We start from the raw sequence: 1,153,433 nt of genomic DNA on the forward strand, positions 1-1,153,433 counted from the left end.
GTCACGGGCAGAACAGCTAACCAAATTAAATAGAGGCCATAAAAATGCATCGTTCTGAAGGCCAAAGAGTCCAAGAATGGAATAAATGCCAAAACGGATCCATGTAAGTTTAAAAGTAACTAAAATTGCTAAAAAAATTAATCTTGCCCTGTGGCTTTTGACTCTGCCTGATAATGAAATAGATTAAGGCTCAAGTGGGCCAAAGACTTTTTCCTCATTTAATAAAAAATCTAGTGCCTGTTCTACCCAAATTGAAATTTTCACACATTATCTTATTCTGTTATTCGAAGTGCTGTAGCCTTGTAAATTCTATAATATATGATATAATACAATATAGTAAATAATATAACATATACATTAGTATAAAATTACTCTTATCTGTAAGTCCTAATTCCAGATTTCTAGAAAGGAAATTAGTTCATCTTGGGTGGAATGTCAGTTCTTGGCCCAGTTATGACCAGGTTCTTCGTTGGGTACACCTCCCTGAAAGTATGAAGTTCTTCCACCCACTTGTCCTAATGCAGACCATCCAGACACTTTTTGACCAATGATGTCTATCAGCTTCTTCAAGACTCATAATTCTGGGCTCTTGGAAAATGACCCTGCCCAGCACACCCTTGTATTCAGTTCCATGTGCATCTAGTGCCTATGAAATGTCAGGTGGTACAATGGACATTGGGAGGGAAAGATAAAGGCATTCTTTCAGAGGGAATTCAGTCTAGTTGCAGACAACCATATTCCCAAATATACAGAATTAACAATAGGCTGTCCTCATGTACTTAACACTTTAATAAAGATTGTGTTAAATGTAACTTTTTGGGGGACACTTTAATGGCAAAAAAAAAAATCACATTAGTCAATTTATTTAAAGTATGAAAATTAAAAACTCTCCACTTAGAAATACTGTGTCTGAGGAGAATAGACATGTGATTTCTTGTTAGCAGCTCTCTCAAATTTCTATGGAAAGAATAAAATAACTGACTAATGTAAAGCTTCAGGGTTATCACTTGTCTTGCCAACTATGATCATACATTTTTTAAAAATGAAGCCCCCCTTTATAAACAACACTATTATTTTCATTGCTCTTCCTTAAAACCAAACCTCCAGTGTACTGAGTGTTCTTAACTGACACTGCATTACCTAGAAAATAGAGATGTGGATTATTTAAGGCAGTTATTCTGAGTCAATAGTAGATCTGGAAAGATAACGTATTTGCCAGATGGCAGCCAATCTATTATTTTGTCTCTAGTATTTAACACAAACTTAGCCCTTTGTATACTTTTAAGTGTCTAACCATGATGTTCCAACAAGGGATAGTGGAATATTCAAGAACTGTTCCAGACAATTGCCGACCTGTTTATATTGGCAGCCGGTGTCCTGGCTGAAGACACAATACAGTATTCTGGGCAGTCACTTCCCAAAGCAAGATTCTTAGTTTAGTTTGGGATGTTTTCTCTAATACTGTTTTGTTGGGATTTAGGCATGGGCAGTGGCGACTGGGAGGCAAGTTTTGTATTTCTATCATTATTATTATTTTACTTTTTGTTTTGTGTTCATCTTAGCCATGGGTGACGACAGTAATAAACTGGTCTCTGACCATTGGCTAATTTGATTATGCAATTGCTTCTGTTGTTACCGAAAGCTGAGAGGGGGGAAATTATCCAAGGCAAGAAATTATTCAGCAGGGACATACAGAAGTGTACCATCAATTACAACAGCAAATTACTTTTCCATGTTTTGAACCTAGATTTCAATATTTTCCTCATTAACTCTGGACCATGTTTGAGAACAAACTGCTCCAGACAGAACCAAATTAAGTTCAAACCTGTCCTTCATACCTGAAAATGATGGAGTTCTCTGGAAATATAAGCTGTCAAAAAATGCAGCATGAGTATTATTTATAAACATGTGCCTTGGAATTAGCCAAGTGTAGATCATTCTGGAGACACTGAACAGCAGCAGTGCTCTCCACTAGGATGTTGTGATTTTGGTATCAAGATCACATACCACAAGGCAGACATCGTGGAAAATATTCACTTCTGTTATTGTCTGTTTAAAGAAACTGGGTAAGTGCTAGGAAGTTGAGGACATACAACCCCAAACCCAAGAAATAAAAATAAACTTAAGAAGACAAGATGTTCTAAAAGGGTAAATAAACATTATGAGTTATTTCCTTTCTGATAGCCATGGACAGACTGGTTAATAAGTGGTCAACAGGAACAACATTAAAATAAGTCTGTTGCTCTGTTGCCTTAATAATGGGGAAGTTAATAATGTTATAAGTTCCTCTTTCAGAAGTCATATATGGTCCATCCTCCGAGTAGAAATGAGCCTGAAATTTCTAGGAAGATGGGCACCCAGAAGTTTTTTCTTAAATATTTCCTTTTATTCCATAATTAGAGAATAGACATATTTTTTAAATTGAATTATAGTTGATTTACAATGTTGTATTAGTTTCTGGTATACAGCATTGTGATTCAGTTATACATATATATATATATTCTTTTTCATTACAGGTTATTACAATATAGTTCCCTTTTTTATACAGTAGGACCTTGTTTATCTGTTTTATATATAGTAGTCTGTATCTGCAAATCCCATACTTCTAATTTATCCCTCCCCACCTTCCCTTTGGTAACCATAATTTTTTTCCTGTGTCTATGAGTCTGTTTCTGGTTTTGTAAATAAGTTCATTTGTGTCATTTTTTAAGATTCTATATGTAAGTGATATCATATGATATTTGTCTTTCTTTGTCTGACTTACTTCACTAGTGTGATAATCTCTAGGTCCATCCATGTTGCTGCCTATGTGTTTAATTTTTTATAAGGGTACCCAGATGTTGGGTACTTAGGATGGGAAGGTGGCATAAAATTACAAAATATAGTTTACCACCACTATGGTTCATTACTATTATTTAGAGTTGTGCTGTTCATTATGGGAGCCGTGAGCCACATGGGGCCATTGACCACTTGAAATGTGGTTAGTGCATCTGAAGAACTGATATTTTAATTGAAAATTTAAAATAGGTACTCAATTTAGATATATGCAAACAATTTATTTTTAGTCTTTCCACTTTTCTCCGACTCTCTTAGTTTAAGCTCATCATCCATCCCTGGGGCTCCTGGAGTAGCTTCTTAACTGCTTTCTGGCCTCTGGTCTTACACTCTGCCAGGCTACTCTTAAAAAAAACCTGCCAGTTATAATGAAGATTTTCAATATTTTTTTGAAGTATAAAAGATATACAGAAAAGTACAAAATTGTAAGTATACAGTTTGATATGTTATAATGTGAACACAGCTGGTAAATGAACAACTAGGTGAAAAATAGAGCATTAACTGTATCGCAAATGTCCCCATTCATGATCCTTTCTGATTGCTTCCCCCTCCGTTTCTCTAAAGGTAGCATCCATACTTCCTACATCCACAAACTGCCTGTTTTATGTAAATGGTTTGCTTTCCTTAAATTATGTTTGTGGAATTCATCCTTCTTGTAATGTATATCTGGAGTTCATTTCCACTGCTGTATAGGAATTTAACATACTATATACCATAATTTATCTAGTCTATTCTTCATAGACACTTTAAGTTGTAGGCCATTATTAATAATACTACATTGAACCTTTAAAAATGTGTTTTGTGAATACGTTTCTATAGGATCTATTCCTAGTGAGTGAGTTACTGGATAGTAGAATATGCATGGGTCCAGTTTTCAAGGATAACTGTCATTTTTCCAAAGTAGTTTTATCAATCCACACTCCTGTAGGTAGTGTATGAGACTTTACAATCTGCAGCCTCATCAGGATTTGATACTGTCAATCTTTTTAAACTTAATTCATCTTATATAAAAGTGCTGTGGTTTTATTTGTATTTTCTGATGATTAATGAAGATCCGTATCTTTTTGTATGTTTATTAGAAAGTTGTTCTTATGAAGTTCCTGCTTCTCTTTTCCTCATTTTCTTGCAGACTATCTTATTTTTTTATTTTTTGATTTATAGCAGTTCTTTATATATTCACTTATGAGTTGCAAATATCTTCCACTCCATGATTTTTTCATTCTGAATGGTGTCTTTGAGGAACAGAAGTTTTTCATTTTATGTAATCCATTTTACCACTGCTTTCCTTCATGACAAGGGCTTTTTGGATCCTATTTAAGAAATCTTTCCATATTCCTAGGTTTTGAAGATATTCTGCCAAGTAATCTTTTAGAGTGTTAATTTGCCTTTCAGTTTAGATTTACAGTCCATCTGAAAATACATTTTTGTATGCACTGTAAGAGCTGAATTTCTTTTATTTTATATGATTATCCAATTGCCCCATATGATTTATTGAAAAGCCCATCCTCACTAGCTAAAGTGCTACCTTTGTCTATTGTGACCAGCTCATTCCAATTTTCTTGGTTTTAGTTCTGAAAGATCTATATCATGGGAACAGCCTCAGGCTCAGGCAGACTAGGACGGATGGTCATCTTACTTTTGTCATAAATCATGTATGTGTAAGTTTGGGTCTATTTCTGGATTCACTTTTCTTTCCTGAACAGAGATGATAACCCACTCTGTCCTAATTAGTTTTGGCTTGTTTTGTTTGTTGTATGAGGGGGTTGTAATTGGGTTTATTTAGTTATTTCCATTTGGAAGAGGTGCTGGGGATTGAACCTGGGACCTCGTGTGTGCTCTACCACTTGAGCTATACCCTCCCCCCATCCTAATTAGTTTTGTAATAAGCCTTGTTATCCTGTAAAGAAAGGCATCCTACCTTGTTCATTTCCAAGAGTCTTGGCTATTGTTAGAATTTTTTCATTTCCATCTTATAATCAGCTTCTCAATATAAATAAAAAATCCAAGATTGGAAATGCATTGATTCTATAGGCCAGTGTGAGGAAAATTAGATATTTATAATATTGAGCTTTCTAAACCGATTTATTTAGGTCTTCTTTACTTTCTTAAACAATGTTTTGTAGTATTCTGTGTGGAGGTCTTGTGTATGTTACGTTTTTAAGAAATTGATTTTGAAAATATGATGGTATATATAATCACTCAATTTTATATTCTAATACTTGTTCCCGATATCCAGATATACATTTGAATTTTGTATACTGGCTTTATATTCAGGGAACATGCTAAACTCACCTATTGATTTTAAAAGTTTGTATGTTAAGTTTAACATTCTTAATTATTTTGGATTTTCTACACAAACAGGTGGCTGGCTCCTAGGCTGTGTTTGCCAAACCCTGCTTTAGTCCATGTGTACGCTTCTTTTCCTGGAAGGGAGTCTCGTCTGTCTGCATGGTATGCTGGGCGCATGGGGGATGCGGCAGGAGGCCCAAATCACTGCTCTTGGGCACAGTGTGAGTCTCGAGCTTTCCAAAGCTGTCTCTACTTTCCTGGATATTGAGTCAATGGTGCCAAATCTGTTTCCAGCACCCTTCATTTCTTTGTGTAGATCCAAGTTTCCATCTGGGATCATGTTCCTTCAGCCTGAAGAATTTTCTTTAACATACCACGTAGTCCAAATATTCGAGGAAAAAATTCTCAGCTTTTGTCTAAGAATTTTTTTCACTCTCACGTTGAATGACATCTTTGCTGGTATAATATAGCAAATGTTTACTACGTAGGCAGTTTTTCCTTCCTGCACTTTGTAGATGTCATTCCATTGCCTTCTAGCTTGCATATTTTTTAATAAGAAGACTGCTGTCTTCTGTTTTTCTTTATCAGAAATCAAACTTTTTCAGTGAAGTACTCTAGTAAATATTTTTGGCTTTGCAGGCCAAATAGTCTGTCACAACTACTCAACTCCGCCATTCTAGTGAAATAAACGCCATAGACAATAGGTAAGCAAATAGGTGTGTCAGTGTCCAGTAACTTTCTTTATGAAAAAACAGGAGGCAAGATAGATTTGACTTGAGGGCTGTATATAGTGTGTGAATCTCTGTTTCTCCAGTTGCTTTTAACAGTTTCTCTTTATCACTGTTTTTAATGAATTCAATTATCATATGCCTTGGTATGATTTCCTTTGGAAATCCATTTCTTTATTCATTTTGTCTTGGACTTTCCATTTCTTGGAATTTCCTTTTTTTTTTTCATTTTGTCCATATTTTTCTTTATATTCTTTTAAGCTGCTAGTTTGTCAGTTCCTTCCTTTCCATAATTTCTGAATCGGCATTTTTTTCTTTCTACTTTTAAAAAATTGAAGTATAGTCATTTTATAATGTGTCAATTTCTGGTATATGGCACAATGCTTCACTCATACATAAATATACATATATTTGTTTTCATATTTTCACCATAAGCTACTATAAGTTATCGAATATAGCTCCCTGTGCTATACTGAATCTGTTTCTATTGACTGTTTTTTCTCCTAAGTATGTCATATTTTCTTCCTTTGAATGCCTGATAATTTTTGATCAGATCCTGAATATTGTGTATTTGTTAAATGCTGGGTTTGTTGTATTCCTTTAGAGTATTGGACTTTGTTCTGCATGCAGTTGAATTACTTATAGATGACTTTGATCATTTCAAGGCCCGCTTTTAATTTTCCCTGTAGGTAATGCTCTAGGGCTAATTTAGCTCCATTACTAAGCCATGGTCTTTTTAAGGAACACAAGACACAACCCAGGATAAAAGGGAAGACTAGTCAGTTTGGGAGGCCAGTATGAGATATACTTGAACATATTGCCAGGTGAGCTGGAATTAGTCAAATGAAAGCAGGAAGGGAGAAGTGGGGTGTGGGTGATGGTATGCTATACTGGGATTTGCATGTGTAGAAGCCTAGAGATGGCAAGTACATGATGTTGTCTGAATAAGGACTATGCGAGGTCCAGTATAACTTTGGAGGACAGAAAGGGAAGAATGAAGAGATGAGGCTGGTAAAGTAAGCAGTGATTTAACTGGTGCAGCAAATGAGCTTGCTAAGAACCACATTTCTTAACCATTTAGATCACTATCTACAAGTTTTTACAAAGCAAATCTCACTTTTTTGGAATCATGTTTGGAGTGCAAAAGAATAAGTGAAACAGATTATAGAATTTTATTTCATAAATTTTTTTGCAAGCTTTTTTAAACATGTAATTTGCTTAAGTCTTTTGTTCATATTTTTCTCCTACTTGTTACTGTCCCTCTGTTAGAGCATTGACTTTGGAGTTCTGAAGGCCTGGATTAAAATCTCAATTCTGATTTTTTAGCTGCATGATTTTGAGCAAATTTCTTAAACAGAGTCTTTCTTTATCCATAAAGGCGTAAGGGAGGGGAAAGGTATAAACTCACAGGGCTGACATAAGTTAAAAAGACATATAAATATCTGTGTCCAGCACATGACAGACAGCCAGCATATTAGTATCCTTGGATAAAAGCCCTAGGGAAAACAGCTCCTTTTCTAGCCCAGAAGTTCTCAACTGAGGCAGCACATTAAAATCATGTGAGAACTTTAAAAAATATTGATGCTCAGTCCCCATGTAGTTTAACTGGTCTGGGGGGGAGTCTGATATTATTTTTCAAAACTTTTCCAAGTGATTCTAACATAATCACTTCAACCAGCGGTTGAAGCCGCTGGTCTAGCCAGGGAAGGCTAACCTTTTCATCTCTCTGAAATCAATGTGTGTGTGTGTGTGTGTGTGTGTGTGTGTGTGTGTCTGTCTAGCACACAAAGCAAAACTTGAAAACATATTTATTAAGAGAAAAACAACTGCAGGCCATAACTGACACTGATGAGAGCTGGCTACACACTTGGCTGACTTCTTAGATTCTATTTTTAATGTTAAATCCACACTGGTTATGTAACACTGAGGCTAAAAGTTTTACATAACAAATCGCTTTGAATTTGTAAAACCCAGATTTGTTTTGTTGAATAAAAATCTTTATCTCTTAAAAATTATTTCTTTAGCAAAATTTCTTTTTATACAGGAAAAGCTGCTGTTGCTTTTTAAGTCAGCCTTTTTTCCAAGCACTGTTTATTTTGAATCCTTGTTTTTTTCAAATCCCTCATTCATTTTGAGTTTCATTCACTCCCAAAAAGGACTCTGTAAGAAAATTAACTTAATAAAACAAAATAAGGCTAGCTCTATGATGATATGACAGTTTGGTAAATGCCTAAGAATATATATGTATATGGAACAGCTTATATTTTAGACTTATTTTTAAAGCTTCTTTGGGGTAACTTTAAATTCATATTTCCTTGCTTTCACTTTAAACCTGTTTGTTACAGGATCACATTATCCAAAGTTTAACCTTATTCTTGTAGATTGTATTACTGAATTACTAATAAGTTAACATTTCCTAGTAAGTTTTCATAAGCTGAGAAGAACTTATCCTTTACTTCCGGAATATTTAGTTTTAGAAACCCAATCTTATTAGGAAAAAACAGAGGGTAAAAGGATATACAAAGTACAACACCTTTATGAGGAAAAATACCATATGTAAATGTAAAACATTATTTCCTCTGTTTTAGCTTTCTTGGTATAGAGTATATTGTGTGGAGTATACAATAGGAAAAGATACACTAGGAATTAAGAACTGGAACTAAGTACACAGTATCAAAATGGTCATTTCCATTAAGATCTGGGTACTAGAAAGATTATGCCAATTATGTTTAATTAAACCGGGCTGGGCACACATTAAGCATTCAATCCTCTTTCATAAGAGGGTAGCAGAAAGTACTTAAAGAGGTAGTATATGAAAAGACAAGTACTTTTGTAAATAACATCATAAAAAGAACAGATCTAAATGAAAAAGAACATTATAGATCTGAGCTAAAGACTTACTTTTGAAATATTTTTGTTCTTTCCAAATGTGACTTAAAAATCGGCCTTCTGAACCTGTCACAAAGTCCCCAAATACCTCTACACATTACGAGAGATCTTTATTCCTACATCCACAGGAGTCTTCTGGAAACCTAAGGTATGGAAACAAAGGCCAGGAATCTCTAGCCCAGTGTTGCCCTACTTCTCTGGTTATTCAGCTTAAAGAGAAGTGATGGGAAGATGCCTGAAGGGAGACTGAGCTACACTCCTTTCTCCAACTCGAGCTATGGAAGTGTCACAAGCCAGTTTCACAGGCACCTGCCTAGAGGATGGGTTACCCAGGCTTACACGACCAACCACATTTGTATTTTCTTCTTTGTATAGCTCTCTGAAAAAAACCTCTACTGTTCTCAGGGTGCCAGTAAAGATCTTTGAGAGGAACAGGCTTAGATGCCTAGTTTTTAATTTTTGTGAGTAGTGAGACCTAATGTGCTCTTCTCAGCAAAATTAGCAGCTACATTTTAACTGATTACCTTGGATTGAACTGAAGAGAAATAGTAGTAGTACCCTAGCCAGCCTTCACAGTCAGACCCCACAACATATGCAAGAGCAAGGGTTAGGAATACGGGGAAAGGGAAGACCTAATATGACAACTAAACCAAGCTGCAGTCAAGTGATAGGGATGCTAACTACTGAGGAGGAAAATCATCAGAGCAATCCTAAGTATCGGCTTATTGAAGAGGCTCAGACGGATGAATTTTTGAATGAAGCTTCTGATTATTCTGGTTCCAAGATTTCCACAGGTATAAATGCTTTAAATTCAGCAAATAATGTTACTGTGTTTTTAATCTTAAAAGGAAATCTTTAATTTCAAGTCTTTGGTACTGGTATGAAGTTATTGAAATGTTTAATGTTATATAACTAGAACTTTATCTTTCTGTTATCATTTTGGAAAAAATTCAGTATGTATTACCTTGAGACATACGATCCTTAAATGATCATAGATAAAACTTTGGGTAGGTCTAATGGTCTTTATGGAAGTTTCCCATAGAAGCAGCTGAACCCAATATCAACCCAGCAAATATTTAATGACTTTATCAATTTTAGTAAATGCTAAGACTGATATAACCTGATTGTAAGTCATTATCTAGCCAGTGGACAACTGAACACATTGGGTAGCTCAGACACCCACTATGAGAATAGGAAGTCACAGGAAAGGAAGTTGATAAAAGTCCTTCTGGGTCAGTGATTTATATGGAAGAGAAAGCTCAATCAATTCTGCAAAGAATTTCCAGTTTAAACGAATCCAATCAGGTTTCCTAATCTTCCTTGTGACTAGAAACAGGTTAGGAGTGGGATGCGGTGGAATGAGGATGAGGAGTTGTTTTTAACTCCTGCCATTAAAAGCTTGGGAAAAAGATAAACCCCAAATCACCAAAGGCCATTCTTTCCTTAAAATGTTTTCAAAATAAATAGGAGACCAATCTTCAGAACAATGTGCAACCATGGGTAAGTTAAAACTTTTATGAATGGGGACAAATGGGCTGACTCCTGAATACTGTGTAATCAAGACCCAGGAGCCCCAAATGGTTGCCAGTTTCCTGGCAAAAGAACATGTGGGACGGTACAGGCTGACATTTTGACATTTTATCTCAAACTGTGAAACAATTGTGCAAAACATATGACTCAAACAACAACAACAACAACAAACTCAGAAAAACCCGGATGAACGACTCTAAAAATATGTGATCAATTTTTAATATTCTGAGGATTAAGTAACAAAAATCAAAGTTTTTTTTACGTGACTAGGTTCATTTCCTCTGAATTCTTCTAAGAGTTAAAAACAAACTATCACACTTATTGATTTAGAACCATCAGATTTTACTTCAGGAAAATCTAATACCTTTCAAAAAGTTATAATTTTAATGTTAGCACAAAAAATTACTTCCTAACATTTTTCATTTTTCATTTAAAAAAAACTTTTCCGCAGCCAAAGATTCCTATTTTTGAATTACAGTACTGCAAGGCACATACAGAACTCACCTCCTTCAAAACACACAGAAGATATACTCCCTGAAATAGAATTTTTAAAATCCTCAAATAATTAGAAATACTACAAAGTTAGCAATTTTTAGGTAAAAATGTGGCTCCTACAGGATCATGCACCTTTCTTAAAATCAATTCAGCACATATGTATAAATAATCCTTTTTTAAAACATTTGTACTTGAAATGCAGATACAGTGATGCTGAAGACAGCACTACACAAACCTGAAAAGTACTACAGCTGGATGAATTTTATGTTATTGCCTTCAAGAGAGACTGTATCATCTCTAGTATTTTCAAAGACTTGAATTTAATAATGGATAACTACACAGGTAATCTAAATAAAAGATTTTTTCTTTCCTTTTTAACAATATTTCCTTCAACTCTAATACCAATTCTTTTATAAAGGATAATAAATGAAATTTTTTTTTTTCTTTCAGTAAAACCAAGGACAGGACCATTTAAATACCTCTACTAAATTTAATGCAGCTTAATTAGGGACCAGGTATATATTTTCCTCTGAAAATTTTTGGTCAAGCATGTCTAACCATAAAAGCAAATGGAATTTTAAGAGGTAGATTTTTTTCCCATGATGCATTTTGTTAATAAATGTATTGTCAAGAAAATAAAAACAAGCACTGAATGTGTTTTCTCAAAGTATAAGGGTCTAATGAAAAGAAAAATAAAAGATAGATATGATACTTGTTACAGTCTGACATTTTAACAGTCATAATATTGGCTGTTTTGTGACCAGTGCATTTGGACTCTCTCAGCATCAAAATACGAGTCTGCCAACAGTATTAAATCCTCCTCCACCCCCACCACCAGTTGGTCCGCAGCTTCCTGGTGGATCATTGTCATCAAATCCATTGGGTCGAAATGAACAGGAGGCAGATGCAGCTTGTAGGGCCCGGGCTCGAGCATTCAACTCTTGTTCCTAAAATTAAAAATAATTTTTATGAAATTAAAATTCTAAATACACATGGATGGACACAGCACCTATATAAATATTTTAAAATTGCCTCAATACGCATCCTTCAACTCTCAGTGACTGTAAAAATATTGATTACACTGATCCTTACCAAATCTTACTAAAGTAAAGTATATAACCACAGATGGCGCAAACAAGATAGCAAAATCCTGTTGTAACTCTACGGAATGACAGATCCTAAAGGCCGTGTTGTTTCAATACTGCACTTTATAGAAGAGGAAATTGAAGCCCCATACTTAAAATTTCTCTACAGAAATATTACAGTTCTTGCAACACTCATCCACACATACAGGAATGGATTTCTTTTCTAATACACAGAACAGAGAATTCAAAGGTCATGACAGTGGATTATCTACTCCCCATCAAGTGGGACCATTTTGGGAGTGGGCGATTACAGTAAAAAGCATAAATACTGAAAGAAGGCTGAATTTTTTTCTATCCTTTCCTCAGAATATTTCTCAGTAAATAAAAGATATCAGAAACACTGCTAAGCACAATGGAGCCTGTCTCCTTACAGTATTACTTAATGCTTTCCCTACCAGATTACTAGAACTTTTATAAGGAACCGTATTCATCTCAGTGTCAGACAAATATTAGGTGCTCAGTGAGTATTAATGACCTCAGATTGGAACACTACTAGGTACTTAGCTACAAAAGGAGTATATGTGAATATTTATTTACTCATAAATAAATCAACTGCAAATTCATTTGACAAGGTGAAGAACTAGATTCTACAACTGGCACAAACTCCTTGTAAGAACAGGGAGAATATTCTGGCAGACCCCTTTTTCTGGGAAAGAGTCTATAACTTTCTGAAGAGGTCATCAATGTGAGCAAGGCCTGCAAGCCAGGTAACAGCACAACCCTTAACTGGTTGGGTGTCATCATCTTAAAGAACCTTCACAGTACACTCAGCATGAATAACAAAAACCGTACGATTTCCAGTTTTTCAACTAAAAGCCTAACTACTTTGCTCCTCTGGGCCATAGTACTATTATTTTATAATTTCTAGCTAAAATTTCTTAGTTGACTATTCTACCTCCTTCATGAGATGTCCAGTTTTTCACTATGGAGAAAACCCCCCAGGCTTACCCTGACATGTATCTGTCATACTATGGACACCTTGTTTCTCAGTAGCACACAGTGACTGCTGTGCGATTCCCAGTACACAGATTATCAAGAACCACATATTTTTTTATGGCTGACTGTGACCTTAGATAAGAAATCCTCATAGTAGAATGGCTTAATTAACCAGTCTCTGACAGGCCTCAGAGAGGCTTTCAAACTTAATTTGCAGGATATTTCTCAAAAACATTTTTTCCATTTACTCTATCATTTACAACATTTATAACTGGCTTCTCTGTATAGTGGCTAACGACACAATATTTTCCAGGAGATATGTTAATTTATTCTTCAATCTGTAAAGTTAAAGTAAGAACTATAGATTTTTTTTTAACATACAGAAAATAAAAACCATAGTTATTTCGGAAATAGACACAAAAATAAGAAACAAAAATCCTCTGCTCTATAACCTATTAAACCAGCTAAACAATCAATGAAAATATGACTCTGTATCTAAGAAATAATATCTGGTTTACGATTTGCACATGTTCCCTAAAGAATGAAATTAAACTTAATGAATATGGAAGGTGGAGTTCAAGAAGTTCTGTTCCTAAAAGATATGGTGAATTTTGCCTGGACTTTGTTGAAAAGTGATTTCCTGCCAGAATATGTTGAAGGAGATACAAAATACAAAAAAATTGAGTTAGTAACTCCATTGCTTCTGAGACTCTTGAAACCTATATTGTATTTCAAGACAGAGCATCCCAAGAAAGTAATATTCCTTTCTGCTTTCTTATCTACTTATACAAATACATGGCTAACAAGAAAAACGTATGAAATTCTGTTTTTAGAAGCTTAAACAATGGATAAAAGTAGGCTTTTCATTTTATTTCTTTTAATATAGATGAGAACATTATGTAAATGTCACAAATTATGAGTCTCATAGCATATGTAATTTATATCCCAATTTTATATCAAGTATGAAAGTTAATTATTTCAGCAGTGGACAGTTGACCTAGTGAGAAAAAAGAGTTACTATTGCTTTGGGACAAAACCCTTTCAGTATATTTAGATTTCTCATTCAAGTAAATCTGTTAACATTAAATTAATCCATTTTTTCCCTTTAAACTACACAGATATAATGTATACTCTTCTGTATGTATGACAAAGCAAAATATTAAGACATTAAACTACCACCTCCTCCAAGGAAACAAAGAAACCCAACAAGGAAGGGGAGAATTGCCTGCAGCTGGTGTGGGACAGGCGGGGCTAGGTATGATCTCCGCAGTGCAATGGTGGTGCAACTTACAGCTTTCTCTCCCTGGATCCTAACCAAAGGCATGATTTTTGCAGTCCAGACTCTAAAATAACGGAGATACTCCTAATGGAAGTTGGACTGAGAGGAGAGAAATACATGAAAAGACAAGCCTTTTCCAAAATTTACTTCAAGATCCACAATTTACATTGGTCTCCTATGTGTCAGCATACGACACAGTAGAAAATGGTTTGTCAGACAGGATTTTTTGCCCAGGCATTTCAAAACCACCAATCCTGCCAACACTAGAAAGAGCAAGAGTTTCTAACTTCTGTAAATCTAGTTGTGACTTAACTCCACACCCTTCCTTTTACTAAGATTTAAGTTTTCTACAACTGTTTTATGTGTTTACATCATAATTCAAACTGTATCAATTATATTGTTGTATTTAAAAATGAATAATACAGTCTAACTATATTTAAATTTCTAATCAAGAGTATTATTATAATTTGCTTTATTTTTCTTAAATAAACTTTGTATCTTTTAATTAAAAAATTTTTTTTGTTGAGGGGAGGTAGTTTTACTTATTTATTTTTAGAGGAGGTACTGGGGATTGAACCCATGATCTCATGCATGCTAAGTGTGCTCTCTACCAATTGAGCTACACCCTCCCTGTATAATTTGCTTTAAAAAGGCACTTTGATAATGAAGCTTTAACAGCCTGTCTTAATATAGGCAAGTAAATACCTTAAAGTAAAATTTAGCATTATCTTTTTCGCATTAAACAAATGGCCAATCTGAGACTTAAGATGCAACTTAAAACTACTGCACAACACTGAGAAACTGAATTAACAAAGTATATAATAGTTCTCCTTTACAGTGAGAGAAGGGTCTTAAAACAATAATGAAAAGAATGGTTCATCACACATAAACACTGTAAAATCAGGATGTAATGGGGTAAATGGCAAGACAGAGAAAATCATTTAGAGCTAGGCTGCAATACAAGTAGTTGTTATGGTTGTAAGAGCTTTTGGCATTCCAGTCACAGAAATCTGAGGAGTTTCTGCATGTTTCCAAAAGTCAAGATTGCACTGAGTCTTATTTTTATATTTTACATATTAGAAAATTTCTATTTCAATCTAACCCTCTTACCTTCACTCTCCAGTCTTCAAGAATCATGATGATTCTTATCAAGTGCAATATCATTTGATATCTAGCAAGAAGGACATGGTTGAATATAGTCTATTACCTTGATCATAAACCTTCTGACTGGATGTTAGAATCTTTGCTAGCGAATAATTCTAACAAATATTCTGTGTTTCTGATTTTTTCCTGTAAAATGTATCATGTATCATTACTTATTTTACAGTACAGTAAATGTGAAAACTTTTGAATAAACTTCCCTCTGAAAATCAGTACCATTTCTTCTCTTATTCTATATCTTTTAGGAGTTTTGTGACTTTCAAACACAAAATTTTTAGAAACTTAAAATCATAAAATCATTTGTAACACCTAATTACTACACCTACAACTTCAACTTCAATTTACTGCCTGTCTTTTATGTTGATAGCAAGTTGGCAGGTTTCAAAGAAAAATATTTTCAGCAAGGTCTTTATTAATTTTAAAGTAAGAAAAATCAGTAACTCTTTGTGAAAATTACATTTATAAGTAAATTTAGTTCATATGAAACCTTTTATCCATGATTTTTATTATTAATTGTTCTTTTATAGCCTTGGTTTTACTGATCAGATCCTTAAAGAATAAAAATATCCTATCTTTAGTGTCCTTTATGTTACCCACCTGACTGTCAAGAAATAGTTCTTACAGTATTTATACAAATATCTAGAAGGAATAAATGCCAAATTTGGCAGTTGTTTCCCCTGGCAGATGGGACTGAAGAGAAGAAGAAAATACTTCCATTTTATTAAACTTTCAGTGTTTCTGTATGGAATGATTTTTACAATGATCTCATCTTTTGTAATTAAAAACAAAGAATGTCTGCTATACTGCATCTAATTGCTACTTTTCATAACTAATTCCTAACATTAGAAAGAAAATTTAGTTCCATAGGTTGAACCCATTTCATATAAGCCCAGATTCAAAATTCAAAATTATCACCTTGAAAATGTAGAAGTTGGATTTCAAAATGAAGGGCACTCATTTAACCACCTGTCAACTGTTTAAATATTTTCCACAAATGATGAAGCTTCTATTTTCAACTTACCTGTAAATACAGCTTATTGTCTTTTGTTATGGCATCCATTAGTTCTTTCTGGAGAGGTGGGTCTCCATTTACCCAGAGTCCACTGGTTGAATTATTACCACTTAAACCATTAGTGCTGTTCTGTTTTTTATACAAAAGCACATAGGCTGTGTCCTTTGGAAATCTACTCGTGATTTTCTGGACTGACTGAAATGAAGTAAACGTCACTCTGCTGTCATTAAATAAAAACCATTCTTTTGATATCTCCTTATTTTCCAAATCCTGTTCAATCACTGCACTGGGACTATCCCTCCCTAGTAAATGACTCTGGGAGGAGGCTAACGCCAGAGTTTCGGGCTGGTGACACATCTGGTATGAGGACTCTGTACCTGTGATGTTTCTGGCATAAGAGTAGTAATGCCCGCTTTCAGAGGATACACCAGAGTGAACGACAACAGAACTTAATAGATAGGGCACCAATTTTGGGCAGCAAGCTTCTTCAGTCCCAGAAGGCTTTAATTTTTTAGCTAGATTCTCACTAATATCAGTGAAGTCAACATCTAGAGACCAACTTTCTGACAATGAAGAGAAAGAAGTAGTTCTTTTAACTGGCAACTCCAAAACCAGTGGCAGTGACACATTGTCTAGAATTTTTCTTCTCACATGATACTTCTGATCATATGAAAATCTTAGGAGAGTAAGAATTAGGTATTCAGGTTCCTCCGTAATTTGCATAGTTTTCTCGGCATTCTGCAGAGAGGCACAGTTTTCACAATAATATTGGTTGTCACCAGTAAGAATCTCTGGAGCCAAAAAATAATGTAGTAAGTCAGTTACTGAAGGTGTGATTTCACCTCCTGGTTTCTGAGGTACATCCTTATTAACAAGAATCTTGCTAGAGTCATTAGGGACAGAAGTGTCTTCAGTACAGCGAAACTCATCGGAACTGTCCACCATTCTTTCATTCACAGCTGAGTCACAGACAAAGGCAGCTGTTGCTGGATTACAGACTCCTGGTTCTTTTGAAGGACCAGGTACACTGGCTTGCATTAGACCACCATCCTGTGTACTGGGTAATGATGCTGGATCTTGAAAAGACAAGTTTTCCACAGAAGAGGAAGGGCAAAAGGCAAGTGAAAGATCCGTAAAGGCTTCCACTTTTTGTGAGGTACTCCTGCAGTTCAGACAACATATGTGAGTTCGTAGTTTTCCTCCAAACATTTTTTCGATTAATGTCTTCTCACCATCACTTGTGCAAGGGGTCTCTGTTAGTACAGCTGCCTTACTGGCTACTTCTTGTAAAGAAGTTTCATTGTACCCCATACTTTCGGACAGCTTGTGTGAGGACTGAACTTTCAAGATCTTTTCTTCTTCATGGAGCCTGCAGGAGAGTATATCATTATAGAGCTTCTTCACCTAAGTTTAAATGTCATTTCCGTTTAAAAACATTAGTGGCTTACATAAGTAGCCAAATTATTTTTATCAAATATCTTGCTTAATTTAAAATGTTAGCCAATATATGTAAAAATAGATTTAAAAAGTTTCTTCTGTATAGCACAGGGAACTATGTTCAATATCTTGTAATAACCTTTAATAAATATGAAAACGAATCTATGTATGTATATGCATGACTGGGACATTGTGCTGTACACCAGAAATTGACACACTGTAACTGACTGTACTTCAGTTTAAAAAAAAAATAAAAAAACCAAATGAAAAAATAAAATATTTAAGTTTTTCTTCCTTTAAACAAGAGGAACATTGAACAGTTTGAGAATGTAGATCAGACAAGACGTTAGGGACTGTTACTACCCGATATTCTCATTACACTTTCTTCATACTGCTGTTTTATAGCACTTATTATAGTCAACTCTATATGTCAATTAACTGTCTTATATATCTTTGTCTGCCTGGCATGTCATAGAAATCCTGGCAGAAAGAAATCATTCAACATATCCTTGCTGAATGGAAGGAAGGTTGCACGTGTTGAGCTCAACTAGCCATTCACAGAACAGAAGGAAGGCAATATAGGAAGATAGTAGCTCTTCTTATTAACTATGTGGTAAGAAGACAGTAAAATTTACCAAATCCACTCAATTAGGAACTGGTCTAAGGAGCAGGTATTTAATTTTTTGTCTCAGGACGCCTTTATAAAAAATAAGTATGGTTTCATTTATGTGGTTATATCTATCAATATTTACTGTATTCAAAAATTGAGAATAAAAATAGTAAAATAAAAGATTTGAAAACAATAATAAACTAATTACATGTTAATAGAAATAAACATTTTTAAAATGAAAAAGTTATATTTTCTAAAACCAAAAAAATTAGTGAGAAGAATGGCACTGTTTCACATTTTGCAATTATTTCAAGTCTCTAGCTTAACAGAAGACAGCTGGATCTTCCTATCTGCTCTGCATTCAGTCTACTGTCATACACCATTCTGGATGAAGTATATGAAGAAAACCTGGCCTCAACTACATATATGCACAGATATGAGCTGGAAATGGGAAGACCCAGGAAAGTGTTTTGGGAACTCCCTAGGGGTCCTTGTCCCACACATTGAGAACAGCTGGTCTAAAGTAAGAAGATTTAAAAAAAAAACAAATTAAAAATGAGAACAATTAAAAAATATAATAAATGCAAGGCATTTTAAAGATTGACATCTGAAATACGTTTTTACAGGTAAAAACAATGTTCTGTAAAAATAATCTGTTATGAAAGAACACAATTCAAATCACAGCTTTAGAAATACTTTTTACCTGTCTAGTAGAAACCTGAGGTATTCAGAACAGTCTTGCTGTGATCTGGGGGTAAACCATGGAGGTCTGGAAGCCTCAAAGAATATCCGAGGTGCATATGCTTCTCTCTTTTGGTATCAGTAGAGACAAAACAAGAGAGTGATTCTCACACTATGAACCAAATAACTGAAATCTTAACATATAGCTTAATCAAGATTACTAAAATTACACTGGCTTAACCTTTACTACAAAGTGCCAAACATAGGGACACATAAAATTAGCTAGAAATAAATTTAGGTAACTTTCAGTCATACCTTCTCATTTTGCAGATGAGAATTAAGATCCAGAGAAACTATGTGACTTGCCCAAGGTCACACAGCTAAATTAGCAGCAGAGGGGATGATATCAGAACCCAGGTATCTCTAACTTAATACAATGCCCCTGGCGTTATCCCTCTGACAGTCATGTGCTTGATTCCACAATTTTTAAAAACATAAAATCTGAAAAAGACATGCGACTGAATATATGTTTTGGATAAAGTAATAAGGGGCATACTCCACAGAATATGCATACCTATTTTAGGTGAAAATTTTCTTGGCTGGGTACACATGTCATAAATATACAGAATATGAACACACTGGGGGTTAGGGATCTTGCTCATTTTATTTTATTTTTTTTCGTAAAGAGGCAGTTTAGTGAAGTGATGTGATGGATTTGGAGCAAGCTAGGTTCAAATCCTAGATTTTGACATGGCAAAAACAAACAAAAAAGAACTGAAAAGACATCTGAAAAATTATGATTGTAACTTGAAAATTTAGAATTCTCTTGACATTTTGAATATTTGTGGTACATAACAGAGCTCTAAGTTAAGGAAAATTTTTATCAAGATAGGAGTATTTATGGCATTTTGAAGGAAAGGAGTTTAGTGTACTGGCTGAACATGGGTTCCAGAATCATTTGGTTCATATTCCAGTCTTGCCACTTATTTGCATGACCTTGAAAGCAGGTAATGTAAGCACTGTTTCTTCACCTGTAAAATGGGGATACTATCGTATTACCTTATAGATTGAGTCTGAGGATTAAGAGATAATATATGTAAACCACTTAGCACAGGAGCCAAATTTAAATGCTAAAAAAATGTTAGCTTTGTTAATTATAAAAAGAAAAACCTTTAAAATTATATAGGGAAAATCTATGTACTAAAACAATCCTTGTTGGCCTGCTATGGCCAGGTCTTGACTGTAACAAAATTTTAATTAGGGTCACTTCTTAATAACTTTTTCTTTTGTTGAGAGTATGGAAGCTCCTAAGGTTTTTTCCCTAATAGCCCTGATTTAGTAAATAATATAGTATATATAATGTATTTATAGCTACATGTATACACATAGATATACATACATATTATATAGCTGACCACTGAACAACACGGGGGTTAGGGGTAGGTGTACTGGCCCTCTGCTTAGTCAAAAACTTGTGTCTAACTTTACAACAAGCCCTCCATATCCGTGGTTCCGCATCTGTGGATTCAACCAACCATGGACTGTGTAGTACTACAGTACATCTTTACTGAAAACAATCCATGATTGACACAACATTGTAAACTGACTATACTTCAGTAAAAATATTAAAAAAAAAAAAAAAATCCATGGACCCTCACAGCTCAAACCTGTGTTTTTCAAAGGCCAACTCTATATATAGTGATATAGCAAGTGAATAGGTCCATTCATTAGAAAACAATGTTTGGGAGCTGGAGGGAAGAGATTTTGTCTTCCTTGGTCCTGAGATGTTAAATTTTGTGAACATATTTCCCCCAGATAGAGAATAATAAAATGATATTTAGTATCTCATAGGCCATCATTATCATCTCATAGGTCAATCCTTCTTGATTTTTTCCATTTAAGAAGGTATACTTGAGATATTTCTCAGTTTGTAGATAGGAAACAAAGCATTCCTATCAATTCAATTCCACCAACTCTGGACCTATCTTCTCTTCTGGCTGCAACTACCTACTCTTTTAGACTCTGTGAAACTAAGACAATCAAAGTAAAATCAGAAGGTAGTATTTAATACTTATAAATGGTATATATTATTCATATGTATTACTGAAAACTTAAAGTTCTTTGAGCATAAGGATTCCTTTTTGAATGCTTATCAGATTGCATATTGTGTCTCTAAATAAATGTCTGCTGGATGAATTTACTATATGTGACTTTCTTGCCATTAGCATAAACTCATTTCGTTGGATTAACATGTGGACATAAAAGAGCAACACAAAATTTTTAGATCTAGAGCTTAAAAGTTTAGTTATGATGAAACGGTATATACATATATTAGCAACGGGAGAAAAAAGAAGCCAAGGTGCCACAAAATTATTTTAATTGTTCATTTTTAACTGTTCATTACTGTGAAAAATCTATCAATTAGTATCTATAAAATTAATATTAAAGATGCATTATAAAAGATTTCTTCATGGAGGAACTTACTTATTGAATAAAAATCAAATTTTAGCTATAATAATTAGAATAATGGATCAGCAAAATATTTATCTACAAGAATGAAAAGCAGAAAGCAGAAATAAAAACTTAGGGCATATCCTGATTTTAGGCAGTATCTCTTGAGATTTCTAAGTGGATCTGTTGTGCTGGGAGATATATGTATTATTTCATCAATTAAAAAGGTTCACCAAGTTTGGTATACTGGGAAGTTTAAAGAAGATTATCAATGCAGTTAATATATACATACTACACACTCTAACACTCACCTGTGTATGAGCCAAAAAGGCAAAAAGATGCTGTAACTTTTTCATTAATGAATTGCACCCATTTAGATTTAAAGATAATACTTGTCTCCTGAAACTGAAAGAAAATAAAATATAATGACTTTTCTATACATGTGTACACACACACACATTTTTTAAAAGCTAAATAGAAGTTAGTTCAAGGACTTATTATCTTCAAGGTAAAATTTCACTCACCTGTAGGCCCTTTACCTGGCAAAGTTACTGCCCACAATGTAGTGAAGAAGGGGAAGGAGAATAAAGGTAAATGAACACTTCCTATGCGGCCTGGCAATGGCCACGTGCTGTCACATATTATTTCTATCTTCCCGATTAGCAAATAGAAATAGATTAGGCTATTAATGGGTAACTTAAGTAAACAACTTTTAAATTCTTTCAAATATGCATGAAATAAAAAAATATACTGAAATTGAAACTCTGAAGTTAAGTGATTGAAGGAGTGTGGTACTAGTGCCGGATGGGAAAAGGACAAACTATTCAAAAGACAGTATAGGAACAATTGGGTATCCATCTGGAAAAAAAATGGAATTGGATAAGATTTTACACTGTCACAAATGCCACAGAGGAATAATGAGCTAAATGTAAAATACAAAGCTACTGAAGTATTTAAAAGAAAAAAAAGAGGGGGGGGAGGATTTAGAGGAGGAATGTCTCCTAAAAATTCAGATACTATAAATGATAAATAGCAGATTTGACTGCATAAAATAAAAAATTGCAAATGAAGCCCTCTACGAATCTGAATCGCACTGACTGGAAGAAAGCATGGTACAAGGGATTATCATCCAGAGTATATATAAATCAGTATGAAAAAGAAAAGGACCCAAGAGAAAGGTGCACAAAGAATAGATTATTTAGAAAAGAAACACAAATGAACAAAGAAAATTAGAGAGGGAGAAAACTGTAATGTTCAGCAATATGCAAATTAAAACAAAAAGATATTTCCCCCAAGACTGGAAAAAATTTTAAAGACTGATTATACCAAGTACTGCCAAAGGTATGGGGTCATAGGTACCCTCATGAATTAGTATGCAAGTACAAATGCTACAGCCTTTCTGGAGAGCAATTTGGCACACCGTATTCAAAGAATATCCTCTATATCTGCATTTGGGCAGACTGCTGTTAATTATGAGCAAAATAACCCAACAGTCATCAATAGGAGTATGGTTAAATAAATTATGATACACCTGTTTACTCAGAGTAACAGTTCTGTCATTGTCCTAACATGGGACTATTTCCAACACAAATCATTAAAAGATAAAAGTGGCTGGAAAAGAATATATAAACAAGAGTCTTTATAAATATATTTTAAAAAAATAGTGTTTTTGTACCAGATAAATCTTATCACTATACAAAAAACAGGTCTGGAATAATGCATGCAAAGCTTAACAAATTATGTTTGGGAATAGGAATATCTGATTTTTATTTTACATACTTCCAGATTTTTTTTTTTTAACCACAAAGAATTTACTTATTCCCAAAGAAACAAAATATGCTGTCTGCCTATCCTGAGACACTATATTGGTCACTGTACAGTAAGATGTGCTCTTTGAATTGCTGTTGCCAGTTTTAACTGCTGGTTTCTGCTTATTCTAGAGCATCTGTAAAATGAGACTGCTGCATTAGACTATCTCGGGAGGTAAAACACGGATCACTTTAGCTTTATGCTAGGTACATTTGCTTGAAAAACAAACAAAAAATCTCAAATACAAATAAATCAAAAGACAAAAGAAAATTAGTAAGCCAAAAGAAAAACCTTTTAGTGTCGCTAGTATATTCTGACGCCAGGAAATAAAACTAAACTCTTCATCTTTTAGGTTATGATTCCTTTAGGTAGGCATAAAAACTTACAAAGGCTTGGAACTCAATAAACATCTTTGGTCAAATTTCATGAATACTCTATTGGTACTGAAGAGAAAAATTCAACGAGGTTTTTGCCTTCAGGAAAAGTTCATCATTATTTTGTACCTTTACAGACTGTATTCACATAGCTAACACCCTCTGATTTTCTATTTGCTTGGCTGCAAAAGAAAGTGAATTTGAAAGTAAATCTGTAAGAAGCAAAGAAACATGTCTGTTTACACATTTGTTCAGTATCTATCAATTTGGGGTGAAAAGCAGAGCTTAAACTTCTTCAACAGCAACAAAGAAGTTATTGATTTGATAAACAGCAAAATAACTACAAGCAGAAAAAAACTAAACATGACCACCTCCAGAGATATATAGGTTAAAAAAAACCCTACTGTTTAATAGGATAATAAATTAGTACTTGAGAACCCTTAAACTCTGTCAAATAAATAATACTCAATCCCTCTGTTACATTAATAAGTATTGTCAGAGTAATTCAAAAGATTCTAAATGCAATATATAATATAAATATAAAGTAGAATTTATATGTTAACATGTTAAAAGTTCCTGAGCACTAAAAGAAATTTTATTTCTGAATAAGACAATTATATGAAAATACTAATATTGCTGTCACATATAAGAAATAACGTGAAGGCAATTCAAGCATCTTACTTTTCATCAGCATACATCAATTTCTACAGTTAAAATGAAAAAGAAAGTTCAAATTTAAACTTACTCCGTGGCCATAAACAATGCCTGTATAACACTGTTCATATAACAGGTATTCCCTAGATTAATAAGACCAGTTTTCCCAGTTTCAGATTTTCCAGAAAGTCTAGACAAACAAGATGCCAAAGAATTGGATTGAGAAGTCCAGGCACTTTGATTGAGAATCAATTTAATCTTCTCTTCACTGGGCTTAGGAAAATCCTATAGATCATAAAGAGGAAAAATAGTGTAAAAATATAAACTATTTTTTGTTATTAACACCATAAAGTAGACTCTTCCACTGATATTTAACTTTTATTTTCTCCCACTAAGTTTTGAAATCACTCGTAATACTTGACCAGTTATCAAAAACTGAACCATACTACATGGCAAAAATAATTATCTCTTAAAATGCATTAAATATCTCTTAATAGTAGAGTTTATCAAGCTGAGGAATACTCAAGAACCAGGAATTCAAGTCTCCTTTGAACTATTTATGTTTCATATTTGTCATCAAAATGTTTTCAAAATAGAACTCTGAGATCAATAGATCAGAACTCTGAGATATGTAGTGCTATTCAAAGGCAGCAGAATGAAGACTTAAAATTAGCACACAATTGAACAAGGTAAACAATTTGCTTTCAAATTTTGTAATGAGGATAAGAAATATCCCCTTTTCATTTACTACTGTTTACCTGCTCTTACGCCTTAGAAATAAAAGCTCAAAGTAATAAGGGGATGAAAAATGAAAGTTATCTATGCACAATGACCTCTGACTTTAAAAAATAAAACTCAATCTCATGCTTAACCATACAGAAAATTATTACAAGATACGGTTTCTTCCCCGCTTCGTGACATATGAGATAAAACTTTAAGTGTAAATGATTTAGATCCAATATCTATACAAAGCTGAAAAACAAATAAGTTTGCAAATAATTCAAGTAAAGATTCTACAAAATATGGACACTCATGAATAATCCATAGCAAAAATGAAATAAAAAACAGAGAAGTCAAATATTTTATTAAACTGCCTTTCCTTAATTCTAAGAAGTATCTTACATATTTTAACACTTCTGATATTGGGAAACAACTCTGATGTATGTATTCACTTAATGTAGCATTTTTTAAACTGTTTTAATTTAAAGATATGCCTTATAATTATTGGCTTTGTAGAACTGAAGAAATATGGTTATTAATTTAAATTAGTTACAGAAAGTAAGAAAGAGATTACTCCCTAAAAATTAAAGAACCCTGATTCCAATTGCATTTTTCAAACACAAAACATATTTCCATAAAACAGTCAATTGAAGAGCTGGTCATAGGAATGTTTCACGGCGGTCATCTATCACATCACGGGCTGCAGCTCCGCAGACCCCGGTGCAACTATCATCGTACCTTTACTGCTTCCAGGATAGGTTCGTAGAGATCTGGAAATCCAGAATAGTGATACATCATACAGTGTATCAATTCCGTTAACTGCACTAAGAAGGCTGTACTGGAGGGCAGACCATCACTTTTGAAGGAGTGAACCAAGTTAACTACATGAGGAACAATCTGAACAGAAAAAAAGACAAACATTCCTCAGTTTACAAAAATGGCAACAAGTTCCGGAAAAGAATATATAAATAAGATTCTTTATAAACATATTTTTAAAAAATAGTGTTTTTTAGCCTACAAATGGAATGCAAATGTTACATGATCAGCAAGTGCTTTTTGGTGTGTTGAGTCACTGCCTTTTTCTAAAAAGTTATGAAGTTAAAAATTTCTAGAATATCAAGGTACATCTAGTTTTTAAGTCAAATGTAATTGTAATTCTACCTAAGACCCCTCTCCTCATCCTTACACTCCATCTAAAGCTAGGTACAAACTAACTAAAGCAGAAAATAGGAGCCTTCATTACTACTGCCGTTCTAATGATGCTAGGGCTGTTATATTTACCAGGTTGTTCAAAAGGGACAAACTTTTAAAAGCTAAACCTAGAATTAGCTTAAGAGCTCCATCTAGTGTGAATTTTAGATTTTTCACTTTAAAGAGTCATACATACTTTGCACATTAACGTCTACTTCAAGAAAATCTTCAAAATATCTCACACACGTAACTAAAATTACAGCTCAGGCTACAGCACTATCTCTATTTTTAGCTAAGGGACTACCTCTATTTTAGGGACGGTGTCTTATCATGGTTATCCTTACTAATGACCCCCATTCTACACTTCCAAAAAAAAAAAGATGGTTCTAAAAATAAAGTGAATCAGAAACTTCTATTATTTTTAAGGAATTGGGTTAAAAATGAAAGCAAAATGAGGCTAAATGAAATGCTCACAGCTCATAAATATGTAGAAAACTATTAAAACCGATAATAAGTATAACAACGTCCTTTCATTATAAAATTAGACTAAAAAGTCAATATAGAGCCAATCCTATTTGAGGTTATTAACAAAACAAACTCTGTTTTGCAGAAATGGCTCATTCCATTGGTACAGTGCTATACTTGTTTCAACTAATTATTAATTATAATCTGATACTTCATATTTATATTTCACATGTATAAAGCATCTTATTATTTTATATTTGTAGAACTTTGTGTGTAGCAACATGGGAAAATATGTAATGTTAAATTTTAAAAGAAGGATACAAAAACTGCACATAGATGACAAATATAAATACAGTCCTGTTAAAATACCTAGGGGAAAAACATCATAATGGAAAACATAAAAACTATAGTGTAGTGAGATTATGGATAATTTCATGACATATTGGCCTAACTTCCTGTAGTTAAATAATCTTTCTGTAAAAGTTTAATTTTGTTGTAAATGAATTATATGGTTATTGTAAAATAAAAACAAAAACAAAAAACCTAACAATACAAACTTGAATGAAGTGAAAATCTCTGTCTCGTTGTCCACTGAAAGACATTGCTTGCTATATGTCACACTTCATATAATGTCACATTATATACCACATGTTATTTTTTGTACAAATGTAATCATACCATATATATATACTGCTTGTAATTTTATTTCAGCTGACAATCATCTCTTGCCTCAATTCATGCAAAACCTCCCAACTGGTCTCCCTGTTTTCACCCTTCCCCTTCTTCAGACTATTCTCAAAGTACCCAAATAAACCAAATAAAAGGCAGTGTAGAACTTTTTTTTCTGGTTGCTAACTTGTGATAAAAGTGAAGTGACAGCTCTATGGTCTTATTATCAAACAGCAATAACAACAATTAAAGTACTATCCCAGTCAATTCCGTTCCTTCCTGTAAAAAGAAAATCATAATCTTAAATTAACATGGCCATTCTCGATCTACTGTGTCTGGTTTTACTCTTATGCTTTGAGGTCTTATATCACATTCTAGCTTTTGCACCACTTTCTTTAATCTACCCCCATCAAAGGTATTAATCTGACCATAAAACTACAAGTTCCTGAAGGTTCACTCTAGCTCTCATCTCTACATTTCAAAGCAAAACTGAATTATAATTCTTCTCCATAAAGCCATATCTATCAGATACTCTGTTGCTAAAATAATCAGAAATCCAAAATTATTGTTTCCTCAGAGGTGATGGGAGAAACAGAGATGGAAGAGGAAAGAATTTTTTAAATGATTATTTCATTTATAATTCCAAATCTTCTAAAAGCTTTCCTAGTGTAGACTGGATCTCTATGATCAGATAATACATGTAGTTGTCTATAATTACATCTTAAATGGTCAAAATTACCACTGATGCAGAAATAAGACTACGTTCTTCATAAGCACACTGATAGACATCCAAGCAGGCTATTAACTTCTAAATGCCTGAAAGTGGAATTTTTTCTGAAGGAACAAATCTAAATATTTACAGACATTATTGTGATATTCATTAAACTTAAGTTACGATTTGCAAAAATGTGTATAATTTATTTAATTAAAAGCTTTGATATTTTTTCTTCAGTTTAAAATTTTTTTCCACTTACAAAAAGCATATGAAAAGAAACTTGATCCATAATAACACATGCTATATTACAAATTTTGGTTTGCTCTAAAATATTCTTACATATATAATATAATGAATAATGATGCTAGTGATTCCAGACTATTGCTCATACTTAGCAGCTCCTAAACCCAAGTCCTTCACTGAGTTATTTAGAGCTACAGGTGATTTAACTACCACATGACCCACTACTGGATGCCCAAGTTAATTTTAGTTGAGTAGCAGGTCAGGCTATACACAGTATGTAGACAGCAATTAGGTCTATGTTTTTAGACTTTACTAAGCCAGATCACAATTTTCAATTTTAGATCTAACTCTTCCTTAAATAAATGATTGATATTTGCTTATTTCAGTAGCCAAATATTTCCAAGTCAACCATTTGCTATTTCAATTACTTTTTTTCCAGGGGGGAAAAAAAAGCAATGCAAGGTAAGGAGATATCTTCCATCTTTTAAAAACTGAGCAAAGAAACAGGTTTAGAGTATAGCGTAAGTGACTAATCAGAGAGCCTAAGGAATGTCTTCAGTGTGGAGAGCAATAAAAGTAAGAATGGATGAGTTCCTTCCCAGAAATTCTGAAAATAAACCTTTTCTCAAATAGCCTACACATCATCATGCCTGATGACAGGGACAAAGAGTTGATTTTTTTTTCCTTGAAAGATTTTGTTAGTATACATGCTATATCAGCTCAAGTTTGAGATTTGTTTGTGTAACAGATATAAGGTTATTAATTAATGTTCAAGCTCACCAACTAGGGCAATTAAATGCAGAAATCACTCATGCTAAGTGATACTATATAATGTAATTACTGGTAATTAAGGTTTACTTCTATTGAGCCTGCAGACTTCCTTCAGTGGAAATAAGGCACTTAGCAGCCTATGTGAGAATAATATTCTAAGGCTAGTGATATGTCTAGCTAACAATCAATATTTGGAATTCTGCACTTCATCAATCTCCTTTGAATTTGTTTGTGGTGGGCCAGTATTCCTAAAATTTTAACTATGTGGGTATGTTGATAATGAGTTTCCTGTTCTGTAGAACTGAGGATCAGACCTTGGAGAAAGTGGGTAACCACATAAAGCACTGCATTCCTGTGACACCCTAGACAGACAAATGGACAGGTTCCCAAAATAACATTGTCATTTCTCACCTAATGATCTGATAATCAAATAATCAATATCAAATCAAATCAAAACCAGTGATGTAGGTGGTTAAAAGTGGCAGGATTCTAGACATATTTTAAAGGTGGAATCAACAGGATTTGTAGGATACAGGTTGAGAGAGAATGAAAAGCCCTAATTCTGGGGCAACAAAACAAAGACTGATGTTTTTAAAGTTCTAAAGTAGCCAGTGGTTTTCAACCATTTTATTTCTACACTATTCACAAGTGCAAAAGACGCCATCTGTGACACTGACATGGGACGTCTCTCATTAAGAAGAGTGGCTTTCAACTTTCCATTGCTGATTCTGATTGTAAGTGGAGCAGTTTTGATGAGACCTAGAACATTCTGAAAATATACTTTGGAAGGAAATCTCAAAATCTCAATTTTGACAGCAACTATAAAGCTACATGAAAACAGTCAGATTTAGGACTAACCTACAGTCTTTTCAAAATCAACAAATGTGACTCAATAGTAAACTGAAATTTTAAGACAAGGTTTTTCAGCATAGAAAGTGTGTGTCACAACTTACCAAATGGAACGCCTCTGGCGAATGCTGGAAGCTCAGCAGCATGTGAGAAAGAACTGCAAGAGCACCGGGTCTCACAAGAGGAAACCAAAGACGATTGAAAACCTTCAGGAAAGACAAGACATCCACTTTAAGAGTCAGCAGGGAATCATTTACCCAACTGGTGGTTATTTTCCTAGGGCCAAAAATTATTTATGTGAATATCCCCCTTCCTGGAAAGTTCTATCATAACAAATGTTATTAAACTCTGGGAGAGGGAGACAGTTGGGAAATAATGACAGAGATCAAGGGAATATACTGACTTAACCAACTCTTAAAACCCCCTGATCAAATAAGAAACTCAAACCATGTTTACAAGGTAATAAGCTCCCCAGCCCATTATTCAGTCAATTCATTCAGATATTTATCGAGCACCACTATTGCTCAGCACTGTTCTGGGCAGGCAACAGTAGATAAAAAAAGAAATCTCTGATCTTACAGGGCTTACGGTCTAGAGGGTGGGTAAAGATAATAAAAAGTAACATGGGAGAGAGCTGCTGTGAAAGCAGGGCATGTTGCATAGGGAATGCTGACTGGCAAAAACGTCTGCTATTTCATACAGGGAATCTAAAAAATGCCTCATGAAAAAGGTGGTATTTGGCTATTAAAAAACTGAAAGGAATGAGAATAAGTCTGACAGATGGCTGATAAGCAGGAAAAGGCCCAGCACTGCAGAAGCCGAGGCCTCCAGCCTGGTGGACTAGAGAGATAACAGCAAGGGCAGGGTAAGTAAAGCGCAGAGACTGAGGCAATCATAGTGGGAGAATGGATGAGAGAAGTAGCAGTGGGCCAGATCATACAGGACCTCGAGGGACACCTGAGGGGACCAAGAGCAGGAAGGCTACAGCAATCAATACAGCAAGGGATGATGATGACTTTAGACCAGGGCGGCAGTGATGTAGCTGGTTAAAAGTGGTAAGATTCGGGATATATTTTAAAGGCGGAGTCAATAAGATGTGTAAGATATGGGCTGGGAGAGAATGAAAAGAAACAAGGAAACTTCAAGGTTTTTGGCCTGAGCAAGAGGAAGGATGGAATATTCATTTACGATGGGGAAGACCAGGTCTTGGAGAGAAAAATCAGGGGTTAAGATTATGGATAAGTTGAATTTGAAACCCAAGTATAGAAAGTTGTAGGAATACTATTCAGCCATAAAAACTGACAACATAACGCCATTTGCAGCAACATGGATGCTCCTGGAGAATGTCATTCTAAGTGAATTAAGCCAGAAAGAGAAAGAAAAATACCATATGAGATTGCTCATATGTGGAATCTAAAAAAATAAAATAAAATAAATACAAAACAGAAACAGACTCATAGACATAGAATACAAACTTGTGGTTGCCAAGGGGGTGAGGGGTGGGAAGGGACAGACTGGGATTTCAAAATGTAGACTAGATAAACAAGATTATACTGTATAGCACAGGGAAATATATACAAGATCTTGTGGTAGCTCACAGTGAAAAAAAATGTGACAATGAATATATGTATGTTCATGTATAACTGAAAAATTGTGCTCTACACTGGAATTTGACACATTGTAAAATGACTATAACTCAATAAAAAAATGTTAAAAAGTATAGAAAGTTATATACATGAATATGGAGTCCATGGAATAATAATGGATGAGAAACATAAACTTTGCAGTCATTATCTTAGAGCTGTTATTTAAAGCCATGGATGGCTGTGAGTATGGACTGAGAAGAAAGTGAACCAGAGATAAAAGTTTAAGGCACTCTAAAGGTAGGAAGACCCACTACAGAAGCCTGAGAAGCCAGTGAACCAGGACAAAAACTAGGAAAGTATAATGTCCTGGAAACTAAGTGAGGTAGGTGTTTCAGTAGGGAGTGATCAACTATGTCAAGTGACTGAAAGGTTAAGTGAGAGGAGGCCTGAGAAATAGCTCCCGAGTTATGCAACACTGGAAAGCATTGGTGTCAAAGACAGTTTTGACAGAATAATGGTGGTAAAAGCTTGATTCGCTGAGATTCAAGAGATAATGGGAGGAATGTGTTTTCATATTAAATATTTGAAAACAGCAAAATTAATTACCTAATCTTAAGCAGCGTTCTAAATTTCTAAAGCTCATTCAGAATTATTATTCAAAAGAACAAAAACAAGAACATATTCAAAATTAGAAGCTTTAAAGGGGACAATTGAAAGATAAAGATAAAAAGATTGACTATATTAACCTACACATTCTAAATAAATTTATATATTCCCACTTACCAGTTCTATTTTCAGTAAAGTAACATCTATCAAAATAGTAAACTTCTGGACAGCTGCCAGTCCTTTCAGGAGTGCAATCACCCATGTGTCTACGTGCTGAGCCAATGGCCAGGACAGCCAGTCAATCATTCTGAAAATTGAAGGAAAATGAAACTATCAGCATTGAAAACATCTTCAACATTATTTAATTAGGAATAAAAAGAATTACAGTAGATACTCACTTTGTGACTCAATATTTACTGAGCTTGCTTGTGAAAAGCACTATTGAAGACGTAGAAATGAGAATAATAGGTGCTTACACTCAGAGTTTCTAATCTTGTAAGCTGACAGTTTCTTATACAACATATTTGCATAAAGATTTCTCTGATAAGCTATCATTTTGCATAAACACAAAGTTTAACATTTATACTATATAGTGGTATCAAGAATTTATTAGGCAAATTTACTCTAATAAGAACAGTTAAAATACAACTATCTTAACTAAGACACATGGATATGAACCACAATTTCTCCTTGCTAGCAACTGCAGTCTAAATATGAAATGCACTGTTTAAAAAGACTGTATTTTGAATTGTGAAACAGGTCTCTTCATCTCTTTCAAAATCCTACTATACAAAGACAAAAGAAATTTTAAATAGATAAAAGGGCACTGAATGTGTAAATATCAAAACGGTCTCATTTTGTATTAATGAGTGTGTTTCTTTTTGAGTACCAACCCAGTTTAATGGAAATAAAGATAAAATAATATGGGGTGTGATGGAGACTGTCCCAAAGGTTAGACCTCAACCACAATGAAGAAGACTGGTACAACTCTTCTGGAGAGCACTTGGGCCAAATGTTCTTATTCTTTGATCCAGAAATCCAATTTTGGCAAATATATAATTTAAAAAACTAGTAAAAAGAACTCAAGTTTTTAAAGTCAGAGTGATCTGGTTTAAAAATCTCAATTCACCATTTAATAGCTGGGGGATCCTAAATACTTATATAAGTTATTTAACTTCTTTGCACCTCAGTTCATCATCTGTAGATTACAGATAAACATGCTTATTTTACAGGGCCGATGTAAAGGTTAAACACATTAATATATGACACTGGAAATACTCACAGTGAATGTCTCTCTTCCACCAAGAGGTAATACCTTGATCGTATGAAACATCAAATATAAATACTGAGTACATAAACACATGACCAAAAGAGCAACTAACATGTTAAAAGGACTGACTTTCCTACTGATAGTTATAAACAATCTACATTAACACTGGAGGGTTATCTTTATTAAGGTTTTTGCTCTTAAGATTAAAATTTTCCATTAGATACTAAGAGTGGTTCCAAAGTCCAAACACATTTTAACTGCAGGTTATCTGTGTGTTCCCTCTGTTCCTTACATACATTGTCTTTCCCTGCTTGTCTTTCTGGCCATCTTCTTCCAATAGTGATGGTTATAAGTCATTACAGTAGTCCCTGACAACTGTTCCACATCTTCCATCTGTTGTTAGTCTGGTTTTCATAAGTCTGTGGCCACATTACATACATGGAGTAGAAAGTAGAGATATTTGCATTTGTGTACAAAGGGTATATTCACTGTAGCACTCCGTATTATACAGAAAAAAAATACAAATTATCTAAAAGCCCCCCATAAGGAAATGGCTAAATATACTATAGTATTGTTATTATGGAATATGACGTAGAGTTTTAAAGAATGAGATAGATCAATATGAATAACTCCATGGGAATCTAATATAGAGAGCTGAGATATTCTTAAATTAAAAAAGAAAAAAATCCATAAATCTTTTTAAAACTGTTTTTTTGTTTGTTTGTAACATGTGAGTACATACTATACATTTTTTTAGTGTAAATATTCACAGGAAAAAAGATGTGGTTTAGAGGAGGAGTATATGTGAACACACCTCTTTGGCTCTCTGGACTCTGGCCCGTAGGGAGCGAAGTTCCAGAGCAGCAGCAGACTGGGCTTCCTAGCGCACAGGGCCCAAGGCCAGGACTCCCTCTGGCTCAGGCCTAAGGGGAGTATTAGTAAAGAGTGAGGGGGCAGAGTAGAAAATTCCACTTGGCCATGGCTTTTTAATTTTCCCCCATCACCCAAAAAGCCTTTTCCTCCTCCCCATTTCTGGCTTCCCCTCTCATAAGCCTCTATTCTTTACCTTACCCCACATATACTCAATCTTCTGACCAATCTAAAGATACTTTAAGTCAGAAGTAACATGAGGGCGAGGGAATAGCTCAAGTGGTAGAGCCCATGCCTAGAATGAACAAGGTCCTGGGTTCAATCGCCAGTACATCCTCTAAAATACATAAACCTAATTACCTCCCTCCCCTCAGCCAAAAAAAAAAAAAAAAGTAACAGGAATAGAAGCCAGTTGTTCAAAAATATTTGAGTGTCTATTATATAACAGGTACTGTGTTAAGTGCTAAGAATATTAGTAATACAGGGTTTCTGTCCTCAGATTGATAAGAAAAGTTAGGAAATTTATCAACAGTCACACAATTAATAAGCAGCAGTACTGGTATCTGAACTAAGCTCTGCTGGTGTATAACATAATACTTTTGGCTACACTTGAGTTACATTCCAGTTTTGCTTCACTTTGATTGGACTTGAATATGCCCCAAACCTCTCAGGCGTAAGCGCTGTAGAATGAGTTATATTTATGATTAACTATGGTAATCTTATCCACCATGTATTGGCTACATTGTGAATTTTAAGGACACATAACCCTGATATACTGATAGTTCTAAATGTTCTTTAAATAGTAAGAAATTAAATGTAGTTGTAATAAATTTTGCTTCTTCCATTAAATTGTGAGCTTAAGACAGCAATCTTGTTTTCTTAAAATCTTTATTCTTTGATTGGCACTGAAATGGAGCTCAAATTTGTTGAATAAATGAAACCATTTCTCAAGGTCGGAGGGTATAGCTCAGTGGTTGAGTGCGTGCTTAGCGTGTATGAGGTCATGGGTTCAATCCCCAATACCTCCATTGAAACAAACAAACCTAATCATCCCCCTCCAAACACACACACACACACACACACACACACACACACACACAAAAACAAACAGCAAAAAGAAGCCATTTCTCTTTATAGCTAAAAAAAAATACATACAACTTGAAAACCTTAAATCAAAATTGGCAATATTATGAAAGGCCACAAAATAGATTTAATCTTAATTTGTAGAGAATAAAACCAATTTTCACTGTTAGATGGCATCTTAAGGGCTAGATCCAACCTTCAGTTTGACTTGTTGCAATGTTTTGAAAATTTAAAAAATTCACATAAAAACTGATTTCAGGCTTCTTTTGAAAAATCAGATCAGCAACACCGAACCCAAATTTCCCTGTGATAAGAGCTTTCGCCGAGGATCAGCTTTCTCTTTTAGAAAGTGCCTGTGTACCCCATTTTGTATTATTTCCGTCACACCTGGCCTATTTCATACTTTAATGTTACTTATCTGGTTCTGGTACAATACCTGTATTTGCATTTCTTTGGATTACAGAGAATGACAGTAAAGCATGGTAAGTGCTATGTGTAGGGAAGTATAGCATATGGGGGAGTATAAGGTGGGAGTATGGTAAAAGTAAACATCCTTCTCATTTACATTTGCAATGTAAGAATAGTTACTCCAGGTACATTATGAGCTAAAATACGATCATGTAGGATAAACTGGAAATGCAATACAAAAACTGGATCACAACTTCCCATAGAAACAAATAGGTAAAAATTAATTTCCAAATATATCTTTAAAATAAAATAAATTCCTAAGTTGGATACTATGACTATTTTGAAAAGGTTCAAAAATTAAGACTAAGAGTGCCGGATGCCAAGAAGTGGAATTTGCACCTGACTTAGTAAGTGCTGGAAGTCACTTTCAGTGACTATCAGAAGTAGTTTCTCGATCAGAAGGGAGAAATGAGTAGCCAGGACGACTTAGAGAAGAGAGACAAGTCACTGCTGGCAAAAAGGCCAACTAGAAGTCTCTGCTGCAATGACTTTTGGCATGTAATGAAAAATGTGAGCTATTATTACCCAGACAATGAAGGTGATGGACCAACCGACTTCTAATTTCACTTTCAGCTGTGAAATCTAATTCTCTGAATCTTTCTGTTTTACTTAGGGGACAACATAGTTTATGATATATTCATCTCAAAGGGAGACTTCAGTGCTACTACAGTCATACTGACAAAGGATTGCTGCTAACAGGACACAGGAGTCTGATTATGGAGAGATGGATGAGGTAAGAGTGTTTCTTAAAAGCAAATGAACAATGAGAACTTTACATAAAGACTTGCAAATCAACCACATGTAGATAAAGATTGATACAGGGAAAAGGAAAATAAAAAGAACAGATAATAGGAAGAAAATCCTAACAGCACTGTATTACAGGACTTTTGGAATTTCAAGAACTATGAATACAAAGATATCAAGAAGATGAGAATAACGTATAGACCACCAAAATGGCAAGGAGATCACCATAAGCTGAAAGCAGTGGGGATCGAGGCCACATGGCAGGAACAATGTGTACATAGACTTTTCTCCTGTACAGAAAGCACTTTCACAAATCTATGGAATTTAAAGAGAAAATAAGCAGTAAGAAACTGGAAGTAAAAGTTACAGGCAAATTGACTTAAGTATAAGACAACAAGGAAGAAACAAGAAAAGCTAGAAGACAAAGGCTTTTTTAAACACTGGACAAAAAGGGGGAGGTGGTGGAGAAAATCAAAATTCCCAAAGTTTATGTTAACTTTGGGAGAGTGAGATTGTATACATGTAGCTTTCTGAGAACCCAACATAAATGTTACCTTATGACTGTAATTTATAAAAGGCTCACAAAAACCATTTTGTTCCAAATCCTTATACTTTATTTAAATGTGCTATCCATACATACACACACACACACATACACACAGGAAAAAAATAGGAAAAAATTACAAAACAAGAACAGATATGAAAAAAGAAAAGGTAGACAGGAAAAGCTTTGTTAGAAAAATAGTTATTGAACTAAAGAAACTCAAATTCTGGGATAATCTCTATAAATGGGTACCTTTGAAGGAAAAATTAGTGAACTGTAAGACAGTATTGATGTTCTTCCCCTTAGATCTCCACAGCTTTGCATCCTCATTTCCTTCATGTCTTACTTCATGGTCACCTTCACAGTGAGGCTTTCCTCATCCATCTTATTTAAAATTGCAAACCATTCTCCCACATTTTATCCCCTTCCTGTCTACTGTTTTTTCCCAAAACACGGACCACTATTCAACATACTAAATTATTTTACTTATCATATTTAATCAAATCTAAAACAAAATCAATTTTAGACAGTATAGTTTACATACCACTAAGCCAAGAAAAGTCCTGCCGTTTAAACTACAACACCAATGACTGTGCTTGTCCACATTTTAACATCTCAGAAATCAGGATGCATCTTGGAATTGAGAAATATGTTATCAGATACTGTATACCTCCCCAACTTGAAGGTAAGTCCATGAAGACAGATATTTCTACCATTCGTTCAAGGTTTTTAAACATTGCTTAGCATTCATGGTACGTGCCCAATAAATGTGATATGAATAGCTGAATGAATGAATGATTGAATTAATAAAAGCACAACAGTTCTGACAAATGCAAATAACTTTAAGTTTACACCTAGAAATATAAGAATAAAACTGCAAAACATCAAGGATAAAGAGAAAAGCATAAACATTACCAGAGGAGCCTAACAGCTCACAAACGAATGATACTCGGATTGACTGCAGACTCCAAGGCAGCAACAATAGATGTCAGAAGACAATGCAGTACTATTTACAAAATGCTAAGAGAAACTAACTATCAAATTAGAATTCTGTATATTGACAAATCATCTATTTGAGAATAAGCAAGAAAAAACGCATTTCAAACAAAGGCTAAGATAGTATTACCCAGAGATCCTAGTTGAAAGAGAAAGTAAAAGTATGTATTAAGTAAAAGTATACACTTAGCCAGAAAAAAACAGATCCCTTTTTAGGGAGGAAATAGGCTGTAGGAAACAATACTGGGCAAAGAAATTAGTGAAATATATTGGTAATTTAACCAACTCCTGACTGTACAGTAAGTGTATATATGTTTTGTTTCTGGAATTTAAAAAAGCTGAATTGAAAATAGATTTGTGAATTATTGGGATGCCTGTCAAGCCTATAATAAGGTATTCATTCCAATTAATTTGGAGAATCTTTATATATTTGAGTGCATGATTTCAGTTTTAAACACTAAGTTTTTCATTACCTACAAAATACAGCAAAATATCTCCTCCTCCCAAATCTACAATTACCATCTTTGGTGTTATGAAGAAGTACCTGCAAAGAGCTTGGGTCATACTTGCATCTTTTACATTTGGATCCGTAGTAAGGCTCCTGATGAGAACTGTAATCATCTGAAGAGGAATGTGCTGCACAAGACTTGCCAATGCTACAGAAGGTTCAAATGATGCATCTATTTTTTTAATTAAAAAGAAAAAGGAATATGGCAAGAAGGTTCAAGTGAAGTATTTAGAGAGAACAACAGTTTACACCCCCTCCCCTCCCACCCCAAAATGTAATTGCAGCAAAAGTGTTAATCAGGAAGCAGTTGTTAGGTTCCACCTCATGGACTCTAGCGTATGAGCAATGTTAAACTGCAGAAATGAGAGAGAAAGAGTCAGTGGCAATGATCGCTCATCCTATAAGCAGAACTACTGCAATATAAAATCTATTCTTGGCTATACCCATATTTAGTCCATAAATTACTTTATTTTCTTGCATTCCTTAATATTGTTGTTGCGGCAAAATATTCATTTGTAAAGCAGCAGTCAGAAAAGAAATGTAAGGTATAACTTAAATTCCCATTTTAGATCCTCCAGAGTAACTTACAACTACTAATTACAGTAGTCATTACATTGCTTTAAGGAAAATTTTTTAAAATCTCTTAAAGAAATAGAAATTAAGGTGAATTTTAGGGGGACTTTGCTTAAACTACATAAAAATTAAGCAAATCCAAGGTGAGTACCTTTACAACCACAGCTGAAAAATTTCTGGGGAAATCTAACAGGTCTAGCCACACAAGCAATACAAGAACAATTACAATAAAAAAAAAAAAACTCAGACACTGCCAATATATAGTTGGTAATTCTTTCATAAATGTATTTAATTCATCAGAAAGCATGGAGCCTGTTAAAACTCTACTCTTATTTCTGGTTCTCAAGATAAAAGGAGTACACCTTCTTCACAAGTTCAATTTCGAACAACAGCCAGAGAATGGCTGTACCAAGCAGAGAGGGAGTGAATACAGTTTTGGATCTACTGTTTCACAACTTAACAGAGCTGAACACTCCATGTCCCAACAAGGAATGTAAAAGCACACGTAAAATTCCTGGGTGAGAAAGCATTTTCCCAAGTACCACTTGATCCCTTCCTGACTTCTAAGGACACAGTCCATGGGCTGTATATACCTCTGGCATGCAAAAACACCTGTTTAAGTCTTCATACTCTTTCCCTTCACTCATTCCACCTGTATCCACTCTAACTTTACTGCAGAGAAAGTATCAATATTCAAGAAATACGTAGTTAACTAGGAAAATCGAGTAATAAAACTGCACAGTCCATGAATTAAAAAATGGGGAAATTCAAACACTAAGGAAAAACTCATTTCAACAAGATGATAGAGTCACAGCACAATAATAATACGGTAAACATTATGCTGCCATTAGTCACCAATGAATAGAAGTTTATATAGAAGCTGTCATCTTCAAAGCATTCCCTAACTTGAGCAAGAGGCTAGATAATTAAGCAACTTGTTTACTGCCAAAGGTCTTAGACCTCAACGTTCTCAACCCTTAAAATAAAAAACACTGCCTGTTTTCTAAGGTCTAAATGCCAGCCTGAGTAGGGTAGTGGACGGGAATTTGGATGAGGGTGTTAAGATTTGATCTCCCATTAAGACGTTTTCAGGACAGGGAAGCAAACATGGTGTACACGTGAGAGCGGAATATTGAAATTTCCAAGGGAGATTTTCTCGTAATACAATGACCCTTACCTGTGGAAGAAATGCTTGCAAAAACTTCTTGCAGGGAAGGCAGCAGGGTGGAGGGCTCGGCCTTCCAGATGTTCTGTAGCAAGTTACTCACTTTTGTCACCTGCGAGACATATTCCCGCAGCTCTTTCTCCTGGGTGGAGACGCACTGGAAGTGGCCTATCGTTCGAACCAGCTGTTGACAGAAAGTGATGGACAGTTTCCCTTTGGGGATGCACTGCACGAAGTCGGTCAGGAGGTCGCTCAGTCGGGCGCACAGCTGCGGCTCCGGCCGCTCACACACCATCCGCAGCACCTCCACCTGCAGCAAGCTGAAGAGGTCCAGCACCGACGGGCAGCTCATGATCAGCCTCAGGCCATTGTGAATGTAGTCCAGGATGGCTACGTCTTTCCTGTCTAGCGAGTGGTAGCCTTGCTGAAGGAGGCCCAACACGAACGTCTTGTTGAAGAAGGACTCGAACTCCGGCCGGTGGTACCGTGCGTAGGCCTCCAGCACTTGGTGCCCCACCTGCCGCTGAAAGGGGTCCTGGCCCTCCAGGATGAGCCGGGTCGTCAGGTCAAACATGGCCTCGCACTGCGCCTCGTCCAGCCAATTCTCCGCCGACTCCACCACCTTCCGCACAATTACCCGCTTTAGCGGCAGCGGGTGCGAAGAACTCACCAGGCCCTCCAGGATCTTGTCCATGGTCGCCAAGCTGCAAGGCCAGGGCCAAGGGGTTAAGAGCGGGCGGCCACAGCCCGGGCGTGGGGCAGGAGAGCCCCGGGGCGGAGGTGAACTTCGAACGCGGCAGCAGCAGCAGCAGGACGGACCACCGCCACCGCCGCCTCAGTAGCCACATTTATCGGGCAGGAGGGCCCATCCAAGCCCGGGCAGGAGTTGGCAAGCCTCGGGCGCGTAAGAACCGGCACCGCCTGCGGCGGGCCTAAGGAGCCAGAGGCCCACACTCCGCCGCCGCCGCCCGGGGCCCGCGGTCTCTCTCAGCATCGGCGCGGAAGGGCTAGCGAGGCCCCCCGGCGGCGGCGGGCACTCAAGGCCCGGGGCTGAGAGCCAGTCGGTGAGGAAGCGCGCCTCCGCGACCCGCGGCAGGTGTGAGCGTCCGGGCTCCGGCAGGTCGTGGGATGAAACCGGTCCTGAGTTGAGTCAGGAGCCGCTGTCACCCAGCGTGCCGAATTAACCCGGGAGAAGAGAAGGCGAACACCCTTGACCCGGATTCAGAAGGTCCAGCGAACCGGAAGTGAAGGGTTCCCCGGAAAGGCCCGCCCCGCCGCCCCGCCGCCCCGCCGCCCCGCCGCCCCCCTCCTTTTCTTCCTCCCCTCTTCCTCCACCACCACTCGCCAACTCCCTTCCCGGTGCCCTCGGACCCCGCTCCCTGCCCCGCCCCTTCGCTGCTGCGCAGGCGCGGCCGTCTCCTCCGAGTCGCGCGGCGACGGCCGCGTCATGGGGGGATCGTGTGTCGAGTCACAGGTGGCTTTCCAGGAGGAGTGGCCCGGAGCGGACGCGGTGCAGGTGGCTGTGACTCTAGATTCCCACCTTCCGATCTCTGTCGGTTCTGTCCGAGTCAGGGTACTTATGAAAGGCCGAGAAAGTTTTATTTATGTAAAACTTGTGAATGGGAATGTTTTGGAAAGGCGAGCAGAATAGCATTTAGGGAGAAAGTAAGGAAAAGAACTCAGAATTCGGATTGAAGAGAAATCGTTTAAGGTCTTGGCTCATTTTTCAAGAAATGAGCTAGGGTTCCTAAATGTGAGTGCCTTTTTCCTACGTTGTGGTTATTAAAGTAAGGAGTGTACTGGCGGCGGTATACTTTTAGAGACGACTGGTATCAGTAGGAGTTTGTTTCAGGAAGCCTGTAGCAAATACCATTTTAGTGAAATTATGTGACATATTGAAACTTTTAAGTTGTCCCAAAAGATGGGAGGAGAGTAAGGAAAATGACAGGTGAAAAAGAATGAAATATTATACATAGATATAGATATATATCTATGTCTCTCTCTCTCTCTATATATATATGCCTGTGTCATATTAAAGAGTACTTTGAGAATAGAAAACCAGGTGAAATTTTCACAATTATTTGCGTGTATGCAGACACTGAAGATGGCTTTACAATAAAGAAGAACAGGTGCAATCATCATGCTTGTACTCTTTCAAGTTAACTTCCAGTGATTCACAGAATTTAGGCTTTAATCAGAGGCCTTTAAATTGGAAAACACTACCCAATTATAGTCCCGTCAAGGCTTGACTAATATAACTGTGAAATCAGACATTAGTGGCCTATACAGACAAAACTTTAAAGAAATGGCTCATGTTATGTGTCCAATAGAAAAAATGAACAAAGTTGTAAGTTGTTTACTCTGCTAGTATTTTGATTTTTATCAATTTCCAAAATGGCTACACCAATATACTTAACACATCCATTAGGGTAATCTTAAAAATAGTAGCAGTTTAAAGAAGATAGGAGCTGGGTAGAGGAAACTTGAGACTGAGTTTGTAGGAAGAGATTGAAGATGAAAGAGAAATGAGGTAACTGATGGATCTAAAAGACAGTCATGGCAGAACACAGGAATAGCTTTGGAACTTTTCCTTTTCCAATAGATAGAAGGTAAAACTACAGAGAAAGTATGACTTTGCTGGTAATGTTGCCACACTGGAAGACAAAAATAATGTAGAAAGTAAAACATTAAGAGGAATGAATGGTAGGCTTGTGAATGTGCTGATATCCTGTAACTTAAATACTAAGATGTAAAATTAACAATACTTAAACACTATAGGTTACATCGTATGTTATATGATAAAGGAACAAGAGAGGAAAGAAAACAAAATATTTGTTATATATATATATATATATATATATATATATATATATATATATATGTATCAGTATATAAGCATGTATTTTTGTTGTATATAATAAGCAAATATATTACACAAAAATTCATAAGGAAATAAGGAGGAAATGTTTTTGACAGTTACAGTCCAGCTTCTGAAACTGGTCATGTGGTTATAGTTGGTATTTATAACAACCTTTTCCCACTATCTATTCTGCATTCCCTTTGCCTTCAGCAAATACTTCAGCTGGTTGTGGTTCTTTGCCTGATGGAGTGACCCAAACCTTCATTCCTTAAGACTCTGGGCCACTAGTAGTCCTGCCTGGGTTGGATTGTTGTCAATTTCAATTGACTTTAATCACAGAACGTGGTAATACTAAGAGATGCCCTAAGGAAACTCTGGTATTCCAGACAGGATACCTTCCTTACTTTCATTGTAGAGTTGCAGTTCAATTTCCCCATGATAGTTAGGATCAATCACTTCAGCCAGCACAGTAACTCCCTTCTTTGTATATTTGACCATAGATATGAGGAGTCCAAAGTGGCCTGATGGCATTCTTAACTCCCAGTTCAGTGAACTCATTGGTTTGTTTCCTGGTGGAAGCATTCTTCCCTTTGGAACTAAGACCTAAGCCAGCAGGGCATAATGTCAGAGGAACAGGGAGCAAACGTTTTGCTAATAGGTCACTAACAGAAATAGTGAGTGGTGCCACTCCCATTTCTACCCCTTGGTTTCTGGACCTGTGAATTCTGGGTATGAGAGAGGCAGCAGCATATATTGGATGCTCATATATAGCATTCTGGAGAACTTTGCTCCAGTCCTTCAAGTTCTCGTCACTTAGTTGTCACTTTAATTGAAACTTCAAAAACCTATTCCACCATTCTGTCAAGCCATCTGCTTCAGGATGGTGGGAAACATGATAAGACCAAGTGAATTCCATGAGTGTGGGTCTGTTACCTCATTTGCTGTGAAGTGAATTCCTTGATCAGAAGCAGTAGCTGTGTAGAATACTGTGTTGGTGAATAAGGTATTCTGTAACTATGCATGGTAGTTTTGGCGGAAGTATTGTGTGCAGGGAAGGCAAATTTATATACAGTCAATGTGTATTCAAGTAAGAATAAAACATTTCCCCTTCCATGATGGAAGCAACCCATTTTAATCAACCTGTCACCATGTGGCTGGTTACCACCCGTGGAATGGTGCCACATCAGGGACTCAGTGTTGTTCTCTGTTGTTGGCAGTTTGGCACCCAGCAGGGGCCAAGCTGGGTTGAACTTGGTGAGTGGAAATCCATGTTGTTGAGCTCATGCAAACTCTCCATCCCTGTTATCATGGCCACTTTGCCCATGAGTCCACTGGGTAATGAATGACCTGGGTGGCTGGGGAAAAACTGGATTGGCTACAGACAAGAACCAAGCAGGTTCACTGCTCGAAGTCTGCCCATTGGGAGGATTTCCTTTACCTTTGTCCTTCAGGAATGTCCCAGAATGAGGGGCTGTAGTGCTGTAGCCATCCACTTTTGGGCGGCATTTGCATATTGTCCAAAATCATCTGTATACCAGGCTACAATCTTCTCTTCCTCTGTCTACTGATTGTAGAGAGAATTCCTCACTCTGGCATGCAAATGTCTTACTATTAAGTCTAGAGTAGTTCCTCCTCTAGGTCCATCTTTTGCTCACCAGGTCCACTCAGCGTAATGTTATCAATGTAATGGAGCAGTGTGAGATCTTGTGGAAGAGAAAGGCAGTCAAGATACCTGTGAATTAAATTATGACCCCTAACTTAGGACTGGAGACTTAACTAGTCCCCTGAAGCAGGGGAGTCAAGGTGTATTGCTGCTGGCCTTGCTAACTGTAAACAAACTGCTTCTAGTGGTCTTTACTAATAGGTATAAAGGAAAACAAAACAAAACAAAACATTTGCCAGAGCATTAGCTGTGTACCAGGTACCAGGGGATGTGTTAATTTGCTTAAGCAATGAAACCACCTCTGGTAGAGCAACTGCAATTGAAATCTCCACCTGGTTAAACTCATAATAACCCACTGTCATTCTCTAAGATCCACCTGTCTTCTGCACAGTTTAGATAGGTGAGTTGAATAGGGATGCGGTGGGAATCACTGCTCCTGCATCTTTCAGGTCCTTGATTATGGCACTAATCTCTGCAGTCTTTCCAGAAATATGGTATTGCTTTTGGCTTCCTGTTTTCCTAGGTGGAGGCAGTTCTACTGGATTCCACTTGGTCTTTCTCACTTGAATAGCCCTCACTCCACAGGTCAGGGAATCAGTGTGGAGATTCTGCTAGTTGTTGAGTATATTTGTTCCAATAATTAATTCTGGAATTGGGGAAATAACCACAGAGTGGGTTAGGGGGCCCACTGGGCCCATTCACTATGAGACAGACTTTAGCTAAAATTCCATTGATTACTTGACCTCCGTAAGTTCCTACTCTGACTGGTAGATCACAGTGATGTTTTGGATCTCCTGGGATTAGTGTCAGTTCTGAGTTAGGGTCCAATAGTCCCTCAAAGCTCTGATTATTTCCTTTTACCCAATCACAGTTACCTTTGCAAAAGGTTGTAGGTCACTTTGGGGAAGGCTGGGAGAAAAATTAACAGTATAAATTTTTGGCAGTTCATTCAGATGATTCTGGGTCTATCAGCTGGCTCTAGTCTGGGAACTGAATGAGGTGCCATGACTTTTTTTTTTATAATTCAGGTTAGACTTTTGTTCACTTAACCTAGGACTTTTCTGTTTGTATAGATCATTTCATTTCTAGCAACACCATGATCAGTTAGCCAGGTCTATGCAAGTCAGACTATTCTTTTTTTTCCCCCTTTAATTTTATTTTTTTATTGAAGCATAGTTGATTTACAATGTTAGTTTCAGGTATACAGCAAAGCAATTCAGTTAATTCAGTCAATAATTCAGTTATACATACATACATATATACACAAATATTTTCAGATTCTTTTCCATAATAGCTTATTACAAGAAATTGAATATAGTTCCCTGTGCTATGTAGTAGGTCCTTGTTGTTTATTTGTTTTATATATAGTAGTGTGTATCTGTTAATCCTGAACTCCTAATTTATCCTTCTCCCAGCCTTTCTCATTTGGTAACCATAGTTTGTTTTCTATGTCTGTGAGTCTATTTCTGGTTTGTAAATAAAATTTGCATCTTTTTTTAGATTCACATATAAGTGATATCATATGATATTGTGATATCATATGATACTTGTCTTTCTCTGTCTAAGTCAGACTATTCTGATTGCTGCTTTTCTGCTGTCCATTATGGTAACCGTACTCCCCTTGCCTTTAGCAGTTAAGGGCTACCACTTTGACTCCTGCCACCTGGAGATCAGTTACTCCCATTGCATTTAGGTTTTTCAATTTAGTGACTGTAGTCCCCGCTGTAAGGTCTGTAGAGAAGAGTGATCACAGCATTCTTCAGAGATGTAGGGGCTACCCTCATAAATTTATTTCCCCCAGTAGTGGTGAAAGGTATGTTTTCTGGACCTTCCCAGTACGGATAAAGTAGGTCTTAAATGACAAATTCACTGTACCTTTTCAATCTCACTAAGCCTGTGAAACCTTTCCTTTACATTAACCAAGGCAGGTCTGGCATTTCTAATTTGCCCATTGCAGGGTGACTGATATCACTGAGGGAATTAATGTTGATAGGAGAAGAGAAATAGCTGTAAGTTGGGAACTCCAACATTAAGATATTTGGAAAACTAGGAGGAAACAACAAAAGGAGCTATGAAGAAGCTACTAGTGTGGTAGGAGGAAAACCAAGAGAGTGTGGTATCTTGGAAGCCACATGAAGAAAACAATTAAATACATTATATATTGTTAAATGGTCTAATAAGATGCGGATTGAAAACTGAGTACTGGTTTTAACAACATAAAGATAAGTGGTTGGATAGAGTGATATGGTGAATGTTAAATCCTATAGTTGACTCGAGAAAATGGGAAATAAATTGATGACAGCAAGAATAAACAACTCTTTCAAGGAGATTTGCCAACAGGAAGGGGAAATTATGGGGTGATATCTCTAATGTGACGCAGGATCAAGCAAAAGTTTTTTTTTTTTTAAAGCATGTTTGTTGGTGAATGGAAACAAATCTAGGAAAAGGGGAAATTATTGATACCTGAGAGAGAAGGAAGAATTTCTGAGCCAATGCCCTTGAGTAGATGAGAAAAGACCTAGTACACAAATGGAGGGGTTGCCCTTTGCTAGGAGCATGAACAAATTCACTCAGTAACAGGAGAGACAGCAGCTGCAGGTAGGTGGGTGAATGTGGTTGTGGGAGTTTACATAAGTTCACATCTGATTGCTTCTGTTTTATTCAGTAACATAGAAAGCAAGGTCATCAGTTAAAAGTGAGACTGGAAGAAGAGCTGTAGATCTTAAGAGAGAGATGAAGCTATGTAACAGTTGTTCAGGAGACTGGAAATATAGGATGATTCCAGGCAGCATTAAGGGCCCACTGAAGTTGGAGATCATGAATGTAAATGAGATCAGTCAATTTGTTTGTTTCCTCCATGCTTACATGCACAAGTGCAAGTATGGAATAGGCAGAGTTGGACATAACCAGGGTTGTGGTTTAGCCAAGCGCAGGAGTTAAGAGAAGGGCAGGAGAGTTGAGTGTATGCAAAGGGGTGGTTATGACTGACCATGCAATTAAGCTGGGTAAGGATAGAAGTTACGATGTGGGGGTGAGAGGCATGAAAAAGATGTTAGGATCAATGAATTGTAGGTTCTGGTGGGGTCAGAGGATTGTTGGAAATTTCCAGGTTCCAAGTAGAGGTGGTGAGCTGGAAAAATAGGAGATAGTGGTCAGAAAGTGAGATGCCTCAAATTAAGAAGGCTGAGAGGCAATACAGTCATCCTTTAGTATCTGCAGAAGATTGGTTTCAAGACGCCCCATGGGTACCAAAATCTATGGATGTTCAAGTCCCCTGTATAAAATAACATAGGATTTGCATATGTCCTACACATATCCTCCTATATACCTTGTCTCCAGATTAATTATAACACCTAATAAAATGTACAGTTGACCCTTGAACATCATGGGGGTTAGGGGCATTGACCCTTTGTGTGGTGGAAAATCCATGTATAACTTTACACTCAGCGCTCTGTATTCTTAGTTTCACATCCACAGGTCCAACCAATGAGGGATTGTGTCATACTGTAGTATTTAGTGGAAAAAAACCCACATGTAAGTGGACCTGCACAATTCAGATCCATGTTGTTCAAGGGTCAGCTGTAGATGCTATGTAAATTGTTGCCAGTGTGCAGCAAATTCAAGCTTTTCTTTATGAAATTTTATGGAATTATTTTTGGAATATTTTCGATCCATGATTCATTGTATTAGAGGATACAGAACTCATAGATAAGGAGGGCCAACTGTAGTTACTGGGAAAGACAGGATTGAGGTATTGCTATTCAAGTAAGTAGCTGGAGTAGTGTGGAGGATAGAATCATTGGAGGAGAGGAGGTCAAGGCACTGAGTGACAGTGTATTGAATAGATCATCTGTGTGGACATTGAAGTCAGCTGACAGTTATGATAGGAATAGGGTTTGAGACAGTGTCAGGGAGTTAGGAACTAAAGTCTCTGAGGAGTGGGGTGGAGGCAGAGTGGCCTGGGGATTGTTTGGGTGCTGCAGCAGGGAAAGGGAGTTGGTCCTGTCTTTTGATGTCATAAAATTTAAATGGGCCTGTTAATGGAGGAGGGAGGAAGAGTGGTCTGGAAGGAGCACCAAGGAGCAGAAAAGTTGTCTTCTCTAACTCCAGGCCTAGTAGTGGTAGAATTTGGGAGTTTGGACTGTAGAGAAGAGGGCTGCAGAGTTGATCAGGTTTTAAAGCAAGAAGTGAAAGAAATATTTAGAGAAGGCGAATTTGCTAATGACTGAGCCTCAGAGGGTCCAGTGGAAAGACATCAGGTGTCAGACAGGGATGAGGAATGGGTCAGAAAAGGAGATGTTCCGAGCCTTATAGGAATTAGAATCCTGAAGATGAGAGTTGACTTTGGCTTTTTGTGGCAACTAAAATCAACAGGCATAAAGGGGATAATGCGAGTCATCTTGATGAAAGTCTTTGATGAAAGCTTTAAGTTCAGAATGGAGACTGTAATGAAACAAATGTGCAGCCTCAGTGCCTATTCAAGGACAAGGCTGGGCTTAGATTACTCATGAGTGAAATACATTTTGGCAAAATGTCTGCCTTGTAAAGGGCGCAGGGTTATGAACGAATCTGAAGACCTTGGAGATAATCAAGGTGTATTATTCATTACCTTCAATTTACATCATACAGCAATTATAGCTGCTGTCTCAAAGATTTTCATTACCATAAGAGGATCCTTCTCAAAAGCTAGGCAGTAAGTTCTGCCTTCTTTCCTGAGAAAAGTTTGAATAGCAGTAGCATCTTATTGATTTATAGACATTTTATCTATTTTTACAGTCAAACAAAATTTCAAACTTGAAATTTGATTTTTAAAAAAATTCCAAAAGTTCAAGGCAGTCATAATTGGCTGAACGTGAATTCAAAAAAAAAGAAATGGTAGAGGAACTCTAAATTAAAAAATGGACATAAGACATAAATATTTATAGGCACATAAAAAATTAAAACAGTTCTCCCTATTCTGACTAAAATAATCAACATGTGATACAGGAGAAAACAGTGGGTGGGAATATTAATTTTGGTCTAATTCTTGGTTTCATCAACTCACTCATCTTCTCCCTAAGTCTAGATCTGTGTGTCTCTTCTTCACTTACTTATAACAGGAACTCAGAACTATCATGGCTACTTTTGAATTTTGAGAGGTGAAAAAATTTCTGGTCAGGGGCAACCAAGGCTTTGATGGTCTCAGAGAGGGCTGTGTAATCACAGGATGATGTGAGTAGGAATGAGGTGGACAGCAAGAAAGCAGATGACTATGGCCTGGTTACAGTTTCACTTGTTTTGTGATCAGGGTGTTCGCATAGTCCAAAAACTCAAGTTTGCTAAATGAGGAAAGTACTGGAATGGAAAATCATGCGGTATTTGCGCATAGGTTTTGAAGATTTAGGTGGAAAGCAGGACTGAGAGTGTTATCGTTTACTGTTTAAGTTCTTTTTTAAGTTTCTGCGATGACAATTAGTGTGCAAGACACACTGCGGCATGGCAAATTACAGAGAAAATAAAACCAGGGTCTGCAAACAGCTACCTTAGAGTTTTGCTGTAAGGGTAAATAAAATGAAATATGCAAGGTACAGAGCCCAATGCTTGGCTTAAGTTGTGTTTCCTTTCTTAAAAGTTTTCTGGAAATTATCTTATTAGTTTTGGAATGTTTTATAGAAATAAAATAATTATTTCTGGTTGCAGAAAACCTCCGTAGTTATTTAGATCAGCTCTTTAATATTGTGCTAGCTATATGTGTGTGTGAATGTGTGTATGGATGTGGGCATGTTTAATCATAGAAAGGGACCCTGAAATGGTCCCTTTTCTCAAGTATCATTAACTCATTCTTTCAGATCTCAATTTAAATATCCCATCTTAGAGGAAGTCTTACCTAACTTCACAAAATAGATCAAGTATTCTACAAAATATCCTCAGAGCACTGTGTATTCCTCTCTAGCACGTATCACAATGATAATTATTTTTTTCCGTAATTTTTGAATCTCTTTCTTCTACCCTAGGAGGTAAGTTCTCTGAGGACAGGGATCATGCTTATCTTTCTTCCTGTTCCTTACTTAGCACCCAGTACAGTATCTCCCAGTACTTAGCACTCAATAATTATTATATCATGAGTCTTGGTTTTAATAAGAATCGTTTTGGGGATATGCTCATTTGGCATATATCAATATTTTTAAAGGAAGATTTGACAGGAAATAAGTTCTTAGTGGTATTGTAAATCTTTAGGGATTATGCATGTTAGCTCCCTTTTCTATATCTATAGATATATCTATTGAAGGGTTTTCTTAAGATGATGTGGACATTGCCAACATGTAGGTTATTAAATGTTTCAAATAATGTTTTTTTTTTTTACCTTCCTTCTGAGGCTTTGTACATAGTCTTTCTCAAAGATGTATTACCAGGGATCTTTATTTCTTAGATGAAACAAGATGTGATAGTCTGTTATAGGCTTCAATGTAGGAGAAATTATTTGTATTTTAGCAAGATGGTGCTTAAGTCAGCTTTCATTATTTGTGTTTTAGCAAGATGGTGCTTAAAGCACCTTCATGTGAAGAGCAATCCAGAGTGTTTATTTGAAGTGTCCCTTTTAGCTCTAAAAAGTAGACTGTTGTGTTGGCAAACAAAGAACCAAAGCATTGGTGACAAAACAGGTCAAAAATTCTTTGTTTTTTGATATGTTGCATACTTTTTATTTTCAGTTGCGAATTAGTGAAGAAGGAATATTACTGTTTTTCAAAACAGACCTAAGTAGGTTGACTATACCCGTCTTTTATGTTATGACCTTGGGTATGTTACACACACAGACCTCAGCTTCCCCATCTGCAAAATGAGGACATCACCTTTATTGCCATGGATGTTCTATGGATTAAATTATCTAGTGTACATCAACTGTTTTATATATGATGGCACACAAAAATACTTCTCACCCCTTTATGATCAGTTGGTGGCGTTAAAGAGAAAAATCACAGGTTTAAAATGGCATCACTTGTGTTAAAGTCCATGACACCAAACCTAGATTTAATATCTAACCTAATTGCAGTTTCAGCCTTTCACCAGAAATGTAACCTTAATCAACCAGTCTGGAATTTTCTGGTCAGCACCAACGAGGTAATCTGCCACTTGGGTCTTCTCCAAGCCTCAGAGGAAGAAGAGGCAATCTGCATGATAAATCCCTTGCAGTTCCCTTCCCCCCACGAAAGAGGTCATCATGTCCCAAAAATAATCCTTTTCTTTCTTTTGCTAATAGCTCCCTTGCCCCACCCTTCTTCCTATAAAAACTTCATTTTGTATAACCCTTCTAAGAGCCCTTCTAGTTGCTAGATGGGTTGCCACCTGATTCATGACTTGCCTGATAAAGCCAATTAGATCTTCAGATTTCTTTGGCTGAATTTTTGTTTTTTTAACAGGCTGAGAGAAAACAGCATTGTAGGATTTTATTGAACTATGGTTCATATCATTTGACACTTCAAACCAGGCCCCTCCTTCCTTCTCTTCGTATTTTCCTTCCTTCCTTATTTATTTATTTTTCTTTCTATCTGAAAAGGTAAAGTTTGTAGTTTAGACTGTCATTTGTAATTATAGTGAAAGTCTTTAGGGGATGAAGAGAATGGAGGGTACATACCTTCTCAACTGTCCATATCTGGATATTAGAAAGTTCAGAAAACTGAGGAGTTGTAGTAAGTTTATTGAGAAGAGAATGTCTAATAAAAGCATTGAAGAAAACAGCTAAAAGATTATGGAATGTATTTTTTATTCTTCATAATATAGATGTAAATACTATTTACAGAGTTTCTATTATTACAAAGAGGCCCATGAAAAGAGAGGGTTGGATTGCTGGGAAAGCTAGAAATTGTTTTTTGGCTCTTTATTGGTTTGTTTGAAATGAAAAGATAACAAGGCATTTTTTTTCTTAGCTTTTAATGACTTTGAATGTAATCCACAAGTATAGTGTCCCAAAGCTAAAGAAAGCCTGTTCCCTTTTAATGGCATTTATAGGGTAAAGTTAGTGCTACTGTATTTATCTAACCAAAATTGTTTCTGTCTTAATGTATCTCATAATTAGATCCCATATTATGATTCTGGTTAAATCGTTTGGCAGTGATGGATCACAAGGATAAATTAACCAATCTATCTAGTTTAGCTTATAGCAGATGCAAATTCTAGTTATTTAAATGATTCATCTCTTCTACTCCAAGGTTTCTTACCAGTGATGTGTACCACAGTAGCTTTAACTCTATATAGATTTTTATAAAATTAATAAAAGATCTTTCTTACAGAAAGGAAAGAATTTCAACTAATCAGTAGTCACAGGCCACAGATATTACTTAATTCAATTAAATTTTTATAGCTGGATTCAAATGCTGAGTCAACCCTATAATTCAGTTCTCCTACTCCAGTTCCCCCATTGCTAAAATATTATTAAGAGTAAGTCAGGAAACCAGACTGATTGATAATACTACTAAATCTTGTTATCCACCCTCAGTGGCGCCCTCATTGCTGTTAAGCAAGTTTTCTATTCATCTCTAAATATTTCATATCCCCCAAGAACCCAAGCTTCCTATCCATGCCTTTTTTGGTAGTGTCTTTCATTCTAACTCCACTGGAAAGATTGAGGACTATCACATCAACTCCCTTAATTTCCCTCTTCAATGGAAAAATTTTTTTTTGTATTTTAGCACATATTTCCCATCTTCCTTCTAATCTCAGAGCATAAAATATCTTTCTCCTTTTTAATTTTGATGCTCATACCGTCCATCCTTTCTCACTTCTTTGTGATATTTTGCTTCATCAATTATATCTGTATATCATCCATCAATTGCTTTCTCTCAAAAGATAGATATGTTACTTTCCTCAGTCATCTCATCTATTTGCCCATTAGTAACTCACAGTATTTTAATAACACTTTTTTTAAAAAAGATGTCCTATACTATTTAAATTATATGTAAAAGGATGTTCATTTGACTCTCAGCTCAGAAGTCTTGCCTTAGTGAGCATCAGTGAGAATTACCAGTGAAACTAGCCTTAACCATATGGTTCACTTTGGCATATACACTTTTAAATTATTACAATAAGGTTTTATTTATTATTTATAATGACCACAAGTATAATCTAATTTTAGTAACTGAACATCAAAATTATTTTCCTATATTCACCTTTTATTCAGATTTTACAACTATTGATAACATTTACTGGGAAAAAACTGGGTATCATTATTCTTGTTGGGAGAAATACCTCCTCTTGGGTACCTCCTTTTGTATCTTTCTGTTTTATAATTTTCTACCCAGAAAATCACTCTCATTATTTCAGTGACTATTTTTCAGCTTTACATCTACTGAAATACTTGGCTGTCCCAGGAACTAATCAAGGCCAACCCTACCCTACCAAATCTAGAGAGAAAAGCAATATAACCTTTTGAAAACCAGTTTTTTAAAAAAAACCCTTAAATTGCTCACATCACTTTAAAATACCACTGTGCCACAATGAAATAGCCAAATAACTATGTTTTTATTACATGGCAAAAGTATCTGTCTCATGGGATTATGTTTGTTTAATGGAACTATTATGATTAAAATATATCATTAACACAATCAACAAAGCATTATTACCAAGGGCCATCTGTTGATATATGAAAACAGCATCATTATATAGAACAAGATAGTTATTTGTACCTAAATGTGTACTTCCAAGACTTAGAGAAATAAATGTACAAAAGATATATAGTAATACAATTTAAATGAAATACATAAATGTTAGGTTTTTAATATAATTTATATATTTGAGTCATTTTTGTGGGGAAAAATCTATAAAAGTATTAAATATTATATAATGAAAACACTATAGAGGATTCTGGGAAGATACTAAAGTAGGAAGTACCAAGAATCTGTCCTTCCAACTAGACAAAAATTGCCCTGGCAGAATTTGTCTGATGTAACTATTTTGGAACTCTGGAGTCTATTGAAGCATTGCAATTTCCAGGGGAAATATTGGATGGTAAATTGTGGTTAATTTTGGTCAATTCAAGCTCTTAGCATGTTAACAACTACCTGTTCCCCACCCCCAGCCATATGGCAGGCAGTGGTGTACACGTTCCTGGAGAACCTTGCACATAGCTTGTGGGAGCCAAAGTGGGTTGATAAAAGACTGTGTCCTTTAAATATTGAGGTCTGATTGCAGAAGTGCAGAAAAAGAGGTGGGTCGTCATTGTTGTTACACCTCTTCCCATTGTTGTAAGCTACACCCCCTTCAGCTAAAGTGACTTCCAGAGGATTTAAAGGACTGATGCCCTTTTCCTCTCCCCTCTATTTACCTCTTTTTTTAAAAAAAATTTTTTTGGGGGGAGAAGTTAGTGTTACTTATTTACTTATTTTTAGAGGAGATACTAGGGATTGAACCCAGGACCATGTGTATGCTAAGCATGTGTTCTACCACTTGAGCTATACCCTCCTCCTCATTTCCCTCTTTTTACCCTTTTGTAAGCGAAACATTAAAGACTAGGGCATTCAAATACAATAGCATATATAGGGAAAATTAGAAAATGACTATGCATACTCAGGGACAGTCTCTGAAAAGACTTGGGAAGACCTTAAATTTATACCTCAGATTGATTCTTGGCACAGAGACAACCTACAACAATCAAGAAAACAAAGACAATGAACAAAAACAACAAGAACAAAAGAGCAAACTCTGAGGAATGGGGAGAATTGGATTTTCAGTTACCACATTATTAGATTAAAATATCTAGTTTTCAACAATAACAACAACAATAAAAAAACAAAGAAGGCATACAAAGAAACAGGAAAATATGGCTCATTCAAAGGAAAAAATAAATCAACAGAAATTGTCCCTGTAAAACATCTGGTGGCAAATCTATTAAAGACTTAAAAAAACTGCCTTAAAGATGCTTAAATAACTAAGATGTGGAGAAAGTCAAGAAAATAACATATGTACAAAATGGAAAAATCAATGAAAATATAGAAAACGTAAAGAAAAATTCTGGACCTGAAGAGTACAATTACTGAGATGAAAAACTTGCTAGAGGGATTCAAAGGCAGAATTGAGTAGGCAGAATAGTCAGTCAACTTGAAGACAGGACAATATAAATTATCGAGACTGAGGAACAGAGGGATAAAGATTAAAGAAAAGTGAGCAGAACCTAAGGGACCTGTGGGACATAATCAATTGGGTCAACATGCATTGTAGGAATCCCAGTTGGAGAAAAGAGAAAGCAGCAGAGGGAATATTTGAAGAGATAATATCTGAAAACATCCCAAATTTGATGAAAGAAATGAATATAAACATCCAGGAACCTCAGTGAACTCAAAGTAAGGTGAACTCAAGACACCTACACTGAGACATATTATAATCAAACTTTCAAAAGCCAAAGACAATGAGAGAATCTTGAAAGCAGCAAGAGAGAAGCAACTTGTCACATATAAGGATCCACAATAAGATTATTTTTCATCAGAAACTTTGGGGAACAGGAGACAGTGGACTGATACATCCAGAGTGCTAAAAGAAAAATATACCTGTCAACCAAGAATCTTGTATCCGGCAAAAATGTTCGTCAGAAGTGAAGGATAAGGGGTGTGGGTATAGCTCAGTGGTAGAGTGCATGCTTAGCATGCACAAGGTCTTAGGTTCAATCCCCAGTACCTCCATTAAAAAATAAAAACAAGAAAAAGTGAAGGATAAATTAAGACATTCTCAGATAAATAAATACAAACACTGAGGGAGTTTATTACTACTGGACCTGCCCTGAAAGAAAGGCTCAAGGGAGTCCTGCAGGGTGAAATAAAAGGATGCTAGACAGTAACTCAAAGCCATATGAAGAAATAATGATCTCAATGAAGGTAAATACAGGAGCAGTTATAAAACTTAGTATTATTGTAACAACAGTTTGTAAATCCCCTTTTTGTTTTTTACATGATTTAAAAGATTAATACATTAAAAGATTATTAGTCTAAAAGCTAGTATTATTGTAACTTTGGTTTGTAATTCCACATATTGTTTTCTGCATAATTTCAAAGACTCATGCATTTAAAATAATTATTAATTTATGTTTGGGAAGAAGTATGTTGTATGAAGAAGTAATTATATGACACCAACAACCCATGAAGAAGTTGTATGTTGTATGAAGAAGTAATTATGTGTCACCAACAACCCAAAGAAGTGAGGATGGAGCTGAAAAGGAGAAGAGTTTTTGCATGTTACTGAAATTAATAAAAATTCAAATTAGAATGTTATAACTTTAGGATGTTAAATGTAATCCTTATGGTAACCCTAGGTACAGAATAACACAAAAGGAAATGAGAAAGGAATTTAAGCATTTTACAACCAAAAAAAAAAAAAAAAGAAAGAAAAACTAAACACAAAAGAAGACAGTAATACAGGAAATGAGCAAAAAAATATATATGAGATAAAGAAAAAAAAATAGCAAAATGACAGAAGTACTACAACCTACTAAGTCTGAATCATGAAGAAATAGAAAATTTGAACAGACAAGTAAGGAGCTTGAATCAGTAATCGAATACTTCCCAATCAAAGCCCAGGACCAGATGGCTTCACCAGTGAATTCTACCAAACATTTAAAGAGCAAATGCCAATCCAAACACTCCCAAACTCATTTTTTGAGGCTATCATTACAAGGCTGATGCCAAAGCCAAGAAAAGAAAACTACAGGCCAGTATCTCTGGTGAATATAGATTCAAAAATTCCCAACAAAATACTAGCAAACCAAGTTCAACAGTACATTAAAAGGATCATACCCTGTGATCAGATGGCTTTTATCCCTGGGATGAAAGTATGGCTCAATATACACAAATTAGTAAATGTAATACATCGCAGTAATAGAATGAAAGAAAATTCATATGATCATCTCAATAGATGCAGAAAGAGTATTTGACATAATTTATTTTTTCATGATAAAAATTCTTAACAAATTGAGTATAGAAGGAACAAAGCTCAGCCTAATAAAGGCCATACATGACAAACTCATGGCTAACATCATACTCAATGGTGAAAAGACTGAAAAATTTCTCTAAAATTAGGAACAAAACAAAGATGCCTACTGTCACCATTCCTATTCAACATAGTGCCAGAAGTCCTAGCCAGAGCAATTCGAGAAGAAAAAGAAAGAAAAGACGTCCATATTGAGAAGGAAGAAGTAAAATTATTTGTTTTGCTGGTGACATATCTTGTATATAGAAAATTCTAAAGACCCCACCAAAAAACTGTTAGAACTAATAAATGAGTTCAGTAAAGTTTCAGAACACAAAATCCACATACAAAAATGAGTTCTAATTCTGTACACTAACAATGAACTGTCTTAAAAAGGAAAACAGTGCTATTTATAATAGCATCAAAAACAAAATACTTAGGAATAAATTTAACCAGGAAAGTGAAAGATCTATACACCAAAAACTTTAAGACATTGATCAAAGAAATTGAAGACACAAATAAATGGGAAGAGATCCCATGCTCATAGATCTGAAGAGTTAATATTATCTAAATGGCCATATTATACAAACCATCTATAGATCCAATGCAATCTCTATCAAAATTCCAATGGCATTTTTCAGAGAAATAGAAGAAACCATTCTAAATTTTTAATGGAATCACAAACACCTCAGATAATGAAAGCAATCTTAGAAAGCTGGAAGCATCACACTTCCTGACTTTAAATTATATTACAAAATTATAGTAATAAAAACAGTATAGTACTGACATAAAACAGACACATAGACCAATAGAACAGAATCTAGAGTCCAGAAATAAACTTGTGCATATATGGCCAGCTCACATATGACAAGGGAGCCAAGAATACTCAATGGGGAAAGGATAGGTTTTTCAGTAAATGATGTTGGGAGAACAATATTCACACATAAAAGAATGAAGCCAGACCCACATCTTACATCGCTCACAAAAGTATCTCAAAATGAAATTAAGGACTTCAACATAAGACCTGAAATTGTAAAACTTAAAAAAAAATAAAATAAAAAGAGAAAAAGCTCCTTGACATAGGTTTTGGCAATGATTTTTTAGATGTGAACCCCCAAACTGAAGTAACAAAAGCAAAAATCAACAAGCATTACTATATCAAACTGAAAATTTTCTGCACAGCAGAAGAAACAATAAAATGAAAAGGCAGGCTGTGGAATGGGTGAAAATATTTCCAAACCATGTATTTGATAAGTGGTTAATATCCAAAATATGTAAAGAACTCAACAGTGAAAAAACAAATAATGCAATTTAAAAATGGGCAGAGGAGTTGAATACACAATTTTTCCAAAGAAGACATAAAAATGGCCAACAAGTACATGAAAGGAACTCTGCATCACTAACCATCAGGGAAATGAAAATTAAAACCACAATGAGATATCATCTCATCTGTTAGGATGACTATTTTCAAAAAGACAAAAGATAAAAGCTGGCAAGGATGTGTAGAACAAGAAGTCTTGGTGCACTGCTGATGGAAATGTAAATTCGTATAGCCACTATGGGAAAAGTATAGAGGTTTCTCAAAAAATTAAAAATACAACTAGGATTCAGCAATCCTACATATAGGTATATATTGAAAGGAATAACCTAAATGTCCACTAACAGATGAATGGATAAAGAAAATGAAGTATATTTATAGAATGAAACATTATTTATCCATATAAAAGAAGGAAATCCTGCCATTTGTGACAGCATGGATGGGCCTTGAAGGCATTTTGCTAAGTAAAATAAGCCAGATAAAGACAAATGCTTTATGATCTCACATATGGATTCTAAAAACATCAGACTCATGGGAACAGAGTAGAATGGCAGTTGCCAGGGCCCAAGGGATCTGGGAAATGGGGAGATGTTGGTCAAACTACAAATTTTCAGTTAGAAGATGAATAAATTCTGGGAATCTAAGGTACTCCATGGTGACCATAGTTAACATTATTGTATTGTATACTGGGAAGTTGCTATGAGACTAGAGTTTTACCGTACTCACCCTAACAACAACATTAAGTTAAAAAGAAAGAAGCCATCAAGCCGCGGAAAGACATGGAGAAACCTTAAATGCCTATTGCCAAGTAAAAGAAGCCAGTCTGAAAAGGCTACATATTTCATGATCCCCACTGTATGACAGTCTGGAAAAGGCAAAATTAAGGAGAGAGTTAAAAAAAAATACATATATAATAAATAAATGTTATATAAATATATATAAAGTATTTATAAAATATATACGTGTGTATGTGTGTATATATATATATTTATATTGGTGGTTTTCGGGGATTAGGAGGAAGAGGGGATGAATAGGTAGAGCACAGGGAATTTTTATGGCAGTGAAACTATATGTAATGATGGACACACGACAAGCATTTATTAAACCCACAGAATGTAGGACACAGAGTAAATGCTAATATATCAATATCGTTTCATCAGTTGTAATAAATGTACCACACTAATACAAGTTGTTAGTAATAGGATAAAATTGGGAATGAAGGAATATGAAAATCCTTTAAACCTGGGAAATTTTTCTCTAAACCTAGAACTACTCTAAAAAATAAAACCTATTAAAAAAAAGTCTTCAAACACATTATGAAAGATTTTATTTACTCCATCTGTTCTGGGTCCAGGAACCTTTATTGTAGGGTCAAGCAGGGTTTGGCAGTTCTGGGATTTGATTTTGCCATGCTTGCAAGTTAATAAGTTAGCTTGTTACATCAGTGCATGAGCATCAGTATGTTTGCATTGGCCCTCATTCACATGGGAGTGACCAGAGGGCCTAGTTGGGAGCCTGCACATGCTGTTGGTTATATTATAACTGAACTTGGGAATCCACTGTTTTTATAGCAAGCAGTAAGCAAGCCTGCTCTTTATTTGGGATGGGTGAATTACCTTATTTCTCAAGGTTGCTCTCTGCAAACACAACTTTGAGAAATGGCCTGGGCAGACAATGGTCAGGACTTTGTGTTCTTGGCACACCCTGCGAAAGTGTGCAGATCTCCTCTCCCAATGAGTCCCTTTAGTTCTGGTATCTCTTTCTAAGAGTACTTAGAGAAAAAAATGCTTCATATTAGGATTTCTAAAAACAACAAATACACATTTTCATGTACAGTTGACTTACATATAGGTATATAAAGTTAAATATGGAGTTTTCACAAATGGAGCCCTGATGTCAATTTCCATTTCCTTTTTAATACACTTTCTTCTTTGTTCTGGTGCAATCTAGATTTGTTTTCTTCCAAGTCTTCCTGATCTTCCTTTGGATGGTTCCATGCAAATCTGCCATGGAATGGTGACTTCCAAAGCTCTTAATACTGTTTGCAGAAATTTATATATGCGTGGGCAGTTTCTAGAGCTTACTTTAAATACGGTCTTTTCCTTGTAAGACTGCAGTGAACCTTGTTCTCTTTGCCTTGCCCTGTTTTCTACAAGGCTATGGTCTACTCCCTTTGGCAGGAAAAATTGCTCCCTGTTTGATATCTAGACTGAAAACAAAATCACAGTGGGCAGAAACATGGCCACCATAATGCTTCCTGGGTAACATTATTAGATAATCTTCCACTTTTCTGCATCTGTGCCAGGAACATTGTTGTTTAATTATTTTATTCTCAGTATTGTGTGGGTTGTAAAAATCCATGAAAATATGATTTAATATTCAACCTACAAATGTATAAAAAATGAATGTCCTTAATGAATAAAATGGGGTAAGACTAAATTGAGTGCCCATAGTTTATAACTATCATTTGTGTAATAAAGGCTGTGGAATGCCTATGTCATTTAATTTCAAATCAAATCAATACTCTTTTATCCTCCAAATAATACTTTAGTCACGTATGCTAATTATTGCTATTACTGAAGTTGATAGAGTTAACTTATATCTCTTTCTTTGCTTATCCCCATTGTCTGTAACTTAGCAATAAGGAGATAAAATAGCTTGCATAATCTGAGCATAGAGAGAAAAAGAAACTCATCAAACCTCTTGCTAATTTTCATAAACCTCCAGTCATATTTTATTGTTTCACAATTGACCAGCCTGTGCCTCTTTTGGGGGCAGCACAGAGGGGTTATGCTCAGTGGAATATCAAAGGGTCATTACATTTTGAGACATGGAGTAAAAATAATAGTTTTCTTTGTTTTTACTTCTCCTGACATTAGTAACTCCCTGGGTGGAAGTCACATATATTTAGAAACTGCATTAACATTTTAAGGCCATTTTGGTGCTAGTTAATAAATTACACCTTCATTGTACTAAAATAGCACCTGGATGGACATTCCAATGGACTTTCAGAAACAGAGTAGTGTAGCAAGGCAGTGTTATTTACAAATAGGAACAAGAGCTCAGCTGGAGAGTTAGACTGCCTGGGTTTAAAACCTAGTGCCACGATTTACTAGCTATATGACTTTGGGAAAACTAATCTCCAGTCTTCAAGCTTCTTATATAATAGTAATGAACATAGAACATAGAGCTTTCAGATGATTAAATGAGATAATCCATGGAAGACACTTAGCTTAAGTGCCTGTCACATCATATTCACTCTGTAAGTGATAGCTCTTACTATTTCTTGGCATTATTATAATATATTGATAATAGTGAACTTAATGAATGCTTGTTATGAGCTTGGCACTGCATTTTCATAAGCATTGGCTCGTTTAATCCTCACCAGTGTCCTCTGAGGTAGTAATCTTAACACAAAGGATTGTGTTAACAAATCAGACAAGAATCAGAGATCTCACTAGCACCGTTGGGTGAAATGATGATTTGGCATACTTAACTATCCTCTAAGTTTGCCAGGAGGTTTGTCATTAATACGTTCATAAGGAGATTTAGCTATGTCAACTTCCTTCTTTCCTAGAAGCCTTACTTTTGTGAAGGGAGAGAATGGATTGCAGGATACTGTTAGCAAGTTTCTTCCCAGTCAGGCACTGTTATTATTTCCACTTAAAATTTAAAGACATTGGGGCACAGAGAGGCTAAATTAGTTGCATAAAGTCGACCAGCTAGTGATGATGGAGCCTGGATCAAAAAGATGATGGTTTATGGAATACCCACACGTGAGGCACTAAATTGCATACAACCAAACTCACATTTAAACCAAGCTCAATCAAACTCACATTTAATTTCTCAATAACTTAAAATTTGAAAGAAGATATTCTGATAGATACATAAAATACACAAGTATTTAGCAACACATTGAGAGAGAGTATTATACAAACCTGGTCTTCCAGTTTCCCTTTCTCAGGAATGGCACCACCATCTAGCAAACCAGAAGTCTAGGAGTTGTCCAAGACACTTGCCTACTTTCCTCTTCTTCACCCCCATATTCAACACCCCATAACAGATTCTGTTGTTTCTACCTCCTACATAACTTGGTAAGTAATTCAATTTGCTTCACTTTTCTGTATTCCCTAGTCTTAAGTATAATCTTCTGTCTTCTGAACTACTGCAATAATACATTTCCAGATAAGAAAGTAACCTATACAAGTACCCTCTTAAAATATGGTCTCCATACCACTTGCAAAATGATCTTTCAAGTTGCAAATCTGATCATGTCATTCCTGTACTTAAATATATTAAGGATCCCCATTCTTAAAAAAAGAACAGAATTCTCTATTATGGTCTATGAGGCACAACATGGCTTAGCTCCCAACTATATTTCTAGCCTCAGTTCACACTGTGCTCCCCCATGTTCTCTGTAGTTCAGCCACACTGGCCATTTTGCAAACTCTTCTAATTTCAGTTCTTCCTCCTTCCAAATAGTTTTTACATATGCTTTTCCCTGTTGCTTTTTTTTTTTTTTTTAAATTTATCCTACTGACCTTAGTTTAGTTATTTTTTTTTCTCCATAAAGCCACCTCTCACCTGTTTGACAAGGCCAAGTTCCCCATTCCAAAGCATGGACTTCAGGTAATTTCACTGAAAAACAGTTGACTTAGATAGAGTTGGTTCCGTGAATGACCAGTTTGCTAAAAGCAAATTTGGCAAAAGCCAACTTTCAGAAGACCAGTTCATCTTACTGGTCTTGGATGGTTCTCTGCAGCAATCTTTCTGGAAGGGGCTTAAGTCTACAGAAAGTAAACTGCATTTAAGGAGAAGCCTACCATTTGCTTACATTGGAGTACTAGATTTTTGGGCTTACAAGAAGGACTTGGCATCTGAAATGTGAAAACATGAGATTGACATGCAGCCCAGACAGACTGTCAAATTTGGGGTTAAAGAGCTGTCACGAAAGGACTGAATTAAAATTTCTGTGAAATGAAGTCTTCAAAAAAATCCTCAGTAATTCAGTAAATTGGTCACTTGATGAAATTATGATTTGGCAGACTGCTTTTCATCAAATTGATTTTCTAGAAATTGGTTTTTGGTGAACTAGCTTTCAGTTAATTGTCTGTTAGGGAATTCAGCGAATCAATCATTTGGAAAATTGGCTTTTGGCAAATTGGCTTTCTGCAAATTGATTTTTGGCAAATTGGTCTTCTTATGGCATCATGTACCTCACCTTGCAGCACTTTTCATAGTTAATGTTTTCCATTTGTTTTAGGATTACTGGATGGGTAGTGTTCTCCCCCATTGTACATAAGCATCACCAGGGGAGGGGCACTGTCTGTTTTTATTCACCATTTTATTCTCAGCTCCTGGCACAGTGTCTGGCACAAAGTAAGTACTCAATAAATATATGTAGAATGAACTTTAAAATAACATGTTGCTATAGATCAAAATGGAATAGAAATGAATTTTGGGTACCACTCAGTGGGGCTTAATTACCAGTTATCTAGAGGAACTGATTCTGAGGCAGTTGACTTTAGATAAGTGCCTGTATGAATGCTGTGTATATAAGGTGGTACCATTTTAACTTGGCAATAATAACAATCGCTAACCTTTCTATATCACTTATTTCATGACAGACTTTACAGTTATTAACTCATTTAGTCCTTGCAAAAATTCTGTAAAGTAGAGTCCTACTGTTTTCCTTATTTTATAGATGAGGAAGCTGAGCCATGGTGAGGATAAGAAACTTGCCAAAGGTCACGCACCTGCTTGAACACAGGTGTGTGTTCAAGCTGGCTTGTGTTCAACACTGGCTTCAGCACTATACTAGCCAATATGTTGCAGTTTTCTTGACTCAGGAAACTGAAATTTTGGTCAAAATTAGGTAATGACGAGTGAGCAGTTTGTAACTTCTAACATTTCTTAGGATAGACATGGAGGAATAAACAGGTTATGAGAAAGGAAGGGTATTCCAGGTGTAGTTACTAATGTGATCTAAGAATGCAATTCTGAAAATTGTCATGGAGCATAATGTTTGACGATGGGCTAAATGATGGCTGGACGTGATAGGAAACAGGATTTTTGAGGGAATTTCTGTGTGTCCACTGGCCTTCTGAAAACTCCCAAAATATACAGCATGTATGAAAACAGGGTGCTTGCAGCAAGCACAGCATCAATGCAAAAAGCCCTCTATTTACTGCAACTAAAACAGTGTCCTCGCTGTGCAGTCAGCTGTAAGACAGTTTTTCTAATGTCGCTTTCTTACCAGATTGTTGCTCCAAGTTCCTTCTGTATAGAAATTCTGGAGCTGACTCTAGTTCCCATAGGGTTACCTGGGAGGGAATGAAAGCAATAGAGGTGGGAAAAGGATCAGTAATAACTATGGACAGCAGGGAGTGAGATTCAACAGTTCACGGAGGCCTTGTTACCATTTTTGAAATAATAATGCAAAGCATTAGCTTGCTGTGCAGAAAGAGAGAGAATGAGGACTTACTGCTTTAATGTAAGCCTTTGTATTTATCGTTTCCGGGGGAGGGGTACTTTCATATATACCACGTTTAATTTTTACAACAATTTGCAAATGAAGTATTATTCTTCCTATTTTACAGATAATGAAACAGATTCAGGATGAGTAATTTTCCCAAGGTCTTATATGTATTAAGTGATCTTGGGAAACTAACCAAGATTTACCTTATTTCAAACCCATTGTAATTTCCTGCCCTTGTAGGATATTGTAATGTAGGGGCAATAATGATCGTGTTGAAGAGTGGATGTTTGTTCTCAAGCACACAGCACACAGAATGTGAAGGAAAGCAAAGTTTATGCTAAGGAATAAGTGCTGGTGAATGATACAAAGAAAAGAGATGCCTTGGTGAATAGGGCCTGTTTAATGAAATGGAGTAATGTGTTACCATAGCCATCTGTCAAACATAACGGCAGTATATTGACAGCACAGTCATCTTTGGTTTGAAAATTGGACTGAATGAGAGGCTCTTCCTGAGAACATGTCATCAAATTTATCTCCAAAGATTGGGCATACCTTTGAAAGAGACTTGATACATCAAATGAATGATAAACTACTGTTTCTGTCAAGGTTTCTTTTCTCCGTAAGATGAAAATGTTGATTATTGCTAAACATTTTCTCAAGAATATAATAGCTGCAGGCCAGAATTGAAATGTTCAAGGTGATTCATGCAATCTTTCAGAAAGTTTCATCAGCAGTTCTCATTGGCTTTGCAGGAAATTGTTAATCTCATCAAATTCTATATAGGAAACAGGAATGAATTCATGTGTATTTTTTTCATCACATTATGCTTGCTGGTTTTCTCCTATTGCCACCTATGGGAACTGCTGTCATTAGGCTAAAGGTTAAATATGTCATTAGTCAAATTCATTGTTAAAATTTTTTGAGTTAAATATCAGCTTTTTTTCATATGTGCTAAAATCCTGACTATAACAAAAAGTAAACATACACTTCATTAGATCTGTGCACATTTAAAATTCTAGACAGAGCTAAGGAAGGTATAGAATTTTTTCAGAATATTTAAGAGTCTGATGCATTATTTACTAAGAAATATTTTTTTGAAATAATATTTTCTATTTTGGATGGAGACAGAATTCTGAAAAACACCTTTCTTTTTAGAATTGTCTCTAGTCTTCAGCCATTTAAAAAATTCTCTGAACAGATTTCCTTCTCAAGTCTCCAGATGCATGCACACAATGACATAAATTTGTGACGAAGACTTGTGTGATGATACGGAAACTCAGCCTTTTAACTTTTTTGGGGGAATAATATCAGTAAAAGTTGTACATTTCCTTTTGTCTCTGTATAGATAATGCTGCTTCATTGATTTTGTGGTTTCATCTGTGAAGGAACTAATCTTCCAATCTCTATTATAACTTTTTAATAACATAGCTTAAGTCAGGATTATATGACAGATGAAATTACTTCCAAAGAAAGCAGTAATGAAGAGATTAGTTACTTCCTAAGATTTGGTTTGCTGCAGAATCTTTTAAAAGCAGATCTGACTCAGCTATAAAAAAATGAGGTGTTCTGAATATTTCTTTCCTCTGATTCTTTTGAGGTGATAAGAGAATAGAATTGCTTTGTTTGTTTAAAGAGTGAACAATATTAATTTTTGTATGTGTGTTTGGCTAAAAATGTGGTTGAATAAATAATAGAGAAACTGCTGCTTCGTGCAATTTTTTTTTCAGGGTATGGTAGAAAGGTTGATTAAGTTCTATAGGTTGTTGACAATTCAGAGTTTTAAAAATGTTTATAAAAAATTCAGTATTACCTAACCATTCTTCTCAGTGGACTTCCTTTGGTATTGAAGATAGTTGTAAACATTCATCTCCCTTATGTTTTGGACAATCAACAAAGAATCAGAAACAAGAGTCTTATAATAAATGACCTTAACTACTTACTTTGAGTTGGCCAAGCTTAATGGGTATGAATAGTATTTGCTGTGGAGGAAGTTTGCCAATATTTTGGAAATGTGATTTGTGTGTTGACTACAAGTCTCTGTCTTTACCATTGACCTGATATTAATTTTCAGGTAGATTCAATTTGGGGAGACTTTCCCTCTCCTTATGTCATTAACTCAGATACTATGAACTGTTTGCTTCATAGTTCACTGCATTTCTATTTTATGCTACTGTGTTTTAGATCAGATTTTTGGGTAGTGGTATAAAGAATGGGCTGATGAGGCACAAAATAAGACATAAGGAGACCAGGTAGGATGCTATTACTGACCAGTTAGGACTAGCCAAGAAAGGATAGAGATTTAAACAAATATAATATCAATAGGGGTGATGTTAATAAAATAATCTTTATTGAATGCTTTCTATGTGCTAGGCACAGTGCTAGGTATTGTACATGGATTGTTGCATTTAATATTCACCATGTCCCTATGAAGTGGGTTCCATTCCCATTTTGCAGAGAAGAATGAGGTCTAGAGAGGCTAAACATCACATAGATGTTATGCGGTCAGAGAGTGGTATAGCTGCGATTTGGCTCCATAGTCTACGCACACAACCACCATACAACAGACAGAAATATTTGAGAAGTAGAATTTAGCAACTGATTAGAAGCAGGGAGGATAATGATGGAGAGCTCAGGTGTAAGTCTTTGGACTCTGGGTTGGGCACTCCGGTGAATGATAATGCTTGTCTCTGGGTCAGGGAATACAGAATGAAGAGCACGTTTGGAAGATTAGGGAGTAATAAGTTTAGTTCTGGACATCTTGATTTGAGGTGCCTTTGAGTCACATCAAGAGAGGTCAAATAGGCTATGTGAATCTGGAGCTCTGGCAGGAATCTGGGTCAGAATGCTTGGCATGATGTCTGGCATGGCTGTCAGTGAATATTCGTTGGATGAAATGACAGATGGAGGGGAGAGAGAGAAAGAAAGAGAGAGGGAGTACAAGCACAGAGAATTGCTAATTATAAGAGTACTGTTGGTACTTGGGACTAAGGGAGTGAATAAAATTTCTCAAGAACAGTGTGTCAAATTGAGAAAGAAGAGAACCCAGACTGACTCTGGGGCAAATCAATACTTAAGAGTCAGATAATGGAAGAGGAACTTGAAAAGATGACAGAGAAAGGAACTTTAAGACAATAATATCCCAAAAGCCAAGGAAATGGAAGGATTTTAAGGATAGTATTAATAATATTAAATGCCATAAAAAGAGGCCCAATAAAATAATGATGATAAATAGTTAACACTTGTATGACATTTAACCATATACCAAGCAATGCTGTAAGTGTTTTATATGTATTAGCTCTTCAAGTTATATCTGTGATATAGGTGTTTTTATTAACCATGCTTTATGGATAAGAAAACAGAGAGATGAAATAACTAAAGTAAGTGGCAGAGTCAAGATTGTGAACCCTGCAAGTGACTGCAAAGTTGATGTTCTTAAACCACTGTGATATTCTTGCTCACAGAAGCAGGGGCCAGAATGTATCTACTGGATGTGGCAGTTAGGAACTCATTTATTACTTGGAGAGTGCAGTTCAGCTGGGTAGTGTAGTCTTGAAGCAGGATGCAGTCAAGAGTGCAGGAGACTTCTCTTCCTGGGAGCTTGGCTATAAAGGAGAACGAAAGAGTTGGGAAAAGGGATATCAGAGTTGCAGAATTATTTTTAGGAGAGATTTAGGGGTGTTTACTTGGTGAGATAAAGTGTCTTAGGGGAGAGATTTCGGGATGTAACTGGGGAGAGATGGCAAAGGAAAATACTTGATGATTAGTATTGGGTTCTAAGCACTTTAGGAGATCTTCAACTTGGCCAAGAGTGAGGAACACCTGTCATACAAAAGGAGAGGGTTCACGGTTGGGTAGATATGCATATGGGTTTTTTTTTTTTGATGGAACAAGGAATATATTGATGGAGTTCATACTTCCTTTCAGTTGAAATTGCTTTTTTCATTTGTTTCCATTGCTCCAACCTACTATAGAACATGGAATATGGGAAGTAAGATAAAACTCACCAAAATAGTTATAATAACTTTTTGAATCATTTTTTAGTTAGGTGATCTAACTAGGAATAGATTTTGAGGCAAGTGTCATTGTATTTATCAAAATAAGCACCTTTTAAGAATTTTTAAGTTAAAGATTGTGAAAGGACAAAGTGAATGTTTGATTTACTTAGAGTTATTTAGGTGCTGAATGGAGTCTTAACCCTCAGCCACATTTTTTACCATAGATTGTTCGCATTATTAAAGACATTTTCCCAATTAAATTTGTGAGTGCTAATGGATCATAGGCATTCTCTATAATTTCACACTTAAATGACTAGTTTATCAAAAATAGAATCTGACTCTGGGACATATGTGTTCACACAGATCATCAGTATGCAATTCCTGTTTGTTGTCTGCCATTCCCATAAATAAATGTTTATGATTTTGTAGCGTTTTATAGCTCATGTATTCTTTTGCTCTTGATAACTTTTCACATATTGTGAATTTGTAATACATTTTATTACTGACAATAAGTAATAGAACAGTAATAAAGGAAAATAAGCTAGTGGAATAAATAACAAAAGTAGAAATATGCTAAGAGATGGTTTAGTGAACAACTTCCAATTTCACTTTGAACATGATTATATTTCTGTAAAAGAAATTTACAATAGACACTTGAAAAAATTATTTGACTCCTAGAATTGTGTGTGTGTTTGATACTCAAGAGAAATTGAATGTCTTTGATGCTTTGTGGGAGCTACACACGCAACTTCTTGGCACTGGCAGTGTGCTGCTGAGTCGGTTATCTTGCCTAGTTTTCTCATTTGTAAAACGGGATGCTTATATCTCATAGTGTTACTATAGATAGAATTCAAGTGAGCCCAAATAAAATGTTCGTATGAAGTCAGTTAAGCTTTTATTATCTATTTTATGAGGTCCAGGACGTTGTCTAGTATTCTAAGAGATTCCCAGGGATAGTTAAATGATTTTAAAAAACCTTTCCTGAGAGTCTGCCGAAGTGCTTATTTAATTTAAATTTTATTTTAAATTTAAATTTTTATTTCTTGCATACCAAAGCACAGATACCACTCCAAGCTTACAACAAAAGCAGCCATTCTCTCCTCCACCCTCCCCACCCCCAATATCCTCTGTACTGCTTTCAATTCTTTTTTTAGCTTATGTCTTGTTATTTTATTTCCATCATGTTTCTGTATACTACTCTTTCTTGATTTTTAATTTTAATTTTTAAATTTATATTTATTTCAAAACACTTTAAAACAAAAAAATTAATGATGAGATAATAATTTTTAAATTTTAGACTTTCCTTTGGTTGACTTCCTACTATGGAAGATGACGATAAAGCTTTCATATGTCCCTCTCTCCCACCCACTGCATACCCAGCCACACTCTCCCTCTCTCTCTCTCCTCCTCAGACACATATGTCATGACTTTTGTGAAAATGAACAATAATTGTGTACCTAATTATAAACGTGTAAATATTGTTCATAGCTAAGCCATGTTTATATCTCCTTTCTTGTACAATATTTGTCTTTCATGGAACTAACAATTGCTTTAATTTTTTAAAAATCTGCTTTATCCCCACTGTGCTGCTTTTACTAAGTTTAGCCCCCAAATTTCCCATAGAACTTTGAAATTCTTCTTGACATGGTCAAATACATTGATAACTTGTCAGATTTACGTTTTCCCTGATGACAGCCCTCTCAGACCCTTGCTGGTCCCCACCTGGGACGGACTGCCCTGTGGGCCTGCTGAGACTCCTCTTCAGCATCATGCTGGGAACCCTCTCTGCCTACACCTTCATCTGGGTGCTGCTTTCCATGTCTTCCTCCTTCTTGGATGGAGGTTGGATGTAGCATTATAAGTGGAAAATAATTTTCTCTTTGAATTTTGATGGAATGCCTCTTTTGTGTTTTTTTTTTCTAATACATACCATTCTTCCCCTGCAATTTGTATGTTGAGTGAATAATGAACTTAGATTTAGCCACATACCTTCAAGGAGCTCTGAGTTTGGAGAGTGGGTGGGATTTAGAAAGAAAAGGTTAATATTTGTATGTTTACCATATGTCAGGCAATAGTATAATATACTATCTAATTTAATCTTCGTAACATTTAACTGTATAATAAAGCAACTGAAGCTCAGAGAAGTTAAGTAATTGCCAAGATTACTCAGACATATAGAGATTTAAATACAAGTGTCGTTGGAGTACATGTGTTTCTCTTCCAACTACACTCAATAGCATCTTATTTTATCTCATTAAGTATTTTGGTTATAGTATTGCTTGGGGTTTAGAGCCTGGTTTCATATCTGCCTCTTTCTACCTGAATTATGAGTTGATATGTGTAAAGTGCTTAGAGAAATATAATAGATGTTGTATAATGTTAGCTCTTAGCTGACGTCATTATTAAGATTGGTTTGGGTACTGCTGTCCCCTTCTCCCATTCTGTTTGCCTAGTTAACGTCTCATTCTTAAAGTTATCATTTTACTTTCACTTCCCTAGTAAAGCCATTCTAACTGGAAAAGCTTCACTCCCTCCAAAACTGGATTAATTTCAATTCACCTTTCACATTGTTACCTTACGGAACTTAGTGTGTCTCCTTCATATTGTAGTCTGTAATTATATATTTTTGTGAGTATTTGTTTCAAACCTGTTTTCCCTATTGAAGTCTAAGCTCCATGTCTGTTTTGCTCACTTTTGTACTCATGGAACCTAGCAAAAACTCAGAATATATGTATTTTATAAATATTTGTTAAAATATTGGTTGCATAAATGAACACTGAGCATAGGCAAATCTGTTTTTTCCCTTTACTGAAGAAATATATATTTAATAGAGAGTTAAAGAGTAATAAACAATAACTGCTATCATCTTTTCCATGTTTCCTATGTATCTAAGTGTAGGGAGAAACCATTCAGAGATGGTGCAGTTTGTTTCATCATTAGTGGGTTGTGAAGTCAGTTTAGTGGGTTGTGACCAGCTTTAAAAAATGACATGAATGAAGAGAAAATATGAGTACATCACATATGATAAGGGGAAAGTGCTGTCTTATGAAACATCTGTTTCAGATTTCATGTATATCTGTATATCTGCACACACACATGATTATATCAAGTGGGTTGCATTGTAATAAAAATATTTTTTATTGTGAATATGGTCAAAAATTCTTGCCAAGTCAATTGCTTTAGAGCAGAGATTGGCAAACTTTTTTCTGTAAAGGCCTAGCTAGTAAATATTTTCAGTTTTGTGATCCATGTGGTCTTTGTCACAACTACTGGACTCTTCCATTGTAGCATGAACGCAGCCTTAGGTAATGAGTAAAGAACCGGACATGGCTGTTTCCAGTACAACTTTACAAAAACAGAAGTCTGGGTGGCTTTGACCCAAAGGCCACAGTTTGCTGACTCCTGCCCTAGGGAGATGGGTTGTCAGGGAAGCTTTTATCCCTCTCTCCACCTTGTTAGTTGAAGGAGATAATCTGATTAATCTGATAATTCTGATTAATCTGATGGGTCAATAGGGAAAACAGATTTGAAACAAATACAAAAACACATAATTACTAACTGTGATATATATGAAGGAAAAGCAGTAAGTCCTATAAGTTTACAATGTGAAAGGTGAATGGAAATTAATCTTGTGTTGGAGTGAGGCTTTTCTAGTTGGAATGGCTTGGTGGATGGGAGAATAGGGTACCTCAGGCTCTTATTCTCTTGATTTTCCTTGTATTCCTGACTATGTGATAGAATTGAAAAAGATTGGGCAGTGCTTTCCTCTCTGTAAAGAAGAGCTTGTCACTCTCTCCGCAAGGCCTTTGCCTCTGTCTTGTATGTTACATGCTGTAAAATGGTGTATGTGACCTGAGCCCCCTAGAGTCGTGTCACCTCTGCCTGGCAAGTGGCTTTAGAGTCTGCACTACGATTCTGCCTCTCTCCTGAGTGGGTTTTAAGGATCCGAGTTAGAGTGTTAGCAGGATCCAGAGTTAGGTCTGTTAGCAGACCACTTAGGTCTAAAGTTCAATCCATGCTCTCAAATCTGACTGTTAATAGAAAGACGTGAATTTTAAACTGATTGGGTGTTTGTCTAGATTGAGTAAAATGGACTCTATGGTTACAAGTTCTTTGTAAGAATACTTTACAATTTAGAACCCAGAGAGATGAGTTCAATTCTCTGAACTTCCAACATTAAGAATTGGGTATTCAAACTATATTTCAAAAGCAGGAAGAAAAAAAAAAAGAAAATTTGATTTCTCTTTATCTCTCTCTGGAATAATACATATCTCTCACTTCAACTAACCTGAGAAATATGACACCCTAAAGTGATTCTGATTTGGAATGAGAGGAATGGAATATACTGAAAATAACTGCTTCAGAAGGGTGTGGCAGATGTTATAGATTGGCTGTACCAAATTCTTTTATAATCCCCTCCCTTTCTTTTCTTCCACTAGAGTAGTAGAAATCTTAAGGATTCATGTTCCTTAGACTCCCTTGAAGCTAGGTCGAGCCATGTAATGTAGATGAGGTAAATGAAATAAGTGTTTCTTTTCCCCCATCTTTCTGGATGAGATGGTTCCTAGCAGGTGCCTGCAGGTGCAGTGCCATTTTGCACACACGAACAGGAAAACTCCCTGCCAAGGGTGCTGGCACAGGAGATGGAAGGAGTCTGTTTGCTTGATAACATCATTCAGCCTTTCAACCGCCAACCCTTAGACTTCTTGTTGCATGATATAAATAAATTCTCATGGTTTAAATGACTTTTAGTCAAATTTTTAGTTATTTAGTGGTAAACATAATCCTAACTGATACCAAAAGAAGCTCAGCATGTTAGATGAAAATTGTTATTATAAAATAATGTTCAGCGGACATAATTTAGGTAGTGAAGGGGGAAAAAGCATTGGTTTGAAATTTAATAGTTTGAATGAATAAGTTCTAAGTAGTTTGTAATACTAAACCTTTATTCCTTTAAATGCAAGAAATCATGGCGGGGCTCTTAGAACTCACAATTGTAGCAGTTTCCAAACTAGAGAAAATTCAAGATCTCTTCATTCACAATGCCCATCAAACACCTAATATGTATCAGATATGTGCCATAAGCGCATGTTAAATGAATAATTGAAAATGCCATTGAAGGAATAAATGACTGTGAAAGTTGTTTCTTGTAGGAAGTATCATAGATGACCTTGTCAAGAATATTTAAAAACACATATCAGGAAAGTTGTAGAAGTTTTTATACTTATTTCTGTTGGTATCAGTAACTTTGAACGACAGATGTAGACCCTGACATGAAATGATTTTAATGTTTCAAAAAGATATGATCTTGTCTGTTGTGAAAGTAGGAAGGACAATTTATTTAGTCTGAGAGTGTGTGAATAAAATAAACAAATGGAAACATGATCTTTAGATTTTATTATGAAAGTTGAAATTAATTTCTAAAATGTCTATACTTGCGTCAAATTATTCTCTGGAACTGAAAGGGAAACAATGTAACATAATATTAGGAAGCACAACGACATTTTAGAATATAAAATGATGACTGATGAGTGGTTTTGACTCTGTTTTACAAGTTTGGGAGGAGTCAGAGTTGTATCTTTTCTTATAAAACTATAATTGTGAGTATACGCTTTCCTGAATTTTATGAGTCATGCTAGTGAGTTATAGAGCCTGAGGAGGTCATGAGAACCCTTGGATTTTCAGCCAGTTGATCAGAAGTGTGGGTGTCCTGGAGACCACCTGAACTTGCAGCTGGCATCTGAAGTCAGAGCAGTCTAGTGAAGGACTGAACCCTTAACTTGTAGGGTCTACGCTAACTCCAGGTGGTTTGTGCCTGAATTGTATTGAAGGATATTAGTTTGTTGAAATGGAATACTGTCCATAATAAATGAGTGGTGTTTGCAGCCCAGTAGTAGTCTCAGATTGTATCCTGTCTGCCATTAGGTTGACTTTCCTGGGAAACTCTCTCCTTAATGGAGATTAGTTTGCAGGAGATTTTTTGGGTAGTATTCTTAGGATCAACAGTTTTTGAAGGGAAGATGAGAGTAGGATTGGGCAAGGGGAGGATTCAAGCTGTGATGCAGTCTTAACAGAAGACTCCCCTCTCCCTACAGAGTCTTTTAAAGGTAGGATGACTCCTCAAAGCTACGCCAAGTTAAGGTAAGAGACGTGGACCTTGACACCACTGTATTCTATGTAGGCCACCCAAGGCGAGGGTATGACAATGGTTGAGACGTTTCTCTTTGACTGAAGCAATCTTAGAAGGAAGTTGCCAACTGAGGATTGCCTGTCAGTAGCACACTCAGAGGCTGGGATAATCTTTTTTTCATTCCTGAAGGGGAATCTGAGCAGCGTATCACAGAACCCAACACAGTCCATTTCTTATGCTGCTCAGATTTCTTCCTAAAAGGTTTGGAAGTAGCTCCTCTAGGTTTCAAAGGGGAAGATTATTGGGAGAAACTACAACCCCCCTGCCTGTTGCAGATGGTCTTGCAATTGAACCTCATCCTCTACCATGTTTAATACCCATTTTATATTGCCCTCACTCTCAGCTAGAACTTGTGGTCTTATTGGCTTACGTGGTGGCATGGCTCATCCTTGAGGGGTTTGAGCCCTTGATTAATAGAGTTGTTTCCCTTGTCTGTTTACCTTCAAAACCAGGCAAAGAGCACCACAACATCCCAAATGGATGAACAGGTGTCAAACATAACATTCCTTACTCCTAGTATATAACAGTAGTTCTGCCTACCCTTGACAGTTATCCTTGCAAGATGGCGACGTCTTGCCTGCTGATCCTTGAGTACAAATTGCCTGAAATACCCAGATGACCACATTCTGTAGTTCAGTGGAACTCTTGCTGAAGATTCTAGTATAAACAGTATCCTATTGGGAAACAGGAGCTCAGAATCCATTGAGCCTAGAATTGAAGATATGGGAAGTACATTCCCTAATGTGTACTGTGAGTGATTGGAAGCAGGAGCCCCTTGGCTCCCAGACAAAAGCAGTCATCCTATTGGGGACCTGGAACCATATAAATATTATTGATTCCAAGTATATAGTGCATCCTGGAAGATGGTGCACCATATTCAGAAATTACCGCATTTAAACATGCTTCAGCTGTGACTTCAACAGGCTGTCCCATTGCTTTACGAGGTCAGCAGTTTCAGGATGGTGTGGTATGTGATATGACCAGTGAATTCCACAGTCCTTACCTAAGTATAAATACATACCTTCTTTGCTGTAAAGTGAGTCCTTTAGTCTGATAGGAAGTTATATGTGATCCCAGGCTGGTGGATAAACCCTCTAAGAGAGGTGCAGGCTAAGGTACTGTAGGCAGGAAAGGCAAGCCAATACCCAGAATTTGTCTTTATTTTCATTAAAATGAATTTCTGCTCTTGCCTGGGTGAAAGCGGTCCAGTGCAGTCTACTTGCCACCAGGTGGCTGGGTGGTCTTTTCAAGGAATGGTGCTGTATAGAGGACTCAGCACTGGTCTTTGGTGTTAGCAGGTTGGGCTTCCTTGGCAAGTAGGGGCTTAAGTTACTGCACTCATGCAAGGCCCCTTTCCCTGACACCAAAGGTACTCAGTTTATGTGCCCATTGCACCAGCACTGGGATGGCGGATTATAGGGAACAGTTGATATTAAGTGATTGAATCATTTTGATTACCTCATTGTTTAGTGACTCTTCTGTGGGGGTTGCTTTCTGGTGGGCATTAACATGTAAAACAAAGATTTTATACTTCATACCCACTCTTACATGTCCATTTATATACCTCTACTTTCTCTTTCTCCAACCCTGGTACCAAGTTTTGCAGGTTGGGTTCCCGGGAAGTAGAGTCCTAAATGGAATTAGTGTGGGGGAGGTTTATTAGGAATGCTTGTGGGATTTATGTCTGTGGATGAATGGGGATGGAGGGAAGCAGGATGGGGCAGAAGGAAATGCTGAGCTGCTGTAATGAAGTCTGAATGGAGGCCTCAACTGACCATTTGGGGAGTTATGAAGATGGAATGAGCTGGGGAGAAAGGGCTAGGCCTAAATATACACACACTTGTCATTTATTGGATATAGGATTCTTAGGACAGAGATATGACTTTGGCCAAGGTGGCTTTCTTTAGGTATGATAATTCCCAAAGGGGGTTATAGCCTAGGGCTGGCCATCTGCCCAAGTAACTAAAAATTGGATGATAAATTTAAATTCTTCATTCCTGAAGGGGAATCTGGATGGCACAACACAGTGTCCACCACTGTAGAAAGTTGGAGGCCTTTTCCAATTTGAATGACTGCAGTCCCTTTTAATGCAAGTTACATCCATAATTTGAAGCAGACTTCTTTATGGCTGGAGCATCGCTGTATACTGTAGGAAAACACCCTTAAGATTCTTAGTAGCCATTTATCTAATTGAGACATTCTACTGGGTACTATTTTAAATCTTTCTGAGGTCTTAGGAAAGGGTCATACAGCCACACCCTGAGTCAGTCTTTGCTCTAAGGCCATTTCTTACTTTATTTATTTATTTGTTTGTGTTTATTTATTTATTTATTTGCTGGGGAAGCTTGGGATGGGAATAATAAGTCCAGCCTAGCAATTCCAGGGCTCTCTGTATATCCTGTATATTCTGTTTGCAAACCGATCAATTCCTTGTTTATAATCTCTCTCTTCTTGTACCTTATACATAGCTCAAAGAAGGCAATGGCCACTTTCAATAGTCTGCCTAATACATTAGCTGGAGCCACATATCTTCTAGGTACATTATCTAGCTTCTAAGTTACTTCAGGTAAGAGTTTTATCAATTATTCCCACATTATACACCATGAGTTTCTATATTTTTCCAGATTCCAGTAAGAATCATCACTGCCTCTCAGGCCCCACTAACATTTGGTTCATCGTTCTTCCAGCCATCCTTCCTCCTTTTCTAGCCTCTACTCAACCTATTCACCACGTGATCCCAAATACAATGATGTATGTTTATGTTTTGTTAAGTCAGTACTCCACTTCTAGTTACGCATTTCTGTATCAATTATTTATTTCTGCATAAAAAAGCACCCCCAAACTTAGAAGCTTAAAACAACAACCTATTTACTTACTCATGATTCTGCAATTTGACTTGGTACAGCTGGGTGGTTCTTGTGCTGAGCTTTCTTGGGGTCATTGGTGTGGCTGCTGTAATCTGGCTGCTCCACTGGGAGTATGTCTGGCTGTTAATCTGGGTTGTTGGCTGGAGGGGAAGGGTGTTATTTACAGGTTCTCTCTTGCAGGATAGCCTGGGTTTTTTTAAATAGTCACTGCAGACATTCAAGAAGATGAGAACAGAGTTCTAAAGTTTGAGTCTGATACTTGGAAGTTCCTAGCTCTACTTTACCACATTCTGTTGGTCAGAGCAAATCACAAGCCAGCCCTCGTTCAAGGGGTTGGGAAATAAAACCTACTTTTTGAGGAGTGAAACATTAAATATTTTGTGGTCAAATTTAATCTCTATATTTAAAAATAGTGTTAGCTATTTTTGACTCTCTCCCCAGGCCATGTCTCTTATAGTCATCTTTTCCTTCATCTACTTCTTTAACCACTTATTCAGTGTAAATTTGACAACTATTTATGGGATACCTAATATGTACCAGGCATTGTGATGAGCATTGGAAATCTAAACTTCAAAAACTGATGAAATTATAAACATCTCTTAAAATTGTAAAATTCTGAGCACTCTGTTATAGTTTTGCTCTTGAGTTTTAAGTGTTTTATCATTGTGCAAAGCTTATAACATATGATTCAATTGAGCTACTCAGCTGCAAACAGAAGTTATAAAAGCGAATGAAATGTCAAGATGAACCATACCTTCCTGTGAATGAATTTTTCTAACTTCATTTGTAGGATAACTTGGTTTCAGAACACATAAATTAATAAAAAGCAAGCAAAGACTTGTTTTTCTTAAAAATAAAGCTGAACAAAAGGCCTTACCTTTTGTTCAGCTTTATTTTAAAGGGTAAGCTGTTTTTTGTTTTTTTTTTTAATGATTCATAGGTCCCTTGGATATCCAGGCATCTATAACTGCTGTATAACCAGCCCTGATGGGCCATAAATAGAAGTTCTCTCTCTGGATGGAGAATTCTGATCACTCAGGAGGACTCCAGGCTCATCTCAAACATGATATCCTTCAAAGGACTCTCTGACCATCCTCACCTTTCCCCAAGAGTTAGTTGCTTTCCCTTTGTGTTATTATAGCAACTAGTATAGCACCCTAGTATAACATGTATGGCATATTTTGAACTATTTGTTTGGTTTATGTAACTTAAACTATGATCTTCTCAAGAGCAGGGTCTTACTTTGCATTCTCTGGATCTAACCTCACATATGGTAGACACGTAACATCTTTGTTAAATATACGAATACGGGATGTGAGAGCTTGCCATATGTGAATTATGATGATGTTATAAATTACTCCAGTTGCTTTATCAACTGTTGGAGTGCCGGAACTACCTCCTAGTCATAGAAATTCAAAGTTAACAAACACCTTTGAGTCAATCAGATCAGTATTTTTTTCTATTTTATATAACTGAGTAAAAAGACTCAGAGGGTTTAAGAGACTGCCTGAGGTAATACAGTCGATTGTAAAATAAGGACAAAGCCAGAGAATTTGATTGCCAGTTCTTTTCACTCTACCAAGGTGCCCTCTCATCCTAGGATTCCTGATTTAAGGTCTCATTTTTAATTGGGTAGGATCTTCTCCAGTGCTGCTCAAAGTAACTATAGCTGACTTGCTTTGAAAAATATGAGTGTGTTCTTGTCAGCATGGACTTTCCCTAATTGATTAGTTAGCTCTCCAAGTCGCTGTCTCCATTTTAGAAAATCTGCTGTTTTCAAGGGACAAGCCTTGGCATTTCAGTAAGATATATCTCTCTCATTCTGAACCCACTGTATCTTTAGTGTACAGAAAATGCTAAATAAAGATCTGTTGCCAAGTTTATTCATATTCTTGAAATACAGCTAGGTTATAAAAAGTCAGCAGTAAAAGTGTGAAGGTGATACAGGAAAAAAAATGTAGGGTGAGAGAATGGCCGTGTCCCAGGTCTCAGCTGAGTCCCTGGGGTGCATCCTGCCAAGTGTGGGTCCTTGGATTTGCACAGGAAAGAATTCAAGAGTGAGCCACATTTGAGTAAAGGTAGATTTATTTAGAGAGATACATACTCCATAGACAGAGTGTGGGCCAACTTGGAAGGCGAGGGAGCAAAAGGATGAAAGGCACAGTGTTGCTAGTTTTTATGGGCTTGGTAGCTTCATGGGCTAACAAGTGGGAGGATTATTCCAACTATTTTTGGGAAAGGGGCTGAGATTCTCAGGAACTGGACCACCGCCCACTTTTTGACCTATTATGGTTAGGCTTGGAACTTCCATGGCACCTGAGGGAGTGCCATTTACCATGTTAATGTATTACAATGAGCATATAATGACGCTCAAGGTCTACTGGGAGCCAAATCTCCTGCCGTCTTGGGCCTCAGGGCCTGTTGAGAGTTGAATTTTCTGCCACCTTCATGTTAAATGCTGTGTCGTTTCTTGAATGGCTGTGACCTGCTCCCTTTCTTCCTATCTCAGAGGTGGGAAGGGAGAGGTCTTATAGATGTGATCGTCTGTTTGGCATGATAAGAAATTAATTTGAATGGTAGGATACAGAGCTAGTTTATAAAAAGCATGGAAAGAGGGAAAGGTTGCTGGAACACTGGACTGTTTGTGCATATGATGGCCATAGACTGTCATACTTTTTTATGTTGGGTTAAAGAGAATTATAAATTTTCCACAAGGGATTGGTATGAGCAAAGCAGGATATTGCTAAGATTAATTTGGCGATTTATGTAGAGAGACAAAGACAAAAAGTGAAATACTAATACACATTCACACACACACAGGATCTTACTGTAATTAAGTATATAGGTCATGAAGATACGTTCTAAGACAGTAGGAAGAATGCAGAGATAAGATCTCAAACCTTGATTAATTTACCCAGTGTTTTATTTTCCAGTTGTTCCATTAGTTTTCAGAATCATTTCTCTTTTCTTGCTTTTCTTACCCAACTTTCACTTTGAAATACTGGTCGTTTCTGAGATACTTAATGAATCTATTGAGAAAACCACCATCTATTTCAGTGCAGTGGAGGAGGAATAGGTACTGGAAGCCTTCATATAGGCAAAGTTGATTTAGATTTGTTGGTGTTATTACTGAGTTTGGTCCATCTTTCCTCCCTCACTGGTGATGCTGGGAGACTTTCTTAGTCTTTTTTCCAGGTCAGAAAAAAACAATGAGAAAAGGAAAGAGTCTGTATGTCTATGTTTGAGGAGTAGGTGGTGAGGGGTGGGGCTACAGGAGCTCATGGAAGAGGATAAAAAATTATGGCTATTGGTTAGATATTTTTTATTATGCACTTTTCTCTTTTCCCCCCTATTGTGGCTGAAGGCTACTAGGGAGAGGAAGGGCCTTTATTGGATTATAATAAGCATTCTTGTTTCTCACCCCACTTAATGAATCACTCAGTAAGTAAGATGTGTGATTCTTTGTGATCCCATATCTATCTGTAGATTTTCAATTCTGGATAAGCCAATTCCTGGGGAGTAAACCTCCTCTGCTCTTAAATCTTCTATTTTTTTGATACTATTACAAGCCTAGAAATTCTTCACAATTGTCCTGTGAATTGAGCTACTTTTTTTTCCTCCCCAAATGAATCCTTTATGAAAAATCATTTAAGATTTTTTATTTATTTAAAAAATAGTATTAACTGGTTTTAAGCAGATTTTTCAACCAATAGAGGAATTAACCATTAGATTACTGTAAGCATAAAGCCTCACAGGGCATTGAAAGTATCATATTAAAACTTGTGTTTATATTTTAATTAAATTAGCAGAAGGTGACATAAGAATAAATAAGGATTGGCAACTTTTTCTCTCAGTGGAGTGTCACCAGGTGGCAGTGTCTCAGTAGATCAGCATATTCAGCCTTACTGGTCCCAAAACGGAATTTGATTTATCTACCTAGAGATGATAAGCCTCATACTGACCCAGCTCATAAGATACTCATTTCACCACCACTTCATCAGAACTTTTATTGAGGTATCTACTAACACCAAATCCAATGGTGAATTTCCTCCCCTTAAGTTACTCACATTCTCAGCAATATATGACTCAGCTAATTGCTCTCTTCTTAAAACTTAGTATGTGGCTGTTAGAACACACCGCCCTGGCTTTTCCTTGCTTGCACAGCATTCTCTGCTTGATCCATTTACAGTAGGGTACTCAGAGTTCAGCCCCTAGCCCACTTTCTTCTCTATTTTTGCTCTATTTAGACAATCTAATCTAAACGCATTACTTTAAATGCAGTCTATATGTTGATGACTCCCAGAGTTCTATCTACATGCCTGCCCTCTCCATGAGCTACAAGACTTGTATATCCAACTACCTGCTTGTGGTCTCAAATTGGATATCAAATGAGCATCCCAAATTTAAGTCCAAAAGTAAGCACTTAATTTCTAGCCTCCACCACCCTTGGTAACTGGCTCTTCCCTCTTCTTTTCCATCTCAATGAATTTGTGATTCTTTTTTCCCCCCTCATCCCCCAAATCTAGTCCATCAGCAAGTCCTATCAGCTCTACCTTCAAACTAGATCCCCAATTCAAGTGCTTCTGCTCAGTTCTCATCACCACCTAGATCTGAGGATGTCTTGTTAGGTAGAGTTACTTTTATTATATGTCTTTTTCTGTTGCTTCTTTTTGCCAGTATATTATGTTCTTTGCTCACTACATATATATGTATATATGTGCATGCATATTTATATGCATAATGTATAATAACTGTATACTTATGCATATATGTACATACATATATCTCTGTCTGTCTGTCTATCTATCTATTTATCTACCTATCTAAACTTTTGGCCTAAATTTTATTTGTCATTTTGGCTAAATTTGTTAGCCCAGATTCCTTTAGTTTCATATTTACCTAGTCTAATCTTTATTTTAAAACTTTTGAAAGCTTTTTGTTTTAGGTGTGCTCTACTAGACAATATTTTGTTGGGTATTTTTAAAAATCAATTTTGAGTCTCTGTTTCTGAATTGATTTATTTATCCCATTTGTGATTTTTGTATTACCATTCTCCTAAGATTTATTGCTTGATATCATTTCATATTTTTCCAGTGACTTATTTTTTTCCCCTCCTTTTCTTGTTTTCTATTACACATATCAAATTTATTTCTTTTGGCTTAAAATTATATATTCTATTTTGTCCTCACTCTGGTTGCCCCTGTTATGCCTGTTGCCCTTTGCACTGGTACTAATGTTTATTTACCCTAAACAAGTTCTTTATCTTATTAGTATCTGTATTGTTAATCTTAATGAGACAAGTACTTTAATTTACTCATGTCTTTTTTGGTCTCTCTCTCTCCACCTTCATCATAGTAATATAGCTGAGAGTATTAGTTGTGGGTAATAGATGCATTTTTTCTTCTTTAAAATTTTAAACCTTAATTTCTAGACAAAAAGAAACTCTGAGAAGATATGTAATTACCCTTACTTTTCATGTCCTTCTCGTACATCCTGAATTAAAATCCTGCCTGCCTTCTTTCCTTCCTTCCTCTCTCTCTCTTTTTCTTTCTTGTATTTTTGCTGGTAGTATTTAATGTGGATTTCTGTGTGGCACACCTTCTGAGACTCTGCCTAAAAATATTTTTATTACACCCTCATATTTGAATGACAGTTTTGCTATGTACAAAATTCTAGGTTCAGAGTTCTTTTCCTTCAATTTTTAAAATTACTTCGTTGACTAGTTGCATCCTATAAAGGACCTGAGAAGTCTAAGGACAATAAGCTCCTTTTTCTATTGTGACATACTCTTTTATCCTAGAAACATTTTAAATTTTTTGCTTTGAAATGCCCTATAATAAGTATTGGCATCAAGTCTTACTTTGCTGGTACTTTATGAACCTTCCATTTGAGATCTGTTATCTTTCTTGAATTCTGGGAAATTTATCTCCATATTTCTTCAAATATTTCCTTTTTTTTGTTTGTTTTTACTGTTTTCTTCTTTTGAGTCTCTTGTTATTCAGTTTTAGCATTTCTACTTTTATTCTCTTAACTTTTCTTCATATTTTCTATTTATTTTTTTCCTCGACTTTTGGGAGAGTTCCAAAATTTGATATATTTTTAAAAACTGATATTGTGACCACCTTATACTATCTATTGTACTCTTTATTTCAACTATATTTTTAAATGTTTCCACATAGTTCTTTCTTTTTATGAGTTTTTAACTCTTTTGTGTTACTAATATGTTCTTTTATCCTCTTAAGTATGTGTTGATTTTAAATTCTTGGTCTGATTCCCCTCAAAATTATGTTTTAGATTCCTTTGTTTCTTGGCTTTTATCAGGACAAATGTAGGTCTTTCTGAGTCATTATAACTTTCTGTGTATATTGGATAGGTAACCAGAAAACCAGGTTTAATGTCTAATGCTGTCACTTTTCAGCTGTTTAACTTTGGACAGATCTCTTAAACTTCTAGAACTGGAATCTCTTATCTATAAATTGAAAGGGTTGGCATTTATGATCAATTAGATACCTTTCTTTTCTTTTCAGTTTTATTGAGGTATAATTGACAAATAAAATTGTAAGATATTTAAAGTGTACAATGTGATGATTTGATATGTGTGTACCTTGTGAGAAGATTCCCTCCACTGAGTTAACACATCCATCATCTCATATATTTTTTACCTTTTCTGTTGTTTGTTTTGGTGAGAACGTTTAAGTTCTACTTCTTTACCAAATTTCAATCATATAAGACAGTGTTATCAACTGTGGTCACCATGTTATACATTAGATTGTCATTCTTACTCATCTCATAAGTAAAAGTTTGTAACTTTTACCAGCCTCTCCCTATTTCTTCCCTGGCAACTACCAGTCTATTCTGTTGTTATGAGTTTGACTTTTTTTTTTTTTTAAGATTCCACGTATCATATAAGTGATACCATACAGTATTTGTCTTTCTCTTTTTGGCTTATTTCACTTAGCATAATGCCCTCCAGGTTTATTCATGTTGTCCCAAATAGCAGGATTTCCTTTTTTAAGGCTAACATTCCATTGTATATATGTACCATATCTTTTTTACCCATTCGTATTGACTGACACTTCGGTTGTTTCCATATCTTGGCTATTGTGAATAATGCTACAGTGAACGTGTGAGTGCAGGTATCTCTTCAAGATAATGATTTCATTTCCTTTGGATATAAACCCAGAAGTGGAATTGCTAGATCATATAGTAATTATATTTTAATTTCTTGAGGAATCTCAATATTATCTTCCATACTGACTGTACCAGTTTACATTCCCACCAACAGTGCATGGGGGCTCCCTTTTCTCCACATGCTTGCCAACACTTGTTATCTGTTCTCTTTTTTGGTAATAGCCATCTCAACAGGGGTAAAGTGATCTCTCATTGTGGTTTTGATTTGCATTTCTCTAATTAGTGGTGTGGAACACCTTTTCATGTACCTGTTTGCTATTTGTATGTTTTTGAAAAACTGTTCATATCCTTTGCCCATTTTTAAATTGAATTATTTGTTTTTCTGCTCTTTATCGAATTGTATAAGTTCCTTGTGTATTTTGGATATTAACTCCTTATTGGATATGTGTTTTGCCAATATTTTCTTCCATTCCATAGTTTGCCTCCTTTAAATTTTACTGATGGTCATTTTTTAAGCTTCTTAGATTTCTTAATTTGGGGTAGTCTTGCTTGCTTATTTTTGCTTATTTATTTATTTATTTTTGCCTTTGCTTTTGGTGTCAAATCTAAAAAAATTATTGCCTAAACCACTGTCAAGGAGCTTACCCTCTTATGCTTTCTTCTAAAATTCTTATGGTCAAGGCCTTACTTTCAAGTCTTTAATCCATTTTGAGTTGATTTGTGTGTATGGTGTAAGAGAGGGGTCCAGTTTCATTCATTTGTATGTGACTGTCTGGTTTTCCTACCATTGATTATGAAAGAGACTACCCTTTCCCCATTACTTATTCTTGGTTCCTTTGTCATAATTTAATTGACCAAATACACATGCATTTTTTTTCCTCTGCTCTCTATTCTGTTCCATTAGGTCCCTTTTTGTTCTATAATTTTTATGATTGTGCAGAGTTTTCAATAATTTATTTTAGATGCAGTCTTAGAAAGTCTCACTGTGGGAAATTCTTATCTATCATTGATGACAAGTCTTATAAAATTCTATGGGTAAATAGTATGTAGTACTAATAAAAACAAAGTTTCAGCCTTCTGGGTTAAGCAGTTGGCATACATATTCACTCTAAAGTAGTGGCCCTCAATCTTGAGGGCACATAGGAATGAATATAGGGAGTTTGAAAAAAGGATAAATGTATTTGAAAAATATATTGCTGCTAGACCCATTTCAAATAATTAAATCAGAATTGCTAGGCATGGGAACTAGGCCCAGATAGTTTTTAAAAGCTGGTTTTTTAAAAAATTTGCAAAGAAGGCTGTTAATTAGGTAATAAAAGCTAACAGACCAAAAGTAATGGAAAAGGCAGAAGTGAAAGGGATTCAGTTTGAACAGTTTTGAAAAAGTGTAAACAACAATTTTCAAACAAATATATGACTAATAACTCAGTTGAATTCTGGAAATACATAATTTGAGAAAAATTTTTATATATATTTTTAAAATTTATTTTTTATTGAAGTATAGTCAGTTTACAATGTATCAATTTCTGAGGTACAGCATAATGTTTTAGTCATCCACATACATACATATACTCATTTTCATATTCTTTTTCATTATAGATTACTACAAGATATTGAATATAGTTCCCTGTGCTATATAGTAGAAACTTATTTTGAAAAAAAATTTTAAAAAGAAAATTACTGCTAAAATGCAAATTAAAATCCTTTTCTAGTTCAAGTTTGTGATATACTTTTCCGTAGACGTTTAAAACTAGTCCATCAAATTGACCATGCCATCATTGTGCCAGGGAGAGTGCTAGAAGTCCATTAGACAGGGATGAAAAAGAAGAGAGACTTTTTGCATCAAATAGCCCACAGTCCAGTGGGCATGTAAGGACGGTGCAGTGTGGTTCATGTTTGGAGAAATGTTTATGCTGGGAACATAGAGAAGGAAGTAATGAATGATTTAGGGGAAATGGTATCAGGGAAGGCTTCACTAAGGAAATAAAGTAGGAATTAATTCTGACTGAGTAGGAATGCATTTAAAAATTCATTTAAAAAATTTAAATTATGGAGATAACGTTTTCATTCTACTAGAAACAATGAATAAGGCAACATCAAGAAAAGGTCACTCTAAGATATGATTGAATTGTACAGCTAAGGAAACGTAGTGATAAGATGCTTATGACCTATTAACTGTTTTTATGTTTAAAAATTCTGCCACAAACAGAATGAGAAAATAAATAGCTATGTACTAACATAATAGGATATAAAATTTAGGAGAGGTAATACTTCAGAAAAAGGAAAAACTAGTATGGCATGGAATGTTCTGAAAGTCTTTAGAAGAAATGAGGTTTGATATTCAGCCTCAAAGGTGAAGAGTTGAGTAGATGGGGAGAGAGGAAGTTGATCACAGTAGTACAGTGGGTGCCCAGGAAGGAAAGAATGACAAAAAGAGGAATAACTAATAGAATCTGATGCCTCGGAGCCCCAACAGGATAAAGAAAGGAGATCAAGCACTAGGAGGTTACTGGTGATATTCATAGAAGAGGTTTGGGTTGGGGGTGGATTCATTTACATGCTATTGTGACTATTTCAGGCCAGGCATTGAGGCTGGGACATGGGATCTGCTTTTGCAGATGTGTAGGTGTTTCTTCCCTAGCAACAGATGGTGTTATAGTCTCTATGATAATAGGGGCCTCCAAGTCCACACACTTTGGGTGGCTCTGGTTTCATACCCTGTTATTCCTGGTCTAAAGTTATACCCTTGTTAAATTCTTCCTTTTGATTTGAAAAAGGAGCAGTCTTGTACCCCTACCAAAGTTGAAGTTAACCTCTTTCTTTTATATTTTGATGGGATTCTTTGTATCTTGATCTATCCTATACTACTTTAATGTATTTAAATTTTCTTATAAGACATCTTACTGACATTCCATTGGAGCTTTATTACCTCTCTTTTTTTTTTTTGACTAAGATAACTAACAGACACCAAGCCAAACCAACCCATCAAACAACAACAACAACAACAAAAAACAAACAAAAAACTGACTACAAGCATATATTGTTGAATAAGGATGTCTTTTGAAGATCTCATTTCTCTCTCCAATCTCCTTTTCAGAATGCTTGCACAAGAAGACAAACTAGCTATGAAGAAGGTAAAATTTTCTGTATATCATTACAGAGAAGCATTATATTGCTTCTACATGTCACTAAGATTACAAACAGATTCTGCTGAAAACGGCATCTATTCCAAACATGACATAGCTTTTAAATGAAAAAACTTCGAATGAAAACACATTTTGTATAACTGAAACCTGTACCTTTATCTGACATTCTTATTTTCCTCCCTCTCTACCCTCAGAAAAACACCCTCTGCTCTACATAGGCTCATTTTCTTTTGTTCCTCAGACATACTAAATTTATTCAAGCTCCATTCCCACTTCCATATGTTCCATCATCTCAGGATGCTCTCCTTCCCCAGGAAGCCATAGAGTTCCTCTTCAGCTTTTCTAAGCTCCACCATCCTTTCAGGCTCAGTTCGAATCCTCGCATGAGGTTTTTGGGATTATTCTGTCCCTCAGTGACTTCTCTTCCTCTGAAATCTTAAGGCATGGATAATTTGCTTCAACCAAGTTAGCACTAGTATAAGAATGCTTATTTCCATTTCCCCAACAAGAGTCAAATTTCTTCAGGCAAAGCACCTATTAGAAAGGTGTATCATTAGGACTGATTAGTAGCAGGACTCAGTGCAGTACTGAGGACATGAAGGGATATTAAAGGAGCTCCATTAGAGTCAGAGTTCCTCAAGGGCTGTGGCTTTTAGCCTCTGCCTCCAGCACTCTGTCTCTAGCACCTAGTCCTGGGCTTCACACTCATAAGCGTTAGTTGGTTCTCAGTAAATACTTTCTAATCTACAGATTGTTCTGATTAGCATCTAACTAAACATGTAAAGCGGCATTGAAACAGCTTGCTTTTTGTATTGTGGATGGATGGCACTATAAGACAGTTGCCTCAATAAGTAGCGATAACCAGAAGTTAATGTTTCTGTGAGTTGTTGCACAAACACGAAATCAGTGTGCTTTTGTCCGCTGATGTCTTACTCTAACATTCCTAGCCTAAAGGAATGCACCTGGCTTGCTATGGCAACAAAATATTTTGTTTTTCTACCTATACCCAATAATTTCATTCTGGCCACAGTCCGGTATATTTGATTTATTCAAACCTGAAATACTGTCTTCAGTAAAGCTAAACTCAGACCTTTTCCTGTTTCATCCCATAGTAGAAAGTAGGCCTGACACCATTTCCCTGTCAGGCAAGTCTTCTAAAGTGTAACACAAAAGTCCTTTTCACAGACGTTGAGTATACAAGCTACATACAGACAGGCAATCATAGGTTTACAGTGTATGTCTGACTAACAAATATAATTAAAGTGTGACTCATAGGATCATTCATGAATAAATCTCAAACACCTACTGAAAAAAGTCACCATCTGGGAATGAACATATACTGAGTGAAAAATAGGAGTAGGTGTCTGGGAGAAGTTACCTACCTCTTTATAACAAATTACCACAAACTTTGCAGGTAAAACAGCACCCATTTACTACCTCAGAATTTCCTGGGTCAGGAGTCCGGGTACGGCTCAGCTGGGCTCTCTCCTTCGGTTCCCAGGACACTATAATCTAGGTGTTGGCCCCGCTGAATTCCTTCCTGGAGCTTGGGATCTTCTTCCATGTTTACACGACTGTCAGCAGAATTAAGTTCTTAGCAGTTGTAGGACTGAGGTCCTCATGTTCCTTCCAGCTGTTAGCCAAGGGCCTCTCTCAGCTCCCGGAGGCCCATAGTTGCTGGTCACGTTGCCCTCTCACTGGCCCTCTCACAACACGGTGGATTACTCTCCAACGCCAGCAGAGGACAGGTTCTCTCTTTAAGAAGGGCCCGTTCCCTCTTTTAAAGGCTTTTACTTGATTAACTTCAACTCACCTGGATAACATCCCTTTTTTCACTTTTGTCATCTAATGTTACCTAATCACAGGATGAAATCCCACTATATCCACAGACCCTGGCCACACGCAAGAGAAGGGGACTATACAGGGCTGCATCTCTACAGCAGGGGATGGAATTTTGGGGGCCAGCTCACAGGTCTGCCTACTAGTCTTTAAATCCTATTTCCCCCTTCTTAGTTGTTCTAGGGAAAATGGCAGCAGCCCAGAGGTAGGGAGTCAAGGTCAAGTCCTGGCTCTGCCCCTGACCCATTGATAACTTTGGACAAGTCATTTACCCTTTTATAAAGGAGGGACTAGATTTCTTCCTCATTTCTATTCAGGTGCTGATATCCCAAAATCCCATGATTCTGTCTCTAAGTTTCTTTGTATGCAGGAGGGACTCAATATCAGACACATGGCTGCAATTCCATCAAAGTTAGTTTAGCAGGGTCAAAAATTTAACCCACGTTATAACTTGGCAAGCAGAAAAATATAGTTACTATATGTAGTCTACAACTTTACATATAACCTCTGTCAACTAATTGGAAGGGAGAAAAACCAGCTTAATATCCAATATATAGTTTATCTGGTTCAGTAATTTAAAACTGGCTATTTAAGCAGTGGATAATACCTCTTGGATAATATGGAGCCTTTCATACAACTTCCTCCTCTTCCCTGCCTTCTTCCTAAGACTGTCAGCTGTGATGGAGATAGGGAGGAGGAGGAAGAGGAGGATGGGTGGGACTAAAACATCCTTCTCAAGGTGCGGAGGTATTGGCATCTTCAGGTGTCACCCTGGGCCTCCTCTGCTCTCCAGGTGATAAGCCAGACTAGCTGGGTGCAGCATGTCCTGCTGGCATTCAGGGCTGAAGTCTGCAGCTGGTGTAATTTATATTTCTTGTATGGCTTGGTCCGGACTCGGTAACACTCCCTGATTTAATTGCTTTCACTTGGGCTCCTGCAGGTGCCCTTTCCTGACACTCCTCTCAACTTATCTAATATTGCATCTTCTCTAGGTTGAAGCTTGGAAAGGGAAAACAGGGAGGCTCATGCCTGGCTACCCTACTTTTCTTGTTCCCATGATCCTTTGAGCCAGAAGAGTAACCTGTTTTTCTTTTGTGACCCTAAAGTTCCTTCCACTAAGTCAGCACTGATTGTCTTAAACTTCAGGGCTATCTTTACATTCTTGGAGGATGCTATGAGCAAAGTCTCTCATGTTTGGCTTTTCATATACTAAAAGAAGAGATAAAGGACTTTTGAAAATCCTTTCCCAAACCAATAGTATTTTTTTAATATGTAAGAAAAGTGTTGTTTATTTGTAATTTTATCAAAAGAATGAATAGCTAAATACGAATGTTCTCATGGAATGGGAGAGAATTAGTAATGGATAATTAATGAGTGAACAAACCCACAAATTGAAAAGGTAGCAGACATGACATATTTAAAAATTGAAGGCTTTTAGTGATCTTTCCAAGTTCTGAACATACCTCAGACTTATTATTATAAGTAATAGGAGCAGGCAATAATATTTAAACAGACAAGAGCGTGAAATACATGCACGAGAGTAATTCCTCTGAAACTCCCCCACACTCCACGTCATCAAGCCTGACTGAGCAGCTCGTCTGCAAAGAACACAGTACAAAAGAGAGCTGAGATCACAGCTTGGAGGTAGTATAGTAACATATCTATACCTCTCTACACCTTCAAGAATTTCCTGTCTTTCTCTTCATCTTCACCTGTGTTCCTTTTTAAGGGCTCCACACATAATGCCTAAGAAGCTCAGGTTCACACGTGTGCTTTATGGTTTCCTTGCTAAGTATCAGAGCAGTTGAAGCCAGGTCGTCTGTTTTCTCATTTTAGGAGAGGTCTTGGACATTTTTACAAGTCATGGGATTCATGGGGTCTGGATCATATTACACATATGTAGACAAGGCTTTATATGACAAGCATACAATAAATGTGTTGAATTAATACATTATTATCTTTTCATGAAATTTCCAAGCCAATAGTCTTGCTTTTACATCTAAAGTATGATATGATTGAATCACAATTATTGAATATTAACTCACTCTTTCTCTTTCCATTCTTTTCACTACAAAGTCTAATCTGCCACAGGCAATCAGACTGCCAGAGTAAATGTTGTGTGCTCTGGAAGATATGTTAAAAATACCATTATTGCATCCCTTTCAGTTACCCATTAAAGTAATATTGTTATTGTCTTGTTCACTTGTGAATTCCTTGTACCTGAGAAAATAGTTGGCACATTGTAAAGTGAACGAATAGATGGATGTATGTACGAATGAATGGGGCAGAGCAGTCTTCACAGGCAACTTGTCTTGCAGCATCACATAATCTGAACGCCTTTTTCTGTCTTTCCCTCTCCAAGCTTCTATTTGCTCAGATCCATGAGAAGTCTGTATTATTTCTACAGTTTTCTTTCTGCTTTCATTTGCTGTCTGTTTTCCTCTGGGAGCTGTATATCTTTTTTGGTTAAGCTGCAAATCAAGTTATCCTCAAAGTATATCTCAGCTATTATTAAATTAACTTTTTTGAGGGGTCAAACTATGTCTTATTTCCCTTCTAGAAAGTTTAAATTTAGTTTAATATGTGATTCTCTAAGGACTACTTGCTCATTGGTGGGAGGATAGAGAGACATTTGTTTATTAAAGCCTATCATTTATATTTTGTGGTGTTAACCGAGGTAGAATGAGGAAAAGAAGTAATAAGAATATCAGTTGTGATAATAATCACTAATATATATTAAATATCTATTTGGGCCTGGTTACTGCGTTAAGCTCACTTTACACAACCATATTTATGTTTCATGAGAACCCAGTGATAGATGTTAGTGTTGACCCCATTTATGGGTGAGAAAATTGAGCCTTGGATTGAATTACAGTAACCTGCTCAAGACTCAAAGCTAAGGGTGGTGATGCTGAGATGATCCGGTGTCTGTGAGATTCCAGAGTCTGTGCTCTTTTCCCTTCTGATACACTGCCCTGGAACCATAACTGGCATATTTTTCTAAAAATATCTTGAAAACAATTCAACAATAATTTAAAGAAAAATGAAATAAAATGCTAAACACAGAGAACTTCAAAACAGTATGGTTTTACGTAATTTAAACAGAGTGTGTAAGTGTGTAAGAGCGTAAGAGTAGGTGGGTTACCATTTTGACAAAAATCCCTAACATTGAGAAAAAACTGTTTAGATGGCGAGGCTTTCAGTTACAAGAACTAGTCACCCCCAAAGAGAAAAGTGTCTCCCAAATTCCAAAAGCTATCCTTTAATAATCAAGATCCAAATCTTGGGAGGCTATGGCAGAATTTTACTATAAGCTTGTTAACTGAAAAAAATGCACAATCTAAAAGTTGAGACTTATATTTTATTCAGTGGACATACTGAGGACTTAAGCTGGGGGACAGCCTCTCAGGTAGCCCTGACAGACTGTTCCAAAGAAGTAAGGGAGAAGCTAGGATGTATAGGAATTTTTGGAAAAAACAAACAAACAAACCTAACCCCAGAACATCAAAGGACTGCTGTTAATTAAAGAAAAAACAGACATCTCAAGTTAATGAATTTAGGCACTTTTCTACATATGGGAAGATGCAAGAGTCTGGGGTTTTTGAAATCTTTCCTTTGATATGCACCTTAACTATCTAGGGCCAGTGTCCCATTTTTTTCTCTGTCCTGAATCCCCTTAGGATCACAGTTGGAGGCAACTGCAGTGGCTGATGGCTTCATGGCCGCAACATCCTTTGTTTACTGATACAGCAGGTGACATTCTTCTCCACAAGCTCTAGAGTAGGAAAGATATATGATATGTCACACAGAGAGAAGGTAAACGCTCTCTTTGGGCTGGTCAGAGAAGCCTGGAACAAGAGGGAGAGGAGTGCAAAAACAGTAAGTTACAAGCGAGACGCCTTCTTACTTTCCCGTCTCTTTCCCCTAGACTGTAAGCCTTTTGGGGGCAACAGAAGCCCCAAGATGGGGTTGAGAAATTCAGAGCAGGTCTTCAGTCATATTTCCCTTTTCATGACTTAGAGATGGCAAGAGCCTCTTAGAGTCAAGTCCCTGAATATATCCTGGTGCTGGAGTAACATGGCATGTGGGTGGTTGATAGCAATGCTGAGGTGACCCAGTGAATGGGCTTGATACGGGGAAGGTTGACCCTTCCTACTTAAAGGGGATCTGGAACTCTACTCTAGGTGGCGTAGACTAGCCTGAAGTCTAGATTAGTTTAAAGTTTCAGATCCCTTTAGATAGACGGGGTCAACATGGAGAAAAACATGTTATCAGAACTGAGAGAAAGTATTGTTTATGATTATATTCCAAGCATCTAGTACAGTTTGCTGGCACATAGAAGCATTAATAAATATTTATTGAATAAATTGAATGAGCGAACAAGGGGGAAATAGGCAGGAAATTGAGTTTTTATTTATTTAAAAGGAATTTTTGAAGGAAATTGTCATATTGATACTTGACATAAAGTCACTTTAAGTGGAGAATTAATCTTCTTTTAATTTCAGCAAAGCAACCCTACAACCAAGTGATCTGAAAAAAAAGTCACAAAAACCTTGTATCCTTGGAACATCTTCATGGTTCCAGAATCTGTAGGTTGTCAGTCATTTTGGTAAAACTATGACAGCTTACTTGATCTAATCCTTTTACAAGCTGTTTCATTCCTTAGTGTCTAAAAGAACTGTTCCTGTCTAGTGCCCAGCACAGCATGCAGTACTTAGAAAACACTTAAAACAAATTTGTTGGATGGATTGCTAAAGAATTCATCCAGTCTCAGGATCTGAAAATTTAGAGGGAGGAAAAATTCCCTCCTCTCTTAAATCATATTTGTTCTAATTATCCACATAGCATCTGGTATAAGGTGGTTACTCAAAAATAATTTGTTGAAGAAACTGAACGAACAAAGAGGAAAGAAGAGAAAATTTTAGCTCACCTTGCATACTTCTACCAAAGAGATCTTTCCAGAGAACCTATATCAATCTTTAAATCTGTTCTGTATTACTGTCAATATTAGTTTTTAATGCACTTTTGCCATGAAACCCCATATTCAATCTTATGATCATATAAATATTATGAAAAATATATTAAGATATTAGCTTTTTTCAGTTCTGTCTTTCATGTTTTTTAAGGAGGATGGCCTCTTAGGAAGAACTGTGGTTTTGCTGAATGAGGTGGTTTGTGGGGGTATTAAGATGTAGAGCAAGTGGAGATTAGGTTCTGAACTGAAGGGGTAGAGAGACCCAGACAGCAGGGTATATGGACATTGTCCATGTGACATCCTAGCTCTTAGGCTGAAAGTCTTCCTCCTTGGGTGTAGGTTGAAGCTTTGATAATTTTTATTGTCATAATCCTTGCATTCTGCCTGCATCCACTTGATAGTGCCGAGGTCTATTGAGTCTCTGGTATACCCTCCATCTGACCTTGGCCAAGGATGTCCACCCTGCAGTAAAGGCTGTGGCTCGGCTTTTCCCCCAGGATGAGTGATTCCACAGTTGGCCTGCGGACCCTCATCCTAGGATCTCTCACACGGAGCAGAGGGTGATCCTGTCTCTGGCTGACCATGCCTCTCCTGTGTCTCACCCACACTGGGTGTGGTCATTTGTTGGTCAGGGGTCACTCTGCACAATGATCTCCTCCCAGAGCCCTAAACAGGCAGTGCTCCTCCCAGGCTATCACCTCCTTCTCTTCCCATGGAGCCTTGAAGCTAGGAATTTGGGCACACGCCTAATTGCTTATCACCCCTACTTCTATTCACATTTCACCCCTCAAACCGTCATATTGGAAAGTATGGGCTTTCCCTTCTCTTCCTGACTAATTAAAATATTCTATGTCAGCCCCTCACTTCCCCAAAGAGCTTTGTCTCTCCATTTCTTTAAAACTGTGATTGTGAGTGGGTGTAGGAAGATAGACAACCTGCTTACCGATAGGCATCATAGGAAGCTATTTTTAAAATACTGTGATTGCTTCACTCTGAGAATGATTGATTTAGATTAGAGCCAGATAGACTGAGGTTTCTGTGAACTACTTGTGGAATAGAAGTCTGGAAATTAATCCAGCCTTGAATGATACTTGGTTTCTTTACTGATCAGAGTTATTCCTGGAAATGGAGGTATATCTGTTTTATTCTGAGTTCTGGGGACACTTCATTTAATTCTGGCATAGTAAGTTTATACTTTTATATAATAGTGCTTAACTTTCCTGCTGTGATTATCTCTGCTTAAGTCTCTCTCTCCTTTTGATTTGTATGAATTCAGGGCAAGGACCTTGTTTTTCTTAGATCTCTCACTGCATCCCCAGCAGTCAGCATAACACTTGGCACATAGTAAGTGCTCGAAAGTTGTTTGTTGAATAAAAGACATCATTTAAACCTATGGTTAAAAATTGTTTGACTTTAAAAGTGGCAATATTATAAAAGGCCACAAGATGGGCTCATTACACTGTGGAAGTTTGTAAAACATACCTGAATCATGAAATTAACAATTTTCTGCAAAAAAATTAGGAAGATTTCATATATGTTTCTGAACCTTAAAGAGGAATTAAAATGCTTTTAGTGACAAATCCTGGCAACATTTAGTTATTTATTTATTTATCTAAAGAATTGTATTAAAGGAAAGTTATAGCATCATTTAATTATCATTCCTTATTGTGGCTTTGAAAAAAAAAGTTTTATCTTTATCACTCTTCCCATATATTTCTCACTATAGAACTGAAAAGTGTCTTCCTATTTACAGAAGAGTCTATTATATTTCTTCCTCTTAGAATTCAAAATGGTGTTTGTCACTTTTTTCCATTCAAAAGACTAAGCTTATTAATTGAGTAGCCTTTTTTTCTAAACCAGTAATGCTTCTTGAAGATTGTATGACAGGACAGTCTCCATTGTTATCTCATATGATACTAATGAATTAGATAAGGAAACTGGGACTCTGAGAGTCTGACCACTGGAGTCTCCCAGCTAATAAGCCCAGCTAATAATAACTAGAGCTAAGGCAGATACAAATCAAACAAAAACAAAATCAAAGAGAATATGAGCTGTTGATAAAGCATGGTGGTGTGAGAGAGTGACTGGGTCACTGCTTTAAACTGGATGGCCTCCTTGAGGAGGTGACACTGATGCTGAGCCAGGGATGATAAGAAGGAGCCAGGGTTTCGAAATTCTGGGGAAGAATTTTCCAAGCAAAAAGAACAGCCAGTACAGAGGTTGATGGGAGTTGGGGAGGTGATGGCTCCTAGTTTGGAAAGAAGATGGAAGCTGTGTGGCACTAAAAGAGTCATCCAGTATCACTCTTATGTCTTGGTATTAGACATCTACTGTCTTGGCTTCCCGTGGAGGTAAGCAAACACTGGTGTGCATCTTTGCAACAACCATAGGATTGTTGCTTATTTTAAGTGACTGGCACTCACTACCAGGGAGAAGGAAGAACTCTTCCAGAATTGGCTATTCCCTAACTAAGGAGGGTCAGGGTTATATTCTATTAGGATGACTCCAAGCCAAACAGGACCTCCCAGCACCTGCTGAAGCCATGATGGGATTGGAATGTTTTTCATGTAGTTAACAGGTATATGTGAAGTATCTACTGCCAGGCATAGAGTATAATGCAGTGAACAAAACAGAGTCCCTTCCCTCAAGGAGCTTGTATTTTAGGATATCACGGCTTATGTAACTTACATATGATTTACTTCAATTTTCTTTGGTCCAGCCTCTGTTTGACTAAACTTAGAACTCTTTCATTTATTGGGTGTTTGAACAAAAAAGGAAGGGGTACCAATTGTCAGGATTCCCATTCTCCTTCCCTTGTCCTAGTTGGGCTCCTTGAACAGTGGGAATTTTCCTGAGGATAGATGTAGTGCAATCATTCCTGCCTACAAAGATCCAGAGCATCACTGCTGACATCAGAAACCCGACAGATATACTGGCTTCTTTGTACCGTACTGGTCTCTAATGCAGGTGCAGAGTTACACAGTGCTCCCTCAGTCCCTACCTAGCTTCCGTCCATCAGGTCAGGGTTATTCCTTCATGGTTCGTGTCCTCTTAAATCTGTAATAGGAGAAGCAGGAACTTATCACTCAATGACAAAAATCTAAAATCCAGTAGGAGTCTAATTATTATACATTCAACTGCTTTTTCTGAAATCTTTCCATAGTTTAGGCTACCTGGAAGAAAAAGTCATGAAAGAAAAAACGAACTACATTCATACACTGACCTTTTGACACAAGGGACAGTATCACTTGTGATCATGGTGTTATTTCTGCCCTCACATCTCACTAATTCACAGGAAAATCCTCTAAATAGGACTTGAAACCACCACCTGCTCCTCTCTCCCCGCTGCCCCAAGCACAGCTCTTTTACAATTTTCCTTTGTCATTGAAAGCAAATGAAATAACAGACTGTGTGTATGGCCTATTCCTAAGCTTCATAGCACCTTTTATTAGGTTTCATGCCACCTTATATTAGGGTTTCTATTACTGCAGTGGCAAATTACTACAAACTTAGTGGTGTAAAACAAAACAGTTATTATCTGATAGTTTTGTAGCTCAGAAGTCTGATAACAGGTCTCACTGGGCTAAAGTCCAGGTGTTGGCAGGGCTAGGTTCCTTTACAGAGGCCCTAAAAGAGCACGTTTCTTGGTCTTTTTCAGCTTCTAGAGGTCACTTGCTCTGCCTTGCTCCTGGTTCCCTTCCTCCATCTTCAAAGCCAATGACTTCACATATCTCTGACTTTTCTTCCATCATCATGTCTCTCTAACCACAGCTGGGAAAGGTTCTCTGCTTTTAAGTGCTCATGTGATTAGATAGGACCCACCTGGATAATCCAGGCAATCTCCGCTTCTCAGAGTCCATACCCATAACCACATTGTCAAAGTCCATTTTACTATGTATGGTAACGTATTCTGAGGTTCCGTGGGTGAAGATGTAGACATCTTTGGGACCATGTTTAGGCCTACCACATCCTTTTCTACAAACACGGGATGCACTGAGAAATGTATACATATAACTCCTGTTAAATCCCCATGTATAAATCCTTCTATATTCAGTTAAAACTCTCCTCTCTTGTCCTCTCCTTTCCTTACCACTTCCTGTCCTCCCATCCCCTACCCTCCAGTTTTCTTCTTTGGGGGATAGAGATGGAAAGAAAGTGAGATGAATATTGTGCTTTTGTCTACTTAGTTTCTTCTTGTAACAAGCCTTTGGTAGGAGAAGTGAGAGTTCTTTTTATCCACTCTAATCCTGATTTTCTGGTAGGGTTAGCAATCATAGTACTCCTCTACCTCCTTGCCTCAGAACCCCACATCCAAGTAGATTATCTTATCCATCTGGACATTGTGATGGGTTCAGTAGTGGGCATTTAACCAAAACTGGGCCAATCAGAATACTTCCCTGAGACTTTTTTTTTTGTAAGAGGCTCCATTGGGGAAAATTATTCTTTCTATCTTTGTTGCAGGAAAACTGAAAGCATATGATTCAGAGCTGCTGGTTCTGTCTTTCACCACTTGGAGAAACCAGGAGACTGATGAGAGCAGGAAGAGACAATTCTGGTGAGTTGTACCTTGATTTTATTCCTTGAGGTCTTCAAACCTTAGGTTCCTTTTTGATTTTATGAGTTACCTATGTTTGTTTCCAATAAATCTCCCTTTTGCTCAATCTAGTTTGTGTTGAGATTTGTTTCTTACAACTCAGAGTCCTGATTAAAATAGGTTATGTTCACTCTCTGAATGCGTTTGTCCTCTGACTTCACTGTTTATCTTGTTGATCCATTGGGTTTAAAAGGTCAAGGATGTCTCCATGGGAGAGGGGTGGGGAATCAAGAAATAATCAAAAGAGATTCTGAAATGAGTCCACATGATATTGCTTATGTTAATTCTTGGGTCACACTTTCTAAAAAAATTGACTCCCTGTTTTACAGTCCTTCTTGGATTATGCAACTCAGTTAATTAAAGAGGATTATGTACAGGTGCCAGTAATCCTATTAATACAATGGCAGTAATATGAAACGCTTGAAATTGGAATACTTTCTGTTTTCTATTATCCAGTCCAGTGAAATCAAAATCCTTAAAGTGAAGTCACCCTTCTCATTTTTCCTTATTTTGCTTCTGGAACTTACATATTCCCAACAAAACCTTCAAAGGCTTTTTATTTCTAAACCCAGATCTCTCATGCACTCCATTTTTCCAAAGTTCAGAAAGTTGTATAAGAACATTTCCACTGCAGCTCTGTACCTGGAATTTTCTGACCCAATCCAATAAGTGCCAATTTTGCTTTATAAGTTAGATCGTCTCAACAGCATAGTTCTGAGACTTGGAAATGGTTGCCTCTTTGTGTATATTTCTGATGTACGTGGAGAGGTCCAGCATGCATTTTCCAATGCATTGCAAATTACGGTTCCAGGAGGGAATTGGTGGGGAGACAAATGCCCAGCCAGCATATGAGGCTTATTTCACATTAAATCATATGATTGTCAACTGGAGGTGCTGAACTACATTACTGACGAAGATACCTCTTCTGCATCCTGTTTAGGTATGGAAATAATTCCTCATCTCTAGCCTACAGTGACCATCATCACAAAACAAATTTAGCTTGCTGCTTAGAAAGTAGTTGTTCATCGTGTACTTGTTGAGCATAAGTTAGGTACTGGTATGTAAAGGTGGACGAGACAGACCTGACTCCAGCTCTCACTGAGCTTATCGTGGGAGACATAGGCACCCAATAAGCGACAAATAATGTTATAATTAAAAATTATCCTGAATGCTATAAGAGAAAAACTTCTAAAAGAAGGTGATATTTAATTCAAGATCTGAATGTGTTGGATGGGAAGGAACTAGTCAAAGGAAAACTATTAGGAAGAGGGTCTTAGGCAGTAAGAGGAGTGTCCAATGAGGAAGAAATAACAACTACATAGGTCCTGAGGCAGCACGTAAATTGTAGTTCTTCAGGGCCCTCATGCACACTGTGTGCTGGAGCCGGGTGAGTGATGTAGAGTGTAGTAAGAGTGTATGTGTGTTTGGAGGAGAGTGAAGGAAGGCAGATAAGTTGTACAAGGCTCAGTTTGCCTTAAACCAGGTTATGAATTTTAAATTTTATTTTAGGTACAATGAGAAGCTGTTGAAGTATTTTGGAACTGGGAGAGTCATGATCTAACGTACATTTTAATGGGATCACATAGAATCTCTTTGGAGAATGTCTTGGAGGGTTATCCCTAGTCAAAGCAGGGAGATTAGTTAGGGAACTATTACAATAGACTACACGGGAGGTCACAGTCATGACTCTTAGACTAGAGTCATGGCAATAGAGGTTAAGAGAATCATGTGGATTTGAGGTATATATTGGCAAAAAGGACCAACAGATTTTAGTGATGGGTTGATTAGGTGAGTGATGTCAAGAAATCTGCTTTGAGCGGCTGGATAGGTAGTGGTGGCATTTGGGGATTTGGAAAATGACTTCTAGTGGAAGAGATTTTGAAGATAAGTAAGAGTTCAGTTTGAGAAATGTTAAGCTTGAAATGTTTATAATACATCCAAGTAGAGATATCAAATGAGAAACTGAAAAAACTAGTTAAATTAGTCTGGAATTCAGAGGAGAAATCTAAGCTACAGTTTTAAATGTGAGATCAAAACACATACATTTTTCCCCCATGCTTTTAAAAAAATAACTTCAGACATATAAAAAAGTTAGAAAATAGTACAAAAAATCCTGTATACATCCAGATTTCCCATATGTTAAAATCTTATGTAACCACGTTACAATATGAAAACCAGGAAATTACCATTCATATAGCACTATCTAATGACAAACTTTATCCAAAGTTTACCAGTTGTCCAACTTGTATCCTTTTTGACATCCAGCATCCAAATCTACATATTGTATTTAGTTGTCATGTCTGCTCAGTCTCCTTTCATCTGGAACAATTTCTTTGTCTTCATGACCTTGACGTTCTTAAATAGTACTGGCCAATTATGTTGTAAAATGTCGCTTAATTTGGCCTTGGGTCTTTAGAGAGTCCTAACCAATATAATGACTAGAAGGGTAAACTTTGAACGTCCACCAAACCCTCAGAGCCCTGATACTGTCCAGCAAGGACTTCCTGCTCCTAAATGTGTGAATTCCTGGCTACCATGCTAGTGGGCTAGGGAGGAGAATCATATGGTGGGAGGAGGTGGGAGGATGCAGAAAAGAGAAGCAGTATAGATTAAAACCCTCTTTTGCCCAGCAGATTTCCTGTCTAGAGCAGCCTGAAAAAGAATTGTGAATAAGTTTTGACCCTTAATGAATTTCAGAGTTTTGACTATTATGTGGGACCAGCTCTTAATTATTGCAATTAGACTATTCTTGGAATTAAAGTGACCAGAAGATTCTCATCATTTGAGATGCTGGGCATCAAAATTTGTTCCTCCAAAATGTGTCTCTTTGCCGTGAGGATTAATTGAGGCTGATTATTTTTAAGAAACAGAAGATTCAGGAAGTCTTGCTTTTTTACTTCCTCCATAGTTGCCCAAATAATTTAGATAAAAGACTTGTCTTCAGAATAGAGTCTGTCTTCTGAATATCACCAGAGATTTTGGGAAAGATTTTAGACCAGGTGTGGTCCATTGAGATCAGATTTCTCTCTGGGTCCCATTTTCTCTGCCAGCCCCAGCAAAATTTGTTTACCAAACATTTGCTTTTTCATCTCCATGTCAGTTGCCTTCTTCTCCTTTGAAGTCCCAAACCACTGATATCTTTTTTTTTTTTAGCTGAAGATGGTATTTAGGGTGAGAGCTTCAGCCATTTTAGCAAGTTACTAGTTTTCCTGGGTCTCTCTCATGTATATATGATGTAAAATTTTTGTTTCATTTTCTCCTGTTCATCTGTCTCATGTCAATTTAATTCTTAGATCAGCTAGAAGAACCTAGAAGGGTAGAGGAAAATTTCTTCCTCTCTGACAGAGATGAAGGAAAAAGTCATGAGTTCTATTATACAGTTTACTCAAAGGGCAGGAAAGAACTAGCTTAATAAAATTTCAGTGGGCAAGAGGCAGGGTACAATTATTTTGTTTGTACTCCAGTTTCTTCTTCAAATGTAATAGTTAGACGTATTTGTGAATAAAAAGATTAAAAATTCATAAACTAAGTATTCAGCTAAACATTTTTAAAAAAGAATAGGGTAAGCCCAAACAACACAGAAGAAAGAAAATAATGCTGTGAGCATAAATTAAGGAAATAAAAATCAAACAAACAATTTAAGATCAACTAAACCAAAAGCTAGTTGTTGGAAAAGACTAACAAAATACATCAACTTTTTTCCAAGATTGAACAAGATAAAAAATAAAAATAAAGCATAAATAAACACTATTAGATATTAAATAACAGGCATCACTATAAGTAAGGTAAAAACTTATAGAGAATACTATAAAAATATTTATGTTAATGATTGGAAAAGAGCTGAAACAAATACTTTTCTAGAAAGATGTAAATCACCAAAATAGATTCAAAAGGAATTATAGGGATTAACAGATACACACCATCATATATAAAATAAACAACAAGGATTTACTTTGTAACACAGGAAATTATATTCAATATCTTGTAATAACTTGAAATGGAAAAAATTGAAAAAAAGAATATATATGTATAACTGAATCACTTTGCTGTATACCCAAAACTAACATATTATAAATTAGCTATACTTCAATAAAAAATGGAAAACAAAGAATTATAAAATCTGAAAGGACTTATTATACACACTAAAAAACTGAATGAAAATTCAAATATTGACACACAACAATGGCACCCTTCTCTGAACCTTTTACAGCTGAGTTTCATGAAGTTTTAAACGAAAAGAATAATCTCAATCTTATAAAACATGTTCATACAATAGTAAAAGAGGATGTACTTCTCAATTCCTTTCATGAATCCAGGTAACTTTGATACCCAAAAAATGATAGTATGAGAAAGGAAAATTAAAGGCCAATCTTGTTTATGAACATAGTTTAATAATTGAATAAAATATTTGCAAACTAAATCTATCACTGAATTTAAAAAAGACACATTTTAACCAAGCAAGAATCATGTCAAGAATGTAAGGATGATTTATTATCTGAAGTTCTATAAAGTAATTTCCAATAATCACAGGCTAAGCAAGGTTCAAACACAGTATAATGTCCCTTGTATTCTGTATTGTCAAGAAATCACCACAAATTTACTGGCTTCAAATAACACAAATTTAGTATCTTACAGTTCTGGAGGTCAGAAGTCCAAAATCGGTCTCAGTGGGCTAAAATGAAGTTATTGACAGGGATGCATTCCTTCTGGAGACTTTAGGGGAAAATTCACTCCTTTGCGTTTTCTAGCTTCTGGAGGCTGCTCACGCTCTTTGGCTCATGGTCTCATCTTCCATCTTCAAAATCAGCAGCGTTGTGTCTTCCAATCTTTTTTTCTCTCTCTCTGATGTTCCTGACTCCCTCTTATAAGGACCAGTGTAATTTGATCAGTGTACATTGAACTCACTCAGATATTCCAGGATATTCTCCCCATCTCAGAATTCTTAATTACATCTGAAAGTTCCTTTCTCATATAAAACAAAATATTCACAAGATCTGGGGTTTAGAATGCAGCTATCTTTGGGGGCTATTATTCAGTCTACTACACCTTAGAAAAATAATTTGATAAAATTTAACATGTGCTCATAATTTTAAAACAAACAACAAAAACAATGATAACAAAACTCTTACCAATAGAAACAGTAAGAAACTTCCTTAGACTAGTGAATGGTATCTTTAGGAACATTTGCTTTTAAGGTCAGGACCTACTCAAGAATTCTCATTATCCTTGCTTCCGCTCAGTACTCTGCTGGAGGTCTTATCCAGTGCAACAGATAAAACAAAGAAATAAATGGTAAAGCACTAAACAGAAAAAAAAAAAAATTTGTTGGCAGATTTTCCACAGAGAAAACCAAAGAAAATTTACAAATAAGTATTAGAACTAATGAGAAAATCTGCAAGGTTACTGGATACAAAATGAATTTACTGCTGTTCCTATTGTACATCAGCAGCAAACAAACAGAAAACATAAAATGTAATTTTAAAATTTCATTCAATCCTTACCTGTCTTACACAAATAAGAATTCCAGGTAGATTAAGGACTTAAATATTTAAGGCAAAACTATGGCATTTTTTGAAGGCAATATGAGAAATTAACTTTATAACATTGTAGTAGAGAAGGAGTCACTACATAGGATACAAAAATGCAGCCTATAAAAAAAAGACGAAATTCAGCCACTTTAATATGATGAACTTCTTTTTCAAAAGGCATATAAAGGAAGCATAAAGACAAGTCACAGTGGAAAGATATTTTTCAAAATATGTAATTGAAACAGGATAAATACTCAGAACACATAGTGATCTTATAGAAATTAATAAAAAAGAGAGATACCTAATAGAAAAATAAGCAAAAGATTTAAAAAGGCACTTCACAAAAGAGGAGCTCCAGATGGCCGATAGACATGTAAAAAGGTGTTCACCTCATTAGAATTAGAGAAAGACAAATGAAAACCACAATCAGATACCATTCCATACCTAACAAATGAGTAAAAATTAAAAAGCCGTGTACCGAGTGTTGTCATCAGTATGGAGCAAAAGAAACTTTCAGACAATGGCAGAGTGTAAAACGATAACATCACGTTGGAAAACAGTTTTAAATTTGAACATAAGTAGACACTGATTCAGCATTTCTACTCCCAGGCATAGACTTTAGGAAAATTAGAGCAGTTGACTGAAGATACATATACAGCATTGTTCGTACCAGTGTATTTTGTAATAGCCCCAAACTGAAAACAACCAAAATGGCCATCTCCAGTAGAATAGACAAAAGTTAGCACATTCATGTTTGGAAATGCTCCACAGCAATGATAATGATTGAACAGCCATCATGTGTATCAATATGGCTCAACTGCAAAAATAAAAGTTTGACTAAAGTATAGAGAATATATACAGCATGATTCTATCTATAGAATTGAAAACCATCAAAACCTGATCAATATATTGTTCATAGATACATACATAGGTGATAACACTGTCAAGAAAAGCGCTGGAATGTCTAATACAAAAGTTAAGACAGAGGTTATGACTGGAGGAGGGAGGAAGATAAGATTATGGAGGTCATGAGAGTCTGGCTAAGCCTTATTTCTTGTCGGGGAGGAAGCAGATGGTTTCTCTACATAGCTGTTTTTAAACTACATTTCATACATCTTCCTTTTGTATAATGTATTTCTTCCTTTGTTTCTTTTACACCCACACCCACACTCAAGAAATTCCATTCAGATTAGCAATAAAAACTAAAGTTACTTAGGAATAAATCTACAAAAACATGCATAACCTTCATAGGGAAAATTCTGAAACTTTCTTGAAGGGCGTACAATGAGAAAATAAGCAACCATGACATTAGCGCTCAATATGGGTGAGTGAACTCAGAATTGAAAAGATGACAATTCTCCTCAAATTAACTTTACATTTAGTGTGTTTCCTTTTTTTTTTCCCCCCCTTTTGGTGGACTTTGATAAACTGACCATAAATTCTGTGGAAAGGTAATGGGCCTAGATTAGCCAAGATAAATTAAAGTACAAGGATAAAGGGAAAAAAAATTCATACAGCATGTATTAATATATTTCGTTTCTTTGAAAAAAAAAAAAAAAGACTGGGAAATGAAGAAATAGAGTAACATTTGTAGGCAACCCTTTTGAAAAGTTTGTCCGTGCAGAAGAGCAGGAACACAATTTGTCAATACTTGCTCTGGTGCACACAAACATCTGAGCTCATGCATCAGCTGCTTCCTGCGAAATTGAGACATAGCTTATCACTCAGATAATCAAGCTCAGGGTTTCCCAAACTTGCGTAGTCATAAGAATTGCCTAGGGTAGTTGTTAAAACTGCGGTTTCCTTTGCCCCATTCTAAATCAATTGAATTAGACTCTCCAAAGGAGGGTCCTGGGAACCTGTATTTTTAATAAACTGCCCAGGTGACTCTTCTGATTTGGCAAGGCTGTGTAACACCGATCACTTAAAGAATAATTGTTGTTAGAGAGAAACAGATGATAAAACACATTTTGTGGAAGTTTATACATCACTTTAAAATAATAGTAATCATCTAGAAAAATACGTATTTTCCATAGATGAAAAGTATTTCCGCAGAAGTTTGGAATCTGCCTTAGTTACTAAGAGACTTTTTAGGAGGCCACTTTATAAATGTGTCTAACTTGCCAAATTGAAAAAAGAAATGTAGAGGTCTTAATTTATAGGAGCAGTAATTATTTAATTCCGTTTACTTAGGATCTCCAATTAGGAGATCATTGGTTTAGCTACATTTTTCGTTTCTACGTATTTTTATAGAAGAAGGAGTTATGATACAAATTATGTTTTGTGGTTCTGTCCAACAAGATTTGTGATTCTTCTGTATTTGTTGCATTCAAGAGATAAGCAGGTCTAGGATGTGCTAAAAGATATAATATTATAGGTTTTTGACTCTTCTGAATTCTCACAGCCCTCAATTTGTACCTTTTGTTAGAGAATGTTTTTGATTGTTTTTTCAGTTACACAAATAGCATGACTAAATATATTCTCATTGTAGTTGATTCAGACAATTCAAAACATTAATATTTAATGCCTATTAGATGAATTCTCTGGGCACTTGGCGCATACATAGTACTGGCACCATTTTGCTGGTGGTGGGTGCTTGTGGAAGTGCAGGCTGGTGAGAGACAGGGCTTCTCAGCATTTCACCACTGCCAGGTACCATTCTTCCATCTCACAATTCCAGAAATGGGAATTTTTCAGTATATTTAGAGATAACAAGCTGCGCTATTGCTGACATGTTGCCTAAATTCCTACAATTTTGGTAGATGAGCCAGAATGTGATCTTCCTAATCTATGATGTAGTATATACCTGTTTGTTGTAACGGGAACGCTCACCATGCTCCACCAGGGCGACATCCTTCCTAACTACTGAGGAATGTGAAAAACCAAGCTCTTAGTTGGAGCACAGCTTGTGTACATGGAATCAGAACAAGGAGCATAGTCAATCCTTGGGGGAATATTTTATCTAAACTTTAGGAAATAAAAACAAAATTATCACTGACCTATAACAGGAAGTTTCTTTGCTGACCGCAGTTGCCCAAGATAATTAGTGTCAATGAGAGAACTGGAAGGAAGAAGCGAATAAAAAGGTGTTTAAAAGGGAGCTTACTTTAACAACTGCGAGAAAAATAACATGACAAGTTTTTATCAGTGATTGAAATCCAGACATCCAAGACTTTTCCAAGAGCTCAAAGCAGAAGAGTTATTAGTTAGCAATAGACTTTAAAAATATCCTGCCTGGGACTTAGATTTAAAATATGAGAAGTATTTATTCAAAGAAGTTAATCATGAATGGAAATGAAATGTGACAAGAAACTACCTCCGAAGCATTACAAATGTAAGAGTTTTAAAAAGTCACACTGAAAAAACATTACAGAAATAAACTTTTTTTTTTTTTTTTTAACAAAAATAGGGTCTACAGCAAGTGAAGCTCTGCCAAATTTGTTTAAAATACCTACTTAAACAAGCAGGAATGTCAGAGTGCCTGTAATTACTGTCTCTGAATTTCCTGTGGAGTCTATTTTGCAATACTTTGGAAGTCTTTTACCTCAGTTTGCAGAGATGAGGGAAAAAAAAGTAAATAGACATCAAAAAAAAAAAAAAAGAACAATTTAAATGTAAGAATAAGAGACCTGAGTTGCACAAACACCCAAGTTCATTAACATATAGAGAAGCTCTGTACCACAAGAAGGTAATATCTGAGCAGATAAACAATTACAATTGTTTTCTTTTTCTGATCTGAGCATGAAATCATCCCTGAGTTTAATAAAAGACATTTGGATGAGCTGTATGAGTGAAAACAGAGGGAAGAAAAATAAACCAAGGCCCTTAAGAGGAAAAAAAATCAAAATAGGCATCATAATCTTAAGAAAGAGGAATTATACAGATTATATATACATCAAGGAATTTGGACCTGCTAGTGCATTGGATCTTTTGGATATTAGGGATATTGAGTGAAACCCCTAGTTATCTTTGGTTCCTTGTTTATAAAAAATGAAAATAAGCATGTACCTTTTCAGTGGATGCTGGAATGTAAATGCAGGGTTTATGGAGAATGTTCTAAATGCTTTAGAAATGAGCTTAGAAGAATATGGTGTAAGTGCATTTATTTAAATCGAGCGAGCACCTTGGGCATGTTCATTTTTTACAGTTCATTAATTACAGGAGTGCAAATACTTTTATCTAGTGTTCACTGTATTTTAAAAAATAAATAGACTTTATTATGGTATAGTGTGCATATAATAAAATATGCCTATTTAAAGTACAATCCACCATATTTAGATAAATGTGTGTACTCACCACCTCCACAGCCAAGACATGGAATATTGTCATCACCCTCAAAAGCTACTTCATAGTCTTTTGCAATTATCAGGACTTAGTATTTCAGACTTTTTAATGTTAGTCAATTTAATAGAGATGTAGCAGTATCTTATTGTGGTTCTAATTTGCATTTTATTGGTAGTTAATAATATTGACCATCTTTTCAAGTGCTTTTTTGCCATTCATATATTTTCTTTGGTGAAGTGTTGTTAACGTATTTATGTTGGTTTATTAGTTTTCTTCTTATTCAGTTAATGTGAGTTCTGTATATGTTCTGGATACAGATCCTTTATCAGATAAATGTTTTGCAAATACTTTCCCCAGTGTGTGGCTTGCCTTTCTACTTTCCTAAAAGTGTTTTTTGAAAAAGCAAAAATTTTAAATTTTAATGAAGTCTGATTTATCAATTCTTTTCTTTTCTGATTTGTATTTTTGGGGAATCTATGTAAGAAATCTTTGCCCATTGCATAGTCACAATGATTTACTCCTATGTTTTCTTCTAGAAGTTTTATATTTTTTGCTATTACATTGAAATCTATGAACTATTTTGAGTTAATTTCTATGTGGTATGAGGTAATGAATGAGGCTTATTTTTGTCCATATGAATATGGATATTTAATTGTTCAGCACTATTTATGCATGAGAGTATTTTATGCCCCTTAAGTTAGACTTAGATGGCTGTAGAGAATCACTTGACTCTATGTATGTGTGTTTCTGGACTCTGTCTTGTTCCAGTAATGTACACATCTAGTCTTGCACCAGTACCGCAATTTCCTGCTTATTACAGCTTTACTGTTTGGCCTGAGAGCAGAGAGTGTACGCTTTCTAAATTTTTCCTTTTCGGGCGCTATGCTAGGTCTTTGTCTTTTGATATAAATTTTAGAGTTAGCTTGTTAAAAATATCTCCTGGAATGATTTACTGGTACTACACAGAATTTATTGACAGTTTTGTAGAAAACTGATATCTGAAAAATCTTCTGATCCATGAATATGGGGTGTTAATCCATTTGTTTTAGACTGTCTTCAATCTCTCTCAACAATGTTTTATAGTTTCCAGTACAAGGGTCTTGCATGTATTTTTCAAATTTATATCTAAGTATTTTATGTTTTTGGATGCTATTGTAAATTGTCTAGTTTTTATTTTCTGATTGTTTCCAGTATACTGAAATTAAATTAATTTTTCATATTGATTGTTTATTCTTCTACCTGGCTAAATATATTTGCTAGTTCTAACAGTTTTCTTTTAGAATCCTTAGAATTTTCTTCATAGACTACCGTATCACCTATGAATAAAGACAGTTTTACTTGTTTCTTTTAGTTATTATCCCCTTTGCTCACTTATTTTCATTTTATTGTACTGGCTAGGAAAAAATTAGAGGGAAAGCATTCCATTTTTACCATCAAGTGACATTTTAGCTATAAATTTTTCACTGATGTCCTTTATCAGGTTAATGAAATTTCCTTTAATTCTCAATTTATTGAGAGCTCTTATCACAAATGGGTGGTGAATTTTCATCAAATGCTTTTTCTGCATCTATTGAGACAAACCATATGGCTTTTCTCTTTTATTATGTTATTGTGAAGAATTACCTTGATTGATTTATAAATAGTAAATCAATCTTGTATTCCTAAAATAGAATCCACAATCTTATGCGGTATTATCCTTTTCCTCTATTGCTGGATTCTTTTTGTTAATATTTTAAAAGAAATTTTGTATCTATATTCATGAGAAATATGTCCATAATTTTCTTGTGATTTCTTTGCTTTGGGGATCAAGATAATACTGACCTCATAGTGTTGAATGAGTTGGGAAGTGTACTGGGGATCCCCAAGACCATCTTCAGGCTTGATGATTCTCTAGAAGGCTCACAGAACTCAGAAAACTATTATACTCATGATTGCACTCAATTACAGTGAAAAGATACAGATTAAATTCAGCTAAGGAAAAGGTACATGGGTTGAAGTCTTGGAGAAACCAGGCTCAAGCTTCCAGGGATCCTCTCCTAGTGGAGTCACATGATGTCCTTAATTCTCCTAGTAATGATGTGTGACAACATGTATGTTACCAGCCAGGGAGTTCACCTGAGTATTGGTGCTCAGACTACAGAGCTTTAGAGCAAAAACAGGTGTCCATCATAAATCACATTCGCTTGAACTACTTGATCAAACTGGTATCATGTGGCCCAAGGCCCCAGGCATACGAAAACTTTCTTATCAGTCAGAATATCAGAAGGGTTTAGGGCGCATATCCCAGAAGCTGGCTAAGGGCCAGTACTGGAGGAAGGACATTCTTGAGAATGTGCAGGATTTGAACCACCCAGGCCTGCTGGGTTAACCTTTTCCTGCACAGGATGTATATTTGTAGCCTCTGTTTTCTGAAAGAGTATATGTAAGATTGTTCTTATTTCTTATTAAATGTTGACTATAACTTACCAGTGAGGCCATCTGGAATTCAGATGTTCTTTGTGGAAAGATCTTTAGTTAAAAATGCAAAATTTTAGTTGATGTAGTACTATTTATGTTGTCTATTTTTTTCTTGTGTCTTCTTTGTAACTTGTATCTTTCAAGAAATTTGTCTATTTAATTTAGTCTTTAATTTTTTTGGCACCAACAAATTTTTAATAATATTCCTTCATTAGGTGTGGGAGTTTGAAAATAGTCCCCCAAAGATACATCCATATCCTAATCCCTGAAACATGTAGATGTTACTTTGGGAAAAGTTAAGTTGTAATTAAATTAAGGACCTTTAGATGAGGAGAACACCCAGGATTATTCAGGTAGGGCCTAAATGCCATCTCAGTGTCCTTATAAGAGAGAGGCCGATTAGAAAGTTACACAGAGGAGACACCGATGTGAAGATGGAGGCAGAATTTGGAGTAATGCAGCCACAGACAAGGAACACCAGGGAATGCTGACTGCTACCAGAAGCTACAAGAAACAAGGGGTTCTCTCAGAGCCTCCGTGGGGATGTAGCCCTGCTGACACCTTGATTTGAGACTTCTTGCCTCCAGAACTGTGAGATAATACATTTCTTGTGCTATAAAGTTTGTAACAATTTTTCCCAACAGCCTCAGGAAACTAATACTTTCATTTTTTATGGTCTATACTAACTGTAGCAGTATTGAAATTGGTAATTTGTGTCTTCCACTTTTTTCCTCTTGAACATTTTGGGTAGAAGTTTATCAGTTTTATTGATCTTAAGCTTTTATTGGTTTCTCTCTTGCTTGTCTAATTTATATTTCATTTATTTCTGCTCTTATCTTTATTATTTTATTCCTTTTGCTGGGTTTTAATTTTCTCTTTTTTTGCCTAGCTTCTTAAAATGGAATCTTAAATCATTGAGTTTGCCTCTTTTTTTTCCTAATATAGGTATTTAAATTTATAAATTTCCCTCTGAACACTGCTCTAGAACCAACCCACAAAATTTGATGTGTTATATTTTTATCATCCAATTAACAATGTTTTAATGTTTTCTAATTTCTCTTACGACCAGTGGGTTCTTTAGAAGAAGTTTGCTCGAGGCCAACTTCAGCCAAAAAAGCCACAAATTTAATCCTTATCCATAATAGTAGCATCTCCATTTGTTTCTGTGAGCTTTTGGTTTTCAATGTCTACAAATAGTTACTTTTAAAACATTCGATCCACTTTTTATAATTACTATGTGCAAGAGGCTTTGCTCAACCACTTCATGGTGTGGAGGCAATAAAGAAAGGCCTTTTATTAGACATCCTATCCACTGCGTTTTAATTGCCTCTTTTTATGCTTGTTATGCCTTTATTTCACTGTAAGCTCTTGGAATGTGGAGACTATGATATTCCACGTTGCATCCTCAGCACCTAGAGCAATCCCTGGCACAAAGCAGTCCCTCCATAAATATTTATTAACTAAATTAATAAAATTCTAGTAATGGGTCTCACCTGACATCTTCAGAAGCATGGCAGGATCATTGTTACGTATGCCCAGAAGGATGCACGATTATTAGAATTATGTGAAGGAATTTCAAATATGCAAGCAATATGTAAATAAGGAGTCCATTAAAGGTGAAGCCATGGTTTAGTGGGAGGGGAGATGGGATGTCAAGGCAGGTGAGGCTGAGCAGATCAGGAAATGACTATGATAAAACCCCAGGCAGAGAGATCATTGGGAGTCTCCTCATTAACACGTTCAGGAAGCCTAAATTTGTGATCACAGTGAATATAAGAATACTAAAGTGATCTTTGTTTCTCTGGGAACAGAAACAGAAGATAATTACTATTTAAAAAGGCAAATAAACAACACCTCTGTATTCATGGTTGTCAAAGAGAAGCTTACATATATATTAAAATATTTATGCTCTTTTCACCACTCTAACACTATCAAACCTTATTACTTGTACTGGTTTCGAAATAGTGATAAAGCAAGACTAAAATGGCTTTATTTATTTATTTTTGAATGTATCCTCAAGATATTTTTATCTTAGTCAAGGACTAATTTAAAAGCATATTATCTGGCATGGGAGTGGTATGAAATAAAGAGAAGACTAAAGTTTCTATTTGTTGAGTTAAATACTAAAAATATATACTACAGTTATGGCTTATAGAAATGTAAAAAGAAAATAAATAACTAAGGGAAAGAAAGGAAGAAATTCTGCACAAGAAGAAGAAAGAAGATGGCCAACAGACACAAGGAAAGATGCTCAACAGTGCTAATTATTACATAAATGCAAATCAAAACTATAGTGAGGTACCGCCTCACACTGGTCAGAATGGCCATCAAAAAGTCTACAAATAAATGCTGGAGAGGGTGCAGAGAAAAGGGAACCCTCCTACACTGTTGGTGGGAATGTAAGTTGGTGCAGCCACTATGGAGAACAATATGGAGTTTCCTTAAAAAAACTAAAAATAGACTTACCATATGATCCAGCAATCCCACTCCTGGACATATATCCAGAAAAGACAAAAACTCTGATTTGGAAAGATACATGCACCCCAATGTTCATAGCAGCACTATTTATAATAAGTAAAATAGATACAGAAGCAACCTTAAAGGTCCATCTACAGATGACTGGATAAAGAAGATGTGTTATAAATATACAACTGAATTATACTCAGCCATAAAATAGAATAAAATAATGCCATTTGCAGCAACATGGATGGACCTGGAGATTGTCATCCTAAGTGAAGTAAGTCAGACAGAAAAAGACAAATATCCTATGATATCACTTATATGTGGAATCTAAAAAAAAATGATACAAATGAACTTATTTACAAAACAGAGACTCACAGACATAGAAAACAAAACTTATGGTTACCAAAGGGGAAGGGAAGGTGGGGTAAATTGGGAATTTGGGATTAACAGATACATACTACTATGTATAAAATAGATAAATAACAAGGTCCTACTGTACAGCACAGGGAACTATATTTAATATCTTGTAATAACCTATAATGGAAAAGAATCTGAAAAAGAATATTTGGATCTATCTGTCTAGATCTGTAACTGAGTCACTTTGCTATATACCTGAAACATTATAAATCAACTATACTTCAGTTAAAAATATGTCAGCAGGGTGGGGGAAAATACCAAACTTTTTAGTAATTTATGAAGTATCTGGAAGTAGTATTTCTTTTTTTATTGATGTAAACCCTTTCGATATTTGGGGTAGTTCTTTTTATTATGGGTAAGATCATATTTAGGTGTACATAACAAAAGTCTTGTTTTACAAAATAAAAATTTTAAATGTTAGCCAAAAAAAAAAAAAAAAAGGAGGAAGAATAGGAATGCTAGAAATGCTTGCAGGGGGACAGACTTTCATCTCGAATGGGCCGGTTAGGTAACGTTACTGGTAATTCTGGCTGAACAGAGACTGAGTGGATGCAGAGTGTACCTCTGTCTAAAAGGGCGGAAGATACTCAGTAAAAGTTCATTGTCCATATGGGACCAGAGCCTTGTGTTACTAGGTTATTAATTTGTTTTCAATTCTGCTGCTGCTTTTGGACATTCTTCAAAAGTTCCACATAATTCTCTTTTGCTCTAATTTCCAGTTTATACCTAGCCTGGCATCCTTTCTGAGTTTCCCTGCTCTCTTTAACTAAACCACTTTTCTAGTTTTTGAAAGATTCCTTTCTTTCCTCTTTTCCCTCCTTTTCTCTCCCCATTCTTCCCTCCTGCCCTACTTCCCTTCCTTCATTCTTTCCTTTTAAATAATTCTTTCTCAAATAGCTCTCTTAAATTGGAAAAATCTCCTTCCACAATCCTTTAACCTTGCCTAGGGACACACACACACACACACACACACACACACGTACACACACACACACACACGTGCACGCACAGCTTGACATTTTAAGATCTGACATACATTTATCTTGGGTTTTCAATGAAGTGTTCACAAATGCTTTCCAGCTTCCTGTAGGTTATTGAATTTTTAAATGTTATCATTCAATATCCCCCTAACTAATCTCCACAGATTTTTCAAGTTCTTTTCCTAAAATTGAATAACTGGGATGGATTTTTCTTTTGTTTTGCTTTCTCTCTTCCACTGGCATGCTCAATTTAATTGGCATTATCACAAACATTTATCAAGGGCTGCACTGTAAGGCACTGTGCAAGCAGGTGGGAATATGGCATGCTTCTCTAGTTGCTTATAATCATGACGGGGAGACAAGATATTGCATGAAAAGCTAAATAAGGATAGACTGTCATATATGCTAGGTAACAGAAAGGTAATATAAACAAGTACTGCAGGAATTCAGTGACAGGAACAGTTACTATGGCCTGGGATAGTCAGAGAAAGAAGGGTAGAAGTGAGCACTCATTTAATGTTTATTTTGTCTCGGTATTTCCCATGTGCCATTTCCCATTATTTAGTTATTTCAAGATACTGGTGAGGTTTATAATGTCATTTCTTTTCAAAATAGTGAAACTAAGACTCCGAGTGGTCAAAAACGGTATTTCCAAGAACACAGAGATAGTAAATTGCAACCCAGGATTTGAGATGAATAGTTATAACTTGTTTGAGAAGTAAAGAAGTGAAGAGCCTGGGAGAAGTGGAGAGTTCTTACGAGGTGTAGGAGAGAGAAAAGTTTTAATGTTAAAGGTCAGATCAGGTAATGCTTTGAAAGCTAGCTTCTCAGTGTGTACTTAATATATTCTAGAGGATTGTTTTAACATAGTCAAATATTACATGTTACTTTAGAAAGGTAACATATCTTCTAAAATTCTCTTGTTTTAGAAGATATCTTTTAGGTATCTTTTTGTCTGGTAAAACCTGTTTATACTACAGAAATACTGGTGTAAGTGTGCAAAAGTGTATCTAGAAGGTGTTTATGATAGCCTTGTGTTTAATAGTGAAAAAAATGAAATTAACCTATGTGAGAGAGACTGGCTAGATTCTCATCAAATCTTCTTGTACTTCCTACACACAAATTCGAACAAATTTTCCAGCCTTCTTCATGGGCTGTAAGACTAGTTCTTGCCAGTAGAACATGAGTAGGAGAAATAAAGCACTTCTGTCTGTGACAGTGAAGAGTTATGTGTCTTCACACTTTCTCTCTCTTCCTTCTGTCTGCTGGGTGACCTTAAAGAAGGAAGGAACCTGATACCCAAAGGACCATGTGAATGAGAACACCACCTACTGACCCACTGGGCTGTGACCTGAGTTCAGCCATAACCTTCACTGAGTTGAACTGTTGAAGTTTCAGTCTTGTTTGTTATAGCTCTTAGCCTATCTAATTAATAACATCTGATGTACATCTAGGGGAATGAATTAGTAACTTGTGGTTCTTCTGTAACTGAGAAGGACCCTATGGGGCCTTCCAGGGACAGAGCCCCCCTCCCCACTCCACCACGACCTCTGCCTGACTCTTGTCTGTAGAAAAGCTTTAGCCTCCTATCCCTTTCCTTTGTTCCAAAGAATACATTTAATCAGAGAAGTGAAAAAATGCAGAAGCAAAGGAAAACAGTCAAACAAGACAAAGTAATACGAGTTTAGCCATTAACCAAAGTCAAGGACCTTTAGTTTCTCCTCAAGGGCTATAGATAATATTCTTAGCCATGTCCTTTGAGCTATTTTTCAAATACTGAAACTCCTACTAGGTGGAAGAAGTTAACTACATGATGACCAGACTGTAGTTATGAAATAAGCTGCTCCATCTTGCACAGTTCCAAGAATTAGCCTCAGGGAAGCAGGAGCAAGCTGACCCTGGAATTAAGAATTAACTGTACTTTAAAAATCAAGATGATGCTGATCAGGCCACCACATGACCAATTTCAAGATAATTGTCGAAGCTGACTGTGCTCTTCTGCACATAACACGCCCCCTTGGCCACCCCTGCCCCAAGCCTGTACACCTCTGAAACTCTTTTTTAAAAGCTCTTGCCCCTTGATTGGTAATGGAGAGTTGGTCCTTCGGGACATGCGTCCACCTTCTCCCCAGGATTGCTGGCCTCCTCAATAAAGCTACCTTTCCTTTACCCAACACTCTCTCAGTATTGGATTCCTGGGCTATGAGCGGCTGAACCTGAGTTTGGTAACACTTCTATATTATGGATTGCTATGTGGCCAGTTAAAAGAATTGGGCAGATTTTTGGTACCATCATAAAAAACACCTCCAGGCTATGCTGTTAAGTATGAAAGGCATATCACAAAATAGTATGTATAATATTCCACTTATGAATACCTACCTTCCTAAGCTCTGTGTTTGCATGTGCTTGTGCACAAACACACAGGGAAATGGTTGAAAGGATATTGGGCTTCAACAAGGAGGGCCATCACATTTTTCTCTATGTACTGTAGTATTTGAACTTTTAACAATGAAAATGTATATAAGACTTTCATAAGTGAAAAGAAAAAGAAAAAGAAATCTGTTCAGACTTTTTTACAGTCTTGTAAGTCTCAGTTAAAGTAATAGTTGTAAAAATTCTTAGGCAAAAGTGCTAAATATATATGAGATTTTCATTATGACAAACCTCTTCAAATATCTATTGTTAAGATGTCTATTTATATTTTTGATGAAGCTATAATTTTTTTGTAACGTAGGAACGTTTTAGAAGTTGCAGGTTGCTAGGCTATCTTAGCTGCTTAATAAGGAATCACTGTGACTGCAATTTGAGATGCCTCCTGTCCTCTTATGTTTTCTGCTGCACTCATTCTCTAGTTTTTCTGAAGATAAAATATTGGGAAGAGGAGGAGAGTTCTCTTTCCTTTTAGAGTAGCATAGAAACATTTTCCCAATTAAGTAGAAAGATTCATAAGTGGGGTGAAGAGGTGCCTACACGGCAGTAATTTTCAGCTCTTGGCTCTGGGAAGAGAGGTCGTAAATAATGAAGGTGTAATACTGTCAAAAGAAGCAAATAGATATTTCTAGCTGATAAGGAGACCTGAAGGCAAACTGAGCTTGTCTCTAATTAGCTTGAACAAGAATTAGTTCAAAGGCAATCAGAACATTAGACCAGGGGGTAGCAAGTCTTCATGAGGAGAAACCGGTGGAACCAACATGCTCTGCTTTGGACTGACCTGGGTTTGAGTCTTGATTTAGCCAACTACATCATGTGCAATTTGGCAGAATGAAGTCATGTTTTTCAAATATCTAGGACAGTGTTTGATGCATGCGAGACACTCCATCCATTTTTTTTAAAAAACAAGTTTTTAAGAACATATTTTTTAAGAAGTACAGCACTTAAAGTAATTATTTCTATATTATTGTTCTGCTGAAAAGCTTTCTGGTTATGAAAGTCATTCTACTGCATAGTCAATTTTATTTGGTAGGAAATCTTAGGATCTGAGAAGAGGAGGAGGGAGGGAGATAGAGGAGAAGAACAAAAGGAGGAAGAAGATAAAAAATGGAGGAGGGGAACTGGAGGAGAAGATGGAGGAAGAAGAGGAGGATTGAGTGAAGGAGGACAAGGAGGAGGAGCAGAAATATGATTATAGTCACTTTTAGTTATGTGTCATATGACAAAAAACGTTCTTTTTTTAAATCAATGAGCTAGTCGGATACATTGCTTCCTCTTTTTAACAGAATTTTCATGACAGTTTTTACTCCTACAGTAATTTCCATTGACTGATTAGTTGCTAACTTGTTACCAGAAGTAATCTATCAGTAGTATTATCTTTATTGCTACCTATTTTATTAAAATCTAAGGATTTTTTATTACAGTGGCATTGATATGATAATCACGTGGAAATATCTATGTGTTAGTTGTTTTCTGCTAGAAAATTTAGAAAAGCTATGGTTCGAATGTATTAGTATATTGGTAAATAGAAATTATTAAATTATTAAATATTAAATTAGAGTCAAATTATTAAAAGATGAATTTGAAATTTATTTTGTTGCAGTTGTTGGTGAGAGAACATATGGACCTTATAGATCACCGTGAAACTCCACAGTGTGTGATTTGTAGGTTGTACTGATTCTCATTGTTTTCTCAATGTCCAAAAATAAACAGAGAACATTTTTTGAGTGTATCTTAATGGTAATTGTGACTTTTCCCAATGCTGTTTAAAGTTTTTATGTTTGTTGATTGAAAGTTCAAGAAATTTCTTCATTCTGCCCAAGTTGATCTTGCAAATGATGGTTACTAGAAGGTGGTTAGATTGTATAACTTTACACTCTTCTTGTAGAGAAGAATACATAATTATTCTTCATTAGTATAGTGTCAGAAATATTCATATTAATTATTACATTTAAAGATAATATAAATATAGGAAAATTTAAGGAAATGAATCTGAAAGTTCAGTTGAGGACCATACTTAGCAACCTTTACTATTAGACACGATTTGGTGTGGAACTTAAATTTCTATCTTAGAGACAAATAATTTCCTTGGTTAAAATCTATCTGCTGGAATACAACAATGTCTTTCCACTAACTAGCATGTTGTAGAATGAATAAAGAAAAGAAAATCCACTACCACTCTTACTGTCAATTATTTCCATTGTAAAATGAGGATAATATTATCAGCCATATCAGCACATGTTACTGTCAAGCTCAAGTAAGAAAGTGTGTGTGAAAATGTTTTGAAGATGTAAGGCATTGTTATAAGCATTGCCCAACAGGTATGATGAGAGATGTTTCTCATGGCCTGTTGGAAACTCAGTTCCATTCCCTTTCTTCTAGGATATTCCCTGTATTATAGAAATTGGAAGTCTGGAAACTAAATTTCTTAGACTCAAGACCAGAAAGATTCTGGGTTAGATTCTGTTAAGGAGAAGCAACTTCATGTGATTTGGAAGATTGAAGACAAGCTTCTGTCCTCTTGCTACTTCTGCAGCAAAGGGAAGGTGCTTGCATGCATCATCATATTCCCTCAAGTTCTCTCTTAAATGATAATGCCTGCCAACACCGACCCCCCTTCTATCCTCAACCCATGGCCTCCAACATCACCCTATTAGTATAAAGCAGACAAAAGGGGTTCAACCATAGTCAAGATTTGTGGATATGATTGGGTTCCTATTTCTCCTTTTTTGAGACCTGCCTCCTTCTTTTATACCTTGGGTGATTGACAGTGATGCCCCTAAATTACAACACTTGTTTTCAAATTTGGGGATTTGGGATGTGAACTTCTTCTTTACTCTAAAATAGACAAAGTGGCAAGCATTCAAAATGTGATGTAGTGGGATTATTATAGATATTTAAAATTTTTTTCCTGTTAATTTCAACATCTTTGTCATATCTGGAACTTTTTCTATTTTCTATGGACTGTTTTCTTCCCCTCCTGGTTAAAAGTCAGATTTTCCTTTGCCTTTATACATCTAGTAATTTTTTATTGTATGCTGGACAGTGTTGATGTCATGTTAAGAGTCTAAATTATCTTACCTTTCTCTATAAAGTGTTGATAACTGTTTTGGTAGGAAGTTAATTTGGTGATGATTCAGTTTGATTCTTCTGAGGCATTGTTTTCAGTTTTGTCTGCAAGGTCTATAATAGCCCCTACATTATGGTTAGATATGCTCCACTCCTAAGTTCTGAGGTCACATTGGGAAATGCTTAAAAGGATGTTGAATACTTAGAGAATTATATAAGATACATGGGAGGTCAGAGTGCCAGCATTGTATGATCTCTGGATTTTCCATTCAGCTTACAGACTCCTAGCAATTGATCCTTGCAGATACACAGCTAAGGATCTAGACAAAAACTCAAGAGAACTTCTGCGTAGATTTATGTGTTTCCCTCTCTGCAAAGCTCCCTCCTCTCTGGCACCCCATCTAGCAAATAACTATTATCTCAGCAAACTCTAACTCTAATGTTTATATTCTATACCCAGGAAAGCTGATTTAAGCTCTACTTCTCTGTGAGGCAGTTTGCAAGTGTGCCTACAACAAAAGCCAGGGTGAAAGTAGAACCTAACTTATATGTTTTCTTTGAGTCTAGGATCACAGTCCCACGCTTTCTTCTGTTTAATGTTTAAAAACTTTTACTGCGTATATTTTTCCAGTTTTATTGTTACTGACTGCAGGAGGATAAATCTGATACTAATTACCTCATTATCGCTGAACTTCCAGAGAACTTTTGGAAGTCAGCCATTATTTTCCCTTGTGCCATTCTCATGTGTGAACATGGTACAAGGAACCTCTGCATCTTGTTACTAGCATGGAAATGAATCCAAAACCTGGAGGAGGTCAAGGCCCAAAGAAATTGAGCCCAATATACTGCATTAAGCCAAACTTGAAGAATACTCTGTCTCTGGATTTCTAGTTATGTGAAGATATAAATGTCCTCATTGTTAAACCTAATTGGAATTACAATTTTTGTTACTTGCTGGCAAGCCATTGTAATTAATATAAGCCCACACATATATTTTTAAAATTAAGAGTTAAATCATGTTATAACATGCTATGAAAGAATATTAAAATTATTTCTTACACTGACTTTTTATTTGTCAATCATTATATGAAATAAATGCTCCATTGGTCAGGGCTAAATACAAGAGACTTTTCATGAAATTATGTTTTTTTTACTAATTGATTCCTTACTGCTTTTAACATTATGCAGTTATTTATTTAACACTCTGTGAAGCACTGGGGAATTCAGTTGTTAAACCCAAAAATAATGCGTGAATTTGCATCTATAAGCAATTATGTTCATGTATGCCTAGAGACAAGTCTAATAAGATTGAAAGAAAATGTCAAAAGGAGTTAACATGGGTGGTAGAATAGTAGATTATTTTCACATTTTAAAAATAATATTTTCTACTATTTCAGTTTTAAAAAGCACTGATACAATAACAGTAGTATGTGTCTGGCATTGTGATAAATAACTTATATATTAATTTTTTTCTTTTAGTTTTTGCAACAAAAGATAGGAATTATATTATTCTTATTTTGTTGATAAGGATATTGAAACTTTGATTTTAAATATTGCCCAAGATAAAATAGTTAATAAATCATGGAGGATGTATTATTTTTGTAATTAGAAGACAAAAGAAAGTTAATTCTCCTTAATAAAAATAATAACATAGAAATGTTTTTAACAACACAGAAAGATGGTTATAGGTTAAGTGACAAAAAAATCTGTTTTAGTACAACTGTCTCAGAAGACCCTCATACTATGATGGCTATGGTCTGAGGAGATTTTTGACATTGGACATGTACAAACCTTTCTTCTGTGAAAAAAATGGGACCAGTAAATTGACATTAGCTTTCTTAAGCTCAATGCCACAGCTATGTAAGAAAACATACAGTGTCCGGAGATCTGTATTTATGTTCTCTCTTCTGGAATTATGGTTTATAGTTCTTTTAAAGATTTTATTAGGGAACAAAAAAACTGCCTCTCAGTGCCTTAATGGAGCCAAGAAAAGAACTTGTCATTGGTTAAGAATACTATTCTTCCAGTTTCTGCCCATGAAGCTTGACTACAAGAAACTCCTCCCCCCACCAAATATTTGTCCTGAGAAGGGTCCAGACAGTGTGCCTATTTGAAAGAAAAATTCTCACCAGTAGCTGGTTGAGAAGCAGTCTAGGTAAATCTGACCCATACCTAACATGGCCTTGGGCACAAAATAGATGAATAAATCTCTTATCCATCTCTGTTTCTTGGTATCCTCAAACCTCTGTCCCATTGTTTCTAAAAGAAACAGTCAAATAAGACATCCTTGGTTTTGGAAAAACCATATTATCTTGTTTTTTGCTAATCTGTATTTATAAGTTTTCTCTAATGAATGTATTTTACTTACGTAATAAGAGTATATATTATTTTAGAGTTTTAGGATTATAGTGGATCTTAGATATTATCTAGTTCAAACTCCTTTTCCCCTTTTACAGATGAGTACACTGAGGTCTACTGAGGGTAAATGCCCATCTTGTTGGAGCGTGTAATGGTACTGATTAGGAGTACTTTGCCAAAGGTTTTTGCTTACACTCTCTAAAAATCTATTTAATTATTACATTGTACTTTTTTGCTTCCTGGTTGGAGAATTTCTGGAGAATTTTTTTAATAAAGGAGGAATCTGAGTCATTCTCAAGTGAGTGAGAAATCTTTAGGTCCTATAAAAGCATATTCTTTCCATCTTTCTTTTTAAAATTCTAAGGGGATTTCACTATCAGATATTTAACATGGGTATTTTGTATCATTTTCTTCTTGCCATTTAAAAACTTTGCTGCTATAATCTCTAGGCCATCCAAAGACATACCTGTGGCTTTTCCATTCTGCACTGAAGTGCTCTTTCTAGTCTCTCTCATGAATGAGCTCTTCCAATACAAGGACAGTTTCCTTTGAAAAGGAATTTATCTGAGTGGTTTACAAACTCTTAAAAACTTTCAAAAGCCTGCCTCATGAAGGTCAAGTACTCTTGTAAAAATGGCATTTCACTGAGTGGGATGTTCATTGACTTTAGAATTCCTTTTGCCTTTGATTTCTCTTGATACCTTGATCATGATACACAGCACAGTTGTCTTCTTACTGGGACCTAATTCACAATATTTACATGTAGTTCTTTTCTCCAAGAAGATTTTCTAAACTAAAAAAATCTTTGTTTCACTTTTCAATTTTTTATCTTTTCCTTGTGTATTATTTAGGATTTCTTTTGATTGCTGGAAATGAAAAATCTGGACAAGAGCCACTAAAGTATGGGTTTGTTTTGGTCAATATAATAAGAAATCCAGAGGCAGTTATCTGAGTTCAGTTACTCAGGGATGTCATCAAATACTAGGATTGTTTTATTTTCACCTCACTAATGTTAGTTGGTTGGCTTTTTCCGCATGCTTGCAGGAAAATTGCCAAGTAAATTCTGTCTAAAACTGAGTGAAGTTTTTGGGTTTTGGATTCACTTCTCCTTTAAGCAAACATCCAGTAAAGTGTGGGTAGATTTCAAGGACCTTGTTCTGAAAGGTGTTGAAGATTGGGAAGAACTTTCTTCTTTACACCATCCTTTCACTTTCTGTTTTAATCCAAGCCTAATCTCTGTCCACAACTCACTATCAGCAAGTAAAATGTTGAATTCTGGCATATTGATGTCCCATGAAAGGCTAGAAAGAGCAAGTCTGGATCTGAATCAAGCCACTAAGTGTGGGGATTTTGAGTCCAGACTGGGTAGTCATGATAGTGAATGTTTCTCACAAAATCCTCTAATACAGATGTTGTCTTGAGTCTCCCACCCTTTAGAGATCTGGCTGAACATGTCCTGAGACCCCAGTTTTTGAGTTTGTGAGACTCCTTTTCTGATTTCTGTGAATTTCTGTGACTTATTTTTTAAAAAAAATTTAGGTCGTTTGTGATTATTTAAAGGTGTACAACGTGATGATTTAATACATGTATACATTGTGAAATGATTACCACAATCAAATTAACACATCCAACACCTCACATAGTTAACATTTTTTATAGTACTAAGAACATTTAAGACATAGTCTTAGCAAATTTCAAGACATAAGAGTGCATTATTAGCTGCAATCGCCATGCTAGCCATTATCCCCAGCATTTATTCACCTTATAACTGGAAGTTTGTGTGCTTTGGCCAGCTTTCTTCTTGCCTCTCTCTGCTTCTCTGCTCTTGAGTTTATACTAGTTCCTCTTTTTCTTTTAAACGTCGATTTAAAGATGGAGCCAAATTCTTCACAGTTCTTTGGAAAAATCCAGAGCAATGTTTTATGAATTCAGTATCATTACCAAAGGTTTTAGGTTTTAGAGGTAAGGATACAGCCTGTAATCTCTTGCTAGCCTCATGCTAAATACTCTCTGGTCTCTGAAAGTCCTCATCCCAAAGGGAAAGGACTTCAGTCTCCTACTGTAGTTCCTCTTGTGGGGAACAGCCTCATCAGGCCAGCCCTTTTCCCAGCGTTTTCTGAATTTTGGGGGCCATAGCATTCTGTAAATTGTTAAATTTCTCTACTAGTCAAAGGTCTTTTAGTTGATTTTGGCAAAAGCCAAACTCAAAGTTATTAGGGAAAAATGGGAACTTATTTGCTCATAACCCTGAAAATTCTGAGTAACACCGGCTCAGTCGGAGTTTGATCCAGAAACTCTCTTGGCCTCATCAGGACTAGATCTTTCTCTGATTTGTCTTTACTTTCCTTAGTAATGCTTCACTCACGGGTAGGCTCTGTTTTTGTTTGTTTGTTTGTATTTGTTTTTAACGGTTTTAAATTTTTATTCTATGTAGGTTATTTATTTCTATTTTATTTTTCAAAGTATGAATGTAGGAAGTTGGAAATTGTACCAGGTTGATCCTTTGGCACCTAGAGCTACTGCTGACCATCTGTGTGACCTGGAGCAAGTCACTTAACCTGTTAAATGTTAAATCTGTTATTTGGGAATAATACTACACGTATCAGAGCATTTTTATGAGATTATACGAGTTGATTTATATCGGACATTTTTAATGGCTTTTTAAAATTCTGGTAAAATATACGTAACATAAAATTTACTATTTTAATGATTTTTAAGTTTACAACTCAGTGGCATTAAGTATATTCACCGTGTTGTGCAACTATCGCCATTATCTATTTCCAGAACTTTTCATCATCTCAAACAAAACTGTGTGCATTAAATAACACTTCTCCCCTCCTCCACAGCCCTCGGTAACCTCTAGTCTACCTTTTCTGCACAGGTTCTGTTTTAATAGTCTCCTCCACCCCACAGCGCCAGGCTTACATCCTTTAAATTTAGTGACTTCAGTAGAAAGAGTTTTTTACATCCCAGTAATTTTCACAAAATTCCCAGGTTTGATCTCAGTTGGACCAAGTTGGTTCATTTGCCCTTCCTTGAACCAACCTTTGTGACCACTGGGATTGGCCAGACCTGTGACATGCAGTACTTCTGGATGTTGGGGATGGGGCCATTCCTACCTTTTCCCCTAACTATATGGACTGAAGATAGTAATCTGTGATTTCTAAAGAAAAATCAAGAAGCTATGATCAGAATTGGAGGTGAGTTGAGGTGAAGGAGACGAGGCAGTGGTTGCTGGGCTGACAAACCCCAGGGAGAGTCTGGCCTGTGCACACTTGTCTATGTGGATCAGGTGACCTCTAATCTATGATCCTTCAAAAGGAAATGGGATGCTTTTTCTCCTAAAGGTGAATTGATCTACTAAAAATAATAACATCTGTCACATAAAAGTAAAAACACAATTTAAAAATCAATTGGAAACTTTTGTTGTGGTTGGGAGAAGATACTATATAAAAATTAATATGAAATTTTTAGGAGAAAGAAAGAATTGTTTTATTAAATAAATTTATAATTCTATTTTATGATAAAGCAAAAGGAATTAGGAAATAAATGAAGAGAGGGAGATACACATAAACGGAAACATAGACAGAGATTGGAAAATTCCTCTGTAGGGAGAGAGAGTGCAGATTACTAGAGACAAACTATTCTTATCCCAGGTTAGATTTTACTTGAACTTCTGAGCTAGGTATTTCAACTGTTTTTTCCCCGAAGTCCTTAGATCAGGATCAGTAAGTATGGGATATTTAAGTTGTTATTTCCCCCTTTCTGAATCCATGCATAGACATAATCTCTCTTGGTACTGTTCCTGTGAGTCTATCTGTGGCCTGAGAAATGTTCCAAAGAATTTGCTCCAGGCAGCCATCAATGAGTTCACATGCAAAATTAAGCCTATTTGCGATCCTCGTCTTAGATGTTCATTCGGACTGAGACAAATAGGATTGTGGCCTAGGATACCTCGACAGTACCCAGGGCAATATTATTACCTCGAGAACTGGATACAGTGGACTTAGAGTTGGGTCCAGACCCAAACCTGATACTTCTTCATTCATGTGTTGTAAGATTGTGACATGTATCCTGAACTACCTTGGAGCAGCTAAACTGTCCCATTCCAGGACTATGCAGCAGGCCAGTGGGATAGCCAGCACGTTGATGTTGCTAGGAATCAGAGTTCTCACTGTAGAAGAATGGTGATAAAATTATGGATGGAGGCTCTAAAGGAAGAATCCTGTGGTATTACTTTGGAATCAGATACATCAGTAATTTTTATATATTCATTCAGAAGAAGTGATTTCATTTAGAAGCAGCCCTGCTCAAAAATGTGTATCTGAACTTAACCTACATATATTTGAAGTAACAGCTAAACACTCCTAGAGTGGTGAGAATGGTTGGCTAAAAGGAGAAGGGCATTACTTGTTAGTACTTTACTATAAATAAATTCTATAAGCTTTTGTTAATACCTCATTAATAAACTCTAATTCAGTTGTTTTTAATAGGTGACAATGAAATGCTTTAATTTGTCATCAATATGCAAAAAATTTTTTTTGTTAACAGTTACTGTGAGGTTATATGTCAGATGGAAAGTTGACTGATGCGTTGTTTGACACCATACAGAATGGGTTAAAAGTTACTATGCAATTAAGAAGTTAGAAGCATATTTTAAGACCAAATAATGCCTGGTAAAGATTGTGAGTTTACTGTGATGTGTGAGAAATTTGCCTCTTGATTATCTAAGAAAATGTGGTCAGGACAAAAAATAGACCCCTCAAATGACAACAGAATTGTCTGATAATTCACTGAAGATGATTAAAGATCCATGTAACATTATATGACAGTTATAATTAGAAAGGAAATCTATTATGACAGTAATACACATATAAAGTGTATTTATCCAGAGGTTTATTGTTACTTATGCTTAGAAATAATCAGCATATAATGGAAATACAATAGAATCGATGGCATCGTATTAGTGGATTTAAGAGACCATGTCTTGGTCAATAAAGTATATGAAGACACAGAAAACAACGGGGAAGAACTTTAGAGTTTACATTCTTGTGATCATAAAAATTAAGTGAGTCAAAAACCACTGGGGATTCTTCCAAGTGGAGCAAAGTAAACTTTCCAAAACTCAACTGTGCTGACATCACTGCTGCTTCACCTGGTTGTGGGAAGCCCCCCTCTCCACTCCATTCATTAAACTGTAATAAATAAAGCAACATGCAAGTAAAGAAAGATGTAGTTAAACGCAAAGCAGCATATGGTCTTCAGAGCTTCATGCTGAAGGAGAAGAGATTCCTGGGGAGTTTGGGAGGATTTTAAATGGAGGACAAAGAGTGAGTTCTTTGGGGGAAGAAAGACTTCAGGCAGTAAATGAGAGATGGACTGAGTCTGTTAAGAGTATCCTGGGTATGGTGTCTGCCATCTCTCCTGCTGGTGTGTTTGGCCAGAATGTTTACCTGCCTGTTACCAGGAAGGAAATCCTAAGGAGTAGAGATGCCAGCTATAGGAATGATTACGTTATTGCTGAGATGTTAAAAGTTGATTAGTGGGTTTTTTAATATTTTTCAAGCACTGAACTGCCAAAACTTCTGATTTTAAAGTACTATAAACTAAAAATTTTGAAAACTATTGCTGAATGGGCTTCAAAGATTTGTCACCAGTTTTCTTCCCAACTGACTTGTGGATATATCTCATTTGGATCATAACTCAGCACGGGGAATTTTATCAGCTCAGCTGTGGTGTGATGGAGGCAAAGCAAGTGAAATTCTAAGGAGGAAGAGATCCGAGACAGTAGTGGGACCAGAGTCCTGGTTTTCCAGTCTAAAGGAGATTTAGCTGAGAAGCAAGCCAGGGAACAAGAGAGGAGCACTCCTTGCCCAATGCTCCCATAGAGGTCTCAATCTGTGACTCCTGGACTACAGAACAATGTGTCATGATATCAAGCTTGGAGAATTAGGTAGTCATGAAAGGCGACAGATGAGGTATACAACAATGTGACTGAGTTAGAGTTTGGCCCAGGAGTGTTTCCAGAGCTGAGTAGGTAGTTGTAGTCTTTTAATATTAGGTTTCTGTAGCTGTGTGTGGTGGTGTGTCCCTTGTAGAAATACCAATAGGGAGGAGAGTCATTTTAAAACATGCTGAACTCCAGCAGCATCCAGCGTTGGAAGAGTTCTGAAGCCCAGCTTGTTGGGTAGCTTGGTGTCAAATAAAATAAAGAGAAAGCTGTGAGGTAGAAGGAGGCATGAAAAGAAATGAAGGATTAGGGGTTAGAAAGGAAGAGGCTTAAATAATCTTAACTAAATTTTGTGCTAGGCAGACAAAATGAGTAGGATATTTTATGATTTGTATAGCTATGAAACATCTTAATGAGAGTTATGGCTACACTTATTCTGATTATTTGGGCAAAAATATTTTTTGTCTTAATTACCTAAATAATTGTGGAAATGTCTAATGGTCCCAATTAGCTATTTAAGATTCCTCAGTTCACCAGATAATGCAATCCTCTATTGTATTTTGTATCAGGGAGCTAAGGAGAGATCTTCAGTAGAAAGATTTTCCTATTTTCCCATTTCTAGTCCTTAAATCTGTTGGTGAAATTGGTCCAGCCTGTATAATTTCTGATAATTAGAAATCAAGACATTGTAGTGCACATCCCTTTTCACTATTTGTTAAAGAATTAGCTTTTGTTTTTCTTTTAAAACACTATGGAATATATCCAAGATCCTTCCTTTCTTTTTTTAAGTAAAGGGATCTTAACCAATTGTTCTAAATTTGCATAAATTTGAATACTATTTTACATCGAGTAGGAGAGTGCCTCTCTACTTTTTTTAAGAACACAAAGTTTGATGGGAGTGAAATTAAAATGTAATGACTATTAATTTCAAATATCATTACAATGTCAGACAATCGACAATTGTAAGATTCGGCTATTAGTCCTGTGTTCCATAAAGCTGAGTCACTTTTTCCATCAATATCTTGATTTCGGCTCTAATAGCATTTCTGTCTCCCTTAAAGGCTTTCAGTTAAGTTAATAAATAATGCCAGTAAAGTCCTTGACAAAACTTAGAAGCTAGCATGACATAGAAATCAAGATATTATTTATTATAAAATTGATTACTTGTTCATCTTCACACTTAAATTATGAGATGATAGTAATATAATATATAATATTTTAAAATTTAAAATGTGTCACTTTTACATACCCATCAATCATTGTCTGAGGGTTTTTTTTTTTTAATTTGAGAAGTTTCTTACTTTCTGGAAGTACAAAATACTACATGCTTATTTTGTATATTTCCTGTACAAGACCATTCCTCTAGGGAGCCCTGGTTCCCTTCATTGGAGAATAGTATTAGCAACTAAGATCTGGCACTAGAGGTGCTCATTGGAACTGGACTGATGTTACTTCTTGGCTCTCTCAAATGACAAAGTAAGGAAATATATGAGTGTATATTAACCTAAGTATATTATGTATACATACAAATACCTATAATTTTATATAGAAATATGTAAATCTGAAAATGTCTAGAAGTATAAATATTTCTGTATGTAACCATCTGTGTCGTGTTACACTAAATAAACATGAGCTCATAGTGATGTCTCCAACCCTGATTCATTACCATGTGGATCCTTCTAGCCACCTCCCCTTGCTTATGTGAAACCTCTCACTTCAACAGTGAGAAATCTGGCTTGCACCATCTGCCATCTCCTTACTTAATTGCTTAATTTTTGTATTCATGTGCAGCGGTATCAGAATTGTTAATCCGTACTTCTGTGGCAAACGACATTATCAACTAGAGTACGGTGCTTATGTGGATTTATCTTGGCTTTCATTTATAACACCCATTAGTTTCCAGAGTTACTTAGGTCAACACCTTTTTTTCCCCTAACCTCTTAAGTGAGGTGATTTCATGCATCTGTAATGCAGTTAAGTTGCTTTGCCACATTCTGCATTCCACTGTGAGATTCTCCCAACCTTCTAAATAATTTTTTAAAAATTTAACATATTAAGGCTCACTGTCTGTGCTCTAAATTTCTATGGGTTTTGATAAATGCCTAGTATCATGTATCCACTACTACAATATCATACAACATAGTTTCAATGCCCTAAAAAAATCTCCTGTACTTTACGTGTTTAACATATCTCCCCTATCTCCAAATACCTGGCAACCATTGATTTTCAAAAAATCATTTCTATAGTCTTCCCCTTTCCAGACTCATACAATTTTCCATTATTTATTTTTTCAGGTTGGCTTCTTTCACTTAGCAATATGTATTTACAGTTCATCCATGTCTTTTCATGACTTGGTAGAAGAGGATTTTTCTCTCTTTATCCTTTCCTAGTCCCCAATATAATACCACAATTTTTGGTTAAATCCGTTTTTGGTGTTTTCATTATGATTGTGTGTGTGTGTATTCACTGCTGAAATCAAGTATTATAACATTAATACAGTTTGTTGTTAGACCTTTTTCCCTTTGGAGTTGATAAATGCCTTATTTTTTCCCATTTATTTGGTTTTGTTTAACTTAAAAGCTGTCTTACTGTACTCCCTAACAGTTCTGTAAAATATTTATGAATATAATTTTCTAAGCAGTCAAACTTCTGAGATATCTGCTATCAACCTCACCATGATTTTTTACTTATTTTTTGCTAAAAGCATTCTTTCTGGAACCGTCAATATTCTGTTCCATGGTGATGTGTGGCATAGACTTTCTGCATGGCCCTCATATTGGGACTTCCTTTTGACAAGTTCATACAGATTCCTTTTATCTCTTTTCTCTTTTAGATCCTTGTACTGATTCCATGTCTTCTTTTGCCTTATTTACTTAATTTTAGTGTAACATATCCTTCAGTAACTTCTTGTAAAAAGGTACCTGGGAAGTTAAGTTTTTCAGACACTTGATTTTTCTTGTTAATTGTGAACACATTCTTAGCATTGTGAACCATTTTGCTAGCATCCCAGGTTTCTATTTGGAAATCCAGTGCCTTTCATATTCCTGAGTTTAGTGGAAATTTTGAGAAACAGTTTAATTGCTATTGAATATGTGCATGTTGATGTGTGTGTACTCTGGGTATTGCCTGGTAGTGTCATTAATGAAAAAAAAGGAAAAACTATTTTTTTGTGTTCTTCTTATAGCCAGTAGTATTTTTTCAAGAGGCTCAATGGTATGTAAAATGCTATCTTTATAAGTATGTTTTTGATCAAAGTACCCTGGTATATACCCAGTATACTACAGTTAACAATTAGTTTTCATTTCCTGATGATTGTACTTAACATTTTATTTACATCTTGAGTTTAATTAGAATCTTTTGCAAGTAGAACATACATAATAGCAATGATCACCAAGACACATTGTTTGTGTCATTATATAGTCATCTCTCAGGTCAGAACAAAAGTAAAATCATTAGATGACACAATTTAATAAAATCTCACACATAGAGTGAGCTTTATTTAAATCGTAAATGAAACAGTGAAAAGTACACTACACTGACATAAAGACTCATAGGTGAAATATAACTAAAGGAAATAAACATTTTTTTCTTCACATCAGAATGGCAGAGGTAGGGATTCCATGTAATTTTCAAGTTACTAATATTAAAGTCAGTATTGTTTCAAAGAGCCTCAAATAAAGAAGGCTTGCAATAAGAAGTCCAGTTAGAGTACAGTTCTGCAAAACCTGACTTGGGAAATATTATGTCCCCAAATATCTGCTTGTGACAAATTTAACATCAATGACATTACGAGAATATCTGAATACTGGCTAATATCTTGTTTGTTAAGATAACTTACCCTCAACAAAAACAGACATTGGTCTTAAATGTTTGAAAAATAAAAATATATGTGTTCTGCTGAAGGTTTTGAAATGGTGATGTCATTTTAAGTGCAGTGATTGGTTTCATAGAGCAAGTGGCATAGAAATTTATGCATCTTGGTAAATGTCTCATTTAGACTCCTAGATAATGAGTATAAGTGTGGATAGGAAATAATGGTTTAACTGCACATATATTAGAATGAGCATACTAAGCATTCCTGCATGCATATTAATTTATCAGGAATTATGAGAAAATTAAAATTAATGATAATGATTCCTGTTCTTGAAGTTACAAAAGACTTATTAGAGTCTGAAGCTGAGAAAGATATTTGAATTTGGGTTTTTTTTTTTTTTTTTTAGCAAAGGCAAGTAGTGTAACATTACATTATTAAGGATAAGGGAATAAAATAATTTCATTCCACAAGTGAATGTCTTACATGACTACTAGAGCTGTACTGGTGAATGCTATTTCTAGGAAGTATTGGATCAGTTTTCAAATAAATGATACTGGTTTGCCATAACAGCCCCTAACTAAAGTGGACACATAGGATATTTCTTTCCCATTTACTCTTCCACAGTAATCCTTTCAACATATTACGTTTTACAGGGCACAGTATTGCTGGTTGCAACACTTAACTTAATGAATTTTCAATGCCTCCTTGTTTACAAACATAATGCCAGTGTTAAAACTCTTTATTTGTTCATTTATTATAAGGTAAATACCAGGTCACTAAGAAATATTAAATTCTTTTTATCCAAGTTTGTCAAAGTTATTACAGTACTTTTGTGCTTGGACTGGAAAATATATACACTTTATTGAGTTAGTGGCTTTTTATATTCTGGAGATCCATTCTGCACCCAATTCTCCAAATGGGAACAAATCGACACCTTACTGGAGAACACTCTGCCCCATTTTGTTTTTGCATTTATTTCTTCAGCTAAGAATATCCCAGTATCTCATTTTCTTTTCTTTATTGCTCTTTTGCGTGGGCTGATTGTTTCAGTGGTTTTTCCCACAGTAGCAGTCACATCTTTTTCCTGTTCACTGTGCTGGATGATTGTCCCATTTAGCACTTATTTGCTAGTTTAATTTCTTGCTTCTGTACTAATTATTTTACTTTACAAGGAACGCTGACAAAAAGAACAGACTGTTAGTCTAAACATTTACTATAGGTTCTATTCTCTTTCTATTTCACCAACAACAAATAAATACAGCATTTACTTAAATATCAGCAACAAAATCCAGAGGTTGTCAAATCACGTGGCATATTTCCATGCTTGGAACATTTCAAACTGTCTCAATATTAGATATTTTTTTCCTCATGGGATTGCTTGCCCCACTGTTTGATCTTGGAGCATTCATACCCCCCACCCCCATGCACTAATTCAGCCTACAGGGTTTTGACAACAGCCATGTTAACACAACAGGACTGGCCTCCTGGCCGTACCTATGCACCATGCTGGTCCAATCAGAACCTCTCTGAAACCAAGCTATTAAGTTTTGGTCTTGATCTGATGGGTCTTTTGAATTTTCAACACTAAATATTTTTTATTGGCCATGTTTTCCGCCAAAAGCAGAGAATGCCTGGCTGCAGAGATAGAAAGAAGGCTGGAGCTGACTTTAACGAATGAGCAGTGGTGAAGGAGGGAGAAAGAGTCATGAAGGCATTTAAACTCCTGGTTTCTGTTTGTCCTGAGCCCAGCTGCATCTGTGTCTTTGAGATACCCTTACATATAGTCTTATGTTAAAGTCCCCTTTAAAAAATTTATACTACCCCTGATTTGGTTTTTTTAGTTGTTAACAAAAGCATTCTAGTATATATATTTCTCAGGACCCAAGATACTTTACATTAATATTGTCTATACGTGTCTATGTTATTACAAAACAAAATACAATATAAAAATAAAACATAAAACATGATTCCTGACTTCTGTCATTCCACACAGAAAGGCTATGGTCCTTCTTAGATGTTAGCAAATAGTCCCAAACCCTTGAAATTTGATAACTGGGTGTCACCTGGGTGGTGTACATCAGTGTTTTCCTGATATATCAAAGATAATCTTATCTTATTCAGTATTAAACACTTTACATATTTTATTTTTTCCTGAAAGACAATATTTATGTATTGGATCATGTTTTCCTTTTGGTTTTTCCTTGTACTTTAACTATCTTTTCTCAATGGTACAGAGTTAGCTTTACTGCTTTTAGTGGTATGTGTGTGTATGTGTGTATATAAGTATGTATAGGTGTATTTATATATATATGTGTGTGTATATATATATATAATCCAAATACATGCACATATATAAAGTTTTATGTATATATATATAAAACTTGACCTTTGTTAAAACATTTATTTAATTGTCCCTTTTTGCCCTAAAAAATCACAGTCTAAGGAAGTCTTAACCTACATTAAAAAGTGCATATAAATTAAAATACAGCAAAAATATTTCATTTTACTGAGAATCCTCACTTTCTTCATAGGTCATAGAAACTTATGCAGCCATACTAACTACTTTCCTTCTCTCTTTATTTAGAAATTCTAATGGAAACAGCCATATAAAAATACTTTTCAAAGGTTTCCAGGGACTGTAAGCCTTCCTTGATTTGTAATTAAAAGTAAGTTTTATATGAAAACGAACATATGTGTATATATGCATGACTGGGACTTTATGCTATACACCAGAAATTGACACATTATAACTGACTATACTTCAATTAAAAAAAGTAAGTTGCAGGGTGATGTCAGCAAAATGGCAGAATAGGAAGCCCCAGACCCTCCCAACAGAGACATCCACTCAACAATAAATGGACCAAATTCCTTTGTGAGAAATTGAGAATCAGTTAAGAGGCACCTGCACTCCAGGGGAGCAGTGAAACCAGCCAACATCAAAGTTAGTAGGAAAATTTGTGGCACCCACTCTGCCAGGCTGGACTGGAGAAAACTCCCAACTCTTGGCTTTTCTCTGGTGAGGGAAAGAGAAGAATGAAGCATATATCCAACTGTTCAGACTTTTCAGGGATCGGCCTGTGGGACTGGTTTCTGTTTTGCCTGAAGCTAAGCACTGACGGGAAAGGGTGCCAGCTCCAGGGCAGCTGAGAATTAGGTGATGATTTGGATTAGCACACACTCTTTCTTAATATTTCCTCCCCCTAGCTCCGTGCAGAGAAAATCCCCTACTCCTGGCCTCTCCCTGGAGAGGGAAAGAGTTGGAGCATGTGTCCAATGTTTACTTTTTCTGCGGGGAGGGCTCTCTTCCTCTCTCTCTTTACCTTTATGTTTTCTTAGCTTTTAAAATCATGTCTCTTTTTTTTTTTTACATTTTTTTGTTGAGTGATAGTCATTTTACAATGTTGTGTCAAATTCTAGTGTAGAGCACAATTTTTCAGTTATTCACGAACATATATACATTCATTGTCACATTTTTTTTCCACTATGAGCTACCAAAAGATCTTGTATATATTTCCCTGTGCTGTACAGTATAATCTTGTTTATCTAGTCTACATTTTAAAATCCCAGTCTGTCCCTTCCCACCCCCCACCCCCTTGGCAACCACAAGTTTGTATTCTGTGTCTATGAGTCTGTTTCTGTTTTGTATTTATGTTTTGTTTTGTTTTGTTTTTTAGATTCCTCATATGAGCGACCTCATATGGTATTTTTCTTTCTCTTCTGGCTTACTTCACTTAGAACAACATTCTCCAGGAACATCCAAGTTGCTGCAGACGGCGTTATGTTGTCGGTTTTTATGGCTGAATAGTATTCCGTTGTATAAATATATCACATCTTCTTTACTCAGTCATCTGTTGATGGACATGGCTGTTTCCATGTCTTGGCTACTGTAAATAGTGCTGCTATGAACACTGGGGTGCAGGTGTCATTTTAAAGTAGGGTTCCTTCTGGATATATGCCCAGGAGTGGGATTCCTGGGTCATATGGTAAGTCTATCCCTAGTCTTTTGAGGAATCTCCATACTGTTTTCCACAGTGGCTTTCCTTGGTTCCCTCTCCCACTCTTAATGATTTAGATGTCTTCTTTTACAATTTTGTGTTTATTCTTTTTGTAATTCATGGCAGTTATCTCCTTTCCAGTTATGAGTTTCTCATTTTTGTAGCATCCTGCTTCTTTTCTATTTAGAGTAGACCTGTCAATATTTCTTTTAGCATGGGTTTAGTGTTGCTAAACTCTTTTAGTTTTTGCTTGTCTGTGAAGTTTTTTATCTTAATCATCTCTTTATTTTTCACTTCATGCTTTTTTTTTAATTGCGGCAAAAGAACATTAGGAACATAACATGAGATCTACCCTCTTAACAGATTTTTCACATGTAGAATGAGAGTAATATTAACTATAAGCACAATGTCGTACACAAGCTCTTTAGAACTTACTCATCTTGTATAACTGAACCTTTATACCTGTTGAATAGCAACTCCCCATATGACATACTTGTTGAAGATCATTTGACCGTAAATGCCTATATTCTCCTTTCTCAAGGTTGTTTTGGCTATTCGGTGTCCTTTGTGATTCCATATGAATTTTAGGATTGTTTTTTCCCATTTCTGCAGAAAAATACCAGAGATTTTGATAGGCATTGTATTGAATCTGTAGATTGCTTTGGGTATTATGGACATTTAAAAATATTGAATCTTAACATCCATTAATACAGGACTTATTTGTGTTTTCTTCAATATCTTCCAATAATGTTTTGTAGTTTTCAGTGTACAGATCTTTTATTTCCCTGGTTAGGTTTATAATTATTTCATTCTTTTTGACACTATTGTAAATGGGATTGTTTTCTTAATTCCCTTTTCATACTGTTTGTTGTTAGTATATAGAAACACAACTAATTTTTGTATATTGATTTTTGTATCCTGCAGCTTTACTGAATTTATTATTTCTAACAGTCTTTCAGTGGAATCTTAAGGTTTTCTGTATGTAAGATCTTGTCATCTGTAAACAGAGACAATTTTGTTTCTTCCTTTCTTATTTGAATATGTTTTATTTCTTTTTCTTGCCTTATTGCTCTGACTAGAACTTCTAGTACTATGTTGAATAGGAATGGTGAGAGTGAGCATCCTTATCTTGTTCCTGATCTTAGAGAAAAAGCTTTCAACCTTTCACCACTTAGTATGATGTTAACTGTGGGCTCGTCATATATAGACTTTATTGTGTTGAGATACATTCCTACTATCACCAAGCCTTTTACCTCTATTCTCTACCTCTCAGGCATCTAGAATATAACTGGGTCCTGGCAGTGCTCAGTGACAGGCAAGACAGAAGCCAGTCCCTTGGGCAGCAACCAGAGAAGATGGAATATTGGATGCACAGTCTAACTCTTTCCTTTCCCAGGGATAAACTGGGATTTGGGATTTTTTACCCACTTGCTTAAGGCTGAGTTACATGACCATGTGCATGCTCTTCCAAACTGCTGCCTTTGTTCTCAGCAGCCCCCAACCTGTGGACCTTTCCTGTCAGTGCTCAGATTCAGGCAAGGCAGAAACTAGTTCCTCAGGCAGTGCCCAGAAATATCAGAACTTAGGATATATTGTCCTGTCCTTTCATTCCCTCCCCAGGCTGATCCTGGGAATGGAGGGTTTCCTCCTGATTGTGTGGCACATTATCAGGGGGAGGGCTTACAGTGGTAGGGAATCTCAGACTTTCCTACTGGCTTCAATAGGGCTGTTTTTGCACTTGCTAGAAGCTTCTAAGCTGGTTTCTGGATGTCTCAGAGAATTGGGCTGTGAATTGTTGTTGAATCATTGTGTCCGAGGAGAGTAGGGCTTCTTATTGTCATCTTGTTGACATCATTCCATCTTGCCTTCATCTTAAAAACATTTATTAATTTGCTACTGCATATTGAGAGCTGTGCTAAACTCTGGAGATTCTGAAGTTACATTTCATTATACAGACTGCCGTAGGTGCTTTGTTCTTGTAACTCTGATTTTCTTTCTTTGTTTTCAGAATAATAACTTGTTTCTTCATCTTCAAGTTGTGACCGGTAAGTTCCTTTTCCTTTTGTTTTATAAAGCACTGGGGATCTGAACATGTTTCAAACTGTTACAGTCAATATTCCTACTGATGCTGAATTTATTTCATTTGTGAACAGTGGTACCCCTTTCAAGTTGGCTCTTGAATCTTTATGATACAATCCTAGCGGTAGTCTTTGATAATTTCTTATTTTCTGGATAGGATGTTTCAAACTCATCTTGTACCTTCCTTCCCTAGCCATGGGATCAGCCATTTCTTCAAAAATCTCTCTTCTTTTTTGGTGGGTAATGATATTTAAAAACTACAATGTTGGTGTTATTCCTTAGCATTTTAAATCAGTGATATAACATTCTTTCTCTTTCTTTCTCATTGTTAAACCATTCTGGCATCTATTGCTGTGAAACAAACCACCCTAAAGCTTAGTGGCTTAAAGCAACAATTTGTTGTTGTCTCTTAACAATTTTGTGGGTTAGCTGGACTCATCTGGGCACTTATTCCTTAGGGAGTCTCTTGAGATTGCAGTTAGATGGTGTTCAGACTGAAATCATGTGAAGGTTTGAATGGGGTGGATGTACAAGATGGCCTCTTCACTCATATGTCTGACACCTCAGCTAGGAAGGCTGGAGAAATTTGGGACTGGCCTGCCATCTATGTGTGTCTTCATTTAGTCTCTCTACAATGCCAGACTGAGCTTCCTCACATCATGTGGGTCTCAGAATTGTTGGGCATTTTGCTGTGGTGGCTAGGCATCCACCAAAATAAGTGTTCTAAAAGACCAAGGCAGAAACTACAGGTTTCTTCTGATCTAACCTCGGAAATCACACAGAATCACTTCCACCACAGTCTATTGGTTACAACAGCCAGCCAGCCCATATTCAACGTAGGGGGACACTATACTTGTCTAATAGGGATTCACGTGGTAATATTGTAGGGCCATACTTGGACGTTATCTATGATATACCATTTCTGTTAATAGCATCCTTTAGATCTAAATGCATGCAGTTGGATCATATTACTTTTCTTGGCGATATTTTTCAGAGGTGCCTCTACTACTTTTTCTAAGAATCAGCTCCCCGTTTTCTAATTTACCTATTTCTGTACTTTTTCATCAAACTCTTCCACCAGACATTTGTTTATCCTGCACACTTCTGTCTTTCAAGTCTGTTTAAATGTCACGTCTTCAGATAAACTCTGTGACTGTTTTATCTAAAATAACAACTTCTTTCTACCCCATTTCTGTCTCTAACTTTTTATCCTACTCTATTTTTCTTTACAGCATTAATCTCTAAATAACATTGTTACATAATGACTTGTTTATATGTCCACTTATTTACATATTTGCCTACAGTGTCTGGAATGTAATAAACCTTTACCAAATATTTGTAGGATAGATAATTGAATAGAGTGAACACTTTTACTCATCTTGCCTTCTTAAGAAATTTTTTTCTCAACCACTTTTGAGTTAAATTATGAGTTCATTTATTTCTATTTTTATTTAATAACCATAGTATTTAATTTAACAATACTTTATGACTGCACTTTTAATTTTTTTCTTTTCATGCTAGATTTATTTAGCAAGATTTTTTGATATTTCCAAGTGATTTGGGTATTTTTGTTGACAATTATCAGTTTCACTTTGCAATCAGAGAATGTTAGCTGTACAATGTATGTTTCTTGGCATTTATTGAGATTATTTTCATGAACTACTACTACATGGTAATTTTTTTTTTTTTTTTTTTTTTGGTAAATGTCCTCTAAAGTAAAGTTTAATTTATCTAATAAATAAACTTATTAATTGTACTACTCAAAATTTAGGAGAACTTGGTCAGTCTTTGTTTTGTAAAAAAGAGAGTTTTTTTCTAATTCTTATAACAAAAATCATTTTTCCATCAGTATTATCTTCTATTTCCTATATAAAAGTTAATGATTGTTTTATCTTTATTGAAATTAAATTGCTTATTTACTTTGTTTGAAATTAGTGTTACGATTTGCTTTCCTTTGGTCTGATTTTGCTTATTAAATCTTTGTTTCCTTTTGTTCTTAGAATTTTAATGTACAAATGTTAGGTGTGAATTTTGAAGTTGACTATTGTTAGATTTTGGCTTAATAGGAGAGTTCAGTTATTTTTTGTCCAAAATCTTTACAGTGATCTTATTTCTGTTGTCTTTCTTTTTTCATTTTGAATGTTTCTTTGTTGTTAGATTTCTTGTCTCTGATTTTCATTTTCTTTTTTCTGGTGATTGAAAGATAAAAATCTTGTTTGAACTTTAAAAAACAGTTACTTGAATTAAAAATGAAACTTGAAACTAAATCTTATCTAATTAAATTAAAGAATAAGAATTTTTGAATTCTATGTAAAATAAAGAATTGAGCATAATTTCCTTTCCGTTACCTTTTTTTTGATTTCCTAATGTAGTCTGGAGTTATACATGTTATTATTTTTGTTATTTGGTTATAGTTTTCAACCTTGTTTCTCTTTCAAGACTCAGTTTTGCTTTTTGCTTTGAATTTTGTAAACATAAATAACAAAGACTTAACAAATTGAACCCCAGTATTTGATATTCTCATCTTTTTTTTTTTTAAATAGACTTCCTCCCGTACACACACATACAATCTGAGTTTCAGTTGGTCACATATCCATTCAGCTAGAGATTTTAGTTTCTAATCTCCCTGTAGCTAAGTGAGGCCATGTGACTAAGTTTTGCTCAACTGGATGTAAGCAAAGTAATGTGTGCAATTTCCAGATTAATTTTATATAAGGAAATGACTTGCTTTCCACACCCTCTATGTCCCAATTTCCGTGGCCTAGATTGTACATATGACTGTCCTTTCCATCTTTAACCTTATTCGTGAGGACAACACTCTAGGGGATGGCAGAGCAAGAAGGTAGAAGGGATTTGGGTCCTCACATGACCTCATGGACTGTCTGCCTACTTACCAGGGACGGCCTTTCCTGTCTAGACTCTTATAAGAGAGAGAAGTAAACTGTAATCTTGTGTGAGCCATTGAATTTTGCAAGTCTTTTGTTTTAGTTTCTCAGCCTATTCCCTAATACATCATATTTTCAGGTTTTCATATTTTAAATTGCTTGAGATAGTCCTTTCATGTTTCTAGTTTCTCATTCTTTTTATTTTCTCTTAATATAGTAAAGAAATTTTTGTGTTTAATTTTTCAATTAGATGTATAGATGGACAGTATATTTGTTAAGCCATTTCATCATGTTATCTTGTCTGAATCGCCACATTTTTTTTCTCCCCAAATTCTGAAGATAGTTCTGGTTTTCTGGGTTCAGTGAGACAGGCCTGACTTTCTTTTTTATTCTTCAAAGGTAATCTATTTCTGCCTGAATTAAAAAAAATCTTATATTGGAATTTAAAATTTTGTTTACTTTATATTTAATTTAACCCATTTTATATAAATTTTGCCTGAAATTTGGTAAGCCTTTTGAGTTATCAATGTCTATGCTTTTTTTTCCCCCTCTGCTTCAGGGCATTACTATTTTTCCCTTCTAATAAATCTTTGATGATTACTTCTGCTCCCTTTCTCACTGGTGGTGACTATTTAAATATTGAATTTTCTTTTTCACTGTAGTTATCAAATTCTTGGGGAATTTCTCTAAGTTGTTACTGATTAAGTTGTATGCAGTCTTAATTCTGTACTTTACATGTTCCAGTGCATATTTTAATTATTTCATATTTTATTGTGCTTTCTTAAGGTCTTCTTTGCATTTTAATTTTTCTCTGCCAGGTCAGTTTTCATGTATGTCATATCTCTCATTTCACTGAGTCCATGATTTCTTATATTTCACTGAGATTAAAAAAACAATATAAGCTTTTATTTCTTGGGTAAATATTATTTAGAGGTAGACATCTCTATGTATTTTTAGGGTAATAGCTAAGTTCTTTCGTATATATCACAGAGGAATTTTATTTTAAAGGTCCCCTATTCCCCATTTCTTTCTGATGTTTTTAAACTTGAATGAAGAATTATTTCTTTGGGCCTGGTATTTGTCAAGTAACATGATAGTTTCATTCCCTTTGAGTTTATGTATTATTCACACCTTTATTGCTAGAATTCCCCCCCTCAGCTCTTAAGCTGACAACCAACTTCAAGAGCACAACCTCCAGCAAATTTCTGGTGTATAGCAGACATTCATGTAGGATCACTTTGTTCGATAGTGTGAGAAAATTTCTTCTTCTTTTAGTTTTTAATTCTTAAATTGTGAGGGAGTAAATTTATTTTTGGAATTAAAAATATTTTGAAATTTGGCTGATTTGTTTTAGATAGTCCATGAGCAGAGTAATGTCTGGAGGGCATTCTTCACTATGCTCTAACTAAAACCTTAATTTACCTCCAAAGAGTATACACCATGACCACCCATCCTCTGCCAAGTGTTTAGCACTAAACGTTGATGCTTCCTCAATGTGTGGCGAGAGAGAGAGGTAAATGTGAGCGTGGAGGGGAAATCTTCAGTATTAAGTCAACTGGTATGTTAGGACCTTTTCCAATTCGTTCCTATAAAGCCGAATAGGTGTTTTAGAGGTCATGTCAATGATTATTTTTAGATCCTATTGAAGCTATAATTAGGCGTAAATAATTAAACAACAGCTGATTTTTTTTTTTTACATGTTTCTATTGCCCTTTAACTCTCATCACTTCTTTTTCTTTTTATGGGACGATAAGGAAGTGTGTGTCAGTTTCCGTTAAGTCAGCATCATCATGACCTCAGTGTTCTAATATTTCACCTCAGTTTTGTTTTAAGCCTCTTTATGCTTTGGGGAGAAAATTTCTTATTCTTTTGATCTAAAAATGAATAGATGTGAACTTCAAGCTCAAAGCTGTGCAGAGCTGTCATCGGCATTCCCAAAGGTGCATAATTGCCTGTGGGAAAGACTTGTTTTGTCTGAAAATCCTCTGAATGTTCATGAAAATTTATAGAAGTCAATTTGGCGCCTCACTCTGGGTAGTGGGACTGTTTTTTAGGCTTCCCCAGAAGTAAGTAATGGGTGGAAATGGTCACTTACAGTGTCTTTACAGAAATAGTCCTACAAAGGCAAAAATGCATTAGAAACTTGGGACAGATACAAACATTTCTGACAAGCAGCTTAATCATAATACATATCCATTCTCTTCCTCAAACTTTTAAATACTTTGCTCACAAAAGCACGCAAAGTCTTTGCAGAACCTCTTACAGGCTTTGCAGGAGATTCCCAGGAACTTAGAGGGTGTATTTACCCAGTTTTGGATGCCACATATTCATAGTCTTCATCTAATCAGATTAATCCATTTAGCATTTTTCAGATGTGAATTACCTTCTGTATTTAGGCCCTGGACTGTCGCATTGTGGAACTGGCTTTTGTTCTAGCAGAAGTTCCCTCACTGACCTGATTTTTGCTCTCTCTTTCCCGCCTTGATCTTTCATTATTTTCATAGGTCCTTGTTCTCAATGCAGTGACTTGTCTTAATCTTGGCAACTGTGTTCTCTCTAACCCTCATTTGTCTAGTTTTGATCTGTAGTTCCAAGTTGGTTATCAGTTTCCAGCCTTTTCTAGTATCTAAACTCTAAATTCTGTTACCTTTGATTATCTGAATTTGGCTCCACTTCTAATTCTGTAGTTTTCAACTGTTGAAAGTCTTGGAATATCAGAACCACTGGCAAATTCATATGCAATGTATATGTGTGTTTAGGTGTGTTTATGTGACTACACTTCAATTTAACAAAATATAGATATTACAGAACATCCTAAGCTGTGTCCAAAAAATAACTACCCCTTAAATTAAAAAAAAAAAACAAATATAGATGTACTTTTCCATCATGCCCTTCTCTCTGTGACTTCCCTGAATTCTGTAAGTTCTGTATTTTAAAGATATCAATATTGCAGAAATAGAAGATTCTGCATTTCCTGCTGCTTGGATTGCCTCAGGATCTAACACAGGACCACATAGTTATGCATCTCCTTCTTCAAGTTAGGGATTATTTAAGAATCTTAAATAATCTTTGTTATACTACACCCCCAGCCCCTACTGCCTGAGAGGTAATAAAACTACCAAATTAAAAGTATCATTAGGTGGAAGAGGAAGGGATAGGAAAGAAGAGGATTGGAAGGCTTTCTATTTATTCTTGGGAAACTGGTGTATTAAAGAAATTACATTCTTCCTTTGACAAACTTATTTGCCACCTTTTTTAAGATGAAGGGGTTTTCTCAGTTTAGATGGTCTCTGGAGACTAATGACAGGGTTCTTTTTAGGTAAGTTAGTAATAATTCCTATCCTCATAACATTTTCAGTCCCATGAAAAATATATGAAGTCATCTTGTCCTTGTATGTTTCCTTTTTGGAATGTTGATAATATATTCAAGGGAACAAACAAGTCATGAAGGTACAGGGGCGTGACATTTAATAATTGGTGACCTTCATCTTGAATGGTCAGCACTTATTACAAACAGACAAGGGAAAAAGCCAGAGTAGAGAACCTTAACTCAGGAAAGAGAAATAGTGACTGGTAGCTAATGATGAGTCTTTTACAAAAGGTAACCATCACTGTGATTTTTAATTTAAATATATCTTAACATATTTATAGAATAATTTCTAATTCTTCTGCTGTATTTTGTTTTAAATAAAATTGAAAATCTTCCTTTCTTTGTGTATATTTAAACACTTCTAATTTTATTCTACCTGGTCTCATGTTTAGAACCCTTTGATGTTAAATATTTTGGTAAGTTAGCTACCTTCTGTTGGATCAACTGTTAGCTACTTACATTATAAAGTTATCATTTTTGCTTTAGTTTAGTTTGTTTAGTTAGCTTTTTTGCAAAATGTTTTTCATTTTGATTTTGCTTAGTTTGTCCTTTTACTTTCCAATACTCCATATTTTCTCAATTACTGTGATTTTTTCATCTTAATTGATCTATCATTGATCTCCTAACATTCTTACTGTCATTCATTATTAAGGTAGTGCCAGAGATGCACCTTGTGCTTTATATAGATTATTGAATACAAATGAATGGGTTACTGCTTGGGATAGAGCTATCTACCTTAGGGTATGATGTTTTCATAGTACCTGTGGTAACTGAATTGCTATGACGTTCTTAACTAATGGAGGTAAAAGGCTTTCATGGCAGAGGGCTATTGAGATGAAGTCACAGTACTCACTTCGTGCCGTAGTGATAGGAATGCTGAGTCTAATATTTACTTATTAGAGAGAAGTGATGTACCTTCTAATCTTTTGAAATTATATGTCAGCATGTATGATAGTCATAGGAAAATACATCTATAACCTTATATATTTCCTCACTGATTAATAGGGTAATCAAAAGAAAAATCATTATAGCTCAAAACCCCTAGGGCAGCTAGCAGGGACATTATGCTCGATTTGCAGAAAATCTTCCAAGCTTGCTTCTATGTACAGTAAAATGTTTTACTGAGCAAACTAAATCAATAAAGAGTAAGAAACGTAAAATGAGATAGGATACATATACTTAAAATTCTAAAGATGTTTTTTGACCTACAGCACGATTGGACAAAACCTAAATGATCAAAATTTGCATTACTCTTTGTAAGTTGTTTGAAAAAAATTAACTCAATTTTTAGTTCCAGAATTGAATTAAGGTATCTATATTTGTGCTGCAGTCTCAGTATTCTCCTAGGAGAGCAAATGAATCACAAAATAAACCCACCCCTTTAAACATAGAGCCAAGCCGTCACCAAGCACTTGGGCTGCAGTCTTCACCTTCCTTAAGCAGTGGAAGCCCTTGTGATTTTAAATCCAAGATTAAAAAAAAAAATATTTTGGAACTCTTCCTGCTGTGTGAAGTTTCTTGATTCTTTCTCATTGTCTTTGCCCACTAACCCCATAGATTTTTTTTTTTTCTTTTTACTGTGTCCTTGGGCACGTGCAGAGAAGAAACCATTAAATAAAGGTGGTGTCCTTGTTTGGTAATAGAGGCTGGTCTTGCTACCAGCTCGTGTCTGAAAGATCATCGCATTAGCATACTAACCGATGATTTTTTTTGTTCTGTCTTCAACATAATGGTTTTAAATTTAATATATTCAACTCATAGTCTCATTAGGGGCTGTGAATACGACATGGGTGTTTGTGGAGCATACATTAAACTCTGGTTTAATCATAATATACTGTAATACATGGAGTAAGGAGTTGGGCACGCTAAGAGGTTTCAGGAGCAAGAAAAGAGATGCACAAAACCTTTAATTTTATTAATTTAGAAAGCATTTTTCTTCTGGCAAATTTTGATTTGTTAGTTTCCTAAATTCTAAGTGAACTCTGCTTGGCAATGGAGAGTTATAGTGAATTTAGTCTAACATTCCACTCCTAGCCCATATTCAGCCCCTGTTAAAGTAAGTATTTAAATAATCTCTGCTAAGTTCCTATACAACTTGTTCTTATAGACTTTCCAAGTCCTCATAGAGTTTCCTAGCATGAAGACTTGGCAGGGGATTCTGCAAAGATCCATGGCCCTTTCTAAAGAAAACTGCCCTGTGCCCAGACTCTGCTGATGGAGAGTGCTAGGCAGACAGCTCTCGGCCAGCTCTCCTCTGCTCTCTCCTCTACTCCCACCTGTGGTTTTTCTGCATGTGGTTTAACGCCAATATGATTGGGCCTGATGGGCTTCTAACCCAAGGGCAGTAGGCTGGCAGATGACTAAAAGACGGATCCTTGTGGCGAGTTTGGTCCATGTAAAGTTTACCTGTGCTCATTAGTGCTTGCTGTGGGTGATGTCGGTTAGGAAGGTCAGAGGCAGTTAGCAGAGGGAGACAATGCTAAACCGCTATGGCCACAGTGGAGCCAAATCATGGGTAAACAGAAGCTATGAGAAGGCAACAGAGATACACAGAGGGTGAAGAGATTGGTGGTAGCAGGAAAAGAAAGAAGGAAATACTCACAGAAGAGCTGTCACATTAGCGATGGGCCACTAGGGTGAGATCCAGTTCCTGCTGCTCAGCTTCCCAGCAGCCTTCTGCTCTGAACCACCTCCCAGTTTCAGGCTCCAAGAGGCCAGCTCTACTCCAGTCCTGTTCTTCGTGAAGCCCAACTAGATGGTTTGGCTTTTCCTGGGTACCCCTGAGGCTAGTCGTGGACATAGTTTTTTTCTTTCTTATCTTACTGGTATGGTCCACTTCAACACTTTCACTTTGTGTACAAAAGAGTTCATATTTATTTTACTTTTCAAATTAATACCGGCTTGAGTATTCACGTACCCAAATTATTAGAAAGTCCATTATCTTATTCATGAAGTTTTCTTCTCTTTCATTGTATTGAAAATGACTCGTAACCTTGGTCATACTTCTAAACTCTCACGGAGAAAGGAAGTCTTTGTTTTCTGCTGACTTTATTTCTGTCACCGCCACATGTTGCTGCTCAAAATGGAAGGCCTTGCAATTTTCTCTGCATTCAGTTCACTGATGCGGTGCTGTCACTGCAGATGTACTAGTAACTTTCAGCATAGGGAGGGGGATGTTCTAGAGGTCTCTCCCCATAGTGTTAAGTCTGTCTGTGGTCACATTAGTATTCTCATTAGTGCAACTATATTAATCAATAAAGTTTTTAATAATAACAATAATCTTTATTAAAAGAGATGCAGTCATGAGCTCAATGTTTGTGTTTCCAGGGGTCTCTTTAATCTAACTTCTATGCAATTTTTGCCCATACTTCCTCTATGGAGAACAGCTCTCCACACCAAGGGCTATTAGTAAGAGTGGCTTTCATTTGGTTATATAAATATAATGCTGCACCCATTCCCCAAGGCTTGGGGTACCCGCTTGTCTTGCATATATGTTACTAGGAAATCCACTCATTAAAGAAGATATCCTCCTAGTTTATGCAATTATTAAAAAGGAAATATGCACACTAGATTCAAAAATCGAAAGATACAAAAGGGTTTATTTTGAAAAACAAATTTCTGTCTCATACTGTTCCCTGATTGTTTACTTCCTTTTTCCAGAGGTGTGTATATTTTATAATGATACTATATACATATACATAGACACATGCTACCATCCTACACATATAACTCTATGCTTTGTTCATTTTATAATCACAATTGCATAACAATATATATAAAGAAATTTCCTTATTCTTTTTAAAGGTGACATATATTCTGTCATATGCAGAGTATGATTTATTTAGTCATACATCTATTAATAAACATTTAGGTTTACCAATCTTTTGCTATTATAATGCTAGAAGATGTGTCTTTTATATATATCATTTAACACGTGTGTATAGCATATCAATAGGACCAACTTCCAGAAGTGTAATAGTTGGGCCAGAACGTAAGTAGGTAATTACAATTTGCAATTTTGGATACACATTTCAAAATCCTTCTCCATAGTTGTTGAAGTAATTTACACTCCCACACACTGTATATGAGAGGGCCTGTTTTACATACCTTTCCTGACCCTGTAGGTTACTAGATTTTTTTAATCTTTATTAACTTTTTGGAGAAAAATGAAATCTAACTATAGTTTTTATTTGTGTTTCTCTTAGTAAGAGTGCAATTGAACATTTTCCCATATGTTTACAAATCATATTTATTTTTCTGTAAACTCATAGTTTTTGCCTGGTTTTCCATTGAATTTTTGGTGTTTTTGCTGTTGGATTTTAGGATCTCTTTCTCTCTGTTATCTCTCTCTCACACACACTATAAAGAAATTAATATTTTGTTTGTAATATGAATAACAAATATTCCAATTTTTAACTGTTTTGGGAGGACACAGTGAGCTGTGTTTTCAGGATAATTATATTTATCAGTCTATATTTTCATGGCTTCTAAATTTCATGTTCTATTTAGAAAGCCTTTTCCAACCCAGAGACTATGAGACTAGCATTATGCATCCCACTGCCCATATTTCTGCCATTATCTGTATAGTAAGCCACCCACTACTTGAGATGACTTGAGTGAATCTCTGTTTCTTGTGACCTGAAAAGAATAACTTAAACTTGTGAGACAGTCAATAGGACAGAAAGAACATTTTAAAGGTGCATTGAACCATGATTTCCAGCAATGACATAGTCAGCAGGCAGGTCACCTTAGTGTGCAGGACTCACAGCTGTGGCAGTGTTTTTTTGAGCAAAGATTTGAACTCAGATACTCACCGAGACAGAGACAGAGTCTCAAATAGTAATAGCCCTGAAACAGGGACTTACTGGTGGGAAAATAGATGAACGTTTGATTTAGGAAATATTAAGCAAACATATTTAGAGTATGGACAACAGCAATTCAAACACATTTTTATCTACTTTAAATTTTTAATGTCTCTTTCCATCACATATTTCTGATGTATGTATTGAATAAATAATATGTGTAATTTCTATGTACATTAGTTTATTAGGCACCAAGAAGTTTAAAGAATTAGATGCAATAGTCTTTGACCTTCTGGAACTTAGAAGTTTACTTGAGAATTGATGAGTCAAGAAAATATGTATGTGTGAAACCAAGAATGTATTTGCAAGGATATGTATCAGCTAAAGCACTGCAAATTGTATTTATAGATGAGTAGAAGTCAGTGAGTTTTTAAAAGTGGGAAGTAGATTAAAGAGCAAAGATTACTCCTTTTACAAAAACATTTATCATTGTTGAAAGTTTAAACAGATGAGCAAAAAAAAAAAAAAAAAAAAAAAGGAGAGAGAGAGAGAGAAAAACATAACAGCACACCGGAGATCCACTTTGAGCATGTAGTGTCTCTTTCTTTCTCTGACTCAAATTACACATTATATACATTGTTTGGCAACCTTTTTTCATTAACAATAGGCTAGGGACATCTGTCATGTCATTGCATGTTCACCTAAAATATTTGTGGTGTTCTACTGAAGAGATATGCCATACTTATTTAGCCAATTCCGTGTTGTTGGAATTCTGGGTTAGTTTCTAAATGTTCAAGATTATAAACAATGGTGCTAAATATTTGTGTTTATCTTTATTTTGTTAGGCTACATTGAGTAACTGCAACTGAAGAGTCAAGTACCCTTTTTGAAAAAAGATTTTTGATATTCATTTATTCATTCATCCATCCATTCATTCATTCTTTATGCAGACAGATTACTCCGATTACACTCTCACCATGGCCTCATCAATACTTAATATCATCATTTATAAAAATCTGTATTAATCTGATGTACCAAAATAATGACTCACTGTAATTAGAATTTTCCAAGTTGCTAGTGAGACTAAATATCTTTTCACAAATATCTTTGCCTTATATATTTTGAGGGAGACAGTTTTTTTTTAACATTTTTTATTGAGTTATAGTCATTTCACAATGTTGTGTCAAATTCCAGTGCTGAGCACAATTTTTCAGTTATATATGAACATATATATATATTCATTGTCACTTTTTTTTTTGCTGTGAGCTACCGTAAGATCTTGTATGTATTTCCCTGTGCTATACAATATAATCTTGTTTATCTATTCTACATTTTGAAATCCCAGTCTGTCCCTTCCCACCCCTCACCCCCTTGGCAACCACAAGTTTGTATTCTGTGTCTATGAGTCTGTTTCTGTTTTGTATTTATATTTTGATTTTTTTTTAGATTCCACATATGAGTGATCCCATATTGTATTTTTCTTTCTCTTTCTGGCTTACTTCACTTAGAATGACATTCTCCAGGAGCATCCAAGTTGCTGCAGATGGCGTTATGTTCTCAGTTTTTATAGCTGAATAGTATTCCATCATATAAATATACCACATCTTCTTTATCCAGTCATCTGTTGATGGACATTTAGGCTGTTTCCATGTCTTGGCTACTGTAAATAGTGCTGCTATGAACACTGGGGTGCAGGTGTCATTTTGAAGTAGGGTTCCTTCTGGATATATGCCCAGGAGCAGGATTCCTGGGTCATATGGTAGGTCTATTCCTAGTCTTTTGAGGACTCTCCATACTGTTTTCCACAGTGGCTGCACCAAACTGCATTCCTACCAGCAGTGTAGGAGGGTTCCCTTTGAGGGATACAGTTTTTGAGTCAAGTGTTAGAGGGAAAAGTATAATTGTTTTGGGGCCACTAAGTGGTTAAGAGTTGTTTCTCAGATCAGTAAGTATTTTAAAGCCAGTCCTAACTTATAATTTTTAGTCATATTGCTTTTCTTCATTGGATAATACCTATTTATTGTAATGGAATGGAAAATATAAGAATAGCAAGAAGGAATGTAGTTCTAGAAAATTACAGCGAGAATTATATTTCCAGGACATTGGTGACAAAAACAAAGCAACTTGGGTTTCAAATTTTAATCATTTTTACCACCCCTACCTAACCGCACCTCATAGAGACGGAATGCACTTCTGATCATTGGCAAGTGGAGTGTGGTCCAGGCCGGCACTTCCATAGCCTTCCAGCATGGAAAGAAAGCCCCTTGTTCATGTTCTACATGATAGTCTGAAAGAGAATTCAGGGAGAAAGCAGGTTGTGTTGAATTCCTGATGTTTATATCCTAAGAGTGAAAACACATCCCTGTTGAGTTTGGGGTTACTCATTTTAGGTGAAAATTTTAAGCTGTCCATTTCACTTTCAGATGTTTCTGAAAGATGAACCAAAAATACTCCTGGTCACCCCAGTGTATGTATAGGACTCTAGGGACAAGAAGTTGAACCAGGCTAGAAGGTAGGAAATGGGTAACTGAAGTCACATGTGTCTGCCTGGACATGACCTGAGAAAGCGCTCTTGTCTCCTTTATTTCTTTATGTCTTTCATATTAAGACTGTCCCTCTTTCCTTTATATGCTGAGTCCCTGATCCCTGTTGTCATGGTATTTGGAGATGGAACATTTGGGAAGTAGTTATGGATAGATGAGATCATGAGGATGAGACCCTCATGGTGGGATTAGTGCCCTTGCAAGAAGAGACACCAAAGAGCTTGCCCTCTCTCTCTTTCATGTGACTCCTCTGAAGTCCAGGAAGAGCATTCTCACCAGAACCCGACCATGATGGCACTCTGATCTCAGACTTCCCACTGTCAGAAGAGCTGTGAGAAAATAATTTTCTGTTATTTAAGCCACTCAGTCTTCGGTATTTTGTTATGTCAACCTTACTAGATAATACAAGGGCTGACTAGTAGTTAAACAGACTTCCTGGGTTCTGCTCTGGAGTGGACCCGAGTCATCTCCTGATACAAATTTATAATTCACCCTGCTAAGGTTGAAGCCTAAACTGGCTTCTCAGTGGACAGTCGATAACCATTGCTTGTTAAAAGGTAGTAATGAGATAATAGAACTCTTCTGAATATATCTCTTCTGATAGTGAAATTAATACTTCAGATCCTGAAAAGTTTAATGATTATAGGACTTTTGATGTTTATAGCTTTCAAAAATTAGAGGTTAAAAAGTGTGGACATATTAAGGTACGAAAAACACTGAATAAGAATGGGGGGAGACAATGGAATATAAAATAAATAAGAAATACCCATATTTCTCATATTTGAGAAATAATGGCTTTTTTTAAAAGTAAAAATACTCTTGGACTCTTAATGTTGGCTTAATTATTAATAGTATAACACTTAGCTGAGCACATATATATTTTATTTTTATCAAAATGAAAATTTTAAAGTTTAAACTTCTATTAGAAAATCATTAGATTCATCAAAATGTAATCATTTATTCTCTGGGATCTGTGGACTCCCATTTGAGAAATACTGATATGAACAGAATGTTTGGATAAACTTCTAACAAGAGTATTTGATATAGAAAAATTAAAAAAAATTCTTCTTCATAAAAAATGAGTTAGAACCAAGTTCCCCATCCATAGTGCTACTCACTTCCTCAGATGTGCCACCTTAGAAAATTTTTGGCATGTTTTTCCTCCTCTACCTCTGCCATGCTTCTCCATTTGTCTTTCTTCCTTCCCTCCTGACTATCCTCTGCCTTCTCTCTTTCCTTCCTTTCTACTTTATTTTCTTCCCTTCTTCCTCTCACATACTGTGTGCCAGACAGTATTCCACATGCCCAAAGGAGCTTTTGTATTAATGGAGTGAGTGACAGTAAACCAATGAACAAGTGCATAGATAAGGTGTCGGATGCTGATAAACAATCAAGGAATATAAAGCAGGGTAAAGAGGAATAGGGGACACTGGGGGTGTTATTTTATAATTACCCATTCTATATAGGATGATCTGGGAGAACATCTTGGATAAAGTGGCATTAAACCAGAGATACAACTAAAGAGCGAGCACTGTAGGTAAAACTGGGAGAAGAGTATCCCAAGTGTAAGTTTAGGTGGGAGAGTATTTGGCATCTTTAAAGTGTCTTTAAAGAACAGAAAGGATTTTAGCATGGCTGGAGCTGAGTGAGTAAGACGGAGAGTGTAGGGAATGGTCTAAGAGACATCAGAGGGTAATATCACATAGTGCCTCGTAGGTCATTGCAGGGAATTTGGCTTTTACTCTAAAAAAGGTGCAAACTATTTCAAGGTTTTGCACAGAAATGATTGTCTCCATGGGTCCCTCACATTCCTGCACATCTTCAAAGGCATTAACAGATAATTTGCTCTGAATTGTCTTTTTAAGGATGTTTGCCTAGCAAGCAGCCTTGGAAGGTAGAGCTGTTTCCTTTCCTGTAGCAGGTTTGTTTATATTGCAGAATAATAAAGGCAAACATAGCTCCCTCTGGAAAGGAGGATAGGCAGGTTTACAGGAGCCAGGTATATAATATTGAGGCTTCCTGACTCCTATAACACAACCCACTGCATATACTGGCAGTAATACCTGTGTCCTCATAATATCCTTGGAGAACTGGGGCTTAGGAACTTATGCAACAATGTTGCATTAACTCCTTCTAGTACTGTGGGTAATGCATTGTCTTTTGTCTCTGATCCAGTAGTCTTGTGTCTCTGTCAGCATCTATAAACTGCAGCAGGCTACTTTATTAGCTTTCTAGTAGGTAAAATCTCAAAACTGTCATAGTTCCTGTCCTGTGAGATGATCTGACTTATGTGAAAGCACAATTCTGGCTGATGTGTGGAAAGTCAGGTGCAGAGGACCAACAGTAGAAGCAGGCAGGCTGGTTAGTAGGCTCTTGCAATAATCTTGGAGAGAAATAATGGTGGCTTGGACCAGAGGATAGAAGTAGTGATGTATATTGAATGTTAAACAAGGATTCAGTAATGAATTGGATGAAGCATGTGAAAGAAAGGGAAATGCCAAGGATGATTCTAAAATTCTTGCTCAGAGCAATAGGAGGAATGGATGGGAAACTGAAGAAATCTTGGGGTAGATGTGGAAGAGAACTAAAAAATGTATTTTGGTCATATTCAGTTTATTTTATTTTAAACTTTTTTGTTACCCCTGGCTTTATTGAGATATAATTGACATAAAGCATTATATAAGTTTAAAGTATAAATATGATGATTTAATATACCTAATATTGTGAAATGATTACCACAATAAGGGTACTTAACATCCATCAACTCGTGTGACTATAATTATTTAATTTGGTGAGAACACTTAAGATCTACACTCAGAGCAACTTTCATTGGTCAAGTATATAATACAGTATTGTTAACTAGAGTCACCATATTGTATATTACCCCCAGATTTATCCCCAGAACTTACTCATCTTCTAGCTAGAAGTTCACTTTGACATCATCTCCCATTTTGACCAACCCCTAGTCCTTGGCAACCACCATTCTACTCTCTATTTCTATGAGTTCCCATTTTCCTCTTTGTTTCTATGAGTTCCTTTTTAAAATTTTTTAGATTTCCTATATATGTGAGAGCATATGGTGTTTGCTTTTCTCTGCCTGACTTATTTCCCTTAGAATAATACCCTCTAGATCTATCCATGCTGTTGCAAATGTCAAAATCTCTCTTTTTTATGGCTAAGTAATATTCCATTGTGTGTGTATATACACCACATCTTCTTTATCCATTCATTTGTTGATAGACCCTTAAGGTGTTCTCGTATCTTGACTATTGTAAATAATGTTGCAGTAAATATGGGAGTGCAGACATCTCTTCAAGATAATGATATCTTTTCCTTTGGATATGTACTCAGAAGTGGATTGCTGGATCATACTGTGATTCTATTTTTAAGTTTTTGAAGAACCTCCATAATGTTTTCGATAGTGGTTGCATGAATTTAAATTCCCACTAACAAAGCACAAGGGTTCCTTTTTTCCTGCATCCTCACCAGCGTTTGTTATCACTTGTTTTTTTTTTGATAACAGCTATTCTAACAGATGTGGAGTGATGTCTCATTGTGGTTTTGATTTGCATTTCCCTCATCACTAGTGATGCTGGGTATCTTTTCAGGTACCTGTTGGTTATTTGCATGTCTTCTTTGGAAAAATGTCTATTAATATCCTTTGTTCATTTCAAATTGGATTACTAGGGTTTTGTTTTTTGTTTTTGTTTTTGTTTTTTTTGGCTACTGAGTTGTAGAAATTTCTTATATATTTTGGATATTAACTCCTTATCTACTATATGGTTTGCAAATATTTTCTCTTATTCCATAAATTGCCTCTTCATTTTGTTTATTGTTTCTTCTGCTGTGCAGAAACTTTTTAGTTTGATGTAGTCCCATTTGTGGTTTTTGCTTTTGATGCTTATGTTTTTGATGTCATATCCAAAAATTATTGCCAAGACAAATATTAAGGAGCTTTTTTGTTATGTCTTATTCTAGGAGTTCTATGATTTCAGGTCTTACATTTAAGTCTTTTATCTATTTCAAGTTAAATTTTGTGAGTGGTGTAAGATAGGGGCCCCATTTCATTCTTTTTCATGTGAGTATCTAATTTTCCCATTGCCATTTATTGAAAAGACTGTTCCTTCCCCACTAAGCATTATTGGCTCCCTTGTTAAATATTAGTTGACCAAGTATGCATGGGTTTATTCTGAGATCTCTACTCTATTCCATTGATCTATGTCTCTGTTTTTATGCCAGTGCCATACTGATTTATTTCCTATAGCTTTGCGATATAGTTTGAAATCAGAACATGTGAAGCCTGCAGTTTCGTTTTCTTTCTGAGGATTTCTTTGGCTATTTGAGTTTTTTTGTGGTTCTATACAAATTTTAGGGTAGTTTTTGCCATTTCTGTGAAAATGCTACTCAAATTTTGATAAGGATTGAATTGTAAGTATAGATGACTTTGGATAGTGTGGACATTTTAACAAAATTAATCCTTTCTATGAACAGGGAATATCTTTACATTTATTTATGTCTTCTTTGATTGCTTTCATCAATAGCTTTCATTATGCAGATCTTTCACATTCTTGATTAAATTTATTCCTAGGTACTTTATTGTTTGATGCTACTATGAATGAATTTATTTTTTTTCTTTTTTCATATATTTTGTTGTTAGTGTATAGAAGTACAACTGATTTCTCTATGTTGACTTTGTATCCTGCAACTTTACTGAATTTATTAGTTCTAAATTTTTTTTTGCTGGGGTCTTTAGGATTTTCTGTATGTAAAATCATATTATCTGCAAACAAAGATGATTTCACTTCTTTCTTTCCAGTTGGATGCCTTTTATTTCTTTATCTCGCCTGATTGCTCTGGCTAGGACTTCCAGTACTATGTTGGATAAGAGTGGTGAGAGGCAGCAACCTCATCTTGCTCCTCATCTTAGAGGTAAGGCTTTGAACCTTTCACTGTTGCATGTGATGTTAGCTGTGGGGTTGTCCTACATGGCCTTTATTATGTTGGCATAAATTCTTTCTATACCCAATTTATTGAGAGTTTTTATCATGAAAGAATATTGAATCATCCTTGCATTCTAGGGATAAATCCTGCTTGATCATGGTTTATGATCCTTTAAATGTGCTGTTGAATTCAGTCTATAGTTTTCTTTTCTTGTAGTGTTCTTAATTGGTGTAACAGGGTAATTCTGGCCTGGTAAAATGAATTTGAGAGTGTTCCTTCCTCTTCAATTTTTTGGAAGAGTTTGATAAGAATTGGCATTAATTCTTATTTAAATGTTAGGTAGAATTCACCAGTGAAACCATTAGTTCTGGGCTTTTCTTTGTTGGGAGGTTTTTGATTACTGATTCAATCTCCTTACTAGTTATAGGGCTGTTCAAATTTAAACTTATTTATGATTCAGTCTGATAAATTTTATGTTTCTACGAATTTATTTATTTCTTCTAGGTTTACAATTTTTTTGGCACATAATTGTTCATAGTAGCTTCTATGATCATTTGTATTTGTGTGATATCCATTATAATGACTCCTCTTTCTTTATGGTTTTATTTGAGTCCTCTCTCTTTTTTTTTCTTGGTTAGTCTAGCTAAAAGTTTGTCAACTTTATCTTTTTAAAAACTCAACTCTTTGTTTCATTTTTCCTGTTGTCTTTCTCATCTGTATTTCATTTATTTCTGCTGTAATATTTATTATTCCCTTTCTTCTGCTAACTTTGAGCTTAGCTTGTTCATCTGTTTTTAGTTCCTTAAGGTGAAAAGTTCGGTTGTTTATTTAAGATTTTTCTTTTCTGTTAATGTAGGCATAAATCACTATAAATTTCCCTCTTAGAAGCATTTTTGCTGCATCTCATAAATTTTGGTATGTTTTATTTCCATTTTTGTTTGTCTTAAGATACAGTCAGCCCTTTGGATCTGCAGGTTCTACATTCATGGATTCAACCAACTATAGATCAAAAGTATTTTTAAAAATTCCAAAAAATTCCAAACAGCAAAACTTGAACTTGCTGTGTGCCAGCAACTATTTACATAGCATTTATATTGCATTAGGTATTATAAATGATCCAGAGATGATTTAAAGTATATGGGAAGATGTGTATAGGTTATATGAAAATAACAGGCTAGGATGGATGAAAAGGAAAAAGAGACCATCAGTGAAGTAGGAGAACCAAGAGGAAGTAGCATCCTGGAAGCCTTATGAGGAAAATGGGGAGTGATCAATTGTGTTAAAAGCTGATGATAAAATAAAGATTAGGGATTTGCCATTGCATATAACAATGTTGTGGCAATTGGTGACTTGATATAAGCGGTTTCTATTAAGTGGTAAAAGCAAAAACCTATGTGAACTGGATTAAAGAGAGGTTGAAATTCAGGACAGAAAATTAAGTTTCTGAACAGTCTGGAATAGAGAATATGCAATAACTAAAGAAGAACTTGGAAACAACTTTTTAAAGATATTATAATATGTTTGTATGATAATGGTTTTGATCTAAGAGAGAGGAAAAATGATAATGGAAAAGAGGGAGGGAGAATAAATGTTGGAGTGATGTCTTTGAGTGGGTAAGAGGAGATTGGCCCCAGAGACCAGAGGAGGGGTTAGACTTGGAGAAGAGCATGGGCTGTTCATTTCTAGCATCAAGAAAAAGGTAGATGTAAGAGCAGTATGGCAATAAGAGCTTGAGAAATTTCTCTTAGGATATCATCTGACTTTTCAGAGAAATAGGAAACGAGATTATCAACCTAGAGGGCATAGTGTTGGAGATTTGAGGACAGGAAAGGCATGGAATAATTATCCAAGTGAATAGAAGAGTGAATGGACTAGAAAGGCAGATTGATTGCTAGGCATCCTCTTGAGGTTGAGGATTATGAAACAGAAGAGAGAAGGGTGAGCATGGTTGTATATTTCTCTTCAGCTCCATTCAGTTATCCAGGTGCAAGGGTAAAGAGCGTGGGGAGCTGGGCTTAAATAAGCACCAGGATTTAGCCAGGTGAGTATAATGGAAAGAGAGAGGAGGGTGGGTAGTTGGGAATGGGAAAGAGTGATTATAATTATGAATGGTGTTATTTAAATTGTGTAGGCAGGGAGGTGAGAACCTAATGGAGATGAGGGACAATTAATGGTTTCGGGAGATCAATGCATTGTAGGCAAAGGATTGATGGAAAATTTATTTGAGGGCAGGAGAATAAGTGGGGGGTTTTGGTTGAAGTGTTTATGGAAGAAAATCAGATCTAAGTGCAGATCTGTTTCATCTAATCCACTTTGAATTCTGTTTCTTGATCTTTTTACATACATAACCCAGTTGCGTACTCAATTGTTCGAACTCTTTTTATCACCTTCTCTGTTCTGTAAACTCTCCTGCGCACAGAGAGCAAGAAGCGTCTTTCTGAAGAGTCATTTTGATCTTGCTGCTCAAATCCTTAGAAGTCTACAATCATTCCAGTCCATTCTAAAATAAAAATTTGATGTTCTTACAAATAATATCCCCATAACTTCTTACTGTGGCCCTTTCTACTCCATTATTTTTATTTTTTTCATTTTGCATTTATAAACACAGTGTATTTCCCAGGAGTTCTTTCAATAAGAAAGGAATAGTTTTCTCCCTTTATCTCCTACTGATTTGTCTTATGAAAAAAGAAGCAGTTTAGGTCTAAAGTTTCTCTTCTGCTGATCTATGGCTCTTTGTAGTATCTTTTCACCACCTCTCCAGAGTAATTGCACCACAATCCCAGACCTTGATCTCTAAATTTTGCTTTATTTCCTCCTGTGATATCTAATAGGCTCAAAGCATAGAGAGTTAGGTTTTTTATTTTATTTTATTTTACTTTTTTAATCCAAATGTGTGGTTAAGATTCAAAAACACAGTCTTCAAACACAGAATGGGCCTTTGTCTTTCTGGTCCCTCTGGCAATCCATGCCCATTCCTTTTGATGTGTTATCAAGGAATTCCAGATGGAATCCTAACACTTTTTTTCTTTCTTTTTTTTGTTTTTTGGCTTTCATCACGGTACCTTGCTCTAGGCTCAGTGTTCTAACTGGGTGTCTTTCCTTTTAAAGAGACAAGTATTAGGGCCCAAGGCTATTATTTTTTTCTCTACTGATTGGTTATTCTGAGTGATTAGTTATTCTCATTTGACTGACCTCTTCCATAGAACCTTGGGACTAGTGGCACTTGGGTAATTTTTTATGTAATAGATCTTAAAATGCTTTTTTTCTTGCATCCATTTCTCATCATATTTTTAGGGCTTTCAGGTAAACCATTTCTCTGCTTACAATGACAATTTAAGAACTGATGTGGGCTTTTTTTTTTTTTTTGATGTTTTTGGAGAGAGCTTCAGGCTCAATAAAGCTAAGTTCTGGTGAAAAATGGTACTTTTGATTTTTGGATGATCCTTATGAGGTCTAAAAGAAGAAGTATCTATTAGTCACAGGGCTTAGCTTCCTTATTTCTTTTTGGTGGGTATTATTAGCTGTCTAGGGCTACCACGAAACTAGGTGGCTTAAGACAACAAGAATTTATTCCCCCAAAGTTCTGGAGGCCAGAAGTTCAAAATCAAGATGGTGGCAGGTCCCTGCTTCCCCTGAAGCCTAGAGGGGAGGATTCCTTCTTGTCTCTTCCAGCTTCTGAGAGCCCCACACATTCCTTGGTTTGAGGCAGCATAACTCCAAATTCTGCTCTGTCTTCACATGTCTTCCTTGTCTGTATGTGTCTATGTCCAACTTCTCTTTTATAAGGATATAGCTCATATTGGATTAGGGCCCACCCTTGACCAGTATGACCTAACTTAACTAAATACATCTGCAAAGACTCTGTTTTCCAAACAAAGTCACATTTTGAGGTTCTGGGTGGACATGAAGGTTTTTTTGGACATTTTTCAACTCAGTACAGTGGATGAAGAAAGGAGAGCAATAAAAATTGCATTATTATCATTCTGTAGGAGGGAGATGTTTTGGAATGGTGCTGTGGAATTTGGTTTCCCTTCCACCAATATATACCATTTATTCCTTTTATATGTAGAGTTGACATTAAAGAATGGAAATGATGGAGAGTGACTCGGTTCAGTGATTCATGATGCTTTTCTCTGAGAATTTTCACCAAACGTTAGAAAAATGAATGCTTTGAGGAGAAAAGTGGATTTGACAAAATATTATTAAAGTGGAAACATTAATAAATAATGTCTTTTACTAGATAAATGCTCTTTACCTGTGAAAGAAAAAATAAACTGTGAATCCTTAATTTTATCCATTTCACTACCCCTCAGTAGATGGCTTAACCTATTATTCTACTAAAAAGCCAGCTTCAGTGAGCCCTTTCACCTATGTGGAGTTGCCTTCAATGTCTTCATTTCTTCACCACCACCTGCCTCTTTTCTCTCACTTCCCTCCATGAAGAAAGTGCATCTCTCTTCCTGGCAGAGGCTGATCTTCGCACCTATGCTCCATCTAACCTCTTTTTCTTCCTCTGAGATTTCATTCCTTCAATTTTTCTTTCTCCTTTGTAAATGTGATCTTTCTCTCTACCGGCTGGTTCCCACATGTTGATAAACACGTTTAGGTCTCCATCTCCTGCCAAGCTTCATTTTTTTGACTCTGCCACTAAAATCAATACTGTTTTTCTCAGAGCTCAATTCCTTTTGCCCTCTAAGCAACATTTGATATGTTAACCATCCTCTCTTTGAATTTGCTTTTTCCACGTCTCTCATTTTTTTGTACCTCACTGCTGTTTCCTCCTCTATCTCCTTCACTAGCTCCTATCTTCTGTATAGTGTCTTAAAATGGAGGTATTTCCCAAGACTCTCTTTAAAACTTTCTCTTTTTGGATGATTTCCTCAACTCTCACATCTTCCATATATATGGAACACACACACAAAGAGAAGCCTTTCGAACTTACACCTCTTACTCCCAATTTTTCATAATGTCAAGAGAAAAAACAGCAATAAGAATATTAATTACTGTTTAGTGAGTGCCTATTGTGTGCTACCTACAGTGTTATGGTACCAGGTGCTTTTTCTTTCCTTTAAAAAAAATTATCTTATTTAATTCTCAAAAAGTCTATGAGTTGGATGTTATCATTCCTATTTTTCAGAGAAGAAAAAAGGTTTAGCGACTTTGTGTGTGTGTGTGTGTGTGTGCAAATCCATGTAAGTCATGGTGCAGAGAAAGCAAAGGTCTACACAACATCTCAATAAGCCCAGTGCACCTCCTTACCTCCAATTTTTTTTTTTAATGTGTGAATAACAGCACCTAACTTCTTATTTTGTTAATTTCAGGGCTCAGGTTCTAAACCTTAGGATTATTTCCCCACTTCCTTTCTCATAGGACTCTTTACACAGTCACATAATTACTTGCCAAGTTCTTCATAATGTCTTGAGTTCAGCCCCTCTTTTCTAGGTTCAGGATTGCCACTCTAATTCAGACCGCTCATCTCTTGCCTTGTCTACTACTAAAAAAAGAAAAAAATTTCACCTCTCCCCTTGGCATTCTGAGTTGTCCACGCCTACATGGTGACTGCCCTTCCTGAAGCCTAGCGAGAGAGTTCTCATTCATTTTCTCATAGTTCTATGAAATTTCCATTGCTTGCTGAATTAGGTACAGACTCCTGACACTAGAAGAGATATATAAAAGATTAGTTTATTTTGATGATAAACTAAGAAAGTACACATAAAGCACTTAGCACAATGTTTGCATATGGAAAGAACTTACTATGTATTTTATAATTATAGTAATTCAGTGCTCTTCAAAATGCGGTTCTAAACTTACTCTTTCAACATACATATTCCAAGGCCCCTCAGCCTTACCCTCTGTTCCAGCAGGACACATGAACGCGCATCCACTTTTCTGCTGTAGTGCTTTTGTTCACACTGTTTCTTTCCTCTCACTCTTTACCTCTGCTTTTGAAATCCTTTCAACTATAGGTCCTTCTCAAAGGTTGTCTTCATGAGACTTTTCCTGATTCAAGATTTCCTGGTCCAAATTAATAGGGTATTTCCTCCTATAACCCCATGGCACCTTGTTTATAACTCTCAGATGACAAGAAAAATAGGCTATGTGGTAATGTAATTGTCTGGGTACTTGGCTCATCTTTTCTGGATTATAAAGTCCCTGAGGGCAGAACTTGCATCTAATTAATTCTGCATCCTCATAGAGCCTAATGTAGTAATTTGTACAATACTTGCACTCAATATAGGTTTGAATTTATATTATCTCTCTCTCAATTTATTAGGATAATATTAAGCTGCTGCAACAAAAAAGACTCAAAATTGCTCTGGTTCGAGTGAGATAGCAGTTAATTGCCTTGAGGGAGGCATGGGGTCCAGGAGAGGTAGGGCACCCTGCTCTCTCTACAAGCTGACCTAGCGACCCAGTTACTTTGCCACTCTCCCCCATGAAATCACTTGTTTTATTTTGTTTTTTCTCTCAGTATCTTCTTATAATAAGACCACTTGGAATAAATCATTCTGAATAACAGTATTTTGGATAACTAAGTATGTATGTATTAAGGCACTAAAATGTCTTTTTTTTTAATTTTTACTTTTTTGGGGGGGGAAGGCAATTAGGTTTATTTGTTTGTTTGTTTGTTTATAATGGAGGTACTGGGGATTGAACCCAAGACTTCATGCATGCTAAGCATGTGCTTTACCACTGAGCTATATCTTCCCTCACCCTCTAAAATTTCTTATTTGGCTGTTTTGAACAGAAAGCTTTCAAAATGTATTGCATCGTCATTGAAATTATTGAGTCTATTTTAATCATTTCTTAAATGCACAAATTTATTTTTATAAATGTCACCTATGTTACTGAGCTGAAATAGAGAGATCTCCTTGGACCTGATGGTTCAGGTTTGCTGCTCTGTTATGATGTAGTAGAGCGATGCTTTTGGACACTCACCAGGCTTTTACTCATACACAATGTCCCCATTTCTTACGTCTGTTTTTTAGCAATACCCCCATGCTTTCCCCTGGCTATTAGACTTTTAGCTGATAATGCTTTTGGGTGTCAGTGCAAATACCTGCAGAAGCCCATGTCCCTCTTCTTGTCCCTGTTTATAATATTCTGTGGGTTTAGAAATTAAACAAAAACTAATGCCTGGCACACTTCTAGGTGTTTTTACCTATTTTAACTCATTTCATCCTATAACAACTCTATAAAAGCTATTAATGTTTTCCTCATCTTCTGGGTGATCCAACAGAGCACTGAGTTTAAGTAACTTGCCCGAGGTCTCAGAATTAGTGAACAGCGGAGTCAGGATTCAACTCAGATAGTCTAACTCCAGCATCTGTACTCTTAATACTGTACTGCCTTTAGGCTTCTCCAAATTCTACTTGAACTAAGAATGAGTGGATTCTGAAAGACAGTGAGAGGCACGCCTATAATAATCTCATTTTAGGTCATCAGGACATTCTCTCCTTGGTCGATTCCACGCAGATTGAACTGAGAGCTAGACCAGGTGCACAAAGGTGAGGTAATACGGCTGCTGCAGTTTGGGCTGTCATGTCCGAGAGCAGTTGAGGGAGCTTACTCCACACTTACACAGCCAGGATTCAGAGGTGAAATCAGGTGTTCTTCTCCGCTGCATGTGACATCACTGTGCTTGGAAACCCATTCATTCTCTTTTTCAAGGTGGCCAAACAGTTCGATGGCTCTTGGTCTGGGATACATGTGAGACTGCTATTTCATGTATTGACCATGTGCATCACCAGGATGTCAGAGGGAAAGTCTCAAAGGAGGAAAGAAAAAGTCTAGAGAATGTCACCAGTGTTTTTCTTTGGTGCTTTAATATAAAAGTTAGTTTACAAACATGATTGAGTGAAAGAAAAAAAGAAAAATCATCTCTTGGTCGAAGAAAAAGGTGGTTATGTTATGTGGAAATTTAGTACTTTGAAAGGAAATATGCATTTGAAAAATGCAATGTAAAGTATCTGGATATTGTTTTCAATGTAAAGTATAAGCAGCAGAGAGCATCTTAGAGTAAGGAGATACTAGCTTGGGAACAATGCTAATAACCAAGAGAATTAGTGAAGTGAAAACATGCTCTATAAATACTGATGGTAGTGTAGCCATTATATAAGATTATTGTAGCCTCCACAAGATTGATATTTTCAAATGACTTGGAGGCTTTGCTAGTTTATTTTGATGGCTAACAGTTTTCAGAGTGTTCCTTGGGTGTTTACACATTTTTCTGCTTTGAAAACAACCCAGAGCGTTTTCTTTTCTTAGCAGACGTGACTAACACTGATTGAAAAGTAAGAAGTCTCCTCTCTTAGCTGTGGCCGTGAATGGTTTTATTACAAGTCAGCAGCATGTTTCGGAGGCCTGCAATCTGGTTTATTATAAAACAAGTATGATAGTAGAATTTTCTATGAAATCACATACTTCTACCATTTTGCACTCCTGCACCTTATTAGCCTGTCAAAATGAATAGTTACAGTCATTTTTTATATAACAACACATATAATTACAAGTTATAAAACTTGGACTGCAGCATATAAAGGAAATAAACTAGCCTATATAGCATCAAAATGAGTATGAAGGGTGTAGTGGTCCAGTATTAAGAAATTTTGTATATCTAGCATCTGATATTGGCAGACATAAATATTTCTCCTTCAAACCAGTAGACATTCCCATTTCCTTCTTCGACTCCCCATCTCACTCAGCTTTGAGAACACAAGGGTACATCAATGAACACAGAACGCATTGAAAAGTTAAAAAAAAAAGGAGCAGATTGAAGTTGTTGGCCTACTGCCAAAGCATCCCTCAGCTTATACAGCGTTCCTTCAGTTCAAGCAATTTGGGCCAGTGCTTCTTGTCAAGGCTGTGCGACCTAAACCCCGTTAGGATTGATTACACCACTACTCTAAATGGGTGTAGGAAGAAGTAGAGGCCCGAGGTCAAAGCTGAATTTCTTGAGTTCCTATTAGAATCTTAAGCTGGTTTATTTAGCCTTGGCTCCGAATTTGAATAGTGCAATGTCATTTGCGATCTTGGGCATTTGGTTTTGCGACTTTGGTTTGATCTTTTAGATAGAATCAGTTTCCGTGGGATCGGATCACCCGGATTCCCTGGCAGAGGCTGAGGTCTTGCTCCGGAGGCCACATTCCTTTACGGCAGGTCTGAGTACTTTCACTGTAACCGGTGACTCTGAATGTAAACCCAGATTCACATCTTGCCTTGTCCTCTGGCTTTTGTGTCCATGAGTTTTGTCTCATGTTTTCACCCTCATGCAAACCTAGATTCTAAATACTGTCATTTCACTGCGTTGCAAGAATGAAAATATCCACTCATACCAAGATTTTCATGAATTTCCTACAACTGATAGGTTTGAAGGTCTCAGGGTGAGGGCACCAACCTGGTTCTCTTTGCCTCGTTTCCTCTGTGTGCCTCACTCTGTTTTATCTTGGAATTCTTCAGACTCTGTCTTTTTATTATGGAGAGTATGCCTCATCCCCTCCAAGCTTTCAATGATTGATAAGTGGGGCCTGAGGGCTTAACTTTTACTCTAAAGGCCTCTCCTTATGTCTTTCCAACAGAAAGAGCTCTCTGCTGCAGAATTACAGCCTCAGCTGCCAGCTGTTATAAACTTTAACTATCCTATTATGAGTAATAGCTCAGTAATTTTATTAATTGCTTTTCTCCTTACATCTCTCTTTTCCCCTTTCTTCTTCCTTCCCATTTCCTTTCATTATTCCTTTCTTCTCTTCCTCTCTCCTTTCCTTTCTTCCTTCCTTTTTTCCTTCCTACCTTATATGCCTGATGTGTACTAGATACTCTTCTGGTCACTGAGATAAGGAGAATGAATAAGGCAGATGGTTACTTTCCAGAAGCATCAGTATAGGAAGGGGAGACCAACTTCCTCCCCCACCAAAAAACCCCGCCACATAGGAGTTGAGAGGCAGGTAGAGGAGCAAAAAGTCACTTCATGATTGCTAATTTGGAGGACTGCTCTGATAGAAATGCCATGAATAGAAAATACTAGAAAAGGCGGCTTTAGGCAGAAATGATAAGTAAGTTGGGCATGAAGTTTTATGCACCTGCAAGATACCTGAGAAGAGGAAAATTCAGTGTGGAGTTTAGGAAAGAGATTAAAGTTGGGATATAATTTTAAGAGTCACCAGCATGTGTGGTTGAGATTACATAGGAAGGAAAAAGAGAATAAAAAGAAAAAGGGGCCAAAAAAGGATGTCATTTTAAATAACATCCTCATTTGACAGCAGTCAGAAGCAGAGCCACAAAAAGTAAAAGCAAAAGAACACAGCAAAAGTAAAAACTTAGGTGGCGACTAACCCAGTTCATTTCCAAACTCTTGCCTTCTTTTTATGACCTTGAAACCTTGGAGACCATGGATACAAAACTGACCACCAAGGGAGGATAAGAATGGAGAGTTGTACTTTAGGAAGAAGAGGAAGATCTTCATAAGGGAGGAAGTAACTGACAACGTGCAATGTCTTAGAAACAGGAAGTTCACTGAAAACAGGCCCTTGAGTGAGTCTTCTATCTTCTTTAACCTATTGCTGTTGATTGTTTCATCTTGTTCTGTTTCAGTGAAGCTGGAGGGCAGATGGTCACCATCTGGAATTTTCACTTTTCTGGTTTACTGTTTTTTTCACTGCTTTCCATTAAGTTCCATTATTTTAGGTATTATTTTGCGAGCCTTCTCAGAAATGCATTCTGGTTGTTTTTATTTCTCTAAAGTCCCTATTGAATCTTTATCTTGACAGAGTCTTACTAGTGAAATTGAGTTAATGCTTCATTTGATCTCATTATGCTTTTACTAATTCACTCCTAGATAGCACTTGTTTATTTAGAAGCCTGCTGAACTTCTGGATCATACTCAACCTGTGTTGCCTGGTAATCTCTGGATTTCTTTTGTTTACATTTCTACATAGACAAAAGTTAGTAGATCTTAGTCTGTTATAATAGAAACTTATTTCAAAGGATATGATTATAGGAAGCCTGAATGTTTCACTTTGTTTTGTTCTTTTGGCTAATGTGGAGAGAGACAGTCTGAGTAAACATAATGGAAAAGACAAGACAAAGATAATTATTAAGAAGGTTTTTCAGTTAACAGAATTCACACTGAAGATTCCTATAAGCATGGACAATGGTCAGTAGGGTTTCTGTAAATTGACAGTAATGAACTGCCTTCCCAGTCCTTCCTACAAGAAGTTGAACACATTAGATGCTTAAAGACAACAGAAAGTTGTCTTTTTTTAAGTCATAGGTTTCTTTGGATTTGACATCTCACAAAAAGTGATTTTATTCTGTTATTTTCTATAAAATATGTGATTAGTTTTATGATTATTTTATATTATTAATTTTATAGGGATCCTTGCAATAAATTTCAGTGCATTTTTTACAAGGAGAACAAAAAGATAAAATTGCAGTGGTGCTGAAATAATTCTTCTTATACCTAAACATTTATTATACAAGTTTATGTAAAACTTTGTGATCACAAGGCCAGTGAGTCTAAAGACCTATTTATATTTCATCTTTTGAGGGGAAAACTGGGCGCCAGGGGTCCAATGACCAAGTCTCTAGTTCAACTCTTAAGTCACCAGGGATGGGAAAAAACTGCTGGATGTCCTGGTCACAGCCTTTAGGCCCTCGAAGTCTTTCTTCAGGCTCATCCATCTCAAAAAGGTGCACTAATCACAAGGTCATTAATCCAGAGTGGTTTCTCTTATTAGGCAGGGTGGGGGTTGAGATGTTGAGTTTTAAGCCATTTTATTATGATACTTTTTAAATAATCAGCAAAGTTGAGAGAATTTTACAGTGAAAAACAACACTATATATAGAACCACAACCCAGATTCTCTCACTTCTATTATCCTATAAATGCTTTATCATATATTTATATATCACTTTATCCATCCTTTAATCCATTTTAGCTTTTTGATGCATTTCAGAGTAAATTGTGGCTATCAGTATACTTCTCCCTGAATATTTCAGCATTCATATTATGAACTAGAATTAGATATCTATTTTTACATAAAACTTATATATAACAAAATACACAAACATTGCCAGCACATTCACTGAGTTTTGACCAATGAATATGCTTGTTAAAACCAAACCCCTATCAAGACACAGAATATCACCACCACCCAAGAAAATTCCTTCTTGACTCTCCCCAGTCAAACCCTACCTCTATCCCCAGAGGAAAATACTCTTCTGATTTTTTCCAACATAGACATTCTCTTCTAGAATGTCATATAAATGGAATAATATGTGCTCTTTTGTGTCTGGCTTTTTTCACATAGCATGATGCTTTTGAGATCCACTTATGTTGTTGCATATATTGGTGGTTTATTCCTTTTTATTGCCATGTGGTATTCCCTTATATACAGATAAACAGATAGTTTATTCATTCTCTTTTTGATGGACCCTGGACTTTTCTAGTTTTGGGTCACTATGATTAATACCATGAATATTATTGTACAAGTGTTTCGTATAAACATACGTTTTCATTTCTCTTAGGCAAATATCTCAAAGTGGGATTGCTAAGAAATGGGGTAGGAGGAGTTTGTTTAGTTCTGTAAGAAACTGCCAAACCTTTTTTCAAAATGTTTATATCATTTTACATTCCTGTTAAAAATATATAAGATTTCCAATTGCTCCATATCCTTGTCAACTTTTAGTGTTGTCAGTCCTTTTAATTTTAGCCATTGTGGTGTGAATGAGAACTACAGAACTTAGGAGCAAATAATTCTCCTTTCACTGCCCCTGCCCCCTTTTAATTAAAAAATTAATTTATGTATTTATTTGCCTCAGGAACCTCTTGCAGTGTTTATTGTCTGATTATTAAGACCATCGAGTCTAGAGAGTTTCGCCAACTTAAATCTCTGATCCAGAAGGACTCTACCTTATGGGCTTCTTGACCTTACATCTTTTTCTTTGGCTCACTACCAGATTATATAGGGACTAATCCAGTCTGCTTTCAAACTCTTGCCTCCTTTTTATGACCTTGATACCATGGACACCACAACACCAGCTAGCTGATCTAGACATAAAGCAGGGAAAGGGTGTGGAAGAATTGCTACCCTTTCTATGAGTGTTTTATGCAAGACAAAACATTTCTGCATTGATTTTTATATGGTTGAGAGAAAATACAGAGAATACAGCTGGGACACTTCCATCTGCATGGTTTGCTCTGTTTCTGTATGCTCCCTTGAAAGAATATGAAGAACTCCTTTTAAAAACACTCCTCTCATTGGTTTCCCAAAAGGCCGGAGGAGCATGAGTGCATGTGTTGAGGTGTGATGAATAGGACACTGAACAGATCTTGTTTCACTTTCTCACTGCCAGCTTTTTTTTTTCTCCCTCCACCTCTCCCAGGTATGGGGAATAGGCAGTTGGCCCATAAGCCACAGGAAGTTTGACTGGGCTCATCAAACAGAATTTCCTCAAGAAGTCTTGATTGTTGAGGAATGCTGTCACATGTGAACTTTAAGAAATCTATCATTAGCCCCATGCAGTGCTCTGAGTCCTTGGCTACATATATTGTCTCTTGAGTTACCTACTGTTTTAGCCTGCACTCTGAGATTTTGTTTAACCTGTAGTTATTTATTCTTAGTTACTATCTGTATTAGTAGTGGTATTTTACTGTTGCATTAGCCACTGGTTTTAGTGTCATAGGATCTTCTTATTTTTAATTTGTTGGGTCTTTTCCCTTGCCTGTTCTCTTGTTTTGCCTTAAATTTGGATCAGAATGCTCATGGAACAAAGAAGATTCAAGTTCTGCAACCCTCTTTATATTTTGCAGCTGACTTTCTCTACTGCTGGTCTCGTACTATCATTCCCTTCCACTCATTTCAGTTATTGAGGAAATTTTAATAAGTTTCCATTGCCCTCACAAACATAAGTCACCTTGATATTTATCTTAAAGGAATCCTGGACAATAGTATCAGTAATTACTACCTTTTACAGATACACAGAGAAATGACGTTCTCAGACTTGGTTAAGGTATAAAAATCAGAACCTAAGGCCAGAGTCTCCAGGAATCATTAATGGCTGTCATTGTCCCTTAGAAAGAATAGAGGTATAGATACAAAGTATTGGGGATAGAAAAGACAGGAGATGATTTTCTATGATACTATTAATAGCTGAAGTCCTGGATAATGCTAGTTAAAAATGAAATATATCAAAGAAAAGCAGGGTAACCAATACCTACCTTTTTTTGTAATAATACCTACAATCTTTGTCATCATTTATTCATTCAGCAAATATTTGTTGATGGCATACTATGTGCCAGGCAGTGTTTTAGGGGGTTAGTGGTAATCGGTGAACAAAACAGAAAACAGATTCACTCATTGAGTTGAAATTTTGATGGATGGGGGACAGAAAAATAAGGAAAATAAATGATTATTTAATATGTTAGGAAGTGATTAGTGCTGTGGAGAAAAATAATGCATGTGGTGGGTGAAATTTTAAAGGGGTGGTCTCATTAAGAAGAAAGCATTTGATCAAGTGACATCACTTATATATAGAATCTTAAAAAGTGATACAAATGAACTTATCTACAAAACAGAAACAAACTCACAGACACAGAAAACAAATTTATGGTTACCAAAGGGAAAAGGAGGAGGTGGAGGGATAAATTAGGCATTTGGGATTAGCAGGTACAAACTACTGTATATAAAATAGATAAACAACAAAGTCCTACTGTATAGCACAGGGAACTATATTCAATATCTTGTCATAACCTATAATGGAAAAGAATCTGAAAAAGAGCATATATTTGTATAAATGAATTACTTTGCTGTACACCTGAGACTAACACAACTTTGTAAATCAACTATTCTTAAATTAAAAAAAAAAAGAGAGAGCATGTGAGCAAAGATTTGAAAAACATAAGGAATAAACCATGTGAAAATCTGAGGAAAGATTGTCACAGGCAGTGAGCACCTGCCTGATACAGTGTAGGAACAACCTGGAGACCAGTGAGGCTGAAGTGAAGTGAACGGAGTACAGACAGTAAATGAGAGCAGAAAAGCAATGGAGGCCCAGATCCCACAGGTGTCTTGTCTGCTGTTATAAGGACTTTGCAATTAATTCTCAGCAAGCTATTTACTCTGTTAAAGGAGTGACATGATTTGACATGTCTAAACAGATCACTCTGGCTCTTGGTTGGGAATAAACTGAAGTGGAGCGAAAGTGTAAGTGGGGATATCATTTGAGCATGAATGTAACCTTCTGCATAATTGGAATGTACAAGAATTCTGAATGTAGTACAAATGAAGTGGGCAAATAGGGAAGCTACGATTAAAAAAGATAAGATTATACTGTGTAGCACAGGGTAGTGTGTACAAGATCTTGTGGTAGCTCACAGCAAAAAAAAAATGTGACAATGAGTATATGTATGTTCATCTATAACTGAAAAATTGTGCTCTACACTGTAATTGACGCAACATTGTAAAATGACTATAACTCAATGAAAAAACGTAAAAAAAAATAATAAATTGGCTATGCCCCCCCAAAAGATAACTGAGAATTTCTTTGTGAAAAGGCTACAGTGTGTGTCTGCCTTGGTTGGTGGTGTTTGCTGAATCTATCAGCTTTTTTATGCTTATGGTGAATAAATCTGCAATTGCGAATTTATCTTTGGCCCTTAAAATTCTGTTCTTTGCAGTTCTGTCTGTACTTCAGAAGTACCTCTTGCATCAGTTATATCAGGTGGCTTATCTTGGTGAATATTTGCCCAGCTGTCTCTGAAAAGTGTTATAACTGCTCAAGGACAAAAGCTTTCCTCAAACAAATAGTAATGAACTTGGGAAGGTATTATGTTAGGGGCTCCTTCAGGAATAATGGACTAGACAACCTCAGAAGTGTAATATTTAGAAGAATATGAGTCAATAGAAATTAACTAAGTGTTTAAAATAGTAAATATTTTATGTCTAAGACAAATTGGGTTTTAAAAGTCATCAAATCTATGGCATTGTGGCAAATAATAAGGCAGTTCATTCTTTGCTATGAGAGAATAAGGAGATTATCAAAGATTTCAGGAAAAATGAAATAGAAAAATTACTCAACAGAGTTAGCTGAATTGTAGTATATGAATAATTAAAATGATCAAACCAATAGGAACAAAAGCTTAAAGTAATTATATAGGTATTAATTTAACTGCCCACAAATTTAGTTTCAAAAATATAATTTTATTTTTCTCCAACTGGAATTAATTTCTGTTTCATCCCATTTTGCCTAGTGGCACAAATTTAACCATTGTCACTTCAGGCAACTCAGAAATTCCTCATTCCATTCAGGATTTTCTCCTTTCTGTTCTCCCTGAGAAGGAATACATATTCTGAGGGGTCTTTCTCCGGTGCCCAACTAGAGAGGCGGGGTATCTATTCTCCAGCCATCAATTGTCCTTTTCGGTATCTGTTTTCACCTTCCAGAGGCTGATCCTCAGTTGTTGGTGTCCATCTTTATTCTAGAGCTAAGATTTGGGTCTTTTGTTCCTTGTGTACTTTGTGATTCCTCTCCTGAGGCAGTGAATGCCACTGACTTAGTATGAAGAATGTCTTGGACACACAGGTGATGGGGTATGGTAGCATACTTCTAAGACGGCTGGCATCACTTCCTTCCTTACCCGTGCATGCATGTTAATTCCTCATTATGTAATAGTGTGTTTCACCCTCCTCCTCCTGAATCTAGACTGGCCCAGTTGACTTGCTTGACTAATAGAATGAGGTGATAGCAACGTTCTGAAACTTCTAAAGCTAGGCCAAGGAGTCTTGCAGCATCTGCCTGGGCCTCTTGGAATGCTCACTTCTGGAACACTGCCCGGGAACCCAAAGCATCTAAGTGAAGTCCAACTACTCTGAGATGGCCATTCTGGAGAGGGTGCATGTGAGCATTCTGATGAATGGTTTTAGCTGAGCCCAGCCAGCCATCCCAGCCAAGGCACTAGGCATAACACTAAGTGATGTTGTCTCGGACCCTTCCGGTGAGCCCAGTCACAAACTGAATGCACCAAGTCTCATCTATTGACACCATGCGGAGCATAAGACACGCTCAGCTGAGACTCTCCAAATTTGTGATCTCCAAAATCATGGGCAATAATATATTTACATGCTGTGTTAGGGCAGTTTGTTCATGCACCAAGATGGCCAGAACAGGAATGGGGCAACATAGTCTCATATCTCAAATTTTTATCCCATCACCTAGTCAGTATAATCAAGGCAATAACATAGCATTGATTCCACATTATTTTGAGCATTGTGACCCCATTGTCAGGGAAGCAGTTTTTTCCCCAAAGAATGGGGTCTGCTCCGTGACTCTGCACTTTTCTCTGTCTGCTGCTTTCATGTTTCACCACCCACAGATCTTCTAGGAATTCCTTCTTCGGAAACTTCCACCAGGGTTGTGTTTTTTTGTTTGTTGTTTTGGTTTTGAGTGTATAGCCACTCTCCTTGCTTTTAACCTGCTCCCTTAATTTCTCTTGCTCTTTTAACTGTTCACTATTTTAGATAGTACTTTCACTAACTCTTTTCTTCTATTTCTTTCGGCTTTGAAAATTTTCAAGTCATGGATCATCAGCATTAAAACAAGTGACCCTAAATGTGTGCTTCTGATCCTGGATTCCCTGTTCTGTTCTGTTGGTCTATTTATCCATCCTGGTGCCAAAAATCACACTTAACTAACCCTTACCTTACCTCTCTAGTCCTCTTCTGAACAGTACCTTCTTCATTGATCCTTTTATTTGGATTTTATTTGGATTGTCTTGGTGAATTTTTATTGAAAAAAGCATACATATAAAAAAGTACACCAATCTTAAGTGTGTGCTCTATGAATCTTCACAAAATGAACACATCTGTGCAACTACCCGCCAGATCAAGAAACAGAATATTCTGAAGTACCCAGAAACTCTCCTTTTGCCAGGCCTCCACTCATTATTCCAAAGTAACCTGCATTTTGACATTTCTAACCATCGATGAGTTTTGACTGTTTTGAACATTGCAAATGGATTTGTATAGTGTGTATCCTTTTGTTTGGATTCTTTCATTCAACTTTCTGTTTGTGGTATTCATGTATGTTGTATATATTTGTTTGTTCATTTTAATTATTGCATAGTATCCTGTTGTATGAATTACCACAATTTATTCATCCATTCGATTATTAATTAATATTTGAATCGCTTACAGGTTTTGACTATTAAATATAGTCAAATATTAATATTCAAGGATATTAGTATTCTAGTACATACGTACACATTTTTGTTCAGTATACACCCTGAAGTGGAATTGAGGAATCATAGAATATGTATATATTCAGCTTTGGTAGATACTTTCAAACCAGTTTCAGAAGTAGTAGTAATGCCAATTTACACATCTACTGGCAGCGTGTAAGAGTTCCAGTTGTAACACATCCTGGTCACTATTTGGTTTAGTTCAGTTTTTTTTTTTTTAAACTGTTAGCTCTTCTGGTGGATTATAGTGTTTTTTAATTATGATTTTCATATTCATTTTACTGAAAGAATAATGATGTTAAACACCTGTTCATGTGTTTATGGCCCTTTGATGTCCTTTCTGTGAAGTACCTGTTTAAATTTTTTCCTATTAAAAAATTGAGTTGTCTATCTGTTTCTTATTGATTTATAGGAGTTTTATGGAATTGAGTCCTTTGAATGTATGGGTTTTGAATTTATTCTTACCCTTTACAGCTTGCCTTTTTACTCTCTTAATGGTGATTAAAGAGAGCTTTAATTTTAATGAAGTCTAATTTATCTTTTCCTTTATAGTTAGTGCTTTTATGTATTCTACTAAAGAAATGTTTGCCGACCTCACAGTCATTGTATTGGTTTTCTGTTGCTGCTGAACAACTTACTATAAACTTAGCAGCTTAAATAACATTATCTCATAGTTTCTGTGGGTCAGAAGTCTGAGCATGGCTTTGCTTTGTCCTTGCTCAGGGTCTCACAAAGTTGAAATCAAGGAATTAGCTAGGCTGTGTTTTCATTTGGAGACTCCACTGGGAAGAGTCTACTCCTAAGATCATTCAGATTGTTGGCAGTGTCTGTAGGACTGAGGACCCTGGATTTTTGCTGGCTGGTGGCTGGCGGCCACCCTCAGGTCACAGGGCCACTTGTAGTTCCTTGAGGCCACCTGCAGTGCATCACGTGAGCTTCCTCACAAGGCTACTGACTTCATCAGGACCCCAAGGAGAGTCCTTCTTTTAAAGGCGTCACCTGATTAAGACAGATCCATATGGGATAATCCCCCTTTTGATAATAACTCTAAATTAACTTTTTTGAGGCTTTAATTAAATTGGGAAACCTTGAACTTTTGCCACATTCTATTGGTTAGAACAACTCACAGATTCCCTTCACACTCAAAGGGAATGTGAGCACCAGGGACAGGAATCATAGGGGCCACCCTAGGGTCTGTCCCACAATCTGGAAGACTTTCTTAATGTTATCTTCTAGAAATTGTATTATTTTATATTTCACAGTTAGTCTCACAATCTACTTGGAATTGGTTTTTTATATGAGGATGAGGTTAAGATTTATTTTTATTTTATGTGAATAAACAACTGACCCAGGATAATTTATTTGTCATACATCAAATGAACATATATGTTTTCTTATTTTTCTAGATTCTGGTTTCTGTTCATTGACCTATGTATCTCTACTGTGCCAAAACCTCACTTTTTACTACGTAGGTTTATAATACATCTTGGTATCTGGGTAGTATAAATCCTCCAAATTTGTTCTTTATCTTAGCTATTCTTTGTTTTTTGTATTCCCATATAAATCATAGAATCAGCTTGTCAGTTTCTGCTAAAATCTCTAGTGTGATTTTTATTGGTATTTCATTAAATTTATAGATCCATCTGGAGGGAATTGATAAATTTAAAAGTTGAGTCTATCTCTGGATTGAGTCTTGGAATCTCTGTCTCTCTCCATATATATATGTATAAAACAATTTCTAACCATTTCTCTCCATATGTATATAATTTCTAACCAATGCCCTAGAGCAGGAGGCCAGCAAACTATAGCCCTACACACACACACACACACACACACACACACACACACACACACCTTCTAAATATATCTTTTAAATTTTATCTTAGTACTGTTTCATAGGTTTCTGTGTAGAGTATTTCAAATCTTTCATTATGTTTATTTCTCTAGGAAGTGAACCAATATTTTTTTATGTGGTTGGAGCTTTTCATTAATCTCAGAAGATCAAGCATTTCTGAACCAAGAGGCAAGGTTGGGAAAAGACATAAATTCCCCAATCAGAGACTTAAAATATAATTTCACTAATAAAAATTGTGAATGCTCAGAAAATGAGAGACTCCAATATTCAAATATATGAACAGACTCAATTCCAAAACCAAGTCTAACAGCAGTTACCCTGACAGCAAGAGAACTGACCTGTTTAGAATTCTATACCAGGGGTTGGCAGACTTTTTTTTTGTAAAGGACTACATAGTAAATATTTTAGGCTTTATTGGCCAGAAAGGAAATTTTCTTGCAATTGCTCAAGCCTGCTTTCGTGGCTTGAAAATAATCATAGGCAATATTTAAATAAATAGGTGTGGCTCTGTTCCAATAAAATTTTACTTGCAAAACAGATGCTAGCTGAATATGGCCCAAGGGCTATAGTTTGCTGGCCTCCTGTTCTAGGGTATTGGTTAGAAATTACTGAAATCTACATGTAGCCCATTTAATTATGGAAATGGAATGGTTAAATAGCAAGCCTCTGAGTCATTGCAACAAGGAAAGATGTTTAATGTTATTCAAGAAGTGTAAAAACATCTATGTCTCTGCCCAAAGGGGCAGTCTGGTTTCTGACCTTATAGTGTTTGCAGGCTAGTCTAAAGGGGAAAGAAATCCCAGCAAGAACTCTAGAATGCACTTATTGTACTTAATCTGACTTGCTTGTGAGTATAAACACTATTAATCAGTATAAATCATTTGAATTATGGGAATTCTGCTACTCACTTTTTGGTGTGCAGTGTTTTAGCATAATTACATTCAGAAGGTACAAAATTCTGAACTAAAAAGCTCTTGCTCTGAAGCTTTTAAACAGAAGGAGGGCAACCTTATTAATCATCTAAAACATTATATATGTTTTAATTACAGACCGTGAAAGAAGATTAATAGGTATGGGGGAAGGAATCCCTAAGCCCGGATATAGCTGTGGTAAATAAACTGTGAATCCAAATATCTGGAGCACAGGTTAAGATGAACAGATAGGTTATTTTTTCCCAAGAAGTCCTAAAACTTTCTGCTGCTATTTAGGAAACACATGGTGCAGTCTATCTATGGACTAGATTTATTTGGTTAGCTAAGGAATCAGGGGTACAATTTGTAATGTCTATTTTTGGAACTAATTATTTTAAATTTAGCAACTTCCTTGACATGTTGATAAGCATTTTGCACAACATGAGCTGTTAATAGCTATCATAAAAAAGGGGGGTTGTAATTAAATCAATGTGGGATGCATTGGATACTGCCTCCCTCCGTTAGAGATTCACCACCTGCATGAACATATGTTAAGGGCTTCAAGGAGTCTGGAAGTTATGAAACATGTTCATGCTTAGCCTAGATTTCTTCCAAACTTTTTGGATGATGAAGCAGTTTGTTTCTCCTACAGAACACTTATATTCTGAAGTGCCAATGTTCTAAGGATAAAAGCTTGGGAAACAACTTTTAATATTTTTAATCTGTAATTTTAATCTATAATTTATTTTAATCCATAATTTATTTTCCCATTGTTTTTTGGAACTGCTTTTCATTGTTTCTGACATTTCTAATCAAAATAGTTACACTTATTTCTGTCATTTCATATAGACTTGTAGAATCAGCTAACTTGAAAATAACTTAGGGAGAGAAGTTTATTTTTCTCTGCATGTTGATTCCTGCTTAGTCAAAGATATTAGAGGCAAGATATATTTTTGTATTGTTATCAGCAGTTAGAATAAAACATAAAAATTTCCCACTCATAAAGACAATCTCTGTGAATAATTTGGATTCTTCGGGAACCTTTAAAAAATGCATTTTAAAATTTGCTTTTTGACTTTTATTGCATATGTAGAAAGGCTTTTCTTTTCCCATAATTTTAAATAAAAAAACATATACTCCTTAAACATGATATACTTGTTAAACATGATGACCAGAAGTTCCGGAAGCCTAACTAAATATGCATAAGTGGCTTATTGATATTGTGTTACCATAAATACATTCAGTGACATTCATAATATGTTCAATGTGTTGTTTCTTATTAGTGCTGCATAGTTCAATGCTCTACAAATTTGCAACAAATGGGATACATTAACATGAAATTATCCTAAATCCCTGCACATGCATCTGTGATGCATTGATTTGTATCTCTGATTTTCATTGGATAAATCTGTGCCTTTAGTGTATCTCAGAAGACATCATCAAAGAGATTCAATTTGTGTGTGTATATATATATATATATTTATATTACATTATTAAAAAATATATATATATATCCAAACTTTATGACTACTATGTATTTTTGTTAAAAAATCTTTACCTCTTTAACTCATTTAGGATTGAATTTTGTATATGGCAAATACTTATCTTTTCCCAAATGAATCATCAGTTGTTCTAATACCCTTATGGAACAATTCATATGAGACTTATGTATGCCCAACTTAAGGTGGAAAATAAAAGTTTCAGAGTCATCTGCAAAGAGATGAAAGTTGAGGATGTGAAGGTGGATGAGATCTTGGGGATGGGAGTAGATACAAGGAAGGAGAAAGCATGATACCCTGAACCTTACGACATGTGCTTTTTTAGAGAGAGAGAGAAAGAAAAAGAGTCTACCAGGAGATAGAATGACCCAGAGTGGTATCAAGGAATTTATGGATTAGGGAAGTTTCAAGGAAAGGAGACAGCAGTAGTAACCAGTGGGGAAGTAAGAGTCTGTTGTGAAATGGGTGAAACAGAACATTCAGTACATTGTTAATTCAGGTTATTAAATTCTGCACACAGCTGTAGTGTAACTGGCTTTTGGATGATTTTGCACTATCCACCATGTATTCCATTGTTTCCATCCATAGACATGGATGACTGAGTTAACTGTAGACATGGTCTGTTTCTGGGTAATAAAATGAAGTTTTCCAAACAATTTAAAGTGTCATTTTATGAAAATTTTACTTGTATGGTGCATTTAAGGAGTATTTGTAATGAAAACCCAGTGAACATACAATGATATAAATGTATATAAAAGAGCCTTTGAACTAAACAAACCATGAAATTAAAAGATGTGGTTTGCATCTGTAGTGTGTGGTGGCATCCATTTGGTGACAATATGGAGCATACTTGGCCAAGACTCTTAGCATCCCCGTGTTTGTCTGCACCCACGGTAATGCTATCAAAGACAGTTTAAGCTTGCTTGCTAATTCTTTGTTTTTTATAAGCTAGTCATTTCTAATGCCTATTTGTGGCTCACTTTTCTCTGTTTCCCTCTTCAAAAAGAGGTGAAAAGCAGAAGTGCATCTGTCCCATTAAGTTTGGACACATTGATCAGCCTGGGGCCGTGCCATAAGGGTGATAATCACTATATAAATGCATAGCAACACAGCATCCCACTAGCCTTTTCCAGCTGCCCTGGAAAGCAGCCAGTCTGCCAATACCCAAGCCATGTGCACCGCTCTGCTTGGCTGCACCCTGGCTGAGGATGGATGGCGGCAGGATCTGGAGCAGCTGCTCCACAGCAAGACGCAGGAAGAAACCTCCATCCAGGCAACTCACCGAGAAACCCATAGGACATGTGGACGTGACACCAGGGGAGCTGCGGTCGGTGATGAATGAAGGGTGCTGTCTGAGGGCAGACATGGCACACAGCAGTGAGATGGAGGGGGATCATTTTGATTCAAGGTATTGAGCAGCTTGTAAAGCTAGGAACGTCAGCAAACAGTGCCGGCCTCTACACTGGTGCCTGCAGTCAGAAGGCAGGGCTTGACCAGCTAAGCTCTCTGAGAGCTTAAAGCAACTTTCAGGGTTTTTTTTTTTTTAAAGCTATATCCATAAATATGGAAAGTAACATTGCCAGTATCATTACAATCATATATGAAGGAAGATGATGCACATCCATAAATCATACTAATGAATGCCAGCTAATGGAGATGTGCCCAACACTGTATTCCATAAAAGTCTTAAAGTCATTTTCTGTCTGCTTCTCCTGATTTATTTTTTTCACAGACTTATCTTTGCCAGATATTTTATTATATTTTTATTTCTTTATAGATCATTTCTTTCCTAGTCCCTACCAAATGGAAGTCACAGGGGCGTAGGGTCTTTGAATGGCTTTGCCTCCTGCTGCAGCCCAGCATCAAGAGAAGTCCCTGCATATTACTAAGCCTTTGACAGATATACGTGTTGAAAAAGTGTAAAAATTCAGTCTGGCATATTCTTAGTGATTTCCCATAATATTAAGGAAGCTTTAAACATCAATTTAGAGTAAAAAATGTGCTCATTAAGTGAACAGTAATTTTCTTCAAAGTGATTCCTAAATAGCTGAGTTTTACAGTATTCAAAATGTATAAGGCCATATTCCTGATGGATTTACCAGTTAGCATTAACAATTTAGCTGGTAAGCTCATTGTTCTGTGCTCATGCCGCAGAACAACAGGTTTTGACTAAGTTTCCCTCCTCCCCTTTCCATCCCTCCCATCCTGCCCTGGAGAGGATGCTGTCACCGCACACAAACTACCTCCAGCTCACCGTCAATACCTGAATAACAGGAATCAAATGAGCTACTTCCTTTCATATATTGGGTGTGTCTGTATGTAAAAGGAGGTGGGAAGATACGAGTTTTCCTAGGTAGAAAGAAGAGAATGTTTGTACTTCCTTTAGGTGGAAATGTTTGGGCTCTTAGCTTGGAGGTGTTCAAGCAGACATAGGAGAAACCTTAGATTCCAGGTGATTCTTGGATCATGTACTGGTTCTATTTTTAATTTTTTGCGGCACCGCCATACTGTTATCCGTAGTGGCTGTACCAGTTTGTATTCCCAGTCCCAGTGTTCCCTTTTTACCACATCCTCACCATCACTTGTTATTTGTGTTTTTTTGATGACAACCATTTTAACAGATGTGAAGTAATATTTCGTGGTTTTGATTTGCTGATCATTAGTGATGTTCAGCATCTTTTCATATGCCTGTTAGCCATCAGTATGTCTGTTCAGGGAATCTTCCCATATTATAATCAGGTATATATCTGAACAAAATGAAAACATGAATTTGAAAAGATATGCACCCCATGTTTATAGTGGCATTATTTACAATAGCCAAGATGCAGAAGCAACCTGTCTACCAACAGATGAATGGATAAAGAAGATGTGGTGTGTATATTTATATGCACACACACACACACACACACACACACACACAATGGAATATTACTCAGCCATAAAAAATGAAATTTTGCCATTTGCAACAACATGGATAGACCTGGAGGGTATTATGCTAAGTGAGAGAAGTCAGACAGAGAAAGACAAATACAGTATTTCACTTACGTGGAACCTAAAAAATAAAACAAAGGAACAAATACAACAAAATAGAAACAGACTCACAGATACAGAGAACAAACCAGTGGTTACCCGTAGGGAAAAGAGTGGGGAAAGAGGCAAGATAGGCAAAAGGAATTAGAGGTATAAGCCCCTAGGTATAAAATAAATAAAAATAATACAAGGATGTAATAGACAGCACAGGGGATAAAACCAATATTTTATTTACATGAAGTATAATCTATAAAAATATAAAATCCCTATGTTGTACACCTGACACTAAGATAATATTGTAAGTCAGCTATACTTCAGTTAAAAAAGGGCTCCAGGTGAGTCTTATTTTCAGGCACATTTGGAAACCATTAATGTGGAAGACGTTGAGGTCTGGTCCAGTCCTCAGATTTTGTGCTTATTCAAATAATTCTCTACTTCATCTGTGTGTAGATTCAGTCTTTAAATGATTTTGGGGAGTAGTGTTGGTTAGGAGTCATATAACTAAAATCATAGACAGTGGTTTATAAATTGGGCCATATATGCCTGGCTTAAGAACATACGAATGAATGAAGAGTCCTCATTTTATGCAAACTTCCCTGTGGAGTGACACACCCTCTGGATCACTGGACCCAGTCACATTTTTCATTTGTTTGTGGGCATGCTTGAGGGGCCTGCAGCCGTGGAGTGCAGAGGTTAAACTCAACAACTAGAAAAAAGATGACAGTCACAAAGTTTAAATAACAAAAAAGTGTGGTGCATGAAAACCAATCTTCAAACCCTATAAAACTCCCAATGCCAATCCCTCATTTTATTTTTAACTACATCATGATTATACAAGTTGAACTCCCCTGCAAGTTGAAAAACAAATAGTCAGGACTTAGAGCAATATTTCCCAATGATGGTTCTGCTTTGAATTTTCTTTTTCTTTATTTCTTTTTTCCCTATGTATTTCAAGTGGATTAAATAAGAGAATTTTAATTAAGAAAACAATGTTCAGAGCCCGATTTGCTTCTCAGATGCTGTACTCTATGGTCCAGTAAGTACTTTAATGAGTTGTAACGCTGCAAGATGTTTCTAGTTCCTTTACATCCTTAACTCCATCAGCATATATTTATGCCAGACTTACAAAATGAATTCTATTTTTCCCAAAGTGGATAATTTTTAACAAAGAGCTTAGTGAAAGAATTCATTCCTATTCTACTTTTTTAAAGTGCCTAATTTAAGGTATAAGCTATTCTTAACCCCAAGTAGGATTGAACTAATTTTTTCCCTAGCCATCTTACATAGCTATTCACATAGCAGAAGTCTTTGGATAATTATCTTATCTTAATTTTAGGTCTCTAGATACTGCAGAGAATAATTACAGAAATTTGGAATTTTATAATTTGAAGGAACATTCAAGATAGTTTATTATAACAATCTCAATTTTCAAATGTGAGGAATAAGACTCGAGGACTAAATGACTTGCTCACAGCCATTTAAATCAAGGAAAGCCAGTCAATGCTAGCACCTGGGCATATAGGAGCCAGATTCTGAGTTCTTTCCAACCCATGTGTTGACTTCAAGTGCCCTCATCCTAATGAGACCTGTTGATTCTGAATTATTCTTTCAAGCTATTCTGAAAGATGAATAGGGGTGATTTTGAAAACAAGATATTTCTGTTTATATACTATGTGCAAATAAATATACTTTAATGTATACACACGGTATTAATATCTATCATAATACGTATATACACACAGTAATAAAATGTCTCTCCAGACACAGACTTAGATGATTTTCTTCAAGCAGTGTGTGGCTTTTGTGTTCTCTCTTCTTCTTTCCTCCTCTTCTGCCCAACCTTTAGATCTCAGTTGGAGCATCACTTCCTTAGAGAACCTTTTCCTGAATGCCCAGATTGGGTCAGGGATGATTGTTATATGGTCTCTTAGCCCCTTTTAATCTTCCACCACAGCACTGCTCACAACTGTGATTTCATATTTGTGTGATTATGTAGTTAATGTCTGCCTCTCCCCACTCTAAACTGACTCTAGCCATGTGAGGACCGGGGTGCCTGCTGTTGCTCATGCTTGTCCCCCAGGGCCTGTCTCAGTGCTTGGAACACATTCTTAGGGAGCATTTGTGGAATGACTAAAGAAATGGAAATATCTTCTATCCTAAAATGAATCTATACATGAAGTTGTTGATCTATTGCCTTCCTTCCTTCTAGTATCACATTTAGGAAAATTAATTTAAATTTCTGATTTCTACTCTTGCAGCTTCAGTCTGCTGCAAGTAGGCTTTATTTCAAGCATTTCCAAGTAGTCCTTGCCTGCGACCCACTCGGGTGATTCAGGAGAGGCTGATCCACAGGAACATCAAAGCCATCTTTCAGATGTCCTGGAGCTAAAGAGAAGGGAGGAGACCACACTTGAGAGCTAGAGTGAGAAAGTCTATATGATTCCTGGCAGAACTTCAGCCAGTGATTACAGCTCAGTATTGCTCAGCAGGGACCCTCAAGGTTCATCCCAGTCAGGAAGGGCAGTGTGCAACACCTAAAGGCAAGAGCCCCTAAGGTCCTCCTTAGCTACTCATGAAATGAAAACTCTCCCCATTTGGTCTTGGCTGTAAAGAAATGGCCATTTCCTCAGAAGGTTTGGGAAACTCCATGGGACTATTGAGATAAGTCACAATGACCCCTTGAATAGATCGAGGTGGATGAGTCCCTGGAAAAAGGATGAAGATTTCCAGGAAGGGAAAGGGGAAGGGCTAGCTGTACCCGTGCCTCCTAAATGGAGGTTGGCAGAGGATGCCACTCTCCACCTCCTGGTCCAAAACCAAGGCCAGAGGAAGGTCAGTGAAGAGTGTCCCCAGAGAGACACAAAAGCTGAGAGACTTCTGCCTACCCAGATCTATGTGCGTTTGGACTAGGGTGCCAGGAAGAAATGCCACATATACTCTTTGGGCTGCTTTGCCTGTGAAATACCATCTTTGGGGGCCCTACCCTGAGTGCAAATGAGCTTTGGAAAAAATGCTAAGTTCCTACATTCTAGGAAAAGATTTCTGGAGAGAGACAGCCATCTTTGCAAAGGATTGCCAAGATTTTACTGGGGAGGTGCACCACGGCCTAGAGGGCAGGCATGACCATCCTCATTTTGGGATTGTGAAGGCTGGGCCTGGATTCCAGAGCCTAATCACATGAGATACCCCTGCCTCATGGAGAGAGTGAGCAATCCTGACAGACAGTCTAAAAAGAAGATGGCTTTGTGGGTCCCAGGGGAAGCCACATCAGGAAGTAAGTTATACATTAATCTCTGGATTGGGCTTTTGATCTTCTCCACGATCTGTGAAGCCTTGTGAGAGCTTACAGCTTGATTGAGCGGTGCTGTGGAGAAGTGATGGAAGTTCTCATCTCCTGAGTCAGTGTAAAAGGATGGTTGTGGCAAGAGACCCCAGTGGCAGCTTGTGGGGCCCAGCACAGTAGCCTTGGAGGAGGCTCACTTAACCGGTGCTGCAGAAACCAGTCCTAAGCAGGCACAAATGCTTGAGAGATAACAGGGGCTGGAAGTCCTGTGCATTGTGACTATTGTTATTAGCTGTGCTGGTGCAGGGAAGAGGCCCCATCCCAGAAGAGCACCTCCCACTATGCTAATCTGTGCTAATTGCACAGCCACCTTCAGCCCAGCACAGGCCAACAGAGCTTCTTTCTTTAGACACATGCATGTCTGGCAGGCAGGCACATGCCCTGCCCACTCTTTGTCTTTTAAACACCTAAAGATTCTTCTCACTCCTCTCTGTCCTTGTCCCTGTTTCCTTGGCCATTTTCATTCCCTAATGGCACCATTTTCTCCTGGTGTTCCCTATAAAGCTCTGAATACTTTTCATCAGTCTGTTTCTCGGAATCTCTGCCTCCCTCCTCCTCCTCCCTTTCAAACGTTGGTGTCTCAGGGTTCTGTCCTCCTCCTAGCTCTGCTGTCACCGTCGAAACTATCTTTGGGGGATCTTGGTCAGCTACTGCCAGGATGCCCACCCATGCCAGTTTTCTCTCTCTTCCCAAATATTTTTCCTGCTCTGGGGTCTATTGAGTTTTCTAAAAAATGTATATATATGAGATATGATCTTTTTCCTTACAGATAGTTTAAATTAGTTGCTATAAATGGCATCTTTTAATAGGAAACAAGTATTGTCCTTACGTCTGCATTTAACTATTCAGACTACTTTGATTTTTAGTTGAATTTAGAATGATATTAAAAATTTTGTAGTTTATTTAAATCATAATTATATGAGATACTTAATATGTACATTTAATTTTTATTGGTAATAAAAATCATAATACTGAAGTAAGGATTAAAAGCCACTTAGGGGAATATAGAAACAGTAATAATGTCTTAGTACTTATAGTTAATAGAATTATTCTTTGAAATTACCTTGTCTCAAAAATTAAAGCATAAAATGAATTTATAGATACTCAGTTTTTAAAGCACTTTTATACATAGAAAAAACTTAGCCTTATACGTGGGCACAAATGTTGCTTATAAGGGAAAGGAATGTTTCCTTGGTAGCTAGCCATAAGTATAGTTACCAATGGAGAACGGAGAACTGTAATTTCCTTAGTCCCTAGATACATACAGGGGAGTTTTTTCTTTTCTTTAACATAAAAATGAGTTAATGCCCCTCAGAATTTTCTGTCAATAGTTAACTGCTCTGAAACTAGATCTCAGAGACAAAGTGACTCTGGAATTACTTAGATAATTCAAGAAAATCTTTCATTTTCATACAGAGTACTTCATTTAAACCATACAAGTTTGGGTTTTGCTTTTTCTCAAAGGTTATGATTTTTTTTTAAAATTCTTTTTTAGTTAACCACAGATGATCTGGGCATAGAAAACAAGTTCAGGGCGAGGGCCAGGACACAGGACAACCATTCTAACTTGGTGTCACCATCTGCCGAAACGAGAACGACACATACCGAAACACTCGTGGCAATCTATAGTGCCTCTATAAACGACAATAAATGAGACAAACACTAAGCATAGTGCAAATATGCAGAATAGCGCTGTTCTGGGTCCTCAGAATCGGTGAGGCAAGTCTGCTGCAGCTCCAGGTGTCCACTTGAGCACAGTGATGGCCTTGTAAACAGATTGTGACGTGGCCAGAGCCATCTGTGCTGCTCCACAGACCAGCACAGAGTCCAACAGAAGGGAGGAGCCGCAGCGAGTTCCCCTAACCTTCCGCCCGTTCACAGCCTAGCGGTGCGCCTGTAGTTCAGGATCAAGAGGTATCTATCTGCACATCTGGACCCATTTTTGAGTCATCCCCATGGGAAGAGGAGTTGAGATGTTTGGCTGGCTCAGCTGCCTGGGCAGCTGTGAACTCAGCGGGAACAGAAGCCTCAGAGCACGTGTATTTATTGCTGATTAGGACCCCGGGCCTGATAATGAAAGTAAGTGGAACTTGATTGGTTGGTTTGTTCATGGAAGCGACGTCCTCATTGGCTGTCAGGGCAGCCGTTTGCCAAGGCTGGGGAAGAAAAGGTAGAGGAAGCGGAGAGCCGGAAGAAGTAACCCTAGAAAAGGCAAGGGATGCTGTATAGGCAGGAGTTAAGATGCTGCAAGGGCGGAGAGGAGAAGTGTTTCCGAAGCATGGTTGTGAAGTGGTTATGAGCTGGGTATATTAAGCTAGACTCCCCAGTTTCAAATTCCAGCTCTCATGACCATGGGGAAGTTCCTTACCCTCCCTTTGCCTAAATTTCCTCATAAAAGATGAAAATAACAGTCTTTATGTAGGAGAGTTGTTGTGGGATTATATGAGTTAATAGAGGTGGGGCAATTAGAGCAGCATGAAACGCACAGAAAAATTGCTCAGTGAGTTTGCGCCTTCATTAGCCGCTGTGATGAATGTTCTTACATAGCGCCTGAATATGTATCACTGCTTCCCCTGGGACCCGCAGCCACACAGCACACCAGCCATGGGTGCAGAGTGTGGGAACCGGTAGCCGTCCTTGCGTGCGCCTCTGCATTTGAGGAATTGCCAGACTAAAAGCAGAGCACTTTCTAGAGAACGCAAAATAATTGGAGCCTTTAGTGCAAGGCTCTATAAACTCCACGTAGGTCGGTAACATTTTAGGGCATTTTTGTGGGAAACACGCACAGACACACGCACACTCAGTGATCTCTTGCTACGTGGCACACATTCTGTTAAGCGCTCTACATGTGTAATATCACATACTTCTCACAGCAATTCTGTGAGGCAAGCCTAACTATTATCTTCATTTCAAAGATGAAAGATCTGAGTTTTGGGTGTGTTACAGTTACCTGGGATCCAATATCCGGTAAATGGTATAGACAGAGTTTGGACCCATGTCTTCCTGACTCCAAAGCAAACGCTCTTAACTGAGGTACTGGAAGGTGTGCAGGCCACGGTGGTCAAAGGGAGGTCAGGGTGGTGAACACAGCCTGTAATGCTCTGAGGAAATTGTCACACTTTCTGGAGTTTGTGAGCTGAAAATTATGAAGCTTTGTTCTCTGTCACAGGGTTGAAATTTGACAGTTACACTAAAGAAGGGTGTCCAAATGATGGAGCTTTGTTTCCTGTATCCGAGATCCACTTCTCCTCGGCCCTCATTTCCCTCCTCATGAGAGGGAGAGTCACACTGCTTGCATCGGCCATCTAAAGCCCACCCAATATCTTCTGTTTTGTAGGAGTGAATATTCACTTTATTCAAAGTTCACCCGATGCTAATATCAAACCTGCTGTTATGTTTGCTTCCATTCTGTCGAACGTTCTTCTCCTTCTGTTTCCCAAGATGCGGAGTTTGGGTATCCTCAGGGCAGGGAGGCAGCAGACTGATTCCTCTGCTGAATGTCCCCAGGTGGGGTGCCAAGTGGGTCTTCCTCTTAGCGTTGTCAAGGTCATTACTCCTCTCTTGCTGCCTGAGCCTCCCACCTTGTCCTCCCGATGTGGCCGACCCTCTGAGGCATGGTCAGGGGTGCTGTTTAATTCCGAGACATTTTCCCTGGGCATCTGCTCTAGGTTACATTATTCTTCAAAGAGGGACCACCCTCCACCCACTCCCCCTGCAGCAAGTGTGCCAGTCAGCCTCCTCCAATGACTTTCCTTCTTCCTCAGGGGTGGGGAAACACATCCTCTAGACTCCCAACGTGCATGCTGTAAAGGCAGTTGCCTTCAGCCATTTCTACACTTTGACTTTGGAGTCAGGGTGAGAGCTGGGTGGTTCTCTGAAACAAGTGGTTTCAGAGAAACGGGCTTCTCTGAAAGGCTGGCCCAGCAGGCGGAGCAAAGACGCCTCCTGCTCAGAGAGGTCCTGTAACTTGTTTGTGTGTCTAAGCCACCCATCCTTCACCTGAGGACTTTTTCCGCAGGGGTGGGTTTGGCCCCAGTGATAGGGGAGGGGGCAGGAAGCCCCTCTGGAATTATTTACTCTGCATTCCTCTCTCTTCCTTTCTCTCAAAGAGAGGCTTAGCAGTTGGGTGGGAATTTTCTTTAGTGCATATCTTTTTTTTTTTTCTCTTCATACTTTTAAAAAATTCATTTATTTTTATTGAAGTATAGTCAATTTACAATGTCATGTTAATTTCTGGTGTACCGCATAGTGATTCATATATATATAATATATATATTATATATATATTTCTTTTCATTATAGGCCATTACAAGGTATTGAATACAGTTCCCCGTGCTATACTTTTTTTTTAAAAAGAAAGTTCTTTGTTATTTAATTATTTTATTTTTTAAGTGGAGGTACTGGGGATTGAACCCAGGACCTCCTGCATGCTAAGCATGAGCTATTTCCCACCCTGCTTTAGTACATATCTTGACTAGTCTGCTTGATGATCTGCTATGTAGAAAATCTTCCAAAGTTCGTTCTCTGACTTGCGATGAGAAGATTTTGGAAATTAAGGAGTGTGTGGGGGTGGGAGGGGGAGGGTGCTCTTGCTCAAGGAAACCAGGCTTTCAGGAGTATTTCTCACTGTAAACTTTACAAATCTGATTTAACACTGAAATCTGAGCGATTCTTTTCCTCCAGGTAATATGGGCTTTTCCCTCAAGGCAATGAAAGCCCTTGATTCAATGTCTGGGAGAGCCTTAGGGAATTAAAAATACATGGTTACATTATTTTCAAGATATTACAGCCATTACATGTATATCTAGTTTAATGTTACTTTCTGTGTGGATTTCCATTTTGTGATCCTCAACTTTAATAAAATTTTTACTTAACTGTTCCAGGGTGATTTCAGTTGCAGTTTAGACCAGAGCATTAAACAGAGAACAACAATGGCCATGGGTTCCTGGGGGAAGGAACCAGAGATAGATTTAGGATACCAGCCTCGGGCTGTGTTGTGTGGTCCTTCAAAGATCCCAGCCTCCCCCTTTAGTCAAGAGACTCGGGGTTTGTGAGTTGGCTTAAGTCTAGACGGATAAGGTATACATTTCCACTATGGTGATTTGAGTTAAGATTCTGATGCCTAAATCTAGACCACCTCTGTCAATTTAGGTACAGAAATGCTTTAAATAGGCAATCCATCTGCTTTATTTCTAGGGCTCATTGCTGATTCCATGGACAATTCACCGTCCCCAGGAATCCTTGCGGGTCAGAACAGCCTGACTTAATTTTCGCTGGAGGCTACTGTTTAATGGTATGCCCTTTCTCACTGGTGGTTAATTGCTAACACCTGGTCTCTGCCCTGCTGGGATCGCATTATTTCCATTGAGATCAGGAAGCTAAATTTTAATGCATCATCCTCCACTGTTGTCTCCAGCTTTCAGAGGACATCCAACACAGAGCTTTTCAGTCTTTCGGTGGCTTTCTCATCAATGCCTTGGTAAAGGAAGTATTCTGTGAGCCATCCCTAGGAGGTACAGTTGAGGTGGTGAGCAGGTTGCCACATAATGGATTCAGTCCAGCCTCCCATTCTCCATTAGGGCTCCTTCCTCTCCTATAACTCTGGAGCCTTCCCACATTTTGACCTCAGTGATGTCGATCAGGGGTCAGCAAATTTTTTCAGTAAACAGAAAATAGTAAATATCTTAGACTATGAGGAGAATATGGTCTCCATCACAACTACTCAGTTTTGCCATGATAGCTCAAAAGCAGCCACAGGCAATATGGAAATACATAAGTATAGCTGTGTTCCTATAAAGTTTTATTTATATAAACAGATGGAGGACTGGATTTGGCTAATGGGCCATAGTTTATTGGCCGCTGATGTAGATAACTTTTGGATCCAGCTTCAGTTAGCTAACTTAGCAAACCATCAACACCACTGTTGATGATCTAATACGTTATTTGCGAGTCCTTGGTGACAGGTGCTCTCAGGGAGCTAATGCTCTCAGAATCCACTTCCACACATGCTCCTCAGTCCTACTGGCACATGTTGTCTCTCTTTTGTTGTATAGATTCTCTCCTTTAGAGCTGGCCTTGTATTACTCTGTCTGGACTATGTAGGGCTTTAACTCTTGTTAGGGCCCAGAGTCAATGAGGGGGATTAGGGGTGAATCCTGAGAACAGTCATTAGTTTGTGGGACAGTTCTTCCTGGTTAGTCAGTGAAAGGCTCCTTACTAAGGATTAAGCTAGTTCCCTTGGAGGGTGGGCAGAGTATTCTTAAAGGAGAGAGAGTTCCTTGAACTCTACAAGGAATGTTCAGAGTTCCCCTTTGTATTTACCAGTGGTAATGTATAGACCACCCTTGCCCCCCCGCCAATAAATGAGCCTTCTGCATTCAGGGTGGGAAGAGCTGGGCACCCTTTGTCACTGGGAATAGTAACTGCATGGAATATGATGGCCTTAAGGAAAATAGAAGCATGTAAGGAAGGAAAGGTAATAGGTAATATGACAAGTTGACCTGGTCTGGACCTGCATGTATTTCCTGTTGGCTTTTGAGGAATGGGGAGGGGAACTGCTGAGCTGAGAGGCTCAAGATGGTGGTCAGATGTAGTCAGGCACCAAGAGAGATTGCTCTAAAGGCATATATTTCAGAATTGCAGAGTCAAATGCAAATTAGTCAAAAAGAGAAAATATGATTTTACATTTTAGATCATTTCAAACATTCAGAAGAGTTTCAGGAACTGTACAAGAAACACCATTAACCCTTGACCCAGATCACCAAGTGTTTACATTTTGCTCCAAATGTTTATCATGCTTTCTCCCCTCCCTCTTTCTCTTGCTATATGTAGTTTTTGCGTGTGTGTGTAAACTTTTTCTTTCTGAACCGTTTGAGAGTACATTGAGGAATTGTACTTCTTTATCCTGTAATAATTCAGTGTGTACTTCCTAAGAAAAAGAACATTTTCTTTATTATCAAAACTCAGAAATGTAATATTGATATATAACATTACCTAATCTGCTGCCTATTCAGATTTTATCAATTGTCCCACCGATATCCTTTACAGCTTTTTTTTTTTTTTTCCTCTTGGTCTAAGATGGAGCAAGGTCGTTCTTGTAATGGATTCAGTTTCAATCTGTCTAGAACCATTCCTTAGCCTTTGCTTTTTTTGACTTTGACAATTTGAAGAGTGCATTATAGAATGACAGTTAATCTAGTTACTAAATTATTTTGTAGCATGACATTTAATTTGAATTTATCTAATTTTTCTTAATTTCAGATTCATTTTGTTTCTATGTATTTTTGGTAAGAAAGCAATGGAAGAAATGCTGTTTAGTTCTTAGACCATGATATTGAGAGGCACGTGACATCAGTTTGTTCCAGTGTTAGTGATATTAGCTTTCTGCACTGTAAACTAACTTTTTATTTTTGTAATAAGTAATTCATAGGAAGATACTACACAACTGTGTAAAAATAATGTTCCTCATCAAGCTTCCACTTCCTAGTTTTAGCATCCACTGATGATTTTTCTACTCCATCATTCTCTCTGTGTTAGTGGTCATTATACCGTAAGAGATTTTCCTCTTTCCCGTTTAATTATTGATTTACTTACATCAGAATGAACCCATGGATTATTATTTTATTCACTGGGTTATAGTCCGTTATTATCAGTAGTTTGTTGCTTAATTTGTCCCAGATTTGGCCAGTGGGGTTCCTTCAAGCTGCTTCCTGTGACCTTTGTCAAATTCTCATGGTTATTTTGACACTTCCTTTTTGGCACAACAAGCTGCTCCAGGGTCATCCTGTACTTTTTCCTGAAGCATCCCTGAAACCAGGCATTGCTTTGAAGGATTTCTGGTTCATTGGAGTAAAGAATGGCATTTAGCAAGCAAGAACTTGGCTCAAGACTGCTCATTGCTACTGTGTGTGATTTATTTTAGGCCTTCTCAGATACAAGAGATAAGGAATACATGGACATATGTATAAATGGGTGTGGAGTCTTTAGTGTCTTGGGCACACTTAGTTATAGCAAATAATTCTCTATTTTGAGACTAACCATTGAGATGTTGGTCCTGGTACTTGGGTAACTGTTAGGAGTGTAAGCTTTCAGGTAATCACAGTTCTTAGAAGATCTCCTATTAATATTACACATAGAGTTGATTTGACTTGATTTTAAAAATCAACAAATATTTACTGAGAACTACTATATCCTCCCCTTCCAGATACAGAATTAATAAAGAAAAAAAATAACCTAGTGATTTCAGGATGGACAGAGTGATACTATAGGGAACACATGTGCACACAATTCCAGAATACAGTTGAGATTTCCACAGTAAATAATTTCTATCATGTTTTTAAAGAAAATTTTCAAGCCTAATATCAGATGTAAGAGTTTACCTTGAAATTAAGAGAACTTTTTCTGCTTCTAGTTTTAGTTCTTGATTCTTCCCTACTGTATGATATCTCGTTGTCTAATTATATATCCTTGAAAATTCATTCTTTCAATGGACATTTGAGTTATTACTCTGTTTGTTTTCTGTATAAGAATTCTCATTGTTTCCTCATCAACATTTAGTATTATCAGACTTTATTATTCTTTTGGTTACTGTTTTGCCAGTCTGGCAGTTGTGAAGTGCTATTTCTTAATGGCCTAAATTTATGTTTCTTCCAGAGAGGTTTTCATCTGTTAGCTTGGAACCACTGTGATGATTTTAACATGGGGCCACCTGAGCCCCATTTGAGCAACCAAGTGGACCTCTCTGATTTAGCTTCACCACCTCAAGGGGGAGCCCCAAACTAGATTCCTGTCCCAGAACTGGAACAAATCTTCCCAGAGTAACAACTGGTTTTGTGTTTTCTTGTTCCTGATCTTTCTAACTTTATTTCACTCTTTCCCAATAGTTTGAACTTCCTGTCTGTACCCAGCCATGCATTATAGTGTTTATCTGGGATCTAGTTGTACTGTAGTAGAAGAGCTCTCAGAGATTCTAACCCACTTCATTTCCAGAAGCTGAAGCCAATGATGTACACATTTTTTTTAGCAATATGCAAAAAGGTCACAGAACACTCCGTTCTCCCAGCCGAAATTTTCATAATCTGAGCATTTCACTAGCCACTCACATTGAATGCTAGGAGAGTGGAGTACAGTGACTTTTGAACAACACGGGTTTGGACTGCATGGGCCCACTTATATGCAGATTTTTAAAATAAATTTGTCCTGCAGTACTACATCATCTAGTTTTGTTGAACCTATGGATGCAGCGCCACTGATTAGGAGGGCCAACTGTAAAGTTATGTGTGGATTTTGATTGGGTGGTTGGGGGGATTTGTGCCTCTAACCCCAGAGTTGTTCAGGGGTTGACTGTAAACATTTTCAAGATAGACAAAGGAAATTTGTTTGCTATTTCAACCTTTGCTATTTGCTCAGAAGCTCCTGGCATCTTGTGGCCTCTAGCCCTCAGGATTGAAAGATTCAGGCTTTACCAGACATAGTATGATTGCTCCCTCCTCAGAGTTACCAGGAAAATGCCTTGAATCACATGGTTCCTACAGACGTAGAAGGCAGAGATGGTTTAGGATGGGTGGGTAGGGAGTTGACTCTATTTAATGTGTAAGGTGCCAGCTAAAAATTGACACTTGCCATCTGCCTCTACAAGGGTTAGATCATGAGTCACTGAAGCCACTGACCTACAACACACCTGGAAAAGAGTTCAGGACAGAGATCAGGAATGTGGCACTGTGTGCTCTGGGAAAAACTGGCAGAACAGGCCTTCAGATAGTTAGACATTTTCAGGAGAAGCTTTTATGAGCCCAAATTCTTACATCTCTTTATATCTAGAAAAACACTAAAGTTATTAATGGAGACATCTGCTCCTCAAGACTAGCAGTAATCTCACAAGACTAGAAGCAACCTTCTGCAAAAATGTGTGCTGATTGCATGTAACCCCTTCACCAAAATCACAAATATGCTGACCTCCCCCCTTACCTCTTTGGGGCAGTTCCTCAGAGCTGTCTGAAATGCTGTCTCTTGGGCTACAGTCTTCATTTTGCCCCCAATAAAACTTAACTCACAGCTCTCACAATGTGCATTTTTTTCAGTTGACAAAGGAAATCAGGCTGGGGTATTCCCTGGTACCTGGTGGGGGACTCTAGAATATTTTCCATTCTGATGAAGCCACCTCCACAAATGGAGCCCCAGCTGACCCTTTAGTCCTCAGTGCCCCCACCCCTGAACTCCATGCCCTCGGTGCTTTTAACCACACTGGACTCTGCTCTTCAACTGATATACAGGACACATTCCAGCCTGTTATGTTCATGCTGCGCTCTCTGCTTGGACTGCCCTCTTTTCTTCTCTTTCTTGTAAATACCAAGTCTACCTTTCTGACCCAGCTTAGACTTCTCCTGGATCTTTTCCTTTTGTCCATGACACTTTTAATACAGTGAATTATGTCCTCCCAGATTAAAATTTAAAAAGCCTAAGAATGTGGCTCCTCAGTGCCTAACACAGTACTGAGCATGAAATAAGTACTTGATGGATGTTAAATGATGGAGTGAAAAGCAAAGGAACAAATTAATGTCCAAGTTCTTATATTTGCTGTATTCTGAGGTCAGGCTGAAGCCTTCCAGAAGGGTCGGAAGAGTGAGGATCATCCTCAGAATTGGAGTGAGGAAAATATACTGCTCTGTTTCCTCACCAGCCACAAGTCCAACAAGATAGAGTCATTATTTTGCTGTCCAGAAAGTGGATGGATGGGAACGAAGTGTGCTGCTTTGATGTGAGGCTAGGGGGTCCATTCAGCAAGCTCCCAAGGCTCTGCCAGGGCATTCCCCAGGAAACACCAATAAACAGCTAAAAGAGAGAGGGCTCTGTTGTAGAGGGAAGTCCTGGACCTCCAGTGCCCTGCTGGTGGGAGAGGAGAGTGACCTGCAACCCGTCTCACCTGCATCTGGTTAGCTCTAGGTCTTCCCATTCAAACATTTTTCTTTGAGGTGGCTCTGACTGGGATTCAAAGATGAACAATATTTAAGAACATTCATTCAGAAATTTACCACTTATTTGCCAGAAGCAGACCATGGACCATTTTGTGTCTGAGTTTCTGGGCAACATGTTTTGCCTATTAGAGTGTCATCACCTTTCCATCAAATTTTAACCTCCCAGGACCTCCAGGCCCCCTTTACATGCTCACAGTAGAGCTTCTCCTTTCCTTCTTTCTGTGACTCTTTGAGTGATGCCACTGTAACCTGGGGAGTTGAACTGAGGTCTGGGAAGTCCCTTCTTTCAGCCATCTTTTTTTCAGGGTTTGGTCATTCATCTTTCAACACAGAATATTTCTTCACCAATGTTCTGTGGGTTCCCTGAGTAAGACTGCAGGCTGTAAGCCTCATTGTGTGTCTTAGTCTAGATCTGTGGCTCTCAAATACACCAGAATCACCTGGAAATCTTGTTAAAACACAAATTTCTGGACCTCACCACTAGAATTTATGAATCCATATGTATTAGGTTAGGCCCAAGAATTTTCATTTCTAATAAAATCCAAGGTAATGCTGATACAGCTGGCCCTGGGAACACACTTTGAGAACCACTGGCTTCTAACTTTGAGACCCATTTATTTCATCCTGTGGAGATGATGATGGGATGGGTTATTAGTTATGACACTGGCCAAGCTGCTACAACTAAAAAACCCCCAAACATACTAACTCAATCAAGAAAGATATTTATTGCTTTCCAATGTAAGAGTGCAGTGGTGAGTGGTCCACTGCTAATAGGAAATCTGTAACTTTTTCAGGAACTTCCCACCTTGTCCTGGGCATTTCTTTTTTCTAAGGAAATGGAAAAGGGCAAAGGAACAGTACAGACAGGTAGTGATGACTCTCAGGAGATGGCCTGGATATTACATACACCATTTCAGCTCCTATCGCATCAGCCAGTACTGTCAATAGCCACGCCTGCTTCAGGAAGGCTAGAAATGTAGCTACTTGGCCAAGCAGAAATGTTGTAGAGTTTATTACAAAGAGAAGAGAAGGAGATATACTGGTTGATGATTTGCTGTTGCTGCCTTGAATGAGGTTTTAAAGTTAAACAACTAGCAGGCAACACTTACAAGGACAAATGGAGGTAGGAGATGATGGCCTGGGACCCATAAATCTTATGTTTGGGGGAGTTGATTTGGAGGCTGAATTTGGAAGTTGGTTTATGAGTTCTTTGGTTTAGGATTTTGGTGTGAATATTTGATAACCTGAGGTACATTTATAGATCAGGAAGAAATTATGCAGTAAGTGCTATTCTTTTGTTATTGAAGTCCATTGTGACATGCATAATTCATTTTTCTTAATATGTTCACTTGTCCAGTCATTATTTATTTTTGTGAGCTTATATTTATATTAGCCTTTTCAATTAAGATCTGCACTGATGAAACAAAAAAAAGTCTAGAAGGGTTATTGGTTTTAGACAAGTGTATTTTACTTCATTCAACATGAGTGATATTTTTCAAGGTCTGAAAAGGACTTTATTATGTAATTATAAAGGTCTCAAGATCTCATATTTTGCCTTTAATAATGTAGTGGGGAAATGTGCTTATTCCTATTCATGCAAATCTAAATGCTGCTGGAGCTAATTCACAATAATTTGATAAGAATTTGAAATGGAGGCAATATTAAAAATACAGCATGCACTATGATAAAAAGTGCAATGGTCGTTTTGACATTACTATTTCTGGCTGATGCTAGGATTGGTGCCAAAAAAGACATTATTTTTGACACTTGAAATATTATAAGAATGATGCATTATATCTACTTGACATTATTATTTCTGATGATGCTTATGTCCCTTCATTTTAACCCTGGAGGGTAAGATAAAAGGTTAGTCTTTTTCAGAAGATTAAAACATATTTTTAATCTTACTTCTTTAGGCTAAGTAGAGAAAAGATTTGAAAAATTATGTAGAAAATCAGCAATATTTTTAGATCACCATGAACATGGTGCTGCCTTATTTACTTTTCAGGTGGTATCATGAGGGTATTATAACTTCTTCCATTTTGCCGAGGAATTTAGTAAGATTTAGAGATATTAAGGGCAGTAAGTCATTCAGCAGCAAACGTTCACTTGGTAGCAAAGTCAAGACTGAAGCAATTTCTGTCTCCAAATCCTGTATACTTTCTACTATACCACACTGCCTCTCATTACAGTAGACAAATAATCATGATCATTCATATTTTAAAAGACTACCTATTGTCCGGCCAATCACTCAATTTATCACTTTCTTTTCTTTTTCTTCAGATTATATTCCACTATAGGTTATTTCAGGATATTTTGTATAATTCCCTGTACTGGACAGTAAATCCTTGTTGCTTATCTATTTTTTATCATTTTATTTTCTAGGGTAGATTTCCAAAAAGAGAGCTTGGATTGCCTAAGTTCTTAGATTTAGCCACCTATAATTGTTATGAAATGTCTTCATGCTCACAATCCATGTTAAGTGCTATTCGTTGTAGCTCTCCTGATTTTGAACTTTGGGCAAAGATTAACATGCTCAAGGGTTACAGGTACAGTCAAACAGCTACTGGTGGGATATTCCTCAAGTTGTGGCATCTGTGTAGACTTAGGGGGCATTTCAACAGGGGAAGGTTAAGCCCATCAACTTTTGACAAGTTAAAAAAAATTTTAAGTTAAATTAAAATATTAAAAACTAGACAAATTAAACGTAAAATACAGAATTTCTAATCTCAGTGAGATCATATTGCTTTAACTTTCCGCAGAATAAAAACATCTAGTTCCATCTGGTGATGGATAGTTTGAGTTACTGGTCAAATTCTTTCTTTTCTTTCTCTTTATTTACCTAGAAAACCCCACCTTGCAGAGATTTGGTGAACTGGCCAATAGTTCTGGATGTTCAGGCCAAATATCCATCTAGTGATATTACGTAGTTTTCATACCGAAGACAGCATTTAGCACTCTCCCATCAGCTATAAAGTGAGAAACAGATTGCACACAGAAGCCGGAAGAGCTCATGAAGGTTTCATACTGAGAGGTAGAGGACAGTGGCCCTTTAAGTTCATTCTGGAGTTTCCTTTAACTCTGTTCCATTTCAGAGTTTACACATGGTAATGAAATAAGCTTTATAACTTAACTTATAAAATATACCATCAGTTTTTTGTCTGTAGGTGTGAAGAAAATCATCAGCTCTTATAATGTTAAACTCTTGGAGATAAGCCATTTGTATCACAGTTTGGTTTTCTAAAGAGGGCCTGATATCTTGTTTTTAACAATAGCAATATTTTGATCTGTTTCAAAATACTGGATATATCCCTAAAAACATGTCAGCTGAGGAAGTAGAGAAATGGTCTCTCTTACATAACCGAAATTTCTCATTTAAAATGTGGCCTGCTTCCTTTTTAGAGAGTACACTGCACGTGGAGAAGCATCTCTTGTCCTGGCTGACCATCTCTTTATATAGCACGCTGAAAATAAAGTTCTCAGAGTTCCTGTGTATTGGATATTGGTTATGCTTTGTCTACTGATTTTAATCTGGTGGGACTTTTATCAGGGGCCCTTTCCTCTACTGTTCAAGGTGGAGAATTTGAACCCAATGCAGAGGGGAAGGGGAAGTTAAACAGCCGGCTCCCTGTGCTAACTCTTGCTTTTACCCGCGTGGCTCTGATACACCACCGTTGTTGGGCTTCCTGAGTCTTAGCCTCTGGGGCTGATTTCATTCCTGTTCATCCCCAAACCTGTTTCTCTCTCTGGCCTGCCATCAATTCTGTGAGCTCCTGTTACAATTCCCACAAGTTTATTTATATTTAAGTCAGCCAGAAATTGGTCCGGTTTTCTGTAAGAAAAGAACTTTGACCTGATTATATTCAAAATTATCACCATTTCCTGCAACAGTGAACCAACCACAAATTACTTATTTTTTGTATTGACAAAGCAAGGTGTTTGATATTTTGGTGCAGAAACTTATTTCATAACACCCTTTCTTGCTGCATAGCTAGTGAGTGCTACTTAAGTACTTCATCCAATACACCACTTCTAGCTGTATCATGGCTCAAAAAAATTGGTGCTAAAATTTTTAAAAAGGCCTTTTCTCCTGTAGGATGAAATTTTAGTGATAAATATTAAAAAGGAATCATCCTTTTCCCTTCATATGTCTACCGTGCTTATTACAAGAACTGATTCGTACCGTACAGCAGTGCTGTCATCAGTAAAGTGAAGTAGCTGGTAGGATCCACGCATATTTGTAATTCTACATTTTGTGCCATTAATATTAGGTGACATACAACACGTTCACTAGATAAGACGAATTTTGCCAGTGACACTGTTATGAACTACATGTTTACGTCACCCCAAGTTCATGTGCTGAAACCTTAATGCCCAATGTAATGGTATTTGGATGTAGGGCCTTTGGGAGGTGGTTAAGCCTAGATGAGGTCATCAAGGTAGAGCCTCCATGATAGCATTAGTGTCCTCATAAGAAGAGTAGGAGACTCTCTCTGCCATATAAAGATACAGTGAGAAGACAGCCACCATTTATAAACCAGGAAGGGAGCCTTCACCAAAAATCCAACCATGCCGGCACCCTGATTTTGAACCTCCAGGCTTCAGAACTGTGAGAGATAATGTGTGTTGTTTAAACCACAGTCTATGGTGTGCTGTTGTAGCAGTATGAATTGATTAAGACAGATAGGTGCTGTTTTCTTTTTAGCACAGTATTTTTCATTAACTTTAGAGACTTCTGGTCAACACTATGATTTCTGTATTTTTGCAAGAAGGTGTGCAGTAATGTATAATGCTTCTGTATTTTTGTCTCTTCTACCTCTTTAGTAATAACTATCACCAAATGTTTTTCCCAGAAACATTATTTTGTAATTATTCTGAAAAAAAAAAACACAGTTGGCTTACAAAAGAGATCATTTTGCTTTGTTTGGAAATGAAATAGAAGCCTTGACAATGTTTTATATTTGAACTGCCATGGGGACTAGAAGGAATTCGATCACAAGTCCAGTATTATGGCTTATGCAAAGTAACTGTAACTGAAGATATAATCTTCCTAGCCTATTTTGCATTTGCTCCACGGTCATATTCATTATATATGTTTATGATATTATTCTGTTACAATATTTAGATTAATATTTTCTTTAGTTCTATTGTGCTTCAATAAACTAAACCTAAACCATATTCTCTGCTTTTGGGACTTAGCAACTTGACATTAGACAATAGTTAAGATAAAGTGCAACAGAAACAATAAAAAACCCAATGATAACAAATGTAAGTAGTAAGCACACAAATGATGTGAAAACGTGTTAGTTGAGATGAGCTACAATCTGTTACCTGGATGTTAGCTATGGTGACCAATCAGTATAACCTTTGTAGTGTACAGGCACACTTAATGCTATAATGATTGATAAGAACTTTAGAACTTCTTGTCAACAAATAGGAATTTAAAGGAATTCTCTTGGAATTCATAGGTAATATTACATCTAATCTTTGTGAAATATATACAAATAAACATGATTTTTCCTTTGGAATCACCAAATCACCTGTAGATCATTTGGTAATTCGTAGAGGCATTTAGAAGACCACAATTAGATAGGTGTTGGATTAGAATAGAATAGTGGTTTCCATACTCTTAATTATACACTCATTCCAGTAAAATCCTGGCTATAAATGTTTATCTATTAATGATAAATTTTATACACTTACTTCTCTTCCAAAATTTTATGTACATTTAAAACCTACGCAAAATTACAAAACAAAAAAAGATAAAATAAAAACAAAGTAAATTATGTTTTAAAAATAGACTCATGACACAAAAATGTACTTTTTAATATTTATCCCTAGGCGTGCTATTTTACTGAGCTGTGTATTGTTAAATATACTTTATTATTATTGAAAACCGTGGTCAACACTTTGTGATACAATGACTAAAAGCTATCTATGGTTGTGAGTCTACCCCACAAAGAAACAGAAAGTCAAATTAGTTTGGCATTTCGAGGCCATTTATTCCATCAAGATGCATCATGCTTGACCTGAAAACTTGGTCAACATGATCTGCTACTGAAATCACTATCACAAAGAAATATGTTGAGAGAAGGAACACACACACACACACACACACACAAACTTTGATTTACGTCCACTGCATCAGTTTTCACAGGGTTGGATAATTAAAAGGACCTACAAAATTCTCCATAGTATATTCACTTAAGCTTAAAGAAAGCTGAAGGATATGGTACAGCAGGAGGAAAAAGCACAAATATCACAGAGGTAAAAGACTTTCTGGCCAGCTCCCAGGTTCCTTTCTCAGTCACAAAAGATAGGTTGCCTTGATCTCAAAGAAATCAGAGTTCCAAGTGAAGAGATGTCTTTTATACTTCTCTGGCCATGTAGCTCAAATCAGGCTTTCTGAAGAGGCTTAATAACAGAAACCAAGAAAATACCCAGAAACCAGATGCAAACCATCCATCTGTATGTTTACTTATAGACATGATAAGCTGGCACAGGTTGCCCCTGGTCTTTCTTGGACCCTAGCTCAGGACTATATTCATCACTAGTTGGTACATTTCATTCATCACTAGTTGGTACATTTCATTCAAGTTTGCCCAAGGGTCAGCACCATGACTCAAATCTTCTCTGGAGATAATAAACATAGGGTTGCAACTGATCAGCTGAGAGTAACCCTGTTCTTACACCACCTACCCCCTGACCCTCTGTCAAGCTGTCTTAATTACAAATTGGTCATCATCATTCTTCTTTCTGCCTTTTGTGATATTTATAGAACAGAAAAAAGCAGAAAGATAAACACCAAACTACTAATCATTTGCAACATTCAATGACGTGTAGGTATTCTTAAAAAAATAAAAACATGTTTGCTTTTCAAACACTCTAGCACAGAATTGTTCATTATCACCTATAAGCTTGACAACTTTTTTTTTGGTCTCCACTACCAAGAATATTAGAGCATGGTGGCTGGAGAGCAGAGACAAGTCCTGGATTAGGGATGCACAGAAAATTCATATGTGTGAGTGTCCTAGCAGACGTGTGGAACATGGCGTCATGAAGTCCAGAATAGACAATAGGAGGAAAATCAAGATTTGTTTGGCACAAAGGAGATAAAGAAGCAGTTGAGGGAAGAACCAACCATGGGACCATAGTTCAGAAACAGTGCTCTTACACCTAGGACCACTGCAGAGCAAGGCAAGACCTCAGAAATATCAGGCGATTCACTAATTTGAATCCAGTTACAAGAAGGGCATGATGCTTAGAGCTAGGACACCAGAGAATCCATTAGTTCTTTCATTTATTTGTTCTTTCATTTTCACTCTTTCAATGTATATTTATAGAGCACCCATTATGTGGCAAAAATTAGAGCAGAATACACAAGGTTAAGCAAGACAGGAAAAAAAATCCCTGGTCTCAAAATTTATATTCTGATGAATGGCTAAGGAAAGGTTACCTTGATTTTGGGCTAATAATCTAATGTAGAGATGCTTTAGTTCTTCGCAAATAGGAATGATACTATTTTTTTAAATCCACAGTCTAGAGTAGGAAGACACTGAAAGGAAAGGGCTTAGCATCCTTAGGTTTGAGTTTTGGAGGGATGTGCCAGTAGAAAGTCAAGCAGATTATTTCACCACCTATGTCTTCAGATTGGAGAGCTAAGAAATTACATAGTTTGTGTTGAAAATCTAAATCCATGTAGGAAATTCAGTCTCCCAGGTCTTCTTTTATTGTCATGATAGAATTATGTCTTGATGTAACTGGCTATTTCAACATTCCACTTGACTTTGTTACTGTAGATCTAGACTAAAATGAAGCATAGACTGAGAAAATGTTTAATATTTTTTTTCACTGGTGGTTGTTTTTAAAAGCAGATATTTAACAAAGGCTCTGCTCAAGCATCGCAGATCTGTTATAACAGTCAAACCTTAATGTCCTTCTGCCTCATCACTCAATATGATAAGTACAAACTGTATTCAAGCTCTGAATCTTTAAGGATTCAAACTTAAAGATAAATATCTTCTATCAACTACAGAAATATAGCTTTCGTGTTATCTTGCTTCCTGGAGCTTTGATAAGCTGACTTATTTTTTTCACTTTCCCTTATTTTTAACACTGAAATAGTGAGCACCCAATCATGCAATTACACTTGAAAACAGTAAAATCAGAAACTTCACTAGCCAATCAAACTCCTTGTAGCTTAATGGTGAGGGAAAGACCCTATATTTCCATTTCATTAAAACGTTGACTGCTACTTTCCTCTCTTAAAGAAATAAAATAAATTCTTATGGAATTAGCTGGCAGTTTTTAAGACTCTTATGCAAATTGGTAGCAGAGCTTAAGCAGTTATAAAAGAAGCTGATAACTATGGAAAATATGAAGAACTGGTTTGCTCTGACTTGCATACACATATGTGGCTGCATTTAAAGATTGAACATGAACCAATAGCTTTGTTGGAAAAAGAATGAGGTTTCTGAAGTATGTGCAGTGAGCAGAATGAAACCAGCATCTTTGCAAAGAAAATTTAAGTGAAAGAAAGGCAAAAGAAATATATTGGGGTCTTGGAAAAAATAATGGAACAACACTACATCATCAAATAATAATCAGTATGTGAAGGGTAAAAATGAGAGTGAGAAGTAACGTACCCATGACAACTTGGGTAATTTCTCTTTTCTTTTGTTAGAGACAATGGATCTTACCACCATGCTCAAATCTATAATAATAGCTTTTGTCACGAGAAAGTCATCCTGGATTTGTATTTGGGTTTATGCATTTATGTGCCATTTGTCTGTCTTTTGATGAATGACCTATCTGTGTTTCAGAAATGTAGATCTTATTTTCAAAAGCTATTCATAGTATTTTGAAAAAGAATGGTATATTTTGAGGGAAAAAAGGCAAATTAAAAAATTACAGCTTTGCTGACTCTAGAATTCTTAGCTCATTTTTCATTTGTTTCAATTATAGAATCTAATTAAACAATAATCCCTGCACATTTCATTGTAAGAAAGATTATGTAGCAGATGCCAAGGTTAATTAGTGGACAGTTGACTCCACCAATGAATGGAGAACGTTGTAATTAGATTCATATGAAGAAAAAAGTGTGAATTTGCACTTTTTGGATGTGTGAAGCCATATCAGTAATGCATATGGCTGCAAATAAACAATGAGGAATGGAAAGCTCTACCTCCAGTATCTTTAGCTGGTCTTGGCATGCACCAGTTGTTTTTTGTAGGTGGAAAGCATGTCTCAGTGCTAGATTGAGTCTACATTTAGGTATGGACTCTCGCTTCTAGGAGATTAGTATCCAGACAGTGAACAAGAGTCTGCAATATAAAGCACAGCATTGCCATGGAGAACAGGAACAAGTCTGGATTTGGAACCAAATGAAACTGGCTTACTCGTGTAGCCTTAGGTATACTGTACACGTTTTCTGGACCTTAATTTCTATAAAATGGAAAGTTGGAATCAATAATCTATAAATTTTTTCCTAACTCTAAATTCTTTAGTGTGTTTTTAAATTCTACGTTTGAGATCCTTCCTGGTCAACTCTATTTACTATGAAAGTGAAGTCAGGTTTAACTTTTGGCCACTGGCATTTCAGAAATATGAGTTAGATGGATTTGGATAGTGATACTATTAGATTCACACCATTTAATCTTAATGAAAGAATTGATTCTGTTTTTGCTAATATTAAAATCCTATGTCAGTTCAGTATTTCAAAACAATACAATCTATAAATACAGAATCATCTTCCTCATGCTGTGGGCCTCTTGAGAAATGAGGCATTGTGAACTACAGCAACATCTCAGGAGTGCCTCTGGAGGGAATCCCCATTTAATCCTGATTTAAATAATAGTTACACTGGGTAGCCAAAGAATCTGATTTTGAAAGTTATTGAGTATGTCCCTTTAGAAAATAAAACAAACCAAAACAGAGCAAACAAACAAACAAAACCCTGCTGATCAAGACTATATATTTGGTGGTCTAAGATATCCAAATTAAGTAATTTCAACCACTAACCAATTTCAATTAAGAAGTGATTGCTGAATAGACAAATATTTAAGAAATATTTTTCCTGGCAAATAAGTTTCAGATACTTTTGCAAGAACATTTTAATAAATATACATTTGACTTGAACTGTCATAGACAACTGTGGGAGCATTTGTCTGAATAGTACTATGATAAACAAAGTCATAGATATATTTCTATACTGCCTGAATCATAATTTTTTGTTATATTTGATAGAAAAATCCAAAAATAACAGTTATTTAAACATAATAGAAGTGAATTCCTCTTTTGGATAGAATTCTGGAGTAGACAGTCCTAAGTGTGCATGGTGCCTTCTTTTTATCAGGCTCTACCTAAGCTTCTTGTACTACCCTGTCTGACTTCCATAGTCAAGAGCCTTTCATCTCCAAGATGGCTGCTGCAGCTCCAGGCATTTCACTTGCACTCTAGACAGCAAATATGAGAAGAGAGGAGAAGTATATATGTATATATGTGTATATATGTATATTTTTTAAGGACGTTTCCTGGATATGCAAATACCACTTCCACTTACATTGTATTGTCCAGAAGCTAAAAATCAGAGGTTCTAATGGAGAAGTAGAATGGCAGGATGAATATTAGGGGACACTAGCTATTATCTATTATTTCTACCTGAATAAAAAGCAGAAACTACAAAATATGTAAGTGAGCATTTTTTCTTGACTAAGGTAGCCAGTGATTTGAACAAAATTAACAAAGCACTGGCTACCTTAATCAAGAAAAAAATTGAGAAACACAAATGCACAGAATAAAAAATGGCAAAATAGTGAGAAAGCACAAATATACAAAATAAGAAACAAGACAGAATAATTTTTGTGTGTAAAATAAAAAATCATAGATTATCTTGCAGACCTCCTCTATGAAGATATATTTGAAAACATAAATGGCTAATTTTCTATGAAATTAACTTTACCAATTATGCTTCCATTCAGATAGAAAGTTTAAGCAGACCAATTACTAAAGTTGTAGAGGAATTACCCCACTAGAAAACATTGAGCTTGGATGGTTTTACAGGGAAATTCTGACAAAACTTTAAAGACCAGATAGTCCTAATGCTATAAAAATGGTTTCGATTTTTTATAACTTCAATTATACCTCAATGAAGCTAAAAAAAAGCCCAATCAAATGTGATGTGAAAACTTAATTGAATCTTGATTCAAAAAAATTATAAAAGGTATTTTGAGAACAAGTGAATAAATTTGAATATGAACTAGATATTAGATAATTATTGAATTATGATCATGTCTTTATTTTCAGAGTGTGCATGTGGAATTATTTAGGGATGAAGGAACATAACATCTGCAACACCAAAAACAACAATTATTCCAAAGGATGGAAATTATTTGAGAACTTTACATTTCTTTTTTTTAACATGTAAAATACTGATCTCTAACTCTGATAAAAAACAGTACAAAAGAAAATAATCATGGATCAATATCACTGATATTGATGTAAATATCCTAAATAAACGTTAGTGTACTGAATTCAACAACACATTCAGAAGATAATATACTGGGACCAAATGGAATTCATTCTAGGAATGCCAGACAGATTTAAAACTTAGGAGATTCACTAATAAAACACACCATATAAAGTTCTAACAAGACAAATCATATGATTATCTCCATAAATGTTGAAAAGTCTTTGGCAAATCTCAACCTCCACTCTAGAGAAAAAAGTAAAGCATAAAAAATAGGAATTGATGTATACTTACTTAACATGAATTTATATATAATTATATTTTTATGTGATACATAAATTACATGCATATATAATTTTACATCAACCTATCTATATCTATATTTATTAGTCCTAAAGCCAGTATTTTACCTAATGGTGAAACACTAGTAACATTTCCACTAAAAATATGAAAAAAAGAATATTATTATTTAACACTGTACTGGACATATTGGCCAATGCAATTAGACAAGAGAAATCTATTAGGAGCATAAAAATTAGAAAAGAAGTAAAACTATTTTTTTTCTATTTGCACATAATGTGACAACATACCTGAAAATTCTAGAGAATCAGCAATACACTCAGCTTTTATGATGATGATTAATGATAACTCAAACAATAAAATAATTCACATATGCAACAAGATATATAATTAGCACACAGAAATCAGTAGTCTTCACATACATAAATTAGCCAGGATAAGATATAATGGCTGAGAAGCCCCATGCACAATAAAAGAAGATAAAAATATTTAAGATAGACCTTACAATAACATGTAAAATTTATATAAAAAATACTCCAAAACATTTTGAAAGACACAAACTTAGACTTGAATAAATGAAAAGCAATTTCTTGTTTTTGGATAGGATTACTTAGCATCACAAAGATGCCATTGCTCGGTAAGTTAATTTATTAATTTAATAAATTCCCAATAAAAAGTGAACCAAACAACCAGCTTTTCCCCCTGAAGCTAGACAAGTTAATACCAAAATTCATGTGCAAAAATAAACATAAGAGAATAGTTAAGAAAATACTGAAATAGAAAGTTTATGGAAAATGTGAGTCTAGCCTTCCAGATATTAAATAGAAAAGAAACTTCTGTAATTAAAACAGTAAATTAACGGCACATAAATGGTGTGGCAGAATCAAAAGAAAGTTCAGATCTTGAGATAACACTGAAACAAAGGTGTGCTTTTTTTCTTTACCATCATAGTTCATAACAAGATATTGAATATAGCTCCCCATGCTATACAGTAGGACCTTGTTGTTTATCTATTTTATATATAAAGTGATAAATAGGAAGATAATATTAACAAAACATATTTAGAAAAAGAACTAATATGTCTAATACATAAAAAACTTTCAAAAATATAGAAAAAGCTGTACATTCACTAAGATGGCTATAATCAAAAAGACACAATAGTAAGTGAGGTTAGAGAGAAACTGGACTCCTCCTACATTTCAGTGTGAATGTAAAATAGTGCAGTGCTTTGGAAAATAGTCTGGCAGTTCTTCAAAATGTTCAGCATAGAGTTACCATAAGACCCAGCAATTCTATTCCTGGTTATGTATCCAAGAGAACTGAAAACATATGTCCACCCCAAAACTCATGCACTAATATTCAAAATGACCAGAAAACTGGCAACAGCCCAAATGCTCATCAACTGACAAATGAATAAACAAAATGTGATCTATTTAAACAATGGGATATTATTTGACAATAAGAAGAAATGAACTTCTGATACATGCTACAGCATGGATAAACCTCGAAAACATTATGCTGTGTGAAATAAGCCAGACATAAAAGACCATGAATTGTACAATTCCCTCTATATGACACGTCCACCATAGGCAAATCCACAGAGACAGAAAGTAAGCTAGTGGTTGCCAGCAGCTGAGAAGAGGGGGCAGTGGGGAGAAGCTGCTAATATGTACAGAATTTCTTTTTGGAGTGATGAAAATTTGAAATTTTATACTTAGAATTAGATGTGATAATGGTTGCACAATTTTGTAAATATACTGAAAAACACTGAATTGGATACTTTAAAAAGATGAATTTTGTAGTATGTGGATTATATCTCAATTTTTTTAATGAAGAGGAAAATTCCAAAAACCAGATTACAAAATCTGCAAATGACATGGAGAGACATTTTATTCTAAAAGATATATTTTTAAATATCCATTATCAATACTTTTGTTCAGTAATGATATATTTATATTTACCTCTCTTTTAGAATCCTTTTTTGGTTCTTTATATTTCCTAGCACATAGCAATTACACCCAGGTTTTCGTATTTATTTGAATAGGGTTGAGCTCATAATTCTTCAGTGGTATGTTCTGAGATCATGGTTTTATTTTTCTCCTTGACTCCAGGTTTAGTTAAGATTTTGTTACTCAAATCGGTTCTTAAATCAGCTGCATTGGTCTCATCTGGAGTGTGGAGAGCAATGCAGAATCTCTCACCCCACCTCCCAGCTGCCTACTGCAAATCATTTTAAAATGTGATCTGTAGGCCTGGGTTTTTTTCTCTGTGGTTCAGTCAGTACATGTGCACTTTGATAAACGTCCTTGGACATCTGAGAAGAGAACGTGGACTTCTCCAACACTAGTGAGTATCTATTAGAGCTATCTTATTGTTATTTAGGTTCTTCAGATTCTTACTGTTTTTTTGTCTCCTTGATTTCTCACAGTATGAGAAAGTTAAAATCTTTCTATTTTGTGACTATTTCCCTTGTGTTTCCTACAGCTTTTGCTGTATTAGTTTGCTTTATGTATTTTTTTTGTGTGTGTGCACAAATTCATGACAGTACCCTTTACAGACTGTCTACCATGCCTTGTCAAATGCTATGTAATTCCATGAATTCAGTATTTCCATCACGGCCTTTTTCATTGGCTCCTCTGTCCATCACTGGTTTGGTTGAATTTTACCAGGTGGTATCAGGAATGGCTCATGGGTACTATATTCCTCAAATTCTTCACATTTGACAACATCTGCCTTTATAACACTTTTAGTGTTATGTGTTATTTTTATGGCAACTTTGTTAAATGCTTCCTTATATTCTGGTATTAACATTGCTATGGATAATTTTAAGGCCAGCCTAATTTTCTGCCTTAAAACTGAGTTGACTCTTTTATGCCTAAAAGCTGACCATAGATGACTATCTGCTGCCCTGGAATCCTGTCTGACTTTGCATTTGCCTCAGCTTTTCCATATTTTAAAGATGTTTTATAAACATTTGCATTACAGTAAACCTGGCATTTGACAGACCTTCCAGCTTTTACCTTGAAACTTGCTAGTTATGCATGTACAATGAGCAGAGTTTAGCTTGCTGTTAAATCTGAAAGTGGACCAGCAGTAACCTGCCTCACTTATCTCAACGCTTTCCAGACATAACCTAATAACACCTCCCTCTGGAATTCAGCAAGCAGGGCACGCGCCGTTGGAGTATACACAAACACAGACCATTGAGATATAACTAACTCCATTGGTATTTGGTGGTGGTGGGTTTGTGCTACTGCCTCTGCTGGCCATTTGGTGTACCAGTCAGCTGTACTGTGGCTTCTTGTGCCATTGCCTCTGAGATACACAAAGAAGCTCCAGGAAGATAAATGCTTTGTGCTAGTAGCTCAGAGCAAGGGCAGAAACTCTGCTGAATGAATAGAGAGCACTGGCTGCATCAGGCAGGGATTCCTAGAACTCAAAGACAAGCCTGAATCCCCAGTTCTTTTGCATCATGATCTGGCATTTTCTCTCCTTCTGCAGATCTGGGTCAGCAGCTACACTCCTGCCTCCTCCTCTCCTCCCACACCTGCTTCTGCAAATGTGGCGTGAGTCTGGCTCCTCGTTTAGCTGTGCCTCTTCTGCCACTCTGGGCTCTTAGATGACGGATGCTCACCTAGTCTTCCTGTATTCCTAGCTCAAAGCAAGGGTCATTGGCTTGCTTCCTCTTGGTTTGCCACTTAATTTTTGGAGAGCTCCTTAGGGTGCCTGAGGTCTACATGGAAATATGTTCTCTCTTAATATCCTTTCTTGACTTGGTCTTAAATTTGGTGGCTATTTTAAATAGATTCTGGCTTGAGGCTGTGGTGTTTCCTAGTATCAATAGTTTTTTTCTTCTTTCTCTTTTTAATCTTTGTTGTTTCCTTTGGGTATCAGTGAGTGGAATGGTGGGAGAAACACCTTTATATGTCTGCTTTAGCTCTGTTTTGCCCCCACCTCCCCCACCCTAGTTGGCCTTTTTAGGTGTCTGACTATCCATATTGTACAAAGATTGGGCCTGCCTACTACCTTTTCTTCTCGTGGATTAATTTTTTCCCATCTCTCCCTCCCTACCTCTTTGTGTCTTTCTTTCTGTCTTTAACATATTTACGTATACTCAGCATATACACTCACCCTAGTCTCAGATCAGAGTAGAAAATGAGTTTCTTATTTAGTATGAGGTAAGTTGTAAATACTTGTAGGTTAGCAATGAATAGTAAGAGGAAATAAATAGCACAAAAAATTCTGCTGAGAAATTGACTTAAATGATGCTTTTTGAACTCCATCAGCTGAAGTAGGTTTTTCCACTTTGTTTACATCTCTGCTCCAGCTGATTACTTTGCAATTCTGATGTTGCCTAAATAAGGAAGAGATGCTGTGGAACTATATAAATGGACTCACAATAGCCTTTAAAGGACAAAGAACAATGATTTTTTCCCCAGGTATTTCTAAAAGAGAATAGATCCATTTCCATTCAATTGCTTTAATGCTGTGATCCAGAAAATATAGATAAAGAAAGAAGATATCATGGGTCTTTGCTGAATAGTTAGTTCTGTCTTTCGTTTTCTTTTATTTTTTATGGGAGATGAATTTTAGAAAAGTACTTTAAATTCTAAAATTATAGAATATTTTCCAGAATAGACCATATTTCATCCCAATCATTTGGAGGGTTACAGTCATTGGAAGGATTTTGGTGATTAATCTATATGAAATAAAGAATAACTGTAGAGTTTAGAAGACTGACATGATCTGACCTAACAAGGTCACTATGGTAGCTGTGTGAAGAAAAGACAGTGAGTGCAAAAACTGCAAGATCAGTTAGGAGGCTACTGAAATAATTCAGATATGAAATAGCATTGACTGGGACCAGGATGGTGGCAGGAAGGGTGGTAAGAAGTAGTAAAATTAGGAATATGTTTTGAAGGTAAGATTGCTAATGGACAAGATGTAGGGAGATAAGGATGAGACCAAAATTTTTGTCCTGAGGAACTGCAAGAGGGGATTTGCAATGACCTGAGATGGGAAGACTTTAGGAGGACCTAGCCATGTGGAAAATAATGAAAACTCACTTTTGGACATGTTTTGTCTGAGATGTTTATTAGACACCCAAGTAGAGAGGTTGAGAAGCCAGTTGGGATGTAAGCATCTAGATTTTGATGGAGAGGTTTGGACTGAAAATGTATCTTGGGTGCCCTCAGCTTACAGATGGCATTGAAAGCCATAAGTCTTGATGAGATGATAAGATCATAGCTAGGGAGTGAATGTGGAAGGAAAAAGAAGACATCCTTGGGAACACCCACTTTTAGAGTTTGAGAGGTAAAGAGGAACCATTTAATGAGATGGATCAAGGCAAAAGCAAAGCCAGGGGAATGTGGGAATCCTGCTTCAAGAAGGAAAGTGATTGACTGTGTCAAATCCTACTGATGGGGCAAGGAAGACCAGGACTGGGAATCGAGCCTTAGAGTTAGCAATGTAGAGGTCCTTAGAGATCTTGACAAGAGCTGTTTATAATGACATGTGTGTTAATTAACATCTTCTCTAACATGAGTAGCCAAGTATCATCAAAACGGACACTGCATCTTTGTTGGTCACCAGAATACCCATCACTTAGCATAATAAGCACTTGTAAATATTTGTTAGAGGAGTGAATTCACTAAAGATGGCCAAATTTTAATCTTTATCTGAGACCTGCTTCTGAGCTCCTATGTCATATACAAACATTCAGGGGAAATACTTTCCCTGGATTTACTACAGATTTACCCTGGATTTATGTGATTACTATGGACTAAGCTCCGAGCTTGGCCTTGGAATTGCAAAAGTAAATTAGGTGCAGTCAGTCTCCTAAAGAAGTTTGTTTGGGAGCCAGACAAATGAATGGACAATTAAAATGCCCTTGGATTAATGTAGTGATAGAAGTGAAGGAACTCTGTGAAGATGGAGGTGTGCCAGGTGGGCGAGGTGTGCCAGGTGGGCGGGGTGTGCCAGTCAGAGCATGGGGAGTGAAGAGGTGGGGAGACCACATCTTTGAGCCTGGTTAGTGGGCATCATCCAGATGAGGGCATGTGGGGAAGGCAAACCCGAGAGCACATGTGCTAGTGTGTGAGTGAGGGGAGCCTAGCCTGCAGATAAACACATATTTCTTTCTTTGGCTTGAACCCATCCTCCCACTCCTGTATCTCCCAGTTCCTCTGGCTTTGTTTGTTTTGCTTCTTTGCCTCTGTTCTCTCTGTTCTACCTCCTGATTTGTGGCTGACCTCTCTTCCTAGCTTAGTGCTTTCTCCGATTTCCTCTACAGAAACTCATTTCTTGGATTTAACCTGGAGTTGAATCTAATTAACTTCCACCATGTGCAGGCCTGACGGACACTCCCCAGATTTTCAGGCCTTCTCTTCATTTCAGAGGGGTCTAAGACCTTTACCGTTCCTCTCTCCTCCAGCATAACATCCTTGTTCTCCAGAAAAGTTTGACTACCTGAAGTTTCCTAAATTTACCATCCTGTTTAAAGCCTCAGAACGTCTCCTATGCCCACTTTGAGTCTCCTTCCCAGCACGCTCTCCCCTCCTCTGGTGACTTCACCTCACACTAAGTTTGCAAGATAATTTGCACATCATCTCTCCTGGAATGTATTATCAAGACAGGCCAAGTTAGGCTACAGTAACATCATCAAAATCTGTGTGACTTGAGGCAATAAAAATTTATTTCTTGTGCTTCCAAGATTCTGCATGGGTCTGGGAGATGATCTTGGGATGATGTCTTTTTTGTGGAGGTTCAGCATCCCCCAGGATCTTTCCATCTTGTAGCAACCCCACAACAACAAGTGCTCTCATGACCACTGGGAAGGGCGAAGAGAGCATGGAGAATTGTGGACTGGCTATTAAATGCTCCTGCCTGGAAGTGACACATGTCACTTCTGATCCCTTTTCAACAGCATGTGTCCATGCCTATAGTCAAAGAAGAAAGTGCCCTGAAGGAAAGGAGAACCAGAAATCTTGGTGATCATTAGTAATGTTTCCCTTGTGGGAAATACTGGTAAATGGTATTTGTGGGGACACTAGGCGGACTCCTGCTTCTAGCTCTATCATCAATGAGTTATTTACTGGGAAAATCACATAATTTCACCTCTGCCTTTGTTTCCTCAGCTATAAAAAGATCACCAATCATAAAAGGGTCATGGTGAGAGCAGAAGTGCTTAGATCAGTACCCAGAACAAATTGAGTTATCAAAAAAAATCATTATTGATTTTTACTAGGAACTCTTCCTTGAGCTGTCTGCCTCATCCCATCTTGCAGAGTGAAACATTTTCTCCTTTGTATTTTCATTCTTCCTTATGTGCAAATATAGATGTTTGCCTTTGTCTTGTAATACATGATTTTTCGGTGAAATGGTGAGTTTCTTAAAACTAGGATTTTGTCTGGTCAACACTGTACTCTGGAATCTAGCCCAGTGCCTGCCACATAGTAGAAACTCAATATATTTCATGTACATGAATGAATAAGTGAAAAAAGGAATGAGCTTGTGGTTTTAAAGCTCTGCACTGGGAATGAATCATTCGGGGGCTTACAAAAACCTCTGACCTTTTTATTCTAAAGTCCCACTCCTTAATGATCTTCTAGCTCCAAAACTGCTTGTAAATAATATACTGACAGAATGGAAGCATTCTTGATTTGGATATTGTCATGCTTAGAGGGATGTTTTCTCCACTCAAGAACCCAACTACTTTGCCCCTTGGTGTGGTCCACAGCCTAGCAGCCTCAGTGTGCCCTGAGAGCTTGTTAGAATTTCAGACTACACTCCAGAATTACTGAATCGGAATCTACATTTTAACAAGATCCCAGGTGATTTGTATGCACATTAACATTTGAGAAGCACTGTTCTATAATACTTGCTCAAGATGCCAGCCGAGCTCTGTTCCCTTCATGCCTATGGCTGAGAGTTAGGGACTGAGGGAATGCAGCCCTCCTAAAGTTGTTTTGGGTTAACTGTTCATTCTGATTTATTACTGAACAAAAGAACTTGCTTCACAGAAGCATTATTTACAGTAGCCAGGATGTGGAAGCAGCCTAAATGTCAATCAACAGCTGAGAAGATAAAGAAGATGTGGGGTTTGTGTGTATATATAAAATGGAATACTACTCAGCCATAAAAAAGAATGAAATAATGCTATTTGCAGTAACATGGATGAACGTGGAGATTGTCATATTAAATGAAGTCAGAAAGAGAAAGAAAAATACCATATGATATCACTTATATGTGGAATCTTAAAAAATGACACAAATGAACTTATTAACAAAACAGAAACAGACTCACAGACATAGAAAACAAACTTATGGTTACTAGAGGGGAGGGAGGTGGAGGGATAAAGTGGGAGTTTGGGATTAGGAGATACACACTATTATACATAAAATAGATAAAGAGTAAGGTCCTACTGTATAGCACAGGGAACTATATTCAATACCTTGTAATCTATAATGAAAAAGAATATGAAAAGGAATACATATATATTCCTTTACATATATCTGTATATAAATGAATCACTATGCTGTACACCTGAAATTAACACAACATTGTAAACTAACAATACTTCAAATTAAAAAAAACTTGCTTCTAACTGATCCAGTGTTAGTAGGATATGTTTAGTATTGGGAGAATGATGGATTTAGAAATGCTGTGTTCAGGAAGTTGAGGGATTTGCCATTGATTATTATTTAGTGTCAATTGATCTAGTATGTTTTTGTTACCAAACATAAAAAACATATCCTGAGAAATTTCTAGATTTTGGAAGTTATGAAAATAGGTGGCTTTTGATGGGTGGTTTTATAACATGTAAAATTGAGCTGCTTCTTTGTAAATTAGCTGATCTTAACATCGTAGAAGACTTCATATAGTTTCTGTGGTACTTGAGAAAGAGATCAGGCAGCTGGGCTTCCTGGATGGGCAGTGATTGTTATCCTAGGTAAAGACCTTCAAAATATTTTTTAAAAAGTACTCACAAAGTGTATTCCCTGCTATAAGCATCTTCCATGTGAGCAGTTGAAGGTGATTCTTGACACCTGCCATGATTCAAGGCAGGCAAGGAGCAAGCCACAACTGGTTCATGCCCGAGGGAAGAACAATAGGGAAGCCTATAGAATCTAGCCAAGGACTGACTGGTGCTGCTTAAAAGCTTTTATTTCAGGAGCCATCCAATGACAGATTTTACAGAAAGTCTTATCTTATGACCTACCTTGAAGCTCCAAGTAGAAGGAAGCCTCCCATCGTCCTTCCTAATGAGTAATACCATTCAGCACAGTAAACATTAGTGCAGGGTTACATGGGGAAAATTTCCTTTCTATGTGAAAAATAGCCAGAAAAGTTCCCACAACTTCAGGATGTGTTTGGTTAAGGGAGCTAGTGCAGGACACTGATATGACTGTGTATAAATGTGGTCTGTAGCTTTTTAATAACAGACTCTGCCCAAGAATCATCAGGTTAGGTCTGATTCTACAAATTGCTGTCTTGTTCTTAGTAGCTGTATATTTCTGGCCTGCTGAGATTGCTATGTTCCTTTTTTTTTCACAGATAAAGAATTAATTAAAGATTTACTGGATAAGATATTCATAAATAAGTGGCAAACATTCAATATTATCTATCACATAAGGAACACACTCCAATTTTTATCACATTTTTGTTGCCTCCTCCTTAACATATTTCCTTAAAAAAGTATCATACATAAAAGAAGCATATTTACCAAGAGACGCTGCTGCATCTTTTGAGCAAGCATAACAAACAGTTTGCACCGCTATTTTAACTTGTTTTGATGGATTAATTGGTACTTACGACAAAGATTTCTTGCATAGTTGACTACAGGCTTACCTCAGAGATATTGCAGGCTCAGTTCCAGGCCACTGCAATAAAATGAATATCTCAATAGGAGACAGTAAGGTGACTTACGTGAATTTTTTGGTTTCCAAGTGCATATAAAAGTTATATTTGTGCTATACTGTAGCCTATTAACTATGCAAGAGCATTATGTCTAAAAAACAACATACACACTTTAATTAAAAATACTTCATTGCTAAAAAATGCCAACCATGATCTAAGCCTTCAGCAAGTTGTAATCTTTTTGCTGGTGGAGGATTTGCCTCAGTGTTGATGGCTGCTGACTGATCAGGATGGCGGTTGCTGAAGGCTGGGGTGGCTGTGGCAATTTCTTAAAATAAGACAACAGTGAAATTTGCCACATCAATCGCCTCTTCCTTTCATGAACAATTTCTCTGTAGGATGTGGTGCTATTTGATAATATTTTACCCACAAGTAGAACTGCTTTCAAAATTGGAGCCAGTCCTCTCAAAGTCCTTTGCTGCTTTATCAATTAAGTTTATGTAATATTCTAAATCCTTTGTTGTCATTTCAACAGCCTTCGCATCATTTGACTGGATTCCATCTCAGGAAACCACTTTCTTCGCATGTCTATAAGTAGCAACTCTTCATCCAGTAAAGTTTGGTCATGAGGTTACAGCAATTTAGAAACATCTTCAGGCTCCACTTCTAGTTCTCGTTCTCTCTCTGTCTCCACCACATCTGCAGTTGCTTCCTCCACTGAAGTCCTGAATCCCTCAAAGTCATCTGTGAGGATTGGAATTACTTCTTCCAAATTCCCGTTAATGTTCATATTTTGACTTCTTCCCATGAATTATGAATGTCCTTAATGGCATCTAGAAGGGTTAGTCCTTTCCAGGAGGTTTTCAATTTACTTTGTCCAGATCCATCAGAGGAATCACTATCTATGGCAGCTAGAGCCTTACAAAATGTGTTTCTTAAATAGTAAGACTTGAAAGTCAAAATGACTTCTTGACCTGTGGGCTGTAGGATGGATGTTGTATTAGCAGACATGAAAACAATATTAATCTCCTTATACATCTTCATCAGAGCTCTTGGGTGACCAGGTGCATATTATCAATGAATAATAATATTCTGAAAAGAATCTTTTTTCTGAGCAGTAGATCTCAAAACAGTAGGCTTAAATAGTCTGTAAATATGTTATAAAAAGATGTGCTGTCATCCAGGCTTTATTGTTCCATTGATAGAGCACAGGCAGAGTAGCTTTAGCATAATCCTTAAGGGCCCTAAGATTTTTGGAATGGTCAATGAGCACTGACTTTAATTTAAAGTCATCAGCTGTATTAGACTCTGACAAGAGAGTCAGGCTGTCCTTTGAGGATTTGAAGCCAGGCATTGACTTCTCCTCTCTAGCTATGAAAGTCTTAGACGGCATCTTCTTCCAATAGAAGGCTGTTTCATCTACATTGAAAATCTGTTGTTTACTGTAGACACTTTTACTAGTGATCTGAGCTAGACCTTCTGGATAACTTGCTGCAGTTTCTACATCAGCACTTGCTGCTTTATTTTGTACTTTTCTGTTACAGAGACGGCTTCTTCTAAGCCTCATGAACCAATCTCTGCCAGTTTCAGAGTTTTCTGCAGCTTCCAAACCTCTCTCAGCCTTCACAGAATTAAAAAGAGGTAGGGTCTTGCTCTGGGTTAGGCTTTGGCTTCACAGATTGTGGTGAATATTGGGGTAAAATTCACCAAAGTATTAATAGTGAATACCACTGAGTAGGTTACAATAGATGTTTTTAATTAAAATGCTTTTTAAGAATTTATTAGATGAGTGTTAACAATTTTGTAATTAGAAAAAAGAATATTTGAAAGTAACATAAAGTAATTCAGTGGTGGGATACTTTTCCTTACCTGTTAGATCATCCTGGAATTCACGGCCACCAGCAGTGACCAAATGGGTAAAAACATTTTATCTTTCTTTCTCTATGAGCTACCTATTCTATTACTGTAATCAAAATTTCATACTTAAATCTTATATTACTTTATCAAAACCACAGGCCATTCCAATAGCAATTTCAGTAGTGTAACAAAAAGAAGTGCACATGTATATATTTAGACAAGTAAAACATAAACAAGGAAAGCAAAGAAAATTAAGATATTAAAAGTTTTTTTTTTGAAAAAGACATACAACTCATTTTCTTTTATTCAGACACTGTTAAATGAATTCCTATGTAACATTTAAATTGACATTTTCACTCAGGTTTCTTCAGTTTTTGCGTCTGGTTAGTGAACTGGTTTTTTCATGTCCCAAAGTCATAAGATTGTTAGAAAAGCCTTGTATTCTATAATTAAAAATTGCCAGTCCTTTAGCTGTTTTGCTCAGCAGAGGCATAGGGCACGGTGTCTTTTAGAGACATTGCTCCTGAGATGAGAATAAAAGATTTTGACCTTTTATTGCCATGTTCATGAGTCGGAAGAACTTCATTTATTTTAGGTAAAGAGCAAATGAAGCATTGCCTATTTTCAGTGATTCAAAGAGCAGCTGAAGTCACCTACAACTTGCCAGTCAATAGTCTTTTGTAATGTTTTCCGTTTAGAAAACTATTGTACTTGTCCTCAAAACATCAGTGGCTCTTAGCTAGCAATTTGAACACACACACACACACACACACACAAAGACCACAATCCAGTTACTGGTGAACCATAGTCATAAACAACATTAGCCTCATGTGTGAAAATTTTCTTCCTCCTCCAACTGAAAACACATATTCTTCAAAACTGAGAAATCATTCAAAAATTGACTGTTAAATGTAAAATAATTAGAGCCATGGGGCTCCATCTAGTTTAATGTTTTAATGTGGGGGAAGAAAAAAGGCTTAAGGCCTCTTTGATATTAAGTCAATGCTATAAACACAATGACATTGGCTGCCCCAGCTTGCTCATATATAAAATTAAGTGCACGGAGAATCTCTGCACTCACTTCTATTTTAAAAGGAAAAATTATAATAGCAACTGAAAATTGGTAAGAAAAGATTATGTCACTTCCACCTTAGTCTATAAGTCACATTTTAAAGTTGTATGTGAGTGCTAAGAAAGCTAAGTTCCTTCTCTGGTTTGTTTAAACCACGTGCAATTATGGACACGTCAAAAATATGAACGTCCACAAGGTATTTGAACATCCTGAGTCTGTACAGCCCAAGAAGAAGCAAATCTTAGTAGGGCAAGTTTAGTCACTAAGATTCACCACTGCCGCTCTAGACAGTCGATATAAATTGCTGCATAATTAGCCCAGCGGCAATAATCCATCCATCAGGAAGACAAGGCGCAGACACCCGAAGCCATCGATTCTGCCTGCTGTGCTGCACCTTGTTAACCGTGCGCGCGCCTGGGAAACCCCGCGGGATGTAGTGTTCGCCATGTGGTTTGCTTCCGCATTGAAGAAGAACGTGGCAACAATTTTAAAAAGAGATCAGAACAAATAGCAGTGTCTATTTTTTAAAGGTTTGAAAGTACATGGGGTGGGCTCAGGAGTCAGGCTATGTGAGGGGCCCATGTTTCCTATTACTCCTGGTCAAGGAGACAAAGTTAGTTAACGCCTCCCTGGTTAGGATCCCCATAAAAGAAACAAGAATGACTTACGGATGGCGGTGATACTGGGGAGACAATGTGTTGATTTCAGAAACGTCATGGAAAGAAACATTCTGAGTGATATTAATAACTTGTGGAAATTATGTAATTTCAGAAGGCTACCCTGGGGGCAATCCAAAATCTATTTTTAGAATCAGACGTGTCAGACACATTTACACAAAACTAATTTCCTAAACTCATCAAAGATAGAAACCTTGGAACTATATGCTGGATATGTAATATCCAAAAAAACATAAAATGGCCGTTTTAGAACTAAATGTTTACTTTATCAGTGGCACGAGTAATAATTCAACAAAAATCTCGTATAGAAATAAAACAGAGTTCCCTCCTCATACTATATTCAACCTGATACAAACTATGCAAAAGATCAAGAATAAAATTCTGTAATAGGACAGTTACTAGGAAGATTCAACACAGTTGGGCAAAGCTACCATTTTCAATGAACTCCATTTAAATTCTGCTATGACTAATATACAAAGGTCATGGGGTAGTGAGGGTCAAAGTGATCTTTGTGTGATTCACTGACATAAAAAATCTTTATGAAATATAATTATGTGCAAAAGGAAGCTACATACTTCATTTGGTACTAGATTCTTCAGAAAAATCTTAAGTTCAAACATAAAATCTCTGAAGTCAAGGAGTTTTGAAGAAAAGAGATGTGCTCATTAGGGTAAATCTGGTTACCTGAGGATGACTGATCAGCATAATTAATGGTCTTGGGGAACAAGAGGAAATATTTGAATCAGAAAAAAAAGTATGCTGTCTTATATGTGTGCTTGATTTAAAAGGAATATGTAAGATATTATTTAGTTCCTAGATATGAACTTGATAAATATTAATATCATTGTTAGTGAGTTTGTAAGAGATGATATGGGCTTCTTTGAAAATTTGGAATCGTTATCTAGAATGATGCCATTAAAGAGTCTTTATTAATACATAATGAGATTTGATGCAACATGTCCAAGTTTACTGCATTGGAATTGGATAGGTTGGTAGAGTCATAGGTACTTCTATTCAGTAGGCATAATAAAGAAGACAGCAGTAGGGGGTAGCAAAAGGTCAACTAGTAGGCAAAAAACTGCATGTGAAGAGGATGACAAGGAGAAGCAGATAACAATAGTCCAGGAGGAGGTTCTTTTTTTAAACTGAAGTATAGTTTATTTACAGTGTTAGTTTCTGGTATACAGCATAGTGATTCAGTTATACATGCATATATATATTATTTTTCATATTCTTTTCCAGTATAGGTTATTACGAGATACTGAATGCAGTTCCCTGTGGTATACAGTAGGACCTTTTTGTTTATCTATTTTTATATACAGTAATGTGTATCTGCTAATTCCAAACTCCTAATTTATCCCTCCTCCTCCTCCCGTAACCGTAAGTTTGTTTTCTATGTCTGTGGGTCTGTTTGTGTTTTGTAAATAAGTTCATTTGTATCATTTTTTAGATTCCACATATAAGTGATATTATCTGATATTTGTCTTTCTCTGTCTGACTTACTTCACTTAGTATGGTAATCTCTAGGTCCATCCATGTTGCTGCATTATTTCATTCTTTTTTATGGCTGAGTGATACTTCTTTCTGTGTGTGTGTGTATAATGAGATTTAATGCATATACACACACACCCACGTCTTCTTTATCCAGTCATCTGCTGATGGACATTTAGGTTGCTTCCATGTCTTGGCTGTTGTAAATAGTGCCGCTGTGAACACTGGGATGCATGTATCTTTTCAAATTAGCATTTTCTCCAGATACATGCCCAGGAGTGGGATTGCTGGATTATATGGCAAATCTATTTTTAGCTTTTTAAGGAATCTCTATACTATTTTCCATAATGGCTGCACAAATTTACACTCCCACCAACAGTGTAGAAGGGTTCCCCTTTCTCCACACCCCAAGGAGGAGTTTTAATACCAAATAATTGGGGGAGGTATTTGTCTAATAGCTGGAGATGAATGATCTCGGAGCAGTCAGTGTACAGAGATGTGGAAAGACAGGCAGGTTGGCATGAGGAAACCCCGGCAGCAGGTAGCAGAGTTCCAATCACCGGAAGCCCCCCCCTGGGAAAAGTACTGTGATGGCTACTGCAGACTGGCTTGCTCAAGATCAATTCCCACCTCCTGCTAGTGTGGTTTCCTATCCTGCAGAAGCTGGTGAGCTAAAATCTACACTTCCCACATTTCTAGATGTGATTTATGTTCTGCCAACCAGCTGCCTTTACAGAAGACTAAAATCCAGAACTGAAATAAGAGTGGAGGGAACATAGCGTGAGGCTCCTATTTTTGCTGGTGCGGATTGAAGTGGAAGTGATTTGATCTTGAGCTAGCAGCTGTCATCATGACTTCTTGCTTCATCAGGCAGCTTCCTGATTATGGGCAGGGCAATAGTAATTCTGCATCATGACTTGAGTGGTTTTTTTTTTTCTGGCCACAAAATACAATTTTTTTCTGCAAGATCAGACTAAATTCTCTTCAGTTGATAAACATTATTATAAGCCATTTAATATCCCATAAAACAAATTCCTTTCTGCTGACACCATCTAGAGTAGGTTTTGTTCTCTATAATTGAACCCTCACAGGGCAATTACTGACTATAGTGATCGTAAGCAACAGACTCTCAAAGAAATGAGATTTTGAGATTGGTTAACTCACCGGTTGGAAATAAAGGCAGCTAAGCTTCTGCTAGTATCATAAGATAGACACCAGCTGCATACTGGTGATGTACTAACTTAGAGTTAATATCATCCGGGGTTGTGTAGAATAAGAGATTCTTCATTATGGGAAGAAAAAGAATGTAAGGACTGTTCTGGGGATGTGGGGTGGGTTTTTCTATCAGTTCCATAGAACTTAAAAGAAGTGATAAAAGGAGATTTAAAGTGTTCTGCTTAAGGTATGGTCAGAACCAGAGAACTTCCATGGCTGCCTGTAGGACTCTCAGAGAAGATAGAAAGACAGAAACAGAGCCAGACCCTCTGAGTTTCTGAACTGCAATGTAGGGTGGATTCATAGACTTCACATCTCTTCTGTGAACAAGAGGGCATTTGGGGGAAAGAATGGGACCAAGGAAAGAAATAGGGAATTTGATGGATTCTTATGTCTCTCAGTACCTTAAAAGCCCATATTCCACCAAGTATTCCTTGAAAGCAAACTTGTTTCCTATTTTATGAAGCTGCTCCTTTCTTGCCAGAAGGCTCTGTGATGACTTCACCTGAGGGAGTGCAGTCAACAGGGAAGCCAGTCTTCCCCGAGCTGTACACCCCAACATTGCCTTCAGAGCCTTCGCTAGAATCAAACCCCAGCATGCTGCTGTGGTGGCAAACACAGTCCAAGCTGGAGGGAAAAGATTTATACAACAAAAAGAATCATAAGATTTTGCTCATTTGCGATGGCAAAAACTTGCAGTCTGTGTGGGAATGGATTCCAAGGGTGTCAGACCAAGAAGGGAGAAGCTTAATTTGGATCAGGTTGATGATTTTGCATTGGGTGCACTTGCCAGAGATTCTGGGTTCAATATGCTCCCTTGAGCAGCTCAGAACGTTTAATAGAAACACGGGTATGGGGGTAGCCAATGCTTAAGCTATGATGCCAAAAAGTTCTTGGGGCAGTGTAGGGAAATGGATGTAAAGAGAAGGAAACACTGGGGTATATTTATGATGTGCAAATCACTCATCAACACTTATTTATGTCTCCCAAGAGACTAAAGGACACTTCCTTCAGCAGGGCACTACCTTCATCAGGAAATACCTTGAGAAGAGTCAGAGTGGCTGACCTCTGATGGTAGGAGCTGCAGCCAAAGAAAAGGGCCCCCTGATTCCTCTGGGTGTGATGGGGTCCCAGGTGGCAAGGTACAAGGGGCAGCACAATGACAGGACTCAGAATAGAGGTGAAATGTGGTTACCATTATAAGCAGCAGGGCTGGACCGATGATCACAGGTTTTGAATGTCAAGGATATTTGACAGTGGTTAATGGAACAGGAGGTTCCCCTGAAAGAAATATACAGGCCTATTCTCATCCTCCTGGATCTGCATAAACTGACACCAAAACAAAAGTAAAGTCTAGGTGACCCGATAAACTCTAATTACAAGTTATAGCTCCTTACTGGTTCACCACCCTACAGCCCATAAATGATAATGTACCCTATGATAGTGCGGCAAACACTGCTCATCTTCTTAGTGGTCCCCTAAGAAGGATCTGCAGCCATCTGTCAGGAAAATGGCTGTGCCCAGCAGGAAGGAACCACCCAGATCTTTGTGGGATTACTGACAAGAGCTGTAGCTAATATTAATGCCAGGGGACCCAGAAATGCCAGAGTGGTCCCTTACTCAGGAGGGATTGATTGAAGTTAGGGAGTATAAATAAAGCTTTGGTTTGGGTTTATTGCACAGTGGGTCAATGTGGGCCAACTGGTGATTCATTCTATGGTTACTTTCCTAGTTTCCATACGTATGGTTGGAACAGGCATACTCATCAACGTCTGCATACTGGCTTCCAGATCCGTGGAATGAAGGCTCTGGCTGGGCGAGAGGAAGCTTCTGTACCAAGATGATGCCACAATAAACGTAAAGCAACGCCACACACCTGGAAGGGTGGTAGAGGTGAGTGTTACTGTCAAACCTTTCAGAAAGGGAGAGGTAATAATTTTTATTACATTCTCAAATTCCCACTGCCCCACCTTCCCCCTATCCTCATTAAGCTCTTCTGTTTGACCAGAGAGAAGACTGATGGGCCTTGGGAACAATATCAATGGATTATCGGAGCTTAATGAGAGAGTGATTCCAATTGAAGCTGCTGTCCCATATGTGGTTTATTTTCTGAAGCCATTGGACACAGATCCTTATGCCTGACATAGAATTGTCAAGTTGGCAATTTTTAAAAAATTAAATACCCAATAAGAAGAGACCACAGATTCAGTTTCCTTTTTTGTTTTATTTTGTTTTAATTCTTATTTTTTATTGAAGTATAGTTGATTTACAATGTTAGTTTCAGGTGTACAGCAAAGCAATTCAGTTATACATATACATACATACATATACATATTTTCAGTTTATTTCCCACTACTTCTCATTACAAGAAATTGAATATAGTTCCCTGTGCTCTACAGTAGGTCCTTGTTGTTTATCTATTTTATATACAGTAATGTGTATCTATTAATCCCAAACTCCTAATCGCCTTTTAAATAGTAGGGAGCAGCAGAGGACAATGGGTTACATCAACTTTCTGGCTCTGTTTGGTAATTTAGTTCAGAGATTGGCTAACTTTTCCTGTAAAGGGCCAAATAGGAAATATTTTAGGCTTTGTGGGCCACATATAGTCTTTGTTGCATATTCTTCTTCTTCCTCTTTTTTTTTTTAATAAAACAACCCAACAAAGTAAAAACCACTCCTAGCCTGCAAGCTTTATAAAAACAGGCTTTAGGGCAGATTTGGCCTCCACGCCACAGTGTGCTGGCCCCTGATTTGGTCCATGGGCTCCTTAGATGTCGCACGAGTCCGCACGATATCACGCTGCTCCATTACATTGCTCATGCTGTAACTATGACCCCAGTAAGCAGAAAGTAGACCTGGATGTCCTGGGAAGACACGCTGATGTCAAAAATGGGAGAGAAATCTTTTGAAAGTTCAATTTCCAAGTCACAGAGCTTATTTCCAGAAAGCTGTCTTTAGTTCTGGGTTTCAGAAACCAGGAAAATCCATCAGGAGCACTGGACACAAGCTGAGAGGAATGAACAGTAAGTGTGTCCTGAAGCTGGCCCCTCCATGTGGTGTGGCTGTTCTCAGGCTCTTCCCACCAGGGGACTTTGGAACTGTGAACTGGCTGAACTGACACCAGGGTGTCACATGGCTCCACCTGCAAGGAGAGGAGGGATACAGTGGCCAGAAACCAGGGGCTTGGAGAAATAGGTCCCTGCCACATTGATTCTGAGCCTCTTCCACCAGTAAGCCATTTTGATTGAGGGTCTTGTCTGACTGATAGAAGGAAGTCAAAAGTTGACTTTATTTTTATTCCTCGGACTCCTAGAGAAAGAAATCTACCTATAGGTTGTATAAAAATGGCTATGTTCCAAGGGAATTTTAAAGAAAGAACCATTCAGATATTGCTGAAAACCATGTAATAGTGTAGTTGTGAGTGCAGAAATGACTTTTCTTCTTTATTCATTTTAAGAACAGTTTAAATTGGTTTGTGCATCATAAAAATTTAGCCTTTGATCAATACTTGGCTAAATAAACTGCAGTCTCCCTGGAATGTAGATGACCAAGGGACACTTACTCTTTCACATGGTACGCTTTCTCTTTTGGAACTAATAAAAGCCACAACTGCATGCTTTATTATAAAAAGCAGAACAGAATCTGGGCAGTTTTTTCCTTATTTCAGAAAGACAAAGCTCAACAATGAATAACATATTAGGAATCTGACCTGAATAGTAAGAGACTTGACTTTCTTGTTGCCAGGCTGGCTTAACCCCATGCATAAGCGTGGCCTGTAGTGGTGATAAGTACTTGAACCTTTTTCTTTGATTTCATGACCTTTAGCAGAAACATAATTTCACTGCATGTGTGTATCTTTTCACCCAAACTGTTTTCTTACATATCTGAATGTGCATTAGTTTCATTAAAGATCTTTACTGGCCTGATGCCCAATATCCCTGTCAAGCTGAAATTGTGAGCTCACAGTTCCTTGCTCTCAGAAACGATGCTAGGTTGTCCTTTGGACTCTCTAGAGAAGCGTGGACACCTGATTGAAGGCCAGCCTAACCATACATCAGCAACGTAGGAAGTAGCAAGAGGCTTTCTTCTTAATAGAAGAGAGATTAATTGCCTCAGTCAGCCTGATGCTATCCTTTATAATTTGCACTGAGGAGAATGCAGGAAGTCATTGGAAGTAGGAGGAGAAAGAGGAAGCTCCAAAAAGAAGCATAGACAGTGAAAGTCGCTGAGATGTATTAATGATCACAGGGAAGGACGCAGATCAGAAGAGGGCAAAACTGGTTCGGAATGGCAGTGGCCCCCAAGTTTTCTTCATCCTGCCACTCCTAGCTGTCCACTCTGAGGTGATCAAGATCCCAGTAGCAGCAATGACAGTGGGTTCTCTGGCAGAGAAAAATGAGAGGTACAGAGAGGGGACCCATCAGGCCGACCAACACCACGGACTCCTAGTATTTCATGTCTGCCCAGGGTACCTCTGTCCCTTGTAACTATCACCCAAATGTGTGGCTTCTCTAGCCTCTGGGGATCACACCTCCCTGCAACAAATTATTAAGTGTATGGAAACTGAAAAATACAACAAATTAGTGAATATAACAAAAAAGAAGCAGACTCACAGCTATAGAGAACACACTAGTGGTGACCAGTGGGGGTGGGGTGGGGTAGTATAAGGGCAGAGGATTAAGAGGTGCAAACTGTTTTGTATAAAATAAGCTACAAGGATATATTTTCCAACATAAGGAATATAGCCAGTATTTTATCATAACTATAAATGGAGTATAACCTTTAAAAATGACTCATTATGTTGTACACATGAAAATTCTATAATATTGTAATCAACTATACTTCAATAAAAAATTAAAATAAAAAAACAAGAGTTGGAGCTGATTTTTGGAGGTCCAGTATTTTTTTTTTTTTTTTGATCCAAAGAATGCTTTTAAGTTCTACCAGTTTGTTCCAGTTTAGAGAGTCCCTTCAACCAATCATCTTCTCGTTCCAGCTCCAGGATGGCTTCTCCACATTGTTTCTGCCTTCTGATCTACCCTGGGAGGGGACAAAGTCACCAAGGCTCAGCCGAGATCCTGCTGTTGTGTTAACTGCACTTCACAGGTGAATGATGGGCACAGAAAGGAGTGACAATGGAGGAAGAACAAGCAAAGAACAGGCAATTTCTTGGGATTTCTTCTAAAGCGTAAAGACCGTGTCCTTCCATCATGGTACCTGGGATGTAGGGACAGAAGAGGGTGGAGAGGGGATGTTACTTGGGCTGCCAACATAGTGCAAGGGGCACTTGGCATCCTTGAGCAAAAAGTGCCTTTGACCTTGGGCTTCCTGCCTGGAGTTCAGTTGCCTCCAAGTCTTTTGAGGTCCAGCAAAAGAGAGATCTAGTTTCTGTCTCATCCACCACTCCTAACCTCCAGCTCAAAGCCTGCCTCCAGGAAACATAATCGTCTTCAAAGATGTAGTAGGGCCTAGAATGAGGGCCGCCTTTTTCATTGTTGTGTAGAGCCGTTGCTCCCTCACTGTTTTGAACATCCCATTGTAGAATAATATTCTTTTTGGCTTTACCATTACAAAAGCCCACCAAAGCACTTTTTCTCCTCTCAAATCAGAAGAAATCTGACCACGTGGTTCAAGTTAATCTTGTATTTGGAGAACTTGATAAAATGTTCGCAGTTTTAAAACAGTAGTATTCACCTGCCTCCTGCTTTGACTCACCTCTGAGTACCCTGTCTATCAAAGTTTTAAAATACACTGGAGACTAGTCTCAGCTAGAGCTTTTGGTTACAAAACCAGAAAAGGCTAATGCAGACAGGGAGGATTTTATTTTTATATTATAGAAAGCATAAAAAGAGTCACTCATTTGTTTTCATTATAACTTTCATGAAAGTGAAATTCAGTCCTATAAAATGTTACTTCATCTTAGACCAAATAAAATGGTTGTCTTTGGTTGTCTTTTCACATTGATTAATGTCCTCAGCCTTTTCCTAAGATTTCAAATGATCCTATTTGCCCATAAGTGCTATGTTTCAAAGGAAGAACACTTTTGAGCTATCTATAATGATTTCTCAGCTTTTACCTTAGAGAATATTGCAGTGCATTCTGCGTGAAAAGCTCACATTCTGTTTACAAAGAAAAATATCTGTTACTTTGCTGGAATATGTTATAGAAACTAATACTCCAATGTACATGAAAAGTTACTCTGGAATTTCATAAGTCTTGGAAAAGTTAGTGGTTACACACACACACACACACACACACACATATACATGCACGCACAGGTACATACTCATACATCAATTTGTGTAACGTGGGATATTTTTCAAATAACCCAGATGAATTTTCTCCTCATGCTAGTTCCGATTCATTCTCTATCTTCTCTGGCATTATTGCTACAAGAAAGGGAAGCATAATTGCTGCCGGAGAAAGGAGAGGCTGTGATAAAAGAGCCTTTGTGAAAAGGGGAGGGAAGTGGAAAACCAGGAAGGGAGAAAGGATAGGAAATGAGAAAAGGACAGGAATGTAGATGTGACTGTCCTTTTTTTTCTTTAGAGGTTACTCTTCAAGGGAGAAAGAGCAGATCCACTGAGATATTTTCTGAAGAACCCCAAACATGGCACCTCTCAGAGAAGTTCCACACTCAACTGAGGGCAGCATTTAGACAGCACTGACAGAGGAAGGCTCTGGATGGAGGGGCCAAGACTTCCCATGATCTTCATGCGCTACGTGGGACTTTAAGGTTCCTGATGACTTTGGGAAGAAAGGGGTCAGAAGACACCTTCATGCGCTACGTGGGACTCTAAGGTTCCTGATGACTTTGAGGAAACCAGGGGTCAGAAGACACCTCAGGACGAAGTAAACCCCCTTCCAAGCAGAAGGTCCAAAAGAGGTGAAGTGGACCCTAAAAACTAACAGATTTTTCAGCAAATATGATGAGAGGTTCAAGTTGGATATAACTTGATTTAAAAATAAATAAATGTAAAATTCCCTAAGCTCCAGATGCTCAGAGTTTTCTAGAACCTTCATATCTGTTATATTAAATAAATAAATAATAAATAAAGCATGGTTTCTATTCTCAGGAGGAGCCTACGACCCGGTGAAGGAGACATAGGGGTCAACAAATCCAATGCAGTAGGTGATACAACTGAGGCAGGTTCCTGGTGCTGGGGAAGCAAGGAAGACGGCTAAATGGATGGTCCCCTGGGAGTTGGTGAGACCTGCTCTGAAGGATGAGCATTTTTGTTTTCATCAGGTGGACTGGCCTGGTCTCTGCACTGAAATGCCTCCCTGTGGAATTTGTGCCAATTATGTTTCCCCAAATCCCTCACATGTCCAACATCATCTCCTTCATGAGGATTTTTCTGATCCTTCCAACTAGATTTGACTTCTCTGGTCTGATTTTCATGGCGTGTCAGATTAATCTCTCTCCTCGTTTTGTCCTTTATGCTTATTTTGTTCTCTCAGCTAAATTTTATGCTCTTCCCTGAGTTGCCACATCCCTGCACCCTGTGTGTATGAGACACTCAATAAATGTGATGTTAAATTGAGTAGTAAATAAATAATAGAGAATAGGTTTAGGAAAATCAAGTCTAAACCTACTAAATGATGTGCTCTCTGTAAACAAATTTCCTTCCTTCTTTACCTTTTTGTTCCCAGAAGTTCATGTAATTCTTGGCAGAATAGTAGGTGCTCACTAAATGCTTGTTGGAATTTAATAGGGGAGGCAGTTGTAAAGATAAACTGGGAGTTAGAAGTGGTTCTGCAGGAGGTTTCTATTTCAAGCTTTGTGGGAAATTCTCCTCTCAGATGCCAAAGACTATAGCTCCTTTAGCTTCTTTGGAATGATGCTGCTGTTCACAGGTGCTGACCAATACCTCTGCGACAAATTTCATTTTGTAGGTGATAGTGAAATACCGAGCCTCAAATATAAAGATGAGAAGGTGTCCTGTTGAAACTCCACTTTTCCCCCTTCCATGTCCACCTTCTTCAGTCTTGGCAAGGGGCTATTGGGTGGATACATTGTGCAAGGCGGATGCCAGCTCATCTCGTGAACTTATGGTGTCACAAAGGATTCTCACAACCATTCTGTCTTTGAGGTAGGTAATGTTATCCCCACTTTTCAGATAAAGAAGCCAACTTAGACATTTTAAGGCACTCATCAAAAGGTCACACAGCTGGTGAATGGGAGCACCATGATGGGGCCCTAATTTGTCTGATTTCAAAGCACAAATCTTCTCTTGATGAACAAATGAAACCTTGATGGGTGGGGTCTCTGGAGATACAGGTTTAATTGGGAGATACAGTTGGGTGCAATTCTTCTGACTTACTCTGGTGATCAAAGCTGGTCTATTCCAGCCTAAATCAGGTCACTAGGAGATGAGAGAGTTTGATTATATGAAGAAGGGACCCAGGATGGTCAATTGACAGGAAGACTGGATGTAGCGAAGTTTTTGAAAACAGAGGGAGAAGGGTCTATCTGGGTGTTGAAGAGTGGAATGCAAGATAGAGACATTGCTGAACAAGATGTGACAAAATATTCAGGAATATCGCTACAATCAGTGGCTCTGCTGACCACAAACCTTCCCTACAAATATGTCTGGTATGTAAGTTTCTCCTTTGTTGTATGCCACTGGTGACATTCTTAGGTAATAAAGTACTTGCTGGAAAATAAGGAGGAAGAAAAACAACTCAGATGTTTTCATTTTGAAGGCTTCTATTAAAATGAAAAGCTTTATATTTCTCAAAGTGAAGTGGCATAATACTGTCACCTCTACTCCTTGAATACAGCTATCTTTACCCAGTGATGGTCTATAATTTCTCCATTTATGATTCTGTTCTTTTTCTGGCATTTACTAAACATAATCATGTGAGCTATTGTGCTGTAACGTACAGACACTCTTTATGAAAACAGAATTTCAAATAATACATTAGTGGAAAATTATACATATTAGCAGCATCTTTTCAGTTGAAAAGATTCTTCATACAACCAGATTTTAAAAACCAGATCCCTTAGGGCAAATATTCTTACTCTGGATTCATAGATGCTATTCCAGAGGAATCTATGTACTTGAAAAATGCATTAAAAATGTGAGGTATAAAGGATATATTTTTAAAAGTCAGCAGAGTCTTTAAATCTCAAGTATAAAAAGTAGAACATAATTTTTCTACAATAAAATTAACTTATGAGCACCCATTTGTACGCAGAAACAGAAAACTTTTAGTTTTCATAGTCCCAGCCAGTCTTCTAAACCGAGTCCATCCTGGTTTAAAACTCACCCAGTTGAAGGTACCGCTGCTCCCTCTCCTCCTTCTCTGTCTCCTCTGGGGTAGCTTGTTGGTCCAGGGGAGACTTAGAAGCATCGTGACATTGGCGGGACATGTCTGGGTGTTGATGACCCCTCTCATTTTCTGCAGAGATGACTTGGCCTCTGTTCTCCAGGTGTGAGTGACGCACGGCATCGCCCTAGTGCACAGCCGCTGACTGTTCTGAGCTCATTGCTTTGGCCCCGTGCCTGGTCTGGCAGTGCCACAGAACTGTAGCCAGGTCTCCGCGTACCGATCAACAGGCCACACCCTTGCTTGGTCCTGCGTCTGGCTGCCCTCCTGGGTGGTCTCTTTCATGTCCCACTGGCTGTGTTTCCCAAAGAACTTCCAGGCCTCCTGCAGCTCACAGGAGCCCCTTGGTCACCACTAAGGCACCGTGAGCAAGCCCAGGGGCTGGCAAGGCGTTAATCCTCAGCCCTTTAGAATCTAGAAAAAACATACTACCATTTATTTTTCCACTTTACACCCTTGTGTTGTGGGTTCTTCCATTAAGACCGGGGTTTTGCAAAGACTCCAATGGGAATACTGAGTACAACTTTTTATTTTTAAACTCTTGGGCTCTCTTAATATAAAAGGGAAGTCTGTATTCCTACCTTCACCCCCAGACTCTTGGAGTTTGATGCAGTGCGTGTTGTTATGGGCTGAATTGTGTCTCCCCAAATTCATATGTCGAAACCCTAACCCCAATACCTCAGAATGTGACTGTATTCAGAGATAGATGATCAGGTTAAAAATGAGGCTGTCAGGACTCATAGACATAGAATACAAACTTGTGGTTGCTAAGGAGGTGGGGGGTGGGAAGGAACAGACTGGGATTTCAAAATTTGTAGATATTGATAGGCATATGCAGACTAGATAAACAAGATTATACTGTATAGCACAGGGAAATATATACAAGATCTTGTGGTAGCTCACAGTGAAAAAAATGTGACAATGAATATATGTATGTTTATGTATAACTGAAAAATTGTGCTCTACACTGGAATTTGACACAACATTGTAAAATGACTATAACTCAATAAAAAATGTTAAAAAAAATGAGGCTGTCAGGATGGGCTCTAATGCAATCTGAACATGTCCTTATGAGAAGAGGCTATTTAGACACACAGAGAGCTTGCACAGAAAGAGAAGGCCACATGAGGATGTAAAGATAGGTGGTTATTGTTAAGCTAAGGAGTGAGGCCTCAGGAGAAATCAGCTCTGCCAGCACCTTGACCTTGGCCTTCGAGTCTTCAGAACCGTGAGAAATCAATTTCTGTTGTTCATGCCCCCCAGTTCGTAGTGTTTAGTTATGACAGACCTAGCAATTAATGTACAACATTCTTCCCCACATTGCAACTTTCTCCCATCCTTCTAAGAGCTCTCTTCTTCCCCTGCCTCCACCTCCTGTGCATCTCCTTCAGAGCAGGGGTGGTGGGAGGGGAATGCATTCCCCAAGGTCACACCTGCCCCAGCACTCCCTACTCCCGGCCAATTTTTTAACTTATACTTACTGGGCATTTTGAATCCTTTGTTGAAGAATCTGCAGTCTTTGTTTCATTTGTTCAAATGGGGTTGCTTGGAGGAATTCAAAAGACACACAATGTTAGAAGTTCCAGATCTCCAATAAATATGTCATATATCATCCCACTATCAACATGTGTGTGTCTGCTCATATCTTTTCTGGGGAAAGTCCACAGTTCTCTTGAAATTCTCCAAGGGGTTTCTGACCAGAAAAAAAAATGTTAAGATTCACCATCTGATTATATTTGAACTATGGTTCAATTTCAAATATATGATTTATATACATTTTAGAAATAACTATTATGTAAATGAGAGAGCAGAATGTTTATCTTCAATAAATGTAAATGGTATCACACTCATTTTCTTCATTTAAAAAGATCTCTTATTTAATTTGTCATGAAAAAAAAAGCTAAAGCAAACTATCTGTGAAATACTTGATTCTGTCCTCACGCACATCTAGTCCCACATTGAGAGATCATAAAATCATCCTGTTACTTTTACGGGGACCAGCATCTTCAAGCATCACCGTCAGCAGGAGGCATTCCACCTCACTCAGTATTTAAACATGCATATGCACCCACACACACAGATGTCGTGGCAGCTAAAGTTTCTCCTCCCCGCCTCTTTCTGCCTTTTGTGCCATTATTCATGGAACAACAAGGATTTGGAGGTAAGAGTGGTCAGGAAGGACCTATACTCTTCCCCATGTTCTGGGATTTTTTTCCTTTCCCTTCTTGCCTCAGTTCACCATTATTATCCACCTGATTGCTGTAGTCACTGCTATGGGAATGCAACTGGACCGTGAGCCCCTAGCCATGGTTGTCTGGACTGGAGCTTGGCAGCCAATCATGGCACTTCCTTGAGAATTTGAAACTAGCTGAAGAGTTATAAAATTCAAGAGCTGTTGGTGACCATGCAACTGAGTGCACACCAGAGAAGCAGAGAAAGTCAATGTATGGGGGGAGAGATATGGAAGAGGGAGGGAGGGATAGAGAGAGAGAGAGAGAACAGAGCAGGCAGGGTTGTGGGAGAAAAGGGAGAGATAAAGTCCTTAACACATATCCCTGTTTCCAAGCTGTTGCTGATGCCTGGTTGCATTCCTGTCTTAGGTTCCATGGATAGCTGGGTATCTTACACAAGTTCCCCCCTTTTACTTAAGTTGGGTCAAATTTCTATTTCTAGTAACATCACTAACAAATTTAATTACACACACACACATATATATGCACACATAAGAGATGATCTTAATGTAAGTGTGTCAAAATGTCACTCTTCCAATGTTAAATTTTTAAAAATTGGGATGAAAACTGACTTGATCTATAAAGTTATCATGAATATAAATGAACAACCGTCAAACAAAAAACCCTTATGTCATACTTGGTGCTATATTTTGGAAGAGATTTTTAATAGTAAAGGCTCACAAAAGTGGAGAGTCCTTCTTGTGCCATACCAGTCTTACCTGAAATAAAAATCTCCAGGAACAATGAATCCATACAATGAAAAAGTATGAGCCACTTCACTAAAAAGGAGAATGTGATGCCAGCCCTGCAGATTCTGGCTTGATTTTATTGCTTTAGACAGCAAGGTAACTACTGGAATCACCTTTGACCTCTGGCCCTACAAAGATATTTCAAAAGGAAATGAAAAATATTTTGTCCTTCACTGGCAAATAGAGTTATGTTTGGGGGGCACAAGTGGCTAAAAGTTCGAGGTTTGTAAAAGTGGATGCTGAATAAGTTTAATAAGTCATGGAAGCCAGGCTTATTCAAGGAAGACACTGCCAAATAACTAAAAAAGGTAAATATCAGTCTGACTGATGGATTTTTAAAATGTCATGTGGTATATGCATCTGATTCACTCTCTCTCTTTCCCCAGAATTTAAACTTCCTAGATGATGTGCACAGATATGTCCCATTTCCCACAGCAGCCCTGTAAAAGGTCTGCAAGGTCTTGGCCAGCATATATTTGTGTTTTAATTACAAGAGGGTTTTCTGGGTATCTCACATTAAGTGTTCATTTCCACAAAGACAGTTGCTACATCTATTTTTCAACTCTATCTTTTAGACAGAATGTTTTAGTACTTCTGGAAGTGTGGCAACCTTCATACTCACATGCACAATTGCACACGTGCACCAAGGCTCCACTTAAAGTTAAAGGACGGGTATGGTAAACATCTTTTCAACTTAGTGGCAAAGCTTTGGCACCTGGATGTCCTACTATTCTTCCAGTCTTTCTGTATCTTAAGAAAAGGCTGAAACTCTTGCCCAATGAGAAAGTCATCTCATCTTGCAGACAGATCTCTACAAACAGAACTTACCCATTGCTTTAAGCCCCAAGTACAACACAGGTGGTTGTTTTTCTTTTTCTTTTTTCCAAAATGGGTGTGTTCAGCACTAGCCATGGAGGAGAAATTCAATTGTGTAATGGGCTCCTCAAGTGTGATCCACATCCTCGCAGGACCACCTGGACTGCCTGTCCCTTTTGGCCCTCTTCCTCCTTCACTCCATCCAGCTCACGGCAGACTGTGGCTGAGTGTAGAAGAAAGAGCTTGAAGAGAAGGAAAGGTGAGGGCTGCAGGGAGACAGTGGGCCAAGCACAGTTTCTGGCCCAGAGTGTTTATTAATTCATTCTGTAAACATTTATTGAAGCGACAGCATGTTAGGCATTGTTCCAAGCTCTACGAGTGATGGGAAGAAAAAAAAAAAAAAATCCCCAAACCAAACACCAGTGTCTTTGCTCTCATCGATAAAGCTTATAACCCAGTGGCAGCTGAATGCTTGCGGAGTGAATGGATGCCTAGATGCAGGAAGTGACAGCAGGGGTGACAGCTAGGGGCAGCTCCAGCTTCCCACTTTGTGTAACTGTAAGAAATGACTTAGCCCAAGTCGATTTCACCATCTTAACTTTAGGATTCCAGTCTCTCTGCGTGACAAAGGGAACCCGCATGTACCATCATCTTCATTTTATTTAAAATGTGAATTTAAAGTGTCCTTAGGGAGGAGGATGCGTGTCTGGACTGGAGCTCGGCTTTCCCAGCAGCACCATTACCTGTGAGCAGCTCAGTCGAAACCTCTCCACGAGAACCGCCAGGTGGCACCTGTAAGGCGCAGATGGGCAGTCCTTCGCCCCACACCCCACCGCCCGGAATAGTCAGGCAGCGTGCCTTCGCCCGTGGGCTTGTTGGCGAGGAAGTGGGGGAGTTTTAGCCTCTATTCAGACTGCTCGATTACATGCCCTGTTTTCCTGACACCCCAAACACGCATAGTGTAGATTTGTCCCCGCGCACCCAGGCTGCCACAGGCGTATCACACGGTTGTTGGGAGCAGCTCGGCCTCAGTCACCGAGCCACGACGTGGGGGTTGGCGGTAGGTGGCCGAGGCTGCGCTGAGCTGGAAGCCTCGCCAGGGTCCGGGTCTCCCCCACCAGACCTCAACACGAGCCGAGGGAGGCGGAGGAGTGGCAAGAGAGACGGGTCCCAGGGTGGTCGCAGGCAGAAGTCCGGGGAACCCGGGGCCATGGCCTCCCATTACCGGCCTCCGACCCCCGGGTCCGAGCCGGCGCTGCCAGTGGCCCGGGCCTGGGGCGCCTTCTCCCGCGGGTTCAAACCCTGTGGTTTCCCGGGCCCCGGCCGCAGCGTGACGGTCCCGGGTCACCTCTCATCAGCGCTCCGCATTGGTGCTCCCAGCAGCCTAGCCTGGGGACCGTCTCCGCAGGCAGAGGGGCCCGTTAGAGGGTCGGGGTACGGGGCGGCCGCACACAGAGCAAGCGTGTTGGGGGTCACTTCAGGTTGGGCGACAGGGGCACCAACTCCACTCCCTTAGACACGGGAAGCGAGCTGCGCCAGTTGCGCGACTGTCGCTGCCGTCGCTGCCTCTATTCGGCCGCCGGTGACATTGGGAGGAGACTGCTGGGAACGAGCAGAGGAGGAGGAAGAGGAGCAGGGAGGGGCGGGGTGGAGGGGAGGGGGTGGGGAGAAAGTACCGACCGTGCCAGGGGGCGTGTGAGCAGCCGGAGAGGCGGCGCGCCGCTGACAACTTCTCTGGGGCGCGCGCGGCGGGGCGGGGAGCGAGCGGGGAGCGCGGCGGGAGCCGGGAGCCGGGAGCCGGAGGGCGGCGCGGGAGCCTCGGGGAGCCGCCGCCCGCGCCCTGCGCCCCGCGCCCTGTGCCGCCGCCGCGCCGCCGGCTCGCTTCCTCCGGGTTCCCAGCCCCGGGTGCTAAGGCTCCGCTCTATAAATAGCAGGTTACAGCTCCCGCCCCGCGTGCACACGCTCACCCGCGAACGCCGGAAAGTCAGGCTAAAAGTGTCTGCTGCTGCCGCTGCCGCCCCCCACTCTGCCTCCGGGAGAGGTAATTACCCGCCAAGGCTCCGAGGGCTCTGGGGGGGGGGGTTGTAGGGTGGGGTGGGGGGCGGTGGGGGAGGCGGGAGGCGGGAGGCGTTGGAGCGGGTCTGAGAGCGCGCGGGCACATCTTGGCGGGGGGTGCTTGTCTGTTTTGGCATCAAGTTTCTCAGTCTTGTAGCCCCGATAGCCCCTCGCGCCTAAGGGGTGTGGTGTGCTGCCTCTCCTCGGTGGCCGGGGTACCCCTGACACCCGGGGACCCTCTGGCCGCGCGCCCCTCGGTCAGGCCCGCGCTCGGGTCCACGTTCACCCTCACCTCCTCACACTGTCTGGGCCCCGGGTAACTGAACTCTGGCCTCACTGACCTTCCAAGGCGGCGCCCACCTGCGCGGTCCCTTTGGAGTGGCTGCGGTGGCCCCGGGGGGCTCGCTCTCATCCCCATCCCGGCCGCAAAGCTGCCGCCGATACCCGCCTCAGAAGTCTTCAACGCGGGGGGTGGGGGTGGGAGTGGGAGTAAGGGTGACTGATACTGGGGTCTCAGTTGCCTCGTTTTTAGATTTTTTTCTGAAGAGCTCCTCTCCATGAGCACCCCCAATCCCACTCCCAGCAACTCATTCTGGAAAAGAAGCCCGGTACGTCTCCTCTTGGCCACCTAGCATCTCTTGTCCTACCCCGGAGAGGTCTCTCTAGAGGCGTTAGAAAGCGGGGGCTGTGGCTTGAGGGCGCAGTGGTGGTGGGGGTTGTTTGGAGTCTGAAAACTGCGCTGCAAGGTCCGCAGCTCTCTGGCACCTCTGGTCAGGAGGGCCCAGGCCGGGGGTGTTAGGAGCCAGGGGCTGGTTCCTGAATGGACTTTCAGGCTTGTAGCTGGGACTGAGATCAGGATGCTGGAGCTCCACATACCTGTTTTTGCCTCTGAAATCTCCTGCCTTTTGGGTAGTGGTTTCTGCCCCCGCACAGTGGAGAGGCACCGGCAGTTCTGTCTGGGGACAAGAGGTATAAGGGTGAGGATGAGCATATTGATTAGATTGTTGTTGCTGCTGCCGCCGCTGCATAAAACTTACTGGAAAAACCCGGGAGGGTTTTCTATTACTCTTGTTTTAATGATGCGGATTCACTTTGCCTGTCTTCTCCACTTCCCCCCCGCCCCTCTCCGGAACTAGGTTTCCTCCCTCTTTCTGAGATGTGTTATTTAAGGTCATTACATTACATTTTGCATATCTCCTTCCTCTCGGTATGACAGAACTTGTTTGTGAAGGTGTGGCTCTATAAAATAAGTGAAAGCCTGGAAGACAGAGTGTAGATTTGTCTTCCCCTCAGGATGGGCACTAGGTAGCCTGTATATAGGTGTACGACTGCACTTCAAAGTCCTTGCTTGCAACAGGAATTTTCTTAGTGGGTCCTGGACCAGCAGTAGTGGTTATTGGACAATGCTAAGACAGCATACAAGGTGGAAGGAATCACCAGCAGGGCAGCTGGCTAGTGCAAGAAGTTGAGTAAAAAGAGGACTGGGTAAGTGGGCACCGTCTCCCTTAATAGACCGAGAAATGCATTATCTTGTGTTCCTTTGCGATATATCCCAGTAAAGCACTGGTATGAAATCAAAGGAGATAATCGGTGGCTTTGTAATACATACGTACTTGGGCGCTGAAGATTGAACCTCTTGGATTTGTAGTAATGTAAGTAACTACTGCAGTGCAATGCTTTTCAACGTATTTCTTTAAAATGTGATTTGGTACATTGTCCTTGAAAGGTTATGATATGTATATACGAAGAGTCAAGATCTCCCGTGTTGTTAGCAAACATATGTGCTGATTGAAATACTGTTCTTATTTTAAGAGACTATTCTCTTTGATTAGGCAGATCAGTATTTATTTGTGATAAATTAATGACCAGTTAGGTTGTATATCTTTTTAACTGTGTTTTGCTTTTGATCCTTTGATAAAGTATGGGAAAAACCAGGCAGACCAAGTTTAGAATTGTTCCTCTAGCTGTTTAAAGAAGCACATGGTCAAAGTTATAGGCAGAAAATACTTTTTAAATGTTAGGTTTGAGCTTCACTTTGGGGTTGCAAATTGACTGAATGACTTCATTTCTCATAAGTTTTTTGTCAAAATACTCATAGCATAGACTCATTAGTTAAATTTGAATTTAACATAATGATATTATATGTGAGCTGTGTGCACCAGAAAATCACTGAGCTGAGAGAAAAGACAGATATTTGTTCTAAATTGTGAAAATTGAAAGTAATTCATTTCCTTTCTGAGACCAGGGAGTTTCTGCTAATAAAAGTAATATAAATCCTCACATGGGTAACAGAGGTAACTTTCACTGCTTTGAGGCAAAACCCTAGGGGCAATTCTCCTAAAGACAAAGAAACAGGTGCAAACTGATCTCATATTTCTTAGCAATGGAGTGGATGTCAGCTGTCAGGTTTACCTGACATCTGAGAATACAAAGTTTAAAAATTATGAAATCATAATTAGTGAGTAAAATGCTTCCTGAATGTCTGTTACATTTTCTTATTTCAGAATGTGCAATTCCTAGCTGGTACTAATATTAGATATACAAATATCATAATTTTTGTAATCGGTGTGGAATAAATTCTTATCTTTCACAACCATGGGGATTCTAATAGACAGAAATGATCTGTTTTAAATAATCTCAGGTTAAATATTAATATTCACTTGAAAGTTGTATCTGTCTCTTCTGTATTCTGTACCTTAATTTTTCAACACTTGCTATCTGTCTTTCTAAAGTCTTAGGGAATCAGCTTCATAGCCATTTTGTTGCTACTTTGTTGTATTGAGTTAGAAATCCATGATTATAGAGCTCCTTAGAACATACTCATAAATATACATGCTTTCATATTCAGGCTAAGAAATGAGGTTATTAGACAAGTAATCTCAGTTTAAACATTTATTTTTAGATAAATCCAAATGATGCTGCTGTAATTGCATTTTTGTGTGCAAGATGCACACAGCTTTTGTTTTTCACAACTTTAAATGCCGTATGTACCTAGACCCACATGAAGATATGAGGGAAAAATGTAAGGAATCTTCCGAGTCTCAGGCATAATTGTCTTCTGAATCAAGATTTGCTCATTTACTTTAGATATCACTCCCTTGTAGATCAATAGGAGCTTTTAAAAATGCTTATGAAGTTTTATTATCATAACTATATTGTTTGTGTATCTGCCACTGCTGTGGGATTTTTCTTGTGTAAGGCGTAGTTGTAACCACTGTCTTGTTTCCTGGAAGTGTCTTGTTATAGTTGGTATGCCATAAGGCCAATGGAATATCAAGGAGCAACTTGACTTTTTTTTTTTTTCCAATTGTCTTTGTACTCTTAGTGAACACTGATGGATGTAGCCCCAGCATAGAGTGAAGAGTTGGATTGCAGTATAATATGTGTTCTTAAATCATGGTTTCCAAACTGACTCTCTTACATTGCAATATTTTGAGTAAGTCTTGTCTTCTGCATTGGCAGCAGTACCAGCTAGGTGTCCTAATTGTGCGGTAGAGGCCTCAAAATAGCCCTTTGCAGAGCTACGTGAAATCGACTTGGCGGCGTTCTTTTGGTTAAGCTGATTAAAGGAAATAGTGAGAAGTTTTCTAGATCATGTGGCTTTGATCAGAGATTCCTTTGGGAATTATCTAAATTAATGATTTCAAGGGGATGGAGGCAACACTTCCCTTAAAGGAGAAATTCCTTTCTCCCTCCCTCCTCCTTCCCCCCTTCCCCCCTTCCCCCCTTCCCCCCTTCCTTCCTTCCTTCCTTCCTTCCTTCCCCTCCACTTGTCTATCATCTATGTTTCTATTTTTACCAGCCCTACTGGTTGTTAAGAGGAAGCAATGCAATAGGCCTAATACTGAAATTACTGAGCTCCGTTCTCCATTTCCCACATTTCCAGGGTTGGGGAAGTTTGTGAGATGTAGAGGCAGCCTTGAGACTCTGATTTTGAATTACTAGCATAACAACAACAATGAAAAATGTCTTTTAAGATCAGTATAAAATATAATTCTTTAAAATTTCCATATATGGTTTATTTTTAATGTATCATTTGTTTGTACATTGTCAGTACTTTAAAAGGAGAAACGGAGATTTTTATGTTTCTCCAAACGGAGCGTGATTTTTAAAAAGTTAAGCAACAGTGATTTAAAGGGAGTCCTCTGAGCATTCTTCACTGTAATAAACTTAACTGACAGAAATATGACTCTTTCGCCTTTCACCTTAGTTCTTAAAACAGATAGTTACAGTACATTAAGAGGACCAAACTGGGGACTACCCAGTGAAGTAAATAAGATGTACTTTCTTAACCCTGGCACAGTTCTCTATAGCAATTCTGTCTTTAATCCAGCCTGTCAAATGTTTCTCATTTCATTTCCTTGGGGCTTTGCCTTTCTAGCCAGAAGATCTGAGATGAGCTCCAGCAATTAGCACAATCAAATCACAAAAATCATTCACCACTGGGAAAAATAAAGCAGAACTAAAAACCAGTGACATCTTAGGTTGAAATTATAATGTGTAGATGAGCGTACATTATAACTATGTCCTTAAGAAAGTTTGAAAGTTTCAGTAGTGATTATTTAACATCCTATGAAGCCCTTTTGAACATCTTCTTATGCCAAACTTGCTAGATAACCACATATTCCACTTAGAGCATGGGCATATATCACGTTCATAATAGAATATGTTGCCTACTTGATGCACAGTATTAAAAAAATCACCCTTTAAAAGAATTTCATGTCTTCATTAACAAAACCCATTAAGTTTTTATACTTACTAATCAGATCTTTTTTACCTAAATTTATGAGCCAGGGATGATTTTACGTTATGTGTAATTTCATTTCTTCCTACTAGCCTTATTCTCTTGAAGCAATTATGAGTAAATATGTTTCAGAGCTGTCTTTTTGGATAAATTTGCTTTAAAATAGGGCCTTTCCACATCCATTGTGCATTTGGAGTGGAGTGAAAGAGACATTGAACACTAGGTGGCAGTGTGCAATGCTCAGTCGCCTTGGGTCTTTTTGATTGCAGTATACTCAGTATCAAAGCTTCTTTTTAAACGGAATTTATGTATATCACGAACGAGTTAATGAAATTAAAATCAACAGGCAGCTAAATCTTAGCAGTCAGTATATTTAGAAGATCTATTGTTTGTAATGCTTTAAAGATTTGATTGTAATATTTAACATACTCTACTTTTATGTGGGGTCCGCTTATGTAAGGAATTGTTAGGAATTAATTGAATTAAACATGCCAGAATTCTGCTTATGACTAGGTAAGAGAAAGGGGAAGGGAAAATTAAGTGAACACGAGACAAAAAAAACCCCCATGTGGACATTTTAAAACAGACACTGTATTAACCATCTGCATTTTAATCCTTATCCTCTCATTACACAGGCTAAGCAGATTCTTTTTACTAGGAATTGAAGGCTATAATTGTTAATTTTTCTCTATCTTCCTGCCCTTGAGACAATATGAAAAAAAAAGTGCAAATTGTTTCACTGACACTTCAGCAGTTCCCTAATGTCCTCTGTAATAGTGATGGTCTGGCCACCACAGTGATCAAATTGGATTAGCCATGTAGCACTATAATTTACTTTATTGTGACAGCTGAAATTTATCTAAACCATTTCTTCTTGGTTAATCTGGATGTCAACATCCCGTTCTTTGGCTGAATGATTAAATTATGGGTCACAGCAGAATTAAAATTCATTCCATCATCCGTGCACCAGAAGGTGACCTATGCATTGTACAGTCACCTGACTGGAACCTCCTCAAGACCAATATGGTAGGCATTTCAAAAGTGTTCATTGTTGTGGGAATGGAAACCATGGAAAAATTAATCAACATAAATTGGCATAATTAAGAAATATACTTCTTTAAAAAAAAGCTTTTTACTACATGCACTTGTAAGCACAACAAAAAAATAATACAGTGAACTCTCTTCTTTCCATTAGCCAGCTTCAGTAATTGTCAAATCATAGCCATTCTTGTTTTACTCACAGTCCCACTCACTTTTCCCTTCCCTGGAGTTTTGGGAAGCAAATCCTAGAAATTATATCAAAGGAAATAGACTTGTGAAGAAGTTATTTACAGAAATAGGTATCATATGAAGGGGAATTTAAAAATAATTCCTAAAGTATAAACACTACATATTTCACTTAAAAAATTAGACGTCTTGATATTAGGTAAATTAAACACTTGAATGTATTTCTGGAAGATATGGAAGACTATATAAGGAACAGATTTCAGTTTAGGTTCTGTATTGTATTTTTTTTAAATCACCAAAAGTGTGCAGTAATGTTCCTTGAACATGGTAAGTAGTTCGTACATGCTTGAAAACGAATGACTGCATTAGGATTCTTAGATGAAAACAAAGGTTGACTGCACATCTTATCACCACAGTTCTCTGCTATAACATTTTACTTCTAAAGAGGCAGACACTGTGGATACAGCAGACCCTTGGCATTAAAGAATTTAGTTTGCATGAGTCCAGATTTTACCATCTGTCTTAAATTACTTAAATTACTTCCATGTAGTAATCTGTAATTTTGCTGAAGTGTAAATTTCAATCACACAGTCCTGGAAACTGGCCTTTCAGGGAGGGAGCCGAGCCAGCGGCCCGGTGGTCATACGTCCAGGTAATTTTATGCTCTAGGTGACATGGCTCTTCGCTTTCTGGAGCTAATTATCCCTGGTGGGCGTGTTTGAGAATTTGGCAATCTGAGAAATTGTTTGGTCCTTCCCTTCGAGAATGTCATGAATCTCCCAAAATATACCTTTTAGATTTTGTGTGGAGTTGAAATTGTAAAGGAATAGAATTTTTTCAGATTTCAAAAACTTGACAGTAACCATTATGTATAAATCTTTGTTACATTATGTGTCTAAGAGAAAATATAATTCCATGATAGAGAAAACAGGTAATTTGTATCTAAACGGTTTATGCCACACCATGTTTTTCATAGGCATAAATTATATAGGGAACAAAGCCCCTGTATAATTTTATTAATATGAGGCACATAATTTTTGACTTTTGTTTTTGAAATTTCCTATAATATTTTCTTGCCTGGGCTATGTTTTAAAGGCTGCCTCCCAATTTATTCATGCTGTTCATGCTCCCATTTCCCATTTTATATTTTGGGTGGGAGTGAAGAATGGTACATATTCAGAATAGTGTAATGGGAAATAATTGAGCCAATTGGTTTCTGGCTGATTTCTTTCTTTCTTCCTTTCTTTCTTTTTTTTTTTCCTACTCTCTCTTCTTTTTTTTTTTTTTCAGATTATAAATGTAATAAATCTTTATTGAAAAGAATTTGGCAAGTAATGAAAAGTCTAAAGAGACAGAAAAAAAAAACCAAAAAACCCCAAGGACATATCCATAGCATTCTATCGTATTTCTTTGTAGGATTTCATGTGATTCATTTACACAAGTTGAGATTATAGTATGTGCATATGTGTGTGTGAAGACGAGTGTTCTGGTTTTTTTTTTCCACTTAGAATTCTGTTGTTCAATTCAGTTTAGAATTTGAGCACCTACTGTGTGCCAGGTGCTATGCTAAGCTCTATACTGGTTTACAGCAATAAATGAAAAAGAAAATCAGTTTTCCCACGCCTGTAAACACTTCTCTAACCATTTTTAAAAAATTACTACCTGATAGTTAGGCATACGAATCATTATTATTTGTTTAACCATCCTTGCAACTTAGTCTCTTACATTATTAGCATTTTTCCCCTTTAACATGCTATGATGAATCTTTTCTGTGTGACCTCATTTTCTGATATTCCTTGTCTATCATTTTCGCTGTTTTCTGAGGAATGATTCCTTGCAGTAGGATAATGGACCTTATAAAACTCCTTATACATATTGCCAGACTGCTTTCCAGAAAAACTGTACCCATTTTCATTGCCCCTGGAAGTACATAAGTCCAGTCTCCACCCTCACCAGCACTGAGGGATGTTATTATTTTTAAAGCTTGTTAATTGGAATGAGGAAGAAGATTCTAGCAACATCAGCAGCAGTAACACTTAGCACCTCGCAGGCCATCCATCACCCAAGACCTTTATCTGTACTGTCTCCTTTAATCTTTGCAACAACCTTAAGAGGAGGACAAGATTGCCATCCCATTTGAAAGGTGATTTTTTTGAGAGGTTAAGTGTCTTCCCCAAAGTCATACAACTGGTAAGTGGTAGAACTGAGTCTGGGGCCAAGATGGATTTTACTGTGAAGTTTAGGCTTTAAAGTACTGCATTCTTCCATTGTTGTTTGATTAAGTGAGGCTGAACGTGTTTGAAGTGCTTATTTTCATTTGTGCTTTATTTTTAATATTACTTCATATTTTTAGCCTGTTTGCATATCAGGACCCTTGGTTTTCTTTTCATCGATTTTAGTGTCCTTTATGATACTGTCCTGTTTTCATTTATGTTATCTCTATTGTTTCTCTTTCTTATTTTTTTTAGCATATGAATGATGAAAATGTATGGGTAGTTAAGTTGAATGTCATATTTCTTCCTTTTTTTTTTTTTTTTTGCTTAGACAATACTTTCTCATTTATAAAACAGATTAAACTTTACCTAAATTATTCTTCCTTTAAAACAATTTGGATCTAATTCTTTAATGATTTTTTTTTTATCACTAGCCCACTCAACATTGTTTTGGTATATGGTGTGAGGTAAACATTAAATTGATTTCCCTCCTAAAAATAACATTTTTCTGCAGCGGTTTTTGAATAATCCATCCATTTCCCACTTAATTTGTGATTCTATCACATCGTATCATATATTATCTAATTCTAGAGGTACACACACACACACACACATACTCCCACATAGTGGGTTTCTGCTTCTGGTATACCTACTTGATTCTAGTGTTCTGTCAGTGTTCTTTAATTAATATCACACAGGTTTAAATGTTATTTGCTTAATACCTGATAGTGTTAATACTTTCTTCTTGCTGATTTTTCTGTGTTTGTGTGTAGCTTTTAAGACATTCTCACTGATATTTCTTCCAGACTCATTTTAGAATAATTTGATAAAGCTGCCCCAAAATATGTTTAGATAAAGTTGAGTGTATTCATGGAGTTGAGGAGAACTGGCAACTTTATGAGATTTAATCCTATAGTACAGAAACTTGGTGTGTCTCTCAGTAAAGTTTTGATTTGGGGGATTTTTCGTGCTAGATGTAAAGGCCTCTGTTGGGCATCAGTCATTTTGTCTAAATATTTTCCTTCTTCATGAGTCACTCTTCAGACTGACCAGGAGTCAGGCAGCATGCCCTGTGCACCATGGGCCTAGCTTCGCTCATCCAAGTTCACATATTTGGTCTAGTGGCATCTAATTGCTCAGGAAAGGAAGGGGCACATGAGGCTTGACAGCTTCTCTTTCCCATGACTGGGCTACAACTTTGCTCTAAATAAATATTTATTTTTCATTATTTTACTTAAATTAGCCAAAGAAGATACATTCAGTATAAATATTTAAAACATCAAAATGTAAATATTAATAGTTCTACTTCTACAGCTCACCAAGGAGGTATCATAAAATTATCCAAAAATGTATAATATTTTGTATATCAAAAAACAAATGAACAATGCATCAAAGATTGCTCAGTTTGCTATTTGGTTTCCAGGTGTCAAATCTGGTTAAAGTACCTCTACAGCCGTCAGTTTTACAGTGGCATGACAGGGTTGGGTAACTAGCCGGAAGCTATGGCTTATTTATTCAGGTCTGAACATCAGTTACAGAGATGTTTTTAAAAAGTGAATATCCAGAAAGGTTTTCATACACACAGTTTGCATATGTCTTTTTAAAATGCTATAAAGCTATTATACTCCAGCTGTCTTCCATTGACCCTGGTATGTGAGACAATGTGCTTATTGGAATCATGCAGAAGAGAAGGCCTTGCTTTTATTAGCGTGAGTCCTCCAGGTTTGCTTGAAGCTGAGATTTTTTTTAGTCTCAGGCTTAAGGACCCCACATTTGCTGCCGCCCTGTCTCAGGAAGCTGCAAATAGACAAGGAGGAAAAGTATTCCACACCTCCAATTCCAGTTATATTATTTTCAGTGGAAGTTCTTCTGTGTCATGGGATGGCATATGTAAGTTATATTTGAGTTACTAGCATCAGGCTGTGGTAAGAACCACTTTTATCTCCCTCCCTTGAAACTGTAAGGGCTTCCCCATAGATAGGTCCGCAAGTCAGATTCCAGCAACATCCACTTTCCATTTCATCGGCTAGATGATTGAGCTCAGCAACAGATGAAAACAAGTGAAAAACCGATCATTTGCTTCTGTTAACATTTTCTAGTTCCCATGCTTAGGTTTATATATTTCTTTTTAGTTGAAGGCTTGAAGCAACAATGCACTAGCAGTGATGAAAATCCTTTCAAAGCCTCAGGAGAGTATTTCTCCCACTAGTTTAAATTTTCCTGTCAGAGTTTCTCAGGTAATATGATACTGAGAAAGAGTGTGTGAGAGAGAAAAAGATAGACCAGGGTGAACAGTGCAGAGCAAAGACATTGCAGTGGGGTTGTGAATCACACGACATTTAACTTGGGATTCTAACTCACACAGACCTGTATCTCCATCATGTTTTCTGCTTCTAGCACATAAACATTAATATAATAAAAAAAAGGTAAAAATGCACTGAAAAATATTGTTTTAGTTCAAGAAGGTACCTCTAGTGTTGAGACAGGAGGGAAGGGGCAGGGCACAGCCTTTAAAAGAATGAATAGCCATTGAGAATGGGACATAACCTGGTTAGTACCAACTTGGCCAAAGATGGTGGAAGAGTAGACTTCCAGTAGAGCTTGCACCTCATTATAGGCTTATTGTAATATATTATCTGACACACCCACATGTGTGATGACACTTCCCAGGATGACCATAAAAGGCCAAAAAGTGAGTGGGGCCCAATTCCTGGAAATCTCTGCCCCTTCTCCAAAACAGTTGGAATATCCTCCCACTTGTTAGCATATGAAATTACATGGCCCATTAAAAGCTAACCACCCCCGTACCTGGTGGCCAGTCTTACTTTCCTAGATGGCCTCATGCTCTGGGGCTGCCTCTCTTGCCTTTGGGATGGCCCTCGCTGTGTCTATGGAGTCTGTAGATCCCTGGACAAACTCACTTTCGCTGTGCTGTGCCTCCCTCTTGAATTCTTTCCTGCGCAAGATAAGAACCTGTTGTCCAGTAACAGTTGAACTATGTCCGTGCTCCATTTTAGGATGTCCAACGTTTTGATTAGCTCAGGGCTAATGGGTTTCAGTGCTGAAACCTGATGAAATCTGAACAGATGGGCTGGTTGGTCACCCTGTCTCCACAAACCCATTTGAATAATATAGAGAGAGTAATAGGTAGAAGTTTTCAAATAACCGATTGTACTCAGTAGAAAGGAGAGACCGTTTTTGGTACATGAAAGTGTTCCTTGAATGCTCAACGAATAATAATCACCCCAGAGATGTTACAGAATCGGGACCCAGGTTGTTCTTTGCTGGCAGAAATTGGGTATTTTTAATTTATGTACTTGTACTTATTTATTCATAATTTATTCCCTGCATGCTTCTGAAAATGATTTGAGATGGTTTACAGTTAAACTGCATATAAAGATACTGAGTTTTTACAGCAGTTCAATACTAATGTAAAAGATACATTTTGGAGCCTGGCTAAAAGTACGCTGCCTTAAAAACTAAATTTGATAATACAAATACTAACCAGTATGAGATCTGAGGTGCTCTAAGTACAAACACGTATTGGGACATTTAAAATCACTACCCAAATCCCATGATTTTGGACAAAACTGTAGCCATGATTTGAACCATAATTTGATGTTAGAAGGTTCCCACCAGATGGCCTGGGTGAGCTGTTGTGGGAGGGCCCAGTATGCAAGAGCTCTGGGCCCATCCGAACAGGACTGGCTACTTCCTTTCACAGGCGTGTTTTTGATTCTGACTCCACACATTCTGGCGTTGGTGTTGCATCGAAAAGACGGTTGCATTTACTGCCTTTGTTCTTCCAAGTCCAGATGATAGTGACTTGGGAAAGTCACTGTGATTTACTGGAGCCAGTTTTCTCATTTGTTAAGTACAGATGATAATAACTGTCTCACAGTTATGAAGTGAGAATTAAGTGGGACTATGCACAAAAAAATGACTTATCAAATACACTGTAAAACCATGGTATTAAAAATATTGACAACCACTAATGTAATTATTATTCTGTTATATCCTATGCTCAGAATGATCGTTTAGGACTCAATGACAGCTTTAAATGTAGCCAAGAAAGCGATATAGATTCAGAGTCCACTCTGATGGATTTTAAGCCATAGCCTCCTTATCTGTAAACTGGCTCATTAACATACACTTTGCAAAGATGTTGTGAGGATTAAATGCCATGAGGGTTGTAAAGCACACAGTGTCAGACCGTAGTAAGTCTTCAGTAAATAGTAAGACTTCAAGATATTTTATTACTATGATTAATACTTTTTTATATGAATGAATACAGAATTGATTTATTAGAGTTATCTGTTAATGTATTTTCTAAACTCTTGACAGAATTCTAAATGAAATCCCAGTGTATAGAGTAGATATAAAAACAATATTTTATTAGTGTAGATGCATTTTGTAAGTTCACATTTAAAAAATATGCTTGTTGATAAGGTCAGTCAATGGAAACATGTAGATTCCTTTGCTGAATACAAATACATAAAATCTGGGTTTATAGGTAATCTTTGCACAATTATATCAGCTCCATCATACAACTTATTTTTTCTTCTTTTATTTTTTAGATTTGATGTCTTTATATGATTTTGGCTTATTTGGTATTTTTATTTTGTGTCTTTGTTTGGGTAATATGGATTCTTCCTCTAAATTACAAATTTCTCAAACTTCTCAAAGATAAGTCTTCAACTTATCTTTTGGATCCAGTGCCCAGTAGAATGCGTGGCACATCAGAGGCCTCCACACTGCTTTGTGGATAAATGAATAATCAGCAGAGTGGGGCTTATTTTACCTCAGAAGAATTACTGTGTTTTTAAAGGTGTTAGAATATGAAGAGGATGGGACATGGAGTGATGAAATAACTGATCTAAAATTAACGCCTTCTTGATAAAGGGCTGGAAGAACTTTAACCTATTGATAAAGCTCTTGCTACACCAGGGAAGAAGCTAGTCTTTGAAAAGTCTGTGTGTGTGTGTGTGTGTTTGCACACCTATGTGTGTTCCTTCATGCACGTGGGTTAATGAGAGCAGACGAGTGAGGGCAGGGTGAAGGAAGCTGCAAGGGCCTGCTCGTTTGTGCAGGACGTGCCACGTGTCAGGCCTTGCCACGCGCACTGTCTTGACCATGGTCTCCTCTCATTGGGGGTCTTTGCTGCATCAGCGCCTGCTGAATGAAATGTGCCCAGGGAAATGTTTATCACACTTTGGCAGGTGGACTATGGGAAACAATTACCAACCCTTTGTAGAACAGTGGGCTCAACTGTTTTTTCTGTTTTTGAGGCAGAGTAGTTTGTAGAATTCTTTATCACTCCTGTCTTATCCATGAGCCAGCAAGAAAAGGTTGAAATAAATCAGGAAAACATCCTTATGGGAACGTGCATACTTGCTCCATTCTGATAAAAATCACAGTAGCTGGCATTTATTGAACATAATGGGTGTTTCCTTACTTTAACTCTTTTACTCCCCACAATTGTATGAGGTAGGCACTGCTCTTACCCCCATTTACAGGTGAGAACATCACGGCACAGGAAGGGAATGAAACATGCTGCAGTTATGTATTTAGGAAATGGTAGATCCAGGATTCTGAGCAATTCCTTCACCACTGAGGACCCTGCTCTTGCAATCTGGCTTTTTTTTTTTTTTTTTTTTTTGGTGGAGGGAGGCAGTTAGGATTGTTTTTGTTTGTTTATTTATTTAATGGCAGTACTGGGGATTGAACCCAGGACTTCATGCGTGCTAAGCATGTACTCTGCCACTGAGCTATTATCCTCTGCCCGCAGTCTGACTCTTTGAATATCAGCTGCAGAAGTAAGAGGAAGCCTAATGTTCTTGCCAGTTTCATATTGGGGTTCTTCACTTGAGCTTCAATTGATGGGAAAAGAAAGTGCGCCTTTGAGGGTAGCTTGCAGCCATGGATGGTGTTGGGGCCAAATGTACTCTCCTTGTCCTTGTTGTGGTCAGGAAGGGCGATGGTGATTGTCCCCAACCAAGAGGGAGATTGGTTAGAAATAATGTAGATATCCTTAGGATCTTTCCCTTTGCCGTTTGTTTCAAGTTGGGAAAAATGGTTATTTGGTTCTAGTTGGATCCATCTGTTGAATATCTGTGCATTTAAAATCTAGAGATGCTATGATGATCATGAGCATAAAATTGCCCAGTGATTGGAAACCTTTAATCATGCACTTTGAACATTCCAGCCCCAATTTTTTTGTGGCCTAAAAACCATCATAGGTGGAAGGAAACATCTGCTGTGTTTTTCATGAGAACCGTGGAATCAAATATGCCTCATTTACACGGTCAATTCATGTGCATTGGGCACGCTTAAGAATTTTACTTGTCACTGAGTTTTCTACTTGGAACATTCCACATACGTAGAAATAAACCTCTGTAAAATCCACTGGTTAAAGCCATCTATAGAAGTTGGCAGCTAAAGGTAGAAAAACCACTGTACAGGCTGGATTGTTTTTCCTTCCTGTTGTCTTAGAAGATATATCCTGAGCACAAAATATATTTTATTTTTAGGAAAGATATATTTACACCGTATGGTGCCAACCCTGCTAAGGTTTATTTGTACCCCGGCTACTTATAGTGAAGATACCGTGGGAATTCTTCTACACTGTAAGAACAGTATATTGGAAGGAAATGAGCACACCTTGGGTGACAGCTCTTCATTAAGATAAGCACGCATTAAATCCCAGTCTATGAAGAATCTTCTGTTTCTGAGTGGAAGATGGTGGAGCAAGCTAGCGTTGCAAGACCGTTGCAGATTTGTTTGCTGGTCTCTGTGGGTGGTTCATGTACAGATCACTCAACGTGGAGGCTTAATCTTGGAAAGAGGAAACAATGCTTTTTGAAAAACACTAGAGGAATTGGTGTTTTCAGTCTGATCATAATTCACTGAAAGCACGAGAGGATCTGTGTGAACCATGTTCCCGAAATTAATGGGGAGTGAGACGTCTTCCTTCACCCTTGTGAATCCTTGTAGAAGACGTTTGCAGAGAAATTATTGGAGCTGCTCCCCTGTGGGGAGATTAATGTTTTAATATGCAAAAGCAGACAACTCACAATTCCTTTGCGCCATGGCACTCCGAGCTGCACAGTCTTACTGCTTTATTTTCCCCTTATAGCTTGTCTGCCTTCAAACTTTTGTGGAGTCAAATAGAGCCGCTCATGCAAAGTCAAATCCTTGGTCTAGACTTGCGGTCTCGGCTACAGAGAACCACCAATTTGTGACCTAGCTTTGGTGGAATACATATCTATGTGAAGGTATTGAGATTTTCTTGCTCATGCCTTTGAAATTGCTACTTGATTTACCAGCATCAAAGTTAGCCACTGTTAGGGGAGGATGTGTTTTTAGGCTCTATTACCATGAATTTCCAGTAAAAGTAAAAGCAAACAAAAGCGTTACCTTAAATAACCTACCTTTAATCTACCACACTCCTGTGTCTTATCCCCACCCTCTCCTCCTTCCTGTCTGGTTGAACTAAAACCCACACCTCTGCACTCAATCCTGTTTCCTCCTGAAATCTCAGGGTTCTCTACATAGCCATCATTTCTTGTCTCCTGTATCTTCACTTCTCTGCCTCTATCCAATAAGCAGTGAACACACGCAAGATATGCACATGTTGAAAAGAACAGAACACCCTTTCTTCTGTATATCCCACTCCACCTGCCCGCATTTGTCTCCCATGAGGGAGCCAAGCATTTTGGAGGGGATGTCCAGCATTTCCTCTACTTTCCCGTTTCACTATAGTCTGGACTTTATCCCCACAGCTCCAATGAAACTGCTTCTGCCAAGATCTCTTGGAGGCTTTGAGTTGCATTTCACAAGTGGTTCTCTGTCTTTGACCACTTGGCAATATCAGCTCTGTTAACTATTTCTTAAAAAAATTCTTTATTTTTCTTAATACTGAAATCTCCTTTTCTTAAATTTAATTATTGAATATAAAATGTTTTTGACTCTCTCTCTCTATATATGTGTGTGTGTGTGTGTGTACAGAATATCTGTGTAGTGTAAGAAAAAATAATCATCATGCTTGTGCCGTCTCCCAGCTGTGTCTCTCTCTCTGCTTGGAACTGCACTAAATCCTTAGACCAGCCTGAGTAGATTTGACCTCTTGTATTATTGATGTTAATCTTTGTATCCGTGAGCACAGTGTATTTCTTCTTTAGTGCCTTTTAAGACAGTATAAACATTTGCTCTATAAATGTCCTTTACATCCTGTGTTAGTTTTATTTTTAGGTATCTCGTTTTAATTGTAGTTATTTAAAATTGTATCTCTTTTGAAATTACATTTTCTAACTATTTGTTAATGGCATATAGAAATATTATTGATTTTAATGTATCGATCTGAGAAGCAGCCACTTTACAAAACTATCTTATTCTAACTTTGTATTTTCTGAAAGCTTTGCTGTTTCCTAAGTATATTTATTGCAATAAGAGTCTATTGCTAGTAAACGCTCTTGGTTTCTGTTTATCTAAAACTGCCTTGATTTTGGGCTTGCTATTGAATAACAGTGTTATGCAATTCCAAGTTGATAGTTTTTCCTCTCAGCACTTAGAAGATATTGTTCCCACAGTGCTCTGGCTTCTATTGTTACTACTGAGAATTTGACTGTCAGTCTAATTGCCATTTCTTTGTAGCGATCTATCTTTTCTTTCTGGTTAGGATAAAGGGGAACCACAAGGGAGAATGCAGAAGGTCGGGAGTAACGGCAGCAGGGCTGTCGCAGAGGGAGAGGTTACTGGACGTTGGGAGGGAGAGTGGCGTCGTGCAGGAGCGGTGATCTTCTGTCCAGAGGCACAGCCAGTCCTGGGACTTCCCAGGGAAGGAGCCAAGGCCACAAACACCTGCACGCAGTCCCCCTCCTTCCTGCCATCTCCTGCCTGTGCTCTGTGTGCATTAAACCTTCAAAGAAGCCAGGAGTCATGCTGTGATTGACATGTTGACAAATAAAGGTCAGATCAACAAAGGGGCAGAGACTTGGTGGGAAAGGGTGGAGAGTGTGGATCTAGACGGCTCAACACAAGGTATTTAGCCCTTTTGATTTAGTTTTCTTTTTTCTTCAAATCTGTCTAGTCATTTTCAATCATTTTTGTTCCTTTCTTAAATTTCAATCCCATCTTTTATTTCTTTAGGCATCTCATATTTAATTATTCATATTAGATCTGTTAGAACTGAAATCTTAAGCCTTGAATCTGTAGTTTTTGGCGTTTCTGCTGACTCTTGCCATGATGGCTTGTTTTCTTGAGTTCATTTTTTAATGTGAGCACATCTTGGCTAAACATAAATGTGCTGCTTACAGGACCTGGGTTGAGGATCTTTTCTCCAAAGAGGAGTTGCATTTATTTCTTCAGGGACCAGGGACCTCCACCACCTTCTCCACTATGAGCAGTGTCATTTAAACCTCAGACTCTTGTGAAAGAATAATTAGAAATACATTTAGTCAGAGAAGACTATGCCTTTTTTTGCTCAGAGCTATGGTGGAGGCAGACAGATTACCTCATCTATTCCCTTTGTTGACGTGTGGGCGTTTTCCAGCCCGTGTTTTAGAAACACTACTTCCCTTCTGAGAGTTGCAGTTCTGTGTGGGGCTCAGGGTCAACCTCACCAGGACGCAGGTCCAAGACCTTAACACCTATTCATCTATCCCAGGACCTTGCATTTCCAAGGTCTGGTTTCCTGGTGTGACCACCTCTCCCACCCTTCTTGATTCATTGTTTATTTTAATTTGCCATTGAGAGATTGTCTTTAATTTCTTGTGGACTTAGCATTGTAAATATGATCACAGTTTATCTGACATCTAGGACTCTGGTGTGAACGATTACCAGCTCTGCTGTGGTCTTTACTTCTTGTCTCACCCTGACGACCTTCCCAAGGCCATTTCCTACCTGTCGTTTAAACTTGAGGTTCTTCAAAGTTCTGGCGAAGTCTCACTCCCTGTGTCATCTTACATTTGTGAATCAGTTATTACTTTAATTCACAGCTGACTGTAATCTCTGTGTGGGCGGTGATTGTGTTGATATTTTCCACCAATATCTCCCTAGTGTTTAGCATAATTTGTAACACCTCCTAAGTGTCCAGTTCATATTTGTTGAATGAATGAGTGAATGGAAGAACCGTAATGTGTCTCAATAGAGAGTGTTTAGTTTGTCGTACTGTAGGTGGGAGGGGTTGGAGCAGTAATGGTACGATAATGGATAAGTACTTTCATTTTACTTCAGTCTTTCTTGTTTTTTAAGTTAAAGTATAGTCAGTTTACAATGTTGTGTCAATCTCTGGTGCACAGCATAATGCTTCAGTCATACATGTACATATATACATTCGTTTTCATATTCTTTGTCATTAAAGGTTATTACAAGATACTAAATATAGTTCCCTGTGCTAATCAGAAGAAATGTTTTTTTTACCTACTTTAATATATAGTAGTTAATATTTTCAAATCTCAAACTCCCAAATTTATCTCTTCTCACCCCCTCCCACCCCCTGCTCTCAGTAGCCATAAGATTGTTTGCTCTTCTCTTGATGAGATATATCTTGCATTTGGATTTGTCTCTACCTTCATGCTGCAGGCAATGTTGAATATTTTTACCCCTCCTTTAGAAATGTTCGTCCATAATACACGTGGACATGCAGAATTCTAAACAGCTTTAGTCCGTAATGGGATTTTTCTGTCTGCTGAGGTGGGTGTTACTGCATCTGGTGAATAGTAACAAATTATTATTGGCCTTTTTGCCAATTAATATGAGGACCTTCTAGCTTGCGTATGACTTTATCACATTTGATGGTTGGGCTTGAAGACTTAACTTCAAGTAGAGCAGATAAAATGAAATTAACTTCTGCTGATACTCAGAGGCAGGCAACAACTGAATATAGGGAAAAGCACTTTGAATGCAGAAGTAGCAGGCCAGGGTGAAATCCGGTTTTATCAATGTTGCACGGTTTTTATGCTAACAGCGTGGGACTGGGTTGTGTCTATGAGATTCTTCCCACAGAGGAAAATCTGGAGAACAAGCTCCCGCTGTGTAGAGGCAAGCCAAAGACTGACCCCAGAAATAAAGAACTTCTGGTTTTTCCAAGAGTGCTGACTGACCTTGAAAGCAAGTGACTATTAGAAGCAGTAAGACAGGACCTGATTTGTGTTCTCCGGTGAGCCTTGAAAACAATGGTGGCGGTGATGACTTTGGGAGTGATGGATCCCGCGGAGAGGCACCAATAGGCGGTGGACAAAGAGATGCTACTGCAGATTTCAGGAGCTGCAGAGGGAAAGCTATTTCAATGACTGACAAGCTTCCAGGAGCTTTTAAAGATGAAAATGGTCATTGTACTTTATCTTGGCTATTTTAGAGAGCTTGCAGGGTTATTCATTTTTCCCGTCTGTCAGAAGCTGGAGAGTTGAGTTTGTGAAGGCTGTAGTGGGGAGAGCTCTTGTCAAAGTGTATAGAAACACAGGCTTAGCTGGCTGAGAGTTTCCACAGAGAAACAACCTTTGAAAAGCACAATATTAAAGATGAGGACAGTGCAACCCTGATATCAGAGAGGTAGGGCCTGTTGGGAGAACCGACACTGTGCAATTTTACGAGATGCGAGTGGGCAAGGTTGTCTGTTTGTTTTGTTTGTGTTTGAGCTTAAGAAAACAGTTTAGCATCAGGAGAATGAAAAGAGGTTCCGAACTCTGTGCTGACTAGGACTCAGAGATTGGGGAACAGCAGGCAAAATCTGCAGGAGCAAACCTGAAGGACATCAGCTTCTCAGGTAAAATGCTGGCACTAATGCTATTCGCTCTTCTGTGGTGGTGTTCTGATGTATCAGAATATTCAGAATGAAGAACTCGTTTTATGACATTTAAGGGTATATTAGCCTCATTCCCCTGTGTGGCCAAATGAATTTATGGACTTAACTAAAGTTCAGGGAAAGGATTTACCATCCTGAAATTTTGACTGTGAGAACTGGGAAAAGAAAAAGTGTGGTCATTGCTTCTCATATATATATGTATATTTCTCAGATAATTTGTTAACTTTCATTCACGCTAACAGCATTGAAATTACATTTGAGCTGTTAATGGAAAACGGGCCACATAATCACATTAAAAAGAAGTTTAGTGTCTAGAACAGGGAACGTAAACAACGGAACGTGTGAAAAGAGGCTTTTGTTTTCCACATCGGTAGAAACAGGAGATCGAACAAAGGGTCAGTGAGCTCTTCCTTCTCGCTTGAGCGTGATGTAGCTCTGAGAATCTACACTTGCATTTTATTTCCTGTTTCTTCCTTGCTGTGCCCTACGCTACAGGCAAACGAGGCTACTTGCTGGTTCCTAAACACACCCCCTGCTTGTTCCTACTTCCTCCTGTTAGGGTGCTCTTCCTTCCCAATTCGGTCTCTCAAAATTCGACTCCTACTTTAAGGTCCATCCCAGGTCATACGCCACTCTTCAGCAAAGCTCTCCCCAGGTTTTCTAGCTGAAGGTGCTGTGTGCCAGGGCACTTGTGATTCTGCTATAATACTTTTCACGTGCTTCTTTGTGTTGTTTATTTACATGCCGTCTACTAGATTATAAACTTCTTGAGGTCAGGGATTCCATTGTTAGGTTCTCAATAATATATAGAATCGTGCTTTGCACATAACAGGCATTTTCTGTTTATATACTGAATTGAAAATTGAGTAAAGGAAGTGATTTGCTGGTAGATTAAAGCCAACTTGATAAAGTTACAGTAAAATCTTAAACTTCTGTCATGCATTTATTAAAAATGATAAGATTTAATGATCTAGAGTCTAAAATAAGTAAAATGGGGACTTTCTGGGGCATTTTAATTTCCAGATAAGAAGTTGGATTAGTACTCATATTAAAGTAATTCTAGTAACCGTGTGCCCTCTTGAAAAAGTGCTAAGGCTTCTAGAAGTCAAGAGAAAGAAAATAACGTCTCATATTCACAGAATACACACAGCATGCCCTTCAACATGTCGAAAGGAACGTGGTTACTAGGAACGCCTGCCATGTACTTTAGCTCATCAAAGAGACCAACATGCTAATTTTGTGCTATTACACAAAACTGTCATTGTTTTTCCTCTCTCTGATATATTTCCTGGCTTTAAATTCTCTGAAATGAAATGGAGATGACTTAAAAACATCCTCAACGCTTTGTCAAGAAATGTGTCTCCAGACCAAGACACAAAGATTTCCATTTTGAACCATTTTTCTAATTTATATCATTAAAATTAAGGCATAATTTTTTTTTTAGTGCTGAGTTTTTTCTTTAAACTAAGAAGGGATCTTTTTAATGTAAAAATTGTTCTGTTGCCTGAAAAAATAAAAAAGCACACTGTGAGAACTGTGAGAATTGTTTTATTTGGGGCAAAATGAGGACTCTAGCCCTGGAGACAGCCTCTCAGATAGCTCTGAGGACCTACTCTGAAGAGGTAGGGGAGAGGTCAGTATGTATGTGATTTTAGTGAAGGGGGTCTGTGCAGTCAAGCACACATTTTGACAGAAGGTTCTGCTGGTCACGAGGAGCAGTGTCTCCATTACTGGTTTTAGTTTTTCCTAGATACAAGATGTAAGAAATTGGGCTCATAAAATCTTCTCCTGAAAATACCCAACTATCTGAAGACCGGTTCTGCCAGCTTCTGCCAGAGTACAGAGTGCCTCATTCCTGATCTCTGCCCTGAGCTCCTTTTAGGGTGTGTTGAAGGTCTGAGACTGCAGTGGCTAGTAACTTCATTCTTGTAGAACCAGATGGCGAGTGACAACTTTTTGTTGGCAGTATGAAATGGAATAATGTTCAGGTGGTCCAACTATGTTTTTGAGAGACAGGCATTGAAACCCTGTATCTGAATAAAGGACTGGGGAAAATGAAGTAGGCTGAGATCCCTATGACAGCTTATGACCAAAGAAAGCCACCCTCCAGGCATTGTAGAGAGAAAGCTCTTGAGGGGGTGCCTTTGGAGGGGGTGATTCATATCAGGAGAGCCATAGCTCTTGGAGTTGGAGTTAATTCCGAATTTCAAAGTGACCACTTACTTAATTGAGTAGGTTCAAGACAACACTTAGCAACTAACTACTTTAGCCTGTTCTAGGATGTTTTAAAGCCAAGAGGGTTTAGAGGAAGGAAAGTGGTTTAGGATAAGAGCCCAGAGGACTGACTGCTGCCGCCTGGTGCAGCCTTTGCTTTCTCATTGGAGATTTTCAGAGCAGGAAAACAGCTTTTATCTTAAAGCACTATCAGTCCGAATGAAACAACCAAAAGTCTTTTGTGTCCCCAAGGCAGAGTAGATTTTTATGAATTACTGTTGAAGGTAGAGGTCATTTGGAAGAGAAAATATTTAGTCGTTTAGATCATCTGCAAACAATAAAGCACTTTAATGAAAAATGATCTTCATTTAAAATGACCATGATTGGTAGAAATTCAGTCTGTGCTTTTCAAAAGGCTACCTACTAGAAAAATTGTGCATTAGCTCTGCTGCGGTGGGTTGTTTGAGCAGTGGGTAGATTCGGTCACATATTCTTGTAGCATTGCACATCTTAATTGTTTTTCATTCACGTTAGAAGAAACCCTACATTTTCGGAAGAGGTATGACTACCGTGAAAGAGAAACAAAGGGGCAATAGCGCTACCCTATTGTGTTTATTGTGCTACCAGGGTATTGTGCTACCACAGAAGGTTTCCTCTTTCTCTTGTTAATCACTTGGGAACATATTTTGAGAAGCTGTGAGATACTGAAGCTTTTGAATGAGAGAACACCTGGAAGCTGTGTAGTGAAAATGTGGTAATCAGTGCTCCTGTTCACCAGATACTCCTGGCTCCCTACCTGCTGAGTGAGCACAGGGTGGCGCTTCCTGGTCCCTTGTGTTTGGATGGGAAAGTGACTGATCTGACTAGTGACTTATGAGTGTCATTTCTTTACCTGAGCAATGGACTGCCACTGTGCCATCCTTCAGAAGTCTCTCCTTTTGCTCTGTGGTCAACAACGTATTTTGAGATGGTGGCCACCCCATCAACCCGGATCCAGTATTAGGAGACGTGAGGCAGGTCCCTGCAGCAGCCCATCATGAACATGTGTAGTAAGTGAGAAGGAAACCTTTGGTAGAAGATGGGAAGACTGAGGGGTTGTTTGCTAATATAGCGTAACCTTGCACATTTTGACTGATTCAACAGGAGGAATTCCAAACCATAGGACCACGTTGGAAGACTATATGAAAAAAATGAGATGGGATGTCCAGCTGCACTGGTATAAGGAGGGGACCCGAGTCAAGTGTATCACATCATGGAAGGCAATATAACCTAAGGTTGAGAGCTGCCAGGTCCTCCGAGGCAAAGAGGCTGAGCCATTATTTCCACATCTATAAAATGGGAGGGGTTATCTAAGTACTTACCTCCTGAAGTTGTTGTGATGATTAAATGACATGGTGCATTTGAAGTGCCTCCCACAGTGCCACGTAATAAACATGCAGTGAGCTTGCGTGTTTACTGCTTTTTTTATTATTACAGTTGTAAGGACCCTGGAATTCTTCTGGTCGAACTTCCTAGCCATTTGAAGAATCACTTGTATAATATCTCAGGTAGTGGTCTTGCTTTTACCTGAAGTCTCTGGTAACATGGAACCTGCTGCCTTCTGAGGCAGGGAGAAGTTTCTCCATGTCTGGAAACAAAGGCTGTCTTCCCATAGCTTCTACCTATTGGTTCGACTCCTGAGCTTTCTGGACGCTCAGGACAAAATCTCATCTTCCTTCCACAGAAGAGTGCCAGATCCTTTAGTCAATCTTTCAGCGATGCCTTCACTTCCTCAGATGCGCTTTGAGGGTCAGTGACCCATTTATGCCGTGGATCCAGACCTACACACAGGACCGGTGAGTGAGTGACACCCCTGTCCTGTGACAGTTGAGTTTGGTGAGCACTTCCTACCTGCCAGGCTGTGTCCTCTCCACGATTCTGTGAGGTAATTTTTATTATTATCTCCATTTTATATTTAAGAAACTGAGAAAAGTAAAAATACCTCATTCTACCTGTTAATAAGACTGTTGACCACATAGGAAACTATATGTATATACAGTTGTAACTGGGAACTCACAGAATAAACTGTACAATAAAAAATATGTTAAATACACTACATAGTTGATGGCAACTTGAAAAAGAAAATATGAAAATAACAATATATTAATATTGTTTAATTAGTTCTTATATGGTTAATATCAATCAGTTAAACCAATAATCAAATGTAAGAAATGTGTATTATTTTCAGGCTGATTAGTAACTTCTTGGATTATTCTAAGTAACAAAGAAAGAACATTGTCCCCTAAAAAAAGGTATAGCCACCTTGTGGTATCGTTTTAATTAAGGCCCTGTGTTTTCCCAACGCAATGTGTGAAGACAGAAAACCGACTGAAATATAGATCTCAGTGTTCCATGAGCAAGTAGTGTATAAATCAAATAAATAAATGAGCTCAAGAGAACGTAGTAAGTACTAAATCTTCATTGAAGCTTTTAATAATGTTATTACTAAAAAATGTGAACTAAAAATAAAAAAAGCAATTGGCCAAGTTCTCGAGAGGCATTGTAATTCCTTTGAGAAATAACAGACCAGGCAGAAGCAAGCTTGCATATTGTGAAGATAATTCACACGGTTTGCTAATAAAATGCAGGAGACAGATTAAATTCTTAACCAACTATAACCAATATAAAGTTATAATAGAAACCATGAGATAGAGTCCTCTTAAAACCCATCAGATACACAAGACCAGCTTCATAAAACAAAAAAAAATTAGAGTCAAGGGACTTAGAGTTGGCTAAGTTATTTCAGAGTCAACGTTCCTACATTAAAAGATTAAAAACAAATGCACAAAGCCCAACTAACCAACTATATGTGCAGAAAGGGAGCAAAAGGACACAGTGCTGTAGCACGCTGAAGGCATTCATTTGAACTGAGCACACCTGTCTTCCTCCCCAATACCGTCACAGCATACCTGGGGAAAGGACTTGTCAACTGAAATAGGAAAGGTTCCTCTTCTGCACGGAAACTTGTCATAGTTCTACGAACTCACTTATGATCTGTTAAATTCAAGGGACCTAAAATGAAGTAGGAGTTATTCCCATTTCATCTAATTTAAATAATTCTAATTTTGGATTTTAAGTCGATAGCTAACCAGGACATACACTGTTTCATGTTGGGTTTCAGGAGCCGAGTCTGAGACATGGATTCAGGAGACATGATTTATTGAGAGGATGCTCTTCAGGAAGGGAGAGGGCGATGCAGGCGAGGGAAGGGAGAAGAACTGAGCAAAGAAGTGGTTTCAGGTGAATTCTAGCCTTGGCTCGACGTGGGGTAAATGCTAGCCTTGGCTGGATGTGGATTCACAGTGGGGGTGAAAGGAGGGACTATGCAGGCATAAACCACACCACGAACCACAGCACACCGTAAGTGGTCATCTAACGATGCCAGTCAGTCATTGGCTGTGGGCTGGGTGTGAAAGTGTGTGTGTACCTGTGGGGTGTCCGGGGAAAGGGACGTGGCAACTTCCCTGATGAGGTGACTCCTGTCTACACTGGCCCCGTAAATGGGCAGACACGGACAGGGCATCAACAGCCTTCACCGCGTATACATCTGAATTTTAGTTTTAACAACTTGCTGTGGTCTACAGAAGTACCTTTTCTAGATATCTGGCTGGAGGGAGAGGGTAAACAGCTAGAATTTGCAGCCTAGATGTATACTGGTGTCTCACCTACATTGGTAAATAGCTGTAGACGGGGATGAATTGGGAAAAGACTTCATTTAGCATTCTGGTTTTATTCCCTGAGACGCACGTTGAATTTTCTATTGCCGTTTTAAGACCTCCCACTTTGTGTGCTTAGTTTCTTTCCCTGTTGCTTGGTGAGTGACTCAAATGCTAACCAGACCCTGTGTTCTGCATCAATGGGGTGTAAGCCTTTACAAGTTGATTTGAAAAAAAGGAATCCAACATCTCAGCACATTCCCTCCAGGCCATGTGATAAGATCAGGAGAGCCCTGGATGCAGCCCCCTAGGCCTCTAGGTGTTTGAAAGTGAAGTTGCTTATTCAAACTACTATATTTATTTACTTTCATCAGTACATACTCCTTCCTCAATGCTTGATCGTTCTCCTACTCCAGAGCATTTGAGTCTGAGAAGACCGGGAACACAAGTGTCTTAGACCCTCTTCCTTCTAGAGTAAGCACTGAAAGATCGTCCAACACACAGAGTGGAGCGGAGTCATTTCTCCCTCAAGAAAGATTCATTGGGAGCCTGTGAGACCCAGATGTTCTTCTAGGTGCTGAGTATGTGGCAGTAAACCAAACGGGCAAAGTCCCTGTCCTCATGGCATTCACGTGCTAGTGGACCAGAAACTAATAAGCAAATGTATCAGTGGGAGAGATATATTTTTTTTAATTGAAGTATAGTCAGTTACAGTGTGTCAATTTCTGGTGTACAGCATAATGTCCCAGTCATGCATATAAATAAATACATATATTTGTTTTCATATTCTTTTTCATTAAAGGTTATTACAAGATATTGAATATAGTCCCTGTGCTATACAGATGGAATTTGTTTTTTATTTATTTTTATAGAGAGATATACTTTTATTTTATGGATAAAAATAAAACAGGATGAAGAGTTAAGGATGTTGGGTGATTGTGATTTTATATAAACTAGTGAGGGGGAAGGAGCTGTATGATATAGGAACAACTGAGCAGTGACCGACAGAGCCATGAGGGTATCGGGGAGAAGGGAGTTCCAGGCGCTGGGTGCAGCACACGCAAGTATGGAGAGGCACCCTGCCTGGAGAGTAATGTGGCTGGCAGGCTAGGATGGGCCGCAGGGCGCAGGAGCTCACCTAGCCGCAAAGTCTTTTCTATTGCTAATGTTATGTTGATTTTTATTTTTCTATTGTCAATGCCATTTTTACAATCCAGACTTCGAGGCATACAATTGACTTAACTTTTGGTTTCTTCAGAAATTGTCATTCTTCGGAAATAGAGATATAATTGGTAACACACACGTGTATATATTTAAATTGCATTCCTTTATTTATTTATTTATTTATTTATTTATTTATTTATTTATTTATTTATTTATTTATTTATTTATGGTGGAAAAACCAGGCCCTAGAACAGCCTCTGATGAGAAAAAGCCATGGAACTGTCACTTTGGTAAAAATGCCAATAATGAAACCAAGAGCTGGCCTCATGTCTTGGGGAAAGTCGGTGTTGCTCAGGGAAGGGAAGATGGTCTTTGAAATTTGGGTGATGTATCGGAGGGAAGTGAAATGCTGGCGAGGGAAGAGGGTGAGAGCAGACTTAAGGGATCCACTTAGATCAAGGTGCTTCTCTCCCATTTTCCATGTAATGCCAGTAGTAGCTGGTTTCTTACTGGCTTTTCATTCTTCACATTAATGAAGTTCCATTTTCTTACTATTTTTGACTACTTGATTTTTTTTTTTTTCATATCATGTCACTTTCTTGTTATTTAAGTGTTGTCTCTCCCTTCCCCTCTCCCTTTCTGGAAAGCTGGCTGTTTATTTTTCTAATTCTAGTGAAAGGAAACCGAAAAAACCTCCTGGGTAAGTTTATCTAAGAAGTTCCAATTTCCTGGCGTCTTTTGTTGTTATTTTGGTTTCCTTTTTATAGCAATATATAGCCGTTGTAAAGCAGGTTTAGATGTTTTAAATTTTTTTTTTTTTTGGTTCAAATACATCCGGAATATAAAGTGGCACAAATATGGAGATGGAAGAGACCCAGGAAATCTTAATGTTAAGTTATTTAAAACGGATTTAGTTCTACTTGAAAGCTGACTTCCTGGGTGATGTGCTGTGGAGTCTTAATCCCTGGCTCTGGTTTCTGTGGTTGGCACACCTAAGCGTTTAATCAGTCAGTCATCACTCTGCTAAGGAGACTGTTGTGGCCCCAGCATTATAGTTGGGCTGTCACCTCCCTGGATGTGCCCCTCGGAACGGGGATGAATTGGATGCGTGGAAGGTGTGTAAGGGCTGGGGAACATCTGAAGCAGCTGCCTGTCCGGAGATGAAAGCACTCCATATGCAGTTTGACTTGAAAAGACTGGATAATCAAGGGGAAAGTAAGGAGAATGAAGAGGCTTGTAGGAGGCGGCTTGCTTGTGTTTGGCAAACCTATCGGGTCTGTGACTGCTAATTTCATTTCACACGCCTTTAGTTTTATGCTGCTTTTCAGCCATGGCTGGAAAGCTCACTAAACAACTTCTGTCCTGTAATCAGAATGATCGACCCCCTTGTTGAATGAACGCGTGCAGTGCAAGGTAAAGGAACAGGCCGGTAAACAGCTGAGAAAATAATCACATCCCATTTCCTCCCTGACTCCCATCTTCCCGGTTTGCGCTTAGAATTTTACATCGAGGACAACCGTTTCCATACAGAAGGCCTGGTGTGTGTCAGCATTTTAGAAGGTGCTATTTGAACTGAATCCATTCTTCTAGAAGTTCTTGTTCGTGGATACATCTGTTTTGCTCCTGATATAAGCTTCCTAGGGCTGCCCACCCAAGTACCACAGATCTGATGACTCAGAGCAACAGAGGTGTGTTCTCTCCCAGTTCTGGAGGCCGGAGGTGTGAAGTCAGAGTGTTGGCAGGGCTGGGCTCGCTCTGAAGGCTCTAGAGGAGGGTCTTTCCTTGCCCCGCCCTCGCTTCTGGTAGTTGCCGGCAGTCCTTGGTGTCCTTGCTTTGTCACTGTGATCTGTGCCCCCACTGTCACATGGCAGTCACCCTGTGTGGGTCTCTGTGTGTCTATTTTTTCTCCTTACATGGACAGCAGCCATGGATTAGGGCCTTCCCTGATCTAGTGTGACCTCATCTTAACTAATTAAATCTTCAAAGACCCTGTTTCCAAATAAGGTCACACAGTGAGGTTCAGGTGGACATGCATTTGGTGGGGGGCACTATTCAAACCAGTAACCCCCCCATCCCACTAAGTTTTAAGCATTTTGAAAGACAGACCTATTCTTTAATTTTTTTATGTATCTCTACAGTGGCACTTGGAACCCAGTAGATGCTAAGTAAATGATTTTTAAATAAAATAACAGGTTTACTTTGAACATTCAAATGTACTATAAAGGAAAAATAACCAGATTGGTTATTTCAAATGGTACCCAAGAACATTTCTCTATGTATAACACACAGAGATTATATATGTATTTTATATATGATTTTCTAAAAAAGTTAGGCATCATGGAATATTGTTACTATTTTTACTATTTGTCTTTTTAAGATGGAAAATAAGCCTGAAGGAAATGACTAAGTGGATCCTTTTCCTTTCTTGGACTAACTAACTTTTCCTATAACAGCATATTTAACATAAGGGTACAGAAAGCATGAACACATACTCAATTAAATATTTACAGAGTATCACTGCGATGTTCTTGATGAGATAATTTCTTATGAAATGGAGATTGGCCACTTGAAGTTTAACCTGCTTTGATCTATTCTGAGAATTATCTCCTCTGAAGTTACAACCCTACGAATGGAGAGTGGCAAAATATTCCTTCAGTAGGACATCTATGCCTGAAGACTTGATCATGGGCACGGAAGTGGACATATTTCCCCGGGAGGGCCTACCACGAAGGGAGGCAGAAGACCTGCATCTCTGCTCTGCCCTGGAGTGGTTCTCATCATGTTCCTGACATCAGTCTGTTGCCACAGAAACAGTGATGGTACCACAAATTTAGCGTTATGACTTCACAACAGAGAGTAGAAATTGACTTTCTTTATGCAGTTGGTGGACAAGCTCCGTGGTGAGGGGAGAAAAGCATCTTCTTTGAGTACAAAGCCAGCAATTTACAAAAGTGGAGAGAAAATGAATAACTACCTATGGGAAAAAAACGGGGTTTCCTGCCGTTGGTTTCTACCTACCCTTTAAAGTAGGACATCTCAATTTCTGAAATGGGCCTCCGAACAATACACCTGATCTGTCATAAATAAAAATACATAGAGAATGAAGCTAATACATATAAAAATATGTGTAGAATTAAGCGAATGTTTTGTCAAGCTTGCCTAGTTTGTCTTCATAAGGTTAAAAATCTAACGACAACTAAAACCCTGCAGAAAGACGTGGGTTGATTGGGACGTCAGGCTTGCCTTTCTCGTCACAGTTTACTTTAGTAGAATGAATAGCATGCAAGGTGATTGCTTTGTTAAACTGAAGTGTAAGAGTGGCATGATAGATTTGTATTTGTTTGGTTTTCATTACAAGAAACTATTTTAGAACAGTTTTGGCTTTACAGAAAAAAAATTCGAGGTAATACAGAATTTCCAAGGACCCCATGCTGTCTTTCCTATCAATAATATCTTGCATTATTATGGTACATTTACTAAAGTTAATGAACCAGCATTGATTCATTATTGTTAACCAAAATCTGTACTTGACTCAGATTTTCTTAGTTCTTATCTAATGTCTTTTTCCGGTTCCAAGATCCCACCCAGGGTATCACATTACACTTTTGTTGTCGTGTCTCCTGAGCCTCTGCTTGACTGGGACAGTTTTCCCAGACTTTGCTTATTTTTGGTGACCTTGACGACTTTGAGGAGTACTAGTTAGGTGTATTGTAAAATGTCCCTCTAGTGGAATTTGATATTTTCTCATGATTCCACTGGGGTAATGGGTTCTTGGGAGGAAGACCATAGAAGTAAGATGCCATTCATACCACATCATACTATCCTCACGTCTCAGCGCTGCTGAGTTAACCTTGATCACTCGGTGAGGAAGTGTTTGTCAGATTTCTCCACTGTAAATTTACTCTCCCATTTCTTTCCATAGTGTATTCTTCATAAGGGGTTACCACGCAGAGCTCACACTTAAGGAGTCCTGGGGGCAGGGGTTAAGCTCCATATCCTGGAGGGTGGGGCACCTACTTAACTTGTCTCTTTCTGCACAGGAGAACCGTCTCTTCCCCTCTACATGTTGATTTATTCATTCATTACAGTACTGTGGACTTGTGGATGTTTATCTTATGCTTTGGATTATAATCCCATGCTACTTCATGGATTTATTTGCTCAAATTGTTCCAGCTGCGGCCACTGGGAACTTTTTCAGTTGGTTCCTATGTCCTATGTGCAGTTTTTAGGCAGGCCAAATTCAATTTTAATAGCCCATGACACTTCCTTCCCTCTTTCTGCAATAATCAAAAAAATGATTTTGGAGAAGAGGACAGATTATCTGGTCATGGTATAAGTAGGTAACTTGACCAGATGATAACATCTACTTTCTATCTTAGTTTTTATTTTTATCTTAGCATTTTACTAATCGAGACTGTTTCAAGAAAAATGGACCTGCACTTTGCAATTTATGTTCATATATGTTTGTCAATTAATTTGTGCTCTCGGTGGTTTTTTTTTTAACCTCTTGGGGGTTGGGAGAAAAGCCGGGGATGTGGGTGGTGAAGGACTCGCCACCGCCACTGCAATTCCCTCTAGTCTTCCTTTGATATTTTGCTTTTGCTTCAAGATACTACACTTAAAACATAACCTCTTCCAGAGAAAGAAAATGCGCAGTCCTCCTTTACCCCACGCATCTGCTTTCTTACCATTCCTCCCCTTTGGTTTTTGCCACAGTGATGGGGAAACACTCTGCCAGGGAAGAGGTTATGTCCCATCTTCCCACCGCTGCCCCTCTGCAGCACCAACTCAGCCTGTGGCCGGAAGCACTTTCCCCTGGCCATGTCGGAATCAACGATGGCACCACAAATTTAGCATTATGACTTCACAGCAGAAAGTAGAAATTGACTTTCTTTACACAGTCGGCGGACAAGCTCTGTGGTGAGGGGAGAAAAGCATCTTTGAACACAAAGCCCTTTTGTGTGTGCGATGGTTCCCTCCTCTCAGGAGCAACACCAAACTGCATACAGTCTGATGGTTCTGAGTAGATTGTCTTTTAGGGTTTATAGAGAAATTGGTGTTATGATTTTTAAGATAGTTACCACCATGTTTTATGTGGTATTAGAATTTCAGTTCAGAATATAAATGCTGCCCAAAGACACAGAATGCAGTGTAATAAAAGGAAGTGGGAGATGAGAGGGGGTGTCCTTCAGTTGCTTGGCTGTTTTGCAGTATATGGGACACCAGGAGATTGTAAATCATCCATTTAGTATTCATTTATTTTGTTGTTGGCACAACGATCTTTTAAAGTGAAATTTTTTATTCACTTGGATCTATAATCTATGTCACTAGAAAGCATTTCCAACTTCTTTTATGAGTAATTGTTTATTTCTTTATCTTTTTATTGCCAGTGACAAGGCATAGAGCAGAGCTCAACTGAGTAACACAAAACACCACTACATCGCTTAGTAACACAGGGATGGTGGAAAGACATGGAGAAATTGGTATTAGAGAAACACTGTGTTACACTTCATGCATTAGCCCCGCTGACTCCTATGAGTCTGGACTCTGTTCATCCAGAGGTTTTTAGCTCCATGTGACGATTTGTCTGAAGAGGTGCTTCCTAAAAAGACCCATTGGCATTTCTTTACTTTTTATCAAATGAACGGTGGGGAATGACAGAGCAGGCTGCTACGAGACTGTTTGGAAAATGATGTCAATTTCCATTCTGAAATGACATACTATTTATGAAGCTTTATAAGGTTGCAAGGTAGCGCTATCTTTACTTGTTACTGGCTCAGAATATGAAGAGTGCGTGTATAAGTCTCCTTGCTGGGTTTAAGAAGGACTTAGGTGGCACTAGAGTGGAGTGGAAGAAACTCTGTCCTCCGGGAGGCTGTTTTGAAATCTCACTTTTAACATTTTGAGGAGTTAGATCACAAGTACATGAGGAGACGCTGAGGCAGGGCATATGGCATTAAAGACCCAGGTGGACCTTATGTTGTGGCTATAAATCTGATGTTGATCATAGTGAAGCCTTTCATTTTTTTTGGCATCTAAACAATAGATGAAAACCCTCCATCTGTGACCGGTGAGATGTTCCGGAAGGCTGTTCTTGTAGTCGTTATAAAGGATTGTCATTCTTTTACATATACACAACCTGCCCAATCCATACAGCTGAAGACATTAGGAATCGTCTATGGATTTCAGAAGTCTATTGCTTAAAAATATTTTACTAAAATCATATGTTCTGATGTCTTTCTTATCCTGTTTTCTAATGCATATATATAAATAAGGCACCAATAAGGTCACAGAATTGTTTCTGTTTTCCTTCTATGGTAGCCTAGTTATTGATTAAACCCTTTAAGCATCTGTGTTGTTTGCTTCTCGAAATGGACAGCACATGCTCACATCCGTTACGGCGTATTAGGCAAGAAGACCAACGTTTTTGCAAGGATGGGATCAAACAGGATTTCGTGGGATTTTATTAACATCTATGTTGATTTAAATGCATATCTATCTTTCCTAATGCTAAAGGGGGAAAAACAAAGCAAAACTGAGACATTTGGTGATGAGGCAGCTTCATGTCCTGCAGAGCCAGAAAGTGCGGTGTCTTCTCCACTTGACACTCACAGCTGAAGGGAACAGCACTCGGGGCAATGTAGGACAGGCACAGTCCTGAAATCCTGGACCCTTTATCCACTATCGAGGCTGAAATAGCGCAGGTGTGTGGCCACGTGCATGCTGTTAGGTCTATCGCGTCCTGGAGATCCCGCTGTCCTTAGGATGCAGAGTTCAGCAGAGAAGTGTGAAATACATCTTAGGGATTTTAATTTTTATCACGAAACTCTATCTTGCATTAGATTTTAAGTTTGTCTGAGAGCAGGGACTGGGTAATTCCTCATCCTCTTACCCTCCACAGAATTCCCATAGTGCCTCACACTTCGGAGGTACTTAGTGATTTGTGTGTGTGTGTGTGTGTGAGAAATTGAAGTTTGATTTTGGTTTTAGAGAGGCTTGGGGGATTATAACTTCTGGCTGAGTAAATACTTATTCAATTATTTAATCATTCATTGGATAATATTTTGAGGCCTGTTATGTGTCAGCACCACGTTTTCCTTTGGGGATATGTTGGTAAGCAAATGTAGGTAGAGGCACTCATCCTGATGAAGCGGGGGTGAGGAGAGTTGAATGAAAATAATAATATTCAAAATATTCCTAACCAGATGGTCAGATGAATTAATATACAGATCAATGCATAAGAAAACATTTAAAAATAATGATTTTATTTTCTAACTTAACTGACATGGATCATAAGGCAGCTTCCCAAGTGCTGCAAATTCATTTAAATTTAACAAATCCTTCCAACAATTTCCAAATCATTGGTTGGCTTTTAGATAGGAGTTAACACAATGAATCACATCAGACTTTTCCAGTGACACCCTAAGTCTCCCCTAGTCAGCACTTCTGTGCACTTGGAGGGCAGCTGGCATGATGCCCTTGGGTCAGAGCAGGATACACACCTGGATGTCAGGTGACTCCTTTATGGCCTCGATTTAGGGACATGCTGGCTTGGCCCTCTGTCAGCAATACCTCCGCCAGTGCTACCTGCCCTGCCTGCGTTGTGCTGCTCTGAGGCAGTGACAGCCATTGTCCATGACTCCACGGCCATGGCCACCCCTTGGTGCACTAGGCAGACGTATGGAGTGGGGGGCACATATTCACCATCACTGCACCCGGCCCCATTCCCAGCCTCTCCTGCCGCTGCTCCGTGGCTGTATCCTTAGGTAACTCCTCATACAGCAATAGGGAGAACTCAGCAATTAGATTCAAAGTAAGTTAATATTTTAACAACCAGAGCAAAAAAATGTCAGCACTGTATACTGGTACCTATATAATATCTTTAATTTTTAGATTGCTAGAAAAGAGCCCTCTTCTGTCTGGACATGTATAATGAGTAAAATCAGGAGGAAATACTGTTAAACGAATGTGTTGTTGAATGACAATTTGTATGCAAGGCATTTTTTTTTGGAGGGTTGACAAGAGGATTAGGAGTTTGATATAAGTTTGGATCCATATGATGACAATGAAATTTGGTCTTGGAAAATCTCCAGGTGACTTTGGGATCCCAAAGTAGGGTTAATAAGAGGCTTACATGTACAATATACCTAAAGTATGAGTGTAAAGCTTACAAGTTAATCAACCGTATACTGAGATGACAACAGAAGTGTCTGAGAGAGTCCTTTGTGCTCTATAGGAATTCAGTATAAGATGTTAGTTGAGCTGATTTTATGAAGCCGCTGGTACAGCACGGAAAACATGATTGTATATATTAGCTGTGGTCCCATAACTGAAATGTTAATCTCAGTAGATTACTGCTCATATTTATGGCAGTAAAATATTTATATTCTGAATCAATGAATAAATAATGCTGATGGATCAAGATGTAGTTCAGGGTTGTGAGTAAAAGAAGCTAATACAACAGGAGCAAAACTTTATGTGTGGATGTGTAGTGGAAAAAATGTGAAATACATGATTTTATAACTAAATGCTAACTGCATTATTAATAAGTTCCTTGATGACAAATTCTTTTTTTAATTTGTGGTGACATTTACATAACATAAAATTTACCACTTTAACCATTTTTAAGTGTATAGTTCTGTGGCATTTACGTACATCTACATTGTTGTGCAATCCGATGATAAATTCTTATTAAGACCAAGGTCATATTATATCCTGTAGGATTTTTTTTAAAACCCGGGAAAACTAAATCTTTTTGAGTCACTGATTGCAGAGCGACTGAATCTTGTTGATCTAGGACCATTCATCAGTCATAAAGAGGTTACCCAGGAAGAATACAGATAGTTTGGTACCACCTTCAGCACTTTGAAATACATTCTAGTATCTATTCTAGGATGTTCATACAATTTTTTTCTTTCATCTGAGTTAATAATTTCTGCACATGATGACAGGTTATTATTAATAGTTTACAAATGGAAATTCAGTCTATGAAGCCATCCTCAGTAATCTATATACATACCAAACGGATAGTTCCTGATACCTATTACTGTCGAGCTATATGGAGATGGGTAAGAAATGTACTGAAGGGTCAAACATTTGTCCTGAGTAGGATGTTGTAGATGTTAAAGACTAATGGAGTTCTGGAGTGCTTAGAACAGCTGGATTTTTGGAAGACCTTAGTTTTTTCAAAGAGTGAAATGAACATAAATTACTAGGTATTAAGGCAACATGCAAATTCATGATTAAAATTTGGCATGGCTGTTTAATCCTATTAAATATCTTTTCTTATACTACATCAATAGAATTGTGTGAAGAAATATGATTACATCTTAGAATCTTAAAAGTTTTACATCTTTTTCTTAAAATGAAAATGTTGACCATTTCCATTTTACCTTGTTTTTTTGACATCAAAATTCTTTCAGCGTGCACTGTATTCCAGAACACATTTCATTGATAAAAATCTATTTACTGATAAGATTAAACTTTCCTTCTTTAGTATTAAGGTTTTAATCCAAGATGACTGGTAAAATCACTTCTTACGTAAATACCTTGAAAATAAAAAATTAAAATTCCTTGTGTCCTTTCCCCTAACCAATCTGCATATTTGAGTCTTAATTTTTCAATACCGTATTGTAGTATTAACAATCCATAAACATTTAGGATAACAATGTTAGCTGCTTAGGCATTGTAGTCTTAACATTAAAAGATATCGATGATTTTTGTTCTGGTGTTTGGCTCTTCATAATCTTCATTATTTTTAATAGTGAGTTGTATACATAAATATCCTAACAATGGAAAAAGCATTCTGAAATAAAAATTCTTACATGGCAATTTCTGTTGGTGTCCTCATCATGAATTAGTTGGATAAACGTACAGAAGGAGAGAGATTTATATTTACATTGTCAAAGGCTACTTCCAAGTGAAAAATCTGTAAGTTTTAGCTCTTCCAGCATAACTACATCCTAAAGTACTCGGTTTATAATCTTATTAATTACGTATGCATATTATTTATCTAAAGTAGAGTAGTCTTGTTGCACTGAAAAAAAAAAGATGGGTACAGTTGAAATTAGGTTCTAGTTCTACTTTAAGCTTGTGTATTTTTTTCCTCCTGATGGGATGATCCTTTGAGTCTTAAAACAGGTGTATGAGAAATCTTTTGAGAGCTTTTCTCTATGTCATTTTCTTATGTATCTTCATCCGACTTTCAATTTGAGAAGTCTTGTGATTTCTCTGCAGTTTTGCTTTCCATTTGAAAGCCTTCAAGCAAAAGTCCTAGGAAGTTTTACCTGTTGTGAAACCCTATTTGGTAATTTTCAGCGTTTGTTATTCAGTAAAATAAAACAAGAGAAGAAAAACGACTCCCCCCTCTGAAGGAAGAACCTAGCTGGTGGGTGGTTTTCTGGTGTGTGTGTGTGTGTGTGTGTGTGATCATGAAGGAGACCAGCAGGACTCCTTTCCTGGGGAAACTGTAAGTCTCCAGTAGAGTCTTTTAAGTGGTAAAGAGAGATGATGGAACTTGGCAACTTAAGTACTTATAACAAAGTGGAAAAATCAAAACACCATCTCTGGTACCTAGAGGAGCCAGAGTCAGATGAATCTTGAATAACATATATAAACTCAATCTTGGTTTTCATGTGATTCTAGTATAAATGTTAACATATTTAGATAAAATGTTGTTCCAAAATGCTAGAGCACCTACATATGGTATTCTTCCGGCTCAGGCATTGTCAGGGAAACGTCAAGTGATGGTGCCGACAACCAGTGGTGATTGACTAGGTAAGTTACTAGGTATATTATGGAGTAGGACACAAAGATGGACCTGGAGAAAATACCATTCTCATCATATCTCAGTAGACAATCGCATTTCTCAGTTTTCTAACTCATCTTTCACCTGCTCGGCAGCAGCGCGTGGATTTGGTCATGTGATCTCCCTGCTGAAAGCTCTTCTGGCTCCCAAGGACACAGCCTAAACTGTGACGCCTAAGCTCTTGTGGCATCTGACAGTTTGGTCACTGTTCTCTCTCCTACTTGTTTTCTTAAGATTTTATGCCAACACGTGTTTTAGAGACAAGTGTTTCTTTCCTTAAGAATGTATTTAATGTTTTGAAATAAATAATACATGCATAGAATCAGGTGTCAGAAAACATAAAACAAGATGTCCTATCAAAAGTCTCTCAACTCTGTCTCCCATTTGTCCTCTTCCACTGTCCCTAAGAGATAAAAATCATCCAGGGAACTTTTATGCTTGGAGGAGCTAGCACACACACGTATTTGTTACATGCTATTTCCTCCTCTGTTTTCACATTTATTCACACTCTTCCATGCCTTGCTTTTTTCACCTGACAGTATATTCCTGGAGATTTTTCTACCTGAGTGCATTGGCCAGAATAGGTTACCATGTTGATCCTAAAATCTCAGGGCCTTAAAATTACGTAGATTTACATCTCATGCACATTACGTCTACTGTGAATCATCTGTAGCCCTGGTCCAGGTCACTGTCTCTTGGGAATTCAGGCTGATTGAGAAAAGCTATCTGGAACATTACCAGGTACATGACAGAGGGGAGAAAAAAAGCATGGAAAATCACATGTTGGCTCTTTAATATTCTGTCTGGAAGTGACACATGACATATATGCCCACATTTTATTGGACAAAGCAAGTCATACCTTTTTCCAAGATCAACAAGGATGGGGATATAGAATCCTCTTACAGGGAGAAGCATCACAGTAAGGGAGTTTCTGGTGAATAGTAAGCTAGTCTGCCCCAATCAGTAATTAAGACGTCAGTATCATTTTTACACCTGCATTACATTACACTGAATGGACGTGACATAGTCTGTTTAACTAGTTTCTTATTAGTAGACATTAATTTGTTTTTAATCTTATTAAAGATTTTGGAGCAGAGGAGTGACACGATCTGACTTAAATATTAAAGTGATACATTTATTATAAGTATTAGTACATTTTCTCATATTGAAGGATCTTAGGATAAGCCATATTTGGTCATGATGCACTAGTCTTCTTTTTGAAGAAGTGTTGCTGGATTCTGTTTGCTTATATTTTCTTTGGGATTTTTACACTGGTAATCATAAGTGAAATTGGTCTGGAGTTTGTGTGTGTAGTGTCTGTGTGTGTGTTTTGAGTAGTACACATATCCTCAAGATTAGTATCAGTGTTTTGCTCACTTCATTAAAAGAATTGAGAGATTTTCTTCATTTTTCCATGCTTTGCAATACTTACAAGGAACTGGCATTATCCTTCCTTTTTTTTTTTTTTTTTAAAGTGTTTCTGGAATTCCCCTGGGAAACCAGAGACGTATTTCTTATCTCTATTCCTGCATTAGACTGCAGAAGGGAATTCACTTTGTAGGCTTCTTTGTAATGAAATTCAAAAGTAAAGTGGTAGAGATAGTTGGGTTTCAAAATTTTCTCTTATGAAAAAGTGCAAAGAAAATATGTTTTTTCTTATACAGCAAGAAAACTGAAAATGATTTTGCTGATAACTTTTCAGTGTTTCTGATGTCAAATGTAATCAGAAGTTGTTGAGCATCTAGTGTCTGATTATTAAATGAATACAAACTTGAAATTATATTGTACCTGTAGCTAATTGATGACTGTTACAAAGACCCATTTTAAAACTTGGATATTGTGTAAGGTGCTTTCAAGAACTATTTCATGATGTTTCCTGTCTTACATCCTCCCAATTTCTTTATTCAGTTTTATTATTTTTGCACAGAAAGGGTGATCAGTGCTATCTTTTAAATTACTATTATTTTCTGAGTAGAACCTGAAGGAGGAGACAGGAACCCCCCAGACTAAAAGCTGGAGGCTCGTAGCTTTATTGGGCTGAGCAGGCTGACATCCTGGCTCACACTTCTAAGATGCCATCCATAAAATGAAATTGCTATTTCAGAGAGATGTCAGCACCGTCATGTTCAGGGCAGCATTATTCACAATAGCGAAGACACGGACACAACCAAAGAAGTGTTACTCAGTTATAAAAAAGAAGCAAATCTTGCCTTTTGTGACAACATGGATGAACCTGGAGGACATTATGCTAAATAAAATAAACTAGTCACAGAAAGAGAATATTGCATGATCCCACTTACATGTGGAATCTAAAAAGGCTGAGCTCATAGAAAAAGAGAATAGATTGGTGCTTGCCCGGGATGAGGGCAGGGGAGATGGGGGAGATGTTGGCCAAAGGGTACTCACTTTTTCAGTTATAAGAAGAACAAGTTCTGGGAATGTAACGTACAGCATGGTGACTCTAGTTAATACTGTATTATATACTTGGAAGTTGCTAAGAGAGATCTTAAATGTTATCACCGAAAAAAGATAATTATATACAGTGATGGAGGTTTAACTAACTTTATTGTGCAATATATATTTGTATCAGGTCATTACATTCTATACGTTAAACATATACAATGTTATATGTAAATTATATCTCAATAGAACTGAGGAATAGGTACCTTCCATGACATTTAGTAGGTGAGTTATTTGAGGAAAATTCTGGTACCTGTTGGTATGTTTTCAGGTGCACAAAACAGGATTCTCAACTGAAAGTGGAATTTTTTTAAAAAGTACACAAATGAACTTATTTCCAAAACAGAGACAGGCTCACAGACTTAGTAAACAAACTTATGGTTACTTGCGGGGAGAGGGGATGGGGAGGGATAAATATAAATTGGGAGTTTGGGATTTGTAGATACTAACTACTATATATGAGACAGATAAACAGCAAGGTCCTACTGTATAGCACAGGGAATTCTATTCAATACCTTGCAATAGCCTATAATGAAAAAGAATATGAAAAGGAATATATATATATATATATATATATATAGCTGAATCACTATGCTGTATACCAGAAATTAACACAACATTATAAATCAACTATACTTCAATAAGAAAAAGTGGAATAAATAGTTTGGGATTATGTTTCTTCTACCATAACAAGTGAAGAAGTAGATGACTCCAGGAGGCATAGCAACCCCACATGTCCAGACCTCTGGGAAGGCTTCCTTTCAGTTCTCTTAACCATCCCTCATTCTTACAACGTGGCTGCCATAATACTAAGCATGACATCTTCTCACCAGTCCTCAAATTCAAGAAGAAAGAGGCAAACATTGCTTTGCACATATTTTTCCCTCTTTTTATCAAGAAGAAAATCTTTTCAGATATATTTCCATTGGAAATGAATAGTTCAAGTGCTTTGTAAACATTTTCTGGCAAAAGGAACTATGACTTCCATCTCTGGGCCTTGGCACGTTATTGCCCAGAACCTGAACCAGAGTAGGCTCCTATTAAAGAAAGCCCGCAAAGGGAAGTGTCTTCTGAATGGGCATTCAGGTGTCTGCCTCGATACCTAAAAGCCAAAGCCTTAGGGACCTTTGCAAGGGGAAGATGGACCCCTCTGTGATTGTTTCATTTCTCTGTCCTCATGTCCACATGTCACTGAGTTCAAGCAATCATTCTCTTGCTCACCAACAGGGTCTTCATTCAGCTACATGTCGAGGAACCTCGGCCCATTTCTCCAGCCAAGCTCTCTGTCCTGAGTTCCAGATCCATGTAGTTATCTCACTGTCTACTTCATAGTTAGATTTTCTGCTTGGATGTTTCGTAATTACAAAAATGCAATGTGTGCTCAACTGAATCCGTTATGTTTAGTCCCTCCTGCTTCTCCTGGAGCCCCTACTTCAGAAAACGCTCCACCCTCTGGAGTCACCTTGGCTCCTGCCTCTCCATGAAAGCTCATATCCGGTCACTGGATTTTGTGACTGTTGACTTCTAAGTGTCTCTCAGGCCCACTGGATTAGTTATTAGAAAGGCATCTGCATTAGTTTGCTACGACTGACTTAACAAAATGCCACAGACTGGCCTAAAAAACAGCTTCATTTTCTCACAGCTCTGGAGGCTTGAAGTCCAATATCAAGGTGTGTCAGAGCCGAGGGCTCTCCCCTTGGCTTGCAGATGGCTGCCCTCTCACTGTCTTCACACCATCTGTTCTCTGTGCACACTCATCCTTGGTGTCTCTCTGGGTGTCCGTATTTCCTCTTCTTATAAGAACACCAGTGAAGTTGAATTGGGACCTACGCTAACAGCCCCATTTTAACTTAATCACCTCTTGAAAGGCTCTGTCTCCACCTGCAGACACATTCTGAGGTACAGGGCATTAGGGCTTCGACATCTGAACCTGGGGGGAACACAGTTCAGCCCATAACACCATCCCAGTTCTACTGTCTTAACTCTGGCCGTATCATGTCTTCTCTCGATTACCGATTGCTCTTTGCCCCCAGCTGGAGTGTGCTTTCTCATCCTGACACCCATGTTTTAATGCCTTCCGTGGTTTTCTGCTACTTTAGCCTAGTATCCAAAGCCCTTTGTGATCTGTCTCTAGTCAGCCTCTCCATCTTTATCTCTAAACAATTTCTTCTCATCAGATCCACTCTCTAGCCATATAGACGACCTTCAGATTCTCTAAGTGACTTGCTCTGCAGACGCGGGACCCTCAAATACCCACTTTGTTAGTAATTTACTTCCAGCGTGGAATAATGTTCTATCTTTTATTCCATCATCTTGAGTTATCACTACCTTCCTAACACCTTTAGTCACTTAATGGGAATTTAAGAAGTTCCAAGCACTGTACCAAGGGGGAAATACTAAAAGAGACCCTTAACATTTAACACTCAGGTAATTAGCACAAATCCTTGAAACAAAAGTAGGCACCATACTACCAATGCACTGTGATATTTCTAGGGTTATAAGCTAATTAATGTACGGTTAGTTAGTGTTTTGCCTTTTGAGCTTAAAAGACTAAGAGATCTTTAGAAGTCATTGGATCTCTTTCTTTCCTTTCAGAGATCTGCATGTAAACCTCAATTCTTTAATATCTCTTGAAAAAATGATGCCATGATGTATATGGTGATCCAGTTTCCATTTGATCAGATATACACACCATTGCGTTAACTTTATGCCATGTGAGAATCAGCGTCAGAGAGGAAGCATGATTTGTTAAAGAAACCCTTTCAACAGCCTTGAAAATAAGCAGTGGTACCTTATTGTTGACTCAGAATCTTCACCTGCTCTACTGCTTCCATAGAGATACATTGGCCATAAAAGGAATGAACCCAGCAGGGTTGTTTGTTTGCTTGGTATAAGTTATTACTCACTTTTGGGAGAAGGGAGATTGCTGTTTCTAAGTTTGCTGTATGTATATTCAACCCAAAAAGGATCATACTGTCTTACTGCTTCTCAGAGCACTTGAAAACAACTCATGCTTATCTTTCTGGTTCTTTTTTGTTTTTAATTTATGCAGTAATATTTTGCACAAGTCAAAGAATCGCTTGCCTTTATGTAAACTACATACTTTTCCTGTTATTGTACTCAGAATGATCTTTATATGGTCTAAATTTATTATACTTCTGTACAGCCAGTGTTTGTATTTCTGGAAATTTAACCAACGAAAAAAACCCAAAAGAGGCAAAGATTTTATGCACAAATGTGTTCATTGTATCATTATTTAAACAGTTAAAAAATTGGAAGAACACTAGTATTTGATAATAAGACAATAATTAATTAAAATTTGATAAATATAAAAGATATTTATAAAGAAGCTGATGTATAGGGGCATACTTTTGTTACAATATTTAGTAAAAAAATCAGGAAACAAACTTATATACACAATAGATCAACTATTAAGACACACTGTATGTGGAAAGATGGGAAGAGATATGAAATTGTTAAAACTACATATCTCTCGATTATGGAATTATAAAGAATTGTTGTTTTTCTCTTCCATGCTTTTCTTTATTTTCTGACTTTCCTACACTAGTTATGTACTGTTTTTATAATCTCTCAACATTGATTTTAAAAATTATATTTGAATAGTCCTAATAGCATGGAAAAATTTTATATTATTTTTTGTAAGTAGAATGCAATATGTTAGTTGTGCTATGGTTTTAGTTACAGTAAACAATGAAGGCGATTACCACTGTTTTCAAAAGCAGTTGCTTCCGAAGAGTGAATTATGATGGTGTGTTCTATATATCTTTTCAGAATTGTCCAGTTTTTCCACAAAACGTATATCTTTTTATATGTATTATTTAAGATCAGTAAAAGATGCACACAACTATTTAAAATATATTGGGATTCGTGAGATTCAGAGAGTATTGCATAGACAGTATTCCTGAAATATATGTATTTAAGGAAAAGAGAATTAAGAGATTTTTTTTAAAGTAACATTTTAGACAATTATAGTTGTAAAACATTTAATAGAGGTTGAAGGTGAAATTTCCTTTATGTTGTGTGATACTTCAATGGGATTAATTCCAATCTTTGAATTTAGTGGTTTTGTGAAAAATTCACTCTTAAAAAAAAAAAACTACCCATGTATTATGTGTATGTGGGTAAAGTCCAGTGGTACCAAAGGGTTTATCAAGAAAAGAACCAGCCCGTTTCTCACTGTCTCCATCCCATTGTTCAGACACAAACACTTCAACCATTTAAACCACTTCTGATTTTGGTTCTTCCATTGATTAATACTATAACTTTAAATAATATACTTAAATACTAATTGATTTATCAATTTCTCACTTCTCACTACTTCTTCTTTTCACTATGGAATCTGGTTGTTGATCTCATTTATACAATTTTCTTCCCTTTTCAATTTTGAATATATATTTTGGAAAAGCTCTTCAATTGTGTCTCTGTGTAAGTTTTGATAATACATTTTAATTTCTACTTTTGTTCCCTAGTCTGTAGACAAGGTCTCTTCATTCCTCATGATGTCCAGGGGGATATTAATACCTCCTCCTCCGCTACACTTCTTTCCAACTCTGTCTTTCAACCTGTTGGCTGTAACTTTCCTTGTATGTCATCAAGGTAGATAGTATTTACAGTCTATTCTGAAACTGTAATCAGTTCCCTCATGCTTTAAGAATCTAAGTAATTTCTAGAGATGATGAGTAAAATTCTTTTCCTTCGTCATGGGCCCGGTTACCCAGCCCTCAAGCCTCTTGAATCAATCTAGCATCAAGTTAAGTGAGTTCTGTGTGATCTCACGCCCTGCTAACTGCTCAAAATCATGCCACATTTGGGTTTGCATTATATATGTAGAAATTGCTTTCTTGTAGAGTTCTCTGTCTTTTCTGATGTTTCTGTCCCTCCCTCTCCTTCTTCCCTCCCTTTGATAACCATAAACAACCTTTACACAACATCACTAATCTCTTCTGGCTGATTTTTATATTGATTGAGTTTATTTCATTTTTCTTCTTTGAGATTTTCTAGTGATGGCCCAGTGGCTTCCTGTCCTAACTGCAATCAGTTGCTTTCTAGGCTTGCTGCCTAGTGTTATGTCCAAATTTCCTTTCATTGTGCTCTGCTCTTCTGTTGTTTTTATTTCTTACACCTTTCTCTTTCTTGACTTCCATGCTTGTTTCAGTGAGGCATCCTCAAGAGATTTCCTCTGAAAGGCAGATGTGAGATAAATGTTCTGAATTTGTGACTATCTGAAGATATATTTATTTAACCTCACTTTTGAAAATAGATTATCTATGCTCAAAAAAAATTTCCCTTAAACTCTGAGAACACTAGAATTTAATGATGATAATGGCATATTTATTGTCACGCACTTTTTTTTTTAGTGAATTTTTATTTTTCCACTTTGGGAACATTTAGGATATGCTCTTTGTATTAGGGGGTATAAAATATCATGAAAGTATGTCTAGATTTTTTTTTCTTTTATTATTTCTTGGACTTTGAAATTTGGTGATTCCTTCTCATGTGAAAACATGTATCTTTTTTTGTCTTCACCCTCTAGAACTTTGGTCACTTAGATGTAGATCTCCCCTACCCGGCCCCCACCCTTTTTTGGAGATCTTATTTTACTCTGCTCTGGGAAAGCTCCTTGACTTTATCTCCCAATTTTTCTCTTGGTAATCATGATTTGCATCTGTGGAAACTGTTTTTCCTTCACATTGGTCTCCCCTGAATAGAGTCTGATTGGAAACTCCCTGTACGTGGATGAATCTTGTCAACTGACAGTCTGAGTTCTAGAGTGAATGAAAAGAAAGCTTCCTCTTAGGTCAAGAACTCCTAAATGCCAGAGTAGGTAAGTGCCAGCTTCAGTAGCAGAAGTCTAGTTTCTGCAACAATTATTCAAATCTTTAGCAAGAACTCTATTAGATGTTTTTCCCCCTGGCTGTAAATGTTAAGCTGCTGGAAACTCTGCCTCTCTGCTGTGGCAGGGATAGAGTCTCCTTGGTTAGACTTTCACTGACCTTCCGTGTTCAGCATCCTTTTTGCTACCCTCCATGCCTCGCTGCCTTCTAGCACAGGGCATGTTCAGTGTTCTCATTCCCTGGCTGTGGATTTTTCCATTCTGTTTCATTCATAGCACATCTCTTGGCTACTTTCCACCTCTCAGGATTTTGCTGAAATCTTTTGACTGCTGAACCCCTGATTCCTTATATAGATTTATTCCCCGTGGTGTTGATTTTTGTCACTTTAATGGCACTGTTGTCTTGCAACAAATGAGAGAGACAAACGTATCTGCCATGCCCTTTAACTTACACAAGAATCCTCCGTGTCTGTGTCCTCCTTAGTTCATTCATTTGAAAATCCATCCTTCATGCTTCAAACATTTTTTGAGCTCATATAAATGTGCCTGTCACATAGAGCGTGGTGTTGGGGATGGAACAATGATGAGATGTGACCCTCATCTTCGAGATGCTCACTTCCATTGTGCATGAATATTGAAATCAGATTCAAAGATGAAGGGCCTTTCTTTGGGAGGAATGGATATAAAAATGGAATGAATGTGGAGGTATTGTATGTCTCCCTCATATTAGATAATATTCTTAAATTAAAAATAATGACCTAAATTTAGGTGAAAGCATATGAAACATATTGAATAGAGGCAGCAATTATGAAAGTTTTAGAAAGAAGATTTGTAGTGAGAAGAACAGCATATATAAGACAAAAAAAGTAGTTGAATAAAAGCATAATTTATCAACAGAGTTTATTTATTTTTTGGTTGTAGAAGGGATTAAAACATTGGGTAAGCAGAGGCCATAGATTGGTTTGGCCACATTAATAATTGCATTGGTATTAGTAAATATGATACTGATGATAATAATAATGAAAATTAGCAGTTATTAAGCACTTACTATATACCAGATGCTATTCTAAGATCTGTTGTATTTTCGCACATCCCTGTGAGGTAGATATTGTTAAAACTTGTTCTTCAAACTGAGAAAATAGGTTTTAAAAGGGCAGATTATCAGTCCAAGGACTTTAAGAGGAACTTTAGACAGCATTCTCTTTTACATTTTATTTTGTTACCTATTGCACAAGAAAACCCCCTATAAAGTATGCATAATATTATACAGAATGAAAATACAGCAGTTTTGCATACATACCACTCAAGTTAAGAGAACTGTTGTCTTTGAGGCTCCTGGGTGCTTGTTCCATTGTCATCCCTATCTACTCTTCCTAAGAGGTAATCACCTCTCACCCTGGATTTTGTGGTGTAATTCCTCTGTTTTTTCATCATAGTTTTATCACATGTGTTTCTATCCCTAAACCTATCTGGTTCGGTTTTTCATGCATTTGAAGTTACGTAAATGAACTCATGTAACTTGCTTTCTTACTGAAATCAACACCACATTACATCTTGACCTTCACCCATGGTTTTGCACGCAATTATAGTTTATTCATTTTCAATGCTACATAGTGTTCCACAGAATGAATACAGCACAAGTCATTCATTTAATCCATTTTACCCTTGAGGCAGGAAGCCCCATAAAAAGACGGGCAGGACCCCTAGGCAGGGCCGCTGCTCTCCTTCTAGCACCGTCCGGTTCCCTGGCCCAGAGGCTCTATCTCGCTCTTTGCCTCTAAAGCAGCTAACTTACACCTAGAATTCTATTGGTTCCCTGAGCTAACTTCTGATTGGCTATCCTTTACTCCTGATTGGTTATTACTCTCACTTCTGATTGGTCCACTTCTCTAACTTCTGATTGGTCCATTTGTAGTACTTCATTTGCATGGAGCGCACTCCTGATTGGGCTAATTCTATAAAGCTTGTTCCTGGTTGGTCAACTTCTGTTGTACTTTATTTGCATATGATGTTGCAAAGTGTCAAACTGGCAGCCTATAAAAGGCCTGTGTAAACCTACAGACGGGGTCCAGAGCTTGAAGTGTTAACTCGTCTTGGCCCACTGGCGTAATAAACCTGAGTTCTCCAACCCTCTGATTCCTACTTGGTCTCTTGCCTGGATCCAGGTTGCTGTCACAACTGAGCTGTAACATGTTTTTCTGCAACACTCTTGGATTATATTTTGTCATTACAAAGAATTCTAAATGAATATTCTTGTGAAATATTCTTTAAGGTACATATGTGTGTATATACATTTCTATTTATCTATCTACCTATCTGTACTTAAGGTGTACATATATATATAAAACCGAGAGTTGAATTCTTAGCTTACAGTGTATGCACATACTTATACCCTAGTATCTAATGCCAAATTGTTTTCCAAATTACATTCTCTAAATTTTTATGGGTTTTTTTTTGCCGCTTTTGCTAAGTGCTGCCATTTTTCTTATTAGATTGTTTGTCATTTCTGATTGATTTGCGTATGTGCTTTGTGTATTTTCATGCTAACATTTAATATTATAAATTTTATCTCCCAGTGTGTGACTTGAATTCTCACTTTCTTTTTATGGTATCTTTCAATGAACAGAAGTTCTTAATTTTAAAGTAATCTAGCATATCAATATTTTCCTTTATGACTTGGGCTTTATATGTTTAAGAAATCATTCCTTGCCCAAGGGTATTAAAGATACACTCTCTTACCTTCTTAAAATTTTATTGTTTGCTCTTTCATATTTAGTTCTTAAATACACAGAATTTTTTGTGTATAATACCAGTACAGATTTAATGTTACATTATTTTTTTCCCCATTTTGTTTCAGCTCTTTATATGGAAAAGTTCATTCTTTTTCTACTGAGTTTCAGTTTTAGGGAAGTTTAAGGTTTTCTCTTTTAGGTGTTTACTGAAGAAATGCACAACTTAAAGCTGAGAGTTATGTTTTATTCGGTGGTGTTTTTGAGGACTACAATCCAGGTTGGCATCCTCTCAGATAGCTCTGGGGACTATTCTAAAGGGGTAAGGGAGGAGCCAGGCTATATAAAAGGTTTTGCTGAAAAAAGAAAAAAAAAAAAAAAGCCAAACATCAAAAGATTACTGCTAATCACAAAACAAACCTCTGAAATCTCAAGTTAATGATTTTAGTGCTTTTCCATGTATAGGAAGATGCATGAGTCTGGGGTCATTGAAATTATTCTTTTGATATGTGTGTTAATTATCTAGGGCTAATACTGTGTCTTTCTCCATCCTGAATTCCCCTCAGGGTATACATTTGGGGCAGCTGCAGTGGCTGATGGCTTGAAGGCTCAAGGGTGGGCAACATTCATTGTTTATGGGAATGGCAGGCAACATTTTTTGTTAACTTGAAACAGCGGAAACTTTTTTTTTGGTCCGCATATGAAAATTTTAAAGTTTTACTCTCTGAAGCTTTTGTATAACTTTTGCCAAGTTAATTTCTTAGTACTTTTTTTTGTGCACTGTAATGAATGATTTTTTTTTTTAATGAAATTTTCTAGCTGATTACTAGTGGTTTAGAAACATTTCTGGATTTTGTCAGTTCGTCTGTATTTGGAAACCTTGCTAAACTATATTGAGAGCTTTCGTGCTGATACTTGTGATTTGCCATGTAGATGATCATCTTCCTTACACATAGGGTAGTTTTGCTTCTTCCTTTCCAATCCTTATACCTCATTCTTATATTAAATAACAATGGTAGCAGTTATCTTAATCTTATTTCTGAATTTAAAGACCATGTCAAAAATTTCTCTGTAAAGTAGGATATTTTCTGTAGTGTTTGGCCATTAAGCTTATTATCAAATTTAAGAAATGTTTTATTATTTTTATTTCTTTGCTTTTTATCCTATATTGTTGAACTTAAGAAATACTTTTTTTGTACCTATTGATATAGTCATATGAATTTTCCATGTAGTCTTTAATTTCTTTTCCATTTAGTTTTCTTTCATTTTTTGAATAAAGCTTTGTTTTTTCCGTGTAGGTATTGTATATATTTTCTTAAATTTATTCCTAACTACTTTGTGTTTTTTAAATGTTATCTTTATTACATTTTATAGCTCCTTGATGATAGTGTTTAGAAATGCAATTGATTTTTGTACATTGATTTTGTTTTCAGCAACCTTGCTGAAATGTTTTGTTAATCTTGGTAACAAATACACTGTGCTTAGCACTGCACCTTATTTATTTATTTTGCCTTTTCAGTTTGACGTTTAGAATCACGCTTTTCTATGCACAGTTAATTGGAGTGCTTAGGATTACTGTCATGCTAGGGCTTTGAGGCCTCTGAGGAAATCCTTAGAGATACGTTTTCTTACTTGCAGGGTCTGACCCTTAGCTGCTGCGACAAATCCGTCCTCTACTTTGTTTTGTCCTTAATGCTTTTTGTCCTATTGGTGGTTACACTGAAGTAGTGCCCTGCTCACAGTTCTGCTTCCTTGTTCAGTTTCACATTTACTGAATTTTTGTTGTGGCTACACGCTGATCCAGACAGTGGGCTGGTGCTGAGGATACAAGAATGTGAAGTCAGTCCTTGTCTTCCTAGTAATGCAAGAGTTGGTAGACATTTGGGCAGATTTGTTCTTGATTAATTCTTCTGTGTTGCAAAGGGTAACTTACTTTCTTTGGGGGAGCTCCGTTTTTCATGCATGGGCAGTTACTGGAAATAAAACACTCTCTGTGGGTGTTTCTATGTTTTTTAATCTTTGGGTTTAAACAAATGAATGTATGTAGTATTGGCCCATTTCAGGTTCTGTAGCATTTTTGTCATTTACTCTTTTTTTTTTTTTTGGTTTGTTTGTTTATTTATGTATTTAATGGGGGTACTGGGGATTGAACCTAGAACCTTGTGCATGCTAAGCATGTGCTCCACCACTGAGCTAGACCCTCCCCTATTGTCATGTGTTTTTTATTTCATGTGACATCTTGGGACACTCAAAAATTTAGAAGATCGTATTTTGCCAGAAAAGAAGTTGGACATTCTGACTCCTGGGTGTGGTCACAGATATCCATCTGGTCATGAGGACATGAGAGTGAAAATTGGGTATAGAGAAAGCTTGCGTGGCCCAATTCATTCTGAGATTACCTTTGGCAGATTTTAATCTTGTGTTTCTAAAAACATCTTGGGCACTTCATTTTCAAAGTCAGAGCAGTGTTTGAGTTGATTTGGTGGTGTTGTCACATCAACACTTTACCAGTGGTATGGAGGGTACCCTTGTTCTCTTGTGCTCTGTGACTTGGAAAGGCTCATCTGCTTAGATGTGGAGTGATTTTTGCATCTGTGACATCTCAGGACGTCTGCCACTCTAATGTCAGTGAGAATATGGTCAAAGAATCTGTTACCTTCTCCGAGCCCATGGTAATGCTTTTCATTTCTTAAGCACTGTCTCTGTTTACCTAAAAGCGGTTTCCTTATACTAAAAGAAAAAGCCCTTGGGGGATGATTAAATCAATAATCATACTTTTATATAATGGAAAATCATGCAGCATTTGAAAACATTTTCAAGGAATTTTTAATGTCAGGTGAAAATGTTTATGATAAAATAGTAAGTGAGAAATGAGTGACTATTAGTATTTTTCTGTCCCCTACCAAACAAGTACTCTAATTGGTATGTGTTGTTTTGACAATTGGAGGGAAATTTTCTTTAAAAAATTTATAAAATCTATTTCTAAAACATATCATATATACACAAATATAATCAGTGGGATTAAATATGAGACATTGTAGGATTATTTACTTTAGAACTTAAAAAAATGAAGTTAACTTGAAAGGATTCTCTCTTGGTCAGTGCTACTTGAAGTTTATTTTGGGTTTCTGTCAGCCACACTTGGGTGCTTGGGTTGTTGGAGGTGGGCTGATGAACAGCTGGAAGGCAGCGTGAGGCAGTATGAGAAGATCTGGGTGTGGAATCGGTGTTTGGGAGAACAGGCTGATGGTGGCTGGTTTGGTTTAGGACAGTCAATAGGTGGGTAAGTTGCAGAGCCCATTTCTCAGGGTCCAAACTGCATTGGTAGGGACTGTGGCTCTGAAAACGATTATAGCTGAGAAGGAAGGCAAAAAGAAGGCTATTCTTTACCTCTAGGGATGCAGTACAGTGAGCAAAAGTACTGGGGAGTTCTTCTGTAGGAAGATGTGGGTGAGACATTGAGCCAATCACTGAAGTAGAGCTTAGTTGTCAAGAAGAAATGAGGAGGCATGCACTGCTGGAAGGTACTCCTGCGGGAGGTCTCATCCGCAGCCTCCACATCACTGGCATCCTCATTCTAACTACCCCCCCCAGTGCGCCCCCTGCTGGCCACTCTCTACACACACCCGCAGTAAAACTCATCCTGGAGTCTGAATGGGCAGGGTGTAATGCTATAGGCAGAATTCCATTTTAATGGCTGCTGTTAATAATCTCTGACCTTCTAGTATGAAACCATTACCTTCCCCTGGTTAATGGCCCATAGAAAAGAGTATTTGCTGAATTGCTGAAATCAAATGAAATGAAACAAAAGCCCTTACAGAGTAGCAGTATTTAAAAGTCCTGCTCTATACAGTAGTACGTTTCTGAGATGAAGTCTTCGATGCTGTGATATGAAGCTTTGGTGATAGAACTAGTAAGTCATGCCATTTCTTAGGCCTCTGATCTTGGGGAGATCACATCCCCATTCCAAGTCTGTTTTCCTTCGTTTCGGTAAAATCCTGGCTGTGAAGTCCGAAGTCAAAGATGGTAATGTGGGTGAGAACACTGGGCGACTGTGATGCAAATGTCAGGTATTAGTCGTCGTCTTTCACGTAGAATATTCTGAAATGCGGGCAGGCTTCTGAAAGACTGCGATGGCGTCAGTGTTGGCGTTGGGGTGAGGTGTGGTGTTCGCCGTGAACTAGTGTGCCCCCCGGACATGGTCCTTCTCGCTTTCAAGCTTGTAAAGGAGAAAGGGAAATAAGGCAGCCCCTGAACTTGGTTTATGTGTAATATGAGAGAAAAAGGGATTCCAGTCGAAAACAATCTTCCATCCTTCACCATATAGAAATAGATGCTTGTATACATGTTAAAATACAAGGTAGCTTACTGTTCAGTCAAATGAATTACATCAGTTTTCTGTCCCAGTTTGTGTTTCTTTTTCCCATACAAGACCACTGGCTTTGAAAACGTAGCTATTATAAATTTTTCATTTTCGCTAACCTTTTAAAGAATATTCAAGGGTTAGTATTAAAAGACATAGCAGAACCAAGAGAAAATCCCTTGGGTCTATCTTGGAAAGCCTATTTTCTGTTCTTTTATATTGGCATTTTTGAGGTCCTTCTTTTACTGCTTTCAAGAATTGTGAAAAGTTAAGTGAAATTATTTTTGAAAAATATGTTGAGCTTTGTGGAATAAAGATACTTTATTAAAGTTATTAATATTTGCTTTGAATTTACCAAGTGTTTATTGGCTGGTGTATCATAATGGTTATGCCTTCTTCCCCATGGGTCAGCGTTCTTGGGGACACTGTATGAGGGGATAAGGTCCGTATTTCTTAAGCTGACTTAAGACTTTCTATAATCACAAGGGCTCCAATTGCTCCCATCTGAATTTTAGGGCTTTCTCCACTCCATCCATATTTCTCTATTCCCTGCTGGTCACATCTCTGCCCTCTCTCCCTTGCGTCTTGTACTGGTTTCTCTCTGGCACATTTTCTGTTGCTCAGGTCTACAGTAATCTTTCTGAACTAATGTAGCTTTTGTATTTACATGGGTTTTTACTGTGTTTTCTCTTATATTACCATTTGCCTTTTTATATGTATGTCTCTCCCACTGTGCTTCATCTTGACAGTAGGTGTTCTTTTTTTTTTTTTTTGAGACCAGACACTGTGTCCTGTAGGATTTTTTTTATCCTTTAAGCACCAATATAGTATTTTACTCAAATTAGAATTTGGAGATGGGTTTGTCATTGACTGTTGTAATCCCCAACTACTGTTGCATGAACCGAGGCACAACTGATTGCTCAGTGTCATAAAATAAGCTGATAACATGGATAGGAATGGAACCCAGGATATAAGATTTCTAGTCATCCTGAACCTGACATGTATTTGAATAGATTTTATTTTTAGAGCTGTTCTAGATCTGCATCAAAATTGAGAAGATAGTACAGAGAGTTCCTATGCACTCCTACGTACAACTTACCCTGTTATTAACATCTTAGGGCAGTGTGGTATGTGTGATGTATTTAATGAACCAATATTGATACGTTATTTTTAACTGAAGCTCCTACTTTACTCACATTTTCTTAGTTTTTACCTCATGTCTTTTATTTTCCAAGGTCGCGTCCAAGATGCCACATTACATTTATTTAGTTGTCTTACTTCCTTAGGGACCTCTTGACCATGACGATTTCTCCCTTTACTTGTTTTTGATGGCTTTAACAGTTTTGAGAAGTACTTCATGTATTTTGTAGAATGTCTCTCAATTTAGACTTGTCTGATGTTTTCTTGATTAGATAGGAGTCATGCTTTTTTTGGGGAGAAAGCAGATAACGGTGGAAAACGGACATTTTTTGGACATTTTTGTCATCTCCTGTTGAGGGTGTATACGGCCACCATGATTCACCACTGCTGACGCTGACCTTAATCACCTGGCTGAAGGGGGTGTCTTTTAAGTTACTTTTTTTCCTTTTCCCATTTTCATCCTATTCCTTGGGAACAAATTGCTGTGCTCAGTCCTCACGTAGGGAGTGGAGAGTCATGATCCACTATTTAAATTCTTTGGAATCTGTTTCTTATCCCCCATGTATTAATTTATTCAGTCACTCATTTATATCTGTATGTACTCATGGATAGTTGTTTTCTACTTTGGATTATACTCTTACACAACTTTACTTACTAGCTTGTTCCAGCTTGGCCAAATGGAGCTCTTTCCCTTGGTTCCCGTGCCCTTTTGGTATAGTGTCCCCATCAGTCTGGGGTTCGAGGCACTTTCTTACTTTCCGGGACTGAAAAATGATTCTGGCTGATCTTGTATATTTCTTGTCCCAGTCCTAGAATTAACCGAAGAGCCTGGATTCTTTTCACTGAAGAATGGTAGCGACCAAGATATGCATGGGTACTAGGTATGTTTGTTTCATTTAGGCCCTCTCTGTTGACGTTCCAAGGAAATATGTGTGTGTGTTCTCCTGTAGACACACACACATATTTCTCTGTATAAGCATCTTTATCTTTATTAAGCTAAACGTGAGTTCTTTCTGATGCCTCCAGCTCTAATCCATTGTTGTATGCATCATTCTAGCCTTCTCCTCTTGCTTATCTGTAAATTCCCACTTGAACAGTGAGAACCCTGGCTCCCACCATCCATCCCCATGTGCATAATTGTTCAGTTCCAGTGTATATGTATAGCTGTGTCAGAACTGTTAACTTGTTACCCCCCCCCATAAGAATAACTTTATCAACTAGAGTACAGTGTTTCTATGCACTTCCTTTTGCCTTCAGACTTACAGACTCCAGTCATTTCCAAAGCCCCTTAGGTCAACATCTCCGTCTACCACAATCAGGGAATTTGCTTCATACATTTGTAATGCATCTATATTCTCTTGTCACAGTCTATATTACTTCTTTGGATCCTCTGATTTCCAAAATGACTGACTTATAGAATCGGCATAAATTGAGGTTTACTCTTTGTGCCCGTATGGATTTTGAAAAATGCATGATGTCATAAGTCCAACATCGTAGTGTCATGCAGAATTGTTTAATCACCCTAAAAATCCTACGTGCTTCACCTATTCATCCCTCCTTGTCCCCTTCTGAATTCCTGGCAACCACTAATTTTTTAAAAAATATCTTGGTATTTTGCCATTTCCAGAATATCACATAATTGGAATCATACAGCATGTAGCCTTTTCAGGCTGGCTTCTTCCACTTGGTGACGTGCACGTAGGTGTTCCCAGCAGTCTGTGGCTCAGCAGTGCTTGCTCCGGGTAAGCTGTTCTTGGCTGTGGTTCTCTGTGCTTGCTCATCTCTGTAGATTTTGGGGGCAGTGGTTGGCCCTTAGACCTCAGTTCTTGCATTGGTCTAAGAATAGTCCTTGATTTTTAGTTTTTTCAGCTTTTTTCTTTCTGTAAGCATGGAAATCATGACTTCTAAGCTCTTTATATGCAGAAACCAAAAGCCACAGGGGTTTCCCTTACCTTAAAAGTCTTAAAAATCTCTTCTTATAAAGCAATTTATCTCTTATTCTTTACTGTCCAATAACGCACCTTTACTTGCTTGCTCTCGACCACTCTGGCGTTCCTCTCCCTCTGTTCTACGTTGACTATTTGCCACCCAGGCCTAGCACTTAAGGTGCCGAACCCACTTCAGTAATTGGCAAGGAAGGTGTGGGGAGGCTTGGGAGAAAGCAGGTGCTGTGCTACATGAAGTTTTATTACACTCCCTGTTCTTTTGAATGCCTATTTTCTATCATTTTAATGTTTTGCAGAGTACACAAAGGATTCTAAATTTCTGTTTATCATAATCCCAGTGTAGCAAAATGCAGTGTTTAAAAAAAAATCTTCCACAGGGGATGCATAAAAATAAAACTGGGAACTCAGAACTGAGAAGAGGGGAAAAGGAAGCTAGGTCAATAAAAATCGTCTCTGCATAATGCTTTAGTCTTCCCTCTAAAATAAATCTTTCTAATATGTAAGATACCCAACTTAATTTAAAATAAGTTTGCTTTAAAAAAGGTTAGCAAAGCGGGGAGGGCATAGCTCAAGTGGCAGAGTGCATGGTTAGCTTGCATGAGGTCCTGGGTTCAATCTCCAGTACCTCCTCAAAGAGTAGATAAATAAACCTAATTACCTCCCCCCCACCAAAACAAAACAAAACAAATTTAAAAAAAGATAATGAAAAAGGTTAGCAAGACAAAAAAGGAAGTAAGTCAATCCAACTGAACCACTGGCTAGCAAGTAAAGCCATGGCCTTTCTGTAGTAATTCTTTAAAGGACGGTAGTTAAATCCTTATTGATAAAGCTTGGTTTTTCATAGTAAGCACACTTTCATGAAGTTAACTTTTTACTGTTAGAGCCTGTATGTCTAATATTGTCATGCCAGTGGCACACACCTTACATGTATATACTTTATATATATTTTATGGAAGTATAGTTGACTTACAATATTATGTTAGTTTCAGGTGTACAGCATAGTGATTCTGTATTTTTGCAGATTATACTCCATTATAGGTTATTATAAGATAAGGGGTATAATTCCGTGTGCTGTGTAGTATATCCTTATTGATGATCTATTATATATATAGTAGTTTGTATCTGTTAATCCCACAGCCCCAGTTTGTCCCTCTCCCCTTCCATCTCCCCTTTGATAACCACAAGTTTCTTTTCTCTATCTGTCAGTCTGTTTCTGTTTTGTGTATACATTCTTCGTATTATGTTTCAGATTCCGTATCTAAGTCCTATCATGTAGTATTTGTCTTTTTCTGGGTTACTTCCCTCACTATGAAGAGGGGAGACCTAGTCACCCTTATGGCATAGATCTCTAAATGAATAACCTCCCCCTCCTCCTGCTTTCCTAACAACCACTCTTACGCCAGCATTCCACCTCACCACCGTCCTGTTGAAAATTTGTCACATTTTCAGCGTATCTCACGTGCATGTAAAGAACCGCAGCGGTAATCCTGTGTGTTGTTATAGCACTTTTTAGCTCACAGATTCAGTGAGTATTATGAGATTGATTTCTTTAAAACCCCTGAAGTCTTGAGATAAATGAGCTTGCAGACACTCTCTCTATTCTCATTAATTTCAGATTCACAGCGGAAAAAGAAACAATCACACAGCTTCTGACACCTTTATGAGAAGTACATTAAGATCAGATTCAGTCTAGACAGAATCGAATTTTGGTTTAAATGGGAAGTTGTTTTCCTAGAGTTTATTAATGCCTTAATTCCTCAGTGCTAAATGGATGTGTCCCCAGCATCTATCAGATCAACCATAACTTGGTTTTCTGTCCTGCTTCCCTCACCATTTTGTATTTTGAGTAAGTCCTGTTGATCCTGCTCCTGAAAACTTATTCAAGCCCACCCCTTTCTCTCAATTTCTCTGATAGTCAGCCATAGGTGAAGCTCTCATGGCCGTACCTCTGGAATTTTGTTGAAGGTCAGCGATAAGAAGCCCTGCTTGATCGTATCATATGTGAAGATTCAGATGCTTAACTTGATGGAATTGACTGTGAAAATCATGTTCACTTTAAAGAATAAGATGTAAAAAGATGTAATTCACTCTAAATGACCCTGAACTTATGTAAGCTGTCATGGAGGGGCCAGAAGTCGCCCTATTCTTTCTTTGCTGTGAATACAAAAATAATGAGATTTATTTAATAAATATGAGCTCATTTCTCTAGAGGGCACTGCGTGCTTGGACATTTCCCTGACCTGTCACAGGCTTAGTTTCTGGCTCAACTCTCCCCAAGTCCACCCTCTTCTTCTGACTCACTGCCTTTTGTGCCCTCTGCCACTGTGGCATACATCGCCACATGATTTATAACAGTCTTCTCGCTTTCTTTCCATTCTTTCTGTTTCCTTCTTTCCTTTTTTTCCTCCTTTGTCCATCTTTATTTTATCATAATCTACTTGTCTATTCTTTAAAAGGAGGGTGATGGATGGTAACTTGACTTATGGTGACGATGACTTTGTAAATAACAAATTTCAAATTATAATGATGTGCACCTGAAATTTATATAATATTATAAACCAATTTTACCTGAACAGCCAAATACAGCCTCCTGATCTCTTAGAACATGAGATTATGGAATAGGGACCAACCTCTCATGGTTTCAGTGACTATATTTTATTCTATGAACATGGAATGTAGGAAAAGAGGGGAAGGATGCTACACTGATATTGACCTCAGTGTACCATACTGGTATAAGATGATAACAGCTGGGAGTCATAGGTTTGTAGAAGGAACAGAAAGAAAATTTTTCTGATGGGACAGTAAACATATATCACTAATGCATCTTTTTTTTTTAATAAGCTTCTTTGGTCTATACTATTGATAGTTTTAAATCTTACAGATTCATGTGGACCCCAAATTACGTGAAGTTTGTATTCCAAAAGTTTGTTCATTAATGTCTTTGGGACCTTCTATAATTAAAACATTGTTACCAATGTTTGGGGTCCTAGGTGAGCCCACACACCATTCAACCCATTATAATGAATCTAAGCTATAATTTTAATAACTTTAATTCTGGTAACTGGCATTTATAAAATTGTCTCAGAAAGAAAAATTTTGAATTTTAACTTAGGATGCCAGGGACATTTAGCTGTGATTCTGTTAGTGATTGAGTTGAAATGGTCTGTAACAGTGGGTCACCAAAAAAATCAGGGGCATTTTAACTCTACTTCAGCTTAGAGAAAGTGACCTTTCCTGTTTACATACAAGATAATAAGTTGGTAATTCAGCTTACTCTCCAGAAGCTACATTCGTTTTTACACTCGTGGTGTTGATCAAGTAGAAATGCTCTAAATTTAGCTACTGAGCCATTTTTCACTATGAACCCATTTCTCGCCCAACATTAGAAGTCATATGTTGCATGCACAAAAATTTACACAATGGAGAGGTTTGGGAGTAGCAGTTTGTAAAAAGCTGTAGACTCAGAAAAAAAGTGACAGAGAAAACAAACATAACCTTGTACATCCCTGGAAGGCAAACTGTATGGAAATCTTTCTAAAATAATTATTCCTAACAAAGTAGTCGCGGTGAGTCGTTCACTTGCCTTGTCAGCATCACCAGAGAGTCTTTTTCAATCTACCCACCTGCCTTTATCTTATAGCTCCTCCTTCCAACCCCCACACTTACCCAGCCGAGAATCTCTGTCGTGGTGTCGCTGGTACTGAAGGGAGTGCATCTCACTGCTCTGGAGTGCTGGGTGGGAGAAAGCTGTCTAACTACTGGCTGTTAAAAGCAGGGGAATAAGGTGACAGCAACCTATGTTGAGACACCTTGAGATATTCCTGAATCTGTGCTGTAAATCCTTATGTAACTTGCCATTTTTTAAACTAATAAAGCAGAAAGAAGAATCTGAAAACAAGTAACAAGTCTCAAAAGAAATCATCACCTTTTGGCTTTCCCTGTCACCAGTGTGCCTTTAAACAGCTAACGTTACTGTATTATCTGTGTTTGGAGGGAAAAAAAAATAGAATAAGGAAGAATGTATGTGTTTGGGGCTGATGGTTCAATAATAAGCAGACAGAAAGGAAGATTAAAAATCAAATAGGAACTTCCCTGGACACACGTCTGGCAGTATGATGTGCTGCCAGGTGCCGAACGCCTACATTTCTACAGATGAGGACACTGAGGCTCAGTTTGAGTAACTTGCTCAAGGTACGCCTAATAACGGTAGTAAGAGCCAGCTTCATGACTAGTTGCATGGCCCTGTCCTTAGATGAGCCCATGCTTGGTTTAATGCTTGGGGCCACCATCCTGAAATTCTTAAAGATCTTTGTAACAAGAGGCCCCATGTTTTCATTGTGCACTGGGCCTTGCAAATTTCATAGCCAGTCTTTCTGGTAGGCTGTGCCGAGGTCTTCCATAGTGGTCCCTAGAGATGTATACTGAAGACGCCTAAGCTCTGTAAGGTAGACGAAGAGAAGGAGAGGTAACTCCAGGGCTTGGCCAGCAAGAACTTTGTGTTCTGGAATCAGGGTATTAGGTGTGGGGACATAACTTCCTCAGCAGAAGAATTGCTGCCTCATCTGGATATCAGTAGTGGTTCCAAGGTGCCATGTGGCCTGGTGCCTTATATTAATTTTCTGTTGCTATATGACAAATTACCACAACTTAGGGGCTTAAGTCTACAATATTTATTGACCCACAGTTTCTGTGGGTCAGAAGTCTGGGCACGGCTCAGCTAGGCCCCCTGCTCTGAGACTCACCAGGCTGCAGTCAAGTTGTTGGCCAGGTTGCATTCCTTTCTGGAGCTCAGGGTCCTCTTCCAAGCTCACGTGGTTGTTGGCAGAGTTCAGTTCCTTGAGGTTGTAGGACTGAGGTCCTAGAGACTAGAATTGACCAAGCTTCCTAGAAGCCAAGCCTAGAAGTTTCCTGCCGTGTGGCTTTCTCCATTGGCACTTCACCTGTATTCACACTTCTTCAAGGCTAGTGGGAGAATCAGTGTCTCTTTCTCCAGTCTGCTGTAATATAATTGTGAGAGTGACATTCTATTATCTTTGCTATATTCCATTGATTAGAAGCAAGTCACGAGGGGAGGGGTTTACACAAAGACCTTTACAACAAGAGGTGAGGAGTATTGGGTGGTCACCCGAGGGTCTGTCCACCACATATAAAAATCCACAGCTGTAGCACACTCTGCCTCAGTGGAACTCTCCCCGCACGCAGTTACTGAGACCATAAAACTTTGGATATACATCTGTGGGATATAAAGAAGGCAGCGTGGATATTCAGTTCCCACCTGGACCTATACCTTGTGCGTGCATATATATATATACACACACATATATATATATATATTTTTTTTTTTTGCATTGCTTTGCTAGTTCAGGAATAAGTCAGATTAAAAGCAACCTTGAACTGAGTTCCAGTCATTTTTCATGATCACCTTCAAATCCAGGCCAGAATCTGTGTCTGCATGAGCTCACTAGTAGCTGGCAGATCTGGGGTTTAATCTCAGCTTTGTGTGGCTCTGAAATTCATACCCTTCAGGCTGGGTTCGATCCAGGTGTTCTGGAGTCTGAAATGTATGTATTTGTTGGGGGGTGGTCCACTTTGAGTAAGAGAATACAAAATGATTTCCAAGGTTAGATACAAATTGACTGTTAAGAATGAGAAAAGAAATCACAAAAAATTACCCAAACCTTGGAGATTCAGGTCTGTTTTTTCCTGAGATCTCTAAGTACTTTGCCAGACATGCTTATGTAGAAATGCTTCCTAATTGCAGCCTGGTTCCCTCAAATTCTCATACAGGCTATTCTCTAGCTATTGTCACCTTCCAGTATCCAAGGGAGGCAGCGCAGGTGATGGGCCTTGGAGCTTCATTAGCTTCACAGGAAACATGCTTTTGCTTCTCACTACATTCTCACTACTCAACAAGTGACTCATGGACCAGCAGTGTTGCCCGCTCTGGGAGCTTGTTTTAAAATGCAGAATCCCAGGCTCCATCCATACCTGCTAAAGAAAACCCTGCATTTTAGCAAGGTAATTTATATGCACATTAGCGTTTGAGAACCATCTCAGTATGCATACTGAGCAGCATTGCTTTGTCTATGGGCTGCACCCAGCTTGTTTTCTCTTGGCCAGAACAGGTGGGTAATAGACCTTAGCCCACAGCTGGTAACAATCTTGACAAGAAATAGTAAGAGAACGTCACATTGCTTTAAATTAATACCAGTCTCCAGGGTCAGACAAATTACATCCTTGGGGTTCAGAAAAATTTATAGCTGTGATTAGAGAAACACCGTCAGTAATCTCTGAAGAATCCCAGGGAACCAGAGAAGTGCCATTTTTTTTCAAAGCAAGAAGAAGATGAATTCTGTAAATTACTAGGTAGTGAGTCTGACAGCAATTTCCTACAAAATTCTGGAAGGAATTATTAAACAAGTAACTTGTCAGCTCTTAGAAACAGAAATGGTGATTACCAGGAATCGTGCTAAATTACCTTCATTTGTTTTTCTTGTACTGTGTTTCTAAGAGTGGGAGGCCCAGGGAAAGCTATAGGTATGATAGTTTTGATTTTAGGGAAATATTTGTGAATCTCCTGATGATATCATTATAGACCATATGCAGAAATTTGGTACAGATAATAGCACAGCAAAATGAATTCGTGGTTGGCTGAATGATTATCTACTCCCAATTAAATTGCAAATGGCGTGAGAAAAGGAGGTAATGGTAGGTCTCTGTATCAATCAGGGTTCAATTATAGAAGAACTCCTAGGAATGATACGAAATAAAGCATTGATTATAGGGATTTGACCTCATACAACTGTGGGAACTGGTTGAACTGTTTATGTAAGGCTGCTGCTTTTGCTGGGCCAGGAAGTCAGGAAGAAAAGATGAAGTTGGGGAGAGCAAGGATAAACAGGAATGTGTGAGGAGGATGGTCTGGCTCCTACTTCAGCCTCCAGGTTTCCAATTCCTTTGATGCAGGCATCTGGCAGGAGAAACTGAGGCCCAAACATGCACCTGGCCTAGGAGTGGGAGAGGCTGACGGAGGTGTGGCCCTGGCAGCTGCTGCTTCCAGTGAAGTCAGCAAGCTGATTCATAACCCATCTGTAGGGGACCCCAGAGCACTCAGCTGAATGCCAGGCTTCCAAGCTCAAATATAGCTGCTGGTCGCTTTTGCCATCCAGTCTCACCTGAACTTCTCCTGTGGCCAATCTTAGCCCAGAACCCTGAGGGAAAGGAATTCTGGGAAATGTAGTTCCTGCTTAGCTGAGTCAACACAGTTGCAAGCTAATATAGCCATCAAGGTTGTTCTTGGCTTTGCCCTGTTGATTGTTTTTAGTAACACAAAGCCATGAATGGTAGCACTGGATGGTAGGATTGAAAGGAAAATCTTAATAGATTGATTTCACATTCAATGTGAGAGGCCATTCTTAACCACACTCAGTGAACTAGCATCTCAGCGTCCATTGCCCCTGGCTATTCCCAAACCTTGCTCTACTTTTCCATAGTACTTACTAGGATCTGTTGATACAGCTACTGGTTTATTTATGTTTTGTCACCAGAATTGCATCAGAATGCAAGCTCCAGGAGAGCAAGGACTTGCCTGTTTGGCTCAATGCTCAGTCCTCAGCACCTGGAATAGACAGCACATAGACGGCAGCCAATAAATATTTGTTGCATAAATCTACAATGAAATATACTAATAAATGGAACATCATATATTGAGAGATTTAAAAAACCCACCTGCATTAAGTAGAGAATGGAAGATATCTAAATTAATAAAAATTCATAAGAAAAAATAAGCTTGGGGCTTTAGTCGATGGCAAGCACAAATTTCCAATCAAATTGGAGAATTAACACGTTTTATTTATGTTGGAAACAAAGGAGGCAATATTCACATTGCACTCTATATAGAAGAAGAGTTACCATAGTTTTAGAAGATAAGGAGCCACCATGTCAAGAGGCTAAAGAAGAAAAATTATATGATATCTATTGGTGCAGAAAAAGCAACTGACAGAAGTCCAATACCCATTTATGATTAAAAAATTTCATCAAACTATGAATAGAGGGGAACTTCCTCAACTTGATAAAGAACATCTACAAAAAAAACCTACAGTCAACATCGTACTTAATGGTGAGAAACTGGATACTTTCCTTCTAAGATCTGAAACAAGGCAAGGATGTTCACTCTTACCAATCCTATTCAACCTCATACTGCAAGTACTAGCTCATGCAGTAAGACAGTGAAACGTAATGCAAGGTATATAGATTGGGAAGGGATTGTTTGCAGATGACATGATTATCTATGTAGAAATCCCAAAGAATTGATGGGGAAAAAAATCCCCAAAGAAGTAACTAAGAATAGCTAGTTAGCAAGATTCAATGTTAATATACAATAATCAATTGTTTTCTTACATACCAGAAATTAACAATTTGATTTTGAAAATTAAAAAAAATACCATTTACAGTAGCACCAAAAAGTGAAATACTTAGAGGTGTAAAACTAACAAAATATGTATAGGATGTATAAATGGAAAACCACAAAACTCTTATGAAATAAATCAAAGAATATCTAAACATAATACAGAGACACTCTGTGTCGTTGGATTGGAAGACTCAATACTGTCAAGATGTCAGTTCTCTTATTTGATCTTTACATTCAGTGCATTCCCAACAAAAATCCCAGCAATCTATTTTAAACTTTATATGGAAAGCTGGGACACATGAAAAAGCCATACAATACTGCAGAAGAACAAAGTTGTTGGACTTATACCAACAGATTTCAAGACTTACTGTACAGCAATAATAATCAACAGAGTATGGAATCAGTGAAAGAACAGACACATAGATTAATGAAATTGAATATAGCACCCAGAAATAAACTAATGCAAATGTAGTCAATTGATCCTTGATAAAGAAACAAAGGTAATTCAGTGGGGAAAGGATATTTTTTAACAAATGGTGCTGAAACAATTGGACATTCATCCACAAGAAAATGAATTCTAAACACAGAGCTTACAATCGCTTACAAAAATTAAATCAAAATGGATCATAGAGATAATTGGAAAATGTAGAAGTACAAAACGTAAAATATGAAACTACAGAGTTTTTAGAAGTAATATAGGAGAATATCTAGGTGACCTTGGGTTTGGTGGTAACTTTTAAGATACAGCACCAGAAGCATGATCCATAAATAAAAACCTTATCTGTTGGACTTCTTAAAATTAAGAGCTTATGCTCTACGAATGACACTTATTAAGAGAGTGAAAAGACAAGTCACAGAGGGGCAGAAAATATTTTCAAAATTCATATTTGATGAAAGTCTCTTCTCTAAAATATATAAAGAATTTTTTAAAAAATTCAAACAATCTGATTTTTAAACTGGGGAAAGGATCCAAACTGACACCTCACTAAAGGAAACATATAGATGGTAAATAAGGATAGGAAAAGAAGCCAACATCATTTGTCACAAGGGAACTTGAAGTTAAAACAGCAGTGAGACACCATGATGGCACGTGGGTTGAATAAGTGAAGTGTGGGAGACACTTAAGGATGGTTAAACAATTCTGTATTCAATTATACTGGTGGATACATGACACTATGCATTTGTCAAAACCCATAGACCTTTCCAGCACAATGAGTGAACCTTAATGTATGCAAATTAAAAAAAAAACATTAGTACCTTGGGAGGATTCCCAGAATAGAATGCAGACTTTAACAAAACATGTAACTGTATTACAAAAAGTATGAGACAGCCTCACTGAATGGGGTAAGGGGGAATAGATACTGATTAAGTAAGTTTGGAAATGAGTTGAATCCTTAAGAGTAAAGTCAAAAGAAACCATGAATAAGAACTACATAAAATTGCTTCCCACCTGGGGACAGGTTACAGTTTGGGCATTGCTTTACAAGTATCCTCGAACAGCTAAGTACACGGGGAATGGATAGTGGGAGACAGACTTCTCAGTGTGGGAGTGGAAATTTGCAGATAAGTAACGGAGGAAGCTAGAATGATTCATGTAATGGATTAGAGTTGGAGCCATCGATGGGAACTCCTGTTTAGTTTAATACAGGTGCAAGTAGTTACATATGGAAATATTTTTAGACATGCATATAACATGGGTAAGTATATACACACATATTTTTTGCTCTGTGAGCTGAAAGAACCTCCAAGCAACTTCACCCCAATAGCAATAAGCATATCTAACTCTCAGTTCTTGGTTTCTAATATCATTCTTTAGTGTATAAATTATATAAAACCAGGCATCTGGGAGGAATGTTTGATTTTAGATGTGGGCCAGAAAATATACAAGATGAGCTCATAGAATCTTACAGTGCCTGAAAGTGAGGAACTACTTGAATAAACAAATAAATAAACAAAATCAAACAAATAAAACCCCTCAAAGAAATACAGGAGCCAACTGAAGGAGTTTCCAGTAGCCAAAGCTGGAATAATTCCAGGGACAAAATGAATAAAGCAATACTGGACTGTAATGCAAAGTATAAAATAAATATCTGTGGGTCTCTAAAGGTATAAATAAATGACTTAAAAATAAGTAGATGGGGGACAAAGACAAATGTCCTATGCAAATGAATTCCAAATAATGTATGTTGATATTCCATCTGCAAAGAGATGGTGCTTAGCTCCCCACTCTTTAAATATGGGATCTGTACCGTGATGTTCCTCCAGAGAGTACAGTGTGGAAAGAGGGGTGAGGGAAGAGCAACTACAGGTGGAGAAATCTGAGAAACACCACCTCACTGTGTGATCAAGGTCAGCATCAGCAGTGATGACACGTCCATAGTATGGGCTTTTGACATATGTTAAAAATGTCACTTTACCAACACGGTCTTTCTCCCTAAACCCATCATCTTGGTCTAATGGTGAGAAAATCATCAAACAATTCTGATTTAAGGACATTCTACTAGATACTTGACCAGTATTCCTTAAAAGTGCCAAGGTCATCAAAAACAAAGGAAGTCTGAGAACTTGTCATGATCAAGAGGACCCCAATGTTTGTATCTACCATATATAAAATAGGTAAACAACAAGGGCCTACTTACAGCACAGGGAACTATATTCAATAGCTTGTAATAGCCTGTAATGGAAACGAATATGAAAAGGGATATATATTTATATGTATAACTGAATCACTGTGCTGTACACCAGAAACTAAGACAACATTGTAAATCAGCTATATTTATATTAAAGAAAAAAGGAGCCTCATGTAACGTTGTGTCTAGATGGAGTCCTGGACATTGGTTAAAAACTAAGGAAATCTGAATACAGTCTAAACTTCAGTTAATAATAATTTGTCAATATAATGTCACTAATTGTGACAGACGTCCCATACTAATGTTAATAGTACAGGAAATTGGGTATTTATGGTATATGTAAACTCTCCCCTCTTCTTTGCAATTTTTTTTCTGTTAAGTCTAAAATATGTTTAAGACCAAGATTTTATTTAAAGAAAGACAAACGAAAAATGCAGAAGACGAAAATCAATGAGTGACCCTCATTGATTTAGATGGAATGGTTGATTTGAAAAAATAGAGAGCGAGTATGTATGAGGTACTTATAATTAAATAAGTGCTTATGAAGTAGCTGTCGTCGGAATACTGGTAATTCCTGCCTTCAGATATTTCACATGCTGAATGTAGAGGCATTATGCTCAGTGTAGTTTCCAGTGGATGAACAAGAACAAATGGATCAAAGTTACATGAAGCGGATTTCAACTCAGATGAAAAGAAGAATTTTCTGGTTATCAGAGCTGTCCAATCTGACTCCTCTGCCTCTGGAGGGAGGCAGAGCACTTTCTCATCCTGGTCTTCAAGCTGAGGCTGAAGGAATGTCACGGTGAAGAGCGGCTGGAAGAGAAGGAGCCCTGAGGTGTCTTCACCTTAGATGCACTGATTCCATGTATGTTACCAACACCAGTGTGAGCACCTTGGTTCAGGCGGTTGCAGGCAGGCCCCCGAAACTAGTTATTTCGTCCAGGTGGCGAGTTTCTCTCTGAACATCTTAGAATTATACACTCCAGATAGGAAGGGAGATATCATTGTTGAGTACTGTGAGCAATGGGTTTAAGAAAAGCCTCTGTGATTACATTTGTGTACACGTAACTTCTTTCCTCTTAAAAAGAACACTAACAAAAAGTGAAAGAAAACAAAAAGAAGACATGAAACAAAGCCCCACAGTGGCTTTATACTGGATCCTCTCATCTCAGTTTTCAATACTGCCTGGTAATAACGATGCTTGTGACCAAGCCCTGTGAACAGTGATGGAGGGCAGGTATCCCCTACTGTTCTGTTACGCATCAGACCAGGTGGCTATTACCCTCCAGAAATTCAGACCAATTTAATTCTCTGCTGGGGAAACAGCACCAGGAGAAATTTTGGTCACTGCCCTTCTGCTACGTCTGACAGAAGAGTATTTTCTGCTTACGTGTTCCATACTCATGCATTTCTTCTTCACATATCTCTACTTTGTGATTCATGCTCCAAAATTAAGGCACTTCAGGAATACAGAGACTGCAGGATCTTCTGTCATGTCTGCTCTCTAACAAACATACACATTGAAGCTCAAGCAAAGTGTAGCCCATCCAGTAAAAAATAATTTCATCAGTAGATCTCAGATTAAGAAGTATCTCAGTGTATCTGCTATAGCGAGAGAAGTAAGTGCACATGTGCATTGGTTTGCATGCGTGCCTGTGTGCATAGCCCATGTGATTTTTTAAATAATGAACAATGTCTGTTCAATTAGAGACTTGTGCCACCTTGAAATATAAGGACATAAGTACATGGTAAATAATCTGTCTATGCCTTGGCAATGGTTTGCAAGCAAGAGTAAATGCAAATAAGGTAACTTTTTTAGTAGAAGACCGTGACCTTTGGATTTTATGTCTGCTCTCATGCCACACCAGTGTTCTAATTTCTTTGCTGATATTAATTATAGTCAAATGAATGCTATGGTGCATGACAAAGTGCAAAAGACAGCAAGACCCGTTTTTACTATGAATTTGCAGGCATAATAGCCTGGTCTCCCTGGCCCGTCTCCAGAGGATGGTTCTTGATTTTTATTTCCATCATCAGTTTCTAAGAGAATCTATTTCCTGGATTCAGACTGGGGGAGCAATGGTACTGCTAGAATGGGTCTTTAAAGCATCAGCTCACAGTGTCAGTATGCTGTCATCCTTCATCCACACCCTCCTCCGACCTCTTTGGATAGCCACGTTCATTATTTGTGTACATGTAGGTCTCCTTTCATAGACCGTAAGCTCCTTCCCTGTTGGGGACTGTGTTGCATTTATGTGTTCATTCCTTCCAGCTCCACCATGCTGTTTTGTATTCGCTTTTGTACCTCCCTGCTATTGCCCACACTGGACCTTCAACCCTATCCCTCTTCATCCACCTACCAATATCCATGCATTATTTAAGGGTCACCTGAAATGTTATAGCCTCCAAGGAACAGGTTGTTCGGTTGGAATTAATCACATCTTTCACTGGATCCCCGCTCCACTTTGCTCTGGTCTCTTTTATAGCTATTTCCTCTGCTGTGTGTTTTACTTATTTATGTCCATGCCCACCCCGGAGACACATGCAGGCACACACTCTGCTGGAAGCTCCTTAGGACAGCCATCCTGTTTATCCCAGCACGAGGACTGGCATCCGCTTTACACACTGCAGATGCCTCATACGTGTAAGTTTAATGACACAACACAGGATCTTGTTGGGGGAGTTTCAGAACTATTTATTCTCTAATGGCTCAAAAAATGATATCCCTAGCCTAGACCTCCCTTTTGCCTCTCTTGTACTCATGTCTCCAGTTATCTCCTTATCTCCAGTTGGCTTTCTAATTAGAATCTCATACTAAACATGGCCAGGAAACTCTTGAAATTTTTTCTAAACCTTCCTCATCTCAGTAAAAGTGGTACCATTTATAGCACCGTTTAGACTGAACCTGACAGTAAGCCTTGATTTCCCTTTTCCTCCTATTCTGTATCAGATTCATTAATAGGTCTTGTCAGTTCATTACCAAGTATGTATCTTGAATCTTACACATTTTCATCATCTCCAGATCTATAGCCCCCGTCCAAGCCACTGTGATCTCACCCCTGGATTTGTGTCACCATCATCTTACCTGAACCACAGCCTAATCAGCGTCCTGGACTCTGTTTTTTGCTCCCCTAAAATGGGTTCTCCACACAGTTGCCAGAGAACCTCTCTACTACGGCATACATCAGACCGCAGCATTTCTGGTTTTAAATCTCGCCAGTAGCTTCTACTTAGAACTAAGTGAAGACTTCTGCCACATGATCCAAAGGCCCACGTGATCTCACCTCTGAGGACCTCTGACCTTCCTCATTTCTCTCTGCCCTTCCTCATTTCTCTCCTCTGCCCTCTGTTCGCTGTGCTGTAGTTGGCCCTGTTCCTTTCCCCAGATATGGCAGGCTAGTTTGTTCGTACCTAGGAATTTATTTTTGCTGTAGTTTCAGGTCAGAGCTTCTCATGACCAGCTCGCTCTTCACGTCCTTAAAGAAGCCTTCCCTGACCACCCTGGCTCATGAGCCCCCGCAGTCGTCCTCTTCCATGATTTCGTTTCTTCCCAGCACTTCCTAGGTGCAGGACACCCTTTCTTCTTCCACTTCCCAACCAGAGTGTGATCTCTAGCATCTAAAAGAGCATCTGCCTTAATAGGAACTGACTGACCGATAGGCTAACACCATCTCCTTGGCAGCCTGTCTTGCATCTCTAGGTAGGTGGTTCCTTTTTAATGTGGTTAAGGATTTTTGCCCCACCTTGTGGCGATCTGCACACCTCACAGCTGTTTCCTGTGCTTGACCGTGAGCCACGCAGAAGTAGACACCGTGCTTGTGTCACCATGGCTTCTCAGAGGACTTGACACAGAGTGGTACCGAAATAGATGAGCCCATGTGTTTCCCCTTTAATTCTGTACTCTCTCTTGCCTTCCTCATTCTTTTGCTGTTGGAACTGCTTGTTAGTTATAGGAAACTTAAATTCCTATTAGAGCCTTTTAAAACTGAGACTGGGGAATTGATGAGGCCTGTAATTGGTAAAAGAAACTCTGACCCGAGGTTCTCGCCTAATGAAAGAATGTGGTGGGAGGGCAGTGGGAATAGTCTCACTTAGTAGAGGAGATGAAGATTTGATGCTCATGGTACCAGTTTATTAGGTGGGAAAACCAGTGCTATTAATTCACTGAAAAAAATGATCTGTCAGAATAGTTCATCTGCTCTACAAGCTGAGAGACGGGCTTAGGTCTTTTCACCAGTTGCAGCTCTTTTACTTATATGAGCATGAGTAAATGGAGATTTATCTTTATCATAAAATTTTACATTCATTTAAAACTGAACATTGATATTGGACTTAGGCCACTGGCTTTATTCCCAGCCAAGGGGATCAACCAGTGCCCATACTGGCAAACTCTCATGACCAAGAAACCCACTGATTTTGTAAAAACAAACAAACCAACAAAGAGTTATCAGTATTTTGCAAGCACAACCCTGTCTGTTTTTAATGCTTCCAGTATAGTCTTCTCACACCACATTGTACTAGATTTTGAAAGTTGAGCCCCAAGAGCTAAAATCATTAAGTTGGCTTTTAATGATTTCCTATTTCCTTTGAATCCCACCCCAAGTCCATCTTACCTCTGGAAAGATTCTGGGCCTCTTAATAATGACTTCTGGTCCCAGAGAAAAAGTAGAGACTTTTTTCATGCCCTCCTCTCCTCTGTGCTTCAAAGGACCTCATTCCTCCACCCCCGCCCCATCAAATCTCCTGCTTCCTTAGTGTCTTACTTTCAACTAGATTAATGAAGAAAAACATAGATTTGTTAATGAGTAATAACACCTCTATGTATGGATCTAAAGGTATTTGCACTTTTAAAATATAGATTCCTGGAGAGCACAACATTTTAAGAGTGATAAACTATCAGCGGTGGAATTTCAGACACATCATTAATCCATATCATGTTTTCAAACGCCTGTCATGCCCTGAATGCCTACTCTAATGAGGACATAGTAAATTAGTGGTGTTAAAAAAAATGGTTGTCTGTAGCTTAGCTATAGTTTATTAAAATATTGCACGTTTATTTATCAAGGTCTGGTTTCAGTTTGGTGCCCAGGAAAGTAGTTGAAAGTTCCCCGCAGTGCATCATGGGAAGCTCCCTGGGCCATTCTCACCTCAGCGTGGTCCCTCTGGCTGAGTTTGCCGTGGAAGCAAAGCCCAGCAGCTGTGGGCCCTGTGAGCTTGGAAGAGCCCTCAGTGTCAGCACGTGCAAAATGGACTCACTGTTTTTTAATTCCTTTCTCTGACACGGAGTCTCTTTTTAAATTTCCTGTCTTTGTTGAAAACATTACTAAACAATCAACTGTTTAAGCCAGAAACCTGGAGGTCATCTTAGAAAAATTAGCCTTTCTGAACTTTCATATATATTTAGCCACCTGAACGTATAAATTCTACCTCTCATCTTCACTGCCTTGCTTCTAGTTCGAGTTGGCCTTCCTCACGTTTACCTCAGGCTATTGCAATAGCCTTCTGTCTGATTCTTTCTGCACCCAGTGTTGTTCCTCACCAATCCGTCCTCCACCCTGCTAACAAGTTCCTAAAACATGAATCCTGCCTCTGTTCCCCATTGCCTATGAAATTAATTCCAAACTAAGGCCAAAGCTACCCTTGATCCTGCACTATCATGCTTTTCCTCTTGACAGCTCGGCTTTGCTTCCTGACATTCGTCCGTGTAGCTCTAGGTTCCAGCCCCCTTGAGCCTCTAGGCTGTTCTTGCCCCTCTGACATGCTTCTGTATATACGATGCTCCCTCTGCATGAAATGCTTCTCCTCCTGAGGCCATTCCTACTTATCTGTCCAGATGCTGTGCAGACACAGCATCTGCCGTGAAACCTTTCTGGTTGCTGTGATCTCTGGGCAGAGTGTGTTCTCCCTGTATTGGGTAACAATTAGGCTCAATGTATGCCTTCATCAACAAATGCATTTCTTTGGGTGACAAATGCTTGATTCTTTGCTGCCTCTAATAGACTTTGACTAGATTGAGATATAACTGAGCAGGGCCCTGTAGGGCTTTCCCAGAAGTGATCTCCCCGCCACGTTCTCTGCCTGCCTCTTATTTGTAGAATAGCTGTGGTCTCCTAGGCCTCCTGTGAGTCACAAAAACCTGGCTCAGGAATTAGTGATTGAAAGGATGTGAACAAAGAGTGACAAAAGTAGCAGTTGGCCGGGAGAATTGGTAACAATTTAAACAGTGGATCAGCCGTGCGGCAGTCACAGAATCCTTAGTTCCTCCCTGAAGTACATAGATAACATTATTTGATGCACATTCCTGAGTTGTTTTACAGATACTAAAACCCCCAAGAAATGGAAGAAACTAACTGCATGGTGACCATGAGCACATAGCCCCCCAGACCAGCTGGAGCCTGAGGATTCATAATGTTAACCCTTGTGACCCCACCCTGTTACCTCACCATCAACCAGAGAATTTTGCGCTAGTTGGTCACACGCCCTGTGATTCCCCTCCCTCACTTTACCCTTAAAAACTCTTCCCTGAAACCCGCTGGAGAGTTTGGGTTTTTTGAACATCAGCTGCCCACACTCCTTGTTTGGCACCTGCAGTAAACACTGCCCTCTCCTTCACACAACCCACTGTCAGTAGATTAGCTTTAGCGCTCCTGACCCAAGTTTGGTTTGGTAATAGGAGCAGAGTCTGTGATGTTTATTCATTTATTACTTATGTATTATTCTTATTTTTGTACCACGGGGTACAGTGTGCCTGGCATCTGGCAGGCAGTTAATAAATATCAAAAGGCTAATAATCACAGCTAACACGATTGATTGATTTTTATGTGGTTCTAACCCTTTAACATGAATGCCTTTATTAAATCCCTCCAGCAGGGCTTTGAGGTGGATAACATAGCCAGTGCTCTCAGCGCCCCATGTCACCGTTGTTTGACTCCACTCTGATCTCAGTCATCGGTGTGGCAGGTAGTTTTGTGTGAGCTCAGACTCATGCTGAGTGTTTCAGCTCAAGTCTGTGTGTGTCAATCTGCTTTCTGTCCCAGGCCTTCTCCAAAGCTGCTGGAAGCCACCAGGTCTGTTCGTGCACCTAGCACAAAAGTGAGGGGGATTTAACATCCCCAGGGCAGCCCTCAACCACAGGGGTGCCAGAGCTGGTGGGTAAGTGCTCCAGCCTCCTCGCCTTTGGGTCAGCAATTCTAAGAGGTTCTCTGTACTCTCGGAGGTCTCAGCGGAAGCCGGCTTCCATCGCTTGTGGGAGCAGCTTTGAATATTTGCTCCTATGCGGCTCTGTCTCTCCCCTGTTACTCCTCACTCCTCCCAGAGGCATCTTCCAAGCACACTGCTTACACACAAGAGCTCATCAGGTTCTGCTTTGGGGAGATCCAAATTCAGGCACGTTACAACTGTTGTCCTCATTGTGTTGGATACAGAGGCCCAGGAAGGCTAAATATGTTGCCTGAGGTCTTACGGCTGGAAAGAGAGGGAGCCTGGGTTTGAAGTCAGATGGCCTTTCTGCAGAGCCCATTTCTTGAGCTCCCCTCCATCCTGAGTAAATGTCATGGCAGATGCTAGGGTCTCAAACTGAATAAGTCACCTACCCCAACAGTGTTTAAAACTTGTAGCTGACAGATTAAAGTTTGTTTTCCTCCCCTAGGTTTGGAGTACAAAGGTATATTACTTCTTTGAACTTTTTCCCCCTCCAAGTAAATTCCCAATATTAAGTTCCACAGTGTTTGTTCCAGAGGAAGGAAAAGAACAGAAGAGTGACAGAGGAGACGTGAAGGTGTGATCACTTGACATTCTTAAAAGAAAAAAACAACAAAACTCCATTTTTTTTTCCCTTTGTGTCTTTTAAATTTCTCTCTCCTGATCCCAAACTTGGCAATTATAAATCTGTTCTTGAGAGAAGCCAAAAATATAAAGGAACAGAGGAATACTTGTCTGTACGCTGCTACCCAGACATGGCTATTATTTTGTCTCAGTCTCTTTTAACAGTATCGCCAGTCATCTGCTGGAACGAGCACACATGGGTTTATTTAAGCATATTTTGTATGTATGACATTTCTGGAAAATAGAAGTAAATTACTGTTTAAATCACTCATTAATTTTTGATACTTTTGTATTTTTATTTTCACTTTCTCTTGATTTTTTTACCCCTTTAGAGCCGTTGTTGCTGGTAATGAGGTTCTTGTCTCAGAATTCAGAGACGAGACACAGAGCTCAAGAAAGTCAAGAGAGGATTTATTAAGGGATGGCTAGTACGCTTCCAAGGGGAGAGCGGGCAGGCTCAGGTGAGCGGCTGGGCTGTTTCTTTGGCAAGTTGGTTACATGGAGTGTAAAATGAATGGGCGGAATATTCATCAAGGACGGAAGAGTTCGGGGTCGTATTCCCTGATTTCCATCCCATCTCCACCTTCCCGAGTGGTGGAGGGATTTTTGTTCTTATTTAGTCTGGACGGGAAGTGTCATGGTGTTGGTGCGTGAAGGGCACTTCTAATCTGCAAGGCTAATTTTATTGTAATGAGGGCACAATGAGCAAAAGGTTACATTCTTTGCTCATATCTATCTGTCTGCCGTCTCTAACACAGTGTTGTTAACCCTGTCTGACACCACAATCAACAAGGGAGTTAAAAGCTCCATTTTTCATATTTCACAGTGAAGTCCTCTGAATAGTGGTGGTGTGGGAAGAAGAATGGGCATTTGATCATAATCTGGGAGTCCAGCATTATCTGAACCACTAAGTAGTTCCATGACCTTGGGTGACTTTATTCCCCGTTTAGGTCTCAATTTCCTAAGATGTAGAATAAGAATAAAGAGTTTACTCTACATGTATAGAATATAGAGAATAAATCTCATGCAGAGGAAAGAGAAAGTGAGTATTCCTACTTTCTTTCAGAGCCATAGAATCCCTTAAGAATCTGTTGAAATCTCTGTATATTGTCCCCAGTGTCCTCTCTCTCCCCACTCCAAATGCATGTGCACAAGTGTAACTTGTGGGGCTGGCGTCACCTGTGGGCCTTCTGAGTTTAAGAACCCATAGACATGACCTCTAAGTTCCATTTCAAATCTAGCTTTACTCTGATTCATTCTGCTTAAGATTTTTCTATAAGAAAAGAGATTATTCTTTTTGCTGACTACCAGACTCACCATGAGTGACTTAATAAAAGTCCAGGTGATTTTTAAATAGACATCAGTGATAAGAGTCAAACATTTATACTTACTTGCATCTCATTCTGTTATTATTCTATGTTTGGAAATCTTTTTAAACCATGGCAGTGGAATATGTAAACGACTGACTGAAGGGCTATGTCCTACAAATAATATTTGTTACACAGCATAAATGAATTTAAAAGTATTAAGAACATGATTGAGTAGATGAAAATGTATTCCCACATGTTTCTATCACTGATCCAAATGTCTAGACTTAGGATATTCATGCAAATAGACTGCTCTGTATTTTTCTATAGAAGGCTATACTGATTCAAAATCTCAATTTTCTTCAGGGAGAAAAATCTCATTAAGTGAGAATCTAATGGGCTGGAAAAAACCAACAGACCAAACTCAATGAAATAATGTGTTTTTTGGGAAAAAAATAGGGCACCTTATTAGCTGGAAATGAATGGTAGCTTTGATTTACATTGTATTTGCCCTGTGTTTTCATGAAATTAGTACCTTTTGCTGACAGTTTCCCACACACTTCTTATGAGTTCAGGTCTTAGCTTATAAAAGAGAGGTAATTATAATCAGTAAAACAATACTCAATTTTAATTCAGCTTACATAAATAAAAGAAAGATGGCATAATATCCTATTGTACTGGTTTAGTTAATGTTTCTCTTCAGAGTGATAGGAGTTATGACAATGTTAGCAATGAAAATCCTGTACACTTTTCTGAATCTAACCAAAACGAATTCTATGTTGTTAATTTTGTTTTGCACCAAACTGGCTCTTAGGTGATTTGTGGTTGATTGGAGGAAGGTGCAGAGATCAACCTATTCCAATCACAGGGATATCACCTTCCATCTGTGATAGAAGTACAGCTCTTCCTCCAAATACCATCGGAGTTATTGGTCCAGTGCGATTTTCTGCATTGTGTTTGGAGAGATTGTTTTCGTTCAGTCCACCACTCAGTGTGGCTTAGGACTCAGGATGTACCTGGGTGACCATGACTCTTGTGTTACAGTTCACAGTATTTAAAATTCAGTCCTTCAGCCCCTCCTTCCTTTATCATCTTGGCTTATAAGCACCTTGCAGATTTCACTAGCCTTGCTTGTCCCTCTGGACCCACTGTTAGTCATTTCAATAGTTCAACATTTCCATTGCCTTGCTGATCTCTAATGTTGAATCACCCCATTATCTGCTTTCTCCACTATCAGGTAACCAGTATCTGCCATGACAATTTTTGGGCTGAGGTCTCTGCAGCATTACACTGACTCCTTTCGGCTATGTCCCCAGTGTGTCTTAATCTCCTATTTATCTCTTAAAGACTTTCTAGAATATTTCAGAGAACCATTGCACCAAATCTTTTTCGCTATTTTCAAATACTTGGCTACTCATTGCCCCCTGCATAGATGACTTACTCTACTTTGAGATCACATACTTCCCCTGTCTTAATGAGTTAGCAGTCCCCTGTGGCCTTTCTAACCAAGTCCAGCTTCCTAGTTGCATATTCACGACCCTCCAAGCTCTGGCCCCAACATCCATGCTCTGGTGTGTGTGTCTGAGGGTCTCCAGTTTCTTAAGTTTCCTGAAGGATTTCTTGTTCTCAGGATAGATCTGATCATCATTGATAGTAGGAGGTGAAAGGGTGGGGATAGAGAGATTGGATACCCTTTGGGTATTGTATAATAGAGAAGCTCTTGGAAATCTAGAGTGTCTCTCAGTAACGTCTCTTGAGGAATAATGGCTCTCTGAATTTTAATATGGTCCTGGGAGAACAGCTGGTTCCTCCTTGTTCTTGTCAAAATAAGATGGTTATGTCACAGGGTGGGATTCCAGTATCATCAGAGCCCCAACTAAGTTACTTTTTGTTGAAAGTAACTATAGTATCAACAGCTTCTTTGATGTCAGCCCAGTATGGTGCTGTACCAGCTATTTTTTGACAGTTGCCTTGAATTTTTCATTACTACATAAAACAAGAAATGACCTTTGAGGGTTTCAGTATCTGTTTGATGTATGTGTTCATTCGTATACTTTTTCAACAATCATTTTAAAAGGGTCAAAAAGTGAACACAACGATTTTAGTCAGGAGAGAGCTTTTGTTGTTGTTTTTGGTTTATTTGTAAGTTTTTGCTTACACAGTACAGATTAAATGTAGTTTATATTTTGGATGTAGATTTTTTATTTTTTACACGTGTAATTTTGTCTGACACATGAAAAAGGGAGATGGAGAATATCTTGAGAATATAAAACTTTTTTGGGGGGAAGAAAAATTTATACTCTTATAAATTAAATAATAAAATTAGCATTTTGTCATAACTTTTTAAATTTGAAATAAAGCGTCTTAAAACTGGATGAGCTCAAAGAATCTTAAATAGTAGATTAGAGCTTTTAGGAAGCTGTCAATGAATATGTTTAATTGTTAATTTCCTACAGAATTTTCTTTTTGTTTCTTTTCTGTAAGAATTGGAATAATTTCATCTGTGTTGACAATTTATATTGCTTTTATGTAGATTTTTTTTCCATTTAAAATTCCTTTTTACTAAGCAAAACTTGTGTTGTTGTATTTAGAAAATGCCATAGCTGTGGAGAGACAGAAGCATTAACAACTGAAACTTAGTTAAAATTGGTTCTGGCATGATTTTTACTCTTGACATACCTACTATGTTGATTTGACATTACAGGTTTCCTATTTCCTCATGATATTCTTTATTTCTCCTTTAGAAAAGAAACAAGTCCAAGTTGAATATATCTATGATTTCAGAGTTCTTCCTTAAGATATGATACTGTATTGTAATTCTCAAGATCAGTTTCCCTTCTCGATCATGTGTCAGTTTCTCTGGAGAAACTTCATCTTCATCAACTGTCCACAAAGGCAGTATCTTGATTCTCTGTCGTGTGTTCTGTTGTTTGTTTTTTGGTGTTACATCTTGTTACTGAGGGTTAAATCCATACAAGGAAGAAATTAATTAATAAATAGTGAAATAGTATTTCTCTTAAATCCATCCTTCTTATTTCATAAGTAAAATGCATTAATGAGCTTATTAGCAAAATTCTGAAAGGCTTTCCGTTAGTGCTGACAAGTGAGTATACTTGGAAAAAGACCTTGAGTATATATACTTATAAACTTAGAACCAATATTCACCCCGTATTCACAGTATTTAGGTTCAAGTAAGGACGTAGTTGCAAGCAGGTAGAAATTTATGCTTAGAGAATTTAAATGAATTCTCCAAGATGACACAACTGGAAGCTAAGATTTCATTCTCATTCTGATATTCTTTCTTCTGGCTTATACAACCTCTTGCAATGTATGTTATCCACCCTCATCCCCTCACCCCCATATAAACTACATTCAACTGCAATGATTGAAGATAACATAGTCATTCTCCTTGTCTCTTAGAACAGTATGCAGCAGTAGATTGGATCTGGGCTAACTAGGCAGGGAAATTCATGGAAAAATTTGGGCTGGCTTGCTGCAAAGTGCTTCTGCAGGATTGCTTTACTACTGGCAATGTACCAGAAGCCAGGTTTAACCAGAGGGGCCTTAGCTTAGGGCAGCTATTTTTAACTCTTGAGTGAACTCATCTCATCGGACTATAGTGGCTCCCAGAGTTACACTGAGAATTTAAATCACGAAGATGGTCTACCTTCCCAAAGTTCTTCTGAACTGTCATGAACCCTGAGCATCTGTGTTTGTGCTGGGGTGTTTGAGGGAATGCAGTTGGACAACTGTTGTGAGTGTGGTCAGGGATTTCTCTGCTTCATTCTAACATCAACCGGAGTGTTTCCAAGAACCCCACAGGCTCTAAAATGCTTCCAGAATGCCAGTGGGGATGCAGAATGAGGGCCAGAGCACCTAACCCAGAAATACAGAGTGCATCAGAATGAACAAATGAAAAAAGTGTGGGCATGTGTACATCTGGCGTATGCTATAGTGAACTCTCTTTGCCTGAGACAGTTAAGGGCATTGACCCCTGAGCCATGGGCTCAAGTTATGTAAGACATTTTTGTTTTAAATTCAATTATGTTAGGGTTTCATGTTGGAAATAGATGATCAGAGTGATCATTTTTGGTTAGCAAGCTGAATCTGGCCAACTTTGATGTCTACACAGTGGGCTTTGTGTCCTGAAAGATTTTGAAATGGTTTATGTTCTGCCATTGGCTAAGACATGTCTTAACTGTCCCTACGTGAGACTGATTCATATTCGAATGGACAAAAGGTCAGAGCTGCCCCAGTGTTTCGTTTTAACATAGCATCCAGAACGCAATTCACTTAATGTAATATCTGACAAAAAGGACTGTGCAATCTGTCATCCTCTGTCAATGTGTGAAAAACAAAAACAACCAGATATCCCACGTGTGTGGTCAGCTTGACAGTGACTTTCAAGTGAATTTTCCTAATATGGAACAGGCTGTAAAAATCACTCACAATGATTACAATGAGATCCACTGTGAACATTTTTTTTTAAAAAAACACAAAATTAATTGAAACTATATGACCTAGTCATCTGAAAAGGATGTTATAAATGCTCAAATGGACCCCTTTCTCCATCTTGACCACATGCCATCGTGATGTTTTGTGTAAAAAGGCTTTCCCAGTAACGATTTAAAATAAAGTACATGATATTATACATTTTCTCTGTTTTCAAAGTGAGAGATTAATTTGCAAAAGTATCAAAAGGGATCCATGCATCAAACTGCAACCAGTTTTCCAACTTGTGGAAGGACCAAGGACTCCTGCAACCATGTCCCTGAGATGAAATGGAGAATGTTGCAGAATACAGTTAAAAATGTGCAAGAAGATGTGTATGCTTTTTAGCTCACAGCAAAAATACTTTTTTATGACAAGTGCTTATTCATGAAAATTATGTTAGTTTCATACTGTGTTCTGGAAAACCCACTGGTGGATATGTCCTGGCTCAGAAAGATCTTGAATCTGCGTGTGTATGTGTGCCTGTGCATGTGCGTGTGCGTGTGCGTGTGTGTGTGTGCGTGTGTGTGCATGTGCACAGGATGGGGAGAGTACAGGTAGATAAGAAAGGACAGGACAGTGTGCTTTGTACTATGGTAGGGGTCGGCACAGAGTGTTAGGTCTAGTGGTCATTTTGGGGAGGGACAGTCAACCCAGCTTTGGGGAGGATGTTCAGGAAAGAATTATTGAAGAGCTTGTCATCTGAAACTTAAAGATTAAGTGCAATTCAGGCAGATGGGAATTAGGAGTGGAGAGTGGTAACTGATAATGTGGTTCTTAGATATGGTGACACCACTGCCGGGACAAAGGTGAAGGAGAGCATGGTTTGTTCAAAAAAACTTATTTTCAGTGGTTTTACACCAAATTTGTCATAAGAACAGTTGGAATAATTATAACCACAAAATTCCCTTTTTTTTTTCAGTTGGCATATATATCGAGCTTCTTTATAACATGACTTCCATTTTTTTGAGTCAGTTGTTGAGAGTATTTTCAGCATAATTCATTGCTTCAAGAGTATCTTGGCTCTTCAGCATAACTGATTTCCTCTCTGGAATTGACTGCGAAGTCTTTTATAAATGTTGACACTAACTTCAAGTATACTGCTGGTCATTCATGTAAATTGCCAATTTGTTTAAAACAATAACCTTTCACAATATATATTTTGCTATGTGTTCTAAGTCCTCTGATTTTACATTCTTTTCTGTGTATCTCTTTTTTGAGATGAAAGACATTTTCTTTGTCTTTTCCATGTGTGACATGGCAGAGAGGCTGTTAAAATGATTTATTGCCGTTTCTTAATATGATGGCCTGAGAGCAGCATTTTCCAGATTTATTTGCTCAGGGAATGTATTCTCAACTCCACGATACTATCTACTTAATTAGAAATGTAGGTTGCTGGATATTTGCAAACTTTGGCAGTTGACTCTTTAGTGACTGCACTGACAAATCTCAGTGAGGTATTTGATCTTGGCTTTAATTATTTAAGATGAAATATCATTAAAAATATGGCAAAAAACAGACCTTCTGGTTTTCATTTTTCCAGAAAAGGAAACAGAGGGCTTCTCCTAAAAATTTTTGCCTCTATTTTCTTTTCTACCCCTTGGGGAGCTGGGTCAAAAGTGCACATGTTCTTTTCTTGTTTCTAGTTAACTAAGTTTGTAGCAGAATTGCTTCATGGTATAATAATAATAATAATAATAATAATAACAATAACAACAACAACAACAACAACAACAACCATATAGAACACGTAGGTTCAGGTTCTGGTAGAAGCTGCTTTTGGGATCCTGGGCAAATCATTTAAATTCTTCGTGGCTTCAGGATTTTTTTTTCATTTATTTAATCAAAAAGTGCTGACTATTTACCATGTGCATAATGGTACATTCAGTTTTGGAGGAAATTAGTGGGGAAATTTTAGAGATTAGTAGGAAAGAATAGACACACAAAAGTTGTTATAATGTAAATTATACACACACACATGCTTAATAAATGCAAAGTAGAAAGTTAATACTGCAAGAGAGCTAGTATAGAATGCAGTGGGGCTTCTAGGGATGGAAAACTTACTTTGAATTGAGGAGGAAGGAGACTTGAGGAGACAGTACTGGAACTGGGCCTTGAATTTGAGTTTATGGATATGGAGAATAGAAGAAGTGGTATTAGAAATGGAGGAGACCTTGTGCTTAAAAGGAAACAGGTAATTCAGTTTAGTTGGGTCATAAGGTGAATTAAGGGTAATGAGGAAACATAAGGTTGAAAATATAGGTTGGCGAAAAATCATAGAAGTTCTTGAACACAAAATAAGGAGTTTAGTATTCATTTTATTGATCTTGAGAAGTCATTGGGAGTTATCGTTAAAAAAAAGGAGAGACTTTGTCAAGACTGTATTTTAAGTCCTCTCTTGCACTAATGATTTAAATGTTTAAGCTAGATAATTTCTCAGAAGCTTGGCTTCTTCATCTGTAACATAAGACTAACTATATGATCTTTCTGAGTGGCCGTAAGAATTGGAGATAATGTGCATGTAGTCGTTGTTTACTACATGTTAGCAACTGTTATCTGTAGAATGAAGGGCATTTAACAGGTGAATTCCAAGTTTGCTTTCTGTGCTGTGTTTCTGTGATCTTTCTGTGACCTATTTGCTCTGAATACCGTAAACTCCCAGAGTCAAAGGTAACCTCAGCAGTGTTCTAGTCCACTTCCTGCTGGGGGCAGATCCCCCTGTGGCAGCCTTTGTACTTGTGTTCCACAATGTCAGTCATCTGACCTCCTGAGGGGACTTGCAGTTACGAGAAAATTGCTATTTTTCAAAGCAGTCCTTTCCACTGTTGACCATTTAATGGCTTGAAAAGTTTTCTTTATGTTGATCTGACACCTGTCATCTTCCAACTTCATGTATTAGTTCTCTAGTCCCCTTTATTTCAAAGCTAGCAAACAGTAGCGTCTCTTCCATGGGTCAAATCTGAAGCATCCAGCATGTCTTTATGGTTTTCTTTCATGGGTTCCTTCTGAGTACTTCCACTTCTACATCAAATATCCTTGGGTCTTTCATCTGCTCATCATATGACATAATTACAAGACTCCTTATCCTCTTGCTTGGCTTTCTTTGTGTGAGTTCCAGCTTTTAAATGTCTCTTTGAAACCGTGGTTCCCAGAGCTATATAAAGTCCCTCTGATGAGACTGACACAGAGATCAGTTCAGGGGATCTTGCTTGATCTAGAGTCTAGACCAGTTCATTGACTCTTGCCTATGGAATTTTACAACATGCACAAAACCAGGCTCAACTCCAAAATGTTCTGATTCACTAGATCTGGAGTTGGGCCCAGATATTTGCATTTTTAAAAGGACATATAATTTTGATATCTAGCTGTGGCTAAAAATCAACCATCTAGACACTATACTCAACGGTGTCTAGAAGGAAGATTGCATGATGTTTATGGTGGCCACAGAGCATTATTTGTGCGTGCTGAGTTTGGGAACAACTAAAACCATGAGGGCTTCCTTTTAGCTCTTTCCTAAATTTGTACAGTGCCTTTTCTAGGACCGAGATCTAAGACTTTACATTTATTCCCATTACATCTCATCTTGGGCATTTCTGGCCATCACTCTGTTCTCCCCATATTGTTTTCAAAACTCACATGCCTTATTCAGATAACCTTTAAGGACTCATTTGTTCTGATGGGTTCTGGTTAGGCATTCCACAATGATAAATACAAAAAAGCTACAGATTCAAGTCTGTCTTTATTTATCACTAGTCTTCTCTGGTGAGGGTTATGTATTGCTCTCACTTTGTCATATTTGACATATTTATTATTTTGGCTAATGCTTTAAATGACTTTTCCATTCTAAGTTATAATAACACATGCCTATAGAGTTGGAAGCTGATGGAGGATAGGTCTTGGAATGCTATAATGTAAGGGCAGAAGCCTCCAGTCTAGCACCGAACTGATGGACATCTTTTAGCCTTTAGGAAGCATCTCATAAAGTGATATTACTATCGCTTAGTTAGGCTGATTTTGGCTGTAAGTATCAGGAACCCTAACTTAAAATGTCTTAAATTATGAGGACATTCATTATCTTACATAGCAAGAGCTCCAGAGGTAGGACAATCCCAAGTTTCGTTAATTCAGCAGTTTTATAATGTCATCAGAATTCTACCTAACTTTCACCTTTGTACTCTGCCATCCTCAGCATTTCCTTTCAGGCTAACTTCCTTCATGGTCCCAAGATGGGTGCTACAGTTTTATAACAATGTGCAGACATGACAATATCCAGGAGCAGAGAGGAGCCCTTTCTTCTTCATCATCTCTTTTCAGAATCCTCTCACCAGATGTCCTCTCCTGTCTCATTGTCCTGCACTATATCACATGTCCCAGCATAAAGCAAACACTGACAAAGGGAACTGGACAAATGGTGATTCACCCCCAGGTCTAGTACTGGGGCTGGATCTAAAAAGGCGGCCACCTCCCTTGAAGCTCATGGAGGGTTTGATACCTGGTGAAAATTGAGATTTAGTAAGCAAGACCTGAACAAAATTGGGATTCTGTGAGCAAGGAAGGAGGTGGATTTAGGAATAGTTTCTGGGTGAGCCAGTACTAAAATCCATTTTACTACCCGAGTTCAACAGCATTGTCTTTCTTCAAAGAGTAGATATGGTTATTGTGTCCCTGAAAATGTTGTCAAAATAGTGAGATTCTGTGAGTGTTGGCTTGTTACTAAAGATCAAGTGACCATTTTATAGGGCAAAGGTAACAGGACAAATCATTCTGCTGACCACATGGTAACATTTAATTTTTCTCTAAAGAAAATTCATTAAAGCCTAATTAAAGGAATATATAATTTGTGCATGACTCCAGATTTATGCTTTATTTGTGATTGTCGGTCCTATGTATAGGTGCTCCATCTTTGCTGAGAAGGGAGGACCTTCAGCTCTCAGAAGCAACTGCTCCTTAATTTTTTATTTTTTCCTTCAGTCTGACAGTCTTATAACAACTCTTTTCAAAGGAGTTAAAATTATAACTTTCACTTGGGAGTTAATGGGAAAAAAAGGACGAATTGAGATCCCTGACAGAGGAAAGAAGAATCTGGGAAAGAAACTATATTATAATCTTCAAAGAGCTGGATAATTAAATGCAAATTAAAATTTTATTTGGAAAAGTTTATAAAAAGTCAAAGTGATATGATTTCTAAGTGATCCTAGTGAAATCTAGAGTCAGGAATCCAAGATGTTGACGTAAATGTGTAGTCTGGGGGGCTCGTGTACTATGAATGACTCAATGCCACTTGGGAAGAAAACCATAGGCGACTGAAAGTCTGTGGCCATTACTTGATTTCAGTGCTAACTTGAAGAAAAGACTCACAGACTTATAAGAACAGATTGAATAGAAACATATGTCATCCACAGAAGAAAATGAAATCGGTAACAGGAACAAGTTTCCATTTACTGTGACCTACGTATGTGTCAAGAGCTGACTTGCATTGTTTCATTTAATCTTTGCAACCTTTTGAGGCAGGTACAATATGAGGCAGGTATAATTATGAAAAATTATGTAATTTTAAATTGTAATGTGCCATACAAATGCAAGATATTTTTAGCCCATGTTTTTCTGCCCCTGTGTTAGTCTATTGTCGAGCAGAATGGCTTTCCTATGTGCTAAGGTGAATGCCAAAAAGCCCATGCGTGGGTCAGAGTTTAGCCATATAAGCACCATTAAGCAATTTCACCTGATACATAGCCTCAGAAACCTCATTATATTGAATATATTCAGCACAGCAGGACTGAATTACATATTGAAATTCACAAGCCATATCACACCTTGAGAACAAATCCTTTCGTGTTCCAGATATACATATATTTTTAAGTTGGCAAATAGTAGATGAACCCCCTAGATCACTTCAATATTCTTGAAGTGTTTAAAAAATTTTTTTTTTTTATTTTGGAGAGAGATGTGTCTTGCTGATTTAACTGCATTTAAAATACTGCCCCAAGAGTTTTTAAGCCTCAATGTGGTATAGCTATGAAAAAAGGTAGAACTGTTGCTAAATGTTGGTGTGGATAAGGGGGAGCTCGATGAAGAAGGAGAGGGAAAAGCAGTTATATAATTTCAGAGTGCACTTGGCTTGTTCACATACAAATGCAGCATTTGGGTTCCAAGCAATTATTTTCTCTACTTGTCAGCACTCAGGGTCACCACTGCTTCAGCCCAAGTAAAGAAGCTCATTAGTAAAAGATGTCCTGGAGAACAGCATGACTCATTTCCTTGAGAAATCGAATGCAAAAGAAACCCCCTAGCTAATAATATTCTGGAGTTATTTTTGAGAAAAGAAGAGATATAGGGAAATTAGGAGAGGTATATAGGGAAATTTCGAATGGAAAATCCACATTCTTCTTCATTCCAGATAAGCTAGTTTGGAAATAAGCACAAATTTCACACATGACGTTAAACCTTACTTGGAATTCTACCATTGTTATTCATATTTTTCAGTTCCTGAAGGTAGAAATCAGTCATCAAGGTAGTGCCTTCTAGGTTTTTCTTTGGAATCAGGAAGCTCTGGACTGGGCAGACTTTTTCAATAACATTACGCATAAAAAGCACCCTAGATTTTTTGTTCAATTTTCACAAACAGAAAATGATACCAATACAGTTCTTAGATATTTACTTTGTCATCAATATACTGACTTAAAGCTCGTCTCTTTTTCCTATGGGAGGAACAATTTATTGAGATATGTTTTATTTCCTCTTTGAGAAGCATATTCTACCATAAGGGAGCTTTCAACAGTAAAATTTATCCTGAAAACAAATTTGTGAAAGATTTGCATTTTTCTGTCTTTGGAAAGATATATACTCCCAAGTGTCCCTAGATCACAGCAAGCCTCAAATATGATCAAAAAGAGACAGGGAGAGAGAAGAATCAATATGTACATTTGTTTTGAGAGGTTCTTTTGGGCTGACCTGGTCTCCGTCTTACTAGCTGGACAGCTGACGTCAAGATGATCATCAGCAAGTTGACCACAAATCGATTTTGCCTTCACTGTAAAGTGCAGAAACCTGTAGCACAAATAGTCCAACAAGCTAGCTACCGAGAAGAGCTGGATTTGCTTAACTATTTGACGACAACAAGAATGACAGAGATTTACTATGTCATCATTGTGTGCACCCCCCCCACCACACAGTTAAAAGCTTAACCTTGAGAAAAGTGAAGATTTGAAATAAAATTTATCACTTTGTTAGAGCAAGAGATAACCAATTAATGTGAGGCCAACTCTGGTTATTGTAAGCAGGGCCTTATAAAACTAGTTCTGTGAGTGTTTTATAACCATTTTACATCTTCATAAAATGTTTATTCTGACTAAAAATTCCTGATTTAGACATTTACAGGTTTGTCCGGATAAAGGCTTGATCACATGTGCTGAGGCTTAGAGCTCTCCTCTGCACAGGGCTGTTTCTACCTGGGCAGGGTATGCCAGGAATTATTTACATTATTCTGCACTAGATCTATAAATCCTAACTCAGTGCCTGGCTCAGACGGGGTACTTAGGAAGCGCTTCCTGGATCACTGAATTCTAGTAACTTTCTGTGAATACATGCTGTTCCTTCCCTCTTTCATAGAAAAGAGGGAAAGTTTGCTTTTCTTCAGAGACTCAAAATGTGCAGGAAAATGTGGCCAATAATGAAGACACACCTGGGCCTCTTTTATTGGGGAATTTATAGACAATTGAGTCTCAGCTGTCTGGTCATCGGTAAATGATGTAAAATAGGACGCTATCTGAAGAATTACAGAGGATCTGTAAGACTCCTGTACCACTCTTGCTGCCTGGCAGCTGCATTCTGTGACTCTTCCAAGGGCAAAAGAAGGGCTCATTAAGTCTAGTATTTCCCCAGCTAGTTGCTTAAAAATCAAGCGATAAAGCCGGAAAAGGACAAAGCCTCCTTCTCCTCCAACAACCAGTAGGGTGTTTCACTTCTGACACATGAAAGACGGACAATTCCAAGCTTCAGGGACAGGGGCTTGGGCAGAAATTTGGGCTGTGATTCTGGAATCTAGACAAGTTACAGCTGGAAAAGATCTATAGATGGGGAATCTGAGGGCATGCCTGGCCTGTGGACTCTCCACACTGGAGATTTAATGCTGATCTTTAGGAGAAGATTACCAGGCGGGCCTCCTCCTGGATCAGAATTTCATTTCCCAGGTCTGCACCCCTCTGACCACAAGGCAACCTGGGCCTCCTCAATCTCGGGTCTCCACATAGAATTTCGTTTTCTTTTTCAGCCACATGTGGTACAATTCACTGATCTTTACCTCACATGGCTGGCTTCCATTCTACAGCTCTGAAAAAATGTCTGTTTCCTTAAGCAGGTCTTATAAGAACCCTCAACTTGGATGTCTATAGGTTTGTGGTGTTTGTGTTTTAGCCTTAGATGTGATGAGGCAGGCCCCTAGATAGGAATAAAATAGAATTCCACATCCTAAAAATGTTAAGTTGTTTAAAATGGAATTTTTTTTTTTGGAAAAGCACTTGTGTCTTAGTCTGTTTGTGCTGCTATAGACTGGGTGGCTTATAAACAACAGAAATTTATTTCTCATCGTTCTGGAGGCTGGAAGTCTGAAATCATGGTGCCCACTTGGTCAGGTTCCGGTGAGGACCCTGGTTGTCAACTGCCGACTTCTCAGGTGTCTTCACGTGGCAGAAGGAGAGTGAGCTAGCTCTCTGGTCCCTTCTTACAAGGGCACTAACCCCATTCACGAGGACTCCACCATCACGACCTAATCACCTCCCAAAGTTCCCACCGCCTAATACCATCACACTGGAGATTAGATTTCAACATTGAAAACTGGAGGGAAACCAATGTTCAGTCTGTAACAGGATATGGTTTGGGGAAATGAAATAAATAGCTCCCTAAGTACATGGAAAAATATTAAAGAAGAAATAGGGAAAATAGAACATACGGCGAGTGAAGCAGCACGTAGGTCAGGAATGAGAAAATTCAAGTTTCTAATCGTCTCTTTTGGATGGTGCACCCAACCCTCCAGGCCTTAGGAACAGTTTTCTATGCAGTTAACTGTTTAGTAATTTTTAAAAATCAGAGTCAGATATGGAATATGTGATGAGACCATAATATCTATCACACTTTTAATTACTGGTCGCTGATTCATATGGTCAAGCTGGCTTCAAGGAGTTCTCTCTCCTCCCAAATCCACGTGCCACAGGCAGAAGCCAGGAGCTTAAAATAGAACCTTACTGGATGGGACAGAATAGAGTCACAGAATCACGGCATTGGAAGTGCCTTCAGGAGGCCTTTGAGGAATGTGAATTTATTAAGTACATCGGGTGTTACTGCTTCATGAAGATGTCCGTCGAACTGGGGTCAAAGAGAGAGAAGGGACAGAAGGTATGTGTTGAGAAGTGGGAAATACATCTTGTTTTCACGTTTAAGCTGAGTTTTTATTGTACTGTGCAGTCCAGATTTCCTGCAGAGATCAGCTAATCAGCATCGTACTCCCTAGCTCTCTCTGTATAGTTGGGGCCATTGTCATGACTGGGCATATTTTTTGACACTGTTAGCTCCTTTTTCTTTAAAAAATTACAACAACAACGACAAAGCTTCTGTTTTTGCCCTGTTGTTTATGCTAGTCCTGTATCTTACTTTTAACACTTGATGAATGAAACTACCCCACGAAGTTCTGATTATATAGCATACACTGGCCTTTTCTTTGTCATATTCCTTTTTGCTGTTTCTCAGTGTCATATTATTTTTACAGTTGTACTCCAGACATGGCATGTGCCTGCAGAGTACCTGGGTCTTTCTGCAGGGGGTGTGCTTCATTCTTTTGCATACTGTATTAATTCCTGACTCTTCTGTTTTCTAAATACTTTTCCTCATTAAGTTCTCTTGTCTGGTATTTTGCGTTTTATCACCCTGTTTCTAGAATCTCCCGTGAGTTTCACATTAAATTATCTAAAGGACAGTAGTGTAGGTCATAACCCTTCACTCCCCAGGAGCTCTCAAAGCATCCCACTCCCTATGAGGATAACATTTAAATTCCTTTTTGTTGCGTCCGCGCTTATCATCTGACCTCGTGGGCTCCTTGTTCACTCGTTCCTCTAAGGACCCAGCAATCTGACCAGACCCATTTCCTAGGGCCCCTCATAGACGGACCCCTCAGCCTTGTCCCATGGTCTGTGCCGCTGTCACTGCCTGCTCTCAGACCCCTTCCCATTGCTTCCCAGTGATCTGAAGCCCACCCAGGCTTTGGCCCGCTCCTCTGACCCCCTCAAGAGCTTCATCCTGCCCTGTCTACCCAGTGTGTAGACACCTGCCTCCCCCAGCTCTGCATCGGCCCTGCAGAGCCACAGCTGTTTGGTAAATATCATAAAATGGTACCGAACAAGATTTTTGTCTTTTTTTCACCCTTTCCCCTACTGAAACATATTCTTTAAAAAAAAAAAAAAATGGGACTCATGCTGCTTTGTCAAGGTCATTCTAAAATGAGCTTTATTTTTCCTGAGTGGTGCCATTGAGTGACTCATTTTCTTCTCTATATACTTCTGTATTTTCCAAATACTCTTTACTAGAAAATAATGCAGTTAGTTTTTGTAGTAATAACAACAAACCCTTAGCTTGTGGCAACAGCCATCTAGAGTAGGCATCATTATTCCTATTCCGCATGTTAGGTAATTTACTTGAAACTAGCCCAAGTCTGTCTGACTCTAAAGCGGATGCTCTTAACCATCATACTCCTTTTAATGATCAGGAAAAAGAGCTTTAATCATTTTAAAAAATATTTTTGAGAGCATTAGTAATTCCTCTTAATTTAATATCAATGACAAGATTATATATTTGCCATTCCTTTATTCAGGGTTCATGAGAGATTATATTTTGACCACACCAGTATATAGATATCTTATCCCACATGTACTTCTCACATGACTAACGTGCCTCCCCTTGAAGATGGGATCTGTTACTACAGCTGGAGTCTGTGAGTAGGGTCTCCAACTAATAGACAATGACAGAAGTGAAGCTCTGGCTTCTGAAGCCGGGTCACAAAAAGTACGTGGCACCTGGTTTTCTCTCTCTCAGTGTAACCCAGTCCCAGTGGATAAACACTAATAATTAAGAGGGAGCAGGTTCATTCTGGGAGTTAGACCAGATATTAAGCAAGAAGTAAATTGTATAATTTTATGTAAAACAAGACATTTATTTTGAGGAAACAAAGGGAAAGCAAACGTTTAAATAGTAGGCATGAGAAAAAGCTGAAGGAAAAAGAGAGATGGGGATCCTCCATAAGACATTTATTTAGGCAGCACACAATTACACTTTGGTTGTAACATCGTTGGCAAATGAGAGTGAGAGTTAATAATGATGGGTTTAAGCGCTAAGAAGACAGATACATTGTTCCAGACACTTGTCATTTTTAAAAACAATACAGTCGACTCTCGGTATCCATGGAGGGATTGGTTCGAGGACTCTCGGGGATACCAAAATCTGGGCATGCTCAAGTCCTTTATGTAAAATGGAGAAGTGCAAACTACACCTGCATGTTCCCCACTCAGACAGATGAGGGCTTCCTTAATTATTCCCCGTTCTTTGGGCAGCTGGGTTGTTTCTGAATACTTCCAATCATAATGGTGTTACACATGTAATTTGTAGCCTGTGAGATGATTTCTTCTTTGTATTTTTCAGTCTGTATACTATTAGTTCATCTGTTTTGTCACTTCTCTGGAGAAATCTGGCCGTTGGTCGCTTACAAATTCCCTAAATATTTTTCAGAATAATTTTTCCACCAGTGTATTGGCATTCTGTTTGTATAGTTTTACATTTATTTTATCACATTTTAGTAAGCAATTTTAACAGGTATTTACTATCTTGTGTCTAATAATTTTCCTTCATCTCTTTAATAGTCATAAGTTTTTAATCTCATTCTCAGATGGGAAGAAAAACTCAGTCTTTTATATTAAAATTGTTTTGAAATTATTTGATCCTTTTGAAATGTTTAGCCATGAAGCTGTGAATTACGGATTTCCAATTCTTTTCCACTCTGTTTTCACTGACAGTGACTAATAATGATTCTTTCATTCATTATGATGTTACTTTAATTTGACATTTATTAGGGTCTTATAATGATTTGACTCCTTTTCTTGGTTATCTTTTCTATTCTACTTATTTTTCTGTGTTAAATACTTTATGGTTTAAGTGATTTTCACTTTGTCATGTAGGTTAGCATTTCATAAGGTAACTGCATCAGGGCTTTAATGCTGTTTTTATATCATTTTATCTTATTCTTCCAAACGAATTGTGTCACCCTTGTGTAATACTATCTCTGTGGGATTGTCTGAGGTATGACATTAAATGCTTGCTTAGGGATTAATGTACATTTTAAGTTAATAATCTTAATCAGGACAGTGCTAATTTCTACATTTATTTCTATCTTCCTGGATTTTCTTGTTATGATTTTTCTGTATGTTTCAATAACTCTTTTGTGTTATGAACAGAATTAACACCTGTAGCCTGAGTACACTGGATTTGTCAATGGAATCATTCTCTTATTGTCTATTTCTAGCTGTGCATCACTCATATGATAATAACTGCCATGTTTGAAGTGTTTAATTTATGTTAACTCTTTACATGTGATTTAATCCTCACAACAATGCTACAGGGTAGGCTCATTATCTCCAAGATACAGATGAAGCCACCAAAGCTCAGAGATTAAGAAAAATACTCAAGGGCACATCAGTGGTCAGCATTGGCTCCTGTGTTCAAGTCCATGTCTGTATGCCTTCAAAGTTAAATTCCTTACGCTGTCTCTCTTAGAAGTACTGTTGATAGTTCTGATATATCTCATATATTACAACTCTTCCCAACTCAATTACAAGGAGAGGATAGTATCTATGTTTTCTATGTGTAAAATTTATGAATTTAAATTTCCCCTGTTTTTTAATGACAAAATCCTTTTTGTGGAATCGATGGCACCTGCTTTCTTGTAACATGTAAAGTTAAAGTGCTGGTGGAGAAGGCTAATTTATCTGTCTCTCTAAAAATGTTTTATTTTGAAATAATTTCAATCTTATAGAAAAGTTGCCCAAAAAAGTAACAAATGTGCATACCACTATGCTCTTTTACTTAGATTCATTTTTAAAACATTTCAATTTTTATTTAGTTTTTAAAACATTTTGGCACATTGCTTTATTATTTATTACATGCATGCACAGTTGTGCATGTGCATGTGTGTGCACACGTGTAATATGTCTTATTTTCTGAGCTATTTGCGAGTGGGTTGCATGCATAGTGCTTCAATGAGTATTTCCTAAGAATAAGAATATTCTGTTGCATGTCTATAGTGTAGTTATCAAATTCAGGAAATTTAGCATTGATATAATACTTTTCTTTAGTCTGAAGTTTTCATTCCAATTCCATTAATGGTCCCAATAATGCTCTTTAAAGCGTATTTTCCCTTTTCTGAAACAAGATCCAGTTCATAATTCTAGGTTTCATTTTCCTGTCTTCTTGTTCTTCACTGCTTTATCATCCTTTTATTATTATTAATTTTTGTAGTACATGCAAAATATTTTAATATGATACCTTCAAGAGATCAGTGTTAAACCACATGATCGAAGTATGCATTTTAAAATGACGGTACACAAATCAGAAAGTGTTTTGGAGTCTTCTTAATTGTTTGGATATCTTTGTGATTGATCTCTAATTTATTTTTATTGTGATTAGAAGAATAGTCTAAAAATAACTTAATATTTAGCCAATTTGGGTAAATATTCCATGTATACTTGAGAAGAATAAGTTTTATCTTTTGTTAAGTACAGGGTTTTATCATTCCTATCATTTATATATTATTAATATATAATATATTTCTATCATTTTCCTTTAGATATTTGGCATGTTTATTAATTTTTGTTTCCTTGTTATATTGAGTACTCAAAAATTCAAAAGAAGTGTTATGTGTTAAAATCTCCCATTATGATAGTGTGATGGTAAATATTTCATTTTGCCCTTGTAATCCTATTAATTTTTATTTTATATAGCAAGGTGAATACGATTTTAGAATTGTTCATTGTTGTATTTTCAGGTGAATTGGATATTTTATCATTGAGTAGAAATCTCTTTATCCTCAATACTGTTTTTTGGCTTCACATGGATTTTGTCTGATATCAGATAGTAATGTGGCTCTACCTCTTTCTTTTACTCTTTTTACTCAGTCTATTTTTATGTAGTGTCTTTCTTAATATATTTGAAATTCCTACTGTTATTATTTTGTGCTTCCTATTTCTCTTTTTTTCTCTTATATTTTTCTCCTCTTTTTATGTCTTCTTTCTTTGTGAGAAAGTTTCTGATTATGAATTCAAGTTCTTTAGTAGAAGGAATGCCAGTTTTCTGTCTCCTTGATTCGGTTTTGGTAAGTTGGATTGTTCAGGGAATATATGCATTTCCTCTAAGTTATTGAATTAATAGGCATAAAGTTGTTCGTAACTTTTCTTTTTTTCTTTAAGGTCTGTAGGATCTCTAGCAATATCCATTATGTCATTAATGATTTTCTTAATTTGTTTCCCCTCTTTTTTTCCTGATTAGTTTGCTAGAAGTTTATCGGTTTTATTAAACTGTTCAAAGAACCAATTTGTGTTTTTAAAATGTTTCTCTGTTTTTAATCTATTTAATGTTTAATTTCTGTTCTGATTTTTAGTATTTCTTTCCTTACTTTAATTTTTTCTTCCTTTTTCAGGGATTTAAGCCAGAAACTTAGATCTTATTTTCTAATAATGGGCATTTATTTGAAGCTATAGATCTCTTTCTAACTACTGTTTTAGTTATGTCCCATAAATTTTGCTATGTTGTATTCTTATTGTCATACAGTTTGAAACATTTTCTAATTTTCCTTACAATTTTTTCCTTGGCCCTTGGGTTATTTAGAAGTGGATTATTTAATTTTTAATTATTTCTTTTTCTATGTGGATAACTAGGTAACTGTTACAGACTTTTAATTTAATCATTATTTGAGAAGCGAACATACCCTGAGATTTTAGTCTTTTTAAATATATTGAGGTATATTTTATGGCTGGCATTGATTGTATCATGGTGACTATTCTGTATGTTCTTGAAAAGAATGTCTGTACTGCAGCTGTCAGATATAGGATTCTATAATTGTCAGTTAGGTGCAGATTATTGGTTGTTAAGGTTATTAAGATTGTTAAGATTAAGGTTGTTAAGATTATCTTTTCTTTGTCTTATATCAACTATTGAGAGAGGAATATTAAAAATCAATAATGATTATGGACTTATTTTTCTTTCTAGTTCTATCAGTATTTGGTTCATGAACTTTGAACTTTTATTATTAAGTGGATAAACAAATTGACCCTTTTATCATTGTGAAACATCCATCTTTATCTATTAGAATATGATTTGTTTTGAAATCTATGTTGTCTCATAGTAGTATAATGATACCAGCTTTCTCATGCTTCCTGTTTGCATTGTAGATCTTTCCCCATCCTTTCACTTTCAACTTATTTATCTTCTTTAAATTTAAATTGAGTTTTTTTGTTGGCAGCATATAGTTGGATCTGGCTTTTAAAATCAGTCTTGCAAAATCTGCTATCTAATTGGAGTGTTTGGTCCAAGGGTTGGCAAACATTTTCTGTTAAGAGCCAGATAATAAACATTTTGGGCTTTGCAAGTCATATGGTCTCAGTCGTAACCACTGAACTCTGCCATTTTAGCAAAAAGCAACCACAGACGATGTGTAAATAGGTAGACAAGGGTATTTTTCAATAAATATTTATAAAATAAATGGGCAAAATTTGGCCTGCAGGTCATGGTTTCTCAATCCCTTGTTTAGTCTATTTGCTTTTCATTCTTTCTCTCTGTTTACATTTCATATAATTATTTATATTGTTGTTTTTAAGTCTATCTTCATATTTTTTCCATTTTTCCCTTACTTTTTTTTTTTTGTTGTTGTTGCTTCTTTCCTGACTACTTTGGACTAACTGAATATTTTTAATACTATTATTTTATGTCCTTTCTTGCTTCTCATTTCATATGCTTTTAAAATGTATGTGGTGTTTGCTCTAGGATTAACGGTATCCCTCCTTAACTTCGAACGATTTAACTCTCCTTGAATTCTGTTAGAATCAGTATTACTCTGTGTATCGCCTGATTCTTCACAATGCCACCTTATTACTTCATATTTGATGTTCTTACTTCCCGGTTCCTACTTCCCCTTTCCAAAATGTTATACTCATTCAACAGAATTCCATTACTTGTCTCTCATCTATTGTGCTGCTTTTTGCATATTCCCTATTTTTTCATATGTCATAAATCCTACCTTGCAATTTTATTATTATTGCTTTTGAAAAAACAACTATCTTTTAAAGAAATATGGAAAGTAATACAGTCTCTTATATAACCCACTATTTATTTTTTCCAGCGTTTGTCTTTCCTTCAAGTATATCTGCTATTTCATGTGGTATGATTTTCCTTCCTTTTTTTTTTTTTTAACATTTCTTGTAGTTTATGTTTGCTGTAAATATTTTTTCACTTTTGTCTATAATAAAATGTCTTTATTTCACCTTATTTTTGAAGTATATTTTTGCTAGATGTTATATTCTTTTTTTTTTTTTTTTTTTTTTTTTTTTTTGGCAGGGGGAGGTAATTAGGTTTATTTATTTATTTGGTTTTCCAACGGAGGTACTGGGGATTGAACCCAGGACCTCGTGCAGCTTAAGCATGTGCTCTACTGCTTAAGCTATACCCAACTCCCTAGACATTACATTCTTAAAGTAAAAAAAAAAAAAAAAAAAATAGCATTTTAAAGATGCTGTTCCATGGTTGTTTGGACTATTTTGTTTAAATGAGAAGTCAACAGTTATCTTTATCCCTTTTCCTGTAGTAATGTGTCTTTTTCTCTGACTGCTTTATCTTTTGTTTTCAGTAATTTGATTGTAATGTGCTTTGGTGTACTTTGATTTTATCTTTTTTGGGGGCTTCCTCAAATTCTTGACTCCATAAGTTATTATTTTCCCATCAAATTGAGCATATTTTAGCCATTATTTCTTTAAATACCTTTAAGTACTATTATTTTTTTCTGTCTGAGACTTCTGTACATGTTTGATTGTTTGATACTGCCCTATAGGCCTCTGGAATTTGGTTAATTTCTTCAAACATTTTATCTCTGTTTTCCTCAGATTGCATAATTTCTATTGATTTCTCTTCAGCTTCACTGACTCTCTTCTACTATCTCCAACTTGCTATTAATCTGATCCAGTAAATTTTAAAGTTTACATATTAATTCTCTTTAGTTCTAGAATTTCTGTTTGGCTTTTTAAATAGCTTTCATTTCTCATCTGAGATTCACTATTTTTTCTCTTATTAAAACTATGTTTTCCTTTAATTCTCTGAACACATTTTTCTTTGGTTCTTTGAATATGTATTTAATAGGTGCTTTAAAGTCATTGTCTGTTATATGCAAGAACTGTGTCATCTCTGAGTTAGTTTATTTTGAGGTATTTCCTTTACTACATGTCGTATTTTACTTTTTCTTTGTACTCCTAGTAATTAATGTATACTGACATTGTAAAAAAGTTACAGTATTAGGAGGTGTTAATGATCTACGTCCACTCTGGTTGGCATGGACTCCAATATCCATTGTCACTGCTCGACCTCTAATATCTCTGTTTCATTCTCAGCGAGTGGCAGTGACTCTCTAAAAAGCCTCATGTTTTCTTGTGCTGCACGTGTATAGCCCAGTCTTTGCCTGAAAACTTACAGGGAATACTACCCAGACATCTGAGACTTCCCTTCCACACAAATGCTTCCTTTCTGACACCTTGTCTTGCGTATTCCATCTACTTCCGCTTCCCAGAACTCTCATTATTGCCTTTTAAAGGCAGCAAGCCATGTACTTTGCTGGGATCCCAGCTTGCTTTACTGAGGTTGGAAAATTACTCCTCAGGAGAGTGTTGGGGAACTGGTGGAGTTTCCCCTTAACTCATAAAGTACAGTTCTGTGCTGTCTGTATAATGCCCAGGAAGATTTACCTTATATATTTTGTCCAATTTTATGGTTGTTTATATTGAGTGGACGAATCCAGGACCAGTTACTTTATTGTTATCAGAAACAGAAGTTTCTTAAGCTTTCTTTCTGATTGAGGTTTCCTAGTCTCCCATTCCCTCTTTGCTGGCTTGAAGTTAATATATTTGATTTCTGTTTTTGAGATACTGACCTTAAAATTTTTGTTTGCGTTCTTAAAATCTAAAGTTAATTCATCTTGAGTTTCTACTCCTCAACAATGCAGGATATAACAACTTAAATTTAATTACCTCTCTTTTTTTGTGAAATAATTAATTCAACCTTATTTTATTATTCACTGAATTAAACATTATTATTAATATTATTTTAAATACAGTCATTGTTGATTAAGTTTACCCACATGCTCACTAATTTTTTTTCTCTAGTCCCTCTTGTGTCTTAGACTTCCCACCTGCAATTATCTTTTTTTCTGCCCTAAATCTTTTCTTTCAGATTTTTTTTTTTTTATTATGGGTCTCTTGGTGTAAGCTCTGCTTTGATATATCTGAATATTTGTTTCACTTCTGCCTGAAAGTACAGTTTGGGAATAGAAATCTTAACTGACAGCTATTCTTTTCAGAGTTAAAATGTATTCTTTAGTATTCTGGCATCCATTGTTTTGAGAATCTGCTGTTTATTATCATTTGCTTATTGGTAAATGTACTTCCGAGTCAAACCCACAATAGGGATTCTTGATTTTTTGTGTTGAAATCAGAAGAAGAAAATTAGGAAAGCAGTATAGGAAAGAAAAAGCAGCTAGTCAAAGATGTGGATTTAGTGAAAGATCATCGATGCCACAGGAAGCTCTGCATCCTGAGGGTACCGCAGAAATGTCCCACCTTGATGCAGAGGACTAGCCTTTGATATCCTTTGATTAGTCATTGTTTGATGATGGGCTGTCCCCAGAAGGAGTATGGTAACTCAGAGACATTTCCAGGAAGCTGAAGACAGCTATCAAGAGAAGGGTAGGTGTGGGTCCACTGGCTGGTAAAGAGGATATGGGCGGGGAACCAAGTGTCCCCTAAAGTATTTTTTATTTATGACTGGTTCAGTACTCTTTGTTTCTGGTATTCCACAGCTTTACTATTGTCTTTAAGGATAAATTTCTTTTTATTTATCCTTCTTGGAAAACATTGTGTTTTCTGGATCTCAAGTTTCAATTCTGAAAAACTTTTTAGCCAGTTAACTTTCTTGGTATTGCCCTTCCAGGTGGCAAAATTTAAGAAAAGTAAACTTCTCCTTTAGTTTTTGGCCCTCGCTACCTCACTTACCTCACCCTAGGTCTGGCCCTGGCCTCTTCTCCATTCTCTCTTATCTTCCCCTCAGAGAATCTGGTCACATGTTAGAACTTTTTATTCTCTCCTTCATCTTATATATGTTTCATCACCTTTTCTTTCTTTGTTGCGTTTTATATATTTGTTCAAGTGTATCTTTCAGTTTATTAACTTGCTCTGATGTTGTACCTGGTTTTCTATTCAATGCATCTATTGAGATTGCAATTTTATTTTTTTTCCAGAAGTTACCTTTGGTCTTTCAAAATTCCAATTTTTTTTTCAGTTGAAGTACAGTTGATTTACAATATTATGTTAGTTTCTGGTACACAGCATAGTGATTCAGTTATATATACATATACATATATATTCCTTTTCATGTTCTTTTTCATCATAAGTTACTACAAGTTATTGAATATACTTTCCTGTGCTGTATAGTAGGATCTTGTTAACTATTCTGTCCAGTTGATTTTTATACCCTATTGTTCCTTTCATATGATTTTAGTTCCTTTTTTATATATTTAGAGATTTTTAGTGTATTTATTTTATGTTGTCTATCTGAGAGTTACAAAATCTGAAGTCTTTGGCAGTCTAATTCTGCTGTTTGATGCTTCTTTGGACCCTCCTTTATGAAGGCCCATTTTCTTGTAGGTTGCATAATTTTGGATTATGAGCTCATTTTTGGCTTTTTAAAAATTCTGGGAATCCTGAGAGGTCTGAAATGAGGTTATATTACTTTGGAGGAGATTTAATTTGCTTTTTAAAGTTAATTTCTCTGCTTGAAGTTTTTCAGGATTTGTAATCAGTGTAATCCAAGCTCCCTAATCATAAGTGAAGACTATGATTTATGCATTTTTAGAAGAGTGATTTTCTTCTTCTCTTCTCCAAGCTAGGGATGTCACAGATAATTTTCCCCTTGTCACTCCCCCTTGGTAGAGGGCATTTAAACTTTTTTTATACCCTTTTGGACTTTTTGATGTTTTTAATTCCAGCTCCCCATCTTTTTCAAACCTTAAGTCTTGTCTGATGTTTCCTGTCAGGATACTGAAATCCAATCTTGAAGATCCTCGTATTAGTAAACACCACTGGGGCACGCATGATTTTTGCACGTGGATGCTACTGTTGTTTCTGCTCTGTCTTCATTTTGGCACTGTAAGGTCATTCTTATTTCCTGTGAGCTCAACAATGCATTTTAAAATGTGTTTGTCATATTGTAGTAAACATTCTACATGTTTTGAAGCAGAGGCTTTTTAAAATTACCAGTGTCTTTGCTACCAGAAGCAGAAATCTCCTAATTGGGCACCATACACTTTTTATTTTTAGCCCCTTTTTTTCTGTAATACTTTGTAATGGAACATGGAGACATTCAACTATAATTTCTTTTTTTTAGATTTTTTTTCTTGCATTTAGATATTGTTCAGGTTTTCTGTTCATGAGTACTTTCAGCATTGTAAAATTTTTTCCTGCTGTGTTAGTTTTGTTGTTTATATCCTCCACCAAAATTGTTGATTCCTAGAGTAGGAGTAGAAAGTAAGAGTTAATTTAGTTAAAATTTTCTTCTAATGCCAGTTAATTTCCAAGCTTTTGGACTAAGTTTTACACTTGTATTAATGCGTTTAGGCACAGAAACCACCTACAAATAAAATATGGCTATCTGACTAGTGAAAATATCTTTTCATACCCTGTGGGGTGGAGTAAATATAAGATGAAACAGAAAGACTGTAGAGGGATGTAAAACTTCCCTCTCCTTGAGCTAAGCCAAGAATGTTATGAAAGTAGGCAAATTGTGCTTCATGTCTCTCCTAAATTGTCATTCTAAAGATTAAGATTATTAAGAATAATAACACATAAAAGTTATCAGAGTAATTGGCTTGAGCAAGAGGCCAATACAATGTATCCATAGCATTTTTCAAATATAATGTGAATTATATTATGAATATTCATTTTGAATATGAATACATTATGAATACATTTTTTAAAAGTTTTTCTTTGGTCCCTTTTAATCCCATGAACTAATGGCTTATTTAAGCCTCCTGCATTGATATTAAAATGTATCTATTATTAATATCTTTTCTAGATTCCTAATGTCCCTCTTTTTCTTTTTGTTAGTGGTAGTTTTATTTTATTTCATTTTTACCGGTGGTGGTATGTACTAGTATGTCCTAATTGGCAATCTTTTTTGACATTTCAGCCCATACTTTTGTCTGCATTTCTAAAAGATAAGGATGTTTATCTTACATAACCACAATATGGTTACCACAGCCGACACAATTAAAATTAATTTTCTTTTACTGTCTAATAACTCAAACTCATTCTCAAACATTCTTTATTTTCCTATTGGAAAAATTTTTAAGAGTGATCTTCCTTGATGCTATATACTCAAATAAGTTAACCTGTTTGCCTCAGCTAGCTCATATTTTGCAAATCCATGCAAGAACCAATGCAAAGAGATAATGTGGTAAATAAATCTGATCATGTTTTTTCAAGATATGGGTACTGGTGCTTCATTACAACAGTAAAAAGTAGCTACCAGCTCAGAATTTTGTCTTACAAAATTTGTCTTATTTTAAGATTGATTTTCTTTTGCATTAATTTACTCTTTTAAAGCTTATTTTGATTGTTTTCCATATGGATATTTCTGTTTGTTTGAGGAGTTTTTTGGATGGCTTAGGTGCATTTTATTGGTTTTCTTTCAGAATGAGGATTTTACGAATTAATGATTTTGGTTATTGTTGATGGTGGTAGTTTTAGCCAGAAGCAAAATCCTGTATTACTACTAAGATATTTTTCTAGAACTGTTTCAGGTCAGCTTATATCAAAAGCCAAAAAACTCAAGGGCAGCTTATAAGTGAATACCTGAGAAATAAGGAAATCTGAGAAGAATTCAAAAAGGATTTGAGATCAGCATTGTGCTATAATGTAGCATAAAATCTCCCAGGATTTGGAGAAAACAGTAGCTACTCTGCTATTGATCTTTTAATTTTGGAGCTCTCTTCGACATTTACAAGGCTGCACGCCAGAGTAAAAGCAAGTCAGCTCTGCTTGTTTCCAACTGATGGCATCTATAGTCATTTGTGGAGGATACAGCACCTTGCAAACAAAGAGCTTTACAGACAGCCCTAGAAAGGAAGCTGCTGTTTTTAAGTCCTCAGTAGTTAATTCAGCACAATTCAGTAACACTGCAGGTAATAAAGCTGACAGAGATAGTGAAGTACTCAATAATAATTTTAACAGACTAAAACACTAAGTGGTAAAATTGATAAAAGTATCTTTCACAGAACCTACAGAAATAAATTAGCTGAAGAAGGCCTTCAGTTTAGAGGAATATATCATCTAAAGTAAGTTTCTTGAAGTTGAATATTCCTACGGATCACCTGAGGTTCTTGTTGGTCTACTGCTGGTCTAGGATGGTACCTGGAATTCTGATTTCTAATAAGCTCTCAGGTCATGGTGAGGCTGCTGGTTTATGAACACCCATTGAGAATAAAGAGCCTAGAGTCTGAGCATTTGACTTTGGCAATCGCGTGAGATAAAAGATGAAAAAATATGCGGTGAAATATGTAAAAATCAGTTCAGAGGCTAGTGCTGAGTGTGTATGTGTGTTTAAATTTAAGTGCCACGATATATGTAAATTGCTTCAAACTCTTAGGAGATAGAAGCCACTCTAAATTCAAAGTATGATGTATTTACAATTCTAAGGAATACATGAAAAGTGTAAAAAATAGCCAAGATAAACACAGAAGAGAAAATTTTTATGCAGCATACATTTAAAGTAAAATGGGAGATGTTGCAGTAAGAATTAATATTAATAATTTAAGTAATACGACCTAAAGACAGAACATGTGTTCTAGTAATGGGTACTCGCATGGAAATAGGAGAGGTACATTATCAGCAGAAGAGTCAAGGGAATGGGATTGGTGACAGCTACCTGTTTTCAAATCCTGCCTTTGCTCACTGGCTCTGTGGCCCAGGTAACTTTCAGTAATCAAGCTGTGCTTCAGTTTCCTCACTTATAAAATGGGATAATAGTGTGCCCAGCAGTTAAGGTTGTTATGAGTATTAAACGTATAAGACAGCAACTCAGAACAATGCCTGGTTTGTATTTGACAGTACTAAATGTTTATTTTTTATTATTACAATAATAATAATAAGGTACTTCTAATTCAGCTTAAGAATTTTAAAAATAGTTTTCAAAAAGTAGAAGTTTTCTTGAGTTCATTTTATTGCTAAATTGCCTATGGGAAAATATTTGATTATTTGAATAAACAACAGAAAATGAAAATTTAAGATTAAGTAAATAAAATTATCAGTGAAATTAGAGTATATCATTTAGAGAAAATGTTTTCATCAATTAAGCAAAAGGTCTAAATAATGAAAAACAAAAAGGTAGAAATTAATTATTCCCAATATTAAGTGTTCTGTATGTTTTAAACACGGAATGTGGCCTTTTATCGTTATTTTATTTCTGCCTTTCCTCTGATATAGATTAAGCATACATTTCAAGTGCTTGGACTTTGATTATTACTTTTGTGGGTTTTCATTATTGATACTTAATCTAGGTATAATTTTAATTCAGAGAAGAGAAAGCTTTTTCTATCTCACTGCTTGTAGACAGAGGTAAACAGGTGTTAATTGTATTTCTTTTTTTTTCTTTCCAAAGTTTAAATGCAGACACTTCCAAAAACCTGACATTCTAAACCTTTTATGTTTGTGTTTTTCTTGTCTGAAATAATTGTTTCATAAAATAAGCAAAGGGGAAATTAGAAAGGAATCCAGCTGGTAGCAGTTTTAGTATTTGCAAAAGGAAATACTTTCAAAGGTCAGGTATAACACTTCAAATCGGTCTCTAGATGTTTCCTGGCTAATGTAGCCCAAATTAAAAAAAAGTCTCAAACATATGTACTGTTAAATATACAGATATGCTTTAAAATGGAATATGCATACATTTTATGCTAGATTCCCTTTTAGTAAACAAAATCAGCAATGAATAAGCAATTTTAGGAGGACTGTTATTGGTTAAAAATACAGAAAATGGCTTGTGTTCCAGGGAAAACACGAGTGTTCTGTCTCTAGTTGTCATCCTGAGTTATCGCACCTGTAGTTGCTGAGGAAAAACATTTGCAGACCGAAATCTGCTCTTTTATTTCTTCCCAATCATCTTTAAAATCAAGGATCATCTTTAAAATTTATTTGTGCCCTTTTTTCAAGTGGGACAGACAGGTGAGTGGAGATTCCAATGCTATTTAAAAAAATACTTATCAAAGTATAACATGCATATGGAAAGTGAGCAGATCTTAAGTGGATAGCTTGATAAATTTTTGCAAAGTAAACACAACTGAAGATCTAAAAGGCAGATCAAGGAGAGACTAGTATCAGTACCTCAAAAGTTCCCCTTATGTCCTCTCCAAGTCGCTATGCACTGCACAAGAGGTACCCCACCACATTATATATAAATGCTGTCATGTTGTGTGTGCTTTCTTGCATATGACTTCTTACCCTAAATATTGCATGTGATATTCATCCATTTTGTTTATTTAACTGTTCATTTGTTTGTTCACTCTAATTAATGTATAGCATTTCATTGTATAAATAGATCTTAACTTGTTAATCTGTTCTGTTAATGGAATTTGGGTTATTTCCATTTTTTCCCTATTGTAAAGAGTCCTACTATGAACATTCTTGTACATAATTTTCGGCAGCCATAATATGCCTTTAGAGTGGTTATAAACCTAGTAGTAGAATTTGCCCAGCCATAGGACGTGTATACGTCTACCTTTAGTAAATACTACCAAACTGTTTTCTAAAATTACACCGATTTCCACTCTCTGCCCCCATCAAGCAGGATATGATGGTATCATTGTTCCATATTCTTGTCCACTCTCTTATTTTAAATTGAAGTACAGTCAATTATAATGTGTCAATTTCTGATGTACAATACAATGTCTCAGTCATGCATATACACACCTATATTTGTTTTCATATTTTTTTCATTAAAGTTTATTACAAGATATTGAACATAGTTACCTAAGAGACTTGTTTTTAAAATCTGTTTTTATATACAGTGGCTAACATTTGTAAATCTCAAACTCCCAAATTTATCCCTTCCCACACCCTTTGCCTGGTAACCGTAAGATTATTCACTATTTCTGCGAGTCTTTTTCCATTTTGTAGATGACTTCATAGTGTCCTTTTCCCCCCAACTCTTGATATTATCTGTCCTTTTTATTTTAGCCACATTTGTCTGCATGTAGTGGTATCTCACGGAGATTTTAATTTGCATTTCCAAAGGACTAGGCTTGAGAATATTTTCATGTTTACTGAAAATTTGAATGCTCTCTTGTGAAATTTCTGTTTATGTCTTTTGTCCATTTTTCTATTGAGTTGTCTGCCTTGTTCTTATTCCTTTGTAGGAGTTTATTTAAGTATTCTGAATATCAGTCATTTTCTGATATATGTATTGAAGAGTTTCTTCTTGTACTCAGTGCCTTGCCATTTCATTCTCTACCTGGTATCATTTGATGAACAGATCTTTTTTTCCCCCTGTTCTGTGGGTGAGAGTGAGATTTTATTGATTGATTGATTGATCTTCCAGTTTTTTTTAAAAATTGAGATATAATTGACATACAGCACTGTGTAAGTTTAAGGTATAGAGCATAATAATTTGACTTACTTCATGAAATGAGTACCTCAGTAAGTTAAGTGAACATCTGTCATCTCCTATAGATAGAAAATTTAAAAAAATTTTTTCTTTGTGATGAGAATTCTTAGGATTTACTCTCTTAATGACTTTCATATATGACATACAGCAGTGTTAATTACATTTATCATGTTGTACATTACATCCCTAGTACCCATCTAGACGGGAGTGTAGGAAGGTGTGTTACCAGTTCAGGAGGTGCTAGAAAAAGTGGCATTGTTGCCTCTGCTTTGTTCCTCACCTGCACAATACTCTTGAATAAATGAGTCTGCCACTCCGATCTTTAGTTTCCTCATCTGAAAAATGGTGACATTGGACTAGATGCTATTTAGTTCCTTTTTATCGAGGGTGGATGACTTAGATTTTAGATCATTGGCTGTGCTTTCAGACTTTTTCCCTTCTACTCTTCCCCTTGAAGCTTTGTGACTATAGGGGACAAGGGGTTTCTTATGATCTCATTTCGGGGGAAGATAGTAGGGGAGGCCAAGCCCACCCAGCACTCCTGTGTCCCCTGCTCAGGGCTCTTGGGAACATCTGTCTCCCTGGGACACCACACAGTGGCTGTGGGGATAGTGGGGTTCTGTCTCAGGTTCACGTCTTAGACACTTCCCTCCCTCCTCTGATGCCCCTTAACTGCTCCTATGTCATGTGAAGTGCTGAATGCTGGTTTTCTCCGAGTTTGCTTCAGTCTGTGCCCCGAAAAGTATCTGTTAGTCCTAATGCTCCTATTACCATGTTCATGTGGGGCTTTAACTTAGAGGAGGGGAAATAATGACTCCGTGTCTGACCCCTTCCTCTTCTGTCTGTCCTCTACGACCCTTGAACCTGGGGTCGTTTTCCGTATCCTTTTACATCACACGCTATGCTTTCTCCACTCTTGGCACTGCCATATTCTGTGATCTAGTTCTATAGGTCTGACTTCTAATGTGTTAATGGCAACTAAGATTGTGTTTTTAAAAATCTTGCTTTTCCTAAGGAAAGCTGGTAGAGAAGACTATTGTCTTGCTGTGGACTCAGAATTCTTGCTGGATGTCAAATTCTAAACACCTTTCTTATTTTATTGATCTTGTAACTATCCTAGTCCTACTTGAGGCGAGTGCTACCCCTGGCAGAAAGGTGAGGTCCTACGTAGAAAAATGCAAAAGCGTTACATGTAGATATATTTCCAAATAATAGCGCCCTTGTTACATGTTGACCTGTCCTCTTTCTCACATATCACCTCTATCTCTTTCCTATCTGATGTATCACTTTGTTCAGATATTCTTTAAATTTGCACAACAGAAAGATTTTTTTAATAGAATTTCTATCATAGAACATGGTGAGATATTAATGCTATATATGTTAACTCTGACTTATATTCATTAATAGGAACCTAATACATAGCAAGTGGCTATGTACTTACTAGGGATCTCCATCCCGTGCTGAGTTTTGAATTAAGCACTGAAGGGGATAGGTGAGAGGCAGAAGGTGCAATAACGGTCTTTTAGAAACTTGAAATATAGTTGGGAAGACGTGACAGCACAACGCAACCCAAGAAAGCAGTGTAAATGATAGTCATTGACTGTTTTCACTATACAAGGTCAGAGAGTATAAAATCAACAGAGTCCACAGTACCTGGAGATCATTTGTGGAGAAGCTGGAATTCAAGCTTTGGCAGGGTGGTAAATTTGGAAGGTGCTGAAAAGTAAGAATTGAACCACAACCAGCAGGAATAGACATGGAGAAAGGAAGTGGGGGAGAAGAACACAGGGGCCCCTGGGCACTCTGCCTGACAGAATAGGAGGGATTATATTGAAGAACAATGTAAGACTCATGGAATGCTCAGGAAACTTAAAAAAAATCCAGTAGACATATTTTATAATTTTTAGCTGCCTCCCTCATGGTTTTCTTAAAGCTCAAATTATAAAAACTAATAACACAGGATGTAAAATTTGAAAATTTTGACCTCCTAAGGCAATAGCTACCAGATACCAAAGTGGTATTTGAGATGCATTACGTTGCAGAAGTCCCCTAGTAGGAGCTGGAGATCTAGTTAGATGCCGCCTACATTCCTAATGCAAAAGGGGTGGGAGATCTGGAAATTAAAGGCTGATTTCTTCGGAGTGACCCAAAGGTCCCCTAGGAACGTCCACAAGGAGGTAGGCTGTGTGGTGTTTTCATGTTTCCCACATAAGTGCTCAAAAGTGGTGTGTCAAGGAGACTCAGTAAGTTTTTTGTTTGTTTTGTTTTTGTGTTTATTTGGGGGGGGGTAACTAGGTTTATTTATTTATTTTTTAATGGAGGTACTGGGGATTGAACCCAGGACATCATGTACGCTAAGCACGTGCTCTTCCACTGAGCTATACCCTCCCCTCCTCAGTGAGAGTTTAGTATGTGTCCCTTGAAGTTTTGGCGGCGGTCGTAGAGACAGTGCACTGGCTTCTGATGAGTCTAAAGACCAGGAATTGAGCTAGTGGGCAGTCCGTGGCAGAGCGAAGGAGAGGTGCTGAATTGGGATTAGCCTGTTTCCCTGGGGTTTGTTAGGGGGTTCCCTATGGAACAGATGTGGGCATGAGTGTGAGAAAGCTATCATGAGGCTGTCCAGGTCCTGTCCCCAAAGGCTGCCTGGTGACCAAACTGGTCTCAACTGATAGAAGCTTCAGGTGCCACTTGGAGCTGAGGGTGGAGTAAGGGATGAGGTGAGATGAATGACTCACATCAAGTACAGACGAGAGGACCCCAGTGACTGGAGAAGCAGGAGCAGTCGCAGGAGAACCTGGAATAAGTTGAGAATCAGCTTTAAATACATACGAGCCCGCCTAGCTCAGTGACCAGAAAGTCAGCCTTCCTTCTCCACTGACCTCTTCTTTCCCCACCTCCCCTCTTTCACTCCAGAGGCATTGGAACCAACATTAATTAGCTGGGGAGGAGGGACCTGGGGGAAAAAATATGGGACCCTCTTTTTTGGCTGTGGTTTCCATTGTAGCAGATCCTAGCCATGGAGGTAGACAATTTAAAGTTTAAATCAGCTCTTTATATGTAGCTGGGTATTCTGGTTTCTAAATTGAGGATATGTTTGGTGACTTCATGTAAATGTAAGATTTTTTTTGAAAGCTCTGGGTGATCAGGGTATGGGTAAGGCCCTAATGCTTATTGGCTCCAAAGATGATGTGTTAGTTAACAGGAGCTCCTGTAACAAACTGCCACAAACTGGGTGGCTCGAAACAGGAGATGTCTGCTCTCTCACCGTTCTGGAGGCTAGAAGTCCAAAGCCAAGATGTCAACAGGGCCATGTTCTGTCTGAAAGCTCTAAGGGTCGTATGTTTATGACTTTCTCAGTCTCCAGTGTTGGCGGCATTCCTTGGCTTGTAGGTACTCGAGTCTCTGCCTCCCTAGGTCTCCACGATTGTCTTCCTCTGTGTCTTTGTCTTCACGTGATATCTCCTCTCTCTGTAAATTTGTATTTGTGTCTCATGTTATAAGGACATCAGTCATAGGGGATTAATGGTGTACCCTACTCCATGCAGTGTCATTTTAACTTATGTCCCTACTTACCTGCGTGCCAGACTTTGTCTTTCCAAGTCCTTCTCTTTTGTGAGATCTTCTTAGACCAGACAGGCTACGGTCAGCCAGTGTTTACCAGTTCAGCTAGTTTGATTGAACTTTTCTTTAAGATTATTTTTTAAATGACCTGATGGCAGAATATTCTTTTAATCCTTTCTGTGGCTTCAACACATCTGTATTGTTTAGTGATAGTATTTTCACAAACTACTTGAAATAATTGTCTACAAATGTGTCTTCCATTAAACTGTATTTTCCTCGAGTCCTTTTTGTTTATTATGGTTTCTCTGAAGTCTGTTATAGACCCTGGCTTGCAGTAGGGGCTCACTAAGTGTTTTCTAAATTGGATTGAGTATTCACAAGAGCTGACAGGGGCCTTTTGCTTTAAGTGAATGTTGGAGTATATCCCAATTTCTGGGAGGACATCTTTAAATTAAAATCCTCAGCAAAGTCCAGGGAAGTCACTGCAGTGGAGTGACAGCTTCCTCACCCCTTCGAAATGCTTTTCATCTTTTTCCCTTGCCTGCCCAAATACCTGAAACAACTCTATTTCCTTTGCCATCACAGAGTCTGATTAATAATAAATAAGCAAATTAAGTAACATCTAGTATGATGTGATTTAAATCATTCTACCATGTGGCTCACTAGGGCAGTGATTTTCAAAGGGCAGCAAGGTTTTTTTTTATAAGGAGAACAATGATAATAATGCTAATAATGATGTTTATAATTATAATAGCTAACATTCTTAGTTCTAGCTCCTGTATATGTATTTCTCTCATTTCTTTATCCTATCAGTTCTATGAAGTAGGAAGAATTATCATTCCGATGTTACAGATGAAAAAGGAAGGTTTACAGACTTTAATTTCCTTGCCTAAATTCACACCACTAGTAAGATGCTGTGGTAATTGCAGTTATATGACTGTTCTTATAATGACTGTTAAAGTCAATTAATCAACATTACTTTTAACTGTTTATATGTTTTTTTCAGTCAAATGACTTCTTAAGGGGTGAGTTTAAAATACCTATCTACGTGACAGTCCTTTCTGGAGACCTATTGCTCAGACTTGAATTTCTTATCCTCCAATCTGAACATTCAGATAATGATGCAATAAAATCTTTTATGGGATACTCCTCAAGACTGTTATATGCTAAGGGAGGGAATAAGATATATTTTCATAACTTTTGACTTCTACAAAGTACTTCCCTCCTCATCGCAGCATAGAAAATCTCTGAAATTGCATCTCATAAGGAGGGTAATCACCAATTATTTACCGAGTCATCCCACACTATCTCATTGTATCATTTCTGTGGAAAGACGGAATAGAAAAACATCCAAACTTTCATGCACATTTAAAAACCCATACTCACTGGGGGAGGGAGGAAAGTAAGTTTAGATAATTGCAAATTCCATTTCAGCCAGTTGTATTCCAAGTAAATGTTCTGTCCCCACATGGATTACATCTTATCTTTTGAAATGGTTGAAGCTAATGCTTTTCTGTGCTCACGTGCTAGTCTTGTTTCCATGTGAGAAAAGAGAGCAAAGCAAAGAAGTTGGGTTGAGAATCTGTCTCTGTCACCCATGTTCTCAGCTGCAGGGGAGAGGGGACCTTTGGGAAAGTTATTTGGCATTTAAAGGAAGTGGTTCCCAAGGCAGCTGCTGAAGGACGTTGAATATTTTGTTAAATGATTTTCTTCTCTGCCCTCTTTTACTAATAAATCTTCTTTAAGAAGCATTTAAAGAGTAAAAGAAAAGGTTGTTTTTATTAATCTCTTTTCTCTTTGCCCACAGAACCTAAAGAAATGGTGTTACCTGGCAAGAGATCTGCTGTCCTTTATAAAAAGTCAGACCAAGGTAATGCTTATTTTGAACTGATTTTTAGGGTTTTTAGTCATTGTAACCTTCATACATTCCACTAGTTGGTTTTTCTTAATTCCTGGTTTCAGCTATTGAATAATCTATCAAAAAAGTAAATTGTTATCTGAAAAATAGAAGGAATGATTTTGGTTCATCACCATGTTTAGGATGTAAACAGTAAATTTTAAAATATACATTAGCTTAAAGCATTGTGGATAGTGGTTCATTTTCTGACACTGATCTTTCATTTATGTTGATTTATGGATAGGATCTCTACTAGAAGATTGTGTTCTCTTTGTTTGGAAATAACTCCTGTGAGTGTATCATATTTACAAATGATAGGCAGTAAGAGAATTAGATTTTTTTATTAAGATTTTCCTTTTATTTAAGCATTAGTCAGTTGTCTTTACATGTCATTTTTTGAATAGGCAAAAATTTCAGTGCAAATTCCTAGAAAACTTCATTGAGTCTGATGAAGACACCCTTACACAAAATGTATATTTTCTTTGGAAAGATTGAATTATATCTTACAGTTGTTGAATAGCATGCCTGATTATGTTCAATAGATTGCATATTTAGTTGCTAAATTTTCAAATTGCTATGTAATTTATTTACATATGTTGACCTAAGAATGTAAACACTCATGCAGATATTCTGATGACATATACGTGTAAACAAATTGGAGCATAGATGCAGATATAAAATGTGTGTATGTTTTATGAATAAAGCTGCTATCTCAAAAGAGTTTTTAATAGAAAAGTTTCTGAAAGGTTAGAATCCTGATGGGAACTAAATCCATCTATTGATACCATCTGCTTATATAGCTATGAAGATATGATGCCACTTTATATGTATAGACACACATCATGGATTGGTTGAAATGTGTATTAGACTACATAAGAATTGGAACTAATTGGGTTCTGTTTTTGATAAATTGTCTGATTTCTAAAGAACAAATGAGTGCCGAAACAAAGGAAGCATTTGAATTTAATGAACATCAGAAGAAAACTGGTTTCTGAACTTTAATTTGCAGTTGAGCAGAAGTAAATTGTTAGGCTGAATTACAAACTGGGGTGTTTCTAGTTATTTTTGGCTTTTAGTTAATTTTTTGAAGGAGATATTAAACCCCTTAAGGAAATAGCTTCTCTCCTCTAAAGGGGATTTTACATTCTAGGCATTCTGTTCAGGTTTTATCTATACTAAAATGTGAATTCAAACTATAAAGTATTTTTAAATGGTTAATGAAGTCAACTGAGGGCTACCTTTTGCATAGAACTATTAGCTGTGACTGCCCAAAGAGAGAGACACTGTGATGAGAGCTAATACCTAGACAATGTGTAGAAGAGTTAGTTCAGTTGAAGCTGAGCTCTGTGATGCAGATGTAGGGAGATGAATGGTAGAAAAGTGCTGGTTGAGGGATAATCAATGGAAGATGACACAGTAAAAAGAGATGTTATCCCAAAAGGGGAAGAGAAAAGACCCCAGTTTTTATCATACCCCAAAGACAGGAATTCAGTTGGAGATGGAGCACTGTGTAGTGAAAGATTTTACAGGATTTATTAGTAAAGGAAATGTACACTTGCAAGAATGGGAGGTGGGCTGATCCAGGGAGGAAAAGCGCTGTTTTTGCCCCTTATCTTACACCCTTGCTTAGAGGTGAGGTGGTCTTTTGACTGATTGACAGTTCTTGCCCCTGGAGTGCTGAGTTATGTCTGGCCCCTTGGTGCATGTTCTTACCCATAATGCACACAGAAAAGCCCACGAGGGGTGTGGCTAAACTGCAATGCTAACTGTATTACAGTGAGCATTGGGTCATGTCTGGCTGGGTCCTTCTCACTACCTCGCAGTTGCGGCTGTCGGCTTCTAACTGGTTTCTTGCTGGCACTCATTTAGAAGTAAAGCCCCTTTATGTGGGTGGTAGGCATACTGCCGTCTTCTGGACCATCCTCCCTCTCCTCCACCTTATCTGCCCAGTGCCTCGACTTATCTAACTACCTAACAAAAGGGACACACTACAGAGGGTGGAGGATCCATGTCCTTTAAAATAAAAAATAAAAGTGGAGGGAGGGAGCACAGACTGTCCACGAGGCATTCATGTGAAATTTTTCTTTTTTTAGAGGTATGCACATACTAATATATCCAGTTTTATTAGGCTTGTATGTTCTTTATTTAAGGTATGGATAAACTTAATCCAAACTGAGTGTAGTAAAGGAATAGTTGGGGTGAAGGAGGAAAATTCCCATTAACGTGACAGAATGTCCAGCATTGTGGACCCAGAGTAACAAAATTTGCTTCTCCCCAACATGCAAATAGAGGGGGAGTCCAAGTGCTTTGGTGTGACAACACTTCCAAAGAGGTTATGCTCTGGGGTGTCAGCGTTTGTATGGAGATTGGGAGTGGGGTGTGAAGGAGTAACTGGGGTGGGAGAAATGTTCATGTCATCACCTCTCTAGCTGGTCCTTTGGATTCATTGAAATAGGGATGTTTGCAACTTTATAAAAAAATTCCCGTGAATAAGACCAAGAGTGCTGATGTTCGCACACTCTGCCTCTATTGCCCTAATGGGATTTGTGCATTTAAATTCCAGTGTTCAAGTAGTAGAAGCAGAAGGCATACTGGTGAAGGTGCTATTTTTAGACCCATGAGACCATTCAGCTTTCCTCAGTTGTGCATGATGACTAACACACTCATTTTGTGTGTGTTTAACTCTGGCAGTGGGGTTTGGGAAGCAGCCTATTGAGTTAACAGGCACTTTTGTGTGTGCAGATACCTGAAAGTTCTACATTTGACTTTTTATAAAAGCGTTTTAAAATATGTTTTCATGTAGTGTTTCATTATGTAAAGTTATGGATGTCTGTTAGTCACAATATTCTTAATTTTGCCACCCAAAGGTAGAGGCAATTTTGCCTAGTCGGTTTAAATATCCCTCTCTATACCTAGTAAAATTAGGTACAAAAATAGAGACTGTTATTCTGTTCCATTTTTCCATAGGTTGTATGTCCTGGAAATAGATTGAATTTGCATTAAGAATATTTCATGTTTGTAATTTATTTTTATTATGTAGGAATATTAAGTTTTATTCTCACATACATTTAACTTTCCTGTAGGAAATTGAAATAGGATATTAAGGATTCAGCAATTGTTTGGTGTACTGTAGGTTGAAATCTAAGCTTAGTATAAACACTTTTTTGAGAATTGAAAATAAACTGTCATAAGGCTAGTGTCCAGCATTCTTTATGCCCTAGGGGCACTAAGAAATGTTACAAATACATTGTTTAGAGGTTGGCCTCATTGTGGTTTATTATAATTGGCTGTGGAACATTTTATAGATGTAATACACGTTGAAAAATTTTTAAAGGATACAATTCTTCTGCTATTTTAAGAGCTTGTTACAAATTATATTCTGTATTATTTCTTACAAACTACTGTAAAGTGACGATGGAAAGTAAAGCATCAAATTTACAGGTTAATTAATAAGTTAATGACCATGAATTTAAATGAGATTTAGGAATACTTCCACAGGTGTGATGAAAGGTGGGATGTAATTGTCGCAAGGCCTGAACTAATTCGTGTAGCGTCTGTCCAGGGCTTTACAGAAATGTAGCTACAATGTCAGGCGAACGTGCTTCCAAAGGGAATCCAAACTGAAAGAGAATAAGTCACTGAACAGTTTCATGGAGAAGGGATTCAAAAGTAATTCTTAAAGAGGAATTTACTTGACACAGAGTCATTACGATAACTTTTATGAATTCTCTGATTTTTTAGATGACTTTTGTCATTTGCAAAAGTTCATGGTGTTCTTTACTCTTCTGAATATTAGATTTTGTGGGATGCTCTGTCATTTGAAAACTTTAAGGAAAACTCCCAAGACTGCAATCCATAGCATCATCTAGAATTGCCTCCTGCTGATATGCAAGTTCTTGCATCGATTGCCCTCCTATGTTTCTTGCCGTCTTTGTTTCTTCTTACTTCATTACGTACCGTTAATATTCTTGTCCTTCCCTGTGCTGAAAGCGCCACTTGGAATGCCCCCTCTTCTTTCTCTTTTATTCCAAAGCCTACATAACCTTAAAAATTCTCTTTACGATGCCTTCTGAGTTCCTCTCATGCTACACGTTCCATTACGCTACAGCTGTTTCTCCTCCTTAACCCATGTTCATTAACATGGATACAGTATCTGTCACATGGTCACTGATCTGCATATAGTGCTATGTAATAGTTCTCATGTGTGCATGGTGTATATGTGTGCCTGTATTTACACACGTATAACTATTGTGTGTAAAGGTACACACACAGACATGGGATATTTTTCCCCTTTACTGTGATTGTAGAAGAGATCCCTCTGTCATCCACTTGACCCCTATCGGTGAGTGGAGTAGACAGGCGTTGGATGAATGGGCTCCTTGCGTCTCTCAGATTGCCACTGAAGGAATATCTAAAAGACTAGAAGATTCCTTTGTACTGTGAGAGTTACAATTTAGCTGTTATTTGTATTTATGAGGGCTAACTTGAGAACCTTCTCTCCCGTTACATCTTTTCAAGGTGAATAAAATCTAAATTCAAACGGACTAATTTATAAAGCAAATACTTTTCAACTATTGAAATACACTCTGTTCACCAAAGGGAGATTGCCTGATTCTGTCACCCACTGGCTTTGTGCCACTGTGCACATGTCATTGGAGAAAAATCTAACCTGGGCTACTCAGCAAAGGCACTGTTGCTTAAGCGAAACACTGCTTTACAAGGGCACTGCTTATTGCACACCTCAGATGAGAATCAGTAGGGGATAAAAGGTATGCTGTAATTTGCCACCTCATTTATTTATTCAATCATTCATCAATTCAACATTTACCCACCATAGCACAAGTACCTTAGCAGGAGTGGGGTGCATGCAGAATTTGAGTGTCTCTCTCTTGTTCTACACACACACACACACACACACACACCTGTCTTATACGTACATATATACAGAGGCTATAAAATACACCTTTTTACTTGCTTTTAGAAGTTATCTCTACGCCCCTTATCATTTTTCACATCAATATCAATTTCTTGCATATTCTTCTGTACATCCTCATTCCTGTGGATGACTGGAAACATTAAAGCATTTTTAAATTTTAAAAATAGCCATTTAAAAGTTTTTAGTAATTATTGAATCTCAGGCATAGGGATTTCATGGCCATTTTGAATGTTCATGTCTGTGGATACGCAGTCTGAAATAACGTATTTCTAGTTCCGCAGTTGCGTTTCTTTAGGTTGGGACTCTCAAAGTCCCTAAATGCTAGGAATGCAGGTTGGGGAAGGGCTATGGTTATTTGGGAAGTTAATAATACTAGGACTGGAGCTGGAGTTGGCCTTTGGGAACTGGGGCTTCCTGGGAGCTGGCAATTCTCTGGAAAGGACTAGGGATTTTGAGGGAGTTGGTTCCTTTAAGGCTTTAACAGATGTGTTGGTTTTCATTTCTTCAGTTTTGCAGTAATAGCGTTACCCTGGAAGGGGACGCATGTCACTGGGGCAGAGTGGTGTGGATGGAGGCAAATAATTTGTAACACGGCATGTCCACTAGACTTTGCAAGTACATGTGGATGTGTCTGTCCCTTCCTTTCTCTAGATTTATTTTTTAGTGCATTTAGCATTTAAAAAATTATGCCACTAGATGTCAGTAACAACCTCCTAGGGTTCCTGTGGCCTTAATATGTGGAAAAAATGGTACCTTATTAGAACATCTTATCTGAGAATAGTAAGTGCTTGTTTTGAAAGTTTAAAAAAAATACTTTTTGAGCTGTGAGGAGGAGGAAGATTACAAGCATCATAAAATCTTTAAACATTATTATTTTTTAAACTGGGTTTTGCTCACATGGGACAAGTCACTCTTACTTCCAGTCTTCTCTCTACCAATGAGATGGCATGAAGAAATATGTGCGAGGCTGAGTAATTTCTCAGAAATTGTACCTGAGCCAGAGCTTGAAATTTCTGTTTTAATGCTTTATGATTCATTTATGCCACGATGGCATGAGAATTTGTGCTTGGGGCTTGCTTCATTCTGTTTCTGTGGAAGCATATTTCATGTACAGCCTATCAGAAGGTGGTGTGCTATTAATTTTTCAGCATCCACATCTGTGCACTGTTTACTTAGTAATGTCTAAACTTCCCTGGATCTGTGCTAGTAATGTTATTTTTATAATGCAGTTATTATCTGGTCAAATCAGATTTACATTACCAGAAGGCTTCAGACTAGTCTGTTGGATTTTGTCCATCAGCTGAAACTCAGTCTTAGGGAACTGGCTGTGAGTTGACCAAGTACCAAGCAGATTTTTGAGTAACGATGAAAAAAAGCAGAGTTCTCGTTTCTCTCCCTTGGAAAAATTCTGCTTTCAATATATTTAAAAAGAAAAGACCTTAGCAAAAGTTGGTGAAGAGAATTAAGAAAACATTTCCTTTCCTTAAACCAGTTTTACCAAGGAAAATACTAATGTAGATGTTACACCCTTATCACTTTGAAGATTTTTAAAAATTGTTTTAGTTGGTGCAGTGAGAGGGCTAACTCAGCTAGCACATGGACTAAAGAAATAATTCCTTTCACACCGAGGTTGCTATAGTTGAGAATTATTGGTTTATCTTTATAAGATTATCAGTAAGTTTGCAAATTTTTTGCATTTCTGTTTTAGAATTACTAGTAAGAAGGACTTACCGAGATTTTCCCCGGGACTGGGTTGTTATTCTTTGATTATGTTTGTAGGTGATGAGACAGACATTTGAAATCATGCTGCAGTTACTTGACCCACATAATTTCTTCACACAGAGCAGGTGCAGTGAGTAAGTGCCGTTAATAAATGGAAGGCACTTACTGGCCAGATGTTCAGTCAAGGCACCCTCAACATTGAATACACAGCTTGCTTGATCTATAGCAGTGCGTCCTATGCTTCCAGTACTTAACCCTCCAGAAGGGGGTCAGGGCTTCTGTCTTCAGTCTGTCACTTTCTTGGTCATTTGCAAATAGTTAAATGACACAGATGTATGTGAAGTATTTTGAGTTAGAGATGCTGCCAATTTCAAGCAAACAGTTTTAGCTCCATATTAAGAAACGAACTCCCACTCCCATATGGACCAGTGCGTCTCTGCTCAACCTGTTCATTTGCCTGTGCATTGACATGGCTTAAGTTAAGTATACAGAGGGTCAGGTCCCCTTTGGGCTGTACTGGAAGTTCAGACAGTTCAGCCTGACATTCAGAGCCCGCTTTGCTGCTGCTGCGTCCCAAATCTTCCCAAACCCATTTTCACCCGATTCTTCACCCAGGCGTGGCTTCGTAGCCCGTACCACCTGATTGAGCCCCACGCCTGTGTTTGATCGACTTATTTCTACCTTGATGACTTTTCATTCGCTATTACCTTTTTCTCTTTTCCCCTCCCCAACTTCTTATTCTTAAAAAAAATTTTTTTAGTCCGGTATAGTCGGCTTACAACGCTGTGTTAATTTCTGGTGTGTAGCAGAGTGTTTCAGTGATATATATATCTATATTCCTTTTCATGTTCTTTTTCATTATAGGCTTTACAAGATACTGAATATCCTCTTATTCTTCATTTCAGAGATAGCAGAATATAGTAGGGACACTTCTCAGTAGCCAGATGGTCTGCATTCAAATCCCGGATTGATGATTTATTAGCTTCTTGCTGCCTGACCTAATGCAGGCTGTTTAAGCCACACAATCTCATATTGGTTTCTTTTACAAAAACTATTAAAGAAAAAATACCTAAGTAACTGAGTTAATGCTAATATTAACTTAGGATATTGATATTAACTTATAATAGTTACTGGTACATAGTAAGTGCTTATATGTATATTAGTTACTCTTTATTCTATCAAGTCAGCCTCAAAATTCACTTCCATAAAATTTAGTCTCAACACTTACCGTTCTTCATACAGCGGCTATTAATCTTACTGGTGTGTGTTTGCAGCTCTGTGTGCTCACCCCACCAGCACTTTTATGTTTGATGATCTGTACATCTTGGTATATTATTTTCCTCTTCAATAAAGTAGGATAATAATACTTACCATAGCCATCCCTCGGGTTATTATAAAGACAAAATTGGAGAACAAGAGTAACAACAGAATTGATGGTAATTATCATTCATCCGCCTTCTGTTATGTGTAAGGAACTGAATTCGGAGATTTACTTACAGTGAATTACTGCATAACGCCATACACATGTTTAGTGGGTGACAGCCAGGGAGGTGATGGATTCACATTTCAACTTAATGAGGGTGAAGAAATGGCAGACTATCCAAGTACAAAAGTCAAACAGAAATAGAAATCCGGAATTGGGTTCAAAAGACAAGTTACAACCTGATATGGAATTTGGAAACCTATGGAATTTGGCTGAAGTTGTTTAAGAGGCTGGAGGACTTATCTGAGAGAGAGAGCATGCAGGCAGAGAAGTCATGAAGAGCTCGCTCACTCCCACCACCGAGCATCTGCACGCTGATACAGACGGGGGAAGCTCACAGTCGTGTGTTTCTGTAGTGTTTGTAAAGGTAAGGTCTGTAATACTGTTTTATTTCAGCTAATGCGTTTATTCTTTTGAAGTCCACCATTGAAAATATTATCATAAAATTATTATGTCTGAAAATGCTAGGGCAGATAAAATTACTCTTGTCCCAGTTTTTGTGCTGATATAAATATCATTAACAACAACAATTAATCATGTAATAAAAATGTTACTGTCCATTTTTCCTAGAAGTTGTTTGATATTTGATCTAATTGGTGATTTGATATCTGGGCATAGATCAGATATTAGATATTTACACGGCATGTGTGAAGGGCTTTGGAGATCATGTACTTTTGCTGCGTTAGCAATAGATACCTTGCTTTCCGTTACTAGAATATGCTTAGCTTTTGATGCTTTTTCTTAGTAATTTATTAAAATTGCTAAAGATGTAATAGATCAGCATTCTCTGATAGCTCTCACGAAACTTGTGGTAGACATCTCATCTTCTTCAGGAAAATGGGAAACACATTCTGTGTGGTACTGGCAAATTTGGGGATAATAATAAAGGCAAATATTTATTGGCTGCTTATTTGATGCCAGGCACTGTTCTAAACACAGTACTTACACCTGCAACTGACATTGTAAATTGACTCTACTTCAATTAAAAAAATATTTAAAAATAAAATAGATAAACAACAAGGTCCTACTGTTCAGTACAGGGAACTATATTTAATATTTTATAATACACTATAATGAAAAAGTATATATTTTTATATATATATATATAAATATATATAAACTGAATCACTATGCTGTACACCAGAAACTAACACAACATTGTAAATCAACTATACCTCAATAAACAAACAAACAAAAATAAACACAGTACTGTTTATTAGGGCCTACTGTTAGCTCTGTTTCAGTTTTGTCACTAATACTATGGGACAAACACCCAATGAGCAAAACTCATTGGCACAAATCTGCAGATTTTCCAGGTTACGCTGGTCTTAGCTGGGGTTGTTCATGCGTCTACAGTCAGCTGGAAAGTCATCTGTGGGTTTGTTTTGCTGATCTTGGCTGACTTCTCTCACGTGTCTGTGGACAACTTTGGCTGGGACGGCTAAGCTGACTTGGCTTTGCTCTGCACCATCTCTGTTCCCCCAAAAGGCTAAACTGATCTTGTCCTCAGGGTGGGCTCAGGGATCTCAGAGAAATAGAGCGGAAATGCTAAGAGTCAGAACTAGCACAAAGCCATTTCTGCCACGCTCTGTTGGCCAAAGCAAATCTCAAAACAAGCCTGGAATCAAGGAATGGGAAAATAGACTCCAACGTTGGATGAAAGGGGCCACAAAATCCCACTGCAATTGATTGAATACAGGAGAGTGGAGAACTGGGGTCGTTTTTACAGTCCATCCACCGGAATCTCCATTCTACGTGTGAGAAAACTGAAATGCAAGGAGGTGCACTGTTCCTCTCATGGGCCCTGCCTAAGTTGTAGATTCATGAGCAAATCAGATGTCATTGATTTAAGCCACTCAATTTGGGGTAATTTTTTAAGCACTCATAGATGACTGCAACAATATCATTACACTTTTGCCCTGTAGCTCCTTCTCAGGAACATATGTCAGAGCCTGCTCCCACCCAGTGACTACCATTCCATTTTGACCCATGCTTTATTTAAACTTACTCTGATTTGCCAAGGAAACGTGGACATTTTTACCAATGCTGGCTAACATACTGAGCAGTGTAAAGTTGTAGAACATTTCCAGTGTCTCACTACGTTCTTTTGAGTGATGCTGCTCTAGGTTGTCACTTACACATGTGGTCCAAGGCTAATTCCTGTAAATATTGGCATGCAGTTGCAAACATCTTTTGACTTTGAACAGAGCCTTAAAGGATGTGGTCTCGATTTCCCAGGACTGAGCTCCAGGGGAGGACAGAGATGAGAATCTCTACTCTAGTTAATAGGGTTCTGTTTCATTTAAATCCACATGAAAAGGCAGCCTTTTTGTAGCCTTACCTACATTCTTTCCTAGCCCCTGGACATGTGGATAATGCTTTATTTTCTTGGCTACATTAGTTCCCTTTACTTTAGTCCTGCCTGACTTTCAGAATAATTCAATTCGCAGAAGTTATCCTAGGAACAATGATATCCCTCTGAAAATACTTGGGGGCTCTGTTCTCCCAGCAGAGAGTCCTCATGAACACGCAGGGCTTCTGTTGACTTGAAAGTGAACTCTGGCTGTGGAGTGGATATTACTCCCTTGAAAAAGAAAAAGAATAACTTCAAGGCAAAAGGGTCTTTATACTCCCTAGGTGTAAGTTTTCTTGAAAGCTTGTTTATTGATTTTCCTGGTAACAACTGAGCTTGCAAGCTATAAAAGAAAAAGAAACAAACAGAAGCAGGGAAATAATATCAACGATCAACAAGTATATTCATCAGCTTTATCTCCCTCGTAGGCAGTCACACCGAGCTGTGAAATAAAAAGTACCATATGCCCCAGTTCTAGTTTTATTATAGAGTCCAGAGAATTTAGTTCATCAAAAGGGAAAGCAAACACTTGAACTCTCAAGCCAGGGGCCATTCCCACTAAAGGTGACTGCCCAATTTAATGTCACTGTATGAAGAAGGTGAGGCGAATTGAAGAAAACATGGCCACTAAAAGGGATGGTACAAGTTAGAATGGTGTTGATTTTGGTCTCTAATTGTTCGATCAGATGGCCTGAAATAACCTCTATTAGCATTGGTCTTGTGGGAGGACATCTTCCTAAATTTCTGACCCATGTGATAACACTTTTAAAAAGTCTTATAATCAGGTAATTTTGGAAAATGCTGAATTTTATATCTCCCTCCTGTAGTTTTATGATGCACATTAGAATATTAGTCTCTGAAAATCCTGCTATAAAGAAACCTGTTTAACCCAGCATTTCCTAAAATTGGTGGACCATGAAACATTTCGTACTTTAGTATATTTTTATGTAACTCATTGCATCCGGAGACTTGATTTCAGTGGTTTCTCAGAATGATAAATTTGTATTTTGGTGTTAGTTTGCTTTAACTAAGTTTTCTAACATTGAACACCTAAACTATTTTATCTAACAGCGATGGATTATTTTTGCAAAAATGCCTCCAGCAGTATATCCAGTCCACATGCTCCTCCCGAACCTTTTTGGCACTCCCCACCAAGATTATTTTCCCTTCCTTTGACCTTGAGTGGATTTGAGTGTGCTCTGATGGGCAGAGTGTACTGCAGAAGTGATGCTATGGGATTTCCAAAGCAAGGTCATAGAGAATGTATGGAATCCTCCTGACCTTCTTTATTTCTGGACCCTTTCCCTTGGAGTCCAGGCACCGTGGTGTGAGAAGCTTTCCTTTGCTTTATGACAACAAAAGTTACCTGGGAAGAGTAGCGCTGTAGCCACGAGCGTCCATCTGCACAGATTAACTTTCCAAAATGAGCAGAATCCTAGGACCCTGATGGTGAGGGAGGGGCTGTAACATGGAATATTTTCTAAAGAGGGCTGTTTCAGGAGGGTTTCTGGGAAGGTAGACGATGGCCAAGCAGCTCTGGAAAGGTCTCTGCTGGGACATGAGAGTTTTCAGAGCTTTTTTTTTAGGAAGGTCAATTTTAGAAGGAGCCAAAAGGTAGATGATTAGCTGAAGCAAATTTTAATAGCTTCTGTAACTTCCAGATAGTTTTTAGTCACTTCCTTCCCCTTTGCAAATAGCCATTTCTCAGAAGAGCAGATTATTATCACTGTTTCTGCTTTCTCACCAACCATTCACTCTGACCTGTAATCTTTCAATCTTTCATTCACTCTCATTCCAGTCTCTTTCTCAGATAACTAGTTTGGTTTTTTTGTTTGTTTCTATTTGCCAAATGTAGTGGACTCTTTCTGGGTGAACTTATTGGTCTCTGTGATTTTGGATTCTACCTAACTACTTTTAAGTTCCATATTTATATTTCCAGCCCAGGGCACAGTTCTAAGCTTCAAAATGTTACCCACAGGCATCTCAAGCTTACATCCAAAATTGATCTTACAAACTTGTACTCTAAACCTCTCCCTCCTGTAGATCATTGGAAGAAACATCATTCACCTGGTCGCCCAAACCAGAAACCTGGGAGTCACCCCCTATTCCTCTTTGTGCTCTTACCTTCTCTTCCCCACCAAAAAAATCAATCACAAATTTCATGGTCTCTCCTCTGTCTCATAATTCACATTTCTCTCCACACCTTAGGTTCAGAGTCAAATCATAGCACTTCTATGTGACATCTGAGTGATATTGAACAAGATTTCTAATCTCTTATGCCTCGATTTCTCATTTATTCAATGGGGATAACAGTAATGCCTAAATGAGAGCATTATTGTGAGCTGGGGAAGATTAAATGGGGATAAACTAGGGGAGGAGAGAAAAGATTAAGTTGATTAAGTTGACTTTTTTGTCCCCCTGTGGAGGGAAAAAGTACTATTTATTAATAGGGAAGGTTCTTAATGGGTTGTTGAGTATTTTTATAGGAGCAAATAGCTTTTAAAATGCTATAGTAGTAAATAAAAAAAACTAAGGTTGTGATTTGGTTGTAAGTCATGGGAAAATAGTTTATTAATATTTTTCTCCTTTCATTGCACAGTTATGGGATATTGTCAGGAAAATAAAGGAAGAGAATTGAACTATCTTTACCATCCTTTAGGCAAACAGAATTGATTGTGTGTGTGATGAAGTAGATTAAAAAGGAAGAACCCCAAAGCAGCGTCCTAGGATGTTTAACCAGGCCGATGTGAAGATACCTGCGTCTTGTAGGCTTAGCCAACAGAACACTGCTCACACAGGGTTAAGCCCTGGTTATGAATTTCAGACAATTTCCTGTAAGCATCTTTTATTTTTTGCTTAATAGCTAAAAGCCCTTTTAAAAATCATATTGCACATGGAGAGACTCATGCATGGAATAGTGTAGGTGAATCACATAGCCATGTGTACTCAGGCTACCACCATCAAACAAAGAATACATGATTGATGGTTGTCATCCCTTCTTTCAATGAATTTTTATTGGCCTTCTGCTATGGACCACTAATTCTGGATAGTAGTCTACAAAATAGACAGAAATCCTTTCCCTACTGGATCTTATGTCCCAGTAAGAGGAGACAGACATTAAACAAAATAAATAATTGTACTGTATTTTAGACAAGGGCTATGGAGGAAAGTAGGAAAGAGGGACAGGGCATCTTGTCATGGCGTTAGAATTGTCTGTTTCAAGAGAGAGGCTTGGAAGTCCTCACTAGGAAGATGCTATTTGAGCAAAGACCCCGAGGATGTCATGGAGTCAGTGAGTGGTTCTGCTCAAAGAAATGAGACGATCTGACTTTCCTTTTACCAGGATCCCTCTGGCTACCCTTTGAGAATAGACACAAAGGGAGATGAGTCATTAGGCTGCTGCAGTAATCCAGGCAGGAGTGGATGGGGCCTGGGAGGTAGTACCGGAGGTGAGCATGGCAGAGATAAAGTTCAATCTTAGTGTGTGTGTGGCATCTCTGAGGCCTATTCCTGTTTTGCAGAAATGCCAGTATTTGGGGGCAAGACTCAGGGAGAGGAACCAGGGAACAGAGGCTAGAGAGAAACATCAGGGAGCTAGCAGGAGAATCATTAGAAAGTGATGTCACAGAAGCCAGAGGCATCACGAGTAAGAGGGCGGCATGAACCATGTTCAGCACTGCAGAGAATTGAGCTATGACTGTATCTGAAGTGGGTACCTTCAGTCTGACAAGTAAAAGACCATCAGTGACATTATCAGGGAAAATTTAGTGGGTTTACTAAAGCAGAAATGACAGATTGAGATTGGGAAGTGAAAAGGTGTAGACAGAGAAAATAGATACTCGCTCATAACCAGTGGTTATATATATATATATATCTGTGTGTGTTTGTGTGTGTGTGTGTGTGTGTGTGTGTGCACAATCCACAGTAAGAAATATATTTTAGTAGGGGAGGGTATAACTCAAGTGGTAGAGCTCATGCTTAGCATGCATGAGGTCCTGGGTTCAATCCTCAGCACCTCCTCTAAAAAAATAATAATAAATAACCCTAATAACCCCCCCCCCCAGAAAAAAGAAAGGAACAAGAAAAAAATTTTTAAATTAAAAAAAATTTTAAAAAAAGTATATTCTATTTTGTGATCCATTGCACATGCACACACATACTAACTTACCAAGTTTTTCGTGACATAGTTATTACTTTTTATATGTGCCATCCACTCCATTTTCTATTCTATTCTATGTAATCTCTTATTAAAAATGCTTGCTGCAATCCACTAAATTGCTTTCAAAACCCACTCCAGGGTCCTGACTCATGATTTGGAAAACATGATCCCGGGCTGCAATCAAGATAAAAGATGTTCTCTTAGAACGTTCCCCACGTGCCTGTCAGTCTCATATTTTGGCATTTGTGTAAAACTTCCAGAAACAAGTCTCTCTTACACCCATGCCACTGACTTAGGATGCTGGTCTGGCCCCTATAGGCATATGACTGTGGAATCCCTGCTTTAAACCTCAGCCTATGGGATTTGTCTCTGTAAACAGCAGTAAAGACAGGCATACTTATTTAGCTTCAGCCTAGTCAGCCAACTCAATGGATTAAAGGTTTTTAAGGTCTGGTTACCAGCCCTAATGACTGAGCTCTGAGTATTGATTCATGCCGATAAAACATGTGAGACAGATTTACAAACGAACATGCACCCTTGACCAGACTAGGTGATGAACAGGGCATCCGTTTCCTGTGTGTGAGCCCATCCAGTGGTCCAAAGTGTTTATTCATTTACTGATACAGCCTCTCAAAATTGTTATTAAGTACCTACCACGAGTCAAGAAGCCTGCGAGTTTGTGAACTTACAAAGACACGAGACAGAGATGAGTATGCTCTTGTCTCTCACACAGCTGAAAACCCAAAGCTGGAGACAGACAATTTTGCCATCACAACAGCACCATGCTCTTGGTATTCCCAGTTGCTGTGGGGATTCATAGCCAAGGCAATGGCCATGAGTGCTAGGGCCTGACTGTAGTAGCCAGGCAAGGACGAGTGGGAAAAGATGTTCAAGTGAAGGGAACTGCACTTGCAAAGTTTGGAGATGTGAGAGCATGAGGTTTGCGTGGAACTGATGGAAATTACCTGGGACTAGAACATAGAGGGCAGGAAAAAAAAATTGAGAGACATGGCTGAGAGAGTGACTGAAGCCAGGTCTTGAATAATCTGGTAAAACATGTTAATGGATTTAGACTTTATGCCTCTTGCAACAGGAGCTGCCAAATGGTTTTAACTGGTGTAGTGACTTTATTGAATCTTTGTTTAGGAAGATCACTCGTTTTGCACTGTGGAAAATATATATCAGGGAGGAAGGCTGGCAGCCTGGATATACTCTCTCATACATACTGAGTACCTGACTCTTTGCCAGCACTGTGACAAGATCTTGGGCATTATCTCACTTAACTCTTATAATCGTCCTGTGAGGCTGGGCTTTATAAGCATTCCAGTTGTAAAGGTAAGAAATGAAAGCAAAGAAAGATTAAGTAAGTTGTTTACAGTAGCATAATACATAGGTGGCAGAATTAAGATTCATTCCCTGCCTAGAAACCTTATGATGCTCTTGACAATTCGGCTGCATCGACTCTGTTGGCAGCTACTTATGTGATATATGGTCTAGGATCGTAGAAGGGGCTGAAGAGAGATAAAGTGCTTTTTTGGAAGTGAGGAGAATATGATGGGCTTGTTTCTGTGTGTCGGGGCACAGAGGGGCTTGGTGAGGGTCAACAGGAGAGAAGGATGTTATTGAGACTTTTGACTGTACCAGTTAAGTTGGTGATGAGCCAGTGTGTGGGAGACGATGATACCGTCATTTGACTATGTTAGATTTAAGGTGCCGAGGGAGTGCCTCTTGGAGCTGTCCAGTGTGGAAGCATGATGTGGATTAGCAGTGGAGAACTTGATGGTCCTGAACACCTAAGTAGCTGCCAAATCCTGGGGAATGTAGGACACTACCCAGGAGATATATTTAGGTTGGGAATAAAAAAATGACCTAGAAGAGAAGCAGTAGTTCTGGAATAGTCAGAGGAAGAAAGAGCCCATAAAGGGCATTGAGGACAATAGTTGATGGGAAACCCAGGAGACTATAATGAGTTTCAAGAAAAAGATAATGGTCAATGATCTTAAATGTTTTTGAAATGCTAAGTAAGAGAAGAGCTGAGAAATTCATTGGATTTAGTGATTTGTCTAGTGACAAAGTGACAGTGAGGAGGGCACTTTTGGAGAAAGATAGAGACAGAAGACAGATTACCATGGATTGAAGAATGAGGGTGAAAAGTATATAGAGAACATTTGTTTATTTATTGACATTTACTTATTTTAAAGGGCTAGTAAGTGGAAGGAATGAGGGCTGTGATGGGGGAGGAACAGGGATTTTAGAGAGAGGTGTTTTGGCATTTGTTAAATAAAAAGGAATCTTCAGCATGTTCACCTGCTGATAGAAAAAAGTGAGTAGAAAAGGAGAAGGTGAAAGATGTCAGGGAAGAAGGACATACAAGCAAATGAATTTTTTGAAGAAGTGAGAAGAAACGATGACATACAGAGCATTGGTGGCAAATCAGTTTTAAATTTAATTTTCCCATGATGATTGCCTTCGTCTGCTTGGGCTACTCTAACAGAAATACCATAGCGTGGCTTAAACAGCATTTGTTTTTCATGTTCTGGAGGCTGAGAAGTCATAGATCATGGTGCCAATGATTTGCTTCCTGGTGGGTCCCTCTTCCTGGATGGCAGACAGCCTTCTAGCTGTGTGCTTACATGGTGGAAAGAGAGAGAGGGTAAGCTTTCTGGTGTCTCTTCTTATAAGGGCACTAATCCCATCCCGAGGGTTCCACCCTCATGACCTAGTTATCTTCCAAGGGCCCCACCTCCCAATACCGTCACATTAGGGATTAAGATTTCAAGGTATGAATTTGGGTGGGGAAACAACATTCAGTCCATTGCAGAAATAGAAGGAAAGAGTAAAAAGTATATATAGACGTCTATAAATGTGTAAGTTTTGTGGCAAGATGGGGGATTCTACGTGATGGCTTCCATTTGCTCTGTGAAGTCAAGGAGGTCTTGAATTAAATCCTGTATAACCCAAATGCCTGGATTATACAAGATTTAATTAAAGTGGATGTCTCGAGGGATAGCTTGGCCAAATTATATGTAATTCATATATCATTGTACTCACCATCATATAACTAAATGCAACTTCACTTTTTTTATATAGTAAAATTCTCATGGCAGAAGTCCTCCACTGATTCATCGCTGAGAATGAGCTCCCTCCAAGTGCGCTGAATGTGCTGCTCATCACCCCCACTCTGTACTTAACCCCTCCCCTGCATCGTGCCTCTGTCTGTTTTTGAAAAGTTTGCCTCGCAGGTGTTCTGGAACAAGTCTGTGTAGTTTGCCCATTCTGGTACCCTTATCTGGCCGTCCCGCATCCTGTGTTGAGTGCCCTGTGTTGTGAGGCATGGCTCCTCCTATTAGTTGTTCTTTCTGATGCACCCTCCTTGGCTTTGGGGATGGTCGCCATCCTCCTTTTGTTCCAAGGGCGGCCATTGCTCCTGGCCAATTAAGGGCTAGATTTTGGGTACACCGGCTCCTTCCATATCCTGATGACAGTGTTTCCTTATTGGGCAGCCCCACCCTAGTGGAAGTAGAGCCCCAGAAACTGGCCATTCTCTCCACTGCTGATCTGGTGCTGCTGGCAAATAACAGAAACCGAATGGGTCCATTCACTTCTAGTCCAGGGTAACTTCTTTCACTGCTAAAACTTATCCAGTCTCTTATAGGTGACTGGAGGAGTTTGGTACCAACGCATTCTGTCCTCAAAGAGATGGACTCTTTCTATTTCGGGACAAATTCTGAGGAATGTTGATCATTGCAACATTCATTCTTTCAGGGATAATGGGACATGATGTCCGTCATTAAACTTCCCCAGAGAATACAAGCTATATATTTACTGTGCCCATAAACCCCAAACCCTGTGTACCAAGCTCTGGGCTAGTTTGTTTAGACTCGTTGCTAAATCTGGAAACATGTTTTACTTTTGTTCTCCTGAAGCTCTTGTTCTCCGTAGCCTTCTTATTAGTCTGTTTAAGGCTGATATTGTCATCTTGGCACCTCATGATAGCCCCTTCATGGTAAATCTGGCCATAATAGTATTGTGGTCCAACCACTGAATCCAACTAACTGCAAAACATACTACTATTATTGTAAGGTATCAACTCATTTTTTTGAAAAGGAAAAACTGTTTACTAATTAAAAATTTGAGATGTCAAATACAGATTTGTTGTTTATGAGCTTGTGGCTTTGTTTGGAAGGGCACAAAGCACAGGTGGCCCCTTCACAAACCCTCTTGAATTTAAACTCATGGTTTCAGGCTGTGGAGTTGATGCAGCCAGGTCTGTCCCTACCGTTTGGCAGTTAGGATGATGTGGCCATCCCGTGTATGGTAACTGATGGATGAGGATGCCCTGGAAGGGCTCACAGAGAGAGCAGGCAGAGTGACAGGCCCTGGACTGGGTGTTTTTAAAAATAAGTTCTCCCTTTTAATCATCATGTATTTATTATCTCTCTTTTGCAGTTAAGGGAATCAGTGCTAAAAAGAGTTAAGTAACTTGTCCAGAATAACACAGCTAATAAGCTTCTGAATCAGGCTTAATACCACATTTTTATGATTCCAGAGGAATCTCCAGTAATTATAGATGGTCTTTCTCCAATAAGGATAGATATAAAGACTGCTTTGAAAAAGATCTCCCTCAGTGTCATCTAACTTTATATGGAGCCAACACCAAAATGGAATTCCGTGAAGCTGAATTAAGGAAGAAATTTTGCAAATGTCAGTCTGTATTCTGAAAATGTTACATTTTGTAAGTCCAAAATAAATCCAAATGCCATGTTTTTAAACACTGGTCTATTGAAAAAATAGTCTATTTTTATATATTTTGGACTAAATAGATTTCTGGAATAAGACAAAGATCAGTAAAAAGAATAGATCATTGTTTTTCATTGAGCTTATTGAGGTATAATTGACATCCAGCACTGTGTAATTTAAAGGTGTACAGCATAATGATTTGACTTACATCATGAAATGATGACCACAGTAAGTTTAGTGAACATCCATCATCTCATACGGATAAAACATTAAAGAAATAGAAAAAATTTTTTTCCTGGTAATGAGACCTCTTAAGATTTACTCTCATTAGAGCAGAATAGATCAATTTAGAGTAGCAGGTTTGGATAGATCCTTGTAAAAACGGCCCCATTGGTAAGAGTTCTGTGAACTACACTCAGTGTGATAAACTCTACTCAACCCCTGTGTGGAGTCTCTCATGTCTAATGGTAACAGACACTTAGAGCTTAACAAGATCATTTAGTAAGACACTAAAGCTGAAAGAAGCCAAAGCTATAAAAGCACAGAAAAGATGGCGAGTGGCATGTGTGGCCTTACCAGTCAGGAAAATCTTGAATGGGTAGGGCTCTTAACAGGTCTGTCACACTCCTGTCTTAGGCTTCACTTACTTGGGTGAGCTTTTGGTGTAAATGGGAACCTCTTTCCAATGACTTGGTTTGGTGTAGTTCATTTTATGTTGCACTATCATAGTGTTCTCGATAGTCCTTGTATGTACTCATGTTTGAGGCACTGAATTAGCTCACTGTGGACCTGCACTTGTGTTTATTGTGATAGAAGTTCAGAAGGACTTAGCCCTCACCGTGCTAGATTTTCAGTCTCTCCATAGTTGATTCTGTTCTCTGCACATCAGGATGTGGAGGTAGCAGCCCCTGATTTTTGAAAGCTGTGAATATAAGCTGTGAAAGCATCTGGCAGGAGAAATGGAAATGGAAATAGTAACTTCCAGCTAGTGTTCAAAACAAGAGTCACTGCTTCACATATTTCAGTGTAGATTAGGTGAACTTCTCAAGAAGGCAAAGTGCTTTTCCTTTCCTTGAGACCTCACCGTTTTTCCTGGCTACTCAGTGCTGCTCGTTTTAGGGCATTTCTGATGATCATTTCAGCCTAATTGCACCTGCCAGAGTGTGGCTGCCCTTGATGTGATTGGATCTGTGAGGCATTCTTTCAAGGATGGCCTGGAGTTGGCTCTTAATGCTTTCTTGGCTATACCACATCCACTTAGGGCACTCCCTCACTCCTACTGTGTGAACACTGAGTTGGACGGAGTGTCCACTAATCTCTGTGGTAATTGAATGGGTGTAATCTCTACTCTTACCTTGCAATGGTCAGGGAGTCATCATGACCTGGCTCCATTGTCATCGGCACTTTCCTGACACTTTCAGGCAGAGGCTGTTAGCAGTGGCATGCAGACCAGACTGTTCTTGCTGTGTGACTTTTTCTGTGATTCCTGCTGCTTTATTGGGGCTCCCTTGTCCCCACCAGTTCTCCAAGACTGGCTTTCTAGCTTCTCATCAGCCCTGAAATCTTCCCAATAAATTCCTATATGGCTTAAGGTAGCAAGAGCCAATTTTTATTGTTTTCAGTCTCTCACTGATTTATGACCTTAACATTTTCTGAAATAACAAATATTTAAGTCATCTGAGTTTCAACATTGTGCAATATTTGAGGTATGATATTAACTAAGTATTCTTGGTCCAGATAGTTTTTATATTGAAAATTGGTATGAAGATATAAATTCAAGACATTTCACTGACGCTAAAACATAAAACTGCATATAATTTTTCCATAAGGTCATGTGACCTGATTCTACGGAAAGATTATAATCTGAGGAAGGAAAAAGCACTTGATGCAAGATTTAAAGATTTTAATTCTGTACAAACCACCCAGGGCAAAAACGAAGGATTAATAAATTGGGCCATATGCAATGGCTTGCTATTTTCTTAAATAAGAGTGCTCTTAATGTTCTTTAAAGTAATGAAGGGGGTTAATAGAATCTGGAACAGATATTTAGAAGACCAGAAATTCTCTATCCTACAATAGGAAGAAATATAGAAATATAGTTCTATAGAAATCTGACTGATTATGAAGACATAATTCCCTATGTACTGAGTTGAAGGAATACCAGATACACTGCAGAGAGGAATTATTAAAACCATATTTAACTCAGTATTGTACATTTGTGGGGAAAAGAAAGCATAGAGTCTCTCCATCTAGTGCATTTTTTAAGTTAAAAATGGCAGCTCATAATTTGATGACTTCATTTTAAATAATAAAAGGTTTATGCAAATATTCATGTTCTGAAACCAGATTACTCATTTACTGGGTCTAATCTGTCCCCCTGTTCCACTCTTCGTGGCTTTGGAAGTTACTACTCTGCATCCCCATGAGCACAGACTGAAGGTATCCTCTGACCCTTGCCTCCTTTTTACCTAAGAGACGAATCGCTGTGCAGTTACTGGAACCTCACCAGCTGTTTAGCTATTAGGTCATAGTCGCGTGGCCGTTGGTTATGCAACAAGGTTGTCATTGGTGGTCTAACAACAGAAGTTGTGGTAGGATAATGAGGGCAAAAGTTTCATTGGAACGGTTCCAAGGAGGGACGGAAAAGACAATTTGAGGACCAAGACTTTTGGCAAATCTATCAAGATGTTGTATGTAGAGGAAGGGAGAGACGGGGGGTGGTTACTGAAGAAAGTGTCATTTTGTTTTGTTTTTTAAGATGGGAGATGTAACAGGTGATTGAAAAAAAAGACCCAGTTGTGGAACTGCATAGGAAAAAAGGGAAGAAGTACTAAAATGATGCCCTTGAGTAGAAGATGGGTTGAGATCTGGTGTGCAATTAGGATTGCTTTTAGCCAAGGGCTTAGAGTTTACCCATAATGATGGGGGAGATGGGGCCTATATAGGCACAGGGTGGAAATGATGTAGGTGCTTGCATGCCTCCTGATCACTCATATTTTCTCATTGGACTGGGAAGCAAGGTCATCAGAGAAACAGAAGTATGGAGGAGAATGTTTCAGACATTTAACAAGAACAAAGGTGTCTGATAGTCCTTTAGGCATGTGGAAGAATGAATGGCCCAGGGATGTATAGTATGATTGTCAGGCTATCTTAAGAGCCTACTGAGGATAGAGGTGGATCTAAAGTGACACCAACCAGCGTGGTGATGAGATTTTCTCCAGACACATTCAAATGCACAGGTAGGAGTGCAGGTGGGGAGATGGTTTTTCCCAAGTGAGATGATGAAGTGCAAGAGAGTTAAGGTTGTTTGGGGAGAAAGCAGGAGGTTGAAGGCAGGGACCAGCCATGACGGTTAAAGCAGGGTAAGAATGGAAGTGAGGCGGGGAGGAGACAAGGTATGCTGACGAGTGGTAGCACAGTGACTTGTAGGTGTCGGGGGCCAACCTGAGATGCAGAGAGCTGACACCTGGCAGCCCAGCTGATTAAAATGATATGCTAAAATAAAAATGAGCAGTCAAAGCTTTCATCCGTTACTGGGATAATGTAAGCAAGAGGCTAATCCAGAGAAAGTCACCCGCCGAGGGGTCCCTGTCTTCCTATGGGGCATTGTTGGCTGAGGGTCCAGTGGGTCAACATAGATGTGGAGAATCACTTTACTGCCAAGGGAGCCCCGAACAAGAGGTTCCTGCAGATTATGGATTCCGGGACCAGGTAAAAGGGCCAAAAGGAAGGGCTAGGAGTGAAAAAGTACTGCGTCAGAGGAGAGAAAATTATCTGCAGTGTTTCCCTCCCCCTCCTTTGAGTAAGAAGGTCTAGGCAAAGGTTCCTGAAGACAGTCTTGGTCAAAGGTTCCTGGTAAAGAGGCCTCCAAATGAAGGGACTGAGCCAAGAGTGCAGTGTGCCAAGGAGTGCGGCTCAGCTCGGGGGGCCTGAGTCCTTGACTGCAGCTCCCCTCAGGGCCTGTAATGCGTTAGCTGGGTCTCAAGTCTGGGTTGGGCAGTGCAGCCTTCCCCAGTGAGACCTGCCAGGTAAAGCCTTTGTAGCCCCCTGGGCTCAGGTCTGAAAGATCACACACGGAGTTTTAGCCAGGAGCTGCACTGCTCAGTAGATTCTGAGATGAAGTCTACAAATTGTTGGTGACAGGGAGTGAGTTAGGAAAATGAGGAAATGAGATGCTGGCAGCTGAGATCCAGAGATTCAGGTTGTGGGAGTCTGGCAATGGAGATAAGTGGTCCATATAAGGTAGGAAAAAAATCATTTGAGAAAGGAGAAGCAGTCATCTCTCTGGATATTGAAATCTGAGAGAGTTATGACAGGAATCGTGCTGGAAAGAGAAATGGGGATCTATCCTTTCAGTGCTAAGATGCTTCAAAATTTAGCTCATCTGTGTCTTCTTTCTATGAAAAATATTTTATGAATAATTTATTGACTTGAAATTGATCAAAGTAACATATTTGTATCTGTTTCCTTTTTTTTTCTTCAAGCTGTGAGATCTGTAACTGCGTTGTGTTTCTTTAGCAACAGGGTGTGTTCCTGCTGACAGTTGCCCTTGTCAGATGGCTGTGGTTGCTTGTCCTCATTAAAACCAAGTATTTGACAAAGTATATGTATAAGGTGAACAATGTGATGTTTTCATATACACATACATTGTGGAATAATTACTAAGATGAAAGTAGTTAATACATCTATCACCTCACATAGTTAACTCCTTTTTTTTTTTTCCTGGTGGTAAGGATGCTTAAGATCTACTCTCAGCAACTTTCAAATATACAATACTGTATTGTTACCTGTAGTCATCATGCTGTGCATGATGGCCTCAGAACTTATTCTTCGTATGTCTGAAAGTTCGCACCTCTTGACCTGTATTTCCCCATTTTCCTCTCCCCCAGCCCCTGGCGACCACTATCTCTGTTTCTATGAAATTGCCTTTTTGTTTTAGGTCCCACATATAAGAGATATTACACATATTTGTCTTTCTGTCTGGCTTATTTCACTTAGCATAATGCCCTCCAGATTATCCGTATTGTCACAAATGGTAGGATTTCTGTGGCTGGATAAGATTCTGTTTTGTGTGTGTGTGTGTGTGTGTGTGTGTGTACATATACATATACATATATATGCATATATATACACACATATTCCACATTTAAAAAATCCATTCATGGAAGAGCATTCAGGTGGTTCTCATACCTTGGCTATTATGAATAATGCTGCAGTGAACATGGAAGTACAGGTATCTCTTAGAGATATTGATTTCATTTCCATTGTGTACATACTCAGAAGGTGGATTGCTATCTCATATGGCAGTTCTATTTTAATTTTTTGAGGGATTATATTATTTCCATAACGGCTGCACCAATTCACATTCCCACCAACAGTGTATAAGACTTTTCTCCACATCCTGGCTAGCGTTTGTTCTCTCTTGTCTTTTTGATGGTAGCCATCCTAAGAGGTGTCAGATGATAGCTTATTGTGGTTTTGGTTTACTTTTCCCTGATGATTAGTGATATTGAATACCTTTTCATCTATCTATTGGCCATTTGTTTGTCTTCTTTGGAAAAAAAGTCTATTTAGGTCCTTTGCTCATTTAAAAATTGGATTATTTGCTTTTTTGCTGTTGAGTTGTATGAATTATTTATCTATTTTGGATATTAACCTCTTATCAGATATATAACTGGCAAATATTTTCTCCCATTATCTAGGTTAGCCTGCGTGTCTTATAAACAGATCAGAATTTTAACAGCCTATCATCATACACTACTCTTTGTAAATTCAAGCACATGTCACATTCTGAGAACCCAGCCTTAACATATGTAGCCCTTTATTTTGTTAACTATTCAGCTTTCTGGGAATTTGAAATTCCCAAATAAAATCTTTAAAAATCTGAGTTTATCTCATAAGAATGTTATTAGTATTTGTATACGAATGGAGAAGGGAAAAAAGGGGGCTTAAGTAAGTCAGTGCCTAGAAAGTGATTAGTAATGCCTTGTCCCTATATAAGAACTTTTGCCCAGGCCTAGTGGCCTGGGATTTATACTTGGTCTCCAGTCTGGGGATCTGAATATATTTAAGTCATGATACTGAGAAATCTGATGGATGCATTTTCTTCCAGTCTTTGCATATCTCTGACCTTTGTTTCCTGTTTTTCTTGTAGGTTGCTAGGATAGGCTCTGACCACATAAATTAGTGAAAAGCAATTAGCTTCTGTCGTTTAATCCTATAGAAAAGCCCACTAAGAATATGCTGTCCAAACCTTTTCCAGTTGAAATCGATAATTTTATCTAATTGGATGGGATTTTTAGAAGATGAACAGAACATTGTCATGTGATTAAAACTGACTCCCAGAAACAATAAACTTGGCTTACGTATTTTGTTAGAGTATTATTTTGATTTATATGCTAATATGTATAATTCACTTTCACAGTTGATACCAGCTGCTTTCTTTTTTATTAATGGCCGCTCCATAAATTTAGGCAGGTTTTCTAGGAGTGAGGTTGGTGGCATTGGTGTGGGTTGAGGAAAATTTAACAGTTTCAGAGGGGAGGGTGATCTTGGGGTTGCTTGCCCTATGTTGCATCACAAATGTCTTTTCATTAGAAGTCTATCATTTAAATTGTCTCCTTTTCCTGGAAATTATTAAGCATGGTATAAGATTATTTAATAACAACATAACTCAGGCTGCTTATAACTGATATCAACATTACACGCATAAGATGTGATTCCAAGAAGTTTTTTTTTTAAATTTATCATTGGGATAATAAACTATAACTGACATACTTTTAAACTAAAAGAAAGTGAAAACTTGCCAACGTCCCTGTTGTGTTTCACTCTCTCTGACTTTCTGTTCTAAGAATGGCCGCACATTGTGATTTTATCCACTTCCTTGATGGAGGAAAGTACTTTTATAAAAACAAGTAAGACATACAAAGGGAGGGGATAGAATACGTAACTTTACAGTAAGAGACTGGAACTATAAAAGTACTTTCGCTTGGATATCCTTGGTGTTATCCAATCTGCCCCCTCACTGGGACCCTCAATTGGCTGGCTGGCAAAGTGGATGACTGTGTATTGCCTAGTTTTGAAATGTTCAGAGAGCTGTATAAGAAGTAGCTGATGGTGAGACAGAGGGAGTTGAGGGTGAGGGTATATACTCAGTGGTAGAGTGTGTGCTTAGCACGCATAAGGTCCTGGGTTCAATTCCCAGGACCTTCATTAAAAAAGGAAAAAAAAAAAAAAAAAAGGTAGTTCAGCACTAAAGAAATCCGTAAGAGTCCTGGTGGAGTAAAAAGCAAAGTAAGGGCTCAAGACCATCATAAGTGCTAGTAAGCCCAGGGACACCCTCTCTCTTAGAAGACATGGAACAGGGCCGAGAGGAAACAACCTGTTTTAGGATCAGGATGTACTTTAAGTTCATTCTTTAGGCCAGCGTCACCATCTGACTTTCTCAACCCTAAACACTGTCTTCTAGACTCTTTGCTAGTCTTTTCACTCCTTCAACACTCAGCATTTTCCTGCTTGATCCAGGGCACCTAGCTAGTGCTCATAGTCCCAGCTTGCTCTCCTGGAACTTGACCTCTGACCTGAATGGCAGCATCTGGGTTTTGGTTCTTCCAGGCCATCCCATCCCCTTCACGCTAACATCCTGATACATATCGCCTTCCTCTGTTGGCCAATTAAGATTGGGTTGCGGTTGGCACTATGGATGGGTAACTTAGTCCTCTGTAGCTGTCTTAATGAGTATTATATAACTGATTTAAATTCTATTGCATAGCTTATTAAATCATATGTGTTGGCTAGGCTCCTGCCTTTGAGGCATGCTGCTAACAACATGATACAGCGTCTTATTTTTCCTTCAACCAGTTATTTCCAATCATAGACTAGTGCATGGTATTTTAAAAATAAGCTACTAATTTACAGATAATTGCATAAGGAAGTGACAGCTACGTTATACCTGATCCTTTGCTTAAAAACACATTAAGAACTAAGACATTCAGGTCTTTTGCATGGGAAAGAATGTTTTCAGCATTATTAAAACTTATTTCAATATATTAATTTTTTTAAGATTTATTTTTAGGGAAGCAAAATAGCTATTAAGTTTAGCAGAATCCTTTGTTTTGGGCTTCCTGGCTAACAGAACACATACTTCAAGTCTGACAGCGCTGTTTGAGAACTAGCTCCATATCTGGGACTCTTCAGTTTCCTGATTCATTGTTGGACCTCAATTTCAGAATTTTGTATCTTTGTAAAATCCTGAAATAGTGTCAGTGATTTTGATGTCTTCACAAAGGAGATTATTTTGTCAAGTAATGCTTTATACAATTTATAGATAATTTGATGATTTTTATTGCAGAGATGTAAGTGTTATTTAACAATGAAAAAAAAAAAGTAGACGATGAAGATGTTATAAGTACCATAGAATTAGTCACACACATCCCTTCCCCAAGACCCTATTTTATTACTGGACCAATAGTAAAATGTAGTTCATTTTTAAATAAGAAAGTGGTTGTTTCTTAAGATTTTGCCCTAGTAGAGAGAAATATATTCCTGAGGGACCTCAGCTGGTATCCCTGTACATGTAGTAAAAGCAAATATATTTTTTAAGAATGCTAAATAATTGAGTCAGAGAACATTTTGGTAAATTTAATCCGAGAACATTTTTAGGTTCACTGTAAACCTGTTAGCAAATCAAAGGAAGTGAATGATGAAATGGTGGAAGGGATGCTTCCTGTTAATATTCTGTATTGTTTTTTGCCTTCAATATTTATTTATCTTTCAGTGTTCTTTGCTTGTTTCTAGTAATCTACTTGAAGTAACAGAAAGGCAGATGAGAACCTAACCTGATTTGTCCCAACTGGGGCTTCTGAATAGAGGTCTTTAGTGGGACAGAGAAAGCTCAGCTCGTGGCTAAGGTTTCTGTTCTGTGTAAAGATCCAGTCTTAATCCGTTTTGAGAACACTGAGTAATTCATCAATTTTAAGCTGAAAGGGGGCTCTCAGTTTCTCTTATCCATTCCCTTCATTTCAGAGGAGACAGTGAGGCCCAGGAAAGTGACACCTGCCTGCCTGGGGAGGGGCAGAGTGGGAGGTGGACCTCAAGCCTTCTCACTCTCCCCGGCATTTCTTAATGTGGAGCTCCACACAGATCCTCCAAGGGAAAGCGTATGCAAGGGGCTCTTTGTAATCCAAGGTCAGTAGTCTAGGGGTTTTCTTGTTGCTAAGTACCCATCCCACAGTCTCCGTTTTCCTGCGTTAGCCTGAGGAAGTGTAGAGAGGAGAAAAGGCAAGCAGAGCACTCAGTAGTCATAGGATGGATAAGGTTATCTGAGTCGGGTGACTAGGGTGCTGAGATTGTGTTTCTAAGTCTGGATCGTCGATGGATCAGTAGTTGTGGTCTTATTAACGATTCTGAGACACGGGGTACCTGCCCTGACATTTTCTTCAATGGTTTCCTACCTCTACCTGATTCTCATAAATGTGTATCATGGTTGGACCTGCTTAAATGTACAACTTGAGTATTTACAGGATTAATCAGGAGACATTTTTTTAGTAGCATCTGTTTTTCAAACATGGGCCTTGTGGCATATGCTGCATTATGATATGGATCCTAAGAAACTAAAATTGACAAACAACAGCAACAAAAAGCCCGCCCCTGGAGGCATTTCTGACCCACTGCTCTTTTTCTCCGTCTCAAAATGCTTCAAAATCACCTGCGAGTCTTGATGTCAGAAGGGCTATCATTCCCCTCTGAGTTTTTTCGCTGGGCTCTTAGAGTCTGCTAGAAAATGTGGTGACAGCTACAGCTAAAGATAATGTTCCGATGAGAAGGAAATGAAACACATTGCAGGGCTGAGATGTGCTTGGAGCTTCATAGTCTCGCGGTGACAGGTTTAAATGGATGGTTCCTGCCGTTCTTAGTTCTGTCAAGTCCCACAGGTCAGCTGGTCATCACAGACTGAAGCATCCACTTTATGATAACTGACAATTATATTCAGAACTTGGAACAGTGGTGTGAACAAAGAGACCCAGTGGTTGTGTATAAACGGCTTCTTAGTGTGCTTTTCTAAAAACAGATGCCAGGGAAAAGGTCCTTGACCTGTGGCCCCTGGTCTCTGGAGGTGGGTGAGGGGGCAGGTGCTGGGGGCCCTCCGGGCTAATTTCTGTCCCCTTGCTGTGCTTTACAAAAAGGTCAATTTCGCTATTCACTGAGATAGAAAAGTCAGTATTGGGAGCCATTTAAAAAGTCTAAATTGGCTTTTCTAATGAAGTTGAAGGCACTGGGGAGGCTGTTGCAGGGATGGAAGGTGACCATTTACAATGCCTTCTTTGGTCCTTTTTGCCAGTTTTCCAGCAGTTCCCTGCAGGGGAGCTGGGTTTCTTTCAAGATTGTTTCAATGTTAAATTGACACTAAATCAAGAGCACAGTAAGCCCCAACTTAGCCTTTTTAAAGGAAGCAAATGTTGAAGGCAGCCAGGGCTCCTGTGGGGAGCTGATGCAGAAGAAGTGGGGAGACAGCAGATAAAATCACTGTTGAAGCTGGGGAGTGGAAAGTCAAAATTAAAAGGCTTTTGTATTTATTTCAAAATATGTCTTTCTTCTCTTCTTGTATGTCTTGTCCTCACTGCACCTCTTGTATTATTTATTTTCTATAGTGAATATTTTTCTCTAGTCTCTAAGAACAAAAATGACCTTTGAAACATTTTTCTCTGTGTTGTATTTAGGCCAGGACCTTCCAGATCATCCTTTACCTACTTGCAGGGCACCTTGTTGGCTCAAGCTCTTAGGCAGTGCCTCCTGCTTTGCAACACACCTGAGTCATATATTAATGGATCAATAAAAGATGCCCTATTGTGTCTTAAAAGGATATTAAGAAATAGAAGCTGACCTGAAAAGGCGTGGTGCTGATGGTGACCAGATCTCTTATCAGCAAAATACAGCTAAACATGTCACTCACTTTCTTAATAAAACTCCAAAGCAATATACAAGATAGTGCATTGTGGAAAAGATTATTAAATGTATAAATATCAGCTCACTTTGTTATGCAGATGGCAGTTGTCATCTTTTTTTCTTCCTTCCTCCTTCGCTTTTTTCTCTTTTTCTTTGTTTCTCTCTTTCTCTTTCCTTTCCTTCTTTCCTTCTTTCTTTCCTTTTTTCTCTTTCCTTCTTTCTTTCCTTCTTTGTCTTTTTAGCTATCTACCTGTTGTGCAAGATAAGGAAAGTTTGTGTGCCTTTTAAAATTGCATGAAACCAGAATTTAGTAGTTACTTGTAAACATAGTTCTACAGGAAAAGAGGCAGTTACATATTATTTTCTAAAGAATTACTCAGCTGTATATGAACAGGCATTTATGTGAAGCAGACTTTGTTTACTCTCAAATGTTTACCTCTGACAACTGTGAGACTTTTTAATGATTTAGTGTGAACTGAATTGTGGCCCACTCTATACCATCAGCTAGGGCTACGTCTTTAAGAAGTTTAGTAACGCAGATCTTAAGACTTGATGCTACTTGAATAGAGAAATATCACTAGCCCTTCAAATATTCTGTGGACTTTTTTTGTTCTAAAATGGCCCCGAAACAGAGTCTGGGTAAGTCTGTTGAGGGAATTATAATTTATTGATTTAAAACTGACTGGCTAGATTACTGTAGGTAGCTTGACACAGCCTATTGAAAACACTTTTAACATTTTTTTGAGTAAGAGGTTGCAACTTGAGAAAATTTCACAAGTATTTATTGTCTGCCAGTGTGCTGGGAACTTCACGAGGTACTAGTCCTTCTTCTAAGTAGTTGATACCAAATAAACATGTAAATTAATTGCTGTGAGTTTTTTTTAGTGTATATACAAGGTACAGCAGTGACACAAAGGAGGACCATTGGCTTCCTGAGATGGCTCAGGACGTGTACCAGAAAAGAGGGAATTCTTGGAGGAATAATATTTGCCAGATAAAAATGTTATGGGAAAACATTCCAGAAAAAAAGAAAATCATGCAGAGTCACGGAGGCAAGAAATATCATCGTGTACTTAGGGAAGTGAACGCAGTCCTACAGTGTTTCCTGTTTGACTCTTGCTTTCATTTCAGTATTCATAAAGAAAACAAATTACATTGCTAGCCGCAGGTGTGAGATACTTGACAAGGAAACGGCCTTCAGCTCGCTGCTGAGGAGGATGACTTAGTACTGATTACACAGCTCATTCTGGTGAGAAAATGAATTAGGAAAATGTTTTGAAGACCAAATTTTCTAGCGTGTAATACTGTAAGATAAGAAGAAACGATACTCTGGAAGGGACAGGGGGTCTGTTGGAGAAGGCTAAGTGAAGCTTTGGCGCCGGTCCATGGACCACGGGTCATGAGAGGATGAACAGGATGGATTGTGCTGTCAGGCAAGAGTTGTGTTTCTTTGAGGTAAAGAGGCACAGAGTGAAGTTTGGTCAAGTCTGTCACGGTGGGACAGGGATTCCATAGGACAAGGTAGAACAGACTGGATGGAGAGGGAATCAAAGAATGGGGGGCCAAGGTAGAGAATGGGTATAGGGAAAGGCACAAAGTTATCCTGGTAGGGGAGGTGGACCTGACAGGGATAAGAAGTATGCGACCTGGAGTACAATTATGGAGACTGAGGGTCCCGCAACGTCCCACACTGTTTGGAATGTCTCAGTGAATATCATCCATTTCATTCCTGCTCACCAGGATGGTGTCTTCTATTCCTAGCAATTTATTTACTATTTTTTTTTTTAATGGAGGTACTGGGAATTGAACCCAGGACCTTGTGCATGCTAAGCACACACCCTACCGGTGAACTATACCCTCTTCCTTACTCCTAGCAATTTAAGTGTGGCAACCAACTGGCCCTGGTATTCTCCATGCTCCCACTTTCTTGCTATTTCTGGTTGTCATCTCCCTGCCTGGCTTTGCCCTGCAGGACCCTCAGAACATGTGTGTACCTGGACTAGACCTAGGCTTTTGTTTTTCCTTCAAGGGTTTTGCTGAGGAAGGACGATCTGCTAAGAGAAAGAATTAGCAACTTCACTATCCCCATGTCCATTTTTGCCCTGAATCCTGGAAAAATTAAAGGTGAATTTGGTTTGCAGCTCAAGCAACTCTAGAAGACCTTATCTTCTGCATTTCTGTATACAAACCCCAATCAGAGCTTTATTGAATTTTCAATGGTTATTTTCTCTCTTTCTCAAGTTTTTTTTTTTTAATTGATTAATTCTTTGCTTTGGTATTGTAGCTTTGCTTTGGTATTTTAGAAGGTCCTTTGAAGCCTTTTGAAATGAATTGAAAATTAATAGATAAGAGTAATCAAGTCCTCTTTCTAACTTCATAGGTCCTTTGGTATAATCCTCTCAGTCTCTGTCTGCCCTGGAACATGTTCTTGGTCAATGATCAGTTTCACATCTTCTTCTATCTGATATTCTTTCTTAGGAACTCTTAGCATCACAAGTTTCAATTAAAAAAAAATTCCAGTCTTACTAGTATCAAAACTCTTTATTTCTTCCCAGTTTTCTCAAGAATCCTGAGATTTTTTTTTCTCCTGAAATCATCACTGTTTCCAGTGATCAGAAAATAAAACCTTGCCATACAGCAGATTTTCTTCTCCAAATCTACTTTATTCTTAACAACAAGTCTTAGTCATCATCCCATATCTCCTACAAAATGAATATTTTCTGCTTTTCAATTTTTCTTGAGTTGGATGGCCTACTTTTAATTCTGGCGAGTGGAGGTAGACACATAATCTTCTCTCTGTTGGAGTTATTTTCTCCTAATAAAGGTTTATTTTTCCAAATTTTAAATTGCACATGGAACCGAGGAATAAATGAAGATTATTATTTATAGCTGAAGTTGTTTTGGGGACACATTATACAATATTTGAAACACATTTTATACTATAGTCAAGTTTTGAATGACTGATAAGAATTGTCAAAGATGAACAATATTTTGAGGATCACTGATCTTTCCTGTGCATGAGAATGGTGTTGCCCTGTGTTTTATTACTCCTTGACCTCATCTGTACTCCCGCCCTCATTTTGAGTCCTGACCAGTGAGTGTTAGGGCAACTCCCATTGAGGACCAGCTGAACTCTTGGTCTGGTTCTCAACTTGAACTTCATTTCTTGGCTTTTACCCAAGATATGACTAAATATTGCTTATTAAACTGGCAGCCAAGGTTATCAGAGTCAGCATTTCCCCTACTCAGAGTTCTTAACCTACAGTTGGTGATTTTGCCATTTTCTCCCTAAACTTGCCTTAACTTTCACTTTCCATTAATTGAGAACTGGAATGTTAGTTTATAGCATGTAAGCATTTAAACTGCAGCATTCTAGATAACTTAATAAGTCCTTTTGGGCTATCCAGGGAGTAGAAACCACAGTCTCACTGTCTTGGAAGTATTTCTGGTCTCACTTCCAACTTGATTCTAGAGTTTGGAGAACTGGATCAACAGCTTAGGGGTTCAGTTGCAACCAATGTTGAAAGTAAGCCTGGGATTTGTAAACCTGTGCCTTGTAGTTTTTGTTTTGCTAACTTCAGTAATCTAGGTTTTAAGTTAATATCTATTTATAAGTCATATATTCTATGCAATTAATCTCTTGCTATTATATGACAGTAGGTAATTTTTGTTGACTTACTGTAAGTCCATTGTCTTGACAAGTATTTTTTTAAATGCTATGGATACATTTGCATGTAGACCTATTTGATTCTAGGGAAAGTATAATTGGTGTGAAAATTTAAAGACGACTTTAGCTTAGTAGGGAAACTCTTGACCCATTTGTATTTTTAGAAATGATGAAAGACAGTGAAATTTCAGTGAAAGGAAATATACCATATAAAAAACCCATACTATGAAATTTTCACCATGGAGTCACTAAAATATTTACTGTTTATAAAACATTATTTTCACCCTTGAACAGTCTTTGAAATATTACTCACTAAAAATGTCTCCCCAATGAAAGATTGTTCTAAAGGGCAATTGGCTTTTTTTCTCTTCTCTGCAGTCAGGGAGGATCTATAAAATGGTAAATATTCAAATGTTCTTCTTGTAAAGTACTATATATTTCCTTGTCTCAGGCAAGTAGAGGACTGTGTTGGCAGAAGTCAGCTTCTGCTTATTAAGTAATACTGCCGTGGCTTGTCAAATTGGGAGGCAGCGTACCTGAAGCCACAGCATTCCTTTGATATATCACTCACTGCTATGCCTTTCAGAATTATGGAAGACATACTTAAGTCTGAATCAGGGAGTAATGTCAGAGAAAATAAATATCCCCCTTTTCTTGGCAGCAGTTTAAAATGTATTAAATTTTAGAAATGTTCAAAGTCACACATATGTTCTTTGATTTATCCCCTTTTATTAATATATAACCAGCATGCAGTGTTCAAACTGACCCTTTGAGGTCTGGATTATCACTCTGGCTACTGCTTTCTTTTCTAGTCTAATGCCAATTTAGTCCAATTATAATTTTGCCCAATAATTAGTAATAAGGACGTGTCTTTTTTCTTTTGTAGGAATCATGCGACTAGGGTATATTTAATTAAATACATTTTGGCTCTTCATTTCAAGCTGAAATGGCTGTGGCTAAATATCAAGGATGCCTTTTCAAAAACAATGTCTCTGAAGACTTGGGGAAAGGCAATGAAACATTGATGGTATATACAAAATCATAATTTAAAATGATCAACTTTTTAAATTTTTAAATTACGAGACTGCCTTTCTACCACTCCTGTAAATTCTGAGGCCTCTCTAAGTTTTGTGATTGTTGGGCTTACTTGGGAATTGCTGGCAGTGCAGCTCTTTTGCCTAAAGAGGAGTGGGAGAGGAGGGGGAGGAATTTTTACAGTGGACTTCAGTCGTTCACCTAGACTCATCTCCAGTCTGAGGGTATCGTCGTACGTGTAGCTCCGTCATACAGCCAAATACTCTTGGACAATTTTTATGGAAACTTTTTGGTGGTAATAGCTTGAGTCTCCATGAAGGAATCATACATGTGCAATCCTTTTTGGTAGAGCCATTTGTTAAGGTCTGGATTGCCTTCTAAGAACGTCCCATTTTGTATTGTTTCATAAAATGTACCTGAGATCTTGGCAAACATATCTATCCCCTGAGCAGCCTTGTTGGCTGCCAGCAACTTCCCCATTTGCAAGCATGCTAACCACAAAGATCCCAAAGAAAGTTTTATTATGCATACACATTGAAGGAGTTTTGTGGTGGACAAATCTGAGTTATACGTTTCCAGTTTTATTTATTGTCACTCCATCTACATATATACCCTATGTGTTAGCCTACTCCAGTAACAGCTAGTCCTGGAGCACACCGTGCTCTCTCCTGCCTCTGTATGTTTACCTGGTATGCCCGTCAAGTCTGTAGCTGCCTGGTAAATGTTTACTCACTTTTCCTGACTCATTTAAAACACCAATTCCTCTGTGAAGTTTTCTGAAATTTCCCTCCTTTTCCCCAACACACACTGGCTCTGGTGCTCCCTGTTTTAGATCACTCTGTACTCGTATCTGTTATCAGACTTAATAGACTGTATTCACATCTGCTGGTTCATTAACATATGTGATTCATACATCCCCAGGTCTTCCAGCCCGGAAAGTAAAACACAGGGTCACAGTAATTTGACAAAAAAGACATTTGTCTGGTGTCTTTCCCAAAAGTTGGTAGTCAGTGGAGTTGTCTCATATGAACCTGTTAAGTTGTCTTTTTAGCTTCCAAGTGGTAGATAGCATTTTAATCTTCCATAGCATGTTCCATGATACCCCTTGGAAGCCACCAGAGCCCAATACCCTTTGCTTTATCTTTTCTCTTCCACATGGAGGCTGGTCTGGTGTCTGTTTATCACATGTGTATCCTGTGTACCAGTGTCCTCCAAAAGCCTCCCTGATGGGGAATGTCCTTTCCTTCCCTCTGGTCCTGTGGTCTGTCCCACTGTCACCAAGAGTCCTGTTTTGTGCTGTCAGTTCCTTGCAGAAGTTTTCGTAAAATAACTCTTTGAGTGCCCCTCCTCTTCCACAGACACACAAACAAAACACACTGAGAAAATATGTCCTTTTCTTCCAGGGCGACACAATTAAGTGTAGGAGGCTGTTTGCATATGTAATATACATGGAGTCTATTAAAATAACTCTGAAGTTCAAGGGCCATATTGGTAGGGAACCGAAAAATAGGTAAGAGGAGTTTTGGCTGAACTAGCCTTCACTGATTTACAATAGTCATCTATCGCAAAACCTAAGAATTAAATTCTTCTGAGAGGCTTTCCATTTTTCATGTACATACACATATCATGTATATAGTGTGTAAATAAATATATATATGTGTATATGTATATAATACATAATCATTGTAATGGTTTTATTATATGATACGTTCTTCCTTGCCACCCCAAACTGCTAAAATACTCTTGTTTTTTGGCTTCTTTCCAACTCTACTGATATCTTATAGATATCAAAGATATTTTCTATTAAGTATTTTTATAACATCAAACTCCCTGAATAGAACACTGTTCCTTTTGGTGATGAAATATCAGATATCAGTTCCTTGTCTGTCTTGCACAATCCCATGGTCAGTGTCCATGGGGGGAGGATATTTTTAATTTCACACACCAATACTCTGTGGGAATATTTTCTACTTCCTTAAAATAGGGAAAGCAGTTTGTTTTAATTTTTCAAAGAATTATATTCTTTGTTCAGAAATTGGTTGTTATAATCATTAAATAATCAAATTAAGACTTTTAAAACTTGGTAAAATATAGATGCAAATGGAAAGAGACTTAGTCTTTTTATGAATTAATCAAATTATTTTAAATTCATTTTAATCTTTGGAAGGAGTCCACAAAAGCTGCCAAAATTGCTGTGGGAAGACAGCTTTACTAGATAAAAGGGAGAGCTTTAAAATCCATATTTATTTTATATCGGTTGCATTGTTAAATATTGTTAAATTCTCACTTTTGTATTGGGATCCCTAAGACCACCCTCAGGTTTGATGATCCACTCCATGGACTCACAGAACTCAGAAAAACTGTTGAGCTCATGGTTACAGTTTATTACAGTGAAAGGATACAGATTAAAACCAGTAAAGGTGAAAGGTGCATAAGATAGCATCTGGGAGAGACTAGCCAAGAGGTTCAGGTTTCTTCTCACAGTGGAGATGTGTGGACAACAGTTAATTCTCCCTGCAACGATGTGTGACATGCAGAAAGTATTGGCAGCCAGGGAAGCTCACTGGACCCCAAGTGCAGGTTGTTTTTGGGGCCAGTCACATAGGCATGGAGGACCATATGCCTGACCTACTCAGTCTGCAGCTCTCCCAGATGTCAGACGGACTGTGGTCCAGACCCTGGGTGAGTAAAACACACAGGCATTCATCATATCGCACAATTAGCGTAAACTATTTGCCCAAGGCATCAGGTATACAAAGACAGTCTTGTCAGGCAGGGTATTCTAAGGGCTTAGCGATTATCCACACCCAAGCCTGCTAAGTCAACCCTTTATTTTTAGCCTTCTCTTTGGAGACACCTAAGTTGAAATGATGCATATGGTTGCATTTTATTTAAGAGTCATGGTCCACCAATCAGAGTAAGTGTACTCAAAGAAGAGGTCTTATTTCAACCTCAGAAGATTGGCAAATACATGCATATGTTTATATTTTCAGTTAAAATAAAATGTTTAAAGCAGCAAATACCATTTTTTTGGATTCCTCCCTTATATTGGCTTTTAAATTTCCTAACTACTTGTCCCAATTTCATTTGCTCAAACCGCTTCTAATGAGCTTAAAATGATCTTAAATTTCTTTTATCCATGAAATGGCTCATAATATAAGGATGAAGTGAAGATTTAAAAAAAAAAATGAAGCAACTAAGTTATTCTCAGTAGTCACAAATAGAAACACTGCAAAAATCACCATCATGCAGTCTATTTAAATACATCTCAGTGCTTGGTGCTCCTTTAGCTCCAGGTTTCACTACCAAACAAAAGATACCAAAGGAAATGATACATAAGGGAAGAAACAGTGTTTTCAAGTAGGAATGTGGAGAGTCCTCATTTTGTCCTTGTGCTCCAGAGCATGCTGCAGTGAAACTGACCTGCTCCCCCCACCCCCACCGTCCCCCATCCTGGGAGGATTTGGTTGCATACAGGAAGTCAACAGGGTAAGGTGTTCTCATTGATTGATGCACACGTTTGTTGTACACAGCAGCATGTACCTTCACTCTTAATGAATCTCTTCTGCACATAGGGAGGGACATTGCCAGATTTCTTAAAATGAGAGGCAGCCTTAGCATGGCTGCTGTAAAGATGTTCACCTGTGCAGTATCTGTCAGAACTGCAGTAGCGGCTTCACATGGGGCTTGGGCCAGTGCCCTGACATGGAAGCCAAAGGTTGTCAGTGAGTGAGCCATCACTATTTTTATAGACGTCAGCTATGTTATATTAAATCAGATGTGGAGCAGTACTGATAAATTAGTAAGAAGTTATTCATTTGGATTGTGCTGTGCTAAACTTTAAGATCCAAATACATGGGATTTAATCTTCTAGAAAAGTTATTCTTATGCATGGTTCACAAATTCGTTGTTAATTTTTTGAACTTTTCATTAGGAACCTTTCCAAATATCTTTAATTATAATGGGAAACATACAAAGTTAACATTTTAAATCTTAAATCAGCTTCAACATTTTTAAGAAAAATGCGAGCACTAGCAGGAAAAAATATTGATAGTCACACTACTTTTTATCCCTGAGAAGGGTAGGCGTATTGAGTAATGAATTATTGATTCAGTGTGAGTGAACCTGAGTTTATCTTGAAACCTCCTCCTTGGATTGGGGCATAGCTAGAGTTTAACCTCTCTTTACTCATTATGAACCTCCATGAGATGGGAGTGGCCATAGGAAATGCAAGTTGTTGACATTTTCCTAGCAAAGATGTCTCTGCATACAACTTAATCCAACTCTTTATTGCCACTTCTTTGCATGGCAAATAATAGGTGCTGGTGGGAGGAAAGGTCAATACTGTGTTGGATAAATATATGCAAAAGATGGGTGTTTGTGAAGGCAGAGTCTAAAGATGTCCGGCTTCGTATAGAAGCAAGACAGTGCATTTTGTTCCCAAATGAATAGTACATATTTAAAATGTACACAAAGTTATGGGGCTATCTTTTAGGTCATAAATCTAATTATTTCCTCTCCAATTAAAAATATAAAATTATCATCAACTTGTACCTCCTCATATTTCATGCATTGCATGAAGACAGTATTTTAGTATGCACTGGTATCATACTTCTATACGTTAAGGGTTTATTTCATCTCCCAAATCTTGTTTTCGGTCTACATGATCAACATAGTTACTCCATGATAAGAATAGATGATTGTCTGAATAAGGTTGTGACAGAGTAAATGAAAATGATATTTCCACATTTAAATCCTTAGGATGATTAAAAATCCAGAATCTGTCTTACTAATGTGACCTGGCATAACATAAAATGAGTGTTCATTTCCATAATTAAACTGTAATATTTATCTCGGTTAATATAACTTTATCCTATTCAATAAAATAAGTTGCTGATTTTGTCTTGTACATTATGACTAAGTTTGATTTTCATCTGTCACTGAATCCTGGTCAGGTAGATAAGGAAGTCATTCTGAGAGTGATGTACATGAAGGCATCAGGGCAATAATTCAGTTATCCAGGTGCCCAAGGGCTTCCTGTGCGGCTTTCTCTGTAGATCATCTCAGTCATATGTTTGTATTAAAGTGACACTGTCAAAAAAAAAAAATAAAATGACACTGTCTGTTTTAGTTAAAGATTATTATGGGTAAATCAATGATGCTATTTTAATGAAAAATAGGGTACTGTAATTATATTATCACTGACATAATTTAATGACTTTAAAGGATCATTATTGCATTTGCTACATAGTGTAGAAATATTACTCCTTTTCCAGTGTTTATTTTTTATTGACATTAATGACAAAGTCTTCAAAAAGAATATAACACTTCAGATTTTTTAAGATGTAATTTTTGTTTTACAATTCCCGTACAAGGTTAAATTGGGTAGGTATTGTTTTATAACTGAAAGGGAGAGAGAGGGAAAGAGAGAGACAGATTCTAGCCAAGTAATTACATTAAATATTCTCCCTGGGGGAAAAAAGTGTCCAAAAAAAGCCTCGAGAAGTCATGGAAATTGATAGAATAAATTAACTTCTTGTAAAATCATTTTCCACATCATTAGAATATTTGTTTCCAAATGTCAGAAGCAGATGAGATAATTTTGCTGCAGATACTGCTTCAAGGATGAGGCTGAAACTCACCGAGCACTAGAACAGTGAGGGATATTGAACTTCCCAAAGGTGTAGAGCTGCTCCCAAAGACAGAACTGCTCACTGAGCAGAAAGAACGGTACTCTTTATGACTGAACTTTTGAGTTGTTTCTGCCTGGATGTGGGATAATTATATGTGATGAAATATCGTGAAGCACAGACAGCGATGTCTGCCAGCCATATTTATTAAGATTGAATGCGCATGGAGAATTAAAATGCCAGACAATATTATTTGTTATGTTGAATTTTAAGAAATTTCAAGGCAGATTAAAAAGTGACATTAGAACAAATCGGCTGTCTTTGCCTTCTGCTATAAATCTTCTCATAATTGTTTTTTTTTCCTCTCTCATCATTAACAACTTTCCTTTCTTTGACATTTGCAGACATCTACCTCTTTGAAAAGCCTTTCATTTTTTTCTCTTCTTCTCTCTCTTTCTTTCTTTGCTGTCTATTATCCAGATATTTGCTTTAATGCCAAAATTAATGACATTTTAAAATTAGTCTTTATAATTTTAAGCTTTAGACACCTGACCTTTCCTGCCCATTTAATCTCTCTCTCTCTTTTTTTTCTTTAGCTTTACCCAGTAATCAAGGGCAGCTAATTAATTAGCATCCACAGCAGAGGAGGAAAAAGAAATTGCACTTGCTTGAAATGCCTTTTATATCACTACTGAACTGCACTTAGAATTTCGTAAAGTCTAGTTTGGCTCAGTGGGCTCTTCCATGTTTGTTAAAGCAGGAGGTCCTGGCACCCTCAGGTTAAATGGAATCAGTTGCTCCGAACAGGATGTTTCTCTTTTTTACATGATAATAGGGGTATAGTGCCTGTGCTAGGAAAGAATATTGACTTCAGATCCATGGCTCATTAAAAGATCATACAGAGTAGAAAAAATGATGCTAGCATAAATGTGTGTTTTAGACTGTTTAAAGAGCCGTGTAATTACAGTCTATATGAGTATATACAGAATAAGACTGCAGAGAAGTGGAGTTTTATGCATGCAACCTGATAGAACAATATATTAACATACTTTGTATATAAATTTGAATGAAAATGCAGTCAGCCCAGCAGTCTTTCCATATAAATGTGTATAGCCTCGGGGATGGGCAGGATGATTCCCCTTGGCTCCTAAGAAGGAATATACTCAAGAGAATTACTAAGGATTAGTCATATGGGTAATTGGATTTTCCGATTGTTGTGAATTGCTGTGAAGAGGGTCTGAGTTACCTTTGGGTTGGGGGTGTGTGTCAGAATCTTGCAGTATGACAGCGACTGAAGTAGATCATGAGGGAAGAGAGCCATTTCTGTCCACTCTAGCTTGCCCTGATACTTCAGAAACCTCTCCAAAGTCTTAAGCCTAAAACTCAAATGAGATGCCTGAGAAATGGACGTAGGAAGATGGTGGAGAAGACATTTCTAGGATTCGCAGCCCAGTTCTAGGATCGTGTTTAGTGAACCTGCACATCACTAGTAAAAAATATTTAGTACAAAAAGTGCTTTTTACAACTGACTTCAACTCCCAAATAGCTTGCAAGTAACTTGATGTGAAAAAAAAAAAAGAGGCTTAAATTATGTACTTACAGGAAACCATTTCATATCAAGAAAGAGTCTTTGGTTCTACAATTTTCTATCTTTTTATGTTTTATGATTATTTAGAGATGAATAGCCAGCTATAAATAAAGATTCGGGTTGTTTGGCAATAGCTACTTTACAGGGGGAACTAAATGCCTTTTTAATTTGGAAGCAAACCTAAAACAAATGATCATGTTAGTTGAAGTGCTTCCCTTGAGGGGGTGTTGATAGGTAAGGATGGGCAATAGAATTTGGCATGAAGTAGGCAATTTTGGAATGCAGTGTAGCTAAGAAATATTTTGATTTGCTTTCCTGTTGACTTCTTGGCTGGGATTCCTGGCACAAAGGGAGAAAATCAAATTAATAGGAATATGTGAAGTTTTAATATTTTATGTTAAAATGCCATTTTAAAATTAGTCTAAAAATAATCAAGCTTAGTTTGAATTCAGCAACTAAGATCTGTAATTAGCTTTATGCATTGTGATTTTATGGCTCCAAACCAAACTCAAAGTGGATGAAGGGTAAGACTAGCTGAAACAAGCCAGCCAGTACATTGCTGAAAAGAAAATGGAATAGTTAGAAGAGAAGCTATGTCTTCTCTAAGAGTTGCCGTCCATTTCTAAGATCGGGTGTTCAGGTCTCTATGTCTAGATTAGACCATAGTGTATCTATTTTTTAAAAAAGTATTGACACAAAGGATACTGTTGAAGGATGCACAGCTCTTACGTCCCACTTGTCTGACTTAAGGAGAATGTTCAACTGGTACCATAATTGTGATCATTAGTGTCTTCTGCATAAGGATTGGATTCTATAAAGAGAACTTGAGTTTAATGAGTTTAAACTAGTGTTTAATGCTAGATGAGGATTTGTCAAACCTTTATCTTTTAGAGCTCAAACCTCTGTATGTGTTTGAGGTACTGATGATGCCAGAGAATAGACTGCCCATGCTTAAATACCTTCCAACTACGCATGACCCCTCAAATGACATTTATTTTAATTAGTGTTTCTCAACCTTTCTATAACAACTATTTTGGAATACCTGCTTTACTATCCTGAAACAAAATTCAGAAACAATGCAATCTGCCTATATACATAATTTTAAAAACTCAATCTAATGCCATAAACGAAGAAATAAAAAGAAAAGTAAGCTATCATCAAATAATATGTTTTGCAATAGGTAAACACTTATGCAGGATCTTACCAGAGGACAAAAAATAGCCCCACAGTTTCCAGTGCAATTTAGTTTCCAAGAAACTCAGAGGGGACCAGGGGGATCACATTAGGATTCCTTGCTTTTTAAAGAAAGTATATTAAGTGTCTTATCAAACTTTGGATTCTCAATAAATGTTTTCCTGATTTGGCTAAAGCAGCAGGACTTTGTCTTCCAAAGAAATCATATTTAGAGGTATAATATATAAATAAATAGTATATAAAGCAAATAAAAGCTTTTCTCCACTTTCTGTCTGCCACAGTGGCTGTCTCTGAAACATTGCTGTTCTAGGGGTCTGGATATCTGGGATACCCAGGGATAGCTTGAGAGCTAAAACTAAGTTGAAGGAGATGAAAGGAAACCTGTTTTTACTAGTGAGTGATTTCTTTTTTTTTTTTTTTTTTTCTTAAAACAATAGAACCATTCTCCCAGACTTACTGTTAAATGGAATTTTTAAGGTTAGAGAAGATAAATTACTGTCTCTTGGGAAGATGTCTCAGGAACGTTTTATACAATTCTTCATTGCAAGATAAAGGAAATAACAAATCTTTGAGTGGATGAGATACTCAACTTGCTGAATGCTGGTCTAACTTCAGGTCAGTTACACATGTTTGCAGTAAAGCCATTTGAGGATAGGCTGTGTAACATTGCTTCCAGTTCAAAATGCAGATTAAAAATGTATATCATGGAAAAACAAATCAAAACTACAATGAGATATCACTTCACGGCAGTCAGAATGGCCATCATTAAAAAGTCCACAAACGGTAAGTGCCAGAGAGGGAGTGGAGAAAAGGGAACCCTCCTACACTGTTGATGGGAATGTAATTTGGTGTAGGCACAATGGAAAACAGTATGGAGGTTCCTTTAAAAAGTAAGAACAGACTTACCATATGATCCAACAATCCCACTCCTGGGCATATATCTGAAGAAAACTCCAATTCAAAAAGATACATGCACCTCAGTGTTTATAGCAGCACTATTTACAACAGCCAAGACATGGAAACTACTTAAATGTCCATCGACAGATGACTGGATAGAGAAGATGTGGTATATATAGACAATGGAATGTTATTCAACCATAAAATAGAATGAAATAATGCCATTTGCAACAACATGGATGGACCTGGAAATTGTCATACTAAGTGAAGTAAGCCAGAAAGAAAGAAAAATACCATATGATAACACTTATATGTGGAGTCTAAAATATGATACAAACGAACTTATTTATGAAACAGAAACAGACTCAGACATAGAAAACAAACTTATGGTTACCAAAGGGAAAGGGCAGTGGGGAGGGCTAAATTAAGAGTTTGGGATTAGCAGATACAAACTACTGTATATAAAATAGATAAACAACAAGGTCCTACTGTATAGCACAGAGAACTATATTCAATATCTTGTAATAAATGTAATAGAAAAGAAAAAAAATGTATCCCATGTATGGATGTGTGGCAGGTAACTTTCCTTTCACTAACCTTTTCTGTATCTTATTACATTGTCAGATTTCCTTTACACTTGGTCTTCTTTTTTTTGGAGAAACAGATCATAGGAGAGTCTGTCATGCAGAGTCAGAAGAAACCTAAGGAATACCTATCTCAACATCTACATTTTGAAAATAAGGCAGTGAAGCCTGGCAGTGTAAACTGATTTGCCCGAGCTCACAACCAAAGTCAGTTGTCTAATGAGAAATACGTGCTGGCCACAGAGTCTGTACCATCTAAAAAAATCACTTCTCAAGAGGAACTTAAATCATTGTTACTAGTTTGGACAGTATCAGACACTTAGAATTAAATATTTCTTCTAACCAGATTGGTTTTATTAACTAGCAGGAACCAGACATGTTGCAGGACTAGAAGACATCTCATGGGATTGACCGCTCTGGGTGACTCACTTCTTACAGTCCTAGTGCCCAGCCACCAGGTCTTGTAGGTTTAATTCAGCAGACCATCACCATGGTCTTCTAATAAATAATGTCATGATGATCTGCCTTCATATTTATATTTCTCCTGAAAAAGTAAATTCATGTTGTCACCATTCATGACCTCAACAGGGCAGGAGACTCTCCTTGTGTACTCTACACTTTTAATAGGCATATCTATTTTTTTCTTAAAAATTGATTACCAGAATTGGCTCAAAACACTGTCCAAACTCAATCCATAATGCCACTGGTTCCCAGTAGGGCATCATAAACACCTGAGGAAGCTTTAAGACCAAATCGGGCCAGACTACCTCTCAGAGGTACTGAAAGAGGAACGTTAGAGGTGCAGGACCTACAGGACCTACAGGTAGGACAGTTTACACAGGGACCAGATTCTGAGTAGGTTTATATTCAGGGGGCTTACTGGAAAATGCTCTTGGAAACAACTCCTGTATGAAATTGTTGGGAGAAGCAGGGTGGGCAGAGGGAGAAGTTGAATAGTAATGTAGTTACGTTAGAGAGAAGCCTCAGACAGTCCTATTGGTAGCCTGGGATGTAGCCCAAAATTAGGGAAGGAGGTAGGGCCCAGTCATTGGAAGCAGACTCTCCCTGGGTGGAAGCGTAACCCAGGATGAGGGAGACAGCTTCCAGCTGCCATCTGGGCTGAGACTCAGCTATGAACCGTTAGCAGCCACCACTCCTAGCAGCTGGAGAAACGAGTGCTTGGGCCTGACAGGTTATCTAGGGGCTGGCTTCACCCAGATTCACTTGCTTTAAGTAGTAACTCACCCTATATAGGAACAGCTTTTCCTGGATTATGGTTGGTTTCTTTTTCTGAGGAAATATAATAGAAGAAAGTTAGTCTGACCGACTTCAGTCCTACCCCTGCAGCAGAACTTGAAGCTGCAACTGATACTCATGGTCTTCATCAATTTGTACTTATTCTAGGTTACATTCACCCCTAGCTGGAACCTCTGCTGGTCTGGATGGCTTACCTAGTGGTCTGATCCAAATCCCTGAAGGGTCAGAGCCCCAGATTCCCATAGCCTTCTCCGGCTAGTATACACCATGGCATTTGTCAGTTGACCATCAACATTGGGTAGGAGAGTACAGAGAAGTGCCCATCAGGAGCAGGTTGCAAATGTATTATTCTCTTCCCACACTGAGTTACAACATCCCTGTCTCCTCATGACAGTCAGAGTCGTGTGTGTGACTCCTTTCCTGCCTACCTATGTTTTGACATGAAGTGACCGGCAGCATTCATAGGTTAATATTCAACAAGACTCTTTCCAAACTATATCAGTGCAATTTTTAGAACTTTAAGGAACAGAATAGGTTCAATGCAATCTCAGTCAATACCAAAATAATTTTTTATGGAAATTGGCAAGTTGATTTTAACATTTAGAAAGGCAAAAGAATAATAATTGCTGAAATAATTTCTTAAAAGATGGACAAAGATGAAAGACTCACACTCAAGACTTAGTATAAAACTACCATAATCCAGAGTAGGTGGTATTAGAAAAAGGATAGATATATGGATGAATGAGAAAGATTTGGATTCGGAAATAGGCTTACACATACATAGTCAAGTGATTCTGACAAAGGTACAAGATTAATTCATTGGAAAAAGGTAGTCATTTCAACAAAAGATACTGGAAAAATTGAATATCCATATCCAAAAAAAATGAACTTCAATCCATACCACACACCATGTACAAAACTTAACTCTACATGAATCCTGGACCTAAATGCATAACCTAAACTATAAAACTTTTAGAAAAATAATGAGAGAAGGTATTTGTGACCTTTGGTTATATAAAAATTCCTTAGATATGGCACCAAAACCGATCCATAGAAAAATTATAAATTTTTAAACTATCAAAATTAGAATCTTCTGCTCTTCAAAATACATAGTTAAGAAAATGAAAACACAAGCCAGGCCATAGATGGGAGGAAAATATTTGCAGATGCATATTTGGTACAGGGCTTATATCCACAAGATATAAAAGATTCTCAGAGTTCAAGAAGAAAACAGTACAGCTCAATAAAAAGCAAAATAATTGAAGAGACACTTTGCCATGTACAGATGAAAAATAAGTACATGAAAAGATGCTCAATAACATTAGTCATTAGGGAAAAACAAATTGAAGCCACAATGAGACACTACTATACATCTATGAGAATGACTGAATTTTTTAAATAAAGGAATATAAAGGACTATATCTATACCAAGGGCTGGCAAGAGTCCAGAATATCTGGAAGTCTCAAACATTGCTGAGAGGCAAAACAGAACAGCCACTTCCGAAGAGAGTTTGGAAGTTTCCTGTAAAGGTAAACGTACACCTACCATATAACTCAGCAGTCCTTCTCTTAGGTATTTGCTCACGAGAAATGAAAGCTTATGTTCACATGTAAGTACATTAGAACCTGTATGTGAATATTTATATATAACAGTTTTGTTCATAATAGCCAAAAATGGAAACCATGCAAGTGTCCTTCATCTGGTTAATTAATAAATAAACTGTGGTGCATTCATACAATGAAGTATGTAGAAACTCAGTAGTAAAAAGGAATGAACTATTGATTCATGAAAGAACATACCAATTGAAAGAAGCCAGACTCAAAATGTTACATACTGTATAATTCCATTCTGGAAAAGGCAAACCTATAAGGACAGAAAACATTGAGGCATGAAGCATTGAGGATTTGACTATAAAGGAGCATAAGTATTTATTTTGGAGTGATGGAATTATTCTATATCTTGATTTGATGGTGGTACCTCATTAGATGCACTTTACAAAACTCAGAATTGTACACTTAAAAGGGTAAATTATGTAAATTATACCTCGGTAAAATAAACATTTAAAATAGTTCAATGGGACTTTTATTGTGTCCCCTACTAGAAGTGTTACTACCTGGGAACTATGACTTCTGTGCACTTAGAGCCTAGAGTTATGAGGATGATAAGCACACATTTCCCAGGTGTCACTGCCAGTGGTAGCAAGGACCGTGCCTTCCATCCCTTGGTTTCTGGATCCACATAGTCTACCCAACTCGAGTTGCAGCATCACACAGTGAGACTGTATGGGACAGGTCTTGCAGGATGGGTAGAATTGCAACGAATTTACAAAGTGGGAGGGATTTCTGGGAAGAAGGAATTATAAGAGCAAAAACACGAAGGCAGGAAATGCCTTGTTTGTCTCAGTCTGTTTTGTTGGAGCGCTAAGTGTAGGTGGAAATGTATGGTATAAAGGGTGCAAAGGAAAGCTGGATCATATGATGATGTTGTGCGGAAGAGATCATATGTAATTCTGTAATCCATTCAGAGGCTCTGAGAGATGAATTGGCAGATGGTCATAGTGCACTTTAGCAAGACTGGTGAGTCAGCAGTTGTTAGGATAGATTCATATGGCTCAAGAGTAAAGGTGGGTGTAATGATCCTCTGACTTTCAATATAACATGCTTCCAAACCCCAAAGCCTTGGTGTTTTCACCTACATCTATGTTTTCATCCCTTTCTCATGCTCTAGAACTAATTATCTATCTTGTTGAATGAAATTTCAGGTTTATCTTAACCTTTCAGGTAAGTTTATATTAAGATACTCTTGCTTTTTTTCCTGGCACTGATTTTATACCTAGATATCTAGGCTTCTAGCTTTTTATATGACAGAGATTAAACCTTGAATCATAATTTCAGAAGTTAGTTCCTAAACTGTACTCCTATTCCCTATTATCTCTGCCCAGTCATCTTCCTTGTCTTTCAACCTGAGCAGAAGGATCTGCGGGCTCGTCTGGCTCTTGAAGCCCTTATGTTTTTCACTATCCACAAGTAGCCTGCTCCTGGACTTACCAAGTGCTGGACATATGCTTGGCTTCTTATATAGACTCTCATTTAATTCCCAAAATAACCCCTTGCAGATATTTTCTCAGAAGGAGATACAGGCTTAGGGAAGTTAAGTGGCTCATTCTTGTTCATGCAGTTAGTAAGCAACTGACACAGGACTGGAGCCCAGTAATCTGACCCCAGAAGCTGCACTCCTGTCCTCTCTAATGTCCAGGTAGAAGCCACATTCAAACAGGCTGGTACAGTGCATCATCGTTACTGGGCTTGGTGGTCTGCACTTGTGGAGCTAGGTTCTGTGAGCATCATGATCAGTACCTGATGGTGGAAGTAGCTTCCAATGTATAGATAGCAAAGTCCTCGCCGAGTGGGTCAGGACTCTGGGGCAAGAAACTGGAGAAGAGATCAGGAACTAAGAAAAAAGGCAAAACATGAGTATCAGACAAGCATAGGAGGGGTGGAGAAAGTGGCTACAGTTAGGCACACAGATTCTAAGAGCTCTCCCTGGTTATGCCATTTAGGCAACGAATCTTACTGCTGATCCCATCTGGTGCTGGTTCTTGAGCCCATTATGATGTCAGTAAGGTCCGCATTGCCCCAGAATGTCAGCTTTAAGTGCCTGACCACAAAGAGTGACATGTCGTGTTCAGTGATTTCCTTTATTTATAAAGCCCATGCTTAAATATACGGGTGGACATTTGGTATGTGTATTTATAGCAACTGAACTCCAGCAGCCATTAAAATTTGACAGAACAGCATGAAAATAGCCTCAGGCAATGTTGACCTTCCATTCAAATAAAATGGCTTGTTTATCAAGCAAATGAATATTAAGGGTTATTAGTTCTCATTAAAGGATTTCAGCAAATTAAAAGGTTGATAGATAGCCCTCGTCTGTACCCTTTTCTTCCCCGTGCCAGCTCTGGTGATGTCATTGGACTTTAGCACTTTGTAGGTGTTTGGCATCTAGGAAAGTAAGCACATGTGCACACACAGGATATCAATTGTGTCGTAAAAAATCCTATTTCCAGCCTTAGAACTACTTGAATCTTGGAACTACCTCAAAAGTGTTAGAAAAAGGAAATTCATGTGATTGATTTTTGCTGTTATTAAAAAATCATCATTCTCTGTGTTTCTAGATTCTGAGCCATGACACTAATGAATTTATTTTAAAAAACAGAAGAAAGGCTTAATTTTTTATTCCTTTTTCATGTATTTTCCTCTTCTGATCTTATCTTTTATATTACATGAAATGATTGACTTTAGTAGCTGATACCTATTTCATATTTTAAATATTTTTTCTGTTTATAAAAATAGTATATTTGTATACAAATATGAAAATATGCTATGAATATTTAAAAAAATCATTTAATGAATCACCCAGGAAAGTCATTATGAATGTTTTACTTTATTTCTTATGGTCTTCTTTCATAATGTGTATGTCATAATAAGTGCTGTGCATAATATAGTCATTAAACTTTCTTATATGCATTTTTAATATATTAAATGTAATATGCCATATCTATTGCATATTTTATTAATGGGCTTATAATGTGCATACAGTTAGGTGTCTTTTTTGCTTAATATTGTATCATAAGGCATTCATTAATAAAATATTGAGTGAAAATCTGGTTTTAATAGCTGTATAATGTCATTAATAAATTTTTCTTAATTCATTTAATATTTTTCAGTACAAGTGATGGCTTTATCTCTAATTACATTTTAACTTAACTTACCTATAAACTTTTCCTCATCTTTGTGTTTTGAAACTCTCCTATCATTTTCTTTAGGTGTATTACTTGTAAATAGGTTTTCACATTTTTCTTTAACCTAATCAGGGATTATATATAGTTTTATTCTTCTATTGCAGAAGTGAAAGTGTGTTTCTTGCAGAATAATTGAGGATTATGGATCAGTTATATGTAAATCAGCAATCTCCTCCCCCTAACTGTTAATATTTTGATGTGTACTTTTCAATTTTTTGTATATACACATATATATATACTTATGTAGTAAGCAGATTATTCTAAACATGAGATCCCATTGTTTTTAGTGTTCTTGACTACTTCGTAAAATATTCTGAAATTTTTATATCACTTCATTTAGTTAATGGAAATATTTTTAATGGCAGATTGCATCTCACTGTATCATAATGCTTAAAAAGGTCTTTTGGCTGTTTATAATATTTCCATTTTTTTCATTAGTAAACAAAGCTGCAGGGCATATGGTTGTAGCCTCTCTGACACATCAATCATTTCTTCAGAATAAAATCCTAGAAATGAAATTTCTGAGGAAAAAAAGGGATATGAAATATAAGAATTTGGGGTCAAAAAAATAAGATTTAATTTCTTACTCCAGTTATCTTGTTCATATTTTCTGCTTTCCCTGCTTTCTTGTAATTTTGTTTGCCCTTAAGTCTCTATTTTTTGTTTTCTCTTAATGAATTAAAATATTTATATCCCATTTCTATTAGTGTTTTCCTCTAAATTAAGGATTCAAAAAACTTAAATTTTTTGATTATAAATATTAAGTATATACAAATACGAAACTGATTGTTATTATTATTTTACTGTATTTGTTGTCTGTTTCATGGTTTTGAATAAAAGGGATTAACTGGATTTTGGCATTCCCAAGTGTTAGAAACTGTCTAATATCTCACCTTGGACTCTCGCATCCCACACGTCTGTATATGCTGCAGTACCAGGTTTTGGATGACAACCACCTACTCTGAGCCGAGGAAGAATGACCCCAGCATTAGGTGAGACCTTGGTGTGCTGTATTAGACAGAAAGCTGGAAAGGGACGTAACTGCCATGGCCACAGAGGGCAGCAGAGGTGGCAGAGAGATCCAGGGGCCAGCAAGCAGGCAAACAGCTTGGGGTGGAAGTCGGGAGACGTAGTTGGGTGCGGCGGCAGCAGTATGGGCCTCAGCACAGTGGAACTAAGTAGGTGAGTCGCCAGCCAGGCTCTGAGCCTTGATGAAATATCTTGATGGGGCAGGGCGTAGTCCGCCCCCATCAGAGTTCCGGCGTGGATGATGTGGGTCGTGGTGAACAGGGAAAATCAACAAGCTGCTGAGTTAACGTCTTCCGAGGCAGGGGCCTCGCGTGCCTTCTGTCCAGCCCAGAACTGAAACTGCAAAGTGAGCTTGGTGGACCCATCAGGTGGACGATTAGAATCCTCAGGCCTGAGAATTAGGTGTTGACATTCCCAAGCAAAGTCATTACTTTAATTACTTCAAAGAACACACATATTGAGCCGTTTCTCTGATACATTTTAGTTCTTTGTCATCTTTTTGGAATATATGGAAATATTTTCCCAAGATAATTAGTTTGCATAAGCAGACATTAAAAAAATAACGTCTTTTTCTTTTTTTTACTTTCTTCTCATATTCCACATTCTTTAATTTTATCAGAGTAAAAAAATTTCACTGACTGAAAGGTTCCTAATTTCTTAAGTAGCTTTATCTGAAAATCTAAAAACTATGGTGACAGTTGCTATAGAAATGCTCAGGAACAGATCAAAACAATTAAAATAGTCTTTCAATTTACAAATGAATACAAATCTCAAATCTATTAACTTCTTTATGGTATAATAAATGGTCTATTTAAAAATATTAAATATAATTGTTTCAGCAAACTGGATAGATTTTTTAAAATATGCAATTAAATGGCTGTGTCTTAAAACAACCTGTTTCCCATATTGAAGAAAAATCTAATTGTGCAAATATTCTTATTCTCTAAAAAGAAGATATAGTCTTTGCATTTTAAAATGCTAACTTAGTCCATTCTTAAATATATCACTCACTTCTCACTCTCATTTTACTTCTAGATTTCTATTTCCTGTATTAAAATGTAGAATTACAAATTGCCTTGAACTTCTAACTCTAATCTGAAAGATAAATGAAATTAATATAATTTCATTATCCTTCTATGTACAGACCTGTTCTGATTAATTTATTAGCAGTGATATTGCTTTACTTTTCTTAGTACTTGACAATTTTCAAGTGCTGTCACATCTTTTATCTGACTTGATATTTTAGTAAATAAATAAGATAGATATTAACCCTATCAAGAAAGATAAATTTGAGATGGAATAACTTGTTGGAGTACTTCTGGACTAGAAAAACACTGACTGTCTTTTGTTTCTCTGTCACATTCTTACCCTCAACCATGTTTTTAATCCCTTTCTGTTTCTCAGTTACCAAAATGAATGTTGCCTTCATCTTGATAATTTATTTCAACAAAGGATCCCAACCTGGTCCAATGATTTTTTAATCCTTACTAAAAAGATGACTGCCAACATTTATTAAGTATTTTGGATTTATGAAATGGCTTTCAATTGTTATAACAGTTCTATGTTGATACCAACCCATCTATTTTAGGATTGTAACTATTTATCTTACATTTCTATAGCCAGGAATTAAAATAAAAGTCTATATATCTGTATTTTTCTTTTACTCTATCCTAGGGTTTGGAGCTGTAGGGTTACTCTAGGTGGTCCAATTAATAAACTCTAAGTTTTCTTTACTTCTTACTTCTGTAAGAGACCAGTGGGGTATTCATAATTGGTGGAAAGTGTTCCTCCATGAAGGTGTTCAGAGAACTCAGGATCTTTCTACCTTTTGATTCTGCCATCCCCTGGGGCCTCTTGGTTCTCTATATCTCTACATCAGATCCATCTGCTTCTTAGAAGCTTCAGGATGGAGATGACACACTCCCATCTTCTCATCTTCCTTTGGTGGGAGCTAGTCATGTGGACAAGGCTGAACTGTCTCTCTGATTGAGAAGTACCTCCCAGAATCCACACCATGCTTTCGGTGGACAGTTAGCCATCAATGCCATAGAAGATTAAAACTATGAATACTCCAAAGATAACACGTGTGATGGTATTTAATGATGAGGCAATAACAGGAGAGATTCAGGATTTTGCAGGGAAGTTTTTAAGAGCACGGCCACATGTATGCAAAGGATCAAGCTGTGTTCAACATCTCTCACTCTTCTGGTTGGTTATGTTTTGGAATCCAGTCTACCTCAACCTTCATCCGATCATCTAGAAGACCTGAGCGCACTTCATGGGCCCCGTTTACTAATGTCTTATCCCCAACAATGCATCTGCTAATAGCTTCAATTGGACTGTCTCCTGACTTGAGGGAAAGACTTCCAGCATCTGTTACTTCAGATAGAAGTAACAGCCTCACTGTTTCCTAGTCAGCAGCTGGTGCCCTCTAGGTGAATGGGGCTGGAAGATTTGTATTTTAAATAACCGTCCTTGAATATCTGACAGAACATGAAAGAAAGATCTAGTTGTGTTTTTAAAGGATTTTTCAACTCTGAGAGAATTGGTAAATTAAGAAGCTTCCGTGGTTTAACTATGAGAAAAGATATAATACTGCAATTGGAAAAAAAACTCTCAAATATTACCTCGTATTGAGATTGTAGCCTACTTTTCAAATTCTACCACATCTTGTCGATATCTGTTTTAAGGACTGAATGGCAGGAATCTGATTGAAATTCTTCATGATATAATTAAGGTCTTCCTTCTTGTGTTATTCTTCCACAGAATAGGAACAATTGCTGGTTATGACATTCAGCCCATTGAACTTTATCATTGCACATGTGATCTTGTTCTCTTACGGATGAGGTAATTTAAGGATCTTTCCCAAGATTATAATTTAATTTTGTCCTGAATCTTTAGTGTTGAAGTATTGATTTCACCTGGATCTTCCATTTCAGAATTAATCAAATAAATATTCTTACATTATATCACTGTCAATATTTAAGGAATAATATTAGCTTTTTAACTGATATTAAGTCTCCCTTTTGAAAACCAACAAAAATGCAGGAAGCTAGTAAATGTACAAGTGAAAAGAGCAAATAGATTAGAGGAGCAGAAAGCTCCCCATGCCCTTCATGTAGATTTTCAATGGAATAATGCATGTAAATGATAAAAACGAAATTAAGTTTATAACCTACAGTATGTTGCCACAGATTCCAATTTTTATACTTGTATAGTTAAATGTACTGTTCATTAACTTGACAGAATCCTTTTGATTCTTAAGTTACTTAACCATAGCCCCATGCTAGTTAATTATGGAAAATGTAAAGCGAAGGTGTATTTTTTTAGAAATATAATTCATTCAGGTGCCTTCAAACACTTAACATTCAGGGTGCACAAAATTAGCTACACTTGTCAGAAAATTTTCCAGCCAGATACTAAAAATGACCATGGGGAGGATCCTCTCGCCATGAGTTGGGCCAGTTTTGAAAGAATGTGGTTCACTGCAACCATGGTGTGCTCCATAACAAAATGATAATTCACCGAGGACACAAAATGTTAATCTACTGTTTGCTGCAAATGAAAGTTTAAAAAATAAAATGACAAGAGCTGTTCAACTGTGGAGATAATGGAGCTCACCTACTGAGCTAAACCACCAGGCGAGATGATTTTCATAAGTATCATTTTAACCAGGAAAATTGATACCATACAGCAATGATAAAAGGATTCACAGGAGGGTTTTTCTTTGTTGATGTTTTTGTTTTTGTTGTTATTGTTTTTTTAAGAGTTCTGAAACCATGCATGCTGAAATGCAATGGATTAGAAGACAGAAAACCCAAATTCTAGACCAAATTTGGTAATTTCTCATCCTGCATGTAGTTCCTCTGAGAATTGGAGAATGAGATGGATCTGAAAGTGCCTGATGCAGGTACTAGATTCAGGAATCCTTTCAGTTGCATGTTCTCTCTCTCTCTTTCTTTTTTGGAAGCTGTAAAGGATGGTATCTCCTGGCAGTGGCACTGAGATTGATCTGCTGTTGATTGTACTTACTTGGATATTTGTGTCACTTTGGGCTTTGGAACATTATTTGAGAACCGAGTCTCCTTACTCACTATTTTATCCACCTCATTGCTGACCACTGTTCTCTCAAAATGTTCTCAAAAAATGTATTGACTTTAACTGAGTAATTGGGTTTCACATGCGAATGAAATTGTAGCCCTGATTTTTTCTCCTTTGAATATTAGATAGGAGACACTATTCAGGGAAGGAGGGAAGTCTGGCTTTGAAAACAAGAACTTTAGAAAATCCAAAAATATGTGGAAAAGGAAACAAGAAAGATTTAATCAAGCAAGCCCTTCACCATTCCCTTGAAATGACACAATTCTACCAGAGTTTTGAGCCTGTGAATCTCCTTAAGACTGACTCATTACCATTGTATTTTCAGGGAACTGTGTAGAACAGAGGTAAGAGAACATTGCCCTTTATGGTCTCAGTTTACTAACTCATTTTATGTATTTTGCTGCTAGTTTGAGCCAATTTAGTTTTTTTGAGCCAATAAATTGACCCAAATTTATTGTTTCATACTCTTGAGTAAAGGTGAATTACAGTTTTAGTACTGCATTAGGCAAATTAACCAAGAAAACACCTTTTTTTTTTGGTAGAGGAAATGGTACTGAGAATTAGTGAGTTCTTTTATAAGAAATTGAATTTACCTTGTGTCAAATTTTGAGGCATTTGGAAGTTCAGAGTAGAACCTAAGTGCGATAAAAGAGAGAGAAAGAGTGAGAGAGAGAATTTGCATGCACAGAATCAATAAGCAGATGTTTATTTAGAACTTACTAATCAATAAATCACTTGCTACAAATGTTGGAAAACAATAAAACAATGAAGGACAAGAGGAAGGTGCCATTTATCCTCATCTGCTGTGGGCAAGAAGCTTATTTGCTATCTTATTTAATTCTCACACCCATCTAGTGTGGAGGGTATTATCCCTGCCGCATCATTTATGAGGAAATTGGGGCTTGGTGAAGTAACTTGCTTAAGGTGACTATGGTGACAAGGGAGCAAGGATTAGAATTCACATCTATTCTCTTTGTCATCCATGCTCCTTCAGCTACACTGTGCTCCCTCCATAGCTACAGAAAAGTCTTTCAGGATTTACTGAAATCACGCAGGGCTGTCAGCAGCACTTCGTTTGAACTGCGCGCACCAGAAGCCATAAAAGAGATCGACCATCTCTAAGGACAGCTTCTGTTTCTCCACACACAACTGGCAGGATTAAGCAAAACTGTGATGCAGATGAACATTTTCTTTTTTCCCAAGTTATCTTCATTGACCTTTCTACTTCTTTTCTTGGCATCTCTTCCTTCAGGTCTGTCTGTCTTCTCTGTACCAAAAAAACAGGGAAGGGTTGGTGCCTGGCATTATATGTATAGGGTTTTAGTTCCTGTGCTTACTGCATTTTGCTTTTCAGATATTTTTATTTTTTCAAATGATACATGTACATAAAGTGTGCTCTAAAATACAACAGAAACCCAGCATATCCCTGTTCCATCTCTCCTGGTTCCTAAATCCCACTTTCCTAAAACAGATACCTTCAACTGTTTAAGCCATTTCTTTTGGTATTTCCTCCCCTCCCCACTAAATAGCAGGTCTAAACAGCTGTATCTTTATTTATGCATTTAATTTTACACAATATCTATAAATTTCTCTCTATGAAATTTGAGGATTTAGTTCTCAAATTTTCACCTGCTCATATCCTTCTTCCTTTCTACCAGTAAAGTGATGATTTCACTCTTTGGTGAAATCCTGTACTGTGTTTAGTTGTGCATGTTGCTCACCGTTGAGCCGCTTACTGTTATTATAATTTCATTCCTTTTCTTCTAACGCTTTTTATTTTCCTTGGCATTATTGTTTGCAGTGTTAATTAGGACAGGTTCCACCACTGAAAAAAAAGAGCAGTGTATCAGTGGCTTGAAAGATGGAGTTTATTTCCGTTTTATGCCCCATTCTGAGCAAGGAGTCCAGAGGCAGAGACCCAGACTCCTCCTGTACACTTTCACCAGCCTCAACACCTGGCTTCCGTTTCTGCTTCGTGGTCTAAAAACGCTTCTCTAACTTGACCGTCGTGTCTACTTTCCTAAAAGTGAGAATTAGAGAAGAGGGTGTGTGGAGCACACAAATTGAAACATCACATTGCATTGGCCAAAAGTTAGGCTCACGGCCACACGTAACTTCTGTGAGCAGGATGAGAAATATATGTCTTGGTACGAGGACAGCTACATATCTAGGTAAATCTGGGGGTTTTATACCAATGGAAGAAGGAAGAAAGCAACTGACTCGTCCTCTTCCTTGATTCCCACTCTGTTTTGCTGACTTCTGCCTCTACTACTGCACAGAATTATCCATTCTAAGATCACCTCTACATCCTCATTGCCAAATCCTGTGACCTCTTTTCAGTCAATAGGGCATTTCCTTCACTGAAATTTTGTCCAATTCTATTGACTATAATTTTACTGAAACTCTCCATTTGAGTTTATAAATGTCCTTCCCTTTTTTTTGTATTGTTGTAATTGTGAGAAGCAAAATTTAGAATTAATGAATGGATTTAATGTCTACTGTCTCCTATATATTTTTATTTGTTGATGACTAACAACATAAAATGCCAGCAAAGTTTTAAATACTACATCTTGACTTTTTTTTTTTTTGATTGAAGTACCATCAATTACAATGTTTCAGTCCCTGGTTCACAGCACAGTGTCCCAGTCATGCACATACATACACACATTCGTTTTCATATGCATCTTGGTTTTCAGTAATTGTATTATACAATCATCTATAACAGATCTTGCATATATATTTTTCCCACAGAATAAATTAATATTATAAAGCTAAGGTTTTGTTTGGTCTTCAAATACAGCCATAAAATAAATAAAAAGTTTTCCTGGAGTTGAATTACCTGTCATTTTATGTTGTTGAAGTTAACTAAAGCTAGTTACAGTAATATTCTTTTAAGCACTGAAGTTGGGCAAAAAAAACCCCTCTGTCTTAAGTTTTAATAATCTAAACAGAAATCATAATCCTGTGATATGATTTCATATCTAATTGGCCCATAATTTTAAACACTTCGAAGAGAAAGAATATCACCTGCTGATTCTTTGAGACTCTAATTAGAAAATATTATTGTAATATTCATGACAAGTAGAAGCAGATATTCTCATGTGGGGAATTGGTATAGATTCCTGCTGTTGTCTTGATTTTCTTGATCATGTTCTGTTCACATGTGATTCAGAATGAAAAAAAAAGTCACTCAGCAGCACGCATCCTGTTTAGTAATTTGTTGCTCTCTGTCTTAACTTGAAATTTTATGGGATCCTTACCTAAACCTCCACACAATTGAGTGTTAAGTATTTTCACGGTAAGCCTTGCAGGCGAATAAGGCTGAGCTTATTATATTCCAAACAATGAAGTGAGATGAGAATTGAATGAGGATAGTTGTTACAATAGATTTTATCTTTTTTAAAAATTTGAGATATAGAAAAAATGTGGAAAATTGCACACACACACACACACAACACACTCCTTAATGATTTATCAAAGTGAGCACCCCTGTAACCATTGTGAGGTCAAGGGTAAGATATTGCCACCCCTTCTGTGCCTCCATTGACTTGTCCACCCCCAGCCCCTTAAATAGAATCATTAGGGTTACTTTGATTTACTCATTTTCTTGTTTTTCTTCATGGTTTTACCACCAAAGTATGTATCCTGACTAATCATGTTGTATACCCTCTCCTATTTTTGGACTTTATTTATTATATAAATATTGTAAAGCACACAGCATTCTTTCCTATCTTCTTTTGCTTGTTTCTGATATTCATCAGAGTATTGAGAAGCTGTAGCTTTAGAAACTTTGGGTATATTTTATTGTACAAATATACCACATTTTAGCTATTTAGTCTGTTGTTGATAGATATTTGATTTGTTTCTGGTTGGGAAAATTGTAGATAATATTGCTGGAAATATTCTTGCACATGTCTCTTAGGGCATGTGTGCATATATTTCTGATGGAAACATACCTAGGAATGCAATTTTTGCATCTCAGGTTATGTCTATCCATAATATTAACAGATATCATCAAAGAGGTTTTCCAAGTGGTACCAATTTATATTCCCATCAGCAATAAAAGAGAGCTCTCTCTGCTTCACGTCCTCACCAATATAGGTGGTTGGGATTCTTTTCAATTTTAGCCATTTGACTGGGTGTGTGGCGGTATCTCATTGTGGCTTTAATTAGCATTTCCCTAATGAGCTTGAGCACTTTTTCATATGATTATTAACAATTTGGCTACCTTCTTTCTGCAAATGCTATTTAAAGGCTCTATTGTGTTGAATGTTTTTTTTTTTCAATTGTAGGAGTTCTTGATAGTCTGCTTCAAAAAATCTCCTCCAGCTTTCTAGATTGCCTCTTTACTCTCTTAATGTGAATGTTGATGAACAGAAGTTCTTAACTTTGATGTAGTCTAATTTATCCCTCATTTATTTTATGTTTAGTGCTGTTTAAATTCGTTTAAGAAATGTTTCCCTCTGCTGAGTTGTTGATGTTATATTACAATATACTATGTTTTTGAACCTTTGCTATTTTAGCTTCCATATTTAGACCATTTTTTAAATGTAGATATCTAATTGTCCTAGCACAAGTTATTGAAAAGTTATCTTTATCCCACAGCTCTGCAGTATCAACTTTCTAGTAATTCAACTATTCATGTATTAATAATTCTATGTCTAGGCTCTCTGTTTCATTCCATTTATCTATTATTTCACCCTTGTACCAATGCTGGCTAATCTTAATTACTGTAGCTTTATAATACATTTTGATTTGCAGTAGAGAAGACCTTCCACCTTGTCATTCTTCTAAAAGAGTGTCTTGGTTCTTCCTTTGACATTTTCAAATTAACTTGTTAGGTACAGCTAGAAAAACTGTTAGTATTTTATTAGAATTTCATTGAATTTGCATTTTTATTAAAACTGCATTGAATTCATAGAACTGCAAAGTATGTTCTTTCCTGGTTTGCCTATGACTGTCCTGGTTTACACCTATGTTCCTAGTATCCTGTCTAATTTAGTATTTTTCTGAGGTTTTTTTAATCTTTCAATTTTTATTATTATCATTATTATTATTAAATTACAATAAGCAGGGCAAGTTTTGCTAGACCTCTACTTTATAATTTCAGTTCCTGCATGGTCTCAGCTAGAAGTGGATGAGACATGTGTACAGCGATAAGAATTCTCACTTTTATTTGTGGTTACATCTGGAAATAGCCAGCAGTGATCCACCTCTCTTTTTTCAGCTAATTCCTACCACAGTGCTATTAACATCACCCATTCAAAGACAGCAAGCATAACACTCACTGGTAGAATGAGGTGCACTCAAACATGAAGAGCTAGAGATAGCTAGCTCATTCTGATCCAGCATGGTGGTGGGAAAACTATACTATCTGATGTTTTTGTCTGTCTGTCACCGGCTGTGCCTATGGTATATTTGATAAATTATATCTTATAAAAATATTTGTCAAAAAACAGTGCTTTGAGAAGAGGCAGAGTTAATACCTGTGAAAATATTCCGGAGGAAGCATTTTAACATAGACAACTATATACACACAAATTTGACAACCTAGATTAAATGGACCAATTCCTTGTAAGACACAATGTGACAAAACTCACTCAAGAAAAAGTAGAAAATCTAAATTGGCCTCTATATATTCAAGAAATTCAATTAATAATTAATACCCTTTAAAAACAGAAAGCACCAGGTCCAAATGGGTTCAGACATTTAAGGAAGAAATCACACGAATTCTCTGCAGTCTCTTCCAGAAGGTAGAAGGGGAGAGTCTATGTCCCACTTCATTCTATGAGATCAGAATTACTCGAATGCAAAACAGACAAAGACATTACAAAAAAGAGAAAACTACAGACCAATATTTCTCATGAATGGGATGCAAAATCCTTAACAAAAGATTAGTAAATCAAATCTAATAATGTACAAAAAGAAACTATACATCATGACCAAGCAAATTTACCCCAGATATGCAAGGCTGGTTCCACATTAAAAAATCAATTAATGTAATCCATCATATCAACAAGTTATGAAAAATTTTATGATCATATCAATAGATGTAGAACAATCATTTGACAAAATGCAACTTCCAGCATGATGAAAACTCTTAGCAAATTTGAAATAGAGGGGAACTTCCTCAACTTGATAAAAAGCATCTATTAAACCCTATAGCTAAAATTATACTTGATGGTGAGAAACTAGAAGCTTTCTGATTGGGACCATAACAAAGATGTTTGTTCTCATCTATGCTTTTCAGCATCATACTGGACATCCTAGCTAACGCAATCAGATAAGAAGAGGAAATAAAAGGTAGACAGATTGGGAAGGAAGAAATAAAGCTGTCTTTCTACTGATGACATAATTATCTATGTGGAAGAACCTAAAGAATCAGAAAAAACACTCTAGAACTCTTAAGCAATTATGGCAAGGTGGCAGGATACATGGTTAATACACAATCACTTCCCTATAAATCAGCAATGAACATGAGTAATTTGAAATTAAAAACACATTAATATTATATTAACAATCAAAACAACTAAATACTAGATATAAATCTCACAAAATATATACAAGATTTTTATGTGGATTAACTATAAAACTTCAATTAATTAGATAAACAAAAAACTAAATATTTGGAGAGATATTCCATGTTAGTGGATAGGAAGACTCAATATTGTCAAGTAGTCAGATTCTCTCAACTTGACCTATAGATTCAAGGCAATTCCAGCAAAACTCCCAGTGAGTTGCTTTGTGGAAAAACTGATTCTAAAATTTGTATGGAGATGCCAAAGATCCAGAATTACCAACTCAGTATTGAAGGAGAAGAACCAAATAGAAAGCTGACATTACCTTACTTCAAGACTTAACAAAGCTACAGTAATCAAGACATTGTAGTATTGGTCAAAAAAAAGACAAATAGATCAATGAAAGACAAGGGAGATCAGAAATAGATCCCCCATAAATACAGTGGACTGATCTTTGACAAAAGAGCAAAGGCATACAATGGAGCAATGATGGTCTCTTCAACAAATGGTTTTGGAACAACTGGGCATTCACATGCAAAAAAAAAGAAAAAAAGAATCTAGATACAGATCTTATAGCCTTCACAAAAATTAATTCAAAATGGATCATAGACTTAAATGTAAAACACAAAATTGTAAAATTCCTAGGATATAACACAGGGGAAAACTTAGATGGTATGGTGATACAACACCAAAGACTTGATCCATGAAAGAAATAACTGATAAGCTGGACTTCATTAAAATTACAGTTGTCTTTTCTATGAAAGACACTTTTAGCAAAATGAGAAAGCAATCCACATACTGGGAGAAAATATTTGCAAAATACACATCTAGTAAAGGAATGATACTGAAAATATACAAGGAACTCTTAAAACTCAACAATGAGAAAACAAACAACATGTTTACAAAATAGGATCTGAACAGACACCTCACCAGAAAAGATATACACATGGCAAATAAACATATGAAAATATGCTCCACACTATATGTCATCAGGGAAATGCAAACTAAAGCAATAATGAGATAATACTATACACCTATTAGACATTTCAACATTTTTAACAACAAAATGAAATTGTAAGAATAATTGCAGGTAATTTTTTGAAAATTTTAAAATAATAAGGCCACATTAAAAATCATTTTTTTCTTTAATGCCCCAATAATATTTTATAGATTTCTCTATAGAGATTTTGCACATTATTTGTTAGATTTTTTTCTAGGTATTTGATTTTTGTTCCATTTTTATGTGTATATTATCTTTTAAAAATTTATTTTTGTTTATTTTTGACATACATATAAATGCAATTACTTTTGTAGATTTTGTAGTTTTGCAAAACTTACTATTAATTCAAATAATACATTATAGAATCTTATGAATGGTCTAAGAGCACAACTATGTCTTTAGTAAATAATGATATTTTAATTTTTTCTTTCCATTTCTTATACATTGCACTGGGGAGAACTTTCCATACAACACTGAGTTAAAGTGGTGATAGTGAGCATTCTTTTTAACACTTTCATTCTCAAATAGAAAACTTTTCAACATTTCACCATTAAGGATGATTTTTTACAGAATTTTTCAGAGATCTCCTTTAGGAGATTAAGGAAGGTTTCTAAGAAATTTTAATGGTGAATTAATGGTAAATTTTGTAAAATTGTTTTACATAGATTGAGATAGTCATATGATTTTTATCCTGTATATTCTGTTAATGTGATGAATTACAAAGCTTTGTTTTTACGTGTTAAACTGACCTTGCATTCCTGGGTTAAACTTGGTTGTGTTGTATTATAATTTCCGTATGTTGCTAGATTTGATTTTTCCATATTTTATTTAGAATTTTTGCACCATGTTCATGAATGAGGTTAAACTATAATTTTTTTTTTCTCAAAATGCCTTTATCTGGTTTTCATTTCAAGGATATATAGGATTTGAAAAATGAATTGGGAAGTTTTTCTTCTTTTTCTACTCTCTGAGACAGTTCGAAAGAGAGGGATATTATGTCTTTATTACGTGTTTCATAGAATAGGCAGTGAAACAATCTAAATTTGGAGTCTTTATTATGGATTTTATTTTTCTAATAGTGATAGTATTATACATATGCTAGTTTTGGTAACTTTTACTTTTTAAGTAATTTGTATTTTTCTTAGGTAGTTGAATTTATTTGTGTAAAAATGTTTCTAGTATTCCCTTTTTATCTTTTCATGTCCACAGGTTCTTTAGTTATGCTCCTTGTTCAGTTTATCTATTTTATTGTATCTCATTTTACTATTCTCTCCAGATTTTTATCAATTTTGGATCATTTTATCTTTTTGATCCTTCTAATGTGTATTTGTTTTCTCTTTTATAATTTCAGCTCTTTATTATTTTCTTCCTTTTATTTTTTAGATTTTATTTTAGTCTCCTTTTCAAACTTCTTAACGGACAATTTTAGTTACCATATTTACTGTTTCTAGAATTTTAATGTTATTCTTTATAGCCTCCACTTCTCTGCCAAAATGTCCAAACTATCTTTCTTTTCTCTCTGAAGATTTGAGCTTAGTTTCTTTAAAGTCTATTCTGATATTGGGAGGCTGTATTATTCTGTTTCTGTTTTTATTGTATCTGGAGGATTCTATCCCTATTGATCTGTTACCTTGTACCCTTATTTTGGATTATGTTATGAAATGGTATTTTTAAATTGGAGAAACAATTTGAGTTGTAGCATGATGGTATTTTCCTCCAGAGAGAAGTTATGTTAGCTACTCCCAGGCACTTGGTGGCACTGGTGATGCAGGAGTGTCTCACTTCAACTCCAGTCCTTGTGATGACTGGAAGCCAAGCGGTAATTCCGGTGAGGGACTGTTCACTTCTGGTTCACTGTTACTTCTAACATTAAGCCTTTTCATGTCTCAACCCAAAGAGATGAGTTTACCTATCTCCCCAACTTAGTAGGGCTTGGACTCCAATCTCATTCTTCCCGGTGCTGATGGGCTATATAAACTGATTCTTAACTGACCCTTCAGCTTCCTTGAAAAAGTGGCCCAAAGTCAGGCTTATCTTCCTGGGCCTCTGTCCTCTTCTGTATCTTTGCCTTGCAATTTTTTACTCTCTTGTTAGCTCAACAGAGTCTTCAAATATATCTTTTTTTTTATAGCACTTTATTCAGCTTTTCCAGTTGCCCTTAGTCACAGTATTAATTTATACTAAGAAGTCTGTGATGAACAGAAATAGAAGCCTTACTAGTGTTTATTTAGTTTACTTTTGTTAAAAAACTGAACACTGCCCCACCTCCAAAAAGCATAAAATATCACTAATATTTTTAAAAATTAAAAATGGAAGATAATCTATAATTTTTAAAGCATTTAATTTGGTAAAAAAAAAAAGTAAAAAATTCAAAATAAAACACCAAATTATTGATTTGGTCCTAACAGAAATACAATTTTAATTATCTTGGATATAAAAGTATTGGCTTATTTAACCAAATTATTGAAAAAGTCTATGACAAGCTTGCCCTTGGTAGTGACTACGTGTAAAAAGCAAAACACTGTGAGGATGACACCTCCCTTGGTTCTTGTGCCTCTTCTGCTCTTTAGGTGTTCATCTACCCTACTGGCAGACAGGCTTGGTCATTGTGGCAGGGAATACAACTCGTGATAATGTTGAGTTTACGTTTTTAAATCTGACTACCAATACAGGGAAGGAGGCTCTTCCTGTCCACTTCTCCTCTTTCCCATCTATTTCTGATAAGAAGAATTCTAGGAAATGCCTAGCTTTGGTCGTATGCCTGTCTTTGGATCATCACTGTGGTCCATTTCTACAGCTTGGCTTAGATACTTCATCCATTCTGGACCCATCACTATGGTCAGTTTCCCTAGAAGATGTTACTCTTATTGGCTACAGTGGATGCCAGCCATGGATTGGGGTCTCTGTGAGGGAGGAAAAGAATGGGAAAGAAGAACAGTTTGATCCAGGAAAACAATTACCCCTTTGTTATGGAACATAAAACCTTTTATAAGTAAGTCCCATCCTGCTTCCAAAATTACATTTTACTCTTGCTTCTTCTATACCTTTATCCTTGTCACAGTAAACTTTTCAGCCTTTTCTCTAGGTGTGCTGTCTTTTCATGAATTCATGTTGTTTTCCTGCCTAGAAATACCTTCTATCACACAACCTATCATTGCCTACACATTTTTAAAGACATAGCTTAAGGATCAGCTCTGTACACTCTCTCTCTTTCCCCCTTCACTCAAACTCACACACACACACTCTCATGCTTCAACTCCTCAAGAAAAATCTCTCCTTGCTGAAGCAGCGCCTCTGCATCCATCCTCTTGAACTCAATCTCATTACGTGTACTCTGTTACACCAAACTCTGATCATCTCCAGTTCAGCTCCCATTTCTTATACTTATCTACTCATATTCTGCCACATCAAAAACAGGCCGTAAACGTTTGTTGAATAAGTAAATGAAAATCAACAACCTAAAAGATTTAGAGCTCAACCCAATAATCAGTCAGTGTTGAATGACTGTCTCTTCTCCCAGGAAGCAGTTCTAACATATGCTTGAGAACCTCCTTGCTCTCCCAGAAGTCCCGGGTTGAGAGAAGAACTGATGGACATGCTCTTTAGCCATTAATTACCTTTGTTTATTTCCTTAGCTCTAGAAGAGAACAGCAAACTCTCATCTGTGTAGTAGTATATTTTGTTTACTGAATTATTAATTGCAGGACAGCTAAATCTTGCTTCCATAAAAAATGGGTGAAAAAAGGGTAATAAATGAAGTGTGAGAGAAGCAGATTTTTTTATTGCCTCTTATGGACATATTGTGAACAGTAATGGATTATTTCTTTGGAAAGAAATGCTTTGTGTCATCCCTTTTATGTTTCGTTTGTTCTCTGCCCTCCATACACCTTCCCTGTCATGCCGCCTGGGTTCTTACTGTGTTTATCATTTGTTTGGAGGACTCCGTGGGAAGAATCAATCTGTCATAGGGAATAAACACACTTTCATTGCAAAGAAATGAAACATTAGGGATTCCATAATATAGTGGGGTCATATGTTTATGAAATGTGCATCAAAAAGATGAATCAGAGGAAAATATAAGCAACCAGAGCATTCATAGAATAATCAGAACAGGAAAATGGTGCTCTTGGATGACACTTTCAAAGAATATGTTTTGAGAGTGGGGAGTTGGCTGAAATGCACTGATATTCCATAGAGGTGGGAAAATGGAAGAGTGTCATTTAGGTTATGCTCTGGTGTCACAGAGAAGGGCTCTTGTACCAGGGAGTTGTGTATCCACAGCTTTAGTGACAACGTAGATAGCCACTTGCAAGCATCTCTCAAGCAAAGTCCTTTAATCATAGCTTAGTTGCATGAAGCTTTCATTTAGATGAGTGATGCACTGAGGAAACAGCTTTGTTGATGTGTTTGGATGGAGATGTATACCACAGAATGGAAGAAATAGTCTTCCTAGAGCATTAAATAATATTTATTTATTTGAGGAAATGTCAAGTGTTAGGAACAATTAACTTTTTCTGCCATTTGAGGGAGATAGATTTTTCAAATGGAAAAATGCAGGAGGGATATATAATTTTTAAAAAAAATACTGTGTAAAAATTCCTGCAAACTCAGTGGCTTAAAACAATGTCCATGTATTGGTTCATGGTTCTTTGGGGCAGAAGCTTGGGATCTCTTGAGGCTGAAATCAAGGTGTAAATTGGGCTAAAATCCTACTTGGAACTCAGGGTCCTCTTCGAAGTCACATGGTTGTTGGCAGAATCCAGTTATTTGTGGCTGTAAAATCAAGGTCCCTGCCTTCTTGGTGACTGTTGGCTGGAGGTTGATCTCAGCTCATAGAGGTGGCTCTGAGGTCCTTGCCACATGGCTCTCTTAGTCCTTGTAGCCAGTGTCAGAGACTCTGCCTCAGGTCAAATCTCTAACTTTAGGAACAGCCATATCCCTTTAAAGGATTTACCTGCTTAGGTTACTTCTTTTTGATGAATTCAAAGCCAGTTGATTATTAACTTAATCATGGAGATAATAGTCTGTCATACGCAAGTTTTACCCACATTCTAAAGGAGGGAATTATACAAGGCTTGTATACCAGGGATGAGACCACTGGAGGCCACCTTAGGATTCTGTCACCACAGTGGCTCTCTGTTTTAGGAGGGTGACCCTGGCAAAGTATGAATGATAGATTAGAAAGGTAAGAAGATACAGCCAATAGGCGCCATCTTGTGTGCCGCTTCCGGTCATGTGGTGGGGCTTCCTAGCGCATCGTGCTTAGGATGCACCAAGGCAGAAGGAGCCTCATAATTAAGCAAAGGAGTGGGGAGCAGCAGCAAAGGCATGATTCATTTACCACCCTTGACTTTTAGAGGGCGTCCCACTAGTCCTGAAAAAAAGACAGTGTCAACCTGAATCAAAGCAGGTACAACATAATGGAGAGGTTGGAAGATAGGCACACACCTTGAGGCTGTGATAGACCTTGAACAAGGAAACCGGAGGGAGAAGTGAAGATGATTCTGTTTGGCGGCATCACATGAGGGCTATTCACACAGGTTGCCTCAGGCAGTCAGAAGTGCACTCATGTCTGAGATAAGAGGGCATTTGGGAGCCTACAGAGGACTCTCACTGGCCAAAAGTCTTTATGCCTCTTGGAAAAATCCAATTCCCATGGCTTAACACAGCGTTTTTTAATTAAAAAAAATAAGGGTCCAAGATGTCCATATCCTGTGGTAGCTTCTGTTTTCTACCGAGGCTATGATCTGCTGTGCCCATCTTTTTGCTTCTCCTGGATCACTAGTGACCTTCACTGATGTTCCTCTTCTAAGCCCCCTTGCCTATCTTCTTCTCTTGGTCCAGGGAGTTTTCCTGATGAGTTCCTTCCTCCTTCTCCACTCATGGGCTCTCTTCTCAATGTAAGGCAATTCATTTACCAGGACTGAACTGCAACAACTTCCATTTTTTCCCTCCATTTTATGTTCCATCTCTTCATCTACCACAATTCCTTACTGAACAGGTATTGCCATGCACACGGAGGTGCTTGGGAGCAGTTTGGCATCTGAGTACAGAGCTTGGGAGAGAGATTAAAGGCTGAGAACTTTCTTAAAAAAAAAAAAAAGTAAACCTTCACTTTTGATTAACATCAGCATTAAAAAGAAATCTCTGACTTTGCTGCACTGGTGAAGGGAAAATGGTGTGGAAAGTATCACAGTGTTAGCAAAATGGTTTCATTTATATCATTAGCATTTGTAGCCCTGTCCCGCTTTGAGTTTCTGGGAGCCCGGTGAGATTAATTTGCCATAAAAATAAAAATCTATAGTTATAGCAGCAACCATTCATTGAGCATCTACTCTGTGCCAAGTCATTTATACACGAGGCAATAATGGTGAAGTTGTTCAAGCAAATGGACTCTGGAACCAGAATATTTGAGTCCAAATCTCAGTTTCCAATGTAACTATATGCTCGTCAGTAAGTTACTTAACCTTTTGTGTCTGTTTTACTATCTGTAAGATGAGGATAATAATAACATTTGCCTCTAGACTTTTTCTGCAGACAAATAAATTATAATATTTAGAACACTTGGAAGAGTGTCTTATCCATGGCAAACACTAAATAAATGTGAACTGTTATTTGTATGCATCATAACATTTTGTCCACACAATTATCTATGGAGGAAGGGAGGATTATTACATTTATCAGTGAGAAAACAGAGACTCAAAGATGTTTTTTAAGAAAATTGTCAAATATCTCCGAGTGAGAAAGGGCATGAAGTTGCAATTTAAATCCTATTGTGTAATTGACAGTCATGTCCTTTCCGTGATCTTCTGGATTTATTCTTCATGTTTGCGTTAAATACAGATGATTGACGTTAAGAAATATTTCTTTTCCTCCTGAATAATTGTTCTGGACTGGATATAATTGACCCCCATCTAACACAGTGTCTAGCACGCAGGAACTCCATAAAGGCAGGCAGCTGTCATCAGTATCTATTTCAGCATAAACTGTTGAGAACTGACCTAAAAGGATATAATTTTTAAAATTTAGAGCCATATAGCTTACCTCTCTACTGGTTAGTTTCTCACACACAGAAATTCTCTCTCTCTCTTTTTTTGAAGCGGAGAGTCAGATTCAGTCCATCATAGGAGGAAGGACTTACAGTTCATTCTTATTTCCTTATTTTACATTTATATTTGATGATAAAGACATTGCAGCCAGTAAAGCAGCAGGCCGTCAAATACAATGGAATCAGTGAATAATGGACAGTGGGGTTAAAATGTCCTGATTTTATTCTTGGTTTTCTATTGAAAATAAATAAGAAATGATAGTATGAAGAATTCAGATACACTTGGTAAAAAGCCCAGCTTCTTCAGTAACACTGAAGGTTATTTTTTGGATGTTCTAAATTTACTTTTTGTGGTGTGCACTTCTATGAATTTTAACATATGTATAGACTTGTGCAAGTACCAGTACAATCAGGATACAGAGCAGTTCCATCATCCCAAAAAGCCCCCTCAAAGGTTATGCTTTAAGTGAGTCTTTGGGGAAAAAAATAAATAAGAAGGTTAAACTCAGAGATACAAAAAAGAATGAGAAAATACTGAAAACAAGATTGCATATTTGAACAAACTCTGAAGACCTGAGTTCTTCTCCTGCTCATTGTCTGTGTAATTTTTGTGAACATCCTTCACTTTTTTAAACCTAAGTTCTTTCATCTTTAAAATAAGGAAGTTAGTCTAAATGAGCCCTACTCCTCTTACTTGGTCTCAGATTCTGGCATTATGATTCTGTGTTAAATTAGGTGAACCCAAACTTTTCAGAAAGAATCCTTGCTTTATTTATTATTTTAATTTTTGGGGGGAGGTAATTAGGTTTATTTATTTATTGTTTTAACGGAGGTACTGGGAATTGCACCCAGGACCTCCTGCATGCCTTAATTTAGTTTTTAAATAAATGAATTTCTTCCATTCCCTTTTTAAATCTACTCCTGAGATGTAGTATTTAACCCCATGTTTAGATTCATTTCTTGATCTGCCCTTTGGAAAAGTTACTATAGCACATAAAGTACATAGCATCACATTTTCCTTCATTCCCTCTAGAGCATATGATTTAAATTATGGTTTCACCATTGTGATGACAGTTTGCCATATTGCTACTTCAATGTGATATTTTGATTAAGGAATTATTATAATTTTTGGTGGCCCATCTGCAACAAGAGAAGATGAAATTGGAGGAATGACAAGGGATGGAAGAAACTCAGACTTTCGCACTGTCCTCTCTGTTGCAGTTCCTGGAAGCTGTGTTGACATGATCCACTTTGGCAAGGCAAGGTGAAGGAAGATGTGTGTGCCCTTCACCCAGGGTTTTCTATCAGATTTCTGCTGTGGCTGACAAGTTTCACAGATGATGGACTCAGGGCCATTTCCCCCTTTCATCTGTGCTGTTTCCTCTGAACTCCAGGAGACACTGTGCTTGGGAAGTAAGACACTTGGCGCCTGGAATAGCACCAGATTTTTTAAGTTGTCTCACAAGCTAAATTTTATGAAATTAGTAACAGAGTATTCCCTCATTATATCACTAAATCTCATTTCCTCTCATGGCCATTTTGCGCCCCCTCTGGGTGGCTAGACGGTGGCTACCTGCTGTGAACTTCTCACTGATGCTGGGCCAGTCTTGCTGCAGGGAGCAGGGAGGACAGTGGGCAATGAGCCGGGGTCCCTGTCTGCAGGAGTTCCCCCTCCCAGCTGCCGTCACTGAGAGTCTGTGACCCAGAAGGACGGTGATGCAGGGCAGCTATGATCGTGTGCGCACTGGAGTGAATGTACCTCAGCTGTGTGCATCAACAGTGGCTGTAGGCATGGAGCCTTCTGGTGGGCTAGAAACTCCTGGTGCTCAAGGAGAGACATTGAGTAGAATGAACGATTACAAATCAGGGGTGTAAAGACTCTAGCCTTGAACATGTTTGGGTGGTTGAGGGTTTATTTTGACCATTGTCACTGAATTTAAGCATGAATTTCTCTTAACCAAGAATTTTTCTATAGCCTGGAGGGATGCAGAGCACACTGGCTATTTTATACAACAAACTCATGATATTTGTGGATTCAACCTTGGAGGACTTGGTTATTTACAAACAACCCTAAGGGTCATGATATAATTTTTTAAGTGTAATTTAAGGTATGGCTTTCAGTAATACGCACTGTGAGACTGATGTGTGGGACTAAGCCATTAACTGATGAGGGGATTTAGCCAACCACCAGCATCGATATCGATACTCTTCGCATTCCTCATTTTTTTACTGTATAGCTTTTTGTGTAGTGATTTAAACATTTTTCTTTGTAATGTGTGATGGACAGGTATTTTCAGAGACCGTGGGACTATGGACAGAAATTATATTTGTGAAAAATTAAGAGGTCTTTACAAAAATCTATGTGTTGTGAACTTTAGATTTCCCAAGGATCTCTAGCTATAGCTCCCCCAAATATTAAGAGTCTGCTGTAGTGTAATTAGTGTCTGTACTGTGGGATCCCATTAACCCCTATTAATTCAAAGTAGAGTTGACCTTGGTAGTAGCATGGAACAGTCCTTTATTCCTGTAATCTTGAAACCGTTTTATTGTACATCCTATCAGAGAAAAATCATGCATGTATTATGTGTATGTTAATTTGCATATTGTAAAAAGGGAGTGCTAACAAATCTATGTAACAATTAAGCTTAGGTTCAGCTGCATGCCATAGAAAATTATCTAAAATAGTGTCTTAACCTAGATGACGTTTTATTTTTCTTGCATGTGAAATCTGGAGGTTGACTGTTGAAAGCTGTTTGGTAGGTCCCTGAGGTCATCAAGTAAAAAGCTCTCTTCTTCCTGAGCTTCTGTCCTCACATAAGTCTTCTTCCTCATGGCATAAGGTAGCTGCTGAATCCCTAGCTATCATGTCCACATTCTAAGCAGCAGTACTGTGACTGCATCACAGTGGCCAAAACTTAGCTGCTAGGAAGGCCAGGAAATGGCAATCTTTATTCTAAGTGACAACATACTGAGCTAAAAATTGGGGTTTTCTTACTAAACAGGAAAGGATGGATTTTGCGATAGGCAATTAGCAGTCTGTATACAGTGTATATTAAATGTTTGTGAAGCTTAATTTCTCTCTTAGCTTTTTATATACACAATAAATATTAGTAGAAGTTTTCTTATTTTCTTTCTGTATACACATGGATCATCTTAAGCACCTACCAGGGTGTGGACCCCTCACACTGGAGGCAGAAGCAACAGAGTGCTTTCTCATGCACTGGCCATCTTCTTGAGAACCCCAACCAGAAGACACCATCCTTCCCCTGTCCCTTCTCCTGCTGAAGGTGGCTGGTGGGGCAGACCTGCTGACAGCACACCTGTGTGCGCAGTGTGTACAATCACAGTGTGTGTGCTATCCTGCAGGCTGCAGAAACCTGTCCTTCCAGAGAGACCTCTCAGAGGAGAACTGAAGCACTTGAGAAACCAGTTTTGTTTTTGCACATGGATGAAAAAATAAAAAGAGATTTTGTAACTACTCAGGCCAGATAAAATGTTTAATTCCTACTTATTGTGTGTTATATGCTTGTCATTACTTGCTTTTCCTTGGAGCAAACAAAACAAGATCTGAACGATTCTAGATTCTTATTTACCCATACCAGCATGTATTCTGGAGTGGTTCAGAAAAACTAATAAACTAGGGTTTCAGCAGCAAGATTCTAGTAAATTTGAGAATTGATGAGTTTGCATCATATTTTTCTTTAAGTATGTGTACATTGATGTGCCATTTTCCAGTCTGCAAAGTATTCAGACATTTTTTTTCTCAGTTGATCCTCAAAAATATCCTTAAGGTACTTTGAAACTAATACAGAATCAAATCGTTTCAAAGTGGGTGATCACATGTTCTAAATGTTTAAGTCCCTGAGAAATAAAACAGTTTTCCCAACGCTGCACACCTAGCTTGGAATATAGCTGAAAACACACATCTTCTGACACCTAGGAAATATTCTTTCCAAATATTTGTTTTTATTTACCCAGAGATATGAACTCCAAGTATGAGAAGCATATACTGTTAAAATACATGTTATTTTATCCTGAATGTTATTTACTTATCCTTTGTAATTTCAGTAAATGCATAACCGTAACAGTGTTGAGTTACGAGCTCTATGTGGCTGTTTCAATTATCTAAAATGTAAACTCCAATTCCTCGACCACACTAGCCACACTTCAAGTGCTCAGTAGCCAGATACGGCTAGTGACTTCTGTCTCCAACAGGGCAAACTGAATAGCATTCCCATCATCATAGAAAGGTGGATTGGACAGTGCTGTTAGAAGGCTAGCATATTCGTTACTTCTAGATGAATTATGACTACATTCTTGTTTCAGCTGGTGCATGGGGCTGGCAGGAACAGTGAACAGACTAGCAGTATCAAAGGGTTTAGAGAATAGCTGACTCTTCAAGAAAGATTTTTCCTATTCAAGAGAAAATGAGTATGTGTGAAATTAGGATGATAAATGCAACTAAGCAGATACATGGTTTTTAGGAAGTCAGCAGCACAATAGATATTTATAGATAGTACCCTAGATAAGCTTTTTTTGGGGAGGGGGAATTTTTAGATCATATTTTTTTATCAGTGATAAAGCATTTTGGGGACAGTGTTCATATCAGTGAAGTTTTAAACACTTTGAGTTAATGTGCTACCCAACGATGTGAAGTTGAGCATGATAATCTTTCAGAAAAGGGGGAAAGAGAACTAAGTGCCCAGAGAGGAACAGGAGAGAAAGCTGAGTTCTGTCTTTTAGGATAAAAACACGCATTTACTTAATGTTCACACAACATCCTCATCGACCTGCATTTCTGGTTGAGCCGAAACCTTAAGATTCATTTCTGTGACTTTTACATGGCCATATTGTGCATCTGACAGGACTTGGGTAGTGAATTAAATCAGTCTCTCACCAGTGATTAGGCAGCCTCTGTGACCTGTGAGCCTCCACACAGTCTCACAGCCTTCCCGTGAATTACATTGAGACTACTGGGAAATTGCTGGGAGCATTAAGCGGGGAATGGAGAGGCAAACCACAGAAAAACAGGAAAGGAATAAAGCAGTAAGTAAGTGTAAGTTCAAACTAGGATAATCTCAGTGCAGAGTAAGAAAAGAAAAATATGTCACAAAGCAAGAGTTGAACTTCTTTTAAAGCATAAATGGAGTTTTGAGAGGGAGAAAGAAAGGTGGGCTCTTCTGAGTCAGTGATGGGTCCTGAGATGTTCGTGAATGTGCTTGCATTGTGGCAAGGGTGGAGGTGACGAAGAGACCTTGGGAAGGCCTGGTGGGATCAGAAAGGGTGCCTTTGGTTCGTTATAAAAGCGTTGGCTAGAGAGGTGGGATACAGCAAAGAAAGAGAAGAGCTTGAAAGCAAGGGTGTTGGCTGTGGAAGGTGCTGTCAAAGGCAGCTTCTGTGGATTCTTGGTTGGAGAGGGGTGTGGCCAAACTGGTCCTCCAAGACCTGATCCACCTTAAGGTGGATCAGACACAGAGCGACAGTGGAGCCCAGAGGGTCCTGCTATGACCTCGGAAGTCCACTAATATTTCTTGAGCGCCTGCTGTCTTTCAGGCATTGTCCTAGGCACAGGGTATACAATAGAGACAAGCCAGAGACTGATTTTGAGAGAAATGGGAGGAAAATTACAAGGTATTAAGAAAGGAAAGAGTAGCTCCAAGGTACAGGAGGTTTATAAATCCCTCATATATCAGAATGTTGGCATCACAAAAGGAGATGCTTTTCTTGTTTAGACCATTTATATAATCATGTTGGTTTGTAATCCCTGTTTTCTCCAAACTCATTACAATGTTGAAGGTGTGATATTTCCGGGGAGGTAAGAGGAATGACTGCCCTTTGACTGGCTTTTGCCTTATCTAAGGAGGTCAATGAAGGGGAGAAGTGTGGATAATCCTGGCAGGAAACTCCGGAAGGAAATATCTGCCTTTATTTTAAGGAAATCTGATGGGCAGGGCAGCAGTCACTGCGCTGTTTATAATTAGAAGGCAACAGGCCCTCAGGGAGGTGATTCTTTCATTCATCCCAAAACAAAACAAAATGAAATTCACAAAACCTCTCAAATGCTTGCCTGTGCCCTGAAGATATAGCAGTAAATAGTCAGGTAATGGGAAGTGTCTGGTGGGGAGTGCCTGAGGTTCTGTGCTGATGCCTGGGGCATGCTCCATGCTGTCCTGGTCTGCAGAGGGGGCTGTGGCCATTCGTACCCTAGAGCAGAAACCATGTTTTCCATTCATGTTGAAAACAGATTTTCAAATAACTGAGGGCAGTAATGGAGGGTCCTTTTCTTCCCTTTGTCCCTAGCAGGGTATATGAATTGAAATCACCTGATCCTGAAAGCTAATATGTGTTCTTAAAAAAAAGATGTATATCTTCTCTATAAATTGTTGTCTTCTCTATGATTATTCTGTAGAACAAAACTGATATCATGTGCAGAAAAAGAGTAAGTGTTTATACAGAGGCTTAACATATTATTAGCTCTTAACTTTTTTATTGAAGTATAGTCAGTTTACAGTGTGTCAGTTTCTGGTGTACAGCATAGTGGTTCTTTTATATATACATCCCTTTTCATATTCTTTTTCATTATGGGCTATTACAAGGTATTGAATATAGTTCTCTGTGCTATACAGTAGGACCTTGTTGCTTATATGTTTTATATATAGTAGTTAATATTTGCAAATCTTGAACTCCCAATTTATCTCTTTCGTCTCTCCCCCTCTCCATAACCATGTTTGTGTATTATGTCTGTGGATCTGTTTCTGTTCTGTAGATGAGTTCATGAGTGTCTTCTTTTTTCTTTTTTTAGATTCCACAGGTAAGTGATATCATATGATATTTTTCTTTCTCTTTCTGGCTTACTTCATTTAGAATGACAATCTCCAGGTCCATCCATGTTGCTCAAAATGGCATTATTTTATTCTTTTTTATGGCTGAGTAGTATCCCATTGTATAAATATACCACATCTTCTCTATCCAGTGTCGGTGTCGCGATACCATGTACACATATACGCTATATGCGGAGAGAGCTGATGGCTGCTCTGAAGCTTTATTAAGTTGCACAGTCTTATATAACAAAGAAGAATGACAAGGGAAATGGTTAACAGGCAGCATTTGGCTCAAGGTCAGAAGACCCTTTATGTTTTGGTAAATCATGTTCCTGTTGGCAACAGCGAGCCTTCCAGCTTATCAGGGCAGAACATATGAGAAACGGCTGCTTTACAACATTCTTCTTGGACTCAGGCAGCTGTGCCTGTCTTAGGTTGCCCCCCTCTGGGGATTTTACCTGTCCTTGGCTAACCAGCATTCTCACCTCTGAGTCTGCATCTTTTTAGAACTTGTTTACCATTCCGGCCCAAGACTCGTTCCTTGGTTCCCACAGTCAGGGGCCTACAATCCAGTCATCTGTCGATGGACACTGAGATTGTTTTCACGTCTTGGGTATTGTGTATAGTGCTGCTATGAACATTAGGGTGCATGTTTTGTATAGAGACATCGGAAAAAAAACAACTTCAGAGTTTGCTAGTTTTTATTTTGGATCAGATTGGCAGACCAGAATCTGATGTACATTCTCTAGAGATCAAGAGATTTCAATACCAGACCAATGCTGGTGCCAGGCTTTATGTCAGCTAGGACTGAAACACTTTGAAAATGTGAAGCTACATCATAGACATATAAACACACACATGACAATTTATAAAAGCTTTGTATTAGTTTAACCAAATAGAGAGTGTTCAGAGTGCACAGTAATAAAAAAGCTACCACTGTAGCCTTTAGTATAGTTTATTTATTTATTTACATAGACTCAATTTTATGGCTAGTTTTATTTTTAAATAAAGTGCTTATCTGCTTTTTATGTATTTCCAAAATATCCAACAAGGAAAGGGAATGATGAAATGAACTGTTGGAAATCTACAAGGTGGAATTTGTACAGTATTAAAGGTTGTGTTTTTCCCTTTTGTTTTTTTTATTTTTTATTCTTATTGAAGGGCATGGGGATATACTCATGCCAAAATGTCAAGTAAAAAAATCAGGATATAATACTATATTTTTATTATAATACCATATGTGTAAGAAGGAAAAGAATATTACAAAATATAACATTTGTTAGTAATCTTGTTACTATGTTATATAGATTTTATTTTTTTATTTTTTGTTTATATTTTTAGATTTCCCAATTCTTTTACACTGATAGTACAGTCTCTTATAATAAGAAGAAAAGATTAGAATTTAAAAAAATTTTTAGTCATCTTTTTCTTTGTGTTTTAAAGCATTTGCCTCTGATTTTCACTTAAAAGACTTATACTTGTACCACAGATAGTTGAAACTGTCTATTTCAGGGCTTCTCATTTTATAATTTGATCTGAGTTCAGAGTAAACTGATTTCAACATTCTTTCTCTAATGAAACAGAAATATTGCCAGCAGCTTCCTCATGGAATTTTAGCACTTTCAAGGCTAGAATGTTGCATGTGAAAAAGATTGAAAAATTCCTTTAGGCAAACAGTCTTAAGATCCAAAATATTTGAAAATATGTATTTGAACAGCTGTGTCTTAATCTGATGTTTTTAAATTGTATAGCTCTTCTTGATGCAGGAAGTTTGTCTCAGTCTTTTTTTTTTTTTTTTTTTTAATAGAGTAATGGTTATTTCCAGAACAAATTTACTATGGAGTTAGGGTACTTGTTTTTCAACCTACAGACTCTGTGAAAGGGAGTCAGCACCTCGCTTGGTGGTACTTTAATTGCTCTTGCCTGTTACAGCTCCTGGTGTTCCAGAAAAGGGCTCAGGAGCCTTAGAGACAGACAGTAGATATTTTACCACAGTGAATACAATTTGTTAATGACTAATTTTTAAATGACACTTATCATAATATTCACTGAGTTTCCCCAAAGGAAAGATGCTTGCAGGTAAAAGGATTTGTGTATGAACAAGTCTGCTTTTGAAACCTGCTGGCAGTTACCTTCCAGAATTTAATTCTATCTTAGGGGGAATGATTTTGTTTAGGATAAAGGGGGCTTCTGAGTGGCTTGAGGAATCATTCAAGTGAAAAACTACCTAGGTTCTCTGTCATCTAAATGTGTACGTTCATCTCAATTATTCTTTCTTCTGACATTGTCTGAAAAGCCTATGAAAGTGCCTGTGAAATGTTTAAGAACCAGCTGTAGCCTCCTCAAAGCCCTGACCCCACTACATGTCTGCATCATTGACTGACAGAGTTTTCCCCGTGCAGAATCATAGAATCTGCAGGGCATATGGGAAGGTCTTTTCAAGAAATCAGATCTCTCTTAATTTGGACATTCAGGAAGATACAAATCATTAGGAGATTCCACAAGTTCTGGTATAAATAGTCCTTGAATTGGAGTGAGTCCCGATCTATTTGGGAAAACCAGGGCAATGAATTTACTCTCTCTGGTGTCTGGTACACGGTGATATTATGAGGGCTGATGACATGATGTATTTCCTCTAACTCAACACTTGGTTTCCAATAATGGAAACTTTTAATGAATGAACAGTGGCTTTGGAGCCCAGCAGGAAAAGGTGTTGCTTGTTTGAAGGTAACTGAGGTGACATTAATTTTGGAGGCCGGAACAAAAAGCAGAAAATAATGCCCTTTAATCTGTGCGGTGTGAAGCCTGCAGGGATATGAGATACGGTACAAACTCAGTCCCTACTTTATTGGTTTCCGCTTTACACCGAAGAGCTGCAGGGGCAAGCTTGCTGCTTTAGCTGGTGGCAGAGAGGCCATGTGCTGAAGATCGTGGTGATTTTAAAACCTGCACAGTCTTTGAAACTTGGTGGCTTGGATAAATCCCAACTGGCTTTATTGTAGTTATTAAACTACGAGTGTCTGAAGAACTATGGAGGAAGAGAGAATTTATTTTCAGCACTTGTTGCGGTTTTCATTTGTTGTGTAAGAGACCAACCCCAGATTTACTGGCTTAAAACAAAATGTGATTTGTTGTTTCTCACAGTTCTGTGGATTGCCTGGATGGTGTTTCTGCCCGTCTTTCCTGGGCCCGGTCATTCAGGGTGTAGGTCAAGGGAGGGGGGATGGTTAGCCTCTGCTGGGGGGATAGACCCCACTGTTGACACCTTCGTCCTGGGCTTCTTCACGTGAAGGTGGTCTCGGGGCATGATTCCTAAAGGGCAAAGGAGAAAGTGGCCAAGGCTCTGGTGGTCTGGGCCCTAGACAACACTTAACATCATTTCCTCCACGTGTTATTATTGGTCAAGGCAAATCACAAGATCAGTTCAAATTCAGGGTGAAGGAAAATAAATCCTGTCTCTTAGTGGAATACGTGGCAGAATCACATGGCCAATGATCATGGAAGCCATTCTTGTGGCCATTTTTGGAAAGATTTTTAAAAAGAGCCTATCTCAGCATTTCATAAGAAGGTGGATTTACCACAAGGAAAGTGATGCTCTGTGACCCGTTGAGGGGATACTGCTCATGTTAAGAGTGAAAGCAAAGAGCACCCTCTGATGTGCGTCTAATCAACCTGTATATCAGCAGGCAAATTGTTTACCATGGACAGGATGACTAAACGTCCTGGTTTGTTCAAGACAGTTTTGTTTATATCTGCTAACCAGAGTAAAAATAAAAAAGAGCTTCCCCTTTGCCTCTCAAAATGTCCAGCTTTGATTAATAAATTTTACATTAGCTTAAGTATAGTTTGACCATATACATTTTGTACCTTGAGATTCCATCGCGCTATAGTAAAAATCACTTGAGTGGACACTTTGCAGGAAGAGTGTTATCTGGAGGAGGAAAATTAGAAAACGTTCCCATCCTGGGGACTTCTGTCCTTCATATATTAGTTTGTAGCTGTAGAAACTGTTAGCAAGGAGATGTCTCTTGAGTGAGACTGTTGAATGGAGCTGCCAGAGGCTACTTCATCTGAGAGCAAGAATCGGAAAGGAACAGGCAGAGAGAGGAGATACCACCAAGAGAATAAAGACTCAATATCTACTTCCCTGTTACTAAAAATTAGGTACTGTGTCACCTCACATACACCAACTTCAGATGTAATTTCAACTAATTATTGCAGACATCCTTAGACAGGCATTTTACGTAAAGAAAAATACAAATAAAGCAGAATAATGACAACAGCAGTGGAAATATGGGAAAGTCATTGTAGCTAAGTCAAAGAAATCAAAACATAGCAGTCTTAAAGTATTTTATGCTATTAATACATCCCTTTTTTTTAGAATTCTTGCCAGAATTCTAGTATCTAAAAATTTGATATATGTAATTAGTCAATGTGAGGTGACAATGAAATGTACTGTTCTGAAGTCAGACTGGATTCAAATTCAGCTCTGCCTGTTAAACATCATGTAACTTTAAGCAAATCACTTTTTCTTTATTTCTCAGTTTTCTCATCTGATGAAATGGGGTTGATGATAATAATAGTATCCAAACCTTTCAGGGTTTTTGTGAGACAAATGAGTTAATAGAGATAAGGTGCTTATAACAGTAACAGGTATAAAATAAACATTTGAAAAAAATTAGCTATTATTTTATTGTTGTTGGCATTGGATATTGATCCAAACTTTTTAAAAATGCAAAATGGCAGTGCATAGCAGGCACTGTAAAAATGTTCTTCACTTCGTCCCAGTGAACACACTTCTAAAAATTTACCTCATGACATAATCCAACAGAAGGAAAGAGATCTATTCTCCTGGGAAACATCGAGTGCAGTGTTACTTCCTTGTCAGAGCAAACACTGGCATTTGCTTTATATTTCAACATTGTTCACAGTGCTTGAATTTCGTGGGGTTGTTCTATGTGTCTCCTTATGTTATGGATTAGAACTGTGATGCAGATTCTGATTGGTGAAATCTTATATGTACTCCCATCAGTGACTAGTTAAATTTATTATTATGGTATAGCCATAAAGCAGAAGCTGTGTAGCTATGAAAAAGAATGAAGCAAAACAAACCAAAAGATCTTGGTTTCTAATACAGTTCTTCAATGAAAGGAACCAAGGCTCTTTGGAGAAAAGGTTGGCCCAGGGCTGATACAGTGAATACATAAAATGGCCCTGGAATGTGTTTTACTGCCAGAAAGTAAGGAAGTGCTAATAGTAACTCACAACACCCTGCTCCTCCCTCCCAACATCCTGCTCCTCCCTCCCAACACACACAATTTTGGAGATATGGCAAAGGGACACAGGAGCCAACTAAAAGGACTCTCGGTGGCCGGAGCTGGAATCACTTGAACAACACATTAAAGTAGTATTGGATTGTAACTCACAGTATGAAGTAAGTACCCATGAGTCTATATAGACAAAAAGAAGTCATTGAATAAATAAATAGATGGGGGAGAACAGATAGATCTCCTATGTGGAAGACTTGCAAATAATTTATGTAGATACTTGGCTTTCAAGGAGGTGAAGTACAACCCTCACTCCTAGAATGTGGTCTACACGTAGTGACTTTCTTCCAAAAACTGCGGTATGGAAAGGGGGAAAGAAGGGTAACTTTGCAGTGGAGAAACCTGACCAAAAGGAGCCTTCTCCAGGTGATCAAGGTCGACGTCAGCAGTAACCAGTCATGCTGATCATGTGTATCCTTGATGTGATGTGATGAAAATGACACATCACCTCTGTGGGCTTTCTCCCAATCCCAGTCTAATCAGGCTGAAAACACCAGACAAATCCCAGCTGAGAGATGCCTTACAAAGCAGCTGACCAGTCTTCCGCCAAACAAGTCACTCAAAACTGGAAAGGTCTGAGACAGTGTCTTAGGCTAGAGGAATCTAAGGAGATGTGATACCTAAATGTAACAGAGTATACTGGATGGGATTCTGGAGTAGAAAAGAGACACTGGGTAAAGACTGAGGAAGTCTGAATAAAGCACACACTTCAGGTACTAATAATGGATCAATATTGGTTCATTAATGCTAACAAATGTTCCACACTAATGTAAGATGTTAATCAGAGTGGAAACTGGGGATGGGGTGTGTGGGAACTCTGTTATCTTAGCAATTTGTTTGTGTATCTAACACTTCAAAATAAATAGTTTATCTCTGAAAAGCTTTCTGTAAACAAAATGAGGCTCTTGTTTTGTTTTCCTTCCTCCTCTCTCCCTGTCAGAAGAGGAGAGTACGGAGAGTCTAGAACAAGGAGGGCAAAGGACCGAGCACATGGCAGGTTTCTAAGGCTGAGCCGACAGCTGGGGGATGCAGAGAGGCTTTAAGTCCACCAAGAGATTAAGGTTTTGGTTTTGATTGGAATAGGAGTGTTTAATATCTGATAATGCAACTGTCAATACTTGAAAACAACCAGCGAAGACTCGGGGGCCTTTCTGAGATAGTATTCAGGGGAAGAAAGGTTATCCAAAAAAGTGAATTTGAAAGCTGTTCTATGAAACAAATACTATCATTTCTTGATTTCTCCCTACAAATCTAGCTACTTTGGTAAACTTGTTCAATGAGATATGTGTTGGATATAAGAATGCATCCACACACAAACAGATACCTTGGCTGACTGAGCTGAGTCTCACGTGCTGTTTGTGTATCCCACCCACTTTGCACTTATCACCAGTATTTGTTTGCATTCGTTTACTTGCTCAGGGCTTTGTGTCTGGAAACTGGAAAGCCTTTACAGAGGTTTTGTTTGAGGTGAGGGATGGGAGGAGACAGACGGTTGGAAGGAGTGACAAGGGATCTCTTTTCTTGTTGAATTCCATGGACTGGGTGATACATTATGGAAGGAGGGGGAAGGCGCAGGAGACTGAGATTCCAGAAGGAGGCAGCCCTGGTGGGGCTGTTCACCGCCCAGGTATAAAGACCATCACAGAGTTGGGAAGACGACCCTGTTTCCTGGCTCCACAAGGAATCAGGCACTGCTTTAGCAAACTGAAGACGAGCAGTTTCACAAGCATCAGTTGGCAGCTGACTTGGCACAATACAAAAGTGTTCTCACAACTGCCTTGTTCTGCAAGGTGGCGGTAAGTTTCCCCTCTCCCAGCAGGATTTGGGCAGCAGGAGTGGTAGGTGGGAGCAGGAGAGGACAGGGAGAATGGCTGCAGTTGCTTAAGTCCATTCTCTAGACTCTCAAACATACCTGACAGAATCTTTGAGAGGGGCTGACTTCTTGCGCAGGCAGGTAGAGTCTCAGAATCATGGTAATTTTGGGCTAAAAATAAATATGACCCCATTCGGAGCAAAAAAAAAATGGCAAGGTTAGCTGGAGATACAGATTAATTTAATTCGATCCTTGGAGGTAAGAGGCACAATATTATTCTTATATCTGGTTTTCAGATAAAGAAAATGAGACTTAGCGAAGTTCAGATTGAGGTCACACAGCTCATAAGCTAGTAAAAGTGAGACTTGATCTCAGCAGTTCATTCTCTGTGTTCTAGGTATATAACCCGATAGAAATGGTAATTAATCTCTGGTTAGGAGAAATTGTACTTTAAACATCAGTAGCAAAATGGACAGTGAACTGCTGAGCGCTTCATGCGTTCTCACATGATCATGTGGACTGTTACTCATTTTGGTTTTATAGGGAACTTATTGGGGAAGTTGATTTTTTTCCCCTGATTTTTACTCAGCTGTTACAGTTTAACAAGTGTGGAAAAACGCCAGAGAGGGAGGTTACACTGTGCCTCCCGCAGGTGGCTCTGCCCAGGCCCATTTTATGAAGATATTTATTTTATACTCACCACACTGTCTGTCAAAAAGGCTTTTACAAAAATTCCTTCTTTTTTGTTGGATCATATTCTTTATAGATAGATGATGCTACTATTAATAACTATCACTGTCCCCTTTATGAGTTATTCTTGTTCTTTCTGGAACATCTCTAGTGCCAGGTGACATAAATGTTAATTTGCATCTTCTCTGCCCAGTTTCTCCTACCCACATGGCAAAATGTCGTGTGAACAAACTACAGGTTTCACAGACCTCTGGTCACCTGGGTTTCTTGCCGCCCACTTGAACAGACCTAGGTCAGCGCATGAAAGTCCTGTGCCCTCTTCTCTTATATACTTTTTGTGGTCTCATTTGACGGCTTTAATAACTGCAGGATCCAGTCCAAATTCTAGGTCCAGTCTTGGGCCTTTAAAAACTAATTTATGATTTTGTAACATCTTCTTTTGCACCACGTGTAGCCATCCATGAGTAGATGTATTTTCTTCCCCATGTGATGATTCTGTGTTTTAGCAGTTAGGGAAGTGACTGGCGAAGGCGCTCCAAGACCGCTAGGGCCTTTACAGCAAGGGCACACTGGCAGCAGCAGGCGTAACATGTTTGGGAAGAGAGGCAGCGCATACGGCACGTGCTCGCCAAATTGCTGCTAATGCGGCGGCTGCTGGCTCCCACCATGCACAGTGGCAGCTTCTCTTTTTTATTTTTTAAAGTAGGCTTTTCCTTGATGTGATTACTGTTCTTTTATTTTAACACAATTGCAGAAGGTGGTGAGCTTCACTCTTGCCAGCCTTACCTCTAGTAATTTTTCCGTAGCACCTGCTGTCCCGTCCTCCATTCGTGTAGATTCAGGATCAGCTGGTACAGAAGTCACATATCACTGCGGGATTCTGGGATAATCTCATACAAGGAACAGTGTGCTTGTGCTGACGCCCAGTTTAGAAAAATTGTAGCAGTCTCTTTTCCAGACCATCACAATCTGAAGGAAGATGAATTATTGGAAATAATTATTAGGGGAAGAATGGAATACCTGTCTATTTCTTGGTAACCCAGAGTTCATGGAGAATTGTCTGCTGACCTGAAGATGATTTGAAAGACAGCATGTCCATCAGTAGCCTGTTAATCTGACAGTACCTTGGGGAGTCTGTTTGCTTGCCCTTGATTGCCAGCAGAACTTGGGAAGCTGGATCTGAGAGATAACTGCTGTGTAGAAATGAGTGAGTGTTTTTCTTTGTGCAGTCTCAGGCTTGCGGCAAAAAGTCCCTGAAACTTTGAGGAGTATAAAATGTGTCCTTTTTGTCCTTCCAGATTTCATATCCTCTCTTCAAAGAGCAAACAAAAGTGTATTTTTCTAAACCTGATAGGTTTTTCTCTGCTCTCTTTTCTTTGGTCCTGTTCTTCACACCCAAGATAATGATGAGACATGCCACTGTCCGCCCCTTCCAGCCCGCATTCTGCACTTATTTCAGATGTATTTCTTCCAAAAATCTCACAGTGATGAAATGAGAGGAAGGAGTCCAGAATTACTTTTTGATCCAAGGGTGAATCTTACACATATTGTACAAGTAAGGGAAGTCCCAAGCCTGGGCTAGATGCCCTATAATAACATCAAATTCCACGTAACAATGGGTCAATTCAGACCTGCTGAACTATGAAGCAGCACCTTCTAATCTGCCCCAGAAATTGAAATTACGTGAGGGGTAGATTAATACTTTTGACCCAATTTATTTAATGTATCTCTCTCTCTCTCTGGTTTAACTTTATCCCATAAAATGAAACAGATTCTGCCTTCTCTGAGCCTGCCAAAATGTTTCAGGCACTCTTTTTGTTGTTGTTGGGAGAGGCGAACTAAAGAGAGAAAATTGAGTATTTCATACATGTTTTTGTCTTCTTTTAATATTTGAAGATAAAAATGAACTACATAAAAAAGTTCTTTGTCACCTGAGTCAGGATATTTTTTTCTTGACAGAATTAACACCTGGATTTTAAGCGTGTCTATCATCCCATGAAGTCTTTAAGGCTGAGTCTTCCCCAAATTAACTAGATCTCTTAATTAGAAACCCCTAATTAAGAAAAAAAACTTTCTGTTAGAGTTATCTTCAGATGCAGGTTTAATACAAGAAGGAACATAAAGAGAGAAATTTGTTTGTTGGGCTTATTTTATGTTAAGATGACTAATATTTGCTGAACACAGACTATGTGCCAGATGCCGAGTGCTTTACATTATTTAACTCACGTAGTCTTTACAATGACTTGCAAATACAGAAACCTCCTGTTGCTTGTGAAGTTGGAAAGTTGGATCTTGGTTAACTTACCAGCTAGTAAGTGGCAGACATGGGGTTGGAAACCAAGTATGCACACACAGGCCCTTCGCCTGCGCCTGCTTTCTTGACCACACTGCTGTAACTTTTCAGTTATTGAGGTCCATAGTGGTGAGTCCCTGGGAACTTACAGTTAAGAGGAATGTACTTTCCCTCTGAGGGTTAAAATTCCACATGAGAGTGGAATGGATCACAGTCAGGATGGGTAAATCACTTTAAAGAGTCTGCAAACAAGTGAGATACGACTATAAGTTGATTAATGTTGCAACATTTCTAAGGATGGACTCAGTTGCTGCCTGCATTGTGCTCCCCAGAATTCATACGTTAAAGCCTTAGCCCCAGTACCTCACAATGTGGCTGTGTTTGGAGATAGGGCTTTTAAAGAGGTGATGGTTAAAAATGAGGCCCTAATCCAATCTGACAGTAGCCCTTGTAAGAAGAGAAAATTTGGACACACGAAGAGACTCCAGGAATGCATGTACCCAGAGGAAAGACCACGTGGGAAGACAGGGAGGAGGTGGCTCCTCTTGGTGCAAACCAAGGAGAAAGGCCGTCGTAGGTTCTGAGAAACCAAACCTGCCGATGCCCTGCTGTTGGACTTCCCGCCCCCAGAGCTGTGAGAAAATAAAGTTCTCTTAAGTCTCCGAGTCTATGAGATTTTGTGAGGCAGCCTTGACAAACGAATACAGCATCTAAGAATTAGAGGAAAGTGGGACATCCCCAGTGGCAGAGATAAGATGGTCACAAGGCAAACCTTGTCATCAGCTGTTTAAGTATTGCTCAGGGAAGAAGAGCATGTGGATTCTGTGTGTCCTATCTTGCTGGCAAGACTTTCTGGGCTGGAAACGAGGTAGATTCATTGGTCTGTCCTGGCCTGATATTGTCGCATGTTGGATTCTTGGGTCATTCATAAAACAAACATTAGCAGACAGACATTTAAGGCGGCCCTTTCAATCCCCACTCACTGGTGTTCACACCGTTGTGAAATCTCCTTGCCTAGAGTTTGAGCATGACCTGCTGTATTTTTCTAACCAATAGAATGTGACAGAGGTGACAGGCTGTACATGATTACATGTATATAACATGCTATGTAACATTATATGTTTTGGTTCCATGAGACTTTAGCATCCCTCTTGCTGGAGCCTCCTTTGCTGGCTTTGAGAAAGTACATGGCCATGTTGAGGAGCCCCAAGTGACCAGGACCTGCAGGTGACCTCTAAGAGCTGAGGGCAGCCTCTGGCCAACCCCAAACAAGACAGTGAAGCCCTCACTCCTCAGTGGAAGCACTCAATTTCACAAGAAACTGAATTCTGCCAACACCTAAGTGAGCTTGGGAGGAAATTCTCCCCAGTAAAGCCTTGGTTGAGACCATGGCTCTGGCCAACACCTTGGTTGCAAACTTGTGAGACTCTGAACAGAGGACTCAGCTCTGATGTGTTAGAATTCCTGGCCCTTTGAAACTATGAGGTAATAAATGCCCTTTTTTTTTTTTTTTATAGTTGCTAAGTTTGTGGTAATATTGTTACACAGCAGTAGGTAATTAATGTGCTTGATTTCCCAGATAGACCCCTCTACAGGGAAATAATTCACTGGTCAAACCAAAGTTATGGATTCTAGTTCATATGGCAGGGACTTCTCATTACAAATGAATGAGTAAACATTCTGAATATTATTTAGCTTACATGGATGTTTGTTTACTGGAAAAAATTGGGTTAATCCTATTTTCATTATTACCCCAGCTCACGCCTTCACTGTAGATCTCGTTGTACGTGAATAGGTTGTCACTTGGATTTTTGCCAGTCTCATGAGCTTAGTGGTTATGAGTCTGCTCCTCAGAGGTAGATTTATCCTTCATGACATGACAACACATGGCTTCACCCAGATAACAAATGCTGCTTTGAGACCATAACTGCCTTCTGAACTCACCTCCCGTCTGAGCCACCAAGTACTGAGAGAGCCTTTTTATATTATTATGTCTCTAATATGTACATGTTCAACATCTTTAAATCTAAATGTTTGCATATCCCTGGTATTCCAACCTGCAGGGAAAAAAAACAAGTCTTTATGAGAATATTAATGTTGACTATCTTTGACTATAATTTGGACAATTAAACTAAGATGACCAAAACTATTAGGTGAACCAAGCATTCCTATAAGAAGGTAGTTAAACGAGTTGTTGTTTAAATTCCATGTGTTGGCTAGTTCGTAGACAAATAATTCAAATGATCACTTTTGTAAGGTTATATCTTAGACCCTCAAAATCTAGCAGGACTTTCTCGTTAATGAGAAACAGGGCTAAGCAACATGCAACATGCTTTTTCCTATGACTTTGCTTTCCTTTAAGTGAGAAATTAGAGTGTGAGAAAATATAAACACTAAGTGTTGAATGCAGTTCTTATTATTGGGTTTTACTATTACTTGACCAAGTGTTACTGAATATATGCTGTTTAATTCTTAGAGCATTTGTTGGCTGTCTATGATGGATGAGGCACTGGGTCACTGGGTCATGTACTCGGGCACATCAGATAAGTGAAGTGTGGCCCCGAGTCACAATGAAGAAAAATGAAAAGGACGCAATTCTTACTATGCCTCATGTTCGTGCTCCCCTAGAGGTATTCTGAATAACTTAGTTTTTCACAGCACCACACATGTCTTTTTGGTGTCTTTTCACATTTTTTTTCCCCAGACATTCTCGTGGCTAGCTTCAGTCCATTCACCAAAGCGAGGTCAAGCGGCCTTCCTCCAGGATGTCTTCCCTGGCCATGCTTTTGTCTCAGGCTGGACTAGGTACCCCATTCCACGCCCTTAGGCACTGAGGGATGGTGACTCCTCACCACGCCACTTAGTATGCTTTGTGGCAGTTCTCCCTCTGCTTTCCTCTCCCTCTTCCTGCACTAATGTCCTTTTCTTTCTTCTTAACAGTCGTGTTCTGGTAAAAGGGTAACTAATGGCTTTACCCTCCCCCTACCCATGTGTCTGTGTATATATAGTGTATATTGTGTACACACATATATGCATAGATATATACAAATGCATCAGTCTATTATACATCTTACAGATATAAAGGTGGCACACAGTTTATTCAATTCCATGTAGTCATTGATTCCTAAATGACATTTGCATTGATTCTTGCTTAATTCTTGTACCCCTACCAATCTATGATTATGATTTATCTATGATACCACTATTTTTTATGCTATAAAAGACTTTGAAGCTTAATCTGCATGATTAACATATTGTCCATCACTTTCTTTAGATAACAAACAAAACAGCTAGTTAAGCCTTGATTTGTAGAGTTTGCTGAGATCTGTGGTGAAAATATGTTTATCATGGTCAGTTTCAAGCTACCAGCATGAGACCCCTGAACACAAAGTTGGGAAAAGGCACTCAGTAGCTTGCCGTTATAATGGTTTTCCTACCATACAGATAAGTGGGTCTATATGAGCAGAACTAATAGTAAAATGTTGTACAGTAATTAGGAGCAATGAGTTTTGGTTATTCTACCTTTGTCTCTAATATAATTTATTAAAGTTTACATAATATACTTTTAACAAAAATAGTGGCTATGTTAAATAGCTGGCTCACAAAATTCCTGAAAATGTAACGATCAACTCCTATAAGCTGCCCAAATGAGACAAATGTTATAGTAAATGTTCAGAAATCGTGCTGGTGGTGCCCAGCAAAAGTAGAAGTCAATTGTGAATAGAGATTCAAGGGAAAAATTAAAGTTATCACTCCCTTATAAATGAGACTTCTTCTATATTTTAGCGTTTGGTTCACAAAACCCTTTCATGTGTATAATCAGATTATCTCATAAATACCCATGATAGGAAAAGAGCTAGGTTTGTAAACCCCTTTTTACACATGAGCAGAGCAAAATTTGAGGATTTAAAGTGATTTGTGGCAGATTGTTTTAATCTCCCTGGGCAATGTACAATCACATGACAGAGTTCTGGTCTTATAAGAGTTTTTCTGTCTACTACAAGAAACAGAAATGGGAAGAGAGAGCAGAAAGCAGGTCATGAAGTCATGGGTTAAGATGGAGCTGACTGTCTTGAGAAGGATTTTTAGCACGTGAAAGTCGGCAGCAGACTGTCAGAGCCCCAGCTCTGTCAGTTACCAGTCATGAAAACTTGGGCAAGTTTTGTTAGTGTTCAGTGCTAGCTTTCCTTATCTGTAAATTGGGCATAATATCCATACACATTTGTAGAGCTGAGTTTGCTTTTGTGTCAAGTAGAATAGTGCCTTGAACTTGATAAACATTGGCTTTCTTCACGATTACTCTTATTGCAAATCACCAGTTTCTTTATTTCTTTTTAAATAAAATATTTGCAACTAGCATGAGCCTTATAACAGGAAATACAGAACACTCTGTTAATGCTCAGACGGTTCTTTTTGCTTTGTTTTTTTTTTTTTTTTTTGAATTGTTCCTTGTATTTAAAAATTCTGGATTTGGATTTGATATTTTTATTGTAGCAGGTGGGGAGGGAGGAGGTGATACACTGCAGTGCAAACTCTTGAGTGTGATCACTAACCCCAGGTGCTGCTTTTGGTTTAAAAAGTTTAAGATACCAGACTGAGGGAGGAAGAAGAGGGAGGCAGAGATAGGGTGAATGGGCCCTAGAAGTGACTTTTGTGCATTCCTCTCCCTTGGAGATATGATTTATGCATTCTTTTTAAAGCTTTGGTATTTCTGATTTAAGTTATCTATTAATTACTATCCCTGTTACCAATAGATTTCCTCATGTTATATCTTTTGACATATTACTCTCATTTGGTATCCCTTGTGTAAATGAGGAAATTAAAGACATATCTGAAAAAACAATTGGTCATAAGGTACAAAGTCATACACCAAGTCTTGCCATTGTATAATGTCAAGGTAAAAGACAACTTTTCATTTAAAAAAACTTCATTTTGAGTATAAAGACAACTTATCTTTGAGCTTATTAGACGGCATTTTCAAAGACTAACCACTTTTATTTCTGCTCTATACTATTAAAATGTAGTTCCAACAGGTCAGGGGTTTTTATCTGCTTTGCTCACTGGTATATTCCCGGCACCAAGTAAGTGCCTGGTGCATATTAGAAGCTCAATAAATATTTGTTGAACAAACGAATTAGCCCCAGCTAGATATTGAGTAGAAATGTAGCTATGTTACATGTCAACTATTGAGAGATCACAAATGATATCCAGGCAGAAGAAAAAAAAAATTAGAGCTCCCACACTACAACTTAGCGACTTAGTGGATTTAAAACATCTGTGAAAGGGCACAAGCAGGGATTCAAACTCTTAAATGTAACCTGGGCACACACAATATGTAATTTTGCATACAGCATCTTGACTTACTTGAGTCACTAGGTGAGTGGCAGGTACAGTGGTAAACACAGGTTGGAGGTGTGAGGGTTGAGTGTAGTTACCATAAGCTTCATTTCTGTGACATGGCATTGGATATGTCATGTTTGTATTTCTTCTGTTTTCATGCCAGCTTTACAGGAAGATCTTCATTGAAACAGGCATGTGTTTGAGTCAGACAATAGTTGGTAATAATAGTAATATTTATTGAATGTTTCCAATATGCCGTCTCTGTTCTAAGCACTCTATACTATTGCATTTAACACTGACAAAGCCTCTGTGAATTAATTGTTCTGATCGTTCCACCTTATTGATGAGGAAATAGGACTCAGAGTTGTTTATATTATTATATTATTACATGTTTATATTATTATTTTTATTGTAGGACTTTTAAATTTATAATATAGCAGCAATAGAAACATAGTAGAAAGGCAGTGAGGTACGGTGGAAAAAGTAAATGGTTGGTAGAAAACCTTGATTCAGTTAATTAATCTTAGTCACCTCACAACCCACAGTGGTCTTATCTGTTAAACTGGAGTAGGTTTTCAAAATCCTCTGCAGTTTTTTCAAGTTGCTATAATTCTTGTTTTGATTTCCTTGAGTGAGTCCACCTGCTGTTTCTGTCCAGTGGAAGCTCTTCCTCGTCTCCCTTTTCTCCTTTTTTTTTTTTTTTTCTTCCTTTTTTTTGGCCTCTGATTGATTCTGCTGCACCAGGGGTCAGATGGGATTTGGAGCTGAACTGAGAGCCAAAATAACATGGCTAACACTTCCTAAGGGAAACCATATTCCACAGTAAGTTTCTCTTCTGATCCTTATCAGAGTTGAAAGTTATTTCAGCCAAATAAAGGATTAACAAGGCTTTAGTTGGATAGCCAGAGACTGTCAGTGCTAGCGTACTGTCATTTAGGGAAACTGTTCTGACTTGCACGGAATCAGCATCTCCATTCATTCATTCATTCATCCTTCCATCCATCCAGCTACATAACATTGAGTGAAGTCTGCCTATCAGGAGCCAGTGCCATAGTGGGTCACAATGAGTGTCACTTTCCATGCATCTAGGGAGCTATGGAACTGAAGGCAGGAGACCACTGTGTAAACAAACAAAATATTTAAAGTTGTAGTAAGTGCTATGTAAGAAGATGTGCTGGGTACTGTGAGGGTAGGAGAAAGCTTCCTAAATTCTGACCAAGAGTCAGGGAAGCCGTTACTGGGGAGAGGGTATCTGAATTGAATCCTGACAATTTTGAAAAGTACTTTGTTGATAAATTGGTGATTTTCTGTCTGCAGTGACAGCGCAGCAGAAGGTGACAGGAGAACATGGTATCTCGGGGGAGACTCGTTCTCTAAGCTTCATGTAACTTTCTCCAGCCCAGGTAGGGCTGAGCGTTACTGTAGAAACAGCATTTAATGTCAGGAGGGTCTGCTCACAATGTCCACATGACAGGTAGGAAATAACTGCACAGGGTTTTGAAGGAGGAGAGGCCATGCTAGGCTGTGGCAGTGTGGGAGGGCTGGAACAGAGTGGAATTTGAACCGATCCGGAAGCAGACACAAGGCTAGCATAGATTCTGGGTCAGGAAACACAGAGAGTAAGAAGACTGAAGAACATTCCAGGTTGGGGAATACACATACGTAGGAAGAAACCAACTTCCCAGATGAAGTTGGGCAACCTTGCAAAGACTGGCTTTGCTAGAGTAGAAAGGTTAGCTATGAACAGCTGGCTGTAGTGTTGGAAATAGATGAGTTCAGATTGTGTAATATCTTAAATGTCATATTAAGGCATTTGGCATGAATGAAAGCACTGGTCCAAGAGTTAAATGGTCTAGGTTAGAATTCTAGCTATGGTACTTTTTCAGGTGCATGATCTCAATCGTGTCTCCTAATCTCTCTGAACTTTTCACCTGTAAGATGAGGATGATACCAGTTTCCTTATCGGCATTTTTAAAGTAATCAACGAAAAGAGTGTGTGTGTGTATATATATATATATAAAAAGTATTTTGCAAATTGTAGAATTCTATGCAAATAAATAGACATGCCTCACTAGGAAGTTATATGTGGAGAGACGCGAGATGGTTGGAGAATGCAAATTGTCAGTGGAATTCAAGATGGATTTGATGAGGAGATTAAAGTCAAGGCAACAGGTGGCAATGGCACTGGTCCAGTATGAGGGCCAATATTCAGAAATCTTATGTGGTCATTCTTAAGCTAAACTTAGTCAACCTGTGATTTAGCACAAGGAGTCTATAATGGTGTGCTAAATCCTCCCGTCCACCCCCTGTACCAACACACATCTTTTACACCAGACTATTATGGGTCAAGCCAAAGGTAATAGATGGAGGTTTTTGGAAAATGGATCTTGAAAGTGAGAAGGTGACAGATATTTTTTCCAACACAGTAAGGTTTAGCTGGTGGAGATAACCCTTCTCTATTCAGGTGTATGATTGATTTTTAGAATTTTCAGGCCAGAACTGTGATAGCTTGCCTCAGGAACAGAATTCTCCGCTTCCTACTCTATTATCTTAAGGAGTAAAGACTTGCTGCCCGCTTTTGCCAGAGGCAAGCCATAAATGGATGTGGGGCCTTGGGCATGGAAGGGAGGAAAGGGTTTGTGAAAAGAACAAAGGAACTGGGTAGCACAGGATTCAAGCTAGAAGGTGCCAGAGGAATGCTTTCTGTCAAGGAGAATGGAGGCTGGCCAGGTGTGTGTCCCGAGGGCCCAGACCATGCTGAACTTCTCAGAAGGACTTGCCGGATAGACCGAAGAAGCCACTTCTGAATCCCCATCCCCCGAGGGCTCTCAGTGGGTTGCACATAACACTTCACTCTGACAATGAATTATTCTTAAGGCGGACACATGTGCGCTTGGCCGGCAGGCCCATGGGGCCCTCGCCCCACTTCTAGTCACTAGCACATACATATGCAGTTCTCGCCTGTGGAAAGCGAGCGGATACAGAGAGCAGTAAAAGGGGGTGAATGAGCCAGCTGACAGAAGAATGTTTTTGTTTTATTTTATTTTGTTTTGTTTGGCTTTACCAACCCTTTTTTCTGTGATAAAGAGCTTGGCAGTGGGGTTGCTATTTCTATTTCCCTTCCTCCTGCAGGAACTGAGAGTTTCTGGGTAAGGATTGCAGTAACTAGAGACAGCTGTGGGGGAAGGAGGGCTGCGTCTTGTGTGACCCGCCCAAACCGACCAATCCGCCCTGTCTGCCATGGTAATTCTTTAAAATACATATAAACATATATGTGTGTATACATATTACATATAATAGATGCATATATAATATAAATATAGAACATATTATATAACTATATATTATGTGATCTAATATATAATAACTATATAATGTATAATATACAATATAATAATATATTATGCCATACATAATATTATATACTAGATATATAATACATAATTATATTAAGTGAATGTGTATATATACACATATATTTACATTTACTGAGTATCTGTTTAACGCTTGCCAGTCATTCTCTGAAAACTGACTAAGTGCCAACCGTGAGACTCGCAAACGTGGAAGGTGAGTGAATATTATCCCCTCCCGTTGTTTAATAGGGAAGAGAGGTTCGGGCACAGGGAGTGTAAGCATCTGGTCGAAGGTCAGAAAGTTCACAAGAGGCAGAGTTGGAACATTCTCACCTGGATAAAAAATTCCATACTTAAAAGAATCCTCAAATTACTAAATCCTTGCTTATTTATCTGTCCTACAAGGAGCAGAGAGAGTCCTTCTCTGTAAATAATAATCACATACAGATTTCTCACTGACTCATGCTTTTGCCAGAATATAGTGTTGTGGTTGTGAGAAGCGATGTTGTATTTTGATAACTTTCCATCAGCTCCTGAATGTTGCTAAGAGGTTTAGCGCCATTGCTACGCCAGCATCAGCATAACTTCTCACTTATTCCTGGAGGAACCCTCAGGAGGGGAGATGCCCCAGAGCTTGTCTGCACAGGTGTACTTTGCTCTCAGGCCTGCCCGGGAGCCACATATGCACCAGTGCCCAGCACCTCTCAGGAGACTTGACATTGCATCATTTCCCTACAACTCCACCTGCTGAGCAGCATTTCATAGTTTTATGTGCCAGTTGCATAGAGCTTTTTAGATCTAATTGAATTCAACAACAGGGCAGTATGACAGGCCATCTTCAGAGAAAGGAAGGGCTTTGGAAAGAGAAGGTAAAATTAATGGGACCTACTACTGACCACCCAAGAAAATGAAATCTTCAGTGTTGATGGCTATGAAGCAGTAATATGTAGCTGAAGAATGTAGGAAATGGCTAGATATTTCTCAGTTTATTTTAACAGTCCTGATATAAACCAGAAAAGCAACTTACACTCATTCAGTCACTCACTTATTCAATTCAATTGAATTATTCAATTCAGTTAAATACTGAATGCTTTCTCTATATCAGGCACTATTAAGCACATATTTATCAACATTAAAAGTACCACTTGGCTGAAATATAGGTCTATGTTTTCTTTAGCTAATTGGTATTCTCTTTACTTCTGGCATAATCTGGTTTGAAGTAACTTTTTGCCATTCCTTTGCCAAAACCCTCAAAGTACCCCTTTATTTAATTCCGTGACTATTATCTTACTTTTACAGTTGTTGAGCTAATACTTTGAATCCCTAGAAAGATGTGAAACAACATTTCTTTGATTTTTTTTTATTACAAGGAGATAATTATGCTAAATATGCAAGAATTTATAAAGACTGAGCACATTTGATGAGAATGGAGTGTTATTATTAAATAAAACTCACAACAAAGGTGTTTATGGCTATGTATAATCATTATTGGCCTACTGTTAATTGGTATATGTGAATAACGGTGAGCTATTTTATTTTACATAACCAAATCAAACAGTGCTCAGGTTAACCAGGTTGTAAAGGTGTAGGGTCAAAATAAAAATCAGAAACAGGAAGAGAGAAAAAATGAGGAAGATGGGAGCAGGGTGGATTGAAGCTTTTCTGAATGCAAAATAGGTTTCCAACTGGCCGTGTCAAGGGCCCCGCCATCTCCTCCCCTTCCCCTTCTACCCAACCTTTCAGTCTTCCATTTCTGGGAGACAGCAAAGGACTGAGTGAGGACTCCCAGAAATCTTTGGGTGGGTGGGAAAGGGCTGGTGAAAAGAAAAAAAAATTTAATGGGAGCCATGTTAAAAATAGGAGGGTAATTACAAGGTGCGACTTTAGAATAAGAGAGATCTGATGAGGGATTTTTGGTTGTCATAGGTTGAAGAGAAATGTCTTCCTTCAAGGGTGGTTGTGCATGTGATGAGATGTAGGAAAGAGAAATGAAGCCTGGAAGGAAAAGAGAATGAAGTACAATTCATTAACAGTTAGGTTGCCTGTGCTGCGTGTACGCTACAGGTGGTGAAATCTATGATTAAGGGTTCATTAGAAGTCTTTAAAAGCATTTATTTATATGCAGGAATGTTGAAACAACATATATATTGTTTGAAAATTGCTAATACCCTTCTTCTTCTTTTAAATGGAGTTTAAAATGGCTTATTCCTAGAGCATCTTCTGGGTTCCCTACCAAGTTTAAAATCAACTTAGATCCTGTCTGCCTTCATGTGACTTACAGTCAGTTGCAGGGCACTGAGTCTTCCCCCAACTCAAATCAGCTCTAAATTACTTTCGCCAAACTTTCAATTTGTATTTTATCCCTCTTCCTTCCACTTAGAGTACTTTTAGAATTGTTACCTCTATTACTTCCTAATTAAAAACACGATTTGCAGTAAAATGTTATTTATTTAATTTTCATAATGCATTGAAGATTTTCAGTGGAGAAAGGAACAAGTGTAATAAGGGCTCTGAGTTAATTTTCAGATGAGTATTCAGGGATTAAAAAAAGAGAGAGGGAGAGAAAAGTCCGGGGCTCCTGGGATGTGGCTGTTTAGTAAGACAACATATTATTAATGTCATTGAAAATTGGTTCATTATTTGGTATGAAATGAAATACATAAAGAAGACATTTAGTTTCTTTCTGTTCTTACACAGACACCAAAAAAAAATGATGTGATTTCTTTAGTATACAGTATAGTTCTCTATAGAGAGTTACAAATTTATTTTTTCTTAGTTTTGTTCCCTACATTTTCCTACTTTTTTTTTTTTTTTTGGTTAAGAGGATCTAATTGACTCTTATACCTAGCTACTCACTCAAAATAATAAATCGTATTTTGGAGGAGTGGGAAGAAAAATAACGTTGATTTTATTTTCTTACCTAGATATTTTCTATATACATAATGTTTTTGTATGAAAAGTGGTATTTTTATATATATATATGTATATATATGAAGTTCTCTGATGACGAAAACAGTGATTAGATCCACTATATATATATATATATATTTATATATATATATTTATGTATTTATTTATTTGATATTTTGAGCTGATTTTAGTTGGGGGAAGACTCAATATCCTGTAGTTGACTATATCTATTATACATATATAGTGGATCTAATCACTGTATTCATCAGTGATGGAATGAAAGCGTCTTTCATCTTTTATGTCGACCTATGTTTTATATGAAAACTTTTCAGGAAAAAAAACATACTCCGTGAACTACAGAATACCAGAATGTGAATGTAGGTGTTAGTGCTAACTTTGAAATTAATCTTAGAATATAATCATCAGTTTTTAAGGGTTATCTGTATTTTATTTTATATTTTATTTTATTTTATTTTATTTTATTTATTTTATTTTATTTTATTTTATATTTTTATTGAAGTTTAGTCAGTTTACAATGCTGTGTCAATTTCTGGTGTACAGCGTAATGTTTCAGTCATACACGAACATACATATATTCATTTTCGTATTCTTTTTCACCATAAGTTACCTCAGGATATCAGATATAGTTCTCTGCACTCTAGAGCATGAACTTGTTTATCTATTCTATATGTATCGGTTAGTATCTGTAAATCTCTAACTCTCAATTTATCCCCACCCACCCCCTTCCTCCGCTGGTAACCACAAGTTTGTTCTCTACGTCTGAGTCTGTTTCAGCTTTGCAAATAAGTTTGTCTTTTTTTGTTTTTTTTAGATTCCACACATAAGTGATATCATATGGTATTTTTCTTTCTCTTTCTGGCTTATTTCACTGAGAATGACAACCTCCAGGTCCATCTATATTTTAGAGAAATTTTTTTGACTCTGTCCAGCACTGGGTAGTGGTAAGAGGCGAGATCCTCTGCTAGCCTGAGTTTCAATCCCGGCTCTTTTGTTCAGTTTCTTCCACCTGTAAGATAGGTGTGATAACAGTGCTCACTTTGTAAGGCTGTTACGCAAATTGAGTGATTTCATATTTATAAAGTACTTAGAATACATTTGGCACTCAGCACTATATGGTTGGTAATAAACAAAAGCAAGTAAATCACTCTGATGGGTTGGAAATATATTAAAGCACACATAAGAATATGTATGAAGTAATAAAAACCCATTATTATTTGCAGTGGTATTTTTGCATGTTCATTTGCTGTTTATTTTTGTGTATCTTTCCTTAATTAGGTGATCTTTTGTGGTTCTTAAATGTTATTCTCCTAGAAACTTGTTTCTACTTTTTCCTTTTTGAGTTTGCTACATATTATAAAACCTGAATATGGCAGATGGTTTACAGTGCCACATAAGAGGGACTTTTTTTCAATTATGTTTTCATCAGGCAAGCGGTCCTGCTGTGATGGGAATAAATGGTTATGGCGTTGCTATGAAATTGATATTGTCTGCTCCACAAGGCTGTAGAATTGAACAAACACTGGCCAGAATTATTCTTCACCTTTTCCAAATGTAAGGTCAAAATGGAAATAAACAGAGGAAGACTATGTACTTTTTTCCCTTTCCTTCTGGCCATCCAGTGGCCACCTCGAATTTGTAAAACAGAGAGACAGAATGTGTGTGTGTGCTCAGTCCCATGTAATGCAAAAATATTCTCTCTTATTCGTGCTCATATGCAGTCTAAAAAATATTGGTGGTATATTTAAATAATTTATTAAGTTACTACCTCATTCATGTAAAGAATTTTAGGTAAATATTACAACCATATAGTTTATTTTTAAGTTCTAGTTTCAGCAGAATGGTTAGATTTGTAAAGGTCAAGACTACTGACCTATAAATATTAATAATCCTTTTGGAATTACCATAATAATTTGTTCCATATGCCTATAAACTGTTTCTCAGAGTTACTGGATTATCACCTACTGAGAAGTTCAAAAATATCTATTTGATATTTTTTCCAACTGAGAAGCAATTCTGCTTCAATCCTGAGTAGCACTGAATTATATATTGAGATATATCTTATCAAGTAATATCATCTCCAGTAGCTGTTAAGTGTATCTATGATAATCGAACAAGATTGTTAATGTATTCCTTCTGCTCTTAATATATCAGGGATGGGAAAAAGACTTGATTTCTGAGAATTGTCACTTTTGAGTATCTTTGGAAAAAATCCATTAAGTGCCCAATTTTCATGAAATTCTTTGGGATGCTTAGGAATTTACATGATATTAAAGGAGAGAGAGAGGAAATAATGATAATAGCAGTGAAGTCCAATGTCCAAGTCCTTTATTTTTTCCTTTAGTTACTGCCTAAACATTTCTAAAACCCATTTTTATATGAGGGAAAACAGAGTTCCCGTAAGCAAGCCAGTTTCTGGGTGATTCAGGCGTTCAGGTACTGCTCTTGCAGGCTTTGGACCTGGGTGAGTCACTAGGAGTGATGAAGGTTCAGATGGCGCGCCTAGAATAAGGCTGGGCTGGGAACCAACTCAAAAATGAAACATGCAACTTGAAAAAAACAACTTCCTTGGTAAGATCAGACTGCTCTTTCTCCCTGTAATTTATAATTCTGCTGAACAGCAGAAAGGCAAAAAGAAAAGGAAAAGGGAAAAAAAATAATTAAAACCAATCTAAAGTCAGAGACAGTGAATGTAGAGTAGGAAGCTTCGGCCCTAAGCTTACAGTCTCTCCCATTTTAGCTCCGGAACTATAATCCTTTAATTGAAGCTTTGCTCTGTTCCTGAGCGTTCAGCTGTTACTAACAAATTTCATGGAGTGTCTATTTTGGAAACATGGCTGTTTTAGGCAAGCCGTGTCTTTAGTAAATTGGTGTTTTAATTGCAAGAAGGTAGACTATGATATGAGAGTACCCAGATTCAAAATGTTTTTTTATCCCTTTTCAAGTGCATAAATAAATAAACAGCAATAATGAAAAAGCATACGCTTTTTTAGCGTATGTAATGAACTGTGGTTAGAGAAGGATTGAAGAATGTGATTACTCTGGCTGTGGCAATTTAAGAGAAGAATTGTGTTTATATAGAGAATATGCCTCTTTTATGTGTACTTTTCCCAATGTGTATGGATTTATTTCATTGTTATTACAGGTATCAGAAACACAAAGAAAATTTTAATGAGAAGAAACTTACTTATTTCAGCAATATAGTCATTCAAACTTTTACAATACTAGCTAAAATGAAAGACTTCTCTTGTTCATGCCATCCTTTCTGCAGTGCAGTCTGCTTCTTTGTCTCATCATCTCCCTGTAACAGAAGGGTGACGGGGAGACTCTGGGCTCAATGACCACCCCCCTCACCAGGAGAGAACTGCTGGGACCGTTGTAGTTAGTGATCAGCAATTTCCACCTGGGTTCCCATTTCCCACCAAGGCTAAGTGATGCCCTAGAACCCAACGAGTTGAACGGGGCGGGGGGGGGGGTGTCTTCTGTCCACACTCAGAGCTGTTCTCAGTTATGTTGCTATATATGGATTCAAATATACTCAGGAAATGAGACTCTTCTTCAATGTAGACATTCAGGATGCAACACTTCTGCCAACTAACATAGAGCATCGAGCCCTAAAACTCTAGGTCCTGTCTGCTCTTAAAACAAGTTGAGAGACCTGGTAATAATTAAGTTACTTATACCGGAATCTTTTCATCTTTTCCATCGAACCTATGTATAAATATTTGAATGTGCAGGACCAGATACCTGATCTGTAAAATTATAGCACTTGAGTGGGTGATCTTTGAGGTTGACTAGAATCTGATAGTCAATCAAGTGACAGAAGAGGCTCTGAACATGGTCCTTACTTCAGTGTAAAGCCCAGTCGGGCTCACAGACAAAAAGGGAACTTACCTTATTCACTTACAGTTTTTAATGAGTTGCTTATAAGTTTGTGCATAGTCTGACTGTTTTTGCACTTAGAGACCGACAGTTGCTGATGTCTGCAGTTCTTTTTGAATCCTGTAGAGAAATCTTGATATACACAGAACTTCACATAGGCCACAGAAACTTCTAAACTTGTAGGAACGGGGTTTAAATACCGTTTCTGCCGTTCACTGGCATCATAGCACTGCACAAAGTACATGTGCTCTTCAAACTCAGTTTCTTAATGGGAAATACACTCATGCCTACGTGCTGTATCTCTTTTCGACTGCAGACTGACCTTCCCTGCTATCTGCTGGATATTCTTTTTAGGATATCATGATGGTGCCTCAAATATCTGTCCAAAACAGAACTCCCTTTCCTCTCCTTCCATGTACCCACCTTCTGCCTAGATACCCAGGGGCTCAATCTGGTAATAGGGATCTCCTCCTCCCTCCTTCTCCGGACCTTTCATATTCAGTGAATGGAAAATTAATTTTGATTTTCTTCACATTATGTCTTGGCTTACTCTCCTCTTCTCCATTTCTAATGCCATTACCCTCTTTGAGATTATGATGACTATGTGCCTGAAATATCAGAACAGCTCCCTACAGGTTTTCATACCTTCCCCAGCTTTCATTTCCATCCCCTTTGTTTTGTATCTTACCATGTGCTGCCAGTTTAATCTCATTGAGACATAGCTGTCGTCCTGTCACTTTCTTCTTAAAAGCCTTCCAGTGGATCTCCATGCACTGAACCAAGGCCAAACTGAAAAAGCACATCACACACGAGCACCCTCGCGTGCCTCATACTAGGTCACCTAGGCTCCGGCAGTCGATACATTTTCTTTGACGTTTCCTCATGTTTAAGTTCAGATTTTGCGTTTTTTGGCAAAAAATACCCACAAGTGAGGTTGTGACCTCCTTGGTACGTCAAATCAGAAATAATATGATGTTAATTTGTTCCATTACTGAAAATGGTAACTTTGAACATTGGGTGAAGGTGATGTCTCTCAGGTTTATCCACTACAAAGTTAATAAAATTTCTTTGTTTTTAACAAGGATCTTGGGGGGTATAATTTGAGCGTATTGAAATATCTTGTTGCTTATCACACCGTTAGCACTAACTTTAGCATCTGTTGACAATTCTTGTCTGAAACAATTATTACTGGGGTGTTTGCCAAATACTACTTGTAAATTTATAATAAGGAAGAATTTATTCAAACATTCATCTGTTCATTTATTATTTATATTAGTATGGGCAAATGAACTCATTTTATTCGATGGGTTGTAATCTGTCATAAATAATCATTACTCATTTCGTTGTTCAGTTTTCCCAGATTTGGCCTTTAGGAGTCCCCTTCAGGTTGGCACCTGTATCTTTTTAGAATGTACCTACCCCCACCCCCTTTTAAGCACTTGAGCATTTTCTGGCACCACGAGATATTTTAGGCTTACCTTGTACTTTCCCTGTTCCAGTCCCTCAATCAGCTGTTTCTCCAGAGACTTGTAGTTTTCTTTTATTGGAGCATGGTATTTAGAAACCAAGATCCGGGCAGTGAATGGGCTCATTAGTACTGGGGTATCACAATACCTGACCGACACTCTTGAAAATTGACAAGGTTGTGAAAAACAAAGACAGACTGAGGACCTGTTCCATATTAATGGAAGCTAAGGAAACATGACAACTAAATGCAAAGTGTGATTTTGGATTGGATCCTGAACCAAAAAAGAACAATAGTAGGGCAATTGGAGAAATTTGAGTAAGTTCTATAGATTAAATAATACTGTATATTGTGTTATAGACTTATATATATCTGTCTTCCTGTAATGGTCAAGTCAAAATAACATGAGCATTCACATTATTACTGATTTTTTAAAAAAAATTATTGATGAAGTTCAAAAGACTGATCTAAATTAAGGTCAAGATAATTCATAAAAGAGATAAAAGTATAGTTGGTACTCTAACTATATCATTTAGAATTTTTGAGGGAAATTATCATGTAAACCCCAAATTATCTAATTAATCTCCTTTTGGTGAACATTTACATTGTTTCAGTTTTCCCCTGCTGATATATAATGCTGTATTAACATATTTCTACATACATTTTAAAACATTTGAAAATCTCCTTGGGAAAAAAAAGAAAGAAAGAAAATCTCCTTGGGATACATTTCTTGAAGGTTGGTTTAATAATTTATGGTACAACCATAAGCAATATGAAATCACTAAAAATTGTGATATAGATCAGCATTTGGCAGACTATAGCCTATGGGCCAAATCATCTTTGCTCACTCATTTACATATTGTCTAAGGCTGCTTGCATGCTGCAGAGCAAGGACAGAGTCGAGTAGCTGCAACAGGGACTATATGGCTCACAAAGCCTAAAATATTTACTGTTGGCCCTTTACAGCAGAAGTTACCCAACCGTCCTGTAGATTTCTATATGCAGAATGACAAAATTCTGTGAAAAAGACACATTTTGATTACATATATTCTTATATATCTGTATATGTATATTTTTTCATTTTTTAATTGAAGTATGGTTGATTTACAATATTATATTAGTTTCAGGTGTACAACATAGTGACTCAATATTTTTATAGTGTATTCTCCATTTAAAGTTATTACAAAATAATGGCTATAATTCTCTGTGCTCTACAATATGTCCTTTTTGCTTATCTATTTTATACATAGTTTGTATCCCTTAATCTCATACCTGTATCTTGCCCTCCCCCTTTCCCTCTCCTCACTGGTACCCACTAATTTGTTTTCTATATTTGTAAGTCTGTTCTATTTTGCTATATGCATTCCTTTGTTTTGTTTTTTAGATTTCACATATAAGTTTATAACATATTATTTATCTTTCTCTGACTGATTTATTTCACTGAGCATAATACTCTGTAGGCCCATTCACATTCTTGCAAGTGGCATAATTTTATTCTTTTTTATGGCAGCGTATTCTTGCCTTTTTTGTTGTAGATTAATTCTCTATAGGTGTTTTGGTTTATTTCTGGGCTCTCTATTCTGTTTCATTGATCTATTTATCTGTTTTTGTGCCAATACCATGCTGTTTTGATATCTTCAGCTTTGTAGTATAGTCTAAAGTCAGGGCACATGATATCCACAGGTTTTTATACTTCTCAATATTGTTTGGCAATCTGGGATCTTTTGTGGTTTCATATAAATTTTTGGATTATTTGTTCTAGTTCTGTGAAAAATATCCTAGGTATTTTGATAATGATTGCATTAAATCTGTAGATTCCTTTGGGTAGTATGGACATTTTAACAATATTACTTCTTTCAATCCAAGAACATGAGATAGCTTTCTGTTTCTCTGTATCAACTTCAATTTCCCTCATCAATATTTTGTAGTTTTCAGAGTATGTCTTTCACCACCTTGGCTAAGTTTATTCTTAGGTATTTTATTCTTTTTGATGTGATTGCAAACAAGATTTTTCTTTTTGCTTTCTCTTTCTGATAGTTTGTTATTCATGAATAGAAAAGTAGCAGAATTCTGTATATTAATCTTGTATTCTGCAACTTTACTGAATTCATTTGTTAGTTCTAATATGATTTTTCGTGGAGAATTTAGGGTTTTCTATATATAGTTTCATGTCATCTAAAAATAGTGACAATTTTACTTCTTTCCTTCCAATTTGGTTGCCTTTTTGGTCTTTTCCTTGTCTGATTGCTGCAGCTAGGAATTCCATTACTATATTAAATAGAATTGGTGAGAGCACAAAAAACTAAAAATAAGCTTACTATATGATCCAGCAATCCCACTTCTGGGCATATATCCAGAGGAAACTCTAATTCGAAAAGATACATGCACTCCAATGCTCATAGAAGTACTATTTACAATAGCCAATACATGGAAGCAACCTAAATGTCCATTAACAGATGACTGGATAAAGAAGCTGTGGAATATTTATACAATGGAATACTACTCAGCTGTAAAAAAGAAAAAATAATGCCACTTGCAGCACCATGGATAGACCTTATGAAAGGCATGTCATATACAGCCTTTATTATGTTGACATATGTTCCATCTATAGCCACTTTGATGAGAGGTTTAATAATGGATGGATATCGAATTTTGTCAAATGCTTTTTCCTGTGTCTGTGGAGATAATTGTGATTTTTATCCTTCCTTTTGCTAATGTAGCATATCATTGATTGATATGCAAATATTAAACCATTCATGAGTCCGTGGAATAAATCCCAGTTGATCACGGTGTATGATCCTTTATACTTACTGTTGACTGTATTTTGCTAGTATATTGTTGAGGATTTTTGCAATTATATTCATCAAAGATACTGACTGTAATTTTTTTTTTTGGTAGTGTCTTTGATTTTTAGCATCAGGGTGATGGTGGCCTTGTAGAATGAATTTGGAAGTATTCCCTCCTCTTCAATCTTTGGAATAGTTTGAGAAGGATTGGTATTAGTTCTTAATGTGTTTGTTAGAAGCCATCTGGTCTTGGATTTTTGATTGCAGGGATTTTTCATTTATTACAAATTCAATTTCACTACTAGTGTTCAGTCTGTTAAATTGTCCATTTCTTCTAGGTTGTCCAATCTGCTGGCATATAACTGCTTGTAGTATTCTCTTATGATCTTTTGTATCTCTGTGATATCAGCTGTTATTTCTCCTTTTTTATTTCTCATTTTGTTTATTTAAGTCATTTCTCTTTTTCTTGATAAACTCAGCTAAAGTTTTATCAATTTTATCTTTTCAAAAAACAAGCTCTTGGTTTCACTGATCTTTTCTTCCTTTCTTGTTTTCTTTCTTTCTTGTTTGCTTACTTGCTTGCTTGCTTGCTTTCTCTCTTTTTTGTGTTTTTGTTTTTGGTCTCTATTTGTTTCCTCTCTGATTTTTATTATTTCCTTCCTTCTTCTGACTTTGGATTTTGTTTGTTCTTTTTCTAATTTCTTTAAGTGGAAGATTGTTCACAAGATTTTTCTTGTTTCTTGAGGAAGGCTTGGATCACTGTAAACTTCCCTCTTAGAACTGCTTTTGCTGCATCTCATCGATTTTGGAGCATGTGTTTTCATTTTCATTTGTCTCAAGGTATTTTCTAATTTCCTCTTTGACTTCTTCATTGACTCATTAGCTTTTTATTAACGTATTCTTTATTCTCCATGTGTTTGTGCTTTACCCATTTTTCTTTCTGTAATTGGTATCTGGTTTTGTATATTGTGGTTGTGAAAAAAAAAAGTGCTTGATATAATTTCTATCCTCTTAAATTTGTTGAGACTTATTTTGTGGCCTAGCATGTGATCTATCCTGGAGAATGTTCCATATGCATTTGAGAAGAATATGTATTCTACTGTTTTGGGATGGAATGTCCTGTGGATATCAATAAGTCCAATTGATCTGTTGTGTCTTTTAAGACCACTGTTGCTTTATTGATTTTCTATCTGGATCATCTGTCCATTGATGTAGGTGAAATGTTGAAGTTCCTTACTATTATTATATTATTGTCAGTTTCTCCCTTTATATCTGTTAATATTTGCTTTATACCTTTAGGTGCCCCTGTATTGGGAGCATATATGTTCATGAATGTAATATCCTCTTCTTGTATTGAATCTTTTATCATTATATAATGCCTTTCTTTGTCTTTTGTTATAACATTTCTTTTAGAGTCTGTTTTGTCTGATATGAGTATTGCTACCGCTGTTCTCTTGTCATTTTTATTTGTATGAAATATCTTTTTCCATACCTTCACATTCAGTCTGTGTGTGTTTTTAGCTCTAAAGTGAGTGTCTTGTAGACAGCACAGAGATGTCTTTTTTTTAAAAAATTCAATCAGCCACCCTGTGTCTTTTGATTAGAGTATTTATTCTATTGACATTTAAAATAATTAATGTTAAATATATTTATTGCCATTTGTTAATTGTTTTTAAGTAGTTCTTCTGTATTAATTTCTTCTTATTTTTATTTCTTCCCTTGTGGTTTGATGATTTTCTTTATTACTATGCTTACGTTCCTTTCTTTTTAGTTTCTGTGTATCTTTTCTAGGTTTTTAGTGGTTACCTTGGAATTCATATATATTAACCTATATCTACTTACTTTAAACTGGTAGTCATAAGTTCAAATACATTCTAAAAGATCTACATATTTTACTCTCCTTTCCTACATTTTTGATGTTATTTTACATCTTCATGTGTATCCTGTGACTGTTTATTGTAATTATAGTTGTTTTTACAATTTTTTTGTCTTTTAATCTTCATACTAGCTTATTTAAGTGGTTGATCCTTATCACTTACTATATATTTGCCTTTCCTAGTGGGATTTTTTCATTTCCTACAGATTTTTACTTCTTTTCCATTTAGAGATGACTGTTTAACATTTCTTTGAGTGTAGGTTTAGTACTGATGAACTTGTTTAGTTTTCGCTTGTCTGAGAAGTTCTTTATCTCTCCTGCAATTCTCTATGATAATCTTGCCTGGTAGAGGATCCTAGGCAAGGATATTGCAGGTTTTCCCTTTCAGCACTTTGAATAAATCATACCACTGCCTTCTGGCCTGCAGATTCAGTAGACAAATAATTTGATAGCCTTATAAGATCTCCCTTAAAATGAATACTTGTTTTATTCTTGCTGTTTTTAGAATCCTCTCTTTCTCTTTAACTTTGCCATTTTAATTATGCCTTGCTGTGGGTCTGTTTGGGTTTTTCTTATTTGGGACCCTCTGTGCTTTCTGTACTTGGATATCTGTTTAGTTTTTCAGGTTTGGGAAACTTTCAGCCATATTTTCCATAAATACATTTTCCACCCATTTCTGTCTCTCTTCTCCTCTCGGACCCCTATTATGCAAATGTTGGTATGCTTTGTGTTATGTCAAAGATCTCTTAAAAATTTTTTTTAATTTGTTTTTCTTTTTGCTGTTCTGATTGGATGATTTCCATTACTTTATATTCCAGATCACTTGTGCATTCTTCTATGTCACTTAATCTGCTATTCAGTCCTTCTGGTTTTTGTTTTTTTTTTTTTTTAATTATTGAATTTGTATTTCTGATTTGGTCTTTTAGAATATTTTCTAGTACTTTGTTAAAATTATCACTGTGTTCATCTATTCTTTTCCCTAATTCAGGTGGCATTCTTATTATGAGTGTTTTGAATTCTTTGTCTGGTGAATAGTTTATTTGTTTCATTATTTTTTTCAGGGGTTTTCTTTTGCTCTTTAAATTAAGACCAGTTCCTCTGTCTTCTCATTTGGTTAACTTTCTTTATTTCTATGAATTCAGGTGAAACAGTTACCTGTTGAAATCTTGAAGGAGTGTCCTTGTGTGGGAGCATCCCTACACAGACTGCTTGTGCCTAGTGCCTTTGGTTTGAGAGCTAGATTTAAAGTGGATGCAAGTCACATCTTTTCTCAGTGTATGCTGGCATGTATCACTTTGGTAGGAGGTGGGACTGGCGATGGAGAGGCTAGGGCTGGAGCCTAGTGTGAAGTGGGGCTTCCCTTCTGCTCACTGGCCATCACTTCCCTATTTGGGGCAGGTTTGGATCCCAAGTTCCTGGGTCAGAAGCCAAGAGAGTTGTGTCTGATCTGGTTCTATTCCCTTTAAGTGTTTGTTGTTCCATCTCCTAGCACTGGTACCTTTGCTGCAGAAGAGAGCAGTGCTGAAAAAGAAGGGCCTGTGGAGGCTCTCTGCTTGTGACAGGGCACGGGCTGCTGCAGGTCAGCCGGAGACTGAGATCCAAGCTGCCTCTGATGCGCTGCCTGTGCCGGTACCAGCAATTGTTGCCCTCGCTCTGCTCAGACACAGCCTCAGGTCTGAGTCCTTTTTATCCCTCAGAGCTGATCACTCCCTCCAGCACCCCCCTGCCCTGCCCTATCTTAATCGATCTCCCGTGTGTATGTGTATATATACACATATATATACATAATTATATATATATAATTTAAATCATAGATCCTATTAATTTAAAATTATTTGTGGACAGAGAGACGCTGCAAGGTTGTTCACTGATGTTCAAAAGCAGTTCCTTTTTTTTACATTCTTGCTTATAATTTTCTGTATACCTAACATTTTCTTAAAAGGGTTGTGTAAATTCTGTTTTCACATTTTTACTTCAAGGTAACTACACTATTCAGTCTTCCAAAGTTCTAGTGAAATGAGACTGGCAATGATCACAAGAGACTTTGAATGACACATTTTAACTTTTAAGTAGGGCAACCATATGTCGTACTTTGCCTGGAACAGTGCAGGTCCATGACTACTGGGACTTTAATGTCATTGTAGCCGTGTTTCTCTCTTAACTCAGTGGTAGTTCTTCCTAGTCTCCTAAGCCGTTATTTATCCTTTGTGTGTGCTTTAAGTGTTTATGTACCTCTGGGTTCTGCCATTGGCCTTGTCCCTTCTCCCTGTGTTCACTCTCCTGGGAACTCTCTCCAACTTCCATAGTTTGGTTTACCCCTGTACACTGATGACTCCTAAATCTGTACCATTAACTTCCAAACCAGTCCAGATTTCTGGACATTTTAAAGATATTTCAAATCTAATTTAATCTGGGTGCCGTCCTTGACACTTCCCTTCCCCTCCACCTCCATTCCTCCAATCAACAAAAATCTCTGACAATTTAACTGCGTAAATAATTCATAGCTTGATCCCCAATTTTTACTACCATTTTCCTAATTTAGATTCTCTGGTCCTTGCCTCTTCTCTGAGTGCCTTAAATTACCTTCCAAACCTCAGCCAGAAAAATCAGTGTTAAATGCCAACCTGAAAATAACAAGAGTGCCTGAGTCACTCTCTTTTTAAAATCACTTCAGGAGACCTCCCAGTGCCTAGTGATGTTTTTCAAAGTGTGGTCCATATACGACCTAAATCAGACCTTCCTGGGTTACGTTTTAAAAATGAAAATGAAAAAAAAAAAAAAAAAAGTTGAAGCCCAGTCTGGGCTCCAACACCAAGCTACTGGATCAGAATTTATGGGTGATAAGAGCCCTGGAAATGTATATTAATTATATTCACCAGATAATTTCCATGTACTTTCATGGTGGAGAATTACTGGCCTAGGCCTCTATCAAGACACTTTTATCCAAGATGTTTATGAGAACATCCAGAGCCTTCATGGCCTGTTAACTTCTCTAGTCTCATTTCTCGCCATTTCCTAACTAAAACTTTACATTCTACTAACATAGAGTCCTGTATTTTCCTGCTTGTACCTTGCTGCGTGATTTCTGTATACATTTACCATCCCCTGTGACTGAAATTCCTGCCCCTGCTTACTTCACCTGGCCCACTCACAGGTACGTTTCAGGTCCTCACTCACGTCTCCTCTGCTGCAGGCCTTCCCGACAGCCTCAGGTTGGACTCTGCACCAGAGAGCTGCCTCCCCAGGGCACCATTCCTGGGCTTTGTCAGTGTGCCCGGTGCGTGGTTAATACTCAACAGTGGTTTAGCAAATTGAGTTAATGACAGACTCCTATGAAGCTTCTTAGAATATATGGATTCTATCTGCTGTCTTTTGTTGTATAACAAATCACTACAAAACTTTATGGCTTTAGATAACCACTGTTTATTGAGCTCATGATTCAGGGTGTGGGATGGGCAGGGGTGGAATTTGGTCTGCGATCAGCTGGGTAGTTCTTCCGTTGATAGGACTGGTGTTACTCCTGCGTCCGTGGTCAGCTGCTGGTCGGTGGGGTGGCTCTGCTTCTGGGACTGGCTTTCTGGTAGCTGGAACAGGGGCAAGTTACTGTGCAATGATTCCATTGGCTGCAGAAGTCTAAACTGACCGAGTTTGGGGTTTGTTCAAATGGAGGTGGCAGGTTCTGGGACTGGGGGTCAAGGGGCAGAAGACGGTGGGAGGAAAACTGCAAATTCTTTTGAGGTTTATTTTTAGAACTGGGAAAATATCATTTCTGCCGCTTTCTATTAGCCAAAACAAGTTACAACACCAGCCCAAATTTGAGGATGAAATGCCACTTATTGACTAGAGGGACTGTGAAGTATTAGGGCTGTTTCTGCAGTCTGTTCCATGGGTCTATGTATATGAATTGATAATTACCCTTTACAGTGGGAACTCTAAACTGGGTTACAATTTCTGTCACATCGGTGCTCTTTCCTTATAAATACCTTTATTTCTTTTATCTTCAAACCATTTTATTGCCAAATGTTGCTGTTTCTTTTCCAGCTCTGTCACCTCATTTCTCTTCAATTAGCCTAATCTGGAGGGCCGTTTGCATCTATTCGTGAATAACATAAACAAGCATGTACCATTTAGTTAATGACTTGGATTTGGTTTAAGTCTTAAAATGAAGCCAACTTTCCCAGCACAACAAACGACAGACTCTTATGCATGACAAAGGTCCATGCTGCCAATAAGAAAACATGCCATTCCTGTCTCTTTGAATTTTACCTTTCATTTTCAGCTTTACTGCTTTAAAAAACTGACAGTATCCAGCTTTCGTTCTGTCATATCAGTTGACCTATTTTCTGTTTTGAAAGCGATATTCATCTTTCTGCCTACTGGAGGGTCTCTTCGCTGCTAAAAAGAGCTTTCTTTAAAGGGCAAAGCCATCTAAGATCAAGTCTGTTGGCCTCTGTACTGGTAAGGTGAGTAATGTTTTGACTTAGAGCTGGGGCTCTGAACCCAAGCATCCGTCATTATAGTCTGCATCTTCCTGTCCTGATTTCCATGGTCAGTCTAGGGACTTTCACCTCAATGGCATTTTATTCTCTCTTCAGGCTTTAGAAGAAAATGTAGCAATAGTGAACATTTCCAAATAACATGAGAAGAAAGAATAGCATGGAAATTATTAAGCAGGCTTTTAGGGACATTTTTTCCCTTCTTTTTTTTTGGCCTTATTGCCTCTCTGATTTTTCTCCTCATGGATACTGAATTAAACTCTCAACAATCTTTAATTTTTTTTCTTTAGCACACAAATGGATTTTATGTGAACACTTGGGAGCTGGACAATTCTGTTCCCAGAAGTGACAGAATTTCTTTCTTATTTTCGAGGGCACCTTGGTCACCAGTGTGTCCCTGCTCCTGGTCTCTTTGAAGGTTAGCATTCATGCCTGTCATTCACTGAGGGGAAAAAGTCCTAGAATTTTCCTTGTGACCTGGGACATATGGGGATGTAAGTGTGTGTTACAAAATTCAATGCATAAAGCTGCTACTTTTGATACAGTCTGGCTCATGGAGAGATGGGATTTAGCTGCTTATAATGAGAATTTGATGTGACCGGAAATTGAACAGAAGCATCTTTTTATTGAAGGTGCTGAGCCTTATAACAATCATTGTGGCAGAAGTTATTATTTTTCACATTACTTTTCAACTATAAAACCTTTCAGGCCTCATAAGAAAATCCCTATCCTTGTTCAAGCAACAAAAAGCTTGGTACCTTTTTCTTTACATCCACATAAAGCCAAACAATGTACCCCACTCTTTAAAGATCTGTCTCAGTTTTCCTCTGTGTTACAGATCTTCTTTTTCTCTTTCTAGCTCAGAACTGTCCTCTCATGAAATCTCATTTTTCCTCTTTTTTTCCCCTGTGAGACTCTCAAGGGAAAAAAAAAAGAGAGTGAGAGAAAAGAAATCTAGACAGGATGCTGGAAACTTGAAATGTACATAGAAACTTTTTTTTTTAAGATTTTTTTTACACTTTAGTTAGTATCTTTCTTACAATGCATACAAAACATTTCAGTCTTTACAGAAGATCAATACCCAAAAAAAATATCGAATTAGATATTTGAATTAAAGCTAGGAGAAAAGCATTCTATTTCTTGCTCCATTCACAAATCAACTTTAGAAACTTGAATAAGTCATTCAATTTTCCTCCTTCAGTTTTTCTGTTTTGAAATGGGTATCTATTCAAATGACATTACTTTGTGAATTGATTTCTGTTTTGGAAGTATTTTCATCTCAAAACTTTTTTTTTTTAAGCAGTACTATGTTTTATTCTTTCTCACTAGAAAATATATCTAGAGAAATTAGTAGAGAATTTTTTAATTTTCATTTTTGGTCTTCCAGCAGATCTGATAAAAAATAGTTTAAGCTCTAATCTCCTCTATATTTATGAGTTATCTTATTAGTGAGTTAAACTCTAACATATAAATTCTGTAAATTTAAGTATGGTCTTATTAAATATTTTTCTCTGGAATTTATAATGCTGGTTTGGCAACTATTCCCTGAAGAACAGCAGGTGATATTAAAAGTGTCACTTCAGTTTTCACCAAAATGACAGTAGAGATTTTATTAACCTGTGTGAGGATGATTTTTTAAAATCAATACTAGCATTTATGAGCTTTGGGGATTAAGAAGTATCTTAAATTCAATAGACAGGCTGGTTGCTCTGTGTTCATGCACCCTCCGAGCTGTAGAAGGGAGGACCAAGTCAGGTTTGTGGTTTTTTTTTTTTTAACTTTTATTTATTTATTTATTTATTTATTTTTGTCTTTGTTTTTGTTTCCTTTTTTTTTTTTTTTTTTTTGTTAATGAAGATACTGGGGAATGAACCCAGGACCTTGTGCCTGCTAAGTATGCGCCCTACCACTGAGCTATACCCTCCCCACAGGTTTGTCATAGTTGTGGCAGTAGATACTTCCAGAAGGTGTGTTTCACACTACAGGCTTCTGGTGTTGAGGATTCCATCTTGCCAAAACACTTCTGTAGTGATATCAGTAGAGAAGACATTGCTTCATAACCCCAGTGTGTGAAATTAGAGGAGACATATTTGAACGTTTCTATTTCTTGCTGCTTATCTGATGTGAAGTGATGAGGGTTCTACGGAATCCAGTCCTGGCACACCACTCAGATGGCTCCAGGCAAATCAGATGGACAGAATTACAGCAGCCCTAATCCTACTGTAGGCTTTTAAAAGTGTATAAAAGCCAGGTCCATGAGTTAAATGTAAATAAACAACTCAAAGCTTTTTAAACATGTAATATGATGGAGAAGAGCAAGCAATAATAAAGGGTAATTCAACGGTTTTCTTTTCTCATTATTTTTAGTGTCCTCTTGGCAAAATGTTCCACTTCCGCCCTGAGAGTTTAAAGTATTTTAATGCCAGATCTAGGTAAGCTAGTGCCTTAATTAATACATGTTTTAAGTTGTCCTCGGTTTGTCTGTAAAGGGCTATGATTACAAGATTAAATACATATAGAAGTGCAGGTGATACTCTAGAATTACATCACAATATTGATAAGATCGATGCATATGATTTTACTGTTTGCAAGCCCACTGCTGCACTGAAACATTAAAGGTTGCTTTTAACAGGACATCCTGGCTTTTTTATGCTTTTGAATATTATATGCGAGTATCCATAAAAATAAGAGGTCAATCCTCCGCTTCTAATCTTGGTTCATTAAATACAAGGGAGACATTAAAAACTAACATGAAAAAAGTATTCTCCTCAAGTCACGAAAATGAAACAAAAACAGAAGAGTGAAATCAAATTGTAGAGCACAACCACTCTCGAATGCCTTAGGTTCTTAGCTCTTAACATCCACACCATCATTCCTCTTTCCATTAGTCCATAGTCATTCCTTTTTGTCACACTTGATTGCAACTAGAAATGAGAAGCATTGTCACCCCTGCAGGTGCATTAGCCCTTTAGCTAACATGACCACTGGGAGAATCTGAGAGCCGCATCGACTGGAATCATGGTGCCCTGGATGTTACTAGCATCCCCAGCCTCCAGGTCTCCTGTCCTTTGAACCACATGGAAAATCTGGGCTTCCCAGCCCCTTGAAGATGGGCAGGACCCCATGAGCACCTCCGGCTAATGAGCCGTGAGGAGTGATAGTGCTGATTCCAGGCTGACGCTGTGAAAAGCCCCTTGTGATCCTCTGATCCCTCTTCACTTGCCGGGAATTTAAGAAGGAGACTTGGTCCAGATGAAGCTTTGAGAAGTTGAGGCCTCCTTCAGCTCACTAGTCCCTGGTTCCTACATAGAACAAATTCTTTCCCACCTCCCAACACCCACTGAACATATAGGAAAAGGGGAAATAGAAGAAACCCTCCAGTAGGCATGTAAACCTGTCTCATGTTACTCCACTGAGATTCCCAGGTAGATTTATTAGCAGCCATACAGCCTCTCCTGCCCTGAGTAGTTTCTACAGATTGAATAATTTCCTCACCTGCAGGCTTCGTATTTAGCTATAATAGTAATAACTGTTTCTAAAAGAAGCCCTATCTCCTCCTTAACTTTTAGTCTTCATCTTTCTTCTTCCCTCATCTTCTGCTGCCAAAATCAAATGGTGGTCAGTGTCTTCTCTGGGCCAGGATGATGAAATTTGGAAGATAGTAAAGGTGTAAGGAAAAGTGGGCAGGACATATAAATATTATGAATTCAGCACACAGAGCAGAATCCGTCTGGATATCAAGCCACAAAATGGGCAACAAGGGACCAGAATACACTGGCTGAGCTCAGAATTTGGGGGTCAAAGTTGAGAAGAAGGCTCAGACAGAGGAATGGTGCCAGGCTGTGGGCTCTTCCAGAGTTTTGAGATGACAGGTGCGGTGTAGAATTCAGAGTGAAAGACTGTGACCAGTGCATTAGGACTGAAAAGGGCAAGTATGGTTGTCTTGGTTGGTACTACGGATGTGAGTCAAGGGCTTGCCAAGGAAGCAGAGACTCAGATGTAGAGGAACTAGGCAATGAGGTCAAATCCAACCCGGAGCAACCATGCTTCAAATACAGCAGTTAGAGACAAGATTGACTGTCTCCAAATTGCTTGTTTGGAATTCTTTGCGGCTCAGGGGGTGGGGCCAGAACCTAGAAGGGGAAGTAGGGGGCTGAGCCCACAGATGAGACCAGAAGCCCTGCAAGAACAGACCTTAGACATCGCTGTAGAACCCTACCATTTCTGATGGACTGACTTTGGGGATCTCAATTCCAGTGTTTACTTTATATGGCATTTTAGTTGACTTAATTCCATCTTAAATTTCATCACAGATGGTCCCCAGGGCTACCTCAGTAGTTTGCTTTACTAGTTATCAGATACCTGGGATGACCCTCCACAATTTGGGGCTTTATACTTCCCAGGACCACATCCTTGCAGGTTTTATGACGGGGAGTGGAACATGAGGAAGGGCCCTTGGAGCATGTGCCTGTCATCCTGAGGGTGTACCCTGTTCTGGCCCCGACAGTGGCCCGTGTGGCCCCAGAGGGTCATGTGACCTCTCGGCTGTTTCTTCCCCTGTGGAGGCAATGGGTCTGTGTGTTTGTGTGAGGTGTGCGTGTGGGTGGACTTGGTGAACTTCAAGACCTCTGTGTCTCCTCAGTTCTCTAAAATAATTCTCAGAGGGGAGTCTGACTTTCAGAGAATTTCCATTTCTGAGAAATAAAGGAACTTTACACGCCCCCCCCCCACCGCCCCCGTCCTCACCTCTTATCCAGGTTGCTTCTAACATCAGAACCTACATTCAGCTCCAACATCTATCCATTCATTATTTTCTCCTCCCCAAAACTCTTTTTCCAAAGTTCCTGTCAGCAGCCCTACCCTGGCCGACTGCCAGCCTTCCTCCAGCTCTGTCGGCACCATGAGGACTTCAGAAGATGCTCCCCTTGCACCAGCGAACCTCTCCAGGCAGCTCTTTGAAAGCCTCTCCGGGGCTGAGCAGCTGTGTTAAAACCTGACGTGGGGTGTGATGTGGGGGGCTGGCTGCCGGCCCCCTCCCTGGCAGGTCACAGCAGGACTATTTTGAGGAGCAGCTTTGTGTTGTATTCGTTCTGACACATCACAAAAGAGAAGAAAGAGCCCCTTCCAGCCCTCCGTCTTCTCTTCTCCTGCCTGAATGTATGGGGAGAGGGTGCTGGGTTCCCAGGCATCAGCTCAGATGATCAAAACTGCAGCCGACACTTTCCGCTGCAAATTGTGCCTCACTTTAGCCCTTTACCTTCTTGCTCTAACTGCTTAGATAATCTTTCTGACTCAGAGTGGAAATAAAACTGTCTTAGGTGATAGAAAACATTTTTTTCCCCAAATAGCACATCAGCAGGACATCTCCCCGTGCATAACCTGCCCTCTTGCCGAAGTTAATTTATCCCAGCCTGAGCTAACGGTTTTTCTCCCTGTGACTCTTGATGCCTCTCCTTCCCCTGTGACCCTGTTTTGGTCCATGGTACCAGCTTTCTTCCCACTCTCCAAGTCTTGGCTTCTTATTAAATACTTTCCTCTTTATCCCTTGTATCTTGTCAGACATTAAGTTCTTTTACCTTTTTCCCATATTGTCTCTAATATATGCACCTTTTTCTGTTTCAGTTACCATCCCCCCAATCCATGTCCCCATTTAAAAACCAGTAACTGTTTTTCTCCAGTTCCGTACTTAGTAACCGAGGGGGGATGTGGTGGAGCTCCCACTGGGTCGGTGGCAGGGGGATCAGAGCCTGCATGGATCAGGGAAGTAAGGAGGAGACTCCCAGGGGTCATGTTCAGGGACTGCGCTTTGACCCTGCGTGGTCTAGTGGACAAAGCCCTCCCCGGGTTGGCTGAGGTCCTGGGTTCTGGTTACAGATGTAGCTTGTGAGACAAGGGAGCTCTGAGCCTCTGTTTCCTTACCTACCACTTAGAGGGTTAAATTCATCCCATCTCTACAATCCTGCCTCCATGTGCCCACAGGTCACCCACAGCTTAGAACTCTCTTCTCTCACCAAATAGGAAAAAAAATAAATATATGCATTTCTGCCGGTAGGCGGAAACAGAGATTTTTTTTTTTCAATCAGCCTGAGGATCTTCCTCCTATTCACGCTGGCTCTGGACACTCTATACGTCAAGTATAAAATGCCCCCTGACAGCCAGTTAGTGTCTAATAAATATGTAAGTGGATTACATTGTAACTAAACCTTGCAGAGCTTCCCTCCTCTCCACCCGACAGCTGCTGTCTCTATCAGTACACTTATGGGCACTCACCTGGGCTGCTGGACTCGCTTTCTAGATACAGGATCTTTGCCATATTTTGTCGACCTCCAATTTGTCCTTCACAGCATGCCTGAGTGTCCCAGAAAATTCCTGGTGGCTGCACTCTGATAGCTGAAGGCACTTGTACAGACTCTGCTTCCCACCTTCTTGCCCACCCCGCCTCTTCGGCCTGATATGGTTGCAGCCAAGTGCTTGGATTCTTCATGGCTTGGACTTTCAGTCTTTCTCATTTGGGTATGCTGAATTCTCCTTGGCTACAGATGGTCCTATCTGGAGGACAGTCCTTAGTGACACCCCCACCAGGCCCTCAGGACCCCAGCATGGATGCAGGGGCGCCGGGAGGGTGGATAGGAATTCCTAGGCACAGGGCTTGGGGCAGAGCCTCCCGGCAGAGGGAGCAGTACCTGAGGTTTGGTGACAGGAAATGCTTAAGGCGTCATTCTACCAACTTTTCAGTGTGATATTTGGTTATAAATAGGTTTTTCATCATGATGCAGTACACATATAATTGAAAAAAAAAGTTCTGGCAAATAACATTCTAATGTGTTTCTCTTCTTTCATTTCATTAAAATAAAATGCTGATCTTGACCAACTAAATTGCTTTCACGCCTCACTAAAATCCATTAGCGAGGTTGAAAATACAAAAAAAAAAAAAAAAAGTGCTGCTTTAAGGTCCAGATTGGATGGAGCCAGGGTGTGAGGGGTAATGTGACGAAGATGAAGCTGGAAAGGAAAGTTAAATCAAAACCTGCGGTGGCTTGTCTGCTGGTTAAGCTTGTCTGTTGTTAGCTTAAAAGCCACAGAAAAACACTAAAGGGTTTCGGCAGTGGGTCATGTCACACTTGGAGAGGTTTGCATAATACTCTGGCTGCAAACCGATTTGAGGGTATCAAGAGTGGGTGAAGGTGGTCAAAGGGTACACACGTCCAGGTATGAAATAAGTAAATCCTGGGGGTGTAATGCACAGCATGGTGACTAGAGTTGAATACTGTACTGCGTATCTGAAAGCTGCTAGGAGAACAGATCTTAAAAGTTCTCATCACAAGAAAAAAAACCTTTCTAACTGTGTGTGATGATGTATGATAACTAGACTTACTGTGAGGATTATTTTGCAACATTTACATATATTGGATTGTTATGTTGTACACCTGAAACTAATATAATGTGATACATCAATTATATCTCAATTTTTAAAAAGTAAAAAAAAAAAAAAAAAAAAAAGCAAGTGTGGGAGACCAGTTAGAGGTGTTTCATACTGTTCTAGGTGAGGAACGATAGCTTTTGGAGTAGGAGGTGGTAGAAGAGATGGAGAAGTGGACACTTTGAAGCTAGTGAATGGAGGACAGAATTTGTAGGACTTAACAGATGTTGGATCTGGAAGTAGGGCCAAGGATGGCTGGGTCTCCAGCCGGTGGAATAAAGTTGAAGGTGCACCCATACACTGAGAAGGGAAGACCTGAAGAAAATCACATGGTGGGTGTGTCTTCGTGTGGTCTTCTCAAGAAGCAGATGCCAAGATGGATTTAAGGGTTAAGTGGTTTATTTGGGAGTTGATGCCAGGGAATACCAATGGGGAAGTAAAGAAGTGAGACCGAGAAGGGAAGGCAGGCAATAAAAGGTGCATTTTTCAAGGGATTTACCACCATGGAGTTCAAGAGCTTATGCCTGTTGGGGAAGTCTAGAAGCCAGCATGGAACATGTGCCTTGGGGTCACCCCCACCGAAGGGGAGGGAAGCTGCAATATTTATGCCCCAGCTCCTCTCCTGTCAGTTGACTAGTGGGCATCAACTCTCCAGCAGAATTGCTTGCCCTGTGGGGTAGGCAGAGTGGACTCCAATGACCAGGGAAAACCTTCAGACAAGAGATGCAAATGCTGGAAGTTGGGAGTTGGGAGTTGGGAGTATGAACTGAAATAATAAAGCCAAGGGGATACAGGCAAGGCACAAGATGTTTTTGGTAAGGGAAGATGGAGGCGGCGATCTTGAACTTAGTTGTAGATCTATTGCATGTGACCTAACTTTCAGAGATGCAAATAGAGACATCACATGATGATATTAGTTTATTTAATCGACATTGGGGTCCTCTACTGTTTATTATTTCCTGAGGGAAATATTTTATTTCCTTGCTTCCCCAAGTATGGACCCCAGACCACCAGCCCCAGCAGCATCTGGGAGCTGATTCCAAATGCGGAGCCTCAGGTTCTCCCTCAGACCTCCGATTCAGAGTCTGCAGCTCGACAGCATTCCCAGGTGGCTCACATGCACATCAGAACTTAAGCAGCGTGCTCCTGAGGGCCCATATAACGGGGCGTGGGCTTGCTTTTCTGCCACATGCACTCAGTCTCACAGAGCTTCCTTACTCAACCCTGTAAGAGTGCTTTTAGAGTGCTGGCCACAGCTTTCCTGTGACTTTGGGGTAGAAATCCTGTGCCCTGATTGGTTGATGCTGAGTTACTGCTTCTCCTCCGAAACAGGCACCCCATGGTTTGGCTGTCATACGCTTCTGGTACAGAACCAGGGCAGGGATCGAAACTAGGAACTCAAACTGTCTGTGGCATCAGTGTTCAAATGAACCTGAGTAGAACTTAAAATAAAATCCCACATCAGCTAGGGTGTCCCTTCCCTTCAAAGTAGATAAAGTTGGCTCGAATCACTACTCTGTGTCCTATCCTCTGCCTTCTTGCCATCCGACTTTTTGAAGGTTGCTACATGTGATTGACATTCTCTTGGCCATAGGCCACGCCCAGCTTCTACTGCAGCTGGGTTGGTTTAGTTTGCAGATCAGCATGCCCACCCTTGCCTGCTCACCTTCCACTCTGTGTCAACACAGAGCTTGGCACTTGCCTTCTTTTCCAGGAAAACAAACAAGCAGAAGTACACAAGGCCTTTTTGTTTCGGGTGTAGGACACACGATAACAGGTTTGAGGAGACGGAAAGGACTTACATCACTTAAATGCCAACAATTTAATGGTAGACGATTAAGTCAATCCTTGCCTTAAAAACCCCCTTGGACATTTTTACAGCTGGAGTCCAGCCTCCCGCCTACTTCTGTGCGTCCTCAGAAAGGAAATTACAAAAGGAAAATACCCTACTAATTCTTTCCAGTTTTTAGTGCACTGTAATTCAGCGTTTAGGCTTCCTTTGTAACCTAGACTCTGCTGAAGCTTGCAAAAGGCTGCTTTCCAAGCTGTGTAACCAGAAATGGTGCGGACTGCTTCAGAAACATGTGGGCTGAGCCTGGGGAACAGGGGGGTTGTCCAAGGAAACTGGACTTTGTTGCCAAAGAAAGGATGTGCACTTGCCAGGCAGTCGTAAAGCAACAAATGTCCCCCTGTGGGAAGAGTAGCCTCCTCTTTCCTTTGTGTTTCTGACTCGTTATCATTTCTTGGAGAGAGTACTTACGCATCTGTGTTGTCACTTACTGGTTGGTATTAGGTCCCTAATATGTGCCAAGCCCACTATTCAGTGACTATATCCATTGATTCTTTCGTGTTTGTAACACTGTTGACAAGTTAAGTATTATTATTGTCATTTTACACTTGAAGAAACCGGGATTATGGAATTGAAGTGTTTCAGCCATAGTGACACAGCCAGGTAAGTACCTATGTGACTTACTTACCTCTCTGTCTCTCCAGCTGGACTCTGGGCTTTGGGGAAAGCAAGAATCCACATTGTCTTCATATGTGGTTTTGAAGTGCTTGGCCATCTAATATGTTGTAGGGCCCCAGTCATTGTCTGGATTGAATAAATACTTCAAAGCACAAGAGATGAGAGGAAAACCTCATTTCTCAGCTATAAAAAAATTCATATATATGTGTATATATATATATGTATTTTTGTTCATAGTAGAGAGATCAAGAGGTAGGGGAGACAGTCTTGAAAAGAACTCTATTCTGGATAAGTTCCCTTATCTCAGAGAAGTTTAACTCCCACCTCGAAGGGATTCAAATGAAGAATGAAATGTGGCTGTCCCCGTGAGCCACTCTTCTACCAAGATTACTAACATCCTGGTTTGCTCATTTTGAGTTCACAGACCTTAATTATGTACCACACAGCAGGACTCATCCTGTCTGTTCCTACAGAGAACAGCAATTTGTCTTCCAGACTGTGCAGCAAAGCACAGCTCCCTTTGACCGTGATAGAAAACAGGAAGGAAGGAAGCACATCAGACTCTCATCTGCCCACCGGGCGGAGCAGGGTGGGCGCTTCCCCTCTGAGGGGATAACAGCCTGGCCTGTGACCACCACTGGGAGCGCGTGGCTCTCACACATGATGGTTTTAGTCACAGGCAATGGCCTTGCTGTTGTATTAACCTGGACAAGTCATTTGCCCCCCAGGAGCTTCTCAGTCATCGCATCGAAGACAAAAGGGCGATTCTTTCAGAAAGTGAGAATTCACCATTCTGCCAGGCTCCAGCACAGCTGGCTTTTAAAATGCCATCTCCCTCTCTACTTACTCCACTGGGCGGTGGCCTTACCTGCTCATTGGCATGGGAACCAAAGCAGAAGGGAGCACCTCACCTACCTGGAATTTAATTGCTCTGAACCCTCGCAGGCTCTGGGACAAAGCCAGGAAAAGCTGTTACCAGGGAATAAACAAAAAGAGCTGTGAATTGCCACAGGCCCGTGTCTGATGCCCAGTGGCTGTTCTGCCTCCTGAAGACAGTCAGGCTGACTTCGCCTGGATCTCTGGGACACCCGTATCTCACCATCCAAGGCATGAGTGCTCTTCTAAGATGGGTTCAAATTCTAATTGGTTGAGGGGCTGTAAAAGGAAGCTGGCTCCCTCCCTCCCTCCCACTGTGTTTACTTTCAAAATATTATCACCCTGGAATGGGGATTAAAACAACAACAACAACAACAACAACAACAACAACAACAACAACAACAACAGCAACAACAGCACAGACATCCTTGTCATTCAGACTCTGCTGGACTGCCTCCCATGGCTTGCTCCTTCCTGTACCAGCTTCTGGGCATTGCTTCCTGCACCTCCTCCCCACTTTGGCTCTGGACCTTAGAATCCAACATTTGGTTAGATCCCTTGATTGAGGTCCAGGTTAGTGTACCCTCTAAATTTTAGATCACTCTCCTAAATTTTATCTGAACACTCCCCAGATCCTGACTTACGCCCATCACTCTCTGATGACCATGGGCTCCCCATCCTTTGCTTTGCACCAGAACTGCACCAGTCACCATCAAAGCGCACGGTCAGGGGCTGGAGGAGATTGCATCCCCAGCAACCCTTAGGAGGGTGAGCACAGAACCCATAAAAAGGAGAGGGAGAAAGTATTAAAAAAAAAAAGAGAGAGAGACAGAAGAAGTAATGAAAAGCACAGGTGGCGGTGTCCAGTGTGAGGCAGTTGAAAGGACCCTGGAGGAGCAGTTGGGAGACCTGGGGCAGCTGACTGTTTATGTCCCCTTCCTTACTGCACGTCACTCCTCTCTTGTCATCAGTGTCCTCATCTGTAATTGAGAAATCTGGACAAGCTCTCCAATCCTGTTTAATTCTGTCATTCTAAGGGCCATAAAAAGTATGCATTTCTGAGGGCCTCCCGGACATAATTTTATTACAGTGCAGTGTGACAATTAATATTCACCAAAATGACTCTAGGTCATCAAGGAAAAGGACATTATGCCCAATGGACTTTTAAGGAAGGCCACATAAAGTTTAATACATTTTGGAATGATTTTCTGTCAGAATGTTAAATGAAAAAAGTGTGTATCGTATTTGGTCCTTAGAAAGGTAAGCCCTCAGTTACACTGAATATATAGTCTAGAATGACTAAAATTTTTAAGATTCTGTAGAGTGCAGCTTAATGTATTTGTAAAGGCTTTGATCGAGATAACGGTTTCATACTAAAGTGTTTAACAACAGCAGAACTGTTTTCCAAATTAAATACTTTAGATGGATTGTTATGAAGGCAATCAGGTTTGCTTTCCTATTAACATGTATTTTCAGTTTTAACACATTAATCTTGTGTCATTGTTCTTCTGTAAGACAGGGTCATCGGCCATTTCTCCTACTAATTTATATATTGATCTTATCACTTATATTTCAGGAAGTAGATTTTTCTTTTGATGATATTTTTTCACATTTTCTATTTGGTTATTGACGTTCTTTAAAATGCATGGGCTATTGTTCCGTTCCTGACAGAAAAGCTTTAAAATGCTCAGATCACTACTTAAAATCTTACTCATTTGTCATTAAGTCCATGAGTCTCTCAGTGCTGGAAATGTTGCTCTGTAGTGACCAGTATGAGCATCTTGGTTCTTCCACTATTTAAGTATTCCAAGGAGATGGCTCTGCAGCCCTTGGGGAGGAGCTTGAGAGATGTGTTTAGCTTTCAAAGCTGCTCCTTTGGGCTGCTCTCCAAACTTATCGCTGATCACAGTCATAGCCTATTTCCCCCTCAACTGTGGCCTGTGTTAATAACAGTCCTTAGCTTATATCCAAAATCATTGGAGATGTATTAGCTTTTTTCTCAATCTTTAAGCATGCAGGCTCTCGAGTAAAATGTGGTGGTGATTAATGCCTGAATTTGTGTTGTTGCTACCTGAGTGTTACAGAACCAATGATTTTTTTTTATAGGTTCTTGTAATAGTTTAGTCTCCAGAAGAGACCAAATGTAATATATCAGATTCTAAGTTGGTCTCCAAATTTGTTCTCCAAGGATAAGGAAATATGATACAATAGAAAGTGGGGAGGCATTATTTCAATGTAAATAACTGGAGATGGGATATTTCCTTTAGGGGAGAAAAGGTAAAAGCAGCACTTTTCTGCCAGCCAGGGTGTGGCCCTCTCTCACCACACTGTGTCACTCCAGCCGAGTCACTTAACCTTCATGGTCTTTGCTTTCCTGAGATATAAAATGGGATATGAACTCGGTGACCCCTGATGGCCCATTTGGCTCTTTGGTCCTCTGATTTGCTAGTGAGCTACGTGGGGAAGATCACTTTTCCTTTGCCAAGAGTCGCTAATTGGGTTGCAGACAATCAGTGCAGAGTGTTGGGGCCACTTGTGAGTCGTGAATGTGTAACGATTGCCCAGCCATCCTGCAAGGACGTGGGGGCTCGGATGGTGAAGGGTCCTTCAGCCCATCTGAAAGCTCCCCAGAGCTTGGTGGAAGGATTAGAGCAGATGCACTGTTTAGTCAGAAGGCTTGTTTGGAAAAGGGTCTGCTAGCATCCTCAAAGACTTCTGAGACTCCAGAAATACTATTTGCATGTAAAATACTGATTTGAGATAAGTTCTCTGAATTTGCCGAAAGTAACTGCTCAGCTTTTTGAGGGCTTATTTGCTGTCCCGGTTGCCTTGGTAAAAATATACATAAAGTACAAAAAGCAATGGAATCGGGGAGAAGGAATAAGGAACACGTGTGTTGCTATACAATGGGAAATACACAGAGTCAGATGTATGACTTGAAAGAATCTTGAATGAAACAAATGCTCAAAATCTTCAGTTAACCAAAATAATCTAGGCAAAATGACTTATGACTTTAATTCTGATAAAGAACATGAGCTATTAATAGTATTTGCAACTGGATGGTGAAATTATAGGTGATTTCTGTACTCTTTATATTTATCTACAGCATTTTAATATTATTCAAAAAGCAGGGATAACTTTTATAAACTGGAAAGTTAAATGTGTTGGGAATTCAGCTTTTCCTTAGACTGTTTTTTCGCATGTGCTTAAGTTCCATTACTGTTGAGTGGTGTGGCCTTTTCTTTTTTTGGAATTAATAAAAGGACATAATATAAAAACTCTACTTTAAAACGTTATTTGAGGATTCCCCTGTTCTGACTTATCAATAATAGATTACAGATACATTACTGAATAGATTTTCAGCACTTCCACTTCCACTGTCCATTTTGATTCCTTTAACATCGCTTTGGCAGCATGACATTATAATTGCCCCAAGTCGTAACTGGCATATTAGGAGGAACAGCCTTCACTGTGTCACCTCAGGCTCCTAAGTGTCTCATTTTTAGGACATACGCTCTGGTCAAAAGTACTCTAGCCTGGGTATTTTACTCTATCAAATAAACATTTCCAGATTAAATGAAATAGAGCCTGGAAAATGAATGTCTCAATCATTTTTTTTTCCCCTGAATTTCACATCTCCAATTATTTGAATGACAGACCATTTTTGTATCTGTATTAGATCTAACATCTCTTGCTCTTTGCACAGGCAGGATAAAGTGGTATGTGAAAATGAATGTAATTGAGGGTAAAGGAGGCTTTCCGAGAATTAGAGGTGGATACGAAATTGTCCGCATAGGAGCTTGCCTTGCACTCAGAGCCGGGGTTCTATGGTATCTTCTTTGCCTCTGTATCTCTTTGGTTATTGAGATTGGTTGAGTTTCATCTCTGCATCTGTCTCTGTCACTTAGGACTTACTTAGTGACCTTGACTGAGTTACTCAATTACCTTCTTTGGGCCTTGGTTACCTTCTCTTTAGAGAAGAGACAGTGGGGATAGTAGCATTACCTATCTCATAGGGTTGATGAGATCACGTATACAAGTTCCCACTGTAAAGCCTTCAGGACGATGTTTGGCACAACATAAGTGCTTATTAGCATGTATTAGCTATTATCATTATGATTATTATCATTAAGCATAAAACTCTTGCACTGTAAATCCATCAGATCTTCACCTTTTATAAGGTGGTGTTTCCTCAATACATTGCATTCTAATCCTGCATGCCTGTAACTCTTTGGGCATTAATATAGACGTATTTATATATACTAATTTTTTTCTACATACCTATAAAAATAGTCCCTCAGATTCAAATTATGGAATTTCATAAAAAATAAATGTAACTGAAAAAGTACAACTCTCAAAATATAACCATAAAATCCACTTGATTTTGTTGTTCAGTGTCTGTGTAAAATAGATTCAGTAGCAGTTTTTCCCCCATTACTGGATGGAAACTTCAACAAGTTCATTACTCTTGGATAATAGGAAGTCCTAGGGTCACTTTACACAAAAAATACAGTCTCAATTCAGAAAATAGGCTGTCTAGTCCAATATATTCGTCCACACTCAGTCTTTATGTGGTCCCCTCCTCCAGCTGAGGCACAGTTCTGGTGGGTCACCTGCCTGCAGGAATTGATCAGCCCCTTCTGTCTGCACGCTGGCCTCTCCCTCCCTCCTTCCCTCTTTGGGGCTGTGGCTTCCAACCCTATCAGTGTCAAAACAGGGTGAGAGGGAGGGAGTTTGAGGGCATGGAGAGTATTCTTTCTTGAGTGATAACATCACAACTTGCTTTGTTCTTTTGTGTCCTCACAGGGCTGGTTAAAAGAATTTTTCTTTCACAGATGCTTCTGTGCTTTCTTTGGAAGTTTCCCTCGGATAGCAATGCCTGTGACTTGGGGAATGGGTTCCATCTAGCCAGCAGGGTCAGCCCACCCTGCCTGCGATTTTGTGGTGGGCCCCTCGACATGGCCTCTTTCCATTCTCGTTCCCCTTGAGGAGAAGTACAAGCCCCTCTAGGCCAGCTAGCCCTCCTGTGGGTTTCACCACATCTCATCCTCAGAAAACTCCCACGATTTGTTCTGATGAACTTTGAGGACCAGGTTGATTCCAACACATTAGTAACACTCTGGTTATGCTGCCAGAGCAGTTAGTCATTCCATTGCTCACTTTGTAGGTTTTTTCAACAAGAAGTCAGACCCCAGTCCCCTATTATCCCCCACACCTAACACGTATACCCTTCAGTGGTCAAACATTACACTTTCCGAGTAGCCCCTTGAATAGCTGCTCACCAGGTTTTAATTACAGGGTACAGCTTTCTCGAAAGAAAACTTCCATACAGACTTTGCTTCACGACAATCCACTTCCCTGTTTTAGACCTTCCTGTAGAATAGGGGCTACCATAGCCATTCCACGGGCTCTTGGGGATCTTTTCTGAGGCTCCCCCTGGTGGACACTTCCGCACTTACTTTGTTGCCTGTTATTTTGCGCATCTGGCATCTCATTTGCAACGTCGGATTTAAACTCCATTTTTATGGAACAGATACGTTTTTAAATATTTCATAAATGTTTCAGTAATTTCACACAACATATAATGTGGCAAGATTTTAAGTTAAAAATAAACTAAGGTCGCATAAAAACCTACGCAATGTAGATTTTGGGCAATAGTTGAAGACTTAAAGAGGAAAAAATGCCCTGCAATGGAGGAAAGAAAACATTACTGAGCGTCATTGTTTTTTTGGTTTTTTTTTTACTGCTGACTCTACAATTGAATTCTAAGATTAAGGAAAAAAGAACACTTATATTACAATGAAGTAAAATGACCTTTTAGCTGCACAGCTTGAAGTTTCACTAATGGTTTTTAGCTCCATCAGAAACAAAAGTTCCATTTCATTTTCTGCTTATCATCCACTATATAATAGATCATAATGCTAAAAGGGAATTAATCGTGTGACAGTGGAAATGAGTTTGCATAAAATTCATTTACTTGAAAATAGAAGCACTCATATTTACCAAATTTGCAGTTAGCTAAAGAAGTGGCATGGTAACAGCAGAGTTAAACCAGAGAACAAACTGCACCACTAAACTTAATTGGAAACAGCGTTTACGTAGTGATTGAAATAGAAAGGTTGAAAATGTGAAGAACCATAATGTAATGTTTTCTGTTGGGATTTAAGAGTATTTATACTTTAATTTGTAAATGTAAACAAGATGCATTTTAAATTGTGCGCATGCATCAATACTTTGAGAAATGGACTTCCGATTCCCATTAATGTAATTTTTAGACCCAAGAAGTTGGTATTTCCAGAGAGTTTTTTTCCACCCATGGTAGTGAGAAAGATACTGTGTGAGTATGTAAATATGTATTTTTTCCCCTTTCTCTGGGCATCTGCTACCTTTCTTTATTACACAAACCAATTGATGTTCATTTTAAACAAGGAAAATTTAGTGTTTACACTGTGTAGAAGGCTAATTCATCCAGTGAGTTTTCATTGGTATATGCAACATCTTACCTAGTCTTCCTAAGTTATGTGTATTAGAAGAATACAATCTAGTTATTATTGATCTGGCAAAATGGCTTTTTTGGTCTGCAGTATTCCTAACATGAGAAGGAAATGAGCTTCATATGAAATTGGTTATTTAAGAAAGCAAGTGTCAAAGAACTGTGGCCCTGGAAACCACGACGAATGTGTATCCTAAGATTGGAGAAGTATTTCATAGAACTAACTATTCAATATTTAACCCCATAGTCCTGAATTAAGTTTCAGACACCACCCTAAGCAATTGCTTCATATGTATTAAGTAAAGGCAAGGAAGATTATTTAAAGATTCACAAAAATTTAAATTTTGTATCAAAGATGAGATTCAAAGAACCTGCTTCTTTTTCTCCTTAAACAGTTTTCATATCTAAAAATGAGAAGAGTTATTCACTTTATGAGGACTAGTGCCATAGTCTTCTGTCATGGGGAAGGAAATTTTTCTTTTTTTAATTGAAGTATAGTTGATTTACAATGCTGTGTTAGTTTTTGGTGCACAGCATAGTGATTCACTTATACATACATATATATTTCCTTTTCATATTTTCATTATAGGTTATTACAAGATATTGAATATAGTTCCCTGTGCTGTACAGTAGGACCTTGTTGTTTATCTGTTTTATATATAGTAGTGTGTATCTGTTAATCCCGAACTCCTAATTTATCCCTCCTCCTACTTTCCCCTTTGGTAACCATAGTTTGTTTTCTATGTCTGTGAATAATTTTTGGTTTATAGATAAGTTCATTTGTGTCTTTTTTATTATTATTGTTCTTACAGCCAGGGCCTATTTCTAATCAGGAGATGGAAACCACACATTAATTTGGATAGAGAAAGTTTAATATAAAGAATGATCAGCTGGGAGGACGGTATAGCTCAGTGGTAGAGTGTGCACTTAGCATACACAACGTCCTGGGTTCAATCCCTGGTACCTCCACTAAAAATAAATAAAATAAAAATAATGATAAATAATAATAATAATTTAAAAGTACATAAATAAACCTAAGTATCTCCCCCACCAAACAAAAAAAATCAAAACAAAACAAACAAAAATTAATCAACTGTAAGGGAGGATTGGAGTAATAAACCGTGTGAGAATAGAAGCAATCACTTCCAGGAGGGCGGAGACAGAGCACTCCGCGAGGGTTTCCTCCCTCCTGCCTCCAACCCTGAGACCCAGGTCTTCTTGGAGAGGGCAAAGCCACGGTCACAGGATGGTGCAAAAGTTGTTGAGGTGTTGGAAGAAACTGCTGGACACGTGCCCTCTGGAATTTGTGGGAAACCCACGCTCTATTTGCAGGTAGGCATCTCCCCAGAGAAGCTCTGCTACAAAACGGCCCGAGAGGTCTGCCAGGACGCTCCTGGTGGTGAGTGGTGTTGGCCATCATGATCTTCAGGAGCTGGACACAGGAGAAGCATCTCATAGCTTTTTCTTGGTTTTGTTTTGTCGTGACAAATTCCCCCCAGGCAAGAAAAGTCTCTAAGCCAACATATTAAATATATTATAATCCCTATATTCCTCTCATTCTTAATCCTTCTCCTTGGTCATAAATTCTAACGTTTAAGCTATTCTCTAAAATCTGCCCCACTGAAGCAAACCAAATACTCCAGGTAATGTTGGGGAGATTTAAATGAGACTAACAGCCCATGAATGGGGAAAGTGCACATTTATTAATATAGTTTAATATTGCATTAATGTCAGCAGCTGTCTCAAATACCGGCTCATTAAAATTTTGGCGAACTAACACGTGTACATTTTTTTCTGTATAAATTGCTTCCTTGCTCATACATATGGTATTGGGTATTGGAACCAGAGCATGGATGAGAATGTTGATGGTTAAGTTGCTCACCATGATATCTTTTAAAATCTTAAGGAAATGTGACTCAGTCATTTAATATGTTTTCAGTTTCAGATGACTTAGTGTTACCTATAAACTTAAGAAACTTATCATCTATGTTTGTATTTAAATCATTGACTAAACAGGACCAGGCCAGGTGCTGCATGAATGCTGGAAGCTCATTATTTCCCAAATCGTGTTCTGATTCAAAAGATACTATTCATCGCTCCGAGGAGTAAGAGTTTCACCAGCATTTGCTTTATTGTAGATTCACATAACATATTAGCATTGAAAAATCTGAGGCATCTAGTAGAAAAAAAATGTTTAAAATTTTATTTACGAAGACGAGAGTATTTTGACAAGAGATGGTATCTTCCTCAGCCCATCCGTTTATCTGGTCATCTCTCTCCTGAGTTTTTTAGTAACATCGTTTTGATTCGTGTTGACATAGGCTAGCTAGTCAAGGCTAGAAGCACATACTCAGTATGTTAATTAGGTGCTGAGATTAGCAGTTGCATCTGAACTAGTTATGGTGAGGCTAACTGCCTCAGCAAATAGCCTCCCAAATCCTTGTGTCTTACAACAGTAAAAGTTTATTGCTTGCTCAGGTCGCTGATGCTGTAGGCAGGCACGGAGGGTGAGGACGCTGCTCCACAGTCATCTGGAATCCCGTCTCCTTCCAACTTGAATGCCTCCATCCTCACCGTCTGGCCTTGGAGTTCATCTCCGAAGGAGCCGTTTCCTTCTGAACTACAGGGAGGGCACACTAGGTACAGAACCATCTTGAGCCACAGATCACTTCATCTTACGTCCCTTTGGCCAAAAACTTGTCATAAGGCGGACCTAAATAAAAGAAGACCAGGAGTTGTCTCCCCCATCTGGACACTGCTTCCCGTCAACAACTCTGCACCGTGAAAGGAAAGAACACATGTTGGATAATCAGCCAGTCATTTCTGCTGGAATGAAGAAGAGTGTTTTTGCTGTGATTTTTTGTAACAGAACTCTGACCAGGAAGAGAATTATACTTAGAAGAAAAATGTGGATAAGCCATCTGAGGAAAACAGTAAGACGTTGGACACATACTAAAAACCAAAACAACAACAACAAAAATCTTCAAAATTCTTAATCTGTCCTTTTGTTTTACTGATTACTGTGTTGAATTTCCTTATTCAATTTGGAGTTAGAAGCTGAGGCAGCAGAATTATTCCATTGATGGAGAAGAGAGAAAACTGACATTCCAAAAAGATCTTTAGGTGTTAGAGGAATGAGAAGGCCTCATAAAGACTGAAGGTGGAACAAGGAATAAAAACAGCAGGTGAGGGCATGACTGCAGGCAGCCTTGGAAATCAGAAACATCTAAGGGGTTAACCTGAGGAGTGGGCTGTTGGAGCAGCAGTGAGGGTAGGGGTGGAGGGAATGACAGTAAGAGCGAAAGAGAGTTTTTTTAGAGAATTTGAAGCAATGCTCAGACCTGTGTTTGGCACAAGATAAGAATAGAAGTGATACAGGACAAAAGCAATGGAATGGGGGCACCAGCCTCGGGGTTACAATTTGTAAGCGTAATTTCAGTGTCATCAGAAATGCTTACATAGCAGACATTATTTTTCCTATATAATGTGGCATTTTATCATGAGGGTTCAGTGCAAGAAACAGAAACAACTCTAGGTACCTCAGGCAAAATGGATTTGACACGAGGATTAAGTGCTTACAAAATCTTTAACAGGCTGGAGGAGTGGACGTCAGGGAGCCACCACATGACTCCTGGCATCAAAGCTTTTGCATCACCCCAGGCTCCAGAGGTCAGGATCTGCTGCTCCCACGCCTATGCTGCTGCCAAAGTCGCAGCCTCCCACACCCACCAAGCAAGGGAAGGACGTGGTGTTCAGCTGCCGCTGACACCCACCTGTGCTGGAGCCCATCTGCCCCTCGCCGTGTTCCCGTCTCCTTTGCATTTATTTTCCAACTCTCAGGATGAGACATCTCCTTGGCAGAAACAAAATTGCATCCAGAACAGCAGAGCAAGGGAGCTGATTTTTGCCTTCCGTGGCCGGTAATTCTGACAAGAAGTAAAACACAGGAAGTGGATGAAACTGGACCCAATATCTAACACAGACATTGTATTTTCATATTCAGTGCCTTTTTGGGGGGGGCGGGGAAGGAATTAGTCATTTCATTAAGAGTTTAATGATAGTATCCCTTCTATGCATGTTAGTATTTCTACAAGTTATCTAAAATGTACTAATTAATTTTGTCATAAATGCATAGCCCCCTTTCCCTGTCAGTTCCCCATTTTGCCAAGGAACCCTTTAATCAAATATTCCAAACAGAGCACAAACATAAAAGGAAATTTTAACATTGGAGCTGGGGAATGAAGTGGAAGTTTATTCAGTTTGGCTAATCTCCTCACCAGGATCTCACAGGCAACTTTACAGTGAGAGCCGGGGAAGAAACTTTGAGACTCACTGGTTTATATAAAAAATAATATAGGTATGGTTCTCACATCGGCAAGACACAGTGTGAGAAAGAACTAAATTAGGGCAAGAGGAAGGAGACAGTGGTAATTTATGTTCTTTGCTAGATAACTGATCAAATGTTTTGAACTGACCAGTTGGTTCAATCAGTAAACAGTTGAGTGAAACCACTGTGACTTCCATCGAGTTGACCAGTTTGTTCAATCAGTAAACACAGTTGAACACAACCACTGTAAGTTCCGCTGAGTTGATCAGCTATTAGAACGTACCTCATTGACAGGTGGATTGACTTAATGCATATAAACCTTTAAAAGTAGAATTATTCTGCCTGATAAAATTCCTCATTCAAATGTACTTTGAATCAGATACCACTTCAATAGGGAAAGCTTTTGTTGTTGTTGCTGTTATATTGTTCTGTAGATATGCAAAATCAATTCATCTGGCTGTTTTTTGGCTTCTGCAGACACTCAAGTATCTGGGTGACAAGTATAGCAAATATCTAGCAGGTGGCGTGAGCAGTCTGAAGCCAGTCTTGTAATCTCAGCCTGGAGATGATCCAGACTTCCTGGTTTGAGAATGAAGGAACAGTTTCGGTCTACATCTGCCACCTCTGAGCTGCGGCTCACGAATGACTGTCTCCTCCGCGCGATATTTGTGTGAGTGTGAATGGATGGGTTGTACCTTGTTTGGTTTTTTTCCCCCAAATGCACAAAAAGAGGCCTGAACAAGGCTAGGAACAAGTTCATATAATTTCATATGATTTCTAACCTCAGTGTGTGTGTGTCTCTCCCTCAAGTTCCCCCGTTTCTTAAAAACTGATTCTCTTTTTGAGTTTATTGGTAAAAGAATGCATGGTTTGTAACCATAGAGGTTCTTCTACAGTATCTAAGTTGAAGGAAGTCTTCTTTCACTAGGAAAATTATTTTGTTAAAATAATTCTAGGGAAGTATTTTTAGCCTTCCTTAACTTTCATGTCCAGGCCTGCAATATGGGTGTATGAATGGATACTACTCATCTTGAAAATAGTTAGAATTTCAAAGTGGCTTGTTCACCAAAGTACAACTTATATGCTTCTCAGTGTTCATAATAAGAGAACCCTTCAAATTCTTTAACGTTATACTTGCATGATTCATATTTTCTTAAACTGGCTTATTCATTCAAGGTATCCTTTTATGATATCACAAATAATTGTGATACCCCGTGTTACCGGTATTTAGTCAAAACAAATTTGAATTTGCCTGAAATATTATAGCTCAAGTATTTTGCTTCATAGTTATGTAAATTGCTTTATGTCTGTTTTTAATATGTATATTCACATGCATATAATCCTGATGAATTTGCTAGATCATAGTCAGAATGTCACCATTATTTTTATAAATTTCTACCCTGTCACAGAGTCTGCAAGAAATCACTTCGAATGTATTACCATTTTTAGCATACTCCAGATTGTTGCCTGCCCTTGCCATGTGGATTTAACCAATTTAGCAGCCAGTGTTGAACATGTTTGTGTTTAGAAAACAATGCTTACAAAGAAGGAGTATGGGGAGCCACTTACAGAAGGATTAAGGTGGATGATTAACAGCCAAGACCAAGCTGTGCTTTTTGTGCCTCTCCTGTGAAGGTCATTCATGATGATCATTTGCCAGAATCCTTAAGTTTAGGTGAGAGGTTTTGTTGTTGTTGTTGAAGGTACCAAATGTTTTCAAGAAAGGACTGGGAGTAATACATTTTCTTGAAATAAGAATGTATACATCTTGAACTCTAGCTGACTTCAGTTTTCCTTTGCATTTCTTTTGAAACTAAGATTTGAAAAGTTCTAGGTAAATTTTGGAATAATTAAATATGCCTAGGGTTCAAGTGATAAGATGTATTTCCTCTTCCCTACCTGTGTGTGTGTGTGTGTGTGTGTGTGTGTGTATGATCTCTGCTCTCCTAGAACTGGTTTTCCTTCTGTTTTGTTTGTTGAGGCCACATCTTCGATGTATGTACTCAGCCTCCATCCAAGGTCTATACCTTGGTTTCCCTTTAAGAACCTTGCCCTCTCACTCTCACACCTAAGTCCTATTTCTCCTACTCCCCATTCCCATCTCTAGAAATCTGTGTCTGTTGATCACACAGGACTCCGCAGCTTTCAGTTTGAGTATATACCACTGTGCTTACTTTGAAAGTGGGCCTTTGCTGTCTGTGAATCGCATTTATTGTCCTGGTAACTTAAGCACGATTACCATAATCACTCCCTATTTCCTGGAACCTGTGCCTAGTAAACTTTTTGAAAATTTAGGATTGGCTGGAGTGGTGTTGGATGGAGAATGGAAAGCAAGGAGTGGAAAGTCACATTAAAAGAGGGTCAAATTTCCATAGCCACATTCATCCAAGGTCACCCAAGGTCAGCCTCACTCAAGCCTCGGGTGGAGGTGTGCTGGGATCTGACTACACAGGCTGAAGTGCAAGATGACTGCGGCATGTGTGGGAGACGTGCTATTTCATTTCCTCTCTCTCTTCTCTCTGGGGTTTAGTATCACCAAGTTCAAGGAGCAAAAGAGGAACTCCAGTGGAGTGTTTTCAATTTGATTGATTTCAGTGTTGAGGAAGTGGCTCATGACCTTTACCTTAAATCAGTGTATCAGTATATTTGATTTCATTAAAAAACGTATCTTTAGGTAGATGATGATGGTTGTTGACATATACAACATGATCATGTTCATCAAGCTAAAATAATACTTTCAAAATTAATAACTTAAAAAAACATGCAATATATTTTCTAGATTGTGAATTTTTTAAAGTAATTCTAACTTGATCTTTAAAATTTATCTTATAGATGTTAACTATTGACTGTTATGATTATTGATACATAAAAATACACATCATAAACATCAGTCTCAAATTCTGACTAACAATTACCTTTGGGTACTACTATTTGGTTTTTAATCAAAGAAGATTTGAGAGAAGATGCAAATTTTTTTTTGTAAAATATCAAGTGTGACTAGACCTTATACTGGGTACTTGGGCCAACACAGAAAACACGTTAGGTAAAAAACTACAGCTCATTTCAAAAACATTAGACAGAAGTAATGCCCGGCCATCTAATTTTTGTGTCAGCAACACAGTTTTAAGATCATAACGATAGAAAGGAGCACAAGTGAGATAAAAAGTTAACCTTTAGAAATTTCATGAAATAGCAATGAAATGTCAAACTACAAGAAAAAGGGAAAAAAAGAGGTTTAAAAATATTTTCACTAAGTAATTTTGTATTATTTATTAAACTGTATTGAGTTCTGTCTTTATACCCAACACTGCGATAAGTCTGGGAATACTGAGATTCTTACAGGCTAGCAGGATGGGCAGGCATATGAACAATTACCAAAGCAATACATTTTATCATTAATTTATATATACGTAATTTTTCCTGGGAGTGATCAGGGTGGGATCTTAGAAGGAAGTAAACTGTGTCTTCAAGTAGATATAGGGATTTTCTAGGCAAATGGGGCAACTCTAAGCAAAAGGAGTATTTTGAAAATTCTAGCTGAGAAAGAACATGCGGTGTCCTGGAAACTGCACACTTCCAGATGAAATGTAGATGTTTATGGATGGTCACTGGAGATCACCAGCGCCTGAGATGCTGTGGGTATCTACTTCCTTAATGAGACCATATCCTGTAACCAGTGGATCAGTGGTACAGGTACATAGGTTTCATGTCATCATTCAAGTGAATTTACTTGGTTAACTGCTGTTTTCGTCCTGTCTTTCTTTGTCATGTTTTCCAAAATCACGTGGTCTCATGAACATCACACACATGCAAAGGAGAAGCAGCATATTGAACACTTACTTCCAAAGATATGATTTGTAGAGCAACTAAAGTTCCCACAAAGTGATAGGTCGCATATATACAGGAACAGAGTTTTAGATGTGGGAGGGCAGTGCATTTGAGAGATGATGAAGGTGAAGTCTAAAAAGGTTTAAGTGAGCTGCCCAATTGACCTGACAGATCCTTGCCAGATGCAGAAAAGAAAATGAATGTCGTCTCCCCAGCTGTGGTGATTTTGCCTGCTTAGAGTTAATTCATCTAAGTGAATGAGGGACGGAGTCATCAGGGAAGTTCCCAGCCCTTGGGGTTCTGAGACAGCCCCTTCCCATCACACGTGATGTTGCCTGGATTCCTTAAGTTCTGATAGAAGCTCTTTGATCAAGTGCAGGAAGAGGCAGCTTCAGCTCTAGCAATGCCAGGGCACACTGCTCTATGCACAGCTGTCTCTTCTTTGGATTTGAAAAAATAACGATGTTTCTACTTAGAGGGAAATAAAACCCTGAATTGTAGAAAGGCAGAAAATGATGACAACAGAGTCTTTTGTTAATTTTCAGGTGGTTAATTATCAGTTGAATTAATGGTCATTTATCTTTTCCCTCTTAGAAATTTTTCAGTTCCAATTTTTAGAAGTTAAAATCAGAGATGCTTTCTGAAGTGGAAAATGAAGAAAAAGATGGCCGTTAATTACCAAGACATACACAGAAAAGAGATTTAGCAAATCAGCTAGCATTGTTTATAGAAATATTTAACTGTAAGACTTTGTTAGATTTCATGAACCAAGGATTGAATGCTTATTTTAATTCCTATACAGATAATTGGGAGATTTAGTTCTATACTGTTAATCTGTCAATAGGTTTACTTGCCTTTGAGAAAATAGGGAAATTCTGAAATAATGATACAGTGATGGAAACTCTTGGTTCTGATGAATCCTTTCTCTGTGGGGAGGGGTGCAGTCAGAGAAGGGCCAGATTGGACCCCTCTAAATCAGACCAAGTCTAAGGCCAGCACTAGGTTAGAGATATGATGCATCTGTAGACACGATCAGTTTGAGATAACGATGGGATATCCACTTGGCAGTGTTACCCAGGGAACTGCACATATAAGCCTGTAAATCAGGGGAGGGGTGAGAGTGTAAACTTACAAATCTTGCTTTTGAGTTGATCATTGAAGCCTGGAGATTAAATGAGATTTCCATGGAAAAATGGAGTATGAAGTGGGAAAAAAGAGGACTGAGAAGTGAACTTAGGAAATGCCCATACACAAATAATTTATTGATTTAGATAATAGTAATAATTACCACTATATTATTATTATTATTATTACCATAATGACAATTACAATTTATGGAGCCGTTACCATGTGCCAGGCATTTTGTGTGGATTAGCTCATTTAATCCTCACAACCCTTGAGGTAAGTGATGTTATTAGTGTTACAGGTGAGAGAATTGTTGTAGCTCAATTTATCTTCTTGTATTTCTTCTTCTTCTTCGTCTCCTTCTCCTTTCTTCCTCTTCCTCTTCCTCTTCTTCCTCTTCTTCTTCTTCCTCTTCTTCTTCTTCTTCTTTCTTCTTTCTTCTTTCTTCTTTCTTCTTTCTTCTTCTTCTCTTAAATTGAAGTATATAGTTGATTTACAATGTTGTGCTGGTTTCTAGTGTACAACATGGTTATTCAGTTATACGTATATCTCTATATATGTATGTGTGTGTTTTTTTGTATTCTTTTTCATTGTAGGTTATTACAAGATGTTGAATATAGTTCCCTGTGCTATACAGTAGGTCCTTGTTGTTTATATATTTTATCTATAGTAGTTTCTCTCTGCCATTTCTTCTTAATAAATCAGGAGGAGCTGCATAGCAAATCAAACTGCTCACTTTTGTTGCACTACCGTCCTGTTCACTTTCATTTATGTGTAGATTCTCCCAAGAAGAGTCTAGAGATCTGCGTGGGTACAGAAGTAGGTAGTGGATTGCCTGATATGCAGGAAGTCCCTGCTCAGAATTTTGTCTTTGCTTAAATGACATGAAAGTCTTTGACATTCATCTGGAAGCAAGAAAAACAGGTTAACCCCGCTCTGAGTAGACAGATGAACTAAACTCTGCCTCAGTGTTTCTCTGTCTCTGAGTTGTTAACTTAACTCAAGGGAAAACATCTGACAGCAGACAAAAGATGTGATTCTAGGTGCTCAGGGATCTCTGTTCAATCATCAACTGACTCATGACGTTCCGGTGTTTGGCATTGCTAAACAAATTGTGCATAAATGTAGCCATTTGTACAACCTCTCAAGACACTATGTACTCCTTTTGATAATGCATGAAAATTGATGTTCTTTCAGTATTTTAATATGAACATAAGACCAGAAAATACTAGAGCATGAACCCTGACTTCTCCAGGGAATACATTTAACGAACAACTGGTATTGTTTTCAGTAACAAGTAAATTGTGCTGTACCTGTGAAAAAGAGTACAGAGAATTCTGGACTTACTTTTAAATAATTATAGGAATATATACAGTTTTCCTCTCTCAGGTTGAAAAGTTTAAAAAGAAATTTAAGAGAGCAACTACAGTAAGAAATTTTAATGAATTAAAATCTGATGACATTCCACAATCTTTGCATCCTTGGGCCTCGCATTCTGTGATGTCCATATATAAATATAAATATAATTGTAGTATAAAATTTGAAATTATTTTCGATGACTTGAGTTTACAAATGTTTGTCACTCAGAATGGGCTAGTTTATACTAGAGAAATGAACAACTTCAACTTTTAAAGGCTTAGAAGAGCAAAGGCACGCTTCTCACTCAAGATCCCTGTCCACAGTGGGTTGGCTGGGGTTCTAATCCATATCTTTACAGTTAGAGGCCCAGAATGAAGGAGTTTTTCCCATCTGCTGCAAAACCAGTGCAGCAGCAGCGGGTAAAAAACATTGCAGATTGCGCACTTGCTGTTAGAGCTTCCACCGCAAAGTGACACCCATAACTTCTGACATTTTATTGGCCAAAGTGAGTTCATGGCCATGTCATCCTAATAAAAGCGATCCCACTGTGTAAACAGAAAGGAAAATATAAAAATATTTGATGACTGGCACTGATGATCACTAGCTCTGGTTCTAACTGTGGTTCAAAGACGCAGATGTGGGGTTTAGACATTCATGAGTTGTCTTCACAGCTTTTAAAGGTGGATCATATTTCTGCCACTTCTTAAGAACACAAGATTTCATCTGTTCAAGCATTATGCTAATGAGGTCAAGGTGAAAATTTTATTACATTTTTAGCCCTGTTTCACCTCGCTTTGTTCCTGAAAACTAAACTGATCTTCTAAGTCTAGTATCTTAAAAAGTGTAGCATAGGAGTTGGTGTGAGTGATTGAGAATGGGTTTACTTCTTAAAAACGTCAGAAACAACTCTTATTATGTTCATATGGAGTTGTTGGATCAACTTGGCTTAGAAATCTCGACATTATTATTTGATTTTTTTCAGAAATATTTTGGTACATTTTAGAATCCAAAGCAACCTTGGTTTCTATTTGTTAAAAATCAAAACAAATGGTTGAAAGCGTATTGTTTTGAGTCTGTAACCCAGGCAGAGATCAGACCAAACGCGTCTTTACAATTCTCCTAGAGGGATGCATCAGTGTGTCCTACGCTGATTTGAGAGCAAACTGTCTTTTGAACAGAACCTTATGATTGCCCTAGAGCAGTGAGAACATTTGTCTTGTATGTATAATCATCCAGTCGAAATTGAGCTCATTCAAATCATGAGACTGGTGAGATATTTACAATATACGTGTTGAACATTGACCTCCAGAGATAAAAGGGTGAACAGCACAATCACTTTTTAGACCTGTAATTTTGGACGCTGTAGCACCAAAACGATTTTCTGATTCACTTCCTTCTTGAGGCTGTGTTTTTGACATGTGTTTCACTTGCTTTCTAAGCCCATTAATGAATCTCTTTCTTAGCACTGCTATTAAAATAACCCCTAACATTACCAGTAGAGTTTACAGCTGCTAATGTGCAGCAAAAGAAAATCGTAAGGTATTCGGAAAGCCCATGAGGCAGCAGGTCAACTGATGAATGGCCTTTGAGTCAAACTGAAAGATCTGAATTTCCCAAGCCTCTTTTCTTCCAAATATCCATTTCATAGTCACAGCTGATTATTTAAATTTTTAGATGTCTAAATATATCTTTCACTTTCCCTCAAGTATTTTGATATGTTCCATTTTTACTCTCTGTCTTCTAACTTTTATCAAATGTTTCTTTTGTTTTGTGAATAATTTATATATACAGTAGTTACTCACCAAATAGTGACTGAGTGCCTATCTTACTCTATAGCCATCTGGTGAGCTTTAAGTGATTTTGGTCCCTCCCTGTTGAAGCTCACCATCTGGTAAAGGAGATGGCCATTAATGAAATAATCATACAGATTAGTTTTAAGTCACTACCATCATAAGTGCTATGAGCTCAAAGAACATGGGATGAATAGAGCATAAAACAGGGAGATTTGACCTCGATGGGGTGGAGAAGGGTGATCAGGGAAACATTCCCTGAAAAGTAAAGCAGGATGGCTAGAGGCCTAAAAGATAAACATGAACCAGGAGAGGACGAGGGTAAAGATTGTCCTGGGGGTGGGGTGGGGCAGGCTGTGCAAAGACCTTGGAATGACTGGGATGGAAAGAGCAGAGCCAAGAGCAGTGAGAGTGAGGGGGTCCTTCAGCTGAAGAGATGGAGAGGCCAGTTGCAGGCATCTGCAGGTCCTCAGTGGTTTTTCATTATCTTATGAACATTTGGAAGTCTTTGAAAGTTTTTTTTTTTTTTTTAATGGAGGTACTGGGGATTGAGCCCAGGACCTCCCTCATGCTAAGCATGTGCTCTATCACTGTGCTATACCCACCCACCTTTAAAAGTTTTTAGGCTGAGGGAATGTAATATGTGATGTGAGTTTTGGAGAGGATCATTCTGATGGCTCTGCAGAGAAGGATCAGAGCTGCACAGGACTGATGCAGAGACCAGGTGGGAGGAGATTGTTACTCCCAAACTACAGATGACTGTAGTTGGGACCAGGATGCTGATGGTGGCAATAGGGACAGTGGGTATGTCTAAGAATAATCAGAACATAAAATTAACATGGTGATCAACTGAAAAGGGAAATTGGATAAGTCTAACACAATTTTCTGATGTCTGTTCTCAGTGCCACTTGGTTCAGGATTTCATGTCTGACTGTTGAAACAAAAGTAAATTAAAACAAAAATATTACTCATTTAAAAATGTTCTCATACACTAAAAATAGATGAATAGTGTATATGCTTAGGGATTCTGTTCAGCTTAATCGATGCTTTATTATCAGTAGTTTGAAGAGAAATTGAAGAACTGGGCTTGGTGGATGGCAGTAGCAAATTCTGGCTCCTCTGTGGAGAAACAGACCACCTGTGACTAGTGTCTTGGTTTATTTGGTAGAGTCTTTACCCTTTGCCTGTGTCTGTGAAATTGACAGCAAATGTGACCTTCACACAAGCTTGTTAAAAAAAATCTGCTCTGAAGGAGTTTTATTTAGAGAAGGACAGGGCCATTTTACTGAAACGTGGATTAGATAATCGTAAATCAAGTTGTAACAGTGTTGGAAGCTACATCATCCATTTGGACTCATAAAAGAGAAATTCCTTCTCACAGACCACACAAATGTGCATGAGCAGTCTCTCAACCAACACCAATGGACTTGTAGTGTGAATAAGAAATATATCATTTTGTTCAGGCTGCTGAGATCCTGGCGTTATTGTGAAAACAGCAAAATCTAGCCCAGTGGTTCCCAAACGTTTAGATCTTAGGATCCTTTAGCACTCTTAAAAAGTATTGAGGAACTCAAAGAACTTCTGTTTACGTGGATTATATATCTACCAATATTTATCACACTCAGAATTAAAAGAGGTATTCTTAAATAATTCATTAAAAAGTAACAGTAATAAACCAATTTCATATCCACATGAAAATATTTTAATGAAAAAATGATGTATTCAAAATAAAAATAGTTTCATGAGAAGAGATATGCTTTTATACATATTTGTAAATATTTTCAGTGTCTAGCTTAATACAAGTTGGCTAGATTCTAGTATCTACTTCCACAGCACTCGGACCGTTGCCATTTCTTGTTGTGGTTGAAGTATATGGAAAAGATCCAGCTTCAGAGTTGCATATTTGAAAATGAAGAAGTAGTTTAATACCCTTTCCAGCTAATTGTGGATTTTTTTTTTGACACCACACTGGAACTCTCTAAGTAATCTTAAAGGTTTCCTAAAGTTTAATTGCAAAATGTAAGTGAAATCATATTAATGAACTTTTCATACTGTTGCATGCAATTGGTTGGTCTTTCTTGTGCTTTAAATGGATACACCCATGATTCTGTAAAAGCACCCATTGGTCATTTGAAAAACATTGGCTCACTGAGTTTCACAGCTCTTTCAGATGTTAGCACATTTCATTATACATCTGAAACATTCTTTAATATTGCTGCCAAAATCTTTAGAAAAGTTTTTATATATTGAGGAACTGGTAAGACATTTTGCCAGATACAAGTTTTCCAAAATTCTAGCATTCACTTAAATATTCAAGTTCTATGGAGTGCTGACAATCAACATTGTTTTCCTTGAAGTGACAAAACTGATATTGTTCATTATCAAGAAATACACAATTCAGCAAATATCTGAAAAGTACCCAAGCCTGAATAACTAAAGTTCGTTTATTAATTTTTCTTCCAAGTAAAAATGGTTTGTAATGAAAAACAGCAGCTAGTTCACCTTGCAACACAGAGTCACACAAGTGCTTTTTCCCAGGGACGGCCATTGTGGACGGCAGCTTCTGACTTGGCTCTTGATGGTCTCAGCCCCTTGAGACTCATGATCTCATGTAATTCCCTTCCCTCAGTGTGGTATGGGCTTAGTGACTTGCTTATAACAAGTAGAATATGGCAAAAGTTAAAAGGTGTCACTTCTGAGATTGGGCCATAAAAGACTGATTTCCATCTTGCTGGACTTCTCTCCATAGCTCTTCTCGAATGCTTGCCCTGATGGAGAGGGCGACCTGGCAAGGAAGGGACTGTGGCCTCTAGCCAATAACCAGGAAAGAGCTGAAGTCCTCAGTCCAAAATCCCTCAAGCAACTAAATCCTGCCAACAACCACAAGTGAGGTTTGAAGTAGATCCCTCCCCAGTAAGACCTTGAGGTGCCTGTGGCCCAAGTTGGTATTTTTACTGCAGCCTTATAAGAAACCTGAGCCAGAGGACCCAGGGAAGCAGTGCTTGAGTTCCTGACCCAGAAACTGAGATAACAAGTGTATGTCATTTTACGTTGCTAAATCTTGGGGTCATTTGTTACACAGCAGTATATAACTAATACAACTATCTATTTCATTATGTAGGAGAAGTGCTTTATATATATCTTGAATTTTCATTACACAGAATATTAAGATGTGTACTAAAATTACAGTTTGTTTACTGCTTCATCAATGATATTCTTAAGTAAAACTGGCATTTGAGTGCACAGTGGTGGATGAAATATACAAAATCTACTAGTACAGCATGTTTCTACTGCCTTGATTGTTCCAAGCACCAGTAATTTTACTCACTGTTGTATTTCTACCATCAGTGCAAATGCCAAAACAATGAAAAAGGCAAATAATGAAAAAGATAAATAATCCAGTGAGAATTGCTTGGATGCCACAAATCTCCCTGAAGCCTCCCTGGGACTTCTAAGGATCTGAAGATTACACTTTCAGAACTACTGATATAGACTATCCCAATTATTACATCAGATGAGTTGTTACTTTGCTATCCTTAGTCTGTATGTTGCAGCATAGTAAAATAACCTGAAAGGAAGGCAGTGCACACTTCTCTTTATTTAAATAGGAGAAGTGATTTTTGTAAAGTTTTGAAACCCTTTCTATGGAGTCTGTGCAGATGCTTGTCTCTGCCCATCAATTCAGAACTGCTGACAGATCTCCACACTTCCACGTCTGCTCTCCTAGTCCTAGATTATACGTGACAAGAAAACAGTTTTGACTCTCACTGTTACTTGCTGTTGCTGAGATTGGTGTCTTATTTCTTAGCTATCGAGAAAGGCTTTGTTCATATGATTTTATGTGTGCATTTGTGGGTGTGTATGTGTATGTCTTTGTTTTTGCTTTTGTATGAATACAAGTTTGAGGAGATTTCCAAGTATTTCCAAGTACATATTTCAATAGTGTCCTATTATTACTAACATCGGTGCTGTAATGAATAATAATACTTCCTTATGATAGGGAATCTAGGAAACATATATGTATAAATGAGAAGATTACATATAATCTTTCCAACAAGATAAAATCATTGCTAGCAGTTTTCTGTGTTTTCTTTCTTTTCATGCACTTGAAATTAGTATGGATAATATTTGAAATTTTCCTTAACAATATTAATGGGCAATTTTAATCCTATAACTTACTTTCAAAATTCTAGTTGTGGTTGTAGATAAATTAAGCACCCAAGTAATTGATTTTATTATGAAGAAAGGCACAAGACAAAGGCAGCAGTATTCAACTGTCCAAAATACTGAAAAAAAGAAAAAGCTTTTCAGCGTAAGTTAATTTTGTTTCTATTGTCAAATATGTTATATAGAATGATAATAAAAGATATATTTTATTGGTCTGCTTTTACACACTATCCTATATGTTTTAATTTCACATGTATGTGTGCATGCAATCTATAAATTATAAAGCAAAAGGAAAAACACATGAAGAAACACACAGACATTTTCTTGTATGTATAAGTAATAGGAGCGACATGTTTCAAGTCCCTGAAGATTGATTTCATTTTACCACACATGGGTTTCCTGAAGTTACAAGGCAGTCAGCACTGGTTTAAAATGCAGGTGATATTCCCATACACATTCTGCTCCAGAGAATGCCACAGTAGATTTACTTACCACAGACATCTACACAATCGATCCTCGTCTCCGGGACTGAGCTGATGCTTTGCTGCTGGAAGTGACACATTATGGCCAAAATTAATACACTGGTCAGGTCTCTAATAGGCTATTGTAATGAGATTTCTCCTTATTTATTACCTTTATATCTACCAAAGAATCAATAAAACTCCCTAAAAAAAACATAATGGAGAAATTTGAAAATTAGTCGATGTTTCCTGTGGCTAGCTACTGCTCACCTCTTTTTTCATACTTACACCTATTAGATTCAAGATGAAATTAGTTTTTAAAATAAAAGTACTCTTAAATAGTACTCATACAGCATGTTCTTTGCAGACGTCTGTTTTTTGGGGGGAAGAGAAGGGTCACTGGATATACATCTATTGATAACTGTTTTATATTTAATGGCCAGGGATTCCTACTATGAAAAGCGGGGTTCTAGGCTATTACTACCCTCATTTATTATATATAAGCCCTGTAAATGTACATGGTGTTTAATGTTAGATGAAATTGTGCCAGACAAATTGCTTTTCCCGAGGGGCCTCCAGACTGAAAGCTGGAGAAGAACAGTGCAGGAGGGAGGTTGTGGGAAGGATGGGGAGTAATTAAGGTTGCAGACTTGGCACTGCTTTGCCGAGTAGGCGGACTGCAAGGAGAACTTGAAAGCTGAGAAATGATTCTGAGATTGGGAAGCCATGCAGTAAAATCAAACCAATAGCTGGAAGCCAGCAAAGGCAGCAGAAAAAGGAGAATTTCAGCCCTTGAAGTGAGAATCTAGATCGTCAGCTCTGGCATTTCCCTGTACACCATGTTCACCTGGTTTCTCTGCATCACCTCTTACTCATCATGCTCTGAAACAATGGGTCTCAGACTTGCGCGAGTATCAGCATCACTCGGTGGGGTAGGGTCGGGTGGGAAGGTGTTGAAATACGGATTACCGGGCCACATGTCAGTCAGATTGTCTGAATCAGTACGTCTGCGGTCTTGAATTTGCATTTCTAACAAATTCTCAAAAATTGCTGCTGCTGGAACCAAACTTTGAGAACCTCTGTCTTAAACTGGTATCTTCAGTTCCTCTTAGGTCTTTTCCTCCAAACTTCAGCTTAGAGTCACCTCCAATTCTCACCTTCATAGTCTGACAATACCCTAGTTCTGTCTTTCCTTTCCTAGAAATTTCTTTCAAGTTTGTTTATCTTTTCAAACTTATAGCTACTAACCTACCAGATACAGCTACTCCTCCTCCTACTATTACAAGCAACAAGAGAACTACAGTTACTACTAGTAACTTCTTTGAATACCTGCTATATTCAAGACACTGTGTTAACTACTTTTATATATATTATCTCATCAAATAATACAATTAGATAATCTGTGTTATTTCCATTCACAAGTGAAGAAATTCATTTGCAGCAAGGTTGACGTACAGCATACAGAAAGAGATAAAAATGAAGGTCCGTCTGACACCAAAACCTATGTCTTTATGTCCAACCAGTATTTAGCTCCTACCTGAAGGCCGCTTCCTTCGTGCAGCCCCTCATGTATATTGTCAGGGCCACAGTGAATCCTCTCCCCTCTCTCAACTAATAAGCATCTCCTCTATATTACAGAGACTTAGTATATGATGAAGTAGCTTTGGAGATCAGTATGGAAGGGATAGATTGATTTCAAAAAATGTCACTGGAACAATTAAATATCTGTATGACACCATGCACAAATAAATAGCAGATGGAATATAGTCCTCAATGAGAAAAATACAACTTTGAAAAAGTTTGAAGGAAACATAAGAGATCAAAGTACAAACTTTATAAAATTGATAAGCATAATTTAGACTTGTCAAAATGCAACAAAAGAAATAACAAACAAAATGAAAGTTAAACCATAAACCAGGGAAACGATTCGTGGTGAATTTGAACAGTGAAGAATTAGTTTAGGAGTATATAATTGACTCTGTCAGATCTTCCCAATTCACAAAAGAGGAGAGCCAGATGGCCAATATAATTATGAAACTATGTTCAAAAACAGATTTCAAAAATAAGGGAAATTAGCATTGTATATCAGCACATTATAAGTTCATACACATCAGGTTAATATAATGTCTGCGTGTCTGCAGATGTGAGTCCCTGGGAATTCCTGCAGTGCGTTGATTGGTGCGTTACTTAGTTCAATTACTTTGGAGAGAAGTTTGAAGTACCTACAAAAGTTAGTAATGTAGGTACCTATGACTTACTAATTCCACTTCTAGTTATATACTCTAGGACATCTCTCCCACAGACACACAAGGTTATATGTACAAGAATGTCCACCACAACATTGGTTACAATAGGAAAACATTAGAAACAAACCACGTCCTTAATAGGTTTTTGGATAATTAATTTTTGTGGTTTGTACAAAGAACACAATTCCATCTGTTTTAACACAGTTAAAACAGACAAGTCAACCTATATGCATTATCACGAATCTGTCCCATAAACATAATGTTGAATAAAATTAGTAAATCACAGTATGTACAAAAATGGTATTTGTGTAAACTGAACACACAGAAATCCTATGTATTACTTCTGTATACAAACATCTGAATCCAAGTAAATATATGGACAAGAAGAATATACACCAATTTCAGCATGATGGTAACCTCCAGGGAAGGAGGGAGGAAAAAGGGATGAAGGTAATCTTAATTGCATGAATAATCTTTTATTATTATTTAGATTTAAAAATCTGAACCAGATATAACAATATGCTAATGCTTATTAAATTAATATGGCAAATACGTGTGCTATTTTTTTTCTCTTTATGAAATTTTTGTAATCAAAAGGAGAGTATTTTAACAAAGGCTTCTATGGTTAAAAGAATTTTGAATATTCTGGGTTAATTAAAGTACAACCATTTTATTTTCTGCAAAGCTTTTCAGGCATTAATATGCTAATAAACACTGTGAATTACCAACAGGGTAATAATGAAATATTCCTCAAATTATTTGACCATGGATGCCTTTAAAAAAAAACCTATTAACATCTCATGGATCTTTTGGGAAATGCTGTTATACATCACAGCACTTAATTTTTCCTAACTGTTTCATATATTTAACTTGATTTCTCTGGTTACGTTTTCATCTCCTTGATGTCATAACCTAAGTCTTAGGCCTTTTAGCTAGGCATGAGATGGACATACAAGTAGTACTTTGATGACTTGTTTGATTTTTCTGAGAAATTATTATTTAGATCATTATACTCAGTGTAGGTTTTGGCAGGGAGAAATAGTAAAAGTGGCCCTTGCACACAATTTTATATGGGAAGAAAAAGCAAAACTTAAGAACACAAGATCCACATAAAGATAGCAGTATTTTTCAAACAAATGGAGTGTATTGATACCAAAACATTGCCAGAACTAATTGCTGAAAATTCTTCGTGTATTCATTTATCTCAGTCAACAGATATTTTAAAATTATCTGAAGAGAAATGATAGCTTAGTATATAAAAAGTAGATACAATCCAGTGCATAAGATTTTTAAGAATTAAATCATCAGTGATCTCTCAGGGCAAAATGACCCAGCCCTTTGAATTCATATTAAGCATAAGTCCATTCACAATTTTATTAAGTAATTAAATCATTTGACAATTTGTAAATGCTAGGTATGTCTTAAATTACTTGGTTTACAAGGGTATAATTTTGATGCAATAATAAATAAAATTGATTAAGCAAAATTTTGTCAACTAATACTTTAGCCTCTAAAGGAAGAGTCACTGTTCTTTGAAGCTTTGAAGCCAGGCATTGACTTCTCTCTGGCTATGAAAGTACTAGATGGCATCTTCTTCCAAAAGAAGGCTGTTTGCGTACACTGTAAATCTGTTGTTTCACGGAGCCACCTTCGTTAATTATTTTAGCTTAATCTTCTGGATAAGCTGCTGCAGCTTCCACCGCAGCCCTTGCTGCTTCGCCTTGCACTTTTATGTTATGGAGACGGCTTCATTTCTTACACCTCATGAACCAACCTAAGCTAGCTTCAGACCTTCTTCTGCAGTTCCGTCACCTCTCTCAGGCTTCGTAGAATTGAAGAGTTAGGACCTAGCTGTGCATCACACTTTGGCTCAAGGGAATGTGGTGGCTGGTTTAATTTTCTATCCAGACCACTTAAACTCCCTTCAGGTCAGCAATAAGGCTGTTTCCCCTTTTTGTCACTTGTGTGTTCACTGGAGGAGCACTTTTAATTTCCTTTGAGAACTTTCTCTTTGCATTCACAGCTTGGATAAATGTTTGGTGCAAGAGGCTTACCTTTCAGCCTATCTTTACTTTCAACATGCCTTCCTCACAAAGGTTAATCATTTTTAGCTTTTGACTTAAAAGTGAAAGGTGTATGACTCTTCCCTTCACATGAACAGATAGAGACTATTGTAGGATTGTTAATTGGTCTAATTTCAATATTGTTGTGTCTCAAGGAAAGGGGGTCCCGGGGAGAGAGAAAGAGATGGGGGAGTGACCAGTTGGTGGAGCAGTCAGGACACACACGACATTTACCAATTAAATTCACTGTCTTATTGGGTATGGTTGGTGGTGCCCCCAGATAACTACAATAGTAACATCAAAGATCACTGATCACAGATCAGCCTAAGAATTATAATAATAATAGAAAAATTTTGAAATATTATGAGAATTCCCAAAATGTGACACAGACACACGAAGGGAGCAAATGCCGTTGTAAAAATGGTGCTGATAGACTTGCTTGACACAGGGTTGCCCAAGCCTTCAATTTCAAAAAAGCAGTATCTGCAAAGTGTAATAAAACAAAGTGCAGTAAAATGAAGATGCCTGTAGATATGTGACATCTAGTACCAAGAGTTAAGGAGTTAACTCATTTGAGTGTTTCAGAACAGCATTTTGTAATTCCTATTCCATAACCATTACCTTTTATGCCATTTCCTGTTTGGTAAAATTCTGCTGCTGTTTGAGGATAAAATATCTGAATCTCATTCCTTTCAAATTTTCCATTTTGGTATAATTCTTACAGCTCTAAAAACTGTTTTATAGACTCATATAAAAGAAAATTTCTGCCCTTTGCAGAAACTAAATTTGTATACAATAAAACCTCACTTGCAGTAGAATTCAATATTAATATAGTTTAGTTTAATTTAGAATTCTGGTTTTCCTAAGAGAAATTCACATCCATACTACTGAAGTAATCTGTGTTTTCGGGTCTGTTACTATATTGGAGTCTAATACTGAAAACAGGTTTTAAGTGGTTTTACTAAAAACTTCTACAGATAGCAAAAGTTCTTAGAGATGTGAGTTTTCATCTGTTTTGTCGTGTTAGTCTTGGAAATATAGTGATATTAACAGTAAGTGTGTATTTTCTTTAATTTTATTATACTTTAATATTGACCTGAAATGCTAATGACAAACTGATTTTATATGGAGTAGAAGGCAGGTGGGGAAGAATGATATATTACCTGCTTTGGGTGCTTCTGGTAATTATTAGTTCTTCAGCACTCTTTGTATAATGTCATCATGACTCATAGCAAAGGACCAGTTAATGATTGTTTGAAATTTTTCTGCAGCTGAAGAAACTCATACTTGGTTTAACTGCACTGCTAGATCCCAGGAGTATTTCAGCAAGATATCCCTCTAAACCATGTAACTCACTTGTTTCACTATCAGCTGAGATAATATGACTCAGTTCCTGAGGCGAACAGGCGTTAATGGCAGGACATTAACTCGCTACTTATAACTGTCTGGGTAATAAAATGATGTCACCAGTATTCCACTTATGCTGCTGTAAGACAATGAAATAATCTACTGTGTTATAAATAAATTAGAGTTATATACCTTATGAAGATCAAACATGTAGTATTTATTTTTGTAAACAATTTCTTGGATGAGGACATTTTTTTTCCAGGTAGACCTTCAGTGTTTGTACAGGTGTAACACGTAGATCTTAGAGCATTAAGTCTTTAAAATTATGTTGTTATCGAAGTGTGCATATCCTCCTGTTGTTCCTAGATACTTTGCCATCCTCTTGTGTGGAGGGCTTGCTCGAACAATGGGTGTGTGTGTTGGGTTTGGGGGAAAGAATATATGTACATTCAAGGTAAACCTTGTATAGAACAGAAAATCAGCATAAATAGTATTTTAGTTATGTATTGCTATATAGCAAATTACCCTTCTATGCCACCCCCCAAAACCTTTGTGGCTTATACCAGCAAACATTTATTATCTCACACAGTTTCTATGGATCCAGTTTGGAAGCAGCTAAGCTGAATGATTCTGGCTTGGGATCTCTCATGAGGTTACAGTCAAGATGTCAGTTGGAGTTGCATTCATCTGAAGGCTTGAGTGGGGTGTAAAGATCTGCTTCTGGGATGTCTTAATCACATGCGGGCAGTTGGTGCTGGCTCTCGGTAGGAGGCCTCAGTTCCTCATCATGTGGGCTGTTCCATGGAGCTACTTGAGTGTCCTCTTCATGTCCTAGCTGATTTCTCCCAGAGCAAGTGATAACGAGAATGAGCAGAAGCCAAATGGCTTTTATGAACTAACCTTGGAAATCATACTACCATTTCAGAATATCTTATCAGATACGCAGGTCAGCCCTGATCAGTGTGGGAGAGAACTATGTGAGTGTGTGCATTCTAGAAGTTGATGATCATTAAAGGAGTTGACCTTAGAGGTAGGGAGGAAAAGAAAGAGCATGTGTAATTTGAAAGAAACACGGTATCTTGACTTTGTTTCAGAACAATGAGGTTCTCAATTATTTCAAAATTTCTAACTGAATTCAGCAAGGTGAAGTAGCAAAAACTTTTTGGATATTACTGTGTATACATATAAATCACTTTTTAAAAATGCCAGTCACTCTGCAAGCCAGGTCATACAGATAATTGTCATTCTGTAGTATTGGAGTTCTGACACCAAAAAAGTGGCAGTGTTATAATTAGAAAAGTAAGATCTACAATTCCTGTCTTTTAACCTTTGGTCTTGGTCATTGCTTCCTGCCAGACCAGAAGTACCCCCAAGAGATTCCCCAAATGCTTACTGCTGAAATCGGTCAATGTATTATACACCCATCTCTAGCCATTTTTCTATGAAACTGTAATTCAGAGATGTCAAAATGTTGCAGAAAAATGTGTTACAGCTCGGTGTTACAGCTCAGTTGTGACAGCAACCTGTATCGGGGCGAGAGACCAAGCAGCACCCGGAGAGTTGGAGAACTCAGGTTTATTACACCAGCGGGCCCAGAAGAGTTAACACTTCAAGCTCTGGACCCCGTCTGTAGGTTTACACAGGCCTTTTATAGGCTGCCAGTTTTACACTTTGCAACATCATATGCAAATAAAGTACAACAGAAGTTGACCAACCAGGAACAAGCTTTGTAGAAATAGACTAATCAGGAGTGAGCTCCATGTAAATGAAGCACTACAAATGGACCAATCAGAAGTTAGGGAAGTGGACCAATCAGAAGTGATATTAATAACCAATCAGGAGTGAGAGTAATAACCAATCAGAAGTGAGAGTAATAACCAATCAGGAGTGAGGGAAATAACCAATCAGAAGTGACCTCAGGGAACCAATAGAATTCTAGGTGTAAGTCGCTTTAGAGGCAAAAAGTGAGATAAGCCTCTGGGCCAGGGAACCGGATGCTAGTGGGAGGAGAGCAGCGGCCCTGCGTAGGGCTCATGCCAGTTTTTTTATGGGGCTTCCCGCCTGAAATTTGCTGTATCTGTCCCACTGGTAATTGTACATGCTTATAGATTTTAAGACCTTTGTGACACCTTCTGATGATGTATGAAAGACAGCGAGTACCTTACCTCCACAAACATTTAACTTTGTAAACATCAAATGATGGTAAAAGGAAATGCATCCTTCTAACCAAGGTAGCTGAACTGCAGCTATAGAGCTAGACTTCTGACATGGAAACCCGGAGTAGAACAGTGAAGAGTTATCAGCACTGCTAAGGTGGATTAGGGGAGAAGAGTGGGTGAGTAACCATATTTTTCCTTTGAAGCATGACTCAGGGTCTTGTTCTTACAACCCTTTCAATGGAACCCATCTCTAGTGTCATCACAGGGTGAGCTGTTAAAGTAAATGACAAGATTAGCTTGAGATATTTTGAAGAAGAGATGTTAAGGTCAGTCCAGATGCTCACTGTCTTTGTTTGGGCCCAAAACATTTTCATAAAAATGTATTGTTTCTGATGAATGACTAATCCGATTGAAGGAAAAACAAGGATACACCTGGTATCTTTCTGCACCATGGGATTGCATTTCCTGGATATATTTTACTACCTCGTTCCAAGAAGTCAACTGTCTAGTGTTATCAGCTGCATAGCATCAGATATTTTTGTGTTTAATTAGGCTAAGAGTCTGATTTATGACACTTGAGTTAAGGTTCAGTAAGGTCACTCAACTCAAAGAGACCAACCCCCGATGTGAATAGTCGGTTACTGCCTGCTTCCTGACACTCAGGATGCTTTAATAGACCCAATGACTATTGTTAGGATAAAAATGCTGTTCTATTTGTAGACCTGAATTCCTGTTCTCTTGCAAAAACCAAGAACATTGAAAAATGATTTTCTCATAGGCTTGTTGTAGGAGTGACAGAGCTCTTTTTGGACAGCTGTGGAATTTATTTTCTGAGCCAGCTGTGCAGAGGATGGAAAATGGGGATGGTGAGGGTTAGGCTGCATCTTTTTGGTCTGGTTGTATGTAAACTAGATGGAGAGAGGAATTTGCTGCTCAGATTCCTGGAGCAGTGATTAGAGGAACGTTTAAGAAAGAACTGTTTACAAAGATGTGGTCAGGGTTTAGGGAAAATAACAAACGTGACTCAGTGCCATGGCAATTGTGACAGTAGAGAACTATTGTTTTCTCTAGGTCTTTAGGGGCAGAGGAAGGGAGAGACAGAGAATCCAGAGTGAAGTGAGTCACTGGACAGCCAGCCAGTAGTGACCTGACTGAGAGACCCAGGGAGACAAATACCCAGACCCTGCTCTCCTGTCGACTTCTAACTGATGCCACGCTTGACTGGAAGCCTGCTGCTATTATTTCTCAGTATTCCTTTGGTGTTTCGCTGTAACCTGGGGTTAAAACATCCAGGTTGCTGTAATTGAATTTAGATCCTTAGGAACCTCACTTCCAACTAAAGGAGGCAGGGAACATTTCCCTGAATCTCCTCATAAGAACCAGGAAGTGTGGTGAATTTCTTTACTGCAAAAGATGACCGGCTGGGTTGACCCTGTGCGAATTAAATTTATGATGGAAAAGTTTAGTCAACTATTCCTGCTTCCTCCAGTAAATGAATCTCGTGAGGAATTCCTCTAGAAAGCATTTTAAATGTGCTTATTGCACAGAATGACGAAAAGGAATCTGGCTGGGAATGATGCCTTTTCTTGACATTTATTATCTAATTAAGTAATCTCCCAATAAAACAGGCATTTAAAATTTCACAGGAACCAAAAAAGAGCAATAATAATATTAAAAACTAATATTTGTAGATCACAGTACAATGCACAAAGGACCTCCACATTTCCTGGTTCAGTGGTTTTCTAGCTTTGTTTCATTCATGGAACCGTTTGAACATTGTGTGTGTGTGTGTGTGTGTGTGTGTGTGTGTTTGACATGAAAATGGGGATTTCTGGTTCAAGCCCACCTGGTCAGCCCTCTTTTCTCCACTCTGAGGTAACATCATGGTGGGGTGCTGGGTTTCTGAGGAGTACGGTGTGAAAGCATCTTTCTTGTCTCTTTCTGGATTCCCTTCCTTCCTTGGACACAAGGCTCAGTCATGCCACTGCATTTGGGAGTTCTATTCCAAATACAGAGGGCTGGTTCTCAGGACAGTCTTCCCTGAACATATTTGTGTTAGTGTAGAGGAAGTCACTTAATGAGGGCTTTGAGAACAGAAGAAAAACAGAGAAGAATCGAAAGGACCCTTAGCAGCTCTTTTTGCCCCATTGTGATTATGTTTGAAACTTGATGTGTTGTCTGTGACCAAGAGTGAATGGAGTTTGGGATTTCAAGTCCCCCCAACCCCACCTTCTAGAATTCAGCCAAGTGAAAATGGTTGGATAGCCTCTTTTAGTCAGCAGACCACATGTGGTCTTCTAAGCAATAATTTTAAGAGGTCATTCAAAGAATAATATGGCAGGGGGAGGGCCTAGCTCTATGGTAAAGCATATGCTTAGCATGCACAAGGTTCTGGGTTCAATCCCCAGTACCTCTATTAAATAAATAAGTAAACCTAATTATCTACTTCCCCCCCCAAACAAAAACCAAAAGAATGAGGTATCACCTCACACCAGTCAGAATGGCCGTCATTCAAAAATCCACAAATGACAAATGCTGGAGAGGCTGTGGAGAAAGGGGAACCCTCCTACACTGCTGGTGGGAATGCAGTTTGGTGCAGCCACTATGGAAAACAGTGTGGAGATTCCTCAAAAGACTAGGAATAGACTTACCATATGACCCAGGAATCCCACTCCTGGGCTTGTATCCAGAAGGAAATCTACTTCAGGATGACACCTGCACCCCAATGTTCATAGCAGCACTATTTACAATAGCCAAAACATGGAAACAGCCTAAATGTCCATCAACAGGTGACTGGATAAAGAAGAGGTGGTATATTTATACAATGGAATACTACTCAGCCATAAAAACTGACAACATAATGCCATTTGCAGCAACATGGATGCTCCTGGAGAATGTCATTCTAAGTGAAGTAAGCCAGAAAGAGAAAGAAAAATACCATATGAGATCGCTCATATGTGGAATCTAAAAAACAAAAACAAAAACAAACAAACAAACAAAAACAAAGCGTAAATAAAGGACAGAAATAGACTCACAGACAGAGAACAGACTTGTGGTTACCAGGGGGGTGGAGGGTGGGAAGGGATAGACTGGGATTTCAAAATTGTAGAATAGACTACACTGTATAGCACAGGGAAATATACACAAAATGTTATGATAACTCACAGAGAGAAAAATGTGACAATGAGTGTGTATATGTCCATGAATAACTGAAAAATTGTGCTGAACACTGGAATTTGACACAACATTGTAAAATGATTATAAATCAATAAAAAATGTTAAAAAAAAAACAAAAGAATATTCAAAGGGTAATATGGTATAACTAAACTAAGTCTTATTTTCACCACCATGTACTAAGATCTTTATCCGTGCAATATTTAAAATAATCCCAAGGGACAGTGTGTGTGTGTGTGTGAGCATTTATGCTGTTTCTCTTTCTACCTGCCTATGTATTAAAGGCTTGTGTGTCAGCCTCTAAGCTGAGTTCTCTGAATCATTTCTTTTAAAACACATTATTATTGTGATAATAATAATAATAATAATTTCCTGTGATAAGGAATTGTGGCTGGCCGAAGTAGCTTAGGTAAGATCTTACCATTGCACGTGTCCATGACCCATGCTTTTAACTGCAGTCCTACATCACTTGTACAAGCTTGACACAGCTCTGCTCCAAAATTGACAAGAACAATGATGACAACAACACAATATGAAATGTCAAAAATCATGGTAAATTGATGGTAAAAAAAAAAAAAAAGGACAGCACACATTTTAATGAAAGTATATTATAAATTCTAACTACATGCTCAGTTGAAAGTTGAGGGAGGAGTTTGGTCACACCCGTTCTCCTGTGATCAGTGAATGATCTGACAAAGGAATTGACCTCTAAGTACCTTTTGATGAAAGAATAAAGGAAGATTGGATCTGACACAAGAGAAGCCATACGAGGCTTTCAAGGAAGGGACATTTTCAAGGCTAGCTCACTCTTGGCCTGTACCTTCGTGAAGATCTATTCCAGGTAATTCAGAATTTCCAGGAAGGCAGCATTACCCCATTCTTCTTACATTTTCATATGCATAAGAGTTTCACATGGTTGATCTCTGCTTATCATTCAAATCTCAGATCAAACATTGTCCACTTGGAGATGGATATCTTTCCAAACACCTGCCCACTCTAACCAGCCTCCTCTCCAGAGTCCAAATCCTGTGACTGTTAAGAATTACTGCCTAAAATTATCTTTTTGATCAGTTTATTTTTCATTGTCTGTTTCTCCCCACTAGAATATAAGCTCCACAGAGCAGGAATCTTGTCTTTGTTTGCTCTGTGTCTTCAGAATCTAGACTATAATATCTGGTACATAGAAGGCACTGTATAAATATTTGCTCATTAAATTAATATTCTGAGGCTCTTGAAGTGCTCTGTAATATTAAGAATTTCAGCCATATACGATTTCAAATCTGTTTTATAGAGTTATTAATGAGAGTTTAAAATTCTTAAAATATAATATGAATATAATTAAAGAACTGCATGCAAAATTTTAAATTCAGGATGATTTGAACTGAAAAAGCTTAATAAAGAAAAGGTTGTAAAGATATTACATATTATATATGGTTGTTATGGTGGTGGATTGTGAGTAATTTTATCTTGTACTTATCTAACGGTATAATGAGCACAAATATTTTATAAGGACATATAGAATAATCAAGAACTGAAAAAATTCTAAGTAGATCAACAGTAATTTTCCAGTGCCATAGCTTTGCTGTCAGACATACTTGTCAGTTATGTATTAGAGACTCTGAGTAGACAGTTGTGACAATCACCATGATGGTGATGAGATATGGTAAGAAAGCAAGAATGGAACAGAAATTTAGGGGGAAGTGGAGATATGAGAATCATTTACCATTTATTTTTGTTTTTGCATAAACCTTCACAAACTCAACTAGTAATGTTTACATTTTCAGTCTTTTCTGATCTCTTAGAAGATGGGGTATAGAAAAAGACATAGAATATCAACCAAGGTGACCTGGAAATACTGGGTTATATGGACAAATGGCACTTCATTTGTGATTTGATATATTACTAATGTTTAATACTATCTTGAGTTTACGGTGGATGTATGGATGGGATCAAAATCTTTGGCCTGACTTACAAATCAGCCAACTGGGCTGTATGTCAATGAGAGCAGGAACTGTGTTTTTTCAGACACCTTGTAGCCACAGGGCCTAGTGCAATGCCATGTATGTAAAAGGCACTTGACTACTTTTTAAGACGTTAATATACTAGTCATGTTTTTTATAATATTAAATATATAGAGCAAAAAGTTGTTTCCTCTGTTATAATATTCTTAAGCCAAATTTCATATTACTGTTCTGCTTTTGAGAAAAAATGTTACCTAACCAGTGAATGAATCTTCTGTTTCACCTAGAGTCAATTCAGTGAGTTAGCAATATATACATTCCTGACTTAGAATCTTATAAATGGCTATGTCACATCAAATTGCATCAACTCAAATATACACATATGGAAATGATTCCAATGTTTTGCTGGAATATCATTTAAAAAGTACAAAAATTAAAAAATCTATTTCAGTAGTGGTTTTAAATCTTATTTTAAATATTATAGTTTGGGGGTAGATAGGTAATTCTTATACTCTAAACAATTATATTTTCAATTATGAAAATCTATCTAAATATTCCTTTTAACTCTATGTTATAGAGGCAGTTGTTATGAAATCTTCTTTTTTAAAAGCATTGGTTCTCAACTTGGGCTGCTTATTAAAATCACCTGAGGAAGCTTTAAAAAAATACTGATGTCTGGTTCCCAGCCTACAGATTCTGATATAATTGATCTGGGGGCAGTCCAGGCATTCAAGTGTTTAAAAGCTCCCAGGGTGTTTCTGATGTACAACCAAGGTTGTGATCTACTGATTAAACTGTTAACCCCCTTTTCTACTTAGACGATGGTATTGTTTTCCAAACAAACTAACATGCTGACTTTTGTTAACTCAGCATCTATAACTGGTACTAATTAATCTACAGAAAAGTTCCTTCCAAACGATGTCTATAGAAGATTTCTAGATGATAAACTTTTTTCCCCTTTATATGGATGGTCAGGCAGATCATCTGTTAGGGTTATTGTAAAGGGTGATTTTATAGATTTCCTGCTCTTAATAAATTTAAAATAAAAATCTTTTTTTGTAAAGTTCTTCTTAGCATCGTGTCCTGGTCTGTACCTCACTGAGGTTACACTTACTGTCCCCCTTTTCAAAAGTGCATTAGAGGGAACTAGCACTTTGAAGGTTTTATTCTTTGACTCAAAATTTTAGGGTAAAATTGAAAAAAGAAATGAACTTAATGGAAAGTTAAAGTAGGAATAGCATATTGAACCAACCAAAATGTACCCTTTGGAGCTCATAAAGAGAAAAGAAATTTGAAAATTTTAATACAACTCTGCTTTATATAGGAATAGAAAATGAAGCAAGATATCTCGCATTTCCCAGGATCTCAGAAACCAAGTCAAGTTCAATTTGGAACTGACAGGTCTATCTGAAGGAAAAATTAGTTTAGAAAACTTAGGGGTGGGCAGAGATCCATTGTTTTTCAACTTTAAGTTTCTTTTAGTTTGGTGGCTTAAAAGCATTCTTTATATATTGATTTAATAGTGAATTATTGAGTGGAGACTTCAGGGATTTTATGCATTTACTGCTCATATTCTAATGCATTTTTAAATTTAAAATACAGCTCTTGAGGAAACTCAGATACTCTTTAACATATTGCTAAGAAAGCACAAGACTGATATAAATAATAGAAGCTCTAAACGTGGGACAAATAAAAATAAGCCATAGTGTCTAAGGTTTATTACTCAACATGTGGTTCATGAGAATGAAGTAGAGGCTGACATTACAAAATAAACCAAGCTCATTCACATCTGAGCCACACAGAATCACTTTGTCAGTTTGTCCTGATACAGATTTTCTAGCTGTGTGCAAAAGGGGAGGAGGAGGGAAGGTGTTTAATTTTTTATTGTGTGCTTGCCAAATAAAATGATGTCAGTGTGTCACAAGTGGATTAAATGTATGTATGTTCTTTATTATTGCTACAATAACTGCTTTTTGAGTAAATGAAAAAGAAATCAGGTAATCTGTTTAAGTTAACTTGCCAGTTATTAAGAGAGCATTTGCAAACTTAGTGATTCTTCTAAGGGGGCTACAGGCTAACTAAAGAGCCCTTCTTTTGTCAGTGAGATAGTGACAGGGGGTGGCAGTCTGTATTATTAGTTGTTGTGCACCTAAATTGATTGAGATGGATCTCTAAAGAGATAATGGCAGAGTGGCAGTTCATTAGCCTATCCAGATTAATTAAACATCTAATTAGATTTTTCCTGGGAAATACCTTCATGTGATTATGAGACCAAAGTGATTCCAAAAGCCAGCCCACAAATTGGATTATTTGGATCTTAAATTCTCATTTAGATAATGGTGTTTGAAGAGTTAGCTTGGTCTCAAAATATTAAATGATGAACTCAGGACTTAATTAGACATCAGTTATTTCCTTGCTTGTTTATTAAGTAGCTAATTCTGGGGTCCCTATTTTCCTTTCTTATTGCGGTGTGTAAGTCATCATCACGTACTGAGAGTTTACTGCAAGGCGGACTCCGTGCTTCTCAGTGACGGCACGTCATCTTGCTAAATCTGTACAATGACACTGTGAAGCAGGGGTTATTATTCCTCTTTCACACCCAGGAGAAAACTAAGCCTGAGAATTAAACAACTGGGCCACGCTGCCACAGTTAGGAAGTGGCAGACCCTGCGCCTCAGCCACAGTGGTCCATGTCCTACACCAATATGGGCTCATTTCATGTTAAAGTAATAATTCAATATTCTGTAAATGTTATTGGTTCTACTCATGTTTCTCAGTGATAGTCTTCCCCAGAGCTACAGCTTACCTTCCGATCCATGCGTTCCACATCGTGTAGGGCTGACTGTGCTCTGCCATCTTGTATAAGGGACTTGAGCACCTGCAGATTCAGGTGCCCTTGGGGATCCTGGAACCAGTCCCCCCGTAGATACCAAGGGATGACTGTATTTGTAGCTACTTTTCAGTTGCCTGCTTTTGTTGTTTTTAGGATCTATAATCTAACTTATTCTGGTGGAGGCTTTTTAGCACAACCTAATTTTCCTGACCAGGCTGAGACTTAAGGAAGCGTGCTCAAGGGATCCTATATACCAGGTTTTCTCAGCCATGCATTATTAACATTTTTTGAGGGGCTGCCTTATACATTGTAAAATGATTAACAGCATCCCTGATCTCTACGCATTAGATGCCAAAAGCAAACCTCCCCCTTCTCTTCCTCCCTAATTGTGACAACCAAGAATGTCTCTGGACTTTATCAAATGTTCCCTGTTTGGCAAAATTGCTATTGGTTGAGAAGTACTGGTTGATAGAGGCAAGAAATTTTATTGAATATTTTACTCATCACACCTATTACCACCACTGTGTTATGGTTGAAGTGCTTTACAGTGGTTGTCAAAGAGCAGTTGCATTGGGTGAAGTTAAACAGGCAAGGAAGACTTTGATAAAGACTAGTGCAACAGGGAAGAGAAATTAAATTCAACTTCATTGAAACAAAGGGCTGGAAGAGCATTTAAGCACTGTGGTGAGCTGGTAGAAAAGTACTGGAGGACATTCGGGGGCAGGCTGGTCCATGAGCAGTGTGATGAGGCCGTCTGTGGTTGCTAACTGATGCTATGGAAGTTAGGCTGCTACCCTCTCACAGAGGCTGGGTGAGAGGGGCACTATCATTCTTAATGATTCCATCTTAAAAGGATGGTCCCCAGGTTCTTGGAAAAGACAGTCCTGAGTTGTAAAACTGGCAAGAACCTGGGTGAAGATTTACACATCAAAGAGGCAGAGAAAGAATTTACAGTTACAAGTTTTCTAAAGTAAATCCTCTAAGGAAAAAGAGATCAGGAGACTCTCATGAGAAAGAAACCATCTGAAGTTTAGTGAAGCTGAGGAGAATGTTAAGGCCTCTTGGTCAGGGTTATGGTAAGCTTTGTATACTTAGCGTAATTCCAGGACATTCCATTATTAAGTCAAAGGCTGGGCTGGGATTTACGCAACCGTCGCACACTCGCAGTAGAGGATGTCTATGGAAGGGGCTGGTGTTGGTGCCATGGCCTGTTTTTTCACCCTCAGCCTATGCCTACCTCTGTTTCCATGTCTTCATCTCCGCGAGCTGACAACTCATAACCAGAGTTCCATCAGCTCCGAGTTTAAGCTGCCAGGGCTCTCAGCAAATGATGAATATACATTTTCCAAACTGAGATCCATTTTAAATGGCTGTAAACAAAAGTTAAAAGAACAGGCCAGGTGCTGGCTTCTTTATTTTTCATGCTTGAGGCCTGACAAATTATAGGTGCCTAATAGTTGTTTGCTCTGTGCATGGATGACATCTGGGTCTCCCTTTTCATGGATGTTCAGCTGCGTCAGAATGACGGTGACTCTTCTCTGGGAAGTCCACAGGAAAGCAGACACAGTGTTCTGCTGTGTGCAGGATGATTTCTGGGTTTATCCTCTAGAGATATTGGGGCACAGCAGATATATCATGGTCCTACATTCTGTGACTGATTTCAATTATCAATTTATTCCACAGCAATTTAATCAGCTAGTACTGAACATTTAGCCTGAGCAAGACACTGTGCCAAGAACTGGGAATAAAAAGACAAGTCTCTGTATGCGTCCTGAAGCAGCTCACTATTTCAGAGGGGTCTGACTATACTCATGGCTACAAAACTGTATAATTGATTGGGTGTAAGGCTGTGAACATAAAAAAGAAAGATTAATTTATTCGGAGATATTATGGAAGCAGGGTCATGGAAGGCGAGACTAGAATGCTGGGCAGAATTTCGAGAAAACAACGTATGTGAACAATGTCAGACAATGCAGAGGGGAGAAATAATGTTTCCTTATGTCACCAGTCAGTGAGGGATGGTCACAAAATGTCCTTATTCCTTCTCCCACCACTGCCCTTGAACAGACTTTGTGGGACCTCCCGTCTCTGCCGCTGGGGATTATCTAGAAAGATCCTAGATCTTTCCAGAAAGAATATTAGGGTGGTCTTTGGATATTAGAGCTGTCATTTACTGATAGTAAAGCATAGGACAATCACATATCTTAACTTTCACCTCTAATCCCATTTAAGGCATCTATCTTTCCAGCTCAGTCCTGACGCAAGAGTTCCCCAGACCAACAGTGGTAAAGGAAGTGGGGGGTATTTTCTGCCTTTGCACTTTTCCCCCCATTTTGCTTTTACACACCTTTTCTCCCAAAGCTCTGAAGTCTAGGGGTCCTCCAAGATTGAGGTGGGACTAAGAAACAAATAAAGGGACACGTTCATTTAAGTCTGGTGCTCTTGTAGTCTGGCACAGTGCCCTGTGTCTCACATGCCCAGTAACTAGCTCCTTCTGTAATGGGGTGGTTCCTGAACATAGTCTGGAAGTGGGGAGATGAAACTCCCACCCTCTTCTCTCCTAACAAGTTTTCTTAAAAGCTCCATTACCGAATCAACCTTGTATAGACTGGTGATAGATGACAAAGAAGATAGGAACATGTTTAGATATATTTCAGCAAATCTGTGTAGGAGTGTCTGGCACCTCTATTTAGAATGTGTGAACATTTATCACCTGCTATCCTCGATTTTAGGACCTCAGCCAAGACTCTAAGACAGCCGAAACCTCCCATGAGATATCGGGCGACTTTTAAACTCTTAGAATATTTACTCTTTATAGACATGTGTACACTGATGGCGACAATTGATTAGACAAACCTGAGATTTGGAACTAGACATGGCTAGCATTAAAACGAATTTGGACATTCATTTAACTATGAGAATATTAGTACCTTTGCAAAATGGGGGAGATAGAATGTACTTTTCAGTATTACTGCATATAGCACAGTGCCTGGCACGTAATAGGTTATCAAAAAACGTGAGTCAGCATCTCCCTTGTTTGACCCTAATAGTATCTCTGAGTAGGTATCGCAGGAATTGCTTGGGAAACAAATAGAATGTCTGGGTGTAGGAGAGTTGTCGCACTTGGGTGAAAGACCAATTTCAAGAATTTTGAAGGTCATGTTAAAACGTTTTGACTTTCTCTGCTACCCAATCAAAGCCTAGGATGGAGAATTTAAAATATAGCAACATAATTCCAAGTCATTTATGCTTGAACGTCAAAACCGTCTTGCTGCCCTCCTCTCCTCCTTTTATCTAACATGGACCTACAACTGGTCCCTTTGCAGTAACTATAATAAGAATGATAATATTAATAGTGATATTTATTGAGCATTTAGTATGGATCAGATGCTGTCCTAAGCAGTTTAATTGCATTGTTGCATTTTATTTTCACAACCTTATTTCATAAATAAGGACATTTTGAATTGGGAAAGTGAACAATGCAATGCAGTGGAAGTCTCCCCTCCAGTCCAGGACGGGGCTGGGACATGAACTCTGCTGTCCAACACCAGAGCTTGTGGGCCCACTGCCTCCCTGTCATTTCCTGAAAATACCCAAAGAAACTTTCCTAGTCACAGAGGAAATAGCTTTAAAGTTAACAGAGTGATCACCGTTTGTAAATTTTAAAAATTATATTCATGAATGTAATTTTGCATATTTGGATAGTTTCCAATTTTTTGATAGTCCTTTTTCTATTCTTTTTTTTTTTTTTTTTGATCTGATTTTTTCCTGTTCTCCTCCATCTTCAACACAAATCACCATCCTAACTGCTTCCAGCAGCGTGGCAATTCTTGGTGGCGTCCTAATATTTATCCTTCCAACTTTCTGTTTCATATGATACTATGATGGTATAAATATGCTTATATGATTTGCAATCCTTTATATGTTTATTTGTAATCACTTATATTGCAAATAATTATATTTTACACATTTTTCTGTACTTTTCTGATTCAACAGTACGGTATGGTGTGGAGGGAAAAAAACCATTTTCTTCTACCCATCTTAGGTTCATTGCCTGAGTTTCTTTAAATTAGACTGATTGACAAAACAACACATCAACAACAGGAAAACAGTTTATTAACACGTGCCATACACTTCATGCTGGAGAAAATTCAGTGATTAGTGACTCAAATGGGTTGTGAGAATTTGGACTTAGCATCTTACCAAAGAACAATAGAGACGAACAAGACAAAGAAAAGGACTTTGAGCTTCTCGGGGTGGCAACTTGAGGGAGGACAAGTATACGGGGATACTAATGGTGGATCAGGCTAGTTAGCAAGGTTTGTGTAGACCTTGCCTCAGTGCCATTTTGTCTCCAGTAATAAAATTATTATCCCATTCGTGGTATGAGAAGTAGGGAGGGAGAAACCTTCATAAGAGGAGTGTATGCTCTGCTTTCAGACAGATAAAGGGGAGGCAGGGGGGGAGCTTCTCTTGACCTTCAGCTCTCAATAATCCATAGGCTAAAGTGACATATTTTGCTACCCTTGAATGAAATACTTCCAAGTGAACTGGTAAACCTCTAAGTCACTCTCTTTAATAACTGAGTAATATTCCATTGTGTAGTATGTCATCATTCATTCAGCCATTCCCCTATTATGGGCATTCACTTAACAAGGCTTTGCTTTTGTTTCTGTGTTTATTTTTGGTGAAAAGGAACAGAAGAGCAATAATCATCCCGTACATGAGTGTTAATGAACTGGGGCTTTTAGTCTATGGAGCATATTCCCAGGAGTGGGAAAGTAAAAGCATTTATAATTCCAATAGATTTTGCTATACTGCCTTCCAAAAAGGCTGCAACACTTTGCACTCCCAGAAATACAGTAGAGTGCCTTTTTCTCCCACACCCTTGCCAGTATTTGGTGTTACAGCTTTTTTTTTTTTAATCTTTGGAAGTTCGATGTAAAGTGATATTTCATTGTGTTTTATTTCCATTTCCCCAACTATTGATAGATTTAAACATTTTTCCTTTGTGAACTGTCCTTTCATAATCTTTTGCTCATATTTCTATCCAGCTGTTTATCTTTTTCCTATTATTTTAATACTTTGAATACATTTGTAGATTATGAATAACTGATCTTTGGCCTCACATTTGCTTGGCATTTGTCTATTGACTTATTTGCCTCAGAAAAGGTTTCATATAATCAGATAGATACAATTTGTGGGTTCCAATCTTGTCTAGGATTTTCTGTCCCTTGACCAAATATTGCTGTCACTTAACTATTTTTTTTAACAATCAAGTTTATAATTAATCAGGAATTTGGTTTTTGCATATGATATAAAATAGGGGTAAACCATTGCATTTTTAAGATAGCTAATTGTGCCAGCATACTTATTTAATATTCTATTATTTGTCTGCTAATCACCATTAGCAAGATCCATTTCTAGGCTCACTTTCATTCCATTGATCTGTGTATTTCTGTACCAGTACATATCAAATATGATAATACATTGACTGTATCACAGTTCTTAAGTACCTCCTCATTGTTCTTCCATTACACAATTTTGCTAGCTGTTCTTAGACACCTATTCCTCCTGTAATTCCCGAAATATTTTATTCAATCCTATGTAAAGTCCTGTTGAGATTCTACTTGTAATTCCATTGAATGTATGTGCTAATTTGTGGGAAAATTGTCATTTTTATGCTTTCATGTCTTCCTACCTGAGGACCTTCCTGTTTGGTTCAGATCTTGTTTAATATCTTTCAGTAGAATTGTATGTTTTTTTTTCCACGTATCACACGTCTTATGCCATTTTTACTCTCCCAGTATTTTGTGATGCTTGTAAGCATTATAAATGGTATACTTTAAAATTTTATTTTCAAGTTTATCATTGCTAGAGAAGGTAAAAGCTAAAGGCTATTTTTTGTATATTATTTCAAAGTACCCTTCTGAGCGCCTCCGTTATCTTGGACAATGGCCTTCACTTTCTCGGCACTCATAATCATGTGCATAAAACCTAACCATTTCAGCCCAGTCACTTTGCTTTACTTGACTCACCTTCCCTCATCTCAAAATTTCTGACCTGGTTGTTTGGTTAGAGTATTTTTCCAATTATTTTCTTCATATAGAGGATATTGGTGATTCTCTCTATATTATCACCTGTCCTCAAATACTGTTTTTTCACCCTGATGGGTGACAGATATCGGGGCTGATGAAAGGATTCTAACGTTGACAGGTCTGTCTTTCAGTTAGTTCTAAATTTTATTCCACTGTCTAATAGCTACCAGGGATTCCTGTGAGAAATCTCACACTGATGTGATTTTCTTTTCTTTTACTTAACTCGTTCTTTGTGGTTTTAAGCTCATGCATTATGTTGTCTGTGTTCAGAATTCTGAAATTTTAACTGCATAGGCCTGGGAATATATCTTTTCTTAGCAATGAAGTCTAGAACTGGGTGAGTCATTTCAAATGTCCATTTAAATGATTCTTCAGCTCAGAAAAATTCTCTTCTACTGTGGCTCAGTTATCACTTTGCCTTTATCTGTTCTTTTTCTTTTTCTAAAGTTTATATTATTTGAATATTAGGTCATATCTATCCTCCAAGTCTCTTATCTCTTATCTTTTCCTTTATCTTTTCCTAGTCATTATTTTTTTTGCTCTGAATTTTATAATAGGACTTTATTTTATTTCATTTATTTATTTTATTGAAGTACAGTCAGTTACAGTGTGTTGATTTCAGGTATACAGCATAATGTCCCAGTCATGCATACACACACACACGTATTCATTTTCATATTTTTCATTAAATTTTTGTTAAAGGTTATTACAAGATATTGAATATAGTTCCCTGTGCTATATAGAAGAAAATTTCTTTTTATCTAATTTTATATATAGTGGTTAACCTTTGCAAATCACAAACTCCCAAGTTTATCCCTTTCTACCCCCTTTCCGCCGGTAACCATAAGATCGTTTACTATGTCTGTGAGTCTGTTTCTGTTTTGTAGATGAGTTCATTGTAATAGGACTCTTGGATTCTTAACCTTTCAAGCCACAATTTTGGTTCCTAGCAGTGGTAATCCACAACTGCATTTCATTTAATGAAATCTTTAGTTTGGAAATCAAGTTTATTAACTCTGTGTGTGTGTGTCTGCATGTGCACATGTGTGTCTGATCTGAAGCATATTTTATTCAAATATCCATTTATCTTTTCCAGAAGTACTATTTTTCTGTCCAGGTTTTCTGATTGCTCTAATTTTCCTTTTATCTCTTGCTGCTAGTTTCCAAAAATGAGATGTAAGGTTACTTTGTTTTATCATCTTGGTTTAGGCCTTGTTGTTGGGATATTCTACAGACAGGCAAAGGCATTACAATTTCTACATCTGTGGGTCTGTGACACCAGCTGTCAGTCCCCACATAGATCTTGCACATATTTTATTAGATTTATACCTAAGTATTTTATTTTTGTGGGTGCTAATGTAAGTAGCATTGTGATTTTAATTTCAAATTCCACTTGTACGTTGTTGGTATATAGGAAAGCATTTGACTTTTGTAAATTAACCTTCTGTCCTGCATCCTTGCTATAATTGTTTATTAGTTCCATGAGTTTTTTGGTCAAATTTTTTTCAGATTTTTTACATAGATGATCATGTTATCCGTGAACAAAAACCATTTGTGTCTTTTTTTCAGTCTATGTATCTTTTCTTTAAGAAATTTTTTTTGTGTGTGTTAATTGTATTAGCAAGGACTTCCAGTACCATATTGAAAAGGAGTGAGAAGGGACACCCTTGCCATGCACCTGATCTTAGTGGGAAAGTTTTGCTTTTATTAGCATTAAATATGGTCTTAGTTGTAGGCTTTTTGTACATGTTTTTTATCAAAATGAGAAAATTCCCCTCTATTCTGATTTTCTGAGAGTTTTGGTCACGAGTGAAAGTTGCATTTTGTCAAATGCTTTTTCTGCATCAATTGATATGAATTTTTCTTCTTTAGCCTGTTGATGTGATAGATTTCATGAATTGATTTTTGAATGTTGAGCCAGTCTTGCATACCTGGGATAAATCCCAACTGGTTGTCTTGTAATTCTTGTTATGCTTTTTGAATTCAATTTGCTAATATTTTGTTGAGGATTTTTGCATCTACTTTCATCAGACATATTGATCTAGTTTTCTTTTCTTGTAATGCCTCTGTCGGTTTTTGGTATTAGAATAGAAAGAGTTAGGAAGTATTCCCTCTGCCTGTGTTCTTTAAAGGAGATTGTAGAAAATGGATATAATTTCTACCTTAAATACTTGGTAGAATTTACCACTGAACCCTTCTGTTTTTTCCTTTCTGTTTGGGAAAGGTTTAAATTATTGATTCAATTTCTGTAATAGATACAGGCTTATTCAGATGATCTATTTCTTCTGGGTACTATCTTTCTTGATGCTTACATTTCAAAGGGCTGGCTCCAGGATCCTTGAGAAAGACATTTCTGGGTTGTAAAATTGGCCAGAGGCTAGAAGAAGATTTATATATCAAAGAAGTAGAGAAAGAATTTACAACTGCAAGAATTTACAATGATTATTGCTCCTTGAAAAGCCATTCGGTTCTCAAGTGTCTTTGTAATCTTCTGGCCTCAAGGTTAGGGAGATTCAATCTGCCTGATGCACTTTCTCTACTCCATAGTGCAGGAGACACCAGAGTTTATTAAGTCAACCTTCTCAGGAGTAGTACACATGGTTTTAAGCACTAAGTTTGTCTCCAAAAGTACTGTTTACTGGATCTTGCTCTTGGGCTTCAGTGGAGTTCCTCAGAATCCTGCCAAGCCCTGTGTTTTGGGGAAGAGAGTGCATGCCTGTTCTCTCATGCTTGGCATCCCTCACTTCTGAGAGTGCTAGCTGGTGGTTTGATTCAGATTTGACAAAAAATCTTAGAGCTTATTGTGGAGGGGAAGAGAGCTCCTGAGTTTATTTTGCTAATTTCCAAAATCCAGCCTGCTTCTCAAAGCGAGTAATATTTTCTAAGGCTGCAAAGAGGCACACTGGGGGAAGCCTGAGGCCAGGCAGAGGACTTGACCTTTAGACTTTTATTTGTGACTTAAATGTCAGTCATCTTATGGGATCAGGGGATTTTGTTCAGATTGTAGGGTCGGAGTAGGGGCAAAGGAGTAAAGGTAGGGGATATATAGATTACTCTTTAAAGGCATAACAGGATTTAAATAATTTTTTGATGGTCCGTCGGTTTGGTCTTTTTATTGGTTAAAGGGAAGAATACTTGGAGGATTGTTGAATTGTTAATTGATATCTTTTAGCAATTATGACTCCTTTGGGGTGATGGATGACAACATTCTCAGGATAGCTGATTCCATGGGATGCCTTTCACAGTTTCCTGGTGAAAGCAATTCCTGTTCCTGTGCAATATGTCTCAGGCAAAAGATGGCTTGTAAATAAAATCACTCAAAGAATTCTACCTAATAAAACTGGAAAAGGTGAAAAAAAAATGAAATGAAATAAAATCACTCAAAGAAGCAAAATTATCTTACAACCTGAGTAACATAATGCAGTCTTAGTTTACTTCAGTGTAAGTCTGTCTGATAACATAGACTATAGATATGTCTACATTTAGATCAACACAATTCAAACCTATTCTAAATTTTATTTTGCATTAATTTAAACCACTGTTTCCTGACTAAGCCTTCTTTTAAACAAGTGGCAAATGCTAACAGTAGCTCCTTGTGCCCAGGTATTTGGTTATTGTTATTTTGTATGGTTGAGGCCTCTATTAAATACTATTTTTCTTTCTCAAAATGCTGGGTTATTGGCTTCCTTATAAGTCCAGTAAACAACCAGAGCTTTTCTCAGTGGTATTAAACTTCCGTTCTAGCTCCCTAGATAGGTTGAATGGCTTGTATGGAATAGATTTTTTTTTTTCTTTATCCTTGGAGATCCAAGGCAGATCACAGGAATAAAGGAAAAGTGCCTGCATTATGCAGCTACAAAGATGATGATAACCAGTCCTTACAGGGTAAGAAGTCTTTCTGAATAACTTATCAAAATTCTTTGTACATTTTGGAAAATTGCTTTCCTCTCTTAAAGCCTGAGACTAGATATTTACAAAGACACACAGGTCGCTCTTTCTGTATTTGACAATTCTAACGCATACATTTGTCTTCTAATAATACATTGTGAAGACTATCTTCTCATCTAAACCAGAACATTTCAAACGAACTCTTCTCTAAATAAGACTTTTTAAAATAGGTGGATTCAGTGTAATGACAGTTGGCTTTCTCACAAAATCACAGTCATTTTCAGCTTTTAAAAGTTAAGGTGGTTGTAATTTTCTTAGTTAATTTCTGTGTCACATTGCTTTGTGGGAAGCAAGTTACCCATTAGAAAAATGATGTGATTGGTAAAGCCTGGTAGATCTGAGTTCCAGTCATACATTGCTTGGGTTAGCATTTTTGGACACTGACTTATTTCTCTGATGAAAACACCCAATAAATGTTAATATAAAGATAAAAAATCAGTTACAAGATAGAAATAAGAGGCTGTATCATGATTTCAAGTCCTTTTAAAGGCTCATAAAAATAGCTAACGTATGTATACATAATGTGTCCTTTGATTGCAGTTTTGTCTTTACATTTTAAATATCTTTATTATTTTCTGTGCTAGAAAATGTGATCTGTGCCTTATTTGGCACAAAACTGCAAGCAGTCATCTACTTCAGCTCATTTTGAAACTTTTTTAATTTTCATTTTTTCGGTGGGTAGTGAGTGGACATGTATTAGAAGAGGTAGGCCTTTGCATCCTTCTGTTCAGCAATACACCAAGAATGCTGTAGGCTTCCTGTGCAATGACTGAAGCCAGTGATGATGTACTGGTAGGAGAAGATGGGAAATGTCGTTTCAAGATAACGTTGAAAAATTCAATGAAATTAAAAGGAAACCAAGAATTTAGACATGGTTTTTCTTCTGTAAGTATAGCACTGTTTGTGGATATAATTATTTCCAAATTTGACTCTTTGGTTTATTTATCCTGTGTTTAGCCAATAAGCCATTTGCTTAAAATATACTTTAAGTGAGGCAGAGATTAAACACTATGATACATTTTGTGGATTTAAAGCCAGTTTAAAAGTCCTGGAGCTTATCAGTATCTTCTGTATAAATCTGAGATTTTTATCATTAGCAGATGGAGCCTTGACTTTCTGTTGTGCTTTTTAAAGGTGTAAACTTCCAGAAGATGGTGTTACAAAATATATTAGATTGGAAATTGGTTTTGCTGAATGTTTACTGAAAGGAGGGCAAATAGGATTGTGCTGTTGCTGTTAGAGTCTTACCTTTTATCTGAAGTGATCCCACAATACTCAGAAGTAGAGCATGACAAGTTAAGGATGTAAACTGCAATATTTAGCACTATCATTAAAAAAATGACACAAAGAGGTATAAAATGAATAAGAGGCCACCAAAGAAGTAAAATAAAATACATGCTGTCTACAACAGATGAATTGTTAACATAAAGACACCTATATACATTGCGATGAAAGTTGGGAATATATGCAGCACGCAAATAATAGCCTGAAATTAAAAAACTGATGTAGCTAAATTTAGACTAGACAAAGTAAACTTCAGGACTTGGATTATTACTTGAAAAAGAGAACTATTTCATAATGATAAAGGGTCCGTATGTCAGATAACATAACTAGTCTATTATGTATACACCCATAACAGAGTTTAAAGTACATGAAGCACAAATGGCAGAACTAAAGGGAAAATGCAGAAATGCTCAAGCATCCTTAGTATTTTTAACAACCCCTTCAGTAACTGACAGAGCAAGAAAAGTTAGTAAGTATATTAAAAACTTGAAAACACCATGTATCAAATTGATCTAATTTTATTTGTAGAATACCTTTCTCAGCATCTGCAGAGCACACACTTCTCCAGTACTTACCGAGCCCTCGCCAAAACAGACCATGTGCTGAATCAGAAAAGAAGTTCCAATAGCTTTCAAAAGATCGACATTCTACAGAGTACTTTCTCTGATGACAAGGATTAAATTAGTAAAAAAAAGAAGTTACCTGAAAACTGACCAAATGTTTGGGAATTAAATAACACAACTTAAGGTACTCATGGGTCAAAGAAGAATTTCCAGGGAAAATTAGAAAATGCTTTAATTTAAATAAAAACAAAACCACACACATTAAAATTTGTGAGATGCAGTTGGAGCAGTGTTTGGAAACAAATGAACAGTTTTAAATGTTTATATTAAGAAAGAAGAAACACTTAAAGTCAGTGACCTAAGTTTTCACATTAAGAAACTAGAAAAGGGAGAGAAAATTAAAGTCAAGTAAGTCTGAAGAAAGGAAATAATAAACACAAATCAGTGAAATAAAAAAAGACAAAAAGTTAAAAGGCGAGAAGTAGTTTTTTCCAAAGGATTAATCAAGTTGATAAACTCCTAGCAAGACTAATCAAGAAAAGAGGAAGTACGAATTACCAATACTGGATTTGAAAGAGAGGCATATATGACATATCCTAAAGATATTAAGAGAAATAAAAGGGGATATAAAAACTGAAACACATAAGCCAATAAATTCTATGATTTGGATGAAATGAATGTCCTTAAAAATCCCAACTTAACCAAAACTTACATGAGAAAAAATAAAAGATATGAGCAGTCTTGTATCTGGGAAACAAATTACATTTGTAATTCAGAACTTCCTCATAGAGAAATCTCCAGGCCAGTGTGGCTTCACTGACAAATTCTATCATATATTTAAGGAGGGACAAATTTCAATGTGATACAAACTTTCTTAAAATATAAGAGGAATGAGCACTTCACAACCAACTTTATTACATCATGATTCCAAAGTTAGAGACATTAGGAGAAAATACATTCCGTTATCCCTTATGAGCAGAGATGGGAAATCCTTAACAAAATATTGGCAAAGCAATTCCATTATATAAAGAAGGATAATTTATCATGAGCATTTGGAGTTTATCCCAGGAATGCAAGATTGGCTTAACATTCAAGAAGTAATCTTATATTGTACTACATTAGCAGGAGAAAGGAAGAAATTATATTGCCAACTCAATGGATACAGAATAAGCATTTGAAAAATTCACTCATTCATGGTAAAATCTCTGCAGAAAACATCATTCTTAATGGTGAAATTCTGAATGCTTTCTAGTTAAGATCAGGAATCAGCAAAGTGTCTGATTTTTTTTCAAAATTGGACTGCAGGTCCTAGTCATTATGAAAAGACAAGAGAGGGAGAGATAAAAGTCATAACAATTCAAAGGAATAGTTAAAACTGTCATTACTCACAGAGGATATATGTATGTAGGAAATTTTGACAAATCTAAAATGGAACTACTAGAAATAATAAGTAAATTTAAAAATACCATAGAGTAAAGGCCAGTTTTACAGAAATCTATTTCTATACAGATACAGAAATAATCAGAAAATTCTTTTTTTATTGAAGTAAAGTCAGTTTACAATTTTGTATCAATTTCTGGTGTACAGCATAATAGAAAATTCATTTTAGATACATTATTTATAAAACCATCCCCTAACTGTAAAATAATCAGAGAGATTTAATAAAACTTGTGCAATACTTCTACAATGAAAATTATAAAATTTGCTTAGAGGATTTAAAGAGGGTTTTTAACCCATGTTTATGGATTAAGTAACTCCATTTTAATAAAATGTCAATTCTCCCAAAATTGATCTATAAATTCAATGTAATTCCAATGAAAATCCCAGCAAATTCTTTAGGGATAGAAATTGACAATTTAATACTAAAATTATATGGAAACACACAAAACCTAGAATAGACAACATCTTGAAAAAATAATGAAGTTAGGGGATTTATATTTCCTAATTTCAAGAGTTGCTGCAATGCTGTTGTAATCTAGACAGTGTTGTGCTGGCATAAATCAAGACAAATGGTCAATGGGACAAAATAGAGTGTCCAGAAATAGATCTACATGTAATGACCAATTGATTTTTATATAGGCACCAAGGCAATCCTTGAGGACATTCTTCGCAATAAATGTTGCTGGAATTGGATGAATCCTTGTAACAAAATGAACACCAGCTCTTACTCTCACGAGATGAACTATATTCCAAATTGCAAGCATTAAATATAAACTGTCTAAAAGCAAACAAAATAGACTATTCTCAAGAACTTGTGCAGGAAATGATCTGTAATACATGGTAAAAAAAAAAAAAAAGAAAAGAAAAGCACAAGCCATAAAAAGAAAAACTGATCCTTGGAATTTATAACTATGTAAAACTTCTCCTTTTTGAAAGATACCATTAGGAAAATGAAGTGGCAAGCCAGAGTTAGGAAGAAAATATTCCTGACCAAAAAGGATTCCAATAAAAATACATTTGACAAAAGATCATATCCAGAATTTAAACACTCCTGTCACACAATAACAAAAAGATAAAAATGGGGGAAAGACTGGAATAGTCTCAAATGAACATGTAACAAATCAGTGGTAGACATGGAAAATACTTTAAATTACTAGTCATCAGGAAAATGCACATTAAAGCCATGATTATTACTACCTGTGTACTGAAAATCTAACACCAGGATTATCTCTACACATGGACTGAATGTCTAAGGCTAGAAAGACTAATAATACCATACACTGAGAACAATGTGAAGCAAGTAGAATTCTCATACTTTGCAGGAGGGAGTATGAAATGTTTCAACCACTCTGGAAATTCCACAATCTTAGTAGCTTATTGACATATAAGTGTATTCCTTGTTCACATAAATTTCAGTTTGGCCACTCCTGGTCGGTAGAAGTATAGTATGATGACAGAGGGATCCAGGATCCTTCCTCTTGTGGGTCTGCCCTACTTCTACCTTCCTCGTCAGCTGGTGGAGAGGGAGGGAGAATAGGGGAGGTCAGTGGAGGAGGATTCTACCGGCCAGGTCTGGATGAAGCGTACAGAACATCCGTCCACACTCCATCAGGCAGATCGCAGTCCCAGGGCCACAACTAATTGCCCAGAAGGCTCGGAAGTGTAGTCTAGGCATGTGCTTAGGAGCAGAGGGAAAAGGGTTTGGTGAATGTCTATCCAGTGTCAGCCTCCCTCACACTGCTGTTTAGCTGTGGATGGATATAGGAGGCAATTTGTCTAACTAGGAGAACACTAGTTTGGGGGTTTAATTGTTAGTTCTAGTAGTCAGTGCATGTCACCTTAGACAAGAAAATTAAAATATAGTGGGTTATGGGCATGGGTTTAGAATCAGACAGATTCAATCAAATGCCAGTTTCTTCACCTATCTGGCTGAACCCCTAATTAAACCGGTTCACGCACTGGATGTTATTAAGTAGGCAGCTATTGATACATTTACTAGCTCTTAAAGCTGGAGTTCCTACTTCTGTGAAATAGAAATCATAATACCTGTTCTTAATTATTCTAGGAATGTCCTGAAGATCAAATGAGATAATGTCTCTGAACTATGTTATGAAAAAGAAATTATTTTTCTTCTTAGCTGACAAAGGAGTATTGATCTACATGGTATTTACATAAACTCAGGTTTTGGAAAAGACCTTTTTTTTAAACGAGTATTATTATTTACTGGTTTCTGTAGCTGAGAAATACAGCAGACTCTCAGTCTGAAAGTTAAATACCTAAGGTTTTTGTCTGGTTTTTTTTGGTTTCTTTAATGAGAAAATGTCCACTCCAATGAGATGTCCCTAAAAACACTTGAATGAAGATTGAGACCCCTCCTGCTTTCCGATTGCTTTGTTCTCTTCTCTCAGCTTTCTGGTCTAAGATTGAATTCTTCTCTATCAAAGTAACTTATATCTCTCTTAGTGTCGGGTCAAAAAAAAATGTATTTGTGCATGCCTTCTCTGAAAGCATTTACATTCCCTAGAAAGCAGACTAATTTCCTTAAATCCATACAGAACGAGGATGCTCTGATGAGTCGTCAAGTATCTCTGCATTAGCCCCCAGGTGACAAGTTAGCATTCTGGTGACTGTAGTCCCCCCTTGACTGCACAGGTGTTTTAAACATAGACATCCTTATTAATCAAAAACTAAATATGAGACCCCTACTTTTTCTGAGGAATTCCTTAATGTGTAGATGTTTTCTTTCAGACAGTTAGATCTCAATTATTGTTTAAATTGCCTTTTTCAAAGTATTCTGGAATTTAATTGGTTCTGTACTCAGGCCTTTCTAATTCAAATGTTTGATTGCCACTGAATACCTCAAGGTATGGCTATTAGAAGTTGTGGCTTTCAACCCTAAAAATAGATTATATCCAGGTTTTCCTTTAATATCTGTCAATGGCTAAGTTTTTTCAAAAATTTGACAAATTCTTGTCAGATATGTATTTCCAGAGTGTCTTTCTAAATTGGTGTTATTAAAATACTGATGATTTTATTTCCTCAAAGCATATTTCTCTACTCTAATACTTTGAAATTTGTTGAACAAATCTATATTAAATTTGTACTTTATGTTGATTTTTAAGATGCTCATTTTTATGTTGATGTTATTCCTCAGCGTCTGTTTTCAAAGTTTTCTACTTTAATCAGACTGTATAGGGCAGCTCTCATACTTCATTCACCTGATGGCTTTAGGTGCTGTTTTCTGGGTCTTCTAAAGTTTTAAATATCCTTAAAATATAGTTATGAGCACTGTACATGGTGTTCTAGGACAGGAAAAATGTTCTAATGTTTTTACAATAACGCTTTTGTGTTGTACAGCATTCTCTAGTTCTTATAAACTGAGATCCATGTTCCCAAGCAATAAGATTTCCAGCCCCCATTCCAGCTCTTTCTAATTAATTTTGAGCCCTGGGTTCTATGGGTAGGTTATCTTTTCAGTATCACATTTTCCTTAAATATCTAAGTAGTAATAATCTTGGATCCTCATTCTGTACAATGGCAGGAAATCTAGGTTCCTCCTCAAGAATTTCTGAGAATCTGCAGTGAATGTTCTTGAATTCCACAAACCTATTCTGGTTGCTGTTCATCACTTTACACCATCTCACTGCCTCTGATAATTGCATTAATCCTGTCTTAGCTCCTTGCTTTCCAATGTGATAAAATAAACACACAGGTGCTACATTAGTTCCTAAAGCACAAGATTTCAAGTTTACAAATTTGACTAACACCTAGGGAACTATGATGCAAAAATGGAAACCTAAATCTGAGTATCAGGTATCACTGCTTCTTAAGTTCGTTAGTAATATCCATTCACAGAGAGATCTCATTCACCTTTGCTCTTATTAACGCAAAGAATGCCATAAGGAGGAGGTACTTTGGGAAAATGATAAAAAAAAAAAAAAGAAAAAACAGAAAGAGAAATACCATATTATATCACTCATATGTGGAATCTAAAAAAAAAAAAAAAGACACTATGAACTCATCTACAAAACAGAAAAAGACTTAGTAAACAATCTTATGGTTACCGGGGAAAAGGGGTGGGAGGGGATAAATTTGGGAGTTTGATATTTACAAATGTTGGCCACTATATATAAAAATAGATTTTAAAAATAGTTTCTTTTGTATAGCACAAGGAACAGTGCTCAATATCTTGTAATAACCTTTAATGAAAAAAATATGAAGATGAATATATATGTATATGCAAGACTGGGACATTGTGCTGCACACCAGAAATTGACACATTGTAATTGGCTGTACTTCAATAAAAAAAAAAAAGATAACTGAAGCTTTTTTGAAAAAAAAAAGAGTTCTCTTTTGGCATGAACCTTATTTCTGGGGACTATGCATAAAAGAAGCCCAAAATTAAATTTGCATCACAATCTCTGCTGCTACTGCAGATAATCTTTTATGTCATTAAATAAAATATGGCATTATTTATTTATGGAGTGTATCATCTATGTGCCGGTCATTATTCCAAGTGCTAGAAATAAAATGATGATTAAAAGATATTCACAGTCCCTTTCCTTATGAAGCTTACAATCTAGTGGGAATTGCAAGCTCTTCACTAATGAATTGCACAAATTAAGATACGATGTGTCATAAAGGAGAAGTACTAGATGCTATGAAAGCAAATACTGTGGGGTTAGACCAACTCAAGAAGGTCAGAAAAGGCTTTGATCTCAGTGCAAAACACTTTCATATGATTTATTCCTTTGGTTCATGGCTGCCTTAATACAAACTGATACCTGCAGAGCTTCTATATGTGTCTAAAAGAATCATTCAAGTGATCTCAGAAAAAAGAAAGTCCACCACAGAGACACATTCTACCTCTTATTTTTGAAGCCATTCAATCATCAGAAATACTGACTGTTGAATTTCTGAAGAGAGGGCCTGGCCAATAAATCACTTTTCTTTTCCCTCCATGTTTTGGAAGGAACTTATTAGTAGACATGGAAATCAGACATATGGAGCTTTAAATTAAAAATCTTTAAATAACAGTTTTATTACTAATAATAGCTTGATTGGATAATAGGCCATACTTGATGCCACACTGAGCTTCTGATATTTCACTCTGGAAGTAAACTGAGACACCCAGGCAGATAGAGATGGATAAATGCAGTCCTTCCCTAAGGGCAGAGCCCACTATGATAGGTTTACCACAAGGTAGGGAACAGAAAGAATGCACAGTTTCCTACTCAGGAAAAAAGAATGAAATGATGCCATTTGCAGCAACATGGATGGACCTAGAGATGATCATACTAAGTGAAATAAGTCAGACAGAGAAAGACAAATATCATATGAGATCACTTATACTTGGAACCAAAAAAAAAAAAAAAAAAAAAGCACAAATGAGCTTATTTACAAAACAAAAACAGACTCACAGACATAGAAAACAAACTTATGGTTACCAAAGGGAAAAGGAGGATGGATAAATTAGGAGTCTAGGATTTGCAATTTTAACCACTTTATATAAAATAGATGAACAACAAGGTCCTACTGTATAGCACAGGGAACTATATTCAATATCTTTGTAGTAACCTATAATGAAAAAGAATCTGAAACAGAATATATATGTATGTATAACTGAATCACTATGCTGTACACCAGAAACTAACACAACATTGTAAATCAACTATACTTCAATTTAAAAAAAAGAATATACAATTTTTTCTGATTCAAAACAAAGTGAGAAGTCCAAGCCGGTGAGGAGGGAGAAGGGCAGGAGTGTTACCCTAGTGTAACTGTATCAGAAATAGCATCCTAAGAAATGGAAGCTCTGCCCCATGGCAGCCAGGTTCTCTTTGTTTTCTTAACCTATCTGGTCTAACAATCAACCCCATGTCTCACCAGTGTTAAGCCTGGCTCTTATGGAGAACACTGATTTCCAGGATGTCCTGCTCTTTACTTATAAAGTTGAGAATGACACTGATCATTTGCATATCTGGTGGGAAGTTTAGTTTTTACTTCTAAAGCTGCATTGCCCAATATGGTAGCCACTAGCCACATGTGGCTATTTAAGTTCAAATTAACTAAAATCAGATTAAATAAAAATTCAGTTTCTTAGTAACACTGGGCACATTTCAAATGCTCAATAGCCAGGTGTAGCTAGTGGACGCACTCTAGGGCAGAAATGTTAGAGCATATTTGCATCAGTGAAATACCATCTGTTGGACATCATCTCTCTAGAGTGCACTGGAATAGGATAGGATAGTGCCTTAGTGAAGTCCAGGACTTTGCTATACCCTAAGACAAAACTATTCTTCATTTTTTTGGACTATCTTATTTTATTTTTTGAAGTATAGTTGCTGTACAATATTATATGTTACAAGTGTACAATATAGCAATTCATATTTGTAAAGTCTATACCCCATTTATAGTTATTGTAAAATATTGGCTATATTCCCCGTGTTGTACAAGCTCCTTGTGCATGATCCTTGTAGCTCATCCTATACCCACGAGTTTGTACTTCCCACTCCCCCACCCTTATAATACCATTCCCTGCTTCCCTCTCCCCACTGGTATCCACTAGTTTATTCTCTATCTGTGAGTCTCCTTCTTTTCTGTTGTATTCACTAGTTTGTTGCATTTTTTAGATTTCACATATAAGTGAAATCATACAGTAGTTGTCTTCCTCTGTCTGACTTATTTCACTTAGCATAACGCTCTCCAAGTCCATCCATGTTGCTGCAAAAGGCAAAATTTCTGTTTTTTTACAGTATTCCATTGCATATATACATACACATGTATTCCATATGAATATATATATACACACACCACATCTTCTTCATCCGCTCATGTTAATTTCTCATTCCAAACTACACCTAACTACATGTCTAATAGGTTTCATCAGAAGTTATGCAATTATAACATAACAACTTAAAGATGCTCCAATGATAATACAATGTCAATAAATTATTTTTTTTTAATTTTATATCTAAAGATAAAGCCCAAAGGAGAAGTTATACCTAAAGGAGAAGTTATATCTAAAGATAAAGCCCAAAGAAATTAAACTTCCAAATTTCTCTTCCCTTCACTTCTCATTCTGTTCTGTCTCAGCTAGAGGGGTCCACTCAGAAGTTTGAACAGAGTTGATTCCTTAGTGTTTGTGTTGGCTGTCTCTCTCCTTGGAATAGCCTAATGATGACCATATGTTCTGCCTGACAACTTTTTTTCCCTAATCTCCCTTTTCACACTTTTCAGGCCTTAGTAAGTTTCATCTCTTTAGGGGCAATAGAAATATTTCCTTCTGACTCATGCTTTTCTAAAGGAGAATGATCTGCCTCTAGTATTCATACATCCCACTTTAGAGAAGGGTCAGATGAGGATTAAACAGTTAATCTGCTTATTTTTTATTGAAGCATAATTCGCTTACAAATTTATATTAGTTTCAGGTGTACAACATAGTGATTCAATATTTTTACACATTATGATATGATCTCTACTATAAGTCTAGTTATTACCTGTCACCATAAAAAGTTATTATAATATTATTGACCACATTATTCTGTAAATTCTATTTATTTTATAACTGGAAATTTGTACCTTTTATTCCCCTTCACCTATTTTACCCATCTCTCCACCCCTTCTCCTGCCCAGCAATGACTAGTTTGTTCTCTATATTTATCAGTCTGTTTCTGTTTTGTTATATTCGTTGTTATTTGGGGGGGGCGTATTTCACATAACTGAACACATAATTTGTCTTTTTCTGTCTTATTACACTAAGCATAAAACCTTCTGGGTCCATCCATATTGTTGCAAATGGCAAGATTTCATGCTTTTTATGGCTGAGTAATATTCCATTCTATTTACACCATCAGACCATATCTTCTTTATCCATTTGTCTATAAATAGACACAAGTTGCTTTCATATCTTTGTTATTGTAAATAATACTATAATAAACATTGCATATCTCTTTTCAAATTAGTGTTTATTTCCTTTGGAAATATACCCAGAAGTGGAATTGCTGGATCATCTATTTTTAATTTTTTTAGGAGTCTCCATACTATTTTCCGTAGTATCTGTGCCAGTTTACATTCCTATCAGCAGTGCACTAGGGTTACTTTTTCTCCATGTCCTTACCCACACTTGTTATTATTTGTTGTCTTTTTGACCATAGCCATTCTGACAAGTGTGAGGTGATATCTCATTGTGGTTTTGATTTACATTTCCCTAAAGATTAGGGATGTTGAGACTTTTTTCATGTGCTCGTTGGCCACCTGTGTCTTCATTGGAAAAAATGTCTATTCAGATTCTCTGCCCATTTTTTAATTGGAGTTTTTTGTGGGTTTTTTTTTTTTTTTTGGTATTGAATTGTATGAGTTCTTTATATATTTTGGATATTAGCCCATTATCAGAAATATCATTTGCAAAGATCTTCTCCCATTCAGTAGGTGCCTTTTCATTTCATTGATAATTCTCTTTGCTGTGCAAGAGATATTCAGTTTGATGTAGTCCCGTTTGTTTGTTTTTGGTTTTGTTCCTTTTCCTGATGAGACATAACCAAAAAATATTGCTAAGACTAATGTCAAAGAGCATACTTCCTATGTTTTCTTCTAGGCATTTTATAGTTGTAGGTCTTACATTTAAGTCTTTAATCCATTTTTAGTTAATTTTTGTATATGGTGTAAGAAAATGGTCTAATATCATTCTTTTACATGTAGCTGTCCAATTTTTCCAACATCATTTATTGAAAAGATTGTCTTTTCCCCATTGTGTATTCTTGTCATAGATTGATTGAGCATGTAAGCATGGGTTTCTTTCTGGGCTATTCTGTTGCATTTTTTCTGTTTTTTTTTGCCAGTACCATACCATTTTGATTACTATAGCTTTGTTGTGTAGTTTGAAATCAGGGCATGTGATACCTCCAAGTTTGTTCTTCTTTCTCAGTTTGCTTTGGCTGTTCAGAGTCTTTTGTGGTTCCATACAAATTTGGGGATTATTTGTTCTAGTTTTGTGAAAAATACCATGGGTATTTTGGTAAGGATTGCATTGAATTTTGGGTAGTATGGACGTTTTAACAGTATTAATTCTTCCAGTCCATGAGCATTGTATATCTTTCCATTTATTTGTGTCATCTTCAGGTTCTTTTATCAATTTCATTGTTTTCAGATATGCTTCTTACATTGACCCCTTTTGTTCTCTACTTCATGGGTTTGCTGCATCTGAGTATCTTCTTTCTTTTTAATTTTGGTCCAGGCATTTGTTTTTCTATCATACCCCTCTGAATTTTTTCAATAGAGGGGCTCCTGTAGTGAGAAATATAAAGCCACCCATTTCCACAAATACCAAAAGCATCTCATATTTATGTACATTTTATTTATCTTCACCTCCCTGAGTGGCATAACATTATTTCAGAAGTATTTTGTCGTCTAACTAGACAACATCTAATATAGACACAGTTGAGCTCTAACATCATCTTCCTTATATTTTCTTTAGTAGACCTCCTCTAAATTGTTTCTTCTTTTGGAGTCATGGTTCATAAGTGTCTTGAACTTGTCCCTCTAGGGCAGTGATGTGCTGGTAAGCTGGCTCTCTAAATAACAAAACTAAAGAAGAAGTCCTGATTTTTAGTATTTGCGCGTTTTCCAGGTTTAAATACTCCAACTGTGGCTGATTTCAAGTCCCTGACGTGAAGTTACAAATGTATATATGGGGGAGGTGTGGCTCACCTAGGCCAGAGCAACTGCTTTAAGGAAACACAACACCAGCCTTCCGTCTACAAATATGTAGCCACATGGAAACCAACCCAATGACGTTCTGAGTTTTTGACACTGATCTTTGTGCTTTTGCTGCTCAAACATAGCTCTGGTTTCTGAAATCTCTTTCTAGAGTCATTGGGATTTTCAAGGTGTGATTTGCCTATTGCTCATATTATGAACTCGGCAAGAGCATGTATCTCAGTAGCTTTCTAGATCCCTTGTCCCTTAGGAGAAGTCATTCTGGTCTGTCCTTAGTTCTTGACCCTGTTCTTTTGACCTTAATATTTTGGGTCTCAATCAGCCCTTTTAATATGGAAACAGCTAAAGCAAGGAGGCTAATGAGATAGTATTTTTAGGCACAGGATTTGTATATAATACGTACCCCCAAATGCTAACTGCTATGGTTAGATTTTTGTGTAGTTATTTTATTCCACACTTCTGATCTACCATTTTAGAGAGACAGTATGTGGTATCTCCTAGCATCCTATGTTTCAAAGAAAGTATCCTGTCAGATTTAGTCCGTTTTTTTTTTTTTTTTTAAGACCCTAAGCCCTAAGTGTTATCTTTGATGGACTGTAATCAGGGGTTCACTGAGTCTCTAGCTGGCTCTTTTCTTTTGATATATTTAAAAAAATGTTTTCATTTGCTTTGGCATTCCTTGAAAGGTAATCTTGAAAGCTGTTTTGGGGGGAAACATTTCATTCCTAGATAATACTCGATCTGTAGGCTATTTTGCGGGTTTTCCTGTCATCCTCACTCTGCCTGTCTTTCTGTGTTTTTAAAGATGATCTTTAACAGGTGACAGTTTATGGCATTTAAGGGGTGGTATTTACTGCTTGGAGCTGCTTGAAAGAGCAAAATTTCAAAGCAGTATTATCTCAAAATTGATAAAGATGGTTAAACTTTAAACAAAAAAAGTGTACCTTTTCCCTTACAATGGTATCATTGTTTCCCTTTATTAGCCATGCCCTATAGCTTTGAACCACAACATGCATTTTTCCTGGGCTTGTAGTAAGGGATTTGGTAAGCAGTCACTGGGATTCTTACAGGCTATTGACTTTCTCTATTTTAATTTAAAATGATTTCTCAACTAATACCCACTTATTGCCACCATATGTCTTTTTTTCTAATATTTAACTATTTCTTCTGTTTCCTCACTCTCATGGGGGTGCTAAAGGTAATGTTATTGTGAAGACTATTACTTTGGGGCTCACTCACAATCATCTTTTTTTCCCACTTCTTATCTACTAGACCACACAAAACAGAAAAAAAATGCTTCTTTCTTGAAAAGTTTTAACTACTTAGTCTAAGAAATAGATCCCAATCCTCTCTAAACTTTCCAGTGCTAAATCACATTTCTATCAGTTTATGTTGGGGGAGTTAAAACCAATGCCCTTGTTGGGTTTTTGTCTGGAATGTGACTTAACAGTTTTACCTCAGGTTCAACAGAATCAGCCATCGATTTTTCCCAAAGCTGATGGAATCAAATTATCTGGGAGCTTTTTCAAAATACAGAGTACCCTAATTACACTGACTGAGACTCCAGAATCACCATCTTCTTGTATGCAACATGTTTAAAAAGCACTTGTTTAATGTATACATCTGTTTACTTTTTCAGTTGTTCACTCAGCAACAGTTTAATCTCTTAACCACATATGAGGAGATATGATAGTGCAAAGAGTCAAAAAAGTAGATTCATATGATGACAAGCAAATAAATAACCCCATTAAAAAGCCACCATAACATAAATAATACAGGCATTCCAAGGGGGAGACCATTCTTCTGGCATAAATATGAGGAAGCTTTGTTGGGTTGGTGAAGTTCCACTGGGTAGCAACCTGATGAAAGGTGCCTCCAGACAGGAAATCTGCAGAGACCAGAAAACAAAAGTCATTGTGGAAATGGCTGAGACAAATTCCAAGCAGAGAACTTGTAAAGAAGTCTAAAAAGGGGCAGACCTTAAAATGTTCTGAATGTCAGCCTGAGGAATATTTTCATATTATTATATCATGTAATAATCTATTATATGACTATGAAAATAACAATCCTAAAAATTCCCTTTTCTAATTTGACTTTTGCCCTGAAGAGATTTCTGACACATCCTCATCCAGAACTACATTACTCCTGGAACCCTGTCTGTCCTCTCTCAAGTGCTTGCAGCTTATAATAATCACATTCTTCTGATTATCCTCATTTCTGCAATTTTTGATGTGAATTTTACCAAAGTCGTTACATCCTTCATGTTACCTGCTTCATTATTTAGGCTCTGGCATTGGTACAGACAAAAGTATGCAAACTGCCTGGGACTAACTGGGACTCTCACAATCTTTAACACTATGGGACTGTGATGGAGGCAGCCAGGTGTCCATCAGAGATCCTGGTTCCCTTCCAAGATGTAGACTTTTGGCTGCACAGGCTCCTTGCCCCTAGGCATGTCATGGGACAGTCCAGACCTGGCTCATAAAGGGGTCTCCTGCAATCCTCATTCTCTCTCTTCCCCAGTCTCCCTGCTGGAAGTTCATATGCAGGATGATTAAGTCACTTGCTTGCATGATGGTGAGATCTCTCTCAACCTGAGTTCCTGAAGGACGTGGTAAAACAGAACTTCCCTGCCTCCGCCCAGCCGAAGATCGGATCAATGAGTCAGTACTTTTAACAACTGACTGAGATTTCATGGTTAGCTATTTCAAAACCTAGTTTTGGCATACCTTATACAAAAACTCAGAATGTTTCTGAACAAATGAATCAAAGGAAAGAATTTTCAGTTAATCTAGGTGGAGGTTTTGTCCTCATTTATGTCTACGTGATATCTATCTGTCTATCATAATCTTTTTTTTTTTTCAGTTGGTGGCAACTCTTGTCTGTGATCATGGGGCATTTAAATCTGTTAGTTTCCAAGAATACAAAAAATGCATACCTGATGATAATCAGGTAATAACTAATGATGGTGTACTTTTGATTTGAATCCCATCTAATACTTCTGTCCATTGGTTAAAAGAAAATCTTAAATACAAATGCAATGACATTGCTCAATAGTTTTAAGTTTACTTCATTAGCTAATGACTTAGGGATCTAATTCTTTATTAGAAATCGAGTCACTAAATGTTAAGAATCTGAATTATCCCTCAAGGGATGGTGGGATCTGGATTTAATAGTTTACATAAGATTTCAGAACCAGAGCTTAGATTGCCAGATCTTGTATTGCCAGATTACCAGTTTTGTAGAGGTTTCACTATTTCATTTTGACTAGGTATTTCAAGAGAAGCAGAGAAACAGAAAGATTTTCCTTTCCAAAACACTAACATCTGAATTTTATATTGGGTTCCAAATTTATTTTAAAACTATAGCCCAGGGCAATTTTGTTTTCCTCTGATGGGAGTCAAAAAAATGATGAGTTTGTTCTCGAAAGAGAAAGAGTCAGAGAGAATGCCTCTGGTCTAGCCATTCACGTCTCTGCTTTGGAGCAATGGGTTACTCAGGGAAATGATAGACTGAAACAGGATCAAAGTGTCAAGTAGGTGCAGTAGGGATAAAAGTCTTCTGAGTTGGGTTGCTATGCAGTGATTCCAGGGTGTTGTTATGCAGTGATTCCGAGGTGTTGTTATTGGGTATCTAAAATGGGAGCGTAAGGAATTCTCAGATGTTGGATGTGCTTTCAGGGGAAAAAAAGAGAACGTTTCAGGAATAAATATATTTTGACTCAATATTAAAGAAGAACTTTCTAATAGTCAAAGAGATATCAAGAGATAGGATGTCTGACTTTCTTCCTGAGATCATGAACTACTAAGCTCAGTATCATTGTGACAGCTTGGTCAGGGAGCAGAGAGAGGATTCAGATGACAGGTGGGTGATAGCACATGACATTTTCCCACAGGGATCTTTGCAGTCCCTTTCCAGCTTGAGATTCTGAGATCTGCATGTAAAGTTTGTCATTTAAGGCTAACTACTGGGGATGCATTCATTGATCAGATTTTCTTCTATTTCTTCATATATCAGTTTCCCTTTAAGAAGAAATACATACCTTTTCAAAAAATTTGAGGATTCCAGAAAGTTGAACGAAAGTAAAACTTTCACTGTAGTTCTGTCATCTGTATCATCAGGTTTCATAGCTGCACAGAATAGACTCCAGCTAGTTTACAAATAAAGGAGTTCATCTGAAAACTTTAAGTGGAGCTGAGTTTTCTATCAGGGACGACAGGCGCAGTGCCCACGACTTAACAATGCTTTTACGGACCCATGAAGATGTCTTAATTTCTTTTAAAACATGAAAGGAAAAAAATGATTTTTTAGGTTGGAAGAATTTTTGTTATATGATACTATGTTTTTATACCAACACAGTCATAAGCTATGATTATATATCCATATCTCTCTCTATATATAATACCCATATACATCTATGGAGGGATGTGTATGTGTGTGTATTACAGAGGAAAAGGCTGATGAAGGCAGAACTGCATGGGATCCATTAAAGTCTTAAAGAGCCTTGGCTCAGGCTTGGAGGCTGCCTGCCCAGGAACTCTAAGCCCAGCCAAATACACATGAGCACCGCTCCAGGACTCAAACCCAGTTTCTGTCCCTGGCGCAGGCTCCACCACCCTCACCTGATGGTAGATCCTTTTGCCCCCACGGCATCTGAAAGCTGGCAGAGATGTCAGCTCTCAGAATGGATTGCCAGATGGTTTCAGTGAAGCATGTGCTTCAGCACTGAAGCCTTGTACATGAGTGTCTTATCAGAAAAGCCTCGGTCACAGGCTTTCGCCCTAGCATTCTCCTCTAGCATCAGTCCCTTTGGGGATAATTTAGACTCTTCGCACGTAAGGAACACTGAGAAGTGATTTCAGGCATCCATTCTGGTGATGTGTAAACATGTTAACCGGGAAACTTCCCAAACATAGGAAAGATGTTCCAAAGGTGGTGAACAGCCAAACCCACCACACAAAAATTACTGCCAGTACATCGATACATTAGCATCTGGACTTTCTGTATGAATATGTTTTATTTTTGTTTGATAGTTCAAACAAAAGCTGTATCTGTAATTACTGAATATGTGTTACGTGATAGATGCTATTAACACTATTTGGATTATTTAATTTGATTTTTAATTAAAAATAACAGCCTTTTAAATAAGCAATATTGTTACTGCTGTTACATCTTAGAAGCTAAGTAACCTATTCATGGAGGTACAGTTAAGGATTAATGAAGATGAGATTTCGTGCTGAATCTTACCTGCTACACTACGCCTGTTATATAAGACATGTACAGTTTTACAACCTACTTTTCACATTTAACATTTTGGCATAAGCCTTTCTAAACCTGAATTGTAAACTCTTCTTTTTAATGGTGACATAATATTCCATCAAATTTATATAACATAATATTTTCAAAGATATCTCTATTGTTGAATATTTAGGCTGTTTCTAGATTTTTCCTATTGTAGTAATTCTTTATATATACACCTTTTTTCTCCTCTATAATTAGGATTACCGCCCTAGAATAGAAACTCAGAATTACTAAATCAAGGCGTATAAAAACGTATTTTTTGAGAAGCCAGCACCACACTTTTATTTATTTTAACTACAAAGAAACAAGCTCATTAATTCATCTAGTCAACATTCAAGACATTTATTGCATGCCCTCTATGTCCTTGGTATGGTGCCTATAATACTGTGATGAATATTTCACAGTCACTTACCTAAAGGATGTGGCGGCTTAGAGGGTGTTAAAATAGAACGTGCCTGAAATGAGCATCTTGTATGAATTATATATGGAGAGAATGCTTCCTAGGTTATCTGGGACAAGGTAGGAATACTTTTAGAGCTCTTAGGGGCTGTAAGAAAGTGGCATTCAAAGCAATTTCAAAATGGCATCAAGGATGAACATTTTTTATTCTTTGCCAATTTGTTAGATGAAATATTGTTGATCATTGTTTTAATGTTTATTTCTTTGAGTACTAATGAGAATGAACATTTTTCCATATGTTCGTCAATGAGTTGTTTCTTCATTGTGAAGTATCCTTTGATATTTTGGTGTTTATATAATATAGATTTTGGTTTATTTGCAATTATTTGCAGTTGTTGCAAATAATTTCACATCTGCTTTGCTTTTTAATTTTCTTTTTAACTTAGAGAAGTTTTGGGTTTTTTTTTTAACCTAGTCTTATCTACCAGGCATTTTCTAATTTCTTTTAGCACTTATATGTTTCAGGAGTAGACTTGCCCTCTCCAGAGAGGCATATAAATAATCAATTCCATTTTTATTTGTCTTTAATGTTGCATTTCATTTGTATTTAATTCCATAATACATCTGCAGTTTATATCTATGTCTAATGAGATGTATTTGATTTTATTCCAAAAAGATGGACGATTATCTCAACATTATTTATTAAAGAGTTTCTCATGAATTGGTGATACTCGTTTTATCATACACTGAATTGAGGCTCCCTTTCTATATGCATTCATAAAGTCCAATGCCCATTTGTATTAATTTCTGTCATGATAAAAATAGCTACTTTTTTTTCCCCGTCAAACTTTCTGAGGGTAGGAATTATGTTTTCCCTTTAATAACTAGCATAGTTCTTGGCATTAAGTGTATGTTGAATTAATGCATAAAATAGAATGTCTCTGGGATACCTATATTTTCTCACTAATCTGTATGTCAGTTTCTAAGCTAGTTCTACACTGTGTTAAATGTTGTGTCACAACGATGTATTTTATCATTAGAACAAAACCTGTCATTAATATTTATATTTAGAATTTTCTTTATGATCCATGACTCTTTCTTCAAATGAACTTCAGAAAGTTTTAACAGAAAGCTTTAATTATTCCTACTAGAATTTTGACTGGAATTATGCTAAAAACATAAAATTAATTTGGGAAGAAGTGATATTTATGTTGTAAATAATTTCCTACTCATGCATGTGTTATGGTTCCTTATTTCTTTTATAGCTTTTTTAAATTGTCTTTACAGAGTTATTCATAAGTAGTTTTAGGATTTTATTGTTACTGCTATAGTGAGTCAGGATTATTGATGCTATTGGGAGTTGCATTTATTTATTTTAAATTTTTTACTTTCTGTTTATTGCTATTGTACAGAGCAATTATCATTACAAATTTATATTGAATCCGGAGACTTTTTTTGAATCATTTTATTAATTCTAATAGAAATTTTTTAGTAGTTTTTTTAGTTGATGTGAAAATTGTCAACAATTGGGAATGATCTCATTATCAGCTAAATTCTATTTTATTTTTACAATAAAAGATGGGAATTGAAGAACAAAAGTGAGATTTTAAAAACCTGCTTTTTGAGATACAGTTAAATTTTCACATTTATTTTAGACACAGTTATTAATAATATAATATAATATAATATAATATAATATAATATAACATATAATAGGTGATTATATGTGTATCATCTGTGAAGGAGTTATCATCTGTGAAGCAGGGTCTTCTAGGAGACAAATATGTGAGTCTTTCGGAACTGAGGAGGACCTCTGTAATACAGTTTCCTGACCTGCATGTCATGCTCTCTCCCTAATCTTTCCTAATCTCCACCCTACTTAGCCCCTGCCTTTGGCATAATATCCCACAACCTCCCATTGATGGGGACACTTGATCTAGAATCACCAGGCTGTCTGGGATCAACAAGGCATCTCAGACCCAGCTGTCACTCATGGGGCAACATGAAAAGGGCAAACAGCCAGCTCTGAATTTAGCTGTATCCCCATCACACCAAGACTCTGGGGTAGGAGGAGAGACAGAATGTGAGTCATGAGAGCCCCATTTAGGGCCACAAAGGAATGGATATGGGAACCAGAGAAGCATAGGTGGAGCCCAATAGAGGCTATTCCATTTTTTAATCTTCCATGTTTTATTCCTAATCAGTAATGCTCAATTTAGTATCCAAAAGTTGTTTGAAATGGAATTTTCTCTTTTCTTTTTAAAGAAAACTTTTATGTCCTAATCAAGGCCAATATTCTATTTGACCATTTATTGTGGAGGTCATGAGAAGTATTAAATAAGGCTTTTGTTTGCATTGACTGGGTGGGATATTTAAGGTGCCTAACACTTTGGTGGGTTTGGGTCAGCATTGGTTCTTGCTGCATAATGGGAGCTGACAAGTAATGACAACATAATGGGGACAAAACAAGTATGAAAGACTCAGGCTCACATAACACAGCTGATCCTTCTGCATCATAAACTTTTATTCTTTGGGCTTGCACAGTTACCCGGTTTACAATCTATGTATTTCATCATCACTACGTAAGGTGTTGCCCTTCCTCCGCGTGTTTCCTTGTATTTTTCAAAGCAATTTTACCAGCTTGTTGGGACACTGTGGACCTCAGGAGACTACATGGACCTCTGTCCTACATGGCAAGGCAGACGCATTACCTTTGCAGAAGTAATGACATTTCGAAATACCAAGAGATGTGCAATCTGTTGGGGTGATAAGAAGAAGACACTGTAATTCACTATTGAATGTGTGTGTACAACAGGGCGCAATGCTTAGGGTGGGTTGAAAAAGATAAGAGAATGAATTATGGTTTTGTTTAAGTGTTAAAATAAAGCCTAATGAATAAAGCCTACCTCAGACACCTAATGACAATGATTAATTAGACCAAAGTGTTTTTTGCAAAGTCTACCTGAAAGAAAAGCTTACGATAGCAAACTTAGGACTTTTCTATGTAGCTAGTGTATTATTTTTATACGTTGTGTTTAGAAATCAGTAGATGGTTTACATTTTCTTTAGTAGCAACTGAGTGATTAGCTTCATGTTTTCTCCTATTATGAAGCTATTTTTTTTTCCTATCACGTATTTTAAAAGCAACTCTGGATCTATCAGACTAAAAAAATAGAGATCTTAAGATGAATTATGATTAGGTGTTTTGTTTTCCCCAAATTAAATAAGACCTGGGATGAGTTCAAGCTGACACTTTGTGGTTTTCATCCTCCTATTTCATCTAGAATGGGAAGAAATCTACAAGCATGTGAGTGACAAAATCTTATGTCACATCTACATTACTGACATGACTGCGGGACAGTTTGTTTTGAATACAGTACAGAGGTTAAAGAAAACTTTAACTCAATAAAAGTTATTGCTCTCTTTTTGACAGATAAAATGAACTCTTGATAATTGATAGTAAATTTACAATTTGAAAATCATCATTCCTGATAATAAAGTAGAAAAAAGAACCAAGTGACATTTTTGATGCACTTATTGAATGACACACAGTAACAAATATTTTGATACACCACAGGGCACAGTGGTAAAATGTCCAAACTCTGGATCCAGATCATTGGGCTCAAAGTGAAATGCCGCCCCGGAAACTAGCTGTGGGATACTGACTGTCACCCCACCTTTCTTTGCCAATTCCTCTATCTATAAAATATGGGTAATAATAGTACCTACCACATGGGGTACCTACCGCAAGACCATCCTTAGGCTCAATGATTTGATGGAATCAGAAAAACTGTTAGACTCACAGTCATGGATTCTTCCAGTGAAAGGCTACGGATTAAAATCAGCAAAGAGAAAGGCACCTGAGGCAAAGTCTAGCATCCAACTTCCAGGTGTCCCTCCTGGTGGAGTCACGTGGGGGCACACTTACTTCTCTTGGCAACCATGTGTGACAACATGTGTGAAGGGCGGGCAGCCAGGGAAGCTCCACAGAGCTCTGGTTTCCGGAGTTTTATTCGGGGTCAGTCACAGAAGCACGCAGCACCAGATGACCGACCTCAGCTATTCAGACTTCAGCCTTCCCTGCCCGCAACAAAAACAGATGTCCGCCATAAATGTATCTGGTCAAACTGGAAGAGCAGAGGCCTGAGCATTCAAAAAACTCTCTTATCAGGCAGACTATTCCAAGAGCTCGGAGGTTATCTTCCAGAAGCTGCCCTAGGGCCAATTCTAAAGGTAGGCCTTTCTTTGGAATGCGAAGCGTTTGAGTCATTCAGGCCTGCTGGGTTAACCCTTGCCTACCCAGTGGTTGTGAGGAGTAAATATGTTAATCCTTGCAAGTTAGAAGAGTGCCCGGCTCAGGTAAGCAAATAAATAAGGGTCAGCTCCAGTTCCTTCTAGTGGCCTCTGTGAACAAAGCAGCTCGATTTGGAATACCAACCAGAAACGGCTATATTCCGTGGATCTTGTGATCATGTAAGTCCTCAAGTTTGGAGTAAAGGGCATTACAAGCAAATTAAGTATTTTCACCTGGAGTGTTTTCAGAAGAGGAGTTCCCAGTGAAAACACCAAATCCTAACATTTTGTCTTTTATTCTTTACAGAGCTCTGAAGTCTGCAAGGCAGTAATCAAAGACCTGAGCTGTTTGAGGAAGACAACAAAAAAGCAGGTACAAGGCTGATTCTCAGAAAATAACCCTCACTGTTCATTTAGACTGATGATTACTTCAAACTTACAGCCTCTATTGTTAGAAAAATATTTTACAAAAATTCCACTTCGGTGTCTTAGAATGTATGTGACTGCATGGCTGACTGTATCTTAAAGAGGAACTGTTTTCTAAGTGCACATTAAATTAATTTTGAGAGCTTCAATTAGGCCAGGTCTAGGCAGAAATGTAGAGTAATGAACAAATAATTATTACTCATTATTAAATCAACACATATTCATGAAAAGCCTGATATATGGCAAACACTCATCTTTGAGGTACTGAGTGATTTTAGAGACTTGAACAAAACAGACATGATTCATTCCTGCCCTCATGGTGCTTGCAGTCCAGTGGAAGTGACATGAAACAGATAGACAAGGATCAATATAAGAATAAAAACTGTCATACATGCTACTGCAGAGTTCTGTGGGAGAAAATGTTGGGAGATAAGGGAGGGATCTACTGGAGACGAGATAAACAGGGGGTGCGTCTTTAGAAGGTGGTGTTTAAACTAAGAGCTGAAGTGTAAGGAAAAAAGTCCCAGGTAGATGGAACAGCAATGAATAAAGAAAGTAACTGAAGAAAAGGATATAGTGGCAAAGTCACAGAGGTGGAGAGAAGTATAAGATGAAACTGGGTTGACAATGGGATGAACGTGAATGTGGCAACCGGCTCAGTCCCACAGGGCTTTCGTTGCTCCAGTGAGGTGTCTTCAGAGCAGCTCTGCGTGGCCACATCCTCCCCTAGACATTTCTGTGCTCTGTCATTTGATTTTCTCTCCTGGCACCCTGAATATAGAAACTTTCAGATCTACCAAACCCACCCCACCCCCTACATCTCCTGCCAAAGTGTAAATGGCTTATGATAGTGCAGAGAGGTTCTCAGTGTGTCTGCATACTAGTTCCATGATACGTTCTGTATAAAATGGTTTAGGGTCAAGGAAGTTTGAAAATTTCTCAATACTATACCACTCTCAGGAGCTTTGAAGACACATTAACATTCTGTAATAAATATACATGTATGTATACACATATGTGCATATGTTTGTGTGAGTGTGCACCTTTATTTAACTTGATACTAGTTAACCAGTACTTCCAGGTTTACATTAGGAAATGTTTCAAAACTTTCTTGGAAAGAAAGTGTATTTTGTGGGGTTCCTCATACTCCTGAGGCTGACCTGCTTTTAGGTAACTTGACCTATTTTATGGCTATGCACATTTAATTATGTTAGATAATTTTCTAGAATCTAGATAATTCAGTCCAGAGAAAAAAGACATGTTTACTTTGGTGGTTTAGCTTTTTCGGGCAGAAGATTTTTCTTGACCTGAATTATGTGGTTAATTGCTTCAAATCCTGATTATACTTTACATGTAAAAATAGAGCCTTAAGTACCACTGAGGAGCACTGGAGTAAGAGCTCACTAAGTAATTTTCAATCTTACTGTTAGTAATACTTGTTCTCTTAAATCAAACAAAGGAAAACCAACTACAAAAAAAAATGTTGTCTGCGTCTTAGCTGCTCTGAATCTCATTCCTTTCCACTGAGAATACTTACTCTCCTTGGTTTGTAAAATTCTCATAATTTAGAAAGGTGGAAAGTGAGGAACGTGGCTGGGGGTGGTGCCTACTTTAGCACCCAGAGAAATGATTTGATTTTATATAAAATGTGGAAATCTTATATCTGCACCAATACAGGTTTCAAGGATTCAGAGTTAAACTAAGGTTATCCCAGAAGAGAGGTTCTCAGCATCTGTGTTGGAAAAGGAAATTGACCTTTTTAAATCAATTCAGTTATCTTTCAATTCAGTTAACTATTATTAAAATATATGGAAAAAAATTATGAACAATTCCCTACGATTTCATAACTTAGAAACAAAAAAACTTGTTTCATCCTTGGAAAGATAAAACATAGCGGTCCCTTAATTACTACTCCTGCCATTTGCTTTCTGCTAGAGATGTGTCTCAAATTTGGAATCTATTTAGAAATCTTAATTGAAAATGGTTTAAAAGAAAGGGAGAGAAAATAAAAAGAGCAATACAAAAACATAAAAGTAGGGAGAAAAATAGAAATGGAAATATTACAGCCAGATTGAATGCTCACCTATTTTAAAATGCGTTGGAGTATAAGAAACATGTTATCTGGGATAAAATTGAACTCTGTTGTTTCCTTTTTCAGGAATAATTTTCTCAACCAAATAACAAGTCTTTTTAATCTCTATAAATTGGAATTTTCAAGGACTATATTTTGCTCAGTGTAAAAATAGTGATTTTAAAGTTTGGAGACCGGATTGTCCCTTGTCTGACCCTAGGCAAATTCTCAATCTCAGTTTACCCATCTCTAAAATGAAATTTTTAAAATCCCATTTTGAAATGTGGTTTCTTTCTTGTCTCTTGACTTATACACTGACTAGATTATTAAGTTCTAGAAAGAAAAGAAAGATGAAAGTAAAAAAGAAAGAAAGCTAAATTTGAGAATGTATATCATAATATTTAGTATAGAATATGGCCAATACCAGACATTCAGATAGTGCTTATTGCTTCTGTGCTTTGGAGGCTGACTTCAAGGCAGATTCACTAATCCTTTTACTCTGTTTTTTTTTTTTTTTCTTGTAGGTATTTTAGATTCTGCTGTCCAGATTGTAAATCCCATGTAAAGGCATAGTGACATGTTATTTCTGAATTACTCACAGTACTTTGCATGCTGTTAGGCAAGGTAGTTGCTCAATTAAGATTTGTTTAATGGAGTGAAGCTGTAAACTAATGCGGGGCCAGGAAGCAGATAATCCAGATTGCCCCAGCCCCTGGTTTACGAAAACACCACATCTAATGTCGGAAGCAGGAGTGGTTATGCCCCGCTGTGAATGATTTCATTCAGTGATAGGGCACCCACTTCCTGCTGCTTCTCCATGCACTCTGCTCCCATCAGATTAGTTAATTTCCTGTTATTTATGCGTATTCTACATTTGTGGCTTTAGGTCTTCGCTTGCACTGCCGTCATTTTCAATATTTTCTTCCTTGTTTTCTTTCATTCTTCCTCCCTTCTTCCCCCTTTTTTCTCATCCCCCTTCCTTTTATCTATACCTGACTTTTTATAGTTTTTTTTATTTCTACTTTTTTCAGGGGGAGTAATATGGCTTATTTATTCATCTATTTATATATTTTTGGAGGTACTGGGGATTGCTAAGCATGCACTTTTACTGCTGAGCTATACCCTCCCCCAACACCTACCTTTTTGATGTACAGATCTCTTAAAGTCTGACCAAATATCATCTCCTCCATGAAGCAGTCACAGGTATCTCCTGAGATAATTATCTTACCCACCTTGATTTTTGTTTTGTTTTGTGTTCAAGCACTATTTCTTGTTCCCCATCTGTAGAGAGCGACCCTGACACAGAGCCAGTGAGAGCCCAGCCATGTAGTATGTTAATGGTTCTTTCCTTCCATGCTCCACTCCATTTTGTTACCTTTTACCAAAAAAGTCACCAAGGGAGTGGACCTCTGGCAGTGTTTGCTGCTTGCTTGCACCCCGGTGCCTGGGTGACTGGCGATTGGCGTACAGGCCGTGAGCACTGGGCTGCAGTCACATCAGCTGTCTGAGTCCGGTTGACTTTGTGGATGTGTCCTTAGTTTTGGCTGCTGTGTCCCTTGGAACCAGGAGCCTGGCTCTGCACCCAGCAGTCTAGGTGCCCTGATTCCCAGGACACCTGACTGCATATCTTTCCCTGTGGCCTTACCTTCTTTTGGGTATCCCTTCCAGCTGTATGACTTGGATACACATGTGATGCTGAGAACGGCCACTCCACAGGAGCCCTTTCTACTGCTTCCCTGTCCCTCACCCCAAACTCAACGGTGCCCCCATTTATTGAGGCCCATTCAGAGCAAACTTAAGTTTATCGGTTAAGTCTTGATCATTTGGACTTTTGCCTCCTATAAATCAACATTTGTTTCCCAGTTTATTCATCTTATTCCTTTGTGGAATGGATTTCTTTCTGCTTCCTTTTGTGTCTCTGCAGGCCTCTTGATTGAATGGCTATCAGCAAAGCATTCCCACTGTCCCTCTCTTAGGCCGTCTTCCCCTTGTCTACCCATGCTAATGATAGTAAATATTATTAAAATTAATCGTGCTAGTAATATTTTTTGACCACTAGCTGTATTTTCTAATATCTTTCTTGTTTTGTGTTCACTGTTTTAAAATCTACGCACAGTAAAATTCATACTTTTTGGTGTTCAGTTTTAGAAGTTTTGATAAATGTTAGCATTCATACTCACTACCGTAATCATGATACAGAACACTTACATCAACCCCCAATTTTCTGTCTTTTACCTCTTTATGATCAACCTCTCCCGCCTCTACCCACTAGAAACCACTGATCTGTTTTCTGTTTCGATAATTTGCCTTTTCCAGAATGCCATGTACATTGAATCATGTAGTATGCAGCACTTTGAATCCAGCTCCTTTCACTTACAGTAATGTGCTTGAGTCATTAATTTTTGGGGGTATCAGTGCCTTTTTCCTTTTTATTGTTGAGTAATATTCCCTTTTATGAATTTGCTTTGGTGTGATTATCCATTCATCTTTGAATGAACTTGGAGTGACTTTGAATTTTTAGTTTAAAAAAAACAGGTTTTTGTGTGATCATAAGTTTTATTTCTCTTGAGTGTATATCCAGGAGTGAGATTGCTGGCTCCTATGGTAGGTTATGCTTGACTATGTAAGAATCTGTCATACTTTTTTCCAAAGTGACTATACTGTTTTGCCTTTCTACCAGCAATGTACAAGAATTCCAGTTGGTCCACATCCTTGTCAGAGATTTTGACAATTTTTAAAATATTTAATTATACCCATTCTAATAAGTACATAGTAGTAGCTCATTACAGTTTTAATTTGTATTTTCTTAATGATCTAGATCAATTTAAAAAAAACTGACATCTTAACAATAATGACTCTTTTAATCCATTGACATTTTATATATCTTTATTTGATTTTATCTCATTTCTTTTATCAATGTTTTGTAGATGATAGCTTATAGATTCTGTACATATTTTGTTTATTTCTAATTTTTTTGGTACTATAATAAATGATAGTTTTTAAAACTTTATTTTTCCATTTTTCATTGCTAGTTTATAGATAGTTGATTTTTATATGTTGACCTTCTAGCGCACAACTTTGATAAACTTATTATTTCTAGCTTTTTGGTAGGTATTTTTGGCTATTTTCTACATAGACAATAGTTCTGTCTGCAAATAGAGATAACATCAGTTGTTCCTTTCCAATCTGTATGTGTTTTATTTTTTTCCTTGCCTATTGCATTGGTTATGACCTCCAGTATGATACTGAAGAGGAAAGTAGAGAGTGAAAATTCTTACCTAATTCCTGACCTTAGCAGGAAAGTACTGAATCTTTTATTATCCAGTTATATGATAGCTGTAGCATTTTTGTAGATGTCCATTATCAAGTTAAAGTATTTCCCTTCTATTCCTAAATTGCTGAGAGTTTTTTTTTTAATGGATGTTGAATTTTGTTCCATTACTTTTTCTGCATCTTTGATATGACCATGGTTTTCATTTTTAGTCTGTTGATATAGTGAATTACACTGATAGATTTTTGAATGTTGAGCTAGTTTTTCATTCCACATTAAACCCCTCTGCATGCTAGTTTATTCTAGGATAAACCCCTTTTATATACTGTTGAATTAGATTTGCTATAGCTAAGATTTGATTGATAATTATTTTGTGAGTCTAAATTCATGAGAGATATTAGTGTGTATTTTTCTTTTTTTATAGCTTCTTTGATTTTATATTACAATAATGCTGGAATTCAGACGTGCATACTAGACTAACACAGAGTTAAATTATGGAAGACCCCAGAACAACAGCAAAAAATAGCCAAAGACACATTTGTTAACTTGCCAGATAGAGGAACAACAACTGGTGAAGAAATTCTCTCCCACTGAAGGGAAAGAAGCCAGAGGGTGTTAAGTGCTAAAATGTTACCGGGAGAGAGATGGAGGGGGCGTGGGGAGCGGGGAGGTAGACACAGGAGGGAGACAAAGGTACAGAAGTGGATGTTGTGTTGGTTATGCTACTTAAGTACTGAAAACTAGTCCTTTGGCAAGGATAAATTATGAAAGGTAGTTTTTCCATTTACAACAATGCATTCCATATAGTAGATGCACAATAAGTCTATGCCCCATGAACGAATGTTTATGGTACTTCCTTTCCTTACTTTTCCTTACCTGTGGGATCAAAACAATCCTAAACGTTGGTGAGCTTCAGCCTGAGATTGAGAAGATGGGAAAGGAAAAAAAGAAAGTCTATGCGTGTTTTATTCTGTATTCAGTGATTTATTCACAAATTAATGACATACTTTTCACATAAAATCTGACCTTGAATACCACACTCCCTCTGTGGTAATGCTTTATATACTCCAGCTGATCGTAAAAGATTAGCCCATGTTACAGATGGAATTCATTAAATTAATGGATGATTTTCTTTAGTTGCATAAGATGAACCATAGAAACTCTAGATGAATTTGCAGGTGGAACAATGGCTTGGAACTTCACTGCTCAGCCTTATTCTTTTTGTAGATATTCTTTCCAGTTCACGTTTAGCAACTGAATTTTCTTTTTCTTTTCTTTTTTTAAAGTACCTGTTGTTTGCTCTTATTGTAGTGCAGTTTTACTGAGTAAGTATTTTAAGGTAGAATGTATGCTTGTGTACATAGTTGAGTGGAAAAAAACTCCTTGTAATAAAAGAATGAAGACTCCTCATCTGTATGCAGTGAGCAGTATGAATGAGAAGACTCAGACATGTCATATTACATTTTTTGTAGATAACCTCAGGCACTCTGTGAACTTCTCTGGAGAGTTAAAGTGAAGTTATAATAATCACAAATACACATTTATTCTTGCCTGTCGTAATAAAAAGCAGAAGATAAAATTTTAATTACATTTACTATCTGCCTTACTTTGAAAATTCAAATTTCAAAAGAAAATGAGCAATTAATCATCAGAAACTCTAGATAATTTAGTCATTACTAATTGGAAGCTGAAACATACCATCATCCAGAATCCAGTCCGTTCTGTGAATGAATAACTTCTGACGTCTGTGTTAGAAATGGCCTGCAGGGATGACCGAAGCTTCAGTTTTAGTTTTGCTTGGGCACATGGTGTTTAGCTGGCCTCGGGCGGACGTGTATGATGGTGTTCAGAAGGATTTCGCCACATTTGATGTTGCTGAGGCAGCACCTCCTTAGAGTCCTCTTTAGTATGTGTGAAAGAAAGAATCGCCCTCCAGCCAAGTTAAAATGGTTTCCTACATCTCTGCTTCTTGAGATGGGTTTAAGATGGGCGGTTAGGAGCCGTTACGTTTGGAAGATGCAGCTGTGGATCAGAGTATCAGGAAAAAAGCCCTGTCATCTTAAGTGTGGGCCATAGACTCTTGTCCTTTGTTTATGTGTTTAATGTGTTTAATGACACAGAAGGCCATTAAAAAAAAAAAAATACTGAGGCATCTCGTGAATTGCTATATAACCCTTGTACTATTTTTTAAACCTCTGCTGTAGGAGCAGTTTAAAAAAAAACAAAAACAGTGGATTTGGGGCTTGAGACCATATTTACAAGTTTTTGTTAAGTAAGTAAAATTCAATGTGTCACATGAAGTATTTATAGAAAAAAAAGTTTCCATGAAAGTTCAGTCTTTTCTGGAACATTCAGTGAAAGTTCCTACCCTTTGGATGACATGTGAGAAGCAACCAAAAGTGTCACACTGTGAAGAAAAGGGTAAAAGGGCACCTTAGAACAAAAGACCTTCTCGCTAATTCCAGAGTGGCCACTGTCCCGTGGAGCTCTCTGTCCCACCTCTGGGGCTCAATGTTCATTTCTCTTGAGTGGAATGACACCTAGTTTCCTTAAGTCTGTTCCATTCTACTTTCTGTTAGAACATTTTGTCTCCGTGTGTTAAAGAGTGATGATAGGTAGGTATAGGTAACCAGCCTCTTGCAAAGAGATGATTGAGATTAAATCAAGCATAATTTCACATGTTTACTTTGTAATTCTTCAGGACACTTTCATTTTTATGACTGACACAGAACACAGTCTAACAAGTCAGATGACCGACTAGCTACATTCCCAAATTTGGTCCAAGCACTCCCCCTTAGGACATCTGATCACTGTTGGAAACTTTAAATTCTGGACAGATCTGATGCAGTGCTGAGACGTTCTGAGTTCCCAGGATTAAGAGTGCCTTGTCACAGCGATTGGCAGAGCCACCCTCTTTTACTTTATGTATAGTGGAGACTCACAGTGTTTTTATCTTCATTTGAAAAAAAAGCAACAGACTGACCTCTGATTTACAATGAGCCAAAGGCTTGGTCCCTTTGACTGTCCTTGCTGAGCTGAGTTCTCTGTAGGGCTGCTTTCTGTTCTGTCCTTCTGAACAGCAAGATTTTGCTAGTATCAGTGATCATTCAATACTCATTGTGATTTGGGATTTTTCTTGACTGGGATTGTGATCTCTAAAAGGGAGCCACGTGACTCAAAGAAGCAGAGCAAGAAAATCTGACCCCTTGGTTAAATAATCAGAATGGCGGATCTGGAGAACTGGATGTGTTCAATCACTAAATTCTATTTTTAAACTTCAATTATTTCATATTTTTATTCTTGATTTTTTTCATGCTGTCCTGTCCACTAAAAGTATATTCACATCAGGACCAAGTGAAAGAACCAGAGATATGTATGTCTCAATCAGATAGAATGTTATAAATTGGATTATGAAAACATCATCCTGACCTGGTTTTCTCATTCCTGGGTGTTCTGGTACTTAGGCATTAAATGCTATATTGATAGGCTATAAGTTTTCCAAAGGTTTTTTATTTTTAAGAAAGAGTATAATTTAAATAAAAGACAGCATAAGTAAAATTAAAGTCTCCTAGATTTCCTCCTTCCTCTCTATTCCTCTGCCCTATTTTTTTTTCTTAAGGAGTAATAAAAGTGTGAAATTTTTTGTGTGGTAAAATGGAAAAGTAGTAGCAGGTAGAATAGGGCTCTGGAATCAGAAACTCAAGTTCACATCCTTGTTTCTCCAATTACTAATGGGGTCCTGGAATAAATCACTTTTTAACCTTCAGTTCTTCACCAGTAAAGCTGGGGTTACATCTTAAATTTGTTACAGAGGTTAATGTATTGCATATAAAGTGATGCACAAAGCATGGCACATTATGCATACTCAGAAAGGGCACATAAAAACTCAGAAAATTATAGCTGCTATTGGCTAAAGTGAATTTCAAAAAAGCAGTGGTGAAGACAGAAGTCTGTGAAGACTGTGGATGGATATTAACAGAGTCTCCATTGATTTGGTATTTACAAGGAGAGAAGGCAAGTGTAACATGCTGGTCAGTTGCATTTTGTTAAAATGGTTCTCTTGTCTCTACCCTCTCTCCTCTTTCCTGTTTCTATGTGTTACAAGCAACCACCCTGAGCCCTAAAACCCCCAGTCTCCCGACATTTCCAGTGAACCGCTAGACTCTAGATGATCCTGCTTTGCTGACGCTGACACGAGTTCTTAGTGAGAGCTGCCATCTAATTGTCGGTGCCAACTTCTAATGCTTTCCTGATTGTGGCATGCAGTGACCTGGCTCTGTTTAGCCCCAAAGATAACGTGGTCTGACCTTGCCAAGAACTGAGTGGACTGTCAAGAGTCAGGCGGCAGAGTGGGGGCTAGAGAGAGCAGAGGGAAAAGGGAGTAAGAGCTGGGGACAGAATTTAGGGTTAGTGCTGTCATTGGCCAGGGTCCATGAAAAGAGTCCAACTAATATTTGTGGGTGGGAGGGTAGGTGGATGTCAAGAGCCCCAGACAAATAACCCAGATTGTAAAACACTGGAGAGAACAGGAGGCAGCCCTGGAGGTAGGACATGAGCCAATCGCTGGAGAGACAAGCCCAGGCCAGGATCCACGACAGCTCCTGGCAAAGGTCTCAAGTGTGGCTAAATGACATGAGCCTTTAGCTCGTATTGGCTTTTTCTTCGTGGAACTTCCTATTTACCTCTCCTAATTGATGAGCCTGGAATCTGGATTGTTTTCTGTGCCTTATAGCGGTGCTCCCTAAGCCTGACTGTGGATTCACCAAGTACTACAAAGTGGATTCTAATTTAGTAGATCTGGAGTCTGGCTCAAAGTTCTGCATTTCTAACAAGCTTCCAGGTGATGTGGATACTGCTGGTCCAGGGGCCATGTTTTGAGTGGCAGAGCCTTAAGAGAACGTTGCTGTTTGGTCTTCTGTTCTCTTTCATGTCTGTGCTGCGTCTTCATGGTAAAGGTGAAGCGAGCATTGCTGGCTGGCTCAATCCTGAGCCCCTCAAAGCTGGACTTCTGATCAAACCAGAATTCTGACAACTTTCCAGTTTATTCTTCTCATTAAAAAGCAGGTTCTCACTGAATTTAATACTGGTAGCAAAACCATACATATGACCTGGAGAATTCAACTGTCTCCTGACACAATTGGTTTTCCTGGACAGAATCATTGCCCTTGAATGTTCATCTGTTGCTCTGATGGAGGTTGTCCTCTGTCTGGTCAAGGGCCTTCTGAGAAGACAGGGGGAACTTTGACCTTAAATATATGCCTAATTTTTTTTTAGGTATAATATTTGCCAATTTATGCCATTTTTTTCCAAAGGGAATTTTTTCCTGAAATCTTTTTTTTTTTTAATTCTTCTATTACTTTTGAACGATATACAGTAAGAATAAATTCCTTTTGCTGAGAATAGGGGCCTGGTTGCAAAAGTGAGAATATAATTTTTCTGCAATGATGGTGGCCTTCAAAGTACTCTGGCATTTCCCCTGAAGGGAACGGGGCAGAGAAGGCAGAGGTGAATCTCCTTCTGGATCATATTCCTGGTTTTACCTCTTCTTGGCATTGTATTGCATTCGGCTGATCCTTAGAAGTCCTGCCCATCCACATTCCCTGTTGCAAACTCCAGGTGTTCAGAAGGTTTTAAATTGACTTGGCATCATGAATCATATCTGATTTATCAGAATAAACTCTTGGCCGCAGACGTTTTGTGACACTGACATGAAGTGAGCAGTTTAGTAGCTTAGCTACTGAAAAGCTGTACTATCAACATAATGGAGACTTGCCCTTCTGTTTCTTTTTGAGATAGGTTAGAAATAATAATTCATTTAACACTTCATATCAAAGCACTGTTTGGAAACCTAAAGGAAAGTCGTAGGTCTATAGTGTCATCAGGCTTCCAACACTCCATGCTTGGACCTCAGCCTGAATGGGTCAGGAAGCATCTTTAACCAGAGGTCCACTTAGACCCCAAGAACATCCCCTTGTGCAATGCCTCTCATCCATGTCATCTGGGATTCTCCCTAAGCCACAAGTGCGTTCTGTCATATATCTTTGCACATTGTTTCGTCCCCATCTTGCCATGGGCATGGTTGGCTATGACTCTGTCTCCCCCTGCTCCTCTCACTTGAAATACTATGTAAGGTCCTTGGGGTCTTCTGTTTCTATGAAAAAATAGTTTCATGCACTTTCTACCTCTCCAGAAAATGTTTTCTTGGTTTCTTTGTCTTAATAGAAACCTGCTTTTCTGGAGTTTTCTGCTTCCCTGCCTCCTACTGTAATGTAGACTGGCCACACACACAGAGCCAGAGGCAGGGTCACTCTTTTCCTGGTGCCACAAGAGACTCCCTAAGCTGTTATGTCTGACTGTGCCACACCTCTACCCTGATTTATCACACTCATCGGCCAAACTTTTGTTCTCTTCATACTTTTCCACCAGACACATAGTCTTCCTTTGGTCCCCAGGGTCTGCCTGCTCTCCCCTTGGGCGATTGTCTTTCCCATGGGAAAAACCTCTCTAGCGTCCTTGTTGGCACAGTTTCTTTGTCTCACCTGCTCTAGTGACCAGTAACATCTCTCCATTTCAGCCACCCATTTATCCCATGGCAATAGGACTGAATTCTTCTCTCAGCCCCCAGGATGTCACATCCTTCTCCTTTAATGACTTCTCAATCCTGCCTAGAAACCTTTCAGTTGCCTTAGTAGTAGTATATCCTTGGCCTCACCTTTCTGTCACTGCATCCGCAGACAAAACCCCACCACTATGTCAACTCAGCTGTCCCTCCCCGCCAGGCTGCTGAGCCCTGAGGGAGCGAGCCGCACAGCAGCTGGGCAGACTGAGGCCTCCACCAGCCTGTGTCTGCAGGCCCAGATGGACCCATACAGCCGCCCCACTTGTTCCTTGTTCCCTCATCCAGTCCTCAGAGGTCCGCAGAAAACTCCATCTTTCTTCTCAAAGCTCTTGCTTCCTCTCCATTTGCTCTCAACACATTTACATAATTTGCTTAGTTAAACTCATGATGAGTATTTAGAACATACTAACGTTATAAAGAATAATATAGGAGGGGGAGGGTATGGTAGCTCAGTGGTAGAGTGCTCAAGGTCCTCAGTTCAATCCCTAGCATCTCCATTAAAAAATAAATAAATAAATAAAAACCTAATTACCTCCTGCCTAACGCCCCCCCCAAATTTTTTTAAATGTGCAAAATCAATAAGACAGTTCAAATAATTTTAAAAAAGGAAAAATATAGTAGATGTTTTGTACCTGTTACCCAATTTAATGAATCAAACTTTTCCAATACAGTTGAAGACCCCTCTGTTCCCCTTCCTGATCAGATCCCCACACCCTTCCTCCCAAACATCATAACTATTCTTGTTTTAGTATTTATCATACATTTCTCTGTGATTGTACCTCATGTGTGCGTAACCTTACACAGTACAGAGCTAGAGTATTAGTTCACATATTTTAAAATTTTTTCTAAGTGTCATCATCCCTCTCAATCTCTCTCTCCCTCTCCCCTTCTCTCCCTGTCATACACCTCTTCTCACTCTTTCTCCTCTTTCCTCTATACTGTGTTTGTGAAGTTAATCAATGTTGATACGTGAAATGAAAATCCATTCTATATGGAATGAATAGACCATATTATATTCATCTGTTTTCTTATGGATGGACATTTAGCCTGCTTCAAGATTTTATCATTCGAAGTTGATTTGTTATGAACATTCTTTTAACTGTCTTGTGATATGCACTTACAAGAATTTTTCCAGAATCTCTTTGGAAGTAGAATTGCTTTCAATGTTAGTAGATATTACCAAATGATTTTCCATTGTGATTAGAACATCAGCGCTTAGAAGTTTATGTTGCTCTAAATCCTTATCAATATTTAAGGTTTTGCGACTTTAAAATGTATACTTATTGATGGTTATATAATTATGTCTCATGTGGTTTTAATTTGCATTTCCATGATAATTAGTAAAGTTCAGAATCTGTTTCTTGGCAATTTGTGTTAAATGTTTTTGAATTACCTGTTTACGTGTTTTGGTACTTTTTTCTACTGGGTTGTTTTGCTAACATTCCTAAGATATTCTGGAAACTAAATCTTCATCAGTCATGTTTATTACATACATTATTTCCTTTTTCTGCTTGTTTTAGGTTTAATTGGCTCCTTGTCTAGTTATAAGATGACAGCTTAGATCATTGATTTGAGACCTCTTTTCTATTGTAAGCATTTAATACTATGAATTTCCCTCCATTTGTATTTTGATATGAAGTGTCCTGATTGCATTCTGATTCAAATGAGTATGAGTGCGTGTGTATATGGACACCTTTGTTTTTATTGCAATTCTCTTAAATTTGTTAGTTTGTTTTATGACCTAGGATATAATCTTAATGAATGTTTTGTGCATACTTTGAAAAAAACCTGTATATTTCTGTTGTTGGGTTCATTCTGTTATAAATGTCAATTAGGTCAATTTGTTGGTAGTGATATCTAAGTCTTCTATATCCTCACTGATTTTTTGTTCAGTTGTTCTATCCATTACTGAGAGAGGGATGTTGATGTCTCCAAGCATATCACTGTGGATTTGTCTATTTCTTCTTCCAGTTCTTTCAAGTTTTGCTTCATGTATTATGAAGCTCTGCTGTTAGGTGCATTTACCTTTAGGATTTGTTATGTCTTCTTGGTGAATTAACCATTCATCATTATATAATGTCCCTGTTGATATTCCTTGATGTGAAATCTATTCTATCTGATATTACTATAGCAACTCTAGTTTTTTTTTTAATAAATGTTTGTGTGGTATAAATTTTTTATCCTTTTGTTTTAACCTATCTATGTCATTATATTTTAATATAACTATGAAGCATATAGTCATATAGCCTTGCTTTTTTATCCAAGTTGAGAGTCTCTTTTTTAATTGAGGGGTGTGTGTGTGTGTAGATAGTTTATATTTAATGTAATTATTGACACAGTTGGATTAAAAACATTTTGCTAGTTGTCTTCTGTTTATTCCAACTTTTTTGTTCTTTTTTCCCTGCCTTTGTATTACTGTGTATTTTTTATTCCATTTTTCCTCCACTATTAGCTTATTCTTTAAAAAATGTTAGTGGTTACCATAGGAACTACCATACACATTTTAGTTAATCACAGTCTACTTTCGTATATTTTAGTGATATAATTATATACTGTACTTTTAGTGTAAGAACAATAATAACTCCCTATTCCCTCCTCCTATCATTCTTGCTATTGAAGTTATATATTATTTTTTTACAAATACTGTAAGCATACAATACATTGCTACTATTTCTGCTCTAGATCAGTGGTTGGCAAATGTTAGCCTGCAGGTCCAGTCTTGAATACTAATTAGTTTTGCAAATAAAATATTACTGTAACATGGCCATGTTTATGTATCATCAATGGTTGCTTTCACACTATAGCTATAGAGCTAAGTGATTGTGACAAAGCACGTATGGACCCAAAAGACTAAAATATTTACTGTCTGTCCTTAACAGAAAAACTATGCCAACCCTTGCCTTGAGAAATTATCTTTTATAGTCAAAGTTAGAAATGATGAAAATTAACACTTATTTTCTTTTATAGCATTTATAGTGCTCTTCATTTATTTTGTGGATCCAAGTATCTTTCTGTTATGTCATGCTAGAATAACTTCCTTTAATTTTCCTTGCCATGAAGGTGTGCTTATAATGAATTTGCCAGTTTTTATTTGTCTGGGTGAACATCTTTCTCTCCCTTAATTTTTACAAGTTCTTTTTATTTTGTGTAGAATTTGGTGTTGACAGTTTTTCTTCTTTCAGAACTTTAAAGCTGTCACTTACATAGTATCTAACAAGTCCAAAATATTTTATTTTTGTTACTCTATATGTAATTTGCCTTTTTTGCTCTGGTTCCCTCAAAAATTTTTCCTTATCTTTGGTTTTCAGTAGTATATGTAGAGTTTTAAAAAAAATTTGTTTCTTTAATTTGCTTGGTTATTTATTGGTGCATGTGTGTGTGTATCACTACTTGGCTTGATGTTTTCTGAGTTTCTTTGATCGGTGTTTTGGTGTCTTTAAATATTTTTGGAAAATACTAGGCCATTATCTTTTCAAAAATTTTTTTGTCTTTTTCTGTCTTCTGAGGTTCAAATAATGCATTTTGGTTGATATCTCACAGTTTTTGAATGCTCTCATACATTTTCACTTTTTTCTTTTTGTTTCAGTTTGGATCATTTCTATTGGCCTATCTCCAAGTTCATTGATAATTTCTTTGATCGTGTTCATATCTACTGATGAGCCTGTCAAAGGCATTCTCATTCCTAACATTTCCATTTGATTCTTTTCAATATTTTCTGTCTCTGCTAAAAATTTCCATCTGGTCATGCACATCATCTACCTTTTCCACTATAGTCTTTTGTATATTCTCTTTCTGTCTTTCAATTTTTTTTTGCCATATCTGAGTCTGGTTCTCTGATTGCTTATTTGCTTTTTCCCTTGATTATGTTGTTATTGTTGTTTTGTTATTCTTCTTTATCTTCATCTTCTTTGTGTAGTATGTAGGATAGAAGAGTCTGGTACTTAGGCCTGGAAATGGGCATTCCTCTTCTTCTGCTAAGCTTTTAATTCATGTGTTGGGGGAGTTGAATCAATCTAGTCAGAAACTGAGCTGGGTTTGGGTTTTGTTGTTTCTATGACCACTCTTAGTGCACCACTAGCTCCAAATCCCTCTAGCATTCACTTGTGTTTAGGGTAGGGTTTGTGTGGCTGGAGAATTTGTTCTCCACCTTCCACGTTAGGCTTTTCCTGGGAGCTTCTGCATCAGAGAGATCCACTCTTCATGCTTTTGTGTCTCCCCTGGTGGTACTGCACTGTTACTTATTTCTTAGTGTCTGCTGCCCTGGTAGTCAGGAGCAGAGACATTCTCTGTTGTCCTATTTCAGCTGTGATCTTTGGCGAGGTCTATATTCTTGGGTCTTAGGGATGGAGCTTTCTCAGTGGTCCTTTTCCTCTCTTATATGTACAGGATTACAGGATCTCTAATGATCTGATCCCTGGAAACTTGCCTTCTCCTCTCTTGTTTCCATCCCCTAACTGCAGTGAGTTTTCACCTGTGCCCTGATGGTAACAGGGTCTGCCATTCTTGTTCTGAAGAGGAGGATCCTAGTCTGTGCTATGTTTTTCTGCAATTACTGCTGCTCTCCTCCCACAGGCCTGCATCACCAAGGGATGCTTTCTTCAGTTCCTACTCTGCTCTCAGTCTTTCTTATGAGCATCTGATGAAGTCCATGAAAAGTCTGTTAGTGGGTACAAACTACCCTTGAGTTTCTGGCCCCCAGTAGCTCTATACACTCATGCTAGCCTACCCTGACCCTTAGTAAATCATTATATTTTGGTTGCATTCTTATTACCAGCTTGTTTGGGGCCTGACATCTCTTCCTTCTGTGCAAGAGAGTTCTCCTCCTTAGAGGCATTTATCCTTCCCTAGATTTCAGCCTGGTGAGTTTGCTCTGAGACCTCAGGTCTCTGATTAGTTAAGGAAAAGTTATGATACTATGTATTATTCAGCTTTTCTTGAGTTTATGGTAGGAGTAATATTCTTTACATTTTTGTCTAAACAGAAACTGAAAACTCCTGTGTTATAAATATATTTTTCCGGTATGTACTTTGTTATCTCACGCTTTCTGGTATCTTTTGCTTACAGAATATTTTAATTTTAATATAGTCAAATGTATTAATACTTTCCTTTATGAACTATGCTTTTGAAGTCAAGCTGAGAAGTCTCTCCTTATCCATAGTTCACAAATATGCCTTTTTCCTGAAAAGAACCAAAACACAAAACTGAAGCTATTGGGTAGGATATCCTCAAGTTTCTGTCCCTTACTTTGCAGATCATATCTCTTTTTCTATTTATCCCCTTCCTCTCATTACAGCAAAGATTAGCATCTAGATTTTTCCTTGCCCCAGCAATCATCCCCCTTTCTCCTTAATATTTGATTCCTCTTTTTTTCTCTTGGCTATGCCCTTTCAGCACTTAAATATGCTCAAGTATCCCCATTCTTTAAAAAAATAAAGCAGTCTCTTAACCCATTGATATTGTTTACTTGAGGAACAGCAGCTAAAAGGAGTGAGGACATTGTTCCCTCACCACTTCCTCTGCTACTCTTCCCATCACTGCCAGTGCCTTTCCCTGCTAACTTCTCTTCCTGCTTCCTCAGATAATTTGGTGCCTTGAGGTTGAATCCTCAGTCCTTCTTCTCATGACATGCACTGGCTTTCAGTGACTTCATGCATCCTTTTAACTTCAACTATTAGCCAAAGATTTCCAAAAATATATTTTCAAACCTTAATATCTCTCCTGAGACCTAGACCCATGTGTACAACTGTTTTCTGAATATCTTAAGGCATCTCGGAAGCAACATGGTTAAAACTAAACTTACCATTCTTAACTACAATTCCTCCTTTATTCTCCAGATAGTTTAATGGTCCATAATTTACTGAGTTTCACTTGAAATTTCTGTCTTTCATTATCTCAACTCTAATATCACATCTAATTCCATCACCAAGGTTAGGTAATTCTATTTAATAATTTTTTGAATCCAGATTCTCTTCTCTAGTTATCTGCTTGCATTTTGAAATAGACACTTTTTGTTATTTAATTTTTCTAGAGTAATAAAATTACCTCCAAACAGATTGATTTCCTTATCAAGTTGCCACCTTCTAGTATATTATCTACTTTGACACCCAGTAAACGTTCTAAAAGTCAAACATGATCATGTTGCTCTTCTGTTTAAGATATGTTTAACGTGACTTATTTCTGCGTTAAGAATTAAGTTTGGTCTTTCTGGCTGTCTATTTTAAATTTTTGTGTAGTATGTAAAAAACCTCAATCTCTTCTTATGCAGGTTCTTTAAACCAAAAAATTTCCAGACAGACCTAGAGAAGGAACTACTGCACCTAACCATAACCATGGGTAAATGCTGTATTTCCCTGCTAGAAATGCTTGGTTTTCTAGAATTTTGCTAGTGATGCAACTGATTCCTTTTGAGATCTGTGCCTTGGTATAGTATCAAATCTGAAATTCTTCCTCAAATGCAACAAAGATAGAATGAAAATGAATAGAGTTATAAGAAGTTGTCATGTAATCCTTATTTTGTTTACGTGTCTACTTTCTCTCTGAAATTGAATTCATTTTTCAGTTATGAATGCGTAGTTCGCTTAAAATGGAACCATGGTAATGAGCCTTTGTGGCATCTTACTTCAGCCCTCTCTACTCACCCCCAGATTACACAAGTCACACAACCCACACACAGAGTTGACATTTATTAATTATTCACCATTAGTGTGCTGGGTTATTAGTTTGCTAGGATTCATCAATATTGCCTTATTTAGGGCCCCTTTTCAATTTCTGAGACGACTAATCAGGATTAGGGGTTGGATCTTTGGTCAAGAAGTATAGTGAAGTTAACAAGCTTCTTGTATCCCAGTCCCATATACATTGCAGTCTTCCACACGTATTACTCCACTAATGCTAAGGCATTTGTCATAGTTTCTTAAGAGAATGTGGTGTAATAAGTATACGTCTGTTCTTATTAGAAAAAAAAAACTTCCAAATGTAAATAGCCCAAAAAGGAAAGTAGAAAGCATTATCTTAATTCAAAATATAATTTTCTACCCCTATATGCCCTGCCCCCCTTCCTTCTCTCAACTCGTAACCACTAATTTGTTCTCTGTATCTGTGAGTCTGTTTCTTCTTTGTTATATTCACTAGTTTGCTGTATTGTTTAGATTGTACATGTAAGTGATATCATATGGTATTTGTCTTTCTCCACCTGACTTATTTCACTTAACGTAATACCCTCCAAGTTCATTTGTTGTTGCAAATGGCAAAATTTTATTCTTTTTAATGGCTGAGTAGTATTTCGTTGTGTGTGTATGTATGTGTATGTATCACATCATTTTTATCCATTCGTCTTTTGATGGACACTCAGGTTGCTTTCATATCTTGGCTATTGTAAGTAGTGCTGCTATGAACATTGAGGTGCATGTATATTTTCTAGTTAGTGTTTTTGTTTTTCTTGGATATATACCCAGAAGTGGAATTGCTGAGTCATATGATACTTCTATTTTTAGTTTTTTTTGAGGAATCTCCATACTGTTTTCCATAGTGGCTACACTAATTTACCTTCCCATTAATAGCGTAGGAGGGCTTCCTTTTCTCCACATCCTCAATGATATTTGTTATTTGTGTAATTTTTGATGATAGCCATTCAGATGAGGTGATATCTCATTGTGGTTTTGATTTGCATTTCCCTGATGATTCGTGATGCTGAGCATCTTTTCATGTTCCTGTTTGTGATCTGTATTTCCTTTTTGGAAAAAATATCTATTCAGATCTTCTGCCCAGGTTTTAATTGGGTCGTTTGGTTTTTTGATACTGAGTTGTATGAGCTGTGTGTATATTTTGAATATTAACCCCTTTTTGGGCAGATCATTTGCAAATATTTTTAACATTCAATAGGTTGTCTTTCTGTTTTGTCAGTGGTTTATTTTCCTGTGCAAAAGCTTTTAAGTTTAATTAGGTCCCATTGTTTATTTTTGCTTTTATTTCTAATATAGTTGTAGGAGATCAAGAGGTACAGACTATTATGTATAAAATAAGCTACAAAGATACATTGTACAAAACAGGGAATATGGCCAATATTTTATAACTATAAATGGAGTATAACCTTTAAAAATTGTGAATCACTATAGTGTTTACCTGTAACATATAGTATTGTACATCAGCTATAACTCAATAAAAATAAATCAGATATAATTTTCAAATTGATGGATTTGGTCTTATTGATAGTGCAATGGTCCTTTACCCCAGAAAGTATTCCTAGTTGTATATTTGGAAGCCAATGTGTGTTTATCTGCAACTTTATTGTAATATTTTCTAAAGATTCAAGATGCTTTCTGGATTTAATTTTTGCCAGATGATATTTAAAAACTAGAGCCGAATTATAAATGAGACTGCTTTGTTAAGAACAACAAGTGAGTCTGTGGATTTGTGAAGTTGGAGACTAAATCAGTATTCCAAACCAAACTCGATTGCTGCTATCTCATTAAATAGCATTGGGTAGACATTTAAAGATTTTTATGCATTTTAATTCAGCTGGCAACTTGATTTAAAACAACATTGATTGTTTTTTCCTAATTCGTTCTTGGTCATGTATATCATGCTAAATATCAAAATGAATTTGAAGCTATTTGCGGCTGTCTGTGTAACAGAGTGTTAAATTCTTGGAGGCTTTCTTTCCCCATGCTAATTTGCATCATTTTGTCATTACTTTTATTTTCCTTGGAGCTTTATCTTTTTAGAATTATTATTCACTCTTTTCACCATATACCCCAATCATTAAACGATTAAAACTTTATTAAGCAGAGCAGCAAGAAACTCTTTGGATAATGATGAGGTTGGAAACTCCCTTGAACGACCTATTGGCTCATCTTGGAAGAAGAGTTTCATGCCAAATTATCTCCGTGTGCCCACGAATAATGCTTTAACAAGGGTGGATGAAGAGATGAGTGTAAAGGGCAATTCTAATGGGAGGAGTGGTAGTGATATTCACCTTGGCAAAGCATGCTGGTGCCTTGACAAGATGGTACCTGCTCTTGTTGCTAATTTAGGTGCATATTAAGTTAGCAGCCCCTATAGCTGTCTGCTATTTTACAAAATGAATTAGAAGAGAAAGAATAAACCTTTCAGGATTTAGAAGTCCCTCATATGACCATAAAATGACTGCACAGAGAATACCCATTTAACCCAGACTTTATGGTACATCAATTGGGTGGACTGGTTGTAATAATAAAAGTGGGATAGGCAGGAAGGAAATTCACATGAAGGTAGCTGTGGGCTCTACCTGACTTTAATTCTTAGCTTCATCCTGAATTCTGGAGTGACTGAGATGTTTGCTGTTGCTGTTTCCTAAGTGCAGAATTTCAGAGTGGGATATCCAGACTTTCGTGTGAAGATACGTCTGTATTAAACGAGGAATCATTGGCAGAGACATTTGGGCGTGAACATTTGGAAGATTTAAAGAACTGAGAAGAACTGAGATCATGGAAATCAAAGAGGAAGAAGCATCAGAAGAAGGCCAGCACTTTCTTCCCGCACCCCAGGCAAATGATCCTGGGGACTTTCAGTTCACAAGTGAGTGTGTGTGCACCCCCATATTAACCAACTTTTTTTCCTTTACACCATTTATTTCAGTGTTGTGAGTCTACGATATGCCTCCTATCCTTTACTTAGATGGGGTAGATGATAGTCTATGAAATGGTTAAATATCAAATAGTAGAATCGTAGTTCTTGAACATGTGTTAAGACACTAAGTACTTTTTAAGTACATTTTCTTTTTAATGTTTTTATAATCTCATGTGGAATTATTTTTTTTTAGAACCTAGAAATTTTCTCTTTAAAACCGAAGACAGTTGAGTTGAAAGCATTAGGGCACCGTGGTTTCACTAGATGCCCAGACTGTCACTGCCACACCTGAGAGCGCTTAGTCACGTAAATAGAGCAAGCTTGGAGATTTGGCCAAGATTTGCATTTGAACATTAACTTCGGTTTTTGTGCTACTCCACTAATTAAAATCATCAGAAGAATTCTATGTTTTCTCTCATGCTTAAAATTCTAGAGCTTGGGTTTTATTGTTAAACATAAGTTGTGTCTTTGTTGCTGAAAGATCGGCCCTGTCCCTGACGAGCCAAATTGAAACTCAGAGACGGGGTCTTGGAGCTTAGAAGAAAAAAGGCAGCTTTATTACTTTGCCAGGTGAAGGGGACTCACAGCAGGCTGGTGCCTTCACAACTTTGAGCCCACCTTGGGGGTAGGGTGGGGTTATATAGCCATGGCTTAAACAATAAAGCATAGATAACAATCAACAGAATCATTTTCTCATCAGAAGACTTACAGTGCTGTCATAATGTCTCCAGGCAGCCAACTCTGTAGAGGATAGCGGTTGTCACTTTTTCGATCTCTTTATCTCCAAGCGCCCAAGGCATGGTCTTCTTGGTATTTTGTAAGGTTACAGTTCTGTGACCTTCTCCCTGTTGAACAACTCAGAAGCCAAGTATAATTATTACTTTTGATTACTGGAATAAAGTGGAAAGAGTGAATTAATAGCTTTATTTTAACAACGGGTCTGGAGCTGTAAGTAGCAAGTGGTCAGTCAGGTCAGTTGACCATTTTAAGGGCAAGCATAAGAATAAGCGATTTGTTAGCCTAAATGTGGCTGTTTTATTAATTCTCCTTCATCTTCTTTTTCTTTTCTTTTCAGAAGATTCCTGTTGCCCACTTATTTAACACAGGCAAACATATGCCTAACCTCTCATCTAATTTACATTATAAAAATAATCTTTAGGGAATGGTATTGGTTGGATGCATTTTTTTGAGAAATTTGATTGTCAGAGCTTCCAGCAGAATTGTTAATAACTTTTTCAAAAATCCACACTCTTTGAGATTAACAAAGACCCTCCTAATGACTGTCACTTCAACCTCTCTCAGAAAGCCTAAAATTGTTAACCATAGCATTGTTAAATGTCAGCAGGAAAAAAAAATAAATGGTTACTGTACAAAAAAAAATGTGAACTCTGTAAATAAAAAAACATGATTTTTATACAAAGAGGTGTTTCTAACAGTGTATTCATGACCAAATGCTAATAAACTAAAATTGTATCTGAATGCACCCGTGCAAATAAACAAGAAAATAATTTTTAAAATATTCTTACATTTACTGCACACTGGTTTACTTTTCCATAAATTTTAGTTCTGCTTCTTTGGGCAGCCAGGAGTTGGAACAAATGTCATCCCAGTCCTCATCCACTCTTGTTTAGGAAGCCCCTGCGCTGTGTGTGTGGTCTTTGAGAATCCACCTACCACATTATCACTTGCCACAGCCTTATCTTTCTAACTACTAACCTTTAGATGTTCCCATCTCCTTACCTTTGTTCTGACTCACTTCCCCCCCCCACTTCATCTTAAATTATTTAGCCATGTTTTTAATTGCCAAAGAAAGGAATAGACACATCTAACCGAATGCTGATTTGAGCTATCAATAAGTTGACAGAGTAATCACCATCATGTTCTGTATAACCTAAGCAAAGATAGCCCTTTAATTAATAATTTACTATTAACACCAGGCTGAAGGGGCGTGAAAGAGGAATCAGTGTAAGAGAGGACTTCGGTGAGGTCCTCCTTTGTGAGGGTTCCATCTCTGTCTACATGTATCCAAAAGAAAGAGGAACAGTTGAAAAACATGTTTTATATTTGTCATGGCTTACAAAACCAATATTTCTGAGTTTTTTAATGGCTATGGAGATAAATAGATCAGTCAGATTTTTAGTCATATGTAGTTTTGCTATAATGCCCTGCCCTGAGAACTAACTCCTTATGTATAAGTCTGGAAAGTTATAACTGAGTTTATTTGTCCTGCTAAATACTGCGTTTATACAGTCTGGGCAGGGTGAAAGTAATATATATTGACATATTTTTGATAACAAGTCCGATGTCTTTATTCTAAATGTGTTCCTACTATTCATAGGTATTCAGAAGTCTCCAAATGAACCACAGTTGGAATTCATCCTTGGTAAGGAATTCCATCATATTTATTTATAGCTATAAATATTAGAGTCATTTGTACATATAGTTTACAACTTTAGGTTCGTTAGTTATATCATTATATATTTTGTAAGCTTTCATGAATACTGTTCTATAAGAAATTTCATTCTATAAGGTGAGTATTATTTCCCCCAATTTGTAAATAAAGAATCTGAGCTGTGGGGCAGGTCAGTTCATGACCAAGCACTGAGGGCTCAGTGGTGATGGAGTTGTGCCACTCAACCAGGTCTGCTTACCACAAATCCGGTGCCCAGCACTCATTCTAATAAAGTGACTGGATTTATTGCTAATCAACATTTCTCAAAATCCATGTGTCTAATTATCTGCTCCTTGGGCTGGAGACTGGGCTCATGTAAGTTTTCCTTTATCCTCCTTGCTGCCACTTTCAAAGTTTGTGCCTTTCAGTCTCATTCACTCAAAATTGTCCCCTAACTCTTCCATCTTGATATTGTGGGAAGATCCTTGACATTTTGAGAATTTAATTCAAAGCTTTGACTTGCTTAAGCAACTCTAAAGATCTGTCACACGTAGAAATGTGTAGCTTTATCAAAGGATCAAGTGAAAATGTGCACCTTGAGGCTAGTCCACTTCTTAGTTAATGAGGAGGAGCTGCTTTTTGTTTAAATTGGGCATGACTGCAAAACGCCATTAAGGAATTAGCTGCAAAATAGTATTTAAAGAGGGTAGAAATATGGTTCACATGAACTATTTAGAGAGAGTATTTTTTTTCTCTCATGGTTCTGAAATATTTTGAAGGTTCACCAGTGTCTTTACATTGTATCTGTAATGAAGTTTTTTTTTTTTTTGTTCTGAATGGAATTGTACATGCATGTATTCAATTTCATGTGCAGACACCAGATACATTTTGGTATCCAAATCTTTAAATATTAGTATATATTTTTACAAGGTTATGAGCAAATTGAAATATATGCATTCATTGTCTAGTAGTTTTTAGTGGTTTGAAGTCCCAACTTAAAAACAATATACATTTGCATTATATAATGAAATAAGTCTCAAATTTATATCCTTTACTCAAAATACTACATTTTGAAGCATGTTTTGAACGTATTGAGATAATGACCATAATTTTCTGTTTTGTTTGTTTTCTCTTTTTTATAGACTTTATTTTTAAAGCAATTTCAGGTTCACATCAAAATTGAGCAGAAGGTTACAGAAATTTTCCATATAACTGCATCCCCACAAATGCATATCTTTCCCCATTTTCAACATCCCCTGCCAAACTGGTACATTTGTTCCAGTTGATGAACTTACAGTGAGAGATTATTGTCACCCATTGTTTATATTAGGGTTCAACCCTTTCTTTTGGGTTTGGACAATGTATAATGACACGTATCCATGCTGTGAGAGTTGTCTGTGCTTTGCCAAGGCATCCCACCCTCTCCCCTAACCCCTGGCAACCACTGATCTTTTTACTGTCTCCATAGTTTTGCCTTTTCCAGAGTGTCAGGCAGAATCATACAGAATGTAGCCCTTTCAGATTGGCTTCTTTCTTTTTATTTAATTTTTCTCCATATCTTTTCATGGCTTGATAGCTCACTTCTTTTTAGCATAGGTTGAATAATATTCCAATGTATGGATGTACCACAGTTTATTTATCTAGTCACCTGCTGAAGGACATCTTGGTAACTTCCAAGTTTTAGTAATTATGAGTGAAGCTGCTAGAAACACCTGTGTACAAGCTTTTGTGTAGACATTGGTTTTCACCATTTGCGGGGTAAATACCAAGGAGCACAACTGCTGGATCATATGGTGAGAGTATGTTTAGTTTTGAGAGAAACTGTCAAACTCTTTTGCAAAGCGGCTGTACCACCGTGCTTTCCCACCAGCAGTATATAAGTTACTCCACGTCTTCACCAACATTTAGCATTGTCAGCATTCTGGTTTTCTGTATAACTCATTTTTTGAAACTTTTTTTTTTTTTTGTAATAAATGTAGCTAAATGGTGCTGTAAGTTAAGAATTCTAGATTTTTTTAATTTTCCCAGGTATTGAGAAACAGACAGAAATGTGAAAACTCAGGAAACTTCTGTGGTAACACCAATAAAACTATACTTTTTTTCTTTATTTATTTTTCTAGAGCATTGTCAGATGTTGTCACATATAGAAAAAATTCGTTTTCAGAAAGGGAGCTGAGTAGCAAAGAAGGCCTGGGGCACGTGTTGACTCACTGACTGTAACTCTTGCTACTTGAGCCTCTATCTACCCATCTTTCTTTCTTTAAGAGAAGAAATTCATTTTTTACCTTTTTAGCAGGACTTCTGAAAAATGAAGATTTGTTAGACTAATCCAGTATATTTCAAAACACAAATCACACCTTCTTATTTGTATCTTGGAGAACAGAGAAATCTGAAGGGAGCAAAAGCAATTGGAGTGGAGGCTGTTGGTCAAACGTAGGGGCCAGCTCTCAAGAGACAGCATGTCTGGGCCAAATACCTCTCTTCTATTTCAATTAAAGTTAATCTATCTTGTCTAAAAACCTAACTATACTAGTTATTTTGAAATCACAGTCAAGTTCAGGAGTAATGCTATTGTCGCTTACATTTCTGGCTTTGAATAGATCTAAGAGATGAGCAGCTGTGAGAATTTATTCATTAAGAATATTCCTCCCGTTAAAAAAAAAAAACTTTGATATTCTTTTTTTCACATGTATTCAAAAAATACACTAGAATTCCTAACAACAGGTAATTTTATTTTGTCATATGGCAAGAAAAGCCTGATGAATAAACCAGAGAAAGTTATTTAGCATCTTCAGGGAATTGTGTTGTTCATCCAGGAAAGTACTGTTTCGCAAACTGTTTGTTATGCTTGTAGCACTTTAAGATCCTCAACTGTACCATTTCTGGAAGATTTTTTTTTTTTAAACTACTCTTTCAAGGAGATTACAGCTAAACCCCTGTAGATTTCACGGTATATTTTAGTCACTTTTTTTCTTTGAATTTTTTTAATCTCACAAATTATTCAAGACTTCAACTGTTATATAGTTGGCTTCATTTCATAATTAATAAAGGGAGAATAATAGTTTCTTAAATATTTTTATCATTGTTTAAGAATGTGCATATTTATTTACTCAGAAAGAAAGCAAAGCATCTTTAAAAAATCTAGGAAAGAAAATAGAATAAGGTAACAGGCTTTTTTCCTACCTAATTTTCCAACTAAATTTTTTTTTTTATATTTGATTCTTGATTTTTTTAACCAAAGTATTCAAGTATATTGAGAGTTTCAGTGGCCCTGCTTTTTAAATTGGGAAGACAGTCACTCATTTTGTAGGTGTCCTATTGCTTTGTACAAGTTTTTTTTTCTATCAGGGATTTGTTTCTGCTTTGTATGCTGCTGTAAAATCATTCTATCTTGTTGAAGTTCCTCTGCTACATCTTTATTCAAGTAAATGAGGTAGGAGCGCTTAGTCAATTGAGCAAGCTAATTGGCTAAAAATTTCTTGATAGCACAAGATAAGCATGTACTGAAAAAAATGAGTATTGCTTGCCCATTGTCGACTGTCTTTCCAGCGGCTGACCGCATTTAAATTATGTCATTCACCTTTACACCTGCAACTGTGATTCCACGTCTTTCATTGTTTCACTTGAGTGTACTGATACCCTTTTTACTTTCACAAAGAGAAAAATAATTAAAAACCCAAGAGAACACAGATTTTTGCTTACAGTTTAATGAAATTGTTTTCATTTCAACAAAGCTGGCCTTTAAGAAGAGAGAGCACTTTTTACAATCTGGTTACAGCTCTTTCTTGAAAGCATTGTGGAAAATTTATAGAGATGAATAATTGGGCAAAGATATGACAGGAAAGAAATTCCTATGAACCATTTCTTAAGTTTATCCCCCCCCAATTATTTTTATAATGTTTACTGTCGTGTGCCTCCACTTTCTATCTCTGGAGTCAATATAACATTTAGAAGAATGTGTTTACATATGTTTATAATGGACACCACATATGCATCCAAAGCAATAGTCACCAGTGCATGTTAAGTACATAGGAGAGAATGGCATGTGTATGTACATGTGGTCCTCGTGGTTTTTATTTGACACTGTGATGTCATATTCTTGAAATAACTTACACTTTGATGACTGATACCTAGTGGAAGCCAAGAGACCAGATACAGGGTACATCGAAGCACATTTCTTATGTGTCAACAGCCTCATGTCAGTTATGATAGGAATGTGGGGACATAGAGGCTGGAGTGAAGTCTAACAAGTACAAGTCATTCATTCATCTCAGTTGTGTTGGGAGCATAGAAAACTTATAAATAAAATAACTTTAGATAGTGTTAAGTTCTATGTAGACAGAAACAGGGCAACTATATAGAACGTGCCTGAGGGAGAGGTAGTTGACTTGGGGAACGGAGGGACTGTTATGGATATAGAAGGTCAAGGAAGGCCTCTTTGTGTCCAGAGGGACTTATGCAGGGGGCTGGAGTAGATACTTACACAGCCGGCATTAGGGTCGTAAGAATGGAAATACTGGGATTCAGGGGTTGTCAGTCAGGTTGCTGGTTTGATCAGACATGAGACTAAGTTATGAGTTGATCTGGTCTCATAGTAAAAAGGGAAATGGCGAATAGTGAAGGGCCTTCTGCTGGACTACCAGAATGCCAAGGTCAAAGGAGTACAATAGTAGGGTAGAAGAGGGGCTCAGTCAGTGAGATCGCAGCCCCAGGGCCCCACTGGTCTCCCTCCCCGTCACCCATACCTGACCTCGCACAGTAGCGTCAGCCCTGCTGCTTGCGTGTTGCTGAGACTCTAGTGAGTAAAGGACAGAGAGAGATGGGATTCAAAGCCAACTTCTTGTTAGATCCTTTGCCTTTCGTGAAGCTGTTTTATCTTCTAAGCATCAGTATATAAACTTATGGAATGATTTTTTTTCCGGAGACCTTTTCCTCTTGAATTGAGAAATGCAGCAATTCCTCCTCTGCAGATGTTATTAGTACATAAAATAAGACTAATTAATCTGAGGTTCAAATTGTTTACCAGACCCTTGCTTTATTTTTCAGGTTTATCTGAAGTCAATAAATCTATATTAACTGCTATAATTTCCTTAGTCATATAGTGAAAGCTTTATCATATAAAAATCAATAAAAGACAATGCAGAAATACATCATAGTTACTTCTGCATTGTGGCCACTGTATGTTTTCAGATAGTTAACCCTCTTGATTTCTGTTTCCCCATCTCATTTCTTGACTTTTCTTCTAATTCCTCAAACTCAGGGTGGATAAAGAGAAGTTCAAGCCACTGTATTTCATCTCCAACTCAGAGTCAATTGGCATATACTGTTTAATTTTTATAGTGAAACATATATTCTTAAGATGGAAAACTATACAGGTGTTAAAAATCATGTCAAAAGTATATTTCATCAAACAAGGGACTATGAGAGTTGTCAAAGCAGCATAACAAACTTTATGTATAACATACCCCTTATTTAACTGTCTGTGTGTGCGAAATAACAAGATTGGAAGCATAGGTATCTGTATCTTTTATTGTGATTCTCACTACTTGGTACGATTTGTATTTGTTTTGTTACACTTTCCTATATCTTCTAAAATCTCTGCAGTGTGCCCATGTCAGTATCACAATCAAGTGTTTGTTTAAATAAATACCTAAATAAACTGAATAAGAAAGGAGGCATATTTACAGGAGTAAACTTCTGCTCTTTGCCTTCAATTAGCTTAAAGTATAATTAGAGAGATCAAACTAAGAGACTCCTGAAGTCACTCAAAAGATCCTTAAAAGCTAAGCTATTTTTCAGGGTCTCTAAGAATATACAAGATGGTGTAAAGGATCAAATTAGCGTGAGAATGAGTAGTCAAGAAAGGCTGTCCAGGGAAGACTAAATAAAGTCAGATTTTGAAGAAAAAAAGCAGCATTAGAACAGGTGTGGGGAGGAGGAATCACCTTCTAGACCAGGAGAGGAACATCAGCAGATGCTGGGTGCTTGGAAAATAGAGACTCCAAATGCAGAAAACACACACATAAAGGCATTCAATAAGTACTTATTTATTACTCCACCAAGTTATGTATACAAAGCCAGCCATTAAACAGAATTCTTGATTCATCTACTTCCGGGTTTTTTGGAATTGTGGTATGTGCTGAAAAATCAGGGATTCTAAGTGCTTTCTGGCAAATTACTTCACATTCCACTCTGCAAGCCATGTCAGTTCTGCCATGCATACTGTGACTAAATAAATCAAATTACACCCTTGTAGAAACTCTGTTTTCTCTACAGAGATGGAGAATTAAAAAAAAAAAAAGTTTATGAACCCACTTTACCTGTACCAGGTAAATGATGTGCACCAGCCTAGAATTTAGTGATTACAATTCAGTTTTAGCACAACATTATGTCATGGATCAATGACAAGATGCCCTTAAGTGGGTTGCTTCAAGTATTAAAGTGGCTTTCAATAAGGAGAGAATCTTTATCTTCTCTGGTTGTTAGGGTTTGTTCCAGGAGAGTGCTGACTCTAAATGCTTGGTTGTTCTATTGGATCATGGATTTGATCATCTGTACTGATTTTGGATTTTATAAATACAGCCACTATATTTCTAATAGCCCAGTTAGAAAAAAAAAAAAACAGTCATGTAAATTGTGTGATCAGTTTTCTGTGTTCAGAATTGAAATTGTATATAAATGCCCCAATTGACAAAAACAGTCTCATTTCTGTAAGGACACTGCTTCTGTAGCTCGCAGAGGCCTTCATTAACCTGCTCGTCAGATCCATTCACACTTTGTGAATTGCTATAAATCAAGCATTGTTTTATATGTTTCTCTAAAAGAAAAAAAACCAATCTCAGGAGGCCAAACGTGCCAGTGTTCTCCTGTGCTCACACTTCTACTCTCCTTCTGATCTGTGTTCTATGGATGATCATAAAGCCCTGACTGTTTTGAAGGCTCCAGTGGGGGAATGGAAGATTTTAGTATATCTTCTTTGATATTTTTACCCTCTATGTGGCATGCTAGGCAAGCTGAAGGGAGTGCTAAGCACAGAGGTATATTTTTGTTTTTAACCTACTGATGAAGATATGACTTCTTCACATAAGCAGCAAGATGATTTTCAAGCAACAAGAGAAGCAACTGCTCAGAATTAGACAAGGCCTGTGCTTGCTCTCCTGTGTTGCCTGATTATAAGTTGGTTACCATTTCCCTTGCTTTTACAGTGTAATACTTCCCTTACAAAACATTGCATTCCACTGAACAATAATTGGGGGGGGGCACCTTCTAAAGACGAGGCATTGTGCAAAGCACCAGGAGATCACGGTCATCGCTCACATTTTTTGAACATCTACCATGTGCTTACCTCTTTACAAACAGGATGCTATGTTTTCCTCACCACAGTTCGACAGGATAATAACATTAAAAATAACTAACGTTTATGGAGGGCTTATTTGTTCCACATACCTTGTTCTAGATAATTTACATAAATTAATTAATTTGCACAATTTCATTATGGAATAATTGCTCTATGCCCTTCCTTGTTTTATAGGAAAGGAAACTTAGACATAAACAGGTCAAATAATGAGCCCAAGATTTGAATCCAGGAGCCTGAGCCCAGAACATGTTCCCTCATATTATCTTCAAAAGAGAGATGAGAAATGTAAGATTCCCAATGATCCACTTTTCCAAAGATCTTATGGAAGTTGAGTGACAGAGTCAGGATCCAAGCTGAGTCAGATCCAAGTCTGAGTCTGAAGCTCCTGCTTTTAAGCATCGGGCTACACCCCATCCTTCTAGATTCCTGCTTCTCAAGAATTTCCAGGAGGTGGTGGAGACAAACAACTATAAGGCCAGGCAGATGGTGATAAGGGCAAAACAAAGGCATAAGCCAAGAACTATGGCAGTACTGAGCAAAAAGTGATTAAATACAATCGTGGGATCAGAAACAACATCTCAGAGGAGGTAGCATTTGCACCAAGCCTGGAAGGATGAGCAGGATTTCAGCTGGTTTAGAAGGAACACAAGAGACAATTTAGGCAAAGAGAGCAGCCAACTATATGAAACAAAATCCTACAGCTCATTTCCCGAGGTGATGAGTTTACTGCTCATTTACGTTTTCCTCTTTATTACTTATAATCCCACTCTAAAAATAAATTAAGGCTCTAGAAATCCTCTTGCAGTATTTTACAATTGTTGCACATTTATTAGAAACCTGTTCTAAAATTCTAGGTGAATGCAAGTCTTTAAACATTGTTTTGTCACTTGAGATTTGTATTTAGGCATCAGGAAGAACTGAGTCTTCCTGGCTTTGGGGCTGTGCTAGATGAAGCTCAGGGAAGGCTCGGACCATGCAGAGCTGGACACAGCAGGCTGCAGCCACGCTGTGCCCTGACAACTGCCTACCTGTGCAGTTTGCATACACAGGGATCTTCCCAATGTGTCTTTCTTTGAGCTATCTCAATTTTGACAGCATGGGTAACTAGCAATAGTTTGGAAGACATATTTCTCAAAACAACAATTTATCAACACAAAAACAAAAATAATTGACAGTGGTTTTGCGTTTCAGGCTCAGATTTTAGTCTACAATCTGAGTGGGAACACAATATAGCCTGCCAGCTAAGAGACGGGAGCACAGAGACCACTCTCGCATTTTCGCTGTCTTTGCTACCACCTAGCCATGTGACTTGGGAAAAATTACATAATGTCTCTGATTTCTCTGTTTTCTTCTCTATAAAATAGGAAGGATATCCGTGTCTACCTTAGATGGTTCTTGTTGGGATCAAACTAATTAATATACATAAAGCACTTAAGCTGGTATCTGACATATATTAGGGATTGGTTAACCTTTGTTATTTTGAATATAACCATAGGTAAATCACTGTACTTTCTTGAACAAGAGGTCTTGGAACTGCATTTTTGTACATAGTAATTGCTATCATTTATTGGACTCCTAAGTGCCAAGTATTGAGTCTTACTGGTTTGGGGGCTGGGCTAGATGAAGCTCAGGGGAGGCTCGGGCCATGCTGAGCTGGACACAGCAGACTCGGTAGCCATGCTATGCCCCTAGCAATTGGCTACCTTTGCAGAGTTTGCATACACAAGGATCTTTCCACTGTGTCTTTTCACATTTTATCTCTGATCTTACAACAGATCTTCTAGGTGCTTCTCTATTCCTGTTTCACAGATGAATTCAGCCACTTGCCCAAGGGTATAAGGCTAGGAAGTGGAGGAACACAGATTTTTTAACTCCAAAGACCATGTTCCTTGGGGCTGATTAATAAAAGGACAAGATCAGGAAAGGAAAAACCATAAAACAGTTATCTAAGACCTATATCATGTTTTTGTACTGCTGATCTAATTAGAGAATTAATTGAAGGAAAAGAAAATGAACCAATTAGAGCTTCTTAGCAGGTCTGTCGGGTGGGCAGTGGTTTCTGGCTACTCGGGATTTAACATGTGCTGCAGCTGAAAGTAGCCTGTTCTCACTGATGCTGGTCTAAATTCTGGCTTGACATTCTTCAGGAGGTTGAGATACGTGACATCGGTTAATACGTGAATAGTATATAAGAGACGAACATCTCTTCTCACTTCCTTTTTGCCGCAAGTGGACCATCTAACTGAATTTTGTTGAAATAAATTCTATCTATCCTTCTGTTCACATTTAGGACATTTAGTTAAGGGAGGTCTTTGACCAGGTTTAACCTCATGGACCTAAGCAGATTATTCCACATATTTACAAATTATTTGTTATTAAAATTTTTGTTTAGCAAATTAATAAATTAGAAGTTTGCTTTTTTTTTTAATGTTCACTTTCTACCTTTTTTTTTTTAATCTGTGTCTTTCATTCATGATCAACATGCCCCACCCAGTTTTCTTCTCTTTGTGTGTATCCACCTAATTACTAGCTTCCCTCCATTGTCTCCTTACTGAGCGCGCTGGTCACTGGAACAAGTCTACCTCTGCCGCACCTGTTCCTACTATGGGTAATTGAGGAGTCAGGACTACCTAGCGGCTTTGCTCATGAGGAAGTCGCTGAGGTTATGAGGGGGCGAGGTTCCCTGATGCTTCTGTCTGTGTGGCTGAAATTTGTCACTCTAGCTTCTTGTCGAGCAGATGGCATCCAAATGTATCCGAGGCCACCTGGGAACCAGGCCGGGGGAGGGGCCTCGTAGAGTGGAATGCAGGATTAAGGAAAAGTCTGTCACATGTCCACTATATGGAACAGTCTTTTCCCAGATGCTTCTTACTTGAGCTTTGACCTTTTGCAGTTCGCAGTGGTGGTGCTCTCCCCATTTTACAGGGCAGAAGCTGACTCTCAGAGGGGTTGAGTGACTTGTCTGAACTTGTCTGTCTGGTAGGAGAAAGTCCAAAGCTTTTCAAGTGCTCTGCCCCTTACTCCAACATTACCTCTGCTTTACCAATGACAAAGAGATAGTTCTTGTCTGTCATCTATAGGGTTGGGGTGGCAGAAGTCAGTCTGAGCAGAAAAGGTTTTCCCACTCAAAACTTGTTCAAATTCAGAATATCTGTTTTATCCCAATACTCACAAAGCTTAAACACCCTCTTGCTCTAAGCAGTTTCAAAGTCCATGCTTTAAATAACATTTATGGATCTTTGTCTCCAAATTTGTAACTTTAACCTTCACTTTTCAGTGAAACTCTCTGCTCCCTTTTACAACTGGCTAGTAAACATCTCCACTTGCTCACCTAGGGGGTCATTTTTTTTTAAGGATAGCAAACATTTGTTGGATATGTGCTAGCGTCTGAAATAAGTATTTTATCAACTTTATCTCATATAATTCTCACAATAACTAATTAGGCAATGTTATTGTCTACATTTTGGGAACTGAATTACGGAGAGGCTGAGGAGTTAAGTTTTGAATCTTGGCAGACTGCCTCTAGAGCCCAGTTTTTCGGTCACTGTGGATTGTGAGACTTCTGTGCATGAAAGAAGAAAAATGCACTTTTGGCTATTTCAGACACCAAAGGTCATTTTGTCATTAAGGGGAAAAAACATCTCAAAGTAAATCAAGGTAGATCCATGACAAGAGAGTACACCTTTAAGACCAAGGTTTTTAGCCAGAATCCTATATCGTTTTATAGTTCTCCTTATATCTTTAATTCTATATCCGAGAGATCTACAATCAGATCTTACGATCAGGTCCTTGGAGGACTCCTTTACTCTGTAATATTGATCCTTTCTCTCTGAATGCCACGGTGTCATTTGCTCAAAATATTTGACTTTCTAGGTGGTATTTTAAATTCAAGACAGTTAAAACCTGACTTACTTAACTTAATATCATAATCTCCAGGTCCATCCATATTGCTGCAAATGGCATTATTTTATTTTTATGGCAGAATGGTATTCCATTGTGTAACTATACCACAGCTTCTTTATCCAGTCATCTGTTGATGGACACTTAGGTTGCTTCCATGTCTTGGCTGTTGTATACAGTGCTGCTGTGAACATTGGGGTGGATGTATCTTTTCAGATTAGAGATTTCTCCAGATATGTGCCCGGGAGTGGGCTTGCTGGATCATATGAAAACCTGATTTCTTGATTCCCATTTCTTGTCCCCCTAAACATCTTATTCCCCCAAAGATATCTCTCCCCCTAAAGTATATCACCATCCGTTCAGTTACACAAATCCTCAAACTATAGCTCTTCCTTGATTCTTCTTTTTCCCCAACCTCATGTCAAATCCATCATCAAGTCCTATAATTTCTGTGTTCAATATTCTGAATTTGACCACCTCCGTCCATTGCCACCGATGTAGTTCAGTTTAAGGTGGTCTCAGCTCCGACCTGAGCCAGTTAAGGGGGTCCTCATGACACTCCGCAAGGAGCTTAAAGAGCTGACCCTTCTCACCTCACCCGTGCTGATCTTCAGTCACTCTGCACCTCCTCAGTCTTGTTCTCTGGCTCCCCACCCCCACCCCCCAGCTGGCTCCTTGCTAGTTTTTGGTCACACTCAGCTGTCACCTCATCAGAGAAGCTTTTCTTGATCCATGCTCCCCCCAGCATTTCCAACTTAATCACTCTGTTTAAAATTCTCACTAATTTTTTTTTTTGATTTTATGTCTTATAGACTATAAGCTCCATAAAATAGGGAACTTGCTTTCCTGTTCACTGCTATGAAACTGTCACCTAGAATCATGGTGGGCACATTTAGACATTCAATAAATATCCATGAACTGAACGCATGGGTGAATGCCACTGCTCTTTTACTCATATTTCTTCATAAAATAAATTTATATATTTAGAAATGCCTTTGAAAGGTTTTGTAGCTTTTGCTAGCACAGTTGTTTGTAAAGAGCAATTCATTTTTGTATTCTCAATGAGGACAATTATTTAACCGTTGATATTTTGTTGTTAGCAAATTTTATTAGAAAGGATAAAGCCTGACTGCCCTTGGGGTTCATCTGGAGTGAACTGACAGGAGGAATTAGTCATAGGCTGAGCTGGGCAAGTGGTTTCTGTCACTGGACTGGATAGCTAATGGTTGCTTACTTGTGCAGAATTTCATGCCCCAAATTCTTCACAAGGTAACTTCAAGATTTCTGTATTATGATACCATCAGGGAGCACATAGTCTTCCTGTATGTTGTAAGAACATACATACACAAATAACAAGAAGGATAGGAGACAACAAATAGTAGAAATGGATTGGCATCCAGAGATTTGAACCTAGATTTCAGCTACAACGTGTAATCTTGAGAGAAGGCAGTGTTGAAGAGACATGGACTGGGTTGCTATTCTGCGAGCATTTGAATTCAGATTCTGTTACCGTCTCCCTGTGCAATTCTGAACAGTTCATCTTTATGGGGTTGTTTTGTAGATTAAATGAGGCAGTGTACTTAAAGTACTAAGAATGGTGCTAGGTGCATAAATGGTGGTTTAAGGGTATTTTTTAGTGATTATTTTGGGTGAACCCCTTAACCTCTAGGAAACTCTGACTCCTTACCTATCAGTTGTGGGTAATAATTCCTATTTCACAGAGTGTTTGAGCTAACATACATGAAAGTGAGAAGTCCATTATCAATATATCATTAGGAAATTAATACGTCTTTTTTCTCCCCCCACCTGTTTAGTCCTTCACAAGCACTCAGTGAGAATAACTGTAATTATCATGCCCCTTTCTAGACGAGGATACTGGGATTCCATAACATACCCAGAGTCACCCAGTCAGGACTGGAATCTATGACCTTGAACCTTTGGCTTTTGACTACACAGAGCGAGAAAGAAGTGCCAAGGAGAACTTCAAACAGATGTCTCATATTTTCACCTAGCCTACCACATGTCTGGGACTTGCTGAGAGGGTGGTTCTCTTTTAATTTAGTTCAGGTGGTGTAAACCACTACTCCTTTGTTCTGAGACTTCCTGTCTAGCTGGGGCTCTGAAGCATGCTACATTCAGCTCACAGGTGCTCTGCTGAGCTGGGAGTGCTCCTTGGAGACCCCAAATGTTCTGAGATGCGTGCTCTTTATTTCCTTCAAACTCTGATTCTCTTATAACTGCTCTCTCCCACTTTCAAGCTGTCTGGTCTACGTTCTTGCCATATACTGTTGAACTTGTGGATTTTGCTCTGGATAATAAGACTCTTTCTGCCTCAAGCTAGTCCACATTTGATGTCTCACCCACAGACCCACTCGTCTTCCTCCTCTTGTGTCATGTCTCCCGGCTCACTAGTCATTTCTAGCTTTACTATCTGTACCAACCTAGTCTTACTTCCTGTGAGTCAATCATCTTATGATGGGAGAATTGATACCCTGAAGGCCCCATATTCAACATGAATATTGAGAATTTTTTTCCCTCAAAGAAATTACACATATGGTTGACTCAAGAGACTCAAGAAAAATAGGGACTGATAACTTGCCCCCCACAAAGGATGTTCCAGGTAGAGACAATAAAATGAGAGGTGAATTATCCCTCAAGAACCATCTGTTCCTCTCATGCTTCCCTTTCCCCCCTTATTTCCTAATCTATCCATGTATGGCTTTGATTTAATACTTTAAATCTACTTGTGAAATATTTGGCACTAGAGGGTCAGGAATTTCATAAAATCTCATTAATTTTTTTATGAAATGGAAAAAAATCCACATATAACTGCTAAGCTGAAAACATTTATGGGGAAAATATTACTGAAAGTTTAAAGATTACCTTAATTTAAATACCTTATAAAATTTAAGCTCTTGGGCGCAGTATGATACAATGCAGTTTTCTAAAACGTTTTGGTTCAGGAAAGCATGTCTAAAAATCGCTTCATGCAGGATTTGGTGAAACCCATACCATGAGTCAATGTTTTGTGTGTGAACTCATTCACGTTAAACAGTTGCTTTCCAGATTGCTTGCTACTTCCTGTCCAAACAAATGGACCTCAGATTCCCTCAGGAGTCTGTCAATGGCTGAAGGCCACATCCCAGGTCCCTGTTTCGTTTATTCTTTCTCAGTCTTCCAAACACCTCCTAGACATCATTCTGTGCCCTCAGAGTTCAACAACTTTGAGTGCACTTTTCTTGGCCACCCACCTTTGGTGACTCAGGCTCCGACTTTTCTGCCACCTCATCCTATAACTATCTCCACCAGCCAAACTGGCCTCATTTTTTGGTTCAGAGGTAAATCAAGGAAGCACCCCCTCCCCACTAATCATGTGGATCTACGGATGGGTTCTATGCTTGTCCTGATCGGGAATCCTCTTGGCTCCCATGTCAAAATGGCAGTTCTGAAAAAATGTTGTCGTTTTGGTCCCTGGATGGATAAAAGTTTTAAGATTGTTCCCTGTGTTTCTTCCTCTTCTGTGACCCTAGTTCTAACACTACAGATTTCCATTAACTGACTCACGGACATTTCTTTTAGTATTTGGAGAGACCTGCTTCCATTCTTGGAATAACATTTTCATCCTTGCTTAAGCAGCACATATGTTCTTGCTGAAAAGAGCAGCCAAAAGCTGCAAGAACTTGTTTCCGAAGTGGAGTGTGGATTTTGTGAGCGTGCTCACAAAGAGCCGAGACTCTATGCAGTTTTAGGCGACGATGCCATGCCGGTTTGGGGTTTACATCATAGAGCATGGAATATTAAAACCGGAAGAGACACAAGCACAGACTTGTTTTTACTTCAGTTGCTCAAGGATGGAGTCACAGCCACCTAGGTAATAGTCACAAAAACCAGACAAAATAGAATTTTCTAAGGATTGACAGGAGGGAACCTGAGGAGGCAGGGGAGAAGCTAGAGGAGGAGAGACTTCTGGTGTTGACAACAGTGATTTCAACCAAATTTGCTCTTTTCATATGCAGATATGCTGTTTTCTGTATAGCTGGCATGTTCCCTGCTCTGGAGCACAGACAATCAGAGTGCATTTCCCAAGAGCACCATTGTTGCAGGCAGAGATTCCTTTTTTTTTTTTTCCTATATAGATTCTTCAATGATACTTAAATTGAGAACCAGTACTGAGTGGTTAGTTTATTTTAGTATAATGTTCCAACTATAGAAGTGAATTTCATCTTCTTAGACATTTTTTTCCCAAAGGCCAACATGTTTTTATTTAACACACACAGATACATCTAAAATATGGTGGCATATTTTTATGTTGTTCTGTTATGGGGGAAGAAAAGTAACAAATTTTATTTCAGGGTCTATTTCCCAACAATCTGAATCTAGCATTTGACATCAAGGAAATTAGTTTAATTTACAAATGAGTCAGCTGAAAGGAAATTTAGAAGCAGTGGTGCTCAAATCTCAGTGTAGCAAGAATTCTGAAGCAGTATTTCAATATTTCTATAACAAAATCTCTTAAATTCCCTAATGCAAATTATTACCTGTATTCCTCAATAATTCTGTCATCTGCTTCCTCCCTTTGGCATTAGCCTCATCCTTTCCTCAAGGTTTATTTGGATTCTATTATCAGAGTGTTGAGAGGCTTAAAAATTCTCGTTACAAAGCTAAATCACCATGGGACGGGCGCAGGACCAGACGGAGCAGAGTGATGTTATTAACAAAAAATTAACTCAGGCTGCTGAGCTATTGGTAAAAAATAAGCAAAACATAGTCTTCATCGGTGAGCCATATGTTGGGATCTACAAATCTGACTGCTTAGTCAAAAATACAGATGTGGGGAAGTAAAGGAATTATGAGGCAGCAACAGGTACATCGCTGTTCTAGACTTGAGCTAACACAAGCAAAGTTTAAACCCAGTGTCACCTGGTGCACAGTAGGCAGTAAATCGTACTTCCTGCCCCCACCCCCATCTTCTCTGCATGCTTCCTGTATTATCCTGTAGTGTCTTAATTGAGAACAACCTTAAAATTCACATTATATTAGCATTTTATTGTTGTAGTATAGAAACAAACAATCTAGCATCATTTCACTATGTCTAAGGAATCTTTTCATTAGTTTGGCTTTATTTATTTGTTTGCTTGTTTATTTGTTTATTGATTAGTCTCTGTGGGTGTGTACTGATTCCTTGCATTGATTTCTTATCATTCAACCTTAAACTCTGAGTTACTTTTTCCGCCCTCTAACTTTCTAGAAACCAAAAATTAATACTGTTGGTTCAAGTTATGTGGGTATGCTTATCCTCCTTGAAAAGTAAGATTCTGATTTTGAATTTGGAGTATTAATATTTTGAACTCAGTGTCTTAAAAGACAAAGGAAAACAGAAAAAAAGGGGGGGATGGAGAAAAAAGAAAAAGAAGAAAAAAAGTCCAAATTTTCTAATCACATTTTTCACACCAACTTTTATACATTTTAAAAATTTTCCCAACAAATATTACTCATGTTGGTATCTACACAGACCAACATGAGTAATATTTCACACACTCTTTAGGGAAATATATGTAAATTAAAATCTCCCACATAGTTGTTAAGGGGAAAATAACACATTTTTTGTTTTATTGCTATGAAGACTTAAAAAGCAGTTACTTAACTGAAGGGAGAAGCAGTTGTTTGTTAAGAGAGATGTATTCCTGACCCCAATAGTCCCAAGTCTTATAAATATATAAGTGATGATTTTGATAACCTCATCCTTCAGAGTGATGAGAGAAACATGTGTTAGCGAGGACATCTGAGATGGCCAAAGAGAACACAAATGAGAAAAATAATACTAAATGAGGAAAATCATAGAAAGTAGGCCCTAGCAGTTGAAAATGAGCTGAAATGAACAGAGAAGGCAAGGAGCAATGCTAGTAGACTCAGTGGATTAGAGACTCTGAAAGATTCTACAGAGAATACAGAGTAAACATGGAAGAATATTATTAATGGGCATACATCAGCTCTGCAATGACAAAGAGCCACATTTTTCTAAGAAGTAGCCTTAAGAACATCCTCACAAGTGAATAGCGTGTTCCTGACTACTTGTGCAGTGCACTTGTGTGGATATTAGTACGATTCCAGGACACTGTGTATTCTGCCGTTTTCCCACAGACAGTTGAATTATCATGGAATGCGGTGCCCCCGGAACGAGGCAGTATTGTCTGCTAAATCCACTCAGGAGATCTGAACTATAGACGTTGACATCCTAGGTTTCAGAAAATCGCTGTCTTAAAATTCCTGAGAGAAAGGAAGAGTAAAGAACAGAAAGGCAGAAGAAACTAAGAATAGGAAAGCGTATTATACTGGCAAAGTAAGAGGGGCTATGAGGCTTTTTAAATGTTGCATGTATCTCTTAATGCAGGATGTAAATTGATTTAACCTGGATGTAGTCACGGGTATGGAGTGGTAACTGTGAAACCATGTAAAGGAGTCCAGTCATTTATTGGACCGGAAACATAACCCAAATTGGCCCATCAGTTGTTAAGTGGCATCTAATTTTCTGGAGTACAGTGAACAAGGATATATGTGTAACATTTCTGAGAAACCAGACCCAACATCTAGAATTTGAGAAGTAAAGAAAAAATTGCATTCTCGGGAGCAAAAGTCTTACAGCCTTAGAGAAGTGGCCGGTTCTCTTAGGGATGGTAAGGTAAGAATAGTGCTATTGGGGGAACTTGGAGCTAGATGATTATTTCCCTAAATCCTTGTTTGGATAAGCCCACTTTTCTGTTCAAGATGCCCCCTATCCTCTGTACCCTGGCCTATTGTGCCCTTGAGAGGCATGGATTTATCTCTTCTATTTTCCCTGTGAAGAGTCTGTAGCAGGTATAAGAAATGAACTTTCATCAGAGGGGAAGGTATGTTTCCATCAGGCTATATTGGGCTCAATCTGTAATATTTATTTATACTTGCAAGAAAAGAAGCTTTATTAGCATTCACAGGCTTCCTTTTCTGATGAAAGGATGTACAGAACAGAGGAGCAAGTCTTTCCATGACCCCTTGGGAAATCTCAGTTGTTAAGACAGTGCCTCCCTGTGGACCAACTTTTTCTCCAAGTAAAAGAACACTAGCCTCCAGATAAATCTCTGCTCAGAGGGTGAGTTTACCATTTACATGTGGTACACCTGCGGGCAGACAGAAAATAAAGCTTTCTGCAATTTTTGGCTTCTCATTTGGAAATGCCTAGTCAGAGGTGAAATTAACAAGCATAAATGTGCAATCTGGTTTCCCAGAGGCAATATATTGATGATACCTTTGATTTCTGAAATTAACAGATAATCTAATAAGGGGTTTTAAATTTTTTTGTATTTATCTATATGAAAACAGAGGTACCAAAAATCACAGATATATATTTAATAAAATGCTTTTATTGAGAAAGAACAAGGTTACACAAAATCAGAACCAACCCAGAATGTCTTGAGCATTTAATTACTGTAAGTGTATTGGATAGATAAAATCCATTATTATGTCAATGTATAACTATATTCATATTAACCTTAACAATAATTTAAAGGCCTATTGTGTGCCTAGCATTCTATATTCATTACTTCATATAATCGTTGTAACAAATCTATGAAATCTGTTCTTTCTCTTCCATTTTACAGATGAGAAAATAGAGGCTGAAAGAGATAGAGTAATTTATCCAAAGTCACATAATTCCTTAGGCTAGATCCTGGTTTCAAATACAGTTTTATCTTGAGTTTAAAAAAAAGAAAAACAAAAAACATTTCTTTATTCTTCATTCGCTCCAGTGTGTGGTTTCTCCTCTAAGCCTAACTTTCCTTTGGCTAATTTAAGAACAGAATTGTGCAGATGTGGAAATTCTTGTCAGAGTCCCCCACTGCCACTTCCTCTGCATGTGGCCATTGCTTGTTTTCTAGAAGACAGAGGATAAACTTGTTCGATGCTACTGACACTGAACGGCAAGGAGAGATGAAATGGAGTGGGGCGAGAAAAATCTCCTGACCACGGAAGAAAGAGTTCTTAAGGGGAAAGAGACAGTTGCTTGGAATTGACCTTGAATTCTCACTGCCCCAGTGGCTCATGCCACTGTCCTTGTGAAAGCCTGTGGCAGGCACCTCTGCTTAGGTGCACACTCCATATCCAGGGCAGGTCTTAGAACAACTAGGATTTGGCCAGGGCTGCTGAATTCAAAGGCACTTGTACCAACAGTTGTGTTCTATTTCAAACTGAGTATTTCTGGACTGAGCGCTCCTATAGAACAGTCAGGGGGCCATTTTTGGGTTCCAGCCAAAGCTGGCTAGAATGATGGAACGACTCTTCAGGGGGCCATTTTTGGGTTCCAGCCAAAGTTGGCTAGAATGATGGAACGACTCTATGGACTCAATAGACTTCACATGATTTAGAAATGACGGCTAAATGAAACAAAAATGGGTATTTATTAAAACTGTATTTTGGGGTAAGCAGAAAATTAATTAATTCAGCATGAGCCCAGAAGACCCCTGCCCTTTAGCTTCTGGATTCTCAAATATTAGAGGAATTATAGGAGAAAGAGATGATCTGCACTTTCGCTACGAATCCAAGTAGCATCTTTAAGCATCTCAATCCAAGGTGGGCAACTTCTGGTCCTTAGGCCAGATATAGTCACAGATATTTAGCCTAAGCAATGGCTGGGATTTCAAGCTTTGGACAAATCCTCAAAGCAAGCCGCAGGAGGCTTTTATTTCCTCAGGCAGTGGATCTGAATGAAGGGCCCTTCTTGACACTGGATAGGTATCCAGTTTGCTCAGTGCCTAGACCTCCCCCAGGACATTGAAGCTCCATTATGCTTCTATTGATGATTCCCTTTTAGAAGAGTGAGAGCTGTCTGGCGCTGCATCAGCCCCAGCTGGGGATGCCTGTGAGCGTCTCACTCACCAGCACTGATGATGGAAAATGAATCCTCAACATCCCCAGTTGTTATATAGCAAAGTTAGCAACAACAAAAAGTCACATGTAGATCTTTCATTTTTTTCTAAAAAAATTTTTCAATTATAGTTCTTTAATTACTCATTACTTTTACGTTGTTATTTTTCCCCTTTTCATTAAAAAATAAGCAGTCAATTCAGTGGACACAAGCACATTTGAATCCCACCCTATCAACATCTGTTTATGTTTAAACCCTTTTGGACTCTGACAATGCATTTATTTATTTATTTACTCTTTTTTATTGAAATATAGTCGGTTTACAGTGTTGTGTTAATTTTGGTGTACAGCATAATGTTTCAGTTATACATATATATGTTCTTTTTATATTCTTTTTCATTTTAGGTTATTACAAGGTTTTGAATATAGTTCCCTGTGCTATACAGTGGAACCTTATTGTTTATCTGTTTTATATATAGTAGTTAGTATCTGAAAATCCCAAATTCCCAATTTATCCCACCACCACCCCTACCCCACTTCCTCCCTGGTAACCATAAGTTTGTTTTCTATGTCTGTGAGTCTGTCTTGTAAAGAAGTTCATCTGTGTCATTTTTTTTTAAGATTCCACATACAATTGATATCATATGGTGTTTTTCTTTCTCTTTCTGGCTTTCTTCACTTATTAAAACAATCTCCAGATTGATCCATGTTGCTGCAAATGGCATTATTTTATTCTTTTTTTAATGACTGAGGAGTATGACAAGAGAATGCTTTTAAATAGCTCAATCCAAAGCAAAGCCAGTAAAAAGGCAGAAATGAAACTAAAACTCTACTGATGAATGAATGGTGGCAGAGAGGCATTTATTTGTTCCTACCCATTTGATTGAAGAATTCTTAAATTAAAAAGACAAGCAATACAAAACTCCGAAAGCATTCTTTCAGTCGTAAGAGTTGAGGAAGGCCATTTACACAGGTCACTCCCTCCTACAGTAGGGTTTTGTGTGGGTAATGGACAGTAGGAAGTATGGCTGAAAGACTAATACGACTTATTTTGATTTCTGAAAACAGATTTTTCGGGCTTCTTTAGTGGCTACCAAAAAGTTCCTATGTAGGTTAGACTTTATGGTGATCAAATGAGTAATGCCTCCTTGAAGTAATCCAGTCACTCATCATTTCTCACCCTTCCAGTGGGATAGTTTCAGTCTGTATAGATCCATAGGGTGTATGGGTTTCACTTTATGAAATGCCATGACTCATGCTGGTTTGGTATTTACAAGGAAATACTGAACCTCCCGACAGCTTTTAAGGAGTTGCCTAAATATGACTGAGTCAATAAAAAAGCCATCTCACAGAAGAGTAAAACACTACTGGTAAATGTTGGTGTTGATGTTGGTAAATATTAGAAACATGGTATTAGTAAACTTTATTTTGCACAGAAAAGTCCATTCATAAAAAAGGACTTAATAAGAAAAAAAAAAAAAAAGGGCTTAATTTCTTCCTTACCTCCACCCTGAGAAATAGGGGAAATGATGGGGAAATTGAGTGTCTGAGTCTGTGACTTAACAGCATGTAAGGAGAAAACAAGGAATCTGGGAATACAGCGCAGGAGTTCTTTCCCTGACATCTTGCTGCAGATGTGTCAGGGTTAGGAAGGTCTCTGGGCTGCTGGGAAGGAAAGAGATACAGGCAGCCTGCGGTACGACTTTGGTTGTTGTTTTCTGTGCCTGTTTTTAGATGCAGAACATAAAGAAACACAAAGTGCCATTATGGTTGTTTTTACTTCATCAGTATTGGAGCATCTGCAGATTGAGTAGGACAGAACATTTGAGTTTTGTGGAGATTTTCTCTGTTTTTATTACAAGTGAGTCTGAGAGGTTCTCTGATAAAATGGAGAACAGCTGCTCACTTCTGAGAACTAACCACAGCCCACAATCAAGCCTGATATGAAATAAGAAAAAAGGTAACTTACTTTGAGTGACATATCCTAAGTCCATAAGGCAGAGATGAAGCTACCAGCAGAAAATGGGCAAGATGCATGTGTTTGAAACAAATTGACTCCAGCTTCAAAATCCAAGGACAGATAAATGTCAATATCAGTAAGTGGAGAGAAATGCTGTATGCTGTGAGCAGAAAGCCAGGAGAATGAGTGATAAAACTAAACATCCATTAGGCAAGTAGAGGAAATGATCAAAATAACCACCAAAGAACAGTAAAGTCTGAATCTATCTTTTTTTTTTTCCTTCCGTTGATATGTTGACATAATTGAAGCCTTGCAGTAGTGTTTTCTAAAACTGTAGATCTCTCGGGTTAGACAATAAAGAATGGTGGCCGAGGGTCTTCCAAAGACAGGTGCCATTGTGCAAGAGAGGAATTCGGTATGTCAGGAGAAGAAATGGAGCTGAGGGAGTGTGATGTGAGAAAACTACCAGAGCGTTCTAGTCATGTGAATGTGAGCACTTAATATTTCTAAGCCTCTAGTTCTTAGTATGTAAAACTGAAATAATAATTCAAAGCACCGTTCTGACAAATTAAGAGAGGACTGGCGAACTGCCTCAAATATAGTGACGGCTGTATAAGCAGTTGCTGTTACTTTTTCCACACATGCTTTCCTAAGCTTTCCTGCATGGCTAGAGGCATGTGGTTCTAAGAAGGAAAAATTCTAACAAAATGCCGTACAGGGGTAAAAAGGATCTCAAAGTCTGTCAAGAAGGAGTTAAGAAGTTTTATTTGCCCAGCATTGCTTAGCCAATAGAACTGGCCAAAAATCAGACCTGTTTTCATTCCAAAGTTCCTCTATCCTATTTTCCTTCCATAAATGAACTGATCTGTAAGCAATGGAAAGGTGATAATTACATTTCTAATTTCCTTTGTTTTGAAGTTTCAGATTTAAGCTGCAGTACCTCTGTCCCAGTGGGTGAGGCCCTGTGTCCTGCTGCAGTGCCACAGTATAGCTTAAATATACCGCCCTTCCGTCCCTTCCTGCACTGGTCAGGGGCCTGAGGTGTGGATGCTTTAGAGCCCAGCACACTCTCACCATGAATCCAGGACCCAGGACTACTTCTTAGTTCCTCTGTCACAGCTCCAGCCTGCCCCCAGCCACCAGCTCAGCCTAGCTTGAACCCTGCCCCTCGCCCCCTAGTGAGGACACTTTGCATTATTCTCAGGGATCCAAATGCAGGTAGTAAAATTACAATTTCAAAGCCAGGTGGGGAAACACAGCCAGAGGAGATGTGAGACTTGCTGAACAGGATTTTTTTTTTTCTTTCCCAACTGTGGGAATGATATGTGAGAGGGGAAAATATTCAGGTAAATATGGTATGGGGAGGAGTGTCTGTAATACGAGCCTGGTATCTCAAGGGAAAGTCCTTAGTTTTGTGCCCCCCCCCCCGCCCCACGCAAGAATTAACCCATCCTTTCTCTATAGTTCTCCCTCCCAGACTTTGCTGGAATCCCAGACTGAGGAAGCTTTTAACCCTTTCTCCTCCTCCTCCTCCTCTGCCCTTTGCCTGGGGCTAGAGTAGCCTCCCTTCCCAGTTTCTGTCCCTGTGCAGGACTGTAGGAGGCCAGCTCTAGTGAACAGATAGGTAAAGATGAAGTGTGCATTCCAACGTTTGACCTAATCCAGCCAGTGTCAATAAGGAGCAGCGTAATCTTTTCCCGGATGAGGCCCAACTCAGTTTACTTAGTCTAGGAGTGTGAATTAAAGCCCAGGCTTTGATGACTAATTAAAGTCCCTCAAGTCCCTGAGCTGTGTGTGCATAATCACGCATTAGAACTGGGATCCCAGGGCAGTCGAGACTTGCAAGAGCTGCAAATGTGGCCAGTGGAAATGAATTCTCAAGTCAGCTCCGTAACACGTGACTTCCTATTTCTGTAAGTTACTTCCAAGAGACTTCCTCTGTAAAGTCAGCCCCGAGTCCCAGAAGATTTCCATTCAGCACTGTAGCTAAGCTGACTTCCAGCCCGGGGCAGAAGTTTTCCCTGAGACCTGGTGTTAGTTTCTTTTTTTTTTTTTTTCTCTTTCCTTTGCCATTGCCAGCATGCAAGGATCTCGTGGCTCCTGTCCGTGATCGGAAGCTGAATACACTGGTGCAGATCTCAGTAATCCACCCCGCGGAGCAGGGTCTGACAAGATACTCCAGCACGGAGATTGTGGAGGTGAGTGTGCTGTGTGCCGGCTGACTCTCGCGCTCTCTCTCAGTCGCTCTCTGAATTTGAGCACATGGGCTGAAATAAGTTAGATCATGGCCTGCAGCTATGCTCGGTCACTGTCCTCTGTCATTTAGGAAAACACACCTGAGGTTACTGAGCGTGCATTTGTAACTTACCAGAATAAACAAACGGGGGAAGAACTTGCCTTTTTATAAAAGACCTTATTTTTCTTTAGTAAATAGAAGGAAAATCTCCACTTTGAATCTTTGAGTAGAGTACTAAATAGAGAAAAAAATATATATAAATTTTAAATTAAATGGAATGAATATTTCTTTGGGGAAAAAAAGAAAGTTGTAAAGTACCCAGAGAAGTTTTAAACTTGTTAAAAGTGTTTTTGCCCATTTCATTTTTTCCTGTGTTCTCCAAACTGACTGTGGAAACTTGATAATCTCTGCTGTCCTTGTCTTTTTCAAAGAAAAACATGTCTTTTTAAAGTATGATGTTTTTCAAAGAAAGGTAGATGATTCATTTGAGCAACTGTAACGTTTCTAGGCAAGAGGTGTAAATATTACTCATCCCGATGAGAGATTTCCTATTTACATTTATTGTTACTAATATAACATCCAAAATGTGTCGGGAGGAAACTTGTATTATTGTGTTGGATCAGATTCAAAAGAGGAAGTGTTTCCCTTTTGATTATTTTGTTCTCATCTTGCATATTTCACAGCCTCAGTGAATGAGATACTTATTTGAACATCTGGAACCAAAGAAAGTGTACTCTAAACCCCTGAAGCTTTGTGTTTCTTAGACTTGGGAGCCCTGAAAGAGAAGTTTCTCTGCAAGAGCCTGAATTGCCTACCCCCAGATCACGATTGCTCAGTGCAGTTGGTGGAATAAATGATTCAGACTAAACACCACTCATTTCTCTAATGGGAATGACCCAGATCCTGCGCAGGGCCCTGAATCGGCCCCTGGGATACTTCAGATTCCAGTGCTGGTCTAATTAGTAGTTACTGCTGTGGTTGAATAAACAAAAATAGTTTTATTCACTTGTAGGAAACTTAACTAAAAATTGGAAAATTGTTCACTTATATGATAATTATTTCCAGGTATTATTCCAACTTACTTATTTGAAACATTAAAGAAATTATTTTGACATGCTTATTTGAACATGTATAGCTGTCGTCGACTGTTTCATTCACTGCCTGTTCCAAAGTGTCTAACACAGGGCTGAACACAAGGTAGTATTTGTTGAATAAAAGGAAGAAAGAATGAGTGACTAAATGAATAACTTTGGCTTCCAGAAACTTCCATAGACAACTGGTTTACAGAACTCTAGCAGACATCTCTGTGATATTCAGCAATATATGTATTCAAATATAGATACAAAATTTAATGTTGGATGGCAGCTCTCTAAAAATTAATTCTGAGGCATTGAAATACCCTGTGCACTGCATCCTGAGCTAGTAATCCCATAGCCCCAAATCCATCATATTTAGTTTCCTTCATTAGTTTTCAAATCAGTCTGAGAAAAAAAAAAATAGCAGAACATCTGAAAACAAATGGATGCTATCAGAGAATGACTTTCAACTGAATCATTACAGAAGGGAAATAAATGGACAGTCTAAGATTACCTAATGCTTCTTTATGAGAAAATAGCTTCCTTTTAATTTGATCAGTCGATATCTTAGGTTATTTGCACCAATCACAGGTTAGATCCATTCAGTGTGTTCTAAGCGGACTGACCACTGACCCTAAAGAAGGGCTCTGGGTATAATGAAAATAAATTGTTTTTCAAGATTTTTAGCTGCCCTGACAATGATACAGGGCTTTACCAGCAGCAGCTCTATCAGTACTTTGGGGACCTGGGCCATGTTGTTCCCCATGGGCATCATTTGACAATTCAGATCTCTCTTCTCATAGAACTATTTCCTAGAAAAACAAACAGACCCAGACACTTTCTGCATTCTCATGTGTCACTGCCTGCTGCCAACTGCGGTGGCTGCCTTATTGAATCAAAGTTGTCTGCTTGTGCCGTTACAGGGAACAAGAGACCCACTGTTCTTAACCGGCGTCACATTCCCATCTGAGTATCCCATCTATGAGGAGACCAAAATAAAACTAACAGTCTATGATGTCAAGGATAAATCTCACGACACCGTAAGTACTTGCACTTCCTTCTTTCTTTGGGAAAAGAAATCAATAGGCTTTTCCAAACCATCGCGAATTTGGTATAACTGGCATTTTTCAAAGAAGGTCTTTGTACTGTGTTTATGCTTGTCTTATGTTTACAGTTTGCTGGTTTTTTTTTTTTTTTTTTTTTTTCAAATTCGTGTGGCTTAGTACCAAGTTGGCAAATTGGTTAGGAGCAAAAGCTTTCAGAACAGATTTCCCTCTTTTTCAGGAAGGCTGGCTTGATGTGCTGGTTTACATTTTTGCTGTTGTTGCTGTAAGGAGTTGCTGAAAGAGTAACATTGTGGGCAGAAAGCAAGTGGAGGAGACTAAATAATGTTTCAAAATTTTCTAGATATTGTCATTATTCTAAAATGGGATTGATAACGTACTCTGCTTTCACAATTTGTTCTTTTACAATTTATTCATACTGAATAAGAGAAACTCCCTCTGTTCTTCTGATGTTCGTGGCATCAAAGCAAACAGAGGAGGTAACTGGCAGCACCAGGCAGGAGCTTTAATTAGCCTCTTCACCAGAAGCTTATGTCCAGTCCTGATGGTCTTCTGTCCTAGGTTCTTCAGTTTTCCTACAGGGTCTGACTTTTCCTCCTTGAATCGGTGGATTCAGGTGAAACTGTTAGGTACCCTGGCACTGTCTCTGGAGACCACTCTGAAAATCCCTGAACAGGAGAGAATGCCTTTGGCAGGTGTTGAGAAGGGGATGGTTTCAAGGGTGCCCTCTTTAAATCTCTCCCATAACGTGCATTTTTGTCTGTTTACAAGGTGGGGGGCGGGGGAGCTGTGGGCACGTGGATGGTCCACAGAGCAGTATAACCCAGGAAACACTTTGAGGGCAGTAAGCCAGGAGGCTCCAGGGGAATTCTGGTTGAAGCTAAGAGGTGCTGCTGGGCCCGGAGAGTCACATATACCTGGTCAAGGGGAAATGCAACTCTGGACTCTACACTCACTAGGCATCTCTGTCTTGCTTGTGATTCTTTCTTTCCTTTCCACTCTTTACCATAAAGTATATAACATAAGTGAATGGTGGGGATATTTAATAAAGAGAAAAATATTCTATATTGAAAGAATTTCTACTCCTCTTAGCTCCAGAAAAGTTCATTTCCTTAAAATTGCAGAAGAAATGCCTAATTGCATGCACAGTACATACGTGGAAGAGAACCAGCGATGGGGTCTGGTAGACTTGTGGAGAGGGTGGACTGTCTGGTTCCTGTCCCACGCGCTGGCTTTGTGGCTCTGGGACAGTTGCTCCTTAGCTCCTCTGTTTCTTAACTGATACTCACCTGGTGGGGTTGTTGTAAAGACTAAATAAGTGAATCTGTGTAAAATAGTTAGAAGACTAATAGCTACAGATTAATTAAGAGCAAGGTTATTCTTGTAGTTATTGTTTTGGCTGCTGCCTTGTGGCCCCTCATCAATGGTAAAAATCAAATAAAGTGTAACCAAAGTCTTTTTCCGTATTTATTAACTGTTTTTTTCTCAAGTAATCCTACATTTGTCATTTCTGGCTTCTTTGTAGAAAAGGGGGAGATAAAAATACTTCAAGAGACAAATATTGAGGTTGAAACTGGCAACCACAAAAAAGATTTGCTTGCAAGTTTTGTTTTCACCTTTCCATGAATGTTCCTTGATTTTTGAAGTGATATGGAAAAGGAGTGGACTGTGCTTGGGAGATCTGGACCAAAGACTATGCACAAAGCCTACAGCATGGCTTTTTTTTTTTTTTTTTTTTTTTTTTTTAATTCTACCAAGGAGAGAAATGGGGAAAAATCATAGAATTGGGGGAAAGGGAGATATTTTGCAAATGAATGGTGGGAGGAGGTGACACAACTGCAGAGAAGTAAGAAGCTGAGAAGTGATCAGGGTGACAGAGAAAGTAAAGCAGAAACTATGGGATTTTCTGTTTTTCCAAGCACATGATCAAATTCAGTGCTCCCAGTGGTCCCAAGGCATAGACAGGACAGAGAATATGGAAGGGACAGAGTTATGGAAACACTACACTGCAGAATGAACTCTTCTTAAGCTTATTAAGTCCTCAGAAATATCAGAGTTAGAAATATTAAGTACCAAAGGTGTTTCTGTCCCCTTCAGTCTGCCTCGTTTACAGTGCACGTGTACATTGATGCTTTAGGGATACATAATTAGCTTACTCATTAATTATGCTTTTTGTTGGCTCCTGTTTTGGAAACTCATTGATTAGAGTCTTTTAAAGACTTTCTTCCTTAATCTAGAGGTGTTATCACATAAAAGTATTGAAGGAACTGGAATCCCTGCTGTGAAATCAGACTTGTGAAATTTGAACATACTTAAGAAATGCAACCAGCTTTCATTTACTGAGTACTGTTAATTAAAGCATAATCTCTTCCTTAAAATAACTAACAATTAGCTCTGGTGATGGAAGTGTAAATAGAAACACAGTGCATTAATATGCTAATAGTCCCCATGGATGTGCAGTCTTTATTCTGGCGCCTTTTCTTTCTTTTTCTTTTTCTTTTTTCTTTTTTTTGGTGCAGAGGTGGATGCAGAAGTAGGGGAGGCAGCGAGGGATTTTAAAGTACAGTTTATAATTATGGGCACTTAAGAAACTAAATACTTTAAGATCATAATACCTTGAAGGATTAAGAAATGAGATTATGAATATTTATGTGTTTTGGAAAATCAACAAATTACGTGCATGTATTTAAGAGCAGTTTAAGTATTTGATCCTAGTAAACCATGATCATATTAGGACAGAACAATGAGATGTTCTGTGCTGGCTGAATACAAATTAATGAGGTCAGCTGACTGAGTTCCTGACATCTTGTTCGACTGAGTTTCTTATTACTTGGAATTAACCAGATGAATGTGTTATTTTTCCATCTCATGTTTGTTTGCATACATATTAATATTGAAAGTTTTTTATAGAGATATGATAACCTTTCATCTGTGTCCTTGATGTGGGGCTATTGTCTAACTCCCTGTTCTTGTACTCCCCTGAACAACTGAACCTAAGATTATCTTTCTTAATAACTTCAGCAGAAATGCAATTAATCATTGTAACAAATAAGAAGAATCTGTGGATTTGGAATGACTATTGTTCCCTCCCTCTACATCCTTCACCCCTTCGGATTCATTGCAGTGCATCTCCCGCTGTGGCAGATGGATAGATGATGCTTGGCTGGTAGGGAGACAGGGAATGCCCTGGGGTGAGGGGGTGGGGGTGAGAGGGTCATTCTTAGAATTAAAGTGACATTTTTGTTATTTTCCTCACCGTGAGGAAATGGCCTGTTTTCTCAGAATGGGCTGTTCTAACATCCAGCTGTTTGGTGGAGTCCTCAGAGATTGGAATTGAAGCCCATGGTTTGAATATGAGAGCCCAGGTTCTAACAGTGATGTCGATGTCTCCTGGATAGATGCTGGTTGTCCGCTCTATTTTAAAACTCTTAGAAACTGAAACAGCATAGACGAAAGTGTTTTTTTAGCACTTCATTTTCAATGTTCAGCCCTAGGGGATCAAGCTGGGAATCTGAGTCTTTCATATGTTACAGTGAAAACTCAGAGGAAGGAGGAATTTGTGAATGAAAAGAGCATCCCCATCAAACCTTTCTTCTCTCTTTCTTCTTCCTCTCAAGCAGCACTGTGTTTGGGAAGGTCCTGAACAAGGTTCTCTCAGTACCCAGCTGAGGGCCACCATAAATCTACAAAGACATGAGTAGGTCACAAAACTGTTTTTGCCCATGATAGAAATTTAAATTTCTGATATATTTTGCAGGAGGGCACATTGATCTCAGTCCTTTTGCTTTGGGGTTTAAATGTTTGCTGTATCCCCAGATTGTTAGATTTTTAGCTTACAGGACAGAGTCCCATATCCAATAGACAATGAACATTTCTCATCTGAGGATATATATCCTAAGACATTTATTTTTACTGCCAATAACTAGCAACTGTCCATTTATACCTTTTGGAAAAAGTGATCTTATCTAGGTTGGGTGTAAATTTATTCTATTATGTGTGTTATATGTCTAAGGAAGCTTGGTTCTTGTACAATTCCCTAGGCAGAATTACCCAGTTAAGTTTTTATATTTTTCAGTGGAAAACCATTTTCTATTTAGTATACTCTGACTTGGCTTGATTTCAGCATTGACTTCTTAGATGTTTAAGTCTAACTACACCTGTTGAGATAAAAATTCTGTGGCTAGCCTTCCTCTTGACCTGAAAGATATGGTGCACTGGATAAGGAAAAAGAAATTAAAATTGTTGATCACTAAGTATATACCAAGCACTATGTCTAATTACTAGTTTCTTTCTTAATCCTCATAAAAATTCTTTGAGGGAAGTATCATTATGTCCATTTTAAAGATGAAGAAATTGGGATTCTGAAAACTTAGGTCAAGTCAAAGATAGTTTATTTTTCCCTGCTACACTATGGCACATACGCAGTTGATAGGATTTCTCTCCTTTTCGTTCCCACAATGTGATATTTCTCCTTCAACTGATACTTTAAAAACATTCTTCATTTGGAGCCTAAAAATTGAGAAAAAATTTTCAGTATTCAAATACAGGAAAAAAACCCTCACATCTAAACATTTTAAGCACTTAAATATATGCAACAAACTACAGGTGTCTGAAAAATTTTTATAATGAAGTGGCCAGCTACTCTTCATGAAAAAATAGTTGTTATTGACTATTGTGAAATGGCTAGATTTATGTCTCATACTATGGCCTTATTTTTCCCTTTTCTTTTCTGTGTGCTACATGGTCCTCTCAACCTGTTCATTCTCTCAGCCTTAGTCTTTTGAATGAACATACAGAAGTAGTTCAGGGTCTAACATGTTGCTGCCCTTCATAAATCACTTCTTGTCCTTCCTACCCTTGATAAGTCATATATATTTACAAAGAGCGTATTTATATTTCATTGGGGTATAATTGACATAACAATAAAATGGACAGATCTTAAGTGTTCAGTGCGATGGGTCTGACAACGTATGTGGCCATGTGGCCTCTATGCAAGGCAAGATGTAAAACATTTCCATCATTCCAGAAGGTTCTGGTGTGTCCGTCTGCAGTCAGTTGCCACCCCCCCCCACCCCGAGGCAATTGCTTTATCATATCTACTGATGTAGATTTGTTGTGCTTGTTAAAAAGTTTGTGTGATTGAAATCACATAGCACGTGCTCCCTTGTATCTGGTGTCTTTTGCTCAACATATGTTTTTGAGATTCATTCATGTTGCGTGGTGATTCAATTACTGAATGGTATTCTGTTGTAGTGATATGCTACAATTTGTTTATCCAGTCTCTTATTGATGGACACTTAATTGTTTCCAGATTTTAACAATGAGTAAGTCTCAACATTTGAATACAAGTATTTGTGTGAAATTGTGCCTTTATTTTGGAGGGGTAAATACTGAGGAGTATAATAGTTATGTCATAGGTCAGGTACATGCTTAACTTTTCTGGCAACTGTCCTTCAAAGTTATTGTACAGCTTTAGTCTCCTGTTCTTCGTAACGCATGAGCATTCCAGTTACTCCACCAACAATGATACTGTCAGTCTTTTCCATTTAACATTCTAGTGGGTATGAAGTGGTATCTCACTGTGGTCTTAATTTTCATTTTCCTGATAACTAATTATGTCAAGCACCTTTTCCTGTGCTTATTGGCTACTTATCTTTTTGTGTGTGTGAAGTGTCTATTCAAGTCTTTGCCTGTTTAAAAAAATTGATTTTCTTTTTATTGTTGATTTCTAAGAATTCTTCATATTTTGTGGATACTGGGTACAAGTGCTTTTGATGAATATATGTGTGTGTGTGTGTGTGTGTTTAAGTCTTTGGCTTGCCTAATAATTTCCATAATGATGTATTTTGTTGATCAGAAATTTAAATTTTAAAATTTTAAATATTAAGTCCAGTTTATCAGTTTTTTTTCCTTCAGTTAGTGCTCTTGTGCCCTAAGAAATCTCCCTAACCTCAGGCCACGAGAGTATTCTCCAGTGATTTTCTCCAAAATATTTTATAGTTCTAGCCTTTACATTTTTGTAATGAGGTAGGGATCAAAGTTATTTTCTCCTATGTAGATACCTAGTTATTCCAGCATCATTTGTTAAAAAATACTTTTTTCTCTAGTGAATTTAGTTGATGCCTTGACTGGAATATCAGTGTCTCCTGTGAATATATTTCTGGATGCTCTGTTTTGTTCCATTGATCTATTTGTCTAGCTTCATGACAATAACATGATTATTGCTGCTCCATAATAAATCCTGAAATCTGTAGTTTAAATCCTTTATCTTTACCAGCTTCTTCTTTTAATTGAGGTTGTTGTTTTTGGTTTTTACCAATTCTAAAGCCTTTTGTCTTTCCATATATATTTTAGAATAACTTGTGAATTACATTAAAAAAAAACCTGTTGGGATTTTGGATTAGAATTGTATTGAATCTATAGATTAATTTGGAGAGATGGACATCTTAATGATATTGTTGAGTCTCTTGTTCTATAGATATGGGATGTGTATCATTCCATTTATTTAGGTCTTTAAACTTTTATCAGCAATGTATTTATGCTCAGTATACAAATCATAATGTATTTTAGACTTATTTCTAGGTATATGATTTTTTTATACTGATATACAAAGTGTTTTTTTTAAATAAAGTTTTTAATTTAATTATTGCTTGCTAATAGGTAGAGATATAATCATTTCTGTTTACTGACTTTGTATCCAAGGTGGCAGTCTTGCTAAATTCAATTCTAAAGGGTATTTTTATAGATTCCATTAAGTTTTGTAAAATACACAATTATGTTATCTAATGAAAGATTTATGTTTCCCTTTCCAGTCATTGTGCATTTATATTTCTGTATTGCACTGGCTAGGTAGGACCTTTAGTGCAGTATTGATAGAAGTGGTAACAGTGGAAATCCTGATTTGTTCCCAAATTTAAGGGAAAAGTGTTCAATATCTCACCATTAAGTATGATCTTAACTGTAGGTTTTTCATAGATGCCTTTTATCAGATTGAGGAATTTCTGTTTTATCTATAATTTTCTATGTTTTTTTTTTTTTTTTTTTTTTTTTACTGTGAATGGTGTTGAATTGAGTCAGAATTCATTAGGTTTCTTTTGTTTTTGGTATGTATTGAGACATTAAAATGTTTTTCTTATGTATTCTGTTAATGTAGTGAATTACCTCAATATATTTCTGTATATTAAACAAATCTTAGATTCCTGGAGCAGTTTTCCTTTTTCAGACTCACTGCCCTCCCACCTCTTTCTCAAGCTTCAGCCTAGTGCCTGGGGAGCCAACCTCTGCTCTTCTGCTCTTGCCTTAGAGAAAGCCCTGTGCACCTAAGCAGTGACTCCTCTGCCCTCTTGCACCCATCCTTCGTTGGGATACCCTCCTGCATGATGTGAAGTCCATGGGAAAAAGTGGAGGGACGGGTGAGAGACTCAGGCTGTGTCTAGGGTTCCTTGGGATTCAGATCTCTCACTCCTGGTCACATGTGCTCATTGAAAGTTCATTACAAGTTCATCTGGTTTCTCTGGAAGGTCTTCCTGCTGCTCAGGAAAGGATGACATCAGCTCTGGGCATTTCTTCCTCTAGGAAGGGTCTGTCAGTGTCTGGATGTCATTTCATTTTGGTTTATTTCCACTCTCAGTTTTCTGATGGGTTTAACAAAAGCTGTGATCTGGTGGTGTATGTAGCTGACTTCTCAGTGTAACAATGGGAGTGACAGTCTCTTGCGACTTTTTACATCTTAACTAGAAGCGGAAGTGCTAGTTATTTGATTTCTGTATATCTGCATTTCCAGCTCTCTCTTTAATTTCCCCTTCTCTGTAGTTTACATAACAAGTGCATTACATTCTGTGCTGCTCTTTGCATCGTTTTTAACTTTTCTCTCTCTTCCAGTTCTTTCTTGGTGCTGCTTTCATCAGCACATGCACAGTACTTGTTCTTCATCATCTGTTCAGAGATTTGGTTTTTCTGTTGTTGTTTTTGTTTGGATTCCCACAATTGAAAAAAGGATACTCATCCATACCGCCTCACTTTCCACAAGAAAATGCTGTTTGCATGGAGAAAGACTGGCTCTTTGACAATAAAATAAGAACATGAATTTATTCATGAAGCAAAACAAGTTTCTTAGAAGTTTTTTCTGGGCTGTAGCGGAGTGGCTGTTTGACCCTGAGCGGCCACGTCCTTGTTTTATGGATATCAGCAGAACTGTAGTTTTAGTCTTTTCACCCTTGACTGTTTTCAAATGTGTGAGTTTTGGAAACATTGTCTAACCTAGATAAAGGACAAAACAACAATACCTGGAATTAATTTGCTTTTTTTCCAATTAAAGTAGAAATGATTAGTTAAGGCCATTTCCCATTCTCTTTCCAAAACTGGGCAACTGAGTCAGGGGAGGGTAGAGTGCGTGCTTCTGGGGTGCACGAGGTCCTGGGTTCAATCCATTGAAAAAAATAATGAATAAATAAATAAATAAGTAAACTTAATGACCCCCCCCCCCAAAAAGACAACCAAACTGGGCAACTGTATTCATGTTAATCATAAACATAGAGAAGAATGATCAACATTGTGTTTCCTCCTGGAATGCTGAGATTGGTGGATTAGTAATCCTTCTAATATAAAGAGTTCTTTCAAGTTTAGAAGTAGGATCAAAAAATTAAGCAAAGTTATTTGAAGAGGCAGACCTCAGAAAAAATAAATCCAAATGACCAAGAAATACAAAACTTCTAACTGTATTTTCTTGGAAACACAAAATTAAAATAGCAATGTGGTCATCAACTTTGGCTAATAAACTGGCAAAAATTTAAAGACCATTGCTGTCCTTAGAATTCTGATTGAATGTAAAATTTTACAGCTAAAAAAAGAAAAAGACAACGATCTGCCAGCATCTATTAAAATGGAAATTATATATTTTGATTTAACAGTGTTACTCTTAGTTGTCCACCTCATAGATGTAAAACCACCAGTACTTTAAAATAATAGTGAAAAATTAGAAACAGAGTGAGTGCCTATCTGTAGGGGAATGTGTGAATAAACTCTGGTGTGTCCAAATTAGGGGTATTATGAAGCTTTAGAAAAGACAGCTTAATTAATTGGCACTCCACATGCAGACTTGGAATAAGATCCACAAGGTATTGCAGGCTTGAGAAAAGCAAGATATGAAAACGGTGTGTAATAAGAACCCCACTTTTTGAAAACGAACAATGGAAAATGCCTTTATATATGTGTGGGTACTGTGTTTATAGCTAAGCAATATATAGTTGCATATGACTGCTGTGAGAACATAAAGAAATAAATGCAGCGGATGGAACAGGAGAGGAGAGGAGTAGATAATGAGGAGAAAGAGAAAGAAAAGAAAATGAGAGTGTGAAATAATAATATAAAAACAGTCCTGCTAATGGAGTTGCTGAAAGACTTCCTCATTTTTAATAAAACAGAATAAATGCAACTTAGAAAGGAAAATGTCCTTTATATTACTTCCCTTCCCTACAACATACTTTGTCCTGAGAGAAGTGTCACTTCTGCATCCTGAAGATTCCATGTGGGAGGGAACTGCCGGGAACAAGTGGCCGCCTGGAGGAATGCTGGGGTGGGCACGGGGGATGTGGGGGGCCTGCTGTTGGGGACCCTCGGTAGGGAATGAAGGCAGCCGCTGAAAACATCACCGAGGGCAGTCAGAGTGGAAGAGGAAGAAAATGACGATCATTTGCATTACTTGAAGCCCTGGGAACTCCCTGAAATAACTTGGGGAACTCGTAGGGGACTCTTGGCTCCGCATTTGAGAGTGGGAGCTCCATCTTCTCATGCTGTTACAGTCAGCGAACTGAATCATGAATTCGTGCTTCCAAGTAGATCTCGGAGCATGTATTTATGTATTTATTTTACCTGCTAACATCAGTCCGATGATCTGATAACTGACCACTGGGATGTGTGAGTCTAACTTGGACCCTGAACTGAGAGAGAGTTTATTTCTGCTTCGGCTGACTTCCCTCTGTCTGAGCTATTTACCTCATTCTGATGGTTTGCAAGCATTCCCCAGTTGCTCCCATTTGTCCAGGGGCTTAGGCTGTGAGCGCCTGGCTGGCCAGCTCTGTCCCGTTCTTGCAGCCGCCTTCTCGGCACAGCTGTAAGTGCAGGTGGGAGCTTAGCGAACACTCCATCCGATGGGGGTGAGCCCTGAACAGCCCGACGTGGGCACTGAGGACACGGTTCTTGTATCGACTTCCCATTCCTGCTTGGTTTTACAAAGCTGGAATGTGATATGTGGCCGAAACATCTCTTCTGGTTAGAAAAGGAGCAGAAACGACTGATGTGGAAGGTTAGTCTGCTTCAGCTCCGAATAGCTTTTAATCACCTTAAGTTGATACACGCTGCACAGCAAGAACAAGGGGGAATTCTAAAGAAACATAGGCTTTCCTTAGTCATTTGAACGGAATGATAATTACAGCTAGGTTCAAGCTGGTATTTAAATTCATGAGAAAAGTATTTTTAAACATACTGAGAAAAGTCACTAGTATATACCAAGGCAGAAGGTGATGCCCCATTCTGAAAAAATGTTAAGAGCCATCTGTTTCCACATCACAAAGATTTTCTTCTCATGTTGCTGTGAGCCGGGTGACTCAGGTTTCAGGGCAGTAAGTCAAGCTCTCTTTTAAGATGTGCTCCCTGAGGATGGAGCTAAATGCTGAGGTGGCAGCCGTTCCTTATCGCACATCCTAAGATATTCAGAGTGTGAATTCACAGAGAGATTGGTCTTTCATACAAACTTGGGTAATAGTTTTTAACAGAGAGAGAGAGAGAGAGTGAGAGCATGAGCATGAGCAGATTTTGGAAGGCGCTACAGAGATTCGTGTAATCAGAAGGGGTCTGTAAGGATATTTAACCTTTTAAATAATACCCTGATCTTTTTTAAACTGCTATTTTGGTTTTTTAAAAAAGGCACCGATCGTTACATTAGCATGGTGGAATGTGGGAAAGCAGTTTCCCAAGAAAATCTTAATTGGCTAGCATTTAAGTACAAACAGGAGCTCAGCCACCTCACCCCTACCTGCCCCCACTCTGGGAATCAGGAGCGTATGTTATGGGTGCCACGTTTGCTTTTCATTCCTGGGTTTAAATCGAGGCATAGTGAAATGTGCATAGCAGCTTGCTCTGGCTTCCGAACAACAGAGACGATGGCCTCAAATGAGAAACTCTAGACATGTGCTTGTGTATTCATATCTACCTGTGTAACAGTTTTAAATATGAGTATGTAAACAGTCATATTCACAGATTTGTATATATGTGTACATTAGGTAAAGCCCTAAACTTTAGATTCTAGGATTAGATTCATTGGTTGCCAAACAAGGCCAAAAATATGCTTAGGGCAATGTCAGGATGCAGAGAGATGGTCTTCTACCTGTGAAGAGAACCTTTTCAGTTAGTGCAGGCTTGAAGGCAGAGGCATATCTGTCAGATTCTGTTTTACTGTCTTCCCCATCCGGCTGTCCCCAGCACACACATGTAATAGTTGCCTTCCCTTGTGATTAACTTCTTTGACTCTGAACTTGCAGTCTAAACAAGTATCTGAGAAAGGACGATACCTAACTGGAGGTGAATGATTATAACAGATCATAGGAGGCATTTGAAAACCATACCAATAGATGCTAAAACAGGGTTTCTGAATGCCATCATGGGAAAAGCAGGTTCACATAGTTTTGGAAGCAAGTGTAGCAAGAACATTTTCAAACTTGGGAATCAAGGATACGAGTCTTTTTCCCCACAAGGGGTCCCTTCCCAATTGGGATGCCACATTGAGACCAAAAAATGTCGGTTTAGAATCAGAAGCTCTCATCTCAGATCTGCTACATAGTTATGTGGCTTCGAACAAGCTACCTGTTTTTGGTTTCCCCGGCTCTGAAATGGACACCATAATACCTGATCTGTCCACTGCTTGAAAGGAAAACAGGCTAACACGTGTAAAAGTGCCCTGGAAATGAAACACGCAACAGAAATGTAGGCATCCTCATCATTTCCTGCAGGTGTCCTCCTTGTTCCCGGGGCATTCTTTCCCTAGGGACATGGGGGTATTTCCAGGACAAAGGATTAGTGTTTTCATGGTATCTGGCTCCTCAGGGTTGACCATGTTTCCAGTGAGTTGATCGGCCTGGGTATCCCGTCTGTATTCTCGTGAGGTGATGTGTGGCTGGCCGCTGAGCCTGTGCTGGTGCACGGAGCTGTTTCAGTTTGAAACATATGAACAGCAATGAATAAGAACCAATTTCCTCCGTTTTTATTTTAGTATTTCAGTAACCCGATACTCTGTATTCTGATACTGCAATATTCATTTCCCGAGTGTTTCTTTCCAAAAGGGGAGAAAAACTGCAAAAGATGATTGCAAGACATGTCCCCGCTTTTCACTGTAAGAGTCATTTTGATACCTGATTCTCATCTTCTGCCCTGGGTTGCAAACGACGTTGTGTCTATGGGTCTGTCTTCTGAAACCACACATGGGAAAAAATAAGAGAGGGGAAAAAACCCTCTTCTTTAAGATTCACTTTTCCAATCGTGCTTATGCTTGATGGGCTGACCAGTGAGTCACCCTGTACCTCCTTTTCACTATTCCAGCACTGAGTCATCATCCAGTTTGATTTTTGAGACATCATTCGAACTGCCCCAGATGAAAGGCTTATATAGGATATTTCTGACCTTGAATATAGCAGATAGTAAAAGCGGAGAATAAAGAAGTCTTTTCTATCTTCCTTGCCACCTTACTTTGCTTTCTTTCTCAAGATATTTGTTAGACAAAAGAAGCAGAATGTTTCTTCTCTCATCTGACCTCATGAAATTCATGAGTACTTAACTAGATGAGATTGTTTGAAGGAGACTCTGAGACCACAGTCACCTAAAAGTTGTGAAAAAACTTTTTTTTTGGCTTTTCTTCTGTGAGGCAAATGGCTTCACCAATTAGACTGTCAGAAACACCAAAGATAAAATAGAAGAAAAGGCTTAAGAGTTATTAGTTGATTAAACATGAGACCAGCGTACGAGTGATGGCATTGGGTGGCAGATTAAAGGAGAGGATTAACTTGCCCTGTGGCTGTGCATGTCACTTCACCTGTTACAGCAGTGCTAATTCTATTTGGGACAGCACAGAAAAAAAAAAAAAAAGAACAAATAAATGACATAAAACTTCAATAATTACAAAGAACTTGTATATACAGTATTATAATTGATCCTTATAGGGACCCTGTTGTGTCAGGGAGCTGGAAGGTAAATTTAAGTCATTTGTTCAAGGTCGTATTAAAATGTCAACCAGAATCTAAGTCTTCTGATACTGAATCCATTGGACTGTAGGAGGTTTTTCAGGAACAGTAAGTTTCCTAACAATTAATAATTTGATTTGATGATGACTTTCAATCAATCCACTGTGGAAGGTAACCACACTTGTAAATGTGGTTAAGAACTTCTTCTTACGTTGACCTCCAGTAAGGGAAAGAGGAAGAATTTATGTTGTGAAGGCTCTGTGAATATCCAGAGTAACTGCCTTGGATAATGCATCTCTCATGGGGTCAGCGTATCTGAGTTAGGTGCTAACACACTCTGATGACTCTTCCATTGTTCGTTTCAGTTTGGATAAGCCTACCTTGGGTTGCCACATAATACCTATGGCTACATTAGTGTTATTTGGTGCCTGTCTCAGGTTAGCTGAGTTACAGCATGTGAGACTTCAGTATCAATGAACTGACATCCAGGAGATGCTAAGCCATGTTGTGAGATGATCGTGAGATCTTATTCCAGGATGCTGATAATGTCAAGATAAAAATAGTCAAGTGCGGAGAAGAGCTTATGTCTTAGTGCTGCTTCCTCTAATTGGAAATTCCTAGAGATTATTTGCTCTGCCATGTTTAGTCATGTCACAGTTTATTAATTCACTTAAATATTTAAACTTATCCTGTAAAATGTTGGCTTTATTAAGAAAACATAAAGATACGACAAATGGACAAGCTTCTTTATATCAATTTGATTTTTGTTACCATGAGTTTGACATGCAGAGGGGATATTCCTGTAGAAATATCTAAGCAGTTATTTGGAAATGGGTGCATGGAATTAGGGGAGAGTGACAAGATTTATATTGTGTAGAAACATCTGTCTAATGGTAGATTAAAATTGTTTTGTATTTTTTCCTACACAGCAGAGGGGAAGGGGTGTACTATCTGATTTTGTTCCAGTTCCTCAGGAAAGTAAACTTGTCCCAGACTGTTCTTGTGTCTTATGACTAGAATTGTGTCCCACAGTTACCAATAATAGCACAGAAAATTGATAAAACAAGTATCTGTTCTTTTAAACCTTCTTTATTGGAATCTGCAAAAAAGAAGCAAGTTGGAAATGACTTTTGAATTAGGCAAGTAACCACAGTATTTGGAATAGAGATTTAGAAGGCATCCTTACAGAAGTGATCTTTGAAAATGAGAGAATCAAGAAAGAAAAATTGGAGAAAATGATCAAAGTCAGAACCTTGGGAAATAGTGACATGTGGAGAATGAGAGATGATCAGGTTTCAGTGAAAGATAAAGAGCAACCTTACACCCATTAGGATGGCTCCTGTCAAAAACCCAGAAAACAAAAGGGTTATTTCCTCATGGCTAGGATGTGGAGAAATTGGAACCCTTGTGCACTATTGGGGGAAATGCAAAATGGGTACAACTACTATGGAAAACAGTATGGAGATTCCTCAAAAAATTAAAAATAGAATTACTGTATGACCCCACAATCCCACTTCTGGGTGTATATCCAAAAAGCTGAAATCAGGACCCCAGAGATACGCACACACCCATTCAAAGCAGCACTATTCGCAATAGCTAAGAGGTGAAAACAACCCAAATGTCTATCAATGGAGGAATGGATTAAAAATATGTGGTATATACAGACAATAGAATATTCAGCATTGAAAAGGAAGGAAATACTATTACATGCTGTAACCAGGTGAACCTTGATGATATTATACTATTTGAAATAAGCCAATCACAAACAGACAAATACTGTATGATCTCATATTTAAAGTAATCAAATTCATAGAAACAGAAAGTAGAGTGGTGGTTACCAAGGGCTGGGGAGAAGGGGAAAGGGAAGTTGTCATTTAACGAGTATAGAGTTTCAGTTTTACAAGGTGAAAAACTTTTGGAGATCTGTTTCACAACAATATGGATATACTTAACACTACTGAATTGTCTACTTAAACATGGCTAAGATGATAAATTATATGTTATGTGCTTCTTCCATAATTAAAAAAAAAAAAAACGACCTCAGATTTCTGCTTTGGTAGGTTTAGGCTTGGGCCTGAAAAGTTGAATTTCTATCACGTTCCAAGTAGTGCTATTATCGGTGGCCCACTGATCATACTTTGGGAATCACTGCTCTACCATGAGACTTACCACTCAATACCACAAGCCTCTGTTTATAGGCTAGCTCTCCTTCAGACTGTGAGCTCTTGGAACAGGTACCGTCTGATTCATCTTTGCATCCTCAGTTTCTAACCCATTGTTTTTTCCTGAAAAATTTGTGTTGAAGAAAAAAAAGATAGAAATGAAAAAGATTTAAAAACAGTAAGAAAAAAAAAAAAAAAAGAAGAAGAAGAAGAAGGGAGCCAGATAGTGCAGTGTCCTAGAAGCCACATTAGGGGAAAATTTTCAGATGGAGATGAAAGTCAGTGTTGCCTGGCTCTACAGAGATATCAAGGAAGGTGAAGAAAGATGACTGGATTTAGTGAATGGGAGGGCACTAGCCTTTCAGAAAATAGATGTTGAGGAGATTACTAGAGTTCAAGGGATTAAGGAATAGGTGAGGGGATGAGATTGCAAATACTGGGTAGCAAAAAGAAGTAAGAGGAAAGGAATGTGAGTGAACACACAGCAAGGTTTTAGTTTAGGGTAAGTTAGGGTAAGTTTGAACACATTTGTCGAGGAGATCTGGGCCACTCAAGCAAACTGCAGGAGGCCCTAGGAGTTCTGGGGTAGCGGGTAGTAGGGGTCCCAGGACAGAGAGATGGAGATTTCTTGATAACTAGTCTTAACTTTACTAGAAATTCTTTATTCATTATTATTATTTTTAATTATAAAGTTTCTTCTGCAGCAGTATTTATGTTACAGTCCCTTCCTTGAATTGATTTACCAAGTGAGAAGTAATGAAATAGTGGGCTTGAACCTATCCCATTTGGGTAATAAGAGGAAGTAACAGTTATTTTTATGATGTGTTTGGAGTTTCTGTTGGGAAAGAATCATTGTGTTATGTGAAGGTTACCAGTAATATGACTTCCTTAAGAAACATGAAGAGAAGTATTACCTAATCATTTCTCAATTAACTAGTTTGACAAGCTCCAGGAATCCATAGTGATTATGAGAAAAGAAAATCATGGGGAAGAATGAGAGAAAGAATATACATGTATATGAAATTACATTCAGTTATGGCTTATATGCTCCCTTCCCATAGCATCTCAAAAATAATGCAAGATGGAAAGAAAGCACTTTTTTCTTTTTGGGGGGTGTTTCTTCTTTACATCTTCCAAAATGTTTACCCAAGCGGGTTTTGCTAAGAAATCCAGATCGCTGAAAATAAATTATAAGGGAAATTTTTTTCGAACAATAGTCTCTGAGATTATGATTAAGATGGTGAGCTGGGTTCATTTGAACAGGGGTTTATTTCCAGGTACTGACACTTAGGAATTCTGTGAGCGTGGGCCAGTTACTTTATCTCTCTGGGCCTCAGTTCATTCAGCAATGAAATGACAATAGGAGTAAATATTACAGAGGGCGGTTTTAAGGACAAAATGATATGACTGGTGTAAGTCTCCTAGTGTAGTGCCTGACCAGTGTTAGCTCCTCAGTGCATGCTGGCTGGTGTTACTGTGGCCTCAAAATGATGATGATGGTGATGATGATGACGACGATGACGGTGACGGTGATGGTGACGATGGTGATATTTGTCTGTATTTTAGCACCACAATTAACTGTGGAAATTCTTCATTTTAGAAATTTTTTTGTTTGTTTTGCTTTAACAGTAACTGCAGAAAGGCTCTCAATTGGGAATGTGATAAAACCTAGTGCTTCCTAACTGACTTTCTACATATTTATGTTTAAAGGAGTGTCAGTGAACATGCAGAAAGGTCTTATTTATATTGTAAATGGGTAACCGTCATCATCCTTGTCATTAACAACAGCAACATCTTAATAGCACTGCTCTGTATCACACACCGTTCTCTAGGCTTTACATATTTGATCATTTAAGAGTCACAAAATACTAAGAGATAGATTCTATGAATATGGTCCCTATTTTCCAGATGAAAAAATTGAGACTCAGAGAGGTACAAAACTCTTAAGTAGAAAATGTTTGGCCATAAACCAGGGCACTTTAGCTCCAGGGTCTTTGTGCTAATTAATCACTGCATTTTAAATGACCATAAATAACATGGTAAATAATACTTATTGTCTAGATACCTATTACATTTCACCACAAGAGTGTTTTTACTTGTATAGTTTAGGTCTCAAAGGGAGAAATTCTAGCAATTTCACTAAAATGTATTTTTCTCTAAGTGCTTGAGATTTATGATCTTAGGATTTCAACACCTTAAAAGGTCAAATGCTGTTACTCAATTCATCTCCTCAAACACTTTCTGCTTTATGAAAGGGCACCAATCCATTCAGTATGGATGCAGAAGGAGAATTTATGGCACATACAGGTCTGGGCTCTTCAATCAGAGTTCTTTCCACTATGCTGTGTAACATAGAGTCAGATTTTCAAAATAGTAATTGTTAGAGCCTGCAGCTATTTGAGACTGGCCCCTGTTTTGGCCAAGGAAAGAAATGATTCAGTTTAAAACCTTCTATATTTCAAGTCCAGAAGGAGACTTCATGCCCTTATATTTATTTATTTACTTGTAGGTAGATACTGAGGGTAAGACTTGGTTCAGGGCCGATATCGGGGTAAAATCTACTTAAACCATCATATGAGATACTATTTGTGATGATACCAAGGCAGCAGGGGTAAAGATCCTCAGGCGTTCAGTTCCGATACGCGAAAACTGAGCTAAAACTCCTTCCTGGAGAAGACACACTTGCTGATGAGAGGAATGGGAAAGATGTCATCAGCCTTACTTACTTGTTCTCTGGGATGTGTCAGGTGCTCAGTCAGGTACACAGTGCTACCAAGTGTCAGAAGTCAGACTGGAAAGGAAGTCAGGGCTTGGGAAGGGAAACCTACCTATCATTGAAACACCTGCCGTCCTCCATTGCAGAATCCAATCCAAGTGGTATTTGCTGTCTGTATTTTTTTTTAATCTTTACTTTTCTTCAATGTACAGCATTGTGTTATGTAGATATAAGGCTTGGATATCTTTTATCAAGAACTACTTTTATCAAGGTGATTTATTTTTAAGGAAAATCTCAAAGAGATTTAGAACTCTACACAACCTCCACAGGGACTCATTGTGCAGAGGTTGGTGTGCTTCGTGAGAGTGGGGCATTTTTCAGTGCATACTGCTGAACAGTGTCCCAGCCTGGTGATTGACTATTATGAAGGCATTTATTTTTATCTAGAACATGGACATTGGGGATGAATGGACTTAGATTTGGATATTGGCCGTTTGTGAAGACCTTGAGGATTTAACCCTCATTTAACCAGGTTTTCTCATTTCTAAAAGGAGGTGTAAATAAGAAAATGAATATAAACTGAAATATTGGCTAAATAATCAATTCTACTCCTACTGGCATATCAGTATGTTCTGTCAGAGGTTTTATAGGCATGGGGCCGAAGCCAAGCCAATGAGACATTACCTGATCTTTCAGGATTTTGTTTTTCCTGGAAACATTGGAGGAGGAAGCCCTCCTTCTTAGCCAGTAAGATGATGTTCTCAGCACCCTTGTTGTTTCTTGGGAAGAATCTGTCTGAGAACAAGGGGGAAAAAATCAGACCCCCAAGAGTTCAAATGATACTCAGCACCACGTTCTAGGTCTGCCTGAACAAGTATCACTCCTGGGGACTCTAAGGCAGCTGACAAATTCCAACATCCCCTACTTTTCTTTCTCCTTTTTTCCTCTTTCCTTCTTTCCTTGTTGTCGGCCCCTCCTCCTCTGCCTCATCCTCTCTCACCATCACTGTAAGAAACATCCGAGCTCCTTAGCTTCTCTCCTTGAAGTGATGCAGGCTTATTATCTCAGCAGTGTCTTCTTTCACTCCCCCTCACTCACCTGGAATCCTGATTTTCCCCCAAAGGCTTATTTTTCTTGGGTGATTGGACGTCCTGTCATGTCTGTGTTCCTCTGCAGTCTCTTTTCCCTTTCATCAATCACTTACCTGTCTGCTGTTTCCTGTGCAGCTTCTTTGGGAAGCCTCTCTTGACGTCTTTTTCCCTGAATTTAGGTCACTGTTTTCTCTGATCACCATAACAGTTTGTACAAACATACATTCCACCAATTGCTTGGGTAGTTTGAACATTTTGTTTTTTTACATGCCTAGATCATATGCTTTTGACTTACAGGTAGTATCTTTAGCCACTCTGTAGCCCCACTGCCTTTCAGATTATATGGTTTTTGAATGAACAAGTAAACATGTACAACTTTCATTTTCATAAGTGGTTCTATGGTATGTAGGCATCAGTTATTATTATACAGAACACAAAGGAAAAAGACAATAATTACTAATGTTACATGACTGACCAAGGGCATAGGGATGTCATTGTCCAAAATTTTGAATATTGGAAAAGAAAGGAATTATTATTTGGTTTTGGAGAAACTGCATTTAAATTGATAATGGCACTACTGAAAATAGCAGAATTTAACTCAGTGTGAGATTGATAACATTCATTGATAAGCAATAAGATAAAGAGGAGAATCATCATTTGACACCAAACCGTTTATTTTTATGCTATATGACTCTTATGTTATAGTGTTACTTGGAAGATGTATGAGAAATTAGCTGCTTTCCTTCCAGAAGCAAGAACAGTGACCTTTGTTTTAAAGAGTTATTTTGTATCTGTAAGTTCTAGGGAGTTGTGTGCTAAGGAAAGTTCACTCCTCCATCTTTAATTTACTTGAACCAAGGTAGGCAAAATCATGCAAACTATTAACCATACAAGAACTACTGAGCTCTCATTTCTGGATAGAGATGGAAATAACTAAGGAGAGAAGGATATAATGCAGTCAAATTCAACCACCCTTCATGACTGCAATATGCACCTATACATATATATATAAATAAACTAATCTAAAATGTTAATCAATAAAAAGATGTAGAATATTCATTTTAGAGAAGCAAATTAGAAGAAATCCAAATATAGATAATTCTATTTTATAATAAAAACATTATATTCCTTCTTGGGCTGTCATGTGATACAAGAATAAATTAACACCATTTGTTGAAGCTGAGACCAGGGACCTTGGCAGAAACATGGTCTGAACAGTATTTTCTCACAAAATTCAAAAGATTCAAAAGAAGGGGTTGGTTGTGGGAAGTTATTAGGCACTCAATCAGCATTTTCCCTGGGAGAAAACATGAAAATGAAGATTATTGCATTAACCAGTGTGGTGTTAGTTTAAGGGTGTTTCCAAAGTATTTTTAAAATTTAATTCACATTCTGCATCCCAGCCATTGCACTCCCCTGAATTAAGAACTCCAGGTAGTCTGTCAGTACTTTTCAGATAACAGGGTTTTGAATGACCGTCTCCCACAGCACAGGGCTGCTGTCAGGATTGAGGGTGCTATCTGTCCATTAAGTGAAAAATCAACAAAAGTCTTTTCTACCCCAGACCTTCTTAACTGATCCCAGGGAATATTCTTTTTGCTTCTAAATATGCTTATATGGTGTCTATTACCATTGTAAATTACCAGCTTATTCACAGCTCTTAATGAAATTGTGCTGAACTAATTATTAGACCTTGTTAATTATGAAGGCCTCCAATATAATGGGCCAGTTAACATTTGAAGTTTGTTGAAGTTTCTACAGTGATTTCTATTTAGGTTGAATGATCTAAAAAATAGAATTTTGTCTTATTTTCATGCACCTAGATTTCATTTGTAACCAATACTAAGATATCAGGGTAATTATGTTTTTGCGTCTCCCTTTTATTTCCTTTGACATACACATGTTATCTCCAGAGAATCAAGCCTCAAGACATAAACTGATGCAGCCAAACAGCCATAATGATCAAAATCCCCACCAGATTCCTGGAAGAATAGCCTGTGTTCCTTGTTTCTATGACATAGAGGGGCAGCCAGTTACTCAGAGAGAAGTCCTAGAGCATGTTCTTTGTTATCATTATCTCCTTATTCATGAGACCAGCCATGACCTTGCTCATCACCCTTTGGCAAAAGCCTTCACCCTTTTCCTTTACATTTAAAAACACAGTCCCTGTCATGAATGGAGTCACAAAAAATAAGGAGAAAAAAAACTAACTAAAGAAGAAAATTACAGATATCAACTCCAAGGAATTCAATGATATCACAAAAGCCAAGAATTATTGAGAAGAGTCTGTTCATGGCCTTGTTAATAATCAAGAAAACTTCTCAGGCCTTCAGTGAAACAGCTCTCAACATTTCATCCCCTCCACCAAATCTTCATTAATGGAGCTGTGATGATGTAAATATTTGGGGTAAATCCTTCCATGCTTCAAATGCAACTCTCATGACTCACTCTCACTTCCCTAATCCTAAATCCATTTAATCCTTGTGTGTCCTTAATGTAAGTATCTCACTGAATCTGAATTATGTATTTGCTAGCTCTCCTTATTTTCTTCCCTGTGTTTCCTGAATTACCAAAGGTGTGTACAATAATGTCAGTTAGGTGCCTAACGTGAGACAGAGTTGTTCTCTTAAAACAAGGAAAGATGGAGCTGAGGATCTCAGCACTGAATTAGGAAAAAGAATCTGCCTCCTGTACCGAAGTTGAGATCTATGTATCCTGTTCCAAGCAGCACCAGGCAGAAGGAAGCTCATATTGTTTGGCACCTTTTTCTTTAATTTACAGGTTAGTCATGTGGACTCTCAATGTCAGCTTATCAGATGCTTGAAGGACCACAGTATTTTAATACAGTATTTGAAATCTCTAAGTTTTTCTGTATTAAGCGTCATATCTTATTTCGTTATCAGAACAGGCTTCTGAAGCCTCGAACTATCAATTAAGCAAAGTCTGGTTTATCCTATTCTAAACTCTATATTAACAGAGGGTTTTCCTGTTTACTGTGCCTCCACCTGTCCTGCTCCACAGCCGTTCTTCTCCCCGCTTTTCCGCCCTGCTCTGGCCTCTCACATTTCAAGACCTGAGCTTTCTTGCTTTCAGCTTTACCAAGAGTCTAAATGCGAGGTCTTGCCGGAGATCAGGGCATGAGGGAGAGAGAAATCTGACAATTTACAGCCCTCGTTCCCATTCCTCAGCCTTGCTCAGGTTCTGAAATTCTCTGCTTTCCTCTCCTGCCACAGCTCCTGTCCAGTCCTGCAGAACTATTCCAGGCTCCATCGCTCAGCAGGTCCCCAGCAAATGTTGCCCCTCCCCTCTTGCTTCCCACTAGTGGTGTTGAGGACCGACCGCTGTGGCTACATTCCCTGATGCTTCCCTAGCCGGCCCTTCTTACATTCCTGACCCTCCTGTGACTCTATAAACAGTCCTTTCCTTTAATCCTCTTCAGTTAAACAATTTTGAGTGCACCACCTGTTTCTTCCTGAGCCCTGATCGATGCAGGAAATACAACTTGCTTTAGGCAGGAAATACATTGTTTATTATATAGCATTTTGCTGATGGTGAAACCCTCAAACTGTAGGACATTTACATTTATTCCACTCTTTCCTCCGTATTGACTACGTCTTATTTATCTTTGCCTTTCTGAGTCTAGATCAACGCTCAGCACATTGTATCCCTTGTAGGATGCACTGAGAAAATCTTTGTTCAATTGAACTGATGTGAATTCACCCTGAATTCTCTTATTTTCAGTGCATCGGACACCGTGAGTAATAATGCTGACTGCATGGAGATTATTGAGTGACAGTTTGCCTACATAACCCTAAAATAGTCATTTGTATAATCACTTTGCACTTTATTTCTCCTTTTTCATATATGAAATTTATCTTACTTATTCTCATGCAGAAACTTAATTAATGAGTCTTTCAAATTAGAAATAGCTGCCTCTAATAATATTTTATTAGCGCCATTTATTCTTTAAAATTTTATGCAAAAATTATGATTGTCATTTTGTAATATAGGAAAGAAAACACTTTTAAAAATTATTGTTGAATTAAGGTAATGATAGGGTCAATTTACATAATGAGGATGCAAGGTCAAATGGAGAGAGGGAAATACTTGATTATTTAGGCCATTATTAGTAACTTGAGGAAGAAAACCATTGTAGAAATTTAATGTTTTTTAAAAATAGTGATGTGTGATCTATAATGATGCTTTGTGGTTTTATGCCTCACTGAATCTTGGCTGCTTTAGCAAGGCACATGCATTATAATGAGCCGCTATGTGAAATGACTAATGTTGTGAGTACACATTGCATTTAATTGATGTAGCCACATGTCTGAAATAAATGTTTCTTGTAGTGCTGAGTGTAAACCTCTCTAGATTCTTCAGTGTGCACTGCCCATGTCTGAATGTAAAGGTAGGAATCTGAAAACTGCAGGTTCTGTTGCAAAAGAGAGGGCTGTGGTTGTTCATTTCTTTGTATTTTTCCCTTTGCCCATTACTTATGGGTTGTTTTTATTCCAGTAAATCATTTCTGTAGAGAAGCATAAATAATATCCTCCTTTCACTGCTAAAGCCTCCCTGGTCTCAGTTGATTTTTGCATCTGTGTGTGTCTAGTTTACTGAGAAGGCCTAGCTCAGTGGGGAACACACACGGTATGGTTTTATTTTTCACCAGTCATTGCTCCCCCATTGTGCTATGTCAAATTCCCCTTCCCAGCTGGGTAGCAGATCCTTTCGTGACATCTTGGGCAGATGCCGTAACTCTCAAGTCATTTCCTATTACTCAGATTCTGCCCACTTGAAAACTCCAATTTTATTTCTTTTACAGAACTTTCCCTTTCAATGGGCCAAGCTCGAGTCCCTTGCTCCACTGGGGGGGGGGGGCGTGGCTTGCTTGTCCACGCCTCCTGCCCCCTCCTACAGGTCCTTCACCTGCGAGCCACACCTCGTGTCCCCTCCTACAGGTCCTTCACCTGCGAGCTCAGGGCAGTATGAGTTCACTCGGCTTAGGACACTTTTATTCCTCTCGTTTTCCTTGCATGCTCAGATGGGGAGAAAAGGAAAAGGAGGAAGAACCATTGCCCCTTTCCTGACTGGAGCAGTTGTCATTTTTCTCTTGTCAGTTACTGCTGGTCCCCAGGCTCATGCTTTGTCGCTCTTGCATAGCTGGCTCTCTGGTCAGGGGTGTGTATGAGTTTGTTGGAGGTCTCTTGGGGGATGAGGGAACCATACCTTTTGCGCAGGTTCCTGAGCCTGATCCTGTTCATGTGCCCTGTAGCCTCTTGCTGCTTGAGGTTCTCATCTGGCTTGCAGCCCTTTTCTGTGGGTTGCTGGAAAGGTGGTTCCAGTCTACTTCCCTCCCAAGATGCCCACTTGACCTTAGGAACCAAGTAGTGGAAGCACAAGCTGGGACGCCAAAATCATCTCCTTCCACCTTTGATCTTCGGTTGATTCCCTTTTCCTTTGCTTAGGTAGGTACAGGGAAGATCGAGGTACCCTGCAGTAGGGGAAACCAGAGAGGTGCTAGCATCCCAATCTCAGATCTCTCTTATTTAGCTTGTTTGATGGGGACAAACCCTTCCCTTTACCCTTTATCCTTTCCCAATTTTTTTTTTAAATGGACAGGTAAGTGGAGTCCGGAGGCTAGGGTGATGTTTGGGGGGAGTAGGACGACTTCAGCTGCCTTAAGAAGCTCCGAAGATGAGAAGCCCTTATTGTTTGTAGTTCTCTTTAGAATGTGGGGTACTTATAGGTACTTATATTCTTTCCATTCTTTTTTTTTTAACTTTTTTTATTGAGTTATAGTCATTTTACAATGTTGTGTCAAATTCCAGTGTAGAGCACACTTTTTCAGTTACACATGAACATACATATATTCATTGTCACATTTTTTTTCACTGTGAGCTACCACAAGATCTTGTATATATTTCCCTGTGCTATACAATATAATCTTGTTTATCTATTCTGCATATGCCTGTCAGTATCTACAAATTTTGAAATCCCAGTCTGTCCCTTCCCACCACCCTCCCCCCGGCAACCACAAGTTTGTATTCTATGTCTATGAGTCTGTTTCCGTTTTGTATTTATGTTCATTTTTTATTTTTTTTTAAGATTCCACATATGAGCTATCTCATATGGTATTTCTCTTTCTCTTTCTGGCTTACTTCACTTAGAATGACATTCTCCAGGGACATCCATGTTGCTGCAAATGGCATTATGTTGTCATTTTTATGGCTGAATAGTATTCCATTGTATAACTATACCACATCTTCTTTATCCAGTCATCTGTTGATGGACATTTAGTCTGTTTCCATGTCTTGGCTATTGTAAATAGTGCTGCTCATATGACTTAATAAGAAAAAAACAAACAACCCAATCCAAAAATGGGCAGAAGACCTAAACAAGCAATTCTCCAAGGAAGAAATACAAATGATCAATAGGCACATGAAAAAATGCTCACTATCACTAATTATCAGAGAAATGCAAATCAAAACTACCATGAGGTATCACCTCACACCAGTCAGAATGGCCATCATTCAAAAGTCCACAAATGACAAATGCTGGAGAGGCTGTGGAGAAAAGGGAACCCTCCTACACTGCTGCTGGGAATGCAGTTTGGCGTAGCCACTGTGGAAAACAGTATGGAGATTCCTCAAAAGACTAGGAATAGACTTACCATATGACCCAGGAATCCTGCTCCTGGGCATATATCCAGAAGGAACCCTACTTGAAAAAGACACCTGCACCCCAATTCTTTCCATTCTTAAAACTAAGCATTAATCACTAATTTGGAGCAACAGGAAAAGCCTCATTTAAAATCTTGTTAACTGTTCTCTCATATTCCTGTGGGCAGAGGCACCAGAGAGAGATGTTAGAAAGAGATATATCCTTTTCTGGAATTTATCCAGCCTCACTCCCCATCCCCCCACCACCTCTACTCAGGGGATTCTGTTGCCCAGATCAGTAGAAGGAGCCCTGAGGAGGAAACAGCCACGTGGAGTCTAGTGTGGTCTCTGCAGAGCTCAGTGGCTTTCTGTGACTTCACCCTTCTCTGCCTTGGATAATCCGTCTTGGAGAATGCAGATGAAACTTCTGGCCCTACTTATCTTTCAGGGTTGTTGGAAGACAAATGAGATCATATCTAAAAACCCTTTGGAAGGAATGTGATGTATAAATACAGGCGGCATTATATATGAGATACCACCTTAATCATTCTTCCACCCACTCTAGGATGCGCTGTCTTCGTGCTGTTCTAAATGTAATAGAAAGATCCCCAGACTCAGTGAGCTTTAACATCTTGGTTCTGCTTGGCTCTGAGCACTAACTGACCCTATTTCTGTAGGCAAGTTATGTCATCTCTCTGCATTTACCTCCATATCTAAACAATGTGCAGTGGAATAATGGTATTATTTACCCCTCAGAAGCACTGTAAAGGCCAAATACAGAGGAGGTAAGAGTGGTCTGTGAGACACAGAACATATTTTGAAATATATCTGAGTGTCTGTTATGAATATATGCATGTCTAATGTAGCTTTACATAATATATAATATATAATATATCCTTATACCTGTCTGTGTGTACACATATGTGTCACATGTATCCCCTCCATTTATGTTAATTACATGGTACAATTAAGAAATGTCCTGAAAGTTTCATAAATCGATATATACAAATGATACAGACAATTCACTGCAACTCATTCTTATAGTAATTTAAAATTTGTCGCACATACATGTTGCGTGTATGTGTGTGTTTATATGTGTATGTGTGTGTATTTACATGTGTGCACACATTTGTAATTCTGGACCCTCTCACAGGTTACCACAGTTGATTCTAAGCTCTCTTTCTGTACCTCCCCTCTGGTAATGGCACATGGGCTACAACATAGCCAAATGATGTTTAGAAAATAAAAGAACTACAGGGAGTTCATAGACTTACCTGCATTCATAGATACGTTACTTTAACCCTTCACACGTACTGTAAGCTGTAGTTTCTTCATTTTTTTCTCCTTTTACCTTTTTGTTAAATATCTAATCATCTGTGTTCTTACACTCATAATTGATTTCTTTATTTTTTTGGCTTTATTAATTCCCAATTTGGACATACTTAATTTTTAATTGTGTTAATTACTCCAACCTCCCTTCCCCACCCCTCTCCGCACTGAAGATTTTGATGGAACTTGTGCAGGACACCACAGCCAGTTTCTTCTGTCTCTCTCCTTCCATCTCTGTATTGTGATTCCTTAAATTAGCCTTATTAAAGCACAGTTACCCTTATTCCTTAGGACACATTGGGTCATCATCAGGTGTTACCTCAAGGTAAGGTGTTACAAGAAGCAAACAAATAGGAATAATATATTTCTTTGCATCTTTTTTTTTGGGGGGATGGGTTAAAAAAAAGAAGTTTCTGCACTTTCTGGAAATGCCTTTTGAGTCTCCTCTGTCTGACATGTTGTTTTTCTCGCACCCTCTCACCCTCATCTACTGCCTTTACTGAAATGACACTCAACTTCATGGTCAGCTTAGACATTCTACCAAGATATCTTCCTAACACTCCGGTCACTAGGGATTTCTCTTTTTTTCTGAGTTCCCATAGCATCTGCGCCATGTTTATATCACCTGTCGCCCTTTATGGTTATTTGTGAACGTGTTTCTCTTTTGCACTAAGTCTGTGCATTTCTTAAGTGCATGCTGTACTTACTTTTATGTTTCCCACATCACCGGGCATCATGCCTTAAACAAAAGAAAAAAATAATAAGACAAATGTCTGTTGACATGGTGGATTTGTAATATAGTTCATAACGTAGATGCTTATAAAAGTAATTATTTTATTCATTCCCTTGTCCACTGACATCACCTCATACTGTGAGAGATGACAGTGTACAGCCGCCAATAGGCGTAAGTGGTCACTACTCACAGAGCTTGCAGAGGAGTCAGAGAGACATAAACAAACCAACAGACACAATATAAATACAAGTCATAATCGGTGCTAAGAATAGGATTTTGAGAAATTAACAGCAGGGAGCTTAATTTTATAAAGGATAATTAGGGACAGTGTCTTTGAGTAGGTGATATTCAATTGGAAGCTTGAAGGACGTCCCTCAGCATATATGTCCTCTCGTCTCTCATTGACTGAAGTCTGGTGGCTAAATCTAACCATAAGGAAGGCTGGGAAAATTGCCAATTCTAACAAAATTGTGTTCTTGGTAGTAAGAAAAAAGTGACACATTAACAAGAGGTGGGCCAAATAGTGGTGCCTGTTGCACCTACCAAAACGTTGCATGTCCTCTGTTAGAGGTTAGGCTGGGGATACGGGTGGGGTCAGCTCATGGTCAGCCTTAAAGGTATTTTAATTTAATTTTGTCTGATTTAGGAAACCACTGAATGGCTTTCAACAGAGAAGAGATTTAAGTCTATTTGTGTTTTTAAATGATTACAGTAACTACTATGTGAAATGACTTAAGGGGGTTAGAAGTAAGCAAGTAGTACAGATGATGGTGGCTGGACCAGCATGTTGGCAGTGGAAAGGAGAGAGGTGGCTGGGTTTTAGATATACTTAGGAGACAAAAGCAACTAAGTGAACCATAGGATAAAGTAGTCGAGGTTAAAAGAAGCATCAAGGGTGACACCTGAATGACGTACACAAAATACAGCACATGCACAAACTGTATAAAATAACACTCACATCTGTATGTAAATATTTACCATTGGTGTAAACTCAGCTGCTACCAGGAAAGTACTAACACAGATTTTGAGTCACTTTGGTTGATTTTTCAAATCATTTGCAAGGCTATTGGAATTTATTTTTCCATATAATATTTTACAAATGATAACCATTGTTTTGGGTGAATTGACATAATTCAAAGGCATTCCATCATTGTAGTCACCATAATCATCCTCTTCAACCGTTATTTAAACTGATGTTTTCCTTTCCTGCAGTGTGTAGATCTCTGACCTGGATCTCAGGGGATTTGCAGAATTAACAGAGACATTATCCCATCCCTGAGATGACCCAAATTCTCAGCCTACAGAGGGATTTTAGCATTAATTATTTTCAGTATATCAGTAACTACACTTGGCTTTGTAATATGAAGTAGTCCTTGAAAGTGAGTGTCTGAATGTATTTTCAGGGTACCTTTCTGTGAATTTCCCAGGTTTCAAACATGTTTCTTCTTTGCTAAAGACTTTGAAACACCTTGACTGTTGATATCTGTCTATCCAGCACAAAAAAGCAGATGGTTTTAGATGACCAGCTGTTTCTCCGGGACAAGACAAAGTACAGAATATTGTTAAAAATCAAAAGGGAGCAAATTTTATAATTTGACCCTGTTTATATGTCAGCTGGGTTGGCTGGTCATTCACTCTTCTAGAAGTGAATTATTGGAATTGGAATTATTCATCTTGGCATGTGTGTAAGATGTTCACGTTAACATTAGGTTCAGAATTCATATATGTGCTACTAGAATCCTGATCTCAGAATCTGTGACAGGGGCCATTTTATGGTTAAAATTACCTCAAGTAACATTTCTTTTGGGGTTTCTTTAAAAACCTCTCCCCACTATTAAATTGAACTCAGAAGGAAACATGTTTCTAGTAGAATTTTTGAAGATTTGAAGTTCTTCCTATAATAAATACTAAGTAAGAATAGTGATCACAAGTCCCATTTTATAAAATGGGCACAAAAGCCAAATCTAGAGAAAATGGGATTAAAGTTCAGCATGACCAAATAAACTGTGACATGAAAAAAGAACTTCCTGCCCAAAAGGGTTATTTTAACCCTACAAGTTATTAAACTAGGTTATGGGATTCCAGGACCTAAAGATCCTCGAAAAAAATTGAATCAGAATAGCACAAAGCCTTACTCAAGTAGGTATTATTTACACAACCAAGGTATTACTTTCAAATTAATATCTCACAACATTATTTACCGATGATGGTGGTAGGAGGTGAGACAGATATTCAGTATGTTTTGGAAAACACACAGAATTTGTTACTTGAGAAAAGTTTTAATACTTTTGGTGTTTTTACCACTTTGTTTTTCCTTGTCTACACTCAGAATAAAGGAATTTGGGCAGTGAAAATGGGAAGGATTCTAGATGATAAACATGCAGGAATACCTGTATGAAAGGAGAACGGGAAAGTGTAAACTCGTGATAGTCATAATAATAAAACTTGTATTAAGCACGTAGGTTTAGGCATTTATAGTTATTTATCCTATTTAATCTTCATAACAACAACGTGCGGGTAGGTACTATTATCATGATTATTTTTACAAATGAGGGAACCAAAACGTGGTTAGATTTGGTGTGTAGCCCGTGTTTGCACAGTTGCTGGTGGAGCTGGGATTTACCTAGGCAGTCTGGTTCCACAGCCTGCCCTTTACCAGTGTCTCTTACAGCCTTGTCAACAAAGGTAAGAATGAGTTCTGTGGCTGGAATCTCAAAGGTTATTTCGTGGCACAGTGGGCAATGTGATACATGCACGTGAGGCGGCAGGACCACACCAGCCACCGTTACTATACGAAGCCCCTCAAAAGGTTAATGACACCCAACTGGGACCCTTTTCTGAGGAATCTGATTTTTTCCATTCCAGCCAGACCAGCCATTGCAGTAGACAGGTCAGAATGGCCACGAGAGATGGATGCTATCCGGAAAGGCAAGATTACTTGCTTGGATTGATTGCTCCAGTGAATAGGGGCTTTCAAATGGCTCTAAAGTGGCCTTCCCATCACTGTTGAGTTGAGACACAGCAGTTCTGTTTCTAGGTATATACCTGAGGCATTTTTAAGCCTACAGCTTCCCAGACAGGTCCCTAAAGTGTTTGAGGCCTGAAGATATGCACTGGTAACAAGCGCCCTTGGTGAGTCTCATGATCGGGGAGTTTAGGAGATAACTGCTTGGCATGGTTCTCAGCCTCAGCTCAAAGTGGGAATCACCTGAGAGGCTGAAAGAGAACTGATGTCTTGATCCTACTAATTCTAATTTAATCAGCCCGGGGTGCAGCCTGGGCATAAGCAGATTTTTAAAACTCCCCAGCAGATTCGAATATGCAGCCAAATTTGAGATTTCTTGTCCTAGAACAGAGCTGTGTAGCCAGTGTGACCTGCACATCATTGTACTGGAAATTGGGAAGGGTTTTCAATCAACAGAGATTTGATTCTTTTAGCCCTTGAGGTGGCTGCATGTGTTTGGTGAGGTAGAAGTGGCTGGTCTACTTTAACTATCCATCAGTAACATTTTCTCTTTACTGCAATGCACCCTATAAATATTACCATTTTCCAGGTCTGTTGTGATGTAAAACAGAATAGCATGCAAGCCATAGAACAGGGCATCTGGATTTAAACAAAACAAAACAAAACTCTCTAGATAATTAAAATATTTAGACAGGGTTGCCGTCCAGTCTCCTAAAACTTCTTTGCAATACTTTTTTCTGTTAGTATAAAATTGCAAGAGATCTGAAAGTCCACTAACACGATATGAATAAATAAATTGTATATGCACGAATTAGAGCAGTTAAAAATGAATGAACTCTTTGTGTACATTGTGAAAAAAAAAAGATATTTTAAAATAAAAAGTTATGACCCAAGTGCCCATCAATAGATGATTGGTTTAAGGAGCTAATCTTGGTTTCCAGCTTAAGGAGAGGTCAGGTGTGTGTGTGTGTGTGTGTGTGTGTGTGTGTGTGTGTGTGTGTGTGTGTGTATATACACATACACATTACTCAGCCATAAAAAAGAATGAAATATTGCCATTTGCAGCAACATGGATTGACCTAGTTAATACTATGTTTAGTGAAATGTCAGACAGAGAAAGACAAATACTGTATGATATCACTTATATATGGAATCTAAAAAATAATACAACTCGATCTATATACAAACAGACTCAGTCTATATGAGGAACAGACTCACAGACATAGAAGACAAACATACAGTTACCAAATGGGACAGGGAAGAGGGTAGGGATATATCAGGAGTAGGGGATTAACAGATATGCACTAATATACACAAAATAGATAAGCAACAAGGATTTAAGTATAGCACAGGAACTTACACACAACATCTTGTAATAACCTATAATGGAATATGGCTTGCAAAATATTAAAAATGAAAAGATAAAAAGTGATAGAGGCATACATGTTTATTAAAAATGTAAAACGCATGAGAACAATAACAACTAAATTCAGGACAGATATTATTTTTGGAATTAGAGGAAGAGAAATACAATCGAGAAAAGACCTACAAAATTCTTAATGTGTTTCTTTATCTATATCTTTCTTTAAAAGTAGAACTAAAGCAGATATGATTAGATTAATGGTAGATATATATGGATATATATATGTATTTATTTATTTAGTGGAGGTACTGGGGATTGAACCCAGAACCTTGTGCATGCTTAGTGTGCACTCTACCACTGAGCTATACCCTCCCCCTGGATATTTTTTATATCGTGCTTTATTATTTTCACTATCTGTCTATGTGTTTGAAATTAATTACAAATTAGTTAAAAGGTCAGGGAATAAGAATTGCTATAGACCAAAGCCCCCAAATCATAAAATGCTAATGCCAGAAAGGACCACAGAATCATTTTAGTCAGTACCTATATTACATTCATGAACACTTACCTGGAGGAAAGTGAAGTCTTTTCTCCATAACCCCCAGGTCACAGTGGTTTTGTGGTTTGTCTGAGGAGAAAGAGAAGGCCAGAATGCCTGTGTGCCCTGCCCCACCCCGCCTCCACCCCAGGAGACAGGTGATGGATTGCATGGAACTCTAGTAACTCACGGGCAGCCTTTCTCCTCCCAGCTCCTCATCACTCCTACAGAGCCTGGTCCTTGCTTTCTGCTGACCAGGATCCACAGCACTTCCACTCCACTCTCTCTGTCCATCTGCCCTTTCCATTCTGCCTTCTCCTGTCTCCCTACTCAGCCAGAACCATAGAATGGTTTTCAAAAAGGTTCTCAGCAAAGAATCTAGAGTACTCTAGATTCTCTCACTGTCTTCACTTGATCCCTCCTGGTTTCCAACTGGGATGCTTTCCATTGTTCAATTACTTTCATCTCCCTAGACTACTGACTATGGCTGGAGAAATTTGCAAAATCGTGCTGACTGGCTTCTCCTACCGAGTCTTGCATCTCACTGGGACTGCTCCTCGACGGCTTTTTTCTCCTGCCTTGTTATTGCCCTAATGAATTGATCGTGGTGAAGTTTCCAGACTCATCAAGTGCCCCGAAAAAGCATGACATTACTCTCTAGAAGCTGGACTCTAGATGACCGAATGTAGTGAGGCTATCCATGTTTTGCTTGCATTTTCTCTTCCTCTTTTGAAACATTTATGTAAGATTTATATTCCTTCTTTAGTCAGTCTGTCTCTAAGAAACATAGATCAGCCGTCTCCTTACAAAAGTAACCTGTTCCTGGGTCCTCTTGATCCTTTTTCCTTATAGTCTTGGCCTCCGGTATTCTCATATAGTTTATTGTAGCAGAAATCTACCCTCTCTTCCTAACCACTCATGTTCTCTGTCATCAACTACTTTCATTGCTGCCAGAACAATCTTCCTAAAGATACTACTCTGGTTGTTTTATTCCAGTAGCTCCTCATTACCTTCTAAAGCAAGCTAAATTCTTTATCATCTGGCTTTGAGCTACATTTATACTATTGTTTCCCGTAAGTTTTCTCTTTTTAGACCCTATATTCTGACAAAACTAGACCATTCAGTTTTGTTTAATTACTACTCCCCTCTCCCTTCATCTAGAACGTCTTCCTCCAAGTGTATGTAAAAGTGCAAATATCACCATCTTTGTACATTTCTTAGGTTCCCTAACATAGTATCTCCCTCCTTCGAACTTGGATTATAATTTGTACTTCCTCTCCATCACGTTATCATTTTATACGTTGTAAACTGATTGAATAGTCCTATTTGTTTTGCTATCTTAAAAATTCTGGAATAAGACTACATAGTTCTTATTTTTGGTAGCCCTATAGCATCTATCAGAATATGTAGCATTTAAACTAAATATGCATTTTATTGAATCATACTGTCAATTTCTCTTGAGGTTAAGAAAGAATCAGGAGAGGAAGTAATCAAGGCTGTCCTTATATTGTAAAAGGTTTCTCTCCAGGAAGTTAATTGGCCTATCTAAGGATCGAAGCTTTGACTTCATTAGCTCCACTGAACTGCTTCCCAAAGTTTGCGTGACTAGACACTGTCTGCCTTGGGTGCCTTAGTCTTGCCAGTAACTGGTAACTTGTGAATCTCCTTTGTGTTGTTACATAAAGAATCTCTGTGCAAAAAAGTAATTGCTTTCCTCAGCTGAAAAGGTCATGACTTTTCATAGTGGATAAGAACATGCGTTCAGTAAATAAACTGACAAAATCTAGTTCAGTTTCTGTCAAACCTGCCTGTCCCTGCTGCTTTCCTTATTGTTATGTTTGGGTGTTTCGTGGGTGCCAGTTATGGTGCAGACATTGTACAAAAGCACAGTGATGGCATAGTTTCTATTTGTTAGAATTAAAACTAATAAATAATCTGAAAGTTTCAAAATGTACTATTAACTTTTTGAAACTTTTTATGATGAGTCTAGAGAGGGAAGTGAAATATGTGTATGTCATATCCTCCTGTTAACTCACAGCACATCCAGAACAGTCACTGAAGTATTCGCTACCATTTTTTAGTCCCAATTTTACCAGCTAGAAAAATATTTTCAGTTTCATAAATGATCTCAGGACAAAGACAAAGGCCCAAAGTTCCAACAGTAAAACATGGTCTCAGAGTTATTGGAGTCTGTAGACCCTTTAAGGTTTTAAGAATGATGTCAAGCAATACCTCATAGGCTCTGAAGGCTAGAGATTAAATATTATGGGCATTTTCTCCAGCATCCAGATTCTCAGTCCGAGATAGAAGGGGCCTGCCTAGAGGGGATTTATAGACGTCTAATGCAGTGGGCTAATTTGCTAAGTAAGGCTCAAACAGTTTTTAAGAAAATTATAAAGATGAAGATACCATTGGCCAACTAAAAGAGACAAACAATTCAAAAGGAAAAGTCTAGCCCCCCAGTTCTCTACAGATCTTTTCTGCTTAAGTCTCTTTTTCTTAAACCCTGTACAACAAAAAGATTGCTGTACCAATTATCTATTGCTACAATAAAAACCAAACAAACAAAAAAAGTGATGAATATTCTGAAAGCATAAATCAGTGACCTCTAGCACCACCTTTGTCCCTAAGGATATGTTCTATTGAAAACAAAGGAAATCAAATCAGTATCTTATTGAACATCCTGACTTCTTTTTTCTGTCTGGGTGTGGTAGATTATACATATCAGAGTAATATATATATATATACACACATACACACACATACACATATATACCCATGCACATATACATACAGGTTCTTTGTAGCACCTCCAAAAAGAGGTGGCATCTATTTTCCTACCCTCTGAGTCTGGCCTGCCTTTGTGACTTACTTTGACCTGCACAATGCAGCAGAAATGACAGAAAGGAACTTCTGAACCTCTGCTTCTATTGGCCTTACAACTTCTACTTTTACCATCTCAGGATACTTCCAGCATCATGTAAAAACCCCAGGTGAAAGGTTGCATGGAGAGTGAGCCCTGTATGTTACAGCTTTTCCAGCCATTCTAGCTGAGACCGCAGGCTGTGAGGCCATTTTAAAGCATCGAGCCCCAGCCAGGCCACTAGCTGCCTGGGCCACCCCCACCTGAGTGAGGCCAGATGAGGTGAACAAAACTGCCCGGTTCCGTCACAGAGTCACATGGAATAAAACATCATTTTTGTAAAGTCACTAAGTATCAAATGGGTTGTTATGCAGAAATAGGTAACTGATGCACTAGGCTTACGTTACTTGTGTATCTTTAGCTTGATTCTCTAAACTCTGGAGTGTGCACAAGCAGAATTTCCCATGCACAGAATAGCATGTAAGGTAAGGCCCAAACAGAGATCATCCCAGCAAAGGATTGGACCTCTCCGAGTTACAGTTTCCTCATTTGTAAAGTGAGGGCACTGCATCAAGTGCATTTAAGATCTTTTTTTTGCTCTATTTTCCATAATGCCAGCTCATTTTACTAGACAGAGTCTCTGGAAGAATTGGAATTCATGATTCTAATTTTCTTCTTTCTCCTCTCTACCTGAATTGTTCTGGCCAATTTATTCCTTGAGCGTCCAGGATCAACAAAAGGTACAAAATGGAAATGGGTGAGAGCTCCAAGTATATGGAGGAACGTGGACCCTCCTTCTCCACCTTTCCTGTGAAAATCTTGTTCCTTCTATGTATAGATAAGCTGTGCTCATCATCACCTTTTCTGAATTGCATAGTTGCAGGATGAAAAGCCGCAGGCACAGTCAGGAAGATGATTTACACAAGGTGGCTACGCATTCCACTGAATTTTCACGTGTAAGAATCTGCACACACATTTGCTGACCCAATGTCCCAAGGCCCTAAGAAAGTTCCGTCACACCTGATACCCAGTACGTGCAACTAAAGGCAGATTGTGATTTTGGTGTTGGGATTTGTCTGTTTAGATTGGTCTGGGCTGGGCTGCTGTGTTCCAGGTCTCTTCAGCCGGCTGGTCAGATACATTTGACTTGAGTTCTGTGTCCTTGTTGGATGTTTCAGGCTTTGCTCCATGATCCTGAGTGGCATTACATCAATGACATCACCCAGCGGAGAAATGACTTAGACGGCTAATCATTGTTGGACATAATTTCTCTTAGCATTGGAAAGAAATTGATGAAGATAAAATGCGTAGAATAGTGCAGCCAGAAAGCACTTTAGAAACCATTTAATGAGGAAAGTGGAACTCACAGAACAAGGGACATGCCCAAAGTCACAAAACTAGTTAATGGTGTTCTGTGCAGTTTAAAAGTAAGCACCCCATTCTATCGCTGTGTATTACTGGAAATCATAGGAAGATCTAGGGTGCTGTGATGTTATGGCCAGTGCATGGGGAATGTGAATATATTCCTTTACACAATATTTGCCCTTAAAAACATGGACATGGATGGCTGAGCAAGGGTAGTAGTCAGATAATCCTGGGTTTACTTGAATATGCATAGGTGTGTATACATATATGTGTGTATACATATGTGTATGTATAAATATATGTGTGTATATTTATCTATATATACAAAGAGAGGGAGAGAGATGAGTGTGCCAGGATATTGATCAGCCTGTTTGCCACATGGAAGAACTAAAGAGCATGAAGAGAGTAGTAATCACTTATGCTGACTTTCAAACCCTCTGAAAGCTGCCATCCTACAAAACATGGTCCAATCAATGTCCTGGGATCCAACCAGCCATATCATTCTCTCTCAGTGTAGTGGAGGTTTCTCATTTTTTCCCAACTTAGCCTTTAGAAAAATTAAGGCAAAGAGCCTGGAGTTCCCCCTAGAGGCGAACGTTTATACACGCAACTTTCAAAGCACCCCGGGTTTTTGGCCTCGACGATTCCCTAATGAATACATCGGCACGCTGTCTGTTCATTAGCTTCACAGATGTTAGCAGGATTAAGGTAGGGTACTTACAGTTGTCCCTTGTGAGTTAAAGGTTGCAGATGTAGACATTGTTTCTTTTATGATGGACATTAAAACAAATGCAGTAGGTGACTTCTCACCTTTTAACATGTGCTCTTTGGTAGCACTTTTGGGTTCTGTGATCCAAAGTATCAGATAATCTCCAAAGTCCAGTTGAATGAGGGGTGTAGTTGTCTGAGTGGTGAGCTGGGAACCACCACCCTATATGTGTAAGCTGCTCTCTTCGTAACTGAACAGGCCGCTTGTCATCAGCTGGCGTCCCGGTCACTGCTGTAGGAAGTTGCCTCTCGTGCAGCAGGCGGTACTCAGCCACAAGCAGAGGCAGCTCAGATGCCGTCATTCAATGATAGTTCTCAATGGCAAATCCGTGGATGATCAACAGATCATGTTGGGGCTATGAAAACAGGGGGATGCTCTTTCATAGGTGCTTAATTAATAGATAGTAATTAAGAGAGGTGGCAGGGTTTTTTTATTCTCTCGTTTCTGTCTTTGCTCTCTGTTAGTGATGTGTAATAAGCCACCAAAAGAGGGCTGAAGTCCAGTCTTATGAAATTAGCAGATGGATTTGTTAAATTCCTGGTGAGACATGGTTTGGGAATATTCTCTAGTGTAGAAAAGTAGTATCTATTTGTATCCATCTCTGTATATATACTTTAAGAGTAGAAATTCCATTTTCATGTGAGACAGGTTATGTATTTTAATATATAGCGTAGGCACTGCCCAGGTGACTACTTTCATCTTTTTTTTTTTTTTTTTTTTTACTTTTTTTTTTTTACTGTGTATCGATTCTGAGGATTTAGAAAGAAATGAGGAAGAATAAAAGTTGATGTATTTGCTTTTGTAGTTTCTGTTTCACTTTTTCTGGTGTTGTCTTCGTGCTGCCAATTGTGGGAGGCCGTTTAGGAAGCATTCGGGGTGCTTTCTGCAACTTGATTGGCCCTTGCTGCCAGGGCTTCTGGTTGTATGGTGAAGGAATTCCTGTAATTTACAGGGACACAAAGCAGCCTTTAAAAACACACCCACCGAGCAGACAGGAGGAAAAAACACACAGTTTGGCCAAAAAAAAGTAAGGAAGCCCATGTCTAGAAAAGCTTGCTGAACACCCCATCAGGAAATGCTCATTACTTTCATTTTGAACAGCGACTTCCAAGATCTGTTTTCATATTTATAGAGTGGCTGGCAGCAAGCAAATGTAATCTTGAAGGCTGTGTTTTACTTAGTATTTTGTTTCTGCTTTTTAAATGCCACTTTTAAAACTGTATAGGAAATACACCACACTTCTTTATCCAGTCATCTATCAATGGACATTTAGGTTGCTTCCATGGCTTGGCTACTGTAAATAGTGCTGCTGTGAATATTGGGGTGCTAGTATCTTGCTGAATTAGAGTTCCCTCTGGATATATGCCCAGGAGTGAGATTGCTGGATCATATAGTAGGTCTATTTTTAATTTTTTAAGGAATCTCCATACTGTTTTCCATAGTGGCTGCACCAAACTACATTCCCACCAACAGTGTAGGAGGATTTCTTTTTCTCCGCACCCTGTCCAACATTTATTGTTTGTGGACTTTTTAATGATGGCTATTCTGACTGCTGTGAGGTGGTACCTCATAGTTTTGATTTGCATTTCTCTGATAATTAGCAATGTTGAACATCTTTTCATGTGCCTATTAGCCATCTGTAGCTCTTCATTGGAGGACTGTCTGTTTAGGCCTTCTGCCCACTTTTCGGTTATTATTTGTTGTTGTTGTTGTTTTCGTTACTGATAGTTTGTATATTCTGGAAATTAAGCCCTTGTCAGTCATGTCATTTGCAAAAATTTCCTCCCATTCTGAACGTTGTCTTTTAGTTTCATTTATGGTTTCCTTTGCTGTACAGAAGCTTGTAAGTTTAATTAGGTCCCATTTCTGCTGCAACATGGATGGACCTGGAGGTAATCATACTGAGTGATGTAAGCCAGAAAGAGAAAGACAAATATCAGATGATATCACTTATATGTGGAATCTAAAAAAAATGACACAAGTGAATTTATTTACAAAACAGAAACCGACTCATGGAGGTAGAAAACAAACTTATGGTTACCAAGGGGGAAAGTAAGGGGAGAAATAAATTGGGAGTTTGGAATTTGCAGATATTAACTATTATATATAAAATAGATAAACAGGAAGGCCCTACTGTATAGCACAGGGAACTCTATTCAATATCTTGTCATAACCTATAATGAAAAAAATATGAAAAAGAATATATATGTACACATATATCACCATGCTGTACACCAGAGACTAACACGACGTTGTAAATAGACTATAGTTCAATTAAAAAAAAGAGAGAGAGAAAAACTGTATAGGAAAGAATGAGCTCACAATCATGGTTTTGACTTCTTCAATGGACTCAGATGTAATGGATGGTGACTGTTTATTACACTACAGGAAAAAGAATACGTCTTAACCCAAACTCTCAAACCTATTAGAATGAATCGAAGTTAAAGAACTTTTGTGTAAAAATTAGCTTGGGGCTATGTGCAAAAGATCTGACACGTTCACCTTGGCCACCTTAGTTACTTGGTGCAGAAGATTTTTTATTGCACATGTGCAGTATCTAGAAGCACTTAATTCCGTTTACACGTAGAAAGTGTCTGTGAAAATAGTGCCAAGGTTGGAGTTTGAAAACAGAGCTCAAATCCCAGGTTTTCCTTTCCTGGGCTTAAAATGTTTCTTCCTGGACATTCATGAAGTGGGGACAGTAAGTTTTGCCTTAACTGCCCCCATAGGGTTACTGAATCAAGCGGAGCCTAGTCAGGAGACAGAAAGCACACTGCTTTTTTGAACATAGATGTTGACTAGAAGTAATTAAGTAAGCATATTGTTTTGAATGAGGTAAAATTATAACAGATGGGAGCTCTAAGAGGTAGCTACCACCTCTAGAGCTGGAGGAACAGAGGGAAGAATTTAGAATTATTAAAACTTAGAACCTCAGAGGAAAGGGATCTAAAGATGTGAATTTTATAGAGGACATATTTGATATGACATTCAGATAGAGTGATTACAATATTTCCTTTTTTTCCTTACAAAGTTTTCCACTTCAAAGGGTATTCTTTTGCTATGTAATAAATCTTCAGAGAATATTTTATTTTCATAAAATTATTGATATTGAAAAAAGCCTATAGTTTATAGGTTCAATGAAATACAATATTCATATGCCTTTGCAAGAAAATGGAAAAGTTGATCCATGAGTTTCTCCTCGTGTCTAAATCTCTCTCTGGTTTTAATCTATTTGCTAAGAGAGCAGTTTGACTTTCATTCTCTTAGAGGACCATTTAGTCCTTAGTTACTATAAAAAAGTAGATCTTTCTTTCTAAGAACCTAACTTACTAAGAGAGTTCAACAGGCAGTCTGAAAAATAGCATCCCTTTTATGTCATTTTTTTTTTTTCTCCTCATTTGGATAGTGATTCACAAATGTTTCTTTTCTCACTTAGCTATGAGTTGTCCTCATTCTCTGAGGGGAAATAAGAAGTATGTTGAGAATGGGCTATCTCCTGTGATGTCAAAGTTTTTATCTAAATTAAGACATATTGCTGATAATTGACCCAAGTTAGTTTATGTTAACTCAGATTATAAATAAAGGGTTGTCACCCTGACGACCTTGGCTACCAGACCATTAATGTAGCAATAGTTTAATAAAGGGCCAAATCTGGTGGAAATTTGGAAGAGGACCAAAACATTCTTTTTCCCAAAGGAGTGTGAAAACACGAGGAAAATAACATCTGCTCTGTGTTCCGCGCTGGTGCTGGCAAGGCTGAGCTATAAACACCGGCTTCCCAAGAGCAGAAGCCTGCGGCTCCTGGTGTTGAGCAGGCTGTGAAGTGCATGGAATCACTCCCCTGCAGCAGAAGAGCTCCTGGGAGCAGGCACTCACTGAAGCTGACTGGGGAATTCTTCAGACAGATGGGGCTTTGCTCTGCTAACCTTCTGTGGCTGTAGAAGGAAGGACTCTCACTTCTAACTGCTCACTAGGGCTATTTTAGACCATCAGTGCCTAGTTCTAGTTTGCCACCCTGGAGCTATGTTACTTGAGATTAGCGGGCCGCCAAACTCATATTGAGAATGAGATTCTTTTATTTCCTTATATCCCAGATTTGCACTTGTCAATTGTAAAGATGAAAAAGAAAGCAAATAGAGAAAAGGCTTCCCACTTGCAGATGATTTCCAGTGTCTCCTTAATCATCTGTGTCGAAATAGAATTGGAAGGCAGGGCAGGTGGCCGGTCCTGGGGGTCCAGAATTAAGCGGATTTGGGTCCTCAAATGACTGGTGAATGATTCTTCCTCTAAGGTAAAATATTCTAGAAATAAAAGAGTCTTTATGATAAGACCAAACACTGAAGTGACGGGATGGTGGATGCCTTAACTTCATGAAAATGGCAAATGTCAACGCATTTCGTACTCTTTGTCAAAAGAATAAATGATGGAGCAATTGATTTAAGGGCTGATAGAAACCAAGCCTCCTCCTCAGTGACCTCTGTGCAGTAGCAGGTTGGGGCGGGGCCTTTACAACGCCTGCTCCTCAGGTCTAATGGCCTGGCCCCACCCCTCCCCTATATCACAAGCAAAAGCTTCAAGATAGAAGAATATTATCTGCAAGATGGAGCTTATAGACTGTCTTTGTTATTGATGTACACTTTGCCAAACTATGTGGCTATGTCTGCAGCAGCATAATAAAACTATGATTTTGTTTTATAATTATACAGCAGAATTTGTGGATTATTGTGTTTAGACATTCTGTCATGTTTGTGACAATTATAGTTCCCCGATTCAATTCCTCCTCTCTTTCCCTCAGGGCATCAGGAAATTGTTGTGATTTAGGATGGTAATATCTAACCTCCAGGTGGGAATACGGGGACCCTTGCTAGTCTTTGTGGGAGACTATCCTTTTCTGAACCACCTCTGCTCTTATACAGAAAAAAATATTCGCCTAGTATACTCTCTTCCCGTCTCATAAATGCTTTCATATTTCATTTTCAGTCTTTTTCTATTCTGATGGTAGAGAGGTCCCAGGAAGAAAGGTCACACAGAAATGATTTGCTCAGGTACTTTAATGAATGGATTATTTTTAATAACGTTTTTTATTGAATTTTAATATTTTTCATTTTGATTTTTCCAATTTGGAAATTAAACGGAAGTCATAGCACCATTGCTAATTCAGCTAAGAGTGAATAAATTAATTTCATTGTGAAATTTTTGACCCCTGAGGCCGGCGCTCAAACTGATATTGATTTGGTTGGCTCTGACCTTCATTTTGTGTGTCAGCCACAATGCGATACTTTTGATGCTTCGTAATGCTGAAGGCCGTACTTTTCCCTCAGACCACTGGCCAAATAATAATCAGATAATTGGGATATATTTGGCACTTTCATCTGAACACTAATACATGGCAACCCTGGCTCTTAAGGACTCTCCTTATGTGATCCCTATTAAGCAGTTAGGTGAAGAATCCTGGTCCCAGTGGCTGGCAAGTAGTAGATATTCAATAGATATTTGTTGAATTACCTTTTAAAGTTGAAATTAAAGTGACATCAGTCAATGAACGTAAACGTTAAGCACCTGTTCTCTCAATTTGAAAACTATTTACCGTACGAATTTACAGTGGAGTGGGATCGAATCAAACATCCTAACTCGATTTTTTTCTTCGCGTTTTAAAGATGCTGTTGCTTAGCGAGGTGTTTCAAGACCATCCATTGGTTTCCAGAGAGGCTGCTTCAGCGTCCTTGCAAGAGAGGCCGGGGAGGCACATCCACGCAAGGGGAGACGGGAAGTTAGAGCACCTATAGAATTTAATTAAGCCTATATCTTTACCTGTTACTTCCGGATCAGGCACGAAACCGGACCTGCTTAATGACAGGGTGGCCAGCACTACCAGCCACTACCTTTTGTGTCATTTCACGGGGGAGGGGGGTCCTCCATTTGTGGAACTTACTCTGCCCCTTAAAATGCCGTTTATTCAGCACTTTTATGCTGCTACTACTCAACATTGCACCTGGGTGTTAAGAAGTGTGAAAGGAGTCCAATTTAAACCAAATATTTCAAGTATTTAGATAGTGTAGGCTGGAATTACTTACTATTTGTCTCAATCTGATATTTTTGGCTGCCTTGCTAGAGCCATAGTTCCCTTGAGGGAAATTTATTTCGCAAAAGAGCCCCCAAGCCCTCTGTTTTATACTTTCTTTCTTTTAATATTTCTTCAGTCCTTTTCTGGTTTTGGCCTTAATTAGCACTTTGTGAATATCATTGGTCATCCAGATCATATCTCTTGCCGTATCCTTTGTTTATTTGGGTGCTAGTTTGGCTTGTCTAAGAGACTTTTCCATATCATCAATATGCCACTTTTTTTGAGTCTCATTTTGGCTTCTATTGTTTCATGCTATTTAATGTTTCAGAATATTTGCCTTTTTGATTCCTTCTAGAAGCCTTCTTGTTCCCAAAATCTCCTTAAATTATGGAGTAATAGAGGGCAAGAATCAAAAAGAAGTGTGAAATGGAATAAAGCTAATGACCAGTTTGTCTTTGTTCTAATGGTTGGATTTAATTAGGAAGCGCACAGGGCAGATCTGCGTCCTTCTCCTCTTGGAAAGGAACAAGTGTGTTATTTATGTTTTAGTTCATAAATCCCTAAGCTGCAGAGACCATGTCTCTTTAAATTACGTGCCAACTCAGCACCACGTTAAGGTAACAGTGTTGTCCGATGAAGCACATGTTTACGTTAGCAAACTGAGGTGGAAGGCTGAGATGAAAACCACTTTGCCCAAACTACCACAATCACGCGCTAGAAAAAGAAACATCTAGAAGCCATTGATCCAGAAGTTCGCTTCCTAGGCTGGGTATACACTAAGACAGTAAAGCATTAGAAACTGTAGGAACAATGGACAACTGTAAGCCTTAAATCAATGACAGTATCCACTTTCCATTTCCTTTTGATTGTTCTGGTTCTTTTGATCATTGCTAAATTAAATCACGTGTGAATTACTGTGACTGTTCTCTTCTGAAGACCACCAGAATTTATGGGAACTGGACAATTTAAGGTGGACTTGAGTTAAATGAATTACCTACCTCTGCTCAAAGTCTACATTTTCTAATTAATGTGGCTGCAATTCACATTTTGACGTCCTACTGAGGGTGTGCTTGTAAGCCTGTGTGCTATTCCCAGTCCAAAACGCCACGCACGTTGAGTGACATAACCACAGCCCTTCATCCACACCTGGCATTTCAGAGGCTTCTGTCACACACTGGGAATGAATAGTGTATGTTTTTCCGTAAATCTTTTTCTTGTCACTATTTTTCAGATGCTTTGGTTTTCATCAGTATTTCCTCCCTGCTCTGACTTTTTTTTTAAATCAGGAAATAATTATCTGACAGTTAATATTGATAATTCTCATCAAAAAATGGCCTCTTTTTGGCAGATAGCTGTCGCCTGTAGTCTGTCTTGTCACAGAACCTAGTTAGTTGTAAGTACACCTGCGGCTGTATAACGCCTCTTCTTCTATTAAAGAATAATATTATGGCTTTGCAAGTGTAGATGTTGCCATAAAGATTTTTTTTATTGTGCATATTCCCTTGAATATAAGTGAGTTAGGTGCACTTAAATGTTATTAAGTTGTGAATTTAAGACTGCATAGAACTGAGCAGAACCAAGCAGTTAGCTTAGAATAATTTAAGGAGAGCTTATAAAGCACTTATATACAAATCAGATGAGATGATAGACACTGAGAGAACAATGTTTTGTTTTAAAGTACTCCAACTCGAGAAAATATTGTGTACTAAATGAATGACACAAAATGGCAAAAAAAGTGGAAATTTAGGATTTTTTTATCTTTATATTTTAAAGAAAAACTATCAACATCTTAAGTGATGTGAGCATTTATCATATTGTCAAATAAAGTTATGTCCTTGTTTCTTGGATGACTGATGAGTGTGTTGCTGAAAAGGGAGTTGATTTTCTTGCTCTGCCTGTTATTTTTTTCCATTTATGTAAATTTATACCTTGTCGAGGCTGTATGATTGTGAACTCTGTGATTGTGCTGAGTTGCTCGGGATGCTGGAAATAGGAAAACTTGCCACATCTACATTTCCCATTATGATGCCATCCTTTAAGTTGCTAAGCCTTATACCTTGAGGAAAGAGGCTATAAAACTATATAAAAATATGCATTATATAAAGTTTTGTGAACATACATATTTTTCTCCTCTCTCTTAGCTTCCTTGTTTTGCAGCCTGCATCTGGCTAAAGTATCGTACCATTAAGGAGACTAATGTTCTCTTTTCCATCTGCAAAGGTTTTATTTGACTTTCTGTGGTTATTTCTTTTTAAGTGAATGCTATTCTTCACAAGAGAGGGTGACCATTTTAGAGGATGTGAATGGATTAGAACTAAGTTATAGAAATTATGAGAAAGATAACCAAAGTACAGTCAAAATTAAAAATGGCTAAATGGTGACATCTTGGAAATACAGAAATTCTCATCGTTCATAAGTGTTACTAAGTTGCAACTTCTATTTAGCAAAAGTGATACATAATGAGCTATCTAGGGCCAGAAATGTAATAATAATATTTGTAGTAATTTTACGGTAAATTTATATAGTACTTTATTGTTTTCACACGCATTATTGCTTCTGAGCCCTAAACAAAGGGAAGAGTAAAGGAAATGACTCCTCTCTTTTACTAGAGACAAGTTCAAAGAGATTAAATGGCTTGACCAAATTTGCAGTTAACGTGTGTTGCGCTAGCACCAGTCACTGCTGAACTTCATCAGCATTCCAGCTGATGAGCAGGTAAACAGATCAGAATACAAGGTAAATAAAAGTAGACATAAAAGGCATTTGGGATGGTTTGGAGCTATTAGTCATTATCCTGTCCAATCAGCTAGGGACTCTGATTATGGAATTCACATTTCAAAAAAAAAAAAAAAAAAAACAGGCAAAATTCCAATTTCCTAGTTTAGTCAAAGGCCAATTTTTATTAGTTTGATTTATTATTAACTTTCAGGTATCTTTTAAGCCTTCACAGGTTTTGGGATTTATGTGAACTCAAAAGCAAAGGATATTCTCATAATCCATTAAATAAATGTCCTATAACTGTCTCCCCCTTCACCTCTAGAATATCGATATCTTTGTCACTACATAATATGAAATACAGCCCTTAGAATGGGCTGTGTATTCTACTCATTTCTTGAGATCTCTGGTTAATTTACTACTTAGGATATCAATTTTGGTGGCACCCGTTGGGTTATATTGGAAAACGTCCTATTTATTCTGTTGGAATCAGCTGAGATCACAAAATTGTTTCACATTGGCTTTTATGCTGCTAATATTCACATTTCTTCAAATTCAGATGTTTGAGTTGATAGGCTAGAAGTGAAATCCATCATTTTCTTACTGATGGTTTTTCTTCTGATGAAATTGAGGGATACATGAAAGTTTACACTTAAGTTAATGATGTTGATTTGTACTTGACACACTTAAAGTGATAGTCCCTCTTTGCTTCACATTTCTCCGCTAATTACAGAGTTTTTATCCAAAATTTTTATGACACTGTTCACTTATAAAAATGGTTTATAGAACTTTTGGAATGAGGCCACTAACTGTTCCAGCTTTAAAAGCATCCACATAAGTAATAATCCATTCAGTGTTGGTACTTGCTTTTTATTAGTAATTAAAATGATCTGAAATCAAAATGAGAGTAATAAATAAAGCTCAGTGTCAAAGATCAAGGCAGTAGCGAGATAGTTCAGACTGCTATTAAGAAACACAAGTGCTTTTTCGGCAAAATTTCTCTGCACAAAATGTATAGAGTCTTTTGAAATTGTTCTACATTATTAAAATGTTTATGTTCTTATAAACATTTCCCTGTAATTTTAATTTAACTCCTTTTGCGAATATGCAGTGATTCTTATATTCCGGCAGAAGAGGCAATTGTGTTTTTGGTGAGGCTTAAGCTGTTATGAGCATCCCGACCTAAAAAGTGGATTCCGTGATCCTCAGCACACACAGCTACTAAGGGGAACCCAGTACCAAAGAGCTGAGAGAGTGTGGGAAGAAGGTGGGGAGGGCTTGAAAGGACGAAGGGAGGATGCTCAGGACAAGTGTCTTCCCTTTCTCAATTTTGTTTAGGACTGTTCTAGAAATCAGATGTAATAAAATTAAATTTGCTCTTGTTTAATCGGTATTATTTGATTGCATCTTCACTATTAACATCAGTAGCTCTCACCTCTTCCCAAGGCCTTTTCTTGTATTCACTCTTCTGAGATTTACTTTCTAGGATGCTAGGAGTAGTGATGTTACTACTGATTTTTGAGAGCTTTCTGTAAGCCAGGTCCTGGGAGTGTGTGTTGCAAACAGAATTGTATTTTATGCTCACAGCTACTCTGGGAGGTTCTATCATTTGTATTTTACATGTGAGGAAGCTGACGATTAGAAAAGTGTATGACAGATTATCACAAGTTTAGCACCTTCAAACAGCAGACATTTATTACCTTATCGTCTGCTAAAAAAGAGTCTTATGTAATGTGATATAATCACCGGTTGACATTATGTCACCTCTGCCATGTAATATAACAATCCTAAGAGTGACATTCTGTCACCTTTGCCACATTCTAGGTTAGAAGCAAGTCATAGGTCTTGCCTGCACTCAAGGCAACGGGATTGTAAACAGGAACACCAGAGGGCAGAGATCATGAGAGGCACCCTGAGGTCTGTCTGCCACATTCAGTAAATTAACCAAGGTCACACATCTACTGGGATTCACAGCCAGATGTTATTGACTTAAATGTCCATGCCTTAAGTGCAATATTTTTCCATCTACATAGGATCCAAAAGAAATAAAACGCAACTATGTAAGATTGTTGTCTACCTGGACTTTGGTAGATCTTCCAAGTATAACCTAAGTCTTGTAATTTCTACATTTGAGGATGTTCTTAATCCTAATCTACTCCTTAAAATAAAATATGTATGTGTTTTCGTGGACATCTGTTTAGAAACATAGTAAGTGTAGTGTTGACTTAGACACCAATAGTATTGACGTGAAGGGACTCACCGTTGCTTTCCATAAAGTAATGAGCGGGGTCAAGGGAGAGACACAAGTGGCTTTTCCAATCAAATAAATATATTTATATATTCACTAGGAAGCACAGTGGAGCCTGTGTAGTGTTTTTCTGTTTAATAAAAAAAATGTAGTTGAATTTTTATCATCAGAATCTCTAGTAAAATCATGGCAAATGCATTGTGAACTGCACTTTTAAGTTCCTGGAGTATGACCTTGTAACTGAGAAGTTTAGCTGTCTAGGTTTTTTTTTTTTTTTTTTTAGGACTGGAGGTGAAAAAACAAAAGGGCTGCAGATCTTTTTTCCTCCAGATGGTATTTAAAGACTTTATAGAGAAAGCTCCTCTGTGAGTTCTTGCCTGTATAGGGGTCTTCAGCTCACTTCGGTTTAGTCTTGTTGGATGCTGACAGAGGGGAGGCCGGAGGCCCTACCGCACACGCACGGGGTCATGTTTTCAAGGAAGGGGAAGATCCTTTCACGGAGGGTGGCTGGCTCTCATATCCGCTGTTGCCCCTGCTACCTGCCACAGCATCTAGAAAGCTGGGAAACAAGAGATCCTCAAACTAAGCCTTCCTGTCTTTTTCCCAAGGAACTGAGGCTGCCTTTCCAATAGGTGAACAGGTGGAGAGAGGCCCCCTCTGCTCCTCCCTGTACCAGGTTTACCTTATGTATTTCCAGTTAGTAATTTCAGTTCAGAAAATCTCTCCTCCGCTTGATGCACTTTTTATGGTGTTAAATATACCCTAGTTTGAGAGACTTTCATTTCTGTGGTATACGAATAATAAGACTTTTCCTTAAGAAGACAGTCTTGTAGCTGAAAAATAAAAGTATTTCTTCGCTGCACCCTGAGGTATTTATTCATGTAGCTAATTATAATTTGTTCCTTTTTTCCAGTTTAATAATTGCTTTTTAGTTTTGCATAAACCACGTTAAAATGAGAAATTTTTGTTATTTAATATTATTTCAAAGCGTGAGAAAATAAGAAATCTTACAGTAAAGAATAGGTGAACAAGTATCAGATGAACTGTCTCTTTTCTCTAGGGAAAGAAAAAAATAACAGGAAAAGACAAAACTCTGAATGAAGTTCAAAGCAGGATGTATGGGGGTCACTTGAAACATAATTCACTTTCCTGCACTAATACTGGCCCCTTTCAGTTTCAGAATGTGGTAGTGAGAATGGATGAGTTAAGCAAGAGGCTGCAGAGAGTCGTTGTGAGAGGGAAGTGCTTTTCACCAGCTGGCAGATCATGACTGGGGTCTCCAACCTAGGCCTGGTAAAAAGAGCCCATCCTTCCAAGGGGAAGAATCATTTTGTTTCATTATTTACTACATTCCCAGGGTCCCACATCATTTTTGTGCTCCCTGGGGTTCTTCTGTTAGCTCCACAGACAAGAGTACTTGTGCGGCTGTGTGCTTTGCACAGGGGCCCAGGCGAGCAGCGCTTACGGTAATCTACCTTAATGCTCTGTTTTGCTTCTCTTTTTGCACACAAGCATGGCTATTAAGTCTGGATCAGCCGCAGTCCCAGCAGGAAACAGATGGCACTCGCAAATTAGGATAATTCCAGGAGGGTTTATTTACAAAGGGACTATTTACAAAGTAGAATCACGAAGAGTGGTGCAGTAACCTGGTTTCATAATGGTGGTGCTGTTATCATTCCTAGACCTGAAGGAAAGAAGGCGGAACAGTTTCCAGAAAACAGAGAGACTTGGGAAGGCCAGTGTGGTCAAGGGATAGGGCCACCAGGCGCTACCTCGCAGGAGGGGAGCCAAGGGCATGTATATCCTGACCTTCCTGTCCTCCGTGGCCTTCCAGCCTGCTGCCGGGGTCCCCACTGTAGGAACCCAGCTAAAAGTCAGAGGACAGAGGAGCCCCTGGATGTCATCCACACAGCTCAGCCCTCCAGGGGCAGAAGGCCAAGGTGGGGAAGAGTGGAGTGCAGGATCGGGAGGAGTGAATAGGATCCGGTATATTTGGCACAAATTCCAACATATGGAAATTAGGATCTTGAAATGTGTTTTTTATGGCTATGGTCATCAGAATAGATTAATAGCAAATATTTAGTCCTTATGAGGCATTGGAGCTTTGAGAGCCTTACTTTTTTGAATTTGGAAGGCAGGGAAAACAGAAAACAACTCACTCATTAGTAGGGCCGATGTCAAAGCAAAGGGACAGATTTCTATATGCAGCCTAGTCATTTTCTTTCACCGTTACCTTTAATTAGAAACTACTAGGACAATTGCATGACTAGTCTGGCATGTGGCACTTAAGCAACTGAACTTTTTAAATTAGAGCGTCTGTTGGATACAGGTCAGTATCTCAGTGTTGGAGTTCTGTGGAATGGAGGGTTTCAGACACAGAGAGAGAGTCTCGAAAGCATTTGCAAAGTGACACCTAGACAAGTTTAGGCTGATATAGATGAAAGCAGGTATGTAAGTGCCGAAAGATCACTTCTAGAGTGCAAAACTGGAGATAATGATATCGGGTATGTTCTTGAGATGTCATCTTTTAAAGGTGTATGGTTCTGTGTTCCTTTTTCCTCACCTTGTCATAATGCTTTCAGATATGGGCATTTTAAGAATCAGGTGGAACAGACACCGTAAAAAGAGTGAAAGGACAAATTATAGAGGGAAGGAGACATTTGCAACACTTATAAATTACCAAGGATTAAGATTCATTGTATATATCAAATATATAAAGGACACCTGCAAATCAATAAAAATAAGACAAGTAATTGTAGGGGAAAAAAGATTTGAACCAGCACTTCACCAAAAAGAAATAAACATTTGGGAATGAGCTTCATTAAATAGAGAAATGTTAATTAAAACTACAATGAGATGTAATTGCATATCAACTGTTGGCAAAAAATTTAAAGATCTAATCATTTCAAGTATCAATAAAGATGCGAGATTTTCGTATAGTTGGAGATAAGTGATATAACCATTTTGAAAAACAACTTAGCATTCTAGTTCAGTCAACGATGTGATCTCTGAGGACAGAGCAGTTCTCCTGGGTAATTACCCTAGAAAGTGATTTGTACGTGTCCTCTGGAATACCCATGAAGAATTTCACAGCAGTGGGTCATTCCAGCCAATACCTGGAAGTCATCCAAATATTCATCAAGAGTAATAGGGGTAAATACATTGTGGTACAGTCATACAATAAATTACTCTCTGGCAATGAAAATAAATGAACCTTAGCTATATGCTAGGACTTGGATAAATTGCAAAAAAGTATTGAGTAAACAAAACAGGACCAAGGGATATATATGTATTTATGTACTTTATATTAAGTGAAAAGGTAGATAAAAAGAAAGTTTACACTTTTTTTTTTAATGTTTAGGCAAGCATTCTTTATCAGTAATTCTTTAAGGAAAAAAAAAAGGAAATCACTACAAAAGGACAATGGTTATCTCTGGTGCAGAAGATTGGGGTTGTATTGGGGAAAAGGCTCAAAAAGAAGGTTTTCTAGGTTGTTAGTAAGTTGCATTTCTTCCACAGGGGGTGGTTACACTGGTTTTAATTGGTACATATTAAATGGTACACATATGAATATAAAGTTTTCTTTCTGCTAAAAATAGATTAACAACTTTTTGAAAGTCTGTTGACTCTCCATTCTCCATGTTCTGCAATTTGGTGATTGATTCTGCCTGTCCCCCAACGGTGTTTGTAGGCACTATTTTTAAATTTCAGACTGCACTTAGTGGTTGAGAAGTTAACATGACTGGCATAACAAGGTGAATATATAATAAATATCCATTAGATTTGCATATTTCTTCCCTTCTGGCATATGAAAGCAAAGCCACGCTTAAGGTCTACGTGGGAAACCTGGTGTTATGACAAAGAAAGTCAATGCTTCTATTGATAGCTAAATTCTAAAGAGTAAGATAGATGAGGTGAGGCGTTAACACGAGGTAGTTTGGATTAAAAAAAATAATAACAATAGGATCAGAGCTGAAGGTAGGGAAGAGAAGCTTCCTGTCCCCCAAGCAAACAAACATTAGGAACCAGTTCACTAGAATTTTTGGTTTTGTTATTGAAAGGTTTAATCTGAGTTACTATTAATAAAGAAAATGGGGAAGTGAAGAGGCTCCCATGGAAATGGTCAGATGCCTTTCTTTTTATAACTCCTCCAGCTGCTTTGGGAATTCTTGGACCCTTAGACTTTTTTTTCCTGCATTTTTCCCAGGAAGCAGCACACAGACAATTAGCCAGCCTGTTTGAGTTATTGGCGTCATCCTTGGGAGATCTTATGAGGCCGAAATTCTAGTGGGCTTTCAGGGAAGTGTGTTTGCCATAGGTGTGGTTGCTCCCTAGAGAATTTATCCATTCTGTACTTAAAGGCAGCTCACCCACTGCCTAAATGCAGTGTGAATTAAAAAACAAAACAAAACACCAAAAAAAAAAAAAAAAACAAAAAAACGGTGAATTTAGTACCTGTAACAATGACAAGATCATGCAATTATGCTGTTGAATTTTAGAATGTTTATTACCAATCCTTTTTTCTTATGTATAAGAACCTGATTGTGATGTAACATCATAAATATATGTTTATATATATTAACTAAATGTACTATTAGTTTCCAGTCTTTCTGATGCCTATAAAACAGAGTTTGAATAATAAAGGATAGGAAGGAAAAATCTGGTCATTTAGCGAACTCTCCTCCATTTTGGAAGGAAGCCTCCTTTGCATCCGGGCTTCTCAGGATCACCCGAGGACCCTGTGCAGGGCAGATGCTAACTTAGCAGTCTGAGGCAGGACCTAAGGTTCTGCATTTCTGACCAGCTCCCAAATGATCCAGCAACCTGTCTCTGAGGAGCAGGAACACAGTGAACGTGTGGCCCCGGCTCATCTAATCAGAAAGGATGCTCAGGATGCACCTGAGATGGGTTCTTCCCTGTAGTCTGTCTTCATGTTTCAAGGTTCTCATTGTGGCTACTTGTCTGTGGTTTTCTAAGGTTTTAAAGAAAATAGAAATCATTGAGCCTGGACCTGATTTTGTTCTGAGCTAATTAAGAGACCAGGGAGATGCTGAACAGAAGGTACCCACTTCCAGTTATAAGACGAAGTTCTGGGGATGTGCAGCATGGTGACTATAGTTAACAATACTGTCTTACATACTTGAAAATTGCTAAGAGCTGATCTTAAGTGTTCTGACCACACTCAGGAAAGGTAACTATAGTGAGATGATGGATGTGTTAATTAGCTTGATGGCAGTAATCATTTCACAACATATATGTGTATCAAACCAGCACGTTGTATACTTTAAATATATACCATTTTCATTTGTCAGTTATACGTCAGTAAAGCTGGAAAAGTTTTTTAAAATTTACTTCACAAAATATTTTTAAATTGCTGAATTAAATTATTTCCAATGTCTTCTAGCCCCGAGGCCCCTTAGCTCATAAATAATAGAACACTCTGATGTGGATTTTCATCATGACAAATGTGATCCTGTCTTTTTTCTGTTTTCTAAATCTCCTCACCATAAGTGTTTTTGTCTCCCTCTTTAATAAGTTTTCCTATTCGTTTCCCAAGGACACTGAGAAATGTTTCTCTTTTGCTTTAAGAATAATGCTCTTCTGTTCCATTGTTCTTTTTATGAATATTGATGTGTCCACGAAGACTACTAATCTATTATTACAAAACCTGTACTAAATGTCTAGCCGTATTTACCTTGTGTTTTATTTTCAAGAAAAGGAAAAAAAATCCAAAAATGAAGTCTTGTTATAGTGCCGTAAATCTCTTTTTATATACTTAAATTGTCTGAAGTTCCTGAAACATGGTAATATAAGCACAGACTGTCATATAACTTGTCTTATTATATGGCTTGGTTTGAAATAAGCTGTGAAATAAAACTTGTGCCAGACAGCTGCTCTAAAAATTAACTTTTCTTAAGGAGGCAAAATGATTGGCATGATTAATTGCCTTAAAGAAATTTGTTTGCTTAATTAAAACAATTATTAAAAATTCCTTAATGGAAGATTCTCCTAAGAGTTTACTCTCTAATCTAAAAGTCCTAGATTAATGAATAGGTCTGTTTATGGATTAGGGTATGTACTGATAATATTAGGGTTTTTTTTTCCAGCCTTGTGGTACATTGAGTGAAAATACGTTTCTAGACATTGATGCATAACATGGTTTGTGACCTGTAAAGTTGACAGTCAGAGGCTCCAAATAGAGAACATTTTGTAGCATCTTAATTCTAGCGGCCAGGGCACTTAGAATTGACCCTGGAGCCCAGCTATGTCATGAGACCAACTCTGGCCAGCCAGATTCTTTGTGTGCTTCTGTGTCTTTCCCAGGGCCAGAGTTTCCACTGATTTTTCAAAGAATTTCTCAGCAGCTACTGGGAATCTAAGTGAATAGATAGTACTGGGTCATCTCTTACTGAGATAATTGCATTCCCCTGAGTTTAAACTTCGTTAAAATCCTTGGTTTCTGAGATAGGGTCTTATTTCCCGTGATATGCGACTAAAGGTGGCTTCATTTTCAAATTATTAATGATAATCTAGTGGTGTTATATTAAGTTCTTTCTGGAATAGATGCCTGCGTGGCCGCAGCCAGGCCCACGTACACTGAGATCTCAGTTGATCTGGGTCCCAAACACCTCTGCTGTGCTGACTTCCGCGCATGATCCCGCGGTGGTGTGCTGGAGCCGCCTTCCACCAGCCCTGGGCGGCTGATCACGCATTTCTTCCCAGCTCCACCATCTGCTGTCTCACGTGGTAGCTTGAAATGGGCCAGGCTGAGGGTGATTTCACCACTGAAATGGGCACACTCCATAAATCATAGCTTCCCCTCCCATCCCCAGCCTCTGAGAACCAGTTGTTAAACACTCACTTGCCCACGATTGTCCCTAAACACTGAATTCCACTCAGTGTGATTAGATTAAAGTCTCCGAATTTCCTTGCCTGTGGTCTCCTCCAGTCTGTGCCAATCATGAGCACCCTTCTCTGAGGATGTTTGAAAGTTTCTTCCTGGCAGCAGCAAAGGAAAATTCACTCTAAGAAGTGGGAAAGGTAAAAGCACAACTTTTGATACAAAGAATTTATGAAAATGCCCCTGGTTTCTGTTGTCCCTGTGTTGGACTTTGCTTAGTGCACTGTTTTCAATGGTCCCCTGTCAAGTGCTTGAACTCATTAGCTCCAATTAGCCAGCCTCTTTAGGCACCAAGAATAAACACACTTTAAGCACAAGACATGCATTATAAATGATGGAGATACTCCAACTGTTAAGCATTTTAAGTGTTAACAATTCTAGGTTTCACATGTCTCCTTGAGACAGCAAATTCCTTAGACATCTGAGAGGATATATTTTAAAAGCTTTGAATGGTTTAAAGGAATAGAAATATTTTGGCATTTGTTGAACAGTTATAGTTTAAGTCGAATTGCTTTACCAGATACGAGTGTGCGTGCGTGTGGATCTGCTTGCGTCTTTGGTCCTGACTGCTGGTTGATTGTGTAAAACAGACAGAAAAACTTGGATTAGAAAATGAAAGAGCCGTCTTACCGGCAGCTACTGCTCCGGTGCAGATGAAGTATGTTCTGCAACTTTAACTTAAAAAACTCAATGTTGGATTTCCAAGGTGTATTTTAAGTCAGGCCCTATGATGTGCCACATTGTGAGTACGTGGAAAGGTGCTTTTCCGATGTCCTGTTAATAGGTATCTTGTCCTGGAAATAAGGGGTTTGTTTCCAAAATTAAAGGTGTCGTTCTTCCCTCTTATGATTTGCCATCCATCCATTATTATTTGCCGTTCATGGGTCTTCCAGTCATTGCTTGCTGATGTGATTCCAAGGCAAAGATGTAACAATGAAGCTAATTTCTAAATTCTGCTGCCACAGGTACCTGCCAGAAGCTCTGAATCCTCCCATAAACAATCCTATTCATAGGGGTTTCTTAAGTAAATATAATTCTGCTATCACTCAGTTTGTTTATAATTTTTTGGTTAGGGAATTGAGTTCCCTCATGCTCTAAGGTAGCATATTTCCTCTGAAGGTTTTTAGATTTCAGGAGCTAATAGCATATTTCTGTGCTATTCTTTAATATCCATAGTGTAAGCAGGATGTAAATAGTACATTTATGATTTAGCACTAAATGTATTTAAAAATCACTCATCCACCAATATTCTTATGACAGTTGAACGTTGTTATACTCAGAGATTAATGTAATTCCACATATGGGAAATTTATATACTAACTTTATTTCTCTGTCAGTATCAAAGTGCTTTCCATAAATATTCAGAAACAGATGATGTGACTTCGGGTTACCTAATAATTACCCCTCTAAAATCTAAATACCTAGCTTGAGCCTGACTCCAGAAAAGTGGAGTTATGGTGATAAAACTGTAATTTGCAAGTGATTCCTAATTGTTCATCCTTTCCACTCTTGACCTTTTGCACTCTATTCTCCATATAGAATCAGAGTAGTGTTTTTAAAGCATAAAAAAAAAATCACATCACTTCTTGACTCAAAACCCTGCTTTTCCCATTGTAATTAGAATATGGCCCCTACTCTCCTAGAGCCCTCCCTTGAATCTACCTCCCACTTCATTCCTCCTCTTTCAGCTATTAGTTTTTAGACACTTTGGCCTCAGGGCCTTTGCACTTGATGTTGCTTTGGCCTGGAACACTGTTGCCCCTTATTGTTCTCTGGCTTCTTTCCTTTATGGTCAAAGAAATCCACCTTGCCATTGTAGGTCAAATACCCCCATCCAGTTAACCTTTTTTTCCATTACTCTACTTATTTCCATGCAGACTTACCAATTTACTCATTTTGACATTTTCCATCTCTTCCTGTTGCTAGAATGTAAGTCCATGAAGTGATTATTCCTTGTTTACAGCCGTATCCCTCACAGTGACAATGACAGATCAACTTAGGGAAAGACATGCAGGGAGGTGGGAGAAACGCGAGTTTAGGGAATCACAGAGCAGCTGGATTAGTTGGGTTCAGGTAGTATACATCATATCCATATCTGAAAGAAATTCTCCAGCCAAAATCTTCTTAAAAACGGTAAGATTGTTAAACAGCAAATGTGAAATATAAGTCTCAAACATTGAGGGTCACCTGTAGCAGTATTTCTCAAACCTTTGGTCTCAGGATTCTTTCACATTCTTAAGAATTCTCCAAAATCCCAAAGGGCTTTGGTTTATGTAGGTTTTGATACCTGTGGATGCTTACTACATTAGAAATTAAAACTCAGAAAATTTATTAATTCTCTTCACATAGCAAATAATAAACCCATTATGTTAACATAAATAATACATATTTTTGAAAATTTAATTGTCTTTTGGAAAACTACAAAATACACTGAGAGAGTGGCATTGTTTTACAGTTTTGTAAGTCTCTTTTATGTCAGATTAACAGGAGAGACATGCATTGTCATGTCTCAGTCTGTCGGGAAATTACTTTTTTTGTAGTATCTGGAGAACTCCACTGTACACTTGTGAAGGAATGAGAGAGAAAGGAAGATACATCTTAGACGTTCTATGAAAAGATGTTGACCTTGCACATCCCCTGATTGGACCCCATGAGAGAGCGGCTGAGCTGGGGTTTGAGTAAGACGTAAACTGCAAACGTGTCGTGTCCCAGCTGCTCCTCACAGGTCTCAGGACTCATTATGCACCTGGCTTGTCAGAGTGAGACGAGCCCTCAACTTAATGAGATTGTGTTCCCAACTTTGGAAATCAGTCTTTTGTAACTTCAAGTACATCTTTCTATAGAAACACTGTTATAGATTGTTATTACCTTCCTGGGAAAAAGTTTACAGCATCCAATTTAGCACCTTTGCTCTTTTAAGACAACCCTGAGTGCGTCCTGCAGTAGACCCTGGCCCTTTCATAACAATGTTTCTTTGAGAGGAGTCATCCCTCATTCCTGTCTGAGATGCCACAGTCACACTGCACAGAAACTTTGCATCAATTTTCCTACATTGTCTTTAGTACAGCACAGTGTCTGGGTACTACCATTTCAGCCCGAGCTGCAGGCAATACAACAACAGAGCGGTTGAAAGCGTTCACATATGTTTGGAAGCAGAGCGGATTCATGTTGAAATAGCTGTTCTACATACTGGCCACATAACCTAGGGAGAAAGTTACTTATCTTTGAGTTTTGTTTCCAGGCAGGTTGAAAGTTACCTTAAGTGTGAGACTCTTTTTTTCTCATAAGGTTGTTTTGAAGAGTTAAAGAGTAGAGAAAGCAGTGAAAGAAAATTCTGAGTGATTAGAAACCGGTTAATTAAAGGAATGTGAATAATGCAGAGCACTAGCATCAGCATTTTTAAAAAATTGAAGTATAGTCAGTTTACAGTGTTGTTGCAATTTCTGGTGTATGGCACCATGTTTCAGTCATACATATACATACATTTATTTGTTTTCATATTCTTTTTCATTATAGGTTACTACAAGATATTCAGTATAGTTCCCTGTGCTATATGGAAGAAACTTGTAGTTTATCTATTTTATATATCCTAGTTACTATTTGCAAATCTCAAACTCCCAATTTATTCCTTCCCACCCCTTTCCCACCTAGCTAGCATCAGCATTTTTAAAGCTTTTCCACGTGGTTCTCAACTGCATCCAATGCTTAGACCCAAGGAATGAATAAATTATTAGTACTTTGGTAGGACTCCATAGAGAAAGAAACTAGTGCAATAGTAGAACAGAGCTACTGCAGTGACCCCATCTTTGCCTGGGGATGGAAAAACACTTCATTGGATACATTAAAAACCCCTCCCTTCTGTGCCCATATACACCATTTTTTTTCCAATTCAAAAAAATATACTTTGTGGGTTGATTATATAAGCCAATTGATCTTTACCCAGGGCTTGGTGATCTTCTTTTGACCAGGGTTACAAAAGCTTGGGTTGTAAATGATCTCTTCAAATCCTGAGTGATATCACAAGAATTTTGTTTGAAGGCTACCTAGGAATTATTTAGCCTTACAGTATTGGGACTAATGGTGTCACTGAGCAACAGATTAATAGACATGTGCTTGTGTTGATATTACTATTCTCTGTCTAATGGCTTCTTCATTAACTCATGACTGTGGTCTTAATTGGGGGCCATTAATATGTAAGGATGGTGTTTTTGAGTCTGGCAATGTGATAAATCGTGTCTGTTTTTATTCCCTGAAACTAATAGATTTTTGGTTTTAAAACCTATTAAGCAGCCGTAGGGAAGACAATTAAAGTCACCATCAGTCTGAGCTCAGAAAAGGCACACTGCCCTGGAAGGGACGCACAGTGCCCTGGAAGGGGCGCACACTTTGGAAGCAGACTTTTTAATATCTGATCTGCAACTTGCTATTGAAATGATGCTGGGCAAAGCACTCTGGTTTTCTGAAACTGAGTTTTCTCTTCTGTAAAATGGGCCAGTCATAATACAACACAGAACCATAGGAATTAAGTGAGATAATATAAGTAAAAAAATAATACATGTGCCTCTGAAATAATAAACCCATAGTTGTTATTTTCTTTGATTCCATTATCCTTATGGGTCAATTAAATATTATTTCTTTCTATCGTAGAAGGTTTCTATCAGAGCACATATTCAACCCAGGTCTAATGCTGGAACCATAACTCTGCTCCCACTTTTCAGAATGACAGAACAATTATTTCTGTATATTGGTGTCTTGGCAAAAGAGAGGCAGGGAGCTGGAAGCAGTAAGAGGTTTGACCTGACCCCCCCAAAAAAAATGCTGTTAATATAGATTCGTGATATTTGAATTGAACAGTCTATGTATTGGAATGTTAATAATATTCTCATGTGGGGCCTTGGAAGTCAGAAGGGGCGGAATTCTCAACTTATGGCAGTTGTTTAGAAAATTATCAGTTAATATCTTCAGTGCCTATAAAACACATTGTAGATTGTGTTTTTGATGTGCAAAGAGCTCCTTTATTCTTTTTTTTTAATTGAAGTATAATTGATTCACAGCATTAGTTTCTGGAGTACAGCATAGTGATTCAGTTAGACATATATATTATTTTTTATATTCTTTTTCATTATAAGTTATTACAAGTTATTGAGTATAGTTACCCTTATTGTTTATTTATTCTGTATATAGTAGTTTGTATCTGCTAATCCCAAACTGCTAATTTATCCCTCTCCACCCTTTCCCCTTTAGTAACTATAAGTTTGTTTTCTGTGTAAGTCCCTTTCTGTTTTGTAAATAAATTCATTTGTGTCATTTTTTTAGATTCCACATGGTATCCTATGATATTTGTCTTTCTCTGTCTGACTTACTTCACTTAGTATGATAATCTGTAGGTCCTCCATGTTGCTGCAAATGGCATTATTTCATTTCTTTTTCATGGCCGAGTAATATTCCACTATGTATATACACCACATCATCTTTATCCAGTCCTTTATTCTTCATTTCTGTTTTAAAAATATCTAAACATCTATTAACACTTAAAAAAAATCTTTGGTCTTAAACTGTGCAGCTCCTTGGAGGTTTATCTTTAGGTTTGGGCCCAGACAGGACTTGGCTTATAGACACAGTTCAAGAGCCCTGATGGTCTGAGCAGTGCTGCCTCTCCCAGCCTAGTGTCCCTTTCAGGAAGATCCAGAGGTAAAGAGTGTGGAAGCAGGTAGGGCCTGCTTTAGGTAAGGGCCCAGACAGGACTTGGCTTATAGACACAGTTCAAGAGCCCTGATGGTCTGAGCAGCACTGCCTCTCCCAGCCTAGTGTCCCTTTCAGGAAGATCCAGAGGTAAAGAGCATGGAAGCAGAAGGGTTTACTGTCAGAACAGTGATAGAGAGACCTCTTTGCCTTCCATGAAACCGAGACCTGTTTCAGCATCTGTTATTTTCAACAGCACCTGTATCTTTCAGTGCCTCTCTTACAAAGGAAGGCAATGTCGAAAGATATTTTTGCTGTTCAGTATTTTTTTCACCTGCCTGTAATAGATCTCTGTAATAGTTGGAAAGGGACATGGACTAAATTGGGTAATGGCTGAGATACCCAGAGTTATATGACTCTGGTGCCACATTTGCAGTCACCATTAACCTAAAGAACCACAGGACACCTATATGACTGGTAGAATTTAGTATAATGGCACATTCATATAGTGAAATTAGAAGTCTTAAAGAGCCACCAATTAAACATAAAGGGGCCTGTGTGACCAGAGAGCTGTGGTGTGAACATCACTGCCTTAGAGAAATGGAAAACCTCTAAGATCAGATGCATCCAAACTAAGAGCACTTACATATTTCATACTCTTACCTATTTGGGGTTTGGAAATCTATAGACTGTTCTTGTGTATATCATTTGCATAATATGTTTTGTGTGTCAGCGTGTCACACTTTATGTTTTTGGATAGTGCTCAGGCTTCAGGGTAAACTCCGCTTTTACTGAGAGAACTACCTGTAGTTACACATTTATAACTGGTTTATCGAAGACTTAATAAACAGAGCAACATGTAATGGTGCATTTCCCCCTCTCCAATCATATTTAACTACTACGCTCTGTTGAACATCATTTTTCATCTCTTAACCACATGTTGGGAAGATTCCTCAGCTTTGCAGTAACTTTCAGACACTAAAAAGTTTAGTTTGGGTAGGATGTGGAAGTTGGGGCAGGCGACACTCCCTCTGACTCCACCTGGAAACAAGCCCAATGTTATAAACATCACATGTGAGAACATCGCCAAGCTGTGAAAGCCGTATCGACAAGAGAAACTAAAATTCCAGAGAGAGGAGGGCCTTTTGGAGCTAAGCTCTCAGGAGCCTGTGATTTCTCCTCTTCGGGCATTTGGTAGTTCTGAGAGGGGGCCGGAGAACTAGACTTCTCCTGGACACCGGGCGGAGGCTGCTCAGGGAAAGAGAAATCAGCAGAGCTTTCGGAAGTTGTGTTGAATGCAGTGAGAATCTGAGACTTCAGGGACCTCAAATCAGTGGCCGATTTTTTCTCAGAAGAGACTTACTGAGTTCTGACCTCTGCAGGAGGCTGAAGAACCAAGCCAGAGGCTTCTAAAAAGCGGAGTGAAACCTCCCACCGTTTCACAGTGCTTAGGAAGCCAGGGAAAGGGGCCAAAACCAGGCAAGAACCACAGCCCTAGAGGGAGTGGTGAATTGACACTGAGGGACTAAAAAGCCGTTTGTCACCTGGGGCTGTTCACAGATTCTCCCAGTAGCTAGAAGTCTGAGTATCAGTCTTTGCTGAACACACAGCGGCAGCTGGCAAACCGAGAACCCAGCAGAGATTTTGATTTTCATCTGTAGCTGAAATGACAAATTTAGAGACCAAAGCGGGACTCCAACTCATGGCTGGCCTGTCTCTAAAGACATTTGCCAGATTTTGAGGCTGTGTGAGGCCCAGAACAGAAGAGAGATGCTGAGACATCCAAGAATCTCCGGCATAACTTTCAGGGTAGAGGAGCAAAGACCAGCGAGGCTCTCGATTGAAAGTTCCAGAGGGTCAGACCCTGCAACACAGGCAGACTGAGTGTCTTAGTTGCTAAGGCTTCCATGACAAAGTGCCACAGACTGGGTGGCTTAAACAACAGAAATTGATTTTCTGGACTCTGGAAGTCCAAGATCAAGGTGTTGTCAGGGATGCATTCTTCTGAGGCTTCCCTCCTTGGCTTGCAGATGGCCCCCCTCCTGCTGCCTCTTCCAAGGGTCATCCCTTTGTGTTTGCAACCCTAGTGTCTCTTCCTTTACTTATCAGGAAGCCGGTCCTATTGCATTGTGGCCCCACCCTAATGGCCTCATTTTAATGTAATTACCCTATCTCCAGTGACAGTCACATTCTGAGGTACTGGTGGTTAGGGCTTCAGCATGTGAATTTGGGATTAGGGGAGTAGGGCTTGGGGGTAGAGGAGTTGGGAAGGTGGAGATTTGGCCTCCAACACTGAGTCTTCCCAAAATCCCAGCCCAGCTCTGTCCCAGATCAATCCCTGACTTGATGATGAGAAAACAGCCTTTTCCCCATGACATGATGCCACAAAGCATAACAAAGGAAAGGGCATCTCTGAAAGAAAATACTATCTGGAACTTTTACAGGTGCTTGTCATTTTTTTTTTAATTACTAGATACCTTCATAACCAGAAGAATACACTCCATTCCTTATTTAGGCATGTTTCCATGAAAATGAATACCTACCGTTCTCATCTATGACCTGTTTCACTCAAAAGCACCCTAGACCAGACTTTCTCAAACTTTAACATGCATATGAATTACTCGATGACGTGAAGACTGATTCAGTATGTCTAGAATGAACCTGAGACTCTGCATTTCTAAAATAAGCTTCTAGGGCATGGTCCTCAGACCATCCTCCTGACCAGCTGCAGACCAGTAGGTGATGGTTGTGCACACTAGAGTTTAAGAAACATTGCCCAATAAATAATGTCTAAGATTGCTTCCAGTTCTGAGTTTTGTTAACTTTTATTTAATTTCTTGTAATAAGCTATAATGGAAAATAATCTGAAATATACATGTATGTATGTATGTGTGTGTATATATATGTAACTGAATTGCTCTGTTGTACATCTGAAACTAACATCATAAATCAACTACACTTCAATTAAAAATATTTTTTTTAATTTAAAAAATGTGTTTCCAAAGAAGCTTTATTCTAACGCTGGACCATTGCACATTGCATTTTTGTGAACTTGTTTAGGAGTTGGGGTTAGTTTATGAGGCTCACACTCAAAAAAAGCTCATTTATTTTAGAGCAGTAGTTCTTAGCTTTGGCTGCACATTGAAATCAAGTGGGGAGTGAGCCTTAAAAATTACTAATGCCAGGATCCTTTCTTCAAAGATTCTGATTTAATTATTCTGGAATTTGGCTTGGAAATTGGCATTAAAAATATCCCAGATGATTCTAATGTGTTGTCACGATTGAGAACAACTCTTTTAGGATAGCTCTTTTTTTTTTTTTTTAACTGAAATAGTACTGGGCCTGCTTTGACCACTCACCTCATTGCCAGGCCCATTTCTGGTAAAAGTAAGTAAATACTGATAACAGCCCACCTGAAGAAGAAGTAGGATTTACCTATTGTTGTTAGTTGCGTACATTTTTCACAGGAAGTTTTTTTTTTTAATCCTTTGGCGCTGGATAGCTGCTGCTCATTATAGACTGAGAATGTGATTTCCATTTTGCCACAGTCCTCCCCCATCCCTATTGTCTCTTATTCTCAGCCCATTTCTTTCATTAACTTAACCTGCTTGGAGTCTTTGGGTATATGAGTTTGCAACACCATCTCTACAATGATTAGTGAGGTAGTCAACTAGAAGTTAAACATATTTAAGGAGAAATTTTAAATGTACTTCCCAGGGGTATTTCAGATAAAATTTTCACATTGCATAGGTAGTTTTTCTAGGTTGTTTCTAAGACCCCTTCCATCTCTAAAATTCAGTGATCTAAATAATTTCAATTTGTACAGCAATCATTTTCTCCATCTACAACAAAAATTAAACAATTGGAAAATCAGTATCTAAGAACTGACAGGTTTTAGACAGTTGAAGATACTTGCCAATTATTATTACATGATTTGACTCTTACCATGTTGTTAGTATTACCTAAGGGAATACTATGTCTTCATAATCTCTGAGATCGCCAGTGTTTATAATAGTGGCTGGATCATAATAAGTACATAAGATCATAATGTGTATTTGTTGACATTAAAATAGTGAATTAGGATTTAATGTTAGCTATTTTTCTTTATTTCTTCAGAGCCATAAATTGAATTCAAAATTTCACTTAGAACATATGGGAGGTCTGAGTTATGCTGGCTGCTGAAACAAATACAAACATCCAAATTTCAGTGTCTTAGCATGATGGAAGCTTAGTTCTTGGTCACTGTGGTGGACAGAATTCTAAGATGGCCTCAAGATCACCACCCCATGTTGCACATGCCCTGCATAGTCTGAAGATCTGAAGTTTGAGAAGGTTTTGATGCAAAGGGGATTCTTTGTTGCTGGATTTGAAATGGAAGAGGCCATGTGGCAAGGAATGAAGGTGGCCTCTAGGAATTTATAGCAACTTCCAGCTGTCAGCCATCAAGATAATGGGGACCTCAGTCCTAGAGCTGTAAGGAACTGAATTCTGCTAACAGCCCACGGGAGCTGGAAGCTGACCCTCCCCTAGTCAAGCCTCCAGATGAGGATGTGGCCAGCCACCACCTCCGTGTGAGCTTTACAAATGAAGAACCCAACCACACCAGGCCTGGACTTCTGACGTAAAGATGGCGAACTCATAAATGAATGTTGTTTTAATCAGCTAAGTTTGTGATCATTTATTACATGGCAGGAGAAAGCTAATGGATTCAGTTAGCAGCCTATACTGGTAGTGACAGTTGGTGGATGGCTTTTTTCATGTGGTCATTCTGGGACCCACGTGCAGCTCTGCAGCCACCTACGAGCTGGACTCCTTGGAAGGAGATAAGGGAGTTGAGAGGGCATGCTACCCGCTTCTGAAAAGTCTAGTTCAGATGCAGCAGATACCCCTTCTACATATATTTTATTGCTGAAAACTAATGATATGGTTACCTGTCAATACAAGGTATCCTAGGAAATATAATCCGGACCAGGCAGCTTCCTCCCAGAAAGTTCATGTTGTGAAAGAGGCTAAACCCGCTGTCGCAGTTAGGCTTCCATGTGTTTGAATATTAAGACAATTCTGTATCTCATTCCCAGTGGAACAAATACATGTGATGATATCACATATTCTAATTTCAGATGCACAGAGGATTAGAGTAACATTTTTATTAAAAAAAAAAAAGAGGGATGTGCTTCAATGACATATTCATTATCAGAGACCTTCCCAGATGTGACAGTAGTCAGAGGAAAGGATCTGGACGTTCTCCTTGCACCAAACATGTTTTTCCACTATTGCCAACGCCTCCCCCTCCGCCTTCCAGCTGAGATCGCCCAGGGGAAGATTTCTCCTTCCTCACCTAGCAGTGAGTTCCAGGCTTCATCCTGGTGTGCAGAGTCATGGCAGCTTGGCCTCCCTTCTCTGGATCTGGATTCCCAGCCGTATCCTAGCGTTTCTCATCTATGCGAAGTACGGCAGTCACCCTCCTCCAGTGCTCAGGGCAGCGGGGCCCGGGCTCTTTGTAACAAGGATGACTATTTTAAGAAGTTCTTCTCCAGGGGTTGGAGTGCTGTGTTCAGCCACTGCCATGGTAGCTCAAGCAGCCTCTTGCTTGGGAACAATTCAAGTTCAGGGACGAGTCGATAAGGATTTGATGAAAGCGTGTCACTCACGATACGCTACCTGGTTTTCCTTTGTTTTTCTTTTTTTTCCAGAGTAACTTTAGTACATGGAAATTTGAGCCTATGAAGCTGATAAAGAAGGAAATGAATTTATTTTCCAGGAACTTTAAGAGATATTGAAGATGGAATGTACATCTACATGACCTCTCCTAGTAATTGATCTTTCTTGCTTTATTTGATATCACAAAAATCTAAGCAAAAGGAAGTTATAAGAATTTTAAACTTGTAGTCAGGCAGGCGTTCTTATGTTCCAGGAAGGCTTAGGGAGGGGGATGAAAAACAGGGAGAAGAACTGCTAATAAGACCAAAAAAGGGAAGACAGCTTCCTAAGAAAAGCCAGTAACTCTCAGGAGGCATGACATTGGAGGGTGAACTGGAATATTTCAGATGCTACAGTGACCGTCATTGCTTCATCCCTTTCTCATCTAAATCTGTCCAGGGTTTATTATTTTTTTCAGTGACATAGTCTTCCCTCCGGTCCTGTCTCCCTGTCTCTCTGCCTCCTCCTGTGTGTCCTCTGTCACCTCTCCCCTCTTCCTTTCTTCTTTCTTTTCCTCCTTTCCCTCTTCATTTTCTCTCTTCTCCCTTCCCTTCCTTTCTTGCCTCTTCCCTCCTTCCCTCTTGGTGGCAGGTACTGCTCTATGTGCTGGAAAGATGTACTACCACCGCCTATGGGTCTGTTTTAATTCCATGTTCAAGATAAGAGACGCAAAGAGGTTAAATGATTCTTCCAACGTGACTCTGGTCAGAACTGGTGTGATTCATGGGGTTCTGATCATGTCACTTCTCTATCCAAACACCTTCCTTGATTTCCTGTTGACCACAAATTTTCCTGCAGCTGCAATGCTATAACATGATAGATAGACCTCTGTCTAGGCAAATGGCCCCATCTCTCTCCCCAAATATATTCAACTCTTGTCCCTTCCCTGGAGGCCCCCATGCTATAGCAGCATCAGAATACTCACTCTTTTCCAAACACAAATGGGCTTTTTCATCTCCATGATGCATACCTGTTATATAACACCCTGCTTGCTTTGTCATATCTTCCCCTGCCTGAAACTCCTATTCATTCTTCAAAACCCAGACCACCTCTGTGTGAAGCCTTTCCTGACACTCCCAGGCTCAGTGAGTTACTCTTCACTCTGAATGCCCACAGGAAAATGCTCACTACAGAACTTATTACATTGTCCTGGACTATTCAGACATTTGTCCTGTCCACTAGACCCTGAATTCCCAAAGGGAGGGGATGAGACCTTATTCACTGGCAAGCCCAGTGTTTGCCACGTGGTTTGTGTTCACTGTCAGGAGGGATATATATTATGTGAGAAAAACATCATTGATATGTAATCTATATGTTATAACATCAGTAATGTTAAACTTAAATATACAAGTTTTAGAACTGGACACATATACTGATTTAAACAAATATATCCTATAAAAGTCTGACTTTATAAAACTTAAAATTGGTTTACAATTTTATCTTTCAGTTCTTCTAAATCAAGCACTCTGCTAGCGATTTAGACATGCCTTGATTTAGGAAAATATACATATATATACAAACTCACACTTTATGCAGTTCTGTATACATTTACCCTCACCAGTTTCTGACTTCTTTAGCTTTATTTCTAAATTTAAGCATATCCACTGGATAAAGTTATTTGGAAGTCAAATATTTTCTTAAAATGTTGCATAAATACACACATATATGCATGTGTGTATAGGTTGCAAGTATGTAAATATATATTCACCATACATATAGTTAATTCTAATATACCTGTATTGTTAGTGTGTATGTACACACACTATGTATATAATCTCTATCTGTATACACACACATACTGTGTATGTACAGTCTGTCTACACACACACACACACACATACACACACACACATGCTCTATATGGTCCGTTACAGCCCACTATGTATTAATATATATAGCTTCCTTGTTTTCTTATCTCTTGGGACTAGTTAATGATTTCCAGGTAATAAGACCAAATGGTACATCTGAACGTTCTGAACCAAAGAACATTAATGCAGCTTCAAACTAGAAATGCTCTTAGCCAGTGAGTGCTCTGTCATGAAATCCTGAGTAGAGTGCGTTCTGAAAATTGTGTTGTTTACTCTGTTGGGATCTCTTGTGTCATTTATTTTGTGCTCTGGCGAGCAATTTTGAGCCATAATGACTGACAAATTGTGCAGGCGATGGTGCTGGATCTGCAATAAGGAAACAAAGAAAGAGGTATGATTGTCATTGCTGCACCTCCAAAGGGATTTTGTTTAAATGACCCCCTAAAATGTTGATCCATTATACATTCCTGAGTTCCTCTCTCCCACCCCTCCCCCCAGCCCTCTGCTCTCCAGTTAAACAGAATGTGCGTATATATTGCTCTGTATTTATTTGGTTTATTTATCTTATCTTACTTCAAATTAAGATATACTGGATCTAGGTTTTTATGTTTTCTTCTTCCTTTTACTAGCATTTTCTTAAGTAAGAAAGATAGTCGTGATTTCTTTTTATGTGAAACATTTTTTTCTTAAATAGAGAACCGTGGACTCAGTAGCTATACGTTAGAATCAATACCTGGGGACAGGAAAGAGCACTGGTAGTTTGAAAGGTCTCCAGGTAATTCTAATGTACAGCCAGTACTGGGATCAGCACTCAGGGGAAGCAATACGTCTCCTTGTTATCTAAGGAGTTGATATTTCACCTGGAATGCAAATCAAAACTACAGTATCACCTCACACCAGTCAGAATGACCATCATTCAAAAGTCCACAAACGATAAATGCTGGAGAGAATGTGGAGAAAAGGTGACCCTCCTACACTGCTGGTGGGCATGTAGTTTGGTGCAGCCATTATGGAAAACAGTATAGAGTCCTCAAAAAACTAAAAATAGACTTAGCTTATTATCCAACAATCCCACTCCTGGGTATATATCCAGAGGGAATTCTAATTCAAAAAGATACGTGCACCCCAGTGTTCACAGAAGCACTGTATACAATAGCTAAGACATGGAAACAATGTAAATGTCCATCAACAGATGACTGAATAAAAAAGCTGTGGTATATTTATACAACAGAATACTACTCAGCCATAAAAAAGAATAAAATAATGCCATTTGCTGCAACATGGATGGACCTGGAGTTCGTCATTCTAAGTGAATTAAGCCAGAAAGAGAAAGAAAAATATCATATGATACCACTCATATGTGGAATCTGAAAAAAAAAGAAAAGAAAAGAAAAAAGAGGACACTAATGAATTCATCTACAAAACAGAAACAGACTCGCAGACATAGTAAACAATTTTATGGTTACCAGGGGAAAGGGGGTGGGAAGGGATAAATTTAGGAGTTTGAGATTTGCAAATATTAACCACTATATATAAAAACAGATAAAAAGCCAAATTTCTTCTGTATAGCACAGGGAGCTATACTCAATATCTTGATATAACTTTTAATGAAAAAGAATATGAAAATACATATATGTATATATATGCATGACTGGGACACTATGCTGTATACCAGAAATTGACACATTGTCACTGACTATACTTCAATTAAAAAAAATTTAAAAATAAATATATGAAAAGCTCCCCCAGATGACTAATTATTTTACACTATTTTCCTCTCCCCCAATTGAGAATTAGTTTTCAAATGAATCTAGATAATAGTGTCTGACAGTTTGGCTCAGAATTCCTCAAGCGGGAGGGATATTCTCCAAGGACTGTGGGTTTTGGTGCCCATGTGGAGAATAAATATTTACAAGCATGCATGGAATGACTTGGTCTACGCCAACTCTGTCCTTTCCCCTGAACGTGGAATGAGGGTTGCTCTTCAAGGAGATTAAAAGTGATTCATCTAAAGCCAAGATATCTCTGTGTTTGACGGAGGGTGATGAGGTGAGGATCCAGGCCGCTCTGCCTTCTTGGGAGCATCAGGGAGTTCAGGAAATGTAAAAGGGCGGCTTCACTGCTGCACACAGAGGATGTTGTGCATAGGCACCTTCAGTAATGATTAACTTCAGAAGCTGAATTGATGCCAGATGAAGGAAAATGAAACCCAGCATCTGTGTGAAGCTTCTGCATGGGTTTATACTCTAAAGTCCTACAGAAAATGTTTGTTTTTCTCCCTAGGTTCGCACCAGTGTCCTATCTGAACATAAGGATCCTCCGCCAGAGGTTGGGGTAAGTGTTTCTTATGTTTCCGAAAGGCACACACGTTGCTTCTAAATTAATCATTTGGATTGTCTCTGGCCTCCTGCCTGGTGGCTGACAAATAAAAATTGAGCTAAATTAACAGGGTGTGAGACTCTGTAAGGAGGCACTGTCACATGTTTGCTGAATTGCATGGAAGTCATTCTCTGTCTCCTGAAAATTATTCTCAAGTGGATTCGTATTTGGTTCTGCTGGCTAGAGATGAGTCTAGAAATTGCCCTGCAGGTAACTGAGATGCGATTTCGCAGCCAACATTCTTGAACCAACAAGAGGCTGGGAAATTGCAGCTGTGAGCTCTACCACTTCAGCAAGGAGGCAGAGAACCAACTGGCCATGGGACTGTGACGTTTTCTGCTTCCTGTAGTGCAGGTCAAAACAGAAGCTGCCACCCAAGCGCAGCCCAATGCTGGAAAGCCCTGCCGAGGTCTTCCCGCTGCCTCCCAACCATCCCATCTCCAGCTTCCAGAAGTTGGGGGAGCAAGAGGGTAATAGGTGATTTTGCTTAGACAAGGCTAGACTAGGCAGTGAAGGCTCCTGAAAAGGTAACCCAGAAGGCTGAGTCCCTGGGATCTTGCATTCAGAAAGGAGGGAAAAGTTCGGAAATAAGTTGGGTCTCAGAGACCCTGTGGCTACGCCAACTGAAAAGCCGATTTGAAATTCCCTGAAATCCTCCGGGCAATTGGCAGCCTTCTTCCAGTGGGTGTGGGGAGCCCTGTACTAGATAGCGTTCATTTCCTCGTTGGCACCAGATGCCATCCCAAGGGCTGAGAAGAACATCAGCCACCTCTGCATCTGACAGCGAAGGGGGAGAAGGGCACTTTGTGCTCTCATGCTGAGCACGGGCTTCTCGTGCCTTCCGGGGCAGGTTGCTTAACTCTCTCTGACTCAAGTGAACCTTCCTGCCCTGTTCTCAGCCTCTTGTGCTGCTCTCACTTCCAACACCAATCTCAGTGCCAAGACTGTGTGGGCTTTGGTTTCTCCCAGGGGACCAGCGAGTCCTTTCAGCCTCAGGTCTCCATCCCCGCAGGCCACGTGCCCCTCCCGCTGCCCGGCCGCTGCTCCTCGCCAGCGGTCTTTCCCTGCTTAGGGCTCAGGTCACAGACTTCTGCCTATGACCACCCAGAAGCCCTGCATCAAACTAGAATTCTATTGCAAGCTGTCAGCACACTTACATTTCCTTTATTAAATGTAAGGCCTTTTGAAATTTTGTAACTCTTTTAAAATTTTTAAAAAATTCTTTAGTGCTTTAAAATTTTCAGGAGTTTCACACATATGATTTCATAAATCCCATAATAACCCCTTTTTTGCCCCTCCCCCGTCTTGCCCCTCCCCCCCATCATGTCCCTTCCCCTCATCTTGCCCCTCCTAGCTTCCCTTTCCCCACTGGTAACCATTACTTTGTTCTCTATATCTGTGAGTCTGTTTCTTTTTTTGTTTTATTCACTAGTTCGTTGTATTTTTTTAGATTCCACATATAATTAATATCATACGGTATTTGTCTTTCTCTGTCTGAGTTATTTCACTAAACATAATGCTCTCCAAGTCCATCCATGTTGCTGCAAATTGCAAAAAAAATTAAATTTGTAAATCTTAATAACTTAAAAATTTTTTTAAATTATTTATCTTTTGAAGTTCAAGAAAGATGAGCTGGTTTAATCTTTTGTCCTCTAACTGCTCACTTCCACAACTCCTTTGTGTTAAAGCTCCCTTGCTTGAGGTTTTAATGACATCTTGGCCTAATCATGTAAGTTTCCCCCTGTTTTTTCCTCTCATTCAAGGTTTTGGAATATATCTTACTTATTTTAAAACTTGAGGGTTTTGTCTGCTTTTACATTGTTTTCTTTCCCCCTCGTCCACCATTTCCCAGGGCAGGCTGTAGACAGCTCTGAACCTCTAGCAGCTGTGGTGGAGGGGGAGCCTGGTCCACTCTCACACATGCCCTCTCCCCTCTTACCACTCAGTGGCTATGACAAGGAGAAAGGAAAGGGGAGGGGTTCCTTCTGTGCTTGGCCACAGTGAGGGTGCATTTCCCTTTATGCTGGTGTTGATGCTTTTCAGCCTGACGCTGACTATCTGAGTCCTCTTTGTGGCGGATGGTGAAATGCTGGCTCTCCTTTGAGCACAAATATAGGTATTTTGGGGAGGTCCTTTCCCAGCGTATATTTCCCGCCCGTGGGGATTCTGGTTCTGGCTGAGCCATCTCTCTGCCAGCCCTCTTAGTAAGTCCCAGCAGCATCGAGTAATCGATGATTCTCAAAGGAGACACAATCACCAGTTCCCAACACAGTAGAAGTGAAGATGATTTGGACACCTTCAAGTTTAATAAGTGAGTTTTTAGGCCCCAGGCTCCCTTGACCTGGGGTTTGGGCTTGAGGATAGAGGTGTCTTGCTGAGGGTAAAGAACAGACAGATTTGCCTTATTTCCTAAATTGCATATTCCCTAAATTCAGACCTACCCTCTCTGGTAACACCACCTTTATATTAACTGGCTGTGTCATGGTTACGAATAGTCCAGTTTCTCTAAACTGGCTTCTCTTTAGGCCCTGTGATGAGATCTCTGAACTTGTAATGTGGAACATTTGGTATCTTGTGTCCTCATCTTTGACAAAGACTCAGCTGTAATTCTTGGACCAAAAGAAAATTCTCAGTGGACATTCTGTGCCATGCCTATTACATCAGCTAGGAATGCGTGGAGAGGCAAGTAACCAGATAAAGGTTAGCTTAAGGTAACGGACTTACTTTTCTCGTGTTAGAAAAAAGCCATGGGGAAACTGTCCAAGGCTGCAAAATGGCTTAAAGCAACCAGGCTCCACCCATCGTCCTACTCTTCCTTTTTTAAACTATGGTCCGATCTGACCAGTATACCTCCAAGTATCATATTCCAGATTGAAGCCTCTGATCGACTCATTCTTTTCCTTCAATTCTGGAAAACAGTAACTTGCTGGGAAAACTCAATAGATATACAGTTGTTCCTAAGGGATTGGTCTCAAGATCCCTGGTGGCTACCAAAACCCACCGATGCTCAAGTCCCTACAGTCGGTCCTTCATTTCCACGGGTCCCTTATCACTGGGTTCTGCACCCCAGGATACAGAAGGCCGACTGTTCTGCCACTGACGTATCACTGAGAAGAGCAGAGTTCCTAGGTAGGAGGGAATCTGGGTACAACTCCCATTTAAACAAAATCAAGATGCTATTAGTAATGAAGCTTTGGTGGAATGGGTATTAATGCCTCTGCACTCTTACTAGATGTTAAACTGCATGAGAGCAAAGGTCCTGTTTATTTGTTCGCTGTGATAGTCCTAGTTCTGTGCCTGGAAATTAACAAATCATGATATACATTTTGAATGCATTAGGAAGCATACCATAATTTTGGTTTGCCAACCATCTTATATTTTTTAGAACCACCAGAATAATAAAAGAGAGGGTGTCTAAAAATAATTACAATAATATGGCAAAAATGAGCACATTTTATGACACATTGGAATTCCACAAAATGGCAATTAGATTACTGAAACTGAATCTCAAGCATGGCATGAGTGAGCTTAAATAAGAATAAGTCAGCTTGCCTTGGCTTTCTAATACCCTCAGAGTATGTGGTACTCTGGCTAGAGAATTGCTACACTTGAGCAGCTATGAGTACCACTGGCTAATATACATCTCATCACTCCTCAGAATATCCTCTGGATGCTGAAAAAGTCCTTGAGAGTTTAAGTTCTTGGCCCAGAACATAGAGCTGGTAATGGCTCGGCCATTACAATGTGCTAAGGACTCTAGCCGCTGAGTCCTTCAATTTAAAAATTGAACTAAGTCTATTCTTATAAATGCTTCAAATGTGTTCTGTACATTTCTTTACAGTCTTAAGCAAGTTGTAATAAAAAGGAAACCTATACTTTGGATAAAGGCTTTGTGAGATGAACATAGGTGATGTAGATTTAACCAGCTCCTGGCAACGAGTATGGGGGTGTACTTCCTCTGGGCTCTCAAGTTGTATGGTTCAGCCAGGGAACTGGACCATCGAGGACTTGCTTCAGGGAGGTATGCAGCCCTGGTGAGCATTCTGAATATCTGTGACTTGCACCGAGTTCCTGCAAGGGCTGGCGGGATGAATGGTTTATTTGTACACTCCCCGCAGAAAAGGGCCAGGGATTGAGACGGATGCCCCACTTTCTCCACCCTGCTTGATATCACCCTCCAGGCAGGTGAGTGAGTGAAATCGTACATCTAGCAATTTAATGATATCTGCTGTGGGTGCTTGCACAAGAACGATAATGGGGAGTGTTGCACTGTCACGAGCCGGCAAGAAAGGTCAAAGCCACACGTCGTGCGGGCAGAGAGCCAGTCGGAAGGAAAGGGAATTACCACCTGTCCTGGAAATGAGGCACAGCGTGATGGAGATGAAAGAATTCTCAACTGAAGAGCAAGAAACCTGATTTCTAACTTGGCCTCTGCATTATCAGCTAGTTCTGTGAGCAGGTGGAAGCCAGTTAACGCCTATGGGCCCTGTTTCTTCATTTACAGACTGGTGATGTCTTAAGTCTTAACGTTCTTTGATTTCATCCAGACATTTCTCAGGATCTGATAAACATTCCACATGATCTAATAAAAATTTGAGCTGTAAGGAATCCTAGGTAACGTGTGCTCAACATTAATAACTTTAAAGGACGACATAACCTTTGTATCTTTGGTTTTTTTTCCCCACGTTTTATCTAGAATTTCTTTAGAAGATATATTTAAATCTAATTTAAATATAAATTAGATTTATATTTCCCTGGATTGAATTTGTAGTTTTAAATATGTATTTCCTTTTCTTTAATAATAGGAATTTCTCACAGACTTTTTATTTTTAATACCCTGCCTTTTCCAAAAAGTATTTTAAAGTAGATTTATAATATGTTTAAGTCATCTGACCTCTGGGCATATTTTCCTTAATCACTCTGCAAGCTAGCATTTATGCAATACTTTATTTATGCAATAGTTTCTATTTTCCCAGCAATGTAGTAAGTGCTTTTCCTGGGTTACTTTAATTCTCGTAACAATAACTGAGACAGATAGAGTTGCCATGTGCAGCTTTTTCATACAGAAACTGAGGCCCAGGAGGGTGGAGTACCTTGTCTGGGACCCAGATTTGTGAGAGAGAAGACAGAGAAACTGAGCCTGACGGTGCCCGTCTGTGGACAGCTGGGCCAGGGGCTGGGAGAAGCGACTTAATTGCCCAGATTTCCACTTTTGGACATAATCATGTATTTGGAACTACGCTTCAGACCCCCAGCTCTACTGACTTTTTTTTTTTTTTTTTTTTGCCTTTTTAAAATTCCTCCCCTGATACTGGAGCTCCGTTTAAAAGCTTTATGATGAGAATTTTAGAAACAATACCAAAGGAGAGATGAAAACATTGTTCCTTGAGCTATATTTGGAATATAAAAATTTTTTAAGAGGTCTCTTAAATTTTGATTATGATTAAAGTGACAGTAAAGATAAAATAACTATATTAAATTACCCTTTTACATTAGCTGTTTTCCCTCTGTGGGAATTTAAGTTTCAGAAATAGAACTATTTTCCCTGATTCTTTCTTTTACCAGGAGTCCAGTGACTGGGTAAATGATGACTGGGTGAATGAATGATGTGTTTTTCAACTTTGGGAGCACGAGGGGAGGGGTGGATGTAAGTTTTATTTATACTGAGATAAAGCAAACACATAAAAACCTGCTAGAAAGTAAATGTAAGGGCAAGTTCATCATTCAGTATTGCCACGTGAGACGATTACACGCTGTCTTTAAATTATGGGATTTTATTAATGCATTTTATGCCCTGTGTAGTCCCGATGTACAGTTATTTTTAGAATAAACAGGAGAATATTTATACCTAAATAAAACTTCCTTTGGCTTGACACGGTTTCATAATGTAATGCTATAATGCCATTATCTAAATTGATTTCTAAAGGGTGGTAATGATTTCTAACGGGTGGTAATGATTTCTGTAAGCTCTTACTAACTTTTGAGATTAAGCATGTGGCTACAGTTGTGATGGAAAAGACTGACTCCTGGGCATTGTTCTGGGCACCAGGGAAGCACTCGTGGTGCAGCGGTGGGCGTACCACACAGCCCCTCTGTTCCGAACACTGGGCTGAGCTGGGAGATGGACAAGCCAAGGTCCTGCTTCCACAGGAGCGCCTGGTCCGGTGGGCAGGAGAGACGTCCGCTGGCTCGTGGTCGCAGACTCCACTTGCAGCTGTGCCTCATGGTGTGTCTGCAGAGCATGTCTGAAAATAGCCACTCCACCTGTCTCTCAAGGCTACATTCCAGTCCGGGACATCTGCTCCTTTTGTTGCTGAAAAGGCAATAACATTTATGGCATGTACAGTTTGTTTTATTAATTCTAATACCATCCATACCTTCAAAATCAAAAAAGGTGAAGGGAAGAAGTAATTTGAAATTTTGGGGCACCATGAAATTTCTGAGGGATTAAGAATTTTCTTCGAGTGAGGATAATGAGGGAGGGGTGGATGTAAGTTAAAAACGCTAATTACCAGTGAAAAAGTGAGACATTTCTTTAAAATACAAAATGCTAAAGTGAAATTCACTACAACAGTATACAGTCTGCCAGCTAAAAATTGTTTTGATTTCCCACATTTCAGTGAACAACAGTAGTTTATAAATATCTCTAGAAGGAGCATTTCTTCTATACCTAATAGAATAATTTGCTTAGAAGCTGGTGTCTATGCCGTTCATTCGTTCATTTATTGTTGGTAATTATCACATACCTGGTGTGTGTTAGGCACTGGGGATTTATCAGAAAACAAAGCTCATTGTAGAACTTCAAATCTCAATTTTTATTTTTTTTCGGGGGGTAACAAAATAAGCTGTTAAATACATAATATTTACGTGATAATAGAAAAATACAACAGGATAAGGAGTAGAGACTAGCAGTGTTGGGGAGGGGTATTCTTTCATATGGGGATGTTCTAGTGTCTCTGAAAAGGGGGCTTGAGTGCTTTTGTTCAGCCGGGTGTCTCCTAGACTCTGTCTGCCCCTTGCTGAAAGCAGGCATTGTTCATACAGCTCCTGGACTTCTTTTTCTGTCTTGACTCACTTATTTCCTCACCTGTATCATCAGAACTTGTGTCCACAAATCCTCTGTTTTCACCTAACACTCTTCACCTAATAATTTAATCTCACATTATTCTGAATTTGATGACTTGATGTCTAAACCAGCTCTTTGAGTTTCCAGTGAATTAATCGGGTTTATCATTACTGACATGCAGGCATCTCCAGCTTTGCAACCGACTTGTACTTCAAACGTTTTTGCCTTTAAGACTTTTGAACCAGTTCTTCTAAGATAGAGGTTTGAAAAGAGGGAGAAAGATTCTGACCTGAAGCTTTTCTTCCCTTTGCTCAACGGATTGCTGTGTGTAGATGCAACATTTTATGTATGGAGTAACTGCACGCTTTCCTCTGAAAGGACCCGGCTGATCTCAGACTACTTGGGTGAAGCCTCAGTCTGTGCAAGCTGGCCACAGACCTATGAAGAGAGAGTGTTCTAGAAGCCCTGGTGCTGACTTGTAAAATATTACATTGTGTTAGGCAGCAGTGGTGCAGGTATTAATGCAGGTTTGATATTTTCATGTTTACATCTTGACCTTGAAAGGAGAATGAGAAATCCTATCTATGGTATACCATAATATTGTGGCTTTAAAATCACAAGTAGCCAGGAATATTAAAAAGAAATGAAAGATTTTTATCCTACAAAAGAAAACCAATTTAGAGTTTTATTCTTGGTATTACGAGTCAGAGAGTGTAGAAGGTAGATATTCGTTGATAGTCAATACCCAGTGTGATGGGTTAAAAAAACAATTTTAGAAAATGTAACTGAATAAATACCAGCCTTTTTTGTGTGTTGGAATGAAGATGTCCCCTGCTAGTATGGAAATAACAAAGGAAACAAATGCTTTTAAACATTGCTGTGAGGGGGGGAGAAATTCAGCATTTCTATTTATAACTTGTACAGAGTCCCACATAAAAATAGCTCCAACTAACAGATTTGCTCATATCTGGAATACAAAGTTGTTGCTGCCCATGACTTGAGGAATTCTAATAAGAAGAACGGTGGCATGGGTAAATACTGAAAGTTTGTCATCTTTTCTGTGACCCCAGTTTTCATATGGGGAGAAAATCTATGCCTGAAAGACTCCTGGATTCTATGTTGGGCTTTTTGTTACCTTCCAGGCTATGGGGCTCTGATTGTAACGAGAAGGATGCCTTTGCCTGCCTCATCCTCACCCCATGAGCTGGATATATTATTGATGGTTGTATCTCTGTCAGTGAAATATTTGTCAGGCTGATAGATTTACCATTTCATTCTTCTAAAGACTAATTTTGTTTGGTGTGACAGCAAAATATTAAGAACTTTAGAAGTTAATGAGAACCCATTCTTTCTCTCTGATTTCCAGCGAAGTTTCCTGGGCTATGCCAGTTTTAAAGTTGGGGAGCTACTGAAGTCGAAGGAGCAAGTGCTGGCTCTGAGCCTGAGGTGAGTCTCATGCTGTTAAAGTTAACAGCCCGTGATGTTTACGGAAAGCTGGCTGGGTTCGAGAGTCACAATTCTCTCCGAGGCTTAGGTGTCAGCTCTCAGACTAGCTTACATTCTCCACTGCAGCAAGTTGCAGTAAAACAGCAGTTACTCAAGTTCACATTCAAGTTTGTGTTTCAGATTGTCAACGGATATCAGCTCTTGCAGGGAAAAAAATGACATTATTAACAAATGAGTGGTGGCCAGGTGGGAGCAGGGGGATGGACTAAAACGGTGAAGGATATTAAGCGGTACAAACTACCAGTTATATAATAAGTAAGCCACAGGGATGTAATATACAGCACAGGAGACATAGTCAGTAACATTATAACTTTCTATGGTGCACAATCTATAAAAATTTCAAATAACTATGTTGTACATCTGAAGCTAACATAATATTGCAAGTAACTACACTTTGCTAAAAAATTAAAGTGATGAAGCTCCTTGAAAGTAAGAAAGTAAATAGAAATTATGGGCATGTAATTAAATAGCATTTCTGTTACTTATCAGAATGTTACTTTTTAAATCAAGTGAGTTTCTGGGTTTGAAGTATGTTTACTAGAGGCAACATTGCAGATTTATAATAAAGGGTAAGTTGATTGTCGTTTTTTAAGCTTATTTTGTTGCTATGCTATTAAGTTTAAAGCAAAGTTGAAACAGACTTATATTGCAACAGACAACAGATCAGAGATGGTTTTGAGTGTTAGTACAATTTGTTTTTATCCAGAGGATGACACACCAATCTCTAGGAAGTTGCATGGTGTTTTGACACTAAGAAGAATATTAAGTAAAATAATAATTTCTTTTTAATTTCATTGTAAGTTTGAAAGAATTAGCATGTTATTTTCTAAGTGTATAATAACTTTAAAATTAGGTGTACGTGGAGAACACTGCTGTACAGTATTTATGTAGTACATATGAGCATAAAATCGTATAGAACAGTACTTGAACATTTTAAGATGCTCTTCTTTTGATAAAACATAGGGACAACTCTCAGAGAACAGACGACATGTCTCGAGTTTGTTTGCCCTCTGCCCCAGCCCCCAAGGACCCACTTGTACTCAGTTTATTTCGGTATAGATGCCAAGGCTTATACTGGCATGTGTACTGCTGGCTGTGTTCTTTGCTGATTTTCCTGATCCTTACAGTTTTGCATTTTAACTTAAGAGATGGTATAAAATAATTTCAAGTAATTCATATTCACGCATAAAAGTAAGTGCTGATCGATTCTAATGAGGCTTTTTCTTTTCATCTTTTCTTTTCATCTTCTTTTTGGCTTCCTTTTGGCTGTGTCTCTTAAACATGTTATTTTTTTTCTTGTATTTTATTTGGGAAGACACTTAAAAATCTTTATAGTTTTGTGGTGTTATTTCCAATAAAGTTTTGCTGTGGTTATTTTCAGTTTGAAGTGTGTAAGGGCCAGCTAAAATGCCTGTTCATCACTGTCACTGACATCCTGGAAGGTATCTATTACCCACCCAGCCTGGCGGTTAGATTTGACCCAAGTGCCCCTGGATGCCTGATAGGAGATGTCAGACATCGAGCTTGCTGAGAACCCCCAGTAGCCCCATGTTTTCTGTGTGCGATGCGTGGCACTTTATTTCTCACCTTGCTGGTCACAAACTGTGGAATCGATTGCATCAGAACTGTCGTTAACATCGGCGGCATAGATCCACAACATTTAGACACTAGCTTTGAAACAGAAATCAGGGGCCCAGAAATTCTTAGTGAACTGAAAATCAGTGAACACACACAATACCTCAGAGAGAGGCTAGGAACAGAAGGATCTAGTTTAGAGTACCACATTTAGAAGGAAAAAGGAATATAATAATCTCAGATTTAGAGGAAATTGAGGCACATTGCCACTTTTGATTTTAATACTTCTGCTTCTGATGTATTTAAGTTTGATGTATAAAAGGAAAACAAATTCAACAACAGAATTGCGTTTTCTAGAAAAAAGAAAAAAATAATTTTTGAAAACCAATTTTGAAATGGCTAGGTTATTATTTTTTTCCCTTTTTGTGTTTTGCTAAATCTGTGGATTTCTCTTCCTATGAACCAAATGCATTATAGACTTATCATAACCTTTTGACTTCTGGCGCTTTATGTTTTTACATGTGCTGTAATTTATCTTCTTTCCACTGACTTGTTGGCCTCTGAGATACTGAGCTGGAGGAACATTAGGTCAGGGATAAGAAGCATTTTTTTGGTTGTTAGTTTAGTTTTGTTTTTCATATTCCTTTGCACTGAAAATATCTAACTTGTATTGCTTTTACATTCCAGTCATTATTTTTAAAGAGAGAATTTTCAGATTTCTGTAAAACAAATTCGCAGGAATAAGAGTCTTTTGTTGGCACCATTCTTTCTTGGTGAGTTTCCCAAAATCCATATAGTTTTGTTTGTGTTCACTGTCCTTTTGAGTTGCCTTTTATCAGCCAATTCAGATTTCAAACTCTCAGACTACTGCCATGAAACACCGTAGTTTAATCTGGCCACTGTGTCATATGTGAACTAGAATTTTTGAATTTTGCACTGAATCTTTTTTTTCCATAGAAAACTTAAAAGGGCAAGAAGTGTGTATCTTATTTATAGATTTAGACTCAAATTTCATGAAATGTGATATGATGCATTTTTGAATTACACAGTAAAATTTATTTGCATATCTTGGGGAGAATGCCTCCAGTACAGTAAGTGCTTTCTACTCATGTAACTAATCCTCGTTTGGAGGCACAGTCACTGAATCTCTGTGTGGGTGTTCCGGTACCCGAACCGGACTTGGTGTCTTGGTAACCCTTTTACCTGTATATTACATGTACTTTGTTTTGCTGGTTTACGTGTGGTAGTTCCCATCTCCTCTGACTTCTTTTAGATCTGGAACCATGCTTTCTGGTTTTGTTCTGTAGTTCATTGCCATATAGTCCTGCCTTCCACACTGTAGTGTAAACCAGCTGAGGTTCTTGCATGGAGGATTACAATTGTAGGCATGAAAGACACTGAGTAACCTCAAAATAACAATGATAATAAGAAGAGGAAGCTACTATGAGATACTATGTGCCTTATGCTCTGATAAGTATATCAGAGATGCTGTTTCATTGACCCTTATCTAATTAGCCTATGATGTTATTAATTTTTGTCATTTTATAAACTAAGAAGCTGAGGTCTAGAAAAGCAGGTAAGTAATTTGCACAAAACTACAATGCTCTTAAGCCCCAAAGCCAAGGTGTGAAGCCCCACATTTTTGACTACAAAGCTTATGCTCTTTTTTTTTATTAAGTTATTTTGTGTGTATGACTAGCTTTTGTTTTTCTGTTTCATTTCGTTTTTTTCATTTTTTAAATGGAGGTACAGGGGATTGACCCCAGGACCTTGTGCATGCTAATAAGCACGTGCTCTACCTCTGCTCTACCCAGCCTTCTAAGCCTGGACTCTTAATGACCCACTTCTTGTCTCCTTTGACAAAGGAGAAAACTGAGATCGAGTTAAAGCAGGTCACACATCACGTGACTGTAACAGCAGAACAAAGCAAGGACTCAGGTCCGGGACCACTTGTTCAAGGTGTCTCCCACATCTGTTTCACCACAGTGCCTCCTTTTACGTAAATGAAGACCTAATGAGTGTTAACAGGTCCTGGAGAACTCAGAAATGTGAGCTGTGATGGCAGAAACTGAGACGTGGCCTGCTCTGTTCAGGGGCAAGGGAGACTGAGCTCAGGAAACCTGTGGAATCTATCCTCATCCCAGAACCATGGGCCTGAACCTGGTTTTCTGCCCACACACCTAACAGCTATTTGCTCTACCAACCTGATCTGAGTCTCTTGAAACCATGACAAGCAGAAATTTGGAACATCATAGTCTTATGATTTAACAACAGAATGGAGAAACGGGGAAAATTACGTTGTTAGTAAAGTAATCTAACAATCACAAAGGTAGAAAGAATGGCCAGGGGATAAAAATTCTTTCCTGGGAAATCCTTCTCAGAAGAACTGGGGCAGATGGAAGTGTTCTGACCCTGTCTGAGAGCTGGTGCCTCACAGTTCAGCTTCCATTTGGCGCTTGTTCAGTCAGCAAGTATCTATCGTGAATTTTTCATGCGCTAACTGCAGCGAGAGGCTCTTTACAAAACTTTTAAAATAGCAGCAGAGTTCATATTTTGCAGTTGGTATTGCTAATAACACTGTTAATGAAAAAAATCTCATGATTTGTTGAGCATTTACTAGCATGCAAGGCACATGCTGGGTGTTTCTCTCGCACTATCTTATTTAATCCACACGGCGTTATCATCTCCGTTTTATAGCCACTTCCGCAACTGCCAATTGTACAGGCAGGGTTAGAATTTGTTTTGGTCTGAGCTTGTTCTGCTTCTTTTTTCCTGCCTCATAGAAAGTTAATGATCTAATAGAATCTTTGCTTTCTTCTCTTATTCTGTCTTTTGGAGAGTTTTAGAGACCTCAATTAATTTTTCTTAATGCTTTAATTTTAAAATTCAATTTTATATGCATGTGACATAGTGGAGGTTCAATAAATCTTTGTTGGGATTTGGTTCATGATGATGACTTTTTAAAATATTTGTATGGGTGCTCAATAGAAAAACCTGGTACCATTTATTTCCAAGTGGAATCCACCTAAATTAGTGACTATAATGCAGTCTAAGCATTAAAATCTATCTGAGACAAGGAACTTTCAGAGTCTTAGTGAGTGATAGATTGTAAGTTGCTTGAAAAGCTGAAAACCTTTCTTAGAATTCACATGTATTTCCGTGTAGACCGCATTACCTTGTCACAGAAACTTTCAGCTCATCTTACTGTCTGCTTTATTATTTCTTTTGTAATCTTCTACATGTAACCCCCTCCCAAATTAAGCAGACATTTATGTAATTTTATCAGATTGGATGTGACAAATTGTTTTTGATTGCAGATGTGGAAGAACATATCCATAAAAAGAGAACGTATGTTTCCTTTTCATTTGTTACTTCTGCTACGCTTAGCACAGAGCTGTCATGTAACACACAACATGAGACTTCTGTGAGCCTAGATAGACAGGTAGTGCTACGGTTTAGAATATACACCTGTATGGAGGAGCTATGAAAGAAGGTAACAGTGAACTTCTACTGTTTGTTTTTAAATTTTCCCTATTTCACATGACATTTATATGTGCATATACCCATGCAAATATCTCATAGATTGTGTGGATGGATGTGTGTTTGTGCATCTATATTATTTTAGGACGACTTTGCTTTCTCACAAACCGTGACTACTTGTTTTCCATTGTTGTCAAATGCATGTGCTTGGGGAAGGTAATATCCAAGTATGAAGTCTTTTTTTTTTTTTTTTGGTATTTTGCTTAATTTAACCTCCTTAAACACACACACACACAAACACACACACACACAGACTTCAATTTTGTTACTAAAATTAAAAGAACAACAACAACAAAAATCACATGTTTTAACTTAATCTCCCAAAGGCATGTTCTTAAGAGCTGGAAGCAGTGTTAAGGAGAAAGCATACTCAGAGTGATAGAAAGATGAACTTGTCACTAGCAACTCACAGATCGGGAGCTGAGCATGTTCTGTAAGCCATAGGGCAGTGGATCAGAATAAGTTTGTTCCTGAAATGCGTGAATGCTTCAGAACCCCCAGGGTACCCTGAGATCAACCTTGGCCATATATTGACAATAGAGTTTTAAATGATAAATTTATTTTTTATTTCAAATGGAATTAAATATTCCTTTTTAATTTCCTCTCATTACTCTTCTCTACATGCAAAGAATGGTTATGCAAATCTTCTTACTTTAAGCATCAGATACAGTCTTTAAAACTGCATGTGTGATGAGTACTTCTGTAACATCTTTTCTTATCAGCATTTACTTGAACTTCAGAGATGATTTAAAAAATCACATCCAGGCATCTTTAGAGTGATGTATCTTTTGAAAATGTTTTGTTCTCTTACAAGTCACTTCCAATTAGTTTTTCTAGGTACCAGAAAGTAGAATTACAGCAAAAAGTTCTGATGGGTCCCAACACGAAGTCTTATTTGTGTCAAAAACATTTTGTACGCTAAAGAAGGGCAGTAGGCATTGCTTAGTGGTCAAAAAGCTTGCTTTGAGAGACAGTGGCATATCAATGATTTGTTATAAAGCAGAATAGCATTAAACTTTATTAAATGCACTAATGGGAAAGTTAGAGGATGGGAAGGCATGTAAAAGCTAACTTAAGTGATGCTTTTGCCTAGAATCTTCTAAAAGTGCCCATCCTAAACCCTGAAAGCAATGCCCAAGACCGCTGCCTTTCCCCCGCTTTGGGAGAGAAGGACAGGAAAGCATGCACCTCAGTAGCAAACGCGCACTCATGCTCGATCCAGACGCACGCACATGGGGAGAGCCTCGTCTCCTTGGAATGCTTTTCCCACTCTGCTTTTGGCCGGATTCAAATGAAGACAGGAAGCCCCTCCAGGACAGCTCCTCTGATTCTGACACTGACTTGGACCTTGTAAACATGTCGGAAGAGGTAACTAACACTACTGAGGTTTATGATGGTTAAACGGTTCAAATGTCTCATCTTCTTGCATATTCTCATAACCCTGCCTGGAAAGTTGGTAGTATTCCTGTTTTACCAATAATAAAAATGAGGGACAGTATGACTTCCTAAATTCCCACAGCTGGGGCAGGATGGAAATTGGGAGAGAAGAAGGGTCCATGATAAGGTATATTTTATTTAGAATCTTAGAATTAAATAATTTTGAAGACTGGAAGAGATCTTGGCACATCAACTTCTTGGAGCCCCTTACTGACCCGGAACTCAAATTCAAGAGAATTTTTTAGACAGATCAATGTTAGAAAAATGTTCCTATTTTATCGCAGATTTCATCTCCTTGCCGTGTTCCTGGCTGTCCTTCATGGAGTTAAGTAGAATAAGTCTCATGACTTTCTCTATAATCACCTTTGAAAACAGCTTTTTTGCCCAACTTTGAATCTTCTCTCCTTTTTTTCTCAGAAAGGAATGTGATGTAGTGCAAAGTGCAGCAGACTTTCCTACCAGACTTGGGTTCAAGTCCCAGCCCTGTCACCCCAGGCACGTTGTTGTTCTCTAACATCTGTTAAGGGAAGTAGTAACAGCCTCCCTCCCGGGGTGATTCTGGGCAGTTAATACATGCAGTGAGGTTCCATGCATTAGAGAAAAACACTAATAAAGATTGTTTTCGTTGCTTCTTGCATTAAACTTACTGATTCCTTCAACCATACCTTAATGCTTTGCTTAGTTTGCTGACTTAGTTTGTTGAAATTCTTTCTTAAAATATGACATCCACAATTCTTCAGATTGGTCAGTGACAGAGGGGTTGATTTAACCTTTGATCTGGGACATAACATTTCTTTTATCTGAGGAATGCATGCTCCCTTGAAACCTAAGTTCTGGTTTTACTCAGGCTACATCAGATTTGCATTCTTATCAGGTGGCAGATACCAGCAAGGGGCATGTGGAAAGGATTTGTGTGGTTCAAACAGGCAGCATTCCAGTAGAGTTGGGGGCAAATATAAAATTTGTTTTGACTTGAAATTTTAACAACATAGCATTGAAATTAGGACAGAAATTCATAAAAGTAACACAGAGTAGCAATTGCTTTTAGAGTTTACTGATGCATTTTATTGCTGAATCTATCAAAGTGTCTACAGAAATAAATTCGAGTGAAGTTTCTCAGGGCTGGACTGTGAGAAGGAAGAGAGACATCAAAAACAGAAGCGGGGGCATTTGCTTCTGAAACTGATTCCGCTCTTCTACGTAACTGTGTTAATGTCATTTAGGAACAAGACTGCCTAAAATTGTCAGAAAGCTATACCGTGAGTCACTTGATAATAACTGTTAAATGATATCAATTTATGATAAAATCAGAGAAAGCAAAGTATGCAGAAATCATGGGATTAGGACAGTAGAGGAGTAGAAAGAGTATGAGATTTAGAGACATGGCTGAGCTCAAAGCCTGGCCTTTCTATTGCCTCGCAGGATGGCTGGTTACTCTGAGACTCCAGCTTCTTATCTGTGAAATGGGGGTGACAGTGGAGCCATCTTACAGCCTTGGCACATGAGTCACTAATGTGAGATGTTTATAACAGTTCCTGACACATAGTAAGTGCTCCATGAACGTTAGCTGTAGTTTTTACTATTTTTTCCTTTTATTGATTAGCTCTTCTGGCCTTAGGTCATTTGATGTTGATTTTTGTTGTTCCCAGGTGAGAATTAGATGAATTATATACAACTTGTCTGCAAACAGTATCTGATGCAAAGCAGGTGCCCATCCGGCTTGTCACCTATTATTAAAATTATCATCGCCATCAGTATTATTATTTCCCATTTCATCCAACTAGACTGTCTTTCATTTATAATTTAAATGGCTCTGCAGTAGTATATTCTGCATTTTTCTTTATGTTCCTGATCCATTTTCATGAGGCTGGAGGTACGGCCATGGAAACCAATTAGCACTTCTTTAGTTTGCATTGTTCAGAAGATGTCATATTTGTCAGATTGCAAATTAGAGTTTTCAGCCGCTGAAGGGACAACACGTACTCAGAGTACACTTCAATAGCTCCTCGTTTGTATAGAAAAGCCTGAGATCTTTCCTCTTTTAAAATGCAAATCACATAAAGTTAATATCTGTACACAAAGACCTACCTGCTTAAGAAGTTGGAGAGCTAATTTGGCTTTGAAGATAATTTGCAGGAATGATTAGGCCTGCAAGGAATTAGAGTTGACCTGAAAATTTTGTATTGGATTTGCTCATATTTACCAAAGTCGCTTTCATCATTATTACCCTGTATTTCTGCTTCTGTGCACACATTTATATCAGCTTTTTCCAAGCAGTGTTATTTGGAACATTGGTAACTGTTCAGCTTTTAGTATGATTTCTTTGAATGAAGAAGCTTTATGTCAAGTAAATTGGAAAATGCTATATTTAAGAAAAAAGTGAGATGAGTTACCTTATTGTGGAACTTCTTAGAGCCTCCATTTGTCCTCCAGGCCTTGTGGGACCTTCCAAGGAAACATGGCCTAGAGCTTTTCCCAAATTAATTTGAACACAAGAAGCTTTCTTCATGGAGCCCCTATTAACAGCGCATCAGCCACTGCGTTTCAAGAAAAACAGCAACATAGTTGAGAAAATGCTGATTTGGGACAACAAAAACAAGCAAGTATTTTCCAGAGAAATACACGAAGGACCCTGCATATGAATTCATCCACTTTTCCCAAAGTGAACATTTTTTCTAACGCACACCTCTGTAGGCAGGCGTGTGGTCTTCATCCAAAGGAACACTCACTCCTGCACACACACAGCCTCCACCTCCATGCGTTGCACTCCGATCAGCATGCAGTCAGCCACCCTGATTTCCCCCACCCCCTCTTGCCAACCTTTGCTAACCCTGTGGCATTTTACACCCAGGGCATGACCTATATAGGCACCAATTTGTGAAGCTGGTACAGAATGTGTGGGAAGGGGAAAAAGGAGTGACAATATACCTGATCTCTCGTTACGTTCATTGACAGATTCTTTTTAAGCTTGCGTAAGTGGACACACACTTACTTTCACAATTACCTAAAATCATAACTACCCAAACTGAACTTAGGTCTTCCCCTGAAAGCTCTGCCTTTTGGTGCTGGTCCTTTCTTGGTTAAACTAAGAACCATCAGGTACCCTAACTGTAGCCCAAGCTGGAAATCTCAGCATCATTTTCAGCTCATCCCTTCTACAATTCTCATCTGATCGTGCTCTTTTCCTGCCTTCATCTTTATATTTCTTCCTGTCCCCACCCTGAAATGAACATGAACATGAACATGAAAATAAGTGTGCAAAATCCCTCAGCCAAGATACACAAGATAGTAAGTCTGCTTTTTCAGCCTCATCTGCAGCCACACACATCACCCTTGACACTGATCACCACTTCCTTTGTCATTTATAGTGGCTTATGTGCACGTAACACTTTCTAAAGGTGGAGTCAGAGTCTGTATTTTTTTTTTGGAAACTCCTCCAGGTTTTGAGCTCAGTTTCAACTTCAGCCAACAAGACTGCGCAACAGTGTTTGTACGTGGAGATGGTGCGCGTTGGACTCTTTCCAACACTGGTGTTCTATTGTCTTCCCTCCAGTTTTTGGTATTTCTTGCCCGGGATGGTCTTACCCATCTGAAGCCCCTGGTATTCTCCAAATTTACTCTTATTAGGAACTGAGAGGCAGTAGTCTACAGGCATGTCAGTGAAAAGGTCTGGTCACCATCCCCAACCAGGCTCCTCAATTTCCTATGACCAAATTGACCATTTTCCTATCATTAGGTTTTTGAGGGGTCCCTGAAGAAGCAGGTCAGAACTCACTGTTCCTGCCCCAGCTAGCACAAGCTTAATGACTTCTGGAAGGTCACTATTCTCAACTGTTCCCATTGAGGTTTGGCTTTGTTTTTCCATTTGCGCATTGTCAGTTCCACTTAATATAGATGAGTGAGCTGGGCTGGAGGTACCACCCTTGAGGAACTGCAGAAAGTTGCCTGCCCCTTAACAATGTATTCCCCCAATGTATTGTATTGGCTCTAGCCTAGGATTCTCCACCCCAGTCCGTTAAGTGAAATTCACTGATGCCTGTTGTTCTGTGAAATAGCATGGCTGGCTCATAGTAAAAGTATGTTTGAAAGAAATTGTTTGCAGTAAGACTTCAGTAGGTAAGGAATGAAGTCAGGAAAAGGAAGACAAATATAGTTTTATTAGTGGAAGATAGGGAAAACTAGAAAATACACAAAGTCATATGGTAAAAGATTTTAAGAAGGCAGAAGAAAAGGATGAGGTCAGAGCTAAAAAGACGTAGAGTAAGAGTGAGGAAAGAAGAGAACAGACACAATTATTTGCTCCACTTAATTACTTTTAATACCAATATAAGCAAATTGTTTTTCTCAAGGCAGTGCTACAAAGGGGTTGGCTGCTTCTAACAGTGGGCCCAGCCTATTTTGTGGGTGATCCGTTGGGTGCCTTGATCAATGTGCTCAAACTCATTGGAATTTGATAGAAAAAAAATTAGGTAATTAAAGGTTCTTCTGTATACCTCATGTGGCACTGGTAAGTTTGTTGCGTCATGAGACAGTTTACCATCTTACATAGAAAGTAAGTTTAAAAATTAACTGAAATCATTGAATGAAGGTTTAATTGGATCTGATTTAAGTGTTACTGTATATATATTACATTATTACAGGCAAATGAAATGACAAAATTTGCTTGTAGATACATACTTCTTTCTGATGTTTGCACATGTACATTGGAAAGTAAACAAACACATTTCTTTAGAACTTAATATAAAGATTGATTAAAAACAAATTTAAGGTGCTAGAATAAACTTGGTCTAATCCTCATCCGTCCATCAAAGACCAGAGCAGAAAAGTTGAGTTTAATTTTATTTTTATCTTCCTCGACATCGATGAAATCTCTCTAATTCAAAGCAGCTTTAAAAGTTTCAATCCTAAACTTAGAAATAGTGTATAGTGGGGATTATTCTTCTCTTATCTAGAATCAAACTGAAGATTTTCCAGGGACCTCCACAGTAAATAGGAGAGACAGTCGCTAACAGTTTTGGGGTTTCCTTGTTTGCTGGGCAGACTGCCAACTAACACTAAATTTCTCGGCTATTGAGACTTAACTGTGGTACCGGTAAGCATGAATTGCTTCTGTGACCAGGAGATATAGCTTTTAAAGCACTTTAAGGATCAGCCTGTGATTATAACACTGGACAAAGTTAGAGTTTCATTACTGTCACCAAGAGTTGAGTTACTTCAAATTTCTTCATCTGTCTACTGATGATAATAATGCCACTGAGATGAGCTTAAATTATGGGTTCATAAGATAGATTTTAATAAAAGGATCTTTTTATACTTTAATAGGGAAAAAAAACGTTTTCTCTCTACCTCTTATTTCATGCCATCTCTTCTTCCTTTCAACCCCCACTAGTCCTTGAAACAAATACTATTTGAGTGATGTTATCTTTCCCACCAAGTTCATTTGAAAAATATATTGAGACAATAAAGGCTATGTGAAGGTTCCACAGAGTGGAGAAAAGGTGAAAAACACATATAATTGTTTTCATAGTATTTGCTATGAAATTGTACCATTTTTTCAGATTGTGTTTGTAAATTCAAAAAAGTTTGTGAGTTCAAAAAGCTAGCAGGAACATGATGAGGCAGCAAAACTTGCTGAGTTTTAAGGCTAAAGTGAACAAAAAAATGGGAATACGTGTATTCTGGAGAGTGTTTTTCCTTTTTTACACCCTACAAGCCCATTCCGCAATCAAAGTTTCTCAGGCTTTTCACCTAAAGCCTTCCGCATAGAGAGATGGAGACAGAAAGGATGACTGATGAGTTTCCAAGGGATGAGGAGATTTTCCTTCTGAAACTAGTTTTAAGAATAGAATCCTGGGCAACTCTGAACCTAGAGGAAAGGTTGAGAATGGGGGACAAGCAACATTTTGTAACAACAGATGAATACTTATTCTAGGAAAGCCTTTCCCCTCCTGTTTTTGTCATACATATTAATATTCAGAGCATAAAGCTGACTTGTGAGCCTCCAGTGCAGGCAGTAGGATGGCCATGCAGATTACCTCCCATGTTAGCTGGGACTGGAAACCAAGTCACGTCACTTCTAAGTAAAATTGTGGTCCAAGTTCTGTCATTAACCAAACATATAGCTTCAGGAAGTAGCTTTTTGTGTGTGCTTCAATTTTATCATCTCAAAAATGAAGATTTTGGATTCTGTGATGAGCTGTGAGGTCCGTAGGGGTAGGAGCCCGAGGACTGTCTCCATCTGTGACTTACTTAATAGGGGAACAGGGTCAGGGAGGTGGGGGTGGGGGGAGGCTGTGGACAGAGGGAGGTAAGGAGGTCATTTTTTCATTACTTAGAGGGCCCAACTAGTGAATTACACAAGGAAAAGTATTGGTTTTTATTGGATAACCTCCATGTTCCTGGAAAACAGTCCTTCCAGGATCAGCTTTAACTGGGAAGTCTAGAAACAGAGGTACTGCTTGGACTTCTGAGGGCAGCTCACCATCCTCATCTATGATTGGGAGTAAGAGGACCTCACAAGGTTAACATTGTGGTTTTTAAAAAGTAATACATGCAATGCAATTAAAATAGTGCCTGGTGCATAGCACCCCCCCCCCAAAAAAAAGAAAGCAAGCAAGCAGCTGTCATCATCATCATAAACCCGAGTCTCATAACCCTAAGCCTGAATAGCTTTTTCTTTTTTCAAAAATGAGTATCCAGCAACTCCTGGCTGTTTATTCCTGCTGCCTTTCGTCATACGTTTCCTCCACCTATGGCCAGCCTGGTCCAGTGGGTGATCGATCAGTGCCAGTCTCGTTGGGAAAGTGACATTCAAGCAAAAACTTGAAGGAGAAATTATCCATGTTTTAAAATTCATTGATAAAAGGGTATTTTAAAAAGTATCTGCTCAATGCTCTCAATAAAGTTGTGCAGCACATCAATTTATTAAACAATGGCAGGACGCAGAAGAGAGACTCTAATGTTAAAAACATAATAGCTTAAATAAAACCACACTGCAAATAAGAAATAATAATTTGATACTGCAGAAAACTTAATCAGCATAAAGGAAAAACACTCCTGTGTGTTTTTCATTTATGACTCACACAGAATACTTCACTTCTGACACTTTTGGTCACCAAATGTGTGGGATTTTCCCCACACCAGGCAACTCTCTGTGATACCAACTGCATGTCCCACAATTCAACTTAATTCTGAAACTAACCAGACTTAGTGCAGACCCCACAAGTTTAGGGCTCAGCCCCATAAGACTGCCCCCGACTTCAGATGCCAGTCATAGGTAAGTAGTAGGTCCCCAGGTTACCCACAAGTTCTGTTCGATTTGATTACATATCAGAACTTCCCATGACTCTGTCCTTGGATTTAGTCATTTTCTAGAACACTTCACAGAACTCCAGGAAGCACTTACTTACGTTTACCAGTTTATTGTATACTAAAGGATATCGTAAAGAATACAGATGATCAGCCAGATAAAGAGATCCATAGGGCAAGGTCTAGAAGGGTCCTGAGAGCAGGAGCTTCTGTCCCTGTGAAGTTGGGAGGCACTACGCTCCCAGTACATGAATGCTTTCACCAACCCAGAAGCTCTCTGAATCCTATAATTTGAGACTTTTATGCAGGGTTCATCATATAGGTATGATCGAGCATTCACTCTATTTCCAGCCCCTCTCCCCTTCGAGGAAGGCAAAGTGTGGAGCTGGAAGTTCCAAGCTGCCAATCCTGTCTTGGTCTTTCTGGTGACCATCCCCCATCCAGAAGCCCACCAACCATGGACTCATTTGAACAAAAAATACTCTTATCACCCTGGAAAGTCCAAGCGACTTAGGAGATCTGTGTCAGGAACCAGGGTCAAAGCCCAACACTGAGCACGAATGATTCTCCTAGTGCACTTATCACTTGGGGAATTATAAGGATTTTAGGAGTTCTGTGCCAAGAACTGGGATGAGAGACCTCTCTCTATGTATATTTTTCTATTATTTCACCATCAGTAAAGCAAAGGATAAACCCAAGCAATATTCCAGATTTTAAAACACTAGTAATAATTGTGTCCCCTCACTTTTCCACTGCTTCCACCACCAGTACCACCACCAACAAAATAGTGGTTACTGAATGTTTGCACAGAATGTCTTGTTTAAGCTTCAAAATATTTTATAAGGTAGAAGTATTATTGTCACCATTTTATAAATGAGAAACTTAAGCTTAAAAGTGTTAAGTAAATTGTCCAATACCACACTGCTAGTAAGTTCCAGAGAAAATGAAAAAAAAAAAAAACCAGAATGAATAAGAGAGAAAAGAATTCATAGGCACAACAATTTATAGGTTTGCAATAATGTACTTATTTAAAGGAAGAGATGGCAGATTCAGTAATCAAAGTCAGATTAAGATAAAACTTTCCTGAGAGCCGCAAGTGTAATTCAAGTGAGTTTGCTGTGTTTGACATAAAAAGTAATGAACAATGACCAGTGTTAAGTTATATTCTGGTAGTTTTTAAAGTTTGAAGTTTTAAGAGTGCAATGGACTGAAGTATCCCCGCAACTGCATCTGTTGAAGCCCCGAACTCCACGGGGACGGTATTTGGAGATGGGCTCTTTGGGAAGTAACTGAAGTGAGACGGGGTCATACGGGTGGGGCCCTCACAATGGGATTAGTGCTCCTCTAAGATGAGACCCCAGGGAGCTTGCGCGCGCACTCTCTCTGCCATGTGAGGGCGCAGGGAGAAGGCAGCTGACTGCCAGTCAGGAAGAGATTTCTCACCAGAATCTGGCCACGCTGGCGCCCTGATCATGGGCTTCTGGAAGCATTTTCTGTTGTTTAAACTGCCCAGACCATGGTATCTTAGAACAGCCTGAGCAGGCTAAGGCAAAGAGGGATTTGGTTCCAACAGAGTTCTTTGAATATACTTTAAAGTCATATCCCCAATAGATTAACTGTGTTTTTTTTGTTGTCATCAGTAAAAATTAAATTATAAAAGTTATCACCATTGCTGCACATCTGTAGTGAGCCATAGACACGAATCTCTGCTTCTCTGCTTCAAGGAATGGGGTTATTAAAATTGTCAAGAATGAGGCCTATTTCAAAAGATACCAAATGAACTTTACAAGAAGGTAAAACTGATTATTGTGCTTGGAAATGGTTAGCAACGCAGGATAAAAATAAGTACAGTACACTTAGATGTGGGATGATGGTCCATGTAACCAGAAGAGACGTCATTTGTCAGGTTGCTTATGACTGCATTAAAGAGGCTGAGCTGGTCTGTGCAACTTATATTCATGAGCTCTCAAAGTATGGGGTGGAAGTATTTTTGCATCTGGATGCAGTTCACACTGGAAATACCCCTGGAAATAAAGTTTGGGGGGCTCTGAAGGGAGCTGTGGAAAGAAGCTTTTCCATCCCTCACAGAACTGAACAATTACCTGGTTATGGTTCAGAAAGCAGAGAATTCGAGGCAGAATTACCTTGGAAGCACATCATGAATCAAAACATTGCAGATTGTATATGGAAGGAAATGTGATGTTTAAACGAGACAGTTCTCTCAGTGCATAAGGGAGGCAACTCCAGGCACAGAGGGGGAGTACAAGGAAGTCCATGCCGCCATATGAGAGGATCTAATCTCTGAGAAGACACCTAAGGAAAAAGTTAAAAAGAAGCGCTAGAGTTATCCCCAAATGTCTCTTGCTCAGAAGACAGATCAAGTAGAGCAGAGCTTTGGCGTGGGCTTGGGAGAGTTGAACCAGAACACCACAACTGTATGAAGATTTTTCAGATAAGGACAATCAACTTACTGACCAAGAAGCTAAAAATAAATACGTTTAAGAGTTACCACAATTTCATCTTTTGGTTTTCAGAAATAATTTAAAAAAAATCAAATGTGGGCTTCTGGTTTCTGCTATTCTTAAATATCTGTGCTGCTGATGACCTGTGAGGTGACCTTGAGCCTTTCTCTTAAACAATCCGGGCCTCAGTGTCGACAAAGCGAATTGGGTGATGTTTAAGGTTATTTTCTGCTTTAAGCATTCTGATTTTCTTCAATCCTAATTCTGAGTTCTGAGGACTTTATCTTAGAATAAAAGAGAAAACAGCTGCATTCAGGGTTATTTAAAGCTAGTGAAACTTACTTGGAACACAGACTTCAATTCAGTTCTCAAATATTTACCAAAGGGTATATAGTGCTCACTCTTGAATTGAAAATTTTAATCCTGTGACTTTTCATTTTTACTGCCTTTCTGCTTCCTGTTAGAATTTCAGTCTGCCAAAGACCAAAAGCCATTTGTTTTCCTACATGGATTTTTAAAAAAGATGTGATATGACCTTTTAATTCCTCAGTGATAGTCTTAGAATCAGAAATCTTAAAATAATGTTTTAAAAGGGAGATATTCAGATAACAAGTAATGGCTTTCTCATGCACTTTATGTTGAAAAACAGGTGCAGGCCATTCGATTTATTCCTGCTGATCTTCAGAATCTATTTAGCATGAATAAAAGCAGTATACTGTATCCATACAGCAGGGTATCTTGAACTTTGCCTTAATTACTTTTCTTCCTTTTAACAAAAGAAGTTCTGTAGAAATCTGTATTGTTCTATCTAGACTGATTTAACTGTGAATCAGTCACATTTTGACCTCGAAAATAATTACCAGATGATTTAGTAATGCGTTGTTAAGACTATGTAGCAGAACAAGTTAAAAATCAGAAAATGGGAAATTTCAGATCTTCAGAGTATTTTTAAATTACTGCTGCCCTGTCTGCCCGTGCATATTTTGCCTAGCTAAACGGAGTTTCCTTATTGTGGCAGGAACTGTTACTCATTCTCGGGTGACTGGTCACCACACGGAAGCCCTGTGTTCCAAGGTCACCCTTCATCCACATGGCTGCTCATCATTCTACCTGTTAGTCCACTCCCTACTATGGCTCTGATGCCCTCTGCTCCCCAGCTTTATTCTGATCCCTGAGGTCCCTCCTCAGCCCCGACCCCTATCCTCATTCATTTCTCTTTGTTTAACTGGAAGCTGGCTCTCTCCTCTGCAGCCCCGCCAAGTGGCTGCCCTTCATACCTGCTGCGGGATGAACCTCCTCTGAAAACTCCCCAGAATTGAGGCTTATGGCTTCTGACATACCACTGGGTCCTCAGCATTACTAGGGTGGACCTCCCCTCATTTCATGAAGATCTTAACTTGCAGTTCACTGTGTCTCTTCAGCATTATTCCTCCTATACATTTTGGGATTCAGTGGCCACCACAGATGATCATTGGTCTTTCAGGCTTTTCTCTGTCCTACCTCAGCAACCCACTCCTGTGGTCATTCCCTTGGTCTTGTCGTTAATCCCATCCCCACCCAGAGTCCTAACTTTAAGTTCATATTTAAGTATTCTATTTTCTGATTTCCATCTCCTATGTTTCCAGTATACTCTTTCTAGTTGCTCTTTGACTGCACCAACTCATTGACTGCAAAGTCATGTTTCTACCCGCCCATCCTCCTCCCCCATATCCACTCTTCTTTTCTTATCCAGTTGAGATTCCATGGTCCATCACTGAGAAATCACAATTTCTTCTCATACGTCCTCAAATCCTGTGCCCCTTTTACTGTACTCCTTGAGCAAAGTATAGGTAGATTGAAAGATAGGTAGGTAGGTAGGTAGGTAGATAGATAGATAGATAGATAGATAGATAGATAGATAAAGTAAAAATAAACGCTACAACAAAAACTGTGATCAAATACAACATTTTGTTCACCTCCTCCATACTTGAGTCTCTGTAGCAGTGTGGGCTAGGAAAACCTGACTTCCATGAGGCCAGGTTTCAGCTGGGTTCCTGCCATAACTTCATGGGTATCCTCACTGGTACTCTACAGTCCTACTATATTTCCCCGGTCCATTTGCTCTCCCACTTTCCTGGACTGTTATTTTACACCTCTTTGTTCCCAGAACCTCCAAAATATCCCCCCTCTTCCTCATTCTCTGCTGATGTATCTGGTTTCTGTTTCACTGAGAAGAGGAATTTGACAATTTCCCACGCTGTATTTATCAACCTACCAGAATCTACTCTGCCTTCCTTCCTGTTGCTATAGATAAAGTCAGCTTCATGTCTCAAGTCATCTCCACTAGTCTTTTAGATTCTGTCTCTTCTCACTTGTCCTAGAACATTACTCCAGCAATTATCCCCTTTCACTCTTGTATCGTAAATTACTCCGGCTCTGCTAGGTCATGTCTGTTAGCACAAACATACTACTGAATCTCCCACATCGCCTTCTAACTTATGCTCCATTTCCCTGTTCTTTACAGGAGAGCCACTTTGAGAGCTGTGTCTGCTTTGCCTCTTCTGATTGTCTTTTGAACCCGTTCTCATCAAGCTTTCATCCCCAACACTCAACCTAAACAGCTACAGTCACTATCAGGGATGAATGGCTTCTACGTTGTCAAATCCCAGGGACAGTTCTCAGTATTCCTTTTCCTTGGTGTATCTGCACGATGGGTCATTCCCTCCTTAAAACACATTCCTCACTTGGTATCTGAAGTACCAGACTTTCTTTTTCCCTTCCTTCCTCCAGGAAGCTGGCCGTCCCTCTTCCGTTTCTTCTGCAGGTTGTTTATCACCTTGACCTCTAAATGTCAAAGTGGCCTGTATCTCAGCTTAGGAATGTTTCTCTTCTCACCCTTCATTCACTCACTTCCATCCAGCCTCGGAGCTTTTAATATCATCTGTATCTTGATGTTTCCTGTATTTTGGTCTCTAGCCTTGACTGATGCCTTGAGCTCCAGACTCTCATATCCAAACACCCAATGACATCTTTACTTGAACTTGAAATGTCTCAAATACAAAATGTTCAAAACTGAGCTCCTCGCTCTTGCCTGCTGCCCACTCCTTCCCCTAAAATCCTTTTATCCTCACAGTCTTCCCATCTCAGGAAACTGCAATTCCACCCCTTCCTTTGTTCAGGTGATAATCTCTGTAGTCTCTGATTACTCTTTTTCTTATCTCTATATCCAACCAATCACAAGACCTCGTTAGTTCCACCTTCAAAATCAAACTAGAATCTGACACATCTCAACTTCACTCAGATTTTTTTCTGTGTCATCTTCATGCTTCTCTCTTTGCTCCCTTACAGTCTATTCTCTGCCTTACAGCCCAAATTCTCACTTTAAAACCTGTGTCTATTCAGAGTCTTCTGTTGGTCCTCTACCTCACTCAGAGTAAGAAGCAAAGTTTTGACAGTGGCCTCTAAAGCTCTAGATTATCTCATTCACCATTACTTGTGGTTGGCAGAATGTTAAGATGTCCCTTAAGATTCCCACTTCCCTGAGATAAACGTCCTGCAGCATCCCATCCCCTTGAGTGTGGTTAGGACCTGTGAATATATGATGGGGTAATCACTGCCTTTATTAAGTTATTCCATATCCCAAAGGTGATGGGACAGTCACTCCTGTAACTGAGATACCATCTCAGCAGACTAGAGAGAGAAAGTCTCCTGATAGCCTTGAAAAAGCCAACAGTCATCTTGTGTGTGGTAAAAATCGGAGCTGAGCATCATCTCGGTTGATCACTAGCAAGAAAACGAGGACCCTAGTCACACGGCCATAAGGAAATAAATTCTACCAACAACCTGAACGAGCCAGCAGAGGATTCTTCCGTAGGTAGACTCTTCCCTAAAGCCTCCTTGTGGGAGTGCAGCTCAGCCTTCATCTTGGCTTTAGCCCTGAGTAGATGACTTAGCGCAGCTTTTGATCTGTAGAAACGATGAGGTAGTAAATCGGTGTTGTTTTAAGTTAGTGGGTTTGTGGTCATTCATTATGCAGTGATATAAAATTAATACATACCTCTCTGACTTAGTCTTCTAGTACTTTCTCCCCATCTACCCAGCTTCAGCCACCATGGGGTCTTGGCTCTTCCTTGAACACAGGGACCATGTTCCACTGTAAGACCTTTAGACCATCTGGTTCTTCTACCTTCAAACATCTTCCCCTAAGAAAGATATGTGGCTCACTTCCTTGTGTCCTTTAGATGTTTGTTCAAATGGCATTTTCTGGTTTTTGACCACCTCATTTTTGTATTTCTATGGAAATTCATAATTTGGGAAACTCTTTTTTCATTAAAAATATTGTCATATTAGAGGAGGATAAAATATTTTTAAAATTGCAAAATTTTGTAACTCAATATCTGAAGAATTTAAAACAAATCTAAATGTGATTAAGCAGAAAAATATAGGCACTAGTAATTGCTTGGTTTCAGAGTGTATGCCTCATTGTACAATTTAAAGCTTAGTGAATTTCTTACCACAGAGGTTTGAAATACATTATATTCTGAAGTTATGTTCATACACTATACAACTTTGACCTTTTAATGCTAGCTTTACAAAAAGTCTCTTTGCACTATTTCCTACTATTAAGAAACTGACATAAAACCCAAAAGCACAAAACTTCTAATAAATATATGTAATTCAAAATTTGAATATTAAATATTGACCCATCACTCTGATCCTAATTATTTAATAATTGAATCCTTTAATTCTCTATGCCTGTTATCTCTGGAATGTTTTTTCAAAGTAGCTTAGAGTATTTTGATTGGTTTTGTGACATTTACAAACCATTGTTGTAAAGAATTTCTGCTGTAGGAACATGTCCATTTTAGTAGGAAAAAAAAATTTTGCCTATCTGTCTATCCTGGTTGTTTGGTTTTTAAAATGTCTATATTTTTTGCTTTTAAAAAAATGTCTGCATTAAGTCAGGTTTCCCAGCAGTCTGTATATAACCTCCTGTAAAACCTTTCTTGCTACTATTCCCTTCCTCTTCCAGTGGTCTCGGCTTAATATGTAGAGTGCTTTTTCCCTTTCAATCTTTTTCTTTCTCTTAATAATTCAAACTAATAAATATAATAAAATAAACTAACTCAACAGGAAGCCTTAGCAATAGTTTCTCTTTTGTAAATCTAAACATGAGTAAATTCAGACAGTGGGTGGCCAGTTGATCTATCCCATGAACAGGAGCCATTGGCTTGGGAAATTCATTGCACCGCCTGCATGAGCATTTTTTTTCTCCATTCTCTGACGAAAGACCCGCCATTTTTCAGGTGGAGAAGTTTCCTTCCTCTCACATGTGACATTTCTGTGTCGGCAGATATTTTGAAAGCATAGAGCATGGTATAAGTGACACTTTGACTCAAATAAATGTTGCCAGAAATTAGATTTTGTTCGCATGGAAGGGAATAGCCATTTAGTAATGTGGTTTTGTATTCACAGACTAAATGGCTATTAGTTTGTTCTATTTTATAAACATTCCGTAAAATTGACTTTTTATTGTGTACAGTCCCATGAATTTTAACAATGTGTAGATTCTTGTAACCACCACCACAGTCAGGATACAGAACTATTTCATGACCATAGAGGAATCTCCCTCCCTCTGTCCCTTTGATTCATGCCTCCACCCATGCCAACCTCTGGCAACCACCGTCTATCTGTGTTCTCCATCACCATACCTCTTACTTTTTGAGAAAGTCATTGAATCGTAAAGTACAGATCCTTTTGAGACTGGCTTCATTTATTCAGTCTAATGACTGTGCAGTTCATCAAGGTATTGTGCATATCAACAGCAGTTGTTTTTTTCATTGCTGAGTAGTAGTTCACGATGGGGTGGTACCACAGTGTATTGAACTGTCCATAGTAAAGTATATTTTGGTTCTTTCCAGTTTTGAGTGATTATGAATGGAGCTACTAAAATATTCATGTGCAGGTTTTCCTGTGACCCTAAGTTTTCATATCTTTAGGGTAAATACCTAGGATTGGAGTTTCTGAGTCATATGGCAAGTATGTGTTGAACTCTGTAAGAAACTGCTGTGCTGTTTCCCCCACCAGCAGCGTACAAGAGTTTCAGTGGCTCTGCCCCCTCACCAGCCATTCTAAGGTATAGAATGACATCTCATAGTGCTTTTAATTTTCATTTTTCTAACACCCAGTTTTCCACGGGCCATTTGTTATCTGTATATCCTCTTCTTGAGACACGTCTGTTCGACTTGTTTGCCTGTTTATTTATTATGTTGTTCATTTTCTTGCTGTTGAGTTTTGAGGGCTCTTTATGTATTTGGGATGCAAATTCTGTCAGATACATGATTTGCAGATGTTTTCTTTCCAGTCAGTAGCTTGTCTTTTCATTCATGTGACAGTGTCTTTCACAGAGCAAATGTGTCAATTTTGATGAAGTTCAGTGTATCAAATTTTTTCTTCTTTAGATGGTACATATTTAAGAACACTTTGACTTAGCCAGTTCATGAAGACTTTTCTCATATGTCTTTTTTTTTTTAAGTTTTCTATTTTTATGTTTTACATTTAGGTCAATGAGCCATTTTAATTTTTGTTTCAGTTGAGAAGTTTAAGTAGACTTTCATTTTTTCCCTAAGTGGTTGTCTGATTGTTCCAGAACCATTTGTTGAAAGGACTATTCTTTATCTAGTGCATTGACTGTAACTTTGTCAAAACACTTGGCCACATAGTTTCTGTATTCTGTTTCATTTATCAATATATCTGTCTCTTTGCAAATACCATACAGTTTTGATTACTGTAGATTTAAAATAAGTCTTTAAACCAGTAGATACAATTTCTCCATGCTTGTTCTTATTTCTCAAAAGTACATGGGCATTCTAGTAACTATGCTTTTGATAAATTTTTGAGTCAGCTTATCAGTATCTACAAAAAATGTTGTTGGAATTTTAATTGGTATTGTCTTAAATCTGTAGGTCATTTTGGGGAGAATTGACATCTTTGTAAAGTTAAGTCTTTCAATACATGAACACAGTATGCCTCACCATTTATTTAGACCTTTTTTTGATTTCTTCCATCATCATTTGTAGTTTTCAGCATATAGATCTTATACATTTTTATTGGATGTATACTTAAGTACTTTATTTGTTTTGGACTTATTATAAAAGATATATGTGTGTGTGTGTGTGTGTGTTTGTGTGTGTGTGTGTGTGTGTGTGTGTGTGTATAAAATTTCAGTTCCTAATTGTTAACTGCTACATATTTGTATGTTGACATGGTGTCCTGTGAAAACGTGTCATTTCAATACCGTTTCAATATCACTTCTGTTTGCAAAACTTTTGTAATGTTATTTGTTCCTGTCCTTCAAGTTTGTCACCCAGGTGACAGTCTAGGAGCTGGAGTGTGGTGTAGTCCATAATTATTTCTCAAAGTGTCTGATACGCTATTTAGATCCATGCATGCACAGCTTGGGGTAAGCCCAGAAGTTCATGAACAACATTAAGAAGTTCCTTCCTGAGCCTCTTCCTCTCCCCCTGGAACATTCCTGTCTCCTGTGGCTTCCTTTTTTGAACTTCATCCAGAAAGCTGGGGTTTTATTTTCCCTTCTCTGTCACTCAATTGCACCCCCTTCTGGAAAGAGCAGAGAGAGATGAAAAATAAAAGGCAAGGGCGTTCACCCCATACCCTTGGGCTCACAGCTCCAATCAAAGAGGAAACTTTCCCTTCCTCGTAATTTTAGGCGCCTGCAGGTCCTCCGCGCTGCCACTTTTGCTGCTGCCACCACTGGGTTACGTGGGAGCTGGGACACAAGAGAGTGGGAAAAAGAAAAGGGATTTCATCATTCTTCTGAGTGTTAGGAGACCTCTGCTCTTTTCTCTGAGCCAGGGCTAGAGGGCTTCTCCTGGGGCTTTCTCTGCCCACACTATGAGCATCTCTGGGCTTGGGGCTGTGCTGGGTCTAGATCATGAGATACCAGAGGGGGAAAATGGTAAAGTAATGCTGGTTCATCAGTGATAGTTAAGCTTCTGACCTTCTTCCCCAGTATGCCTGGCGCTGTTTACTTTAAGTCCTCGAATAGCTGCTCTGAGCATCCTGTCCAGGTTTTATAGTTTCATTCGACAGGTACAAGAGAGTAGAGTGTGCTTCCTTTGTCTCACTTGCAGCATCTTGTCTACCAATGTGTAGCTCATGGTTTCCTAATAATTTTCATGTAATTTTGGTTGCCTATGAGTCCCAACAGGGACATCTGCAAGATGCCAACCTTGTTTTCTCACCTTGCTGATGGGATATTTCTTACATTCAAAGAGATAGTTTATACTTTACATTTAGTATTGAAATCAGGTTTCCAAATGTAACTCACTATGTGTGTATTTTTCATAGAGTCACGGGAGGGAAAGATGTCTTTAGCTTATTTGTGTTAGGGGAATCACTCATATTTGGATACTACTGTTTTCAGCAGTAAAGAGAAATCCACATGCCAATTAGTCTGAAAAATGGCTAGTCTACGTATCTACTATGGGCTCTCGAAGTTCTGTGGCTCAGAATTGTGTAACAGTCGTACTCATTACCATACACAAAAGCATTTTTATATTTTAACTTAAGACCTTTTATTTTTGGACACATATGTCTTATAAGTAGGATGGTTTACTGCTTTCATATTTTATAGCTGGTAAATCTTAATAGAGGCTGAGTTGCCTTCTCACAAACACATAGGTGTTTATGATAAAGAGCCAACACCATAACAAAGGACCTTGTCACTCAAAGTTCACTTTCCTCTAAACCATCCTCCATTATTTAATGGCGTGTGAAGACAAGGGTCAGTTTGAGGCAAAAGTACTGAGCTGTCCCTAACCCTTGACAAGTCCTGATATAAGGTCTTCAGAGACAGGCTACACTGCAGAGTCTCTGGGCAGGCTTTGTGCAGTGTCTAAAGGATTTTGACAGAGGAAGGAAAGTAAAATGTGACAGTGGGGCTTTAAGAGGAAAGCTCGACATGGACAGGATGGCAGAGGAAGATACTGGAAGATGGGAGGTAGTTTCCTGAAGTGTAATGAAAGAGAGTTGATGAGAATAACTGGATGTTGCTGTTGGGAAGAGACACATGTAAGAGACATTGAGGAAGAATCACTATGACTTTGTGCCTTATTGCACAGTAGGGGCAAAGCACAGGTAGAAATGAAATGTTTTGTGGTTTTGATCTCTGAGGAATGATATGCTACTGATGTAAGTTTGTTGAAGTTTGAGTTGAGGTTTCAAGTCTATCGAATGTCAAATGATACCAGGACAAAAGGAATTTGCAGTTCTTGGTCAGGAAGTCAGGTCAGAGTAGGGAGTATGGAATTGTGGTGGATCCTCATAGACAGGGTAACTGAATCCCACAATAGTGGAAGGAATTTCTAAAGGCAAGCTTGTAACGAGAAAGGAGGAAAAAATCAAAGGCAAAACCTTAGAGTGTGTAAGCTGCAATTTTAAGAACTACTGAAAGGTTTTATTTGAGGATTAGTTTGAATGTATTCTGTGACTTCTGGTATTTGTGAATTTCAGCCAGAGTAGAGGTGCATTTAGTCATATCTACTTACATAGAACTCTCACTTCTGTGAGACCTAAGCAAATCTAGCACTGCTAGATAAGAGTTTTCGCCAGAAAGATAGTCAGGGCACACTCACTCACTGACTCCATTTGCTTACATATGGCCTTTGTTTATTTTTCTGTCCAGGTGAGATTTTCATTTCCCAGTTACATGTCTAGACGGGTTAAATGCAAGGCACATCTCACAGATGACGGTTCCTGTGCATAGCACCAAGGCTGCTTTATATTTGCAAAGACTGACAGTGCTAATGATAGTTTTTCCTTGGATGTTTACAGAGTCATGTGTATCTCTGTGGCATTTCCAAAATAGGGGAGTTATTTACATGTTTCTGTTTAACATTTCCATAGGATAATTTTTTCTTTTTTTCTACTAAGGATGGTACAATAGGTGGTGAAGAGTTTAGAGGAAAAGCGTCATTAAATTGAAGACTGTTTCATATCCCCTTTCCCCCAGTCTTCCAAAAATATTTAAATATTTCAGCATGTGAGATTGAATATTTCACTAGGAAGCATTATGAGAGTTATGTTAAAGGAGGATTTTGAAAAATCCCAATCACTAATGTATTATGCATACTGAAAATCTAATTGATAAGGAAGTGTTGATTTGTGTTGCTGAAATTTCCCCTCCTCTGTCTTCCATCTTGTTGGCATGGTTAAATATTTAAGTGTATCTGCTGAGAGAAATAGGAACTTGATGTTGTGATTGAAATAACATAGCTGCCAAGAACTATTCATCTTTTACTTCTCTTATAATAACTCTGTGAATTAAGCAGTGGGTAATGACCTGACAAGAGACTGTTTGAGATGACATGGTTTTCTTTTTCTCTCTCTCTTCTTTGTATAGATTAAGATAGTTATTTATAGCTGCAGCCTGTTCCTAGTGCCATATAAATTGCTAGGAAATTGTGTGAAGATCACTTTTGTTTGGTTCTATCAAATTTGTATCCTTGTGAAAATGCCAAGTGCCATAATGGTAATAATATATATATATATATATATATATATATATATATATATATATATATATATATATATATATATATATACACGTTGGATACTATAAGAAAAACTAGCCTTTGTATTTGACTGTAAGTGTTAAGTCACTTTTCAGGTTTGGCATGCATTTGGTTGGTTTGTTTGGGGGAAGGGTTGGACGGGAAGGTGGGGAGTGAGGAGGACAATCTGCCCTTGATTTTTCCCAAAGCTGTGTCCGCCCACGATAGTCTAGGATGCCTATGATGGAACCAAGTGATTGAATTCTAGCCTCGTCAGAGCATGAAGTTTGAGCGCTGATATTATAGCTGTCAGAGATCAACTCTTTGTTTTGCAGTACAGGAAACTGAAATCCAGAGAATTGAAGCAGTATGTCGTTGGTCACATAGCTAGTGAGCAGCTGAGCTGGACGTTGTGCTTTGGTTTCTTGATTCCTAGCCTGGAATTCTCTTCAGTATGTCTGCCATGCAGCTCTGAAGAATTTCCATTAAACAAAAGTCAGTAGGATTTTGCTGATTAATAAGGGTGAAGTAATGATTAGTAGCCCCCTGAACCTGATGGGTGATAAATTGGAAACATAATTCATGCTTTAAGAATGAATTTTTTTGGTAAATTTTTATGAAATCACCTTTGAAACAGCCTTTAGAAACATGAAATAGATATTTCAGTTGTGACTCTCCTGATTGAAGAGAGGTGTTGAATATCCATACTTTGTGTGTAGTAAATTGTATAGAATAAATTGGAAACTGCTTCTACGTCTCATGTTCCAGTTCACGGACAGGATGAACAATGCTTTTGGGTGTCTTGGGTTCAATTCTTCAGTTTATTACCTGCATTCCCCATTCCATCTCCCACGAATCTCAGATGAAGAAGCATGCTTCAGGGTACTCACAGCTTCTTACGCAAAATGGTTTTGGGTGGGGGAGGTTTTAGAATCCCTTTAGTGTCCCTTAATCTCATGTGACACAGAGACATGAAGTGAGCAAATGCTGTTGGAAAAATGGCACTGATAGACTTGCTTGAATCAGGGTTGCCACAAGCCATCAATTTGGGGAAAAAAAAACCACAATATCTGTGAAGCTCAACAAAGCAAAACACAATAAAGCAAGATATGCCTGTATTTTAAAAGTAGCCAGATAATTTTTAAAGGGAATAAATAAAGCTATAGTTCCGAAGCTTACTCCTTTATTCCCATGGTGCATTCCTTACTCATCTGACTCTGGCACTTTGAAAGGTTCACTTGCATTGTCATCAGCTATAGACTTGTGTTCTTTGCACTACTAGGATGTAAGCTTTATACCATCATCTGTCATCACTAAGTCTTTGTATCTCTAATGAGCACATAATCACTCTTGAAATGCATGTGCTATGAAATCCTGTAATCTTTTACAATAGTCTTAGATGTCCATTTTAGTAAAATTTCTGAAGAGAATCAAATTAAATAAAATATATTCATGACAATAGCAATTTGGTTGATACTGCTCCTACTACTATGAGGATGAAGAGAAGGAGAAGGAAGAAGCACTTGTCTTATGCAAAACGTTGTGCTGAGAACTTTACATAAATCATGTCACAATTTAATCCTTACAATGAAGTTATCATCTCTGTCTTACAAAGTTTCACATGGTTAAGTTTCTTATCCAAGGTCATGAAGCTAGCAGATAGCTCAAACTCCTGAGTTCACACTTTTAATTATTATTGCATATATCGCCTTATTACCCAGTCTTTACTGTGAGAAGCTTATTCTCTGTTTCAAATCATGACATTTTTTTGGTTTAGTTCAATGAAAATATTTAGGAATTTGTACCTAGAAATTAAGCTTGTATACCTAGAAATTAAGCTAGCTCAGTTTGCACAAGCCAAAAGTTTAAACAATTCCTATGAGAAAAAAAAAAAGAAGATGTCTTTAATTGTTATTGATGATCAATTTGGGGGAAAAAGAAGTCTGCAAATTTCTAGAAAAAACTATGAGTGGTGACAGGGCTTTTACTAAACTCTTTATTTAACTGTCAAGTACTGAAGAATTGTACAGAGATATGTCACACTGTGATTTATGACAAGTTATGATGTCATTTTCAAGTGGGAAAATGGTATAATTAATTATTAAAACCATTCCAGAATTGGAGCTAATATAGTTTTTTATTTTACAAAATCATAGATTATATTATCATCTGTATAGATATATTCTTTGTAATGAATGCTTAAGTTTTCTATATTAATTTCAAATAATTGAGTCAGTATTATAAAAATCACCAAGAAGCTTCATATTTTATTAATATTAATAAACTAGTTAAATCACTTTTAGTTTTCTGTGTACATAATCTTTATTTTATTACATTATGACATTAGCTACGTGTATGTTACCAGAATTTTTCTATTTTGGTTTTCTTAAAAGCATAATTCAAAAGATACGTTTCAATTTATACTTTTTATGTTTTGAGGAAAACTTCCTGTGATCTGATAACAACTGGATTTCCTTTTCACCTAACTTATTCATTATTTTAATTAGCATTTTGGTAAACTACTTATACTAATTTTCCTATTCCTCTTTTCTGACACCTCTAATAAAAATAGTGACATTCTGAAGGAATTGGTTGAAAGAAAGACACTATTTGTATTCAGATTAAAGTTAAAAACAAATTTAAAAGATGACTAAATAAAGAAAATGAAGTGTCACCGAACTAGTATTAGTCAATTAGGCTTGGGTAGAAGTTATGGTAACACCTCATACTGATGGGAGGCTTGCTACCCATCTTCAAAATAAGTTTCAAGGGAAAAATATCCTTATGTATCACAGTGTTCCCATGATATGATGCCACCACTTATTCTGTATATTTTCTTGCCCAGAAAAGAAAATTTGAGAATCTTAAAGGATGGGTGGCTGTTAATTTTATTTTTAATTTTAATTATTGTCAACTATAACATCTGTATGTTGATGACAGTAATGATGATGAAAATCTTAATAATAAAATTATCATTATCATTAAGTAGGGAAGAGTTGTTCAGTGGCCAACAGACTCAAAGAAGGTACAAACCTGGGTTTCTGGTTTCGCCAGTTTGCTTCCATGCATGAGGCTTTCTACCTCCTTGAGTCTCAGTTTCTTTATCTGAAAGAGTAATGGGTTGTGCTAGATGATCTCTGTTGCTAATTTCTGCTCTGCAGGTACCTTCTTTTTTGTGTGTGTGTGTGTTTGCTGGGAGAGAAATCTTCTTTTCTTGGTCTCTGAGAAAGAGAAATGATATTATGCAAAAGGCATAAAAGCAGATTTTATAGCCAATGGCTGGGTCGTAGAGGAATACAGAGATGTTTATGCTCTTTTCTGTTTTATTCAGCTGTGGTTTCTGTAGTAGTTGTGCACAGTATCCCATGCGACTGGTATAGAGGAGCCAGGGTTTATGCTGTTGTAGAGACGTGGAGTTGCCAAACTGGGCCTGGAACCATGGTCCTGGCAGCTACTCCTGAGAGCGCTGAGGAGGTTTTACCTGCATGAGATAGTATTTGACAGTCCATGCATTTACTGCACAAATTCATGATGAGTTTTCTTTGGAAATTAAAAACAATGCCAACACTATTAACATGTTTCAGTATGTTTTTTGCAGATTTGTTTAATTACAACCAATGCAGGTGAAAAAAAAGCAATGTTAGTGGTTTTCAGAGAAAAACGTGTTTGGACATACTTTCAGGAAAAAGAAGATTCTCACCTCTCCATTTCATTTATTTTTGGTTGCAGAACTTCAGATGGTGGCAAAGTTGTTGGCACCATAGAAGTCAGTGTCGTGAAGATGGGGGAGATTGAGGATGGGGAAGCCGACCACATCACGACAGATGTGCAGGGACAAAAGGTAGGGTCTCAGTCAGCTCACTGAACAATTTAAATTAGAAATGATCAGTTTTGCCAGATGCTTGAATCACCAACACCTCTATGGGGTATGAAATCTCATTATTCAAAAGCTAAATGAGAAATTGGCTTTGGAATTGGAGTACCGTAAGTGTGTCTCATCCTCTGAACCAGACGGCCTGTTTGCATGGAACTATGCAAAGCCATGCACCATTCAAAACACCTTCATCTTCGCAGCTGGCTCGCGTGTTGACACAGCCTCTTCTCAGAACAAAAGTACTGATCATGGTTGCATTCTGCCATAATTAACCCTACGTGAGATGCAGAGAAGATTCTGGGAGGCCTGCTGCCAAAAGTAACCACTTCTCTGATCTCACAATTCTCTTTGGAAAGAGATGCAGTTTGAATTTGGATTTCATTTTTATGTGAAGGAGGGCAGATTTTAATAACTTGGTGCCTTATGGAATTGCTGAGAGAGAAGCAGGAAGTAGTACAAAGCGGAGGGGCCACACTGGAGGAGGGGCCACACTGGAGGAGGGGTGATGCCAGCTGCAGGTGAAGCAGTTTCCTTGAAGCCCAGGATAAAAGCCCCGATGCATATCATCAAATTCAGGATTTTCACTTTCTTTTTGCTTTCTTTTCTCTGAAAGAGAGAAACTTGATATAAATATTAGCCTAACGTCCTTTCTTGAGAGTGCAATTGCCTATTTTATTGAGGCACAGGGGACAGACTTACAAACTGCTAATTTTTTTTTTGTTTGTTTTCAGGAAAGTAAATTTGATTATGTGCTAGAATTCCTACCTTTCCATAAATGAGCTTTTTTTTTTTTTTCCTAAATGACAACGTTTATTGTGACCTATTTTCTGGCTTGGTGTCCCTTATCTGGGAGCCTGTTTACTTTTGGGTACCAAGGAAACACCTACATGGGAGACAGTGCTTATCTAACACTTAACCAATCATTAACTTTACAAAAAAAAAAAAAAAAAATCCTGAACTGCCTCTCAAAAAAATAGTGTTCTTGCCCAGCATAGGCTAGGGTCTTACTAATGCCCTAAGCCTTCTTCTTCTCTGTTCCCTGCTCTCCCTCGAATTATCCCAGGTCATGAACATATGCCGGTGAAGCCCAGTGTTTGAATCAGGCTGCTTGCAAGTGCCAGGGCCATGGTGAACTTCCATGGCAGATGGTCGTAGCGTTTGTGTACTTAAGATTCCTGTTTTGTGGCTAGGTACCGTCATTCAGCCCTTGTTGACTTTGGAGTTCTCTATGACTTCTATTAGTCACCACCACGTGAATATTTATACGTATCAAGATTAAGGAGGGAGAATTTGTAGACTAAGAAGGTGGGGAGGGTATGGGGGATGGGACAGGGTGGACTAAAGGCAGAAATAGGCAGATGATTGTGCCTGGACCCAAGGCAATGTGCCAGGAGACCGGGAGCAGAGACGCGTCTAATTTCATAGTAGACCTGCTTTCTCTGCTCCACTTCTATTACTAGCCACCTCTCTGTTTTTGTCAAAGCTGCCTCACCCTTTGACTCCTTTACAAGGTTGCTATTATGAGTTGGCACAAATTGAATCATGCTCTTTTCATAAATGGAGGACTTGAGAGCCAAGAATAGGCCCCACTAAAGTCCTACACAGTGTTTCTGACTTAGTAATGGGAACTTAAAAAAGGAGTAACTGAGCTGTTCTAGAAATAGGAGGTGGCGGTGTCAGCACATACCATGCAGAAGTCATAAGTGGTCTAAGATGGTACACACACCGAGAAACGCTGGTTTTAGCTCTGTTCTCTCTGGATTCTTGGTAAACCTTGACCTTTTATGAAGCTTTTTATAAAGTTACTATAAACTCTGTTGGCAGTCCTTAGGAGTAGTCATGATTGAGTGAAGGACATACAATAAGGTCCACTGTGCATGCTGTTTAGAAGACTTAATGTGGAAATAAGCTTATCTCAGTGTTTCTCAAAGTGTGATCAAAATCATCAGGAGCATTTGTTAGAAATTCAGATGTGGGGACCCTTTGGCAGATCTGCTAAATTAAAATCTCTGTGGGGTGTATTAATATGATCTACTCCTAACAGTGATTTAAGTCCTGAAGTTAGTCAATGGCTGAAACATGAAAAGACAAAGTAGCTGAAATTGAGATTATCTCTAAAACAACATCCCTCTCACTGGTTTGCCCAAATGGGGGAGAAAGAAATGGAACCATTTTTAGCACCCCAGTCATGTGCGTGAGTGATGTGTGTTCTCTCTCCTGCATACGGAGCAGATTGAGATTAATACCTGTATCAGTCAGCTTGGGCTGTCACAATAAAATACCATAGACTGAGTGACTTAAGCGACAGAAATTTATTTTCTCCCAGTCCTGAAAGGCTCCAAAGTCCAAGATCACGGTGCCAGATGACTTCGTCCCTGGTGAAGGCCCTCTTCCTGGCTTGCAGATTTCTTGCTGTGTCCTCACAAGGCCGTTCCTTGGCACACACGTATGGAGAGGCAGCAAGTGGACTCCGGTGTCTTCTCCTCTTCTCGTAAGGACACCAGTCCGAGAGCATTAGGGTCCCACTCTTACGACCTCATTTAACCTTAATCACCTCCATAAAGGTCTTTTCTCCAAGTACAGTCACATGGGGCATTAGGGCTTCAACATATGGATTCCGAGGAACATGATTCTGTTCATAACAATGCCCCTGATATAAAATACTACATTTTAATCTTAAATCTTACATAACCTCCTCCATGGAAATAAAATATAAATGAAAATCCAAAATCTTACCTCTCACATACATTTACTTACTTTGTTTCCAAAAATCCTATTATTATTATATATTTTTCATCAAGGGAAGATTATGCAGAGAGCTGTTCACCATATCACACTGGTTCAAACTTCTGTGTGATATGTACATACATAGAAAAAGAACACAAAGTGTTAAAATCACATAGCACTAGAAAGAAAAATTCACAAAAGTAATACTAACGTTGTCCTTTTATAAAGCTAGCATGTTAGGTGAAATATCACATTAGATATACAAAACTTTTTTTTTTTAATTTTGGAGTCATCTTTGACTCCTTTCTCCCTCTCACACTTACAAACAATACGTCAGCAAATCCTGTTGATTCTGACCTCTAAGTAAACCCAGAATCTGACGACTCTTGGCCTCCTTCACTGTAGCCAAGATGTCTGTCACTTAGACTTTTGCGGTAGTCTCTTCATCTCCCTGACTCCCTCCATCCTCCGTCCCTGATCTCCCGCCCCGTCGTAGTCTATTCTGTGCAGCAGACTTACTAAAACGTAATGTAGGACGTGCCATCCCTCCAGTGACTTCTCATCTCCCTGAAAGTATAAACCCAATCCTAATCTCAAGTCTCCAAGTCCTGGCCCCACTTCCTTCACCTCATCCTCTACTTTTTTTTTTGCTCATTTCAACTCAGCCACATTGTCTTCTTTTCTGTTCCTTGAATAGTCCAGGTACATTTCCAGCTTGGGTACTTGAACTTTGTTATTCAGTCTACCCGTGAAGCGTTTTCCCCAGGTAACTGTGCTTCACTCCTTCACTTCCTCTGGTCTTTATGCGAAATGTCACCTTCTCACCGAAGCCTTCTCTGCCACCATATCTAAAATTACAAGGCCTCCCTAAAACTATCTCCCTTCTCTGTGTTATTTTTGTCCTTAGTACTTATCACTGTCCAATATCATCTCTGCTTCATTTATTTATCTCTTATATTGTTTATTTCCCTTACTATAATTAAACTTCATGAGAGAATATTTATCTATTTTGTTCTCTCTCTTCCCCTCGGTGCCTAGACAGAGCCTGACATGAGAAAAATGAATGAGTGAATAAATGAAGTCAATTTTGCTGTGAAGAAATTGCATCCAAAATTGTTTCCAGGAAGGGGAAATGTTGGACTACATATAGTGCTTGCAGACTGATTGGTCAGTAAATAAAGACTGGAATAAAGGTGTAGTGAAGGTTGTAGGATTATGAAGGAAAGAGGAAGAAATTTTAAAAAAATACCGTTGAAGTAAGTAGTCAAGAAAAAAAATGCTATCAGGGAAAGGAGAACTAGGAAACAGAATCGTCAAACCAGGTGATAGGAGAAAACCCAGGGAAGAAACAGCCAACAGGGCCAGCTGTGCGAGAGCCCAATTATGCCCTTTGCCTGCTGCAGACATGCCTGGCTTCTTCTTGGGGCAGGATTAACAGTCCTTGGATAAGGCTGATTAAACCAGCTCCTGCCTTCTCTTCCCCTTTTGTTTAACGTCTACATTGTATTTGAGGGGGCACAGTACTCAGGACCAAAGTGGTGGTGATTTCTACAAAAAGCAGGAAAATGCCTTGTTGATTTATGATCGCAGCAAAAATGGTACAAGTGGAGTAGTAATATGTCCCCTTTTGACTGTGAACCTCACCTAACTAGTATTTTGGTGACTTGCTGCCCTTCCCAGTTTATTTTGACCCCATGCTTTAAAGTGGTGTTTTGAGTGGACTTTCATCAGCTATGGTCAGGGAAAAGGTGGAGTCCTCCAGTAGCTAAGGACCAATCTCAAAAGGTTTCATCCCTTTACTTTCCCCAAATACAAACTTGAAAATATAACTGGCCTTACTTACCTTATAGAATATTGGTAGGCATATAATATTCATCATTCATTCATCAAACAATACAGCCTTCTATGTTCTAGACATTCTGCTAGGTTCTGGGTATTTGGCAATGAACCAAAAAGACAGAGATGCCGCCTTCTGGGAAAATAAACAATACAAAAGATAAGTAATGTATTGTTGATCAGATGGTGCTCTATGCTATGGAAAAAATAAGACAAGATGCAAGAACTAGGGAGTGCTGGGCTGTGGCCATTTTATACTGTATGGTCAAGGATAGATTCACTGATAATGTGATATTTGAGCTGAAATGTGCAGGAAATAAGGGAACAAGACACGTGGCTATCTGGGGGGAACAATAATTGTAGGTGGAGTGAATAGCAAGAGCAGAGGTCCTGGGGTGGCAGGATGCGTGTGTTGAAGGAACAGCAGGGAGGCCAGTGTGATTGGAAGTGAGGGGTCAAGGAGGAGAGTTGTAGGAGTTGAGGACAGAAGTTCATGGGGCAAGGAAGACAGATTGTGTCCCCCCTTGAAGGCCATTAGACCCTGAGCTACATGTAAAGACAGTTGAGGTGTTTGGAGTATAGGTGTGAAATCTGATTCATGCTTTAAGAGGACCATTTCTGGCTACTGTGTTGAGCAGGACCTGAAAGGAGGCAAGGACAGAAGAATGAAGTCTGGTTAATGCAAAGATTCAGGATAGAAATGAAGATGAGCTGGATCTGGGTGGTATTGATGAAGAAAGTGACATGTAGCCAGACTCCAGGTGGAAAGGACAGTCAAAAAAAAGCAGAATGACCATTTTCTCAGGAAAACTGAGAGAAGCAAGTGGAGGAGGCCAGGAGATTTTCAGATGTTAGGTTTGACATTCCTCTTAGACATCCAAGTGTAGATGTATCTAAGCAGTTGGAGGTTTGAGTCTGGAATTTAGGCGAGAGATCCAAGCTAGAATTATGTGTTTGTGAGTGATCAGACGATTTTTGGATGGTATTTACACCACGAGACTGAATGAGATAACAAAAGCATAGCAATTCTCATATTTTACAGCCTTAAAATTTATACTTATGTGGATTTTATCTATTGATATTTATTAGAGATTTTGGTAATTTGAATGATATCTATAGACATTTATCATATTAGAAACTCAAACAAGAAAAGTTTAATACAGAATACAAAAGACACATACCTTTGGCTGTCACATGATTATGTCATATAGCCTCTAGAAAATTCTACTAGGTACTTGTAAAAGAAAGAGGGAAACAGAAAGGTAATATTTTAGTGTTATTATGAAAATAAATTTGTCTTCACCCTGTGCTAGATGCTACAAAGGATCCAAAGACAAAAGTTATCAAGGACTTCCAGGAGACTCCAGACCAAACTTTGAGAACCATGATTTAAGGAATAAACTAACAGGTGTGAAAGCACTTTGCCAAGAAGTGTTGGTCTTGATGGATTCACACAGAACCTTATGAGCATTGTTCATATGATATGGCTAATTTTCTAGTCCAGCGCGTGGCAAATTGGTATGTTAGCTGATAGTCAAAATCATTTAGCTCCGAGAATTTTACATAATCTTATGTGTTTTTTCTCCTTGGCTGCATTTACCATCAAATAACACTTTTTAAAGTATTAATCAAAATCAATAGGCTTATGGTGCTACATCTGGTACAAAAAGCATGTGATGTTTGTTATTCCTGCTCAGAATCACAAATGTAAAGTCTTTGCATTGAAAGCACACACCATATAAGTTTGTAACACTGCGCGTAGCCATTATAATAATAGCCATGAACAATATATATTGCTAAACCTCCTTACGCACCGATTCCACATAATTTTAATCTTTGCATTCTCTGTAGCAGCCAGCACGGTGTAAAAAGCATTCTAGGGTCAATAAAAAAAACCCAAAAACTAAACTAAATAAAACAGCTTAAGGAAGTAAGACTTAAGGTTCTTGTTTTGAAAACTTTCAATCTAAAAAGAGACACAGAGGTACACTCAGGAAACAGCTGAAGAAATTACTGAATCTAAATATGAAAACAATTAATTTAGTAAATATTTATTGGATATTTTCTGTTTATGTTCCATGGACTTAAATCTTGAGAGCATTCTGAATAGCAGAGCTGTAAAATACAACATTGCAAAATAAGAATATTAGGTTAAAATTGCCCTAAATGTCAGGTTTCCAGTGTGAATGGGAGATATGAATACATAAAAGTCATATGTCTGTATCCATTTGGTGAAATAGAACAGGCCTTTTGTTAGGAACAGGAAGTTGTAGGGTTGCCTCTGTATAGGGAAGCCGTTTCTCAGGATAGTAGCCTGATCTCTGTGAGTTACGGACTTCTTCATGAGAAAGGTTTAATCTAAACCATTCCTGTAAGTCGTAGATGATGGTCTTCTTTTGGAAAGGGAGATGGCTTATAGCTAGTTATTATGTGGAAGCGTGTCAGGGACAAATCATGAAAGAATTTGAAGACCAGTCTGAGTTCATTGGATTTGATCAGGCAGTTAATAATCACTATACATCCTAGAACAGAACACTGATATGATGAATATAATGTTTGCAAACGATCACTTTAGCAGCCCTATGTAGGCTGAAAGGGGTAGAGAAAATATTGGAAATAGGAGAAATAAAGAATTTTAAGTATGTCCAAGCATCATTGCACATTGCTGTCATGATTTGGGAAGTGCATTTCCAAAATAGCTGTGGATAAAAAAAAAAAAAAAAAAAGGATTACCTCTGACTTCTGTTGGTCAGGAAAACAATTTAAAGAACATTCCATTTTAAGAGCTGCTTGCAGTGATTCATTCTTTTCGTAAACTAGGATCCTAATATAAGCACTAAAAAATTAGGGGAAGGTATAGCTCAGTGGTAGAGTGTGTGCTTAGCATGCCCAGGGTCCTGGATTCAATCCCCAGTACCTCCACTAAATGAATAAACAAATAAACCTAACTCCCTCCCTCCCCACTCCTCAAATTTTTTTAAATTATGAAAGCATATTCTTTTCCCCATCAAGAAATTTCCTGAGTAATGTTATGAATGATATGAATGAGGAATGAGTGGTGGACTCTGAGGGTACAGGAAGTAACATTTAAATCAATGCTTTAAATTATTTGTCTTCTTTCTTCAAATGCTTCAGGGGCATATATATTCCATTATGAACAGTGACCTCAGTGGCCATGAATGGCACAGAGGGGCAGTCCCTGGAGGAGGAAGAGAGGAGTGGGGGGATGGTGAGGACACTTAGGGAGTAGCCCAGGCAAATTGGATACACCCTCCTGGGGAGGGCAGTCTGAGCCCTGGGAGTCTCTGGACCGCTCCATGCTCGGCACAGAACTCCTCGGCAGACGAACTTCCTGTGTTGTCATCTGTTTGCTTTCTTTTCATTTGCATTTATTTGTTTATGTCTGATGTATTTACTCTAAAAATTCACTCTCCTCCTCCCTTCATCTCCTTCCTCCTTTCTTTTCTTTTTTGTTTTCTTTTCTTTTCTCTTTTCTTTTCTTTTCTTTTCTTTCTTTTCTTTCTTTTCTTTTCTTTCTTTCTTTCTTTCTCTCTCTCTCTCTCTTTCTTTCTCTCTCTCTCTCTTTCTTTTTTCTTTCTTTCTTTCTTTCTTTCTTCTTTCTTTCTTTCCTTCTTTCTTTCTTTCTCTTTCTTTCTTTCTTTCTTTCTTTCTTTCTTTCTTTCTTTCTTTCTTTCTTTCTTTCTTTCTCTCTCTCTCTCTCTCTCTCTTCCTTCCTTCCTTCCTTCCTTCCTTTCAAGCTGGAGATAGAAGGAAACTCACTTGAAGAAATAAATACTGGTCTCTCTGTGTGTGAATACAGGTCTCTTGACAAACTCCTGGGTGGGGCCAGAAAAGTTTTGCTTCCTCTGGAAGTTGAAGCAGAGTCCCATGCTTAGGGATGGACTGTCTGAGATACTGTCTCCCACTCCTGGTTCACACCCTAAGAACACAGCAATGTGCTCTCTGTGTTTCCTGTCTCCCGTCCAGAGGAGTGTCAGTTTTGTAAAGACCCATGAAGCTTAATCTATTAATCATAGGTTAATAGATCCATGATCTCAGGATCAGCTTATTTGTAAACTGCTTATTTATAAATAAGACATCAGCTGATTTATAAAACATCCTCATACTTTATGAGCAAGCGTTTGTATTGTTTGGCCAGAGACAAAAATCTCCTTTTGCCTTGTGAAATTAGATGCTACAACAGATTTTATCTTTTATTTAAAGTTGCCTTTACTTAAAAGCTAGAAAATAATTTGCTTTTTATTGATCCGAAATCAGCACGGGTGACAGAAACAGAAAGCCGTTTGGCTTGTTATACGTGATTTATTGTTGTGGGAACACATCTCTAGCATATTGGATACAATCTTTTTCCACTTTTCACTCTCTTTCCTGAGTAGTCTTTAACTCAAACTGAAATGTAGTCTATGATATCATAATATAAACTATATTATATATGTGTAAGTCAATGATCACCAGTTAAACAGGGTTCAGAGTAAAAATAAAGCTGAAAGTAATTTTACCAAAATGTCTGGTTCAGCCTTTTTGAAAGCATGTGCACTGCCTCGGGTTTCACAAGCAAAACAAAAGAATTTCATTTTCTATTTGGTTAGCTCCGAAAACATTTTTTTTTCTTTTTTCTTCTGTTCCTTCCTAGTGTGCCCTGGTATGTGAATGTCCAGCTCCAGAAAGTGTGAGCAGAAAAGATAACTTACCTTTTTTGAATGCAGGTATGTACCTCCGTTTTGGAAACTTATGTTAATTTCATATGAACATAGATTTTAATTTCCTGTGGACTCAGTACTGAACCTGGGCAGCGTTCCCACAGAATCCTGGTGAGCTCTCATCAAATACTGGTAATTATGGGAGTCAGCAGAGTGGGGAGGGTGACAATTGCATCCAACAGATAAATAAATACCTTGGCTATAAGGCAAAACAGATTCCTTTTAGCTGTTGGATTTTGTATTATCTGAAATAAGACACATTTGAAGAAGGAGTAAGTGTAAGAAATGTGAAGATCTTAATTAGTTTGAATTTCTAATTATAGAGCACAAAGTTGTTAAAGTATGTATATGGATTCAAGAGGAAAAATTCTACACACATTTGTACACTCCTGGGTGTGTATCTATATATTGTGTTACTTAGAGTAAAATGTTTGAATTTCAACAAAGCACCAAACAATGTGTTAAATGATGACTTTGAGACATCTGATACAGTTACACAATATGTGATAGTATGTATCTGTAAATTATGGAACTGATCTTTGAGTGATGATATAAATTATGTTACCAGTAGTAATAATAATAGTAGTGACTGTTACAGTGACAGGCAATATTCCAAAGGCCTCATACGCCTTACCTTACCTTGCTTTCTGATGTGTGCTATGAAGAAATTGCTCAAGGTCTCTACCTGACAGAGAGCAGGTCCAGAATTTAAATGCAGTGTTAATCCTAAGAGCTTCACTCTTAATTACTAGGTCATGCTGTTACTAAAGACCCATTAATTAACAAGTTGGTGTAACAATAGATTAAACCTTAATATTTTTCTAGCCTTGCTATGTTGGACATTTCAACAGTGACAAAGATGGCGCGATAATCAGATTAGTGAGTGATACCAGACTTCAAAGGCTTACAAGTTCATAACTCCTAAAGTCTTCTCAGTTTTTCTCTGCAGGAAGTCACTAATAATAGGGGATAGAGAAAGTCAGGCAATGTTTTGACTCAAAGAACTCAAAATAGAATATAGCAACCAAAAACCAATTAACTGTATTTATTAGTATAGGATTAACTGTATTTATTACTATAGTGTAGAAGGATTAAACCAGAGAAGAGCAACTACTTCTCAGCCTCTGACAAAATGTCATATTTTAGATGTTATTAAGGATGTAATTATCAGGAGGGATGTGCATCAGACAGTACAGGGACTACCCTGACAGCTAGACCAGCCATGCACCATAAAAACACTTGGTTAAGTTATCCTCAAATATCTAAAATACATAATGTATCCTCAAAGGTTCCTCCTCACATATACTTTTTCACCTGAAGGTTGACCAGACCTTTATCCTTTATTTCAGTGCGTCCAGCTAATCTATTTAACGTACCCAATGTCAATTTTGAGAAATAAAATTGAATGTGAGAGCTATTACATACATGTGAAGTACAGTTTGAATGAATCAGGTTATCATCAAAATCACCTACCCTTTAATTTTAAGACACTTTTTAAATGATTCACTCATGTGAACCTTGTAATGTTTTATGCACACAAAAAGAAACGCCATTTTAAAAATACTGATTGGTTTAATATAAACTTCAGAGAGAGACAGAGAAAAAATGTCTCTCGGAGTAAGAAAATGTATTACCTAAGGAAGAAGAGACAAAGGGAATATAGTGAAAATAAATCTGCAGCTCCTAATACTTGTGCCATTAAATCTGTAAGCCATGAGTCTTGGAAGCATACTAACTCTTCCAGATTACTAGGGTACAGTTCCTAATGTATAAATTGCAATATGACAAGAAACTGTAATATGACAAAGACAAGTGACACAGGAGTGATGGAAGCATCTTCATTCTGCAATGTAGATATACTTACTTAGTGGAGTGAAAGATGATTGATGGCTGCTTTTCCCTTTTCCTGGAGACAACAGTTTTGGTGCTGATACTCCACTGAGTCCTGCTATTTCTCTACATCCTTAGTCCAGGCAATCTGAAGAAGCACTCGGAACCCAGAATATTTGCCATAAATATTTCCTTTGAGCCTTCTTATGTTAGGGAAAGATACGGCTATGGGACAGTCAAATGTTATAAAAGCTAGATTAAAAACATTTTTAAATACAACTGAATGCTCTATATGACATGTTCAAAATGTAAACGTGCGTTGTGCAGGGATAGAATATGTAGCTAGAATGTGTACTTTTGACTTTGGCCTTTGTGTACCTTGGTGTTTGTTCTATGTGTTTATCTGTCTAAGCTCAGGAACCTTGGAATTAATCCTTTATATTCCCATGTGGTACTTTTTAAAACTCTGTAGGCAAAGGGAGCTATTGACATTCTTCTCAAGTCTTTGTTTCCATGTATTAAATGGAATGCGCCAGCCTCCAGTGAGTTGTGAAGTCCTTCCTGAGTGAGTGGAAGAGGATGTCATATCTCATAGCTGCTCTTCACAGTTCTATTTATATCTCTAGAGGTTTAATTCATAACTCAGGAAATTCACGTATCTGTCGTGAGACGAAAAAGAAAAAGCTCTTCCCCCTGAGGTCTCACTTTTTCATGCCCTGTTTGCCTTGCAAGTTGAGTGTCTATGTTGGGAGCCATGGGGAGTGGAGGACAGGAGGAGAGAGAGGATGAGGGGGAGGGGGAGAGTGGGCAGAATTTACAATTTCTTAAAAGATGGTATATAAGTACCTTCGCTATATGAGAAAACAGATTCTTTTCAGCTGTTGGGTTTTATATTTTTCTGAAACAAAAAAATGCACTGGAAGCCATAGCTAGTATTAGAATTGTGAGGTTCTTATTTGGACTTTGTTATTATATAGTTCATCAAATAAAGATTTACCTATTTAATGATTGGTTTATTCATTTATGCAAAACGGTAGTAAGAACATTTAAAGCTGCTCATTGTTGGGGACTTGTCTGCAGAACGGGGAGTTGGGGAGTGAATTTTGAACATAGAAATACAGGTGGCTGGTCTCTTCCCTGGTCACAGAGTTGGGTGTCCTGCCAAGTCACATCGGCTGAGGCACCTTGTCTTCAGCAGAGTAAGGGCAAGGCTCTGGTGGTGTTAGTATCAGAACACTGGACAGGCTGTCCCAAAGAACCAGTGTCACAGCCTGAATTTGCTAACCAGCAGTGTGACCCTGACAGACCGGTCAGCTTCTTTGGATGTCAGTTCTTTTAAAATGACCAAATTGACCTGGACCGTCTTTGATTTCCTTTTTGGCTCTCCGTGTCTGAAGTCTGAAGAGGGTCGTTTAGCTTTTGCTTTGTTTTCCTTCTGTTTAGAAGTACTTCATTGAAGTATTCACTTGAATCTGTTTCCCATGAAGTCACATATCCATCCTTTGTCACTTACGGTTGTCTTTTTTTGGGAGTTATTTATATTTAATAAGCCTGTAAGCTTTTAAAAAATTTTGTCAAGAAGACAATTCTCTCTGGATTTCCCAATTTTACCAATTTTCTGTGTAAAAGTATAATGCTGCGGAAAACTTCAGCCTGTGGACTTGGCTATTATTATGCCAAATCTGAGGGGCTAATGGGCCCTGTCACGAAGTTTCCTATTATCTTCACATTTTGAGTGAGGTTCCCCCTGTCAGCAAGCATTCGATCTGATACAGCATCTTTCTTGGTTGAACTGCATACTTCTTGAGTCATGAAATTATTCCTGATACATTTTTTAAAGACCACTTTCATGCTGTGGATTAACATGTGGGCCGCCTGTCCCACTCACATATCTGACAGCGATGATGTCCATGACCCTGTAAGTCGGAATCTAAGCAACAACTCTGCTCTTAGCCCTAAATCTGAGCAATTTCCCTCCTGTTTGGAGAATTTATTGGTGTTTGTCTTCCTGCCTCACAAATGAATCACACTTTTTCTCAAAAGAGTTCACGCTATCTTTGGTTCTTTTTCTCCAGATAGGGTTAAGCCATTTACTACTGTTGCTTTACAGAAGATGCCCGATTATGAGCTATTGAAGAAGGTACGTTGCTTATTCATTTCTGTGTCTGCAAGGCCAGACCACAATAGGAACTCAGGAAGTATTTGTCAAATGGCTGATAATGTGTGTATCTTATCATTTGAATTTATGCTTCAGGTAACAGAAAACTGCACTGTTATTCTTTCCATGGGAAAGATGTTCAAATTTAATTATTTAGGTTTGAAATAAAGGAATTTTTTACTAAATTCCTTTAAAATCACTGCCCAATTCTCATTTTTAGTTAAGTTTTTTTCATGTCTCATTTGGCACCAGAGAGATAGTCTTTCACAATACCACACAACTGAACTCAGTATTGGGGTAATATTTCCACTACCACCTCCATCCAAAGCAATGCATAACAATATTTTAAAAGATATTTTCATATTTCAAAAATACTTCCCTCTATACTAATTTTGACTCCTGATAAATTACAGCCAAAAGCAGATCCCCAGTTTCCCCTGTTTTTTCCTTTTCATTCATGAGATAGTAAATCAACTACCTTGTCAAATTTTAGATGGTATCAGTTTAGACTCACAAAAATATCTCTGTTGTATTTCTCCATACTAGTTTAAATAGATTGTGCCCTTGTATTTATAAGTCTATGGTATACAAAATATGGGGCCATATTGGCTTATAACACCGGCCCTTTATTCTTTATTTTTACTTTCCAGATTTCTTTGTCATTTGCTGTTTTAACAAACCCATTAACCTTACTCTTTAGGAGTTTTTGTATGTTTTTATTACTGTGTACTAATATAGTTAGGCTGTTAAATGGCTTCACTGTCTAGTATTCAATGAAATCATCTCTTGGACACCTTTAACTTCAACCATCTTCCTGCTATAAGTTCATCACCTCCTCCTCTGCCCACCTTAGGTAAAGGAGAAGAAAAATAAAGGCAAGAAGATGATATAGTCAAAAGTTTAACATCTGGTGGGCAAATGTGAGGCTGGCTTTCTCAGCTGTGGTGTTTTCCTTCTTTTATTCTGATGCCTGTGGTCTCCCTTATAGTGAGGTTTTTATTGTCCTTCCCTCTTGCATTTTTGCCACTCAATTTACAGTTTGGGGGGCCCTACCTGTTCTCTTGGGGAAAGTGATGTTGGGAAACATCTGAGTTGTAAGGTTTAAGGTCATTTCTGTGGGATGTTTGCATTTACTGGGTACTGTGCTAGGTGCAGGAGATAGATGAGGAAGAAGAAGACAGCACAGCCGTGGCCTTCATGAAGCTCCCATTCCAGTAGTGGACTCAGCAGTAAACAGACAATGATAGCACAACTGGTAAGAACCACGATGGAGATGGGGGTGGGGAATACAAAGGAGAGACACCCGGAGGGAAGGAGGAGGTTGAAGCCAAGGAAGGCTTCCTGGAGGAGGTGCTGGCTGAGCTGAGTTTATAGATGATTACTTGTAACCAAGAAAAAAGAGGGTGTTCCTTTGAGGTGCAGGGAATGCCTTGAACAGAGGCAAATTGACAAGAAACAGCTTTTCAGTGAACTATGGGTCGTTCCAGGTTGCTCTGCATGAAACATGAACCAGAAAAGGACACTTTTCTAGATGTGTCCTTTAATGACTGAATTAGAATGATCAGAACAAATCATTCAGCCTAGAACAAACGAAGCAAATCATTTGTCTGACTGCCCAAACTCTAAATCCAAATTCTACACACTGAACTTACCAATTGTCACCAACTGGAGACTACATTTCCACAAATACTATCTTTGTGTTTTATTCCAACATCTGTAATAGTTTTCCTTATTCCTGGCCTTGAATTGAAGATGGGGCGCCAAGAGCTGGTGGGTTTGGCTGGGCTAGGGAAGCAGCACTTGGTCCAACTCGCTTTAAATCCTATTTCTATTCTTTTTTTATTGTTGTTGCTTTAAAAACAACATAATAACATAACTTAGATTTTATGCCATGCGTAAATAAAGTTAATTTTAAAATTCCTGGGAATTTATTTTGTTAACAGTTTATTTCATCCTTTTTATCTTAGAAGAACTATTTCTTTGTTGTATTTTCTGAGCTCCTGTCCTGTTTTCTTACCCTCTCTTTTCCATTGTCATGCTTAGGACAGTGTTTTAAAGATTTCTATTTAGGTTTGCTTAGTTCTCATCTAATCTTAAAAAGAGCCAATCTGCATTTAAGATGTATGGATATAAATCTAAGATATTTTCCAGGACAAATGAGAGTGTGTCATTATCTAATTAGATTACACAGACATATCTTTACTAAGTCTAATGTAGCATTTGGAGAATAGGCAATGCATGTACATCCAGCTGAATAATGAAACACTTAAACAACGGTATAATTAAAAGCTACAGAATGAGTAGATTCTCCACAAGAATTTGCAGTACATTAAAATGGTGATTTTTGTAAGGCTTGAAGCCAGCTAAGTTAGATTCCACGTGAATATATGACTTCTACGACCTCCTGAAAGCAAGCAATTGCATGAAGGTAATCACAGATGAGCTGCCCCTGGAGAACTGTGTTAAAGACAACCTGATGAAATAAACATTTGGCATTTCGATGATCTCCTCAACCCTGAATCCTGGTTTCCAAAGTTCCCTGTTTAATCCACTGACATCCCCAACACAAACACAGAAAAGGGAAAAATCATCCCTATGATGTCTCACTAGTTTATCTTTTCAGCCCCAGGTTGGCTGAGCAGCCATCTTTCCTCACGTGTTGTCTGTGTGTTGGCTTTGTCGAACGTTTCCTTGGCATCTTTACTTTGATAATTCAGAGTTGAAACCCTAGGCTTTCACAATTGCTGAATCCCATGGAAAAGCAGGTGGTGTGTTACCTTGTTAAAGAGGACCCGTTACAGTGTCTGGTAGAAACGATGCAGAAACTTGAGTTGTGCTGCACTTTAAGGAGAGAAAAAATCTTATCATTTACTTTCTTTCTCTGTGTTCACCTTAGGGGATGGATCTCAAGGGGAATGTATTCATATCTGGACCAGCTTATTATCCAAATCTTTACCGTTATTGTCATTAGTAAGACCACGATGGGGTCCAAAATATCTTCCCTACTTTTCTCTTGGTAGAATCTGTCCCATGATGTTGTTAGCAATTATTTTGGCAACAGCAGTGAAAAAAAAAATGAATATGGACAGGGCTCTCTTTAAAAAGAATTTATAATAGATGTTAGTTACTGTTGCTGACTTGAGCCTATTGTGTGGTCAGAAATGCATCTTCTATAGGAGAAACACTTGGCATTAGTCGTGAGCCAGAGCTGAAAGTAGTGGGCTCATTTACACAGCTGGAGTGTGTGTGCAGAGCTGCTGAAATTGTATCTCTGCTATAGGGGAGAAGCATTTATAAAATGACAAAAGCATTCATCATTTATGGCCCACTATTCAATATTTGAAGCATGAATACCATGCCTTTCTTTTATGTGAGGACGACAAAAATTTCCCCACTTTGATCCCAGCAAAATTTTGTGTTGAGAACATCATGTCTAGTCTGTTTGTAACCATGCAACAAATTTCATGGTAATTAAAAGTCAGGCCTTTTTTTTTTTTTTTTTTTTTCATTTTCTAAGTGATACTCCCTTATACGGTATCTCAGGCTACAGAGTAGTTCTTCTTGCTTTATGCATGGTAGGTACTCAGTAAGCAGTGCTGCTGGATCAAACTGCATTGTAAAATGGATCCCACTAGGTCTACATTGAGATCCTAATAAATATATACAATTTAGTATTAATGTCTGGAGATCTATGAATTTCAAAAGGTTAGAACCTATAGCATAAATGTTAGGAGACATTATGGAGAATTTCTTTTCTTGGTAGATCAAGTTGCCTAATTTTTTTTCGTTTGCCCCAAACATTTTCCTTAAGAACCAGCTGCATTCCCACAGGATCCTTGGATGTTTGTTGTGTACTGGGTGGTCAGAGGAGAATTCTATACCCCAGTAATCACACTGTCCTTGATTTCTACCTAAGTTATTTCAACAAAGTTTTATATTTAGAACACAGTGAAGAGCATTAAAATGAAAATACTAAAATCAAAAGTTGAAGGACTAGTTTGGGATAACAAATTAAATGAAGAATTTTATATTTTGAAATTTATTTAAAAATACAAATTTTCTAAAAAAAAAAAAAAAGTTATTTTATAAATGACAAGAAAAATCCAAAGATTTTTAACCATGTTTTGGGTGATGCAGAGAGTCTGTGTAATCTTGAAGAAAAAAAAAAAAAAAGAGGTTAAAAAGCAGTGCATATACTGACTGTAGATAAACCTAGTAATTGAATATTTACTTAGGTTACTAGGAAACATTTGGACATTTCCCAGACTGAGTTTTTGTCTTACTGTAAAAGGATGTGTTTACTATGTTAGCTATATTAGAATTCCTGAGATACCGTAAATGGTTTACCTGACTGACAATATATTGAATTTCATACGTACACTTTTCCTTCTCCAATTCTAGAGATATGACAATAGAGGGTAATGGTAAAATTCTTACATCTTTAAAATATTGTCACTCTAAAAATGAATGAAATGTCATAATTTATTTCATTGACTGGCTGTAATTTATTTTATTTCTGTTAAAAATATATCTGATAAGGGCTAATATTCAAAATATATAAAGAATTCATACACATCAATACCAAAAATAACAATCTGATAAAAATGTGCAGAGGATCTGAAGAGACATTTTTCCAAGGACGACATACAGATATCCAACAGGTACATGAAAAGTTGCTCAACACAACTATTCATCAGAGAAATGCAAATCGAAATTGCAATGAGTTATCACCTCACATCTGTTAGAATGGAAAATATCAAAAAGACAAGAAATAACAAGTGTTGTTGGCAAGGATGTGAGAAAAGGGAACCCCTGTGCACTGTTAGTGGGAATGTAAATTTGTGCAGCCACTATGGAAAACAGTATGGAGGTTCCTCAGAAAACTGAAAATAGAACTACCGTGTGATCCAGCTATTCCACTTCTGGGTCTATATCCAAAGAAAATAAAAACACTAATTCAAAAAGATACATGCATCCCAATATTCATAACAGCCTTATTTTCAAGAGCCACAACATGGAAATAACCTAAGTGTCCACTGACAAATGGATAAAGAAAATGTGGTGCATATATATATATATATATATATATATACACACACACACACATATATATATGACTATTATTCATCCATAAAAATAATGAAATCTTGACATAACGAATCTATGACAACATGGATGGACCTTGAGGGCATTATGCTAAGTGAAATGTCAGACAGAGAAAGATAAATACTGTATGATCTCAATTATATGTGGAATCTACAAAACAAACAAAACATAACAAGCAAAAAAAGAACTCAGATTCAAAGGACAGATGGTGATTGCCAGAGATGGGGTCGGGGGAGGGGGTGGGTGGAATGATGGAATGAGTGAAGGATGCCAAAAGATAAAAATTTTCAGTTATATAATAAATAAATTACGGGGATGTGATGTACAGCATGATGACTATAATTAATATTACTATATTACACATTTGAAAGTTGCTAAGAGATTTTTAAAGTTCACAAGAGAAACTTGTGACTATGTATGGTGACAGATGTTGACAAGACTTATTTGGGTGATCATTTCACAATATATACAAATACTGAGTCATTATGTTGTATATCTGAAACTAATATAATGTTATATGTCAATTATACCTCATTAAAAAGACAAAGAAAAGAAGTATAATTAGCCTCATATATGGATCTGTGATAGAAGCTGACTGACAAAACTTAGAGGTCATGTTTATGGCAAAAATATAACCTTTTTGGACATGCAACTCTAGATTTAAAATACTGTCTCTAAACATACTGGAAATATTTGACTGTCTTCTAGCTTCTATTAGTGCTTTGGAAAAGTGAACATTCTGGCTAATTCTTATGGGGGTAGATAAGTGTACTGGGAACTTTGAATCTGGTCATTGGAGAATCAGATATTTGAAATCAAGATTTCTGATGCAGTATTAATTCTGATAATTCTAATGTCCAGACTGGACCTCTGAGAATGGATGGTTGCAGGATGGATGAATAGATCCTCATTTTAATGTTCAGATATATGTATATATCTACTCAGGTAGTGAAAGAGATCAGTCTTATAGAAACCTAAAATGTTGAAAGGCTTTTTACCCTATGCATTGAGGAGACTTGAGCCACATACCAGGCTCCGCATTGCTTAGAGCTTTACATTCATTTCAACATCAAATTCTGTTTTTAATCAGTTTTCTTGGTAAACAGGAGCCAAATAGTCATAGATAACTTGACTGGTGGTTGACCTGATATTTTGTTGTCCATTAAGCTTTGCTGTATTGCAAAATATATCCATTGCCCAACAGCTATGGAAATAAAATCCTGCCCTGAAATTTAGGGCTTGGGAGTGCAATGGGAGTGCTGGCCTCATAGAAAAAGCATCAAATATTATCTTAATATCTAGCCCAACACGTTTTCTTTAAATCTTTTAAATCCTTGATGACATGACCATGTTCCTTCTCCCCAAATCACTGCTCATGCATCCCAAATATTCAGTTTGTTCATAGCCCCCCAGCCTCTGATAATATATGGTTTCTGGAAAGTATGTTATTGATTCATTGGCACTAAATTATGCATAATATTTGAATTGTAGTAGATCTTAAGCCAAGGAATGAACCGTTCTGACGCTTAAGAAATAAATCACTTTTGTAGTAGGGTCATTTAAAACCTCTAATATAACATATCAATTGTCACCTACTATATAAGTGGGTAAAGTTGACTAACAGTGATTGGAAGAAATTCAGAAATATATGTTTTCAAAGTAGGTATGATATATAAATTCATATATTTTTATCTATATTTATAAATACATATGCTTCAAGAACATCTTTAGAAGAGAAAGGAGTTACTAGGTGGTAAATCAGAGAACAGTAGCCACATTTTTTATTTGGAGTTTAATGTATCATTTTTTAAATTTTATGAAGACTGTATGTCCTAGAACCTACTGAAACAAAGATGTAAGAGTAAAATTCTTAGAAAATCAAATACCTTATGGATTATGATTTTAAATTTTTGATCAGATCAATAATTAGAACGGTACCCTGATTAATGATTTTGTTCATTGATCTTGATCTAAAGTGCGTATCTTTGTAATTTAACTATCAAACTTTTATTTTTTTCTCTTCCCAGTGTTAAAGAATCCAGTGTGTAAATTATATAGATTTCCCACATCTGACAATAAGTGGATGCGAATCCGGGAGCAGATGTCAGAGAGCATACTTTCTTTTCATATTCCTAAGGAATTGATCTCTCTTCAAATCAAAGAAGATTTGTGTAGGTAAGAGAAAATGATTTATGGTTGCCTCTTGCATTATTTATTTTTTTCTATAAAACGTGTTTTTTCTTTAAGTATGATAATAACATAAAAGTCTAGACCTGCATTGTCCAGTATGATGGTCATGAGCCCTGTATGGCTGTTAATCACTTGAAATGTGATTAATCCAATTTGAGATGTTCTGGAAGTGTAAAATACATACCAGATTTTGAATTCTTAGCACACACACAAACAAAAAAAAGACTGATTTCATAATGAAATGTTAACATTTTGGCTATATTGAAGTTACATACAATATATTGTTAATTTTACATATTTTTCTTTGTACTTTTTACATATGACTATGAGAAACTTTTAAATTACATGTGTGACTCTCATTTATGGCTTGCATTATATTTCTGTTGTAAACTTGGTATCTAGCCAATAACCTGAACTTCGAGCTTGCTTATAATCTGTGTGTCTTTACCTCATCTAATTTTGATTACTATTTCTATAAGAAATTCCTACTTGATTCTTCTTTGGATTACTCATCTGTAACAAGACTTTCAGATATTTGTTGTTCTAAAAACTCTTTGAGATGATTGATAAAGTATGCTATGTGAATGGACAGTATTGTTAATACAACAAAATTAAATCTGTTGCTATAGTACAACAAAAGGATTTGAGAGCTGATTGTTGATAAGAATATTTCTGAACCATGACTAATGAAACAATTTGCTTCTCTGCCTTATAAACCTCTAGTGACTAAAAATGCTGTTGTTACACCTCATTCATTATACTACAAATACTGTTAGGGCTCTAAAACTCAGAAGATTGGCAAATATTTTTGAGTTAACATTTTGTAATTGCTGAAATACAGCAGAGTGTGAAATGTACAAAAGTTGGTATTCCAACATATGCTCAAAAAGAGTTACCTGATAGCATTGTACCCCTGTGGTCTCTGCGGTCCATAGGGATGCCATATTGACCTTAGCCAGTGAGCACACTCTGGACAGGGCAGTATTGACAGTATTTGTTAGGACAGGAATGACTGCACTAATGCTGTATGTCCAAGTGAGGGGGGAAAATAAAAGAAAACAAACAGAACCTGGATTTTAGGGGAAATCAGACAGAGAAAAAGAGAATTATAGTATAAATTAATATAATGTAATCATTAAATTATATTATAATATGCAGTTAATATGATATAACATAATATAATAAATTAAATTGAGAATATAAGAATGGGACATCCTTCTGCAAAAGGACTTGAAACATTTTTGTTGATTGGGGGGAAACTCCAGCCTAGACAGAGCTTTACTCTGAAGTTCTTTTCTCAGCCTCTTTTACCCCTCATCTTATGCAGATCCCAGAAAGTATGTTACTCGCCTCAGCCTTCCTCCCAACAGCACAATTTCAATAGATTTTCTCACCTTGTTTGATGAAGACTGTGGGTGCTGTAGTGCTATTTGTCTTTCAGTACTTGCAAAGAGGGCAAAATACTTCATTTGCACGCTTGGAAATCTATCCTGAGGGAATTATTATCAATTATTTTAATTGTTAATTAATTATTATTAATTTTTTTTAAAGCTTGCCGTTTTTTCCTCCAGAAGAAAAAAAAAAGTTGCCAGGGCAACTTTATATCATGGTCATTTACATTGCTAAGGAACCAAAACAACTATTTTCTGAATCTTTGAAAGAAATATTAACTAAATTGTATCATTTTAGTTGGTGAAGAGCAGTAAGTAAATGAGGAGCAAATATAAGTTGTCAGTAAGTCCCTTTTTATATTTTGTTCTGTGTAGAACCTGTGGACAGATGGAGACAGTTATGGGTGGATAGAGAGAGAGACAGACAGCCAGCTAGACAGGCAGGCAGACAGAGATACAGATGTACAATATTTTCTTTCTTTTCTTTTCTTTTTTAGGAATGTCAGTAAATACAGTATGAACTTAGCCGTATATCAGGATTCACAAAAACTTTTTCTTTTTTTTTTTTTTTAACTTTTTCTTAAAGCACTAAATAGTAAATACTTTACAAAATAGTTTACAAAAGCGAGCTGTCCCCTCTTAATTACCAAGATGATGAATTTGCAAACATGATCAGTCCTTGACTTGTGTGAAGTCTGGATTTTGGAAATCCTACACTTTCATGATACATTGACCCTTTTAATCTCCCTTTTCAGCCTAGATGTAAACTTTTCTACTTAAGCTGGTGACCAAATGCAGTCAACTTCTCTGAGTTGATGTGTTACCATTTCTCTGTAGGAGTGTTTAGGGAATTATCTGAATATTTTGTTACATAACTTCTCCCTTACCAAGGGAGTGGAAAGTGGAAAACTGAAAAGACTGCTGTGATTGATCTCAGCCTCATAAACTCACAGATAAAGATTTCCTAAATTTGACTATGGATTTAATTGTGAAAGAAAACAGCAGTTAAGGAAGGGAACTAAGGAAATATGAGATGTGCTTATAATCACAATTGTATCTGAAAGACAAATTATTACTAGTGTTTCATTTTTTAACTCGGTAAGAATGAAATTCCACTTACACATTTGAGCGTATTACTAATTTTATCACATCTGGGTTTGATACGCACTTAAGAGTAAGTTAGCATGAGCCTCTTGCAGGGACCACATGTGTGCATAGTTTTGCCTCTTTGCATAACGGATACCTTTATGTATAAATGAGGAAAATGTTATCCTTCTCAGCCGTGGAGTGTGTATGTTGGCAGGTACATAACGATGCAGCAGTTATTTTCCATCACTTATACACGGTGTCTGTCCTTGACTGCAGCTGCCATCTAACAATTCTCTTGCTGTTAGGCTGTTAGTCTCTTAGTCTCTTAGTTTACATGACATTAGACTCAATGGGAACTACTTATATTACATTTGAGGTTGTACACACACAAAGTCTTAGGGCTTTGATAGCATTTAAATTCTTTGGGGGCTCCTTTTGATTGACCTAAGCATTAAATACCTTCTGCGTTCAAGTTCAGGTACATAACAGCTTTTGCATTGGCTGTGAGGTGTTTTCACAGTACTACAGTTTGAATTTTATATTATAGTTTAGGTCCAAAATAATCACAAGCAGGAAATCCTAGAAATCAATTTATGTTTACTGCTGTGAAGAAAGGCTTATATTGTGCTTAGCAGTTTTCTGATTCTTTGCTCCTGGAGCCATATTTTACAAATATATAAAATGTATGGTGAATTTTTTTTCTAGAAAAATGATATATGCTCACTATAGAAAACAGTGAAAATACACAAAATATAAAAAAGAAAAAGGAAAATCACTCTAAACCCACCACCCAGAAGAAATATTGTGTCTTTATGTTCTACATCTACTCTTAATCTTCATGAGCCTCTCAATGGGAAGCAGAGTTTTGGTCCCATGACTCTCCCACCCTGTATCATGTTTAATTTCTAGAAGGAAAATAGACTAGAAATACACTAAACTATTAGTAATATGCACACTAACACTAGCAATGATTATTTCTGGATGGTGGATTTAGAACGGTAACTGGGTTATTATGGAGTAAGTATAATGGAAAGGGAAGGAGAGAGATATGTTGAAGATGGCTCAGAGATGCGAAATACATCAAGGGATGTGTGTGTGTGTGCGCGCGCGCGTGCATGCGCTTATATGCATCTTCCTGTTTTAATAATGCCTCAAGCTTTAACTTCTTTCGGCTTGGGTTGCACACAGACAAGTTATGTAGGTCTCGCCAAACTACCACCTATACAATTTTTATAGCTTGTTTTCGTGTTGCTACATACTTTGTTTATGTTGAGTGTTTTCTTCAGATTTTGCACTACTTCAGAGGTTAGCTGTCCTTATCTACATTGAAATATTAGTTAATTGATAAAATGATGGAACTTGTGGAGTTGAAGCTTCATGACAGCTCTACACACGGTAATAAATGACCATATGCAAACATATGTTTAAATGGGAGACTTTGGGAAGCCATAGTGTGTTTGGCTTTATCAAAAAAGTATACTTTTCTACCTTATAAAATGATGGAAACCTATTATGGCACAAAAAGTTTTAAAGAAATGAACTTTCATATTTCAGTGAAAATGAACTCCATGGTCCATAAAACACCCCAGGAAAAAATTAGTTTGATTAATATCCTTCATTTCTTCCCTATACCTGTTTTTCTTCCTTGGTCCCAAAGGTGGGGAAGGAGAGAAATTTTCTGGCATATAATTTTGGGAGTCTAAGAAGAAAGAATAAGAATATTTTGTAACAGTTAACTTTAAGGAGTTCTTAGATTTTATAAGACATAAAAAAATTTGTGTGTGTCATGCAGAAGAACAGTCTTGTAAATAAAATATTAAAAATATGAACCAAATACTTTAGTAGGGAAAATGTGATAGGATTTTGGGACACACAAACTCTAAAAGTTTTCTAAACATTTCTTTGAGAGAATGTACATAATTTGTCTTAGATGATTTGTGTTTGTAACCATTGTACATATACTAAATTCATAGTGATAAAATGTTATGTCAGTGAAGACAGACACTTTTGTTCAGTGTTATATATTTCAAATATTCTGTATTTATTTTTAGAGCTCTGTTACAGACTGTGAAAGTTGTATCTATCTATATCTTAAATCTATTTCTTGAGCATAGTATATTCTTATATATTCAAAAGATGGTCAGTAAGATACATTGAAATCCCAGGTTGAAAGCTTACTTGCCGCACTGAGTACCATTTTAGAGACATGTTCTACATGCTTACTTAAATATTATCATATACTGTTAAATTGGTTTTCTAACACTGTACCTAGTTTAAGAGAAATGCAGAAGATACTCAATTTTCTAACCTTGCACCTTATCTTAAAGCATTTTTTGACTATTACATTAAAAAATATTCATTATATTTCAAGCTGATTATGCTACAAGTGCCATTTTAGAAGTGTTCAAAGTATATATTAGAAATTATAAACTAGAACTAGGGTATATTCAGATAAATTCTACTTCAAAAATGTCCTCACTATGCAGAAAGATATACGGTAGGATTTTACAACGTAGAGAGTCAGCCTGTCCACTTAACGTGGTTTGATGACATTCTCAAATATAATTTATGTACTTTTTTTCCAAAATTTTTTTATCACCAGACAAGGTTCCCCCTTTGCACAGCCTACGGGCAAGCAAGGGCTCCTGTCTACCTATGTTTCCAACCTCATCTTACACCTTATTTATTGTGGCCTGGCTGAAGCAATGACTTTTGAGTCATCTGTTGATATTTGCATACTTAGATAAAATAAAGACACACTGAAAATCTTTACTGACCTTAAAGAAACATTGACTAGTGGGAAAAGTGATAGGGAGCCAGCTATTGTATTTAGATCTCATATAGATCGAATGAACCTCAAACCGATGACTTTCATGGCTGTTTTTATAATGTTGTCTCTCCTACTTGGTTTCTCTTTGTGCTTCTTCTGTCTCTCTTGCTTGCTTTCTCTGAGGAAAATCTTAAGTCCTCAAGATCCAAAAACTGATGCATAAAAAATATCACATCAGGACTCCACTGTTGACTCATACCTGATTAGTGTTATTTCTTCTGTTCATTTTTCTTCATGCAATGTTGATGCACAGTTGGAATACCATGCAGTATTTTATTTATCATGGAAAATGCATTTGCCTTACCAACTCCCAGTATTGAGGGCAGATGCTATGTGCCGTTAAGTTCCTCATTATGGATTCTTGGTATCATTTAATGAGAGATCCTGTAGAGCGCTTAGCATCACCAAGCTGGCAGTAGAAATATGTGTTTTATTTTGATCTTTGGTTATTACAGTATCCCCACAGGAACAAATAAGGAAAAGCTCATTCAGAAACATATTCGGCTATTGTGCCAAGATTCTTTATTTCAAATGGATAAAATAGGTAAGAGTGTGTGTTGTGATGATAAAAACACAGCATTGGAATAATTATCAATCCGAGTTTGAAACCTCTGTATTTGCCATTTGATACATACTTATAATTTATAGAAAATTACTTAATATCTCAATTTTCTTTTTTTTTAACTTTTTAGATAATAACTTTATCATTTATCCTGCAGGACTACTGTAGTAATTAACTGAACAATCAGGAGACTTTAGCACTTATGACTATGGGATTTGGTGTGTGTTTGTGTAAGTGTACCTCTGGGGTTGAAACCTGGCTCCCCAACTCCACTTAATAGCTGTGTGCTGTGGCACACTTTACATTAAGTATTCTAACCTTCAGTTTCCTCGACTGTAAAGAAGGGATTAAATAATAAGTACAGATGGTTATTTTGAGGTTTAAAATGAGCTGTTGATGAAAAATGCCTGGTGCATACATACATACATAGGCCTTTCATGTGCAGAAACCACTCTTACCAATTCTGTAAAGAATCATATTACAGAGTAGACACTCAGTATATCAAAACTATTATTGTTGTTTTTCACTTTAGCTGAGTGTTGGTAGTCTTTCAGACACAAAACGAAGCCTATAATTTATTTCAATTTCCTTTAGTTTGCTAACATAGCATATGCCTCATAGGTATGTTTACCATATGATGTCACAGATTTCCTGCGGGCAGAAAAGTGGCCTGGGCATGTCTTCTCCCACAAAGCTGATGTGCTTAGAGCTGAGACTGATTTGGGAATGATAGTCAGGTTCAGATTAGTTAGAGCCTTCTGGGACACAGAAAAGAAAGAACTTGTCAATTTTCTTATTGTGTTATTCCTGGAATCTAGCATAATACCTGGCATAAAATAAGCACTCAGGAACGTACTCTTTTCCCAAGAACAGCTGAAATTGTGAGAAGAGAATGACATGATTACATTTAGAAAAAGGAAGGCATGAGTGGAGGGATAAAACAATTCAGAGAATATTGTGGTTGCCTAGGTTAATAATGATGGTGCCTGAGACCACAGTGGGGTGTGAGGGAAATGGTGAAATGTACAAACATTTGGGATTTTTTTTAGGGAACTAAACTCAGCAGGGTTTGTTGATGGATTATATCTGGAGATAAGGTGTTCAGGATAACTTAAGCATCCTGACCTACATGACTGAAAAGATAAGTATAATTCATTGATGGAGGAAATAGTCAGCAAGCACAAATTTAGAAGGAAAAAGGACCCTCTTTGGCTGTTAGTTGAACCAGCTAGGTCTGTGCTATTGAATACGGAAGCTACTTGCCCCATGTGGCTATTGCAAGTTAAGTTAAAATTTGTTAGAATTAAATGAAATTAAAAATTTAGTTTCTCCATCACCTCAGTCACATTGTAAGTGCTCAATAGTCACATACAACTATTAATTATCCTAATTAAAAGTGCAGCTTTGGAAAATTTCCATCATCACAGAGAGTTCTGTTGCACAGCACTGATCTAGGGTAACCAGCAGTGGCATCTCTAAATTTAAAAAGAAGAACTCCAGTAACATAAACTCCTCCTTTCTTCCTGCCCATTGGAATTTAATGTAAAGAAGGAGAAGGTTGACATCAAGCTTTACCCTTGTTAGCAAAAGACAGAAACGTTTTGTTGTTGATTTTTTTTCCCTCAAGTTGATAATATCAAGATGTATGTTCTTGCTGTGATTTCTAGTGAGAATGAGATTGTGTTATGTTTCTATTGGAGAATCTATCTAGCGTAGTAGTTTAAAGCATGGGCACCCTAGACAAACCTCCTGGGCTTAATACCAACTCTGCTACTTACTGTCTGGATGACTTTGGGTAACTTACTTATCTTCCAAGAGTCTCAATTTCCTTATTTGTAAAATAAGGGTGATAATAATAACACCTACTTCTCTGGGCTGTTATGCATAGCAAATGAATGAATATTTGTCAAGTTCTTATTATAGTACCTGGCATGAATAAGCATTAGAAGCATTACATAAATATTTGTTAAATGAATAGAAAATACATAACGTTTTGTTTTGTTGTTTGACATCCCAACCATTATGTTAGCCAAGGCTGTCTGGTAAGGGCACACTTGAGCCAAATATTTGCACTGGCTCTCTGTTGACCTGGGTGGAAGTTACATTCATATGAATCCCTTGGGCGAGAGATTCCAATCTTGTCCTCCTATTCAGGGATACTTTCTTAAAAGAAATCATACTCACCAGGAATTGACATAAAAAAGAACAAAATTTGCAGTCATGTGACCTATGTACAAGTCTTGATTCTGCCACTTCCTAACAATGTGGTGTTGAACAAGTCACTCTACTTCTGACTTACATTCTTCTCATTTGTCTAGAGCAGCGTCATTCCATAGAACTTTCCATGATGATGGAAATGTTCTATACTGTACTGCCTTGTATGACAGCCACGTGGTTATTGAGCACTTAAATTGTGCCCAGTGTGACTGAATTTTTAATTTTGTTTAGTACAGCTCTGGAACCAGTATATCTGAGGATTGTATTGGGACCAAAGAGACACCTATGCACAAGTAACCTTAATTACCTGGAAAGACTTTTGGTGTCCACCAGAGAGCTCTACTGCCAAGCGCTTTGCTGAGTTTCTTGAACTCCATCTACCTGTGAAACTGAACCGGGTGACACCTGTACTCCAGGTCCAGGGCTGGGGATTCAAAGGGGAAATACCCACAGATGTTTGCACTTTCTAAAAGTATGGGCAGGAGTAATGAAAAGTGATGATAGTGTGAGCATACGTTCTTGTTTTACTAGCCTTTCAGGTGCAGTTAGTAATTTTTAAGGCTGTCCTGAATGAAAAGGCATGTATTAATAAAGGTGGATTTAGCAGGAACTTCATATAACATGCCACCACCTTAAAGCATAAGTAGAACACTGAGCTGTAAGGTATTTTGAAAAACGTCCATGTTTGACAAACTTTGAAGGATAAATAAGACATTATTTAGAAGTAAATCAGCACCAAATTATCTTTATCAGGAACAGCAAATAAAATCTCAGGACGGACTAAGACATGCTTATCATTCCTCATTTTTTTTCTAGTTTGGTTACCTAGAATTAAATTATAGAATCTCCCTACTTATCAGATACAAACAGATTTCATGACAACAACTAGATCCTGTGGTTACTGGGTTCCAATTCTTAGTCTTTGCATATAAACTTGAAACCTTGAGGGTACAGTACAACAGCCGCTTATTTTAATGTCAATTGAAAAATCAGTGAATGACCATTCAGAATATCCAGTCATTTTTCAGTGAAATAGTGGCCCATGAATTGCAACATTACCCACATTGTCATTTACAAAAATCCATTAAAAAAAAGAAAGCCTGTGATTTATGGATGCAGCTTTTATCCCTCTGTGGGTTAAAGCACAGACAGTTTGAACTGTGGGTTGAAAATACTGTGAAATTTGACATGTAGTTGAAATTTGTTCAGTTTTATGGTGTCACCTGACCACTTTACAAAATGAAGCCCCCCACCAATCATTTATGTAGTCTCTTCTCCATTGACTATTTAGTATTTAATTTTTTTTCTCATTTCTTTTTTTTATGTAAATTTTTTATGACTTCTTTCCCATTTGCTTTAAGGTCTACTCTTGTTTAATGAATGAAAGCAGTTTGGCCATTAAATTTGTCACCCATGTACACCCACATGTAGTTTTAGAGTGTAATAACTACCAAAAGGCTCTTTGTAAATTGTGTGGCTATTTTTATTCTATACAATGGTATTGTACAGCTCATTGTGGGAAAATATTTCCATTTACTTAGATAATAACAATTTCAAATAACATTTTAATGTCTTTCTTACTGGGCTGTATCCTTTAAGAGATAAACTTTTATTAAGTTATTTGGTCTTACTACAGTCTTGGAAGTGAATTAACTGTTATTCTTGGGCACTCTTTCTTACAATAATTACTATTCATAATTTCAGAAATTTTTGACTTTACATAACCAGATTTTTTTTAAGTTGATTACTCTAGGTTTACACTTTTAATAAAATAGGTGCTCAAAGGTGGAGCTTTGGCCTCAGAACTAGAGATATTATTTATTCTGTATGTTCCTTAGACAAGCAGAGCATCTCTGTGGTCATTTTTCTTTTGAAGATGTCAGCAGGGCATTTGTAAGATGTGATGGGAGGGATAAAAGGTTGTGAAAGAGCCTAAACTATATGCTAGATGTTCCCATCTCAAATCCTTCCCCGCCAATTTCTTTTACACCAAACAGAGGGAAATCTTTGCGATGGAACATCTACATAGTGTATTACTCAGGATTCTCTAGAAACACAAAGCCAGTAGTGTGTGTGTGTGTGTGTGTGTGTGTGTGTGTGTGTGTTTGTGTGAAGACTCAGTCTGAGACCTTCAGGGTTAGTCAGCAAGTGGAGACCCAGAAGAGCCTATCCTGTAGTTCTAGTCCAAAGGTCAGCAGGCTTGAGACCCAGGGAAAGCCAGGGTTTCAGTTCAAGTTCAGTCTGACAGGAGAAGTTCTCTTTTATTCAGGAGAGAGTCAGCCTTTCTGCTGTGTTTGAGTCTTCAACTGATTGGATGAGGCCCACCCAGCATAGGTAGGGCAATCTGCTTCACTCAGCCTATTGATTTAAGGGTTAAACTCATCCAAAAACACCCTCATAGAAACATCTACAACCACATTTGACCAAATATCTGGACACCTTGTGGTCTAGCCAAGTTGACACATAAAATTAACCACCACAGTAAGAAATGCCACATGAAGATACATTTTCAGAGCTTTCTCTATCCCTAAGGAAGACTTGCCCAAACTAGGGGTACAGACCTAGACCATGTAAGGTTACAGGACCCAACAGTGACTCATGTATCTATTGCCTGTATCCATTTTAACTGGAGCAGAGCTCAGCATTCTACTTTAGGGTTAGTTTATATTCTGACTTTATCTCGAATTTCAGGAAAATCTAAGAACATCAGTCTGCAAGCAAACCTTTTACTTATTCAGTCAACAAGCCGATGTAACACTTTCTATGGACTGAGAACTGTGGCAGGACAAAATGATGACTAAGACAAGTCCCTGCAACTCACAGACTCAGAGCAAATTTTCCCTATGTTGGAATTTTCCCCCTTGAATACATCATCAGTAGGTTTTAAAACTATCTTTTAAATGGAAGCTTTAAATAAATGCTTAACTTTCTCCTCTTTTATCTGTGTTCTATTTTGGTAGTCTCAAACTTAGTTTTATTTTTTAACAGCAGGAACTTTTTTTCCCAAACAGAACTGCACATGGAATTCCAATATTAATCAGAGAGATTCAGTTAGAGCTGGTGGGTGGCTGGATGAAGGAAAACAGCCTGCTGCCTATTCACTTACTTGGCTTCCCTGTGGTCCAACACCTGCCCCATCCTTCTATCCTCAACAGCCTCAGGGGTGTAAAGAATGAAGTTTAAAAACCATTTATTTGTTTAACATTCTTTTCAATGTTTTATGCGTTATATGTAAAAACTGTAAAGCAGGTTTGGCTGTTTCCCTTCCAATTCCTCTATGACTTATTTCGTGATTCAGTTTTCTTCATTCTTCATAGAGTCTGGTTTTTTTGGGGGGGAGGGATCACATTTTATCTCCATGTTATTTAATAGTCTGTGTTTCAAACACATTATAAACTTAGTAGTGTATCCACATTATGGAAGGTTCAGAGGATCACAGTGACCTCTCCAGGAATTGCAATTTCCCTAAAGAAGAAGAGCATGTATTTTTGAAATATTTAAACAAAGTAAGATAAAGCAAACCATATAGACAAAAGAAAAGTGCACCATAAGGTTATTTCCAGAGATCTGTATGAATATTTCATCAAGTATCAAGAATGTCATACTTTATAGTTGGAATGTCAGGAACCATAGAATGTTAGATAGTTTTCAAGGAGGCTCTTGTAATCACCTGTCTCTCTTGGAGATTTATTTTCTATGATTTGCCTTGTATTTTTGTAGGTAGTGAAGTGCAAGTGGATGGATGGCAGTAAGTTCCAAAAAAACTTTAGTGTGTAAGCGGCCTAAGCTTATTAATATTTGAATATTCAGTCTTTTCACCTTCCTGTGCCCACCTATTGGAGTCTCGGAGAATTAGAAAGGGTTAGAGACAAGCTGGAAGATCAGTTTTAGAAACAGAACTTTAGTGAGAGTAAAGCAAGAGTTCATAAGAGATTATATGTGTTTAGCAGGGCAGTGAATTTTCCACAGAGAAATTTTTGTTGTTATTGTTGTAAGGTAGCACTTGAAGGAAAGAGCTTTTGAAAATAGAAAATTGTTGTTACTGTGAGTGAAATGAGAATGTTTATAGATGAGAAAGAAGTAGTTTACATTTTACTTATTTATTTATTTAATTGAAGTATAGTTGATTTACAAGGTTGTGTTAATTTCTGTTGTACAGGGAAGGAGTACTTTAAAAAAATATTTTCCTATGGATTAAAACCGCTTTTACAAAGCTCATCACCTTTTCCATACATACCAAAGGTTTAGTAAAGATGTGTAACTAATTAACTCTAGCGTTGATGCCAGATTTCTGTTTAGCTAAATGTAACAACATGCAGACTGGTCCACAGGGGCCACATCTGCGGGTCTCATGTACTAGACACCACTGTGCTCTTGAATGTATTTTAGAGATGATTACTGCATATCTAATAACTGTGCCATTCAAACTAAAAGATTCAGAAGTAAAGAATGCAAAATTACAATGTATCCTTTGTTCAGGTTTAATGTTAAAAGTACATGGAAGTTGGTAAATGTAATTCTGGAAGGCAATAGGTCCAGGTTCTAAACCCCACTCACTCAGCATATGTTCATGGAGTACCTTCAATAAGAAAGGCACTTGTGCGGCTTGTGATTTTGTTAATTTGTTTTGTGTTTCTTTGTTTATACAGTGGAGAGTTTTATAGGGTGAGGAAAGAGTGGACATGGAGATTATAGTCTAAAAGCCTTATGGCTTTCTAGTGACTCTGAGACGAACAATCAGTTTTATTTAGAGGCCACCATCTGTGAAATAAGAGGTTTCAAATTATTTGCTAAATTATTTCCTTCCAACTGTGAGTCTGTAGTGGTTGTTTTCTTTTACTGTGTCAGAAAGGAAATATTAACTCTGGTATCCTAGAACTTGGGTAATCTAATGGGATATTTTGCAAACGAAGGAGGTGCTAATAATTACAGTGTAATAATGGATGTAAGCTGGTACATGTGGTTGCTCCACCTCTAACATTTGTTGGTTCAGTGACAAATGATGGGGGAAATCAGTTAATATAGCACATACATGTACACACAAAAAAGACCTTTTTTATTTATGCACGTAAGTAGATGTGCTTTTGAACTGTATTTCTGATGTGCATACCATTAAATACATATAATAAATACATATAAATGTCATATATATGTATACACACACATGCATATAGATACATAAAACCACTAGTGCAGAAACAGAGTGTATCATATAGAGCCCAAACAAGAGGGACATTTCAAAAGATCCTGGCTGTGTTGCAAACCCTTGGGTACATGATCAAGGAGATCCAGCCATGGGCCTGAAAGTGTCTATGGTGAGAAACCATGCTGCTGTGTGGAGTTTTTGGCAAATCCAAATAGGATCATTTCAGTGCAGACCTTTAGGGTTCTGAAATGTACTGGTGCCTCCTGCATCATCCTAATATAAGGCTGGGCCCTCACTGGAGATGAAACCCTTAATGATGGGACATAGAGTCCACACTGTGACTGGAGCTGCCCATCATGAACTGGCTATTGATGTGATCCCATGTATGATGTAGGAGTAACGTATTGTGAAATGTGAGTGGTTCATTTGGAATTGGGCCCAAGCCGATCCAGAGTTACGAGTATATATCATTGAAGCACTGTCCCAGAGTCTCATGTCACTGGCCTCATGTCTGTCCCTCTGTTTCATGATGCTACTCTCTCATTCATACTTATACTGTGGAAGTTTTTGTATGATTAACTCATGAAGGAAGAAAAAACTCAAACCCTTAAAAAGATGGGTCAGCCTCATGTGTTAGGTGGATCTTAAGGTCAGCAATGAAGAAAATCCATCCAGTGGGCAGATCTTAAAAACAGTATAATTGTTATTCACTTAGAGGAAAAGATGGCTTTAGGTATAGATATACACTGAGTATTAGCAAAATGAATGGCTTCGAGGGCCTGGAAGAAATAAGACTAGAAGATTGGATACAAGGAGTTTGGGCAAGGGTGTGTGAGTGGGCTTATAGGAGTGAGCACAAGGTGCCTTTATGCTTCAGAGCCATGCCTGTCAGAAAGCAAATACTACAGAGGAAACTCTCTCTGACCGGACAGACATTATCACCTGCCCATGGATACTAGCCAGACTCCTTTCTTGGACACCACGGAGTTTGTGCAATAGACCATGAAGAGGATGTCCTTGGTGGCAGACAAAGGGGCTGTACATGGACCTAAAGATATGGTCTCCTTCTCCAAGGCTGTTATAGCTACTGTCACTGCTAAATGTTAAAGGCTAGAAGTAGGTAGGCAATGGACACAAATATGGTACCATTCCGTGGGGGAGACCCTGCAGCTATTTGGTGGCAGATCAATTGAGGTGGATCCCTTTGACCTTCGAGAGGGCAGCAGTTCATCCTAGGCACATGAATAGCCTGCATTTGTTTGCCTTTTCTGCTCACCATACCAGTGCTTACAGAATGCCTGATTCAATGATATGGTGTCACACACAAAAGACACTTGTTTCACCAAAGGAGGTGCAACAGTGAGTTTGCAGTCACTCCATGCCCCACCACCCAAAAGCTACAGACTTGATAGACCAGGGGAATAATATTATCCATGAAAGACTCAGCTCAAGTACCAGCTTGAGGAAAAACTTTAGAGTGGGAGTACTGCCCTCCAGGGTGAAATTTCTATAGTAAACCAACAGCTTATATAGGATGTTGTGCCTACCATAGCTAAAATGACCATCTCTGCAAGAAAGGGTGGGCCTTTATAACCCATCACAGTACCCCACTTGGGGATCTGTGCTTCCCGTTAGAATCCTGGTTTGTGGAGAATGGGTAGAGGCACTTCTGTCAGAGTCCTGCTTAACTGGAAGCTGTGATGAGTTTCACATGTGATCTGGCTACATTCCTAATTAAATGGACCAGCAAAGATATTAAGAGATACTGTGCTCATCACCATGCGAAAATAGGGCTGCAGTGTCACAATCTGAGCAAAGAGACATAGATCTGGAATTCAGAGGTGTCCCATGCACAGATGTGAATGGGAAATTGCCACAACCAAAATTTCATAAAGTCAAGGAAACAAGGGCCCTAATCCCTTGGGATTAAGGTCTGGGTGACCTCACAAGGCAGCAACACCGACCAGCTGAATGCTGGTGGAGTACGAGGCAAATCTGGAATCAATGGTAGGAAAGATTGGTGATGAATATCAGTGAAGGCTCCCCAAATCAGCTGGAGTGTTGAATACTGTGCTTGGTTCACTACCTCTCTTTAAATCTTTGGGGAATTGCAACTGGCCACCACTTCGAAGGGTTGTACTTGAACTTCCCTCTTGGGGAAGATGAGGAATGTTGTTTTCTGTGCTATCTGGATTTCATAAAATGATGCAAGTGAATTGTGCAAGAGGTTGCCTGTCCCGGGCCCCATTTATGTGCTTTTCTATGCTGGCTCAACCCCAACATGTCTTAAAGTTTTGACCACTTGGTCCACAGAGAGCCCCAGATATTGCCACCATTGTCACCTTGTCTCCTGATGCCAGCAGTTTATCAGCATCCTTCAAGGTGAAGACCAGCCATTAGCATACCCCCAATGGCATCTGCCATGGAAAGATCCAGAATGGCTCTGACACCCATGTCTTAAACCAGACCAGACCCAGGAACATTCAGTCTCCACTGGGGTATGGCTTCCCCAGTGGCTGCCCAGAGGAGACAGATGATATTACTGGAAGTGTGGGGGACTTTCTGTCCCACAGGGTGAATCTTTACCAGTGAAAGAGAGACGATGGTAAGGAACTGGCACATAAACGTCTCTTCCTCCACCTAACAAGCTGTCCCAAGGTGCAAAGATTCCATATGACGTCCCTAGAGTCGTTCCACTCGGCCAAGTAACTGGCTGTGGTTTCTTGTGAAGTTCTGCCCAGTGCATTAACGGACCGTCCTGTGTTTGCTTTCTCTTTTTGCCTGCAACTTCTCTTACTCTCTCTGGCTGACCTGGGATTGCTTGATCGCAGGCCCTGCCTTCCAGAGAACCGGGATTGGGGTGCAAAACAAGGCTCCTAAACTCCAGAATTTTTCTTAATTGAGCGACAAATTAAAATGAAGTCTAAAGAGCCCTAGCCGTCCTGGCTGAAAAGCTTACTGACTTGGGTGCACCCGATGGCCTTCTCTCTTTATCTATTTCAATTAATTAATGTAATTAACTTCTTTCATTTAAAAAATACTTAACAGTTGCCTTTTTGGCTCTGCCCCATTTTGTTTTACAACTTTTTCATTACTCTACTCTGCATTATTACATCTTTTTTCTATAGTTCCCTATATTTGAACTTTTTTTTTAATGCAAAGAAACTTTATGTTGGTTTTTTGTCCTTTTCAGCACATGTCTATTTAAAGTCATCTCTTAGAACAAACAAGCAGTGAAAGCCAGGTCTCATCTATTCCTGTATATAAGTTTTGACGTATTAGAGGAGTATAATACATTTAAAACACCATTTTAGAGATTCCTCCCAGCTTCCCTCCAGTCACGCCCTGCAGAACACTAAGCTTTTCTGACCACACTGTCAGATTTCTCTTGGGCAAGGAAGTGTCCAGCACCCCAGTATCCCACACCATAATCAGGGCTTCACTCCTTCCCTCTGTCACCACTTACTTTTTAATTATTATTTCTGATAAAGATTCAGAGACAACATAAATTGTAAACCTGTGGTGCATTTATTAGTATTAAATAGGAATGCTTAGCTGGTCTTTCTGTTGTAACTGTATATTGGAAGTAAAATCTGAAACCTTACATACTAAGTTGATGTTTGCTGTCTACCTCAGATTTGACCTAGTTGTCCAGGTTCTTCTAGACTTGGACATCTCGAGCTTTGGGAATTTTCTGTCTGTCTGGGTTGTAGTTTTGTTCTGAATTTGAATACCTGCCACTTGAGTGCACACAGAGAACTTGACTCTCCAATTCTTCAGCCTTCCCTCCTAACACCCCTTTGGTCACAAACTTCCTTTACTCTCATTGTCCATTGATTAATTACTTCTCCCTCGAATGTTGTGTGATGAAAGCTAACCTGTGGGAAAGTTGAGAATGAGATTAAGGTTCACAAAAATGGTGAAGACCTCGGATGGAAGCTGCAGCAGTACTGAGTCAAATTCTCACTGAAGCAAAACAAAGGTGGCTACAAACATTTGAAAGCAAGTCACATTTTTGCACATCATCCATTATTCTTGCGACAAACAGGGTGCTCAGGATTCTACATCTTCAGAATTTATTAGCTTGGTATTTAGCATGTTTCACAGCCAAAATAGCAGAGAAGCTTCATTATTGCTGGTTAAATTAGCCTCATGAAAATGTTGTTGGTAAAAGGTTACAGAAATGAATAAGAAATCTAACCAAGCAGCATATTAAAACATTTATCATGTTAATTTAAAAAGGCATTCTGATGATTTAAATCAACGTGGCTAAAGGGTAGAGAATTAGATAAAAGTTAATAATTAAAATCTAAATGACTTGATTAGCTCTTCCTTTTGATAAAAAAGGGGGCAAAATATAGGCAGATAATATTTACTTAAATTGTCCTCTTGCGAGAAACAGAGATCAATAAAATCATACCTGATCATACTATTTGTGTGCTTTAAAAAGATAACAGCTATATGATACATAAACTAGATTACTTCAGACATAGTCAGGTAGCCCTTTCCACATTATTTTATCTTAGAGAATCAAAGCCTAGAACTTAGCCATTTCTCTACTGAGATTTAGTGGGGGGTTTTTTTAATGAAATATTCTCTTTATATGCCTTAGTCTTTGCCATCTCTGTGAAATTTTTATCAGTAAAGTTAACCTTTTTTTTTTGCTCTTTGACATAATCTTTTTTTTTTTTATTGAAGTATAGTCAGTTACAATGTGTTAATATCTGGTGTACAGCATAATGTTTCAGTCATACATATACATACAGATATTCGTTAATGTTTATATGGCCTGAATTATTCATATCATCCTTTGTGTTAAAATGATTTTTTTTTCTAAAAGTATGCAGAGCTTTCCTAAAAGGGATAGTGAATCAAGTTTTTATTAGTTTGGCGACTTTGACTAAGCATTTTGTGTCTGTGGATTTAAGATCAAAATAAATATTGTCTCCTCTTTTCCATTCTTAATAGAAACCAGGAGCTAAAAGAACTTGGTGAACTATCTCCACACTGGGACAATCTACGAAAAAATGTCCTTATTCACTGTGATCAAATGGTGAATATGTACCAAGACATTCTGACAGAACTTAGCAAGGAAACAGGTGTGAAATCAAGAAGTTTACATATTCAAGCTGAATTGCATTTCATGTATGTTATATAAAAACAATAATAAATAATGTTGTTGTGGGTATAGGAGAGCCAAGATTTAAAAAAATCTTTATTTCCAGCTCTACCATCTTGGCATGAAAAACAAGGAAGAAAAAATTACACTATTTTACCTCATGGCATCATTATAGGAATGAATAACTGAGAATTTTTTTAAATTAAATTTCTAATAAAAGCAACTCATACAGGATCTATTTTTCTTTCTGAAATTCTTGTCACATTTTTCTATGTCAAGTGTACTTTTCAAATTATGTGAGCACACATACAGACATTATTTATTTACTAATGATACTCAATTTTTTTTTCCACCTAGGGTCCTCTTTCAAATCAAGCAGCAGCAAAGGAGAGAAAACATTAGAATTTGTTCCGGTAAATCTACATCTACAAAGAATGCATGTACACAGCCCTCACTTGAAAGGTACTGTATCATATTCTTTTGAAAAATGAGCAAATTATGTTAGTGTGTTCTTTTTTAAAAAGCTTGACTATTGGCCGGATTTAAAAATTTAGCAGTTATATAAAGGTGAAAATGAAACAATTTAAGCAAATAATGATCCTAAATACTACAAGAGAAACTATTTTTTTTCATTGCTGTGTTTCTGGGCAATACTTTGTAAATATGGCACCTGAACTGAGTTACAGGTGAGTATGCAAAATGAGTATTAGTTTTCTTAAATAGTATTAATGATAGCTAATAGCTACCAATTTTGCTGCTGTTTGAATTTTAAAAAATAAAATCAAAAGGAAAACAAGGCTTATTCTTTTTGCACCTATCTTGAGAAACCAGAGAAACCATAGGTGGACTCCTCTGCTGTTTCTCTGACTTCGTGGTGACTGTCAATAGAATCACCCTTTTCCCTGTGAGATGTGGATTTGTCAGGCAGGAGGTGGTAAAGTATTTTGATGTACTCAGTTGTGAGATACACTTTCCAAGAAAATATGTATGATTTTCATAACATACCTGAATAGCTCTAGAGTGAATGATAGGGTGTTGTATTCATTGCCACTCCACATAATTCCTTGCCATTGCTCAGTAAAATGGATTTTAAAATACCTCTCCTTTCCCTTTTTCTTTAACTTATTGCTGTATCAATTCTGGTGTATATTTAGGGTGACTGCCTTCCCCTATTCATCAACAAAAGTCCCACATTATTTTGTTTGTTTTGTCTTTTTGTTTTGTTTTGTTTTGTTTTGAGGGGGGAGGTGAGTAGGTTTATTTATTTTTCTTTATTTCTCAATGGAGGTACTGGGGATTGAACCCAGGACTTTGTGTGTGCTAAGCATGTGCTCTACCACTGTGCTATCCCCTCCCCTCAAAAGTCCTACATTATGCCTGTTGCCCAGGATCTTTGCCCTCCACCTCCATTCCCTCTCAGATGTCTCCCCATTTGAATGATATGTTATGGTCATTCTACTTAGTACACATCTTCATAGGAAACCAAAAGTTACTTTAGATCATCAAATCCCTCATGCTAAGTGTATCAACATACACTTACAAACTTACGCAGATACATCTGAAGAAGGGTTTTAACACCCAGTGTTGTAACCATTGTCACAACACAGAGGGTACAGGTTTTAAAAAGTTAAAATAAAATCTCTGTTCTGCTTTAAAATTATCTGAAGTTTTATAATTAGAAAAATTAATTTTTCTAAGTTTGTACATACTGATGGTGTCTACAAAACCAGCTAACATATAAGGTCAAGTGTGGTTACAATCATTCTGATAAAACAATTTTGTTTTCTTTGGCAACCCTTATCAACTATCTGAAATTTTAACTTGGATCCTGTTCACCAAAAATTATGTGAAAGGTAAGAACTGAAATAAAAGTGAGATGGATTAGCCTAAAGCATTCAGGAACCTTCCTTGATTACTGTGTCTGTTAATAGTTTGAACATAACAACATCTAATGGTTTTAAAAAATCATCCAAACTGAAGTATCAACAAGTAATAAAGAAGCTAAAATACTTAAAAACTATCTGACAGCCAACATATTTTTTCTCTAGTGGCCGGTATGAGAAGACTTTTATGATATAGTAAAAAATTTATGTATTTTGGAATGGAACAGAATTTCAGCTTTACCATTTTACATATGGCTTAAGTCTGTTATTTGATCTTTCTAAGCAGTTGTTCTGTTCTGATTAAAAGCATGTACAACACGTAGAATGAACAGTAAGAGTTTTTATGATACCTGTAGAATTTGCCCTCACTGAAACAAATGGATCTGTCAGTTTTATCAGAACTGTTAAAATTGGAGAAAAGTGATCAGTTAAGAGCCTATTAGGAGACACTGAAATCTTGAATTAAGGAAGTAGCCAGATTTAGAGAAAAGATGATTTAAGAGCAGCATTTTGGAAACATCATCATAAACAAGTATTCAGTGACGGATAGAATGAAATAAAAGAGAGTAGGGTGACTCAGGTTACAGCCATGGATAGCAGTATCATCAAACTAGATCATTTGTTGGGCCAAGTTAATATGAATGTATATTGAAATATGCATTCAAATATTTGGTGATAATCTTGAAAATACTTCCACCTAACAAAGAGAAATTATTATCTAAGTGGCCTTTTGCTTTATACTTATTTCTTGAAAATGAAAGAACCATTCACATTATGCTGTTTTTTCCAAGGTAATATCTGAAAACAGACTAGAGTGAACGGAGATAAATACAAGGCATTTAGTTTTTGTTTCTCCAATGTGAAAAGAAGAAACTGACAACTAAAGATATTCTAAGTACCTTCTTAGGGGGACACAATTCAACCCACTTTAGGATATATACAAAAATGTCTTGTCTGTGATGACAAATAGCAAGCAGCAGAGAGAAGAGTAAGATTTTGATGTTACAGAACTAGGGTATAATTCAGCAACTAGAGGATTTTTGATGCAGCAGTTTTCAGGAAAAAAAAAAAAAAAAACTGGTTCCTTTTTTTGAAGACCTAAGGCGAAAACATGGGAAAGGAGTAGGTATTCTAACAGCCAAGAATTATACAAAGGTCCTGAATTCTATTACATATTAATTTTCCCTAAGGCTACTCATGTATTATACATACGATGTGCATGTCATATGTATACCATTAAATATTAAATTTGTAAGTTTAAAAACATTTATGTTTTGGTAAGTTTGAAAGTTCTTATTTTAAATTGAAATTCAGATCAAGTAGGTGTTCTATAGACTAGACCACCAACTATATACCATAATAGAAATTGAAAACTACTGAATTTTGGGGCTTTGCCACTTACTTCTTCGATTCTGACTAAGTTGATAACCTTTCTGAACTTCAGTTTTTTTTATTTGTGAAATAAAATGGTTGAAAGTTATAGATGGTAGTCAGTCAGATTTTCTACTTGCTTATATAACATGTATTTAGGAGATTAAATGAATTGCGGTTAAATTTATTTAAGATCCATGGTTACTGATTTGACTGTTTAGCTGAATGACAGACAACATTTTGCAAGGTAATGATGCAAGTAAGATTGGCCAAGCCTTGGTATTTGTTGAGTTATTTGGTTGTAGCCTCCATTTATTTTCATTCTTACCATTAGTAAATTGCATCTATCCACATTTGATTAATATGCCAGCTATATTTGGAGAGGCAGCTTTGCAAACAATAGCTGGCAGATTCACCAAATCACAAGGCTAATGTCTAGCTCTTGAAACAAGCAACTGAGCAGAACTAATGTCACCATGTCTCATACTGACAAATGAAATAACCTCCATTTAACTTCAGGTGCCCCCAGACCCGTTAAGTTAATTTTTTATCCTTGTTCATTACTTAAATGCAACGAATAGAGTTCCCATTCCAACAGAGATCTTAGCAGCAGTGACAACAGTAACACAAATCCCTGAAATTAAGAAGAAAAGTTCCCTCTCCCATAGAACTCAATAAATTTTATTTTCATAGAAAATCAGTTTGTGAATATGATAAATTATGGATTCTTATGATATTACTCCATGTTTAAGTTATTTTCTATGTTGTATATATAGTATTGTATTATAGTACATAGCAAAGAAAGAGTGGGAGGAAGAGGGAGAGAGAGCAAGGAAGGAAGGAAGGAAGAAGGAAAAAAAGGAAAACAGAAGGAACCTACTCTATTATATCATAGGGCTGCAGTTGGAATCAGGTGCATCACTGGCCAGGATTTACTGTGTAACTATGAATGAGTCAGCTAACCTCTCTGCCCTTTAGTCTTCTGATTTCTACACAGAGGGAAGGAAGAAACAAGAGGAGGTATTTCGAGCCCCCTGACTTCTGTCTCTCAAGAGTTTGGGTGTATCACCTCTTCAGTGAAGTGTAATTACCTTTTAGATGTATTTAATGATGATGCCAAATGGCTTGGACTCTTTTGAAGCAGACTTCCCTTAAGATTCCCTATTGCCTTGTGATTCATGTTGAAGTCATTTTGTGGACCATTTGGAAGTCAGGGAGTATGCTTAAATTGTTCCTTGAAATGAGATCAGCATGTCTACATTTTTTTTTCATCAGCACTAATTTTATAGTTGTAGGAATTTTAAAGAGATCTTCTGGGAAAAAAATAGACTTATTATCTCATTTCTATTATTAAATGGCTTTTAAAAGGCTACGAGGCAGCCCTATTATTAAATTTCAAACCAACCTATCATCTTTAGCTTGATTACACTCAACGGCTTGAACTCAACTTTCCTAATATGGTGTATCAGATACCATCTTCATAAAGCAAGGAATTTTTGAAATATAAAATATCAAAGAAAGACGATATGCAGATTATATTTTTTAAAAAAGAAAAAAGGACCTTACAATGATTTTGCTTAACTTTTCTTGAAAATAAAATGCCCATCTAGATTTTTATAATTATCTCCTAGTACCAAAAATCTGAACGTTAAGGGCTATTCATTTCACAAAGATACCTAATTTAATGAGCAGGATAAAATGAGGAAAATTTTAAAATGAGACAGATATCACTGCTCAGTTGTTGTCTTAGACCCTGTAGATAGCAGTGCTACACAGCAGATTTTTAGAATTTATTCCTCTTGTTTGACTGAAACTTTACACCTTTTAATTAGTAAGTCCCCATTTCTCTCTCCCCACCACACCCTCTGGCAACCACTATTACACTCTTTGAGTCTATGGATTTGACTGTTTTAGATACCTCATATAAGTGGAATCATGCCATATTTAACTTTCTGTGACTGGCTTATTTCACTTACTGTAATATCCTCAAGGTTTATCTATGTTGTCACATATTGCAGAACTCCCATCTTTTTCAAGGCTGAAAAATACTCCACTGTATGTATGTAGCATATTTTCTTTATCCATTCACCTGCTGATAGATGTTTAGGCTGTTTCCGTGTCTTGGCTATTATGACTAGTGCTGTAGTGAACACAGGAGTGCTAATATCTCTTTGAGATCCTGATTTCAGTTCTTTTGCAAAAACACCCAGAAATGGGATGGCTAGATCATATGATAGTTCTGTTTTCAATTTTTTGAGGAGCCTCCATTCTGTTTTCCATAGCAGCTGCATCATTTTGCATTCCCACCAACAATGTACAAGAGTTCTCGTTTCTCCCCATCATGGCCAATACCTGGCATCTTTTTTTTTTTTTTTTTTTTTGATAATAGCCACCCTTACAGATGTGAGGTGATATCTCATTGTGATTTTGATTTGCAGTTTCCTGATAATTAATGACATTTAGCATTTTTTCATATCCCTGTTGGCCATTTGTATGTCTTCTTTGGCAAAATGCCTATCCAAGTCATTAACCCATTTTTAAGAAGGTTATTAATTTTTCTCACTATTGAGTTGTGGGAGTTCCTTACAAAACCTCATCAAGTATACAGTTTGCAAGCATACAGTCTTATGTTTAAATCTTCAGTCCTTTTTGGGTTGATTTTTTTGTGCATGCTCTAAGGGTCTAATTTCATTCTTTTGCATATGATAATCATAAGCTCTCTGCTATTTAATAGAATATGAACTATGAGTGGGTATATGAATGGATGAATTCATTCCCATCCCCTGGAGATATATATATATATATATATATATATATATATATATGCATTCTATATTATACATATATACTAATATGTTTATTTCTGGATAGTATATCTAAGTATTTCTTTTTAGTTAAGAATAGTAATTCCCTGTATGATCTGAAGACAAATATGACAAAGTGAGTTGACCCTCAAAATACTTGTTTGTTTGTTTATTTATTTATTTATTTATTTATTTATTTATTGACATTCATTGGGCACTTAAAACATGCATGATGCTGAGACATTTGCATGTTCTTCTATTAATATTTGAAATCTTTGAAGAGGGATATGAGTACCAGAGCCTGGGTTCTGGGCAGTGATTGCATGGCCACTCATATAGGAGAAGTGATCCTCTACACTGTGGGTGCAGGGAGGCCAAAATTGAAGAGGCAGTAGTAATCCTGACAAGAAGTTAGAGAGATGGGAATTAAGGTAAAGATGGTTAACATGGATAAGAGAGAATAAAACTTTGGTAGCGGAGTGGTTAGAACTGATCGGAAAAAAATGTTGAGAGGAAGAGAGAAATTAAAAATGATCTTGAGATCTTCAGGACATTACTCTGGAATATTTAAAAGAATGAAGTATCTAAATTGGTCACAGGGAACGAGGGAGGAAAAGCAGGTTGGAAGAATCAGAAAGCTAAGCTTAATAGCTGGTTGACATTCAGAGATGTTCATAAGACAGCTTAAGAACTGGATTCCTTAGTGTGGAAGAGGTCAGAACTAGCCAGGGATGGAGATTTTATAGCCTTTGGTAAAAATACAGCGTTAAAACTCTAAATGGGATGAGTTCATGAAGAAACAATAGGATGGAAAGAAGTAAAAGTCAGAACTTTGGATATGAGAGAGCTTGTTCATAACTTCGGAAGTTCTTTAGATTAATTCAAGAAATGCAAGCTCCTCCATCTAGATTTAAAAATAAATAATCAGTTATTTATTGAATGGAGAGTATTTGAGCAACTTGCTTCTCTTCCTTTACCTGCTGTTTAAAAGTCTCTTGGTTCCTTCAAGTTGACTAGAATTCCCAAGAGCAGTGAAGGAAATGAATAAAGGAACAGAAAGTTTCTGTTCCTAGAAAGTAGCTTTGGAAGCTGCTTGAAACTATGAATAAATTGAGGCAGATTCACCACGAAGCTAATAAAGATTAAGTTCAGGGCTCTGCATGTGCGTGGGCCTCCTTACAAGACTCCACAAAGGGCCCCAGCAACAAGTCTGTGGTCAGATGGTTTTGCAAATTTTGCAAAGTAAGTCATTTTAATCTCCATCAATTAAGACTACTCTCTCACTCAGATTTCCCCTTCCCTCATTCTTGCCCTTTTGCTGAGTGGTATTGGAGAGGCCATGGACAACTTTTTTGGAAATACAGTTAGGAGAACATTTAGTTTGGGCTTGGAGGGACCTGTGGATACAGTTTATAGTTTCTTTGGTATATTGTTGGTGTTGCTGGTTTTAGCAGAAGTGCAGTGTATTTCATTGCAGCATTATGATGATTTTTTTTTCGCATTTAGTTCAAATTAATGCAGGAACTGATCTTATTCAGAAGACTGAGCCCCAGAATCACTTTCCTTTTCAGACTGAAAAGTTTATTTTTATGGAGAAATTATCAAAAGTTAAAATACCACTTTTCTTTGCTTAATTGGTAGAATTACTTCCTATAGGGAAAATAATCATAGATAATAAATACATACTGAATGCTTACTTTTTTAAACTACTTTTCAACTCCATTTTCTAGTTGAGGAACTGAGATATAGAGATTGTTAGGTAATTTTCCCAGTACTGCACAACTTATAATGGCAGAGCTGGGATCCGGAGCCAGGGACTCAGGGTCCAGTCAGTAACTTACACCACTGCCTCTCCATCCCTGGGTTAGAAGGCAGAAGCCCCTGGGTGTAAGGTCTTCGAGACTTTAAACAAACCCAGTAACTTCTTAAGGTCATCAGGTTTCTCATCAGATAAAAGAAGATGGACTAGAATTTAATGTTGGCAACTTTTGGGTGATCTCATGACCATTTGAGAAAGCTGTGACCCCTTTCCATGAAGTAGAATGGGTGCGCTAATCCACTTCACATCTATTCATGGACACTTTAACCCCTTTTCTTAGCCCTAGGTTAAAATCCCCTGGCCTCAGAAATCTTAAATTTTCACATGAGTCTAATATGCTGCTATTTTAAGAAAAGATGACATCTAGTTTATTAATGATATTTTAGAAGGGCAAGAGATCACCACTCCAGCAGTCTATTACGTGATGGTTCAGTATCTACCATGGTTTTGCTTGAGTTGTGTTTCTGGTGTTTTATGACCTTGAGTTCTCAGGGTGCTACTGAAGTCTTTCACTTGAAGACATATTTTATTAAAAAAAGAAAACTATTTCATTTGGATTTAACCACTATGAAGAAGTTATGGTGTTTACCTGAAGCTAATAAAATAATGTATGTTCTCCCTGTAAATGAGGTCTGAAAAACAACCATGATGTCAATACCAAATCAATTTGAAAAGGTTCTACTATGAAATTAGGTTTCTCAAACAAACTGTGGTTTAACAAGAGGGCATTCACCTTGTCTTCCTTCTTATGGCGACAGTTTTCATTAGAATGTAAAAATGATGGCGTGTTTTGAAGCAGTAAACTTAATATGTATCAAACTTGATGGCTTTCAAGATCAAAGGACTGAGTTTCAATTTAAATGTATGGATTTTTTATTAAAAAAACAAAGTATCTCACTGGAAAATAGATCAAGAGACATTTTTTATATTCTTTCTGTGTCACCTAAGTAAATTGCAAAACTCAATTGCAGACATTCAAAATAGTGTAAGATTTAGGATACAGGCAGGAACTACTCTGTATAGATTTTTTTTTAATGCACTAGTACTGTTCTGCCCTGAGTCAAAATGCATTAATATTTTGGTTCTTTTCTCTGTAAATTTTGGTTGGAAGATTGTTCATTATTGTTGAATTTCAAAATAATTGCAAATTAAATGATGCAAAACTAAGTAAAGTAAAATACACAAAAGACCAATTAACATGTTATCTCAGTAAGTCTACAGAAGAATGAGAGAACATTCTGTTCTACACAGTAGCATATAATTAAGATGTAGTCATAAATCAAGGAAATATTATAACTTGTTTAGGTGCACAGGTGGCTTTTAGAAAGATTGATTAGCTCCTCTTGCCCCCTTGAGATACGAGTTCATAGTTATTCCTGCAAAATTAAACAGAATAATGTCTCCAACTTCCCACAGTGTGTATGCTTCAGTGCAAACAGCATGCTGGAGATAAATGTTTGCAAAGCGTTCATCTCCTTGTCCATTCCTGTTCCAGATGCCCTGTACGATGTCATCACCGTGGGAGCCCCAGCTGCCCATTTTCAGGGATTTAAGAATGGCGGTCTTCGGAAACTTCTCCATAGATTCGAAACGGAAAGAAGAAAGTAAGTGATGACAGGATGCATTAATGATTCTGCCTTCTGTTTGGGGAAGTTTGTGTACAAGGTTAGGATAAAGAAGCATGGTCCATCACAATGAGTAGTTCTTGACATCTCCACCCATTCAGGAACTTAGAAAGTTGCTGAATTCAAAAAAGAAAAAGAAAAAGAAAACAAACAAAAGTTAAGCAGAAATTAAATTAGAATAAACCAAATGACTGAGATGACTGAGCGTATTGCTTACAGAGTGGCACTAGCACTGTGCTGGCAGAACATTTTGGTAGAAGCCGTGCTGCTTAAACATAGATAGTGTTCTAGGATTAACTGTTGCTCATTCAATGGGATGGTGTTCAGATTTAGCTGAAAGTATAGTCTAATTTAACTGTGAAGCCAGACACTTTATGGAGACCATGAGTCCTAATTTATGACTCTGACGCTGCTAGTGATGTCCACTGTGGCTTGAGGCAAGGCACTTAACTGCCCTATTATTTAATTATGCCATTTGAAAAAGAGCCATCAATACAGAACTTTATCACTTAAGTGATGAGATTAAAAGAGGAAGCTTTCTATTCCTTAGGGAAAAGGCATGACGCAAAAAGCAAAGTATTATCACTACTATTTATAATTTTTAGATACTTTCTCGACTTCTTGTTTTGCTTTTAGCTACTTTCAAATATTGCATCAGTAGTTTATCCCACATGGGCCAACCAACTGAGTTTATCCTGTAATATCCTCTGGTTATGACTACACTCCTGTAAGTCAAAAAGAGGGTTATCCAGATGTGAAGGAGTAACTTTCCTTTCCTTTTCAAGCAGTTACTCTTCTTGGATTAAGAACGCAAATTTTCAAAGTTAGGGGGAAAATAGTTATTATTTAGTTACAGTTGGCTTAGTAATAGTATTAGAAAATCTGAGTGGCAAAACCAGAACGTTTTTTTAAAAGTTTTATCACATTTATTACATAATACATTTGTTATTTGGTGTCCAGATATTCAGGAAGAAAGCACTGAAAATAAGTTAGAATTGTCTAACCAATATACTGGTATATCAATGCATAAATATATATTTGTCTTTCTTGTTTTAAAGACGTTGACTTTGTGCTATTACAGTACTGTTAACACAACTGTGGTCCTTATTTCTCCCGTTTTTTGTTTCCGGTTTTGGGTTTTGTTTGTTTGTTTGTTTTTGTTTTTGGTGAGCAGGCTATCTAGTTCTATGAGATTCTATTACAGGTGTAGATTAGAGTAATCCTCACCGTAAGTGTCATAAATACCTGTTCCACTACCGCACAGAAACTGTCTCAGGTTGGGTTAGCCCTTAATAGTCACACCCTCCTGCCCAAACTCTTCTGCTGCAGAAAGTGGCTCTGCTGCCCTATAGTTGCAGTAGGTGGTGAAGTCAGAGTTCCAACTGTGGGCTCTGGGGAGGGGCACCTTCTGTTTAATTCACGGCGGTTGGAAGTCAGTTCAGTGACAGACCCCACGGGGAAAGGGATGCCATCCCTTTGGGAAAATGAGCATAGGAGCGGAATACGGCTCCCTGCTCATGGGCTTCACTGGGGGGGCTGTTTCTCAGTGACCTCTTGTTGCACCGTCCTTTGACTGGAAGAGCACTGCTATTTTTGTGATATTCAACCTCAGAATAGGCAGTTATGGTTTAAAGTTTTCTGTTCTGTTGGGCAACCTTTTTACTAGTCCTTTGGCTATTCTTGGGTGCTTTTTTATTTGTCATTTTGCTGTATTGGGGGCTTCTTTAGCTCCTAAGTTGGGATATATAGGAGGCAAGGGAAAAAAAAGAAACATTGTGATCAATTCTTCAGTCCTGAGGCTCCTAGGCAATCTGCCTTCTTTCCTCCACTTCTTAGAATGTTCTGAAAATGATTTATATGTTTTGTCCAGAGTGTGTTTTTGTTTGGTGGTTTTTTTTGGTATGATTAGTGGGGAAAGTAAAATAGATTGTGTTTATTCCACCTCGTCTGAAACTGGAAGTTTCTACCTTGAGAATTCACTATTTTTCTCAATCCAGTTTCTAAATGCATAACACAATGATAAGACTGAAAACTGTCCACAGGGTGCACCAAATCTACATGAGCATATATAAAGCATTGGTATGTGAAACATGGAACCTACCCTTATAATTTCACTAAATACTACTGTATGCTACTGGCAGAGACAAATGTTGAGGTGTGGGTGTAGACTCGACTATTTCTTGAGTTTTAAATATCTGCATGAATATGCAAGTTCTTCGCTGTTCTTCACTTCTCACTGGGGTGTTTGTGTACATGTAAACACATACACATATAGCTCTAGGATCAAATTTAAAATAAAAAAGGAAAGTATGGCCAATGCTTGTAAGCATTAATTTGCTTTAGGTTTTTCATATGTATTATATATCCCATTGCTTTATTAATGACTTTATTGATGAAATACAGTTTTTTAAATTAAAACGATAAGTTGATGTAGATCTTAAAATTGCCCTAGATCATAGGGCAGTGGTGTGGGACAAACATGGAGGCAGAGGCAGTACTCAGATGAGCATGGGATCAGCCTGTCCATCAAGCTGAGCGCTGATCTGACCAAACACTTTAAGCTTAAAATGATATCACACTATGCAGATCATTTTCTGCGGGCTTTTTCAGCAACGGGTATTGCATTTGTCGGTCAAAAGCAGTAATGGAGAAGTAAATATGGCTCTATGAAATAAGTACTCGTTAACATTTGGCAGGGCAGAAAATCACGTTAAGTGAAGGGAACTTTCTTCGCCTCTTCTCCCTTCAGATAACTACCCCTTCCCCCCAAAAAAAGATAACCTAGTCTTTTAGACCAGTTTTCTAGGGGAACTACCACAGCCATTATTACCGCTTCACTTTCATTTATTTTCTTCTCAGCTAAGCCAATGAAATATTGTCATCTGGGAACAGATGTAATCTATGTGATCTACTGTTCGATGAATACGTTAACCACATAATGAAAAGGGTTTTAACATAAGAAAGCCTTGCTTATAGTATTCATATAATGTAATTCAGATCACATTTTTAAAAAGTATTTTAAAGGCTACAAGGTAATTAATTAGGAAGATTGATTCTTTTAAAGCACAAATGTCTTAATACATTACTCCCTGCTCAGAAACCTTCAGGGAGTCCCGCTCATTCACTGGACAAAGTCTCCGTGACGTCACCGCACTGACTTTCGACCTTCATTGCCTCCTTCTCCTGAAGAGCTTCTTAAATGCTATACAAACTGTTGTTCCCTTAGTGGATTTCACTTTTCACCTTTCCCTTTTCCCTGCTGTGTTCCTTTCGCAAGAAATTCTTCTCTTCTTATCTCCCCACTATTTTCTATTTCTTTCTGCCAAAACCATGTACGTAATCCTATTCAAAATTCTGCACATGGTCCATCCTAAGATTCCACCTTCTCCATTATGTCTTCCTGATTTCTCAAGTGGATCTGACTCTTTGTCCTAATGTTTTATTTTTACTGCCCTTATGGTTTTCCCCAGGTCACAGTTATGGTGCATTAGGTTTGTTCTTGTCCAATTCTTTCATAATGATTTGAAATTCCCTTGACTAATAGGCGAAATTCTCTTGAATTTTGGATTTTCTGGTGTGTTCCACAGCATACTTAGCCCACAAGCCTTATTCCATAGCTCAAGTTCAACAGGCGTTGAAATTCATGAGTCAGATACAACCTGACTTAAAGTGCTGAGAACTGCAATGGGAAGTAAAGTTTCAAAAATAATCATAATGCAATAGGTCAATAATATATAGAGCAGGGGTGTTCAACCTTGGCTGCACATTAGAATCACCTTTGGAGTTTTATAATATTTTATCTATGCCAGGATATCACCCCAGACAGATTAAGTCAGTCCTGGGAATGTAGCCCAGGCATTGGTAAATTTTAAAAGCTTCCCAGGTGAGACTAACGTGTGGCTCAAGTTGAGAACCACTGATGCAGGTGTAAGTGAGTAGTGCTGGGAGAGACAGATGAAGGGCGTGGAGAAGAGAAACAGGAATAGTGACACAGATGAGTTAAACTTAAAAAATGTATAGGACCTCAATTAGTTTTTGCAGAAGGAAAGAAAATCTACATAAAGGACTATTTGTTGCAATAAAGAAGAAAAGCCTTACATCACACTTCTTGGAATTTTTTGCTTGAAAATCTCAAACTTATTAAATCATTGTAACATGGAACTAAAGATGAGAATAAAACTGAAGGCATTTTGATCTGGGAAGAACTTGGGCCTGAGTAACACAAAGGAGTAAAACCAAGCATATTATATATAGAGCTGTTCATGCTTTAAAAATGAGACTTTTCTAGGAGAACCAAAGCACCTAATTATTCATATATTATTTTAAAACCTGGATGTCTGTAACCTGTTTATTCATTTGTTCAGCAAACACTTATGTGTTCCTGGATTCAGTGATTTACCTGAACACTATTTGAAAGCTTGTGGATTCCTCCCTCAAAATACGAATCAGTGCTTTACATCCAGTATTACTTAAAAGAAAGGGGAAAACTACCACAACACGTATTTCGCCTGCTTTGATCACTTCTAATTTCAGCAGGAACCTCAGATTCAGCCAGAACTTTTCACTGAGAAGGATCATGACCTGAAAGCACAGCCCTTTCATTAAGATAAAAAGCAACCTCATGAAAACCAAGCATCTTTGTAAAGAAGAAAAAAAGCCAGTGAGGGGCAGTGTTCATTTCTAATGAGGAATATTAATTCCCTGTGATCTGCCTCCACATTAGGAGCGGACTCAGAGCGAACTCCCGGCCGGAGGTCCTAATGTCAAATGCCTGCCTTGAGTGTCTGCCTTGGTTTTCCCTCCGCTCACCACTCCCCGACCCCCCAACTTCAATCTGCTCCAGGTCCCATGGTCAACATTGACTCCCCCACAGTTTAAAATGGAAGAGAGAGAGGAAAAAAAAAAAAAAATTCAGAAAAGTCCCGAGGAAAACAGACTAAAATTTGACTGATAGAAATGTTGCAGGCTGTCCTTGAGCCTACAACCTGAGTCCGTGCTAGAATTTGGGGGCGTTTCCTGAAAGAAAGCAAAACAGTAAATACAAAGAGTTAAACAAACCAGCCTTACCTTTTATGAGGTCAGTGGTTCTACAACCACAACAGTTACACAGTTTCTAAGGAAAATGTCCTTACTATTGTAAGGAGAAATATGAGTAGACACTTTCCCATTGTCTAGTGTAAATAAGAGGCTTCTTGGGTAAAAGGAAAGGTGTCGTATCTCTGTAGCCTACAGTGAAGCCGGCACCCGATAAACCGGAAGTGGGAGAGATGGGCATAAAATCATACCGCTACCTTTAAAATTCACTCTTCAGATTGAATCAGTAACCACTGCTTAACTGGGGGGAGACAAAACATAAATTAACATTTTTCATTAGTGGTCTGAAGCTGAGCTATTTAATAAGCAAAACCTTCAAAGTTTTCCATCTCTTCCCATTTTGTACTTTCTCCAGGGACATATCAGCAAACTAGGCAGTAGTTACAAAGATATTTGTCTTCAGACCCTTCACGTTCAAGCTTAAGACAAAGATCCTCATTTCTTTTTTGAAAGGGAATGAGTAATTCAGATGTGTTCCGTGAAAGCAAGAAGACTGCATTCCTAATTTGATTTTGAGCCAGTTTTCTTTTTCCTCCTACTTGGAGCTCTTTCTCTGTTTCCGGCTTGATCTGTAGATTTCTCTCAGAAATTTTTCTTGTCCCTCACTGGTGGAGCAGTTCAGAGTCTGAGCTCATAACTCTATTTAGATCCATGTATCTGTGCTCGCTTCGGCAGCACATGCACTAAAATCCATGTATACTGTCATATATCTTTTAAGTAGCAATCGTTGATCTTTTAGTAGTATACATTCTTAATAAAGACTTTCTATTGACAGTTTTCCAATTTTGTAAATATGTTTATTGGAAAATGAAGACAAGTCAAAAGAACGACATTAAAATCACCCATCATCTCCCTCTTCAACATGACAGTTACTGGGGGCACGTTGGTGCAGCCTCTTCCAGCTTGTTTTTACACATGTAATCTGTATCTTTCTATTTTTTCAATTATAAATTGAAAAATTCAAAATGAATTAAAATGACTGTTTCTTCAAAGTATGTAAATTGAGTTCTCTCCGTTTAAAAAATCTTATGTGTCTTTCGTTTTTGGAAGTCATGCCCCCTCCACCAACGTTTGTATCTTTAAATATATCAGTCTTATAGATTACAGCTAAAATTCACCTCCTATTCACTTTCAAATATATATTTTTCTCTTTTGGAAAAAAAAGCACCAACATTTTTTTTTAATTAAGTATAATAAAAATCACACAGACTCTATGGAAATAAGAGGAAGTGTGAATAAAAGCCTTATCCATTCCTTTTTCTTTTTTCCTTTTGAACTGTATCCAGTAGCTGATTATGTCATTTTCAAGGAGAAGACAATTTAATTTTGTGTTGATTATGATTTGATTTCCTTGGAGGTATATTTTCTCCTTCGAGTGAGTCAGTTCCTCCTTGACCACATTTAGCTCTCAGCGCAGTTCATTTTTGAGCAAATACAATGCTGGGTCTGCCAAAACTGTGTACCTGGCCTTTCTCATGCATGTGCACTTCCCTATATGTATCTCCCTGTACGCAACAACAGATCTTCAAGAATAGGCCAGTTTTAGCTCTTACACATCTACCACTTGGAGTTGGGAGAAAATAAAATAATTAAAAAGCCTTGTTAAGGCTTGGACATATTCTTCAGACTAAATGATGACACTTACAAAACATTGAACTAAATGTAATGTAAGAGAGTAAAAGGATTTTTGCAAAGTTGCATCTGATCCTAAATGAATTTATAATGCAGGTTTTCTCCTCCCTTGTTCTCTTTTTAACTATATGAAAAAATAAAATTTGCTTATAGTACACAAATTCTAAGAATAAAGAAGCATATAGTGTGAAAAGCCTAACTTTTCTGCTCTCCTTCCCCAAAGTAAACAAATCTGAACAGCGTAATGTATTTCCCTATGCAGTTTCTTCTGGGTATCAAACTATCTGAGTTTTCAGTGATCATGACTCTTAGTCTACAAACTCAGGTCATGGGAATGTGACACTCTTGACTTATAACTCAGTTTCATTTTTCTGGCCTCCATTTCTGGGTCAAGGCAGAAACGTTAATCTTAGATAATTCATAGGACTCCACTCCTAGGATGGATTGGAATCCTGGCTTGGGCACTTACTGACATTATGACGTTAGTCAAATTACCTCCTCTCTCTCAACCATGGTTTCCTCATTTGTAACACAGAAATAATATTGCTTACCTCATAGGATTGTTCTGAAGATCTGATGACTTCATATGGACCACACATTTATAATGGTACCTGGCACATAATGAAGGCTTAGTAGATGTTAGCTATTATTTATGTAAAACATGTAAACAAGTTTTTTTCCACTAAAGAAAATGTTCTGACAACCTTTCGTTTCAAAAACTATAAATCTCTTTTTCCAAAAGCTAAGTAGGATTTTATTGATTGAATGTAGCATAATTATCTAATCAACACAGTATTGATGGTCATTTAGATTGTTTCTGATTTTTGTTATGACTCTCTCTGTTTGCAAGATATACCTGTACTCTTATTCTCGTATATCTGCAAATGTATGAGTATTTCTTTTTGATAAAATTTCTAAAAGTGAAATTACGTAGTTGAAGTGGTGACATTTTAGAGATGCTGCCATATTGCCTCCACTAAAGTCACATCAGTGTGCACAGATACCCAATTGCCCACATACTCTTGAGCATTGGGCTTCATGAATCATCTCTGTGCTAAGCCCAGGCTTGGCTTATGAGTTTCAGACATGTATTTCCAACCATCTGGTAGACAGCTCCACGTGAATGGTATCATCCAAACACCTCAAAGTCAACATATTTGGTCATTTCTCACCCCTTATCCTCAAACTTCTTTTGGGGGTTGTTTTCCTTAATTAAGACACCATCATCCATTTATATGTTCAACTTAGACACCTGAAAAATCCTTGCCTACTTTTCTTCCCTTGCTTCTACTTCAAAAAAAATAAAATCAATTCTGTCACTTCTACCTTCTTACTTCTGAGGAAGCCATTCGTGTCAATAATGAATCATGGTTAGGATGATCCTAAACCCTAGAATCACTGTCGTTTAAATGTTCTGCTGCCAAATCTCTTAGTCACTCTCCCTCTTCCAGGCTGGCTCTCATCTAATCCATTTTCCTCACCTCGGTTGGAATAATATTTCCAAAATAACAACCTTGTGATTTCATAATTTGAAACATTCTATAGCTGCCTCTTGCCTGAGAATAAAGCACAAGGCGCATAATGCATTCCTGTATAATCTGGCCTTGATGTCTGCTCGGCTTCATCTTCCACTATGCACACCATCGTCTCCTCTCACACCACCCTCCATGGTGAAAAGGACTGAACCTCCTCAACCTCGCAGCCTTCGATGACTCCTTGGTGGGGTCACATCTGCTTTTAGCCCCCAGTGTGCAGACACACTGAACTGTCTCCCTTCCCCTCTAGACTCTGTGTACCAGGGCGTGGACCAGGTCTGTATCCCCAGGAACTAACTTGATAAGTGCATTGAACAAATAAGTTATATGAGGGAGTAAATGAAAAGCGTGAAAGCATTGCCTGCCATAGGAGAAGGGAGAGCAGATTACTCTGCCTGGAGAGATCCTGGTGTCTGTATTAAGTAACAGAAACATAGGGGTGTTTGTGGTAAATGTCTTGTAGGCTTTAAAACAGCCATTTGTCAGGGATTAGAGTGTGTTGGCTTGTGCCTCACTAGGAAGAGAAAATATACTTCTGAAAGAGGGAAAGGTGATGATTTTCATTAAAAAAAAAAAAAAACCTAAAATTTGGGTCAATATTAGTAATATGGAGGTGACTTTAACATTTAAAAATTGGCAACATTCTTCCAATCACCTATCCAAAAGCTTGTGATGCAAAGTAGGATCTGAAGCTTAGGCAAGAATCACTGTATAAAGTGCATCAGTTTAGACTTCCTAAAAATTAAATCTTTACTTTAGAGAAAATTACTTTAATTGTAAATGAAAATGAATTTGCTAAATGATGCTAGAATTTATAGAGATAATAAATTTGGGAAAGAGAGCAGTGTCTGAAAATAAAACACATAATCTTAACTGTGTGATATCAAAAAATCGAATGACCTTTCTAGGAATTGATTTTGCTATTTTTAATATTTTTAAATGGATAAAAATTTTACAAAGTTGATTCATTCAATTCTTTCTCGGCTTTTATGAAAATAGAGTTTTCAAAGTAATTTACTTTATCTGTATTATTAAAAACACATGATTTAACATGGTGATTTGCACTCAAATCAGTTACCTTTTTAATCTGCTACTGTATAGTAGTCAGTAAAAATATTTCCCAGACTCCAGCCTTATTGGTTCTCTGTCTGCAGCCCTCCCAAATACACCTCAGGAAAACCACTTATTTAGGAATAAATGTATAATAAAAATAATAAAGGAAAAAAGTAAATATTTTAGATGTTCATGGATTTTATTCATAATAGTAAAATATTAATATTAGAAACACCACAAATGAGCAAGCTATTCTGCAGCACTAAAGTGGAACACTATGTTGTCATTTCAATTAGTATGTAGATTATGAGGTGTCTAGAGATGTACTTTAAAAGTACACCAGAGATTGACACATTGTAATTGGCTGTACTTCAACAAAAAAAATTTCCTATAAAAAGTTAAAAAAAATCTTTCATTTTATAATCTGATATCTACTTCTAAAACATTTTCAGAATAATAGCCTTTAATGCTAATAAAATAATATGCACATAAAAAAACACACTTGCAGGAAAACATGAAATTATGTATACACAGAAGATATCGACCTAAAGATATTGGTGAATGTTTTGGAAAGGTAGTAAGTTTCCTTAGATAGATACCAGTAGATACAGACGAAGTCCTGTTTCTTTTAAGATAGTTTTGTTTTCTATCTCTCTTTTTTATTTAGTTGTAGAATGAGAGAAATATCTTTGTAAAACCCTGCTGCCCTTTCTGTGTTATGAAATAAAACATACATCTTCTCAAATGAGCTTTGTCTTAATTAGAAGATGAAAACTTCAGTTAACTTTATCTTACTATTATATGCTGTACCTACCATTATGTTACTAAATAAAAGATGTTTCCTCTGTTAGTTATGATATTATAATTTTTCCAAATTAAAAATGGATCAATACCATGTTTATAAAGTAGTAAAACATAATTAAGGGTTCAAACTGTGAAATACAGAGACCTGCACTTAAACTCTGGTTCTCCCATCTATATCAGTTGTATGTTCTAGGCCAAGTTACTTACCCTACCCAGCTTCAATTTCTAAATCTATATAATGGAATATTTGTTCCTCAAGAGAGTTATTGTCACAATTAAATAAAATAATCCTTGCAAAGAAATTAGTGCAATTCTAGGCCCATAGTATAAACCCAATAATTATTAGCTATTAAAATGAGAGAGAGAGAAGGAGAAAAAGGCTTGGGTTGTTAGTGTAAATTCTATAGTATAAACCATTGGCTTTATTAGAGACCCTCCATAAAAATATCATTGGATGTAACAGGGAAAAACATGAAGTGTCTTCTAAATATACCTTCTGTTTTCCTGAGTTCTTATCGCAGAATCATAATCACCAGCACTGTAGTATCATATGCTGGGAACATTTGCTTCCCCCCCCCCACCTTTATTGAAGTATAATTGACAAATAAAATTTTTATATATTCAGGGCGTATAACTTGATGTTTTGATATATGTACACATTGTGAAATAATCACTGCAATCCAGCTACTTAGCCTATCCATCATCTCACATATTTAGCTTTTTTTTTCTTTCTTTGTGTGTGTGTGTGTGTGTGTGTGTGTGGTGAGAAAACTTAAAATCTACCCTCTTAGCAAATTTCAAGAATACAATACAGCATTGTTAACTAGTCACCAGGCTGTACATTGCTCTCCAGACCATGTGCCTCGTGCGTAAATGAAACTCTATTTCCCTTGACCAACGTCTCCCCAGTTCCCTGAGAACCACCATTCTACTCTCTGCCTTTGTAGTATAAACTGCATACCATGCAACTGACCTATTTTAAAAGTATGGTTCAATGATTTTTAGTAAATTTATAGAGTTGTGCAATTATCATCACAATCCAATTTTAGGACATTTCCATCACCCCTAAAAATGTCCCTCAGGGCCATTTGCAGTCGAGGGTCCATTTACCTATGCCTTGTGTTTGGGAATGGTTTCTATTCTTGTAACGTAGGTCACTCTGTGCTTTGATTAAGGCTTATGGATGAATAAGGTCCAGGATGGAGCTGAGAAATGTTTTAGGTGGGAGAGGACTGGAGGACCTGGTTAGGGTGTTACTGCATCACATCTTCACAGAGGAGTGAGCATGAAGATACCGGAAGCCAGACGAGGCAGAAATAGATCTGAGCAGACTCTTGGAAGTTGGCAGAGGATATTAGGGCAAGGAAATCACAGATAAACGGGAACAGGCCACGGAAGGAAGTGAAAACACACTGGGCTTCGTTTACTCAAAGGGCAGATATTTGTGCCTGGGAACTTTTTTATTGGGGCTAGAATCAGACTACGGAAGGGCTATATACAGAAAAGAGGTCTTAATGGTTAAGGAATTGCAGATGAGAACTTGCAAACTGAAAAGGGGGATAGTAGAAGCCACTGTGATCAGAGCCAATAGGCAGATATCCTTTGTGGATGAGTGGAGCTGAAATGAAATGAATTTTAGTTTCTTTGTTCCCATCTTCATTAGCGTCACCTGTCACAGAGCTAATCAATGGCAGAGTCGAGCTTTATGCAAAATGCTGATTCTAAAATTTCCATGAAGCCAGTATTTTTAAAAGAGTAGTTTCAGAGGTAAACATCAATTTAAGCTTAGATCATGAAACTCTACATAAGTGAAGTCCATAGGAGACAAAAAAACAAATATTATTTTCTTTCAAGTTCTTTTCTCTAAGTCATACTTCTAACAGAAAAAGAAAGAAAGAAAGAAAAGGATGCATGGGGAAAAGCAGAGGCGGATTTTTTTTTTACCTTCTACAATTGCATGAAGCACATTGTTAAACCCTGTGAAGCCAAAAGGGTATATTCAAGTGCACTAAGGTGTAAATTTTCATTTATTATCCACACGATTTTCTTCACAGTTAGAACTGAAGGCATGTCTATCCCTCCCTTTGAAGTCAAGAAATTTTTTTTTCTCTTTTTTTTTGCAAGTAGGGCTTGAGTAGGGAAAAAAAAAAAAAAGATGGAAATAGTCCTTAGACTTTTCTCTGGGGATTTGGTTCTGCCACTGGAGGGGAGGCACATCACTACATAGCATTTTCCAAAGTTCATCAGCCGTCATCTACTCGTGCCTGTCCTCCCTCTGTTTTCCTTCCCTTTTCCCTCCTTGCCTCCTCGTCATCTCTCATCTTTGTTTTTTCATGACTCGGTTTACCAAAGTAGTAGCTTGCTTGAGTAAATGGATTAAGGAATGGAGGTAGCGGCAGTGCAGGGGAAGAAAGGCAAGGAGAAATGGCAGAGTGAATCCCCGGATTTGGGGCCTGAGTGTGGGGCTAAGAAGGAACTGCTTTATTCCTCCCTCCTTGCCTGCCTCCTGCCTCCATCCAACCTAAGCATAAGTCAAGGATTTCAGTGTCTCAGAGTGAGGGCAGTGAGGTGGTTGCAGTGAGTGTGGAGATACGTGGTTGGATTCCGCATAGTTTTGGAAGAGAAAGGCAGAATTTTCTGAAAAATTGGGCAAAAATTAGAAGAGGAAGAGAAGAGATGGGGAGAGACATAGACCGCATCAAATGGACTTGCCATGAGCTAGGCTGGAGAAGCGGGTAGAAGCAGCTGGTTGCTGAGAACGTCCTGTCTGCTGATCAGGAGCTCAGTTTGGAACATGATACGTTGGAACTGTCAAGAGGAGGGCTTTTGCTTTTGATGGAGTTCAGGGAAAATTCTAGGCGAGAGATGAATGAATTTGAAAATGATTAGCACAACTGAGGTTTTTAAACCCCAAGATTAAATGAGATTACTTAGGAAGGAAATGTAGATTTAAAAAAAAAGGAAGAGTTCCAAGATCTGCTCCCTGGAGCATGCCAGCACTGGAGGATGGGGAAATAAGAGGCCCAATAGGAAGCGACTGAGGTGAAACATACACACAAGAGAATATAATCATTGTTTTAATCCTGTTCTGGTTGTCAATTAGCGTTTATGAATACTATTTCACTATGTGCTTTACTTTTCTTTTTATATCTCAAAAAATGACACCTCTAGTAATAACATGCACATATGAGTATGGGTGGATGTGTGTGTATTCTAATTAAACAGATATTAAATAATTTAAATAAATATATATTAAAGTGTGTATATAGATATACATGCATATATACACTCCACTGTTTCATCGATACAAAAGTATTATGAAACTAATTTCAATTTAATTATCCATGATTTGTTGTATTATTTATATCCAATCAAGTATTTTTTGGTCCAAGCAAATATTTTTTCTTCCTTCTGGTTTTGTCTGATTGATGGTTGATTCAAGTGTTTGGATTGAGTTTAAATTTCAGACCTCTATAAAATAGAGTTTAGCTATATTCTTTTTATCTCAATAATTAAATTATATTCATAACTTTCTATTTAAGAAGCTATAACTGTTAAAATATATGACATGTTTAAAGAGTAAGGCGCTGAATAGGTAGATGAAATTTATGTATTCTTAAAATTATTTTGTGGGTGGTGATATTTTTTTTCCATACCATACTATTTCATCCTGGACACCAACATTGGCTTTTATCGTGGAAAATGAATCTTTCAGCCTCACTAGGTAAGATACTTATCGTTAAAAGTCTTAGCCAGGAGAACCAATGCCTGTTACATAACTCTGCTCGAACGGAGGCTGACTTAGGGGCAGGGGGCAGGAGTTACGGTTATGTCCCATGATGGTGATTGAAGAATGTATGGGGGGGAGGAGAGGAAGTATAGGGGGAGGATGGGGAGTATACTGGGAGAGAAAGGATGAAAGGATGATGGAAAAGGTCAGGGGAGGCAACACTGGTAATGAGACGGGAGCCAAACTAATTTGCCCTGAATATAAAGATGGAGTGCAAAAGTAGCCTTAGAGAGAGCATTATGAAAATTAGAATGAGTTAAGAATAAGAAACTTAAGACTAAGAATAAGGAACTTCTTTCAGGGTCATTGTGTATTGTGATCAAAGGTGTGGAGGACATCTCGCAGTCAAAACAATGGCAGCGGGTGTCTCTAAAAATGCTCAGCCGTCCACCTGCATCAGCCTTCCTGGGTGCTTGGTTACCAAGGCTGTGACCTACTGTAGCAGAATTGCTTGGTGTTGCCAGGGACCCTGCATTCTTTATTAAAAACACCCAGGTCCTGACCTCAGCCCCAAGTGAATCTTATACCTGATAAAATTTGAGCAGTACGGAGCTAGGGTATAAGGAAAGAACATGTAAGAAATACACCTTGTTGATGCATTTCCTCCAGTGGAGAGGAGACTCTTGGCAAGTAAGAAATATGTAGAAAAAATAGTGAAAATAGATAGTGTGCTGGAATAAAGTAACAATGAACTGCCAGGGGAAAAGGATGTAAGTGAAGAAGGAAGGTAGTGTGACCAAAGTCCAAGAGAGGGCATGGGAGTGAATGTATTCGAGGCCAGGAATGACACACTCAGAAAGAGGACAGTTCTGGGAGTTGGAAGAGCGAAGACTGCACTGGTCTTGAGACCTCTGTCTTCCCCAGGATGAAGCCGTGGGAAGACCGTCAGTCCCCATAAGATGACACCAGAGAGCAAATTCTAATGACAAAAGAGCCCATCAGTGAGAAGGGACCGCGAAGCAGCCTCCACAGGCTGCTTTCTGTGTCTGGTCCTTATTAAGTCCTGTCCGCCGTCAAAAGTGCTGGGTGTTAAACGTCATCCCTGCCCTGGTGAGGCATCGTATCTTTAGATAGTCATTTTCTTTGCAGAAATAACACGGGGAGTTGTTTGATTTGCTAAAGACTGTGGTGGGTTGAATTTGTATCCAGTCTGAGTACAGAGGAGTAGGGGGACATCCCAGTTCATGACTTTCGTTAAAGACCTTAGCACAGCCCCGCAGAAGATGAGGTGAGCCAGAAAGACCTGGATACTTGACTGGGAGTTTTTTTTTCCCTCCTCCTTGCCATTGTTAACTTGTCATTAGCTTTAATTTGAATTCAAATAAGTCAAGTCATATGTTTTATTTTTAAGCTCCTGCTTCTGAAAATTAAAAATCTATGAGTACAAAATTAAGAGCAATTCTCACAAGTGTCACAGGAAAGCAATGTGTTTCTTAGCCTTTATAAACCTGCCTCGTTCATTCATCAACTTCTTGTTCTATGTTCTGAATAGTCTAAGCAACCAAGGACTTTTTTTTTTAAATCATTGTGAAAAAAATAATAAATAAAGTAAGAATAAAATAAGAGAAATATTTATTTATTGTCTCCCTGAAGAAACTGATACTTTGCCCTGAAAATCATTAGTGTAAAGGGAAGGGGGGGGAAGTGCTTCCTAGATGTTAATTTTTCTTATTGGAGTCTAGTGTTGCAAAATTAATAGAATTATGGGAATCTCAATAATTTATCTGGTAAATGTAAAGAAAATATTCAGTAAATACTCAACACAGGTTGCAAGGTACAACCCAGCAAAGGGCTCCTGTTCCTGCAGCGTAGAAAGCCAAACTCTGACAGTGGGAGTTTGTAGCTAAGTAAGGATTGGTTGCAGGGCACCCAGCAAGGGAGTGGCAGGCAAGCCTCAAATCCACTCCAACTTAGTCTTTGAGTTGGGGATTCTTTTAAAGGGGAAGAACAAAGAGACTGGAATTAGTCATCATTTTTGTGACATTCCCTGGGAAATCCTTAAGTCTTATCCTTAGTCTCAGGAGTCAGAATGTCTCTGGTTTATGATTCTCTGGCCAGGTGGTCCATGGCTTGGGGGTCTGTTAGCTCATCCTGCCCTGGAGAAACAGCCTGAGTAAGTTAATCTACAACAGCAATTTTGGTGCATTAATGATGTTATCCACAACAGCGATTTTAGTCATCTGACTGGTGGATGAGCACAGGATGGAGGTCAGAGGGGCCAAGAATGGGAATAAAGTTTTGGACAGAGATTAATCATAAACTTGGTAAGGGAACTTCATTTTAGGGGGACGTGGTTTCAAAGGTATTATGAAAAACGCGTTGATGGTTGGATATAAAGGGCTGTAACAAGTGTTGCACAAAACATTTGGAAGCACCAACTCTGGTCCCTCTCTTCTTTTACTTTGGCTGATGTTTTGCTGTTTTACTTCTTTCCCTGCTGGAATGTCTGCTTGTCTTTCCTAATGAAACTGGCCGCAGTCTCTCTCATTCCGTGGAATTCTCACTCTGTAACATGCTTGACCATTTCCTAATTGATGATTATGAAAATCAGTAATTCTTCCATTTGTAATCAATTTAAGTTTGGTTTTTTTTACAAGTTAAATGAGAAACCTCCAGGAACAAAAATGGTGGTGACAAAATAGCATAATGGAATTTGTATGCCGTAAGTGTCCTTTTTCTATCCAATAAAATTCTCCATATGCCCATTTGGTATTAATTTATTTTTTCCCCATTTCTCTGCTATTCAAATTTATGCCCCCTGCCCTAAGTATCATGGGGGGAAAATATAGATAGTGATTATTAAGTGTTTCTTGTCAAGCACTATTTTTGGCATTTCACATGAATGATGACCAATCTTACCCACCTCTTTGAATTGTTTGGATAATTATTCCCACTTACCTGATGAGGAAGCTAACGGCTTCCCAAGATCACCCAGCTAGTAAGTGGCAGAGCCAGGATCTATATTCATATTTGCCTAAATATAAGGGCTCCTACTTTTCTCTCTGTACTATGTGACCTCAAGTTCATTAGTAGTTAATATTAATACTAATTTGTTTTGAATACTAATACTTGACGTACATAATCATGAGGAATCTTCTAGTGATTGAGCAAGGGCTGGATATGTTTCACCTAGTCTTTTGAAATATCTTGGTCATTTTACTGAAACATCTCTTTGGCTATCATAAAAAATACCTCTTAGGATAATTTTTATCTGTTCAATAGGAACGAATGCTATTTGGTGTTCTGTGTATCATTTGCCATCTGGTACTAAGCACTGAAAATTCTTCCTGCTTGTTGTGTAACTTGCCTTTATCTTTGTTGTTGCAGTACTGGATACCAGTTTATTTACTATTCACCTGAAAACACAGCCAAAGCAAAAGAAGTTCTCAGCAACATCAATCAGCTACAACCTTTGATAGCAACCCATGCAGACCTACTGCTTAATTCTGCAAGCCAGCATTCTCCAGACAGCTTGAAGAACTCTTTAAAGATGCTTTCAGAAAAAGTAAGATCCAAATCATCACTACAGTGGGGGAAATTCCCAAATTCCCACTGGTGCTGCTTTCCGCATACATTGCCTTTCATAGCATCTGGAAATGTAAAATAGACGAGGTTAAAAAGTAAGCTTCAAAGTACTGCCACAGGATCAAAATGAACTGGCCTCATCCTCTTTTCAAATCTTACTGAGCATTATTTTTTTTTTTTTTTCCTGGTAGGAAATGAAACCTATTATTGGTTTGGGTATATTTTCTCTTTTCCTTGGTATCTTTCGTTTTCTTTGGTTCATGGTCTTATTAACTGAATTAAATTAGATTTTGAAAATTATTTTCCTCTGGTGATCACCTAATTTTTATGCATATGAAGCTATACATTTGGGTAGGAATGTCACTTCATATGAAATCAGAACTTTGATATGGATTCTCATCAGGGGCATGGGGTAATTCCCCGGCCTCATTTTGCTTTCTACAACATTATCTACTGGGAGAAGTTTCTAAAAATTTCCCAAAGTATCAGTTATTGTTTGAAAGGCAGTGGGATCTCAGCCTTAATTTTTCCAAAAGGGACTTGCACTTGTATATGGTAAGAGGAAGGGTAGTCTGCATGAGGTAAATATTCAACATCAACTTCCATAACTAATGAGGGCATCTGAATGGTCTGAATAGAGCCAATATAAAAAAGGACAAGTGGCAGTTTGATTTGAAACATAAAATCAGCTGTCCTGGAGTCCATTTCTAGTACACTCATTCTTAACCTCTGCACTCCGAGGGCATTTGCAACTTATTATTGGATACAGCCAATAATATGCCCTTGAAGAAACTGACCAAAGGAAATTCTCATGGTATCATGTTAGAATAAAATAACAGTGTAGTTATTGCATCCCTGAAGAACAGATTCATAGAAACCTGAACACTGTATGTGTATATATATTTGACTCAGATATGTTAATTTATAATAATAATACCTTGCATTTATTTAACATTTTAGTTAAGTCTACATTATCATATGTTTTTCTCATGGGATGTAACTAATATCTATTTTCAGAAAAAAAAAAAAAACCTAGTATGTATTCAGAAAGGTGATGTGAGTTGTCTAATAAACTAAAAAGTGAGAAATTAGAACCCAAGACTTCCTGTTCAAAATGCAGTCTTCCTTCCGGGCCAGAACAGGTGCTTCATCAAGAAAAGGAAGGAAAAAACTAGCCCAAATTTTACACCTACTACTTTGTCAAATATTTTGCCAGGGACTTGAGGGATTTACGGTTAGAACATTGAATCTTCACATTTTGGGTATATATTATCTCCATTTCACAAAGGAAAAGATTGAAGGTCAGAGGAGTTTAAAAAATATGCAAAATCATGTAGCTAGAGTCAGACCCAGGATTCAAACAAAACTGGGTTCAACCCCAGGTCTGGTTGGCCGTGGAATGGAAGCCCTTTCTGGTATCTTCTATGTCGTATATGTGTTTTGAGATTTCCTTTTTTTTTTTTTTATTAGAAAAGAATTTGTTAGACAGATTCCTCAGCAATACTTAAATATTCTAATAGTCAGTAAATATGTCTTAATAGTCAATGAATATGTTATGGCTAAGAAAAAGGAAAAGAAGAGGAGAGTGTTGCATGCAGTAAAATAATAGAATTTATTCTTCGTTCATTTCTTTTTTAGATTTGCAGATGAGGTGAGGTTTTCCTGGGTTTACCTAAGCAGAAAATTTTAGCAGCTAGCACATCACTGCAGTGATTACAGAACAGTATTTTTATTCTTCCTGTTCCCTGGGCAGGGATCTGTCATTTCATACATCATTTACAACTCGCTGCAGTGATTTGGTGGGGGGTGGGGTGGGGGGAGGTTTTTTCTTCTCCATTAATTCAGCATTGCTCCAACTTTTTTTCCCTATGTTTTTTTACCGAGTAGACAAGCTTTGTCTACTAATAAATCTGTCAGACCTTGAAATCAGGAGAATTTTTAATGTCAAGTTTGCAAGCCATGCATTCCTTTAAGAATTCATGCCTGGAATTTCAAAGAAGTATCTAAGTTAACAAAGTTTTGCATAGTCAACGAAGACAGTTACTGGCTTGTGGTTTAAAATAAAGTCTGATCCATGAATCTAGCATAAAAGATAAATCATTTTGTGGCATCTTAAATTTTAGTATCATTTAATATGAGCAAGATTTAACTTAAAACATTTTGTTTTTAAGACCTGGGATTTGCACGCTGGATTAGAGAATAAATCTCTTCATTGATAGTCCCCTTGTTTCTTTCATTCACTCTGAACTGGCATGTTTGGAAAATAAGTTCTGGAGTTGTCTTCTTAGGAACTTATGCATATAGTATATTCAGTACATAAAAGGGACATAAGTGCAATTTTACAAGAATAAAAATTGTCTACAAAGTTTTCATGTCCTAATGTGCACAAACTCAATTAAATTGTTCTAATGTTTTAATTCTTAGTGTATCTTCTGATGGATAACTGGATTTGTTTGCTGCATATTAGTTTATGAAAATATTAAGAGATTATTTCATGTTGTGATGTAGGGTATAACAAAAGGCAAACTCTGACTTTGTATGAATAATCTCAGCATAGAAGACAAAGCATAAGCCAAATTTTTAACATAAGATATGAAAGGCTAATAATAGAGTGGGATGAAAATGCATTTTCCTTTTCCCTAGACTAAAAATACGCAATGCTATGGCCAAAAAAAAAAAGACGGAGGGAGAGAGAGAAAAGTAGTGTAAAGAAATTCAAAATGAAAAAATAAGGACCTCATTGTAGGCATGTGTCTCATAGCTCAGATATATGTGTGACATTAGCTTCAAATGCCCACCATAGTCTGCATTCCATAGAGACTGATCGATCTTGCTAAGAAAGTCATTATTGTGTTGTTCATCACAGAGCAATATTGAGCATCTAATTACGTGTGATATTGTACTCAATGCTATATGACAAATACCTCACAGACATGGTCCTTAACTTTTACAGTCTAAGGATTTAAAAGAATGGGGTATTTCGCAAAATGGTAACTGTGAAATGGTAAACAACAACAAAAATAAGATTTTGTCACCAATATTAGAGGCTATGCTCACAATATGTTTGAGAAAATCTCACACCTTTCAATTCCTACTATCTTTTCAACCTTGACGTAGTAGACCAAAGCGCTCTGTTGTGGTCAAAGAAAGAGAAGATCACTTCATTCTAAAACTTAACTTAGATGTTCTGTTTTTCTTACTAACAAAACCAGAAAGTCAATGTGCTAAGGAGTTGAAGATACACATAATTTATAGAGCACTGATTATGTTCATTACTTAGGTACTGAGAAGGAATTTCTTACTGTTTATTCACCTCACCCATTCTATCTCAGTCCCAAACTAAAGAGAAGATCTAAATGAGTAGAGGTTTTCTGTATTTTATAGTCTGTGAAAGTATATATACAAACACATGCATACATACTATATTCTAAAAGAACTTGAAAATAACTAGTATCAGTAAAGGTGAAATTTCAGGATTAGAATTTATATTTCTTCTTTTCATAGTCTCCTTCATATGGTAGATATTTAAAATGTGAAATAAGTAATAGTGTATAAAAACAAAACTTCTATTTATTAGAATATTGAAAAATAGGGAAAATAAAGATAAGAAAATAAAATACTATTAAGATTGATACTTGTACGTAAAATACATGGAATTAGAACTTCTGTTTCTTCCATGATAGAGTAACATGGATCCTTTAACGTTAAACAACAAGAAAACTGGAAGAAATGTATGAAATAGTGGTTTTTAGGTGTGGGAAAATAGGCAGCACAAGAAGATAAAGTATGCGATCTTTCTGACCGCCTAGCATCTTCCTGGAGGCAGTGCCCAGGCTGTAGCACAAGGGAGGGGAAGCCAAACAGTAACTTCTCAAGTTGAGGAGGCAGAGATTAGAGTTTGGGAAAACCAAGATGGCTAAAATTTGCAGAACAGCATACCAAAAGGAGGGAACTGCTCACAGGAGATCTGTGAATGAGTGCTTTTCTGAAAAAAAACAAACAAACAAAAAAACAAAACAAAACAAAAAAAACAAGCAGACCCACAGGTATAGAGAACAAACTAGTGGTTACCAGTAGGGGGGAAGGGATAATATAGGGGTGGGACAGCGGGAGGTACAAACTGTTGGATGTAGGACAGGCTCAAGGATGTATTGAGCCAATATGGGGAATAGAGCCAGTATTTTGTAGTAACTGTAAATGAAAAGTAACCTTTAATAATGCTATTTAAAAAATTAAAAACCCACTTTGGTAGCAATCATAATAAAATAAAAGCTCTTTACCTGAGTGCTGATTTGTAAATGTGTGCAAATAAACTACTGAAATCCAGGGAAATACATACTAGAAATAAGCAGACAAAATAATTCCTGGTGGTCATGTAGGACTGGGAATAGTTTACCTTCTCACTGGCAGAGTGCAAAGACTTTGTAATATAGAGGGCATTGCGTAGAGCCTCCAGAAGGGTATGGCCCTCGTAGTGAGGCTAAGTTTGTCCTAGATTGAAGGCTGCTCTTGATCCACTCTAACAAGGCTGAGAAATAAGGCTTGAAAGAATCTTCCTGAGTCCTTCTGGTGTGAAGTAACTTAACTTCAAGCCAAAACAAAATCCAACATTATTTAAAAGAATACAGTAAAACCTAGCAACCAAGAATGTAAAATAAAAAATACATGGCATTAAATAAGCATATACCAAGCATGCAAAGAAGCAGGAAAATGTGACCCATAACCAGAAGAAAAATCAAGCAATAGAAACAGACCCAGAAATGACAGAGATGATGTAGTTAGTAGCCTTAGTTGTTAGTAGTTAGTAGTTAAGAAGTTTAACATGGCAATTAAAAACATACTAATATATTTTGGAAAGCCAAGAAACTTATAAACAGGGTGGGGAGAAAAATGGAAGATTAAAAACAGGATCCCAGAGAACTCAAAGAAAAGTGAAATATGATTTCTGAAATAAAAATATGCACTGGGTGGAATTAGCAGATTGGTCACTTCAAAAGAGTAGATAGTGAATTTGCAAATCTAATACTAGAAACTATTTAAATGAAGCACAATGAGAAAAAGACTGAACAAAATAAAACAGAGCGCCAGTGACTTCTAGAACAATACCAAGAAATCTGACATGCATGTAATTAGAATCCTAGAATAAAAGAACAGGGGGATGGAAAAATATTTGCAGAAATGATGGCCAAAATTTTTCAAAATTTGATGAAACTGCAGATCCAGGAAGCAATATGTATTCCAGCAAAGTAAATGTTTTTTAAAAAAGAGAAATACATATATATATATATATACATATATATATATATATATATATATATATAAAATCATTAAATTGCTGAGAAATAGAGATAAAGAGAAAACTGTAAAACAACCAGGGGAAAAAAAATCACATAATCTGCAGAGGAACACAGATGAGAATTATAAAAGACTTATTAGACACTACGCAAACCAGAAGATAGTAGAGTAACATCTTCAAAGTACTGACATATACCAAAAAGTTATAATTCCTTATCTAGAGAAGATGTGCCTCAAAAATGAAAGTGAAATAAAGATCACTTTAGACAAATCCAAACTGAGGATTTTATAGTGGACTTGCACCACAACAAAACTTAAAGGAATGTCTACATGCAGAAAGGAATGATACCATGGAAAATTTGGATCTACACCAACGAAATAAGAGTACCAAAGATGGTAAGTATGTGGACAGAATTTAAAAATCAAATGTTTAATTTACTCATGCATATTTACCCTTTAAACAAAAATAATACCAATTCATTGCAGAGTTTGTAACATATTATGTAAACACAGATCTATAGATCAATGGAATAGAATAGAGAATCTAGAAATAGACCCATACATATGTGTCTAAATAAATTTAGACAAAAGTGCAAAGAAAACTCATTGGGGAAAGGATATCTTTCTAACATATGATGCAGGAACAACTGGATATCCATATGCAAAGTAAACCTTTCTTAAAACTTAATATATAAGCTAAAAGAAGAAAGCAAAAAATAAAAATTAACTTTTAGAAGACAACATAGAAAATTTTTGTCATTTTGGGTTAGACAAATATTTCTTTGATAGAACTCAGAAGGCATGGACCAAAAAAAAGGAAAAGAAAGACAGACAGAAAGAAAGAAAGAAAGAAAAAACAAATTATATATGACTTCTTCAACATTAAAAACTTTCATTAAGATTTTCAGAAGACACTATTAAAGAAAACGAAAAGGCAAGTCATAGACCAGGAGAAAATATTTGTGAACTAGATATCTGACAAAGGACTTGTATCAGAATATATATTCTTACAACTTAATGATGAAACAAACTCGATTAAAATGAGCAAAAGAATTGAAAAGACATTTTGCTAAAAATGATGGATGGCAATTAAGCCCATGGAAAGATACTCATCACCATTTGTTATTGGGGAAATGCAAATTTAAACTAACATGAGGTACCATCAATCACCCACTAAAACAGCTAAAAGCAAAAGGGCTGAGCACAGAAGAGTTAGCCAGGATAAGGAAAAACTGGCGCTTTCATCCATCATTGATGGGTACACAGTTGTTTGCACAGTTTGGAAAACAGTTCAACAATGTCTCTTAAAGCTTAAAAAAAAAAAAATGATCTAGTTGTCTCACGCCTAGTTTTTACCCTGAGAGAAGGTGGATTCTGTAGGTACTGAGAAGGCTGCTGAGCGAGGAAGACCAGGAGGTGTATTTTGTGAAGATCATCTCAGGAGCAATAGGGAGGCTGAGCTAGGACTGAGGATTTGAACTACTGAGCATCACAAAATGCCAGTAATGCTTCTGAGGGAACTTGCTAAAATACAGATTCTGATTCAGTAGTTCTGAGCTGGGATTCAAAAGTCAGCGTCTTAATATTGGTGACCTTGGATAGCATCCCGAAAAAAGTAACAATTAGTTTAAGGTAAGTCAACCAATAAGAAGACTATGGAAGTATCAACATGGAATGCAGAAAGAATTTTAACTGGGATTTACAATGGGAATATAACATAAAGGTCAATCTTTGAAACTGTTGGAAAGGTACAGCTGATAAAACTTGATCACTAACTCAGAAAGTAACTATTACTGAAGATGATCCAGATGTTAGAACTCTGAGTTGCTGAACAGTAGTGATACCACTCAGATGGAAAACTGGAAGAAACACATTTATTTAAAAAGCTTGAGATCAGGCTGGGACCTCTAAACTCAGAAGATTTGCAGATGGAAGCACTTGACAATGCTGCTTCAGAGGTAGGCAGAATTCAAGACCTTAGCATAATGAAAAATGATGCTTGAAGTTATGGCACAGTGAGTTACGTCACCAATGGTAAAAATGTTTTTAAGAAAGTGGTTTAAGATCCTTTAGGGGCCACTCACCACGTTTTGAGTGTGTAGGGGATTATGAGTCAACAAAAGAAACTGAAAAGGTCAGTCAAGAAAGAAGCATAAATAGAAGAGTACACTTCACAGTTTGCAGTGAACTCCCATAAGAGTCTCACGGAGAGGCACTGTAATTTTGTACAAGCTAAGGAAGTGTGGTTATGTGATTTAGCCAAGGTCAAGTGGATAATTTATATAAGCTGCCTGGATGTCAGGTAGCCCTCCTGGCTGAAAGTTCAATGTTCTTTCCTTTAGGGAATGTTAAACACATATCAATGCACCGATGTCAAGTATAACACTATGGCTCTATGAAATCATTAGAACATATCAAGTTTAAAAATAAACAGAATTCTTTTTTTTTTTTTTGCCATCTACATGACTACTAAAATGATAATTACTTGTTTATGGTATCTCTATATGGCAGATAGGACGAGGCATGGCCATGAATTTTTTCAGTGATTCTAAGGAGATTCTGAATAGAATGAGACTTTGCTTAATTTGTTGAGTCCTCTAGTTTAGAAGAGTGGTTCTGAATGAACATATCCTAACTACTCCTCTGGTATTAATATTCAGGAAACTAGGGATCGTACCCCCAGGAGAAGCAATTTTTAGTAGTTTTATACTGGCAGATAATTCTGTATGTTCCTTTGAAGAATACTTGTAGGGGAATATGAATTGGAAAAATGGCAGTAAGGCAAGAAAACATTTCATTTTTAAGATAAGATTTCTTTCTCTTTTTAAAATATGGAACAAGTGAAATAGATATAGCTTAGGTTCAGAAGTTAAGCTTTTTTTTTACTTTATTCTTATGCTGGTATTTTAAATGAATTGTTTTGCCTACCCTTACAGTAACATTTAGAAAGCTTTTCTTTTTCATTTATTGTAGTCGACACTAAGGAAAAAAAAAAAAGGGAAAAGGTTTTCAGAACTCTGAGTAAATAGGCAGCTCAGAGTCACTTATTTCCCATGACATTTAACTCCCCTAATATTATCTCAGTAGCAAGAACAGCAACATACCAATGTGTCAAATTGAGTGACTACGTTAATCTCTTCAGGCTTGTTTATTTTGATGGTAAAACGTCTGGGTCTGCATTGGTCTACATTTACCAAGTAACACTGGTCAAGAAAATTAAGATTTTTTTCCAGGTCACATGGATTTTGCCATGGAATAATTTGCATTTTTCTAACAGAATATGATTCTACGCGCAGGATCTTGGTGATCCAGAGAGTTTTCAAGGAGTCAGTTAAAATTTTGAGTGTAGACACAAAGTAGATCAGCTTTTACTGTGTTTATTTAAAATTTTGTGTGTTACGTTCAGCTATCCTCCAAAAAGTCTAGGTTGTAAAACTGCAAGAATCGATTGTATTATTTCCCATGTCTTTGGTAATAAATCAGCCTACATGAGATTTGAATAAATGAAAAGGAAACTCTGTGTGTGCATGCTACGGGAAGAAATGATGGTGATTATAAGAACCATAGGAAATTTCATTGGCTGTGAATAGTATTCAGCTACATAGTAATTAGTGAGTGTTGTGGAGAGTGGAGCTGTGGTAGCAGGAATTCAAAGAAGTCAAGCTGTTCTGCTCTAAAAATAAATCAAAAGAACTTACTGAAACTATCAATAGGGAAATAGTTTAGTTAAACTGAATGGAAGCAAATTCACATTTTTAATATGTAATTCACATCGATGGACACATCCATGCTATTTGGAAAATCATGTTAACAGCATGTTTCCCCATTTTGCTGTAAATATACTGACTTGTCTAAGTACCGTCTAGCCAGCTTTTTCAGCAGTTCTTTGAATTAAAAATCTACCTTTTAAATTTTTATTTTCTAATTTATTATAAAATACTTTCCATCTTTTTATTCTAATAGATCCTTTTTTATTATATTTCTTATCTACACCTTCAAAGTGCCTTCAATGTGACTAAGAGATTAACAGATTAAAAGAGTGTTTAAAATATCCAGTAAAATTGAGCAGTGCAGATAGTTACATCAGCAGTTGTGGGCACAGTCACTAGGAGAGCCGGTAGATGATCAGAACACTTGGGGAGCTGGGATTAGAGAAGAAGAGGAAGATGACCAGGAGCATCTAGGCTGATGGTTGTGGTAGAGATGTGAGTAAGCAAACTTGTTAGCAAACTTGGTCCCTGTTTCTTTTGCGCTGCCGATCAGCAGTCCACCCTGGACAGGTCACCACACTTCTGCTTAGTGATTTTTTCAATCTGGTTAGTGGAAGAGGTCCACTCAAGTTCTCTTCTAGCTCTAGAACTTCATGGTCTAGTACAAAGCTGTACCCTGCAGATACGATGTAGTCTTATTAGGCACTTGTTTTGCATGTGGTGTAACTGGTTTTCCATGCTTGCTGACATTCACAGCAGGGAGATTTAGAAACAATTTAGTAGCCATTATTGGGCGTGGCACTGTTGAATGCATATCGAGAGAGCACACATAAATGATTACCTTGAGTTGCAGCAATAGTGAAGACAGCATTATATCCGAAGTGTCTCATGAAATGGTGTTATTCGAAATAATGCTATGGGTTAAAAGGCCCCTTTCCAACAGATTACAAAATATAAATATGTTAACGATATGGGTCAGTGCTTGAGTTAGTTCTCTGCTCTTTGACTGAACAGATTGTTAGGCCACGTGCATGTTAAGTGTACTATTATACATAAAATCAATTACTGCACCCTCCAGTACATTATCTGGTGAAGCCATTAAACATTTCATCAGGAAATTGCAAAGTACAGCTGTAAAAGTTCTTTATTGTTGGGAAGCCTTCATTACAATAGTACTTACTAGATATTTACCACCAGCTTGTAAAATCTACCATGGCAAGTTTCACAGTAACCTCGTTAACACTGAACATTACTGAAACCATTTGGTAGAGGAGACAGTTTAGGGGGTAATAATAGGAAGTAAAAGCCAAATGTTTTCAGGGGAAAAACTGCCTGTGTCATCTCTCCTGTTGAAATCTGTCCATGATGCTAAAAAGAGAAAAAGCTCTCCTGCCTCTATTTTTTTTTTAAATATGTCTTTCTTTAGCAATTAATTATGTTTAAAATATAAACTCTACATAGTCTGATCCATTTTCTTTAAAGGTGTGTTTGGAATTACTTGAAAGGCACAGCGGGTAGATAGATGGTGTTCAAATGGTAATCCTCAGTGAAATACATCTCAAGACAAGATTTGGAACTGAAAGAGAGGGGGCTGAGAAGACAGATGGGGTTTACAGCGCGTGTAGAACCGCAGCGTTAACTTTAGAATAGGAGACGCAGGCCCTGGCAGCAGCCCCACGCCAAGCTATTGTCCGTCGATTGACATGAATCATTTTCTCTCTCTGTTGCCGGCGCTTTTTCCACCATCCACACCACTTAAGTGCCAACGGATCTGCAGCTGACCTTTCCATAGCTCTACGTGGAGATGCCTACCATGCTGTTTCTAATCATCGCCCGTTGCTTTCCAGACAGAGCATTTTGTACATGCCTTCAAGGATCAACTGGTCAGAAGCGCTCTTCTAGCGCTTTACACTGCCAGGCCGGGAGGGGTCCTTAAGAAGCCACCGTCTCCTAAGGACGGCACGGAGGAGCACAGTCCCCAGGACCCCCCGCCGCCGATGAGAAGACAGGACTCCATACCGCATCATTCAGACTATGATGAGGAGGAGTGGGTAAGTCTTTTTTTTTTTTTTTTCCCACATGACTTGCTTCCTGATATTAGTTCTGAGAAGTAAACCAAGAATGATAAGAAATCTCTGCTTCTCATCGAAAGAAATCAGAAAGCAGTCATAATACAGATTGTGGGCGAATAGGTCACATTTTTCCTTAGGGGCAGTTTGTAAGTGGAAGTTTTATTCCTGATCATATTTTATTTGATGTAAAAAATGTAAAAAATGATGCTCCAAGTTCTCTAAAATTGGAAGAAGAATGACCACATAAAAGCATCTGAAAAAATAACTAGTAAGGACAAATAAACAAAAGAAGGCAACATGGTGGTAGGAACTCTAGGTGGACAGACTAAAGCAGGAGAGAACCAAGATGCTGAGTGAGAGGGCAGTGTGTTTTTCCTGCATACATATTAATACATATTAATTATCAACACATTAATTGTTCAAGAAGCTTTAAAATATATGCACGTCACACACAGAGAGAACGAGACTCTTTACTGTATCGTATGTATAACCAAGAAAATACTGTAGTATCCTAGCTGTATTAGATATTAAACAGCTAATGATTACTTTTCCTGCCACCTGAAGTGTTTGGGAAGTAATTTATTTGATAGGCCCAGTTGCTCAAAAAATTGCTGTCTGAGGGACTCTGACATGATACCTGCTCTTTCTTTTGATAAAATTTCTATCCCAGGGAAGACAGAGCTGGGCTTCAAGAGGTAAATGCTGAATAAGTATTTGCTGTTGCTGATGAAGATCGCGTTTCTCCCACTGAGTCATTTTCAAAAGAGCAAATCTAATATCTCTCCCTTTCATCTTCAACTTCTTCTTCAATTTATTCACAGCTCCAAGGCATGCGTGTCTCTTAACCTCTCTGAAGTTCAGTTTTCTCAACTGCAAAATGAAAATAAGAGCCCCTGTTCTGCTTAGCTCTTTGTGTGGTCCTGAGATAAACGGTTCACTTGTGTGACGATGCCGTGGTACCTGGAAAGGCCCGGGCAAATGCATGGCATTACATTCGTATTACCGTGGTCTGCATTCTTTTGTACGACATGTAAATTATATAATCTTATTATGAGGGTCAATACTACCCCTTGAGATAAATGAAGAAACGGGATAGATCATAAATGTGGATTGCAAATTTTTTATTTAAAGAATTTGGGTGGATTAGAATAGAACCTGTATTTCACTGAAACACACAGTGTTAACTTTTTGACAAATAATTACCCTTGTATATTAGATCAAGTGAGAATTTTAGAATTGAGTATCTTTTGAATTCTCATGATTTTCACCTTGTGTTGTGCAAACCCTCTCCCACACCTTGTCCTCAAACTGTCCTCCTTCCCTCCCTCCGTATTTCCTTGTCTTTTGATTCATTTGGGACCTTCTAGATCACAGGTGCTCCAAATGGGAAGAGAAGTACTACACCCATAGGTCCTAGTGCTCAGAATCTAGTGGTGGATAAGCATGTGTTAATACGTCGTTACAAACTGTTGTGACCAGGACGGGGAGAGACCAGTGGGAAAAAACAGGCTCTGCTAAAGAGACTCCAGCTCAAAAGTTTAAACACAGAAACTTCTCATGATGGGGAAAGAAGGCAGAGAGTGGGAAACTTAGTGAGCTGGGGAGGTTTCCGGGGCACTGCTCAGTTCAGTGGGGGTGAGCGAGCCCCTGATCTGCCGGGGTCACTCACTGTGCGTGTCCCGGGGACACAGAGGTGAACCGCCCAAGGCTGCAAGGGCTCCACTGCCTGTTCAGGGCTCTAAAAAGACAAATGGCAACGACAGTGCAGTTTAGGGTTACACATGGGGTAAAGCAGGAGTCTGGTGGTCACGCAGGGCTTCCAGAAGTAATTCCTAGGATGTAAATGTGAACAGAAGTTGACAGCTTGAGAAAGAGGATGAGGTGGCCTTTAGACTGGAGCACATTAGGTGACAGATGGAGAGAGAGCTTTGGAGTGTGTGTGTGTCTGTGTGTGTGTTAATTAGTGTTGTTTTTGTTTCAAAAGTGGTGAAATTGAACATGTTTATCCTCCAAAAGCCATCTGAGAGGCTGAGAGGCAGAGAGGCAATGACTGATAGAAAGAAATCCTAACAGAGAAAAGATGACCAATTTTAGGAGGCAGGAGGAGAAGAGTCCTGGGCAGAAGGGTGCCCTTCTGCCAAGACTGCAGGGAGGGTGTGAAAATGGACTTAACGTTTGTGAGGGTGAATAGGGCTGGATGAATTCTTTGTTCTTTGTTTAAAATATTTTTTTTCTCCAGTTTTGTTGCGATATAACTGACATATAACAGTGTATTAGTTTAAGATGTACAGCAATGATTATAAATATATAATATACACATAGAAGTAATATGGTAATGTAATATATAGTGGTGATGTAGAAATAATCACCACAGTAAATTTAGTTAACATCCATCACCCCACACAGTTACAGTTTTATTTTTTAGGATGAAAACTTTGAGACCCATTCTCTTAGCAGCTTTCAAATATACAATGTAGTATTGTTGACTATAGTCACAATGTTGTGCGTTACATCCCCAGGATTTATTTATCTTATACCTGGAAATTAGTACCTTTTGACTGCCTTCACCCATTTTGTCTCCCCTTCCTTGCCTATGGCAACCACCATTCAACTGTTTCCATGAGTTTTTGTTTTGTTTTGTTTTGTTTAGATTCCACATGTAAGTGAGATCATACAGTATTTGTCTTTCTCTGACTGACTTATTTCACTTAGCATAATGCCCTCAAGACCCACCCATGTTGGTGCAAATGACAGAATTTCCTTCTTTTTTATGGCTGAATTGTATATATTTATATTTGCCACCTTTTTTATTCATACATCTGTTGATGGACACAGATTATTTCCATATCTTAAGTATGGTGAATAATGCTGCAGTGAACACGGGGGTGCAGATATCGCTTTGAGATAGTGATTTTGTTTCCTTCTGATACATACCCAGAAGAGGAATTGCTGGATCATGTGGTAGTTCTATTTTTAATTTTTGGAGGAACCTCTCTACTATTTTCCACGTTGGCTTCACCAATTAACATTCCTACCAACAGTGCACAAGGCTTCCTTTTCCTCACATCCTCTGCCGCACTTGTTGTCTGCTGTCTTTTTGATGACAGCCATTCTAACAAGTGTGGGGTGTGTCTCATTGTGGTGTTGGTTTGCACTTCCCTGGGGATGAGTGATGTCGAGCACCTTTTCATGTCTTCCTTGGAAAAATGTCTATCCAGCTCCTCTGCCTATTTTTTAATTGTGTGGGTTTTTTTTTGTTTTGTTGTGTTTATTTTATTCAATTTTTTCTGCTATTATGTTGTATGAGTTCTTTATGTATTTTGAATATTAACTTGAATGGCTTCTTTTATCATTAAAGTAGAATCGTGTGCAAAGAGAAGGGAGCAGTGAGGATGGGCTGAGAAGAGTGGTGAAAGTTTCAAAGAGGCACAACAACAACAAAAAAAGATAGTGTTGCATATTAACGACATTTGAAAAAAATGGGAAATCCCAGTCCTTTGAGAGGTCTAGCCAAGATTCCAGTAGGAGTCTGCATGGATGTTGGCTCACCTTCGGTTGTTCTCTTGGGAATACCTTGGTAGGAAAAAGTCTGCCTGGTATTTTTTTTCCAGTTGATGCAGGAGTGCCTTCTCAATTTCTCTGGTTCTTTTGGTTTCCTTCAAAGGGAAAAAGGGTAGGGTAATAATGATCTACGTCTTCCTCTCCTTTGGTGTAACTGCTGAGTTTTCTCCAGAACCCACTGTTTCTAGAAAGCATATAAATACTATGATAAATTGACCACGGTTACAAGGAAACTCTTGCTCACTCAAAGTTACTTCTAACTCTCTTCTCCTAATATAATTTTACTCTATTTGCAAACAATAACCAAGTTTGATTGTTATATAGCATTTTTATTGATTTTTCTTAGCAACCACTTTCTTTTACAAAGATCCCTGTGCCAAGAGATGGAAATCCTTTATTTAAAATTTAAAAATCACCAAAGGCACAACCATTTAACGTTGTTTTCAATGTTAAACTTTCATTGTTTAATTTTGAAAATTTCAGTAAATCCCAAGAAAATGTGGCTAATTGGAAATACCTTCAGAGGCTGTGCTATTAAATGAATTGGAAACATAATTTGTGTACTGCTTTTCTTAGTTAATTAGGTGTTAGAAAAGTTTCGGCACTGATTACAAGTCTAGTCAACTTCCTGAAATAATTCAGTGTTTAAGCTAATTTAATTGGTTTTCTGTGATATCATACAAAAATATTCTCTGATCACGTAGGTTGGTTTAAGTTTGCCCATAAGATTACAATAGCTCCATTTTTTAAAAATCTGTTTTATTTAATTTCTGGTAGTGATGTAGTTTTAACAGTTTTAACTAACTTGAACAGCAGCAATTAGCTTCTCATAATAAAGATTTGGAAAGTAAATACATATGAATAAATTACTCTCTGTCGACTTAGCTTTGCATGTAAAAACTTTTCTTTTGGAGATCAGGTGATAGAAGAATCTCTATTGACTCTCAGTCAGTATGAGAATGTTCTTTCTCTGTTCAGTTTGTTTTGTTGGTAAATTTGATGACATCTGAATCTGGATAATAATTATCTAGTCAATATGGAAGAGATTGAAACTAAAATGATCACTGATCAAAAATAAAGTCTGTTATTTGCTGAATTTTACTTATTAAATAATTGACAGCTTTAAAGGTTTAATTTTCCTGAAAAGTTAGTAAACAATTGGGCCCCAAAGGAATATTGGGATTTTATGACAATCTGTGCAAAGAAATAGATGCATACAGCATTCTTCATCTTTCAGCTGGTAAAGATGACATACTGCTTTTCTTTCTCTCCATCTCTACAACAGATGCTTCCAACAGCTGGGATTCCAAGATTGGTTTGTCCAAAATATGAAAGTATATCATCCAACCAAAGTATTAAATTGACCCAGTTTTTGTGGCTTCCAGTAATTATACTATTCTCCAGAACACTGTGATTTAACTTCCACATTACTACACTGACAAGCTGGGGGCTACATCTGCCTACCCTTATTCAAAAATTGTTAAAAGGAAAAAGATAAGCTTCTGATGCTTTATATTCCAATCCACTCCAGCAAAGTGCAGAACTAAGAGAACTTATTATTTAACCGTATCCCAAACCTATGTTTTGGCTGAACTACATTTCCGTATCAGGCAACATTTCAGCATCCAAATTAGCCAATTAATTCCCTTCTTCATGTTGTAAATGTAAATCAAATTTTAAATATTAGTTTCTATTCTTAAGCTAGGAGAACATTTTCTATGACTTATTACAGTAAAATGTGTATATGTCACATAAGCACAATAGATGGTCCACATGAATCTGTAAAAACTTCAATAATTTCATAGATTGTAGAAGCAATAGCACAAATTCACAGTGATACTTATGGCAAGCATCCTTTTAATAAAGTCCCCATACAACCTGAAAAAAATAGTGGTTTCTTGGTAACTTAGTATTCCCAGTGATTGTGTTTTGGAGGAAGAATTGTATGAACCACTTTCTGATATGTTCTTTACCAAATGCTCACAGTTCAGTTTGTACTACACCTTTCTCTCATGAGGTAGAGAACAAATATGAATGTTTCACCTTGATAGGAGTATTAATAGAGCTATTTGTATTGTTATAATTCATAGCAGTGGGCATATATGGTTGCGACGTATTACTAACTGTTGAGGACAAGACCCATCTAGCCAGGTTCATCCTCCACAGGCCATCTGCTGTGGTCTGTATCCTCAACTTCTCTTATCAGTTTCTATCTCCATCTTAGACCTTACCTCTAGGGAAAATAGATCAAGGCATGCATAGTGCAGAGGCACCAATGCCAACTGATATGCAAAAGCAATTCTCTTCAGTTCTCTGACTGGCTAGAATTATGCCTGTGAAACCACTGACCTGATCTTAATAAGAAGGAGATAAATCATTCCCATTTTTCAGAGGTAACGAATTCTCTTAGACAACTAGATACTAAACTGTGATTTAACTTTTCTAAACTAATACCTTATGGCTTAATTACCTGACTCAGTAGAATGTCCACTAAAATATGGCCATTTGTATCCAAATTTTATGTTATAGAGATATATGTATATATACGTATGTATGCATTCAACTCCAAAACATTTTTGTATAATAAAGCGCTATTCTTGCATCCCATAATCACACAGCCTCTGAGCACTGAATTAAAATTAGTTGTTTATATGTCTGTTTCTTCCATGTGTTCATGAACTTTATAAGCTCCTGAAGAGCAAAGACAATGTCATGCTCACTTTGCTGCCCCACAGTTAGCAGAGCCCTTGCACATAAAAGGTGCCCAATACTGATTTGTAGAATAGATTAATGAATTTGAAATTTGCCCTCAAATTATTGTGCTTGTTTACCTTCTTATTTTGAAACACATAATATTTAAATTTAATATAACTCTGCACTATGTTAGGGGCAAATTTTCCTCCAATAGAATTCTTGATCTTTTTTGAGGAATTTTTTTGTTTCTCTCTTCCAACCAAAATTACCCAGTTAAATCTCTCTCTCCTTAGTGCATATTTCCCAGAGTCATAACCAACTCTGAGGTGACTATTCAAGTCCTCTTCACAATTCTCTCCAAACATAGAAAGCGATAAAATTCATGATGGACACAGAACATTGGAAAGGACCAAATTTAGGAACATGACGAGTTAAGGCCTCCAGTAGCTCCTAGAAACCCCGTGGTGGCGATTTGTCTTTTAGTTGATTATTCATGTGCAGGTTACAGAAGTCCTGGTTACACAGAAGTAATTTCAGATATTTCCCAGCAAATATAAATTGGAAGCAACTATTTTACCTTTGTCCCAGCTTTGTCTTTTTCATCTGTGAGTCACACACAATAGGGTTGTGTGGTTTTGTTAATCTTATAATGAGGAGGGGACTTTGAAAGCATCCACTCTCCCCATCAGAAAGGACAGACAAAGACAGGGAGAATTTAGGCCAGTTGTTCCCTGTGTGGCAACGGCAAGTGTTCTGTCATCTGTTTTCCTGATGTATGGGGAACATTCCTGAACTTCTCCAGTCCATTTCACCCAGGAGAAATGTGCTCTGCATACTTATCTGATATTAAAGTCCACAAAAGGTGATTAAGCCAAGTTCATGACTGTCCATTAAAGTGCACAAATGTTCTATTAAAGAAAAGAAACCCCAGATGAGATCTTTATGTGCATGCATATTCATGAAATCCTGCCCGTTTCTCGATTTTCCCACATGCAGTTAATACACTCACCTTCAGCCCCCTGTTTTATAGCACCTAATATACATCCTACTTCAATGTATATTTTATGTTTATTTAAGTAATGGTGATTTTCCTGTGGTTTCCTATTGGAGACCATCGTCTCCCTTGGATACTTCCCTGACTCTGACAATGCCTTGTTGAGCGTCAGGTATTTTGCTTTGCAAACTGCATACACACATTTTTGAAATTTATGATTACATTTAAATCAAGTGCCCTCAAACTTTAATACATTCTAATGTGAATAGTGAGATATTATTTCCTAAGTAATTTTTGAATACCCCAAATGTAATGAATAGTTAAAAGAAATACTGAGGTCTATAGAGGCAGACTATTGATTTGATTTATCAGGGTACATTCAGTTAAAAAAAAAATCAATCCTGGAACTTGGCTGTGTGTAGCACACTCACTGATAATGTCATATAATTCAGCCAGTTGTGCAACTATCTGATGGTGCAAAGATAACATCCAGTTACCAATTGAAAATTACAAGCTTTAGTCAATCACTGACATTCTTTGGCTTATTATTAAACAAAAGCTTTATTTCATATTTCACAGAATTGAAAGTTTTAGCATGATGAGACATATATTACAGTGAACTGAGCCACACAGAATGTGAGCTTAGTTCTAACTTCAATTTGAAGATGCATGTGGTAATACTTCTTATAGTTGTATCTTAATTTATTTTTACTACCAGGTAGCAGGCTGTTAAGTCAATCAACAGATGTTAATTAAGCATCAGTGATGTGCAGCAATGCTATAGGTAATTGGGGGAAAACAAATTAAGTATAAAATATGGATCCTGACCTCAACAGCCATATAATCTAATTCAAATGAATGGCCAACACTTGTAAACATAAGCAGATATACTGAAAGACATTCCCAGAATGGAGGTGGTTATGTGATACACATTAAAAATGTCAAAGGATTCAGAGAGAAGTTATATGAGGGTTGGAGAAGATGAGAAAATTATCCTTTGTTTTTTTCCTTCCTTCATTTATTCATTCTTTTGTTTATCTATCACCTGATAAGTACTAGGGCCTGAGAATAAAAGGATTAATAAAAAATCAGAAATAAAAAATATGTTAAGCAAAGAGAGTAACAAGAACAGTTCTTGGAGATGGTGAGACTTGAAGGGATGAGAATTTGGATTGATGGAAGGGAAGGGAGAAGGCACTCTAAGCACGAAAAGCAGCTTGTGTCAAGTTAGAAATATTGGTTCCTCCAAGGTTTCCTTCATTTCTTTGATTTTCAGCACTGAGCAGGCAGATGGCAGATGCCTAGAAAATATATGTTGAGCTAATTAGTAGCATGTTGCTAGGACAGCAAGGAGACTGACCTGGATGAAGTTTCCTTTTGAAGACTAACAAGAAATACGGAGAATTATCTAGGTTGAACCAACTACAGAGATGCCTCTAGGCTGAGAGAAGAACGAATGCCTGCTGCAGTGCTAAGACTGCTTTTGGTCAGAGGAGTGATGCATGACTGTGAAGGCTAAGAGGAAGGCATGGCTCTCATGTGCAGACCTCATTGTGTGAGAGCTAACAGATAGGTCTGGGCAAGATCCACCAGGGGACTGTGGAGAAGCCACTGCTGGAGAAACAGTGGCTGACCACCTGAATCCACTTGTGTGACTAGGGACTGAATTTCAGGGTGAGGCCAGCCGTGTGGTTACTGGAAAATGAAGCTCTGGGATTTTTACATGGGTAGGTAGGTAAAGTTAAGCAGGAGGATCAATAGGAAGTCAAGGTTGGGGAATTTCACTTAATTCTGATGGATGCCGCATGTCTGGCTGTTTTTAGTGGACATGATGTGTGTGTGTTTATATGTGAATGTGCACGTGTGTGTGTGTTATGTAGCTTGGGCCATACACGTGCCAGTTTGTACCATAAAGTATCTTAAGTGCAACTCCTTTCACCTAACAGTCTGGGTAAAGTTAGGGTTCAGAGAGAAGAGCTATCAAGCTATGGAAAGAACAAAGGTTTGCTGTGTGGAGGAACTAGGCCAGTATAATGCAGCTTGTTCTCAGTCAGCCCAAGGATAAACTGAAGCTTCTTTTTAGAGATGAGATTGGCCTTGTTAATTTACTGGCTGATTCTAATCAAAGGGCTTGGAAATTGGTAGTGACAAGTGGGAAATTGTGCATGGAGAGAAAGATACAACAGGGCCCCCATTTCAGTTCTGGTTTTGTCTTCACATTCTTTCTGATCAAAAGGTGTCCCTAGAAAAGTTGAGCAGCTTACATTACCTAACTCTTTTTTTCTCTAAGTTAACTGCTGATCTAAAGCAGTCAGTATTTCTCTTGATGCCTCCAAGCTCATAAATGTGTGGCATGCTGAGTAAGCAACGTGTTCCCTGCCCTCGTGGCTCACTCTGCCAGGTGTCATGTCCCCCTGGCTACTCAGCTCCATCCATCAGATATGTGCACCTATTGCCACTGGGTTTGACCTGCATGTTAACGTAGGTCCTAACCCAGAAATAAATAAGAGCCATGATCAACACCCGACTCAGAATGGAATAATTATTGCCGCTAGTTCCCCACTGACTTTTGCCCTCATTGCTGAGCAACACTTGAGAGCCACTTCACTTTCAATACGCTGGGTTGTCTGAAGACTCTGTGAAGGTCAAGTGCACCATAAGGTTCCATTTAATAAAGGTTAGTCTTTAATCCACCAATTTTCCATCACTTCCTTCACTAGCCAGATAATGGCTGCTATTTCTAGGTGGGAGGATTCTATTTTTCTGATAGGTTGCTGTTGTGTTGTTTTATTTTGTTGTCATTTTGTTTTGTTGCTGAAAGTCTCATGGAGCTGAGGGGCTAAACAGAATCTGGAGGCTGATCGTACTTGCATGGCCTGAAAAGGGGCAGGTTTGGGGGGCTGGAAGCACCAGGTACTGTAGCTACATTCTTGCGCATCCATGCCCGTTGTCATCTCCTCCCTAAGCAGCATTTCCTCTTCATATTCTGTCTGAAACAGATTGTGGGGTTTTAGTAAGGAAGAAAGTGGAGTGGGCCCCACCATACCACCATACCAGCAATCAAACAAAATGAATCTTCCTTGTGAATAAAAATCATCGGAATTAAGAATAGATTTTTGTTGATTATTTTCCTCTGTGTGTACATTTTCACAGAGATATTATGGAAAGTGGCTTGCTTTAGAGAGAAATCAGATATTCAACGTATATCTTCAAGAATCTTGGCCTACCCAATTTTAGCCTCCTAGCACCAACATAATTATCTTGGCTAGGAATTAATAATAATTCATAATTACCTTCTAGCAATTGAATGATCACCTTTCTTCCCTGAAACTCACCCCCTGTTTTATATCCCAGTCATAGGAATGGATATGGGGCCTTGATGCTGACACTGTCCTCTGTTAATATTGGCCACTTATGTCCTTTGACCCAAGCTGATTGACCCTTTAGCCGAGTGATTGCTCCATCCTGATTCTATGACACTGTTGATTTCAGACTTGAGGGCACACAGGACCAGCCTGTCCTTTTCATAGAGTCATCTCTTAGTCCAGGACCTGACACTGGGCTCATTCCTAAGTCTCAGATAGCTAACACCTAACCTTGCTCCTGTGAGGTAACACACACCTACCCCTTGCCCTCCTGGGCTGCCTCTCCCCACCTTCTTCTGTCTAGCTTGTCCCCAAAGTTCTGGTAGTCTCATGAAGAGGAATCCCTACTGTGTGTACCAGAACTTGTGAGAAATCATAGGGGAAGAATCAAGCCTTTGGAATCAAATGGAAATTTCTAGTCTAGTTATACCATTTTAATGTTGAATATCAGTCAATATCTCTTAGCTGAATTCTCCTCATCTTTAAAGATGGAGTTAATACTATGGACCCAATGGGTTGGTTTTTGAAGGTTAAATTAGCTAATGTTCACATACTAGGTGAACATGAACAGAAACCCTCAGTCTGTCTCTGGGTTGGAGACCTCTCTCTCCCCCTCCCTCCTTTGCCCACCCCTCTCTGCCTTTCTTCCAGTCCCCACGCTGTGCGGTGAGGATACAGCCCTCAAATAACTCATAGTCTAGTATTAGAGTCAGAAATGTTAATCAGTAACGTTAATCTACTTTGTCGATGCCGTGAAAGAGAAGGAAGGAGTGTCAGTGTTGTTTCATCACCAGTGAGGCAGGGTCTCCTCCCCAGAAGCTCAAGACCAGATTGAGTCTGCTGGGGGTCTGCTGCTGAGTGTGCCTTTGATAAAGAATTCAATTATGCATGTATTACTATTGCATAAGAAACTCACCCCCAACAACGTGCTCCCAGTTTGTGTGTCCTCCAAGCGTTTTAATGACTTAAATGTTTTTCGACTGTTTACCACATAATCCGTCACTATATGGTTGTTGATCTTGGTCATTGAACACACTCAGCTTTGCTCCTCAAGCCAAGTAAGATCTCTCTACTGATGGCAAAGGTTACTTTTTATCCCAGTGGAATCCTGCTACCCGAAGTATCTGTGAAGGAAGAAGAACAATGTATAGGTGTAGAACATAAAACCATCCTTTTATATACCCTTCTGTTCAAACTCTTCAAAGATGTGATTAAGAGCAGTTGATCCATCCCTTACATGCCTTTACATAAGAAAGACAGCCTGCAATTCTACGTATCTTTTGTCAAAATATAAAATTTCCTCTTAATATGGGCAACAGGAAGAGGGTTGAAAATGTAGTTCATGTACAAAGTTAATCTGGAAAATTAAGAGCAATTCTCTTCCCCTTTTCCCCTCAATAGCAGAGTTTATTCCCCATATTAGCTGGAAAGTTGCTTTATTTTTCAGTTTAGCAGCCTGAGAGGTGCAGTTGGTGATGGCGATTAAGACATATTCACAATGGGGGCCGTTCCATTTGATATTATGGTCTGGAATATAAGCTTCTCAGCAAATTCCAATTTGAATGATGTCAGGACCTCAGTTTGCTTATTTTTCTTCAGCCTTTCCTCCTCCGAGAGGTGAGCTTTTTAGGTCTCACGGTTCATGGCTCAGAGGTGTCTCCAGCTCACCTTCTCAGACAACAGGCAGATGATTTAATCTATGGATATGATTGCTGTTAACTAAAAGCAGAAGGAAAGTGCTTGCAATCCCTTGGGGGAGGGAAGAGATCTGCTTTTAGGGGAAAAATTGTTAGGGTTATTTGTGATTAATTTACACCCAAGATTACAAGGTGATGGAAAGCAAATTTAATTCATTTAGGAAAGCCAGAAAGGAAAGGATGTGATTTTGCCAAATTGTAATAATTTTACTAAGCACTTTTATAGAAACCATGTTATTTCACTCCCACTGAAGCATGGTGAGGTAGGTAGGGCAAAGAATTATCATTCTAAACTGTAGATGAACCAGCTGTGGGTTACTAGAAATGAAGTGTTTTTCCCAAGGTATCATAGGTCGTGTGTCACATAGGCAGACCTCAAACTTAACCTTTTGTAACTTTGAATGCGCTATTTTTCTACTAAACCCGCTTTCCCGCTCAGCTATTATGCATGTCTGCACGGTCCCAGATTTGTGTTAATGTGGTTGAATTATTCAGGCAACTTAGTCTTTACAAGACAACCATCAAATAATCTAAATTCAAATACAGTTCTTTCTTCCTACCCAAAATTAGTTTATATGTTTATAAACTAACAAAATTAACTTAGATAAAAAAAACATTTGGGTAAAAAAATATATAAACCACTAAGAAAGTAGTATAATTGCATATTGTCTTTGCACTATGTGCTATTCCAGGAGCCTGAAATAGCTCTATTACAGAGAAAGCACGTACTGCGAGATTTCTTTATGGCAAGATGCAGGAAAAGCACTGAAAATCCATTTGGATCATATGCAGTGGCATATTAGAGATGGTTCTCCAGAAAAGTAGAGCCAATAGGATATTATTTATTATAAATATGTGTACACACACATATATATATGAAGAGATTTATTATAAAGAATTAAGTCACACAATTTTGGAGACTGAGAAGTGGCATGATCTGCCGTCTGCAAGCTGGAGACCCAGGAAAGCTGAAGGTGTTGTTCAGTGTGAATCTGAGGTCCTGAGAACCAGGAGAGCCAATGGTGTAGATTCCAGTCCGGCTCTAAAAGCCTGAGAATCAGGAGCACTGAGGGCAGGGGAAGGTTGATGTCTTACCTCAAGCAATCAAGCAGAAAGGGTCAAATTTCTCCTTCCTCTACCTTTTTGTTCTATGCAGGCTCTCAATGGATTAGATGATGTTCACCCTCATTTGTGGGGTGGGGGACAAAGTGCTTTATTGAATCCACCAATTCAAATGATAGTTTTATCTAGAAATGCTCTCATAGACACACCCATAAAAAATAACATTTGGCCAAACATCTGGTCACCCTGTGATCCCATCAAGTTGAGCCGTAAAATAAGCATCACAGATGAAGAGTCAATGCCTCCATCCAAGCGACGGGGGAAGAGAAACAAGAAGGGAAGGCAGGCGTGACAGGCCACCATGATGATACCTGAGTTAAAATGTTTATTTAAAAAGATAGGAACTTTATGAATCAAATAATTCGGTGTTACATATTGCCCTTAGCAAAAATGGATGCTAATCAGAACGAGGAATATTAGTGACAGAGAGGAACCTTAGGCTTAAATCAACCAAAGTGGTTTCTTAATGTAGACGAAGCACATAATATTGAGTAGACATTCTCAGGCTTAGTGTGGTCAGAAGCACCTGAAGAGCCTATCAGAACTTCAGTGTGGAGTTCCCAATGGTTCTGATTAACTTGGTGCCACCCAGGGATCTGCATTTTAATTCTCTGGGTCATTCTGTTAGGCGTGGTCTGAAGTCCACGTTGAAAGAACTTCTAATACCTGGAGCAGTCAAATTCATAGAGTCAGAAAGTTGAATGATGGTTGCTAGGCACTGAGAGAAGGAAGAATGGGTCTTTCAAGGGTATAAAGTTTCAGTCTGGGAAGATGAACAATCTTGGAGGTGGATGGTAGTGACGGCTGCACAACAGTGTCAACGTACTTAATGCCACTGGACCGTACGCTTAAAAGTGGTGAAAATGGTCAGCTTTACGTTATGTATGTATTATCACAATAAAAAGAAAAAGAAGTTTGAATGCAAATGGTGGCCATTCTTTAAAAGTATTGGTGTATCATTGCTTTCTTATTAAGTATTGATGAGGAAAATAGATGTCCCCAGTGCAAAATGTCACAATTTGTACTCAATTATGGATTAGTGCTGTGTGGTGGTTCATCGGTGGTTTCTGACAGAGGAAAAATAATGGACTAAATAAAAAGATTTGTAACACTTAACCTATGCTTTACTAAGAGGAAATAGGCTTCTTGTGTGTCCATAATTTGGCCAAGTTAATGGGGGCGTAAGAGTTACTCAGGCTGCATTCTTAGGTTTGCTCCTCTACCTGCTTCTTTCAAATGGGTTTATCTGATTTTGCCTTTTCTTGTTTTTATCATACAACCGTGTAGTGATACTCATGCTCTTTTCAGGACAGGGTGTGGGCCAACGTGGGGAAGAGCCTGAACTGCATCATTGCCATGGTGGATAAACTGATCGAAAGAGATGCCGGCAGTGAAGGTAGCAGCGGCGGCAGCCAAGATGGAGAAAAGGACCCTTCTTTAGTGGACTCCATCATAACTCATCCAAAGGGTAAGGAATCATTTTTGTTTTCCAATCACTGACTGAGTAAACAAAATAAGAAAGCCAAGAAAAAATGAGGTAGAAAAAGAGGAGTCACTAGTGCCTTTGATGAAAGTGCTGATAGCATACTTTCCACTGCTGGCTGGGGTGATGGAAGGCTATTTATCAAATGCATCTTGGTTGTGTTTTCAGAACTGCTTGCAATGCTCTTTTTTTTTTTTTTTTTTTTGCTACATTAAAAACCTTCTTGAAAGGAGAACAGTGTTTTCTTTTAAAGAGTCTGACATAGTTTAATCTACTTTTTACACATTCCTCCAAAATTGTATTAGGAAGAAAAACAAGCATCTGCTCTTAAAACCCTTAGAAACTTTGAGGGATATTGTGTTGCAGTATCTCAAAATGGTTCCTAAAAGAAGGCAATATGATAAAATGCTTTTTGCCTCATTCTGAGGAATAATGTTGTGAATTATTTAAAAAATGTATAGGAAGTTTTAGTATCATATAAGAAGAACATGTGTGCATTATTCCAAAGGTATATTTTCATATTTTCACAAAGTCTAGACCTTCATAGACACATGTATGGACACACACACACACATGCGTGTACATGTGGGTGTCTATGTCATTATAGGTAGACACATATGTAGACACTTTCAAATATATGACTTATTACAAGGTTCACTAGCAAATACGATCATCATAATTTTCATCACAGTTGTGTCCCTATAAATGGCTTTTTTTCTTTTCTTTCTTTCTTTTTTTTTTTTTTTTTTTTGGTTAATTTGATTAATTTTGACAACAAGAACTAAGACAGATTTCTGTATTTCTTTCTGGTAGTAAGACCTACCATGAGAGTTATCTCAGCCCTCTTTATGGGTATCTCAGGGGTTTGGAAAGAAAAAGAGTGTTGCTCTAACCTCGTCTTCTAAAATCAGCGTTTCCTTTTCCTTTAAGAAAGTAAGTCATAAGAAAATACGGCTGCTTATAAAATTAAATTTGTTTTCTCAATTTGTTTTCCTGATTTTTCATTACGCACGTTTTCATCAGGAGTTTAATTATGTGAAACATCAATCTTTCATCACTTGATTAACAGTAGAACCACTTCTAAATCACATTTGTAAACGATGGCTTTCTGAAGTTTTCTTACTGGAGAGGGTCTTCATCCTCTATGGTACATTCACATAGGTGGAAATTTACACTAATGTTCTTTATGTTCTACTTGATCTAACTGCCTATGGGGATTGTCTTTTCTAATAATATCAGATTTATTAATGAAGCTAGTCCAGTTCCATAACTACATAAATCAAAATGAAAGCCTATCATAACTTATGTCATAAAGAAATAGTACACTTCAGTTTTCTTTAATTGAATATTTATTGACTATCAGCTAAGAGCCAGACACTATGCTGTGGTCTAGAAAATGAGGTAAAGAAGCAGAATCCGTATTAGTGACTTGTTCTGTCCATTAATGGGTTTTCAGGCATAATACTTTTTAACAGAAATAAAATGAAAGGATTAAGAGATTCTGAACCCTGCCACATTTTTTTCTGTTTTGATGTTCCTGGAAACTATTCATTGATGAGAACAAAGTTCCAGAATATTTGAAATTATGCATTTTTTTTCATATTTTGCATTTTTTCAGAAGACTGTATCTGTGCAATCAAAGTTTCAATTTAGAAAGTAAAAATATTTAGAAGATAAATCATCTGTAAGATTAGATGAATCACTTTTATTTGAATGTAGAACATTGTTTGGATATAGTCTAAAACCAGATGGAAGTTGCTGCCAACGTAGGCTTCACAACTAGATTGGTTTCGTGGATGGTTAGGGTCAAATTACAACACAGTGCCCTCCAGTTGATTTTATTATTTCTGTTTTATTATCCATATTTATTTTATTCATTCTTTTTTGTGTTATAAACATTTTTAGGAGATAGGATACTATTTAAATGTATAAAATAAAATATATACTGTGGTCTGGAAATTATTTAATATAGTATTGTCAAAGAATTTTAAAGTTAAAACTTCTGCTAACATTTTATGTGTTAGTTGTATATAGAATGCATATTTCAGCAAGAGTATTGGTGCATAAAAGAGGATGCTTCACAGACATAAATAGATGTCTTACAAGTGAATCTGTGCTCAAGTATATTAAAATATATTATGGATGTTACTGCATAGAGTGGAATTGATTAGCTCAATCAATTATTTAATAAAACTTTAATCTTCCTCTTAAGTTAGGGAAGAAGCACTTTCTGTCTCTACCCTGAATTTTGTCACATAAAACAATGCAGCAGAGAGATGAACAGTGGCTTTTAGGACTAATGTGATGCAAAAAAATCAAACGTCATGTGTTTACCTATACTTGCCCTCAAAATGTTTCAGATCAAAATATTTGAGATATGCATTCATTAGTGATGTGTGCCTCAATTTACCTGTATTTTAAAATTTTGTTAGGAAAAAAGCATTTTAGAAATTTGAGAAGAAAAATAAATAGGATCACACACGATTTTCGTTTTCTCTCAATCGTTTTGAACATGTCCGATGTTTACACACAAACACACACACGCATGCGCACACACACTGTAACCAAACTGGACTACACACTATAAATACAGATGTACCTCTTGATACCCTGTGATGTCGTTACATTATGGATATTTCCTGATAAACTTCCTCTGGAAATGAGATTATAATGACTGTAAACTAATTCTTCACTATTTTAGATATTTACCCATTATAATAATGCTGCAATTAACATGTAAGCATGTTTGAATATTTAAATCTTTAAGTACATCTCAGAAATGTTCCCCTAAGTTAAATTGCTGCAAGTGGAATTATTTTATAAGGAAGAGTTACTCCTTCTCTCCCAGATATTTACTTACACAATTACTTGTTTACATCAGTGCAGGCTTGTGAATGCTTATTTTATTCTTTTGGTTTATAAATCAATACTATTATTTATTTTAGGCTCAGAGTATTCTAGAGTTAGTTCGGTTGTGTGCAAGTTAGGTGGGGAGCACTTTCAGTGGCCTTTTGCTAGCGTCCCCTGCACAGGCAATTAACTCTTCCACTTACTTACTTTTTCACTCACTCCCTTACTCTCTGGTACCATGAGGGACTTACTCTAGACTCATCTGTATTTCCCCTGCCGCATCTCTCAGTTCAGCTATTTGCAAAGGAACCCTGGTTTCTTATCTTGGAAAATAGCATTTAGAAACCAACATTTGGGTAGGTAGGAACATTTGGATGTTTCTTTAGAGTAGTGGGTACTCTCACCAGCAATACCTACACGCACTTTTTTAACTTCCCAGCCTTAAATATTTTCACTGATTTCATGCCATCTTGGATGAAGAAAATATCATATTGTCATTTCTGATTACTTGTGGCTTGATATTCTATAACAACACTATATTTCAAAAAACTATGTTTGATAATAAAATTCATGTCTTCAGTAGCACCAAATGTATCTCCAGCCCACAGCTCCGGTGGAAAAGTCATTACATTCTTCTCTTTTTACAGTTAATTAATAAATTGATTCAGTGAGTGATTTGAGTCATCTAGTTTATTGCTGTGTATGATGTGTTAAATATTAATAGGCGTTTGTGGCCACATCGTTTATTAGTGAATAGTTTCCTCGCGTTTGATTAGTTGTTTCCTCGCGTTTGATTAGTTTTTTCCTTTTAATTAAGTTCTGCAAATATTTTTAATCAATTTAACCAGTTTTAACTAATAAAATAATTATAATCAATATCTGATCGATTAATCAATTGAATCAAATTTTGTTCATGTACTTTTGACTATTGTGTTTTACACTGAGATACATTTTGAAATCTCATAGTTAACCATATGACAGTTTTTCTTTCTTCGTATTTTGTTTACTTTTTAGCCATAATTTGTGTTTCTTAGTTGGTTAAACAGATGGTCTTGTGAATTGTTGCTACGTTTATTCATTTTTTTATGTTCCTCTATAACCTGCAGATATTTCTCTCTTCAAGTTGCAGATTTTTCTTTCTACAGTGTATCAATTTAATAATGTTTTAAACCTGTAGTTTTGAAGATTTTTTTGTCTGTTTTACAGCCAGGATTTTATAATATACCTTCCTCACGTCATAAATTCCTTTCTGGGATTACTACAAATAGTGCTGAGAGAAGTATAACTTTCTTTACTGCTCTGAACACAAATAATAGGATAACTGTTCCAAACTTCTATGACCTGTGTACATTTGTATACTTTTTTAATGAAAAGAATTATCCTTTACTTTGTACACTTAGGCATACTTATAAGCATCTACTGGACGAGTAGTACCACATGCCTTCAATTTCATAATAAATTGAGGACTTGGGGATAAAACCAGTGAATTTAGAATCTTAGATTTTTGATGTGCCCTTAAGGATTATGTAATTAAACCTCCTAAATTATGTTAAGTTTGCCTGCAATATCTCTGCCAATTTTCACCTAGCCTATGATACTCACCTCCACTAGTAGGAAACCCATTTTTATTTTCTAGTGTGATGTACTCCAGATGTCGATCTAAATATCTTTTCTTTCATTTTACCCACTAGACCAGATCTAATCCTTTGCAACAAACAGAACAAATTCAGTTTCCTTTTTTCACACGATTTCCTAATGTATCTGAAAGCAGCCGTCATGTCCCTTTTGAATTGCCACTTTGAGGGTCATTTTCCAATAATACAGCATCCAGTGCAGAGTAACACAGGAGGACCATCTCTCCACTTTTAGGTACTATTTTATTAATGATGTCTAAGGTTATATTAGCTCTTTTGACAGCCGCATTTTACTAATAACTCTATTGAAATCCGTAAACCTTGCTAAATTTGCCCTATCCTTCAGGCTTCTCAAGATTCAAGTAATGTTTAAGCACCACTATATGCTAGACATTGTGAAATATGAGGGGCATAAGGAGATTAAGACATGGTCTATCTCAGTTCTACCAAAGGGATTGATGTCTATACCCATGACTGCACCATAATACACTTTTGAGTACACTCTGATAAATACCTGTTTCTTTCATCCATCAAACTGACCGCCCTGCTGAGGTTTATTTTATTCAATTCTTATCAGCATTTCCTGTCCACTCACAGGAATAATAGATAAAAATGATGGAGAAGCAGAGAGAAATGTAGGTCCTTGAGGCACATTACTAAAAAGAACTGTGTGCATTGAAATACACTTGTTAATCACTACCCTTTGGGGATGCGTGTTCAACTGGCTGTATGTGGACCCATTTACGTTATTGCATCTCCTGTATTTCTCTCTTTCAAAAGGGTGTCATGAAATGCCCTGTGAAAGGCCAGATACCATATTTCATTGGTTATTTTTTTCTAATCTACCCAGCCGTAAACCCTGTCAAAAAGGATGAAGTTCCTGTGACATAATTTTCCCTAATGAGCCCAGTCTGGCTTCAGGTCAGCTTGGCTTCCTCATACATGCAGATCGCAAAATTAGTTCCCTGGCCATTGGTTAGAGTTTCATGTTCCTTGATACTCACGTTCTTTCCCAATTCCTAGCTTTCTTTTAACTTGCAGGCACATTCCTTTGGGGATCTGAGAATTTCCTTTTTCCCCCCTACATCTTTTATTTTATCTCTGGCTGCCTCCAGTTGACACAATTGTCTAGTAACTACCAAGAATTTATCAGTAATTTATCACCCATTACCCATGATTTGCTATGCCCAAGATTAGTCATCTGAAAAATTTACTTTATTCTCCAAATAGAGGCAAATCCAAGGTTTTAGCAAATCACATTTTTTAGCAAATCTTTTCCCCATCTTTTATGTTTGGTTAGCCAGAGTAGCTATCTATCGAATACACGTGAAATAATTAATGACTAGATCAGTTAATTAATTGACACAATTAAATATACATAAGAATTCATGGCATTAAGCCTTATGGAAGAGACGCACTAAATATATGGAAAACAAAGAGGAAGAGACTTTCATTCAGTTGTTAGATATTTTTTGAGCATCTACCCTGTCCCAGGCACTATATCTAGAAACATATCCAGTCATTGCCCTATTCTTGCAGCCTGGTGGGTGAGCAAGTTGTCCTTAAAAGGAGATACACAGAGATTTTTTTCCCAAAGAATAGCCTCTACAAGACAGAGATGGTAGAATAGGAAGTATATATCTGGGACTCATCAGCAGGTAGATAGATTAAATGGGATAAAATGAAAAGAGAAAGATGAGGAGAAGATGAGCGGAGTGTCTAATGCAGAGCCCTGGGGCATGGAGATGGCCTTCAGCTGAGGAGTAGGAAGCACCAAAGAATGAAAATGAAATGCAACTTGGATACCAAACAAGGGTATCAAAAGAGAGGAAATAGTCACATTAATAGTTAACACTGACTGCACTCACTCTGAGTGGCAAGCACTTTGCTAAGCTTTGTCTCCGCCTCCCTTCCTCCTCACAGTGAGCTTGTAAGGGAGCTTCTGTTTCTCTCCCCATGTTCTAGGTGAGGAAGTTAAGCACTGCTTCTCAGACCCCAGAGCTGCTGGGCATCTGAGCAAGGATTCAAATCCAGGCAGAATGATTCTGATTCAATCTGTCAAAAAGAACTGGGTCTTCAGAATAACTTTTGGAAAAGGAATGCTTTTATTTTGAGAGCAGTTTTGCACATGGATTTACTTGCCTTTATGTTTGCTCTTAATATCTTAATGAACTGCTTTTCAGATAGTCATAGCTAATGCTTCACTTGTTTGTTACAAAGTTTTCCCCTTATCTTATAAGGCCCTAAGTTCCCAGACCCCCACCTGCCTCTTCAGGGTGCCTTGCCATCTCCCACCTCCCCCTGATTAATCCTTCCTGAACCAGCCGCACTGGATTCTTTTGAGAGCTCCCCCTCATACTTACCGATGCAGGGCTTTCAAAGGTCTGCGCATCTCTACCTTCCTTCCACAGGCTCAGACTTCACATCCCCTGAGGCACCTTCTCTGATCCTTCACAGCAGGGCTGACTTTATGAGCGTGGGACCCGTGCAGGTGCACAGAGTTCCTCACTCTGCAGGGCCCTGTGCTCTGGGTTTAATGCTCTACAGTCACCACCTGCCTTTTGTTGTAGATAAAGTCCAACAGGGCAAAGAAGGCTGGGCCTGGAACTTGGAGACTTGGTTCACCTGCAGTTCTGCCTCCCAAGTTCTACAGTGCCTGCCCAGCATCCCCATCCTTGTGCTGGCCCAAGACCACCTCCCCTTCCCCCTCTCATGTACCAGGGGGCCTGGGCGTGGGTGCTGGAGAGCCGGGCTCAGGCTGGTTGCCTCTGAAGCTCTCTGCATGCACACGTCCCATGGACTATGACATGAAAGAGTAAATAGAAATCACCATGATAGGTTAAGAGAGATTAACTCTGTGGAAGAAAGACAAAGCTTGTCTGTGGCTTTTTGAACAGAATTCTTACATTTTTATTTTTCACTGGATTCTACAAATTAGGTAATGATGCTCTGCAAGGGTTGCAAGTACAGAAGCCCACAGACATCATGCCGGGAAACATGACTGAGTCAGGTGAAATTGCATGGACACTGGGGCAATCTAGAAAGTATATCCCTTCAAAAGAGGGCCACCACTCAGCTCTATTAGTCATTTCCATAGGGAACTTTAGACCTAAAGTTACTGTAACTTCTACTTTTTTCAAGTGAATCTGAATTTTATATAAAAAAAATCTCAATTTTTAAAATGTTGACCATTGATTTTTTTTAATTATTACAATGTGTGGAAGGCCAAATAAAATATATTTGCGGGCCAAAGGATGCTGTTTGTGGGCCAGGAGTTTGCAGCCTCTGTATCTCTAATGTATTGGAAATGCTGTTTGAAATTGTGATCTCCCCTACTGGACTTGGCTCTGTGAGAAGGTAGGCCAAGTATTTTTCATTTGCTCTTGAATCTCCAGAATCCCTGACATAATTCTTGGCAAGTAGTCGGGGCCAATATTGTGGAGTAAAGGCCTAGTCACTTTGATCTACAACTGCTACACGACAAGAAACGCTTAGTCAGGCTTTCTTGTTATTATCAAGTGACTATCTTCAGCATATGTGCATTTTTATGCATACATGCCTGATAATCATTATATCCTCAGAACTTGCTCTTAACATTGGACAGTCATTTCAGTGGTTTTTATAATATGTAGCAAGTCTGTTTTATTTTTTAAAGTGCAAAGATGCAAGCACAAAGCATTATTTTCATCAAAAGGCTTATATAGCCCTGTAGGAGTCCATGAATTTCTACACATGAATGTTTAGAATTTCATTGGGAAAGAAACACCAATGAATGAGGCTCTTCTAAACTCAGGTTAGGTCAACAGGGGAAACAACTTTTAAAGTACACGTACAGGTTAAAGAAGAACTTGGTAAAAAAATAAAAGATAACAGATATTTTTATTATAAATTTAGAGTTCTAATAATAATGATACATTATGACATTTTTGAACATTTAGCCTTATCAGAAACTAATGTTTCCCTAAAAAATTGTGCAGTGAATTATGATGTAACAAAATAACATGTGACTCAGAGCCAGGGTAATTGGCAAGTCCACTTACTTAGCTACATGGCCTTTGGCAGATCACTTAAATTCTCTGGACCTCACTTCCTTTGTTGGTAAAATAAAGATCATCCGCAAATTTGTAAGATCTCTTCCAGCTCTAAAGTTTTATAAAGATAAGGATGTTGCATTATTTTTAAATTGATTTAATTTTTTTTCTTTTAAGTCATTCAGAATATTTTAGTTGATCATCTACTATGTGCCAGGCAGTATTCCAGACCCGGGGGTACAACAATGAATGAAACAGACAAAACACCTGACATCCTAAAGTTTATATTCTTTTTATGTCTCTTGACATAAAAAAATAACAAAAATAGGGCATTACATGATATGTTAACGGTGATAAATGCTGTGGAAAAATAGAGCACAAAGTAAAAGTGTTTGGGGATATTGTTGAAGTTTAGTAGTGTGGTCAGTGTAGGCTTCATTGAGAAATTGATGTTTGAGCAAAGACACAAGGAGATAAGTTGCTGAGCCATGTGGATGCCTGCGGTAAGGCTATATGGGGCATTGGAAACAGCTAGTGCAGAAGCCTTGATGCAAAAGTGATTCTGCTGTAATCAGGAAACAGCAAGGAAGCTGATTTGGTTTGAATAAAGTGAAGGAGAGAGAGTAGAAGATGCATTTAAAGAGGTAACTTGGGGGAAGACTCATGTGGGGTCTTTATATTGACTTTGGCTGTTACTCAGAAAAAATCGAGAAGCAATTGTAAGGTTATGGGCAGTGGATTACCCTGATTTGACTTTGATTTTAACACCCAGGCTGTTATGTTGAGATTAGCCCGTAGATGGAAGGAGGAGAAGCAGGTGTAGACCAGTTAGAGAGCTAGTGTCATTCTCTAGGTGAGACATGGTGGTGGCCTGGACTAAGAAGGTGTCAGTGGAGACAATGAAAAGTTGATACTTTGAAAGTGGTGCCGACAGAGTTTTCTGATGGTTTGACTGGGAGAGTGAGAGAAAGGGAGGTGTCAAGGATGACTTGACAGTTTTTGACCCAGGCAGCTGGAAGGATGGGGTGGCCATGTACTGGTCGGGGAAGACTCGAGATAGAATAGTTTTTGTGGTCCGGAAGAGGAGCTCACTTGGAACATGTTAGGTTTACGTGGAAATATCAAGTGTGCAGTTAGATATAAGAATCTGAAATTCAGGAGAGAAAGAGGTTCAGGTTAATGATCTAAATTTGGGAATTGTCAACATATAGATGGTACTTAAAGCCATGAAGCTGAATAATGTCAGCAAAGAACTGAGTCTTCAGAGAAAAGGGAAATGATCTACAGATTACAAATGGGGACATCCTGATAATAACAAGTGGAGGAACTGGCATCAGAGTTGAATAAGGAATGGCTAGTGACCATGTATGACAGCCTGAGATCCAGGGTTAGGAAGTATTCCATGAGGGAGTGATCAGCATGCCCGGTGCTGCTGATAGGTCAAGTGAAACGAGGACGGAGAAGTGACTTTGGACTTAGCCGTGTGGAAGCCATCGGGGACACTGATGAGAGCAGCTTTACTAGAGCAGATAGGGACTAAAGCCCCAGTGGGGTGCGGTAGGAGGAACAGGAAGAGGAGGAGCTAGAGACAGCACGCAAGGGAAAACTCTGAGGATTTTCATCGTGAAAGCAAGCAGAAAAATAGGGTGGAAGCTACAGAGGGAAGTAGGGTCAAGAAAGGGTTGGTTTTTAAAGATGGGGAGATAATTAGATCAGTGTGTATGCTAATGGGAATGATCTGGTAACCAGGGAAGTGTTAATAATGTCGGAGGCAGGGAGGAGAATTGCTTGACTAAAACTCTTACGTAGTGAGAAGGGATGAGATCTGGTGTCCAGACAGAGGAGCTGGTCTTAACTAGAGAACAAATAGTTCATCCTCCGAAATAGAATAGAAGGAAAAGTGTAAGAAATAAATGCTGGTAAGTGGACAGATATTGGGTACCATGTGCAAATTATGTTTGTTTCAACTATTTTAAAGATAGTAGCTAACAGTTTGGGGTTGCTTAATCTGGGCTAAAAGTTGTTTCTAAAATACTGCCTTTATTATTTCATTCTTGCAACAATCATAGGAGTAACTCTACACGTTTAACAGACAAAGAAGTGGAGGGTTGAAGTTAGCTGTGCACTTTCACGCCTAGTCCAGTGGCAAAGCCTGGATTCCAGCCCTGGGGTCTGAGTGGAGAGCCTGTCCCTCTCACCCAGCTTGCGGCACTGCTGTTCTTTCCAGGAAAAAAACATCTCTAATCTTAACTCTGTGCAGATAATTTTTTGCTATCATGCTTTTAACGAAATGTTAAGTTTTATCAGTCACAAATTGGCGATATTATGAGATAACTTCATGAAAATCAATCCCCTTGGTGTCTCTTAAAGGTTTACTGTGGAAACGTACCTTTTGCAAAAACTGAGAATTGCCACGTATTCATAGTTACAACTGAAAAGTTACTTAGCATTCTCATAAATCTGATGATATTCACACCTACAGGGAAACTGAGATGGACAAAGAAAAAAGATTCAGATCTCCCACGTGGGAACTTTGGGGCTTATAATTATTGAAAAGAATGAGAAATGGTACTGTTCACATTATGTTTGGTCACTTGCCTACCTACTCAGCACTTGTAAGTTAAATTTATTTATGTGAGGCTTTGTTGTAGTTGTAGAAATAATTTTTTTAAAGGGTGCACTATATTGAACTTTTCTAGGAAACTACTGCACTCTCCTAGTTCACTTCAGGATAGAAATGTATCTCCTCTTCTGGCCTCTGGATGTCTGTGCTCTGATCAGGCTTCAATCAACTCAAATTCATCACTTTTCTCAATTTTAGAAACTGGGCCAAATTTAAATGACAAGAGCTCTGTGATGCAGATGTATTGGCGATTTCAGGTTGACCAGTGACCTATGAGCCACGCACTTAGTCTTCAGTGCTCAGCGTATTTATAGGTCAGAGTCCTGAGGTTACAGTTCTTTTGAAGCCAAAAGACAAAATAAGCCCGATGAATATGAGTATGAGGCTCTTCCCTGCCCAGCATAACCGTGGTCCAAAACTTTTGTGCTACAACCTATTTGATGAATGGATTTAGTTCCTGGAAACTGTCTTAGCAGAATTTACTTAAGGCTTTCAGCTTTGTGCTTTGAAATGAGAAGTTTAACCAGGATATCAGTTGATGCATTTCCTTTGCTATTTTTCTGAGAGCAGGACTGGAAGGTTTTAGGACACTGCTCTCCACCTGGCAGGACTTAAACAAGGTTCCTTTGACATGAGAAGAAGTTGCCTTTGTTCTTCTCCTAACAGTTCGCCTGGAGTTGAGCAGTGCACTCATTTCGCGTACATCCGGAAGGTGCCAAGATTGTCACGTACCTTGGATCATAGTCCCCTGGGCACCAGGATGATCACATTTGAACATACAGGAGTGTCCTTTGTGTGAACACCCTTGGGGCCTTTAAGACTGCTCTTAGGTAGAGGCAAAGGAAGGTACAGCATTCATTTGTGACCTGCCTCCCTGCCGTAAACCTTGCCGTCCCTGATACCCATTATTTCTAGATTTGGCTCTGCTGCTTAACTGTGGGCTCTCTGCTCACTCACATGCTGCACCTTCCTGTTTCTCTCCCCAGTGCTACATACTCAGCCCTATGCCTGCTGTGGTGACTGCCCACCTGGTTTTCCACTGGTTTTTCCCATAGCTTCAGACTCAACATTTATTTCCCCTTTACTCCTGCCTTTTCCAAGTCCTTGAGTCATCTAGTCCCTTCCCTCTCCCCTCCAGTCCCCCTTCTGACCTCCTCACAGCTTCTCTTCACGGCACTCAGCCTCATTACACCAAACATCGCTCCCAGATTCTGTTCCTGCAAAGGCTCGCTCGATGGGGATGTTCACTCCCCACACACCTTGCAGCTTCGCTGAACTCCCTCTGCACGGGCCTTCCTTCAGGTGTTCAGTGAACCACACAGCCGTGAATGAATATGATCTTCTCACCGGAGATGCAATCTCTTGCCTCTAAACTGTTCACCCCCGGAGGTGTTTTGTCACCGTCCCAACTTTTATAGCAATGATCTTACCCTCCTTATATTATAGGTATTACTTTACACCTCTTATTTTCTCTTCTATATTTTAAGCTTCTTGAGGGTAGGGGCCATGAGTTTTAATATGAGTATCACCCATAGGACCTCACATCTCAGGTTCTGTGTGGCTAACAAGTGAGTATGCAGTCAGCCCTGCACATCCGCAGGTTTCACATCCACCGTTGGTTGAATCCCCAGATGTGGAACCTTCAGATAGGGAGAGATGGCTGTACTGTACCATTTTATAGAAGAGACTTGAGCATCTGTGGATGTTGGTTTTCACAAGGGGTCCTGGAACCAATTCTCCATGGATACCAAAGAACAACTATATTTCTTATGATGGCAATGAAAGAAGATGGAAATTGATATAAGGAAGACAGGTTAGCATTTGCTGAAGAAAGACAAATGCAGATTTTTAAAAAGTCCTGGACCAGAGCAAGGAGATGGATCATAAAGATGGGTGAGGAGTTGGGAGGACTTGAGAGTGGACATTCTGAGTGGCTGTGGGAGTCATTCTAGGCAGCCCAGCCTCAGAATGTGCTTTTTTCCCTCTTGCTTACTCATTTGTTGTCTGGATCAGCCTCCTTTCTGTGTCCTCTATCCCTGGGACATGGCTGATACTTGGAGGCCTCCTGTGGCCTGGTGTCTAGGGTCTAGGAGATGTGACTGGGGTCTAGGGTCTATGACTAGGGTCTAGGGTCTGTGACCGAAGTTGGCCGTGTGTATCATACGAAGGAGTCGATCTGTAAGGTAGCTGGAGAGGAAGCCTTATCACTAGTTGACCCTCCAAGTGCTGATGTCCACATTGTAAAATTGTACCCAAAAGACAGAGGGGCACGTAGGTAGCCATATGTAAGTTGATGTAGGGTGGAGGGTCTTCAAAACCAACCAGGACTCTATGGGCAGGACGTGATGGCCCCACTCCCAGCCCCCAGCCTTGAGTCCACTGCTAGTTCTGTACTACCTGAGGTCCGAGCATCGTATAGAAGCCCTGCCAGCCCTGGGACTGGTCTCTGCTCCTCTCACCATCCTGGAAATGGTATCCTCCTCCTTAAAGACCATTCTGATTGTTCAGCTTCACAGTTCGTCATCTTCTTAACTTAGGCAGGTCCTGAGAGCTGGGCTCATTTCTTCTCTTATCTCTTTGCATAAAGTTTCATGGGCATGCAAGCCTTCAGCTTTTCTTTTTCTTTTTTTCCCTATGTCTGAAAAGTTGTGATAACAGAAATAACAATGGCTACAAGCTTCTGTGAAGTTAATTATTTTAAATGAGCAAAGGAGACCAAGCACCTAAGAAGAAAATGGCTCAGAAATTGGAAAGAAAGCATTATGCTCTGCTCCAGTTGGTTGGTGTTTGGCTCTTTTATTTCCCTCCTGAGCCACATAAGAGACGTTGAGCTCAGAGGACGTGAACATCCTGTACAGGAAATAGATGGTGTGTGGAGGAGGTGAGGGGGGCGCCGGCAGCCGCTCTCTGAATCCCTCAGTGAACTCACTTGAATACGTTAGAGAAGCGAGTCTAGGGCTGGAAAACAGGCCCTGCTTGGGTGGCTTCCAGCGCACGTCACAAAGCTCAGGAAAAGCTCAGCTAAGCCGCACGCATTTCACGCTTTCCTGAGGAAAGACTCTGCTTGTTGGTCTCAGGGTTAAGGCGTTCTCAGCATGTTTTTATAGAGACACTAAAACATGCTCTTCGTATTTTCCTCCGTCACTGAAAAGAGCCCAAGGAGATAGAATCAACGATGTGGGCACTTAAGTGCCTGCTCGACTGTGAGCCTCTGTCAGAGGTGTTGTGGCGAGCCCTTAGCTACCAGTGTCCCTGGGTACACCAGGAGTGTGCGTGTGTGCGTGTGTGCGTGTGTGTGTGTGTGTGTGTAAAAATCTCCTTGAAACTTGAGGAACCTGAACTCACCAGAGTGGACTTGTGCACTTCCAGATTTCTTCCTTTGACTAGATAATGCAGAATGACCGCCGTCTTCCTCCCCCAGAAAATGGCTTGACCAAAAGGACAAGATAAACAGCATGGACATCGTGAAGTATGGAGAGACAGGAAGCGGAGAAGGAAGTGGCAGCGGCCTCAGGACTATCAAGAGCGGCAGCTTTTTTTTCGTTGTTGTCCCCCAAAAATATTTTTAAAGAGAAAACTAAAGCATTTGCTGTTCTACTGTGAGAGTGATTTGGGTGCTCAGTGGAGCAAAAAGGCCGCTTATGAACTGACCTGGGTCTTTCTTTGGCCCGTCACACTCCGTTGTGTCTATTTCAGAACCTGAGATTTACACTGAGCGAATATTAACCGGGAACAAAACCTGCAGTCATCGCAGTTTGCATTTGCCAGTGAGGTTTTCCTTTTTCTGCTGAACTTAAATTGTTTCTTTTCTAGGAAAAAAGCATGTATTTTTAGCTTGCTCACATATGTTTCTTTATAGGAAGCTTACAACTATCTTTATGACATTCGACCTTGCTCACAAACTTGTAATTTTCTCACTCATAATTTATGTCTTCTTGCATTGTCATTTTCCTTAAATTTTAGCCATAAAAGGTATGTGCTATTATACCTGGAGACACTGGAATATTGTTAGTGTCAGGCAGTTATCTAACAATACTCCTAGGTTTAGAATATCAGTGTATTTTTTTTTCCCATGTTCTCAGTTTTATTCTAGTAGGACTAGAAACCACTCTCTTTTTTAAATCTCAGTGTAATTTCTGATTAAGAATCAAATGGTCAAGTAAGTGTGATGGTAGCTTTGGAAAGGAGTAAAGAAAGTATCCTGTTGCTAATGAAGAAATGCGTGAAGATTTCTTTCTTAGAGACCCTCAAGAAAAACCATCAGCTATAATTAATTTGAGCTGTCACTTAGTGTGTTCCAAGGGAAAAATAATTAAGTTAATTGTCCATTTTCTAACTAGAAAGGACTTTATTACACTCTTGCCCAAATTATTGACCACTTGCCCCAGGGGAGTCGGATGCAAGGTGCCTAGACAACATTTGGAAACTACAAAAGTGAATTAAAAAAGTGTAAATCCGCTACCTGGAGTAAGTGAGCGCGTAGTCCTGCTTCAGCCGGTAAAGCAGCGCCACCTGCTGCACACAAGCTTTCTTTTATGTTGGAGAATTCTTAAGGAGAAACTGATCTCTGCAGAATTAAGCACAAAACAGGCTTGGTTTGCAGTCCGTTATCTTTTAAGATCTATCTCTGGGTCAATTTGTTGAAATGTTTGTTTTTCTTCTGTGTGTGTGTGTGTGTGCGCGCGCGCAAGAGAGCGAGAGGGTGCCATTCACACTGAGAACAAGAATTGAGTAAGAGAGTGGGAGAAAATGGGAGATAAAAGAATGCACATGTGAAACAAAATAGAAATATCGAGTATTCCTTTGTTGTATCTACTGATGTGTCTTTGATTCTGAAAATAAGTCTGATGTACCTCCGTTCGCCCTTTCTTACATTTACTAATGACATAAAAATCAATAGTTATCCAATGCTTGTTTCAACTGAACCATTGTTCGTATTTCATCCTAGGCTGCCCACAAGTGAGTCCTTTATTAAATGATTACAGACTTAATAGGCCTTCTTTGAATTCTCTTTTCTCTAGTGTTTTTTTTTTTATTCCTATCATAACACCTCATTCTACAATATTTAAAAATAATAACTCCTAATGTTCCTAATGTATTTTGCATTGTAGCATCACACAGGCATTTACATGCAGTATTAACAAGAGCCGATCTTTTTTTTAAGTTGGAATCACTAGTTATCCTTTCGCCTATTTTGGTTTGTTTCATCTAATCTATTATACCACAACATAAGATAAGTAAGTGACAGTCAAGGTGGTAAACAGTGATGGTGATTCTTTTCATCGTTCCCTCTTCCAGGGTCTTAACTGAGTACTGACCGTTCACATCACTCACAATGACGCTTACACTTCCGTACTGACAAGGTCAAATCATTTCAGATCTTGACTCGTAATTAACTTTTCAGCGTGCACTCATTTCTATCAAAGCGTATTTGTATTTGTCATACTACTGTTCATTTATTTTTACATTAATGGAATATCACACAGTCTGGAATTTATAATATTTGGCGTTTGTCAGGGCTTTGATTTCCAAATAAACTGAAATAGAATATAACTTGTTTCTATATCATATGCCAAAGCCATAATTGTATAATTGAAACATGTTAAATATCTAGACATACAAAAAGCACAGATGGTTTCAATTCTGTATCTCAATTTGAAGGAAAGCTACTCATATTCCGAATCCTGTCCAAAACTTGATTTTCTTATACTTGTCTGTAGCTTAAAAGATTTTTGCTGTATTTATTGTCTCTTTACTCATTCAATTAAAAACTGATTGAATATCTGCTGTATGTAAGACACTGCGTGAGGTACTGGAGATACAGTGATTTCAACAGGAATTCCTTGTGCTCAGTGAGCTTCCTTTCTTGCAGAGCAGTGTGTGGACAGTTCTAGAGCAGTAAGAGCTAGGAGCTGTGAGCACAAAAGAACGTGAGCTCGACCCCAACTTTAGTAAATGCGGGGAGGAGACAGGGTCAGGGAGGAAATGAAGACTTCCTGGAAGACAGAAATCCTTCATGGAGCCTGCAGAGAAGATACAGTGTTTGTCAGGAAGAGAAGGAGAGGAAGGGGCTCCGGGATTGGTGATAGGATTTGCAAAGACACTGAGATGAGAGAGCAGAATGGTTTTGGGGAAATCCGTGCTGTTCAGTCCTCCTGGGACTCAAGGCTGCCAGTGAAGAAGTCCTGAGAGATGAGACCATGCAAGTAGGCAGAGGTCAGATAATGAAGGATCTTTCATGCTTTTGGACTTCGTTCTGAATGCTTTGGTGTTTTTAAAATAATTTAAGTAAGGAAGCAAGGGCATGAGTGATGGGATGGGGTCCAAACTGATTAGAAAGCTCCCTGTAGCCACTCTGTTGAGACTGGAGGCGGGGGTAAGGGGATTCAGTTATGGAGCGGAATAGAAGGTGGTCCAAGGGAGATGGATAAACGCTGATGGGAGAGGGCAAGGGGAAGATGAGTGTATGGTGGTTTACTACGGTGGTAGAACGAATTTAATGACCCAGTAAGTGTGAAGACTATAGAAGAAGTCCAGGGGAACTTGTTTCCAGCATGGGAAGTGTTGGGTGGTGCCATCCACTAAGATACAGGCAGTGCAGAGATTAGAGATGAGCAGAGAGGAGGGAGGAGTTCTACTCTAAATGAGTTAAATACACCAAGTGGAGAGATCCAGTGGGTGGCTGATTATAGACACCTGGAGTTCAGAGGAGAACTCTGAATCAGAGATGTCCAAATCTAACCTTTGTGACTCCTTAATAATGTGTAAAATTTTGCTGAAAAAGAATAGTGAATTGGTTCTATCCTCCAAGACCTTCCTTCATCTGTCCTGCTCTTCTCATGCCCCCTTCCTCCCCTGCAGAGGACTGGTATGAACAGTTGTATCCCCTCATCCTCACCCTGAAGGACTGCATGGGAGAGGTGGTGAATCGAGCCAAGCAGTCCCTGACGTTCGTGCTCCTTCAGGAGCTGGCGTATAGCCTGCCCCAGTATTTGGTGCTGACGCTGAGAAGAGACGTCGTCTTCAGCCAAGCAGTAGGTGCCTCTTCTTCTTGTGAGCCCAGCACAGTGATGGGTTGTCAGATAGCATCCTTGGTCAGGATAGAGGTCTTCTTTTGGTAGTGTTTTTTTGTTTTTTTTTTTAAGGGATCCTTTTCTTAAAGTTTCGGTACCTAGCTTTTCTTATAATAAATAGGAGCCAGTTAATGAGAACTTAAGTATTTATTTCTGCAAAGAGGTGGCCAAGTCTCTGAAGTGTCCATTCGGTTTCACAGGGCAGAGGGTCTGTGAAGGATGTGGTCCTCTGTCCTGTCCTTGTATTGTGCCTGGGGGTCTCTGCACCGGGCAGGGTGCAGATGGGAAAGGGTGGCTGCCTTGCACTGCAGATGGCAGCTGGGACCGACTGGCAAAAGGGATCTGTTTGCAGTCTCCATTTGTACAGCTCCCTCATGAATCCCAGGACAGGGCCTCATAATGATCTGTTGTTTTGTTGTTTAGAAAACAAGTTTTCTGGGCAGTAAGGCTTGAATGGGAGGTCTGACAGGACCACCTTCTTTGCCTACCCACACCCAACCCTAGCCCGTGACACCGAGGCTGGCCTCCATCATGAAGGCTGTGCTCTTTCTCCCCTTCTGCCTCCACCCATGATTGAGTTTTATAGACAATCACATGGAGGGAGAGAGACAGAAGCCTATCTTCCGAAACATGGCAGGCAACAGGAATATTTTAACCAAACTGTTCTGGCCCCCGACTGTTTCATGGATGTTCCAGTGACAAATGGAGCTGACAGTGCATCAGACAAGATGCTCTGTCCTGTACACATTTCTCCACTGTGTCCCTTCAATGACCCTGTGAAATGAGGACTTTTGTCTCTATTCTACAGGTACAAGGAAATAATAAGAAGAAAAAGATTTGGGAGTGTTAAACAGCATTGTATGGTTTTGCTGCTTAGAAGTGGTAGGGACAGGATTTGCAGCTTCCAGAATCCACAGTCTTTCCCCTTTCACAATGCTGCCTTTCCCAAGCCGAACTCCATCAAAGGCAGTCTGTAGGTTTCAAAGGGGATAAAAAGATTTCTACTTTTGTTACGCATACTGGAAAAATTTCTAATTAAATCTGTGGTGCCTCAAAAGCCTTAACTATTTTTCAATTAAAGTTTGCTGACTCCAGAAATTTCTTTTTTTTTTTTCAGCTTGCTGGATTAGTCTGTGGTTTTATCATCAAATTGCACACGAGTTTGCATGACCCTGGCTTCCTAGAGCAGCTTCACACGGTGGGGTTGCTAGTACAGTACGAAGGCCTGCTAAGTACATACAGTGAGTATTGCTTTAGTCCACGTTAAAATGATAATTTCCTATTCATAAAGATACCAGAAGCATAGATTCTTCAGTTCGTCATAAAAATGAGAAGTAACCCTCCCTTGCATCAAGCGTTAGAGAAAGAATGTAACTTTCATTCTTTGTGTTCGTTCCCCTTGTAGCTGTGCTTTTACCTGCAGTATGTTTTGAAAATGGAATTAGATTATTTCACAGTGGAGTCCTGAGCAGCCGTCTGGCTTTTTAAATATAAAAGGCTTTTGCCAACGCAGCTTCAAGGACTTGATTTTTAAAGTCCCAACTCTCTAATGTCTAGAACTGCCCTATTCAGTGCATAGCTTGGTGTGGCTGTTGAGCACCTGAGATGTATCTGGTCCAAATCAATATGTTACTGGACGCACACACCAGGTTTCAAAGACTAGTGGAAAAGAGTTTTATATGAATAATTAATGAATGATTAATAATTGTATATTGTAATTGCATATATTGAATGCTATTTCAGATATATTGGGCTAAAGGAAAATAGATTATTAAAGTTAATCTCACCTTTAAAATTGTACTCCTTAAAAAAATGTGACAACCAGGAAATTTTCAATTATATATGTGACTCATATCACATTTCTGTTGTACAGGGCTGATCTAGAATCTTGCTTAATTACCTCCTTCTTTCTCAGTGTGTTGAGGTATAAAACTAGCATGAGCCTGGGTCAGTGATCTTCAGTTCAGCCGTGTCTATTATTTCTAGAAATCAAATGTCAGTCCTGCCAGTGGAAAAAGATCTGCATGATGCTTTATGTCGTGTAAGAATTAAAACTTCTCTCTAGCCTTCCAGCAAAAGGTATACCTCTTTCGTTCCCTCAAAGGGTACACAGACTGCTGGAGTCTATTGAAGTGGTTTTTATGTCACCGATGAAAACCTTCAGGCTCTGAGGGAAGGTATTCAGAATGACTTCACTGCACTGAGAAACTCATTCACTAAAATGTTAGAACGCATTCCGGCAGGGAGGTGTGGTACCCAGTGACATTTTCTTCAGATAGTGTGTTTGTAACCAGGCTCCTTTCCCTTGTTTAGGTGATGAAATTGGAATGCTAGAGGACATGGCTGTTGGCATTTCAGATTTGAAGAAAGTCGCATTTAAAATAATTGAAGCCAAATCCAATGATGTCTTGCCGGCGATCACAGGAAGGCGGTAAGTGGTATCCATTTCCTAAAGACCAAGCTTTGTGAGATATTTTTAATTAACCCCTGACAAAGGAGCCAAGGAGAATTAAGGTTTGGTTTGGACATGTTTCTTTTGTTCTCTTTTCCTTTCTGCTGAGAATTAAGTGTCGGTAACATGACTAGGGAAGACTGGGAAAAGCTCCTAGAAGTCTCACAGATGTTTGTAAATCGTGTTGCGGTGAGGTGAGTTTGGGGATGCTACCCTGTGAAATACGAGGAATTCAAAATAATAGGAGGCATGAGAAAGCCACTTTCCCTTTATTACTGTCTAATTTAAAGCCCTGGATGTTTTTACTTTTGCTGGAATCATTTGGTTAATAGTGTCATAATTCTTGAGATGACTTTATAGTAAATTCTGTTAAAAGCAGTAACATTTTAGAAAAGATGGGTTCCTATGTCAAGGGCATAGACGACCACTTTTTTCTCAATTATTTTTGACAGTTTACTCCGAGATTGATATTTCTGAGAATAGTTTTAAATAAATAGCTCTGAAGGTTAGTGTATGATGCAAAATATCAGAAATAATTAAGAATTAAGTGATGGTGTGTAGAATAGACCTCCAACAGAAGAACTGTATCCTATGGGCAAATCATTTCAATCAGAAGTCCTCCAAATTTTAACCGTTCTGGTGTTAGCACTTTTAAAGGCTACATGAGGATATTGGAAATCTCACATCACAGTGGGAAAAAAAATGAGAATTTTACTAAAGAGAGAGCCCTTTTCATGCTAGCGAGATAAAGAAGAGACTGAGTATAAAGTTCAAACTAAATTCATTTTCTTATCTATAGTAAACATAGAATTATTTAAAATTTTGTGTGAAGGATGCCCAGAAATACATGGTAGAATAAAAGGTAACTGTTTCTTATACATAAAGAAAAAACACATCCTTGTAAAACTAAATATTTCATCTGCACACTAATGCTTAATTTGCAATTCACTGGGAGAAAGAGGAATAAAATTGCTCATATACACACCTAGAAAATAGTGCCACTCTGTATTCCTGTGAAAATTATTATCAAAAGTGGGAACCTGATACCTTCATCACTGTTACCAGGGGAGCTTACCAGGCCATCTGGTATATGCAGAGGGCAGGTGCTTTTCCTCAGGGAGTTCTTAGGCTACATCTAAACCCAGAAGTTTTCACACAGATGGGAGTGAAACTTCCAGAACGAGAAGGTGAGCAGCTTGGCAGACCCTCTCTCCAAAAAGCAGCATTACAATTGGACAGAATTTTCCAAAATAACCATTACAGGACTAAGAATTATATTTGTCCACAACAAATTCAGAAGCATTTATTTATGAAAAACTAGTGAACATTGGATAAGTCAGTTGGACCGTGTGGCATTTTTGCCAAGAGTTCCTCCCATCAGCCCCAGCTCTGTCAGCACAGTTTTGCCAGGGCCAAAGCAGGCCATGAAAACCAGCAGTCTCTAATGAGAGGAGGCTGATTTGATTTGAACCAGAAAAGACAAAAAAGCACATTCCTGAAAAGTTGTTAGATACAGTGGTAACTAGATAACAATTCTATTCGCAACAGCATCAGAAAGAATAACTATGTCGGACCAAATGTAACAAAATACCCTAGGAATTGTACACATAACACACAAAATGTGCCTAGAGAAATTAATAAGATCCAACAAACGGAAAGACAGTCCATGTTCACAGATTAGCATGCTCAGTATTGCTCAGACAGAGATGCTCCACAAACTGATCTGTAGACCCAATGCAATCAGTATCCAAATCCCAGTGCCTTTTTTTTTTTTTTTGCAGAAATTGGTAAGCTCAACCTAAAATTTGTATGGAAATGCAAAGGATCTGGAATACTAAACAACAATTTTATGGAAGAAGAAAAAAGTTGAAGGATTTTACTTATTGATTTCAAAAGTTAATATAAAACACAATAATCAAGACTGATAGTACTTGCATCAGTATGTATGTATATAGATAGATAGGTAGATAGATCAGTGGAACAAAATTTAGAGTCCAGATATAAACTATTATCCTTAAGTTCAACTGATTTTTGACAAAGGTGCCAAAGCAATTTAATGAAGAATGGAGAGTTGCTGTGACAATTAATTATTCACAGGCAAAAAGAAGAATTTAGAACATCAATTTACACCATACACAAAAATTAACTCATAGGGGATCATTGGTCTAAATGTAAGAGCTAAAACTAAAACTTCTAGGAGAAAAATCTTTTAAGTTGAGTTAGGTAAAGAATTCTTAGACATGACCCAAAAAAATCTAGATTCATAAAATAAACAATTTGATAAATAGGATTTAATCAAAATTATAAACTTTTAAGCATCAAAAATACCATTAAGTAAATGAACAGACAAGCCACAGATTGGAAGAAATTACATGCAAAATACATATATCTGATAAAATACTTGTATCCAGAATATATAAAGAAACCTTCAATTTAATAATTATAAAACAAAAAAATCTAATTTAAAAATGGGCTGAGGATATGGATAGATATTTTGCCAAATAAAATACACGAGTGGCTTATATGCACACGAAAACATACTCAGCATCATTAGTCATTAGGAGATTGCAAATTAAAACCACAGTTAGATACCACTTCACTCACAGTAGAATCATCATAATCAGAAAGTCAGACAACAACAAGCATTGGCAAGAATGTGGAAAATCTGGAACCCTCATTCACTACTGTTGGGAATGTAAAATGGTACCACCACTTTGGAAACAATTTGGCAGTTGCTTAAAAACTTAAACCTAAAATTGCTGTATGACTCTTAGGTATATTCCCAAAAGAAGATGAAACCATGCATCCACACAAAGACTAATGCATGAAAGTTCATAGCAGCATTATTCAGAATAGCCCAAATCATGGAGCAATCTGAGTGTTCATCAACTTGAAGGCAGAGACAAAATGTGGTTCTGTACAATAGAACACTATTCAACAATAAAAAGGGAGAAACTGCTAATAGCATGCTACAACATACATGACTTCACAGTCATGCTAAATGAAAAAAGCTAGACACAAAAACTGCATATCGAATGACTCCATTTATGTGAAAAGTGTAGAAAAGTAAAATCTCTAGAGACAGAAACAGATCATTGGTTTCCTGGGGCTGGCAGTGGGATTAGGGTTTAAATGCAAATAGGCACAAGGGATTTTTTTAAGGTGATGGAAATGTTTTGAAACTGGATTATGGTCATGGTTGCACAACTCTATAAATTTGCTGAAACTCTGATTTACACGCTTAAAATGCATGAGTTTATGTCAATTATATTCTAATAAAGATGACAAGAAGTTATCATAAAGAAAGTAGATAATGTTTCACCTTCAAAGCAACCTTTAAATACAGACTGACTCATTGAATTTTCTCATATTCCTGAAAAACTTGGAATAAATAAACATCAGCCTTCTATCAGCCAGACTATTGTGAAGGGCACTGAGCAATTTTAAAAAGAAAAATAAAGTATGCATCCATCTGAGGGTAGTGCTAACATCCCTACTTGATAGATTGATGATATTTCCTGGTTCTCTAGTTCAAAGCTTAGGTAAGAAACAAGTCTCATAGCCAAGGATCCAGCGTATGTATCAGCGTTATACTAGGAGAAACTAAAAAGATTTTCATGGAGACTCACCAAGTGTCCTGAGCTCCTTTCCCCATACATGGATTACAACACCAACACTATATATAGTTCTGGAAACACATGGATTTTCCTACATTATGGGTTAAACTATACATTTCTATACTCAGTTCACACCAGCTCAGAAGTTACCAAGTTTCAAAATATACAAGCAGCTATTCTTGTTGACCTTATTTTGTGAATCCTAATTTAAATTTTCAACACTAAATATTCGGGGTAATTTTTAAAGGAAATTTCCAGTGAAAAACGTCCCCATGATATGTTAATGTTGCAAAATGATCAAAACCCCCCAAAGGTTAGACCTTAAATGAAACCATTACATTTCCATCGGGCCATCCCAAACAGGGAGGTTCCTCAGTACTAGCAATTAAGCCATGCTACAAAATGTTCTAAGTGATTGGGTTCATTGGTTTCACTCTATTGAAAAATCCATCATTGAATTGCTTTTCTTTTCATTGAAACTGGGTTTTAGAAACAATTACATCAAAGAAATAAATACTGATGCTCTTATGCACACGGCCCTGGTATACAAAGATGCAGTAAATTCTTCCTTTCCTAGGAAAGCTCAGAGTAATGGAGAGAAAACAAGTGTAAACAGTTCTTTCTGCCAAGTAATAGTGAAGTGAATTAAATGATTATCAAATGAATTAATAACAGGAAGTAAGCCGATAGCAGCCAGAAATCCAAATCTGTGCTATATTCAAACTGTTTTATTATTTCTTTCTAATGAATCTAAAGGACCATAAAAAGTAATGAAATGAGCAGTGCTTCTTCTCTGTGTCCTCCGCTTCCTTTAGTGAACATTACGTGGTAGAGGTAAAGCTTCCAGCGAGAATGTTTGAGACTCTGCCACTACAGATTAAAGAAGGACAGTTGCTTCATGTGTACCCAGTACTTTTTAACGTTGGAATCAATGAACAGCAAACTCTTGCTGAGAGGTAAGCTTCAGGTGTAAGATCGGTACTTGAATTTTTCTTTTCAATTGTTACAGATATGTTGAGTAATTCCACATGTTCCTCTACGTAGAACTTCAACAGGTTCATAGGTAGCATTTTCCTTTTCATCAGTACCAAATTATTTGATATAGCAAGGAGAAATATTTATGCTTAAGGATTCCTGGCTCACATCAAATTTCAGTGTGGCAAAATAACAAAAATATTGGTGTCAATACCAAAATATTCACATGGATTAACTTTCTTTGTGTTTCCAAATACCTGGGTGTGTATATCAAATTTTAGAATTTTTTAATGCTCATATGTATTTCGACATTGTGTCAAAATTTTCTGGACCTAAAATAGAGTCTATTTTTTCTTTTATTTACTAAGATAGTCGTTACTGGGAGATGTTAACATATCTATAATAATTGCTCAGACAACAGAAAATTATATGTGATTCCATGACTGACGGTCACAAACACTTTTCGAGCCCACAAAGGAATTACTTTTGCATCTTACACAGTTCACATGTAGAGATTATCAAAAATGTGGGTGAGAGTTAAGGTTCACAGAACACATTTTTAAAAGATTTTAGAGAAAGAAGTTACCATCTGGCTGTAAAGCCTGGTTGGAAAAGTTCCCTCAGAAGCAAGACTTTCAGTGAGAATTTAAAATGCTTTCTTGGCTATAATTCACTCTCTTAATATCTCCGTTCCCCATAGGTTGCTGGAATATGCTTTGCCATAACTTGATAAATACATTTTAACCCTTTACTAATGTTTTTTGCTAAAGTAAAATACCATTGTGCTTATAGTCCTTTTGAATTTCGATGCTGGTCAAGGTGCCTGTTTGTAGCTATTACTTCTCCTTTTCCCCCTTTTATCCAAAAGATTCCTGGACAGCATGGGTTTTTCATCATTCTGACCTGCCGGTTACACATTCCCATGCCAGCTTTGTGTTGCACGTTTAGTCTCAAACTGTGTAGAAGCTACTCATGGCTTTTCTTATGGTATGCATAAATCAGAATATAACTTTATTCACTGTTGTACAAAGAGTTTTCTTTAATAACTGAGCACTTTCGCAAGTCATTGTGTGAGATCAGAGTGTATTCCAGTCACTTCTATGTGTTGTCTCACAGCAAGTTCGCTGGGTGTGGTGAAGGGTATTTATGAGCAGAAATTACATGATTTAGGGGGAAGAAGCAGCACTCTTAATTAATTGCCTCTTCTTTGCTATACGAGAGTACAGAGAGTTTTGATTCTGAATTAGTAAGTCAAGGCCTGTGAGTATGGTCTTGAGAGAGACGTGAGACTCTTCATTCACAGACTTTTGAAGGAACAGTTAGCATTGTATTTCCCAGTCTTATAGATTAGGTTAATTTACAGCCTTCCCTTTTCTCTCATCTGTCTTGCATATTAAAACGTGTTTTTTCATACCTGGGTGCTGCATAAGACACATCAGACTTGAAAAGGAGACACAACAGCAGCAGAGAGAGAAATGCAAAAGGAAGCAGGAAGGCTGCGCTCAGATGTCTATCAACTATTGATCTGAGCGAATCACTTCTCTGTTCTCTGAGCTTCGTAGTTCTGATTCTGAATTTTGAGCTTTTCCTGGCAACATTCACACATTAGGTATGCTCCTGCTATGTAATCCTTGTGTAAAATATTATTACATATGTACCCATAGCCAAAACATATGTAGTGTATATCCATTTTAAAATAAGTAAGTACTAATCAGTCTGCCTGGGCTGCCATAGCAAAATACTACAGACTGGGTGGCTTACACAACAGAAAGTTACTTCTCAGAGTCCAAAAGGCTGAGAAGCCCAAGATCAAGGTTCTAGTCAATGTGGTTTCTGGTGAGAACTATCTTCCACTTCCTTGCTGTGTGCGCACAGGACCTCTTTTGTGTGTGTGGAGAGAGAAAACCAGCCCTCTGATGTCTCTTTTCACAAGGACACTAATCCTCCTAGATCAGGGCCCCACCCTCCTGACCCCATTTAACCTTAATTACTTCTTTAGAAGGTCCATCTCCAAACACAGCCACACTGGGGGTTAGGGCTTCAACATATGATCTTTGGGGTGGACACACACGTTCAGTTCATAACACTAATATTACTCCAGCAAGGATGATGATTTTAAAGCACCAGTTGATGATAATGTCTAAAAAAGTTAGAAGAGTGCATTTCAGAGTTTAGGGTAACTCTCCTGTAGATTTTCCTGCGTCTATGTCCCTGTCCTCCAAGTTTAACTCAGGAAAGGTTTTGAATATGAATTGCACCAGGCACTGGTCTGCCAAGCTGTGGGACACAGGGAGCAGGCAGCGCAACAAGAAGAATGGCTATGATCCTGTCCTGGAAGAATTTACCATCCAGTAAGGAAGACAGGTCAACACATGTAACACTGCAGTTCAACTTGTGCAGTAAGCAAAGATGTAGAAGGGACAGGATTCATGGGGGAAAGAAAGTGGTTCACAGATGGGAGAACATTCATCAGGGAGGTTTCATAGCGCACATAAGCCTTCACAAGGCTTTGAGGGACAGATAGATTTGAATGGAGATATTTGGATAGAGATACGTAGTGAAAGCCATTTGCATAGCCTTCTTTTATAGAGAGACAAGACGATTTTAAGTTTTAAGCCTGGGAAATGCTTAAAGAAAGCACAAGGTCGGTGATTATGCACCGATGCAGTTTTGACTTGAGAAGGTGGCAGAAGAGCACTAGTACAGAGGCTGGCATCCTTCATGGTGTGGAGAGAAAAAAATGTCAGCAGAAGTAAACTACTCCCGGACAGATTGGATAGCTCTCCATGTGCCTACAGCAGTTGGTAAAGTGTACAAGACTGTATGCAGCCCAGTGTCCAGCCCTGGTCTTCCAGACCTCTCCTCCAGCTGTCATTGATGAAGAGGAGCACTGGAGGGATAAAAAGAGAGATGAGAGAGTTTCTATGTCTTTAGAGATACAGCACTGCCGAGGTGGGGAAATTAACATTAACTGAGTATCAATTATGCAGAGGCACAGGGGCTGGCGTCTAAGATGTCCTCTTTCATTCAGGTTTGCATTTGATGATGGTGAGAATACTTTGGTGTGTCAAAAGTGATTGGTGGGGCAGGGGGAGGTATAGCTCAGTGGTAGAGTGCATGTTTAGCATGCACGAGGTCCTGGATTCAATCCCCAGTACCTCCATTGGAATAAATACATAAGCCTAATTTCCCCCAAAAATATATTTTAAAAAGTGATTGGTGGAATGAGGGCCAGTGGAGACTGAAATATGTTTGAAATCACTGTTGTGCAATGTTGCTTGAAAAAATAGACTCCTTTCTTAGAAAACTATGGCCATCTATTTAAAAAAAGAAAGATAAAAGAAGTTATTTTCAGGTACTATTCTATATTCCATTGTCTTTTTTTATTTTCTATTTTTTTAGGTTTGGAGACGTCTCTTTGCAAGAAAGTATTAATCAGGAAAATTTTGAACTTCTAAAAGAGTATTATACAATATTTATGGAAAAGATGCCTCCTGATTGTAAGTATGCAAGTTACAGAAAACAACGATAATAATTTCTTGATTATAATTTTTCAGGGGAGGTCAGACATAGAGGTCAGACACAGAGGTCAATGGAAGAAGAAAGCCTGGGGTGGGAATGTGAGAGTAATTTTAAGATTGTCTGCGTCAAAAAGACTGATTGCCAAGGTGGCCTGGCCGACACCTGCCTCATTGCCCTGATTGCATTGAAGTGTGTCCTGCTGCTCAGGCTAGGACATTAATTTCAGTGCCACTGCAAAATGCCAAATGTTAAAAATAAGGACTTTATAATTAGAAATCTCAATTGAGTCCAACAGAAATTTTGTTTAATTCATAACCAAGTAAACGATTTTAATAAAGATGTAGGTTTCTGATTTGTAAGCTACATCAGATATGTCTCTCACACACGCACATACACCAAGATATGTACATACACAAAGAGAAACTCAGATGAAATAGAAATTAAATACATAATAAAAATGATACAAAGTAAGGGACAAATTAGTGAATATGCTTATTGCGATGTTTATGTGAAAACGTTAGGGCCTAAGCCTATAGAAATGCGTTTTACCTTTTGCCTTTTATTTTGTTTTGTGCCATTGTTCAGTCCTACAGCTCTTTTTTTCCCACAAAATTAAGCACATAACATTTGAGCCATCCAAAATCAGAGAATCAAGAATGTATTTTTGAGCTCATCAGTAAGTAGTATGAATAAATAAATTGAGATACTTAGATATTCACAATGATAAGAAACTAGGTCTTGATAAAGTAGGGTGTTTTTTAATATTTGTAACCAAAAGCTGTAATAAAAATGGACCTGTCATCTATTCACTGGCAATTTGTTCACTGATCTATATTCTGATACTTAGTTTGAAATATCTTAGGTAGCAGCATTTAGGTCTTTTCATAACACAGTGATCTTGCTTCAGCACTCTCATAGATCTGGCACAAAATGAAGGTGTGATATGACTGTTTGTTTTCCACCACGAAAGTCCAATGCATATCTGTGCAGTTATATTGGCATATGTGGGGTTATTCCTCATACAGAAATATTGTAACCCAAAGCATCATTTGCATTACACTTCATTCAAGGAAAAACCAAAAAGCTTTATTAAGAATGTGGATAAAGGGTAGGCTATTTATTAAGGAGGAAAAAAACTGCCACACAGGATCAGACCATATCCATATAATCTTATTATTTTTCTTTCACAATGAAATCAAGGGACAATTTGTATGAGTGTTATAAGGATAAGTTAACCCTCTTCACATATTACTTTCACTCATTAATCCATTTTGGATGTCCTGGTCTGTTAATGTACTCACCATTCTTTTTTATGATTTATGAATTAGTCAAATTCTACATGTTTTTAAATTTAAAATGTCCCTTTTTTCCCAAGAGGTTTTTTAAACCTCAAAAATGTCCCCTACTTTTGTGATATCAGAGTTTATTGAATAAATCAATTGCAGCCTATGTAGTCACTTCCAGTCAAATAGCTCTCATCTTTTTACTCTTCTCATGCAGAAATCTTATGGTCTGAAACATTCACTCTTCCTCACATATTCTCTAATTCTCCTACATATGCAGGAGGTTCAATTGATAGTCTCAATCCAGCAATCTCCACACACAGAATCATTTTATTTCCTTGTAGCTGCTGTCAGCTTTACTGAGCACGCCCCCCTTGGGAGTTGTTAGTAACTGAGAGGGGAGTAGAATTAAAGTTTCCAAACAACAGCACCTCATTTCCTTCTGGTGTGTTCACTGTGGCCTGGTGATTTGTATGCTAATCTATTTAAAAATCTCAAGTTCAGAATTGTGATAGACTCTGACCACAAGACAGGAAATATTTGACTTTAAGGAGTCACACATTGTTTCAGGGTAGGGGTCCAGTAAATAGACAGGCTGTCACGAATTACTTTAGGGTGAGGTTCCCATAAGTATCTTGAATTTCTGGCAGGTGTTTTGGGTGGCTTCATCAGGTCAAACGGTCAGAGGCCATCCAGACTAAGATGTGTGTGCATCAAACTTCTTTAGTGGCCTCCTGGTTCCATTTTAGTCAGCTCTCTTAATGATACTGACTCCATTTTTATTTTCCTTTCACAAGTAAAAATCTCCTTAGGAAAAAAATTAAGAAATAAAAATCTCAAGTTCATTGGGAAGAAATATTCAATCAAAATCAAGAATTACTGTCCTTCCCCTGCATCTTCCTTGCATCTGCAGAAAGGCTGTTAGTGGAAAGCTTGGTAGGGAGAAATGGCCTCCCTCTCTCCCCCTCTCCTGGAGGACTCATAGCGTCTAGAACTGCGAAGTGCCTGTTGCAGAGGAGGAAGCCAGGAGCGGGCAATCCCTTTCTTGTAGATCTTTGCTGAAACTTCTTCTAAATCAAGAAATGTAATATTTTATTGATAGATCAATCGATCCATTGATGGATGCTGATGCTGGTGTCAGGCAGAGCTGCTGACAATGGGGAGGTCCGTTTGCTCTGTCCCTGTACTGTGTGTCGTGCATTTCTCCTTTCACATTTTCTTGGCTTAACGATGCAGTTCTGAGGCAGTTACGCTTGCTGCCCTGACGCTGAGACACAGTAAATCATCAGGAGTACTTCCCCTCAGGCCCTACCTGTGATATTCCCTGGCCCCTTTGATCAACTGGGGAAACTCCTGTGGGGCAGGTATGCATGTTTCTCTCTCTTCTAGCTCTGATCTTCCAGATGGGTTTGATGATCTCAGAAACCTTTCAAGGCCCCTTTGGTACCCACCTGAAGCATGAAGACACTTCAGTTTGGGGTGAGCAAAATAAAATTAAGTCCTGCTGTACATCACTAGCACACACTGCTCCATGCTTTAGAGTCACTGTCACAGCTCATACATGATTTGGGGCTCCTGACTTTGATGGAAGGAGCAGATGCAGTGCCGCCTCCTCTCTCCTTTAAATGAGGAGTGATCAAGTGTCAGTTTATAATCTCAAATCTCTGTTCTCTCTCTGAAAATAATGCCCTGCTCTTGCCCTCTTTCTGAATATTGTCGTACAGTTCTAATGGGATGCTGCCACTACTGACTCCCATGTGAGTGCTGTAAGGGTGTAGGTCTAGCACGTGAGCTAAGAAGGAATATCAGGCAGGACCTTTTGTGAGCAGTTGTAAATTTTCCCCACAATATTTGATATCCCTGTCTTGCATATAATATTTCATCAACTGTAGCATAACAACTGCCCACAAAATACTGTTTAGGGGAAAAAAAAGTTTAGGCTTGTAATGAGGGTAAGTAAAATGTTGTTGTCATATTTCATCCTGTATTTTTTTTTTTTTTTTGGCAATTGTTGCTGGAACTCTCATATTCAATTTAGCAGACATGGCTGGGGATCATGTTATGTGGAAAACTCTGTGCCTGTCACTATGGGTGATGAAAAATGAATAAGATACAATCTCTGCCCCTAGTTGCTTATAGTTTAATGACTCGATGTGATCCAGGAATAATCTATGTTAACTCAAATCTCTTTCAAGAATACTAGTTGCAGTTTTGTGGTATTGATCCTTTCTGTGAATAATTTAGTTGTGTTTGTGTTGCTTTTGTTGGTCAAAAAGGGTTGGTTTCTCCTTGAACATTTCTGACGTTCATTGTGTGGTTAAGCATTGCTGCAGATTTCACATCTGCATTAAGAAAAAGAAAAGATCCTATGCATTCTTGCCATTTTTAGAAACAAACAAAAAAAAAGATAAGATTTCATGGATAATTTTAAAGGAATTGTTTAAGTAATTTTCTGTGTATTCCACATAGGAAATGAGATAACATACATGATAGGAGGAGACCATTCATAAGTATAGGGAAGGGGGGACTAAGGAACCCACAGAATGTGGAGAAGTCGTTAGAGATGGAGGGTCATCGAGCAGCACTGTAGCTAAATGAGAAGAATGTCAAGACGGAGATGGTGAGCGAGAATAACAGATGTGCTGATGAAGAAAGGAGAATGAGGACTAAAGAGAACCTGTTGGATTGTGGTTAAGAGTCTTGGATGGCATTCCGTGGAGTAGTTCTAGTAAAAGCATGGGATGCAACCACGTCACAGGCAGTTAAGGAGAGAACTCTTGTTATGCAAGTAGAAAAACAGAGTCAAAGCCACCCGGTTAAGATAAAGTGAACAGAAAGAGAGAAATGAAAATGCAGGCTAGAAGCAGCAGAATCACAGGAGAGGGTTGTTCTCCCTTCTTTCTCTTCGGTTTGCTTTCCCAAGAGAGGTGGAAATTATAAAGACAAATGGAAATTGCAGGGCAGTGGCTGGGGAAAGCACATGCCCTTGACCCTGCCTCGACGTTCTAGAGAAGAGCAAAATGATGAGGCCCCCGGACTATCCAGAAAGCCTGCAAGGGGCTGCAAGAGAGAACAGAGGACTGGGCCTCCCATATGATGCAGAGACAGAACCCTACTTGAGAGAAAAAAAATAGTATTCTGGATTTTAGAGAAAGAAATCTGCCATGCCTGACTGAAGCCCTTTAATACCTGAAGAATTCCAACAAGAAGTCCCAGATAATTCTTTAAGATGGTGTTCTGAGTACAGAAGATTTGTAAAGAGTCAAAGAGAGTTTCAGCTTGGTCTGACCCTGGCTGGTCCACCCCTGTCGTCAGGTCTCCCACGGCCCTCCCATGATGGCTTTAGAGGAAAAGGCCTTGAAAAAAGATTTTGTTCACATCCACAGTACTAACTTTCAAAATCAGATCAATCATGGTTTTCCCTGATAGTCTATCAAATTATTTTAACATAATTTTTTAACAATCATTCATGAAAGCTGGACATGCACACCATGCACTCTGATGTTTAGTTTTGCTGAGCTAAGATTTAGTGCAACTTATTATTTCTGTGCTCTTCGAACTTATATTTTCAGTTAACATTTTTTATTTTTCATGCTTTGACTTATCTCTCATTAAAAAAAATATAGATCAAAGGAGCAAAGCTGGTTCAGTTAAGGATAAAATTACAAAGAAAATGATAATAAATATTAAAACTCAAAATAATGTGAAATAGAGAGTAGCAGGACTCCACTGGGACACCTTCAAATGAGAAGATTTCCCAGAAGTAGAGAAAAAGAAAAGCTTCACTATGGATACAATGTTGAATATCTAAAACTGGCTTTTGTCAGATCAGAGAATGGATCAACTCACCCCCAAAGTCTAATACTTTGTCTTTTAAAAATATTGCCACTGAAAATTTAGCCAGTTTTTCAAACTTAAGGCAGAACTCTCTAGTAAATCAAGATGACATTTTTCTAGAACAAGTATGTGGTAATACTTTCCTGAATGAAATCATTGGATATTGTTTCTGAAAGGAATGAAAAGAATGGAACCACCAAGGTGTCATTCGTAGTTGTACTTCATGTGAAATGAGCTTATAAATTGATACACATCACACTGTTGCTGAGAAACAAAATTAGCTGCATTTATGATATATAATGTGCTCTGGAAGAAACCAGCCCTCAGTCTTGGCAAACTTTTTAGCCTGTCACCCTGTTGGATTTTCTGTACTGCTCGGTGCCAGGGAGGATGGAAGAGCTGTCACTATCACATGCCAATAGATATCTTGTGTTACAAATGGATAAAATCACTGAGGAACAGCATACAAATCAGTTCTTGGAATATTGAGTTCTTGGAATATCAGAGAGAAGAGTTGCCCTGTTTATCAACAAAAATCAAGGCTACTTAAGTGGATTTTTTTTTCTGTTAGTGGTTATTTTATGAGCTCTGTTGCAGACCAGAAAGTGTGGGATGAAATCAATACTGACATTGATTGACAGCTCTCTGTGCTGCATAGACTGGCGATGCTCTGCAGACAAAGAAGGGTGCATCTGAATATTAATCCACTTACTGTTCATTTACCTACAACTGAAGCCCATATAAACTGGCTCCCCTTCAGATCGTGTAAATCTTTCGCCTTTTACAACTGAAGCCCACGTGTGCTGACCCTCACAACAGGCTCACTGCCACCATGAGTTTGAACCTGCTTTCAGTTCTTAAAATAAGTTATGATGGGTGTTTCTTGTTCCTGCTTTTCAGAGCCCTCTATCCTTAGACTGCCATCCAAACTGAGCCTGGCCCCCCAGTCTTCAGCAGGCTCTGGAAATAAATGTATAAAGTAAGGAAATGAGGTAAAGCAACGATCTCCAAAGACATTAACAAGCACGTGCACAGACAGGCGACTGCACACACACACGTGCACTCACACATACAACACACACGCACACACACACACACAGCACACATGCACATACCTCACTAAAAGGCTTTCAACAATCTGAGTATTTCTGATTAACAAAGGGACTTTCTGATACAGGTTAACTATTTCAGGTTTCAAAGTAAATTTCTAAATTGCTAAACTTTCTCCCCCTCGTGGTAATACTAGATTTCCTCCGAAACGTTCACATTTATATAAAGAGACCTTCTCTGAACATTAGGACTGCCTCTCAACATTCACAGAACAGTGACATCAGAGGCTACTTTTTATTCTGTCACCTGAGGTTCCGCTGCAGGTGACAAAAAGTACCGGTAGACCCTTTGCCACATCACCTTTCTCCCTTTTCCCAGTGTCTGTTTTATCTCTGCTTCCTCTCAGCTATAAACTTTGGGGATGAGGCCAGGCTATGATTCACCTGCAAACAAGATCATGTAGAGAAGAGTGTCTGAATTAGACAGGATTGCTAGCCTAGATCGTCCTGTGGTCAAATGAAAAATAATACTAAATTCTTAGTAGCCATATTAGTCGGAGCCCAGTCCTATAAACAAGCATTCTCAGAATTTACTGTAGAGTATTGGAGATAAACATGAAGAAATCTGGGAGAAATTTACCAGGGTGATGCAGCCACCCAGCATTTAGCAATCGCAGGAACCTGGCAACGGGTAACCCAGGTGCTAAAGGGACCTAGGTCAGATATAGTGGCACCAGAGCACAAATGCCGCCCCCTCCCCCATCGGCCCCCAGATCCAGCTTCTCGGCAGGGGCTGTCCAGCAGAAGCTGGGACCATGAACAGAGATGTTGTCCCATGGGAGCTGTGGCCATGGAAAAGCCATGACCACTTTCAGAAGCAGCAGAAGAAACAGAGATCGGGAGAGAAATATACTGGCTTCTGGCTTATTCCTTCCATCTAATCACCCCCTTAATCCTCATGTCCACACTTAATTGTGGATCAAAGGGCAGCAAGTAGCCTGGGAAGTGAGGCTACCTGTGATAAAGAGCAGAATGGGAAAAGGTTCAGGTAGATATGAGAGCAAACCGGCAGTCGATGAGCACAGCCTACCTCTCTGCCACTCATCACCTCTCCCCACCTTTTACGCGTGCAGGAGTCATGTCAAACAAATCCACATCTGGACGTGGGGTCAGCAGTTTGTGTTTTAACAAGATCCCACCTCCCCAGTCCCCAGGTAGTTTAACTGCACGATAAGATTTGAGAACTACTGGCTTAGATTTGTAAAATGTTACCGATTTGGCTATCAAATTGTAAATCTGTGTTTTGCATTTCACTAGTACTCTAGGCAAGAATGTGAAAGAAAGTGAAAATGTTCAGAATAGTAAATCTATTGTATCTTTTATTTATTTGTTGCTTAACATTTATCGACCTACGTGAAATGTGTATATAAAGCAACTCAGCTGTCTTCATGATTCTGTTCAATGCAAGATTACCTTGATTTATTATGTCAAGGTAAGTTCATGTGTCTAAGTTTCCTAAGCACAAAGAATAATCTGAATATTATAAAATGTTCTGTATTTTTAACAAATTTGAGGATATAAAGTAAAAGAAGATATAAGGATTTTCTTAAATTAACACATGACAATCCTTCCAATAGAAACTATAAGTTACTATGACATAATTAAATTAGCAATAATGATTTCTGTTTTACAGACATCTCGACTTTGATACTATGTAGACATCCAAATATACAAATGAAAAATCCAGTTAGTCATCCAAATATTTTGCTGATTTTATTTCAAACATATGTGTATTTGGAAACATTCAGATGGCTGAGGAATTTTTCACATTTTATCCATATGTTTGGCATTGCATAGACATACAGAAAGATGAGTAAAATGTATTGGCAGTACATGGGAAAATTATGTTATAATGCAGGACTTCTTTAAAGTTGGAAATGTTCCCCAAAGAGCAGACAAAAGTGGAATTTGAAGATTATTGTCTCCAATTATTCTCTACCCAATTTTCTCCTAAGCCCACTGTAGTCAGCCTTTGGTCCACATAACTTCACTGGAACTGTTTTTATCAGGATTTCTGTTAAAATTAATGCTCAGTTCTCTGTCTTCATCCTACTTGATCAAGTAATAGGTTTGACATGGTGGTTTTTTCTCTCTTTCGTCACTCAGCCTCCAGGCCACCACCCTTTTCTGTGATTTCTCCTGCTCTCTGGTTGCCATGTTCCAACCTCCATTACTGATTCAGCATTCTCTTTCTGACGTCTAAATGTTGAGAGTACCAGGAGTCAGTGCATGGATGTCTACTCTGCTCCCCTGTTGAACAGTCTCATTGCTTTAAATGCCATCCTTTAATTATCCCCCTCCATACCTACATCACCTGCCCATCTCTCTTCCCTGAACTTATGTGTGTCTCTCATCACCTCAAATTCTGTTCCTGATGTGCCAATAAAAACTTGCTTTTCCCATAATCTTCCCCATTTCAGTTTTTATCATTTCCAACTTTTTATTGCTGTGATAAGAAAAAAACATAGCTACCCTTGACTCTTTCTCTCACATCCCACTTTCATTCCCTCAGAAAACTTCATTGGCTGTATTTTCAAAATGTGTGACCAGTTCTGTCCACCTGTACTGCTACCTCTGTGCAAATCTGTGCTATTGTTGCTTCCAGATTATGGCAAAACCTCCTCCCAGTCTCTTTATTTCTGCTCTCAATGTTATTCAGTCTTTTCTCTAAAAAGAACAATTGGCTTTTTAAAATTTTATTTTATTTATGTATTTATTTTTGACAGAGGTACTGAGGACGGAACCCAGGACCTCGTGCATGCTGAGCATGTGCTCTACCACTGAGCTATTTCCCTCCACCCACCGTTCTGTCTTCTTTGATCACAGCAGCCAAGATGACGTTTTAAAGATGAAAACCTAATCATGTCTCTTCTCAAAATCTTCCAATAACCCCCTATCTTTTTTTTTTTTTTTTTTTTTTGCAGAGTTAAAACCTAAATTCTTACAAAGGCCTCTAAGGCCCCGAATAATCTGGCAAAAAAAATCCGATCTTTTGACTTCTCTCTCCTCCTCTCTCGCCCTAACTTGCTTCATTCTGCCCCACACTGACCTCTTGCTATTTCTTAGAACCTTGTCATTGGCTGTTTCCTCTGCCTTAAATGCTTTCCCCCATATGGTTGCTCACTCACCTCCTTTGAAGTCTTTCTCCAAATGTCACTTTCTCAATAAGACTTTTTTGACCACTGTCTTTAAAATTGAAGCCCCAATGCCCAGGTCCACATCTCACTTTATTTTTCTGCATGACATCTGTCACCAGGTAGAATACAGTATGTCACACACCTTGCTTGGCTGTATCTCCTCCCCAGAATGTGTGCTCCATGAGGACAAGTCTTCTTGTTCATTTGTTAACTTTATACTCCAACTACCAAAAACATTGTCTAGCACATACATTATACTCTATAAATATTTGTTGAATGAATGAATGGAATAAATGGGATAAATTGGGTTATTTAGTTGGATGTTTTAAAGAATCAGAGAACAATTGGATCTTGGAAATAATCTAATCTAAACTATTCCAGAAAACACTCTTTCTGCTAATAATTGTTGGAGAATAAAAGAATTCTATCGTCAAATGATTTTGGAATTGACGTTATCACACTGAAAGTTTTCAGAAGGTCTATTGTGCAGCCATCAACTGTTTAATGTAAAGGATCAGAAAGTAGATACTTCAGACTTTGCAGGCCATATGATCTGTCACAACTCTTTGACTCAGCCATTGTAGTGCAAAATAAACCATAGGCGATATGTAAATTAATGTACTTGGCTGAACTCTAATGAACCTGTGTTTATAAAAACACAGAATTGGCTGGGTTTAGCCTGCCAGCCATAGTTTGCCAACCCTAATCTATAGTGTCTGCACCTATTTAATTTTATTTAAAATAGCATTTTGATTGCGTAATAGGACCACCACAAACACACAAAAAAACGCACGAAATATTCATGAGCGTCTTACTAAATAAGTGTTCCTCAGGACATTGCTTAAGAAATACTGATCTAGTTTAACCCTATCATTTATTATGAGGGGTTGGGATTCAGGATAGATTCTGTTAAGTTCACACACCTAGCTGATGGGAGAACAGGGCTAAATTCTATGATTTTTTTGACTCCCAGTTCAGTGTTCTTATCACTTCACCACTGCTATTCTTCCATGGCTGTCTATGGGCTTCTGCTTTTCTAAATTTAAAATTGTAGATTTAAAAATACTAGAGTATTTCCAGCAGCAGACTTTGATTTTTCTGTTTATAATTTCTACATTTTTATAATTACAAATTTATTTTCAATTCATTGCATAAAAAACTCAGATGCACTTACCTCTTGAAATTTTTAATACTGGTAAAGATTAAAAATACTTTATTTAATTGTGATGTCTTTTGAAGCACTCCTGTGTCTTTTTGAAAAGAAGAGTGATACAAAACAATACTCAATTTTAATTTTCTATGGTTGCATAAAACCACAGGCAGAGTCTTTTAGTGCCCATTAACTTGTGGTCTGGATCAGAGCAGCAAATACAAACACTGCAAGTAACAAAGATACATACACGTACTCAAATACACACATACAAATGGCCACCTCCTTGTTCAACTCAGCATCGATCCCTGCATCTTCCATGTTATTACATGGTCCTCACAAATTAGACACATCAGTTATTTTGGTTAGCCCTGTTCTCAAATTTGTGTGGGTCAAGACTCAGATTTTTAGCCATCCTTACATTTTTGTACATTCTTTCCTTCTCACTGGGGCTCTCCTTGCTTCAGACTTCACTTATTAAAGATTGGCTGGACTCCCAGTAAACCAGTCTAATAAGTCTGCCCAAAATGGCATAAAATCAAAAGATAGGAATTCAACTGGAAGTTCACTTGGGTGAATGACTTGATGCTGTGAATGCCTCCACTTGATTATCAGCTAACTGAGAATAATTAATATGTATATACCTGCACTTGAAAGTACGTTCTGCCATTATCTCACCAGAGAAAGGATGTTAGTATTTCCAGTGCCAGTTTCTGTGATGAGAAGATGTCACACCCACACTGCACTTACAAATGTTAGCAAGATGGAGAAGACAATGATTATGTGCACTTTGAGCTTCTCAAGAGAGTTCTATTTCTCCTGTATACAAACTTATTATTGATCCAGTTAAATTTGATTGTAAAGCTCTTCCTACCATTTGAACTAACTTGCCTCTCCTCCATTCAGTAGCCTCTTTTCTTCTCAGTCATGTCTGTAATCCTTCAAATAGCTATCTATAGTAACCTTATTGAACTTTTTTCATATTCTCTGCTTTTCTGGTAATCTTTTGAGAAAAGCACATTTTTCATTTTGGAACTCATCACTGTTAGGATAAGATCATCGCCCCCACAGTGAGAAGGGAGGTGGGTGTTAGAAATCTTAGGACTCATCTTCCCTTTGGAGATAAATATCTGAATTTGACCTGAATTAATACCAGTATCTTGAGGAGAGCAAAACTTACATTTTTGAGAGTCACCTACCGACAGTTTATCTCCTTACCCTTGACATGACTCTAAATTGTTTGAAGATTCTAAAATTAAATCATGAATGCTTCTTAAAAAAATAGGAAAAAGGTTAATATTTTATAATTCTACGCTTCTCTCTACAATCCAAGTCTCATGGCCTTCAATGTGCAATAGTGAGCGAGGAAATTCTAAAAGAATTGTTAAAACATGGCTTTTAATTTATTTGAACAATTAGTTTTGAAGTTTGTCTTTTCCTTTGCTCTGAGTGATGCAACCTTGAAATTTACATAAGAAGAAACAATGAAAATGTGTAGGTCAAAAATATTATTCAGCTCTGATCAGGTTGGGAGTTTGATAATTGATTTCTTATATTGCCTTTTTCAAAAACTGGATATTAGAAATACAATTTAAGTAAAGCTGGTTTCAGTGGGGCTTTTTCTTTTATAATTTTCAAGATTTTACAGCCTCTAAAAGAGCATAATTTCCAATTTTAAGACATCTCAATGGCTTTCACCTAATTGTATTTGCTTGCTAGTACATTTAGCTATTATTGTTTCAGAATTAATTATAGAAAAATTTGGTATTACAGCATATAGTACTAACTGGAGTGGACTGTGAAATCATTGTTCTTCAAATGTTCATTTTTTTCTTACTTAAGAGCACAGTCCCTTCTAAGGTGTTTTTACTGTAGTTGTTCTGGTAATTTATTGCTAAGTAATAAATTATCCCATCTTTACTGATATAAAGTCAGAATCATTTTATTCGTGCTCACAGATCCTGTGGGTTAGGTATTCATACAGGGTGGGTGGAGATGGTTTCTCTCCACTCCATGATATCTGGGACCTGAGCTGAAAAGAAGAATGGCTGGGGCCCCTTAGGTGACTGGAGTCATCTTCAGCCTTCTGCACTCACGTTCTGTCATCTGGACTAGGATGACTCAAAGGCTGGGCTCAGCTGAAGCTGCTGACTGGAGTAACTAAATGGGATCCTCCATGTGACATAGGCTTCTCCTAGCATAGTGCCTCAGCTCTTAGAAGATTCCTGAAAAGGAATACAGAGAGCAAAATTCCAGGAGAATAAGGCAGGAGCTACATACTTTTATGACCCGGCATCTGAAGTCACATAGCATCATCTGTGCCATATTCTATTAGTCAAGACAGTTGCAAGCCCACCCAGCTTCCAGATGAAGGTACAAAAATTCCATCTCTCAGTAGAAGGAGGGTCAAAGAACGTGGGGCCCTGTTTTAAAACCATCACTGTAGAAGTGACTGATGTGCTGCTTTCCATAAATACTCTTCCTTGTCATTTTCTCATCTCTAAAACAACAGGACACATTTGCACTATGGCTGGTCAATGTTAAAAACGCCTGTATAACCATGTATTTGCCTTAGAATGCTTTTGGTTGCAAGTGACAGTAACCCTCATTCAAACAGGCATTGTTTAACAAAACTGGACATTTCAGTGGCAAGGCAGGCCACCCTTTAAGAGAGGGTTGTTTCAGTGGCTTAGCAGTACCAAAGGACACTTCTCTGTCCTGTTTCACCACTGTGTCACTTTTATTGTTGACTTTATCCTACATCTAGTCCCTTTGTGATGAAGGGATTGCTGGCATGAGCAATTATTCCCACTCTCAACTGTATGCTCGGACAAAGCTAAAGAGAGCTTTCCTTCCCTCTTCCCCTTTATAGAGTCCTGAGCTTCACTCAGGAGGAACAGCATAGATCACTTACATAACCCTGAAACAATTTCTGAGGTCAGAGTCAAACTGATTGGCTTAGATTTAGGTTTTCTTCCTTGAACTCATCCTAATTTCAAAGGGGACGGGAATATACCAGTTGACTTCGGTGTGACTGATCTCTGTAAATGTTGTGCCTGCAACTTAGGGGAAGATGGGTGGAACAGGTGACGGGAAGGCAGCTGTAATTTTCATTTTATGCTGGAACATTCTCTAACTGCATAAAATCATTTGACCAGGAGGTGATGAAGCTGTTGCCTTGGCCTCCTTAGCATCACAGCTCAGTGAGCTGAGAGCACGTAGAAGCACATGGTCCCACTCCTGTTCACTTGTCAGACCCTCCCTGCCTTTGAGTCACATCAATGTCATGTTCAGAACTGCTGTTAAAGAAATCCCATTTGACAAAGCAAGGAAAAACAGACACTACAAAGGGACTTTGAACTTGGCTCTTCTGATCCATTGGGGAGTGGCAAGAGGATAGTCACCGGCTTTGTGAATGTTTGAGGTCACGATCATCTATGCATCTGTCTGTGAGAGCCTATTTCTTACTTTGGGTAAATTCAGGCTTTTGTCTAAGAAAATAGGCTTCCTATCTGAGGCTATGTACACTTCCTTAGGACGAATGTCTGCCTCTGTTTTTCAGAGTTGACACAGAATTTAATAATGTAGCCTCTTCTGCCAAGACTTTTACTCATTGTTTTCCACTACAAGTCGATGAAGCGTGTCAGGGTCATTGTCCTCACTTTGCAGTTGAAAAACTAAGGACAGAGGGTTAAGCAATCGCCTATGACCACACGTCAAAGCAGGGATGGAGTTAGCGTTAGAAGCCATTTTCCTGGAATCTTGGCTCAGTGCTTTCTTTAAAAAGAATATTGAATGTTTCAAACAAAAAGAAGGAGCAGATCATAAAGTACAAACACTGGGGACCCCATCACTCAGTCTCAGAAATTTTGTAAGAAACAACTATTTATAGACAGAGTAGAAGCCCCCTTTGTACCTTTTATGGTTCCTATCCCTCACCTTCCCTTCTCTGAGAAAATCAGTACCTTGAATTTGGTGCTTTATGTTCTCATACATATTTTTCCTGCATAGGTATGTATCCATAAAAATGTGGTACAGTTTTGTACATTTAACTTTATATTGCTGCTATTATCTTGTATGAATCTTTTTTTTTTTTTGCTCCATAGTTTTTAGTATATATCTGTTGATATATACAGCACGTTTATTCATTTGGCCTATTATATAATATTTCTTGTCAGGGATATATATATAAAATATATATATATATATATATATATACACACACACACATATATATACACACACACACACATACATACATATACACACACACATATACCTGACAGTTTTTCTGTTCTCTTTATGATCATTTAAATTTCTTGCTGCTGTTTAATTATAAGCGATAGGGCAATGAACATTCTTATACCTTTCAACTTCTGGTTACTTTCTTGAACTCCACCTGAAAAAAAAAGAATGCTCTTATGGAGGTTGGTATAGAGAGTCAATTGTTCTGTCTTAATTTGGTGCTAGAGAAGTGCCGGAGTGAGTAGCAAAAGCAAGATTTATTGGCTTTATTTACATTGTAGGAAACTCATTCTAAGTCTAAAGCCATGTTCCTTGTATGCCATGATTTTCAGTTGGTATATCAGGATCGATCATTATATCTTGAAATTTCACCTAGTAATGCACAGTAATAGTCTTTATTAATGCTACTACTTTCCAGAACTGGACCTGAATTTCTACAGCCTGCAGGATTTTTGTCAGGTTGAAAACAATTGGCAGCAGCCAAGGTGTTGGACTGATAGGGGTGTGCTCTGAATAAGCAAGTTCCATCATTACAAAAATAGAAGCAGTGGCTGAAATTTTAAAAACATCAAGATGACCTTCTTCTAAAAAGCATGCCATGGGGAGAAGGGGTGAAATTTCTGTCGGATATCATTTCTGTGTATCTGATAGCACTATCTTTATGGGGTAGAAATGTGCAAAAGATGGCCATTTGCTCAACTTATTTTTAGGAACCTTATAGTCTGTTTTAAATGGCTGTTTAAAAAATCTCCATCTCAACTATGAAACTAAATTATTTTGAAAATTTATTATGCTTTGTTCTGGAGTCTCAGAATTTTCAAGAAGCTGGTCCACTGTGTTAATACTAGATTGCTTTTTTGTACCACCAGTTGTGAAGACGCTAACGCAGATTTGAGGGAAATTACTGGCATAGGAGTTGGGAGACTGGATTTTTGACTTGACTCCCTCTGACTGTGAACCTTGTGAAAAAGTCACCTAAGCAACTTGGCCATGGAGTTGCCCTTAATCAGTGCTTTGCAAGTTTTTTGTGTTGACCTTATAGGTGTGAAATCAATTTGGTGGGTTGGGACCAACACTCAAAAGAAAGCTTGATGGAATAGAACAAAATATATTCAGGGTGCAGTGTACTCTCTAAGGGTAAATATTATTTTATAAAAGTGTTGTTGCAGAAGGGTGAATGTGTATGCACACCTGCTGTGGGACATTAAAGAAAGTAAAATTCTTATTCTGTATTGCTTTAAAAAAATGTTTGAAAGTGTTTTGTACCAGGTGACTTCAGAAAGTGTCTTGAGGGCCTCTCAGAAATGATATTGTCCATATTTAAAATTTACCAGGTGCTTCCATTTTTGAGGATGAAGCTCAGATATCCCAGAATAGCAGAACAGGCCCTTCCTAATTCTTGCCTCTGGGACCATGCCCTCCAAGGACATGGTGAACTGCAAGCTCCCTGCTTCTACAGTACTGCCTCGTCAGTCCATGTCTTTGCTGACATGTTTCTTTTGGCCTCAAATGCTCTCTGTAGACAAAGCATTACCTTTAATAGAAACCTTTCCACATCCAACCATTCTTTAGAAAACTGACCAATCCTTTTCTTAGGCCCCCATACCTGTACTGGCTTGTATCATAGTCCACAGTACACTTTACTGCAGTTAATAATGGTTTAAAAATCGATCCCACCCTACTAGACTGTGGAGACCTAGAGAGCAGGTCTTTGTTTTTTTCCCTTTTGTTAAACATATTTACTCTGTTCTCCCTTGCTCTTAAAACCACTGTATTATTTTAAAACAATACATATCTATTTTAAAGGTCCCAAATGACATAAAAAATGCAGTTGAAAAATCACCCTAAATCCCAACAACCTAAAGATGGACACTGTTAGTATCTAAACGGATATCTAGCTCTGCCTACATTCAAATAGAAAGAGAGGTAAACATGTACACACATGCACACTCACATGTTACACAGATTCATTTACTAATATGACCATTTTTTCCTTTCAGCAATGTCAAGGGCACTTTCTGTATTAATAACATATTTGTACACAATTTAAAATTGCTGCTTAGAGTTCTAATTCAGGGACTGTTTCGGGTTTTGTTTTGGTTGCCATTTATGAACATTAGGAGCAGTGCTGGTAGACCTGACTTACTTCTCGTGTGCTCCAAGTATCAATTAGAAGACACCCTTGTTGTCCTTACTTTCTTTGATGAGCTGTAGAGTCTTGAGTTGGTTTTGCAACTGTCTTCAAGGCATTCTCCATTATACCGCCTTCCCTTTATTCTTGGGCCATGTCCTGTTAAAATCTCTCTGTATTAGATAGTCTCCTACCTAGCAATGCGATATCTTTAGTCAAAGCTTCTCTTTCTTAAGAGAGTCATCTATAGTTAACATATTAAGGATTTGATTTTTGACAGTTTTCCCATTTCGGAACCAATAAAGTGGAATCATGCATATATTTGTATGAACATTTTGAATCTCACCTTCCTAATACAGGGTATGAATCTAGATTGTACCTGACTTTCTTCTAGTCTGTGGTCATGGAATTCAAGATGATAGATGATTGTTTTCTATGGACAGTTCCGTTTTACCAATCACGTCCACTCTTTCGAAGATACAGATTGCTAGTACAGTTTACTAGGATATTTCCTCTACTCTTTGGAGCTAAAGTCAAGAACTACTCAGAAATATTATTTTAATAAAGTTAAACATCTGGTACAATTTTGGAAGGTGCCAAGCTTCATTATGATTAAAGCTTATTTGTGTAATTTTTTGTGATCTGATTCAGGAATGTATCATGGATTTATTTCTTCAGTGTGCCTGGATACCCTAGATGTAGTTCATACTGTTCTTATGTATTTTCTCCTGTTTTTAGCCTCTCCTGTTTTAAAGCTCTGAGGAATTCTTCATCCCTCAGTTTATGGATTCCACAGTAGAGTGTATTTTCATACCATACGGTGCTGTTGCAACTACTCTCTTACAAAGGCTTTTTGTTTTCATCACTGTATTCTAGTCTTGAATTCCATCTCACCGAGTCTCAGAGACACTTGTGTCATAATGTGCATTGCCTTAGATTTTAATATAAACCATATGACATTTGTTACCCAAGCTCTAGTTATTAGTATGTAGAGATCTGGGCAGTCAGTCATTGCCTGCTCCCTCCCCAGTTGTCCTATATAATTAACTATCGCCTCTTGTGTTGTTCCTCTTTCCATCCATACCCGTGCTTCTTAACCGAAGTTATTCGCAACCAGGATAGATTTTGCCCTTAAGGAACACTTGGCAACAACTGGAGATATTTTTGGTTGTCACAGCGAGAAGGCTTCTAAATGATGCTGCTTAACATCCTACAATGCAGAACATAGGCCCACTCCCCACAACAAAATGTTATCCAGCCCAAAATGTCAGTATTGTCTAGATTGAGGAATCTTGCTCTATAGAAGCTGACTTCATGTGTTTTAGCTGAACTTTCAAATTCCACGTCTGAGATATTCAGTTTGATAGAGTCCCACGATTCAGACTAGCTGCTCAGTAGGAAAAAGTGGAAAGTTGTATTTCACGTTGTACACTTTGGTTGAAGTGAGGCAGCTATCGTCGTGAAAGACGTTTCCCTTAGTATTTTATGACCAAGTGGCATCACCACAGTTACACACCACAGGGAATAAGGGGGACTGAGGCATATTTCTAAGTGGAGAGTAAAACTGGAAGGATTAATAAGTGTGATTATCCTCAGATACTCTCTGCTCCAACTGGCATTTGTTGTTGCAGAAATTGCATTTGCAAACATTAAAGAAAACTCCATGGGCTGCTTAGTACTAACATGGTTTCCTTTTTTTTATTTTCAGACATTTCACATTTTCAAGAACAAAATGATTTAAAAGGATTATTAGAAAATCTCCATCAAAATATCCAAGCCAAAAAGAGGAAGAATGTAGAAATTATGTGGCTGGCTGCAACGGTGAGCCCTCTCCCATCTTGTTCCCTGTCACCTTAATGATCAGTGAGCACTACTGGGTCTCTGCTATGTAGAGACTTGACCGCTGCACTTTGGGTTACCAGATGTCACTCTCCATTATCCAGGAAATTGGGCATCTAGTCTGTCAATAGACTAGAATACAAGATGGAAGAAGATAAATTCAACTAGAAAGAATCTTACTCATTGGCTTTTCTTATAAATTCAGGATGTGTTTGATACTTTGAGGTTAAAATTAAGTCTCAGTGATTTTCTTGATCTCACATGTTGCAATGTCAATCACTGGTATCAGTCAGGGTTTGGAAGTGCTGCTCTACAGACATGTGGTTTCAAAGAATGTGGTTATGAGATCTCAGACTCACAGCCTCAGTCAGGCTCCTGGACATATTGTTAAATTAATGAGCTTGTAAATGCATTGGTTACTTTAGATATTGGCATAGAGTTTATCCCTGTTGGATTGCTCTTGGGGTAATGAGCTATATTTTGTATGATGCTTTCTCATTTAATGGCTCTCTCAAGGTAGACAATCTACCTGCTTTCCCACTTCAGGTTTCTATAAGATTGAAAGAGAAAAATTTTGCCTGTAGTTTTCTAAGCTCTTGTCTGGCAACTGTTCAGGAATAGCTCACATGAACTTACGAATTTTGTTAAACATTCAGACCCAGAGATCCTTTCACTAGGAAAGGATCTTTTCATCAGGGAAGGCACACATTGGATATCTTTATGATGAGTGCCGTATTTGTAGTTACTGCCCCATGTTGCTCATGTAATTTGGAGTTCACAGTGGAGCTTCTCACATATTCTGTTCATTCTCTATCAATAGTGTTTAAAACAAAACCTTCCCCTCTACTGCCAGCCCTTCAGTTGTAATCCAATATGACTTACTCTCTTCTGGGAAAAGAAATGGATAATTTACCATGAGTCTATATAAAATAATTTACCAAGAGCAAGGCAGAGGAAAGCTACTTCAGTTTCCCTTCATGCCCTCTTGGAGCCCCAGGGAAGAACATCAAAGGTAACAGCATGAAACATTGCTTTCAGACAGCTCATTTACACTGGTCCCACTTAGCACCATGAAGGTTAGCATTACATGAAGGTTATTTATAATAGTTCTTTCTCCAGTGTGGCAGCCCTTTATATTTTCAAGATTTGCTATGGTTGCTAATTCTCACAAAAAATTTCACAAAGGTAGGTTGTAAGTTATTTTTGCTACATTGCTAATAACATGATAGCACAAAAGTAGTTGGATCATTTACCAAGTCTATCTGACAGCTTAGGAAAGTAGACATATGCTGTTATATACATATCATATGATTATGTAAATTGGTAAATGAAGGATGCACAGGGGTAACCACAAATGAATATTTTCTCTAGTCTATATAGTTATTCCCTTTTGAACATATAAAAATTTTTCCCGTAAATTTCTGAAAGTTTTTTTGAAATATATATTTCAACCAAGTAAGTATGGCTTACTCACAGCTTACTATTGAATGCATAATTGCCTGCCTTGATAAACATACAGCACTTACAGTGTACAATTTTGGCTTTCTGTAGTAATATTGATTATTATTATTAATACCATGTCTGTAAGCTAATACATGAGTTTTGGTATCCTTTTTGTAAACCAAGGACGTTAATAATACTGTTAAAAATGAAGAAATATAGAAATTCCCTTTGACGTTTTCCAAAACTCTTTTTAAAAAAAATTTTTTTTAATCAGTTGCTGTTCCTTTTTTTTCTTTTGTTTAGGTTTTTTTTGTGGGGGAGGGGTAGGTAATTAGGTTTTATTTATTTATTTTAGTGGAGGTACCGGGGATTGAACCCAAAGCCTCATGCACACTAAGCATGCACTCTACCACTTGAGCTATACCCTCCCCTACCCCAGAAAACTTTTATTTCTGTCTCTATTTAATTTTCCTCTCTTCTTTAAATCTGTTAATGAAATACTGCTTTTGTTAATATCTTACATTTTAATTGAAAAATGGAAGGCTGTTTGGTTTTTATCTTGAATGAATTTAAACAAATAAAAGTGAGAATTTCAAAAGACCAAATGCCAATCAGGTATGTTAAATTAAGCTCATATAGTTCAAAACGAGTTGTAGAAATACAGAAACCAGGACCCCACCTATTTGCTGTAATGGAATTGCCCTTGCTTTTTTTTTATTTTAAATTTGTAACATGAAATATCTTTGCAGGATGGTTGCATATAATTGTGACCATACATTTCAAAGAATATCCATTCTTTTTACATTTCATTTCTTGTAAGTGGCCATTGAGGTCTATATTTTATTACTATAAATATAGTCAAGCCTTTGTTATTTTATATTAAATTTTGAAATACTGTTTATTTGAAAGCATTAGAGTTTCATAGAGGAAAAAATATAATATGGTGAAATCATGCTCTCATATGTCTTTAATCATTTACATTGGAAATAGTGAAAAAGTACCTTAGGTCTAATAAGGACTTGAAAAGCCTAAGGTAAGTATCAAAATCACAATTAAATCATGGTTAAAAACCCTTGATAAACTGTATTATTATATTCTCTCTTCAAAGCAGGCAAGTGTTAAGTCCTCCTTGTTGGCAGATAATAAAGCAGGTCTTATGATATCATATTAGATGGATTTTAAGTGCATGTTGATTAACATTGTTGATGCTAAAGATGCTTATTGGTATCTCATATCAGAGCATTACTATGGGCTTGGGTAAAGAATGGAATGATTCACCTGTTAACCATAAAGCAGTGAGACCGTAAATTATTGCCACTCAGAGATTCTTCTCCTGGCTTACATCAGAATAACAAAAAGAAGTAATTACAGAGAGAAACAGAAAAGGACCAGATGTTAAAGACTTGGTCCTTGTTAGGTAGACTTATATTAGCATCCTGGCTCTGCTCTGTTGTGCACAAGTCACTTAACCTATCCAAACCTCCATTTCCTCATCCGTAAAATGAGATTAATATACCTTCCTCCAGGGTTCATGTGCAATTAAATTAAAAAAGCAAATCTATATGACATTTATTAGCATTGTACAGTAGATATGCAATTAACATCGGCCATTTTTGGTGTCTTTATTCTTATTAGTTGCATTGATGAGTGGTTTCCTTGTCTGCTGCACTTGGCACCATGTGGATGTTTGAAATCTCATAACATACAACCGAGACTAGCAAAGGTGTTTTAAATGTACAATAAGAAGATTACTAGCTATTTAAGATTCCAATCAAATGACTGATCCAGGAAAGAGAGATTATTTTTTCCCCCTTCACTATTAAGGTATTGCTTCTGAACTGTGATTGTTACTTATTATCCCCTGCGGCTCTGGTCCCCTCTCCTGGGGCACTGCTGCCTCTGCTGGATATCTACTGTCTCATATGGCTTCAACAGCCCCACACCTCACAAAGAGCTAAATAAATTAAATGGATTCCACCAGCTTTTGAAATGAAAAGGTAATGTTTTTACATTCCAGAGGGCAGAGTGAACCAACTGACTACTGTAAATTAGCATGAGTTTGGTGGGTTTAGACAAGAAGTGATTAAGGGACTCCAGCACTTTAGAGTGATCTACAAATAAACAGTAAGCTGTTTATATGTCTGTTACAGATTTGTCGCAAACTAAATGGCATTCGTTTCACCTGTTGTAAAAGTGCCAAAGACAGGACGTCGATGTCGGTGACGCTGGAACAGTGCTCCATCTTGAGGGATGAGCACCAGTTACACAAGGACTTCTTCATCCGAGCACTGGACTGTATGAGAAGGTACCCCACGTATCTTCAACTTTCTTTCTTTTAAGGTCATTTTAAGGTTTAGGTTTTTTTTTCCCCCAAAAATACATATTTTGCTGGAGGACTAAACATTTAGTAGCAACAGTGCATTTCCATGGCTTAGAGCTCATGACATGAAAGATAAAATAATTTTAAATATTCCCTCTACTTATTACAGGGAATAAAAAAGAATGTGGCCGGATCTTGGTAATCTGCATGTAGGATAGAGTTCCTTAGCTCATTTAGACCCAGTTAAAGGGCTCTGGTCCTTTTGTTTATAACACTTCAAGGGCACCGTTCATTTACGTGCGTGTAGTTATGTATATGCACGAAATAAAACTAAGTCGTTATCCAAACAAAGCAACTATCCAAAAAATTACAGCTAACAAGCAATCTTCCTGTGGGCGTGCAGGGTCTCTGGGTCACTAACCTCTTTCCTAAAATCGTTCTCACGTCACATCACTCAGACTAAAGATGGGAGGACTCTGATCCTTTAAAACAGGAAATTAATGTCGTTACTCTGCCGACATTTAACGTGCTACGCCGGAAGTCATGTTTCTTGATTCATTTCCACTGTAATTAAATCTAGTCTGAGCCATAATAGGAAGGAAAGAGTGCCTCATCCACAACGCCTGTCAGCAAGGACACACGTTAATTAAAAACTTAAGCGAAACGGTCTCTTTGCTGCAGAGACTGACTCAGAAGCATGACAGGATACACGGGACAGGCTCCCTGTCCTCAGAAGGGAATGTCATGAGATGCTCCGGAGAGGGCTGCTTCTTATCTGGCATGTCATTAGCTCCCACCTTTCTTTTAACTGCTGCAGTCCTTCCATGGCGACAGTGACGCTTGCCTGCGCTCCTTCTCCACTGTGTGTTTTCCGCACTAATGAGAAGGTTCTGAAGTCCTCTTTTTCACCTCATTTCATGTCTCTTGGCGTTTTCATTGTTCGGTCAGTGGATTTCTATCATAACCTTTCGATCAGTGTCTGAGGATGCCTCCGAGGCCTGACATGAGCATCTCAGCCATATGAAACACATTTGCTTGTTATCAAACACTTCTTCGTAATTAATCTCTCAGCACTCACAAGGAAGACTCAGAATCTGAGTATGAAATCCAGTGTGCATTTAAAAAGTATAAATGCCACTGTGGACAGAACAAAGATGCAGGGTGACAAGGGCAGAAGCACAGGATATTAGAGAGCAGAGACCCTGAGGACTAAAATGATTCGACCAACATCAAGGACCTGGAAGGTGAAACTGGTACATGTTAATTTAAGCAGGGGTAAGAGAGTTTCCTTGAATGAGCCAGGTAATTCTTTCAGATTGGTAAATAAAGGGTGTATCTGTCATATACACATTGAACTGTGAAACTACATATTTTGGAATTGCATAAAGGTGGTGTGGAATTGACGTTATATGTACAACACATTTGCTGATGACAGAACATTTTTGAGGGTTCATATTTGGATTGTAAAATAAAGTAAGGCACTAGAAATTTAACCCCAAAACTCTAAAACACTAAAACCTTAACTTCTGTATCCCCACTACTCTGGTTTTATATATGTATTTTATACACACACACACACACACACACACACACACATATATATATTTTATATATGTGTGTAAAATATATATATATAAATATATATATTTTATATATATAAATATATATAAAATATATATATTACATATACCTTTTTCGGTAAATTTCAAATCTGTCAAACTTATCCTTTGGTTTTGTGTATATATAAAGGCTGTCTGAGAATGTGAGGGTTTGTGTGTGTGCGCATGCGTGTGTGTATGCATGTGTTTAAGGGAAATATGATGTGTTATTTTCTTGAATTCAACTGCTGTCCTTTCCCTCTGTAGGTACTGTCTTACATCACAAGGGCATAGGTTTATACACTCTGGCAACAGGGCAGAGTAGATGAAAGGCTGGGGCCTGGGCATCAGCTGACCTGAGATTGAATCCAGGCTATGTGCCACTTACTAGCCAAGAGGAAGTTAATCTCACCTTGCCTCCTAGTACCTTAGGCAAGTCAGTCAACCTCTTAGTGCCTCAGTTTCCTTGTGTGTAAACAGATGTGCTAATAATAGTGGCTCTTAGGAATGTTTTGAGGATTAAATGAATTGATACGTGTAGAGTGGTTAGAACAATGTTTGAGACACACTAATCACTATACAACATTTGTTAAAAAAATAAATATCAAAGGTCATGATCTTCCTGATACAATAAAATCTAGGCAATTATGAGCCTCATAATTTTTGTGGATATATTAGGACACACAGTTTGACTCCAACACCTCATATTAAAATAAAGTCTGCCGCCGAATCTTGTAAATAAGGTTTCAAATGCAGTGTTTTATCTATTTAAGAAAACAAGCTCTTTAAATAGCACTTTTAAAATGTGTTTACAAATGCTGTGCTAGTTACGGATGGATTGCATTCATTAAAGTCAGCCTGGATAGGTTTCCTAGAAATGTTTTTATGTTAATGTGTATCATTGTATACCTGTACAAATAATCATAGAATTTGAGATCAAGGAATCAGCTTAGAAATTCAGTCAAACCTGTTTTGCCTTGTTCACTGTATGAATAATGAAGCTGAGCTCCGCAGAGTGTTCTTACTCAGAGGCTACTGGAGCTCACGCTAGAACACAGATGCCTTAGTTGTGCTTTAACGTTATTTTCTTTGTACCAGATAAAACAAACTCACTTACAGTTACTTCATTATGTATTTGACTACTTCAAATTTGTTAGTTAAAGTATGGTTTGTCATAAAAACCACGTACGTTTAGAAATTTGAGACTGTGTGCAAGACCAGAGTGGTCTGCCCAAATCCTGAGACCTTGAAGAGCAAACTCTAGTTCGAGAATGAACTCTTTAATTTCAACCATATCTGTCGTGTTCTCCATTGTAACTGGGCACTGAGCACACTGTCTGGTCTAAGCTGAGATAAATATAAATAGTACTTGAATAAATGAAGAATGGTCCAAATAGGAATTCATTCTGCCGCTTTATGCTTTTCAGAACCGGGGAGCAACTTGCTCATCTTTCTGTAGAATTATGTTTCCAGTTTTGTCCTGAGACGGTAGTTTGGTTCTTACTTTTATGTCTGTCTTGTTTCCTAGGGTTGCACTTGGGTCTCTGTAGTGTAGTCAGTGATCAGCCAGAAGTTGTGCTCAAACAGCTCAATCCAGTGTGGCTTCCAGCCTCTGCTGATGGAGCCCTGTGTGGATTGGGGAACATATTTTAAATTCAGGAGTTTTCGTATTTGCCCTGCCTTTTATTTCCACCAGGCCCTGTTAGGTCCTACTGGTCAGCCGAGGATGTGTGGGAGTTGATCAAAGCCCTCGTGGCTCTGTCATGTCCAGGATCTCATTTCCGGCTGCATTTATGGCTAGTCCACTGGCCTGGGGAGTGGCCCCTGTGGGAGTGCAATTTTAGACCTGCTGTGAGGTTGGCGGCCATCAGCATTTGTTTGCCTCAAAGGACACTAGTGCTTCTGACAATGCCTAGATGTGAGATTTTTCCACTTTCCACCTCAAATGGGGTCAGACCCTCAGGCTGCAAAGTTGCCGGTTTCCATGGCAGCCCCTCCCTGGTAGAGGCTGAACAGAGATAGGCAGGGGTGGGAGCAGCCCCAGGCAGGAAGACCATAGACTCCCCCTCTTCTTACCCACCAGTCCTCAGTTTTCCAGGAAGAAACTCTTCTCCATTAGTTGCTCAACTTTGGCTGGTTACTGGGTTCCTAAAATGATTGGTTTTGACAATGTTGTCCAGTGCCCTAGTTTTTTGGAGAGGAGGAGGATTTGCAAAGCTCTTTGCTCTGCCATCTGAGAGGAGGCCCCACCCTCCAGATGGTGACCTTTAAATGCACATCGGAGCTGCTTCTGGGGCATTTAAAAACTATGTATATTTGGACCCCATGCAGTTTATCCTTGATATCTGAGGGGATCCAGGAATGCAGAATTTTTATAAACTTTACAGATATTCTGGGATATAACCCTGGATTAAAAAAAAAGTTAATGTTTTAGAAGAGTTCCGATTTTATATTTTAAATGTACATAGATATTTGGAAATAAGCAAGTGAAATTATTGCCCAGTTGTGACATATTTTTAAGCAAAAGTTCCAGAAGATGAAAATGAAAGTTTTGGAGAGGTTTTGATATAAATTCATAAACAAAGAGGTCACAAAGAATCTACCTTAACTCACAGTCTGAATCTAACTGTCAATCAAAATTTTAGAAACAGACCTGATTGAAATAAAAAGGTGTTTATTTGGGGCCTGTTTGAGCTGCAGCCTGGGAAACACAGATTCAACAAGCACTTGAATTGTGTTCCACCAAACTCCAAAATGGGAGAGAGAGTCTTAGAAAGGCAATGTAGACTGGAGAAAAATGCACAACCTAAAAGTTGAGAGTTATGTTTTATTCGGTGGACTTTCTGAGGACTTGAGCCCAGGAGGCAGTCTCTTAGAGACTGCTTCAAAGGGGTAGGGGAGGAGCCAGGATATATAGGACTTTTTGCAACAAAGACCAGGTAGTTGGAACATCAAAAAACTACCCTTAATTAAAGAAAACCAGGTATCCCAAGTTAAGGAATTTAGTGCTTTTCTATGTATGGGAAGATGCAAGAGTCTGGGCTGATTGAAATCATTCCTTTGATATGCACCTGGCTGTCTAGGGCCAGTATCCTGCTCTTTTCGGTCCTGAATTCCCTCAAGGTGCACCACAGCAGGTGGCAGCAGAGGCTGGGTTGCCTGCTAGTCTCCATTCTAAGTTCCCTCCAGTCCCCCAGGGGCAGCGGTAGTGGCTAATGACTTGATGGCCACAGCAGCCTTTGTTTACTGATATGGTGGGCAATATTTTTCATTCACAGCAAAAACCACAAGGTAACAGTTCATTGCATGAGTTGTTTATCAAGAATTATAATTGGAGCTGGCAAGAAATAAGGGTGCTTGTTAAGAAAAAATTTGTTGGAATCTGAAATGGTTGCATAGTTACAAGGGGAGACCATGAGACCATAAGGTAGCAGTTGGCAGAAGTTGTTCTGAACACAGCTAGGGTGTCCTTGGGTCTGGTACAGTCCAAAGAAAGTTCAGGTTCTTAGTGGTGCAGAGATGTGTCTGAGACCAGGTCCTCAGTGGTCGCCTGACTCCATTTTTGTACGACTGCACCGTGATCACTCCATTATAATTTAACTAGTCATCGCACCATTTGTAGAGTTTTCAAGCATTTTAAACTCTTTCTTTTCCTCTATTCAGTATTATTTACAGCTTCATGCTCCTAACACGTGCCGCTGGTACAATCTGTTTTACTGAAATGGCACAAGGTACTCTTCAGATTAGGAAGTTGGCAAGGCGTCTGGGTGGATCTGACTTTGCAAGGAACTCTTAGTGATTGCGTCTGTTCTAAGACCAACACAGTGATGCTCAAAGAAGTTCTAGGTCCCGCAGACTAGGTTCTGGGATGGAGCCAGAGTTAAGAACCACATAACTAAAATCTGCCTCATATAAACCAGCCACCCTGCAGTAATTGGTTTTAGTGGTATTGCAGTAAGACTACAAGCCTGATATGTCTACCTTTCTTTGAGTTTTGAAGTGTATGCATATCACCCAATTCTCCCTTGATCATGTGTAGCAGAGATTTACAAAATGGTGGCTGAATAATGGGTAGATTTTTATTTTTTAAAAAAGAAAGGGAGAATGAAAGCAGTGTCAGCACTCAATTGTTTCTTACGGAATCACTATTGAATGCTAAGAGCCATCTTCTTCCAGTGCATTTGCAATAAAGCATTTTTAGTGGGGACTTACAAACCTATACTTGATTAATAGATGATTAAGATTAGATTTAAAAATACAAAATTTGACTGGATTATAGAATGTTCTGTTTTATCAAAAAAATAATTGTGTTTGGAAATTCAATGGCCACTAAAGGTAAATTAAAAAGAAAAATTCCAGTGCTCTGTAATTTTCCCTTAAGAGAGAACTACAGGATTATGTGTGTGTGCCGTGTACCAATCTGACACCATATTGCTAAGTTGCCTGTCTGCAACTTTTATTTTCCTTATGCTACGTCACTCTGCAATCTGTCGTTCTATAATGGCTCTTTAAAATTAAAATAGTTGCTATGCCATTAGTAAGATTAAGTGGGGTATGTTTCAGCATACAGTCTATTTATCACTCTTAAGATACAGAGTTTTAATCATTCTATTTTAGTAAATATTTAATTCACAAGAGAGAGATTAAAAGGCCCATCAGCCTTATTGAGTTTTATTATCTTGTTGAATGTCATATTCTCAGCATGAAATTTATACGTCGGGGAGCATAACTTATGAAGTGTTCTGCTTTAGAAATAAGTGACCTTAATCAACTGATGTCAGTATAGATTCTGTTTCTCATGACTTAACACCTTTGTGGGGTTCATTTTGAGTTACGTAGTTCATTTGTGTTCGAATGGAAAAATGTCTCCCTTCCTTAGTCTTGTTTCCTACTGTGGCTTTTGTTTGTTCGTCCGTTTTACTTTTGTTTGATTGTACTAGTTGGAGAAGAGCTCCCATTGTTTCATATTATCCCCTTTCAAATATTAAAGTGAATAATAAGCACTGCAGACACAGGTGATGGAAGCTCTCGGTTATCTTGTGACTGCTTTAAAGGGATGTGTTTGTGTAGAACAGCACGAGCGGGAACAGCTTCTCTCGTATCACGTAGTGTTCTCTTTCCTTGAGAATTTCAGTGCTGTGCTTCCTGCATTACTTCAGTTCCCATCCGTGACAAATAACAGTAATCAGCCCTGATGAAGTCACCATCATCTTAGGCTTGCTCATAATTACGTGAAAACTGACCCCCCTCCCCTAAAATGCTGTTACTTCAGCTGATGGTAAGGGTTTAAAAGATACTGCAGAGAGCACACTTCTTTAGAAATCACGTTGGAGCAAATATCTCTTACCAAGAGATCCACAGATGAACCACCAGAAAAGAACTGCTCTTACTGGAGAAATCAAAGAATGGCCTACAGAACAACTTCCAACTTCCTGAACAAAGTGCGTGTGCTAATTTTAGGTGACCTTCTTTAAACATTTGTGTGTGACAGATTATTTTGCTACCCAAAAGTAGTGGTTGTGAGATCTGTTTCTTTTCCTGAATTTGTTTCGTATTTAATTTTGTTTTCAAGTGCTAGTGACTTGAGACCCTGTGAGTATGGAGCTGGTCATTCAGAGCAGTTACCAACTTAGACACATCTTTCCAAATAAGTCACTTCTTTTAATTCTTCAAAGTATTAACTGAGGACCTAGCCATATAAGTGTATGGTATAGATGGGGTATTTTAAATTTAATTTAATGAAATGAAATATAAACAAATCTAATTTAGATAAGTAGAGTTAACTTCTGCCATAAACATGGATTTTGAAAGTCAAGAGGACCTGGGATTAAATTCTTATTCTAGCAATTATTTTCTGTGCAGCTTTTAAGTTAGTTAATTTCCAGGCTTCAGTTTCCTCATCTGCAAACCAGAGTTAATGAGCTCTCTCTCTGTCCTGTAGATCTTGTGTCAAATGAGATCACCTGTTTGGATTCTCTATGCGCAGTGGATATTGGGTGCTCTGCTTAATAAATGTTACCCTTGCTCTTGGTTGGGACTTTCCCCATCCCTACCTTTCCTGCTTATCTTTTCCCATCCCATGTTTCTCTAGAACTCCTTCTTCTGAGACTCCTGAAATTAAGGAATTTCCCTAGTGCTCAAGATCTTAGAAGAAAAGTCCTAGGATTAATACTTGTTTTCTAAAAGGCTTAGACTCCCTCAGTGACAGGGCTGGAAGGTTTGGATGTCCTACAGCCCTGCTAATAGCATCAGGGGAATCTAGGAGCAGCTGAGCATGGAATAAGAGGTTAGTGCTCATCAGTGGTCCCCAGACTGCGGTGTCTCGGCACTCAGCCAGTGCAACTTGTGACTGTCCAACTCTTGAATGGCCACAGACTTCATTAGTGATTTCAGATATCCAGAAGTAACAAGCCAGGACCCTCACCTCAGGAGATGACCTGGCAAATATATCATTAGCAGAAATATGGCACTGTCATATTCATAGTTAAATGTAGACATTTATTGGGTTTCTACTATGTCAGAGCACCCTGCTAAACAAAGGGTAAACTTTATAACATAAACTTATGATAATAGAAACTAATAGCCAATGAGGTCTTGTTGTGCACTAAGAATTACATTAAACATTCTACACGAGGGACCTTTACTAATCCCCATAACGAGAATATGAGATATATGAGGTCACATGCTTAAAACTATTACTATTAGGGTGGATCAGAGGAGAAAAGGAATCATTGTGGGTTGGGGTAGTCCTGAGGGAGGTAGGATTTGAACTGTGTCTTGAAGATGAGTATAATTTAAGGTAAGTAGTAGGGAAGAGTTAGGAGTTGGTGGCTGAGAATATGTAAGTGGTTAAGGCTGAGTATTATTTATTAATTCATCACATTTGTTAAGTGTTTGTTTACAAATTGGTCCCATGGTGTGTGTCACATTCAGCAACTCATATTGTTCAGCTGACATCATGTTTTTGAGATCTATGTTCATATATAAGATCTAGTTCTCACTTTTTTGATAGCCATATAATATTCTTCTGTATGAAAAGGCCACACTTTATCTATTCCCCAACTGAATTTTAGGTTGTTTCCAATATTTTGGTACCATAAGCAATAGTGTAATAGACATGTTCACATGTATAAATTTGAAGATACATAAACTTATTGGTCGGGTGGCTGATATTGATATTGTCAACTTTCCTAGATGCTACGAGATTGCCCATCAGGGTAGCTATGCTAATTTATATCCCACAGGCCATGCACATGTGCTCCCATTTTTCCACATGCCCCAATGTTTGTACTATAAAAGTTTACCAATTTAATTGGTACAAAGTGATATCTTGGTTTAATTTGTATTTTCCCAATGATAAGTGATACTGAATATCTTTGTCAACACTGATTGGCCATCCCAGTTTCCACTTTTGGCAACTGATCTTTATTGTCCCATATACTGAGGGGTTTGCATATAATTATGACTTTTAAAAAGGGTTCCAGCATTTATGAAGCACTGGTTTACTATGTTTAAGTCAAGTTCTAGAAAAGAGGGGTTCAGAAGTGATAGTCTTTAAAAAATATTTTTATTTGTTTTGTTTCTTTTCTTTAAAAATGAAAGCACAATGAAACAGGACAGAGGAGTCTCTTGGGTTTGGAAAGAGAAATACACCGTGTTTTGACAGAAGCCTGTGACATAATCTGAGACTTTTTAGAGCTCCATTTTTGACAAGGGAAGGAAACTTCCAGCTGAGACACAGACAAAAACCTATAGGCTGTTAGGGAGATGATTGATGCCTTTGCATTTGGAAAAACAAGGTGTAGCAGGAACCAGTCCTAGAAAAGGCTTGTTCTCATTAAAGAAGTCAGAGGTGCAGGCAACCCAGGCCTGCGTGATAGGTGGAGACCGGGTATGCGAAAACCCAGCAAGTTCATTTACGCGCCTGGAAGGTTGAGGGGCAAGACGCAAAGAAGTGAGTGGTGTAGCCTCATAGAACATGTTAAACTTGAATGCTGTGTTCAGAGAGAGAATCAACTCAGAATTAAACACATGGATATGGAACAAATATCACAGTTCTATCCCAGATCGCGTTTGCTTTTAAAGTTTACCACTTTGTTAAGACATTCAGTTTCCACATAATAATCTTCCCAAATCTCAGTCATTCATTTAATCACCCAATTTTTTTTTCCACAACTGTCATGTGAACAATCATTCATTTTAACTTTGTTCTGGGCAGGGATATCCATGAAGTCATACACTTGTTATGTTTGTTATGTTTGTCCTAACACACGTGAGAATAAATCAAAAACTATTAAAATTGTCAGCATACCACGTAAAAATTCTTGCCTTCATCAAAGTGCTTACTATACTCAGGTAAACACTGTCATTAAAGGGTTTCAACCCTGCTTCTAACCTGAATTCTGGTTGTGGTGCTCCAGTCTCTAACCCAAGGTAACAAATTGAAAGTCCTACTGGGAGGCCCTAGAGTTTATGGAAAAGCAACCAAAATATTGCAGACTTTCCTCCTGATCAGAAGATCACAGATGACAGAGAAGTTCAAATGCCCAAGATGATACACTTATACCTGGGGACAATGGTCTCACGTCCTATAGGCGAAAATATATTGTGCACAATTACACCCCATTCTCTTCCATTTAGGGAGCCCGTCAGAATTCGTGTGAGTGTGAGCAACATCATTTTAGGGATCAAAAGTAATTTATAAACCATATCATTTCCAAAATTGGTAGTTTCCCAGTGGTGCTTCTCAAGTATTACAGCATTGTTTCGGGGAGTCACTACCCTGAACCCTCTAAAAGTGAAGCCCTCTCAGGGAGGGCAGGATGTCATGTGAAATAAGTACAGTCCGCAGCTTAAGATGGTTTGACTTTTAGGATTCGGGGGTTTTTCGATGATGTGAAAGGGATACACATTCAGTAGAAAGTGTGCTCTGCTTTTTGAACTTTGCTCTTTTCCCGGGGCTAGTGACACGCAGTACACAGACTCTCTCGTGCTGCCGGGCAGCGGCAGCCGCGGTTCCATGCCGCCACGGAATCCTGAGGGGGAACCGCTGACAACCGTTCTGGTTTTCGCGTTCAGTACAGTATTAACTTACGAGAGACAGTCAAGGCTGTGTTATTACATAAGCTCTGTGTTAGGGGATTTTTGTGCAACTGTAGGTTAGTAAGTGTTCTGAGCAGGTAGTAAATGCATTTTTGACTTATAATATTATGAACTTCAAATGAGTAATATGTGTTCTGAGCACTTCAAATGGATAGAATTCTTTAAGATTTTTTTCTTTTTTAGTCTAGTGGCCTCATTCCTAGTTCAGTTTTATGACATAACCCTTGCATTTACTATTTCTTACTTTCCATTCTTGATATCTTACTCGATTTTATGTATCCATTTAAACTGCCTTAAATTCATTTTAAAACAAGGCATGGTGTAAATACTTCAGAATAAAAATCACATAAAATATTCCGTACCTGCTGTGCTCAAGGCTCTTTCTAAATCTGCTCTTAGCACTGGTCAAATCAGGTTGAATAATACTAACCTATAGTTTTCTTCAAATTGCAAAAAAAAAAAAAAAAAACTAGTCTGACATATAAAAATCTGAATGTCTGTCTTCTTAACTATTTGAGAAGATAATGGCATTATATTTTTGTGTGCTTCAGAGTTTGCAAATCACCTTGACTGCTCTCTTGCTCTGGATAATAATAAGAGTACAGTAGGTATCATCTGTTGTGCTGTTTCTCTTCCCTAATTTAATTTTATAACATAAATTCAGAGATGGAATCTTTATAACAGATAGTTTTATTTGATTTTGTGATAAAGATTTTTTTTCTCTTGGGAAGACTAAAACAAAAGTGAGAAAAAGGCATATTACAGCTGTCAAGAGATACTATTTTTGCCAGAAAAGGAGAGGGAAAATGCCTTCCTCTTCACAAGACTGAACTGATTTTACAGCAGCTGCTCCTGAAATAGATATATTTATTGAAAACTCCTACTTATCTCTAGTCCCTTTAAAAAAAAAAAAACATTTTTCCTATAAGAAAACAAAAACCTCACATGAGTTTGTGCAAGGGACATATAATCAAATATTACACGATCATAAGGTCAAAAGGCAACTGAGGCAGCTGTGTAGACGTGCCGTGGGTTCAGCTTGACCGCGTGCGAAATGTGTAGAAAGCCCAAACTCCAGCCAGCATTTGCCGAGTTCAGCCTTTTTCCTCTGCGGTTGGATTACATAAATATAATTTTACCACGCACGCTAATAACTTTAAAGTTGCTAATGAATTATGTTGTTCCTGAACAGAGTACAGATATCCTAGATAATTGGAAATTAATTCTAAATCAGGAGGCTTTTGCAGGGGGTTGGGGTTAAAATAAATCTTTTTTTTTTTTTTTTTTAGAAAGTAATACAATTTGATATTCATGCAGTCAAATGATAACCTCCCCAAAATGCAATCCTTCAAGTTCTTTTATAAATGAAAACTCTGTGTTACTGAGGTTGTAGTCTCAGATCATAATGAAAAATGGAAACTGTTTCATTTCTGTGTAGGGCAAGGTGAAAGAAAGAATGTCATGTTTTTTCACAGTCTGCTTTTTGTAGTTTTATGATAAATGTGTGTATGTTTATTTTGCTACCTTTGCCCACATCTCTTGAATAATAAAAGAAGGAAACACTAACAATCATGGTGTGGATGCTGGGATGAAAGGAAAATAAAAAATAGTCCATCTTCTAAAAGGCTTTAAGCATTTGGGGATGTTGGTATATTAGTGCTAATGAAAATGAATTTATGTCTGTGTATTTTTTTAGCTTGAAGCTTAATTTAAAACTGAGTCATTGCCTTTTGAATACCTTACCTCCCAATAAATGTTAAAATAGCATTAGCACATTTTGATAATATGCTGGTGACCTCTGCTTGTTTATTCCTGAAGTTTGATTAGTAATGGAAGCAAAATGTTAATTTAACTCATTTTATCAAAATCAAGAAAAAAACAAAACCAAAAGATCTGGAAAGAATCTGGACCTATGTGTGTGGAAGTTTGAGGGGGAAAAAAAGAAGCTTTCTGATTTATGTAGAGTTTGATGAGGTGAACTTTCATCTCTCATGGACCCTTGGCCAGGGATGGCGAGGGTCTTCAGGCAGGTAGGGCTTTTTGCTCCCTGCAGAGGCAAGCCTTCTGCTTGTGCAGATCATCTGGGCTGAATATTTCCCCCAGCAGCTAAAAGAGAAAATTGCTGCAAGGAAGACAGATAGTCTGTACTCCCCATAGACGCCTATTTCTCCTTCAAAGAAAATGCTGAGCAATCTGATATGCTTGCCATGCCCCTCAAAAAATAAATAAATTACTACTGAAGCAGCATTCTTCTTCACATATAAATGGCACCTGTTGCACCGTTATCCTCGTGAGGTCTTAAATCTCCATTGGTACCAGCATACCTCAGAGCAAAATATAGAATTTCAGCTTAGGTCAAACATTTTATTGAAGAATCTGAACAAGTATAGTTAGCATTGTTTTGTCCATTTCTGTCAAGATACATACCTGAGGTCTGCAATATGTTTTCCTGCTGAATCTGTGTGGGAAGGGAAGCAAGGTGTCTTCTAGTCCAACAGCTGACATTAATGAGTATATGCCCAAGAAAGTAATTACTTTTTAATCTAGATACTGTTTGGAAGTCTATGCTAGCCCTAGGGTTTTTAGCGGAAGGCTCTGTACTTGAACCTAATGTGACGGTGGGTCATAGCAGACACTCTGGAGTAAGAAAGGACATTCCTTCCTCGAGTCTGAGCTGATTCCACTGTGAGAAGATGTGCTTCTTTGAGCAACAGTGGGAATGTATACAGAATTACTGGAGCAAGGTTAGACCTCTGTGTTTGAGGAAATAGTCTAATGCCACTTCAGAGAAAGCTACTTTTCTTTGGCACAGTGAATTTGACAGCCTTGCAAGACTCATAATCCAAATAAAAGAAGTGAAATGAAAAAGGAAATTGCAATGAACTTTTTTTTGATATCACTCTGACTTCCTTTAGAGGCCAAAGATATAGATATTAAGCAATACATATTATATATAAATGATTTAATATTTGCTTTGTTTAGACCTAATTTGATCTTGGTTGTAAATTACACTTTCATTCAGATAACCCAGTCATTATGACTCCGGAAAGATATACCCATTCTTACACTAATGTTTCAGCCACTACGTTTAATATTAAGGAAAAACAAATTCCACTGCACTATTTCAGTGAAATGAGACAAATGGAGAAAAGAAAAAGAACCATATGTTGACACATCAACTTCCCCCAAATATGTCAGATGCTTACTTCGCTCATTATTTTCACGGGTTGGTGAAGGACCACAAGGTTTTGGTACAGAAGAAAACATTGTTTTTCAAGCCTTGATTGTCACTCTCCTAAAAGTCAGGTTTCAAACTACTTTCATTTCCATGCACTTGTAATGCTTCGTATTTATGATGTTTTAAGACTGCAACGTTTGGAAAGGACTTTAGAGATGACCTAGTGACCCTGCCAACCAAGGCAGGAATTCTTTATACAACACCCCTGACAGGTTGTCAGCTAACCTTTACTTGCACACGTCCAATAACAGGGAGGCTGTTGTTTGTGTATCAACCCATTCTGTAGTTGGACAGCTATACCTTTTATAAAATTTACCTACATGTTTAGCCAAAATCTGTCACTCTGTGAGTTCCAATCATTAATCCTTTCATCTGCCTGGATCAACATAGAGTAAGTCAGTCTATCCTTCCTTTTGTCGGCCCGCAAGTGTTTGAAGATGGTTGCTGTGTTCTGCTTAATTGTTTAAGTTCCTTCTAAGACGTAAAATTAGATGTAACTCCTTCTGCCCTGCCAGAAATCTATTGCCACCAGCTCTCAATCCTTTTTTTCATTTTTAACACCTTTTTATAAATAATAATACAGAATTACAAGCAAAACTGGACACCATGTTCTAAATGTAATATGAAGAACACAAAGCAAAATAGGATGAAAGTCTGCATGTCCTTCCCTCCCTCCCTCCTTCCTTCTTTTTTTCTTCCCTCCTTTATATAGTGCTTACTATGTACCAGGCACTTTTCTAAGCACTTGACAAGTACTGACTTCCCTAAACCTTATTTTAACCCTAAGGACTAAGTCTTAAAATGAGGAAACAGTCCCAGAGGAGCTAAGTGATTTGCTCGATGCCTTACAGCTAGGGAGCGGTGTGAGGCCATCTGACTCCAGGTCCCTGCTTCTAAAAGCCTAGGCTGTCTCTCTTGATCTGTATTTATCTCTTTGTTCTTGAGTCTGTAAATCGCATGACCTTTATAACAGAATGTTGTCTCAGTGTGTCATAAATTGAAGCATGTAGTCCTTTGTCATATATATTGCAGCCTAGCAAGGTTTCTCCTGAGCTCTCCTGGGGTAACTGATATTTTGCAATGAAATATAAATGCATATATTTTTATACTTGTCCACCTTACCCTGGGATAAGTATGGTGGCCTGAATAATTATGGTGGCCACATTATATATTTTCTGTGCTTTAAAAAATGAGACTGAGTTTTATAATAGAACATATTTCTGAACAATGATATCTAACTAATGGGTAATTTAAGGGCTCTTAAACCAAAAATCTATATAAATAAGTAAATAAGTGAATATTTAAAAGAGAAATTTCATGGAGGCAGTCTTTCTGGGCAGAGTGAAATACCTACATTGAAAAATCATGCAAAGTACAAACCCAAAATTTATCCATGTGTACATAGCGTGTAGCGATCTGGGACCAGTTTGTGGTTGATCCTTGGCCTCACCAGACCACAGAGTCTTGACCAAGTTTGCAAGTTGGTTAAATAGACAATTTGGACTTGGTTCAAGTTCACTTCAGTTCCCCACTGAACAAGCAGTGCCGGGATGCCAAAGAAAACAGGGTAGCAGTGAGGAGCTGCAACTACGTTCCTTTTCCTCATAAAGGCTCACCCAAAATACAAGGGGGCCGGGGAGTGAAGTGAGCAGTCAGACCCCTGAGCTAGCTCAGTTTGGTGCCATTGGTGGGGTGGAGCCGTGTCTCCCTCAAGGGTCTACTTACCACCACAGAAGGCAAATTTACGGCATGATGATGACCTACTTTGCTCTGTTTCTTTTGCAACATGGAGCCTACACAGGCTGTTCTTGGTTGACTACAACCCTATTAATTGTTCCTACAAAAGTATTCCACTCTATTCCGGGTCATTATTCCACTATGGCAGAAGTCATTAACCATAAGGAATAGGTGGTTCTGATGACTTTCACATGTTAAAAAAGGAAGCATTTTTTGATTGCATATTATTTACTGACCGCCATGTTTCATGTTACAGATATATGTGAATATGGTATGTTTCTTGTCCTCAAAAAGCTTCAGAGCCTTTTGGGAGAGAATTGCATGCAAATAAATAATGATGGATTAAGTTTTTTATGATATTATGTATAAACTGCTTTTGGAAACATAGATAAGGGCACAGTTAATTCCCTAGTAACTGGTAGGGGGAGTGTGGGGCACTGTCGGAGCCTCAAAGAGGAGGTGGCCTTTGTGTTGGTATTATGAGACAGGTAAATTAAGGAAGAACATATTCCACCTGCAAGAGACATTGATGCTTCTTTTTTAAACAAAAAGCTATTAATTACTCTAGAATTTTCAGTATGTTTTGCTAGTGGCCTAAGATTGACACATTTTGACAGTAAATATTAAAAGTAAGTTACTTTATCAAGTTACGATTTCTGAGGAAGCAATGACCCAAAGAAAAGCTAGAAACATGACTTGTATAAGTGTCCAGGTTTAGGAGCCCTTATGCCTCCACAAATACATCATTTCCTCGATGATTTCTAACTTGCCTGCACCTTCGCCCCTTTATAACTGGCTTCCTTGCACCGAGGCAACCACGACAGTATTTCTGGGCTAGAAGTCGTGACACAAACAGAAACTTAATCTCTCCCATTAGTGTTAGTGTTAGTTGACCTCCCTCCAATACTTGTAAACATCATTGCTACTCAACCCAAATGAACCTCCATCCTTTATTCCAAGAATGAGGAAAAGCTTGTGTGAGAGCCAGACAGCTGGCAACAGATAATCGTAATCCACTTTTGCCTAAGAACCCCCCCCCCCATTTAATACTAGATTAATTAGTTTTATTTAAAAGACTACTTTTCCAAAATTGAATTTCATTTTAGTTTTTCTATTTTGTGTTTAAAAATCTCAAACTGTTCTTGTTCTTCAGTTCCTCATTCATAATTGCCAGGCGAGAGTGGTGTAAGAATTCTTTAACTTTAAATGGCTGCTTTAAGCATCATACTGAACTGGAGAGTAGCTAGTCTCACGTACTACTGTGTGCTGTTGGAACAGAGAACAGATTAGACCTAAAATAGCTTCCTCAAAGATGCTCAAGGAAAAAAATAATAATAAACGAGCACCATCTGAGAAATAATAGCTCAGTGATAGAGTGATGTTTATTTTTAAACCATTTGTGAATGGGACACAGGGGGTTAGTTAGAAATGTCTCCTTTCTGTTATTTATTTGTACTGTTTTTAAGAACTGAAGAGACATTATCTCATCAACCTTAAAGTGTATATGAGAATCAGATAAAAGATAGACAATAACATTCCTGTTTGACCAAGACCTGCTTTGCTGTATGAACTTGGGGTTCATACAGTATTTACCATGACCACCTCTGTCTTTAAAGCCCAGAGTCCATGTGTACCTCAGAGCTGTGTGTATCATTATAACTATCACGAAGGACTACAAAGTCTGACTCTTTTTTTAGGTGTTTCTTAGAAATCAGTGATTGTCAGTATTAATAGTGGTCTCTTTAACCATCAATCCAACTTTAATGCACTATGCTATTGAAAATGGGTTAGTTAAATACTGCTGTGGTTCCTGTGACTTTGGAATTACAGGTGCACAGAGTGGGTCCGCAAGAAATATCAATTGAAATAATGAGACAAAGTTAAGAATCTAGAAGGTTCAGACTCGGTATACACTCGTATGTGCTTGGTCACTCTTACATCACAAAACACCTTAATAAGCAATCTGTAGCTAGTGATGGTAGTTAGGATCAGGTGACTGTGAAGCATCCACACAAATGCAGTAGAGCGGACCTTTCTGAATAAGGTAGTACAGATAGAAAGACCTTCATCTCCTCCCTTTTTACAGACAGTGCGTAATAAAGACTAAGTGTCCCTTATGTCCATTGTTATCTCCACTCCCTGAATACCCGGTGCTCAACAATGCCATTATCTGTCTGTGGATATGTTTAAGCATGAGTTAGGAATCCTTTGTGACTATCCAGCCTCCGATGATCACAGCACTAGTTTTAGTAATAGATCAGAAAGTATTCAAATAAATGTGGCAGATCCTTAATCCGGGCAAGCAGACACCCACAATTAAGTTAATTCTCAATAAAAGAGAAAAAGAAAAAAAAGGGACTCTCTGGACTGTCTGTGGCATGACTGGTTTTTGTGTTACCGTGAGTGTGCACAGTGAGCTGTCTCAGCCTCTGTGTTTTCAGCCCCAGGGGCAATCTCTGTCCCTGTCGTTGTGCACCATCTCCCTCTAAGCAGCACAACGGGGACAGCAGAACCCACTTCAGTCTCAGTTTTAGTTTAATTCCCAACTGGAACTTGGAATGAGGCCATAATGAACTTGAACTTGCAGCAGTGATGATCTCATCCATGCATAGAAAAGCGTTCAGATATAGTAGCAGTGTTTCCAGAAACTGCTCTGAAGGCATCCAGTCCTGCAGGAGCAGCTGAAAACCAGTGTTCTGGCTTCCCACGTTATTACACGGAGCACAGGGCAGACAGCCAGGTTTTGCTGTATTTTACTTTATATATAACAGGATTACAGAACAGCATATACCATGATCAGAGGATTCTTCAGTGACCTATAGAACAACCTTTCCATCAGAAGTTTCTAAATTAACTCATAAAACATCAGCAGTGTTATCTGAAGAAAATACATGAAGGCAAAGGTTGATAATGTATAATATTGCACTAAATATATTTAGGGATATGTTGATTAGAATTATAAAATACTTCTTTAAAAAAGAACAGATCTCCCCAGTGTCCAAATAGCTCCCCAAGACCATTTAGGCTTCTAAGAAGACACAGTCATTCCTTCAGCTGTCAGGGACATCATTTAGTATTTTATTACTAAAGTACTAACTTACATTTTGTGGACATAAATGAATGATGGTTCCTTCTTATGCATTTAATAGGCCAGAATTCAAGTAGGAGGAAGTTAAGCTTCTGCTGGATGAGAGAATGGTTACTGGAGTTTATGTCACCAGGTAAAAATGGACACAAGAAAGACCTGAATTGGGGTTCTTACTGTATCATTTTTGCTCTCTGGTAGAGATGGGTAGTTCTCAACTCACTATTTTCCCACAATTTTCTACATCCATGTTATCTTTTCCATGATTTCCTAAAGAGAAATCGAAAGATTCAAGTAAATACTGAGTTAAACATTCAGGCGTATCTAAAGTGTTTCCTGAGAAGCTGGACCAAGACTACAGGTACCATTTTAACTTTTCTCTTTGTGAGAATGTGGTGGCCCGCCCTTGGGACAAAGCATGTAAGTCAGGATCACTCCTGTTTCTTAGTAAGACACCAGTGTTGGCACCACTACCAGCAATGTCTAGAAACATACAGATTTTCTTTCTGTTGATAACACAGAATGTTAATATCCACTTAGTACCTGCTTTGGACCAGCCAATACTATTTCTCACCAGATTCCCTCTCCTGACTGCCTCCTGGAGGCCCATCCTCTGTGTAGCAGTCCCTATTGATGTTGAAACATACAGCCGAATCTTATTTATACACAGTCAGTTCTTCATGATCCCTTAACCAGTTTTTTGACAACTGGCTTTCAGTGCATTATCTGCTTTTATATAGGGGAAGGAATTAAAAGAGTGAAAGTCAGTATTCTAGCCATGTGGTTCTGGAACTCAACACCACCACCTGACTAAAAATCATAAAATCAGCTCCTAGATCAATGGCACTTCACGTGGATATGACCCATGGACCTTTTTGTTAACTGATTTGTGGTTTGGAGATATGGTGCATAGATGGTCTTCCATATTTCTTAAAATTTTGCCTTTTAATGAATCTTGCAAGTCGTCATTTATTAATTTGGCCATAAAATAAATTCCTACCTATTGATAAATTCACCTTTCTGGAAAGAAATGTATTTAATGTCCACCACGTAACCACAAAACCCGTATTTTAGGCAAGTGCAGCTATTGTAAAGTCTTGGGTATCAATCATAGCTTATATGGTTGGTTTTATTGCTCATATTGCTTTACTTTATGTTTTGCCTTCAGAATTTGTCACCCACAACATGTACTTCTTGATGTGATCTCAGCTGCTGCTGTTGCCTTTTAATCCCATGTTTCCCTCCTGGCCTCTTGTCCTTTGACTCCCATCCACCAGTCCACTTAAACTGGTCAGTTGCACATCGCTGATTACTGCCTCCTTGCCAAAGCCACTGACATAAATAACAATCTTATTTTTATGAGATACTCTTTCTCAAACTTGAGTCAGGTGTTGACCTCTTTCTGTAGAAATAATTGTTACATATCTTCCTTTCTGACATAAACTATTTTTAGTATGTTACTTACATGTGCCCAAACATAAAACCAGGTATAAACTCTCTATGCCTTTAACCATTATACAACTATAAAGCCAAAGCAAATGGACAGGTTACACAGAACAAAACTGACAAAATTTGAGTCAGTGCAATTCTTTTCCTGTGACACGAGACTGTTTTGCCGAAGTTATGTTGCAGGTGACAGCAGTTCAGTTTGCCTGTACTTTCTGTGCTGTACGACATAGTTCTCCCATCACTGTTTTTTAATGAGTATAAAAACTTCTGGGTAGCATCTGCAGTTATTTCATTATTTTATTATTTCATGCTCTCCCCAGAACATTATGACTGTACCAGGCAATACTGTACTTACTGTTCTCTCACTGCCCGTGATGATGGTGTGTAAAAGTTGGGACCAGTGTAATCATAAACATGATACAGGGCTTAATTATTTGTCTGTTAAAAATCTGCTGTTTCTTCCCCTCAACCTGTCTTTGGCTTTGACAAGCTGTCCTGGTCCTTTCTTGTTTGCGTCCCATCTTGGTTATTTCAATCTTCTTTTCCCTGGCTTTTCTGCTTCCAATTTCTCTACTTCAGTCTACCCTGCATCTTATTTTCAAAATAATTTTTCTAAAACCCAAGTATCGCATGTAGAATCATATGATCTTGTAATATCATTTCATCTCCTCTCATCTCTTTGTTAGACCATGCCCTCCCTGTTTCTCTCACTCAACTTGTCACCAATTCTTTGCATAAATACATGTCCCTACATGCTCGCTGAGCAAACATGAAACAAATACACTGAACACCACAAATCTTTGCCTCTGCCTTTTTTCTTTTCAGTTCTTTTTAATATTGTGTCCTTTTACTGAGATGCCCCCACTCCTTCCTGCCATCTAACTCCTGCTGGGGCAGTAGGCATAAACTGGGGCTATCCCAGGCAAACAGGGATGTGTGGTCACCTGAAGCCTAAGCCCACACTGAGAACCTTAGACTGAAAGCCTCTGTTTCACGTATGGCAATGCTACTTGTTTTTCTCTAATCACCCTGGGTATGTTGGGCTGCCCTAGGTCGACTGTAAGGCCACGTATGCAGGTACTAAAATCTACACAGTTTCTTGCACGATGCAGAATGTAGAAAAGGAAAGTGCAACACAGTTATTATGAGCACAGACTTAGGAGTCAGAAGGAACTGGATTCAAATTCTGTCTCTACCTCTTATTACCAGTGTACACTTGGATATTTACCTAATATTTCTGAGCGTTCCCATTTGCAGAATGGATCTCTGTATACCTCACAGTAGTGGTGTCAAGGTTAAAGGAGATCAGTGGGGTGAAGTGATTGGCATTGGTGAAATAGTCTGTACTCAATACGTGGCGACCCTTCTTACTTTCTATAAGCTTAGTTGTTGCTTTATGAATGAATGTTCTAGGAACCCATCCATTTGTTTTCTTCCTTCCTGGAATTCTCAGTGGTTTGTAAGCTGCCAGAACAGCAGCAGCAGCCACAGTGGCAGATTCAGAAAGGCTAATTTTTTACACCATAATTATCTAGAAGAAGGCACCAAAGCACTGTAGGGATTTCTAAAGAACAGTGAGATCACGATGAGTCATATGTGGATGGTCTCCCGCTCTGCTCCCTCCCAGTCCCCGGGGCATTTCTCCACCAAATGTGCTCGACACCTTGTCCCCACAACGTGAAAAACCTGAAGAGTGAGAAAGGACCCCTTCCTCTCTATTAGGGATGAGGCATGAGAGACGATGCTGTTCCATTGTGTGGGAACTGAAGAATATCATTCATCTAATTGCTCTGTGCACATTCCCAGCTCCGCACCCCGTGGACCACTAATGAGACCCTGGTCCTCCTCTGGAGGCCTCCGCTTTCTCATCTGCAAAATGAAAGGGTTGGACCAGGGGATCTCTAAGGTTCCCTTCTAGCACCGACAGTCTGAGTTGAAGAAAAGCTTTAAGCAATTTAGAGGAAGCCTCAACAAGAGAAGAGTAGAAAAAAATACCCTTTTTCTAAGCTCTGCGTCTTTGTGTCTTGCTCAATTGAACAGAAGAGAGTCGATACAGAATGTGATTCCTGACTGATGTGTAACAAAGCGCAAACCAAACGGACAGAAAAAGAAATTGTGGGGCCCTTAGTTTTCTCTTGGTGCTACTAGAACGAAACTACTGACACATTTTTTTTTTATTTTAATCAAAAAAGTTAACTCTAAGCAATTACTACGGTTGGCTCTGAGTGATATTTTGTACTCTCCCTGGTAGCCATCTGTTTGGCAAACAGCACAGCCATTTCAAGAATTATTGCAGAAAATGGTTGCAAGTGTCAGAAATAATGGCTCTGTTAGACTCAGTTTGATTATCTGATCAGTGTAGTTACAAAAGAGGACAGAGAAGGCAAATAAAAGTATTTGACATAAAATACTCTCTCCTGGGTCTTATGATTTATAATTGCTACTTCTGTCTATTATTGTTAAAAGGCAGGTTCAAGATGTTGCTTCACCCCATCCGCCCATCTTACATATATGTTTTTTTTCTCCCATTTATTTCTGTTTCATTTGCTTTACACCAGACCTTTGTTACGTTTTACCTGGACCACTGCTGTAGTCTCTTGACTGTTCTTTCCTCTAGTCCCTCACTTTCCAATCTATTTCACACATTCCTCCCAAAGAGTTTTTCCTGAAGTTCAACACCAGTCATGTCACTCCGTCTGTGTAGAGAGTAACGTTAAAGTACTTTAGCCTGGAATTTAGAGGCTTCCGTCATTTCAGGATCAGTCAACTTTTTCTGTGTGATTGCCCCCTTCTCTTTCTTTTTATTCTTAGATTGTAATCAGTTCAAACTTTTTATTGAAGGTACAAAGTAGGTACTCAAAAAATATTCCTTGGATAAATGTGTAAATAAGAAGTCCTGTTTGAGTTTTTAGCTCAGCATTTCTCCATCTTATTTCATCACAGATATCTTAGAAAATGTTATTTTCATGGCATTGTATTCTGTATCCTTAAAGGGGCTTGAGAGGTACAGTTCAAAAAGGGAAATTAATCAAGATCCGTGGTCTATTGACTATAGTACCAAAACAATTTTTAGAAGGAAAAGAAATACTCAGCACTGAACAGAAAAACAAGGGGAAGTATCCACCTGTATCAGCAGAAGATAGCTGGGTATCTTTTAAGATCATGTATTAACTCGGGGCAAATACTGAAGTTCTGGGAAGCCAGTTGTAAGGCTTCCCCAGTGGCCATAATCAGAAAAGCATGTTGGACACAAAATCAAGTATCAGATAATTAAAGTCATTAGCAGTATTAGAAATTAAAAAGGAAGCAGAACAATGCATTCTGGTGTCGTCACTTTGATGATGTGTGTTGATACCTGCTTCTAACTAGTCATTTTTATGTTTATATGATCATTGGAAGGCTTCAATCCAAAGAGCCATATGGAAAGACATCAGTTTGGGAGAAGCAGACACTGTTTTGAAATCTGTATGTGAATGTAAAGTGTAAACTCTTAGGACGTACATGACATTGGGCTTCAAAACTGTGTGCAAAGATGCTTCTTCAAGTACACTGCCAGCAGCAGAGATGGTGTCGTTTCTTATGACATTGATGGTTAGGTGATTAGAAATTCCATCTTGGCTTTATTTCTTTACTAAATAACTGATAATATCTTACATAAAATTTCCAGTTGTGTCACAAAGTGGAAAGAGATGAAGCTTCTCACTAGGTTATGTTTACCCTCCATTCCGTGTTCAGATGAGTCAGGGAATGCTTTGGTTAGTGGACTCCTACTTTGTAAGGACTTTTTGATAAATAATGAGAGCTCCCCATTTTGTAGCTAGTCCTCAACTCATAAATATCTACTGTTTTTCTAAAAAAGAAAAAGATGACCACCTATTTCATTTTCTTGAATCCTCTTCATAGTCCCTTTCCTCTGTGCCTCGAAGCATACTCACCTCACATATCCCAGAACAGATTCATCAATCCTGTTGACTCTTTGAAGGTCTGTGATATCTTTCTTCCTTCTTCTTTCCACCATCAAGGATCTGGACCCAGCAGTTGAAATAGAATAAAATGCTACCTTCCATTCTTTGCTGCTCATTTATCAGTTTGTCAGTTGGTTGCAAACTAATTTATCAGTTAGTTGCAAACTAATTTCTGTCTCTAAAATTCTACTGAAAGTCAAAGGCTACAAGTCACATAATAATAGAGTGACCTTTATTTACTTTGCAACCTCCTTGCTCCAGCTGACATGATGGTTGAATTCTCTTTCTTTGAATCTGTGACTATATGCTATGTCGTCGTCCATTGTCTGCCTCCTTCCTCCCTGGACTTCAAATGCAGGCATTCCCCAGAATTATACCATCAGCCCTCATCTCTGATTATCATATAATCTTTACAGCCCACTATTTGCAGAAATTGTCCAAATGGATGGTATAGTATTGTGGTTTAGATCCTGTCTAGACCTACCTTTTATAGCAAATATCTAAAGTCTTGTATCAGACATATCATATTAAGCAGCATTTTATTTACAATAGCCAAGACATGGAAGTAACCTAAGTGTCCATCACAGATCACACACATACACACACACACATAGATAGATAGATAGATAGATAGATAGATAGATAGATAGATAGATAGATAGATAGATACAGGAATACTATTCAGCCATGAAAAAGAATGTTTTTTTTTTTTTTTTCCATTTCCAGCAACATGGATGGACTTGGAGGGCATTATGCTAAGCGAACAAACTAGTGGTTACAGTGGGGAGAGGGCGGGAAGGAGGGGCAATATATAGGTGGGAAGGAAAAAAGGTTTTATGGGATTGTATGAAATCATGTGTGTGAAACTTCTGAAAATTGTAAAGCAGTATAGAACTTAAAGAATCTTCCATTCAATAAAAAATTAAAATGAAAAATCAAATTTAAAAAACAGCATATTTGAATAGAATGCATTTCCCCCTAAACCTGAACATATTTTGTTTTAACTTTCTTTCCCTGATCTTCCCTTATCTAAACTCTTAACAGATATTCTATGTTTTGAATCACTTCTGTTTTGGAATCTGTAACTTCCTCATCCTTCCCTGGACTCCAAGTTCAAGCCCTGATCATTTCTTGTCTTGACCTCTATAACAGCCTCTTAATTGGTCTCCATGTCTCTAGTTTATTCCATCCCTGCCACGGTCCTGGCTCAAGCCATCCCCCTACTGGGACCAGGTGCTGTACTACAGCACACAGCTAATCGCACCACTTCAGTGCTCATGAGTCCTCAGTGGTTACCCACCCAACATTTTTTACTGACAATACAAACATTTGCAACAGAGCCTCATCTCATTTTAAAACAATGTAGTTGAATTTCTTATCACAAAATATGTGTTTGTTAGAAAATCTCTAAAATATATAGACAACAAAAAAGAAAGTGTCCTAACATTTAATTTTCCTGCCTTCATTTATTTCCTTGCTGCCCCATTATTACAACCAAAGCAGCCTGTGGGTCATTCCCAAATGCATCTGACATTATCCTGTGTCCGTGTCTTTCCATGTTAGTTACATCCCCGCAACCACACCCAATTTCTAGCCATTACAATTCTATTCAGCCTTCATTGTCCATCACAAAATTTTATTTCTCTAAGATGCCTTCACTGATCTTGGAATTCCTGTGGCAGAGATTACTGATAATATATGTAAAGCACTTTGAGTTATACCTTCAGGTTAGCCCTCCTTGGTGGATTTTTATTTTATATTCTGTCATTTTCATAGTTGTGTAACTGTTGATGTTTTTAATCATGCACTTGTTGTATCCAAAAATGAAACCTAAGGTTCTTGAATCTACTTTATTCTCTTTCACTAGGATTTTCATAAGTCATCACTTCTGGGAGTTACTAACATAAATTATAGCATCGTGCTGTTTGCAGGAGATGGAGGGAGTAAAGGGAGAACTGGGAAATAGAAATGGGAAAAGACTGAAGGATGGAGAAGGAGAGAGACCCTATCCTTCCAGAGAAGATGATGACCACTCCAGGGGCAAAAACTCTAAATTGGTTCTTTTGGAAGTTCCAATTCAAAGAGTGGGTGGAAGCAAATGTCTAACAGTATCAATGCTGCGATTATGATGTCTGATGTTGCACTGGTCCATGCTCAGCTCCATCCATTTCAGATGCGACAAGGAAGACCAAAAGCAGGATTACATCTTTGAAAAATGTTGACAGGATTCGTCTCAGTCACAGTTATCCCATAGAATGGTAAGGGCGGGAAGGGATTCAAAACCTGGGAGATCCAAGACATTGTGCAAAAGAAGATATAGCTGAACTTCCTCCTTAAGATTCAAGAGCTTTGATCTCAGTGCTGAGCAGATGAAAATATTTCCATCTCCTTGCAGATGGATAAGCATCACTGCTTTTTGACAAGCTCAGCTCCCTGTGGGAAGCTGCTATAAAGCTGGATTTTCATTCCATAAAAGCTCTATAGGAAAATGGTTTTAGGATGCAACCAAAAGAGTGCATTGGTTGCTTTGCCATGTGTCTACATGGAGACATTAAGATTTATTGAAACTTACTAGAGGAACAAGAGTGGTGCAGTCAGGGAAACAGCTTCCATCGGTACCAAGTCAAGGTGATGGAGGATCACAATCAGGTTACAGTAGCGGAGACAGTGCAAAGTGATCTGACTGGTTGACAGATGGATGTGGGGTGTAAAGAATGCAGAAGGATCATGGAGAACTGAGATGCCTGACATGAATGTAACATGAATGTCTGAGTGTGGATGAGTGTCATTTCCTGTGATGGGAAGGAAGGGAGGAGCTGATTTGGAATGGTGGGAGAGCAGGTGGACTCAAGTTCAGATGTGACCTCGAAACTGGAAGGGAAGTAAAACTTTGCCCTCTGAGGGTCTCTGGCTGGGCTTGAGAATTAAACTGCTGTAAGACATATTAACGGGAGAAAGCGTACGCACTCTGTATGTACTCTTTTTTGGCAATCCCAAGAAAATGAAGACCCAAAGAAATGTCAAAGCCTCAATGCTTTCATACTAGGTTGAACAAAGAAAAGCAATTGTGGAAAATTAACTGAAATATATGCGCACACAGGGTTGGGGTGGGGAGCTAAAGGAAGACAGTCGCTTCATCTAGGTCTGTTGTATAGAACTCTCTCAGCATTGACTCCCATCTCTGGTGACAAGAATGTTTCTTTCCTCCTAGTAGAGGGAGGGCATCTTTCATGGGACTTTTATCTCCTGCTTCCAGGAAGGAAAGGGGAGGTCAGAGTATCTTTTCTGCCCCTGCTGCTTTTCAAGTGCCTTCAGCTCAAAATAATCCTTATGCCAATGTGACATACTTGGGGGTGGCATATTCTGCCCCCTTCATGACCTTAAAATGGCTGTTAGGCATCCAAGTGAAGATGCGATATATGTCTGTAATTCAGGGAAGAGGTGTAAAGTAGAGAGAGAAATGTAAGATGCATCATCATACAATGATATTTAAGTTATGAGACTGGTTGAAATTGCCTAGAGGCAGTATCTATGGTATAGGAAGGTGGAGTCTGCTGTCCTAAATCCTGAGGCACCTCAGCATTAGAGAGGACAGACCTGGAACTTGGCAGCTGCACGTCTGGTCAAGGTATTCCTTGTCTGCGCAAAAACAGAGATGTAGCAAGGGGAGGGATAAAGAGGGACTTTTTTTAATACGTATTTACTGATTTTTTATTGCTGAGAATGTGGTTCAGTGCCTTTACATAATCTCGCAGTAATCCTATTGGGTAGATGTTAACATTCTCTCTTTAAAAGGGAAGATGGAAACTTGACTGAATAGACATTAGGGAGCTGGGCTGTTTTCTTTCCTGTTACACCTGTCCAAATGTGCATCTGTTCTCACTGATACCTGCTACTTCCCCAGGCTACTTTCAGAATAACCCAGGCATGTGTGGTCTTTTATTTCCATTTGAGAACTAAGAACAGCCCATGGGGTCAGGCTGCCTGCTCTGCCAAGTTCCCTGTCACACCAGGGAAGCTGGAAGGCGATGGGTTTAACCTCATTATTCTCTGCCTGGTGCTTATCGAGAATGGGATCAGAAGTCCTAGATTTTTGTTTGTTGGTTTCCTTTTCACTGGAGTATAAAAGTGACTCCCAACTCCAGGAGGGTGACAAGCCAGAGCAATGAGACCGTGGTGGTTCTTTTTTTTTTTTACGTACTTTAGCAACAAACACACTTACAGAATGTTTCAGAGGCTAGTCTCGTTTCTTCTTTCTGACTCTTACTTTGAAGTGATGAAAATGAAGGCATCGTGCAGGAGCTTCTATACAAAGAAAAAATTGTTACATTGCATGGGAAATAGAAAATGAGTTGTAGGCATCTGTCTACATCTATGTACTTATTTCTTTGTAGAACGGCCCTGGCTGTCTGTCTACTAACTGAAGGATGTATAGTGTAATATGGTTTGACTTGTTTCCTTTTTACATCATTTCTTTAAGCAAGTTTCATTCCACATTTCAGTTCCTGTCTAGCCAGGTGGGGCGAAGGTCAATCTCTATCATTTTGAGCTGTCCTCTTGCGACAGGTCCTTTTTTGCACTGAAACATCTGGAAGGTTTGTCTGTATCAATCATCAGCCACTGACGTGCTCGTTTCTTATCATTATGGTACCTTTAAGCACCTTCGTTTCATTGCATCCAAGCCAAGCTCAAGAGAAGAGCATCTTTGGCAAAGCTGAGCGAGGGCCATCCTCCCTGGATGCATCTCCCCGCTTCTGGTGGTCCTCCCTTCCCAGACACAGACACAGAACAATGCACAAGGTTCCACCCTCCTGGCACCAATGTTTGTCCCTTTGAATTCTCCACAGTCACTATGTTCTCTCTCCCTCTCCCCTCTTCTATCTCCCTCTCCCTCTCTTTTCTCTTTCAACCCTCAAAGATCCTTTTCCCCCTCAACGGACATCTCACATTTTCTCTGTCATAAGATTAAAGAACGCCAAATCTATTTAGTTCAGGCAGCTCTTGCTTTCAGCACTGCTAAAATCCCTGGGGCACATGCTTTATGCTACAGCCTAAAATATAAGAGAGCCAAACACAATTCAATACCTCAGAAATTATTTTACCACTGTCCTACGTACATTTAAATATAGCAGTCACATTGCGTATTAGCCTCCTTTATCCAAACAAAATTAACCTTCAGCATTTCCTCCTAAGCTTTTTGTCTTCAGTCCTTTAATCCTTTATGATATTTCTTTCTGGACCTCATCCAAATAGTCCCCTTTCTAAAATTTGGAGATCAACACTGGAATCAATTTTCTGATAATGGTCTGATGGATGCAATTATACTTCAAACTCATTCTCTCTTTTTCTTTCTCTTTTTTTCTTTTTAATTTTTTTTTTTTCTGAAACACTTTTATCTATCTTTTCTTGAGTTGTCTTTCTGGGATCTGCACTTTTTTTCTCTTCAAAGCAATGTTAAGTATTGTCTGAAAGTGTCACTACTTGGAGCCTGGCTGCTTCTGACAAGAAGGTAGGCCTATTTTCCAAATATTTTGTAAACTAAAAGAGTGGAATTGGAAGAAGAATGCAAGCCATCATACCAGGGAAAAATTAAATTCAAACAGTCAAATATGTCTGTTTATTTTTTAAATTCTGCAAATAGATGAGAATGAGTAAGAACCACTTTAGAGACCAAATACAATGTCAACATGCTTTGCAGTCTGATTTTTGCCACACACCCCAATTCCTTCTTATTAAGCTGTCATCTGTTCTATTAGTAGAAAAAGTATGCTTCTCTAGAGTATGCAGCTATGTTTCAATAAAATCAAAGAATCGCAGGGAGATAGAGATGAAAGAAATTTTAGAGGTCCTTAATCTAATCTAGCAACTAGCAAGCAATCACACCTGCCAGTTTCTGAGAGGCAGCGGGAAATCCTTGCTTGAAGGATCCCAACCCTGAAGTGAAAAGAATGTATTTTTTCCATTTGAAAGACAGAGATAAAAATTCCCTATCTACTAGTTGAGCAAGTTTTGTAATCCTTTTAAGCCTGTGGAGATAATAATATTGACCAGTTGGACTGTTTGTATGGAATGAATGAGATAATATCTATAAAGCAGCTGTCCCATGATAGGACCTGATACATAGGAGATCGCTTCCTTTGCTTCATTGTTCATATGTCCATTGCTTTGCAGGATTGTCCAAACTTTAAACTCCTGAACCTTTGACTATCTGAAATCAACCACTTAAGCATAAATGTTCCTCTTCTCGAAGCCAGTGGAATTGCTCTCATCCCCATTGTCTTCAGTCTTTTCTGAGTGACCGCTTTCCCAGTCATCTTCCTGGCTACCATGCTCTATTGTCCCCGAGTTCACAGTAGCCCTCCCCTTACAATACCATGTCCAGAAATGCATGCAGTGTCCTGTGGGGAGGACTCCTGCCCCCCTTAGTGTGCGGTCTTGCTTAATACTGCTCTTTCTTTCATAGCAAACTTGTCCGTGATTATTGGAAATACTCTGTGACCTGGCCATTCCAAACAGTGACATAGTCTTATGTCTTCTAAGTAATTTCCCCATTTAGGGGCTTTTCCAATGAATGTCACAAAGTATTTTGAATTAGGTTCTGAAATCCATTTCAATGAAGAAAGCATTTTAAATGTGGCTGGTGTTTCAGTGGCCACAAAGGCAATCTTGCTTCGAGGCCAGTGGAAATTATCCCAACTTTGATATTCTTTCATTAAAATTTCCCCCATATTTAAGTGGTTTTTTCTTTATATTTTTAATTTTTTTTATTTTAAATTTAATTTTTGGAAAGTTTTGGTAGATAATTTGGCATCTAAGAGTATTTTGAGTCACCAGATTTCTAATTGGACTTTGATCTGAACTGAAAACAAAAAACCCTCTCCCCATATTTTACCAGGCTATCATATAAGCATGCTCTGAATCAGGGAAACTACATTCTTGGGATCCTTTTTTGCAACTTGCTGTTGTAGAAGCATGGGCAAAGCCTTTAAATTTATTTTCTCGTATATAAAAGGTGTAATTCAACTTGAAGACTTTTTAAAAGTCTCTTTACATCTGAGAATCTCCAATTCTATGGCTTCTGTCCCACAAGGCTCTTTTTGACACCAGACCCACATTATATTCATTTTCACACAGATCTGCCAATTTAAAATCTGACACAATCTAACATTCTAGAGCCTGAAACACGATGCTCTATTAAGATCGATTTATCAAATGACTGTAGAGTCGAATAAAGCTCTGTAAGATGTTGGCTCTAAAATCTTGACTCATAATTTCAAGATGGTATGCCTATAGCTCTGAGCTTGGATGTAATTAAAGGTGAAATGGTCTCATTTTAGTGTGGCAGGAAATCAACTTTCTGGTCAGAAGGAGAGATTCTTCAATTCAGTTTTAATTGGTGATTTTCCTTCGGGGGAGCTTGAGGAGCTGGAGTGGTTAAAGGGATAAAATACCAAGTAGCGACACTATTCACGAGCAATGGCCCAGCAGGGGGAGCTGGGAGGACTCTGACTTCCATCTTTAGAGGTCTGAACGATTTGAGAGGAGACCTGTAGTGGGGGATTTGTGATCTAGGCTGCATCAGAAGTCGCTGGTAGAAAAGAAGGGGGGATAAGCAAATATCATCAAGTCACGCACGTTGGGTTTTATTTAAGGAAATGTCTCCTCTTGTAGGCAGTGATGTGTTTAAGACTGAGACATTTCCTTTTACTTGTTTCTATTTTAAGTGATTGCTTTGACAGTTCTTTGAAGAAAAAAAAATCATTTTCTGTGCTGCAGATTCAGTAACTGCCCTTAAACGTCTGATCATGTCACATTTTCAGTGGCGACACCAATGTAATTCGCTTCCATGGTGATCTACCAGTTAGGGATGGTGAAAACTAATGACACGGGATTTTCAGGGTGCCGTGAGGGGCAGCCACTAATTAATTATTTGTCATAATCTCCCGGCGAGGAAATTGCTAATATTATTACTTAGCACATCCTTTGCATTTACACTTGCAGAGTGTTGAAAAATTCATCGGTGGCCCTGAAGAAATAACCTTCAGTGCTGTTCTTAGCAGGATGCAAGAAAGCCGCCCCAGCTTCGTGTGTGCACTTGGTGACACGGTCAGAGCCCCAGCTCCATGTGCTCTGGCAGCCTCGTCTGCTACACTGCTTTTAATTCCAGCTGAATAATAGCAGGGTTATGTCAAAGGCATTTTTAATTTATTATTCTAATCTCCAGAGACTGAAGTTAGTAAACAACAAATTAATTCAATTATAAAGCTGCCCCTCAAAAAAAAAAAAAATCTTTTCATGTAGTACTTTTACTTGGAAGGCATATTCAACAAGCAGACTGGAAAATATTAAATGTGCTCTGGCAATTGTAGAAAAATGTCATTTGGTATGAATAAGTCCCCTGTATTTGGAGTAAGGACTGTTACAAGGTCCTTGCAACATACTCGTCAACCAGTAGTCTGTTCCTCAGCCAGAGCCTGTCTGCAGGTGGCCTCCCTGGGAAAGGGAGAGTATTTCTATAGTATTCTATAGATAGATGGTGGTTAACATTTAACCTAAATTTGTAATCAAAACATAACTCTTATATCATGATAGATAGATAGGTAGGTAGGTAGGTAGATAGATGATAGATTGATAGATAGTTATGGTAGATGGGTGGGTAGATGGATGGATGGACAGATGGGTGAATAAATAGATAGCTGGATAGATAGATAGATAGATAGATAGATAGATAGATAGATAGATAGATAGATAGATAGATAGAAAGAAAGGAAGGAAGAAAAATGATATAGGAGACTATGTACTTACCCTTAACAAGGATCACTGGAAAGGAACCAAAGTTTTCACAGTTACTAAGCTTTGCTACAAACAACCTTCATCTTAATAGTGGACAAGAAGGATTATTAGTGACGATATTAGAGAAATAATATTGGATGAGGATGCTTTTCTTAGTCACAGTCAAAGGTATCCATACTTTAAAATCTACTGCATATTTCCTACCTAGTGAGGAGTAGAAAGTGTAACGAGTAGCCAAGTTACTTGTACAACTGACAACAGGAACTACTTAACCCTCCCTTTTGCTCGGGAAACGATTTGTTTTCCAGAGAAGCTTCTACTTCACTTTGTCACTGGCTTCATAGTCCTCAGGTCTTAACTGAACAAGGAAACACTAGAGCACAAACCAGCGTGACTGATCTGATGTTTTAAACTAAGACAGGTTGCTATTTGAAATAATTATGACTGCTGTTTGTCCACATGTGGCCACTGGATGTGTTCAACACCAGGTCAAAAATCTCTGTGTAGGAGGTTCTCAGAGGCTGCGACTGGTTGAAAGGGGACCATAGATTCTAAGCAGCTTGTTTAGAAGGTAACTTTGCAGGGCACTGTTCATAGACAGAAGAACAGCCCAGTTTTCTCCCTCAAAACCTGGTAGAGCTAACAGAGATCAGAAACGCCTCGACAACTGAATTTCTGAATTCTCTGAATACTGAAGAAATATGCCATAGAAAAGAATTTTGATTTTTGACTTACATCAGCATGTTGTATTTCAGATGTGCTGTAGTTGGAGCTGCTCGTAAGTCCAATTACAAATGCCCATTTTTCATTTACAAAGAAAACACAAAACCTGGAAATTTAGAATCTTTTTATTTTTCACTGTGTCACTCTGCAAATATGGATTTCTTTTCAGATCGAGAGTCCATAGGAGATAGATTTGGCCTCATCTCAGTAAGACGAGCAGGAGACAACATAACTTACGAGCCAAACTGACGGAAGGGTGCTGAGTTGGGTTTTGTTAAACTAATCTTATGGCTGGCAAGGATGACATGTCAGGTGTTTCATTCATTTTAAATACCAAGCCATTTCCATAAATCACTTTTATAACTTTAAATACATTATACAGGCACAGTAGTAATAGATGGGGAGTTTAAATGTGCCAGACATGTCCATGTCCTTCACTACATACTGTGTTTCTCATTTCATTTTCCAAAGATGTCTTTATCAGGTTGTTTTTATGGACTGATCCGTATTTTAGTTTCATTCGTGCGTCTTGCCTATTGGTGCTGTGATGCTTACTCAAGTCTTGCCGGTGCATACGCCTTCAACACACGAGAACGGCATCATCGCGTCTCTTCCTTTTTGCTCTAAAAGCAAAAGGAATCTTTTTTTGCTACATTTGTCGATGTATCACAGTGAGGAAAAAAAAATACACAGGATGCATTTGGGGGTAGTTAGCATAAAAACTTCCTCAGAAACCTCTGTATTATAGAAGATAATGTGTTATATTTCAGGATATTTACAGTTGCATTTTTTTACTGTGTGAATGCTATACTATTTTCTTTTCTCCCCTAACTCCCCACCCCCCTCCTTCCCTGTTTAACAGCAGACAAACCCAGGGAGCACTGAATGAATCTGATGATCCTGAAACAGGCTGTCTAAGTGATAACAAGCCAACTTCTCGACACTTCTATCCCGTCGCCTTGCTGCTTGTCAGCTCACACCTGCTAGTCGTGTGGCTTATTTTAAGTCTGGCATTACTTTTAGCCAAATACCAATAAGTTCTATGTTGTATTCCTTTCTTTTCTACAAATGACAATGGACCTAAAATCATGAGGACACTGCTGTAATTTCTACATTTTCAGATTCACAGAACTTAAAACACACACACCCACACACACAAATGTTTGACTTGTAAGTGTTTTGTTTGTTTTTCCTAAAATCTAAAAAAAATAGAAGTACTATGCATTCAGTGAAATTACTTTGCTCTTTTGTTCATGGAAAAGTGTTTCCCACTGTTTAACTCAAGAAGAATTTTTAAATTCCTGTCTTTGGAATAAGACAAAGAGCAGAATCCTGAAAGCTTGAAGTTCTGCACCTCCAGTTCCTCTTCCCATTAAATTTATCAAAGAAATTGACTGAATTTGCACAACACATGGAAACCCTGAGACAAGTCCTAGAGATGTGAGAGGTTCCAGACTTGATTTCCGCTGTGCCGGTCTCATTGTTGCCGTCAGCTGATGGAACCTTCTGTTTGAGTTGTTAACCTGGTCTGTGATTTCTTTGCTGCGATTAACCCTTTTCTGTCAAGTAACTTTCTGGAGAGAATGGCTATTTCTGTTTTGTAATTAAATTAACCTGTTTGTAACTATTGTTTGGGTTGATTTGGCTTTCAGAATCCTTTTCTATTCTTTCTGACAAAGTCTCGTTTGTGTCTTGATGCCCCGTTTTCAACCCCTGTGACTCGTGTACTGTCTGTGCACAAGCTCGCTTCTTTAAAGCTGAGACTTGGACCAGGCTGTCCCGAAAGCCATTTTCCTCTTTGTTGCACAGCTAAAATATGATGAAGTCAAATAGAGATGAAACTTTTCTTTAAAAAAATCTATAGGGCCAGACTTAATAAATTAAATGCCTTATTCCTAGAACCTACATCCTTAGGGCTACATGTAGATTTTAATGTGTTTTAAAGAGATGGAGAAATTAATTTATGGAAAAGTTATAAAAAGGTGGATATATTTATGAAACTAAAAATGAAGCTGTATTGTGGAGCAAATTATATTTAAAGAGTTTATGAAACCTTAAATATATGTTAAGAGCCAAGGGACTCGAATCATCGTTTTTTCCGAGGGCAATAATGGTGTTGGGCCTGGCCTAGGATTTAATTTTGTAAGATGTATCATCATTTGTGAAAAAAAAAAAATGTAGAGTTGAATCTTTGTTATTTTTACTCGGACTGTTGCTGCAACTCTGCATTGAACAAATAAAGCATATTTATTTATTCTGTGTTTCATGAAGTTGTCCTTTTTCCCCTTTCACCAGAGAAGGATGCCGCATAGAAAATGTCATGAAGAATATCAAATGCAGGAAGTATGCTTTCAACATGCTCCAGCTGATGGCTTTCCCCAAGTACTACAGACCTCCAGAGGGGACTTATGGAAAAGCCGACACCTAAGTTTACCAACACGTAAACTAACAGGAACACAAATACGTTCCCGTTGGATAATCGCCACCTTTCCTTATGTTTTCATTGTCATGCATTTGTGGAGGGAGGTGATCAAAGATGTATGCCCAAATCTAGGAATTGCCTGAATTAGTCATCTATCAGCATATTACTCGGAAAGAAATCCATTAAACAAATCTGAAATACTACTGTGTATTCTAGTTCTAAGCTTCCTCGGATTGATTCTCGCTGGTTGAGATCAGCTCAGAAAGGGAGCATGTTGTTTCATGGAGTATTTTAATGAAAGGTGTTCAGAGAAGACCTAGGTTACTACCAAGCAACTGGAGGTGCTTCAGAGAATGGCCCTCTCGACTCCAAAGTGACGATACGTGTGTGTCAAGAGGGGGAAGGCTTTGAAATATAACTTCATGGCCTTTCTCACACAAAACCTGAGAGCCCTTGGGTGGACTTTAAAAAATATTTTTCTAGTGACTTGAAATTAGGGAGAGTTAACTCATTATCTTGACTACAGAAGCAATTTGTGTGTGCTTGTAAAGACTTTTTTTTTTAAATGGAGGTACTGGGGATTGAACCCAGGACCTCGTGCATGCTAAGCATGTGCTCTACCACTGAGCTGTACCCTCCCCCTGCTTGTAAAGACTTCTGTTATCCAGTCACGGTGTGACTAGTCCTCCTTACCAGGCAGATGGACAGTGTTATTAGTAAAGCTGTAAAAATACTTTCTGGAAACATGGTGTCTTTTCAAAACTCTGACTTGGGTTGGATGGATCCATAAGCCTGAACTTTACGTGGTCAAGTTCAAGAAAGACCATAAGGTATCTTTGAGGTATTTTCTAGCAGTCATCTTGGTATAGAAATACAGATGCTCTAAATATGCATAGATTAGCATATGTGAATAAGCCTTTTAAAACATATGCAACCATAACTAGTGAAAAACCAAAACAATTATTTCTCTTAACCTGAATTTCAAATTTGTCCTTCCTCTGTAAAATAACGCCAGAAGTTTTCCAAAAATCCAAATTAGAAGTTACTTTTAGAGATCAAGTATAACACCATTATAAATGCCTAAATTAAAGCATAAAGAAGATCTACCCCCGATCACCCAGCTAGATGGTTTTAGAACTATAAACGCAATCTCTTCTTACCTTCTTAGCCTGTGGCTTCTGTCTTCTCTAAGTTGCCACACTAAATATACACAGAAATTGGGGGAGAATGCTAGTTAAATAGAAACTGGTGTTTATTGCTGGAATTGAAGCTTAGAGTACCACGGTCTGAACAAATGAAATTTATTTTCTCCAAATTTTAAGAATATATTCTTTTTCCTTCCTCATCTGAGGAGCATGCCATCCAGAGCATAAATCCTCCATGGAAATGCCAAAAACCTGTTACACAAACATCTTTTAATTATGACCACATTCAATGGGTGACCTTAGGGGCTTTCCGTCACTGATGTGATAGCTCTTTGGACAAGACGCCTGTTGAAATTAGGATTCCAAACAGATCTCTAGGCTCACACTGGGTTTTTCAAATTACTGTAATTTTAGCTAACCCTTTGGGGCTTTTAATACCAGAATTGTCAATCTATTATTTTAGTTAAGGACTTCTGGGGATTGTACATGAGGTAGTTAACGACTAATTACAGCCTTTTTAACAAAAAGATGCTGTGTGCTGTGGATTTATTCATAGACAAATTATCTTGGTATTCTCCTTTGTACCTCATTCTCCATTTTACTGATTAAACATAACCTTTGAATTGTTCAATTTCATTTGGAAATGGTAGGATTTGTGGTTATTTTCATTATCCCTCTGGATTTAAGGTAAAGAGGTTAGGGTGACAGAGGTTTCCTTGAACAACTGTGAAACCCTATTCGGTATATGAAATGGTACTCTGAGCTCCAAGCTACCTTAGGTGATTATCATCCTGTAAATATTCTTATAAACAATAGCTTTTGTTTGTATTTCTAAAAATGAAACCTTGATTCAAATATGGGAAAAATATTTATTAACTAGAAAGCCAACAGTAGGGTTTTCTGTTTGGGGAAGACATTTCAAAAAATTTTTTTTCTTTTTCATTAAATGCTAACATAGAAGTTCTCAAAGAGTTGAGCTTACTGTAAGCCAAATGCATATCAGTTCTTATTTATTATTAGCGTAGTCATCTGCATTTCCCTATAGGAAGCCTGTATTTGTGCTACTTCTAAAAGTGGATTTCATTAAGAACTTTGTTATTTCATATTGACAACAGTAATACTCCTTTCCTGAGAGATTCTCCAAGTATCCTTGGAAAACTTAAGTTTCTTTCTAAGTTGAAGAGAAAAAGTTACACAAAAAGTTTTCAATCTCTTTTGTACAAACACAGCCTCAGTCATGCTTTTCTATTTCCATTTTCATTTGAAAGATGCACCAGTCATTCAATTTTAAAAGATCATGTTGAGCCAGAAACTGAACTAAGAAAATAATATTTCCAAACAAGAGAATTTTTTCCTACTCAAAAACATGTTTACCCTCTGATATCATCAAATATAGATAGCAATTCTGTATTAGTTATTTAGAGTCCTACAGAAAACATTTAAAAACAAGATAAGGTGGTATGCTGATTATGTTTGACCCAGCGACAAAAGACCCAGAGCCTGAAAATATTCTGCAAAACAGTTAAAAATAAAAATTTGAAGTATTTTATTGAAGCAGACCTACGCTTAGATGCACCCATTCATTTATTTCTTATGCAGCTGTTTCTTTCTTAGAAATATCACCTTCAGTTTTGTCTGTACTCTGCCAAAACAATTCTCTGATGTCAATAGTTTGGTCAATCCAATAATCCAGTGAGGCAGAGTAACCATCTGATCATGCTAACAAGTTGTACTAAAGTGACCAACTGCCCGGATTGAGCAGGATCCCTGTAACTAACCTCCAGTCCTTACTTTATAAGACTAACACCTCCTCTTCTGGAGAAGTGTGAAGTCTTAAATCTAATGTCTGGATGGAGGGAACTTCTCTTTTTCCCCTCAGCTAAGTATGGTGTTTTGCACAGAATAAGACAGTGGAAAAGAAAAGATTTGTATAGAGTAATACTTTTCTTCCCTAGAGAACCAAGTCCCTCCCTATATAAAGTTCGATAAATGCTGAGAAAAGAGGCTAACAGTGGTGTGCTGGAACTGGCTTATGCTGACTCATGATAGTTGATCATTAAATTCTGTAAGCCAGTTGTTAAGCACAATTACTAAATATTAAATTATAAAACCCAACTGAATAAATTTTATTAAAAACAAAGGTAATACTTAAAACTTACCAGTTCCTAATTATTTTACTGCCTTTTACTATTCATCTGTGCTCTTGAGGTTATGTATGTCAGCTGCATTTGCACAAATCAGCGTGTGCTAACGGTGCCTGACTCCACATCCCACTGGTAGCTTGAAATTCACCACAGTGGGCGTTACACCACAGAGGCTGCCAAGTGCTACCAACCCATCCTTGTAACTCCTGGAGAAACAGTTGTTAAACACTTACCAGAACACAGCTGAATGCCACCATCACTTTTTCTCCAGAAGATAACCAATAATTGGAAGCAGTATTAAATTATTAAAATGGCATGAAATGCAATCACTCATCTTCTGATGGCTACCGTTTTGTTTTGGTTTTTACCTTCTTTAAAGACTCTTATTAGGCTATAAGCAAAATTTGGTGTTTATATTTTAGTCATCATTAAATCATTTTATCGTAATGATGCGTTAAAAAAAGACTCTCTCTGTAATGTTCTGCAAGGGGAATCTCAGCCATGCAGCTTTAGTGTAAACCACAAAAACTTTAGGCTAAATTCAGGGAGATGTTAGCCTCATTAGAGCATCACTAAAAATGCGTTTGTACTTCAGTATCAATTTTGAAGTTTATGATTTTCGCATTTGCTAAAAGCAGGAAAAACAGTAACGTATTACTGTGCCCAGATTCTAATAAATATAGCTCAGTTGAAAACCAAACTGTTAGATTAAACAGATTAAACTCTGGCAGTATGCTAAATCACATAGATGTTTTAGGTGTTTGTTTTCCAAACAAAATGATATATCAATTGTTTAGTTCAATATACAAGGCACCTTTTGTAATCTTTTGGGAAATAAATTAACTTTTATCACGGATTTAAGAAACTGGTCTGAGAAAAACTGTGGTCAGCAGTTGTTGCAGAGGGAAGCAAATACATTGAACACAAGGCGTCCCTAATAGCTGGAGGCTTCACACTTTAAGAGCTACTGAAGAGGATAATATGCTGAGAGTCCTGTCGTTGATTGATACTTTTAGGTGAATTCACAGAATTCACATTCATTGAACCTAGCTGCAGTCTGCAAGAGCTACGCTTTTTTCCCCTCCTATATTTATGTTTCATTACTTTATAAAGGAAGTACCGATCGATTATAGCTTTTGTTTCTTTGGACGATTTAACTCAGAACTTTCTGTCCAAACAAATGCTACCTATAGCAAAAACTGCCTTTAAGAAACAGAAAAAAATATAATATTTTAGATGAAATATTGCAGGCCAATTAGGTGTAGAGTTAAGGTGTGGAAATTTGGATTTTCACCTTCTAAGTCGTAGTGCACCTTTATCATTCTAATTTTATTTCTAAGCAAGTAAGAGGAAGTCTAAAGCATTTCTGATATCAAAGAAACAAATCCTATTTGGCTCTTAGTAACAAGGCGGTAGGAAAAATTATAAGATGCAATATTAACCTAAAAAAAGTTGCATGTAATCAGCTCTCCTGAGCTTGAATTTTCATAGATTACATGAATATTTAGAGTTTTAAATTTGCAAGGGAAAACAAGACTCACAGTTAAGTATGGTGCTCAGAGAGACTGAGCATTAAAGGAGAGAAGACCTAGTAGGAGTGATGTTACCTGGTCAGCCGTATCCTGCTTATCTTCTAGTAGGTCTTTAAAATGATTCACTTTCGCACTCATGGTATGATTACATTTCACAATCTTCCGAAAATCACCAGAATTACTCCAAGGTCATAACAGGGCACAACCAAACAGTACATCTTTAATGATGACTTATTGTGTTTTTATTAAACAGCAGGAAATATTGACTCAAATATTGGCAAGATTGCTATATTATTTGTATTGTTCTCATGATGCTTTTATATCAGTATCAATATTAAAAAAACATTTCATGTCTAAGAGTTTTCAAACTTCTAAAAGGCAGACTCCATGTGTCTGTAACAGTATAGACACCCCTCTTTCACTGCACACGTGCAATGCTTGGTACACATATACTTCTCATATGAATATTTTGTCCTTTTATTTAACCTAACATCTAATTTTCAGATTCGTGTGGTACTTATCTGAAACATTGGCATTTGTTTTCTTTTAATGTTAGTTACATAATCTCGATGAACCAATAATGTAGTCCTAGGAAATGAGGCACAAATAGGTTAGATCATTTTATATTGACATTTGAAGAAATGTCATTTTGTTTTATTGTTCTGTGTAAACCATATTCATTGTACACTGTGTGTATATTTTGTTTAAATAAATGTGATTTTTATTTTTTATGTTTCTGTCTTTTTCTCCCTAATACACATTTTTTTTCATTTTTATCAATGTAGCAATGTCTAAAAATTAAACAGCAGCAGGTAGCCTAAACAATATTTCAAAAAGAAAAGACTAATTTTCTGATGAACTACAATTACAATAGAGATTTTAAGCTGATGGTAGTTTAGTGTCAAATTTACTAGCAGAATGCATCTTTTAGGGTTGCTGTTCTATGGGAATAAAATCGACCATAATTTAAAAAGGATTCAAGAACCAGATGTCAATGCTTCAACTCTGAGCAAATCATCGATCTTTGTCCTCTAGATTATATTAGTCATTTGAGCACATGAGATAACTTTTCCTTATAGGCTTCAGATATGATAAATTGCAATTCATTATAGCAGTAGATAGTAGAAGACAAATCCCAAAAGGTTTTAATTAGATCTTGTTCCAAAAAAAATTAACCAACTGAGGCCCTTGATTGCATGTAAAGAAAATGAAGTTTTGCTATTGGAGAATTTCAAGAACGTATCTGATCCTGCAGCAAAAAAGTTCTGTAATGTCATCGTCATCAATATATATTCATACTAACATGTCTCTACGTCTGAGCAGGAACAATGCTGGAGGTAACCCCATGGTAACAATGCATAGTGAACGGTAGCAAAACGCTGCCTACTATAGAACCAGAAGAGTAGCCTGAGTGGAGTAGGAGTACTCTTCTGTCTTTATGCAAAGGTTCCTTGAGTTTTGTAGGTGACAGTCCCACTCAAAGTCAAAGTAAAACAAGGAACTCATAACAGCTACAGTTTGGTATCTCCAGAGAGGGCAGTTGGAAAGATGGATAGATATTATCAGAACATGTAAAGCCAACACCCATTCTAAACCGGAGTAGCCACATGGGCATGATTCTGTGGCTCCCTAGAACAGCAAAAGCTGAGTTCTCTGTTTTCTTAATGATCTTGATGAGTAAGAGTGACCCAAGAACAGATTTTTAAGTAAAAAGGGGAAGAGAAAGGGGAAAGCACATTGGGGTAGGATTCCAGGAATGTGATACTCAACCATTAAAAGCTCCCTTCTATCCTACGCCATATGAATTTGTTACTATAGCCCTTCATTTCAGAATTAAATAATAGCAATGATGATAATGGTCTGCTTTTTGCCTAGAGTGACGACTTCTCAGTTTTCAAACCAGCTGACCATAAACCATTCCTCCTTGGTGTTTATTCACCTCCTTGGAATGTGAATGTGAATGTGCTGCACTTAACTACTATTTCTGCTTCCTCTGCTTGCTTCTTGCATTTAAGAATTACCCAGAAGTCTAGACTCAGTGTTATTTTCTCATTTGACATGCTCTCCTTTGAGTTCTTCAACTGTTTATTTCTAAGGAGAAAACTCCAGCACAGGACTAAGGAACGTGGACTTTTGAGTCAGACTTTCTGGATGCAAATCCAATTCCCCCACTTTATTAGATATGGAAATATGTCAAGGTACTTAACGTGTCCATGTCTTCACATTCTTATCCGTAAAATGAGGGTAATAGTATGACTTACTATTTCTTGATGAAGAGGGAGTGAGAAAATGTATGTATAGCCCTTTGCCCCAGGTCCACTCTGCTGGATCTTCTCTGCTGGCATTCAGCCTCTGTTCCCACCATGGGTTAGCCTCCTGAAGTCCCACTTACCGGGAACTTAAGGGCTGGAAGACTAAGAACTGTATTTCCTTAGCACACTTACCGAGAGAGTGCAGGATATCACATAGCTTCTGCCAAGGAGCCCCACCTACACCATATTTGGAAGGCAGAAGGAAGACAGCAAGGCAGGGGAGGCACTGACCCCTCATGCATCAGAGCGGGTGGATCAGAGTGCATCGGTCCGCAGCAGCTGAACTCCCACATTTATTGTTGATTCCACAGCGTGCTGGTGGTGGTGGCTATAACTTCAGCCTGGAGAATGCCATAGCAGCAGTGTTTTCCTAACCTGTAGGCGTCTGTAGTTGTTCCTGAACACTGAATCAGAGGAGCTTGAAGTCAGAAGCCTGGTAAGAGTTCACTTCTGGCAGGAAGTTCCTCTTTCCTTTCCAATGGTTGTATCAACATCAAATCCCCCATATTACATATACTAACTTATTTTCTGCTAGGAAGAGCTAGACTGGATTCTCTGTCCTGCACTGAGCTCTGGCTGATGCTCTCAGCCTATAGGACGCATTCCATAAATGTCTTTTTGATAGTTGTTGCTGATTAACTTATTTATCTTTGATTTTTCCAGCTAGCATCCAGCACCGCCTCTCCAAGTATCTGCTGGCTCTTTGTGTATGTATATGTTTTAAGAAACTCTAATTTCATTGCCCTCCTCCCAGTTTGCACATCGCCGTCCTAAGGATTCCATCTCTGTTAACAGAATCCATATCCTAGTCACTTGGGTTCATGAGCTTGGATCAGCTTTTGACACATAATATTCCATTTGTCCCAAAGGTCCGTCTGTGTTACCACCATATCCCTCAAATCTGTCACTTCCCCCTTTCATTGCCACAGCGATTTTCTTCACATGCATCCTCTATTACCCTCATAACTATTGCTCCATCCAAACTAAGTGAGGCTTGGTATTCAATGACACCCACAGTGTGGCCTTATCTTCTCTATCAAGGCTTATTTTCTATCCCCATGCATATCCACACTAGGAGTTTGCATATACAGTGTATGTCCCTTAAACACACACGAACACACACATACACAAACACACTCAGACACCCAGATTTTCTCACGGATATTCTCTCAGGCTATCTCCTTTTTCCCACCATTCCCAAAGCTATTGCTCAAAGTTGAACTCAAATGCTTCTTATTCCGAAGCAATCTTCTCATCTAACTCTAAATGAAATTCGTCTCCACTATTCCAGTTCTTACATAGTACTTTGTGTTATTCATTCATTCATTCATTTGTACATTCATTTTTTTTTTACTCTTTCATTCATTTAAAAGATAATGTTTGCGTGTCTGTGTAGCTGGCGTGCTGTTAGACACAGGGTCCAGGCTGGTGGGGGGAGGCAGACAAAAATAAAACCAACTAAGTAACAAGTTAGAAATATTAATTATCATGTATGATATGAAGTAAGAGATCTGGGAATTTTTGCAGAGAATCATGGTGTAGATTGGGTGGTTCATTGCTTTAGACAGAATGGTCAGGGGCGATCTCTCTGAGGAGATATCATCTAGATTAAGCTGTAAAGGAGGAGAATCATCCAACCAAAGGAAGGTAGGGGACAAACAAGGACAGTGTGTTGGGGGAACCAGCACCTGGACAACAGAGTCTGGGGCTGGGGGACAGACGAGATTAAAGTTAGCAAAAGCTTCTTAGACCAGGAAAAAGGATTCAAATTTTATTTTATGTGCAATTAGAAGCAATTACATGGTTCCAAGCAGGGGATTAAAGTGACCTGGCTTAGAGTTTTAAAGGTTCACGTCAGGTGCTACACAGATGCTGAATTATAGAGAATCAAAACAAAGTGTGAGGTGGTTCGAAGGTTCTGCAGTATAGTGAGAGGTGGTGTTGGACTGGGGTTAAGGCAGTGAAAATTAAGAAAAGTGCAGAGAGAGATTCAAGTGATATGTAAGGAGTAAGAATGGCAGGACTGGCTGATGCGTTGGTAGCAGTGGAGAGTGAGGGAGACCAAGTAATTAAGGTGAATTTCATTCCTGACTTGAGCGACTGAAAAGTGATGGCAACATACTGAGATGCAGAAGAAGGAGGCAAGAATAGGTTTGAGGGGAAAGCAGTTGTTTGGCCTTGAACATGGTTAAGTTCAGTGGATTAAGTCATCCAATTCAAGCCTGGAATTCATGGAGATGAATCTGGGGTGCAGAGAAAAGTCTAAAGTGGGAACAGAAGAGCAGTGTAAGCTGTCAGCCTGTGTAAATGAATAGAAACACTCAGAATAGTAGTCAGCACTTGGAGGAAAGTGACAGAAAAAAAACTTAACTAGCTTAAACAAAAAGCAATTTCTTGACTCATAAACTGGAAAAGAGCAGGAGTTGAATTATAGGCTCATCTGGTTATCTGATGTTTAAATCTTTAAATGATTATTTCAATTCTGTCTCTCTCTCCCTGTCTCTCTCTTTTTCTCCCTCCCTTCTCTCTCTCTCTCATCTCTTTCTCTACCCTGTCTTGTGGATTTTTTTTTTTTTTTGGACTGTTCTTTCCCCTTAGTATCATTTTCCAGAAAAAGTCTGCCAGTTCAGGCTTACACGGTGTTTTCACCTTATGTCTCCTAAGAAGAAAGAGATCCTTTCCCTCTCAGCAATCACATCAGTCCCCAAAAGGACTCTCCTCAGTCCCTGCATCCTGGGAGGAGATTCTGAGGGACCCATTTGGGCCCCTCTCCACCTCTGTGGCAGGTGAAGTGGGCATTTTGAATGACAGCTTCACCACATTCTATGACATTGGAAATGATCGACTCCCAAGAGGAAAAGGCATGGGATAAAAAGGACATCCACTTCATCTGGGGAGTGAGAATACTAAAAAAAAAAAAAAAAAGCCTGGGAGCAAACCCTCAGGATCTTTATTTAACATTAAGAAGATGGATTATATTAAAAGCAGCCTACTTTTTTTTTAAGTATAGTCAGTTTACAATGCATCAATTTCTGGTGTACAGCATAATGTGTCAGTCATACATATACATACATATATTGGTTTTCATATTCTGTTTCATTATAGGTTACTACAAGATATTGAATATAGTTCCCTGTGCTATATACAGAAGAAACATGTTTATCTGTTTTGTATATAGTAGTTAATATTTGCGAATCTTGAACTCCCAATTTATCCCTTCCCACCCCCCTACTCCCCAAGTAACCATAAATTTTTTTATTATGTCTGTGAATATATTTTTGTTTTGTAGATAAATTCATTAGTGTCTTGTTTTTTCTTTTTTAAGATTCCACATATGAGTGATGTCACATGGTATTTTTCTTTCTCTTTCTGACTTACGTCACTTAGAATGAAGATCTCCAGGTACATCCACCCGAAAGCAGGCTGCTTTTGATAAGAATTATTTTACTGTAAAATTGCATTTTATTTTGGAGTTATATGCTAAAGTAACTAGTAAGATAACAGCGAAAAGCAATTTCACTGAAATAAATACGACTCAGGAAATGACTGTAACACTACAGTGAGAGGCAAGAGGTCTAATGGTGTCTGGATTTGCCGTTAACCCTGAGTGAATCAGTTCATTGCTACTTTCCATTTTCCCCTATGTAAACTGAAGACAGCATGACTCTCTCTATGCCTTTCCCTTGTTAGCTTCATGAACAAGTGAATTCACCTGAAGGCAAGGATTTTCTGAAGCAGACATTGCCTCCAAAATATGTTTTCCTTTCAGAGGTCCCTGAATTGCTCCTAAAGAGATGTATGGACTTGAATTGGTTTGCTTTTAAAGGGAAATAAAATAGAGGGCTAAACATCCTTTCACCTTTGCCTCATGTTTTTCAATGAGCAACATCCTGTAGGAAAATATTTGTGGTCTCTCATTACACATTGCACAAATTGTTATTCAGACAGTGACTTTTTTGATTGGTGAACGAGGACACAGCTGGATATGCATAGTTTAACCACTATCTGTCTTCTTTTCTGATGTTTGTATACCTACAGATATGACATTCTCTTTTGGAAAATTGAATAGGAGGGGCTATTTCCCAACTCATTCCATGAGGCCAGTATTATCTTGATGTCAAAACCGGACAACAACATTACACAGAAAGAAGACTGCTGATCAATATCACTCATCAAGTGATGAAAATTTTCTAAACAAAATATTAGCAAATCAAATTTAACTAGTAGGATTTATCACAGGAATAACATGGTTTAACATTCGAAAATCAATCAGTGTAATGCATCATATTAACTAATTTAGAAAAGGAAAACTGTATGATCATCTCATGTATCATTTGACAGAGTCCAAAATTCATTCCTAAGAAATAAAACTATCGGAAAACTAGGAATACAAGGGAAATTCCTCAGCTGATAAAAAGTATCTATACAAAATCTACAGTGAACATTTTACTTAATGGTAAAAGGCTGAATTATTTTCCTCTCCAATCAGGAACAAGACAAAAATGTCTACTCTCACTATTTTTGAAAATTTTACTGACAGTTCTAGCCAGGTGAATAAAGCAAGAAAAATAAATAAAAATCACACAAATTATGAAAGAAGATGTAAAACTTTATTTGCACACAACGTGACCAACTATTAACAATCCAGTGGAATCTACGTAAAAACTAGAAGTAATGAATGAATTTAATGAGGTTGCAGAACACAAGATCAATGTACAAAAATTAATTTTATTTCAATATTTCTAGAAATCAATGTAAATGCAATAAAAGTATCATTTGCAAAGGTACACAGTTAAGTCAACTAATACAAGGATGGTTTTTACCCAGCAAATGGTGTTGGAACAATTGGATGTTCACAGGCAAAAAGTAAATCTTCATGAATACCTTAAACCTTATACAACAGTAAACTCAAAATGTAAATGTAAAACATAATACTACAAAACTTCTAGATAAAAACATAGGGGAAAATATTTTTGACTTTGGGTTAGGCAAAGAGTTCTTACATATTACATCAAAAGAACAAACCATAAAAGTAAAAGAATTGATAAATTGAACTTTATTGATTAGAAAGCTTTGCTGTGTATTTAACATTATTAAGAGAAGGAAAAGCCCAGCCATGGACTGGGGGAAAATATGAGTAAAACATATATCTAATGAAGGATTTGTATCTAAAAATATAAGTAACTCTTAATACTCAACAATAAGAAAACAAACTACTCAATTTGAAAAATCATGACCAAAAGATCTGAATTGACGTCTTACCAAAGGAGATACATGGATGGCAAGTAAACACATGGAAAGATGCTCAACATTATTAGTCACTAGAGAAATACAAATAAAAACCACGGTGAGATGTCACTACAGGCCCACTAGAATGGCCAAAACTGAAAAGATTTTACTGAACCAAATGACAGGGATGAATCTTAAAATAATCATGTTAAGTGAAAAAAGCTAGACAAAATAAGACCAAATACTATATGATTACATTTATAAAAAGAAAAGAAATATGAAAATAATGCCCCCAAATAATGTAAAATTTGGAGGCAATGAAAAGAAATTTTAAAGTAATATTTCTGTTTTGAAAGTACAAATTTTTGTTCATGTAGGCAATATTTTAGTTTAAGAAACATCTTTAAAATTGAAGTTTATTGTTTTTTAAATTAATTACTAGTTTTAAAGCTAGAGAGTAAATAAAATAATTGTTGATTTTTATTGATTATTACTGAAAATGATTTTGTTTGTTTGGATGAAGATGTATTTAAAAAATGATGTGTCCTGGTGTCAAATACACTGTCGGGATGTAGGCTCAACAGAAATGCATAATGCATACATCCATGCTCCCAAACATTTATAAGAATGCTTACAGAAATATTAGTCATAATATTCCAAAATAGTAAATGATCTAGAAAACCATCAATAATAGAATTGATAAATTTCGTTATATTCATTTAATGAAATTCTATACAACAATGAAAAAAGATGAACCAGTGCTACATATAAAAATTTTGAAAATGCAGACAAAATTTTGTGTGAAAGAAGTCTAAGACACAAAAGTAATACATCATAAATGATTCAACTTATATACATTCAAATAAAGAAAAAAAAAACGAATCTATAGTGCCAGAAGTTAGAACAGTCATTACTTGGAGGAGGAGGAACAAAAGGTACCTGAAAAGGGCCATAGGGTTGACTTCTGGCATGGCGGTGATGGTCTATTTCTCGCCTGAGGTAGTAATACCATGGGTGTATTCACTTTGGGATAAGCTATCAAACTTCCTTCTTATGATCTGCACACTTTTCTAAAATATGTTATTTATTTTAAAAAAAGCTAAAGAACAAAAGAGAATCACCCTCTACTGGGCAGCCTCTAGTTAGCTCTGAAAGTTATTCTTTAAAAGAAGAATGCTGCTAATTGAGTTCACCTTTGTAGATCATGAGCTCCAGATAGCCTGGATGGCCTAAAATCAAGATTTTTCACCATCTGTCTTTTCCTCTTTAAATGCCATTTGAGTTTCTGTATGGTCTTTTTTTTCCTCCTAAGTCGATTATTTATCTATCTATCTATGTATCTATTTAATATTTTAAATTGAAGTATAGTCAGTTTACAATGTGTCAATTTCTGGTGAGTTTCTGCATGGTCTTTGGTAACACTGAGTACTGAGTTCTGACTTAAAGGCAGGGAGTAGCTTGTTTTTTATATCAAGTACAGGCCACTGACAACTGTATATGTATCTGTTGTTAACTCTGGATGCTTTAAAATTAAGAATCTAAGAGATTTGCCATTAACTACAACTTCTGGGGCTGTGAGAGAACTGTGTTCATGCCAGAGCAGCAGCTTAGACTATAGCTGCTGAAGAAACTGCAACTCTGCCCAGATGCAAAACTCCCTCGGGCGGAGACTGAACATGGAATGAATTGGTGAAGTCTGAAATTCTCTTGGATTTGTAATTCATAAGGACAAGATACTTGGAATTCTCACTCTAAAATTCCTTTAGATTTTGACATCTTAGCATTGTAACTTACAAGAGGATTTAGTTTGCAGATTTTAAATCTCCCCTAGAATTTAATAATGGAAATAAATTTGGGCATCTTTATTTGTTGTCATTTTATATTGGCTCCCTTTTACATTGTTCTTTATTCTTATTTTGAAATCTTATTCCATTTTGGGCAATATGGATGCATCTAATTTGGGAAATAAAATCGAGAGTGAAATATAGAGAGCTTGGAGTTATTTAGTATTCTCTTTTGACTCACTGAAGAACTCTCTGGTGGTGATAAAGCCATCCCAGAAGTATCAACAAAAGGTCTTTGACTACTTTGTGGGGTGTAGCTTTAGGAAGGTAGAAACATAACTCTAGAAGAGTTTTGGTTTTCTCCTCCAAGTTAACCACTGATGTATTGGTTGAATAGAATGGGTCACTACAGCAGCAGCTGGAGAATATTACTGTGAGTGAGGGGGGTACCTCTATTCCTCCGTGGATATAGAGGCACTTCCATTACAGCCGCATTCCTGGTGTATCTCACTCCCATACTCAGTCCACCCCAGAAAGAAGGATAATGGATCTGGCTAACAAATTTGGGAAAGAAAGTCAGCATATATAACTATACCTTCCGCTCTTCATCTTTACTTTGGGATTTTCCAGCTGTAGAAATCATGGACGTGACACAGGTTTACTGACCCTGTTGGGGAATCCAGCAGTTTTCTGGGGCCTGGGTGGGTAAGTTTGCCTAATGCTGAGTTTTAGCATCAGTGGGCTTTGTACCATGGCATCCCTGGGCCACATTCCCTTGATGACTACATTTATTCACTTGTGTATTTGTTTATTAAAATTTTTATTGAAGTGTAGTCAGATTACAGTGTTGTATTAATTTCTGGCATATAACATTGTGATTCAGTTATTCCCCTCATGTTCTCTTTCATTATGGACCACTACAAGGTATTGCATATGGTTCCCCGTGCTATACGGTAGGACCTTGGTGTTCGTCTTTTTATATATAGTAGTTTGTATCTGCAAATTCTGAATTCCCAACTTATCCTTCCACCTGGCCATAACACCCTGAACTCACCCAATTCTCGTCTGATGACTACATTTAAAATGCTGAGATTGATTTACAGTTTCAGTCCAGAAATACACAGCTGAAAAGAATATTGTTCTCACCCTTACAACAAAGGTAATACTGCATGAACTGTAAACTAATGACTTTTCTTCAACTTATCACACAGCTGAGCTTCCATTAAGACCCATATCTACTAACTCTCAGAGAAAACAAAGGTTTTAATTAATGGAAGGAAGGGAAATAAAGACTGGCACTGGTAGAAACCCACAAGGGCTAGAGAGAGGGAAAAGCAAGCAAGCAAGCAAGATTTAGCCCTGAGGGAGGGTTAGGAGTACACGGCAGACCCAATACTACAGCAGGAAGAGGGGCAGGAGCACTTGTAAAGGTCACACACCTGAGGCCCAGGGACACATGTCCTGCTTAAAACTAAGTGACTTAATCCCATCATCACAGAGCACCCCCATTCCCTTGTCCCCAACACCAGGCTATGAAACCTGAAGTAAAAACAAAAAGTGGACTACACAGAGAAGAGGTGCAAATGGCAGACCCTTTGTGGAGTGCAGTACAGAGGTGAGACCCACAGCCAAGTGTGAAGCACCACTGAGGACATAACCCCTAGCAAATCAGCTCTCCCCCTGAACACGAGGAATCACTAAAGAAACCTGAAGCCCTGTGGGTTACAGATGATAAGTGTGACAACAAAACTCGAACCCAGCCTAATTCTGAACTAGATTAGCACAAATCCCCATAAAAGAGGCCTAGAAGAAGGAAAGGCATGCTCATCTCCATGCATAAAAACATTAGCCTTAGTATCTATTGTCCTAAAAAGCATGCTCAGCATTTAATAAATAAATACAAAATTCGAGAATAAACACATCTCCAAAGTACAGAGGACTCAGAACCAGTCTCATATGACACCAAGGTAAAAGGTCTCAGAGAAGTAATTTAAATTAACTATGACTGATAGGCTCAGTGTAAAATATACACAATATGCAAATCAGATGGGAATCTAGAGTGAGAGAAAAAACTATGTAAGAGAATCAAATGGGAATGTTGGATATTAAAAATACATCAAAATATATGAAGAATGTCCTTGAGTCTTATCAGTAGACTCAACACAGCCCAAAAAAGAATCAATGACCTTGAAGATAGATTATGAGAAATTACCTGAACTGAAAGGCAAGGAGAAAAAGAGTAGGAGAAAAAGAGTAGAAGAAAAACAAAACAAAATAAAGAACACAACAGAGATTCCAAGAGGTATGAAATAATAGCAAAAGTTCTAATATATGTGTAATAGGAAACCTTAAAAGATAATGAGAACAGGGTAGAAGAAATATTTGAAAAAGCAATAGCAGAGAATTGGCCAGAATTAATGACAAACACAAAACTATACACAAAAGAAACTCATACAATAAAGAGGAGGAAAAAAACTAGGTGCATTATATACAAACTGCTGAAGACGAATGACCAAGAGAAAATTGAAATGAAGGTATCCACAAAAATAAAACACAGTATATCCAGGAAAGCCAGAAACTGTTCATTCTTTATTTTCTTAAAGAAGCAGCTTAGATTGCTGACTTCAGATATTTCTTCTTCTCTAAAATAAGAAATTAATATACAATGAATTGCCCTCCATTGCTTGAATTACATAGTGCATAGTTGATATGTTGAATTTTTCCGTTCATTCAGTTCAAATTTATGTCTGCCATCGGCTTTTTAATTCCTATATGCCTCATGTCTACATTACAAATATCTGACATAATCACAAGAAAAGGAGGAGGGACGAAAACAGTGTTTTGGCTGTATACTGTAAGGCTAAAGAGGAAAAGAACTGTAATAAACACTGTATTCTATTTCATAAATTGTTCTCACTTGAGTACAAGTTAGTAATTTTGAGCCTCCAGCTATACTATAGTTGAACAAATAAATAATTATTTTATAGATGATGAGAGCCGAGTTTCTCCCTGAGGAGATAGTTACAAATAAGGAAAGTAAACTCGGTGGTACTAAATTAGAATCAGAGATACCAGTATAAATTCGTGTTTATATGTAAGTATACACATACATGTATGAAGATGTACACGTGTATGTATACACACAGATAGGTGGATTCAGAAATATAGATTTATGTATATACTTAGAAAGGTATGCATGCATACATTTCTTTGCTCTATGCATTAAAAGGACCTAGAAGAAGTCACACACCAGTAGCAATGAGAACACCTAGCACCTGGATACTGGTTTCTAAATTCCAATTTCTAATAAAAGGAACCAAGATTACTTGGATAAATGGTTTATTCCAGGGTAAGGGCAGAGAAAGTGCAGATGAATCTGGATCATCTTGAGGTACCAGAAAGTAAAGACAAAATAATCAAATTTTTTAAAAAGAACAAAAATTTAAAAAGAACACAATGGGAACATATCAAAAAAACACAAGGGCCAACTTGAATGAGCCCCAATGGCCACAGTTAGAACAATTAGAACCAAGGAACCAAGGTTATAATCACAAAAGAAATAATGATAGTATTGGATGATAAACTGCAGAATAAAATAAGCACATGATAAAAATAAATTATTGCATCAATACATAAATGAGGGAGAAGAGACAACTTACCCTTACAGAGAATTCCAACTGATGGATACAGAAGGAAGGACTGTAGAAAGTCACCATTATCAATTACTCTCACCATCACTAATAATGAAATATATTGATATCATGTACCTTCTGTCAGGATGCAATAATTAGAAAGGCAAGTCATCGCTCTGGTATTTCCCCTCATCCATAAACTCAGTCTTACAATGAAAAACACTCAGATAGATCCAGATTAAGGAACAGTCACAAAAAAACTAACCAGTACTTTTCAAAATTGCCAAAGTCATCAGTTACAAAGAAACACTGAGGACTGTGACAGAGGAGGGGACTAAGGATACAGGACAACTAAACACAGTTGGGACTCCGGGTGGATCCTGGACCAGAAACAGGGAAATCAAAATAAAGTCTCTGTTTTTTTCACTAGTACTGTATCAATGGTTATGTAACATGTTACCATTAGGAGGAGCTAGGTGGAAGTTTTCAAGAAATCTGTATTAACTTAACAACTCTTCTGTAAGTCTAAAATTATCTAAAAATTTAGAAAAAATTCAGTGCTTGTCTTCATCTCTGACAGCCTTACGTATTGTCTACCTCCTAATCTGTTCAGAACATAGACAGAAAAAAGGAGGTACTATATTAATTCCTTAAAATCTCCCTTAAAAATAACTCTTGTTAGAATTAATAGTTTAAAACTGTGCAATGTGATAATGAATAATAGATTAAGTGATTTTTCTACCACAATTTTATCACTCATCTTTTAAAAATTGGCAGAACCCCCTAAGAATATTGTGTATGAGAAATTTATTTGAATTGTTTCTGCATTTAGTAAATCTTCTTAGTAAATATAATTTTGAAAAGTTTTAGGTAGAGGCTGAGGCAAGAGACCAGATAAAAATACCTGAGAGAAAAACTGACAGTTTAAGTATGATTTTAAAATTCTTGATGTAAAATTATGGCTTATGAAAATAATTCACTTTTCTCATAAAAAAATAAAATAAAATAAAAATATTTTGAGACATTTATTGAAATTATTATTTCTTAGAATATGTTTCTGAGGAGGAAAACTGCAAAGATATTAAATATTTTGTTCTATATCTGAGGGATGACAGTAGAAATTAGATTTTAATTCTGTTTTAAGATAAATACACATTTTTTTGCCTTTACATTTATTTCTAGACTAATATCTTTTATAGTATGGATTTTTTTTCCATTTAAAGTATCCGAGCATCCAACACGTACTGCTGAGAGGATTGTAAAAAGCTTTTCTGTATGAATTAATTCGTATTTCACAGACATTGCATATATAATAGTTTAAAATCTTTAGATCAGCTTAGACCAAATGCTGAAAATATTCTGGATAAGGGAGAAAAAAAAGCACTTAGACAAATGGAAGCAAGTGAACACATTATCTGACTTTTAATACCATGGAACCAGAAACCAGTAAGAGACTACCAAAAAACTTTTCAAATATATTAAGATGTGTAATGAATTCTCAAGAAGACAAAAGAAGAAACTTGCCTGGAATGTGTGATTGATTTTGCTCACATATGCTTCACTATTGTGCAGAAAAAAAGATTTGAAGATGACGGAGTAAATCATCAAGAAAGCTAAAAAAGCACCTGCTGCTGTTCCATTAAATCCAGAGTCAGTGAGATGAGCAAACAGAGGTTGCTTACTTACATGATACAATTTTAACTACCTAGAAAGCTCAGCGTGGACTTCTGTATAAATTTTAATGCATTATAGGCATTCAATAACTGCTTAATGAGTTGAACTGACCTTTGATCAGAGAAGGCTATGCTGGCGCTGAGGTATCAAATAAAATATATTTCTTCTTAAATGGAATAAAGGCAACAAAACAACTACAACTATTAAAATACAAAATTTAATTGAGTAAATTTTAAAGATCTTATTAGATTTTCTCAATGATTCATGAATCAGGCGGTAGCCAGCCTAGCAGGTAGAAAGATGTTGTGAGGAGCTGTACAAAATGAAAGGCCTATAGACAGAAGGGAGCAGGAACAAGGAAGCTATTCTAGGCAAAAAGTAGGCTGGTTATAGTAAGATGAGGTTCCTTTAGGAGATGGCAGGTTTCTATCAGACAGATGACCTCATTAGGACTGATCAGAGGATTCCTGATTGATGATCTAGGATTTCAAGATTTCTTGGGGAGGCAAAACTGTGATTAAGTTAAAACTCTGTTTGGTGGGCTTAGCATAAGTGATTCCATTTGGGGACCACTGTATTGTTTTTAAAACTACTACATCTTTTTCTGCTGGGTACTGCTTATTGTACTGTATCTCTCTGTAAAGTTATTTTCTATGTAGGGGTTAATAGAATATTTTTCCTCATTTGGGGTATTTTATATTTTTGGTTTGTTTGTTTTGTCTTGGACAGAGAGCCATCTGCCTAAAATGATGCATGTATCGTTTTATCTGAAAAGATAATGGCCCATCAAAAATGGAATCTATTCTTGCTCTAACTCCTCTTTGTTCTGAGTGTAATTTTAAAACAGAAATATTAGAGAAGTGACTATCAGACATAAAAGTAGTAAAACTACAAAATAGGTGAACTCTCCTATTGGCTTACTAGTGTTCCTGTGTCAGAAAAAGTTTGATCTCTTTTGCTTAGTTTCCTCCATTTTTAAATGGAGTCAGTATGGACCATCCAAAACACACGGAAAGAAATGATTTATTTTCTTGAAAAAGTATAGTATTTTAAAAGACCTGAAGCCCTTGGATCTTGAGTATCATTTGTGGATAAGACATTGTTAGCTGCATTGTGAATTCTTTTTTGCATGCTATTTTTGATTGATGTGATCTATCAATTTGAGCAAGTAAAATTGTGTTCTGATTTTTTAGTGTCCTAATAAAAGAATAGAAATGCATCGTCTTATTTTAGCTCTGCAAGATAACCACAAATGTCCTTAAGATGTCTGCTATTCTAAATGAATGAAATCCTTTTGTATATTGGACTTCTACTAACCAGGAATTGCATTTTCACCTGTGCTACTAGCATTCTTCTTTCCTCTTAACCATCTTTGATATGTTATTCCCAAATCATAGTTCTAAAATCATCGGTTATTTCTACCTTTGTTTTACAGTTTTACCTTATTGATAACTAGGACCATCAGGTAAGTAAAAGAACTCTCTCAGAGAGAATGAGTTGTAATCAGTTTAGAAACCATCTTTTATTTGTCTAATTGGGCAGAGCAAGTGTCCTGGTCCTTTCTGTGAGGTAGGAAGGAATAATCATCATTTTTATTTTGCAAAGTAGAAAACCAAAAACACAGAGTGGAACTCATCCCATGCCTGAAGAGCTCACATCCCTGAACTCATCCAATTGCAAGTCACATGTTACAACTTTGATGAGTTGTGTATACGTATCACTCTCCCAAATATCAGAGTGAGATGCTGGAAACCCACCACTGCAACACAAATCAGAATTTGTTTTCTTCATACCAATGCTTCCTTCGGGAAGTTGTACATAAAGAAGCATTTTTCTCAGACTAGTGGAAACTTGTCGATCACTTTGGAATAAACTCAGTTACACAAACTGGACCATGAATAGATACAGTTCACGTCAACCAATATCTATTGAGCACACAGTATGTGCTGGGCACTGGGGTGGAGGATGGTTCTGAAGAATAAACAAGGTTTCACAATGTAATGGATAAGATAGCCAAGAGAGCTACAATTTTTGAATTATAAGGAGTGATTTAAAAGTACAAGGGAAGGGCATTTTGCTGGTCTTGAATAGGAAGAAAGGATAAAGGAAAGCTTGCTGGAGGGTACTGAAGTTAAATCCTGAAATATACACAGGGTTAGCTAGGAGAACAGATTAAAACATTTTACACTAAATCACCCAGCAAAGCTTCAGAGTGAAAAATTGGTGTGATTACCAGCTGCTCCATGTTCTAAATCTAGTAGTGGTTGCAACAAAATTATTTACAGGAAGAATAAAAACAAACAAACAAACAAACAGGTTTAATCAAGAAGGTGAGGTAAGAGATACGGTAATTCTTTTACCAAGAAGAATGTAGCCATCATGAGTTGCCTTTGGGCATGCCCCAATTTACCATATTCTTTAAAGTCTGTCTGTTCATATGCTAGGTTCATGCTCAGTTTTAAATTCCAGATAAAAAGTTCATCTTTAGAATTTAAAACAACCTATTTATATTTATTTATTCATGAGGATTCTAAATGGACAGCAGCAAGATGGGCTTATGCAGTTAAAAGTGTGTGTGTGTGTGTGTATTCACACATCCCAAACAATACAACTCTATTTGCATTAAACTTATTAAGTCAAATCAATTTTACAGACATATGGGCTAGATAGAGCTTTGGCATTTAATTCCTCTTGATCTTCCACCTGGTAAATTTTATTTTCCACTGTGCTTCCCTGCAATTTATTTTTAACATTGTATTTGTTTGGACATCATTAACACAGAAAATAGCATCCTAGGAGTGGTAAGGTGCCGAAGAGCATTTCAGATATTTCAGTTAGAAAACAATCCGATTCACATACTCAGGTCTTTTTGTCACACAGTCAAATAAAGTTGGAAATACATTTTATTCATGAAGTCTGGAAATACTTAATTATTAGGTAGACCCCAAGGGTGTGCTGATCAATGAGCTACATAGGGAAAAAGAGAAATCCGTAGCATACTTCTCACTCCCCCAAGGTATATACCTTAGATGGGGAGAATCAATTATTATTTGCTGAGCATCTGTTACATGCTGGCTCAGGGATAGCCACTCTGTTACACTTTACCTCATTCAATTTTCAGAACAACAATGTAAGGTCAGGAAATAGAGCTCAGAACCATGAAGCGGTCTGCTGTCAGTCACATGGCTAGAATTCAAACCAGGACTTCTGACTCCAAACTGATGCTCTTTGAACCACGCCTGTATCACCCGAGGCTTTCAGCAAAATTACACACTCCAGAGGGTTAATGATCATAATGTGGTTTAGCAGCAACCAAAAGAAAAGGAAATTTGTGAAAATCCAAATTTATGATACAGAAAAATTAGAAGGTGTTTTTTTTCAAGGAATTTGAATAAGTAATCTGGTTTTGTTTATGGTGAATACGTACAGATTACCTACTACATGCCAGGCGTTGCGCTACATGCCTTTTGATGATGATCTCATTCAATCCCCAAAATAATCGTAGGAGGTAGATGTTGTCATTATACTACTGAGAGAAAAATGTGAGATTTGCCTCTAAGGCTGAGTCCACAACCTGTTTTGTTCCCAACTACTCCACAGCCTTCTCCCAAACTTCCTTACGTGTTGGAAGTCATGAAGTCGTGAGCAACCTTGGAAGTGAGTTAGTCCCTCAGACAGTATACGTTAGTGAGAAAATAAAAAGTCACAGATACTTTCCATTTAAACAACTTTGTACAGACTTTCTCTCTGCCCATGAATTGGGGTTCATTACTAAAAGGCGCTTAACTCACTGTGACCTAAGACCTGACCTACTCTCCTGGCCGCTGTACAACTAAGGACATGTCTACCTCTAGGAAGGAAGTCATTTGAATTTAGAGATTGGAAAATAAAAATTAAGGAAAATGTCTATTACTTAAAATAAAGAAAGTGTCCTAGATCAATTCTTTCGTGAAATGTCACCCAGATTAGAAATCCTAGCTGGGACGCCCATCTGTAAAAAACGTGGTTTAAGTGCACACTAAACATTACTTCTTAGAATGTTAGCTTCAGTCTGCCTTGAGCCTTGTGATGGTAACACTGCTCACATGATTTGTTTCCATGGAGCTCAGAATCCTTGTCTTCTTATTAGGCCTACTTATCAACCTGGCAACATTTCCAACAACAAGAGGCCGTGGTGCTTTTCTTGTCTCCATCACCATGAGGCGGGAACCGGGGAGGGTGCTTTCCTGGATTTAATGACCACCACCTTGTCTTGGAAAGGCATTTTCAAGAATCGTTGAGAGAACTCACCTGTCACTTTTTTAGGAGGTATGGCCCACCAGCCTTGCATACTTTGATGGAGTAGCTCCTGAATCGTAGGACATTTATTTATGTTTATACTGATTTGGTTTTGGATCAAGCCTTTGTTTTGAACGAATGAGAGTTTGTTGGACCATTTGGAGGCCTGGTTCTATAAATTATGTAGGAGGAACTGTCTTCAGGCAGCCTAGTAACCTTCCAGAGACCCGTGGAAAGTCCAAGTGCATCCAAAAATGAGTTATGAAATGATACCAGAGCACCTTGCTTGACCACCCAGCATTCCCTTTTGGTGGTAGGAAGGTGATAATGGTGAAGGAGTAACAGTCGTTCCAAGGTAATGGCAGAATTGATGTTCATAGGATGCACAGAGATGAATCATATTTGTCTTGAGTTGGTCTAAGCCAAGTTGTCTACCTACAACTACTAGGTTCCTTTTGACAAATATTAGTGACTTCTAATAGATAGAGGTGGGTGAGAAAATACATCTTTCCCTCCTCCACGTCATGAAAATAAGTCAGTCTTAGGTTGACTTCTGTCACACATACAGATATTTAACAGCCAGCAGGTATAAAACAGAGACATAAGCCTTTCTGTATGTTTAAACAGTCTGTTGGGTGTTCAGATAAAACCTTGAAATCAAAAAGTTACCTCAAGGCAAACATGACCCCATGCCAGCTAACCATGTTAATCTGAGTCATGTGATCAAAAATCTATTGGCTAAACATAGGACCATTTAGGAATGAGATCCAGGTAGTCGATTCTCTGGGTCAGGGATGAAGGGCTAGTCCAGATTCGTCTACCCTACCCATGTGTGTTCCTTTGCAGTGTTTCAGCCCACCCACAGATCTTCAATACCACTCATGTGTTCCACAAATTAAGAAGGTTGTGGGGGGAGGGTACAGCTCAAGTGATAGAGCGAATGTTTAGCATGCCCGAGGTTCAATCCCCAGTACCTCCATCAAAAAACTAAATAAATAAATTAACCTAATTACCTCCCCTTGCAAAAAAAAAAAAAAGAAGGTTGTGATACTGAACATTCATAAAATATAGCTGAACCTTATGTTGGCCACATCTGGAATAGGCTCTTTTGATGAAATACGAGCTAACAAACCTTCCTTGGAGTGAGTACTGGTTAGAGTACTTGACTACCTTGACTACACCTAGGATGTAGACTCAAAGTAACGTTACTATGATTGGAGAATGTTTCTGTAGGATAAATGAATGTCAAACATTTAGAGAAGAGTTTGTGTTTATTTACAATTCCATGTAACCTATTTAGTAAGCTCTTTCTCATTGCATTTCAAATACAGTCTAAGGTATTAATTTACATAATGCTAAAAACTTACTAAACAATATTGACCCTTTCTTAAGAGTTAAAATAAAATAGAGTCTAGCCCATTTGTTCACTACACCCAGTCTGATTTCTTAAGGAAATAAGACTGGTATGGAGAAAACAACATAAACTATGGAGTCAGATAGACTTAAAATCAAATCCCGATTTTTTACTTTCTCACTGTGTGAACATGGACGCTTTGCCAAACGAAATCTGTTTCCTCATCTGTTAAATGAAGATCATTTCTATGTCATGGAGTAGTAGTGGAGATTAAATGGAAAAACAAACAACATGTTCTTGGCGTATAAGAGATAGCTATTCAATAGGAATTACCATTACCTTTATTATCAGGATGACTTTGAAAATAAAAATGAAACAAGTTGTTAGTATTCTCATTTTAAATAAGTGGCAGAGCAGGACCTACAATTCAAAAGGCTTAACAGCCCAATTCCGCTCTTTGTTCTGAGTGTACAGCGTGGGTGTCCTGGGTTTGCAGGGCAGAAAACCTATTCGATCTCTGACTGTAGAATATCCATGTTTTTGGCTTTCTTTTTTCCTGCCCTAGTTGCCCTCTTCAGAAAAATGTTTTAACTCTTTACCAGCAGTTCACCTATGGGAACTGGATGACAGTGATAGTACAACATCAAAGGAAAGATTCCAGTTAATGTAGAAAATAAATTTTTGTCATTGTGGTTGTGGTTTGTGATTTTATTTATCCTATTCTGTTTCTTGTTGCTGGGTGCAGAAACTGAAAGGTAGGCCTAGATCCGAAGTTCTTAGGTCCTATTCTTTCTCTAAATAAACAGATCAATACCACACTCCTTTACGACGTGGGTATGAGAACCACCTATCTGAGAGTCCTTTCTTGAGGGCAGATCATCAATACACTTGGAGTGAAAGACAGCAAAATTGTTGGGTTAATGATTTATCAGCGTGGTTTAAAAGGCCATGTCTAACAACAGTTTCCTTTAAAAGGCTATAATAATCTCATGAGAAAACTCAGGCAGGGCTTAATTTGTTCAAACAATTTTTAACATTTTAAAACCACACATGGCACACCTTTGCGACGGGTTCTCATTAGCCTGATGAGGAATATGTTGAATTTGGGCCTTTGTTTTAACTCCATTTGGGAACGAGAGCTTTCCAGCAGGCTTCAGTAGAAAACAGTTGTGAAGGTCATTGCAAAAATGAGTGCAATGATTACCAATCTTTATTTTGCAAGTTATAATTGCCAAAAAATCTTTCAGGTAAGCAGGATATGTGGCTGCTGTGTGATAGACTGTTGCAAATATTTTGATTGTGATATTTGTTTTTCTTCATAAAAGTACAGTTGAAGTGATTACATAGTTGAATTTGACTGCAGGATATAAATGTATTTTTTTCTGTTGAGTATTATCAGAAGGTCATGAAAAATAAACAACAGTAACACTTTCTTTATCCATTCCTAGGGAGCTAAAATAAATTCACTGTTTTATGAAATTTTACTGTCCATGGAGGTCAGGAATTTCTTAAAATTACTCCCTGTGCAAAAATTACTCTTAAAGATAAGAGTACAGATGGGCGGGGGTGGAGGAAATTCCTAAATCACTCCACTAAACCTTGAGAGATCCAGCCGTGAATTACCCATAAAACCATGCCAAGACGACCTTAAAGACGTTTGCCTGGTCCATGTGCAAGTCTGCTGTTTCATTTTCTCACTAGCATCATTTGTAAATTTCCCTCCAGTCTACAACATTTGTGGTGCTCGGGAACATGCCCCTTGACGAGGCACCACCACACCCCTGGAGAATAACACGAGGCCATGCAACGTGGCCTAGGGTCTGGGGTGTAATGCTGCCTAGTTCTCACTAGCTTCGGTGGCCTTTCAACTTAGCTTTCCTTATCTTTAAATAAGGCGTTGAGCTAAGATACATCCTGAAGAAACACTTTACTTCAGTTTAAATGTTTCCGTGACGTCAATATCTTCAAAACCTCACTGGTCTCAATTTTCCAAAAGCAAAGATGAAAGCACTTCCATATCTTGCCCTGACTTTGACAACGGGAGTTTTTTGGACTCTCTCATTGTCTAGCTTCTCCCTCCATCCTCTGTTAATTCCTACAAACTGGAAATTAGAACGACTTTGTGGGTAAGTATCCAGAGTGAGTGATGCTGAATACTACATTACATCACAGCAGAAAACTTAGTTTCTGGTTGACCAGCTGTAGCACTGGACTAAGGGACTGACCCACCAGTTGTTTTGTTGTAGTTAGTTTCCCCTGTGCAAGCCAGAGACAGTCAGAAAGGGGTTACATTTGCAATTTTCCATATTCCCCATCAATCATTCACTTAATTGCTTTAGGTGATTGTTCTTACATGGGTCAGTAATATCATTAGGGGTTCCAAAATGACAATTATGTTAATCCTATAACTTCTTGTACGTAATTAGGTGGTTTTCTTCTGTGTTCCTTCTTTCCCAAGCCAGATAAATTGCCTATGGGCTGTATCCCCCAACATCCAGCCTTATCACTTTGCTTGCTTTTAAAACAGCGCCACACTGCCTTTGCACATACTGACATTTGACCTGTAGTGACTTTCAGATTTCTTTGTTGTACATATACTCAGGCAATCACTCCAGGATGTTTTCAGTTGCATTGATTAACCTTCAGCCCAGTTTAATCAATGCACATATTACAACAGGTGTGGATTCCAATTCACTGATTTTTTTTTATTAAGCAGCATTAGGGCTTATGCTGTAGAGAACTTCACTCAACTTCAGCACTTAAAGTGGGGTTGCCATTTAGCATTTGAGGTAATTTACTTGCTAAAATATATGTTTGTGACCTGTTTATAATACCATCTTTAAAGTCAGGAAGACCTCCCCCCTGATAATCTCTCTGGATTTGTGGATCGGATACTCATTTCCAGGCCACAGATTTCTGTTTCTGTTTTTCAGCCAAACAGTACCCATTTTAAAAGGTAAGTTGCTTACTTAATATCTTTCCTTTCAAAAGATATATTTTATACCTTAATGGACTTTCAAGAAAGACTTCATGGCATATATAATATTTTAAAGTCAATTTTATCATCTCTATAATTCATTTGATTAGTCAACTAATCAAATAAAAAGAAGTTAAATAGTTATACAACACACAGCTTATTTCTTTAGTTTTCAGCAAAATTTTTATTGCAACAATGACTTTCCTATGCAGGCCTAATTATTTTCAGTTATGTAAGAGATTTAAGGTACTAGTGCATTCCAAGGACCTTCTATGTAGAAAAACTCTCACTTTTCTTGGCTTCGTGTGAGCATAAGTTGTTTTTCTTTCCACTGAAGTAAATTAATAGGGTTAACTAGAGTTAATGGGAAATGTTTAAGCATGCTAAATGTTGACTTTTTGACAAATGTTCTCTCAATTTGATCAGCTAAGACTGTATAATGTACAAAAGCCACCTCGGCCCTTTGCAGCAGCATAAAATCGTTTCTTTCCTTTCCAAATTATGCTTAGTCATTCTTATGAAAGTATTTTACCACAAATCATCTCTTTGGCTATTTGTTCCAACATATTTCTTAGAAGGCAAAATATTAATTTATAGAGACAGATTTAGGGTTGGAGACGGAAAATGCTCTCTTCCCTTAAGGCCACAATGGATTAAATTGTAACTAGTGTTCTCATTTTTGTGGAATTTCAAAACAAGACAGTATGCTTTACCTAATAAATGAGCTTCCTTTTTGGAAACATTTAAATTTTCCCACATAATTTAGTGAGCATTAAAATCAAAAGAGTTAAGAAGGCAGCCTGTCACAATTTATGGACAATCAAAAAAAAAAAAAAAAAGAGGATAGAAGGAAAGAGACGAATAAACAATAATAATTTTGAAAATGTCTTAAGCATTGACATCATCATAACTTATCATGAAGGCCAAGATACTTGGCTTCCCTAGAAATGATATCCTATGCAAGCATTTCCATATTTCTGATTCAGTGAAAGTTACAAAATGATGACACTATAACCCATTTTGACCACAGTTTAAATATTTGTTTCCCTCAATGTTACAGCCATTCTCAGCTCCCATTGGCTAGAAGAAATGGATAACGTGTTGAGTTTAATAGCAGGCACTACACAAGGCTATCAGAACTATAAAATAGAATTGTAGGATAGAGTATACTCAGGGATTTTGAAATATTTGAGGTGAAAATAAATTTCTTCAGTAAAGAAATATTTTCATCCAAACTTCAATGATTGTAGAAGCTAAGCGAATTGCAGTAGAGGTAAACTTATTGTCATATAATAGAAGGTAGATGGCCTTGGAGTTAGCCAGATGTGGATTCACATCCTGATATTCCTACCCACTATTTCAGGCAAGTTACTTATCTCTGCCCAGACCTGTGTCAAAAGCCATTAGTCTGTCCTCCTCACTCGGTCATTTGAAAACTAAATGAACTGATGCTTGTAGGAGAAATAAAGAAACTATGTATGTGTGGCATAAATAGTTCAATTAGGGAAACACCAAGACTTAAATTTCTGGATTCAGAAGTGGAAAAAATAATAAAATTTTAAGAGTATGGGGAAGAAAAAACAAAAAATATGTAATTACCTTGATATAAAAGGAAAGATGAACAGTGCACAGCTTTTTTTTTTTTTTGGCTACAATTAATGAGAGATGGAATTTTCCATTTCTGCCTTCTTTGTGCCCACTCTAACACTTGAGCAAATAAGTTGAGTGAATTTGTTTCTGTAATAAAAGCCTGAGTTGTGGCAGAAATAGACTATTCTTGGATCAGTCTTACCAAAAGACATCTGTACTCTGTCAAATTTGAAAACATCTCCCAGCATCGCATCTGAAGATTATTAATGTTTGTTCAGTGAAATAAGCAAAAAAAATTCTATTACAGCATTTTCTTATAAACCTTGCTCGTATCCAATAGTTTATTTGCATCAGAATGAACTGGACTAACGTTTCCTTCATTTTACACTTTGTGCTTATGATTAAAATACACTTAGGTTGTAAAAATTGTCAATGCTGTGTATGTCAAACCTACATATTTCTGGTAATCGATGTCTGGAAAGAGAAAGTTGGACATTCTAATCTTTATCTTATGAAGCTTTTAAAAATTATTTCGGGGGTAGTCAATGAATCTCAATATGCAAATACTTTACCTTTAAATATTTCATATTGTAAAAATTTTAATCCAATTTGCTCCCCTTTAGAAAATTTATTAGAGAAAATTTACATTCATTTCTTTATGCTTATATGGTAAAAATTGTATTCTCAAGATTCACAAATTAATTTTATTCTACCTTAAGATATTTTATTCCCCCCAAACAATTATTATACATGTCAATGGTAATTCTGTCCACAATTTTGTTTCTTTGCTTATCTTTTTACCGGTTACTAGAGATGTATTGATGATAAATTCCTTTGAATCTCTTCCTGGTTGTCTGGCCTCCTTTTAGAGTGGCCTGTTGGCTTATCCTATCTGATGAAGTCCTTTCTACTCCCTTGCTTGGTGACTCTCAACAATTACCAAGTGACAACAGGAACACTAAATGCTTTTTTTTCCTGTTGTCTCTAACTAATATTCCCCACAGTCTGAAAAACTGTAGATATTTTGTTTAATAATGAGTTCTAGGGTCTTATTAATTGGCCTAGATTCCTTTTGCTAATTCTTAGTTATGCCTTAAACTCTATTATTTTAATGTACCTTCTGTAGGAATAGACACTAGGAAATTTATACACACAGAAAGCAGCCAGCAAATACGTATCCCTGGCAGTTTAGTTATACTATTTTCAACAAAAATTAATGAAGCAACACATCAGATACTGATATTAAAAACATTATGGGACCTAGCTTACTTCTCTAGAAAGTACTAGCTAAAAGTACTGTTTTAATGCTGCTTCATAGGATTAAAAGTTTGATATAATATGATCCCAGGTTCAGATTTTTTCTCATTATTTCGCAGGCATTGGGTCATGTGACACAGATAATTGATCTTTGGGCTATTATTTTGATGAACTCTGAATTTTCACAGATCCATCTTCCTTCCCTTCCTTCCTTCCTTTCTTCCTTTCTTCCTTACTGACTTCCTCCTTTCCCATGTGATTACTCTGGCTAAGCAAATTCATTGGTGTTACTCTTCAGAAAGCCTCAGACTGGGACCACTTTCTGCCTTAGAGATAATGACTGGTTACAGAAATGTATCAGAAGGTATAATATATTGACCAATTGACCTTTAGTCCAGGCTATGCTGCAGCTTTTATTCCAAGTGTCTGGATCATTGTCATTCCTGAATCAGTTACTTGGTTTCATAACTCTTACTTTGCTCTCAAGCTTCAAGCCAGAGTTTCATTTGTCAGGGGGATATCTTCACATGTCTTTCCTACTGGTAGATTACTAACGTGCTTCTTACTCAGTGGTTTCAATAAAAGACCACTGGGTGGAGGAAACAAGATTTGAGATAAACCCTCGTAGTTTCCCATTGCTGCTGAAACGCATGACCACAAATTTGCTTAGAATAAGACAAATGTATTACCTTGCAGTGTCAGTATTGAAGATCAAAAGTTCAAAATGGGTATCACTGGGTTAAAATCAAGGCGTTGGTGGGTCTGCAATCCTTCTAGGGGCTCTAGGGGAATGTAGTGGGTTGGATGATGACCTCTAAAAAGATATGCCCACATCCTAAACCCTGACTGTAATCTGCACTAGTATGCTAACCGCTAGTTACATGAACCTGTTGAGCACTTGAAATACGGCTAGTCCAAATTAAGCTATATCATAAGTGCAAAATACATATGAGATATCAACAACTTGCTATGAAAGAAAGAATGTAAACTATTTAATTAATAATCTTAGAATCAGTTACATGTTGACGTGGTAATATTTTGAAAAGATGAGGTTAAAATATATTATTAAACTTAATTTCACCTATTTCTTTTTACTTGTTTTCATGTGGCTACAAGAGCATTTGAGCTTACACGTGTGGTTTGTATTTTGTTTCTCTGGGACGGTGCTGGCTTATATCCTTGATATAGTTTTTGGAAGAGGAAGGACTAATCTAAGTACACAGCAACAGCAAGGAACATTCACCCACTTCTGTTCTAATTTCCTGTACTGTTTCTTTTTTTCCCAAGAGAATTAGATAAGGGAGGTAAGAGTGCCAGCCTTGGGGCAATGACTTTCACTTCAGCATCTCAGAATCACTGATTCGGAGTTCAATAAATATCCAATAAATAAATGAACAAATGAGTTGAATGAATGACCAGTTGCATTAATTTTGTGAATGAATATTGAGCAGCACTTAAACATTTATCTTTACCAGAGATGATCAGTTATTATGGTATGTTTTGAGTATATATACATTTCATAATCCTGTGAATATATCATTAGAGAAAAAGGTCATTTTCATTCAGTGAAGACCCTACTTTAACATAGTGCAAAATGTTCTAACTTTGTCATATCAAAAAGGACATGTGTCCTAAATCATCCTCTCGGTAAGAAGTCATTTGTAGCTTTTTTCTTACTTGCTTATAAGCAAATCAACTGAGATAATATGACATGTCAGCAACTTTAGATGAGAACAAAGCTCCTCAGACCCTTTAACATTTAGAGGACATATTTATCAAATAATTATATGCATGAGAAATCTTATGGGAAGTACATATGACAAGCAACATAAACTAACATTCATTGACTTAACACATTTTTATGAGCACAGTCCATGTACCAGCCACTGCGCTGATTAATTTATATGCATAATTTCATCCAATGCTGAGAATATTCTAATAAATCTTATTATTGTTTCCACATTTTACTAATGAAGAAACTCATGGAGTTTGACTTGTCTATAGTGGTGGACCTAGTGGGTAGGGAAGAAACTATCAAAAGAAAATCTGGAGAGCGTTAGTTGATAAAAATATCTTATCAAGCAAGAAACAAACTGTTTGCAAACAGGAAGACTTCAAAACCAAAAGTGCTGTGCTCTCAACAGTTACAGTTTATAAAGCGTGAGTGAGGAAGTACGTTGTTTTGTATTGTGATTGTTTACTAGAAAGTTACATTCCTTTTAGGATTGAAGCACTGCATGAGCTTACTTCTTTGTAGCTAGTTGGTTAAGAGCAGCGTGGTGATGCTGACAGGAAGAAAGCTTAAGTTTTATTTGAGATCAGAGTCAGCATTTCAGGGAAATCAGAACAGTTTAAGTTTGGGTTACATGGCTGTGAATGGTTGAATACTCAAACTATGGGCTCCATTTTGGGTTTTCTTTAATACCACAATTTGGTCTTCATGCTTATTCTAAGGCCCTTGTTCTACTACAAAAATTTTTCTATGTGCATTTAAAACTTTATATAATTTAAACAATTCTTTGATAATCATTTCCAAGAAAGCAATATTATGTTTAAATATTAAATATGTACTATGTTATGACCACTGTGTATCTTAGCAAATGGCTTCATAGGCAGTTGCAGAAGAAGTTGTCAGCAGTGATTAATGGCAGCAGGGATAGTTAAAATCCCCTACTCTGAAGGGTCTTCAGTTTCTGCCAGCTCGGTAGCCCTTTTCCATTTTTTGTTTGTTTTACTAACAGTTGGTAGGGTTCCCTTTGGAAGCTATACACATCACGTTTGAACTTAAGATGTGTGAATTTGTGCTCCAAGTCACTGATTTGTGAGAGATGAGGAAAATGTTATGCAGTGGAAAAGGAACCCAGCTAGGAAATGAGAATCTTTCAGTCTAATCCAGCCTCTAACTGGCTGTAAGACCTTGGAAAACTTACCTAGTTATCCAGGTGTAAACACCTACAAAATAAAGGGGTTGGTCTTTACATGACCTCTGGGAGAAATCCAGCCCTGGTTCTGTGATCTTGCCTAAGAGAAGGTTTGAAAATTCAGCCCTCAAGGAACTGTTAATTTTTTTCTGTGAGATCCAAGATGATTGAGACTCCAAACCAAGCACCTGTACCTCATTTTTGAAGTTGTTTATTGAATAGCAAATAATCATATTGGCCTGACTGATAGCAATTTACAATGAGAGGGCATAGAAAAGAGAAGTCTGTAAAATATCAAAGACTCAATTCAAGAGAATTTGCCAGAGTTGACGGACATGTCTCCATGTTGAAACCACCTTCTAAACGCCAAATAAATGTATAAAAAATTCCCTTTTCTTGAAAAGTATTTGCGTAATTTAGAACCAAAGGAATAAAGACAAGGTCTTAATAATTTCCAGAAAGAAATGGAGTCATCATCTACAGTGGAATGATCATATTGGTACCAGCCTTCTTATCAGTCACACTAGTGCTAGTCACGGAGCAAAGCTTCCAGATCTGAGAGGAACAGATTGGGTGAAAATCCTATGTCTAGCCAGATTTTCAGTCAAGTATTTGGAATAAACACATTTTTAGACACACAGTTTTCAGAAATCACTTCCCACACACTCTTTGCTCTAGCAAAACAATGTAGTAATCCAAGAAAGAAAAAGATAAATTCCAGAAAAAGAGGTCTCCTTCCCAAGAGAAAAATCCCAGGATGATCACTTCAAATCTACCCTAAAACATGACTTGTCCAGATGACAGGTGAAGGACAGAGTGTTCCTGAGGGAAGTCAGTAAAACAATCAGACACTCCATAGAATGTCTGATAAGCTAAAGAGTTGAAATACAGTATTTGCATAAAGAATTATAGTGGATGAAAAGGGAAACTAGAGACTTGGTAAATCAAAAAGCTGCACAAAAATAAACTATTTGGATTTCAAGTAAGCTACATTTACATAGTTTCTTGATTTAATTATAAATCGTGACTTAACTATAGTAAGTGGTTGGTGGATTAAGATACAACAGAGTAAATAAATAAATCCTAAAACTGAATAATTAAAAAATAACAGTACAAGATAGTATTGAGGGATATAGTAAGAACAAAAAGAACCAATTAAGAATCAAAAGTTACAAACTTCAGCTATAAATAAATGAGTCCTGGGAGGTCATCTATAGCATGGTGACTATAGTTAATAATACTATATTGCATATTTGAAAGTTGCTAAGAGAGTAGATTGTAAAGCTTCTTATCATAAGACAAAAAAATTTAACTATGTGAGGAGACAGATGTTAACTAGGCTTACTGTGGTGAACATTTCACAATACATACAAATACCAAATCATTATGTTGCACAACTAAAACTAATATAATATTATATATCAATTACATCTCAAGCCAAATAAATAAAAGAATTAGCTAAAAGAATTAAAAATAGTCGCCTATAGATAGCCAAACTGGAGGATAAGCAGGAACCTGTTTACTTTCATAAAGCTTTATCATGTTATTTGGTGTTTTCACAGGGTTCATGGGGTATTGGTATTTAAAATATTTTAATTTTTTTTTGTTTTGTAATAATGATATCAGGAAAGATCTTTTAAAGTACTTTTGATGTATGAGCATAGAATATATAATTCTCTGTATAGTATGAAATAAATTTAGTAAAATAAAATAAATACCCAATATATATATCTTTTAAAATATACATCAGGTATTTATTTTATCTATTAAAATATTAAGTTGAATATATGTATTATATATATTTTACTAAATTGCATGTTACATATATTCAATTTAATACATTCTAATAAATAAATACTGGACATATAAAGGAAAACATATATATATATCAGGTACTTATTTTATTTATTTTGCTAAATTTAGATGATAGTATGAGAATGTGTATTCTGTGATTGATATATGTATATGTTTTTATATATGTTTAAAACCATGTATGTGTGTTTAAACTCCATATTTGAGGACTGAGAACATGGAAAAGGAGATAAGAATCTGGAAAGCATGTTTCCTGTGGAATGAACTTCTGATGCGCTCTTAGTCTTTAATGCCTAGGCAGGGGATTTTGACAGCGATGGTCTGTCTTACACTAGACCAGGTAGGTTTTTACCTTGCAAACTTAGCTTTGAACTGCTGACAGCCAGCTAAGGGTCGTGAAGCATTAGTCACTAGGTATTTTTGGCTTTGCCAGGTGGCTGCAACTTGTTGTGGTTCTGACCCTAAAAGACTTTCTGTGGAGATAGGGCCAAAGACACGGGCCTTTAGCCAGCACAGATGGCTTCAGAGTGCAGATTGCTCCAGTTTGACCTTAAACTTGTATTCTAACGCAAGGGCTTCAGCAAAGCAGTGTCTTTGGCAGGTGCCAAGGCCTAAGGCTGCAGGCTGCTGTAATTTATCCTGATGCAGGCACAGCTTGGCCTGCCATCACTGGCCAGGCTAAAGTGAGATTGTAACCTGCATGTACATGGCAAATCAGCAATTACACAGGAACCACAGAACACTATGGAGCTTCTAGACTTAAATGGTTAAAATATAAATTATCACGCGGCTGTGGCTTAAGGTCTTTTGCATTAAGTGGCGGTAGGTGGCGCTCTATTCTGCATTCACAGTACAGGTTGAGACTGGTGCACTTGACCTCAAATCGTGTGTCTTGTCCAAAGGCTCAATCATAGAAAAAGAAACTAGAGAAGGATGTTTGGGTGAGTTTCAACACAATTATTGTAGCTGAGCATGTGGGTATCCCAGAAGCCAGGAGATTTATGGGATGGAAAAGAAGAAGGAAACTGTCTAGACATTAGAGGACCACGTGGCTGAGGCACCTGTCCTCTCTGGGACCTCAGGGCACATGGCTCAACAGTCTCTATAGTAGCTTCAGTTCAGAAATTCTGAGGCCGCTTTTTCAGCAGAAATAAATGTGACCCTAAGGTGAAATCCTTTTCTAGGAGGTAGGGTTTTTTTGTTTGTTTGTTTTTGTTTTTGTTTTTTGTTTTTTGTTTTTAGGCCAAATTAATTCCATTCCAAGAAGCAAAGGAAGATGCCACTACACACACACACACACAATACCTCCCAGAATACCTAGGAGTCAGTACCATCTTTAAAACTCATGCTTAAAGGGAACTGGGAGGGAAGAGTTTCTGAATAGGTTGGGTGAAAAAGAAAGGATTCTCAAATAACACCTTGTTAGTAAGGAGGGGCACTGCCATTGTGAACAAAAATGGCAGCATCTCAAGGCCACTTTCCTCCGGAGACATTAGGCATCTGGAATGTCCCCCACTGTACATGCGGTAAATTCGTAGTGACAGAATTAATCATTTGCTGGGAGGTTCCTACCAATTAAATTCACTGGTTGTAGATTCCAGAAAAGTAGACCAGCTGGCAATGCAGCCATGCTGAAGCCAAGATGCTCACCATCTACCATCTGCCCTTCTTCCTCAGACACCAGTGGGATGGCCTTTGACAATACTGTGTATTGGATTTCGGGAACAGGATTGTACCATGGATCACTGCTCTACGGGTGAGGGTTTGGCTTATATTCTAAATTTGGTGGGTGTGGGGTTAAGTTTACTTTTTGAGTCTTACTTTTAAAAGTCTGATTAGAGTGAGAATGAAGTATCTTGACACTGAGCTAAGAATTTCTGAGGCCTTAAAAGATCCACACACTTCCCAGGCTGTATTTGCTGGGGGGAAAAAAAAAACCCAAATACAAAGCTCTACCCATTTGTGGTGAACTCCTCTGACTGAACGGAGCAGAATTACAAATTGGGAAGGACAACTTTTGGATTTTATCTTTTAAAGTCAAAGGGATTTGATTTTGAGCCTTATTTCCTTTGGATTTAACTTGCCAGTATATTTATTCTTTGAACTTCAATTTCTCTTTAGAAATTTAATATTGGCAGAGGGCTTAGAGATAAAATTAGGGAATCTTTATTGCTGGAATTTTATGAATCGAAGGTCTTTATGCCTTTATGAAACTTTCACACTATTGTCATCTAATCTCATTGCAAAATTTCTGATAACCTGTATAAGACAACATGGCTAGACATAATCTGGCTTGAAAATTAGAATAATAATGGCTAATTTCTTGAAAGTGTACTTTCTTGGGTTGAATCTCTACATCATATACGTTTGTAATTACATATATGTTAAATATAGTATATGTAATGTCATTACATATATATAACATAATAATTACATATACCTGTACATTTGCAAAGACTAAACTTGACTTGTACTTTTCTCCTTTTATGGGAGCCAGCCTACTTACAGGAGGTTAAATTCTACTCTGCTCTTCCAGGGCCAAGCCATCCACTAGCGGAACTTGTTCTCCCCAGGTCCAGCATTGCCTGTGGTTGGGTGGATTAGTGCAGAATTTTGGACTTCAATAAGCTGACCCTTTGGTTTCTCACACAGAGCTATGTTCTCCGTTGTCTTGGCTTCATATACCATTGTATATAAAGTTCAGTGTTCATAGCAGCACTATTTACAATAGCCAAGAAAGACATGGAAAAAACTTAAAAACCCACTGACAGATAAGTGGATAAAGAAGATGTGTGGTGTGTGTATATATTATATATATATATATATATATATATATATATATATATATATATATATATATAGTGGAATATTACTCAGCCATAAAAATGAATGGAATAATGCCATTTGCAACAACATGGAGGGACCTAGAGATTATCATATTAAGTGAAGTAATTCAGACAGAGAAAGACAAATATGAAGTCACTTATGTGTGGAATTTAAAAAAAAAAATAAAAATTTTATTTACAAACCGGAAATAGACTCACTAACATAGAAAATAAACTGTGGTTACCAGGGGGAAGGTGGGGGAGGGATAGATTAAGAATTTGGGATTAACAGATACAAATACTATATATAAAATAGATAAACAAGGATCTATTATATAGCATAGGGAATTATATTCAATTTCTCATAATGAGCTGTAATGAAAAAGAATATGAAATTATATATATATATATGTATACGTAAAAAAAAAAATCAGATAAGATCATGAGTGAAATACATGTGCCAGGCACACGTGTTTAATGAATAGTAGCTCTTAATAGGAAAGCAACCCTGAAATGTAGATTGTCATCTGTTAGGATTAATATTTTGGGACAAGAGAAACTTGTGTGCTATAGAACAGTGGTTACCAAATCCAGTACAAAGGTGAGTGGTAAGTTTTCACTAACCATAAAAAGAAAAACATGGACAAAGTTGTGAATTTTCTTTATGAAAATAAAGATATATTTTATAAACATTAAAAAAACTACATTCTCCAACTTAATCTTTATCAAGCTTAGACATTATTATCTTCACCTTCTAGTCCTTATTTCTCAATTAAGAACCTGGGCAGGAAGGAGGGGTGTCATTATTCAGCTCCTCTCAAAAATAGCAGTAGTATGTGTGAATGCATCAATATTTATGTACATATATAAATAAATTAGTATATGTGTGTATATAATACACAAAAAATGTGTGTCCAAATATGCTATATTATGCACATATATGTATATATATAAACATATACCAGTGTGCAATGTATACCTGCATATATGATACGTAAACATTTATGTAACATAACATGCACACATACATATATACACATATCCCTACATATAAATATGGATTGTGGGATTACTAATAATATTTTATTTATTTTCCTTACACATTCTGTATTTCCAATTTTTTAAATGTATATTCATTAATCAGAAGTAAGATGCAGGGTTTAAATGACTAAGTTCAGTTATCACCGTGACTTGTGTCCTGTTTCTTCCTCCTTTCAGCAGAAGTTCCCATTTTCTTTTCACAAAATGTCTTTAAAATGAATGAGAACGTGTTTCAGTGTGCTTTGTTCTATTTGACTTGCAAATTTTGCTCTTTGGTCACCCCCATTACAGTGTGACTTAAGAGGAAGAACCATGGCATCTTAATTCAAGTGTTTATCATGTACACATATCAATATGGTTTGCGTACAGTGACTAATCATTAAGTACTTAGTAAAATTTGATTCTACCACTATCTCCAGGCAATTGGGTTGTACACCAATGAAATAATTGCTTCAAACCGGAGAAAAACAATGCTCCCAGACATATGCAATGAGGTAATTTCACACAATGGTCATGTAACAGTTCAATGAAGTTGTCATAGAAGGCTTAAAAATAAAACCATATGCCATGAAGCATCAGACTTAGATCAGGCTCTGGTGCACCAGATATGATTTAAGGTAAAATAATGTGAACGTGCTTGAAATCAAGCCTAGGCAGAGTGATTACGGAAACATAGTGGGATATGCTTAATATTTCCTCAGAGGCCATAACAACTCCTCTTGCCAAATCAACAAATCCTGTTATTCTGTCTCTTGAGAGGCTAGATGACTGAGTAACCGGCTGCAGATGTGATCTTTAAGCTTGCTTTCTGTTTGAGGAATCTGTCAGGCACCACATAGTGTGATGTGCCGATGCAATCTCTGTAGGACCCTCAGAGCAACCAACACCAGCCCTGGAGCACACCAGTCGCTCGGGAGCTGTGAAATGCCTAATACCTGGTTCTCATGCCCCCTCTCAGCAACCCCACCTCCAGCTTCCTCTTTAATCCACCTCATGTGCAGCCTGAGCATCCAGTTTTAAACTTCCCCCACCCAAGTTGATTGTAGAATGCAGCCAAGAGTGAGAATCAATTCTTAAGGGTCTCTTGGAAGTCTCAATGCATCTTTTTCCCCCTCTATCTATAGATGGTCCCAGACAGACACACCTCCTTCCTACAGACTCAAGTGAAATCTCACAGGTTGGTTCCCTGTTGGCCTGGAATTGTAAAGATAAGTTTTCCACCTTCAGGGCTTCATTTCCAGCTTAATGTTGCTAAGCCATGATTGATCCTCCCTCTCAGGAAAAGTGTGCTTTGTTGCATAGAGTGTTAACCTGTCCTATGGATATGAAAGAGGGTAAACAGCGTGCTAAAAGTTACAAAGACAGCTGTAAATACTTTTAAGTATGGAGACTGTTTTTCCTGCCTCACTTTTAAAGAGTTTCACGGATTCTCATCTGTCAGCTGGATTTTGGAACTCCTTGATTGGGAAAAAGCATAGTATAAAAAATATTATAAATTTTAAAAGCTGTAAAAAAGTATAAATGTATTTACTAACCAAGTAAGAAGCTACATTTTTTTTTAAATAAAATGCATGCATGTCTGATTTTAATTATTTAGCACACAGAAAATGTTTAGTACACGTGAGAATTCATGGACTTTTTGCAATAACTCTGTGTTTCCTCCAAGGTTCATTGCCCAAAGACTGGGGCTACTGTTCAATGGTGTCTGTATATGGCAATGGTTTGATTTGTTCATCTCACCACTTCTAAGACATTTATTCCCATATAATCTGGCCCATGATGGTACCAAGGTCTAGAAGGTCATTCTCATCCCTGCTCCCAGATCCCAGAGCTATTCAAGCAACACAACTCAGTCTTTTTTTTTTTTTTAAATACTACCCTAGAAGCTTTCACTGATCAGTTTTTACGCTTAGCCTGGGAGCAGTAAAAGTTATATTCAAGCTGTAAGTAGTTGGTCCTTAACTATTCTTTCTAACTTCAATCCATGTCGGTAATATTACATTTCCTGTTGGCCATGAGAGAGTAAGAGAACTATCAGAGCAGTCATTTCTGTGATGAAGTGTAACTATAATGTTAAATAAAATACAGCTATGGGAAGTTAAATAAACCTACACTGTGTTAAATAAATCTATAGCCTGAAAGAAGTTTGCTTGTTAATGTAAAGAGCCAATCAAATCTGTGACACGGATGAAAATCAAGGACAAAATTGCCATACGAAAGGTCTGACAGCAGAGACAGCATCCTTCCTTTAAATGCATAATAATTGTGGGCATATGTAAAATGGAAACTGTCCCGGTTCTCTCTTCAAGGCTGTGGGCACCCCTGCAATACCTCTTTTCATTTTCATCTTTCTTCCTCCACAAAGGCAATGAATACTTTTTATTGGGTAATGTATAATTTGCGTTTGGATCAGTGATCAATGATAAAATTTTTATTTTCACATAATTTTTTTAAAGCTTACAATCTAGGAAGTAAATATGCAAGTCTCAATTTCTTAAATTATTCTAGTAAATTATTTCTAGTTAAATTTAAATCTAGTTAAATTTTACATTCTCATTAGCCCTGGGAAAATCTAATTTTCCAAGAAAAGTTGCTCCTACTATCTTATCTTCCACTCAGTTACGGTGCCACTAAGGTATATTCTCTGTTCTAGCCTAAATGGAACCCTGGATTCTTTTATTTTCCCCGTCTCTTTGAACTTTTCGAAGTTGTGTTTATAATATGGAAGTCAAGTGCACTGGAGTTATAAAACTGATCTAAGATGGTAAGAACTTTGGAATATTCAGAAGCCCTTGTAACTTTATTATTTGCATTTATTATACCTTGTTTGCAGTTGGTGATGAGCAATGAAGAAATCAAAATTATGAGCCCCAGATCTTGGGTGTTGCATTGGATAAAATTATAAATAAAATCATAGGCACAAGTTTCTAAGGTACTTACTTAGAAAATTTCAGTGAAGATATTGTCACAAGTGATTTTTGAGAGTGTGAAGCACTGAATTAGCCATTATTCTGCTTAAAAGGAAAAATGGAGACGAGAAAATATTTACAGACTTTTATGTCAAAAATTTCAGTTTATGTCCCGGCTTATTTAACAGCCAGTTTTTGTCAAATCTGTTCACTGATAGAGGGAAATCCTTTCCTCCCCTCTAGTATGTCCTTCCACGTGGAGGGAGTAAATTGGTGCAACTCTTGGAATCTCTTTGTCCTTTTGCTGACCTCACCCTAGATGAGGTAAGTGACTTACCTGACTAGTAATTTGGGAAGAACAAACCGCCTTTTTTTCCTCTTGGAAGCAAACATACCCACAAGTTAGCCTCTGTTTTCTGTGCTGGGAATCTTAGACAGGAACTCCCCTCCAGGTGGAGATGGTTGCCCCAGCCCAGTTACCTATGAAAAGGTAGATTATTCTAACGATTTAGCTGTTCAGTATTATGAAATTCATTTGGTTCCCACACAACCTCCACCTTAGCCTTTATGAATAATGAAGGTGATATACTGGCTGGCCTCCTTGCTGCTTTTTTTTTTTTTTTTTCCAATTTACTCTGAACCCATATAGAGAGAAGGAATAAAAACAGCATGCACTGGGAAGGGGAAAGAACTGTGTTATATTTGTGAGTTTGCTTTCATATTTTAAAAGAACCATTGTCCTGTGTTCCAGTTATTTACTTCTGTGTTAACAAACCACCTCAAAACTCAGTGGCTTAAAAATTTATTATTATTTCTCATGATTCTTTGCATTGGCTGGGCTCAGTTGGGCAGTTCCTGCCTCGCATTTGTTACTTGGTTGCAGTCAGAGGGCGGCAGGGGTTGGATTCAGTTAATGGCGCGTGGGGCTGGATAGACCGAAATGACTCACAAATCTGGCACCTCGGCTGAGAAGGCAAGATCAGTTCTGTTTCTCCCTGCGGCCCTTACACGTGTCCAGAGAAGGCTTCCTCACATAAGAGAAAAGGGGGTTAGACTGATAGACTTCTTACTCTGTGATTGGCTTCCCTCAGCATTAGTGTTTCAGGAAAACAAGGCAGACCCTGTAAGGCATCTTATGACCTCAACTTGGAAGTCGTGAAGCATCGTTTCTGCCGCAGTCTATAGCTTTTGCAGGGCCAGCCAGATCCAATGCAGGGGGAACCAGCCAGGTTACCAGCTCCAGGAGCCTTGGCACATGGGCACGGGGGCTTAGCCACAAACTGTCATGTTGGAAACACAAATGTTTGTTATAGGAAACTTTATTTATTAGGATGTTTATTAGAGATTATGTTTGTTCACTTAATTTTGTAACCACTTGTCTTAGGAAGCTAAAATCTCACCAATCGTATGATGCTTAAATGCTGATTATTTAATTTAATGTATCACTGAAATTAATGTATTATTGATTTAATTCAATGTTAGTTAAAATAAATAAATAATTCTGCCAGCTTAATTTTTTCTATTGAAGTATAGTCGATTTACAATGTTGTGTTAGTTTCTGGTGTACAGCATAGTGATTCAGTTATATATGTATAACTTTTCCTTTTCCTATTCTTTTTTATTATAGGTTATTATAAGGTATTGAATATAGTTCCTTGTGCTTTCCAGTAAGACCTTGTTGTTTATTTATTTTAGATATATATATATATATATATATCAGCTTAATTTTAAAGCACAACGTAGAATCTATTTCTTTCACAGCAGGAAAATCTTAAAAACATAAAGTGCTTACATGACCACAAGGAGGCAGTAATACCTGGAACCGGGGAGCTGTCAGACCAATACCTGTTCCATGAAAATGTTTCACTGCTCAGTTTCTCTGGAAGAACTGAGAAAGAAGGGGGGCCCCAAAGAGCAACTGAGATTTAGGACCAATAAACAGGGGCAAGGCAAGGACCTTGCTATTAGGACTGGAATTTATTGCAGGAGTAAGTATGTCAGAGTTTTATATAAGGCAACTACAGACACTCTAATATATAAAGCACCAATGTTAGTGGTTTTTCATTATGAAACTTTATTTTTCACTTAAGTTTTAAATGAATGTTTCTGATTGATGAGTGTCTCTCCTTCAAGCAATGATTCAGAAGCAGATACTCTTTCCATCTTCAGACTCTGTCAGTTTTATCATGAGGATTTCAAGGTTGTCATGCCCATCTGCACACAGCAGGCAAAGGAAGAGGGACTGAATGAAGGGATCGTGAGTAAGAGACTTTCATGGGCCAAGGATGCAAGTGACACACGTAACTCGGATCACACTTTAACTCGGTGGTGTGGCCAGTGCTAGCTGGGAAGTGGGACACAGCCAGGGATAATGGGGCATGTGATCTAGCTGTGTGTCCAGGAGGAGGGAACAGGGCTTTGGCGAGGGCTTAGCCAGTCTGCCACACTCAGGAGCTAGAATTAGACAAAGAATCAGAGAGACTTGGTACTGGCCCTAAAGAGCTCTTGACTTTGATATTCTTAGATTTCCTCTTTCTCTACAGGCGAGAAGAGCCCCAGAATCTTGGAAAGGGCTAAATCAACAAGGAAGCTTAGTGATCCAGTCTTACAGCTTAAAAAGACAATGCCATGGAGGGATATTGTATCGACAAAATCTAATTTTGACCAACTCTGATTCTGCTAAAGAGCATATGATTGGCAGATGACCCAGACAGCCTAGAGAGGGATCAAATAAGCATTAGTGAAGAAGTATATCATACAGAATATAGGTTGAGAAAGATTGTCAACAATAATCAAAGAAATAGCTGCTCATAGAGACAATGCCATTTCACAAGAAAATTGAAATTTGTTGAGTGCTGTCTCTTTTATGAAAACTAAGAAGAGTATTTCTTCAGAAATCTAAATGTTTTCCACCTCATTAATTTTCTTAGTGAAGACGTACAATGCTGGTTGACCTCTGGGCATTTGTTTTACTTTGACTACTCATGTCTGCCTTGATTTTGCTATCAGCAGAATAAAAAGCCCCTACTGACATCAGACTTAATCTTCCATTTCATTCTGTCAGCCTTAAGAGTTGAATAACAGTTTTCTCTATATAACTTTTCCCTTTTGTACTTTTAAGCATATATGCATGTTCATTTTTGTTTTAAATTTACTCCATTTCTTAGCTTTAAGGCATTGAAATGTTTCTATGTTAACTTGTCATTTGCTTTGGAAAAAATAAACTTTCTATAACTTGGGGTGACCCCTGTTCACAGGAAGCACAATGGGACCCCCGGCAGAGGGACAAGAGCATGAAGGTCCCTGAAGCCAGACAGAGCAGTATCTTCATTTCAGAGCAAGGTGGGAGGTGGCTTCTGCAACCTCTTCCTGAGGCGCTGGTAAATCTGTGAGTCCCAGAGTGAAGTAACCATACGGAGAGGACATGTTTCTCGTGAGACATCCAGAATGCCAGCTGTTTATTTTCTTAACCAGTGTTCCTCTAATCCATTTGCTAAGCACTATGGCTTTGCAGCAATTCATGAGGGAGGAAATGGTTGCCTAATTGCCCAGAAGAATTTCCTCGAGATGCTTCGATAGTAACAACTTGTCTTCCTCTGCCCGTGATCCATGAATAGCAAAACAACTGAACATGAAAGTCAGATTGAAAGTATTACAATGGCATCTCTAGTCAAAATAAAGCCCAGCACTGAAATAATCGTTTGAATAAATCACACCTCTCTCCCCTCAAATACCCATAATTTCCATAGCTCAGTTTGAAGCTTTCTAGTACTTGAGAATAAAGTATAATTTAATTATTTTCTTGACTTCATTGTATGTGAATACATTCAGCTAAAGGGATAAAAATGTCAAGAAATATCCATCTTACTCTACTAAACTATCTCCCTCCCCAGCCTGTATATCATTGTCCTTAGAGATGCTGGGGAAGGGAAAATTTCCCCATATGCTGTAGGGTTTGGGGGGGGCTGATCTAATAGTTGAATTGACATAAGAAAGATTAACAGAAAAAAAACAAATTTAATTTTGTATGTATGGAGGTCTCATAGATATAAGACCTAAGTGGTGACCAAGGCAGGCAGCTTTTATACAATTATTTTAGACAAAGAAACAATACATTTGTAAGGAATTGACAAGACAAGGAAACTTAGGTTTGGGTGCTTAGTTAGTGAAGAATCTAAGCAGAGTTTGTTTACACAACCTTCTGGGCCCTGAATTCCCTGTCTCTGGCAATGAGGATATCTCTGTACCCCTCTGGTGCAGGGAGGGTATTTTCACATGGGAGATTTATGTCCTGCTTTCCAGGGACAAAGGAGGGTCAAAGTGCTGTTCTTGCACTGGCTATTTCTTAAGTAACTTTAATATAAAATAATCAATATGCTACTTTGACATCTTTGGGGGTGACCTTCTCTGAGCTCTAACAGAGGCAACTTCCTGCCATGAAAGGAATCCTAGGGTAAGAGTCAGACCACTTGGGTTCACACTGTCCCCTGTCCCTAGCTGTCACTTTGTTTGTGGATCAATTACTCCATTTCTCTGGATCTAATCTATATACTGAAGAAGATGGGATAGCTCAGACTTCTAACTCATTCTATGATTCTATCATTCTGTTTTCTCCTACGATAAAGTCCCGAAGATCAAGCTTCAATGCAGCGTCCAGAAAGTGATGCCTCATTTGCAAACCGAGGTTTTTGACATTAAGTTTCCTTAGGCTGAGTCTGATCACAATCCACTTAAACATCTATTTTCCTTGGAATTATCATTATGTGACAATGGTAGAGTTTCCTAAAATCTGTCATCTGTCTTGGCATTCTCACAGAAACAACAAACAAACAAACAAACAAACAAACAAACAAAAACTTCCCCTCATATAGACCTAAATTTCTGGGTAATGCAGACCAAACATCCAAGTTTCACCATAATTCACTATATAATTTTTTCAGATTAAGTGAGATTACTAGCATAAGAACACTTTGCAAGCTTTGAAAAGTATCATAAAATATTCAATTTTATTGATTGTGTTAGCATGCTATAACATAGACCAAGCCAACTGGTGTTTAAGTATGGCTAGAAAATTTTCTTTCTTTTGCCATTATGTTTTCAAAGTAAATCTGCAGCCTCTTTCTCTCCTGAGTCTGCTCCCACCATTTCTAGAAGTGTACATTCACCCTCTTTTTCCAGAGAAAGCCAGAGTTGGTCTCCTTAAGGATATTCTTAAAGAGTGATGGCTGGAAGAGATCAGGCTTATATATCTAGACTGAAATGACTGAGGTATGAATGTGACTTGGAACAAGAGGAAATGAATTTTCAGAGAGTGTGGAAATGTTTTAATACATTCCAGAATGAACTATATTATTTTACCAGCGCCTTGTGCACTTTTTAATAAAGATAATACCCCCCAAAAGGAATGTATCACCTGTCACTTTCCTTGTGATCTATAATGAAGAAGGTGAGTTTCTTCATGACAAATGCATACTTAACAGTAAGTGACAATAGTATTATCTCTCTTACTGTGTGCTGATGAGGTCACCTTCCAGGTGGTCCACAGTCAAGAGCTTCACTCCACATATCAATGCAATATCAGCTTCTTGGTGAAGAAAGTTAAGCTAAGAGAATTTCTCTGCAATTTCAAAGGTAAAAAGTGATGATGGTAATGGCAGTTTCATTTAATAGAAATGATGCCTGAAACATTGAAACTTTAGCTTCTTCAGAAAGGAATAGCTCCTGAGTTTCCAGTCCTGTAGTAGATATTTTATAGATATTATTTCTAATCTCCACAAAAATGTTTGAGTTATAGACTATTCCCTTTTTATAGTTGCTGGAACTGGCACTTGGAATGTTTAAATTTCCCCAATAACTCATGGTTAGTAAATGATTGAACAGGATTTATATCCAGAACTGTCAGACTCCAAAATCTTTCAGCCTCTTGACCTGTGCTGTCCATGGTGGCAAGCCACCAGACTGTGATATTTGTTACAGCAGCCTGGGAAAATTGAGACAAATAGTTTTTATATTGATTGCCTGTTGAGAGAATAATATTTTGGGTATTGGATTAAATAAAATATATTGTTAAAAGTCATTTTGTCTTCTTTTACTGTAACTACTAGAAAATTTTAAACTATGGAATGCTTTCTGTAGCCCACGTTATCTTTCCATGGGCAGCGTTACTCTATACAACATTGTCTTTTACAGAGATCCGTGACACAGATCTCATTCTCACCATTATAATCTCAGAGGTTTTGGCCAAAATCAAAATTAGTGCTTAGAAACATTTATTGAAATTAGAAATTTCTTCTTAATAATATCTGTAATAAGGCTTCTAATTAACTCAAGGAATATCAAATTAGCTTAGTAAATCTAGTCATTACTTTTTAAATTATCTTAAGGCAAGGATCAAGAACTATTACCCATTAAATTTAATTTCTAAATAATCTTTTTTACATTGATAAGTTAAATACCATTTTTTTAAAAGATAATATCTCTGTTCCCTGAGGCCTTCTTTAAAAAAAAAAAAACAACAAAGAAAGGAAAGAAAAGAAAAAGAAAAAATTAGTCCAGCTAGTAGAGAAATTGTCCAAGATCCATAAGAGTTTCAAGCCAATGAACCTGTAGCAAATGTATTGTTGGTTTTGAGATCAATGGTATTCAATTTTTCTTAAAATAGTATCCATTAAAAATTCAGCCCCAAATATAAGACAAGTCATCTTGACTGGAATAGGAATTCTTCTGAAAAATTCTCATAATTGTAGCAACATCACAGAAATACTTACTGACATTTCTCATCTTCCTACATGCCCCTAACACCAGGAAACACCTCTTACAAGCTGTGTCTTTTCATCAGATTTCTTGCCCTGAGGTAGTAAGTTCACCAGCCTAGGCAGCCACTTGATCCGAGAGCCTGGGCTTCCAGCAGCAGAGCCACAGTCACCGTTTACGTTATTAAGTGGTTCCTCTGCTAACACTCACTTATGGGTTCATTTGGAATTATGTTTTGAGAGTCTACGCTGTGCCTGGTACTGCTGTAGGTGCTTGGGATATAGCAATAAAATGTAAAAAAATCTTCCCATCTTCTTGGAATTTTACGAGTTATATTGTAAAGACTTCCTGGTCTGGATTATAAACACCATGGAAGGTTCCAAAGTCCCAGGACTATTGGAAGAAGATTCAGAGTTATAAGATAAATGCATATTATCAACAATCAGCTGGATTTATATGTGTTCAACAGGTACTGAGTTAAGTCCTATAAGTATTAGCTCAGGTAATAATAGATGTTAAGTGATATATGCTGAGAAGAAGACATAGAAATATTTAAGTTCATTTGAAATTTTTTTTCCCCAAAAAATGTCATTCTGTAGAATTACACAACAGGCTTGTATGAGATATAAAGTTGCAACTAGCATCAGGTTCTTCAAGTAATGGGCACCATGACAAGTCAGTGGTCGTAGGACAGATAAATGGAGAAACCAGATAGGAGCATGTGGCCTGAAACACTATACATGCACTTTAATCAGCCCTTCACCACACCCACTTTAAGTCATGCGCAACATGCACATCATTGTCCAGTGATCCGAAACCTTGATGGAAAGACATTGTCCTTGCCGCATAGTAGATATCCCTAGTCTAGTGATGCAATTGTCATGCAAATTGTGATGCAAATGCAGCTATAGTCACCAGGTCTAGTAAGATCTTGTCTTGGCACTGACTGGCTGTGTAATCTCCAAAGAGTGGTTTGTGCTTTCTGAGCCTCTGAGCCCTCACTTGTAAAGTAAAGGTGCTGACAAGCTCTCCAGCATCCTGTGCCGATAATCCTGCTCATTAGGGATTCAGAGCAACTATTTCTCAAGTTTGACAATAAAATACTTGATTGGTCTTACTCTTCTTCAGTAAAATCCTATGCTAGAGAACCAATGATTTTAATGTTTTATAGAAAAATACAGAACTGAAAATTAAAAAATACTTCTTCATTTATCTTAAAAGAATCCAGCTTTGGAACAAGAGTTCTCTTGGTCATATTTTACAAAGCAGTTAAACGTACATCTCTTTTTATAGAACTTTTTTCGTCAGCTTCATATAATAGCCCAAGGAAAACATATTTTCCCAATGTTAATTATACAAGAGAAAAAGAGAAAAGAGAGAGAGAGGGGAACTCAACTTTTATGGGAAAAGGTTGAACGTATGAAAAGACAGTAATTTTTTAGCTCTGTTCAATCCTTCTGTGTCCTTTATTCTTTATTTGTGTGAGGATAACGTTGTACCAGTTCCCTAGGGAAAAAAGGCATCATGGAATTGACAAAAGAAGGGAGGTCTGTTTGCTTTTCTATGATGCTAACGCAGTCCCTAGGAAGTCACTTGTCAGAGGTGACAGCGATTTGCTTGAAGATTTGCCACCTTAAGCTGGGATTTTATCTTTGTTTTGATAATTTTTCATGTCACTGCTATTGTTGGGTTCTTTTACAAAATTTACTTCATGAGCTTTTATATGTGCAACACATGAGTATATCGTTAAGGAAAAGATTTGGCCCATTTGTTACCATTGGTTCACTTGCTAACTTTAAATTTAAAAAAAAGTAATTTTACTATTCTTATTTTTAACTCAGGGCTTTGATTTGTTTTGTGTTTGACTATTTACACACATTTGAAATCAATTTACATAGAATTTCAGTTGAAGCAGAAAAATTAGAGCAACTTAACCGCCTAGCACAACACTCCTGCCACTTCGGCTGCCTGCCATCGTTTACTGGTGTGTCTGGTGGATGCAGACAAGGGCTATATGAAAAACCCAGTAGAACATTCACCAACCCAACATAGGAAACTGTGGTCGACAATGACTGATGCCAGGGAGAGTTCCTTAGCTTTGTTTAAAAGCATATTTATTATCTTTTCTAATCATAAAAACAAACAAGCATATGACCTAAGGAGACAATTTAAAGAGTACAAAAACTTACTGCTAGATTGCTTTGTAGAAATTTCGAACAAATTATCATTGCCAGCAGTATTACATAACACTTTTAGAGTTTTTTTCTTCAACATCGGGAACTCTCTTCTTCTAATTACAAATTTAATGAGGTTTTGTGCTTTTAAATGTGTCTTTGATTAGTTGTGAACTGAAATGTTATTTAATATGTTACTTATTTTTCTGAGAACTTCTTGTTCAGGTTTTTCTGATTTTTCTTGGAGGGGGAGATTTTTATCAGTTGGCGAGAGTTGTTTAAAGCTGTTTTTAATGGAGATAATACTTAGAGGCTAGTAAATTAAATTATTTTCATTCTCCAAGAGCTCTAGTTTTTTATCATACCCCAGGGCTCCCAGTTAAATACTCTAGAGGATGTTGAACCAAGTGCTTTTTTTTTTTCCCATGGAATTTGTAGAGAATTCCCATCTTCATCCTTTATATGATAGCTAATCCAGGAGCCTTGTTGCCATAGCGTAGGAGACTATGGCAAAGAGAATGAAAGAATCTTCCCTCCTGGACAAGAGATATGAGGAAAAGAGGAGATAGGTCAGTAAAGAAGGAAGAAGGTCATCACAAGGGGTCTATCCCTCACTCCTAACCCTCAGTTATTCACTTGCCAGGAGAGAAATGCTTTTGTCTTTAGAAATACACAGGTAGGCAGAGCATGTAATTAGGCCAGACATTTGTTCACATTACAGATCCAGAAGGAGATCAGAAGCCCCTTATTTCACCTACAATACCCTGATCTTCACAAGTTGTATTCCCATCTGTGTTCTCTACCATCTCTACCGTTTATGATCTCACAGCATCAGAAGGGATGGAGTTTTTGGATTGGCCCTGACTTCTCAGCATCCTCCAGTCTCCACTGGAAAGCAATGAGGCTGTTGATTCTTTGACCCGGTGCCTGCTGAGAGTGACTGGGTCCCACTAGCAGTTTGAGCCTCGTGTCCTGGCGCCCTTCACAGGAGTCTCTGGTTCTGGCCATTTAGCTCTTGTTTCCAAATCCTTGTCCACTGTGGCCTCTTCACCCAGATCCAAGTGCCTCACTGCCCCCCTCAACAGGTGCATGGGCACCTCTGAGCCCCTTGCTGCACGTGCGCAGGCTAGTGGGAGCCAGAAACACCTCCTGAGGGTCTTTCTTACTCTGGAATTGCAGTTCTGAGCCACTGTTCCAGCATCATGATGGAAGTAGCTTCGTATGTCTTCTCCTGGCGAATTGCAGTTCCAGGGTCCTTATCAGCATATGCAGAGACAAGTCTCTCTCCACATGGTCTTCACTTCTTGAGTGTTTAAAAATTAGCTCTCCAAGAAGTAGACTCAAGGGATTAGGGGATAAGGTGGGAGAAAATGATCAACAATTCACAATTCTACCTTCCTTTTCAACTTGAACTTTCTTTGCTATTCCCATAATGCAATGGGCCAGAAGGGGTGCACATGTCCTTTCTCTGAAGAATATCTCCCTTCTACTCCCTAGGACTTCAAGACTCATGGGTAAGTATGTAGGTGAAGTGCTACCAATTGGAAATAGGAGTTAACAAGGACAAAAATAACATCTCCATTACATAATTAAGAAGAAAAACTGTATCTATCATATTTGTAATAAATATTGCCCTAAAATTGCCTTCTCTTGTCATCAGTGTTATTATGAGCAAGGATGTTTTATTTCTATGTTTGAGAAGTCCTTCTTTATTCAAGGGTCAGAAGAAAGTTCATATAAATTGTGTATAATTTTATGTATACTTTATAATATTTTTGACACAAACTTCAATATACTTAGAATTTATTTTGATATATGGTATAAACTAAAAATCAAATGTTATAATTTTCTAAATAATCATCTATTATTCCCAACAATTTGATGACTAGTTAGTCCTCTAACAGTTGTTGATATTTCCTTTACCACAAACAAAATTAAAATGAGTGACACGGTGAGCTATGTTGCTTTACTGATCTGATGATCTTTTTATTCATATTACAAAGTTTTGACTTTAAATCTTTCTAAGACTGGTCTCTTTTTCTGTTAGCTTTTCTTGCTTATTTATTTTTTCAAATGGATATTGTATTAAAGTGTAAGTAAATCTAGCTCATATTTAATTAGAATTACCATCAACCAGAACATTACCTTGGAAGGAATCTATTTCTTTAAAATATTGTCTTGACATCAAGACATGTGGTATGTGACTCTCTCTATGTGCTCAGTAAAGTTTTAGTTTTTGTTCATGTGTGCTATATAGTTCTCATAATGGTTATCCTAAATATTTCATATTTTTGTTCATGATTAATTATTACTTTTGATTTGATTTTAATTGATTATTGCTGATACAAAGCTGCTGATACATTTAAATTTATTCTTAATCTCATCCCTTTTAGAAATTTTCAGTAAGTTCTATTTTACCTTCTAAGTGGAAAAATCATATCATTTGCATACAATTATTTTCCTCCTCCTGTGTAACAGGTAAACCTCTTACTTTTTATTCTTATTTTATTTTCATGTATTGAGAAGAATTTTAGAAAAACATTAAAGATGGAAGTTATAGCTGGAATCCTTGTCTTATTCTTGATTTTAATGAGAATATCTCTAACAGTACATCATTCGAATGGTAGAAACAAATTTCTAAATGAAGGAGAGTTGACAAAGACTTCATAGATGTTTTAAGGCCTCTGTGTGTGACTGTTACACTCACATACACATGTTTAACCTGTGAGTTTTCCATGTTCCCCCTCCAAATTTGACATAAGGCATAGGGAGTGACTATGGGAAGATGGATTAGCAAATTGAAGTGGGGTGGACTAGTTTCCTGTGGCTACTACAACAAATCACCACAAATCAGGGAGCTGAAAACAGAAATTCATTATCTAACAGTTTGGGGGGATGGACGTCCAAACTCAAGCTTTTGGTGGAGCCTCAATCCCTCCAGAGGCTGTAGGGTAGTTCTTTGCCTCTTCCAGCTCCTGGTGGCTCACTGTGTGTCCTGACCTATGACTGCATCACCCCAATCTCTGCCTCCCTGCTCACACTGTCCTCTCCTCTTCTGTCTATGTTTTTCCCTTGCCTCTTTCTTGTAAGGACACTTATGATTGTATCTGGGACCCAACAGGTATTCCCAGGTAATCTCCCCATCCAAGATCCTTAACTTAATCACACCCGTGACCATATAAGGTACTGTTTTCTCTTTTGTCATATTAGGTAATATTTACAGGTTCTGGGGATTAGGGTATGAACATATCTTTGGAGAGGAGTGGTCACCATCAACCCACTACATGTGGAGAAATGAGTTATTGGCAAAACCAGATATACCTTTTCCCTAGTTGCAGAAACAACAGAACCTGCATGTGTTAGTCTGCTTGAGCTGCCATATAAACTAACATAGACTGAGTGGCTTAAACAATGGAAATTTTTTTCTCAGAGTTCTGGAGGCTGAGAAGTCCAAGATCAAGATGCTGGCCAAGTAGCCTTTATTCTAATACTTCTCTTGGTTTGTAAGTGGCTGCCCTCTCCCTCTATGCTCTCGTGACCTCTTCTTTGTGCATATGCACATCTCTCGCCCTTCTCTTTTTATAAGGTCACCAATCCTATCCTTATCAGTCCCACCCTTATGGCCTCATTTAGCCTTAATTACCTCGTATATATCCTATCTATATCCCAATACAGTCACATTGGGGGTTAGAGTGTCAACATATGAATTAGGGGGGCACATAATTGAGTCTATAACACTCCTTACTTTCTATAAATCAACTGCAATCTCTCTCCAGTAAATGTTGCTTTATTAAATAAAACAGAGCAAATATTTTCCTTAATGGTAGGATACATTTGGACAAACTATCAAAGAATAATTTCAATATAAAATAATAAAGCTATCCATTTATGGAGATAATCTGGTCAGTCAATTTTTTTTCCCAAAAGGCAAGGAGGGCAGAAGTATATTTACCTTGACCAATGGTCTGAAAAGTATATGTAGACCTTGAGAAATTAATGAAAAGTCCACCAGTATTCTGAACAGCATACAGTAACTTTTAGGAAAAGAGCTACCATATGTTCTGAGAAAAACTTCAAGGACCAAGAGCTGATTCTGTTTAAGAGGCCATTGAAGCACCCATGAAGTATCTCAGACGGACTGTCAAGCACTTGTTCCATTGTACAAAAATGAATAAATGAATAAAAATAATTAAATAAAAGTTTTAAAATTGGTGTTTGAATCAAAATTGCTGTTATACAGTATATTGTTTAATTTTTGTAGTAAAATTAGATTTTCCATTAAAAAATTCCCTTTATTTTATTTTGTTGAGTTCTGTCTCTTGTTGATTCATTCTTGAGATTGTCCTGGTTCTCATGCTCTTATTTGTTATTTAAGACTAGAATTTAGTAATTTACAGATAGAGTCTAAGTTCTCTCTGAACTTCTTCTTTTTATTTATTTTTTTAAAATGCTATTTCTTTTTAGTCTTCTCTTTGTTGTAAAATCTATTTTTAGTTACTCAAATAGTACATGTACATAATTGCTGTGTAAAAATCCAAAGCATTACAGATGAGATAAAATTCTCTTTGATCTTCTTCCTTGATTTTGATTCTGGCTCCCTTTTCCCAAAGGATCTTACAGTGTTACGTTTTCTAAGCATGTGTTGTTCTCTGATTCATCCAGAGGATGAAGTGGGTATGTTCCTCCCTCTATTCATTGTGTGTACTTACTTATTCACTTACTCAACCATCAATTCCTAAGGACTGGCTCCTGCACTCTGAACACCTCACATGCTAAAGTGATCAACTTGTGTGTAGATGAAGGAATTTTTACATTATGGATTCCTGATTCTAATCTCTGACTCCTACTTTCAGACAAAAGAGAATGTTTAGCACGCGCAACACTCTAAGGAATTTTACCATTTGTGAATTGTACCTACGTCAATTTCTTTGTTTTGTTATAGTTGTTAAGACATTACCATTGGGGGAAACTGAGTAAAGAGTACATGACACTTCTTTTTATTTCTTTTTAATCTTACTGTGAGTCTATAATTATTTCAAAATAAAACAATAATAAAAAAAGTAGAAAAAGAGTTTTACCATTTTCCCTTGGTATTGAAACTATAAATATTTTTCTCTTAGATACTAATTTTGTGAAAAAGAGAAAGAGAGAGTAAGAAAGAAAGCCGAATTGTGGTTGCCATATATTGGTAGCAAAACTCCTAAGGACAAGTTGTAAGAGCACTTTAAATCACATAAGCAAGAAAATGAAAGCTTGTTAAACAAAGTCATTAAGGCAAATGCCCACTCAGAGGAGGCACAGTGAGCCCTGTTATAACTCCACTAAGTGTTACCTCTAAAGAAAGTTGCATTCATTGTGTTTAATTTGCCTCAAATGCTTTTAAGAATAAACTTCTTATATACTGAGTTTATGGAATGTGGAAGGTAAATAGTCCTTGGAGAGCATATTGGAGGTTGTTATAAGAGACACACATCATTTTAAACTAAACCTTTAGCATCTGTTTCAGGCTCCAATTACAAATGATGAAACTGACAATAATTTACACTTACTCTGTAAAACGGAAAGGAGGTGATTAAGGACGTTGTGTGATCCTTATTCAATGCAAACTGCATCTGCTGTGGTTTCTCTTGTACCTGCCTGTCTGGAAGAAAAGTTGCCCCGATCCCCCGAACAAGGGGAAGAAAGCTCTTGTACACTTTGAGATATCTGACTCAAATTTTGTGTGTATCCTCTGTGCATCCTAAACTAAATCATTTTCCTTTTTATCATCCTAAACCAGATAAACGCGCTAATATAAACAGTTTACCATTAATAGGGTTTAAAATTTACTTCCTGTTATAACACACACTTAGAGACTTCAACCTCTTTAGGAATGATAGCAAAGCCATTTTATATGCTCAGTGTATATGCTCACCACCACCATATGATTGTCTCTATGTCTATGGTTTTGCATTTAGGTCAATTTCAATAACAGTATTGGTTGAAACCATTGCTGTATCTTGGAATCACCTGAGAAGTGAAAAAATGTCTGGGTTGTTGAGGTTCTGAAACAATTTCCTAGGATGGATGGGAACATCTGGTCTTTTTAACATAATAGTTAAGCTTGTAAAGCACTGCATATACAAAAATTCTTTGACTGACTGACATCACTGGTGTTGCTCATCTGAGACATTTCAAGATTTTAATCATTCAACTAACATACTACAGCCTACTTTCAGCCCACTATTCTCCTTCCCCCTTCTTCAAACTCACCGTCATCTTTTAAGTTACAAGTCTTGTGGCATCAGATACTTTTATGTACTTGCTGATTGCCCGCACTAGACCTAGTCACCTGAATAACATACGTCTGGCAAACTTACTGATTGTACAACAATTACCATTTACAAATGGTCTGGCAAAACCAAATTGCAATAGGGTGTCAATCTCAGCTTTAGCTAGGGTTTTGGGTTCCAAAACACAGCATTGCAAATTTTAGATGAATACAGTCAGAAATTAGGCTAAGAAGAATACACATGAACTATTTTGCCAAGATCCCAATTGGCTGCAAAGGAAACCAAAGGAAGGCAAGAATGATGATTCATTGACAAACTGGTTCAAGGAACCAACCTATATAAGTTGGTTCATTGAGTCTTTTGAAAATGCCTGTAATATAAATCTCCTCTTTGTGCCTTGATAATGACTGGAAGAGTCCAATGAAACAAAATTCAGGCTCACATGTAATTTCTGTCATTTATTCTTTGAACAGATATTTATTGCTTAACTTGTATATGTAAGACCTATTTCTAGCTACTTGCTCTGCATGCATGAATATGTCACAGATGCTCAAAATTTTTCAGGAAACGTGTGTGTGTTTGTATGTGTGTGCATGTGTAAGTCTAGCAGGGATTCTAAAGTTTGACAAAAGATATCTAACATAATGAGTAAAACAGAATTCTTGGGAGTAGTAATTACTTGCAGTAGTAATTACTTGCAGAGGCTTAGAAAAGCATATGTAATATTATATACCATTATATTCATAAGTTTTTAAAAAATCTATTTTTTTTAAGTTCAAGAAAATCTTCATGGCATTGATAGTTTATAGTGTTAAAAGACCAAGAAATAGTGCTGTAATGTAAGATAAGTTATAGTTATTCATTTAATGGGATTACAAGATAGAAACTGGAGTAGAAATAGAGTGCACCCTCTGGGATACTCACGGATGGGTTCAACCAAGATGATGTTACAAACTCACCTCAGTCTAGCCCATCAGAGAAGTTTGGTTCTTTGGGTAAATATCCAGTAGCCTTTGATTGATTAGAGCTATGTGAGGCCTTTAACCATCTTTCTCCTTTTACTACCCTACAAGGTGATATGTTGTGATGAAAACAAATCTTAGACTGAATTCTGTTGAAAGTGGGAACATTTATTGACAAGTAGAGACAAATGAGTAATACAGCTTGTTCTTAGGGCGTAGGCAAGTCCCACTTCCTGCCCTTGGCATTGTACCTGAAGGTAGATACCTACATCTTGAGTTAGCAGGAAAGGTGTTTATTTGGGGTTTGTTAGAATTGCAGCCCAGGAGACACAGATTCAAGAAGTACTTGAATTCTGCTCCACCAGACTACAAAACGGGATGCTTATAAAGACAAAACCCACAAGGTTACAGTTAGTTACGTGAGTTGTTTATCAAGAATTATAATAGGAGCTGGCAAGAAGTAAGGGTGCTTTTTAAGTAAAAATTGGTTGGGGTCTGAAATGGTTGTAAGTTGCAAGGGGAGACCTTGAGACTATAAGGTTTCAGCTGGCAGGTGTTGTTGAATATGGTCCTTGGGTCTGGTACAGTTCAAAGAAAGTTCAGGTTCTAAGTGGTGCAGAGATGAATCTGAGACTGGATTCTCAATGGCTGCCCAACTCTATTTTTGTATGCCTCAATCATGATTACTCTGTTATAATTTCAATTTGTCATCATCTTACATTTATATAAAGTATATTTTCTCACACATAATAAAGTAGATGAAATATCTGAATTGAAACTAGGGTGACTAGGGGCCTGCCAATTGCACTAGGATGGAGAGAGCATTCTCTGTAGAATAAATGGCAGGTTGATGTACACAGCAGAAAAGAGCATGGGGAACGTGGTTTGGTACACTGGAGCCTAGGGTAGATGTGTAGGAGCAATTGGATAAGTACAGTGATTACTAGCTAAACTATGCAGAATTTATACATGGCGCTAAAGTTCTCTGGTCATTGGTACTACAGAGAGAAGTTGGTTATGGACTGGATAAGTAATTTCCAAATAGATTTCTCCTATTAAAGTTCTACCTTAATACTATGGGAATCAGGGTTGGTAGGAATGGTCTTTATGAAAAAGAGTCTAGTGTGGAGGTTACAAAGATGGGCTTGGCAGTCAGCTAGATTCCTGCTTTATCATTTACTAGCTGAGTTAAGTCACTTCTCTTAAGCTTCATTTTGTCATCATAAAATGCAGACAACTGTACTTTCCACAAAGAGTCAAGGGCTGTTCTACTTTGCAAATGTTCCAGGTTAATTATGGAACTGGTTGTTCATTAGATCTATGTGTCGGGGAAGACCAAATAGCACTTTTTGAGAATAAAAATTCTCTCTTCCTTGGCCTGCCACACAGGAAGGCTTATTAAGAATATTTCTTAGTTGTTTCTCTGTAAAGAAACACCTCTGTCGTCTCTTTATTTTGCAGGAGTCTATCATCATTTATAATTTGCTTTAAATACTTTCTGGAAAAATATCAGACAAATATATATACAAATATATATATACTATTGCTTGCTAAGGGCTGGGCTTTGTTCTTAAAGGCATTGGGGCGTTATCAACTATTTATTTGGAGACTGACATGGTCAGATTTGTGCTATAGAATGCGTACTCTGGCACCATAGAAAGAGTGGACAGAGAAGGGTGGAATTAGTAATTTTATCAGAATATAGTTTTGTTACCAAACAAAAGTTCATGTGCCCAAAGCATGAAAACAAAAAACAGAACCGTCAGAGTTTGGAGCAGAGAAAGGTTTATTGCAGGGCCAAGCAAGGAGGGGGGGGGGGCTTGTGCTTGAAAAACCTGAACTTCCAGATGGTTTTTGGGGAAACGTTTTTATAGGCAAATTTGGAGTGAGGGCTGTGGGGTGTATGAGACTTTCTTCTGATTGGTTAGTGCTGAGGGGGCAGGGCGGTGTTCTAGGAATGTGTGCTTAGCCTGAAGGTGCCATCCACCTGGGTAGGGGCCTTAGTTCCAGCAGAAGAACTCAACCATATTGTTATGCATTGTTACAAGGAGGAACCAGGACCTTGCCCCAAGGCTGCACTATTGTTTTCTGACTGCTCCTCCCTTGTGTCTGCATCCCCTCCCTTCCCTGATTAGCAATTGTTTGAATCTGCCCTTTGGAACTCAGGGAAGGTCAAGGAGGCTGAAGGAAGCCCATTTCCTACTAATAGGAAATGGGGGCCATGGAAAGGATCTGTACCAGGGAGGGTACATGGTCCTGCTCTGTTTCAGTTTGAGATCTTATATCAGTATTTCCTTGGTGTCTGTTAAGAATGAACTTTCTGAGGATAAGATCCAGGACTCTGCTCTTCAAATGACATTTTGTACCCACTTGAGTTTGAGAGCCACTGGAAGTGTCCCATAGATTGATTAAGAGACCATTTCACTAAGCCAGGCAAATAATAGATGATGGAGGTCTAAGGAAGGGAAGTAAGAATGAACGTTGGAAAAATACAGTTTTTGAGAAATACTGAGTTCTAAATTAATTGTTTTACCAAATTCTTAGCCTTTTCCCTGATGAGGTTAATCTCCAGGTCTCCAGGTCCGCTTGAAATACTTTGGCAATAAGTAATGACACATCTGAATAACAAAAGTGGTATCAGAAAGGAGACAATTGAACCCAGCAGTTGCTCAGTTCCTCCTTTGCTTCAGTCGAGTCCACTGACTGGGTTTGGTCCTTGTCTTTTATGTGAAACCTGTCAGATCCAGTTGGTTCAGGGAAGCTGTTAAGTAGAGGGAGACTAAGCTTTCCTGACAAGCAGTGGAGCCCAGAATAGTTTAGTTTCCACAAGAGACAATTTGCTAAGATCAGAATGGAACTCCACCAAGTTTTTACCCCTGAAGCTGCAGGCGATGCCTCAGGCGGTGGGTGTGTGTGTATCAGTGTCAGATTTTTGGTGAGATAAAGGCCAGTGGCAGACAAAATGGGAGCAGGATACTGAAAGGACCTGCCATTTTGATCTTTAAAGGTCCTTTTGTAGGAACTGACTCCAGTGATTGCTCTTCAAACAAGTAAGAAAGTTGAGAAATCACTCACTCCTGAAAGGCCCCCAGGGAGGTCCCTGCAGGATTCTTTGTAAACAGCAGGCTTTATTACCAATGATGTTTTCTCTTCCCTAGGTGTTCTTCCACAAGAAAAGATGGCCAAAATCTGAATTACCAATAAAGCAAGCTTCTGCGACATCCCCCCCCCCCCCCGTTATTTGATATATAAGCTGCCTCCTCACCCAGGTTTGTGATGAAGAAAGTCTCATGCTTGTGCTTCTCCAGATTGAGGGAATGCCTAAATGGCAGAAAGGGTATAATTTCTTCCTTTACTGTGAAACCTCTAAACCTGTAGCAGGGGCGCTCAGAGACAGAGAATATGAGGAAAGGGGGTGGAGGGGGTAGTTGGAAGAAGAAGGGTTGGTAGAACGAAAGTACTATTTTCTTAAGAGGACTTGAAAACCTTCACGAATAGAACAACGGTTTGTCCATCCGTTGATTTTTCTCTATGCTTTTGTAAAGGGAAATATCCAGCTTGAAGACTACAAATGTCGACTGAAATAAATGTGCAGCCTAAAAGTTAAGAGTTATGTTTTATTTGGCAGGAGGACTCGAGCCGGGATGGCAGCCTCTTAGATCGCCCTGAGGGGCTGCTCCGAAGAGGTAGGGGAGGAGGTAGGATATAGAGGAGCTTTACAACAAAGACCAGGTAGTTGGAGTAATAAAAGATTACTTGTTATCTAAAGAAAACCAGGCATCTCAAGTTAAAGAATTTAGTGCTTTTCTGTGTATGGGAGGAAGCACACATTTGGGCTCACTGAATTCATTCTTCTGACAAGCACCTAGCTGTCTAGGGCCAGTATCCTGTCCTTTATTATTCTGAGTCCCCTCAGGGAGCACCATTGTGAGTAGCTGCAAGGCTGGGCTGCAGGCTTGTCTTCACTGGAGGGGGGGCGGCAGTCGCTGACGACTTGATGGTTTCAGCCTTCTTTGTTTACTGATATGATTTGCAGTATTTTTCGTTCACACAAGAATGAAAAGCAGAGGTGGAAAAACAAATGAAGTCTATTAGTCTGTGTTTTCTGTTGGCTAACTCCAGTGTTGGAGGACGGGGACGGGTGGGTCTACACCCTCAAAAACACGCCACAATCAGTATTAGGTAAGTCAGGAAGTGTGACGTTCAAAAGACTAATTCCTGTACCACCATCGGGCTTGAGAGACTGGAAGAGACTGGTTAAGGACCCAAACTCCTCAGCCAGCTGTTTGAGAGTAAATCACCAGCATCGAGGTGACAGGAAGCTATCTCTGCTCATGGGCCAATGCTTCTCCAGTCCTTCAATAAGAAATGGCGCCATCTGAGAGCGGACAGCATTTATTTGCTCCCAGAAACATACCATAAAATGTCTTTTAATTATTTTCTACATTATCAGAAGGAACACCAATTTTCTAAGAGGTAAGGACCATTCTTTGATGTCCGAAATTGATGACTTCTTCGATGGCTTCCTAGTCAGAGTGGCCAGGTAATTTTAATTCTAGAATTTGAGAACGCAGTTCTGGTAGTGACTCGAATTCTTAACTCAGACTCTGTTCTCTTCCTCACAAAGATCCCTGGATTCTTATAGCCTGTATGCTTGACACTTAATACACTAATTTGTGAAATAATGGCTAACAGTTTCCGTCTTGATGGCTTACATCAGCAAGGTCCAGCCTGGGATGTATAAGAGAAGACATGGAAGGTCTCTCTGATTTTCAATAACAAGGCTACTACCTAACACTTTGGAGCACCTACTATGTGCCTTGCAATATGTTGCTTTATGCTTAATTTTCATTTATTTTGTAATAAATCTTAGAAATGTGATTGCTTGTCTCTAATCTAATCAAACTTTCTCATACACCACAATCACCTGGAGGGCTTTTGAAAACACAGACTTGGGGGTTTCTAACTCCATAGGTCTGCGGTGGAGTCTGAAAATGTGCACTTTTAAAAAGTTTCATGTGATGCTGATAATGATTATCTGCCTTGAGGATGACTGTATCCTTATATGGTGTTATCTGAATTTCATACCCAGGACCAGGTCACACAGCTAACAGCTGGAGGAGGTGACTCTAACACAAGACTGTGTGCTGCAAAGCTTTAAAAAAAAAAAAAAAAGGATTTGTATTTATCTACAATGCAAGTGCTATAAGGTTAGCTGAAATGTAGTACTTCTTTCCTCCGGTTGGAGAAAAAGAGAGTGTTTCCACTGATAACCTGTTAGGTGAAGTTAAGCAAAGCCTCCTTGATGCATTACATCTGCGAAATGAGCTTTTATATAATACATGTCCAGAAAAAAAAATCAAAACCCAAGGTCCAAGAGGAGAAAAAACATTAGAGAGGCTTAGGTAGTCACAATGTTGGAAGCCTGTGCCTGCAGGCGGAGTGCAGGCCTGTTGCCCTATAAAAGTCCTTTTGAGCTGAAACCTTATGTAATTCCCAAGCTGCCGTATTAGGCAATAAACCATTTTGTAAGGAGGTTAGCATTGCCTAGAGACACTCTAAGATACAGAATTAATCAAAATTTAATTTTTCCCCTCAGCTATCTTGAGTTTTGTTTTACTTTGTAGTTGGGTTCAAATCTAAAACTTTAGTGATTTAGAAACATCTCTTACTAGGAAGAGAGAGGTAAGCCAAAAACTACCTGCGTATCAAAGCTAAAAGAAGTTTTTTGCAAGACACAAACCTGCCAGTTCAAGGTACTTCCAACTCGGGATGTGTGTGTGGACGAAGATGGAAAGTGCACACAAAAATGGAAACAGACGCGCCTGGCTGGAGGGGAGAGACGTTATTTTTCAGTTGCTCCTCTTCCCAGCACGAGGGATGTGAGGTTTGTATTTCAAATCAGTTTGACTGTCTCAAGGCAAATCAGCACACAGTTCTGGGGAGGGGAAAGACAGAGACCCAAATGTCACTGGAGTGCTTAATTATACCCACCTCGGAGGTCTGTGGTCTTCTAGGTTTTCATAGCTATCCTGAGGGGTGGTTATTGTTATTTCCTTTTCACAAATAGGAAACTGAAGCTCTGGAGGCTGGTAATTGCCTGATAGCCCCCGATAAGAAGTGATAGGAGTAATCTGAGTGCAAATCTACATGGCTATAGATCCATGCTCCTGCCTTTATATCCCATGGCCAGGATCCATCAGAGACTCCACCCATTTCCCCTCGAGAAGCAGGGTTGAAACGTACAAGAAGTGTAAGCTTAGAGACAGCTGTTGTAACTCACCCTGCTGTCCCTCTGCACCTGTCTCAGCTTCATGTTCTGGTCTACACAGATTCTGTGAATTCTGCAGGAATCCCAGGCTTTTGACATAGCTCTTTACTGACTTCTCTGGCCTTTGCCTTTGTGAAAATTCAATAAAGTATTTTTGTTTAAATATCATCAAAACAAAATTCAAAATATAAATGGTTTGAGTAGGTAGTTTTAAAATAGACGTGAGAAACTGCAAAAGAATTTTAAAAACGGACTGAACTTCAAAGTACAAAGCTGACTCAGCAAAGCTTTGGGGTGTGTAGGGAAGGAAAAAAGGAGGGTGAGGAGATGGAGGAGGAAGGAAAATGGGAAAGTTAAAGTACCCTGTGTGAAATTACTAGTTTTGCCTTTTTATGTGTTACTTGAGAAATTTGTATGAATATCAGAAAAAACACAAACTTTGATGGCATGGAAAAGTGCAGCATAATTCTCACATATATGAGGACAAAAGAAAGAAGTAAATTGATGGAACTATTGGAAATAAAGGAAAACGAAATTAATAAAGTAAAATAAATGATACATACAAGTAAAACGAAAGGAATAAAATCAAGTAAATTAGTTAAAGCAAGTATTTCCTTTTAATAGGGCAGACTGTAATATTTACATTTTGAAAAAATATTATGCCGTTTATAGAGGACAAAGTATTAAGTCTGAGTTTAAATTAGAGATGGTAAAAGAGATATTATTCAAATATAGTTGCAACCACAAAAGAAACAGGAGTGACTATATTTATGTCATACATGGAACAGTTTAAGGTTATATTTACTTACCAAAACAGAGAGGGAAATTAAGTAACTATGAAAAGCAAATTTTCTGAACAACAACAACAAAAAAGCATAAATCTGAATTAATCCTACACAAATATAAAATTGAAATTATTAAAAAAGCAAAGGGGACTTACTAAAAATAATAGAAGATTTCAAAACATTTATTTAAAATTAGAACAGATTTTATAAATAAGAAATAAGTAATAACTCTCAAATTTGCTAGAGATAGATAGAACTTTAAATAGCTTGACTAAAAATATTTTGTGTATGTTCACTGAACTTCTAAAAATTCTGTGTACCAACTGAGAAACAATATTTTAAATTTTAAAAAGTATGAATCTTACAGACCAATTCTCTAATCCTGAGGATATAAACTTTAGGGGGAAACTTTTAGTACATTAAAATTAGAAAATTAACTTTGAGGTAGTGGTTGAATCAAAGAAGCATTTAAGCCTAAAAAAGACAAATTATCAAAAAAACTGTAAAGGAGGAATGGTATTACAAAAATCGATTTACAATAAAAAAAAATCTATTGGACATATCGAAAGCTCTTTTTAGAGAAAAATACATAGCAATATACTTGTATTATTAAGATGAAAGTAGAAAAATTAAAATAAAACTGGTACTTATATCAGTCAAGATCTTTAGTGGGAATCACAAAAATTCAGAGAATCTACTCTAGTAAATAGAAAATAAATATATAAAAGCATTATGATGGTCAATTTTATATATCAACTTCACTGGGCCTTGGGGTACCCAAATATCTGGTCAAACATTATTGGACGTTTTGCTAAGGGTGTCCTTGAGGAGATTAACATTTAAATCAGTTGTCTGAGTCCATTGGATTGCCCTTTCCAATGTGGGTAAGCCTCATCCAATCAGCTGAAGATCTGAATGGAGCAAAAGCAAATAAAACATTCGGCTGCAGAAGCTCAGTAATGTCACCATCTGTCTGCTGGTCCAGGCATCACCTCAGTCAAGGAGGTGAGAGGGTCTGAGCTAGGCAGAGTCTCCCAAGAACCCACAAAATCACCCCACAAAGGGAAGTATTAGCAAGTCATGCATCTGTCACAATCACTCTGAAATAGTCCCTGATGACAAATTACAACCACAAGTCATGTTGTATTCTCTTACTCCACATCCTGTCTCTTCCAGCCGCAAGAAGCAGCTGGTTAGTCAGGGGAAGTGAGGGAGTGTGTCCTGCTTACAGTAAGCCCACACTGGGAGAGGAGAAAGCTTTAATTCAAATAGACAAGAATGAGGACTTCTGATATTCACACTGTCTTCCAGTAATGTGCTTTTTTTTTTTTTTTTTTTTTTTTTAGGCACTGGAGATTGAACCCAGGACCTTGTGCATGCTAAGCACTCACTCTACCACTGAGCGATACCCTCCTCCCGACAAGTATGCCTTAAGTGAGTGTCTTCAATGTGCTCACCACCTTTTTAGTGCGCACACACATACACACAGAAAAAGAAAAGGAAAAACAAAATCTTTGCCCTCAAGGAACTTACTAGTGAAAGAAGACAGAAAACAAAACTAGTAAATTATTTATCAGAAGGCAGAAAACAAACAGCACAAAGGACAATATGGAATGCTGGGGTGGAAGAGAGACTTGAAATTGTAAATAAGATGCTCAAGGAAGATAACATTTGAGCAAAGACTTGTTGGTTGTGGTAACTACCCTGAAGGGACTTTTAGTACCTAGAAAAAGAGAAAAAGAGAGAGAGAGAGATTTTTATCATTCAGGAGTCATTGGGAAAGCTATGGAATTTATATGAGTTTTAATCTGGAGCAGGAAAGACTATTGCACAGAGTGAATTTAGTAGGGACTGGCAAGAAAGAATAAAGTATCTTCGTGAGTTCAAACTGACTCACTTTATTAAAGTGATTATAAATAATTCAAAGACAGGAGCATGCAGCAGCAGATTCCACAACTGCCAGCATCCTATGTACTTAAAAAGTGCTTATTTGATGTTCCAATTGCACTCAGGGAAAAATATCTCTACTTACAGGGTCCAATCTAAAGGCCTTTGTAGCTTCCTCTATAGCTCTTTGCACAATTGGACTCTTCCATAGTCCAAGAATAGTTCTGTGATTTTCAAGAGGGAGACATGGTGATTACTTCAGTTAAGAGTGTAGCTCCTCTCTGGGGTATGTAGGTAAGAGTGCACTTTTCAGGGTGGATGCTTAGAGGACTGGTTTTCTTTAAATTCATTGTGTTCCCAAAGGTCAGAGGTTTTTCTCTTGCTTCCTTGAGATACAGAAATAGTATCAGAAGGCAGTTCCCTTACTTCATATTCATAATTCGCCAGCTCAGGGAATGAATGAAAAAGAGAACTCCTCTGTTTCACTTGGCAGTCTGTCAATACGAAATATTCACATGCTCGCAATTATAAACAGAGGATGTAATACCACTTTTCCCAAGCCTCATGATCTAATCCACGTCTTAGGTAAATGGCAAGGCTATTTCTGAAGGTTTTTGGTTGGTAGAGAGACCCCCTAAGCACAATTTTATAAATAGATAGATTGCCTGTCTTCACAACTAGAATGTAAGCTCTATGACGCCTAACACTTTGCCTTATTTACTGTTGTTAAAAGAAAAAGGAATGAATTTCTCAATGTATCTTATAATTTCTTATAATAAAGCATATAACTAAATGCATTCATCTATCCCATAGGTAAAATGTGTCTTTTGTAACATAACTGCATAAATTCTGGTGGCATGAACTTAGCGTTTTGAAGGAGAGAGAGGTTTTTCAGAACCAGACTAATATGAAACAGTGGTGCAAGAACAATGGGGAAGAAGTTGCTTAACATCATTCTTTCCAAGTGTTTTGTTTGCATTATTTTACTTACATATCACAACCATTTTATGTGGAGTAACACTACTATCCTAATTTTGCAGATGAGGAAACTGAGGCTGAAGTGGGTCAAGTAACGTGTCCAAAGTCATGTAGCCAAAAAACAACAGAGTAAATATTCAAACCCAGTTCTGTGTGGCTCTGAACTTCAATTTTATTGGGAGCTGCTGGTCTTACCAAAGTCTGAATTATTTTGACCAGAAGATGCCATGTTCAATCTCATCTATAGCTTTATTCAGATGTTTGAACTGTCAGGGCTTTTTAAAGCTTGCTGGGAAAGTCTGCATTGACAAAATTGGAATCCTAGAATTCCACTTCCTGAAACATAAACTGAGAGGTATTGAGTCTTGTGTTTTCAGGATGGTTTAGCAATGAATGATTCAAGTGGAAAATAGATAAGAGACCATGTTGACACATAGCCTCAATTCAAAGGAAATTGGTGAGGTCAGTGTAGGGGTATGGAAATGATTTTCTTCTTTTTGTTTGTGCAAGTAACTCAAGTGGCTTGCCCTAAATCTTCCACTAAATTTATGTACTTTGAAGTAGGGCATGTTCTGTAAGTCTGGATGGTCCTGTGATACGTTATCAGATGGGATCCTAGCAGGAATCCAGGCACTAACAAATGAAGTGTTTAAGAGACTGGGACTTTAAAAAGTTGGGCAAAGGATCTGAATAGATATTTCTCCCCAAACGATAAACAAATAGTGAAGTATATGAAAAAATGCTCAACATCACTACCCATCAGGAAAATGCAAATCAAAACCTTACCACTTTCTAACATCCTATGAATATATTTATTTATAACATTTATTGTTTAATATTGTCTTTGGGGAAGGAATCTTTGTCTAATTTGCTTACAGATATGTCTCAAGTGCCCAGTACATCAATAGATAATTCAAAATTGTTTTTTGAACAAATGAAGCTTACAAAGACCGTATTTTCAGCCTTGCACAATTGTGTTTTGTAATTGTATTTAGCTGTCTTTTCCCCTTGTGAAACCACGTTTTCTGTTGTTGAGAGTTAGTATTATACTTTATTTATCTTTGCATCTCTAATGTTTCCTAGTATTTGGCATCTAGTGGATGTATAAGATGTAATTGTTACACAGACAATTACCCCCAAACTTAGAACCTTACAACAATCCCCACCTATTACTCCTCATGAGTTCTTGGGTCAGTTGGGTGCTCCCGCTGCTCTCAGCTGGACTCATTTATTTGTTTCCAGTTAGCTGCAGGATGCTAGCACCTTGATGATCTGGACTAGGCTCTGTACGTCTGGGGCCAGGGCTGAGACACCTGGCTAACTGGGCTGGTCCACACGATCTCTCATCCTCCAGCAGACTAGAGTGGGCTCACTCATAGAATGGAAGTCCACAATTAACTCCTGGTGCTCCAGTCACCACTCTTCCTGGGTCAGAGCACACCATTTTATGTATATATCCTTATATATATACAAGTACCTAAATATATACATATATACATTTGTGTACACACACACACACACACACACATACACACATTTCCCCCCAATGCTGTGAGACTGTTTCTGACGTTTGGATCCAGCACAGAACAGGACACTTTTGAACAATGATAGGAGCCAACGTTCACATCATCACAATCAGGGTGTTGGGGTGAAGTCAAAGCTCCTGAACCAAGCAATACATTAATTGGGTGGAAAATAAGGAAGTCTGCCAGGTTTTAGATTTAACGCAAATTAAAGAGATGGAAATCTAAGCTAAAATCTTTGTTCATTTCCCACAAAAGAAAGCCTGCTCTTTGAGGAGTTTAAGAATCTTGCTCACTGATGGGATGAGAGTAGATTGCTGGCAAAGCCTGAAGGAAGACAGTGCGCACCACGACCTCCTCTGCTAGAGTCTCAGCACCAGCATGCCTTTTGAGCACCTGTGTTTAATAGCTTCTGATTTCTCCAAACTTCATTTTTCTCTGCAAAAACGAGGCAGTGCATAGGCAAATTAAACCCTCACAGGAGTGATTCCCACAGGGGTTCTGTGGCTGCTCTGTGAGTGGCTTCCTCTGACCTCCCATGGTTTCACTCTTTGTCACAGGGTGGTGTGACAGCAGACCCTGGGAGCAGAAGGCAGAGCTAACATTGAGAGGAAGGGAGAAGTGAAGTCAACTTTCCTGAACAAGAGAAAGGTTGAGGGAAACGCTCTTTCCTTCTCTTTAGCCATTGTTTCTTTCTATTTGACGTGTTTTCTTTATAATCACATTCTAGTTAAAATAGTACCTTTGTTTTCATTAATCACAACTCTTATTTTTATCATCTTTTTAAAAAATTTTCTTTGGTTGACTCTAGTATCCACCTTCTAAATTTTAAAAATAAATCTTAGCACAATTGATTTTAAACAATCTTCTTTTCTAATACAAATACTTAAGACTGTAAATCCCTCTCAAAGTATTCCTTTGACCACAACTCATAGGTTTAGCTTTATAAGCTTTTCATTATCTTCTATTGTCATACTATCCTAGGAATTATGTATTTCTTTTAAATTTTAATTTATACAACATGAATTGTGTAGTGCTTTTTTTGAAAAAAATTCAAATACATGGGACCTTTTTTCTTTCACCTTTTAAAAAATAACTTCTAACTTAATTAGATTGTCATTAGAGCTCATGATCTGTGTAATATATGTGGTATCTTTGAAATGTATTGTGTTCATTTCCTTTATGATAAAATGTCATAATAAACCTTCTATATACACTTAAGAAGTATATGTATTCTTTAATTGCTGGCTGCAAAATGTACATATGTACACTAGGTTTAAATTTGTTAAGTACATTGTTCAGATCTGTATACTTCCTGATTAGTTTTGTGGTTTATCTATCAATTGAGAGCAACATGTTGAAATCTATGATGGTGGATTTATCAACTTATCCCTTAACTATATTCTAGGCTTTTTAAAACTTGGTGCATACATGTTTTAAATTGTAAGAGCTTACTTCATGAAAATTTTTATCATTGGATAATTGAAGGAAGATTAATAAAATGGCCACACTTAGGCTAACAGATTGCTCGTTCTTATGCTTGCCCTTAAAACGGTCAACTGACCTGACTGAGCGGTTGCTACTCACAGTTTCAGGCCCACTGTTAAAACTAAAGCTATTGATCTTACTCTTTCTACTTTATTCCAGTCATTGAAAGTAATAATCAGGCTTGGTCTCTGAGTCCTTCTCTAAGGAGAAGGTCACAGGACTGTAACCTTACAAAATAGCCTGAATTACCATGAAGACTACACCTTGAGTGCTTACGAGATAAAGAGATCCAACCACTGGCCTCTAGAGAATTGATTTCCTAGAGGCATCACGACACCATTCTGTCTTCTGATGAAAAAATGATTCTGTTGATTGTTATCGATGCCTCATTATTTGAGCTATGGCTATATAACCACCCCTCCCCGTCCCCAAGGTGCACTTACAGTTGTGAAGGCACCAGTCTGCTTTGAGTCCCCTTTGCCTGGCAAAGCAATAAAATTGCCTCTTTTCTTCTAAGCTTCAGGACCTTATCTCTGGGTTATTTGGCTCGTCAGGGACGGGGGCAGATCTTTCGGCAACAAACTCATGGCGCCCACGCGAGGCATGAAACACCCTCTCTTCTAAGAGGGGCTTCAGGTTTACCCCCGCTACCAGGCCAACAAGGCTCAAATGATTGCCACTCCGGGCCATCGGGAGGGACAACGGAGAACGGAGCCCAGCAGCTGCCAGGGCCCTTTTGCCCTGGGGATCCTTTCATCCCTTCCCTTTCCTCCCGTCAGCGGACTGCAGTCGCCTGAACTAACTCCTTGGAGGAAGAAAAGATGGTTCTGCTTCTTCTGAAGCGTCGCATCTGATCAGCAGGCCTAGGATAAATTCCCAGTGACGACCGAGGCCCCTTGATCTCGCCTTGAGAGTTCTCTAATTAGACAGGTGGGAACTCTCATTTGTATTTGAGTTTTTCTTAATTCTTTTCTTTGTTCTTTTAGGGTTTTTAGGGCTGAGATCTTTAATATTTGGGAGGCCGATGGTTGAAGTTCATTTTTCTATAACTCTATTCTATTTATGTTTTATAACAAATACAGCTAAATTTTTAAATGTTTATTTCATATTGCTAATATCTTCCCTTACCTATTTTCATGTGTTTATCAGGCTAATTTTAAAGTCTTGGTTCTTTTGTTTTTGTACTTTTGCTTTAATGGAATCTTTCATGCAGTATGTTGTCTTTCTTCTTAAATAGTTGGACTTTTCAAAAGTTTTATTATTTTGGCCTGTGAGGTTTTGTTTTCTGTTTTTTTTTTTCTTTCTTTTTTTTTTCTCTTTTTTTTGGTACTAGCTATGCTGTCAGGTGGTGCATGTTGGGGGAAAGCCATCTCCAGTTCAGGGAAGCTCAATGATCTCATGGAATTAAGGGTGAATGAACCCCAGGGTCTAAAAGGAAAATAAAATAACAAAACACTCCTAAGTCCTCTCAGATAAAGCCTTTATTTCCTGATAGATCCATGTATCAGAAGAAGTGCCTCTTTAAAGTGTAATTCACCAGTCCTTGGAAAATTTGAAAAGGGAAGTGTTGGAAAGTGACTACCTAAACGTAGTTCTTTTTATTATGATTGTTTTCTTTTAATCTGATGCGCATAGCACAAGGCTTCTTATCTGGCATGAGTTTACTTTTGATGACAGCTCGACTGGAGCTTTGGGCAGCAGCAGGTGCCAGGACGGGCACCGTTTGTCCCTAGGCAATGTCAGGGGAGAAACAAAAGGTGAACTCCAGCAGTTCCCTTACATTTTATCCTTCCACATCTCACCTGGCTGTTTTCTCCCCTGGGTGAAAACCACATTTCTACACAAGGCTTCAAAATAATCCCTGCCACACCAGGAGTTTTAAAATCATTTTCTGATTTTCTTTTCTTTTACTTTTTTTTTCCCTTTGTTTTCCCCTACAGTCGTTTAGGGATTGACTTTGCAGTGAGGAATCCAGCCGTCTTGCTGGTTCAACATTTTAGTGGGAACCTGGACCTACAATGATATTTTAAAATGGAATGTTGAGCCATAATTTTTTAAATTAAACGTTTACGTTTGGTATGTTTATAGGTTTCCATGCAGTTGTTAAGACATAATACAGAGAGATCCCAAGGACACTTTGTCCCGTTTCCCCTTGTGGTAACATCTTGCAAACTACAGAAAAATATCACAAGCAGGAAACTGATGGTGATACAGTTAAGATTGTTATGTCAGAGCAGGCAGATAGCTAGATATAAGCAGAGAAAGGGGGACACAGACCAAATGGCAGGAATTGGGCAGAAAGGAGGGGCACAGGCCAAATGCAGGAAACCACACATCATGTAAGTGGCAGGGGTCCCTGGGCAGAGAAAGAAAAGCAGGAATCTTTGGGCTGGTAAGGGATCATGCTTTTTGGGGTGACAAGTGGCCTGGAGAAGAACAAAGAAAGGTGAGAAAAGGCAGGAATTTCCAGTGTCCAAATGTAACCTTTTGCTCATTATGCCCTAATTTCAATAAAATTAGCCTTGCAGGTCAGAAGTACCCATTATGCACCGACACCATGACAGTTCCCATCCAGACTAAATGAGGACAAAAATCCCTCCTCCCTTTGGGAAGGTGGAGTTGGGATGATAATCAGGGAAAATGACCCCAAGCCCTTCCCTCCCCAATGAATATTCTGCCCATTCATTTTTACACCCTATGTAACTAACTTGCCAAAGAAACTCAGGGCAGCCGCTCACCTGAGCCTGCCCGCTCTCCCCCTGAGAGTGTACTATCCATCCCTTAATAAATCCTCACTTTACTTTCTTAACCTCTGTGTCTTGTCTCTGAATTCTTTCTGGGATAGGACAAGAACCTGGAACACCTGTTGGATCCACTGACAACAATTATAGAAAAGAGTATGTCCACCAGCACAAAAATCCCTCAAGTTGCCCTATTAATAGCTACATCCAGTTCCCTCCCACTTCCAACCTCTCCTTACTTAATTCCTGGTAACCACCAATCTCCTTTCCTTTTCTATAATTTTGTAGTTTTAAGAATGTTAGATTTGGGGGGGAGGGTGTAGCTCAAGCTGTAGAGCGCATGCTTAGCTTGCACGAGGTCCTAGGTGCAATCCCCAGCACCTCCTCCAAAAATAAATAAGTAAACCTAACTACCTCCCCATGTCAAAAAAAAAAAAAAAAAAAAAAAAAAAAAAAAAAAGCTCAGTGGAATCATACAGAATGCAGCTTTTTAGGACTGGTCTTTTTTTTTTTTCATTCATTATAATTCTTTGGAGACTGATCCAGATTGTTGCATGTATTGACAGTTCATTTCCTTTATTACTGAGTAAATTCCATGGTTTGGATATTTCACAGTTTTTGTTTAACCATTTACCCATTGAAGGACATCTGGTTATTTGCAGTTTTTAGCTATTACAAATAAAGCTGTTATAAACATTCATGGACAGGTTTTTGCATGAATATGTTTCCATTTTTCTCAGATAAATGCCCTTAAGTACAATTTCTAGATTATATGGTAATTGTATATTTGTTGTTGTTTTTTTTTTTTTAGGAAAGTGCCAAAATATTTTTCAAAGTTATGCCATTTTATACTCCCACCAATAAGGTGTGAGGGACCCAGTTTCTCCCCATCCTCACCAGCATTTGGTGTTGTCATTGCTCCTGTTTCAGCCATTCTGATCGGTGTTTGGTGATTCTCATTGTGGTTTTCTCTTGCATTTCCTTAGTGGCTGATGACAGTGAACAACTTCTCATGTGCTTATTTGTCATGTTTGTCCTCTGCAGTGAAATGAATCTTCATGACTTTTGCTCTATTTTTAACTGAATTATTTGAGTTTTCACTGTTGACTTGTCATAGTCTAGATATTCAGCTCATATTCTAGATATTAGTTCTTTGTTGGATATGTAATTTCCAAATATTTTCTGCCAATCTGTGGCTTGACTTTTCATTAAAAAAAAATCTTTGAATAATAGTCATTTACTAAAATGGCCATTAGAAATTTGAGAGCAACCCTCTTTTCCCTTTCTCATCATAAAGACTTGAGTGCCTGTTTGCACAAAACGTTCCACTGATTTTTGGAAGTGATCTTCAGTATTAAAACTAGTGAAGCTACAGAGGTTGTGACTTCAGGGATCACAGACAGTTTCAGCACTTCAGGGATGAGATAAAAGTTTACACTTTGAATTGGAAGGAGCTACATTGATAAAACATTTTCTTGGGAAAATTCTGTACTGGCAAAATAACAAAAAGACAGAGCATTAGACTAAGATACTTAAAAGTTGTGAGCCCAGCAAAATAATGCAAATACTGTGCTTCAAACTGAGTTATTTAATATCACAGGCATGCGACATGTTGGAACAGATTAAGGAGGTTAATATTAATATTTTTATATCTTGGCCTAGGGCCAGATGAAACTGTTTGAGGCTTTGGATTAAGAGCTATTGAAAAGGGGCTTCATTCTTGTTGTTACTGCTTTCCTAGTTTTTAGTTAAGATGGAAACTCACAAGTTGAGGTCTGAGAAAAAAGACTCAGGAAAGAACACTCCAAGAATGCGTGTTGGTATGAGATTATGGAAATATTACTACTTGTATCCGGTTTTAAATTTTCTATGTAATTGAGTCCATCATTATTATTATTAAGCCTTTAATACAATTTCATTAAGTACTTCAGCCTGACATGAGTGCTGTTTGGGTGAAATTAATGTGGGAGTCATTCCCCCAATGGAGTCAAGCTTTGCAGAAAGAGAACCACTGCCGAGAGTTTCAGGTACGACACCCCTGGAGTGATCACTGGAGAAGCTTATGGAAAGAGCCAGAACAAGAGAACCAGATAGAGAAGAGTCTGTGTTCTCCATATGGCACACAGTTTGTCATTCTGTTCCCTGGTAATGGAGGGAGGGAAAGTCCAAAGAAGTTTAGGGTTTTCAGGTTATACTTTCTTTTCCTTATAATGTGATTTTAGCATTTTAGCGACTTGGACCATGTCTGATTTCTATTAACCAGCCATAGCAGCTCCCAGAAAACTATAAGCCCTTTTCAAAGGTCACAGCAGTGACTTAACTGTTCTTTTCCTTATTGCATACTTAAGAATGAGAAAAAATCTGAATTGCAAATTGCAAGCTATTTTTAAAGATTCAAGCTTTTCGTCATTTGAGATTAAAACAAAAATCATTATTTGTCCTCAATTTTAGTTTTTTTGCTCATCTCTTGACTTTGGGATTTCTGCCAAATATTTCTTTCCTATTAGTGTTCCGTCGGTCAGGACTTGGATTTGTAATTGTCTGTGCTACTCTTTCAAATGTGTTGGCCTGATTCTATGTATGAGAGTTATGAGAAAAGCAGACTCTAATCATTATCAATGTAAGGGTTTCCTGAGAAATATTCAGCGCTCATCTGTGAAATGTGGAAGGTGATACTAGTCCTTAAATAGGTGCAGAAAGTAACAAGAGTAGTATCAATCTCCTTGCAAGACGTAGGTAGCTCAAACGTAATGAACCCTTCATTTCACAGGCAGGATTCTCTGTCATCTGGTGCAATGAAAGGCAAACAGCTCTTTTTTTAGTTTATCAGACTTCAGTTCAGTTTCTGGAGATGTCACGAAATAGGGTCATAAATATTAGATAAGTCTATTTATTTTTCACCAAGTTTTCTTCCACAATGCGTTAGTACATAGCCCTTGTTTTTTGTCAAAACTATTCATTAATCCCTCCTTCCTTCTGGGCCATCCAGCTTGATCTCAGCTAGCATGTACCTACGGAACGTTATTTTTATTTTTGAGGAATCACATGGCAGCATGACATAGGTATTGCAGACTACAGTCTCAGTTGTGAGTAGTACATAGTAACTATCTCCATTTATTCACAGACAGGAAGTTTTGTAAAGCTGCAGTGCTTATCCTGAGAAACCTTTTCCATGATACTGCATACCTCAGAGAAGCACAAGTCAATTCCACCGGTTTGATTAGAAGGAACACAGTGTGATATGTCCCTCCTGAAAGATACATTCCTCATTATTTTATCCTGGTGTTGGCACAGTACCAGCATAGCCCCACCCTTTCATAGACATGATGAATTCAGTGGGATGAATCAAATGGTCTTTTGTCATAAGTTATCAATGTTTGAATTAAGATTGTATAAGTAAGTTTTATTTCTGATTTAAATCTCTTTTCCAGCTATAACCACGTATATCCTTTAGGATCCTATAAAGTATGCAACTGTTTATTACCCAGTAGACTTTTTTATCACTTTGATAAGAAATTATCGAAAACTTCAAAATAGAGCAAAAGGATGACTGCATTTCTTTGTAATGCCATGCTGGAACATTGCCTAATAGATTCTTAAGAATTATATATTTTTCTAGGGATGCACCTTTGTTTGAGTCATTGATAAATACCCAGATTCTGTAAAATACATGTTGACTTTTGTCTGAAAGAGACATAAATAAATGATTTTTGTCAGTTAGAAAAGTAACTCCAAAGATTATGGCTTTATTACCCTGTAGGGCATTAACCAATTTTCTCTCACTCTTAAAATACTTATCTCAGCATGCCCTACTCTATTAATTATATAAACTTGTATTTTAAGTGATCCTTCAGGCGACTTTATCTATCTGTACCTTGGTTTGCTCATCCAGAGTGAATCAAAAGTGGTGATAGAAACTTAGCTTTGCTGACTTGTTTTCCCCTGCGCTGTTTTGTTTTCATTTCTGGTTTATGGATAACTTTGGTTCTGCTTCTGGTTTGCAAATGTCAGTAAGTTATTCCCAAGAACTGGTGACACTATTTAGGAATCCAGTTTTGTGATCTCCACTGAGATGTTGGGCATCTATTCTCTAAGCGTGAGCCACTACAGGAACTCTGGATTGAAGTCTTTGGTTTGTATGTGTTTGAGTGTCCCCAGACCACCCACGTGTTCAGTGATTCACTAGGACTTATGGGACTCTGAGGGCCTTAATTATACCCATGGCTATGGTTTATTACAGGGAAGTGACACAAAACAGAACCAGCCAGTATAAAAGACTCATCCAATGGGGTCTGGAGAGATCCAGACACAACTTCCAAAGCTCTTCCTGGCCAGAGTTGCACAGAACACGATTCTTTCTTCAGCAGTAAACTGAGGACATGTATATAGTCTTTCTGGGTAGAGAAGCCTGCTTCTGAGAGATAGCAGAGGGTTTTTATTGGAAGCTGGTCACGCAAACACTTTCTACCTGCACTACCAGCCATAATTACCAAAATCCCAGACACTCAGAAGGAGAGCAGGTGTTCATCATAAATCCATGTAAGCATAGATTATAAGTAACATAGAACACTGAAAATCTGGTCATCAAAGATAATTTTTATTTAAAAATGGTACTGAATGTCTCTACCTTTGAGAAGTGTTAATGAACATCTTTATTTTTGCTACTGTAAGAGTGTAAAAGAATGTGATTTTAGAGGTTGTATAATGTATACTCACGAGCTTCTCTGGTCTGGCAAAATGCTTATAAAAGTCCATTCTCAATTACATACCTCTTATTTTTTGCTGTGAAGCACAACTTGGTACTTTGGTTAAAAGAGGTAATTAACATGGCTGGATGAGACTCTATGCAGAAAAATAATAGAAAATAAATACAACTTGTGTATACAAGATAGATAGAATGTATTTTTTAAAAGGAACTAGAGAATAGTTTTGTCCTAAAATAAAGGGTCAGATTATTCAAGAATTTGAAAGAATATAGGGGGTGACAAGATTTGAGTGGCTATAGTGAGTTATAGAAGGTTTAAGGAAAGTAAATTTTCCTTGACTTGGGTTATAATACCCGAAAGATGTGTCTAAAAAGAAGCAATGAAATGTGTTTTGATGGATTTGTTCACAAGAGAAGAAGGTTTGTTAGTTCCTTACTGTCAAATATTCTATTAATGCAATATCAGAATTCAAATATTCTTTCTGCTAAAATTGAACTTGAAATATTCAGCTCTTCTTAACAAGAAATGACAAAGGGTTACTCTTTAGTTTTTGTGTAATTCTCAGACAGCAGAGAATCTGTATCTCATCAGCATAATTTTTGTTTGTTCTGCTGTCTTTTAACACCCTTGATTATTTCTTTAAAAAAACAAAAAACAAAAATTACTTCCAAAAGAGTGAAGGTATCTTACAATTAGGTTACCTTTTGCTATATATGTTTAAAAAATTTTTTTGACATTGTGATTAATAGGTAGACAGGCGACAACCATTTTTTTTAGGCACTCATGTCCCTGTCTTAATCCAGTGTCTAATCTCCTCTGATAATGCTTTTGATTTTACTCTTCTAAAATCAGATTGAGAAAAATATTTTTTTCAAGGTATTTTTAAATACCTAAATAATGTTTGGGGTTTTCCAGAGGTCCCTGGCTCCCTACGAAGATTCTTCTTTCATCTTATTAAAGGAGGGATACTGGTAATAATTAGGTTGTTTGATGTGCTCAACTTTTCTTAGTTAGCTTAATACTATTGTCAGAGCTGCTTGGGAAGAGGTATCAAATCAGGAGAAACTATGCTACTTTAAGTTGGTTTTGTACAGGAAAATACTATTAATACAAATATGTTTCAGAGGTTATCCACATTATAGGAAGAATTAGAAGGCTCCAGGATTGAGGCCCTTAGACTTCATTGTATGTTTGACCCATAGGGGAAACCGGGATCAAATCCATCCTTAAAATATCATTATGTATTGTGACCCAACAGAGAATGTTATTCCCATTGAATCTCATAATATTCTAGTCTAATAAATTAATCACTGTCATTTGGTCTTATCAACAGCATTTGTCTAAAGGCTTATTATAAACTGCAGTCTAGAAATAGGGTCCTCAGAAAAGAAGTATGTTCTTTGGGCCTCAGAGAAAGATGGTACTAGTTACTGATACTTAGAGGGAAAGACTTCTGAGTGCAGGCTTCTAAGCCAACATCATTTAGGCAGGGAACAAATTCAAGATTTCCAGAGCTCTTTTTAATCAAGAAGCGTACAGCTTCATGAAAGCAGACTGCTGACCAAGATCCAATGGAAAAACAAATGATTAAGTAAGACTGAATAAACTGGAAAATTTAATTGTGGTTATTCACTTCAGAATATTGTTGGCAAGATTTTTTAATACGCTGTTTTCTGATGGATACATGAGCAAGCCATCTCTATTTCTCAGTGAAATATGGTTTTGCAAATTGAAATGATACTTTTAAAAAATGCTATCTTTTTCTCACTGATCTATCAGTGGACAAGACTAGACACTGAGTCTCTCCTTTTCATAGCAATATAAATATTTACATAGGTTAACTACGATTCTTTTTCTTTTTAACCAGAATGTAATTAGGCAAATCAATTTTACAACCAAAGGTATGGATGAAGTGTCATATTTGAGACTAAATCTTCTTTATTCACATATAAAAAGCTCACAAGTAAGGAAAAGGGGTTGTACCTTTTATGTGACGAATATCTTCATAGCTCTTCCAGGATACTGGCCTAAAAATAGGATCCTTGCCTTACAGATATTGAAGAAAGTCCTGAGAGTCCAGGAACCTCAGCAGATTTTGAAGGCCTCAAAGAGAGAGGAATTCAGCATCATTACATATACTGCAAGCAAAACTTGGTGGAGATAAATCTCTTGTGTTTGGTTTGTACCTTGAGAAAGAAGAGTAAATAATGGAAGCTTTAAAAAGTACTTTCTTATATTCTTAATGAAATCTCCACACAGAATTTAATTCTATGGGCTTAGTGTTCTTCTAGCTTTGTAAAACTCTAGATTAGAGGACCATTCAGAAAGGACATGTTCATATGTTAATTGCTGAATTTAATAGATGGAACAGGGGATGAGCCTTTTTGTGATAAACAATATAATCTCTGATGATTATTTATGTTCACAAGGAAAGTCTACGAAAAGCTACCAGAAAGTTTTTAAATAAGGAAAAAGCATGACTGCATGCCTTTTCAAGGTCATAGTGGAGCATTGTCTAATAGACCCACCCACAAATTATTTCTCTATATGGTCTGCTTAAGTTGATTCATTACTTAACTCGTGACAAGGCCTGTGCGATTATATGTTTACTTTAACAAGGTTTGAAGCAGAGGTTTTTTCTGTTTGTTGTCAGAGTTTGTCTGTTGAAGATGCAAATGATTGCTGTCTGATAGAAAAGGTTACTATTTTATTGCCCTGTAAGATATTAACCGGTTTTGTGTCTAACTTCAAGTTTTTTCAGCATGCCATGCTAAGTTGACTGTATAAATCTCTTTGATGCTTCTTAATGTAGCTGGATTGTTCTGCTGTTTCCCTCATTAATAAGTTAAGCATATTTGACTTGTTCTCACTGTATATTTATGTGATTCATTATTTTAACTTTTTAAAGAATTATACTTTGAATAACATATTAGTTTACAAAGGTATCAAGGCAGACATAGTTATTAGTTCCTAAATACCATATTTTTAATTTAAGTCAGGTGTCACCCAGTATATGGGAAACATAGCATTTGATGGTATTAAATTTTTGTAAATACATAGACATTTTAATTGAAATGGCCAAACATAACGTTCACCAATATATTTAGAATTTATGCAGTATTTAATTAAAGATAAACACTTTCTAACTGTTATTCTGATGTTCCGTCCCTTCTCTCTTTGGTTTATTACTGACAACACCATCATAAAAAAATTTCTACATTTATTTTATCATGTCCTTCCAATGAGGAATTATTCTCTACAAATAACTGCTTCTGTGTAGAGTCCTGGGAAAGGACTTGGGGCTGTTTTTGTCTCTGTTCTCTGATTTAGCTTTCTAGATGTCATCTATTTTTCAGAACTCAGTTCAAAGCTCTGGGTCTGTGAAACCTCTCCTTAATCCTTTCCATAAAGTTATTTGCCTTATAGCTCTAATCATATACCTTTACGTGATTGGCTAGCAGTTATGTTAAAATTTTTTGTTCATGTTTCTCCTAGTTGATGTTGAGCATCAGGAAGGTGCCTGTGTCTAATAACTGTTCAAAATTTGACCTGTTTAAAAAAGCCTACTAAAATGAGTCAATCACTTCCTTTTCAAAGCATCCTATAATATTAAAAGCCTCCTCGACTGTATTATTAACCGTATGCCAATTTACAACAGCTATTAGATTTTTCTCTTTAACTAATTTTTAAGTCACAAATAGTGATTTAGCATTTAGCCTTTTGTTTTCTTTACAAATAAACTTTAAGATCATTCAAGGCAAAATCTGTGACATGCTATATATTTGTATTCCACAAGACATTATCACAATGCCTTTCATAACAGCAGTTACTCAATTAATGTTTATTGATTTGACTTCGTCTCTTGAACGTTGCTTATTTTGATTTTGCCATATTTAAGTAGTACATAACTTTCTATATTGATCATAAATATTTTTATGGGACATAAAAATGTCCTAAATGCAAAGGTGTTTTTCTCAGTGTTTTCAGAAGTATGCAAATATGTCAATTAAATCTTTGCTGGCTGTGATCTCAACTTTCAAACTCAATTCAATCTGGGAAAATTTTAAAATGCTGCTTCATCTCTGCTTCAATAAAAAAAATTAAAATAAATACATAAAATTTAAAAAATGCTGCTTCAATCCAACCTTAGATTAACTTTCTTCCGTGCCCCATGCTGGTATTAGACCCTACTTCATTCCATAGAATATAAATAGAACTCTTTGACCAATATATTGCAATAGTGTGACTTCTAGTAGTTACAGTCTTGTCTTATTTTCCCAGTCAGCAGTTTCACATCTACGCCAACTCTTTTCTCAGCATATTTCTAGCTGGTAGATGGCTATTCATTAATATGCATCACTTACAGTGATTTTTAAAAAAAAATCCCACTTGCAATATTTTGTAGCCTACCTTCTGACACTTTTTAATCTGATTTTTAGTTAGTAAGTAGTAGCCAGTCATTGAGTTTCAAATACATAATCTCTTTTAAAAATCTTTTCTAATTAGTCTTTCATCTTTACTATTCTACCAAAGCTGTTTTTAGCAAAGCCACCAATTTCCGACAGTGTGCTAAATCCAAGGATTAATTTGTCATCATTGTGGAACTTGACCAGCCAGCAGCATTGCTTCAGGTAATGACTCGCTCCTCTTCTGTATGCTTTCTTCGCTTTCAGCACACCTTTCCTCACTGGCTCACATTTCTTCCTCATCTCTCTGGTCTCTTAATGCATTGATGCCCAAGGAAATCGACTATTTCCTACTCGTAGTCTAGGTAATTTCATCTAATCTCAATGGATATCATAGTTTCAAATGTCATCCGTGGACCAACAGTTCTGTTCCTCCCTCTGAACTTCTTTCACCCACGTAGAGGCATCTTCAATTTAAAATGCCCAAAACTGCACTTGAGATCTTCCTTCTACATGCATTCACCTTATAGTCTTTCCCAACTTAGCTATCGGCAATGTCACCCCTCCAGTTACAGTGGTTCCCCTTGTCTGCGGTTTCACTTTCTGCAGAATTAGTTACTATGGTCAACCACAGCCCGAAACTATTACATGAAGAATTCCAGAAATAAACAATTCATAAATTTTAAGTCATGCACCATTCTGAGTAGCATGATGAAATCTCCCTCCTCCTGCTCTGACCCACCTGGGACGTGAATCACCCCTTTTCCAGCATATTAGTCACTTAGGAGCCATCTTGGGTATAAGATCAACTGTCAAAGTATCATTATCATAGTGCTTGTGTTCAAATAACTCTTAATTTACTTAATAGTGGCACCAAAGTGCAAGTGTTGCTGGCAATTCAGGTATGCCAAAGAGAAGCTGTGTGCTTCCTTTAAGTGAAAAAAATGCAAGTTCTCAAGTTAACAAGGAAAGAAAAAAATTTGTATGCTGAGGTTGCTAAGATTTATGGTAAGAAGAAATCTTCTGTCTGTGAAATTGTTAAGAAGGAAAAGAAAATTTGTGCTCGTTTTGCTGTCACACCTCAAACCGCAAATGTTACAGCCACAGTGTGTGATAAGTGTTTAGTCAAAATGGAAAAGGCATTCAATTTGTACAATAAGATATTCTGAGAGAGAGAGCCCACATTCACACCACTTCTATTAAAGTATACTGTTATAATTGTCCTATTTTGTTATTTGTTGTTGTTTATCTCTTACTGTGTCCAATTTACAGATTAAACTTTATCATAGGTATGTATGTATAGGAAAAACCATTGCAGACATTGGGTCCGGTACTCTCCGCCGTTTCAGGCATCCACTGAAGGTCTTGGAACGTATCCCCCACAGATAAGGGGAGATGACTGTGCTCAATTTCCCTTCCTGTCATCCCCTACATCCCATCCATGAGCAGTTCTACTTCAGGATATATTCTGACCACATCTCACCACACGTGTTACTCTCATTCTAACCCAATCTCAGACCATGTTTGTAATTACTGAAATAACTCCTGGCTGTTCTCTCTGCATCTGCCTTTGCCTTCCCGTGCCCCCCCTTCAGCCACCTTTCTGTTTATTCTCAGAGAGTACTTGAGGCAATCCTTTAAAAATAAGTCAGATCGTGTCACTCTCCTTTCCAAAACCTTCACCTCAGGGCATTTGCAGTTTGCCTGGAACCCTCTTCCCCCATTTATCTGTGATTTCTGTGCTCAGCTTCTGGGGTTTTCCCTTGGTCTTAGGAAGATCTTTCTTTACCCCCTTCTTAACACTGTAATAACACCACCCTACAGCACACACAAGCTTTTATTCCCCTTCCAAGCCTTCTTTTTATCCACAACATTTATCAGCCTCTAACATACTATGTGTTTTACTTTTTGTTTGTTCACTAGTCTTATTCTTTCACTAAACTGTACGCTCCCTAAAGGCAAGTCTGTTGAATGGTTTCTTCAGTGCTGTATTTCCAGTATCAAGTACCCAACATATAGACTGGATCAAGAAATGTTTATGGGATTAGCTCATTAATTAATAATTTTTTAAAAAACACATAGGACCAAACCACAAGCTTTGAAATAATATATCTGTATTTTCCATACCGATATGGTGACAGTTGGAAATAATGAGAAACCTTCAAAAATTATGATGTATTTGCATGTGATATTGTGTTAACCTAAACTATGTTTATCTTATTTATACATGCTTCAATTTGTAAAAGATTTATAACAGCTGTTTCAGTTTGGATGTTGACAGGTATTTGAATAAATCTTAAATTGTGGATGGAACAATCAGCTCATCCTCTAAATTCTCATCTGACCATGCAGAAAACATCCAATCAGCAAGACACCCATTCTAATTTTCTAATTTCAAATTATCTCTACAGAAAATTATCTATACATTGGCCCTCACTTCAATGTCATTACTCTTCCAGAATTTTTTTTTCAGTTACTAAATTGAAATCTTCAATGGTTTGTTAATAATTATTTCCTCTTGCTCTGGACTCTTTGAAGAACAGCAACTAATCATCATTCTCATCTTAAGAGAGTTAATGACTATTAATAGATGTATTATTGCTGTTGTTCCTCTTAAATCTAATATATCTGTGAAATATATATATACACACACACACATGCATACATATATATGCACACATATTTGTATTTTGGATTTAAACCTTCAAAATGACCAACTTCCCTGCAATAATCTGTCTCCTTCAAGCATCAGATATTGCTCACATTTAGAAAAGGCATTAAAACAAAAAGAAAATGCCAAGTGACCCCTCAGAATACTAGACCCCATCGTTAATGGATATAAAGATTTGTTTTCCTAATTGTGATACTAATTATCATTGTCTGAATAATGACCCCAGTTAATAACACAAGGACATAAAACTTAAATAGACTTTTTCTCAACCTTATCTTCATTTGTGGAAATTGTAAAATCTTAGAACTGGAAGACACCTTAAAGCTACCTAATTCACTGTTTGAATGTTTGTATTGGGTGGTTTAAGTGATTCTGTCAGCTTGTGCCAAGCTGACACAAAGGAAAGTGACAACTGGAAAGAGATGTCACGCAAATAGCTCATCTTTGGAGAAAAGCTATCATGCCCTGGATGAAAGATGTCCTTTTAAGCTTTGCCCCATCTAAGAGCAGAGAGAGAAAATTCAAGCAAAACTTCACGTCGCATTGTATTACTGTCAGAAGGATACTTTCGTCCCCTGATACTTTCACCCAACCTGAAGCTTATTTGTATTGCACTTGGTTTTCTTCTTCCTCTTACAAATGACAGATCCCAAAGCAAAAGCAGAAGAAACACATGAGAGTGACTGCACAGAGGAACCCAGGAGCTCACAACATCCCCACTTTTGCTCATGCCTTACGGACTTATACCCAATTCTTGTCTATCAAAGCTGTTCCCTAGGGGCTAGGGAAAGCATCTCACGTAAAAACACCAGGGAAGATTCCACATGCAATGCTCACATTCACATTTGCATTTCACAATTAATTGAATGATGATGATGATGCTGATGAATTGTCTCTGCCAGACAACGTTCTAAGTACTCCTCAAATATTAACCCACTAGTCCTCCCAACCTCATATGGGAGCAGTGTTATTATTTATTCCCATTTTACAGATGAGGACACTTAAGCATAGGGAAATTAAGAACTTGATAAGGTCAAACAATTCAGATGCTGGATTACATAACTTTTTTCTCACATGAGTAGACAGAATCCCTCTTCTTTGAACTTAAAACACAGCAATATTATTTTTCATTTAATTCATTGGCTACTCATTTCTCTCTTTTAGTTGTTCAAACATCCATTTCTTAAATAGTGGGGCTGTTCTATGGACCTGAGATTGTGACTGAAGTCTCTGCTGTCTCTAAGCAGATAGATACTATCCCAAAGTTAATTTTCTTTTTAAAATAAACTATATTTGTAACAGTTTTATATTTACAGAAGAACTGTAGAGGTTTTTGTTGTAACTAATGCAAAGAGTTCCTGTACACCTTACACCCATTTTCCCCTATTATTGACATCTTATTATTAGTTATCAAATTTGTAAGTGTGCATTTGGTCATAGTATTTTTTGATTACAATTTAATGTCCATGGGTTCAACACCAATGACCCTCTTCTCTCGTTCTGACATTGGTAATTCGTGTCTGCTCTATTTTTCTTGCTTACCTTTGCTAAAGTTTGATTTTATTGATCTTTTCAAAGAACTACCTTTTGTTGGTTGGTTTTTATCTATTATTTCTTATTTTCAATCTCATTTATTTTTCCTCTAATTTTTATTATTTATTTTCTTCTGTTTATTTAAATTATTCTTTCTTCACTAGATCTCTAAAGATGAAACTTGGTATACTGATTTTTGAAAGGTTTTTTTTTAATATGTCATTTAATGTTGTGAAATTTCCTGTGAGTACTGCTTTTAAACATCCCAGAAATTTTAAGCTGTACTTTACTTTTAATTTAATTAAAATATTTTAACTGAAATATAGTTGAAATATAATATTGTGTTAGTTTCAGGTGTACTACACCTGACTTGACGTTTACATACCCTATGAAATGATCAGCATAATAGATCCAGTAACAATCTGTCCCCATACAAAGTTATTACTATATTATTTAACAAATTCCTCATGCTGCATATAACATTCCCATGATTTATTTATTTTGTAACTGGAGGTTTCTACCTCTTAATCCCCTTCACCTATTTCATCCACTCCCTGCACCCTCTTCTCTCTGGCAACTACCATTTTTCCTCTGTATCTACAAGTCTGTTGTTTTGTTTTGTTTGTGTTGTTTTTTAGATTCCATATATAAGTGAGATCATATGGTATTTGTCTTTGACTTCTTTCACTTAGAATAATACCCTCTAGATTCACCCATGTTGTCACAAATGGCAAGAATTTATTCTTTTTAATGGCTGAGTAATATTCCACTATATACACATGTAAATACTCAGAAGTGAAATTCCTGGATCATATAGTAGTTCTATTTTAAACTTTTTGAGGAAACTCCATATTGTTTTCTATAGTAGTTGCACTAATTTACATTCCCACCAGTAGTGCACGAGGTTTCCCCTTTCTCCAAATCTTCATCAACACTTGTTATTTGTTATCTTAATAATAAAACATAATAGCCATTCTGACAGGCATGAGGTAACCTCCCATTGTAGTTCTGATTTGCATTTCCCTGATGATTAATGATGTTGAACATCTTTTCATGTGTCTGCTGGCCATCTGTATGTCTTTGGAAAAATGTCTTTTCAGGTCCATTGCCCATTTTATAGTTAGAGTGCTTTTTTTTTTTTTTTTTTTTGATGTTGAGTTGTATGAGATCTTTACATAATTTAGATATTAACCGTTTATGAGATGTATCACTTGCAAATATCTTCTCTTATTCAGTGGGTTGTTTTTTCATTTTGTTGACAGTTTCCTTCACTGTTTAAAAACTTTTTAGTGTGATGTAGTCCCATTTGTTTGTTTTTGCTTTGTTTCCCTTGTCTGAGGAGACATATTCAAAAAAATACTGCTAACACTGATGTCAAAGAGAGTATTGCTTCTGTTTTCTTTTAGGAGTTTTATGGTTCCTGAGACTTTTATTTAAGTCTTTATTCCATTTTAATTTTATTTTTGTATATGGTGTGAGAAAGTAGTCCAGTCTGATTCTTTTGCCTGTAGCTGCCCAGTGTTCCCAACACCTTTATTGAAGAAATGGTCTTTTTCCCCATTGTATATTCTTGACTCCTTTGTCATCAATTAATTGATGGTGTAAGCATGGGTTTATTTGGGGGCTCTCTATTGGTTCCATTGATCTGGTGCCTGTGTTTGTGCCAGTAGAATACTAATTTAATTACTGTATCTTGTAGTATAATTTGAAATCAGGGGGCATCAAACTTGCAGCATCCATTTTCCTTCTCAAGATTGCTTTGGCTATTTCAAGCCTTTTGTGTTTCCATACAAATTTTAGAATTATTTGTTCTAGTTCTATGAAAAGTGTCATTAGTATTTTGATAGGGATTGCATTACATCTGTACATTGCATTGGGTTGTATGTTCATTTTAACAGCATTGATTCTTCAATTCATGAGCACCATATGTTTGTGTCATCTTCAGTTTCTTCCATCAGTGTCTTATAGTTTTTAGAGTACAAGTCTTTTCCTTCCTTGGTTAGATTTATTCCCAGGTATTTTTCTCTTTTGATATACTTACAAAAGGGATTGTTTTCCTAATTTATCTTTCTAATAACATCATTATTTTTGTATAGAAACATAATAGATTTCTGTATATTAACTTTATATCCTGTAACTTTCCTGAATTCATTGATGAGTTCTAATACTATTTTGGTGGAATCTATAGGGTTTTCTATATAGTGTATCAAGTCATCTGCAATCAGTGACAATTTTACTTCTTCCTTTCCAAATTGGATTCTTTTTATTTACTTATTTTTTGTCTGATTTAGAGAGACTCACTTAAATGAGTCACTCTCTTTTAGAAAGACCTTACTTTACATCAAAATCAACACATTCAAAACCCAATCTAAAGTCACATGTATCCTATTCTTCACTCAACTTTCCCTTGTCTTCTGTTAATGTTACCATCATTGTGTATGAAATTAGATCTTGAAATGATCTTTGATTCCTTTCTTATCCTCAATATTGACATCCAATAATTTGGCAGATGTTAGATTCCTCAACTGCTGTGTAGAGGAATTACCTCCTTCCCAATTTTACTTTCAAATGTCAAGTTCAGACTTTCATTAGGTCTTTTCTTGCCTTTTACAATTGCCTTCTACTGTCCAGTGATCCCAATTTTAGATTAATCTTTCTAAATGCAACTCTGATCATGCTATTACATGTTATTAGCTATTTCAAAAACTATCAAAAAATCCCTTTTGGATACTGACGTAAATGCACCTTCCTCTGCTTTGAACTTGGCATCCTCTCCAGTGTGATGAAGCCCACCTTTCCAGTCTTCCCTTCCTTCAGTCCTTACACTCCCATGGTTCATCCTGAGTGAGCTGCTATGAATTCTGCCTCATACTTTCCAGCCTCCGTGCTCATTCTGTTATTTTTCAAAGTCTCCTTTGACGTTTTAAATCTTTCTTTCCTCTCAACATTCATCTCATGTTTTCCATGGACTATCCATCTTCTCTCCTTCTTCTCTATGTTGATGAGAATTTCTGTTTCTTTGATCCCCTATAAAAATAGTTACAACTCTAAAGTTATCATTTTCCCTCTTGCTTTAGCTGTGTGTTTCACTGTTATCTTTCCCTTCCTCAGACACTATTTGCATGCTCTGGAGAGCAGAAACTGGGAAATATTCATCTTTCTATCATTTTAAGTTTGCCACACTTCCTGACACTAATTATTTAATGAGGATATATTTAAGTTGAATAAATATACTTTTCATCCCTCTTTTCTTGTTTAGTGATATAGAATGGAGTGGTGAATGAAGAAGGAGACAGTCTGTACACATAAAATATTTATTTTAATTTTACTTCAGAAAACCAGAGTTTGACAGCTTCACAAATTGCTAAATAACAAGTCTGATCTTGAGGACTATCTAATAAAAGCTGGTGATGTCTGGATATCAAAACCTCTAAGTCTCAGCAGCTAGCAAGCCTGTGTGTTGGTATATACCCAATGGTAAGGCTTGATACCATAGCTTCAAAATTGATAATTATATATAATGAGGCTCTAAAATTGTTTGCTTCAAAACTAACTACCAGCTCTGGCTCAAATTCATTAAGAAGCATTTTTCTCTTGAGTGTCTCATTATGAGAAAGGGTCTTAGTGCCAATAAACTTCTCACGTGACTGATGCTAGAATGCAGAGCTCGGATGGCCTTGGGAACCATGATTGCCAAGCCCACAATTTAGTATCTTGGAAAAGCACTGATGTCTGAAATGCAACTTCAGAGTGAAAAAATAAGCAAGGGAAAGAGGTAGACCACACTAAGGTAACACTCCAGGGACTCACTGTGGCCTTGAGGAAAGCTAAATGTCTTCTAACATCCTGCCAAAGTTTAGTGTATGTGTCCACCAGGATTTTAGACTTTTCAACTGAAATGCCTGAGAACTATCTTCAGTTTGAAAGTTTTTGCTGTTAAAAAAATATGAATGCCAGGATTTGGGCTTTAATTTTCTTTAGTCGCTTGCCTTCACAGGATGCTCAGGCCCCTGGGTGGCAGTTTCTCTATAAACACTTCAGTGATGAAAAAAATTAATGTTGTGTTTTATGAATCTTTTTGTAATCAGTCATCTTTGAACATTGGCCTGAAAGGAGAAACTTCTTTGTCCCCATAACTGAAGTAAACCTAGGTGAACAAAAATTACTTGTCTACTATTTTATTAAACTTATGAGACCTTTCGCATTCCTTCTTTCATACCTTGTTTCCTTCCTTTCTCATTGCATTTATTCATGCAATTGGCTACTACTCAAAAATATATTTTTGTGTCAAGCACAGACAAAGATGAATTAGGTTCTTGGCCCATGAGAAGATTCCAGTCAACAGGAAGAAAAGAGCCACATGAAGAAACAAATGCAGTTGTGTGTTGTGGCAACTCTGATCTAGGTAATTATGGAGTACAGAGGAGAGCCAAAGGAATTACTGATCAGTTTTACCCAGATTGGGGTCAGAAAGCCTTCATAGAGAGAGCCTCATGAGTTGAGTCTTCAGTGCTGAATGTATGCTTGTTAAGAAGAGAAGGGTTGAGGAAGCCATGTGAACAATCCCTTGGCAATGCCGATATGGTGCTTCAAGGGCACCACACATCATTAGGCATGGCAAGGGTACAGCAGGACTATGTCAGGGGTAAGTCTGGGTACCCAGTGTCTGATTAGTCTCCTTGCATCCCTCTTAAGAGCAAATTGGTCTTTTCTCTTTGATTTCAGGTCCCTCTGGTTCTTTTCTTTCGTATTGCCCTGGGAGTGCTATGAAATGTTTACTTTGATCTTCAATTAACTCTCTAGCTTGCCCTCAAAACCTTCTCATTTACTATTTAGCCCTTACTTGCTCTAGGTCAATTATCTTGGGCTTGTCTTTTTTTTTTTTTTTTTTTTTTTTCAGTTTTCAGTTTTATTAGGTAGGATTGTTACAATTTGACTGCACATATACAATATATTGCATGTAAATACATATACAAAATATACTGGACATATTTTTTAATTTACATATATGTACTGTTTATTGTTTCTAAGAATGTTTAGAGCTTTAGCTTTTTAAACTTACATAGTTGTCAAAGGAATAAAGCCAACCACAAAATAAGAATGAATTCAAAAAATACATACAGCCCACTATAAACAGCAAAATTATTTATAATTGTAAGGCTTGCCTTTTTTGGAAAACTTTCTATCCTCAAATATCTTTCTGTGATACAAGAATTTTCAGAAGAAATGTTAAAATCCATACTCTGAACCATATTTTTCCTGAGTACCAATGACATCAAGCACATAACCGTATTGTCAGTATGTTAGAGACAGAGAGATGAGCAAGCAGTGCTGTCCACCATTACCGCCTCCCATGTAAATGAAATGAAGTTTACATCTACCTAGTTATGTGTTACTGCATTCCCAGAAAATGACTGATGGGTTTTCACCCATTTGGCCTGACCTGAAATATAGAATTTAAGGGGTCCTGTCATAATCATGGGGTGGAGGAATAATAAAGAAGCAGGCTTTCCTTTTCTTACTGAAATAAGGTTTAGTGGAGGCCGATGTGATTATTAATCAGGAGAAACATGTCATGGTGTTAAAAATAAAATGTGCAGTGGAAAGAAACAGGCTTCAAATCACAAAGGATGAGAGGAAATGTTTTGAATTTCAAACCATGATTTTTCAATCAAACTACTCATATGGGAAACCCTAATTAATTGTTCTAAAGTGAGTTGCGTTGAAATGTATTTTACTTTTTTATTTATGCTTCTTTGGCCATCTCTCTGTCAAAGGCTATGGTTCTCCCAAACAATAAGGGATGGGCCAGAATTTGTACCACTTATTTTGTGCCTAACCACCATGTTTCAGGCACAGTGTGCAGGTACTATACCTACATACTGGCTCCTCATCTGGATATTCCTATAGCCCTGTGCAGTAGGTGATGTCACTCTCACTTTATAGATTATAAAACAAGGCATAAAAGATAAACACTGTGGTCTAAGTCACATCATATGGTTAGTAAGCAGATTTGGTATCTGGCTCCAAATCCCAAGTTTCTAACCACATTGATTCTAGTTAATGAGCTAGACAGAGGTCTGTTTAGAAGATGGTTGATGCATCATATTGTTTATATGTAGCAGAAATGATCCACTCTGACTCTGGAGGAGTTAGTCTTGTTGAAACAGGACACTGACTCTGGCACTGTGAGTTAGCTAGACGCCCTGGATTTGCATTTATACACGCAAGAACCTCTGCCTCTGCCTTCATCCACTGATGTGCTTGTGCCCATGAAAACAAGATGCCCACGAGTGGAGAAGAATTGAGTAGTGGGCAATTCTTAGAAGAATCTCATTTTCCCACTTTTGCCCCTCACTTGCTGTATAATCAGCTTAATCTAATATTCCCTCACCTGTCCTATGAAATTAAATTCTACTAAAATTTTAAGTAATATCTGTGTCCATCTGATGAATTTCTAAAGGATTTGACATGATCTAATGTAATGTTTAATACAAGCCCCTAACACTATAATCTTTTAGATCAGACAACACAAAAAATATCCTGGGAGTGTTATAGCTTCTGGTCTGTAATATTTTCTCAGATATAATATTTTTTTCTCTATTTTTCAGAAAATTCAACTCAAAGTTCTTCTCCAGGGAAATAATTAAGTCAAAACCCCAAGTCTTTTTAGTGGAGCTCTCCAGAAACTAATGGTTTTACAGAGGAAATAATTATTTTATAAGATAACTTCTTTAAAAATAAAAGCTGCCACAATATCCAATTTGAGTAGAGAACAGTACACTATAATGAAATAACTAATTTAAATATCAAATCAACAATGGTGCATTATTTCCAAGATTACGCTGGAATTTCTTGAGTTATTTTAGAGATTATCTGAAGTTATAGCAAATGATAAAAATATATCTTAAGACTGCAAAGTCTAGGTGAAAAGTGGGGTGAGCATCTTTTTTATTATGCCTTGTGTGCTGAGGGGTCCTCAGGACCGCCCCCAGGCTTGATGATTCATTAGAACTCACAGGATCCAGCATATAGTTATATTCATGGCTGTGATTTATTACAGTGAAAAGCTGCAAAGCAAAATCAGCAAAAGATAAAGCACATGGGACAAGGTCTGGAGGGGACAAGGTCTGGAGGGAACCAGACACAGGCTTCCAAGAATCCTTTCCCAGAAGACTCACATAGGATTAACTTAATTCCTGAAACAACACGTGTGAAATGTTGTCTACCAGTGAAGCTCATTAGAGATTCAGTGCCCAAGGCTTTCACTGGGGGCTGATCAAAGTGTTACCAAGTCCAATCTTATCTTGCTTACCAAACAACAGGCCAATAAATCAGGAGACAGGGTGTTGGGCAAGGAATAACAGCTTTATTGAGAAAGCCATTGGACTGAGAAGATGGAGGACTAATGTCCTGGAGAACCATCTTACCCAAGTCAAAGTTCAGATTCCTTTTATACTAAAAAGGGGAGGGGGTGTGGTTATTTGTTGCAAACTTCTTGGTGTCAGAATGTTTCGTTCTTGCAGCTGTCCATGTAGGTCAGGTCACGATGTTCCTATAAATCTCCAACAAGACAAACGTTATTCTCTGTTCCACAACTTTTTATCTCTATATAAATGGAAAAATGTTATAGCTTTAAAGGGCAGAGCCTTGAGAATGGGCTATCCTGCATGTTTCAGGCTATAGGTAACATTGTTTTACAAAAGATGCAGAATCAGGATGACTAAGCACAGGAAACAGAATACAGGGTTAGAGCTAAAGGAACAGATCCAACATGGAGTCAAATTTGTGCTTCCCTATTACAATAGGCACCCTCTATCAAGCACATGCCAAAATTCCAGACTCCCAGAAGGAAACCAGATGTCCAGTATAATCCATATTATTGTACAAACACTTTAGGCACTTTGGGTCTCACTCTTGTCATTCTGGGAATGATGGAAAATCCTCCCAAAGTCCCAGATGTCAGCCAAGGGCCAACCTTGCAAGCAGGCCTAACTTGCTATCCTGTCTAAGGATGGTAGCGGTTTCCGACCTACTCTGTTAATTGTTTCTGCACACCTTGCCGGCCTGACAGTAACACTACTTCCAGCCCCTGTGACTCCCTCACTGGCCCAGACAGAGAAATTGGAATGCATAGGGCAAGAGCGGAGAAGACAAGAAAGCTCCTCAAAGGACCAACAGGAGGTGATGATGATTGACCTATTTCCCCAGCCAGAGGCTTGAGCCTCCAGCAATCTACTGCCATCTCACAAGGCCTTTGCATCAAGAGCGATCGCTAATGACGAGAAGTTAAAAGTGAGGGATACTGACCTTTCTCAAGGGCATTTGTGCTTGCAAATAATAATTAATTATAAAAGATTCAGATCACACTGCTAATGTCATTTGGCATGAAATTACCCTTCTTTTTATCAGGACCTAAATGATAGTCATTTTTTTTCTGTCCTCAGGAGGGACACTAGGTACCTCTTGGTTGGCTGCCTGGCTTCACTGTTCCCCAGCAGTTCAGGCTCTAAGATCAGCAAGGATAAATTCCAATTGGCCAGCCTCACACTCCCGGCTCAGGGATAATAGGAGCTAATTTAGTTCTTCATGATGATATGATAATACTCCTTCTCAGGCGTATGAAATGGAAATCAGTTCCTGTGTGAAATACCAAGAGGGTGGAAACCATGGAACTGGAAAATAAGTTTGGCTCTTTGAGGCTAAATTTTGCTCTTTTTTCTATAAACCTTAAAACTGTATTTGCATGAGGCTTGGATTAGGAGTCAGCAGGAAAAAGTAAAGGAAAAAGAATGCCTGCAATTACCACTGTGACAGTTCTCCATTTTTCCCGGGGGTCCAGTGCCTAAGAAGAAGAAAATGGATGACAATTTGCTAATTGTTCTGAAGTGTTTCAGACAGGTCTGATTTTATGCTAAGGAACACAATTAAATTCTCAGAAATACTCTCTCTAACACAAGAGCGTCTCCCTGGGGAGTCTCAGAAGCCAGGAGAAGGGATTTAAGAATGAGTTTTTGCAAACTGTTCTTATAATCTCCATTCCTACCTTATAGCTTTGAAAAAGCAGAAGATAATTTGGAGAAAAATGAAAACATGCATCCGTAGGTAGTTGCTCAAGTACTTCCTAGAGACTTTAACCTTGCTCTTTTAAATAAGATTCTGATTTATATTCCAAGTCCCTTGTTTTCTTTGTCTTTCATCTCAAGCAATAATAAAAAAAAATAAATAAACACAACATTTTACAGAGCTCTAACCCAATTTCAAACTTTTGCATGCTCATCTATTCGTCCAAAATCTGAAATATTGAAAGAGGGTTTATTCATTAAACAATGTCAGAGGGACTTTATGTTTACATTATTTTGTGATTTTAAACATGAAATTCCTGCACAGGATCGCTATCCATGTGACTAATCATGTGGGTGTTTCTCACTTCACAGCTGCTGCAATTTTTCTTCCAAGGCTGACACCCCTGTTAACGCGGTCCCTTAGACTTGCTTTCATGTTCTCAATAATATCTCTCCTTCAAAAGTATTTCATACCTGGTGATTGTACTAGGTGTCCTTTATGTGTAAAATCCTTCCACTGAAACTCTAAGAAAAATATTATATCTGGCTTAATTTTTACAAAGATAAAATGAAACAGTATTTCCAATTTGATTAAAGATTTGTATTTATTCTTTTTATAACTATTCCTGTCACTGACAAAAGGAAAGCCTGAAGTGAGGGGGAATACGGATTCAGTTTACTTCAGAGGAACCTGTGGCGTTGAAACATGTGTACAAAACTAAGCCATTTAGACAGCCCTTGCCTTAGAACAGCTAAACAAAGACTACTGAAAAACCAAGAGAGACAGCTGGGTGACAGTGCAAACTAAAGCACTATGTGCAGACTTTGACCAGACATGAACCCAGCCTGGATCAGACTATAGCTATAGAAACGAAATCTTCTAAATGTGTGCGACGTGTCAGCTCTCTAGACATTCTCTTACCAGCCGTGCCTCCTACTGGGGATAAGAAGATTAGACTTCATCTCACACTTTGTCCAAATTTAGACCCAATCCAGGATTCTTGAACCTAGTTTCTTACTTTGTATTGGCAGATTATTACTTTTTTTTTATTTCCCCTCTTGGAAGTAGAAGTCAAGAAGACATACTAAAGAGTTTAGGCTTAGCCTGAGATGGGAGTTCTTGTGTCAGCAAGAGTATTTCAGAGATTTAATTGCATTCCTTAATTTAAATTGAAACGTGGTTCTTTTTGTACTGATCGATGCCCTCTGGCCAGAAAATTGTTATTAGGTTCAATGATGTCATTTTTCTTATGAAAGATCAAGAAGGTAATCCAATAGTAATTCAATTACTTCTTCCCCTGACCCCTGAACAAGTAGCCTTCTTCTGACTCGGTTTTAGGGAGAAATAAGCCAGTTAAGGATCAACCTTTAATCCTACCCCCACCATAAAGTATTTCCACCAGGGGAGAAATCCCTTAAGTGAAGGCCTGTTTCAAATAGATGGGAGCTGGGGAGGGCCCAGGGCAAGGGTTGCCGTCAGAACCACTACATAATTGGTGGGGCTCAGTGCAAAATGAAAATGCAGAGCATCTTGTTCAAAATTACTAAGCATTTTAAGAGAGTGACAGCAGAGTCCTAAACCAAGTGCAGGGCTCTCCTGAGGGTGGGTCCTTTTGTGTCTGCACAGACTGTGTGCCCTTGAAGTCAACCCTGTCACAGTATCTGTACACATACCTGAAACCAGTCTGCTTACAGCTTAGGGTCTGTGATAGGGTCTGGCTCAGTGAGTAAAATTCCCTCTCCTCTTCTGGGGATCTCTTTCTCAGAGTCCTTGAAGGGCCCTCTGCCATCTGGTTGTTATTAGATAAGGAAGCCACTCAGCCATACATTTAAAGTGCGTCTGTAGGTGGAAAGCCTGCTCTAAAACAAAATCTGGATCTTTGTCCTTTTCCTGTAATGGAGCCCCTCCACCCTCTGTGTAATCCATGAATGCAAGTGGATACAAAGGGAAGTGGGCAGACCCCAGAGCAGGATAATTGAAGACCTCAGGCACTAACTCCTCTCAGCCATCCCCGCTGCCACCCCTACACTTTCCTAGACATGCCACACAAGAAGCCTTAGCACAAATGTGACACCTCTACAATAGATTTGCTGGTGAGACTCAGCAACCCCATGGGCTTGGATGCAATGACTAAAGCAAACATTGCATTGATTCTATTTTTCCAGTATCCTTATGTCAAGGAGATCTGCTTCAGTCCAGCATTTCCACTCCCTCCTATCAAGGTCACAAATCCTTTTCTACTCCTTTTCTGCCTAATTACTCAGTCAGGCCTTAATTTGTTAAAAATTAAGTACACATATTCACATGCAAATTTTAAATGCCTTTAATGGTGGTGACCGGGAGCCAAATTCACTTCTCCAGACAACCCAACAAAAATTGGTTTTCAGCCCACATCCCCGGATCTGCTTGAACCACGCTGTGTTTCAGAATAACCCCACACTGAGTCATAAATGAGTAATTTAGGATTGCTAACTCCTTTTCCTTTCAAAAATCCAATCAAGTCAGGACACATAAATTCCACTTGACACACTGATAAAGATTTGGGGGAAAAAATACTGAGAAGGGCCATGGGAGCTATTCTCAGCTCAGGTTAAACCAGCTTCATCTCATAAGAATAGTGGCAATCAAATTTGTTCTCGCCTTTCTTAAAAATATAATTAGAATGCAGAGAGAAGTATATGAAAAGGGATGGGATTATTTATGAAAGTTTTAGAATAAATCTTTCTGTGTCAGGAGATTTGCCCAGTGGCAAGAATTTAATACATAAGCATAACTCTTTAGAGAGCTCCTGCTCCAGGGAATTTTTTTTTTCCTTTCCCAACCAGGGGGAACTTGAGGAAATGAAAATTTTCAAAAAGATGTTAGAAGTGGATGGGCAAAACCCAATTTGATCTCCACTGTAATGGTATTATTCCATTTTGGCATTAAAGAATAATATCCATAATGTGAAGATTATGCCAAGTGCTCTGTAAAAGGCTGCAAACCTTGAGGCAGTCATTTCTGACTTGCTTCCAATTGTGCTGGGAACAATGCACACAGATATGCCGAGAAGTGCAGTGTCAGCAAAGCATTTGGGGCTGACAGTTTGGAGAAGCAGGCAGCTGAGTCCCACCCTCAGAATACAGAAGCCACTTATATAGGAGAGAAAAAACATAGTGTAGAAGTTGAAGGCTTTGTCTACCAAAAGGGTGTGGGTATATTAACAGTATGCTTTCTTGCTGAAAAAAAATGTATATATATATGTGTGTGTGTATTGCATGTATATATGTGCATATATATATATATATATATACACACACACACATTTATATATTTCTCAGCATAGTGTATATATTTTTGAGAGAAGTCCTGTAAGTACTGGAAATGTGTTGAGGTCCAGCAGAGCATTCATCTCTGAAACTCAAATTTCACTTTTGTACCATAGCATGCTGCTCCTAGCCTTATATCCTTGCTCCTATCCACAGAGGAAGGTCAGAGACCCAGCCGGAAGTAGCCGTCAGGTTTCATCTCACATGTCACATCTATTATAGTGGCTTCCTGGGAGCTGTGTGGAGAAGAATCATGTGTCTGTGTCTGAGATCAGCAGGAAAGATGACAGTGACTGATGAGTGAGGTCTATCACGGCGCACAAGGGAAAGCTTTACTATAAATTTTTCATCTCTGTTCTGGACTTCGTCAAGTTTGGGGAAATAGATGGAAGAGGGTAGATTTATAGTGGGGCAATGGAAGTGGTGTGGTGGTCTTGGAGGTACATGATTTCCCTTCAAGGGTGACCCAGTGGCCACACCTTTGGGATCCACTGATGTGTTCACAATTAGGCCATAAGTTCCCTGGCTTCTGCCAGCTAATGAATGAGCACAGTTGTGGTACTAGAGCCACGTAGTTTCTTCTTGACGTGGGACTCTTCTAAGGAACGATCTTTGCAGTGGGGCTCCTCTCAGGCCAGGCCTAAACTTCCTGGGAGATGCACTGCATGCAATCTGAGACCTTTCTCACCCAGTCCCCCTTCTTTTCCTCCCTCCTTTGACAAGCACCATACTGGAATGTCATCTGAGGGCTCTCTCTGCCTACTTCTGTTCTCTCTCCCTCTTTTTTCTCCCCTACAGCCTACACAGGCATTTTCCCAATCAACACTTTGCACTTCCAGTTCTGTCTACAGCATCTTCTTCTCAGAAAACAAGAACTGACACTCCTGGGACAAAAATTAACCCTCACTTGGTGGAGTAGCTCAATAAAATAAAATTTATTCTCTTCTTCCCTTTCTCATTCAAAAAAGCCTAAGTAATATTGATATCAATCGATGTACAGTTTAACACAGAAGCTCCTCAATATAAAACTTTCATAGAAAGAAACAAAGCTATACACCTAAGGACCATGGATTTGTGTACACCTTACCCAACCTGACTGTTAGCAAGTAGTAAAGATTGTTCGATAATTAGACTGAGTACAGAGAAAGGAAGTGGGCTCTCCCCTTCACACCCAGTTGGTTCCTGACGTTAAATTTTGAATTTTACCTGCATTTACTGTGATAGAAATAATTTCTGTGTCTCTTATTGTTGGCTTAGAGGGCCTTGGAGTTGAATCTAATAAAGTACCTTGCATTTTTTGGCATGGCTTACACCTGAATATATATTATATAAAGCTAGTTCTTATAATCTTATAATCACTAAAAATCAAGACTTTGGGCTGACAAGTCTAATCAACTCCAAACAGACAATTTAACATTAACTCTGGATGGCACAGAAGCGGTCATGCCCTCTTGATTTTCTATGCTCATACTCCTCCAGTCCTGGCCTGATACTCAGTAGGCTGTCTACAGATGGATGAGAACTTCCCTCTTGGGTTATTTTCCCCACCAAGAAATGATGTGCCTTCTTGGGCTCAGCCTATATAGTCTGTTTGATTCCCACCCTTCCTTCAGGAACCTGCCGGCCTTACCATTCATTCCAACAATATAAATCTATGTGATGTGTTCTGATTAGCTATATTTCTGTATTTCCAAGAGTGGCTGTGAAATGACAAAATCAAGCCCATTGTGTTCAGTCTGTTCTGACAACTATGAGCTCAAGATCCTGGAAAAGCTCTTTATGTAAAATACATCGATTTTATAAAGGGACATTTGCTATGTATCCACTTTAAATAGCAAAGACTTTTCACCGGATTTGATATAGGATATACATTTTAATTTAAATATTCATAAGCGTTACAAGTGATACTTCTCTTTAGACTTTGTCCCTCAATGTTTACATTTACAATCTTATAAAAAATCTCAGACAAGGAAACTAAAGGGATGGCACCCTGAGAAAAAAGCTAGCAAACAGTAGGTGGAGAGAAAGCTTAGTCTCTTCTAGACTTGAACCGATTATGTCAGATCTGCTGAAGAAAAGATATGTCTCACTGAGGCACATGTGTTTTAGGGAGACGAAGGAATGACTTCACCATCTAGTGGGATGCTGCGTAATGATCCATTTCTTAGGCAGCAGCAGGATATTTTCCTGTTAGAATTTTAAAAACCTGTCCTTTCTTTTTCTAGTGAATGATTTTTTTCATTCCTCCCATATTATTTCGCTTCACTGAAGATGCTTCTAAAATTCTTTCCATAGGATTGAGTTTCATTCTGCTTATGATGAATCTGTCTAAGAAATCAGAAGAAAAAAAATGAAAGTCTATAAGCTTGGTTTCAGATCATATTTTTGGGCTCATTGCTAATGTAAAGAATACTGGTTACAGATTAAAAGGATCCAAACTGATTGCTGGGCAAGAGCTGACCTTGCCTGGTAGCTAAAGTGCAGGTAATAGTTTCTATAGAAAAAAAATCCTGGGTAATCTTGTTCTCTATCTATAATGCATTAGTGGAATTTTGATTTATTTATCCATATTCATTTAATGAGGCTTCCATTTCAGGGTAGATATATTATTTTTTAGGACACATCCTTCTTGAACACTTTTACTTAATTTTGGCCATGGCAATTTAATTTTTAAGCTGGTTGGGTTCAATTGTGAACTTACAAACATCTATAGTTGTTATTCAGTTAGCAGAAGATTAATTCTACAAGAAACTACACCTCTATAAGATATCCATGATTAAAAGGATATCATCAAAAAAAGAAAAATAGGTATCAGTGAATTAAGTTAAGCCTGAGATGCAGTCTTTAAAACTTTTGGTTTCAAATATATGGAAATATATAGTCATCCATGAAACCAATAATCAAAGCTACCTAAATGCCTGAAGTGTCTATTTCCTCTGTCAACATTCTGCAGTCTTTTCTTAGTCTAAAGGAATGAGTGATAAAATGAATGCTTTGATATGATTCTTTAGTTGCTGGAGGCATATACATCTATTAGGTTCCCTGCACAGAGCAGAATGGCACTAAGATCAAAAGGCTGATTTTTCCCTTTAAAATGCATTGAAACTGCAGATCTCAACAGCAAACTCCAGGTCCACCTTCTTATTAGGTTGCAACTTGTACACAGTTTTAACTTATTCATCATTCTCTGCTTTGGTTTCATATCCAGTTTTATCCATCCGCCAGCTATGTGATCTAGAGTAAGCTAGTTCCCCTCTCTCGGCTTAAGATTCCCTATTCATAAATGGCGTTAAAATACCAACCTCATATATCTCTATAGTGATTAAAAAAAATGCACCTAAAGTGTTTAGCAAAGTCACATAAAGAATTTTTAAATAATATTATTTTACATTTTTTTAAACACATCTGAGATACTTCCCTAGAGAAATGACCTAACATACAGAAAAAGTTAGATGTACAAAGATATTCAGTGGTTGATATTAATGGAAGTGTAAAACCAGTAAGTGTGTAATGCATAAGAACTGTTAAAGACTGGTAAATAAAGGTAATTTTATGCAATCATGGACAATGGTAGCTATAAGTTAATACACAAAAAAGCAAAGTGCAAAACTAAATTTATTACAGGATCAAAAAATTTAAGATTATGAATTTCCAGAATGAATATACCAAATTTACATCACTGATTCTCTTAAGAAGGTAGATGATAGCTGAAGCAAAGCTATTGTTTCCTCTGTTTTTCAGAATTTCTATAATGTGGCTATATTCTTTCTATAAATAAAATTTTACCAAGAACTTCATCATCATTGTTTGAGGTCTGGAAGTCTGGGGTGGTGAAGAGAGAAAGAGATCTTCTCTGAGCTGGCTTCACAGCATCGCAGTTTACTGTCGTGGAGGTAGCTTCAATATCTAGGTGGCTGGGAGGCAGTCTTAACTGAGAAGGCTGAGGGCAGGGTCCAATTTTAATCCTGAAACAGGGAGACCATGTCAGAAGAGTTCTTCTATATTATTTCTACTTTTGGTTAAAAAAACTATTAAAATTTCTGTCACCTTGCCCCATCACCATCATCATTACAAAAGCCCAAGAAACTTTAAGTGCTAAGAAGTCAGCACCTGGATGGTAAATCTTTGAGCAGAAATAGTTCAAATGGGTACCTTGGGATTAGTTAATTTCATACGTGTATGTGAAAAAAAAAAAATCTTCACCTCTTCAGCAATCCTATCCCTTCTGCTCCACCCAACCTCTAACTTCTTCCAGGTCATGATCCACAATTATTAGCCCCAAGTAGCTAGCTGCTCCACATCACTCTCACTTTTGGTGGTCTCATTCCTAACCATCACCACTTCCTTCTTTCTACATCAATTTATCTCTTGTTCTTTTACCTCCACTCCATGGCCACTTGCCTTCTGCTCTCTGGAACCCCTGTGCTACTGGAACACATTTATTTGAAAAAGATTTAGAAAACTTATTTCTCCTTAATTTCTTTTTTTTTCTTGTATATATATATATGTCTTTTTTTGTTGAAGCATAGTCAGTCTACAATGTTGTGTCAATTTCTGGTGTACAACACAATGCTTCAGTCATACATCAACATACATATATTTTTTTTCACATTTTTTTCACCGTAAGTTACTACAAGGTATCAAATAGAATTCCCTGCATTATATAGCATGAACTTGTTTATTTTATATACATATATATATACACACACACATATATATATATATCGGTTAGTATCTTCAAATCTCTGACTCCCAATTTATCCCCTCCCCCCATCTAATAATTTTTGAAATGAACTTTCTCCCCACCTTCAATTCTTATGCATCAAAAACCTTAAGGGAGATAGCCCTTGCTCCACCTGCTATTTCCAGTTATTTGTTCTGCTTCCTTTGACTCACAACTTCTCTCTTCAACTTCAAAATATCCTTATCACTATTAAGTAATCTTCTTGTGCAAAAGCCAGGAATAGGACAGTCAGTCCTTCTCAACAATTTGTATTGATTTCATTCTTCTTCTGAGAATTTTTGGCAGCAAACTTAAAAGGGAATTAGAAGTTCCAAAACAACATTGAAAAGAAAATATATGTATCACAAAGCAGTCATCACCACAGTCCCACAGCCTTTCTAATCTGTATGAAAGCACTCCCTGCTCAAGGCCCGCTTACTTGGTCGCTCTTCAGGGCTGTATCATTGTTGGAATAGAAGGGTTTATTCCCAGGCTGAGTCCTTTCCTCCTTGTAAATTTTTCCAGAAAACAAGATCTTTCATTAGTGATTATCTAAAATCACATTGGGCATTTTCCAAACTGTTTTTTGCAGCAGGTCTCCTGGACCGAGTTGTTCAAAGTTCAGTGTCACCCATGTTAGGATTTCAGCACAACTTTTAACCATGAATTGAAATATGGTGACATTCAGGGATGACATCAGCCAGATGGCAGGATAGGAAGCCCTATATCCTTCCGCAGAGACACTGATTGAGTAACAATACACAGACCAGTTTCCTTTATGAGAAATCCAGGAAACAGTTGAGGCACCTGCACCCCAGGCGAGCATGATCAAACCACATCACTTCCACTAAAAAAAATGCACGGCCCCCATTTGCCATAGTCCCTCCAGCAAGCGCAGCATAGCATGATTGAGAAAAAGACCTCCCAGCTCCTGGCTTCTCCCTGGGGAAGGAAGCAGAAGACATACATCCAGCACACAGACGTTTCAGGGGGCTGCCCAGGGGACTGGTTTCTGTCTTGCCTGAACCTAAGAGCAGGCAGGAACGGGCATCAGGTCTGGAACCTGAGAACAAAGGCAAAGGTTTGAACTAACACCGACTCACGCACTGCAGCTCATCCCCTTGGCTCACCCTGGAACAGGGGGGGAGGGGAGGGGTGTGAGAAAAAACCCTAACTCCTCGCTTCTGCCTGGAGAGGGAAAGGGTTAGAGCACATGTCAGTGTTCTGACATTTCGGGGCCTGCCTGAGGATCCGATTTCTGTCTCTCCCAACTAAAGAACTGATGGGACCCAGCATACTCCGGAAGCCTGGGACCACTGAGAACAAAAGAGAGCTGGGCAGCTTGCAGCAGCTCCAGAAAACCTGCGTTAAAGGCAAATATATAGACAGACACAGAACACTGTACGACTATACCTGCAGTGCTGTGACAAGACACAGAGGGACCAAGACCCAAAGGGAGTCTATGCACAGATACGCATAAATATATTTTTTCACACAAATTATAGTGTTTTAAACCCAGTGTTTTGCACCATACTCTTTTCACTTAAAACTATGCCTTGGAGATTATTTCATATTGGCATATATAGGTTTACCTCATTTTTTTTAAGCCCAACAATAAAATACCTCATTCTTTTATAGAACAAGATACAGCTATAACAGTGGTTATGAGACTAAGCTCTGAGTTCAAATCCCAGGTCTACCATTTACTAGCTGCTGTTTCCTGGACAAGTCACTTACCTCTCAGTGCCTGTTTTCTTGTCTATAAAAGGAGGTTAATAGTCATCTGAGCTCCCAGATTTATTGCGAGGAAATAAAATACTCCATACAAATAAAACAGTTAAAATCGTGTCTGATACATATTAAATACTCAACATTTTTCTATTATTATTTATCTAGTTCCCTATAAAAGACATTAGGTCATTTCTAATATTTTGAGGTTACAAATAATTCTATAATGAATATCTTCAAATAGAGTCATTCTGCATTTAAGCAAGAATATCTGTAGGATAATTTCTGAGAGTAGAAATTTCTAGGTCAAATAGAACATTCATTTTATATATTCATACGTATTGCCAAGCCACCCTCCATTCAGAGTATAATAATTTATTCTCTCCCACCAGTGACGGGAGAGTGCCTTCTTCCTCTCACCATTGCCAGTTTGATGGTTAAAAAATGATATTGCAGCATAATTCTAACTTCAGTTACTTTTTTATGCTAAGCTTTTTTTCATATGTTTAAGAGCCTTTTGGATTTCTGTTTCTCTTTTTTTAGGATCAATTCATTCATATAATTGCCCCATTTTTCATTTCTTTCTTTCGTTTAACTATCAGTTTTTTCTAAAGCGTAAATGTCCAGTGCAGAACCTCTGACTCACTTCCCTTTCCATTGAAATTGCAACCTCTATCTCCACTTTGTTCGGAAGCTGCTCCCTGGAAGTCACCAGTGACCCCCTAATGACCCCATTTAACTGTGTCTTCTTAGTCAGAATTCTTTTTTTTTTTCCAAAGATGTCAGAAACATTTTATTGATTTATATATTTCTTTTTTTCCATTTTCTACTTATTATTTGCATATAAATAATACAAATAATACACTTCGTGCTGTACCTCAAATCAAGCATTAAATCACTGGGAATTTTAAGGATTGTTCCACTGATAGCTTTTAGTGTAGCAGAGAGGGTGTATTATCACAGAGAGGAAAGCATGCCCACATCTGAAACAGTGACCCCATAGCTAAGGGGACAGTGTCAGATGAAGCATGTGGTCCGGGAAGATGAGCTGAGTTATTAAAGGTGGATACTCAAGGGAGCTCTAGAAGCTCAAAGTGGCCACACCTTTCCAACCGATGATAACGTGTTTCACTTTAAGCCATGAGAAGACCCTGATGTTGTGATGGCTCATCTGTGAAAACCACTGCAATTGTTTTAAATTTTTCAGAACCAAAACACTGGAATAGGTCCCCTTCTGCCCAAACAAGGAGACACCACTGGAACAGGTGGTGAAAGGTGGACCTCTGACAGGCACACACCGTTGTGGACACTGAATTCTTCCTGCAGGAAGGCAGCCTGTCCACCCGCCAGACCTGTGAGCTATGAGGCTTCTTGGCAGGTTTCATCCTGGATTGGAGCTGCACCAATCACTCTGCTTCAACTCTTTCTACATCCATATATAAGGCTGGGTTATGGGAATAACCTTGTATTCTTTGTGTAGCTCATAAAAGGGATTTTTGTGGTGAAAGCCAAAAGGCATGATACAAAGGCTATGCTTGTAGAGCAGAAATCCAGGAGGGGGACAGTGACTCCCTTTATAAATAAGTTTTTTATGTTGGGCACTGTAGGACCTCTGGCTACAAACCAGTTTCCTCACCATCATAATCCTCCACAGATACCCACCTAAGGGCAGGAGAAGTCAGAAGAAATCAATGGAGACAGAGGAAATAAACCTTCAAATACAAAGTTGATTGTTTCAAGATCTAAGGCCATGTCCCTCTATAGTTTGGTTTAAATGAAAATTCTCATTTACTCACATGCAATGAGAATCTCCCAGACATCAGGCACGTGGATTTATGAACAGACCAATAAAGAGGGGTCTGGAAATTGTAACAGAGAAAAACAAACCGACTCCATATTGGATCTATTCCTTTAGCTCTAACCTTTGTGCTCTGTTGCCTGTGCTGAGTCACTCTGAGTCTGCATTTTGTAAAATAATGTTGCCTATAGCCTAAAATACACATGAGAGCCCATTTTCAAGGCTCTGACCTTTAAAGTGTATATTTAACACATTTCCATTTATATAGAGACCAAAAGTTGCAGAACAGAAAATAACAGTTTTCTTGTTTGAGGTTTACAGGAACATTGTGACCAGATCTACGTGGACAGCCACAGGAAACAAGGGATTTTGGGACCAAGAAGTTTGCACCAACCAGCCACACCCCTCTTCTTTAAGTAGAAAAGAAGCCTGAATTCTAACTCAAGTAAGATGGTTCTTTGGGACACTAGTCCATTATCTTCTTGATCTGCTAGCTTTCCAAATAAAGTTGCTGTTCCTTGCCCCCAAAACTTATCTCTCAATTTATTGGCCTTCATGCAGTGAGCAGTACAAACTTTGACTTGGTAGAAAAACGAGAGAGGTGAAAAGTAATTTATTTAAAAAGGTATGTGGTGGATAGATATAGATATAGATATACAGATATATGAAAATTCTTGAATGTGAAGTTCACAGAAAGAAAATAGGAAGATGAGGATAAAAATGGACAGCAAAAGCAACCAGGTTCAAAGGTAACAAGACAGATTGGAAGTAAAACAAAATCAGATGAAAAGACTGAATTTAGATGAATAGTTTTGGTTGAAGGCACAAAAAGAGGGAGAGGGTTCCCCTTTACTTTACTTGGAGACTAATGTGTTTTTCCTGAAATATGTTCCATAGCTTAAATAGGACATGTAGAACTGATTAAGTTTGGAGCTTCTGAATTCTGTTTGAGGTTTCCCAAACCAGGGCTGCTAAAAGTCCAACCTAATGATGTCACAGAGAAACTAGCCACCCTTGCTGTTTGCCTCCCCACCACCTACTCCTGCCTCCTTCCTCGCTGACACAGCCTCACTGAGGAGCACACTGACCTAATAGTTTGGCTCACTCTCTTTCTTCCATTTCCAATCCTTTCCATACATTGCTCCAATCAGGGTCAGCTTTAATCATGCCCATGTCAGGCTCAAAAATCTGCATAGGTTTTTCCAGTTTCTAAGAATAATATTTAAAGCATTCATTATGGTTTCTTCCCACCGAATGCATAGCACAGCATATTACATCCAATATATTTTTTAGCAAATGTTTACTTTTTAATTTGCACCACAGTTCTCAGTAAATGTTACTATCTCACTTTATAGATAGGAATAGAGGTTCAGACAAAGTTACCTTGCTCTAATTATTACCAATAAGGCTGAGGAGTAGAATCTAAGCTATAATGATGTCAAATGTATTTATATTCTATTATTCTAAATTGCTTCTGTATCATGCAACTAAATCACCCATCTTGTTCCTCCATTTCTCTCCTTGTTATTTTTCACCCGATCTGAAATATCAGTGATTGTGCTACTAGGAAAGAAAGAATGCTGCTGATAAAACCATGAAGCAATACTTTAATGAATGCCCTGCACAATTTATGAATTAGTCACACTAGTCTCTCATTGCCCTGAAATTTCTTTCATCCCTTCTGAGGGACTGGTCAATTTCTCCTATCTTCAACTACATTGCTTAGAATCTAACAGACAATCTTTTCACACCTATCTCATTCAGAAAACATAATATAGCTTCATTCTTTGTCAACATTTTATTTCTTAGATCCTTGATTGTTGCTCTGTCAGAAAAATGTATAATTTTAGTTATTCTACCAGCAATAAATATTTGTGTCAGTAAGAGCAAAGTTATGCCTTGCTGTACTGTTGCCAGGTCTTTTTGCTTACATACCAACTTTTCATTCAATATCAGTTAGACTTCAAAATGGCAGTAGAATACAAGGTACATAGCAGTAAGTTAGTGGATGGGATGACAACTGAGAACAGTTATGTCCAGGTTGTGCACACCTACCTGGCTGGGAATGAGGGTAAGACACCATTGATTCTATGATAAATGTTGATTTCTAATATGTTGAGATATGAAAACATGTCTTAGAATCAATGAAATTCCATTGTTGTCCAAGTTTTACTCTAACAGTGCATCCTGGGACACAAGTGTTAATTTCAAGGTGCAGTTTAACAACAACAAAATCAGGCCTCTTTTACCTCACTTATCATATCCTCAACAACGTTTGTGTTATGTTATGCTTAGCATCTCTCAAGAACAAATGAGAAATCAATTCAAAAAACTAAATCTGACGTTTAAAAGAGAGTTAGAGAGTCAGCCGTCCAAGTAGTTTATTTCAGCGTGCAGGGGACCTCCACTGACAGAGCGTGACAAGCCTTGTTTGTATAAAATGGAAAAACAGAAACAATTGCCTTTGCAAAACAAGGGCTTGTGGAATCTCCTCTAACCTGCGATTTCAATAAATGAGAATAAAGTCTCAGAGAGAGGTCAGGAGCGGTTTCCGAGAACTAATGGAGTGAGACGGTTTGAGAGGCAAATACCACGTGCACTTATGTCACCCCAATATAGTCCCAACACTTAAGAGACCTCTTTCATTTATTCTGCAAGCATGCGTTTGCAGTTCAGCTGTGTACATTTTAGACACAATTTGTGTGAGTGTTTTATTTGCTGCCGTAACTAATTACCACAAGCTAACTGGCTTAAAACAACACAAATTTGTATCTTACAAATTCTGGAGGTTGGAAGTCTGACACAGACGTCACAGGGCTAACATCAAGGAGTCAGCAGGGCTCTGCTCCTTTCCGGTGGCTTGAGGGGAGAACTGATGCCCTTGCCTCTTCTTGTTGCTAGAGGTCACCCACAGTCCTTGGCTCACTGCTTTCCTTCTCCATCTGCAAAGCCAGCAGTGTTGCCTCCACCTGTGTCTTTCTCCCGTAGGCATGTCTCCCTCTGATTCTCATCCAGCATCTCCCTCTTCCATTTTTAAGGACTGTTGTGATTACATTGGGCCTACCCATGTAATCCAGGACCGATTTTAAGGTCCTGTTGTAAGATCAGCTGATTAGCAACATTAATTCCCCTTTTCCAGGTAACCTGACATAGTCATAGGTTCAGGGGTTGCACAAGGGCACCTTTGGGGGGCCATTATTGTGCCTAACACACTGCTTCTGCTCTTAAGATTGCCTCCGATTTAATTTACCAAGTCATCTCAAAATTTTCACGTTTATCTTTAGAGTGCTAGGGATTTTAGGCTCATTTATTTCACTAAGTATAATTTTAGCACTCGCTGCTGTTTTCATGAACGACCACCAGGCTGTTTTAAAATAGGGCCGTTTCTTTCCTGCTATTGACTTTCTGGGGAAAATCACTTCACTTCTTTGCATCATAATTTCATGTTCATAACATATGGATAATTGTACATTTCCTTCTTACCTTATGGAGTTATGATAGGATGAGCAAATATATGTAAAATATTACAATGCCATTGCTATACAAATACGACAGCGTGTCTGTTAGTAATAATGTTGGTTATAATAATTTAAGTGTTCCAATTTAACCACTAGCTCCTTATCTCCGAGCTTCAGGATACTAAATGTTATAGGTGTTAAAGCCCCATTAGAAAGTGTCTCCTGTGTTTTCAAAGAATGAATTATTGTCTAAGCACAGCATTTCCTTTAGGAGTAAAATGTTTTTAGAGAGTCCTAAAACGCCTGAATCCCCAGGGTGCTTCATCTTCAGAGGATCTGGTTTAAAATAGACGTCTGTATTATAGATGTAAATTGTGTAACAGTTACGATTGGCTACGTCTCCCATTTTCTGCAGGTGGTGCTTCCCTGGGCCCCGCTTCCCCCTTAATACTTACAATTGTGTCAAGGAAGGAGACCTGCCTGCTTAAGTGAGAGGATGCACACAGGTGGGGCAGGGCCCATGGTCCTGAATTTAAGGGCACACTTTTCATTTTCAATGTAATTAGCTATCTAATTGAGCATCCAAATTTAGCAGTGCATTTGCATGTGCAATTAATTATGATTTAAAAGCACTCTGAGTTAATGGTTTCTTTTCCATTATCTACAAATGTAATTACTGAAGGATGGATTGAGTTTGGAAATCATTTGGGAAACTGTTTTTGCACCACTGGAGCCCAGTGCTCCACTGTTTCGCTGGTAACAGTGCGATCAGAATACCATGCCCAGAGGCCTAAGGCTGAAAGGGAGTTATCTGGGGGGGAGGCCTGTAGGACAGCGCCAGACTGCTGATCGGGGTAATCTTTTCCTTGCTTACCAGAGCTAACTCAAATTATAGTTACTGTGTGATTTCACTCAGACAGACCAGAGAGAAACCTTAACTTTGCAAAAGTAGATTTTAGAGGGAAAAGTCCTCACGTTAAAAACAAAACAAAGCAAAAAATCTAAAAGGACACAATATCTAAGTAATTTTTTTTATAAATCACAAAATTAATTACCTGTTTCAGCTTAGGAATATTTGTATAATTTTCTTGATTAAAGGAAGTAAAACTACAACCTTAAAAAAAAAGGGGATAAAACTCAAATTAGGAGCCTAAAAGAATTAATAGAGAGCAGAGTGAAAACCTAGTCACTGGAGAGAATTTACAGTTTTTGAATAAGCAGATTGTGTACTTTCCACTGGCTGAACAATTGAAAACCTCTGCTCTTGTTTCCTGAGGGAAAACATTAAGCATTTGCTAACCTGAGATTTCTGTAAATGTAATGAGCACAGGCTGGTGGCAAAAGGCAGAAGTTCCAGAACCATTAGAGACTCTGAGCTCTTGTATTTCTGTCCCCAAGGAACACAAAGACCCGGAAGCACAGAGGGGTACCTGCTGGGGTTGATCTCCACTGGACTGTTTAGAAGGGAGCCTGGCTCTGTTTCTGGGAGCCGCTGAGGGGGGAAGCTGTTAGAGAGAAAGTAAGGGGGCACTTCAGAAAGTGAGGGGAGGGGAGAAAGGTCAGCAAGGCAGTGTGAAAGAAAAATCCACAATCACTATCTTATTCAGGTTTTAATTGTTTTTAATAAATTATTTTAAATAAATAAATGTATTTTAAATATTATTTTTAAATTAAGTATTAAATTATTAATTTAGAAGTTAAATTTTAAAACAATTGTTTAAAATAAGTGTTTAAATTATTTAAAATAAAACACATATATATACGCACACACATATATGAAAGAAAACCAAACAGAACAGTGAAAAAAAATTAGCAAAAGTCTCCTCCTCAACTCAGACTCCTGGTTCTTCTCCCCAGAGGTGACCACAGTTAACATTTTTCATGTATTCATCTATAAAATACATATACAGAGATTAAAACTTTATACAAAATTTTGTAGCATGCTATAATTAATTTCTGTTTTGCTCTTTGCTTTTTGTTATATATTAAAAAATCTTTGATTTCTTTGCATCAAGACATTCAGATCTACCTCCTTTTTTCTTAGGTTGCTTGGGATACTATTGAACGGATGTATGATGATAGATTTGGCCATTCTCTTATTGATGAACATCTGGGTGGTTCTAGTTTTGTCTTTTATATATAGTAATGCAAAGAATGTTTAGACAATTACTGTAGCATACTTTGATATAAATATATAGAGAAAAAACTTTAGAAATTACATTGTTGGGTCATATATCCATTTTAAGTACTGACAGGTATTGGCAAATAAAAGTAAAAAAGTCAAAAATAAAAGTAAAAGTTTTAAAATAACAATATTCATCACCACCAATAGTGTCTCAGAATGCTAATTTTCCCAATACTTTACCAATCTATTATCAATATTTTAAAACTTTCCCCAAGCTAGTGAAGAGAAGAATATTGTGCTTCAATTTGCGTTTTCACAGTTACTACCACTGTTAAATATTCTTTCATGTGCTTATATTGGCAATTAGGTATTTTTCTTGTTGTTGTGATGGCTTATTTGTACTTTTCTTCCTTTTTTTAAAAAAACATTTTTTCCTTACTGATTTGTTAGTTCTGATAGTCTGAACCTTAATCTATTGTCTATTCTGTCTCATTCTAAAGTTTATATGAAGAGACAAACAGCCCAGAATAACCAACACAATACGAAAGAAGATCGTTTCGTTAGGAGGACTAACACTACCTGACTTCAAGACTTACTAAAAAGACAAGTAATCAAGACACTGTGATGCTAAAGAAAGAACAGACAAACAGATCAATGGGACAAAATATAGAGCCCAGAAATAGACACACACAAATATAGTCAGCAGATCTTTGACAAAAGGGCAAAGGCAATGCAGTGGAGTAAAATGGTCTTTTCAACAACTGGTGCGGGAACAACTGGACATCCATATGCCAAAAAAATGAACCTAGATACAGACCTTACACCTTTCACAGAAATTATCTGAAAATAAGTCATAAACCTAAAAGTAAAATTCAAAACTATAAAACTCATAGAATATAATGTAGAAGGTAACCTAGATAACCTTGAGTATGGTGGTGACTTACTACATACACTGGCATGATCCATGAAATAAATAATCGATAAGCTGGACTTGGTTAAAGCTCAAAACTTGAGCTCTATAAAAGACAAAGTCAAAAGAATGAGAAGACAAGTCACAAACAGAGAGAAAATATTTGCAAAAGATACATCTAATAGAGGACTATTATCCAAAATACACAAAGAAATCTTGAAACTCAACAAGTGAAATCAAACAACCTGATTTTAAAATGACTTTGACAGACACCTCACCAAAGAAGATATACAGATGGCATATTAGCATATGAAATGATGTTTTACATCATATGTCATCAGGGAAATGCACATTAAAACAAGATACCATTATACACCTATTAGAACAGCCAAAACTTGGAACACTGACAACGCCAAACACTGACAAAGGTGCAGAGCAACAGGAATTATCATTCACTGCTGGTGGGAATGCAAAATAATACACCACTTTGGAAGATAGTTTGGCTATTTCTACAATACTAAACATACCCTTATCATATGATCTAGCAATTGTGCTCCTTGGTATTTATACAAATGAGCTGAAAGCATGTCCACACAAAAACCTGCACATGGTCTTTTATAGCAGCTTTATTCATAATTGCCAAAATTTGGACCAACTAAGGCATCCCTCAGTAAGTGAAGTGATAAATAAATTAGGGTACATCCAGACAACGGGATATTACTCAGTGATAAAAAAAAAAAAAAACTGAGCTAACAAACCATAAAAAGACATGGAGGAAACTGAAATGCATATTACCAAGTGAAGGAAGCCAATCTGAAAAAGCTGCTTACCATGTAATTCGAGCAGTATTACATTCTGGAAAAAGCAAAACTATGGAGACAGTAAGAGGATAGTTATTTGACAGGGATTGGGGTGGTGGGGGGTACAAATAGACAGAGCACAGGCAATTTTTAGGACAGTGAAAATACTCCATATGATACTATAATGATGAGTACGTGTCATTATACATTTGTTCAAACACATCGATGGACAATACCAAGAGTGAACCCTGGGATACATTACCGATTTTGGGTGATTGCGAAGTGCTGATGTAACTTCACCAATTGTAACAAATGTATTGCCCTGGTGGGAGATGTTGATAATGGGGAGGTTATGCATTTGTGAAGAGAGGTGGTAAAAGGGAAATCTCTGTCCTGTCCTCTCACTTTTGCTGTAAACATACAACTGCTCTTAAAAAATAATCTTATCTAAAACAAACACACACACATACACACAGACATTACCCAGGGTACAGAGAACTGGGAGGTGAATCTGGCATGTGGAGTCTTTCCTCAAGCCAAGGGCATTTGTTTTTGACACTTCCATGAGTCTAGAGCAAGTATCAGCAAATGTTTTATCATAAAGCACCAGGTAGTAAATATTTTAGGTTTTGAGAGCAACATATAATTTGTTGCATACTCCTTTTTTTTTAATTTTTTCAACTCTTTAAAAATATTTTTAAAAATTGGGAGATAGTGGTGATGATTTCACAACATCATGATGATAATCAGTGGAATTGCACACTTAAAAGTGGTTAATAAAGGATAGACCAACTTCAAACAACAGAAAATGCCTTTCCTGCTCTTTCCCCTTCTGTCATCTTGAAGCAGCTAACAGGGAAAGTTCAGAAGCCAAGCGCGGACGATGACAGAGCCGTAGTCAGGAAGAAGCCTGACTGGGTCATCAGAAGGAAGAGAGCTACCTGAAATCAGGACTGCCTGTTGTGGATTTGACATGAGAAATAATTTTGATCATTTAAGGGAGCTTACCACTTTAATATGTATACTGCTATAACCATATATTATATATATATATATATATATGTATAAATACATATTATATACTATATACCAATAAATGATGCACACACTGTACTTACAATTATATATATACACATATTATATACTATATACTATATACCAACAAATGAGGGCTAAAATAAAAGGAAATCCAGAATCCACTTTTCAAGATACATAATCTTTTCATTGTCAAACAAGTGTCTAAATAAAAAAGGCTTAATTTATTATGTTGATTTTAACATTTTCAAGCTTGTTCCCTGGCATGAGTTATTTAGCCTTTCTGAGCATCACGTTTTCAAGGTTATAATGCCTACTTCTTAATACTGTTTAAGGATGATAAAAAAATGTCCCTTAAATTGTACCTGGCACAAAATAGTCCCTCAAGGTGTGTTCTCTCACTCTTACAGCTTTAGATGTTGCCCTAATGTCAACCAACACCAACAATATCACAGTAAAATAAAGAGAGAAACACTTCTTTATTCATGATATCCTGGTGTAGTTTGATACAGAATCAATATCTCCAATGTTTTTCCAGAATTAGAGGTGAATCACAAATCTATCTTTATTAGTTCATTGTAGTTCACTATCTTCCCTAAATTAGGTTAAAACTTTAATTTTCTAAAACAAATGAGTGTAAACCCACCAATGGAAAAAAAAAATCCATACCTTAATAAAGTATATTTCATTTAAACGTTCTTTCATTTCCTACTTACTCTCCAGGGCCTCTTAGAACACAGCCAAATTAGAATCCTTAATTATAAGTAGCCATTTGGAATTGCTTAATCAATGCTGATTTACAACAGAACGCATAGACCGACCTTATAATCATAACCGCTTTCTAAATGAATTTCTAAGTATGTATATCTGGGTGTGTCATGGAATCTTCCTTTTGATTTCTCTAGATAGTGTCAATTAAACTGGTTAGAAGTGGATCTAAGTGCCTGTAGTATACAGACACATTTTCTTACGAGGAGTAAGAATTTCTTTCTAATGCAATATTTACCCTAGAGGCATCTAATCTCTTTACAAACTCTTGTGAGCTTCAGGGAGCCCTGGAATGAGGACCACAGGGTATAAATGTGCCAATAATATGGTGCTATGATTCTAAAGAATTGTATGTAATTTTAAAACACCTTAAATGATTTTATAAGGAGGAGACCTAGGTGGTGTTCTAATGAAGCAAACACTGAAGAAAAACATTTATATAACTTGATAGCAATCTTTATTTCTTGCTATGTTTGTTGCTTCTAAATACAGTATTTGGCAGGTGTTGAAAGGTACTGCTAACTACTGTTAGCTCCCCCAGGGATGTTTATCTGAGTGAAAGAATACTGTGATTTCTACTCACTGATGGTTTCCTTTATATAAACAAAATCTTTTGTTTAATACTATTTTCATTAAGCCAAACATGATTGTTAGGGTACACTTATTCATATTATTAGGAAGCTGATTTATTCCACTTATGCACCTGGGTTTGAGAAATAACCACATTCCTTATTAAATCATTTAGTTAATAATCAAAGCCTTCTTAAGACTTATGTATCTTACCCATTTTTTTGATTCTTCACAGCAGTCCTGCTATCGAATTCCTTTCAGGTAGCATTTTTGTATTTTTTCATTGACTTCTATTTATCAGTGACAGACTATTCTTTAGGAAAAAACAAGTGTGACTCAGACCAAGATTAAAGGCTTTTTTCAGATGATAAGCATCAGGTTAACTCCCCAAGTGGAAGCAGGCTGGAGTTTCAGAAGGTGAGAGGACTGTGACAAATGTCCTTATTGTTTGACTCTGGTGGAAGTTTTGTCTTTCAACAGCTGAACACTTGCAGATGGAGAATTTCTGGGTTTCGTGCTCTGGCTCAGGACTGTTAGTGCAATTCCATCCTGATACCTATCATAATGGTACTTTTCCAGAACTGTTTTTGCAAGTCTTTCAGTCTACCAGACTCTGAGGAGGAGTTTATAGAGGTAGCGAAAAACAAGAAAGAAAAAGAAAGAAAAGAAAAAGAAAGAAAGAAAGAAAGAAAGAAAGAAAGAAAGAAAGAAAGAAAGAAAGAAAGAAAGAAAGAAAGAGAGAAAGAGAGAAAGAGAGAAAGAGAGAAAGAAAGAGAGAAAGAAAGAGAAAGAAAGAAAGAAAGAAAGAAAGAAAGAAAGAAAGAAAGAAAGAAAGAAAGAAAGAAAGAAAGAAAGAAAGAAAGAAAGAAAGAAAGGAGGGAGGGAGGGAGGGAGAAAGGAAGGAGGGAGGGAGGAAGAAAGGAAGGAGGGAGGGAGGGAGGAAGGAAGGAAGGAAGGGAGGAAGGAAGGGAGGAAGGAAAGAAAAGAAAAGAAAGGAAGGAAGGGAGAAAGGAAGGAAGAAAAAGGAAGGAAGGAAGGGAGAAAGAAAGGAAGAAAAAGGAAGGAAGGAAGGGAGAAAGAAAGGAAGAAAAGAAAAGAAGAAAGCTACAAAGGAAAAGCTGGGGACTTTCCATTATGTCTGCTTGTCCTTTCACATAACACAGAAAATGAAATGCCTCATTCTATACGTGTCTTCATTCAAATTGTCCTTGTTTTTATTACACACAGTAAGAAGCAAGAAAGGATTCTTACCATGTAACATGTCTACATTCCTACCATATGAAAAATCTAGCTGGACTAGCCACAATTTCCTGTTCTATCCTGCCTACAGACTAGCCACCTTCTGGGTTTGTTTCTGACACCTCTTTTCTATCTTCTACTTGAAGTTATTGCTCTGGTTTTCATACTAAGCTTAGCTTTACACATTAGCTCTTCCTTTAACAACATTGCTAAAACCTTGAAAATTTCATAGTCTCCCTTTTGACCAGGAATACTTTCTTGAAGACTTTGGAATTACAACATCTCAGCAATATTAGACCATGACCTTAAGAAACACATTTGAATAAGACATACCTTCTTAGGCAGAAAACATTGCCTTCCCTTCCCGTAGTACCACATGGAAGATGTACACTGGTGGTGGTAGTGTCACAAACGTCCTTCGAGGCTTTCAGCAGTGGTTGTGCCATCTACATTTAGAAGTTAAAAACAAATTTTTAACATAGCATATTTTTCATACAAATGGAACATTCATTGCTTAATAGGAGTTCAAACACACAAAAACTATCTTAGAACTACTGCTTAGCATATTGACCTTTATTTCAATCTCCTTCCCAGAAAAGTATGATTGGCACACATGGGACCAAATGTGAATGAAAATCAGTAATTATCAATATTGTTCCTTTCTTTGGGATTCATAATTTATTGGAATTGTCTGTACTTATGAAAAACAAAGCTCTCTGAGAGAAGATGCTTTGGCAATTTTTAAGCTTTTTTTTTTTTAATTTTTAAGTTTTTTACACTAACAGAGATGCACATGTCATTAAAGATTGATTTGTGATTGATTTGTACTGTAAACCTTCAAAGTATCTTAGCATAACATTAATTTAGGTATAAGTCATTTTACTTTCCACCCCAGAGCAGGTGTGTCTAGAGACCAACAAGCAGGTGGACCTGGCGCTTTGCTGAAATCCAATAACTATTCAGTCAATCAGTTCACTCTCTTGATGGTTAACCTGCCCAAGAAGGCTATAAAATATTCATTTCACTCCTTTAAAGTCATTCACAAGAAACTGATGGCTTATATATCCTATTTCAAGAGGGCGCCTTGGCATTTATCTGCCTGAAGTGGAGAGAGAAGCAGACTTTGGGTAATTGGAATGTGAACCTCAGATACATAAAAGAAAACTATTCGTTAGGTCACAATATGCACCAGACCCACGTCATGAAATCCCACTATCTGCAAGGTTCTGTTTCTTTCCTTCCACTGTTTATAGCTTGAACTGCTTGTGCTGCCGTCAGTTGAATTCTCATAAACAGAACTGAACCATGTTGGTGTTGCCACAAGGGCTGACATGGATGACCAGAAAGTGCAGGTAGTTGATGGGTGTGTAGAATGTGGGGTATATGCCTTCAGAAAACTAAAACCATCTGCTACCAGTCGGTTCCTAAGTATTTATGCTAGTTAAATAATATTTTGTGGCCATATCCATTTTAGCCAATGTTTTCCATACTCCAACGTAGAATGGCACATCCTTTCTGCCTAAATATGTTCCTGAGATCCAATGGTTTGGAGTTTGTTATTTTGAATTATGGACAAGGAAGGAAGGAATAAAAATTTTCTAATTCACTAGAGACCACTGATTATATGACTACTGGCATGAAAATAAACTGCTTCTCAATATTTAGATCTAGAACATAGTAAATAATACCATCAATAAGATTTATGTCTAGACCTTCAAAGACAGGAGATTTCAACTAGAAGCCCTAAAGTTTTATTTTGGTTTTAGTGAGAAATGGAATTTTTAGACCATCAGATTGGAACTGCTTTAAAGTTCTTGCCAACAGTATCAAGCAGCAACAGTACACCTTAGTGATCTTTAATCACCAAGGAAAGTACAGAAGGAAGGATAGACAAAAGGACAAATGGTAGGAAGGAAGGATGGAAGGGAGGGAGGAAGGAAGTGAGAATGGAAGGAAGGAAGGGAAGGAAGGAGGGAGAAAGGGAGGGAGGGAAGGAGGTCAACATGTACAAGGTGGCTCCATTCTCTAATTTATGGGCTTAATATTGAGCTTGCATAAATTCATGGAGGATAAACTTCCATAAGTTTACATCTATGTGGGCAAAAGTATTCTCTCCTTTCTTCACACTTTTCCAAGTAGGAACAGCGTAGCTCATCCTGCAATTGCTCAAATCCAGTTCCGTGAACATGATGCCATCAGTTCAATTGTCCCTACGGCAAATGCAGAACCTCTGGAATTTAAGAATCATCCCAGTTTCAAAGCACTTGCATTTCTGTCCCCCATTCCAAGTACAGTGTAGTTCAGTGATGGAGCCAAATGGCCTTACTCACATCAGACTGACTCTTAAAAAGCTTCAAATGGGAAGATGAAATCAAGCACATTCATTCTGGATGTTTATTGGTGAAAGAATGACTGAAATTAGGGAGTAAACTGGGGTCAGTCTTTGAAGATAGAAAGTGTGTCCTGAACATGATGATGAAGTATTGTCTAAAGAAACTTGCTATTAAAATGAGGAGTTCATCTGGGCTCTGGGGGTTGGTGAGGAATTGAGTTTTTTTGAAATTTGGGGGAAATGAATACTCCCCCTCTCTAATTCCATTTTATTTGAAAGTTAACAGCCTAAAACTGTTGCACATTTCAAGCTGTTTGCTGAGCCTGGAAGCTTTTTGTTTCAGATTAATCCCGTAGTGACTGCCTCCACCCCCATTGTTTTCTTTATTAGGAAGCAAAGATTCCCATATGTTTCCATGTAAGACAGAATGACTCAGGCGTTTTATATTTAATGCACCCTTGGATAGCTGCTTTAGATTTTATATGCTGGTACAAGAGCATAGCAATCGACTGTGACACCGTCTGTCGATGAAATGTAGAGAATGGCCCAGGAGACAGAGAGTTTTATGTTCCAGCTGAAAATAGGCAGAAGATCTGTTCAACCTATTATTTGCCAATTTCTCACAAATGGACCCTTGGTTCCAGCATTAAATCTAATCAAATAATAACAGTGATGAGATTGCCTTGACCAGTGTAGAGGGCAGATGCAAGATGCTTATCCCCTAATACCCCTCAGCAACCAGCAATATATTTACAGGAACTTATGGCTGGAGCAGAAAGGAAGAACTGTGTGAAAGGACTTCCATTTTCTCAAAATGAGTTCTGCCAGCATTACCCACTACCACATTCTTTTCTCCATGGTCTGTGTCTTCAATCCATGTGGGGGAACTTTGCCTGAGATATGTAGTTTCTGCGGGTCCCCAGATTATCAACCCAGGGAGTTGAAATGACAAAAATACACTTACCCATTTCCATTTTTATACATCAAAGTTAAACTTGCTTCATCATTCCTTTTTAGCAAGATTCACTAGGTCAAAAAATTTGCTTCTTATCAAAACCTTGAGAATCATTCTCCATCCTTGTCTAAAAATCCATGGTCACCAAGTCCTTTAGACACTACACTAAATATTTCTTACTTTTGTCTCTTCTTCAGCTAATTTGTTAATGAAATCTCAATAGTTCTACTTGCTTTATGTTAATGGATTCGTAACTAATCGCCTGTATCCAGTGCCCTCTCCCCTTTATCTATTACCTGTAAAACCATTATCCAAACTGGTGTCAAACTCAAAATTGAACTGAACAAAAATTAAACAGGCAAGGAAGACTTTATTCAAGACTATTGATTGTTACAGGGTAAAGATGGCACTCAACTCCACTGAAATGAAAGGCTGGAGAGTTTTGAAGAGCTGGGAGGAATTGTATGACACCCTGCCTGCCAACCAGGGTTTGCTAACTGGTCTTACCCATTGGGAAAGTAAACTTTCTCCTACCTTCATAATAAGAGGTAGTTTTGGAACAAGTAGACTCCACCCTCCTGCAGAGGCTGGGAGATGGAGGGGCTATCTTATTGATGATTACATTTCAAAGAGATGGTCCCTAGGTCCTTGAGGAAGACATTCCCTGGGTTGTAAAACCGGCAAGAGGCTTTTAAGAAGATTTACATACATCTCAAAGAAACAGAGAGAGAACATGCAATTACAAGTTTTCTAAAGTAAATGTTCTAAGACAGGGAGGTCAGGGGCCTAAAGACCAGAAGAAATCTGCCTAAAGTTTAGTCAAGCTGAAGGGACATTTAAGGCCTTCTTAGTCACTGGCAGCAGAGGGATCTTTCAAAAATGCAAATATAGACATCTGAGTTCCCTGCTTAAATATCCCTGATTCCTGTTCTCACGTGGGATAGAACTGAAATTCCGAACTTGTCCTGTAAGAACTAATTTTCGTTATCTGGTGCCCTAAATACTTTTCTGGTCTCTGCGCTTCAGATATAGTGGAATATTTGCAAATCTCTAACCATAGCGTATCTGTCTTGTCTCCGTGCCTTCATACCTTCACATCTGCCGCTCTTTCTATTGAGGGTAATTTCTGTGCCTTGTTTTCCTATCAAACTCCTCTGTTACCACCTCTGTGAAGAAGTTGTGACTCCTTCGCTGACCACATGGCAACTTTCACATAATTCTAGCATGGACTTATAAGATTGTGTTACCACTTGGCATTTCTGTCTCTTGAGAGTTGGAGCAGGAATAAGTAGAAGTTGTATATTTTTCATATTATATTCCTATTACCCATTTGAGTACCAATTACCTTGAAACTACTCCTTTAATATTTTTTAAATAAACTAATAATGTAGTTCTTAGAAATAATACTAGGACCCACAAATGGAGCTTGCAAATATTCTCAATGGTATCAAATTACCATCTTTTGAGGATAGGGTTTTAAAAACATAATAATCAAGTATAAGTTGGAACTATATTTGAATAAAGAGTATGATTAAGCAGATTTTAAAAATCTGTAATAACTTTTTTCAGGTGCTTTTTAAAATTAGCTCTTAAGGTTTTAAGCAAAAAGCATATCATTTAAATGAGGATCTAGATCCAAGGACTTACAAGGACAACATTGAATTAGATAAATGAGACTGATATGTTTGTTAGAAAATTAGTCTCAGCACTATATTGGTATTTGCCAAGTAGCTCTGGGGAGGGCTGGGTCATCTGTGAGTTCTTAATAAATATACGTCGACTAATCATTTTAGAATAACCCATTGTTTAAGGCATCCCAGCAAAATAGAAATCAGGTCCCCCTGGCTTAAAAAGCTTAACACATTTGCAACACTATAAAATCATGCTCCGTGTGATAATGATTCCATTAGTCAGGCTTCCGGTAATGCTCAGGCACTTCCCCACTGCACAGTTGCTTTACACCTGCTAGTGAATGATCCTCACTCACTAAGTAGGCGAAGTCCTATTTAAAGTTAGGTTCATATCTGTGAACATGAATTATTTAAATCCCTAAAGTCTTTGGGGGGAAAAAGACATTTTAAAACTTCTTTAAATGATAGCTCAAATCTGGCTACATTAAGTTAACTCCATAGACAGGGAAACATATCAGGTCCTATCTGTTTGACAAAAAATAAGATAGGAAATTTTTAAAAAAGTATTTTTCATTGAATATAATTTATACACCGTGCAATACAGAAATCTTAAGTGTGTACATCAAAGGTTTGATAAATGCGTATATTAGTATAATCCACACGTCTACAAAGTCATGGAATATCTTCATCACCACAGAAATTTCCCATGTGTCCCTTCCCAGTTAAAATTTCTCCTGAAGAAAATATCATTTGTTTTGCTGGCTCTAGAGCATTATGTAAGTGGAATCTTACAGTAAGAGATACTGTTAGGTCTCTCTCCTTTCATTTAGCATGGTTTTGGTGAACTTCATAACAATGACTCTCAAGATTCATGTTTCATCAATTTGTCCCCTTTTTTAAAACTGAAAAATAGTTGATTGTAATACATTTCAAGTGTACAGCAAAGTGACTCAGTTATATATATATATATTCTTTTCCAGATTCTTATCCATTCTAGGTTATTAAAAGATGTTGACTATAGTTCCCTGTGCTATACAGTAAGTTCTTGTTCTTTATCTATTTTATATATAGCAGTGTGTATATGTTACTCCTAAACTCCTAATTTATCCCTCTCCTCTCCTTTCTCCTTTGGTAACCATAGTTTGTTTTCTGTCTGTGCATCTGTTTCTGGTTTATAAATAAGTTGATTTGTATCTTTTTTTTTTTTTTTTTTTAGATTTCACAAATAAGTGAAATTATATCCTTTTTTTTATTACAGAGTAGTATTTAATTGTATGACTATACTACATTTTGTTAATCTGTTCTTTTGTTGGTGGACCCTGGGTCTATTTCCATTTTGAGGCTATTACAAATAAAAGTCATTGTATCTAGGAGTGCAGTGGCTGGCTTGTATGGTAAGTATATGTTTAACTTCATAAGAAATTGCCAAACTGTCTCCCAAAGTTGTTATACTCTTTAACACACCCAAAAGCAGTGAATCAGAGTTTTAGTCGCTCTGCATCCTCTCCAGCATCTGGTGTTATCATTTTTTTCCATTGCAACTGTTTTAGTTGGTGTGCAGTAGATTGTCACTGTGGCTTTGAATTGCATTTGCCTGATGACTAATGATGTTGAGCATATCTTCATGTGCTTATTGGCTATTTGTTTATCTTCCCTGGTGAGATATCTGTCAAGTCTTTTACACATTGGGATCTTTGTCTTTTTATTATAAAATTGCAAGAGTTCTGTGAAATAAAATTCACATTTTATGGCAAGACAAAAAAAATTTGAACATAAAAAATTTTCTCTGCCTTTTGGTTTCCTATCTCCCCTCTACTGCGCATTGTGTATCTGCATTTTACATCGACCAAACCTCCCCATCGGCAGGAATACCTGCTCAACCATAAACAGTGACATCTTCCGAGCACCAACAAAGCAACCCCTTTAAACGTAACAGTTCTTCCTGATCTTGTAAGGGGTCACAGTGACCCACCATTTTGTACTTACAAATATGGCTTGTGTAAACTGTCAATAACACGTCATTTAATGTGCAGCTCTCTGTCTCAAAAAGCTTATATAAGTGTGCTTTGACTTCTAACAGATGGAACAGTTCTTGGAACTTTCTGAGAGGCTATTCCCGGTTTATAATTCTCAATTTGGCTTGAATAAAATGTTTCATCTCTTTCTTAGATGGACTGAATAATTTCGTCTACAGTTCTTTACATTTTCTGGGGGGAGAAATCCTTTCGGAACCATATAATGCATCTTGCACCCTCAAGGTAGAAACAAAAATGAAACAAAATGATTAACGAAGATCCCAGGCTTGTTTTGCAGAACAATAAGGAAACCGCAGAAATGCAAACAACTTGCTCACTGAGCCTTGCGCAGGCGCATTGAAGGACTAGAAAGACCAATAGTGAACTTTAGACATTTCAGGTTGAAAATTCACTGCCTGCAACACACAGAAACCCCACTCCTGCCCCCCACATTTGGACATGCAGCCCATTAAGAAGCATGAAGGACAGTCACGCCTGCACAAAGAACTCGTGAAACTTACGTTTACTTTCCACCAATCATTTCTGAGCCTCCCCCCACCACTATTCCCTACTTCCACAATAAATACCCCAATCAAAGCTTTGATGGAGAGACCGATCTGAGCATTGCCTCCTGTCTCCTTGCTTGGCCGCCCTACAATAAAGCTTTTTCTCTTTCTACAAAAGACCCTTGCCTCTGTATTTGCTCCTTCTGCTGCACACTTGTTGGGTTACACTGCGTCTGATACCTGTGTTAAGAGTAGCTTCTCCAGCCTGAGTCTTGTCTGTTTATTTTCTTAATGATGAATTTTTATGAGCAGAGGTTTTAGTTTTGATGATGTGCAGTTTATCTAATTTTTCTTTTAAGGTTGGTGCTTTCTGAGTATTAATCCAAAATTTTGATATTGCTATATTGGCATGAAGAGAAGTATGGGGTGGAAAGGGCATAAATGAAAGCACAAAAGTCTCATCTGCCAGAGAAGAGAGTCCAAAAATAATATCGAGGATGAAAAATTCTATTCTATTTAGAAATAAAACACAAATTTAGTATTTAGAAATATGAAGAGAAACATGAAAGTGTTAAAATTATTGCTAGTGGTTGTCACCTTTGAGCAAGACTGAGACTTGGGCACGAGACTGCTTTTGCTTCAATCATAAACCTTTGTGTTCCATTTGACTTGTGAAAAATTATGTACATGGATTATTTTGGTCAAAAAATAAGAGAATAATTTAATAGAGCAAAACCCTTTTATGTGTGGGTCCCATAGGAAGGTCTGTAAGTTACCTTTTCCTCCTGATACATTTTATGTCAAAGCATAATTTCTCAATTTTTAATATTAGAGAGATTTTAATCTTTTTAAGTAAGGAGAGGAAAACCATTTGTAGAAAAAAAAAAAACCTCTCATGAATAGGCTGAAATATACTTTTTGAAATACTGACTCTTAAGTTTAGATGGTCCTCTTTCTAATATTTTGTACAGATAAAAACGCCATGAAGGGCAACACTAGAAGGGAAAATAGGTCACAATGATAGCTGAAAAGAGGTACTGAGGAGAAGGAAGTCCAATCCTCTTTAGAAGACTTAGTGAGAATGAAATTTAATGGGTTGGAGAGAACAGGAAAGGAGAAGGTGGGACAGTTTATTATCTAGTCAAGAGACTTCTCAGTATCTTCTGGTTCTACCAACTTGTTACAAAGCACTAACCCCACCTCAAAGTTTAAGACCAAAAGAAACATTGTATCTTTAAAAAATAATTTCCACTTTTATTGAATCACAGAGAAAAGTATTTGAGAAAAGACAAATACTTTTTTTAAGTTGAAATATAGTCAGTTTACAATGTTGTGTCAATTTCTGATGTACAGCATAATGTCACAGTCATATACATACATACTTATATTTGTTTTCATATTCTTTTCATCATAGATTACTACACAATATTGACTATAGTTCCCTGTGCTATACAGTATAAGCTTGTTGTTTATCTATTTTGTATATAGTCCTTAGTATCTGCAAATCTCGAACTCCTAACTTACCCCTTCCCACCCCTTTACCCCGCCCCTCCCCCCCATGAAACCATAAGTACTTTTTAAACCATCACTTTGAACTAGATTGTCTCAAAAGGAAAAGAAACAGATGTGCAGTGGAATTACCACTCCCCTCCTTTTTTTTTTTTTGCCTCTTATTTGATGGTCAAGAATTGCTAAGTAATTAAATCCATTTGTTTTTTCCTCAGGATTTGAAAAACAAATTAAATAGAGTTCTTCCAGATACTGATTCCAACTTTTCTGTCTTCAAGCAGTCCACAATTTTTATCTAAACTTGATTACCTCTCGGAGAGGATGCAATGCAGGTGGTCTCAGCCATATATCATGTCCTTGTGTTTTCTTTCTAAGAGGAATAAACACATTTTTAATGAGCATTCCTTATTGGCGTAAAGAACTATTATCCGTATGTTCTTATCTTAAATTTCCCTTAAAATAAGTTGGCATTATTAAGTAAGGGTCCCAGAAACCTTGTTGTCCCCCCACTCTAAAGTACAAAAAAGTGAAAATGAACTCTACTCTATGGAAATAGAGAAAATGTGCTTTTAGGTGTCTAGATGGTTTGGTTCAGCTGAGATGAAGGCTGACTGTCTGATTATTACACAAGCCCTATTGGCTCCGCTCAGAGGAAAACTATTTTAGAGTTAATGTGCAGCTTCGACATGTGCAGACCCAAATCTTGGTGACACCAACATCCACAAGCTCATGGAGGAGGGCAATTTAAAATTCTACAGCAAGATTTATATCTGCTCAAGGACCAGACAAGTGCATCTTCGGACCAGTACATTCTCTTCCACTAGGCAAGAAAACAGGAGGTCAGATTTAATTCAGAGATTTGCTCTTTGAGCAGCAAGTCAGAGCAAAGGCAACAAGTAAAATTCAAATGTGTAGTAAAGTTCAGGATCTGAGAGGCAGGCACACATGTCCCTGTGAGAGGGGTACAGCCATCTCTGGCAATGAATAATTCAAATCTTAGCCAAGGAAGCCTTTTTCCAGGGAACAAACACAAGAGTTTTCCCAACATTTGTTTGCATCTGTGGCTCTTCTTTATCTTGTCTCCTTTTATGACCAAAACTTCTTATCATGGATCCACTCCTTTTTTAGTTATGTTACCTCCATCCATTCAGTTACATTCCACTCACTGCTTCTTTTAAAAGCCTTTGCAAAACTATGGATTCATCATTCTGCACAGGGTAAAACTTTTCTCTTACATTTTCTTCCAAATCTAATCTGTAATGTTATTTTTTCTTCCAAATCTAATCTTTACTGTTACTTGAATGTAATGTGAACATACTTACTTGTTCACATCGCTAATACAAACAAAATGTTCTTGGTCTGCTCACAGAATAATAAGAGTAATAGGCAGGTGAATAAGAAAGAACAGAGAGTCAAGAAAGGAATGTAACTGTATTCGTGGAAGAATACTCATTTAATAAAATGCAGTTGGTTAATTTTGAGGGGAAATAATTAATGGAGACTCTATACTTTATACCTTGAACCAAAGTGAAGGGTCAAATTATTTCTAAGCAAAAATGTAACCCAAAACCTACCTGCGGGGAAGACAAATGGACTGGAGTTTGGGCTGAGGAAAGTTTTTCCAAGCAAGATACAAAGATGAGAACCAGAAATAAAATAATTGATCTATTTGACCACAACTTTATGGACATTAAAAATTTCACGTCAAAAACATTACAAATGTACTTGATAATATGCTCTGAGTTCTTTTCATGCTCAAGGCCCTTTTGAAGGAAGTAGGTACAGATGTTTTATTTCAGTACTCATCCACTCTCTACTCTAGGTTTCACTAATGAGAGGGGATGCACAAAATAAATGATGGTGAAATAAATGCTGGTCTAGTGAATATTGTTCAGTACTACCTACCACCCGTGCCGTCATGCCCTTCACATAAGCACTGACACACCGGAACAAGCTGAGAACATGGCTTAAACCAAGAGTCTTAGGTATGGCTTCTCATTTCTTAATCCCTAAACTTTGAACCTGACTCTACTTACCTACCAGCCACAAGAACCTGGAACCAAGGGAGAATTCTGGTTCAATCCACCCATCTACTGGGTCAGAGTCAGAACAAAGAGGGTCAAGAGTATGGCTGGTTCAAAGACACTTAGGTGATAGATGGCCAGCCCAGATGGAAATGCAAGGTGCTAGGAGTGTGAGATAAGGCAGGAAAGCACAATGCACTCACATCTGAATTTTAACTTAAAAATCCTAACTACCGGCGGAGTGCCCTCTGATCAATTAGATTAGCCACCCTTTCTCCCAGAAGAGGATGGAGAATGGAGTGCAGAAATGCCAGATGTGTCTCCTCCAACACTTCCCTAAACGGGATTCTGAAGCATATTCAGAAAGGTGACAAGAGGAGAAGGGTCCCAGTCAACAGTACTGCCTCTTTAAATGTATTTATTTCTCTTAAAAGAATATACCCTGAAAGAATAATTAAATGTATGCAAAAAATTTGTCTCAAGGATACTCATTAAAGAAAATTTATAACCATGAAAGAATGTAAAGTTACCGATGCCCAACAATTAAATATTGTAAAGGGATTTTAGTAAGAAATTATGTTACGTTAATACTTGCTTTATGGCCAGTAAAATGAGGTTCACAAAAAATTAGGTGAAAATAATTCATAAAATATTATTGATAATATAATCTTATTTTTATATTTAAGAAGTGTACATACACAAGAATGGAAGCTTACAAAAATAGTTGTCCATAGTGACCGCCTCTAAGTGGTAGTACTATGTGTGATTTTAAGTTTTTCTTCATTAAGAACCAAATTATCTAATCTTCCCATAACAAACATATAGAACGTACACAGCATAAAAAAATGAATGAAAGAAAAACAGGTCAATTATGATGAAAGAAACAGCTGTGTCAGGAATTGGGGAAAAACATAAACATTTGGCTTATACAGGAGTCACTTCCAAACAACTCAATAACTGATTCAAAAAGCTTAGTTTGGGCCATCTGTTAGGAATGACCATGGATCTCACTTATATATCCCTCTTCTAAAGTAAATGTTATCTGGTTTTTCCTTTCCCTTTTTGACCCTGCGTTACTCACTCTCACCTTCAAATGAACTTCACCGGAGATCTGAGTATTCGTTCATCTATCCAACTAGTCACGCACATTTGCAAGTGGAATGAATGCATTATTTACTAGTGCCCTGGGGATACAAAAATGGAAAGGACTTCTCCTGAGAGAAACTTGCAGCACACTTGATGCTATTTTGGGAATCAAATCATACTTGCTTGAAATAACTTGATTACACGCCCAAGATAATGTGATAATGTGGCATGATGCACAGATTTTTGCTGAGAACTAATGAAGAGTGAGACAGATTTGGATATTCTAGGGTGCCATGGTAAAAGATTCTTGGAGAAAGTGTGGCTTACCTTGAGCCGACAGAGTACACAGGACTTGGATTTGCAGAAAGGAAGGATTTAGTTATTCCATGACAGCACAAGTAATGAAGTTAAGGGAGGAGAAAGTTTTAGGGAAATAGAATGATGAGGTTGGAAAATTAAGGTAAGCTCATTTGATGGAAAGTTTTAGACTCCAAATTGAGAAATTTTTACTTTATGTCAAAAATGAAGAAAAAAATTTGAACTAGTCTCCGTATATCAAGTCTCCATAATTTTTCCATGATTTTGCTGTAGAGCCCATTTTGGGGTGCCCTAGTGGGGTTCAAGGCTGCTGCTTTTCTGTTTTACCACTTCCGGGCAGTATCAGCCCCAACCAGCATGATCTTCTCCAGGACCACTATGCGAGTTGAACTCTGAACACCTCTCTCCAGCCACATAAAAACACCCTGTAAACCCCAAGACACAGAAGCGTTAGGCTCAAAGCTACTCTCGAGATCACTGTGTTAAGAAGGGATTAAAGATATGCGTCCTCATGTATGTGCTGGGTGAGGGTGGGGGTATCTTTCTGACTCATTTTCTCTAAGGACTCTCCTCTTCTCATGGAGCTGGTAAGTAAGCCACCTTAAGGATTCTTGGACTGGGTAGCCAAGTTAATGCTCCCTTATCTAAGAATTAAGGAACTATTTCATTCTTTATTTGATTTTTTCTGATAGTCTTAGGCTTGGTGCTGAGCATTGAGATTCAGGGTTATAGTGCCGAAGGTAAGTGGGACCATGGAGCCAAAATCCAGCAAAGCTGGCAAAAATTCCATACTGGGGCTTGGAGGTTGCAAACCCCAAGCTCCCATCTGCCTTGTTTTTTTGTACATACTTTCTCAGAAACACCTCTGGAAGAGCCGGCATCGGCAACCAGGATTTGTGCTCTGAGTCCAGGGTTTCTATGATGACCCTGCAGTGTGAAATATATGTGGCCCGGTCTTTCAGTGGTTGTACAATCAAGTGGCTCCAGAGAGCAGGGAGATACACAGATGTGACAACCAGGCAGGTGTGACGGGTCCTGTGACGGTGGGGAGACTATTTTATTGACGTAAGAAACGTCGGACTGAGCTCAGTACTTTATAGAAGCACAAAGTGACCTCAAAAAGTCACCGAAACCTCTGAGAAATGTCTGAAGTGGCCAGGACATAAAAGAATCTCAGCCACTCTTAAAACTACCAGAAAAGTCAGAGGTCTTGCACTCTTGATAATTCCTCCCAGAACATAGCAGCCTCTGTGCTGGAGGAGTCGCCAGAATTTCCCGGCAGATTGTTTAGGACCAGTTTCTCTGTGGACTTTCTTTTTCAAACACCGATCATCATTTCAGTTTGATTAATTTCCTGTGTGTAATTGCTAGGACATTAAAGCGAAATCTTCCAGAGTGACAATTTTGTTCTTAAGGTATTTGAGGACACAGCTGTACAGGAAAGGTCAAATTATTAGTCCTTGGGGAAAATGACGGTGGGGAGAAAGTGAAAAATAATTTTGTACTTGTTCTAACAGAAAAATCTGTACAGCACTTTTAAGGTCAAAAGATGAGAAAAAACTTTACTCCAATATGAGCCTAGAGTGATAGATGTATGCACTGAAAAGGACTTTTGCCTTCTTCCACTCTTTTGTAAGAGTGAGGAAGATTGAGACAGTCATGGGGCAGAGAGAGAATACCCAGAGAGGAAGTGATGAGGGCAAAGTGGCAAAGCAGAAAGTCCTTTAGAAGTTCGGGATTAGCAGATACACACTACTATATATAAAATAGATAAACAACAAGGTCCTACTGTGTAGCACAGGGAACCATAGCCAATAGATTATAATAACTATAATAAAAAGAATATATATTTATAACTGAATCATTATGCTGTACTAACACAGTATTGTAAATCAAAATATTTCAATTAAAAAAAAAGAAAAATCCTGAGGTCAGGGTAAAGGTATTGGAATATCTTCCACCCACTTTTTTGGTGAGTTTCTACTCTTAAATTTTTGACACTACCTCCTTCAAGAGACAGACTTAACCTCCACCAGGCTCCTTTCAAGACTCTTGTATTGTTTGTTTTATGTATAAGAGGTAATTAGGTTTATTCACTGATTTCTGCTTGGAGGAGGTACTGGGGATTGAACCTAGGACCTTTTGCATACTGAGCTTGCACTCTACCACTTGAACTATATCCTTCTGTCAAGACTCAAGTTCTTATAAGATTCCCAAGTACATATCTAATAGTGTATTCCATTTAGTGTGCTACTTAGTTAGAAATAGGCAGAAGTGTGACTTTGTATCTTTTTCCCTCATCTTGCCCTCCTTGAGCTCTGTAAATTTAGCAATGAAAGGTGGAAAACTCAGAGTTATGACACCCAGAGTTCTGTAGTACACATGATAGAGACCTAGAGGAAATGCTGTTGTGGTTTTGCATTTGCAAAGTAAATCTAATGGAAAATGCTGTGGGGATTTGCTGGCCATGCAACAAATTCTATTAGCCATTCTAACAATGGTGTCTATAAACTTCAGTTATTCCTAGAATCAAAGAGTATTCCAATGCTCCAAATTATGGCTAAGAGCAGTCACTGGGTTTGTTCTTGTCATCAAATGGCATAGTCAGCAATTTATATCCTTTCTTTATCAATAATTGACACTTGAGTGATAATTGGGTTACAACAAAATCATATGACATTTCTATAAGGGGTTTCATTTTTAGAGATTTGTTCTTCAAATTTTTTTTTTAAGTTCCTATCAATGAATTTTACTATGCTGTATTTTCTTGTCTCTGACTGCCAATGGCTGACCACAAACATGGCCTCCATATATTTATTACAACCAGAGCAGTGTTAAAGAAACTAGTGCAGATTTCTTCAGTTATATCTGAGCAGTCAAGTATTTGAAGAGTTCCTCCTCATGGGGTAACCACTTCCTGAAGATAGCTAAAGTCCTTTGGGAACATAAAAACACTCAGACTGCAGAATCCTCCCTTTTTAGACATACTCTAAAATTCAGCAATAGTGCTAGAAATCACTTTTTTTTTTTCCTGGATAAGTACCCAGAACCTCCTTCAGAAAGGAGGAGGACAGCACTCTGACCTATGTCCCAGAAAAAAGGAAGTGACCTTTTTTGGGGGATTGTATCCATCAAGTTAATAGCTGTGGCTTCCGGGGGATCTCAGAGGCAACATGCATTGTCACTGATGTGCTTGCTGGCTCAGGGGCCCCTGTGGAAAGGGTATTCATTTTGTAGCTAATGTAAATTGCAGTGTCTGTCTTTGTATTTCAGTGATTTGAAGTGACATTCTATTAAAGGTGTTCTTGACATAAACAAGCTTAGGTGGTAATGGGAGAATTAAACAAGAACTATGCTTGGCTGGTAACCTTGAACTTAATAGTCTTCAAGAATAACACAACAGTCTTTCTTTCACTCCATTTTTTATGCTGTGATTTTTTTTTTAACAAGTGGCAAACGTAAAGATTTGAAAAATTGCAGATTAGGACCATTGTTTTCTACCACATTAGTTTACTATCAGCTCAGAGACTTTATCAATCATGAGAATTTGATAGCAGGTCAAATTAATGTTTCATGTTAATCATGACCTTGATACTTCGCTAATAAAAAAAAAGTAGTGACCAAATTTCCTGCCTTTGTAGCTTGATGGTGAGAGTGTGAAATCATTTATTAGCAAGGGTAATGAACTAAATGACAGAAAAGAGTAACCTTGACCTGTTCCAAAGCATTTAGGTCCTCAGCTTCACCTGGCTTTTGAGAGTTGGGATGCAGTGCAACCTAGACACATTTGATTCTTGACAATCTGAGAAGGACGGAAAATAAGAAGTTGAGTAATCAAGGTCGTACATTAAATCATAATTAAAAAATGTAAGTGATTGTATTCAGCAGCAGTGAGATTGGTGAAATCTAGGAGATAGAATAGCTTGAAAATGAGTTGGGAGAGAGGATGAGAAACTGAGAATATTGCGGTATTCGCTATAATAGGTGACAACTGACACACCTGGAGCAAAGAATTACTGAAGTTGAAATAGGGGTGAGAGAGAGGAGTGATCAAATTGGCTTAAAGGCAGCATTCCCCAGGGCAGCCTGCCAAGCTAAAACCACAACAAATAGACAATTTGTCTTGGCAGTTTACTGGTGAGATTTGATGGGTAGAAAAAACTGGAATTCTAATTCTGCTTGAGACCAGGTGGTATTAACTAGAACTCTTTCAAGGAAATTCTGGGCATATGTAATACTGCACTTATTTTCCACCTGAGGCTATCCTCAGGTTTGTTGATGATAACTCCTAAGTCATCATCTCCCTAGAGTAAAAGGAAACTACAGTCTGCTCAGGGGAAGCGGGAAGGGGAAGAAAGTTATTTGTATCTACTCTGTACTGAGAACTGCAGTCAGCATCTAATTCAACTCACTACCATCCTGGTAGTTGAATAACATCATCATTATTGCCTTTTTAGAGACAAGAGCATAGGCTCAGAGTGATCAGGCCACTTGCCTAAGCTCAGATGACTGAGGCCAGAGCTGGTTCCATGTCTCTCTGGGTGCTGTCCATTCAGCAATGGTGGTGGCCCCCCGGAACATTTCAGAGGCAAAAGTTCTCTCTGATGGCAAACCCTTGTTTCTCAAAGTGTGACCCATGAGCCAACAGCATCACATCTTCTGGAAGCTAATGAGTCAGAATCTGCATTTTAACAAGATCTTGAAATGTGCATTCAATTACAAATGCAAGTTTTACAAGATACAACAATGCCTGACCCTTCAACTTAATAGGGACAACAAGGGATTCCTAGGGAGGAGATCTTAAACTTTCTGATTCATGGAACACTCTACGAATCTGATCAAAACTATGGACTCACTCCTGAAAAACAATATATGCAGACAGATACACAGATTTATTTCCAGGGTTAGAGATTCCTGGGAGCCCACTCATGGACAACCCAGGTATCTGTAAACTCCAAGTTTGAAAATGCCTTTGAGAGTCAATTAAGGTAACAGAGAAATCAAAGCAGTATAAAGACTTTGGAAAGTGAGAAACCATGACAAAAGAAAAATGTCTACTCTTTCAACTAGCAACACTGTAATTATATAAATTGAACCATATACATACACATTCTTAGAAGTTGGCAGAACATTTTCTTTAACTCACTTAATGTGGGCACCATGGATTTTCCTAGATATTTTTTCTCCATTTATTTCTCTTTTTACTTATTTCTTCTCAATGGACTTTATCAATAGTTGTTTGGAGCTTTAGTCCTGATGTCAAGACCTTCCATATTGATACACATTTTTCTACAATGATGTTCAGATACTTCATTTTTAGAGACTTTTGGATACAGTTTCAATTATGTTTGCAAAAACTTAATTTCAATAACCTATTACTAGCTAATTATAAAGTTGGATCTTACCACTTTTGTCTTATTGACTATAAGCCTGCAGTAAAAAGAAGACAAATAATTATTTTATTCTGAGTAAACTGTCCAAGTCCTCAACTCTTTCCACCATTTTGTAAATATTTCTAAAACCATAAAGTCATCAAAGGTTGACTCCCTCTTTTGCCCTTTTTGCCTTTTCCTTGGACTTCAGAGAAAAGTTTATTTTTATTTGGAAGAGATCCACTTCCTTCCTAACCAGAGTAAGTCTCAAGTCATCTGGAACCTGCTCTGGACAAGCAGTGATATAAAAGTAGATTATCATCCATCCTTGCTTCTCTAATAAAGCTTTGGTTTTGCTCAAGTCTTTACTAGTGCCTTGGTCTAGTCTTCTGTGGCCTTTACTAGTAAGTGCATTTCTCTTCTCCACTAAAAAAAAAAATTGTTGTTTGTTTTGCATTTTGCTAACACTTCCTGTCTCTTCCTCACTGTCAATGACCCTAGAAGAGGATTCACTGTCACTGTAATTTCATGTTGGTATGGATTCCTCACATCAGTTTCTTTACAAAATGTGGAATAATTATGAACCAGTTGCTACTTTCACAAATATACTATAAATAATTATAAGTACCGCCAGTTTCTGGAAAATAAAACCAAGATGATTTAATTGATTTAAATCTACATAACAGTTTAGAATTTGATTCTTTGGTAACCATCTCACCAAATAACATTTAATTTTATGTAAATGTAAGTGTTGACCTTAAAAAACAAAAGGGCCAGTTATTTTACCAGCAAAATGAGTGTGTTTGGGAATAGCAGAGGAATTGCAATTCGGGGCAAGCAAAGTGTGGGGAACCAGAGGCAAATCTGAGCAGCAGAGGAAAGGGGTTTGCTTTTTTAGGGGGAAGAAAGGAATTGGAAGAGGCTATTTCTAAGAGTTCAGGGTGATTGCATCTTCTCATTGGCTGAGTGTGGCAGTTTCTCATTGGTGGGGCTGTTGCTAGGCAAAGAGAATTTCTTCCTTTCTCCTGCTGAGGTGTGTAAAGTAAGCTTCTTCCTGTTTTGGGGTGTGAATGTTCGTGCAGGAGAGCCCTCTCTTCAGGGCTTCCCTAGTCTATTTTAAATGACATCTTCTATATTTACTTTCACATAAATAATTGACTAACAACTAATAATTAAATTTTAATAGAATAGAACTATCTGCGAAAGATACAATTTAGACAACTACTAAATCAAACCACAGATGGGACATATTATTTTCCTCATTCTTTCCATTATTTTAAAATCAAATAATTAACAACTCAAAAAGAGGAAATTTCAAAGTTAGTCGTGTTCAGGAAGCTATTTCATGAATGAACTAAAATTTGAATTTGCTAAACTATTACACCTCATGGTTTGCTCTCTTTTTCAGCTTTAAATGTTAAACGCAAATCAAAATTGAAGTAAGATTCAGTTTCTTAATCTTTGCAATTAGTGTGTTATCATAATTTATTTCAATCTATTTAAAGAATATGCAAGACCAAAAAGGTGAAATACATCAATTGTGTGAACCAGGCTGAACCCTTTTAGAAGTCATTGTCAACTGAATCCACCAGAGTTGATGGACGACCATATAACTGAGGTCTTCAAACTAACTTCCATGTAGAATACAATGCTTATTAATGGATATTAGTAATAAATATGGGCTAATTTGAAGGTTACAAGTATATTATTAAAAACTGACATCTGAGCAATTGTTTCAGACTTAGACTCTCAAAAAACATTTTTTTTTTCTGGAAAGCGTATTCTATCACTAGCATTGTTTAGAATCACTGGCACACCATGATCATAAAGGCAGATAGATTTTTGGTCAGTTTTATTTTATTATTTTATTTTATTGACTGGTTGATTTTTTATATTTTTGAGGGGGGAGGTAGTTTGACCTATTTATTTATTTGTTTCCTTAATGGAGGTACTGGGGACTGAACCCAGGACCCCTTGCATGCTAAGCATGCACTTCACCAATTGAGCTATACCCTCCCTCCCCAGTCAGTTTTATTTTTGATTTTCAGATCTCTACAAACAATGCACCCACTTGAAGCCTACATCTGTAGCTTCTGTACCTGGACCCATTATAACACTGCTTGCAAAGTATTCATTCCCGTGAGCACAGTTTATGTTTGTCGTTGAAGATAAAGATGACTAAGAAATGAAATGAATCCTTAGGGACAAGTTGGCTCTGCTGAGAAAAAGTATGGCCTCTTGGGAAACTAAGATTCTTCAAACAGGGAAGTCCAAAGCCCAGTCAGATAACCTGGAGAGTTAAGATCTCATTGCGAGGACATGGTGTTATGCTTTGTCTTACCTTTCCTGGCTCAGAGTTCAGAATACCTCCCTGTGAGATGACAGGGTTCCTCTGCTTTGCAAACCTACTCACTCTTACTAGAGGAAAAATCCCTTCTACAATGGCTGTGTTATCCATCAAAAAGCCATTCAATTGAAGAGCAGGAAATAGCATTGTTGCAACCACGGAGAGTAGCTTTCTGTTTCCAGGAAGAGCTGCTTTGACGATCTCCACACTCTTAAGCTGTGAAGCACTGAAAAATCAGGGCCATGTGACCAGCAAAGACAATACCCATTTAAAAGAGTACCGCCTTATGTCTGCAATTTGAATGGAGTGCCTCTTCAATGGACAGCATGATATTTTTCTTATTATGCTGCAATGTGGATAACAGGTCTGTGGTTTTCACTCTTTGGGACAGCAAGAGCTTGCACTGTATTGAAAAGAGTGGATTTCTTTTCAGATGAGATGTTTAAAGCAATGCTATTAATACTGCTGTGTCTAACAGCTGCCTCTATTTATTCATAAATACAGCACAAACATCTTTCTTGTCAAAAGAAGAGGATTTTCTTTTACTATAAAAAGATAATTAATTCAGGCTGAATAAACTTAATGGCACATTTGCCATCTGGGCAAAGCAAACAAAACACCAGAATAGAATTGTGTGAAGAAAAAAAAAATAATCAAAATGTAGAATAAAAATACATGCTTAAACTCTGTTTCGATTTCCTTAACAACAAATAATTTTCCACCCTAAGTATTATGTGCATGCTTATTTGAAAGGAAATAAAAAAGACAATAGGGCATAGAAATAGTACACAGCTAAATGTGGACAAAAATTTCAGGTGATTTAAACATAAGCAAAATGTTTCACAGGTTCTGCCTCTCTTCATCTATACCCATGAGGGACAGAAACTCTTATCAAATAGTATAGATAAAAGTGCTTTGTGAACTTCAAAGAACCACAAAAGTGTAAGAGGATCTTTTTTATTTCCATCAGCCTGGTGTGTCCTTAGAGAGCAGAACTCTTGGACATACTTGGGGCTTTGTCTTTATTAAATCAACTGGAAACTGAGCCTGGCTGATGATCATGATCTTTAAAGCCCTTGAAAAGCTGGTACTTGTCATGTGGAACCATCACTGCATTGACATTCTAGTCTCACCTCTAGGCTTTTAGCTGTCACGTATTCAGAGATGTTGCTTCTTTCTTATCATCTCTTTAAGAACGTCAGCTCTTGTCTCTTCTAAGCTGTTGTACAGCCTAACCCATGAGTCCTTGACTCTGTGTGGTGTAATTGTGCTTTCGAAGCTTTCTCTCTCTCCACACCATCCACCTAGCTTGCCTCTTTCCACTTCTGGTTTTAACTGTGCCCTGTTGCCAGTCAGGGGAGCACTGTTATTACATCGGGTGCCTTCCGCTACCCCATTTGTCTTAATGAGAATGACTGGTTGCCCTTATATCAGCTTGCTCTCATTAAAAATTGACTTAGAAAGTCCTTCTTTCAAGAAGCCTTCCAGCATTAGAATTTTGACCACAGATCCATTCTGACTGTCCTCAGAACCCAGTGCTAGACTTACATATTCATCCTCGTGACTTGGGTCTCTCAAGTCAGAGGGACTACAGACAGGTTTGCTGTTTTTGACAGTGAACAAATAAATCGCTTGCTAAAGCTGATCTACATTAAGTATTTCAAGGAATTCATGAAGTGACTTGACTAAAAAGGCCCATGTAAGATGATATTATTAGAAATGATCATTTTCCTGGGATTTAGTGGTAAGGAGATTTTGACTCCAACTCTTCTCTCAACAGCAGAATTCTATAAAAAATAAAACCCTGTATTTTTTTACACGTCAGAATAAGAGTCCCGCTTTTTGGAGTATAAAGAAAAATCCTTATGAGAGCCTATGAGACTAGTTGATAATTATTTTTACCAGTTTGTTTCAGTGCTTTCTCTGACCCTATAGCCACTCTGGCCTTCCTTTCGTTCTTTGAACATGCCATCGTCCTCCCTGACTGAAGGTTTGGCAGGCTGTTTCTCTGATCGCATCCTTATGATTCATAGCAGAGCTCAGATCTCACTGTCTCAAAGACGCTCTCTGACATCCTGAATGCATCTGCTCTTCTCTGTATCCGCTCACCTAGCGCCCTTCCTAGAGAGGAAACTACCAGAATAAACACTCAAGTGATTACTTTGATAATGTGACTTTCCTGCTGGAACGTGACCGCCACAAACGCTGGGACGATGGCTGCTTCATCTCAGCTGTGACGGCAGCACCTCGCATAATGTTCACACACAGTAGGTTTTCAAGAAATGGGGTTACGATATGACTGACGGAGTGAACTCCTTAATGAAAATGATGATAAAGATGAACCACCTGGAGGGTAACACTGGCTTCTCTGATGATAACATTCTGGGTGCATTGACACAATCGGTAAGAACTAAATGTCCAATTTTCAATTCTGCTTCTGAGTAACAATTTCCTCTTCAATTTCTCTAATAGTTAATTCACTCTGAAATCCAGGATAAAAGAAATAAAATATAGGCCAAAATAATGACTCTTTATTAATGATTCATTAGTTTTTCTTCTATGTTGCATCAGATAGATTATACAATTAGGGGACTTTTCAATAAAGCTAAAGTTTACCTTGCATAATACATTCCTTAGTGAAGATGAAGTTTAGTCATCAGACACATTCAGAAGCATTGAACCAAATCTCTATGGAAATGGGATTTCTCCTGGGCAAAATATTTATCCATGACATGCATATGTTAATCTTGACTCACATATGAATGCAGAGAGCTTAGACTGAGCCTGATATAACACAGATGAACTGAAATGCATTCTCCGTGTTCCTCTGTGTGTAAGGAGGAGGGGGATCAATCACATTGCTTGCTTTTTGTATTATATGTCAGGTTGAACTTATAAGCCATTGACTTTGATGGGCAGAAACAGTAACACACCAGAACATATACACCCCTCTCACAACAACAGCAACAGCAGCAAAACAAAATAAACACACTGATTCTCTCAGATAAAGAATGAGCGTCTATAAAACTAGACTTGAGATTGGGTTTTAAAAATCTCTGGGCTCACAAATTATGTATTGGTTCTATTCGTATTTCCATGTCCTTTGCCTTCTAGTCTTTTTTGCTTAGTGCCAGGGAAAGTGCAGATATAATACGCTCTCATATATTTTTTCTTTATCTGAAATTAAGAAAAGGTAAGAAGAGAATTCATCAATATGACTTTGGGCTGTAAACCTGATATTTATTAAGCTTGACTTTACTATTTGAGGTTCTAAGTCTATGAATTTGTGCTTTCTCTGCTACATGTAATGTAAGGCAAGTACTTTCAACATTTAGGGCAGGTGAGACATAAACACAGCATCCTAGTCTAGGCAAACAATATTGGACTGATTAAGGAGAAGAGTTCAAGAAGGGAACATTTTGAAACACAAGTGAAAGACAAATTTTGTTAAAAATAAAAGCTTGAAAAATAAAATTAAGTTGTTTTACATGATTACTTTGTTTCTTAAGTCAGCTGAGAGTGTTTTAAGAAGCTGCACGCCCATATCTTGAGTTTCTTAAGATCAACTGAAGTGATCCATATTAAGTAACTAATGTGAGAGGAACCTTAATTTTGAGCATTGGAAAATAACCAATTTTAAACCCACTATGTGCTTATATTACCAGAATGGATTATTGGTCACTATAAAATGTTATTGATAATGTGACCACCACTATGGTTTTCCTTTCCTCATCCCAACAAATGTGGCAGGGAGGCTAACCTTTGTCAAAGGAGTGGACTGGATATTTACAGTTAAAAATGGTGCATTATTTTTCTATTCTCCATCAACAGAAAAACTAGGAAAAAATTTAAAAAATTAACTTTATTGAGAGTAGCCTAGGGCACCTCCTCACCCCCACCCAGGCAAGGGGGCTGAGATACAGCTCTACCTACTGTGGAGAGTGTCTTCTGACCCCACCTGACCAGAAGGGCTGGAGACAATCCTGGAAGCTGAGCAGCCAGGGGCACCTAAGCTGAGAGGCAGGTGGGCAGAGCTGACTTCACAGAACAAAACCAGTGGCCCTGCTTTGTCAGGAAACTTGGGGTGTGAGTTGGCTTAAGACAACAATAAAGAGCTTTACGAGCTTTACAGCTGCTTCTCCCATGGCTCCACTCACTGCTGAGTACACCCTTCAGCTTAGCCTACCAGGGAACCTACTAGAGCACGCTGGAAGCTACATCACCCATCCAACAGCTCCATGTATGGTGGCACTTGAACAGAGTGCACAGCCCATGGTTTCCCCCATTTGCAGAGCAAAACTCATGGCTTCACCTGACCAGGGCATTTAGTACATGCTTTGGCCTGATTCAAGTCCCCAGACAATGAGTTGTAAGGCCCTGGGTCCTATCCTGCTGCTCTACCAGGGCAGGGAAGCTAACTCATAGCCCCACCTACTACTAAAAATAGCACCCATTCCTGACCTTCTACTAAGCCTGACCAGAGAATCCAGGCACCTGCAAAGCCCACCCGATAGCCTCATTTGGGTAGGAAACCAAGTTAGCAGTCCTATCCAACTGTTCACAGCCAGTGGTACCCCACCCCCAGCCCCATCCTCAAAGCTCAGTTGCCTTGCTCCAAACCTGACCATAACAGCAGGCCCACATACTTAAGGACACTACCAGCAGACATACCCAGAAACTCAAACTGAGATGACTGTTGAAGAAGTCTCTCTCCCAAAGCACTTTGTAAAACCTGAAAGAGGAGCCTGATTACTCAAATGCACAGATACCAAAGTAAGGAATCAAAGACCTTGAAAAATCAGATAAATATGACCTCTTCAAAGGAAACTAAAAAAGATCCAATAAACCCTAAAGAAATGAAAGAAAAGGATTGTATGACAATCTTAATAGATGCAGAAAAAAAGTTTGACAAAATTCAGCATTCATTCATGATAAAAACTCTTAACAAATTATGCATAAAAGAAATATATCTTAAAGTGATAAAGGCTATATATGACAAGCCCACAGCTAACATCATACTCAGTGGCGAAAGGCTAAAAGCTTTTCTCTAAAATCAGGAATAAGATGAGGGTGCCCACATCACCACTCCTATTCAACATAGTACCAGAAGTCCTACCTAGAGTAATCAGACAAGAGATAAAAGTATCAGAATTGAAGAAGTAAAATTATCTCAATTTGCAGATGAAATGACTTTATATATAGAAAACCCTAAAGACACAACAACAAAAAAACCTGTTAGATCTAATCTATTAAATCAGTAAAGTTGCAGGATATAATATTATATAAAAATATAAAAATCAGTAACATTTCTATAGGCTAACAACAAATTTTATGAAAAATAACAAACTCAATCCCATTTACAGTAGCATCAAAAATAATAAAATACTTTGGAGTAAATTCAACAAAAGAAGTGAAAGTTCTCTGCTCTGAAAATTATAAGACATTAATGAAAGAAACTGAAGAAGAAATAAATAAATGGAAAGGTATCCCATATTCATGGATTGGAAGAAATAATATTGTTAAAATGTCAATACTATCAAAAACCGTCTATGGAATTAATGCAATCCTTATCAAGAGTCCAATGGTATTTTTCACAGAGGTAGGAAAAAAACACTCCTAAAATTTATATGAAACCACAAAAGACCTCAAATAGCCAAAGAAATCCTGAGAAAGAAGAACAAAGCAGGAAATAACACTTCTTAATTTTAAGCTATACTATAAAACTATAATCATCAAAACAGTATAGTAATGGCATAAAAACAGACAAATAGACCAAAGAAACAGAATTGAGGGCCCAGAAATAAAATCAAATATATACAGTCAGCTAATATTTGACAAGGGAGTTGAGAAGACTCAGTGGAGAAAAGACAGTATTTTCAATTAATGGTGCTGGTACAGCTGGGTATTCACAGTAAAAGAATGAAATTGGACCCATATCTTGCACCACTCATGAAAGTTAACTAAAATGAATTAAAGTTTAAATGTAAGATCTGAAACCATAAAGTTCTAGAAAGAAACATAGGAATAAAGCTCCTTTATATGGGTCTTGGTAATGATTTTTTGGATATGACACCTAACACACAAGCAACAAAAATCAAAAATAAATGAGTGGGACTCTAACAAACTAAAAAGCTTCTGCACAGCAAAAGAATCCATAAGCAAACTGAAAAGGCAACCTATGGAATGGGAAAAATATATGCAAATTGCATATCCTATAAAGGATTAATATCTAAAATATATGAAGAACTCATATGACTCAATAAAAAATAATCAAATTAATCTAAAAAATGATGCAAATGAACTTATTTACAAAACAGAAATAAACTCACAGAGATAGAAAACAAACTTATGGTTTCCCTAAGGGGAAAGGTGGGGAGGGATAAATTGGGAGTTTGGGATTAACATATGCACACCACTATATATAAAACAGATAAACAACAAGGAACTACTGTACAGCACAGGGAGCTATATTCAATATCTTGTGATAACCTATAATGGAAAAGAATCTAAAAATTATACATAATTATATGTATTAACTGAATTACTTTGCTGTACACCTAAACCTAACACAACATTGGAAATCAACTATACTTCAATTAAAAAAAAACCAATTAATAAATGGGCAAAAGATTCAAATAAACATTTCTCCAAAGAAGATATATAAAACCAAAAGATACATGGAAAGATGCTCAACATCACTAATCACCAGGAAAATACAAATTAAAACCATAAGAAATCATCCCATGTTAGAATGGCTAGTATCAAAAAGACAACAAATATAAAGTGCTGGCAATGATGTGGAGAAAAGGGAACCCTGTGCACTGTTGGTGGATTGTAAGAGAAAACAGTATTGAAGTTCCTCAAAAAATTAAAAAGAGAACTACCATATAAGCCAGCAATTTTGCTTCAAGAAATATATCCAAAAAGGAAACAAAAACAGTAACTTGAAAATGTATCTGCACCCTTATTTTCATACCATTATTTACAATAGCCAAGATATGGAAACAACATACTTGTCCGCTGATGGATGAGTGGATAAACAAGTTGTGGTATGTGTATATATATATATATATATATATATATATATATATATATATATATATATATATATATATAATGAAATATTATTTTGCCATAAAAATGAGTAAATCTCACCATTTGTAACGACATGGATTAACCCGAAGGCATTATGCTAAGTGAAATAAGTCAGATAGAGAAAGACAAATACTGTATGAGCTCACCTCTATGTGAAATCTAAAGAAATATATAAAACAAAACAAAACACTCATTAAAAAAGAAAAAGGAGATCAGACTCAACAGTTACCAAAGACAGAGTAGGAAGAGGGGAATTGGAGGAACGTGGTCAAAAGGTACAAACTTCCAGTTAGGAGATAAAAAAGCACGAGGGATGTAATGGAGGACATGAAGATTATTGCTAACATCGCTCTATGATACACAGGATAGTTGTTAAGAGAGTAAATCCCGTTAAGTTCTCATCTCAAGGAGAAAATTACTTCCTGGTTTTTTCTTTCTTTTCTTTTTATTGTATCTGTATGAGATGATCTTAGCTAAACCTACTGTGGTAATCATTTCACAATATAAGTAAATCAAACCTCCTGCTGTGTGTCTTAAACTTACACAGCGATGTATGCCAACTGTTTCACAATAAAACTGTAAAAATCAAAAAAACCCAAAAAATTTCCAGGTGATTTTGATGCCATCAGCCACACTTAAAAAATACTGACCTAGGTAATAAATTTATTTTAAAGTAGCCAACAATTGCAATTGCCTTTTTAATAGTCACATCAAACCGTCAACTTATACTGATGCATTTACTGGTGCATAAATATCCTAAAATCTTTTTTTGCTGAATCCAGCTGCATCTTCCTTATTCTTCCCTTGTGCAGTTCATTATGGTGGTCCAAGTACAGAACTCTCTGTGTATCCTTACCGATTTTCGTCTTGTTACACCGGCATTTCCTTCGAGTCTGAGGGAATTGTAAATCTTCATTCTGTTACATATTTTGCATAATCTATAAATTTGATAAGCACACTTCCTATCTTCATCTAAGTCTCAAACCAAAATGCTGTATCACAAGAAACAAAAGAAAAGAGTGGAGGCATGATCATGACTGTGTTTTACAAACGCCATCATTACCTCTAGACTATTTTTTTTATCTCAGAGAAATAGACTATCATATTTTGAGCATTATTATTTACTTCAAGAAAGGCTAAAGTAAAAACAGAATTCCTGTAATGTATTTGGGTTTAATGCATATAGTAAAATTTCCTTGACATATTACAATCATTTGCCCTCTCATAAATTATTTATCAAAAAATCTGTATTTTAACTTCTAAAACTTCTGCTTAATACTTTCTGATACAATAAACAAAACAACTGCATTGTCAAAAAATCCATTTCAGATGAAATTCTTTTATAAAACTGCCATAATTCCAACAGCTGCCAAATACTATTGGACTGTATTGAGATCAGGCAATCGACTGAGAGCTAACACATGACTCTTTGGAAGTCAAATGGAATACAAATTTCTCTAAAACTATCTTGAAACAAAACCTTAAGCACACATTGACTAGAGGGATGAGATACGCGAGCATGGATGGGGCACCGGACTATTAAAGAATGTGTCAAGAGAGGAATCGTTTGTACAGTGACATGGAGAGAAACTGAATTCTTAGGAAATCAATTCCTACCCTACAGGTCTCTCAGCAAAGACTGCCAGAAGTGAGCTGAGTGAAAAAAATTTGTGATGAGATGAGAGTATTTCATTTTGGTCACTTCCATTAAAAAGAGAGCTTGCAAATTTTAGACAGTATATTAAAAAAAGTAAAAACAATGATTTTATGCCAGATCATGTTAGCTCTTCTCTAACTGATCAGCAGATTTTAAAAATTATTATTATAGAAACACGGCAAAAACAATGTTGAAAAATAAAATACTTGTACTTGGGAAAGCATGAAATATAAACATGATTGCAACCATTACTTTTTGATCCACAATTCCGTCTATCAGTGAAGGTTTATTATTGCCAATGCCACCTAAGATGGCCTGATTGATGCATATTCTATGTCAGGTACTTGCAAATTCTCTTTCGTAACAAGTGCTTTACGTATCAGTAACTAAATTTCACACCTAGTAGCTCCTTTCTTGCTGGTAGTCAATTCTTCCTCCAAGTGCTACGCCAAACGGAGAAGCAAAGGAAGGCTGGTAGGCGCTGTTCCACACCGCCTGGGGCATACACTTTACCTACAGTACTGGTGCCCAGCCCCACTGGTTGTTAAATAATTTGACTATCACCCTTAAACCAAACACTCCCTACTTTCTTACAAGAGGTAAAAATATCACTGCAATTTCAAAGGATAAAATATGTACACAGTTTTATTCAACATTTTACATTATGCTACAAATATGTACAACTTTAATAATAAATTAAACATATGAACAAAGTAAGTCCAAAGACAGTTCATAGACGTCAGGTTACGCAATGCCATCTTTCTGCCTTCATTTCTAAGAGTCCTGATCCAAACTCTCGATCGTTTTCTTGCTAGAAGAGCTTGTTTTGGCAGCATATTGGAAACGCTGAGTGTTTTGTTGCCTCTAAGCAGTGGGAAGATGCTTGTTAATAATAGAAATGCTGAAAAGGATCAGCCGCAATCAAGAAGGGTTGATGAACATTTGCACAATATGTACAAAACTCTTCAAAAATTCGTGAATGTTTTTTTCCTCCAGCTCCTCACATTCTTTGCATCCCAATTCAGTTTTATGCTGCCAAGTAAAAAGAAAAGATGAGATTGGAAAGACTAAAATATGCCTTTCCTGTGAATATTACATCATTTGAACCATAGGGTGAGGTCTTGAGCCACAGAAATTTTGGCAAATTAATATCATATTAGGAAGAACTAGGGGAAAGAGAACTGGGAGATTTGGTACTGGCTGATTTTCCCTAGAGTGGATTCAGGACATTGAAAAAAAATAAGCATGTCTATCAGACCGTGAACTTCCTGCTTAGAGCCCTTCAGTGGGTTCTGGTCACCTACCCCAGCATGAAGTCCATGCCTCCCTGCACTGCACACAGGCTTGCGTTGTGCCTTACCTGCCTCCTTCACCTTTCCCACTACCTCAACAGTTATGCTTTGGGAACTCTGGGCTCATGACTGTAGCCCCCATGCACACATCAGGCTATTAGATGCCTCACTGCCTTTGTCTTTCTCTCTGCCTGCTCCACACTTCTAGTTTAGCTATTCCTACTCACGCTTAAGATTACTCAGGTGCTGTCTCCATTAGGAAGGCTCTTCTGAACCTGGGAGCTCCCAGGGCTGGACTAAATGTCCTGTCTCTACATTCTCAGAAGCCTTTGTTTAGACTCTCTCTCATGTTGCATCACGCATTATATTGATATTATGGAGTTTTATGCTTTCCATACCACTATTCTCTAGGCTTTTCCAAGAGTGCAAAGCTATGTATTTTTGCTTCCCTAGCAGTTAGCATAAGGCTTGGCACATATATTCACCCACTCATTATTGGTTGAACTGAACTATTTGGGTGAATACCACAAATTGCTGTAATCCAAACACAGTTTCATGGATAACTTGAATATTCCAAATACAGTCATCAAAAATAAATTTTCCAGAGATCATCTGAACCATGAAAGCTGTACCAGCAAAAATCAAAATTAGATTTTCCATCCGTTAAGTGTTTGAAATTCAGATTCACCAAGATTTATCAAGCATGTACTCCATGCCAGGCACTGGCATATTCCATATAATGCTGTCCTATTTGATCCTGGCAATAATCATGTCAGAATGGAAGGCAGAGATGTCAAATGACTCATCTCAGTTGACATAATTGGTGAAATTCCCCGTGTCCAGGTCTTCTGACTGTGCAGTCCTGCCCATCCTTCTGCTGCATGTGTCACAATATGTCATGATGAGGATGACTATGAAAATGCTCACTAAGAGCCCCCCATTACTGACACTGCCATGAGTTATCTGTTGCATGGCTCAGTCTTTCAGTCACAGAGAGATAACATATCCCAAGAGTATTTTGAACATTAATCCATTCATTTCAGAAATAGATCAAGTATTGAGTATATGCCAGCATTATTCTGGGAGTTTGAAAACGGTGCTATAAAGAACCCCAAATACCTGCCCCTTTGAAGCCGACATTCTATTAGGAAAAGGTAGACAATGTCCATCAGGTAAAATATGTAGCATGTCAGACAGTGAGATGTGCAGAGAAGGGGACAGGACATGCTGATGAGGGGGTGGGACTGCAACTGTGAAGAGGTGACATCACTGACAAGGTGACGTTTAAGCAAAGACCCAAAGCAGCCTGGCATTTTCAGGGAAACCCAGGTGTCCAGCCACACCAGCTCAGAGGCTCTGCTCTCTCAGTTGGGTCTCTGCCTGGACGACGTCCCCCCCCATCCTGAAGGCTTGTTCCCTCACGTCTTCGCTAAATGTGAGCTTAGTAGGTAAACCTTCTCTACAGTAGCGCCCCAGCCCCCTTACCTGCCTCTTTCTTTGGCCACTGGACTTAATAAATACCTGGCTTATTATTCATTTGCTTATTGATTGGTTTCTACATGCTTCTTCCTTTTGTAGGAGCTGGAACCACGTGTGGTTTTTTTCACTTCTGTTATCCTGAGGGCCTTCAGTGCAGCCTAAGGACTTGTTAATGAATTATTATGATGCCTTCTTTGTTTGTAAAACATTTTCTGTCCACTTTGCTTTGGCCACTAGTGTTTTGCCACGAAAGCCATGATCCTCCAGTCTCAGGGCCTTTATACACTGATGCCCCACCTGCCGGGGGGTCCCTCCTGCCGGGGGGTCCCTCATATTTGCGTGCCTGGAGCCCTAGACTGTTCATGTTGCCTGAGATGGCCCAAATTATCTCCAATTACTCCTATTTTCATTATTATCCTTTTGCAGCATGTACCTTCTCAGTATATAAGAAGACAGACTCTGGAATGAAATGGCTGGGAGACCCCTGGCTCCTCATTTTACTAGCTGTGTGAATTGGAGGAAGACATTCAAGCTCCCAGTGCCCCAATCTCTTCAACCTTAAAACAGAAACAATAACTCAGTCACAGATTTATTGTGAGAGTTCCACAAATCACCTGGAAGACCAGGGTGTGGCTCAGAGTAACACCCCAGCAACTGTGGATGCTCAGTGATGGTGTAACTGACGTCCCCCCACTGCACCTGGCGATCAACCCCTTGAGATCAGTCACCTGACCGTCTGGTTCACCCCTGTCGTTCCAGCACCGCGGCACACAGCCCAGAGCAGGCAGGCAAAGTGTGTTGAACAGATAAATCAATCAAAAAAAGTCCAGGAGTGTGGGCACGCAAGAGATGGTGCCACTTTTGGATGCCACTTGGCTGGAATTAACCCCCTCACCCGAGTGCCTCTTCAGAGGGTCTCCCTGTCTGTTACACCCAGCTAATGATTTCTCCCAATCAGGCCAAGAACATCCAACGGGGCTCTGTACAATGTTGGCATAACTCACCTCTATAGAAGACAAACTGCTGTTTGCGAGGATGAGAAGGTTTTCTACTGTGTCAGTAATGTCCATATCCCTGGACTCCTGCGAAATAACGTGTAACTCCAGGAGAAAGCACTTCATCGCTGTTACTTTGCAACTGGGCTAAAAACAGAGTCACAAAGAACTATTTTGAAAAAAAAAGATTATTTCCCCGTTATTCAGTTTCACACAGATGCAGTTTTGATTTTTTAAAAAAGTCAATCAAACTATTTTAGGAAGAAACATAGCACCTTTAAGAAGTTTTATACAGGAAGCAGCTTGATATTTCGTTTTCTCTTTGAGCTTTGATATCAAAATCAAAACCAAAAACTGATTAACAAAACAATGGGGAAGGATGGTGATATTGTGCAGAAGAAAGAGCACAAAACTAGAAAACATGGAAATAATAGGCCACTTTTTCCTCACTAAGCACATTTCCTCTGTGTCAAAGGGTGACAGTACTGGCCCGAGACTCTCAAAATATTAACATAGATGGCCCATAAGGAAGAATTTTTTAGACTCTGATTGTATCGTTAACATTTTTTAAGTGGTAGCTGCTAATCATACGACCCCTGCAAATTCCAAAGTGCCAGAGGCGAACGTGATTCCAAGAAATTTCTTGGAAATATCAAAGCAGAAGTATGGCACAGGTTGGCCCTATCAGAAAGGGACATTTTACCACAAAAATACTCTTCCACAATGATTAACAAAAACTCTAAACTTAAAAGAAGCACTTAATGAGCATGTGGGGATTTAACCAGGACGTGTCTGATTTTCTGTTCTCAACGCGGTGCGTGCACAGTGTCTGAGACTCCACAGGCGCTTAGCGAGTGCTCACTGAATGAATGGAGGAAGGAACACACCCACGTGCCTGGCTGTGGCAACACTCCTTCCCCCCCACAGGAGCTGCTCCAGACTGAAAGGGTGAATACCGTCCCCATGTCGGTAATTAAATAAGAAATAAATACAGTAAAATAAATCATAAAACTGGGGCTCAGAAATATTTAGTGTCTTCCAAGGTAACAAAGCTAGGAAGTGGCTGAGTCAGGGTTTACATCTAAATTTCAAGCTCAGCTTCTTTCTATGACCCACACGTTGCAAAGTTATCTTCTTGCAGAAAAGCAGTCTCAGGGTTGTGAGTGTTGGTGGTTAATTGATTGCTTTCTACTTTGAAGAAAATGCAAAGAAAAAGTGGAAGACATGTTGACGCCAAAAGAGGGAGACACTTTCGACGTGGAGCAGCACTGTCTAAGTGGATGATGGATATCTGTTTTTTTCTAATTTCTGGCTGTGGCTTCTTTCCAATGCTCAGAAAGTCTTGGTAGAGCAAAACCTTCTATTTAAGAGAAATTCTAACTGAGGAGTAACAGAGCAAGGACTCTGTCCTGAATGCACACAACATAAAGTTTGTTTTCCAAGAGGTGAAGAAGTCAGGGATTTGTTCCTTGGTCTTTAGTAACTAATCCAGAAGGAAAGGACTAGCAATAGGACTGAAATCCTGCATGCTTTAGGCAATGTCAGCATATTAATGAAACAAATTCAAGATCATTTTTGAATTCGGGTAGTTTCTGTTGGTCTTGTTTGTTTCTTTTCTCACATAGAGACTAACCAGTCAAAACCCTTTTCTGACAATTGTAGAAATTCAGGCAAAATGTAGAGCATGAGTGCATTCAAGTAATTTGTAGAAAATATGATTAAAAGTAATATGCTACAGCACTGGAAACAACCGATATGTTGAATACTTTTAAACTGAATGAGTTAACTTGATTCTTGCATTTAATTGCATCGTGATCTAATTGCATCACAGAGATGTATACATTTTGTTTGACACTGATGGAAAAAGCTTTTTTATATTTTTGATTTGGCAATGATGCTATAATGAAAACAGCATCTACGTAGCTCTTTGTCCCCATGTCCCATAACCTCAATAATTACATATAAAATTCCTTGACCGTATGTGGTAAGAACACACCAAAAGTTAGATTTAAAAACTACACTATTTCAGTAAACTTAAGAAAATATACTTCTTATGCTTTTGAACACTGGAAAATAATAACAATATTGAAAATAAACTATACTCACATGAGCATCACTTTCAGTATATAAAGTGGCATCCATATGTATAGACTGAAAGGGAACAAAATTAGGTAATATGAAAAACTATGCTTTGCTATAGATGCAGTAACAACAACCCACTGAAAACATTCAATTATGCTTTTTAAATTGAATTCCTTATTTTGGGATAATTTAGATTCATATGGAAATATAAAAGAAAATACAGAGAGGTCCTGTGTACTCCTTCACCATCTGCCCTAGTAATGATGTCCTGCATAACACAGTGCAACATCACAACCGGGAAACTGACATGGATATGACCCACCCACTTTGTTCAGATTTCACCATTTTACATCACTAGTGTGTGTGTGCACGCGTGCGTGTATAGCTCTACACAATTTCATCAGATGTGTAAATCCATGTAACCACTCCCACAGTTAAGATACAGAACAGTCCCATCCCATAAGAATCCTCTTGCTACACTTTCATCCCCCAAATCACCTTCCTCCTGAAACACTCCCCCCTACCCCTCATCCTTCTAATCCCTGGCAACCACTTCTCTGCTCTCCATCCCTATGATATCATTCTGAGAATGTTCTATAAAAGGAATCATACAGTATGTAACCTTGCAAAACTGGCTTTTTGAAAAAATAGACTACTTTTAAGTAATTGTAGGTTTACAGAACACGAGCAGAAAGTACAGAAAGTTCCCAACGTCCCCTTGCCCCCGCTTCAGGTTTCCCTTATTATTAATATCTTGCTTTAGTATGGGACATCTATCACAAATGATAAGTTAATATTGATACATTTTCAACTAAAGTCTATAGATTACATTAGGGTTCACTCTTGGTGTTGAACATGCACATTTTTTAACAAATGTGTAATGACATGCATCGACCATCATAGTAACATACGGAACAGTTTCACTGCCCTAAAAAAATCACCTGTGCTTCATCTTTTCTCCCTTCCCCCTCCCCTTACACCTGGAAACCACTAATGATTTTCAGAAGGTCATACAGTTGGAATCACAGAGTATGTAGCCTTTTTTGATTGGCTTCTTTCACCTAGCGATATGCTTTCAAGGTTCCTCCAAATCTTTTCATGGCTAAATAGCTCATTCCTTTTTATCACTGAGTAATACACCATTTTATGGACATACTACAGTTTTGTTTAATCCAGACTGGTTTTTTGTCCACACAGCACAACACTGCGGAGATCCCTACAACTTGTTGTGAGTATCAGTAATTTGTTCCTTATTATTGCTCAGTATGATTGTGTGATATAATGTACCCAAGCTTCACTGTTGGAGGACATGTGAGTTATTTCTAGTTTTTAGTTATTATAAATAAAGTTCTATGAACATTCATGGGCATGTTTTTGTGTGAATACAAGTTTTCATTTCTCTGATATAAATGTTCAAGAGTGCAACTGTTAGATCATATGTCAAATGCATGCTTTGTATTGTAAGAAACAGCCAAACTATTTAGAGCAGCCGTACAATTTTACATTCTCACCAGCAATACATAAGTGATTCAGTTCCTCCACATCCTTGCCAGCATTTGGTATTACTGATACCTTTCATTTTAAATATTTTTATAGGTGCACTGTGATATGTCATCATGGTTTTAATTTTCATTCTTTAAGTAAAATATAACCATTTATTGGTACCTTCTCCCAAAAAACACTTAAGGTGATTTATAATTTCTTCCTTTCTAATCTGCATACCTATGATTTATTTTTCTTGCCTTAAGCCTTTTATTTCTTTTTTCTTGCCTTGCCAATTGAGCTAAAGTTCCAATAGTATGTTGAATAAGGGTGATGAGAGAAGGCATCCTTGCCTTGTTTCCAATTTTAGGGGAAAAGCATTCAGTCTTTTCCCATTAAGTATGATGTCAGCTCTAGGTTTTTTGTGCATCCTCAATATCAAGCCGAAGAAGTTCCCCTCTAGCCCTTGTTTGCTGAGAAATTTTAGTATGAATAGATGCTGCATATTTAAAATGTTTTTTCTGCATAATTGATATGCTCATATGATTACCTACTTCAGCCTGTAGATTTGGTGGATTACATTGATTGACTTTCAAATACTGAACAGGTCTTGCACACCTGGAACAAAATCCACTTGTTCATGGTGTATAATTCTTTCAGTGCACTGGTGGATTTGATTTGCTAATGTTGTGGAGAATTTCTTCATCTAAGTTCATTAGCGGTATTTGTAGCTTTCTTTTTTGGTCCTGTCTTTCTCTGGCTTTTACCTTCAGGGTAACACCTGCCTCCAACAATGAGTTGGAAAGTGTTCTCTATTCTTCTGTTTTTAAAAGAGAATGTGTGAAACTCATGTTAACTCTTCTTTAAATGTTTGGTAGAATGCTCCAGTGAAACCAGCTGTCCTGAAGATTCTTTCTTGGGAGTTTATAATATGGTGGATTCAAGGTCTTTAGTGATTATAGGAGTTTTTGGATTATCTACTTCATCTGTGTTACATTTTGGTAGTTTCTGGTTTTTGAGGAATTGCTCCATTTCCTCTAAATTATCAAATTTACAAGAGTAAAGTTGTTCGTAGATTTTCTTTATCATCCTTTTAATGGTTGTAAGTTCTGGAGTCACAGACCTCAATTTCAGTCCTGATATTAATGGCACGTGTCATCTCTTCTGTCTGAGTCAGGTTTGCTAGAGGTTTATCAACTTTATTGATTTTTTTCCCCAAATAATGAGCTTTATGTTTCATTGATTTCTCTCTATTGTTTTCTTGATTTCAATTTCATTAATTTTTATTCTTATCTTTATTGCTTCCTTCCTTCTGCAAGTTTTGGGTTTATTTGGCTCTTCTTCTTCCAGTTTCTTGAGGCAATAACTTAGATTGGTGATCTGAGATCTTCTCTCTTTTCTAATGTAGCCATTTCATTTTATAAACTTCCCACTCAGCAAAGCTTTAGCTAAATCCCACAAATCTTCATATGTTGTTTTTTCATTTTCATTCAGTTCTATGTATTTTTTAAAATATCCTTTGAGACTTACTCTTTTCCTAGGGAATATTTATAAGGGTATCACTTAATTTGCAAGTATTTGGAGATTTTCCTGTTGCATTTATGCAATTTGACTTTTCTTTGATTCCACTGTGATTAAATAACATGTTCTGCATGATTTCAGTACTCATAAATTTGTTGGAGTTTGTTTTATGGCCCAAGATCTGTCCAGTCTTGATGAAAGACACCTGAAAAAGCATTTATTCACTGTTGTTGGTGAAGTGTTATCTATGGAAATTAGACACTGTTGATGGATTGTGTTGTCCAGTGCTTCTACACCCTTTCTGATTTTCTGGCTGGTAGTTCTATTCATTACTGAGGAGGTGGTAAAGTCCTCAACTGTATTTGTGGATTCACCTGTTTCTCCTTTCAGTCTTACTAGTTTTTGCTTCCTGCATTTGAGGCGCTGCTGTGTGGTGGGTACGCATTTAAGATCATTTATGTTTTCCTGGTGGATTCATCTTTTACCATGACGTAATGTCCCTTTGGACTCTAATAATTTTATTTGCTGTGAAGTCGACATGATCGGCTATGAATAGAGCCACTTCTGATTTTCAAAATTATCGTGTCTGTGTGTCTCAGCTTCCTAGAGCCACTGTAGCAAAGGATCCCAAAGTGGGTGTCTTCAGACAACTACAGTCTATTCTCCTACAGTTCAAAGCCAAGGAGTCACCTGGGCCCACTCCCTCTGGAGGCTCTAGAGAACTGTCCTTCCTTAGGTCTCTCAAACCCCCTGCAGCCCCTGGTGATGCCTGGCCTTCGTTGGCTTGTAGCTGCGTCCGTTTCCACAGGCCCTTCTTCCCTGTGAGTGCCCGTGTGTCCTGTCCTCTTCTTATGAGGACACTAGTCATTAGATTTAGGCCCAACCCCCCCTACCCCAGTATAAGCTCACCTTGACCAATTATATTTGCAAAGACACCCATTTCCAAATAAGATCCCATTCTGAGGTTCTTGGTGGGCATGAATTTGGGGGGGGGGTACTAATACAACATGGCACATTCTTCTCTCTTCTTTTCAACCAACCTTTGTCATTATATATTTTGAAATGAATTCCTTGTAGGCAGCATAAAGTTGGTTTGCATTTTGTTCTCAATTTGGCCAGCCTCTCTGTCTTTTATTTGTATTCTTTTCCTCCTCTCCTTCTGGGATGCTAATGCTAGGAATGCTGGAGCTTTTATTGTCCCAAAGATCCCTGAGGCTTTATGTACTTTTTTTTCAGTCTGTTTTTTCTCCCTTGTTCTATCCTCAAGCTGACTGTCTTTCCTCTGTCATAATCATTCTAATGAGCCTCTTCAGTTTGTTTTATATTTCAGTGATTGTCTTTTTTAGTTCTGTAATTTCCATTCGGTTCCTTTTACATATTGTATTTCTTTGCTAAGACTTTCTATTTTGCTTTCCAGTTGTATTCGTAATTGCTTGCTGGCACATCTTCCTGATGGCTGCTTTAAAATCCTTGTCAAATAATTCCAGCATCTGATCCATCTCAGTTTCAGAGCCTGTTTCAGAGTCTCTTCTCCTTGAAGTTGTGATTTTTTTCCTGCTTCTTGATATGAAAAGTGATTTTCCACTGTATTCCGGTATTTGGGATATTATGTTAGGAGACCCCGGTCCTATTTGAATCTTCTCTTTTAGCATGTGGCCACCCTGGGCAGGCTTAGCACCTTGGCACGGGCTCTGACCTATGTTTGTATGCCTGCGAGTCCAACGACGGTTTGGTTTTCAGAATCTTCGTGACGTTAATTTGGAAGGCTCGGTTCACCTGCTGCCCCCAGGACTCCCACTGGTCCCATTGTGTCACCCACACAATAACGTGGCCCCTGTTCTCTCCTCTCCGCACTTTCTGCCAGGCCAGCTGGTGTCTCCAGGTGGGAGAGGGGTTCCTAACCCACAGAGCAGAAAGCCCTCTCCTGGGTCACCCCATTCTCCCTACAAGCACAACCAAGCCATCTGGTTTCTCTAGCAGGAGCAGGGAGTCTCCCTGGCCTGTGGGGACAGAGAGCTCGCCATGCTGGGCACTCATAAATTGAGTTTTAAAGATAATTACGATCTGAAAATTCTAAGTAAAAGATTTCATTTGAGGCTCACAGATTCTACAAAAAGATTATTGTTCCAAGGGAGACTTCACTAAGACTGACGGCAAGATACGGGGAGGCACATACTCCATAGCAATTACACCAGATATTTTATGGAAAAATGAGTACTCACTTGAATAAGATTTTCGATTCTTTTCAGATCACTTATTACATACTGCCAGTTTGCTTCTGTTTTAGGAAGACCCGCACTGATACAGCTGAAAGAGAAATCAAAGAGCAGAGCATCGTGAATGAACACAATACTGTCCTGATGAATACACAGGAGACTTTTTTTATTCTGACAAGTGATAAAACGAGCACCGTCCTCCCCTGTGTGCACTCAACAGCCTTGTAGGTGAGGATGAACACCGAACACGCCGGACAGCTTTGATGCGGCAGGCCAGCCTCACGACCAACCCAGATTAGAGAAAGGCCTAATTTGGAGGGATCACTTCTACATAACCTGGTGCAGTTTATCACAGTGAGATAAAAACAGTGCTGAGAGTGTGGCAGTACTTAGTAAATGTTTTTGCACAAATTACTCCTTTAAGTACAATTCCCATCAGACTTTTAAGTCTAATGAATGGGTAATAACCTCAAAATAAGCAATAATCTTTCTTATGTAATGATTCTGACAATAAATGCTCTTTACAGTCGGTTCAATATGCCCCTTCCAGGCTCCCGGTAGTGCTTTCCCCATAAATATTACGGACTTGAGCCTAATCTGGCCCTGTAACTAGATCATACAACTTACTCATCTTGGTAAAACAGAAAGTTAGTATCCGAACAAAAGACACTTACACTGACCAAGTGTCAGTGGAATAATTTTTAGAGCTTCAGGAAAAACAGTCCCTTCCTGGCAGATCCCGTACAGAAGCACGAGAGCCAACGCTGATCTTCCTCGCTAGGAGGGTTTCCCTGCACAAGTCTCTGGCTCTCCACAGCACGAAGGCATTAGCAGAGTAAAACAGAACTGAGAGTGAGACTACATAACTACAGGTTGGGTGCTTTGGGCCCACTGAGCGCAGTGTATTAGTTGCATCTAACAGAGAAGAAAAAAGTTAACAGGCATGGAAAAATATGAATGTTTATTAAGAGGAAAGACAAAAGGTCCAAAGAACGAAGGACATGTTTTAAACTGAACTAGGATCGGGCTCAGAGGACAGAAGTCAGTGTCAGGAACAGATAAAAAAGGAATGTGGTTGAGCCCTAAAGACCTATTGTTTTACTGCTGTGAAAATCCTACAGGATGTAACAGAGTGTACTTTCAAGTTCAGTTATATACCAAGAGGTCTAATGTATTTGCAGGATATAACACTCATTTGGAATATTACAAGAATATAGAAATGCTCTGTGTGATGTTTACTCAACCTCCCCTGGGTCCCCATAATCTGACCCCTCTCACACCCCAAATACTGAGTACCTAAGGATTTAAGCAAATGGAACATAAACAAATTTAGCAGAGAAGATATTGAAGAACAATGATCATGGCCATGAACATGATGTTACTTATGCTGAAAGATAAAATTACCCCAAAATGAAGACATGAATGCCAGCCTCAGTTAAAAAATGACTGTTCAGAAGTAAACACAAGTAGCAATGGATAGAAGAACTTCTCAAATACGGTTTCTGAAAAATATAATCACAGACAAAGTGGTTACATTTTTTTAGTTAAAAAAATGAGATTTAAAATAAGACTTTATCATATTGTTTAGGTTCCAAAATGTAAATGTATCATAGTTTCAGAATGAATATTCCTTATCAGAATTAATGAAATTAGAGTATCTTTTTTCCTTTCTTCCACACCTTCAGCTCTGTCTCTTATGTGCAAAATTCTTTAAAACATATTTCTCCAGATGCATTTCAATGACAATAATTTAAAGAAAATATACATATTTACTAATTTACATATATGCTGATATCATCACTTAATTTGCTCCTATCATCCTTAACCTCCTTCTCATCCTTCTTTCCTTTTTAATTGTCCAAACTATTTCATACAGCACAGATTAATAACATGAATTACTAATACAGGTGTACTAGTTATCTAGTAATTTCATGCAACGATATGAAAATTATATATTAATATAATTTAAAGAAAAACTGGATAGAAATGGAACGAACTAAAGACTCTATGCCATCCTAAAAGCCAATATATAATAATTTTTCTGAGTGATTTAGGAAAGTCACTTATCTTAGCCCTTCCCAGAGTTTCGATACTTCTGCCTGCCTCTTTCAAGCTGTCAAGGCCTTTATAGTTTGAGAGAGCAGCATGGATTTAACCACTTAACCACTAAGAACCTGTGACTCATGAAGTCTACACTGAATGGATGAATCACACATACCCAGGCCTCGTCTTCAGAGACTACACAACCTACTGAGTAAATAAGCATTTAAACAACAAAATAGGATGAGATACGTGAAATAATACATCTACCAGAACATGAAGAGCACAGCAGGGTGTTAAGAGACTTTAAAAACCTATTTTATTTATTTTCAAAATAAGAACAATCCACAGGTGAACTGACATCTGTGACATTTCAAGAGCTTCAGAGAAGAGCCTCCTAACTTGTTGCAAAATCTCTGAGATACAAGGGACCTTTTAAGAAAAGTCCACATACCATCTTCATCTAATTTTTTCTTACCGAAATTCTCATTACTCAATGGCAGGGTAACTCCTTAAGTATTGAAGAAGAGCTGGCTAGGGCAATGGGTTTCCAGCAGCCATCCATCCAGAGTACTTCCTACAATACAATCCAGAGTAAAGATGATCCGTTAAAAACACAAGTGGACTAGTGAGGGGAAAGAGAGGGATTTAATATGTTTTGAGCACTTACTTTTCCACGGGGACTCTATCAGTCACTTAACATGTTTCACATTTAATGCTCAGAACAATCCTATGGCCAAGGGTTAGCAGCATTTGGTGAGCTGCCCAGGCCCCACAGTGAGGATAAGACAGCCAGGACGTGAGACCAGGCCTGTCTGATTAAAGTCCAAGCCCTTCCCACTACACTATGTTCTTGAACTGGTTAGATTCCAAAGCCATATTTAGTGATGGTATCTGTGATATTATGATTTATAATAAAGTATGTATTTGGTCTTCATCTTCATTGCTGGCACTTGGCTCCTAAAACTCTTGGAATTCCCTAAGTTATGACAGCGATACAGGTGTCTGTTATTATGTTAATGAGGTGACTTTTGGACCTCACCCAAGGATGGGGACTGGTTCTAGGAGAAACAACCATGTATTAAACGGTTGAAATGTTCAGTCCAACCTGTGCCCCTCACCTCAAGGGAGGAAAGAGGAATTGGAGGTTGAGTTCAAAAAATCACCAATGATCAATGATTTAATCCATCATGCCCCTAGAAGGTCAGAGTTCGGAGAGCGCCCAGGTTTGGGGAACATGTGGAGGTGTGGGAGAGTGGTGTGCCTGGAGAGGGCATGGATGTTCTGCACCCCCTGCCTCATATCTTGCCTTATACATCTCTTCCATCTGGCTGAGTAATAGCTTTTATAATAAATCAATAAACGGGGGATGTTGGAACCTCTGATTCATAGCCAGTTGGTCTGAAGTACAGGTAACAACCTGGACTTTTGACTGGCAGCTGAAGGTAAGAGGTGGGGGAGGACTGAGCTCTCAACCTATGGAACTTGACTCTCTGGTTAGATAGTGTCAGAATTGAGTTGGTAAGCTAGAAAGAGAAAGAAAAACACCATATGAGATCGCTCATATGCGGAATCTAAAAAAAAAAATACAAAACAGAAGCAGATTCATAGACACAGAATATAAACTTGTGTTTGCCAGGGGGACAGGGGATGGGAAGGGACAGACTGGGATTTCAAAATGTAGAAAAGATAAACAAGATTGTACTGTGTAGCACAGAGAAATATATACAGGATCTTGTGGTGGCTCACAGCAAAAGAGAATGTGACAATGAATGCATGTATGTTCATGTGTAACTGAAAAATTGTGCTCTACACTGGAATTTGACACAACATTATAAAATGACTATAACTCAAAAAAAAAGATTTGCCTAAAAAAAAATTTTAAAAAATTGTTTATAAAAAAAATAAAAAATAAAAGTTAAGGCATTGAAGCACATTAGTAAGTAAAAATGTATCAATAACTTCAATAAAAATATGGTACTTAAAAAAAAAAAAGAATTGAGTTGAATTCTTGGAAAGCCTGCTGGTGTCTGAGAATTGCTTGCTGTTGATGGGGGAACTCCAGCCCTGCACACTGAAACTGAGTGCTCAGAACACCAAGAGGATTTCATGCTCAAGTGGGGTGGAAATTTATCATCTATTGTCATGAGAAGGAAGGCTGAGTGTAAGGACAGATATAAGGGCTGAGAGGTAGACAGATGTCCTGGTGTATGTTCTTGACATTGCTCTGATTTTCTCAGTCGATCAGGACAAAAAGGTCATCAGCAGAGAATGAGACTGGGGAGGAGGTGTTACAGGTGGAAGACAGGAGAATATGTGAAATAGCCATCGAGGTATGAGGTACGTAGGAGAGTGAACAGATGGAAGTATTTTAGAAGAGCCTGGCCTGTAGGAAGTTCATGGGCATGAACGGTCAGAAAGTAAGATCTGTCAACATGTTTGTGTGTGTTTCCTCTGGCCACATTACTATGGACAAAGAACAGGTAGACCTGGAACAGGTAGAGAATCATAGTTGTGTTGCCAAGCAAGCACAATCAAGAGAGGCAAAGGATTTCAGAGTCTGTGTAAGGAAGTGTAAGGGAGAGGTATCCAGAAAATTCAATTTTCTTTTTTTACTATAGGACTTCATAAAGGAAGTGTTATTGGAATCATACTTTGAAAAATGGATAGATTTTAGACACAAGAGTAAGGAAAGAAACAACATTCTAGGTGGAGGAAAGAGCCTGAGCAAGGGCATACACAAACACATGTAGTGTGTATTCAGGGAAAAGTGAGTCATTGATGACAGAGTGAAAGTAGTTGTTGGTAAGAGCGGACAAAACTATCACCATCGTATAAAGCAGGGATCAGTAAACATCTTCCGTAAAGGGCCAGATAATAAATTTCAGGCTCTTTAAGTCTTGCAGTCTCTGTTACAGCTACTTAACTCTACCATTATAACGTGTAAACGGCCACAGACAATGCGTGAATGAATGGGTATGGCCATATTCCAATACAACTTTATGTATCAAAACAGACAGTTGATGGATTTGACCATAGGCTACAGTTTGCCAACCCTGGATACCTATGGAACCCTTAATCAGTCCCAGTTCAAACAGCTGAGAAAGTGGTATCTTTAATGTCTTAAATCATCCTGTCATTTAAGTGTACCGTCAATTTTTCAGTAATTGTTTTCAAGCTGTTTTCAACTGACACCCATAATATGGAATTTTAAAATAAGAAATTTCATGAAACACAATCTGGGTTCAATATTAAGGCTAAAAAAAATCCAATATGAACTATGTTACCATGGGTTACTACTGTGATTTTAAAAAATTAATGCATACAAAAATAAGATCTTAAGTTGGTATAAAATTCTCTTATAAGACCACACAACATGTTATTAGGGCCTGTAAATCTCAATGGTTTATCAAAACAAAAATTCAATGACTAGATAAGATGTGTCTTAGTATTTAAAAAATACTATTTCATATAAGGTCTATACATTATGTACATATATATTTTAAATAAAATACTTTAAAGTTCTTGGGAATACTTAAAATAAGACAAATTGCCTAACTACATTGAAATTAATCCAAAGCAAATCATAACCATTTAAATATCTATACTGCCAAGGACAAAGGCAGAGATAAAGTTTGGATATCTTAGTTACCATGACAACTCAAAAGGTATTCATTAAACAGCTGGTATTTACCAAAAACAAATACAGAAACACCTGAGGTAGTTTATCATCTAAGATAGACAAGGATGATGCATATATGTAGCTAGACAGCATATATAGTTGATGCTCTTACCACCCTTGGATCTCAGTTCTATGTAACAATATGTTCACATGCTTTTATTTTAAACCATTTGGTGTGAATGTTGTTGCAAAGTATTTTGTGTGTTTTTGAAAAAGGCTAACTGGTACAATTCTCTAGGGCAGGGATAATGAATAGCTTCCTCAGAGCAGTCCAGATAGGATACTGAACCTAATGTCCAGGAATAGTCAAGAGATCTGTTCCTCTAGCTTAGTTTTCAAAAATACTTCATTCAAAAACATTGGTGAAAGTGAAGAAATTCTCCCAAACCATAGTACAAAAGGACAAAGAGTTGGAAATTATGAGATAGGGATAGAAATTCCAACATAGTATCAAAAAGGAACTCCAGAAAGAGCAAAAAGAGCAGGAAAAAATAATCACAAAAATGATAAAAGAAAATTTCACAAAGTTGGAAAAAAACCCCACTTTGTCATACTGAAAGGGCATAACAAAAATAAAATGAAAATATGATAATTTAAAATGAAATTTCCTAATGCTAAGATAAAGAAAAACAGGCTATTAGCTAGCACCCATGGAGTAAAAACAAATTAATAAGGATAAGAATCAGAATGAATCTGATCATGGTACTTACTTATAAGACAACAGAACTAATCCTCAAAGTCTTAAGGGAAAATGAGGTTGAACCTGGAAAGCTATTAGTATTTGAGAGAGAGGACAAAGAACATACTAGACCTTAGCAAATTTAAGATCCACAGAATGTGAAATAATGTGAAAATGCATTCCAGGAAAATGAAAACTTACCCAAGAAAAAAGAAAGATGTGGGATATAAAAAACTATGGAGCATAAAATATGTAATATTTATACTTGGGTATAAATAACTAATGATAACATTTTTTAAGTCTGTTGTTTTTCTCATTCATTTATTTGTTTTGCAAAAATGTGAGATTCTTCTGGTTAGAAACCTTATTTATCTTATTTATTGCTGTACCTCCAAAGCATAAAAGTATATGAGGTACATAACAAACACACATTACACGTTTGTTGGATTTTATTCTTCATTTGTTTACAACTATATGGTCCTCATTCTCACAATTATCAGCTTCTTACCTGTACTTGCCTCTCCCTCCAGCAGGCGTCCCAGGTGGCCACTGCAATACCATCCTAAATAGCTAAGGGACTGAAGTTTCCTCCACATTTCATCTTCCTGCTACTTTTATTTTGCCAATTTCAAATTCCAAGCTACAAAATATTACTGGAAAAAATGTGCCATTATACTTTTTTGAGATGCAACCTTTAATGGGCCTTCTCTACATCTTGCTAATGATTTCTGGTTCTTTTTGACATTCCCCACTGCACTTCTAAAATCAATTTTATGGAGGTATAATTTCAAGGTAATAAAATATACACATTTTAGGTATGATATGCAGAATTTTGACAGTTGTCAAAACATGATGGAGTGACAGAAAACATACCTACAATCACAAAAATTTCTCTCACTTCCCTTTACAGTCACCTTATTCCCAACCTCAACACCAGGCAACTCCTGACCTAGTATGTCCTTTTCTAAATAGCAATGTGGAAGGACGGTCACAGGTGGGGACTCTATGTGGGAAATGTTCTGGGAAAAGAAGAAGAGGAAGTAAACTCATGCCAAGATTGTTATTTCATTTGATGAATATGTGACATTCATGATGATTAACTGGACAAATCAAGAGAAAAGTTCATGACAGGAAAGAAAACAACCTAGATATATCATAATTTCCAAACCAAAATATAAAATAAAATGTGGCAAAGAAAACTTAAGCAGAAAACAGAAGGCAGTGGTAGGTATAAAAGAAGAAAATTACAGAAATCACAGTAAAAAGCACACATTAAAAAGTAATATAGCAGTAGTAAATCTAAACACGCAAGTACATTCAGCCACACGTGCAAAGACTGTGATAAAAACTATATTTGCTTACTGAAAAACACTTAGATTGGGTTTTAAAAATAGAGAGGCCAAAAGACAGATTTTTAAATATACCATTTATAAAAAATGGAACAAAAAATAAAATGGTAAAAAAAAGCTTGAAAATGAAAGTACAAAAAAAGGCACACTAAGTGAATATGAGTATAGGAATAATAATACCAGATAATTAGAATTTGAGAAAAGTTCAATTAAAATTCTAAGCAATATAAGGATAATGCACATGGATAAAAGTTACAACCTACAAGAGAACATGACAACCATGAACCTTTATGCTTCTAACCATATAGCTTCCAAATATATAGAGAAGAATCTAATAGAAAAAAACAAGAAGTTATTAAAGATTTTTAAACATTGCTCACAGATTTAAACATAAGCAAAAATGAGTAGGGCTGTGTTCTGGGTATGCAAGTTAGCTGCTTCTCAAAAAACAACAGCACAACAACATTGTCTTGTAGCATTTGCCAATTTCTGTCATGTAAATACCCCACCATACTGATTTCAAGCCACCATGGTTTAACAACTAGTTCACAAAATGCAGGAATATTTAACCACTGGCTCTCATAAGCCAATTAGAGGTGATGCCATCACACCACTGCCTGTGTTAAATTTTAAAGCACAATGAACAATGTTTTGTGTAGCACATATGTATATTAGGTTAGCTATAGATAGATAAAAACATTCTACCCTACAGAAAATGGCACATAGAAAATAAACACACAGAATATTCACAAAAGGTTGTTTATAACATAGATCTAAAATGTCTATGTGCTAAAACTAAAATAACATCTCAGAAAGTTACAAAAATCTGAAATCACACCTGCCATATTTTGTAGTCCCAAATTAATATCAATATTATTGGATTATTGACTTAAACAATATTGAATTAAAGTAATATCAATTAATATTGAATTAAATATTAATAATAAAAATTAAAAAAATCTATCCACTTGTAAGTGTAAAATTATCCTTTTAAATAATGCTGGTATAAAAGAGAAAAATCAACTTAAAAATAACACTATTAAAAAACATATTATGGCAAGAGCATAGTCATAGAGAATTTTATAGACTTTCATAGAAAATAATTAGATTGAAATATTTTGTTATGCATTAACCTCAAGAATCTATAAAATAATCTTTAAAAAATAAAATAGAATAAAGTTTTACTAAAGATAAAAACAGAAGTTAATAAAGTCAGAAAAAGGAAATTAGTGAAACTAAGAGATGGATCTTTGAAAAACAAATCTGATCAAAACTAAAAAGGAAAGAAAGTGCCAAATTATATATATATTAAAATGCAAAAGGGGCCACTATTAGTATAATTTTTATAAATTTATATGTGCATGAAAGTCAATTTGAACGTTGACTTTCTAAGAAAGTTATCAAAATGGATTCACGAGGATGATGAAAACCTAATTAAATATTAGTCAAAATACATGCATTTTTGATTTCTTTATGAAGGTTTTTACCAGACATTCAGAGAATTTACAAATCCTTATGATAATACAGGATTATTCTAATTCATGGGCACCAAAATCTGATATCAAAACTATCTAATGATATGGAACGAAAATTTTATAGTAATCTCTTATATAAACATAGATGCTAGTTTCCAAAATATAATTTTAACAAATTTCACCGAGCAGAATGTTAACAGAATAAAATTGAATAGGTAGGTTTATTCTTGAAAAGATGGTCAACATCAGGAAGTTTATTAGTGTATTCACTACACTAACAGATTAAAAGAGAAAAGTCATACAGTTGCCTTTGTAGATGGAAAAAATATTTGACAAAATTCAACATAAATTCTTAAAACAAAAAAACATTGAAATATTCTCCAACTGATAAAGACTGTCCAAAACAAACCTGCAAGATTCCTACCTGGGGTTATTTTCACTAAGTAGAGGCACAGAATGAGGAGACACACGCCCAGGGTTGCAAGTTAATCACTGATGCGCTCACAACTAGATGGGTCCTAATCCTAGCTCTCATTTACTCTCTAGGTGACTTCAAGATGCTGCAAGACCTAAATTCTTTTTTACCCCCCAAATCAGCAAAATGGAGATGATCATAGAACATACCTCCTATTATTATTGTGAAGATTAAATTTTATATTGTGCATGGGGAATAGTAAAGACTCAAAACATCACCTATTACATTGGTATCTCACCAACAGCCTTTGAGAAACGTAAGGCAGGCATCATTATCATCAGCCTCATTTCACAAATGAAGAAAGTAAAACTCAGAGAAGTTAAGTCATTTGCCCAACATGACACACGATAAGGAACATAACTGGAGTTTAGTCCTGGTTCTTTCATTCACTAACACATTCATCAAATAGTTATTGAGCCCCTACTTTGTGTCAATCATTCTTCTTCTAAAGACACAGCACTGAACAAACAAACAAGCAAAAACCAAGAAGGCAGGAAACAACTAAAGGAGCAATTACAAAGTATGACTGACAGTGAACTCCATTACTGTAGAGAACAATAAATACAGTATGTGTGAAACGCACCTCTATTTTACAAAGATGGACTAGAAAGACCTTACTAACAAAGTGACAATAAATACAAAGGGAACCAGAGACCCATTGTCTTCACCATCTAGTTCTGTTTCCCACCGTTTACTGAGCATCCTCCGTGTGCCTGGCATTAGGGTTACAAAGATGAATAAGCACAGCACGTGTCCTTGAAGAGACTACAGAAATGCACACATACCTTTGTGGGAGCACAGACTTGGCTTAACAAACTTTGATACTGTAATAATTGCTTTACTAAATCATATTCTCACCTTTATGTATTCTCACCTTTATGCAAACACATAAGAAATGTTTAATTAAAACCAATGCTTTCTATATTTGTCGTTGTACTGCTACTACAAAGCAAAAAGTCTAAGAGCATAAAAGACTGAACTTTCAGTGCCAGTCACCACCTTATCTACGGAACTCAGCTTAGTTGCCTTGAAGCTGCTTTGCTAGCAGAAAACTGCTACAAACTGCCTCTTTGCCATAAAAAGCAGAGACATGCTTTGCTGGCTTTGCTTAGTTCGAGGTCATAGATTCAGGGCTGCTTGTGCTTATGGAAAACAGTAACTCGTCCCTTGCCCTAACCTGCAGGACATGCTTCACTCATCAGGCGCAGGTGGACAGTGCAGGCTGCCCTTGCTCACAGAAGACTGACTCAGCCCTCAGCTGGGAACAGCGGGGCTGCTTCGCGTGCTTAGACGATTTCTGATCATTGTATGGAGACTCTGTGGTGGTCTGGGTTTTCATTATCAACTATTCTGAACACTGTAACCTTGCTCACGACTGTTTGAGGCTTAAAATAATTGTTTGTACTATCAATATTGTAACCTTCTCTCTAAATTTAAATTAAGATTATAATGTTTCTGTTTTTCACAAACTGAAACTGCTGACCTGCATCCTTGCATGTATATCATGCCCCTGACGTATTTCACTTTTGACTCTTTGTTTGACTATTCTCAATAAATACAAGAGCTTTTCAGGAGCTTGGGTAGTCAGTCTCCAGCTCCCTCTCACTCTCGTGACCTGATAAAGTCTTGAGTAATTTCGTTCTTCTGCGGTGGGACTTTTGCTGGACAAAATCCATGACGAGCAGAACCCACATACTTTCATTATAATATTGTAAATGCTAAACCAGTTTGGGTACCACAGATGTGTAGGTAGAGAAAGCATCCTTGAGGAGATGACAAAAATAGATTACCTTAGAGAATGATTAAAGTCAGCCAACCTACGAAAGGAGAAAAGGGCTTTCCAGGTAGAGGGAAAATAATGGGGAGAGGCACAGAGGCATGAAACACCGTGACGCATTTGGGTAAATGCCAAGCACTTCAATTTTACCAGCACATCAAGCTGGAGAAAGTGAGTCACCATGGTATGGTCAATGACAAATGGGTTAAGTCATGGACAGCCTTGATTGACAGGAGAACTTACTGTCCCCTGTATTCATGGGTGCAATGGCACAATCAAATTCTCATTTAATTTAGATCATCTAGACCACTCTGCAGAGAATATATTTAAAGGAAACAAGACTGAAGATAAGAAAATGAGTCAAATAGTATTACAGTAGGTAATTCACATAAGGGCCTATACTGAAGAAGTAGTAGTAGGAACTGAAAAGTGGTAATAGCGTTACTTATTGGAGTAATATTTCCCTGCAAAATGGGCAGGTCTTGGTGGTGGTCTGGGTATCTAAAGCAAGGCAGGAAGAAGAGTCTAGCTAGAATGTCTCACAGGTTTTATGGTTTGGAATGTCAGGGTAGAGGGGCCACTAATCGAGACTGGACACAAGATGGGGCTGGTATGAGGGGGCAGTGACTCACCCAGTGTTGGACATGTTAAGTTTGGGAGGCTGGTGGGATATCAAAGAAAATGGTCTAGCAGACAGATGAGTATGGAAATTAGAAACTCAAGACATGGCAGAGCTAAAAATATAACACATTGGCTTAAAACCATGCGTTCAGAAGAGATCAGAAGCAAGTAAGAGAAAACTTCAGTAAGAAAAGGGAAGAATAACAATCTTTAACCTTTCTTCCAATAATGGCTTCAGTGAAAGGCTTCTAATTGCTTCGGGTTATTGGTCACCACTAACACAATCACACAGCAAGCAATTACAGCCCTCTCGTGGACTTAGCACATATCCTTGAATGCAGGAAGCACATTCTGGCAATTTGAACATTTCTGAAAAAGGGTCACATCTTATCAAAGATCTCTGTTCTCATCTCCTGAAAGCTGTTAGAAAAAAGACTGTGCTTCTTAAAGAAAAGGATGGCGTTTCAGGGCAAGTTCTCTGGGAAGGAGACTCTGAGACGGATTTATGTGTGGTATGTCTATTGGACAATGTCTTCAGCATCACTCCCTTTGGGGGAAGGGAAGGAAAATGAGGCCATTCGTTATGCAGGCACTATCTGCGCTCCATGGAGCTCTGAAGCTAGGATGGCCCTCTGGAGTTGTCCAAGCTGGAGAAAAGAGTGCCTTTGTAACACTTCCCTCCTTGCAAAGAACACCAGACAGAGGCACATGTCCCTGGAGAGTGGGCATGACCTTGGGCAAGAGAGTGTCTCCCAGAGTCGACTGTCCAATGAAGACTAGCAGGGAGCACTCCCAGCAGTCAAAATAGCAAATTCTTCATTCCTGAAGGAGAATAAGGCCATACATGGTATCCACTGCAAACGATATTTAAGAATGAAGGAAATATGGCATTTTTACCTCAATATGATTTGATCTTAATATGATCATGAAATATTAAACATAAATATTCCAAGGAACAGCCCACTTCAAAATCCATTTTAGTAAACGTTTAGGTCACCTGGAATCCTACCCTATTTATTAGCACAAAGCAGAGAAAGAAAATTACTCCTGAAAATTAAAAAAAAAAAATTTATATAAGATCAAAAAAGACATTCACTGCAAAACTCCTAGGGATTTTTTGAAAAATTATTTGGCAGTGAAAGAGTAGAGACTAAAGATTAGGAGCAAATTTATGGAGCACTGAGAATGAGGTAGGTTTACCATGGAATCGGTGGAGCTTCTGCTCTGCCCCTAACTCACATTGCCCATAGTGAGGAAGCAGCAGCCCAGCCCTGTAGTAGGGGCATGGGGAGTGACCCCAGCCTGGTGGTCAGTTCTACCTCCTAGCTGTCACCCCAGGTTTTCAGCAGATGCTGCTGGCAGGCAGGCTGCCAACGCTCCCCTCAATCTATCTGGACTCCAATGACAATCTAACCCCAGGAGACCTCACAGAGAATCTGGACCTCATCTGTGGTTCTAAGAATGTGACACCAAGCCTGATGTCTTGATGCCTCAGGGCCACTGTGTCCCCAGGCTCTCTGCTACTTTACACAGATGCTTTATTTAGACACGTGTTGATGTGCATTTTCCCTCTTCTCACAAGGGTGGGGATGGGGAGTCAGCAGGGAGCAGAGAGGACCTGGACAGGCTGGACACACTGTGAAGGCACTGGCCCATCTGAGATCGTGCCAAGTGAAACCCAAACGTTGGACTTTCTGAGGCTCCCCTCCAAACAAGAGGGACTGCCTGAGCACGCAGCCCTGGAGGAAGTTAAAAATGGGGGTACTTCCGGTTACGTGTTCTGAAGGTAAATGAATACTACCTAAACCATCAGTAGTGAAAAACAAATTTCAATCTGTTTTGCTAGAGGAAAGAGTAACTTCTCTTCCTAGTCTCTCTATAGAAAGTATTAAAAAATCATTCTCATAGCAAAGAGGAAATCTGAGTGTGTGCAGACAAAAATTTGCATTTTTGGAAATAAATGTATATAAAGATGAGCCAGGAAGTTTAATTATGATGATAATGCTTTGTGATGCTTGTGGTATTTTTCAGTTTTTTGGTATTTGTAATTTGTGATTTCTTTTCCCACTCTAAGTAAATATCTGCCAAAAAGTTCTAATTGATTTTGTACTTATAATTTGGTATTCTTTTGCTTAAAGAGGGTCCCAGACGCTATAAAATCTTGAGGCCCCATAAACCTGGATTCCCCCATTTCTAATGTGCTAATACTCGTCCAAGCACTTAATCAGATAAATTTATGAGGTAGACACTGACATTACCACACTTTGCAGATGAGGAAGTTGAGGACAAAGACTTTGAGGAACTGGCCTTCAGTGACTCATGGGAGACAAGGCAGTGTCAAGGTTTGAACCTGCCATCTCACTTCTTGAGCCAATGCTCTTTAAACCCCATGCTGTTCTGAAATAGGCAATTTAAAGATCGTTTTGATGCACTTTGACATGCATCCTCTCATTTCTCATTCAACATTTAACCAAGTCCCCTCTTAGTTAAGGGAATGTGCGAGGTACTGGTTAACAGCAGGCAGATTTGAGACAGCTCCTAGCCCCGAGCATAAAGACTCACGGGGAGACTCAAGTTGCTTTAATAGAAAGTATAACAAAAATACAAAGGTATTAAAAATCACTATGAATAAATAAAGTAGAAATAATGAATTAAACATTCTGATCTGCCAAGTGGAAGAGTGTGAATAATGATATGTGAACATCTGATAAATCTTTCCTTCATTCGTGGAACATAGGAAAGCTAGTGCTAAAATATTCTATTACTTTAGTTCAAGATAGTGGATATACTGGGGACAGCAAAATTTTAAAAGTTTCATTTCAAGGCTAATTAATGGATGCTTTCTGAGTACCTATGATGTGACTGGCATTTTGATAGGTATTTGGTGATCAAATTGAGAAGAACCAAATTTTATAAGTGGAAAGAATAACAGAGATCCTATAATCTACTCCTGTTTCCACGAGGAAGCTGAAGCGAAAAGATACTGGCATATTAACCAAGAGCCATCTCTTTCCAGAAGCCTTTCCTGAAATGACCACAGTTGGATATCATTTTCCCTTTGTCTAAACCCAGCTCAGAACATTGTTGCTCTTCTTCAGTTCTTTTTCTTTAGTTGTGTATTTGTTTTATACAAATTGAGCACTTTCCCCCTCCTTTTTTTAGTGATCAGTGACACATTTAACATCTAAAAGCTATGTACTCCCTCCTCAGAAAAATGCCCATAAGCACATATCCAAAAATGTAGATAAAAATCATTTGAAGCAAAAGCATTAAATCCTGTAGAGGTCTCAGGACCCCTTTCTTCTAAATTGTTGGTGCCATAAAATGATGTTTTTTAATGCATTCCCATAACACATGAATAAAACACATTTATCTGTGTATCTTCTATAGCACCTAATATTGTAATCAACAGGATAGAAGCTTAATAAATGTCCCCTGATTTGAATTACCCAAGAATGGAGGAGCAGCCAACAGGAGACACAGAACCAGACTTGCAACTCCCTGCCTGGTTATGTCTCATGCTATTTCATAATTTCCCTTTTTAAAAAAGACATAATTATTGCCATTGTGGGTTAGTTTTACAGTGTAAGTAAAATAAACATTAAACTACAAACTCAGTATAACTACTTGGATATGACTATACATGCAATAAAAATTCATGTTTAGGAGAGGACAGTACTTGTAACATAGATAGCACTCAATAAATATTGGTGTTGTGATTGTGAATACATGAATATATGCATAATAAAGAAGACTGGATAAAGGCTGTTGTAAATGGAGAAGGCTTTTGGATGGGGTGGCAACTGAGGTTAGTATTGAAGAGTCAATATAATTTGAGTTGGAAGAAGGAAGATATTCCAGCTAATATAGACCCAGCATAAATCATACCATCCAACTACGACAAAACTTGAGACGAGCCACCAATGGGAAAGTAACAAAGGAAGTCAGAGGAAATACATCTGCATAGATGGGTTGGAGCAGGATTGCATGTGACCTTCAAAGTTAAGGTGAGGAATCAGATATAATTTTCTGGGCAATGGGATACAACTTTAGATTCTTAGATAGTGATGTTATTTAACAATTTATAGGAATTAGTCAGCAATTCAATCCACACTTGAAGAGGAAAAAAAAAAATCACACACCATTTTTTTAATATCATCCAGTATAACACTCAGACAAGTTGTTTACCTATTAGGCAAACTAGTGCCCTAAGCTGATAGACAGTCTTTCTACTTTCATAAATAAGTTTTTGTCTCCCGGTCATCAGCAGTCATACTTTTTATAGGAAAAGAGACACTGTTGATTATTCAGGAGTGAGAATTTGTAGTTGACTGCATGCTGAACCCACATGTTCACCATTAGATGGGTAAGTATCTGACTAGGTCATAATTAGTTGAGATCCCAGCATAACATTTCCCAGCCTCCCCAGCACTCCCAATAGGCGGTTCCACCTGGGTTGTGGCCTTCTTTGTTACTGTGGCTTCCCTAAGTCCATATATATAACTTGCTTTAGCTAGTATTCATAGCATTTCTGTATTTTGACTGGCCTGCTAAAGCTGGCCTTTATTCAGTCTCCCTCCAGATCCATTCACAGCATATTGGGGTTCTAGCCCCCTTTAGAATTCTATTAATAAAACTGAAAAGTGAGCAATGCTTTTTTCCCCCAGAAATTCTGTCCCCTCACCAAGCCTAAAGCCTTACTCTTATTCTTCTCTTCAGCATCACCTTCTTCACCAGCAAACAACTATTATTCCAGTGACTGAATGTGAAAATAAACTCAAGAATGTTGTCCTAATATATAGATCAGATAAAAGTGAGCCAGAAGTTATTAAATAACTTGTGCCAGGTTCCCACATTGTTTCTAAGACATCACAGTGTCTCTTAGCACTCCCTAACTGTCCCGGCAGCTTTCTAATGTTGGCTTTCCATGGCGTGTGTGTGTGTGTGCGCGTGCGCGTGTGCGAGTGCTGTGTGCACACACATGCATCTCTGTCATTCTTCAGGATGTGATACAATCTACGCTCTTACAGAGCTTTATATATTTTTCAGTGTGATATATGTTACAGACGCATGGTGTAGACAAGGTAAATAGCACTGACGCTGTGGTAGAAAATTCTAGCTAGCACCTTATACCTTAAATAGTTTTGGTCAAAAGTTTGATGGGGAAAAATTTATAACTAGATAAAATTAATTTTTTTGTGGACTTCAATTATCAATATATTCCAAGGTTGGACTTGACAGAAAATTCAAGGTGAGTCATCATTAAGTAAAGTTTTCCTGCTTGTTCACATTTTCTTTCAACAAATATGGATCTGATTTTAAGAAGAGGAAGGAATTGTTAAGGAGAACAAAGCGAGGTATTTGATATCACTGTGTTAGTTGCTTATAAAGAAAGATAATAGTTAAACTTGTCTTTGTTGTTAGTATTAATCAATGTTCAGAAAAAACTCTCAGTTCACCAAAAACTGTTTCTGAAGGAAGAAAAGTACAATGAAAGAACAAAGTCGTACATTAATAATCCCTGTAGTGGACTCTACTTGTTCAACTGTTATCTAATGTTGACACTTGAAAAAAAAATTGAAAAAAATTGTCTAGAAAAATCACTCCTTGGCAGAAATTACTTCAACACGAACTACAAATTTGTGAATTAAGTTAAAATACACAATCTGTATGACGCCAAAAGAAAATAATGATTCTTGGCCTCAGAAACAACACAGCGGGTCAGCTAACGCCTGGGCGTCGTGCACACCCAGCGGGGAGAATAGGCCCTCTGCGCTGACGTCTCTTCTCAGGCAGTCAATGATTTCACCCGAGCCCCTGAAGAGTCTGCGGGTTATTATAGGAAAAGAAAGAAGGTCCTATTAGAGGGTGAAAGGCCATGAAGAGTAACTGCCTTAGGAAAGCAATGGTTTTTTAGCTTCCAATAGAAATATATAAAATATAAATGATACCAAAATGAAATACATGTCAAGAATCCTACGATTTCACTTTGATTCTTTTGGGTACCCATTACTGTGCTGGAACTGAATATTTACATCAAATAAGCATCATGAGCAGAAAAGAGGAAAGAAAGTTCTCTTCCCAGTTAAGCACGTCAACATCTGGGATTCCCTGGGCCATCAAGGCACAAGGAAACAGCCCATCTGGACTGCCACCTACCCTTCTATTTGTTTCTTTAAAGGAAAACGTGAAAAAATAGCTGTGTAGTTAGGCTCCCTTTTGATGCTGGGCAACCCGTTTCTGGGCAAAGCAAAAGATTATTATGACTTCTATTACCCTTTAAAAAATGTCTTCTCCACCTTTTTATTTAGGTTAATTAGACATGCCAACTCATAAGAAAAAATAAAAGGAAGGAAAGAAATAGTGTTTCACGGTGCAGCTCTTTTAAGAGTTTAGATCAAGAATCAAAAGGTGTTTTGGGGAAAGAAGGAACATGTACAATGATGGAGGACAGGCACTTTCTCAGGCTCTGCTTAATTAAGGTAAAACAGGACCACTTGCAGGCACAGAATTACAGGGAGAATGTAGGTGTGCCCTGAGCGAGCTGAATATCAGAGGCGTTAGCCAGTAAGGGTACAAAGCCAGGGTGACATGACCACAAAAATGTTAGTGGAGAACAAGAAGTTTTAATAAGGAAGAAGTGGCATTAAAGTATGCTCGTTTCAATAAAAAAGACTCCCCAGAATGTTCAATTAATATTCATTGAGGATTCCCCAGCATGAAGCACTTCTTAGGAGCGATGCCAAGAGTAATAAAAGAGGTGAATTACTGAACATAAATGATGCTTGATCCTTGACAATGCTAATATCCAAGAAAAACACCCAAGAGCCCGTTCTAATGTACAGCAAGGGTGGGCTGAACCAGACTATTGAGCCCCAGAAGAAAGGCTGGCGGGAGAGAAGTTCTGTGGGAGGAAAGTGGTAACATGAAGGATGCGTCCAAGTACACTCGGCAAACACAGCTCTGAGCTAAAACGAACTCTCAGGTTCTCAGCTTTTTAACAGCACAAGGGCAGCAACTCATAAACACAATTTCTGATCAAATTTTATGGGACTTTCCTTTATAGCCAAGACATAAAGCCATCTTCATGCAGGAAGGTTTGCAACAAAACTTCCCGTCAAGAGTTCGACAGAAACAGAACCATCTGACAGGTCTCTGATACTCAAACAACAACAACAACAACAACAAAAAGCAATCATACAATATTCATTCAGTAGAATGAAGCAATAAAACACAGGAAGACAGCTCACTTCTGGACATGGTATAGGAGGCATTAGACTTCCGCCTCTAACCCTCACAGTCACACACTCCCTCCAGCTATAATAAAATATTGCTATCCAGACAGAAAATCAGCACATTGGCTTCCAAAGCACATGGACTTGGTAGTTTCCCTATCAGAATCCAACAGCTTTATGAAGCCATGCGCTGACAGAATGGCAGTGTAAAAAGAAAATAAAATCAAAAGAAAAACAGATAAACAGCTGCTTCCCCTTGCACTAGGGCATCACTGCAAACATATAGTAGAAGAGGTTCCTGCACAGTGAAAATTCTTTTTGTTCCTTCCCTCCTGAACAACAGCGTGAATAGTTTTGTTCTATTTTGGTTGCTATTTTCCAAACTTTATTACCAGGAAAATCATTTCCCAAGTGCAGGTTGCCCATAATATCCTCCCTTCTAGGGAGAGAAGTTATAGCTCAGACCCTATTTCTAATTGAACTGCTCATTTAATTTTCTTGAACAGTTTAAAACATCATTTGGATGCTTTGACTTGTCACACTGGGCCATCAATTTGGGGGAGAACCCATCAGAATGACAACACTAGTGTTTCATATATTTCACAAAGAAAGGCAAAAACAACTTTGCTAAGACAATGTGTAGTAAACACTTTGGCCGTAGTCTACTATCATGATGCCTGTGTTTTCATATTTTGGTAATTTAGCCTGAATAACAGAAATATTCATGTCTTATCAAATCATGGCTAGATTGTGCCCAAATAACAATCAAAATAAAAGATACTTCTGGTGAAGTGAGAGAAAAAGCAACAAGAAAAGGAAAGAAAAACACTTGAGAAGAGCAGAGTGTGCAAAAAATTGGAACCCAAGAGTTTCACTGTGTGAAGAAAGAAAAACAATCCTATAACTTAAGTATGACAAATCCCATGCACATTCCAATCAGTTTTACTATAGTCACACACATTCATCTACACATTTTTTTTCATCTTTTTGAGATCCAACAAACAAATTTCTAAGTAGTCAAATCAAAATAAATTAAATATCTCTAGCGACTTGGAAACTGACAAAAGTACACCACAAACATGTTTAGAAAAAAAATCTGCTCATTTTACAGTTAGGGGCAGTGAGGTTCACAGATGGCTAATAAATTGTCTGAAATTACTTAACTATTGAGTGAACTAGGATTGGACTTTGTTTCACCCATAAACTAGACTGTTCTTAATAGAACTGAGCTCGTTATAGTCTGTGACGCTCTGCCTGACCTAGTAAATCATGGGGGAAAAAAACCCAGATTCATTCATTGTCTTGATGGAGAAAAAAGGAAGATTCGAAAGCTGTCAACAAAGAAATTAATGGTTCTCCTGGAAAAAGTTACACTCAACAGCCTAAGGAGTATATACCATATATTTGATTATGTTATTTTAAATCATCAAAGTAACACTTATCTGATTTGTGTGTGTGTGTGTGTGTGTGCATTGGATCAAATATCCCACTTCCTAAAAAAATCATGTGGTTAGATCTAGCTAATGGTAGCTTTGTATGCTAAGAATGGGATTTTTCTTGATTGACTTTATACTTTTTTGCAGTTCCCTTAGCACATCGCTATAGGAATTACTGTCACTCAATCACCTCTGAAAAAAATACGAATAAAGGAGAAAAACTATGATTGCACTCAAATTTCTGCAAGAAACTGAAATGGGCGTGACTCTGAGTTAACCAAGTCTTTAAAGTGTGTTCAAAAGATAAGCAGAAGGTAGACGGGGTACAAGTAGAAACCAAAGCCTGAAGTCAAATAGGGCAGACTAAACTAAACTAAGTGCAAATCGCAGACAGATGCAGAGCATGACAAAACCTAACTCATGTGACTCTTGACCGTCTGGGTCTTCTATTTCACAGGACCAGTGTGCATGTAAAGTCTGTGTTGGACCTTCTAAGGCAGTACTTTTCACAGCAGTATATGGTACCAACAGAGTCTGCCTACACAGTAACAAGGCCGGCTTCCGAAATGCCCGTGGATAAAATCAAGCCCCCTGATGAACATGGTCTAAGGACAAAGTTCTGTAGTTCGACCAAACGAGGCTGGAGATCCAACTCAGTCAATTCCTATTTTGAGTAATAGGGTGTAGCAAGCAGAATTATACACCTCATCCCCCAAATTCCCACCTTAAATGGACGTATGATAAGCTATCACCCCTGTGGATATATGATGTTATACAGCACAGTTGACCCTAACGGGGAGACTATCTGGCGGTGGGGGGGGGGGGGGGGGCGTGAGGATGACTGATCTAATCACATGAGCCCTTAAAAGCAAAGAACTTTGGCAAAAGAAAGCCAGAGAGACTCCAGTCACGAGAAGGATTACAGGTGCCTTGACTGGTCTCAGGATTAAGGGAGCCATGTAAGAAGGAACCTGGTAGCTTCTAGAAGTGGTGTGTAGCCCTTGCTGACACCAGCAAGGAAACAAGGACCTCACTCCTACAACCACAAGAAACTGAATTCCGCCAACAACCTGAATGAACTTGGCAATGGATTTTTTTTTCCCCAGAGCCTCTGCACAAGAGCTCAGTTTGGCAAATACCTTAATTTCCACATTGTGAGACCCTAAGTAAAGCACCCAGTCAAGCTTGTATGGACTTATGATCTATATAACTGTGATACAATTAATGGGTGTTATTTTAAGCCACTAAGTTTGTAATGATTTGTTACACAGCATAGAAAATTAATATATAGGGCAATTTATTTAACTTCCAAAGCCTGTAAAAAACAGAGATAATAAAGTAAATCATAACTAGTTGTAATGAGGAGTAATGAGACGATGCATGCAATGTGTCTAGCCACAATATTTAGCATGCAGTAAAAATTTAAGATGCAATTACTGTACTTTTAAATACATCACTTTATAAAATTTCAAAGATATCTGACACATTTTGTAAGTCAACCTTTCTGAAATCCTCTGCAAAACTGTTTGGATGTTACTTCCTCCTGGATTCCCTCATACCTTGGACAGACTTCCAGGTTTGTGAAATTAAAATGAAGTTTCATATGAGATAGCACAATAAAATAATCAGATGATTCACAAAGTACATGCGAAAATCAGTCTGGTTAATTTGCATTTTCATCCTATATATGCTACATTTCATTTGAGCATAAAAAAAATAATGCTTAAAAAAAAACAAACTAGATAGCCTTAAAAAGGATTAGGATACTAATAAATAAAAATCGTAAGTGCTCTAAGTTGTGGTTCTCTATTACAATAAAGGACAGCTGAAGAATTACCTGAAACCTGTACAAATCTAATATCAATTTTATCAATGCTCTCTAAAATTTAGGACTCAAACAGAAAAGTTTAAGTGCTCTGTGAATGTTCAGTTTGCTTACATTCTTCCACTGGTCCAAACAAAGCTTGGTTATGAAAGCAGAAATGTAGGTTGAGAGAGAAGGGCAGAAAGTTAATTACGTTAGAATATTAGAAATGGGATAGGAAACCAGAGTGTTTGTTTTGAGAGAGGACAAACCATATAATAAAATTAAAAAGAGTGGATCTATGAGATTGCTGTCAAGATTACAGCAAGATGTTTTATATATATGAGATACATGGACAGAAGTTAAGGAAAGGTCATTATATAATGACAAAGGGGTCAATCCAACGTTTGTAAATATTTATGCATCCAACATAGGAGTACCTAAATATGTAAAGCAAATGTCAATATACCAAAGGGGAGAAATGCAATAACAGTAGGGAACTTTAACACCCCATTTGTATCAACGCATAGATTATCTAGACAGAAAATCAGTCAGGAAACACTTGGCTTAAACTACATGTTAGATCAGGGCCTAATATTCCATCCAAAAGCAGCAGAGTATTTAAAGACCAGAAGATAAAAAATTGCGTTGCATTTCAAGAAAATGAAAAGCATTCCGTATAGCTAGAGACTATAATCAACATATAGAATTGTCTGTAAGCTGGATTATTTTCACTTTGTTTCCACTGCTTTTTTCTGTTTGTTGGTTTGTTTGTTTTTTAATTAGGCAGCACCAAACCAGAATGGTTAGAAGCTCTCCTGCTTTCATACACTAAGTCTACTCTTCAGTCTATACTCTGTGAGTATTTTTCAGTGGAAGATTATTGCTACTCCCAAATGTCTGAAATCCTTGTTTTTTGCAAAATGGAGACATTTGTTTCTGTTTTATCATACATACCTTCAAGATGTGTATATAAATTATAAAGTCACTGAGACTACGAAACAGCAATGATAGATCAGCACCACAAAATAAATATTTTGTCACGAGGTCATTTAAAAAATAAGGAGACTAACCACTTAGAAATGACATTGAAACTACTAGATTAAAACAAAAAATAAAGCAAAATGACTCCCTCTCCCCAATCTATTCTCTCTAAACTTTGGTTATGGATTGAGATAAAAAGAAAACTGAATTAAAGTATATTTATTGTTTCGTCATGAAAGAACAAAAGTGAAAGCTAGTAAGAGGCAGAATTTATTTCTATTGCTAAACCACTGAAGACAGTGTCATGATCAACTAGTGAGACTTTAAAATTCTGAAACTAGCAGACTTTCCTCTTAGATACAGACAGATCCGTTTACTCATAACACATCAGTTAGAAGATGCTGCAATATTTCCTTTATCTTAATTCATATTATTATTTAATAGAAATGATTACTGAAATACAAGAAAGAAATGCAACTGTCAGCCATTGTATATAGAAAAAGACTTACATTTTACCAAACGTGAAATGAAAACCTACCATGTTGCAAAGATGACCACAACAATTTGTCCCTTCCATCCCGGTGCCCTTGTGCAATGTGATGTCACCATTTCTCCTAGCAAGAGGTGGACTCTCCCTCCCATTGACTGGGGTTGGCCCTGTCCTATAATTTACTGTGACTGACAGGATGTGGTCAAAATAAAGTACAACTTTCAAGGCTTGGGGTAAGAAGCCTTGCCTCTCTGTTTTCTCCATCTTTGAATGCTTCTGCTGTCACGAAAGAAAATCCAGCTAGACTGCTAAATGAAAAAACCACATGGAGAGAAAAACACAGACCACAGCCAGCTCCCAAGGCCCCAGACACATGAATGACGAATCTTGATTAAACCAAGACAAGACCAGCAGAAAAACTGACCAGTCAACAAACAGGATCATGAGAAACAATACAGCATTGTGGCTTTAAGTCAATAAATTTTGAGGGGTTTGTTACCCAGCAATAGATAACTGATCACCATATGTAAATTTTTAAAACACAAGATTTAGAAAACATTAGTTAGTAATCTCTTGTCAATAAATCCCTCAGTCTATAATGTGAAATCATCTAACTTTCTACAGCGCTTTGCAGTATTTTTCACAACCTCATTTCCCCCCTAATCTTATGAGCTAGTTAATTATTTTTATTATTATCTAGACTTAGAGAGAAGAAAACAAAGGCTGATTAGACTAGCTGGCTCATAACCTTGCCACAAAACTGTATCTTCATTAATATGAGCTTCCTTAGGTGTGCGATATCTTACTCATCCCTGTGTTTCAAGCACATGCAAGACGATTAACATAAAAAAGGCTATTTTTAAAAGGTTGGATGGATGGATGGATGAATGGATGGATGAATCAACCTGTTGCTTCCTCTGCTATTTCCGCTACTTAAGAAAACTGATATACATGTAGCCCACCCCCACGCCCCTCCAAGGTCTTTCTTTTCCATGCTAGTTGATTTTGCCATTTTTCACTTGAGTTAGTACCTAGATAATTTATATTTCTGGTTGTCTTTTTCTAAGTAAAACCTAATTTATCAATGTTTTTCTCAAAACTTAGTACCTGAATTGAACATGATATTGAATTTATCTAAAACCACTTTCTGTAATCTGGACTCTGCATCTATAAGAAAATTATACTCTTTGTAGATGTCAAAAGTTTATCTGCAATAAGGTATCACCTTAAATAAGACAAATCAAATAATTTCTTGGTTTTAATGGGAAAAGACTGAATCTCTCTCAAAATCTGTTGTAAAAAGCAAAATGCCTTTGATAACTCGAGATCAATAAAATTCTGTCTGGCAAATATAATTACTCTCTAGTGATCTACTTGAATTGAGGGCATAAATGAATGGACTCATTAATTCTGGCTAGTTTAAGAGGCTTCTTAAAATTGTGCCATTGATTTTGGTTTATGTAAAAAGAATTAAAGAACTCAAAATGTTTTATTAAATTCTTTCTAGAATTCATTCATTTTGATCAGGTTTAAAAGAATACAACACCCTCAAATCCCATAGTTAACACATAACTAATCCCCATTTCTTTCTTTTTTTTTTTTTAACATTTTTTATTGATTTATAATCATTTTACAATGTTGTGTCCAATTCCAGTGTTCAGCACAATTTTTCAGTTATTCATGGACATATATATACCCACTCATTGTCACATTTTTTTCTCTGTGAGTTATCGTAACATTTTGTATATATTTCTTGACGCCAAGTGCAGTTGGCTACCATTATGTGCTGTTTTGTTCTGTCATTTATCACGATGCTCTCATAAACCAGAGGTAGCACTTTTTGTCTCTGTGACACCCAGTAAGTCAAACTTTATTTTGCATTAATTTTCACAGAATTATGGAATTAGGAATTTTCAGAAACTATATTATCTATGTTAAATTCTAAACAATAATTTATAAAACTTATCTGTATTAATTTCATTGAACTTACTTTTGTATTTAGTTGATGGAAGTCCTTAGAAAGTAACTTTACAGGGCTCACAAGAAGTAAGACATAATTTTTATAAAATCTATTTCTGGGAAAAAAACTTATAACTTAAATACTTATATAATTTTATTTTCACAAGAAAATTAGACTCTAATTAGAATACTGCATATAGTATTCCATACTCAGTAATGACTTTTCAAAATATTTATATGCTGAGATTAAGAAATCTAGATCTCCAGCCCTACTACCTGCTACGGCTCTGTTCTTATAAACTACAGCAGGAGTTTGTAAACTATGGATTTAAAGGGGCCAATCAGGTGGCAGATTGTTTTTGTTCTACATTTTTACTTAAAAAAATTTAAAAATAGTAAAAGAAGAAATTTTTAAAAGATTATGTAAGAGAGACCATATTTATACCACAAAGACTAAAATATTTACTGTTCAGCCCATTACATAAAAAAATTTGCCAATCCCTACCTGAATAGCCTGTCACTAAGACTATACTTTCAGGGATTATTTCTATAGTTCATGAATAGCCTGTCACTATCTCAGACTTTTTTTTTTTTTAACATTTTTTACTGAGTTATAATCCTTTTACAATGTTGTGTCAAATTCCAGTGTAGAGCACAATTTTTCAGTTATACATGAACATATATATATTCATTGTCACATTTTTTTCTCTGTGAGCTACCATAAGATCTTGTATATATTTCCCTGTGTTATACAGTATAATCTTGTTTATCTATTCTACAATTTTGAAATCCCAGTCTCTCTTCCCACCCCCTGCCCCCTTGGCAACCACAAGTTTGTATTCAATGTCTGTGAGTCTATTTCTGTTTTGCATTTATGCTTTGTTTTTATTTTTTGGGGTTTTTTTTTTTCAGTTGATTCCACATATGAGCGATCTCATATGGTATTTTTCTTTCTCCCAGCTGGCTTACTTCACTTAGAATGACATTCTCCAGGAGCATCCATGTTGCTGCAAATGGCGTTTATCTCAAACTTAATTAATCTAAAATTAATTTTCAGTTTTTCTGTGAAGACAATACCCTCTTCTTAAATTCTCCATTTCTCTTAAAATCAGCCATAATTAAACCATGACCCTTAGCTTAGAAACACCCTTTGCCAGAGTCTCTCTCTGACCCCTGATAACCATTTCTGTGCTTTTCTCTGTCACCAGTGCTGTTTGCAACAACTGAATCGAGGCTTACATCACCTTAAGGCTGAATTCTAGTGATCACTATCTCTATTTCACTCTTTGATTCTACTGTCTGTGTTCTAATGGGTTAATTTAAACAACAACTTTACTCTCTTTATACCATCACTCAAATTTTATCAAGGCCTCCTATTCTCACTGTTGTTTGTTGAAATTATATGGCATTTTCAAAGTCCTACTTAATCAGGTACCTGCATTTCGAATTTTATTATTTTTTTAATTAAAGTACAGTTGGTTACAATGTATCAGTTTCTGGTTCCAACTTTATTTTCCATGTAAATGTTTGCCAGTAGGAAGTTACTCATCTCCCGTCAGTCAGGCCATCACTTTATTTTATTTATGTTCTACATTTTCAAATATATAAAAGAAGGCTGACTTTTTTTTACGATTACTGATAATAATGGGAAAAGAGTAATTGCTAACAAATATTAAGTACTGATTACTAGTTACTGTTCTAAGTTACTTACATATTATTAACTAATTTATTGTTTCATTGACTTTATAAGGAAGTTAGTGTATCATCATTCTAAAGATGAGGAATCTGAGGAACAGAGATTTCTTGCCCAAAGTCACACAACTAGTGAGTGGCAGCACCAGGGCAGGAAACAGGCAGCCTGGCTTCCTTCCATGTTTTTACCATTGTAATACACTCCTCTCAGAATTAAACCAGTGTCACTTCCTGTTTGGAAAATGCCTACTGCCTGGCTATCCTGAGGCTCCTACCTTGAAAATGAAAGTTGGCCTGAACAGAGCTAATTCTACAGTAGAGAGTGAACACACTACCTGTCAATGAAGGGTAGACAACAGGTTGCCCTCAGGATCAGAAAGTGGGAGGCAAGTAGATGTTTCAGCCAGAAGGGTGCGTGATAAAGCCTCCACCGAGGGGCTGGTACCTTGGTGGAGTGGGTTGAGTGTGCATTTGGTGGCAGGGCTTGGTCCTGCCCCCTACTTGGGAATCCCTGATGGACACCAAGAAGAAGGGCAGCTAAATGTGATAGAAAAGCAAAGGTGAGGACTCATTAGGCAGAGAGAAGGACTGAGTTAACACACCCAAGCTTCCTCCCTAGAAGGAATCCAGAAGTTTTTGCCAGAACCCACAAAAGAACACAGATGACAACTAAGGAGAAAGACAGAGACTTGCAAGGGAGAGGCAGTGGTGAGGTGGCATACAGGAAGGTGACCCCAGCACAGCAGAGATGGCTTAAAGGTGTGACCTAGATAGGCAGACTGAGGTTCAGAGGATCTGCAGTACCTGTCTTTCAAAAAGCCCTCCTTTATAAAGAAAACACATCTTAACAAGGATGTGCCTATATTTTCTAGCATGTGTAGCACTAAGCATTATCTCTGTCACAAAATCAATCATTTAACAAGTTTTAATAATATCACAAAGTGGTTTACCTGCAATTATATACTATATATTAATAAAAGGGATACACCCTTCCTGTATACTTTTTAAATGAACAAATTACAGTTATATGAAGTGAGCTTTATTAACAGTGAGAGTTGTCCCATGAAAAATATTAACAATATCAGGTTAGGTTTCCACAGAATATTAAAATAACCTATGATATCAGAAAATTAAAATTAAGATAAGAGAAAGGATTAAATAACTAGCTTACTGATGGTGGATGAGGTAGTGAGGGTCATGCTTATACGCAACATGACTAGCCCTTGGTATATATGTACATGTGACTAACCAATCAGAGTGTTTTGACAGCTTCCTGAGTATCATGCATATTAGGTTACCAAGACAAAAATAAACACACTCCACGTTATCACCCACTTTGAGAACTAAAAAAAACAAACGATTTTCAAAATTAGTATTTAACTCAACTCCACCCTTCCTTCCTGAAAAAAGAGCCTTGAAAAGCAGAAGACAAACTTGTGTCTAAATCCTGCTGACTGGATGAAGCACATACATTTTTTTTTTCAGAGATGAGTGGCATACTGAGGGTGAAAAAATAGTGTGTAAATTAAACCATAGATGCTCAAGCACAGGGTAGACAGATATGTGGTCTTAATAAGGTGAGCCCCTGCTATTTGAAATTCTAGTCAGACTTGCTTTGCTCGAATCTCTCATCTTAGGTTGTCCCATAGAAAAATCACACCATCATCTTAATAGATGACAACAACTGTAGACGTTGCTTAGGGAGCACCAGCTGCAGTCCAAGGCTGTGTACAACACGTTAAAGACTCCAGCTCATGTGCCGGGAGGAAGATAGGAATGCTGTCTCCAAACTGGGAGCATCAGCAGCTAGCTTGAGGTCTGATACAACACTACCATGTGGTAGAGCTGGGCTTCAGATTCCAATCATCCCAGTCTCTGCACCAGTAGCTCCCTAACAATGGACTGGACAAAATTCAGCACCCATGCTTTAAAAAAAAAAAAGTAAGAAATTCTTAGTAAAAGGAATAGAATAATTTCTTAATTTAATCAAATCTTCTTTAAACTAATACCAACTTCAAACCTACTAGCAAACCATTCTCGGTATCACCACTTTATTCAGGGATAAGAATAAGATACCCTGGTGGTTATTCTTTGGCACTTTCCTGGAATTTCTGATCAACAAAATAAAGCAGAAAAATAACAAACTATGGTTATAACTATGCAAAAGAATAAGAACATTACTTGTAAATTCTGCAATTATTTAATTAACAACACTAAGCAAAGAACCTGAGATATCATAATAACTAAAATGGCAAGTTCTGTGAGATGATTTGGAACAACACAAATGATAAATAAAAATTAAATAGCCAATAATTTTCATATGCATCATTGTATATCTTAGCAATATGTAGATGAAATTATCTAATTCACATTGGCGACAAATTTATACAACACTTAGGAATAAATATGAAAAGGAATATACTAGAACTATATGAAAATCAATAAAACTAAATTAAAAAGCAAAAAAGACAGATAATTTGAGAAGTATACTTTATTCCTGGATGGAAACACCATTTATTTCAGAAATATCATTTTTCTAAATTATTTCATAAGAAATGAAATTGGAAGTGAAATTGACAATCAGTTCATCGGGGGAAATCCACTGGTGAAAATAGTGAGAATGATTTTGAAATAGAAAAATAATAAAGAGGAACTAGACCTAGTGGGTGTTAAAATTTACCACGAGATGAAAATAAGTTTGTTGCAGAAGTACTGATAGATAATGAAATATCATAACACTAAACCTTAAAGTAGCAGGCATGGGAAGAGTTATTATTTAATAAAGGTTCTATGAAGTCATTGGTTAGCAATTTAGGAGAAAAATTATACTCTCATCTAACCATATGACTAATTCCAGCTGTGAAAAACTACATCTGAAAAAAATATATGTAAGAATCTGATTTCTGGATAAGTTTTAAAGCAATCTTAACAAATCAACAAAATAAAATTGACAGACTTGAGAAAAATAAAAATTAGTAAGTTTTATAAATCACTGTATAATAAACAAAATGATAGAATGAACAGAGTAAAAAAAGGAAAATAAATGTGTTAAAATGTACTGGTTCTTTGTATTTTAAAGGATTATAAAATAAGGTAAGAAAAACAAAAGTATCTCTAAATATAAAATAACTTGAACAGATAGTTCAGTGAAAATACAAGCAATAAATGAACACCTTAAGGAATCCAATATCTACAGTCATCAAGAAAGCAAAATAAAATGAAATGCAATTCCTCGCTTTTCAAATCTGGGAAGGAATTACATTTTATTGACTTATGGGGGTGATAACTATGCATGCAGATGTCAAGTTATAATGTACAGCTGAAACACAAAATTTAAAAATTACATTTTATTATATTTTTTTGTAAAGGTAATGTATTTTCATGGTTGAAAACAGAACAAGGGAAAAGATATTCACTTAGAAACTGCGCCCTGATTCCTGTCCCTGTGAAACACCCTATTTTCCCTCCACTGGCTTCTCTTGATTTCGACAACCATTCTTAGTTAGTTCTCGTGGATGCTTGAAAGTTTCCTTATGAAATGCAAGCAGATTTAGAAATATATGCTTATATTCTCATATTCCTTAAATAAAATTAAACAACAACTAGCATTTTACACAAGGCTGAATTATTTTCGTGAATCCAAATACAATTTGTATTTTCTCATGCAAACTGTTTATTCACCTTTGCCCACTGTTCTACTGCTTGGGACCTCCCCACACTCATAACTTCTAAAAATACATTTAGAAAGAAAACTCCTGGTGATCTGAGAGGAAAATATTTTTTCCCAGTTTATCATTCTTTAGAATTTCCCCAGAGTTTTTGTTTTGTTTTGTTTTGGTTTGGTTTTTGCCAACCAAAAGATTTTTTTTTTTAATAAGTCAGATTTATCTTTTTTTTTAAGATGCTGGAATTGAGTAGTAGAAATTTTTCAGTTAGATTCTTTTGGGTCTTCTAAGTGTTATGTCTTCTACAAATAACAGTTTTACTTCCACCTTTCTATATTTTACACTGCCAATTTCTTTCTCTTGTCTGGCTTTATTATCTAAGAATTCTAATACAACGTCACTACCAGGGGTGAGAGACAGACACACTTACCCTGTTTGTACTTTTGAGCAGAAATAGCAGAAGGGCTTCTAGCATTTTGCCATTATTTATGATGCTGTCTCTGGGCTGAGTTAATGTATATAGATGTGTGAACACATACATAGTTTGTCAGCTTGTCATGGTTATAAAATGTTTACCTATTTCTTTACTGAGCTATCTCTTTAAAAAAAAAAATCCAGAATGGCTGTTGAATTTTGTCAAATGAGTAGAAGTTAACATGATTTTTCCCCTTAGATCAACTATTATGATGAATTATTTTAATACGGTTCATAATCTGTCATCCCTGGAATGAACCCTACTTCATCATGATATATCACTCCTTTAATCAGCTGCTGCTAATAATTTTCTGAAGTTTTTCACTGATATCCATAAATGAAACTGGGAATAGTTTTTTTCTTGTGAACTTTTGACCAAGTTTAGGTGTCAATGATAGCCTCACTTCATTATAATAATTTGAATTTGTATTCCTCTGGAAAAGTTTAAATCACACTGAAATAATCTCTTCTTTAAAAAAAATCATTAGATAGAATGCATATTGTAATATCTTTAACAACTGATATCTAGAGTAACAACTTTAAAAGATACATGATATAATAATAGTTAAGGTATCAAATAAAAGAGTAAAATAATGTTAATTAAATTGGTAGAGGAAACAGGATAATAAAAGTTGGTTAATCCAAACAAAGGCAAGAAAGGAAGAAAAAACTACATAAAGAGATGGGTCAAATAGAAAAAAGAAATAGTAGTTGGTAATAGAAACACAACTATATCAGTAATTATACTAAATGAAAATGGACTACATGTTCTCTGTAAAACACTAAGGTTGTCAGGTTAAATTAAAAACAAAAATGTAAAAACACAGCTACATGTTACAGGAGGCACATCTGAAACATAAGGACAAAGGCAGGCTGAAAGCAAGAGGAAGGGAAAATATATATCATTGCAAACACTAAATGAAGTATGCTGGGGTAGATATACTATTATTGGAAAAAGCATAATTGAAGACAAGTCACTTATTAGAAAGATACGGGGGCATTTCATTCACAAAAAAAGGTCAATTCACCAGGGGGATATCACGATAAAAAACAAAATGCAGCCTCCTAAAGTCATAGCTTTAAAGTTTATAAAGCAAAATCAATAGAACCAGAGAAAAAAGAAAGAGGCAAATTCACCATCATGTGGGTGATTTTAAAATCTCTCTCTCAAAAGTAATAGAGCAACAGGAAAAGAAAAATTCAGCAAGGATAAAGCAGGAAAAAACAATTAACACACATGATCTACCTGACATGTAGGGTGCATTGCCCCAGAAGAGCAAAATTTACCCTTTTTACTTTTGGAATAATTGCCAAAGATGCCCATAGGTTCACCTACGTAATGACCTTAAAACAAGTCATTACAAAATTTAAAGGACTGAAATGATTCGTTTTTTGTTATCTGACAGAATTCTGGTTGTGAAGTCAGTAACAAATAAACTAATGAGGAATTCTCAATTGTTTGAAAAATAAACACTGCATATTTTTAAATAACTCAAGAATCAGAGAAGAAATCCCAAAGGAATTCAGGCAAACAATAAGGATATGACACCATCACAAGGCACAGAAAAAGTATGCCAGTAAAGAGTGCAATTCCAGGAAAGCGGGAGAAAGTAGAAATGGGAAAGCAGCAGGAAAAGAGATGAAGCCAGGGAAGGAAGTGCTGCAGGGCTGGCCATTTCTCAGTGCGCAGAGCTACCGAAAATGCAGCTGCTGCAGTCACGCCCAGGCAGAGAGAGGCACAGGAATGTGTTACTAACTCCTGCATCCCACCGGTCAGAGATTAGCCAGGCAGCCTGTTAACTTGCCCACATTTCCACGGCAGGAGGAAAGTCCAGGCAGGAAACCTATGAGGCGGGCAGGTGCACAGCCCAACCTGGCAGGATGCACCTTGTGGAGTCCGTCAGAGCTTCCGCACCAGTTCTGACCTCCTCCAGCTTTGTCACCAGAAGCTACCACTAAGGGACACAGACCCCTCCTACCAACGCGTTTCCCTCCTTTTGGAGAGATGTGCGTGTTGCAGTCCACCACCCACGTGGACGAAGAATCTTTCTCCACGTCTCCCAGCAGTGACTCCATGTTCAAGCTCAGCTTCCAGTCAGAAAAGGGCTTTTTCCTTGGTGGAATATTATCTGCTGGTGACTTGACAGCTGTCATCACTAGGCCCCCTCATACTCCCACATTCCTCTGTCACTCCAGTGGAACTTCCCGTGCAAATTCTACTGGCTTCAGTTGCTTTTACCAACACTTTACACATGTTCTGAATTTTATGGCTTGTCATTGTCTCTGAGTCTTGCTATAGACTTAGTTTGTGGGTCTTTCCACAATCCTATGTGATTTCCAAGAGAATTCCATTTGGCACAATCCACTGCCCCATTCATTGTGGAACCAGAAAGGATTGTTTTAAAATTGTTAAATGTCGGCACTTACTAGGGTACAACGTCACCAAGACTCACAAAGGGATGACGAGGGTGTAAACATGTACATAATTTCTGGAATATGTCTTCAGCACCATTAAAATATTTATAACTTTAAATATCTTAATTCCCTCCTAGAAAACTTTCCTAATAAAATTTTCAGCAATCTGGTCAGAGATTTGTTCAAAAATATATTTACTGAAGTATTATTTTAATAACCACAAATTTAAAATATTATAATGGTTGTGATACATTTTTAAGTTGGAGTACTACATACACATTAAAAATAGTATGTCACAGGGAAATGTCACAGTTTGCTGTTAAATAAACAAAAGTACAAGGCAGATTTTCAGTATTTTTACATCAGCTATACAGAAAAAGTAACCCTGGAAAGAATCATGTAATAAGCTGTCTCTTAGTTATTACACTATTGGTGACATTTCCCCCCACTTTACACTTTTCTGTAGTTTTCACTCTTACTAGAGTGAACACGTTACTTCGATAATCAGAAAGGTAATGAGAAATACAGCTGAAATCTTGAGACCCTCCTTCACATCAGATAAGAGTAGCTTTCACAGGCCTCCACAAAACCACCACATCTAAATGCCTCTGCTTTTAAGTTACAAAGGAAGGAAGCTGTAGCTGAAAATCTTGCCATCAAGAATTTCAAAACAGAAAGCACTTTCCTTATGACTTCAAAACAACTGATGGGAGAGTCCTGTTTAATTTCTTGCATATTTCAAGTATGATTTTATTGAAAGAAAATTCCCCTGGTTTTTGCCCTGGAATTGCTCATAATGGAATTTTTAGAAATCGTCTGTTTATTCCTCTTCATAAACAGTGACAAGACAATTCAGAGCTATGTTGCTACTATAAAAATGGTCCAAGTTCTGTCCCTCAACATCCAAACTGCCCAACGTCTTCTTCTTTGAGCCTCAATGATAGCAACACACAAAACATGTTTAACCCTAAGACTGTCAGTAAGTTGTTTCTTGAGTTTACTGAATTCTTAAAAAAAAAAAAATCTAGGAAACAGAGGAGTTTCAAGGAAGCACATGAAGTTGGAGGATACATTTTCCTTTGCAGGTAATTATGAGCAACATTTTCTTCATACTTTTTCTTTCAATTTACATTTATTTTATTATTTTCTGAGGCCAGAAATGATTGCACAAGAAAGGAATTACTTTTTTTTCCTCTTAGGACTTTTGTAAAAAAGTTTCACTTTTCATAAACTCCTATATTCACTCCACTGCTTCTCTTGTTCTATACACATGGTACAGAAATTTTTTCTAATGACCTAAAGATTATAACTGAAAGTAAAAATTAAGTGTGTGTTCACTTTATCAAGAAGAAGCCAGTTCCTTGGATTTCAATTTCTGTGGCTTTAGCTTGTTTACTTTTTGAGATTGTATTTAATTTTACATTATTCGCAAACATTTTCCACAGTTTCAAGTAGTCATTTAAACACTTTAATCTACATTATTCTCTAATTTCCTCACATTAGTTAAATCATTCAGCAATTTGATAGTTGCATTACATTTATTAATCAACCTCAACCACCCCAGTTTCTTTAAAATTAACTTAGCAATATAGTAGAAAGTGAGATGCAGAATTTCTTCACCTTATATACCCAGGGTTGCCAAACTATGACCCACAGACCAAACTTCACCTGCCACTTGTTTTTGTAAATGAAGTTCTGTCAGGCCAAAGCCACGCCTACCCATGTCCTACAGCTGTTTTCCACCAACAACAGTAGAGCTGAGCAGTTGTGACAGAAATCGTTTGGCTGGCAAAGAATCAAATATTTACTATCTGGCTCTTTTCAGAAGAAAATTTACCCACCTCTGTTATGTGCAATGCTCTCTGTCCTTAGAAAATTCTTTCAACATTCTGTGACAAATGGCATTTTCTTTTTCAACTAAGATGCTCATTTCTTAAAAACTTCCGGGTGTATATATATATATGATGTTATAACGTGGATTCCACGTATTCATTATTATTAGTTACATTATTACATAAACGGGTCTATACTGCATGATGTAATTCTTAAAACCTTACTTACATGACCTTCTGTAGGCTGGCTATTGCTACCATTGACTTCTTTGCTTCCTGTGACATCACCAGCGTGACACATGATGGGACATTGCTTTAAAGAGCCACATGACCATACATAGGAATGGATTCTGTAGGAGTCAAAGGTAAGATAAAAAGATTAAAAATTATGCACTGAATAGTCTTCATTCCTTGGATTTATGACTACATCCATACCTGATCATGCCTGAAAAGGCAGGAAGACTCATATGCAGAAAGCTTCAGAAGTCAATAGGAATTTCTTTGGCTTTATTCCTAAAATCTTCAGCCTTCCTCGTAATTTAACTCACATCCACATTGACTATAGCTACTTCATTTGGGGAAAGAAATAATCATACATCACTTAAAATAAACTATAACATTTCATGCAGTTCCCTCCTAAAATGGTTTTAATTTTCCCACAAAACAGCACAAAGTAAATGTGATGTCAAATGTATTTGTGGACTTCATGTCAATTTACTGAGCAACTCTAAGGAAGATGCTGAAAATAAGTTGCAAACATCTGTTCTAAGAGTGAAATGGCAAAGTCTCCACTCAGACACTCAGTAGTAACATGGAATATTATAACATCATGGCTCCAAGGGATATGTGATTTTGAAGGATTTTGAATATACCAACAGATTACACCATTAGAAAGCCTTAAAATAGTATATTTCTTAATTTTAAAAAAAGGTAGTCTAACTTATGTAGGCCATTTAAAAAAGTTAAGCAACGTAATTCCTAACTTATAAAATAAATCAAAAAACATCTTAAACAAAATTCAGTATGGTCTGTGATATAAAGAATACTTATATTATTAGTAATAATAAATTATCCATGTAATCTCATTTCTATTATTTACTAAAAGTTCAATACAGTAGTAAGTTCCAAAAGTTTAGCCATTCAATATGCATGCCAGCAAGCTGGCATCTACTTGAATTACTTATTTAAAAGTATTTACTCAAAACTTATTGTGTATGAGGACCTTTGCTTGATAACTAGTCTTAATCTATAAGAAACATGCCAACCAGTGGAGGAAAAACCCCGCAAACAACTCACTAATGCTCCTAGTATTTTAATAGCAGAATGAAGAAAGCCCCGTGAAAAACCACAGTGTGACTTAATCCTATAGAAAAGAGGAAGATGAGGGACTTGAAAGTACATCAGTGAGGTGCAGCTGAGCTGGCCTTGAAGAGTGAATAATGTTACTCCAGCAAAGGGGATGTTGTTTGCAGAGGCTCAGAATTCAGGAGGGTGGGTGAGGAATAGACTTTGAATGTGGCTTTACTCTTGCCCTGGAACTGAACCCAATGCTAGGGATGAAGAAGCATTAAGTTGTCCCACATTCTAAGGAGTGCTTTGTTGCTAGGTCCAGACAGCTGCTCCAGAGTGAACTCAAAGGCAGGCAAACTCTTACTACTTCTACTACCTCCAAGCCACCAACTGCACCCCAAGACCCCATTTCTGGTCCATATAAGAAGACTGAAATATCAGGAAGGTAAGGGAAAGGCAATGGTTGGAATCATCAGCCAGGAACATGGCAGGACTTATACAAGAGACACTGTGCTACAGACTAAACTGTATCTCCTCAAATTCTTATGTCAAAGCCCTAACCCTCACTGTGATGGTATTTGGAGATGAGGCTTTGGATTAGGGTTAAGTGAGGTCATAAGGGTGAGGCCGTCATGATGGGATTAGTGCCCTTATGAGAAGAGACCTCATAAAGCTCCCCCGCACCCACCCAAGTGAGGACACAGCAAGAAGGCAGCCATCTGCCAGCCAGGAAGGGAGTCCTCACCAGAGCACTCAGTCAGCTGGCTCCTTGGTCTTGCACTTCCCTGTCTCCAGAAGTCCAGGTATGGGACTTTGTTATGGCAGCCTGAGCTAATACAGGCTGGCATCTCATCCCCTGGCTGGACATCATGTCCACTGGTGGGATTGATTTGCTCTTAAACCTACCTGACTAAAGAAAAAAGAAAAAGAAAAACAGAGAAAAGTATCACATTTTGTTTCCAGCGTGTGATCCAGCAAAGCTGTGTGAATTTCCCATGGCTCAAGGCTGGCCTCCTTGCAAAGGGACTCAAGGGCTGTGTCACCAGGGGAGGGAGCTGAGAGGTAGAGAGAGGTTAAGCCTAATCGCCTACAGAGTGTCGGTGGAGAGGCCACTAGAGGTGTGTGGAAGAACTCACACACATGGCCCGCAGGAGAGCCCAACTGTGGGAACCCCCACACAGAAGGTATCAATGCCTGGTTACTGTTAGTGAGGAAGGAGACGTCACAGCCACCAGAGGATGGCCTGGTGAGGTCAGGGCCTGTCTGGTCCATCTGCCCTAGGCCACTCTCTCAGTCCCCAACTCTCCGTGGTTAAAACCAGAAGGAGGTTAGAAAGCATGAAAATGCGGACCACATCCTCTTTCTAACATGAGCTGAGGGAACATACGGAGAGGAGACTGGGATTTTAAATGAACTAGACAACTGAATAATTGGAAGCAACCAAAATGCTATAGGATCTGACGCTTTTGCAAATGGGTAATTAAAAATGGATTATGGGGGGAGTCGTCCTGCGTTCTGGAAACATTAAAGAGTTAGTATAAATAGGTCTTAGATACCACCAGTTATGCAGGAAAGGGGAAGAGGCAATCATTGTTCAGAAAAGAGTAATTCATTTTGGATCGATTTAAGACAAATTCCTATTCCATCACTTTTCCCACTCTCTAGCAGTGTCTTTTCTAGTTTATTCCCTTTCAAATTCCCTTTTTAACAATCTCTCACCTGATCTGTTATTATTATACAATAATAAGAAGAGCAAGAATCCTTATGACGCTTTTTGTTGAAAGGAAAAATGACTACGTCTTTTGAAGGAAATGTTTGTTCAATTCAAAAGTTGATCTCAGACACAGCCATCAATCTTATTAGCTTTTTGTTTTTTCATTTTTGCTTTTTCCTCTACATCATGTTCATATAACAGCCAACTCCTTAGTCCTGGTTTTACTTCCCAATTCTATTATCCGATAACAATTTTTCCTTTGAGACTTTTCTTGAATTTTTTTTCTTTCTATCCTCTCTGTGGAACCTTCACCAACTCTACAGGACACACCTAAGAGCAATGTTCCTTATGCCTTTTTCTTTTCCACCCAGGAAACAAGCTTCCGGGATGGCCACCACAACTGATGAACTCTGCAGGAGGCAGAGAATGAAATTAGCAAGTGCGCTGAAAGGCACAGGAAATGCACTCAGACCCACTGGATTCTCAAATGGAAGGACCCCGGGAACTGCTATAGCTTTTTGGCTACATCTGTTTACCCCCTGAGCTTCGAAAGAATGAATAAGAGCACCTAAGGCTGTGGTTCAAAGCTAGATGGACTCTTGCCTTTCATACCCCATGTAGTCTTATCTTTATTAACTAATAAATTACTAGTTTCTAGGAAGTTAGCAGGCTAGCTTTTCCAGGAAACATCTAACAAGGGGTAATCAAAATACTTAAAAAACAAAGACGTTCAACTCAGCTCTTATGCCATTTTGCCCCAATAATCTATTTCAAGTTAAGTGACATACCCTTCAAAGTGCTATGAAAATAGATGTTCTCCAAAAGTGCAGAGCAGTGATAATGGAAGATTACCGCTGACCTGTTCAGATCGCTGGCCTCCATGTGGACAAACACATGTTTGGGGAAATGTGGCTCTTACCCCGGAGCTCAATCAGTACATATTTAAATGGAATTAAAAGCAAAAAATGATAGATACTCCAAAGAAGGTCCAGTCAGGCACCCACTTTTCATAGAGAAGAAAGATGCGTCCCAAAGAGGCCAAGTGACTTTCTCTGACCAGCAAGGCTCTCTAAGAATAGATATGCATTTCCATAAAAGATGCAAAGATGCTCTTTAGAGCTGGAGTGAACACTGAGGCACCCATCACCCCAGCTGAGAGCTCAGAGCTGAGTCTCTTCCCAGAAATGCTCTCAGTGGAAGAGAGCTGCCTAGTACAAGGTCACAGCCCCTCCCTGGGCGAATAGCCTGCTTCCCTGGAGTTGGAACATCTCTAAAGGGTCATCTCAGCTTGAGAACACTCCCCATGGGAGTTGTCGGCTGAGGCCTCTGCTGCCAGCATCCCACTCCCCTTCTCCTTCTTACCCACCTTACTTCCATCGGGCGCTGCTCCTGAGAACATGCCCTGGTGAGTCTCCTGCATGTACATTCCTATCTCGGAGTCACTTCCCAGGGAACTCAGCCTACACGGATAGTGCATTCTATTAGTTGAGAAAATGTAGGGTTGGGAAAGACTTGGATTAAACGGACATAGAGTATTGTGGGACTTCCTTTAGTTTGACGATATGCACTGTGAACTGTCAATGAATACCCAGAGATATCAAAAGTTATTTAGTCACAGAACCTCTTTTAATGTTGAACAACTTCTGAGACTTGTGTTCTGTGGAATATGCTCTGGGAAACACGAATGCAGTTCACTCTGTATAATTACTAAAGTTACTCAGCTCAATATTTTCAGTAATGGCAGAAGGATGGAAATAGCAATAGGGGAACAATAAAAAACAATAGAAGGATGCTTAAATAAAGATATGTCCATTAAGTAAAATATTATGCATCCACAGGAAAAAAAATGAGAAGTTCTTTCAGTACTAGAATGAAAAAGTAGCCAAAGTATATTTTCAAAGTCCAAACAGCAAGATTAGTCAATAGTGTGTATTTGTTTCTAAAAAGGGGAAGGAAGAAATACATGTGTTCATTTTCCTGTGTGTGCACAAACTACTGACAAAGACGCACAATAGAAAATGGGAGCACCAGTTGTTTCTATGGAAGGAAATTAAAAGCACTTCGTACCTTTTGAATTTTAAACTGTGGAAATAGATGACCTCTTTAAAAAACTGAAAAATTAAAAATTAAAAGCAAAACACCACAAACTATTAGCAGATATTTAAATACTTTGTGTAATCATAAAAAAAGAAACTCTGGAGAAAAAAATGTATAAGATCCTCTACAAAGTTACTTAGACTATGAGCTCCTTGAAGACAGGAACCACTTCTTATTCATTTATTCATAATGCCTACAGCCTAGCACAGGGCATCAACCAAGAGGAGGCAGTCAATAACTTGTTTTTTAATTGAATCCTATTGCTTCCATATAGCAATGGATTTAAAATTAATCTTTCTTTCTCTTTCTTTCTTTCCTTCCTTCCTTCCTTTCTCCTTCCTTCCTTCATTTCTCTCTTTCTTTCTTTCTTTCTTTCTTTCTTTCTTTCTTTCTTTCTTTCTTTCTTTCTTTCTTTCTTTCTTTCTTTCTTTCCCTTCTTTCCTTCCTTCCATCCTTCCTTCATTTCCTTCCTTCCTTTCTCTGTCTCTTTCTTTCCTTCTAAAAAAAACATTTTTTTTTTAAAGTGGGATCCAGAGAAAATCTAGAAATAGAGAAAGAACAGCACATTCTCTTAATGTATTTTCCTGACTTGGTTTTCCCCTTATTAGCTTGTAGTCAGCAACATTTAAAAGTATCTGGAGCTGTGCTGTCTAATACAGTAGCCATGAGCCATATGTGGCTATTTAAATACACAAGTAAAACTGAAATGAAATGAAACTAGAAATGCACATCCTCAGCTGAGCCAGCCACATTTCAAGTGCTCAGAAGCCACACGTGGTTAGTGGCTACCATACTGGACACAGCACACAGAGAACATTGTCATCGCTGCAGAAACTTCTTCTGGTCAGCCCTGACCTAGGTATAGTACAGACTTTGGTTTCAGGCACATCTGGGTTAGATTCCAGCTTAGCCACTTACTAACAGTAAGGTTTAGGGAAAGTTAATTAATGTCTCAGAGCCTCAGTTTCTTCAACTGTAGCCTAGGGAAAATGATGATACCTACGTCCTGGGTTATTGTGAAGTTCAAGTGAGCTCATCCATGCAGACGACACAGGACACAGTGAGCATCTGAACATGCGATCCCTTAGTGATTATCCCCGCTGTGAATAGGACACCTCACTATTAACAGTCATCTCATCCCTCAAACAGGCTCTTCCACCCTCAGGATTGGAAAGAGAAACATCCTCAGAGGCCATTAATGTCCTCAGAGTCTAGTTCCATGGTATTACAGTGCCAGTTTACAATGAAGAAAGCTTGCACCAATTCCTTTTTCAGGGAAGTCTTGTTAGAAAAAAAGTGTTGGGTGAACTCAACATGTGCTGTCAGTGATGCGGTGAATTTACATTCTGGTGCAAGCTCTTTACTGGGTCAAATTCTGGGAACAAACATCTTCATACTTTGGATTGCAGTGGTCTAGATGGGAACACATACCCCTTGACAGGACTTTAAAATTCTCACGAAGAAGAAATCTGTTCAACTTTTCCATGAATAGGGCAAAGTCTAGGACAGCAGAATTGAAGGGGAAGAGACAGCTGGCTCAGGTGAGGCTGTTACAGCTGATAAATCTGAGCCACGTTTTGAAGAACATAAAAATCATAATGAGGAGAGAGAGAAGCGGAGAAGAATGGCAAAGGAGTAACACTGAGAGAAAGGGAAGAGAAAAAAGGGAGAGACAACTTGTAGCTTGAGCTCTCCAAGAATAAAACAATATTTTCCTTTTATCTCATAGACTAAGACATCCCCTTGTTAACTTGAGGCTTCCCAAACGGAAAACCAGGTAGACCTGAATTTAGTAGCAGCCAGTTTTGGCCTTAGTCCTACATGAAGTATTTTCATATAATCGGAATATTCAATATCTATAATTTTAAACTCTAAAAAAAAAAAAAGCTATTTTGGTGACCTTCTGACCCTTCAAATATTTGCAGTTAAAAATAAATGAGCCAAAAAGCAAAAAGTTCCTAAGAACCTGTTTAAAATGAATGTTCTTCTTTGGCATTCTTCAGGTAGTTGTATAAAAAGATCTATACAAAAATCATTCTTCATCATAAAAATCAGCCAGTCATTACTAAGCAATTTTCCAGTACTGCCACTACAGATAATTGTTTAACTATTAAAGCATATGTTGTGATTTATAACAGTTGTAATGACACTGATCTCTACATGAATGCTCGGTGCTGCCGCGGAAGACATACCTCATCTGTTGCAGCATGAAATGCCATATGACCATTTACAATGATGCACACTTCTTACTACCTGCTGATAATAACCTATCAGTGGAAATGGCAGCTTAATTATGTACCACGTCTCCCGCTGGCAAATAACTGGATTCAAACATTTCTATTGCTTCTCACTAATCCCTAACAGAAGCAAAAGAGGTGCGATTACCACAATCCTCAGAAATAGCACTTAACAATTAAGTGGAAAAAAGTGAAGGCAAAGCTGAGCTTGGATTAAATACAGATGCACTTTAGACCGACAACCCCTCAGCGCTCTGTCTCTGGTTTTGCTAGAGCTGGTTCTCATTCTCCTAATGTTTTATTTTTCTTGCTGATTATATCTCTGGTGTTTCCCATTCCAAATATTTGGCTTTCTATGTAATAGATCAAACGACCTAACCCAGCCTGGCAACACAATTGCATAACTGGGTCCAGTGCCCACACACGTGCCGGAGTGGTCCCAAACGTCTTATTTCTAAGACGCTGCTTGTTGGGCTCCTCCCTGACAAGGAGACTAAACTCCTCAAGTCTACATAGCAAAGCAGTAATGCTTACAATACTGCTAAGAGGCTGGCTGTCTCTATTAACAAAGTTTATTTAAAAATTGGCAGAGTGCTTGCACTGGTGAGTTCTCGTGTGGTCCATGTGACTGCTGGCTTTGCTTGGTCTGGATGGTGGAACTTGTCTTCCCTTTCAGCATTGCTGGTCCGCTCCTCTCCACCAGAGCTGTGTGTAGTTACCTGGGACACAGCTAACAGAATGCCTGCCCCCAGATTAGGAGACTTAATCTGTTTTAGTTCTTTACCTCCTCTTTCCTTGGTCTCATTAAGTAGTCTTATTTAAACAGTAGTTACTAAAACTACTATGAATAGACTGCCTTTGTTTATTCTTTCTAATCTTCGCTTTCCATTTTTCTCTGCTTTCTGCCACTTCTTCCATGGTCCTCAGCCTTTGTGCAAAGAAAACGGGCTGTACTGACATCATCAGTCAGTGTGCTTCATACCTGCCACTGGGCTCCATATTTGTTATGGTCTTTAGGATTTTGACCCTCTCTGCTGTGTGTCCTTATACAGGATGTCCAAGGTGGCTGCATTTTGAAGTTTAAAATGTCAGATTTCTTTTGAGGGCTTCTTTATTTGTTTGTTTTCAGAAGGGGTCATGAAGAGGTAAATACAGGTGGCTGCTTCTTGAACCAGAACCATCCCTAAATAACAGAGGGTGAACTTAAATGATCGAATTACTCATCAGAAGATTCTTTAACAAGCATGGAATGAGAACCAAGCAGATGGGAAGTCTTGTAGAATATCTCTGCAACACAGAAAATTATCTCCACTCAGTTACAGAACTGAGCCTTCTAAGCAACTAACATTAAATGTGTCACTACCATGGGCTGGGGCTACAAACGTTCATTTTTACAGAAATGAAATCTCTTTCTTTGGACTCATGTAAACAGTGGTGGTGTTGACCAACTAGACTCCATGCAGACTGCCATCTTTCCATCCTATTCAGTATTAAAATGCTATGATTTCCAAAACTGTAGTTGATGTAATATTGAGACTGAAGGCTCCCTGATGAAAACTGGAGCCTCCCTAATCTCACCAAAACCATGGAATGGGCTGGTGGCCCAGAGACTTGGGCCCTGGTCCCAGTCCTGTCTTTAGACAGCTATGTGACCAGAGCAAGGTAGTTCATGTCTCTTAACCTCAGTGTCCTTAGCTTTAAAGTAGGGAGACTTGACTGGAAGGTGTCTAAAGTCCCTTCCAGTAAGTACATCCACTAAGATCACATATCTACTGTTTCTTGAATAAATCAGTTGGGAGGAGGGAGAGCAATTCATCTCAGGCAGCTCCTAGTTAGACAAGGAGCCAGCAAGGGCAGCTGGCTTCCTCTCTGGAAATCTGCTCTATGGGTTCTGAAGAAATAAGGTGGTTCGTAGAATGCCAAGCCATGCTTAGGAAGGGATGCCAAATCTGTGAAAATCCCTTGGGAGGGAGAAGGAAATTGTATGCCACTTTGGAAGCCTAGAACTGGACAGAATCAGGGGTCAGAAGTGGAGGACAAGAAGAGTAGGAAGGTTCTAGTTGCTGCATCCTGTTCCCTCTCTCATTGTCCCTGAAAGGCAGCATTGGGAGATGCTTCACTTGACTGATACTTGGTGGGCCTGTTCATGGGGCCTTCAGAAAAACGGGCAGCACAATTGCATAACTGGGTCCAAGTAAAGGTTTTTCCCATCACTACTACCAGAGGGTGGGGCACCAAAAGCAAGAGACTGGGAAGGATCCTTGAGGAACAAGGTATCGGAAGAGTGAAGAGTCGTGGAGTTGTTAAATCCAGAAGGCAACAGTAAAGGGTCTTTAACCTGAAGGATGCCCCAACCAACACATTTGGAGGGACGTAAGCTATGGCTTTGTCTCTTGGCTGACAATACTAGGCTGACGGTGCTCTCAATTTAAGAAAGAGATGCTTACAGGGAAGACTATATAGTGGAAACCCTTTAAAAGAGAGACAAATACTGGAAAAATGCATGCCAGATGGGGAAAGCCTAGTGGAAGAGATAAGAATTTAAACAGGAACTGAAAAAACAAAAAACAAAACAAAACAAGCTTGTAGAACAGTGAGATGGATCTTGGACACATGAATCAGGAGGAAGAAATTATAAAGAAATAATTGGGTATAAAATTTTTTAAAAAATAAGGAATAAGTAAGGAATTAAGTAAGTAGCTTGAATGCTAGAGTGAATACTGTTGGAGCGTGGAAGAATGAGCTACACAGTTAGATCAGCAGCATCGTGGGGAATGTTAGGGAAATAATATTTGGGGAAACTGAAGGAACAGTCAAGTGACACGGAGGATGAAAGCAGAAACTGCAGCTTCTGCCCACATGCGGTCTGGGAGAAGAAAGGAAATAAATGAGAAAACAAGCAAGATGTTTTTGAAACCTGTAAACCTAAGACCACAAAATAAAGAAGATAGTAGAGTGGCAAAGAAGATAAATTAAAAGCAAACCCATACGCAAAGTCAGGCATATTTTAGTGGCACTGAAGAACATTCAAGCCTGGGAGGAACTTCAGAAATATTCATTAGCATGAAAGCAAAGGTCAGACTGACATCAGGCTTCTCCAAAGAAACAACAGATCCAAGAAGATAATGGAGTAGAGACCCCACGATGTGGAAGAAAAATAACCTTGTACCGAGAATTAAATATCCAGAGAAACCATTATTTGAATGCACAGACCAAATTAATAAATACATAAGCATATGAGATCTCAGAAAAATTCACCCTTCATTGACCCTGTTTAACATAATTTGGGGAGGAAGCAAAAAGATATAAGAAACAAAGATAAATAAAGAACTCAGAGTCGACTACTGTTTAAATAAGCAAAACATATAAAGCACTTAAAATGGTGCTTGGCACATAGTAAGAACTCAAGTGAAAATGAGATGTTATTATTATCTTTGCCTTCAACACTCTGCTAGATAGTTGTACTGATAGTGACATCATTTCCCAAAACTTAAGAAAATTGCTTTTTAAAGTTCTGTATTAAGTATGATGTTTACTTTTTAGTATGGATCGTTGATTCTTTCACTCACTCGTTAGTGTATTTATTTGGAAGATCCTGTCTAATCTTACCAAGCTCTTATCTAAGATAATAACTCTTCCTGAATCCCTTAGGATTATATTGATAGATTTTCTAATATTGGACCATCCATACAATCCTCAAGTAAGCCCTATGTGACTGTGGTAAGAGCATCTTCTTGCTGTGTTGAGTGTTTACTGTTGTGTTATGTTAGTTAACATTTTATTTAATGTTGAAAAATGCTGCTGACTTTTTGTTGCTCTTCTGCCTGACAATCTTGCTGAACTCGCTTACTATTTTAGTAGTTTGCTAATTTTCATGGCTTTCACTTATAAACAATGATAATTTGATCCCCTCCATTTTCATCTTCATGCCTCCTATTAGTTTTTCCAGGGAGGGAAGGCTCTGGAGAGAGACCTGGATTCGAACTCCAATTCCAACACACTGTGGAGTCTGGCCAAGTCACCTTCAACGCCTGGTGTTTCAGTTTCATCACCTGAAAAGTGGTGAGGAAATCACCTCATGGAGCTTGGGACAATTACCAAAGTGAAGGTGCTTGGCATATGGCAGAAAATAAATGCTAACTATAGTCTTCTTTCTTTTTACCACCTGGATTGGTTGAAGGACAACCCCTTCCCCCTACCCCACCTCAGCCCCCTGGATATCAGAATCCAAGGATGCTCTAGTCCCTTATATAAGATGGCATAGTATTTGCATATAACCTACACATATCCTACTGTATACTTTGAACCAACTCTAGATTATTTACAATACTTAACACATTGTAAATGCTATGTAAATACAATGTAAATATTACCTAAATAGTTGCCTTGCAAGGTGAGCAGCAAATTCAAGTTTTGCTCTCTAAAAGTTTCTGGAATTTGTTTTTCCTGAATGTTTTCGATCTCCCCTTGGTGGAACCTGCAGATATGGAGGTCCAATTGTCCTGAAATATGTACTAAATGAAATTAGGAATGAGAGAGTCCTAGCCCAACCTGGGAGGTCTAAGGGAACAATTCCCAGAGGAAATAGTATCAGAATGCGGTGTCTGGCCCAGGTAAGTGAGTTAGGAAAAACAGGAGAGGAAGAGACACTGGATGAAACAGTGAACTGCCAATGAGGGAGGGGCACGTTCACACGTTGAGCAATGAAAGAAAGCCTGGTCTGTTCAGAGATCAGACAGTAGTGCACTGGGTAACTCAGCTCTTCATAGATGAACATTAATTGCTCCACTGGGTAATAAGTCCTAAAAGGAATCATGCTTGGTTCATCTTTTTATCCCTCTCAGCACTTGGCAGAGAGCCATGCACAGAAAAGTTACTGAATAAATCATACATATCTGCTATTGTTTCCGAGAGCTTCTGGTCCATTATTACCCTGCCTGATTCAAAACCATAGCCTAGAAGCCAATGCCGTGTGAGCTGCAGAGGCTGAGTAACACACTTCGAATTAACAGAGGTCAAATTTTAGAGGAGAAATACCTCATATCAAAACAAATAAGCCATCATAAAACCGCATGTCCAAAGTTTTAGAAGTCCTTCACAAAACAATGAGAATGAAGATCTTGCTATCGAGGAGTCAAAAGATACGAAATAATACATTTTTCTTTAATCTGACATTTGGGATTACTGCAGATATTTAAGTGACAGAATAATGTTGTTATGCCTGCACATTTGTTCTCTTGGATTCTCAGGAAAAGAGCTACCAAATAAATTCAATATTAATAATACTACTATTTCTTACAAAATTTCTCTAATCTTCTTTGTACAATTGAATTTGTTTTCCAAGATAGTTGGCAAATATTGCAGAATTAAGGAAATGAAAGAATTTTTACGTGAAGAATTTAGAGACTAGGGTGTGGCTTGCTTCTCATTCCTTTCATTTATTGAAGCATTTACTTTGCAATTTATATAATTTATCCTGTCAACTAATAAAACTGACACAAAATATTAAACATCCCTTTTTTTTTTCAGTTCCAAAAAAATCATTCTAATTCAAAAAGCTCATCTGTGTCATCCTACACATGAATATAAGGATTCCATTGGCAGCCTAGCCCAAAATGGGCCTTCAGGAAATTTTCTACTTCCTGTCCTGACCCTAACAATAAAGAAAATGCTGGCAGATTCTAATAGCTATGTGATCATGAGTGATTTATTTCCAGTCAAATCTAGTCAAACTCCTGTTCTCAGAACCTTATGTTACTTGACCGCTCAGCAATGTGATAGGTTACTGACAACAAAAATAACATAATTAAAGGTCTACTATGTACCAGGCAAGGTGGCAGGCACATAAGGATGTGGCGTTTCCCAAACTTCGGCGTTTCCCAAACTTCAGCCTTACCAACTCCACCATCACAATTCGTGTCATCCTTTGTACCACCTTGGTCATTTACCCAAGGAGAGGAACAGCCTGAACACGAGTCAATACAGAATATACCGCAGATTCTTAGAGAAAGATCCATCAGTGGAGATGGCGCAGAGGAGGGATACGGTCAGTATTTCCAGGTGGCCAGAGATGGGGTAAAGTTGGGGTTTTGCCAGGAGAACTTCATAGAAAAGGTGACTCACAGAGAGACCAGATGGGTGGTTGTCAGAGGTGAGGGGCAAAATACATGCAGAGGGTCAAAAGGTACAAACTTCTGGTTATAATATAAATAAGTCATGAGGATGCAATGTACAGCATGGTGACTATGCTTAACAGTACTATGGTGAATATCTGAAAGTTGCTAAGAGAATAAATCTGAAAATTTTTCATCATAAGAAAAAAATCATAACTATGTATGGTGACATGTTCACTAAACTTAGGGATGTGATCATTTTGCCATATATACAAATATTGAATCATAATGCTGTACACTTGAAACTCATATAACGTTAGATGTCAATTATACCTCAATTTTTAATTGAGGAAAAGATGTGTGGGTAAGAATAGGCATATGAGGGACCTAGAATCCATCCTGAGAGGAGCAGACAGAGTGGCTATGACAGGCAAGAAAAGGGTAGAAGGTGTGAAAAGCTTAACACTCTCTTCTGAAGACCTGAAAACTGGCCAGCCCTTTCTTGAAGACACTGCCTGAACATCTCCTCTTTCAGGGTGCCTAACTCAGTAAAGTCCCTATCATCTTCTTATGTGACCCCAAACCTTCCATATGTACATTTGCCTCCTGGGGAAATATTGTGACAGTTGGCTTCAGTCAAAAATTCCTGACTATTAGCCCAGGAGCCAAAATCTCTTTTGCAAATAGCTCAGCTAGTCTTCAGTGTAGTACTTCTAATGGCTTACAGGGCATTTTTGGTTTTATGTTCTACTTTTATCTCAATCCTCACATTTCCACAACGAAGTGCATGCCTTTCCCTGCCTCACCTCCATGTTTCTGCTACAACCCACATCAGTTCCTGCAACGTTAGCTTCTCCTGACTCCCAGGATTGAAATCTCAAAGCCACCAGGATGCTTCCTGCACTTTGTACCTCCAACTGGGCCAAAGCCAGTCAAGGGCTTAGAACGGTGCCTGGCCCACCCCAGGCACTCCAAATCATTCACTGCTGAGGGAAAGAAAGCAACACAATAAATAAAGAAATGTATAAATAAACTAGATCTTCCTGAAATAGCGCTTTTATTTCCCATTACTTTTAAAATATCCTACTCTTTAGCATCCATTCAGCAAGTATTTATTGAGAGACTATCATTCACCAGGCACTGACAGGTGATGGGGATATAGCGATGAACAAAATAACAAAAACACATGCTCTCCTGTAGCTCGTGCACAAATGGGGAGAGATGGGAATTAACAAAGAAATAGGTGAATAAAACATATATAAGACCATTGTCCCTTATCTGAAAAATCTTACATCAAAAAGTCTCTAAAAATTGAAAGTCTTTGTCTAATTTATTGAGTAACAAAACATGAACTGGCATAAGCCTATTTATAATCTGTATTTAATTTCACTTTGGAGGAGGTACCTGAATAAGCTTACCATCTACCATAGTTGTCGTATGGGGTACAGCAAAGGCATTGTATCGCTCCATCAGTGTGCGCTGGGAGGGCGGCCGTAACAGAACATCACAGACAGGGTGGGTTACACAACAGAAAGTTATTTTCTCACCGTCTGGAGGCTGGAAGTGCAAGATAAAGGTGCTGGAAGGGTTGGTTTCCCTAAGGCCTGCCTTTCTGGCTAGAAGACAGCCATTGTCTTCACTACATCCACACATGGCCTTTCCCCTACATACGTTCACTCCTGGTGTCCCTTCCTTTACTTATAGAGATAGCAGTCCTACTGGACTAGGGCACCACCCTTACGACCTCATTTAATCTAAATTACCCCCTGAAAGCCTTGTCTCCAAATACAGTCACATTAGGGGTTGGGCTTCAATATACAGATTTGATGAGGACAGGGAGAGACACAGCTCAGTCTATAACAATTACCTTTCTAAACACTGAAAAAAATCTGAATTCTGAACACACCTGAACCCGAGTTTTGGATAGGGTAGTATAAACTTGGTAGTATATCAGGCAGTTATGGGTACGGAGCAGAATTTGAGCAGAGAGGGCTGGTGGGAGTGTAACATGAAGTACACCAGTCAGGGAAAGCCTCACTGCAAGGGGGGCATCTGAGCCGAGCCCCCCACCAGGTAAGGGAGTGGGCCATGTCTGAGAGAAGGGCATTCTAGGCAGGGGGAAGAGCAAGTTCAAAGACCCTGAGACAAGAACACAGCAGCACGGTTGAGGGCTAGAAAGGCTGTCGGTGCGACTGAAGCCCTGAGCTAAGGGAGGAGGAGGAGACCAGGCAATAGAGGTACAAATCACTGAGGCCTTACTGACCACTCTGATGGAATCTGGCTTTTACTGAAGTGAGATGAGAAGGCAATGGAGGATTTTGAATAAAGGTGTGGCATGAGCTGATTAATGTTTTAACAGGACCACAACGTGTGACTGGTTATCGCCAAAGATGGTGGCCGTCAATGTCTTCCTTCCACAAACAAGCATGACGTTCTACACAGCAAGTGGCTGAGTCTCTGTCCTCTCCCCTCGAATCTGACTTCCTCCTTTACAGAAGCTGGATACTATGTAAGAAACTTGACAACCCTGAGGCCACCATGTTGTGAGTAAGCCCAATGCAGCCATGTGGAAAAGCCAAGAATGAAGGAACTCAGCCAACAGCCAGCACTAAGGCCCCATATAAATGACCCAATTTCTTGAACAAAATCTCAGATAGTCCTTGATCTTTGGAGTTATACCAGCTGGGACCACACACATGCTGGAGTAGACACAAATCATTGCCACTGGGTCCTGTCCACATTTCTAACCTTGGAACTTTGAATAAATAAAAAGGACTCTTATTTTACACTACTAAACTTGGGGGTAGTTTATTACATAGCAATTAATAACTGACACGTAAATTGACATGAAAGCAGGTGATGGGGAGACACCTGAGGAGTAAGTAGCAGGGACACTTTTAGTGAAGCTAGAAAGGCAGTGATGAAATTATTATTAGAGGCTGGAGGAAGGGGAACTCATGTAACATAGTGGCAGATGCTTGGCTACAATAATATGGTAGAAAGAAAAGGTATCAAATGAACTTGTGGACCTGGCTAAGAAGATTTCTGAATTTGATACCTGGCTTCATTTCCCTGCCGAGGAGTAATTACAGGAAGAGAAAACGGAACTAAAACGCTCAAGCCAAATTTAGAGGAAATCACTCAACCCGAATTTAGAGGAAATCATTTAGGTTGGAAAATAAAAATTGCCTCTCAAGGCAGCAAAAGATTCTCAAAGAAAGAAACAGTCTTAGGGCAAAGATCAAATCCAAAGTCTATTAGCACAACGTACTCACAGGTTAAAGATCAAATCAGGTATGCAGCTGGAAAAAATTTAAGAGAGTACCTCTAGACCCTGTCAGTGAGACCAAAGTGTTTATAAAAATTTTAAGGGCTTTTCCCACAGCATTCTGACTTACAGCCAAAGTAAACTGGAGACTGCTTTAAGAATTTTCTAAGTATGTCTTTCCCAACGGAATGAACCTCAATGAAGTTTACAGGGAGTCTCCAAGGTTTATAAGAAGATTGTACAAAAAAAAAAAAAAGTACCCTCAGCTAAACAAAAAGACGGACACAAAATGTCTCTAGAACATTAACTCTCTGCGATCAGGGAGTGGCCTATGTAATGGCTAACAGGCTATTTCTAACGGGCTGTGATGGCTATTTCTTATGGAAAAGGAAGGCTCGAAGGAGGAACCTTTAACTTCACAGCCAGCCCAGCTGAGGTGTCAGACACACAAATGAAGAAATCTTTTCGAATGTTTCATTCCTGAGCAGCCTAGGAGGAGCCAACCAGCTGAATGTCGCCCAGATTGTAGAATCATGACAAATAACAAATTACTGTCACTTAAGCCCCTGCATTCCAGAGTGTTTTCTGTCTGTCTGTTACATGGTTTTATTTGTTTGTTTAATGCAGGCAGGGCAGATCACTGGAAACAGATAATTAAAACCATCTTGGTGGAGAGGGAGGGGAAGGGTAGCAACAGAGACACCAACTCTTGCCATTATGCCATGAGACATGAGAGTGGTGGCCTGCACCCGGGTGGCAGTGGTGAAGGTGGTAAGAAAATCCGATTAAATGTGGGGTGTGAGAAAACTCCAAGACTGACTGATTGATTATCCATGCAACTGAAAGAACGGATTTGCTCTCAGGTGGGATAAAGAAGGCAGTAGTGAGGGAAGTGGTCTGGGGGCTGAAGCCAGGAATCTGATGAATACTAAATATCCGATCAGGGATGCTGAGTAGACTTGCGTATACGAGTCTGGAGATCAGAGGGAGGCCATGACTGAAGACACACATTTATGAAGTATCAGCGTTGGAAGGTACTGAAAGCCAGGAGACTGCAGGAAACGATCACCAAGGGAGTGAGCAAAGACAGAGAAAAGGCCAGGAACTGAGCCCTCAGACGCCTACATTTAAAGGTTAGGGAAGTGCAGAACCAGAAAAAGAGACTGAACTAGGTGTTGATGAGGAAAAAAAGGAAACTAAGGAGAGGGGGATGGCCAGGAAGGCAAATGAAGAACTCTCCAGTCCTGCTGACAAGGCATCAAGGAAGAGACCCAAGCATTAATTGCTGGATTTAACATGGGTTAAGAAATGAGACCACACCCCTGAATGACTGCGACGGATTTCTGGCTGGTTTCCTTGGCTCCAATATGTCTTTTCTTTTCTTTTCTTTTTTGTTTCTTCTTCCATAAATCCTAACCCAGACCAATTTTCCTAAAATAATGTTTTTATTATAATGTTCCAGCAATGAGTTTTGCTATATTACTTATGTTTCCTACCTGTTTTTGCATTCCTCTGCTCAGCTGTCAAACTGTTCAATGATTGTTGAAATCAGTGAGTACGACCAACCCCCTGTTGGGTACCCAGGACATAAATTTAGAGACAGACACACAATAAGGTGAATTTACAGGGAGAAAGGCTATTGTAGGGGGATGCAGACAGCACCAAATACACTTATATAAGGGAGAGAATAATTCTGCCTGGGCAGTAGAAGAGGGCAGCAGAAGTTAGAGAGGGTGGGCATTCCAAGCAGGACACTTGAAGGCTGACAAGGGAATCTAGCAAGTGTGTCTAGAGCACAGAGGAAGTGTGATTGGAAATAAGGCTACAGAGGCTCTCCAAGCCTCACCAGAGCTGTCAGTGGGAAGCCTCTATAGCAGCCAGACACCCCTTTTTACTGCCCCTACACACACACACACACACACACACACTTTATTTTTAGGCACAGTGAGCCATGGCAGTCCAGAAATCAAGCACAGAGGATGGGGATAAGGTTGAACTAGATCAGAGATATTCAAAGTGAGGAGCAAACAACCCTGGGGAACCCCCACAACTTTCCACGATCTGCGTGACTATCGAGAGTTCCAAAGAAATGAACTTCCATATCCGCTACTTCCATAGGAACCCCTTTTCATAAATTATGTGCCTGAAATGTGTCTGAGGCAAGCAGATTTCTAGCAAGTTCTCTTTTCCCACTTCCCCTTTCGTAATTATCCTTCTCTCATTTTACAAAAGAGAGGCGTATCTCTCTCCCAATCCAGAATCCTACTCTGCACTTTTGGCCCTCCAAGGTGGGAGGGACAGGTGTTAAAATGAATATTAGAGCTCCCTTCTTTCATCAAAGCAGTGATATCAGCACTACCTACATCCACGTCCATATATACACGTCCAATATAGTTTAGTTTTATGTTGATGATTACTTATCAAAGGCTAGTGGGTTATTCTGGTTAACTGTGTACTAGTAACACTTAAAATAACATAAAGAATGATTTTAAACAATACACTTATTCTGCTAAAAAATTAAATCTCAATGTATGTACTTATCTTTGTTGCTGTGGAGTAAGGAGATCAAAGAAGTTGGAAATATCTAAGCAAAATGTTCAATTAAAAATAATTATTTGAAAATTTTAGAGGTCAGTGCCAACAGTGTGCAAAGGGTACAGCGGAGCCTTGAACAATCAGAGGGAGCAGGGGCGCCAACACTGCTGAGTGGAAAATCTGCTGTAATTTACTAGAGGTCCTGGTTCCCCTGTATCCGCGGCTCCGCACCTGCCGTTCTGCAACCGCAATTCTGCATGCGCAGATTCAGCCGACCCCTGATTTCTGATAGTACTGCAGGACTTACTGTTGAAAAAAAATCTGCCTAGAAGTGGACCTCACAGTTCAAACCCCTGTTGTTCAAAGGCCAACGTATTTCTTCTCTCAAATTTTTATCAGAGTTACATGAGCAAAAGAACCGGTGAGGAGACTTCAGTGATAAAAGGGATCACTGACTGTGTCACTGGGCTCCTTTAGTGTCATTATGATAATTAGCTTCTTCCCCTGCCTCCCCTACCACCACCACCAATCTTACAGCCATCATATTTTTCTCTTCTGGGGTCATTTTCAGTTTCAGTTCCTTTATTTGACAAAATACTTTGTCACTCTCCTGTCAGGGTTTGGAAAAGAAACAACTATGCAGTCTTTGAACACGACCAGCTAGTAAACATCCAGAGTTTTTTTAAACGCATTTTTATGTGGTCTATATTCAGTCTCTGCCCTAACAATGACCTGCCAGGCACCACCAGATTCACAGTGGGAAGAAACACTGGAAAATACATGTATATAATACCCTGCCTCCAGGTAGAAAATGCATACCAATAATATCCTTATATTGAACTGAGGCAAAGAGTTTCTTATTTCCTATTTCTGATACCAGCACTGAATAACTTTTTTTCTAAAGAGTAACATTCCTTGACATACAGCAAATTAATAAATAATAATATATGAAAAATTGGTTATAATGAATTAATAAAATTCACCATTAAATAGTAGTAAACACTACCAGCAGAACCCACAAATGTTCTCTCAACTCTCCTATGGAGTTTTTCATCCAATCCACAAAACCGGACAGCAGTGAGCACAGAAGGAATGTTCACCCTCAACAGGCTCACGCAGTAATCTGTAACCACCAAGTAAATAAATCTAAGAGTAAATATTGAACTAAAGAAAGAAGCTGGCTTCTTGCCGACCCTCAGACCATGAAATCTTCTGAAAAGGGGACTTCCCAAATACTTGACTACAGCACCTCAGTTGTGATATGTGAGAATCTTCTGATCTCTCCACGAATCCCAGCCTTTGACTTGGATGGATGGGTGGATAGACAGTTAGATAGATAAATACAAACTTACAGATCAATTCATATTTGCCTACTATTTGTCCAACTCCATCAGCAAAAACTATGTAAACTGGACAAATGTTTTCATTCAGGAACCATAAAAATTTTTTTCTGCAAGGAGCCAAGCATATATAGAAACTCCTGTGAATATTATTTGATCATAAAGATAATCTTTAAATATATAACTAATAATAACAATACAAGTACCCCATAAGTATTACTTTAAAACCAACATTCTATCATTATATCACTCTGCCTCAAAATGAAATAGGGGTTGATTGTCACTGTCCAATTGCAGGAACTGTTTCTATGGAGATAACATCTCCATTCATAAGTGCCAGGGATCTTAGATCTGTTTGGGGTTAAATTCCAACTCTACCACTTTCTAGCTCTGTGACTTTGGGGAAGTTATTCAATTACATTACTCTAAGCCTCAATTTCCTCAGTTATAAAATACAGTCCCCAACACCATCATAAGTTTATGATGACAACTTTTGAAAATACACACATACTTCGAATAATGTCTGCTATGTAAGAAGAACTCAGCAAGTGTCGGTTATGACTCACTATTTCTCACAGTTCAAGTTGTGGGCTAAAATCCTACTCTCTGTATTATCATTAACTAACCTTCAAAAGAATAGTTACATAACGAAGAAAACAGTAAACTCTTAAAAGAGAGAGGAAGAAAGGGCAGCTTTCTAACTTTTCAAATGTTTAAAAAATCGTTTAAGAGTTGAGATGTATTTAAAAAGCTTATTAGAGTTACAGGTATTTTCCTCAGAAAAATCCCCTTCATGTAACTTTTCTGAGCTTCACTCACAGCCTTCCTGAAGTCCACCCAGGGCCAGCAAACCTGAGAGGGAGGATCCTCTAGGTTTTAAAACTCTCCAGTTATCAAATTCTATTTCAAACAATTTTACACCCTTGTTTTCCCGCATCCTCCAAAGAAGTTTATAAACATGCATTTCATTGACAAACATTATGTCTTGTGATACAGCTGTTGACATCTACACACTAATTTCATGGATTAAAACAAAAAGCAGCAAATTGTTTTCCTTAACCCACCAGTAATCTGCAGGAAAATTCCTAATTCCAGAACTATAGCTTCACATCAGGTTCTGGAGTTTCCACTCCATATCAGCAGAAAACACTGAATCTGAAAGTATAGGAACACTCTGCCTATCACAAGTTCCAGACCAGCCACCAAACTAACCCCTGTCTGTCTCTCTGTCACAGAGCGGATGGTACTGCTGGAAAGGCCATTCTGAATATGATGAAAACTCTGAAAGGAGAAAATGGAAGGGGAAATACGAGGATGTGACATTAAAACACAACCAGAACAAACCTTCAGAGTTTTCTAGTATTCTAACTTTGAGTAAAATTTAAAATGTTCTCCTCATTTTAAATCTCAAATGGCTACTACTTTGTCTTTAGTCCTTTCCTTTGTACCTCCTGCCTCTGTCTACCATGCCCACCACACTGCTTTTTAGTGAAATGACAGGAGTTCAAAATTTAATGTATATTGTACCTGGATGCTTTCCACAGAACAGTCCATCTTCTGCATAGTAGGATGCTGTAACCACCTAGACCTGATCTGTTTATTCAATAGGTCAAAAAAGCCTCTTCAGGCACACTGACAAGATAAGGATGTCTATCAGTTACAAGGAGATGCCATCACCAGTGTCATAACATTAGAAAGTAGCTTTTCAAAACATAATGTAAATAGCGAGTGACAACCACTTTACTTCCAGTTTCAAAACTTCTGCTCACTCTATTTAAGAATCTGTTTATAAGCATCATCTAAGAATTAACCTTGCTTTACACAGACTCTGAAGTTGACAAAATTTTAAATGCATGGAAATTGAAGTTAAATTCAATATATTATTAATTAAATTCAAATATATTGTATACTTTTGGAACATGCAATCTCAGTAACACTTGAAAAAATTAACTGGATTTTAAAGCAACCTTGAATAATAATTCCAATGCAATACGAGTCTCCTGCATTTCTTCCCAATTTCTAGCACTGATTTTCTGGAAACAACAGAAGCTCAGCCTGACTGTCAAACGAAGACCATTCCTGTAAATTCCGCTCCCAAGTAAGGTAAGTGTCCAGAACGAAAAAGAGGAGGGTAATTTGATTTTGCTAACAATGGTCGAGTCAGACAAGCGGGCTCACACACGAGTTGGCACAGGCCGGCGGGGAGTTTGGGAGGGAGGCAGAAAGAAGCGGGGAGCTGCAGTACCTTTCTTGAACTTTCTGAGCTCCACGAGGTGCAGAACTCAGCGCTCTGTGCAGTGAGACCTCGCCTCCTCCGAACCCGGCAGATCAGCGGGGACAGCGAGGCGCGCGTCCCTCCCTCTCCGCCGGCCGGCGCGTTGCCGGTGGAGCGCACGCCGCCCTGCGCAGCCGCCGACTCGGAAAAAGCGCAGCGCTCGGCGGCACCGCGCGGGACCCGCAAGTGGACGAGCAATCTGTGCTCTGCTGGAAGCGAGGAGAGCCCACGACAGGAATAAAGGGTCAGAAGGGGAAAACACCTTTGCACGTAGCGTAGCCGAAAACCGAAGTCGCGGTCATATAAGAGGGCGGGGCGGCCGGACCGGCCGCCGGTCGGGGGGAGACGGGTGGGTCAGGCCAGAGCTGGCAGGGGTCCGAGGCGCAGGCTTTCGGGGAAAGTTCCCTCGCCCTTGCCACCACCACCACCTCCCTTCCCAGAGCGGAGAAGCCAAGCTCTGTACCTCCATCGAGTCCGGGCTGCAGGGTAGGGGGCGGCAGGCAGCGCAGCCGGGCGGGCGCGGTCACCCGGCTCCCTTTCTCGACGTCGGACTGTTGCGGCTGCCAGCGAGACAGCAGGGGTTCCCTGGGCGCCGGGAACCCAGGGCGTCCCAGCCCCCAGCGAAAAGAAAAGTGAAAGAGAAAATAGCGAGGAGGAGAGGCGAAGATAAACACCCCCATGAGGCTGGGGGAGGGGCGGGTGGCAGCGGCTCTTGGACGACTGCCCCAGGTGTCGTGGCTCCCCGCCCCCTGGAAGGTGTCCGCCACTGCGATGCCCGGGGGGCGCAGGGCCTGGAGGGCAAGAGGGAGGAGGTCTGGGAGCGCCGGCTCTGCCTCGCGGGGACAGTGGCCCTGGCCTTGGCCTAGCCCTTCTAACGCACCCTGCACAGTAGTCATGAGGAGGTGGCCCTGAGCCCACCTGCCACTTCCACGGTGCCCCGCATGGAATGCTAGGCTTCCCGAGCCAAGGCTGGAGACTGGTCGCGGCCCCAAGTCGCCCAGAGGAAAGGGAAAAAAACTGTGTCGGATCAGGGTGGGCAGCTACTCCAGACTTTGACCCGCCCCGCAGGCTTATAAGAAAGGTGGCTCTGAAGTCTTACTAAAGACAACGTTGGAGGAAGACAGCTGGGTAACGACTTGGTCCAAGGCAGTTGGCACCGAGGGTCAGTGACTTGAAGGAGTAAGCCTGTCAGCGGACCGCTTTTTCAAATAGGGCGTAGTCCAGTGTAAAACATTGCAATGGAACCATGTGAAATGTTCCTGTGGAATTTTACAGTTGAAAGAAGGTACTGAATTTTCTGAGGCTGAGTGATCGTGCCTCGGAGCCTGCAGAAAAAGTCTCGTGTCCAGTTTTTGGGAACACTTGAACTCTTTGGACAACCTTGTGCACATGTGAATCACTGAAAATCCCTAATGAAAGGGTGCTGGCCTAAATTTTTCAGAGTCATGTCACGGAAAAAAAATGATACAGCTCCCTGGAGCTTGGTAAAACATAATTTAACTAAGTTTTCTTTGCCTTAAGTGTATGCTAAAAATAAAAAAAAAATATTAGAAATGGTTTAAATATTAAATGTGCATAAAGTTCCACATAAAATCATTTAATATTTTTATGAAACGCCTGAACTCTAGATAGTTACTACCAACAAAATAAGTAAGATTTGAAAAAGTAAAAACTTTTTCACAATCTTTCAAACTTTTACCATAGTTGGAAATTATATTTAAAGAAATGAAGCAATCATTCTTTTCTAAGACAATGGAATGTTGCATTTTCTTGTGATGATACCAGTGATGTCACATCCAGTCAGACTTTTTCACAGCAATACACTGAAGCTCTGGTTTGCAGCATGAGTATGCATCATGAGATCAGGCTTTGCAGCTGGATTGGATTCTGCTGCAACAGATGTAGCAGCACCCTAAGGACTAAAGTATGTGTAGAGGTGAATATCAACATTAGTGATGGAGAAGTGGATCTGTGTCTGCACCTCACCTTGAACTGCTCCAGTGCTTCTTGGCTCTCCTTCAAGGTGAACTCTTATATCTCCTTCAGCTCCCTTACAGATGCTGTGTGCTTTGCAGGTGGTCGCTGAAGTAGTTGTGCAGACAGTAAGGCCCCTCACTGGCCACACTCAGTACCAACTAGCAGAGCCAGGTATCACTGCAGCCAGAGGACACATCATCACATCCCAGATCCTGCTTCACCTGGGCTGCCTAGGAGGACTAGAGGAGGCAACTCTTAGCTAGGGCTCACCAGCCTGGGGGCTTTTGCTGTCCCCAAGGCTGAGGGGCATTAATGTCTGACAGCACACTTTTAACATGTGGCCACCATGAATTTTCTGAGCTACTGGAGAAGTTTTCACAACAGTGTAAAACTGATGGGAATTTTCTTCATAGAGCCAAGCTTTAGAGTACAATCTGAAGACATAAGAATAACAAAAATTGGTCTATAAATATTGATTGAGCTTCTAATACATGTAAGTTCTGGAACAGAATGAGCTGAATAATATATAAAGCATTTAGTCAGCTTGGGAAGATAAAATAAAATGCATGATAATAAAGTGAAATTGAAACTGACTATAGCCATAAGATGGACTTTGCTCTATCACTTGACTCTGGAATATGTAGGCCAAATTTGTTTTCTTCATTCCAGGAAAAAAAAATGTTTTTTAATTAGTCATATAAATGCCTGCAATTCAATGAAGCTGGGTTTTCAGCATAATGTTTTTGTTGCACTGCCTCAGACAGAGAAATCTAACATATGCAACTTGTATTTTCAGTTGCCACAGGCCGTTTGGCAAGATATTGAAAATTACTCACACCAATGAACAAGTAAATTCCACTGTATAAATTAAAAGCAAAGACCAAGATTGATGGAATAATTTGAAACTGCCTAAAGGCAACTAATAAAATTACAGTGTGGAAAGAAGTAAAGATTAATTAAACCTTACAGAAGTGACCATAATAATCTTTCTTTGAATTTAAAAAATTAATAATACAATCATAGTTGAATAAGTTTTTAATATCTGATTTTTCATTCCAAAGACAATGTTAGCCAACTGGCTAGTTCTCTTTAAAATAAATGACTAATAAATGTTTTCTATAGCTTTGGAGACTACGTGGAAGTAGCTGAAAGTTAGCTCATCTGACTTAGTGTTCAAAATCCGTCACTGTGACCTTATTTGTGGTCCTCCTAAGGAACAAATCACAGGCCAAGAACAAGTTGATCTTCTGGTCTTTGAAAAACATAGCCAGGAGGAACTCCTCAAATTTCCATTTTGGTTAAAGCATGCCTGAAATGTAGCCTTACCTCAAGATTGCTTCCCATCTCTGTCTTTTTGGTGGTCCTGACAATAGAGGGATACCCTTCCTCTTAAAGATTACTTAAATTTTCAAAAGCTTCCTAGGTTACTGCTTTCTCCGTGGCGCAGCAAGACTAGCTAATACTTCTGTAGCTCCTACATTGTGTGCCTGGATGCTCAATATTTGCTCATGAAATCCTCACAGCTATGCTATGAAATATGAACTATATCTCCATTTTGCGGATAGAGAAACCAAGGTCCAGAAAAATGTCACAACTTGCCTGTAATTCACATGCAACTGAGTGGCCCTGCAAGGATTTGACCTCAGGTGGTCTGGCCTGAGGTCACACCCTTACTCTCTACCAGCTCTAAATTGACAACCACCCTCCACTGCTTCTAGAACAAAGAGTTCCTGAGGAAAGCCTTTGACTCTCAAGCAGTATCTTTCAATCCAAACTTGTTTGCTCTAGCTTAACTTTAGCCAAGGCCAGGGAGGAAACTAATTAGTTTCCTTGAATTTCTGCTTCCTGATCTCATTGTGTTTCTGTGATAAAACTGCTGTGAGGGTTGCAGCCCCGCAAAGAGCATAGGTTATCTGAGTCAAGTCACTGACAACAGGCTGTCTGAGCGCTGCTGCAAGTCAGAAACAGCACAACTAGTAGATGGCACATTCTGGCTGATGCCCATTAGAGATGGTGATTTTGTTTCAACTACAGTGTCAGAGTGTGCCCTTGGCAAAGGAGGAGAAAGGACACCTAGTTTCAAGCTGCAGATGAACTTAAAATAATTAAATAATAGCATAGTCAATTCTTAATATGTTTAAAAGTATATGGTATCTTAAATATTTTGGTACTTAGCTGGGTGGGGGGAGAAGGGATTTAAACAGAACCAAGAGATAATTCAATGTGCTAATAATACTATTCTGAACAGTCTTTTAAAGCTGAACTTATCAATCAAAATCTAGTTCAAAAAACATTAATTACTTTACTTAGATTATATAATGAAAGTATACATTATAAACGTACACAATATGAATGGATCTTGTTGGCATTTATTTCAATGACTAACTGTAAAAAGGGATTTTATTTTCATCACATGTACTTCCTGACATATGGAAAATACATATTGCTTGAGTTCTCTAATTTAAATTCATGCACTTGTTGTAATATGTAATAACTTTAACAAAACGGTGTGAACCAAAGTCAACACAATAATGTATCTACATCAGCCAAGTTAAATTGACATTTATTTTGATTTTCACCCTATAGGCCCTCCAAAAATGTTTGTTGAGTTTATTTTTGGTCAAAAATAATTTCACCTGTCATTTCGTAGTTTTAAATTCTTGCTAGAATCAAAATCTGAGAACTTACAGATATATGTGTATGTATATGTGTGTATGCATATAATAGCTCTTTGAAATTATCATGAAATAATTTGCTAATTTACATAACTTAATTCTGTGGTTTATATATGTATTTGATAATTTACATAACAATTCTATGGTTTATATATGTATTTAATCCTACAGTCACTTTTCATTGCATTTTTAACTAAATTTTCTTCAAAACCTTTATCAAAATCAATTTTCAGAAGCACTCTTGACATATGGCAGCTATACCAACAGAAGGCTCATAATCATTGATAAAAATATCATTGGTTTTTTAATTATGGTAACTGTTGTGCGGGACGTTACCTTGATGAAATGGTAGCCTCTAATCACTATCCTATAAGTATCATAACAAAAAGGCTTACAGACCAAATTAAGATACTCAAACAACATGGTTAGTGAAATCAATCTAAAACTCACAATGAAAAGGACAGAAGAAAAAGGCAGAGGGTACAGGTGTGGCTTAATTAGTAAATTCTATTGAACAATTAAGGAAAAATAATGCCAATCTTACACAAACTCTTTAAGAATATAGGAGGAAGAAATACTTCTCAACTTATTTTATGAAACCAGAATTATCCTACTAAAACCCAACAAGATATTACCATGAAGATAAGTCTACAGTGGAAGTCTTTTTTTAACATAAAATAACACAAAATATTAGCAAATCTAATTCAATGTTTAAAAAGAATAATACATCAAGAACAAACAGTATTATTTATGTAATGCAAAGCTGGTTTAACATTTTAAAGGCAATCAATATCATTTTCCATATTAATTGAATAAAGGAGAAAAAGTATTTGACGAAAGTCAACATTCTGCCATGATAAAAACTAGAAAACTAGAAATAGAAGGAAGCTCCCTCAACCTGATGAAGGGCATCTACAAAGAAGTGTACAGCTAGTATCTTACTTCGTAGTGAAAGATGAATGACTTACCCCTAAAATCAGCTGCAAGCAAAGATGTCTGCCGTATTCAGCTGGTACTGGAGATTCCAGGCAGTTCAATAAGATAAGAAAAAGAAAAAAAGTCATAAAAACTAGAAGGCAATAAGTAAACTATCTTATTTGTAGACAATGGGTTCCTGAGAAAACAAAAAATTCCTGTAACTAAAAGTGAATTTTTTGCAGGATACAAGGTAAATATATAAACATAAATTATATTTTGTATACAGCAATGAATAAGATACTGAAGCGTATTTAATACTGAAGAGTAAATTAATAACATTACTCTGAAAACTGCAAAATATTGCTGACAGAAAATGAAAATAACTTAAATCAAGGGTGGGCTTGCTGCTTTGGCCTATTTTTGTATTCAGAATACAGCCACTCCCATTTGTTTACATGTGGCTAAGGCCACTTTTGCAATTGAGAAGTTGCAACAGAGACCATTTTTATTTATCAAAGCTTAAAATACTCACCTTGCCCTTTGCAGGAAAGTTTGTTAACCCTTCATCTAAACGTTTGGAGAAATACCATATTCATCTATTGGAAGATGATATAAAATTATTAAGATGTTAATTCTCCAGATTCAGTGCAAATCCCAGCAGGCTTTCTTATCCAACTCAGTGAGCAGATTCCAACTTTGATATGCAACTGTAGAGAACCTAGAAGAGGCAAAACACTTTTGAAAAAGAACAATGTTGGAGGATCTGTACTACCATATATCAACACTGACTGTAAAGCTACAAAGACCAAAACAATGTGTAATGGCATAAAGATAGACAGACAAATCAAAGGAACAGAATAAAGAGTCCAGAAAAAAATTCACACGTATACAGCCAATTGGTTTTGATTAATTATGCCAAGGTAAGAGATTGAGAGGATAATCTTTTTGACAAATGATATAGGAACAACTGTGCTTTTTAGGGGCAAAATATATATATTTTCAATTTTCTAACACATGTTATTCATGAAAATTAACACAAAGTGGTTCATAGACCTAAATGTAAAGTTAAAAGCATAAACCTTACAGAAGAAAGCATAGGAGATTTGCAATCTCGAGGTAGGTAAATATTTCTTAGACAGAACACAGAAAGTACTACCTGTAAAAGAAAAAAAGTGAAATAATTGGGTTTCATCAAAATATAAACTTTTTTCTCTTTTTAAGGTAAAAAATGACAACCAATTACTAAAAATCTCCTGTTTAATATTGCCCCCCGCCCGAATATGCCTCTTTGGTGTAAGGATTATCTTGAGCTGATTATTTATAAGAAACAACAGACATAGGGAAAGCTCTGAAAACCAACTAGTTACCCTTTTATAAGAGAAATATACATGTATAAGGGAAATCTCCATTTTAAGGGTGTCTCCCTCTCTGTACCAGGAAGTGGAGAAGGACCAATATTCTAGAAACTCTTATCAATTAGAGAATCAATTAGAGAACTTAAATCTGTATAACCATCACACTTTTGTTTATTGTGCTTTTCCTGGTAACCTCCCATAACTGGCCTCCCCCACCCTACCCGACCCCACCACGTCATTCTTTTGTCTTTAGCTGGAGACGACATTTTAAGGTGGTGGCTGGGTAATTTCAGTGAGTTACTTGGTTTTCTTGGGCATCTCCCATATGTACAGGAGGTATACATATTATTAAACTTTTGTTTGTTTTTTCTTGTTTATCTGTTTTTTTTATTACGAGTGAGTCTCAGGCAAAAACATAGAAGGGCAGAGGGAAAATTATTTTTCCTCCCCTACATGCTTTAAAAAGTGATAAGGCTATCACTAAAATTCCTCACTTGTAGGTCTTAAATTAAAACTGACAGTAATGATTATGTTCCAAAATATCTCCAATAAAGTTATATTAAAAACAAGTATCATTCCAGTATAAGAAAGAGTTGTCAATAAACCCTGTATTAATTAAGCAAACCACAGAAGTAAACCCGCTCACATAGTTGAAACAAAAAAGTAAAATTCAGATAAGTGTAATATAATATGTATTTGGATTCTTGTCCAATATAACAGAGAAAATCTGCTGTATTCCAAGAAAGTATGTCATAGTTTATTATTGATTGCAAAAACTCACAAAAACAGTGAATGGGCATTTCCCTGAAAAATGACTTTCAAAAGGGAGGGTTGGCTTTTTTCTTCCTTTGAAACATGAATAAGAAATGAGGTTCTAGTGCAGGCGAAGGAAAATTTTATGTTTGCAAAATCGACACTATGCTCAAACACAGTGAAATAAAAGAAGTGTTGGAAATAGGTATGCAAGGTGTTCAGAAGTGCTTTCATTGCTACATGAATAATTATGGCATGTAAATTGTGTTGGAAGTTTTGCTGCTTCATTTGCTGGTCTGAACCCCACAGATACAAATCTTCCCTTTAAAATCTATGTTTGTTTGCATTTATACCTAAGCTTAGTTTGGGAAATCGAAGATCTGAGGATTCAAAATCGGCTTTGACAGACCTAAAACTAATGTTACCAAACCAGCCTTTCACCAGCATTTTTTTTTTTTATTACTAAGTCTGCACTGAGAATCTACTACGTAGCACAGATTATACAGAAGTAAGTATACGGTCTAGTTCCTCCTTTCCAAGGGGAAAATATATGCCATAATTGCTACCATTGAGAAGTTTACAACAGGTGGTGGTTGATTTTGTGGGTTAATATAACTGCAAACAGTGGCTTGCAGATAATCCTATTTGCTAGCATTTCCTATCACAGTTACTTTTAGGTAAAAATCACAATGTCATTTTAAATGACTAGCTTTTCCCCCCATGATTGTTCAGTGGGACTTTTCATGGCAGATGTGTGCTAATTCTTGTGCACTCAAAAACAGAGAGAAAAGGAAGCCTGAAATTAAAGTCTCAAAGTCTGATCTATATACGTAGGCACCATTAGTCATACAAACTTAACTCATAGATAGATGTACATTCACTAAGACAAGGTATTGTTGCGATGTCAGGATGATATAATGTGGAAAGTATTAAATTGTTACACACGCTAATGTGGGCCTAGTTTTAAATCTGGCCAAAGGGGACACTTTATTCAATAAGAAACTGAAAATCTGAGATAAACTTACCTGGATCACACAGAAATTAAGTGGTGAATCCAATATTTGAACCCATCAAAGCCCATATTTGAGCAAAGCCTCACCCTCCTTAGCATATTACAAGCTAGTTAAGGATTGGCCAATAAATGATGAACAATGGCTGTATTATTCACCAGCTGTCTATCCTACGGCAAGTATAACCTGGCAGTTTAAGATGCGTCATTTTTCATCCTAAAACTGAATACAACAAGATAGGGATCATTATCTCCAGTTTACCTACGGTGCAAGTGGGGTTCAAAGAACTAAGTAATGTGCCAAAGTGTTACCGCGTCCAAACTCGCTCTGCTCACTGCACAACAGGCCAAGATCAGCAGACCAGGTGTTGGGGCGAGGAATAACGACTTTATTCAGAAAGCTGGCCGACTGACAGAATGGCAGACTAACATCCTGGAGAATCATCTTCCCCCAAGTCAGATTTCAGGCTCCTTTTATACTAGAAAGGGGAGGGCATGTGGTTGGTTGTCACAAACTTCTTGCTGTTGAAATCCTTTGTTCTTGCAGCTGTCCGTGTAGGTCAGGCGATGGTGTTCCTGCAAACGTCCAGCAAGACGAATCTTATTTTCTAGTCTGCAACTTTTTATCTCTGTATGAATGGGAAAGTGTTATACCCTTAGAGGTCAGAGCCTTTAAAATGGGCTATCCTGTATATTTCAGGCTATAGGCAACATTCTTTTACAAAAGATGGACACTCAGCATGACAACACAGGAAGCAGCACAGGATGAACATCAAAGGAACAGATCTAATATGGAGTCAGATTTGTTCTTTTCAATTACAAAAGGATGGATAGCTGGAGAAATACATGAAGTGCCATTTTCTTAATTCCACCTGTGTTTCAGTAAAACACATACAGATTTACATATGCTTGTTTGGAGACTGAATCAATAAACAACCGTAGGAAAACCCAGCCAACTAAAATGACCTTGTGGTATTACTTCAAAGCAACTGTGAAATGAACTTTTTTTTTTCTGGGAAACTTTGGACATTTCTGCTTTATAAATGAGCCATTGGATTTTTTGTGTGGTCTGAATTCAATAGTCTTTAATATGGGGGGGGGGGGGAAACATGCCTGCACCCAAAGTTTCAATAAAAAATGACTCAAAATAAAGAATAAAACATAATTTATTGGGTAGCTTTTTGAATTAACATAGAAATAGGTGAGAAAGTGCTATGTTGACTTGCAAAGGAAAAGAAAAGATCAAACACCAATTTTACGTACTGGACAGCAATCAGAGCTGAACCTTAAGATTCTATATAAAATCAGATACTGACTCCTTAGGCCCTTATTTAAAAAGCCTCCCATTCGTTGATCCACTGAGTTTCATCTCCCCTTACCATCTTGTATAATTATAGTTTAGAACACATCATTTTGCTGCCTCCTACTTCTAACCCTTCAGATGTGCTTCCCTAGACCTTTTTCTGGTTAGTATTTGACACGGTATCCCAAACCCTTCTCTCAAAGGCTTTCTCAAGAGAGTTCGCCTTCAAGAAGACTTTCCATATTAACTTCAATTCATATTAAATAATTCCTTTGCACTTGAACACACTTGTTTGTGTATTAGCATGTTTGTTCTCTGTTTTGGGTGTGTACCTGTTTCCTCACTTAGATGGTGGTATCAGTTTTCCAGTGATTAGCATCTCCAAAATCAGATAAATGTCTTAGAGCTGAGACAGATTGAAGAGAACACAGAATGTTTGTTTGTATGTTTAATAATCCCTACCTTATGGGGCAGGTTTTACGGTTCGAGTTGAGTGCCTGGCAAGTGGTAGGCAGTAAGTATATAATAGGGAACATGGGATTTTGAAGAGAGAGAGACAGAGAGATGTGAGTTCAAATGCTGGATTCACCATTTCATCTCTGTGTGACCCTGGACAAGTCCATTTTCATCTGCAGTTTCCACATTTATAAAATAATGACAAGCAAATCCTACTTTCCAAGTGTTCACAGATCATTTACATGATAAAAGTTTTCATTGGCATAAACAAATTGACATGAGGCCAGCTGTGTGGTAGTCAGGAGTTCTCACCATATTAAATTCAATATGGCCCAGGTTTCTGTTATATGATTTGATGTTTAATAGCCTTCAGATCTTGGGATTGCAGAATATCATGTGCCCCGCTTCTCAACAGCCCAATCAAATAAGTATGCCATCTTATCAAGACACTTTTTCTGAGGGTCTGTGAAAGGGCAGCCCTACCAAGTCCCTTCCTTCTCTCTGCTCCCATCACCCAGAAATCTTCCTTGATTCATATTTTATTCCTTCCTCTTGGTACGACTGCAATCAAATATAGCTCTAGTCTGGGAATTGATTCATTCTCTGTCTCCTCTCCTCCCTCTTCCCTCCCCCTCCCATCTCTCTCTCTCCATCCACCTCCTTTTTATTCTCAGCTTCTTATTTTTGCACGGCAGTCAGTTACTCCCTTCTCAGCTTGTTCCTTACGTATTTCTGATACTCATAATTCTTAGGAACGACAATTGCTTGAATCCTTTTGCAGACACCAAACAGTTGTCTCAGTTTCTTTTGCTTCCCTTCATAAATTATTTTCCCAGAGACTTAATTTTCCTGGATATTCAGAGAAATATGCTTCTCTTATGCTACCATATTATTTTTCTTAGAGGGACCATATGATGTTTTTCATCTATTTTTAAAATTATGGAGCAGTTAGTACATAAAAGAACATATGTAGCACATATAACATGTTAATAAGTAACAATACAGTGAAATAGGATGTTACCCACCCTGTGGAAATCCTCTTAAATTACTTTCATTTGTGCCCCATTTTTTGTGTCCCACTTTAAAATACCTCTCAGATCGTCCTTGAAGCATCTTTTTCCTTCTTTCTGAAGTATAAACTTCAGATGTTACTTCAGGGAGAATCTGTTGTGGTAGACCACTTACTACATGAAAATGTCTCTAGTTTGGCTTTCTTTGAAAAGATATCTTTGCTGCATCTGATTCTAGGTTGAAAGAAGCTTTCAGCATTTTGAAGATGTTATTATAGTACCTTCTGTCTCCTGCTGAGAAGTCAAATGGTAATCTAGTCACCATTCCTTTGTTCATAATCCATCTCTTCTCTCTGCTTTTTGTAAAGACTTGCTGTTTTATTTGGTGCTCTGCAGTTTTGCTAAATTTGTACCTAGGTGTGATAATTTATTCTATTTGTGATTTTTTGGGGTACTACAAAAAATAAGTTCATTATTGCTCATGAAATTCCATCTCAGCCATTATCCACTTAAATATTGCTTCTGTTTTGTCTATTATTTCTTCCAGAACTTTGATTAGATATATGTTGGACTAGGCACATGAAAAAATACTCAATATCACTAATTATCAGAGAAATACAAATCAAAACTACAATGAGGTATCACCTCACACCAGTCAGAATGGCCATCATTCAGAAGTCCACAAATGACAAATGCTGGAGAGGCTCTGGAGAAAAGGGAACCCTCCTTCACTGCTGGTGGGAGTGCAGTTTGGTGCAGCCACTGTGGAAAATAGTAGAGTCCTCAAAAGACTAGGAGTGGACTTACCATATGACCCAGGAATCCTGCTCCTGGTCTTATATCCAGAAGGAACCCTACTCCAAAATGACACCTGCACCCCAATGTTCATAGCAGCACTATTTACAAGAGCCAAGACTTGGAAACAGCCTAAATGTCCATCAACAGATGACTGGACAAAGAAGATATGGTATATTTACACAATGGAATACTATTCAGCCATAAAAACTGACACCATAATGCCATCTGCAGCAACATGGATGCTCCTGGAGAATGTCATTCTAAGTGAAGTAAGCCAGAAATAGAAAGAAAAATACCATATGAGATTGCTCATATGTGGAATCTAAAAAACAAAACAAAACAAAACATACATAAATACAGAACAGAAACAGACTCATAGACATAGAATACAAACTTGTGGTTGCCAAGGGGGTGGGGTGTGGGAAGGGACAGACTGGGATTTCAAAATGTAGAATAGATAAACCAGATTATACTGTATAGCACAGAGAAATATATACAAGATCTTGTGGTAGCTCACAGTGAAAAAAAAATGTGTGACAATGAATATATGTATGTTCATGTATAACTGAAAAATTGTGCTCTACACTGAAATTTGACACAACATTGTAAAATGACTGTAACTCAATTAAAAAAAAAGAGAAAAAAAAGATATATGTTGGACTAGCTCATTCTATCATCCATGTTTCTTAATCTCTCTTTTATACTTTTCCATCACTTTGTCTTTGTGGGTACCAATTATATGATTTCTTAATCTGTATATTCTGGCTTCATTAACTCTCAAAGTGTTTTTCTGTAAACTTAGCTTTAATTTCACTGACTACATCTTTCATTTCTAAAAGTCTAATTTTGCTTTTTTTCAACTATGCCTGCTTATCTTGGATAGATGTTTGATCCTTAATCAGATTTTTTATTCCATATTTTATTTATATAAATTTACTAGTCATACTAATCTTATATTTCTATTAATTCCAATATTTGTCTGATTCTGTCATACCTACTCTTTCACTCACCATTTCTTGTTTTATTAATGTGTTTTATGAGCTTGGATTCAAGCATGTTTGTTAAAATTCTGTGGGAATTTGCTGTGGCTTGGTACAAGGATGTATTCACCAAGAGTTTGCCAACTTTCTGTATGTCCCAGTAAACTATCAGCTCTGATCTTCTTTAAACCAAAAGTATTTCATTATGAATAGTGTGAATTCAGGTTCCAAGCCCATTAAAGAATAGGCCCATGGTCAAAAATATTTTGTCCCTTTGCTTGTCCCTTTACCCAAAGCCAGTCCTAGTCAGAGAAGTTTCCTATTTCTTTCCTTCTCTGATTTAGGCCTTTGTAAATCTGGGCTTTATACGAGGGTCTGCAGTCTTGACTCCTCACTGTCAAGGCCCTAATCTTTGACTTGCCCCTCTCTTAAGCACAGTCATTAAAACCAAAGCTGGAAACCAACTATTCAGAGGTCATATTTCCTGGGTCAGGGGGCAGCTTCAGCCCTTAGTTAACTTCCTGGACTTCTGCTGTTGCTTCATTTCAGGCTTCAGAGAATTTCTATCCATTTATTCAGATCTCATTCATTTATGTAACTGCTATTTTTTAAAACTTATTCAGCACTTGAAAGATTTTTTGATAGTTCCTGTAGAACTTATCAGAATTTCCTTGAACCAGTAGTGTTGCTTGAAACCAATGACCTTCTGTGTAATCTTAACATTGACAGCGTGTTTACCATTGCTCAGGCTGAAAGAGAAATGCCCAGCTGGTTCTGTTTAGTTCCACCTTGATCAGGAGTAGAGTTTTCCTTTCAAGCCCTCATCTACACTTAAGATATTTCTATACGAGGTGGGAGCACAAAAGTCTACGATTGCTGCGGAAGAAGTCGAACACAGAGGATGGACTACAGGGAAGGTCTACACTGACAGACCGCTCAATGCTGAGTCTCTATTTAATGATGCCGTCCCATCTACCCCTTACCTCTTGGCCAGGTCTTTCCTTTCAATTCTGTCTGCCATCCTTCCCCAGCCCCACTCGTGTTTAGCTTCTACAAACAAGAGTTAAAACACTCTGCGATCTTTCTGTGCCTCTATTTTTGCCTCTGTGTTGTCCCATAGTAGAAGTGGGGAGATAGGGAGGGAAAATCTCCCCTTAGAGTACCATTGAAAAAGCAGAGGTAGGGGAAAATGCGCAGAAAATATGTAGATAAATTCTTCAAGGTTTTATCGAGAGAGAGAGAGTCTCAGATTCTTCTTGGGATACTGTTGCTTTCTCTTCAAGGGGGTAGGTGGTTTTCTTTTCCTATGCTCTCCTACCAATGATCTCATGCCAAGAAAATTAGGTCATTCTCGTCCATTACTATTGTCTTCCAGTTCCTGTGCTCAAGAGTGCAGATGGGTTTCACTCGGTCCCACAGAGCATCTTCTTCTTCCTCTACTCGAGGCGATCCCTTCACTACAATTGCACAATCCTCGTCCCAGCAGATCAACGGGAGTGCTGTTGCCCAACAGTGCAGCTGCGCTGCTCACTGGCTCTGGTCCAGGGTGACCTTCTTGTCACCTTTTAGATTCTGCAAAGTCAGCATTTATAGGAACAATGCTGCTCAATAAACAGCATGTGCTTGAGGCCTGAGGTAAATGTATGTCTCAGCCGCAAACATGGTCAAACATGATATTAACTTTACTCCTTCAGTCGGATTGGAAACTTATCCAGTAACTATGGTTTGCATCAAAGATTTTTTTTAAGTTACTATTAAACTCAAACTCTTAGCATTTCAACCAGAGCACAACTATCACAAATGATTTGCAAACTGATAAAAATGAGGAAACCCACAATAACAAGTGTTCTCTTTTACTCTTGAATATGTATCTGTAATATTAGTGTACGTAGATGCCTCTGTTTTCTTCCTACTCCAAGTTCTGCTCTGCTTTCAGACTGGAAATGAAAAATGCTTTAATTTCAAAATCTATTTTGCTCATTTTGAGAAAAAAATTGTTTGACAGGCACAGAGTGGAAACTGGCAATAAGCTTAAATGGGGAAAAAAGAAAGATTAAGGAGATTCTATCATTTATCCTTTATATTGATGAATGGGATACTGTATTAAATACAAATTTTAATTAAACAAATCATGTAATTAATTCAATTATATGGGTTTTAAAAATTATTAAAAACAAGTCATTAATGCTGTTAAGAATTTCTTAGGACCTCTCCATCTTTTAATTCTCTGGGGAATTTAAAAAATAATAAATATAGTTTTGGGGTTATATTTTCATGAAATAAGTAGAAATTAATGCAGATTTATTTTTTTTTAAGTTTTAAGCTCTTCAACAAGACAGACTATACTCAGTAAAATGATCAACGTTTGTTTAAGCTAGTTCATAAATCTTTATTTTTCACTCTCAATCTCCTAATTTCATTTAATGATATATTTGACAATTATAGGCTACTTGATTTGTTTATGAGAAGCTCATCATCTTTAAAAAAAATGTCTTCAGACTCAACTAAAGGTAAAAATTCTCATTGTTAGCACTTATTGACCTTTATTAAACACAAGTTGTGAGGCATTTGGTTGAGCGCTTACCTGCGTTATCTCATTTAGTTATCACAGTGCTGTAATGAGCTGTGTACGTTATCTTAATTTTACACTTGAAGAAACCTAGGCTTAGAGAATTTAAATGACTTGATGGTCCCCATTTAGTAAGTGGTGGATGCAGGATAAAAATCCACAGGTGCTTGGTTTCAAATTATTTACTCCTTTACGTGCTGCACTTCAACGTTTTTCTTTATGAAGGGTACAGATCTCAGAATGTAGTGGTGTCTTTAAACCTAATTGCTGTAAAGACGAAATGTCTTCCAATGTCAGAATCTTCTCTCTACACAGAATCATAGCATTTTAGAGCTGGAAAAACCCTACAAACCATGAGGTCCTGTGGTTCCCATGTTGTGGGCCAACGTGCCCTGGTCTATTGTAGCAAATTCACAAACCCACAGGGTAGTAGGGCCTTTAAATTTTTCAGTGTAAACACACTGACTTTTCAAGCATCTGTCAGATACTGAACTACTCACTCAAAGCATTTGGGTTTCAGTTTTTAGATAATGTGAAATTCCTTTGAGCGACATGATACCTTTCAAAACTGTTAGTTTCCTAGGTTGAGATGGTAAAAAGTACCGCAGCACAATCAATGTGAAGCACCAGATGAAGGGGGCAGGATCTAGTCTAGTGTCAAGGTTTGAGAAGTTGTGCAGTGCTCAGTGAAGGCACACAGCCCGTTAATCACGAATTGTGCTTATTTAAGAATAAAAATATTTAACATTTTTTCAAATGATTTTATATTATTTAAAATAGATATTAAGTTTTGAAGATGTAAATATTTATTAACATTTTTGGACCTAGCGACTTACAAAAGGAGCTGTAAGGTAGTTCTTTTGGTCTAGACATGGAAAAATTACTGAGAACTAAGAACATCATGAATCCAAAATATTCAGGAACCTCTGATCTAGTCCAATATTCCATATAATGCATGACGTAGACTCTCTGAATATATTCAGAGACTTATAGATGAGATAGATCTATAGCAAAGACACAAATACACTAAAACATGTAAAAAAGAAAATTATGTAGTGATTATAGTACTCACAAATCATGATTTTGTTTTAAATTATAAAGCATGGTATGGCAAAGCCTTTATGGCTTCTTAAATTTACCCTGCCCATATTTGCTCAACTCATTTTACTCTTTTGTTCACATCAAGAAAAAAATCTCCTATTTGTTTTGATCTCCTATTTGGCTCCAAAGTCTGTAACAAACAAATTTTAGGAAATCCATGGAGATGGAAAATACCTATAAAAAATATTTTAGATTTCCTTTCACAAGCAAGTTAATAACAATATATATTGTTGCTGTCATTGTTTTTGTCCATGTACTCTGTAAATACTAAAGGCTTATTAATTCATTTAACAAATTTTTCTTGAGTGCACAACAGAGGAGCATTATATTAATCTATTGCTAAGTATTCCATAATGAAAGACTTTTTATTAAGCAGAGATGATAATTGTATTCAATCTGGTTCTCCATAAAAAATATTTTAAGTGAATTAAAAAATAAAATTTTGTTTTTCTTTACTTAACTCATGGGTTAAGATATCTTTAAAAATTTGATGATTGGTAGTTTACAAATTAAATTAGAATTAAATTTGGTTAAACAATTAATAAATGAATATTTGGCTATAAAAAATACTCAAACTATAAATAAATATAGAATAATATGTATAAGTCTTATTTAGCAAACTTCCTCACTGTTTTACATCCAAATCCCATCTTCTGCCTCAGAAGTCACCCTTGCCTACATTGTAGGGTGTATCTTTCCACTACTACAGGTATTAAAGTAGACAAAGAGTGGGATCATATTATAATATGTATAATTCTGTTGTCACTTGCTTATTTCCACTCATTCATAAATTCTGTAGCATTATATGTATATATACATATGTATATAAGTTATTTATTTTCCTCAGTTTTATTCAGATATTCAGATGTAAGTGACATAAACATTATATTAGTTTAAGATGCACACCATAATTATTTGATATAGGTATATATTGTGAAATGATCACAATAAATTTAGTGAACATTCATCACCTCACAGTTACAAATTTACATATATGTATATATGTGTATACATATATATATATGTGTGTGTATGTATACATATACACACACATCCTTTCAATGAATTCATAGTTTTCCATTGTATGGATTGACCATAATTTAGCCAATATTCTAATTGTGATTTTCATTAGATTGTTTCCAGCTTTTTGATATTACAATGATGTCTTATATAGCATCTTCATTCATATGTCCTTATGCACATATGTGAGTGATTTTGTTGAATACATTCCTCAAAGCAAAGTCCTTTGGGATAAGATATATGTGCACTTTAAATCTTGATAGACATGCCCAAGTCGCCTTGCAAAGCTGTTATAACCACTTGTATCATCAGCGGTACAGCAGAATGCTACTCTCCCTAGACACATTTATGGAGAAATATTTGCAATTTTATTTGTGGTTTACTGTATGACCAAATATGTCACTGTTCAATCAATAATGGAAAACTAACAGAATTAGTCAGATCATACATATCGATACATTTTGTCTCCATTCTCGGCCAACTTTTGAGAAAGTTGTGTTAAAAGATTCAACTATAACTGACCTTTGTCAGGTCTTCTTAAATTTCTAATAGTTTTTCCTTTACTTTAAAGCTATGATATTAGGTGCATAAAAGATTCATGAGATATAACATACTGGTAGGTTGTACCTTTATAACAATATATAAAACTGTCACATTGAATTTCTTTTGTCTGACTGGGAATATTTGTTTTCTGATAGTACCATAAAGAATTATTTTAGTTAGTTGTGTGTATCCATCCCTTAACCCTAAAACATTTCATTTCGTTTTATGGGTGTCTCTTTGCAAAGTGCTAATGACTGGAATGTTAACACTTGTTTTTAAAATGTATTTTATGTCACTTACTCTGGGAACTTCTGTCTTTTGAAAGGAATTAGTTGTGATTATTGATATATTTTGACTTATTTGAGTATCTATTTTATGCTTTCTTGTTTATAGATACTCTTACTTTCTTCTTTATTTGTTCCTTTATGTTATATTGTTGGCTTGAATCAGTTTTCTTTGGTTTAGAAATCCCATATCACATTTGTATTCATTTAGTAGTTATATTTAATTTTTTGTTATTAAGGTAAAATTTATATGTAAGTGAGGTACAAAGACCTTGCGTGTACAGTTTGGTCAGTTTTGAAACTGTACTTTCTTGGAATGCCATTTTGTCCCTTTTTAATTACATTAAAAAAAAGGCAAATTCAGGACAAGGAAATGTTGGATGACACAAACCCCAATGTTGAAGATGTATCCATATCAAGTTCTCCCTCACCTAAGAAATTTCCCTTTAGAACTATCCCAATCAGTCTCTGCCGCTCAGAAATAAAATGCTGTTCTCACTTCTATAACCATAAATTAGTTATGCGAATTCCAAAATTTCATATAAATGGAAGTACATGGCATGTGCTGTTTCATGGCTGCCTTATTTTAGTCAGTGTATCTGGTAGGTTTTCATCCATGTTATTGTGCATGTCAGCAATGTGTGCCTTTATTTTGCTAAGTAGTATTCCATTGAACGAAATACCAGAATTTGATTATCCATTCATCTGTTGTTGGATATTTTGTTTGTTTGCAAATGTCTGCTATTGTGAATTAAACTACAATCAACATTCTTGTATAAGTCTTTCTTGGTGGATGTACACGCCAAGAACTGTAAACAGTCTGGGATTTTACTTTTTCACAAGCTAAAAATTTCATGGATTCCGGCATAAGATATGAGACTACTGAGTCAGAGGCAAAAGACTTTGTCCCTCAGGGCACAGTAAACAGCTTGACTATCAATATGTTTGCATCAGTTTCCCCTGCTTCCACGTCTCACGAGCTGAAGTGATGAGGCCCAAGTGGTTGTTATGCATGCAGGGGGTTTGTGACAATGCTAAATGCTGACAACGCCAAATGCTGATAAGGACACGGCGCAACATTAGCTCTCACTTATTGCTGATGGGAATGTAAAATGGTCCACCCACTTTGCAAGACAGCTTGACAGTTTCTTACAAAACTAAACATCCTCTTACCATATGATCCAGCAATCGCATTCCTTGGTATTTATCCAAGTGAATTGAAAACTTATGTCCACACAAGAACCTAATCAGGAGTGTTTTTGGAAATTGCGTTAGTAATTGCAAAACAATTGGAAGAAACCAAGATGTCTTGTAATTGGTGAATGATTAAACAAATCATAGTAGATGCATACAATGGAGTATTCATCAATGATAAAAAGAAATGTGCTATCAAGACTTGATAAGACATGGTGGAATATTAATGTATTGCTAAAGAAACCAATCTGAAAAGGCTACATAGTCTAAGACTCCAAATATATGACATTCTGGAAAAGGCAACACTGTAGAGAAAAAGAAATGAACAGTAGCTGCCAGGGTTTCAGTGGGAACTGGAGAGGGATGAACAGATGGAGCACAGGGCATCTTTAAGGCAGTGAAATTATTGATACTGGAATGTCAAAATCCACAGAATTGTATAATATAAAGAGTGAAGCCTAAGGCAAACTAAAGACTAATTAGTTAATACTAACATACCAATATTGGCTCATCAACTACAATAAATACATTACACTGAAGCAAAGTGTTAATAAAAGAGGAAACTGTGTGTGATGAGACAGTGGTGGAGGGTGGTAGGCAGTATATAGGACTTTCTATACCTGATGTGCAATTTTTCCAAAACCCTAAAACCGTTCTAAAAAACAAAGGCTACTTAAAACAAAACAAAACAAACAAACAAATCCTTAAAAAGATAGCTTGGAACCAAGGCTTTTGGTGTCACTGGTCACATAGTACATGGAAACACCCAGCCTATAGGGAATTATTCCCAGCCATATGGACCCCTGCTTTTTTATGCCATATTGATTTCTGGTAAATTTTCCCATGAGTATGACACCCTATTTGTTACTCTGATTACTCTAATAGATGTTAGAACAGAATACATTTATTTGCCTTATACACCTTTTAATAAGGCTACTGTCAACAGGGCTCCAAACACCAGGAGAAGGAAAGCCTACAGTACTGACCTCCACCATGCTTTCCCTCCCAGGGTTTCAACTAAGCCAGCTGAACAAATGCTATAAACCGTCAGGGCATACCTTGAACATCCAGAGACTTCAGACATTTCTGTATGGACCTTTCCTCTTGGCCCAGGTATGGCCTGACGTATTAGCAATTACACAGAGTCTGTCCTGGCTTGCAAGAAGGAAGTCTAGGGAAATTCCATCATCCATAATAATGCTGGTCAGTGAGTTGAGGCATACTTGAACCCCTTCCAGATCTGAAGTGGTGCCACTGATTACTTCAGCTAAAATCAAAGACAAATGTCACACAAGTTGAAATTGAATGATTCTCATCACAGGGATAAATAACTAGACAGCTTCCCCTTGGGAAACTCTCCCAAATAGCCAAGGATAAGCTCATTTTGGAGAGGTCTCTGCAGTTATCTGAGAAACACACGAACTACCTGTAGTGTTTCCTTAAATACATGAATATAAGCATCCTAAGGTCCAAGTCACCATGTTTTCAGGAAGGAAGCAAGTTAATGCCTGGCAAGTTGGCACACGAAGTATCATTTCAGGGGCACATGTGCTATCTGGAAAGAAAATGTTGCTTATAAACTTAGGGGCCCTTCAAGTGGGACCTACATGAGTCAAGGAGGTTGACAGTGCCTCCAGTGTGGTCTTCTAGCTGACTGGTAGGTTTTTAGGGTCCCCAGTTCGGTTCAAATAGCTGACTCTATTCTTTTTTTTGGAGGGACTCTCTGAGGACAGACAGTTCAATCTGTGCTGTTTGTCCATATGATCAGGTGGGCAACATTTGTCTGCTCTGCAGAATGACTGAGAAAGTTAGTGGGAAAGATATCCAGATGTGATGACTAGTGTTTTGCATGAGACAGAGAAGACCTGGGATCATTCCCTGCTCATTCTAGTATACTTTATAATAAGGTTAATGGGAATAGAAATCAAATGATGGTCAGGACCATCTGGAAAGGGTTGGCCAACTCTGCAGTCAGTTAGACTCAAGGCATTTGCAACACTTTGGTAGAACTGCAGTAGACCATTTCCCTTCATAGAAAAAGTTCCAAGAGTAGTTCTGAAAGACAAACATCATTAGTGACTTTACAAGAAAAAGTGGCAGCTACCACACTAGGATTTAAGACATTCCTTCCCCAGGTGCTGGGATTGTTACTCTCCCTCAATCATCATAAAATTGGTGTGTCTCATTCTGGTAGCTACAACTGCACTTTTTTCTCCCCAGTCATCTCTTACTCTCACTCATACTTTCCATACAGAAAGGTCAGGTGCTAGAGGAACGGGCATTTTTATAAATCTTAGAGATTTGTGCCCCATTTGGCCTGCATGGTCCACTGTAGGGGGACTCAGCTCACAGTGCACTCAGCCAAGGGGTTATTATCTTTAGGCTCTAAAAATATTGTCAGTTCAACAAGTGAATCCAAGAGCCTTAGATTCTCTTTCAGTTGGTTTACTGCTGCCTAAATGATATATCCCCAAGGCTGGCCTTGATTTACTGTAAGGAAAAAAAAAAAAAAAGCGTCATATCCAGGAATGTTCAGAGCAGAATCCCCAAAATTCAAAATAAGTCCATAAACTCTCCCATCTCTTTTATCCTGATAATTATTCAGGAAGTGACCGAGATAAGATTATCTCCTTCTGGGGACCAAACTGCCTACTAAGGTTTGTGGACAAGAAAGAGATAAGAGACATAGAGTCAGAAATAGTTTTGAATCTATTTTTAAGGAGCCATTCCAACACTCAAACATACCAGATGTCTCTGAATGGTGGGAAGTGTGGAAAGTCCACTGAATACCTTGATCATTACTCATTGTTGAGTGGCCTTTGTGATAAAAGGTGCATCTTCTCCCAATTGCAAATGGACCAGAGAGTCAAAAACATAACATAGATTAGTTTCAAGGGACACAATAATGTGGCTAGAATTGGCTGATCAAACTGGAAGAATAACACTATAACCTGAAAAACTATCAGCAGCAGCGAGGCACTACTGATAGCCCTGAAAGGGTTCAAAGATCTAACATAGTCAGTCTTCTAGGAATAGCAGCGGCAATGCCCTGTGGGACGTGGTCTTCTCCACTGCAAGACAAATGGGTCAACTTTTGATAGAAGTCTGATAGTGATGCTCTCTGAATCAAAAACAAGGACACCTTTACTTTACTTTACTTTGCGCCAAGTCTCTGATGGTAAATGTGTTGGTAGGTCTGGTACAATGGTGAATCAGGCAGCAATGGTGGCATCTAGGTGGAGAAGTCCCCACTGGTACCTTGATTCCATGCAGTCTCATCAGAAAACAGGCCCTTATCATGGGCATCTACATGTGTGACTCAGACAGTATCATCATGAATCATGATTTTATTTCTATAGTTCCTGGCTCTGAAGAGGTATGTCTTTAATCTGCCATGTAGCTTTTCAAGTGGTAGACCAAACAGCCAGACTATTGACAAAGGTCAAAGAGTCAGGAAAAGCACAGCAGGGTTCACTGAGGGCCGTAACAGAGATACGTGAAATGCCTTGGGTCCTCAGCTAAGTGGACTAACCATGTCTATTTTTGATCCTGCACAGCTGGGACTCAGGCTGAACTGAGGCTGCAATCCAGTAGACACTATCAAGTTTCAGCCTGGTTAAGTTATAAGTGAACAAGGCCCACGCATTTAAGTGAATCTCCTTGAATCAAGAAAATCCAGTGGCATTGCTTTAGGCAGCAGACTGGGGGAGGAAGTTTCTCCTAGTGTGGTAGCTGCCACTTTTTCTTGTAAAGTCAAGAAACCACTGGAGCCAGGCCAGTTGCATTTTTGAATATACCATTTTCATTTTAAAAGCAAAGCTTTATGTACCCTTCCCACCTTGTTAGCTATGGAGTCTGAGTTGAAATACCCCAAAATGGAAATATTAGGCCAGAGAGACACAGGGCTTCTGGGGTTGGGAGTTGAGAAGAACCCTAAAAGAAGTTAGTAGCTAGATGTGACTGGAAAGTGATGAATCCAAAATGCCAGGTGTACCCTGCCCCCCACCCAGTAGCAGCTCCCTTTGCCAGAGTGTTCAATTGGTGGAACTATCAGTCCTCGAGACCTACAGCTCAAATGAGTCATTAGAGTTGTGAGTCCCCAAGGATATTAGCACTTTCTTTACATCTAGCTTTTCCTTTGTCACTTATGGGATTAGTAAGTATATGCCTATGACACATCTAATCATACTACACATTTAGATGTAGAAGCAATAACAGAAGTACATTGAATTGGTCTAAAAGGCTCCACCCACAATGTCCTCTTAATTTTCCTTACCCATTGTACACCCCGTTCAAATTCCTCATCTGAATTTGGGTGCCTTCTAAACTCCAAAAGACTCGGTAGGATGGTGAGTTGAATGCCAATATCCTACATGGAGTAAAAAAAGTTCCAAAAATTCCTTTTTCCTTAAGACCACAGAAAAAGACGAGCAAACTAAACCTAAAGAGAGCAGAAGGCAGGGGAAAATGAAAGATTAGAGCATAAATTAATGAAACAGAGAATAGAAAAATAATAGAAAAATTAACAAAACCAGAAGTTGGGTCTTTGAAAAGATCAACAAAATTGGTCACTTCTCCTCACTTTGTATATAATTTGCTCTTCTTTTTCTATCTTCTTAAACTTGCAGCATAAATCATGGATTTAACAACACTTTCCTTGTGTATTATAGCCACATAAAGGTATAATTTTATTCTAAGGACTCCTTTGTGTTGTAACCCACATATTCTGATATGCTTTGTTTTAATTATCTAGTCATTTAAACTACATTCTAATTTCCTTTGTGATTTCTTCTTTGACCCATGGGTTATTTAGTTGTATAATTTCCTAATGGCTTGAGATTACACTTTTAATTAATACTTATTATTAACTAATTTAACATTATATCAGTGAACATATTGTGCATCATTTCAATACTTTTAAATGTATTGATATATGCTTTATAATTCAGCATATAATCTGCTATTTGTTCACAATAGACCCATCAAAAGATATCTTGATCTTGATATTTTTACTATTTCCACTTGACTTTTGTAATCCATCTCTCCATTAAATTCCCTGTCTGGAGTGGGCAGAATAATGCCTCCTCCCCTAAAAGACTTCCATGTCCTAGTTCCTAGCACCTGTAAATGGTGTGTCTCATGGCAAAGAGGAATTAAAGTTTCATATAGGATTAAGATTGCTAAACATCTGACTTTGGGAGGATGAGATTATCCTGGGTTACCCAGGTAGGCACAATGTAATCATGAGGTTCTAATAAGTGAAAGAGGGAGGGACAGGATTTGAAGATGCTATGATGTGTTGGCTTTGATGATGCAAGAAGGGGCCATGAGCTGGGGAAGGAAGGCAGCCTTTGGCAGCTGGAAAAAGCAAGAAAACATATTCTCCCCTAAATGGAAGGCAGCCCTGATGATACCTAATTTTAGCCCACAATCCCAATTTCAATGTTCTGACCTCCAGAACTTGAAGATAATAAATTTATGCTTTTAAGCCACTAAGTTCATGGTAATTTGATACAGCAGCAACAGGAAATTAATGCACCATCAGTCTAACAGGCTAGCCAACCCTCTCCACTAACTTTCTTAAAATATTTTTCACTTATATTTTAATGTCCCTGTCTGATAACTCCAATAGTTGGGTCATCTCTGGCTCTGGTTCTAGTGGCTATTACTTCTCAATAATTGGTCATTAATTCTTGCTTTCTGCATGTCTCAATTATTTTTAATTGAATGCTGGCACTCACAAGTAAATTAACAGCAGAGACTGAGTAACCAATATCTATTTCTAGAAAAGGAGGCCTCTTCTTTGTCAGGCTGCTAAGGTGGGTTTGAGCTGAGCCTAGGTTTCATTGTTGTTTTTATTAGACTCTGTTCACCACAGGCTTCAAATTATTTGATGGTTGGATCAGAGCCCTGTTATTAGGAGAGATTGGGTCTGAATGCCTGGAGGGTTTCTGTCAGTTCTCTTGTGCTCTGCTCTCTGCCTTCAGAAGACCCCATAAAACTGCACCTAGGGAGGGGTCTTTCTCAGTTTTCCAAATCTGCCTAGAACGATGGAAGCCACTACCTTGAATTTAGCATGAAGTCTGGCCTGACTATAGGGTTTCTTTCCTTGTCTTTGCCTTGCCTCCAGACGTCAACAGAACTCACATGCCTGGACCTCAGGAAAGAGGAAGGGGTCTCTTCCAGCTCTCTTGCTCTTCCACTGGCAACGGACAGCCTCTGCTTCCTACTAAGTCTAATGCCCACAATACCCATAGGGCCTACCTCGGCCCTCTTGCTCTGCCCTTCCTCTCTTCACAACCATTCAGTGAAGGCCCATGGAAAAGAGCTCACAGGCGAGTACAGACTTCTTTTGTAATTGGAGTTTCTAGTCATTTGAAATTGCCACCTAGCCCACATCTGGACTTTAAACACTCATTGAAAAGTTTGTTTTGTTATTACCTGTATCTGTGGGCACTTCCTCCTCTTCTCTCTCCCCTGCCAAAGATGGAATTAGCCATACATGTCTTCTTTCCTAGGAGGGGTTGGTTTCTTTCACATTTGGTTCATTGAGTTGCTTTGTGATCTTAGCTCTCAGATGGGCTTAAACAATAAAGCTATGATTTTTGTTGGTTATCCAGCTCCTTCTCATTCTCATGGCGGGAATGCAACTTTCTACATCCTAAGTAAAAGCAGAAAAGTTACACTTAAAATTATTTAAAAAAAATTTTTTTATTGAGTTATAGTCATTTTACAATGTTGTGTCAAATTCCAGTGTAGAGCACAATTTTTCAGTTATACATGAACATATATATATTCATTGTCACATTTTTTTTCTCACTGTGAGCTACCACAAGATCTTGTATATATTTCCCTGTGTTATACAGTGTAATCTTGTTTACCTATTCTGCATATGCCTGTCAGTGTCTACAAATTTTGAAATCCCAGTCTGTCCCTTCCCACCCCACCCCCTTGGCAAACACAAGTTTGTATTCTATGTCTATGAGTCTGTTTCTGTTTTGTATATATGTTCCTTTTTTTTTTTTTTTTGGATAGTATTTGACACTTTTGATCATTCCTTCTTTGAAACACTTTCTTCCCTTGACTTAGCAGAACTCCACAGTCTCTTGGTTTTTTCCTCCTACCACCCTCCTTCTGTCTCCTCTGCTGCTCCCTCCTCTGCTTCTTGACCTTTTAATTTTGGTTTGGACTCAGTTTTGAACGTCTTCTATTTTGTGTCTACAGTCCCTTCCTGATGACTTCCTCCAGTCTCAGGGCTTTAGATATTATCTCTGTATCAATGACTCCAAATTTATAGCTGTAATCTGGACCTAAGTGCTGATCTCTGGACACCTGTATTCAATTACCTTTCCAGAATCTCCACTTGCTTTTCTAAATGAAAATATCTATCTATTATGCTAAAAACTGGGCTCTTGGTATTTTCCAGTATTTCACGAAATGTCAACTCTATCCTTCCAGTTACCCAGACCCAATGCTTTGGAATAACTCTCAACTTTTCTCTCTCACAAGGTACATACAATCAGTCAGTAAAATTTAACTCATGCATTTTGATCATCACATTTGCTATCAATATTCAGAATTAATCAGTATCAATGGCCAACCATAATACTGACAAGACTTTCAGAATATTTTTGCTTTTTCCCGTCCTATTTATCTTTGCCGAGTCCCATGGTTTGTTGAAACCACTGGAAAGTCTCCACATCTCTACTTGTTTTTCAGGCATCATCGCTTAACAGTTTCCTGAAAATTTATAGTTATGTTGTCAACTACTATTCAGGCTTCACTCCAAATTTTACTGATTTCCTTCTTCTGCCTTCTTAAATATTTTATTTCCCTTTGGCCTAGATCCAACTTTATTAAGCCATACTTTCAAAAATGTTTTTTAAGATAGTAAAATCTCTTTGTTTATTCACCCTTTTTCAATATCATTTGAACTATTTATTATATAATTTAAGATTTATAATTATTTTCCCTAGAGGATCTTAAAATATTCTTAAAGACAAAAAAGGATACAATGTTAAGTCACATCCAAAGAATGTGCTTAATGCTAGAGTCTTTTCTAAGACAGTACAAATAAATATTGAGCTCTCATGCCATTTTTACCATCTCCATACCATTTAACAAAATAACATTTTGTCAATAAACATTTATTTAAATCTTTCTATGTGCCAGATACATTGCACAGCACCAGAGAATCCAAGACAAACAGATAACACCTGCCCTCAGTTTGTTTGGAAGTAAAAGGATGATTACAATATAAAGTGTGCGTGTGTGTGTGTGTGTGTGTGTGTGCGCGTGTGTAGAGATAAACTCAGGATGCAGTGCTTACAAGCATAAGATATGGCAAAACCAGACTGGCGCAACTTTCTACATGTGTGGCTCCTTAGCTAAGTCTTGATAGAAATAATACTCAGTTTAGCAAAAGAAAAGATGGGAATGTTTGTCCCAAGAAATGGGAGCTGTAAGTCAAAGACCCAGAAGCTAAACAGAACCTAACAGGGCCTGTGAACTTCAAGTACTGTATTTCATGTAGTATATGGCGCATATTGTAGAGCATAAAGGAATTTCAGATTCATATGCCCTTGGAGGCTCATCATTGTAAGATGGCCAAGTCTCATATATATATGATATACTGTGAGTATTAAGATATAATACATGAAGGTGTGCCCTGCCAGAAGTAATTCAAAGAAGTTATTCTGAAATACTGATATCGCTAAAAATAATAACTCTAAGAGGCACTGTGAGCCAAATTTAGCAACAGGCCTCCAGTTTGAAGTCCCTGATTTAGAGAGTAAAAACTGTGAAACATTGGATCATGGCTTAACCATGTGACCCAGAGTGGAATATTAGACTTCTCTAACAGTGTCCTCATCCAGTGTCACTTCCAGCTGTGACATTCTAACAACGAAGTTATAAAAATACTAAAAACCTCAACGTGAAGTTACATTATGTTGTTGAGGTTACAGGCCCTCCCAAAACCAGTAAACAGGAAGGTCAAAACGCAAAGCACATTCATCTCATTTTCTTTAATGTTTTGATGGCTTTTATTTTATTTTACCTGTTACTATATTATTTTTATGCCACAGTCTCTCCTACTAAAATGTAAGCCTCCTAAGGGCAGAAATAAGTTTTCTTTTTCCATCTTGAAATGTCCCACAGCATCTCATCAATGTCTTACAAGTACTAGGTCATCACAAATAAAAGGTCAAAGGAAAATTTAAAATTTAAATAGGGAAACAGTTAATTTTTGAAGACAGAACTGCACGCATCTTTAAGCTTAGGAAAATAGTTTTAGAAAGCAATCTTTAATTAATAAAACCAAATCGTAACAAAGGCAAGTAACAAAGCCAACAAACAAGAAATAAGAAAGGCCAAAAACCGTTTCCTCCTGTGACCCTAGGTGAAGCATCTTGAAATGGCAAGAAACTATTTTCCTTTCTCGTAAAGGATGTTGACAGTTTCTGTCCCACAGTTCTGATATACATGCACCATCTACTTTCTCTCAATTATGTTACCTTTTGCCAAATGAAATAGTGCTATTTTAGCAGGAGTATATTCATATTGCCTGAGGCACAGCTATTCCTGAGCAGTTTCCAGCAGAGCTTTCTCTGTAGTCCCACAATGCTTTGCTCATTCCGTTATTATAGGACTAATTATGTACAATTGTGGTTAGCTCTTTACACATCTATTCCTGTCCTGAGGCTAGAAACTCCTCCAGGGCAGAAATGTTATCTTATTCATCTTCACAGCTAAGGTGGAAACAAGAGCTTGGCATATATTTCACGTAGTGGTAGTCATAAAAAGTACGTGTGAAACTTTCCTATCAGGTTAAACTGTAGACTGTGCAGCTCCGTGGGTCCCAACCTAATGGAGCAATAGGGGTCATTTCTTCTAAGCGAGAGGCAGTAGCAGCTTGAACAATAAAGTCATTCCTCAGCTTTGACTTTTAAATAAGATTTTTGCGCCCCAAGCAAGACAATAGTCTTTAAAGACTCTGGTCAGACCACAGAAAGCGATTTCAATCTCCTTCCATTCTTTTTCTTCTTTTTTTTTCCCCTACAAATATGTTCTTCTAATTTTTTAAAACATTTTTTACTGAGTTATAGTCGTTTTACAATGTTGTGTCAAATTCCAGTGAAGAGCACAATTTTTCAGTTATACACGAATATACATATATTCATTGTCACACTTTTTTTCTTGCTATGAGCTACCACAAGATCTTGTATATATTTCCCTGTGCTATACAGTATAATCTGGTTTATCTATTCTATATTTTGAAATCCCAGTCTGTCCCCTCCCACGCCCTGCCCCCTTGGCAACCGCAAGTTTGTATTCTATGTCTATGAGTCTGTTTCTGTTGTGTATTTATGTATGTTTTGTTTTGTTTTGTTTTGTTTTTTAGATTCCACAAATGAGTGATCTCATATGGTATTTTTCTTTCTCTTTCTGGCTTACTTCACTTAGAATGACATTCTCCAGGAACATCCATGTTGCTGCAAATGGCGTTATGTTGTTGGTTTTTATGGCTGAATAGTATTCCATTGTATCCATAGACCACATCTTCTTTATCCAGTCATCTATTGATGGACATTTAGGCTGTTTCCATGTCTTGGCTATTGTGAATAGTGCTGCTATGAACATTGGGGTGCAGGTGTCATTTTGGAGTAGGGTTCCTTCTGGATATATGCCCAGGAATGGGATTCCTGGGTCATATGGTAAGTCTATTTCTAGTCTTTTGAGGAATCTCCATACTATTTTCCACAGTGGCTGCACCAAACTGCATTCCCACCAGCAGTGTAGGAGGGTTCCCTTTTCTCCACAGCCTCTCTTCCATTCTTCTTAATACACAGCGAAGTCGATGTTCACACTCTTTAACTATCAGGCAAAGTAGATTACCGTCCCAACCAACAATGGATTGCAACCCAATGAGGCTCTGAGCAAGAGCAGCTCCACTTAGGCTTGAAGTATTTCCTGGATTTTTCTTATTTGAACACTCTGTTTTCATTATAGTAATTATACGGCAAGACTCCCACATTCCTTTTTATTGCTGTGTAACAATGTACCATAAAGTTAGCAGCATAAAACAGCTCAACTTCATTATCTCACAGTTTCAGTGAGTTAGGAGTTTGCACGAATACCCCCTCTGCTCAGGCTCTCCCATGGCTAAAAGCAAGGTGTTGGCTGGGTCCAACTCTTGTCTGGAGTTCTCTGGGGAAAAATCCACTTCCAAGTTCATTCAGGTTGTTGGCAGAATCTAGTTCTTGTTGGCTGTTAACCCAGGGGCCCTTCTCAGCTCCTAGGGGCAGCCTGCCATTCCCTGCCATGTCACTGTTTCCAAAATTGGCAGTCACTTCTTTAAGGTCAGCAGGGGAATGTCTCTGCTATTTCAGATCTCTGACTCTCCCAGTCCCTGACCTCTAGACTGAGACTTAAAGGGCTCATGTAAGTTTAGAAAAGGCCCATGTGGATAATCTCTTTCTCCAAGTCAACTGTGCCATCTAATGTAACTTCATCACAGGAGTAAAATTCATCATATTTACAGCCCAGACAATTATGCAGGTGTGTACATACACGGCAGGGATCTTGGGGCAGGGGGCATTTAGAATTCTGCCCACCACAATCTCTAAGGCTAAAACATCTTTACACGTATATGACTTCATTTATATTTGTAAAACTTCAAGGGAAGCTAGGAAAGCAATTATCTAGAATTACTTAGAATATTCACTATTGTGGGAAGCAGGCTCTTCTAGCCATGAAATAAAGGGCAGGGGACCAGAGTAGGGTCCAATAGTGTTTGTCAAGCAAAGAATTAGCAAAATGATACAGGCGTTGAAGTATTATTACCCACATTTTAGAGACGGGACACTAAGACTTAGCACTGATCATACTGAAATGCCAAGGCTGTTAAAAGATAAAGTTTCTTGCAGCCACTGAGCAAGAAATCAGGCTGGATAGCTCCCACTGGACCCCACCTCAGGGTCATTTATTACTTTGGTGAGACTATGTAGAGATTTGGATCTATCTCTGTGTCAGGCTCCTATGGATAGAATACTCAAAATTAACATATTAACAGAAGCGCTATTTATTTAAGTATAAAGTGAAATGTAATTTTCACATGGACTGAAATAGCTGTACTCATAGGACCAGTGCATTTTTCTCCTCTGTAGGTAGATCTAAAATACGAATACAAATCTGAATCAGAAGGTTGTTTCCTAAGCATAAAATCAAGAAAGGGCATTAGTTAGCAAATTAAATGACTGGGACTAACTTCACACTGGGGCCAAGTAACTTAAAGGCTGTTAAGTAAGGCCTCTCTCTCTGGATAGTGCTTGGATGGGCAATAACATTGTTGTCCTGCAGTAGGGAAGAACAAATCTGACTCCACATTAGATCTGTTCCTTTAGCTCTAGTCCTGGGCTCTGTTTCCTGGGCTTAGTCCTGCTGGTTCTGCACGTTTTGTAAGAGAATGTTGCCTAGAGCCTGAAATACACAGGACAGCCCATTCTTAAGGCTCTGACCTTTAAGGTATAACACTTTTCCATTCATACAGAGATTTAAAAAAAGTTGCAGAATAGAAAATAACATTTGTTGTGTTGGAGGTTTACAGGAACATCATGACCTGACCTACATGGACAGCTGCAAGAACAAAGGATCCTGACACTCAGAAGTTTACAGCAACCAACCATAGCCCCTCCCTTTTTAGTATTAAAAAAAGCCTGAATTCTGACTTGGGTGAGATGAGTAAGATGGTTCTCTAGGATATTAGCCCTCCATCTCCTCCGTCTGCTGATTTTCCAAATAAAGTCATTATTTCCTGCCCCAACACCTTGTCACCTGATTTATTGGTCTTTCCTGCAGCAAGCAGAATGAGTTTGAACTCAGTAACACTTCCAGCCCCGACCCCCAGGCTTTTAGGGCTACAGATACCATTTTGAGGAGCTTAGACACTCTATCAGGAAACACTCAATCCTCCTGTCTTGAGAGTTCTGTGTTTTCACATGTTGTCCAGACCTTTGAGTTTATCCTACAGTTTATTTACCAAGAGAGGATCATATTTTCCTATCATTTCCATGTTCTTGGTGGTGAGTTGGCACCTCAGTAGAGTTACCAAGTTCTGAAAACTGGTATAGGTATTTTTCAAACACTCATTTTTCTTTTGTTGAAATTCCTGTAAGTAATGTGTTTTAAAGCTGTGCCTTGCCTGTCTAATTTCTGTTGCTCACTTCATTACCAGCCCACGGCAAACTTAGCAAAATTAAAATAACCATTAAACCTCAATCTTTTTTTTCTAGTAAAAAGAATACAATAAAAACTTTATAATAATACTTAATTTTTTCAAAAAGCTCCCCCCCAAAAAAACTCTATTTCACATACATTGTCTCTTATTTCAGAAAAAGTCTATTAAATAAGAAAAGTTCAGAGTATTATATTTATGGTTACACTCAACCAGATATGTACAGATGTTTTTCAAGTAAGATAAAAGCATTATTATTTGTAATATACTTTAATACTAATTTGGACTGGTAACTATAATTCTTCAAAAAGACAAGGTGTTGTGGCAAACACACTCTCAAGTCTTCATTTAAGGAATTGACATTTATGTGATACATAAACGTACTCATTAAAAAAAAAGAATAGTTTTGTATTTTTACCCTTAGGGATCAGTCATGTGATTGTTACACATAAAAAGCAAAGATAATGTGGAGAAAATACGCTTTTGTTGGTATGATTTGTAGAAGTGAACACTTTACTGGAATTATCTAAAAATTGCTTCAATGCAGCATTTAACTTCACATGTGGGGCACAGTCTCTAGGCTCCAAAATTTCACCAATTAATATTATCATGAAAGTTTAATGACAAAATATTCTACCCAACATACACTGGCAACAGAAATACAGTGATGTGTCTTTCCCGTAGGCACCAGAATTCCTTTATTAACCAGTTTTGAAGAACACATAAAGTGCCTTATTTGGGAAAAAAAAAAAAAAGGCTTCATGACATTTATAACACTGTTATCAAGGTAAAAATTTCTGACATTCATATAAGAAATGGTCTTAAGAATTCTTTTACTCATCAGTGAGTGTATATAACAATGAAAAAAATTCACAGTGACTTTTATGCTATGATTGGGAATTTCTTCCTGCTGTTCTCAAATGTGAAGAGGAAATGGAGTTTCTATTTCTTCATAACTGAGCTGTTGTTTTTGTAAGACCCCATGAACCTAGGTGGAGAGTTGGCATGTAGGCGCAGGTACAAAATTTAGTGTTGTCTCATAGAGTTTTATCTAGTGCCAACCTATAAATAGTCAAGTCTTGAGATATTACTCACTTGTTATGCCATCCCCTTGCCCTACGATTACTTCTGGGAGTTGACTGTGCCCTCACGGGTTGACAGGTAGGTGAGCAGGGGTAGGCACTAGCTTACACCAGGGGCAGCATACTCGTATCACCCCTGGTCTTTGGAGATTCCACAGCGATGTCCTTCCCCACCTGATAATTTCTGCTGATCTCCTGTGTTGAAGTCTGTGACTGGTGACCTTGTGGACTGTTCTCTGACTCTGGTACCTCACCTCAGGAACTGATTTTATCTAATGCCAACCTATAAATAGTCAAGTCGCCTTAGGAACTGACTATCTTCACTTTCTGCCTGGGACCCATTCAGCTCTCACATTGCCATCACCCACTGAGGCTTGCTTTGTAATTCCATTTGTTCCTGGTTGAGTGTCATCTGCCTTGCCCTAGGTCCAAGGTCTTTCCTTTCATTACTAAAGTGAGTATTTCTGGCTGACTTGTCAACCAACCTCATGAGATACCTACTAAGTTTCCCCACGTGGTCCTTGAACAGTCTTCAGGACATGAAATATGAAAGTCAAGGGGGAGCTTCTGGGCAGCCAGCCTGGAAGTCTCCCATTCCCCAAGTGCACCGCTGCACGTATTTCAGTCAGGATGCCCTGGATGAGTGTGCAGGCACACATCCAGGCCACCCCTTTCTAAAGCACTGATAGGAGGAACAGCAGACACTGGGGGAGCTCCTGTACTTTCCTGGCTATTTCTAAAGCCACTCTCAACCCCTAGGCTTGACTGGGGAAATGAGAAAGAGTTTTCCTCCTTTACCCTATCACCTCTCTTCCTATATTTCCTTGAGGACGGAAGATGTATGCTTCCTCTTTTATTACTGTTCCATCAGCATTTTCCAAATTGCTGATCACTACCCTCTAGTTACCAGGACATGACATTAACTTAATAGGTAATTATTATTATTTTTCAATGAAAAAGAATGAAAACTATTAAAATGCATTGCAAACTGGAAAGGTGTACAAGTATTGTTTTGTGATACTTTGCTCGTGTGTGTGTGTGTGTGTGTGTGTGTGTGTGTGTGTGTGTGTGCGTGCTGGGTATCTGAAGAAAATGTGTTTCTTGCTGTAAATCAGGGTTTAAAAGGCTTGAATGCCATGGTTTCTGTGTAGTCTTCCTTCCTAAGTTCAAAGTCAGCGAGGACTAAGACATCCTCCCTACCCTATGGAGGAATCTTCAAGATCAATACACTGGAACTAGATCTTGATCTTTTAAATAGGAGCAAAAGGAATTTAGCCAAAACTTCTTCTTTCCACCAAGCCTGGCTCTAAATCCCTGATAACTTACTGAAGAAATCAAGTACTACTATGACCACATCTCTTATGTTGCCAGGGATGGTCCTGGATTTTACCTGTCAATTTCCCATTCCACCGAACTTTCTTCTCAGATTTTGCCATTTCTTTTTAAGCAAAGTATTATTGTGAATTGTGGCATCAGAATAATTAAGGATGAATTTGACAGACCTCTTCTTTGTACTTCCACATCCTGCCATGGTCTTGTATAGAAGTAGCTGACACAGATGTGAAGGGAACAGAGTTTCTCATTTTAACTCATGGTGAACTTTCAAAGACAACCAGCAATAGCCTGCCTCTCTTTTCTCAACTTTTTTTTTTTCACACAATGTAACTGATACCTTTTTTTATTTTTTTTACTTTGAGTTTAATCTGATTAGTGATTAAAACCTTCCAGAAATTAATTCTCATATTTGCTGGATTATGAATGTGTTTAGTAGGGTAAAAGGATATATATCTTTTTTTCATTTGTTTATTGAAATACAGTCAGTTAACAATGTGTCAGTCTCTGGTGGACAGCACAATGTCCCAGTCATACATATATTCGTTTTCATATTCTTTTTCATTAAAAGTTATTACAAGACATTGAGCATAGTTCCCTGTGCTATACAGAAGAAACTTTTTTAAAATCTACTTTTATATATAGCAGCTAGCATTTGTAAATCTCTGTAGCTGACACCTTTTAAAGGACAGAATGCAGGGCAATCAATGATAGAAAAACTAGTACCTTCACAAGAGTGGCTAAGACAGCTAACTCTTTCTCAAAGCAGTTGGCAATGTGAGAAGTTGTGGGAGGAAGTATATACAATATTGTTGCCCCAGCCATTTGGTGTGTCCCCTCGTTGTGTTGGATGTGTCCAGAAACTGGTACCATGAAGGAAACCTCCAGCCACCACACCCCCAATACCTGTGTGCTCCCAGAAAGATAGGTACTTTTCACTCACACTTTTGGAACCTGGGGTAATATTGCTTATCTTGCAGAGTATTTGTGAAGATGAGTGGAGATTAGTGTATAGTACCTTAAACACTGACGTATAACGTTATGTAAATGTTGATAAATAAATGTTTTGTATTTGCTGCCTTTATTGCTATCTTATGTGCTCTCAGTTGACCATCTCCTCTACCTAGACTCCCAGTTTTCTTTTAATGACTCAGCTATTTAGGTGCAAATAGGTTAGGTACCCCTGGCTTGCTTCCTCAGAAAGTCAGTATTTTCCAGAATCCTTTGTTTTTATACAGGCAGTGTTCCAGTCTCTAGCAGAACTGGCCTTAGCAGTTGTACTACAGTCCCATGGCCTGACTTGAACTGTACTGAATAGACCTCTTTGATTCCAAATATCTCCTCCCCATTTGCATAGTATTAAAATTATTTCACTACAATTGGAGTTTTGAGTTTAGGTCTTGAGGGTGTTCAGAATTTTAAGAATAATAAGATAGTGGGTTGCAAGGGCTTTCCAATAGAATTTTGACAGATAAGGAAACTAAAACCCAGAAAGGTTGAGTAACTTTTCCTAGCTTACCCATTTCAATTCCTATACCTTTACTTGTATAGAAAAGAAAATGGAAACCCAGAGCAGTGAAATAGCTCAGGTCCTATATCAAGATGTAAATATACTTGGAACCAACTATGAAATCAAGCAATAAAATCCACTGCCTGAAGTAAAATCTGTACCTGAAGTTAGAAGTAAAACGTAATGGGAGTGTATTTTGTAAATATTAAATGGATGCATTTTTATTTCTCCACTCAATCATGTTTACTGGCAGCCTTAAATTTCCGAAGCTACGCTCAAAGTTTATTTGTCAAGGGAAGAAGAGCAAGGTACTGCCTAAAGCAAAGAGGCCAACAGTCAACTCTGAGATTTAAACCTGAATTTCTCAGTCTCTTTAGCAACATTTCAGTCCTACAAGCCAGAAGTCACAAAAGAATTTTCTAAGTTATTTTATTTCACTCGTTCATAATTAAAAAGCTTGCTTGATGCGCTTGATTATACACTACTGCGTAAGGGAGAACACATCCAGATCACAAAAGGAAAGGGAGGGAGCTAGCTCCTTAGAATCCTGGTGAATTGTGCCAAATTGAGACAGAGGGCAGAAAACAGGGAAGTCAAACACCAAGGCTCTGGTTTGCCCTCACTCAACTCCAAATGTGTCTGGTACCAGGATGGGGAAATTGCATCATTTGACTGTACTCCCTCATCTCTTCCTGTATCTATGCCCTTCTGCCACGTAACTTTGCAGTGCCTGCCTCGGCAGACAGCGTGACCTGTATGCCACTTGATTCTGAACTCAACCACTGACTTGCTTTGGCCAAGAGATTAAGACAAACGTGGCAGGGAGCCAGTTTTGAGCCTAAACTTTAAGAAGTCTTCCTGTCTCTTCTTGTCCTCTTGTGCCTCTGTCATTGCCATGAGAACATGCTCAGGCCAGCCTTCTAGAGGATGAGAAGCACACGGAGCATAGCTGAGTCGCCCTGCACCCTTCAAAGCAGCTTAGAGCAGTGAACACCAGCTACCCCTGAACAGGTGAGTGAGTCCAGCCAAGATCAGTACAGCTGCCTAGCTGATCCCCAGCTGAGTCCAGACGTGTGAGCCATACACATATAACTCATACACCTCTAAGGTTTGTTGGTTATTTGTTATGCAATTTTATTTTAGCAAAAGGTTACAAAAGAAGTAGTATGCTTTGCATGCTTTTTCAAGAATAATAGGGAGAGGTTGTTAGCCTGGAGAAGTTATCCAATATGGTTTGGGGCAATGTCAGCAGCTGGACAGAGTGATACAGACAAGCCTGATTCAGACTTCCTGGTTCCTTATTGCATGCATGTGACATGCAAAGACTGAGATGTACCTAAATGACACAGTGAGGGGAAACAGGGGTGATGAGAGGGCCAGTGGTCTAGGGGAGTCTCCAGGTCCAGCACATGAAAACTAACACGTGGCTCAACAAGCCAGATCCATCCAGGCGCACATGGCATTGGCGGTGCCAGTCTAGGGAGCATGGCAGAGATCATTCCTATATCTTTACTTGTAGAGATAAGGGAATGGAAACCCAGAGAGGTGAAATAGCTCAGGTCCTGTATCAAAATGTAAAGACACTTGGAACAAACTATGAAATCAAGCAATAAAATCCACAGCCTTTCAAAGTAGTTTGGGATTTCCAGAGTCTTTACCTCAAAGCTGCAGAAAGTAATTATCTGATTGTTAATGAAAAGAGCTGTTTACTTTCTCACCTAAAATTTCAGTCAGCAGAAGTAGGCTTAGCCCAGCCCGCTGTCTGAACTCTTTCCAGGTCCCCCCAGGGGATGTTGGTGTTCCTGCTCTGGGCTTCCCTACACTCCCCACCTCAATCGTTTCTTCCTTTAAGACCCATCACTAGAGAAAGGCTTTCATGTTATGATGTGAAATCAGAAAGCCAACAACTCCTGAAAGCACAGTTAAGGTCACTCAAAGGTATAACATAGGCAGAAAAAGGAAATGGACGTGCAGAAAACAAACTTAACTTGTTCACAATTTTGCCTCTTATCTTTAGATGATCTTTGCCCAAATTGTGTTCTAAGAGAGTGCCTCGTGAATATAAAACAAGTAAATCAGTAAACCACACTCCCTGCGGCCAATCAGGAACTCGACCATGATAAGGTAAGGTGGGAAATCTGTCCCTGAGAATTTACACATTAACCACCATTAGATGTCTTGCTGTTAAAAATAATATTTTAAATTTATTTCCTTTCAACCAGCTTATTTCAACCCAGAATTGTCTTTTCATAAGGCATTCATTAAAAGTTCATAGAACCTGTCCTGGGAACTCTGACTTGATGGATCTACACTGTACTGAGAGCTTGGCCTGTTTGTTACACATGTCACTAGAAAACTTACACTAGGTCCACCTCTCTGGAAGAAGTGAAGTTTTTCTTCAATAATTAATTCTCTATCATTCACTCAAGATCGGTAGATCAGAGTCTTAAATATAATTTTCTTTTGGTCAATGAGAAAGGAAAACAGGAGTATAAGAATATGCTAAAATTTGGATGATTGTTCACTATTTATTTTAATCACATTTTTTTCTTTAAGCTAAGCCTTCTTGGCATTATTTTTACCATTCAAATTATAAATAAACTTACTAAATTTAATACTAAGGTAGGAAACATTTAAATTAAATATTATTATTATTTAATTTATTTATTAACATTTTTATGTATTATTAAATTTAACATTATTATTTATTTAATTAATTAATTTATTAGCATTTAATTTAAATGTTTCCTAACTTAATATATGATTTCTTCTTTGACTCTGGGTAATTTAGAAATACCATACTTTATTTACAAAAACTCGGGAATTTTCTCACCATCTTTTTTGTTATTGATTTTGACTTGTGACAAGACATTTTGAATTCTCTTACTTCCTAACTCTTTTTAATCCCCTCCTCACAAACTTGTGAGTTTTGCTGATGGAGTTTAAACTTCAACATTTCTTTACAAAACTTTTCAAACATTGAGCACAGATGAAGTATTTTACAGTGAACATCCATATGACCACCACTTGGTTTCTATCATTTACATTTTACTGTACTTGCTTTATCACAGATTTTTCTGTCTCCTTCCATCCCTCTATGCACCCATCAATTACTCGTATTTTTTTAGGTATCTCAAATTTAGGTATCATTACACTTACCTAAGTGCAGTGACCACTTCAAATCTAGAGGCTTTAAATAAAGTGAATTTCCCCCACTAAATATATATTATTTGCATAAAGAAGTGATATCAAATACAAATCTAACAGAAGTCAAGTAAGATAGTTAGATAGATAGACAGAAAGACAGACAGATAAATTCTGGTACTTACTACTTCTGGGAGTGATACAGCATTGACACATTAATTCTACAGTCCTTCATTTAAAAATAAACAATACTCTGAAAGATATAAATTTTCCAACAGATGTGTTTTTATGAATTACGTCAGAAGCAGAGACTGCTAGGTCTCCTCATACATATTTTCTTCTTTTTCCTTCATAATGTAATTTCCTGATTTTCATAATAGAAACTCCTGATTGTTAGCTGGACACACTACGTTTTGCCAGCTTCCCTTTCAACTGTTTGTTGATCAAGTCCTAGCCAACTTCTCAGAAGAGGTCATAAAGGAACAAGGCATAACTTTCTTCACCCCTCCTCCTCCTCCCTTCTGGCTGGGATGTAAATGTGACAGCTAAGGGTCAGCAGCCATCCTGAACTGTAAAATAAACAATGATGAAACAGCAAGCTAAGAGAAGTGGGTCCTTTTGCTATTTTAAAGCCTTGACCACATTATATAGCACCCTTAGTAACCCACGATTCCCTGGATTTCTGTTTAAGTGAAAGCAAAATAAACCTCTTTATTGCTGAAGCCATTCTTATTTGGGGGTTTCTGTCATACACAGCTAAATCTAATTTTAGTTAATGTAAAAAAAACTGACATTTGTGATCAAGTGGAAGAGAAAAAGTGAGCATATTAATGAATGGTTTGAGAAATATAATTTTAAAAATTTCAGTTATATTACTTTCACAAATATAAAACAATCCACTATGTCTTTATTTTTAGCATACAAATGGCAGTTATAGCCTACTTATATCTCTGTAATTATCTTCTCTCCCGCTGGATTATATGATTTGCTAAGAGGGGCAATTGAAATCAATGTAAAAGAATTTTTTATATTACATAAATTAGATTTTATAGTTTTATGTTGTCTATTTCATGTTTTTCATATTTATTTGGAAGAACTCTTTATATCAAGGATATTTTACTTTATTTGTTACACATAGTATGACTTATTTCTTTCAGATTATCATTAAAATTTAGTTTATGGCGTTTTTTGACCTATGGAAATTCTTTTAATTTGTGTCATAAAATCTGTAAGCATTTTTACCTATGAATTCTGCCTTTGCATACTTTGAAAAGTCTTCCTCCAAACTCTTAAGATCTTGTAAGTAAATGGCCATTTTTTTTCTAGATTTTGAGAAAGGTATATTATTCTTCAAATATTAATCTTCAGCACATTGATTTTATTTGGTTGTTCTTTTGTTTCTTTGCTTATGGCTGAAATAAGCAAGTAACCCTACAACCGTTCACTAAACAATTTCCCCACAATATAAAATGTCCAGTTTACTATATAATATATTATGAATACACATGCCTAATTTCTATGTCTTCTATTCTGGTCCATTGAATGTTATACTGATTTCTTTGGCATGAATATATTTGCTTTACCTGAATTCTGCAAATTTGGGAAGCATTTCTACATTGAGCAAGGGTCTTTTAATTATAGAGTGTAGTCTCCCTTCTGTGGTATTTCTTCAACATTTCAACTCTCATTTGTTTTTATGTTCTTCTACTTCCAATAGCATTTAAATTTTTACCTCATGATTTAACACAATCATTTCCCCCAAATTGTCATATCTTCAAAAATGTATATTGAGTACTTAACTATCTTCCAAATAGGTGCAGTGCAGTGTGTAAACTATCATAACGGGTATTATACAGAGTTGAATGGATACACCTTGTATATTTCTTCAAAGAGATTTTTAATTCTTTGGGATAATAATGGAAAAATAACTGAACCATAAATTTGTAGTAATAGATTGCCATGGCTCTGCCAAATTTTGCCTGTTTCATTTTGGACAAGTCAGTGAATCTCTTTACATTTCTTCTCATTAATGTATAGATTGAAAGAAGTAAAGCCAAAGAACTCCAAATTCTCACAGAGTTTATGGTTATTATAGCCTTGGTAATCCTTAAATTTCATAAGCATTTGAGCTGAGATTTTGTGTATTCAACAACAGTAACTTACTTCTTGTGGATTGACCAAATATGATTGCTCTTTCCCAACTGACCTTCACAGGACCTCTGTGTGATAGGATCAGAATCATGTAACAGACATTTCTGCTCAATGAATTTTCACTGGCTTATCTGAAACGACGTGAAGATGGATATCTTCTCCATATTCCCATTTGATGTCTCAACTCTATATGATGGATACTTGCTGAATATTTAATCTATTAGCAGAAACTGCTAAAACATCTGGAATCATAATAAAGATTTCTGGAATCTAAAACTCTGGGAACATTGCATCAGATCAATTAAAAACATTAAACCTGTTTTGTTATTTAACAGATAATATTCCCCCATTTGTATCTGAAGCTGCTGTAATGAAGTGATGAAGAGCACAGTCTGGGGCCAACCCACTGAGATTCACGTCCTTCCTCTGCTCATTACTGGCTGTATGATCTTGGGCAGTTTGCTCTGCGTCTCTTTACCTCACTTTTCTTTAAGATGGAGATCACAACACCTTCTTTCCTAGGATTGTCTTCAAGTTTCAATGAGTTGGTGTCTGGCACATAGTAAGAACTACATAAATGGTTCCCTGCTTTGTTAGCTCGAGGACTGTCATTGGAATATAAGCTCCATGTAGACAGGACTGTCTGGGTCACTGATACATCCCAGCAGAGAGCAGGCCCTAAATACATTTTGTGTTGAATAGATGTATTGAATCAGTGGCCTGTTAGGAGAATTTTTAGGTTACACCATGTTTTCTCAAACTTAATACTCTTGACATATTGGACCAGATACTTCTTTGTTGTGAGGGTTTTCCTGCTCACCATAGGATGTTACCAGCATCCCTGGTTTCTACCTGCTGGATGCCAATAGCATCTCCCCTCAGTTAGGACAAACGAAATGTCTCCAGATGGTGCCAATATCTCCTGGGAGATGAAATCACCCCCAGCCACTGACAACCACTGAGTTATACAAAACTTTATCCTAAAAGTATAAAATCTATATCTGAGAACTATTGGTGTTCATATGTCAACAAATACACATTTTTGTTGTTGTTGTTGAAGTTTTGAATTTGTGCTGAGAAGACAGCAAAAAAGATATTTCTTGTTACTGTAATGTTAAATGAAATCCTAAAAGAATAGACTGCCTGAAAATCAACACCCCGAGACACTGGAGAGATGACTACTGAATTAATCAATCTTTTCCTCCCAAGAGGTCATTCATTTATTCATTCAACAGATGGCGTATGTGACTAAACAAAACAGTCAAGTGTCCCTGTTCTCATTGGCCTGATATTCTGGGGGAGGGCATACAGGGTGGCGTAAGCAATAAAC

General features: G+C 37.7%; 3 protein-coding genes, 4 long non-coding RNA genes and 1 pseudogene across 41 annotated transcripts; 4 read left to right on the forward strand and 4 right to left on the reverse strand.

The window, feature by feature from the left end:
* Nucleotides 1-10,474: 10,474 nt before the first annotated feature.
* On the reverse strand, nucleotides 10,475-41,540 carry USP38 (ubiquitin specific peptidase 38). 2 transcript variants are annotated; one of them, XM_010954597.3, is made up of 10 exons: nucleotides 40,364-41,540; nucleotides 38,650-38,785; nucleotides 32,308-32,437; nucleotides 30,043-30,144; nucleotides 25,774-25,932; nucleotides 24,407-24,600; nucleotides 21,790-21,883; nucleotides 19,050-19,156; nucleotides 16,309-17,668; nucleotides 10,475-11,713 (listed from the first exon to the last, which is right to left on the reverse strand). In XM_010954597.3, exons 1-10 carry the CDS (start codon nucleotides 41,043-41,045, stop codon nucleotides 11,552-11,554), a joined length of 3,126 nt encoding a protein of 1,041 aa, XP_010952899.2. In that variant the 5' UTR covers nucleotides 41,046-41,540; the 3' UTR covers nucleotides 10,475-11,551. The 2 variants fall into 2 exon arrangements, with proteins under 2 accessions (XP_010952899.2, XP_074234137.1); XM_074378036.1 differs by lacking the exon at nucleotides 38,650-38,785 and having other exon boundaries at nucleotides 40,364-40,489.
* Nucleotides 41,541-41,593: 53 nt separating this feature from the next.
* On the forward strand, nucleotides 41,594-236,057 carry LOC105068683 (uncharacterized). 17 transcript variants are annotated; one of them, XR_012511687.1, is made up of 11 exons: nucleotides 41,594-63,213; nucleotides 63,693-63,748; nucleotides 88,878-88,914; nucleotides 100,202-100,295; nucleotides 136,669-136,750; nucleotides 140,088-140,124; nucleotides 158,575-158,687; nucleotides 228,272-228,374; nucleotides 231,481-231,590; nucleotides 233,034-233,370; nucleotides 233,561-235,212. It is a non-coding gene; the product is annotated as an uncharacterized LOC105068683 (long non-coding RNA). The 17 variants fall into 17 exon arrangements; XR_012511688.1 differs by lacking the exon at nucleotides 88,878-88,914; XR_012511678.1 differs by lacking the exons at nucleotides 63,693-63,748; nucleotides 136,669-136,750; nucleotides 140,088-140,124 and adding an exon at nucleotides 235,921-236,057 and having other exon boundaries at nucleotides 41,594-41,867; nucleotides 228,214-228,374; nucleotides 233,561-234,577.
* On the reverse strand, nucleotides 228,484-241,282 carry LOC141579756 (uncharacterized). 4 transcript variants are annotated; one of them, XR_012511696.1, is made up of 5 exons: nucleotides 239,626-241,273; nucleotides 238,768-238,925; nucleotides 237,299-237,510; nucleotides 235,758-236,231; nucleotides 228,484-229,626 (listed from the first exon to the last, which is right to left on the reverse strand). It is a non-coding gene; the product is annotated as an uncharacterized LOC141579756 (long non-coding RNA). The 4 variants fall into 4 exon arrangements; XR_012511695.1 differs by lacking the exon at nucleotides 228,484-229,626 and adding an exon at nucleotides 231,545-231,701; XR_012511693.1 differs by lacking the exon at nucleotides 228,484-229,626 and having other exon boundaries at nucleotides 235,364-236,231; nucleotides 239,626-241,282.
* A 17-nt stretch (nucleotides 241,283-241,299) lies between these two features.
* INPP4B (inositol polyphosphate-4-phosphatase type II B) lies at nucleotides 241,300-929,099 on the forward strand. 10 transcript variants are annotated; one of them, XM_074378065.1, is made up of 27 exons: nucleotides 241,301-241,654; nucleotides 296,889-296,962; nucleotides 354,053-354,115; nucleotides 551,346-551,411; nucleotides 572,766-572,980; nucleotides 575,370-575,414; nucleotides 599,615-599,733; nucleotides 601,771-601,887; nucleotides 673,095-673,145; nucleotides 681,623-681,702; nucleotides 712,367-712,478; nucleotides 721,729-721,801; nucleotides 732,917-733,064; nucleotides 751,283-751,413; nucleotides 751,791-751,895; nucleotides 760,806-760,914; nucleotides 778,171-778,348; nucleotides 789,221-789,424; nucleotides 804,187-804,346; nucleotides 822,361-822,533; nucleotides 823,690-823,813; nucleotides 824,886-825,003; nucleotides 829,457-829,597; nucleotides 833,019-833,116; nucleotides 851,739-851,851; nucleotides 855,463-855,617; nucleotides 890,185-891,576. In XM_074378065.1, exons 5-27 carry the CDS (start codon nucleotides 572,890-572,892, stop codon nucleotides 890,357-890,359), a joined length of 2,820 nt encoding a protein of 939 aa, XP_074234166.1. In that variant the 5' UTR covers nucleotides 241,301-241,654; nucleotides 296,889-296,962; nucleotides 354,053-354,115; nucleotides 551,346-551,411; nucleotides 572,766-572,889; the 3' UTR covers nucleotides 890,360-891,576. The 10 variants fall into 10 exon arrangements, with proteins under 10 accessions (XP_074234185.1, XP_074234166.1, XP_074234181.1 ...); XM_074378080.1 differs by lacking the exons at nucleotides 296,889-296,962; nucleotides 890,185-891,576 and adding an exon at nucleotides 929,063-929,099; XM_074378058.1 differs by lacking the exon at nucleotides 296,889-296,962 and having other exon boundaries at nucleotides 572,761-572,980.
* Nucleotides 688,087-698,999, forward strand: LOC141579422 (large ribosomal subunit protein uL18-like; annotated as a pseudogene).
* Nucleotides 929,100-932,707: 3,608 nt separating the features above from the next.
* Nucleotides 932,708-960,085, forward strand: LOC141579757 (uncharacterized). The gene is made up of 4 exons (XR_012511699.1): nucleotides 932,708-934,015; nucleotides 934,404-934,484; nucleotides 953,480-956,208; nucleotides 958,724-960,085. It is a non-coding gene; the product is annotated as an uncharacterized LOC141579757 (long non-coding RNA).
* Nucleotides 960,086-1,040,302: 80,217 nt separating this feature from the next.
* IL15 (interleukin 15) lies at nucleotides 1,040,303-1,110,308 on the reverse strand. Of its 6 annotated transcripts, none has more exons than XM_010954603.3 (8): nucleotides 1,110,169-1,110,308; nucleotides 1,087,066-1,087,186; nucleotides 1,053,271-1,053,369; nucleotides 1,052,157-1,052,254; nucleotides 1,050,759-1,050,843; nucleotides 1,045,558-1,045,602; nucleotides 1,043,461-1,043,598; nucleotides 1,040,303-1,040,717 (listed from the first exon to the last, which is right to left on the reverse strand). In XM_010954603.3, the coding sequence occupies exons 3-8, from the start codon at nucleotides 1,053,280-1,053,282 to the stop codon at nucleotides 1,040,607-1,040,609; spliced, it is 489 nt and encodes a 162-aa protein (XP_010952905.2). In that variant the 5' UTR covers nucleotides 1,053,283-1,053,369; nucleotides 1,087,066-1,087,186; nucleotides 1,110,169-1,110,308; the 3' UTR covers nucleotides 1,040,303-1,040,606. The 6 variants fall into 6 exon arrangements, with proteins under 6 accessions (XP_010952905.2, XP_074234273.1, XP_045372371.2 ...); XM_074378172.1 differs by lacking the exon at nucleotides 1,110,169-1,110,308 and adding an exon at nucleotides 1,109,676-1,109,815; XM_045516415.2 differs by lacking the exon at nucleotides 1,110,169-1,110,308 and adding an exon at nucleotides 1,087,272-1,088,813.
* A 20,191-nt stretch (nucleotides 1,110,309-1,130,499) lies between these two features.
* On the reverse strand, nucleotides 1,130,500-1,136,302 carry LOC141579348 (uncharacterized). Its single transcript, XR_012510544.1, has 3 exons — nucleotides 1,136,092-1,136,302; nucleotides 1,133,927-1,134,091; nucleotides 1,130,500-1,130,917 (listed from the first exon to the last, which is right to left on the reverse strand). It is a non-coding gene; the product is annotated as an uncharacterized LOC141579348 (long non-coding RNA).
* Nucleotides 1,136,303-1,153,433: the final 17,131 nt, after the last annotated feature.

Source organism: Camelus bactrianus, chromosome 2 (assembly GCF_048773025.1).
Source record: "Camelus bactrianus isolate YW-2024 breed Bactrian camel chromosome 2, ASM4877302v1, whole genome shotgun sequence".
In the NCBI taxonomy this organism is placed as follows: Eukaryota; Metazoa; Chordata; class Mammalia; order Artiodactyla; family Camelidae; genus Camelus; species Camelus bactrianus.

Coding starts and splice junctions, on each gene's coding strand:
- USP38 (XM_010954597.3), bottom strand. CDS start 41,045: ATGGACAAGATCCTGGAGGGCCTGGTGAGTTCTTCGCACCCGCTGCCG. Junction 19,157..21,789: donor CCTTTTTGGCTCATACACAG/GTGAGTGTTAGA, acceptor TGATACCAAAAG/AGAGAAGCATATGCACCTCG. Junction 11,714..16,308: donor ACAATAAGCTGTATTTACAG/GTAAGTTGAAAA, acceptor TTTTAATTTTAG/GAACAAGAGTTGAATGCTCG.
- INPP4B (XM_074378065.1), top strand. CDS start 572,890: ATGGAAATCAAAGAGGAAGAAGCATCAGAAGAAGGCCAGCACTTTCTT. Junction 575,415..599,614: donor ACAGTTGGAATTCATCCTTG/GTAAGGAATTCC, acceptor TGCCATTGCCAG/CATGCAAGGATCTCGTGGCT. Junction 778,349..789,220: donor TAAAGATGCTTTCAGAAAAA/GTAAGATCCAAA, acceptor GTTGCTTTCCAG/ACAGAGCATTTTGTACATGC.
- IL15 (XM_010954603.3), bottom strand. Junction 1,050,844..1,052,156: donor ATTCATGTCTTCATTTTGGG/GTAATTTTATCT, acceptor TTTCTCTTTCAG/CTGTATCAGTGCGGGTCTTC. Junction 1,043,599..1,045,557: donor ATACTGAAAGTGATGCTCAT/GTGAGTATAGTT, acceptor CTCTGTTTTTAG/CCCAGTTGCAAAGTAACAGC.